The sequence below is a fragment of the Trichoderma asperellum genome, chromosome 6 (genome assembly GCF_020647865.1).
Source record: "Trichoderma asperellum chromosome 6, complete sequence".
Classification (NCBI taxonomy): domain Eukaryota; kingdom Fungi; phylum Ascomycota; class Sordariomycetes; order Hypocreales; family Hypocreaceae; genus Trichoderma; species Trichoderma asperellum.
Window position 1 is genome coordinate 1,300,853 of NC_089420.1, and position 1,056,235 is coordinate 2,357,087.

At 46.2% G+C, this 1,056,235-nt stretch overlaps 315 protein-coding genes and 4 non-coding genes across 330 annotated transcripts in view; 166 read left to right on the top strand and 153 right to left on the bottom strand.

Annotated features, from left to right (window-relative positions):
• The first annotated feature begins 826 nt into the window (after positions 1-826).
• TrAFT101_009885 (NRPS) lies at positions 827-23,488 on the top strand. The gene has a single exon (XM_066128786.1). The coding sequence runs from the start codon at positions 908-910 to the stop codon at positions 23,159-23,161; it is 22,254 nt and encodes a 7,417-aa protein (XP_065984909.1). The 5' UTR covers positions 827-907; the 3' UTR covers positions 23,162-23,488.
• Positions 23,483-25,615, bottom strand: TrAFT101_009886 (uncharacterized protein). The gene is made up of 2 exons (XM_024902493.2): positions 25,352-25,615; positions 23,483-25,272 (listed from the first exon to the last, which is right to left on the bottom strand). Exons 1-2 carry the CDS (start codon positions 25,540-25,542, stop codon positions 23,571-23,573), a joined length of 1,893 nt encoding a protein of 630 aa, XP_024761181.1. The 5' UTR covers positions 25,543-25,615; the 3' UTR covers positions 23,483-23,570.
• Positions 25,616-26,340: 725 nt separating this feature from the next.
• TrAFT101_009887 (uncharacterized protein) lies at positions 26,341-27,765 on the top strand. Its single transcript, XM_024905187.2, has 4 exons — positions 26,341-26,578; positions 26,643-26,726; positions 26,780-27,519; positions 27,586-27,765. Exons 1-4 carry the CDS (start codon positions 26,351-26,353, stop codon positions 27,611-27,613), a joined length of 1,080 nt encoding a protein of 359 aa, XP_024761180.2. The 5' UTR covers positions 26,341-26,350; the 3' UTR covers positions 27,614-27,765.
• Positions 27,766-30,494: 2,729 nt separating this feature from the next.
• Positions 30,495-32,691, top strand: TrAFT101_009888 (uncharacterized protein). Its single transcript, XM_024899995.2, has 2 exons — positions 30,495-31,522; positions 31,593-32,691. Exons 1-2 carry the CDS (start codon positions 30,781-30,783, stop codon positions 32,489-32,491), a joined length of 1,641 nt encoding a protein of 546 aa, XP_024761179.1. The 5' UTR covers positions 30,495-30,780; the 3' UTR covers positions 32,492-32,691.
• A 1,029-nt stretch (positions 32,692-33,720) lies between these two features.
• TrAFT101_009889 (uncharacterized protein) lies at positions 33,721-34,402 on the top strand (the record flags this gene model as incomplete). The annotated part of the gene is made up of 2 exons (XM_024906668.2): positions 33,721-33,826; positions 33,886-34,402. 2 exons carry the CDS (start codon positions 33,721-33,723, stop codon positions 34,167-34,169), a joined length of 390 nt encoding a protein of 129 aa, XP_024761178.2. The 3' UTR covers positions 34,170-34,402.
• A 295-nt stretch (positions 34,403-34,697) lies between these two features.
• TrAFT101_009890 (uncharacterized protein) lies at positions 34,698-35,944 on the bottom strand. The gene has a single exon (XM_024900082.2). It carries the CDS (start codon positions 35,842-35,844, stop codon positions 34,726-34,728), a length of 1,119 nt encoding a protein of 372 aa, XP_024761177.2. The 5' UTR covers positions 35,845-35,944; the 3' UTR covers positions 34,698-34,725.
• A 2,229-nt stretch (positions 35,945-38,173) lies between these two features.
• TrAFT101_009891 (uncharacterized protein) lies at positions 38,174-39,203 on the top strand (the record flags this gene model as incomplete). Its single annotated transcript, XM_024903837.1, has 3 exons — positions 38,174-38,640; positions 38,711-38,974; positions 39,041-39,203. 3 exons carry the CDS (start codon positions 38,174-38,176, stop codon positions 39,201-39,203), a joined length of 894 nt encoding a protein of 297 aa, XP_024761176.1.
• Positions 39,204-41,385: 2,182 nt separating this feature from the next.
• On the bottom strand, positions 41,386-42,537 carry TrAFT101_009892 (uncharacterized protein). Its single transcript, XM_024910597.2, has 2 exons — positions 41,975-42,537; positions 41,386-41,904 (listed from the first exon to the last, which is right to left on the bottom strand). Exons 1-2 carry the CDS (start codon positions 42,498-42,500, stop codon positions 41,408-41,410), a joined length of 1,023 nt encoding a protein of 340 aa, XP_024761173.1. The 5' UTR covers positions 42,501-42,537; the 3' UTR covers positions 41,386-41,407.
• Positions 42,538-46,887: 4,350 nt separating this feature from the next.
• TrAFT101_009893 (uncharacterized protein) lies at positions 46,888-49,204 on the top strand. Its single transcript, XM_024909760.2, has 2 exons — positions 46,888-47,161; positions 47,210-49,204. Exons 1-2 carry the CDS (start codon positions 47,115-47,117, stop codon positions 49,104-49,106), a joined length of 1,944 nt encoding a protein of 647 aa, XP_024761172.2. The 5' UTR covers positions 46,888-47,114; the 3' UTR covers positions 49,107-49,204.
• On the bottom strand, positions 48,239-51,231 carry TrAFT101_009894 (uncharacterized protein). Its single transcript, XM_024900123.2, has 2 exons — positions 50,147-51,231; positions 48,239-50,085 (listed from the first exon to the last, which is right to left on the bottom strand). The coding sequence occupies exons 1-2, from the start codon at positions 50,995-50,997 to the stop codon at positions 49,467-49,469; spliced, it is 1,470 nt and encodes a 489-aa protein (XP_024761171.1). The 5' UTR covers positions 50,998-51,231; the 3' UTR covers positions 48,239-49,466.
• Positions 51,232-51,770: 539 nt separating this feature from the next.
• TrAFT101_009895 (uncharacterized protein) lies at positions 51,771-54,832 on the bottom strand. Its single transcript, XM_024901890.2, has 6 exons — positions 54,284-54,832; positions 54,093-54,215; positions 53,984-54,024; positions 53,773-53,901; positions 52,487-53,713; positions 51,771-52,412 (listed from the first exon to the last, which is right to left on the bottom strand). Exons 1-6 carry the CDS (start codon positions 54,349-54,351, stop codon positions 51,823-51,825), a joined length of 2,178 nt encoding a protein of 725 aa, XP_024761170.1. The 5' UTR covers positions 54,352-54,832; the 3' UTR covers positions 51,771-51,822.
• A 211-nt stretch (positions 54,833-55,043) lies between these two features.
• On the top strand, positions 55,044-59,077 carry TrAFT101_009896 (uncharacterized protein). Its single transcript, XM_024908056.2, has one exon. It carries the CDS (start codon positions 55,132-55,134, stop codon positions 58,975-58,977), a length of 3,846 nt encoding a protein of 1,281 aa, XP_024761169.1. The 5' UTR covers positions 55,044-55,131; the 3' UTR covers positions 58,978-59,077.
• Positions 59,078-61,287: 2,210 nt separating this feature from the next.
• Positions 61,288-61,641, top strand: TrAFT101_009897 (uncharacterized protein; the record flags this gene model as incomplete). The annotated part of the gene is made up of 1 exon (XM_066128787.1): positions 61,288-61,641. One exon carries the CDS (start codon positions 61,288-61,290, stop codon positions 61,639-61,641), a length of 354 nt encoding a protein of 117 aa, XP_065984910.1.
• Positions 61,642-63,062: 1,421 nt separating this feature from the next.
• Positions 63,063-64,745, top strand: TrAFT101_009898 (uncharacterized protein). Its single transcript, XM_024900025.2, has 2 exons — positions 63,063-64,155; positions 64,221-64,745. Exons 1-2 carry the CDS (start codon positions 63,192-63,194, stop codon positions 64,514-64,516), a joined length of 1,260 nt encoding a protein of 419 aa, XP_024761167.2. The 5' UTR covers positions 63,063-63,191; the 3' UTR covers positions 64,517-64,745.
• Positions 64,652-65,991, bottom strand: TrAFT101_009899 (uncharacterized protein). Its single transcript, XM_024900067.2, has 3 exons — positions 65,917-65,991; positions 65,740-65,861; positions 64,652-65,678 (listed from the first exon to the last, which is right to left on the bottom strand). Exons 1-3 carry the CDS (start codon positions 65,941-65,943, stop codon positions 64,808-64,810), a joined length of 1,020 nt encoding a protein of 339 aa, XP_024761166.1. The 5' UTR covers positions 65,944-65,991; the 3' UTR covers positions 64,652-64,807.
• A 160-nt stretch (positions 65,992-66,151) lies between these two features.
• Positions 66,152-67,310, top strand: TrAFT101_009900 (uncharacterized protein). 2 transcript variants are annotated; one of them, XM_066128788.1, is made up of 3 exons: positions 66,152-66,337; positions 66,397-66,809; positions 66,870-67,310. In XM_066128788.1, exons 1-3 carry the CDS (start codon positions 66,259-66,261, stop codon positions 67,029-67,031), a joined length of 654 nt encoding a protein of 217 aa, XP_065984911.1. In that variant the 5' UTR covers positions 66,152-66,258; the 3' UTR covers positions 67,032-67,310. The 2 variants fall into 2 exon arrangements, with proteins under 2 accessions (XP_065984911.1, XP_065984912.1); XM_066128789.1 differs by having other exon boundaries at positions 66,397-67,310.
• A 30-nt stretch (positions 67,311-67,340) lies between these two features.
• TrAFT101_009901 (uncharacterized protein) lies at positions 67,341-70,067 on the top strand. Its single transcript, XM_066128790.1, has one exon. The coding sequence runs from the start codon at positions 67,417-67,419 to the stop codon at positions 69,913-69,915; it is 2,499 nt and encodes an 832-aa protein (XP_065984913.1). The 5' UTR covers positions 67,341-67,416; the 3' UTR covers positions 69,916-70,067.
• A 342-nt stretch (positions 70,068-70,409) lies between these two features.
• On the top strand, positions 70,410-73,318 carry TrAFT101_009902 (uncharacterized protein). Its single transcript, XM_024910967.2, has 2 exons — positions 70,410-72,617; positions 72,695-73,318. The coding sequence occupies exons 1-2, from the start codon at positions 70,971-70,973 to the stop codon at positions 72,812-72,814; spliced, it is 1,767 nt and encodes a 588-aa protein (XP_024761164.2). The 5' UTR covers positions 70,410-70,970; the 3' UTR covers positions 72,815-73,318.
• TrAFT101_009903 (uncharacterized protein) lies at positions 73,133-73,490 on the bottom strand (the record flags this gene model as incomplete). The annotated part of the gene is made up of 2 exons (XM_066128791.1): positions 73,133-73,202; positions 73,405-73,490. The coding sequence occupies 2 exons, from the start codon at positions 73,488-73,490 to the stop codon at positions 73,133-73,135; spliced, it is 156 nt and encodes a 51-aa protein (XP_065984914.1).
• Positions 73,491-75,079: 1,589 nt separating this feature from the next.
• TrAFT101_009904 (uncharacterized protein) lies at positions 75,080-75,931 on the top strand (the record flags this gene model as incomplete). Its single annotated transcript, XM_024905481.2, has 1 exon — positions 75,080-75,931. The coding sequence occupies exon 1, from the start codon at positions 75,083-75,085 to the stop codon at positions 75,929-75,931; it is 849 nt and encodes a 282-aa protein (XP_024761163.2). The 5' UTR covers positions 75,080-75,082.
• Positions 75,932-76,379: 448 nt separating this feature from the next.
• Positions 76,380-79,628, top strand: TrAFT101_009905 (uncharacterized protein). Its single transcript, XM_066128792.1, has 2 exons — positions 76,380-77,838; positions 77,981-79,628. Exons 1-2 carry the CDS (start codon positions 77,520-77,522, stop codon positions 79,384-79,386), a joined length of 1,725 nt encoding a protein of 574 aa, XP_065984916.1. The 5' UTR covers positions 76,380-77,519; the 3' UTR covers positions 79,387-79,628.
• Positions 76,808-77,431, bottom strand: TrAFT101_012059 (uncharacterized protein). Its single transcript, XM_066129459.1, has one exon. The coding sequence runs from the start codon at positions 77,332-77,334 to the stop codon at positions 77,020-77,022; it is 315 nt and encodes a 104-aa protein (XP_065984915.1). The 5' UTR covers positions 77,335-77,431; the 3' UTR covers positions 76,808-77,019.
• Positions 79,629-79,713: 85 nt separating the features above from the next.
• Positions 79,714-83,210, bottom strand: TrAFT101_009906 (uncharacterized protein). Its single transcript, XM_024908055.2, has one exon. The coding sequence runs from the start codon at positions 82,072-82,074 to the stop codon at positions 80,209-80,211; it is 1,866 nt and encodes a 621-aa protein (XP_024761161.2). The 5' UTR covers positions 82,075-83,210; the 3' UTR covers positions 79,714-80,208.
• Positions 83,211-85,645: 2,435 nt separating this feature from the next.
• On the top strand, positions 85,646-86,596 carry TrAFT101_009907 (uncharacterized protein). Its single transcript, XM_024900084.2, has 3 exons — positions 85,646-85,750; positions 85,845-85,902; positions 85,975-86,596. Exons 1-3 carry the CDS (start codon positions 85,707-85,709, stop codon positions 86,353-86,355), a joined length of 483 nt encoding a protein of 160 aa, XP_024761160.2. The 5' UTR covers positions 85,646-85,706; the 3' UTR covers positions 86,356-86,596.
• On the bottom strand, positions 86,588-87,678 carry TrAFT101_009908 (uncharacterized protein). Its single transcript, XM_024909759.2, has 2 exons — positions 87,190-87,678; positions 86,588-87,117 (listed from the first exon to the last, which is right to left on the bottom strand). Exons 1-2 carry the CDS (start codon positions 87,637-87,639, stop codon positions 86,614-86,616), a joined length of 954 nt encoding a protein of 317 aa, XP_024761159.2. The 5' UTR covers positions 87,640-87,678; the 3' UTR covers positions 86,588-86,613.
• A 288-nt stretch (positions 87,679-87,966) lies between these two features.
• On the top strand, positions 87,967-93,678 carry TrAFT101_009912 (uncharacterized protein; the record flags this gene model as incomplete). Its single annotated transcript, XM_066128794.1, has 4 exons — positions 87,967-88,781; positions 88,878-91,409; positions 91,475-92,222; positions 92,311-93,678. Exons 3-4 carry the CDS (start codon positions 91,977-91,979, stop codon positions 93,676-93,678), a joined length of 1,614 nt encoding a protein of 537 aa, XP_065984918.1. The 5' UTR covers positions 87,967-88,781; positions 88,878-91,409; positions 91,475-91,976.
• On the bottom strand, positions 88,335-89,252 carry TrAFT101_009909 (uncharacterized protein; the record flags this gene model as incomplete). The annotated part of the gene is made up of 1 exon (XM_024900005.2): positions 88,335-89,252. One exon carries the CDS (start codon positions 89,250-89,252, stop codon positions 88,335-88,337), a length of 918 nt encoding a protein of 305 aa, XP_024761158.2.
• TrAFT101_009910 (uncharacterized protein) lies at positions 90,193-90,506 on the bottom strand (the record flags this gene model as incomplete). The annotated part of the gene is made up of 2 exons (XM_066128793.1): positions 90,193-90,409; positions 90,484-90,506. The coding sequence occupies 2 exons, from the start codon at positions 90,504-90,506 to the stop codon at positions 90,193-90,195; spliced, it is 240 nt and encodes a 79-aa protein (XP_065984917.1).
• On the bottom strand, positions 90,738-91,861 carry TrAFT101_009911 (uncharacterized protein; the record flags this gene model as incomplete). The annotated part of the gene is made up of 3 exons (XM_024909758.2): positions 90,738-90,907; positions 91,025-91,250; positions 91,331-91,861. The coding sequence occupies 3 exons, from the start codon at positions 91,859-91,861 to the stop codon at positions 90,738-90,740; spliced, it is 927 nt and encodes a 308-aa protein (XP_024761156.2).
• A 442-nt stretch (positions 93,679-94,120) lies between the features above and the next one.
• TrAFT101_009913 (uncharacterized protein) lies at positions 94,121-96,164 on the top strand. The gene is made up of 2 exons (XM_024900037.2): positions 94,121-94,294; positions 94,350-96,164. Exon 2 carries the CDS (start codon positions 94,453-94,455, stop codon positions 95,899-95,901), a length of 1,449 nt encoding a protein of 482 aa, XP_024761154.2. The 5' UTR covers positions 94,121-94,294; positions 94,350-94,452; the 3' UTR covers positions 95,902-96,164.
• TrAFT101_009914 (uncharacterized protein) lies at positions 96,154-97,252 on the bottom strand. Its single transcript, XM_024905477.2, has 3 exons — positions 97,050-97,252; positions 96,887-96,938; positions 96,154-96,724 (listed from the first exon to the last, which is right to left on the bottom strand). The coding sequence occupies exons 1-3, from the start codon at positions 97,155-97,157 to the stop codon at positions 96,501-96,503; spliced, it is 384 nt and encodes a 127-aa protein (XP_024761153.1). The 5' UTR covers positions 97,158-97,252; the 3' UTR covers positions 96,154-96,500.
• Positions 97,253-98,207: 955 nt separating this feature from the next.
• TrAFT101_009915 (uncharacterized protein) lies at positions 98,208-101,554 on the top strand. The gene is made up of 2 exons (XM_024900083.2): positions 98,208-100,064; positions 100,167-101,554. Exons 1-2 carry the CDS (start codon positions 98,805-98,807, stop codon positions 100,944-100,946), a joined length of 2,040 nt encoding a protein of 679 aa, XP_024761152.1. The 5' UTR covers positions 98,208-98,804; the 3' UTR covers positions 100,947-101,554.
• A 226-nt stretch (positions 101,555-101,780) lies between these two features.
• Positions 101,781-105,942, top strand: TrAFT101_009916 (uncharacterized protein). Its single transcript, XM_024902491.2, has 2 exons — positions 101,781-104,676; positions 104,742-105,942. The coding sequence occupies exons 1-2, from the start codon at positions 102,062-102,064 to the stop codon at positions 105,466-105,468; spliced, it is 3,342 nt and encodes a 1,113-aa protein (XP_024761151.1). The 5' UTR covers positions 101,781-102,061; the 3' UTR covers positions 105,469-105,942.
• Positions 105,769-110,360, bottom strand: TrAFT101_009917 (uncharacterized protein). The gene is made up of 2 exons (XM_024909757.2): positions 106,743-110,360; positions 105,769-106,677 (listed from the first exon to the last, which is right to left on the bottom strand). The coding sequence occupies exons 1-2, from the start codon at positions 109,239-109,241 to the stop codon at positions 106,489-106,491; spliced, it is 2,688 nt and encodes an 895-aa protein (XP_024761150.1). The 5' UTR covers positions 109,242-110,360; the 3' UTR covers positions 105,769-106,488.
• Positions 110,361-111,645: 1,285 nt separating this feature from the next.
• On the top strand, positions 111,646-111,900 carry TrAFT101_009918 (uncharacterized protein; the record flags this gene model as incomplete). The annotated part of the gene is made up of 1 exon (XM_066128795.1): positions 111,646-111,900. The coding sequence occupies one exon, from the start codon at positions 111,646-111,648 to the stop codon at positions 111,898-111,900; it is 255 nt and encodes an 84-aa protein (XP_065984919.1).
• Positions 111,901-114,807: 2,907 nt separating this feature from the next.
• On the bottom strand, positions 114,808-116,301 carry TrAFT101_009919 (uncharacterized protein; the record flags this gene model as incomplete). Its single annotated transcript, XM_024900033.1, has 2 exons — positions 114,808-115,744; positions 115,808-116,301. 2 exons carry the CDS (start codon positions 116,299-116,301, stop codon positions 114,808-114,810), a joined length of 1,431 nt encoding a protein of 476 aa, XP_024761148.1.
• A 36-nt stretch (positions 116,302-116,337) lies between these two features.
• Positions 116,338-116,706, bottom strand: TrAFT101_009920 (uncharacterized protein; the record flags this gene model as incomplete). Its single annotated transcript, XM_066128796.1, has 1 exon — positions 116,338-116,706. A coding segment is annotated over one exon (369 nt), but the record flags the coding sequence as incomplete, so codon positions are not given.
• A 2,856-nt stretch (positions 116,707-119,562) lies between these two features.
• TrAFT101_009921 (uncharacterized protein) lies at positions 119,563-119,980 on the top strand (the record flags this gene model as incomplete). Its single annotated transcript, XM_066128797.1, has 2 exons — positions 119,563-119,748; positions 119,837-119,980. 2 exons carry the CDS (start codon positions 119,563-119,565, stop codon positions 119,978-119,980), a joined length of 330 nt encoding a protein of 109 aa, XP_065984921.1.
• Positions 119,981-121,955: 1,975 nt separating this feature from the next.
• On the top strand, positions 121,956-123,341 carry TrAFT101_009922 (uncharacterized protein; the record flags this gene model as incomplete). The annotated part of the gene is made up of 3 exons (XM_024909756.1): positions 121,956-122,102; positions 122,158-122,205; positions 122,310-123,341. 3 exons carry the CDS (start codon positions 121,956-121,958, stop codon positions 123,339-123,341), a joined length of 1,227 nt encoding a protein of 408 aa, XP_024761144.1.
• A 642-nt stretch (positions 123,342-123,983) lies between these two features.
• TrAFT101_009923 (uncharacterized protein) lies at positions 123,984-125,450 on the bottom strand. Its single transcript, XM_024906667.2, has 3 exons — positions 125,120-125,450; positions 124,951-125,056; positions 123,984-124,867 (listed from the first exon to the last, which is right to left on the bottom strand). Exons 1-3 carry the CDS (start codon positions 125,387-125,389, stop codon positions 124,293-124,295), a joined length of 951 nt encoding a protein of 316 aa, XP_024761143.2. The 5' UTR covers positions 125,390-125,450; the 3' UTR covers positions 123,984-124,292.
• A 1,051-nt stretch (positions 125,451-126,501) lies between these two features.
• On the bottom strand, positions 126,502-128,097 carry ARG6_3 (Protein arg-6, mitochondrial; the record flags this gene model as incomplete). Its single annotated transcript, XM_024908054.2, has 2 exons — positions 126,502-127,774; positions 127,829-128,097. The coding sequence occupies 2 exons, from the start codon at positions 128,095-128,097 to the stop codon at positions 126,502-126,504; spliced, it is 1,542 nt and encodes a 513-aa protein (XP_024761142.1).
• A 1,206-nt stretch (positions 128,098-129,303) lies between these two features.
• On the bottom strand, positions 129,304-129,938 carry SYB1 (SNAP receptor, synaptobrevin; the record flags this gene model as incomplete). Its single annotated transcript, XM_024908053.2, has 3 exons — positions 129,304-129,323; positions 129,381-129,612; positions 129,849-129,938. 3 exons carry the CDS (start codon positions 129,936-129,938, stop codon positions 129,304-129,306), a joined length of 342 nt encoding a protein of 113 aa, XP_024761141.1.
• Positions 129,939-131,908: 1,970 nt separating this feature from the next.
• Positions 131,909-132,500, top strand: TrAFT101_009926 (uncharacterized protein; the record flags this gene model as incomplete). Its single annotated transcript, XM_066128798.1, has 2 exons — positions 131,909-131,963; positions 132,052-132,500. 2 exons carry the CDS (start codon positions 131,909-131,911, stop codon positions 132,498-132,500), a joined length of 504 nt encoding a protein of 167 aa, XP_065984922.1.
• A 743-nt stretch (positions 132,501-133,243) lies between these two features.
• TrAFT101_009927 (uncharacterized protein) lies at positions 133,244-135,254 on the top strand (the record flags this gene model as incomplete). Its single annotated transcript, XM_024906666.1, has 4 exons — positions 133,244-133,349; positions 133,414-133,518; positions 133,586-133,938; positions 134,004-135,254. The coding sequence occupies 4 exons, from the start codon at positions 133,244-133,246 to the stop codon at positions 135,252-135,254; spliced, it is 1,815 nt and encodes a 604-aa protein (XP_024761140.1).
• An 899-nt stretch (positions 135,255-136,153) lies between these two features.
• On the top strand, positions 136,154-138,952 carry TrAFT101_009928 (uncharacterized protein). Its single transcript, XM_024902490.2, has 2 exons — positions 136,154-138,049; positions 138,116-138,952. The coding sequence occupies exons 1-2, from the start codon at positions 136,198-136,200 to the stop codon at positions 138,370-138,372; spliced, it is 2,109 nt and encodes a 702-aa protein (XP_024761139.2). The 5' UTR covers positions 136,154-136,197; the 3' UTR covers positions 138,373-138,952.
• Positions 138,953-139,245: 293 nt separating this feature from the next.
• On the top strand, positions 139,246-144,398 carry TrAFT101_009929 (uncharacterized protein). The gene is made up of 5 exons (XM_066128799.1): positions 139,246-139,901; positions 140,557-140,839; positions 140,914-141,877; positions 141,949-142,431; positions 142,495-144,398. The coding sequence occupies exons 1-5, from the start codon at positions 139,718-139,720 to the stop codon at positions 143,998-144,000; spliced, it is 3,420 nt and encodes a 1,139-aa protein (XP_065984923.1). The 5' UTR covers positions 139,246-139,717; the 3' UTR covers positions 144,001-144,398.
• On the bottom strand, positions 144,389-146,925 carry TrAFT101_009930 (uncharacterized protein). Of its 2 annotated transcripts, XM_024908051.2 has the most exons (3): positions 146,381-146,925; positions 145,909-146,294; positions 144,404-145,828 (listed from the first exon to the last, which is right to left on the bottom strand). In XM_024908051.2, the coding sequence occupies exons 1-3, from the start codon at positions 146,653-146,655 to the stop codon at positions 144,612-144,614; spliced, it is 1,878 nt and encodes a 625-aa protein (XP_024761137.1). In that variant the 5' UTR covers positions 146,656-146,925; the 3' UTR covers positions 144,404-144,611. The 2 variants fall into 2 exon arrangements, with proteins under 2 accessions (XP_065984924.1, XP_024761137.1); XM_066128800.1 differs by having other exon boundaries at positions 144,389-145,828; positions 145,909-146,925.
• Positions 146,926-147,277: 352 nt separating this feature from the next.
• TrAFT101_009931 (uncharacterized protein) lies at positions 147,278-150,523 on the top strand. Its single transcript, XM_024900075.2, has 3 exons — positions 147,278-148,553; positions 148,630-149,100; positions 149,154-150,523. The coding sequence occupies exons 1-3, from the start codon at positions 147,693-147,695 to the stop codon at positions 150,333-150,335; spliced, it is 2,514 nt and encodes an 837-aa protein (XP_024761136.2). The 5' UTR covers positions 147,278-147,692; the 3' UTR covers positions 150,336-150,523.
• A 2,049-nt stretch (positions 150,524-152,572) lies between these two features.
• TrAFT101_009932 (uncharacterized protein) lies at positions 152,573-155,965 on the top strand. The gene is made up of 4 exons (XM_024899977.2): positions 152,573-153,403; positions 153,552-154,264; positions 154,348-155,093; positions 155,164-155,965. The coding sequence occupies exons 2-4, from the start codon at positions 153,712-153,714 to the stop codon at positions 155,383-155,385; spliced, it is 1,521 nt and encodes a 506-aa protein (XP_024761135.1). The 5' UTR covers positions 152,573-153,403; positions 153,552-153,711; the 3' UTR covers positions 155,386-155,965.
• Positions 155,966-156,501: 536 nt separating this feature from the next.
• Positions 156,502-157,176, top strand: TrAFT101_009933 (uncharacterized protein; the record flags this gene model as incomplete). Its single annotated transcript, XM_066128801.1, has 3 exons — positions 156,502-156,513; positions 156,647-156,802; positions 156,868-157,176. The coding sequence occupies 3 exons, from the start codon at positions 156,502-156,504 to the stop codon at positions 157,174-157,176; spliced, it is 477 nt and encodes a 158-aa protein (XP_065984925.1).
• A 2,302-nt stretch (positions 157,177-159,478) lies between these two features.
• Positions 159,479-164,632, top strand: TrAFT101_009934 (uncharacterized protein). Its single transcript, XM_024909755.2, has 7 exons — positions 159,479-160,092; positions 160,155-160,578; positions 160,778-160,836; positions 160,926-162,905; positions 162,978-163,221; positions 163,287-163,395; positions 163,455-164,632. The coding sequence occupies exons 2-7, from the start codon at positions 160,530-160,532 to the stop codon at positions 163,642-163,644; spliced, it is 2,631 nt and encodes an 876-aa protein (XP_024761133.1). The 5' UTR covers positions 159,479-160,092; positions 160,155-160,529; the 3' UTR covers positions 163,645-164,632.
• A 263-nt stretch (positions 164,633-164,895) lies between these two features.
• Positions 164,896-164,990, bottom strand: TrAFT101_009935. The gene has a single exon. It is a non-coding gene; the product is annotated as a tRNA-Phe (tRNA).
• Positions 164,991-165,978: 988 nt separating this feature from the next.
• Positions 165,979-168,479, top strand: TrAFT101_009936 (uncharacterized protein; the record flags this gene model as incomplete). Its single annotated transcript, XM_066128802.1, has 5 exons — positions 165,979-165,997; positions 166,059-166,095; positions 166,169-166,441; positions 166,504-168,249; positions 168,398-168,479. 5 exons carry the CDS (start codon positions 165,979-165,981, stop codon positions 168,477-168,479), a joined length of 2,157 nt encoding a protein of 718 aa, XP_065984926.1.
• A 260-nt stretch (positions 168,480-168,739) lies between these two features.
• TrAFT101_009937 (uncharacterized protein) lies at positions 168,740-170,706 on the bottom strand. Its single transcript, XM_066128803.1, has 3 exons — positions 170,513-170,706; positions 169,337-170,433; positions 168,740-169,126 (listed from the first exon to the last, which is right to left on the bottom strand). The coding sequence occupies exons 1-3, from the start codon at positions 170,584-170,586 to the stop codon at positions 168,777-168,779; spliced, it is 1,521 nt and encodes a 506-aa protein (XP_065984927.1). The 5' UTR covers positions 170,587-170,706; the 3' UTR covers positions 168,740-168,776.
• A 336-nt stretch (positions 170,707-171,042) lies between these two features.
• Positions 171,043-172,693, bottom strand: TrAFT101_009938 (uncharacterized protein). Its single transcript, XM_024908050.2, has one exon. It carries the CDS (start codon positions 172,200-172,202, stop codon positions 171,189-171,191), a length of 1,014 nt encoding a protein of 337 aa, XP_024761130.1. The 5' UTR covers positions 172,203-172,693; the 3' UTR covers positions 171,043-171,188.
• Positions 172,694-174,240: 1,547 nt separating this feature from the next.
• TrAFT101_009939 (uncharacterized protein) lies at positions 174,241-177,583 on the top strand. The gene has a single exon (XM_024908049.2). It carries the CDS (start codon positions 174,810-174,812, stop codon positions 177,303-177,305), a length of 2,496 nt encoding a protein of 831 aa, XP_024761129.1. The 5' UTR covers positions 174,241-174,809; the 3' UTR covers positions 177,306-177,583.
• A 1,125-nt stretch (positions 177,584-178,708) lies between these two features.
• Positions 178,709-179,274, top strand: TrAFT101_009940 (uncharacterized protein; the record flags this gene model as incomplete). Its single annotated transcript, XM_024899994.2, has 3 exons — positions 178,709-178,905; positions 178,981-179,117; positions 179,189-179,274. 3 exons carry the CDS (start codon positions 178,709-178,711, stop codon positions 179,272-179,274), a joined length of 420 nt encoding a protein of 139 aa, XP_024761128.2.
• TrAFT101_009941 (uncharacterized protein) lies at positions 179,228-180,230 on the bottom strand. Its single transcript, XM_024905182.2, has 2 exons — positions 179,845-180,230; positions 179,228-179,769 (listed from the first exon to the last, which is right to left on the bottom strand). The coding sequence occupies exons 1-2, from the start codon at positions 179,993-179,995 to the stop codon at positions 179,420-179,422; spliced, it is 501 nt and encodes a 166-aa protein (XP_024761127.1). The 5' UTR covers positions 179,996-180,230; the 3' UTR covers positions 179,228-179,419.
• A 357-nt stretch (positions 180,231-180,587) lies between these two features.
• TrAFT101_009942 (uncharacterized protein) lies at positions 180,588-180,758 on the top strand (the record flags this gene model as incomplete). Its single annotated transcript, XM_066128804.1, has 1 exon — positions 180,588-180,758. The coding sequence occupies one exon, from the start codon at positions 180,588-180,590 to the stop codon at positions 180,756-180,758; it is 171 nt and encodes a 56-aa protein (XP_065984928.1).
• A 111-nt stretch (positions 180,759-180,869) lies between these two features.
• Positions 180,870-183,478, top strand: TrAFT101_009943 (uncharacterized protein; the record flags this gene model as incomplete). Its single annotated transcript, XM_024905180.2, has 5 exons — positions 180,870-181,268; positions 181,356-181,431; positions 181,489-181,694; positions 181,746-181,806; positions 181,869-183,478. The coding sequence occupies 5 exons, from the start codon at positions 180,870-180,872 to the stop codon at positions 183,476-183,478; spliced, it is 2,352 nt and encodes a 783-aa protein (XP_024761126.2).
• Positions 183,479-183,798: 320 nt separating this feature from the next.
• Positions 183,799-186,108, bottom strand: TrAFT101_009944 (uncharacterized protein). Its single transcript, XM_024899985.2, has 3 exons — positions 185,344-186,108; positions 184,262-185,263; positions 183,799-184,192 (listed from the first exon to the last, which is right to left on the bottom strand). Exons 1-3 carry the CDS (start codon positions 185,675-185,677, stop codon positions 184,101-184,103), a joined length of 1,428 nt encoding a protein of 475 aa, XP_024761125.1. The 5' UTR covers positions 185,678-186,108; the 3' UTR covers positions 183,799-184,100.
• Positions 186,109-186,919: 811 nt separating this feature from the next.
• Positions 186,920-191,053, bottom strand: TrAFT101_009945 (uncharacterized protein). The gene is made up of 4 exons (XM_066128805.1): positions 190,882-191,053; positions 189,165-190,822; positions 188,164-189,088; positions 186,920-188,079 (listed from the first exon to the last, which is right to left on the bottom strand). The coding sequence occupies exons 1-4, from the start codon at positions 190,967-190,969 to the stop codon at positions 187,070-187,072; spliced, it is 3,681 nt and encodes a 1,226-aa protein (XP_065984929.1). The 5' UTR covers positions 190,970-191,053; the 3' UTR covers positions 186,920-187,069.
• Positions 191,054-191,875: 822 nt separating this feature from the next.
• Positions 191,876-192,760, bottom strand: TrAFT101_009946 (uncharacterized protein; the record flags this gene model as incomplete). The annotated part of the gene is made up of 1 exon (XM_024905470.2): positions 191,876-192,760. The coding sequence occupies one exon, from the start codon at positions 192,758-192,760 to the stop codon at positions 191,936-191,938; it is 825 nt and encodes a 274-aa protein (XP_024761123.1). The 3' UTR covers positions 191,876-191,935.
• Positions 192,761-193,092: 332 nt separating this feature from the next.
• On the bottom strand, positions 193,093-194,669 carry TrAFT101_009947 (uncharacterized protein). Its single transcript, XM_024900021.2, has 3 exons — positions 194,344-194,669; positions 193,368-194,255; positions 193,093-193,289 (listed from the first exon to the last, which is right to left on the bottom strand). Exons 1-3 carry the CDS (start codon positions 194,494-194,496, stop codon positions 193,239-193,241), a joined length of 1,092 nt encoding a protein of 363 aa, XP_024761122.2. The 5' UTR covers positions 194,497-194,669; the 3' UTR covers positions 193,093-193,238.
• A 573-nt stretch (positions 194,670-195,242) lies between these two features.
• TrAFT101_009948 (uncharacterized protein) lies at positions 195,243-199,861 on the bottom strand. Its single transcript, XM_024901888.2, has 3 exons — positions 199,400-199,861; positions 196,751-199,238; positions 195,243-196,697 (listed from the first exon to the last, which is right to left on the bottom strand). The coding sequence occupies exons 1-3, from the start codon at positions 199,417-199,419 to the stop codon at positions 195,495-195,497; spliced, it is 3,711 nt and encodes a 1,236-aa protein (XP_024761121.1). The 5' UTR covers positions 199,420-199,861; the 3' UTR covers positions 195,243-195,494.
• A 794-nt stretch (positions 199,862-200,655) lies between these two features.
• TrAFT101_009949 (uncharacterized protein) lies at positions 200,656-201,337 on the bottom strand (the record flags this gene model as incomplete). Its single annotated transcript, XM_066128806.1, has 2 exons — positions 200,656-200,749; positions 201,177-201,337. The coding sequence occupies 2 exons, from the start codon at positions 201,335-201,337 to the stop codon at positions 200,656-200,658; spliced, it is 255 nt and encodes an 84-aa protein (XP_065984930.1).
• Positions 201,338-202,155: 818 nt separating this feature from the next.
• Positions 202,156-203,537, top strand: TrAFT101_009950 (uncharacterized protein; the record flags this gene model as incomplete). The annotated part of the gene is made up of 4 exons (XM_066128807.1): positions 202,156-202,200; positions 202,260-202,347; positions 202,418-203,108; positions 203,522-203,537. The coding sequence occupies 4 exons, from the start codon at positions 202,156-202,158 to the stop codon at positions 203,535-203,537; spliced, it is 840 nt and encodes a 279-aa protein (XP_065984931.1).
• An 84-nt stretch (positions 203,538-203,621) lies between these two features.
• Positions 203,622-203,703, bottom strand: TrAFT101_009951. Its single transcript has one exon. It is a non-coding gene; the product is annotated as a tRNA-Thr (tRNA).
• A 928-nt stretch (positions 203,704-204,631) lies between these two features.
• TrAFT101_009952 (uncharacterized protein) lies at positions 204,632-207,525 on the top strand. Its single transcript, XM_024900094.2, has one exon. It carries the CDS (start codon positions 205,661-205,663, stop codon positions 207,227-207,229), a length of 1,569 nt encoding a protein of 522 aa, XP_024761119.2. The 5' UTR covers positions 204,632-205,660; the 3' UTR covers positions 207,230-207,525.
• An 8,763-nt stretch (positions 207,526-216,288) lies between these two features.
• On the top strand, positions 216,289-216,871 carry TrAFT101_009953 (uncharacterized protein; the record flags this gene model as incomplete). Its single annotated transcript, XM_066128808.1, has 2 exons — positions 216,289-216,759; positions 216,827-216,871. The coding sequence occupies 2 exons, from the start codon at positions 216,289-216,291 to the stop codon at positions 216,869-216,871; spliced, it is 516 nt and encodes a 171-aa protein (XP_065984932.1).
• A 91-nt stretch (positions 216,872-216,962) lies between these two features.
• On the top strand, positions 216,963-220,336 carry TrAFT101_009954 (uncharacterized protein; the record flags this gene model as incomplete). The annotated part of the gene is made up of 2 exons (XM_024905469.2): positions 216,963-218,062; positions 218,167-220,336. The coding sequence occupies 2 exons, from the start codon at positions 216,963-216,965 to the stop codon at positions 220,334-220,336; spliced, it is 3,270 nt and encodes a 1,089-aa protein (XP_024761116.1).
• A 772-nt stretch (positions 220,337-221,108) lies between these two features.
• On the bottom strand, positions 221,109-228,514 carry TrAFT101_009955 (uncharacterized protein). Its single transcript, XM_024903830.2, has 2 exons — positions 224,781-228,514; positions 221,109-224,715 (listed from the first exon to the last, which is right to left on the bottom strand). The coding sequence occupies exons 1-2, from the start codon at positions 227,942-227,944 to the stop codon at positions 221,610-221,612; spliced, it is 6,270 nt and encodes a 2,089-aa protein (XP_024761115.1). The 5' UTR covers positions 227,945-228,514; the 3' UTR covers positions 221,109-221,609.
• TrAFT101_009956 (uncharacterized protein) lies at positions 228,283-228,951 on the top strand (the record flags this gene model as incomplete). Its single annotated transcript, XM_024900024.2, has 2 exons — positions 228,283-228,721; positions 228,779-228,951. 2 exons carry the CDS (start codon positions 228,283-228,285, stop codon positions 228,949-228,951), a joined length of 612 nt encoding a protein of 203 aa, XP_024761114.2.
• Positions 228,694-230,541, bottom strand: TrAFT101_009957 (uncharacterized protein). Its single transcript, XM_024905468.2, has one exon. The coding sequence runs from the start codon at positions 230,207-230,209 to the stop codon at positions 229,004-229,006; it is 1,206 nt and encodes a 401-aa protein (XP_024761113.1). The 5' UTR covers positions 230,210-230,541; the 3' UTR covers positions 228,694-229,003.
• Positions 230,542-230,980: 439 nt separating this feature from the next.
• Positions 230,981-232,585, top strand: TrAFT101_009958 (uncharacterized protein; the record flags this gene model as incomplete). Its single annotated transcript, XM_024908048.2, has 2 exons — positions 230,981-231,890; positions 231,960-232,585. 2 exons carry the CDS (start codon positions 230,981-230,983, stop codon positions 232,583-232,585), a joined length of 1,536 nt encoding a protein of 511 aa, XP_024761112.1.
• A 217-nt stretch (positions 232,586-232,802) lies between these two features.
• On the top strand, positions 232,803-232,882 carry TrAFT101_009959. The gene has a single exon. It is a non-coding gene; the product is annotated as a tRNA-Arg (tRNA).
• A 784-nt stretch (positions 232,883-233,666) lies between these two features.
• TrAFT101_009960 (uncharacterized protein) lies at positions 233,667-235,895 on the top strand (the record flags this gene model as incomplete). The annotated part of the gene is made up of 3 exons (XM_066128809.1): positions 233,667-234,028; positions 234,147-234,598; positions 234,690-235,895. The coding sequence occupies exons 1-3, from the start codon at positions 233,968-233,970 to the stop codon at positions 235,893-235,895; spliced, it is 1,719 nt and encodes a 572-aa protein (XP_065984933.1). The 5' UTR covers positions 233,667-233,967.
• On the bottom strand, positions 235,895-237,115 carry CWC15 (complexed with cef1p). The gene is made up of 4 exons (XM_024909752.2): positions 237,019-237,115; positions 236,489-236,959; positions 236,238-236,411; positions 235,895-236,156 (listed from the first exon to the last, which is right to left on the bottom strand). Exons 1-4 carry the CDS (start codon positions 237,049-237,051, stop codon positions 236,103-236,105), a joined length of 732 nt encoding a protein of 243 aa, XP_024761109.1. The 5' UTR covers positions 237,052-237,115; the 3' UTR covers positions 235,895-236,102.
• A 140-nt stretch (positions 237,116-237,255) lies between these two features.
• On the top strand, positions 237,256-238,369 carry TrAFT101_009962 (uncharacterized protein). Its single transcript, XM_024905466.2, has 2 exons — positions 237,256-237,468; positions 237,547-238,369. The coding sequence occupies exons 1-2, from the start codon at positions 237,305-237,307 to the stop codon at positions 238,262-238,264; spliced, it is 882 nt and encodes a 293-aa protein (XP_024761108.1). The 5' UTR covers positions 237,256-237,304; the 3' UTR covers positions 238,265-238,369.
• Positions 238,293-239,584, bottom strand: TrAFT101_009963 (uncharacterized protein). Its single transcript, XM_024910595.2, has 2 exons — positions 239,271-239,584; positions 238,293-239,175 (listed from the first exon to the last, which is right to left on the bottom strand). Exons 1-2 carry the CDS (start codon positions 239,317-239,319, stop codon positions 238,586-238,588), a joined length of 639 nt encoding a protein of 212 aa, XP_024761107.1. The 5' UTR covers positions 239,320-239,584; the 3' UTR covers positions 238,293-238,585.
• Positions 239,585-240,468: 884 nt separating this feature from the next.
• TrAFT101_009964 (uncharacterized protein) lies at positions 240,469-243,373 on the top strand. The gene is made up of 5 exons (XM_024901887.2): positions 240,469-240,812; positions 240,879-240,908; positions 241,045-241,191; positions 241,252-241,905; positions 241,977-243,373. The coding sequence occupies exons 1-5, from the start codon at positions 240,761-240,763 to the stop codon at positions 243,059-243,061; spliced, it is 1,968 nt and encodes a 655-aa protein (XP_024761106.2). The 5' UTR covers positions 240,469-240,760; the 3' UTR covers positions 243,062-243,373.
• TrAFT101_009965 (uncharacterized protein) lies at positions 243,308-249,466 on the bottom strand. Its single transcript, XM_024900062.2, has 4 exons — positions 248,946-249,466; positions 248,716-248,868; positions 245,404-248,557; positions 243,308-245,340 (listed from the first exon to the last, which is right to left on the bottom strand). Exons 1-4 carry the CDS (start codon positions 249,005-249,007, stop codon positions 243,955-243,957), a joined length of 4,755 nt encoding a protein of 1,584 aa, XP_024761105.1. The 5' UTR covers positions 249,008-249,466; the 3' UTR covers positions 243,308-243,954.
• A 674-nt stretch (positions 249,467-250,140) lies between these two features.
• Positions 250,141-254,119, bottom strand: TrAFT101_009967 (uncharacterized protein). Its single transcript, XM_066128810.1, has 2 exons — positions 252,718-254,119; positions 250,141-252,663 (listed from the first exon to the last, which is right to left on the bottom strand). The coding sequence occupies exons 1-2, from the start codon at positions 253,618-253,620 to the stop codon at positions 251,683-251,685; spliced, it is 1,884 nt and encodes a 627-aa protein (XP_065984934.1). The 5' UTR covers positions 253,621-254,119; the 3' UTR covers positions 250,141-251,682.
• TrAFT101_009966 (uncharacterized protein) lies at positions 250,177-251,283 on the top strand (the record flags this gene model as incomplete). The annotated part of the gene is made up of 1 exon (XM_024898713.2): positions 250,177-251,283. One exon carries the CDS (start codon positions 250,177-250,179, stop codon positions 251,281-251,283), a length of 1,107 nt encoding a protein of 368 aa, XP_024761104.2.
• A 479-nt stretch (positions 254,120-254,598) lies between the features above and the next one.
• TrAFT101_009968 (uncharacterized protein) lies at positions 254,599-259,167 on the bottom strand. The gene has a single exon (XM_066128811.1). The coding sequence runs from the start codon at positions 258,970-258,972 to the stop codon at positions 254,890-254,892; it is 4,083 nt and encodes a 1,360-aa protein (XP_065984935.1). The 5' UTR covers positions 258,973-259,167; the 3' UTR covers positions 254,599-254,889.
• Positions 259,168-264,493: 5,326 nt separating this feature from the next.
• Positions 264,494-266,033, top strand: TrAFT101_009969 (uncharacterized protein; the record flags this gene model as incomplete). The annotated part of the gene is made up of 4 exons (XM_024903828.2): positions 264,494-264,551; positions 265,276-265,331; positions 265,537-265,710; positions 265,770-266,033. The coding sequence occupies 4 exons, from the start codon at positions 264,494-264,496 to the stop codon at positions 266,031-266,033; spliced, it is 552 nt and encodes a 183-aa protein (XP_024761100.2).
• Positions 266,034-266,972: 939 nt separating this feature from the next.
• Positions 266,973-267,062, bottom strand: TrAFT101_009970. The gene has a single exon. It is a non-coding gene; the product is annotated as a tRNA-Val (tRNA).
• A 2,380-nt stretch (positions 267,063-269,442) lies between these two features.
• Positions 269,443-269,823, bottom strand: TrAFT101_009971 (uncharacterized protein; the record flags this gene model as incomplete). Its single annotated transcript, XM_024906662.1, has 2 exons — positions 269,443-269,609; positions 269,652-269,823. The coding sequence occupies 2 exons, from the start codon at positions 269,821-269,823 to the stop codon at positions 269,443-269,445; spliced, it is 339 nt and encodes a 112-aa protein (XP_024761099.1).
• Positions 269,824-270,627: 804 nt separating this feature from the next.
• MDR1_2 (GTPase-activating protein) lies at positions 270,628-275,649 on the top strand. Its single transcript, XM_024900093.2, has one exon. It carries the CDS (start codon positions 271,078-271,080, stop codon positions 275,089-275,091), a length of 4,014 nt encoding a protein of 1,337 aa, XP_024761098.1. The 5' UTR covers positions 270,628-271,077; the 3' UTR covers positions 275,092-275,649.
• Positions 275,650-276,429: 780 nt separating this feature from the next.
• On the top strand, positions 276,430-277,110 carry TrAFT101_009973 (uncharacterized protein; the record flags this gene model as incomplete). The annotated part of the gene is made up of 1 exon (XM_024903827.1): positions 276,430-277,110. One exon carries the CDS (start codon positions 276,430-276,432, stop codon positions 277,108-277,110), a length of 681 nt encoding a protein of 226 aa, XP_024761097.1.
• Positions 277,111-277,500: 390 nt separating this feature from the next.
• Positions 277,501-278,877, bottom strand: TrAFT101_009974 (uncharacterized protein). Its single transcript, XM_024908047.2, has one exon. It carries the CDS (start codon positions 278,300-278,302, stop codon positions 277,550-277,552), a length of 753 nt encoding a protein of 250 aa, XP_024761096.1. The 5' UTR covers positions 278,303-278,877; the 3' UTR covers positions 277,501-277,549.
• A 361-nt stretch (positions 278,878-279,238) lies between these two features.
• Positions 279,239-282,702, top strand: TrAFT101_009975 (uncharacterized protein). Its single transcript, XM_024909750.2, has 2 exons — positions 279,239-281,895; positions 282,020-282,702. The coding sequence occupies exons 1-2, from the start codon at positions 279,954-279,956 to the stop codon at positions 282,217-282,219; spliced, it is 2,142 nt and encodes a 713-aa protein (XP_024761095.1). The 5' UTR covers positions 279,239-279,953; the 3' UTR covers positions 282,220-282,702.
• Positions 282,683-288,630, bottom strand: TrAFT101_009976 (uncharacterized protein). The gene is made up of 6 exons (XM_024905178.2): positions 288,298-288,630; positions 287,627-288,238; positions 287,316-287,555; positions 283,785-287,264; positions 283,302-283,723; positions 282,683-283,222 (listed from the first exon to the last, which is right to left on the bottom strand). The coding sequence occupies exons 1-6, from the start codon at positions 288,485-288,487 to the stop codon at positions 283,166-283,168; spliced, it is 5,001 nt and encodes a 1,666-aa protein (XP_024761094.1). The 5' UTR covers positions 288,488-288,630; the 3' UTR covers positions 282,683-283,165.
• Positions 288,631-288,774: 144 nt separating this feature from the next.
• On the top strand, positions 288,775-298,591 carry TEL1 (Serine/threonine-protein kinase tel1). Its single transcript, XM_024902489.2, has 8 exons — positions 288,775-289,119; positions 289,171-289,218; positions 289,276-289,318; positions 289,374-290,762; positions 290,810-291,147; positions 291,201-295,695; positions 295,755-298,198; positions 298,266-298,591. Exons 1-8 carry the CDS (start codon positions 289,083-289,085, stop codon positions 298,283-298,285), a joined length of 8,814 nt encoding a protein of 2,937 aa, XP_024761093.1. The 5' UTR covers positions 288,775-289,082; the 3' UTR covers positions 298,286-298,591.
• Positions 298,592-298,810: 219 nt separating this feature from the next.
• On the top strand, positions 298,811-302,326 carry TrAFT101_009978 (uncharacterized protein). The gene is made up of 3 exons (XM_024899975.2): positions 298,811-299,553; positions 299,622-301,531; positions 301,591-302,326. Exons 1-3 carry the CDS (start codon positions 299,011-299,013, stop codon positions 301,646-301,648), a joined length of 2,511 nt encoding a protein of 836 aa, XP_024761092.2. The 5' UTR covers positions 298,811-299,010; the 3' UTR covers positions 301,649-302,326.
• Positions 302,327-303,398: 1,072 nt separating this feature from the next.
• On the top strand, positions 303,399-304,981 carry TrAFT101_009979 (uncharacterized protein). The gene has a single exon (XM_024899964.2). It carries the CDS (start codon positions 303,427-303,429, stop codon positions 304,822-304,824), a length of 1,398 nt encoding a protein of 465 aa, XP_024761091.1. The 5' UTR covers positions 303,399-303,426; the 3' UTR covers positions 304,825-304,981.
• Positions 304,982-306,114: 1,133 nt separating this feature from the next.
• On the top strand, positions 306,115-309,302 carry TrAFT101_012060 (uncharacterized protein). The gene is made up of 2 exons (XM_066129460.1): positions 306,115-307,484; positions 307,567-309,302. Exons 1-2 carry the CDS (start codon positions 306,293-306,295, stop codon positions 308,811-308,813), a joined length of 2,439 nt encoding a protein of 812 aa, XP_065984936.1. The 5' UTR covers positions 306,115-306,292; the 3' UTR covers positions 308,814-309,302.
• A 452-nt stretch (positions 309,303-309,754) lies between these two features.
• Positions 309,755-313,232, top strand: TrAFT101_009980 (uncharacterized protein). Its single transcript, XM_024900065.2, has 2 exons — positions 309,755-310,452; positions 310,529-313,232. The coding sequence occupies exons 1-2, from the start codon at positions 310,335-310,337 to the stop codon at positions 312,646-312,648; spliced, it is 2,238 nt and encodes a 745-aa protein (XP_024761089.1). The 5' UTR covers positions 309,755-310,334; the 3' UTR covers positions 312,649-313,232.
• Positions 313,233-313,959: 727 nt separating this feature from the next.
• Positions 313,960-317,530, top strand: TrAFT101_009981 (uncharacterized protein). The gene has a single exon (XM_024899967.2). The coding sequence runs from the start codon at positions 314,643-314,645 to the stop codon at positions 317,031-317,033; it is 2,391 nt and encodes a 796-aa protein (XP_024761088.2). The 5' UTR covers positions 313,960-314,642; the 3' UTR covers positions 317,034-317,530.
• A 1,707-nt stretch (positions 317,531-319,237) lies between these two features.
• Positions 319,238-322,173, top strand: TrAFT101_009982 (uncharacterized protein). The gene is made up of 2 exons (XM_024906660.2): positions 319,238-320,242; positions 320,308-322,173. Exons 1-2 carry the CDS (start codon positions 320,060-320,062, stop codon positions 321,484-321,486), a joined length of 1,362 nt encoding a protein of 453 aa, XP_024761087.1. The 5' UTR covers positions 319,238-320,059; the 3' UTR covers positions 321,487-322,173.
• A 169-nt stretch (positions 322,174-322,342) lies between these two features.
• On the bottom strand, positions 322,343-327,724 carry TrAFT101_009983 (uncharacterized protein). The gene is made up of 4 exons (XM_024906659.2): positions 327,565-327,724; positions 326,719-327,171; positions 324,356-326,535; positions 322,343-324,266 (listed from the first exon to the last, which is right to left on the bottom strand). Exons 2-4 carry the CDS (start codon positions 327,160-327,162, stop codon positions 323,876-323,878), a joined length of 3,015 nt encoding a protein of 1,004 aa, XP_024761086.1. The 5' UTR covers positions 327,163-327,171; positions 327,565-327,724; the 3' UTR covers positions 322,343-323,875.
• A 4,133-nt stretch (positions 327,725-331,857) lies between these two features.
• Positions 331,858-332,118, bottom strand: TrAFT101_009984 (uncharacterized protein; the record flags this gene model as incomplete). Its single annotated transcript, XM_066128812.1, has 1 exon — positions 331,858-332,118. One exon carries the CDS (start codon positions 332,116-332,118, stop codon positions 331,858-331,860), a length of 261 nt encoding a protein of 86 aa, XP_065984937.1.
• A 140-nt stretch (positions 332,119-332,258) lies between these two features.
• Positions 332,259-332,465, top strand: TrAFT101_009985 (uncharacterized protein; the record flags this gene model as incomplete). The annotated part of the gene is made up of 1 exon (XM_024906515.2): positions 332,259-332,465. The coding sequence occupies one exon, from the start codon at positions 332,259-332,261 to the stop codon at positions 332,463-332,465; it is 207 nt and encodes a 68-aa protein (XP_024761084.2).
• A 7,442-nt stretch (positions 332,466-339,907) lies between these two features.
• TrAFT101_009986 (uncharacterized protein) lies at positions 339,908-340,484 on the top strand (the record flags this gene model as incomplete). Its single annotated transcript, XM_024899998.1, has 2 exons — positions 339,908-340,035; positions 340,121-340,484. 2 exons carry the CDS (start codon positions 339,908-339,910, stop codon positions 340,482-340,484), a joined length of 492 nt encoding a protein of 163 aa, XP_024761082.1.
• A 694-nt stretch (positions 340,485-341,178) lies between these two features.
• CDC48 (AAA ATPase cdc48) lies at positions 341,179-344,448 on the bottom strand. The gene is made up of 6 exons (XM_024899953.2): positions 344,215-344,448; positions 344,116-344,143; positions 344,003-344,058; positions 343,699-343,948; positions 342,150-343,641; positions 341,179-342,085 (listed from the first exon to the last, which is right to left on the bottom strand). Exons 1-6 carry the CDS (start codon positions 344,256-344,258, stop codon positions 341,496-341,498), a joined length of 2,460 nt encoding a protein of 819 aa, XP_024761081.1. The 5' UTR covers positions 344,259-344,448; the 3' UTR covers positions 341,179-341,495.
• A 552-nt stretch (positions 344,449-345,000) lies between these two features.
• On the bottom strand, positions 345,001-346,730 carry TrAFT101_009988 (uncharacterized protein). The gene is made up of 2 exons (XM_024901886.2): positions 346,524-346,730; positions 345,001-346,416 (listed from the first exon to the last, which is right to left on the bottom strand). Exons 1-2 carry the CDS (start codon positions 346,527-346,529, stop codon positions 345,427-345,429), a joined length of 996 nt encoding a protein of 331 aa, XP_024761080.1. The 5' UTR covers positions 346,530-346,730; the 3' UTR covers positions 345,001-345,426.
• A 1,469-nt stretch (positions 346,731-348,199) lies between these two features.
• TrAFT101_009989 (uncharacterized protein) lies at positions 348,200-348,991 on the top strand (the record flags this gene model as incomplete). Its single annotated transcript, XM_024900078.2, has 1 exon — positions 348,200-348,991. One exon carries the CDS (start codon positions 348,200-348,202, stop codon positions 348,989-348,991), a length of 792 nt encoding a protein of 263 aa, XP_024761079.1.
• A 235-nt stretch (positions 348,992-349,226) lies between these two features.
• TrAFT101_009990 (uncharacterized protein) lies at positions 349,227-350,778 on the bottom strand. The gene is made up of 3 exons (XM_024908046.2): positions 350,315-350,778; positions 350,161-350,261; positions 349,227-350,039 (listed from the first exon to the last, which is right to left on the bottom strand). Exons 1-3 carry the CDS (start codon positions 350,346-350,348, stop codon positions 349,422-349,424), a joined length of 753 nt encoding a protein of 250 aa, XP_024761078.1. The 5' UTR covers positions 350,349-350,778; the 3' UTR covers positions 349,227-349,421.
• Positions 350,779-356,702: 5,924 nt separating this feature from the next.
• CTG1 (Guanine nucleotide-binding protein subunit alpha) lies at positions 356,703-359,750 on the top strand. Its single transcript, XM_024909749.2, has 5 exons — positions 356,703-356,943; positions 357,271-357,512; positions 357,608-357,950; positions 358,037-358,593; positions 358,654-359,750. The coding sequence occupies exons 2-5, from the start codon at positions 357,395-357,397 to the stop codon at positions 358,695-358,697; spliced, it is 1,062 nt and encodes a 353-aa protein (XP_024761076.1). The 5' UTR covers positions 356,703-356,943; positions 357,271-357,394; the 3' UTR covers positions 358,698-359,750.
• Positions 359,751-359,948: 198 nt separating this feature from the next.
• Positions 359,949-362,256, bottom strand: TrAFT101_009992 (uncharacterized protein). Its single transcript, XM_024900016.2, has 3 exons — positions 361,250-362,256; positions 360,523-361,089; positions 359,949-360,463 (listed from the first exon to the last, which is right to left on the bottom strand). The coding sequence occupies exons 1-2, from the start codon at positions 361,935-361,937 to the stop codon at positions 360,689-360,691; spliced, it is 1,089 nt and encodes a 362-aa protein (XP_024761075.2). The 5' UTR covers positions 361,938-362,256; the 3' UTR covers positions 359,949-360,463; positions 360,523-360,688.
• Positions 362,257-363,699, bottom strand: TrAFT101_009993 (uncharacterized protein). Its single transcript, XM_024908045.2, has one exon. The coding sequence runs from the start codon at positions 363,554-363,556 to the stop codon at positions 362,324-362,326; it is 1,233 nt and encodes a 410-aa protein (XP_024761074.2). The 5' UTR covers positions 363,557-363,699; the 3' UTR covers positions 362,257-362,323.
• A 147-nt stretch (positions 363,700-363,846) lies between these two features.
• Positions 363,847-365,245, top strand: CWC21 (RNA-splicing factor). The gene is made up of 2 exons (XM_024909748.2): positions 363,847-364,171; positions 364,227-365,245. The coding sequence occupies exons 1-2, from the start codon at positions 363,945-363,947 to the stop codon at positions 364,498-364,500; spliced, it is 501 nt and encodes a 166-aa protein (XP_024761073.1). The 5' UTR covers positions 363,847-363,944; the 3' UTR covers positions 364,501-365,245.
• Positions 365,246-365,404: 159 nt separating this feature from the next.
• Positions 365,405-366,733, top strand: TrAFT101_009995 (uncharacterized protein). Its single transcript, XM_024901885.2, has 3 exons — positions 365,405-365,602; positions 365,657-365,794; positions 365,848-366,733. The coding sequence occupies exons 1-3, from the start codon at positions 365,441-365,443 to the stop codon at positions 366,544-366,546; spliced, it is 999 nt and encodes a 332-aa protein (XP_024761072.1). The 5' UTR covers positions 365,405-365,440; the 3' UTR covers positions 366,547-366,733.
• Positions 366,734-366,815: 82 nt separating this feature from the next.
• On the bottom strand, positions 366,816-368,190 carry TrAFT101_009996 (uncharacterized protein; the record flags this gene model as incomplete). Its single annotated transcript, XM_066128813.1, has 4 exons — positions 366,816-367,184; positions 367,265-367,495; positions 367,567-367,670; positions 367,740-368,190. The coding sequence occupies 4 exons, from the start codon at positions 368,188-368,190 to the stop codon at positions 366,816-366,818; spliced, it is 1,155 nt and encodes a 384-aa protein (XP_065984938.1).
• Positions 368,191-368,463: 273 nt separating this feature from the next.
• TRP1 (bifunctional tryptophan synthase trp1) lies at positions 368,464-371,266 on the bottom strand. Its single transcript, XM_024901884.2, has 2 exons — positions 370,710-371,266; positions 368,464-370,621 (listed from the first exon to the last, which is right to left on the bottom strand). Exons 1-2 carry the CDS (start codon positions 371,027-371,029, stop codon positions 368,656-368,658), a joined length of 2,286 nt encoding a protein of 761 aa, XP_024761070.2. The 5' UTR covers positions 371,030-371,266; the 3' UTR covers positions 368,464-368,655.
• A 198-nt stretch (positions 371,267-371,464) lies between these two features.
• On the top strand, positions 371,465-377,417 carry TrAFT101_009998 (uncharacterized protein). The gene is made up of 4 exons (XM_024908044.2): positions 371,465-371,646; positions 371,706-372,630; positions 372,685-375,822; positions 375,888-377,417. The coding sequence occupies exons 1-4, from the start codon at positions 371,576-371,578 to the stop codon at positions 377,223-377,225; spliced, it is 5,472 nt and encodes a 1,823-aa protein (XP_024761069.2). The 5' UTR covers positions 371,465-371,575; the 3' UTR covers positions 377,226-377,417.
• Positions 377,301-378,283, bottom strand: TIM9 (protein transporter tim9). Its single transcript, XM_024908043.2, has 3 exons — positions 378,197-378,283; positions 378,062-378,131; positions 377,301-377,954 (listed from the first exon to the last, which is right to left on the bottom strand). Exons 1-3 carry the CDS (start codon positions 378,202-378,204, stop codon positions 377,769-377,771), a joined length of 264 nt encoding a protein of 87 aa, XP_024761068.1. The 5' UTR covers positions 378,205-378,283; the 3' UTR covers positions 377,301-377,768.
• A 3,954-nt stretch (positions 378,284-382,237) lies between these two features.
• TrAFT101_010000 (uncharacterized protein) lies at positions 382,238-382,891 on the top strand (the record flags this gene model as incomplete). The annotated part of the gene is made up of 1 exon (XM_024903823.2): positions 382,238-382,891. One exon carries the CDS (start codon positions 382,238-382,240, stop codon positions 382,889-382,891), a length of 654 nt encoding a protein of 217 aa, XP_024761066.2.
• Positions 382,892-382,963: 72 nt separating this feature from the next.
• Positions 382,964-386,170, top strand: TrAFT101_010001 (uncharacterized protein; the record flags this gene model as incomplete). Its single annotated transcript, XM_024903822.2, has 3 exons — positions 382,964-383,117; positions 383,528-383,686; positions 383,754-386,170. 3 exons carry the CDS (start codon positions 382,964-382,966, stop codon positions 386,168-386,170), a joined length of 2,730 nt encoding a protein of 909 aa, XP_024761065.1.
• Positions 386,171-386,652: 482 nt separating this feature from the next.
• GPI10 (glycosylphosphatidylinositol anchor biosynthesis) lies at positions 386,653-389,462 on the bottom strand. 2 transcript variants are annotated; one of them, XM_024909746.2, is made up of 3 exons: positions 388,872-389,462; positions 388,435-388,665; positions 386,653-388,361 (listed from the first exon to the last, which is right to left on the bottom strand). In XM_024909746.2, the coding sequence occupies exons 1-3, from the start codon at positions 389,073-389,075 to the stop codon at positions 386,889-386,891; spliced, it is 1,908 nt and encodes a 635-aa protein (XP_024761064.2). In that variant the 5' UTR covers positions 389,076-389,462; the 3' UTR covers positions 386,653-386,888. The 2 variants fall into 2 exon arrangements, with proteins under 2 accessions (XP_024761064.2, XP_065984939.1); XM_066128814.1 differs by lacking the exon at positions 388,872-389,462 and having other exon boundaries at positions 388,435-388,729.
• Positions 389,463-390,432: 970 nt separating this feature from the next.
• On the top strand, positions 390,433-390,837 carry TrAFT101_010003 (uncharacterized protein; the record flags this gene model as incomplete). The annotated part of the gene is made up of 1 exon (XM_024905461.2): positions 390,433-390,837. The coding sequence occupies one exon, from the start codon at positions 390,433-390,435 to the stop codon at positions 390,835-390,837; it is 405 nt and encodes a 134-aa protein (XP_024761063.2).
• A 314-nt stretch (positions 390,838-391,151) lies between these two features.
• TrAFT101_010004 (uncharacterized protein) lies at positions 391,152-392,716 on the top strand (the record flags this gene model as incomplete). The annotated part of the gene is made up of 3 exons (XM_024899961.1): positions 391,152-391,646; positions 391,780-392,481; positions 392,579-392,716. 3 exons carry the CDS (start codon positions 391,152-391,154, stop codon positions 392,714-392,716), a joined length of 1,335 nt encoding a protein of 444 aa, XP_024761062.1.
• An 8,327-nt stretch (positions 392,717-401,043) lies between these two features.
• On the top strand, positions 401,044-404,137 carry ATG1 (Serine/threonine-protein kinase; the record flags this gene model as incomplete). Its single annotated transcript, XM_024900026.2, has 3 exons — positions 401,044-401,163; positions 401,389-403,924; positions 403,992-404,137. 3 exons carry the CDS (start codon positions 401,044-401,046, stop codon positions 404,135-404,137), a joined length of 2,802 nt encoding a protein of 933 aa, XP_024761060.2.
• A 1,316-nt stretch (positions 404,138-405,453) lies between these two features.
• On the top strand, positions 405,454-406,338 carry TrAFT101_010006 (uncharacterized protein; the record flags this gene model as incomplete). The annotated part of the gene is made up of 1 exon (XM_024909744.2): positions 405,454-406,338. One exon carries the CDS (start codon positions 405,454-405,456, stop codon positions 406,336-406,338), a length of 885 nt encoding a protein of 294 aa, XP_024761059.2.
• Positions 406,339-406,372: 34 nt separating this feature from the next.
• On the bottom strand, positions 406,373-409,090 carry TrAFT101_010007 (uncharacterized protein). Its single transcript, XM_066128815.1, has 6 exons — positions 408,764-409,090; positions 408,416-408,707; positions 408,158-408,358; positions 408,054-408,100; positions 407,708-407,998; positions 406,373-407,652 (listed from the first exon to the last, which is right to left on the bottom strand). The coding sequence occupies exons 2-6, from the start codon at positions 408,461-408,463 to the stop codon at positions 406,767-406,769; spliced, it is 1,473 nt and encodes a 490-aa protein (XP_065984940.1). The 5' UTR covers positions 408,464-408,707; positions 408,764-409,090; the 3' UTR covers positions 406,373-406,766.
• A 1,192-nt stretch (positions 409,091-410,282) lies between these two features.
• Positions 410,283-412,067, top strand: TrAFT101_010008 (uncharacterized protein). Its single transcript, XM_024902488.2, has 3 exons — positions 410,283-410,465; positions 410,522-410,826; positions 410,896-412,067. Exons 1-3 carry the CDS (start codon positions 410,324-410,326, stop codon positions 411,760-411,762), a joined length of 1,314 nt encoding a protein of 437 aa, XP_024761057.1. The 5' UTR covers positions 410,283-410,323; the 3' UTR covers positions 411,763-412,067.
• A 158-nt stretch (positions 412,068-412,225) lies between these two features.
• Positions 412,226-413,603, top strand: TrAFT101_010009 (uncharacterized protein). Its single transcript, XM_024908042.2, has 2 exons — positions 412,226-412,585; positions 412,710-413,603. The coding sequence occupies exons 1-2, from the start codon at positions 412,386-412,388 to the stop codon at positions 413,338-413,340; spliced, it is 831 nt and encodes a 276-aa protein (XP_024761056.2). The 5' UTR covers positions 412,226-412,385; the 3' UTR covers positions 413,341-413,603.
• On the bottom strand, positions 413,406-416,101 carry TrAFT101_010010 (uncharacterized protein). Its single transcript, XM_024910594.2, has one exon. It carries the CDS (start codon positions 415,984-415,986, stop codon positions 413,464-413,466), a length of 2,523 nt encoding a protein of 840 aa, XP_024761055.2. The 5' UTR covers positions 415,987-416,101; the 3' UTR covers positions 413,406-413,463.
• Positions 416,102-416,295: 194 nt separating this feature from the next.
• Positions 416,296-418,559, bottom strand: TrAFT101_010011 (uncharacterized protein). The gene is made up of 2 exons (XM_066128816.1): positions 418,461-418,559; positions 416,296-418,406 (listed from the first exon to the last, which is right to left on the bottom strand). Exon 2 carries the CDS (start codon positions 418,230-418,232, stop codon positions 416,406-416,408), a length of 1,827 nt encoding a protein of 608 aa, XP_065984941.1. The 5' UTR covers positions 418,233-418,406; positions 418,461-418,559; the 3' UTR covers positions 416,296-416,405.
• A 1,068-nt stretch (positions 418,560-419,627) lies between these two features.
• On the top strand, positions 419,628-423,813 carry TrAFT101_010012 (uncharacterized protein). Its single transcript, XM_024900030.2, has 7 exons — positions 419,628-420,456; positions 420,567-420,943; positions 421,028-422,161; positions 422,219-422,551; positions 422,611-422,991; positions 423,059-423,169; positions 423,252-423,813. Exons 1-7 carry the CDS (start codon positions 420,246-420,248, stop codon positions 423,312-423,314), a joined length of 2,610 nt encoding a protein of 869 aa, XP_024761053.2. The 5' UTR covers positions 419,628-420,245; the 3' UTR covers positions 423,315-423,813.
• An 835-nt stretch (positions 423,814-424,648) lies between these two features.
• TrAFT101_010013 (uncharacterized protein) lies at positions 424,649-425,441 on the top strand (the record flags this gene model as incomplete). Its single annotated transcript, XM_024908041.2, has 1 exon — positions 424,649-425,441. The coding sequence occupies exon 1, from the start codon at positions 424,767-424,769 to the stop codon at positions 425,439-425,441; it is 675 nt and encodes a 224-aa protein (XP_024761052.1). The 5' UTR covers positions 424,649-424,766.
• A 1,409-nt stretch (positions 425,442-426,850) lies between these two features.
• On the top strand, positions 426,851-428,923 carry TrAFT101_010014 (uncharacterized protein). Its single transcript, XM_024900096.2, has 2 exons — positions 426,851-427,458; positions 427,544-428,923. The coding sequence occupies exons 1-2, from the start codon at positions 427,157-427,159 to the stop codon at positions 428,751-428,753; spliced, it is 1,512 nt and encodes a 503-aa protein (XP_024761051.2). The 5' UTR covers positions 426,851-427,156; the 3' UTR covers positions 428,754-428,923.
• Positions 428,924-430,466: 1,543 nt separating this feature from the next.
• Positions 430,467-431,562, bottom strand: TrAFT101_010015 (uncharacterized protein; the record flags this gene model as incomplete). Its single annotated transcript, XM_024909743.1, has 4 exons — positions 430,467-430,625; positions 430,680-431,251; positions 431,341-431,455; positions 431,533-431,562. 4 exons carry the CDS (start codon positions 431,560-431,562, stop codon positions 430,467-430,469), a joined length of 876 nt encoding a protein of 291 aa, XP_024761050.1.
• Positions 431,563-434,473: 2,911 nt separating this feature from the next.
• On the bottom strand, positions 434,474-434,851 carry TrAFT101_010016 (uncharacterized protein; the record flags this gene model as incomplete). Its single annotated transcript, XM_066128817.1, has 1 exon — positions 434,474-434,851. The coding sequence occupies one exon, from the start codon at positions 434,849-434,851 to the stop codon at positions 434,474-434,476; it is 378 nt and encodes a 125-aa protein (XP_065984942.1).
• Positions 434,852-437,415: 2,564 nt separating this feature from the next.
• On the top strand, positions 437,416-440,418 carry SET2 (histone methyltransferase set2; the record flags this gene model as incomplete). Its single annotated transcript, XM_024900079.1, has 3 exons — positions 437,416-437,809; positions 437,945-439,563; positions 439,660-440,418. The coding sequence occupies 3 exons, from the start codon at positions 437,416-437,418 to the stop codon at positions 440,416-440,418; spliced, it is 2,772 nt and encodes a 923-aa protein (XP_024761048.1).
• Positions 440,419-441,307: 889 nt separating this feature from the next.
• TrAFT101_010018 (uncharacterized protein) lies at positions 441,308-442,726 on the bottom strand. The gene has a single exon (XM_024908040.2). It carries the CDS (start codon positions 442,588-442,590, stop codon positions 441,580-441,582), a length of 1,011 nt encoding a protein of 336 aa, XP_024761047.1. The 5' UTR covers positions 442,591-442,726; the 3' UTR covers positions 441,308-441,579.
• Positions 442,727-445,424: 2,698 nt separating this feature from the next.
• Positions 445,425-449,146, top strand: TrAFT101_010019 (uncharacterized protein; the record flags this gene model as incomplete). The annotated part of the gene is made up of 3 exons (XM_024900028.2): positions 445,425-445,913; positions 446,075-446,170; positions 446,375-449,146. The coding sequence occupies 3 exons, from the start codon at positions 445,425-445,427 to the stop codon at positions 449,144-449,146; spliced, it is 3,357 nt and encodes a 1,118-aa protein (XP_024761046.2).
• A 57-nt stretch (positions 449,147-449,203) lies between these two features.
• Positions 449,204-449,695, top strand: TrAFT101_010020 (uncharacterized protein; the record flags this gene model as incomplete). Its single annotated transcript, XM_024903820.2, has 1 exon — positions 449,204-449,695. The coding sequence occupies one exon, from the start codon at positions 449,204-449,206 to the stop codon at positions 449,693-449,695; it is 492 nt and encodes a 163-aa protein (XP_024761045.2).
• A 1,061-nt stretch (positions 449,696-450,756) lies between these two features.
• Positions 450,757-453,588, bottom strand: TrAFT101_010021 (uncharacterized protein). The gene is made up of 2 exons (XM_024903819.2): positions 452,590-453,588; positions 450,757-452,510 (listed from the first exon to the last, which is right to left on the bottom strand). The coding sequence occupies exons 1-2, from the start codon at positions 452,852-452,854 to the stop codon at positions 451,099-451,101; spliced, it is 1,677 nt and encodes a 558-aa protein (XP_024761044.1). The 5' UTR covers positions 452,855-453,588; the 3' UTR covers positions 450,757-451,098.
• Positions 453,589-454,114: 526 nt separating this feature from the next.
• Positions 454,115-457,254, top strand: TrAFT101_010022 (uncharacterized protein). The gene is made up of 2 exons (XM_024900034.2): positions 454,115-455,700; positions 455,771-457,254. Exons 1-2 carry the CDS (start codon positions 454,931-454,933, stop codon positions 456,606-456,608), a joined length of 1,608 nt encoding a protein of 535 aa, XP_024761043.1. The 5' UTR covers positions 454,115-454,930; the 3' UTR covers positions 456,609-457,254.
• Positions 457,255-457,464: 210 nt separating this feature from the next.
• TrAFT101_010023 (uncharacterized protein) lies at positions 457,465-458,201 on the bottom strand (the record flags this gene model as incomplete). Its single annotated transcript, XM_024909741.2, has 2 exons — positions 457,465-457,591; positions 457,660-458,201. 2 exons carry the CDS (start codon positions 458,199-458,201, stop codon positions 457,465-457,467), a joined length of 669 nt encoding a protein of 222 aa, XP_024761042.2.
• A 1,942-nt stretch (positions 458,202-460,143) lies between these two features.
• TrAFT101_010024 (uncharacterized protein) lies at positions 460,144-462,972 on the top strand. Its single transcript, XM_024903817.2, has one exon. The coding sequence runs from the start codon at positions 460,989-460,991 to the stop codon at positions 462,462-462,464; it is 1,476 nt and encodes a 491-aa protein (XP_024761040.1). The 5' UTR covers positions 460,144-460,988; the 3' UTR covers positions 462,465-462,972.
• Positions 462,973-463,158: 186 nt separating this feature from the next.
• On the bottom strand, positions 463,159-463,922 carry TrAFT101_010025 (uncharacterized protein). Its single transcript, XM_024908039.2, has 3 exons — positions 463,853-463,922; positions 463,672-463,776; positions 463,159-463,569 (listed from the first exon to the last, which is right to left on the bottom strand). Exons 1-3 carry the CDS (start codon positions 463,864-463,866, stop codon positions 463,404-463,406), a joined length of 285 nt encoding a protein of 94 aa, XP_024761039.1. The 5' UTR covers positions 463,867-463,922; the 3' UTR covers positions 463,159-463,403.
• A 124-nt stretch (positions 463,923-464,046) lies between these two features.
• Positions 464,047-467,119, top strand: TrAFT101_010026 (uncharacterized protein). Its single transcript, XM_024909740.2, has 2 exons — positions 464,047-465,144; positions 465,279-467,119. The coding sequence occupies exons 1-2, from the start codon at positions 464,680-464,682 to the stop codon at positions 466,299-466,301; spliced, it is 1,488 nt and encodes a 495-aa protein (XP_024761038.1). The 5' UTR covers positions 464,047-464,679; the 3' UTR covers positions 466,302-467,119.
• A 106-nt stretch (positions 467,120-467,225) lies between these two features.
• On the bottom strand, positions 467,226-469,025 carry FYV10 (GID complex subunit containing RING finger motif). Its single transcript, XM_024903815.2, has 3 exons — positions 468,840-469,025; positions 468,236-468,775; positions 467,226-468,162 (listed from the first exon to the last, which is right to left on the bottom strand). The coding sequence occupies exons 1-3, from the start codon at positions 468,888-468,890 to the stop codon at positions 467,527-467,529; spliced, it is 1,227 nt and encodes a 408-aa protein (XP_024761037.1). The 5' UTR covers positions 468,891-469,025; the 3' UTR covers positions 467,226-467,526.
• Positions 469,026-471,784: 2,759 nt separating this feature from the next.
• TrAFT101_010028 (uncharacterized protein) lies at positions 471,785-473,646 on the bottom strand. Its single transcript, XM_024905175.2, has 2 exons — positions 473,323-473,646; positions 471,785-473,252 (listed from the first exon to the last, which is right to left on the bottom strand). Exons 1-2 carry the CDS (start codon positions 473,492-473,494, stop codon positions 472,096-472,098), a joined length of 1,329 nt encoding a protein of 442 aa, XP_024761036.2. The 5' UTR covers positions 473,495-473,646; the 3' UTR covers positions 471,785-472,095.
• Positions 473,647-474,754: 1,108 nt separating this feature from the next.
• Positions 474,755-476,454, bottom strand: TrAFT101_010029 (uncharacterized protein). Its single transcript, XM_024908038.2, has one exon. It carries the CDS (start codon positions 476,254-476,256, stop codon positions 475,027-475,029), a length of 1,230 nt encoding a protein of 409 aa, XP_024761035.2. The 5' UTR covers positions 476,257-476,454; the 3' UTR covers positions 474,755-475,026.
• Positions 476,455-476,663: 209 nt separating this feature from the next.
• TrAFT101_010030 (uncharacterized protein) lies at positions 476,664-480,044 on the bottom strand. Its single transcript, XM_024900008.2, has 5 exons — positions 479,112-480,044; positions 478,447-479,036; positions 478,004-478,366; positions 477,578-477,926; positions 476,664-477,509 (listed from the first exon to the last, which is right to left on the bottom strand). Exons 1-5 carry the CDS (start codon positions 479,574-479,576, stop codon positions 477,267-477,269), a joined length of 2,010 nt encoding a protein of 669 aa, XP_024761034.2. The 5' UTR covers positions 479,577-480,044; the 3' UTR covers positions 476,664-477,266.
• Positions 480,045-483,062: 3,018 nt separating this feature from the next.
• Positions 483,063-485,258, bottom strand: TrAFT101_010031 (uncharacterized protein). The gene is made up of 4 exons (XM_024902487.2): positions 484,834-485,258; positions 484,756-484,772; positions 483,690-484,694; positions 483,063-483,626 (listed from the first exon to the last, which is right to left on the bottom strand). The coding sequence occupies exons 1-4, from the start codon at positions 484,864-484,866 to the stop codon at positions 483,440-483,442; spliced, it is 1,242 nt and encodes a 413-aa protein (XP_024761033.1). The 5' UTR covers positions 484,867-485,258; the 3' UTR covers positions 483,063-483,439.
• A 1,055-nt stretch (positions 485,259-486,313) lies between these two features.
• On the top strand, positions 486,314-488,842 carry TrAFT101_010032 (uncharacterized protein). Its single transcript, XM_024901882.2, has 5 exons — positions 486,314-487,098; positions 487,184-487,198; positions 487,260-487,661; positions 487,728-488,181; positions 488,257-488,842. Exons 1-5 carry the CDS (start codon positions 486,817-486,819, stop codon positions 488,559-488,561), a joined length of 1,458 nt encoding a protein of 485 aa, XP_024761032.1. The 5' UTR covers positions 486,314-486,816; the 3' UTR covers positions 488,562-488,842.
• A 121-nt stretch (positions 488,843-488,963) lies between these two features.
• On the top strand, positions 488,964-490,524 carry TrAFT101_010033 (uncharacterized protein). Its single transcript, XM_066128818.1, has 2 exons — positions 488,964-490,187; positions 490,238-490,524. Exon 1 carries the CDS (start codon positions 489,052-489,054, stop codon positions 490,051-490,053), a length of 1,002 nt encoding a protein of 333 aa, XP_065984943.1. The 5' UTR covers positions 488,964-489,051; the 3' UTR covers positions 490,054-490,187; positions 490,238-490,524.
• TrAFT101_010034 (uncharacterized protein) lies at positions 490,444-491,137 on the bottom strand (the record flags this gene model as incomplete). Its single annotated transcript, XM_024905454.2, has 2 exons — positions 490,444-490,914; positions 491,090-491,137. The coding sequence occupies 2 exons, from the start codon at positions 491,135-491,137 to the stop codon at positions 490,444-490,446; spliced, it is 519 nt and encodes a 172-aa protein (XP_024761030.1).
• Positions 491,138-494,993: 3,856 nt separating this feature from the next.
• On the bottom strand, positions 494,994-497,810 carry TrAFT101_010035 (uncharacterized protein; the record flags this gene model as incomplete). Its single annotated transcript, XM_024899965.2, has 3 exons — positions 494,994-495,113; positions 495,329-497,696; positions 497,788-497,810. The coding sequence occupies 3 exons, from the start codon at positions 497,808-497,810 to the stop codon at positions 494,994-494,996; spliced, it is 2,511 nt and encodes an 836-aa protein (XP_024761027.1).
• Positions 497,811-498,057: 247 nt separating this feature from the next.
• Positions 498,058-499,689, top strand: TrAFT101_010036 (uncharacterized protein). Its single transcript, XM_024899991.2, has one exon. It carries the CDS (start codon positions 498,272-498,274, stop codon positions 499,433-499,435), a length of 1,164 nt encoding a protein of 387 aa, XP_024761026.2. The 5' UTR covers positions 498,058-498,271; the 3' UTR covers positions 499,436-499,689.
• Positions 499,690-499,756: 67 nt separating this feature from the next.
• TrAFT101_010037 (uncharacterized protein) lies at positions 499,757-501,326 on the bottom strand (the record flags this gene model as incomplete). Its single annotated transcript, XM_024900006.2, has 2 exons — positions 499,757-500,627; positions 500,695-501,326. The coding sequence occupies 2 exons, from the start codon at positions 501,324-501,326 to the stop codon at positions 499,757-499,759; spliced, it is 1,503 nt and encodes a 500-aa protein (XP_024761025.1).
• Positions 501,327-504,120: 2,794 nt separating this feature from the next.
• On the bottom strand, positions 504,121-506,582 carry TrAFT101_010038 (uncharacterized protein). Its single transcript, XM_024908037.2, has one exon. It carries the CDS (start codon positions 506,119-506,121, stop codon positions 504,370-504,372), a length of 1,752 nt encoding a protein of 583 aa, XP_024761024.1. The 5' UTR covers positions 506,122-506,582; the 3' UTR covers positions 504,121-504,369.
• A 450-nt stretch (positions 506,583-507,032) lies between these two features.
• Positions 507,033-507,596, top strand: TrAFT101_010039 (uncharacterized protein). Its single transcript, XM_066128819.1, has 2 exons — positions 507,033-507,418; positions 507,479-507,596. Exon 1 carries the CDS (start codon positions 507,064-507,066, stop codon positions 507,217-507,219), a length of 156 nt encoding a protein of 51 aa, XP_065984944.1. The 5' UTR covers positions 507,033-507,063; the 3' UTR covers positions 507,220-507,418; positions 507,479-507,596.
• A 1,775-nt stretch (positions 507,597-509,371) lies between these two features.
• On the top strand, positions 509,372-510,261 carry TrAFT101_010040 (uncharacterized protein). The gene is made up of 3 exons (XM_024905174.2): positions 509,372-509,456; positions 509,538-509,951; positions 510,042-510,261. The coding sequence occupies exons 1-3, from the start codon at positions 509,423-509,425 to the stop codon at positions 510,113-510,115; spliced, it is 522 nt and encodes a 173-aa protein (XP_024761023.2). The 5' UTR covers positions 509,372-509,422; the 3' UTR covers positions 510,116-510,261.
• Positions 510,262-510,700: 439 nt separating this feature from the next.
• Positions 510,701-512,333, top strand: TrAFT101_010041 (uncharacterized protein). Its single transcript, XM_024908036.2, has one exon. It carries the CDS (start codon positions 510,781-510,783, stop codon positions 512,107-512,109), a length of 1,329 nt encoding a protein of 442 aa, XP_024761022.2. The 5' UTR covers positions 510,701-510,780; the 3' UTR covers positions 512,110-512,333.
• Positions 512,334-512,767: 434 nt separating this feature from the next.
• On the bottom strand, positions 512,768-521,756 carry TrAFT101_010042 (uncharacterized protein). The gene is made up of 7 exons (XM_024903812.2): positions 520,714-521,756; positions 520,488-520,653; positions 515,899-520,433; positions 515,773-515,824; positions 513,474-515,692; positions 513,347-513,403; positions 512,768-513,284 (listed from the first exon to the last, which is right to left on the bottom strand). Exons 1-7 carry the CDS (start codon positions 521,426-521,428, stop codon positions 513,187-513,189), a joined length of 7,842 nt encoding a protein of 2,613 aa, XP_024761021.1. The 5' UTR covers positions 521,429-521,756; the 3' UTR covers positions 512,768-513,186.
• A 1,871-nt stretch (positions 521,757-523,627) lies between these two features.
• On the top strand, positions 523,628-524,921 carry TrAFT101_010043 (uncharacterized protein). Its single transcript, XM_024910593.2, has 3 exons — positions 523,628-523,887; positions 523,957-524,007; positions 524,128-524,921. The coding sequence occupies exons 1-3, from the start codon at positions 523,820-523,822 to the stop codon at positions 524,714-524,716; spliced, it is 708 nt and encodes a 235-aa protein (XP_024761020.1). The 5' UTR covers positions 523,628-523,819; the 3' UTR covers positions 524,717-524,921.
• A 591-nt stretch (positions 524,922-525,512) lies between these two features.
• Positions 525,513-526,669, top strand: TrAFT101_010044 (uncharacterized protein; the record flags this gene model as incomplete). Its single annotated transcript, XM_024906657.2, has 3 exons — positions 525,513-525,873; positions 525,949-526,293; positions 526,350-526,669. 3 exons carry the CDS (start codon positions 525,513-525,515, stop codon positions 526,667-526,669), a joined length of 1,026 nt encoding a protein of 341 aa, XP_024761019.2.
• A 70-nt stretch (positions 526,670-526,739) lies between these two features.
• Positions 526,740-529,069, bottom strand: TrAFT101_010045 (uncharacterized protein). The gene has a single exon (XM_024908035.2). It carries the CDS (start codon positions 528,980-528,982, stop codon positions 527,006-527,008), a length of 1,977 nt encoding a protein of 658 aa, XP_024761018.1. The 5' UTR covers positions 528,983-529,069; the 3' UTR covers positions 526,740-527,005.
• Positions 529,070-529,330: 261 nt separating this feature from the next.
• Positions 529,331-530,755, top strand: TrAFT101_010046 (uncharacterized protein). The gene has a single exon (XM_024908034.2). The coding sequence runs from the start codon at positions 529,382-529,384 to the stop codon at positions 530,624-530,626; it is 1,245 nt and encodes a 414-aa protein (XP_024761017.1). The 5' UTR covers positions 529,331-529,381; the 3' UTR covers positions 530,627-530,755.
• Positions 530,756-530,770: 15 nt separating this feature from the next.
• TrAFT101_010047 (uncharacterized protein) lies at positions 530,771-532,207 on the bottom strand (the record flags this gene model as incomplete). The annotated part of the gene is made up of 4 exons (XM_066128820.1): positions 531,838-532,207; positions 531,148-531,783; positions 530,900-531,036; positions 530,771-530,846 (listed from the first exon to the last, which is right to left on the bottom strand). The coding sequence occupies exons 1-4, from the start codon at positions 531,994-531,996 to the stop codon at positions 530,771-530,773; spliced, it is 1,008 nt and encodes a 335-aa protein (XP_065984945.1). The 5' UTR covers positions 531,997-532,207.
• A 190-nt stretch (positions 532,208-532,397) lies between these two features.
• TrAFT101_010048 (uncharacterized protein) lies at positions 532,398-534,617 on the bottom strand. 2 transcript variants are annotated; one of them, XM_066128821.1, is made up of 2 exons: positions 532,635-534,617; positions 532,398-532,572 (listed from the first exon to the last, which is right to left on the bottom strand). In XM_066128821.1, the coding sequence occupies exon 1, from the start codon at positions 534,030-534,032 to the stop codon at positions 532,647-532,649; it is 1,386 nt and encodes a 461-aa protein (XP_065984946.1). In that variant the 5' UTR covers positions 534,033-534,617; the 3' UTR covers positions 532,398-532,572; positions 532,635-532,646. The 2 variants fall into 2 exon arrangements, with proteins under 2 accessions (XP_065984946.1, XP_024761015.1); XM_024900122.2 differs by having other exon boundaries at positions 532,398-534,102.
• A 1,365-nt stretch (positions 534,618-535,982) lies between these two features.
• TrAFT101_010049 (uncharacterized protein) lies at positions 535,983-536,459 on the top strand (the record flags this gene model as incomplete). The annotated part of the gene is made up of 1 exon (XM_066128822.1): positions 535,983-536,459. One exon carries the CDS (start codon positions 535,983-535,985, stop codon positions 536,457-536,459), a length of 477 nt encoding a protein of 158 aa, XP_065984947.1.
• Position 536,460: 1 nt separating this feature from the next.
• TrAFT101_010050 (uncharacterized protein) lies at positions 536,461-538,277 on the top strand (the record flags this gene model as incomplete). Its single annotated transcript, XM_024899987.2, has 4 exons — positions 536,461-536,791; positions 536,879-537,014; positions 537,127-537,662; positions 537,727-538,277. The coding sequence occupies 4 exons, from the start codon at positions 536,461-536,463 to the stop codon at positions 538,275-538,277; spliced, it is 1,554 nt and encodes a 517-aa protein (XP_024761013.2).
• Positions 538,278-538,496: 219 nt separating this feature from the next.
• TrAFT101_010051 (uncharacterized protein) lies at positions 538,497-541,722 on the bottom strand. Its single transcript, XM_066128823.1, has 7 exons — positions 541,476-541,722; positions 540,853-541,421; positions 540,476-540,776; positions 539,547-540,397; positions 539,117-539,428; positions 538,825-538,994; positions 538,497-538,756 (listed from the first exon to the last, which is right to left on the bottom strand). The coding sequence occupies exons 2-7, from the start codon at positions 541,406-541,408 to the stop codon at positions 538,628-538,630; spliced, it is 2,319 nt and encodes a 772-aa protein (XP_065984948.1). The 5' UTR covers positions 541,409-541,421; positions 541,476-541,722; the 3' UTR covers positions 538,497-538,627.
• A 1,212-nt stretch (positions 541,723-542,934) lies between these two features.
• Positions 542,935-544,477, bottom strand: TrAFT101_010052 (uncharacterized protein). The gene is made up of 2 exons (XM_024908032.2): positions 543,793-544,477; positions 542,935-543,720 (listed from the first exon to the last, which is right to left on the bottom strand). The coding sequence occupies exons 1-2, from the start codon at positions 544,168-544,170 to the stop codon at positions 543,181-543,183; spliced, it is 918 nt and encodes a 305-aa protein (XP_024761011.2). The 5' UTR covers positions 544,171-544,477; the 3' UTR covers positions 542,935-543,180.
• A 525-nt stretch (positions 544,478-545,002) lies between these two features.
• TrAFT101_010053 (uncharacterized protein) lies at positions 545,003-545,964 on the top strand. Its single transcript, XM_024908031.2, has one exon. The coding sequence runs from the start codon at positions 545,242-545,244 to the stop codon at positions 545,758-545,760; it is 519 nt and encodes a 172-aa protein (XP_024761010.1). The 5' UTR covers positions 545,003-545,241; the 3' UTR covers positions 545,761-545,964.
• Positions 545,965-549,761: 3,797 nt separating this feature from the next.
• Positions 549,762-551,561, top strand: TrAFT101_010054 (uncharacterized protein). The gene has a single exon (XM_024908030.2). It carries the CDS (start codon positions 549,918-549,920, stop codon positions 551,400-551,402), a length of 1,485 nt encoding a protein of 494 aa, XP_024761009.1. The 5' UTR covers positions 549,762-549,917; the 3' UTR covers positions 551,403-551,561.
• A 964-nt stretch (positions 551,562-552,525) lies between these two features.
• On the top strand, positions 552,526-557,607 carry TrAFT101_010055 (uncharacterized protein). Its single transcript, XM_024906512.2, has 3 exons — positions 552,526-553,601; positions 553,666-554,180; positions 554,244-557,607. The coding sequence occupies exons 1-3, from the start codon at positions 553,314-553,316 to the stop codon at positions 557,059-557,061; spliced, it is 3,621 nt and encodes a 1,206-aa protein (XP_024761008.2). The 5' UTR covers positions 552,526-553,313; the 3' UTR covers positions 557,062-557,607.
• Positions 557,309-558,862, bottom strand: TrAFT101_010056 (uncharacterized protein). The gene is made up of 3 exons (XM_024908029.2): positions 557,956-558,862; positions 557,581-557,887; positions 557,309-557,507 (listed from the first exon to the last, which is right to left on the bottom strand). The coding sequence occupies exons 1-3, from the start codon at positions 558,300-558,302 to the stop codon at positions 557,418-557,420; spliced, it is 744 nt and encodes a 247-aa protein (XP_024761007.1). The 5' UTR covers positions 558,303-558,862; the 3' UTR covers positions 557,309-557,417.
• Positions 558,863-559,993: 1,131 nt separating this feature from the next.
• TrAFT101_010057 (uncharacterized protein) lies at positions 559,994-561,001 on the top strand. Its single transcript, XM_024908028.2, has one exon. It carries the CDS (start codon positions 560,042-560,044, stop codon positions 560,816-560,818), a length of 777 nt encoding a protein of 258 aa, XP_024761006.1. The 5' UTR covers positions 559,994-560,041; the 3' UTR covers positions 560,819-561,001.
• TrAFT101_010058 (uncharacterized protein) lies at positions 560,934-563,374 on the bottom strand. Its single transcript, XM_024905172.2, has 3 exons — positions 562,801-563,374; positions 561,807-562,677; positions 560,934-561,728 (listed from the first exon to the last, which is right to left on the bottom strand). The coding sequence occupies exons 1-3, from the start codon at positions 562,951-562,953 to the stop codon at positions 561,169-561,171; spliced, it is 1,584 nt and encodes a 527-aa protein (XP_024761005.2). The 5' UTR covers positions 562,954-563,374; the 3' UTR covers positions 560,934-561,168.
• A 350-nt stretch (positions 563,375-563,724) lies between these two features.
• TrAFT101_010059 (uncharacterized protein) lies at positions 563,725-566,443 on the top strand. The gene is made up of 2 exons (XM_024910965.2): positions 563,725-565,777; positions 565,862-566,443. The coding sequence occupies exons 1-2, from the start codon at positions 563,938-563,940 to the stop codon at positions 566,293-566,295; spliced, it is 2,274 nt and encodes a 757-aa protein (XP_024761004.2). The 5' UTR covers positions 563,725-563,937; the 3' UTR covers positions 566,296-566,443.
• A 78-nt stretch (positions 566,444-566,521) lies between these two features.
• TrAFT101_010060 (uncharacterized protein) lies at positions 566,522-568,284 on the bottom strand. The gene is made up of 3 exons (XM_066128824.1): positions 566,999-568,284; positions 566,666-566,946; positions 566,522-566,609 (listed from the first exon to the last, which is right to left on the bottom strand). The coding sequence occupies exons 1-2, from the start codon at positions 568,100-568,102 to the stop codon at positions 566,896-566,898; spliced, it is 1,155 nt and encodes a 384-aa protein (XP_065984949.1). The 5' UTR covers positions 568,103-568,284; the 3' UTR covers positions 566,522-566,609; positions 566,666-566,895.
• A 3,281-nt stretch (positions 568,285-571,565) lies between these two features.
• TrAFT101_010061 (uncharacterized protein) lies at positions 571,566-572,270 on the top strand. Its single transcript, XM_024910592.2, has 2 exons — positions 571,566-571,921; positions 571,979-572,270. Exons 1-2 carry the CDS (start codon positions 571,597-571,599, stop codon positions 572,029-572,031), a joined length of 378 nt encoding a protein of 125 aa, XP_024761002.1. The 5' UTR covers positions 571,566-571,596; the 3' UTR covers positions 572,032-572,270.
• Positions 572,271-573,378: 1,108 nt separating this feature from the next.
• On the top strand, positions 573,379-574,149 carry TrAFT101_010062 (uncharacterized protein; the record flags this gene model as incomplete). Its single annotated transcript, XM_024899958.2, has 2 exons — positions 573,379-573,561; positions 573,616-574,149. 2 exons carry the CDS (start codon positions 573,379-573,381, stop codon positions 574,147-574,149), a joined length of 717 nt encoding a protein of 238 aa, XP_024761001.2.
• A 1,261-nt stretch (positions 574,150-575,410) lies between these two features.
• Positions 575,411-577,103, bottom strand: TrAFT101_010063 (uncharacterized protein). Its single transcript, XM_024898745.2, has one exon. It carries the CDS (start codon positions 577,050-577,052, stop codon positions 575,709-575,711), a length of 1,344 nt encoding a protein of 447 aa, XP_024761000.2. The 5' UTR covers positions 577,053-577,103; the 3' UTR covers positions 575,411-575,708.
• Positions 577,104-579,956: 2,853 nt separating this feature from the next.
• NRC2 (serine/threonine protein kinase, AGC) lies at positions 579,957-583,457 on the top strand. The gene is made up of 5 exons (XM_024900099.2): positions 579,957-580,060; positions 580,136-581,720; positions 581,780-582,079; positions 582,136-582,517; positions 582,575-583,457. Exons 2-5 carry the CDS (start codon positions 580,892-580,894, stop codon positions 582,957-582,959), a joined length of 1,896 nt encoding a protein of 631 aa, XP_024760998.2. The 5' UTR covers positions 579,957-580,060; positions 580,136-580,891; the 3' UTR covers positions 582,960-583,457.
• A 1,068-nt stretch (positions 583,458-584,525) lies between these two features.
• TrAFT101_010065 (uncharacterized protein) lies at positions 584,526-585,906 on the bottom strand. The gene is made up of 2 exons (XM_024903807.2): positions 585,096-585,906; positions 584,526-585,041 (listed from the first exon to the last, which is right to left on the bottom strand). The coding sequence occupies exons 1-2, from the start codon at positions 585,836-585,838 to the stop codon at positions 584,633-584,635; spliced, it is 1,152 nt and encodes a 383-aa protein (XP_024760995.2). The 5' UTR covers positions 585,839-585,906; the 3' UTR covers positions 584,526-584,632.
• Positions 585,907-586,390: 484 nt separating this feature from the next.
• Positions 586,391-587,276, top strand: TrAFT101_010066 (uncharacterized protein; the record flags this gene model as incomplete). The annotated part of the gene is made up of 3 exons (XM_024910964.2): positions 586,391-586,637; positions 586,707-587,079; positions 587,128-587,276. The coding sequence occupies 2 exons, from the start codon at positions 586,391-586,393 to the stop codon at positions 587,030-587,032; spliced, it is 573 nt and encodes a 190-aa protein (XP_024760994.1). The 3' UTR covers positions 587,033-587,079; positions 587,128-587,276.
• Positions 587,277-587,674: 398 nt separating this feature from the next.
• TrAFT101_010067 (uncharacterized protein) lies at positions 587,675-588,847 on the bottom strand (the record flags this gene model as incomplete). Its single annotated transcript, XM_024903806.2, has 1 exon — positions 587,675-588,847. One exon carries the CDS (start codon positions 588,845-588,847, stop codon positions 587,927-587,929), a length of 921 nt encoding a protein of 306 aa, XP_024760993.2. The 3' UTR covers positions 587,675-587,926.
• A 4,930-nt stretch (positions 588,848-593,777) lies between these two features.
• On the top strand, positions 593,778-595,284 carry TrAFT101_010068 (uncharacterized protein; the record flags this gene model as incomplete). The annotated part of the gene is made up of 3 exons (XM_024899990.2): positions 593,778-594,278; positions 594,358-594,983; positions 595,070-595,284. The coding sequence occupies 3 exons, from the start codon at positions 593,778-593,780 to the stop codon at positions 595,221-595,223; spliced, it is 1,281 nt and encodes a 426-aa protein (XP_024760990.2). The 3' UTR covers positions 595,224-595,284.
• Positions 595,285-595,767: 483 nt separating this feature from the next.
• On the bottom strand, positions 595,768-600,332 carry TrAFT101_010069 (uncharacterized protein; the record flags this gene model as incomplete). The annotated part of the gene is made up of 7 exons (XM_066128825.1): positions 595,768-596,296; positions 596,408-597,381; positions 597,495-597,807; positions 597,879-599,202; positions 599,280-599,497; positions 599,569-599,953; positions 600,039-600,332. 7 exons carry the CDS (start codon positions 600,330-600,332, stop codon positions 596,019-596,021), a joined length of 3,786 nt encoding a protein of 1,261 aa, XP_065984950.1. The 3' UTR covers positions 595,768-596,018.
• Positions 600,333-601,400: 1,068 nt separating this feature from the next.
• Positions 601,401-603,134, top strand: TrAFT101_010070 (uncharacterized protein). The gene is made up of 5 exons (XM_066128826.1): positions 601,401-601,688; positions 601,744-602,034; positions 602,086-602,313; positions 602,362-602,398; positions 602,454-603,134. Exons 2-5 carry the CDS (start codon positions 602,006-602,008, stop codon positions 603,096-603,098), a joined length of 939 nt encoding a protein of 312 aa, XP_065984951.1. The 5' UTR covers positions 601,401-601,688; positions 601,744-602,005; the 3' UTR covers positions 603,099-603,134.
• Positions 603,135-605,026: 1,892 nt separating this feature from the next.
• Positions 605,027-606,890, top strand: TrAFT101_010071 (uncharacterized protein). The gene has a single exon (XM_024908027.2). It carries the CDS (start codon positions 605,061-605,063, stop codon positions 606,609-606,611), a length of 1,551 nt encoding a protein of 516 aa, XP_024760987.1. The 5' UTR covers positions 605,027-605,060; the 3' UTR covers positions 606,612-606,890.
• Positions 606,891-607,335: 445 nt separating this feature from the next.
• TrAFT101_010072 (uncharacterized protein) lies at positions 607,336-607,488 on the top strand (the record flags this gene model as incomplete). Its single annotated transcript, XM_066128827.1, has 1 exon — positions 607,336-607,488. The coding sequence occupies one exon, from the start codon at positions 607,336-607,338 to the stop codon at positions 607,486-607,488; it is 153 nt and encodes a 50-aa protein (XP_065984952.1).
• An 880-nt stretch (positions 607,489-608,368) lies between these two features.
• On the bottom strand, positions 608,369-610,062 carry TrAFT101_010073 (uncharacterized protein). The gene is made up of 2 exons (XM_024908026.2): positions 609,784-610,062; positions 608,369-609,694 (listed from the first exon to the last, which is right to left on the bottom strand). Exons 1-2 carry the CDS (start codon positions 609,941-609,943, stop codon positions 608,586-608,588), a joined length of 1,269 nt encoding a protein of 422 aa, XP_024760986.1. The 5' UTR covers positions 609,944-610,062; the 3' UTR covers positions 608,369-608,585.
• A 194-nt stretch (positions 610,063-610,256) lies between these two features.
• On the top strand, positions 610,257-611,746 carry TrAFT101_010074 (uncharacterized protein). Its single transcript, XM_024909739.2, has 2 exons — positions 610,257-610,848; positions 610,908-611,746. The coding sequence occupies exons 1-2, from the start codon at positions 610,445-610,447 to the stop codon at positions 611,497-611,499; spliced, it is 996 nt and encodes a 331-aa protein (XP_024760985.1). The 5' UTR covers positions 610,257-610,444; the 3' UTR covers positions 611,500-611,746.
• Positions 611,747-611,815: 69 nt separating this feature from the next.
• Positions 611,816-613,240, bottom strand: TrAFT101_010075 (uncharacterized protein). The gene has a single exon (XM_024902485.2). It carries the CDS (start codon positions 613,103-613,105, stop codon positions 611,960-611,962), a length of 1,146 nt encoding a protein of 381 aa, XP_024760984.2. The 5' UTR covers positions 613,106-613,240; the 3' UTR covers positions 611,816-611,959.
• A 902-nt stretch (positions 613,241-614,142) lies between these two features.
• TrAFT101_010077 (uncharacterized protein) lies at positions 614,143-620,882 on the bottom strand. Of its 2 annotated transcripts, XM_024901881.2 has the most exons (4): positions 619,967-620,882; positions 619,873-619,912; positions 617,064-619,820; positions 614,143-616,995 (listed from the first exon to the last, which is right to left on the bottom strand). In XM_024901881.2, exons 1-4 carry the CDS (start codon positions 620,572-620,574, stop codon positions 615,334-615,336), a joined length of 5,067 nt encoding a protein of 1,688 aa, XP_024760982.1. In that variant the 5' UTR covers positions 620,575-620,882; the 3' UTR covers positions 614,143-615,333. The 2 variants fall into 2 exon arrangements, with proteins under 2 accessions (XP_024760982.1, XP_065984953.1); XM_066128828.1 differs by having other exon boundaries at positions 617,064-619,912; positions 619,967-620,871.
• TrAFT101_010076 (uncharacterized protein) lies at positions 614,500-615,192 on the top strand (the record flags this gene model as incomplete). Its single annotated transcript, XM_024906655.1, has 1 exon — positions 614,500-615,192. One exon carries the CDS (start codon positions 614,500-614,502, stop codon positions 615,190-615,192), a length of 693 nt encoding a protein of 230 aa, XP_024760983.1.
• A 2,297-nt stretch (positions 620,883-623,179) lies between the features above and the next one.
• TrAFT101_010078 (uncharacterized protein) lies at positions 623,180-623,614 on the top strand (the record flags this gene model as incomplete). Its single annotated transcript, XM_024900076.2, has 1 exon — positions 623,180-623,614. The coding sequence occupies one exon, from the start codon at positions 623,180-623,182 to the stop codon at positions 623,558-623,560; it is 381 nt and encodes a 126-aa protein (XP_024760981.1). The 3' UTR covers positions 623,561-623,614.
• A 790-nt stretch (positions 623,615-624,404) lies between these two features.
• On the bottom strand, positions 624,405-624,695 carry TrAFT101_010079 (uncharacterized protein; the record flags this gene model as incomplete). Its single annotated transcript, XM_066128829.1, has 1 exon — positions 624,405-624,695. One exon carries the CDS (start codon positions 624,693-624,695, stop codon positions 624,405-624,407), a length of 291 nt encoding a protein of 96 aa, XP_065984954.1.
• Positions 624,696-624,737: 42 nt separating this feature from the next.
• On the bottom strand, positions 624,738-625,259 carry TrAFT101_010080 (uncharacterized protein; the record flags this gene model as incomplete). Its single annotated transcript, XM_024906654.2, has 1 exon — positions 624,738-625,259. The coding sequence occupies one exon, from the start codon at positions 625,257-625,259 to the stop codon at positions 624,738-624,740; it is 522 nt and encodes a 173-aa protein (XP_024760980.2).
• Positions 625,260-625,822: 563 nt separating this feature from the next.
• TrAFT101_010081 (uncharacterized protein) lies at positions 625,823-626,411 on the top strand (the record flags this gene model as incomplete). Its single annotated transcript, XM_024898656.2, has 2 exons — positions 625,823-626,240; positions 626,359-626,411. The coding sequence occupies 2 exons, from the start codon at positions 625,823-625,825 to the stop codon at positions 626,409-626,411; spliced, it is 471 nt and encodes a 156-aa protein (XP_024760979.2).
• Positions 626,412-626,442: 31 nt separating this feature from the next.
• TrAFT101_010082 (uncharacterized protein) lies at positions 626,443-627,013 on the bottom strand. The gene has a single exon (XM_024908025.2). The coding sequence runs from the start codon at positions 626,997-626,999 to the stop codon at positions 626,592-626,594; it is 408 nt and encodes a 135-aa protein (XP_024760978.2). The 5' UTR covers positions 627,000-627,013; the 3' UTR covers positions 626,443-626,591.
• Positions 627,014-629,737: 2,724 nt separating this feature from the next.
• On the top strand, positions 629,738-631,600 carry TrAFT101_010083 (uncharacterized protein). The gene has a single exon (XM_024901880.2). The coding sequence runs from the start codon at positions 629,927-629,929 to the stop codon at positions 631,430-631,432; it is 1,506 nt and encodes a 501-aa protein (XP_024760977.2). The 5' UTR covers positions 629,738-629,926; the 3' UTR covers positions 631,433-631,600.
• A 467-nt stretch (positions 631,601-632,067) lies between these two features.
• Positions 632,068-634,500, bottom strand: TrAFT101_010084 (uncharacterized protein). The gene has a single exon (XM_066128830.1). The coding sequence runs from the start codon at positions 634,051-634,053 to the stop codon at positions 632,749-632,751; it is 1,305 nt and encodes a 434-aa protein (XP_065984955.1). The 5' UTR covers positions 634,054-634,500; the 3' UTR covers positions 632,068-632,748.
• A 184-nt stretch (positions 634,501-634,684) lies between these two features.
• Positions 634,685-637,166, bottom strand: TrAFT101_010085 (uncharacterized protein). The gene has a single exon (XM_024908024.2). The coding sequence runs from the start codon at positions 637,091-637,093 to the stop codon at positions 635,375-635,377; it is 1,719 nt and encodes a 572-aa protein (XP_024760974.1). The 5' UTR covers positions 637,094-637,166; the 3' UTR covers positions 634,685-635,374.
• A 1,836-nt stretch (positions 637,167-639,002) lies between these two features.
• TrAFT101_010086 (uncharacterized protein) lies at positions 639,003-639,422 on the bottom strand (the record flags this gene model as incomplete). Its single annotated transcript, XM_024903805.1, has 2 exons — positions 639,003-639,199; positions 639,374-639,422. The coding sequence occupies 2 exons, from the start codon at positions 639,420-639,422 to the stop codon at positions 639,003-639,005; spliced, it is 246 nt and encodes an 81-aa protein (XP_024760972.1).
• Positions 639,423-641,025: 1,603 nt separating this feature from the next.
• Positions 641,026-642,957, top strand: TrAFT101_010087 (uncharacterized protein; the record flags this gene model as incomplete). The annotated part of the gene is made up of 7 exons (XM_066128831.1): positions 641,026-641,059; positions 641,119-641,471; positions 641,519-641,598; positions 641,659-641,734; positions 641,796-642,003; positions 642,060-642,475; positions 642,538-642,957. The coding sequence occupies 7 exons, from the start codon at positions 641,026-641,028 to the stop codon at positions 642,955-642,957; spliced, it is 1,587 nt and encodes a 528-aa protein (XP_065984956.1).
• Positions 642,958-646,156: 3,199 nt separating this feature from the next.
• TrAFT101_010088 (uncharacterized protein) lies at positions 646,157-646,363 on the top strand (the record flags this gene model as incomplete). The annotated part of the gene is made up of 1 exon (XM_066128832.1): positions 646,157-646,363. One exon carries the CDS (start codon positions 646,157-646,159, stop codon positions 646,361-646,363), a length of 207 nt encoding a protein of 68 aa, XP_065984957.1.
• A 59-nt stretch (positions 646,364-646,422) lies between these two features.
• Positions 646,423-646,827, bottom strand: TrAFT101_010089 (uncharacterized protein; the record flags this gene model as incomplete). Its single annotated transcript, XM_066128833.1, has 1 exon — positions 646,423-646,827. One exon carries the CDS (start codon positions 646,825-646,827, stop codon positions 646,423-646,425), a length of 405 nt encoding a protein of 134 aa, XP_065984958.1.
• A 553-nt stretch (positions 646,828-647,380) lies between these two features.
• Positions 647,381-647,909, bottom strand: TrAFT101_010090 (uncharacterized protein; the record flags this gene model as incomplete). The annotated part of the gene is made up of 2 exons (XM_024898679.2): positions 647,381-647,642; positions 647,866-647,909. The coding sequence occupies 2 exons, from the start codon at positions 647,907-647,909 to the stop codon at positions 647,381-647,383; spliced, it is 306 nt and encodes a 101-aa protein (XP_024760969.2).
• Positions 647,910-649,135: 1,226 nt separating this feature from the next.
• On the bottom strand, positions 649,136-650,780 carry TrAFT101_010091 (uncharacterized protein; the record flags this gene model as incomplete). The annotated part of the gene is made up of 2 exons (XM_066128834.1): positions 649,136-650,514; positions 650,642-650,780. The coding sequence occupies 2 exons, from the start codon at positions 650,778-650,780 to the stop codon at positions 649,136-649,138; spliced, it is 1,518 nt and encodes a 505-aa protein (XP_065984959.1).
• A 1,287-nt stretch (positions 650,781-652,067) lies between these two features.
• TrAFT101_010092 (uncharacterized protein) lies at positions 652,068-653,211 on the bottom strand (the record flags this gene model as incomplete). The annotated part of the gene is made up of 3 exons (XM_066128835.1): positions 652,068-652,617; positions 652,679-652,959; positions 653,017-653,211. 3 exons carry the CDS (start codon positions 653,209-653,211, stop codon positions 652,068-652,070), a joined length of 1,026 nt encoding a protein of 341 aa, XP_065984960.1.
• A 573-nt stretch (positions 653,212-653,784) lies between these two features.
• Positions 653,785-653,946, bottom strand: TrAFT101_010093 (uncharacterized protein; the record flags this gene model as incomplete). Its single annotated transcript, XM_066128836.1, has 1 exon — positions 653,785-653,946. The coding sequence occupies one exon, from the start codon at positions 653,944-653,946 to the stop codon at positions 653,785-653,787; it is 162 nt and encodes a 53-aa protein (XP_065984961.1).
• Positions 653,947-656,266: 2,320 nt separating this feature from the next.
• Positions 656,267-658,074, bottom strand: TrAFT101_010094 (uncharacterized protein). The gene has a single exon (XM_024908023.2). The coding sequence runs from the start codon at positions 657,650-657,652 to the stop codon at positions 656,543-656,545; it is 1,110 nt and encodes a 369-aa protein (XP_024760966.1). The 5' UTR covers positions 657,653-658,074; the 3' UTR covers positions 656,267-656,542.
• Positions 658,075-658,331: 257 nt separating this feature from the next.
• TrAFT101_010095 (uncharacterized protein) lies at positions 658,332-662,985 on the top strand. 2 transcript variants are annotated; one of them, XM_024902484.2, is made up of 3 exons: positions 658,332-658,711; positions 658,914-660,646; positions 660,716-662,985. In XM_024902484.2, exons 1-3 carry the CDS (start codon positions 658,554-658,556, stop codon positions 662,761-662,763), a joined length of 3,939 nt encoding a protein of 1,312 aa, XP_024760965.2. In that variant the 5' UTR covers positions 658,332-658,553; the 3' UTR covers positions 662,764-662,985. The 2 variants fall into 2 exon arrangements, with proteins under 2 accessions (XP_024760965.2, XP_065984962.1); XM_066128837.1 differs by lacking the exon at positions 658,332-658,711 and having other exon boundaries at positions 658,823-660,646.
• A 94-nt stretch (positions 662,986-663,079) lies between these two features.
• Positions 663,080-667,948, bottom strand: TrAFT101_010096 (uncharacterized protein). The gene is made up of 3 exons (XM_024900045.2): positions 667,745-667,948; positions 666,889-667,678; positions 663,080-666,802 (listed from the first exon to the last, which is right to left on the bottom strand). Exons 2-3 carry the CDS (start codon positions 667,078-667,080, stop codon positions 663,926-663,928), a joined length of 3,069 nt encoding a protein of 1,022 aa, XP_024760964.2. The 5' UTR covers positions 667,081-667,678; positions 667,745-667,948; the 3' UTR covers positions 663,080-663,925.
• Positions 667,949-668,701: 753 nt separating this feature from the next.
• Positions 668,702-670,830, bottom strand: TrAFT101_010097 (uncharacterized protein). The gene is made up of 3 exons (XM_024902483.2): positions 670,562-670,830; positions 669,702-670,495; positions 668,702-669,637 (listed from the first exon to the last, which is right to left on the bottom strand). Exons 1-3 carry the CDS (start codon positions 670,740-670,742, stop codon positions 669,017-669,019), a joined length of 1,596 nt encoding a protein of 531 aa, XP_024760963.2. The 5' UTR covers positions 670,743-670,830; the 3' UTR covers positions 668,702-669,016.
• An 83-nt stretch (positions 670,831-670,913) lies between these two features.
• TrAFT101_010098 (uncharacterized protein) lies at positions 670,914-672,014 on the bottom strand. Its single transcript, XM_024908022.2, has one exon. The coding sequence runs from the start codon at positions 671,952-671,954 to the stop codon at positions 671,199-671,201; it is 756 nt and encodes a 251-aa protein (XP_024760962.1). The 5' UTR covers positions 671,955-672,014; the 3' UTR covers positions 670,914-671,198.
• Positions 672,015-672,189: 175 nt separating this feature from the next.
• Positions 672,190-674,122, bottom strand: TrAFT101_010099 (uncharacterized protein). Its single transcript, XM_024908021.2, has 2 exons — positions 673,680-674,122; positions 672,190-673,626 (listed from the first exon to the last, which is right to left on the bottom strand). Exons 1-2 carry the CDS (start codon positions 673,720-673,722, stop codon positions 672,410-672,412), a joined length of 1,260 nt encoding a protein of 419 aa, XP_024760961.1. The 5' UTR covers positions 673,723-674,122; the 3' UTR covers positions 672,190-672,409.
• A 988-nt stretch (positions 674,123-675,110) lies between these two features.
• On the top strand, positions 675,111-679,337 carry TrAFT101_010100 (uncharacterized protein). Its single transcript, XM_024900112.2, has 2 exons — positions 675,111-678,434; positions 678,494-679,337. Exons 1-2 carry the CDS (start codon positions 677,029-677,031, stop codon positions 678,978-678,980), a joined length of 1,893 nt encoding a protein of 630 aa, XP_024760960.2. The 5' UTR covers positions 675,111-677,028; the 3' UTR covers positions 678,981-679,337.
• A 242-nt stretch (positions 679,338-679,579) lies between these two features.
• On the top strand, positions 679,580-681,467 carry TrAFT101_010101 (uncharacterized protein). Its single transcript, XM_024908020.2, has one exon. The coding sequence runs from the start codon at positions 679,831-679,833 to the stop codon at positions 681,322-681,324; it is 1,494 nt and encodes a 497-aa protein (XP_024760959.1). The 5' UTR covers positions 679,580-679,830; the 3' UTR covers positions 681,325-681,467.
• Positions 681,468-684,956: 3,489 nt separating this feature from the next.
• Positions 684,957-687,371, top strand: TrAFT101_010102 (uncharacterized protein). The gene has a single exon (XM_024909736.2). The coding sequence runs from the start codon at positions 685,801-685,803 to the stop codon at positions 686,791-686,793; it is 993 nt and encodes a 330-aa protein (XP_024760956.1). The 5' UTR covers positions 684,957-685,800; the 3' UTR covers positions 686,794-687,371.
• A 664-nt stretch (positions 687,372-688,035) lies between these two features.
• TrAFT101_010103 (uncharacterized protein) lies at positions 688,036-689,292 on the top strand (the record flags this gene model as incomplete). The annotated part of the gene is made up of 3 exons (XM_024901879.2): positions 688,036-688,384; positions 688,566-689,121; positions 689,206-689,292. The coding sequence occupies exons 1-3, from the start codon at positions 688,146-688,148 to the stop codon at positions 689,290-689,292; spliced, it is 882 nt and encodes a 293-aa protein (XP_024760954.2). The 5' UTR covers positions 688,036-688,145.
• A 392-nt stretch (positions 689,293-689,684) lies between these two features.
• On the bottom strand, positions 689,685-690,971 carry TrAFT101_010104 (uncharacterized protein; the record flags this gene model as incomplete). Its single annotated transcript, XM_024908018.2, has 1 exon — positions 689,685-690,971. The coding sequence occupies one exon, from the start codon at positions 690,969-690,971 to the stop codon at positions 689,685-689,687; it is 1,287 nt and encodes a 428-aa protein (XP_024760953.2).
• A 280-nt stretch (positions 690,972-691,251) lies between these two features.
• On the top strand, positions 691,252-692,635 carry TrAFT101_010105 (uncharacterized protein). The gene has a single exon (XM_024908017.2). The coding sequence runs from the start codon at positions 691,515-691,517 to the stop codon at positions 692,502-692,504; it is 990 nt and encodes a 329-aa protein (XP_024760952.2). The 5' UTR covers positions 691,252-691,514; the 3' UTR covers positions 692,505-692,635.
• A 5,768-nt stretch (positions 692,636-698,403) lies between these two features.
• Positions 698,404-699,119, top strand: TrAFT101_010106 (uncharacterized protein; the record flags this gene model as incomplete). The annotated part of the gene is made up of 3 exons (XM_024903804.1): positions 698,404-698,424; positions 698,484-698,638; positions 698,849-699,119. 3 exons carry the CDS (start codon positions 698,404-698,406, stop codon positions 699,117-699,119), a joined length of 447 nt encoding a protein of 148 aa, XP_024760950.1.
• Positions 699,120-700,770: 1,651 nt separating this feature from the next.
• TrAFT101_010107 (uncharacterized protein) lies at positions 700,771-701,424 on the top strand (the record flags this gene model as incomplete). The annotated part of the gene is made up of 1 exon (XM_024906652.2): positions 700,771-701,424. One exon carries the CDS (start codon positions 700,771-700,773, stop codon positions 701,422-701,424), a length of 654 nt encoding a protein of 217 aa, XP_024760949.2.
• A 933-nt stretch (positions 701,425-702,357) lies between these two features.
• TrAFT101_010108 (uncharacterized protein) lies at positions 702,358-704,201 on the top strand (the record flags this gene model as incomplete). Its single annotated transcript, XM_066128838.1, has 3 exons — positions 702,358-703,234; positions 703,326-703,541; positions 703,687-704,201. 3 exons carry the CDS (start codon positions 702,358-702,360, stop codon positions 704,199-704,201), a joined length of 1,608 nt encoding a protein of 535 aa, XP_065984963.1.
• A 789-nt stretch (positions 704,202-704,990) lies between these two features.
• TrAFT101_010109 (uncharacterized protein) lies at positions 704,991-705,314 on the top strand (the record flags this gene model as incomplete). Its single annotated transcript, XM_066128839.1, has 1 exon — positions 704,991-705,314. The coding sequence occupies one exon, from the start codon at positions 704,991-704,993 to the stop codon at positions 705,312-705,314; it is 324 nt and encodes a 107-aa protein (XP_065984964.1).
• Positions 705,315-706,508: 1,194 nt separating this feature from the next.
• Positions 706,509-707,303, top strand: TrAFT101_010110 (uncharacterized protein; the record flags this gene model as incomplete). Its single annotated transcript, XM_024909735.2, has 2 exons — positions 706,509-706,765; positions 706,832-707,303. 2 exons carry the CDS (start codon positions 706,509-706,511, stop codon positions 707,301-707,303), a joined length of 729 nt encoding a protein of 242 aa, XP_024760947.2.
• Positions 707,304-707,480: 177 nt separating this feature from the next.
• TrAFT101_010112 (uncharacterized protein) lies at positions 707,481-711,260 on the bottom strand. The gene is made up of 3 exons (XM_066128841.1): positions 711,035-711,260; positions 707,719-710,954; positions 707,481-707,582 (listed from the first exon to the last, which is right to left on the bottom strand). Exons 1-2 carry the CDS (start codon positions 711,162-711,164, stop codon positions 708,976-708,978), a joined length of 2,109 nt encoding a protein of 702 aa, XP_065984966.1. The 5' UTR covers positions 711,165-711,260; the 3' UTR covers positions 707,481-707,582; positions 707,719-708,975.
• TrAFT101_010111 (uncharacterized protein) lies at positions 707,761-708,081 on the top strand (the record flags this gene model as incomplete). The annotated part of the gene is made up of 1 exon (XM_066128840.1): positions 707,761-708,081. The coding sequence occupies one exon, from the start codon at positions 707,761-707,763 to the stop codon at positions 708,079-708,081; it is 321 nt and encodes a 106-aa protein (XP_065984965.1).
• Positions 711,261-712,221: 961 nt separating the features above from the next.
• On the top strand, positions 712,222-714,325 carry TrAFT101_010113 (uncharacterized protein). Its single transcript, XM_024910963.2, has one exon. The coding sequence runs from the start codon at positions 712,460-712,462 to the stop codon at positions 713,981-713,983; it is 1,524 nt and encodes a 507-aa protein (XP_024760945.1). The 5' UTR covers positions 712,222-712,459; the 3' UTR covers positions 713,984-714,325.
• A 492-nt stretch (positions 714,326-714,817) lies between these two features.
• TrAFT101_010114 (uncharacterized protein) lies at positions 714,818-718,026 on the bottom strand. Its single transcript, XM_066128842.1, has 2 exons — positions 716,783-718,026; positions 714,818-716,705 (listed from the first exon to the last, which is right to left on the bottom strand). Exons 1-2 carry the CDS (start codon positions 717,683-717,685, stop codon positions 715,260-715,262), a joined length of 2,349 nt encoding a protein of 782 aa, XP_065984967.1. The 5' UTR covers positions 717,686-718,026; the 3' UTR covers positions 714,818-715,259.
• A 1,188-nt stretch (positions 718,027-719,214) lies between these two features.
• Positions 719,215-722,539, bottom strand: TrAFT101_010115 (uncharacterized protein). Its single transcript, XM_066128843.1, has 7 exons — positions 722,126-722,539; positions 721,941-722,021; positions 721,632-721,839; positions 721,226-721,359; positions 720,620-720,847; positions 720,368-720,533; positions 719,215-720,282 (listed from the first exon to the last, which is right to left on the bottom strand). Exons 1-7 carry the CDS (start codon positions 722,286-722,288, stop codon positions 719,730-719,732), a joined length of 1,533 nt encoding a protein of 510 aa, XP_065984968.1. The 5' UTR covers positions 722,289-722,539; the 3' UTR covers positions 719,215-719,729.
• Positions 722,540-722,720: 181 nt separating this feature from the next.
• SSN8 (RNA polymerase II holoenzyme cyclin-like subunit) lies at positions 722,721-724,397 on the top strand. Its single transcript, XM_024899959.2, has 2 exons — positions 722,721-723,020; positions 723,085-724,397. The coding sequence occupies exons 1-2, from the start codon at positions 722,861-722,863 to the stop codon at positions 723,891-723,893; spliced, it is 969 nt and encodes a 322-aa protein (XP_024760942.1). The 5' UTR covers positions 722,721-722,860; the 3' UTR covers positions 723,894-724,397.
• On the bottom strand, positions 724,100-726,077 carry TrAFT101_010117 (uncharacterized protein). The gene is made up of 2 exons (XM_024908016.2): positions 725,145-726,077; positions 724,100-724,980 (listed from the first exon to the last, which is right to left on the bottom strand). The coding sequence occupies exons 1-2, from the start codon at positions 725,539-725,541 to the stop codon at positions 724,127-724,129; spliced, it is 1,251 nt and encodes a 416-aa protein (XP_024760941.1). The 5' UTR covers positions 725,542-726,077; the 3' UTR covers positions 724,100-724,126.
• A 420-nt stretch (positions 726,078-726,497) lies between these two features.
• On the bottom strand, positions 726,498-726,851 carry TrAFT101_010118 (uncharacterized protein; the record flags this gene model as incomplete). Its single annotated transcript, XM_066128844.1, has 1 exon — positions 726,498-726,851. The coding sequence occupies one exon, from the start codon at positions 726,849-726,851 to the stop codon at positions 726,498-726,500; it is 354 nt and encodes a 117-aa protein (XP_065984969.1).
• A 1,007-nt stretch (positions 726,852-727,858) lies between these two features.
• Positions 727,859-728,360, top strand: TrAFT101_010119 (uncharacterized protein; the record flags this gene model as incomplete). The annotated part of the gene is made up of 2 exons (XM_066128845.1): positions 727,859-728,046; positions 728,132-728,360. The coding sequence occupies 2 exons, from the start codon at positions 727,859-727,861 to the stop codon at positions 728,358-728,360; spliced, it is 417 nt and encodes a 138-aa protein (XP_065984970.1).
• Positions 728,361-729,654: 1,294 nt separating this feature from the next.
• Positions 729,655-729,936, top strand: TrAFT101_010120 (uncharacterized protein; the record flags this gene model as incomplete). The annotated part of the gene is made up of 1 exon (XM_066128846.1): positions 729,655-729,936. One exon carries the CDS (start codon positions 729,655-729,657, stop codon positions 729,934-729,936), a length of 282 nt encoding a protein of 93 aa, XP_065984971.1.
• A 2,535-nt stretch (positions 729,937-732,471) lies between these two features.
• TrAFT101_010121 (uncharacterized protein) lies at positions 732,472-733,098 on the top strand (the record flags this gene model as incomplete). Its single annotated transcript, XM_024911135.2, has 2 exons — positions 732,472-732,735; positions 732,805-733,098. The coding sequence occupies 2 exons, from the start codon at positions 732,472-732,474 to the stop codon at positions 733,096-733,098; spliced, it is 558 nt and encodes a 185-aa protein (XP_024760940.2).
• Positions 733,099-735,370: 2,272 nt separating this feature from the next.
• TrAFT101_010122 (uncharacterized protein) lies at positions 735,371-735,825 on the top strand (the record flags this gene model as incomplete). Its single annotated transcript, XM_066128847.1, has 2 exons — positions 735,371-735,500; positions 735,596-735,825. The coding sequence occupies 2 exons, from the start codon at positions 735,371-735,373 to the stop codon at positions 735,823-735,825; spliced, it is 360 nt and encodes a 119-aa protein (XP_065984972.1).
• Positions 735,826-736,092: 267 nt separating this feature from the next.
• Positions 736,093-742,033, bottom strand: TrAFT101_010125 (uncharacterized protein). The gene is made up of 6 exons (XM_024903802.2): positions 741,626-742,033; positions 741,314-741,395; positions 739,880-741,212; positions 739,610-739,820; positions 738,402-739,549; positions 736,093-738,295 (listed from the first exon to the last, which is right to left on the bottom strand). Exons 1-6 carry the CDS (start codon positions 741,657-741,659, stop codon positions 738,101-738,103), a joined length of 3,003 nt encoding a protein of 1,000 aa, XP_024760937.2. The 5' UTR covers positions 741,660-742,033; the 3' UTR covers positions 736,093-738,100.
• Positions 736,444-738,001, top strand: TrAFT101_010124 (uncharacterized protein). Its single transcript, XM_024900080.2, has one exon. The coding sequence runs from the start codon at positions 736,771-736,773 to the stop codon at positions 737,656-737,658; it is 888 nt and encodes a 295-aa protein (XP_024760938.1). The 5' UTR covers positions 736,444-736,770; the 3' UTR covers positions 737,659-738,001.
• A 2,250-nt stretch (positions 742,034-744,283) lies between the features above and the next one.
• TrAFT101_010126 (uncharacterized protein) lies at positions 744,284-748,165 on the top strand. The gene is made up of 5 exons (XM_024903801.2): positions 744,284-744,795; positions 744,849-744,990; positions 745,051-746,405; positions 746,467-746,614; positions 746,691-748,165. Exons 2-5 carry the CDS (start codon positions 744,942-744,944, stop codon positions 746,819-746,821), a joined length of 1,683 nt encoding a protein of 560 aa, XP_024760934.1. The 5' UTR covers positions 744,284-744,795; positions 744,849-744,941; the 3' UTR covers positions 746,822-748,165.
• Positions 748,166-752,558: 4,393 nt separating this feature from the next.
• On the top strand, positions 752,559-752,864 carry TrAFT101_010127 (uncharacterized protein; the record flags this gene model as incomplete). Its single annotated transcript, XM_066128848.1, has 1 exon — positions 752,559-752,864. One exon carries the CDS (start codon positions 752,559-752,561, stop codon positions 752,862-752,864), a length of 306 nt encoding a protein of 101 aa, XP_065984973.1.
• Positions 752,865-753,520: 656 nt separating this feature from the next.
• Positions 753,521-755,193, bottom strand: TrAFT101_010128 (uncharacterized protein; the record flags this gene model as incomplete). The annotated part of the gene is made up of 2 exons (XM_024900002.2): positions 753,521-754,399; positions 755,186-755,193. 2 exons carry the CDS (start codon positions 755,191-755,193, stop codon positions 753,571-753,573), a joined length of 837 nt encoding a protein of 278 aa, XP_024760928.2. The 3' UTR covers positions 753,521-753,570.
• Positions 755,194-756,997: 1,804 nt separating this feature from the next.
• Positions 756,998-758,724, top strand: TrAFT101_010129 (uncharacterized protein). Its single transcript, XM_024900001.2, has 3 exons — positions 756,998-758,068; positions 758,161-758,308; positions 758,382-758,724. The coding sequence occupies exons 1-3, from the start codon at positions 757,157-757,159 to the stop codon at positions 758,687-758,689; spliced, it is 1,368 nt and encodes a 455-aa protein (XP_024760927.1). The 5' UTR covers positions 756,998-757,156; the 3' UTR covers positions 758,690-758,724.
• Positions 758,725-759,435: 711 nt separating this feature from the next.
• On the top strand, positions 759,436-763,958 carry TrAFT101_010130 (uncharacterized protein; the record flags this gene model as incomplete). Its single annotated transcript, XM_024905439.2, has 5 exons — positions 759,436-759,510; positions 762,178-762,250; positions 762,559-763,148; positions 763,227-763,340; positions 763,440-763,958. The coding sequence occupies 5 exons, from the start codon at positions 759,436-759,438 to the stop codon at positions 763,956-763,958; spliced, it is 1,371 nt and encodes a 456-aa protein (XP_024760925.2).
• Positions 763,959-764,520: 562 nt separating this feature from the next.
• Positions 764,521-765,408, top strand: TrAFT101_010131 (uncharacterized protein; the record flags this gene model as incomplete). Its single annotated transcript, XM_024909732.2, has 1 exon — positions 764,521-765,408. The coding sequence occupies one exon, from the start codon at positions 764,521-764,523 to the stop codon at positions 765,406-765,408; it is 888 nt and encodes a 295-aa protein (XP_024760924.2).
• An 88-nt stretch (positions 765,409-765,496) lies between these two features.
• On the bottom strand, positions 765,497-770,514 carry TrAFT101_010132 (uncharacterized protein). Its single transcript, XM_024899957.2, has 6 exons — positions 769,225-770,514; positions 768,959-769,164; positions 768,277-768,882; positions 767,913-768,215; positions 767,487-767,801; positions 765,497-767,419 (listed from the first exon to the last, which is right to left on the bottom strand). The coding sequence occupies exons 1-6, from the start codon at positions 769,532-769,534 to the stop codon at positions 766,946-766,948; spliced, it is 2,214 nt and encodes a 737-aa protein (XP_024760923.2). The 5' UTR covers positions 769,535-770,514; the 3' UTR covers positions 765,497-766,945.
• Positions 770,360-770,902, bottom strand: TrAFT101_010133 (uncharacterized protein; the record flags this gene model as incomplete). The annotated part of the gene is made up of 2 exons (XM_066128849.1): positions 770,360-770,538; positions 770,860-770,902. The coding sequence occupies 2 exons, from the start codon at positions 770,900-770,902 to the stop codon at positions 770,360-770,362; spliced, it is 222 nt and encodes a 73-aa protein (XP_065984974.1).
• Positions 770,903-771,925: 1,023 nt separating this feature from the next.
• TrAFT101_010134 (uncharacterized protein) lies at positions 771,926-772,405 on the bottom strand (the record flags this gene model as incomplete). The annotated part of the gene is made up of 1 exon (XM_066128850.1): positions 771,926-772,405. The coding sequence occupies one exon, from the start codon at positions 772,403-772,405 to the stop codon at positions 771,926-771,928; it is 480 nt and encodes a 159-aa protein (XP_065984975.1).
• A 770-nt stretch (positions 772,406-773,175) lies between these two features.
• On the bottom strand, positions 773,176-776,415 carry TrAFT101_010135 (uncharacterized protein). Its single transcript, XM_024908015.2, has one exon. It carries the CDS (start codon positions 776,017-776,019, stop codon positions 773,503-773,505), a length of 2,517 nt encoding a protein of 838 aa, XP_024760922.1. The 5' UTR covers positions 776,020-776,415; the 3' UTR covers positions 773,176-773,502.
• Positions 776,416-777,850: 1,435 nt separating this feature from the next.
• Positions 777,851-779,323, top strand: TrAFT101_010136 (uncharacterized protein). Its single transcript, XM_066128851.1, has one exon. It carries the CDS (start codon positions 777,979-777,981, stop codon positions 778,270-778,272), a length of 294 nt encoding a protein of 97 aa, XP_065984976.1. The 5' UTR covers positions 777,851-777,978; the 3' UTR covers positions 778,273-779,323.
• TrAFT101_010137 (uncharacterized protein) lies at positions 778,104-782,046 on the bottom strand. The gene is made up of 4 exons (XM_066128852.1): positions 781,806-782,046; positions 779,340-781,739; positions 779,172-779,280; positions 778,104-779,112 (listed from the first exon to the last, which is right to left on the bottom strand). Exons 1-4 carry the CDS (start codon positions 781,885-781,887, stop codon positions 778,539-778,541), a joined length of 3,165 nt encoding a protein of 1,054 aa, XP_065984977.1. The 5' UTR covers positions 781,888-782,046; the 3' UTR covers positions 778,104-778,538.
• A 156-nt stretch (positions 782,047-782,202) lies between these two features.
• Positions 782,203-785,716, bottom strand: TrAFT101_010138 (uncharacterized protein). The gene is made up of 5 exons (XM_066128853.1): positions 785,048-785,716; positions 783,839-784,979; positions 783,430-783,780; positions 782,594-783,371; positions 782,203-782,537 (listed from the first exon to the last, which is right to left on the bottom strand). The coding sequence occupies exons 1-5, from the start codon at positions 785,128-785,130 to the stop codon at positions 782,392-782,394; spliced, it is 2,499 nt and encodes an 832-aa protein (XP_065984978.1). The 5' UTR covers positions 785,131-785,716; the 3' UTR covers positions 782,203-782,391.
• A 315-nt stretch (positions 785,717-786,031) lies between these two features.
• Positions 786,032-791,254, bottom strand: TrAFT101_010139 (uncharacterized protein). The gene is made up of 3 exons (XM_066128854.1): positions 790,327-791,254; positions 789,329-790,256; positions 786,032-789,254 (listed from the first exon to the last, which is right to left on the bottom strand). The coding sequence occupies exons 1-3, from the start codon at positions 790,450-790,452 to the stop codon at positions 786,217-786,219; spliced, it is 4,092 nt and encodes a 1,363-aa protein (XP_065984979.1). The 5' UTR covers positions 790,453-791,254; the 3' UTR covers positions 786,032-786,216.
• A 298-nt stretch (positions 791,255-791,552) lies between these two features.
• On the bottom strand, positions 791,553-791,723 carry TrAFT101_010140 (uncharacterized protein; the record flags this gene model as incomplete). The annotated part of the gene is made up of 1 exon (XM_066128855.1): positions 791,553-791,723. One exon carries the CDS (start codon positions 791,721-791,723, stop codon positions 791,553-791,555), a length of 171 nt encoding a protein of 56 aa, XP_065984980.1.
• Positions 791,724-791,961: 238 nt separating this feature from the next.
• TrAFT101_010141 (uncharacterized protein) lies at positions 791,962-793,473 on the top strand (the record flags this gene model as incomplete). Its single annotated transcript, XM_024900004.1, has 4 exons — positions 791,962-792,163; positions 792,256-792,955; positions 793,021-793,328; positions 793,403-793,473. 4 exons carry the CDS (start codon positions 791,962-791,964, stop codon positions 793,471-793,473), a joined length of 1,281 nt encoding a protein of 426 aa, XP_024760916.1.
• Positions 793,474-793,954: 481 nt separating this feature from the next.
• Positions 793,955-797,107, bottom strand: MFS2_2 (MFS siderochrome iron transporter 1). The gene is made up of 6 exons (XM_024899984.2): positions 796,900-797,107; positions 796,112-796,846; positions 795,446-795,998; positions 794,772-795,380; positions 794,572-794,714; positions 793,955-794,501 (listed from the first exon to the last, which is right to left on the bottom strand). The coding sequence occupies exons 3-6, from the start codon at positions 795,994-795,996 to the stop codon at positions 794,056-794,058; spliced, it is 1,749 nt and encodes a 582-aa protein (XP_024760915.1). The 5' UTR covers positions 795,997-795,998; positions 796,112-796,846; positions 796,900-797,107; the 3' UTR covers positions 793,955-794,055.
• Positions 797,108-798,088: 981 nt separating this feature from the next.
• On the top strand, positions 798,089-799,873 carry SAT14 (Putative O-acetyltransferase sat14). The gene is made up of 2 exons (XM_024906650.2): positions 798,089-799,290; positions 799,353-799,873. Exons 1-2 carry the CDS (start codon positions 798,274-798,276, stop codon positions 799,713-799,715), a joined length of 1,380 nt encoding a protein of 459 aa, XP_024760914.1. The 5' UTR covers positions 798,089-798,273; the 3' UTR covers positions 799,716-799,873.
• On the bottom strand, positions 799,837-802,896 carry TrAFT101_010144 (putative NRPS-like protein biosynthetic cluster). The gene is made up of 2 exons (XM_024900038.2): positions 801,028-802,896; positions 799,837-800,961 (listed from the first exon to the last, which is right to left on the bottom strand). The coding sequence occupies exons 1-2, from the start codon at positions 801,696-801,698 to the stop codon at positions 799,908-799,910; spliced, it is 1,725 nt and encodes a 574-aa protein (XP_024760913.1). The 5' UTR covers positions 801,699-802,896; the 3' UTR covers positions 799,837-799,907.
• A 254-nt stretch (positions 802,897-803,150) lies between these two features.
• TrAFT101_010145 (NRPS) lies at positions 803,151-809,054 on the top strand. The gene has a single exon (XM_024902481.2). It carries the CDS (start codon positions 803,503-803,505, stop codon positions 808,939-808,941), a length of 5,439 nt encoding a protein of 1,812 aa, XP_024760911.2. The 5' UTR covers positions 803,151-803,502; the 3' UTR covers positions 808,942-809,054.
• Positions 808,843-812,511, bottom strand: TrAFT101_010146 (uncharacterized protein). 3 transcript variants are annotated; one of them, XM_024908014.2, is made up of 2 exons: positions 812,110-812,511; positions 808,843-811,019 (listed from the first exon to the last, which is right to left on the bottom strand). In XM_024908014.2, exons 1-2 carry the CDS (start codon positions 812,369-812,371, stop codon positions 809,551-809,553), a joined length of 1,731 nt encoding a protein of 576 aa, XP_024760910.1. In that variant the 5' UTR covers positions 812,372-812,511; the 3' UTR covers positions 808,843-809,550. The 3 variants fall into 3 exon arrangements, with proteins under 3 accessions (XP_024760910.1, XP_065984981.1, XP_065984982.1); XM_066128857.1 differs by lacking the exon at positions 812,110-812,511 and adding an exon at positions 811,323-811,757; XM_066128856.1 differs by lacking the exon at positions 812,110-812,511 and having other exon boundaries at positions 808,843-811,757.
• Positions 812,512-815,191: 2,680 nt separating this feature from the next.
• TrAFT101_010147 (uncharacterized protein) lies at positions 815,192-816,385 on the top strand (the record flags this gene model as incomplete). Its single annotated transcript, XM_066128858.1, has 2 exons — positions 815,192-815,204; positions 816,237-816,385. 2 exons carry the CDS (start codon positions 815,192-815,194, stop codon positions 816,383-816,385), a joined length of 162 nt encoding a protein of 53 aa, XP_065984983.1.
• Positions 816,386-816,727: 342 nt separating this feature from the next.
• Positions 816,728-817,702, bottom strand: TrAFT101_010148 (uncharacterized protein; the record flags this gene model as incomplete). Its single annotated transcript, XM_024903800.2, has 1 exon — positions 816,728-817,702. The coding sequence occupies one exon, from the start codon at positions 817,700-817,702 to the stop codon at positions 816,728-816,730; it is 975 nt and encodes a 324-aa protein (XP_024760908.2).
• Positions 817,703-818,527: 825 nt separating this feature from the next.
• TrAFT101_010149 (uncharacterized protein) lies at positions 818,528-821,742 on the bottom strand. Of its 2 annotated transcripts, XM_066128859.1 has the most exons (4): positions 821,072-821,742; positions 819,389-820,262; positions 819,187-819,293; positions 818,528-819,025 (listed from the first exon to the last, which is right to left on the bottom strand). In XM_066128859.1, the coding sequence occupies exons 2-4, from the start codon at positions 820,242-820,244 to the stop codon at positions 818,765-818,767; spliced, it is 1,224 nt and encodes a 407-aa protein (XP_065984984.1). In that variant the 5' UTR covers positions 820,245-820,262; positions 821,072-821,742; the 3' UTR covers positions 818,528-818,764. The 2 variants fall into 2 exon arrangements, with proteins under 2 accessions (XP_065984984.1, XP_024760907.2); XM_024906506.2 differs by lacking the exon at positions 821,072-821,742 and having other exon boundaries at positions 819,389-821,002.
• A 486-nt stretch (positions 821,743-822,228) lies between these two features.
• TrAFT101_010150 (uncharacterized protein) lies at positions 822,229-823,687 on the top strand. Its single transcript, XM_024903799.2, has 2 exons — positions 822,229-822,665; positions 822,743-823,687. The coding sequence occupies exons 1-2, from the start codon at positions 822,375-822,377 to the stop codon at positions 823,529-823,531; spliced, it is 1,080 nt and encodes a 359-aa protein (XP_024760905.1). The 5' UTR covers positions 822,229-822,374; the 3' UTR covers positions 823,532-823,687.
• On the bottom strand, positions 823,676-827,730 carry TrAFT101_010151 (uncharacterized protein; the record flags this gene model as incomplete). The annotated part of the gene is made up of 2 exons (XM_024910587.2): positions 823,676-823,757; positions 824,081-827,730. 2 exons carry the CDS (start codon positions 827,728-827,730, stop codon positions 823,676-823,678), a joined length of 3,732 nt encoding a protein of 1,243 aa, XP_024760904.2.
• A 1,015-nt stretch (positions 827,731-828,745) lies between these two features.
• On the top strand, positions 828,746-829,671 carry RAB11B (Ras- protein Rab-11B; the record flags this gene model as incomplete). The annotated part of the gene is made up of 5 exons (XM_024910962.2): positions 828,746-828,766; positions 828,841-828,853; positions 828,949-829,338; positions 829,395-829,475; positions 829,538-829,671. 5 exons carry the CDS (start codon positions 828,746-828,748, stop codon positions 829,669-829,671), a joined length of 639 nt encoding a protein of 212 aa, XP_024760903.1.
• Positions 829,672-830,250: 579 nt separating this feature from the next.
• TrAFT101_010153 (uncharacterized protein) lies at positions 830,251-831,627 on the top strand. The gene is made up of 3 exons (XM_024908013.2): positions 830,251-830,440; positions 830,504-830,721; positions 830,787-831,627. Exons 1-3 carry the CDS (start codon positions 830,319-830,321, stop codon positions 831,368-831,370), a joined length of 924 nt encoding a protein of 307 aa, XP_024760902.1. The 5' UTR covers positions 830,251-830,318; the 3' UTR covers positions 831,371-831,627.
• Positions 831,628-832,164: 537 nt separating this feature from the next.
• Positions 832,165-835,490, top strand: TrAFT101_010154 (uncharacterized protein). Its single transcript, XM_024900058.2, has 6 exons — positions 832,165-832,559; positions 832,664-834,376; positions 834,434-834,497; positions 834,565-834,657; positions 834,729-834,900; positions 834,968-835,490. Exons 2-6 carry the CDS (start codon positions 832,827-832,829, stop codon positions 835,282-835,284), a joined length of 2,196 nt encoding a protein of 731 aa, XP_024760901.2. The 5' UTR covers positions 832,165-832,559; positions 832,664-832,826; the 3' UTR covers positions 835,285-835,490.
• Positions 835,491-836,905: 1,415 nt separating this feature from the next.
• Positions 836,906-839,847, top strand: TrAFT101_010155 (uncharacterized protein). The gene is made up of 4 exons (XM_024901878.2): positions 836,906-837,378; positions 837,467-838,086; positions 838,148-838,441; positions 838,509-839,847. Exons 1-4 carry the CDS (start codon positions 837,330-837,332, stop codon positions 839,466-839,468), a joined length of 1,923 nt encoding a protein of 640 aa, XP_024760900.2. The 5' UTR covers positions 836,906-837,329; the 3' UTR covers positions 839,469-839,847.
• A 663-nt stretch (positions 839,848-840,510) lies between these two features.
• Positions 840,511-843,882, top strand: TrAFT101_010156 (uncharacterized protein). The gene is made up of 4 exons (XM_024909731.2): positions 840,511-840,693; positions 840,821-840,950; positions 841,016-841,124; positions 841,202-843,882. Exons 3-4 carry the CDS (start codon positions 841,016-841,018, stop codon positions 843,505-843,507), a joined length of 2,415 nt encoding a protein of 804 aa, XP_024760899.2. The 5' UTR covers positions 840,511-840,693; positions 840,821-840,950; the 3' UTR covers positions 843,508-843,882.
• Positions 843,883-846,495: 2,613 nt separating this feature from the next.
• Positions 846,496-847,326, bottom strand: TrAFT101_010157 (uncharacterized protein; the record flags this gene model as incomplete). Its single annotated transcript, XM_066128860.1, has 2 exons — positions 846,984-847,326; positions 846,496-846,694 (listed from the first exon to the last, which is right to left on the bottom strand). The coding sequence occupies exons 1-2, from the start codon at positions 847,136-847,138 to the stop codon at positions 846,496-846,498; spliced, it is 354 nt and encodes a 117-aa protein (XP_065984985.1). The 5' UTR covers positions 847,139-847,326.
• Positions 847,327-847,889: 563 nt separating this feature from the next.
• Positions 847,890-848,825, top strand: TrAFT101_010158 (uncharacterized protein; the record flags this gene model as incomplete). The annotated part of the gene is made up of 1 exon (XM_024899997.2): positions 847,890-848,825. One exon carries the CDS (start codon positions 847,890-847,892, stop codon positions 848,823-848,825), a length of 936 nt encoding a protein of 311 aa, XP_024760898.2.
• Positions 848,826-849,568: 743 nt separating this feature from the next.
• TrAFT101_010159 (uncharacterized protein) lies at positions 849,569-851,902 on the bottom strand. The gene is made up of 2 exons (XM_024900121.2): positions 851,287-851,902; positions 849,569-851,218 (listed from the first exon to the last, which is right to left on the bottom strand). Exons 1-2 carry the CDS (start codon positions 851,566-851,568, stop codon positions 850,100-850,102), a joined length of 1,401 nt encoding a protein of 466 aa, XP_024760897.2. The 5' UTR covers positions 851,569-851,902; the 3' UTR covers positions 849,569-850,099.
• A 357-nt stretch (positions 851,903-852,259) lies between these two features.
• On the top strand, positions 852,260-854,651 carry TrAFT101_010160 (uncharacterized protein). Its single transcript, XM_024909730.2, has 2 exons — positions 852,260-852,594; positions 852,674-854,651. The coding sequence occupies exons 1-2, from the start codon at positions 852,517-852,519 to the stop codon at positions 854,408-854,410; spliced, it is 1,815 nt and encodes a 604-aa protein (XP_024760896.1). The 5' UTR covers positions 852,260-852,516; the 3' UTR covers positions 854,411-854,651.
• Positions 854,618-857,877, bottom strand: TrAFT101_010161 (uncharacterized protein). The gene is made up of 2 exons (XM_024899972.2): positions 855,294-857,877; positions 854,618-855,226 (listed from the first exon to the last, which is right to left on the bottom strand). The coding sequence occupies exons 1-2, from the start codon at positions 857,403-857,405 to the stop codon at positions 855,113-855,115; spliced, it is 2,226 nt and encodes a 741-aa protein (XP_024760895.2). The 5' UTR covers positions 857,406-857,877; the 3' UTR covers positions 854,618-855,112.
• Positions 857,878-859,077: 1,200 nt separating this feature from the next.
• TrAFT101_010162 (uncharacterized protein) lies at positions 859,078-862,532 on the top strand. The gene has a single exon (XM_066128861.1). The coding sequence runs from the start codon at positions 859,320-859,322 to the stop codon at positions 861,465-861,467; it is 2,148 nt and encodes a 715-aa protein (XP_065984986.1). The 5' UTR covers positions 859,078-859,319; the 3' UTR covers positions 861,468-862,532.
• TrAFT101_010163 (uncharacterized protein) lies at positions 861,815-863,935 on the bottom strand. Its single transcript, XM_024909729.2, has 3 exons — positions 863,786-863,935; positions 863,129-863,614; positions 861,815-863,072 (listed from the first exon to the last, which is right to left on the bottom strand). Exons 1-3 carry the CDS (start codon positions 863,815-863,817, stop codon positions 862,217-862,219), a joined length of 1,374 nt encoding a protein of 457 aa, XP_024760893.2. The 5' UTR covers positions 863,818-863,935; the 3' UTR covers positions 861,815-862,216.
• Positions 863,936-864,187: 252 nt separating this feature from the next.
• TrAFT101_010164 (uncharacterized protein) lies at positions 864,188-865,177 on the bottom strand. The gene is made up of 2 exons (XM_024901877.2): positions 864,704-865,177; positions 864,188-864,652 (listed from the first exon to the last, which is right to left on the bottom strand). Exons 1-2 carry the CDS (start codon positions 864,978-864,980, stop codon positions 864,357-864,359), a joined length of 573 nt encoding a protein of 190 aa, XP_024760892.2. The 5' UTR covers positions 864,981-865,177; the 3' UTR covers positions 864,188-864,356.
• A 486-nt stretch (positions 865,178-865,663) lies between these two features.
• TrAFT101_010165 (uncharacterized protein) lies at positions 865,664-866,894 on the top strand. The gene has a single exon (XM_024910586.2). The coding sequence runs from the start codon at positions 865,695-865,697 to the stop codon at positions 866,700-866,702; it is 1,008 nt and encodes a 335-aa protein (XP_024760891.1). The 5' UTR covers positions 865,664-865,694; the 3' UTR covers positions 866,703-866,894.
• Positions 866,712-869,159, bottom strand: TrAFT101_010166 (uncharacterized protein). The gene is made up of 4 exons (XM_066128862.1): positions 868,432-869,159; positions 868,081-868,371; positions 867,781-868,016; positions 866,712-867,727 (listed from the first exon to the last, which is right to left on the bottom strand). Exons 1-4 carry the CDS (start codon positions 868,980-868,982, stop codon positions 867,102-867,104), a joined length of 1,704 nt encoding a protein of 567 aa, XP_065984987.1. The 5' UTR covers positions 868,983-869,159; the 3' UTR covers positions 866,712-867,101.
• An 856-nt stretch (positions 869,160-870,015) lies between these two features.
• TrAFT101_010167 (uncharacterized protein) lies at positions 870,016-874,039 on the top strand (the record flags this gene model as incomplete). The annotated part of the gene is made up of 2 exons (XM_024909728.2): positions 870,016-870,054; positions 870,191-874,039. The coding sequence occupies 2 exons, from the start codon at positions 870,016-870,018 to the stop codon at positions 874,037-874,039; spliced, it is 3,888 nt and encodes a 1,295-aa protein (XP_024760889.2).
• A 39-nt stretch (positions 874,040-874,078) lies between these two features.
• TrAFT101_010168 (uncharacterized protein) lies at positions 874,079-877,166 on the top strand. Its single transcript, XM_066128863.1, has 8 exons — positions 874,079-874,442; positions 874,499-874,623; positions 874,741-874,840; positions 874,899-875,011; positions 875,081-875,772; positions 875,833-876,168; positions 876,221-876,851; positions 876,912-877,166. Exons 1-8 carry the CDS (start codon positions 874,397-874,399, stop codon positions 876,930-876,932), a joined length of 2,064 nt encoding a protein of 687 aa, XP_065984988.1. The 5' UTR covers positions 874,079-874,396; the 3' UTR covers positions 876,933-877,166.
• A 263-nt stretch (positions 877,167-877,429) lies between these two features.
• TrAFT101_010169 (uncharacterized protein) lies at positions 877,430-878,734 on the top strand (the record flags this gene model as incomplete). The annotated part of the gene is made up of 2 exons (XM_024900115.1): positions 877,430-877,608; positions 877,666-878,734. The coding sequence occupies 2 exons, from the start codon at positions 877,430-877,432 to the stop codon at positions 878,732-878,734; spliced, it is 1,248 nt and encodes a 415-aa protein (XP_024760887.1).
• A 142-nt stretch (positions 878,735-878,876) lies between these two features.
• Positions 878,877-880,399, bottom strand: TrAFT101_010170 (uncharacterized protein). The gene has a single exon (XM_024909727.2). The coding sequence runs from the start codon at positions 880,261-880,263 to the stop codon at positions 878,947-878,949; it is 1,317 nt and encodes a 438-aa protein (XP_024760886.1). The 5' UTR covers positions 880,264-880,399; the 3' UTR covers positions 878,877-878,946.
• Positions 880,400-880,832: 433 nt separating this feature from the next.
• On the top strand, positions 880,833-882,429 carry TrAFT101_010171 (uncharacterized protein). Its single transcript, XM_066128864.1, has one exon. The coding sequence runs from the start codon at positions 881,395-881,397 to the stop codon at positions 882,181-882,183; it is 789 nt and encodes a 262-aa protein (XP_065984989.1). The 5' UTR covers positions 880,833-881,394; the 3' UTR covers positions 882,184-882,429.
• TrAFT101_010172 (uncharacterized protein) lies at positions 882,373-885,202 on the bottom strand. The gene is made up of 4 exons (XM_066128865.1): positions 884,585-885,202; positions 883,526-884,326; positions 883,279-883,464; positions 882,373-883,225 (listed from the first exon to the last, which is right to left on the bottom strand). The coding sequence occupies exons 2-4, from the start codon at positions 884,307-884,309 to the stop codon at positions 882,591-882,593; spliced, it is 1,605 nt and encodes a 534-aa protein (XP_065984990.1). The 5' UTR covers positions 884,310-884,326; positions 884,585-885,202; the 3' UTR covers positions 882,373-882,590.
• A 500-nt stretch (positions 885,203-885,702) lies between these two features.
• Positions 885,703-889,937, top strand: TrAFT101_010173 (uncharacterized protein). Its single transcript, XM_024909726.2, has 3 exons — positions 885,703-885,990; positions 886,043-888,864; positions 888,962-889,937. The coding sequence occupies exons 1-2, from the start codon at positions 885,852-885,854 to the stop codon at positions 887,827-887,829; spliced, it is 1,926 nt and encodes a 641-aa protein (XP_024760883.1). The 5' UTR covers positions 885,703-885,851; the 3' UTR covers positions 887,830-888,864; positions 888,962-889,937.
• On the bottom strand, positions 888,111-891,308 carry TrAFT101_010174 (uncharacterized protein). The gene has a single exon (XM_024900063.2). The coding sequence runs from the start codon at positions 891,225-891,227 to the stop codon at positions 888,222-888,224; it is 3,006 nt and encodes a 1,001-aa protein (XP_024760882.2). The 5' UTR covers positions 891,228-891,308; the 3' UTR covers positions 888,111-888,221.
• Positions 891,309-891,771: 463 nt separating this feature from the next.
• TrAFT101_010175 (uncharacterized protein) lies at positions 891,772-898,226 on the top strand. The gene has a single exon (XM_066128866.1). It carries the CDS (start codon positions 891,830-891,832, stop codon positions 898,220-898,222), a length of 6,393 nt encoding a protein of 2,130 aa, XP_065984991.1. The 5' UTR covers positions 891,772-891,829; the 3' UTR covers positions 898,223-898,226.
• Positions 898,227-978,918: 80,692 nt separating this feature from the next.
• On the top strand, positions 978,919-979,614 carry TrAFT101_010176 (uncharacterized protein; the record flags this gene model as incomplete). Its single annotated transcript, XM_024908872.2, has 2 exons — positions 978,919-979,038; positions 979,090-979,614. The coding sequence occupies 2 exons, from the start codon at positions 978,919-978,921 to the stop codon at positions 979,612-979,614; spliced, it is 645 nt and encodes a 214-aa protein (XP_024755966.1).
• A 297-nt stretch (positions 979,615-979,911) lies between these two features.
• On the top strand, positions 979,912-983,557 carry TrAFT101_010177 (uncharacterized protein; the record flags this gene model as incomplete). The annotated part of the gene is made up of 7 exons (XM_066128867.1): positions 979,912-979,968; positions 980,077-980,297; positions 980,357-980,724; positions 980,845-981,896; positions 981,992-982,648; positions 982,713-983,009; positions 983,096-983,557. The coding sequence occupies 7 exons, from the start codon at positions 979,912-979,914 to the stop codon at positions 983,555-983,557; spliced, it is 3,114 nt and encodes a 1,037-aa protein (XP_065984992.1).
• A 158-nt stretch (positions 983,558-983,715) lies between these two features.
• On the bottom strand, positions 983,716-985,499 carry TrAFT101_010178 (uncharacterized protein; the record flags this gene model as incomplete). The annotated part of the gene is made up of 3 exons (XM_024904468.2): positions 985,275-985,499; positions 984,779-985,213; positions 983,716-984,708 (listed from the first exon to the last, which is right to left on the bottom strand). Exons 1-3 carry the CDS (start codon positions 985,380-985,382, stop codon positions 983,716-983,718), a joined length of 1,536 nt encoding a protein of 511 aa, XP_024755968.1. The 5' UTR covers positions 985,383-985,499.
• Positions 985,500-985,953: 454 nt separating this feature from the next.
• Positions 985,954-988,997, top strand: TrAFT101_010179 (uncharacterized protein). Its single transcript, XM_066128868.1, has 4 exons — positions 985,954-986,066; positions 986,124-986,210; positions 986,272-986,373; positions 986,442-988,997. The coding sequence occupies exons 1-4, from the start codon at positions 985,990-985,992 to the stop codon at positions 988,909-988,911; spliced, it is 2,736 nt and encodes a 911-aa protein (XP_065984993.1). The 5' UTR covers positions 985,954-985,989; the 3' UTR covers positions 988,912-988,997.
• On the bottom strand, positions 988,032-992,690 carry KGD1 (2-oxoglutarate dehydrogenase E1 component). Its single transcript, XM_024907037.2, has 2 exons — positions 989,827-992,690; positions 988,032-989,750 (listed from the first exon to the last, which is right to left on the bottom strand). The coding sequence occupies exons 1-2, from the start codon at positions 992,387-992,389 to the stop codon at positions 989,206-989,208; spliced, it is 3,108 nt and encodes a 1,035-aa protein (XP_024755970.1). The 5' UTR covers positions 992,390-992,690; the 3' UTR covers positions 988,032-989,205.
• An 809-nt stretch (positions 992,691-993,499) lies between these two features.
• Positions 993,500-996,208, top strand: ATG18 (autophagy protein). The gene is made up of 5 exons (XM_024908873.2): positions 993,500-993,602; positions 993,704-994,110; positions 994,199-994,353; positions 994,411-995,519; positions 995,612-996,208. The coding sequence occupies exons 2-5, from the start codon at positions 994,050-994,052 to the stop codon at positions 995,658-995,660; spliced, it is 1,374 nt and encodes a 457-aa protein (XP_024755971.1). The 5' UTR covers positions 993,500-993,602; positions 993,704-994,049; the 3' UTR covers positions 995,661-996,208.
• TrAFT101_010182 (uncharacterized protein) lies at positions 995,904-999,094 on the bottom strand. Its single transcript, XM_024904470.2, has 2 exons — positions 996,551-999,094; positions 995,904-996,467 (listed from the first exon to the last, which is right to left on the bottom strand). Exons 1-2 carry the CDS (start codon positions 998,343-998,345, stop codon positions 996,160-996,162), a joined length of 2,103 nt encoding a protein of 700 aa, XP_024755972.1. The 5' UTR covers positions 998,346-999,094; the 3' UTR covers positions 995,904-996,159.
• A 1,198-nt stretch (positions 999,095-1,000,292) lies between these two features.
• Positions 1,000,293-1,002,729, bottom strand: TrAFT101_010183 (uncharacterized protein). 2 transcript variants are annotated; one of them, XM_024908874.2, is made up of 3 exons: positions 1,002,242-1,002,729; positions 1,001,458-1,002,158; positions 1,000,293-1,001,389 (listed from the first exon to the last, which is right to left on the bottom strand). In XM_024908874.2, exons 1-3 carry the CDS (start codon positions 1,002,662-1,002,664, stop codon positions 1,000,369-1,000,371), a joined length of 2,145 nt encoding a protein of 714 aa, XP_024755973.1. In that variant the 5' UTR covers positions 1,002,665-1,002,729; the 3' UTR covers positions 1,000,293-1,000,368. The 2 variants fall into 2 exon arrangements, with proteins under 2 accessions (XP_024755973.1, XP_065984994.1); XM_066128869.1 differs by having other exon boundaries at positions 1,001,458-1,002,729.
• A 550-nt stretch (positions 1,002,730-1,003,279) lies between these two features.
• Positions 1,003,280-1,005,677, top strand: TrAFT101_010184 (uncharacterized protein). The gene is made up of 3 exons (XM_024910777.2): positions 1,003,280-1,004,014; positions 1,004,070-1,004,250; positions 1,004,310-1,005,677. Exons 1-3 carry the CDS (start codon positions 1,003,561-1,003,563, stop codon positions 1,005,391-1,005,393), a joined length of 1,719 nt encoding a protein of 572 aa, XP_024755974.1. The 5' UTR covers positions 1,003,280-1,003,560; the 3' UTR covers positions 1,005,394-1,005,677.
• CYA4 (Cytochrome c oxidase polypeptide 5, mitochondrial) lies at positions 1,005,520-1,006,860 on the bottom strand. The gene is made up of 3 exons (XM_024903953.2): positions 1,006,452-1,006,860; positions 1,005,884-1,006,077; positions 1,005,520-1,005,806 (listed from the first exon to the last, which is right to left on the bottom strand). Exons 1-3 carry the CDS (start codon positions 1,006,669-1,006,671, stop codon positions 1,005,723-1,005,725), a joined length of 498 nt encoding a protein of 165 aa, XP_024755975.1. The 5' UTR covers positions 1,006,672-1,006,860; the 3' UTR covers positions 1,005,520-1,005,722.
• Positions 1,006,861-1,007,291: 431 nt separating this feature from the next.
• Positions 1,007,292-1,008,892, top strand: TrAFT101_010186 (uncharacterized protein). The gene has a single exon (XM_024902797.2). It carries the CDS (start codon positions 1,007,366-1,007,368, stop codon positions 1,008,761-1,008,763), a length of 1,398 nt encoding a protein of 465 aa, XP_024755976.1. The 5' UTR covers positions 1,007,292-1,007,365; the 3' UTR covers positions 1,008,764-1,008,892.
• Positions 1,008,875-1,011,112, bottom strand: ATP2 (atp2, beta subunit of the F1 sector of mitochondrial F1F0 ATP synthase). The gene is made up of 7 exons (XM_066128870.1): positions 1,011,013-1,011,112; positions 1,010,783-1,010,918; positions 1,010,702-1,010,723; positions 1,010,530-1,010,615; positions 1,010,434-1,010,476; positions 1,009,819-1,010,373; positions 1,008,875-1,009,753 (listed from the first exon to the last, which is right to left on the bottom strand). Exons 1-7 carry the CDS (start codon positions 1,011,021-1,011,023, stop codon positions 1,009,062-1,009,064), a joined length of 1,545 nt encoding a protein of 514 aa, XP_065984995.1. The 5' UTR covers positions 1,011,024-1,011,112; the 3' UTR covers positions 1,008,875-1,009,061.
• An 836-nt stretch (positions 1,011,113-1,011,948) lies between these two features.
• TrAFT101_010188 (uncharacterized protein) lies at positions 1,011,949-1,013,696 on the bottom strand (the record flags this gene model as incomplete). Its single annotated transcript, XM_066128871.1, has 2 exons — positions 1,011,949-1,013,389; positions 1,013,659-1,013,696. The coding sequence occupies 2 exons, from the start codon at positions 1,013,694-1,013,696 to the stop codon at positions 1,012,015-1,012,017; spliced, it is 1,413 nt and encodes a 470-aa protein (XP_065984996.1). The 3' UTR covers positions 1,011,949-1,012,014.
• TrAFT101_010189 (uncharacterized protein) lies at positions 1,013,592-1,016,025 on the bottom strand. The gene is made up of 2 exons (XM_024901228.2): positions 1,014,260-1,016,025; positions 1,013,592-1,014,184 (listed from the first exon to the last, which is right to left on the bottom strand). The coding sequence occupies exons 1-2, from the start codon at positions 1,015,422-1,015,424 to the stop codon at positions 1,013,994-1,013,996; spliced, it is 1,356 nt and encodes a 451-aa protein (XP_024755979.2). The 5' UTR covers positions 1,015,425-1,016,025; the 3' UTR covers positions 1,013,592-1,013,993.
• Positions 1,016,026-1,016,312: 287 nt separating this feature from the next.
• TrAFT101_010190 (uncharacterized protein) lies at positions 1,016,313-1,017,677 on the top strand. The gene is made up of 2 exons (XM_024907038.2): positions 1,016,313-1,016,770; positions 1,016,873-1,017,677. The coding sequence occupies exons 1-2, from the start codon at positions 1,016,689-1,016,691 to the stop codon at positions 1,017,496-1,017,498; spliced, it is 708 nt and encodes a 235-aa protein (XP_024755980.1). The 5' UTR covers positions 1,016,313-1,016,688; the 3' UTR covers positions 1,017,499-1,017,677.
• A 309-nt stretch (positions 1,017,678-1,017,986) lies between these two features.
• On the bottom strand, positions 1,017,987-1,018,775 carry VMA11 (v-type proton ATPase 16 kDa proteolipid subunit 2; the record flags this gene model as incomplete). The annotated part of the gene is made up of 6 exons (XM_024903954.2): positions 1,017,987-1,018,023; positions 1,018,081-1,018,251; positions 1,018,309-1,018,421; positions 1,018,479-1,018,561; positions 1,018,637-1,018,667; positions 1,018,731-1,018,775. The coding sequence occupies 6 exons, from the start codon at positions 1,018,773-1,018,775 to the stop codon at positions 1,017,987-1,017,989; spliced, it is 480 nt and encodes a 159-aa protein (XP_024755981.1).
• A 957-nt stretch (positions 1,018,776-1,019,732) lies between these two features.
• Positions 1,019,733-1,025,249, top strand: TrAFT101_010192 (uncharacterized protein). The gene is made up of 3 exons (XM_024904471.2): positions 1,019,733-1,023,199; positions 1,023,284-1,024,131; positions 1,024,203-1,025,249. Exons 1-3 carry the CDS (start codon positions 1,020,436-1,020,438, stop codon positions 1,024,308-1,024,310), a joined length of 3,720 nt encoding a protein of 1,239 aa, XP_024755982.1. The 5' UTR covers positions 1,019,733-1,020,435; the 3' UTR covers positions 1,024,311-1,025,249.
• TrAFT101_010193 (uncharacterized protein) lies at positions 1,024,994-1,027,072 on the bottom strand. Its single transcript, XM_066128872.1, has 2 exons — positions 1,026,563-1,027,072; positions 1,024,994-1,026,452 (listed from the first exon to the last, which is right to left on the bottom strand). The coding sequence occupies exons 1-2, from the start codon at positions 1,026,827-1,026,829 to the stop codon at positions 1,025,181-1,025,183; spliced, it is 1,539 nt and encodes a 512-aa protein (XP_065984997.1). The 5' UTR covers positions 1,026,830-1,027,072; the 3' UTR covers positions 1,024,994-1,025,180.
• A 461-nt stretch (positions 1,027,073-1,027,533) lies between these two features.
• Positions 1,027,534-1,030,498, bottom strand: TrAFT101_010194 (uncharacterized protein). Of its 2 annotated transcripts, XM_066128874.1 has the most exons (5): positions 1,030,381-1,030,498; positions 1,030,031-1,030,314; positions 1,029,349-1,029,638; positions 1,028,795-1,029,221; positions 1,027,534-1,028,714 (listed from the first exon to the last, which is right to left on the bottom strand). In XM_066128874.1, exons 2-5 carry the CDS (start codon positions 1,030,053-1,030,055, stop codon positions 1,027,957-1,027,959), a joined length of 1,500 nt encoding a protein of 499 aa, XP_065984998.1. In that variant the 5' UTR covers positions 1,030,056-1,030,314; positions 1,030,381-1,030,498; the 3' UTR covers positions 1,027,534-1,027,956. The 2 variants fall into 2 exon arrangements, with proteins under 2 accessions (XP_065984998.1, XP_065984999.1); XM_066128873.1 differs by lacking the exons at positions 1,030,031-1,030,314; positions 1,030,381-1,030,498 and having other exon boundaries at positions 1,029,349-1,029,872.
• Positions 1,030,266-1,031,549, bottom strand: TrAFT101_010195 (uncharacterized protein; the record flags this gene model as incomplete). The annotated part of the gene is made up of 3 exons (XM_066128875.1): positions 1,030,266-1,030,314; positions 1,030,381-1,030,463; positions 1,031,433-1,031,549. The coding sequence occupies 3 exons, from the start codon at positions 1,031,547-1,031,549 to the stop codon at positions 1,030,266-1,030,268; spliced, it is 249 nt and encodes an 82-aa protein (XP_065985000.1).
• A 1,415-nt stretch (positions 1,031,550-1,032,964) lies between these two features.
• On the bottom strand, positions 1,032,965-1,037,369 carry TrAFT101_010196 (uncharacterized protein). Its single transcript, XM_024901253.2, has 2 exons — positions 1,036,489-1,037,369; positions 1,032,965-1,036,429 (listed from the first exon to the last, which is right to left on the bottom strand). The coding sequence occupies exons 1-2, from the start codon at positions 1,036,912-1,036,914 to the stop codon at positions 1,033,454-1,033,456; spliced, it is 3,402 nt and encodes a 1,133-aa protein (XP_024755985.1). The 5' UTR covers positions 1,036,915-1,037,369; the 3' UTR covers positions 1,032,965-1,033,453.
• Positions 1,037,370-1,038,640: 1,271 nt separating this feature from the next.
• On the top strand, positions 1,038,641-1,041,298 carry TrAFT101_010197 (uncharacterized protein). The gene is made up of 3 exons (XM_024903958.2): positions 1,038,641-1,039,526; positions 1,039,643-1,040,288; positions 1,040,414-1,041,298. Exons 1-3 carry the CDS (start codon positions 1,039,364-1,039,366, stop codon positions 1,040,739-1,040,741), a joined length of 1,137 nt encoding a protein of 378 aa, XP_024755987.1. The 5' UTR covers positions 1,038,641-1,039,363; the 3' UTR covers positions 1,040,742-1,041,298.
• Positions 1,041,299-1,041,551: 253 nt separating this feature from the next.
• Positions 1,041,552-1,043,256, bottom strand: TrAFT101_010198 (uncharacterized protein; the record flags this gene model as incomplete). The annotated part of the gene is made up of 2 exons (XM_024908875.2): positions 1,041,552-1,042,908; positions 1,043,048-1,043,256. The coding sequence occupies 2 exons, from the start codon at positions 1,043,254-1,043,256 to the stop codon at positions 1,041,552-1,041,554; spliced, it is 1,566 nt and encodes a 521-aa protein (XP_024755988.1).
• A 2,092-nt stretch (positions 1,043,257-1,045,348) lies between these two features.
• HHP1 (casein kinase I) lies at positions 1,045,349-1,046,846 on the bottom strand (the record flags this gene model as incomplete). The annotated part of the gene is made up of 3 exons (XM_024904472.2): positions 1,045,349-1,045,358; positions 1,045,487-1,046,589; positions 1,046,835-1,046,846. 3 exons carry the CDS (start codon positions 1,046,844-1,046,846, stop codon positions 1,045,349-1,045,351), a joined length of 1,125 nt encoding a protein of 374 aa, XP_024755990.2.
• Positions 1,046,847-1,049,095: 2,249 nt separating this feature from the next.
• TrAFT101_010200 (uncharacterized protein) lies at positions 1,049,096-1,049,843 on the bottom strand (the record flags this gene model as incomplete). Its single annotated transcript, XM_066128876.1, has 1 exon — positions 1,049,096-1,049,843. The coding sequence occupies one exon, from the start codon at positions 1,049,841-1,049,843 to the stop codon at positions 1,049,523-1,049,525; it is 321 nt and encodes a 106-aa protein (XP_065985001.1). The 3' UTR covers positions 1,049,096-1,049,522.
• Positions 1,049,844-1,051,276: 1,433 nt separating this feature from the next.
• On the bottom strand, positions 1,051,277-1,054,243 carry TrAFT101_010201 (uncharacterized protein). Its single transcript, XM_024902114.2, has one exon. The coding sequence runs from the start codon at positions 1,053,805-1,053,807 to the stop codon at positions 1,051,612-1,051,614; it is 2,196 nt and encodes a 731-aa protein (XP_024755991.1). The 5' UTR covers positions 1,053,808-1,054,243; the 3' UTR covers positions 1,051,277-1,051,611.
• A 1,543-nt stretch (positions 1,054,244-1,055,786) lies between these two features.
• TrAFT101_010202 (uncharacterized protein) overlaps positions 1,055,787-1,056,235 on the bottom strand; it is a gene marked incomplete at its 3' end in the record, with an annotated part of 6,987 nt that continues 6,538 nt past the window's right edge. The window contains exons 6-7 of the mRNA XM_024903963.2: positions 1,056,006-1,056,235; positions 1,055,787-1,055,932 (exon numbers count right to left, since the gene is read on the bottom strand). The exon at positions 1,056,006-1,056,235 is cut by the window's right edge and continues 469 nt beyond it. Of these exons, the coding sequence (XP_024755993.2) occupies positions 1,055,787-1,055,932; positions 1,056,006-1,056,235 (376 nt within the window). The remainder of the gene's footprint in view (positions 1,055,933-1,056,005) is intronic.

Below are 1,056,235 nucleotides of genomic sequence, written 5' to 3' on the forward strand. Positions count from 1 at the left end.
GAATATCATAAAGCTAAGTTCTGATGCAAAAGATGCTTGTGAATTCTCTTCGCTTCTTGTTATTCAACCTCGGACTCATTTGGATTCGATTGTCAGCAAAGAATCTTCTGAATCTCTAATGGCTCTGTCAGTTGAAGCGAGAAGTGCTGAGCAGCTGATGCAGAACTATTTTACTTATCCTCTAGTTATCCAAGGCCATGTCTTTGATGATTCCATAGAGTTGCTTCTGACTTACGACTCGACCATTTTATCAGAGATTGAAATGGAAGCCCTTTCTCATCAATTCGACATTGTCGCTCATCAGCTAGTTCGTGAATCAGATGATCCTATTGGTTCTGTTGCCGTCGCCGGCGAATGGGACCTTGAGCAGGCCAAGAAATGGAATACCGAAGACCCTGAACTTCTCGATACCTGTATTCATAGCCTCATCGAGAAACAATCAGTGGTCCGACCAGATGCACCAGCCGTGTGCGCGTGGGATGGTGAGATGACCTACAATGAGCTCAATAATGCTGCAAATAAGCTCGCCCATCGCATTGTGAATGCTGGCGTCAAGACTAATGACCTAGTCCACGTGTGCTTCGAGAAATCGCTTTGGTTTTTTGTCTCCATTCTGGCTATCAATAAGGCTGGCGGAGCTTGGGTTCCACTAGACCCCTCTCATCCTAAGCAACGTCTGCGCCAAATTGCTGGTCAGACTTTGGCCAAACTAGCCCTTTCTTCCCCTACCAACGCGGCGTTATGTAGAGACATTATTAGCGAGGTCATTGAAGTCAATGGCGAGCTCATAAATGAGCTTTCCGAGACATACGATGGTGTTAATGGACCTATTACCCGCGTGCCGTCTTCCAATGCTGCCTACGTTCTTTTCACCTCCGGCAGCACGGGCACGCCCAAAGGCCTCGTAATGCAGCACCAGGCTGTGTGCACAAGCCAAACAGCTATCGCTCAGAGACTTCGTCTTACTCCTGATGTTAGAATCCTTCAGTTTGCCGCCTATGTCTTTGACCTATCTATTGGTGAGATTGTTGGACCTTTAATTCACGGGGCTTGCATATGCGTGCCGTCGGAGGAGATGAGATTCAATGGCCTGAAGGAATTTATCCACGAAAAGAATATTAATTGGGCATTCCTTACACCTTCATTTGTTCGAACACTTAAGCCAGAGGATGTTCCCAGCATCGAGCTTTTACTTCTTGCCGGCGAAGCTGTTGGTAGGGATATTCTGAATATGTGGTTTGGTAAGGTGCGCCTCATCAATGGCTGGGGCCCAGCTGAAACTTGCGTGTTTTCTACTTTACACGAATGGACTTCCATTGACGAGTCTCCTTTAACCGTTGGTAAGCCTGTGGGCGGATACTGCTGGATTGTTGATGCCGAAGACCCCAGCAAGCTAGCACCAATCGGTTGTTTGGGTGAAGTCGTTCTTCAGGGACCTACCTTACTCCGTGAATATCTCGCCGATCCACAAAGAAGCAAAGAGGCAATTATTACCCCACTGCCGTCCTGGGCGCCGAAGCAAGACTCTCAACCATGGAGCCGTTTTTATAAGTCAGGTGATTTGTGTTTCTATAATCCCAACGGTACAATCGAGTTTTCATCCCGCAAGGATACGCAGGTTAAAATTCGTGGTCTCCGTGTTGAATTGGGCGAAGTTGAACACCATATTCGTCAATGTCTTGATGGTGTTCACCAAGTTGCTGTTGATGTTTTAAAATCCGAAGCAGGGACAAGCTTGGTTTCATACCTCTGCTTTAGTGATGATTCTCAACCCGGCTCATTGGAACTCAAGGCCAGCGATATTTATTTACCCTTTGACTCTGATATTCAGAGCCGCGTTACTGCCATGGTTGGTGAACTTAATGTGACACTTCCACGGTACATGATTCCTACGCTATTTATTCCTTGCAAGTTTATGCCTGTCATCACCTCCACCAAGTTGGATAGGAAGACGCTGAAGACAATGACAGCTTCGCTGAACCGTGATCAATTAGCGCAATATTCACTTATTGATAGCAAGAAGCGCAGCCCCGAGACTCAAATGGAAGCATGCCTCCAAGCTATCTGGGCTGAAATCCTCAATCTCCCTATCGAGTCTATCGGTCGTGATGATAGCTTCTTCCAGATTGGCGGCGATTCTATTACTGCGATCTACCTAGTATCAAAGGCGCGTGAAGTGGGGGTATCACTTCTCGTCAAAGACGTCTTCGTTGACTCTCGTCTACTTGCGGTGGCTTCCAAAGCGGTCTTTTGTGACGCTGCTCAGCAGAAACCGGAGTCTGTTGCGCCTTTTAGCCTCTTAAACGAGCAAATTCGTGCTCTGGTGCTTGGCGGCGAGGTTCGCAAACTGTGTGGCCTTGGCGACGACCAAACTATTGAAGATGCTTATCCTTGCACTTCACTACAAGAGGGCCTGATGGCATTAACAGTCAAGCAGCCTGGGTCTTATGTTGCCAAGTACGTTTACAAGCTTGCTCCATTCGTCGATGTTGAAAGATTAAGAGCTGCATGGAACCGCACCATGGAACTGTGCGGTAACATGCGAACGAGAATTGTCTTGTTAAACGGCACACCCATCCAATTACTCCTTAAGGAAGATGGCCAGTGGCAGTCATTGAAGAATGAAACTCTGGCCTCAGTCACCAATTCTTCGAGGGATGTTCTGATGGGTTATGGAACTCCTCTTTGCTGGTATGGTATTCTGGAAGATAACAATGACAGATATCTGGTGTGGTCAGCCCATCACTCCATCTACGACGGCTGGGTAATGCGCATCCTGCTTACTACCCTATACACTGTTTATCATGGCGCTGAGGTTACAACGCTACAACCGTACTCTGGCTTCATCAAGTATAGTATAGAATTGGATAGCACTGCTTCTGCCAATTTCTGGCGGGAGCAATTATCTGGCTCTCAGAGGGCTGCTTTCCCGGCTCGTCAGCCACTTACTAGCTCACCATCATCAACGCAAGTGTTCAAATCCACTATTAAACTTGGACAGCCCAGCCAAACTATGGTTACGAGAGCTTCTATCCTAAGGGCCGCCTGGGCCATTGTTCTTGCCCGTTACAGTAACACAGAAGATGTGAGCTTCGGAACGACCGTATCAGGACGCCATGCTCCCGTAGCTGGGCTCGAAACTATGCCAGGTCCTATGATTGCAACAGTTCCTATCCGCATTCGTATGGATCGTGCTATTACCAAGTCTGGGTTCTTAGAAAGAGTTCAGAACCAGGCTCATGAGATGGTTCCTTATGAACAATTCGGTCTTCATAACATCTCTAAGCTCAGCCAAGATGCCAAGGATGCCTGTGACTTTTCGAGTCTGCTCGTTATTCAGCCTCCTGCACAGAACATCTCAGAGGACGAACTAGCATCCAATATCTTGGTCTACGGCAGTGAAGAGCAGGGCCGTACAGATGATGCTATGCAGAATTACTTCAACTATCCCCTTGTGATTATTATGAACACCTTTACTGACCACATCCTGCAACGCTTCTTCTTTGATTCCAATGTCCTGAGCGAGTCTCGTGTGTCTGCTTTATCGCAGCATATTAGTCACGTTGTAGAGCAGCTGTTAGATGATGGCGATGACATCCTTGGTAACATTGATCTTGTCGGAGAATGGGATGTCCAGCACGCTTTGGAGTCTACTCGACTTAAGCCATCTACAGAGGCTTGTACGCATTGGCTTATCCATGATCGTATCAAAGCACAGCCCAATGACCCCGCGATTTCTTCCTGGGATGGTAATCTCACCTACGCCGAGCTAGGTACTCTTGCAAATCGTCTAGCCTGGAAACTTCAAGACCTTGGAGTCGGGCCCGAATCTCTCATTCCACTATGCTTCCCTAAATCTACCTGGGCTGTCGTTGCGATGGTTGCCGTGGAAATGGCCGGTGGTGCATTTGTTCCTCTTGATCCTAACGCACCGGCTGCTCGTCTTCAAAGCCTTATTGAGGATACTAAATCAACTTTGGCAATTGCAAGCCCATCATGTCAAGCTACCATCCGTGATATTGGTATCGATGTATTCGTTGTCGACGAGGCTCTATTACTTGAACTTTCTGACCCCATAGCGCCGATTACGTCTTCAGTACAGCCGGATAATGCAAGTGTCATCCTCTTCACATCAGGATCAACTGGCAAGCCTAAGGGCATGGTGATTCAACATAATAGCCTGTGTTCATCTGGAAATGCTTATGGCACAGATCTTAATATCGGGCCGGGCACACGAGTATTTCAATTTTCTGCTTATACATTCGATGTCGGTGTGCTTGACTGTCTTGTCTCTCTCATGCGCGGCGCAACTATTTGCATTCCATCCGACCATGCACGCCTTAATGACTTAGCCGGCGCTATGAATGCCACAAAGGCAAACTGGGTGTTCCTTACACCTACCGTTGCAGATCTTCTTTCGCCAACTGACGTCCCATATCTCGAGGTTCTCTGCTTGGGTGGCGAAGCTATCAGTAAGAAATGTGCAGAGCGCTGGATCAATCACACTGAAGTACACGGTCTATATGGTCCTGCCGAAGCATCTATATGTGCCTGGAACCCTGCCGTCGGTAGATCTGGCCTCTCAACTAATATCGGAAGACCTACGTCCTCAGCTTTCTGGGTAGTGGAGCCTAGTAACAATAAGCGACTTGTTCCTGTCGGATGCATTGGAGAGCTTCTTATTGAAGGCCCTATGCTTGCTCGAGGATACATCAATGCTAACGCCGAGAGTGCTTCGAACTGGATGGAAAATGTGGATTGGCTTCCGGGTCCTGATATCAAGAGGGTCTATAAGACCGGCGATTTGGTTCGCCGTAATGCTGATGGCACTTTCGATTTCATCGGCCGAAAAGACACGCAAGTTAAACTCCATGGTCAGCGCGTTGAGCTTGGCGAAATTGAGACTCGAGTTCACGAGTTCCTCCCAACAGATGTAGCTGCCATAGTTGCTGTTGTTAAAGATGGTCATGGTCACGACGGCTTGCTTGCTTTCCTCTGGTACACTGAAGGTGCCACTGCCTCTAAGTCTACTACCAGTTTGGTGGAGACTATCACTGATGAAGCTCGTGCTATGATTTCTCATATTGACTCTTCACTGAGCATGATATTGCCGTCATACATGATTCCATCATCTTATCTAGTGTTTAATGGTAAGCCTGAGCAGACGGTGAATGGCAAGGTCAATCGTCGTGCATTGCTTGCTCATGCTCAGAACTTATCTACACAGGATCGTTTGCGCTTTGCACCCAACATCAGTAAGAATGAACCACCAACAACACCCATGGAATTCAAGCTTAGAGATCTTTGGGCTCAAGTACTCCATATTGATGTTGAATCCATTGGTAAAAATGATAGCTTTTTGCGCATTGGGGGTGACTCCATCAGTGCAATTCAGCTAGTTTCTCTGGCTCAGCAGAATAACATTGGTCTAACGGTGGCTACTATCTTTAACGATCCTCGCCTATCTCAGATGGCTGAGGCTGCTAATGTTGATGAAATTATGCCAACCTATGAGAATAAGCCTTTTAGCCTGATTCCTGCATCTACCATGGATGCTGTTCTTACCGAAGTGCGATGCCAGTGCGATCTCTCTGAGTCTGCGATTATCGAGGATGCTTATCCATGCACGCGTCTTCAAGAAGGTCTAATGGTGTTAGCAGTCAAGCAACCAGGTTCATACGTTGCCAAGCATGTATACCGCCTAGTAACTGGAACCGACATGGAACGTTTTAAGCAATCTTGGGATCAAACTGTGGAGGCTTGTGCAGCCCTTAGAACGCGATTTGTTCTTGTTGATGGCAACGTTTTCCAGGCAGTTATTAAAGATTCAGTCAGCTGGAAGTTTTCATCCGACCTCCGTTCGTTTACAATGTCCACAGAAAACTCTCAAATGGGTTACGGTACTCCTCTTTGTCGATATGCAATTATTGAACAGGGTAGCGAAAAATATTTTGCTTGGAACATCCACCACGCTATTTTCGATGGATGGACTTTACCATTAATAATGGGCACTCTCCATGCCTTCTACCGAGGCACTGATATTCCTTCACTCCTCCCATATTCTGGATTCGTGAAATACGTGGCGAATCTGGATTATACCGCTTCTAGCGAGTACTGGTCTCAGCAATTAGATGGCGCTAAGAAGGCAGCATTTCCTCCAGGAAATGGAACGGCGAAAGCCAACAAATCGGAGACATCAACTCGCGTCATGCACAGCGCGATTCAATTCCCTCGGTCTACCAATACCTCAGTCACAAAAGCCTCAATTCTTCGAGCGGCATGGGCCATTGTGCTTGCACAATATAATGATTGTGATGATGTCTGCTTTGGAACTACGGTTTCTGGCCGCCACGCCCCAGTTCCCGGTCTCGAACGAATGCCTGGTCTTGTAGTCGCGACTGTTCCCGTTCACGTCAAACTGGACCAGAATCAATCTTTAAGCAGCTTTTTAGAGGGAATTCAATCACAGGCCTCTGAAATGGTTGCTTACGAACAATTTGGCATCCAGAATATTTCTAAATTAAATGCTCAAGCCAAGGAGGCTTGTGACTTCACCAGTTTATTAGTTGTGCAACCCACCCAACACATCTCCTCAACGGGAAGTGGGGAAGAAGAGACCCTATTAACTGCTACAATAACCGATGACATTCGTTCCGATGAATTGCTGGATAATTATTTTAATTATCCCCTGGTTTTGCAGTGCCATCTACTTGATGATTGTGTCAACCTCGTCTTCATATATGATGATGGCCTTATTGCTGAGCACCAGCTTATTAGTCTTTCTCATCAGTTTGAACATATCACTACTCAATTACTTGCTCAGGACGATAGCCCTCTATCCACAATCTCAATGGCAAGCGAATGGGATCTTGAATTCGCGTGTGCTTCAAACAAAATTGAGCCCGCCATTGTAGAAGACTGCATTCACAATCTGATTGAGCAGCAAGCTCTACTTAACCCAGATGCACCAGCTATTAACGCATGGGATGCCGATTTCACTTATGCTGAATTAGACCGCGCCGCCAATAGATTGGCAAACTACCTTATTCAGTCTTTAGGCGTAAAAGTGGGTGATTTTATTCATGTGTGCTTTGAGAAATCAGCTTGGCATGTAGTATCTGTTCTTGCGATCAACAAAGCAGGCGCAGCCTGGATACCGCTCGATCCATCACATCCTACTGAACGCCACCAGCAAGTTGTTAATCAAACTAGCTCCGTGTTAGCACTCACTTCAGTAGCCAATGTTTCCAAGTGCATTGATCTAGTAGCTAATGTTTTGGAGGTAACACGAGAGCTCGATGACAGACTTATCGCTGATGTACAATTCAACGACACGAAACCAGCCACTAGTGTTACTCCTCAGGATATTGCTTATATCCTCTTCACATCTGGGTCTACTGGTATCCCCAAGGGCGTCATCATGGAGCATGTGGCCCTCTGTAGCAGTCAGACCTCTGCCAGTAAAAGAATTGGCTATGGCTCTAGCGTCCGAATGCTTCAATTTGCCTCTTTCGTCTTTGACGCATGCATAGCAGAAATATTCACGCCGTTAATCTCAGGCGCTTGCGTCTGCATCCCGTCTTGGGAGACACAGATGAGTTCTCTTGCAAGTTATATTCGCAAGGCGAACGTGAACTGGGCATTGTTGACTCCGTCATTCGCTCGTACTATTAATCCGGCAGAAGTTCCTTGTTTAGAGCTTTTGATGCTTGGTGGCGAGGCTGTTAGTCGCGATGTCTTCGAGCTTTGGTTTGGCAAGCTTCGTCTGTTCAATGCATGGGGTCCTACTGAAAGTTGCGTCTTTGGCGCATTGCATGAGTGGAAGTCCATTCATGAATCCCAGTTAACAGTTGGTCAGCCACTTGGTGGCTACTGCTGGCTTGTTGACCCTAAAAATCCACAGAAGTTAGCACCCACAGGCACATTGGGCGAGGTTGTTATTCAGGGACCTAATTTATTCCGCGAGTACTTGTCTGATAAGGAGAAGACAGCCTCCTCCACTGTCGCCTCCCTGCCGCAATGGGCGCCTAATCAACATTCTCGCTACTACAACCGATTTTATAAGACTGGGGATTTGGCGATGTATAATTCCGATGGGACTCTTCAATATTATAGCCGCAAGGACACACAGGTCAAAATCCGTGGCCTTCGCGTGGAATTGGGCGAAATTGAGTACCATATTCGTCAGAGCCTTAATGGTGTCCAGCAAGTTGCTGTTGATGTATTCAAGACCGAGGCTGGCTCCAATCTTATTTCGTTCATTTGCTTCAACAACGACACGCTTCCTGCTAGCGCCACTGGTGATATCACTTGTGAGGATATCCTCTTGTCACTTACAGCCGAACTGAAAAATAGTATCAATGATCTACAAGGCCGTCTTAATGTTGCCTTACCTAGTTATATGATTCCTACACTGTTCGTTCCCTGCAAAGCTATGCCACTTGTTACTTCCGGTAAACTTGATAGGAAGCTTCTACTGAAATTCACTGCGTCTCTAACTAAAGCTCACCTTGAGAAATACGCGCTCTCTGATGGTGAAAAGAGACAACCAGAGACCGAAATGGAATACCGTATGCGTGAGCTTTGGGCTTCTCTCTTGAATATGCCTCTCACCTCTATTGGTCGCGACGATAACTTTTTGAGAATTGGTGGTGACTCTATAACTGCAATTCGACTCATTACCAAAGCGCGTGATCATGGCATTTCCCTTAGTATAAATGATATATTTAGCGATTCCCGACTCCTTGCTGTTGCAGCTAAAGCTACCATTGGAGGAGGCCAGTCTGGAGAGATGATCGCCATTCAGCCATTTAGTCTTCTTGATCAAGACCGCAAAAGCATGGTTTTTGGCAGTTCTTCTGGCCTCCTACTGCCGCCCGGCCTGGAGATCGAGGATGCCTTTCCCTGTTCCAAGCTCCAGGAAGGTTTCATGGCTTTAGCAGTGAAGCAGCCTGGATCTTATATAGCTAAATATCATTACCGCTTGCCGGCACATGTCGATGTTGTTAGATTCAAGCATGCCTGGGAGCTAACCGTTGAACGGTGTGCTAATATGCGCACTCGTATAATCAGCGTTGGTGGTACGACAATTCAAACGGTCATCAAGAACGATGTGTTTTGGGAAGACACCCAGGGCATGACCCTTATGTCCTGTCTTCGTGCTCCCCAGATGACAGAAATGAGCTATGGTTCTCGTCTTTGTCGATATGCCTTAATCGAAGAGAAGGGTCAAGATGTTCAATTTGTGTGGAGCATTCATCACGCTGTCTTCGATGGCTGGTCAACACCTATCATTCTCAGTACTTTACACAGTGCCTACAGGGACATCGAGCTACCCAAGATCGAGAACTATGCCAGATTCATTAAGTATACGATGGGTATCAACCACCAGGAGGCCAGCGAGTACTGGACGAGAGAGCTCCATGATGTCAAGAAAGCAACCTTCCCATCGTCTGTCTCCACTGGGGTGGCTGAGAAGGGGGATGTTACACGCTTCATGGAAACTCGAATTGATCTGCCACAGAACACCATGGGGGTCACTAAAGCCACTATCCTTCGCGCAGCATGGGCAGTAGTTCTTGCGCGGTACTGTGATACTGATGATGTCTGCTTCGGCACAACAATCTCGGGTAGGCAGGCCCCTGTTCCTGGGCTGACGGAGATGCCTGGTCCAGTTATCGCCACTGTGCCTATTCGAGTTCGTTTGGATCAACAACAATCTGTGGATCACTTTCTTCAAGGTATTCAAGATCAAGCTACTAAAATGGTTGCCTATGAACAATTCGGTCTTCAAAACATAGGCAAATTAAGTGCTGACGCTAAAGATGCCTGTGATTTTTCATCGCTTCTTGTCATTCAGCCTTTGCAAACTATAATGTACAATGATGGCAACGAAGATATCTTGTTGGCTGCATCAGACTCAGCTGGCGAGACTAAAGAAGAATCGATGCAAAATTATTTCTCTTATCCGCTGGTTATTCAAGGGCACTTGCATGATGATTTTATCAATCTTGTATTGATTTATAATTCCCTTGTTCTGCCTGAAGCACAGCTTCTGGCGCTTTCGCAGCAGTTCAAGAATACTGTTCAACAGCTTGTCTCCCGACCTCAGTTGAGCCTTGAGTCTCTATCTATTACTTCAGGCTGGGACGTCGAACAATCTCTCAAATTCAACTCCGAAGTTCCTGACATTATCGACTCATGTGTTCATGTACTTATTGAGGCGCAAGCCATAAGCCGCCCCAATGCTATCGCAATTAACGCTTGGGATGCCAAATTCACATATGCTGAATTCAACCGCGCTGCTAATCGACTCGCCAATCATCTTGTGGCTACTTGCAACCTTGGTGTTGGAGACTTAGTTCATGTGTGCTTCGAAAAGTCAGCATGGTTCTTTGTGTCTATTCTAGCCATTAACAAATCCGGTGCTGCTTGGGCTCCTCTAGATCCCTCTCACCCAGAACAGCGGCTTCGGCAAGTCGTATCCCAAACATGTGCTAAAATCGCACTGGCCTCAACTGAGAATAGCACTCTATGTGCTAGCTTAGTCGAGTCTATTATCACTGTCAACTCAGATCTCGATCTACAACTGTCCAAGGTTGAAGAGTATAGCCAGAAAGGTCCAGTGACTACTGTGTCTCCGGATAGTCCTGTTTATGTACTTTTTACTTCTGGATCAACTGGAACACCAAAAGGGTTAGTTATGCAGCACAGATCTGTGTGCACGTCACAAACCGCTATTGCCAAGAAGCTTAGCCTGCACTCAGATGTACGCATGTTGCAATTTGCTGCCTTTGTATTCGACCTTTCCATTGGTGAGATTATTGCGCCATTGATTACAGGTGCATGCTTGTGTATACCGTCAGAAAACACTAGGATGAATGGGCTTGTGCAGTTTATTCGAGAAATGGACGTTAATTGGGCCTTCTTTACACCTTCATTTATCCGTACGCTTAACCCATCCGAGGTTCCAAGCCTTGAGCTTATTCTATTAGCGGGTGAGGCCGTCCCTCGAGATGTTCTTACCACTTGGTTTGGTAAAGTCCGCTTAATCAACGGGTGGGGGCCGGCCGAGACCTGTGTGTTCTCAACCCTTCATGAGTGGCAGTCAATTAACGAGTCACCTCTCACAATTGGAAAACCCGTCGGTGGCTTCTGTTGGATTGTTGAGCCAGATCATCCTGATCGACTAGCCCCCGTTGGAACACTAGGAGAAGTCGTTATTCAAGGGCCGACCTTGCTACTGGAGTATCTTGCAGATCCTGAAAGAACTCAAGCTTCTGTTCTAGATAATCTTCCTCAATGGGCTCTTCATTCTCGTCCTGATTCCAAGCACTGGAACAGGTTTTACAAGTCTGGAGATCTTTGCTATTATAACCAAAACGGTACAATTGAATTTTCCACTCGTAAAGATACACAAATTAAGATACGCGGTCTCCGTGTGGAGTTGGGAGAAGTTCAGCATCACGTCCAACAAGCACTTACTGGAGCACGACAAGTCGCTATTGATGTATACAAAGGCGAAAATGGCACCAATCTCATCGCATACTTTTGCCTTAGTGATGAAACTCGAACAGCCGGTTTAAGCGATGCCACTTCTGCGGGGCCATTCCTACCGCTTGATGAAGATTTACAGTCCCATCTAGCAACTGTGATTAGCAAACTCAGGATTTCCCTGCCGCGTTATATGATACCCACGATGTTCATCCTCTGCAGTTATATGCCATTCATTACCTCAACAAAGCTTGATCGCAATCAATTGAAGAAGCTCACTAGCTGCCTAAATAAGGATCAAATCGCACAATATTCTCTCATCAGCAGCAAGAAGCGGTTGCCAGAAACTCCCATGGAGGTCTTCTTGCAAAAGCTTTGGTCCGAACTGCTTGGAGTTTCTATTGAGTCTATTGGTTGTGACGATAGCTTCCTCGGCCTGGGCGGTGATTCCATTACTGCCATTCATATGGTCAGCGCTGCTCGCGAATCGGGCATTACGCTTACTGTCAAAGAAATATTTGATGACCCTCGCTTATCCGCCGTTGCCAGCAAATCTCGTGATATTGGAAAAGATGAACAAGCGTCTAGCTTCGATGCCTCTCCATTCTGCTTGCTAGATGCTTCCACACAACAGCTGGCTCTTAGTGACGAAGTGAGAAGCCTTTGCAGTTTGACCGTTGACGAGGAGGTGGAGGATGCGTATCCGACAACTATGTTCCAAGAGGGATTAATGGCTCTTTCTGTAAAACAGCCGGGCTCGTATATTGCCAAATACGCTTATCGGCTGTCAGATGACGTTGATATTGGTCGCTTCAAAGCAGCCTGGGAACAAACTGTTGCCTTGTGTCCCACTCTGCGCACCAGGATTGTTTTACTTGATGGCAAATGCACTCAAATAGTCATTAAAGAGACCCACGGCGAGTGGCATCAGGGTCATCTGAATGTACGCGCCGCTAGCCAAGCTATCCGAAATGCTGAAATGACCTATGGCTCTCGCCTTTCTCAGTCGGCTTTAGTAAGCGACGATGATGGAAACAACTACTTCCTCTGGACAGTGCATCACGCTGTTCATGATGGTTGGACCGTTCGTCTCGTTATGACTACTTTCCAGAACGCATATCATAATCTGGAAATGCCGCCTTTGAAGCCATATTCTGCTTTCATACACTATCTTACAGGCACAAAGAATGAAGATTCTGCCAATTACTGGAAGCAGCAGCTCCAAGGTGCTAGAAAGGCTTCTTATCCTTCTACTGCGCCTGCCTCTGCACCCAAAGGTGCTACTCGGCAAATCAACAAGACTATCCAAGTTCCTGCTTCAGCCGACCCTACTATAACAAAGGCTACTATTATGCGTGCCACTTGGGCAATTTTGCTCGCTCGGTATTGTGATACTGACGATATCACTTTCGGTACATCAATTTCTGGTAGACAAGCTCCGGTTTCAGGTCTCATGGATATGCCGGGTCCTGTAGTCGCCACTGTTCCTGTGCGTGTACGTCTGGATCAGAAACAGACGATAAGCAAATATCTCCAGGCAATCCAAAATCAGGCTCATGAGATGGTTCCATACGAGCAATATGGCTTGTCAAATATTGGAAAGATCAGTGCCGACATCAAAGAAGCGTGCGATTTCACGAGCTTGCTGGTTGTACAGCCTAGAACACACCTGGATTCACGCAGCAAATCTATGTCTGCTGAGACTGAAGCTTCATCAAGCGCTCTTCTCCTACCCACTTGTATTGAAGGTAACTCAGTTGAGGAATCTATGCAAGGATATTTCTCTTATCCCCTTGTTATCCAGGGCCATCTATTTAGCGATTTCATTGAGCTATTTATCACTTATGACTCTTCTGCAGTCTCTGAGCCAGCGATGGAAGCCATGTGCCATCAATTCAATCATGTGGCTTCTCAGCTCTTTGAGGGCAAAAACCTTACCCTAGGAGATCTGACAGTCGCTTCCGATTGGGATCTTCAACGTGTCATTGAATTTAACCAAGAGATCCCCGAATTTATGGACACTTGCGTCCATCATCTCATTGAAGCACATGCCAAAGAAGCTCCTACTTCACCAGCCATATGCGCATGGGATGGTGTAATGACTTACGGACAACTTAACGAAATGGCAAATATTCTAGCTCATCACCTGATTGCTCACTATAGCGTCCAAGTCGAAGACCTCATCCACGTCTGCTTCGAAAAATCAGTTTGGTACTGGGTATCTGTTCTTGCTATCAGCAAAGCCGGTGCTGTATGGGTCCCTCTTGATCCATCTCATCCCGAGCAGCGTATTCGTCAAGTCACCTCGCAAACCCATTCGAAGCTGGCGCTCGTGTCTGACACTACGAGGCATTTAGTCTCTGATATTGTTGATCAAGTGCTCGAGGTCTCTCCAGCTTTATATGAACGGCTTAATTCTCCCCTGGGTACAGAAGATCCGCAGGTTCCCGTCTCGTCTCACAATGCTGTCTACGTGTTGTTCACCTCTGGTTCCACAGGTACGCCTAAGGGTCTGGTTCAGACACATGGCGGTGTTTCATCCACTCTGTCTGCTATTAGGAATAGGATGGGCATAGACTCAAACAACCGGACCCTCCAATTTGCTTCATACGTGTTCGATATGTCTATTGGTGAAGGAATTCTGCATCTCATTTCTGGTGCTTGTATCTTCATTCCCTCTGAGGACACTAGAATGAATGGACTAACGGAATTCATCAACGAGCATAAAATCAACTCGCTCTGGCTAACGCCATCCTTTGTGCGAACTATAAGTCCAGAACAGGTCCCTTCAGTTGACTTCTTGCTGCTGGCCGGTGAAGCTGTTACCCGTGATGTTCTTACCACGTGGTGTGGTAGTGTTCGTCTATTTAACGGCTGGGGTCCCGCCGAGACTTGCGTTTTCAGCTCTCTGCATGAGTTTACATCTATTGAAGAATCTCCATTAACAATCGGTCGCCCTATTGGAGGTCATTGTTGGATTGTGGACCCTGAAAATCCTTACAAGCTCGCTCCTATTGGTACTCTAGGTGAAGTTGTGATCCAAAGCCCAGCAATCTTGCGAGAATATCTCGATGACGTCGAGCGTACCAAGGCCTCCACAATCTATGACTTACCCGCCTGGGCACCCCGTCGCGACGAGCCTCACTGGTCTCGCTTCTTTAAATCTGGGGATCTGGCTTTGTACAATCCCGACGGTACTCTCGAGTTCTCTAGTAGAAAAGATACCCAAGTCAAGATTCGTGGTCTTCGTGTGGAATTGGGAGAGATTGAGTATCACGTACGTAGCAATCTTGAAAGCGCCCGTCAAGTTGCTGTTGACGTTTTCAAGACCGATGCCGGTACGAGACTCGTAGTTTATTTCTGCTTCTCGGATGAAATACCTACTATAAGCATTTCTCAATCGGATGAAAATATCTTCCTTCCTATATCCGAAGAGCTTCGAAAGCAGCTTGCTGACATGGTCAGCCAGCTCAGCATTTCGCTGCCTCGGTACATGGTGCCTTCACTTTTCGTCCCCTGTCGCTACATGCCATTTATCACCTCTACTAAGCTTGATAGAAATAAGCTGAAGAAACTCATTTCTGAACTTAGCCAAGAAGACTACAATACTTACTCTTTGAGTAGCGGCAGCAAGCGTATGCCTGACACCGAAATGGAGAGGCGTATGCAAGAGCTTTGGTCTGTCGTCCTACATAGGCCTATATCCGATATTGGCTGCGATGATAGCTTCTTACAAATTGGCGGTGATTCTATTGCTGCCATCCAGCTCGTTACTAATGCTCGTGATGCCGGCATTTCAATCTCTGTTAAAGACATCTTCAAGGATCCTCGCCTTTCGAAACTTGCTCTAGTAGCGACTCTCTCTAGCGGCAAAGGCCCATCAATTATTACGCCTTTTAGCTTGCTGGAAAAATCTATTACCAAGGCTCATATCATTGATGCGGTCAAAGAGCAGTGCGGTCTTACAGGAGACGATCTACTTGATGATGCCTACCCTTGCACACAGCTTCAAGAAGGACTTGTGGCTCTCGCAGTCAAGCAGCCTGGATCTTATATTGCTAAATACCTATATCAGCTGCCTGATCATGTCGAAGTCAGTAGATTCCGTGCTGCCTGGGATCGTACTGTTAAGAGCTGCGCTAATCTTCGCACGCGCATGCTTCTCGTCAATGATATCACTATTCAAGCCATCCTCAGTGATGATATCGCTTGGGATGACACTGCTGGTGTCTCACTTGAGGCATATGCTCATGCTACGCTTCATCTTGAGATGGGATATGCCCAGCGACTATGCCGCTATGCCATCATCCAAGAACAGAGCGGAACCTATTTTGCATTCAGTATCCACCACACCGTCTTCGACGGCTGGTCTCTTCCTTTGGTTATGAGTACACTATCTGCAGCTTATTATGAACTTGAGTTACCTTCTCTGCAGTCTTATTCTGTATTTGTCAAGTACACAATGGAACTTGACAAGAGCGCTGCTTCAAACTATTGGAAGACGCAGCTCCGAGATGCTAAACGTGCAACCTTCCCAGCGCCCAGCGACAAACACGGCGCGTCTCAGACACGGATCATGAATAAGACCATTGAGTTCCACAATACCAATACATCAATCACCAAGGCTTCGATTCTCCGCGGTGCTTGGGCCATTGTCCTTGCACGCTACTCAGATAGCGACGATGTATGCTTCGGTACAACAGTGTCGGGTCGTCACGCCAATATAGCCGGCCTTGAATCTATGCCTGGACTTGTGGTCGCGACTGTCCCTGTTCGTATTCGCCTTGATAAACAAAAGACTTTGATGGGATTCCTTCAAGATATCCAGACTCAGGCGTCCGACATGGTCGATTACGAGCAATTCGGTATTCAAAATATCTCTAAACTAGGCTTGGATGCTAAGGAGGCCTGTGACTTCACCTCTCTCTTGGCTATCCAGCCAGTTCAGCATATGAGCGCCGATAGTAACAATCCTAGCAATCAAGATGCTCTCATCATTCCATCAGCTTCTGCTAATGTTAAAGCCGAGGATATGCTGCAAAATTACTTTTCTTATCCCTTGGTCATCCAGTGCCATCTCTTTGACGACCACGTTAACTTAGTTCTCGTATACGATTCTGATATCCTCGAGGAGGCTCAATTAGGCGCGCTTATGCATCAATTTGACCATGTGGTCCAACAGCTCCTTGCTCAGAACGATGAACCATTGGGCGATGTGAGTGTTGCTGGTCCCTGGGATCTCCAGCAAGCTCTGCAGTTAAACAACAAACAACCCGAAATCGTCCAAACATGCTTACACGACTTGTTCGCTGAGCATGCCTTACGCGATCCCACCCACGAAGCCATTTATTCTTCTGAGGGCAGTCTTACTTATGGTGAGCTGGATCATCTCTCCGATATCCTTGCCGCATATCTCAGCTCTTTGAGTGTTGGTCCAGAAACAGTGGTACCGTACTGTTTTGAGAAATCTATGTGGGCCGTTATTGCAATTTTAGCAACTCTCAAGACAGGAGCTGCATTTATGCCTCTTGATCCATCACACCCCGTCAAGCGCCGTGCAGAACTGGTCAAAGAAGTCAAAGCTCGCGTGCTTATCGCATCTGAAAATGCTGCTACCTCGTGTGCAGGTATGGCTGAGCACATCGTTGAGCTATCACCAAGCGTGTTGGCCAAGCTCTCTGCTTCTGTTATCCCAAGAGCCTTCCCTAAAGTTGGACCTAGAAACGCTGCGTACGTGCTGTTTACTTCTGGATCAACTGGTAAGCCAAAGGGCGTAGTAATGGAACACTCCGCTCTCACAACGAGTACTATTGGTTACGGCCGCGTCTACAGTTTTAGTCCGGCATCTCGTGTGTTCCAGTTCTCCAACTATATCTTTGACGGCAGCTTGGGCGAAATACTTGCTACTTTGGCATTTGGCGGAACTGTCTGCATTCCTAACGAATCTGAACGTCTACAAGATGCGCCAGGTTTCATTCGCAAGGCTCGCATCAACACTGCCATGTTAACGCCTTCCTTTGTCCGCACATTTACACCTGATCAAGTCCCGAACCTTAAGACTTTAGTTCTTGGTGGTGAGCCGGCTGGCAAAGATATTCTTGATGCCTGGTGCGATCGTGTAAATCTTATCAATGGGTATGGACCAGCTGAAGCATGCAATTATGCCACATGGCACCCGTTCTCATCTAGCAAAGATTCACCACACATTATCGGAAAGCCATTTAACAGCTCTTGTTGGATTGTGGAGCCCAATAATCACCACTTACTCACTCCTGTAGGCTGTGTTGGTGAACTCGTCATTCAGGGCCATGTCCTTGCTCGCGGATATATCAATGACTCGGAAAGAACCAAAACCTCCTTTGTTACAGAGATTTCTTCACTATCCACACAGACTATCACTGGTCCTCAGCGTTTCTACTTGACAGGTGATTTGGTGAGATACTGTGCCGACGGTTCATTGGAATACCTCGGCCGTAAAGATTCTCAGGTCAAGCTTCGTGGTCAGCGTATCGAACTCGGGGAGATTGAGTATAATATTCAGCGCACTCTGCCCGATATTGAGCATGTGGCTGTTGATATCATCACTAGAGAATCAGGACAATCGCTTGTTGCTTTTATCTCATTTTTGGGTACCTACGACGACAACGGTGTTACCAGCTTTTCTAACAGTCTCATCCAGCCAAGTGATGCCCTTCGTACCGCTAATGCCACTCTGCTTGATAATCTTAAAGCTGTTCTTCCCGGGTTCATGATCCCTAGTCTTGTTCTGCCTATCAGAAAGATGCCTTTTATCACTTCCATGAAGCTTGATAGGAAGCAGTTGCGAACGCTGGCAAGCTCCCTGTCATCCGAGGAGCTTGCCGTATTTGCTCCTGGCAAGGCGGACAAGATTGAACCAACAACTGATATGGAATTCAAGATACGCGATCTCTGGGCTCAAATACTCAAAATCTCGCCTGATGAAATTGGCAAGAATGACAGCTTTTTGCAAATCGGAGGAGATTCCATCTCGGCTATTCATTTAATCTCATTGGCTCAAGAGAAGAATATTCTACTCACCGTTGCTTCAATATTCGCCGATCCCAGATTGTCTGCAGTTGCTCTCTCTGCTCGTCTAGGCGAGTTTAAGGATACTTACAGTACTGAGCCTTTTAGCATGATCCCACCTTCCGAGCGCAATGCTATCGTCAGCGAGATTGAGAAGCAATGCAATCTCCCCAAAAATCAGTCAATTGAAGATGCTTATCCGACTACCAAACTACAAGCAGGACTTATGTCATTAGCCGTCAAGCAGCCTGGCTCATATACCGCTAGATATGTGTACCGTATTCCTGAGCACGTCAATATTGATCGATTCAAAGCGGCTTGGAACAAGACTGTCGAGGTCTGCCACAATCTTCGCACTTCTATTGTTCTTGTTGGTTATACAACCATTCAAGCTGTCATCAAAGGCAATTTAGATTCATTATGGGAGCCAACCGCGGGTGTTTCGCTGCAATCCTATATACAGAATGCAATCCATGTCTTCAATATGGGCTATGGTACACGCCTCTGCCGCTATGCTCTCATAGAAGATGGCGGTAGCCACTACTTTGTATGCCACATGCACCACTCAGTGTATGACGGCTGGACATATCCGCTTATTATGGGCACTTTGTATGCTGCGTACGCTGGCACTGAATTGCCTCCTTTGCAGCCGTTCGCTCGCTTCGTGAAATACACGACGAGCATCAACGATAACGATGCTGCAGAGTACTGGAAACGTCAACTTTGTGATGCCCAGCGTGCTTCTTTCCCAAGGGCTGATCAATACTCTGCCACAGCTAACGGCGAAGTCGATATAACCCGGATATTGCAAAAGTCTATTGAGTTTCCACGCTTCACAAACACTTCTATTACCAAGGCCACAGTCATTAGGGCAGCCTGGTCAATTGTTTTGGCTCAATACTGTGATGTCAATGATGTTTGCTTTGGTACTACCGTCTCTGGTCGTCACGCGCCTGTTCCTGGCTTGGAGTCCATGCCTGGCCCCATGTTTGCCACTGTTCCTGTCCGCGTTCGTCTAGATAAAAAGCAGCCTATATCAAAATTTCTACAGGATATTCAAATTCAAGCCTCCGAGATGGTTGCCCATGAACAGTTTGGCCTCCAGAATATCTCTGCTTTAAATTCAGAAGCTAGGCAAGCCTGCGACTTCTCCAGTCTGCTCTCCATCCAGCCTGCTCAACGACCGACCGGTGATGAGAAAGGCATAGATAATGACGGTTCAATATTATTACCTGGTGAATCTGGCAGCTCCACCGAAGAGTCTTTGCAAAACTTTGCAAACTACCCCCTGGTTCTTCAAATCGTTGTCATGGACAGCCAAGTTGAGCTGTTGCTCATTTACAAGTCTAGCGCTATGACTGAATTCCAAGCCACGGCAATCTCTGAGCAATTTGGTTATGTCGCTAGGCAACTACTCGCTCAAGATGAGAGGATGCTTGGTGATGTGGAGGTCGCCGGCTCTTGGGATCTCCAGAAGCAACTCGAATGGAACGACAAGATCTACGGACCTGAGGACACCACTCTTCACGATCTGTTCTCGAAGCAAGCTGCCCGTAGACCTAACCATGAAGCTCTTTACAGTACTGAACAATCTATGACTTATACTGAGCTTGACAATTTGACAACTCAGCTGGCTACATACCTCTACGGCCTCGGCATCCGAGCTGGGGCCATTGTTCCCTTCTGCTTCGAGAAGTCTATGTGGGCTATCGTTGCGATGATGGGTATTCTCAAAGTCGGTGGCACTTTTATTCCACTAGACCCTTCTCACCCAGTTAGCCGACGCCAGGCTTTGATTGATGAAGTTGGCGCACAATTCATGATAGTATCGCCGACAACCGCCCCCAACTGCCAGGGCATGGTCCAAAGCACGATTGAGCTTTCGCCATCCTTGATTTCCTTCATCTCTACCCGCAATGCTACGACACAGACTGTTATAAGCTCTGATCCTAATAATGCTGCGTATATCTTGTTTACTTCTGGCTCAACTGGCAAGCCAAAGGGTGTCGTTATTGATCACAAGGCTGTCTCTGCTGTGCTCCTCAGGCAACGAGAGGCCTACGCATATAACGACGATACACGAATGCTACAATTTGCCAACTATACCTTTGATGCTTGTATTGCTGAAATCTTTACATCGCTTGCTGTGGGTGCTACAGTTTGCGTGCCCACAGAGCACGAACGATTGCACAATACCGCCGCCTTCATTCGCGAAGCTCGCGTCAATCACGGGCTGCTCACGCCTACTTTTATCAAGACTTTATCACCAGAACAAATTCCCGGAATGAAGTCTCTTCTCACTATGGGTGAAGCTCCTTCAAGAGAACTCATAGAGACTTGGGCAGGCAAGATCGACCTCCACAATTGTTATGGTCCAGCAGAAGCCTGTGTCACTTCTACCAATTACACGTATTCGCCTTCTATCAAGACTTCTGCAACCCATCTTGGCCGCAGTTTTACCCACGGCATATGGATTGTCAACGCTGATGATCATAACCGCCTAGTGCCTGTTGGCTGTGTTGGTGAGCTGTTGCTACAAGGCTCATGTTTGGCTCGCGGCTATATCAACAATGAAGAGAAGACGAGGCAATCATTTATTGAAGATGTTGATTGGTTACCATCCGGTGTCAACATTGGCGAGCGTCGTTTCTATAAGACTGGTGACTTGGTTCGCTACACCCCAGACGGCTCAATCGAGTATCTTGGCCGGAAGGATACCCAAGTTAAGATCCGTGGCCAACGTATTGAGCTGGGCGAAATCGAATATCAAATTAGGTGCGCTAACGACACCATGGAACACGCTGTTGTTGACATTTCGCGAAATGACAGCCATGAATCTCTCATTGCTTTCATCTGCTTTACGTCCCACCAGGAAACTGAGACTGCTTCTAATGAAGTAAGCTTCACAGAGCTTACCAGTGAGCTGCAAGACACATTTTCAGACATAGCTGCAAAAATTAGCTCTGTTTTGCCTGCTCACATGGTCCCTAAATACTTCATTCCTGTTGACCATATGCCGCATAATGCTTCCGGAAAACTGGATCGCAAGCTGCTTCTTGCATCTGCTGCCAAATTTACGACTGAAGAACTTTCGAGCTATCTCACTGATCAGCGCTTGCCTTTCCGTGACTGCTCCAATGACACTGAATTCTGGATCCGTAACCAGTGGGCGATTGCTCTTAACCTTCCTGGCGAGACCATCAGTGTAGACGACAATTTCTACAGCCTTGGCGGTGATTCCATCCGCATTGTTACCATCTCCAAGGCTATCGTCAGCCAATATGGCGTTTCTCTTGGGATGTCTCTTCTCAATTCGAAGCACACTACGATCGCAAACATGGCAGAACATGTCAAAAACGAGCTCAGTGGACAAGAGGGACAAGAAATAGGTCGCGTCGATATCATGGCCGAAATCTCGTCTCTTAATCGCTCAATAATGGAAACTGGTGCCCTCGATCTCGCTGCCAACCCTAAGACCGAATTACCTGATCAAGCCACCGTCTTCCTCAGCGGTGCAACGGGCTTCCTCGGCCAGGAAATTCTCAGGCAGCTGGTATGCAACAACAACATTGCTTCTGTCATCGCTCTAGTACGATGCAATTCTATTGACCACGGTCTGGATCGTATTCGCAAGACTGCCAAGATCGCTGGCTGGTGGAGTGAAGATTACGCGAACAAGATTGAGATCTGGAGGGGCGATTTAAGTAAGAAGCGCATGGATCTGACAAAGGCACAATGGGCACGCTTGGCTGGCGAGTCTACTAACAATATCGATGCCATCATTCACAATGGTGCCATTGTTAACTGGAATGCCGATTACAGCAAGATGCGTCCTGCCAATGTTGACTCTACTGTCGACCTTCTCAAAGCTGCTGTCAACTCTCCTGCCTCGCCCAAATTCCTCTTCGTCTCTGGTGGTATCAACACTGACCCTACTACGGATCGCACAGTTGTCGCGCAATACATTGGCAACTTGAACGGCTACAGCCAGACCAAGTTTGTCTGTGAAGGTGTAATCCAAGAGGTTATCAACACTCTTCCCGCTGACCAAAATCGCATTTCCACTCTCAAACCCGGCCGCATCATTGGATCTTCAGAAACTGGTGTGGCCAACGTGGACGACATGCTGTGGCGTGTTGTTTCTACTGCTGCTTCTCTCCGCGTCCATCCTTCCGAGCCAGAAAATAATTGGACCTCTGCCGTTGCTGTCGACACCGTAGCTTCCTCGGTGCTCAACCAAATATACACCAAGGAGGGTATCAAACCCTTCGTCAGCGTTCATGGAGGCGTACCCGCGACAGTATTCTGGGATCTTGTCAACAAAGAGCTTGAGGTTCCCTGCGAGCCTATTACCTTGGATGAATGGATCCACCGAGCCTTGGAGTCAATGAACCAAGTCGGTGAAGAGCATCCTCTATGGCCTGTGCAGCATTTCCTCGGTGCCATCAGCACTCCTCGTACCGCTCGAGATGCCGAAGTTGAAGATTCTGAGCTTCAGCAGCGATATTTGGCTATAAAGATGAGTATGCGATACCTAATTGAGATTGGTTTCATTCAGTCGTCTACAGAAGGATTTTCGCAGCCTCGTCGCGCAGACACTTTCCAGCGTATTCATGGCTAAGGGGCCAACGGCTTTGACATTGGAGGACGTGAGGTTTTCATATGTCTCTCTTTTCTATTTCTTTTCCTATTTCTTTTCGTCGTCTTTTTTCTTTCATCATAATTGGTGACTTACTTCAAAGTCTTACATTTTCTTTGTTTTCTTTAAACCTTCATTAGATTAGTCCTATAATCAGCACAAAAAATGTGTTTCTCTTAGATTAGTCTTCTTATTCAACCGTTCAAAGTCATCTTTTCTCATACCGTCGGCCATTGTGTGAATAAAAGTGCCAAAGAAAATTTTAACTTGTGTAGTTAATGATGGTAACATAAATGTGGCCCAGCAATGTTTATCACCTCATGAATCATGTTTCCGTATCCATTATTACTACGAAACTACGTGACAGAAACTCTTCCCAACGTAACTATTATCATTCTGTAGCTTCCAAAATCCCTTCTTCAACCACCTCAACTTTGACTTTCATGCCCCAAGGGTCATCTTTTCCTATCCAGTGTTTTTTCTTACCAACTCTTTGGATGACGTTAACATTTTCCTCCAATGCATGTTTCAGTTCTGCAGGATCGTCCTTCTTCTTCTGTATCGATATTGTTAACACTAAACCTTCCTTCTTTTTCTTCTTACCCAAATTCCATGCCCACTCGGAAGAGAACACGACCCTGGGCTTCACTGGGTCAATTTCTCCAGATGGGTATAGGCGGGTGATCATGTACCCAACCCTGCCTAGGTAAGTAGTCCACCACACTTCCTCTGGAGTAATTAGTGATCGCAATGCTTCGCGGAATTCCATCTCTCTTGGTGGTAATTCTCCTCGGTACCGAGATTCTAGCATCAAGGCGAGTCGAGCACGGTCTTGATGCGACACCCCGTGCGTCGATGACATAATTCCGACACTGGTCGAGTACAGTGCAGTCGTCGATGCCGTTTCTTTGGACATGAACATGTGCACATATATAACGTTGGCAAAAGAATCAATGACGTGCTCGCCGAATTCTTCAGGAAACCGTCTCGTCAGATTCTTGGAAGGCTTTGGGATGGCACGTTTAATCAACTCCTGGATGCTGAGGAAAGAAGGTGGCGCAAAGTTCATAGTCGCCACTTGCAACGGAGATTGTTCTCTGATGTCGGGAGGAAGAGTCCTGAATAGATACCCTTCTCGTACACCACCCTGGCAGAAGTGAGCTTCCCGGATTCCATGGGGGATAGCCTCAGCCAAGACATTGACTAGGAATGCCACTGCAGGAACCTGAGATCGCCGACGATCCGAAACTCGAAAGACATCTTTTGCCGCTTTGGCTATTGCTTTCACCGTGTCGGTATCTTCGAATTGCTCTCGGCCAACTGTATACCCATTGATGATGGAGATTGGATAGTGTTTGCCGCGAGACTGGTTGAGGTATAGCAGAAGATAACCCCAGCCTCGGAATCCACCGCCCGACAAGTAGATACGAAATCCTCCCTCCCGTTTAGCTTTATCTACCAAACTGTCGGGGATTTGTAGATGGTTATAGGCATCTCGAAAATTTTCCACCATTTCCTGGCGAAATCGAGCAACGGCTGCCTCTCCATCTTGTTTTTTCTTGCCCTTCTTCAAATCACTCAACTGTCTGCTAAGAGCTGCCGCGCCATACGGAAAGCTAAAGCTGCCCATAGGGCTGATCCTGATATGGCCCCCTTGGCTCACCATCCAGGTGATTTGCGTGCTGCCTCCTCCCAGGTCCATTACAAGGCCGGCTAAATTTCTGAACCCGCTCGCAATGCCCAGCGCCCCAATCTGGCCTTCCACCTCCTTCGGTAGCATTTCTATGGATAGGCCAGTCTTTTCTTTGACAATTTCCAAAAATTTGGCCGAATTAATAGCTTTGCGTGTGGCCTCCGTTGCAACAACATGGATGTTCTTTCGTTGGACTCCCATGTCGTTACAGACGATCAGAAAACGATTGAAGACCGTAACTATATCGTTGATTACGTCTTCTGGGATTGGAACCTGCTCTCCTGTCTCAGGATCAAACTGCGAATCATAAAGCGATATGCCAGATCGGTAGGTCAATACTGTCGGTAGGATACGCGCGAGGGGAGCCGATAAATCCGTAATTGAGAAACGAATGCCATTGCTAAGAAGAAAAAAAAACACATGTCATTCGTTAATCTGTTTGCCTTCATGCATACTCCTTTATACCCGAGATCACTCACCTTCCCATGTCCACAATCCCAACAAGCTTGTCTCTGTGTCCCTCCCATGGCGGATGAGGCCTATCTCCTTCTCCAAGAGGGATTGCAGGTATTGCGGGCGTCATGAGGGCGCCTTTTGATGCTTCGCTTATTTCATCATCCTCTTCAGAAGCTGAAATTATTCCTAGATCTTCAAAATCCGATATATCCATGATGGCTCTTGACGATGGCTTCGTTGATCAGGCCTGACAGCATCGCGTCAATTCCATGATCCACCTATTCGAGAGCTCTACTCCCTTTATAAACACAGCTGAAAAGTTGAAACTTTATTTGAGAATCTCGCCATGGCTTCAAGCCTCAGTGACGTCACATTGGAATGCTGAGTAGTGAATATTGGAATCTCCCGCAGCAACATATCAATTACGCGCAGTGGTTTTATAGCTTAGTTACAATATGTTTTACATCTATGTAAACACAGCCGACGATTTCACATTTTACGATGGATTCGTGCATATCATGTCGTCAGATTCTAATTGCATGAATAAGATATCCAGCAAGAACTCACAATTTCCTACAGACAGCCCCGCATTGTGCATATGAAGGGGGAACAAGCTTAAGCCCGGATTCGGCTTCGACTGAACTTTAATCTACTTCAGCTGGCTGTTAGTTGGATCAATGGGCAATAGTTGGTGTCATATCTAGCACAACATCGACGTCTTTAATAAATACTGTTGTTCAATAAGGGCGGGAGCTATTGAAAACTCAATGCTCCCCGCCTCACACCAAATATAATTATCCACATGCTTCAGCATTCTTATTCCCTTCACGATAGCCTCAACAAGCAGAAAATCATGAACGATATTTCTCTAACGGACTTAATAGCTCGTTACGAAGTACATGGCGAACTCTCAACATAACATCGGGTGTTCTGACTCTGCCCTTGGTGGAGATGTTGAAGAGCAATCTCCTCTCTTGCCGAGCTCTGATCCATGTCGGCACGAGTTCCGGGTCTTATTGAGAATGCTCACTCCTGGCAGCTATTCCAATCTTCTCCTCGTCTTTATCCCTCTGGGCATAACTTTTGGTGTGCAGAATAGAACTCCAGAACTCATCTTCTGGTTCAACCTCCTGGCCATCATCCCGCTCTCAAAACTCAATCTTCGCAAACTCCGCAGGCTGTCGTGCACGTTAGGCCCTTTGGGCGGTGGATTTCTGCATGCCATTTTAGATAATGCGCCGTTATTAATCGTATGTATTACAAGTTGGATGCTAATTGAAGATCAAAATTCGGTAGATATTCACCAGCTGCTAGGTAGGCATTGCGGCCATCCAAAACGGCGCAGCCCATATTGCGCAATCCTGCATCCTTGGAAGTGTCTTGGCCAATCTTCTTCTCGTAAGCTCTAATTGACTCTTCCTTTTATATCGGCATATTAATGAGCGCAAAAGGTTGTTGGGTGGTGTTTCTTGGTCGGGAGCATCCGTCAGAGTGAATTGATATTTAATACCACGTTTGCATCAACAGCGTCATCTCTGATGATTGTTGCATCAACGTCCCTCGTGGTTCCGTCTGCCATTTCTGAGATGCAGTGCAGGGCCGACGCCGATTGCGAAGATCAACTGATACGAATGTCGCGCTCTGTTTCTGTAGCTCTTTTATTTCTTTTTGTTATATATCAGCACTACCGATGGCGGTCTCACCGATGGCTATTCCTAGAAGGCACACCATCTGGGTTGGATGATGAGCACGATATAAGTCGGATATTGCTAGGAATTTTCGAGGGACTGCTTCTTATCTCCGTCCTGGGGCTTTCTTCGCTATCTGCATACTTTCTCTTGCGGACACTGAGTTTAGTAACAGACTCTGTTTTTATCAGCGACAAGACAGTCAGTTTTGTCCTCTTACCGCTGTCCACCGATGGGCCAGCTCGAGTAGAAGCCATTGTGGCAGCATACCGAAACAGCATGACTACGGCTCTAGAATTCGCAATTGGTCGAAGCATGAATGCCGCCTTGTTCGTTACTCCCATGTTAGTCCTCTTCTCATGGGCAGCTCAGTCCAGCACTCCAATGACTTTGCACTTCCCAACTTTAGAGACAATTTCCATTTTTCTTGGTACGCTATTGGTTGCCGAGCTGTGCCGCGACGGCAAAAGCAATTACTTGGAGGGTGCCATGTGCCTTGTCACGTAAGCCCTATCCCCAACTATCATCATGCTGCGCTAGGGCGTTTTATTTAACAGCTTGACTTATAGGTATATAATATTATCTTTCTCTTTCTAGCGGTCTAGGTGTGAATGGAGATTCAATGGTTTCAGACTATTCAAGCAACAGCTGATGAATACGCGATTATATATATCTATAGCAGGGTCACCATCTCAATGATCCTTGCCAGTGTACAAAGCAAGAGCATAACGGTATTTGCGAACCACGTCCTCTTTCAGGCTTAGCCATTGTTCGATATAAGATATGTCATCTCTCTTATCTACGTAGCTTGCTTACGGGGCGCTTGTGAGACTGCTCCAGAGCGAAGCTCTAGCTGAGCGCGCCTTGCGCCCTACAGGATACAAGTACACGTTCCACTTTAATCAAGTCATTTTCCAAGCCGGCAGTTCCTCATTTAGGGTCGCTTCGTGTTACAATCTTCCAGAATAGGCGACCAGGTGGTTCTATAACGAGTAGAATCAGTGCAGTTCAATAATCCGGCATGGGGTTCTCAGGATGGATAGATGAGGCGTATTTACGGCGTCACTAGCGTGCATAGGTAGTGTCACTGCTAGGATCTCGCACTCCAGTTGATCGATGGTAGTTCGCCTTCTAGAAAGCAGCAAAAGACGCTAGAAGTTAGTTCAGGTTTGCTTCAGAGAGGAATCGAGCGCGGCTTCACGCGGCTTTGAGTAGATTGATTGTCTAACGCATGAAAATTGCTGCCGTTGCAAATTCCGGACTAACAACTCCTAGACCATCCAGCCCAGCATACTAGACTCGGTAATATCTTGAGATATGCCATACATATCCAGCTGGTATAAACCCTCTCCGGTAGTCTCACATCAGTATTCAGGTAGCAGTAATGCGGCGGAATGATAACCTTTATTCGTTGCCTACAGCTCGGAAACAAAGGGTAGCTGCTGTAATGACAACCAGACGGCTTCCTGTAAGGGGCAGCGAGGCCGGTTCAGCTCTTCTGTGGAGTAGTAGAACCCGCAGTGTATGACACCAGAGGAAAAGGCACTGCATGAATGTGGATGTCAGCTATCAAGATAGTAATCATTGGATTCCACAGATTGCGTGATGTTTGATATTGCTGGCTAAGATAAGCTGAACTATGTCCCGTATCCAATCTACGCGCCACAGTGTCACTGGAGCCCGCATTGAGAAGATGAGGCATTTTGCCCGCATCTATCTCAGCGCAGGTGCAATATCGGCGTATAGTTTTACGATTCAGTCCGCCATGGGGTGATAATGGCCCCAGATCCAACTTGCGCTTCCACTTCCCCAACCTCGCCTCCCAGATTTTTCCTTGGAGTTCATCGACAACTCCGTACTTGGACTTGGGGAAACCTGGGGAATGAGGGGGAGAGGCTTTGAGACGGTCGAATCACAGACTAGCGCCAGTTTCTAGAATTTTTCTCCATCGGGCGGACCGCCCAAGTGGATCACAAGGGCGGCGAAAAGAATCTCAGTGGCTGAGAAGCAGTTTTCACTCTAAGTTGTGAAGATTGATGCTACCGCGAAACTAAAAACCATCCGTGGTCATAGCGGGCTCACGCGCCTGTTTTGGTTTTTGCAAGCAACGATACGAGGCAGACTTCCCACCAACGGCTTTCATCGGCTTGGTGTCTTGATCCTTGATTGTCCTTGGTTCCTCAATAGCTTGCGCAGCCGCGGCCTAGCCAACATGTGAGGCGAATATGCGCGAAGCCTGCCCTGTGGGGTTTTCTTGCCTTCAGCTTGTTTTCATGTTATCGAGCGAGAGCCGGGCTCGTAATACCTACTACAAGCGTGAGCCCAAGCATGAGACTAGCAAATGACAGCTCGCTTGGCACTTGGCAGGCCCCCTATCTTGAGAGTGAGTTAACCAGTGCCCAGTGGCTGTATCAGGCCATGGAGATTAGATCTTGCGGACAGTCTGGACATCAGGCCATGGCCCGCGGTGTAAGAGCACTTGATCCTGATGCTACTTTGCAGCCATTGTGAAGGAATTCCGACGGGCCATGATACCAGAGACAGAGACCAAACCGACGCCGGCGTCGCTCCGTGAATGTAACAGTCGCAGGCCCAAGTGGGGTGGCACGGACAAGCTCCAGGATCATCTTCGTACGTAACAGGTCGCGGTGGAGACTGGTTGCGCGCAACTGAATCATGTTCTGCCCACCTAGTCGCTCTCTCCGCATCTGCTTCCCCATCTTCGCTTGTGAGAGCAGCGACAGACAAGAAACGAGAGATAAGGATTTGAGTCAGGACCCTCGGCCCAGCAGCTACCTTGCAAGAAGCTTAAATGCACTGGGCGGTACACGCACACGTACGAGCAGCTGTGCATCCTTGACACGATGAGACTCTGCAAGATGCACACTAATGCATCCAATGCGACCGTGTGACAGAGGCAGAGAAACTTTTTCCTTCTTCTTCTCCAACTGAGGCGTGTTCTGGAAACTTTCCGCACAAGGGTAGCGCCACAGGCATCGCCAGGAGGAAAAGGAACGGAAGCCTTATTTTGACCTTCGCTTGAGCTAGAGAGGAGAGGAGAAGAAAAGAGGCTTGCGCTGGGATGAATCCAGATAAGCAAATGGGCCTCGGAGAGATAAATGCCGACGCCACACCGAGTACCGGTACCTGCGCAGCTGCCGTTGCGCGTACGAAGAAGTCAGACAGGTAGAAGTAGTAGCAGTAGCAAAGGCAATTATTTTGAAACGGAAAAGACAAAACGAAGACTGGCTGCTATTGCTATGTCATTGATCAAACTCTGGCAACAATCCCACTCCGTAACCACCAACATTCGTCGCCCGTTCCCTTGATGCCTCCATCCTCCATCACTGAGGAATCAATCACATCCACCCCCGGCTCCAAGTACCTGTACCTGCTTTGGCCCACGGAATGTACAGCGTCCCGCACCATATCCCCCCGCAGCCAGCCATCCTGCAAACAGCTAGCAGAGGCGTCAATGTGCCGGGGATCTGCTCTCTAGGGCCACTCTAGCGCCACTCACGATACGGATACTGGAGCAAACGATAAACAAGCGGCGGTTGCCGCATGCATTCGCACTTTGCGCGCAGGCAGTCCACGGGCTAGTAGCAGTGCCTGTAGGTATATCTAGACCCTGCAGCCTCGGCGCTGGCTTCCTCTTTTCTGCTCTCGCTTCTCCCTCATCCGCTGCCTCTTCTTCTTCTCTGCCTTCTCTGCCACCCGCAGTCGAGAGCAAAGCTGTCGCAAACCACGGCGCTGCGACGATCATGGAGAAAAAGTACGGCTCCGGGCCCGACGAGGCCTACGACATCAACATCGAGGCCAGCTCGCCAAATGACAACAACGACTTCACTCTGGCCCACGATGGCGAGCAGCTCCAGCGTGGTCTCAAGAGTCGCCATCTGCAGTTTCTGGCCCTGGGAGGAGCCATTGGAACCGGCCTCTTTGTCGGCTCCGGCAGCATTCTCGCCGACACTGGCCCTGCGCCGCTCTTCATGGCCTACATCTCCATGTCCATCATTGTCTATGTCGTCATGAACGTGCTGGCAGAAATGACTGTCTATCTGCCGTTTCGAGGAGTCACCATCCCTTACTACGTCAGCCGATATGTCGATCCCAGCTTGGGCTTCGCTGCCGGCTGGAATTACTGGTATGCCTACACAATGCTTGTTGCGGCAGAAGCTTCGGCGGCAGCCATTGTGATAGAATATTGGAAAGCCCATGTCAATGTTGCCGTGTGGATCGCCATCATCCTCGTTGTCTTGTTAGCGCTCAACTTATTCGCCGCGGCCATCTTTGGAGAGGCAGAATTTGTCTTTGCGTCAATCAAGCTGATCGCCCTGTTTGTTCTCTGCATAATTGGCATTGTCTTGTTCTTTGGCGGTGGCCCTGATCAACATCATGTTCTCGGCTTCCATTATTGGAACGATCCTGGAGCCTTTGTAGAATACAATGCGAAGGGGTCGACTGGCAAGTTCTTGGGCTACTGGCACGCCTTTGTCAAAGCTGGTACGTCTCGCCTATTTCACAGTCATTCGCCCATTCTGCCTACAATTAACTGACAATACTTTCCCTGCAGGATTTGCCTTTATTACCAGCCCAGAGTTGATCGCCATCGCCGCCGGAGAGGCCGTTTCTCCTCGCCGAAACCTCAAAAAGGCCGCTCGTCGCTTTGTTTTCCGCTTGGCATTGTTCTACGGTGTATCCTCCCTCATCATTGGCATCATTGTCGCTTCGAATGATCCAAGACTCCTTGGGGCCTCTGACGCTAGCGCTTCACCGTTTGTCATTGGTATCCAGAATGCGGGCATCCCTGTGTTGAACCATATTATCAACGCCGTCATTTTGACTTCCGCTTGGTCTGCCGGAAACTCTTTCCTCTACTCTGCCAGCCGAGTTTTATATTCCATGGCTGTGAGCGGCCAAGCCCCCAAGGTATTCGCTCTTACCAACCGCATGGGTGTCCCCTATGTCGCTGTCCTGTTTACCTGGGTCTTTACCCTCCTCGCTTTCCTCAATGTCAGCAACTCTGGTGCTACAGTCTTCAACTGGTTTGTCAACATTTCAACCATTTCTGGCTTCATTGCCTGGATCATCATCATGATTACCTATCTTCGCTTCCGTAAAGCGATTATTTTCAACAATCTCCTGGGAGAACTACCCTACAAGACGCCATTCCAGCCATACGCTACTTATTTTGCGCTCTTCATCATTTCCATTCTCACTCTCACAAACGGCTTCCAAATTTTCATCGGAGATAACTGGAACGTGAGCGACTTCATTGCTGCGTATATCACTCTACCCATTGTCCTTGTTCTTTATCTCGGCCACAAGATCTGGAAGCGCACCCCCTTCTGCATCAAGACATCTGAAGTCGATGTCATTACGGGTAAGAAGGAAATGGACGAGATGGAGGCGATGGATCAGCCCCCTGTGCCCAAGAACTGGCTTCAGAAGATCTGGTTCTGGCTGGCATAAACGTACGTGAGAGATGAAGGTGTGCTTTAGTTTTGTATATGGTGTTGCTATTCTTTATTGTATATACTGTTGATTCAAGATACTGTTTGACCTTGATGGAATGTTTCTAGAGAGGATATAGTTTCTTGTTAGATACCCAATCATGACGTAGATGAGGGTTATGCTGATGAATATCATTAAATGTTTAAATTTGCTCATGACTCTTAATTTCTATCCCAACCCAACTGCCTCTGTAATTCATTTAAGGCACTCAAATTTTATCTGCTAAACCTCTTGGTGAATTAACATGTAATTGCACAAATATCCTGGTCGTTCTTTAGGCTGTGCCAGTAGATTCAGGCCTAGGTTTCCTGGTAGCTTACGGTGCATATTTGGAGACTCTTTACTACATTTAATCGAAATATTCTTCTAGTATTAAACAAGTATTGAACAGAGAATAGCCCTAAAAGAAGTTATCGCCGTAGGGGAGTCACAAAAATATAGCTTTCAATTAGAGTACAGCATAGTACACTGTACAGAATCAGATTCTCAGGCGATTCGCAAGTGTCACTAGCTGCATAGAGATGTTATGAAACTGCAAAGCAATAGTCTTTTGCGGAATTGACTTCCGTTTGTATACTTCACTCGATAACTGATAAAAGCGCCCTATATCCCGAGTACCATTTATGTTTATTAAAAAGCACACCTTCCCCGGGCGCAAGTCCTGGTTGTAAAATTTGTCAGCTTCGCACCGCCCGCCGTTGCCGGATTGGGCCATTGCCCAAACATGGCGTACATGTGCATGCGCTACTCGTCAGCGCATGACATCACCCTCGTTCTTTTGGGTATACGCTGCCAATCTGTAAGTCGTATCGATCGTTTCATTCCAATGAAATCTTTACAGCATTGGCCTATTACATTCTAGTCTTTGTTCGTATACCACTATTTGCTAAGGAGAAGATTGCAATGGCAATTGGATTTTTCCGAAGCTATTGGAAGCATTTGTCATCTGAGCAAGCTGTATGCATGCCATACTTTGAAGCTCTCGGATGCTTTTGGTGTATTCGGTCAAATGGCGTAGTTGCTTCGTGCCTTGTTCTTCTACTATAAGTAGTCCTATTTCTCTCGGATGATATAGTCTGAATCATTCCATATTACAACACTCAACAATCAGTTTTCTAGAAAACTAGTTATACATTCTAACACGAATAATCAATCACCTCATTCAAATATACCTCTAATTGACCAATATGTCGACTCCTTTCGAATCAGAGATCCTCGCAGCCAATGCTAAATATGTGAGCACTTACAGACATAGTGGTCTTGAGTGCCCTCCTCAGAAGAAAGCCGTCCTTGGTATGTTCTCTTTCATTCGAAATCTAATTCGAACATCCAAACTTACTCATTATGTCTAGTAACATGCATGGATTGCCGTCTTGACCCCAAGTCAGCCTTGGGTTTCGAGCTTGGTGAGGTAACAACGATCCGGAATGCTGGTGCATCAGGCCAAGATGCAGCGCGCTCAGCAATTCTCACCACACACGTCTTGGGTGCTCAGGAGGTTCTTCTCATCAAGCATACGCGATGCGGATTGTTGGGTGTTCCTCAAGAGGCAGTTCATGGAATCATGAAGAAGAACTTGGGGTGGAGGAGTCCAAGGACGTGGATAACTTCGATGTTCTTACTTTCCATGATTTAGAGGCATCTACCCGGGAAGAAGTGGAATACCTCCGCAACCACCCTCTTTGGCTGAGCAAGATTAAAGTGACGGGCTGGATCCAGGATACTGATACTGGCGCTCTGAAGAAGATTGTGGAGTAGCTAAGCTTTGGGGGCTATAATTGATAGATGAGACTATTAAGTAGGATTGCGAGAGATTAGGATTAGCTAGACATATGAAGCAGGCAATATTTGAGATCAATTACATTGTACGGCCCTACTACCTATAATTTTTCCAATCAAGTTTAAAAATTATTTAACTATGAGGTGAAAAACGAAAGTTTCTAGTGACTTGTTCCCCTAAGAGCAGGCGTAGATTGCTTCTATTTTGTGGCATTTGATATAGCCAAGTTATAATGATTACAACGATGCTACAATATGAATAAGCAGCTACATCTATCTACCCTTATGCACAGTAACGCATAAATCCTAGTAACATCACTTATGTGCTGCAGGTCGAGTTCATGTACATATATTCTGTCATTAATTTATCTAAAGCTCTATTGTATTGACATATAGTCTAAAATTTTCCGCCTCTATTTCACATGCTTGCTCCATTGTCTAATCTTAGGTCCCCAATAAAACAACGAGAACGGAATCGGAATCAGCAAGGCACTCAATATTCCAAGCAGCGTCAAAGCCCACGCAACGCCAAGATTTGCGTACATGGGAATGCCCACTTCCACCATTCCACCAGCAACCAGATATCTCGTTAAAGTAACGAAAACTAATCCACTAGCAGCTAGCTGTTCGTAAGTATAGATGATGTACTGGTAGCTGCTGATGAAAACGCAGAGAATGCCAAATCCAAGTAGCACGGACGCCGCGAGGGCGGACCAATATGATATCGATGCCCTAGTTGTCCACGCCATCCAGAAAAGCCCAATCGGGATTGTAGGTGCGCCAACCATCGCGAACCAAAGACGAGATTCAGGGCTAAGTTTACCATCCCTTTGAATGATCTTCCGTGACTGGATAGTAATTGGTATTGTCGTCGCCAAAGTTAACAAGAACCCAACGCCTAATCCGAAGAATGAAAGCCCCCGTTCTGCTAGGCTGAATCCGTATGTGTTCGTGAAGATAAAAGTATAGCCTGGTAGAAATGTAAAGATGACAATGTATAGCACGGAAAGATATACCGAAATCATAATGATGATTGGTTCGGAGTAAGACAGTTGCACTGGTCGATAGAGAGCAGGGCCAATTTTAGCTTTGAATCTCTGAAACCCAGATGCCTGCTCTGTATCTCCAAGGATTTTGGCTGAAGGAATCTCCCCATCCCCTGAAATGGTTTTCGCAGTGGCAGCGGCAGTTTGCCATTCACGTAGCGTTGACGCATGTGTTTCGGGTTGAAAAATCAAGACCAGCAAGAGAACAGCACCCGAGAGAACCAGCGTGCTCCATTCCACCCATCGCCAGCCCACAATCTTGCTATCAGCAATCAGTCCTCCAATTGCTGGTCCAACTGCCAAGCCGAAAAATCCGCCTGTAGCGTAAATCGGGAAAATGTGAATTTGGTCGACTGGATCCCACAGATCTGAGATGGTGCCACCAGCGCAAACTAACGGGGTGCTACCGAACATGCCGGCAAGGAATCGCAAAGCAAGTTGGGCACCGATATTGGGTGCTAAACCTGCTCCCATTGTGCACAGCATGAAGAGCACAAAGCTAATTATATAAACGGGATTTCGACCGGCAATTTCGGACAGGGGGCCGGCAATGGGAGCACCGACTCCAAAGCCAACAAGAAACAGGCCTTTTGTGAAAGTTAGAAGTGAATTCAAAATAGTGCATATTCTATTCGAGCTGGGGTTTAGAGACGAACCAGTTGCTAGAGATTCCGCAACAGCAGATGCACCAAATTCCGATTGGATCCTTTCAGCCGCGCCAGAGTCCACAGCAGAAGCATATTGTACAACAAAAGATATCGCTGTGACGATCAGAGTCGCGCCGAGCTTTTTCCATACAGGCCATTTTCGAGGATTAACATCAATATCTTCATCGGCTTGTTGCTTGCGGTGTGGCGAAGTTGATATCGTGGGTTTATTGATGGCTGTCTCGTCGGACTCGGATAAGCTGATTGGGAGTTGTTCTGTCAGTTGTAGCACTGATCGAGCTGCTATGTTACGCCGTTGTATAAAGGACTGCATTGTTGCTGTGACTCCACAAGAGCTATTGTCGACTTATGAAGCACGAGTATGTGTGTACATCGCATTGTGACATCGTGCAGGGTCGGCAGTTGATATATATTAATTGAAGCTGGTGAAACAGGCATTTTGACTGCACGCATCTAAGAACCAATGACGTGTTGAAACTGATCGTATAATAATAAAACGCCGACAGATGCATGTAAAAAGCTTGAGAAGTTCTATCATTAAGCGGCTGACGGGCTCGCCGAGTTTCCGTCCTGCTCACTCAAAGGGACTGAAAACCTAGGGTTAGTAATGACTTTGAGAGCGAGAAATAAGAAAAATAGCACAGCGCTGAATCCTGCCTAATACGGTAAGCTACAGCGATGTAATTACATAGCTGCGCTTGATTCTACTGCTCCCAATGGGACCATCCCATCGGCCTATACTGTAGGCCTATGAACCGACTATGGAAATGACGTGTGAGTGCGGTGGGACTGCCCTTTACAAAAACGAGCATTGCCCCCGTTTGGCATGGTCGGGCGGAGATGCTCGTGAGAACTAATTACACCTTGCCTAAGATAGTCAAGTTGTACATATGAACGCCATGGCTTTACCTTTTTGGTCTTAGTAATGAAGAGCTTCTGTGTTCTATGCGCGTTACCCTTGTGAAGAGCTCGCGTTTCGCTCAATAACTCTGCCTGCTGGTCGTCATTTAGGAGATTATTTAGGAGTGGGATATTCTTAATCAAATGATGCTCAACATTCCAGAGGGAAGACATGTCTCTGACGTAGGCTCACTCGCTTCATCGTTAATTTAAAAGCACCAGAAATCTCAGCTGCAACTAGAAAGTACTCGTTAGCGGCGCAATCAAATGGGGGCCAAGGTGAATATATATACATTAGTAGTTAGTAGCATTGCCGTATGGTATTGAGCGGGCTTATTGTTGAGCTTCTATTTGTTAGTGCCGGTTATTAAAACCAATCACCAAAGCCTCGTGCTAGCCTACTCACACAAAGGCAGTGCTTGGAACGAAGAAGAAATACACAATTCTGATCAATAGCCAACCACTTGCAACCGAACGCAACGTAGTTCATTTGGCTATGGCCACCAAAATCATGCAAGCCAAGGAACCATTTGATCAGCTTGCGAAGGCCAGTTTTTCAAAGGACAGTGCTGTAGCGGCAGCTAGAGATCATAGAGTCAAAGTAACTTGTCTGGTTATCTAAGTGAAAGAGACGAATCTAATCCTGTATTATAGTGTAAACGGAAGAAGATTCTAATCCTCTGTTATAGTTATTCCTAGCTACATACGCAGTCTATCGGAGCTCTCATTTCCCGAGGAGCGCAACAGCACCAGGAGCCACGTGAGCGCGGCAGTCGTCGTCTATTACACGCATTCGCTTAGCTTGGTTCGTTTGACAATGCCCTTTATGTAATTCTCCATATAATAATGGAATCATCGTGCATACTTTCCTTCTCCTAGTGATCGATGTATGACAAATGAATTACCAACAGCAGCTCGTCTCGGTCAGCTCAGTCGGCTGGGTGCGTCATCTTCAGATATAGATTAAATTAAAGTCGTGATATTTACAGTCGGTCAGCGCTATGTTCATGCTTAGCAAATGCTTCCCTGTTGCCCGCACAGCTCTAACTTGTAAAGTTGAAGATAAGCAAGCTTGGTTTACTCATTGTATTAATAACACACACTGGACTCCTAATGAAGATGACAAAGCTGCTGGGACAGGAGCGGCTGACTATATAGACGAGAGATATCGCAGATTTCGGAGGTTTGGGTCACATCACTACCTACTCTTAAATTAAGCATTACGAGCTGAAGTCTCTGCCATCAAGATGTCAGAGCTGGCGTACCAGATACTCCCGACTGTCAACCAGGTTGAAGTTGGTAATTATTCCGTTTTTTATCGTGAAGCAGGACCTCTGAATGCTCCAACTCTACTGCTGCTTCATGGTTTTCCATCGTCTTCATTCCTCTTTCGACATATGATTCCTATTCTTGCATTGACATATCACGTCATTGCTCCTGATTTTCCCGGTTTTGGATTCACAAAGAGCCCTGCGAACTTCCCTCACACTTTTGATAACATAGCCAATGTCATGGAAGGGTTCCTGGACGCGCTAGATATTCAAGAATTCGCCGAATACATTATTGATTACGGTGCTCCAGTTGGGCTGCGACTTGCCGTAAGGCGTCCACACGCTGTCAAGGCCATTGTATCTCAAAACGGGAACGCTTACCTGGATGGTCTTGGACCAGGGTTCGGCGCAATAAGATCATATTGGGCGTCTGGTAGCCAATCGTGAGTTAGCTTACTGCTGCGGAGTTTATTGAGGAATCATCTTTTCAAAGCTTGCGGCTGATCGTCTTAGTGACCGGGATGCTCTACTTCCTTTCTTCACCCTAAACGCAACAGAGTCGCAGTATACCACCGGCACGAAGAACCCGGAATCTCTTGAACCGGAATCGTGGTGGCTCGATTATGCACTCATGAACGACCAACTAGGAAATATAGACATCCAGCTAGATTACCTCTTCGACTATCAGACAAACGTTGCACAGTACCCACAGTATCAACAGTACTTGCGCCAGTCTCAAGTGCCTCTGCTCGCTGTATGGGGAAAGAATGACCAGTTGTAAGATGCTTCCCTGTATAATGAAGTACTATGCTGTGTTATCGTCGGTCACTAACCGGTCTCTAGCTTCCTCCCCGCTGGTGCGGAAGCCTATAAACGAGACTTGCCCCATGCTGAGATTCACCTCATTGATGCTGGCCATTTTGCGCTGATTAGCAATCTGAGGGATATTGTGCATTACATGCTACCATTTTTATACAAAAATTTGAAAAGTGGAAAGCATCACTAGACGTGTAGGGTACGAATCAGGATGGAGAATTTCAACATCCTATTTGTGGGTGTTGCTAATTCATAAATGATAGAGCATAGCTTGCTTTAATATAGACACAAACGGAGTACTCCGTATATGTGGATGAAATATACGTCTAGTAATATTTTAGCATATGATTTTCTTAACTCAATAGCACCAACCTATTGTTGTGCGTTGGTGAGCATTACCCTAGGTAAATTGGCGTGCGGAGTTTGGACGATGCAGGCTCTTGTTTCCGAAGCCAAATCGCCCCACTCGCTTATGGACGACAGGCTGCTTTCCCCTTTACTCTATTCATGAGCTCGACATGAAAGTCTTTGTAGAACTTCTTGGTTCTTCTTTAAGTAATGTATATACGAAATAAAATGACTCCGCAAATTTCAGGCCTCGATCGCACATTTGTGAATCTAACGGACGATCCCGCAGAGGGACGAGGCGCAAGGCGCACATATATCCGCCGGGCGGTGATGAAGAGCTACCACGAGCGCCGAAGCCAGAAGAAGAGGGCTCCGAAATCTGAGGCTGCTGTAGCTGAAAAGAGAGCTGGAAAGCATTTAGCAGCACTAATGGCGTCTATTGACAGACAAATGGCTCCACAGTCTTATGCCCTTGTTAGTATTCATGGATCAACTGGCCTTTCTCTTGTTATCTCCGATGGCATCATCTTACTGTATTAAAGATACCCAAGTTCATCCTTTTTGAACGGATAAGATTTTCCGAGCCACCAATGACACAAATAAGCTGTTTGTTACTACGGTATCTTTGTGGCCAAGTCTCAAAGGCTTCCCATGACTTGTCTTATGTGGGATTTATCCACCATACCACTTCTCAGAACGAACTCAAAGACAACTCCGAAAATATGGTTATGAATCACAATACCCTCAAAACAAGCCTGAACGTACTGCAATCATGTAATTATAATAATAACCTCCCCAATCTTGCTGCAGACAATGAATCATTATGGGAATTGATACACCAGCATCAAGAATGGATATACTCAAGGGTAAGAAGCACACTTCAGCCGTCTTCGCACAACTGTGTTATATACTTGGTTGCTTGAAGCTAACTTGCTATCAAGATAACTACGTTTAGCCAATGGGAATTGCTATCTGCCGCGCAAGCGACTACCATTTACCTTCTTTTACGAGTTAAGCAGGGGAGGAATAGCGCAGCATTCCCAAACGGGGACATTGCACTCCTCTTTACGCTTGGGGTGAGCTACCTCGCCAATATCTTTCGATTCTCTCCCTTTCTATTCCATAAAGTTTCAAAATGGAAAACTGACGGAAAAAAAAAAAAAAAAAAAAAGGCTATTTTTAGACATTTCCATAAGACCACTTTATTGGACAGCCGCCCTCGACAAGACTTTAGACAATGGGTATTTTTCGAATCCTTCACGCGCATTGCCTGTATATACTTCACTCTGAGTGCAGTAGTATCCACGAACTTTGGATTGCCGTGCGATGATCCGAAAGATTGGAATTTTGGTTCCATGCTGGTGCCAGCTACAAAAGCTTCATGGGTCGCTGCAAATGCTTCGGAGTGGATGAGCGCCTTGCCACCGGAAAAAGAACTCACGTGGAGAGATTTAGTCTCCACGGCATCTTTAGATGGCTCTCCTGTGGAAACGTGGAAAGAAAGCTCTGATGAACTTGGCATGGTTGTTATGATGACGATGACCTTAATATCTCAGCAGCCACAATATCTGATCCCGTCTCCTTCTATGTAGATTAGCTGACTGAAGTTGGTTAGCACCCGTAATTTATTTCTCTGAATGTCGTGTGGGGTTCGAATTGATATATGGAGATATTATTTTGCGGACTACACAAATTTTCTATCTCTGACTGGGAGATTTTATGACGGCGGCTGGGGGGCTTTAGTTTGAGTGGCGCAACCGGGAAGTAAGCGTCTCTCTCCTTTATCCTTCGAAATCGTGCGACACAGCCGCCAGAAGATATTAACGTTAGATCTAACAAATGGTTGAGTAACTTGGTTACCTGGAGGTCTAAACTACCGTGGCAGACAAATACTGCCCGCCTGTAGTCTCAAATAAGAGCCAATAGCACAACACAAATCCCCGATTCTTTCAACAGTGGAAAAACAAGTCTACTCAATGTGAGATTTTTTGAGAGAAAATTGAATTGATTGAAGTTATCAAAATGCGGCGTATGCATCGGAAGTCTCTATGAGTGGCCTTCATAGGTATATACAAGCGGCGTGTGCCAGGGGTTGGGACTGGTTCCCTTTGCGACAATCCAGGCAGCATCAAGAGCCTTGACAACCTCCTCTGGCAAAGGCCCCTTCTCCAGGTCCGCGATATTCTGATGCAACTGCTCAATTTTACTTACTCCAAAAATGACTCCGTCGTTTCCACCATCTTTGGCGAATTTTAAAGCAGAGTGGTGCATGACCCAGCGCAACGCGACCTCGGGCATAGTCAAGCTGTGACTTTCAGCAGCTTGTCGAAGAATGTCAAGCGCTTTAAATAGGCTGTCGTTGAAGTACAGTTGCCGGAAAATTGGTCCCAGGAAAGTGCTAGTGCTGAAGCGACCGCTTTGCTCTTCGTCATCCGCAGACTTATAGCGCCCAGTCAACAAGCCTCCACCGAGCGGCGTAAAGATGACAATCTCCAATCCAAAACGGCGACAAGCAGGAACCACTTCAGTCTCAAGATTACGAGCTGGTAGCAGCAGAGTCAGCTTCTCGTCGATTCCCTGGGTCAAAGAGATCGGGTGGGGAGGGGTCCTTACTGATGGCGTTGTAAATTCCCTGGTAAATGGTGGGCTTAATCCAACCTCGAGCTTGGCACAGCATAACAACTTCGGCAACTTCATAAGCAGGGAAGTTGCTAACGCCAAGCTGTTTGAACTTGCCCTCCTTGTATAACTCATTTGCGGCTTCGAGTGTCTCGGTAAAGGGGGTGGTTCGATCAGCGGAGTGAAGGTAGAAAATGTTCACGCAATCAGTACCAAGCTCTGCTAGGGACGTTTCCAGATCCTTGCGGAGGTTGGCAGCTGAATGAGCCCCGGGACCGTGGGGGTAGCTTTTGGTAGCGATCTTGAAACCGCGTTCTTTCCATCCTGCTTTTGCGGTGAAGGCTTCTTGTTTCTGCGCAGAGTATATACGAGCTGTATCAAGTTCGTTGTATCCATGCGCTTGGAAGGCATCGAGATGCTGCTGAAATTCTTCAACTGTTGTTACACGGTTGTCTGCCGAAGCTTCACGAGGGCCATAGGTCATAAGACCGAGGATAACTCTGGGCTTTGGGGACGCCATTGTGCGTGTGCTATGAGAATCTTGAGAAGCAATTGCTATTTGACGATTTTAAGAATGAAGATTATATATTTAATTTATATATTTAATGAGAGATATTGGGTTGACTTTATATCTATTTGGTCCTACCACTTGTTCGATCCCCAAGAACGCGATTCATAGCTTTCGGGTTGACAGCCGTGTAAAGCCTATTCAGGCCTATCGTATGCCGTTTTTAGTATGACATCTACGCGCGCTAACCCTAACTTGGCATGACAGAGGCTTGAGGCTTTTGGCCCCTGGCAGGAACCCCCAAATATACACAGACAAATTCCAACTACACCCGGACAACTAAACCTAATCCAGCCTAAGTAATTTTAATATATATTTTCTTAAGTAATTATACCTTTAGCTATTTAACTTTAGTTTTTTATAAATACCTTTAGTTCTCTATAATATACCTTAAGCTGCCTGCTATACCAGCATATTGTATACTATAAAAAGCTAGGTTATAAGGCATTTTTAATGTATTTAAATTAATTAAAAATTTTAATTAAAAATATAACTGAGGTTATCCCGGTAATTTAAGCTAATTAAAGGCCTAGAAATTTACTTATATAAGCAGTTTAAGCTAATTAAAGGCCAGGAAAAACACTACTTTAGAGGCATAAGGGGGTCCCTTTATAATTTAGCTAAAAATTATAAAAATTATTAAAATTATATTTTTTTATATAAATACAGCTATTTAATAAAGCAGCTGCTATAGCTAGAAAGGGTTAAACTAATGTATTAAAGGCTATAGCTATTAACTATAAAACTAAGGAGGTACCTTACCTATAAAATTATATATAGAAATACTTCTATAGTTTCTAAAAAATTATTAAAAGCTAGGTTAAATTTAATAGCTCCCTGGTGCCTGTACTAAAGGCAGCAGCTGCAGGGTGCCCTAGGGTAAATATAGTAGTAAAAGAGGAGGTATTGTAGGTATTATATTTTATAAAGCAGGCTGCTGTACCAGCTGTAGTAAGGCTTAAAAGGAAGACATTGGATTATTGTTAAGCTGTAAATTTAGGCGTGTTTAAGCTTGATTTAAATCCTCTATTATCCTTTGTTTTCCTTAAGGCACAAGGCATTCAGTAAGGCATTTTCTTGCCTTTCCCTATAGCCTAGATCTTGTAGAGGTATTAGTTAATATACTAGTATAACCAGCTGCCTTTTAATTTAATAAAATTTACCTTAATTTTACTAAAGGAGGAAGGGGATTGTTTTATGCCCTTTAGTGCATTAGTACTATAGTAGGATTAGGCTTGTAGATTAAGCTAAAGAGGGCCTGTTAATTAGGCTGTAAAGGTTAGTTAAAATACCTTTATTTTAATATTAAACTTACTGTTATAGTATACAGCCATTAATGCTAGTTAATATTATTTAATTAAAGAGACTAGCTGCTTTATAATAGCAGAATAATTATATAGCAGCAAGGGAACCCCTACTGCTGTAAAAAATCTCCTTAACAGGGCTTAAGGAGTGTTTTTTTTTATAAATGCTCTTTTGCCTTATTAAGTTATATTGTAATCCATTAGACCAGCTTTTAGCCTATTTTATAGGCTATATTATTAAAAATAGGTTCTTTAAGCTATAGTACTTAATAAATTATTATTTCTTTCTTAAATCTAATGCTATACTTCTGCCGGCAGTACTTTAAAAGCTTTTAAATATATATATATAGCTTAAAGAGGTTAATAAATTAATTTTTAAAGAATACCTTTATTTATATATATACTGCTTTTATATATAAAGTTATTATAAGGCTATAGTTTTATAGCTTTTTTATAGAAAATTATATAAATTAAAATTGCTTAAGGATATAGGTTTAGAAGAGATAGTTAATTATTTTTAGTAACTTTAAATTAGCATAAAATCCTATAGAAAAGGAAGTACTATAAGATATATATTATTAACTAAAAAATAAAGCCTTTAGTTAGTCCTAAAGCTTAAAAAAACACTCTTCAGTCTCTGCTTAATATATATTGCATTAAGTATAGTAGATATTATTAAAAGTATATTTTTACTTTATTTTATTAAATAAAAGCTCTTAAGAAAATAAAGCTTTTTTTATAAGTAATTAAATAGCTATTTTATTTATATTATTAATAGCTTTTTTAGCAGCGCACTATAAAAGTAAGTCTTTAATTTTATTATTAAATTAATAGCTTCCCTTTAAAGTAAAGCTTACTGCTGCTTATACTTTATTTTCCTTTATATTTTCTAGTATTTTACTGCTAGTAAGGCTTTTTAATTAATTCTTTTTAATATAAAAAGTAATATTTTTTATTATATACTATATATATATTTACTGCTATAAAAGTTTAAAAATATTATTAATAGCTTTTTTTAAAGTAATATTAAAATTAATAATAATAATATAAAGATTAAGAATAAAGGCTTTAGCTGCTGCAGCTTTAAGCTGCTGCAGCAGTTAAGTAAATAATTTTATATTTTCTTTAATAGTTAATTTAAAGCCAGCGCTAAAGTTTATATACAGCGCTATTATATCTATAATTTAAAATAAAAGTATATTAAAATAGTTTATTTTATAGGTATTATTTATTAAAAGCTATTTTAGGTTATATTTTTAGTTTTTTATATTATTTTTATAAATTTAAAAAAACTTATATAATTAACTAAAGTTATTATAATTAATAGCATAAAAAAAAATATAATTATTATTATATAAAAGCTATAGAAAGGCTTAAGTAAATATATAAAAACTATATTTACTTTAATAAAGTTTTTTTTAAATAACCTATATATTTTAGTTAATAATTTTAAATAAAGGATATTTATAGCTAAGTTTATAGATAATGCTTTTTACTATTAAACTTAAACTTTTGCTATATATTTCTATAAGACTTTAAAGTTAATTAAAGCTAAATTTATATTAAAAGGCAGTTTAAAAAGCAGCAGAGCTTAATAGCTTTTATATTTAATTATAATTATATATTAATTCTTTTATTTTAATAATAAATAAAAAAGTTATAAATTAATAATTAATTATAAAAAAAAATAAATAGTTATTTTTTTATATTAATATTTAATATTAATTTTTACTATATTTATATTATCTATAGCTGCTGCTTTATTAATACTTAATTTAATATTAAGTTATAATTAAATTTTATTTTAAACTTCTTTTTTTTAAAATAATAAAGCCTAGGTTTATTTATATCTGCTTTATTGCCTTAAAAGCAGCTTTAAATAAAAGGAAATTTATTCTTTAAAGAGAATTTATTTTATTAAAAAAAAAAATATAAAAAAAGTAATAAAAATAAAGTTAAAAATGCATTATATTATAGTTTAAAGTAATATTAAAGGAAGCATATAGATAATATAGTGCATTACTATTATAAGTAGTATTTACTTTAAGCTTATATAATAGCTATAACTAAAGGTACTTGTAAAAAACTTAAGTTAAACAGCTAGAGGTATAATTACTTAAGAAAATGTATATTAAAATTACTTAGGCTGGATTAGGTTTAGTTATCTGGGTGTAGTTAGAATTCGTCCGTGTATATTTGGGGGTTCCCCTGGCAGATATAATACACAGGAAGAAGAGTAAAGTCCGACGAAAGGCATCCGCAAAATACAAAATAGGATATACAGCAAGCTCGTTCATATATCGGACATAGATGTTAATTCCGGACATCAATCTGTGAAGAAAAATGACTTTTTCTGTTTGACCCACCGAAGATGATGTGGCTTAAAGAGCCTGCTTATAAGCAATCGAGCTAATTTTAAGAATGAACAGCTAACATATTGAATCGGAGTGGGATCTTATGATCGATACCAAATCGTATAGGCTATATTATATCTCATACAATGAAGTTGTTGATAATGAGAAGGATATCATCACAACGATCAAGGGTGCCGCCAAATTATCGAGTAAGAGGGCGACACCTTAGCTTTCTAGTACGAGGATATGCAAGGATACATGTAGCTCTAGAATTAGTACGGAGTATAATCTCTTTGAGATAAGAAATCGATGAAAAAGTCAAGTAGGAGTTTTGCTCTATGAAGTGTTTCAATGTGGTCTCGTCCGCTGCAAGGAAATTTTCGAGCAGTTAAAGCCACGTCACCTAAGACAACATGCAGCCTATGAGGCCACGGAATTCAGACATCTTGCAGGTTGCCTCTCTGACTCCCCTCGACGACGTGGCGCCCTTTGCTTCAATTCAGTGGAACCAGGTGGCAGCATCGCATCTCTTGCGTGTGGGGCACATAGTCTAGTGTCAATAATTATCTTCATATGCCTCCGTTATTAGTCGGATTCTATGTATCGCACAGGCCTATATATTTCTATTTAGCGACAATTCCTTATTGTTGGTTCTTGTATATTAGAAACAGATCATTTTATTGGTTTATAGATGTATTTGTGCATGTGAGCAGCTTGAAAACCTGTTTTGTGCCGTGTATGAGTGCCTGATTTCACACGGGCTCTTGGGCTCCCCTCGATTACCCCTCATTCATATCTAACTACATGTACCTATAAGATCAAAAGCAGCATCAGGCTTAACATTTCTTCACCCCATTCCACGCTCGATTCGCATTGCAATAGTAAAATAGCTTCATCGTACGCCATATATGCGCTCAATTGGTACTATGACAAAAGAAACGCGGCCCGAAATATCGTGAGTTTGTTTTATGCTTCTCTTGTTGATGAGTGCTGATGGTAGCAGTCCATATGCAGTGCCTACTATTGCATTATATTTCCAAGGCGGCAGCACACTTTATGTTCCGCCCCATTTACTCGCCCAGAGTCATAGGCTGGGGTCTATGGTTTTACAACAAGGCACACTGCAATTTACGGATGTTTCTGCAGATGCCGGCCACGTCCTCGTGCATTACCTTTTCACGGGTACCTATCAGAGTCTTAAGCCCAAAAGGTCGTCTGCTCAAGATTGCTTGGCGGCCGAATTCCTTACAAGCGTTCGCGTTTATAACGTCGCCCAGACTTACACACTTCCACCTCTTGTGGAACTCGCCAAGAATGAGATGCAGAAACTGGGCAAAAACCTTCCAACTGCGTTAATATTTGACTTGGTTAAAGACGCACATTTGGGTCTAAAAACCGACGATACATGGTTCAGTAGCTACCTGAAGGCACAGCTGAGGCTTTTCCTCGAGAGCCCTCTGAAGCCACCTGCAGGGAACAAAGCCGAGGATCAAGCGACCATATCAATCAGCGACCTCTTATTCAAGAGTATGTTCGAACTATATCACGAAAATATAGCCTCACTACGTGAGACGCAGAGCCATGCTTTTGGGCAAGCATCGACAAATACAAAAAAACGGGCGGACGAGCAAGCTACTAAAGAAGTTGAAGAGGCAACTTGTGAAGCTGAAACGAAGACCCGCGAACCAGGGGAACAGACAGTTGCTCCTACTGCTCCTACTGCTCCTACTGCTCCTACTACTCCTGCTGCTCCTGCTGCTCCTGCTGTTGCTGCGGAGGAGGAGGAGGAGTTAGCCATGCTAGAGTCAAAGAAAGCCAAAAAAGGCAAGTTACCCAGAAAAGAGGAGGCTAGGCGTCTTGAACTCCGAGAAAATGCAAAAATGAGAGCAAAAGAGAAGGTAGCCCAAGAAGCGGAACAAGCTGCTGCCAAGGAGGCAGAGGCCCAGGCCGTTCTGGAAGATAAAGAGGCTGTTAAAGAAGCAACAGAGAGGGCTAACCAGAAGGATATTGAGGCGAAAGTAACTGCCGAGATTGCTGAAGAAGAACGTGAAATAGCCCGGCTGCTTGATAAGAAGCATAATTCGTTCATGGGCTTGTCAAGTAAATTGGAGAAGAGGTTAAGTCAGCTCCAGGCTAAGACGATGAAACGAGCTGAGAAACAAGGCACATGCGAATCAGAGTATCTTACTCAAGAATCAAGAAAAGAGACTGCCGCCATTGCACATCCCGAAACGGCACACGAGCTTTATAAACAGCCTGTAGAGGATGAAGATTTGACAGAAGTTAAGATGATTCAAAAAGATAGCGCACTCGATGTGGGTTCTTATGGTTCTTGGGGGATAGGGGAAGCAGATGCAATAAAGGACGATGATATTCACGTCGAAGCTCAGGCTGCACAAGACATTGGAATCAGCACAAGCCATGATAATGTGGCTAACGCAGAAGCTCTAGGAGCTACACCAGAGAAAGAGAAGAAAACAAAGAAGAAGAAGAAAAATAAGAGCGTTGCTGCTGTTAGTCCAACGCCTGAGATATTGGTGGACTGCCTACTTGACAAGACCAACCGAAATACCAAAGATGAGAGCAATATGGAGCTTGATCCATGGAGTTTTTCAGTGCGGGAAAAGCGCAAAGCGGAGAATAAGAAATCGGACGTTAAACCTTCAGCATCTGGATCGCCGAGTGGTGATCTAACTGATACTCATAATCAGGAAGCAGCGGCTGATGAGTATAAGATGGCACGGTTTGAGGATGAGGGATGGAGTTTTTGGGGGCTTGGAAAGAATAAGAGGGCCGAAAACAATACCGCAACGGCAGGTCAAGAGTCTGTTCTACCATTGCCCCTACCTCCACGTGATCCTAAAGTGCTAGGTATACAGATAGATAGCGGACTCGCATGACAGATTTCAGCAGGATAGTATTATGCCTTTGCTATCTAATAATGATAGCCAAGATATTTCTCAGCATTACAATAGAATGTTTCCATTGCATAACCATCACTCACTGGCCTAGAGCCGCCGTTATTTGTAGAAACATGAATGAAAATAAGCATGCACACTCTGATTCCTAGGTGTAAATAGAGATGAAGCAAAATATAGATGGCAATGTTCATGAAATGAACTGTAGAAGTGTAGGCAACTTCACATGTGAGTAAGGTAAGCAGCTTCCATACATTAACATTTATTTAGCGCTGGAGATAGGAAGAGTAAAGGGATATCGGGTAATGAGATAAATACAAGGTATAGGTTAATATAACGCAGTTAGAGATGATATTTGAAGTCTGTGGCTCTATCGCCACTCTTAACCTTTCGCGTGTCCTCTTTCTCTCCACTCTCAATCTTCTTCTTTTCGCCATTGAGGTATCTCAAGTAGAACCAGTTGGTGGTGATGATCAGCTGCACTACGCCCAAAGCCCCGACGGAGAAGGCATTCCCCAGCACGTACGGCGCTGTCCTATAAATCTGGCCGGCAACAATGCCGGCCGTATTGCCGATACTCTGCTGCACGCCAATTGCTGTCGCGCGTCGGTAATGCGGCGCGAAATTGACATTGAGCCACGTCATGTTCAGCCCAGGGCCATTATACACGGCAATGGCGCAGAGAAAAGTGCCAAAGAATTTGACACCGTTGCTTGTCGGACAGAGTATGAGGATGTAGCCCACAATGCCTGGGATATTGGCGAGGAAGAGCAGCGGCCCTCGGACGCAAGTCCGGTCAGAAACATACGCAAAGGCTATGAAGCATATTCCTCCGAAGATGTATACTGGGATACTGAGGTATTGTGCCTGGATAGAAGAATATCCCATGTTGACTAGAATAGAAGGCAGGAAGGTAGAGAAGCCGTATAGGAGTATGTCCTGGCAGAATTGTATGGCACCACTGTAGCTCCAGGGTAAGTAGGGATTCATGGGAGGAGGTGTTTCTTTGATGATAGCCTTACCTGAGGTATAACTTTGGATCCTTTAGAGCAATACGAATCTCCTTTGAGTCAAAATCTTCGCTGCCCATATAGTGCGCCCGCTGCGCCTCGCGAACTTTCATCATGGCCTTCTCCTCTTCCGTGAGGAACCAGGCCTCGGTGGGATTATTCGGTAAGCCGAACCAGATAACCGGTGCGATGAGGAAGCTGCAGATGCCTTCAATGATGAACACCCACCTCCAACCGGCAAAGCCACCGATGCCATCCATCTTGAGGATGCAATAGGCAAGCAAGCCTCCGAAAGCGCCCGAGATTGCTGTGCATACAAAGAGATACGATACTCTCATTCCCTGCTCGTGACGCTTGTACACCATTGTGAGATACAGGTTCAGTGCAGGGAATAGGCCAGCTTCGCAGCCACCCAAGACAAGCCGCACAGCAAATAGACCTGCCACGTTATGGATAAAGCCCGAGAAGATAGTTGCCAGAGACCAGACAGTGCAGAGGCCGGTGAGCAGAACTCGCGGCGTTATCCTCTTCATCAAGATACTCCAGGGAGCCTCAAAAACCACATACGTCGCATAAAAGATGGAAACCGCGGTAGAGAATTGCTTTGGGCTGGCGCCGATATCTTCAGGCATGCCGGCGACCTTGACGTTGCCGATGTTACTGCGGTCGAGGAAGCATGTCAAATAGACAAGCATGATGATGGGGACGAAATAAGTGTCCAGCTTTAGCAAAAGACGCTTCTCGGCATTTGGATCGAGGATCGGGATGGACGTCGCCGACTCGTCAATCTCATGAGAATCATCTCGAGAAGATGGGCGCTTCTCATCATCGTCGAAACCGACGTTGACTTGCTCTGCGGTCATGCTGCGTAGAAGATATTCAATAGTCTGTATTCAAGACGGGCTTTACATGAAGGGATAAAAAGAGTAAAATGGGTGCACGAAACAAAAATGTCGATATTCTGAACCCCACGTTAAGTAATTGAAATTGAAACCCCATGGGGAACCTGGGTTCAAATGTAACGCCCCTGTAGATCGGCGCGGGCATCACGATCCATTTAAACAAAGAAGGCTCTGCCAGAAACCGGAGAGCAACTCCGTCAGCTCGCAAAAAAAAAAAGCCATATCTTTTTTTCCCCTTAGCAGCGCGTAGCCTTTCGAATGAAAAATCTCTTATCGCTAATTGCCGATTGCCGACCTCAGTTCAAGACCGCTAGAAACACCGGCTGAAAGATAGCCAACGTTGGCGATAGCCTAGTTCTATGGATGACGGTGGAGTTTGCGGGGCAAGTCGGAGACCCTCACCGACCCCTGGGGAGGCGCGATTTAGGTCGAAGAAGGAGGATGGCGTCGTGCGGGGAAGTTGGAGATAGGTTGATAGGACTGGTGTTCAAGATACCAAGACAGTATTGGGGATGGCTGACGTCGTGCTAGTAACCATGTGGAGATATGTTGATCATGTCGTTGCATTGCATCCTCGTCACATTACGAAATGGATACACATATATACATACATACCCTGTAGCTTGCCACATTTGCTCGTTTAGATATCGACTTTGTGGGTACATGATAAACAGGTGACCCTTGTAGAATGAGATAGGAGACCGGAAGCTGGCATAAGACTGAGAACAGATAAGGTACCACTTGATGATATCTCTATTCGACTTTACACTCTACATAGACAATATCTCATGCTGAACTGCCTTGGCCCATGAAATCAAACATCCACTCTCGAATATCAGTCCCGCCAGTCCCCCCAATCGTTGATGTGCGCTGCGCCAAGTCCATGTCTAAATCCATTGTCGGGTATGCAAAGCCCTCTTCCCAAAGTCCAAAATCCATACCCGTATTCACGCTGTCGTCATAAAACGGTTCGTTTAACGCGTTGCTATCTACAACCGGGAAAGTAAGAGGTATATTTGCAGTGCTTGCGTTATTGTCGTATGCGTTTATAGGGTATGGCGCCATCGATATTCGCGGAGGGACGACGCCCTTGCCTTGTATGGAGGCTTCCAACACTTGAGAGTTAGGCGACATCATGGCAAGCTGTTGGTGAGGAGCGGTGAGAGGTGTGATGCTTGAGCCGGAATATATGCTCACAAGCAATTCATAGCGAGCACCCATGTGGCTGTTACCTCTCTCGCCCATGTTTCTCAGCAGGCCAAGCCCAGCCGTCATAGCAAGTGTATTGGCAGTATTATCAGGAAATGCTGTGCATACCATGACGAGTACAATTGTGGCTGAGAAGATGTGTTCACCATCCATATAACCATATGTTGCTAAAGTGCTAGATTAGTGAACCTGAGCGCATATTGGTGAAGCGCGGATGTATAATCCTTCAGCGACGACTTACCAACCATATCTCTCTGAGCTACGATTGCCATCATATTGATCACATCTTGCGCAGCTCCAATACACATATCTATGACCCTCACAGTCGTTTGCGAAAGCCCTTCTTTCCAGTCGCGCTCTTTCTCTGCTGCACCGCCTCCACCTCGAATAGCCTGTAAACGTTTCTGCACGACGTGGAAAAGCAGCGGCCGCACAGTCATATTGATGCATTGATAGTAATGCGCAAGAGCTCCGACACTCTCACGACTAAAGGAGAGCTGCGCGGGATCGAAGCGCAGGTCATCTGGCACCTCACGATTCCATTTTGAAAGCGAGAAAATGATGCTTTGCACTGACGCCATGAGGCTCTTGCCGGATTTTGGTGCCGATTTGTTCGATCTCCGATATATCGTCATATGAATCCGGCCGAGGATGCGAGAAAGCTCGGTGTAGTGTCGTAAGACGACGGCAGGACAATATTCGGGGTCTCCCGGCAGTGGTGATGGCAAATCTACACCTATATCTTCATCTTGGATAGTGATAGGGTTGCCAGATTTGACGCACAAGATCCTATCAAGGCTATAGATGGACCACCAAACTCGCCTGCGATGCTCTCTGGCCGTTTTGTCCAGTTCTGAGCCTTGTTGTGAATAGTAGTGCGGGCTGACTTCCTGATGCAAGCCCAGCGAAATAGCCATGCGCAGAGCTTTGCCAATATATTGAAACGCCGCATCTCTGCGGTTCATATTCTGCATGAAGTATCCTGCGAGAGCTAAAGTCTCGACGCAGAGGATAGATCCTTCTTCGTGTGTCTCAGGAAGAAGATTTACCGCATCTCTAAAATAGTCAAAGCCTGGTGGCCCTCGAAAGTCTACCCATTGATTGACAGAGTATAACTGTCCAAAAGCCAGTACGAGTAGAACTTTGGCATATTCTAGGCACTCCGTTTTATCAGAAGGATCGGGTGGCCCCCTATATGCCTGAAGAAGCAAGCGCTCAAATGAATCTCTGGGATCGGTAAAGGCGAAAATCGTGCCAATATACATGTACTGCGCTGAAAAGAGCCTTCGTGCCATATCAATCGGTGGTAATCGTGAGCGAATGCTAAATACAGTTTGTCGCCTTGAAGGTAGCGCGCCAGGCTCATAAAAATTTGAGGGTAAATCGAGGCTCCCATCATCACCTTGGAAGCCTGAGAGCTTTCTCACATTGCGAAGGAAGTTATCGGACGAGGCAGGGCCCTGGAAGCCTACAAGAAAGATTGTCATATGAGAGTAATTCATGAAACACAATACCGGCTGTGCTTACTCGTAGAAGGTTTATCTAAACTGAGCTGAGTGAATGGCTCAAGCAGAGGCTGCTCGTCTTCAAAGTCGTCGTCTTCGTCGTTGGTGTTGCGGTGACCATGGGTAGCAGATGAGCCTCCAGGCTGCATGCCTGCATCAAAACGTGTTAGCAACTAAAAGCACATTCTCTAAACATTATCTGTGAATAAAATGAAGGAAAGATTTCTACTAACTGTCTAAAATCTTTGCTTTTGCTTCCAATTCTCGTAAATAACTGTATTCGCTCAAATTAGGCCTAGTGCACTACATGAAATTAGAAACATGGATACGATTTGCACTTACGGTTCATTAACCAGTATTTTCCTGGTGCCCTCATAAACACACTTTATTCGAGCATCACGGCATCTTGAACAGGCAGGCTTCTCTTTGGAACAATAAGAGCGGCGTTGGCGGCAGTTGAGACAGCTATGCGCATGTAATATAAGTAAACAATGTTTCTCTGGTTTCAAATGGAATGATAGAACACGACTTACGCAACAGGCCGTGAAGTAAACTGCTCCACAGACTGTCCCGTCCCTGCAGCAGCATCTGGAGAAGCCATCCTACGCCAAGTCTACCACCTGATAGGGTGATGCTACTCTCTGCTTAACTCTTCGAGCCGGAGAACCCTGCGAGGTGGGGAAACGACCCTGTCCTCCCGCAGTATTTGACTTTTCCAGAGCCACCTATTCGAAGGCGCAAGAGCCTCAGCATAATTCCGGACCTCGCTGATCGCAACAGTCTGCCGCGGGGGACTATTCCGATATTGAAATCAGCCTGGATGAGCCCTTTCTTGCTCGCAAGGCTTTCCAGCCGCAGCTTCAAACACTGTGGTAAAATCCCGAATTGTAAAATCCCGATATCACGACCAACAGACGGTATCAGTGACGGGGCTTGATCCCCGCGATCTGTGCTCTCTTTTGCTCTCTTTGGCTTCCCACCTGGAGTAATCACAGGCGTCGGGAATCGACCCCGACGGTTCTCCTCATCTGCAGCGACGTTAACACCGTTTCGGTTTAGACCGGCTCCAACGCCAAATTCCGACCCGCCGTATCGGTCGCGGGGACCCACACCGGCTTGGCAAGCGTAACTCGCGAATCACGCACTGCTGCTTCTCGCCTACTGCCGCTTTGGGGAGGAAGATTTCCGAGGCATGGAGTTAGACTGCGATCCCGGAGATGGGGCTCATTTGCTGCCGATAGATCGTGGAGATTTTTGACTTTTTCTTTTTTCCGACACATCTTCAACTTGCCGGGAGAGCTTGATATAAAGTGCTAGAAGGTTGCTGTTCAGCTGTGTCCGTGAACACTACAAGCCAAGCAGCTAACCTAATACCCTAATCATGGCCATTAAATCACTCCGTATCCGAGTCTCTATTGACAGAGGCGGAACTTTCACTGATGTTCACGCCTCAATACCCGGCAGAGAAGACATCATCCTCAAACTCTTATCCGTCGATCCCGCCAACTACCAAGATGCCCCAACAGAAGGCATCCGAAGAATTTTGGAGTTGGTGACGGGCCAGCAGCTCCCTCGAGGCCAACCCCTTGACCTTTTCCATTTTGAATCTATTCGCATGGGCACAACAGTCGCCACAAATGCCCTGTTGGAGCGCAAAGGCGAGAGAGTCGCCCTGGTCACGACCAAGGGCTTCCGCGACCTCCTAGCCATCGGAAACCAGTCTCGGCCACAGATCTTTGATCTATCAGTGTCGCGGCCAGAAGTCCTCTACGATTACGTAGTAGAGGTGGATGAGCGTGTGACCATGGAAGATTACACGGAAGACCCAGAGTCCAACAAAACAATCCCTACAGGCCAAGATTCACAGCTCGTCACAGCCGTCACCGGCGAGACTATTCGGGTTTTACAAGAACCTGATCTCAGCGCAGTTCAGAAACAACTTGCAGACGTATGGAGCCAAGGCTTCCGTTCCGTGGCCATAGTATTCATCCATTCATATGCCTACCCCAACCACGAGCTTCTTGTCGGGAAAATGGCTCTGGAGATGGGATTCTCCGTCACATTATCATCAGAGCTCCAGCCTATGATCAACGTGGTTCCCCGAGGAACTTCAGCCATTGCAGATGCTTACCTCACTCCCATCATCAGGAATTACATCAGCTCCATTGAGGCAAATTTCCGCGGAGGCTTCTCATCAGCAGATACACGAATCGAATTCATGCAATCAGATGGAGGTCTCGCGGACTACCGCAAATTTAGCGGCCTCAAGGCTATTCTATCCGGCCCGGCAGGCGGAGTTGTTGGCTATGCTCAGACGTCATGGGATGAAGAGGAAAAGAAGCCCATCATCGGCTTTGACATGGGCGGCACATCAACAGATGTATCCCGATATGCGGGTGTCTACGATCACGTTTTCGAAACCACCACCGCAGGCATCTCCATCCAATCGCCACAGCTCGACATCCACACCGTTGCCGCCGGCGGTGGCTCCATTCTCTCATGGAGAAACGGGCTATTTAACGTGGGCCCAGAATCGGCCTCTGCTCATCCAGGCCCAGCGTGTTACCGCAAGGGCGGTCCATTAACCATCACAGATGCCAATCTGTTCCTAGGTAGAATCTTACCAGAGTACTTCCCCAAGGTGTTTGGCCCCAAAGAAAACGAGCCGCTGAATCGCGAAATTGTCGAGACCAAGTTCGCCGAGCTTACAGATGAGATCAACAAAGACAGAAAAGCCTCTGGCCTTACCTTATTCAGCCCTGAGGAAGTGGCCCTTGGGTTCTTAAAGGTTGCCAACGAAGGCATGGCTGGGCCTATTCGAGCTCTCACAGAAGCTCGTGGATACGACGCTGCCGACCACCATCTTGCCTGTTTCGGTGGTGCAGGCGGCCAGCATGCCTGCGCAGTCGCCAATGTCTTGGGCATTTCTCGCATCATCTTGCATAAATATTCTTCCATTCTGTCTGCTTACGGCATTTCACTGGCAGACGTCGTTCACGAGACTCAGCGTCCTGCCGCGATAGTCTACAGCCCGGAGACAGAGGGCGAAATCCGATCACAGCTTGAGAACCTGGCCCAGCAAGCAACAGACGCTCTCTTGAAGCAGGGGTTCGCTGTTGACCACATTTCCCACAACTCTTACCTCAGCATGAGATACGCTGGCTCAAACAGTTCGCTCATGATTCTCAAGGGCCAAGACTGGGACTTTAAGCGAGAGTTTGAAGATGCTCACAAGCGGAGTTTCGGATTCCACTTCCCAGAGAAGGACATTATTGTAGATGATATCCGTATTCGAGCCATTGGAGGAACAGGCACGAAGGAGATCAAAACTCCGTTTGCTCAACTCAGAAAAGTCCAGGGTACTAGCGTCCCTTCGCCTACTGCAGATGGAACGAATTCTGTCTACTTTGAAGGCTCTGGGCACGTAAATGCTCCCATTTATGAGCTCCAGAAGCTTTCGGAGGGATCACAGATTTCAGGTCCAGCACTCATCATCGATAACACCCAGACCATTGTCGTCGCCCCCGGAACAACAGCCACCATCTTGGACAGCTACGTTGTTATTGACGGCGCGCTAAACACAACAGATTCAAAGTCAAAGAAGGCACAGGAAGAATTCAGCCCAATCCAGCTCACAGTCTTTGGTCACCGGTTCATGGGCATTGCAGAGCAAATGGGCCGCACACTGAGGCGAACCGCCGTATCCACCAACATCAAAGAGCGTCTCGATTTCTCATGCGCAATCTTCAGCCCCGACGGCGGCCTCGTCGCCAACGCGCCACACGTGCCAGTCCACTTGGGATCCATGCAATTCGCTGTCCAATACCAACATCGCCTATGGGAAGGCAAGCTTCGTGACGGCGATGTGCTCATGTCCAACCACCCTTCATGCGGCGGCACGCATCTACCCGACATCACAGTCATCACCCCTGTGTTTGACGGAGACGAACTCGCTTTCTACGTTGCCTCTCGCGGCCATCATGCTGACATTGGTGGCATTCTCCCGGGCTCAATGCCCCCAACCTCCACCGCGCTATGGCAAGAAGGTGCCGCCATTCAGTCAACCAAGCTTGTCAGCGAAGGCCGCTTCGACGAGGCAGAAGTCGTCAGGTTATTACTGGAAGAGCCAGCCCAGTACGATGGCTGCTCAGGCACCCGCAGACTGCAGGACAACATCTCAGATCTGAAAGCCCAAATCGCTGCAAATGCAAAGGGCATTGCGCTGATCAAGGGACTCATCGAAGAATACGGCCTGGCTTGCGTACACAGATATATGTACGCCATTCAGCACACGGCAGAGGCTGCTGTTCGGACCCTGCTAAAGAAGACGCTCGCCACATACGGCTCAGAGCCCCTCACGGCGACTGACTATATGGATGATGGAACGCCTATTAGCCTTTCCATCAGTATCTCTCCAGATGGCTCTGCTGTCTTTGATTTCACCGGCACTGGCCCTCATGTCCTGGGCAACACAAATGCCCCTATTGCCATCACTCATTCCGCCATCATCTACTGTCTTCGCTGCCTTGTCTCATCATCTATCCCTCTCAACCAAGGCTGCCTAACACCCATCAAGATTGTCATCCCTGAAGGCACCATCCTGACGCCAGGCGACGGTCTCGCAGTTGTGGGCGGCAACGTCCTCACCTCTCAGCGCGTGACCGACGTCGTTCTCCGCGCATTCAACGCCTGTGCCGCCAGCCAAGGCTGCTGCAACAACCTCACCTTTGGCACCGGCGGCAAGGATCCCGTTACGGGAGAGCACAAGGAGGGCTTTGGCTACTACGAAACCATTGCAGGCGGATCTGGCGCCGGGCCCGATTGGATCGGCCAGAGCGGTGTCCATACGCACATGACCAACACGAGAATCACGGATCCAGAGGTCTTTGAGAAGAGATATCCATGCATCTTGCGCCGCTTCGAGCTACGGAAGGGCTCGGGAGGAAAAGGACGCAATAGGGGTGGTGATGGAACAGTTCGAGAGATTGAGTTCCGCGTCCCTGTCCAGTGTTCTATTCTGAGCGAGAGAAGATCCCGTCGTCCATACGGTATGGAGGGTGGAGGAGACGGCGAGGCCGGTCTGAACTGCGTCAAAGTTACGGACCCAGCAACAGGGGAGAAGAGAGTAATTAATTTGGGTGCAAAGGCCACCACAAGGCTGGGTCCCGGAGAGAGCGTTGTGATTCAGTCTCCTGGAGGAGGAGCTTGGGGGCTAATTGAGGCATAGAATAGAAGTTTGTGTAGCAATACAAGGTTGAATAGTTGACATGGAAAAAGCCTAATTCATTTTTTATAGACAGCTTTGAAATGCTTACAGCGGTGGTGAGTGCTCATTACGTATTATCGAGAATCAACTTGAAGAGTGCAAAGAGCCCGTGAGCGATAGTCTGTAGGTTTTTGTAATCCACTAAAACGAGTCTTTGGCATATGATGGGCTGTTGGGCTGTTGATAAGTACCTAGATAAGCGCGTTTTTTTTCTTCATCTATAAGCATGCATGCCCTGGAATAGAAACAGTAGTCGTCAAAATTAAGATGTTTGGAGTCTGTAGATCCCTCAGAGCAGCGATCTAAAAATCCTTCTTTTCCTTCCTTTTCCTTTTCCTTCTTTTTTCTTACCATGTAGAATCTGCTCGGCCGCTCTGTGGCACTAACACCGCTCCTTGTTCCTGGGACGTGCTCCATGCGATTGGCGGTCCACCGATAGTATTTTCGCGCGAGATCTCGGAGCTGAGGCCCGACCGCCACTAGCATAACGCCGCTAGAGCGCAGAATGATGCTGCTTTACGCGAAAGAGGCCCATGCCTGGGAGCTGAGTTTCAGGGGACGTGGTGCGACAACATGGCGCTGCCCTGGATAAATGTTTAGGCCGCAGACGCGCAGCATGCAGGATGAATAGGCGCAAAGAAATGGACGAAGCACGTGCTGCTAATACAAAGTCTGGCAACAAGGACGCATCCAAGTCAGCAACTTGCCGAAATAAGCTCGACTGGATCGTCCCCTGTGATCAGACGCAGGGAAGCAATCGGCTTCGACTCTCTACTACCCTTTTGGGCGTCTCGTAGCAATTTTAGTGCTCGCTAAAGGCGCTGCGCTAAAAAGCCATTAGCTGGCTAGTGCCTGAAGCTTTCCGCTAAAGCAGTCAAGTGCCAGGCACCGATGCAGGAACGGAGCGAACCACTGCCAATCAGCGGCCGCCAGGAAATGAGAAGCATTTAAAGGCGGACGCCAGCGCACCACGGGGCCGACCTCTTCTGCCATAATCCGCGTACTTGGCCAGCGTTGCGTGCATGTGCAGGCACAAGTTTTAATTGCACAGGCGTCTAGCCTGGTCCTTTGATTACGTCGACCAGTGTCATGAATCGCCACGAGTCGAACGATGCCCTTTTGGGCCCCTCGTCAGGGCCCCTGGACGTGGTCGGGGAGAAAACCCGCCTGGGCATGTGTGGAGGAGGGGCTCGCTTTGGGCCGTCGTCGAGCGCGCAGATCGCTCCTCGTTTAGCTAGGAAAAGATCTGCCCTGTCAGCCCGTATTGGAAGAATTGCGAGGCCAATGTGACCAACAAGAGGCGAGTTGCAGCGGTTTGGGTTTCCTGGTACGACGCCCTAGCACGACTGCATGGTGGATGACGATGTGCGGATGGAGAGAGTTTAAGAGAACTAGACACAATAAAGAAGAAACAAGGGGAAAATTAAGAATAAAGAGTAAAAGAGCCAAAACAGGAGGCCAGGACAAGCTGCCAGCCACTGAAACCAGCCACCAAGCAGACCACCAGGCGCATTGACTTTGCTGCTGCGACGCGCCCTGAGGTCGAGAGAAAATTTAGAGCCTGGCCTTGTACCTAAATGACACACTTTAATTTCGTCCCCGTCAATGCGCGGCTAGCGGCCAAGTCCCGTCTACCTGGTGCTGCAGCTCGTCCCCCTACGCCGCCCGCGTCTCGTCTACCTGCGCGGCCCTCGGCACCGGGCCCCATATTTGTTTGGGTGGCACTTGTGAGCGCTATTGGCCCTCACCGTGGTTCAGTCGCCCTCCAAGCCAGTCCGCCCTGCGATGGCGCCTTTGCCGGGCTCGTTCGTCCCAGTCGTGCGTGTTTCGTCTCTTCTTTTTCTACTCTCCTTCTCCCTCACCATCTGCTCTGACGTTTCTTCTCGTTTCACGAACTCAACGCAACAAACAAGACTTCGTTGGCAAAGTCTTATCCACTCCTTCACTTGAACGCTTCTTGGATATCGATTATCCAGCATTATATACCCTCTCACTCATTTCTGCCTCGTGCAATAACAAACCACCTCTCACAACACACGCAGCAAGGTAGGCTCGGCGGCACGCTGATCTGATCACCATTGACTGGAGAATATGACTTGCTAACCGGCTTGCAGCATTTCAAAACTTCTAGCGTATCATCGCAGATATCCATTATCTTGCCTGATTCTACCGCTATAACACTTGCGCTTCACTTTCACCCATCTTCACGCGACGCTTAGACAGCTTGTGTGCAAATCTCAACCACAAAAAAACCATCCCGAAGAATTTAAGATGAAGTTCTCTCTGTTCGCCGTCGCCGCTCTTCCGGCCCTTGCTTTCGCTCAGTCCACCACCACTGAGACGTCAACCACCGTCCTGACCAAGACTGTCACTCTCGCCAGACTTCACACAGTCACTGCTGTTGCCTCTCACAACGCCACCACCACCTCAGCCAGCTATCAGTCCATCGGTACTGCTGTCAGCACTGGCGTTGGTTCGACTGCCTTCAAGCCCACATCCGTTCCCTCAACTGGCGCTCCCATCGCTTCTGCCACCAAGGGCCCCCACAGCGCTGGTGTTGCTCTTGAGGCTAGCAAGGTCGCCTTGGTCGGTGTCGCTGGAATGATGATTTTCGCCATGATGTAAATCTTTGCGAAATGACAGAATACTTGGGAGTGTGGACAACTAGGGGATGAAGCGGATCCTTTTCCTCCGCGGACAGCAACCGTCTTGTCTTCTTTGCTCATTTACCAAAAAAGTTTTTCTTTTGTCATCTTGAAAAAAAAAATTAAAAACCCATTCTTCTGTATGACGATCTACGATCATTACGACTCGCCGACGATTTGACAACGTGCTTCTGTTGAAAAGGGATGGGCCCTTTTCGTCCACAAAGGCCTGGCGGTCTAATTCCTTCTTCTTCTTCTGATTCCCCCAATTTTTTTTTTCTTCCTGTGCTCGAGCGCGCCAATGGCGCTGCTGAGCTCATGTTCCCCCTTGATACTTTGTTTCTTGGGTGATCCTGTTATGCTCGCGGTTCCTGTCGCTGAAAAGATGACTACTGGCTGCGGTTCGTGATACGTCAACCGCCCATTCTTTCATCGATTCTTAGATGCTTAATCTTAAGCATTGTCTATTCTCACTCGTGGAAATCGACTGAATCTTGAAAGCTAGTATCTTGAAAGCTCAGTTATATCCTTTAATATGACCAGAGACAGCACGCATTGTATGTGTGAGCGAGCGGGCTAGCTGGATCTTAATTTCAATTCAATTATATTCTTTTTACGCCTCTTGATTCTGTCATAACCCCTACGCTTGGCAACTCTTCCATTCAAAAAAAAAAAATTCTTTGGATCTGATACCATGGATCTACATCTACCATGCTGGTGTACTTCTTTTTCGCGGGTGACGGGTATTTATTCTCTTCTATTGGTGATACCCCCTTTTTGTATATTGGAGACGATTTAGTTGGGGCTGGATTGTATTTGACGCGAAGTCTCTCAAGCATTCCTTGAGAGGGCTCGTTGAACTACACATTTGTCCCTGACTTAAAGGCTTGTGGTTTTGGCGTTATGCCCTTTGGAGTTTGGACAGAGGAGGTTCGGTGTTAGGGAGGGAAAAAAGGCGGTGATCTCGAGCCTGGCGTTTGTCTTCTTAGAACTAGGCAGTGCAATTAACCATCATCGCATCAGTTTTCGTATTATCTCATGACGTGACTTCACTGCCTATAATACCAACTTTGAATCTCGTGTGATTCAATTTTACATTCCAACACGAATGTCTCGGTACTGATTTGAGCCTACACGCCTAGGTAAAAAACTATACCAAACCGAGTGAGCCACTTACACGGCCGATGAAGGAATCGAATGGTATTTCAACAAGACAAGAATGGCATAAAAGAAAAGCAAACACTGTGAAATCTAATTATCAAAGACACAGAGAAGAGAAAAAGAAGGTCGTCTATTCTCATAAACCTGATAAACGGCTTGCTGTTGAATGCTGATTAATAAAGAGAAATCCCTATTGGCGCGCCCACCCAAGTCTCCGGCTTGCGGCGCTATGATGCGGGTCCCATCGGCTCCCCAACTTTTCCTCCAGAGCTCTTCCAACTAAATCATTCCTCATCACCCACAACCGACCCCCAGACGGAATTCTCGGAGGAGCATCCATCCCAGCGTCAGGTCTCTCACATATCCAAGATGGCCTCAATAGCCCCATCGATCCAGCGAGCTCAGGCGCCCATGCGAAGGGCTCTGGCCGCTTCTCCCGCCGCCCTCAGATCCTTCGCCACTGTCCCGCCGCATCCCACCGACGCCAACCAAGCTTCCACAAAGCCAGCATCCCGGCCCACGACGTACTTCAAGGATAAGACAGTGGGGTCGCTCTCAGACTTCATTGCGACCTCGTCTCCCGTGCAGTCCTTGTCGCCCAGCGATGCGTACGCCCTGAAGACGGCCGAAGTCGGCCCTGCCGGCAAGAAGCGAACAATCACACGACTGCCCGAATGGCTCAAGACGTCCATCCCCGCGGGCAACGAGAACTACAAGAAGATCAAGAGCGATTTGCGCGGTCTGGGCTTACACACCGTCTGCGAGGAGGCGCGGTGTCCCAACATCTCCGAGTGCTGGGGCGGTTCCGACAAGAACGCCGCCACGGCCACCATCATGCTCATGGGCGACACATGCACTCGTGGCTGCCGCTTCTGCAGCGTCAAGACTAGCCGGGCGCCTGCTCCTCTGGATCCCCACGAGCCTGAGCACACAGCCGAGGCACTGGCGCGATGGGGCCTTGGCTACGTTGTGCTGACGAGCGTGGACCGTGATGATCTGGCCGATGGTGGTGCCCGACACTTTGCAGAGACCATCAGCAAGATTAAGCAGAAGAAGCCGACATTGCTGGTCGAGGCCCTGACGGGAGATTTCGGCGGCGACCTGGACATGGTCAAGATTGTGGCCGAGAGTGGACTGGATGTATATGCGCACAATGTTGAGACTGTGGAAGGCCTCACTCCGTATGTGCGCGATCGCAGGGCGACTTTCCGCCAGAGCTTGAAGGTGTTGAATCACGTCAAGGAGGTGAAGGGCAAGGAGGGCATCATCACCAAGACAAGCATCATGCTTGGTCTGGGAGAACAAGAGCACGAAGTCATGGATGCTCTGAGAGGTACGTTACTTTGGACATATGCCACAAGTTGCAGAGAAAAGATGTTCTAACAGATTTATTTCCAGAGCTGCGAAAGGCCAACGTCGATGTAGTCACTTTCGGACAGTACATGCGCCCAACCAAGCGACACCTCAAGGTCGAGAAATACATCACCCCTGACGAATTCGAGATGTGGCGCGTGCGGGCTCTGGATATGGGCTTCCTCTACTGCGCGAGCGGGCCTCTCGTGCGTTCATCATACAAAGCCGGCGAGGCATTCATTGAGAATGTGTTGCGGAAGAGGGCTGGTGATAAGGCTGCTGCGGTGGCAAGCGAGGGTCTCGGCAAGACTGTTGCCCTTGATGCTACCAAGGCGCAGTAAAAGACGTATAAATGTACAAAAGAAAGAAGACTTGTTAAATTTGGTTATTATTAATTAGGCGTTATCTGCGAGACTAGAAGTTATCTAGAGGACTCACGAATTCAACGATGGAAAAGGGTGAGAGTCTTCAACAATGGCTCTTATAGATTGCTATAAACCCACTAAAGTGCGTGGAAGAAATGTTATAATACAAGCACGTCATCCCTCTGCGAAAACATGAATAGGTGTCAAATGCGTAATTCTATATATACCGAAAGATATAGAGGGGGTATCAACTCTATTCAAACTTTTTTACTCATTATCCCAAATCCGCTTCAATACCGTCAGCGCAATATACATGGCTTCCTCCGTCCGAATCGTCCTACTGCCCTGGTTCGGCAGCACATCGACCCAGTGATCAAACAGCTCCCTTGTCTTCCCGCCCTGAATACCCATCCCACCGAGTTCCTCGTCGTTCATCGCCGCATATTCGATGCCTCGCGGCCCACCAAACACAATGAGCATGTGGTTGAATTGCACGCGCTTCGAAGCAGGGAACTCTTTAGACGCAGGAGATCCTCGCTCGGACGTGCCGATGCTCAGGTCATATCCATTCTCGTAGGGAGACTCGGTAAAGACAGCCGAAAGAGAGGCTGCCTTTCGAACAGTGTAGCCCCAGTAGAAGCCGGCTTCTGTGCGGGGCGCGTGAGGATGCACGCACTCGCAGGGTTCGGACTCATCTTCTGCAAGCTTGAGGGTGACTCTCGTCTTGGGAGGAATGTCCTCCTTGATCTCGACGGGCTTATCCAAGCCAATGTCGACCAGCGTGCCATTGCTCGACTTTGTCATTCCCGCAATTGTGACACCTTCCCTGTAGGGCATTGATTCTTTGGGGTGTGGGTGGTGAGCAGTATCGAGACCCGGCAGCGAGGACGTGAGTCGCAGGTTGGGGTGTAGAGGAAATAGAGCCTTTCGCATGAACGGCGGCGTTTCCATGTACGATAGTACGTGTGTCAGAAAGTGGCATGGATCTGTGTCTCCGGTATAAACAGATGTGTCGGTCTTGTGCGGACGCGAAGACGAAGGAGAGTCGTCATAGACAATGACTTCGTCGACCGAAAAGATAGCGAGGGCGCGGGCAATGCGGCTGGGCACAGCCATTCGCTGTTCAGCGGTAGGTAGTCTATCAACACCGTGTGAGATTTCCCAATATAGTGGCATAGAGTAATCATATGAATACATACGTTGCGATTGTGCTGCTGGGGAAAGCTACAGAGACAGTCCAGTCTCTTCCCTCTTGGGCCGGGACATTGACGGCATGGAAGGATTGTTGAGCATTGCCGCCGCTGCTGGCAAGCTTTCTCTTCTGCATACCTGTTTAGTATTCAACCGCATGCTAGAAACAATTCAGAAGGCAATACCTTTGCTTCACGCTCTTGGTACGACATGATGGATTTATCTTATCAATGGAATACAAAATAATAGCCAGGCGTCGCTTTTGCGGTAGCTCAGTCTCAAAATTATTTAACATTATTCCGGCAGAATAGTGGGTCATATATGTTACCGCCTGCCTCTTTTGTCAAGTGCGACAGCTCGGATTACGCCATGGCATGCTCCGTATTGGCTATTTATCAGCCATGAATGATTAAGGCAGACAATCGCATGTGTCAAGCTGGCCACGTTTAAAACCTCGGACCAACAACAGCAGTTGTCGCGACTACAAAAGCATACGATATCCCAGAACCTACGTGCGCGTCTTCACAATGAGCGGCCCCGTCCATATCGCATCTGATGGCGAGTGGGATTCACTCCTGTCCGGCACCAGCGTGGTTGTCGCAGACTGTACGGCGTCACCCTTTGGCCATTTGCGCCAACAAGTAAATACTAACCAAGCATCGCAGTTTACGCCGACTGGTGTGGCCCTTGCAAGATGATCGCGCCGCACTTTGAGCGCCTCGCCAAGGAGCACTCCTCACCGAAGAAGGTCGCCTTTGCCAAGGTGAACGTCGATAACCAAGCCAATATTGCCCGCACGAACGGCATCACGGCCATGCCCACGTTCAAGATATTCCACAACGGCACAGCCATCGAGACCATTCGAGGCGCCAACCCGTCGGCCCTGACCGAAGCCGTCAACAAGGCCGTTTCGCTCAGCGGCAGCAGTGGCAAGAAAGCCGAGGCCGTGTTCAAGACCCCCGGCAGGACCCTTGGCGGCGATGGGCCCGTTCAGGGCCAGGGCCGCCCTTGGAATGTGTCTTCACTGCTGAATATTGTCATCATGCTCGTCGGACTGTACTTGACGTCTTTATTTTCGGCACGTAAAAAGGAGGCGTAGGAGGTTCAAGGAGGAACAATCTGCTAACTGGCGAGCCAGATTGACGCTTTCAAGGCTGCGGAACAGTCCATGTTTAACCCGAACAAACAGCCAGCGCCGCAGCTGAAGCCAACAGCGGCCAAAGGGCCTGCGCCAGCAGGTAGCGCCCGGGGGCAGCAACAACAGCAAAAGCCAGCGTTTAGGACCCTAGCCGACTTGTGATTGTTATACCATGGCCGAGGCGGTAGTGTGGCAGTGGACGAGTAGTGTTGTTTGTGTGTGAGCGTTCTTGCACTATCCTAGCCACGTTGGCATATTGAATTCTTATCGTAACATGAATAAATGGAGCTTAGAACTTCTGCTTTCTTTTGAAAGAGAAAAGGAAGCAAATAAATGAATAAAAACAAGTAAGAATACTGAAGAGCTTCTTCCTAAATTGGTTCAATGGAGCTATTCCTGCAGTGGGCCTAAAGCTTTTGTAGCTGACCTCTCATATGCGAGCATATCCAATCATCTTATCACGTGACCATGAGAGCTTGAAAAAGTCCATGAACCTTCATCACAGCAACCTTTTTTTCTGTGGCCAAATTATGCGCAAGGGGAGAAGATGTTGTCATTAAATGGAATCAAAAATGCTTGCCCAAAGTGCAGTTATGCATATCTCTTCACAGCACAGCGGCAATTCAGCCATTCGATTTCAACAGCCTCGTCAGTGCGAAGATCGACCGCCCCACGCATACAGCAAATTCAGCGAAGCTCGCATCAGTTAAACAGACGATGTTTTTCCAACTCTAGTATTGCTTTTCAGGAATCTCATGATGTATCAAAGAGCCAATCTCCAGATGATATTGAAAAAGTAGTTCGAGAAGCAAAGCAGCGCTTTAGAGACACACTTCCAAAGGGCTATCTCAATGAAGAAGAGTATGCACTTTATGAACGGCTTTATGGTCCACCACTTCGAGAGACTGCGCCAGAAGATGTTGGCATTCCAACTCACGCGGACATGGGAGGCCAATCCCCGCGTCCAACTGATGAAGGGACATTGCTGCGACAGTCTGAAGAGGGAGGTTTTGAGGAAGTGACTTACAGGATCCCCCCGCGGCAGGGCGACGAGCCAGGGCTATCGTCAGAATCTGAACAGCTCGTAGAATCCGACTCTGCGATAGAATCAGTTGAAGAGCCTTCAGATTATGTTGATGCCGTTGCCAGAAATCCAAGGGAGCGCGAAGCACTGCAAAGGCTCATGCTAGATTTTAAGACGGCGCAAAAGAAGCAGCTAGAAGATGAAATTGCAGCTGCGAGAGAAGAGGCCGAGGCCGAGCAGGAGGCATATGAAATGGAGGAAGAAGAAGAGCTATTCCCAGAGTCAGAAGAACCCCTTGCCGATACAGAGTGGGAGATGGGTTCCGGAGAGTCACGACGATTCCACCCTTACACCTTGGACGGCAGATTTCATGGAAGCCCCGTCGAAATCTCGCTACCTCAAAGCAGTCTCGTTACGCCCATACGTGATCTCTTGGATAGGACTCATTTAGGTCATGTCAAGACGGCTGCCGAAGCAGCTTTTGGTGGACAAGGGTTGCCGACGTCTCCATATACGCCGGAAGGGAGAAAAAACGGGCAAATGGGAGGGGTTGGCTTGCCTCCTGATCAGCGACACATGACGGAGATTGAGGCAGACGCGTTTCTAGCCGGCTATCTACCTCCTTCGTATGCTTCTGTTGTGTCAGTTTTGCGGGAGGTACGGAAACGACTGGGCAGTGACTGGATCAGGCAACGCCTCCAAAAAGACGAATCTGCAGGGCTGAGTGTCTTAGACGCTGGTGCTGGCGGTGCTGGTTTAGTTGCTTGGGAGCAAGTCCTCCAGGCGGAGTGGGATTTATTGAGAGAACAGGGTGTGGTTAAAGGCTCACAACCTCCTGGGAGGAAAACCGTGATTGCTGGATCGGATCGGCTGCGACATAGGCTGAAGAGTTTCCTACACAACACTACGTTCTTGCCTCGATTGCCAGATTACGAACACTCTGGTGAGATGCAAGGCGAGCGCCTGGATGCTGGTGATAAGCCACAGGCACGAAAAAGCTATGATCTCATCATTGCCTCGCATCTATTCCTCAAAGAGAAGCAGGATCATTACCGTCAGGCCGTTTTGAACAACCTCTGGACCCTCCTTAACAAGGACGGTGGTGTGCTTATTGTAATCGAAAAGGCGCATCCCCGTGGATTCGAAGCGGTCGCCCATGTGAGAGATACGCTTCTGAAACAGTTCCTTTTACCCCAAAATGGCGAGCCCGGTATTCCGACTGAAGAATTGAACCCGGCATATCATAAGGAACGGGAACCCGGTCACATCATCGCACCATGCACAAATCATGGAACGTGTCCTATGTACAAGGAAGTTGGGAAGAGCAAAGGCCGGAAAGATTACTGCTACTTCAACCAACGGTTCACACGGCCTACATTTTATACAAAAATGCTAGGCAATAGCACAAACAACCAGGGCGACGTGGAGTTTAGCTACGTGGCGATTCAACGTGGCCGCGCAAAGGCAGACCAGCTCCCAGGGTGGAAATCGACCGAGCAGGCCTTTGCAGGCTATGAAAAGTCCCCAAGTCGACCAGACATGCAAACTCTACCTAGGATGGTCCTACCACCGCTGAAGCGCAAAGGTCACGTCACGCTAGATGTGTGCACGCCCGAAGGCAAGATTGAGCGATGGACAGTGCCGAAGAGCTTCAGCAAGCTCGCTTACCACGATGCGAGAAAATCGCACTGGGGGGACCTCTGGGCTCTAGGCGCCAAGACCAGGGTATCTCGCAGCGTCCGAGTCGGCAGCGGGGTAGACGATGGAGGCAAGCGGGCTGAAGGCGGCAAGAAGCCTCGCAAGGTTGAGATTACAATGGATGGGGGCCGTCTATCCGCGAACGAGAAGAATGCGCGAAAGGAACGCAGGACCAAAGGCAAGCGAGATCGACAAACTGATTTGATCAAGGAGATTTTAGAAGCTGAGGATATTGAAGAGCTGGAGATTGAGAGAGAGATAGACGCGGAGGTGGCAGAGGAGCTTGAATTGGCCAAGGAGGAGAAGCGCGGAGGGAGGCGATGAATGTAGAAGTGAGAAACTGTACTATATATGACTTGGAGAACTGCATGTATATTAATGGTCTAGGGAGCTCTTTGGAGGGCTATATGAGATATCTAAGAAAAATCATCATTTATTTTTCCCATTTATAAAATGCATTTTCTGTTTCAACTGCCAATATGCAGCGTATATGTGTGTATTGCATGGTATGTATATTTCCCCAGTTCATGCATTGCCTCTTTTGGGCGATAGGCGGGGGTTTCACCTCAAACGCCTCGACTAAATTAAGGAATAAGGTGCAAATTAAGCATATCGCAGCGCCGGGGAACCAGATGGCGCTGCGCCGTAACAAACCATGATAATAACGATAATACAAGGCGGCGATGCAGCTAAACTTTCACCAAAGTTTGAAATCTCAGTTCAAAGATTCTTCATTATGGACCCTTGTTTTTTACCTTTTGATACGAAGTTACAATACCTACAATCCGGCAATACGAGCGCCGTGGAAACAAACGCAGATTTCCAGCGGGGTTTCTGCCACAAGCTCTTCAAAACAGAACTTATTAACCACCTAGGCAAAAACCCACTAGCGAGACGCAGCAGCGTTTTAGGTTGCAAATCCATCCCAAGCCATGCACTCCTTGGAAATTGATTTTCCCCATCTGGAAGCTCCATGGCCCATCAGGGGAGGGGGAAGAGCGAAGAGGGGGAAAGTAAAGGTCGGGTCTGGAATTTTTAATCTGTATGTCTCAGGGCTGAGCTGATGCTACTAAGCCTGCTATTATTAGCGTCGGCATCCGGACAGATTGTTTGAATCTCACAATCTCGTCTTCGTTTAGGTTGTGATGTGGCTTCTGCTCACTTTGCTGTTCTGACACCGCTTGGAAAGCATGAAATAAGGCGCGGTGGTGGTTTTGATCTGATTTTGTCTCTCTTTTCTCTCATTTAATTTGTGTCTCATTTTTTTTTTTTTTTTGTTCTTCAGCCAGCCAGTTGTTGCATTCTTTTTTTGGGAATAAGCCACCTCATCTTCGCAGAGGGCGTCGCGACTCCATCATCTTCTGTTGAGGGCCGCAGCCATGTTTGCAGGCCGCCCGCGTTTTATACGCAACGGCATCATCCTCACAATCTTCCTCTTCGTCTTATGGCGCTTCCAGGTCACGTCACCATCGCCATCAACGTCAGAATGGAAGCTGCTGCAGCATCGCATGAACCACGGCGCGTCGCCGAGCCAGTATCCCGAGTCAAAGTCTAGCTTCGACTGGGGCGCCGTGAAGCTGCGCTTCGCCCCCAACAGCACCACAAAACTGCCCAAGAAGAGCTCGCGACCGCTTCCGCGGATCCAGCATCCCTTTGGACCCGAACCATCGCCTGCAGCGCGGGAGCGGGAAGCAAGGCTGCTTGAGGTGAAGAAGGTCGCTCTGCGGGCATGGCGGGGGTATAAGAAGCACGCCTGGATGCAAGACGCTCTGTTGCCCATTTCTGGAGCCGGAAGAGAGCACTTCTCGGGCTGGGCGGCCACGCTGGTCGATTCGTTGGACACGCTTTGGATCATGGGCCTGCGGGAGGAATTCGACGAGGCAGTGGCGGCAGTGGCAGACATTGACTTTGGATCTTCGACGAGTAACCGGATTAACATCTTTGAAACCAACATTCGTTATCTCGGCGGTTTGTTAGCAGCGTATGATTTGAGCGGTAGAGAGCTATTGCTCAAGAAGGCAGTAGAACTGGGGGATCTCATCTACGGCGGATTCAACACTGAAAACGGCATGCCCGTCGACTTCATCAGCTTCCATGCCGCCAAAGAAGGAGGAGGACTGCTAGTCGAAGGCGCCGTTGTGTCAGCCTCGCCCGGAACGCTGTCTCTTGAGCTGGCGCACCTGTCGCAGGTCACCGGAGACATGAAATACTACAGCGCCGTGGCGCAGCTGATGGATGTGTTTTACCAGGGCCAGAATCAGACGAGCGTGCCGGGAGTCTGGCCGATGAACATCAACATGAACGCAAAGGACGTGGTCCAGGGGAGCTCCTTTACGCTTGGCGGCTGCGCCGACTCTCTGTACGAGTATCTGCCTAAGATGCATCAGCTGCTGGGAGGCGGCGAGCCCAAGTACGACATCATGTCCAGGACGTTTCTCAAGGCCGCAGACCAGCACTTTTTGTTCCGTCCAATGCTGCCCGACGAGGACGACATTCTGATATCCGGCAACGTCAACATTAACTCTGAAGGCAAGCCGGTGCTTGATCCCGAAACGGAGCATCTGGCTTGTTTTGTCGGTGGAATGTTTGGCCTGGCAGGAAGGCTCTTCGGCAACGAAGGCGACGTTGAGCGAGGCATCAAGCTGACCAACGGCTGCGTCTACGCATACCGCGCCTTTCCCACGGGCATGATGCCGGAGCGAATCGATTTCGCGCCGTGCAAGGACCGCGCCCACTGCCCCTGGGACGAAGAGTACTGGATCCAGGAGCGTGATAAGCGCAACGAGTGGAGAGAGCACCTGCCCAAGGGCTTCACCACCGCCAAGGACCCGCGATATCTCCTTCGACCAGAGGCCATTGAGAGCGTCTTTTACGCGTACCGACTCACGGGACGCAAAGAATTCCAGGATGCCGCGTGGGATATGTTTACGGCCATTGCAAAGGCCACCAAGACGGAGTATGCGAATGCCGCGGTACTGGATGTGACAACGAGGGCAGAGAAACCGCCTCAGGAGGACTACATGGAGGTGAGTGCTGAGTGACCCCCCACCCCTTGTCCATCTTTCATGATGTGGTTTTTGCTATACTGACAGTGAATAACCAGAGCTTCTGGCTCGCCGAGACGCTCAAGTACTTCTACCTGGTCTTCTCAACGCCAGATATCATCAGCTTGGATGACTATGTGTTGAACACCGAGGCTCACCCCTTCAAGCTTACGAAATGATAGTAAAACAAAATTGAGATGTACTGTACCAACATTCGATGAGAAAATTCTCTTGTTTCTAGCGTCGAATACTCAGATACCGGGGAAGACGTGATTGGAGTTTGGAAATGGCTTTCCACAACATGTGCCGAAGCTCACTCTTGCCAAGCTCTACGGCATGACTGTAGAAATGCAGCCCCGTCGTCATGCACTGTACCATGATCAAATATAGAAAGTTTCATGTTTTCTAGCGTCAGATGCTCCAGCTAATGATGAGACCTGATTGGAAGTCGGAGATTCTTCCGTGCGAAGAGCATACGCTTCTGCGCCGGAGGTGTTCTAAGGCTTATCCTCATACTGTACGTCGATTGGATCTATACAGTCGCCACTTACCGCTTCCCCCGCAGTGCTGTGTTCCTCATGGTCAGAATTGCGTGTCCATTGACAGCAAAGGCAAGGATCCTCTGTAATGCTCGGGGCAGCATGTCTTGCAGGTGTTACTTTGTAAGCAGCCAACCGAGGGGGGGAAGCTCCAAAAAAAAAAAAAAAAAAAAAAAGGGAACAGCAACTTAGGCCGCCTCAACGAACAAGAAAGCTGTAATTCTGCGCACGCAAAAGCAGGAAACGGTCCGCTTGCAAAATGGTGCTTTTCGCTTTTACCATTGCCCTGTACTACTGTATATGTTGAATATTCCATTTTGCAATGCTTGTTTTTGCTCCGGATGGTTTTGTCCTCTCTCCATCAAGGTAGCCACAGCTAGCTAGTAGGTGCATGTATTAGCGCTGCTGTTTCTGCGTGCAAACATATCCAGATCAAGGCTCCCCATCAAACGTGCCACCAACACGCAATGATAGACTTGCGTGGGAACGTGTCTCGTCTCTGAATGGGCAGCGCACAGCAGTTCATCGCTATGCCGCCACCTCTTGACGTCAAGGCCGAGTTCCCCTGTTCAATGAGAGGCGCCCAGCATCAGCTTCACTGGCTGCCAAAGTTTCATTGGCCGGAGCAACTGGTCCGGCGCACTCGGTGCTCACAGCAGAACTGCCCGAAGCAGCCACTGACGGCGGGGGTCACAAGCCCCATGAGCCTCACTAGCCACGCCTCCGCGCCACACATGGCTGTTCTGGGAGATTCTGCCTGCACATCCTCAACTGGACTCGGATGTAAGACCGTCTCTGCCGTTGGCACGAATTCAAAAATCCGATCTAGCTATCCCTGTTCTGTGGATGGCAATTGAGGGTGGCGGGGATCCCTGCTGCTCTAACAGCCGTGATATCGATAATCTTGTTATTTGAATCCCACATGCCGATGCATCAAGTCCATGTTACGATGCGTATCTGATGTGAGAGTCTGGCAGTGGATCAATTGGCCACGAGAATCATCACACGTTTGAGAGCGCGAAGCAGCGCAGCTCCGAGTGATTCCAGACACAGATAGAAGCCCCATGGGACGACCTGGTCGTGCCTTGCAGCATGTCAAACTACTTGCCTCCGAACCATGTAAAAGAACTGGGCACATGTAGCACCAGCTAGGTAGCCAAGCCGTTCCTGGCCGCCTGCGCGGAGCTAGAGAGGGGAACTTGGGGAAAAACAGGAAGTATTACGGAGCAAATCTAGGGAATCCAAAATTGCTGGGCTTTCCGTTTACAGTGGTGACGAACGCTATGATGAAATGGCCCTCCTCCATGTGAAAAGCCACTTCCCATCCAATTCCTGATTTTGTATATAAAGATCGCCACCAACTGCCTGTTTCTTCTGCCCCCGTGGAAAGCTACAATCCATTTCTTATTTTATTTCCTCTTTTAACAAATTATACTTTACATGTTTATTACCTGAACACAGGACGATACACGTGTCCAAGTGTGAACAAGTCTGTAATGGTAATCAGCTCAAATCTGTAAGCTATCCTGAACACCCTCTTAGCAGCAAACATCCTTATGCCGGAACCTATTCTCTTATAATCAAACCTTTTCATAACAATTGCACCTTTTCGCACCTGTTTGCTCTCGTTTGTGCCGTTGTACCTGCTTGCTATACTCTCTCCTTTGGTATATCATTAATCATTACATTACTCACGGCCGAGACATCAGCTCACACCACAAGAAGAATTCAGCTCTAAACCAAGCTCTCATCCTGAAACGCCAACCTACCAAGGCAACTCACTTATATTCGCCACAAAACCAACCTTCGCCGCAGCTGAGTGAGATCTCGAGCATTGCATTCTCACCACAGCGCTTTACAAATCACCTCTTCAACCTGTATAGGCGCAGCATGGATTTCGAAAACGCCATGCCGGAGGCTCCCATCGACCCACAACTGGAGCTGCTTACAAGCAGCCAGGGCAATCTGACGCCTGACGCAATGGCATATTCGTATCCAACCACATCTTTTGACCAATGGAATTCCATGTTCCAGTCAATAGGGGACTTCCCACAAGCCCCACAAGACCCAGGCATGATGAACTCGGATCACTATAGCGATACGTCATCATCGTTTTCTTTCGGAAACGATCAGAATGCAGAGTTTCTCATGTCTCCGATACAGGGAGCGTCACTCACCCTGGACCATTCACCCGGCAACACATCCATCACCTCCGTCTCAGAGCCTGGAGCCAGCACAAAAACCGAACCCTACGCCAATGCCAATATCGGTACCAGCAAAGCAAACACCAACACCAAAAAGGATGCTCCAAAAGCCACAAAGGGCAAAAAGGGTCATCGCCGGGCCCGCAGCGAGTCGGAAAAGAAAGAACAGGTCAAGCAGCGGAACAGGGTCGCCGCGTCCAAATGCCGACAGAAGAAGAAGGTCAAGGTGGATGAGCTGAAGGAGATGCAGTCGAACCTGGAGGCTCAGAACAACCAGCTCCGCATGGAATTCCAGAAGCTCCGCGAGGAGATTGGCCAGGTGAAGAGCGATCTGATCAACCATACCGAGTGCAACGACGCCAACATCAACCGCTGGGTTGAGAATGAGGCCAAGGGCTTTGTGAAGAAGCTCGTTGAGAAAGGGGAGCGGCAACGCATGGCGAGCGTCAGCAGCAGCACCGAGGGCAATCCCATGGGCGTAATGCCGATGCAGCCGTTTGAGGGCGTCTCGAACATGCCGCTTGCGGATCCCTACATGGGACTGGATCAATAACTCGACTCAAATCACCCTCCTGTCTCTGCTTCTATTTCTCGCCTCTCGTCGGACGGCCAGCAAGCTCCGGGAGAGGGGGAGGGGGGACAGGGGGTGTCTTTCTCATCACGAAATGCTGTTCCTCAATGCGATATTCCAATCACAAAATCTTTCCATTTGTTACCCTCGATTCAACAAAGATTTTTCGATTTATGCTACAGACAGGAGTTTTTGCCATTACTTCATTTTTATTTATTCACGACCGACACCCCAGGAGCGAGAAAACGAGGCACTCAAAGCACACGCAATACCTCCTCTTCTCCAAACCATTGAGAAACGCGGAAGAAAGAAAGAAATATGCGGGCCCAGTATCTAAGCATATAATTATCATAGCACTGAACCGGTTCTCACGAGGGCTTTTTTTTCTCTTTATATCTTTTGAACATGCATGTTGGGAAAAAAAATAATTATGATAAAAGGGAAGTATAAAAACAACTCGACACTTCACGACTTGCCCAACTCTTATATAGTGCTGAGAGCCGTAATGATCTAACTTGAGTCACAGGTCTCCGGTTGGTCTTCTTCCCTTTTACTTTTTTCTTTACCATTTTTTTTTTTTTCAAGCGCGGCGCAGAGTCCTTCCTCGCTTCTTTTACACTGTTTTTTTTTTTTTTTTTTTACCTACTTAGACTTCGGCGCTCTTGGAAAAAAGATCTTATGAATGCTCACGACGACGAATACTTTTTGATGAAATCTCATAAATGGATAGGCAGCGTTTCTTTCATTCTTTTCTTTCATTCTTTTTTTTTTCCCTTGGCGGCCATGGCCAGCGTTTCTTTCATGTAAAATAGTTGTTTCAACCCCAGATTCTATGTATTTAGTCCGTATAGAGAGAAGAGGGGAAATAGTCGTAGCAATAGCAATAGTCAGTAGCACGCACATGTACAAATAGGCTAGTACTACTAACTATAATAGTCGGCATATCAAAATCTTACAAATTGCGGTACAACAACCACCCCGAGGTGATTCGTCCGATAGCGGCCCCACATCGCCAAATGGCGTCAACTTGGTGGCAGATTGTTCATTTCTGCGGGCAGCTCTTGCGGCCTTCAAAGCGGCGTTTTTTTGTCTTTTTTTCGCTCCCACAGACGAATCGCGCAACGCTGGATTCCAAGCAAAAAAAAAACAGCACAGGCAAAAGGCCCCCTCCCCCGGCCAATCCATGCTAGATTAAAAATCTCCATCGGGTCTTCGGCGCTGGAGTCGTCGGCCTGTCGGCAGCGACGATGAGTGGTGAATCTGGCTGGCAGGTGGATATTTCGTAGCTGTTGATAAGAATGAGCAACGCCTCTCTCCAGAAGTATAGAAAAAGCTTGTTCCTCGGAGTGTTCCTCGGAGAACTCTGATTCACTCTTATCAGGCATTGATCCTTTGTGACTTGGTGATAAACCCTACAGCTTATCATCTCCCTATCTCAAACTTCATCTCCTCGGATCTCCCTCCCCACACTATTAAAGCAAGCATAAGAGAACACAAAAAGAAAAGACTGTCACAAATCCCCAGCATATATCGGATCTCGGTCCTCCCGACGTCCCGCGTCATCCCCAAAATGGCTGCCGCAGCAGAAGCTCCCAGCAACTACATGCTCGCTGGCCTCAACTGCGCAGACAATGTCCATCTCATTATTGGCACAAACCCGCTGGCTGCGGCGCGATGCTCTCAGTCTCTGGGTGCTGGAGCGCATCCCGTGCTGATTGCGCCGGAGACGGCAGAGCTGCATTATAGCCTGCAGCGTAGAGTCGACGACGGCAGCGTCAAGTGGGTGCGCACAGCGTTCAGGGACGAGCATCTCTTTGAGCTGGGCCGAGACGAGGTTGGAAGAGTAGTCGATGCTGTGTTTGTGACTTCAGGGTCAAGAGACGAGCTTGGTGAGCAATAATTCCTATACATGTCCATATATATATATATGTGTGTGTGTATATGACATATATACCTACATATGCCTATATATATATATATATATACTCACATATGCATAACCATCATCTTATACTAACACACATCCATCAGGCTCCCACATCGCCTCTCTGTGCAAGCGCAACCGCATCCCCGTCAACGTCGTCGACGCCCCCAATCTCTGCACCTTCTCCCTCCTCTCCACCCACAGCGACGGCCCTCTCCAGATTGGCGTCACCACCAACGGCCGCGGCTGCAAGCTCGCCTCGCGCATCCGTCGCGAGATCGCCTCCTCCCTGCCGCCCAACCTGGGAGCCGCATGCGGCCGCTTCGGCGAGGCAAGGCAGCGCATCCAGCAGTACGATAGAGCCAACGGACTGCCCAGCTCCGCGACTCTCGGCGAGCTGGACGACTCCGTGGACCAGAGCGCATTGTTCAACAAGCTCGTCACGGAGGAAGATGCGCGCAACAGGAGGATACGCTGGCTCAGCCAGGTCTGCGAGTACTGGCCCCTGAAGAAGCTCGCCTCCGTCAGCGACGAAGACGTCCATCGCCTGCTCGAGGCCTACGCCGACACCGCAAGGGAAGACGTCGCAAGGCGCACCCGCGGCAGTGACGGCGACGGCGACGCCAGCTCGTCTCGGCCGCTCGGCAGGATCATCCTCGCCGGCAGCGGCCCCGGCCACCCAGACCTGCTGACCCGCGCAACCTACAACGCCATCCAGTCCGCCGACCTCATCCTCGCCGACAAGCTCGTCCCCTCCGGCGTGCTGGACCTCATCCCGCGCCGCACGCCCGTCGAGATCGCCCGCAAGTTCCCCGGCAACGCCGAGCAGGCCCAGGAGGAGCTCCTTGCCGCCGCCCTCGCCGCCGCAAAGGCCGGCAAGACGGTCCTCCGCCTCAAGCAGGGCGATCCGTTCATCTACGGCCGCGGCGGCGAAGAGCTGGCCTACTTCCGCCAAAACGGCTTCTCTGCCGACGGCGCTGTCACAGTTCTTCCGGGCGTGACCAGCGCCCTCAGCGCACCCCTATTTGCCGCCATCCCCGCCACTCAGCGAGACGTCGCCGACCAGGTCCTCGTGTGTACCGGCACAGGCAAAAAGGGCAAGGCCCCCGAGCCGCCGGAATACGTCCCCTCGCGGACAGTCGTCTTCCTCATGGCCCTGCACCGAATCGTCGGCCTCGTCGCAGAACTCACCACGCCCGTCGAAAACGAACACTCAGAAACCACCACATCAACAAGGGCGCTCTGGCCCCTTTCCACCCCCTGCGCCGTCATCGAACGCGCCAGCTGCCCCGACCAGCGCGTCATCCGCACCACTCTCGCCCACGTCGCCGAGGCCATCGAGACAGAGGGCAGCCGCCCGCCCGGCCTCCTCGTCGTCGGCCGTTCATGCGAGTTCCTGCACCCCAGGGAGAAAGGCAGGGCGTGGACCGTCGAGGAAGGCTTCAGGGGGTTGGAAGACGTGGGGATTGCTACGCAATTGACGGGGCTGGGGCTAGCTGTTGGAGAAGCGTAAAGCTTCACGGCCCAGAGGAGAAGATATTACGAAAGAGAGAAGGTAACATTTATCTGGGGGAGGTTTTGAGACTGGAGTGGTTTGAAGGAGGGCTCAAGGCGTGGTTGCCAAGATCGATCTGCATGACGGCGTTTTCATTGAATTTTGTGGGAGCAAAGAGACGGGAAATCACACAACTAACTGGCTGTTTGGTTGGTTTCAACCGAGCGTTTTAATTGAGAAGCGGGATACAGGGCAAAGCATTTATTTTGGTATATTTCAAAGAAACTTTTGATAAAGATAAATATTCATCGCAAGAGAAACCAGTAAAATAAAGCATATGCAGTTTATCTATCTATCTGGCACACCGTAGTCTATTTGTAGTCTATTACAAGTTTATAGGTAGAGAATGTTGAGTCACACGACATACACACCATATATATATATCGCCATGAACGAATAGAGTAGGAGCAAATGAAGAAGAAAATAATTTGTCAGTCCGTTTTCTCCGAGACGCTATGCTATAGAAACAAACAAAATAAAAACACAACCATTTGCGCCGATTTGTTCTTTAAAACTTGTCAAAAAGAGCGATGAAGGAGTATGCAAATTCTATACAACGTCTGATACGTCCCTCTGTAAATGTTATAAACCTCCGCGTAGCGGCAGATTTTAAATCAAATATGTACAAGTCGAATGGTATGGAAAAAGAATGGTCACCCCGTCGCCGGCTAACTCCTCGGTTTCCCCATCTAGTATCGTATGAAAGAATGCTTTGTAGAATAGAAAAAAAAAAATCCTTTCATAGCGCCCAGATAGTAGTAGTATATGTATACACGTAAATCACCAAGTAAAGCTTTCTTCGATGAAATCGATTACCGTGTGGCCCTGTACCGCCCGAACGGCGCCTCGCACATCGTCTGCTAAAGCACCGGGCCCACAGACGCTGACCACCATGGCTCCAGTCTGTTCCTGGACTTCCTTAGCCAGCAGTAACGGAACGTTAGGTCGTCCGGGGAACATCTTGACGGTCGAGCTAGTACTGGCAATGTCGCGAGGGTTCTGGGGTCGTGTGACAAATACTTGGATGCGGAGGATGTCTTTGCGGTTGGGAATTCGCAGGATCTGGTCCATGAAAGGACGGACCCACTCTAGGGATTCATACTCCCGGATAATCCAGACAAGCGTAACTCGCCGCGTCGCAACGGTACCTTCGTTGTAGCCGTTGAGCAGGTGTCGAATGTAGGAAATCTGGTGAGTGATGCCTGTAGAGCCGGCAAATAGGACAGCGTGGCCGTAGGAGTCGAGGCTGTGGTGTCCAGCGTACGGACCTTCCAGCGCCGCCTTCATTCGAACACCTTGCTCTGAGGCTCTAGCCGTATTGAAGAGCTTTCGTGTCATGCCGGTCTGGGCGCCGATGAGGAACGACACCAAAGTGTAGGCACTACTGCGGTCCAGCGCGGTGAGGGGTTCCTTCTCAGACGAAGGCAGGGAGTGCTGGACCTCATGCTCTACCCAAGCGATGGAAAAGGGGTGGCTCTCCCATGCGTTAACGCCCCAGAAGCGAAGATAGGCATGAGTTCCTGGCTTGATGTCAACATATCGCGGCAGGCGGAAAGTGACTCTCGTGACGTCGCCAGGCATGGGTTCGCACAGAGCATCTGCAAAGCCCTTGTCGGACCAGTTGACCCACGCTAGGCGAGCAATTCGGGCGAATCGGTCGGCAATCCAGAGCGATACAATGGTAATAATCCAAGACAGCTGAGGAAGGCCACCCGGGATACTGGCGGTAACGCAGTGGATCCATGTGCCAGCAAATGCCACGGCAGCAAGGAGAATGTGAAGGTTGAGAAATGTCTCATAAAAGGCATGTCGAAGAGGCGAGACGGCCTGGATGAAGATCAACAACAAAGCCAGAGTGCCGAGGCCTCCAGATCCGAGAAACGCGCTGTGGGTAACGGCTTTCCAAGCGCCAGCCCAGCCGCTGTTAGCAATGCTTGGGATGGCCCAGGCAATGGTATGGATGAGGATCTCGATAACAACGATACGGCCCATCCACCGGTGCAGGAGGTTGTATGTGTCGAAGCTGATTTGCAAAAGCTTGATCAGAGGGTTGTTTCGTCCAGCCATGATGATCAAGGGAACCATGTTGACAAGGCCCAAGGTGCCGGCTCGGCCTCGCAACTCGGCGCAAAAGGAATAGTAGTTTGGTTGAGTCCAGTCAAGGATGAACATGTACGCAATGTTACTAGCAAGGTACAAGAACAGGAGGGTGGCGTGCAGCCGTGACGGCAGGGTGCCCACGTTGATGGCAGATGAAAAGCGAAACTCTCGATTGTGGCGTTTCCCAAACAGAGGAGCATGTATCATATGCTTCTTCATGCCCGGCATCCAGCTCCATTGAGAAATCTTCCAGTAGCCTTGCTTCTCCCGCGGCACCGACATGGCCGATACCTGGCGTAACTTGGCCCATGCTAGCTCTGCTATTCTGATAAGTAAGATGATGACACCAACGGCTCCCAGACTGATCCAAAGTAAGTCTCTAAATAGATTGTTCTGCGTCTGGTTGACACCATTTAGCGCTGTGGTATAGGGTGCGATGGTTGGATTGGATTGTACCTCTGAGCTGGCCGACGACCTGACCTGCAGCACTGATGTAGGTACCAGGGACTCGATGCCACCAGCGAACCGGCGCGGATGGTAGTCCATGCTGACTTATCTGGTCTTTTTTTTTCACGAGTTTTGATGTTCGTCGTCGGGGGAGGCAGGGAGGCAGGGTGAAGAAGTGTAAATAGCAGAAAGGAGACAAGCCGTAAAGGAGTGAACGAGCTGTCAACCAAAAAGGTGTTTGTTGGCGAATCCAATAGAAAAAGAGTGTGTCGGCCGTGTTCCAAAAGGCGCCACTCAGTAGCGAGATGGAGTCACGGACGGTCGGAAGAAAGGGCAAAAAAAAATCGATTGTGTTACACCCCGAAGTTGAATAGCATCCTGTGCATACAACAATGAAGGTGAGAAAGGAAGTGAAGGTTGAAGGGACGAAGAACCAGTTGAACGTCGAGGGTGAACAGAAGCGACAAGTGGTGCAGGGGTCCCAGAAATCACCCGTCGCTGTGTACAGGCAACCTTTTGTGGCTCGCTGTACTCCGCAGCGGCAGCCAACAATTGCTTCCAGAAGGGCCACTCGGCTTCGGGTTAATTGAACTAAATGAATCGGTCCAAAAATTGCGACTGTTTCCTTGCGAGATTCGTTTCGTCTCGGGGGGTGCTAACGGGCGGTTTTCGGTGGACCCGTGGATATTGAATAGTGTGGGAGATGGAGACCCAGCCAAGGACCAGGAAGTCGCAAAAGTAAAAAAAAAAAAAAAAAGCAGTAAAATGGAGAGGCGACCCAGGCCGCTATTCTTCTTGGTATGTGTGTTTTCTCTTTTGGTGTGTTTGTTTATGCAGTTTCGTTTCACTCGGGCGATCAGACGCTGGTATGCGCGTAGCGGTTTACGGCAATAGCAGCGGGCACGATAGTTGAAACGCCAGAGTCGCAGTAGTCGAGCCGATCCCGCGCCAGGGGTGTGATAGCGAGTGAAGATAGAAACAAATATGCTGCAAGCAGCACCTCTCAGCGTTTCGTAGAGATGGTCGATGACGGCGACAGCCGCAAGGGTTGTGGAAATGGTGCAAAGATCAAAGATCACAGGCCTCTCTGAGGAATGATGCGAAGGAAGGTGGTTGATTAAATTGCTTTTTGCTCCTCCAGAGCAGGAAAAACGACGAGCGAGTGCAGGTGAATCAGATGAAACTCAGACAAGAATGAATGGACGGGGGCGAGCCAACCACGCTGGACGAAAAAGACAAAAGACGATGATGAAAACAAGAGTTGAGCGAGGGGCACAGGGAGAGTAAATGATGGTTCGCCCTGAAATGCCCACATTCCCCCTGATGGCCTCGAGATGGCATGTCCAGAGTCTGTACAGCGATCAGTGGCTGCTGGACGTTGAGGCTGCGGGCTGGTCCAGGGCGCCGGGGTGCTAAGCTGTTAGCGCCCCCCTGCCGAGCGTGGGCCTTGAACGGGTCGATGACAGCGCCCCTGCAGCCTCTAGCCCCGCCCGATGAGGGCCTACGGAGGGGTTCCTCGGGCTAGCTACCAGTGGCTGGCGGCCACTAAAAACGCCAGCTGGCTTTGTTTCATGGCGCAAGACGCAGGTACCAAGCACGGCGACGACGCCACTGCGAGCGATGAATCTACCACGTACACGCATGTGCTGTAGGAATTGTGGAGGAGAGAGCAGTAAGATAAGAAAATGCAACAACGCCACGAGTTTGGGTTTACGCTTAATTCTGACGATCTTTCTCCCTCTGGGCTCTTCTCTCGCCAGAACACGCCATCGCACGATCAATGTTGACTCGGCAGATTATCGTTTTGTTTCACAGGCACTTGGTACCTACTAATCTTAGTATCTAGTAGTATCTGGCGGTTGCAAGCACGTGCCCGACGCTTCTCTTATCTGGAGTCTAGGCCAGGCTCTCCATCACGGAGCAGACAAATGCCTGGCTGCATCATTTTCTCCCTCTTCTAGCCTCGGGCAGTTACTTGGCCTGGCGACTGATGATAGGCCCTCACGCTCTCGACTCGAACTGCAGACTGCTCGGGGCTGCTCGGGAGCGCTATGCAGGGATTCGCCAAACTCAGAGAAGCGCTGCATGCCCAAGCAACCACCAACAAGGAAAAGCTCCATCTGAACGCCTTTCCGGGCGCCGTGGTTGGCTGCAACGCTACATTTCAGATGCTGGGGCTTGGCGACCAGATGCGCCATTTGACTGGCCCATCGTGGTTCTGAAACAAGCCACCCGGCGGGCCCTGCATGCCATAGCAGAGCCTGGTTCAGGGGGCCTACCTGGCTTTTGTTTCTCTCGACGTTCTACGGAGTACCAGTGCTATTATTGAACACAGAGGATACAGAAACACGAGGGAGTGGCAAACGTAAGGCTCTGCCGGCCACTGACTGACTCTCCATTCCGACCAGCTGCAACTCGAGAGGCTGGGGGCGAGCAGCCAGTCAAAGGCTCCAGCCCACAGCTTGACATTTGGATCTGCGGAGCGCCATTGCCGCCAAGGCACTTTTCGCCTCAAAAATATCTACTCCAGGATGCCAAGAGAGAACAGGAAACAGGCGCTACACCGGCTGCCGAGATGGTGCTACTGTTGTTCCCCATAAATGTAATCTCCTCCCACCGCACAATACTGCTTCCAACAACACAAAAAGGCATGAGCAGATGCGCACATGGCATGACACACGAGGCCTAAGGAGACATTTCTGCTCTAAAACGTCGTCATGTTACCCCTTCTTCATTTTTGGCCTGAACCTGAAAGGCAGCTACATAAAATCCATCATCTATCCAGGCCGGCCTGCCCAATTACTGGGGATGGATATTAAAGATATATTGCAAAAGATTACTTCTAAGATTGCACACGCGCAATCTCCCCACTCGGGCATGCCTTGCCAATACTGGGCCGGAATTTCAATACAATAATGGAATAGCAGGAGGGGAAGGTGTAAGAAAACGTGGGCGAGCCGAATAAGCAAGATGCTAGTGGGGAAGAGAAGGAAAAAAATATTCCATCTCATCGGGACCGGGCGCGTTTAGCTGTCACAGAAAGATGAAGCCAAGGCCATCTTCGTCTGCTGGCAGGGCCAGAACCTGCTCAACCGCCCCACGGCTCCTTCGGCGAACAACCCGATGAAGCGACAATGGCCGTCATAAGCGTCCTAGCTTAATCGCCAATAAAGTAATCATTATCGTAGTAGTTTCTTCTAAATCAGCAGTGGCTTGACAATCAGGCTACATGTTGTGATGACTGTCTCACTTTGGATGCCAGAATAGAATACTTCCAATCGAGTCGGCAATCTTGCTTGCTTGACTCCGCAGTCACGATGATCTGAAACAGTGCAGAAATTGTTTGAGGTCAATCTGTAGTGAACAGATGCTGGTGTCCGTATCGAACGATGCTAACATCACATCTTTTTAGCCCTTTGTGGTGTAATCAATTTCATTGTAAGTTGCTATTGTTAGTTTGAACAGCTGACAGTAATCAACCAAAAGTGAACTACACGCAGACTTCTTACAAATTGGCTTATATAAGCTTCAAATCATGTGACCCAAAATTTTGCTGATATGCACCAGCCACATGGTTTGCGCCATCAGCCACACATGCTCCTCAGGCAGAAAACTTTCCGGGCCGGCCGCCGTTCACAGTGACGCCAGCCGAATACGCCCGGAATTTTCCAAGAGTGGTATCACGAGCTCGCCCGTCCAATATTTGTCGCATCGCCATTGAGCTCGCCACCATGGGTGCCCAAGAATCCAAGCCCCAAGGTCATTCATGGAAGGTGTATGTAATTCCACTGATTCCACTAATATGAAAAAATCCACCTCCCTGCGGCCGCATTGGTTGGCTAACGAGGTAAAATTTTATATCAAAACAGCTCAGGACCTCCAAGTGTCTCTCTACCGGTCCTGGAGACGCTCCAAACCAGCCCTGAAGTACGCCCCCGACTCGATATTCCGTATTCACTGTTGCCCATAAAAAACTAACATGGCGGTTAACCCCCCCAGACCGATGCCTCTCGCAGCAGGCTAGTTGAGCAGCACATCCAGGCCCGCGTTGCCGAAGAGCTTAAGAAGCTGCATCAGAAAGAAGCCGAGGCCCTTAAACTTGCGCACGACAAACTTGCCGATCTCGCATCTTCGGACGCCGAAGAGAAGGGCCCCTCGCGCTATACAGTCGGCAAGGAGATCGAAGCGCTAAGCAGCAAACTCGAGCAGCGAAAGAAAGTGCGAGAACTGCCCGAGAGCGTGGAAACGGCACGAAACAACGTCATTCGATGCTTGAGAGAGAATGACAGGAAACCGCTAGTCTGCTACGACGAGGTTGAGGCGTTCAAGGCGGAGGTGAAGAAGCTGGAGAAGGAGTGGATCAACAGGGTGACCGCATAAACTTATTATTAAAACGCGATGGCAGGGATGACTAGAGACAATTGAGGAAAGAAAAGGAGAGGAAAGAGAAAAATGGAAAAGACGGGCATATAGACTTATGATGACCGTCAGTGGTTAAAGCACTGGCCGAACTTGGGAGCGAACGGGCTGGGAACAGAGGCGTATATATGTGTATACTATGGCAAAACTGGCAGCGGTAAAAGCTGCATGCATGGGAGTTGCAATGTATGACCAAGAAACAAAAAAGAAAATTTTATTCTATTCAAAAGAAGGATCCATTTGCAAATCCACGTCTATATCTTGCGATGTTGATTCCTTCTTCTCAGCTTGAAGCGCTGCTTTCCTTTTCAGCCCTTCTGCTCGCAGCCTCTCGCGCCTAGCCGCAGCATCTTCCCACTCCTTGCCTTCAGGATTCAATCTTTTCGGTACGTTTGCTGGCTTTGGTTCCAGTATGGCCTCTTTCAACGCTGATCGAAATCTCTCTATCCGCTTTGTGTTTTCTACGAAGCGCTCGTTTGAGATTTGCAAGAGCATCTTGAGATACTCCGGAGGGACTATCCGTCGACGCTGTCCTTGTGCATCTTCGTAACCAATGAGTGATTCGAGGCTTAGGCCCATGGAGCGGATGGCAACCATGGGTGTGGTCTGCTCGCTAGATGGAGATGTGATGTTGATGGCGCCAGATTCTCGGAATCCTGCTTGTAAGGCGCATCTTATTAGAAGCTGGGCATGGCCAAGCGAAGCAGTAAGAACATGAAGAATCTTTTTAAAACAGTTAGCAATCAGTCAATGTTATCAAACAATATCTTTTTCAGCGAAGAAGAAGCTGCTCACCATGGGCTCAAACTTGAAGTGTATCAGTCTCCTCTCATCACTGGCATCATGATATATCTCGAGCACATCCGCTGCATCTGGCAATCCCAGTTCCTTCATCCAATCCAAATATCCTACACCTCCATCGGCCTTGGGATCATGAGAGACGTACAGCCATGTGCCTCCCGCTCCCTTGCCGCCTACTCTGGCAACTTGCTCACTCTCACCATTCTCCCCGTCCCCAGTTTTGGATTTGCGACCTTCAAGAAAAACACTGGCGCGGCCCGCACAGCTACTTGTCGTTACATATCCTTCAGCAGTGTTGATTTCGTCAATGAGATACCGAATTCCTTCATCAACGGAACCTTTGGGTGATGCATCAGAGTAGTCTGCATCAGGGATAGCCAGCTGCTGAAGAATTTTTGCCTTTTTCTCGCGAAATGGAGCAGAAGGCGCACCAAGGCTCTGCATTATGAATAGATTAATTGAGAGAAAATGGAACGAAATTTAATGGAAAAATAAATAAATAAATAAATAATAGAAATAAAAAATGAACCTCTATTATATGCCTGCTTTACCCCGAGCGTGAAAAGACTGTATATCGCATAGAATATTGAACTGTATATACATTCTCCATATTACCCTGGAGAGAGCAAGAAAAAAATGCTGATAGTGCTCTATCAGCAGTTGGCTGCTAGCCTCGTGGATCGCTGTCAGACGCTTATCTACGGGGCGCCGCGTGGGGCACCGCGTGGCTCAAAAGACCTGTTGCTGACTTCAGCGACGGTTTCCTTCAACTTCAGTCACAGTGGCAACAGGTTTATCAATGAATTACTTTATTTGCTCCCGCTGTCTACAGCTATATACGGGCATGTGATGCCGCCTTTTGTCAGCAAAACCTGCTCAGTCGGGGAATTCTCGGGATAAGGTCGTCCAAAGCGCAAAAACAGATAAAATCAAGCCAAACGCCTCTTCCATGATGTGTATCTAGGAGGTAAAATGCCTCCGTCAAAAATGCTGGCCCCTCGATGCAACTCCTTTTAAACACTCCGATCGCCAAAAGAAAAGAAAAGAAAAAGAAAAACCAGTAAAGGTCGTCATGTCATAACATATTATATCCTGAGCGTGCCTTGCCGTAGAGCAGCACGACACGCTGGACTCAAGTCTCATGAGATAGGGGCAGCAGTCTTGCTCTCCATTTGAGTGGCAATCTCAGAATACTTGGACTTCCTGTTATGGATGCCGCACTCCGTCTTGCTCTGGCCCTTCCATCGACCGGCGCGCTCATCTTCTCCCTCGCCGACGGGGACGGTTGAGTGCCAGTCACCGACTGACTTGTAGCCTTGGTCAAGAAGAGCGTTGTAAGGGACGTTGTTCTCCTTGATGTACTGGTTGACCTGGGAAAAGGTCCAAGTGGCCATGGGGTTGATCTTGACAATGTTTCTCTCCTCGTCGATCTCGATGATGGGAATAGAGCCACGAGCAGCACCCTGAGATCGTCGACGGCCGTTAAGCACGGCAGCAACCTTGAGCTCGTCATATGCTCGCTGAAGAGGCTCGACCTTGACAATGAAGTCATACATGTCGCCGGCATTGTGATAAAACTTTTCTCCGTAAGTCTCCTCAAGCTGCTCAGCACTCTCCATGCCGTCGGGCTTGAAGATGTGGATGGGAACGTTGGGATATTTTTCTCTAACACGATCGACCAGATCATATGTTTCCTTGAAGTGGTATAGAGTATCAAGGAAGATGAGGTCAACAGTCCGGGACTCCGGGTTCTCCTGCTGGATCTTCGACAGCATGTCCATGGTGGCGAGACCTGTCAGGCCAAAAGCCGTCGACTGGTACAGGTTGGGGAACATGATCTTGCAGAACCGAAGGATGTCCATGGGGTGCATAGACTCCATCTGGTCGTTGAGGTATTCAATGTGAGACTTGCTGAGGGAAATAACAGGCTTCTCTGTTCGTGGTGACGGAGAGTAATCGGACTGGCCGGATGCATAACCAGACTCGATGTCGTTGGGGTCAATCTTCTCGTGGGTGTATGAAGGCTGAGCCGCCGCTTGCTCCATGATGACAGACATGATGGCAAGAGAGTGTTGTGTTGGTTGTGTGGAAGTTGAGGCCGCTCTTGAATTGGGCTACAGACGAAGGAACTGGGTGGGTTTGCTTGACGACCAGATTGTATTCAGAGGAAACAATGCAACGCAGAGATGCAAGTGGCTGATACTTTTCAGGACTAGGTTCTCAATGAGAAGAGTGTGCGTCACTGAGCCGAGAGGGATGCGGTTTGAAGAGACTATGGGAGCAGAGAAAGAAAGAAGGCTTTTTTATTATTACTGAGAAACCTGGGGGAGCACTCTTTTGATATGAAAGGAGGGATTCCGGGGGAATCTGTGGCCTTTCTTTACCAAGCCCGCCCTGACTAATTCTCCTCCCGGGCGAAAAAACCAATGATGGCAAACAGAGCAGGCCCCCGTTCAGTCTACCAGGCCAGTCCCCTCGGACCATCGCTCACAGAAACAGCAGAAAACGAGCCAAATTGCATTGAGCACGCGCCTTAGAAGCTCCTTAGGCGTCTGGCGTTGAGTCTAGGAGCGATCACGACATCGACGCCAAAGCTTCCGCGATGTCGAGCTAAGGCTTCTGATTGGCTGAGAGCGGGGACCCCAGGCAAAAGATTTCAGTATCATGGACAAGGAATTTCACACAATTGCTCAGCATTAATTCGAGTATCTTCTACTTGTGCAGGCTCCATTATTGCAAATACTGGGGCTGCGAAGGGTTTTCCGGGGCTTTGTTGGCTTAGAAATGGAGTGGCTGCCGGAGATGGAATCGCAAAGGAAGGAGGGAATGATCTCATCCAATATGACGAAAGCATCTGGAAGAATCGTCAATGTTCGTCATGGAAGCGTCCATGGGAACACCAAAAAAGCCTGGAAATCGGGAGATATAAGAGGTGCCAGAGAGATGGGTCCAACAGGGACAGTTTTGGCCAACTTTTGCTGAAAATTTGATGCCATCTCAGTGGGCAAGCGGCTTATTTTGTGCGCCTTCGGGCTGTCGGCGGCTCTGAGGAAGTCGGATGCCGACGGCCGTTGGATGATAAGATTTGCACTTTAATCCGATTTTATGGGTCTTGTGTGGATCGTCGCGAGGGCCCGAGTCGGCTCGTCGCTCGACGGGTTCATTGGAGAGCTGAATATTGGCTGAATTGGGAAGGATGTTTTTACTGCCTGGGCTAGCGAATGTATGCGTCAGCTCGCGAGACGAGTTGCTTTATTAATAACTGCGGAAGAGCTATTGATTACGCACATTTCCGCAAGTGTGAGGGGCATGCCTGCTCTCTATGCGCTCTTTACAAAGTCCTAGCTAGTCAATCCTGTATTCCTGTGACGCAGGAAGAGCCGGGATTGGTTGGGGTCGCTTCCCATTGCTGCAGAGTTGACGATGCGTCTTACAGTACTTGCTTTGCTTTATGCTATGCATGCGCGTGTGCTCGTACCACCACGACTGCGCCGTATGTAGGGTACTAACCCCCTTTGCCCATCTGCATGCAATACGTGCAACTATACGCCGTGGACGCCGATCCGAAGGAACTGCTCATCGTTCTCTATACGCTCTCTGAGCTGTCCACTCTGGAGCTCCTCCACATCCCATGCCGACCAGATGAACCGACCGTGCAAAAAGGCCGCCTCGTCTGAAGCTGCCCACACGGCAACCGAGGAGGGGAGACTGACTGCATGACAAGGATGGTTAGACCATAAACTAATTCAAGAACGAAAAGAAAAAAAAAAGGTTTGAATCATGATAGGCAGGAGGGAATCCTGTCTCGGAATTGGGGATGTACACGTACTGTCATCCCAGTTCAAAGAGCGCTCAGTGGCGCCATGACTCTTCGCACCAGGGCTTAAGATAGCCCCTGGGTGAAAGCTGATGATCTGCATTTTCGAAACTGGAGTGTCCCGCGCAAGTTGCTGGAGCAGGAGCACGCCGGAATTCTTGGTCAGCCCATAGATCTTGGTGGTCTCCCCAGCGGGCCAGTCATGGATGGCAGAAGTAGCCACATTGACGAGGTATTTCTGCGGCAATATTAATGTTAGTGAACTGCAGTTTGAAAGAAAAAGAAGCATAGATAGGTGGGGGAGCTCTCGTGATTTACCTTTTTATCCGTGTTTTGCTTCCAGAACCGTTCGCTGTAGTGGTTGAGCGAACGCACATGCACAATGAACTGTTCCCAGGTAGATTCCCAGCCGGCATTCCACATTGAAGATTGTGTTGCAGAGCCCGTAACAGCTGCATTTAGAACGAGGACATCGACATGGACGCCCTCAGCCCCAAGCGAATCCCACAAACTGTTGATACTCTCCGGCTTGTTTGGCAAAGCGGCCCTCCCTTCGAACTTGGTGTGTGATTCAGGGCCAGCCTCTTGAGTTAGACTCAAAGCTGCCGCTTTTTGTTTGGACTCTTCTCTGCCCACGATGATAACTTTCTCAGCTCCGGCGGCGGCAAAGGCGAGGGCGATGCCGTAGCCGATGCCCCCACTGCCTCCGGTGATGAGGACCGTCCGGCCGGCTTGTGAGAGGGCGGGCCGAGAGGGCGAAATGGCCGGGTAAGAGGATTTGTGGGTTTTGTCAGTGATTGAGATGACCCGGTAAGGGATTAAGAAGCCGTCGTTTGACGTGGCTGCCATTTTTAGTGATTGCTGGGCTACAAAGCTGGGTGTTGTTGATACAATTGTGGCTCTTGAGGCTTATAACTTGTTGAAATGTCCTTGCGACTTGGAAACGAATTCTATTTTACAACCTATGGACTTTATATACATCTTCGTCAATAGCTATAGCTATCAATTGCGTGTGGCTTTCCATAAATTCAGGGACGCCCTCTGCGGTTCTCCTTCACGCTATCTCACGGCATCTTCACTATCCTCCGTGAAGTCCTGGAGCGCCCCATATCCAATATGCGGAGGGCCCCATGCGGAATTCCGCGTTTTTGTGGGGCGTCGCCGACTTATCACAGAGGCCGATCAGCCTCTCACGCTTCGAACCTTCAACGTCTGCTTGACTTTCTTCCGCACTTTTTTCACTTTTTTTTTTTTTTTTTTTCTTCCCTTCTTTTGGCTATTTCCGCTGACTCCATTAGATACGGAGAAACAACTTCGCCATGTTATCAACTCGTAGAAAGTCATGTGCCGCTTGTGTGGCTGGCAAGCGGCGGTGCGATCTCGACTTGCCTACTTGCGCTCGGTGTAGAAGAGTCAAGAAGAAGTGCGTTTACCCCTGGATGACAATTGGGAATGAGGATCAAATTATCGATCTGGATTCACCTTCCACGACTGCACAAGATGGTATAGTTTATGATATGAGCGGGATGTGGACAGCGAGCGGGAGCAATAGCAGCAATAGCGACGATGGTAACATGAATACCGTATCGGGCTATTTATCACCGGATCCGTCTTTAACGGTGCCCACACCGCTGGTACCCGGCCTGTTGTCTCAGCTAGACGAGTACATTTCCAAAAACCAGGACCAGACGGTCTTGTCATTGGGCCCGAGTCCCCGGCTGATTCATACCCTTTCTTCGGGCCAACAGTCTCCCGCTGCGGACTACTCCACTCCCGAATTTGTGTACTTTGACATATCGAACACTCCTCCGACCATCGGTGCCGTGTTTCAGTCCAGAACAGAGTATGCGGCCAGCCTTTTGGCCACGCAGCCGCAGATGCTGGCCATGACGGGCCAAAGCTGTTTCATCCACCACACACAAGTGTCGTCGTCAGAAGTGCTGCAAGAAGCGCTCGCCGCAAGTGCGCTACACTGTATGAGGAACACGGCCAATGCGGCCCTTGTGCGAGGCGAGGTTGCCAAGCGAGTCGTTCGCCTCATTGGGTCCATCCGACACGCCATTACCTCCGCATCTGACGATGCTGCTAGTGGCGGTGGTGGTGGCAGGGAGCTTGACCTGCTCCCTGTTCTACAAGCCCTTGTCGTCTATCAATGCATTCGTTACTTTGCAAGAGACGACATCAGCGAACGAATGCGCGCAGAACGAGATGAAGCCATCGTACAATCTCTGCTGGCAGCTTTATATCCACGTCTTCGGTCCTTCTCCAAACACATTGACAGCTGGGATACTTGGATATACTACGAGAGCATGCGTCGCACCATCCTCACCGCCGAGATTCTAGCAGGAACGTATACTTTCTTGAAGCAAGGCTGGGACCAAGTTGAGGGACGCACTCTGCAGCTCCAGTTCACGGCGCAGGTGGCACTATGGGTGGCCAAGTCAGCGGTCGAGTGGGAAGCGATGTGGACGCGCGGCCCCAAGCTTGAGGTGACGATGCGGTCTTGGAATGAAGATATTCGGGAGGCACTGCCGGAGGACCTGGATGATTTGGGCCATGTGCTTTGGGCGCTGCATCATGGCCTTGATCTGATGGAGAATTGGCTGGGTGGGAAGCCTGAGCAGGCGAGATGGGGGCTGCAACCTGCGATGGGGGGTTGGAATTGATAATTGTATTCGGATAAGGGAGGATGGAAGGACAAATGGATTATGGGACACTTGGACTTGGGAGCGTTGGCTTATCTGATATTTGTCTTGGGAGTTTAGCAGGAGTGATAAACTTGTTTGGAGATTAAAGTTGGTGATGATAGATAGACTCATATACACCCGTCATCTATTGCTTTTATACATCTTACCCAAAGGAGAAACTATTTTACGTCTGATTTTGCATCAAAAAGAATAATAGAAATCGATTCCTCATGAGAGGTGAAATGATCGCCAAACTGACACTTCACTTTACTGCTCAATTTACTTTACCCTAAAACGACCTTAAAACGCCATATGCATTTTTGACAGCCATGTATACAAGTACTACCTACCAGTACTGAGGAATCACCGCACGTGGGACTGACAGATGCGGGGCAAAAGGCTGTGGCATGCATTTCGAGCTCCAAGGAAAATCTCCATCTACGCATAGCGGGTGGGCATCGCATTGCGCAAATCAGACCATATTCTGGACGTTGCACTGGCGCCCAGCCCCGTTTTTAGCGGTTAGTGCCTCCAGGTTCGGAGCAATTTCTCCACGCCCGGGCGATCAACAACGTAGCCGGCAGGCTGAACTCTGGTCTGAACTTTGCGCGCAAGGCTGTAAATCTGCGGCTGTTGACTTGTCCATCCAGCTTCCTGTTTGTCCACCAGCCCCGGCTGTGCTCCCAGCTTTTTTTCTCCAGGTCGCCCATCTTTGGTCTGTCTCTTTTGTGAAATCAACATAGAGGAAAAAAAATGGCAGACTCGGCAAAGCAGTCTTCGCAGCGCCCGCAGCTCACCAGCAGCATGCGGAGCAGCTCCTACCTGAGCGACCACCAGCAGTACCGCCCGCCGCAGCACCGGATCCCCGAGGCGCATCACGGCATCGACACCGTCGTCGAGGACTCGTCGCCGTCAAAGTCGCCCAAGGCGGCGCTGCCCTTCAATGGCGTGCCGTCGCCCGAGCACCCCCCCATCATCGTGGACAGCGGCGTCACTCACAGCTACTCGCACCAGAACTGCGCGCCCGCCGCGGGCCACAAGACGGACCGGCTGATCGCGACGTTGTTCTACAAGGGATTTGACAGGAACGCGCCTGGAGCGCGGAGCACGTCTGGCGGCCTGAGCAGATCGCGCTCGCCGGCCAAGAGCGGGCTGGCCGACAGCACCGAGTCTCTGCCCCCGAACATGGCCCCGACGACCAGCATGGATGACTTTCCTCTGGAGCCCCCCACGCAGGAGTCGGAGCAGCTGGACCATCTCTACGGCTCTTATGTTTCGCCGCTGTGTGTCACGTCTTTCCTCCATCTCATGTCGACGTTTCCTTTGCCCGACGGCGCGGAAGAGCCTCACTCGTCGCATCGCTGCTTGGATAACCAGGAGAACCCGCGCGTTGTCGAGCTGATATTGACGCCCGCCCCGGCACCCAGTTATCTGAGCCTGGATGATCTGCGAAAGCACGAGCTGATTTACCGATTCGAGCAGGAGTGGAACGTTGATGTGGCTTTGCAGAGGGATGTGATATGGAGGAAGCATCCCAGATTGGTCGTCTTTGACATGGACAGCACCCTCATCACTCAAGAGGTTATCGATCTGCTGGCCGAAACCGTCAAGGACCCGCCGGATCTTGCGGAGCGAGTGGCCAACATTACACACCGGGCTATGATGGGAGAACTCAACTTTGAGTCGTCATTCCGAGAGCGAGTCGCTCTTCTCAAGGGTCTGCCGGCAACACTCTTTGAAGATCTCCGGCCAGTCCTCGACGTCACCAACGGAGTGCGGGAGTTGATCAAGGCTCTGAAACGCCTGGGCGTGAAGACGGCCGTTCTCTCCGGCGGTTTCCTGCCCCTGACGGGATGGCTGGCCAAGGAACTGGGCATCGACCACGCGCATGCCAACGAGGTCGTCATCGAGAACGGCAAGCTCACCGGCGAAGTAAAGGGTGTCATTGTCGGAAAAGAGCGCAAGCGCGATCTCCTCGTTGAGATTGCCCAGAAGGAGGGCATTGATCTGTCGCAAGTCATTGCCGTTGGCGACGGCGCCAACGATCTGCTGATGATGGAGAAGGCCGGCCTGGGCGTGGCGTGGAACGCGAAGCCAACGGTGCAGATGGAGGCGGGCGCACGGCTGAACGGACAGAGCATGCTGGACTTGCTCTACCTGTTTGGATTTACGGGCGAGGAGATAGATCTGCTCATTTCTTAGATATCAAGGGTATACGTTGGAGGGCGTTTGGTGAAAAGAGAGAGAGAGAGATAAGGGGGCGTAAGGGAAACTCGGGTATGATATGATGAAGATGACTTGGGAGAATCAGATTCTCGGCGTTGGAGACTCATTGGTGGGAGAGGATATCGTGTTTAAGCTCTTTGTGTGATTCAAAATTTCCCTTCGTTTGTTAAATGAAGAGGGTCACAATGGCAATAGCGGCGACCTACTTTGCTTTTTTCTTTTGCTATGCTCAAGTGACGGTACTATTGATCGCCCATGAAGAGGAGTAGTGTAACAAGGTAATGTTTGGACAAGTTTTTAAACTGTTCCGGGTTATGATATCAATATATAAGGTAGGTAAGTAAATGCAGCAGCTCACTCACTTTCAAAGAGCATATGTAAACATAATTTTGTCTTCTTATACCCCTTTTCTCACGTCATTGTTTTGGTTCAAGACATGCATCATGTGCACACGCCCCCACCACATCCATTCATATGTCTACACAGGCGAACCCGCCTCATTTAAATACAAAGTATGCCTGCTCTACCTCCTCCGTCACCATCCCACGGTTCCATGCAACCCATATTCCATCTTTTTAAGGGTAGCCCTCCTTGCCCCACTTGTTGTACTTGTCGTGGTACTCCTTGGGAGCGGTGACGTTGGGGATGATGACAACGTTGAGGGCGCTGGGGGCATCGCGGGGAGCAGCGTTGGGGTCGCCGCCGGGGTGGTAGGAGTACTTGCCCTGAGAGCCGCCCTCCCAGGCCATCTTGTCGACGTTGACGGGGGACTCGGAAGTGGCTCCAGTGGGAGATCGGCCTAGGGAAAGAGAGATTAGCATCTGTATTTTCTCGCATGGAAATCTTTCAATGCTGCTGAGGCGAAGAAGAGAAGAAGAAGGGAAGAGAAGCAATTTGAAGCAGCAGTGATTTGAGCTGCATTGCATCATAGCGAGTAGAGCGCATATATGCATATACATACCGAAGTAGAAGCCAGCACCGCCCAGAGCGAGGACCATAACACCACCGAGGATCTGTAAACCGAACAAACACGAACCATTAGCCATCAATTCCCCCCTCCAATCCGAAGCTTCGGCACATCACGGAGCCGAGCAAAACAAGCTTCGTTTTCAATTATGACGCACATAAGTCTCGGGGTTTCGCTTGGACTCAGCCTGGAGCTCCTGCTTGCTGGTCGTCTGCAGACGACGGACAGTCGTGGAGAAGAAACGGCGGGTGATCATGGAAGCCATTTTGTCGGGTCGGATTGGCTGGTAGGTGGGAAGAATCGGGTGTTGCGATTTTTTGGCACGAACGTGGTTTTGCTTCGTCCAAGGCCAAAAGCTTGCCGGAATAGTGGTGCTAAAAGCTGGGGGGTCGTATGATGAATTGCCCAGCCCGAGATTCCGAGGCTGCTATTGGCCAATGCCGAAGGTGGGATGGTGCACGTGAAAAGTCACATGGCGGCCCGCAAAGAACTTGACGGATTAGGTAACCATGAGCTCACCGCACAGGCCAAAGGAGGATGAAAAATCTTGGTTAGGCATCGATCCGCGCTAAGGCCTGTGATGGCAGCTGGGCAATTTCCACAGGCCAATGACGGACGTGGCGGATTTGTGCACTGACCTGGGCCGAGAGAGCTCAAAGGCAGGTATCCGGAGCTTGTCAGCTGGTGCCTTTAGCGCAGCGCTGAGAAGCAGCCGGTGCCTGAGCGCGAGACCAAGCCGGACCACCCCTTTGGCTTGTTTTTCCTTCTATGCAAGGCACAAGGTAGATTGCTTGTCGTATCTTCCAGTTAGCAGTACTCCGTATTATGTACCTACACGAAGGCTTTTGTAAGCAGTCATGTCTTGCTTTGATCGGTGCCGCAGGCCGTTAATTGCGCCGTCATGCAGAGCCCCGGAGCTGCAGCTCGATTCGCGCACCTTGGCTGCAATGTGCTCCGTGCAGGAGATGGCTGGAGGTACCGACATCATTGCACGCAGGTACCGGCTACGCCCAAGCCGTGCTGCGCCGCCCGCTAAAGCCCTCGTAGCTAGTACGCCGTGCCGGCGCTGCGACTACCACGCGCGCCGCAACCACGTCCAAATTGCGTAGAGACAATCGCACCAATGGCCAGCCCCTTTTGCGGAAAGGGAGGGTCTGCGCCGACGGCATGCCTGCAGCCTCGTTAGCAGTGGCAGGGCATTGTCGAAAAAGTGGACGAACGGCCCAAGGACGAGAGAATCGCAGGTCGATTTCATTTAATGCTCGCGGCCTCTCTTCCCTCTCTCTCTTTCTCTCCGCTTTTGCCGGAGCGGGCGTCCTTCCGGCCTTGCCTCACTCACAGCGCCGAAACTGCCTTATCGCTTGGACTCTTTTTGTTTTTCTTTTTTTTTTCTTCCCAGCTTGAAGCATCCCCGCTTCCGACACTCCCTTATCCAGTTTTGTGCAGTCTTTTTTTCTTCTCTTTTTCGATTCGTCTACGCTCTCTCTCCCTTGTCTTTTTTATATAGCCCTTTCGCCGCGCTCCTTTGATTAGTACGCCTACTGTGGACTCTCGCGATCCGACCCACGACACGACGACTCTGTTGCGCGACTCATCTTACAAAGCAGCTAACCTGAGTAATCACGACTTGCACACGAACCGTTTTCCCCAACGACCGGAAGCCATCTCGTCTTTTCCCCCCTATCTGCGCGTTCCCGGCAGCCGCCTACTCTGTCAAACGTCGAGTCGATCTGTCATACGCTGTTCGCCCGATCTCTACTTGCCCTCGAATTTTTTTTCTCTTAGCGGAATCCTCGGGCCTGGTGCTTTTGAACAACAGAAGCGAGAACAGGACAGCAAGAAATAGACCACACACCAGAGCGGGCTATGTTATAGGACCAGCTGCAAGCACTACACATTCGGGAGCATCACGATGGCGTCCCCGCACCCAGACGAGCCTGCTGCGCCGTCGGGCGACGGGCAGACGTTTTCATCTCCCGAAGTTTCCAACATGCCCGACGCGCAGCGCCCTGCCAGCGTTGTATCCTCTCACATGACGGACATTGCCAGCGAGGATGAAGGAGATGATATTGCGTCGACATCAGCACCCAAGACACATCGAACAAGAGAATCGGGGTCAGTAATTCGGCCAGAGTCGTCCAGGACAGGGGTCTCGACCTCCAAAGCATGGGGAGGTGGCAGGAAGAATTTGACTGGCGTTGGAAAGAGAGGAAGCGGCACAAGCACGACAAGTTCTGCACTGGGACGATCGCCAAGTCTGACCTCGCGAAGTCATGTTCCGTCTCTGACGTCAAACGCCTTTTTCCATCCCATGAGCTCGCAAAAGCTGCAGGCCCAGAGAGCCGGAGCCGTGCGGCCCATTGCGACGAATCAGCCACCAGCTGCGCCCCAGCCACAGTTTGGGGATCTTCCGGACAACGCAACAGATGTAGATGGAAGTGTTATCCACGACTTTGCACCCTTGGCTAGCCCTGTGTCGCCCGTTCACCACGTCATGTACACCGAGGACCACAGGAATTTGCCCTCCCGCGGCACCGACAACACCGAACAGACGTTTGATCAGGGCACCGATGCGACTAGTCCCACTGGGCATTATGCGGCTGGGAGCATGTCAGAAAGCGTTCGACCGCTGCGTAAGGCCTCGGTACAAGAGAAATCTCTTCCACATCTCGATCTCAGCAGAGACAAGAACATGAAGAGCTTCCCTAGCCCAATGCTAAAAACGCCCAAATCTTTTGGATCGACATTCCTCTCTGGTATGGGTGACCGTGACCGAGACCGCGATCAGAGCCAGAGCGGCCAGAACCGAAACACAGCCGGCGTCGAGAAGCTCGGTTCTACTGCGTCTTCACCTCGACTAAACCCTGTTGATTCCCAACATCGGCCCAAGACCGAGAGTACCGCGGCATCTCACAAAATCCGCAAGCACCGCAACTATGAGTATTTTGAAGGCAACACCATGTTCTGGTTTGGAGGTCGATGGCAAAACACCAGGCAACGGCCAATCAACATTGCTACTGGCGTTTTCATCGTCCTCCCCTGTGTTCTATTCTTCGTTTTTGAAGCACCGTGGCTATGGCACCATATTTCTCCAGCCATCCCAATCATCTTTGCCTATCTTGCTTACATTTGCTTCTCATCTTTCATCCACGCTTCCATTTCAGATCCTGGGGTATGTACTGGAATTACAGTTTCTCCTGGATGAAACGAGACATACCCACATGTCTAGAAATCCACATTCCTAAGAGTACCTGTCAGTGCTAACAGATGTCAGATTCTCCCGCGAAATCTTCACCAGTTTCCGCCCCTCGGCTCACTTGAAGATGCTCTTCGTGTCGACCCCCCGACAAACGACTGGACGCTGATAAAGTCAGCGGAGCCAACAGCCGCCGCCATGGAGTTTCCGGTCAAGCACTGCCGGACGTGCAACATCTGGCGGCCACCTCGTGCTCACCATTGCCGTTTATGTGACAACTGCGTGGAGACGCATGATCACCACTGCGTGTGGCTGAACAATTGCGTTGGCAAGCGCAACTACCGATACTTCTTCACATTCGTCTCATCCGCCACCTTCTTGTCTCTCTATTTGATTGGAGCTAGTCTTGCTCAGCTTATTGTTTACATGAACAAAGAAAACATCTCCTTTTCCAAATCCATCAACCACTTCCGCGTTTCTCTGGCTTTGATCATTCTGGGAGTCTTTGCGTTTCTCTACCCCGCTGCCCTCATGGGATACCACATATTCTTGATGGCTCGTGGCGAGACGACGAGAGAATTTATGAACTCTCACAAATTCACAAAGGCCGAACGATATCGTCCCTTTGATCAGGTCAGCTTCTGGAGGAACATCCTGGCTGTTCTGTGCAGACCTCGCACGCCCTCTTATTATCAGTTCAAGAAGACATATGATAACGGTGATCAGCGACTGGGCCTTCGCCGAGACCAAAGACAAAGGCTTGATTCTCGGGGCCTTGAGATGGACGCTGTCAAGCCCACATCTGCAGGCTTCCAAGGCCCAGTAGCCCTACGAGGCGAAAGCCAGGGCGAACCTTGATGTTAATGACCTCAGCATATCGCGTTTGTTTGTTTTTTTCCAACTTTGCTATTTTTTCTTACTCAATTTTTTTTTTCTTTTTTTCTTACGCAACCATGATTGCGATGCCCCCCTTTTTCATTCATTCATACTTACAAAATAATTCATGAAGGAAACACATACTGTTAGAGTGGACATACATGGAGCTGCAGTGTACGATTCTTGCAACGTCTTGGAATATAGCTAATGTATGTGTTTCGGATTATACCCTACGTTGTTGGTATATCTTTTACTGTACTTTTGGCCCGTTCTTGTCTCATTATCTTATTGATGTCTTTTTTTTTTCTTCTTTAAACTTTTGATTGGAGCGGCGTGGTGGCGTCAATGAGATGGACAAACATATGAAGCGTAGACTCGGATCACGAATTTAAGTTAAAGCATGCTGGGCTTGATTGAGGATGAAGTCGGTCTGAACACGAATACAAAATTCTATTCTCTTTTGCATTAATCTTTGCCTTTCCTTGTGCATGGCTTACTTGTTCTGCACCTCTCGTATTGTACATATACAGCGTGAACAAATGTACAAGAATTATGAAATTAACTGCAATTATCAAGCTGGCAAATGCAAGGGAGAGTTCTCTTTCACAAGCTGAGGCCTATCGCCTATTATTTGTTAACCTACTAGAGGTAGGTATCTGCGTCCAAAGATGACGCCCCCAATGACCCACGTGGAGTTGCAAGTGGTGATAACGTCAGCGAGCACATGCAAAGCTAAGGAGATAAGGGGCTGATAAGAGAATTTTTTTTCGGAACAGAAAAAAATTTTGGGCTTGGGAAGCTAAGAAGATAGGCAAATGCTGGGCTCTGGGGCGCCGCCAGCCAGTGCAGTGACCGCTAATGGTCACTAGAGGGGGCCCGGTTCAGCTGTCCCCGTATAATTCTTTCTTCCTTTTCCTTGGGACGACATCGCCTCTTCTTCTTTTCCCTCCCCAGACTTTGCTATTGCACAGCCCCTTCTTGCGTCCTGCGGCTGAGACTCTTTGCTCTGGGGAATTATTTCTTGCTTTCCTTTATTTCCCCCCTTTATTCTCTTCATCTAGCAGAGTCAAATCAGCAGGACGCTCAGAACCACCGCCATGCCTCATCCCGTCTCGCCGCCGTCGGGCCTCCCGACTGTGGTTTCGAAAGAGGCCCCTCCCCCGCCATCACAGGAAGATGTCGCCGCCTTTCTCAACACAATCTTCACTGCCCAGACGTCCTCTGCGTCCATAGATGCCTGCTACGGCCTCTGCGAACTCCTCCTCAACTCGGTCGGATCGGCCGGCCTGACCCAATACGGCGTCCTGGCAGAGGTCAAGAAGGCGGCTGCTGATAAGAAGAGCGGGCTCCGAAGAGAGAGCAGCCAGAACTTGCTTGGTGCCATCTTTGAGCGCTTCCCCTCGAGGGAGTCCCTGAGCGAGGTCGTGCTGCTGGTCCAGGACGCCAGCACCGTTGCGTGTGCCCTAGATGCCTTGTCGGATAAGGGCTCTGTTGTCCGCGAGGCTGCCCAATATGGCCTTGATGCGCTCTTCGCCAATCTGAGTGCAGAGGCCCAGGTTGTTGGACTGCTGCCCGTGTTGACGCAGTATCTGGAGAAGAAGACGGGCAAGTGGCAGGGCACCGTGGGAGCCTACCAGTTGCTGCAAAAGATGGCCGACAAGTCTCAGATGGTCGTAGGCATTACCAAGGAGGAGGCTGCTGAGAAGGACGTGCTCCGCGAGGCCATGGGTGCCAAGCTCGCCGCCTTGATCCCCATCGTCGAGGGCGGCATGCACGACTTGAAGACCGAAGTAGAGAAGCAGGCTGTTAAGACGATGAACTCGCTCACGACGCTCTTGTCCAACGACGATGTTGCTCCTCGGATTCCCCTGCTCGTCGATACCATGCAACACCCTTCTCCTCAGACGCTCCAGAAGGCCATTCACGCCTTGTCAATGACTACATTCGTCGCCATTGTCACGTCCCCCGTGTTGGCTCTGCTGACCCCTTTCCTTGAGCGATCCCTCAACACCCCCACCACGCCACAGGAGGTTCTCCGACAGACCGTCGTCATTGTCGAGAACTTGACCAAGCTTGTCCACGATCCTATCGAGGCTAGAACTTTCCTTCCTAAGCTGACACCTGGTGTCAAGGCTGTCTGCGACCGCGCATCTCTCCCAGAGGTTCGAGAGATTGCAGAGAGAGCCCTTGCAACCATGGAGAAGGCCATGGGCAACGACAAGGACATTATTGCCCGAACCACTGCCGATGACGTTGCCAAGATTCTTGACGAGGAGGTTAAGAAGCACAATGCGTTCTTGCTGCAGTTCGAGATTTACCAGCTTGCTAGAACCTACATTGGCGAGATGGTTGCCACCGATGTCAACTACCGCTTCGTTCAGCGAATCTCTGCCAAGATTGCTCCTTATCTGAAGAATCTGCTGCCACTTGCCGACGCCCATCAGCAAGTCGCCGATGCTATCCAGCAACACTACGTGGAGGAGGATGAACGCCGCTATGGTGTTCCCGAGAAGGAGGACGATGGCGAGGTCGAGATTGTCAACGCTGATTTCTCCCTAGCTTACGGTGGTATGCTGCTGCTTTCCCACACCAACCTGCGGCTTCTCAAGGGTCACAGATATGGTCTTTGCGGCCGCAACGGTGCTGGAAAGTCTACCCTCATGAAGGCTATCGCCGGTGGTAAGCTGGAGGGTTTCCCTCCTCAGGATGTCCTCCGCACATACTACGTCGAGCACAACCAGGGCGAAGATGCCGACATCAGCATTCTCGAGTTTGTTGCCAAGGATCCTGAAATTGGTCCTCAGGGCAATGACCACATCTCCAAAGTTTTGTTGGAATTCGGCTTTACTGACGGCCCTGAGGGTCGCCAGTCTCAGGCCGTCGGCTCCCTCTCTGGTGGTTGGAAGATGAAGCTTGCCTTGGCCCGAGCCATGCTGAAGGGTGCCGATGTCCTCTTGTTGGACGAACCTACTAACCATCTGGATGTTGCAAACATTGCCTGGCTTGAGAACTACCTCAAGACACACCCTGACATTACAAGTTTGATCGTATCTCACGACTCTGGCTTCTTGGATAACGTCACCACCGATATTTACCACTATGAGCCCAACAAGAAGCTCGCTTGCTACAAGGGCAACCTTGCCGCATTCGTTCAGCTTCGCCCCGAGGCCAAGAGCTACTACACCCTTTCGGCATCCAATGTCCAGTTCAAGTTCCCTCCTCCTGGTATCCTGACTGGTATCAAGTCTCAGACCCGTGCCATCATTCGTATGAGCAACGTCTCTTTCACCTATCCCAAGGCTCCTAAGCCTTCACTCCAAGACGTCTCTTGCTCTCTGTCTTTGTCCTCACGAGTGGCTATTATTGGACCCAACGGTGCTGGCAAGTCTACCTTGATCAAGTTGCTTACCGGTGAGACCATTCCCACCGTTGGTAAGGTCGAGAAGCACCCCAACCTTCGAATTGGTTACATCAAGCAGCACGCCCTAGAGCACGTTGAGATGCACCTTGAGAAGACTCCCAACCAGTATTTGCAATGGCGATACCAGCATGGCGACGATCGTGAGGTTCACATGAAACAGACTCGTGCTTTGTCGGACCAAGATCGTGCGCAGATGGATAAGTTCATCGATCTCAAGGACGGCAAGCCTGCCAAGCAAATTGAGTCGCTTGTTGGTCGTCAGAAGTACAAGAAGACGTTCCAATATGAAGTGTAAGTGCAGTTTGAGAAAATGCCTCCCCCAACGTTTGGATCCAGAAAGCTGACTGTCAACATAGTAAATGGCGTGCAACTCTGCCCAAGTACAACACTATGATCTCTCGTGAGACCCTTCTTGAGCTCGGCTTCGACAAGCTGGTGCAAGAGTTTGATGATCACGAGGCGTCTCGTGAGGGTCTTGGATACCGTGAGCTTCAGCCATCTGTCATCTCCAAGCACTTTGAGGATCTTGGCCTGGACCCTGATATCGCCAACCATAATGAAATTGGTTCGCTGTCTGGTGGTCAGAAGGTCAAGGTTGTCATTGCTGGTGCCATGTGGAACAACCCTCACTTGTTGGTTCTGGACGAACCTACCAACTTCTTGGACCGAGACTCTCTTGGAGGTCTAGCCGTGGCTATTCGAGAGTTCAAGGGAGGTGTCATTCTGATTTCCCACAACGAGGAGTTCGTTGGAGCTCTTTGCTCTGAGCAGTGGCACGTCGACAACGGACGAGTTGCCCAGCGCGGTACTGCCGCTGTCGATCTTGCCCGTTTCGAAGACAGCCGTCCTGGAAGCGGCGTTACCAGCACTGCAGTCAGCACTGCAGCCAACTCCGTCGTGAGCAGTGCTGTCAACTCTGGCGTCGAGGATAACGGTGAACTCAAGTTCAAGGCCAGAAAGAAGAAGAAGATGACCAAGAAGGAACTCAAGGAGCGAGAGGTCCGTCGCCGTCTGAGACACATTGAGTGGCTCAACAGCCCCAAGGGAACTCCTCACCCCCCTGACACCGACGATGAGGAGTAAAAAGTTTGACTTTAATCGGGTCAATTTTTTTTAATATGTGGGAAAAGAAAAGTTTTTGCTTTTGATATTTTAGAGGCACTTTTATATGGTGCGCCTGACACTTTTTTTGAGTTGGGATGCGATATACATGCGTGTTAGCGGTTCTGGTAGAGAAGCTTGCATACGCTCGCGCACGCTCTGTGGGAAGGAACTGGATAGATAGAATGAGATGGATAGCTGTGATATGGGTGGAAATCATACACGACTTTTTGGAAGTCCATTGGTGGAACGAAACGAGACGGCATAGAGGCGTTTTTTCGGCATACAGATAGATTCTTTTTCTTTCTTTCTTTCTCTCTGTCCTGGGAATACATATATCATTTCGTATAGACTTTTTTTTGTTAAATTGTCAATGAATGGATAAACGGTGCAAGTCTATCGTCTACCTACCTTTATGGTAGCATCAATATGGTGATTCTAAACATCAAGTTACAACAGACATATTCTATGATATATATATCCAATTATACTATAATTTACTAGCATCACTAATACACAATCCACCGTAAATTTTCATGCCTCTTGATACCATCCCTCCAGAGTTTTTACCTAAATACGCAGTGCCCAAAATACTCCCTTCCCAAAACCTATCCACCACTTTAGAAGTCTTCCAGCGTTTCCCAGATTATCCTCTCCTAGTAGGTAGTAGTATCAATAATTATGCGTTCCCAGAAGAAGAAAAAAGTCTAACAATAAAAACACATTATGACATAGTTTGAAAGCGCGTGCAACAAACATCATCTGTATAAAAATGCAGCAAAAAGAGAAAAGCAAAGACTCAGACAAATTCATATCTCATTTCCCTTTTTCTTTTTCTGTGGAGAGATTTTTCGCAGAGATTTTATAGAAAGGTAAAGGGATGTGAATATGTCATGAGCCTTTGCTCTGTCCATTGAAAGTCAAAAACGCCAATCCCAATGTATGTGATTTTTTCACCCCCCTGTGGCTTCAGTGATCATATTATCAATGCAAAACATCAATTTACCACGAAAAGGTCATGAGGGCAGGGTTCAAGGCCAGAGGCAAAAGGAAATGAGAAGCTGCAACAGTGGCCATGGGCAGAATGGCAACGAAATCCTTGATTTGCCAGTCATAGGGGACAAACGGTGCCTGAGCAAGAATAATCATGCCGACAATAAATACCAGAGAGAAGATCATTGAGAATTTGAACTAGACATAATGTCAGTAAATGATTCGCGTCAAAAACCAAGAGAACAACTGGTAAGACAACTCACCTTTTTCAAAACCTTGGGAACTTCAATGAAAAAGTTGGAAAATTCAGCTTCTTTACTGGTGGCACCCCACGTCATGTTAATCTCAAACATGTGAGCCAGCAGAGCTTGGCTGACGTGTAGCGACAAACCACCAAGGAAAATGGCCAACATTAGAGTCCACATGAAATTCTCAAACAGGGCGTAAAGCAAGCCGCGCTCACCAACACGGTAGCGCATGACGGCCAAAGCAATGTTACCAAGGCCGTTGAATACAATGATGATGGAGAACCAGACCTGCCATGAGTCGACATAGTACTTGTCCAGGTAGCCATTGAACCATCCCATCACGAAGTAGTTCACCGCAGTCAAGATCCAAGCGGCTCCAATAGCATAGTAGGTACCAATGTAAGAAATGACAGTGACCTTGGACGTGAATCGAATGTTGGAAAATAGGAAACGGCGGAACAAGGGAGTAAAGGGACCGCGCCAAAGCCAAGTTCGAATAGGGTGGAACAGAAGCTCGTTGCAGCCGTATGCGTATTTCTCCCATCGAGCAAGCTCATCGTAGACAGTCAAAGACACGCCCTCCTTGAAACCTTCACCAGCCCAAGCAGCCAGACGAATGATGTATCCATTGACCTGCAGACGTAGAGACATATCAAAATCTTCCGAGACGTGGCTTTCTGACCAGAACTTGTCGTATCCATCTTCATCCTGGTACGCGACTTGTTGAATGGCAGTCCAGCGGAGAATAGCGTTGTGACCGACGAATGGTGCAACATCACCATTTGACACGGTGTATCGGATGGCAGAGTAAATAAGATTGGTGAAAAAGGTAATACCGTTCTCGAAGTAAGTATGGACAACTTGCATGACACCGGAAGAAAACTGCATGATACCGACATCGGGAGATTGCTCCATTTCAGAAACAGCATCAAGCAAGCAGTCAGCGGGAACACGAGTATCAGAGTCGATAAGCAGGATGTAGTCTCCCATACGGATGTTACCATCTGCCCAGGCGCGACCGTCAGCCTCCAGGACTTCCTTGAGAGCTTCCTCATACGCCATCGCCTCGTCATTCTGGGACCACTCAGGGGGACGTTCAATTGCCTGAAGTTTCTCTTCGACCTTGCAGGAAATCATAAGAGCAAAATTCATGTTGGAAGCCTTCTTGAACTTGCCCTTGCGTGTAAAGCCGTTTTCTCCATGCTTTGGACGAGCAACCCAGCCAATGCTATTGTCAGCGTAGAACTCAATGCGAGCCTGGCGATCTTCTTCAGAAATCAGCTGCAGACCGTCGTCATTGATGAACATGTTTGCAGAGCCGCCTTGGAGTTCGTATGTAGACATGGCCTGTTTGATAGACTTGACTGTTGGCATAATGACACCTTGCAGACCTTCCTTGTAGACAGGACACTGGATAGTGACGTGAGGTAGAATGGCACTCTGCAGACGCGGCGGAGGACGAGCAGAATAAAACTTGGAGTTGATGGTAAGCTGGCGAATGGGACCGAAGATTTGAGCCAGACAACCAATGATAACCTGGGCAAAAAACAGAGTGAAAAACACTTGAACAGGAGCCAGCGCAACGAGCGCAAGGCGTATGTATGTGCTGTCGACGGAGACTTCAATAGCCAACTGCCTCCAGGCAGCACCAAGAGAAACAGTAACTAGAGCCAGAGTGAGAGACACGAGGACCGTGTTCTGGAGATGGATAGGCCGCTTTTCAGGTATGATTTCGCCACTCTCTTCGTCAATCTCAATTTCAGCCGCGGGCGGACCTCGCTTTTCGTCGTTTTCTTCCTCATCCGGGTTACCAGCCTTCCAGACCAGCTCCATAAGTTCGGATTCAATGGCCTTGGCGCGTGCGACCAAATGAAGAGCATCGTCGTCCCAAACGACCAAGAGACCTTCAGAAGCGACAAAAGCGGCGAATTGATACTTGCGAGCACGCGGCAAGTCATCAATTGTGGGAAGAATTTGTACACGTAGGCCGTTCATGAGTGGTACATCAACAGCATCTGGAGACCATTGCAGGAACGTTTTGATGACACGAGAGTTGACAGTCATGGCACACTGGACGTTGAGAGCGGCACATGCCAAAGCAAAGGGAGAACTGGCGAGCTGCGCAGGACAAGCCATGTAGTGGCCCCGAGCCTTACGAAGCAAAACTCCCTCAATCTCTCCAGATCCATCACTGACCCAGAGCTGAGAGCACTGCTGCTGGTACAGATAGTTGACCATGACCTCATGTTTGATATCATCAAGAAACAGGGAGCTCTGAATTGATGGAGTAGATGTGCCAGAGCTAGACTGAGGACGGGAATGAAATCTAGGCGTAGGTGCCTGGAGGTCCATATCGTTGACGGACGCGGACGATGGCGACTTTTCTGATAGTACTGACTGCCGACCTTCATGTTGTAACCGAGGAGGAGGCGCCAGTTTGGCTGGCGGCGGTGGTGCAGGAGTTTCCTGCTCAGCCTTTTTGGTGCTCGCTTTGAAATAGCTTCCAAGACCCATCTTGATGGATATGATCTAGAGATGCTGTAAAGAAAAATTTTCCAGGTTTACCTTCCCTAGGCAATGGGCTTATATATAAGTCCCAAGCCTTCTCCAGGAGTTTGAGGAACCGCGGTGAGTATTCTTTCAAAACTCTCTCTGCTTCTGTTGTGAATATCTCTCTGGTGTGGATGTGTATATATGGTGTTGAGTGTTGGCAGCAGGACAAGAATGTCCTATGCAGTGAGATATGCCGTATGTAAGTGATTGTAATCCACTAAACAGGACAGCACGGTCTCCGATAATATAAAGGAACCAGATGTGCTATTGCAAAGTGGGGAGGACGATCCCAGGCAACAAGGCCAGGCACTTGAAAGAAACGAGTGGTGCTGTAAGTGAATGTGGTGTGGACGAAAACGAAAGCAATGCCCGAACACCTTGTCCAGCTATGCAATATTGGCCGAGTATGCAAAGCCTGCAGGTCTGCTGAGCGAGGGGAAGGAGGCAGAAGATAAAGAGGCGCAACGACGTATAAATGAAGTACGATTAGAGAGGGAGAAAGGGTGGGTGGAGGGGGGTGAAGCAGGACGATTGTTGAGGATGCACTTACGGATGATAGACCAGGGACGACATTAGGCCAGGGCCTGTGTGGCAGCCCAAGAAGGCTGGTGGGCTAGACTTTCAAAGCATCCCGATCGGTGGTTACCGCTCGATCTCTCGGTCTGGTGTATGAAGTATCGTCATGCACCTCGGACATTGTGGGCAAAGGCAGCACCTCTGCGGCTGGAGCTGAGAGCAGAAATGGAGAGACAACAGAGTTTGATCAAAGCCTAGCAAGGGGAGGGGGGTGTGGATTGCGGCGCAAGGTTGTGGGCGCAACAAGCTGCAGCTCTTATGCGCCAAGGTGCATATATTGCTGTTGTGGGAGGGGATATGTCGAGGAACCAGAGCGAGCTGATGGCAAATGGCCTCCGCTTGAACGCCACGCCAAGGATGAAGACTTGCAAATGGTCAGTATGATAGGAAGGCAAAGGAGTACGGGCCATCATGTCGGCAAAGCGGCGAGCCAGGAGAAGATCTGGCTCGAGTTCGTGCCCAACCTCCAGCAAACGAATCAAGTCAGATAGGCGGCCAGATAGAGCTCTCACTTGGGAGGCACCGGGTTCTGAATGATGCCAGGCCACAGCCTCCCTGTGGGTGACAGTGTAGTGGAGGACAGACAACTGGCTGAGACCCCCTTCAGGACAAAGAAAGCCTTGTTCTGGGAGACAATTGCTTGATGGACCCCGGACCACTGCCCACGTTTTTCTCGGATCAAAGCACCACTCCGTAACACACACACTTAGACCCTTGCTCAGCAATCTGGACGATTATCAATAATGACTGACATGGAGTGACGCAGCTTTCTACCTAGGCTCGTCGTAAACTTAGACCAATTCCCGGAATGCTATCGCGCGAAGCAGTGGCAGCTCGTTTATGCTTTGTGTGCCTGAAAATAGCACCAGGCCAACGCCCGTTCGGGGGCAGAAACCGATGCTGACACCTGCGAATAGGCTTTTCTCTATCTCTCTTCGTGTTTGCCTCTGCGGAAACCGTCCGCCGACGGACTGGCCCACCCCCCAAAACAGCCGCCGCCATGGTAACAATCGCTGTGGATTCGTAGTCAAAAGACAGTTTGTACCAGTAATCCGGACTTTTTCTCCCCCGCCCAGCACTACCAGGATCTTGGCTAGCTGGAGTTTGAAGCGGCTTACAGCGCTGCTTCGAACGGGCGGTCGAGTGCCAGAAACTCGACGACTGCTCGATATCAGTGGCGATTGCTCAGGGCGTTGAGACAGGGTGACCCCAGCACACGATGTCGTAGCTTTCTCAGTATTCTCTTTTCCTCGCTTTTGGCTTTGTCCGGCTTGCCGTTGTGGTTCTCTTGGCGAATCGTCCGTCAACTTGGCGCAACTCCCACGCATGCAAGGCGGTGGGCCGGGCAGGGCGTGTCCTTAACAGCTCGAAAAACCGGCAGAAAAAAAAAGAGGCTTTTGCGGACCAAAGAGTGGGTCACGCGGCCTGCTTAAAGCAGCGACAATAGCGGCATCTAACGGTGCTAGCGCCATGCGTCTACCGCTGGCCTTCGCCTGGATATGCACTCACCAAGGCATTATACGATCCCTCCAAGTCAAGGACCAGAGGCCGCACAATCCGCAGTCCCGGATCGGAGTATTAGGGCAGACTGTCTCCCGGCAGTCGTGCTTCCGTCTTATCGGCGTGGCCAGGCAGATCGCGCGAGATGCAGCGTATCGCAAAGGCGTGCTAAGAACCTGTAAGACACCAGCGAGATTGCCCAAACTCTATCTATGCATGATAAACCACGCAACGGGTCAGCCTGGCAACAGATTGCATTGGCGTCGAATCCCAGAGATAACGGCATTCAATGCTGGCCCTGAGCCTTGGCCAGCCACAAAGGCGCGTTCCTGACGACCGATTGGATCCTGCGGACACCAAGAATGCTGCACGCCAGATTCAGGATAACCGCACACGCACGGCCGGCGCCACCGCAACAGCGCATCAGCGAAAAGCAAAGAGAGATGGCCAGAGACTCCAGCCTCCGTACCCCTTGTACAGGGTCGAGAACATCCTCCCTCACAGCGCTACCCGCGGTTTGCTTACGAAGCGTTGCGAACAGTAGGAGAAGCCGCCCTGCAGGAGGAGAGCAGCTATTCAGGAGAAACGGGGGCTGCTTCAACTATCCAACTGCAATACTAGTTCGCCGTCAGCTTGCCTCCCTTGTGTTCACTTAAACGAAGCCTATCGTGAACGCCATACAGTAGGTACAGATATCCATGGTCTGCGGTGTGGATGCGTTGTCTGCAAATCAGGTGCCGTCAACGGGCCTGAGCGTCTACAGTATGTAGATGCGCATAATGGCACGGAATTGGTGCCTGGCACGAATATCACACACAAACCAGCTATTTTTGGGACCTTTTCCTTGGGGGTATCGTATTTCCACTTTTTGAGTGGGTAAAATTTACGTGTTTGTTTGCATCAACGTGGACCCAACTGGCACACTTTTGTGTCTCTCCCATAGCCGCGGGTTCAGCACCGTCGGCATGGAACGACGGTAGGAGCATTTTTGCTACGGCCTGATTGTATTTGGCAAAATTCTGCAAATCGTTCTTCCCATTTTTGCCCATACGTGTTGGGTTTAGATGCAGGGGGGCTGAGCTGAAAACTGCTGTAGGAGCACCCAGCACTGTCGGTCTATCCGTCAACTTAGAGTAGTCCAAAAGGATGGTATGGCTATGTGTGTTACTCACCTGATAACCAATCTGATGCGTAAAGTAGTATTACCAAGGCCGTAAATTCAGGATACGGCCTTGCGTCTATCATGACCTACCTACCATCTCAGACAGTCAATACACCTTGACTCTCCTGCACCAAGGGTTTTGTGGCTGCCGCCGAGCTTCGCGCCTTTGCAGAACACTTTATCATTCATTGGGTTCCGCGTTTGCCCATGCGCCTGCCATGTGCCGTGTAAACGCCACGGCAATCTCCCTTTTCATTAGCAAAAAAAAGCCACATTGTTACGAGAGACTCACCTGAAGTGAATCAGTCAGCCGCCCCCTTATTGACCAAGCCTCAAACCTGGGCCACTTACACCAGCCTCGGTCAAGGCGCGCCGACACTGGGCGTCAATCTGGCAGCTCATTCCACATTTGTGATTAGTCGCCCATTCTGCATGCATTCGTCGCAATTTCAGGCCACTAACCGCTCCCACGTAGTTTGTGCTACTCTCCATGGCATCTCAGAGATAAGGGGGCAACCGCCATCAGCGGGTAACCACGTCAACGCGGCACTTGTACTCACTAACACTCCACCACAAATTCGAGACCGGCGTGGCTCGCCAAGAGCAGAAAGCAGATTGGTAATTAAACATCACGTAGCCCAAGAAATATGCATTGTTCAGCTCAGCCATAGTGAATTCCATCTCCGCTATGGCTGCTTTTATTGAATCCGCTAGACTAAAATCACATCAGTCCTCGACTCACCGTATCTACAGAAGCCCTGCTTGGCTCGATTTTGCATTAGCATATCGCATACGTGTTTCTACATACATCCATGTTGCATTAAAATCCTACTTTGGTAAAGATGATCAGATCCTATACGCATTGAAACGTGTTCATGCATCGCAGTACATTAGATCTAATGTACGGCTGCAGCACTCGCCTTTTCCGGACCAGTAGTAAACGTCAAATACCGATACTAGGCAATAATCAGCTTCTTAGAATAATGGAATTCATCCAATAGTACCAGAAAAGTATCCAAGTTGCTGATAGAGTGAAGAGCAGCTCAAAAAGGGAAGAAGAAAGAGGATGCTAATGCAGCCGTTCGGAAGATATCCTTAGCCACACGCCCATAACTTGCCGCTAAGAACTGATTGAAAGATCTGCTCCGGTAGGTATCAATAGCAATCCAATCTTTTACCTAGAGTTGGTCGTCATGTCAGGAGTATAGGTAGGTAGATAAGTAGCGATGTAGGTATATAGATAGATAGTGGATAGGTACCCGGTGGATAGAGTCAATGGAGGCTGAATGAGCGGTACCACAAGCGATAACGAATGTCTCAATTACAATCTCTTTGTAGTATAACACTCACCGAAAAAAGAGTGAATTTACGGATTTATTGTCATTCAGGCACCACAGCCATTGTGATTCCGTAACCAAAAAAAAAAAAAAAAAAAAAAAAGCCTAACATGCTGACGTCTTGCATTTCAGCCTTATCTACATCCCTGTTTTCAGCTTCATCCAATACCACAGTACGTACATATATGCGCATGCAATATACAGTATACCTAGGGAAGGGAAGCCAACAAAAGCTGCACCTACTATACCTACTTGGGAGAAAGCCTGCCTTGCCGCATTGATGGACAAAATCCTGGCTTCCATGGTGTATTCTTTACTCTCCCTTGCAGAAGCCCGCCCTTGGTCCTATGCAGCCTTGCTGATAGAAACATACTAGCTCATCCAAAATTCTGATCAAAAATAGTACATACTTCTAGCACAACTAATGCTGATGAAAATAATAAAATTGTCACACACCACCTGCCAGCAAAGAGACGCCTTTCCTTAAACGACTTACATTCTCCGGACCCCTGGTCTATAGCTGAATGCTTCACCGCATTGACCTTGGCTTGGCTTATACGGGCTCTCATAACTTCTACATGTACAAGGAAGTCAACTGTGGTGGTAATAGCTTGCATCAAAGCGTCGAGGCAGCATATTACTGTTTTCTCAAAGTGCATAGTAGTAGGTAGTATCATATTAAGCAAAAATATTATAAATTTTGTGTACAGCATAAGAAAAGAAAAAGAAAACCAGTAGATATGTATCTCAAAACGCCCATTATCCGTTAATCTCACGCATCTCATCCAATAGCCAAGAAATTTATGCCCTCCAAACCCTCCGACTTAGTACACCATTATAAACACCAATCGTAAAGAATCTGTTGCCGCGTATACCCAATTTTAAACAGTTAAAGTCCCTTCGCCGTCGTGTCTATAGCTACCTGCGTAGATGAAGATGCAAAAAGTATGGCTCACAAATCCTCGTTGCCGTCACATTGCTGCATAATGACAACGCGGCTAACCTCAAGCTGAGGCTGCGTCCATGTAGGATACCAGGAGTCGCGGGCATTCCAGAAATCCTTTTTGGCATTGGGAGATTGATCCAGCCAAGGCTTGCCAGATTGGCCATCTTCAAACCAGCCGTTGGTGCCACCGACAGCAAGGTTCATGATGAGATAGAACTCTTGGTCAAAGGGGGTGTTGTCGAGGCCGGTCTTACTCCATATGTCGACTAGCCTAGTACCATTGGAAGTAGAGTCAGGGAAGCCACCTCGATTCCACATAGGCTTATTGAAGTTGGTGTAAGTGACTTGCAGCAGTCGGCTGTTGATATACGTAAAGAGATACTTCTGCGACCACTCAAGGCCAAAAGTGTTGAATCCACTGCTGTAAGTGGTGTGCAGCGCCTGACGCTTGTTATTAGTCTTCCACCAAGCGTCATTAGCCGGGTCGGGCCCCCAGTGAAGAGCAGACGAAGCAATGTTGTTGCCGCCTTGAGCATAGGTATGGTTGTTACCACGCGACTCCATGATATCGATTTCTCCAGAGGCAGGCCAGGGACCATAGGTGTCATTGACGGGCAGCATCCAGATAGCAGGCCACAGCCAGTCGCCTACAGGCAGCTTTGCAGTGACTTCAACACGGCCGTACTTGATTTTTGCTCCCTTGAATGTGTTGATGCGGCCAGAAAGAGTAGGGGGGACAATGCTAGAGTTGCCATTGGTGGTGTTAGTGGCCGCGACGCAGCTGTAGTAGTCCTTGGAGGTGCAAGTGCCGTCTTTGAGCAGATCGATAACGTTGTTCTTCTCAACGAGATCAGCACTTTGGAGGGTTGCCTGGATAAAGAGGTTGCCATTTTGGACATAAACATTGCTATCGCCACCAGTGGTCTGCTCAAACTCGCCATTACTGATCAATAGGTGTTAGTAAATCATTATGAAAGTTAGGTCGACATTAGAAAAGCATGCTTACCCAAAGCCGCCAACCTGCACCTCCTTTGACCAAATGCTAGGATCAAGCCCGTTGCTAAAGTCGTCATCCAAAACGGGACAGTACTTGTGGTGGACAACACTGCGCATGCCGTCCCAGATCAGGAACCCCGAAATACAGAGGCCAAGGAGGATACCAAGGAGGGGCAGGATCGTGACCCATTTCTCCTTGGGATCCGTCTTTTGCAACCAAGGCTTCTCAATCTCGCCTTTCTTTACCAATCGTGAGTGGAAGTATCGCTGGCCAGTGCCCTCGAAAGGGCCACCGCTGGAAGATTCAAAACTAGAGGCCGGCCTTGAGCCATCAGGGCTAACAAAGGGATTTGTGCCAGTCCCAGGAGCATTGGAGGCGCTATCAGTGCTATCAAAGATGTTGCGGCTGCCATCTGTGTTGGGGGTTCCAGGGCGAAGAGGTGTTGGTGCACTGGAAGTGGCAGCCGAGGGGACGGGAGGTCGCCCGTAGAAGTTTTGCTCCATTGGGAGTGTAGTTTGTGTTCAACGCCCGAAGCAGCACTAATGGCAACCAGTCGAGTTGAGAAGTATTGCGTGTCTGGAATCGAGAGATGGGAAAGCCTGAGCCAAGACGCAGTCCTGTGTCTTATGAGACACGAAAAGCAAACAAGAGGCCTGCGGCGTGGTGGGGCTCAAGAGAGAGGTGGTGATCCGGCTTTGATATGCTGGAATGGAAAGGCCAGCACCGACAGGATATGCCCGGCTGCAACACAAAACAGAAAGAAAGAAAGAATCGGTGCTCCTTAGACGAGAAAGAGAGACTGCAGATGCTGAGGCAGATGAAAAGAATACCTCGTGGGCATGCCGGAATAATAGACTCGAGCCTCTCAGCCGCTGCTGAACGGGTACGTACAGCGGATGTATGATGGGCTCGAAGCTTTTCTCTAGACCGGTGCAATGCTCGCATCACAAACTTTTCACATTTTCTTTTTCTGATTGCATCCATTAGTGCTGGCATCAGTGGCACTGCCCGGCCTGTCCAGCGGAGTCTCGCCAGCCAACCATGCCGCAAAATCAAAGCATCGAGGGCGTGTGCTTAAGCCGGCCCCTTGCTAAGCTGGGATTTGGGGTGGGGGGCCATGCAGGCGCTGGAGATGGTGTTGGCCACTTTGCTGGCTCCATCTCAGCCCCCTGCAGTGCCATGCCAGCTCGGCTCTGTCCTATCAAGCCGCTGCGAGGATGAACATGGCGCCAGTCAGCGCGGGAAGCGGTAGAGAGAATGCAAAAAATTAAACACGGGGCTAACACTGTCCGGTATGCTTAGATCTGGCCTTGCTTTCTTTTTCTGCTGCTGCTTTATCTCCGCGGCCGCACAAATGCTAATCCGAAGCGCAAACGGCCGCGAATAGGTGCTTGCACCAAGACACAATAATCCCTCCACTTCATCACAATCTCTTCCTCCATAATATCGCCCGTTGCGACCCTGCTGGCGAGATGCCATTATCCATAGGTAATTTTAACGCGGCAGTTGTCCTACAAAGCCATTGGCATTGGTGATTGTACGTTGCATCCAGCCACAGCCCAGGCTTGAGCCATGCAGCGTCTGCCATACCGTATATTGCTTGCAACTATTGATCCGCCGCATCCAATTGCATCCGCTCCACCATGCCAGAACACCAAATCAAAGAGCCCTGTGGTAATACGTAGCACTACGTCTACCGAGGCCAGTTCCAAGCAAAGAAAAGAGCCCATGTTTGCCGCAGAGCCGAGCCGGCCTCTCGCAAGCAAGCCTTTCGCATCAGTGTTCACAGGCGCCCTTGGCTCTCTTACAAGCACCAGAAGCGCTAGAAGGCTACCTGTTTATTCCCCCAAAGCGCTAAATGGCTAGATGGGCCTGGCGCACTTTTGTCACGGGCTGGCTCCAGCGGCACAAGCCGGAAAGTGGGCTTCGACGCCTGGTAGGCAAAAGGCGCGCAAAAGCAGCGACGCTGGGCTGTCTATGCGTGCGATTAGATGCCGCTATGGCTGTCGAACCAGCGCTGTATCGTGCTGGCGCCGCCTGCGCCACTTTGGCGCTCAACGTGCCGTGCCTGAAGATCCCCTGGTCACCGCCCAGCTTGCTCTCACCGCCTTTGGATACGCCCACGCCCTCTCTCTTCCGTGCATCTTGTGCTTGATCCTTCCAGAGTTCCAAAAGTTTAGGTGCATTTACGGAATACTGCTCCCGCTTTAGCACTAGCCAGGATGCGCTGAAAGGCGCTATCTGGTAGCTACAGATCAGCGCGTCGCTAAGACGCTGGGAACCTCGTAACAGCGAGAGCTGCCGCACAAGAATTCATCCACCGGTGCCGCGTTAATGCTGCCAAGAGGCCAACCCAGGGCACAAAAAAAAAAGTTCACTGGTGATTCTCTCGGTCTTATTTTTGTGTGTGTTTATTCCCGCTAGACGCTTGCTAGACTGCGTAAAAGACGTGACAAACTTTGTCGGGTAAATTGAGAAATCGGTGCAGCATAAAGCGACCATGACAAAGTTCCGGCTACTTGCACGCATGATTGATTCCTGTAATACAAAAGTACTAGAACGGACACTTGGTATATCCAACGTAGCATAAGGCCCTACGAAAATCGCCTAGTCCGGCAAATTGACTCGGAGCTACTGGCATTGTTTAGCACCATTTGACATTTTGTACCTGAAATTGTCAGATTCAAGGCTCAGGCACGAAACTCAACTCAACTACCAAGGTATCTTATCTACTAATCAATCATCTCATTTTGCTGCTTAATGTGATAACCAAGTCTTTCATCCGGTTGCCAATTGCTCCGTGCCGACCGCGTCCACGTTACAGGAAGGTACAATGAACAGAAGCAGAAGAAAAGATGATAGATATCACGTCTCTCCTACATGCCATGCGGATCCCATGCGGATCCCACTGTTAAACTTTCTTGCCGCTAGATGAAACACATAAAGCCCTCACATACTCCATACACCCTTACAACTGGGGCTTCATCAAACTCTCATCTGATAAATGCGAGTTGTTGATATCGGCGGCAGGAAAATGAAGAGAAACGGCAATACCAAGCGTGGCTTACAGCTAGTCTCTCCACTCAGCTTGATCAACTCGAACGACTTGGCATTCTCATCTTACAATCTGCGGCCGATGCAATACGATGATGACTGAAACCGCCCCCCATGGGGAAAAGAGTTGATCGGCAAGCGGCACGAAAGTCGCAACTTGAACTCAACAAGAGTGCAACTCGGATAGCTTTCGCCGATAACAACATATGCAACGGGCGCGGTGTTTTCAGAGCCTCCAGATCTACCACGTGCCGCAAAACAAGGAGCGTCTTACACATCATTCGACTAAGCTCTTGTCTTGCTTGTGGATCGTCATTATTGTTGAGGACTACGCAATAACTGATGAATATCCTGCGGCGAAGTCCGGCTTGGCGAGATGACCGTTGAAGCTTTGACTTTGGCTGGATGCTGCAAGCTCAAACAACTATTTTTTTGCGGGCAGTTTTCTACTCTGTTGCTGAAACAAAACTATTTAGTGCAGCGATACAGCAGGAGCTGAGATTCGACTCCGCTTTGTGGGGAGTGGCTTTCTTTCGACATGCTCCCCAACGCTTGCTTACTCTTCTCCAATATTGCACCATCCCTTCAACTCCCAATGATCAACATCAGTATTGAGGCCGCAGGGGGTTCGATTCAACGCACGATATATCAGGGATTGTTGTATCATACAGCACATCCACTGCCAATACAAGGAAAAGAGACAAACTCCTATGGTTGGCAGCACCTATGGCTATCATCTTGCCCAGCGAGAAGCTGCAGTTGTCGACAGCCAATCGATGAGACTTGCTCTATTTTTATCGGCACAGCTAGCGTCTGGGGCTTCCTGTTGGCTGCATGTCTCAGTCGCAACAGCCATTCCGCTGGCGCATGCGGTTCTCGTATCCGAACAGACAGAGGTGCGTCGTGGCATGCTTCTATTCAGAGAAAATGCACTTTTTTTTTGTTCCCGGAAGGCTAACCGAAAGACACGACTCGCGAATGCAGTTGGGCACTCACGACGGATATGCCGACACTTCAGCCTCGAGCATCGTGAGAAATCCACCTACCGATGGCGTAACGCAAATTACATCAATCGTGCAACCAGAACTGATTTCGCATGCTAGCTCGAATCCTTGCGTTGCCTGCTAATTTACTCAGTGTCACCCGGTTTACCAATTGTCTCCGTCCTTTACATCTACAACTCAACTCATTTTCCGCCTCTTCGTATGACCGTTGCATCTCCTTCCAATCCACTCAATCAGGACAGTGGCGTGCACACGAAAATACAAATAGACAGCGCTCATTGAAAGCAATTGCGTTATGGTTTTTAGAAGTTTCATGTACATGTTGTGCTGACAACTGGAGTGAACTCTAACAGTTGGTATCCTTGGAAGAGCTGAAGGCCTCCACTTCTCTCACAGGCCCCATCTCCCATCTAGACTACTCAACTTCTAGCTGAAGCTCATCTTCGTGCTGTGGCGGCGGTGGATCAGCACGGCTCATCGGGTGGTTCCATAACCATCGTTCCCACAACCCGATGTCTCCATAACACTACGGCGTGACGGAGCCTGACTCGGACGAGATCGGGTAGTTCCCGATGGGGCAATACAGGGTTCAGGTCTTATTATGTGGACATTGTTTTTATCGCCTCTTTTTTTCCCCTCTCGCTGTTCTTCTGCTATCAGGCTGCCGTGCTGTGGCTTCGCCAGTAGCGCAGCGCTATTCCACTGCGTAAACGTTCCGCTTTTGCGGTCGCGCTTGTGCTGCACCAGGGCTCGTATGGACGCAGGACCGCAAATGCCAGGGGTTGCCATATCGCAGAGCAGCGCGGCGATTGGACGGCGCCGCACTGTCGAGATGCATATTCCGTGCCAACGTTGCATTAAACACAGCAGGACAATGCAGACCGGTCTCTTGGCCGTGCAGCCTATTTGCTTGCCCTTCCTCCTCGTATCCTCGGTTGCAAGGGCTCCATGCCAACACACACATACACAAACTACTGCGTCATTGATGCAAGTTGCGCGCCTTTCTAGCACCGCTTGCCTACCCCTCCAGGCCAGGATTGTTGTTGTTATTTTTGCTTGCGTTTAGTGGGCTCCTTTCTATTTGCAGTTTTTTTTTTTTTTTTTCTTTTCCTCGCTCCCTTGCAGGAGCTTGCTGCAGCATCACGGCACACCCATGCCCAGCCACACTTTCAGCTGGCAAAGTAGCATTAGCAAATCCATCCATGTCATGGATACATACGATAGCATACCTACTTGTACATACATGCAGCTTGCAAGGGAGAAGAGAAAAAAGAAGCCCGGGCCAATCAAGCCTCATCCCAGCCGCTGGATGCTAGCGGCAGGCTAGCTTTTGCGTCCGGCCGCCGCCCAAACACCATGGCCAGGAAAAGAGGCCGCAATGCCGATCATCCAGGAACCTCGTAAGTTTTCTAGCCAATCTAGAGAACACGCCCGTTTGGCGATATACTCGGTGCTACGGTAGTGGCGTGGATAAGCATCTTTTCGTAGGCGGTCAGTCGTTCAGCTCAGTCAATATCTCTCTATAATTCTCTCTCTTCCTTGCATGCTGCCAGCTCACGGGTGTCCAAGGATCATATCATAGATACCTAATCATATTATCTTTTCTGTTTGTTGTCCATGTCACTGCCTGATATTCTTCGAAACCCAACAAGTATATCTATTTTGTTCATACGCCATTGGCAACGTCCAGCCTCCTCATAATATTCGCCTATTTGCTTCCGCGCTCTGAGTTGTTGTGCTATAGTTGTAAGAGGCGTCTAGGACATCCTGCATCGCTTGGCTTTAGCTTACACACTATTGTCAGGCTATTTTTTCAAGGCCATCCATACCCCTTGAAGCCAATTGCTTTACTCGGTACTCGGCAACCAGACCTGAGGGCGACGACAACAGCACTTCTCAACAACCAGAGATTTCTATTCCTCTAGTTGTTGTTTTATCTTAAATCTGTCAAGTTCAATAGCTGCTGTTGTTGGTTGCATACCGACATACGCCTTCTTTTGTTCTTTGTTTTCCTCGTCGTTATTCAAGACACTTTTCTCAAGTTGACCTGACTTTACACGCCCTCCCTCCCTCTCTACGACCCTAATCTCACAGCAGCAATGTTATCAAAAAGACTTGCGGCCGCGGCAACGCTGTTGGCATCTATCGCTTCAGCAAAGGTGGTATCAACAGCCACTGCGCCCCAAGATCTGGGCAGTGTGCTAGCCAGCAACAAAGATCTATCCACGTACTATGAACTCATTCAGGTGCGTAATATATAAGATCCAGTCATCGCCAGTTGATGCTAACTAGCTTCTGTAGAAATATCCTGATGTTCTTCTTCAGCTTCCCAACTATGCAGGCGTAACAGTATGTTATTCTTTCTTCTCTTTCATTCTTTTTTTTTTAACTCATAAATACGTCTGACCTATATCCTATTGTCAATTCTTTACTAACCTTCGACAAACTAATAGATCATTGCACCCTCCAATGAAGCCTTTAAAAACATTCCCTACACTGCCCTCAACGGCGTGTGGAACGCAACTGACAAAGACACTACCGTGCCTCTCTTGCAATATCACATCCTTCAAGGAACTGTCGCCACAAATGCTCTCCAGACAGGTCCGACCTACGTGCGGCCAACCCTCCTGACCAGCACACGCTACACCAACGTGACATCTGGACAGAATGTCCTCATCGCCAAGCAACCCGGCGACGACGTCGTCTTCACTACCAGCATGGGCACTCGCTGCACCCTCACCGAGGGCGACATCACGTTCCAGGGCGGTCTCATCCAGGTGGTTGACAACTTGCTCGTGCCTCCCGCGCGTTTACAAAACACATCCGAGGCCTTCAGCGTGCCTAATTTCCTGGGCGCGCTCTACGCCGGCAAGCTCATGCCCAAGGTCTCCTACGAGGAGAACATCACAATCTTTGCGCCCATTGACAGCGCGTTTGCCACAATTGGCGGTTCTCTCAAGCACCTGGACGCCAAGAGCATTGCCCGAATCATGGGGTATCACATCGTCCCCAACCAGGTCCTCGTCTCCTCCGCTCTCACCAACGGCACTCGCCTCCAGACTCTCGCGGAGAACGCCGCCGGCAATGCTCCCGAATCGCTCGTCATCCGTCAGGCCGGCAACAACAAATACGTCAACTCGGCCCAGATCGTCCAGCCCGACATCCTCCTCGCCAACGGCATCATGCATCTCATCTCCGACGTGCTCAACCCCGATGCCGATGCCGCCGTGCCAAACCCCACGGCGCTTTCCCAGGCGCCCGTCTTTCCCGTCAGCTCGGCTCGTAACCCTTTTACGTCGGCGCTGCCTTGCACCGTGAGCTGCCCCGTCACAACAACTTCAGCGAGCAGCACTGCAGAGCCCACAACCACGAGCACCAGCATATTCACAACCAGGAGCAAGGATGTAGCTGGAGCTTTTGCTACGGCGGATATGCGTGCTGCTGGAGTGGCATTGGGTTTGCTTGGCGCTGGAATGCTGTTTTAAGAGTGGAGGGACTTGTTTGTTATCTTTTATTTAGAGAGATGTATATATTCTTTTTCCGATTTGAGGAGGGAGGATGTTTTTTTTTTTTTTAAAGCAGATGTGTGGACCTTCATTGGTAGATGGAAGTAATGAAACGTTTTAGATGTTCGGGATTTTTTTTTTTTTTTTTTTTTTTTTTTTTTTTGGAATTAGGTCATATAATAAAGAGGCATAATTATCCATGACAACAAGAAGATGATTATAGTGACCATGAGTGAGTATTCATAAATGAAGTGCCTTTAACTGCCAAGTTGTTTCTTATTCAATGGATCTAGTGGAACTTCACTGCAGCATATATACCTACCTATTCAATAAAAACATAGTACATCTCAAATTAACCTGGTACAATGATGTAATGCCATATCTGCCCGATCTCTTCGTGTTTGGTCCAAGCATAGAGTGAATAATAGTCTATAAACTAATTTTTTAATTAAAATATTCAGAAATGGCCATAATCCTCATTATATACTACTCCATAATCTACCTACTAAGAAATTTCAAGCAAAAATGCAGGGTAAATGCATTTCAGGAAATAAGAGCAAGCACCATACGTTCAAGACAAGAATGATTAATTCCAAATAGCACACTGTGAAGCAGCAAAGACGGTATGACATACAATCTTTTATTATTGCAGTGATATCTCGTCTATCTCGAGGCAATCGCCCAACATACGCAAACCATTTAACTAGGCTTATCTAGCCATCATGATATCTGTAAAACTTCACAAGCCCTATGAGTTATGAAACCCAGCGGTTCCAACATTATTGTTGTTTGTCCATTTGCCACAGGCCCCCCCTTGTGCCTTTCCTTTGAGCTCCCAACGCCATCAGTGGTTTTTAAAACAAGAAGCAAAGATTATTTCCCAAGCCTAAAAGACATGCCATTAATTAGGGGCCCTTTCCCTCTTTCCTTTTACCTATAGTTTCGACCTGTGCTACGATCGTCGTCGAAACTGCGGCTGCGACTGCGGCGTCGGGCATCATAATCATCATGCCGACTAGTTCCATTACCTCCCCCTCCTCCTCCACCCCGTCGTCTGGGTCCTGGTGATCTGGATCGAGAGCGAGAAGAGTATGAATCGTTGGATCGGCTGCGGTATCGACCGCCGTCGCCACCACCACCACCACGAGATGGAGGGCCACCGCCAGGTGATCGGGCCGGTGATAACGAATTGGGTCGGTAGACATCAGAGCGAGGACCGTATCGACTTGCTGGAGAGAGGCGACGGCGCCCACCGCCTCCTCCACCACCACCCATCGGGCCAGAAGGTGGGCCTCCTCCGCGAGAGCCCTGGAAGGGGACTCGAGGGTCAATGTTGGCGCCGCGCCGAGCTGTAGGGGGTGCGGGCGATAGCTTTCTGCGCTGTAGGACGATGGAGACGTTGATAACGGCGCCGTCGACCTGCGCCTCGTGCATGTGTGAAATGGCGGCTTCGGCGTCGGCTTCGTGATCGTACAGGATGTATGCTGTGCCTCGATTTGTGCCGACTATAATTCGTCCAAGACATGTTAGCAACAACGACACGAAAAGGTAAATTAGAGGTCGTGAGGCGGCTCTGTATATGACTGACAACTTCGGTTGATTGGCAGATCAAGATCCTTGATATGTCCAAATTGACCAAATATCTCATAAAGATGGTCCTCGTTAATGTTCTTCGACAGTCTCTCTACCACAATCTATTTTCGTAGCCAAGTTAGCACCTGCGTTTGTCCTGCGCTCGATTTACGTAGCTTTCATACCTTTGTACTCTTCGCCAGAGGGCTCTCGCCGGGCGATCGAGAATCCCTACCGCGATCACGGCTCCTGTTTCTGCTAGTACTCCTATGACGTCCATTGCGACGAGGAGGCGGCGTAAACGATCGCGATCTGGATCGAGGCGAACGCGACGGGGATCGCGAATCGTAGCGTCGACGGCGATGCGCTGGTGGCGGCGAGCGCGAGTCGTCAGACCGGGGAGGAGACCGTGACAAGGACCGGCGGTACTCTCGAGATGGTGAGCGCGACGCCATTGCTGGAGAATGAAACGTGTTGGCGCTGTTTTGTGGTGGGAAAGATCGAAAAAGGGAGTGTGGTCTTGGGGAGCTTTCTACGAATCCACCAGAGCTCCATCACCGTTTCTGGGAGCGTTGGCGCACATTGAATGCGTAGTCACGTGATAGCTGCGGTCAGGCTCATTGCTTGCCGTGACAGCTTGGCGACAGCTGGAGCGCGGAGGCCATGGTCGAGACAAGCGTATGTTTGGATCATTGGATATACATTAAACGCTATGTGGGCAAGAATCACAAAGGTTGGCAAATGTGTAAACTGTTGATAACACCGTGGTTGACTGGCACATAGATAACTCAGCTTATCATTGGGATGTATGTCACTGCCCATAAAATCAGAGCAACTCACGGCGAAATCTAATTACTGGAACAGGACAAGCTACCACTCGCCTAGCATAGCATATGTTCCTCGAAAGTATTATCAATATTTATAATCCCAATAGACCGCTAGACAATGCTGTTGATGGAGTTGACAGTCTGTTCTGAGATCACATGGTACCTTGCACAGCGATCCAAGCTCTAATGGAGTCTCAACGTACTAATATGCGTCTTCCACTATAGCGCTGCACATTATCAACTGATGTGTATTTCTCCGTAAATCGTCATCATCAAAGTCAGAGTCTAAACCAAAAGGCCGCTGCAGCCCCTCGTTACGACTGCTGCGTACGTGAATTGCCTCTTCTAAAACTGCTGATGCTTTGGAGGTTGGACCATTGCGTGGAGTAAACTGATACAGGCTAAGCGAAATGCTGCAACTTGGGCGGGCTGAGTTCTATCGAGACCATTCCTACTTGTGATATAGACTGCGGCTGCCTGATCCGTCGTCAACGCCTCAGCAACATGATTTGATGAGACAAGTTTGTAAATATAATACATATTTATTTATATTTCAATCGGCCGCTATATTTCCAGTCAAGCCTCCCGCCATTAAACTCCGTAAAGGATGATGTTACATTTTCGTTTCGCCTCTTTTCCCCTCTTATTCCATCACATTCAAGGAATATCTCTATAAGAATCCCCACTTCGTCGCCAACTTGTCCATCACGGAACAAACAGGGACATGATCTAGAATAAGCTTAGGCCTGAGAGCCCTTCAAAGCCTCGCTCGCGGCCTGGGCGGCACGTCGCAGTCGAGCCTCGAGGTTGGAATCACCCAACATAGCACGTCCGTGAGAGACAAAGTCATCGTATACCGGAGCCAGAGCATCGGATCGAAGATCGCAGCCATAGTAGAACAGGACGCTTCCGTTGCGGTTAAAGCTGCCATCGGCCTTCTCAAAGAACCAGGTCAAGTTCTCGTCATTCTCATTGACAGTCCAGGCAAGGCTAGGGTGGTCCTTCTTGATGGCGGCAAATACGTTCTCCGCAACGTTGGTGAGCCAGCCAGACTTGGTGATGGCTAGAGTAGCAAGGGTAGCCATCGGTCGGTCCTTTCCAGCTGGCATAACAATAGCAACACATTGCGTCGCATCGTCGAAATAGGCAGTGAAAGGATTCTCCCTCAGGAAGTCAATGAACCGGTCAACAGTTGCTTCGGCATCGAGACCCCCACGCTCTCGAATCAGGCTGGCCTTGATCTTATCCAAATCCTCAAACTCTGAGACAGAAGTCACCTTTTGGACCTTGTCTCCGCGTCGGATCAGAGTACCGGCGCCAGAGTCTGTAAAAAGCTCCTTTTGAAGATCGCTAGGGTGGATAATAGCAACGCTAGATGTCCTGGGAAGAGTATCGAGAAGCTCCTTGATCTGCTTGATCTTAAGACGTGTACCGTAACGGCACCAGGGCTGTGCCATGAGGTGATCAAACTCCTCGTCCAGGTTAATGTGCGAGATCTTCTCTCCGTCGCCGTTGAATAGACCACCCTTCTCGGACAAATACACCACCTTCAGAGGCTCCAGTGAACGAGCAAGCTCAGCTGCGGCTACATCTGCGTTAACGTTGAGAAGCTGGCCGTCTTCAGACTCAGCCATAGAAGTAAGCACAGGGATGTATCCAGCCTCGATGGACTTCTCAATTGCTTCCTTGTTAACTTTGGTGATCTTTCCGACATACTGCCATTTCTCTTTATCCAGGTAATCGGCCATGAAGGCACCGCTGAGAGACCTAGTCGCAATACCTAGCTCGTCCAGTCTGTTCACTAGTCGGAGATTCTCTTCAAGGAAGAGCTTGCGGGCCACACCCAGTGTCTTGGCATCGGTAACGCGGATACCCTCTTCGAACTGAGGCTCAACGCCGGCTTCCTCGAGGAGGCGGTTGAGCTGAGGGCCAGCACCATGCACAATGACCGGGTAGAGACCCAGCTCTGTTAAGAAAAGAAGACTTCGAGACAATTCCTCAAGATACTCGGTTCTGTGTAAAGCAGCGTTATTAACACAGCACTCATATTGGTAGGTACATATTTACAAAATAGCGCCTCCGACCTTGATGACGGCGAATTTCTGGGACGAGACAGAGGTGAAGAGCTTGAGATACTGCTGTCCCTCGCGCTTGCTGCCGATGCTGCTCACGGTCTGGGCGACAATCTCCCGAGTTCGGTCCTTCGCGGGAAGAGCTAGAGACCTCGTCGCTGAGATACCCCTGCGACTGGCGTTGAGAGCAGAAGCAACAGCCGCAGCTCTGGGAATACCTCGTCGAGCACCGGCCCGCAGGGCCACAGAGGCTGCAGAAATCATGTTTCACGAAGTTTTCTGGTCCAATTGACCCGGCAAATTGGAAAGTAGCAAGATATGAGGATGCGCAAGGTTAAGATCAGATAAGAAGAGTCACTCAAGCTTGGCCTAGCAAATATGTGGGGGGAGGGGCAGAAAAAACAACCCGCCCGAAATCGCTCCCAATTGCGGGCAGGCGGTGAAACCCTCCCAGCCAGACAAGATGGATGTTCAGCTGTTGGTCACACTCTGTGCAAGTAAAAATGATGTGCATAGGCGGAGCTTTTGGCCTTGATGTCAGAATTCTCATGAGCAGTAAAAGAGCTGCGTAGATCTTGCCGTGAGTGATGTCAGAATGCGATTAAACAGCAGTCGGAACAGGGCATGTGATAGAGTCATCACTAGAGCGGTGAAAGCGGCTATAGCTTGCCCATACATATTTCAGCTCTACCTACATGGACATATATGTTTGGCGAAACAGTTTTGGCATTTGAGCCTCGGCACGATAGTGACATAAACAGGTCATATTAGTTGGAAGATGAATAGGGAACTCGCTCAGCCAAACTATTATGTGAGAGCGTTGGTAAGAAGAAAATTCGTGTTCGTGATCTACTAATTCCCAAAGCCATTTCAGTACGTGCAGCCAGCGAATTGATCTGATTGGATTAGAGAGGTTCTCTTAGGCTCTGCTGATAACCTGGCTGGAGAAAGTAGGTCGAAGAATGTCTCAGAGATCCCATTCAAAAAAAAAAAAAAAAAAAAAAAAACACTGGCTGCGTCATCAAGTCAGAGCAGAGCTCAAATCTTTGCTGGTTATATTTGGCACTCCATATGAGGCCTTTGCAAATTTGATCACATTTTGGTGCATCGTGGCAGTTATCGCAGCGGCCATACCATTGCTTAAATTATAAAAACATGGCCAGACATCAGCCCATTATGATTCCTCTAGACCCAGAGAGAGCACGCATTATCTCAATTGGTCGGAAAGAACGCCTAGCCTGCAAAGTCATACACATAATCCAGCCTGAGAGTCCTCAGGACAACATCTCCCGTGAAAATAGTCTGGGGCGTGTCTTCAACGAACTCCATCATTTACAGAACCAACATCCAATAACAATTCGTAATCCTTTCATTTGATCTCGAGCTCAGTCTTCAAGCTTCAGAGAACGACGTCTGGTATTCATCATCGACGTTACAAAACAGGGTACTCCAACAAAAGAAAGTAGGGCATCAGTGGTGTGTCGCAACAACTGTAGTCTCTAGTCAGTATTTCGCTATAATTCTCAAAGGCTTATTGGGGAGCATACCAGAAGGAACAATAATAACAACTAGGAGGAGAACGATTCCGACAACGATACAGACTCGCATCTTCATGTCCTTCCACCACATCTGCTTGCGGACTCTGTTGGCGCCGCGACGGAAACCTTGCGCAGATTCTGCCAGGTTATCCGTCTTATCTTGCAGAACATCCAGGCGGTCACCTCGCTGAGCCACATTCTCGATATTCTTTCGCATCACTTGGACCGTGGCGTCGATTTCCTATGCGGAAAAAGAATTAGCCTTTGTGTCGGATATTTTAGACATTTCGGACGAGAAAAATCGAATGAATCTGAGGCCGCAGTCCCGAATCATTTACTGCTCAGTGACAAAGCCCAATAATGAGCGCACCAGCTGCCCGCCAAATCTGAACTCGGCGGCAAATCAAGGCTCGTAGACGGAAGGTATTTCGTCTCAAGTCAAAGACTGATCTCGTCCGACATTTAAACTAAACTTACACCTTGGAGCGCCTGCGTGCGCGACTGGCCACCAGCTTGCGGGTCGGCACCGCCCTTGGGAACGTAGGGATCATATGGAGCTTCGGACATTTTGACGGGGTATAATATTCAATACAATAGACTCGAACAGGAAAAACGCAGGAGAGCGAGCGATCAGAAGTGTAGAGCGCACTCAAGCGACAACGTTGCAAGTGGTTTGGTGTTGTTACGGATATGGAGAGAGGATGGTTCGTAATGGCAGCCAGAGATTTTGAGGAAGACAAGTTTACGTTTTGCCCGCCGAGCAGCCCCTTCGCCTAGGCCTAGGGAGCATACCTGCTGGAGGCGTTGCCCCCCAGGCTGACGACAGCGCGGAGACTACGGAACCGCCCCAGCCTCACGCTACCGCAAGTACAAGTATCGAGTACAAGTACCGAGTACGGCCAACTCCGTATCCACTCTTCCAGCCGCCTTCGGGCGCGGTATGAATGCCCAGCGTCGTCCATGTTTTTTGTTCTCTTCCGATTAATCACTGGGCGCGTCATTTGGAGATTTATAAGCCCTCATTGACTGCGCTGTTTTGCCAGCCTTGCAGAGGTTTAGATGTCATTCTGGGATGCCCGGAGAAGACGCCGGAATCACCATCCCAAGGCTCCGGGAGCAAGTCCTGAAATCCTGCTTGTACTGCTACATTGCCCCGCCACAGTCCCCTCCGCCAAGTGTGGCTCTGCGCTCTTCTCACAGGTGCACGTGATCTGCTGCCCCTCGGCCAGAAGCCGACTCAACGGACCGCCCTTAGTAGCAGTACCTGGAGTCTCACTTGCGCCTACATACGAATACAAGTGTGCTGATAATGCTGCCTTTTCCAAAAGGCTGAAAAGAAAAAGCTGCTCAGCTTGGCCATGTCCAGAGATGACCTACAAGCACTTAGCCTTGGCCACCTGCGTGACTGTGCGCATGTCGAGGCCTCGGCTTCGGATCAACAAGGTAATTGACCAACTCCCTCCTGTCGCAGGCCGGTTTCATCGCATCGACGAAAGCGCCTCGCTTGCGACTTTTGACGCATTCCTAGAACGAGACGAGCGGCTAGTCGGTGCAAAGCGTTTGTGTACCTGAAATCTACTATTAAAAGCACAGAAGACTCCGTACCAGTGCAACAGCATCTCTATGGATGGAAGAGCGGCGCCGGGTTCAAACATCTATCCGTGCGCATCTACCTCAGCCATTGGCAGACCACGACAAAGTACGAGCCAAGAAGTACAGAGTACAAGCATCGTTACGATTACGAAGCAGCCACTTTTTTTCAGGCACAGGACTTCAGCGAGCCTTGCAGCGTATTCTATCCATGGCGCCGTCTTAGTAATGCTTTGCCTGGCGTTAGGCTCGCTGTTTAGCGGATGCCCTCGCCACTAAGACACTAGATAAGAGCAATAAGTCTGCGACAGTAACCGTACTGTAGTGGTCTTGGTCTTAATCATCACTTCGTATGAGTGCATGTATTTATAGATGTATCGCAATAGTCAGAGTTTAGGGTCAAACCCTTGAGCTCTAAACAATGCATAATCACGGTGTACCTGAAGCCAATGCAGGCGATACGAGCTGCGATTCCTTTCGTCTAGCGAATATGATGTGAGTGCTCATATAATACATAGTATGCTGTACCTACCTATGCATGAGGGCTGAAGGAAGAGAGCACAGGCACCACATGAACCTTTCAGCTACCCAAGAACCAAACACAACAGCGTAATGCTACTACTAGGCTGACCAACCCGTCTTTGATCACTCTCTTTTCCATCTCTTTTCCATCTCTGTCCTGGTGCCTTGGATGGTGCATACAACAGATGGCCCTCTGGACGCAATCATGTACTCTTTCATACGCAATCTTGCAGATCACAAAGAGCTAAAAGGTGCAATGACGTTGTCCTGCCCTATCAAAAGTAGGTGCATTTCGAGCCAGATAAGCCATCGCTGTATGACGGGCATTGCGCTGCAGCGTGCTACACACTAGCAGAGAAGAGATCGAGAATATCGCCTAGAAGCATGTTGTGTTCATGATGCGACGCCCATGGATCTTATCGAGCATGCTGCTCCGCGCTGTCCCTAGTCCTCCGCCCTTTTGTTTCCCCCATTCAGTATGTATGTGCCCACGTAGGTTTGGTGGCTCTTGAACTAGCCGACTCCATACCATCTCCACCAACACAAGCTTACTTCTTGCACGATTCAGCGGTGTTGGAGCCGGCTGAAGCACCAACCACCGCACAGGGAGCAGCCACGGCGCCCCTTCAGCGAGAAGAAACAAAAGGCAAAAACAGTGATGGGTTAATCGGTCAGCACCTTGTGCCCGTGCCGCGTAAACAAAACAACAAAAAGCCTCCCTGCGGCCGCTGCGGCCCTTGCGATGCTCCCGTTGCAGCCTGTTTCCGCATCTGGCCATCATGGCCTCCTCTGGCTGCCACCAGGACAGCGAGGTGGCTCCTGTCTCCCGGACTCAGCAGCCTCTCCCCCGGCACTGGGTTGATGGGCTCGCGCCGCTCTGCACGAACTGCCGGGCCTCAGCGGGGCCGTCGTGCTGTCATTGCTGCTTGCGGCTCTGCTCTCGTATTTGGGCCGTTGGGTGGCATCTTGGCCGCATCTTGGCGGCGCAGGCCTAGAACCAGCTCGCCATTGAGATAGTTCGGCGCACAGCAGCCGTGCCACCAATGCTGTGTTACTCCCACCATTACCAAGGTTTCCTGTGGCGTTTTCTCCAACTGCCGTCTGCCAGAGAAGCAAGCAAAGAGGCAGAGATCGCTCCATGGCCCGGACGCCATGTAGCGCCAAAGTACTGTCTCATACAGGCTGCCGGGGCCAGTACGGCCAAGATACTCCCTCGCCACATGGGCTCGATTCTGTAGCAAGAGTCCTACCAAGGTGGTGCTCCTCAGCTCTGCTCGTACGTCAGGAGAGCGTCAATCCGCTCTTGCTCGGCTCGATGCCGCGAGCTATCGATGCAAGCGCTTCCGGAGCCGGTGGCAGCTCCCCAGCCGGACCGCTTCTGGATATCTATGTAGACGCAGACACTGCTTGTCCATCCCGTATTTCCCTTCTCTCTCCACAGAGACGCTGCCTGTCTCGTCCTGTCTTCGCTTCTTTCTTTCTTGGTGCCCCGTCCTTTGAAATCTTGTCTCATCCCTTGTCTCTCGCTCAACGTCACTCGCTTAGTGAATTCGTGTGCTGCTTCGAATACTCTCGCCCTCGTGCCGGTGCTCGAGTGTGAATCCTGCAGTGCCGATGGATCTGAAGTTGTAGCGTATTGCGGTCCGCCTCTGCCTCGACATACCCTCGGCTGACAAACTCTTTACTTGTACCACCGGCCCATGGGATTCTCTATCGCTACCAGGTTTTGAGCTTCGTGTCTAAAACACGTATTTTCGAACATGGAAAATCCAAGCCGAGTGCCGCTGCTGGTCCGCGTGGCTACGGCATTGCTATTAGCAACCAGCCAGCTCGCCACGGCATATGACTTAAACCCAGATTCTCGCGGTAGGATGATATCAGCTCGGCCAATCGTTTTGCATTGGATCAGTGGCTAATTTGGATCTTGTAGAGTCTATAACGTCGATATCCAAACAAATGGCAGAGGATTTGGTAGCTTTTTATAAAGGCAATGAGCCTGGCCAAACGCCCGGCCTTCTTCCCGATCCGTATTACTGTAGGTAGTCTCCCCATGCAGTCTTATCAGCACTGCCCTGCGACACATTACTTACAAATGCTCTCAGGGTGGGAGGCCGGTGCTATGATGGGTACTCTCATCGATTACTGGTATTATACTGGCGATGATGCTTATAATAATATCACGCAGCAAGCTCTCCTTTTCCAAGTCGGGGATACCAACGACTATATGCCAAGAAATCAAACTCGGACAGAAGGTAATGATGACCAGGGCTTTTGGGGTCTTTCCGTCATGTCGGCTGCCGAATACAACTTTCCAAATCCCCCTGCTGACAAGCCACAATGGCTTGCTCTTGCTCAAGCTGTATTCAACACTCAGGCTTCTCGATGGGATACAGAGTACTGCCAAGGTGGTTTGCGGTGGCAAATTTTCACATGGAATAACGGATTCGACTACAAGGTGGGCTGGACCCATGCTCTGCCCAAATATAAACATTCGTCGAATCAAACTAACTTAATGCATAGAACTCAATTTCGCAGGCATGCTTCTTCGCCCTCGGTGCCAGATTGGCTCTGTATACCGGCAACCAGACCTACGCTGATTGGGCCGAGAAGACGTGGAATTGGATGATTGGCGTCAAGTTCATCAACACTACAAATTGGTACGTTTATGACGGCGCCGATGTCGAGACCAACTGTACCGTCCTCACGCCTTATCAATTCACCTACAATGCCGGAGGCATGATCCTCGGTGCAGCTGCCATGTATAATTATACAGAGTCGCAGGTCTGGAAGGATCGCCTAGACAATCTCATCACTGGCAGCAAGGTGTTCTTCACGGGCCCCAAAAGCAATATCATGGCAGAGGTTGCGTGTGAGTCGGTCGGTACTTGTAACGTTGATGAGCACTCATTCAAGGCATACTTGAGTCGCTGGCTGGCCAACATCACCAAATGGGCTCCTCACACTTATAATACAGTCATGCCATACCTCCGAGCATCCTCGATTGCTGCGGCGAAGCAATGCGTCGGCGGCAAGAATGGGCGTATGTGCGGCCTCATCTGGAGTAACAACTCTTACGATGGAACGACTGGTGTCGGTCAGCAAATGGCGGCTCTTGAAGTCACAATGGCCAACCTAATCGGCAATAGCAGTGCTCCCCTCACTGCCGACAGGGGAGGCACCAGCCAAGGAGACCCTGGTGGTGGCGGCGATGACTTGGGTCGGGACCAGCCAAATGGTCCAGACTATGCACCCATCAACGGAGGCGATAGGTTTGGGGCGGCCATTCTCACAATTCTTGTCATCGCTAGCGTGATAGGAACCATGGGTTTCCTTTTCCTGGACGAGACATCTGGTCAAGGGCCTGTAGCTCAGCTGAAAGGGTGTTATTTTTCTGCCAAAGGATTTTACTATTCTGCCTCAGCAGCCATCACCACTTTTGCCGCGGGTGGAGGTATAGCCGCGGCCGCCGCTGCCGGACGAAAAAGGGGTGAGAAAGAAAAAGGAGTCGTTATCAAAGAAAAGGTAGTTACAAAGAGCAGAGATTCGGGAAGCAATGGTAGTCTGCAGGGCAGCAGCTCAAACAATACCTCGACGGAAGCACCCCTGGTTATTAACCAGTCGGCTCGGCATAGTAGGGCAAGTCAACGGCGATCTTCGAATATGCCGATAGGTTGGCCGCAGAACCCGTCCCTCCGGAACAGTGTTGTTGTGGCAGAGTCGTCATCCGCAGGAGCATCTACCGAAGGGAGCAGCAGTAACAGAAGATTATGAGACTGATCTGCTACTAAAGCGTGGTTTTCTGACACTGGGCACACATGTCGGTGTTTTCTTATGTCTTTTTCATTTTGGGAACCATCTTTAACCTAAGGACGCTCTCTTTTGTATTTCCGATGGCGAATCTGGGGTATTTCGGGGCATCATCTTGGAACAGTGACGAGACTGGCTTCTTCTTCTTCCTCCGTTTTTTTTTTTTTTTTTTTTTTTTTTTTTTTTGGCTTGGTTAACCATGTAACGTTGTAACGTACGGAGTTTATATGGATCTGTCTAAAATAGCATCGATATACAATGCTTCGACCTCAGCGGCGTGACATGCGTATGTGATGGAGGCTACGCCAGCTTACACTGATAAGAAGCCTCTCACAACGGTGACAACCATGTGAGAAATTAGTAGCAATATTGAAATAATGCCTCACCAAATGTCTCTGTCTTCCCGGGCTGTAAAGTTCTGTATACAATCAGTATGGCATAAAAAAAAGAATTACCGTACTCGTATGTAAAGATGATATCATCCCATAAGGATGGAATTGAAGCCAAAGTATAATATGGTAGTGTACCTATGCACCAGCTTTCTCACCACTGCGGTTATGGTACCATCTCAAGACGAAAAAAAAAAAAAAAAAAAAACAAAGCATAATATAAGATGGCAAATGGCGGATGTAAACATGAAGACGATAAAAGGAGAGGTCTACCTAGTAATTAATAGCTTATTCCCAACGGAGTTCTCAAGAACTATTGCAGTCAATTTTGAAGTTAAGAGTAGGGTAGCAGCTTGCCCCGCTAATCAAAGTACATGTACTAGGTACCCTGCCAGCCTAAGTGGGCCGGTGGATAATTGAGCCGATCTTGGACCCTCGCCTCTTGCTAAGATCTTTGAATAGCACGACTGCGGAATTGCTTTGCTGCATCCTCAGGGGCTCTCTGAGGCCGTGGCAAGATGTCTCTCAGTCGCCGAGATGCAAAAAAGGCAAGAGTGGACCGCGACAATTCGTCCCTCTTGTCCGCGATGGCATACGACGATGACGCGTCATCTATCAACAGTCGAGACCAAGATACCGACAGTGAAGACGATGCTCTGCAGCAGCGCGCAAGGAACAGCCGCGAACTCCTTGCCCACGACCGGATCGTGCTGATGGAAGAAGAGGAGCTGGACCAACTGGTGACGGACTCAAGACGCAAGCAGGAACTGGTGCGGCGAGGCTCGGCTCTTGCGCTCCCTAATCCCTTCAAGAATCTGGTGCGCAAGCCCAGTCTGGGGAGTATATCGACTGGCGGCAGCTCCTCGAACGAGAATCTCACGGCGGAAAAGGGCTCGTCTGAGAATAGGAAACAGAAGAGACGTACAAGAAGAGAAACGAAGCGGAAGAGGATCCTGGAAGAGGCCCAGCATGGCGAGGACGGTGAGCTGATGTACGAAATGGAGGAGGGAGGCATGAAGGAGGGCAGCTCTACGGGTTCCAGCAGCGAAAGCGAAGAGTACGATCGTCGGAACCTCAATGCTTTTGCTAACGCAAAGGTACAGCGAGGACGGAGCTGGCGCCGCTGGCTATTCATTCACTCGTTGATTGCTATCGGATTTGCGATTTTAGTCTTGGCTTCCTGGAAGCTTTCAAAGGGGCGGAAGTCGGCGAAATCTTCTAAAGTTCATCTTGTCAGCAACGGAACTGCGCTGTTTGCGCCTACCACTATCATTATAAGTCTCGATGGCTTCCGTGCCGACTTTTTACAGCGGGGAATCACACCAAGGTTAAATGCCTTTGTCAAAGAGGGCGTTTCTCCCAAATGGATGCACCCGTCGTTCCCCTCCGTTACATTCCCGAACCACTATACGCTTGCCACTGGCCTATATCCTGAGGCTCATGGTATCGTTGGAAACACTTTCTGGGACCCCGAATTGGAGGCAGAGTTTCATTATACAGATCCAGCTCGGAGTCTGGACCCCAAGTGGTGGGGCGGAGAGCCATTTTGGGTGACGGCTGAGAAGCAGGGTGTCCGGACTGCGATTCACATGTGGCCTGGAAGCGAAGCGCACATCCTAAACAAGGAGCCTGCCTTTGTTGATAAGTTCAATGGCAAAGAGGAGCTGGATAACAAGGTTTCAAGGATTCTTGGGTGGCTGGATATGCCTGGGAAAGAGAGTGGATCTGTTGCGGTCGAAGAGATGAGACCACAGCTCATTGCAGCATATGTTCCCAACGTGGACAGCCACGGCCATAAATATGGGCCAAACAGCACAGAGATCCGAGCCACGATTCAGAAGGTCGATACGATGATGGACAAGATCTTCCGAGGACTCGACGAGCGAAATTTGACAGACATTGTCAATGTTATCGTTGTATCGGATCATGGTATGGCTACGACAGATACAACTCGAGTGCTCCAATTAGAGGATCTTATCGATACCTCAAAGATTGAGCACACTGATGGCTGGCCTTTGTATGGACTTCGGCCGAAGAATCCCGATGACCTACAAGGTTTATACGACGGCTTGGCGGAAAAGGCCAAATCTAACCCCAACTTTGAAGTCTATCTCCGTGATGTGAACATGCCGGAGCGATATCACTTTTCCAAAAACGACCGCATTGCTCCTCTATGGATTGTGCCCAAGACCGGCTGGGCTATTGCCGCCAAAGAAGAATTTGACGTAGAGAAGGCTAAGAAGGAGAACCTTGTATACCATCCTCGTGGGTTGCACGGGTATGACCATGAGCACCCGCTGATGAGGGCTATCTTCATCGCGAGAGGCCCAGCATTTCCTCATCCAGCGAACAGCCAAGTCGATGTTTTCCGTAAGTCAAAAGTGGAATGGATGGTACTCACCGAATTGTTTCAGACGTGGCTAAATCTTGTATCAGAAAATATCGAAGTCTATAATTTGCTCTGTGACTCGCTTGGCTTGACACCGAAGCCCAACAATGGAACGTTACGTCTACCCCTTCAGCCGATTGGCACCCACGAGTCTGAAGATGAACCTAAGATACCGGAAGATCCGGTTACATCTTATTCTCTCACTTCGACATCTTCACAAGCTGCGAAGACCAAGACCATTGAGCGTCCGTCGGTCCCCCCAAGCCAACAACTTCTTCTTCGGCTGCTGCGTCGGAGCAACTGACTTTTATGACGACGTCTTCGCTCCAGCTGCACACCGCTTCAAGTGGAGCCGCAGCGGGGACACCAACGCAACAGCCTCAAGATCCAGATGGCGCTCCAGATTCATCACCGCCAGACAAATTGCAAAGCATATGGGACTGGTTCTCCGACAAGATAGATAAAGTTTGGCACAAAATCACTGGCGGATCTGATTCAAGTTGAGGGACTCCTCCTGTCATTGCGTGGCATTTTGATTTTTATATCCACTTCATTAGAGGCGTTGGGTTGGTATATACACTCTGTATACTCGTATCTTTTTTGATGGGGGCAGGGAAAATAGCGTGAGCGTATACTTTTTTTTTTTTTTCGCTTGTGGTTTGGCATTTGCTATACTTGTCTCTCTCTCTTTTCCTCTTTTCCTCGTTTTGGGGGGGTATAGATGGCTGTGGCAAAGCGTGTTTGCCTACTTAATATTACTATATATTAATACCGAAAATATCAATCTTGTGCTGCAGGCCGGGTTCAGCTGCGAATGTTCAATGCGGCTCCAAAGGCGTTGGTGCCTGTTTTGCGGCTTTGGCAGCAAGGGCCCATAAATCCAGCTCCATTAGAAATTGCTTCTTTCAGCCAGGCTCCACCAGCCTACAGCAAGTCGTGCATTACCTACTGTGAAAATCAATTGCATATGCTGGACCTGGATTACGCGACGCGCCGCATCGCTCATTAAGCACCTTCGTCATATTCACGGCCTAAGCCTCATTCTGCATCTCGTTCTCTTCATGGCAACCTTGTGCAGGCGCCTCAACACAATCGCGATATCCACTTTCCGTGCCTTCCTTTCTTTGCATGACGATACCTCTGTATTCATGCCTGACTAACGTGGCAACACTTTTTCCTCCAGCTGGAATTGCTTTTGTCTCTGACAACACACACCTCTGGTAACACCGATTCAAGGGCGTGCAGAACTTCATTGGCCGCCGTCATCACCGAGAGGAGCTCGATTCATGGGCATCGGAAGAGAAAGAAGAGAGAAGTAAAAGAATTATAAAAAAAAAAAAAAAAAAAAAAAAAAAAAAAAAAAAAAAGGCTGCGCTGACTGCCTAATCTGGCCCTTCACCCCCCTTGTTGTACAGCCTCACAACCTTCTTTATTTTTTTTTCTTCCTGCACGGCTGTGTACCAATAGGGCGCGACCAGCGCATGCGATGAACTGTCAGGAGCTCCAGGAGGAGCTGACGGTCCAGGAGGTGATTCTGGACTCGCTGCAGGGCGAGACGTTTGAGGGTGTGGAACAGGACCGCGATGAGGCTCGGGCGGAGATTTCGAGGCTTAAGAGGGCGTTGAAGGCCCTTTCCAAGGCGAAAAAAGATGAGGAAGGTATGGAGAAGGAAAAACACCATTTTTACCTTTTTTTTTTCTTTCCCTTTCGCCTTTTTCTCTCTCGGACTGCTCACGATGGCTTATTGGTTTGGAGGTGCTGATATGATGCTCTTAGATGGCCGAAGCGTAACACCGCAGCGGAGGATGGGCCCAGATGTTCCAGCAACGCCAGGTAAGTACTTGTTTTTGAAACTTTGTGCTTTCTAGTACCTCTATATACTTTCGTTCGTTTTCCTTTGAGTCATCGTTATCTGCTATCGTCTGATATCACTGTTTCGTGGCCTTGGGCGTCACCTCCTCTCATGTCTCGTTTCAGCCTCACTAAGGCGCTTCTCTCTCTTTGCATCTCAAAAACGAAAGAAGAGACTGTGTTGCGTCAAAGGGGAAAACAGTCATAAGAAAAGAAGAAGCTTTCAAATTCACGGTTTCAAGAACTCCTCTTTTTCGCTCTGGTCTGTGCATTGATACATTTTCTTCTTCTTTCCTCCCTTGCATCGTAATTTTTCCTTCGCCTCCCGCTGCCTTGCATTCACGCCACTTCACCCGCTGGATTATATCAAGAGGTGAAAATCCTCTCTCTTGTCACCAGAGCCTCAGTTACTCCTGTGCCGGCAACGGTCTCAGTCACTCGGAGCTTGCTTGTTTCAGCAAACGCTCCTTGGGCCTGCTCCTTGTGCGACGTGAAGGTGCCCAATTGGCTGCCTCTTCCCGCGTCTTTCCCCGAACATATTTTCTTGATTTACTCCTCCGTCAGGACTATTCTTGACTTTTTCTGTCGGGCAGCGATTGAACTCTTTGGTGCTGACCTTCTTCTTCTTCAACACCAGTCCATAACCGGGTAACACCAGCCACTGCTGGTCCCTCGAGGCCGCACTACAGCGCAGCCGCTATGGAGACTCCACACAGGCCGTTGACTGCTGCAGATGGAGTGAGTCCAGCCTCGCTGTCGCTGAGGAATCGAAAGCGGGACTTTGAGTCAACCCATTTGGATGCTGGCCGTGAGTCGAGTAAGTCTCGACGGACGACCCCAATACCTTTTGGAGTCCGCCCAAGAGCTGTTGCCCCTCCTTCACTATCAGACGAAGAAGTCGAGATTATTGACCTGACTGGGTATGTGAGCTCTGCAATTCGTGTTTGGCCCTTTTCATCATATTTAAAAGTCTGGAAACTGACGGGCTCTGCAGAGCTGATGTGGAATCCGATGCGACGTACATTGCAGAACAGATTCGACAAGCAGATAGACACGAGCAGGAGAAAGCAGATAGAGAGATGGCCATTTTTCTTTCAAGCCAAGACTCACAACCCTCCTACCCTCGTGCTTCTGGGCCACCTAGAAGCTCTGACCCCGAGCAGCCTTCAGCCTTTGACAGGATAATGGCCACACAGCGCTCTAATGCCCATCAAGCTCCCTTAGAAATCCTCTCTGACGATGAGTTAAGGCCATCAAATCCTCGAATCGAGTCTAATGGATCCCATTCAGCATCATGGAACTCTATCGTGGCCGGAACTGCTCCAGGCTCAAGTTTTGATAATCCATACAGCCTTTTGTCAGGATTCGGAGACCCGCAGCAACTGCAGGTGGAATATCCCCTCGGAGCTCCCAATGCTAATAGCTTTGTGCCCGGATCATATGCAGCCATGACTCAACCTTTTGCAGCCGCATCTCCTTATAGCAACGGCCATATGCAGCATAGATTAAATGGACAAATGCCAGGAACGTTTCCTGGCATGGCCAGAGCACCGACTCTTGCGAGCAATGCTAGCCGAACACCTTTGTCGGATATCATCAATAGAACTGGCATGTTTGATTATATTAACGGACTAGATGAGCTCGGAAATCCGTTGCCTAGCCGCATAATGGACTACATCAACGACTCATTACATGATCCCAAGGTTACAGAACAGGAGTTGGATGATTTGCTGAAGAATATCCGCCCTGACATGGATATCCCAGAAGGCAATCGCGATGGAACACCAGAGGGTCTTAAGAATTCCCTCTACCCTCACCAAATTGTCGCATTGACATGGATGAAGAAGATGGAGGAGGGAACCAACAAGGGTGGCATTCTGGCCGACGATATGGGTCTTGGTAAGACTATATCAACATTGGCCCTTATGCTGTCCCGCCCAGCAAAGTCCCGCCCTAAGGTGAGCCTCGATTAGGATACCATAGACATGGTATTTGGCAAGCTTTTTTGTGCTAACCAAGCTTTTTGTAGACCAACTTGATTATTGGCCCGCTGGCCTTGATTCGACAATGGGAAGAAGAAATCTACAAAAAGACGAGAGCATCACATCGACTATCTGTGTTTGTGTATCATAACAAAAAGGCGACGACCGATGATCTCCTCAAATTCGACGTTGTGTTGACGACGTATGGCACAATAGCTCAAGAGCTAAAGCGCCTGGATAAATTCATGGAAGAAAACTCGAGCCGCAACATCGATTTTAACGATCGAGCTATTGCAACCAAGTTTCCACTTTTGAACCCGAGAAAGTCCATTTTCTACCGAGTTATTCTCGATGAGGCGCAATGCATTAAAAACCAGCATACCAAGACTGCCAAGGCGTGTCACAAGTTGAGAGCGACACATCGATGGTGCCTTACTGGAACTCCTATGATGAACGGAGTTGGTGAGCTCTTTTCCCTGCTATGCTTCCTCCGCATAAAGCCATACTGTGTGTGGGAACAGTTCCGCCAGGTAATCCCCCTTCCCCTTCACTCTTTGTCTACTCCCAGAGTTCAATGAGCTAATTGTTTGCAGAGCTTTGGTGTGCTCTTTGGGAAAAACGGTGATCCCAAGAGTGTTGCCATGAATAGACTTCGTGCTCTCCTCAAGGCTATTATGCTTCGTCGTAAAAAGGACTCCCAGTTGGATGGAAAGCCTATTCTCCGGCTGCCACACAAACACGAAGAAGTCTTGTATGCCGAGCTGTCCAAAGATGAGCGCGATTTCTACAACCAACTTGAGAAGAAATCTCAGGTACAATTCAGCAAGTATCTGCGCGATGGTAGCGTGGGCAAGAACTACTCGAGCATCCTTGTTCTACTGCTTCGACTACGACAAGCATGCTGCCATCCCCATCTCAACCTGGACGTGGATGACACTGCACCAATCTCTAGTGAGGACATGCTTGAGCTAGTCAAGAGCCTAGATGCAAATATTGTGGCAAGGATCAAAGAGTCTGACGCATTTGAGTGTCCCATATGTTACGATGCTGTTCAGTCTCCTATGTTTTATATCCCTTGCGGACATGATTCTTGTCAACAGTGTCTGACTCAACTGGTTGACAGCGCAGCTGCGGCGAATCTCCAAGAGGGCAATGAAAGTGACAAGGCTAAGTGCCCTGTTTGCCGTGGACTCTTCGATCCTAGAAAGTGTTTCACCTATGATGCATTTCAAAAAGTGCATATGCCCGAATGTGTCCAACCATCGGCTGCTGAAGAAGACGACACTGACAGCTCAGACGCTGACGAAGATGGCTCCGACGACGACGACGACGATGATGAGGTAGATCGTTATGGCGATTTGAAAGATTTCATTGTGCATGATGAACCCGAGTATGATGTAAAATCAGAAGATCAAGAGGGAATCAAAAAGGAAAAGAAGAAGAAGAGGAAGGGCAAGAAGAAGCAAGCCGAAATTAAGCCCTCTATGTTGAAGACTCTTCGTCACGAAGCATCCAAAAACAGACAGGCGTTCAAGAGGTACATGAGCTACCTGAGGAAGACTTGGCTACCCGCTGCCAAAGTGTCGGAGTGCATGAACCTTTTAAAACAGATTTACGAAACCGGAGAAAAGACAATTGTGTTTTCTCAGTGGACTCTCTTGCTGGATTTACTGGAGGTGGCTATGTGGCACGACAATTATCCAGGCAAACTGAGACGATACGATGGAAGCATGAGTTCAGAGCAGCGATTTGATGCAGCAAAGGACTTCCGTGATAAGAACGACGTCAAGGTCATGCTGGTGTCTCTTCGCGCGGGAAATGCTGGACTCAATCTCACCGCAGCATCTCGCGTCGTTATCATGGATCCCTTTTGGAATCCATACATTGAGATGCAGGCTGTTGATCGCGCATACCGCATCGGCCAAAAGAAGGAGGTGAAGGTATACCGCATCCTAACCAGTGAGACTGTCGAAGATCGAATTGTCGAGCTCCAGAATCGGAAGAAGGAGATGGTGGAGGCGGCCCTCGATGAAGCCGAAAGCATGAAGATTGGACGTCTCAATGTGAATGAACTGAAATTTCTTTTCAACGGCCGCTAGAGTGCTCTCAAGATGCATTTGCGAGCTTTATAACAGATTTTTTTTCTTTCTTTCTGTGGTTTGTTCTGTTTTCTTTCTTTTCTTTCTCTACTAACACTTTTCCCTTCTTGGGGAAATTTGAGAGATTTGAGAAGTGTTTTGCTTTTAAGATGTGTTTTATATTCCTATTTTGCGATTGCTCGCAAAGATTTGATGGTTTACCCAAAAACCTTTCCAGCGCACAAGACGCTGCTCTGGCAATAGCGGAAGGGTCAAGGATCGTATAGGTTTGCAAGGGTCGAGAAAGGCTGACACTTGACATGTTTAATGAAATTGATGATAGATATGACGATAGTTTACGCACACGCTAAGATATTTCTTTTTAAGTAGAAATACTAGAAATTCATTATATGACATGCAAAATCTGCGCAATGTGTGGTAAACTATATTTGTTGTTGAATTCTCAACGAGATAAAAACGAAACTCCAATAGCCTGTTTATATGATGCCTACAAAACACTATCTGAGTGCCAAGCGCTGTTTGCAAATCGCGAATGATTAAGCATCTCCATTATCTCCATCTGTGTGTCTCTGTCTTTACTTCACCCTTATTTACTTCTCGTTCCTAAGTCTCTAAATTGGAGCCTGTTCTTCGATGAGCGTCTTCACAACCTGCTCCGCCGAAGTCGTTTCGCTGGGTCCATTTACGGACCATTTCCATATCTTGGTTTCTTCCTCGCTCTGGGCGGCATTATTGACAGAGAGGGTCAATTCTTCAACATCATCTCCAAGCTCTAGGGCAAAATGTATATCGAAGTTCTTCTTATCGGCTCCCTGGGCACTTTCCACGAGAGCGGAGCCATCGCCGCTTGTTGAAGAAGGGGAGGAGAGCATCTTGACAAAGTGATTTGTGAGGATGCAGACGATGGCGGTGCGGAGGTAGTCGCCTAGGGCTTGGACGCTGGGATAGCCTTCTGACCAGGGGGGACACATGGCGGGGAGAGGAGATGAGGGGGGCAGAAGGATGTAGTAGTAGGTTGCCGTAACGGGAAAGCTGAATGAACGGCCTCGGATGGTGAGGGAGATGTCGGGGAGTATGGTGAGCTCGATGGTGAAGTCTTGTGTTTGCAGGAGATTGCGGACCAAGGTGTGCGATGTGGATAGCTGGTTTGGCCCGCGAGAGTTGGGGTCGGAAGCGTTCGTCTGCGTGGTGCGTAGGATGAATGAAGATTGAATACCGGCTTTCTGGAGGGTTCGTACTAATAAGCCAATGTATTGCATGGATTCCTCAACGTTCTTGAGGTACATTGTGCGCGCGAGGACAGGGCGGAGGAGGGCGTAGGATTGTTGGCGAGAGGAGCGGGAGATGTGAGGGGGGATGGGCCGTATTCTCATGAGCTCATTATATCGATGCGCGTAGCTAAGGAGAATATGCAGAGCCATGGATATCTTTTCTGCTAGGCCATTTTCTGGCATGTCTTGTTCAGGCGAGGGGCATGATTCCAAAGGCAGCAGTTCCAATGTGATTTTTGTTCTTTCGTCGATTTGGCAGGCCAGTTTCCTGCCTTCAGGCTTTACGTCGTAGGCAGCCAGTGAGCGGGATTCTTTGGTGAGCTCGTGCCACAGCTCCTGCGAGAAGATTGTGTTGCGTGCTTCTAGTACTCGAGCCTCTAGTGATTCGTCATCAGAGGACGGCCGTGTAGTAGATCGGCCAATGACCTTTCCGTCCTTTTCATACGTCACGACGAGAGCTTCTGAGACGCCGCCCAATCGTCCAAAGTCGAGATCTGCAGAGCCATCATGGCCACGCCACATGGGCGCTAGACCATTGTTTTTAAACTCGGCAGCAGCTGGAGAAAAAGACGTTAGCTTCTAGGTTCATCCCCCCCCTTTTTTTTTGTACAAGCACACGACTCGAGCCCAAACATACCTTCTGAAAAGCCAAATCTGACTCCCAAAGTATGTCTCTCCTGTGGAACTCTGCTTATAGACCAGCCGGCTTTCTTGACTCCGACGATATCTTCCCAGTATTTACTCTCAGAGTTGATCTCCTTTTCTAAAAATGAAGCGGCCTCTTCTGCAGAATCTCTGGTCTTGTTGATTTCCATAAGGGTCCATCCCATGGCGGTCGCCTCCTGATCTTTTGTTTTTGTAGGCGTGGCGTTTGAATCATTGAGCTTATCTGCGCCGAGAGTGCCAATGCCGACCATGTCGCGGAGCTGTTGTGATAGCGTCAAGCCTGCTTGCGTCGGATTCTGTTTGGAGAGGAGGAGGGACATGGAGTCGAGTGTCAATAGAGCAGCGTTGCCGGCTATACTGCAATTTATAGCGCGTTAGAGCATTCATCTCAAGAGCCAAAAAAGGATGGTCCTGTATATTATATCATATAAGAGCCTGCATACTCGATATTCTTCAAGACTTCCATCCGCGCAACATTGGGGTCCTTCTCTGCTATGTCGGCCTCCCCAGCCGCCTCGGACATTTCTTCATCCTGGTCGGTGGCTGCCTCGGGGTCCTCGCTGTTTCTGAGTTCTTCACGGAGCTTGTCCTCTGTTATGCTGCGGAAGCCGCCAGGCTGGGCATTGACTCGAGCAATGAATTCGGCGAGATTCTTGGGCTTTTGGTCGGCGACGGGGAACGGCCGTAGCGAAAGCGGCGGACCGCCTTCTGAAGACATGATGGGTTCAATGCGTAGATGCCAAGGTTGGTGGTGTTGGCAGCCTCATTGAGGTCAGCTACGATGACCAATCGCGACGCCGTTTGTAGATGATCAACAGCTTCGAACTTGACGAGGCTGAGCGCTGTGAAGCTCCAGCGCAGCGAACACTAGAGTGGAGATGTTGAGCTGCAGGTCGTCTCTGATTCGCTGTTCGCGGTCATGTACCGATACTCGTCATCTGTTGCGTGCAGGTACAAACAACTCGCAGCCTCACGACCTACTAGCCTTTACTGTCTCTACTATAAATTACGCCGGCTGCTAGCGCCCTTATAGTACAACCTTCGCAAAGCTCCGAAGCTGAGGCCCTAATGACATTCTACAGGGGGCTCTAGCGCAGTAACCGCCGACTGCCGGAGCTCCGTGATGTGGGATGCCTCGCCGCTGGTATCGACGAACATACCTCGACTTTGTCCTTCACACCGACTCACAAATTCCCTCATTGCCATTACGTGGTGCTTGTAGTCAATGGCCAACTGCTTGAGTGGGATTGATTCGCATTATGTGCGTGTATCGCGCCACCGCAGACATGGCGCCAGGAATCAGACGGAGGGGGCCCGGTTAGTGTGTACTTAGACCTGTACCTTGCTTGTGCTGGACCTATTACGTAGGAGGGGTTACCAGCTGTAAATGACGAATGGATGAATTATCTTCGTCAGAGATAGCCGCCACGCTCTGACGTCCAAATGCGGATCATGATTAGGTTCAGCTTAGAGTTCTGCAGCAGCGCTTCACAACCTCCTCAAATTGGCCTTTCTCCCTCTTTTAGATCTGCGTCGAGAAGCTCTCAGGTTGTGCTGAAGAAAATATCACAGAGGGCAGGGAAAAAAATTAAGAGCCCCGCCAACTGATAGCATCGCATTAAGGGCCGATAAGAGCTTCTTGTCGCCAATTCCCCTCATGCCACTTTGAACTACACCAGCATCCCATATCCTGTATATCTTATCCACCACTTAATATTGTTTATCCTTGGGCTCACGGGCGACGGGCCCCCTTAAATGCCTCTCCAGCATTACCTAGATTTCTTTCCAGGGCCCATTGACATCCTCTTAACCTTTCGTCGCTTCTTTCAACGCATCTGGCAGGCCCTCTTTCGCGGCATCGGATACACCACGGCGGCCTCCTTCGCGAATCTACCGCCCACGATGTCTGTCAAGAAGAAGATTGCCGTCATGACCTCGGGAGGCGACTCCCCAGGCATGAACGCCGTTGTTCGCGCCGTTGTCCGCATGACCATCCATATGGGCTGTGACGCCTTTTGTGTCTACGAGGGATACGAGGGTCTGGTGCAGGGCGGCGACTTCATCAAGAAGATGGGCTGGGACGATGTCAGAGGCTTCCTGTCCGAGGGCGGCACCCTGATTGGAACTGCTCGATGCATGGCCTTTTACGAACGACCCGGCCGATTGACGGCGGCCAAGAACATGGTGCTCAACGGCATCGACGCCCTCATTATCTGCGGAGGTGACGGCTCTCTTACCGGCGCTGACAAGTTCCGGGCTGAATGGCCGTCATTGATTGACGAGCTCGTCGCCAACGGGGAATTGACCGCCGAGCAGGTTGCGCCGTATAGGCACCTGAACATCGTCGGTCTCGTCGGATCCATTGACAATGACTTGTCCGGCACGGATGCGACAATTGGCTGCTACTCGGCCCTGTCGCGTATCTGCGAAATGGTCGACTACATCGAGGCGACGGCTTCTTCGCACTCTCGTGCTTTCGTTATTGAGGTCATGGGACGACACTGCGGATGGCTGGCTCTGCTGGCGGGCGTTGCAACGGGAGCAGACTTTGTCTTTATCCCTGAGCGGCCAAGAGATCATGATTGGCGAGAGGATATGAAGCTCGTGGTTCAACGGGTAAGTTTTTTAATTATACTATTCTTTGAACCTCTAAAACATACGACTAATCTTACTTTTTTTTTTCCCCTATCAGCACCGCAACATGGGAAAGAGAAAGACGATCGTCATCGTCGCAGAGGGCGCCCGCGATAAAAATGGCAACAAGATTACACCCTCTGAAATCAAAGATCTGCTGGCAGACACCAGCGAGGGAGGCCTCGCCCTCGATACTCGAATCACTACATTGGGACATGTCCAGAGAGGAGGCACAGCTGTGGCCTACGACCGCATGCTTGCTACCTTACAAGGTGTTGAGGCTGTAAAGGCTGTGCTGGAGGCCACTCCCGAGACCGAAACTTGCTTCATTGCTATCAACGAGAACAAGATTGTGCGAAAGCCGCTTATGCAGGCCGTTAAGGAGACGAAGGAGGTCGCTGTTGCCGTTGACGCCAAGGATTTCGAAAAGGCCATGAGCCTACGAGACACCGAGTTCTCAGACCAATACAAGTCCTACTTGACGACTACAAACGTTCTGATTGATGACCACAAGCTACCCGAGAAAAGCGTTAGTATCTTTCCCACCTTGAAGATGGTATTGATTACTGATATCCCCTTTAGCGAATGAAGATTGGATTCATCAACGTTGGCGCTCCTGCTGGTGGTATGAATGCCGCTGTGCGCGCAGCTGTTGCATACTGCATCTCTCGTGGGCACGAGCCCCTTGCTATCCACAATGGCTTCGCTGGGTTCGCTCGCCACCATGGTGATTCGCCTCTCGGGGCTGTCCGACCGTTCAACTGGCTCGAGGTTGATGGCTGGGCTAGCAAAGGTGGCTCTGAGATTGGTACCAACCGTGAACTCCCTTCAGAGTCCGGCATGGAACTAATTGCCAATCTCATCGAAGAGTATGAGTTTGATGCTCTTTTCATTGTTGGTGGTTTCGAAGCATTCCACGCCGTCTCGGAGCTGCGCAAGGCTAGGGATCAGTATCCATCACTCTGCATCCCCCTTTGCCTCTTGCCGGCAACAATCTCCAACAACGTTCCAGGCACCGAGTACTCGTTGGGATCGGACACTTGTCTAAATGAGCTGGTCAACTACTGCGACAAGATTAAGCAGTCCGCTTCAGCCACCCGCCGCCGTGTCTTTGTTATCGAGACTCAGGGTGGGCGCTCCGGCTACGTTGCTACACTGGGAGGCCTCAGTGTGGGAGCCTCTGCTGTCTACATCCCTGAAGAAGGAATCAGCCTCGAGATGCTTAACGCGGACGTCAAGCACCTCAAGGAGGTTTTCAACCAGGACAAGGGCCAGTCTCGCGCAGGCCGCCTTATCCTGATCAACGAGAAGGCCAGCAAAGTCTACGATGCGAAGCTCATTGCCAACATTATTCGCGAGGAAGCTCATGACCGCTTCGAAAGCCGAGAGAGCGTTCCCGGCCACGTGCAGCAAGGTGGTGTCCCTTCGCCCATGGATCGATGCCGTGCTGTCCGTCTGGCCATCAAGTGTATCGAGCATCTCGAGGATTTTGGCCGCAATGCGCACAACCGAGTGAAGAAGGATCCCAACAGCACAAGCGTCATTGGTATTCAAGGCTCCGAGGTCGTATTCACACCGATTGTAGAGCTTGAAGAGAATGACACAGATTGGCCCAACAGAAGACCCAAGGCTGCCCACTGGTTGGACATGCGAGAGGTGGTGGACATTCTGGGCGGAAGACCGCCTTATCCCAAGCCAGAGAAGAGCTTAACAGGACTTGTTGCGAAGGATACGAAGCGTGGACTTTATTCGGGTGGGGACTAATGGGTGCTATGCTGGTTCTTTTTTTCCTTGTTTCTTGGGTTAATGAAAAGGATGAGTATACAATTTACTTTATAGGTAGTTTTTGGTTCAATAGTGCAACAAAAGGAACTGAAAAAGACAGAAGAAAAAAAAAAAACAAGACAAATTAAAAAAAGAGAGAAAAAAAGATAGCACCAATAAAAAAAAATTCATCATTACTAGTATCACGATATTTGTTTCGATGGCTGTGTCCCCAGCTGGCTCCGCACCAGAGCCGCAGCACCTGCGAGGCCACCAACGGTTCTCCATCGGCCATACCGCTAGGAAATATATGAGCAAATGGGATATTGCCGAGCTTTAGATGCCGCTTTGGACATGACCTGCAGCAGAGGAGCTTGGAGATGCGCTCCGTAAGGCATGAAGCGCGCTGGAGCCCGAGGCGTTCCTTGCAGCACATCGCAGTGCTAGCATCTACAGACAAGACGAGAGTTGATGGCGGAGTTTGTGCATGTGGCTGCGCATGGCCCCGGTCCTTGGACCTGCGTTGCGGGCTACAGCAGTCATTAATTAGCGGGCGCTGCTAGTAGGCATTAGTACACATGTTGTATCTGTTTAGAACTGCATCTGCGGTGATTCAAGTTAATCTCCATCGCATCTGGGACCGGTATGCAGCGCTTAATCTATCGCAAGGCACTTGAATATTCTTCTTCATCATTGTCCATGTCGTATGCAACACTTCCATGAATCACGTTCTCTCATGTCATGGCGTCGAGGGCAATGCCGCCACACCCACACACCTTCACCTGCACCCCTCTTCCCTCCTTCTCGTGGCCAGCCGCCGGTAGTAGCGAGTTTTTTTTTGGGGTCACGATGCCAGGGTTTTAGTGACGCATGTGACGGGGGTGCCCTCTTCGTCTTGGCCATCCCATCCCTGGTCCCAGGCCGGGCTGCTGATGCGCAAAGAGCCGGGACGGCAAGAGAGGGAGAGGTTGGCTGTGACGCCATGACCCTTTCGAATGCTACTACCTGCTGCTACTACCATCTATTCGTGCTGCTACGCTCTGGCTCTGGCTGAGAGAAGAGAGACGAGATGGATGGACGCCTCGTCAGGCTTGGATGCTTGGTGTGGTTCGCGGCGCATGTCACCGGATAGAGGGCCACTGCGAACTGCGTACTATGTATTACTCGTAATGCTAGCATGAAGAACAAACAAGTAATAATATGGAGCAGCTTTTAAAAGCGAGTAATACATGGTGTATGTATACAGTACTCGTGCTTTTCGTCTTGACATCTCTTTCGAGAAGGCCATGGAACGGCAAGGAACACTATTGGCATCAAGAGAGGGGAGGGTCCCGGCTCAAAGACGCCTAACCAGGGGCTGTCCCTCGATTCACTATGCCATCATGATGCTGTGTCCCCCCTCGTTGGGCTGCTAGCGAGTACCTGAAAGGCCAAAGAAGAAAAAAAAGAAAATTAATTAAGTGAGGGCGAGTAAATGAAAAAAGAACGCAGCATCGGTAGCAAAAGATGGGCAATCTAGCCTGCTGCACCATTGCGTCAGGGATTCAAAGGAACGGCTTTTGGCGCCCCCATGCCAGGCGCTAAGGTGGGAGCTTTGGCTCTAGAGGAGAGACAAGTTGGGTTGGGCTGGAATCGTTAGAGGGGTGGGGTGGGTGAGTGGATGGGGAAGCTTCACAGCCCACCGCCGGGATGGAGCCAAGCCGGGGGTGGTTGGTGGTGTGTATGCGGTCGACAGCAGAAAAGCAGTACAAAGAAGAAGAAGAGAGAGAGATGAAGGAGAATAGAGCAAGGCAAGAGGGAGGGTCATGGCCCTCGCAGAACCCGGTGGCTGCGCCTTTCACAGGCGACGCCGTTGAAGTGAGGCTTTCGGAAAGGTTGAGAAATGGGCGTTTGCACACCAGGCTGGAGGCGGGGGCCACGCATGGACCGAGCCGCTGCTACGGCGCTCAGAAGTAGATTTCTGGCTTTTGGAGGCGGGCGGGCTGTGTTCCTGTTAGTCTGGCGTAAAGCGCGAGAGCACTAACAGCTGTTAGCGAGGCTGGGAGAATCTCTTGACAGACTTTGGTTTGCTCTCTGCTGCGTTTCTGTGGTTTGCTGTTTCTGCTGCTGCGTTTTACGTACTGCATTAACAATCTGAACTCTGTTAATCGATAGCACCTTGGCGGTGTCTCACATGCAAGCGCCCAAGCCAGCCAGTGGTGGCCTTTCTTTGGGAGCATCGTCACGGTAGCCAGTACCTAGTAGTAGTATTGCCATCTTTACATCAAGGCGCTATTGCAACACCGCCTGCAAACAAACCTATTGCTGTTGCTGACACTACAGTATGTACCTCGTAGTACTTGATGTCTAGTCGTATATATACTCTATACTCCATATATGCATTCTGTAATCTCATGTACCGCCGCACCTCGTCCGCCATGATGAATGCAGCAAGTCTTGTCCCCGCTTAGGCTCCAAAATGGACCGAACAAAGAGTCAGAGCACAGCAGTGTGGTGTTTCAGCATCCCATCCAAGCGCCCCCAAAAACAAGACGAGCAGAAAAGAGTCCAGAAACAAAGCAGAGAAACTTGGCCTTTGAGCTCTCGAGTCCGCTCTCGGTATCGTCTGGTGGCGCATTTCTCTGGGATGGCCCCTGGTTTCTTTTTTGGGCTCTTATGCATCTGATTTGACAGAGACATCAGGTCAGGTTCTAGCACTAGCACCAGCAACTTCTGATCGCCTGAGCCCAGTTCCAGCGGGATGACGTTTGGCCAACCCCCTGTCGCCAGCTGATACTGCCTTGCTGCCTCTAAAAAGTCATCACTGCCCCTCTGGCCGTTGGCGCCCGCCTGGAGCTGCTGCCAGACCAAGGCTAGAAAATCGTCGAAATCAGCGCCGGGGCTCTTTTTATTTGTCCTCTCCCCCGCCTCCCCTTCGCTTTGCCGTCCGCCTCTGCACACTGCATTTTGTCTAGTTTCGTCGCTGCGCACCTTGTTCGACGCCCTTTTCCCGTTTCCGACTTCGAGTCTCTCGCTTGCCGCGTGCGCGTGCTCTCTCTTTGTCTGTTTGGAAAAAAGAAAAAAGAAAGGTGAGTGCCCGCGCTTCTCTTTCACGCTCTGCCGCTCTCTTCTCTTTGGCAAACGTCACAAGGGAGGGCATTTCGTCTCAGCCGCATGACGTTCCCACCTGGACCCCGCTTCGACTCCTCCCGCTTATACTGATTGATAAAGCAGAAGTCACCGCAGAAGACGCTTGTCCGGCTTTTTTGTTACTCAGACACACCACACAAAGAGGAGCGCAGAGCTTCCTCTTGAGACTTAAGACTTGAGACTCGCGGCACACGAGACCGACCAGCCAAAGAAGCTTAAAAAAAAAAGACACAAGGCACGCAGAACAATGGCCTATCGAGACCGGGACCAGGACTATCGTCGGTCCGCCGTCGAGTTTGACGACATCCGCACTCGCACCGTTACCCGCAGCCCCGCGCCACCAAGAGCTCGCCGCGGCGAGTTTGAGGAGATTGATGTGCGCTTCCGTGAGCGAGATGGCGATCTGCCTGACTTCATGAGATCTCGACGGCCCGAGGCTGGCCCCATGGTCCTGCGCCCGCGCGAAGATCCCTACGAGCAGCGCCAGCCGCGCGAGCCTGTCTTCCGTGAGGAGCGCCTTGTGCGCCGCGCCCAGAGCGTCGCGCCCGAGGAAGAGATTCGATTCACCGAGAAGATTCGCAGCCCCTCGGTTGCCCGGCGCAGGTCTCCCTCGCCCAGAGCCGGGGCCGTCCGATATGTTGAGCCCACCGACACTTCTGAGCACATCCGCATCATTGAGAGAGAGCGTGAGCGTGAGCGGGTGCCCTCTCCGTCGCCCTCACCGCCACCAGCTCCTCCCGTTGTTCGCGGCCCCGTTATAGAGCGTGAGGTTATTACTCACTACACAGACATTGACCATGGTGAGTGGTTTTTCTTTTCTCGCTACAGAAATCCCGGTTGTTTGGGCGTTGTCAAATAGAGTTCGATGCTAACGGGTCTTTAGGCATGATTCAAGCCAGGCCGCCATCCCCGCCTCCAGCGGCCCGGGCCCGGTCCCGCCCGAGAGAGCGCGAGACACGCGAGACTGACATTGACATTTCTCTGTCCAAGGGCCGCACTGGAGTGGAAGTTGACATTCATCGATCCGCCAGCCGCACTCGCTCCAAGAGCCGTGAGAGGCGCTCCAGCCGCTTTTATGATGACGACATTGTCGTCCGCCGCGACCTCAAAATTGATGAGACCAGAAGCCGTCGGAGGGCTCACTCAGCCGCCGCGCGCCCTGTTGAGGATGACGAGGCTGAGTACATTACGTCCAAGGTCGACGGCCGTGGACGAATGGGCGAGGCTTGGGGAGGCGCTACCAGGGATTGGGCCATCGTCGATGTGCCGCCCGGAACTGAGCGGATACGCATGGACGGTATTGGCGGCGCAGCCACCGACACTACTTGGTCCAAGTACAGCGGCGTGAGGAGGACCAAGTTCGTCCCGGAGCGAGAGAGGGATATCAGAGATGATTTATCCAACAGAGCCCCCTCTCCGCCTCCTGGTCTCGGCCGCGAGCGTGTCAGCGTGTCCGTCCTCGACCGTGACCGTGAGATTGAAATTGACAGAGTCACCGACAGGAGGCAGCCTAAGGAGATGTGGACCGAGATCACCAAGGACCTGGTCATCCGAGAGGCTATCGAGGAGCTCGGATATGAATACGAGGAGACTGACATGTTCTTCTATGTCATGGACTACATGAAATATGTAAGTCTTGTTGTTGCGATGCCTTTAAACCTTGACCGAAACAAGTCTGCTAACATAATGGTTCCCGCAGGATGACGTTCTGAAGTTGACTGAGCTATCTGATGATATTCGACGATCCAGGCGACAGCGAGCGCGCGACAGCATCCGGATTGAGCGTGATTATTATGAGGACATTGACCGAAGGTCCTATGACAGACGCCCAGCACCAACAGCCCCTCGGCGAGATGACCGCGAGCGCATCAGGGAAACGGAGGTGATTTACGACCGTGCTCCCTCCGCTCGCTATCGTTAAACGACATTGTGCTCTTTCACTTTAAAAATAGCTCAGTTGAATCAACAGTTTGAGGGGATAAGAAACTAAATGAATTTGCATGTCAGAGAGCGAGTTATCATGATGCATCATCTCTTGAGTGTTTTGGGATCCGAGTCGCTTATTACTCAGAAGCAAGAAAAAAACAGCTTGCTCAAAAGAGAAGGAGAATGTAAAGCGGAGATGATATAAACTGAGTCAGCTGAGCGGTCGAGAGACGACGATGGAAAGGCGGGCGAGAAGTTGGATGGTTTACTTTTTTCTTTTCATATTCCACTTTCTGATTTTCCTCATGTCTAACGATCGATGAATGCTTGATGACGATTTGGGAGTTTTACATTGACGATCTGTTTTATTTTATTTTTATTTTTATTTTTTCTCTCTTACATGTAATGAATAACGAAAAGGCAAATAAATAAAAAAACACTCTACATAATATCTTATATCTTGTTATCTTTGACTTACTTATGGTAAGTCAGTCATGTCTCGGCTCCTCACTGTCAGGTACTGGTAAGATGTAGTGAATTCGTTGATCCAGAGCAGCCACATGGCCTATGAGAATTAGACGGTTGATGACAATAGCCAACGATATCAGAGGTGATGGTAATAGACGCTTGATGTTTCCCTCATGTTTCGGAGTCAATTGATGAGGTGGCCCGCCCTCATCAGAGGAAAGGGAATGGGTAGAGTCGGGATAGGATGAAACAAAGACCCTGTCCAAAACTTAAGTCCATGGAGATGATGTTGGTTGGCTACATCCTTTTAGCCGTTGGCGTGATGGTGGCGGATCACAAACTGGAATCGTAAATGGCTTGCAGCGCGTGCATGCAATCACTTTGAGTTTAACTGGTACTTGTACTCTCTGTCCAGTGTCCATTTGAATTATGTAGAAGAAGAATAGATATCTTTACTCAACTCTTCTGTTATTTGTAAAAAGGGCACAACCCAGGACTTTTCTCCCGATGATGTCCTTTGAAGGCTCAAGGAACCGTAGAAGAAGTACAAGGCGTTTCCGCTGATGAACCTGCCTGATCGCCAACGGCTTTTAAAAACACTTAACAAGGCGCCTTGATGGCTGGCTGTATACCGACCTGCGCGATGGTAACTAAAGTCTAGTTGACCTAATGGCAAGTATCTATATAATTCGCATTAAGAGGTACAAATGTAAAAAAAAAAAAAAAAAAAAAAAAAAAACCTTGAATCTTACTGCCTTTAATGAGCTAACTGAGGAATTGTTATACAGAGCGGCGATAAGAAGCGATGTTACTTTAAGATGCTGGCTGATATCGGCTACAAGGAGATTGAGGTTTCCTTCACTTCCACTTTGCAGGCTGATTTTGATTTTATACGCCGCCTGATTGAGACACCTGGAGCTATTCCCGACGATGTCTGGCTGCAGGTTCTGTTGCCCTGTTGCGGGGGAACTGATTAAGCGGACCGTCGGGTCTCTAAAGGGGGGCCAAGAAGGGAATTACTATTCACATTTACCTCGCCACCAGCGAGTGCTTCTGGAAAGTTGTTTTCAACTTCTTCCAGGAACAGGCTCTGGAACTGACTACACGGTGTATGAAGCTGGTCCGGCCCCTCACCAAGGACGACCCTTCCACGTCCGGCACTGAATGGGCCTTTGAGTGCAGCCCTGAGACCTTCTCTGATACTGAGCCCAGCTTCGTCCTCCAGGTCTGTGATGCTGTCAAGGCTGCTTGGGGGCCTTCAGTGGAAAATCTCATCATCTTCAACCTGCCCACCACAGGGTATCCACCCGAACAATGACTTTTTAGATCTTAGTAGTATTATTGACACGGTTAAGACCTGCAACAAGATTCCCGCATCAGGAAGCTTCGGGAGCGCGAGGGCAAGACGTTCGATGACAAGTGGCAGATGCCATACCTGCCCCTGGATCCTCAAGATATCAGGCGTATATACGAGGCTGTCATTTGTGTCAACTCATAGAAAGGCAAGGGAGGCGCTGTCAGGCTCATTCTGTATGGCCTGTTGCTGGATCTGCATCGCGGCCTGAAAGTTGCCTTTTCCAAGGTTGCCCAGAAGAGAGCTGATGAGCTTGGCGGAGAGATGCTGCCTTCTGAGATTACAGAGCTCTTTGAGCAGACTTAACTCCTCAGCAACAATCCGCGCTTCGGCATCTTGACTATGATATTACCACCGACAGATCTAAATTTCCGGCACCCGTGACACCCAGCAAGACACCCGTCACAAAGGATCTCATGCGTGTGCTTAATGGTGTGGTTTTGGTCGACAGAAGGGAGTTTAAAGCTTGAGAGCCGCGGCAACGGTCCTATTTCCAGTTTGGGCAACCCCCTGAGAGGCGTCGATGTCAATTTGGATGTCCATTACTATAAGGAACACGCTATTGTAGGGGTCTGTGTGTCAAGGCTGCTACGTATATATAGTGTATGGCGGCTGGAAGCAGTATGAAAGTATGGGGTGTGGGTATTCACGAAGATGCGAGTGTGTATGGTCACCTTGCTGAGGTGAATCTGAATGGCAATGTCAGCAATGTGAATGGATCTACCTAAATTAACAAAACAACATATTTACATGTTTCGGATATACCTGAGGAGATACAAGAAGAGGAAGAAGAAATAACAAAGCAAGAAGTTGCTTGCATGCTGGATGGAAGTGTGACAAGAACGATGTGAGGAAGAAAAGTCACCTGTTGCAAAAATCTATACCTTGAGGAAGAGAAGAGTGTTGGGTTGCATGAAAGGGAAAAAAGGAGAGCCCACAAATGGCATAAAAAATGCATCAGAAGATGTTACCTAGTAGATATGAAGTGTATGCTCGCTTTTACTGTTTGGGATAAATCGCTGAAGTGTCAATAGGAACGAACCATTTACATAGACAAGCGTGTTACGATTGATTCAGTATCACAAATTCGTGCGAGGGCTTAGCTCTGATGGACTGCTCTTGAAATAAACAATCCTATAATCTCTTCTCTTAATTACTTTTTTTTTTCTTTTTGCGCTTTGTTCTCGTTTGAATGCATGGGTTTTGACACCGTATCCGCATTTACAAGCAAGAATGAGGCAAAAACTGCCATATGGAGTCGTTGCTGTGGAAGCTGTGGAGAAGTATTTTGATTCTACGGAGTACAAAGAGACACTGTCGGGCGGGGAATAATAGAAGCCTTTCGAAGGGTGGCTGTAACCGGATACTGTGCGAGCTTTTGCACGTCGGCGCGGCACATGCTTTGTTTGTGTGAACATGGCTGTATGGGCCTCTCGTATACGAGGGGGGAGGAGAAAGACCCCCAACACCATATGCGGCGTGCTGTATGACGGAGCTTGGGGTGCAGAAAAGCGCTGTGCAATGATGCGCATAATTCACGGTCTGCATGAACACACTTGGACGAAGGCCTGGCTCTCTTGACCCCGCTTGCCTGGGCGAGCTTCTTTTCGATTCTTAGGCCCATAACAAGAGTGAGGCTCAAAGCCCGTATAGCAGGTACCGCAGGTAGGCAGATGCTAATAGCGGGGTTCCGGGCATCTGCATGTCGTTGACTCAGAGGAGGGTTGCTGGACTTGCAAGGTACCAGGCCCTCACATGACGGCGTTGGAAGCAGAGCTGCAACACTAGCAGCTTCCATGTCCGGGCCAGATGGGCGGCAGCGAGGATGACGCATATTTGCCACTCCCTGCTGATCCCCTGGGAGCCCTATCGGTTGCCCAGGGCCCTGCATCCGCAGCAGAAGCGACGATTCGGTCTTATCAACGGCCCTTCTGCTTCTGCTAATGCATAAACCGAGAGCGTGCAAGTATATTGCATGTACCTTTTGTCTTCACAGTCCATCCAGCAAAGAATGAAGGCGAGCGAAATGCAGCTGCTGCAGTTGCACGTGCTCGCCGCCGCCGGGAAGGCAACTTGGCGGGAACCCTTGGATCGGCCGCCCCGCTATCCCAGAAAGCTTTTCGCGCCGCCTCAGCTGCGTTAAACGAGGTTTCGCCGGCGTCGCCCTTGCAGGTCTACCCCTCGCAAAGAAAGAGAAGTTGCGGCCTAAAATCCAGCCACGGCTGTCGCTGATTCGACAGGCAGCGCTGGGTGGGCCCCGGGAAAAACCATCCTCCCGCGCCGCGCCCGGCTGCTGCTCGCTCTGCAGCTGTCACTTCTGCTGTTTTTGCTCGCATTCCCAACGCCTGAGACCCTCCCCGGAAGCACCGCTAAAAGGCCGCCGCCACTTGGTGCTCGCTGCCCACAGCCCGCCCAGCTCAGCTGTCGGCTCTCCTGCTCCAGCGGCACTCCAGCGTGCTGTGCGTAGGTTGTTTGTCCGATCTAGATTTCCAGGCATAAACTCTATTCGTTATCGCATTCTCAACAGAGCTCGTAGTTTCACTTCCTTCTCTCTCACTTTCTTCTCCCAAAAACAACAAACAAGGCCTGAAGCCGTCACCTCCACCTGATCTTGGCCTTTACCTGCAGCCATTCATTTCTCGACTGGCTTTTTTCTTTCGGCCCTCGCTGCTCTGGGTGTGCTTCTTTTTGTTTCTCTCAGCCCGGAACGCTCTTTAGCAGGTCCCTCTCCTCTCCCCTCTGGGCCCTTCTCAAGTAGCGCCCAAACAGGCATCCGGCAGCTGCTGCAAGCAAGTGGCGGTAGCAACCTTAGCCCCGTCATCCCACAGAAACTGCCCCCTGCACCGGGACTGCTATTTGGAGCGCCAGACCCTCTGTGCGGTCCGTCGACCCTATTCGCTCTCTTCCCTCACCACCTACGTCTGCTTCTGACCGTAATACAGCCAGGCAGCTGTTGGGATCCTCACGATTCGGCCTTGATTAGGGACCAAGATAAAGGGAAAAAAAAATTATACATCAACAAAAACAATAGACCGCCCTTTCGCTTTTCTTCCTGCCTTGTCGAACCAAACCGACTACGTGCATCCCACAAGGCTACCTCTTTTTTTTTCTTCTTTATTTCATTTTACTTTTCTCTCTTTAAACTCGCCGACTCCGCCTTGGGAACCTCCCCCGCGCCTACGCCCTTATTTTTTTTCCCTTTCCCCCCCTTGGTGCAAACACGTGTAGCTGCACCTAACATCGACACGGCGTTTCCCACCAGCATCAGCAGCGCCCTTTTGGTTGACGCATGAGAGGACGCTTTCAAGACCGCAATCATGTCGGGCTCAGAAATTAATACGGTGCTCGCGAACTCGCTGTCTCCAGGTTAGTGGTGGTGGAACAGAGAAGAAAAATCTCGTCCGCAGGATACCCTCGCTGCGCACCCCTCTTGAGGGGCACTTCGTTCGGCTAGAGATGATATCATTTCTTTGCTGATGGAGGGCCTCACTCGATCGGAATCAGCAGAAAAACGTCGGAAATCAAGTACCGAGTATCGTTAGCTGACTCAAAGAAAAATTTATAGATGCGAACCTGCGAAACGCCGCCGAACAACAACTCACTCAGGCAGCGGAGAGTAACTTCGTACGTTATCCCACCTCCCTTGAGTCAACGAAAGAATCGATCGCAGACAACTGACATTTTTTTTTTCTCTATTTGTTTTCGTCATATAGCCGCTGTATCTCGCTACACTCGTCCAAGAACTTGCCAACGACCAAGCAGAGGGCTCCATCCGAGCCGCTGCCGGTATTGCCCTCAAAAACGCCTTCACAGCCAGGGATTTCGCTCGGCAACAGGAGCTACAGTCAAAATGGCTGCAGCAGACAGACGAAGAGACCAAGAGCCGCGTAAAGCAGCTGACACTGCAGACCCTGTCCTCGAGCAACACTCAGGCTGGTACTGCCGCCGCCCAGGTTATCTCTTCAATTGCTGCAATTGAGCTTCCCCGCGGCCAGTGGACGGACTTACTGTCCTTCCTCGTGAAAAACGTCAGCGAAGGCGCCGATCACCAGAAGCAGTCTTCTCTTACCACCATTGGCTACATCTGCGAAAGCCAAGATCCGGAGCTGCGACTAGCTCTTGTTGCCCACTCCAACGCCATTTTGACAGCCGTCGTACAGGGCGCCCGAAAGGAGGAGACCAACGTCGAAGTCCGACTCGCTGCCATCACAGCCCTCGGCGATTCCCTCGAGTTTGTTGCCAATAACTTCAAGCATGAGGGCGAGCGGAACTACATCATGCAGGTCGTTTGCGAGGCCACCCAGGCCGACGATTCGAGAATCCAGCAGGGAGCTTTCGGCTGCCTGAACCGCATCATGGGTCTCTACTACGAGAACATGCGCTTCTACATGGAGAAGGCCCTCTTTGGACTGACCATTCTCGGGATGAAATCTGAGGATGAGGATGTTGCCAAGCTGGCCGTTGAGTTCTGGAGCACCGTCTGCGAGGAGGAAGTTTCCATTGAGGATGACAATTCGCAAGTCGAGAACGCCGACCAGATGCGCCCCTTCTACAACTTTGCACGAGTTGCCGCCAATGAGGTCGTTCCCGTGCTATTGACGCTTTTGACCAAGCAGGATGAGGATGCTACAGACGACGAGTACAACTTGTCCCGGGCTGCCTACCAGTGCCTGCAACTCTATTCTCAAGCTGTCAATTCCACCATCATCGGACCCGTTTTGGCCTTTGTTGAGGCAAACCTCAGGTCTGATGACTGGCACAACCGAGACGCTGCCGTCTCTGCTTTTGGCGCCATCATGGAGGGCCCCGATGAGAAGGTCTTGGAGCCCATCGTCAAGCAGGCCCTTCCTGTTCTGATCACCATGATGGACGACCAGTCCCTTCAGGTCAAGGACTCTACCGCCTATGCTCTTGGCCGTGTCACTGAGGCATGCTCGGAGGCCATTGATGCTCAGCAGCATCTTCCCACCCTCATTGCCTCCCTCTTCAAGGGCCTCATCAGCAACGCCAAGATGGCTCCGTCATGCTGCTGGGCCTTGATGAACCTCGCTGAGCGCTTTGCCGGCGACTTTGGCGCCGCCTCTAACCCAATCACCCCTCACTTCAACCAGGCCGTCAGCTCACTCCTCGATGTCACGGCCCGCCAAGATACTGAGACATCTGTTCGAACCGCTGCCTACGAGGTCCTGAACGTCTTTGTTCAAAACGCTGCCTCTGAGAGCTTGTCTGCCATTGCATCACTCTCCGATGTCATCATCAAGCGCCTGGAGGAGACCATTCCTCTGCAGTCTCAGGTTGTCAGCGTTGAGGACAAGCTGACATTGGAAGAGATGCAGAACAGCCTGTGCACTGTTCTTCAGGCCATCATCTCTCGTCTCGACAAGGAAATTGCTCCTCAGGGCGACCGCATCATGCAAGTCCTGCTTCAGATCCTCAGCACCATTGGAGGAAAGTCAAGCGTCCCAGAGGCCATCTTCGCTACCATCAGCGCTCTATCAACCACAATGGAGGAAGACTTCATCAAGTACATGGAGGCTTTCGTCCCATTCTTGTACAACGCACTTGGAAACCAAGACGAGCCTAGTCTCTGCTCGATGGCTATTGGCCTCGTTAGCGACATTACGCGATCCATGGGCGAGCGCAGCCAGCCTTTCTGCGACAACTTTATGAACTACCTTCTCAACAACCTTAGAGTGAGTTTTCTTTCTTTGCTTTCTTCATCTGACCATTCACATGAAGCTTTCATTGCTAACTTGACGTCACAGAGTACCACGCTTGCCAATCAGTTCAAGCCCGCTATTCTGCAGTGCTTTGGAGATATTGCTGGCGCCATTGGAGGCCACTTTGAGACCTATCTCTCTGTTGTTGCCCAAGTCTTGGAGCAAGCATCCACCGTCACCGCAACGCCCGAGGGCCCTGATGAGATGTTTTACTACGTCGTTTCATTGCGAGAAGGTATCATGGATGCATGGGGTGGCATTATCGGTGCCATGAAATCTAGTGGAAAGAGTAAGTTTGCCTTGAATGCACACGTATACTCTTCGCATACAACATTTACTGACAATTCTTTGCAGCCCAAATTCTTCAACAATACGTCGAATCCATCTTCCATCTTCTCAATCTTATCGGTAGCGATACCAGCCGTAGCGAATCGCTTATGAGGGCAGCTATGGGTGTCATCGGGTAAGGACTTATTTCAATTTCCGAGTTGAAAGATACAATATACTAACAGCATCCTCTAGTGACCTGGCTGACGCGTACCCCAACGGGGAGCTTATTGACGCTTTCCGACAGGGCTGGTTGACCGCCATGATCAAGGAGACCAAGACCAACCGCGATTTCCAGCCCCGCACAATAGAAACAGCTCGGTGGGCTCGTGAACAGGTCAAGCGCCAGCTGGGCGGCTCACAAGGTGTCATTGCTCAGTCTTGAGCGAGCTTTCTACCTTGGGCAATGAGCCTCTAATAATAACAAAGCCACAGCTGTTCCGTGCGTCACAATAACCGATGATCCAGACCAAGAGCACCTCGTTACAGCCTCCTACCGCACTCATAGCCTACACCTATCACCCCACACTTCCCCAGTTCAGCACAGCACATCAGATCAGCAACACGATCCCATGACCACTTCATATGTATATAGACCCTATGACACTACAGTAATCCAATACCCACTTTCACGAAAATCTTCTCTACACACATTACACAATATTCCTTTTTTTTTGTTGTTGAGTGGTTACAGTTCCCATATTTACAATTTTCCACATGTTCCCCTTTCAATCAATTTTAATTGTTGTCTTTTTACCCCCCTAGTCGTAACGATGGAATAGAGAAGTCATGTATGCCCCGTGCGCATCGAAAAGAGCGGCGGTGGCTAAACCAAAAGTCATGTAGAAAGGGAAAGGGAGTACAAAGGAGGCCGGCTATTCATCGTTTTGCTTTTCTTGGTTTCTTTACCCCCAGCAACAATCGCAGAAGTCAAAGCCCTCTTCGGTTCAGTTTCTGTGTTGGTGTTAAAGTCGTCGCATATTTCATCTATTGGATGCCCGTTCGAGTGAACGAGGCTTTGCATTTAGGAATGGCTCTTGTGATAGGTTTTTCGCAGGAGCGGCAACCGGCACGGTAGTGTTGGATGAAATATCAGGACACTAGGAGCGTGTGGGGGACTGTTTGTTTTGTAGCTCGACTCTCACCCTCGACTGGTGAGACGCAGCAAAGACGGAGAAAGGAAAGAGATTAAAACCCATATCAGACAAGTTCAGGGGAATGACTTTAGAACTAGAGAATCAAGTGATCTCGTTCCATGTACGATGGGCTTGAGCTATTCAGCCATCGTTAGATAGTGGCATCAGAAACTGCAAATGGAATTTTTGGTTGACCCCCCCTTAATACTGAATGAAAACTAGAGCTCTGTGTTTGAGTAGGCTAATGCTTTCGGTGTATGAATCATCTTTTCTGTTGCCTAAAGGGGCCTAACCGAGAGCTGCCCGGCGTGATTGCATTTGCCAGCCTATCTATCTAGGTAATATATTCGCACCGCTAATAATAATGGACACATTGGATACTGTTATGGATAGATAGATACCCAGTAGACAATAGCAACGTTATTCCATCTCATGGTTTATGCCAAAACACAAAAAAAAGGGGGTGGTGGGGAGGCTAGACGGCACAAAAAAAAAACCATTGCGGTCTGTGTGGCTTGAACACACGACCTTCAGATAATTTGATGATTGAAGTTGAGACTTCAGTCTGACGCTCTCCCAGCTGAGCTAAGACCGCTGAATGGCAGATTCTTAGACTAATGGGCAGTCATAGATGTAGAGATTGGGGGGAGATGGCAGTTGGTCTGAGTATACTCCGTACATGGATGCTGGATGCTTTATCTCTAGACTAACACTTGATCAACTGCATATAATACTGATTATCCAATGCAGCTAGCTATTCAATAGTCAATCGCACAAGCTTCGAATATGGTCATCCTCAAGACGAAAAATTGGGCAATTTCATGGGTTACCTGCCGACAATTTAGTAGGGACAAGAAAAAGAGGTGGGATCCAGGCGACTCTCCGTCTACAGGCTTAATCCTGCGTCAACTGTTAGCAATGCAATAAGTCAATCCCACGCTTAATATTCCAAGTAGAAATAGCTATATCTCATGTTAGATTACTTACGAGTCAACTGGTGGACTAGTACATGATGTTGACGGCGCATTCTGGTGATCAATATTTCATGCTCTCTTTTTTTACATCTCTTCAACGAAAAGATGGGTTGTAAGCACAAAACAGCGAGAATGCCGCTTGCTTTTGAATATGGAGAGTGTTAGAAAAGATTCTATGCTGACTACGAACTTGCCGGCTGGCAAACGGCTGTCGTCTGGAAGAAAAAGGACGGCAATGGAACAACTCCTCGGTGCGTGGTTTCGGGGGAATGGACTTAATCCTTCTCCGGGATCGCAGCTTAATCAATCGCGTCACGTTTCGACGTGTGAAGCATCGTCCGCGTCCTTTTTCCTTTCAACATCTACACGCTCTTTATCTAGTTTGTTTCAACAGTTCCCTCATACAACATACTGGCAAATAAGATCAGCGGGAGACATAAGGGGCTCAAATGTAGAGTTCCGATGATACATTCCAGAATCTGCCTGATAATTTTAACCCATCTCATCTATTAAAATTTCATAATTCATTTTCGAGCAAGTCCAGTTTTCTAAATTCATTTACGTTATTCCCCCTTTTCGTATCGCGGTTTCAGCGAACCCCTATTTACAATGTTTTATTCCCATGAGAGTATGTTATCCAGAGCATGTCTCTACTTCTAAATTCCAGAAACGCTAATAACTACTCATAGTTTTAAGCAGTACCCAGTATGGGGTTGCTACTATTTGGTACGGATATATATCTACATTAAGCTCCCTCGCGAGATGGCCGTTTCCACTAACTGCTATTTCACTCTTTTAGGCTGGTGGCCACGGTAGGCAAAGGAAACCAGAAGAGACTGACTAAGAAGGCGATCCAAGAAGTCAACGTTCCAAAGGCTTGCGAGAAAATACTGGATCCAGGAGCTCCTCTTGCTCTCCGTCTCCAAGGCAATCTACTCTATGGTGTTTCACGTGTTTTCGAGCAGCAGTGTGCCTATGTTCTCACGGACGCTGAAAAGACCCAGTCTGACATGGTGACATTTTTTCGCATCATTCAAACAAGTGAAACTGATCCGCGAGCCGGAAAGTCCAAGTAAGTTGGCAGAATGCTGCATGCCGACAAGTTGATAAATAATAGCTAATCTCTGTTCATAGGCGTCAGAACATTGTTTTACAAGATGACCCTGCTTTTGATCCTTTCACCTCACTTCCAAACTTGAACCTGCTGCAATGGGACAAAGATTTTGTGCTATTTCCAAGCCAGGGTTCCTCAAGCAAGTTCTCCCAAATGACACCGCTCGCAACAGCTGGTAGCCAAGGTAGTTTCTCGCCACGCCACCGCTCTGCATTGATCAATCTTGAGCTTCCACCTTCTTCACAATCAGCTGCAAGCTGCCGCCTTCCCTCAGATTTTGGTAGACTCAGTCCTTTGTTTGGCAAATCAATTCACCATCCTGACAGCATGACTGAGTTCCAACCGCTTGCTGACGATGAATTTCCATCCATCTCGGGAATCGGCTTTGAATTCGACGCAGAGGGAAATCTCGTTAGCATTCTTGATCAAGAGCCTGAGCCTGAGCCTGAACTGCCTCCTCTTCCTGCCGCGACAAATGCTACAAGCAGTCTTGGATTACAGCAAGTGATGAAAGACGATCAAGTTCTCATTTTGGGCGAGGAAGAAAATTTACTCGACTTTGGGGACCAACTATTGCAGGTTACAAATGATGTTCCACCAAATGCTTCGATTCAACAGCCTTCGGTGGCCCAGCTACAGGCCGCAGAACAAACAGAGGCAGGCACTAATCGAGTATCTGCCAAGATGGCTAGATCGAGGCGGATCAACCCACATGCTATGTTGGATGAAAGAATCCAAATTTCCAGCCGAGAACTCAGAGATTGGACTGAAAACTACGTTTCGAATGCCGAATCCCTCCGCCAACAACAGCGAAAGACCATCACTACTCTTGGGCAAGCGAGGAGGAATGCAATGGCACTCCTCTATGACTACGGTGTCGCTCGTGTCGGAGCATATCATCAAGCGGAAGGTCTAATGCATCCACTGGCAGCTGATTTTTCCGGCATCTCGTTAAAGGCACGCCTCCAAGGAAAAGAGCCAGATGAAATCGAGCAACTCGAACCTATAAAGAGAGGCCGTCGACGGAAGTCAGATGAAGCTTTTGAAGACGAACATGGCGCAGACCAACGAAATGCAAAGCAACGAGTTATTGAAGAAGTCGAGCTTGGTCGAGGCGGTAATTACGATGAAGCACATATCATGTTTGATGATAACTCGGTTCCTGAGATAGGAATGGATGCGCCGCCGCCAATGGAAGATCATCATTCTTCCTCAATGATGCCATGGAGTCGACCTGGCTCGGCTGTCCCAGGATCTTCCGTCCGAGGCAGTGCCCAGAAGCCAAAGACTGCCCCCAGCCCTCTACTCGGCCGTGGAAGTGCTCTGAATACCATCGATCGCCATAGTGATCCTGCCGAGCCGCTCTTTGGAATGGACGACTTTGGTTCTCACGACTCGTCTTTCCAACTGAGTGGCCCTATTGGTCCTCTGGACTATGATCGAGACAATGCCACTCAATTTTCGACTCAAGGCCTTGATGTTACTAGTCAAGATTTCCTGGGTTATGTAGCAGAGCAAGCTGCAAAAAAAGGGGTCGTCTACGGCCGAGACAAAAAACATCGTCGGTGGATTGAGTTTGAGGAGCTAGCCGAACCAACTACTCATCCTAGAGCCGTTGCCGCTCAAGCGTTTCTACATGTGCTATCGCTGGCGTCGAAGAACGTAATCTCAGTCCACCAAGAAGGCGTGGCAACCATGCAGCCTTTCGGGGCTCTTCACATTGGAATAAACGCCTCTGTCAACGAAATGTTTGACACGCAGATGGAGTCGGAAGATGAGCTTGCTTAAAATTTTCAGAGCGGGTGTAATTACATGTCATGGTGGTTTTTTTTTTTTTTTTTTTTTTTTTTTCGATCCTCGATTTACGGACGCATCAAATATTCTAATTTGCATGGCGTATCTATGATTTTCGAGATTTACTGGGAAAGATTCTTTCCTCTTCTTCTTTTTCTTCATCATCATCTGGAACGGGGCGTTAGGAAACAAGGGTATCTAATTTTCACACTGGGACATCTGGAGGCAAGTCAGTTGAGCGACTGGACGCAACTAATATTTCGAGTTTCATCTTTTCTTCTGCCATGAATTTCGGAGCATTTGGGACAAATACGGGAATACGGACGTCTTAGTGTAGATTGATTTAGTTAAGATGCGAACGTTAATGATGGCAATTGGACTGGGTTAACAAAGGATGATTTAATCAAAGGCACTGCAAAATGGCAGTTTCCACCGCGTCACGATAGCTACTAGGATGGTTCATGGACACAAAATAGTATATTAACGCCAGTTATTCTATTTAATCATCAAATTCATCTTCAGCATCTGCTCCCTCCCGATCTGTGAATACCAGATACTCTGCACGTTCCTCATCAGTAGCATTTAGGTTAATCATCTCCCAAGCGCTCTTAACAGAATCCAGTACAGAATCATTGAACGCAAGATCCAAGGGCAGCAGAGAGAATTCGGCTGTTTGCCCATCAATTTCCACAGATGGAGCATCAACCCCAGTTTGTTCATAATACAACTGGTATAGTACCTTGGGGGACTCTTCGCTACTCTGCGAAAGAGAGGTGAGAAGAGATGAGAGGGCTTTCTCAAGATGCGTTTGGGCATTTGGGCTTGTGAGAGAGCTTAGATACAGTACACCTGATGAGATAGAATGTTAGCAAAACTATCGCATTTTCATATTCCAAAAGTAGAAAATAAGATGCCAAATATGGAAGTGTTTATCAGGTTGTCAGAGGAAATTATCGTCAATGTAATTCCGCAGTTATAAAGTATTCGTTTTTCGTTTTTTCATCATAACACGGAGGGGTGGAAAGAAAAGAAATTTGGGGTAAATGAAAGAAAACTTACATTGTCCAGTAGGGCATTCGCCCGCATCACTCGAATGAACTAGGGCGTAGATGGGATACTCAGAAGAGGCTCCATCTTCGCCAAGGGTGGTGCCAGCAGGGATTGCAACCACAGCAACCGCTGGCACCGGAGCACCTTCGGTCACCGTCTCAAAGATTGACGGTAGGCCTGAGTTGACAATCGCTGTCAGCCTGCTAAGACGGCGGCTTTCACCTGCCGGCTTGCCCAGGGCCCTAACTATAGCCTTTGACTTGACAGTCATATCGTTGGTCAGAACGACATTGAACTCCTCGGGCGTTTCAGCGGCGGCGGAGATTTTCTGAACGTCTTTGATGCCAACGCCAAGCATATAAACGGCGCCACCAACAGCACCAGCTCGGCAGCCCACTTGGGCAACTTCAGAAAGGCCTCCCCATTTGGGGTAAACAGCTGCAAAGCCAGGGCCAAACACTCCCATGGATGTGAGATGGCGATGGATAGCAACGAGGCCAGCTTCTGTTGAAATCTTGCCATCAAGACCCAAGGTCAGAGTAATGATGTATGCCTGCAGATCGGCGTCGAGCTTGAACTCCGTCGCCAGGAAACTCGCCAGCGAGTCACTTGCATGAGGCTTCCACACATCAGCCTGCGGCTCAGAGTCGTAGTCCAGCACAAACTTGAGGAACTTCATAAGCCCACGCTTCGCCTTTGCCGAAATAGTCGTATTGGTAAATACATCTTCTCGGGTCGAGGGTATGCGACTCAGGCTATGGGTAGACGACGACTCTGAAGTCTTGGGCTGGAGTATGTAAAAAGACCCCACGGCAAGGAACTCAAGCTGGCGGAACGCTTTCGACGACACCAGCTTCGAAAGAAGCTCCGAGCGCGTATGGATCAGCTGCGGTGCCAGCGCGAGGCTGTAGGCCCTAGACGACGATAGGCTTTCGGCACCACCGGGTCGAGTGGCCTGCGCGGCTGCAAACACGCCATCGCCTTGAGCAGACTGGTGGTTCGCGGCCCATTCATCCACCTCCTGCAGGCTCAGGACGGCTTCCGCCTCGCCGTAGTACTCGTTGGGGTCAACGTGGAGGATGTTCTTGCCAGATCGCGACAGCGCACTTTCATGGGAGAGAGAGAAGGCTGGTCAGTCAGTCTTTTGAAGGGGCAGCAGCCAAGCCGATGGAATCCGAAGCTTACAGGGCGAAGAGGGATTGCTGGAGCCCCGTGCCGCTGATCACTACATCCCACTGTGTGTCTGAGAGGGATTCCATGGTTCGGTTCAAAAATGGACGGAGGGAGGGAAAAAAGACGAGAGCAGGAAAAGAAAAAAAGAAAAAAGTGTTTAAAAGCGTTTAGCTAGAGGGTTCAAGCTCAAGCGAAGTGGAGATGAATCTTGCTAGTGAGGTTTGGCATATGAAGCTGTAGCAGCAATAAGTGCTAGCACCAGTGGTCTGTATTAGCTAAGGCAGATGGCCCGTGCTTTTTCATCGTCTAACTTCCAAGCAGCTCCAATTTCTGAGCTTTTTTTCTTCTTCTTTTTCTCTCCATAGTTTCACCGCCCGTCGAATTTTTACCGTTATGTCTTTGATACTTTATGTATGTGGCATCGCGATCTCATTTGACTTAAGCGGTAGAGAGAGTCGTCGGCCGGTATCTACTGCCCTAGAATAAAGTCTGAAAGGGTGGTTCGAATGGTTGATACATGCTCACTTGAAAAATTGTGTTTGATGTAATGTGACTTGTTTCCGGAGTTATCTGGCCTCATATGCAGAGCTTGCACACGGCGCTATTAATATGATCTGGCTATGTAAAACTCGGAGAGCAAAATAGCTCCCAGTATCTGGACAAAGTTGGTATTATGCTATTCTAGATTTTACTGGCTGCCAGTTATTGCTGATGCAAAGTCCTCCCATCGCTTACTTGCCCAATCCAAGAATTCCTTCGATGTAAGCAGTTTTGCCGTCATGACTGTGCCTCCATGCTTCGAGATGGACAAGATCTTTCTTGAACCTCCTGTGCAGTCAATGACAATTGTGACTGTCTCGTCGCATAATGATTCCTCCAAAGTATCTGGATCGGCCAGCAGCCAGAACTTGCCATCCGCAGGCTGGTCTTTCGTCTCCTTGCCGGTGAAAATGACGGCTGTGCAAGAAATAGGCATGCTTTCCACAGCGAGAGGCTTGGGATTTTTCCTAGAGCATAGAATCATCTCTCTGTCTGGGTCATAGCGAGCCTGTGGCAGCTTTGTATCGCGTAAAGCAGCTACTGTTGCTGCCCATGCCGCGTCAAACGGGTTGCCATCGAAAGAGATGAAGAAAAGGTCGATGTATAGCACCCAGTATGCTACCACGTATTTTTCTCCTTCTTTTTCCTCACTTTCTTGAGCTCCTTCTTCCTCATCTGCGAATGACGCTTCAGCCGGTCGATTGTGCCATATCCGCAAGTCTTCTGCTCGTAGGAGCTTGGAGCTGTGTAGAAGAGTGTAAATTTTGGTGCTCAAGGTTTGGGCGAGAGTTGTGGGTGGGCCACCAGGCAAGAATTGCGGCGCAGAACCTGTGGCAAGTTCAATATTGGGGACCAATAAGTCGTAATCGGCCAATTCTGTCTGTGTATTGGATGCGCGGTAGTTGGGGATATGGTCTGTCAGGATAGTTTCGGCCCGGATTCCGCAAATGACTGTGGTGTCTCCTGTCCGGACCAAAGCACTTCCGTGGGCATGTGACAAGCTAGACAAATTCACTGTAGGTTTTCGGACCTCGAAAGGAGCACGGCCATTGCTTCGCGCAGGAGGAATGGAGTCGTCGGATGGTTCGAGGTTTGCGAGGAGATACGGATGAGGTGAGAGCTTGGCAAAGGTAGAGCGTGATAGGCCCACCTCTGGTGCCATGATGATTCGAGAATTTTCCGCGTGCTAGAAGGGTATACGAAAGACGTTTTCACAGGTAATGCCGTCAGAGAAACGAATGTTCGGAATTTGTTTGGAGTTGTGTTCTGCGCTCCAATATCCAAAAAGGCGTCTGGAAAAGAAAACTTGGCTATCAGCCTTGCGGAGTGTGGAGAACTGGATTATCTGCAGCCAATGAAATCGCCGTGGGGTCACAAGGCTGAGCATGGGCTACCATGACAGGATGTTGATCCTCATCGCCAGGACAGGAGATGGCTTGGGAATTCGGAGTTTGAAAGAATAAGATCCTGATCGATCGATGCCGTTGCTGCCGGATTGCCTCGTATATATGCAGCGTGTGGTTCGATCAATCATGAATTGCTACTCATCCCAAGACGAATCGGCCGTGTTGTCTGCATAAAAGCTGCTCAGGAACAAAGTTTTGGATTCCGACTTTCGCTACACGTGATCTGGCTGCAACGCTGCAACCCAGTTCTCAAGAATCTTCTACAGAGTACCTACGGAGTATGCATATGTGCATATGCCTAGCACTAAGGTACTTACGTATAGTACTACAGTACCTTGAATGTGGTATTCTTGAAGTGCTACGATAGCAGCATCTGCAAGGAGCAGCTGCAGCTACTCCGTACACGAACCCACCGCCAGAAATTGGGAACCATCCTCCCTATTGCAGCAAGCCGGCGCTTGATAATAAATGCCACGATGGGATGATTCTCGCGGAACAGCAAGGCAATCAGGGGAAAAAAAGTTCCCGAACGATGCACGATATCGATGTCCAGCAACGGGCGGCAGCGGCAGCGGCAACAGCAATTAGGCAACCCTGCGAGAGACGCCATGCCATGCAAACAGCCAGCCAGCCAGATACTACGCCAAGAAAGCATGCTCTCTGCACATAGCATGTACTGCTGGCTGTTTGTTCCTGACAAAGAGCTCATTATGAGGAAGATTGGCGGCCATCTTCCCTGTCCCCGCACCCCCGTTTGCTGAGTCCGCTGCCGTCCCTCTAAGCTGAGCAGCGAATCATACGCCCCAGTTTGCCGCCCGTGTCCAAGACAGGCCCCCTCCAACCGAGTGCCGCCCGTCGAATCACAGTGCAGAGCGCATGTAGCTCGCTGAGGTCGTCACCAACAGCCCTCGGCCGCCGTTTTTTACTTGTTCAAACGGTCCTCGATTTGCAGCTGTCCGAGCTCGTGAGTGGCTCAATCGCCAACTCGGAGCTCCCCCCTCATTTCAATCATTTGAGGGCTAATTCCCTAATCGGGAGCGAAGGGACTTTGATGTTGGTGACTACAAGTTCGTGGCTGTTTTTGCTCCACTGCCTTTGCTTGGCAGTTGGCAGGCAAGGAGGATGCGGTATCCTGGCGGCAGAGGATGATCTGAGCTTCTAGCCAGCACTGTGTTCTCTGAAATGTCTCGGGGCCTAGTCATTTCTTCGTCAAATCGGGGTCGTCAATGATATCCATGGGCTGTCGTCAGCAAAATCGGAGACCAAATGCAGCTCGACTTTGGACGACTTTGGACGAAGAATCTGCCATGAATCGATCCCCGGTTAGCTTCCGCCCGTGCTTGTGCAGTGTGCAGCCGAATCCTTGCTCAAGCATCAATCGTCTGCCGAGAAGAGGCCAACCGCCCCCACCAGTCGTTCGCCAGTCCCGCTGATTGCTACTGCGTCGCAGCAGCAGTACCTGTCTTTGCCTGACTTGGGGCACCCCATGTCTGTATTCCGGAGCTATGCCCGTGGACTGACCTGCATGCCGCCGCGTTCATCACCTTGCCTGTCACACTGGGCCGCGCCAATTTGCCCACCTCGGCGTGGTCACCCCCGGATGCACAAAGTCAGCCACCAAGCGACCAATCTCGCGACCTGCCCAGCCGCTGGGGTCGATGTGCTTCCCGTTAATCTCTGCAGCTTTTCCATCTCCTCCTTGGCCGGACTGTCCGATTGATTGATTCGAGCTGTCACAGTCGTTGCATCGTTCCATTCCCCGCTCACATGGCAATATCGTACATCACCAACGCCTGATGCCCGTTCGTATCTGATCCGCCGCTTGTCGCCCGCCTTTTCCATGGTCATTACTGCTTGTGGTAATCCATCGTTAATGAGATCCACCGACTTAAAAACCCTTGTATCACTTGCTCCATGCCGAGTGCAGGGAGCTAGGAAGCTGTAGGAGTGATGTCTGTGCTTTATATCCTCACGAGCCGCCACATTTTAGCCCCCCACTGCTCATCAGTTGTTGATCAATCTTCACAATCCCGCTGCTGAAGCTCTTTCGCTTACTGCTGGCGTTGCTCATTTCGAGAAGTCTGGAACTCCTCGGTATGACTGCAGAGCGCGCTGCTGCTTGATTGCCACTCGTTTACGGCTGCAAGTCCGTCCTGATCGCTGATCGGTGGCTGTAAGCGCCCAGGCGGCTGTAATGCAATAAAAGCATTCGTTGTCCTTGGCCCAGCTTGAAACCGCAAGCATTCCCATTACTTGCGTCCCACCCAGGCGCGGAGTAATACTACCACCGCGTCCTACTCCAACTCCCTGCGCCGCATCACCACCTTTGCTACGGCGCAGCTGAAGCGACCCAGCTGGCCATAATGGCACCCCAGGTGCAGGAACTCACCACCCAAGCCACGCGAAGCGTTTCCGATGTTGTCAAGCGGATACTGATTCCCTTGACTCCTACCAGCCCGCCGGGTCTCGTCCAAGCGAATACCGTCGATCCTTGGGCCAAGGCCGGCAAATATGCTCTCGGATGGACCTATTTCGCGGCCGCGCTCTCGGGCTGTGTATTCTTGGTTCGCGTGTGGCACTATTGGCAGGACAAGATTCGGCAAGCCATTTACAAACAACAAGTAGAAGCTCACTATCGAGACACTTACAATGTTGACGCCGAGTTTGTCATGTCTGCGATTCGCTCTGGCACAGCCGAAGAGTTCTTCACCGAGGGTAACCATATAGGCGAGAAGAAGTTTCGTCCGAAGGCGCATTTCTCTTCCATTGGGTTTGTAAACGATACTCTGGCCTTGTTTCGATGGATCTTTTATCGATCTATTCCGGATATTGTCATCGGAAAGTTCCGCTTTACCTTCTCGTCGCTTGCGGTTCTGACGGCAACATTCATCGCCTTTGCTTTCGTCACCCTTTATACCTTTTTGCAGCAGCCACTCTACTGGGAGAGCATTCGATTTGGCGCGCCGCCTGTGGCGATCAGAGCTGGCATGCTCTCCGTGGCGTTGACTCCATGGATTGTCGCAACGAGCATGAAGTCCAACTTATTGACCCTGTTCCTTGGCATTGGGCCAGAGCGGTTGAATGTATTTCACCGATGGCTTAGCTACATTGCTTTATTTCTGGCCCTGGTTCACATGATCCCTTTCTACATTCAACCTGTGTGGGACGATAACGGTATGTCCGTTTGGGCTTCGACTTTCCCACCTGGTAGCGGCATTATATACGGCACCGGTATTGCCTGCATAGTGCCATTGATTTGGCTATGTGTGACCTCGTTCCCTTGGATCCGGAGAGTCGCCTACGAATTGTTTGTCATGTGCCACGTTCCAGTCGGCATTCTCTACGTTGGCGTGTTGTTCTGGCACACCAAAAATCGCCTGATGACCTGGGACTATCTCTATGTGACTGTGGCCATCTGGGGAGCTTGTAATATCGCGCGACTCTTCAAAATGAACTGGACCAAGCCAGGACGATTGTCTTTCATGGTCGGTGATGAGGCTGCCATTACCCTAATGGCTGAGAACGCTATTAAAGTCACTATACCTACTCAGATGCGATGGAAGCCCGGCCAGTACGTTTATCTTCGTATGCCTGGTATTTCGTTCTTCGATAACCATCCTTTCACAATTTCATCTCTCTGCAGTGAGGATTTCCCTTCCGAGTATGGAGAGAACTACCGAGATTGTATTCTCCTTTTCAAAGCCTATGGCGGCTTTACTCGGAAGGTCTTGGAAACTGCAATCGAAAAGGGCCCGTTCCATACATACCGGGCGTTTTTAGATGGTCCATATGGCGGCATGACGCGTGATCTGGCTGCTTTTGATACCTGTATTCTGATTGCTGGCGGAAGTGGCATTACTTCACTGATATCACAGCTTCTCTACCTGGTGAAGCGAATGCGTGATGGCAAGGCCATCAGCAGAAAAGTTGTAGTCGTTTGGGCTATGAAAAAATTGGAAGACATGGACTGGTTTCGAGAGGAGCTGCGCATCTGCCGTGAATCTGCGCCTCCCGAGAGCGTAAGCTGCAAGTTCTTTGTCACTGGAGCAGTTCGGAATCGACCAGGGCAGCAAATGACTGCCCCCATCAACGGAGGAGCTAGCCGAGCTTTGACTCACAAGCTCCACGATAAACTTGATGGCTTTGTCGCAGGCATTGCTTCAAAGCGAAATTCGGCTTTTATTCAGGCTGAGGCGCAGGGTGATCCGGAACGGGAGCGCGAACTTCGCGCTGAGAATGAGGATCGCATCACTGCGCTTCCACAACAACAGTTCTTGCAGCCTCATCAGTATCCACCTCCACCTAACCTCCCTTCTGAAACGTCGACGATAAATCAAACCGTTGCATCTGAAGATGGTTTCGATCATAAGCTCAATGAAAATGGTTATCCTGAGGACAAAAAGCCACAGGACCCGGCGCAGGAAATCCAACCTATCCCAGCTCATCCTATCCCAGTCCCGGAGCTCGCGCATTTATACAATTCTAATATTCCCGTCGGAGCCAGCGAGCGTCCCGTATCTACCTTTGGCCCACCGGCTGGGTTTGACTTTGGATTCCCGCAAACTCCCACCGAGTTCCAAAAGAACCTTATGAGATCTGCGTTTCCTATGCCACACCAAACCGAGGACGGTTGGACCATTGAGTACGGTCGGCCTGAACTGGGGTACATGCTCAAACAATGGGCCACAGGTGGACCAGAGGGCAGAGGCATCCTTGGCCGAAGGACCGCCGTCTTCGTCTGTGGCCCTCCGGGAATGAGAGTCGGTGTGGCTAATTCGGTGGCGAAACTTCAAGCGGAAATTTGGGGCGACGATGAGCTAGAAGAAATATTTTTGCATACAGAGAATTACGCTCTATAGAGTCAGCTTCCTCTTATGTGTATTTGTAGATACAAGGATGATTGGGGTGGAGGATTATGACTGATGTATATTTTTCTTTGAAGTTATGATAGGCTACAGAGCCACTGAGATACCACTTGTACATAGCAGCAAACACATATTTTCATTTTTGTTCCTAATTGAGTATATTAATCCTCTCATATCTATCTTCTCTCTCCTTCTTGTATATGTCAATGGTCATAGAAGCTGATGTCATTGGAGGTAGCGTAATATGGACATATAATAAAGGACAGCGGCTGGTCGGTAATAGTAGCACAATTATAGTGAGACGCCGCGATCGCTAAATATGTTTCCTTTGGCTCCTATATGCTCAGATAGCTTCTACATCTTACATTTGAATGAAATGTTAGGTCTCTTTTGAAGCAGAAGTCTCTTTACAAAACATTTTCTCACTCGTGTCCATCCGCACGCCTACCTACCCTATTCTAATAGCTAAAGCGGATATCTTAAAAAATGCAGTTCTTGAATATCTTTGCCGCCCTCGCTGCTCTGATGGCTCCTGTCTTGACTGGGCCAAGTCCGGGTGCCCAACAGACTGGAGTTGATATTATTAACGCCGAGACTGTCGAAATTCCTGCCGTCCTCGTCTGAGTAAGAGCCATTAAACTACACCTGTTAATCCATGACACCTTTAAAAAAAAGGAACCTTCTAATTAAGCTTTTCTCTCATAGCGTCTTGCAAGGCTGACAAAGAGTGCTGCTCACTCTCTTGTATCAAGCGGCACAAGATCAAGGTCTGCAAGTAACTGATTTTTACGAGCCTGCTGAGGAGAAATGTGCTGCTGAATCACGGTGCCCATGCGACTGCAGACTTGTTGCGCCTCATATCATATTTGGCATCCATGCTTCAGCCTCATAAGCTTTTAGTTTTTCCCTGTGAATTTCTCTTGATATTGTCTAGTCATTATATTGCAGATAAGATTTAATGACGCCGGTATAGGAAAAAAAAATACAGAAGCTTGTTTAAATTTCGGGAACAAAGGCGATACTTCCGTTTATGGCAATTCTTTTTTAATGAAGATCTTGAGCCTTTTATTTTCTTTCGAATTAGTCAAACTTACTACCTTGATGGCATGAGTCGTGAACAAACGGGCAGCCAGAAGGCGAGTGTTGAACTTTCCGTGTACTCCATTGAACCTGCCGGGCACCTTGATGGCTAGCGGCATTGTCGTCATATATAGGCCGACCGTGGTTCACTGCAAATCTTCCTGCTGCATATAATCTGCATTCTTAACAGAGACACCATAAAGCAGAAATATTTTGCATTTAAATCTCTTGCTTAGCCTCAATAGTTACCTGTTTTTGACTCAAAGGGGCGTTTGCTCGGCTTTGGATATCATCAGTTTATCGTCTCGCGCGACACCATGTTCGACTACGACGACGGCGTGCTAAAGAAGATGGAGAAGGGATGGGCTATTGCAATGCGGTGCTCAGAACAAAGACTGCAGAGAATATACGAATGGACAGATGCGGAGCTCAATACTGCTGTCAAAGAAGGAATGGTGATGCTGGAGACAGTGTGCGTGTTTGTGCACGGATGTATCAAATCAGGACAATACAAGTGAGCTAAGCTACCATTCCGCCGATCGTATGGATGTTGGTGCTGATTGCTGACTTTGGAATGCTATTCGTTTAGACTGCCCGCTGATTTTTGGAAGATTCTACATGCTGAGTATGGAATCATCGTTTATCCGTCGGCCTTGACAGAGAATGTTGCTGCCGTGGGCGTGGGAGCGTCCCAGACCTTCTCGGAGGTGTACAGCAGCCATATTGGTAGGGAATGCCATCGGAATCTACACATCTGGATTGATGCACTAACGTGTGACTCTTTTTTTATAATATAGTCATGCTTGGAAGGCGAGATACAAACCATCCACCACTTTGCCCCTTTGAGTATATAAAGGAGCCGTTGCCGGTATACGAGAAGTGAGAGGATAACGTTCAGAACAGTGGTCGTGGTTTGGAATTAAGTAGCGAGTTTGAAGAATACGAATATCTCGTATGCTAATAGATGATAGCGCAAGAGGAAACATTTGCAAGATGAATAAAGAAGATAGAAGAAAGATCACTCAAGGTTATGAATCCATCTTTTGTCCCATGGCGCCATCTCGGTTTGCCCTCCAGACGCCTTCTTCGCCCTCAAACTCTTCTCTCTTCCACACCTCTACTCTTGACTTGCATGCTTCCAAGGCCTCTTCACCTGCCCGCCACGCAGCTTGTCTATGCGGTGACGAGACTGCGATGAGAATGCTCTCTTCGCCTATGGGCACGGTGCCCAAACGATGAATCATGGAGATGCCCTTGAGTCCGTGCTTGTTGAGGATGTCTTTGCAGATAGCCAGCATTGATCGCAATGCCAGTTTGTTGTAGGCTGTGTAATGAAGTTCCTTTACCGGCTTTCCGGCAAAGTTATCTCTTGTGGTTCCTGTGAACTATGTGTCATTAAAGAGCAATTATTTGGAGCGCAGATTACCTGAGATGAGGAGATTCCATGACCAACCTGCGAATAAGACGATTGCCCCGGCCATGGGGCTGCGGACTTTATCCATTGCCTCTTGGATATTGAGGTGATCATACGTCAATCCCACATAACAGCCCTGCTCCGACATCTCCCAGATTTCATTTGCGTCGCCGTCTTTGATGTCCCCCATGGCTGGTGGCGAAAGAAGCTCAACAAGGTGCTGAAATGAGTGAGACAGTATCAGAGACCTGAGACAAGTTGACAACTCATAAGAGATGCTGCGAAAAACAAGCGCTCGACAGGTTCCCAAAAAGATGCAACTCAAATATACATTAGAAGAAGATATGATTTAAGTGAGATGTAAAAGCGAAATAGCAGCGATGAATATCCAAAAAGTATAATCCAGCTCCAGGCTGTTTGCGAAGGTTTAAGCGCTCTGGGTCTAGCATGTACCTTGCACCAATAAACGGGTGCGGGGAGACAAGAGAGCCCCTCGCCGGAACACAGCGAGCGCGGCTGAGTCAGCCTCAGCTCTGAAGGTTTCTGGGCATTCCATTAAACTTGAGCCGCCATCTATAAAATCGATAAGCTACGGAGTACTACGTACCCAGTACTGCATCCCACCAATGGCTTGTTCCCTTGTCTTCAGCCTTGTTCAAGCAAGCCATCGCTAACCCTTTTTTGCTCCCGATTCCCTCTTCTGTATTTCTTTTTGTTTTCTTCATCCACGCCTATATCTTATACGCCGGCTATATATTGTGCTTTGATTGCCCTCCGTCGTTATGCGCGACGACCATCACGCACGATCCCCAGACCGGGGCAGAGACCGAGACCGAGAACGCCAGCGCGACGCTCGCTACTCTCGATCAAGAGACTTCCAGCACCGGCCGGACGACGACTACCAACAATCGCGGCAGGGTAAAGACACGGCCCGCGCACTCATAGGAGCTTGAAAAGCCTCCACTCCAGCTACAGGACACACCTTGGCAGATGAATTGAGCTTGACGGCTAACTTGCCCACGGGTCAACGAGGCTATTCACAGTCTCCATCCAGGGACGACGACATGCACGACAGCGCGTGGGACCGGCGCGGCCATCGCCCCGGGCCGCATTCACAGCATCCCTACAATGCAGATCGCGCTGGGGACTACCGAGACGCTCATGATACGCGCCCAAGGCGAGACCTGAGCCCTCATGACTGGAGCCGTGACAACCAGGGCAGAATGTATAGCGATGACTATCACCGTGGACGCCATGAGCAAGCCGGGGGCAAAGATTATGCTTCCCCCTCCTATCGCGACAGGCGACCTTACAACTCCCGATCACCGCACAGGGATTACTACAGCAGAAGTCGCTCTCGCAGTCCTGGCTTTGGCTTAGACGGCGGTCGATTAAGAGAAGCTGGCCCACCTAGCGATACCGTTATCTTTGAAGGGCTGCCTGGCAAGATTGATGCAGCAGAGGTCCGTACTGTTCAAAGAGCATACCCGAAAAAAAAAAAGAGAGAACAAACAGGACGTAATGTGTGTCTAATGAAAGCGTGAATCCAGCTACGAGAGAGCATTGTCCAGAGCTGCATCTCGGACGACTTCCCCTTGGTCGATGTCCGGATAACTCATGCCAAAGGTAGTTCTTATCTTCTGGATCTATATCTTGAGAATATTTCACTAATCTGCGTAAAAGGCAAACGCAGGGCTTTCATTCAGTTTGAGGATGTTGAACATGCAGCCGCCTTTATCAATGAAAACTTCCCAAAAGTCCGCATCACTCTGCCTCACACAACTGATGATGCTCCAGATGGCAAGATTAGTGCCTATATCCACTTTGCTCATCGCAGAGATGACACAGAAGCGCGTGTTTCCGGCGGTGGCCAATGGGTCTGCCAACCTGTAAGACTCTCTATGCTGCTCTGACTGGAGCCATAACTAAGATATACGCAGTGCGGATTCAGCAACTATTCCTCCCGCACCAAGTGCAAGCGATGCGGCGCGTTACCATCCTGTATGTTTTTGAACGCATGCTCTTAACGGCATCTCTCAACTAACAACGTCTATCATTCTTAGCCTCAGCAATGCAATTAAGTTTGAATCCAGCGGCTGATGCGGGCGATGCACCTACGCAGATCCTGGTAGTATATCCCCTGCCTGTGTTCGTTAATGAGGACATGTTTGCTGCGGATATGAAGCGACTCGAGCTTGAAAAGCCTGACGCAGCCAGTCAGAAGCTGGCATCAGGCTCAAAGCTGCAGTCGACTGCTCCAGCTGATCGCGCAGCTCGGACCGGTGCACGCCCAGGATCGCTCCACCGCGTATTCTTGATGCGCGATCCTATTACTGAGGAGTCGGCCAAATATGGCTTTGCTGAGTTCTGGACTCTGCAAGACGCCGTTGACGCCATGGCTAAAATCAAGCTGCTGCCATCCTTTACTGTCTCGGCTTGTGCCGTTACCGTATCTCATATTCACATGGGAGTATTTGTTCCTGAAGATCGTCAGGTTACGCCTGACATGGAACGATTCTCCTTCAATCCTTTATTCAACACTGCTCTGCGTGTTCGATACCGCGATCTGCGAGCATATCCCAGCCAGAAGGTTATTGCGACAGAGTCTCCTGACAATCCCACGGGAAACGGAGAGCCTAAAGGCGGCGAGCAAGACAATAGCAAAAAGATTAAGAAGAGAAAAGCTGACGATCCTCTGGGCGCTACCCTTAAAAGATCAGCCCCAGCTATGGCTGGCCACATGGCCATGTGGCAGAAGAAGCATGAAGAGATTCATGTAAATGAACCTGGTGGCACAGCAGCAGCAAAACAGCCTCCACTGCCTCCGAAGAACTCCAAGGCAGCACCTATCAAGTTTTCAATTACTGGAACATCGATGCAGGCTACTGATCCTCCACCGCCTTCATTACCGCCTCCAGCACCTCCTGCGGATGCAGCACCTCCACCTCCACCTCCATCAAGCGAACAGAAGGATGACAATATCTCTCCGAGCAAGTCTGATGCGGGAATCAAAGCTGAGAAGCCAATTACCCCATATGGGGACCGAGACAAGCTTCAATGTCTTCTTTGCATGCGTAAATTCAAGTCATTGGACGAATTAGGTCGCCATGAAGGTTCGCAGCTACATGCGGAAAAGCTGCAAGACGAGCAGTCTATCAAAAACGCACTGGAGAGATTAGCAAAACGGGGGATCCAGCCGCAGACGCAAGCTGAAGCGGATGATGATGGCAGCTCCACGGCACCAAAATATCGCGATAGAGCCAAGGAACGGCGTGAGCAATGGAATCAGCCCAAAAAGCCCTTGCCTACCTCAAGCGATAAAGGCGCTTCAGGACCTCCGAAGGACCAGGCCAAACCTCCAGCTCAAGAGAAAGCTCCGATACAGTCCAAGGGTGCCGGCATGCTTGCTAAGATGGGTTGGACGACTGGCACTGGCCTTGGTGCCAATGCTGAGGGACGCACCGAGAGTATCGTAACCAACGTGTATCGGGAGGGCGTCGGCCTCGGAGCTGAAGGCGCCAATCTAGGCAACGCACAGGCGTATGGAGAGAGCAGGACACTCAATAATCGGCAAGATTATATGAATGCAGTGAACGACCTGGCGAGAGAGCGGTTTTTTAACGAGTTTGGTGGAAAGAAGGATGAGAAGAATGGCGAGCAGAAGGACGAGTAGAAAGATTGGGGGAGACAGTTGGAAAGAGGTCGTGAAGCAACAATAGGCATGAGGTATTGGAGATTGAAGCTGAGTGGATATGCTTCTACATACATATAATGGCGTTTGTTTGAAAATACAAGTGATATTCGATAGCTTTAGTTAATAGCTATTTCTTTACCAGAGATTTTTTCCCCTATTACGTTTCCCCTATTGCATTTCTTCTTATTTTGAAGCTATATTTGAAACCTCAAGAGGAAGCCTTGCGTATGAAAACAGTGCTCGAGGACTATACGAATGGTTCTCTGTAGAGGAGCTGTATTATAAATGCCAAAAATGTCTTTTATTAAAATTATATCTTTTTTTTTTTTTTCAGCGTCCATCCATGTGCGCGCTTGGTTTATTCGGCAAAATCCATAACCTATTCAAACGTATCCAAGAAGCCAACATCGTTTCCTTGCCTCTAAATCGTTTCGAACTTTCAAACATTTTCATAATGTGACAGGTAAAATCACGATATATCTACCACGCGCTTCTCACACCCATCTCAGTAGTACCTATTAGTAGTTGTAGAAAAGACAAAAAAAAAAAAAAGAAAAATGAGAAAAATATCCTAAACACCTCGCTATATTTATTTCTAGCTTTATAGCGCATTCATAATCATGGAAAGAGTCACAAAGACGGTGCCTGCGATGGCGGCTGAGAAAGCAGGATGCAGCGCGACGCCGGCATTTCCTAAAGAAGCGTTAGAACGGCCAGGGATTGCCAAGGATGCGAGAGAGAGAGAGAGAGAGAGAGATTTACCTTTGCCTGAGTCGCTTGAGTCGTCGGATCCTGTAGAAACAGGGCCAGGAATAGTTTTGGAGCCCGCCTGGAACTCAATGATGGAGCTGCTTGTCGCATTGAGGGTCGCCTGGGCAATGCCGACCTGCTTGTTCTGCAAATCATACACGACATAGGCGGAGCGCAAGAAGGTGTCTCCGAGAAGAACAAATTGGTCTGAAGAGATGCCGTAGTCCGAGATAGAAGCCATGCCGAAAGTGCAAACGCCGCTCCAGCCCTTGAATACCTGGCTCAAGGTTGGGTCTGAGAAAATCTGATCTTGCACGCCTGACAGATTGTTGAGGACCATTTCATCGATGGGGACTTGGATTGTCTTGTTTGTAAACTGGAAGCTGAAAAATGTGTCTTTGGCGTTTGCCTTGGCGCAGTCAACAAAGGGAACGGGAATGCCCCGGACGTTCATGACGTTGAATTGCTTCCAAACAGCCTGTACGACGTCATCTGGGAGGAGGCTGATGGTTGAACCAGAGTCCAGAACAGCGGTGGCGTTGACCGCAGGAGAGTCGACGCCGGTGACTTTGAATCCATTCAGCTGAACGGCGTACATGACAATTTCTTTCGTCCTAGCAATAGATGCAGGCAGCGACTGGAAGGGCAGAGTGGCGAGGCCGCCGTGGAACTTGTCGGTGTCAACGCCGCCGAAGAGGATGGAGCCCTGGCTGGTCTGCAGGTCATTGAGGTAGAGGCTGAAGGCCGGCATGGCGATGATGCCTTGAGATACCATGTTTTCGATGACGGTGGGATATTTGATTGAAGCGGCCTCGTTTGACCTGAATCCCAAGCCCATCAGGCCTGTTCCACGGACAGACTGTGTAGCCAGGCCCATTTGCTGGTTCTTGATGGTGGCACTGTTGATGGTAACGGTGTCTTTGAAGTACCTGCCCATGATGTTGCGGCCATCAAGATAGGTGATGTTGAAGGGTTGTCTAGTTGAATTGAAGGTTTTGCTTTTGCTCTGATCAACTAAGGGACGCGAAAGAAAATTAGCTTCACTGAGCGCTTTGATTCTGAAGGAAGCCTTCACAGCAACTGGCCCGACTTACATTGCTTTGAGCAGTATTCGCCAACTTCCTTCTGTATAAGCGAATCCGTGCAGAGATCCGCGTCCACCGAGTTGACCCAGGTATCACTGCTACCCGTATCAAGCATAAAGCTCAGCTTCTGGGGCGGCGTGCCAACGCTGAACTCGGCATAGTAGCCACCCCCGGTGAGGTTGTTGAGGGCATCCAGCCCAACGGTGCCATCGCGCCGCAGCAATGTCGGGAGCGGGTTGCTGTCGAGGAAGCGCTTCTCAAAGGGAACGGAGACGACGCCTGCAGAGACGGTGCCGGCAGCAACGAGACCTGCCAGCGAGGCGTACTGCAAGGAGGACCGCATTGTGGACGTGAACAGCCAAAAATCGCACGAGGGAGCGAGAGACAAAAAGTCCAATGCCAACGAGAGAAAAAAAAAAAAAAAGAATAAACGTGCTTCTGGAAACGCGGAAATGAGGACCTCAGACTTGGGGCCCGTCTTGTGTATTTAAGCATAGATTTTAGAGCTGCGGCGATTGCCCGAAAGAGCTGAAAACCATCGTTTCCTCGTCGTCGCCGCATCCCTGCCGCTGCAACGGGCTAGAGCCGCTTGGGCTGGGATATCACGCTTGTGACCCAAAAGGCCCCCAGTCCAGTGTAAGCGAAAAGTCGCCCCATGTTGCAAGTAAGTCTCTTTTTTACCCGTGATGGGCGAGCTCAATAGTACCTAGCAGAGGTTCCTTGGGGGGGGGGCGTGACGCCGTTGATAGGGGGCTCGCGATGCTGATGAAACTGCCGTGTGTTTGTGCCTTGAGAGTTGTGTCTTGGACTGCTGCGGGCGTCACCATTGTCCCAGCAAGTGAATGAGTGACAGCGCAGAGCAGCCCGCCAAGCCAGGGGAGCCTCCCTAACGCCAAGGCGCCTTGGCTGCAGCTAGCTCGACAGACGGCGTCGCGTAGGATGAGAGCGCAGCACCGCTAGCATGAATATTAGCAGTGCTAGGTAGTCAGATAGTAGTGTAGCCAGGCCCGAATGTGCTTGGCAGCGCAATTCAGCCACCCGTCAATCCTTCTGGAGCTGAAGCGCCACTTGAGCGATCCAGAACTGGCCGAAGACGACTGTCCACCTTCCGTGAAGAGCCTCCACTGGGACCAGCCAGCGCGCTCTTTGATATCCCTTTTTTTTTTTTAATCCATGCATGTCTTTTTTTATCTCCTTGGCCATTTTGCTAGTTTTGGATGTGCCTCGCTGCGCCACTAACCCGGTTCAAGCCAATTGAGCGTTGCAGGATGAGAATGAGTCAATGGCCGGGACGAAGTAAGTACACCTGCCGCGGACGGTTGAAATGGGTGATTTTGCCTGTTCTGTCCCGTAATCCTTATCCAAAAGGGGAACTGGCCGACTGGACAAGGTCGAAGAAAGAGGAGAAAGTTTTAACAGGCAAATAAAAAAAATATGTGCATTTTTGCAAACGCTTTTGCAATTGGTAGTCCCTCTTAGTGATTGGAGCTGAAATAACACACTCTCAGCCATTGTGCAAGAACTACTATGCGCTTGTATTTAGTGTCACCACATGCGCAAGTAGAAGTAGAGTAAATGAGGCTGAATAAATTCGCAATATACATTAGCGTCAGCGTTTAAACATAGACTACTGTAATTTTTAACTTGAATATATAAAGTAAGCTTGTTAAATATGAAAAAATATCATAGTGCTTTTATGGTTGTATGATCCTTCAAGCCCTCGTATAATTTCAACTTAGATATCTAAATCATCAAAACAAAATTCGAAATACAGAAACTCATCAAAAATAGTAATGATAATTAAAGAGTTTTCACACACCGCAATTTGTTCGGGTCGATATTCCGGGGGGAGCCAAAGCACTGGCTTTTGTCCTTTTAGTATCCAGGTTTGATCATCGCCAAGACCAAGATCTGGCACTTTAGGGCTGTAATATAGATATTTCTCCCGAGAAAAAAAAGCAAAGAGTGTCTCCGGCGGATATGCCCCGTAAGCTTTGGGAAACGGCTCACCAATTATGCGTTTCCTTTTCTCTGGATCTAAGCAATTTCGAATTGTTTGAAGGCATATGCCTGTGAATGGATCCCAGATCTTGATAGTGCCCTCGCTTGATACAAAACCGAGCTGTGTACCGCCCGGTGAAAACGCTGTTGTTGAATTGTAAATGGCATCACAATCGATTTCAATAGTACGTAAACACGTCCCGGTTGTTAATTCCCATATGTTCAGGGATCCATTGCGCGATGCCGACGCTAGCTGAGTATTGCTTGGAGAAAATGCAATCGAAAGAGCAGCGCATGTATGGCCCGTGAGTGTTCGGAGATGTGCACCCGTGGCCGCATCCCAGAGGTTGATAATACCATCATTGCCTGACGTTACCAGCTGCATGCTGTCTAGCGAGAAAACCACGGCGACAATATGATCCGACATCTTCGTGGTCCATAAAAACGTACGTGTGGCTGTGTTCCAGATCCTGACAGTTTTACCCGCTGAAGCTAATGCTACCCACCTCCCATTAGGCGAGAATGCCATTAAATTAATCCGATCTTGGTGTAAACGATATCTCAAAAGCGGCCGCGGGGAGCTATCAGCAGCCAGATCCCAGACTTTGATGGTTCCATCTGAGTCACCTGATACCAGCTGTAAGCCATCGGACGAATAGGCCAGTGAGAAGATCGTGCTTCTATGGCCTGAAAATGTCTTCAGGCATGTACCAGTGGCAATATCCCAAATTTTGATATCAAAATCTATTGTTGATGTCAGCCGCAAACCGTCGGCGGAGAACACATTTGGGCCCTTAATGTGGTCTCTAAGTGTCAATAGGCATTTACCGGTGGCAAGCTCCCAAATGCTGATTATTTCCTGACCAAATAATAATGCCAATCGCATACCGTCAGGTGATAGTGATACTTTTATGCTCCCCATATACACATTCATAGCTATATTCTGTATGCATTTGCCGGTAGCCAAGTCCCAAACTTTGATAGCTGACCCTTCCTGAATCGAAACCACCAACGTAGCGTGAGATGCTTGATCTCTGAGCACTGATGGGCCAGTCTCAGTTCCTGTGCTCTGGGGCTCAATGGTTCCGTCGCCAGATCCTGGTTCCAGTTGTGCACAATCTGAGGGAAATACAAAGGCTAGAAATTTTTCGTTTGAGTGACTGGTGTGTGTTTGTATATCCACGCCTGTAGCAAGATCGTGAATCTTAATAATATCTTCGCTCATAAGAGCCAGATGGGTGCCGTCTGCGGAGAAGCTCACTGATTTAACATCGCCGGCCATTGACTTGAGGCAGGTGCCTGTAATAAGATCCCAGATCTCAACATTTTGAAAGCAAACCAATGCTAATTGGGTACTATTTGGTGAGAAGACCATTTTTCTTAAATAGTCGGATTTAAACCTGTGTAAACACGCTCCAGATGTTAAATCCCAAACCTTGACCATGCCACTAAATGCAGCTGCCGCTAACATTGTATTATCCCGCGAAATTGCCACTGAATTAACGAAACCTTGGAAGCCCTCAATTGTCTGCATGCAGGGACTCCAAAATGGCCTCGTCGTAGGTTTAGCCACAATCCATTTCGGGCATTGCGTTGCCTCAAACAATTTTCTTAATATACATCCGCTAGGGCTGAATATAAGGGCTGAAGCGTAAATCTGCAGAGGATAAGCTTCAATTATAGCCCTGTGGGAAAAAATAAGGCGATGGACATCTCTTGTCAATTCAAGAGTCTCATTCTTTCCGCTTTTTACCTTTTGACATTGTTAGACCACACTTTGCTTAAACTAATCCTTCGCAGGCTCTCCCTTAAGGTTCAGGTTCACATACCAATGTCTCTGTCCTCCTTTCAGGCATCACAGCGTTGGCTAGCCACTGGTCATGTCCAATTCTGTCTCTTTCTCTTTCTCTCGAGCGGGGCGGTTTAGAAATTCGGTTGTTATTGTCCTCATTTCTGCAATAATTGGCAATCAAGTCTCGTAGCTTCTGTATAGCAATTACGGCTCGGGCTAATGACTTTAACAAGATCATTGCCTCTAGCCAATATAAATACTTTTCTCTAAGGAATGAATGAAGTATTCCACCGTCTTGAAATAGCTGAGGTTGGCTGCAATGAGTTAGGTGCTCAACCCAAAATGCACAGCAATACGCTTTTGAGGCTAAAGGGTTTGGATTTGGTGGAGTAATATCATCCACACGTTCTCCTGGTGATTTGATGTTGTAAATATTGCTTTGAAGGGTTTTATCCATTATATTGAGTGAAATCTCAAACATCTTGTAGTGTTGGTGCCCAATACCTCTGGGGAAAATTCTTGTAGCCCCCTTGTGCACCAGATAGTCTTTAACAGTCTGGTGGATGAGGTATATAGTATTGTCCGTAATAGTTATAAATGATCCACAGACCTTGGCTAAGTATTTGATATCTTTTGGAAGATACCTAACCTTGGCACCGATTAATTGTGAGCTGGTGAATATATATAATTCATCAATGTGAAGCGGTCGCTCGGCGGCAGTGACTGTTGCTAGAAAAACTAGACAGGCTTCTTCATCATATTTCCATCCCTTTTTGGAACGCTCCATTATTTCATCGTAAAGGTTTTCTAGATCTTCAGGCATTTCTTCTAGAATTCTTTCAATATGAGGACGGCCAGCATCTTGCAGTTGTTGGACAACAAGCGTTACCCATAAAAAGGTACCATTCGCCTTTGTTTTAAGTGAGTTGGTTATCTTGATGCGAAGATCCATATCATCCTCAAGTGCCTCAATGTCTTGAGCACAGCGGTCTATATATGTATCAACAGCATTGGAGATATGCGCTGCATTGCTTTTTAACTCCAATATTAGCCTGTTTTCAATCGATTTTAAACCGCGTTCTATTTCCTTTTCGTTTCGACTAGATATTAACCATTTGACGTGGTTACTTGTATCCATGATGAGATTAAGGAGTGATTTGCGAGATTCGTGGTGTTGGCATTCATCGAGAGCATCAATAATAAAAGTAAAATGTGCCATGCATGGATCTTGGATAATAGTTGTAAAAATCCTGCTCAGTGCAACCCATGCATTATTCCCTTCCAAGTATCCTTTCGGTTCCTTTTCGATTTGTTTTTGGATATCTGAAAGAAGGTTTTGGTTTTGTCGAAGTACTGAGTAAATTAGGCCCTTGATAATAGCAGTGGCCGTATTGAGTCTGGTATCTGTACCCTGACAGAAGAAATACGCATATTTCTCTTGCAGCTTGGAATCATTTTCAAAATCTTTGATAATTCCACAGAGAAGCATTGTTTTGCCTTTTCCAGGGTCCCCTTTAATCCAGAAAACTCCGTTGTTCTTTTTGTCGCGCCATTGTTTAAAATCATTATGCCCGAGAATCCAGCAATACGATTCGTATATAAGGGGGCCCTTGGATTCAAGGATTCGTTTTTTATCATCCACAGGGTTCGTTTTGCTGATTTCTTGAAGAAAAATATTATCCGCAGCAGAGGGATCTGCAAAGTTAGTTAGTCTTGCCAGGCCAGAGATTATAGGTAGCTTGTGGTCCTTTTACCGTTGGTTATATTGTTGGTTATATTCCCGAGAATTACTTTTGCATCATTTCCGAAAGTATTTGCGGAAACTTCTCTCATAGATGTCATTTTTGGCCATAGGTTATTTGAACTGCTTTTGACAATATGGATATTTACAATATGTGTGAGATCAGACAATTGCTAACTTTGTTAAGATATTAATAAATTAGATAGATGAAAAATATTGGGCATGCTCGCATATTGCGCGCATCGGACATATTAGGCATCCAAAATACATCGTTATATAATATAATTCAAAGTTCCTATTGGTCACTCAAGCCTCACCTTGTATCCTTCCGCCATGATACAGTAGTAGTCATGTGCGGGGTCTCAGCCTGATTCTCCGTGCGTCTAGTCACCTCCAAAATCCCAGGTGTATCCTATAAGCTGCGTTCAAGGGCAAGCGCAAAGGTCTAGGCCAAATAATACTCTTATTATATAAACATTCAAAACACTACTATGAGATCTAGATGCAAAGTTGAGCTACATTCTTACATCTTGCTAATTCCCACATACGAACCCGTGTTGAACAATTTCCAGATCTTCCCCTCTCAGACATTCAGAATCGAGCTCAGCAATAGGCCAACGCCATATCGGAGTACAAATGAACTCGACACAAAGGCTTTACTTGCCATTTGTGACTTTTGCAAGGCTCAAATCTGGCGCGTCGTGTACCTGCGCAAATATGCCAAATATGAAGTATAAGTTGTAAAGTCCAAAGTCTTTCAAATAGTAGTGGTTAGATGCTAGTATAAGCGTCAGCGCGTTTAACCTTGTCACGTACCGTTCAGCTTTTACAACATGATATATATCAATATAATGTTCAAATCTAACAAATGTTTCAGATGCTGGAGAATGATACACTCATGGTAAGTAGTGTGTACAACTTCGCAAACAGACTACACTAAAATCACCATGCAATGTCCTCCATCCGAGCTTCCAAAACGCATCATTTCGGCTATTATATTATTCGCTAGTTAATCCATTTGGAACATTCTTCGCTCCAAGCAAAAAGCAAGGTAAAGAGGTACATCGCTACACAATATAACTCCAAGCCTCCAGTATTGACTCAAGTCTCAGCTTAATACCCTCTCGCCACGTCAATCCAGTTATGTACGGAGCCTCAGCTGCACCAGCTACAGCCTCACCATATCTAGTCACATTCCAGATTCCCGGGGCATAAGGACTCTCCCAATGTGAAGACACGCTAGGCTCCTTTTCATAAACCTCATCATCACCATTAGCCCACATAATGGTGCCGATTCTTACCATATGGAGCATTGTTGCGAATCCGTCCCGACCAGCGATAGCATAGCTATGCTTCCCCGGCCCAAGCCATATCTCAGAAGGCTTCAACCTCAAGAGTGCTCTCTGAAGCGTCGCCTCGTCGACAGTCAACGTGCGAAAATCCATCGCTCTCTGAGAAAGGGACATTTCTCTTCCAAGTTCCAGCATCTCCAGCAGTCTATTAAACATGCTTATGCTTGTCCGCGTTGGGCTGTCCATTGCCATATCCCGATCGAGGCTGACTATAAACCGTAACCGTGTCGTAGCATTAATGGCCGTCGCGCATCCTATAATAAACTTGTATTCCCAATATCGCCGAACGGCGTGTATGTTTCGAGATTCGCCGTCGTGCGCCTTCTCCTTCCCTTTGCCAGTAGTGACACCTTCGAAGAGCACTATCTCGCAGTCTGGGCACCAACCAAAGACGAATTTGACTATTTTGGCCTCGTTATCGCAGCAATCCACAAATTTCTTCCTCGGGGTCGAATAGCTGGAGTAAGTTGCGCATCTCTGCTCATCGGAGGGCGGGTAATGTCCACAAACAGTAAATAAGGAATAGACTGTGATGCACATGACGAAGATGTTGTAACTTGCGGCCGCGGGTCGTGGAGACGAAGATTCTGTTGGCAAAGCAATACAGACATTAGTCGTTTTTTTTTCTCTCTCCTGAGCTGCTAGTTGTGACTGTTTTCCTCGAAGTCGTGTATCAACTGAACTGTGAGACGTTTATATAGAGATGTTTATACATAGGATATAGGTAGGTGTGTGCCATACGCAGGCCCAAGAATGAAAGAAACTGAACAAATAAAACGTTCATGAGAAAATGGTGAACAAACAGACAAGCAAAATACGAACAATAATAACAATAACAATAGCAATGCTCAAAGGCATAGATACAACCTGCATCAGCATCAACATAGTATCTTTCTCTATGTACTGCCTGTGAACAATTATTATAACAAAATATTCATCAATGTAGTGCTCAAATTGTCGAATCCCGAATATAGCTTGTCGTGCATAGGCACTAAACGCCTTCTTCCAAAAACGCCTTTTAAATCTTGGCTGCCTTCTCTGTCTCATCTTGTTGCAGTCTCACAACACCCTAACACATTTCACTCATTAGTCTCCATCATCATAATCATCAGGAAGCAAACTCAAAAAAGCATGCGAAAATACTCACCTCCTGCATACAACTCGCCAGCAACGTCCCATCCTGCGCATATATCCTCTGCATCACCACGCCCCTCCCATCACCGCTCCACGGGCTCTCAATCTCCGAAAACATCCACTCATCCGCCCTCACCTTCTTCGGCTCGTGGAAATATATGCTGTGGTCCAGGCTCACCAGCATCCCCATCCGCGGCCGCCCGACCCAGTCCTCCAGCGTGCTGCCCAAGCCCTCAAACTCGAGAAACTGCTGCAGCGGCGCCCGCTTCTCCTCCGGCAGCGCGGCCACCTGCTCCGGCGTCATGCCCAGCCGCCACAGCTTGTGGATGCGCGACACCATGCCGATGAAGTAGCTGTCCGAGATGTACGCCAGCGCGTTGAGGTGCGCCTGGTGGCCGCCCTCGGCCGAGATCTTGCCCCGGCTGCGGTGCCACTGCCGCGCGCGGCGCTGGTCCGGCCGCGTCTCGCTGTCGTTCATGTTGAGCAGCTCGATGCGCCGGCTCTGGAAGGGGCCCTTGTCCCACGCCGCGTCCTCGTTGTCCCAGCTGGGCTGCGGCATGTCCACGCCCTCGGGCAGCGCGGCCGCGTGGCGGATCTGCTTGACGCCGCCGCTGGCCTCGCGCACGAAGCTGATGGTCGTCGTGAAGATGCACTTGCCCTTCTGCCGCGCCTGCACCGTCCGCGTGGCAAACGACCGGCCGTCGCGCACGCGCTCGACGTGGTACATGATGGGGATCGTGGCCGAGCCCGCCAGCAGGAAGTAGCAGTGGCACGAGTGCACCAGGAAGTCGTCCTTGACCGTCAGCTGCGCCGCCGCCAGGCACTGCGCAATCACGGCGCCGCCATAGACGCCGCGCGCGCCGGGAGGGAGCCACAGCGGGCGCGTGTTGGTGAAGATGTCCTGCAGGCGGGTTAGCGGGATGGCTGTGGTGATGGATGCATGCGCCTTCAAGTGCCCATGGTTTTGCAAGGTTTCCTCTGTTACTTACCTCGCCCAGCACCGCCAGCGGCGTCACTTCCACCGTGTTCTCGATTGGCGCCTTGTTTGGATCCGGTTCTGGAGGCCGTAGCAGCGTCGTTCGCTTGTCCAGCACCTTTTCCGTTCCCTCCATCTTGGGCGCCTCTTTGTTGCTGTCACTCATTTGTTCTTTGCCGCTTTCCTTCTATTCCCGTTCTGTCCCTTAGAGCAAAGACCAAAAGACTTTCATTCAGTCGGGAATCAAATCTCAATCGCAACGCTTTTTACTTATATCATTACAAAAATTAAAATCAGTTTCAGGGTCTGACATCGAGTCAAGTACGTTGGCAGATGCCATCAGGGGTCTCACTTGACGTCAGGTCCGGCAGAATTTGCCTCGGCTCAACCCAAGCGGCCTTGTCTGCCCGTCTCAGGCTAGTCCTCAGCAGTCCACTTTTGCGATGCACGTCCAGCTCTGGTTGTCATGCAAACACGCGAAATCAGTAACAGCTGCAAAAGAGGAAATAAGCTGCCATTATTAAGCAGGCAAAGTAAGCCACTAAAATTCCCCAATGCATAGTCGAATTAACACTCTCCTGAGCCAGTCGGACAACATTAGGTGCACATCATCACTGCCGTTGCCGAGGCTAAGTTCGTCCGCCGCGGACTGCGTTCGTCTCCGTAGCTCCGTGGAGATAATCATAAAGGGGCGCACATACGCATGATTGTAGGACAAGAAGGCGTAGATAGTCCTCGAATGCAAATACTGAATCCTTGCTGGGGGGCCGAATTGCCAAATGGATGCCGTTCCATGTGAAAATCGACGCCATTCAACACCGACGCTCTGCCAATGCCTACTCCGTATTCCGGACACAAATCCCATACTTGGGCTCTACAGCCCATTGACATGATAGATAAAAAAGAATATTTTATTGCTATACTACTAATATTGCACACGGGCTACTTCATATATCATCCACTTCTCTCTCTCTCTTTCTCTCTCTCCCGTCATCTTATCATCTTCACCCCTCCTCCCTCTTCGTGTGTGTTTCAAACAATAAATAGACAGCTCAATCCCTCAAATCTAGTGCTAAAACTATACATTTACATTTTTTTTTTTCCCCACGCCATTGTTTTCAACGCTTCCATCCTCCACTCTCATCCCCTACAAGAATGAATTCTCTAAGCTGGTATATCGTCATAAATAGGCTCCAGACCTCCCCACGCTGCCTCATAATCGCCATCAGGGCCGGCTTTTTCTCGTTGCGTCCAGTACTTGCCGTTGAATTGCCAGAACTCTTCGCCTGTAATTTCGCATCTTGCCTTTGTGAACCATGCAGGAACGAACTCTTCGCCAGCACTATCGCGCGCTCGTCGACGGGCTCGCTGGTTCTCTTCTAATCTATTCTTCTCTGTGGCGGCAAAGTCATACTCTCCTTCCTCCATGGCCCTTTGATCTGGTCGCAAGCGTGAGTCCGTAGGGGCAATCCACGGCCTTAGCTTGTCATCGATGTGGTTGAATGTAAGCACAAATGGAGTAAGGTTGAAAGGAATGCCCGTCGGCCGCTCGTTGGCCTGCCAGATAAGGTAAGCTCGGTTGGGATCTGCGATGCTGCCTCGGTGGACAATATCTCCATTCTTAGTCGAGGGCTCGTCAACAGCAGCCTCGTAGCCTGGTGTTAATCGGGCATATAGCCTCGAGTTCCAGCGACCGCCAAGGCTCACCCGCACCTGGCCCGAGGCATCCATGACCTTGCCGACAATCTGGTAAGCGCTTGAAGCCTTCCATCCCCTAGGCTTAAACTCAACCAGAGCTACTTCTCCAGTCGTCCAGTTCTTGATTTCCATGGGGCCGTAGTTGTCCACTGTAGGGTTTCCTGTGATGATGCCGATAACCGAAGACGTCACCTTTTTCCACGTGTATAAATCTTCTTTTCCGCCAGCAGTAGGTCGGAGCTTAAGGAACCACGTTCCAAGAGGGTTGATATCAAACGATTTACCATAGAATTTGGACTTGACATGTGATTCGCCCCAGTACGTCCAGTTGGGTGCTTCTGCCCAGGCAGCACCAATTGGCGGATGATGGCTGACCTGCTCGATGAAGAAGCGGTAGTTTTTATCGGGGCGGACATATTCAAATGTTTCGCCAAGTAGGGGATTGAAGGGCTTTGCAACTCGACCAATGGTAGATGCGTATTCACTGGCAGCAAAAGCGGCCACGTACATGAGTCTTTCGATCGAGTCCGCGCGTTCGGCTGCTAGGTCAAGAAGATCCACGTATTCCATATCTTCACCGCAACGATACAGTAGTGATGTCGGCTCGTTAAAGGACACAGGAAGTGTCATCCTGGTCATATCCTTGCCAATCATTGACTTGAGGATACCCTAGTCCTAAATGTTAGCCCACATATTCAATTCAGACGATGCGCCAAACATACCCAAAGAGAAATCTTAGGCCGATCATCACTCTCCATCTTGAGTTTGTGTCGAATTCCATTTTCATATCCCCTGAAAGAGCTGCTAATATCCAATCCCGAAATTGCAATGGCTTTCTTCTCCTGCTTTGCCTCAATGGGGAAGAGCTCCGCAACTTCGACATCGCCAGCATCAACAGCATCAAAGAACTCGTCTTCCACTCCAGACTCGCTGTCGGACATTTCTGCCATCTGCTCAAGAGCAGTCTGCTTTCGGGCCAAGTTGCGGCTAGACGCCTTGGCAATAGCAACAGCCTCTTCAACCTCTTCTTGAACCTTTTCCATCGTTGGTGTGACGCTGGCAGATGGCAGGCCACCACTTTCCATCACCTCGCGTAACGCCTTCTTGGCTAGCTTACGCTTCATCTCTGATTCACCAACTCGGGCTTCGAGGATCTCCTGCTCACGAGCCACCTGTGCCATGCTCTCCTCCCACATGCGCCGCATATCAGACTCCCGATCGAGACGATATTGCCAAAATGCATCGCGGTCTTTTGAAATTCGGAGTAGATCCCCGACTAGGCCAGTCAAACTTCGGATAGCACCATCGTATGTGGAGAGAGCCTGTGCTACTTTAACATCCGATATTGGCGTGGCAGGGCTGCGGGACATTTCACTCAAAAGGGCCGAGTGAACACTTGCCATAGTCTCCAGCTGCAATTTTGCTGATTGCGCAGTAATGTTGAGCGCATCTTTGGTTGCCTGGGGTTCCTCGCGACCGCTAGTGTCCTCTGCATAGTCGTCATCGTCGTCTTGGTCTCCGGGTGCTGTGCCAGGACCAGCTCCATGTCCATCCGCTTCCGTGAAGGTATCTACGAAATCTTCCTCTTCAACGCTCTCCACTGTACTTGTCCCAGTTATATCTGACCTTTTAACAGCCAGCATTGGGCGCCCTTGAAGCTGTGTGCTCACACGCCTCAAATCCGTCATGCTCGTGTTCTCGCTGTGAGACTCTTGGATTGAGAGTGTACCGCTTTGGTCGGCCTTGGCCAGTCGAAGAAGCTCGGCGCTACGAGCTGCCTGGCGCTCTTCCTCTCTCGCCTGATCTTTGGTCCACTGGATAGAATTGTTGAGGGCCCAGAACCAGCGTTTGGCTTCCACTTCATGATTCGCTTTCAGGGTGTATTTCACGGAAGACTTTCCGATAATCTCAAATTTCGTTTTTTCATCAGGGCTCATATGGAGTTGTGCAATTTTCATATTGATAGCGCCCCGGCATGCAGAACCAGCATCGTCTTGGTGCTTATAGTAGCTCAACACACCATCCTCGAGCACAAACCATCTCAGCTGGTAACCCTTGCGATAGTTGGTCCACTTCTTCAAGTATCCCTTCATCTCACGAGCTTCACGCCCCGCCAAGGGATCGCTGGGTCCACCGGCTGCGGCATTCTGGGAGGCAGCGTGCCCCAGGACAGCTTTTTCTTGAATTCCTCTCTGCGCGGCCACGGCAGCCGGTGACTTCTTCAAAATGGCCTTGACATTGTCATCGCTGGTAATGGACTGAGGCAGCTTGCCTCTTCGATCACGGCGAAATGGGTCGGCACCATGAAGTAAGAGCACTTGGATCAGCTGGATGTTCTTCTTTTTGGCTGCTTCGTGAAGTAATGTGCCGCCAGCCTGTACAACAGCCGGGTCGGAAACAAATTCAGTGCTGTTGATGTCCAGCATGGTCTTTAGTCGCGACTCTTCCAGCACCTGGGCAAGAGTCTCGTAGTCACCCTTGGCGATTAAGTCTTGCACCTGCTGCACTTTGGTATCTGTGAAAAGGGATCGAGAAAGCTGAAGGAGCTGGAATATTTCGGGAGTCCGAGCTAGGTCGATGGGTAATTTCCCCTGAGAGTTCGCAATCGCATCGTTGATCTCCTTCTGCTCCAAGAGAAGCTTGACGGCCTGAGTGCGGCCGTGCATGGCGGCAATATGCAACGGAGTGTTGCCATCTTTATCTCGAGCATTGACATCCAAGCTACCGAGGCCATCGGACAGAACGTATTCGATAACGGGGAACTCGGCACATTGCATGGCTAAATGAAGTATCGTGGTATCTTCCAACGCCCCAGCAGCACTAGCCCCACTAAGCGACGATGTGCTCGCACGTGGGAGGCCGTCCGCCGTCTCTCGAATGGCTTTCGATATGGACGCGGTGTCTCCGCTTCTCAGGGCCTCAACAACCCTGAATTTGCGTACAGATTGTTCGAGGCTGCCAGTTTTGACCTCTTGAACGGGGGAAGCTTTTGCGTTGGCAGCAGTCTGGTTAGAAGGCGTCCTGCTTAGAACAGCCGACGGTGTTGATAGTCGAGATACATGGCTTCGGGGCGCGGTAGATTTCGGGGGAGATGCATGGCTGCCCGTTGCCGATAATCGACCGTCTTCGGATCCAGATTCGTCGTCGCGAGTGTCCTTACGGCGCAATAGCGACAGCGCCGCGGCGGATTTGGACCGCTTGTGGTTGTTGCTGTAGCCACATCATCCAGATCAGCCAGCTGAAGACAAGAAGCTCTCAAAACAAAGGGACCAAACTGAGTGGGGGCTATGATGCAAAAGGGGAGAAAAGGCAGCTCCGGGAGATGTTACAGCGAATGAACAGACACGATGGTTCTTGGAAATCAAACCTACCCGTCGCCCACGTCCGACATGCTGGGCTACAAGCAATTATCTCTGTCGAGTTCGGGGGGTTCGTTTATTCAGTTGCAGACTGAGGCAGCCCCCGGCCGCTAACACAGAGGCTATGTCGCGCAGCTCGAAGCGCGTTGTGAGGATGGGAGCTTTGGTAATCGTACAAGAGTGGGAAAATAGGGACGATCCAGCTAGAGCTGCATGTGAATTGAAGGAGAAGAGAAACCAGAGCGGCCGGCGTGGAGATTGGTGGTGGAGAAGTGGCATGTATGGACCAGGGACTTGGCCTGAGAATGACAAACGAGGATGGCGGGATGATGATACACAGCGCACTCAGCCACCACGTACAGGCGTCTTCAGGCGCTCGAGACACTGTAGTCAGCGACTGGAGCGCTGTACGGCACAGTGTCTAGGGTGTTGCGCGAGCACTCTAGCACCAAAGCGGCCAAGGCAGCTTCGTGGACAGCACTGGAAGCCGGCATGACGTTTTCTTGTCCAAAACGTGGCCAATGCTTGTTTGAGCAGTGGGTGGCCTGCTTAGTCATGAGTCAAGCCTTCTGCCAACTTCCTTTCGCGGCCTGGCTTGACGCTTCATGCAGCCCCTCAGGACTTTAATCTATTAATACCGAGGGGCCCGTGGCAGGACAAGAACTGCCCAGGCCGATCATAGCAACACTGGTTTAGCCAGAGGAAGGCGGGGAGAGGCGGGAGGAGGTCGTGTGTAGATAGCCTGCCATGCGGGCACGCCAATGGCAACGCAGCGAGTCATGGCTTGCTTGAATCAGGCTGGGATATGGCAATTGTCTCCTTTCTCCGTGTACGGAATCCGATATCTTTTGGGGCAAAAAGATACGCGGAATCGCCATGGAGAGTACGTGTCCATACATTTGCTTGTGAACTTGCCATCAGAGTCTAGACATCCAATCTTTTTTGCCTCTATAAAACTATATACCCGAGCTTATTAGGCGAGTAAGTAAGGCTCGGGTATATAGTTTTATTCATTCTAACGAAATTAGGTACTAAACAAAATACAATTAAGAAAATTTGATGTTGTATTTAGAGCATGGGCATATAACAAGGTATCAGCAAGCTGTTCTATACCTACTACTAGTAGGTAGCTACTAAGATAGATGACAGTATAGCGGCAAAACTTGAGGTATCCGAAATCGTCTTGACGTCATATGCCGCAAAAACAAACTTGGTCTCTCCGATCATTGTTTGCGACGTCTTTCCTCCATTTCGTCACCAATACTACCCTAAGACTGTTGGATCGCACAGTGCTGGTCACATATCTCGAATAATGTCTTAACGAATAGGTGAATCCGAGGATCTTGGATCTTGCGGAGAACTCTGCAATCTTAGATCTATAACGATAGCCTTTGAGAGAAATCATGAGATGGGCGCCATAACACATGGCTCTTTTGCACCAGGGCAACTCTTAAGGGCCACCGTGATAGATCTTTTCTTCAATTGTCTTGCAACCGCCACGCGTATGAATGCATGCCCAATTTTTGCCAAGAAAGTCCAATTGCCGTACCGGGTTCAACTTTTCTCTTCCGATATAGGTAATTCACTACAGCTTCAGGTTGGCTTTCAGGTGGAAAAAACAAGCCTCGTGAGCTCCCTTGTTGCAGAAACGGCAAAGTAGATTGCCAAAACAACATATTTCAAAAGATTTGTTATATCCTTCCTCTTTTTTTTTTTTTTTTTTTTTTTTTTTTTTTGTGAGAACAATGTTAAGGCGTATGGAGTGTTTTGTTGAGATTCCTTCGTCTACAATCTTTCAGGACTTGATGAGGCCGCGACCCCTAGCGGCGGTTTCCATCTCGGCCGTGAAGACCGTCGCATATTCGGAAGTAGTGAGAATGAGAGAAGACTTATTGCCGGTGCCTTGAGTCGCGTTGCTCCCTCCCGGCCGCCCACCCTTTGCAAATCCATATTGGATTTTTTTTACCACCGCATTGAGAGAAGCATGTGTCGATTAGTATGATCTCGTGGGTTCCTCGATCTGCAAGTTGCTTTAACTGATTCCAGCGGCGTTGGACTACTACCTGTATCTATCAACAATAGCGTCAGTTTAAGTGTCTTCGGAGCTGAGATCAGAAACCATGCCGCGTTTTCCTTGATCTTCGCCATCGGCAGAGGTTAAAAGAAATTATTTCGCCCAACTGCCCGGGGTCCCTTCAATTTGATCTATAGGTAGGCGGCCATAAATTGAAGTCAGGAAAATTATAAAAATACAAGTTCTCCAGGCAGTAATCTAAGGTTCTGTGGAAGTATTGGCTCCTCAGCTTAGAAAGGATAGTAATCATACAAGGGGCTCCGCAACGCACATCTTCTAACGGACCAATGGTGATCCAATGAGAAATTTCTCTTTACAGTTTCAGGCATTTTACTAAGTTAAAAAAAGGAATTGATATCTAAATATAGCCAGAACCTGCAATTTCAGTTTCTGAAAGGGGAACAAACATTGTGAGATGTCCAACCCGCTGGCGAACATTCGAGGCTACCCTGGGGCTGGAGATCCAGAGAATTACAGACCTAGTCCTAATAAGGGATGGTCATGTCATCAGGTTGCATTAGCGCTAGCTTCTTGAAACCCCACCAGCCTTCCCAATCAAGTTATACGTAGTCAGCAGGAGCCATTCAAGGAACGATTGATGACCCTTCAAATCCAGATTCATCTTTCTATCTACCAAAAGAATATTCCGTACTCTTTTTGTGGATAGAATAATTGTTCTATAATAGGCTATACGATGGCTACATTCATGAAATTTCGTCTAGTCCCAGCGCGGGAAGAGGTGAGTTTGTTCCATCAATCACATCGAACTACCTGGGAGCTAATCAGGGAGCCTTGCAGAAGGTTGACGAGAATGACGACTGGTACGGCTTGAGGGATGCTAAGGAGAGGAGGAAAAGGCAAAATAGGATCAATCAAAGAGCAGCTCGTAGGAAAACGCCATCAGCCTTTCTTCTGAACTTATTGCACCTGGAAGACTAACCGAGCATCCGAACCAGGCCGGCGGCAAAGAGAGAATCTTGCCCGGGAGCTCGAGTCAGCGGCTTCTACAGCGGTACCATCACCTCCAAATGCAACTATTCCTGCATGCCAGTGTCGAGGGCCCAATATTTCTTCTACCCAAGTTTATTTCCCGTTGACCCCGGACCACAAACTGCTCTATGTCATCGTTCTCAACGTCTCGCGGGCAATCATCACCAACTATTTCATCATGTCCACCATTGCGCCAGTAACCGCCGCCCTGTGTGTCAGCCGACGCATTTTCACAATTGAAGACTTTTCAGAAGCTCCTAGAAATCTCGATGGTACCCGTGCAATTCCCCCAGCATTTATGCCGACGAAAATGCAGCAGGAGGTCCCACACCCCGGCTGGATAGATCTTTTTCCGTCACCTCAGCTACGGGACAACCTCATTCTTGCGGTCATGGAATTCAATGTCGACGAAGAAGAAATCCTCGAAGATTTGATAGGAGATATATTCGAAGCTATGGGCTGTGGACCAGAGGAAATTTCAAAAGAAGGTTCAAAGGACGAGTCACCGAGCGATACGAAAACTCATACAAGGCCACATGTAGTAACTGCAGAAGTAAAAGAGGAGCTGAAAACCTACACTCCGTCAAGCACTCCCGAACTTGGTATCCTCTCATGGTCCGATCCGTGGGATATATCTGGTTGGGAAGTTACGGAAAGGTTTGTCAGCAGATGGGCATTTTTGCTTCAAGGGTGCCCAGATGTAGTTGAATCTGCAAACAAATGGAGAGCTTTACGAGGAGAAGATCCTCTAGTCGTCGAGATATGAACACCTGCTGAAGCTGATTATGAGAATAGAAATGGGATCTGGCAACGAAGGATTGAGAGGATTCTTTTTCTTCTTCTTCTCCTTTTTTTTTTTTTTTTTTTTTTTTTTTTTTTTTTGGCATATGGTGTTAAACGGAACGGAACGGAACAATTAGTTGAATCTACCAACATAATAGACATGTATTTTCTCTCCTCTACTTCCTACTCTCCCATCCATGGCGATTAGTGAATAGGTGAACACTTGAATCGTCGCGAGTGTAAACTCTAAATCGGAAGTTCTAACCTTCCAATTAGCATCTCATTAGACAGACGGCTACGTAGTACATGCAATCGGCAAAAATTTATGTTTCCACTATCCGCAGAATTAGTTTGCAAAGATAACTAGAAAAATATCAAAAAAAGAAATGCCCACTATCAGAGTCGAACTGATCACCTTGTCATGTCAAGTGTTTACTAGTGACACGCTATACCGCTTAGCCAAGCGGGCGAAGAGCTGTTATTGGTAGGTGGCGAGTTATTACAGTATATACATAGTTTGTAATGCACGACCCAAACATTGCGGGGCTCAAAGACTTGAGATCAATTGACAAGTCATCTGCATAGTTCCTGTTGATCCACACTCGTTGGCTCCCAACTGCAACACATTATGCAAGTCGAAATAGTATAACTATAACTACCATTTTGCTCGTATGTTTTATTAGTAGCAATATGAACTATTGGTGCAAGTAGGATGGCATAAGTACCGATACAAGACTAGGATGGCGTGGTTACTCCATTGCCTTGGTTAGATAGTCTGTCGGGATCAATCACAAAAGTTGGGTGTACAAACCCGCAGCACCACAAGAACCATGGCTGCGCCACCCTTGGTCCAAGTAGATGCACTGACCGACCTTGTTGAATCATCTGTTTCATATTATAACCAAGCAGCTTTGGTGCATGGGAGACATATCCACTTCCATAAGAAAAGGGCAAGGCTGTAAGAGCTATGTAAGTCTAATATGTCGGCAGTTGTTTTGCGTACTAGTCATAGACAACAACCCCCACAAGAGTAAAAATGCTATTGAAACCAAAAATTCAAAAGAGCCAAATTACGTAGTCATGCTCGCAAGATATTACTCGATTGTTAGATTGAGTGTGGGCCGATTCAGCAGAGGTAGCAGTAGTTTCGGGGAGTTAGACGCATTGAGATCGGCTGATGTTGTAGTTTTTGTATCGGGGACATCAGGTGCAAGGCAATTATCGCTGAGAAACAGCAAATATAAACACATTTCTGGCATAGCTAGTCCTGCTAGAACCTACTAGAACAATCATCCGACTTCGCGTAGAGATCCAGCTTCCCGGGCGCTTGCTAGTACGATATAAACGAGGCATTAATTAGGATGATGCTTATGTCGTGCGCATATAATTAAGTTTTATTCAGCCTACGACTTGTCAAAATTCCAACCCAATTGGCGGCGCTGAATATTCCAATATCAGATCATCAGTGCCTCGCCTAAGTCGGGAGTGGACACTCGGCACTACCCGTACTGGAACTGGGCCGGCGCTCTCCGTTTTGAAGACCCGTTTCCCAAAGTTAATAACGGTACAAGGTGCAGCAGCTTCTCATATCTCTCTTGCGTCTGCAATTTCCTTGCACTTTCCTCATTCGCCTTCTTGCTTCTTCTCCCGCCCAGTACACACGTACTACATAGTGCGTAGTGCGTAGTACATGCTGCATACCTACTGCATATGCGGTGCTGCATACTACTTCTCAATTGTTCGTTGGCAGTGGTTCACGGCATGCCGTTGTCCATTTACGACGCCCCTCGCCCTATCAAAGAAAAAACAAATTAGCGCATGCGCGGCTGAGCTCGGAGTTTTGTGTAGCGCCGACGCAGGGTCCAACAGCCCGAGATCCAGGCCTTTAGCGGGCCAAATAGCCTGAAGAAGCACATGGCAGTGGCGATTGACAGCAGCCCTATCCCGTAAATCTCGAAGCAGACGGGCCGGCAGGTTACAAATCCATGTTTTTTTTTTCTCCTCGGATATTGGAAAGCGCCAAGCAGTAACATTTGTTGTATCATGGCACTCACGACTGCACAATGGCTCTTTCCCTCGCTTAGCTCGCGTTTTATCTGAATCACTATGGCGTTTCTGCATTTCCATGACCAAACTCTCCCGCAGCCTCTTCCTCTATCTCTTCTGTCTTGAACAATCGCAGTGAATTGCAGTACTTGCGCATGTACATGTAATTTCAGCTCGTGAAGGATTTTTCATCGAGGCGGCTATATGGCGTGATCGCCCTATCAAGCTACCTATCTATCTATCCATCTTGGGAATTTTTCTAACGTCTATCGGAAACACTGCCCTTCGCTCTGCCATTGCCAGCGTCGGAGATCAAACAAGGTGGGCTAAAAGAGAAGAAGATAAGGAAGGGAAAAAAAATTCTCGCGGCATCCCGTGATATGGCCGCAGACATGGAGCCTTTTCCGAAGCTGCTGGATGGCATCTCCGTCTCCAACAGTGGTCAAATCGTTCCCTTTCGCTCAGTATACAAACATTTGCACCACACATGGGCGCGCACATTCTCGTGCGTTGCAGAAGTCTACGTTCAGCCTGAATCCTTGGCTGAGATCGAAAAGGTCGTCAATCTCGCGCACAAATGTCGCAAGCGCATAGTGACGGTTGGGTGTGGGCACTCGCCCTCCAACATCACCTGCACTTCCAACTGGTTGGTTAATCTGGACAAGTATAACAAAATCCTCTCTGTGGACGACAAAAGTGGCGTTGTGGTGATGCAAAGCGGCATCCGCTTGTACACCCTGTGCGAGGAACTTGAGCGGCATGGCCTCGCTATGCCAAACCTAGGCAGCATCAACCAGCAGTCAATTGCCGGCGCGATCTCAACAGGGACGCACGGCAGCAGTCTTCGCCACGGCCTCATGTCTGAAGACGTTCTCGCTCTCAAAATCACTCTTGCCAACGGAACAACTGAGCACTGCTCTAGGGACGTAAACCCTGATCTGTTTCAAGCTGCATTGTTGTCTCTAGGCTCACTTGGCATCATCTCAGAAATCACCTTTCGTGCCGTTCCAGCCTTTACCCTCAGGTGGAAACAGACCATTGATGCGGATGTAAAAATGTTCGACTCCTGGCCAAACGAATTGTGGACTCAGAGTGAGTTTGTCCGGGTCTGGTGGTTCCCTTACACTCGCCGGGCGGTAGTCTGGCAAGCCGAGAAGACCGATGAGGGTCATTATGACCCTCCAGTGAGCTATTATGATGGGTCCCTGGGCTACTACATCTACCACAATTTGCTTTACGTCGCCCAGTTTGTGCCTCGCATTCTGCCCTGGGTTGAGTGGTTCGTATTTGGCATGCAATACGGTTTTGCAAACGGATCCACAACGTCAGCAGTCCAACCAAGCCGCAAGGCCTTGTTAATGAACTGTTTATACTCTCAGTTTGTTAACGAGTGGGCTATTCCTCTCCACAAGGGTCCCGAGGCACTCCGAAGGCTTAGCTCATGGCTCAATCAACTCACTCCTAGTGACCCAGACTATGTGCCGCACAACATCCCCTTCTCAGCTGAGGGTCTCTATGTTCATGCGCCGGTTGAGGTTCGCATCAGCGACACGACGCTCACTTCAAACTCCCGGCCTTTCCTTGACCCAACTGTCAAGGACGGACCAACATTATACCTCAACGCCACTCTATACCGCCCTTACTTGCGTGACCCCCCTTGTCGGGAACGTTACTACGAGGCCTTTGAATGGCTAATGAAGGACATGGGCGGCAGGCCGCACTGGGCCAAAAATTTCGAAACCTATCGTTCCGAAATCGAACTCATGTATGGCAGCGACCTTGACAAGTTCAGGAATGTCCGAGATGCCGTCGACCCACAAGGAATGTTTCTCGGGCCCTGGCATAGAGCCCGTATTCTTGCAGAGAATGCTCAATATGAGCTTGAAGAGTTTGAAGTCCGGAGGACAAAGTCTGTTAAGGGCGGAATCACAGTCTTTGGGCAAGTTTAGACAGGTTTAAGGTTGTTTTACAACGAGTTATCTCACAATACGGCGGAGATGCTCAGCAAAAGTTTTTATAGACATGGAAAGCAAGTTTTCATTAGGCTATTATGTACATATGGTTGCTAGGCCAAACTGGCATCTCTCATAGTTTGCGACAGAGCAGGTTTAGAATAAAAGAGTATTTGAGCTAATTAATACGGAGAGTACTATACGAGATAACCCTGGACATTACCTCAACTATTATTCCATAAGGCCAAGGCCTAGCGGGTAATTTCAAGGAACCTAGACAGCTAACTGATGACTATCCTATTCCACGCTGCAGATTCTGCAAATTCCATATCTAGACTAGAAGGCGAATACGATTGCGATTGTGGTATATTATGAACGCGCCAATGTTATTCGGACGTTCAAAACGTTCGGTGAGGAAATACGCGAGAAAGGGGAGATGGCACAAAAAAATACGGCGTTTCTTTACGGGAAAACATGAAGAGTCCATCCTAGCGCTGATCAGGATCAGCGCTCTCTCATATGGCAAGCTTGGCAAGCTCAACGCTACTCGGCTGGCATACCTCTGTATGTACTCTGTAGCAGATGAGCATCGATTGGAACATGCTTATCACCTACCAGGAACAAGCAAGGATGTAGCACTATCTACTATCTTGTCTTCTCGGCGATATCAGGCGCACATTGCTGCCCTTGGCGTATATGTAAGAACTACCATTGCCACTACTGCTAATAATAAGCATGCTACCCGCTTCGTATAAAGCCGATCTAGCATGGAGTAGTATCATTCGGCTATGTATCCTTTTTTTTTCCTTAGCTAATTAATACCCACGTAATTCTGCTTGTAGATATGGTACCTATGAAGGAAGAAGAAGAAAAAGAAAGAAATGGGCAGATTGCGTGGGGTACCCCCCTCCCCTCGCCGTATAGGTATGTATAGAATACGAGATATCTGGGGCTTTTTGTTGCTTGCTGCAATTTAGTACTACTGTCGCTTACTATATCTTATCTATTACTAGCTGCTGTCTCTTGACGATTCGAGCAGCAATCCGCGCCGCTTGATATCTGCATGTGTATTTATAATACGGAGTGTTCCGCCGGGGGTTGTAGCAGCTATTTTTGTTCTCCTCTCTCGTTATACCCGGAGTTTCGGTAGCAGTTTTAATTTCCGCCAATGCGGTTGCGTATATAGGATGTATCTGATGGACATGAACGGCAAAACGCCTCACGGCGGCCTTGTTTTTTTTTTTTGGGGGGGGGGGGGAAAGAGAAAAGAGGAGGTGATGTTGGGAGGCCCCAGCCAATCAGGTATCTGAAAAACCACTTGCTTGCTTACATGTCAACATATATACTCCGCACATAGATTAAAAGCAAAAAGCGCAAGTCATAAGAGGAGGAGAGAGAGATATATACTCAATGTCTCTCCTACTGGTACGGGGAAAAATTCAACTCTTAGAAACGGTACGAAGCAGACAAAGCATAGCAAAGCAAAGTAGAAGAAAAAAAGATATTTAGTTCCTAGATTGTAAGCATGACTGGAGGAGGGCATAGGCAAAACGCGACTGACGTTGAGTCTTTGGGGGCTAAACGGCATCTTTCAGTTCCCTTTGTCACTTTTTTTCTTTCCTTTTCTCCCGTGGTTAGTAACTGTTTCAACTTTTGTCCAGGTAGGTACCTGTCGTCCGTATTCGGGAGTAGAATCCTAACATAGTGCCTGATGAGACGTAGCATATTGGGGGCTTACTACAAGATGTGCCAACCCTGATGTGGTATGCATGGCTTGCAAGCATGGTTACCTGAGATCGCAGTAGCGTAAACGTGCGCTTTGATTCACAACAAAAGGTCCCACGGCATACGGTTATGCTGCCGATGACTTGGCAACGCCCTCTTTTGGTGGCAAAGCTCTCTCCGGAAAGGGCTATGGCACCCTCCCATCAGTATACTCTGCAAGTAGCGTACACTCCCACCCCTTTTCGGCTCCTTTCCTTTCGTCTTTTCATTTTGCCACCTATCATCCCCGGCGAGCGATTGTCGGCGTCTGCAGAGCTGGCTGGGGAGAATGGCTAAGATTGGACTATAGTTCTATTCTATTTTTGCATAATATAGCAGACTACGGAATCGGAACTTCTCCGAACTAGGCTCGTTCTGGAAGAAGGATTCCCTCCCTTTGTCAAATTGCTGAGAGGCAAAGCTATCCTAATGATCTATGATGTGCTCCCTATGTGGCCCTGATAGCCTGAAATAGGGCATACGCTTTCTCCTTTTGGCCCATGCTCTTAGATACTTTCTTATATACTATACAGGTGCTTGGAAGATTTGGATCATTCTCAGCCAGCATGGTAATAGAACGCACTACAAGGAGGAGTAGTACCAAGACGATGGGTCACTAGCCCTTTGCTAGCTAACCACATACTTACTATGTACAACCCAGTATCGCTCAGGTCCAGAACAATCAGCGAATGATCTACGGTAGAGCTGCCCCGTAGTGTCTCGCTGATACCCACCGCATCTATGCCTTGGGCGGCTGTGGAGGTTGGTAATAAAGAGACGGTACGGAGTGCTTCTGGTGAGCGCCGCAGTGCATCGAATCAATCTTGTTAAGAGTCGGTGAGGCTTCTATTAGCCCTGTCGAATGAAATTGCCCTTCAGCTTGGCCTAGGGCTATCCGCGGGTTGTTGGGCAAAGGTGGGGAGCTAAGTTCAAATCGTGACCGTTATACTCCTCCGTTTTCGAGAAGCCCACCCACCTCGCCTCATCCCACTTCACTCATTGAACATTCTCTTTGTGGTCAGCAGAACATTATTCGGCATCTGAGACAAAAATGGTGGAGAACGCCATCTTTACATGTCCAAGATTAATACATTTATAGTCACATCTCTAAGAAAGAGCAACAGTTACTTCGTTTGCTTGATGAGTGCCTTGGTACCTTTCCTTGCCTTCTCTCTTTGTTCGACCTAGAAAAATGCAATCCGGAGTTGTGAAAAGGCGAATTAAGCAGTAACTTTTCCTTAGGCTAATCGGGGAGTCTTACCTGAAGCAACAGGTAAGGCTAAAAGGAGGAAAGGCAAGATATCCTGTAATATCTCATATTCTCCAACGCGGGATGAGACATCCTAGCAGAGATGATACTACAACATCCTTGCAGCAGACTTGGAACAACGGACCGCAGCAGGCTTTTAGCGGGAAAGGACAGGCAGGCATGGTGCTCGTACGTCAATACGTACTACCACATACGGAGCTGGCTCCGTTGCCAAGCTTTCAAGCTAGAAAGAGACGCTAGATGGCAACTCATCCATAAGGTGAGCGGGCTCGGGGCATATGAATAAATAAGGTATAAAAGTGTCCAAGCGTAGGGGTGACCGCTATAATTAATCCATCCATCGTTAATTGAATAGATTAAATACAAAACTGTCTGCAAGGGATCAGCAGCGGGCCGATGTCGCTGCCTATTGTAACTCTATTTCCGTAAGATTGGGAAACAAGCGGATCAAGTAGTGTATACGGTGTGGTTATGATAATAACAAGCCGCATCTCGAATGTTTTCATATAAGTATATGTGAGGAAAAGAAAGGAGAAGCGAATATCAGATACAGGGCATGGAGTGTTCGGCAGTTTGCAGCAAGAAAGGCGCAATACGAATTGCCGCGTTAGATTGAGCTGGTGTCATCAACTTGGCGGTAGGAGTAGCACATGTAGTTCAACTCCAGTTAGTGCGCCAGCCCAGCCTTGGGGGAAAGAGAAGCGTACGAAGTACAACGGACAGTCCATGCTAGGGCAGGCTCTGAGATGACGCATCTGCGGGGAAATGGCCCAAGAGAGGGGTGGTTTTTACTCAACGTTTCGTTTCATTGTGTGCCAGGCTGTGGTCTCTGGCTTGCTCGTTCGTCGATATCAGTCCCAATTACTCTTTGTACTCCGTACTGCGAGAAAGACACCGGGTCTGGTTTAAAGTGGTAATGATCTAGCTAAGATGTTTTAGCATTGCAACAGGAGAACAATCATAACCAATCAGCCATCATTCAGCATTGGTTGAGAGCAGCTGTCAGGTTGGTATAGTACTAACATCTAGATGGCGCAGTTGATGGCAAAGCACCACAAGGGTAGCAGCCAGGCTACTGCAGCCAGCCCAGAGCTGGGCTACAAATTGGGGTAATAATTGGTAGACAAAGAAGCCATTACACGTGCGGGGCGCCATTGGCGTCGATGAACTGTCATGGCGCCTTATAGTTTTGGCGTGGGCCATCTGTTGCACCCTTCGGAGTGCTTAAAATGCTGTCTATAAAACGTTGGGACTCCAGAGTGTCAACGGGGGAAGATTCTGATGAGCGGCGTGCGCTGGGACACGTCTTCGGAGTTCTCCTCAAAAGAGACAGGCCCATTAAGAAAAGGGCAAAGGTAGTAACACCACTGACAGTTTTATATGGAGTAGGTATACGATGCCACCAGCTGTAGGGCAAAGTAAGCTTTCGACTTACAACGATTCCGTGTTCCGTTCTCCACGTTCCGTGTCTCACAGGAACTCTCACTGGCCGGCGATAATGCCCGGCCGCGCGGCAAACCCATGAACGTTCCGATAAGAGGGGGAATGTAGCGAGGTGCCGCCGAAAATCATAGGAAGGGGTTCCAAAAAAAAAAAAATCAGCTTCGTCGAAGTAAGAACATGTTGGAGTGCGGCAGAGCTCGCAACATACAAGTAGACAAGGTTTCTGCCCCCTGCGGTGCTTAGGGCAAAACGGATACCAATTAAAGATGTTTTTTTTTCTGCATCGACCTCCACTCTAAGGAACGGTATCTGTAGGGCAACTATTCCAAATATCAATTGGTGGAGCAAGATACTGTGATCACCTCATCATACAGATGTGTTAGTGGAGCACTTTGCAAATTCCCCGTTCGTCGATATTATGCAGAGCATAGATCTAGTATTCGAGAACGGAAAAGAAGATAGAATCCATGTGTACGAGTAGTACTTGTAATACCACGGCACTGAGCTTCGACCGCCTCTGCTTGTATTGTTGACTCTGCTCTCATCTATTGCGGCACGGAACATTTTATGCACGTCTCATGCCTATTCGGCTCTGGCTCGCTCTGATTGACATTCTCGGCCACTTCATCTCACTCGCGTCATCCTGCGCCAACTTCAGTTCCAGGATACCACCACTACCGCACTGCCAAATAGAGAGAGGTATGTGCTCCATATTCGCTGCACCAGTTAAAGCTTTTCAAAGGTGAGTGAGCGAACTATGCCTCCACTTGACACGCTGATTCTGTGCGCTTCGAGCGACCAAAGCATATGTATGGAGTACATATGTACATATATCCAGAAATAAGGCGTAAGGGCAAATGGACGAAGCCGCACAGTAGTCGCTCAGTTGAGGCTAGGGGGCACAATACCAGGGGCTGGGCTGGTAAACGAGTACGTGCACAAGCCCAAGCTACCGTAGCACTATAGCAAGTAGTTAGCCTTCTGCTGGGACCAGTTTGCCGTGTAGATATTGCTCCCCTCCGCTCTGACTCTCTTCATCGGGATATGCCCTGATGATGACTTTATTTCCCGAAAGCTTCTGTGAACAACGCCTGCGGCATCATGGAGTAGCAGTTTCGTCCTAGCAGAAGCGGTGCGAGCAGTAGTCGTTCTCGGCCACTCTGGCCGCCGCAAGCCTGTCGGGGTAGCAGTAGCAGGGATATTTTGCTGGGCAGCAGTTGCTTAGAGGCGATTAAAATTAGCTTAAGACCTCCGTCCAACTGGGTGGGAAACGTCATGCCAAGTGGCTTGCCTTAGTGCTCTCTCTCTGACAGGGGCCCGCCGAAACTCGCGGGAAAAGGTTGCTGGTGAAAAAGTTTCTGGGTTGCAACAGCTGCTAGAGCTCTGCTAACAAGTGGAGGTGCTAGCAACGCAGCGCCATGCAGGCACTCTGTGGCAGAGAAATCTTAACGGATAAGACAGCATTAGTTTGTCGCTTGTCGCGCAATGCAACCCCAGAGGGACTGGAGGCAGAGGCAGAGGCACGATAACCTTGCGACAAGAGGTTCGCGGCCGATCTTGCTGCCAAGGGAGATGCCTGCGCGGTGTGTAATCTCGCGCGAGGTACTCCGACCTGGGGAGAGATAAAGGTAGGCGGCAAGTGGGTATGAGTCCGGGGAAAGAGCGGACGTAGCAGCCTTATCTGCCCGTTTGATTGCTGTCGGCAAGCGCCCCCTAGCACCCAGAAGGAAATAACCTGCCCAAAACCCTAAATGGGTAGCCAGGTCTTACCATGCGCGGCGCATGCCTGGCCATTACTCGCCTGGCGCCGTTTCTTACGGAGCACAGAGGGCTGCTTTTAGGTTTTTGTTTTACTGGGACTTCGCTTGTGCGCTTCTCTGCCGTTGCTCTGGTATCTACACAAGACAACGCCCTGGCTGTCAGCTCCTATTGCACCTTGCACTGCTAAATCAAAAACCGACACTAGCCCAAGCCACCTTCTGCGGTGTCGATATCCCGACATGCTAACCTACACCTTTCCCCCCCATAGAGCACCACCAAGGCAAGCATAACCATGTCTAATATAGCGTATCTGCTGCTCGCCACTGCATTGGCTACTTCGTACTGCCAGCATTGGTCCCAGATTCGACCGTTGCTGGCTAAGCATCTCGCTCCGTGGGTCCCAGCATTGTAATACTGCGGTTTGTAGTCGGCGAATTGCACCAGTTGGGGCCGCTAGGGGATCTACTACCTGCTAATACCACAGCCACGCCAATAAGTTCCTCGCGGCCGGCCGCAGCTATAGCAAAGCATCCCTTGATAGGCATTACACGGAGCTCGAAGTAGTAGCAATACTATTACAACGCCGTCAAACCTACAGGTGGAGGGTAAAAGCCGTTGCCTGGAAGCCGCGTTGTAGCATCACATCTCCAACTAACGGCTGGGGGCAACTCGCTCAAACGATAGGTATTTGACGTGGGCGAAGATGGACCGACGAAGATGGACCGACGAAGATGGACCGACTGTAAGGCCTTGCTGCTATTTTAGTTGCATTGCATCTCAGCCCATTGGCTAACTTTCGAGACCTGGTTATAGAGGCAAACGTGTGTTGAACGGGCTACCTACTCCGTAGGCGCACACAACTTGTGTTATCACGCAGGATGACAATCTCACCGTGTTCTACAGACCAGAGAAGCCGCTGGGAGGATTGTGAAGACGGGTTGGGTCTCGCGCAGCCGTCTACAGCTGGCAAAGATGGAGAATGAAGGAGACTGGTGTAAAGATCACCCACTTCTGCTGTTCAAGCTTAATACGTTATTAGTAGGTACTTTTCATCTGCATCCTACCAACATTAGCACGCATGTCCAAGTCCGTGCTTGCAAAACGATATAAACGCCAACGGCATCTATTCTGCTAAAATAGTGTTCCTACCTTGTATCTACAGTTGTGGTTTGAGTTTTGTTTGACATTCTTTGTGTTGCGGAGCAAACGGACTCTTCGGATCCTAGGTATCGAAACCTGTCGAAGCTACGGGGCCGCGCGTTTGTCCACTTCAGCCCTCCCCTTCCTCGGAGAGATATAGGTAGTATCCTGAGAGTTCTAGCTATCTTCATCTAGTGGCCGGTTGTAGCCACTCGGGGACGATGCCTTTGCGCCGTCGCTCTTCGCAAGACAATTAACTAGAGCAACGTGCAGCCTGGTCACGATGCAGATTCTTGGCGTGGCGTGGCGTGGCGTGGCTTGAGGCTATCCGCCAACCTTGATCTGGCACCTCTCAAGCCTTCTCGGTGTGTCTGGATGAGAAACGGGTTTTGCGGAGTGGCTGGATGTTGCATCAGCCCCTCCAGGCGGCCCCGATACGCAACATGATGGACATCCGCTCTTAGGGGCCTCAGCCGGTTCGGATACCGCTGCGGCAATATTTACCCGGCGTACGAATCGTCTGCATGTTAGCTGCTGCCAAGTTACGAGGTGACGAAGTGACGGCGAGTTTTCCCTTGGTGATAGTTCCCCCGCGTCATATAGCCGCCCAAGCCCAGAATTACATGCCAGATAATTAAGCCCCCTCTTCCGTCTCTCTGTCTTATGCTTCCGTTTGTTGGCTCTTGCATAGCCTGGATATCATACAATACCTTCTCTCCCCTCGCAATCTCTTTCCTATATATGGGCGTGTATATGTGTAGGTATGACTACGATGTATAACCGTCTGTGTAAGAAGAGTTGATTGGAGTAGTAACATCCACCAGAGCCTGCTTAGGAATGTGTATATAACTTACTAGGTACTGAAGTAATTGGACTACTGTTCGGGCTTGAGTATGCATGTATGCCAGTAGTGCTTCGCCCTCTAGGATACTCTCTACCCCTCCTCACCAGTCTGCAGGGCTTTATCTCTTCCAACTGTCAACTGGAGTGGCCCCAAAACCAGGGCAGATGCGAGAGGGCGCACCTGGGACAGATCCATGGCCTCGGGACAACCGTTTTCATCCGTACTGTACGCCGTCCCGAGTACTGCTACATACTTGTGCGTCCCATCGGTGCCAGGGCCGTTTTTGCCCCCATAATTAGGCGCCAGCCTGGGGTACCACGGCGGTGTCGTATTGGCAGAAGAGGCGTCTAGCGGCGCCTGCGGCCCCATATGCCCCCCCGCAGGTACTGTGAACAGGGTTTCAGAGGCCTTTGCTCAATCACGGGCTTGGCAAATGCCCTACCGCTACCCGCTACCAGGTCCAAGCACGGGCACGAGCACAGGCACGGCGAGCACAGGCACGGAGTGCGCATGCAAAATCGCATGGGCGCCGTACAGTAGCATCCAGCCCATGGCGTCTGACGGGGTAGCGAGAGCCTGCTGCAAGCGACGCCCCCCGCGGCAGCGTGTATGGAGCGTTGGTTGATACAGTTTTGTCACCGTTGCTTGCGCCAGGTCCAGAGTACTCGTACCTCCGGCAAGGGTACCTACTAGACCTAAGGTTAGTAGCTTCTATGCTGTGCTAGCAGATTAGCAGATTGACAGTTGGAGGGCTGCCCCCGGCGCAAGGCTCCAGGCCACTGAACTTTGCGGCCGCTGCGCTGAACCCTGCCAGAGCTGCTCGTCGATGGAAGGATGCGCAGAGTACCGAGCGCCGGATTCCCGCGTACAAGTACGCCGTGGCGCAAGCTGGGTACAGCGCCGTCCCTGCAGGCCCGGGCAGCCCAGGCGTCGCGTCCGCTGCAAACTGCAGCAGGCGCCAAGTACCTGCGCCGGTACCAGTACCAGAGGACAGCGCGGCAAGTACGGAGCGCTGCTGACCCACGCCTCGATCCGCTTGCCTTGTCCCACCCTTCACCTCGTGGTTCCTCTTTCCTTGGATCCCCTCTAGCCTTCACTCTACTTCTCTACTTCCTACCGGCATTTTGCTGCGTATCTCATCTCTCCCAACTTCGCCGTCCATGCGTCTCTCTGACTGATCGTGGCGTCTCGACTGGACTGCAACTGTCTTGCCGTCGTATCATAGCCCTTGCATCGCAATCTTCATACTCTGGCTGCTGGAGAATCAATCGGCCTTTGAACTTCCAGCAGCCCAGTGTTCCAGCCGTGTGTTTTTGCAGTTTCCCAGTGGAATCGGCTCTCTGCCCTCTTCTCTGACACAGCTTTGACAAAGTACGGTGCTGCCATATTACAACGAGTATCAAGAGTCGTGAAATGACCAGCAATCGGCCTGACGAGCCGCTACATCCTCCCATTCTCAAGCATAGAGAGCCGCTCAGTCTCCTTGGCCTGTAGTCCGGATTCCAGCTATGTCGGACGGCCGGGGCGGCATGAACCGTCAGTTTCGCAACGCCCACCGCCAGAGCTTCGATTCCACGTCCCAGCTGTACCCGCAGCGCGAACCAGCTCCTGGCGGTGGGCAAGGCGAGGCCCCTTCAGACGATATGCTGGGTGGCAACCCTCACTTTAGCGACTTTAACTTTCCCTTCTCCGCCATGCCCGATCAAGCCGTTCTCGCCCACCAGACCGACCCTTTCTCGCAGCACCAGGCCAGCACCATCTCTTCCATTCCGCCATCACATAGCATGAGTGCCATGAGTAACATTGCACGACAGCCCTTCGTACCGATTCTTGATCCGCCGACGCCGAATCTGGAACTAACGAGCAACTCGATGGCCAGGATATCGACTCCGGCGTCCAACTCCATCACCGATGACGGGAATGCAGACGACTTCGGCCACGTAAATCAGAATCGTGGCGATGGCACAGACTTGGGAGGCAAGTCGAAAGACGACTCTGCGTCGGCTCCTCCTGCCTGGAGTGAACTCAAGACCAAAGCTGGTAAGGACCGGAAACGATTGCCGCTTGCCTGTATCGCATGCCGTCGCAAAAAGATACGCTGCTCTGGAGAAAAGCCTGCTTGCAAACACTGCATGAGGTCACGCATCCCCTGTGTTTACAAAGTCACTACCCGAAAAGCCGCCCCGCGGACCGATTATATGGCCATGCTCGACAAGCGGCTCAAGCGCATGGAAGAACGCATCATCAAGATACTCCCAAAATCTGATCAGGATTCGATATCCTCGGTCCCCCGCGCTGTTGTCAAGCCTGCCATCCCAGGAACTGGGACAATGACGTCAAATAAGACTACCACCAAGAAGCGTAATGCGGACGAAGCCTTTGGCCGGAATCTGGAAGCATGGGCCAAGGCCCCCAGACCGAAACTACCGGAAGACCAGGCGGGCACACCAGAGTCTCGCGAGGCAGAAGAAAACGAGCTGTTGCGCGAGGGAAGGGATGCCCTTCCTCCCAAGGATGTCCAAGAGCACCTTACCGAAGTCTTTTTTGACAATGTCTACGGCCAGTCTTATCATCTCCTCCATAAACCGAGCTACATCCGCAAACTAAAGTACGACCAATTTTCCACGGGGAATGAAGCACGTCGCCTTTCCTTCCTAGTGCCCTACCCATTTCATCAAGCTCTACCAGTGCAACTGCTAACGCAAGTTTTAGAAATGATACACTACCGCCGGTGCTTGTTCTCTCTGTTTGCGCTATCGCAGCACGCTTCACGTCGAACCCAAAGTTCACCTCTTCGACCAAACAATTTATGCGTGGAGAGGAGTGGGCCTCTCACGCCAGAGAAATTTGCACCAGACGATATGACTGGCCCAACATAACGATATTGACTTGTCTTCTCATCCTGGGGATGCATGAGTTCGGAACGTGCCATGGCGGCCGTGCTTGGGCTCTGGGTGGACAGGCTATTCGTATGGCCTTTGCTCTCCACCTGCATAAAGATTTGGAATACGACCCCCAGATGCGAAATAGGAAGATCAAGTTGAGTTTTATTGATCGGGAAATTCGTCGCCGCGTTATGTGGGCTTGTTTTATGATGGACCGTTTCAACTCCTCTGGAACAGATCGGCCTCTGTTCATCAAAGAAGACACCCTTAAAATACCTTTGCCCGTTGCGGAGAGACATTTCCAATTTGATATGCCGGCACAAACAGAATATCTCGACGGCACCGTTCCAAATAGTGAGCTAAACGACCAAGGTCAAACGGGAGTCTTACCGCGCGACAACATGGGAGCAGCAGCCTATACTATCCGCTCAATATCCATTTGGGGTCGTGTTGTCACCTATTTAAACCAGGGTGGAAGAGAACAGGATGCATACCCAATGTGGGATACGAATTCCCAGTATGCCAAACTGGTGCGAGATACTGAAGAGCTATTACGCACTCTCCCGGATTCCCTCAAATGTACCCGCGAGGCTCTAGAGATTCACCGAGCCGAAAGTACCGCAAAACATTTCATTTTCCTGCACATGGCTATCCAGCAAAACCTGCTCTTCCTCCACCAAGCCGCGGTTTCATTTTCTCGCGATCGTATTGGTGAAGAGGCACCCAACGAATTCATTACGCAGGCCAATATTAAGACCTTCTTGGCCGCCAACAAAATATCTGATCTTCTCAGAGACGCTGAGGAGGTACAGTGCAGCATATCAACTCCATTTGCCGGGTACTGCGCCTTCTCTTCAGCTACCATACATATCACTGGTATCTTTTCTGGCAACCCGGCGATGAAAGCCACAGCTGAGGCAAATTCCAGCGTGAACGTAAGATTTCTGCGTAGCATGATGAAATACTGGGGCATGTTTCATTGGATGGTAGAGAATATCCGCATTCAGTTTCGAAATGCCCTTGAAACGTCCCGCACCGGTGGTCCTACCAATGGTAGCACCGCATCATCGCCAATCCTGCAATATTCTGACTGGTTCAACCGTTATCCCCATGGAGTGTCGGACACAGACTACATGGATCCCGCCATGTATAGGAAGAAGGAGAAGGGCGAAGATGGCGCCTTGGAGCAGAAGTCGGAGTTGCAGTCAATTGAAGATTTTTTCATGACTGTTGGGCCAATGCAGAACGATAAGGAAGGGCCACGAGCTGGTGCGTCTAAGCGCAAAGCCCCCTTGAAGAGGCCAACCGTCACGATATCAAGCAGCATAGACCAGCAAAAGTCTGGTGAACAGCTTACGGCGGCGGCAAGTGAGCAGCATCTCCATGAACAGATGAGGTTAGCTATGCAACAGCAGTCTCGGCAACCGCCCAGGTTCTCAGACACGCTCGGAGTCCAGACTACTAACACCTCTACCTTTAATCCCCTTACCGTATCACAAACGCAAAATCCGGCATATCCTATCATATCACCAATTAGTTCTGCCAACGGCGCACAATTTCCTCAGAGCATGCCCTTCTCCAATTTCTTCTCAACGGATATGCTATCCATGGATATTGAGCCGCCAGATACAATGATGCAGTCCAACTATAGCGACTTTTCAATGGAGTCTGGAAGTGTAAACGGTCTGCAGAATATGATGAATGGGTCTACCAGCTGGGGAAATATGTCTGGGAACAACGCAGCGGCTAATACGCAGATCCACGGCCAACAAAGCATGAAAGTGGACGGCATGAGTGGCGAACATGCTCACGCCCAGGGTCAGATGGACCAGAGCCACAATGGTTTGAACCCGTATCTGAATCAAAATGCGTCTCCAGGATGGTTCCTGAATTTAGATGGAGGCCAAGATATGGGTTTCGGGAGCGTTGATCCTTTTGCAGCCCTATTTGGCAGCAATGGAGGAATGCTTATGGCTGATCACCAAGGTGGCATGTAGCTTACCACCTTTTCAAGTTCAGTGAGCCGCAGCTCTGTGCGGTATATTCCTGTGGCCGTTTGATGATAATTCAAATGCGAAGCTGCCACTCGGGGCAGTAGCAAACTACGATAAATACGAGTGGGAGTTACATCAACGATCTTTGAATGATGCGGATCCCCCTTTTAAGTTCAACATATTTTATCTAACAGTTACAAGGCAGCAGCAACTACTAACTGCTTACTGTCATTATCTCTTATCACAATGTCGAGTGATGAGAAAAGCAAAACAAAACAAGCATTTCAAGGGGAAAATGGCGCTTCGGAAAGGGTGGATATTTGGATTTCTTTGTTTTCAAATGGACATATATCTATATACTATACCCAGGGAACACAATTTAGTCTTTTGGGGGAAGGGCCGGAGGACGCCTGATGATTGGGCTGTCTAGTATATATGCTGCTTGGCTGTCTTTTTTTTGTGCCTTTTTTTTTTTTTTTTTAGTATATCCTGTGGTGAGAAAAGGAGCGTCTGGAACCAACAACACAATTGAATGAGATACTTTTTTTTTCCTTACTGAATTTTTTCTTTTCGGGCTCCGTTTATTCGACTACTTACTGTTTATTCTTTGTTTCTTCTTTGTTACTACTTTCCCTTTCTATTTGTCTTTATTTGGGTGGGGACATACGTGACTGACTACTCTGCATAGTTTTGTTCATTTATGATGTATTATTAGTATTCTAACTAGTCTTTTAATGAATATTCATAGCAGTATGTGCTAACCCTTATGACGGTGCTCGTCTTCTCTCTCTTTTTCTTCCTAAAGCTATTGGTACTCCCAAGTAAACAAACAGAGAACTATAAAGAGTTGCGCTATGAATCAATAACTCTTTGTTTTCTTCCTCGTTAATTTTTCTCAATGACACAATACATATATTCTCATGAAATAGCCAATGACATATTGCTACGCGCATAAAAAATTAACCTCTCTTCTTTTCATACAGTCTTTATCAATATTTCTCTTGTAATAATACGAGTTATGGCATATAGGTATCCCTTGTATCATTATCATCATCTCTTTTCGAGTCAATGCGCCTCGCCGTGCCCAAGAAAAAAAAAGTAAGGTATAATAAACAGCGCCATCCAAGACCATATTGCCCACGGCCTTCTATATACTTTCATTATTTCAAAAAAACGCTTTAGTAGTGGCCTGTGCTATGCAAGTCTCACTTTGTTCATCATTCGTGTCATACTCTGTTCCCATCCTTAGTTTTTTTTTTAACCATGTACCCAAAACTCATTCCCTCTTAATGTAAACCGGAATTCCATATAAAACCACCGCCGCGCCATTAAGATATTTGAAACGACATGCACTTCTCGCCCCCGCCACTGCTTCAGCAAGGGATGCATCACCTGGAGCACCATCTCCTCTAGGGAGGCTCAATTCATCCACCCCTTCAGCACGGCTCTTAGCCTTGCTTTTGCTCTTGCTCGTTGAGCCATCAAAGGTGCCTCTTGCAAAGAGACCCCATTCCTCAAAAGTCTTGCCTGCAAAACGATCGATATCACGATCCGTCACGTCCCAGAGCGTACCCACCACGGCGGGACAACCCGCCATCATGTAATTCCAGACTGGACCATAGCTTTCAAATTCTCCAGCGTCAGTGAGGGCAGCGGAGCTACAACCCATGAGGAAAGTCGCTGGCCTGCACTTTTCCAAGCGTCGAATCGTCTTTCCCCGAATATACTGCGCACCGCTGCCATGACCAAAATACACCATAATCTCGGATGTCGAAAGAGCCTTTTCAAAATCCGACTCCTTTGGCGCTTTATTGATGATACCATTCCACGATGACAGGGTTGTAAAAGCTGACTGGAAGAATGTCTGTGTATTCTTCAGGTCAGATGACGGGTTAAGGATATAGGTACCAGCTTTTGCTGAGACAAAGTGGCCCTGTAATCCGTTTGTCGGACCTGTGCTAGCATCTTGAATGAGTTGCCGAAGGCATTCGAGCGAAGGGACTCGAGATACAGACAGGCCGTCCATGCAAGGCAAAGACTCCCAAGGGAAAGCGTGGAGCAGTTTATCAAGCACAAGTATGGTATGTGTCCCTTCCTCCCTCTCCGAAGAGTTAGCAGCATTGTGATACCCGCGTAGAGCATCGTAAGTCTCTAGGACCATTCCGTCAAAGTCGATCTCATCGTAAGCGTTCCGCTCGCCGTGGAACTGCAGAATATCCACGACAAAATAAAGCAAATCATTCAGCGCCTCATCAAACTCGCAGTCAGGATCAATTGGATTGCCCAGGCCAATGAAGAGATCGAGGATCCGAGGATCCAAAGTAATAGCCTCTGTCTTGGTCGCCGACTTCTTCCCTCGGCTTTTATTTCGAGATGGCAGGATTCTATCAAGCATTTGGTGGAAGTCCTTCCGAAAGCGTGCCAACAGATCCATCTGCTTGAATTGCTGCGAAAAAATGCCCCTGAATCCTCCTAGCCACGTAGTCTCGATAGTAACCAGGAGTCGCTTCAATCGAGAGTCCAAAGCTTCTCGCTCTGCCCACCAAGCCCCACGCTCTCCTTTGGCAGTAAAGTCTCGTGCAGAGTGACTGCTTTCATTTGCCAGCTTGATAAGTTCTAATAATTCTTCACGGCCGTTTTTAAAGTTGAAAACTTTGGAGTCGGCATCCCGAGAGTTAGCCCTTTCCAAAGGCAGGCGCAAAACAAACGGTCCTTGGTTCGATTGGAATTTTGTGATACAGAGATCATGATGGTTGTCACTCAGCGAAATAGAGACAACACTCCACTTCTCTGGGATCAAATCCACGTAGTTCTCTTGAAAGTTGGCCATATCAGCCACTGCTTCTGTTGTTAGTGGCTTGGCAGCTGGAGTTGTGATACGGATGGTGGCCGTATCGTTATTGGGCCCAGCTAGAGTCTGCTGTTCTCGCTGCCATGTCACGTTTCGAGCCATATCAACAGCAATCGTACCCAGTCCTGTTTGTGGAAGAGATTTTGAAGCCAGGGTTGCTGACAAGAAAATCACTGTGGTTTGAAGCAGCGTAGAGATACGACGAACCATGCTACTATCGGCACTGGAGAGAGCAGAAGCGTGAGCTTCTACGAGAAGCGCTTGTGCTCGCTCTAATGCATCTGCAAAAGCAGGATAATCAATATTCTTCTGAGCTCCTTCCGCGGCAAGTTCGTTTTTCATCGATAGCTGCATGTGCGACAATTTATCGGATAGAGCCATGGAAGCAGAGACAGCAGGGAACGAAATGGTCGAGTCTTGCATCACAGAGAAGACAGGATCGGAAATCATCTGCTCCATGCTACGTCCAATTAATGATATGGCCGTCATCACTTGCTCTTGAGAGAGTATGCTGATAAGCTTGGGCAAATCTTTGACTTTTTCTAGAGCCTGTAGAGCCGATGCCCAATCTTTCTGGTAAATGAGTCCCAAAGTGCGAGACATGATGATGGCGGTGTGTAGGGATGCGTAGTATATATCTTTTGGTAGCTGAGCGAAATCTGCTGCTGCAGGTGTCTTAGACCTGGGCGAGTCTCGCTTGGCGGGTTTAGGAGCGGCTGGTACTTTGACCTTTGACCTTGTTGTTCTCTTTGCTCTCATGACTTTGGTAGATTCGGCACTCTGTGGCTTTGCAATGGGCTCCTGGGCTGCAATGGGTTCCTGAACAATATGGATACTGGATTTATTCTTGGGCATGCTGAGGAGGTGAGCAGTCTCTTCAGCTATTTTCAAAAACTCGCCAGCCTTCTCATCGTCTCCGATTTCCCAATAAAACTCTCCGAGTTGACGAGCAAAGCGTACACGAGCAGAACAGGTATCACGCGGTAACTGTTGTTCTGCATCTTTAAAGGTGGCAAGTGCTTTAGGCAGCTTTCCAGCCTTAAGATAAACAGAACCAGTCCATGCAGCCACCTGTGCTTTGTAGAGCGAAGACTGAGTACTCTCCGCAATCTTCCAGGCAGAGTCAGCATAGTAGATAGTTTCCTGGAACATGCCAATATGAGCGTATACGGAAGAGATATGTAAGAGACTTCGGAGAAGTGGACTGGCTAAGGTCCAGAATCGAGGGCCAGTTACTTTCCCCTTTGTCGAAGCCAAGTCTGTGCTGCTGGCGTTGATATCTGATACGCTGGCATCTGGGCTCTTGGAATCGGCCCCTAGCGCAGCTTCTAATTTGGTCCAGTCATGAGTCAGCATGCGAATACTCGTCTTTACAAAGGATAGTGCGTCTTGGATATTTCCATTTTGAAGAGTAGCAATCGATTGTAGCAGTAAGGTGATGGATATTATCATGGATGCATGAGATTTGCTTTGAGCCCAAGAGGAATATGGGGCGTTGCAAATATCACCGGCTTTGGATAGAGAACCGAGACTATAAAGCATTAGCTCTTCTTTTTACTCACTACACCAGGATTTACAGCAAATTGAAATACTCACGCAGTGTCCATATCGCCAACACCAGTATAATACTCTGCTTGGGAGAGGTAAAACTCAACAAGGACTTGGCGCGATAGGCCATCGTAGCGGGTGATAAGCTCTTGAGTATGCTCTATTGTCTTTAAAGCTTGGGGGAAGAGTCCAATGCTAACGTATTGCGCTGCCAACTGGCTGTGGCCAAGAATCAAGCCGTCACCGGTTGCTTCCGCAGATCCAACAAATACCGTCGATATGGCGATGTTGAGTTCGGAAATTGCGAGCTGGAGATGTGTCTCCCCCCTTAGGCCGGCAAGCTGGTGTAGCGACCGTAAATGATCGAGAAGTCTTTGAGGATCGTCAACTACCATAAAAAGTTGGTCTTGCGTCTGACAGGTTCTAATGATGCCTTTCCAAGAGTCGATTGCCTGGAATATCATTGTAGACATTGTTCCATCCGTGTGTGTCAGTGCAAAGATGGATGTAAAATAGGCTTGCAAGTGCGGGATGAAATGAGATAGCAAGGCATCTTCCGCCCCGGCCCCGGCCTCCAGATGTCGCCATGTTTCCTCAGCAAGCGAAACAATATTCAGAAGCTGCTCTTCTTCTCCTACGCTTTGATAGTAAAGATTCAGCAATACACGGAGGCGGCGAACCGGGTACTTATCCAACGAGTAGATGCGAAGCAACGCAGCTACTCCTGCGTCGTGCAGTCCAAGGGGCTGCGACGACGAGGACGAGCCGATGAGACTGACGTACGTCAAATGCTCTAGAACCGCAGCACGCTCCACCTCAGGAAGCGAGAAGGTCCACTCATTCCACGCTCTGTCGATCCTAGCCATGGAACGCAAAGTGCGTGACAAGAGTGATACTTTGTCGTTCATGGCCCACGCCAGGGTTGGAGGCTGTGTGGAGAGAGCAGCAGCAACGTCAGATAATGCGCCGTTCTCAGCTACCTTGGAACAAATTGATCGTAGCGTGCGTACGGCATCATCAGTCCTACCAGAGCTCTTACACATATCTGCAAATATCTCTAGTTTTGTCGATAATTGTGCTTTCTCTTGCTCGGCCTCCGTACAGTCTTTAACGACATCAATCGATCGGTTCAAAGCCTGAAGAAGACGCTTATTCTCGTCTTTGGACCGATAGGATTTCTTTCGAAGGAGAGAAAAGACGGAGAAATAAAGACTTGAGATCTTGACGGAGTACCTGCCAAGATTCTCAACCTTGGTGGTAGATAGATTAGAAGCAGTCATAGATTCGAGAAGCGAAGCGCAGTGTTGAAGCACATCATCAATCGCATGCCATTCACTCTCTTCAGACTGGATGTCGCATTTGATGACCATCAGGGTAGAGTCAAGAGTCTGTCCAATAGATTGTGCAACCAGCTGTCGCCGCTGATCGAACTGAAGAACATGCTTGGGCTGTACATCTTTGCCTGGCGGCAGCCCCATCCATCGGCGTATAAATCGCGGATACTTGAGAATGAAAGTTTTTAGATGAGTTGTGAGGGCGCTCGGAACAGTGCTTTTCGAAGCATTTGGCCCCAAACAGGTCATCAGAAGGCCAACGACGGAACGCCTCGCCAGCGAAAGGCCCTCGAGAAGTTCGTTCAGCTCTGCCATTGTTCCACTAAGGCTACCATCCAATCCTTCAATGACCTCGCAAAGGAGAGGCTCGACGGTTGGGTCTAAGTCAGCCTTCTTCAGCGCAACAGCAAGGAGGCGCGCAGAGATTGAACACTTGAGAACAGAGGAGTCTTGCCCTGCGGTCAGCGAACCTTTCAATTCTTGGAACCAACCATGTGCTTCGGCATATCGTCGTTCTGCTTGCGCTGCGGATCCTAAAATATGGTGTATGGATGCTAGAGGTGAATTGAATGATGTTGCTGGGAGATACTTTTGAGAATGAATAAGCTGCATTATAGTGTTAAATGATTCGGATATTATTTGGTAAACGGGACCTCTATCTAGCTTTTGTCGTCGGGTGTAAGCTCTTAGACAGCGTGAGAAGGGTGAGAGCAAGTCATGATCAATATGTCCCTGATGCTGAGCCAGTTTCCACCACTTGAGCTGGATTCGGAAAGCCAAAGATTGCAACTCAAAGGCGGCGCTAGGAGATGGGCTAAGTCGCGGTTCGGTAGCTACTGCGTCTTCCTGACTAGAAATACTCGGCGCAAGGGACAAAAGAATCTGTGATATGGACGCCATTTGACGAGCTACCTTTGCAGCCTCCTTTGCCCCCTCCTTAGCGAGAGCAGACAGGAGGTTCAATGGGGACGAGGCATGTGAATCGCTAAGGTGGGGAAGAATAGCTTCTATGTGAGATGGTTTTTTAGTCGCTGCAATCAGCTTTAGAACCTGCATCTGATAGCCTGTGATGGTCGCAAGGCAAGGCTTCGCGATGGCGCCCTGAAAGTTCAACAAATCGGCGATTACTGCAGTGGTACTCGTAGTTTCGGATCCGCCCTTGGTCCCCGTCGATTGTTTTCCGCTTATTATACTGTCCAGCCTCCGTTTCAGCACTCTCAGCTCCTTAAGAGCCTGATCATGCATCCCTAAGCCTAGCAGCTTCCCCACCAGCGCGGACATGCCAGTCTCTAGCTGAAAGTCCGCCTCTTCAGGTTTTGTTGGACCTTTGAGGGATCGAAGTGCAGAGAATGCAACACGCGCACACTCCACTGTAGCAAGGCATCCCGTCGATTGGGCAGGCGAGGGTGCTTTCGTCGGAGTTGTTTCACTGTCGAAAGACGCAACTACACGGTTGAGTGCCCTGGGCTGCACGGGAGAAAGCGGTGCAGACAGAGATCTTCGAATTGACTGTTTCCCTGCTGCTTCTCGAAGGTCGCCATTTTGTTTTGACGGTGTAGAAGGGGGCAGTGGCTTCGCTACTTCGGACAGGGTCTTGAGCGTAACGTTGATGACATGAGTCGCCAAAGCAGCTCTCTCGCGGGAGCTCAAAGTGTCGGTTTGTGAGCTGGAGGCATTGTCTCTTCCGGCGCCGCTTTTCGTTCTCGTTGCAGATGCCGTCTTGATAGGTCGAGTGGCAGCGGACTTTAGTCTCGAAGGTAACGACTCGGGATCTGGGAGTAGCAGCTCTTTGAGTGTTACGACCGTTGCTGGTGTGCAGGTTGACGTTGACGAGACTGCCGCTTTGACGGCGTCGACTTTTGCCTGTAAAGAAGCCATCTAGGTTTTTTTTTTTTTTTGAGAGCTGTTAATCATATCATCTCAATATCCCAAAAGCCAATCCAAAAAGAGCTTTCGCCATGTGGCGCGAGGCTGATTATACAAATGAGTGCGTGAGCCTAATCGTCAATCGCCAATCAATGCATTTGGTGATGTGAACATGGGTGTTGGGTTTAGCGCCGTATCGGCTAAACACCGGGGGTTGTCTAGGGCAACTGGTCGGGATCAGACGGGCGCTTTTCGGAGATCCGATTAAAATTCCCCGGATTCTAGAAGACTTTACGACAGCTCGAAACCTCGAGGATTAAAGTCGAGAGAAAATCCCTACGACAGCGAGAATGGCATTGTCCCAGAAATTTCTCTCCTACGCCGGAAGGCAAGGTATAGCAGCCCTTGCTGCCAACGGCATTGCGCACGCAAGACCAGGGCTGCGCTTCGCTAGCACAGCGCAAATAAAGCCAGTGAACATCGTTGAAGGATCCTTTTGGAAGTCTCTTATCCCCAAGCCGATGCGCAGGACAAATCGCAAGCTCAAGACGAAGGAGAAGAAGGATTGGAACCCGGCCACTTATTTTATTGTCATGTTCCTATTCATCGGATCCATGTCTATCCAAATGATCGCGCTGCGAAATCAGACGGACCGATATATGCGACAGTCGTCACTACGGATTGCTCAGCTTCGAGAAGTGGTTCAACGCATACAAAACGGAGAGGATGTAGATGTAGAAAAGATTCTGGGTACTGGTGATCCCCAGAAAGAGACAGAGTGGGAAGAGGGTGAGTAATCCTGGGAATGGCCATGCATCAGGATATTGCTAACGACCAGTAATGAAGTGTTGCAAGCTATTGAACGCGACGAAGCATCTCGAAATCCCGAGAAGCAACCTAGTCAGAAGCAGGCGGAAGCCCAGGTCAAGACGACAAGCCAACTTGAGAGCGCTTCTCAGCAGCCGCCCTCAGAACAACCTGTCAAGACAAAGACGGCCAGTTTTGGAAATTTCTTTTGAGTCATGCCCTATATCTCGGAGCGCCTTTTTTATACTATATATCTAAAGGTGTCTAAGAGAGCATGTCTTTGAAGACGTACGGACTATCTTGCGAAGCATTGCCGATCGAGGCCTCATGAGACAATGAGGTCGATGCTAGCTTCTGACGAAGCTGCGAAACCAGAGCTGGGAGGACTTCGTCCGTTGATACCTCCACTCTTACAGCAAGCTCGCCGGCTTGGCTAGGGTTCAGGTCGGCAAAGAATTGATCCTCTCCTCTCACGCCGCCCATATTTACGATGGCGATGGGCATACCCCTATCCTTGGCTCTCTTGGCCAACCTCCATGCCGAATAGGTAGCGAGCGAAGTCCCCAGAATAAGAAGCCTGCCAGCATTATCGATGGCATCTTCAGCAGCGGTTCGAACATGGTTGGGGATGTTTTCACCAAACATGACGACATTAGGCTTTAATATGCCAGCTGTGCTCGGCAGTGCCCATGCACCATCACTGTCTGCCCTGACTGTGTGTCTGAATCCCTCCGCTTTGATTGGTGGGTCGGCCAAACATCGAGGGCATGGAGGGTATCTAAATGTGGTGTAAGGCGCATCAGGAAGGTCAACGTCGCCATCTGGGTTGACTTTTAGGCCCCTGAACTTCTTTTCTTCAGGGTCCTCGGTGTCGAGAGCTCCCGATGCCATTGCTTCCTCGAGTAGAGCTGCCCAGCGAGGGTTGAGCCGAGCAAGATGGCGTTGGAAATCCTCACGGGGATATTCGGTATGGCAGGTGGTGCACTTAGTTGACCTTAGATAGCCATGGAGCTCGAGCGAGGGCACCTGCGGATGAGCTCTAGGATGGAACGAATCAACGTTCTGAGTAATGACAGCACTGATCAGCCCAATCTCCCCCAGGTCCCTGATAGCGTAGTGTCCCGTATTTGGATTTGCCTTGAGAAGACTGGGCCACCCAAGAAAGCTCCTCGCCCAATACCTCTTTCGAGCCTCGTGATTTTGTGTAAATTCATTGTAGTAGATGGGGCGGTATGTCTTGTTTACTCGATACGTGCCATTGGGTCCTCGATAATCAGGCAGTCCAGATGATACTGAGAGCCCTGCGCCTGTGAGGACGACGGTAGAGTGAGGCAGGCGGTTAGGCGGGCGAGCAGCGAAGAAGTTGTGAAGCGCAGCGAGAGCGCCGGAGAGCGAGTGAGCCGAGGCGGGGATGATTGTTGGTGACGGAAGAATGTCAGTGTAAGGGATTCGCATCAAGGGTTTCCGCATCGGAGCGCTGGCATAAGGGCTGATGACTGCTCAGCAGCCTTCCGCCAGTATCTGCTGTGTTGAATCCCGCAAGGCACCCAAGTAGGCAATATTATGAGATGCGTATGGTTTTCTGATGATTTCCTGTTGGATAGCAGCAAATAGAAAGCAGCTGCGCTTGGTACTGGCGCGCTCGGTATATCTGGAGGTGCGAATAGATGCTGGGCGAGACAAGATCGCGACGGCGCTGGCCAGCACCGTCCTTGGCTAGCTGCGGCCTAGTCGCAGCCAACCAAGGCTGCCCCATTGACCTCGTCGTTGATATGCTGGATGATTATCTAATAATAAACAACGTCCTATTCCGATCGTGCCCCAAACGATCTCCGATCAAGGCGCCGGGCTGACAAAGAAGACGCACCATTACATCAATGTGCCGATGTACCTTGACGTGCCCCAGCGCAGCATTCAACGCAGGCCAGGGGCCTTTCCGGGGAGCGACACCCCGTAGCCACAGCGCTAAGCCCGCCAGAAAAGCCCGCTGGCAGCGCTGCCAACGGAAATCCAATCCTGCGTGCGCAGTGGCCTGACGCGGCGAACTCGGTCTCCGGACGACGGACCGGGCCCTCTCTCCGACAACTTCTCTTCGGGTCCTGCAGCAGGAAGAGGCAGAAAAGGCAGCGCTTGGGAAAAACACTCTCATCCTGTTCCCATCCCATGTCTGCGTGCGGCCCGGCCCTGAATCTCGTCTGCCCTCTCGTCTGAAACGGGTGAAACAAACGGCGCTGCGTCTGCATGTCTGCTCAGGCCAGGCGCTCCACGGGCCTGGCCGTGCGGTGCGGCTCTGGGGCGGCGGCTGCTGCTGGCCAGCGGCGCGCCCTGGCCGTGCCATTTAGCCTCCAGCAGAGGACACCTCAACGCCAACCTTGCACCCGCAGAGCCCTCCAGACGCTGTCGTCGCCGACCACCATCGTGCCGCCCTTCTCGCTGTCGGCGTCGTCCAATTGCTACGTTGCGCTCGCCGACACCTTGACGGCGCGCAGCTCCGTGCTCCTCATCCGCCCCGTCTTCCGCGGCCGCATCCGCTCGCTGCCCTTCATCATGGGCGCCCCTCGCCAGGCACGCGATCACAGCCACGACCACGACCACGATCACGACCACGATCATGGCCACGGCCATAGCCACGGCCTCTTTGGCCATCACCACCATCACCATGACAGCTCCTACCTCACCTCGGCCGACAAGAACGACCCCGGCGTGCGCATAACGAGGATTGGCCTGCTCAGTAACTTGGCCATGGCCATTGCCAAGTTCATCGGCGGCTGGGCGTTCAACTCCAAGGCCATGATTGCCGACGGCTGGCACAGCATCGCTGATCTCGCTTCCGATATCCTTACCCTCGCGACCGTTTCGTGGAGCATCAAACCGCCGACCGACCGATTCCCCCTAGGCTTTGGCAAAGTTGAGAGCTTGGGCGCGCTGGGCGTGTCTGGAATGCTCCTCGTTGGCGGCTGCTACATGGGCTTTGAAAGCGCGATGACATTGTACGGCCATTGGGACCCAGAGACGGCCCATCACATGCTGGAGCACGCCCACCATGGACACAGCCACTCTCACAGTCACGCAGATCTCGGTATTCCCAGCATACACGCAGCTTGGTTGGCAGCAGCAACGATTCTGGTCAAGGAATGGCTGTACCAAGCCAGTATGCCAAAAGCCCCCTCCCCCCTTTTCTGTCGATTGAATTTTCTTCTAACATGTGCGTTTTCTACAGCTATGAAAGTTGCGCGCGAGCGCAAGTCATCGGTCCTAGCCTCCAACGCCGTCCATCATCGCATCGATAGCTTGACGGGTATTGTGACGCTCTTTGTAATTGTCGGTGCCAACGTAATCGAAAATGCCGCCTGGCTGGATCCCGTCGGCGGCCTCCTCATTTCCATCATGGTGCTCCAAGCCGGCCTGGGCAACTCCAAAGCAGCCTTCTTGGAGCTGATAGACCAGAGCCTGGATGACGAGATCAAATCATCTATTCGTAAGCATGCGCACAGGGCCATTGCCAACGTTAGTGAAGGACATCAAGCCGAATTGCGAGACATCACCGGAACCAAATCTGGCCCCAACTACCTGGTCGACCTGGAGATGGCTGTGCCTGGCGCATGGACCGTGAACGATGTGAAGGACCTGGAAGACGCCGTTCGCACCCAGGTTGGAGGTAAGGTGCGTGGGGTGAAGCGAATTCGCGTGCGATTCGTGTCCCGCGATGGAGACGTCAACCGGAAGTTTGACGAGTTCATCCCAGGCAGCGCTCGAGCGAGTGTTTCGGAAGAATCAGACCAAGAGGAGGAACACGACAACAACCACGATCATAACCATGACCATGACCACAAGCACAGACATTAGAGACACAGCAGCCTCGTTTCCCTGGTATTTTCATTTTGTATATAAACCCTAGATATGGCAGTATTAGACCTCATTGTTAAATGATTTATTGTTACTACCACCTAGTGCCATACAGGCTCCAGAGAGTTTCGGCCCCGATTCTCTTTCTCCTAGGTGGCTGTCCCGGCATCGCTGCTTTCTTGAAGCATTTGGCGATGGTCGTCAATCACAGTTCAATGGCCGTGTGGCTCAATGGCAGAGCGTCTGACTACGATTAAGTACATCAGGAGGTTGCAGGTTCGACCCCTGTCTCGGTCACAAGTTCAATCCCCTTCTGTGAAAGAGGATGTGATTTCTTTTTTCCCTTTTTACATTTTGCTGCCTTTTGTTGCCTTCTCTCGCCTCTGTCCTGTGGAATATCATTCGCAGGCTGCCTTTCGTCTTTTTCCCCATCTTTTTTCTTTTTTTTTTTTTCTTTCTAGTACATGAGTTCATAAGTTCATGTTCTGATTTGGTCGAGCTAAATGTTAACATCGATATGTATGTTCACTACTAGGTAGTCTTCTGTCTTTCTATCTATCCCTCAAATAAAGTAAAAATCAAATTAGAGGATGAGCGGAAATATTGATTTCAGCTCTTAACCCTTGATGTTCTATTTGTTCTATTTTTGTCGTGGCAGCATTCACAAGATTGATAGTCCCAAGATAGGCTAGCTCCATATAAGTAGAATATACACTGCTTTGACATATATTATTCCCCATAACGTGTGGCATCACAAAGTAGCAATGACCAAGCGCTATTTAGGCTAAATTGCTGATAACGAGGACGCTGTTAATCCACATTCAATCGACAATAGTTTCTGCCATTACCGCGCCAATACAGACAGAGGCACTAATACAAAATGAGTCCCAGCTATCGAGAAGTCGAAAATGTAAGAATGATCTAAAGACACTGAATCAATCCCAGCGGTGGATAAGTTCCACCCAAGCTGTTTGTAAATCATTACCACTTTAGCCTAATAGTTTAGCTTTTTGCTCCGAGTAGTCGGAGAAACGCTTAAGCGCTTCTCCACCTCCCTTCTAGCAGCGATCATAGCTGTTCCCTATATATGCTTATATGTCAAGGGCAGCTTGTGGTGGTGTGGCAATTACGTCGTGGATGCGACATATTTCTTCTAATTGTCTTCCATAAAAGCTACACTTGAGTTTTGCGTTCTCTTTTCCAAGTTTACGCTCTTGAGACTCTTATAATAACAAAGAAACACCCAAAATTCCGAGCTATACCTAGATCTGGCCGCCAATAGCAGCATCCCATTCCCCTCGGCAAGAACCATACGGTTACAGGATATAGAGATACACATTCACTCTTAATAAGCTGGAGGGTTAAGTACCAAATCTGCCACTATGAGTGCAGATAACGGCCCCCTATACCTGGGCTTTGACCTTTCAACCCAGCAACTTAAGGGTAAGCGGAAATGAGCAATTCTATGGCGCCTCACCAGGTCACCCCGTCAAGTCTCCTCACCACCATTCATTCTCTCATATAACCAAGGCACCTCGGCTAACACGACCACCATCAAAAGGCATTGTCGTCAACTCCGACCTCAAAACAATCGCCGAAGCAAAAGTAGACTTTGACCAAGACTTTGGCGCAAAATACGGCATCCACAAGGGCGTCCACGTAAAGGATCCAACTGGCGAGGTCTACGCCCCGGTCGCATTATGGCTGGAATCCCTCGACCTTGTGCTGGAGCGCCTGTCCAAGGCAATGGCGCCCGTGCCCATGAGCAGAATCAAGGGCGTCAGCGGCTCTGGCCAGCAGCACGGCAGCGTCTTTTGGAACGACCAGGCGGAGGAGCTGCTGCGGGGCTTGGACCCTGCCAAGTCTCTCGTTGAGCAGCTGGAGAAGTCGCTGGCACATGAGTTTGCGCCGAATTGGCAGGATCATAGTACGCAGAAGGAGTTGGAGGCATTTGATGCCGAGTTGGGAGATCGGGAGAAGTTGGCCGAGGTTACAGGAAGTGGTGCACATCATGTAAGTTGAAGGAGAAGAACGAAGAAAAGAGGAACATGGCTGCCTTATTGTTATACAAGAAAAAGATGCTGACAGGATTCTCCTTTTCTAGAGATTCACAGGACTTCAAATCATGAGAATCAAGAGAGTCCTGCCGGAAATCTACGCAAACTCAACGAGGATATCACTGGTATCCTCATGGCTCGCCTCCGTCCTCATGGGTGCCATCGCTCCCCTCGATGTAAGCGACGTCTGCGGCATGAACCTCTGGGACATCCCCAACCAGACATGGAGTGAGCGCCTGCTTGCCCTCTCAGCCGGACCCGAAGGCGCGGCCGATCTGCGCAAGAAACTCGGCGAGCCACGAATGGACGGCGGAGGCTCCATGGGCGCCATCTCATCGTACTTTGTCTCCAAGTACGGCTTCTGCCCGGAATGCCAGATTGTCTCTTTCACAGGCGACAACCCAGCCACTATCCTAGCTCTCCCCTTGCGCCCTCTCGACGCAATCGTTTCTCTGGGAACATCGACCACCTTCCTTATGAACACGCCTACGTACAAGCCCGACGGCTCATACCACTTCTTCAACCATCCGACAACACCCGGTAACTACATGTTCATGCTCTGCTACAAAAACGGCGGCCTGGCTCGCGAAAAAGTTCGCGATACACTGCCCAAGCCTGAAGGCGGCGCAACAGGCTGGGAGAACTTCAACAAAGCCGTGCTGGACACGCCTCCCTTAGACGTAAGAAGCGAGAGTGACCGTGCCAAGCTCGGTCTCTATTTCTATCTCCGGGAGACCGTACCGAACATCCGCGCCGGAACGTGGCGCTTCACCTGCAACAGCGACGGCAGCGACCTGAAGGAATCAGCACAAGGCTGGTCCAAGGAAACCGACGCCCGTGCCATTGTCGAGTCCCAGGCCCTCTCTATGCGTCTTCGCTCCCAGAAACTCGTCTACAGCCCGCGAGATGGCCTCCCCGAACAGCCCCGACGCATCTACCTAGTCGGCGGCGGATCTTTGAACCCGGCAATCACACAAGTCCTCGGTGAGGTCCTCGGCGGAGCGGACGGTGTGTATAAGCTCGATGTGGGAGGCAACGCATGTGCCTTGGGCGGTGCGTACAAGGCGCTCTGGGCACTGGAGAGAAAAGATGGCGAGACGTTTGACGAGCTGATTGGGAAGCGGTGGACGGAGGAGGGTTCGATCGAAAAGGTGGATATCGGTTACAGAGAGGGAACGTATCAAAAGTATGGCAAGGTTCTTGGTGCTTTTGAAGAGATGGAGGGTAGATTGCTTGCCGAGGAAGAGCATTGAAAAAAAAAAAAAAAAAGAAAAAAAAAAGAGGAGGGGAGGTTTGCTTCACATGTGCTATGTAATCCCGCTCATAGAGAGGCCATTGGTGTATTTTGACGGCGTCTAAGTCTCTAGAACATAAAGAAGAAAAACAGTATAAAGTGAACAATAGAAAATGTTGCCCATCGCTAACCCTGGATATTTCAAACAAAAAGCCTTGAACCGCCTCTATCGAACATACTTGCTCATAAACCGTCTATGAAAATCAGAACGTAGCATATCCTAAGTTCAAAAGTTAGTACACCTATATATATGGCAATCGTTTGAAGGGGGAGAAAACATAGATGGACAAGCAAAACTCACATTTACAAATTCCTTCTTCTTATTCTTATCTTCCGTCCCTCTGGCCTGGTTCTTGAAAACAACATCATCGTCCCACCGGCGCTTCATGGTGAAGTCTTGCTTGTTGAGGAGGGGATTGCCGAGCGCAATGTCTCGCTCTCGGGCTTCTTGCTCTTCTCTTGATCGCTCTTCTTCCTATAGTCCCCCAAAAAGTAGTGATTAGCATGAATAATCCCCCGGATTGTTTGAATCTCAGTGCATGTGAGACATACCTCTTTCTTCTTCTTTTCCTCACGCTCTCTCCGCACTCTCTCCAATTCTCTCTGTAGCTCCGCATCTTCGTCATCATCACTATCCTCCTCTTCGTCGCTGTCTTCTTCCACTTCACTGGAGTCATCTGCGTCAATATCCCTGCTTTCCTCTAATACCCTCCTTCTTTTCGCCTCTAGATCCTCTTCTCCTTCTTCATCGCCATTTGAAGACTGCCCCTGTAGCGGTCTCTTCTCTCCTCGCACTGATGTCGTCTCCATATCCTCATCTGCGTCATCCTCAGGGGCCAGAACGCCACCGTTCTTCTTCTTGAAGTGGGCTGCCTCGGCGGCAAGAAGCTCGGCAGCGAGGTCGCGCGTAGGCTCGTCGTCGGCATCGCCACCTTGTCCAGCTTTTCGGTATTTGAGCTGGGTGTGAGCTGGTAGGAGTCGCTGGTGGTAGGCTGGGCCACGCAGGGCCTCTTTGCCTCGAGCCTGATCCCAAAGTTAGCACTAATGTTTGCAGTTTCGTATCTAGGGAGACGAATTCTTACGGGATCAAAGGTAGGTCTATGGGCGGTAGTCATCTTTGTAGATTATGCAATAACAAAAGATGCCGAACAATTGCAATGGACTGGGTAATTAGTGGAAAAAAGGCCAAGCGCGTTGTCGTTCAATTACGTCGCGGTAGCAGCTCAGATGCAGGCGACTTTATGCACACCGCCCGGCAGAATTTTTCAGCGGCGATCTAGGATCTCACTTGAGATCTCATATCGCCAACTCTAAAAAGTAGAGGAACCTATTTTCTCAAGCCTAAGGTTATAAATCACCAAAATCACCATGCCTCGAGAAGCAGAGCCATCATTAAGCGAACGGACATTTACTCTCCAGGCCATTAGCGAGGGACTGCGACTGGATAGCCGAAAACTCGATCAGTTTAGACCTCTGGAACTCAGCTTTGGCGATGAGTACGGCGTGGCAGATGTAAAGCTGGGGAAAACAAGGCAAGCTCAATTCATGTCCAATTTTGTTACTATTGGAAAGAATCTAGAATTGAAATATTAACTTGGTTTCTCATTCAGAGTATTGGCCAAGGTATCAGCAGAAGTCACAGTCCCGTTCTCTGATCGGCCCTTTGATGGCATCTTTCAAATCACTTCAGAACTCGGCCCCATGGTCGCCCCTTCATTTGAGGTGAACAGACCAACCGAGACTGAAATTTTACTCGCAAGACTCCTCGAAAAGACGATCCGGAGATCTGGAGCTCTGGATACAGAGTCACTTTGTCTCATCGCCGGACAGAAATGCTGGTCCGTCAGAGTTGATTTGCACATTCTATCCGCCGACGGCAACCTCATCGACAGCTCATGTTTGGCCGTTGTAGCCGCTCTGAGACACTTTCGAAGACCAGACACCAGCATAGAGGGCGAGACACTTACCATCTACACAGCAGCGGAGCGCGAACCGGTGCCGTTGAGCTGGCTGCATTCCCCGTTCTGTACGACGTTTGATTTCTTTGGCGAAGATGGCGAGATCGTTTTGGTCGACACAACATGGCTGGAAGAACAACTACGGGTGGGCAGCGTGACGTTCAGCCTGAACAAGCATGGTGAAATATGCCAGATTTCCAAGTTGGGAGGCAAGCCCGTAGAAGCTACGTTGATTATACAGTGCGCCCAGATGGCGCTGGCAAAGTCAAAGGAGTTTACGGATTTGGTTGATGCGAGGCTGGCAGAGGATGCGAAGAGGAGAGACAAGGGCGGCTTAATGGCTGAACTATCTGCGGAGAACGAGAGATGAAGACAAGTGCTCAGAAAAACCCAAAATGGGCAATAATATGATCTATATATTATACGTTAAGAATAGAAACAAAAAAAACGGCAAAACAAAATGCATGATACCCCGAAAAAAGTTTTTCGCTGATGAATGTGCCCAGCTTTCGCCATGATATGATGACAACCAGATATAAAAAGCAGAACATGACCCAGCTTCTATCCAACCAAAAACGCCTCGCCACGCCTCACGCAAAATACAACTTCGTTGTCTGTCTGTAAGGTCACATCGTCCGATTCCCCTCCCCCTTTCTCCATGCTGTGTGCATCGCAAAGTAACACCCGTTCGCTACCTCATGACAGGTGGTCTCGATTCCTTATTCCACTGGACCCTCGATCGTACCCAATCGATTGCTTCTCTCACGCCGTCACCCGTTAGCGCACTCATGGCAAGCACCCGCGAGTCGCGGATGGCGCTGCCCTTCTCGCCTTCCATGACCCGCTTCACAAGTCCCTCCTTGATGCGGATCGTCTCGACGCAGTCCTCTCTGTCTTGCTTGTTCGCTAATATCAATAGCGGCACGCCTTCCGTCTCTGAGTGCTGCAGCACGTCTTCCAGCACCAGTCTGCACTCGTCCAAGCGGCCGGTGTTCTCGTGCTCTAGATCGCCATCGCCGATGTCCGTACTGTCGATGATGAAGACGATGGCGTGGCAGCTGGTGTAGTAGCTCTGCCATAGCTTGCGCAGGGAGTGCTGGCCGCCAACGTCCCAGAGCTTGAGGTACATGTCTGGCAGAGTTATGGTCGAGACGTTCTGGCCGACGGTGGGAACCGTCTTGAGCTTCGGTTCAGGCGTATTGGGGAGGTACATGGATTTGACCTGTTCGTGGAAGGTCGTCTTGCCGGCATTGTCGAGACCGAGGAGGATGACTGAGTATTCTATATGCCAGAAGATGCTGCGTTAGAGACAGGATGGATACAGCGTGAGACATGGTGGGAAGTGAGGCGCGCTAAGCAAGCGGCGATGAACCAACCTTCTTTACTTGTTGCCAGCATATAGAGGCCTTTGGCAAGGTGGTACATTGTTAGGGGGGAGAGCTTCGCAAAGCTCACTTCTATGTCATGTAGAAGACTGAAGACGGATTCGAGGGTCGGATCGCGCAAGTCGATCTGTGACAAGCTGGCGCCTTTGTTCAACACCCAGTTGGTGGGCTACTAGGGTGGAGAGTCGCTGGCGAATGGACAGCAATAGGCAACAGACAGTGGATAATTAACGCCGCGGTTCGAGGGGCGACATGAATCGGCCTTGGATCTTGCTTATGGGAGGCTGATGCGATGGATAGCCGTAGTCAGGCCCGTCACCAGATGCTGGGCCGACGAAAGCCCGGTGTTCCTTTTTTGTGAGCGGCCCCGAGAGCGTCTCCCCACTCCGCGCTAGGCGCCGAAGAGCCCCGCCAGAGGCTGCTTGAATCTTGGGGCAAAAAATGGCTGCAAGCGGAGAGTAATAAGAGAGGCTCATTTAGCATTACATTTGTGATTTTCTTTTTCTTTTTTTGGTCTATTCATTTCATTCCACTCTGCTACGTTGATGGACTACTAGATGTAGGTGTACATGAATGGGCATCTGACTCTGATTGAAGGTGTAAATAAAAGTTGCATCAACACAAGTGCTCCTCAAGGTATCTATTTAATACGCCTCCCGTTTATGCAGTGAGCTGTCATCACTACAATTTGACTACATGTGCCTATCACTGCTCCGTTAGTTTCAGCCATCACTTTGTGAAGAGAGATGTCATTTGGTATGCGGTTATTGGCTTGTATGAGCCCACTTATACTGTTGGGATCAGTCTTCCGCATTCCCGTCTTGGCTGGTGGTAGTGCCAACTTCTTACACGCGTGCTTTGTAATTCTGGTGCATGTACATAGTACCTTTTGTAGACGACATGGCCACGCGGCTACATCTTGCTGTTCGTCTCTCTACTGTAGTTGGGGCTGCAGATTGATGTAGCGCATGTTCTCTTTTGACTGCCAGCACTAACAATTCGATGCTAATCCTAGCACCCTCCATCTGGAGAGAGCTGGAACTCGACCCGTTAAGTTTGCAAAAGGGCCACATGCGGCGACTCGTCATCCACCACTACTCTCCGCGCTAGGGGCATTTGCAGCTAGGCAGTCCACTAACAGCCAGCGCCAATTACAGGGCTTAGAGTGCCCGGCCAGATCTTGGCCATCGCTGCGTGTCTGATCCATATCAGAGAGGCTGCCTGCGCAGCATGTACCAAGGTACTGCAATAACAGTTCTGCTGGCATCCTTGGCACAATCGCAACTCTCCTCCATCTTCATCCACCATCGCCAGCCAACCGCGTTTGCCGTGTCTCGCGACGATCGAACCGACGGGCTGCCGCGACTCTAGCCTGCGAATCCATGCCCGCATCGTCTCGCTTGGGCTCGCGCATACTCCACCACTTGACGACTGCCCTCCCACCTTGATCGTGTCCAGATCTGCCGTCAAGACCGCTCACCATGGCCACCATGGCCGCCACCCAGCTGGCCGACTTGGGCTTCAAGCTCTTGCGTGAGTCTGGCTGCATTGCTGCGCGACATATTCTGAGCGCCAAATAAACTGACTTGCGACGATTAGGGCGAGAGGCTGAAGAGGATGATCCCGAAGGTAACAACGCCCCGCGATGCCGAACAAAAACGAGACGAGAAAGAGAGGGAGAGGGAGACAGGAATGGACAATATGCATAAGAGGCATAGGAAACGAAATGAACAAAAGTTGCAGATTTGCTAACGCCGATATGTAGAGGGAGATTCCGCGCAGAAAGAGCTCTTCGCAGCATGGGCTCTCTTCATATCCATCATGTTGCTCATCATCGCCTTCTTCACAAGCTACATGCTCCAGCAGAAGAAGGTGACGGCTATCCACGAGACAGTCATATCTATCTTTGCAGGTTCGAGCGCGCAACACTCCAAATCAAGCACGAGTCCCCTGCTAATATCACTCGCTACAGGAATGGTGGTCGGCCTTATTCTGATCATCACTTCCGGCGACTCCATCCGAAACCTCATCAGCTTCGACTACCAGATCTTCTTCAACCTCCTCCTGCCTCCCATCATCCTATCCTCCGGCTACGAGCTACACCAAGCCAACTTCTTCCGAAACATCGGCACCATTCTAACGTTCGCATTCGCCGGAACATTTCTGTCTGCTGTCGTCATTGGGTTGATCCTGTGGATCTTCAACTTGGTTCCTGGGTCCTTGAAATTGACTCTTGTTGATGCCATTTCAGTGGGCGCGACCCTCTCCGCCACCGACCCCGTCACCATTCTGGCCATTTTCAACACGTACAAGGTCGATCCTAAGCTGTACACCATCATCTTTGGCGAATCGATTCTCAACGACGCCATCGCTATTGTCATTTTCGAAACCGCGCAAAAGTATAACAAGGGCGAGGCCAACTATGGCATCATCAGCTTCTTCGAGGGTACCGGTATCTTCTTGCTTGTCTTTTTCAGCAGCATGCTTATCGGCGTCATCGTGGGCGTTGGCACCGCTCTGCTGCTCAAGTTTACTTATGTACGCAGATTTCCAAAGATTGAAAGCTGTCTAATCATTTTGATCGCCTACGCTACCTATTTCTTTTCACATGGTTTGCACATGTCTGGTAAGACCCCCTGTTGCTTGGCGTACCACGCCGATACGCCACCAAAACGTACAGGTCTAATCTATATCCAGGTATTGTGTCACTGCTCTTCTGCGGTATCACCCTGAAGCATTACGCCTACTTCAACATGTCGAGACGGACACAGCTTACCACCAAGTACATCTTCCAAGTCATGTCCCAGTTGTCGGAAAACTTCATCTTCATTTACCTTGGTCTGGCTCTTTTCACAGATAACCAGTTAGAGTTTGAGCCTCCTCTCATTATTGTTACTATCTGCGCTGTTTGCGCTGCTCGCTGGGTCGCTGTCTTTCCTCTTTCAAAGGCGATCAACTGGTTTATTCGCTATCGCGCGCGGAGGAGAGGTTTGGAAGTCGGTGATGAGCTCCCTTACAACTACCAAGCCATGCTGTTTTGGGCTGGTCTCCGTGGTGCTGTCGGCGTGGCTCTGGCCGCCCTTCTCAAAGGCGACAACTCATCCACCCTTCGAGCTACGGTCTTGGTCGTCGTGGTCTTGACTGTTATTATCTTTGGCGGAACTACCGCCCGCATGCTGGAGATACTCGGTATTCGTACAGGCGTGGTTGAAGAGATTGATAGCGACGACGAGTTTGACATTGAGTCATTCGGTACTGGACTTCAGATCAAACGCTCCGGCTCTGCCATCGGATATAACCCTCGTCGTAATGGCAACGTCGCTCTCCACAACTTGAGCGCGCCTGCAGACAGTTCCGCAGCCTATGTTTCCGGCCACTCTTCGCCTCACACAGGTGTCAAGCCAAACAACCTAAGCCGCAAGAACTCCCTCCGCAACCCTACCGACAGCGAGCGAGCTGATCTCCTACGAGCCAACGCTGAGGATTCTGACATTGGTAGCGACATTGACATATCAGACTTGCCGCCTCCGGCTGCTCGACGCTCTCCTCGACCACCCATCAGCCCTAACCCCTCGGGATCAGACGGCAGTGCCTTCATGAGTCCCGCCGAACCAGCGTCAAACGCTACTCCGATAACTGCCACAGGGGCAATCCGGCAATTGCTCTCGACTGAAGACCCGGCCAGCTTGTTCAGACAGTTGGACGAAGACTTTATCAAGCCTCACTTATTACTTCACGGAGATGGTGGCAGAGGCGGTGGTAACGGATCAGGGGCTGTATAAGTAGAAAGAAATGGATTGTAATAGACGGAAAGTCTTTAAACCTTTTGTTTTTCTTTTTTCTTTTCCTTTGGTTTGTTACTTTTTTCCTCTTTTTTTCTTTGTTACTTTTGGGAAGTATATGATATATACATATCATACATACCCTCGGCGTTATTGACGAAAGTCATAGAATGGATGAATTTTTTTTTCCCCCTCGCCCATGCGCGTTTACGTCTCACGTAGCAAATAATAAGACGAAGTATACAGTGCTTAACAGGATAATCAAGAGTCCCTACGTGTGACTCCCATAATTCAATTCTTGCACAACACGACCTACTACTACCATTTCCCTCTTTGTGTTTTTTTGTTTTTGTGGGGAAAGTCTAGATAGTAGATATTTGGTCTGTTTTGGTGGTGTGCATAACGTCTCTGAAAAGACGAAATAAGAGCTATGTACATGTCTCTAACAATGATGCCTTGCCTTGGGCCCTGCCCTGCCCTGCCCCTATCCTCCCGCCGTCGCTTTCCTGCGCTTTCCCGTTTTTTCATTGTTTTTCATCCTCCCTCCAGTTTCATAATAACAGCTGAGAAAAAAAAACTATTTCTCAGTGAACGATATCCCGCCCCCATTCTAGCACAAGAGAGAAGAGAGGAGACCCGAATAATTCCAAGCCCGTTAAAATGACATTATAACAGATAGGAAGTGGGGAAGAGAAGTAGGGGAAAAAAAGGCATCTAAACGTTAAAAAGTAAACCAGCCCTCCTTCCGCGAAGACCCTCTCCCTTTTTTTGCCCTTCACGAAACAAAGGTAGACCATAGGACGTTAAAAGAAAAACCATAAGTAACCACTCAAGACGTCGCATTAAAAAGTTAAGGGTACAAGAAAAGACAATTCCAGAAAAAACGCTAATCATTACTTGCTTATAGAAGGTGTTGCGCTTCCGCTAGCCTGACGCTGAACGGGTACCGGGCTGGCCGATGGGGGATTCGTCGGCAGCTGAGGCGAGGCTTGAGATTGCGACTGTGACTGGGCTTGCTGTTGCTGTACCTGGGCTTGAGTCTGCATTTGAGCCTGGGCCTGAGCCTGAGCTGGAGCCTGAAGTTGAGGTTGGGGTTGAGATTGTTGTGGCGGCTGGGGTTGTGGGGTTGACTGCTGCTGCTGCTGCTGTACCAGGGCTGGAGATTGTTGTTGCGGCTGAGCTTGCTGTTGGGCGGCCTGTTGCTGTTGTACTTGAGGAACCTGAGGAGGTCGCTGCTGTTGATGCTGTTGCGGCTGCTGATGTTGCTGCGGCTGCGGCGTATGCTGTTGTTGGCGTTGTACCTGAGCCTGAGCCTGTGCTTGGGCCTGTGCTTGGGCCTGTGCTTGTGCCTGGGCTTGAGCCTGCTGCTGCTGTTGTTGTCTAAGCAGCGCGGCATATTGATGAGGGCTGGTGGTAGCAGCAATACTAGTCGCAATACCGGGCTGTCCCGCAGCAGCGTTCATCGCGCTCTGCCGTTGCGCCATCATCGCGCGCGTCAGCTGATCAGTAGCGAGATGGCGAAGTTGCTCGGGTGACAGGTTAGGATTCTTGCTCCTAAAGTTGGCTTCCAAAGCGTTAATTTGCGCTGCTATGGTAGGAGGAATTTGGGTTGGCAGTCGAGGACCAGGAGAACCACTGTTGGTAAGTGTGGGCATATGCAGACCACTCGTAGCTGAGGTATGGCCGTTAGCAGCGTTAAACGAGGCCATCATAGCCTGAGCGGTATTCATAAAGGTTTGTTGTTGAGCGATAGCAGGGACTCCGTTCCGCATAGCGGGCGAGGAATTTTGCTGTGCTTGCTGAACAGGGGCTCCGCCTACAACACCAGCTTGGGCTTGCTGCTGCGCATGTTGAATCTGAGCTGCGGCTCGCTGCTGCTCTGAGATGCGTTGTGCGCGCATCATCATGTTCGCGTCGGGTTGCTGGCCAGGAATCTGCATCCTGTGTTGAGCCTGCATTGCTTGCAAAGCTTGCAACTGAGCCTGCGGAATGCCGTTCATCTGCGCCGGTGGAGCGAGATTGCTGCTCATCTGCGCTTGAACGCCGACACCGTCCATGCCGTTGGCAGGTGCCTGCATGGGCAAACGTGCGCGACCCTGTGCTGCAGCCGCAGCAGCCGCAGCGACAGCAAGTGGATTAGGAGCACCGGGTCGGTTGACTACGACATTAACGCCATTAGCAGCTGCCGCAAGATGAGCAGGATTCTGAGCGCCTGGTACGGGTACACCGGGTGCAGCCAGCTGAGCGGACTGAGCTTGGGCTCTGGCCTGGAGAGTCGCCTAGACGGGAAGTGTTAGTTAAACTAGCTAAGACGGTATCGCAAGATATAGATATCAACTTACTCGTCGTTGAGCCTCCTGCCGCTGCGCAAATTGCGCCATCTTTTCAGCCAGAGCCTGGTCGCGCTCCCAGCGCATTATACTGTAGTCCCGTGGAGTTTTCCCTGGGCGTTGAGCCATGGTATCATTAACCTTCTTCGCAGCGTTCTGTGTCGCTGAATGCTGCTGTTTCTGCATTGTGGTCTCTCTTTTCTTAGCAAGCTTTCTCATAGCATCGATGAGAGTCAAGTGCTTCTGATTTCGCCGTCTCTCGACTCTGAGCGGAGTAGACTGCCTTCGCCGTATTGGTGTTACTGCCCCTCCCTCCTGAGAGGCTCGCTGTGCCGCCAACTGATTTTGCTGAGCGATAATACGTTGAGCAGCATCAATCCTACTGTTATATGCCTTGAAATATTGCGTCTTTTGCATATCAGCTGGAAGACCTTCGAGGTTTATCCATCTTTCGAAGCATTCCCACGGCGTCCTCCTCTCTGCGCCCGATGCAAACAGCGATCGAGTAGATAGCAGAGTCGAAATTAGTGACCAATTATAAGAGTGCTCACGAACCAAGCTACGGAGCTCGTCATCTTCAACCACGGTCCACTGTGAGGAACTGCGAGTTTCGTAAAAGCTTTGTAGCGGCATGGGATGTTCAGAGGGGGGTCGAAATTGGTGGCCAGCGTGTAGCCGGTCGCGGATGTGTTTCGACTCAGGGGTGAATAACGCAACTTCGGTGCTTCTTGGCGGAAGCCGGACATTATGTGCGAGGGTATCAGCATCGAAAGCGCTCTCTTTTTCGTCATCGGATTCTTCGTTATAATAACTATAACGGCTGCGTTTCCGTGGAGGGCCATCGGACAATAGTTTCATTTCCCCCTCAACATATTTGCTTAGAGGCAAAGCGGGTCGTCGCCAATGAGCGTCAGGGTCATATTCGGGTCCTGTAAGTTCGAACCGCGGGATCTTCAAAGGAGCCCCGTACATAGGTAGCTCTTCCAACAACTTATCTGAGGCAGGTGATTGCCGTAGAGCAAATACCACGTCATCCTCTTGCAGAGCAAATATAGCGGAAGGCGCAACAGTTTCAGGGAAATCTTCACTGAGATTGTCCAGAATCTGGGGTGAATCCACATCTTCCGTTATGAGATCTGGGGTCGGATGGTTTTCCGCCTCAGCTACATCGGCATCGGCATCTCCCATGGTTACATCACCTGTCTTCAATGGAGGGATAAACGCGGCAACCTGCATTGCTTTGCGCTCCTTAGGAGTCGATTCAACCCAATCCGCACAGGCGTATGCAATATTCTTAGCCACGGCCATCTTCCATTTTCTTTCTTCTCGGAAATCTGTTCGCATCCACTTCATCTCCTGAAATAAGACATCCCAATGTGATGGCGGGCGAGTCGGCTCTGGGCACCGCTTTGGCTGTCGAAGAGACCACTTATCATGTTGCTGCAGGTGATACACCCTACGGAGTACCTTACACGCCTGGTGATCTTGGATAGCGAGATATGCGTCGGGGGTGGCGATGGTTTTGTTCGCGTGGAAAAGAATCTTTTCAATAGGTTGCATCCAGTTTGTCGCGCCTGTAAAGTTCTGAATGAAAAGAGGTGTGTAGTAGTCATCGGATGGTTGGATTGTTTCCTTTTGGCCAGGGACCAGCGCCTTTTCTTCCACCTGCTTAGGCTGCTTACCGAACAAAACAGTAGAAACCTGAGCTTTCGACCTATCTCTCTTGGTTGTATTCTTCGGCCTAGGGGGCGGTGATTGAGGCGTTGAGGTAACCGGGGTCAACTGGTTTTGCGGTGCTTTCGTCGTGCTTCGTTCTGTCATGGTGGCAGATCGCGGGCTCTCTCCCACAATTTCCGATACGGATTTCAGTCGCATCGCTCCAGATGATACCCTTGTGACTGCCCTTTCGGGAGCTGGAAGTGGCTCCCTGACTGGCGTAGGCTTGGCAGTAGCATTCGTAGAAGCTGGAGGGGGGACAGCAGGCGTTTGAGTCGGAGGCAATTCGGTGCTTTCCGATTCCACGGCTCGGGATGAATCCACATCCATTCTTTCCGGAGTTTCTTCTTGGCTGTCGGGAACTTCAACAGCAGGCTTCGTGGCCAGCGCGGTTGATGGCTGGGTATTTATACCTTGCGGCTCCACGTCTTGCTTTGCGGCAGGGCCCGCCTCTTGAATAGAGTTTGTAGCGTTAGTCTTTACTTCGAGTCCAGGAGAAACTTTTATCGGCTCCGGACTTGCGGCGGCTGCACTTGACCGGATGGACTCCTGGAGGAGCTGATCTTCGTCTAGAGTTGTAGCTTTTGGCTCTGGTTCATCGTTCTCTGGTTTGGCTGGCTCAGCTCCGGCCTCTATTTCAGCAACATCTTCCATCTCATCGCCCCTTTCTACTTTGTCTTCAACATCTTCCTCCAGTCGATCGTGAATATACTGAGGAGCATCATGCTCAGGGCTGGTATCCGCCGACACATCATGGACCCCAGGAGTCGTGGCACTTGGTGCTGTTGATCCAGGAGATGAAAGCGCATCTGGAGCCTTGGTTAAACTGTGCGGAACCTTGATGGACAGCTCCTGATTACGTCCCGTCTGGTTCGATTGAAGCTTATCGACTACTCCGTTTTCTACAGCGTCTGCATCGCCTTCTCCTCTCGTTGCTCCTGTATCAGATGATTCCTCTGAAGGCGATCCCTTGGTTCCTGGTGGGAAAGAAACTTGTGCTGGTTTCCGTTCAGGTGTAGCATCTTCACTCGCTGCTCCATTGGTCATTCGATCGGGCCGTTTCGTTTCATCCTTTGCAAGCGGCAGAATGGTGGAAGGCGTGGGGATAGGGGTGGTCTGCACAGGGACGGCGGAGCCTCCAGCTGGATGTGGCACGGCGCTGCTGGATGTTAAGGAAGCAGGCGTTGGCGGGGGTTTTGTTAGTTTCTCTGGGGGTTTGGTAGTATCCTCGGGAGGCGCAGAGGGTGACGCGGTCGACACAAAGCCATCGGATGGTAGAGTTTGGTGCTTGGAGATGAAAGCATCTTCTTTCGTAGATGCAGTGGTCGGCGTGGGGATCGGTGGTGAGTGTAGGGCTGCTTCCTGTATTGACTTTGCGATTAATCGTTTCAATAAATCAACCGAAAGTAAGGGCCGTGGCGGAATAGCTTGTTCGTTCAGAGTTTTTCCTCTGTGGAAGAGAGTTAGCTATGGCTGGCCTTGGAGTATGTACAAGAGACGCGTGACATGGCCGATGTTATATTCGAAGCCATGGCTTGCGTTTGTTTACAGGAGAGAAAAAAAGAGAGAAGGAGCCCCCAAAAAATAACTTTTATGAAAGGTACGCACTGCAAGATTTCGCTGGTCTGAAGAAACTGCCATTCCGCAGCAGTAGTGGCCGGCGCGTCGGGGTTCGCGAAGGCATCCTGCGGGAGGCTTTCGGCCTGCGTCGCGACAGCGAAGAGCTCGCGAAGTTTCCTCTTCCGAGACGCTACGATTGCACTGGAGGCGGTTAGCATGGCAAAAAGCACCTCGTTTTAATCGGAAAAATCCGCTCTTTCGAACGAGCACACACTCACTTGAATTCGTTACGCTTGGATTGAAGCAGCCTCGATAGATCGGTGTGGCCGACCTCAGTCATAGCATCGGCGGGAGCGACATCCGTTTGCAGGCGAAACGGATGTCGGAGGATGGCCAGAGAGGTCGTCTGAGATGAGGCTCGCGATGCACGACGATGGAAAGGATCGTGGAGGTGGCCGTTTTGACGGAAGTTCTGACCGTTGCTCGTGTCGCCGGTCTGTGGGAGGGCGTCAAATTCTGTCGGGCGCCAGTGTCTTGGGGGGAGTTTCGCAGGGGGGAAGCGCTGGAAGCCAGCGGAGGCGCTGTTGCTCGTCGCCTGGCACTGTATGGAGTGCGCTAGCCGTTAACAGCTGTTGGCGGGAGTTGGCTGGCAGCAGGCCGCACGCGGCGCTAACGAGCGCAGCAGAGACAGGGCGCCTAGGACGCCTAGTGCACAGTAAGCTCAGGGTTTTCTACTACTGTCCATCACCGCTTCGCAGGGTGCTTGTCAACGCTGCATCATTGATTGAAACTCACTGAGCAGACGATCTTCAGGCGGCTCAAAATAGGAGGACGAGGAGACGTCCCGAGATCTCCTGCTAAGCTTAGATGCTGCCTAAAGTGTCTAATGTTCTCGCAACCCCTCCTTTGCTGCCTCCATAATTTTTCGGGCCTGCCTAGAGTTCCGAATGGCCGCAATCTGTTCTCCTGCACGCATTGGGGGATCCATTGCGAACATTTTTTCCTAGTGAGATTTTCTGGCAGTTGGGCGTCAACAATGGTGCATCAGAGAAAATAGACTTCCTGCAAGAGTCGTGCCACACGCAGGTATCGCCCGCAGTAGAAAGCATGGGTGAGTACATCCGCACGCACTCCACAAAACTCGATGCTACGGTCGCGGTATTCTGCGCCCAAGACAATTGAACATGGGGGGGTTTGGCCACATCACCTCTTTTCCTTTCCGCCTGCAGCCACAGGCAGCCACACAACCCCCACAGCGTTATTGTGGCTTCGACTGTATTATTCTAGCCGACCGCTCCGCCTGCAAAAAAAGAAAAAAAAAATTTACGTACTCCGTACGGAGTTCAAACATTCTCGTAGCTGGGCGCTACAGTCCTTTCGTATTAGCTCGCACCGATACGTACCTTTTCCCGTTTTGAGGCTCCCAGTATCGAAACCCGAGAAGCTAAGAGTTCAAGGCTTCCATCAGAGCATCAAGGTACATCATCGCGCTGCAAGACTTGACGCGTTATGTCTGACCAGAATAAAGGTCGCATAGCCATTAAATTTGGCGGAGGCAGCTCCTCATCTGCAGCAAAACAGTCCCGATCGAAACCGTCGTCGAGTCTAGGGAAGCGACCGCGCTCTCACGCCTTGGGAGGCGACTCCGACGCCTCGGATTCTGAAGACGATCGCCACCGAGGACGACATGAAGCCATCACAGGGTTTGGTGCAGATGGTGCAGAGACAAAGCGCAAACGGCAAAAGGAGGAGAAGAAGGTGTACATTATCGAGCGGCAGTCGAATCGAAGCTGGAAAGATGAAGTAAGGAGCCACAGACAGTCGAAGAATCTGCTTCCAGACGAAGCCAGAGCCCAGCAGAATGCCGTCACCGCCGAGACCGAACCAGCCAGCCAAGATACACTGCTTAAATGGGGGTTGACGATCAAAGAGAAGAAGCCTGTGTCTGAGGACAATGCGGCCGCAGGATCGAACGCACATGCCAGCGACGATGAAATGCGAGAAGCAGACAAGGACGATGGCGATGGCGATGCTGCACCTGTACAGCGGACCGCCGATGATGAGGCTATGGACGCTCTCCTTGGTAAAACAACCGAAGACAAAAAAGTTATTACCGCGGCACACCCAACGGAGGATGACGCCTACCGCCGCGATGTTGAAGCCTCCGGCGCGGTATCCAGCCTCCAGGATTACGAAGACATGCCCGTCGAAGAGTTTGGCGCCGCACTGCTCCGCGGCATGGGCTGGAACGGCGAGAACCGTGGTCCCAAAGTCAAGCAAGTCAAGAGACGACAGAACCGCCTCGGCCTTGGCGCCAAGGAGCTCAAGGAAGAGGAGGAGCTCGGAGGGTGGAACCAGAACGGCAAGAAGAAGTCCAGGCCACGACTGGATGATTACAGGAGGGAAGAGAGCAAACGCAAAGAGTCTCGGCGACATGAGGACAGCTATAAACGAGAAAGGGAGCGCGAACGTGATCGCGAGAGGGATCAGTACAGGGACAGAGATCGGGACCGAGATCGAGATTATAGGGATAGGGATAGGCATCGGGACAGAGACCGAGATTACGACAGGCACAGGGACCGACATCGCGACTCTGACCGGGATCGACGACAGTGAGGGCAGCCTGCTGCGTCAACGCTTTTCATACATCAGCCAGCTGAATGAGATGGCACATTGGCGATACTCCTCTTGGTTTTCCTTATACCTCGAAAATTTGCAACAAAGGGCACATAACAGGGCATATTTCACTTTTTCTCACATAGACAAGCTCCGCAAGCACAACGCATAATATTTGAATAAATCATCGGTCAAGCACTTACTAGAGTACAAACGTTAAATGATCAGGCAAAACGCATTCCCGCTGAGAGGTAAATAACTACGCGTTTATACTTTCAGTCTCGGCAGAATCCAAAATCGCCTTTTTTTCGTCGTCCGCCACGACAATGTGTTCATCATTGATTGTCATTTCTTATGCGTTTTTCGTTACATTCTAGCCAAGTTTTCTTTTCTATCCTTTCATTGCAGCGACACCCGACTTAGTGTATCCGTCAAGATACCGAGCTGCATCAGAGTCTCCCCATCAGCTTCTATCTCCTTTGCACCAGCAGCCTTCTCCAGCGTCCTCGCGGCGTGCAATAACGGTTCGACATAGCGATGCTCAATAGCCGCAGCCATGCCTACCGGTGCAAGAGGCTTGTAGTCTTCGCCGAACAGGAACAGGGCAAAATTGGCGACCTGTAAATGCAGAGGCGCATTTTGTGCCCAGAATTCCAGCAATGCAGAAGTGTCGGCCTGTTGGAGATGTGATAGATCTGGGAACAAGGAATACTGAATGGTTTCGAAGCACTCTGGGCTAGAGAAGCGACCTTTTGAGCCGGCCTTTTTCGCGGCAATCAGCTCCTCTCGTAACCATGAGACCGCGCACGCTTGAAGTGATGAGAATACGCAGTTTTCCAGCAGGTCTTCTAGAATAGCCAACCGATCTTCTTCCTCGGGATCCGCATGTAAGACTGAGCCTGCTACAACGGTTGTCGCATTGCGCACTCGGATATTCGGGTGGAAGACTGAAACAAGTGTGAGAAGATGATGGTAGGGCATAAATCCTGCAACAGCCCCCTTGCTATTGGGATTCGATAGTGCTTTCCGTCCGTCCAGCCAGATGGCCATAACAATTAGAGCCTCGATTGTTCCCGGATTAGTGGCGATCTGATTCCCTGACTCATCGCCGAGGAAGCTTTGTAGCAAGGCCTGATGATCAGGCAACATGTATTGTGGGTGTAGTTCACTGGTTGGAAGGCCTCGATCTGCGTCGAAAACGTCGGCAGCAAACATCCAGTACGCATTCAGGCACACCAAGCCACCTGTTGATAAATGGAGCTGCTCCGGGTGTGCAGGGTCGAATTCGATGGAGAGGGGTTCCCGGTAAATAGGGCCTTCGAGGTACTCTTTCATCTTGAACGGAGGTAATTTAGACAAGCCTAAATCGCCAGCCAGAGACTATAGAACAGTCAGTATTTGTCTTGCTCGTGTACCAGACATAAGGATGCTCACCACTAGCTGTCCCAACAAGGCATCTTTAGCTTGAAGCTCTACAACCTCTTTGAATGTCTGAATCATAGTCTTCCGACCGGGCACTATCCGCTCAGGGTAGGTATATTCCAACATCCTCGAAGCCCATTCTATACTGTTAGAATTGACATAGGCTTCGAGGATGCATGTGATGAAAGATTGCAGCAAGCTAGTTATCAGGCCCGGTTCATTTGCGTTTAACGTATCAGTGCGATCGGCTTCGGGGTCTGGCGCCTGTTTTGCTGGGTCGCTGTCTTGAAATGGCGTGTCCAGTTTGACGCTCGACTTACGAGATGGCAAAGGAGGTCGCGTCTTACGTGCGAGAGATTGGACCAGAGAAATGACTGCGGCGGTAGACGCTGCACTCGTGGCATCGTAGCACCTCTGTACTGTGTCCAATGTCGTATGTAGAAAACGTGAGGGAGCTTTGACTTGCAGTCGCTTGTGTAGAATCCCCAACATTCCACAGAGCGTTACAAAATGCCTAATGGCTTTCGTCTCGCCCTTGGTTGCTTGATTCGCAGAGCCCTCAGCTCCTGCTTTCTTTTCTTCCTCCTCCTCCTCCTCTTCCTCCTCTTCCTCCTCCTCCTCTCCCGCAGCAGTTGTCTTCTCCATGACCTCAAGAACCTTGAGGATGACCTCCCGCGGGTTGCCCAGACGCGCAATGCTCTCCAAACATTCTTCGCTACCCGGAATGGGGATCAGCATATCAACCAGGTCCCAGCCAATGTCACTGGCTAATGAAACGTCCTCCAGGATCTCCTGTAGCGCGGGCAGGATCTCTGGAGACAGCGACATCTCGACGATGGTGAGATATGTCGCGACATCTGTGGCTGGCGGGCGGGACTCATGAAGTCGCTGAACAATCTCTTCTGTAGTCGCCATAGTGGTGGTGTTGCGACGATGTATCTTGACGAGTATTATTAGTTGCGCTACCGAGTTGGATACAATCGCCAAAGCGATCAGATCGAGATGAGCAGAATAAACGAGAGATGGTTCGCAGCCAAGAGGCTCTAGCAAAACTAGTCAATGCGATTTGTCGAAAAAAAAAAAATCCAAGTTGTTAGTGTGAAGGAAGGGAAAGGGAAGAGGGAAGAGGGAGCAGATCACAAGGCCATGAGGATCGTCCCAGGGACTTTGCCTTAGTAACAAAAAGTGGTGATGCACCTGTTTCTGCCCCTCCCTGGCACGCGGAACCGGTGCCCCGCGCTAGCTGCTATTGGATGGAGGGGATGCGCTGGAGACGTCACTGTAACAGGGGCACAGATGGAACTTAAAGTGGGAATAGGAGAGCGAAAAGAGTCATGTTTCTTAGTCTGGAGGGCCGAAAACACGTCCATCTTCATTATAAAGATATTGATGATTATGTGTATAAACAACGTAAATCTCATTTTGTAGATAAATGACTAAGATCTACACTTTTCTATATCAACATACTGGACTACCAATACTAAGACTCCTTAACTTTGCTTCCATTAATTAAACCGACAGTAAGAATATATGAGTCCCATTGAGTTTCATACATACATGCAGCTCATACTACCTAGCTTTGGCTATATGAACATGCCTACCTAAACATCAGACAAATACTCGTCGTCTATTAACAACAATAATGTAATCTCCTCCCTATTACCTCTATTACCTCTATTACCTCTATTACCTCTATTACCTCCATTACCTCCATTACCTCCATTACCTCCATTACCTCTATTACCCCATCATCTAAGGGACAACCTCTTCTGGCTAGCATGGGTGAAGACCCTCAGCTGTATGGATTCAATTCTTTCCTAACTAACTACTAGGTATGAATTTCCTGATTTGGTCCCCAATAAGCTCTTTAAAGATATTGGTATTATTATAGGACTATATACGTAAAGATAATAACTTGTCGCCATTTTATGCGTACTTGTCTTCTACATATGATTCACAGCCAAGCTGCATGCTGTTGAATAATGAACAGAACACGTAAATCGACCGTGGGTGGCTGCTATGTAAAATCTAGGTTGGGGTCGTACGTCCGTGACGTTAGCTGTAAAGTATACATCTAGGTACCTACCTACATAAAGAATCTCTAATTTTGAGTGTACATATCAATACTTGCTCCTTCCAACACATGTAACAGATATATTTCCCCTTTTCGTCTCCGAACCCTATCTAAGTTGCACCATTTCTAGATATCAATTCAATGATTTCCGTCTCCTCAAACTGCTGAGCAAATTCTAACAGCGTTAATTCTCTTTTAGCCATAATTTTCTCTCTAATCTGTTCAGGGAATTCAAACAGCCGTGGTTGGATGTTGGCGATTTTCTCCTTAGTAACCTTGGCTCCTCGACTGAGCAGTAGCCTCACTAAGGCTTGATTTCTCTTCCTTATCGCCCACATCAGCGGTGTCTGGCCGGCCTTATCTCTCGCCTCAATATCAGATCCTTTCTCAAGTAGCCGGATGACCAAATCCTCATGGCAGCTTATCACTGCCCATATCAATAGCGTCTTGCCGCTCTTATCCATCGCCTCCATACTAGCTCCTTTCTCAAGAAGTAAACGGACCGCGTTCCTGGAGCCTAGCCTCACTGCATACATCAGCGGTGTCATGCCTTTCGCATCCCTTGCCTCAAAATTGCATCCTTTTTCAAGGAGTTGAGTGACCAAGTCCGTACGATAGTTTTCCATCGCCAACAGCAATGGCGTCATGCCGTTGTCATCCATTGCCTCGATGTTACATCCATTTTCAAGTAGTAGAACGACCATATTCTTACGACCTTCTGTCACTGCCAACATCAACGGTGTGTAGTCCTGTCCATCTCTGGCCTCGACTTTTGCGCCAGCTTTGATTAGCTGAATAGCAACATCCTTATGGCCATTCATCACGGCCAGCATTAGCGGTGTCTGGTTATTTCCATCTCTGGCCTCGATTTTTGCGTCTGACCTGATGAGCTGAATCACTATGTCCACGTAGCCTTCTTCCGCTGCCAACGCCAACGGTGTATTGCCATAATTCCAATCATAGGCCTCGATGTTTGCCCCTGCTCTAACTAGCAGTTGAACCATGTCTTTGTTATCTTCTTGCACTGCACAGTACAGTGCCGTCTGCCCCTGATTATCCGTTTCATCTATTTTGGCGCCTTTTTGAAGTAATAGTTCGACGAAATCTTTGTATCCTTTCTTTACCGCTGTTTGAAGTAACGCATTACTGAAATGGTCGATTTCGTTGACATCGTTTATACATTTACTGATTAAAACGCTAAGAAGAGCTTTGTCTCCCTTGCCATAGACATACAGTAATGGCGCTTGACTGCACTCGTCTTTCCAATTCAAATGAAGATGAGGGTGGCGCATGTTCAATAAGAAAGCGACTTGCAGTATCTTATTCCCTTCGTCGGGATGCGTGAAATGTGATAAAATATTCTTGGATCGTGAAAATATGAAGCCTTGCCGGAAGTGACTTAAGTCAAGGCTCTTGCGGCAATACTCTTCGTAAAGATTAAGGAATTCGGGGATGATCTCTGCTTGAGCTTTCAAGAACACTATAATCGCTTCATTACTGCCGTTGGCTAATGCTGCAAAAAGTGGTGTCCCAAAATATTCGTCTCCCACTTCAGAAAAAGCGAGTTTGGAAGGATGGCATCCGATGAGATAGCTCATATTCAGTTCCGCCAATGCATATAAAAGCCGTGTATTTAGTGAATGTGCCCAAACTTCAAATATGCACCTGAGTACCACCCAAGGGCGCAGCTTAAATTCTTTGAGAAATTCAGCTTGGCTGATACCGTACTTTTGCGCCTCATTTGCATGGTAAAGAATATTACCTACAGCATATCCTAAAATTGGAAAATGGTCACTTGCCCACGATTGAATTGACGCTGTTGTTTCAGAGAGGTGATTGACCTGTTTAAGCGACTGGGAAGCGTAGAAAGAGCCGATTTTGATGCACTTGAGACAACATTCTTTTAAATATTCGTGACTTCGTCCAGGAATATTATCTCCTTGGTCTGGCCAAATTTCCTTTAGCCCATCTTCCCCGAGGAGAAAGACTCGCACTGACATATGGATAAATTTAATTCTTTCGCAGTCTCTACTCGAACCCGAAGACGTACAAATCTCGGCAAGTCCCAAGGAAGAATTTAGAATGAATCTCAGCATGTCGGGCTTAGATATTTGGCTAGGAGCCACTCTAGATGAGACATCAGAGAGAACAGCGTGATATAACTGCTCTGGTCGCAGCAGTTCCCTTGAGAATAAAAGCCACTGGAAACACCGGAGTGTTTCGATCGATTTTCGGTCAGAATTTCGTGCCAAGATATCCTTAAATAGTTCGCGAAGGTCTCCAGGAATCTCCAGATACCGGGTTTGTAAATTATAGATCCGCCCCATATCGTATTCCTTGTTAAGGATCAAAACAACCGAATTGACCCACATGAACAGCCCCCAGGATCTTTTTGCAAGATTGGCGCGAATTCGATTAGCGATATCACTTTGTCCAATTTTCAATTCGCGTCTCACATATTGGTGTATATCTTGGTGTATTCGGAATTCGAGGACAAGGGTTAGCCCTTTTTTAAATGAGATCAAAGGATAGTACCTTTTTGAAAAGCATACTAAGAAGCTGATACCCTTGGATGTAGCTGAGCCGATCAGATATTCAAAGAATGATAGCGTATCTCGGGCTTGGTCTTCGTCACACTCGTTCAGAGCGTCAATAAAGCATACCACTTTGGACGTCTGAATGTTTTCAATTGCTTGGCGAAATAAATATTTTAACGGTTCGATATGCCATCGGTAGCCTTCGTCGTGACATGCTGTGAATTTCGATAAGTCTAAGGAGTCTTGAAGCGCCGGTAGCTGTTCCAGTAGCTGTAGCAGTAATGATCGGTACATGCCAAGAGTAGATTTCTCTAAATCGCCTCCTCGTGCGTTGAAAAAGAAAGAGAGCAAAATCCTATCTCCCATTGTTTCCCGGGCAGTTACAAGGGCATATTTCATAATTGTTGATTTTCCGGCGCCTGGTTTGCCCATAATACATAGAAATCCGTGATGGTTGATGATCTTGTCCGGGTCCAGCCAGGTGATATATTCAGCGCTTTCTTGTAGCCACTTGCATGTTTCTGCGTGGGCGGCCTTGATGTTATCATAGCGCTTATTATAGTTGTCAAATTTCAGAGATTTAAGCAGAGCTTGTTTCTGGCTGTCGCTGGGAATTTGGATATCCTCTTCTCCAGCCACTCTTTGCGGTATGTTGGTGTTATCTAGAGCGATTCGACGGAGAAGATCTTTTGCGTAAGCCGCCGCTGCCATCGCAGCATATCCTTGCCACTGCTTATTCTTATGCGTGTCTGAGTAGTCGGATATACCTCGAATAACCAAGCAGGGGAATTGATTCATAAGGCCGGCGGCTTCCATTTCAAAACACATGACATTTTTCTTTGACGCGTATTCATCACGCATCATGGCGTCTTTCATAAGTGTATTTGACGAAGCAATTAGTCCGCAATGAACAACAGGCGCACCCTCGCCTGCGATTCGCCTGCGTACAACCAGCTTTGACGGATCATCTCCGCAGGAAACCGAGCAGTCTAGTGTGTTATCTTTGGGGTGCATGATCTCGCTGCGATATAACCTATCACTATCAAGACTCGGACGGCCAAAATCTGTTTGTAAAATCGGATTTCTTGCAAGAACGTCGTCAATTATATCTTTCAGTTGACGATAGCCTTTAAGACGGTATTGCGATTGAAGCCCATTGACTGCTGCTCTTAAGATTCTTGGCGATTGATTCAACAGCCGTGTTGCTTGAAACGGCTGACCTTGGACCATTTTTCCAAAGCCGTATTGTAATACACCACTTTGTCCGTCGCGAGGAACGCCGACCACAATGTCACCCAAACGAATATCATTCCTTTCACTAGGCGCACCACCACCAACGCCAACCATTAGCCCGAGTTTGATATTGGCAAAAGAATGCATCATGTCCCTTGCAACAATCGCCGCAGATTCTACTCCGTATTCTCCATCTGGCAGAACAGCAATAACAACGTTATGGTTCCCAATTCGGCCGAACGTGTAATCATTTTGATCAGCTGGCGCCACATGGCTGGGTCTCTTATGCTTCTCATCAAGAGCAGCTTGCGCGGCAATGTATTCGGTGCATATGGCACAGATCCATCCTGCTGTATATTCGTCGCTCGTTTTTTGCAAGTAGATGTCGGTCAGCCTGTGCGTTTGGGAGGGACCCCCCTCCATATTCTCTCGACTGCTTCCAGGGCCGTGGACTATTGACTGCACTGGTTTCTTTTCGCATTTAGGAAAGCGATGATGACCGTTTTGACGCGTATATTGTAGATATTGACCACAGACAGCGAAAAGATTGATATATGTAAATTCTGAGCGCGTCACTGCATTAGCGAAATCCGGTCACCGGGTCGCGTTGTTGGGCGGGGGGAAGGGCCTATTATTCTAGGCATACATGCATATTGAATTAATGTGATAGGTACAGCTTGAATAGCCACCTGATTACAAATGGCAAATGCTACATCGTATCATTTGCGCCTCCATCTCTGTCTCTCTTTTTACACTCATGCACATCTAGGCCTAGCAGTACCTAAAGTAAGCGATAATCCCATACAAGTAATGCTCCGTCTTTTGCCATTAAATCCATAAACTCCTTCCCTTGAAAAAGGTATAAATGATAAATATATGCTTAACTCTAGGCCAATATATGTATAAATTTATTACGCAGAATCTTGAAAAAAAAAAAAGGGCAATCTCAGACCACTGTTAGCATGTCATACAACAGCCCTCGTCTATACCGTAGTTTGGATAGCCGTCAGATTATTCCTAGAAAAATGTGACAATTTACATTTGCATTTATTCTCCTTTTCTATTCGTACAAATATAAATATATATATATATATGTTAAATACACAGTAGTCAGCCATAATCCAACAAAAATAGAGATAATATAGGTAATATAGGTAATATAGGTAATATAGGTAATATAGGTAATATAGGTAATATAGGTAATATAGGTAATATAGGTAATATAGGTAATATAGGTAATAGAGGTAATAGAGGTAGTAGAGGCAGTGAAAGATCAAAACACATGTAATTGTAATTATACAACGTTAGCTACAACTAAGATGCTGGATAATACAACTGGAGTGTTGAATAACAATTCCCTAAAAGTAGTGCTCCGTCTTTTCCTGTAAAGAGTATATCCTCCGCCCCCCCCCAAAAAAAAAGAGCAAATAGTAGCCATACGCTTAACTCCAGGCCATTCCATATTTTCTTTTTCAGCAGAATCTTAAAAATACAATTGCAGTCCCGGACTACTGTTAATATGTCATACATCAGCTCTCGTCTGTTCTCCCGACAGATTTCTATCACACTATATCGACCTGGTGGAAATATTCGTTTTTGGACTAGAGCTTTTCTAAGGCTTAGCTCGTGTCATTTTGCTCTTGGAGCCATTGGCTGTCGCCTTGGTATTTGAAAGCCATTGTCTCGGAATATGGTATCGGCGTGTCCAGAGGTATGACATCAAATTCCGAGGGAAATGATGATGGCGCGTTAGGCCCTTTGGGGGCCTTGCGATTGGTGTACGGAAGTACGCCCTTCAATGATACTGCCCGCGGTTTTGGTGGTGCTCGTGGTTTTGATGGTTCTCGCGGCTTCGATGGTTCTCGCGGCTTCGATGGTTCTCGTGGTTTCGATGGTTCTCGTGGTTTCGATGGTGTGAGGCCGCGAATCTCTTTAACAATATCCTGCAACTCCATTTCATCGCTCACAATCTGAGCCTTGATAAAATGAGTGCTGCTTCCCGACGATTCTTGAAGTTTCTGCATAATAGGGGTGCGCGGCGTGTAGGAAATATCATCTAGCTTGGGAGCGAATCTAGGATCCGGAACGACTGACGGATCAAGCTGCGCTTCGGGCCCCATATCCAAGAGAGTCTGGATATCCAGACTTTCGCCAGGAGGGATTGCATCTGGATGGCTTGGCGTGATGCAGTCCATATCAACTTCTTTGCGGAGGACGTGATCGATATCGACAGCAGAGAAGAACGCACAAGATTGGGGGAGGTCGTCAATCCCTACTTGCTGCGCAAACATAGCTCGGGTCCAAATGTTTGCTACTTGGAGTGCAAGCGCTGCCCTGTATTTATCTTGATTCTTCACCAGGTATCGAATTTCGTCATGAACCGAGATGGCCAGTCGAGCATCGAGATTGAACCGACGAATCAAGTAATCCATGGAGACAATAAGCAAATGGAGATAGTCGACGCCCGAGGATTGGATGGCCCAGTTGATTCGAGAGGGCAAGTAGCTGCCTTTGCTCACAAAGCGGCTCATAAGCGCTTGCGTGATGCCCGCCCCCAACACTGGCGTCCTAGCCCAGTCCTGTTCAGCAAACTCTTCCAGTTTGTTGAATACAAACGACTCCGTTCCTCCTCTCCAGAACAAGCGCTTGTTTATAGTCTTGCGGTTGGTCTTGATGCCTTTGGTATTCGCATACAGCCTCTGCGCAATTTCTGTAGTCTCCGCCTCGGAAAGCTTGGGGTTGAACTGTCGCAGAAGAGTGGCTGCAAACTTGAGCCCAGCTCCATAGATGCGACCGTAGTTGAAAATTTTGGCTTGGTTTCTAGAGATGCCCAAAATCGACGCTGTCCTCGAATGTAAATCCGTGCCTGCAGCTTTAGTACCCTCGAGGGTCATAAACCCAATGGCATTCCCACCGTGGATTTTGAAAGTCGCATCACCTACTAAACTTGCAATCCAAAGCTCTTCTGAGTCAACATCAGCACCAACAAAGCAGTAGCCTTCTGGAGCCTTGACCATTGATTTTAACTCGGACCCAACACGGTTCTTCTTCGCATTGCTTGCTGTCAGCCAAGTGTTTTCAACTGCTCGCCGAGTAATTGTACCCATGGGAACAATTTGAGGTAAAATAAAGCCTTGGGTGTTCTCTCCATCCTTTTTGGCCGCCATACCCTCTTCAGCCTCGGGTAAATCCTTCTCATAGACAACCATTTGCGACATAATTCTATCACGCGCACCCATCCAGTATGAGCACGATGCATTCATTTGCAGCGCTTCCTTAGCATATTCATACTCCGACGAGAGAGTGCCATTTTCGAAGTAAGTTAGATACCCTTTCGCCATTGGATTGGCGCAGCGAGCAGTGGGGCCATCTTTATGTGGAAGTTTGAAGTAGGAGTGTTTGTAATCATCGCGCAAGGCCGGATCAGAGTCATCAAAGAGGCACTCTGACATGAGCTTCGCAGTGTAAGTGGACACATCGTCCGGGTCAACTCGAAACACCCAGCCATGTTGGTTGGACCAGAACAACGGGTGCCCATCCCAGGCCAGCCTCAGCAGCAGAGGCGCAATACGAGTCCGTAGTGATAGGTTGATAGGGGCGTCATTTTTGGCAAAGAGATCTTTGTACCACTTGGGCATGCCTGGCTTCTTCTGCCTTGCAGCTGGCCTCGGTGGATCGCCCTTCCGTTTGCCCTTGACCATTCTGATCTCTTGGCCGGACCAATCTAGCTGCATCATCCAGGGGTCGTTTTGCCAGATCTCAGGCTTGTCTTTTAATTCCAACGCTTTCTCTGCCAGTGATTCTAACCTCTCGTGGACCGATGTAGAAAGTTTCTGATAAGTGGCTTCTGCATTAGCAATGTATGAATTCCAAGTTTGGTTGACCGGTAAAATGACAGAGGACAGGTGCCGCAGGGCCGCAAAGCTAACTGGGTGCGGGCAAACTTCTAAAAAGCCGGGAAGGACAGTTTGATACACTTTGTGAGTAACGGATACATCCGCAGCACAATATTCGAGAAGTTGGTCTAATTTCTCCAGCACACCATCGCGATCCAGCTCACCAAAATCATTCCGTATCGCCTTGTCAATTGTGACATTGAGATGGAACTTGGCAACGTCTCGGAGCGAGTTAATTGAGCTCTTCTCCACCCATAATTCCTCCTCTTCATGCATACTTCGATTGCTCAAAAGCTCAATTAAGCCATGTTCGATGTCGCCGCTCGCCACCTTTTCTCTTTCCTCTCGATTCTTCTTGTGTCGCATCCAGGTCGGGCGTTGTTGTGAGCACATGCCATTAACGGCAACATGCAAGGACATGGTGTCGAGGAATCCGGTCCTAGTCTGCTCCAGACTGTATTCTTCCAATATTCTTGCCCTGTCATAGCCAACGTTGTGTCCAACAACAATGCGATCCTTAGTCGAATCCCCCATTGGTATTAAGTGCTTGTCGTCGGGAGACTCACCCAATAACCAAGGAGATAACCAAGAATACCAGGCCGTAGGACTGACTGCACAAGCCATTACTGCATACGGACTTTCTTTCCACATGACCTCTGTGTCAAAACACAGCATATCTTCGTTTGGCGCCACGACCGACTCTGTCCGCCCATCAGGATAGTATTTCGTCCACCCACTTCGCGATATCCATCTTTTCGGCTTCAAAGGGACATTTGCGCAAGCAAACTCTTTAGCGTATTGCAAATGCGAACCAGCACAATCAATTCCAAGTCTGTAGAAATGTTCGTCGAGGGTGGTGCCTTGGAGTTTGGGCAGATCGAAGGCAATGGGGCCGGAAGTATCTGTGTTCTTGCCATAGAGCTCATGGCGCTTCAAATGATCGACAGACAACTTTACCAGGTCTTCAGGTGGAGGCTTGGAGCCGTTTGGGAATATTTGAGGGAAGATGTAATCGCTAAGTTGCTGTACACCAACTTCATTGTATCGCGACGACGAAGGCACTGGTATTGCGCCGTTAGCTGCTAATAACAATCGCAAACACTGTCGCAAAGAGGCTCACAAGACAGCGACTTGGAATCCTTCGACTCAAGCTCCTGGGTGAGAGTTGCGAGCCATCGCGACGGTGCGCCTCTACAAATACTCTGGCATCCTCTGTAGCGAGCAAGCCGGACGAAGCTTGCGATCGGAGCTCGCTGGAGCTGGCCAGCGGCAGAGTAAAGTGCTCTCATAAGCGTTGGTGAGACATCAAAACGCGGCGACTGCGCACCAACGAGTCTCTGTCGACTGAAATGGGATGAAAGGAGAGGGAGAAACGAGGCTGCAATAGAGCCGTGAATGTTGCGACCAAAGTAGCAATTCACGAGCAAAAGTTTCATGCTTCCCAGGGCGATGGAAGGGAATTTTAGCGGGGTGGGTCGCAAGCTCTACAAGGGTGAGCCTATCAATTAGTGGTTGCGGAGATGGCAAAAGTGACGTTTTGGACGGGCGTGTGTGAAGGCTCACGCCTTGCAAAGGGAAAGAAGGGTTTGTTCTCAATCATGTATCGCATTTGATTGTCAATTAAGGACAGAATCACGAATACCGATGGTTTGCCAAACGTCAGGTCAGATCTGAAAAATTCCAGCCATTGAGATGCAGCCGACAAGCATTAGAGCTGCCCCTCACTCAACCAACATTGCTGCAGCTTTCTGGAAAGCCCCGCCATTGGTCCAACGTCCCAATTTGGAAATGGAGGATTGAAGCCATCTTCGAGACATTCAGGCAGCCAGGCACCGCAGGGCTGATCATATACGGGGTGCAATGCCGCCTAATAAAGATAACGGGGTAATAGTAAGGCAAGTACTAGATGTATTATTTTCAGCCTTGGTGAGAATCCAAGAGTATATGAGAGTCAGTTTTGTGAAATAAAAACCATTTCCAGTCGTTAAAAACTATACATACCTTACCTCCCTACTAATAAGCAGTATGTAGTAATGATAAAAAGCAGCATGAAAATTTCTTCTATCCAGCCATCCATATTACCAAACCAAGCTACAGTTACAGCCAGTTTGCAGCGGATAATAACACTGGCATTAACCTTACTAGATTTTCCCGTAGATAGTAGCTGCAGTTTGGAGCAATATCAACCCTAGAGTTACTCCATAAGCTAAGGCGCATCCACTCTATCATGCTCCTTCTTTCATTCTTTTCTCTTATTCTTCTTTCTTTTTCTTCTATTCTTCTTTCTTTTTCTTCTATTCTTCTTTCTTTTTCTTCTATTCTTCTTTCTTTTTCTTCTATTCTTCTTTCTTTTTCTTTTTTTTTTTTTTTTCTCTACTTTTTGTGGAAAATAAAGGAAGCATAAGGCATTATATTATCATACTATTTTGATAACAGCAGACGGAAGTTCTGAAGTTTATTCTTTCAAGGGTAGCATAGATGCCTCTTATCTTGGCTCCCATACAATCTTGTCAATAATCGCGGCTGGCTTTTCATGTCTATAAAGTTCCTCTGTCTTCTCCCTCTGCTTTTCCCTACTAGGCCTTAAGTTCTCTTCTATATAGCTGAACTCATATCCAACCATATCCAAATTACAGACATCACAATGTCAAGCCATATCCAGGGAAAAGCCTATCTACCACGTCTAATACCGTGTATCGGATGCATTCATCGCCTTACTTCGGATCCACTTTCAAAGTATCAACCTTGCCAAAGCCAATCCAGTAGTTCTCTTGTGGCCATATCTATAATCATGCTTTAGTTGAATTTCGGCATTGACAAGTTGTTACAGGTCCTACGGCTGCCGGCTGCGTCATGTGTAACCGCAAGAAGCAGAGATGCTACCTGGTATATTGAGTTCCCCCTCCCCCCTCAAATTCCAACTGAGCCCCGTCTAATTAATTATCCAGCTGCCCATTCGTGCAATTGAACTAGGCAGAGAGTTTCAAAACGCTTGCATAAGACGCTTTGAGGGAGAAGAGGTAGATCGTCCCATAACTTCAAGTTCAAGAGCTCGGGGAGTTGACTTTATACTGACCAACAACTGGATTAGGTCGAGAATTTAGAGGTTCTTGGCGAGAGGACGTTACAGGCCATAAACCAATTTCAGGGACAAGCAGGCAAACATAGGCGCAGTTCATCTGCATCAATGGCACGTATGCCAGTCGATCTAGACAGCATCCTAGAAGATGGTGGCTTGGCGGCTTTGGCGGATGATCAACTCTCAGTGAGTGTTCTAAAAGTATTACTCAGTAAGCACGATAATTCTAAGTATACGTACAATAGGTGTCTGGTCAACCGCAAGCGGACCCTCGGGAACAGCAATCTCCACAACTGCAGCGGAAAGAAGTCGCCCAGCAGCTCAACGATGAACGTCAGCCGGCTTGCTGTGACGCTCGGAAAGAACTGGAAGATATGAGAGCCCAGATGGAAACCATAAAAGCCCAAGTGGAAAACATGGAAGCCCAAATACAGGACCTTATACAGGTAATCATTGGATGCCGGCAAGATGGAACTGAGACTCGCTCCATCGACCTGCACTTTCCTTGAAGTCGGGTTCGCCGGGAATGGAATATGACTCATTTCATTTTTGCCGCAGTGATGTGATGAGAATCCCCTTTGCCCCTTCAGTAGGAGCCCGGCTTGAGAAACCTAGATTTAGTAAAAGATACTACATGATGATACTTCGCATGCAGAGCAAGTGGGACACTTCCCCCTTATGAGCTAAATGACTCACGGGTCATCCTTGAAGGAGCCGGGTTTTATTTGCAGCTGTGGTTGTTGGTTCAACATGGTCCGAAGCAGGATTCACAAATTGGATGCTTGATACGGCTACCCCCTTTCTGCTTTCCATTGGCACAATTATGTTCAGAAGGTTCAATAACTATCGAATCACTACTTTTACTGATTTTACGAGTAAGTTGATGTGAAATAGCAAGAGGCGTTTGGCTTTAGGCAGCTGAATTAGACAATGTTTTGAAAAAGGGGGGGTAGGCAGCAACATTACAGACGCACCGACGATGGAATAGATTTTGAGAATTCGGCAAGAAAAGGACAAAATCAAATTAATGGTTAAGATCTGCCGTCCTTGCGTATTAGGCAGGCGTATTCAGCCCCTGAGCGAGCCTACATTTTCAGTTATGAGTTTGGAGACTGGCGGTGGCGGAGTTCTACTCCAGCCAGACGCATTACGAAGGAATGATGGGCAAGGACGGGATACAAAGCTTCATTATGATACTTCTTCCACTATTGTGACTCCATTCATGTCTCATTGACCCCGTTTCTAAATTAAACACTCGTATTTATTCGCGTTCTCCTTGGGAGTTGAAGGGGTGATGCTTGGGCATCTACTCATGGGCAGTCTCCATGACTCTACTATTGAACACACGCCCTTCATTCTACTCTCGCCTCTTGACAAATTACAGTGGATAAAAAGAAACGAAGAAGAAAAGTGGAATCAGACGTTAATGATACGAAAAAAAAAATGAATGATCTCGCCCGGGCTCGAACCGGGGACCTTTTCGGTGGTGTCAACAGATGTTGTTAACGAAATGTCATGACCAACTAGACCACGAAACCATATCTTGATTTTCCTGATTGGATGTCTCTCCACGTCGTTGTCAGCATTCAAGAAGCAACCGCCAACATAGAGAGTCTCACCAACGAGACTCTATACATGTAGTATTTCTGGCCATCGGAATGGTTACTAAAGCTGTGTTATCAACGTCACCCCATCAATACGGATTTACGGCAGCGAATGTCGAGGGTAGCGGGGTATTAACAGCCCGGATGGGGCCGTACAGACGACCACCGGCAATAACTAGGGCGCGGAAGCAGATGCTACTGTCGGGATTGCGTTGTATGTAACAGCGCTAATGCAGACGTGGCTGAAGCATCGAGCAAATCGTTTGTGATAGACAAAGCCTTTGAAACGCCCTGGACTTACATTCGCGGATTGATGCCTGATCTGGGTGCTTGGCAAGTATGCTCATAATACAAGAAAACAGAAAAAATAGAAAAGAAAAAAATAGACATAATAAAATGAAATAGCTGAAACGTTAACCTGGAGCCTGATGTTCATCTGTTTTCTGTGCGACCCTTGGTGTTCTGTTGAGTCACATAAAGCCGACATAGCGATATGTGGATGACGAGCTCTTGCCATTTACAAACAAGCTGTAATGCCTGCATGACACATCAGCCTGATCGCAAATCCTCGACTGTCGGACTGTAGGAGGACTCCGACCGAAGGAATGATCCATGGTGCTGATACACGGGAGATTCAATCTAGGCTCCATCCTTGATAGCGCATGGCTATCGCCAGATTGCCTTTCCGCAGCGGCCTGTACGCGCCCAAGTAGCTCTACTTGCAGCGCTTTCATGCTCCAATACTCGGACATAATACAATCTTGCTAGCACTGCGCTAGTAGCAAGCAGTTTGTCCTCTTCATATCGGGATTCCAGAGCTAGGCTGCCTGCTAGAGGCGCTAAGCCAGCGGGCTTCGGTAACCGGGATTGCGAGGCTTGATAACAACAGCATTTTGAACTTGAACCCCTGCGCTGCAAACGAATGAGCTGCATGGCAGCAATAGTTGGAATCTCGGACTTTTATTAAGCAAGGATTGATTGGTTGAACTCGAGCCAATGCAGATAAATGGCAGTTTCTGTTGACAATGCGGATGACTGAACCAAGAAATGACTAAAATTAGATCGAAAGTATGTGTATCTTCTGGACAGTTACAGGTTAGCAGCACAACACGGAGTAGCTTTCCGATGTCATTCACTACGTCAACTTTGCTCAGCCTTATAGATGACGTGAATTGATTGGGAAACGGCTCTGCTCTGAGTTATCTGCGTATCAATACGCTTTATGCTAGCCAACAGCTCTCCCCTATACACGTACTCTACCGCTAAGCGGTAAGTAAAGGGATGATAACCCCTACAAACGGTCACCAATCGCCTCTTTGCTTTGGGCGGTCTGGAGTTCGGGTATCTTCTTGAACGCGAGGGTTATACAAGTAAACTTTAACCCTTCTCCAGGGTCCCGAGTCAACTGGCGTTGCCCTGTAAAAGGCAGATAATTCAACAAAAATAGCAGGCAATCTGCCGGTTGTAAAAGTCATGGAATGCTTACATGTAAATAGTTTCTATACGCTTTGCTTGCGACTTGTTGGAAATTGTTTACGGCGGCATCAATTAATACATAAGTTGCCTAGTCAGTAGAGCATTCAAGCGCAATACGCTAAAACGCAGCACGAACCCTCCATAAAAGGAGAGGGTCTTTTGTGAAAATGGGACGCGGGGGTGCCAGTAACTCTCAGCTGGGGTCCCCTGCGTATAAGCCGTCGAATGGAAGGCCGGATTTTGGACCAAACATCGTTCGAGAAGTGACCCTTGCTTGCTCGTGGCTGAGGCTCTAATCAAGATGCCTCCGGGATTCGGGCTCGGGTTGCGACCCGAAAAGCCCGAAAATCAGGAGTCATGGCGCTCCATAACTTGGAGACACGGGTGCTAAAGGGCGTGAGCAAGTGTTGTTGCCACCGGCAGATGAGTCAATGATGAGAGACAAAGACGTAAGTGTAGCAGCATTATGCGCATTTTTCTCTTGTTTATTTTGTTTTATACGTTGGTACTCCGTACCTGTTTTCAAGTTACATGCCCAGCGGCAGTACGTACCTTTGCCGTTTTTGGCAACCAGATTGCTAAAAGCGAGATTGCTTAGATCATCGCGGGGGGGGGGCTTGAATGTACCTTTACATCCATACTACATGCATGGGCAATACGATAATCATCAGATCCTCACTACATACCCTCGCACTGAACAAAAATACTACTCACCATCGTGGTTACCATGTCATCAATATTCACTCATAAAATAACAGGAAAGAGAGACATGCTTCGCAAACGCCCGTCGTACTGGTGCTACCTGTGTGCTGGGCGTATCAACGTACGTGTGAACTGGTCAGATGCCACGAATCTCGCAAGTGTGAGCATCGAGATACGCGTACTCGCACTCGTACACCCAGAACTTGATGCGGGCCACAACAGACGCCGAGTCATATGCTGGTAGCCTTTGAGAGCAGTGAAAGTGTAGAATCTTAGACAATAGCTTGTAGCACTCAAGAGCAGCTGTGAAGATGCGTAATATCATGAGACATCAGTACGACGTACCATTGTTGCGAGTTGACGGTTTTCGATGTTTGATGCCCAGGGTCTCATGAGCTGCTGGCAGATTTACAGGGCACCTCGTCCACCATTGCCCGGCTGGCTTAGCGCCAAGCGTATTTGCAGCTGAGCAGGCACTAGGAGTTGGTAGCACTCCGAGTGGCGCTGTGCCGGCCATGGTACCTGTACTTTTGATATTTGCAGATTGTAAAACTGGTACTCTGTACTTAATGCAGTGTCATCCTGCTGAGCCAAGGCAACTCCGAACATGAGCGAAGCCCTGCATAAATCCCTACAGCAGCATTCAAGACAAACACAGGGAGAAAACAGAGTCATTGCACAAAGGAGAAACAAGTTTTAGCAACGAGATCCTCACTCGCTCTCCTCGTGACGCGACGCTATCTAGAAGAAAGGCCCCTGGCTGGTCTAAGCGAGAAACACCCGTCTCCTTGGGTGGGCCATATTCAAGATAGCCTTCAATTGATCCTCCCAAACTCCTATTCAAATCTTCAGTGCTAAAACAAAGTGCTTCATCTCGCCAAAACTAAGCCCCCCTTGCTCTTCGGCCAGCGCCTGCCCTAGTCCGCCGGGCCCTACTGGAACCCGTAACTTGATGCGAAAATGGATGCCTTCAATAGTTCTTTGTCTTCTCTCTGGCTCGACGGGGGTGAAGTCAAGCTTCTTGTGCCGTGGCTGGAATGCGTCGCGTCGTTCTTGTAGGCGTGTCTTTCGAAAATACGGAGTCGCAGTGGTACAGGCGCGTACTGGGTACAGACATCATATACGAAATACGGTGCTGCGCAAGCTTTGCATCCCGCACCTGCTGCCGAGCTAAGCCTCTTAGGGCGATGCGAACGCTGAGCGAGGCAGCAACAAGAAAGACGGCTCCACTCTCGCATGTAACGGGTACATACCCTGGTATAGTGCAGCAGCCATCGGCTTTCACTGTTTCCGGTGCGCTCCATTATTCCCACTAACTGCAGTGGGGCCGGGCCGCGAGAGCATGGCGCGAAGTACTACTTCTTCTGCCTGCCGCCTCGATTTTCTGGAGTCGAAGCATCACATCTTCAGCTCGCCACGTTTGGCTTGTGTTTGTTCTTCTTTAGAGAGCTATATATCCAGCTGTAGCCTCTTCTTCCACCGGCCCGTCGCAGCATTGCAGGGACCTTTTAATTTTTGTGATTTTTTTTTTTTTTTTCGTATCTGGCACCTTTGCATCTCCCACACACTCGTTTCTTTCGGCGAGCAACAGCGTCGATCTCATCTTGCTTTCTTCCCCCGGTCGGCGCAGCGACATATTGCTGTTTTTCATTGCATCGAACTGCATATCTCGCATTGGCGTAATCACGACCACTAAGCTTGGGGGATCCCTTCGAACCGCCGCTGCTTCCTCCATCCAGCCGCCCGCAGCAGGCGAGGCAACTGAGAGACGATGTCCGCCGACGAGAAAACGCCTATTGGCGTGGAGTCGGCACCAACCTCAAGCCACAGCAACTCGTCAGATATCGATGCCACGCTTTCATCCAGAGCTGGTCGCGATGCTGAACTGAAAAAGGTGGACTCCAAAGTACCCACCCCTCCGGCTCCAAGGGCCGACAACATCGATGAGCTTTACGCGCATCTGCCTCCACACCAGGCCGAGATCTTGAAGCGCCAGGTCTATACCCCAGAGATCAAGGCTGGTGTCAAGGCCATCTACCGATATTCCTCTCGAGCCGACCTGACTATCATCTTCGTTTCCTCTATCTGTGCTATCGCCTCTGGAGCCGCCATTCCTCTGATGACCGTCATCTTTGGTAACCTTCAACACGTGTTTCAGGAGTACTTCTACGCCCAGGGCCTCATGACTTATGACCAATTTGCTAGCAAGCTGAGCCACTTTGTTCTCTACTTTGTGTACTTGGCCATTGGAGAATTCATTGTCACCTACATCTGCACCGTCGGTTTCATTTACACTGGTGAGCATATCGCCGCCAAGATTCGTGAGCACTATCTTGAGAGCTGCATGCGCCAGAACATTGGTTTCTTCGATAAGATCGGTGCTGGTGAAGTCACCACGCGTATCACCTCAGATACCAATCTCATCCAGGATGGCATCTCGGAAAAGGTTTCTCTCACCCTCGCTGCTCTTGCTACCTTCGTCACCGCATTCGTCATCGGCTTTGTCAACTACTGGAAGTTGACTCTTATTCTCTCTTCCACCGTGTTCGCCTTGCTTATCAACGTCGGCACTGGTGGTAGTATTATGCTCAAGCACAACAAGGCTTCTCTCGAGGCTTATGCTCAGGGCGGTAGCGTGGCAGATGAAGTTCTGAGCTCGATCCGAAACGCTGTTGCTTTTGGCACTCAAGATCGCCTGGCCAAGCAGTACGATAAGCATCTTCAAAAGGCCGAGTATTTTGGATCTCGCGTCAAGGCCTCCATGGCTGTCATGGTCGCCGGCATGATGCTGATTCTGTATTTGAACTACGGCCTTGCGTTCTGGCAAGGCAGCAAATTCCTCGTGGAGGGTATCATCCCGCTGTCCAAGGTCCTGATCATCATGATGTCTGTCATGATTGGTGCCTTCAACCTGGGCAACGTTACTCCCAACATTCAGGCCTTCACTACTGCTCTTGCAGCCGCCGCTAAAATCTTCAACACTATCGACCGAATCTCTCCTTTGGATCCCAACGACAATAAGGGCGAGAAGATCGAGAACTTCCAAGGAAACATTCGCCTGGAAAATGTCGAGCACATTTACCCATCCCGACCTGAGGTTAAGGTTATGAACGGCGTCTCTCTTGATATCCCTGCTGGTAAAACGACCGCTCTGGTTGGTGCTTCTGGTTCTGGCAAGAGTACCATTGTTGGTTTAGTTGAACGGTTTTACGACCCTGTCGGAGGCACAGTGTACCTTGATGGCCATGACATTAGCAAGCTTAATCTTAGATGGCTACGTCAACAAATGGCCCTTGTCAGCCAGGAACCTACTCTTTTCGGAACGTCCATCTACAACAATATTCGCCACGGTTTGATCGGCACACCACATGAAAATGATAGCGAGGAGAAGCAACGCGAGCTTGTTATCGCAGCAGCTGTCAAGGCCAATGCCCACGATTTTATTTCTGCCCTTCCTGAAGGATATGAGACAAACGTTGGTGAGCGTGGTTTCCTCTTATCTGGTGGTCAGAAACAACGTATCGCTATCGCTCGTGCCGTCGTATCGAACCCCAAGATTTTGCTGCTAGATGAAGCCACTTCTGCTCTTGATACCAAATCCGAAGGTGTCGTTCAAGCCGCTTTGGAAGCTGCCTCGCAGGGTCGAACCACCATCACCATTGCCCACAGATTATCCACCATCAAAGACGCTCATAACATTGTCGTCATGTCTCAAGGTAGCATCGTAGAACAAGGTACCCACGACGAGCTTCTTGAAAAACAGGGTGCCTACTATAATCTTGTTTCAGCCCAAAAGATTGCCGTTGCTACTCAAGATACGCCAGCGGATGAACAAGAAATTGATGAGAAGGCCGAACTCCTGATTCGCAAGCATACTACTAACAAGGACGAGTACGAAGCCGACCCTGATGACGATATTGCCGCCAAACTTGACCGATCAGCTACGCAAAAGTCTGCCTCGAGCATTGCCCTTCAGAAGCGAAAGGAGGAAGAGGATAAGGAGTATAGCTTGTGGACTCTTATTAAACTGATTGCCTCATTCAACGGTCCCGAGTTGAAGCTGATGATTTTGGGTCTCTTTTTCTCTGCCATTTGTGGTGGCGGTAACCCTACTTCTGCAGTCTTCTTCGCCAAACAAATCGTCACTCTTTCGCAGCCCATCACCCCCGAGAATGCGCACCACATCAAGAAGACCTCTGATTTCTGGAGTGCCATGTTCTTGATGCTTGCCTTCGTTCAGTTTATCGCCTTCTCATCTCAGGGCATCTTGTTCGCTAAATGTTCTGAGCGTCTTGTTCACCGTGTTCGAGACCGTGCTTTTCGCTCAATGTTGCGCCAAGACGTTGCTTTCTTTGACAAGGACGAGAATACTTCGGGTGCTTTGACTTCCTTCCTTTCGACTGAGACAACTCACGTCGCTGGTCTCAGTGGCGCCACCCTCGGCACTTTGCTCATGATGTGGACAACTTTGATCACTGCCATCGTCGTGTCGGTTTCCATTGGATGGAAGCTCGCGCTCGTTGCTACCGCTACTATTCCCATCTTGCTGGCATGTGGTTTCTTCCGTTTCTGGCTGCTTGCCCACTTCCAAAGGCGTTCCAAGGCAGCGTACGCCGCCTCCGCTACCTTTGCTTCCGAGGCTATCTCTGCCATCCGAACTGTAGCGGCTCTTACCCGCGAGAACGATGTCTTGAGAATGTACCACGACTCCCTTGTTGAACAGCAGCGACGTAGTCTTAGGTCTGTGTTGAAGTCTAGCTCTTTGTACGCCGCTTCGCAGTCTCTCATCTTCTTGGTCTTCGCTCTGGGCTTCTGGTATGGTGGTACCCTGATTGGAAAGGGTGAATATGACCTGTTCCAGTTCTTCCTTTGCTTCATGGCCATTATTTTTGGTGCCCAGTCAGCTGGTACTATCTTCTCTTTTGCCCCGGATATGGGCAAGGCGCACCACGCCGCCAAGGAGTTGAAGACCCTGTTTGACCGCAAGCCCACCATCGATACGTGGTCAGAGGAAGGCCAGCCCGTGACCGAAGTTGACGGAAGATTGGAATTCCGCGACGTCCATTTCCGCTACCCGACTCGCCCTGACCAGCCAGTTCTGCGAGGCTTGAACTTGACCATCCAGCCTGGACAGTACGTTGCTCTTGTCGGTGCCTCTGGCTGTGGTAAGAGTACTACTATTGCTCTCTTGGAACGATTCTACGATCCCCTGAGTGGTGGCGTTTTCATCGATGGTAAGGAGATTAGCAGCCTCAACTTGAACGATTATCGATCCTTTATCGCGCTTGTCAGCCAAGAGCCTACGCTGTACCAGGGAACCATCAAGGAAAACATCTTGCTCGGATCTGCTGAGGAGAATGTTTCTGACGAGGCCGTTGAGTTTGCTTGCCGCGAAGCCAACATCTATGACTTCATTGTCTCTTTGCCTGAGGGTTTTAACACTGTTGTGGGCAGCAAGGGAACATTGCTGTCTGGTGGTCAGAAGCAGCGAATTGCTATTGCCCGAGCACTTATCCGCAACCCCAAAATCCTGCTCCTCGATGAGGCCACATCCGCTTTGGATTCCGAGTCCGAACACGTTGTCCAAGCTGCTTTGGACAAGGCCGCCAAGGGTCGCACGACCATTGCTGTAGCCCACCGTCTCAGCACAATCCAGAAGGCAGACGTCATTTACGTCTTCAACCAGGGCCGCATTGTCGAAGCCGGCACTCACCCTGAGCTGATGAAGAAGAACGGCCGCTATGCCGAGCTTGTCAACCTCCAGAGCTTGGCCAAGAACAACTAAATCTGATTTTGATTTCGATTTCGATTTTTTTTAACCTTGTTGATTGACGGGAGATTCTCCCCACTCATTTTCGAATTTTAATTTGCGCATGAGATATCCAGGCAGCAAATACAAAGCTGACCTTATCCATCTATTGGCGTTTGTTTGGTGATATTATAGACAAAGAAAGAGGAATGACGGCCCCTTTAGAACAAGTCCTCGGAATATCAAGGAGTGGAAGAAAAGGGAACTATTTTCATCCTTTTTCCGAATTTTTTTTTCTTCATGTTTTATGGGTAAAAAAGTGTATTTAATCGCGTTTTATCAACAGGTCGAGGTGGTATTATCCCACGACTTGACGCATACCTACTCTTCTCTTTTCTACGTGTACTTCTTGTTCCTTCTCCTTCTTTCATGATGACGAATGGGGTGTAGCGGCATATTTGTTTGCTGGCTCTCTCCCTTTCACACTTTACTTATGTAGCGCTACGGCGACGAAGTGCATGAGATAGGATGAGGGCCGAAACTTAGCGGTCAAACAAGCAGACTTTTGCATGGCATGACTGAGGGCCTGTGGTTTATGAATGAATAAAGAATATTTTGATATACATTTTCGTATCTTCCTGTTTGAACAATTGTGATTTGTGCGCGTATCGGTGGCTTTTATCTTCACTTGCCTCCGTGTCAAACGAAATATGTTGACTTATTCCTTGTTATATATAGCGAACGTGTTAAAAGTGGCTAGGCAGCAAATGCCCAGTCACTGGTTCCAATTCAGTGCGAGTTCAAGTGCTGTTCGGCGGACGTGTGAGTCTGAGTAAAAATAGAAAAAATATAAGATGATAGATAATTCACTCTTTATTGAAGTATTACGGTTTAATTGGCGCGATGAACGAAAAGGTAGTACTACCGAATCCAGATTTACGTAGAAAGGCAGCATGGTTCCTTTTCATTGAGCTTTACTTTGTTGATGTCGTTCAGAGGCGAACCAAATGTGGTTTACTTCTTGGCTGATATTGACCTTTGTAGGAAAAAAACAAAAGAATGAGCAATGGAATCAACGTCGTATGAACTGAGCAACTTGTAAGTTGATATTGTGGTCTAAAGGGTTCTGATGTCTGCATATAAGAAAGGCCAAAGACGACATCATATGTCTGTTTCTCTTGTGCATTGCTCTTGATCAAGATAAACCCACTCAAAGTCTCCCAATCCGAAAAACCACACAAGAATTTGATTCCATCATTTGCTTAGCAAATCCTATCGGATTCGTCTTTAACTGTCGCAGATTTTCACGATCATACTATTCCTCCCCCAAAAAGAAAAGACCACAAGGTGATAGTATCAATAGACAGGAGAACAATGATATCCACAGACGATACAGAGACGAAAAGGAAGCAGGTGATTGATGACGAAAATGTTTACCCGCATAAAAAAGTGTTTATGGAGGAAAATGCTGTGGAGGGTGATTTGGAGGTGGAGGTAGATGGCGACCCGACGACGGACTCGGACGATGACTACGACTTGCTGCGCACTGATACTCCTCATTTAGCCCCTACCCCATGCGAGTTTTCAGCTCAGAATTTAGCTCTGGCCAAGGAGAGCGTTGACAAGATTGTGGCAAAAGCCTGCAGTGCTCTCGAGAAATCCGCCATCACCAACCTTGATGCCGATACTTTGTCTTCCGATACCTGCTCGAGCACAACGCTTACCGAGGCTGGCGATGATGATCATGTACCGGATGAAGGAATCAGAAACCGTAGACAGGGGCATCGCTCTTTGAACTTGGAGGAGATGCCTCCCCACGCCAATGCTTTTACGGGTGCGCTGCCGGGGGATCGCGGCCACAGATCTTCGCCGCCGAATCTGGACGCAACGTGGACTATGACGAGTCATTTTGAATTCTTCCCGTCTGTTTCTGAATTGTCAGCTAAGGATTTGGATGGCTTGACTGAAGGATGGTTTGCATGGCACTGTCTGTCCTCGTATTCGGAAGGGAGATTTGAGTCTGAGTCTGAGTCTAGAAGCGATGGCCCGCAGTGATGCTCGTAACGCTTCAATGGGGGGTTCAATAAAAGGAGCTCGGTGGGATGTAGTTTTGAAGAGGGATGATTATGTACTGGATTAGAATACATTGAGGACGAAAATCTAGCATTATTGTTTTGGAGTTGAGGGGCGAGGAGGAAGGGTGGAGCAAGGGAAGTTTTAGAGGAGAATTTTAAAGATGGGTGATTTCGTAAAGATAAAAGCTGGAAGTATCATGACAATGAATGAATAATCTTATTCTAACCGCAAGTAAAACACGCCTCTGCGAGTATTCTAGATGGCTGTTGGATGATGGCAATTGGGCGTCTGCTCAGTTGTTCTCTCTCTTTGTTGTCAACAATCGAACGATTCATATCGTAGCGAAAGGAGTCTGCTTCAGGATTACGAACCGACTGAACTCTGATTTGCTTCTTACTTTTTGTTCTCATCATACGACCTATCCTTTGACGCTCAACCGGCTGTACATGGAATCTTCTTCGGTAGTATTTGTATTCGCAACTCTATACGCATCCATCGGATTCTCTACGTCACTACAATCTCTCAACGCTGCCACAATTTCAAATATGTCCCCTTGAGGAATTTTGCCCTTCCTTGATACAATCAGATGCTTCCAGCCTAGATACGCGTGCTCGTTATACTGCTTCATGCCCTCTAATATGGACGTCGCCGCAATGACATTCGCGCTGGTCGGCCAATAGTGTCTAACACGAGACCACAAATTCAGCGCCTCCTTACCGTAAGCATCCATGGACGGGAAATCGTTGCGATGGATGCGCATGAGCTTCGCCAAGTCATCATACGCCGTCTTGGTAGCCTCCTGGGAGCTCACAGTCGCACACAGCCAACTCATCAAGTCAACGGCTGGAGACTCATCATAGTCGCGCAGACCCAGCTCGCAAAGCCGAGACCGCAGCTCCGGCGAGATGGATCCCAAGATGAGGATCCGGGCACAAGATTCGGCCTGGGCGTGGGCTTCTCTTGCGCGAGGCAGAAGCGGGCTTTTGTGCTGCGCAGCGCCGTCGAGGTGGGCGGAGAGGCGGAGGGCAGAGGCGCTGGCTCGGACGAGGAGCTGCCAGGATGGCCAGTTCTCGCTGCCCTGGAGCTTGTCGATGGCTTGGAGGGCTTGAAAGGTGCTGATGCTGAGAGATGGGGACATGGGATGTGGGGTGTAAGTGGTGAAGATGGGCATGGCGGCGCTACAACAAGGGGGTTGCACAGTTGACCCGGCAAAGTGGCTACACCCGTTGCGGTGGTTATGTTATATAGATGCCATTTCGAGGCATGAGCTGGTGGTTTTCGTTTTGCTCAATCGCTGCTGGGTTGCTGTGTTGAGCTGTTAGTCACACAGAGACAGATTGCTGTCCATCACTTTGTATAGGGGGTTTAGAGGTATGGACAGTAGAGATGAAGCGTAGAGATGCACAGATGCCCCCGTCGGCGGTGGCTTCGATAAAGAGACCTGTGTTGTCGTCCAAACTGGCTTGTTGGGTGAATACATGTATAAGCGTATATGCATACGACTGCTCGCGTGCCTTGCGGTAAACGAGGTGCGAGCATGAGTCGTACAGTGTTGCTAGATTATGCGAGGGAGATGAAACGCCCTCTATCTATACCTATAGTGCATGTATAAGTATATACCTGATACTATTACATATACGGGCATTAGTGATCTCTTTCAGCTGCGGCTGAGAAAGCAAACAGCCAACTTCCAGAAGCGAGGCCCGCTCGGCGCCGGCTTTGCTCAGACCGTTTACTGGCTGCCAAGTAATAACACATCATATGCAGGTATAAGCCACCACGCTCGCGGCACCATTCGCCCGGCCCCTTTGCCGTGACTCCAATGCGAACGAACGGGTGCGAGAAATGAGTCGGTTGGCACCAACAGGGGATGCCCAAATTTGAAAATTACGATTTGGATTTGCCAAAAAAGAAAAACATGGAACAAAAGAGAAGGTGGAGCGTACGTGGCTTGTCCATGCGCGCAATGAACAGCTGCTGCTGCATGTGCATTGCATTGGCGTCTTGGTCCTTGAGGAATCGAGATTGATGGGATGCATCGCCCGTGAAAAAAGCAAATAAGAAGTAGTAAAAGGAAACAACAAACAAACAAATAAATATTTGAACAACAGATAGCTGGTCTCAGACATGCAGCATCAAGTATGGCCAACTATTTTTCCTTTTTTCTTCTTCTTCTTCTTCCTTACTCGTTTCTTTTTCGCCCTACCGTTTTCCCTCCTTTTGCTCATGTTTCGGCCAACCCATTATTAGCTGAAGCCAAAAAAAGGGCCCTTGCGGATTTTTTGTGGCTTTTGTTTTTTCCCCATGACTTGCTTGCCTCGGACAAGTCCGTTGTCAATAATTACCACTGTATTACCACACCCTTTCCCGAGTGTTTTCCTGCTTTTTTAACTTCTTCCCAGTTGAAGCTTGAGCCGTTTGGCTGATGAATCAGTTCGTCCGTTTGACCCCTCCGTACTGTTTGGACTCCTGATGGGCCGGTCCGTCCTTGTCCCATCATCCAGTGTTGCAGCATAGCGTGTGTGAGAGTGAGAGTGAGAGTGAGAGTGAGAGCGAGAGCGAGAGTGAGAGTCAGAGTGAGAGTGACATGTCGAGATGCGAGGCCCAAATCTGGTGATTGATCATTGCACTACTACTAAGAAATAGCCGGCATAATCCTCCCATTTGCTGCTGCTGCCTACGGGACGGGCATCGCCTTCAGCTGGTTTCTTGTCCTGTTGTTTCGTCTTTTCGTCTGAACGCCCCTCTTCTTCTTCGTCTTCTTCATCTTCGTCTGGCTTCTCCGCCTGTGATTGATCCAGAGAAGAGTCTCCCGTCCATCAATGCCTCCGCCGCAGGGCTTCGGTTCCAGCCCAGGCTCCAACCCGGGTTCTGGTTCCGGCTCTGGCTCTGGCTCTGGCTCTGCTTCCGGCTCTGGCTGCGGCCTTGAGCCCTCCCAGCCGACGGCATTTGACATGCAGCAGTTTGCGAGACGGGAATCGATGCTGGCCATGGCCGTGAATCTCCCAGCGACGCTGTCTTCATCGCCGGCATCTTCAGCGCCTTCAGCTCCCTCAGCAGCAGGCCCGGCAGCCACTGTCACTACGCCGCTGCAACACCGCCTGCCGCCGCCGCGCCGACGTCCAGCTCCATCGTCGTCTTCGCTTCAGCTTCAACTCCCTGCTTCCTCCTCTGCTTCCTCTACCCTGGCTTTCTTTTCTGATACTGGTTCTGCTGCTGCTTCCACGTCCACTGCCGCCTTTGCTTCAACTGCTTCTCAGGCCTCGGCTTCAGCCTCAGCCGCCTCTAATACTACTGCTGCTGCTGCTGCTGCTGCTGCTGCTACCACTACCACCACTACTTATACTAGCATTCCACCTACCACGCCAGCTCGAGGACAACCTCGTCTGCCGTCGTTTGCTGTTGTTACTGCCGCGGCCGCTGCTGCTGCGGCTGCTGCTGCCGCCGCTGATTCATCTTCTGCTTCTTCACCTCCTCGGCCGCCTCTTTCGCCGCTTGATTCATCGCCATCGTCTGTCTCAACCTCGTCTTCCTCCTACACAGCCTCCCACCCAGTTCTGCCGCCGCTGCCCATCAACCTGCCGCAGGAGAGCTCTCCAACATACTTGCCCTGGACCTCGATACACCACCATTTCCCCGGACTTGACCCTCTTGTGTCGCTTTCAGCTCCTCTCAACAACAACATCAATAGCATCAATAGCAGCAGCGAGAACAGCAACAGCGGCAACATCGGCGCCGACGCCGACGTCAGCGACATCCCCGCCCACTTCAGCACGCCCTCCTTCAACCACTTCCCTGCGGCCTTGGTTGGATCGCAGCCCTTGTCCTTCTGGCCCGCCTATGAAAACCCCATCAACCTGCCAACGGCCTGGAACGAGTCTGCTCACGCCCTCGGCCACCTCGACGTTTCCACAGCCCTTGGCCAGGCTGTGATGGTCCTTCCACTATCACCTGCTCTCCAGTCATCGCGGCCGCCTGTTCCCCAGACCCAGTCAGATGAGGCCTACTTGCTGCAGGACTTTGACATCCACTCTGACATCGACGCCGATTTTGCGGACCGTCTGCGCGCTGAAAACCTGCGCGCTCGGGCTCGAGCTCTGTCGTCGACTTTGGCTACATTTTCGGCCACGTCGGCTTCTGCTACTGCTGCCACTGCTGCTGCTGCTGCTGCTGCTGCTGCTGCCACTTCCACTGCCCAGCGGCCTACGGCGCCCCGCCAGCGCCACCACCGCGCTACTCACAACCTGGCGTCGCCACCGGCCCTGCTCGACGGCTTCGCTCTCCCTCGAACCATCCCCGGAGCCTTCAACGGCATCTTCGACGAACCTGAGGATATTCCCAATTTTCCTTTTCCACCCCCCCTCGCCAGCACGACGCATCCGACCCTCTCTTCGCCATCCGCCACCATGCCTCCAGCATCCACGGCGCGGCGACGATCGCGGAGACAGACCATCACGTCCGAAACTCACCATGACCCGACCTCGACTTCGCCTTCAATAGGCGCCGCGCGCGCCAGCAAGCGCCAGAGGGTCGTGCCGTCTGGTGCCGACGCGAACGAGCAAGTCATAGATGACGATGACGACTCCTTGTTTGGCGACTCCAAATCTCTGCAGGGCGAGGATTATACGACGATTGACCTCACTGAGGCCACCGACGTTCCCGAAGAGCTTAAAAAGCCCAAAGTGGATAATAGAGTCAAGCTCTCCGGTTTCCAATGCGTCATATGCATGGACGATGTAACGGGATTGACGCTCACGCATTGTGGTAAGTCCCAGCCTCTTTTTACTTCCATCTCCATTACCTGGTTCTTGTGTTTTGCCCTTTCCGCTCTCTTCTCGCAAGTCAAACGCCACGCAGTCTGCTCACATTTTTTTTTTCTTGTGATTAGGCCACCTATTCTGCGCGCAGTGCCTCCATTCCTCGCTCAACATTGAATCAACAAGAGGCAAATGCCCCATGTGTCGAGCTAAGATCGACATGAAGGCCCGCGATACTTACACCACGAAGACGAAAGGGTATTGGCCGCTCGAGTTGAAACTGATGACGAGAACGCGCCAGGGCAAGCGAAAAGCTCAGGCCATGACTTAAACAAAAAAAACTTTACGAACTTTACGACCGGAGTTGATGCGTCTTTTATGTTTTTTTTTTTTTTTTTTTTTTTTACTGCTTTTAACGGATATACCACCACGAACGACACTTTCACAGGCGCCATAACCACCAACCAGTTCATCTATATGCCCACTAGCATAAAAAACCACTTCAGAAGGCATGGTTCCAGCGGTACATTAAGGGACGGGGCGCAGGCGTATATACATACCATAAGTCTTTTTTTTTCTCTCTTTCCTCTCTTTCTCCATTGCTTCCTTCTTTCGTGTATATATTCTAGCCCTTCTTCACCGGCATTACCATTAGATATGTATTTAAAGCCGCCACGAATGGGACGTATAGTATTATTGTTATATTCCATTTGAGCTTACATATTGCATCTCTGTATATACATACCGCTTACTACAAGAATGGGAAGCAAAAATGAAAATACTGAAAAGAAGGAGTGGTTCATTACGCAACTGGTGACTTATCCATATTCAAATCCGCCGCAAAGTGATTCCGCTGACTTGTTTATCACATGAGTTATATCGTGAACAGCTGCCAAATTTGAGAATCAATATCACGCCATCACATGAACTCATCTGCAGCTACCATTTGTCTGTGGCCATGTCCCTACAACTCTACTTTGAAAAAATATCTATTTTGTCTTTCGGGTAAAGGCAGTTTGCTTTCTCTACCACCACCATCCTCCGCGATCCCCGTGAATCTTGTATGCTTCTTATATGTGTCTGTACAATTCCTTCCCATGCAAACGCCCATTATTTTCTCTCTTTCTCTCTCTCTTTCTCAATCAAGACAGAAAAAAAAATTTAAACCAAAAAAAAAAAGACTAAAATAGAAAACCAAAAGCACGTTTGCCATTATTGTGCTCTACATGTTCTAAATCGTATTAGAAAACTTGCCTCTCTTCTCCTCATCTCTCGTCTTAGTGGAAAAACCCATGTTCATGCGGCTTCGGCTCTGGTAGGATATCATTTTCAAACTATGAGAGAGGACAAATTAGCTTGCCAAATTCAAATTGGGGCTTTAATAAATAGCGGCCAGGATGTATCGTGACTTACCTCCAAGAAGTTTGTTGCGGCAATAACAACCACCAGTGCATCAGCAAGCTCTTCAATCTTCTCCTCCAAGCGCTGGCCTTCATTCCCAGTGCCGATGCCGGCGCTGCGCTTCAAGGCATGGCTCACGAGCATGCGGTGGTCTGTAAGGAACTTGCGTCCCTGGGTCACATTGTTGTTGCCGCGGCTTAGGATGGCTGCGCCGATGATACGGACAACCTTGGCTAGCAAGTCGTAGTGCTGCTCCAGCGCACGAGGGTTTGCTGCATCGATTTGCAGCTCAGGGTCAGCGGCAAAGAGCCCAGAGTTTTCGAGGGAGCGGAAAAGGTTGGCGTGAAGAATGTACTTGGCACCGATGCGAGATTGAGCTAGTTGGAGGATGATGGCGAGACGCGCATTTTGGAAGTTTTGTTGGTCTGTATTGTCTAGAGATGACCAAGGTTAGCACAAAGTCTCAAAGTCACAAAACTGGAGGAGAAAACGTACTGGATGCAAAGACGTCATGCCATTCTTGCATAATGTTCCGCAATGAGTCAATCAGGATACCGATGAAATTGAGCTTGTTCAGCGCCTCGACAACATAGCTCTTTCTCTCTCGGCTATCCATGTGGACCAAGGCGCCCAGGAAGATCAGGGCAGAGGTCTGGCATGCTGGCTCTCCGCAATATGCATCATCACAGACAACGTTGATAAGACGCTCGCCATATACCTGCACAGTCTTAAAGGTCTTCGGGCGGCTAGCAGCCAGAGGTCCATGATCCTCGGACATTCCAGTCAGATAGCGGTAGCAGATTTCGTAGTAAACTGATCTTAGTGCAGGTGAGCCTGCCCACTTGCCAATGGCCTGGAGACAGGTTTGGAAGAGCTGGTATAGCTTATCGCTGACCAAATTACCAATGGCTCTGCTGCTCTTGTCTTCAGTCGGGAGAGGTGAAAGGTCCAACTTGAACAGCAATACCCTCGCAAGCTTAGCTAGTTCCAGAGCCTCATCCGGACGGTCTGCGGCAAAGATCTCCAAGCTTGGCAAAATGGCTTGCAGTGCTTGAAGGAAGAATGACGTCTGCGCAGCGCCTTTGTAGTCGCAAGATTCTACCATGACAAGCAGAACCTTGATCCAGGATCGCAAGACTCGGAGGCAATGTGACCCAATTTGCTTCTGTCTATCGCACGAGATGAGATACTCCATTATTAATACCTCTTCTCTTTCGATGAGTGCCATATCATTGACTGCGATGACGGCCCCCTGTTGCGCTTCGCCTCTCTTTAGTAAGAGAATCTCCCGAACACGATCTATATTGTAAATCTGGTTGGCATCGGCGTCGTTCTCCAAGCAGCTGGTAAGATCCAAGTCCTTGTAGAATTGAATCGGCGGTGGGGTAATCTCCCAGAACCCATCTGGCAGGAGGAAGTCGAACAAATCAAATACAGTCGGAGTTTGAATCGTCTCGTTGTTCTCTACAACAATTTGGCCGTTGAGAGCATTGAATATGCGTCTCTTAACACCGGGCATGCGTGATTGGGCTATCTTGCAGAGTTCCATGGCAATGTACTCCAAACTCATACTTCGTAGTGTCAGAAATTCAACCAGTGTTACGGCCCCATCACTCATCGGAAATTGCGCGTTTCCAACATTTTGGCCTTCCCATAGTAAGTCTGGCTGAATGACGGTCTCGCGGGTAAGAAGATGAAAGAGCAGTTCATTTTCACGAAGCTCCCGGATAGCAATTGCTGATGATAGCGGCGAGGTCCAGAGGATGTTAAGTATGCGCATCACACGAGATTTGATGGCAATCAGCCATTGTCTCATGCCAAGGGCATCGCTAGAAGGAGACTCTAACAAAAGTCCCAATATACTGTGGAACAGCGAGGTACGAGACGCAAAAGCACTGTTGACTTCTACCGAAACGGAATCCAGTCCGCATTTGAAACCAAGCAGCAAGTGTGCAATGGTCGGCTCCTTCGGTGTCGTTCGAAGGCATTGGTATAAGAAATCCAGAATATAGAGCTTTGTTATGTAGAGGGGTGATTCTGCCCCGCTGCCCGCCTCGAGAGGCGTCATTACTTCAGCGATGAATGCTCGTGATATGGCTTCATGCTCTCCATTCGCTTCCATAGCAACGATTGCCTTATTCCGATGGACATGGCGACTACTTCCAGACCAAGCAGCTGTTATTTTGGAGGATGATGACATCTTCTCCAGCAGTTTCAAGCAAGCCAAAGTCAAGTCAGGATGACCTATGCCGCAGTATTTTCCCAGGTCAACGACTAAATTCAATCTAGTCACCAGTCCATCCTGGAATGAAGCATACGCGGCATTTGCAACAGGCTGCCTGCGTGGTCCCGGCTGGTTCTTAATCAATGGTCGGACAAGGTCGAGATACGTTGTTTCGAGATCAATAACCTTAGATATGACCTCAACAGCGCGCAAAACACCTAGAATAAGTGGTGAGTCTGGAGTCGCATTTCCAATGTCGGTAGACTTTTGATGGATGGTATTGAACAGAGCCGTCATAACTTTATCATTGAACATCCACTCCATCACCCGTGCGAAAGGATGCATCCTGACATATGTCGCTAAATCGGTGGTTGAGACCAAAGCGTCGATGGCAATATTTGTCTCGTTTGCTAAAACCAGCAGATCTTCATTGAACGACGTTAGACATGCAAGAATAAACTCCAGGCAGCTAAGACGCAGCACTCTTGTTTGATGAATATCCTGGAGATCCTGAATCTTGGATGAAAATACGAGGCCGATAACGAAATCGATATAAACCTCAATGCCGGGCGCTCGAGAACTGGCGCCGAGATTTTCAGGGAATGGTAGACCATCGTTCAGCGGACTCGAGTCGCTTGCCGGAGTAACGAGTTCCAGTAAGAGTTTGATAAAAGATTCGGGATCTTCGAAGCCATTACTCATTTCATCAAAAATACGGTCCATCGATACCACTGGTGCTGGCTGCTGTGATCGTATCGAACCTGCAGTGGTTGCACCAACAACATATCCCCCTGAGATCCAATTCTCCAAACACCTCCACATTGCATGGTTTTCTTGAAGGCTCTTGCGGCTCACCAGAGCCTTCAAAGCCAAGAAGACGCAGCCACGCAGCTGAGAAGGTATGGGGCTGCTGGCCAACTCGAATAGCATATCGACAAGATTATAGCCCGAATTTAGCAGCAGAAACTGTCTGGTAGTCTCACTTTCGCTCGCCAATTTAGTAATAAGGCGTAGATAGCACTCAAGCATCATGGACGACTCAGGTTCGGTTTCTATGACATCAGCAGCGGGTTTTCCAGCCCGAAATCTTACTGACTGTGTTGGAGCAGGCTTCTGCTTTATTTTGTCTGAGAAAAAGTCAAGCTCTTTGAATATTTGAGTCCAGGTCAGGGATTGTGTCCTTCTCATCTTTCCGGATGAATGATGGCCTTCGTCTAAAAGGAACTCGTGTGCAGCGGTTGCACATTCGTCATTCACGGAGATAGCTTGAAGCATTTCGCAAAAGGCTGCAACTAGGGGTGTAGAGGCTCTTCTAGAAGCCCAATGCATAAATCCAGCGAGATTGCTGTCTGGATCTTGCCAAAAGTTTGAAGACGCCTCAGGCCGTCCTTCGTAGGCGTATGCAATAATCAGTAGGAATCTCTCCAAATCCAAGTCTTGCTCATGTGTCTGGCTGAGCTGGCGCTGCTCATCTTCCTCCACTCTAAGTTTTCGGAGGACGTCAGGTAAGTTAGTTATAAAAGCATCGACAAAAACCTCCAGCTGTGACATGAGACATAGCTGGAAGAAGCTCGAAAACTGAGTTCGTTCGGAGACCAAAGGTGATGATTTCCTTTGTAGCCATTTGCGCATGCCAGCCCGGACGGAATCATGCCAGTCTGGGGATCGGATGTCTCCAGCTACGGAGAGCATGAAATCGAACGCGCCATCTTTGAGGGAATCTAAGAACTGCTTTGACCTCTGACGATCCTCTGGAGTTGAGTTAGTTAAGTTCAAGTTAGGCAGCCATTCAAAGCTCATACCTTCATCTAAATCAATGCCTGGCGGTATAGCAGATTCGGGAGGATCATCTAGATACCATCCACTGTATTCTGCAAGCCACCATGCACGAACCGTTGCATGTAGAAAGGGAAGCGGCCAAGTCGAGTCGTCTGCAGGAGGGAAGATTTTTCTATTAATCTCTCTGCCCTGCCTTAAGTCGTAGCCTCCCTCAGATGATGCGAAAACAGACATGTAGGCACCGATTGCCGGGACAAGGTGAACTATTATTTGGGGTAGATTTGCATTAGCTAGGCCATCCGCATCGTTGATTTCCAAACTTGTCAACACTTACCTAATAGCGTATCATACTTGTCCCATTTCTTTAGTACAGAGATAAATTCTAGGAAATCTGGTGTTTCGGCTTGTCCTTTATCGATACATTCGCACAGGATGACTCCCAGAGCCTCATGCTGCTGCACCAGGCTCACGCGAGAGAATTCCACGGTTTCCAGCTCTTCGGGCAGATCATCCGTAGGCACGTTTCCTAGGGTCTGAGCAGCTGTTATTTTTTCTCCCAGCTTTTGTAACCACATTTTGATTTCCGCCATCGCGTGTAAACATCTCGGCGCAAGACGTTTCGAGGCGTCGGAACTTTTTCGTAGGACACGGGTATCGACATAAACTTTGATGGTCTCCAACGCGTTCGGCTCTTCTCCATCATAATCCATATTGTTCAACTCTAAAAACAGCCTTAGAGAGTCCAACACGTATTTCCGTTGTTGGTGGAATCGAATCACGGCACATTCGAGGAGCGACCGTCCTAGCACGGAGACGTCATCCTGAGAATCGAGGAGGTATCTGACAGCGTCCAACTCGTCGAGGTCGATCTCGTCTGATATGGCAAAAACGTCTTGTTGAAATCTGTCGTTCAACGAGTACTCGTTGCCGTCAATTGAAACCTTGCCTAGATGTTGTAAGCTGCTGTCGTTCCTTTCCTGGTCCGTGGATGATGATGCATCATACCGCTCCTCACCGCACTGCGGCTCTTTTCATTCTTCTTCTGGCGCTCCCATAGCCTCTCCAGCTCTTTCTCAAAGATTTCAAAAAGAAGTTCATTGTTCAAGTTGTCAGAGCTGCTGCCACCACCGCTGCTCAGCGTTAGCAGTTCGCGGTGGAGGGCCTGGAGGGCATCTAATGTCGTAATCTCGGCCATATTGGCAATCGGAAGCTATCGCATATTGGAATTAGAAGACGTTGCTATAAGGGGAGCCGCCCAGAAGCTCCCAACGCGTAAATCGGTGCGCGGCCGTAAGAAAACGGCAGTGTTGGTGGATTGCAGCTTCAGGATTGTTACGATTTTGGGAGATTTGCAGCCTTGTCTTGGGCAGTTTGGGCAGGCGGTGAAGATTTTGCCGCGATGCAGCTCTCAGCCGCTCAAGTAAATAAAGCTAGTCAAGGCGCCTCAGAACTGCAGGCCACTCTAGGCAGTAGTGGGCCATTTGCAACATGGGGAGCCAAAGAGTTGCCAGAGTGAATTATTCCTGTTAATTGGACGTGTACAAGAGTTTTTCTTTTTTTCTTTTTTCTTTTTTTGTCTCGGTTTATTATACAGAAGAAAGGCCTCTTTTTTTGTGATGACTCCTGTCGTGACCACTCATTCTTCTTCCGCAATACTATTCTATTTATGAGCTCTCGTCGCGACGCGAACTGACGTCCATCTCATATGTCTATGCATCTCATACGCATCAACTGGAGTCCAAAATAGCAACATTCATTGCATCATAGATTTAGCGACTTGAATTTTCGCCATGTCCTCTCATGGGCAGAGTGTCATGGACTTGGCGAGTGCGTTTATCCTACCTACCCTTATGTGAAGCTCGCTAATCATCACTGTAGGGAAAGTGAAGTCAGGCGGCGTCAAAGAGCAGGAGAAATCCGTAGATAGTATGTGAATATTTCTACCTAATCCATTTAGCAGCTGATATTAATACCCATCTCAAGGCCTGGCCCAGCTTCTAAATCCTCGGAATGCATCTACGAATCTGTACGGCTGCTTTCCCCGTGTAAATGATGTTTGATAGCGCTAACATTATGCTCAGCTCTGACCTGGGAGATAAAAGTTATCACGAGATATTTGAAGCCATATTCGCCTTCGTACTCAAGGAAAAGCCTGCTTACTATGACAAGAAAAAATCACAGGGGCTTGTCGTAGCCCGATTGTCAAAATGTGCCGTCGCAGTTAGGATGGCAGCAAGTCGCGGCGCCTCCAAGATAGGGCGGAAGACACTGCTCGCCGCCATAGATCACATCACTCAAACCTTGCCTGGTCCTGATGATGACTTCGTACGGCCGCTGCTCCACGATTATGTCAAGGCCCTTACGGAACTTATATCTCGACAAGTCAACGCCGAGCTCTTAGCCAGAAAGGGTGCAGAAACTTGGCAAGACTGCGTTGATTTGTTTCTCGATATTGCTCTTAACATTCTCCCAAATGAAGCGAACACAGCTTCATTACCCCACGCAGCAAGGTCTTCCCCCGCACCAACAACCTCTTCGTCTCGATCTGTGCCTCGATCAAATTCATCTCTGCAAGCCCAGCGCCACACTGCTCCGGGTGAAGGAGGCCCATTGAAGGATACTCTTGAAGGTCTCTTCTACTTGGTATCGGCAGCCAATGCTCCTATCCTTCAACGAATGCAAGATATTACCGACCTTGCCCTGAGGATACTGAGTATTAAGCATCTCAGCTTGGGTTCTACGCAGACGCTCTGCTTCTCAATTATCAACACTGTCTTTCGTGCCATTGAAGCAGATAACCTGGACGACGCAGTTACGTTGGCGAAGAATGTTTTGCCCCATATGGGCTACTGGTGGCGCCCAGAAAAAGCCTCTCAGGACGAGCTCATCAAAGGCTTACGGAATGAGATATTACGGGGTATAATCCTCATGCATCTACATTTTGAGCACCTCGCCGTCAATCTTGGGGATAAAATCGTACGCAGTGAGCTGGAGAATCTGGTGGACCCGTTATGGCTAGAGTATTCTAGGAGAGGTGAAGCGTTTCGGCTACAGCTTAGTGATTTGACCTTCGGTCCCTCGGCTTCAGGAGGGCCAGCCATGCAACTTGGTCTATTAAGACTCAAACCTCACAACGTTGAAGGAGAGAGCCACTGGGCCATTGTACAGAATCTCGCTTACTTGGAGGCGATTTTACTGCGATCTAGAAAGGCTGTCGCCGAGCAGGATGTGGATAATAGAGAGCAGCCTCGCAAGAGGAGACGAATCAATCAAGATCCAAATCCCATCAGAGTCAAACTCAAGTCAGAAGAAGCTGGCGTCGTTCGAACTGCCTTGCAGCTAGTACCATTTATGCTGGCGACCAACACTCTAAGCCATAGCGAAATTGATGAGCTTCTCGGAGACCTCTCTCACTTTGCCGGAGGCAAAAACACCATCACAGCGTCTTGGGCTCTAATCGCTTGCGCTAGGTAATACTCACTACGGCTCACTTTTGCTCTGTGCTAATATTCTATAGCTGTGCACTTTGGTCCAAAGAGTGTCGACTCCAGTATGACACATGGAAGCAAATATGGCATTCGGCTGCCCGATCAATCAGCCTACCAGCAACGAGTCGCGCTGCGTGCCTTCTGATACATTGCGTCATAGAAACTGACATACTGCCATATCATAATCTAGCAGACGACATTAACAACATTATTACAACAGCTGACATCAATGGACCAGGCGTCATATGTGACACGTCTCTTGCTTTAATGTCGCATTTATATCACGTTCGTAACTCCAGGCTGCCTAGCGCAAGCCAGAGTACATCAAGTTACATTATCAGATGGATTTTCTTGCGATGGAATCCGAGTATGTTATAATCCCAAACCGGTATGTGGTATCTACTTACTAAATAATCCTAGGCGAGTTGGCATATTCATCGTTCCAATCTGCCCATGTACGACCCATTGACCTCGTTAACCTCCTACATTTGTGCTGCGGAGCCCAGCCCCTTAGTACAAGTCGCCAAGATATTGCATCTGGTGGTTTGTTGGGCGAGGCATGGATATCCCAACGAGAGATCGGAGAGTTCAATGAATACCTCCTCTTATTAGGGCATGAGACAGCTGATGTCATCTCTCACGAATGTTGCTATTTATCAGCCAAGGAAGCTCTGCCTCTCACAGCAGATACTAGCATCTTCTTTACTTTGAAGAAGCTCGTCTTAGAGCTTCTTTATCCCAAACTCGAAGAACTGAAAGAGTTGTGCATCTCCTGGACCAAAAGAGCTAGTGACGGTGGGAGCCAAATTTCAGCTAACCGATTTCAAAGCCTTATATCTGCATGCATAGTAGGAACGCTATTGATGCCCCATCTTAAGGATCTCAATTCTACTCAGTCATCTTCTATAGAGGCTCTCTTATTAGATTTAGCTGAGAGAGCTCTTTCAGCCGCACTGAGTTCAGTAGAGCCTACAGCATTTATCGGCCTGACTCTAAAAGAGCTGAGATCATGCATACCCGAAATCAGCACCGCAAATCTGACCCAGTTATTTGGAGAAAGCTCCGGAATTCTCAATCTTCTCTCCAAGATTTCTGAAGTTATAGAGCAGCGACAATCAAGTCAGCGCTCTGGAATCCACGCAGATATCATGGACATAGACGACGATTTCGATTCTTCTACCAGCCAAGCTATTTCTTCATCGAACACTTATTCGGTCCCAAGGCACAATGCCCAGCTCGGCCTAAATGCTCAAGCATTTTACATTGATACACGACTCCGATTGGTCCTCTTGAGACTCATTAATCAGGATAGCAGTCAGCTGGGGTTATTGCCTAACTCATTTGTTGACGATCTCTTAGCACGGTCTGACGATGAGTTCCTCTCATGCCAGCGTCTCTTGATAGAGATCGTCAGATCTGACCTTGTTGTTACTACGGAAGCATCATTGGCAATTGTCGAGAGGCTTGGGAAAATAGTAGGGAACCCAGAGTTTCAATCCTGCGAAGTCGCGCAAACCACCTGCATTGAGGTAATCGACGGTCTCAGCAACGTCTGGATCCAAGATAACCAAAACCTGGCAGATATGGTTGGCGACCTATATGTTCATTTCGTCAAAGTCTGCTTTCCTTCTAATATTCTCTCTCCAAAAACTCAAATGTCACTTGCTCGTTTATTATTCACTCTGCTACGAATTAACCCAGAGTATGGAAAAAAACTGAAGCTTGATTCGTGCCGAACCTCGCTGCTCTTGATAATGAAGAAGGGTTCAATGAAAGTCAAATGTTTTATTGCAGAAAGAATAGCAGACATATTCGAGCTATACATCTTGATGCTGCACGAGGATGTTTTTCTAGATATTCTGGACAACCTCCCGACAGATGCTGAGAATAAAGCAGGCATCGCTTTCCGCCTGCTCGTACTATCAAAGATAGCTTGCAGCTGGCCTACTCTCCTGAGAAGGTGTGCCTATCATATTTTTGAAACCCCAGGCAATATATCTCAGTCAACAGACTATGCAAAGCGATGTTTAGCGGATATCTCAGTTGTTCTGAACCTCAAGACGCCGGCAGAGCTCTTTCAGCTATTTTCTCGCCAACTTCTATATACTTGGCTAGAAGTTAATACAGTGGAAAACATTCCTTATTCAATCTTTGGATATACTAGCCTCGGAGAGCTGTTGAAATCTGCACAGGCGGAAGCAATTGGACTGGCAACAATGCGAGGACAGGATGCTGCAAGCGCAGAAATAGCCCGCCTAGTCGGCATACCAGAAACCCAACTTATCCAACAAAACTTTGCAACCTCGTTAGCATACGGCTTATTGCATACATTGACAGAGAATGCAAGCCAAGACAAGACAAAGGGGGGAGAAAAGACAAAGGTGGAAGAAAAAGTAAGAGGGGAAGATCGCATTAAGGGAAAGCTAGGTTCCAAGATCTTTATTGACTCAGCCTATACTCATTTCATCGACATCGTCGCGCTCTTCTTTGACCTAATTGATCAAGAAGACTCTATCGAAAAGGTCTTCTTAAGACAAGCTCACCTCAAATATGCAGGCGAAAACATGGCAGCGATCAAGGCAATTGCCCATTCGCCAGCTATCCTTCCGCCAAATCAGCAGCCCATGTTCAGAGCGAAATTTGTGTTCAACGAACTTGTTCGCCTTTGTCAAAGCACTGAGTTTCAGTTTCACGACCTTTGGACACCGGCCGTTGTAGCTGCGATTGCTCGAAAGCTATTCAATACGGTACACCCAGCACTTGGCTCTCTTCACGCATGCTCTGTTCTTCGCAAAGTAAGGATATTAGTGTGCTTAGCCGGACCAGTTGCTTGGGAATCATACTGTTTAGAAATGTTATTGACCTCCATTCGAAGCTTCATTGTGGATTCCGAATGCGCAGATGATGCTCTCGGGATTAGCCAGTATTTACTCTCCCGGGGGAAGACATACTTAGCCCAAGTTCCCTCGTTCCTTGCTGGCTATTCTCTGTCAGCTTTGGCATCGCTTAGAGTCTTCCTCGAATCCAGTCAGTCGAGTACTACGCAAGAGAGCCAATTCAAGGCTACCATGAGTAAGGCGCAAAAGTTTCACGAGTGGTTTAGTCAGTATCTAGCGGATTATACCTCTCCGAGATTCGAAAGCCAGCCACAAAACGACTTATTCAAATCTATCACCATGTCGGCAGCTCATATACGGTCTTCTGGCAATGCAGAGAAAAACACTTCAGAAAGCAAGCTTCTTTTGGATATCCTGAACGATGAAATAGCGGGAAGCCAACTTCTCAATGAGTCTTCACGACAGCTTGCACTTGGTCTCCTCTGTGGCGATTTTATGATCCCGACGCATATTAAAGATGATGTTTTGGAAAGTGACCAACATGCGATTAACCATGCTTCAGCGGTGTGGAAAAGCTGTGGAGCTCAAAATCTCAGCGAAAATTACTTGGCTTGGGCAGGACGAGTTGTTGGTCGTTCATTCCTAGCATCTGGAAGCATTCCTGGCGACATATTACGGGAGTCACGACTCGACCAATATGAGAAGATAGCGCCGGGGCCCCATGGATCCGAAATGGGACTCTTACATCTCCTGCAAGACCTTACAACGAATCCAGACTCAATCACTGCAGGGTTGGCTGAAGCTACATTGCGAACTGCAATATCACGAGCAGTTGTGGAAGATGATGCTCCACTCGTCACAGCAGGCCAGCGAAGTCTGTCCGAGTCGCTTTTCCTTGCATCACAATGGGGATCGTACAGGACCCCCCCTTCAGAAACTACTCCGGTCGACAGTGACCAGTTTACGTGGACTGAAGATATCACATCGAAAAGCTGGCTACCTCGTTTGAGTGCATATCTTGCACATGCAGTATCAAGTTCAATTCTTCTCTCGGTGCTGTCATCGGGGCTCCTGAATGTCAAGGGATTTGCTGAGAAATCTTTTCCTTTCATTGTGCATCTGGTGCTCTACTTTCAATTAGAGCAACAACAGGCGACTAAGAAGTTGCTGTCAAACGCGATGAAACAATGGCTAGGATCAACTGACCAAACAGCTAAAGAGAATATCAAGTTATTGATTAACACGATTCTTTATCTCAGGACCCAAGAATACCCTAAGGAGTCATCTATAGTAGATCGACTGCATTGGTTGGATATAGACTACGCTTTAGCAGCATCGTCCGCAACTCGATGTGGAATGCACAAGACAGCTCTCCTCTTTGCCGAAATAGCCGCATCAGAAACTTCACGCACATCTCGAAGGGCTTCTGTTGCCAAAGAAGCCGATATGAATGAAACTCTATTGGCAATTTTTGAGAATATTGATGATCCAGATGCGTACTATGGCTTAACGGAGGAAGCAAGCTTATCGAGCGTCCTGTCCCGTTTGGAGTACGAGCAAGCTGGCACAAAGAATTTAGCTTTTAGAGGCGCTCAGTACGATAGTCATATTCGCTTACAACAGAATACTTCAGAAGCGGACGCGAATGTACTCGTTAAGACATTGGGCACGCTAGGATTGGCCGGTTTGTCTCATTCTCTAATGCAAACACAACAGAATCTCGGTTCGACTGCAGCCTCCATAGAAAGCACGTTTCAAACTGCCCGAAGACTTGAAATATGGAATCTCCCTGTGCCGGCTGCAAGCGATCATCATGCTGTTGTCACTTATAAGGCATACCAGATTATGCAACAGGCAACGAGTCTGGCAGCGGTCCGAACGGCTATTTATGACGGTTTTGCTCGTACAATGAAGAGCCTAGTTGGCGGCAGTCGCAACGCAACGGCACTGAGAAGCCGCCTTGGGGCTTTGGCAGCGCTTTCTGAATTGGATGAGACTTTGAATATTTCAGATGTGGCTGAACTGGAAGGCTACATGAATCAATTTCAGGGGCGCAGCCAATGGATGAAGAGCGGCTTGTAAGACTTTTTTTCCCCTTTCTCCAGAAGTGAAGTCATCGTTACTAATTCACGTACAGATACGACGATGTCAGCCAAATCCTCTCTTGCCGAGGAACAACAATGAGCCTATTTAGCCAACGAGCATTGTGTCTGGGATATACCACGTTTCCTATAGCAGCCATTAGGCAAACGGAAATTAAATCAATGCTTCTCGCATCAAGCATTTACCGATATCACCAAGCCACACAAGAATCCTTAAATATTTCAACAGCTCTAAACGACCTTATCAAGCCATGCGAAGCTTTGGGTGTTCATATTGACGTGGCTGTTACGATCGAAGTGGCAAACTCATTGTGGGACTACGGAGAAATGAGTTCATCGATCAAAATGCTTCAAGGCATTGACAATGTTACAGCACTTAAGAAGCAAGCAATACCCGTGAGCCGATCTGACCTCCTTTCGAAAATTGGTCATAGGATGTCTGTCGCACGCCTGGAGAAGCCCCGAGATATACAAAAGAAATACCTAGAGCCAGCGCTCAAAGATCTTAGAGGTAGCGTTGAAGCAAAAGGAGCAGGTCTGGTGTTTCATCAATTTGCTGTGTTTTGCGACGAGCAGCTTCAAGATCAGGATAGCTTGGAGGACCTCAAACGACTACAAAGCTTAAAGAAGGGCAAGAATAATGAAGTCGAAGACCTGAAATTACTGATCTCATCTACTAAAGACTCACAGCTCAGAGCCAAATATACGCACGTTCTTTCCAAGGAAAAGCAGTGGCTCGATCTCGATGAGCAAGAGCTGCGCCGTGTTGAAACGACGCGGAGTGAGTTCGTTCGTCTGAGTCTAGAAAACTATCTACTCTCGCTGGCCTCTTCAGATGAGCATAATAACGATGCCCTGCGATTCACAGCACTGTGGTTCGAGAGGTCAGATGACGAGACGACAAATAAAGCGGTGGGATGGCACCTCGCTAAAGTACCGACAGCCAAATTCGCAGGCCTTATGAGCCAACTCACATCACGGCTACAGAACCAAGATTTGACGTTCCAACAGCTCCTCGCAGATTTGGTTTACAATATTTGCGTAGACCACCCATACCATGGCATGTATCATATCTGGTCTGGTACCAAAGCTAGAGTACAGCAAAAGGATGAAGTGGCGATTCTTCGCGTTAGGGCCAACGAAAAAATTGCGCAAAGGCTTGCAAGTACAAAAGCTGTCGCTGATGCGTGGGTCTCGATTGAGAAAACAAGCAAATACTATCATGTGCTTGCTCTAGATAGAGATCCTGCAAAGTACAAATCCGGAGCAAAGGTTGCGTTGAAAGATTCCACGGCAGCCAAGAATTTGGTGACTTACCTGACCAAATTTCACATACCTCCACCGACAATGCATATCGAGGTCAACGCAAACAAGGATTATTCTAAAGTACCCATGATCTCGAGGCTTGAACCAACAATGACAATCGCGTCCGGAGTGAGTGCGCCGAAAATCATCACTGCTATTGGAACAGATGGTATGAAATATAAGCAGCTGGTAAAGGGCGGCCAAGACGATCTTCGCCAAGATGCTATCATGGAGCAGGTGTTCGCGGCCGTCTCATCTCTGCTGAAACTTCATAGAGCTACCCGACAGAGAAATCTAGGCATTCGAACATACAAAGTGCTTCCGCTTACAGCCTCCTCTGGGTTGATCGAGTTTGTCCGTGACACAATTCCCCTACACGAATTTCTCATGCCAGCACACGAACGGTATAATCCTCGTGATCTTAAGGGCACCCAGTGCCGGAAAGAGATATTCAACGTCCAGAACAGGACGGTGGAGCAGCGTATCAGCACTTACAGGAAAGTCACTGAAAGATTTCAACCTGTTATGCGATATTTCTTCATGGAGTACTTTGTGGATCCCGATGAGTGGTTCGCAAGAAGGCTAGCATACACGCGAAGTACAGCAGCTATATCGATGCTTGGTCATGTACTAGGTCTGGGAGACCGTCACGGCCATAATATCCTTCTGGATACCAAAACCGGAGAAGCCGTCCATATTGATCTGGGTATCGCGTTTGAGACAGGCAGGATCCTGCCCGTGCCGGAGCTTGTACCATTCCGCCTTACCAGAGATATTGTAGACGGCATGGGAATAGCCAAGACCGAGGGTGTGTTCCGTCGGTGTTGCGAATTTACTCTTGATGCTCTTCGAGAAGAGCAATATTCAATCATGACGATTCTGGATGTCTTGCGGTACGATCCTCTGTACAGCTGGTCGGTCTCGCCGGTGCGGCTGGCGAAGCTCCAGAAGGCTCGCCAGGATGGTGATGGAGCGATTGACGACGCGGTTCAAGCAGACGTAGATCCAAAGAAGGGGAAGAATCCCGCAGGTCGTCTGAATGAGCCGTCCGAAGGCGATCGAGCCTTGGAGGTTGTGAGGAAGAAGCTTTCAAAGACATTGAGCGTGACTGCCATGGTCAATGATCTTATAAATCAAGCAACAGATGAACGAAATCTTGCAGTATTGTATTCTGGTACGTATATCTGAAAAATTCGTTCTATTTCAAGCTTTGACTACATCGTACTGACTTTGAATCATAGGGTGGGCGGCATATGCGTAAAGGACGGAACATGTACATCTTAACGAGTGGACATGGGGACTTACTGTTGGCAAATGTGAATTACTAGTTGTAGCCAGGTTGTGGAATATGGAAAGGGGCTAAATTGTACATTTCTTGATGTGGATAATATGATATAGTGGTGATTTGCCAGTACAAATTATATGGCAGCGATGATATGGGAGTTATAGGAAGATAACCACACCGACTACATAATGTTAGAGGCTAAATCACTGTAGATATTATACCAACCACTACCAAAGCCAATAAATAGAGCGACACTAATGAATAAAACTATCTGATCCACGGCTATTTGGATTATACATTGATCGTGACCCGGAAGCGCCAGTATCAGAGCATGTACCGCTTATTAATAGAACTGCAGCGCTATAAGAGGCCCGCTATGGCGCGCGTCGCAGGCGCCAGGCGCGCTGGAGACGGCTGGTAATCAAGTGTCCTTATCGCGGGGCGTCTCCTCCATCCGCCCATCCATCATGACATAATAATAGCCACTTCCCAAACTTCGACCCAAAAACCGCAAGTCCAGTCCCACTCCCGATTATTTGATATCCCCCGGCCATTACGCATCCAGCTACTAGCAACCACCACGACCTCCTTCCTAGCACCGATAACGTGCCTTCGTGCCACCAACCTCGGCCCGTATCACGAGCCATCGACAGACAACAAAGCGGCAGCTCCAGCCGGGGTGCGATTGCTAATCGGCGTTCATGCAACCAGCGACAGTCGACCCGGCTTCTTCCTCTCGCCGCCGTCCACGCGTGTCCTCGTCCTCGTCACCCACGTCGTCTCCATCAGCAGCCAAGAGACCCCGGTTCTCCGATAGCCTGGCCATGGCCAGCGTCTCAGCGAGGGGCAGGATGCCCGACATCATCGACCCGACGAAACGTCAGTCGGCATATCAGCCTCACAGCGGAGCGCGGAAGCTTGTCATCAAGAACCTACGCAGTCCCGTCCACCACGAAGCACGAATCCGGGAGTACTATGCGCGGACGGAGAGGGAACTTGAGGGAGCGCTGGACGCGATCTTCAACAGCCGGACCCCGGCCATTCCGCTTGAGCGGCTCTACCGCGGCGTCGAAGATATGTGCCGAAAGGGAAACGCCGATACAGTGTACAAGACGCTCAAGGACAAGGTGGATAGCCATCTGAAGAATGTGGTCCTGCCCAAGATACAGAGCGCAGCTAGGATATCCAATCTCGACGTGCTGAGGAAAACGCTGGCGGAATGGAAGACATGGAATGCTCAGACGGTATGACTATTTTCTTTATGGAGACATGAACTTTGATATAACAGCATTGCTCACACATTCGATGTCAGATTCTTGTCAGATCGACCTTTAGCTATCTAGACCGCACATATCTGCTCCTCAAGTCCTTACCATCAATAAACGACATGGCTATTACACGGTTCTGCCGAATGGCCTTCTCATCGCAAAATTCAGAATCTAGCCCAAATATTGGTGCCGAGCTTATCTCCGCGATATGCGAGTTGATCAACTTCGATCGCCGGGGAGATAATCGGAAAGACTCCGAGCTGCTCAAAGACTCTATCATGATGCTTTATGTGCTGGGTGTGTACACAAAACATTTCGAACCCGTATACCTAAAGCAATCCGAGGCATACTTTAGAGAGTTTGGAGAAACCTGTAGCCCTCTGAGCCTCAAAGAGTACATCGAAGCTTGTGAGCGGCTCCTGGAGCGCGAAGATTACCGATGCATGGCGTACAACCTGGACAGTACAACAGAGAGGCAGTCGATGTCGTTGGCGCATAATATCCTGATTGATAAATATTCTGATAAGCTTCTGCATGGAGGAAGTTTGTCTAATCTGTTAACTGATCGAGATGTAAGGTCTCTGAAGGGATTATATGACCTTCTCCGGCTATCGGGAATACAAAAGAAGTTAAAGACACCGTGGAGTGATTACATCCGAGAAACGGGGGCTTCAATAGTATCTGACAAGAACAGAGGCGATGAAATGGTGATTCGCCTCTTGGACTTACGGCGAGCGCTAGACTTGACCATTCGCGATGCATTCAACAAGGACGAAGATTTCCTTTGGGGAATGCGCGAGGCATTTGGTAAATTCATGAATGACCGGAAGATAGCCGATTGCTGGTCTTCAGGCACATCGAAGATTGGCGAAATGACGGCGAAGCACATCGATATGTTACTTCGTGGTGGTATAAGAGCCCTTCCCAAGGAGCTTCTGTCCGATGTCAAGGATCGAGCTGCGGCAGAGAAGGCGGGGCATGCCAGCAGCGCAGATGAAGACGCTGAGCTGGACAGGCAGTTGGATCAGGCTCTCGAACTTTTTCGATTTATCGAGGGCAAGGACGCCTTTGAGGCCTTTTACAAGAAAGACTTGGCTCGTCGTCTTCTCATGGGTCGCAGTGCTAGTCAAGATGCTGAACGAAATATGCTTACCAAGTTGCGAGGAGAATGTGGTTCTAATTTCACCCATAACCTGGAGCAAATGTTCAAGGACCAAGAGCTTGCTAAAGATGAGATGGAGGCCTACAAGGAGTGGTGTGAAGGCAACCCTGACCGCACTGGCAAGGTGGATCTGCAAGTTATGATTCTGTCAGCTGCTGCATGGCCGACATATCCCGATGTCAGGCTGAATCTGCCGGGTGAGGTGGCTACACGCACCGAACAATTCGAGAGACATTACAAAAACAAGCACACAGGCCGAGTTTTGACATGGAAGCACTCACTCGCACATTGTTCTGTCAAGGCAACCTTCCCTAAGGGGGCAAAGGAGCTCTTGGTATCGGCATTCCAGGCTGCTGTGCTTTTGCTCTTCAACGATGTCTCTGCAGACGGATTCCTGGCGTATGAGCAAATCTCGGCGGCCACTGGCCTCCAGGGGGGTGACTTGGACCGAACACTTCAGTCGCTGGCCTGTGGAAAGGCGCGTGTATTGACAAAGCATCCAAAAGGCCGCGATGTGAATCCCACGGACACATTTACTTTTAATAAGGCCTTTACCGACCCCAAATATCGTGTTAAGATCAACCAGATCCAGTTAAAGGAGACCAAGGAAGAAAATAAGGCTACGCACGAGAAAATCGCCCAAGACAGGCGCTTTGAGACCCAAGCGGCGATTGTGCGTATCATGAAGAGCCGCAAGACAATGGGCCACGCAGAATTGGTGGCCGAAGTCATCAATTTGACCAAGAAGAGAGGCAGTGTCGAGCCGGCCGCTATTAAGAAGGAGATCGAGAGGTAAGAACGAGATAACATAATAAAGGAAAGGGAGTCAGATGAGCTAACTGCTGCAATAGTCTAATTGAGAAGGATTATCTTGAGAGAGAGGAGAACTCTTACACTTACTTGGCATAAGAAGACTTGCAATTGAGTTGTCTAGACGCAACTTTGGTTAGATGCATTGATTTGACACTGATAGAAAAGGGCGAATGGACCAGATGATTGTTACATCGATACAAACCTAGATTCAGCAAGAGCTCCTCTAGGCATATAATTTTTACGATTCTATGACGATCCCCATGACCTAGCTTCCCCTAGCTATTCGCTGGCGTGTGTTACCTTCGTATATAATCTGTAATATCTGTGTTGTACTTTTGTGGAACTTGAATTTTGGGGATGTTCAATGCGAGTCAGCCTGTCAATATCTGGAAGAAAGACAGCTGGATGAAGCGAGACATGGCTGTGTGACAAAATATTTCGCCCCTTTCATCTCAGCCCATCAGGTGCTAGGACCTTATGACGGTGAAGTATGAACAAAGTGGCGTTATGCCGGAACATAGTTGGTCAAACTCGGGAAGAAAGCCTTCGAGGCACTCCCCTGGGCTAAACCTAGATACGGATAAGATATATGTCGGCAACAAAGTCTAATGGATATATACAGGTATCCAAATACAAGGCACAAGGGGTTTTTACTTCAATGTTTTAGTCATACGTATGACCGCCCACGTCAAGGATGCAAGATTCCGCTTGAGCTCAGATTCCAAACGCTGGCGTAGGACAGGTATTACCTTCAAGTTATCAAGTCTATGCGTGGTTCACTTGACGAAAATATATTAAGCTCTATCTGCCGTAACACAGTAGCTGTGTGCTAGGCTCTTGTTTGAGGCTGCGCGACAAAAAAAAAATAATGATAAAATCTGATTGGCTCCCTCTTTTGCATTCTACCTTGAGTTACTACGCCTCTCATTGATAAGGAAGGCTTATGTTGGTATGAAATGGCAATTTTGAGAAAGCCTTGGCCTCTCTCGGTATGTAAGTGGCCTTTGCTGAACAATGATTCGGGCGCAAATTAATGACGTATTTTGATTACAGGGGTCACGAGGTGAGGCTTTTTGAATAATGAGGCATCGTGTACTCAACTTTGTAGGCAAATACCTAGTCGACATTCACATGTTTGGCTCGATACCGATAGCGTCAGAATGAGGCGACTAGCTGCATCTTGAGCTAGGGAACAGCGAGGCTTTCAAGGTCAGTGTATATGTTTCCCCCCTCACCGACAATCATTTCCCGCGTGTGATACCGGGCATCTTCATCGTGCTCAACAACATACGTGGCAGTCGAAAACCTAGTGGATGGCAAGCCTTGCAAAACTAAAGCGAAATGCAAACATCCCGCTCAAAGAGGCGTACTGGGAACAACCGTAGAAACGTCCTTTGCTTTGGATTTTAGGTCTCAGAACCAGGTATCAATAAAGTAAAAATAACATGTACCATCTGCGTAACTGCTAGTGCGGATGCACGAGGTTCTCCCTGCCAGGGCGAGGAGGATTTCAAACCAGATCCGTCTTGCTCACCGAAATCTCACGGTTACCTAATTGAGCACCAGCGGCATACATACTTCGACAACACCAAACAAAGCGTGTAAGTGACGGGTCTTAGCTTCGCCTCACTCGGGCACGGACATGCTGCAGGCCATACGTTTCATAGGTTTTCAAATACAGCAATGGGCGTGCTCGCCTCACTTTTTCTAGATAATTAATAGCATGTGCAACAAGAGTTGACACGATATTCGACCTGGATTTGAGTATAAATATGTGTCTACTTTCCTCCTATCCAACTCTGAATCTAGCTCTTCATCAAGTCACCACCACACCCAACCAATCATTTGAATCTACCATTGAGCCCCTTTGAAACATGGCTGCTCGTTCGCGTCCTAGGACTATTCAGCCGCGCCGACTTGAAACACGTCTGTCCTACTCTTCTCAGTCACCAGCCGTTCAATTTCACGAGGACAATATTACTGAAGTAGAGGCTCGCAAGCGCCTGTCATCGTATGTTGTCGTTCGCGTTGAAAAGTCGCCGTCTACTATCGACGACGAAGGCAATCTTGCACCTCCAACCTGGGAAAAAGCATCGCACATGATCCAGAGAGACATCTCTCAGCAGGAGGCAAAGTACAAAGTACATGAGCTCAACCAAGAGACTGGCTCCGTGCTGGACAAGAAACATGAGCTTTCATCGGCCCTTCAACGACGATTGGAGCGTGCACATGTTTGGCTGGAGAAGATGGAATCGGATCGTCGCTATGTCTATACACTTGTCCAGCTAGATTGGACGTTTAAGAGGGTCGAAACACCAAGAGAATACTATGCAAGGCATGGCAAGCCCAGCAAGGATAAGAAGACGACCAAAGAGCGCCATAGGTCCAGGCCCAAGAAAGAGCGGTTGTCGGTGACGGCGTACTTTAAGAGGGAGCCTTCCAACAATGAAAATTGGCTCAAGATGTATAACCACCAGCAGAGCGACAAGAAAGGAGATGGAAGCCAACTTAAGTCATCTGGAATGGCACGCCAGGATACCTCTGGATCACAGAATTCTAGGAGTTCAGCCACTTCCTTCAGCTCTTTCTCCAGCGAAGACTCCAATGGCGTTCCAACGCCAAACTCTTCTGTTGACGACATATCTCCCCATCGTCAGTACGAAGAGGGAAGAGGGCGAAGTAGATACCGCCAAAGCAGGAACAGGGAGCACTTTGAGATAGTAGTAGCCCGCCCGCAGCGAGAATGTGATTCTGTGCGCAGACACGACTACATTCCTCCTCCAGTTCCTGATCCTACCAGGCCAGAGCCTAAACCTGTAACAGACTCCTTGAGAAGCATGGAGCAGAGGGCTTGCGGCGAGGGAAGATCCAGATCTGTGAGGGACTCGCCACGCCAGCCTCGCCTTACTCAAAGCCCTCTTGAGAAACAAAGCATCTCTCTCCATCGTGTTCCATACTACGCCCTAAGTGGTGAGGATGTAGACCAGCTGGGAGATGGACTCAGTCGTGCATCACTTGCAGATGCGCCCAAGAGCAGTCGCCAAGAGCCGGCCTCGGGCGCTGCAACAGCTCACTACACATACAGGCCTTTGAGACAATGTCGTGGCGATGGCGACGAGGAGTTGCTAGTCTCGGAGCCGAATGATATTGTCTGGCGGAAGCAAGATGCTCAGCGGTATATGGATAACAAACGGCGTTTCGATCAAGATGCGTGGGATCTGGGTCGTAGGAGTCCTTTGTTATATGCAGATGGCGGTGGAGAGTATAGGTAATAGATGGCTAGACTTGATTTTTTTTTTTTTTTTTTTTTGCTTGTTGTTTGGATTTCTTATGATGATTGTTTTTGTTTTGTCCTCTTCAAGACTGGATATAGATGTCCTTTGCGAATCACTTTTAGCTATCTCTCTTCTCGTTAGTAATGTTGTGAACTATGCTTTGAAACATCAATGCGATTGAACTCGGTTTGAGAAAGTTGTTTCACTTGCTTAAAGCACAGCTAGATTACTACTACTAGAAAGGTGTAGGTAGTTTTAAGAAATCGGATGGTATGTAACTTTGCAAGTTGGTATGCCTGCGTAAGTAGGTAGCTACTGTTGAAATATCAATATTTGCTCAGATACTTGCATGTGCTATGTACATGTAACGGCGGACCATTTCTCGTATCGTGGTTGTGTACTTTGCATTCAATCCCAAGGTTCAAATTTCACTCACTCGAAGTGCTTTAGATTAGTTCTAGCCCACTTCATATACACAGTTTCCCTCTATTCTCACTTTAATCTACTTGCCTAGAGGTTAGATGCCGAGACGCCGCTTTGGATACATGGACGCTTGTGCACTATTATTATAAAGGGGTCAAGGTAGGTTTCTAATACTATCCCTACATCAGCTACAAAATATAGCTTAAAATATATAATATTATAACGTTTTATATAATATTTTAAATATAAAATATAATAAGATTTTTATTCCTTTTTTTTTTCTTAGCCACACGCTCCATAGGTTAGCTTCTTGCCAGCATTTACATGCATGAAGCCATAAGCTTCACAGCATTTTTAACCGCCCCCAATGCTTCGCACTGCATGGAGCTGAGCTTGTGATACTACTACTAATAATACGTAGCCAGTTACGAATGTGCATCAGCGTGCTTAGCGTGCATTTCACAGCAAATTCAACCCTCTCAAAGGCCTTAATTCATTGTTATAACCCTCTGTAGGTGCATTGGGTTGATTGGCTAGCTCCTTCATCGGCGGTGTTCACAACATCAACAGGACTAGTATAAGCGAGCAATTGATAGGCACCATCAAATCAGCATATGTATTATTAAATTGTCTTGTAATATAGGTACCTAGGTATATGCCTATGTATTTCTATTACAGGCAGGCAATTTCCAAAGCATACCTATAAAGTGGCCATTGATCAAAGCGTATACCTATTCCCAAAAAGTATCTGTAAATCAAAGGCAATTACGATGATGACTCAGCATGTTTTTTTCCCAAATTTTAGCGCCCTTCAGCGCAAGCTTGCATGGATACGCGATTTACTTAGCGGCCGGCTCCTCACGCGTTGATTGATGCACGTCCCACAGCCTGGGGGACGCGCCTCCATTCAAAGTTAGCAGCATCTCGATCGGTACCGCAGAGCCTGGGCTGGGATGTGATGGTGCACGAATGGGCAGTTATCGGCTATAGCTGAGCGGCACTGCTATTCTTCCAGGCCTCCCCTCTTCCGTGGCGTCTGTTTATGAAGACCAGTCTCTTGAGCCGCCCAGTTCGATCCTCGCCGACCTCGCAGCGCATCCTTGGCCAGCTTGCCTATGCCCACTGGACGCCTCGCAACTCGTCTCTCGCCGTGGCCGACTCGATGTTTGCGAAGGCCAACAAGGCTTTCAAGGCCAACGACCCCCCTGGTCGCAATGCCCTGTCAAAGCAGCTGTTCCCGTCCAGCAGCCCGAGTGCGTCTCCCGTGACCGACATTCGAGACCAGCTTAAGAAGGCCGGGACGACGGGCATCGCTTCTGCACTGTCGGCGAGGATGGCACCCCCTTCGAAACCTCTGGATCAGAAGCCGCCGCCAATGAGCAACTCCGTTGGTAGTGCCACGAGTTCGCTGGCATCTCTGTACAACAAGTCAGACCCGTTCAAGGGTGATGCCGAAACTATTGACCTCACTGGACCTGATGAAAATGAAAAGGTTGGACAGCATGTATATTTCGTGGAAGACGATTTCAGCGATGATGAAGATCTCGATCTCGACTATAAGGCGCCTTCGGCGCTTCCCACTCTCCCTGACCCAAAGCCTCCGATAGTAGAAGAGGACGACCTCCGCCCTCCGCCGACTCAGCAGATTGATTGGTCTTCTTCTCCTAGATCACATTACTTTCCTTCTAAGCCAATGTCGACAGTTTCATTGAAACGTGATTCGTCTGGCGAGAGCGAGCTGACAGGACTACCCATTCCAAAAAAGAAGCGGGTGTTGCCAGCGAGCTTCCGCTCAGAACCAGAACAGAGCCAAGACCAGGGCCTGTACAATATCCCTACATATGTCCAACCCACAAAGCCAACGCGCATGTGGGAGGCTTCCGTCGATGCTATCAAAGAACAAAAGAAACAGCTCAAGATTCAGCAAGCCGCTCGGGCGGATTCTCAAGGCTTAGATGAGCGGCCGCTAGAGTTCGGGAAAACCCACGATGCCTCCAAAGGCGAAGCCATCCATCTGAGTAAGGAACAGGAACATGTGCTCGACTTGGTGGTAAACCAGGGCAAGAGCGTCTTCTTCACTGGCCCTGCTGGAACAGGAAAATCAGTTTTGATGAGAGCCATCATCACCCAACTGCGATCCAAACACGCCAAAGATCGCGAACGGGTGGCTGTGACGGCCTCCACGGGCCTTGCCGCGTGTAACATTGGAGGAATTACGCTCCACAGCTTTTCAGGTAGGCCCGATGCTGACCTATGCCACAGGCTTGTTGCTGTCGGCTATCGTCGTTGATATTCTTGGCTGACCCGGTTCAACAGGTATTGGACTTGGAAAGGAAGATGCGCCTACTCTTGTGAAAAAAATTAGAAGGAATCCCAAAGCCAAAAACAGGTGGCTTCGTACGAAATGCCTCATCATTGATGAGGTTTCCATGGTGGATGGCGACTTGTTTGACAAGCTGTCGCAGATTGGAAGAACAATTCGAAATAACGGCCGGCCGTGGGGCGGCATTCAGCTGATCATTACAGGCGATTTTTTCCAGCTTCCGCCTGTCCCTGATGGGGATAAGAAGCGTGAAGCCAAGTTCGCTTTTGATGCTGCTACCTGGAGTACGTCAATCGACCACACAATTGGTCTTACGCAGGTGTTCCGTCAGCGAGATCCTGTTTTTGCCAACATGTTAAACGAGATGCGGCTGGGGCAGATTAGCCAACAGACAGTGGACACCTTCAAAAAGCTATCGAGGCCGCTTGAGTTCAACGATGGTGTCGAATCAGCCGAGCTCTTCCCTACACGAGCACAAGTTGATGGGTCCAATGAGAGGCGGCTGAGGGAGCTACCTGGAACTCCGAACCGGTATGATGCCATAGATACGGGAGACGTCAATATTAGAGAAAAGTTGTTGGCAAATATGATGGCTCCAAAATCTATTGAGCTCAAAGTCAATTCTCAGGTCATGCTTATCAAGAATCTTGACGGATCTCTGGTAAATGGATCACTCGGCACGGTCATTGCCTTTTCTGACGAGAGAGCATTTGACATGTCGAACATGGACGACTATGATGACGGAATGGACGCAATGGCAAAGGCACGAAGGAAATTAAAAGCCTTTAGCCGTGAGCCTGAACCGGACGGGTCTGGCATGAAATACCCCGTCGTCCGGTTCATTTCAACAGATGGCGTGGCACGAGTAATTCTCTGCCAGCCAGAAGAGTGGAAGGTAGAGCTTCCGAATGGCGAGGTCCAAGCCAAACGAGTCCAGATTCCCTTGATCCTTGCATGGGCGCTCTCTATTCACAAAGCCCAAGGACAGACGCTCGAGCGAGTCACTGTCAATCTGGGTAAAGTGTTTGAGAAGGGACAAGCATATGTTGCGCTGAGCCGTGCTACGAGCCAAGAGGGGCTACGAGTTTTGGGCTTTGACAAGAACAAAGTTATGGCCCACCCCCGGGTCATTGTGTTTTACAGACAGCTCTACAGTGCTGAGGAGGCAGCGACGAGAAGGCCTCAATCCATAGCGGATTTTGTCGCCAATAGAAAAGGTGTCACAAGTGCTTCGGCTTAAGAGATTTTTGATCTAGACGAGGAAGGGAGAAGAGGGCGCAGTGGCATTTTAGGGTCCTTCTCATGGCGAATTATAGACCAATAGCATATGTGAGAGAATTTGTACTACTAACGGTGCTGCTGGTGTTGTTATTATACGATGATATGGATTCCCCTTATGAAATATTTAGATCCGGGAGGACAGCTGCAATAGAAAGCGTCGTTACGGGATTAGGCCTCTAAAAGGGAGAGCAGCAATTTTATAGCTCATCTCCAAATATATTAAAGAGCCATAGAGGTAGTTCCACCATGAACTGAATATGCATATTCGAGACTTTTTTTTTTTGCTTTGATTTCTAAGATATGTGTAGCTAGACTTGCCAAGTTGGGCCTTGCAGAACTTTTATTGGCTTGGCGAAAGGATGTACATGAGATCGCTGGCAGGATGGTGGAGAGATTCACGGTGACGAATTCCAGGATATCCTACGTGAGCTTCGGAGCTGGGCTGAATGGATTTTTCGTAAATATATATATATATATATATATATAGGCGCTTCTGCATAGAACGTTCCTAGGCAAACACATTTCCTGGCCATTGTCTGGTCTTATGCGCACGAGATCTAACTTAGTAAGAGAGTGGTGCCCAGCTTACCGCACGCGCACTAATACCTAGCACATCGAAAACGGTGACGCAGGATGCGCCTGCATGTGCGTTCGTTGCACCAGCCTCTAAAAGGGCGGGCTGGTGGCTGGCTGGCACCAGCGGCAGTAATATTTGCGCTGCAGGGGGCGACCCAACACCCCTAATCAGCGCTGACGGAGCCATTGCTTTGGGACCTTGAGGTTCCTTTTAGGGTGCTGCAAGGGTTGTTATCGATTATCGGCGACCCGGTTGAGGTTAGTCCCGACCTGCTAGCTTCAGCACATTCAAACCGCTTTGTGTCTGCGCCAAAGGTGCCAGCCAGCATCCATATCGTCCACCAAAATTTGTCGTCCGCTCTACTTACCGCTATCCTCCCCCGAACGTCCTGCTTGGCCTGGCGGAGACGAGGCAAAATACTGGAGTGCATGGACTGATAGTCTCGAGGTCTTGACACAATTCTAGCACGTTTCGACGACAATTCTGGGCGCCTGCGCCTGCCCTCACTTCCGGCTGCATCTCCAACTGCGCGCGTGTCCCAAATTCCTCCCGGCGTCGTTGGAGCTGCCTCGGGGGCTCTCTGCCTACACCCGGCTCTGCGATATAGCACTGCTGAGAAAACTCTCACAATCTCTTCACTGACCAGACTTTGTTCTTGACGACTATTACAACCTTTAATCGGGATCCATTGGGACGGCGACACTTGGCGATCACTTCCATATCACCTGTGGAGGCAGTCTTTATTATAAGGCTAAGCAGGGTGCTACCTCGTCTCTGGATGACGATTTGAAGGCCAAAAAGAACAGCGATTAATACTCTGTGATATATTCATCGGTTGAGAGGCGACACGGCTGCGTTGCGAAGATCAAGTCGCCGTTTGCGAATTTGACTTGACGTGTCACCATGGCGAGCCAGTTTGCCGGCCTGCACATGCGGGTGGTGCTGAGAGATCCTCCTGGGCACCAGCTCACAGGCACCGTCCGCGATGTACAGGCAGGGAGCAGCCTCACCTTGACGAATGGTAAGCGCGTCCATTATCTCGCCCTCCCCCCCAGAATGTTGGACTGAACATGGACAAGACTAATTTGCCAATCAAGTATTCATTGCTGCAACGCGAGCTTGGGTCCCTCATATGCGAATCGATGCCTCCAACATTGCCGATCTCTCAGAAGTTAATGGTGACGACAGGCCAGACCAGAACCCTCTGCCTGCTGAGAAACCTACGGCTTCGACATACACCGTGCAGCAGCCGCCGACTCAGTTGGCCGCACAGACTCCGACCCAGCCGGCCCAGCCTGCCTTTGTCGATCCAGCTATTCTGAGTCTAGGAAGACGGCCCAAGTCAGCGGCGTCTGGCAAACAGAAGAAGGATGAAAAGGGCGCAGACCAAACCGACCTAGCAGGACAGCCGGGAGTCCTATATGGCATTCATGCGACGCGCTCGTCGGTCGACTCTGGCGATGAGAACAACCTTGTGGCGTCAGTGAAAGATTTAAAGATAGACCCAGTAGCCACTTTGAAAGGTTTGTCAGGTAATAAAGCTCGACAGGTCAAAGAAGCGTCAGGTTCTACACAGCAACAGCAAAAGAAGAAAGCGCGGCGGCATCCAAAGGCCCACAAGGAGCATTTAGGCGAAGCGCAACCAGCTGTTCAGACGCAAGGACATGGGAAAGGCTGGAGACAGACTCCAATCTTGCAAAGCACTGCCTCTTTTCAGCCATTCACCGCTCTTAGACGGAATGGGAAGAACTCGAAGAGTCTCCTGGACAATGGATGGGCATCTGAGGACGTTACAGAGGAAATGGGCGATTTCGATTTTGAGAATAATCTGGCCAAATTCGACAAGCACAAGATTTTTGATCAAATGAGAAAAGAAGATACCATTGACGATGCGAGCCGCCTTGTAGCACACAACCGCCGGCCCAAGCCCGGAACGGCGGGAGGCAAGAACCTGCACTACACCGAAAATGTCCTGGATATGCCCTCCACAACGGCTGCGTCAAACGCTGATTACTGGAATAGCGAAGCAGATGTTGGTGCCAACGGATCTGAGAAGCTAAGCGGCCGAGAACACAAAAATGCCAGCCAAACCGGTCGGAGGCCTGACAGCAAGACTGGTGCTAGGCGCTCGCAGTCCCGCAAGGCAAGCACTGCCGCTCCTGTTGGAAGTCAGCCACTTAGTAGGGTCAACTCCAGCCTACGGTATCAAGCGTCTCGCCGATCTAGCCCCACGACCGGGCACCGCAGCACTGACTACGAGCAGCAGCAGCATGAACGCCCGGGACTATATCTACTGCCTTCAAATCGACGCGTGGAGACGATTTCTACGCTTCAGATGCTGAATATTGAAAACATTGCTGCCAACGAGATTGGATTTAGCGAGACCTTGATGGCGGAAAACGCAGGAAGGGGTATCGCTGAAGTGGCTGTGGCCGTATTGTCAGACCCAGCCATGAAAGTCCGATTCGAGATGGTCGTGGCGGGAGCGTCCAGCGATGCTTCAGTGCGCTCATCAACGATTGTGATACTTGCCGGCAATCATAAGTCGGGTATTCGTGCGCTGGCTGCTGCTCGCCATCTTCGAAACAAAAACTTTGATGTGGTTGTATGTTTGGTTGGTGTTGAGCGCGAGCGAGACCTATTGGAAGATTTGAAGAGACAGATCCAGCTCTACAGAAACTTTGGAGGCCGAATTTTGAGCAAGAACGACTTCTTTGAATTTCTTCGAAGAGGGGCTGGAGCGGGTAGTGGCCTATCAATATCTCTTATTATTGACGCCTTGCTCGGCCTTACCATGTCGTTTGAGGAACTGCGAGTCGGTGACCAGGCGTCGGTATATGAGCTGATGGAATGGGCGAACCGGAATGAGGCGTTCGTACTAGCAATTGATATTCCTTCAGGCATTGACCCTTCAAACGGCAATGTTGCTATTATTGATGGAAGTCACCTGTTTGTCAAACCGCGCTACGTTGTTGCCATAGGCGCACCCAAAAAGGGGCTTCTAGAGGCTGTTACGCCGCCCCCTGACGATGATACAGCCCTACCAACAAATATTATTCACGAGGACGAGTGGCGGCTATTCATTGCCGATTTAGGGCTGGGAAGCGCAATCTGGAGGAAGGCTGGTACTAAGATACGGAAGGGCATCGAGTTTGACGGCAAATGGGTGCTGGAAATGAAGTACCGCGGACCTCAGGAGGAAGAAGATGAAGATTAAGGGAAAGGGAAAATAATGCATATACACATGGATAAAGGGTGATTACGATTTATTTTAGGGAGCGACACAAAAGGAAAACAAGAGAAATGATGCAAAAAGAATGGGATATACCTATGATTTAAGGACGTGATGTTGGTCACACCGAATGGCCCGTGGGAGGCTGGTACTTTGAGGTTTTCAAAACGAAGTGGAAGAAAAAAGAAAGCAGCAAAAGGAATACAATAGCGAAATGTAATTACAACGCAGCATCATGAGGCGTCAGAGGGGATCATTTATTCTCGATTTCTCGACAGAATGAATATATTCTAGTTTGACACCACGGGTTCTCTCGAAAAGTTATGCTGGAGGGACGAGATTTTTTTTTTTTTCTTTGTGAGGATTTAGAGCACGCGTGCCAAGACTGCGGGTTTGCGGAGACAAGCTTTTGCCAAGACCAGCCGCAGGCAGGCATGTGAAGAACTCAGAACGCTTCTTCTCTCATTTGCTATGTGAAATTTCTCCGATGCTTCTCTAGTGCTTCTTTTGCGATTCCATTTTAAGGGGGGGCACGGCCAAAGACGAATCGAAAACAGGCCCCTTTCTTGGCAGTATAAGTCGCATTAGTAGGCTTCATTTATACATATATAGGTATATATTTTTTTGACCATTATCCAATTGATGCAGCAGTAGTAGTAGTAGCACTAGTGTTGATCGTATTAGTAACTAGTATCCGGCAGATTGGGAAGCTAGCTGCGATTCCAAGTTTACTTCTTCATCAGTAGTTACTCCGCACCCCGAGGCGTTTGAGTGGGCAAATGGGCGACAAAAGTTCGCGGCGCGGCGCAGTACCGACTGCCTGTTTGGACTTTGTATCGGATTTGGAGTCTGGATGTGTGTTTTTTTGGCCGGACACGTGGGATGGGGAGCAAGTTAGCGGCCTGTCAGTTTTGGCTGTCAAGACGACTGCTATGGCTTGGTGAACTCTATTTGCGCTGCGCGTCCTGAATACGAGCGGTCTCTGGCTGCCCGCAGATACGGCCATGCCGTGGAGTCAATTCATGACTCCCAATCAATATTCCACAGATTCGTGGGTACTACTAGCTCCAAGAATGGGACCGTGTCCATGCTTTATTAGATGCACTGTGTGCCGCACCATGCGCTGCTCTCGGCGCCCATTGGCCCAGCCCTTCTGCAGCGCCCCAATCCCCCGCAGCCCCAAAAGGCACAGCACCACGTTGTACCGCCACCACCGCCAGAAGTGACACAGTGCACGCCACGCCATCCAGCAGGAAATCAGCTGCTTGTTCTTCAGCGAGTAAGTTGCAACACCAACCAACTTCTCTCTCCTCTTCTCCCCCCCGAAATAGATTCCCCATTGCTTCTCCGCGTCGAATTTTTGTCGAGATCGATCGCAGAGTTTAAACAGACGTACAGGCCTAAGCGAACAGGAGAGACGGACTTTGGACATTACCCACGAGGATATTGGTTTCAGGGCACGCGGAAGCCCGGAGGCTGGACGGATACGGCCATTTTTTCGCTGTATTGCTACAAAGCTGCGACCTACCTGGATTTTCTTTTCGTCTGGACGCAACTTCGGCCCCTGCGCCACCGATTGTTATGACGCTCGGCTTGCTCGCGCTCGCCTGAATTCGACATCGATTTCACGACTCGCTCCTTTTCGACTTGCACAGAGACAGCTCTGGTAACCGTGGCGCCTCTCGCTGTTTACTTTCGATTCAGTTCTGTCAGCGTGTCTTAGATTTGTGAGGTTGCCTGCACGAGGCACGCCGCCCGTCAAGCGAAACCAAGCGAAGCGAAGTACAGAGGACCAAAGGCAATTCAGCTCAGCTCAGCTCAGCTCGTTCCCTCCGTCGGCACCATTTTCCATGGCGATCCCGCGATAAGGTCCGACTGGCACCCTCTCCTTTCTCGTCGCCGTCTCGCCGGTTGACTCTTCACGAAATCGACGAGCCTCTTTCTCGAGATCCCGATCCTGGTTCCGCTCCAATCCGACCATGTCGGTGACGTCCATGGCCACCCATGTGGCCGCTCTTGCGGCTACGTCGTCCCTCGAGGCGTCGATGGCGCTGTGCACCAGCACGTGGCTGCCGGCGAACGGAATCCTCTCCTTGGATGGAGAGTCGGACAATGCTATACTGACACTAGACAACGACGCCCTCTTCCAGGCACCATGCCCGACTGCGACAATACCGACAGTCTCCGTTGCAGTCCCGGAGACCACCAGCACCAGCGACGGAGACTCGAGCCTGACCCTCCAGGACCTCGGAGACGACGGTGATGACGATGACAGCCCGCATTTTTCCGATTTTCGAGACCCCTTTTACGCCTCGAGTTTTCCCATCTGTTACGCACTCGCGGCGACTACCGTTACCGCTTGGATGCTCGTTATTATGCTCTTCATCACGCCAAGGTCTTTCTTCGATAGTGGCGTTGTCTACCTTGGCCGGCCCGGTGGCTTTACCAATTCTTCTTCTGGGGGCGTCAATATCGGTGGGCGGCCGTGGCTGCAGAAGCTGGCCGCCCTGTCGGTTGCGATATCTCTGACGATAGCCACGGCTGACACTTTCAGGATCGCCAAAATACAGTACATATGGGGCGTGCAGAATGCCAAAGTGCTTCAGAACGAGGTCATGGGGAGTACGGAGCTCAAGGCGATCCGGGTGGTATCCGACACCTTTCTTTGGCTCGCACAGGCGCAGACGCTGATCCGGCTGTTCCCGCGCCACCGCGAGAAAATCATCATCAAATGGGCTGCTTTTTTCCTCATCAGTCTCGATGTCATTTTCAGTGCCCTAAACAGCTTTTTATACTCCGACCCGGACAGCATCGGCAATTCTATGCCCAAGAGTTTTGCTCATCCCATCCCGGCGCTGAGCTACTTATTTCAACTGGCCCTTGGGGTGCTCTATGCTGCGTGGGTTGTGTACTATGCAATTATGAAGAAGCGATATTCGTTCTACCACCCCTTGATGAAGAACATAAGTCTGGTGGCCATTATATCTTTGGGCGCCATATTAATACCAGTTGTCTTTTTTATACTTGATATATCGAAGCCTGAGTTTACAGCCTGGGGAGATTACGTGCGATGGGTTGGTGCAGCAGCAGCTAGTGTGGTGGTTTGGGAATGGGTGGAACGAATTGAAGCGTTGGAGCGTGAAGAGAAAAAGGATGGAATACTTGGAAGAGAAGTATTTGACGGAGATGACACGCTAGAAGTTGACGCGGCTGAGGTCCCCTGGTCACGGAAGAGAAGAGGCTACAAAACTGGTGGTGGTGGTGATGGCAGAGGCGTCATCATCACGGCAAGAGAGCAAAGACCAGGCGAAGGCAACGGATGGCCAGGCGTGTCGGTTATCGGCAGTCGCCACCGCGAGCGGGAGCGAAGTACTGGACGCGGCCGTGATACAGGCCAGACTGGCGGTGCAGAGGTGGAGAGAACATCGGGACATATTCTAAGGCCGCCAGTTTGGCTCTCACGACCTGCTCCAGCCGTAACGCCAGCCAGCAGGACCGATACAACAAGTGCTGCCAGTACTGTCTACGCGGTAAGATACCAGAGAGAGCATCCACAGCCTAGACTAGATCTTTCAAGGTCCGAGAGCCACAACCAAGGTCGTGGTCCTACCGTGGAAGACGCAGTCTCGACAAGCCAAGCGCTTTCGTCTATTTCTCCTGGAGATTCTCCAGCCAGTCATATTGTGATACAAGAACCAAGAATACCAGATTTGGAAGCGAATTCTTCTTCTGGCGGTGGCCGTTGGCAGGCACTGCTTCGTCGCGGAAACCATGGCACCACGTCAACACCGCAATCTCCTGGAGCTTATCCGGATGCCCGGTCCGCTGCTACTTCAAGAACCCATATGGATACCAACCGGTGGGATATACGAAGCAGATTAGAAGAGTTTGCAGCCAGCCAAGCAGAGAGGATCCGAGAAAGATTCCGGCCCACGACAGACACGGACAATCTCCCCGTAATGGTGATACCAGCACCAGCACGGCGAGGCGCGGCGCTACAACAGGTTCTTGAGGAAGAGGGAGAAGATTTGAGCGGTTCAGTGGCGTCGGCGTTGCGGCGAGCACGAGGATCTAGCAGCAGCTCATCTTCTGAGGAGATTTACGAAGCCAGGGGACGAAATCAGATGGGCCCCAACGTGTATCCGACGGCGAATGCGGCGGCTTCAGCGTATGAGAGACCTATACCGCCCAGCAATCCGCCTTTATGGCCGGGAGTACGAAACCGGTACCTCTACGACGACGATTACTCGTATGATGATTCTATAACGGAGACTTCTTCTGTGATATCTCGCGATCATGATCCTGACGAGCCAGACACCGGGCAAGAAGACAGGAACACAACACCACCGAGAGAGCCAGGCCCCTCTTGAACGCTTTCATTGTAAAAAAAGAGGAAAAGAAGAAAGAACCTGGCTTCTTCTTTCTCGCTCTCTCTAAATTCCTAGGTGCTTTTGTCTTTGAGCGTGGCGTTTCTGGCTAGGGCATTTTTACAATGCCCCTCCTTTTTTTTTCTTCTCTCTCTTGGTTTTCGACATTATAATAGCGGTAGTTATGTTTAGGATGTGTATGTACGAGTATATAACGATATATGGAGAATAGCTATACCCCGGAGCCTCTTGGAGAGATTTACAGAGGGCGAATGATTGATGCTATGGAGCGGAAGATGACAGAAATACGTTGATTGATATGAATTGAATTTAATGAATAAGTACACTACATGTTCTATGAGAAATCTGATGAAATCTGGGTAGCGAGAGGTTTGTGATACTGCGTCCATTGCGATTGATGAAAGTTTGGCAGCATGAATCTGACAAGCGGAGAGCTAAACAGTAGAAGAATGAATGTATAACCTGAAGCACCCAACTCCATTATTATAGGTACACACACACTTTTATAACATTATGAGAGTTGTTGTAATTGGAATGCGTCGATTTTTACATCTGCTGCCTCTGCTGCCTCTATAAATGGATCACAGCTTTACTCTCCCTGGGCATCATTCGAGCCGTTCAACACTTGAATCTCATTTCTACTCGAGGTAATCAGGAAATTCCAACTTGGTGTCTCAATGCTTTGCAGACAATTTTACAGCTTACAGCTTCAGCGATTTATTCCGTGCTCATAAAAGTTCCCCATTTCATTTCATGCAGCTGCAGCTAACTAGCGCTCTTGAATTGCATGCCCCAAATGTCTGCAACGCCGATTATGTCACCACACCTCCTCGTCGAGTGGACTTGGTGATAATTCATGTCCCGTATTCCGCGCTCGGAGCACGGATCACTATGAGCTGATTGTGCTTTGGTGTGTGGCGCGCGGGATGTCGCATCACTCCGTCTGTTAGACTACCACGCAGCCGATTGATGCTCACGAAAAGCAAGAGAGAGAGAGAGAGAAAGAAAAAAGGATTCTCACTCCTGCGAGTTACGATTTTCCATGTTAGATACGCGTAATGGTGCTAATAGAGTTCACGGAGTGCGGAACAGACAAAAGTGACAGGCGGCCGGCTTAGAGAAAAAAAAGAAGTTCGTTAGAGGTGGAAAAGGAAAATGCCACAGGGATGCAAGGGTGACCCCCTCGCTTCCCGAATGGGACTAACAGGGCCCTGACGACAGGGATTTTTTTTTTTTTTTTCGGTCAAGTTTAAACCTTTGGGTGCATGTGGACGCTAGAGAAGAGGGAACAAAGAGGGCTGGCTGTCAGGGGTCATGGCGCTGGTTTTTTGTGGGCTTCGGCTGGCGTTGGGCCAGTGACGAGGCGCGAGAGGCATGTCGAACGAGATTAAAACAGGGTCCCCCAGCGTTTAGCGGCTGTCGTTGGTGCTGGTGGCTGTTTGGCGGCTTACTGTATCTCATTTTTTGGCATGTTTCTGGCCGGGACAGAGAGAAGTTTGGCAGTTTACATGGAGCATGGGCAGAAAGAGATCTGGAGGATTGCGGTGAGTTGTGATGGTGATGCCGTGAGCAGTCCCGCTTGGGTGATATGTTTGCCATTTATAGATTGTGTGTTAGTCGCTGGCTAATGCTGCATTATGTACCTGGTTTGGTGGTTTATTGCGGGCACCTACCTAGTACGTCGTGCTGCCTTTGGCCTTGGAAATGCACCGCGGCCGCATACAGTACACGTATTCGTGTCTCAACATAAGACGAGAGCAGATGCATGATTATCACATTGTTGAAATGCTTTCAACAATTTCAAGTAAGATTAGTACCTACTAGAGGTACCTGATACTAAGGAACGAACGTTAGGAGTACAGTATATAAAGTGCGTCCGAGGTAACAGACAGTAATTTATGTGAGCTGGTACTGTAATACCTGCTACTGTAAAAGCAGGTGCTGTGTGTCTGCATTTTCAGCGCTCCTGCCATTTCGCCACAGAACCAGTTCGATTTTCCCCTCTCCTTGTTAGCGGCACCTGCCTCAGCTGGGATATTTGGTACCACCTACCTCTCAGCATCTCCCAGTTGCAGCGCGGTTTGCGTAGACGGTACTTGACAGTGTTAGACGCAGCATTGCAGCATTGTTTGTGCTTGTTTGTGCTTGTTTCCAACTCCACCAAACTCTTCTTTTCCTTCTCTCTCCCATCTTCTCCAGCCTCTTCTCCAATACCCAACGCGGCACAAACAGCCAAGTTTGATCATCCACTGTGCATGCATGACCGCTTATCCCCCTAATCTGGGTCCCGATCGGACACGACGCCAGACAACCACCTCACCGAGCGCCGTCCTATTTTTTTCCTAGGCCTTTCTCTCCTATCTCTCGTCTCACGCTTCCATTTCGGAATCTCGTGAAAGTCCGACCACCCACGGCCTCGCCGTCTCTGCGCGCTGTCCGTGTCTCTCTGCTCCTTTATCCTTAGGACTTCACCTGCTATATCTTATAAGAGCTCTACGACCAAGCCGTCCTAGACTTCCTCTGTCTCTGTTGACTCTCCAGAAAACAGACCGCCAATTTTTTTTTTCCCTTGGCGGTTGGCCCATGCGAGAATCGACCCAAACCGAGGCTCACTAGCACGAATTGTGAGACGAGACAAAGCGGATAATCCACGCGAGTCGCACATCGGGCTGATCCTCTCACCCCCCACACCACCAATCAATTGCGCGTGCGCCCCGCGACAACGACAAGGGGGGAAACAAGAGGCCAACGATCCTAATTGGAGTGGTAGTGGCAGCACTGTTTATTACCTACCTTTTGTCTCCTTTATCCTCCTACTTCTTCCAGCGTCCTGCAAGCTCTCCTCTTTCTTCCGGCGATCGAGGCTTTGCCGTTTGTTCTTGCGAGGCGGCAGGTCGCATTCCTAAGCGCAACTGTCTCAAGGGCGTCCAGGGGGAATTTTCCTCGAACTGCACCACAACTACACCACTTTTCACCGTCCAAGACATACAGACCACTCTCCGATCACAATGGCGGGGGTAGAGCCTTTCCCGCTGCTCAACACGTCGGCAGATCAACTGCACAGCGCTGACGTCAACCTGGCGAGGCGCAGGCGCAAGAGCAGTGGTCTTGGAGGAGAGATTCGTGCTGGTGACACTGGTGCGCCCGCGCTGGCGTCCAGCCGGGTCAGTCTCAATGCCCAAGACTCTGAGGTGAGATTGTCACCTCTGATTTTTCTGCTCAGGCCTTTCTGAAGCTGACCACCGCAAATCAATAGAACTACTCATCTGAGAGCTCAGAAGATCACTCTGGGATCCCTAGGCCTTCGAAGCGCCGTCGCGCTCGTGGATATTTCTCACAGCTTCGCCAGACCATGGTCAAGCACACCTTTGTCTTGCCTGCCGTCTTGCTACTCACTTTCCTAACCGGATACGCCATTAACCCTTCCGAGACCAATCCCCTACACCACTTTATCTTTCTGTCGTACCCGATTCCCCAGGATGACCCCCTCAAGCCTGTCCAATACGGCAAGGGCAAATGGGATATTGCATTTGTCGCCTTTTACACCATTGTCCTGTCGTTTACTCGCGAGTTTATCATGCAGGAGCTGCTGCGCCCACTAGCCCGCCGAACGGGTCTCAGCAAGGGAAAGCAGGCACGTTTCATGGAACAGGTGTACACGGCCCTCTACTTTGGCATCTTAGGACCTGCTGGCATGTATGTCATGAGCCGCACACCTGTTTGGTACTTCAACACGCGCGGAATGTACGAGGGCTTCCCGCATCGGTCGCATGAGGGCGTTGTCAAGTTCTACTACCTCTTCCAGGCTGCCTACTGGGCCCAGCAGGCCATCGTGCTTCTCTTGGGAATGGAGAAGCCGCGCAAGGATTTCAAAGAGCTCGTTGGCCACCACATCGTCAGTTTGGCCCTTATCGGCCTGAGCTACCGCTTCCACTTCACCTACATTGGTATTGCTGTCTACATCACCCACGACATCAGCGATTTTTTCCTCGCCTCCTCCAAAGCTCTCAATTACATCGACCATCCTATCGTTGCTCCTTATTTCGCCACTTTTGTTGCCGTTTGGATCTACATGCGTCATTACATTAACCTCAAGATCATCTGGTCTCTATTCACTGAGTTCCGTACCGTTGGTCCCTTTGAGCTCAACTGGGAGACTCAGCAATACAAGTGCTGGATCAGTCAGTATATCACCACTGCTCTGCTTGCTTCCCTTCAAGCATTGAACCTGTTCTGGCTCTTCTACATTCTGCGTATTGCCTTCCGATTTATCCGCGACAAGGAGGCCACTGATGATCGATCTGATGACGAAGATGACGAGGCAGAGGACGAAACTAAGAAATCAGGCAAGCACAGTGGAAATAAGGGCATTCCTAAGCTGGAAATTCACTACGAACATGACGAAGATAAGCAGAATGGTTCTGCTAAGCAATAGACGGCCAACATCCATGTTGGCAATGAGTTGAGCAAAACGCTGGGTGACATGCACGATTTATACAGCAAAAGCAAGCGGATTTGCACTGGTGCAATTTAATCGAATAATGACGAGAAACTCTGTTGAGCTGCCCCGTTTGTCTTTACGTCTTTGGGCTACATTACCTGCGTGTGATTTGTACCGCACGGGTCAAGCCGGGTAGGGAGCAATGTGAAGCATGAAAACTGGCGTTCTCCTTTTTTGAACACGAAAAAGGAAAAAGAAAAGAAGAAATGGCTTGGGCTAATACTAATTTTAATTTTATGATGACATTTTTTTTTCTCATACTTGATTCTCCGGACACTTGATACGTTGTCAGTCAGACGGAACGATTGATATGGTTGCAGGTATTTTGAAATGAGCAATCTAGGGTTTCTAGCAAAGGGAGGGTTGAATAATTGTACAGTGGTTGGGAATGCTTTAAATTCCTTCATAGTTCATTCTGTGTATCTGTGTTATCTCTTCTTCTGGATGAAGGGACTTTTTGAAAAAATACGGATTGGGTCGAGCCTGGTGGCTTTTGAGTCGGATGAAATGAGGTATCGGCGAAAGCCGTTGGACGATATCTTCTTGTTTTATACATATAGAAACGAAGCAATACATAATACTCCATTTTGATGGATCACACAATGGGTATGCTGCAAAGGCTCTAATACAATTGTCCACTCGGCGCCGTGATGTTCAAGAATACTTGCTATACTGTCAATACAAACCAACAATCGGGCCAATCAAGCTGCCGTTCTCCAACACAAGCCTTCCATGTCTTGGTGGATGGCCCGTTTAGCATTAAACATTCACGCCTACATTCGATGGCAAGTTTTTTTTTTTTTTTACCAAAATTGTTTTCTGTGATCTACCTAAGTTATCGAGGCTGCCCCGTACTTCTAGTAAAATGGTGAAATTTCCCGTTTTCTGGTAGGCCCGACGAGTTGTGTGTTCTTTTTTTCTGCTTTTGTTCAAATTTTCCATCCTGGAGATCATATCATATCTCTCAGCTTCCTTGAGGAAGAATCCCAAAAAATGTATGTTAAAACCATATCCGTATCGCACAAATACCAGAGAGCACAAACCCAAGGCGTGATTCCTCTTCACTAAATTCCGGATATCCATCCAGTCCATCGGGCGTAAATTGTTGAATAAAAAGGAAATAGAAAAAAGCAAAGTCGTATAGTCGTTGCCCGTAATCAAGGCGAAGTCCCGTAGGCCTCGCCATGGTGGCATCCATAATCACAAATCCCTTCAGATAGAGACAAAAAAGAACAAGTGTTGTCATCCACATGTTATCCTCTCAAATCCACCGAACTCATCGGTAAACCTTCGCCTTCAACATTCATTCACCTCGTTCATTCTCTCCATGATAAGGAGATGATTTCATAAGCCACCAGCGCCCATGAAAGGCACAAAGGCTTAGAAATGAGGCGAATACAAAATGATAAAATGCTATACCAGTCAATTGTCCTTCTCACATCTCCAGATATTGGATATCAATACATCATAGTCAAACAGCGACCAGCGAATGGAAAACATTCGGGCCACCTTCGACGGAAGACGTAACAAGTGAGATGTAGAGCCGATGCAAGAAACAGTGGTAAAACAACACACATTATATGTCTCCGCGTGTAACTGCGGCTATATCTCATCTCTCGTAACAATGCAAAGGTGTATTATTAAGTCCGGCTATGTGGCGGTAGATTGCAACAAGAACAAAGCAGATTGGCGGCTGCTAGATCTGAATGTCTGTGCCTGAAACGGTCGTAAAGTAGGAAATAAGTAGAAATAGATAGAAAAAAGGCGTCACCGTAGTTATGAAAATTCTAGTCTCGGTTATCCGATGAAATGCTTTGTGTAGTAAATTCGAGGATATCCAGAAGCCCGGCTGACTGTCCAGGCTCCAAAGGAACGGGAGAATCAAAATTGGCTTGCTGAGAATAGGCAAATGTTCCTTATGCTGTGTAGATGAATGAAAATGATGAATAGAAAATGATGAGTATCGATATCCTTTTCCTCCTTAACGCCGGTGTGATGCAGTCATCATGCTAGGCCTAGACGTTCAAGTTCAGCAACTGAATGCCAAACAAAATGTTGAATAAACCTGCAGTTTTGTTTTTGTTTCCTTTGGGCTTTTTTTGGGGGGGGTTTTTTTTTTTGTTCTTTTTTGAAATAAACGAGAAGTGTAACTGGCATAATCCCTGGGCCAGTATATTGATATCAAGTGGGTCGCAATGGAAAAAAGCCGTGATTCTAAGAAGAAACGCAGTTTTCCGTTTAAGGTCGTATCCGGTCAAGTCTCTTGGTGTTCGACACCCGAGACAGTAGATATGGCCATAATGGCCAGCCTTACTGAAGAAATCTAGGAATCTAGTCCTGATTTGCGACGCGGCTCCTGTTCATGGGTCGATTCATTATCGGAAGAAGATGTCGAAGGATGAGCCTCGCCATTGCCATGCGGCTGAGAGTTATCGCTAAGAAGCTCAGTCGTAGACCCGTGACTCTCATATCCGTCGATCTGAGCGCCCGACTTGTTCTTGCCATCCATATTGGCAGCTTTCAAGGCTCGCTTGGCCTGCAAAGACGCTTCTCTAGCAACGTCCAGGGCGCGCTCTGCCGTTACTTGCTTTTGCCACATCGAAAAGTACACACCTTTAGCAGCGAGAAGATCCTGGTGATTACCACGTTCAACGATTGTTCCAGCATGCAGCACAATGATTTGATCGGCATGGGTGATGGTCGACAATCGGTGCCTGTAGAAAAAGGAAAAACTGTGTGTTAGCTTCAAACCCTCCCATCCTAAGCTTTACAATAATCATAAGAGAGGGTATATGTCACTTACGCAATAATGAGCAACGTTCGCCCTTGACCGATGTTGCAAACATTTTGCTGGATTTCCTGTTCCGTGTGCGAGTCAAGTGCAGAAGTAGCCTCATCCAGCATGATAACTCTAGGATCCTTGAGGATAGTACGAGCGATAGCAACTCGCTGCTTCTCACCGCCACTGAGTCGCAGTCCGCGTTCTCCAACCTGCGTGTTATAACCATCGGGGAATGACATGATGCGGTCGTGGATACTGGCAGCTTTGCAAGCGGTATAAACCTCTTCGTCACTCGCTCTAGGGTTGGCATATTTGAGGTTGTACATGAGCGTCTCGTTGAAAAGGGTCGTATCTTGGGGCACAACGCCAATATGGCGACGGACCGAGCTGATTGTGAGATCTTTAACGTCTTTGCCATCAAATTCGATGCTACCCTCGTCACAGTCGTAGTAGCGGAACATATGTCGGAACAAGGTAGACTTGCCACCGCCAGACTCGCCAACAAAGGCTGTTGTAGTTCCCGGAGCACATTCGAAGCTGATGTTGCGTAGAGCAGGTCTTCGAGCATCATAGGCAAAGCTCACATTCTTCCATCGAACATGTCCACTAAAACTTTCCAGTTCGACGGCATTGGGAGAATCAACCACGGTTGGCTGGATCTTGAAGAGCTCCAGGAGGCGCTCGCCAGAAATCATGGCCTGCTGGACTGTGCGATAAAACGAGCCGAAGAAGTTGAGAGGGCCTTGAAGTTGGGTCAGGTAAGAGACGACTGTGAACCAGTCACCGGTAGTTCGCACGCCAACCATAACTTGCCAGCCACACACTATGGCAGCGACAATTCTGCCCAGGTTGAAAACGAAGGTCTGGCAGATATTCATGAGGACCATGCCTACCTGGACCTGGGCCTCGGCCTTTTGGAAAACCTCAACCTTGGCACGATATCGGTTGGATTCGTATTCTTCCGCGTTGAAATACTTGACCGTCTCATAACTAGAGATGGAGTCGTTCTTCACCGCTTCCTCTTCACGATCAGCATTGGTCATCTCTCGTCGTTGATCTGCTCTAGTGGCGGCCATCTTGATGGTCATATAGAGATACCAGCAAGTGTCCACCAGATTCAATTGAGCGTAGAGAGGGCCATAGTTGACGTAGAAGACGGAGATAGAGAGGAACAAGTCGAAGAGCATAGGGATGACCTGGAATGTCACCTGCTCGAGAAATGCATTGATTGCAGAGCCCTTGTTAAGCGCAGAGAGGACTTCGCCAGTGCGTTTCGACAAGTGAAAGTCGAGGCTGAGAGAGTGGACATGGTTAAAGGCCGCCGCTGTCAATCCTCGGTACGAGTACTGCGAAACAGGAATCCAAAGGAGAGATCTCAGGGAGCCAAGAAGACCGGACTGGCCTTGAAGTACCCAGAGAGTACCCAGGATGAGGAAGTCCTTGAGGGGGAAGTTTTCAGTGGTGATGGGATCGCCGCTTCTGATGACGGCTTCTAGCTTGTTGACGACTTTGCCGATCTGCCATGGAACGTAGACGTTGACCAATCGCTGGATGATGACTAAAACAAAGCACAACATTACCTGGAGCTGCAGCTTGGTAGAGTCTTTGGGCCAGAGATAGGGGAAGAAGAGAGAGTAGCCTCTGACATATTCCCACCAGGTCTTGTGGGGGATCTTCTTCTGTCGGTAGAAGGCGGCTTGTTCATCTTTGCGAGAATAGGATCCTCCTGTAGGTTTGGGTGCGTTCGAAATGGTTCTACCACGAGATCGTCGGCCGTTAGTCTCAGAACTGGTGCTCTGCCTGGCGTCATAAGATCGAGTCTGCCCATTAAGCAGTAGAGGCGTGGCTTCAGAGATGCCAAATCCTTCCTCAACTCTATCTGGGGCGTGAGATTTGAGAATCCATGCAACGCAGAAGAGGGAGATGGAAGCAGCTATGGTCAGCAAGCGGACCAAATAGAGAACGAGATCGAGCTTTGTCCATGAATCAATGCAGCTGTCATCCGTGGTCTGGTCGTCTTGCTTGGAAGCGCGCACGAAGTGACAACCAGCGGCAACAATAGCTGTGGTGGTGAAGAGAATGAGTTCTCCAGCGAGACTTAGAATCCAGATTGTGAGGTGGACGATATTGGGGCCCTTGCGCCAGTCGAATAACGAGAACAGGATGTAAAGGTAGAAGAAAGTAGCTCCCACGATATGAACCTAACAAGGAACAAGGTTAGTGGATTCTGGGGAAGGAGGGGCCCCGAAAGCCAGGTCATTTGACCAGTTCTCTCGAGAGCAAGATGAACTCGAGGTCGACCCAAGGCCGTGGAGATGGGAAGACGAAGAAAATCCGGGGAAGTATGGGGAAGTATGGGGGGGGGGGGGGGGCGAGAGACATACCACTGTCCATTCGCCAGCCCAGGGAAGCCCTTCCTTTGACCATTTATAAGGGTTCTCGTGCCAGAAGGCATGAACGAACATGGTAATACCAGTAACCACATAGCTCACGAAGACAACAGCAGCAAGGCAGCGAAAGACGTTCTTAGCGGTCGGGCCAAAGCGCGGACCAATCTTACGCTCCCCGTTGCTGCGCTTCTTGCGCTTGGTAATGGGCAAGGGCTTCCCTCCAGGACCTTTGACGGTGGGCTGGACAAGATCCTCTTCCTTCTTGGCGTTGAAGACGGAATACCATGCGGCAAGAGAGATGAAGGCCACGAGCAGAATCAGAGAGTAGAGGTATTGTGTGTCTCGCAGGACCTTTTCGGCCACGGTGAGGCCATCAGAGCCAGAATGGGCGGGAAAGGCGCCGCGAGCGTCGTCGGGCGGCGCGTCGTCGGCCAGCATGGCGGCAAACTGCAAGCAGAAACAAACGTCCAGTTAGCAAAAGCTGCGTGCCTTTTTGAGAATATAAAGAAAGTAAAAGAAACGAAAAGGTAAAGTACAGGCAAGCAAAGGGAGAACAACCGGCACGAGAGAAGACGTCAAGGACGGCTAGGCTAGTTGCGAGATGCTCTTACTCGCAGGCGTAAGATGATGAAGGTGATGGTGACGATGTGGGAGGGCGTAGAGAGAGAAGCTGCCTTTGCCTGCGACCAGGGAAGTTTGGTTTGGATTTCGAGCAGGGAATATGGTCTTTTTGCAGGGGCGTGGCGATGTCCAGGTCAAGTGGTGCGCTCGTCACGGGGAAGCGTGAAGGGGGAAAAAGAAAAGAAGGAAAAGGATACGAGGGCGAGGACGAAAGCTTACAATTAATGACTGGGGGGAGAGAGAGCCAGTTACCGCAGAGACGAACTCATTGCCCGGGCAGCTGGCAATTGGCAGCTGGCGATGAGGGGGAGGTGAGCAGCAAGTGAGGGGATGCTGAGAGGAAGCTGAGCAGCTGCCAGCGCGCGAAAAGGGACGATGAAGAGGGCACAGAAACCGGCGATGGACAAGCTCGCGGTCCAAGACGAGCAACGAGCAGCGATGCAGACTCAACGTCAAATCGGCACCGGACGCCTTTGGGCCCCTACTGGCGAAGTGGCCTCGAGTGGGCTGGGCGTCGTGTTAGCGGCCCAGGGTCCAGTGTTTCTCGGTGGTGGCCGGTCCGGCACTGCACGCTGCAGAGCTCCGTTTGCCGTACCTACAGCGCCCTACAAGCAGCAGCAGTAGCAGCAGCAGCAGCCGCCAGTGCCTGTCTGGCGCCTGGCATTGGCCACCGCGCCTGTCTGGCCATCGACCCAATAAGGTAGGGGAGTGTGCAGGCCCGGGGCTCCAGCAGGCCTAGTGCCGCGCTGGCTGCGCTGCACAGGCCCGCATGCAGTTGGGGCCCTTCTCCGGGGTCCAGCTGGTGGAGCGCACCAGCCAGCTGACTTGGGGGGGCGTGGTCATAAGGCCTGTGCCAGAGACGCTGCAGTGGCGAAAACAAGCCACCCGCACGAGGAGTCGCTGCGCCATATCGACCTCGACCGCAAAGGGACGGGACTAATAAGGCTTGGTTTGGCTGCGTACAAGGCACGAGCAGCGACTAGCAGCTTATTGGAAAGTTAAAGGTATTAATAGCCCTGTCTATAGTACGGCAGCTATCGATGGAGCAATAAACGGGGCACGGCTGCCGTCAGAATCAACGCGGCCGTCTCTTTGACGTGCCACACACGACATGAAATCCAAAGCAGGCGTGCAGAACAGACAGACAATGTACTAATATGCATTATCTACATGTACATATCTAGGAGTATCTACATACTAGTAGGTGCGTGCCTGCACAGACAGGTTTCGGTCGGCAGAAGGGAAAACAAACGCTCGCCCCCGAATTGATTGACCTTGATTCATGACCGTGGCTAAATTGGAAACATGTTAATTAATATGCGGGCTATTATTGCGCTGGTCAAATCACATCGGATTGACTGCAACCGGACGCTGCAAAAGGTAACCCTCCCCTGCGAGAAAAAAAAGCTCAAACGCCTTGCCTTGTATGCCTGCTCTCTGGTTCGCTGATTTCACGCCGAACCCAGAGAATCGGAGCCGGGGTTCCTGTTGGATGGTGTGCGAAGAGGGGCAAAGAGCTTGGAGCTGCATCTGGAGCTGGGGCTGGGGCTGGAGCTGCTCTTCAGCCCAACAGCTATCGTGCTCTCTGCCTCATTTGACTCTGCACGCCTCATAGGGCAGATACGCCTTACCGTTGTAGGTGGCACTATGGAGATATCTAGACCAGTGTTGGAAATTCGCTATGAGGGATAGGGCTGCTTTGGGAGGCGTTGCGATGCTTGCTCTCACCTATCCACAGGATTATCCACACGTCTTCCCAGAGGCCGCCTACTCGCATTCACGTTGCAGCTTGCTTTGTCACGAGTCGACCGACAGCCATGACAACGCAAAGTTGCAGCAGCAGATGCTGTGTTACCACCTCGCTTCGCCCGCGCAGGTATTGAATCCCTACGTTAATGCCCATCACACCAGCATCCGGCCGATGTTGGGCGACGTTTAGGTTCTAAGCGAGGACAAGGAGCTCTCGCCAAAGAGGCAAAAAGCATGGAATCAAGGAAAAATATCGTCCGCGCGGCCTACATTCGCCTACATGTAGATGTGGCTATGCTGCCGGACATGTCTGTTGCTCTGAGCTCTCCCACTGCCAACCGAGGCCATTTAATTGCTCATTCCTGCAGCTTTGCTGTAAATTGGCGCAGCCATACCTTGTAGCAATGATTGATGTGCTTGATTGAGCATTGGTGCCATACCATGCCATGCCATGCCATGCCTATTAGGTCGTCTGCTGCGAATGCCACCAACATCCAGCCAGCCAGCCAGCCGACAGAAGAGCAGAATTCCGGAGCTCAAGCTATCTTGCCTATTCTAGGTAGCCCTCGCCCAGAGGGTGGGAAATGCTCGGCAGCTGCAACAGCCGGCACCCGTAGCAGCCCCATGCGCGCATTCGTGGCATCGGCACTGCATTGCTTCGTCGTTGTAAACTGCCTGCCATTCCATGTGGTCTATCCAGAAACGAATGTGATAGATAACTCTGAGCGATGGATTGGCGCTTCGTGCGCGGTGCAGCACGGCCCCAGCGCTTTGAATCGGGGGATCTATCTAATCGGAACCAGCCCCGCGATCCGCATGCTTAGCATGCGAGCCTCAGCAAGGGAGGCGCCGCGGCTGGCGACGGGAGAACAAGCTGGTCGGTTGGTTCGCGCTGGCTGGTTGGCTGCGAGAAATGGCCGTTTTGTGTGTGTCCGTGTGCCTTTAAGGTCTGTGAATTGACGTCTGTGGTGAGGTGCGTGCCCTGTGAATCCGAGTCTCTCACGGTACCTGTGTCCACTGTATGAATATCTAGGTGCCGTACCAGTCTTATGTGCAGCAGTGCAAAGGTAGCATCTACTTCGAAGTGTCTCCAACAAGCTAGTCCGTGTAAAATGGCGGTTAGCAGAGAATGCTGGTGACAGCAGACAGGCATTTTGCTTGGACGCCCCCAGGCGCCCTGTTCTCATCTATCTGGAGCTGTGGGTGTGCGCCTGCATCGTTTACGAGGTAAGATAAGCTGCCTCCCGAGCCACTAACCAGATTGCATGGCGCCTACGACTACTGCCACCCCATCAGCTTGCTCGCAGTCATTGTGAGCAGTAACAAAGGCCAATTGATTGCTTAGCTTAATTGCCAAACACTGGAAATAAGAAATTGCTAGTCGTACGTCTACCTGCATTACCTGCCTTATGCTGGAAGCTACATGGATGTGGCAGAATGGCCTGGTTCTGCAAAATACGCCCGCCGCTGTCTGCATGGCCTGGGACAATGTGTGCATGTGTGTGTAAAAAGCTCTGTAAAGCTGTTCACACGTGCCGCTGCCACTGCAGCACGCACTCACTTACATGTATGTACTTGCATGTGAAACGCTGCTCGATAGCAGGTGCAGATGCATGGAGTTGTCCAGACCCGGGATAGTTCATGCCACCAGTCTGCCAAGGTCCATGCAATTGAATGCGAGGATGCGTCTGCGTGCTGCACGCCTACCTTAAACGGGTCTCCCACTATCCATCCTCCAGTCCAAAAGGTTCCGGGCCCAATACTATCGGCAAGGCTAGAGGAGCAGGAGGAGCAGGAGGAGGAGAGAGACACAAGAAGAGGAGCAGATGGTGTTCCCCTTTGTGTAGGAATGGCCCCTCCAAAGGAAAAGCGAGGCGGGCATTTCAGTCCCAGCCGATTGGACAGTCCCTGTTACAGGCCGTTGTCGATGCAACCTCCCTAGTTCCCAAGCCCGGCATTAGCAGAGAACCGGGTCTATGCGGCACGTCCGCCTTGAGTGACTGCAGTTGTTGGTGCGCGTAGCATGGAAAAGAAGCAGTGGCAGCAGCATGTACTCGTACAAGTACAGGCTGTGGGATATGGATATGGCAAGGGGAGAGTGGTGATCTGCCTTGGCGATTCGCGCTACTTCATCGCCAGATGCCCAGATACAGGCATACATGCATGGCACCTCTCGCATGCCCTCTCTGTGGCTCAAGAAGGGCTTCAAAATGCTTGTAAATTCTCCGTGCGTCAATGCCTGGCAGTCGTACAGAGAGTACTTGTCCTTTGTACATCCAGGTCTCAAGAGTCTGCATCTGCATGTGTGGGGAATCCAGCATGGGGTAGCCAGCGTGCAGGAGGCACTCTGCGGCCTGTCCTGGCGTCTGAGATCCAGTGGCACTACTCGTATATAAGCGTACCGTGCAGCCGAAGGTGTGTGCGCTGGGATATGCCCATCCATCCGGAGGCCAGAGCTTGCAGACGCCGTCATACACACAAGAGTGAGTGGTGATGCTACCTCGCTCTCGATTGTGACCGGTCCACGTACGACCTCGGACGGGCTCCAGCCAAGCTTTTAGAGCTACTACTAGCAGTAGCTTGTCCGGCCCCTACAGTAAACGGCTCCTCTCCCTACTGCAGGTCCCCAGCCTTCCGGATCGCGCAGTGTTTCGTACAAAGTAGAGAAAAGAGAAAACGGATTCGGCTAGTGGCCTGTTCTGGTTAGCCCGTGAAAGGCGGATGCTTGCTAGAGGCAGATGCCGCACAACGGAGCACGGAAAACTAGGCTGCGTTACCGTAAAAGCCAATTGGGAATACAACCTGGCCCTGCGATAGCTGTGGAGATTGGTCTTCCGCCGCTGTCTGTCTCGTTCTCAAAGTATTGCCATCATCTAAGCCGGCGCCGTCATGGCCGACGAGATGCATGATACCAGCGCCGCTAGCAGCGGTGTTGGCCCGTAGCACTTCTGATAATAGCAGCCCCTGGTGACGGTATGTGCCAGGGATACGTCCGTTGGCCGAGTCCAGCGGAAGCTCGAGCATCTAGAAGCATTCTGATGAGGACAAGACGTCAGTCCGCAAAGTGCGAGCTCCATACCGCGCAGCAGCTCATTCACCGCCGGCCGGCGACACACGACGGCTGCATCCAAGCCGTTGCAAGGAGCTGTGGTGGTGTCCCCGTCATGCACGCCAATGCACAATGCAAGCCCAATACGCATACCTCGTACAACTATGACAGCCACTTCGCGGTGTGGCCAGAGCCCAAAGCGCCATCCACACCGGCACTACCTGAAACCTCACAGAATCGCGGGACCGCACTGCTGTGGGCTTGCCATGGACCATTATATCGCTCAGAAGGCGAGCCTAACTCGCATAAAACCAGTGACTAGCCCGAGCTGTGCTCCTGGGGTACGTCGAACAAGCTGCAGAGAGCTCAATTTTGAGAGTGCCGCTGCGTATAGCTCGTAGACACCAAGGACATCCATCGTACGAAATACCTACAAGCATTGCGTCGCTGACCGGCGACTTTTGTCTGACATCAGAGCATCTGTAAATGGCAGCTATATCTCATATCCTCCTTTATACAAAGGTACCTACCTAACTTAGATACCGAGGCAGCGGGTGATGTTCTGTGAGGGGCAGATCCATCACCTCCAAGGCCGAGCCAAGGTACCGGTATGCACAGGAGAGCCAACAAAGATCGTCTTGTCGGTTCACGGAGCATTTTCGCACTTGTCCGATGGGAACCGAATAGGCGCTAGAAGGTTACTGGCTCCAAGCTCTGATTCTAGCGGCACCGCAGGTCCAACGCTCATGAACACAGCAAGGGCATTTGTGGTGTAGCCTCACTGAGGATCGTCATTGCTCGACGGCAACATCTCCGCCATTTGCCTTGATGGGGGAAGAGAGTCGTCTTTCCTTCATCAACATCCAGCACCCAGCCAGTGAGAAGGAGAGAAAGCCAAAGAACAACATACCAGTAGCTGCAGAGGCGGTCGGGGATGCGGGCTCTGGGGATGCTGCCAACTCATAGCTGCTACATGCCTAGCTGCGGGAGTAGTGGTGGTAGTGGTAGTGGTAGTGGTAGTACGATATGCGCTCAGATCATGATTCGACTTGCCTCCTCGGCCGTCCCGACTTCTTCCACAAAACAGCAGAGGCCACAGGGATGTGAGATCCTATGTGGATGGATTGGGGCGAGAGACGAAAAGGCGATGCCGAAAGCGTCCATGGCCTAGAAGCTGTGCAACGCGAGCGAACGCCCTTTAAAAACAAGTCGTAAGGAGCAGATAGAATGGGTGCCCAGGAGAATCCCGGCAATCTGCATGGTCATGGATAGGTTAGAGAAGGGGGAGGAAGAAAAAATTTTCCCTCAACACGCAAGGTAGTTAAAGAAGATGCATGATATATGGAGCGCTAGTAAACTTGCTCTCGTCTCCAAGAGAGGGAAACACAGACGTAACGCCAGGTCAAATCTGCCAGCTTCATCGACCGTTATTGGTCTTGGAAATATAGTGTATATGCGTGGTGCTTTTCTGCATTGAAATATATATATAAAAGATAGTAGTACCTTGAAGAAGTGCTAGTGTACAGAAAAAATCGTCCTCAATCTCCCAGCCAAATTCTGGAGCTTGTGGTTGGCAGCACCAGCCATACTAACCTACTATAGGTACTCGAGTATGGATGCGAACAAGCCTCTCAGCTTCTCCCATTGACAAGAGGGCGACACTCAATGTAGAACGGATTACGCCGAATGCACCGAGTACCCGTCACGTACCCCATACTCCGGCCGGGCTTCACCTCGAGGTGCAGGTGCTGATGCCACCTTTGGCTTCGAAAAGCGCCTGCCTGCGTGCCGTTTTTGGCACTTGGAGAGCTAGGAAGCTGCAAGTTCTACCGCTAGCACTGGTAAGCTACAAGGAAGGCATGCATCACGTCGTGCTAACCTGAGGTATCCGCAGCCACGAGGGCTTCATGGGCTTCATGCCGGTCTCGTCAAGGTACAAGGTACTGCTTTCGTGCGCCGTTCTCGCGTCGCGCCAAGTACTCCATACAAGCCTGAGGGCTTGCACCAAAGGCTTTCAGGCGCAGCCTCAAGGTTCAACTCGCACCTAATCCTCTCTTCTCCTCTCCTCTCCTCTCCTCTCTCGGGCATCTAAGAGGCCTCTTCCGCAATTGCTCGCGTGCGGCCTGCCGCTTCGGTCTTCCGCTCGTCGGAATGCAGCATACCGCCGGTAACCTCTTGTGCGAGAGCGTCGTACAACAACAGCTGCTTACCGCTCATCGTTCTCTCCAGGATCCGGAGCGCATCTCGGCCGCCGCATAGACAAAGGTGGAGAAGCCGCCATGCGGATGGCTTCAAGACCAACTGTCCGACGGTCTCTAAGCCCTCAACGGAAATCTGTCTCCGAGTTTGTCTATCTCACCTGTTGACATTCCGGCTTTCATTGACCGGGCTGCGACATGTTTCACTCGCTGCCCCAGCTGCATGAAGAAGCATCCAATTCCATACCCTGCAAACGACCCCGGTCAGCCGGTCAACTAACCTTGCAGGAGCCGGGGCCGTTTCTCCCCTCCCTACCGCAACACGCCGAGCAGCTCTAATACGTTGGCGTCACCACTGTTCAAAAGAGAGGGACAGAGGGAGAGAGAGAAGGGGACAAAAAAAATTCTGAGCGTTGTCCTGCTCGCCGGGCACAAGCACATACTACTATGAGCTGGATTGCATACTATCCTTTGGCCGCCTGTTGTCATCAGCGGAGCCAGCAGCTGCTCAGGAGCAGTGGGGCGCTCCACAGGCAGTATACAGAGCATTGATGACAATATCATCGCTGTACTATGAAGATTTCTGCGAAAAGTATCAACACAGTTAGGATTGTGCGTCTCGGTTTCAGCCTGATGAAGCAGCAGGTCGCCGAACCTTGATGCCGACTGTCACGCCATGGCTTGAGAAAGACGGAGAACGATGCAGAAAGAACAGGTCGGTGAGATAGCTTAGTGCCTGTCTTCACATGCGTCGGGCATAGCTGCAGCCGGCCAGCCCGACTTTGCAAAGGCCTTGCTTTTGCTCCATGCAATACAGCGTGTGTCACGGCTGGTGGCTTTTTGCGAAAATGTGAGAAAAGATACGCTCTCACATCTCTGGAAGTTGTCCCAGACACGTTTGCTTCTTACGCACTGAATCTCTGCCACGTCGGTTCGTCACTGCTGTGTTGTCTGTGACGTGTATAATCAAAGCACATGGCCTAGGCAAAAACGTGAGCTTTCCCTACAGTTTCATGCCCGCATATCGACTCTCCGTCTCTCGGAGATACCATCATCCAGCCACTCCCTCCCGTTCAAAAATCCATTACAGCAATGGCAGGGCCGCTATTGTTTGTACAAATATCCCACCGCTGCTACTCTGTGGCTGCCTACTCTATTGCATAGGTATTGTGGGTCAAAGCGACTGACTTTACCAGGCATCTGAGCCTTGGAACCCGATATTATCCATACTTCTAGAACTCACCCCAATCTAAGAATAAAAGATTCTGCATCACAAGTCGCCAAATTTGGCTTTCTTTTCCTCCTTGCATTAAGATGGCTTGTCCATATGATAGTTCACAAATCAATGTGTGGCTGGTAGCCCCTTTTACCACTGAATGGGTGAGGGAGCAGGGCCAGCCTTTGGGGACAGGAGAGCACGTCATGCATACCAAGGCAGCCTTCTACACCGAGTTCCTCTTTCATCAGATGTTTTCCCCAAATTCATCCCAAAGCAGTTACTTGTCTTGGCGTCGCTCCCCCACAACTTGATTTGTGGTACGGAATACCAGGTCCTCGGATCGTCGCCCCTCCTGGCCTGCCGATATCACCAGGCTTTCGTAATCCAGCAATTTGCTTGGCTAAGGCTTCTCAGCCGCAAAGAGCATTAAGACATGAGTGAAATGTAGTTTGATATATGTTGTTGCTGCAGGAGAGACTGTTGGCCTACTGGCTAATTTGGGTATTTGAATTACTACAAACCTCCACCCAACGCATCAATCCATCAAGGGGGCTGAACATTTCGCACCCTGTGGAACACGGCTTCTAACTCAATCATGAATGTCTTCTCACTCTGATTTAGCATGCTAACAGCAGGGTGTCTGCCATCATCGGATAGCTTTCTTCCTTCTTCTCTCCCCCGTGCATCCAAAGACACCCCGGGTTCACGCAGCGTTACTACCTAATTTATACAAAGACACCTCCACACCCCCAAATAGTAAACATGGTGTGAAAAAGCATGGCTCTCGCCCATACACGACGCGATGCCAATATCAAGGCAAGTCACGCGTTTCTTTTTTCTGGCAGTTTCGGGGCGCACAAACTCCTTGGCTCTCTAAAATGCCCAATTATAACCTTGCAAATGGGTGCCGGCTTTGATTGGCCTGCTCGGCCCAGTTACTGAGGCTGCTTCTCCTCTCTTTCCATCCTCGTAAAAACAAGAAACCTTTGCTGTGCAGGTCTAGAACAAGCTTTGGATGTTACGGCATTGAAACTCCGAGAACAGGCGAGTTATGCAACGCCAAAGGCAATGCTCCTGCAGCCAAGCCTACCGATGCTACGCACTGCGCAACCCAGATCGCAACATAAAGCTGAGACAGTGTGTAATAAAAAGTCCGATTTAATGGCCGCCCCAAGTGAGGGGTGAAAGTTGATATGTTTCCCGTCTCGGTAAGTATCAGTACAATGTTTGTCTCAGAGATTCTTCGACCTGGCGCAAGGGAAGGCAAGACAGATTTTGTTATTGGCTCACCGAAACGCACTCCGCCCGCTCTCGGAGTACGGCCATGGTACTGGTACCACCAGAGGGAACCGGCATTAGCACACAATACTCGGATCCGACATTTGCGGGCCTCTATGATATTATTTGCACGGTCAGGATTGTTGGTTTGGCCAGATAACAGCTCTAGCGGTACAACAGGAAGTGGCCATTATCTAAGGGCTGGTCTAGACTCTTACCGCCCAGTACATGGCAGCATAGAATAGGCATGTTATCTTTATGGCTGCTTCTCCCGCTGCTCGTATCACAATTGTGATGGGTTAAGAGAGTTGAAGACTTCAGGGCAGTGAGAAGTCTCTACGAAGCTGGCTCTTCGTGCCACTTGCAAAAAGGTAATTTAAGCTCCATGACAGTCTATCTCTATCTAAATATACCAGGATCGGAGCCAAAATTCCGTCTGAAATGCTGTATACCATCGTAGAAAGAAATGCAGCGGATTTATTGCCTTGACTACTCCAAATAAAAGCTACCCGCGTACTCTACTCCCGGGCGGCAGTGTCTGGGTACATAGATCGTAGATCTCATAGGAGTTCACGAAATGTTCTTGGCCAATAAGTTTCCCTTTTGCCATCAGTCATGTCGATCATTTTGGAAAAACGCCTTTCGTAGGCCAGGGGGGCGGCCTACGCCTCTTCCTATTGCTCCTGAAGCCGTTTGATCGACAACTCTATATCCTTAAAGGGGTACTGATAGCTGAAAAAGCGGTGATTCAACGTTGTATTTCTTCTCTCAAGCAAGTCATCATTTCAGATGGGATTTATAAGGTTTACGTTTGGTTATTCCGAGGATAAGAAGATGGACAATGCAGATTCTTCATACATGGTTGGATGAAAATGAGAGAAAATAGCTTTTCAAAATATTTTTGAAGGCGTCAAAATAGGTAACAAATGGTCTTCTATGACAGGTAGTTGAACCTATTAACAATTTTGTCTGAGGAATAATGAACTTTGACAAACGATGCAAAGGTTGATTATAATAAGGGACGTTCATTCAGATGGTCTAGGAATAAGAAGGGATCAACGGTGTACCTATAGAATAGAATTGCTTGCTTATACATCTCACTGTCCCTCTTATAATTCTTTAGTAGTTTTCTTTGCAGGTACTCAAATTGCTTGTTTATACATCTCACTGTCCCTCTTATAATTACCTATTTAGTAGTTTCTTTTGCAGGTACTCAAATTGCTGTTTCTGAAAATTTGCACAGACACCTTGCTTATTTCTGTAGCCTGAGCAGGAAGACTAGGTTAGACTTTCTGTCTATTATGCCTTATTCAAAACGATACTATTAAAAATGTTACTGATGAATGATCAAAGAAGCATATAAAGTGCGAGTTTAGAATAGTGTAGGTCTTTTTTGGAGGCGCTTGTTTCAGCACGCCAACATGCAAACGTTTCTTTTTTTTTTTTTTTTCCATCGCCTGTTCTATGCGATTGCTTTAATAGACTATTCCCTATTTATTGTTCTTGTTCAATTACCAAAGTTTTATATCAGCGTATATCGAACTTGGCACTATTGGGTTGACTCGCGGCGGTCCAACCATATCAGCTGCTGTCGACAAGACAACCTCTACCAATGTCGTGAAATGCGATGCACTCCCTGAAGAAAAGATGCTAGTCATATGTTTATAAATGTTTTTTATAAACTATATAGTGGGCAATATTCCCTTTATTTTTTTTATTTTTTTTTTTTTTTTTTGGATTTAATAAAAGCCTATTAAGCCCGGAATTGAAGAGTGTAAGAAGAAAGAATTTAGGCAGCGGTTTTCAGGTAGGAGTGCTTCCCATACCATTCGCAACTCATGTCTCTTCTAGGTCAATATATCTCATTATAGCAGCGCTTATATCTAGCAGAAACGACTAACATGGATATTTCTGTATCGGTGAACCTCTTCATTCAGTCATTCGCTAGATACGATGTGATATCTTCAAGGAGGGGATAATAGTTTCCAATTATAGATTCGGATTCGCCCTCGCCAGCAAAGCAATCGTATTCAAGGGTTATTACTAAAACAAAATCACATGTATTATAACAATCATTTGAGAAGCAAAAATCTTGGCTACCAAAATAATAATAATAATAATAATAACCCCTCCCCGCCTTCCAAACCTCAAAACCCCCCAATAACAAATAAAGATCAGCAGCATCAAGCAACAAACTCTCATACCCAACCCCCACCTCAGCCTTGCGGGCACCGGCAATGCCACCAGCCACAACCCAGCCACACAAAAAGCGCTCCGGCACAGTAAGCAGCAGCGCCAAATCGGGAGAGCGACCCTTCCACAAGCCTCCTCCGCGTGCAGCGTCAATGTACTCTTTTTTGCTTAATTAAACGGCAGCCGCCTCAGCCTCGCCCAATCTGTTTTTGCAAGCTTTCTTCCTCAACTCTTGGAACGTTATAAAAAAGAAACAGGAGCTTTCTTACTATACAAAACCAATTATTTCCGCCTTTTGTTTTTTTTTTCCCACCACCATCAATTTTCCCTGCTCTTTTTTTTTTAGCCTCGGCAAATTTATATGCTACAGCCCGACAGGGTCGAATCTCGTCAATTGCGCGCGCTAGGAGTGAGTGGTGTTGGGTGACTGCACAAAAAGTGGGAGAGAAGCTGCATCTTTTGCCTCGCCAAGATTGACGCAGGTAAGCCTTCGCATCGCCGTCTTCATATCTTCAGACTCTTCCTCCTCTCCGTCTTGTATTATTAATCCAGCTTTGCTGACCCAATGGCTCCAGCACCGCTGACCAAACGAGAAGCCAGAAAGTGGCCGCCCGTCCCCTCGGTTCAACACCATCCCATTTGCCATCATCACATCCATCGTCCGCTTCAAGGCCTGGGGCTCCCATCTACACCTCCATCGGATTCTCATACTTCTTTCGACTCTCTCGGAATCCCGACCGATATTACTCTTTACATTATTCCCTCCTGCTTTCCTCTTATTCGCTCTAATATCGCTCGCATACACGCGCGCGCGCCGCCCTCGGTCGCTTTCTTCGCTTACAAAAACCACTGCGCATCACATTTCACACAACCATCATGTCGCAGAGGCCGTCTACACCCGTCAAAGTGCCGTCATCGGCGGCAAACTATACCCCCGCGACGCTAGATCCAGACTTGCGATCGCAGATAAATACAATCCTGCTCAAGGACGGGCATATTACAAAGTTAGCTGCCGTCACTACTCCCATGACACAGAGAGAAGAATGTCATCCCGACAACAAAATGCTAACCTACCCTTGTCTTGTCTAGAATCCAAGAAGCTCTCCTCCACGCCCTCAATTCAAACTCCTCCAACTGGCCCACCACCATCCAGAACCACGCCCTAGCCCTCCTCCGCTCCGGCGAAATCACCACATACCCAGCCCTCCTCCGCCGCGTCCTCGAAGACGTCCGCGAAGGCCAGCCCTCGTCAACATCCAGCGCAAACGGCAAGCCATCGTCATCATCCGCCGCAACAACAAACGGCAACGGCGACACCAAGAAAGCCAACGGCACACCAGCCTCCGACAAATCCCCCCTCGCCATCCCCACATCCGTAATAGAAGAGGCCCTGAGAATCACAAGAGAATGCCTCGACTCCGTGTGCGAAATCGAGGAAAAGGGCAGTGGCTAGAAATCTCCTCCCTCTCCTCCCTCTCCTCCTCTTCCCCCTTCTCCTTCTCCTCTCCCCCTTCCTCCACCTCTACCTCGTCATCCTTCTCCGCCAACAACGCTTGGCTCACCTCCAACTACTGCTACAACTGCGAAGAAACCGCGCCTGGGGCTTTTCAGGACATGTCGCACACGGTCGAAATAAAATCTAATCGCTTCTCTTCCACTTCGTTTTCTTTTGATTCTTCCTCTTCTCTTTACTGTTCTGTTCTGGTCGATTCTTTTTTGTGGTATAGATAAGGGGACGCGAGATGGATTCTTGGGGATATAGCTTCTTTTCCTTTTCCTTCTCCTTCTGCTCCCCATTTTTAGGACGAGCGGCAAGGATATTGTATGTGGCTTTTTGGGAGCGTATGGTGCATTATATGAATTTGAGCTACTAGGGCGTATTTGTAGTGTCTCAAGACGACGCCTACCAGGTGGGAATACCATACAGACCACCGAGCTTTATATAAATTTTACATCAGTCGTATTAGCATCACAAAAACAATTGCCTTCTTAAGTCAGTAGCAGACTGGAGAGTTCATCTCGACCGATTTTCTCTACCTCTGCCAGGTTATCATGAATTATAAGTAGTCACAGGTTACTAGTGAGTGTACTGCGTTATGTTGTTCACTTCACAGCTAGCAGCAATTTGGTTTAAGTGGAATCAATTGCACTCTTCTATCAAGCTAACGTATCTTATTCTGGTGTTTTCAGATCCCAGTGTTCCCATCCCTTAATCTGGTACATGCCAAAATGTCCTGAGAATGTCTTAGTGGCCGAGCGCCATGTTCTGAATTGGCCTAACTCTGGCCATCCTCTACTGCCTTCCTGAGCCGAAATAGTATATCCATACGATACCGTGATTTGGGCTTCTGCCCGACCAACTTGTGCTGATAGATGCAGATGTAGGAAGGAGGTCTTTTATTGTTTTCTTAAATTACAAGGGGATTTGGGGAATTGCTTCTTCCTCGCCTTCTGCCATCATGCTTTAGTCGTAAAGATCGTCATCGTTGCCTGCATCGCCGAAAGAGTTGCCAGCGTTACCAGCAGCACCAGCATCAGCTCCGTCAGGGAACTTGAAGTAGGCACCAGGGCCAGCATTCTTCATCTGCTGTGCAAAGGCCTCGTATCTTCGGATCTCCACATCGCTGACGGAACGGCGAGCCATCTGCATGGCCTCCTCGAAGTGAGCCTTTGTCAGCTCTGGAACAGGGTCCTCGGCATCTTCATCGACATCCATGTTGTCTCCAGCAGCCTCACGGGCCTTGGTGCGCTCAATGTCAAGTGAGATGGACTCCTTGATGGCAATCTTGACGGCACGCTGGGTGATGAAACCCAAATCGGCACCAGAGAAGCCGTGGGTCTTAGCAGCAATGTAGCCAAGGTCAATATCAGCGGCGACAGGGGTCTTGCGCAGCTGAGCCTTGAGAATACCAAGACGGCCAGGCTCATCAGGAAGGGGCACATAGATGAGCGAATCCAGACGGCCAGGACGGCAAAGAGCAGGGTCGAGCTGCTCGGGTCTGTTGGTAGCACCAATGACGAAAACGTTCTTCTTTGAAGTCATACCGTCCATTTCTGTTGATGGTGTTAGCTAAATGATGACAAATAATGTGTTATAGTAGAGCGCCATTAAACTTACCAGTCAAAAGCTGGTTAACAACACGGTCAGAGGCACCGCCAGCGTCGCCGACAGAGCCACCACGAGCCTTGGCAATGGAATCCAACTCGTCGAGGAAAACAACGCAAGGAGCGGCCGCTCGGGCCTTGTCGAAAATATCTCTGATGTTGCTTTCGGACTCACCGAACCACATGCTGAGAAGTTCGGGTCCCTTGACGGAGATGAAGTTGGCAGCGCACTCGTTGGCAACGGCCTTGGCCAACATTGTCTTACCAGTACCAGGAGGTCCATAGAAAAGAACACCTCTGGACGGGGAGAGACCAAACTTGAGGAACTTCTCGGGGTGGTCGACAGGATACTGGACACTCTCTCGGAGATCCTGCTTGACCTCTTCGAGACCACCGATATCCTCCCAGCGGACGTTGGGGACTTCGACGACGGCAACCTCACGAAGAGCAGAGGGGTTGGACACGCCCAGAGCGAATCGGAAGTTCTCCATGGTGACACCTAGGGAGTCCAAGACTTCGGCGTCGATGGTGTCCTCATCGAGATCGATGAGATCCATCTTCTCACGAATCTGCTGCATGGCGGCTTCGGAGCAGAGAGCAGCAACATCAGAACCGACGTAACCGTGGGTCTCGGCAGCAATTTGCTCCAGGTCGACATCATCGCCCAGCTTCATGTTCTTGGTGTGGATTTGGAGAATCTCCAGACGGCCAGTTGGGTCGGGAATACCAATGTCCACCTCACGGTCGAAACGACCGAATCGTCGCAGAGCCGGGTCAATGGAGTTGGGTCGGTTGGTGGCGGCCATGACGACAACGTTGGAACGAGCCTTCATACCGTCCATGAGGGTAAGGAGCTGGGAGACGACACGACGCTCAACTTCACCGTTGGTCTTTTCACGCTTGGGGGCGATGGAATCGATTTCATCGATAAAGATGATAGCAGGTGAGTTCTTCTCCGCCTCCTCGAAGGCTTTTCGCAGATTGGACTCGGACTCTCCAGCCATTTTAGACATGATCTCGGGGCCGTTGATGAGGAAGAAGAAAGCGCCAGTCTCGTTGGCAACAGCACGAGCCATGAGCGTCTTACCGGTACCGGGAGGACCGTAGAGCAAGACACCACGAGGCGGCTTGATACCAATTGACTTGAAAAGCTGAGGGTGACGGAGAGGAAGCTCAACCATTTCTCGGATCTGAGCCATCTGCTTACGGCATCCACCAATGTCGTCATAGCCGACCTCGTTCAGGTTATTCTCTTCCTCCTCTCGCTGGATAGGCTCGCCCTCGCAGTGAATAACGGTATCCTGAGCTACGATGCCGTATTCCGGAGGATCCACCTCGACAACCTTGAATTCAACTTGCCTCATACCACCACGTACGATAAACAAGTCTCCTTGCTTAACTGGTCTGTAGGCTTCGCGGAAGTATGGGGCGAGGAAAACGTCGAATAGTGAACCAGTAAGGCCCTCGACGGTGTCGGCAATAGGCAGCACAGCAATTCGCTTGGCCTATTCTATGGTTAGATATGCTACAGCAGCAATTTGAGAATATCGAGGCGGACTCACATATTTGATATCGGGGCAGGGGGAGATGGTAATCACGTCACCGTGCTTGACTCTGAGGTTATGGCGGACAACACGGTTGATTCTAGCACTTCCCTCATCCAGTTCCTCGTCTGCAAGGACGATCAGGACTGTCTCCTTTCTCTTCTTGCCTCGTACAAGGACGGTGTCACCGCGGAAGAGCTGGAGGGCGTCCATGGTGGCCTCGGACAGGGCGATAATGCTGTTGTCATCATTGACGGCATCGGTAACCCTGGTTTCAGTTAGAATATTGTTGGTTTTTCTGTATCCGAGTGTGAATGCCTACATCAGCTGGTTGGGCTTCTTCTTCTTCTTGAGAATGGCAGTGGCGGTGTCATCTTCCTGTCATAAAGTTAGCTTCCCCGCCCTGGATATCTAAGCATGGTGGGCTGAACGAACGTGCTTGATTTCCGCGCCGGAGGGGTCGCTGTGAGATGGTCAGATGCTTCCAGCTTCCTGATAACTATGCCAAGATGGCCTCCGGATGGGATCACATACGTCAAGTTGACCTTCTTCTTGTGCTCTTCAGGCTGAGAAGCCATGGTGTCTAATGACGACTGAGTTCACGACGATGTGGGGGGACGATGACGGAAACAAAGCCGGGGTTCGTGGAAGTCGAGGGAGAAAAACAAAAGACAAATGTGCTTCCTCCTCAACAGTGGTCTATGGGGGAAGGAGGAGAAGGATTCGATCTCGAATTTGGATTCGGGGAGGATGATATGAAGGAGAGAGAGTCCAGCGGCGAAAGCTAGAGGTGTCCGGAGAGTCCCTTCAGAGATCTGGCACACACCTGACGGCCTAAAGGCACCCGGCAGAGGGGCACGGGCCAATGGCAGCGCACGCTGCCCTGAGCGGAGCGGAATATCAATGATGCTCGGGCGCTGAGCTGCGCTACGGCACTCGTTTGTCACTGCGAGGCTGCAGCTCGCCCAACAGAGTGGAATCTTCTGCCGCCTTCCACTGAAAAGCCGCCAGGCAACTGGGGACGCGCAACCGGCATTTTGCTGCAGCCAGTGCCTGGTAGCGCGTACGATAACCAGCTGTAGCCTGGCGAAACGGTTTATTAAGCAGAGCACGTTCAGGACAGTTCTATGTATTGCCACAGGAGGCGGCTATTTGCCCCTTCATACAATAGAGCAGTAGTAAAGGAATTGATTATAGTGAATTTGCATTTAATATTTTTGCTTCTACGCCGCACTGTGGCAAGCATTGGACGACCATTCAATACCTTGATGGCTTCACCTCACCAGCGTATTATTTCGATGAAGTCATACCACTAGATACATTAGTGCCACCTAAATTAACTACCTAAGGTACCTAACCCTTCCAAGTTGACAGCTCCATTCGCCAATGCCTCTTTAACAGTATTCCTACCGATGCATCTTGTGTAGTTATTATCCATGCGAATTCTCGCTTCTCAATAGTAAGAGATCGTAGAGGACTATTTTAACGTCAAAACGCCAGTCTATTCATTCAATGCTGCTTTTGCTAGGTACTATTATCTTCATTGCTGCGGGCGGATATGGCCACTCATATGTCGCTTGTAGTATATCCGATATCGCCTACCCTAAAACGCGATATGCTTGGGTCCAGGCTTCGTCTTGGCCCGTATCACAGTTCAACTCAAGTTGCGCATAGACGTAGGCTTGTCGGGCTTATTTAGAGCGCGTAGGATCCGATGGTCGGTTGAGACTGGCTCCCTCAAACTCCCTACTCATTCTCAAACGTATTGTTGAGGTAGTTGACAAACGACTCTCGCAGCGCATCGGCAGCCATGTTCGTCACCTTCTCCAGCCCAATACCCCCTCTATTCAGCCCCATAAAGGCCCTCCGATGTCTCTGCAGCTCTGGCAAGCCAACCTTTCTCGCCGCCGGCAGCTCAATAACAAGATCCTTCTTGCCACCCGTGCCAAGGGGCACTTTCACCTCCCCGCCACCATCGTCGCCTTGCTGATCCAAAACTCGCTTCACAATGTCTTGTGTTTCACGATCTAGCACATATAAGTAATCGCCACTCGCATCGCGCCCGCGTGGCTCTGTAGCCTGGTTTGGCTTGATAACTTTGCGGCCGTCTCCAGCAATCGCCTCCCAAAGAGAGTCGAATGTTCTCTTCAACTGTTGCTCGTCATCTTCCCATATTACTGTAAATAGAGGGCTATCCCAGCGGGTCATAGGATTGGGCTCTTCGTGACGGAAGACGAGATTCTCCCAGTTTGCAGGCTCATACGCCTCTGTAGTGTCGCCTGGCGCATCGTTTGGTACATCGCTTCCCTCCTGCTCGACAGCAGCAGCTTGGTCTCGTTTTAGCCTGTCTTCGTTGACCTGCTGTGCGCGCTCTTTGGAGCATCCAATCTGCAATATGCAGCTCGGGGTTCGGACGGCTTTCGCTTCACAGTGCAGCTGGTACCGCCAGCCTTTGATGTAGTTCAATCCATCCAGAATAACAATGTCTTTGTCGCTCAGAACCCTCTTTACAGCTCCATAGATGGCTGCTCTGGCATTCTTTTCGCTCGCATTTGCTGATCTTGCGTGCACTGGCACCGTAGAGAGATCGTATACTGTTCGTGATATCGATAGAGAATCGTCTGATATCAGATGCAACCGGTACTTTGTTCCGGCTATGCGGGCGGTAAGATAGTCATGTAGTTGGTTCGCCCTCGTCGATTTGCCCGACGTCGGCAGACCCGTGAGAATGATGAGCTATAGAGAAAACCATGACAACCATGTTAAAATGGGAACCCCTCTCTTGCCATGTTTGGTGGCGTGGTGTTTTGCGCGCAAAAGCACGCAGCGAACGACGTACGTACCGGCATCTTGTTGCCGAAGTCAAGGACAATCTATCCTTGGTATTCTTCTTGATGCTGTCGCATGCATGTGGGTGGAAAGGATTTTGTGTGGCGGCACAAGTGCTCTAGCTTAGTGCAATTTTTGGCGGTGCAAATGAGAAGCGCCGAGCGACGTCACTGCGAAATCTTTGCCGATGCCAGACGCCATCGCTTTCGGTACATGCCTCCTTTGCGCTGCCAATAGAAAAACGGTCCATTATGATCAAAATATGCTTATTGTAAAATGAGAGTAAAACAATACATTTTACAATTATTAGGACTCTGTTGCTCTGACTTGTTACCTAACGAAGGCGGTTGAAGGCACAAAATAAGCGAGACCACGAACAAAATTTGTGCCCAAGATTTGTTTTGATATTAGATCGTATGAAATGATGTCAACAAAATAGGCGAGAAGGATAAAAAGGCTAGATAGCATATAGATGGCGGTACAGGAAAGATAAATGGAGGCGTATATGCCAGTATTTGTATGATAGCAGCGATTCTTAGATATCGGACAATATTATAACACCCTTAGCTGAGTCGCTAGTAAGTCGTTCAGGTCTCGCTATGGCCGCAGCATTGTGTAATTGCGGGGGTATCCAAAGAGGTGAGTCTCGGTTATGGGATAATACTGGATCCAACATTGCTCTACTGTTACATGACGGGCTTATCCTTGCAAAGCCAACCCAGCTGTTCTTATTCAATCCAAACTGAAGAGGCTGAGGAGGCACAGGATCAAGATGCCTCACTAGCGCTCTCCTAGAGATGATCCAAGACCACAAGGCTTCGTAAACAAGCCTTTCGTCTTGGCAAATTGAAACGATTTCCGCGTATTCTCGGGTACGCCGTCCCGCAGCGATGGACCAAAGAAAGCAGCCAAAACAACCAAATGGGAAAATATACGCGGCTGAGGCAGCCCTCTCTGAAAATAATTTCCCTTTTCGAACAAGCCATTCGAGGGTTCTGGCGCAGGGCCAGCTCCCCAGTGCACCGCCCCAATGCGCCCAGCCGCAGCTTACAGCGCTCTAGCTCTGAAAACGTCCATCGATTCGAGCAAAAGAAGCCGTTAGCCGTGCTTGACGAGCTCCGACTGCCGATTAAGTGGGTCGCGGCAAGCAGATAAGACGCGATAAGAATCAAAAGCCACCAGGGGTAACGGAGATGGCGCTATTCCATACTGGGTAATCTTTTCGACGCAACCAATGAGCGTTGGCAGTTCCTGGAACTTACGAAGCCTTGAACCTTTTGTTGCTCCTTTCGAGGCGTTGACGACGGCGACGACGACGACTCATTAAAAGTTTTGAGTGGAGGGGCTGGCGAAGGAAGCGGTTTTCTGCTGTCAGCCTAACTATGTCGTAGCGTTGTAATGCGCATGGGGAAGTTAGATAGTTCTAATAGAAAATATATATAACTTGAGCTTGCTTCACTTCGTTGCTGGGAATCAATACTTGCACCATTATCACCTTACTCAACTCTCAATAGACTTGAGCGGCATCTTTGGTCTATACTATTAGAAGAGAATTAGATTTGTATATTTGTGCACATCTATTTTGGCTTGTCTTGTCTATAACCTTTCGCTTATTTTCAACTCATATTCCTCTCCACTTCGACCTTTGACCCTCGACTTACACGTGCGCGAGCACACTCTCAACACTACAATGGGTCGCCCTCTTCAAGCCTACGACGACATTGCTATCGCCGAGCTTGTGTTCTACACCTTCGCCCTTGGAGGAGGCATCTTCCTCTGCCTCAAGCATGGCTTCGCCAAGAACGCCGGCTTTCGATCCCTCATCCTCCTCTCTCTTGCTCGAATCATCGGTGCCTCCTTTCGCTTGGCAACCATTTCATCTCCCGATAATGTCAATCTTTACATTGGATGGATGACGCTCAACGGTATTGGCCTTGCGCCTCTTATCATGCTTGCTATTGGTCTTCTAAGTCGCGTCTTCGAGTCCATCCAGCGGCGAAAGGGGAGCGTCGTCATCAAGCCTCAGCACCAGAGATTTGTTGAAATCCTCATGCTGCTTGCCATCATCCTCCTCATTGTCGGTGGCACTCAGTCCAATTTCACCATCACCGACGGCAAGCCAAAGGTCGATTATTCTACCATCAGCCATGCTGCCGAGGGCATCTTGATTGCAATCGCAGCTCTCCTGGCCCTTGCCATCGCTCTCGCCATCCTTAACCAGAAATACGTCGGCGTGGGTGAACACCGCATCATCTTCACCGTGGCTGTCTGCTTCCCATTCATCCTTGTTCGCCTTGTCTACTCCTGTCTCATCATCTTTGGCGGTGTTACTTCCACTGCTTGGCTCTATCTGGGTCTGTCCTCTCTAATGGAGATGATTGTCACGCTGTTCTCAGAAGTTCTTGGATTCAGCTTGGACAAGGCAGGCCCACAGCCAGTTCCTCGAAACGACGAAGAGGGGCAAGCTTTTAGCAGTAAGTAGGATAACTGCTTTCGAGAGGTCTTCAATGGTGGGGATGTTTTCAGTATGGGTTACTAAGGGCAAACAAAGGTTACAATAGGGTCAGCGCGGAACAGGAATGGGATTATTAAAGTAATAAATACTCTTGTGAGAATTATGGCGAGACATAGTGATACCTATACAGAGTTTAGATCGTTTTCGTTCTTTTCACAAAAGAATCATTGTTTTCTAGAATATATTAATTCTTAACTTTATTCTCTTAATACTCATTTGGCTCCGTTATCCAAAATTTATCATATTCGTCCAGATATGACTAAAACGCCATGTGGTATATGTGCATATCCAAAAGGAAAAATTGCTTGAAGCAGAAAAAATAGCCTTAAATGCCACTCGCATATCAAAATTTAGCAGCACCGTCGCATTAATATAGTCGTCGTCCCCAAGATCCACTTTACATAACCGTACAGCAAGCCTTTTCCAGCTTGCGCAGGAGAAGTGGAAGCAGACCATCGCCGAACTCGTCCTCCTGCTGTTGCTGTTGCTGCTGCTGGTGGTGCTGCTGCTGCTGGTGTGGAGGCCGATGCTGACCACCATGCTGCTGCTGTTGTCCGTGATGCGGCTGGTACCCTTGGTCTTGGTAGCCGTCGCCGTATCCGCCATGCTGCGGCGGAACAGGCTCTCCGCCCTGGAGATTGATGTATATCCTTCCAGAATTCTCCTCTGTGCTATACTGGAGTCCCAGCTCGCGACATAGTTCCTCCACCTTGGGCTTGAGCTTCTGAACGTGGTTGGCCGAGTGGTTGCCCTTGCCGACAATAGCGTGCAAGTGCGTCTGGCCCCGAGCCTGATCCGCGCGGATGCGCTGTTCGAGAATGCGCTCCGCCTCTTCGATGAATTGGCCGTGCAGGTCGATGCTGTCGGCGTCGACACGGCCGGGGGCGTTGTTCTCCCGGAAGATGTAGTCGGAAGCCTGGTGGTTGTATTCCTTCATCTTGGCATCGTGGGCCTTGCCCTGGTTGGACAATTCCTTCGCTCTGGCGCCGTCGCCATCCTCGTACGCGCGCTTCGACTAAACGCGCCCCCAGAAAGAACATGTCAGTATATACAGTCGATCCTTTTTCGCAACCTGTGCCTGATGTGTGCTGTGAAGGCTGGAGAGGAAGGGCCACACGGTCGACGGTTCAACGTACACGTTCGAAGCAATCGCCACGCTTCTGTGCTTCAGCGCGGGCCATATCGCGAAGGCGGTCGTACTCGCGCTCTACTTCGGGGTTCTCCTCATGATGGAAGGCTGCTCTTTTGGTCAGTCAATTGGAGAACCAGGCAGGGCAATCAGCAACTTACCGCGACTGCCCAATTGCGTCATAGGAATCGACATTTTTGCAATTTATTTAGAGACGCAGATTCTTTGGAGTTTCGAATACCCTCGATGCAGCGATTTGGGACACGAGCGACGCAGCGTAGACGAAAAGCGCCGTGGTCAAGAGCAAAACTCGGTGGTTGGAAGCTGGGCGCTTGGAGATTTTGGGCGGCCAGTTGAATACTGTAGGCGGTGCCTGGATTTGTTGGCGCCGGCGAGTCGGCTGGAACCCGGGCCAACCATATCTGAGGGATCGGTCGCATTGCCGATCGGCGCCTCCACTGACAGCGCAGCATTCAATAAGCTTACTGCTTTTGTTTCTTCCAGTATAAACGGCCAGATTGGATTCGAGCAATTTGAAAAGATAAGATTGCCCAACTGCCTCGTCATAACATAGATGACGTGGTATAGATAGATTTGGATTTGCCATCTTGGGTTTGCCAGAATCGTGTAACTGTAAAAAAAAGGCTGCAAGTAACAAATTCACCCAATTGGATCAACGTGGATTTATAAATCATTGTGAGAATGTTCTTGTATCAACTAGAAGGCTAGATATACAAGATACAGAATGAAGCACTTAGTATCATCGCCTGCGGGTGTAAAAGTTCATATGTAGCCCTCCCTTTAGCTTTCGGCTTTAGGTTATTCCAACCTCCTTCGGCCAATTCTTCTATCTCAAGATGTTCATAAATCTGCATTTGAGAAGACCACGTCATCATGTCATGATATTTAGCAACTGTAGTCCAGTCATGATTTGCTGGGTTTTGTTGCTTTCTTCGTATACTCTGCCGTATGCTATGAAATAGCTTAAAACTGCCAATAGACCCATGTGTGGAGGTTGCTGCTACATTTGCACGTGTTGGATACAGCAACAATGCCCTCCAGTGCTACGACATGTCTGTCTCATCACATTTAGAATTGCCTTGTCGTATTCTGCCCTCCTATCATCGCGCCTACAGCCATGCTTGCTCCCCACGTGTATACCCTAATGTCTCCGTCCAGCATTCGGCTAAATCCCCAGAAGCTCTTCTCCCCTAAAGAGAAATTGAGTGGTCTCCAGATAGAGATTGCGTCTAAATATTCGTCCCTAATACGATAGTTCCATCGAACCAGCCTACAATGGGACTCGCCGCCTCGAAGCCATGTGTTAATCCCTGCATGGCTAGCAATCTAGTGAATGCACCAGCAACGCCCATCTCATACTAGCGACCAGCCAGGGCCCACGCCAGTGGTGATGGAGAATTACAAGTACGGGCTTGGCGCAGGGCGATGAAATTAAAGAAAAATTAGCACTAGTGATAGTATTAGCAGTAGTACGGAGCAACAGGATCTATTTTGCGATTCCTGGAGAAGCCCGTCGTAATCAAACATGACTGCCGTTCCGTTACTTTGACAACCTCATGTCTGCCCTACCTAAGGTTCTAAAGGGGGCTGCACACTGCGTCGGTTCTGTCTCTTCCATGCTTGTTCGGAGAACTTCAGACATGCACGGTGCAGTCTCATTTCACAGCTATAAATACCTTGAAACCGAAGCGGATGAGACGAGAGACAGCACTGACCAGCTATCCACGTGGATGTAACTCTGCAGATGTGCCGGATGATTCGAGATGAGCTGAAGAACGCGAGATGAGCGTTTCGATATGGGGAAGCAAACAAGCGGTGTAGAGATTACTTATCCTAAGCGTACACGCAAGGCCCGAGAAGCATTCACTTGTTTTATCCTCTATTACAAACGGCATCAAGATGTTGATTGCATGCGCCAAGGTGTACTTGCTCTGCTTATGTATGGGGTTATATATGTACATTCGCTTACCTAGCCCCCCATCGTCACGCTCTCCCAAGGACGTGCCGGGGTCGAGTGTTCAAACACAGGTCGTATAAAAATCGTCAATATCGGACGACTGTGAAAAGGAATAGGAAAGGATCTACCATACATTCCCAGCCCTATTACGGAGCACGAGTTTCGGAAGCAGACAAGGGGATGGGACAGGCATTCTAGCCGAGCGCCCTGGAGATCGTGGACGCCATGCGACAGGGCAATTTTTGAGAAGCCGCACTCGACTTTCGTCATGGTTTTGTCTGGTGTCAACAACCTTGTCCGTTCCTTTTTTTTTTTTTCCATTTTCCCTGCTCGTAGTTCTAATTCTTCGTTGATCTGGCAAGGACATTATAATCTTATGCCATCATAAGTTTGCCCACTATTTTCAGACAATATGGCAGGAGACTTTAAACGACATCGTACATATGTATTTACGTAAGCAGCTGAGCACTTTGCAGAGTTGTGTAGTTGGTAGAAACACTTGATAATGGGTTGTGTATATAATGGATTTGTATCATGTAGGTAGGAAATAGATTTGTATACCGTATCGGGAGAGTCATGCTCTCATGATATTCAACGATGATCATGATGATCACTTCGCCAGTCCGGGGACATAATAGGCCACTACTGCATCTATAGCGATTCAGCAGAAACAGATGATCGGAGTCTTCAATCATGGTGCAACGAATACTATCATCGGCTTTACGACCTGGAAATAGTTAGATGTGAAGGCACTACTGTTAAGCTAATGCAGTTCATGACGGTGCTCGTATCACGTACATCTTTCGGTGTGAACTGAATTGCTATCGTGATGGGCAGGAGGAATATCATTCCAAACTTAAATCAGAGACAACTTTGATACTTGGATCAAGGCAGCAGTGCAACTTTTTTGCGCCCCGTACTGTAGGAACGGCTTTGGCAGGCCTTGAACTGCCCTGTCATATCTAGCAGCCGCCCGCCCCCCGTTCAGGGGGACGAAGCCGTTAGAGGGGAGAAGCCCTGCTTTGGATTTGGATGATCACTGTCTCATCCGCCTCTTGATATGTATAAGATCCACCAAGTGCGAGCGAAAGAGCTAGGCTGATCGCGACGCGCCACGGCCTGTTGGCTCAGGCATGGGCCGGAGTGACTGTGTTGTGCTGCCAACAGAAAAATCCTACCGTAATTGCCACAGCAGTAACCAATACTACCCAGTTGGTCGTTCAATCGGCTTGTCTGCAGCGCCAAGCGGAGCAAGAATGGCGACCAGCCTCGATGCATGAGGCTGCGGGCGCATGTTTCGGGTGACGATGATCGGTTGTGACAGTCTCCGAACAGATGCATGTACTTGCATGTATAAGCAATCGTCGAGTCCTAGATATTAGCGTCATTTGTATGCACATGGAATTGAAATCTTGTCTGACAAGTCTTGTTTGCGATTGCAGCTCTCAGAGCGGCCATGTAAGTGGTCAGATGATAACCCACGACCGGTTCCAGTTCACTTATCAACGCTCCGTGCCGCCTCTCAGCCCGCGACACTGGTTAGAAGGCACAAGCATGGAGCACAAGTACATGCTGCCAGACTGCAGCATAAACCGGGGCAGTTAATGAGGGTCAAGTCAGTCAACCTGCCTGTCTGTGGAGCAGGCCCAAAGAGGCTGCTAGCGATTCGGCGCAGTTGAGCGCTCAGGACAGCACTGAGGGCCTGTGGCCTTGGCAGCGCAGGACAAAGTATCAAATCTGTGTTACCGCAGTAGCAGATCCTGCTCAAACATTAGCACTGGCCGCGGAATGCTGCCATCGAGTGCTGATGCCTTCTTACAGCACAGCTGGTTGTGCGGGATACGAGAATTCGCATGGGGACGCAAAAGTCCGTTGTGCTTCGTGCAAACTTGATCAGGGCACTTGTGCCTGACTGGTAGCTGCCCCGTACTCCGTACTAAGAAATGATACCAGCTGGCCCCAGATTGCCACAGGCCTGCTAGCATTACGGAGTAGCGGGGCATAATGTGTGAGGACGCTGGTACGTAGCGCCAAACCAAGCATATTTCGTCTGAACCTGACCCCTGGGCCATGCAAGAGCCTTGATTTGGCGTTGATCTCTTTGCATCTTTTTTTTCTTTCGCGTGACAAACGTGTGGCCCCTTATTCTGCTGGTGAAGACGAACGATTCTGCTTCAGAGGGCAGCATTGTGTTTTAGTGCCCGTATAGCACTACCGAGGCGCGATACACTGCATACTGTGCAGGTACATCGAGGTGTAGCTTCTGCTCGTGAAAACGGTGGCGTGTCTCTTACAAGTAAGTTCGTTTTACTGCTCTGCTGCAGCTGCATCTCGGCTCGATACGTTCACATGCAGCCAGACTAATGCGCCGTATTGCGTATGCATTACCTATGCATCTGTGCTACGGTTCGATGGGCATCTATCAAATCAATCGATCCGTCTCGAGCTAGAAGATGCCTCATGGTGTTGTGTAGGTATGTAGTATGTACGTGTGTATATCCTTCTTTGGTTGATTGCCTCTGCTGTAGCAAACACCGCCGACACCTACATACAGTACACGCTATTACCTGGAAGACAACAGCACATGATATGGAATGGATATTTCCTGTAATGGTAAGGCGGGACGGCGTGCTCCGTTCCCCATCCGACTTATTGAAATCGTACGGAGCTCCAAGTCCAAGCGGACCAAGACCAGACCGTTGTTCTGGGAATTGGGACGGAGTAACTGAAAAGACACTTCTCATTTGTTCGAGAAGCCTCGAGCTACGCGACTAGAGCACTGAGAAACGGAGCAAGCAATATTGTGGCCCCCTGGTCGAGACACCCCTAGCTCCCTGGAGCGGATCCGCTTTTGCAGCAGCAATTGCCCAGGAAGACGCAAATTGTGGCGATCATCAGCGATGGCGAGCAGCAAAGCGCGGTCTACCTACTCTTTTGGCGCCGGACGTGCTGCAGTGCTAGTATAGGTAGGTGAGGAGCATGTGCCTCGCAAGCCTCGCTTCTGAGATTGCTTACTGCTGCTGCTAATAAGGGAAGATTTTAGTACGGTATAGGATTGAAGTCAGTATCCTGCCTAGTGAATACAGGTATGAATCAGTACAAAACATGTAGTAATTACACATACACGCCGCAGTCTATAGAGTAGGTGGAGGTACGTAATAGGTAGTCAATGACACATCGGCAGAGCAAACATGCAGGCAGCCAAGCAGGTCAGCACATCGTCGATATTAAAATTGAACATCACGATGGTTGAATTACCTGCTGCAGCGTCAAAATATTAGCCCGTCGTGCAGGGGATCCCCATGTCCGCTGCCTACTGCTCTAGGACATTTGCTCCACCGCGAATGGTTAGAGTCTTAGCCGGCTCAGTTGCGCCCCTGGTCTGGGCCAGTGAGAGCGCCGGGAAGCCTTGAAGCAAGCCTGGAGTCGCTAACCCCCGTTCGTGCCAAATTGAGCATCCCAGAGTCCATGTGGCATGATGATTGGCCGCTTCACCAGGACGAGGCGGCCTGAGAACTGGGAGCAGAATATTAAAGTACGGGATACCGCAGAGTAGTGCGTGCATAAGTGCAGCTGGCACCGCAAACACTGAGCGTGCCAAGTACAGGTACCGCGCGCTCGTACCAGCGTCTGGTCCATCTCTGAGCCCCCGGAGGATTTGTCGAACGGCAGACGAAGTAAACGAAGGTGTAGGAGGCAAGCGACCCATTGGCCGCGATAAGCATCCATCCGAAGCCTCTTTTCTCTTGTGCCTCGCCTGGTCTGTGTTGCATCGCAGCGCCTTGCCTGCGTATTGCGTGGGATTGGCTAACCGACCTCCAAACCAGCAAAAGAAGGAAAGAAAAGGGAAAAAAAAGGGACTCTCGCCCACGCCGATGCGAGGCCCTGCGGCAAAGCTGCCTGCTCTAGCTCTGCCCTGTCTGCGTCTGCGTCTGCGTCTGCCGATTTGGAAATGGAGGGAAATGAAATTACTGTCATGCTCAGACGCCTGCTGATACGGTACCTGCACAGTATGCGCCACTGGCCGTGCAACCTGGGTGGGATGTGCAATTAAAAACAACCTCAGGTACCTTTTTGCATCCCGGCCAAGCCACCCACAGCTCTGCTCTGCTATGATTACAGCAGGATGGGCGAGGCAAGGCCCGGGTACAGGTACGGAGCCCAGCAGATGGAGCTTGGCGGATGTCGCACGCAGTACGCACGGAGTACTCGCGCAAAAGGGGACTCATAGTGCGAAATGACCTCGTTTCAGCGCCGCCGCGCGCGTCTATGCACTGTGCTATCCACCGGTTCGGGCGGACATTGGCCTTGCTGCGCGCACTTTGGCCGCCATAACGTGACGGCTCCTCGCAGCGCGCTCCCTGCTGCAGCGGCGGCTCCACCGCTGGAGCTGGAGCTCTGCCCCCCCTGGCCAGCTCCACAGTCTCCAGGGCGCCTTCAGGTACGGTGCAGCACAAGTACTCCCGCGCTCCCTTTTCTCGCGCTGGCGCCAGCACTAGTACAAGTACTTGCAGGTATAGCCCCCTTACTTGCACGGCAATAGTACCTCCTTCTCGGCCATACCCAGCTTGTTAGTCCCAGCGCAGGACTCTCTCGCCATCCTCCCCAGCCGCTTTTGCTCCTCTCGCCCCCCCAAATCTCCATTTCCGTCGCGGATCTCATTTCCACGACGCCCAGTTCTGCGTCTTCAAACCTGCGCACCAACTCTTTCCTTGGTCATCTTCTCTTCTCTTGTTTGCGATTATTTGTTTGTGTCCGTCTTGAATTGCCCGCCATTGGCATTCATCCTCGCCTAGCAGGCCGTATTCTATAGTAAGCTCTACCCGCCTCCCTTTTCCGTTGCTCTTTGCTTTTTTCCATTCGCCTTCATTCCGCCTTGGAGAGCCTTTTCCTCCGGTTGTCCTCTTTTTTTCTTGTTCTGTGGAAATAGGGCTTCCCCAACCGCGACGTGCGCTTTTCACCTCTCTTCGACTATCAGCGAGTTCGTGAGCGACCACGACGCGAGCTCTCTTCATCGGGTCATTGTCGCTTTCCGCTGATTGCATCGCGTGCACCTCGTCGCGATTGCTCGTACGAGCCGCTGGCGGCACAGCTTTTCTTCGGCGAATTCCCTGGCTAACAGATCCTGCTTGTCTCCAGTACCTACCGTTCTGCAACATTGGCGACTCCAGACACGCAGCATATACGCGAATCATTCATTTACGCCTTCCTTACAGCTTTCTTTTTTTAAGATTTAATCAGAGCAACCCTCACAACCGCCAAGATGGGTTGCGGAATGTCTACAGAGGACAAGGAGGGCAAGGCCCGAAACGAGGAGATTGAGAATCAGCTCAAGCGAGACAAGATGATGCAGCGCAACGAGATCAAGATGTTACTTCTGGGTACGTATCACCATCTGCCGGCATTCGATGCAGAAATTTTCACCTGTCCATTAGCTGCCGAATTTGCAGTCCGACTAACCCTGGATTACCAATAGGTGCTGGTGAATCTGGAAAGTCTACTATTCTCAAGCAGATGAAGCTGATCCACGAGGGTGGCTACTCTCGCGACGAGCGCGAGTCGTTCAAGGAAATCATCTTCAGCAACACCGTTCAGTCGATGCGCGTCATTCTCGAGGCCATGGAGTCTCTTGAGCTGCCCCTTGAGGATCAGCGCATGGAGTACCACGTCCAGACCATTTTCATCCAACCCGCTCAGATCGAAGGCGATGTTCTGCCCCCGGAAGTCGGAGGTGCTATCGAGGCTCTGTGGAAGGACCACGGCGTGCAGGAGTGTTTCAAGCGATCTCGCGAATATCAGCTGAACGACTCGGCAAGATAGTTAGTCTCCCCATCCCGTCTCTCTCTTTCGCCCGCTTTCGCTGGCACCGCCAAAAATCTCACTCACATGCTGACTTCTGCACCAGTTACTTCGATAATATCGCGCGAATTGCCGCTCCCGACTACATGCCCAACGACCAGGACGTGCTCCGATCACGTGTCAAGACCACTGGTATCACCGAGACGACATTTATCATCGGCGATCTGACCTACCGAATGTTCGATGTCGGTGGTCAGCGATCTGAGCGAAAGAAGTGGATTCACTGCTTCGAGAACGTCACAACAATTCTGTTCCTGGTCGCCATTTCCGAGTACGATCAGCTGCTGTTTGAGGATGAGACCGTCAACCGAATGCAGGAAGCTCTGACGCTCTTTGACTCAATTTGCAACTCCAGATGGTTCATCAAGACCTCCATCATTCTCTTCCTCAACAAGATCGACAGATTCAAGGAGAAGCTGCCGGTCAGCCCGATGAAGAACTACTTCCCCGATTACGAGGGCGGTGATGACTATGCGGCGGCGTGCGACTACATCCTGAACCGATTTGTCAGCCTGAACCAGCACGAGACCAAGCAAATCTACACGCACTTCACTTGCGCCACAGATACCACCCAGATCCGCTTTGTCATGGCGGCAGTCAACGGTATGCGATTTTCCCCTCTTGCATTTTTTCGTATTCAATGTCACTAACTATCTGCGCTAGATATCATTATTCAGGAGAACCTCCGTTTATGCGGTCTCATCTAGACGACTTGTCTTTTCTCTATTCTTTTTTTCTATTTTTGTTTTAAGACGCACGAATACCCTCAAACTCGATTACGACCGCCACCAGATGGGCCACGGAGATACGGCTCATGATCTTTGATTGTACTCCTTGCGAGATGAAAGCCAGCTCAAGGAATTTCTCTTTTCTTTTCTTGCGGGCTTCTCCTTGGCAATCTTTCACCGTCCTAGATAATGGTACTTTTCTTTTTTCTAAAGTTGAGACTCTTTATGGCGAACCATTTCGGCATTTTACAGCACTTTGTGAGAGCCCTCCATCGCAAGGATTGTCGAGAGATGCTTGTGTATTACCAAAAATAAAACCCATCCTCTCTGGTTTCTTTTCAACTCATTAAAAGAAAGAGGAACGCGGCAGGGGCTAAACGGAGCGTGAAAGACTTGGGCGTGGAGGAGTTGTGAGCCGTCTAAGGAAGAGGAGAAAAAGCGGGCGCGGCAGCTCTTTGGGAAGAAGGGGGGATACTTATTACCTTGTTTTTTCAATTTTCTTTTTTTATTTTACATCTGACACGATGGTGCGAATGGGCGGCGGCCATTTACTTTGTTTAATTATGAAACCACATTTTTTTCTGCCCTTCTCTGTCTCTCTCTGCGGCTTTGTCCCTCGTCGTTGAAAAGAAAAAACCAATGTGTATTACAGTCATCCATCATATTCCAGTTTTTGTTTGTGTATTTGCATATTCATCGTTTGCCCTCTCTTATTTCTGTTTAAGCCTTGCTCTATCATTAATGTTTCGTTCGCCTGTGAACAACTCTTTTTCGCTTCCTTTTTCTTCTTGTTTTCTTACCTTTTTTCTTAATTTTTTCCTTTTCTTTTTTTGGATCTGAGCTTACGCGTAAAGGACTACTACTACAGCTTTGTTTTTGAGTTGTTAGAGAGAAGAGCGTGGAAACTGGTAGTACGATTTTCCTCTATTCTTTGCCGCCTTTTTCTTATTCGACATGGTGAGAAGAATACTTTTTGTATGGAAAGATGGTTGTAAAATTCTATTATTTTTATGTAATAAAGTCATGATTAACCTTTAACTTTCTTTCTTTCCATGGTGTACTGTTTTCTGCTGTAAACGCACTTTTGCGTGTGATGTTGATATATGTATCCATGGCAACTTGTGGTGAATACGCCAGGAGTATAAACGTAATATGCAACGAATGTCAAAATTACATGATACACGCGATGATAAATATATACCATTGGAGGCATTTCTAATGGGAGGTATAATCAATACAGAAACCAAAGGGGTATTATATGTGCTATTTAGCTTTTCCTAAGCAAGCAAACTATAAAAACCAAGTATATATCCTCTCAAAAAGATCATGCCAAATCCTCAAAATACCAATTTTTCATATGCGTGTAAAAATCGTCGCCAAATTCGTCATGTTAACTTGCCAGCCAGGGCAAACATATGACCAAATGTCCAGTATATAGTAGATGCGAGAAAAAGAAGAAGGGGGAAGAAAAGAAAGAACAATGGCGTGTCAACTGGCCAAAATGCATATATATAGAACAAGAGATGGAGAAAATATGCACCTGTAGGATTTTAGGCTTTTTTCCAATAGCTTTTCCTTATGAGGCATGCCGAAGTGGCGCCATCCAGAATGCATCGTATGGCTGATCGAATGAAAGATTCTCGAAATATACACAAGCTCGGTTTGTAGCCGCAATTTTTCTTTTAGTAGATGGAAGCAGCCTGAAGTCGAATCAGATATGGTAGGGAGACTGCCTTCAGAATCGCCTATAGTCGAGAGGATTAGTATTCGGAAAAGAGGTACAAATTTCTGGGCATGTACACACATATACATCTCATATACTAGCCAAAGAATAGGCTGATGCAATATCTTCCATGCCTTTTGTGATATAACTTTCTTCTTCTTTCGTCTTAATTACCGTCCCTGTTGCTGTAATCACAGAAGGGCAAGACATAGCAAAAGGTAGCGTGCGAGAATGAAAGGGCAGCAGCTCAAGTAAGAACATCGTCCGCAGGAGCATCGGCCATAGAAGCCTCAGTAGCCTGAGTGTCTCTATTCTGCGCTCGATCTCTATCCAGGGCAGCATTCTGCTCAGCAATGCCCTCTGGAGTCCGGAGAAACTCTTCGTATTCCGCGATTCTCATGCCGAGCTCCTTAGCAGCGGCCTCGATTCTCGCGAGGAAACGATCTCGTCGGGAGAAGGTGCTCACATCAGTAATCGTTTGGGTGATCAACTGCTTGGTCGACTCAGACAGACCCCAGTGATTGACATCCGTCGAGAGATTGACATTGGATGGCGATGGCTGTGCGATGGTGGGCTGTGAGAACAGGAGGTTTGCTCCTGAAGTGACAGTTGCTGCGAACAAGGTTTGTGGCTGCTGATGGTTGTTCTCTACATGAGATGGTTAAGTTAGAAACCTCCATCTGGTAGAAAAGGGAAGAAATCACTTGGGAGTCTGAGATCGAGCCAAAGACGAGATGAAATCCAGTGCCCGTAGCTAACGTGGGCAACATTGGAGAGAAGATGAGCAAAAAAAATAATCACAACTTACCATGAAACGTGCATCTTGAGCCGCTTGCATTGAACCAGCAGTTGGTGCAACTTCCACACATCTGGCCGTCGTATACAACGCACTGGGTCCAGGGACCATGGCCCTTGTGGCAGTTTTTGCAAGGCTTGGGGGCAGCTTGGCCTGTCATGTGGGCGAGCAAGGCCTCGACGTTGCTCCGGCGCTCAATGTTGAGCTTCTGATCGACGCGGCGCTGAGTCGGTTCACGCAGCGCAGTTTCGGCAGCGAGCTTTTTGCAGAGCGCACTGTCGATTTTGACCAGGTCTCCGTACGCTGCGTAGGCCAGGTCGGCTGCAGTGCGGGCAGAAGGATCTTCTGGCGACGAATGGTCAGGCATCTGGTGGTCGAGCTGGAACTCATCACCTGGGCGCATCGAGGCGCTGAGAGACGTGCGGATGGAGGTCATCGAGCTCCCATTGGCCAGCAGATTGACCGCGGTAAACTTATCAATGCCGTCAATCTGGGTTTCTTCAATGGGATCAGCCTCAGTAATCGACGTATCGAGCGCGGTTGCGTCGTGGTTGGCGTTGGAGTTGGCGTTGGCAGCCTCCTTTGCGTATTGCTTCAGCTGCTCCTGGGCAGCGGCAGAGAGAGATGACCGGCTGGCCCTACGAGCGGCAGGCCCGGGCGACGGCTTGGTCACTTTATTTGGGCGCGGTCGGCTTGGCATGGCGGGCGGCGTTGGCGACTGGTCGATGGCCAGTGAAACTCAGGACTTGTTCAAGCTCGCAGCCGATGAGCGTGTAAGTGAGATGGAATGGCGATGAGCGTGGGTGGGATTGGCAACAGCTGGGCGCAGCTGTCGAAGCCTGACAAGACGACGAACGCGTGGGGAATTTAGGCAGATTTATAGCCACACTGTGTTTCGGCATATTGGTTTCTATTGGTCGGCCATACTTCGCACTGTGTTAATATTGCTCTGCGCTCTCAAACCTGCTCAGGTCATCAGAATCAAGTCACTTTCAGCTCACTTATAGAGCGCATAGGAGCCTCTGTCTCAACTGTCCTCCATTTATCTTTGCTCTAGGATTAACGACTGTATGGCTTTCTTCTTGTCTATGCTCTGGAATTCGGTTGCTCCCAGATGCCTTGAGCTCTCCCCTCTGTGATCTCCTTCCATCGCTGGGCAAATTCCCTTAGACCCCCTTCTCCAGCCAGACTGGCGTCAACTACTTCTTTGGGGAGTTTATGAGCCGAGTACTGCGGCGAGCTGAAGTTGTATGCCTCCGGGTCATTCTTCTTGACGATGCGGACTTCTGGCTGGCGATTCGTGTCGTACTCGGCAGCATCACCGTCCATCTCGTCGGCCGTAGTCTCATCTCCACTTCCCTCTGCTGCCTGATCCTCCGAAACGGATCCATACAACGGATTCTCAACTTCCATAGTGAGAAGCTCCTCCCATGAGAAAAGCAGGCTGTCTGTGCTAGGGGCCCATGGGTTGATATCCATAAGTCTCACTTTTCCCAATCCATCTTCGGCAAAGGAGTTTCCAGGTATATAAATGTCAAACACGAAGCTTGAGTCGGGGAACGTCAGTCTCAGCTTTTGGCGGAAGAATTTCATAATCTTCTTCCACAGTTGTCCCCGGAGTGGTTCCAGAAATTCATAGTGATTAAGATCCCGCTGTGTAATTCCAATCAGCGACCTATGCTTTACGAAGCACCGAAATTCGAGGGCGACATGAGGTGTGAAGAAAGGTCTGAGAACAAGGACAGGGGTGAATGGTCTCATTGGTGGAGTATCGGTACAGTCGTCAAATGCGTGAAGGAGGTCATGCGAAACGAAGGAAGATGACTTCAGGAGGAGATAAATGTCGTTGGGAGATGTACATTTGAGCGTGTTCTGGTGTGGGGATATCCATTTGGCGTCCTTTGGAGATGACCAGTTCAGCTTTGGCGCAACGGAGCCGCCAAGCTCTGCAATTTTCTGCTTGATTAACTCGTGAATCTCCGGGAAGCGTTTATTTGGTGGAAGCCTTTCCTCCTCCTCTTCATCCTCCTCGTCGTCGGACTCATATGGAGTAATTCGCGGATGGCTAGCAGCGGGAGTTGACCATTCTTCGTCTTCTGGCTCGTTGGCCTCATCGTCGTCTGCGAGAATAATGCCATCTTCGTGTAGATATGATACGAATGCCGGAGATAGTGGTATAATTCGCGACTTTAGACATGAGCTCCGGTACTTGGGGAACCATGCTTCGTATGAACAATTTTGTATATGATCTCTACTGATGGGAGGGAAAGTAATTGCCGTCTCGCCCTCCGCGGGAGCACTCTCAGCTAAGTGTGGCATTTTGAGCAGGTTTATGGTGGGAAACAGATAGTTCTGAGAAAGAATAGAGATTAAAGATGTTTCAAGAGATGTACAGGGCCGTTTAAATGAGAATTTAGTCCTGCACTCATAAATGTTGACTCACATGCATTCGACGATGCAGGGTAAGAAAAGTGCTAGAGGGGCAATCTGCCCCTCCGTTATCGAGTTCTGCCGGGCTTTATCAGCGGCAAGGATTCACCGCCCGGTGCTAACCTCCACTATCTCGGGTCGCTGCTGGCCGCTGGAGCCGCTAATGATGACATTTGCTTGCAGCTGTCGGCCCAACCTCTGTACAACGAATTCATTCTCGACGCGACACACACTGAAGGAAATCCGCGTTTTATCGCCAAATTTAGCCACAACAGCCATGTCAGACAACGTTGGCCTTTCGACTCCGCGAGGAAGTGGTACCTCCGGCTACGTCCAGCGAAATCTTGCCCAAGTCAGGCCGCGCGACTACGGCGCGCCGTACCCCAAAGATCGGGACATGCGACACAAGCAGCGACAACCCGACAAAGGAATCCTCGAACATGATCGCAAGAGAGAGATTGAAGTAAAAGTCTTTGATCTGAGAGACAAGCTTGAGGAAGAAGAGTAGGTGCATCTCTTGGCTCAAGAAGCGTAGCTCTAGTTCTAACATACTTTGCAGAGTTGAGGAAGAGGAGATTGATCGCCGCTGCGATGAACTACGAAAGAAGCTGCTTGCAGAAATGAATTCGAGGAATAAAAACAATGCGCCGAGAAAGACGTTCAAAGAGCACCAGGTCCACGAGATGGCCGACGCGAAGATCAAGGAAAGCGAGCGACTAAGAAGAGCTCTTAAGATTAGCTCTGACTACGAAGAGGGAGGACACTGGAAGAAACAGGAGGAGAGGTTGAAGGATTCCCTGGCAAGGAAGGAAGAGGATGAAGAGAAGGATTGATTTATGTTCGCAGAGCTGTTGATGGCTTGCGATTTGAGACAGCAATCTACCCGACTACTATCCAGCTACTTGCGACTGGTACTAGCATATGAGTTGCACAGTGCCTTAAGGCAACAAAGACGATCATTACGGATACATACAGAACGTTTATCTCGGAAATTCAGGCCCTGATGAGTACTCTGGCTTGACAATTTTCCAGCAAGATATGGGCTTGAAATCGAGATTCATATGCAGTTGGCCCAGTCGATGGTTGGCTGATGGAACCCAGAGCTATATCGGCGCATTTACTGTCCAGCTAATTGAAAAGGGACGCAGCCTACGGGCAACATTGCGGTTCGATTTGGAAGGTGGCTCTCTTTCGGAAACTTCTTTCATTATTCTTTGAGCGACATTGGAGCATGCGGCGTTCTGCATGGCCTTACAAATCCATAGGGATTCTTTATTTCTAGAATATCACATTGGGAATTTCAAGATATCAGTAACGAGGCTGAGCTCCGGCAAGAGGTGCGCAATGCGCAATGCTGATTTCAGTATAATACGCTTTATGCTGTGGACCTCGCGAAGCGTTCCAATTTCTGAAGTTGGATCCATTGCAAAGGGTTCCCTCGTGGCTACAAAATCACAACTAGTATCCTGAATTACAAATAGGAAAACACAATATATAAGTACTAAGCTCTTAAGTAGTACGTAGCAGCCTTGCAGTACTACCTAGTACTAGTAGTTGAGCGATGTTGGCCTTTTCGTCTTGTAGTGACATACAGTATGCGCATGAGTAAAAGCCGCCTGGTTGGTCAACTGTGGCGCACTGCCTAGCTTCAGCCACAGACCCTTGTAGCGACGTAATGCTACATGCGGTAGGTCGATTTGCATGTCTCATGCCAGGAACAACTTCTGTCGCAAATCTCGCCAGCAGTCCAAATAGAATAATTCTATAACCATCATGGCACTATTTCCCAATTTACCTGCTGGGGAACCGCCGAATTTGTCTCCAGTTGAGCTTTCGCAGCTCCTCTCCCGATTAAAGCAGTCTGTGCTACATCCGAGCCCCGAACGTGAACGAAGGCTGCGCAACAGCGAGTTTGAGAGGACGAGGGTCGAAGCTGTAAGGCTGGACGAATGTGTCGCAACTGGTTACGCTGCTGATGAGTCTTCATAGAACCTTCAATATGCGCGGGCGGCGCTTACAAAGCTAGAACAAACGCTACCGGGAAGGAGAGTAGATACACATGGCGATCTCACAGCGCAAAGGGAAATCCTAGATTTGTTATTTGACCGGTTAGACGACCTAAGAAAGGTATTTCGTCTTCGGTACAGAAAGACTTGGAACGAACCTAACATGATTCTCAGGTGGCTGTAGACGAAGACGATTCATCCGAAGGAGAAGATCTCCTGGGGGATATCATACCTACCCCGAGCGAGAGCGTAGACTCAAGACGATCATCGAACGCGCCAGGAGGGGACTCCTTTGAAGAGCCCAAAGTACCAGAGCCCGAGCCCCCTGAACCCCCGACGCAAACTGAAGCCATACCCGAGCCTCCCACGACTACGACTACGAGCGAACCTGCTGAGACGAGTACACGCGAAGTCCTCCCTACGCAAACGACACAAGCATTGCGCGCCCGCCACGAAGCCCCATCTCCAACTCCTTCATCCCACAGCACAGCTCGCGCCGCATTATTTGCCAGCCGCCGCAAACCTGCAAGCCCCCAAACTTCGACAGCCACGGCAGAGGCCATTCTTGATCAGCAGCGAGCAGAACAAGATGCCATCTCGAATTCTATCCTCGATCTGGCAAGCAAGCTAAAGGAAAGCTCTAAGAGCTTCTCAGCTACCCTCGAAGAGGACAAAAATCTACTTGGTGCTGCTGGAGCTAGCATGGAGAAATCAGAACTGAGTATGGAGGCGGCACAGGGCCGCATGGGGTCTCTTAAGAAGATGACTGAGGGGAAAGGCTGGTGGGGGAGGATGATGCTGTATGCGTGGGTATATGGCCTGATGGTGGCGTTGATATTGTTCGTATTTGTGTTTCCCAAACTGAGGTTTTGAAACGAGAGATGAAATGTTGGAGAAAGTTGATACTGAATGACGGATCATTATGAGGACAGTTGTAACGATTACGATATTGTACAGCATAGATGAAAGCGCTAATATTTCTTGACGTAATGTAATACTAGGTAGTCGAGCTATCTTTTCTTGGAATGGCTTTCTGCCATAGCTTTGGTTTCATATCCATGGTTCGCAAGGAGTAGCCATCCTGATTAATAGTCCAATGGTTTTGTCTGTGAAATGTTGAATGACATGGAAATGAAACCGAGTCACTCAGAAGACGCCACGGTCATATCAGGTTGCGGTAAATTTGGCACTCCTTTTACTTCCTGAGATAGTGCACACTCTTCTGTTTCAATCTCATGATGCGAGAAACGGTCCTCCTCGTCATTATCGGCGACACTGGATTCGGACTGCGGCTGGGAATCCGATTCACTATGTCCTTCATTAACGGGAACGATCTCATGATCGCAGCTATCCATGATCGATCGGCTTTGTGGTCCCGTCATTGTATCTTCATCTTCGACTTTAGCTGCTTCTTCTACAGGCGGCCAGGGCAACCCTCGCAGTTGGGCGTTAACTTGTAGACAATATTCGTAGCAGAATCGAAGACGGCGTCCAACGGGTTTCCCGCCTGTCTAAATCACGCCTCGTCTTAGTATCCATCAAGCAATAAAAAGTGGTGGGACAGAAAAGTACTGAGACGACGTTAACTTACTGGTGGCGAATACTGGAAGAATGAATTCGGCATCGTTTTCTGTTTAATTATGCGATCCTGCCATTCTATCCCCGTTTTGATGCGGAAAAAGCCCATGAACAGATCCATTTCTCGGCGCCAAGGGCCAGAGCAGGGACTTGGACGGTGGAACCTGGGTTGGCTGTCTCCCTTCTTCTTTATGAATTTGGCAGTGAACCAGTAGAGGTGGGGTTTGGCGTTGGATTCCCAGAGCTGTTTTGTATTTTGTCCATGTTAGTGAGCGGCACGCTTGCCGTGTGGTAGTTGATAGATAGATGCCTTACGTAGAGAGTGTATCGTTGCCCCAACTCTCCCTTTTCGTCATCATCGCGGGTAATATCGATTTGATATGAGAAGAACTCTCGGTCGATGTAAATGTGGAACAAGTCTAGTGATTATTTGTTTTATCAATATTATTCTTTAGCACCCAAGGAAAATCGTAGATATGCAATCTTACTTGTATTGACAGCTCTTTCGCCTTCTCTCTTCCCCCTTTCGATTCGAGCTAGTTCTCTCTTCGCCGCGTTTTGCTTGGCAAGGATATTTCTCATGGAATAGTCTCTCTCAGGCTCTTTCTTATCATTGACGGCGGATATCTCGAACCAGTCGCAGTGAACAATGTGTTGCTGTTTCCCTCGGGCTAGCGCCTCCTTGACTATAACCTGGTTAGATAATCCATGCTTAGGAGCAGAGGTGATTGTGTGTTGGCAATATATAAGGATACTTCTTGGAAGTTTTTGGTTGAATTGTTCTCTAGTGCATAAAAGGTGCGTGACATGCTCGTCAAAGTCCTCAGTGAAGACCCCTTTGCGGATTGTAGTCCATTGTCGTAGGCTGTCAAGGGTGAGTTGGCCGGGAAGGGGGCCTGCTGTGGCGATGACGAGATTTTTGAATATTCGACGAGGCATCGTTGTAGATTATAGACAAAAAGCATAGATGAAGTTGTGAAGAGATGAAGAGACAACCGACGCTCTGAGAATCAGATTTCACACTGGAGTGGGATAGGAAGCAAATAAACTTAGATTACGGTCATTGTATACGAAATTGGGTAAAATTGCAGCGGGATGAATTAGCACAGAAGGCATTGGCGGTGTGATAATTTTTCCTCTAAAGACAGCTCTTGCGAGAGCTTGGAGTTGTTTGGTGCTGAGAAGACGGATGTGATCAAGATCAACTGCAGCGTGGACATATGCTTTGTATAGCTAACCATAGACTACTTGGCCCTAGCCAATGAGAGAGAAATAATTTTGACTGTAAGCCATCAGCAGTGAGATACCAAGATGTGATGAATGGCAGAAGCATGTATTCAGTTTATCTAACTACGCATTTTCCATCCATTTATATCCCAACACAAGATCTCTATTCTTGTCCATCTACCTAATTGCTTTTCCCGCATTGACAAAGGCGGTAATTCTAGCCAAGCTTTGCTTGCTGTCCTCCTCAACTCCACTGCTAACATCCACTCCAATCACCTGGCTGCTGTATTCTCCCAGAGCATTGACTGCTTCTGCAACATTCTCGGGGTTGAGGCCACCAGCCAAGAAGATTCTGAGATCTGGATCCTTTCGTAGGACCTCTTTTACGCTTGAGACGTCCAGCAGCTTCCCGGACCCGGCTCCGGAGTCCAGTAGAGGTACGGCATGATATCCTCGGATACCGAGGCTAGGATGTCCAGGCTTGAAGCAGCGAATGACAGGAACTGGAATAGCCTTGGCCCACTCGATTGGCTCCTCGCCATGAAGTTGAACCAGGTCCAAGTTGTAAAGCCTCTGCTTTTCCAAAACTTCGCTCAGGGGCTGGTTCTGGAATATGCCAACTACCTGGGTACGAGGAGTCTTGAGATTGTTTGCTGTGAGTGAGAAGAAATCTGTGGCGCTTGATGAAGGGATTGAGAGTTTAGCGGGGGCTACTGATGACTTGGTAGCCGAGTGAACTGCGTCCGCGATGGCCAAGGCAACCTCGTGGGAAACAGCTCGCCTAGCGCCGGGGACTAGGTTAACGCCAATAAAGTCGGCACCCGCCTTGACTGCCTCTAAGGCGGCTTCCACGCTTCTTGTGCCACAGATTTTGACGTGTAGTTTCTCAAGGGAGTTGTCTTTCGGCGGTGGTTTACTGCCAGAGCATAGTTCACTGATGAAAACTGAAGCATCTGGGGCTCTCATAATGGCCTCGCCAACAAGGACAGCATTGATACCATCTCTCTTGCAGTCCAAAACGTCTTGGTGCTTGTTGATACCGCTCAGTGCGCAAATCATCGTAGTATCGGGCACCATGCTTCGCAGTCGACCTGTGGTGTTGATATCAACCTCAAATGTCTCGAGGTTTCGGTTGTTGACGCCAATGGCCTTGGCACCAAGCTTAACTGCTATTGTCATTTCGTCTGCGTTCTGCACCTCTACTAAAGGTTCCATTCCAAGAGACTGCGAGTACTTGTACAATCGTTCTAGTAGCTCAACTTCAAGCATTTTGACGATTAATAGCACTGTATCCGCTCCTGCTAGTCTTGCCTCCAGAATCTGATACTCCTCAAAGATGAACTCTTTTCGAAGGATGGCTGGTCTGTTTGGCATGCCGTTCAAAACTTGGCGGACGGCTCTTAGATCTTCGATACTGCCCTTGAACCATTCGGGCTCTGTCAAGACAGATATCACACTTGCACCAGCTAGGGCGTATTTGTGAGCCTGAACCGGAGCCTGAGTTTCTAATGCGAAGACGCCTTTGGACGGGGAGCCGCGCTTAATCTCCGCCATAAGAGATACATCAAAAGGCGACTGCTTCAATCGGCTGACGAATGGTACAAGGGGAGGAGCGGCATTTAGGTCGTACGCGGCTTGTAGGTCGCTCATCCTCTGAGATGGGATCTCCTTCTGCTTGGCTACGGCAACTCGTCGGCTTGCGTAGATGTTTTGAAGGATGTTGTTCTTTTGAGGCTTAGGCGCAGCAGGCTTGGCGTTGCCGGCTGATGTAGCTTTCTGAAGTCGTTCATTCTCTTCCCAGGTACCACCTTGCATGTGGAGGAAATTTTTAATCATCACACGGCCTTCAGCAGTGAGGATACTCTCCGGGTGAAACTGGACACCCTCAACAACAAAATCCTTGTGTCGAACGCCTTGGATGATTCCGGCTGAGCCATCTGGCTTGGCCACCCAAGCAGTGACTTCCAGGCGCTCGGGGAGAGTGAGATGAGTACCTGCAAGCGAGTGGTATCTAGTCACAGGAAGGCCCTGAGGCAAGCCAGCAAAGACACCCTTGGCATCGTGAGTCAAGGGAGAGGTCTTGCCATGTAGCCATTCACCAGCGGAAGAAACTTCTCCACCGTAGACGTCAAACATGCATTGCCTGTTATAATTGTAAGCTGCATGAAGTTTTGGATAAATGAAGCCAGAGAAAGAAGCCAGTGAATGAAACACCGGAGAGGGAAACTTACAAGCCCATACAGACTCCCAGGACAGGAATCTTGCCTGCAAAGTGGCGAATTGCATCTCGACTGACACCGGAATCCGTCTGAGGGTGACCAGGGCCAGGGCTGATAATGAGCTGGGTTGGGTTCTTCTTGATCAGCTCTTCCACTGTGATCTTGTCATTTCTGTAGACATGGACCGTAGCACCTTCCAGCACAAGGTACTGGTAGATGTTCCAGGTAAATGAGTCGTAGTTGTCAATGAGAATGAGGTTGGAGGCTGTAGCGACTGGCGGAGACGGATCCGGCTGGTGAGGCGAGTGATCGATGATAGTAGCAGAAGACATCTTGAAAGCAAAGATCGCAGCTGTCTACGAGAACAGAGAGATGGCCCGGAAACCGGATGACAGTCTGGTGAGCTGGATGAAAGAAAGTTTGCTCTCCCAGCGGCCAGAAGTCAGAATGTCTCGTCTTACTGTTGCCAATGAGTCAGCCAGACTAACAAGAATAATAGGAAATAATTTCTGGCAGCGCCACTTATTCAACTGCTTAGTAGCTATATCCACCAACGCCTATTCGATTGCCGATAAGACGCCGATCTTTGTATGTGGCACCAGCCAACAAAATGCGGAAGCCAGATAATACAGTAGCGGAGTGCATCTGCACAGTGCAATCTGCTCTAGGCACCGTGGGCATTATCGCGGCTGAACCTCGGGTTCCTGGGAGCTTCGCCAAAAAAGTTAACAATGCAGCTGTTGTTGATGCTGCCGCCGATGAGAATCCCGTAGTTCGTTGCTAAAAGCGCGTCAAGACGTGAATTACCAGCGCTCTCGCACGAACAGGTTCAAGGTGATGCGGCGAGCGCCTCTGCCGCCTTATTGACATTCGTGGCAATGGCGCCGGTGTCTGACAGCAATTATTTTCCCTCCGTGGGACAGTGCCTCTCTGGCGAGAAAGAGCTTGTGTGAGTACAGCGCTGCTTGTGTGCTGGGCGGGATGGATGCAACTAACTGCAGCATCAAGGTCTTGGAAGCTTGTCGCCACCGCACTTTCAGATGGTACCGGGCAGAGACAGAAGAGCTCTGCCATCACCAAGTTCTTCGATGACGACTACGTCCGTGGACTTTTGCGCGAGCCGTCGACCGCGTTTGCGCCGCCTGACGAGGCTACAAACAAGGACTTTGAGACCAAGACAGCACCAATCAACGTGACCTCAGCATCGACCGATCGACACGATATCAACGTATTCAAGGAGGATGCGAAGTGGTTAAGCAGGAATGCCAAAGTTAATTTGGTGGCTGCCTTGCGAATTGTCATCATCGAGTACCAATCCCGTTCTTCAAGGCACCTTTTGGGCCCACTATCATCCCACGATGCTGCCAATCTTCAAGAAGCTGCAGGCTTGCAAAATGGCCAGGGAGCAGCATTTTTATCAGAAATGGGTGCTTCTGCAGCGTTGGATGCCGACGAGATTTCAGCAGAATTCGAAAACTCCGAGTCGAAAAAGCGTCGCTTGTTTGATACCCTATTGACCGAACGTCGATTCTTCATAATGGCTGCGGATTATGCCACCTCCATCAAACTATATAAACGCCTTCCTATTTTCGCCCCTGGAGACGACAGCATCGCCGATCTCTTCAAGTTGAAGAAGCCGTCTGCTCAGCTACGCGATGAGATGGAAGATCTTCTGCCGGCCTATTTAGATATCGTAGCAAGCAGCATGAGCGGGATCGAGGCTGGCATGAGAGCATTTACGGATGAGGCCTTACTTCTTAACGATGAAGTGGAGCTAGATTGGCTTCGAAGTCTCCTGACCGAGATTGTTCATAGCCTGTCTGTGGTTCTTCAGGTGGTAGACTGTTATGGAACTGATTTCCCTCCATCCGGAGCCATCAACCAATGGTTTTCCCTGATGGAAATTTATGGCTTCTTCGATTCTATTCAGCCAGTATGTGCTTCACAGGACAGATTCTCTCATTTTCACTAGCTAACTGGCGCGCAGATTAACCAAATCACTGCTGAGCTCGTGATGCCCATGAAGGTCTTGGCTTCAGCCATCTCGATTAGCTTGCTTAAACCCGCAAGGGCACTCGCATATCTGTCTGATCGAGACGAAGATCCGGCACAAGCTGATGATGTATATGATTCTTATTTGCTCTCGCCGGATGTTCTCGAACAAATCCACAAAAGCATCTTGGATGCGGCTGGCCTCGACTCTGAAACTGCCTGCCCTATCATTTTCACGTGGTCTTTTATCCTTCACCGACTCAACGTATCTTACCAGACCAGATCTGATAGGAGAGACAATTTAATCCAGCAGAGTGCCCGAGAAAAGTTTGAAACTCGAAGCGTGATGCGCACGCCTACCGGACGACGAAATTCAGCTGGAAGCATATATTCCATTGAATCTTCAAAATTCGATGGATTTCTCGAGAACTCATCCACTCCTAGGGATATGCAGGTAGTTGAGCAGCTTGCAGCAGTCGCCACAGCTCAAGGCCGGGTCTTTGATGTAATGTCAAAGATGACCCAAACTTTAGGTCCGTCTGTAGACGGTAGCATGTCGCCGCTAATTAGCTCGCGCCTTCGCGTAATTTTTCTAGAGCTTTTGAAGGTCTCGTATCCCTTTGTTGGCTATCAGTCGGATTCCGTGAGCTGTCTACTTTCCCTCCTTTCTCCTGGAAGCGGTTACTGGGACTTATCTGCGTCGGAAAACTTGCCCCCATCCCAAGACTTCCTCGGATCCGTGCTGCAGGATGACCTGGCCATGGATATCTTCTTCCAACAGGCCCTTGACCGATATCCTTACGAGTTCCTCCCTTTTATTACGCTATGCCGGACTCTTTGCACTGCGTCAGAGCAGGCTCAGGATGACAGAACTGAAATTATTCTGGATCTGCTCCGCCAGACTCCAACAATTACATTTACATTACCGGATACGTTTCAAGAGTATGAACTAGTTCAGGAAGACGAGAATACAAACTCGTTTTGCCTTTTGGAGGAGCTTCCTTTGATCTCCTTGTCGTCTGCATGGAGCCGGAGGTTCATCGAAGATGACGCTTATAGAATACCTGTAGGCACATATGGGCGATTTATTACAGATACCGGTCGTGTTGTCTTGATGGAGTATTCTCATTCAACTCTATCCCTCCTAGGACGGCGGTTAGAGATCAGCCTTACACAAGAAGGCTACCGGTGCGAGCTGGGAATGCTGCAACCAGACGAGACGGCCGAAGTTATCTCATTATTAGCATCGCTGCTTCGAATGGAGCAGTTGAAGGCTACGAGGCAAGGTGACAGTGGTGCGTTGGTTCATTTCGACAACGGCATATTGTCCGAGGCTAGCGTACACATTAGCAGTGGCAAAGATATTGTCACCGTCGTGTGCGAAACGATGGATTACTATATGCAAGATGAGCTGGCTATGACTGAGGACTCTGCCGTGAGCGTTCTTACTGCCTGCGTCAAGTTTTTGCATGCTGTTCTGCAGATCCAACCTAGCCGAGTCTGGTCTTATCTCGCCAAGACAGAACTGTTGAACTCCGAATCAAGAGCTGGCAAGCTCACCAAAATCACGGGTAGTCTTGACCTGGTTTCAGAGAGATTCGAATTCCTCACATCCTCACTGTCACTATTTTCTGGTCTTATCGATACTGTCATGTCTTCCGCCGTACAGCGACGGGCGGGAAGTAAGTCTACGAGCCGGCAACAGCCAGAATCTAATCCTTGGCTTGGAACTGCCGACAAGGTACTCTCCAGCGTGAGCTTTTCAATTGCTCAAACGTCTGTTGACGTGTTTGAGAACACCTCGACATGGATGTTTGAATCAGAAACCAACAGGATATCGCTGTTGCAGATTGTCGTTCCCATTCTCAACAAAATTGTCCTCGATACATACGGTATGGGAGATTCTCCCAAGTCCGATAATCTCACGTCTTGCCTCCGACCTGCCGCTTCTCACGTCATTGACTCCTTTTTATCGCCATCGACTGGAAGCTTGCGTTTCCAGCCTCTCCTCTTCTCTTTCATCTCTACCCTTACAGGAGCAGATACGACGCTATACCCTAACCGAACACAGGCTGTTCAAACTCAAGTCACCTCAATACTCGACTTTTCTACCACTCTACTTCGGGTAGCAAACTATCTGGAACGGCCTTCGACTTTGGTTGAGACTTACCTATTCAAGACTTCCACTTTATCAGCTCGGCTGTGCGCAGTGTCTGATCACTTCCGCGGGCCAGCTTTATCGCTACTGGAGGCTCTTGTCATCAATGCTGGCCAATCTACCAGCGAACCACCGTCCCTGCTTGGATATCTTGGCCCACAAATCTCAAAATCTTTCTTACAAATTCTTGCAACAATTGGCCAACCCTTTGTTTTGCCGGAAGTAGTGAAGATAACTTGGAGATTCTTCTCCTCCATACTAAAGAACCGTCAGCAGTGGATGTCGAACTGCCTTCTCACGGGACAAACACCCAGAGAAGCCATGAAACAAGATGCTAAGAACGAGACGTCTGCAGATTCTGTATTCGCAACAGCTTTGTCTAAGCTCAAAACTTTGAAAGACTTGGAAACAAGTGAGGCGCTTGTTGTTTTGGACTTTGTCGCATCTGCACAAAACTATTGGCCTTGGACGGTTTTCACGCTACAGAAGGATACCGCATACATAGATGGGCTGCGAGCCTATGTTCGCGACTTGAAACCTTCACATCAGACCGTTAAATCAAACGCAGTGCTGGCTAGTATTCAAGCAAGAATTGCTGCCTACATTGCCGAAACATTCGCGATGCAACTCTATCATTCGCGCCATCTAGGCAACGCCGAGACGCTTGCTAAAGCTTTAGTCAACGACTTGGACTACTATCTGCGCGATGGTGTTGAGGTGGCAAGCTACAACAAGTCTCTCCACAACAACTTTGCGAAGAACTTTTCCAATAAGTACTTTGGATGCGCCTTGGACAATTTCAAGCGTACTATGGTGGAACCAAGAGAACTGGGCGAGAACTATTACTATGACCTGGATCGTGCCGATGAAATCTTAAGATTTGATCCTGGATGGCGGGGAAAGAGGAAGGGAACTGGGTTCCTGAACGAGATGAAGATTGCGAACGCCAACCTGTCTCTAGTCGATGCTCAGATCGTAAGTATCCTCTCTAGGTTTTATACGTGGATGCTATAATTTTCAACTGCTTACTTTTTGTTCAGGCTCTTTTCCACGCATGGGAGCTTCTGCTGCTTGAATTAAGCACATGCTTCCCGGAATCCGATGCTACTAAGAAGCAGATGATGCAGGTTGCACAGCAGTGCCTGAATGCTAACCAGGTGACGCCGGGTCCTGAAAATATCTTTCTCAAGATTGTTGACGCGAGAGCCAACCTGTCTCTCATCTTGGTTCAACGCTTGGTTAAATCCACTCTTGCTGTCAAGGACGTCAACCAACTGCTGGAGACTTTGATCGGCACCATCAATAGCGTTGATGAACCGTTCGAGCCTCAGTCTATTGCTTACTACCGAACGCTTCTGAAGACGTTGTTTGTTACTCTGCGGGCGTATCAGGCGGCATCCAGCAAAATAGCCACGAACACTCCCGATGATCTCGAAGGATCGATTGTAAATGTTACGCAAACTGTTCTCAACGTTTTGGACCATGTGGTTGCCAAAGGATTCAGAACATTGGTTAGCTTGATCCATGACAGGGAAGCTGATGTCTTCCCAGAGGATCTAGCTCTTCTCACGGCAATCATGCAAGCTTGTCTCAGTGTTCCCAATATTGAGCAATCCCAGACATCAATCTTGAACATAATGGCATCTCACGACGCTATGCATGCAGCGACGTCATTATACTCATGGGCTGATAAACTTGGCGATCAAGGCGATCCTGTTTATGGCGAACTCAGTATTTTGTTCCTGCTGGAGCTCTCAACTCTGCCGGCATTGGCGGAGCAGCTTGCGTGCGATGGCGTTCTCGGTGCTATTCTGTCCGCTAATCTCACCAAATTTATGCTCAGAACCAATGTCTCGCCGTACGCAGATGTACCAATTGCCCAACGGTGTTACGGAATTTGGGTGAAGGGAATGCTCCCACTCATGCTGAATTTACTCACCGCCCTTGGGGCTACTGTTGCTCCAGAAATTACCTATGTCTTGAACCAGTTTCCGCACTTGCTGCGGGCTAGCGTAGACCGATTCGAGGCACCGGGGGCCAGCCGGACAAAAGAGAAGTCTGCACAATATCTGACGCTGCTTGGTACCGCAGAGGTTCACTCTTTGGCATTGCTCACGCGTGTGCTTGCGGCTCTTCGGATGAATAACAGCAGAGATATTCCTGCAGTCGAATGGGACGCGACAGGCTTACTTGAGAATGTTGACTATTGGCTCTCCAGCAGACGGCTTTTGAAGGAGCGGCTCCTGCCTCTAGGACAGCGAGAGATGGAATGGAGAGGAAAGAAATTGTCAGGAGATTGTGACAATTTGCTTGAGGAGAAGGTGGTGGCACAGCTCGAGACGGTTCGGGATGTGCTTAGTGATGAATTTGAAGGCTGAAATGAATAAATATCGGATTTGTTTTGAGTTACTAGACGAGAGTGTTGGAGATGATAATGGACTTTAGGATTAGGCGTTGGATGTTGGACTGGGCTACTACTGCATCAGATGTAACATGCAAATCCCCCCTGTGGATACGAAGTATACAACTATAAACTCGAGCATCGAAAATTAATTCCCATTGAGCGAGATTTTTATACCATTTTGGCTGATCTTTTTTCCAACATTGAGACGTGACCAATAACACCAGCCCTCTTTTTCAACTACCTTGCTCCAACATATCCCGTAATATTGATACAAACGACTCTATCTCCTCGAGTCAAGATGGTTTCCCGGCATAGCTCTTTATATCGTACAATGCCTCGGGGTGTGACAGTTCCAGCACACGGCTTTTCCACACAGGCTTTAGACGGGGCCGGAGGAATATCCAAAACATCTTCCCTTTACCCCGCCATTGATATCAAAGTTTTCTGTCGCGGAACAAGTTCGTATGCTGCTTTGTTTTGTTTGGCAATTATTTATAATTTCTTCTTTCATAAATTTCTATTTCTGCATCTGCTGCGTAATCTGGGCGTTGTGCTCCTGGAAGCGCTCGCTCACGCGCTGCTGCGTGGCCATCCACTTGAGAACGCAGCGGTTGAGGCATCCGGTTTCCTTGGAGGAGAGTGATTTGGAGGTGAAGTCGTCGACGCAGGAGGTGAAGCAGTGCTCGACAAGACCGCCGAAAGCCTACAAGGTTGGGCGGTATTGTTAATTGAGATTCATCATTTTTTTTTTCCTTTTTCGGGAGAGCATATATCGTGATGTGTTGTGTTGGGAGAGGGAGAGTGACGCACGCCGACAAACTCTTTGACTTGACGCTTCTGCATGCGCTGCTCGAGAGTGCGCTGTTCGGCGGCTGTTAACCTGAGATTGGGGGAACAGTAAATGTTAGTTTGTAATCTTCTTGATTGTATAAGATCGTTGCGTACATATCCATTGTGGCGGTGTTAGAGGGGGGTTGAAAGACGATTAAACAGCGATCACGGGTGTTTGGCTTGGGAGGACGAGAGACTGATGACGATGAAATTTCAAAGTAGGTGCTAGAGACGTTGCACCCCACATTGAAGTGTGGAAGCTCTTTTCCGCACGGATGACGGATGTAGCTTAGAGCGATCGATAGGTCATACAGTGTCAATATATGGCATGTCCCGTTTGCACTGTATCTCAACTACACGCAGCTCCAAGTATGTATAGCTTGCAGGTGTACCATTGGCATACTTTCAGACTCTAACCATTGGCTATTCTCTCTTGCGCTACGCTACTGAGCTTCAAGTAACTCCGAATTGCTTGCTTCATCGTCATGTTCTGCAAGACGGACGCACCCCATAAGCTCGCTGGATGGCGCCATGTCTCGCCCGATGTATAGAGTTGGTGATTGGAGAGTAGGAGTATCGGCGCATCGCTTTGTGTCATCTCACTGCTACACTCCTTCAATCGAAAAGATGCAAGCCCCTCACTTCATATGTTAGAATGTTTAACTATTTCCTCATTTTTTTTTCTGATCATTTGTTTACCGTCGCTCGAGCAAGCATCACATTTGAATCAAGTTTCACGCTACCTTGCCTATGTCACCATGTCAGGACCTCCGGTGCTGTCCTCGATCAATGTTGGCCATTAATGGCCCAAACAACGGAGTGATGTCAAAATAGCAATCGAATGTGCACTACAGATCAATACGGCACTATCCAGATGGATTTCAACTCTCAAAAGCCATTGGCCTCGGCACAAACAACTTCAACTACGGTACTCGTGGGTTGCCGAGTTTCCCAGAGATAGACCGAGGCACACAGTTGTTTGAAGAACGATAAGCCATCACTTGCAGCATGTACAAAAATCCCTAGAACATACGCACGCCTGACGATATATGTTATCTCACTTCTCAAATACTCAGTGCTTTAGATTCCTACTCTAAACATGGCTCCATATAAACAGGCATGTGCCGATATTGCAAGAACTACACCTCATCTAAACAAGTCGGCAAGAATTATCTTAGCACAATAATTGCTGGAAGATGGTTTCTTGTTTTAGACAATGCTGATGACTATGACTTTATATACAGCAGGTTGCCAGTGTCTTTCCGAACAATAACCACGAGAGTCTTGAGAAGTCAACATACATTAGCTGATGTCATTCCACATCCTTGCGTAGTCAAATTTGAAGATCATCTATCAGTGGCGTGGCTCACAAGTTTATGTAACCATTGAGAGTGTTAAAAAGAAGGGTGTATGATCTTGTCCAACAGATACCTGACGTGGCTCAAGGAAATGATCCATCTCTTGGACTCCCTCTCACCCAATCTCCACCTACCGCGATTCTGCTATAATTCCCTAAAGCCTACATAATCCCGTCACTACTAATGGTAATTAGCATATCAATTGATGTCTCATCTCCCAAGAAGATCTATGATGACAGGCTTGTACTCCCCCAATGGGAAAACTGTTTCATGATTACATTAGCGACTGGGGGATTGCCCTATCTATTTAAGCCTTTTCCCTTTCATTCTTTTTACGGGAACTGCGGAAAGCTAATCTTTGGCATCAAGTTTCCAGTTTAGGCTTTGGAGGCGGCTGTTTGAATTGACTGGTTGTGAGAGCCACTGTTATGAGAATATATCCAACACCAAGCGGTGATGGCATTTCTGTGCAGATTGAAGACGAATAAATTCAGGCTTGGTAAGCTACGTCTAATCCTTCAACAAGATGCGCTTTATAAAGTTGCTGTTTTAATTTCTCTTTTAAGCCATTAATGTTAGGCTTCTTCCATCTGACTGTGTGTATCAAGTTTCTCAGAGTATACGAAAGCCATGATGTATATAGATACATGTAGTTAACACAACAATTACGTTTATGTGGAAATTATGACTGTCTTCGTATACTGAATTATTAAACCTACCATGCTTGTGCAGTTTACTTCCTTCTTCACTTAGAATTAATAATCAGGGCACAACAATTGCCCGCAATACGGTTTCTCGAGTTCCAACGGAGCACAAGACTGGGCCCGGGCAGCAAAGACAAACTCCACAGCCAAGAGTCAAAGCTACATGATTGATAGAGTTTCCTAATGGAGCAAGAAGCTGAAGCCATCGTCGTTCTCTATCTGGCTCGTATCTACAAATACCTACCCCGGGTCTTACACAGCTTAGCTATGCCCCAGCTTGCACTAGTGCAAGATTATATATGGCATGGGGTTTGGTTTGGTTCGGAATTCCGCAAAGACGTCAGAATCCGTATTGCATTGCTAGTTCCTGGATTGCTCGGCTGCATCGTCCACCGTGAGCCTCAAATACTGGAACCAGTGTGGCTATGCTCGGACGTTTGGCTTAACACAATCCCCTGGTCACGGCGCAACACAACAGCTTACTCGCTTTCCATGATATCACCGTTAACCCGGGCCAGGATTGCCTTCAGGCGAGGCTTTGAATGCATGGCGATGGGGTGAAAATGACGACTTACTCGTAACCTTGTCGTTGGCCGGATACGTACGAGAAGGCCGACAAATACGACAGCAGCCAGCCTGGTCGCCCAAGCCACAACGGCATCGTGAACGATTTGGCCAGAGCCTCGCCTTGTGGTGTCTTCGCTGTGGTCTTTCGGCGATTGTCGTTGCTGCTGGTGAGTGAGCAGGCTGTCGCGCGCCAAGCTACCGAGTAAACAAATACGAAGAGCCTGTGCCGTGACGTCTGATTGGCATTCCTGGGCGAGCTAGTGGTTGACGGTGCCAGGCAGGCCTAAAAATTGCCCGCGTATATGCATGTAAACTTAATTGAACGGAGGCGAGAGAGCTGGGTAATACGTAGTAATATTACATACAAGCAGCAGGATTGGGGCGATATATTGGCCCTACCGCTAGCACGGGCACGACCCCATATGGCTATGCTAAAAAAAGAGCAAGCCGATGGGGTCTTAATCAATATTGGCCTGCTGAGAGGATGCAGCTCCGACGCTGGTTGGAATAGGTGGTATAATACGAAGTCCCGAGCACTATCGTATATGTCATCCTCCCTGGCTCGATGCTAGCACCAGCGTGCTGCAGGCTTGTCATACTGGGCCGCTAGCAGCTCAGCTGTTGTGTAGCGCCCCCTTTTTGGGCCTGTATGAATGCTGTATGATTCATCATGCATTTTCTGGTAGATGGTAGGCCTACTGCTACAGTCTGTACATGCCGCCACACAGAGACAGAGCCGCGCGAGACATTCGAGCTCAGCTCAGCCGCCGTCCATCCACCAGGTCGCGGCCCCTCCTCGCGAGACGTCCGTCGCGGCGCCTTGCAGGGATCATGGCCTTGTTTGCGCTGCGCTGCCTTTCGAAGATCCAGGCGCCGATCATCCAGAAACCAACGCCTTGTCCCAACGTCATTCGCTGTCTGGCTTCCCTGCCGATTTCTCTGCTCCCCCTCGTTTTGCGAGGGTGCACTGCCTCCTTGCTTGTGCATGGAGGAGCTGCATTTAGCAGCACCTTGGGCCTATGCTGTGGAGGAGGGGCTGGTTTGTATGGATGGAGGTATGCATGGAAGTAGAAGTGGAAGAATGGAGCGAGTCCAGATAGTTCAGGCACTCAACCCAACTGAGACCTAGCAGGCAGTACCCTGGCTGGAAACAAAAGTACTGTGCCCAAGGTACCTGGCATGGCTTGCAGCAGAATGTACCTTGGTATCACTTGCTTGTACTGTCGCATGCCTTGGTAGTAGCAGTGCTGCTGTACAGTAGTATCATCATTGTTTCCCCTTGTCCAGTCGCTGCAACTGCCATCCTCTGGAGCCCCCTGTGTTTTACAGCCATGCTCCCGCAAGCAAGGCCTCGTCACGCATTGGCTGTGCCGCGCATATGCATCGTGTACCATGTATCAGAACAGCTTCGCTCCTGACGGTTCGTCAGCTACGTCCGTGGCACTTCTAATAATAAGCCCGCGCCACAAAAGAAGCGTGCCTGCAGCCCACGTACACGCTTGTACGCACAGGTACCGGCCCGGCACATGGGCTGCGTGAGGCCTGGTGCGCTGCCTTGTCTCGGGGCCGCTAGAGGGCCAGAGGGCCTAGCACTGCGACCTGCCATCCCGTTGGTTCATCACAGCAGTACGACGCTGCTACCGAGAGGTACTTGGCCCGCGGCGCCCTCAGAGTACCCGCCGTACCGCTGTGCCACCCGCCACCAAAAACCTCACAGCGACAAAGCTGCAACACCACAGCCGGCCTTTCAACCAAACGCCGTGCCACCTCCCTCAACCTCCCTCCGCGCCCATCCATCACCACCGCCGCCAGAGTCGCTTCCCTCATGTCTCTGGGCCTTTGTCGGGGCATCTGGCCGCTGCTTCACCCTTGGATCGCCTGCTCTGCCGCCCGCCCGCCCGCTGCCCGGCGCTGCGTCTCGCCCAGCTGAGCGACGAGACCAAGAGTCACTCCTCCTCATTGTGCGCAATCATCGACGCTCGTTGACAGATCTCCCCGACTTTGGCGCCATCTGCGAATTTCGAGCTTGCTCCGTTGCATTCGCTCACGCCCCTCGCCCTCGCCCTCGCCCTCGCCCTGCTCTCGCTTCACCACCCTCTCTTCTCTTGCCTCCCTTTCGGGGGCCGAATCCATCGCTCGTTGCGCCCTCCGTCCATCTGGGCAATTCGCCGTCTCGCTGACTCTGCCCGCCCATTGATTCTGGCTGCGCTGCGTGTCTCTCGCCATCTGCCGTCCACGCGCTGGCGCCCGCCATGACGTCCAGCAATCCGAATCCGCACCAGGGCAGCCCGCCATCGCTGCCTGCGATGCCCAACACCCCTGCGTCGCCGCCGAACAAACGCGACCTCAAGTCCTGGTGGAAGAACTTCAAGCTGCCTACCAAACATCAGGAAACGTCTCAGCAGGGTACGCTGTCAGCCTCCACAACACCCCCCTCCGTCGGCCCTCATACTTTTATCCGCAGACGGCTTGCTTCGTTCAGGAAGCTCTGGTCGCTATTCAGATCATCTGGTATCGATTTTCAATTTGCTAGGTTGCGTTTCGTTGCGTGCCACATATGCCTATTGAAGCCAGGGACTTCTTGTCGCAGTTTGTTTGGTCATTGAATAGTCATAGTTGAAAGGCGTATCAAGCGATGCAAATCCTTTCCCTCTTGAATACTCTTTCCCTTGCCTTTTTAACTAATCGTCTCCGCTGTCCCCTGGATACATTGTACATGTCCATGAACAGAAAGAGGGAGAGGGAAAAACACAAAGCTTTCCTAATGCGTCATCTCACTTGTTTTAACACACTAAACTAATCTAATGAATCTATAGAACCTCGTGGCGGCGGAGGCATATTTGGTGTTCCTCTCCGACAGAGCATAACATACGCAAACGTTGCCATCTCTCTTGTTGATGAGAATGGCAAGAGCTACATTTATGGCTATGTCCCCATTGTCGTCGCTAAATGCGGTGTCTTCCTGAAGGAAAAGGGTGCGTCTGGCCAACAACGGAGCTGCTCTATTCATGGATCCTGATCAACTGCTAACGCCCGCCCCAGCTACTGGTATTGAAGGCATCTTCCGATTAAGCGGTTCCGAGAAACGCATCAAAGAGCTCAAGACGATTTTCGATTCACCTGATCGATATGGCAAGGGACTCGTTTGGGAAGGATATACCGTTCACGATGCTGCCAACGTGCTCCGAAGATATCTCAACGATTTACCCGAACCCGTAGTACCTCTAGACCTATACGAAAAGTTCCGCGACCCCCTTCGTGGAGCTACAAAGCAAGCAGTTGGAGATACCGAGGGTCCGCAATTCGTTGAGAATTTTGACGAGAGGGCAGCCATTGTGAAATACCAGAAGCTGATTACAGAATTGCCTCCGCTTAACAAGCAGCTGCTTCTCTACATTCTAGATCTGCTGGCCGTCTTTGCCGCCAAGTCTGATGAAAACCGCATGAATTCTCAAAATTTGGCTGCCATTTTCCAACCCGGCATGCTATCCCACCCCTCACATGCAATGGCACCCGAGGAGTATCGACTAAATCAATGCGTCATCATTTTTCTCATCGAGAATCAAGACCACTTCCTCATTGGGATGCAAGGTACCGAGGCCGACGAGACAACGATGCAGCAAGTGGCCTCCGGGACTCCCAACCCCCCGCGTACGCCGAACCAAGATCGAAGTTCGGGGCTAGGGAGAACGGCTTCTAACGCCAGTGCTGGTGCCGAGAGCATCCGCAAAGATGGCTTAATTCGACGAAACAGATCCGTATCTTCCAGGCACTCCAGGGTTGATGGTGCTGTCACTCCGAACAGCCCAGCCTTGGCTGCAACGCCCACTGGTGGTGGCTTGGCTAGGAGCAACACCGTACCATCAAAGAAGTCACCGGCTCTGGTAGGAGGCAAATTCAAGAAGAATGAGAACCCTGGTCGCGCACCACACTCACCCGCCTTGGAGCCGCTGACGCCAGCTCGCCTACCTCAACAGGACATCATTGATACCCCTTACAGAGCTTCTACACCGACCCCATCGCATACGACTTTTGACTCAATGCATCTCGCTCCCGATCGTGTACTATCAGCTGGTCGAAGCCAAGAGAGACTGTTAGACGTCCCACATGACCACTCGGCGGCTTCAAAGCACCAAAAATTAGAGCACCTCTTTCAGCGATCTCCAAACCATGAGAGCGGCGGCGGTGACAAAAGGCAGCCAAACAAGCTAAAGAAGAAGCGGATACCAGGTAGCATGAGCATCAGCGCCCAGAGCTCGTGCTCCTCGCTTCCGCACTCCGCCTCGCCAGGCACGGAAGCAGGAAACCCTTTGGAAGCGACACCTGCTTTTGCACAGCCCATAACACAGCCCCAATTTCGTCCAAGTACCATTCCTCATTCAGTACCACAGCCAGCGCCTTCTGCTTCGACACCGGCGATAGACTCTCCAAAGCAGCCGGATTTGCATCACCAGCTCTCTACCCCTGCTATTCACCAGAACGACACTGACTCGCATAATCACTCGCATAATCATTCGATTTCACATTATCATGAGCACAACCTTCGACCCGAGGATGTTTCTGCGCCACGGGGCAAGAAATCCCCTCCTGCTTCAGTTAATTCATCGTTCAATGACGGGTCAGATTTAGACCCGGTGGCTCAAGAGCCCCCCTTGCCGGCAATTGTCGAGACAGCCGATAAGGAAAAAAAGAGCAGGTGGAGACTGTCGAGGACGAAGAAGGATGACTTTCCAAGCGGGCCGACTAGCCCCAAGGCGTCGCCGCCGGTATTTAACATTGGCTCAAACCATAACGCAGATGTTAGCACCACATCGATTGGAAGTGCCATTGCCAAGCCCCGGAAGAGCTTCACTGGCGAGAGCTCCGAGCAATTAGGAAGCGGCAGCGATCGCGGTTACACGTATGATAGCTCCAAGGATGAAAAAGATGACCCGAAAGGACCTATTGGATGGATAAAGCATAAATATCGAGAGGCAAAAGAAGTTGCTGATAACAAGCGGAACAAATCCCCGCCTCCTTCAGATGGCCATCAACCATTCAACCAGAGTATGTTGGCGCCACGGGGTAAGAGTTTAGATATAAAACGAGATCTAAATCGAGAAGAGGAGAAGCTCTTTCCGAATGCGGCTCAACAACTTGCGTTTAGAGATGTTCCGAAAGAAAGAGCAAATATCCCACCAGCAGCACCAGAAGTGTACAGGAAGCTTGGCCAAACCGAACCAGCTCAGAGAGATTCTGTTCAAGGCATGACCATCCACAGGGTCATTAGCGAATCGGACTCTGAGCCGCAGAACGCCGTTCCGGTAGCTAATGCTGTCAAGGAAGCTGCTGCTCCCGAGTCTGCTGCCCTGCCCAAGACGCAAGCTGCAACAGTACCTGAGCCTCAAGCACCACCACCTTTGGAGCAACCATTGCCATCCGTTGTAAAGAATAAGGAACAAGAGGAAAAGCAAGCATAGTGACTTTTTAGTTGTAAATGAGCTTTTTCCAAGCGATGAAGATGAATCTAGGATTACGAGGAGTTGATGGGATGGGCCTTTTTTTTTTCTCTATTAATTTTTCTTCTCACTACCCCCCCTTTTTCTGTCTTTTTTTTTTTTTTTTTTTTACCTTGTTTCTTTTTCTAGAATTAACGAATTTCCTTTGTCTATCATGTATTCAAAGGCCCTTTTCTTTTCTCTTTTTCTTTCTCCTTGAAGGAAAGAGAATTGGAATAGGGAGCTTTTTTTAACGTCAAAACACTGCTGTATGTATGTTGAAGCTGAAGGCGGGAGAAGAAGCATGTGTAGGAAATGGGAAATATAAGGTAAAAAATTATTTATTTATGAAAGACATATATGTCGGTGCTACGGCTGTTGACGTAATTTGAAAAAAAAAAAAAAAAAAGGGTGATAGACTATATGCAAAGCCTTACTTTCACACACACTCTCCTATGGATATTTTCCCCTCTATGTCTCTTAGGATCATGAGTTTGGCTGTGGATGAGAAGACGTTGTCAAGATTTGATATAAATTAGGTTATTCGGATTAATTGTAAATGTGTGCTTTGCATATCTAATGAATGAACTGTATGCTATTTCCTTTTTTTTGAGATATAAACATTGCCGCTCTTTTTTTTCCAATAGGAGAACAAGGAAGCCAATATCAACGAAACAATTGCAAAAAGAGATAGGACAAATTAGGCCATTGTGACGGATCCCTCGTACGCCCCCGTATCCCAAACAATCATATACCCCGCTCTCCTCCAATCTTCATTAAAAAATCCATTGAAGCCCGCCCATACGCGGGTTAACTGTGTTATACCTAGTTGTTTGCCCTCAGGAGTATTCAAAAACTCGCCTAGCCAAGGCTCTATGCCTTCAAATCCGACAATGTACCGGGGGACAGGCACGACGGGGTTTTCATGGGCAAAGAGTTCCTCGCGTAAGAATGGGATAGGATTGTCGTAGAAGCGATCTGCTTCGTCGCGGTACAATTCGCGTTCCGGAGTGTTTGGCTGGGTATGGAGTGGGGGCTCGCAGGTGAGCGCATAGGCGGATAGCCCTGGATAGACGAGATGTGAGCGCCAAGGGGTGGAGTGGCACGGCATCAGGAAAAGAGCGAAGAGATCTTCTTTCTTAGTATCGTCAGCAGATGTCGTGGCATTGGCGTAGCGGGTTAGATGAGCGTGATGAACAGCAGAGGGATGAATACGTTCATATTCTTGTCGGAGGAATGAGAGGACGCCAAGGGGTGCTGGTTGGTGCAGGAAAGAGAGATAGCCGGCAAGGATAATGTTGATCCCCAAGGCGGTAAAGAGAAGAGGCTTGTTGCGGAGGCGAGCACGGCGAGCAGCTGGTGACTTTGTTCCGGAGGGCTGAGATGCAGATATTTGAGCTGCGGAGGAAATAGAGGGAGGAGGACTTGTTCGTGTGACTGAAGTGAAGAAGGACGCGGCCCGTGGGGCGGCAAGGACGCTAAGGATTGGAAGGAGAGGATAAATGAAGCGAACTTCTTTGTGAGAGATGAGTGAAAGAGCAATAATGGTGCTTGAAACGGCGTTGGAGAGCGTCCGAAGTACGTTGGCCTGATCAGCTGTCTTAGATACAGGTTTGAATAGTGCTGGCACGACAAAAGGGATGCTTGTGGTGCAAAGCAGAGGTATGCCTTGAAGGATGTAGTAGTGCCAAGGGTTGCGACCGTAAAAGACAGCAAGTGATTTGGAGATGTTGAAAGTGAGCCAGTTGTAAGGCGGGAAGGCCCAGAATCCAAAATAGAATCGGTCAGCGAGAATGGACAAGCCCACCACCAGAGACCCGCATAGAATTGCTTCTCTGAATAGAACCAAGAGGGTAGAGAAGGTCAAGGGCGAGTTCCCTTGAAGGGTTACTCTCGTCAGAGCCACAAAGACGATGGTTAGCCAAATAAGAACATTGGTGGGCCGTAAAACGACGGCCAAGGCAGCAAGACATAGCGAAGCTCGGAGGCGCCAGAGTTTGCCGCGCAGGACGTTGAAAGGCTTGGAATTCTCCTTGATGGAATAGGGGGCAACACCAACGAGCTGCCAAGGCCAGTAGCAGAGGGCCATGACTGTAAGGGTTGTCTCGAGAGAGTTGGAAAACGTCCTTGTAGAGCAATACCATTGCCAGGGATTCAGAAGTTGCATGAAGAGCTGAAGAAGTTCATTCATCGTGTAAGTGGCGTACTCAGACTGAAGAAACGGTTGAGCTTGAGGTGAGACTTACAGCAAAGAAGGAAGCGTTACTATCAGAGCCATACACATTCGAAGCAAGATGCCAGGTGTACCAGTCCCCTAGAGCAGCGATGATGGCTTGCAAGATCCTAGGAGAAACAATGACTGCGGCAGAGCGGATGGCATTTCCTGGAGGAAAGATGGCGGATAGACGATCTGCAGCCATGTATGCACCCGAGAAGAGAAGAGGATGGAGAGACGACCTCAGCTGGTTGTGCCATTCCTGTGAACACGTTAGTGACGGCGTAATGAGATGAAGTGGTGTTAGAAATGCAGGAGTTGTGGATGTTTCTCCCCTCTCTCTTTCGAGAAGACTATATCAGTTGACCAATTGATATATACAAACATATATACATTTATACTCAGACAGGATATACATGTGCGTGTGCGTGTGTGTGTATACATATAAATGTGCGTATAAAGACTTACCCATGTGAGCCACGCGCCGCTTCCGGGCCCAAAGGCCAGGCGCCAAGCCGGCTCCAGCGCCTGGAAAAACTCATCGGGCTGGAAAAAGGTGGCCAGATACAGGGCATTGAGCAGCCGCAAAATGATGATGTCTCGCAGTGGGACGGGCGAGAGACGCGGCTTGCTCTTGAACGAGGCCGAAGGAGCGCGTTGGTGGCCGGCCATGGTTGTGCGGATGGTTTGTTAGTGGGCGGGCATTGGCGAACGTTGAAAGAGCGTGTCCGGTTGAGTTGGCGCGCTGCAGCCGTTGTAGGGGAGCCCCTTTAGCGTCCAGCGGCTGCTAATCAGGCTCCCGCCACGCTATGCTGGGTTGGACTGGATTGGCTGGGCCAGTTGCTTGCTCCGCTGCATTGCAGGCTTGATAGACAGCCAGTAACGTGGCCAAATTCATGCATTGCGCAGCCGGACGTGGCAGCACGACAGCTCTCGTGATTTCTTCTTTCGCTTGTTGTTTTGAGTATATTTTCAAAATAAATACTTGTCGAAGCATCTTGTCGAAGTGTCCAATATGATCCCCCTAGTGCCTACCGATGTTCAGACGATGAGCACTGACCTTGAGCTTGTTTTGACCCCCCTGCAAGTACAGCTGCGCCTGCCGTACAACTTGGCACTTGGCAATTGGCATTTCGCACAAGCAGCCAATAGAAGCCGCTAGATAGCAGCCATTGAGTGAATGATGATGCGAGGAAGGAGCTGTACAAGTGATGATTCCCACAAGAGGCACACCTAAGAAGGCGGTAGACGTGGAAGGTGCCCAGTACTGTAGCTCTTTACATGGTTATTACACCGCCGAACACCAATTAAAATGTGCTGTCTTGAATTCAATGTGATCTAATCTCATCTGATCAGTACGTAGTAAGTACATCTACGCCTATCTGCAGATGAAACCACCCCCGTCTCTTGCTGTACAGATACAGCAATGCTCATCCCACCTTGACTCTTTACCACTCGCTTGCAGTAGTAGTATGTGTACATCCGCTCTTCTGCGACAGCATTGGTATCAGCATTGGCATCAGCATCCGCGTCAGCATCAGTCGACAAAAGCATCCTCCCATGCAGCCATATCTCACATTACATCATTCCCTCGTCCGTCCGCTCGTCATAGGCTGCAGATACCATTCCCAGATCTCACAAGACCACAAACAGCCAAGCCTGCGTACGTAATATGGCTGGTCTCATTGGCTCATCTCCAAATCGGCGACAGGGCTCCCCACCCTTTTTTTCCTTCCCTGGTGGCCGGACCGGATGCTGCAGCAGCCCAAAATCATGAGAGAGCCGCCGAATGTGGGGATCGATGCTAAAAAATGGCGAACAAGGCAGCACGAATTATCATCGCCGCTTAAGCAGTAGGTAGATGCGTGGAATCTAGCGTATAGACTAGATACTCGAGGAAACAATGGCATGATTGCCTATTGCTTTGCCCAGCGTGGAATTCGTCCGCCTAGATCCCGGATTGCAATCGTCACGCTCCCACGCGCAGTCTAGCCCTTTTCGAGACCCTCTGTTAGGGGTCCAGACCAAAATGCCGAGGCCAGCCGGCCGCTTCTCTGGGGCTCCTACGGCATCGGCGGTCTCTGGACTATCGGACCTGCGGCGAATCGTGCCCTCGCTGATGGAAATCGCCGGCACCTCCACGGCGGTGGCTCTCCAGGCGTGCAGGGAGCTACAGGGAGCAAGCCCAACGTCTGGAGCCTCTGCTCCACCGGCGTGCTGCTACACGCTCACACTTGCACTTAGGGGTATAGCGGCGGCGTATCTTCGTCTCCAATGCCTGGATCCAGCTCGAGTAGGTGACACATTGATTCCACGCGGCGTCGACGGTTCTATCGATTGCCCGCTTTCCCACGGGCCTATAACTGTCGTCGTCTCCCCCAGTGGTCAGGTGGTTTGGAAATTGACTCTCTCTCATCAGCATCCGCATTTATGAATTTGTACGTGAAAACCAAAAAAAAAAAAAAAAGAAAAAAAAAAAAGCAAACAAGCCAGAGCACTTGTCCTAACAGCTTCTATTTCTTATCATAGTATCTGCCTCGCTGCCCAGCCATCTGCTCAGATCACTATTTAGCTGGTACGTCAATCGGCACGTCAATCGGCGCTTATCCTTGCTATCAGTGCCCCTCCCCCTCCGTGTTCCGGCTTATCGCAAACAACTTTCCACTCCTCGCAAATCCGACTTCCAGCTAACACAGCAACAAAGTTAGATCTTTTTTTTCCAACACCAACCACCAATTCTATCCAGCCATGGCTCCCCACGCTAGCGATGCCGCTGCCAGCAACGGCGCTGCTGCATCCCGCTTCCACGCTTCTTCCACCGATGCAGCCATCGCCGCCGAGAACGAGTTTGCGGCTCACAACTACCACCCTCTCCCCGTTGTCTTCTCCAAGGCCCAGGGCGTCAATGTCTGGGACCCGGAAGGCCGCCAGTACCTGGACTTCCTGTCTGCGTACAGCGCCGTCAACCAGGGCCACTGCCACCCCGAGCTTGTCAAGGCTCTCGTCGACCAGGCCTCCCGCCTGACTCTGAGCTCAAGAGCCTTCTACAATGATGTTTTCCCCAAGTGGGCCGAAAAGGTCCGCAGCGTCTTCGGCTACGACATGGTGCTGCCCATGAACACCGGTGCCGAGGCCACTGAGACCGCCATCAAGATTGCCCGTAAGTGGGCTTACAAGGTGAAGGGCGTTGAAGAGGGCAAGGCGTTGGTCTTCTGCGCTGCCGAGAACTTCCACGGCCGAACTGTGAGTAATCTTCTATCAGCTTTCCTGTACAATCCGAAGTTTGACTATGGGTCAAAAGAAGAAGAAAGGATCAAAGCTCTCTTTGAGCCTCCAACAAATTAAACAACACAAAGTATACTAACTCTTGCCGCAGATGGCCGCCATCACTCTGTCCACCGACCCCGAGTCCAAGGACAACTATGGCCCTTATGTCCCCAACATTGGTGCCACCTCTCCTTCCACTGGCAAGCCCATCCGCTACAACAACGTGGCTGATCTAGAGGAGGTTTTGGAGGCCCATGGCAAGGATACCGCCGCCTTCATTGTTGAGCCCATCCAGGGCGAGGCTGGCGTTGTTGTTCCCGACGACGACTACCTCACCAAGGTCCACGCCATTTGCAAGAAGCACAACGTCCTCCTCATCTGTGACGAGATCCAGACTGGTATTGGCCGAACTGGCCGTATGCTCTGCTCCGAGTGGGCAGGCATTAAGCCTGATATGGTCACTCTTGGAAAGGCCATCTCCGGAGGCATGTACCCCGTCAGCGCTGTTCTGAGCAGCAAGGAGGTCATGCTCGTCGTTGAGCCCGGTACCCATGGTTCTACCTACGGTGGTAACCCCTTGGGCTGTGCAGTGTCAATCCGAGCTCTGGAGATCCTTGAGGAGGAGGACATGACTGCCAAGGCCGAGCGTCTGGGCCACATCTTCCGCGATGGCGTGGCCGCACTCAAGTCGCCCATTATCAAGACCGTCCGCGGCAAGGGTCTGTTGAATGCTGTTGTCATTGACGAGGCGGCTGCTTCGGGCCGCACTGCATGGGACCTCTGCCTTCTGCTGAAGAGCAAGGGCCTCTTGGTAAGTTAACCTTTTGCATCTCATGGCTGCCTTGTCTCTTTTTCTCTTCTCTACCCCTCTTTACCCGCTACATTTCCTGTGCTAATCACCCTTTTAGGCCAAGCCAACCCATGGAGATATTATCCGTTTTGCGCCTCCCCTCGTCATCACCGAAGAGGAGCTTCGCAAGGGTCTCAACATCATTGCTGAGGCTCTGAAGGAGCTGCCCACCGTCGCTAAATCCGAGGGTCACTAAATGATAAGTGACGACTTTTCCTCTTGCAGTCTAAAGGGGAAAAGTTCAGAGCGTACCGTCCTACGGGAAGTAGACGCCGCTGCCTCGTGAGCGCGAGCTCCGGGAATTATGAGGGCGACCCACGCGAAAAGAGAGACGAGGAATTTCCTTTTTGATTTACACGTCAAACATATAAGATACCCAAGGGATAGCCAGGACCGGTCATGAAGCAGCATAGGAACGGGAGCATATTATGGATTACTGTTTTGGGCTTGTTTTGTTATTCTTTTTTTTCTTGTTGCTGTTGTTTTTCATTCTGCGCCGGAAGCCATATTCCCTGTTTTCTAACCAGGTCGGGCGGATCGTCGTCCGCGGCGCAGATAGCATCTGAAGTGGAGTGTGTATGCCTTGCTTAGAAGGCACAAAACGATCAATTAACATTCAATTGGGGGTGGTATACGATTTGCCGCTTGTCCTACCTGTGAATTTCGTTTATACGTTTAGTGAGAGAATGACAGTATCTCTTGCTATTTGATAAAGACACCCTTTAACCCCCTTAGGCATTTTGTTTGCATTGAAGTGATGCTGTGAATCCTCAAGGGCGTCTAGGGTGTCTTGTATCAGTGGCTGAAGCGGCTCAAGCGGCATTTTTCTTTTTGGCTTTCTTTCTTTCTTGTTTTTCCTCCCCCTTTTTCTTTCTTCTCCGCCCTCATATTACTCTTTGTGTCTTGTATGCCCAATGAAGAGTTTTGGTGGAATAGGCATTCATGCATTAACGAGGAAACTACCAATCTGTCCTTGTCTGCCTTACTTGTTCTTACCCTTAGGCAACAGGAGAGTCATCGAGATGAAAAGAATGGGGGAATTCGTAGGGTTCTGTTCATAAATTCTTAGTATTTCACATGCCTGCAGATCCCCCACACCCCCAAATCTACAATGATGAGTTAGTCCTATTTCACAATTATTGTATGTCGTAGTTGCCTGGAGGGCGTCCGTGTAAGTTAATAGAAATCCAGGAAGATGGGGAGAAGAAGAAGAAGAAGAAGAAAAGTGCTCATAGCTAATACGATAAGCCGAGGCTTGATCGATACTACAAAGGTAGTACTCATCTACGCATGCCAAAGTGAACAGTGTGCCTAGAAAAGGCAATTAAGGATGCACGCTTGCATTAGAATGGGGAGATAATGCAGCGGGGGGTGAGAAGAGAGAAGAGAAAGGACGTGCTTGCTAAACTATTGAAAAGCGGGGGGGGAGGAAAAGGGAAGGGGGTGGGTATGCATGTTAATGAGGGTGTGTGGTGATGTGTGATGGCACTATATGAGTGCGTGGTGATGCGTATACTAGACTAATAGGTATGTATATCTAGGACTTTGATGGCGGGGTGGTATCGGTGTCAGGCACTACATACTAGGAGAGAAGCACTTCCGTGTTAGTCAATTTCACTTCCTATCGAGTTTGAAAAAGGTGGAGAGAGGGCACGGAAAGACGCGTGTGCAGTCTGTGTATCTTGGAGAGCAGAAAACGATAGATTGTGTAGGAGGGGCGGATGCCTGGATTATGGAGTGTAAGTGAAGTTTGGGCGAGAGGGGGGATATGCTGCCTGCGATGACTTCGCTTAAGCATGATAGGGTGGAAAATGAAACGATCCTATTGGATTAAGACGGCCGTCTTTTCACGTTGCTGCCTCGTTGCCTGTATTTAATTAACCGCGGAAGACGGAGCGAGAGAAAAAAATAAATGCATCAGATTTATCTTATCTAGGAAAATCGGCCGCACCGTGTCTCTCTCTGTAGAAGGTCGTTCAGTACATGCATGTCCTCGCATAGCCTACGTGTAATTATCAAGAAGTATCATTAACGGATTAAGCAGGCACAATTAACATCATTCCAATCCAGCAATACCCCGTCTACGGCTCTCATCCTTACAGAGGATAAGATGAGATGTGTAAGTAGCATGCAAGGGAAGGGGCTTGGTAAATTGCCTGGTGGTACCGCAGAGCGCAGATCTCTCGGCCTCGCACTGATGTCATGATGTGCGGCAGCTTAGTATTTCTGGGGTTTCGCCTCATCGTGAACAACAGATGTGAGGGTGGCATGGATACCTGGAACGTGGTTCGTCTTCATAGGACGCTGGCCTGCGTTGTGTCGCGCTCTGTCCTGCACGGGTTCGTATTGTCGGCTCTTTTGCAAGCCACTTAAGCCGCAATCGATCGAGAAGCAGTAGAGCATGCAGGGAAGTAAATCTAGAAGCCAGCTCGGCCCATTTCAGCCCGGCCTTTGATAGCAGTGAGCCACCTCTAAAGCTTAAATCGCAGCTCACGATTGCCTCGATGCTAGCGTCTGGGTTACAGAAACAGGGAACAAGCCCATGTTTCTAAACCTGCCACTCGGCTTTATACACAGCGCCTCTTCATGTCGATCTCTCCCCCTCTCCAAAAGCCAACGGGCGCATCGGCCCAAGTCGAGTCAGCCGCATGGGACACAGCAGATGGTAGCGGCCGACGACCGATGCCGCGATGCCGCCTCAAGCCGCTCCAAGGACGGTGAGCACTTTGGAATTGAACTGGCGTCGAGATCTCTGCGTGAATTAAAGGAAGGGAGAAGGGAGAAGGGAGAAGGCGTGTGATACACGGGCCTTCCATCGCCCTGCCGTTGCACGTGCTGGCTGGGCTGGTGGTCAATAGCTTGATGGCCGGCGATACTTAGTAGCATCATGGGCCATCCAAGTGCTAAGCCAGATGTAATAGCGGGGAGGTGCCAGGCCACGCAGACGCAGTGTCAGGTGATGAATGGGCATTTGATATACAATAGGAAACAGGCAACAGAAGATCTTTTTCCATGCCCTGAAAAGAGAATCCGATCAGGCAATTCTGGGCGTTTTGACAGCGCTTGAGGCCATGAGACCAGGTACCCAAGACCCTGGTCGCCGCGGTGATGTCAAAGGCCGTCAGCGATGGCCAAGTTGAGCCAAGGAAGAGTATGGGGTGGCTCGATTGGTGCATATGATGTTGGGCATGCGATGAGATCCGTTGGGGCTCCAGTCCGTCTAGAACTCCAAGGATACTAAAAATAAACAGGTCCAGGTGCAACTGAGTCCCTCGCGTACGAGAGAGAAACGTTCCGCGTTTGTGATACCCACACTGTTGGCAGCCTGGGTGAAGTCAAGGACCGAAGTATCGCGCGTCGCTGAGCGCTAAATAGATATCATGGCTCAGCAGATTGGAAGCGAGGGAGATGAAATCTCTAGGGCCTCGAAACTGCTTCACTGGCCAAGTAGTATAAGAGTAGAAAGTCTGGATCTAGGTAGATATGGACACGTACTGAAGCACTATTGCACGAGTAATGCCTGGTGGCAGCGACCGGTCTAGCACTACTTACTATTAGTAGTTACCGTACTAGGAGGAGTAGGTATGTGCAAAGTATAGATGACAAGTCGAAGTAACAGGCTGCAAGGTGCAGAGACGGAATACTGAAAAGACGGGTCAGCGTCCACCGAAGCATCGTTATTGCGTGAGGAATGGAGTCCAGAGTTTGATGTATACAGCTCTGCAGCAGCATCTCAACTCCGTATTCGGTTGCGGACGCCGGCTATCACTGGGATTGGCCAGGTTCCCTCCAAACTTGCTTGCTGCAGCAAGGGGCCACTTTTGAGAGTCAAATCAAGCGATCCCACGTAGAAAACTGGGCTAGATGATTTGACGCGACAAAAAAAAAGATGTGTTGAATAGAGGTAGTAGTAGGCAGTACTTACTACGAAGCACAGCGTGTGTAGTAATACGCCGCCATACTGCTTGTCAATATTGCTGGCACTTATCGAATGTAGGGAAGATGTGAGACACATAGTACTCTTGACTTGCGGGAGCCGTTCAGATATCCCCCGGTATAATGGACGCCGTCGTTAATGACGGTTCATGTTGCACAGCATAAACGATGGCATCGTGGGGATGAGAAGAGAGATTGATTGGATGTGAAGCTCCCCTTGGGCTTGTCTCAAGCAGGCTGCTACTGCAGTCGGTCCACCAATTAGCAGCAGTCTCGGCTAGATGATGAGAATATCAGAAAAGAGGGAAAACAGAAGCCACGAAAAGAAGAAGGCATTGAGGGAGGACCAGGCAGAAGTCAGAAATCCAAAACCAAAATTAACCGCAGCGATGATGCATGCATTCAGACGCCAGTGCGGTGAGTCCTCTTCAGGCCTAGCCGAGAGAAACTGCCCGGCAGAAAACATGGGATCAGCCTCCCGCCTTCCATCACATACTACCTGGGTATACACAGATTGCTTGTAGTTACAGAATACGGAATCGAGTCTCTCGTACTCGGCACACAAGGCGCGGAGCACCATGCCGATTCATTTTATCAAGCGGCAGACAAGTCAGGTACTTGGCCGGCAAGTACTCAGGTGCTGTAGTGCGCCCGCGGAGTACAAAGTATAAGCATCAATGGTCTGTTTCATGCTTTTTCATGGCGCCGCCTCATTCTACAGCTCTTGACCGCCCTTGCATCTTTGCAGCCACCAAGTTCCGACATTCAAGCATCATTCTGATCAAGTTTTCAAGCTAATCGTGTAGCTAGCAATACCTGCTAAATTATCGCTAAAAATGTGCTAATGGAGGCAGCCGCCGTCACAAACAGAGGCAGTGCCCTCCTTCACGCCAGGCACGAGGAAGCATCACTCTGTCGTCTAGCTGTCACTGACTTGCTCACACGCCTCCAGGCATTCGCCCTTCGCCATTGGCGGCATCGAGCACGGCCTAAAAAGTCCTACATGAATGCAAAGGAGTGGGTTTAGCGGCCTCAAAAGTGGTCCCTCGATTTAAGGGTCCTGTTCTCGCAGTGGGTTCAAAAAGGCAAAAGCTGGGCTCTGGTTGCGCCTTGCCGGCAGGCATGGGGTTGCAATCCGAAGGCGCTAATGGCTTGCGGTGCATAGCAGTACCTCCAAGGTGACCACCTACGAGTACGAAATACGCAGCAGTAGACTTTGTTCCGTTCTAACCTCATCGCTAACGTCCTCCTAGCCGAAGGGTGGTTGTGGCTCTCCGTGGACGCCGCAGTGCATGTAGCGGTACTTGGATGGCACCGGTATTCAAGAGACGGGAGAGCACCTTACTGCGAGTCCGCAGGCGATGCATCAAGGCCAGCCAGCCTACTGAGGCACCAGTTCGGCTCTCTGACTCAACTGCGATCTAGTAGCACATCCTACAGACAAGTGCGTCGCACGTATGCCACCATGCGTGCTAAGGCACGAGAGGCTGCACTACTCCCTACTCCAGAAGTGCGAGGACACAGAACGACTCATCGACGACTCGCCGCAGTCCAGCACGCCATTTCCGATCAATGTTTGACAAAGCATTCACTGGCATCGTCTAGGAACTTCCGGCCCCAAACTTACGAACGTTTCTAGCTTCGAATCTTGTTCCTAGCACCCCCAGCCAAAGGCAGCTAAACGCAGCAAGTACCGGACGGGCCATGGCGGTAGCGCAATGATGCGAGTCTCTCTCGAATGCACGCCAGTCGATCCCTTCCTCCCGCTGGCCCCGGGATCCATCTTCTTTCCTGCCTGCTTGCTTGGCTCAGCGTGTTCTCTCTGGCTCTCTGTCCGCCAGCGCTTCGGAGAGGCTGCGCGACCCCAGAACATGCCGCGATAAGGACCGTGGCGGGAATAAAGGGGGGGCATCGTGCGGCAAAGATACGGACGCTGTCAAGGGAAGATGCCGTGCTTGCATGCGCCCAAGTCGGTCTGGCGCCATTCTGTGCGCGAGTTTCATGGCCAGCGTCCAATGCCCTGTTTTTCTTACTGTACAGAGCATGCGAACGCCGTTATCGCTGTTGCTATCTACCTGATGTACCTGCTCTATCTATCTCTTATCTCTTCTGTACGGCGCATGCCGAGGAATGATAGCGCTGGGTACAGATTGCTCCATATTACTACTGCTGGCTGCATTCAATCAGCAGCAGCCTGCATGTGCAGTGTCCTCACGCTGCCCTGCGCCTGTACATGCACATGTACATGTACATGCGGCGCCCTTCCTCTAGTAGGTGCGGCCAGCCACTCCAAGCCGCCATTCATATGCTGTGGCAGCATCACTGTTTCGTACTAGCAGCACTATTGTGCCAGTAATTGTATGTCGGCCTGGCCTGATCTGGCCCAACCCAACCCTTATCACGCTGCTGCTGGCCGTCAATCACGACAGTTGGCGCGCTCATTGTTAATGACCAAAGGTGCTGCCAAACCGAGGGCCCGTGCGACGTGGTTCCGAGGCAGCGCTGCTCAGCCAAGCTCTGCTGCCGGTGGCGCACGGCTAGCTGAGACAATTACTCAGTACCCAGTACCAAGTACCAGCCCGTGGCTATGAGCCAGCCGTGCCGAGCGTCAGTATAAGTAACATCATGATGATGTCTCTGCGCTTCTCCCAGCACTCTCGAACATGACCCACGGCGTCCGCTTCAGGCTTGGTCGCCTCCTGCCACTGGAGTGTTCTGCAGGTACCGAGCCATGTGATATGGGGACCAATTACGCGTGCGTGCCGCGGGGAAGCCTGTTAGGGGTGTACTTGAGCTGTACTTCGTACATGACTGACCTGAAGATTGCGTCGTACCAGTACGAGTATCGAGCAGCCGTTTGGGGTGGGGGGCCCGCCAGCTTAGCGCTGAGAGTCCTTGTGGTCACCCAGGTCATGGCGCTGGGGTTGGCCTAGGCCGGCTGGAAGCTGCTCTGCCTGCTCACTCCATCTGGGCAGGTACAGGTACTGCTGCAAGATTGCGGCAACGTCCCCTTGCGCTGATGCCGCCGTGGGAGTCCCGGCGCCAGAAGTACCCGGTACGCGCCTTCCGTTGCTCCCCCCCAGCGACCTCCAAAGTCGCTCTACCACTACATCACGAGCCCCTTCACGTAGGTCATCCAGCAGTGACCTTCCGATGCGCGGTACTTGTGCCCTCGTCTATCTCGCGCTTCTCAGCGCCTGCAGCGCCATCCTCTTCCATCTCCTCGTCATCGCGAGCTTTTTCGTTTTTTTCCCTCGCTCCCTTTTCTTTGTTCTTTTCTGCCTTTCCTCCCTCTGACCTCCCTATTACTTTCTAATCTTACTCTCCTAGTTATTCTTGCCGCTCTTCTAGCTCTTCTTCTCCTCTCTTCTCTGGCGCCATCATTTCTTAATCATCTGACCACCCCCGATCTGGGACCCTCGGATCGATCATCTCCTCCTGTCAAGCTCTGGTTTTCGCCTCCCAGGCGGCCCAAACCCCGTCAAGCCCGCCCTAAGGCCTTGTGGCGTCGGTACTTTGGCCGCGGTATCTCTGCTTTATCTTGGTCCTTGTACCCAATAGACACCCCCGGCTGCGTCTCCATCTGCATCAACTGCGCTGCAGCCTCTTGAAAGCCTCCCACGCAAACGCCCCGCAAACCTAGAACGACCATCCGGGTTGGCAACCTCTGCCTGGCGCCGCTTTCGAGTCACAATCGGGAAGCGTCTCTTGCGTCTTCATCATCCGGGTCCCCAGGCCAGGCGACAGCACAGCACAGCACGCACATTCTCCATCCAGGTGCATCGCAAGGTGCATCTGCATCTGTCTAGGTAGCCATACAGGTGGTAGCCGGACCACAGCTTCCTGGGACGTGTGCAAGCGCTGGGCGCCTTTGACGAGACGAGCTGCCGGTGCCAGTCCGCCGTAGCACTGCTCGTTTCGTTTGTCTTGAAAGTGTTAGTCACGCCCTCCCCCGATCCTTGTCACCCCCAGCTCGCAGCAGAGCTATCCCGTCCGATCCCCAATTCGACCACAGCATCCTGCACGCCGGCGCTCGTCTGACTCGGCTTGCGGCCTCTCTCCGACACTCCCCTGGCTTTCTTTTGTTTTGTTTCTACTTCCAGCTTTCTTCTTTACCTTCTTTTCCATTTTCCTCTCTCACATTGCAACACCGGCTCGCGGGACGACAAGACCACCCTTCGCTCTCCATCCAACCTCTCACACTCACATACTACTCCGTCCCCTACGGCTCTGCTAACCTGCCATCATCGACCTCCAGCGAAAACCACCTCTTCGATCTATCTGATACCCGCCGCTTGCCTAAAAGCATCGGCTTTCCATTCTAAGCTCTCGACTACCACTGCACCGACCTCCTATCCTTGTCACACAGATCTCCCTTCGCCCACTTCTCTTATAGCCCTGTCTCGTCGCGTCTTGGGCTCGTTTCCTTCTTCTACTTCTTTCACTATCGCTGCCCGTCCGAAGCCACGCCCGTCTAGATCTACATGACAGCTTTGGTCGCTAGTATAGACCGTCGAATCTTGTAAGCCCACGGGCTGTGACCGACCTCGCTCTCTTCCTGTCATCGACAACGCTACACAGGGAGCCATGGCGAGCCGGCAAGATAGTTCCTCCCGGCGCTCGGGTGGGCGCAATGTAGGCCAGTTTACCATCGACAAGGAGATTGGCAAAGGCAGCTTTGCCCAGGTCTACATGGGCTGGCATAAGGTACGATGCTTCTTCCCGACCGCGTTTCACCAAAAACGTGTGCTTGCATCCATCATCATCATCAGCGGCACTCTGTTGTTTGTCACCGTTCAATCTAGCTACCTCCTTTAACTCTGCCTGGCCTGGCCCTTCTTTCGCCATTGTTTTTCTTCTATCTCTCCCCATCTCCCTACCCCTTCGTTCCTTAACATGACGTGTATGCTAACCATGCTGGGCTTCAATCAGGAAACGAAAGCTGCCGTGGCCATCAAATCCGTCGAACTAGATCGACTGAACAAGAAACTGAAAGAAAATCTATATGGCGAAATCCAAATCCTCAAGACTCTTCGACATCCGCATATCGTTGCCCTTCATGATTGCCTCGAATCCGCTACACACATTAATCTTGTCATGGAATACTGCGAGCTCGGTGACCTTTCCCTCTTCATCAAGAAACGTGACAAGCTCATTACCCATCCTGCCACCCACGACATGGCTCGCAAGTACCCCAGCGCCCCAGATTCTGGTCTTCACGAAGTTGTCATTCGTCATTTCCTCAAGCAACTGGCTAGTGCCCTGGAATTCCTACGAAGCAAAAACTACGTTCACCGGGATGTCAAGCCCCAGAATCTCCTTCTACTACCGTCTCAAGCATTTAGGGAAAAGCGAAACCTCCCTATCATGGAGGCAAGCCAGGATTCCTTAATACCCATGTCTGGCATCGCTTCCCTCCCGATGCTGAAGCTTGCTGATTTTGGCTTCGCTCGCGTATTACCCTCAACGTCTCTCGCCGACACCCTTTGCGGCTCACCCTTGTACATGGCCCCAGAGATCCTCCGTTACGAACGATACGACGCCAAAGCTGACCTGTGGTCCGTTGGTACTGTCCTGTATGAAATGATTTCGGGGAAGCCCCCATTCCGCGCAAGAAACCACGTCGAACTGCTGAGGAAGATAGAGGCCGCCGAAGACGTCATCAAGTTCCCTAAAGAAGTGATCATTACATCTGAAATGAAATCCCTAGTAAGAGGTTTACTCAAGAGGAGCCCTGTGGAGCGAATGAGCTTTGAAAACTTCTTTGCCCACCCCATCGTTGTTAATGAAATACCCGGACTAGTCGAGGATGATATCCCAAAGCCCGCTAGGCGTGAGCTGAGGGCGGTTTCCCACGGTCAAGCTACGGCACCGTCACCACGCGTCGGATCCCTACGAAATGGAGCGATCGAGGTTGGCTCTGCTAGGTCATCTCGAGAGCAGCTGCCTCGGTCATCACCGATAATAGAAAACACCAACGAAGGCCGACATCGGCCGCCGTCTGGCGAGATCCATAGACGGCCAACCTCACCTCGAGAGACCGGGGCAGGCCTGGGCATCCAGCGCCCAGCACCAGCGCCCCATGCCGCGTCACTCCCAAATCATCCCAGGGTATCTAAAACATCCTTGCATAATACTTCGCCCCCTTCATCTCTCATACAGGACATTCGCAAGGCCCGGGTGCCGAGCGGCAAGATTCTGACGGACGAAGAGGAAAAGGCCGCGCAGGATGTCATGTTTGAGAGAGACTATGTGGTTGTGGAGAGAAGGCATGTCGAAGTAAACGCCCTCGCGGATGAGCTGGCCGCGAACGAAAAGCTCGCATCTCAAAGCCCTAATTCTCTAAAATCAAGGCAGCTGGCTCGTCACTACTCACAACAGGGGGCACCGAATTCTACTACCGGAGCCACTGCAGCTCCTGCATCGCGGACGCAGCTTGTAGCGCAAGGCCGAGCCAGCCAAGGCCGCCGCGCCTCATATGAGAAGGCCTTGTCTGCGAGCCCTGGATCTGCTTCGAGTGCCATAACCAAGGCCATCCAAGATGCCAGCTTGCGTCTTTTCGGGGTGAGGATGCCCATTCGCCCCAAGGGACAGTCTCCACCGATGTACCATCCCTTCCCGGCATATCCGACACCGCCAACTTCGGCAGGACTGATCGGAGACGGGCGAAGCATCCACTCGGAGGACGAAGACGGCCGCTCTGCACAGGCCATCGAAGACTTTGCCACCCGAAGTGACTGCGTTTACGGATTTGCCGAGGTCAAGTATAAGCAGCTTGTCCCTATGGCGCCATCCACAAACCACGGACTAGGTGGCATTGCGGCCGAGCAGATGTCAGCAGAGGATGACGGACTGACAGCAGAAGCCATCGTAGCACTCTCGGAGGAGGCTTTGGTTCTTTATGTGAAATCGCTTTCTCTCTTGGCTCGGGCCATGGACATTGCCAGCATTTGGTGGTCGATGAAGAGCAAAGGAGATGTCACTAATGGCCTTTCGGCAGCCGTATCCCAGTCTGTAGTCCAGCGCATCAATGCGGTGGTGCAATGGGTGCGCCAACGCTTCAACGAAGTTCTGGAGAAGTCTGAGATTGTGCGCCTAAAGCTGATGGAAGCTCAGAAGCTGCTACCAGAAGACCATCCAAGCCACCCATCAAATCAAGGAGTGGACTCGATTATGTCCTCAACAGGATCTGGAATGAAGCAGGTGTATCTCACGCCAGGCATCACTGCTGAAAGGCTAATGTATGACCGAGCTCTTGAGATGAGTCGCGCTGCTGCCATTGACGAAGTAACAAATGAGAATTTGCCTGGCTGTGAGATCTCATACATTACTGCTATTCGCATGCTTGAGGCTGTATTGGACAGTGGTGATGACTCCAACTTCTCGAAAAAGGTAGCATCTGGCAGCGACGTCATCAAGGAGAGTTGCAGCGACCTTGAGAGTGACGAGGAGGCTCATATCAAGAAAAGTACGTTTACTCTAACCCTATCCTCTTTTTTTTCTTGTTTCAAGCAATAACTAACTCTGAGAAACAGTGATTTCTATGATCTCTGGCAGACTTGCCGTCGTCCGCAAGAAGCAGCGGCTCATTGACGAAGCAAACGCCAAGGCACAAGCGCTAAACCGCCGCCGTAGTGGTGATGTTACGCCTCGCAGCCCCCTCTCACAGGGGTCTGCATAAAATATCAGAGCGAAGAAAAAAAAATAAACTCCCAAGAAGCGGATGGCGCGAACCACCCCAACTGTATCACCGGGCAGATAACGATATGCTACACAAAAGGCAAAACACTACATAACACTGGAAGCCTCACGGCTGGACATCAATTTGGACAAAACCAGTATGATCTCTTAAAAGTCCAATTGGATCTCGGTTCGATTTTTTCAATTGTTTTACTTCTTTTCCGATATTTCTTTTTTCCTATTCTGGTGGCGTTTGACGGTGCTTGGCAGATACAAGCATGACGAGAGAATCCCCGCTCAGGTACTGGCAGCGGGCGTTTGGCTGATTATTTGGTATTCAACTTTTGAGGGTTTTCGGTATATTCATGGCACAGGCGTTTCTTTATTTTATATTCTCTTCCCGTCGTTGGTTTTCTAGCCGAGCTAGAGCCTGATTGACCTTATTTACTGCAATTTTTTTTAAGATTATATTGCACTTTCTTCCGGCAGCCAGGACTGGCTACTTGGGTGCAAGCGACCAAAAGAGTGAGAAACGACAGCGAGCATACAATTGCAACTGTCCGGGGTGGCTTTGGAAAGAAGCCTTTCTTTGTAGCGCTCTTTATTCTTGCTATACGACGTAGCGGTCGGCTCTGTCTCACTCATATCGCTTGCTGTTGTCTTTTTTTGGATTCGGGACTTGGAGTTTGGGATTTTATTTTATTTTTCTTTACCCTTTATTTTTATTGTTTATTGGGACACGTCATCGGTTTGCGGATTAGGGAAGGATTACGGGATTGGCTCGTTTTCATGACCAAGAGAGTCATGGGTAGCGGTGGGATCGGATTATGGGCGAGGACTGGTTTTTGTGCGTGAAAGTGAATTTGTATGGTTTTTTAGATTGTTGCGTTTCAGCGCGTAACCTAGTCCACGATACCAATACCATTGCTGCCGACTGTTTTTATATACAAACAAAGCGCATGCGTTTGCGCCCCTTTGTCTCCCGTTTGTAATTTGGTGTGTTTGAATGAAGCTTCGAGGATACCTGCAGAGTTCGACCCATATTATTTGCGTCTTGCGTTGTTAGGAACAAGTTCCTCAATCACCATGATCTTGAACAGGCATGTGTGTTTGAGTGAGTGTTTTGTTATTTGAATGCTGCCGCTGCCGCTGCGTTTGTAACGATCCATTCAGACATTCTTTATAAATACAGTATGAATATCAACCTCTATCCATACGCCAATGCCATGAGAAGCCATCCCAGCAAACAACTCATTTCCAGCCTTCTAAAAAAAAAGGGGGGGGAGAAAGAAAGGAAGTAGGAAGAAGAAAGCGGCCATGGGAGAAAAGGCCAGTCTTCTCTTGGCCGTCAGCCATGCTGCCGCGCAACGCCAGCAAGAAAGCAATCGCCAACGAGACGCACAACTAGAACGGGAGCATGGACGACAAGAACAAGTCCTAAAGGCGCAAAGTGAGCAAAAAGAAGAAGAAAAAGAAGAAGCTGAGGCCAGGGAGCTAAAGGCCAAGTCATTCAAAGAGGAGCTGGAAGCCTGGAAATGTGTGCGCGACAAGGAGGCGCGGCGCAACTACTTTTCGAGAGCAGAGGTTGACGAGGAAGTTTTGCGGATGGTGGAGCAAGTAGATTGTGAGTTTGGGCTGGGGAAGCGGCGGATGGAAGGTGGGACGGAGGAGCCCCACGAGGAATGGAGAGAGAGGATGCTTGTCCTGAGAGCGAGCATCTACCGCCTGTGGAATGACAACGAGGAGAGAATCAGGGGGGCGCTGCCGCGGTATGTGGAGGGCAGCGCTGTTCGAGACGCCATCGTGCCACCCAAGTTTGTGGGGGAGCGGAGGCAGAAGATATCCGGGCTGGGAGCGTGTTTCCAATGCCATGTGCAGGGAATGGCGTGTTCCAGAGGGGTGATTACGGGGAGAGGATCGGGAAAGGCGCTGAAGAGGCAGGGGTGTGAGAGGTGTGAGAGGAAAGGATATCGGTGCATTGTTGAGTACGAGATGGAGAGTGATGGAGAGGAAGGGAAACAAGGGGAGAAGAGTTATGAGTGGGACTGGGTGGATGAAGCATCGGACATGGAGCTGGTGGCTGAGACTTTGGAGATGTGGAAGCGTCGACGGAGAGGAGACAAGCTGGAAGTGATAGGGAACAGCATGCAGTGGGTTGAAGCGGGAGGCTTTGCGCTGCCAGGTCGTGAAAAACCCCAATGAAAGTTGAGACTTTGTTCTGCTTTATTTAGTCGTCCAATATGGATTGGTTCAACGCATGGCTTATATTTCGCATTTACAATACATGGCGTCTTTCGTAGTTGTACAATCATTCTTTCTCTTCACTTCCTTCGTATACGTTGTCGGTGGCAGCGCCGTTTCAAATGATTGTACTTGTAAAACTTCGTCATATATAAGTCTCCTTATAATCCATCAGACATAATAGCGCCAGTGTACCATACTCTCTAGGCAAGATGAAGGGTGACAGGGGTTTCAAGCTTGCTATATCTATTCTCATTCGATTGGAATGGAATCCGAACTCAGGAAAACCATTCCCGCAAAAATAGTCAAGTCATCTTTGATAGCTTACACCTACTCAGCATTCGTCTTCGCTGGTTCATTGCTGATTTTGTACCCGATGATATGTGATGTTAATGTTTCTTGGCCCTAGTGTCTTCATTTCCCATGGTGATCTGCGTATCATCTGTCAAAAATTTGGCATTTAGCCGTTTCAGCTCTGCCAATACATCTTCTCGATGACTCTTGGAGCTTGCGTTTGCCGGTTTCGAATGCCTGTGAAGATCGGTGAAAGGAAGCTGAAGCACATCGCAGATTCGTAACTGCCGAGCCGTCATAACTCGGGCCTCTACTTTCTGATATCCCTTATGACAATGATTGTGTGACTTCAAGGACTTTTCCTCATTGTAAGCCCTTGGGCAACCCGCCGCTGGTTTAGCTTTGGATGGTAGCGCTTCGGGTTTTTGGGGTGGTGACGACAATCTTTTCGCCAGCTCTACCTTTGCCGACTCTATGTCTCGTTTAATGCCACCAAAATACTCAGACGTTTCGATACAAGATGGCGAGCCCCACTGAGTCGAGTTCTCGCCGCTATTGGCAGAAATTTTGCCAGCTGTTGATGTAGGTGAAAAGGACTGAAGAGCAGCCAGATCCCATGGCATTGGCTTGAGTTGGGTGCTGTCACCCACATCTTCAAAACATCGCTGGTCGAGCTGCTGGAAGAATTCGAAATGTCTCTGTGGAGTGCAAAACCAATCGTGGCATTCCGCTTCGGCAGTAGTGATCCGGTTTACCGGTGTCAATTGAAGACAGGCTAAAGCAAATCTCTGGCTATTAGAAGAGCGTTTGGGAGATACCTCTTGAATCATTGTCTTGACTGCTCTCTCAAGAGACGGTTGATCTAATCGTATAAGACTTCCAAAGCTCTCGACGTCATAGGTTAGTAACCGAAGTGTGACGAGGCCAAGGGACCACACATCAACTGCAGTAGTTTGCGCTTCTATAGTCGAGAAAATCTCACTAGAACATATCAGCATGAGATTTTCTTAAATGATGAGGGCAATCTCAGTCTTACGGAGCCTTGTATTCAAATGTACCAATATCCGTTATCATTCTATTCCGACGAGGAACGGCGCAGGCACCAAAATCCGAAAGCATAATGCGATGGCAAGATATTCTTGGAGAATATGCCAGTAGGATGTTTTCCGGTTTCAAGTCTCGATGAATAATGCCCATTTTGTGAAGGTAAGCCAGCCCACGCACTACTTGTCGTAGGATGATTCGACAATCAATCTCCTGAATAAATTCATGTCGGTTAATGAAGGAGACGAGATCACCGCCAGATGCGAGCTCGGTAAAAATATACCTAGGCCATTAAATTAGTATAGCTTCATTTTTACAGAAACAGCTTTTTTACTTACAAGGAGTGTGGTGAGGTGATGGCGTCAATGTAGGGTAAGATGTTAGGCTGTTGGCAAATTAGTATCGTGGACGGATATCAATGTCTCGTTTGTAGGAGACTCACATGTTTTAGCTGCCGGAGGACATCTATCTCTTGGAGCTTCCTATAAATCTCATCTTGAGGCATCTTCCCATCTTGCCTTCCTAGCTTGACTAATTTGCAAACAAGCTGTCGTTTAGTCTTTGAATCGAGGGCCAGGTAGACAGCTCCCTCTGCACCGGTGCCAAGGCAGCGCGGGGTTATCAGATACTCATTTTCGAAAATCTATTGCTTATTAGACAAATGAAACATAGCTGGCTTAGAACAGTAAGAGGGACAAACTCGGCATTCGTCAGTTTGAATAGCCGTCAATGGACGGGGAGGAGGCATTCGAGGCTGGTGAAAATAAAACTTCCAATGGGGTCGAATCTCGATAACATCGCCGTCTTGTAAGAGATACCCTGAGGATATCTGCGGTCCGATACCGATAACTTCTCCGTTGACTAACGTTCCATTAACAGACTTGCGATCTCGCACATAGACGTGGTTGACTGATGGTTCATAGACAATCACATAAATTTCACAGTGGTTTCGTGATACGAGATTGCTTGAGTCGGTTTGAATGGAGAAAGTGCTGCAGATATTGTTAGATATTCTGCAACTTCGACATTACACACATCGCAAGCTTACTTTGCATCAGGATCTCGCCCTATCTTGAAGATTTCCTGCTCCTAGATTGGAATGTCTTCGCCAAGCTGGTCACTGATGCGATTGTCCACAAAGCGAAGATGCGCGGCTGCCAATTCACAATCCTGACCAAAGCCATCGTATAAATCATCTGCCGCACCCGCCATAGTGAGTGATTGTGTCAAGCTCGCCATATGTAAAAGACGTCACAAAATATTGAAATCTCCAGATTAAGGGAGATCGGTCAAGTCAAAAAGATTTGTATGGGTGCAATCCAGAATCTATCAAGGTACGAATTTCCACCTTCCTCGTCTACGTTGCTACCCTAGAATTTGCAGCAAAGGTCGACTTGCATCGCACCTGCCATCTCTGCTTGGCCCGTCATGGGGAGATATACAGTACGAATATGGTAAATGCATTATTGGCACTGTAGTTGTTCTGATCTCTCATGCACGGGCCCCGATGAGGGGTCACCACGTGATGCCTGGGGGGTTTGTGCCCTACAGCAGCCTTGTCAAAGTGCTTGAAATTCCCCCGCTCCGGCGAAAGTTCCTTTCCCTTGTTACCTCATCCCAACAACGATTCTCATCAAAGAACAAGTAAGAAAGCCCTTTCCGCAGCCAATTTTATGGCGTTTTGCAGCTAGAGAGCGCATTGGAATTGCCCCAATGCGCTCTCATAATGCGAATTGATGTTGGCGCTGCCGTCAGAATCACATCGCTAACGACGACTTAGACGCATCGTTCAAGATGAGAGCCAAATGGAGGAAGAAGCGCGTTCGTCGCCTTAAGCGCAAGAGAAGAAAGATGAGGGCTCGCTCGTAAGTGTTTTCGAGCCGACTTTTTTTCAGCAGGAATCGCGAGAGCTAACCGAGAAACTAGCAAATAAACGACTCGCTCTTCTACCTGACTTGACACATCTTTCACATACAACATGAGTTCACGATGAAACGACACCAGCTAGGCTGCTGCACCAACCATGGATATTGCGACGATCGAATTGGAGTCTGCATGCCGGTGCGCCTCGCCAATTCAGCTCTGGTAGTCAAAAGGACGAACGCGAAGGATGGGGCTTTGGACAATCTCAGTTGGGTGAAAGCACCGTTTTGATGGATCGCAGGCCGTGAAGCAAAAACTGCTACAATAGGCGCGCTTAAGATCGATCTTCGCTACTTGACAAAAACAAAAATGCAGATTTGACTTCATTTCCCATCTAATTTGAGCTCTTATGTGACGACGTGAATCTTATCGTAATTACTGCATTAGGAGCTTGTGAAAGCTATCAGTATCAAACCCAAAGCTCGTGTGACCATGTAATTTTCGGTCCAATTTGTGTGCGAGCTGATAACCCATTGATATGAAACAAAGCTCTGGAGCTATGCTCTCATCCCTGCAGCTTTCATAACGTCACTCTGGATCGGTGGGGTGGCATTCTCACCGCCCGCCCGGATAAATGCCGGCCAACTTTTTCCTGCCGCCCGATAACCAAAATTTTTTGGAACAGGCAAGATCCCACCTCGCAACAACGCCTGACTGAAGAGAGATTGCAGAAATTCGGTGCAAAATGTCTGATCTTAGCCACAAGAAGAGGAAGAGGGATGGGGAGAAGTCGGGGTCATCGAAGAAAAAAGTCATCATTGACGCACCGCACCCAATTGCTACAGTCTCCTCCGTTCTTCGCCCAAAGTCATGCCCTCCTGTGATTGGTATGCGGCGCGCCGATTGAATTGAGTCTTTTGCGCATTTGCTAACGAGAATATAGCGAATACCCCAGGCATGGAAATGCCCTCGAATCTTATGTTTCACTCATATCTCCCTAAAAATGCGGCCTCTTCAAAGTCAAAAAAGGCCGCCATCGACAAGGGACTTCTGCTTCACTCCACAACACATCGAAATCTGGACTATACAGCAAGAGAAGAAGAGCGCGGCTCGAAACCACTTCTGAACCACTACATCGGAATTTACGATCCTAAAACTGGCAAATTACAAGTTGTTGAGGCCAAGAAGATGGTTGTGCGCGGTGCCGTCCGATCGAAGCAAGTAACAACGGAGCAAGAGGGCAAGAAGGTAAGCGTTCGCCTCTCAGAATTAATTCTGCCGCAGTTCAAGCATGGAAAAGTTCTAACATATTAGCAGAGCATGCTGGACCAGAGAACGGATCTTGGTCAGACTTTCGGAACCAAGAAGGCCAAGAAGGCCATCCAAGACAAGGTATTGAATGCCATTACTCCACAAAGGAAGCCTGGCGACACCAGCACCCCAGTCAAGTTGGACGATGCCTCCAAAGCCATCCTCAACTCCATTGGCGCGGTTACATCAACAATGGCCTCGAGAGAAGAGCTGCAGGCAGCCGTCGACGAAGCCAAGCCGGTGCCCAAAGCAAATGTCGATGCTAGCGAAGTCTATGACGTATACCGCCCCGAGGAACTCATCGGAGCAGACATCATCAACCTTGTTCCCATCCGAGAATGGCAGGAAAAGGCGAAACACGGCGAAAGCATTCAGTTTCAATCTCGATATGTTGTCTCTCGTGTGCAAGCTATTGCCTCCAACGACTCTGCAGAGATGCGGTTGCGCGTGCTGAGATACCTCTCCATTGTCCTCCTGTTCTACCTCTACTCAAAGCCTGGCCGCCAAAAGGGTACTAGACAGCTGCCTCCCCGAGAAAAGCTCCGAGAGCTACTGGCACCGGCACCCGAAGCGGTCGTTGAAAACATTCGGCGCAAGTTCTCAGACGGTGGTCAGCTGCGGAAGTTCCACATTGACCTCCTGATTGCGCACTGCTGCGCATTGGCTTGCATTGTTGATAACTTCGAGGTGGACACACAGCATCTGAAAGATGACCTCAAGTTGGACCAGAGGGTGATGAATCAGTACTTCCACGAGATCGGAGCCAGGGTGAAGCCTGTCAAAGACAAGACTGAGGATCGCACTCTACATGTGGCGAAGCTTACGCTGCCACTGGACCTTCCAAAGCAGCGACAAATTCGAGCGCGCCGATAAAAGGCGAGAATGTGTACGAGAGAAGAGATAAAAACGGCGGCAAGATCTGAAAGCTTAGAAGTGGGAGGGATGCCGATTACATGAGCGGGCGCAGCTGGAGAGACGTGTATATACATTTCTGTCATTCAGCTGTTCTACATGCACTCACCAACATGTGGGCATTATTATTTTATTTTATTTTTTTCCAAAGCATGTCGTTGCACCTGAGATATTGTACCATACGTGGTGATACCCAGGGTTTCAGTTACATAGAACATATAGTAGTAGTAGGCACAATAAAAGCAAAAGCAGCTTATAAATTCTTACCTTGTATAGATTCTTGTAAATGTCGCCGGGGTAGGCCGAATAAGCACTCGGCGGCACGCATCCCGTAGCAGCCCCGCAAACTCGGCCCGTAGACCTCGGTATGTCTGGGGAAGCCCTGCATCAACCCCGGAACTTAAAGATCGAAGGAATCTCACTGGCATGGCACAGATAAAGTAGCGATTACTGGGTTCTTGTTTTTGTTTCCTGGCAGCGCAATTACCGTTCTTGAAAGATTTGGTTCTTATCATTTGTAGTATACACTGGCCGCTGTTACCCCCTAGCTTTTGTACAAAGATACATATATACACACACACACAATGTCGACTACAGATTCTCCCAGCGTCATCTCAGTCGAGTATCGCGGCCGCGTCGCCGTCATCACCATCGCAAACGAGAAGAAGCTCAATGCGCTCAACCAGGCGCAGTACTATGAGCTCTCGCAGGCGATGAGAGAAGTGGCCACGCACGATGAGGTCTATGTCACTGTCCTTCTCGGCAAGGGACGCTTCTTTTCCGCGTAGGTGATTTTCCTTTTTTCAACACTTTTTGTCTTATAACAGGGATATGCGTGAGAAACGATATCAAAAGAAAAGGTAGCTGGTTAGATGAAATGAGATGCTGAACAAAAAACGTATATACAGTGGCGCAGACGTCTCCATAGGCAGACCAAATCCCACCGACCCCAGCGAAGCCCGCAAGCAGCTCCTCCAGACCTTTGTCGCCTTCAACCTCAACATCACAGAGGCCTTTGCCGCGCACCCAAAGGTCCTCGTCGTGGGCCTCAACGGCCCCGTCGTGGGCCTCACCGCCGCAATCATCGCCCACGCCGACTTCATCTACTGCGCGCCGCACGCGTTCCTGCTCACGCCCTTTTCGTCAATAGGGCTCGTCGCCGAGGGGGGCTCGTCGCGCGCGCTCGTCACGAGGCTGGGCCCCGCGAGGGCCAACGAGGCGCTGATTATGAGTAAGCGGATTGCGAGCGCGGAGCTGGAGCGGTGCGGGTTTGTGAACAAGGTGTTTGAGGAGGTGAAGCAGGGTGAGGATGGCAAGTTTAGGGAGTTGGTGCTCAAGGAGGTGGATGAGAGGCTGGGGGAGCATCTTGTGGGGGATAGTTTGCTGGGCATCAAGAAGTTGATAAGGGGGCCGGAACAGAACATTGTAAACTTGAACAATTTCAACGAGGTGTTTGCTGGGCTGGAGAGGTTCATGACTGGCGTCCCGCAGGAGGAGTTTAGGAAGCTTGGGAGCGGCGAGAAGAGGCACAAGCTGTAATGCGGCAGGGGGGTCGTTGGACGGATTTTCTGCTCTTTTCTTGGTTTTCATGTAATTAATATTGTAGGCATGATGAAAATGTCTATAAAGTGGGAAAAAGCAATTCGCTATGTCTGTGTCTAATTATGCCAACAATCCAAATAGCAGACTCGTCCGGCCCCAGAAGCTCTTGGCCGCCTTGCCAACTTGCTGCCGCGAGGAATCCTCTAGGCCACTGCGCTCATAAACTGCATCTTCCAGTTTTTGAAACACTTGTGTTGTCTCTCCTGCCACATTTCCAATTGAGAGGCGTAGGAGTGAGATGTCGAACAGCCATTGAATGCAAAGATCTCGCAATTGCTCGTTGCTAGATGCCAAACCGTTTCTTTCCTTCTCTACGTCCTGATCCTTCTCACTGCCGTCTGGCTCTTCCTTTTCTCCAGCGGCATCCTTCTTTTCCCCATCATCTGCTTCTTGTTTCTCCTCCTCTTTTATTTCTGACCCTTTCTCTGTATCAACTTCTGGCCCTTTTACTTCTTCCCCATTTTCCTCTTTCGGCCCCTTCACCTCCTTAGTATTCTTCTCCACAGCCTTGTCCTCTTCCTTAAATTTAATGGTCTGCAATTCTTGGTCCCATGCCTCACACAATCGCTGGCTGACATGCTTCTTCAAAGCTGACATTGCGGCTGCGGTCCACAAATCAATGCCAGCATCTGACAAAGACAGCAGCAGGCTATGGAGAAACTGGAATGTCTCGGGGGACGGTTGACTTGGCAGTGCTGGGTCGCCTTCCCATAACGGCCTTCCAACTGCAACCCTCCCAGATAATCCGGTCATCACAAATTCGTCCACGGACGATGCTGATGTCGATACTATGATCGTTTGGTGAAGGGCAGGGACTATATCCAGACCAAAGTTTTTGAGGGTATCGCGCTGTGGGAGCTGCCGACGAATGTCACGCAAGACTCGAACCAAGTACATGGCGATATCACTGCTGCTGCTACTCTCGGATTTGCCGCCCCATAGCTGCTGAATTTCCTTCCCAAGCGAATCAAAGGATGCGTCAAGACTGGCATCCAGCTTTTGTTGTAGCATTTTCGGATCGTCCTTGCTCAGCAGCTGCTGTCTCGCCTCGATGGTCTCTTCATCTTCAATCTCCTCAAAGTCGTTATCCCAGCGCTGTTTCTCCAATTGCCCAACCACCTCCTTCACGTCGTCGATGATGTGGTACCAAGAAGAATAGCAGTTGAGCGCCTTGGACACAGCGTCGCTACGGCCGTAGAATCGTGACGCCACTTCTTGTAAAAATGGGCGAGCTCCGATAGCCAACGCATCCTCGTAGCCTTCTTCATCCCAAAGGCCTGGTAATTTCCCAGTCGCGCCATCCTTCCAGCTTTCCAGCGTGGCCTTCACCTCTGAGCCTACAAGACGAAGTTTGGAAACCTTTGCGTCCAAAACGGCAAGCATCTGCGCATTGATGCCTTTCCGTAAATCGTTTTGCATCTCTTCGGGATCGATACCTCGCACTTTGCTACCTTCGCGTATCCATAGTTGGAGAAGATTCGTCCGAAGTTCGGTTATGGATTTGAAATCGTGTATTGGCTCTAGAGTTTTCTTCAACCCATCAAGCAGCACTTGCTGGCCTTTTTCCATCCAGCTGTCAAACATCTCCCTTGCCTGCGCCCCATCGAGATCTTCATGACGAATGAACGGCGTGTAATATTGGATCTCTTCACCGCACCACCTCTCAAAAATGTCGAGTCGGAGCCCTTCCAGCTTCTGTAGTGAGGCATCTTCCAGGAGAGGCTTCTTTGTCAGGGCATTGAGCGCCTGCGAGAGTTTGTTTGGAACCAAAGCTTGCACGTCTAATAGAGTTTGTGCATACAGTCCCAGGCTTTGGATAACATCGTCCGGACTCCTTACTCGTCCATCTTCTTCCTCATAATCCAGAGCCACAGCGATGGCCTTGAACCTCACTTCCAAAAAGTGCCGCAAGGTATCCTTGGTTCCAGAGCTATTCGCAAGGCTGTGAGCAGCGAGAGCCTTTAACACGTCATCCCTATCAGAGTCGGGACCAGCTTTCTCCATGGTCTTCTCCAGAGTCGTCCTGAGCCGTCGACGCAAGCTATCCAGCTTCTTCTTGACAGCATCAGCAGCTTGCCGAGCCTCGTCGTTGGCAAACTCGTTCCCTAAGCTATTGACCAGGAGGCGGCTCAGCACCCACACCTTGGCTGCCAACACCAGCCTGTCGCCGATCCTGACACTCTCGTCCAGCTCCCCGCGACCTCTGAGCAGCCTGCCAACTAGTAGCAGACATCCATCCAGCAACTTCTTTCTAGCTGACTCGGCAACTTCTGATTTCTGCTCTTTGCGCACAAACTTGGCCAATCCAGCCACCTTTGTCGACACCACCGTCCTCCCGCACCGCCAGCCCATATTGCCCAGGAGCTCTTGTACGGCATCATTGTCGCTGCGCATCTGGACAATGGTGTCGGCCGTGCCGAGAAGGTCGCGGTAAGATCCGCCTACGCGCGTACGCAGGCGGCTTGCCTTGTCCTCGATCTCGACATGGAGGGCCTTGTGGATGGAGCGAATCTGGGGGAGCGTGTGGTTCGCGGAGAAGATCTGGTCGGAAGTGGTGAACTTGGTCGCATCGGGAGTGGCCATGGTGGCGAGGTCTGAGGGTCGAATATCACAGAATTGTCGTCATTGAAACGTGTAATGGCTATTCGTCAAGAGAATTGCAGTCTCTAGATTGCGTTCGCAGCTAGTGCTGAAGTGGTGTTTACAGGCCAAGTAGAGATGCTGTTGGCGGTTGACTAGGTGGGGCACAAGATGACAGCTTAGGTGCGCACCTTCAACACCGCTTGCATTACCCTGAAACCCTTACACTAGATGACGATTAAGGCATGGAGGCTTATGAGCCACCAGCAAAAAAGAATCTGAGAGAAATATGTATAATAATATTAATATGCAGCTAGCCTGAAATAAAATAATAATCACAATAAAAGTCACACTCCCGGGTAGATACAAGTTTATATGCCGAGATCCATGATTTATATATGCTATTAAACGCGGAGTATATTCTACAGCTTCGTACTCTTGATGACAGTAGCATTGATACCACTGACCTCTCCCCTGTATCCTCCCTTGGGCTCGCCGCCTTGCCACACCGGCTTCATGCTCTTCAGCTTCTTCTGCTTGGCCTCGAACTGCTTTCTTCTTCTGACTCTGGGGTTGCGGACGTCCTTGCTTCTTCTGGGCGCCAGACCCTTGTTCTTCTGGATGGCATATGTGATCTTTCGCTTGCCGTCCTCGCCAATCTCCTCTGTCTCTACCACTCTGTCGGCCTTGCTTGCGGCGGCGTAGGCGGCGTATCGGGCAGTCTTGTCCTCCTTCTTGGCCTTGGAAGCGTTCGCTACCATGTCGTAATACTCGTCCTCTTCATCGCGCACCGCATTGGCAGTCTTGGAATCTTCCTCGTCGCTGTCCTCGCCGAGGTTCGCGCCAAGCTTAGAATCTCTCTTGCCTCGCTTTTCAGCCTCAGCCAGGAGACGTGCTTGGCGGTCTCGTAAGCGCTCGCGGTGAGGGATATCCATATCACCACCAGCATCGCGACCAGCACCAGCCCGGCGATTGGCTTTCTGCACGATTTGCGATGTGTAAAACTTCAAGCTCTTCTTGCGCGCCGCCTTGTCAGCTGCTGCGCGAGCGTCCAAAGCCTCCTCCTCACCAAAGTCCGAGCTATCGTCATCTTGAGCGTGGCTTGTCTGATCCTTCTTCTTTGCTTTTGGCTTTGTATTGATGGGCAAGTCATAAAGATCAGCAACTGTCTCTTCGATTGCCTTTGCCTTTGCCAGCTTCTTGGCCTTCTTCGCCGCAGCAGCGGCATCCTCCTTCGCCTTCTTCGCCTTCTTCTTAGTCTGGACGGCTGATTCACCTCCATTCAACTGAAGAATAGAGTCAACATCGGGTGCCAATGACTCCTCAGATGTCTTGAGGGATCGCATGTCTTTGACCCGCTCCCATGCCTCGCGGCATTGGATCAGAGTTTCCATCACATCGTGTTCACGCAGCTCGGCAGGATCGATGGTTCTTTGTGCCTTGGCAGCATCACGAGCTGGTGATGTTAGGATGGCCAAGTAGCTGGCTAGCGAGGCAACATAGCATCCAAGCACCCAGTACTTGATGGCAGCTAGAGACTTGGGGGCGGAGATTTTGGCGTCTGTCCGCAGTATATCCAGCTGTGGTTGCAACTCTTGGAAATCTTTGACGAGATAGTCAAATTCAGGGTATCGAGCAGATAGCAGCTTCAGGCGCTCTTCGGTGCTCATGTCATCGGTCACCTCGACCTCTTTGAGGACTTCAGTCACTGTTTCTGCGCCTTCCTTTTCTTCTTGTTCGCCTGTTAGCCACTCATCGCCGTCGAAGATGAAATCTTCCTCGGCCATCTTAGCCAACTTCTTTTGCTGTATTCTCTTCGCCTCAGTTTCTTCTTCCAAAGCATCCGCCTCTGTTTCGATGTTGTCCGCATTGTAGTACTCCTTCTTAGATGCACCCCACCATCCCTCCTCCTCGCCTTCTTCTCCATTGGCTTTATCTGCTTCATCTTCTGAATCGTCTTGGGTGGCCTTTCGTTTTGATTTACTCGGCCGGGCCTTGTTGTTTGAATCTGCGTCGTCGTAACCAAAGACCTCTTCGTCTGAAAAGTCGATTTCTTCGTCTTCTTTTCTCCTGCGCTTCATGTTGGGTTCATCATCGAGCATGATTGTATCCCGGTTCATGAAGAATTCGTCCTCTGAATTGGCCACATCCTCGTATGTAGAGATTTTGAGACGAGCGTCCGCAGGGTCCAGTTCCTTTCGCCCACTGGGCTCGGCGGCGTGCCGAGAGGCCTTTCTCTTCTTTACCATGGCGGAATTTGTGTGGTTTTCCGAATTAGATTGTTGGATTCGCGCGATTGTATGAACAAAAAAAATACAACAAGTTGGTCGACTGAGTTGGGAGCGTCGACTGAACAAAGTTGCTTGAGACGGGTCGCTATGGCGCTCTATGGCTTGGAACTTTTCGATGGAGCATGAAATTTTCTGGCCGATAAGATAAGCACATTTTAGTCCACTCTTGGGACGTGGTGCATGTACCTTGAGCTCCACGCCGGAAATAAGTGCGTCCACCACTGTGCTAGCGCTCGCTTTGCTTGTGTGAATGGAGCCGTTGAGATGACCGCCGCATCCGCCAAGAGAAAATGCAGCATCTGCTTGGATATACATATGATAACCCACATCAAGACAAAAGACATTCTTATTCCCATAGAATTACTGGAGGTCGAACCCAAACTAGCCTGCGGGTGTTTACTGTGCACATTGCCGCATATGGCCTGCAGTTTCTCGTACTTTTGTGCCAATGCTACGTAATGCCACCTCTTTGGGCTGCTAACGAGAGTGGCTGGTAGCACAATGCTGCGAATCGTGATCACTTGCAGAGGGAATGGCTGCGATAGCAAGCAACTAAAGCTATGACGGCAATAGTCTTAGACAACCATCCATAATCCTACATAATTTCATTAGGGGCAAAAGAAAAAAAAAAAAAAAAAAAAAAAAAAAAAAAACCTCGCAGCACTTTGGGCTTTCTTGACGAGTGTTGATATCCAAAATTGCCTCGGTGGCATGTTTGCAAGTCCTAGGCCTACGGTATGCATCAGATATGCTTATTTGGCTTAGGCAAGGAGCGAGTGCGCTCTGCCGCGCTTTCCAGCTAAAAAATGATGGAGATCGCCCGCAGTTGCTCGTGTGATGGGCACTAGGCCAGTCTCTTGATCTCGTGTAGATGACCAAGCGGCTATCAAAAAACTAGAGGCTGGGCAAAATGATCGGCACATGTCGGATGATACGTCGATAAGACAACCTGCATGCCTAGTCATTAACCTGCTTTGCAGTGCCAATCTTATCGCCTTGGTGTATACTCCGTAATATGCGTGTATTCAGTTTCTTTTGATGCGCGCCTGAATACTGTAGACTACAGGGGCCTTGCTCAGCGCGCACACCCTCTTCTCCAGGGCCAATCAAGTGCGTGTTGCGCAACTGCAAGGCTACTCGCCAATGATTCATGCTGGATGATGGAATGCCAAGGGCCCTGCATGGACGCTGCAGCCCATCCGATGCTTTTCGGGGACCCTTTGATGCAATACCATCTCATCTCATACCCTGTGGCATCACCGCGGTTCTGGCTTCCGAATTACCGAGTCGGCTACGGCGCATGTTTGCTGAGAGCGACAGAGACCAGGCAGCAAGTCGCATGGAGTCTCTTTGCTGGTTATTGCAACTCGTCTGCATGCACGAAAGCTCCATTTTGGCTGGATCCCGTCCGCCACTTGTCGTCATGGCTTGACTCGACCGCCATCAAAGCGGCTCACCTGACGGCTCCCGGCCTATAACGCGCTGTGCGGTGCCTAATGCATAGGAAGCCTTCAGTGGCTATACCAGGTCAGACGCTGAGGCTAGTGCTAGCCCCAGGCGACCCCAGACTCGGGACTAGAGCTAGGCAATGCACGCTGAGACGTGCAGGTTGCAACGCTCAGCCTTGCGAACGCCATGAAGCTTTCATTTCGTCCCCCTTTTTGCTAGTCTGCTATTAGTCTACAGCCATCTATTCACTTTCCAACGTGGCTTTGGCTACTGCCAACAGCAGCCCTTCATTTTCTCCATCCTCCTTGCCGGGCAAAAGCACAAGTCCCTGCGCCATCACCGAGCCAAAGCCGATCCGAGGCCCCAAATGACCTGTCTGATGCTAATGCATACCACCCTGATAGCCCACACCCCCATCGAAGCTTACCACATCCAGAATCCCTTCATCATATAACACTTCCTCCTCCTTAGCAACCATCCGCCACCTCTATCCTAGAGCTTCTCTTCACATCGCCCACCGCAATGGCCGAACGAGACGGCTACGGCTCGATGTCGCAGCCGACCTCTCCCCGTCTCTCTCGCCGGCCAGTTGCCATGCGTCGCCAGAACTCGGCCAACGAGCCCGACGAGCGCGCTCCACTACTCTTAAACACCTCTCGATCACGTATTCGAATCCACGGCGGGGCTGCTTCACCACGCCGTCCAAATTTATCCCGCGATCAGAGCCACTCAGGTATGGAAGAAGAAACGCAGCGGCCACCCCTCCTTTGGGCCCCTGGAAAATCCGAGTTTTCTTGTGCTTTGAAATCAGCATCAGCTAACAACGTTCGACGACGACTGTAGATAGCATCCCGGGCACTCGACACCATAGCCGTCGCTCTTCTTGGGGGCAGCGCCTAGTCAATGCGTTCTCTGAGCGATCCATGTCAGAGTCCAAGGGCTCCATCTTCCCCGACGAGCGAGTATGGTACGATCAGTTTACAAGCACCGATTGGGTGCACGATACGATAGCCGACTCCTATCGCGTGAAAGCGCTCCGCAGCAGAAAGGATTTCTGGGGTCGAATCCTGACGACCATTGATGGGAGCCAGGGTTGGATTCTCAGTGCTCTTTGCGGCTTTGTTATTGCCCTGATAGCGTATACAGTCGATGTAGCAGAGTCTGTTGTGTTTGATTTCAAGGACGGTTATTGTGCAAAAGCCTGGTATTTTGATGAAAAGGTGGGTGCAAGCAGAATTTTTGTCTTCTTTTTACCATTTGGTAGCTGTCTTGGCCTTGAAATTCTTGACTGACATGACGTCTAGAGATGCTGTCCTAGAGGACGCACCGACTGCGAGGACTGGAAGACATGGTCTCAAGCACTGAATTATCACCCCTTTGGAGAAAAGTGGACGGATTTCCTCATCTATGTCGGAGGCGTCGTTCTCTTTGCTTGCGCCTCTTGCTGGGTGGCCCTGTGGACAAAGACTGTTGTTCCCTCAGCCTATCGTTTGACCACCTTGGACGAAAATCTTGCTGCTGAGAGCGCCCATCCCGTGCCAGATGAAGGCCCTGGCGATGATAGTGCAAGCCCTCGACAGGTGATTGATAGCAAACCGGACAATCCGCCCATGGTTTACTACTCAGCAGCAGGCAGCGGTGTCGCCGAAGTTCGAGTCATCCTCAGCGGCTTTGTTCTTCACGGTTTCCTCGGCCTGAGGACGTTAATTTTCAAGATGGTCTCGCTAATTTTGAGTGTGTCTTCGGGATTAAGCATTGGCAAAGAGGGCCCATTCGTTCACATGGCCACTTGTGTTGGCAATATCGCGTGCCGTCTCTTTGCAAAGTACGATCGTAATGATGCCAAGAGACGTGAAGTTCTCTCTGCTGCTGCCGCGGCTGGCGTAGCCGTGGCTTTCGGCGCGCCTCTAGGAGGAGTGCTGTTTGGCCTGGAAGAAGTATCGTACTTTTTCCCGGCCAAAACGCTGTTTCGGACATTTTTCGCCTGTATCGTTGCATCACTTTCTCTAAAGTTCTTGAATCCGTATGGTACCCACAAGATTGTCATGTTTGAGATTCGGTACCTGATCGATTGGGAGTACTTTGAACTGGGATCTTTCATCTTTGTCGGCATTGTCGGAGGCGCCATGGGAGCTCTCTTCATCAAAGCATCCAAGTATTGGGCACAATCATTCCGTCGGATTAGGGTTATCAAGGCGTATCCAATGCTGGAGGTGTTTCTCGTGGCTGTTGTAACAGGTCTCATGAGCTATTGGAATCCATTAACCAAAGTAACAGTCCAAAAACTTCTTCTCAACCTGGCTTCTCCGTGCGACCGCACTAAGAGCGACAGCCTGGGGCTTTGCCCGAGGTCAATCGATGACATACCCTTGATTTTGTCGACGCTTATCATGGCCTTCTTGATCAAGGGGTTCTTGACCGTCATTGCATTTGGAATTGTATGTATCCGTACCGCCTTTAAGAGCTTGAAAACGAACATTCTAACAATTGAACAGAAAGTTCCTGCCGGAATATATATCCCATCAATGGTTGTCGGTGGTTTGATGGGGCGGATTGTGGGACACCTCGCGCAGTGGTTAGTGCTTGCCACGCCCAACTGGAGTGTTTGGGGTGGTTGTGCAACCGCAGCGGATGGAACGTGTATCCAGCCCGGAGTTTATGGCCTCATTGCCGCCGGTGCAACCATGTGTGGCGTAACACGGTTGTCAGTGACTTTGGCTGTTATTCTATTCGAGCTCACTGGCAGTCTTGACTACGTTCTGCCCTTCTCCCTGTCGATTCTTGTGGCCAAATGGACGGCGGATGCCATTGAGCCAAACAGCATCTACGTAAGTGAAACACGGCGAGGCGACTAACAGAAAGCAATTCAACTAATCCTATATAATAGGACCTTCTTACGAACATGAATGCGTACCCATTCCTGGATAATAAGCATAAGCCTATTTTCAGCGGCGACTTGACGGATCTGGTCCGTCGACTACGGAGAGAACGAATTATAGATATTACAAATTCGCCGTTGGTCCCTGCTTCAAGTCTGCGCAGCAAGCTGGAGATCCTTCATCGCCATGGCGAACTGGATGGCGGCTTGCCAATCCTGAGAGAAGACGTCTTGGTGGGGCTTATACCTGCTCCGGATCTTCAATATGCCCTGGACCAGCTGCAAGATGAAGGCTCAAACCTTTGCTTGATGGACCAGGTTCCAAGCCTTGATGAAGATGAAGACATTAATGGGCCCGATCCCACAGATTTTACCCAATATATTGATCCAGTAAGCATTCATTGATAATTCTCGATGGCAAGGAAACGAGGTGGAGACTTTTGCTAACGACATACAGGCACCCGTTGCACTGGATATTCGATCGCCGATAGATTTGGCGTGGGAATGTTTTGTTAAGCTAGGTTTACGGTACATTTGCGTCTTGAGGGACGGCAAATATGCTGGAATGGTAAGTGGTGGCTATTCTACCCCTCCCAAAGTTTCAATCGTCGTGCCAGATGCCACAGTGCTGATCATGTCTTGCGTTGTAGATCCATAAAAAGACATTCGTTAAATACACTCGAGAATTAGAAGACGAGCAAGGTGGCCATTAAGAGAAGTGGCCTCCAATGTGGATGTTTGCAGCGCGCTACGGAGCGGCTAGACATTGTAAAGCAGAGAGGCAATGGTTTGCACATTCAGAGTTGAAAGAGTTAGACTCGTTGGGTATTGCGGTGATTTTAGTTTTGCATACACTTGGCGCATTTGGCTTGGGCCTGTGACCGACTTGGACAACGTTGGTTTACACCTTTTGGGTTTGGTTTTATTCTTCACGCAGACGCAGAAAGATTGTCGGCTCGCATTATTACTTTGGCGGATTACTGCATGCTATAAACATGGCAACAGAATTTTCCTTGTTTTTCTTTTCGTGTTTCTTGAAGCGCATGGAAGCATCGTCTCTGCACAGCTGTGTTTGCCCCGAGTTTTAGGTGGCGATATATTTTGGGAATCAGATTGATAAAATGGCACTATGGATTTTTTGCTTAAAGAGTCAACACACATGTCTTTTTTATTCGTGATTCAAGCTGTTACTCATATTAACATCATTGCGCGCTTATCTTACGTTACTATGATCACGTATACTTTAGCATTAAACATTACTACTACCTAGTAGGTAGTACCTAGTAGTAGTTACAGCGTAGTGCACAGATTCTGCAGAAGAGTAATAAGGAAACAGTACTCATGGTACTCCTTACGACTTTTTTGACGCAAGATACAACAGCTAAGATGTAATTGACTCAGGGAAGTGTTATTCAACGCTTTCAGATTCGTTATCCAGCAACTTAGACGTGGCTTGACGAGAGGCCTAGTCCACACAGAAGAATATTAAAAAGTGTATAATACTTAGAGAGTAAAAGAAATAGAAGCAGTAGAGGCAGTAGAAATACCTGGCAGTACAATACTACTAGGTTGTTTATTCGCAACACCTACAACTGGGGCGCTGAATTACGAATTCCATGCATTGGGTAACAATTTCTTATGCTATTAGGGACGAACTGACTTAAACTACCATCACGGTATATAAAAGCCTGCGAGCGCCTATAAAGTAAAAAGATTCATCGACATTTAGGTAAAATTCAACTGCCTGCAAGCTGGCGATGTTAAGGTAAAGTAGCAAAAGTTATATCGCACAGACAAAACTCTCTCCCATTTTAAGTTCATACATTTGGTTCAAAGTAGTGGAAAACATTAGATTGTAGATTCCTCCACTCACATTTCAAATGACCCATTCTTGGTGTAAATCGCCAAAGTACTTTCTCAAGCTCCTTAGCCACGAAGTGTATACTCTTTATACACAGATCCACGCCTCATCCAACCCCACTGTTGATAAAATTTATTGCCATCTGATGCTATTTGATGGCAAAATAAGCAATTTATAACCTCCCATGCAGCTTTGCTCACCTCTCTTTCTTTCTAAGCAGTCTCTTCGGTCAAAATACTCTCTCTCTCTCTGCTGTCAAGCCTTCAACATCAAGACGAACGAACACCAAAACCAACACAGCGGAATGTATTCATACTCCAGATGTGGACATCAAGATGAACGCGACGCCTCTGTTCCTGGCCGCCATTATCGCCCAACTTGGGACGTGCTTTGCCGCAGCATTCCAAAAGACCAGCTCCTCGCCTACAACTCCACCAAAGGCATCCTGCAAATCCAAGAGCAAGAACCCGGCAGCGAAGAGAGAAAGGTAGATGACGGCAGCATCGTCTTGTGCATCAGCGGTCGGTGCCGACGGCCTGGAGTCCGCGGCGCTCGAGCCGGCTGGGGCATCTACTTCGGCCCTGGATCTCCCCACAACGCGAGCGGTCCCCTGGATCCTGATCTTCCGCAGACGGAGACTAGGGCCGAGATCGAGGCACTATCACGGGCCATGAGGGTCGTAAAGGACACAATCATCTCTGACGGATTTCACCCTCGAAGGTGTTTCATCAAGACGCACTCGCTGTATATCCAGCAGGTGTTTCCAGGCCTCGTCCGCCGCTGGGCCGCAGCCGCTGGGAGGAACATCTATGGAGAGAAGGTGATGTACTTCCAGCTGCTCATGGATATTGAGAGTTTGATGCGAGACGTGGGCAATACGGGTGAAGATGAAGAAGGGGGTACGAATGTCTTGATTTGGTGCGCCGCGACAGAGGAGAATCGGGAGGCGGATGAGCTCGCGGTCCTAGCCATTCTCTAGGCCGAATGAAGGGGGGCTATGTGGAAAAGAGATGGCAGATGTTAGTTTGAATATAAAGATGCTTTATAGTTGCTGTTCATGTACATCGTGTTCATGTACATCATTCGTTTGGGGTAAGGGGGTAAGGCTACCAAGGGACAAGAAAAAAAAAAAATTACATGTTCAATACTACTAGTAATAATAATGATAGTAACAATTAATAAATGATGTCAATTTAGATAAAAGAAATTGTACATGTACGTCTCAGATGAATGGTAGCTGACTGTATGCGTGGGTATTAGTAACAACACCAAAGTTCAACACGAACATGGTACAATTTCCGTGGAGACTCATGCAAGGCCGGAAGCCGGGAGAGCGCCGATGCCAACGTTGAAAAGAGCCCCCGGAAGAAGCAGCAGCGAGGCCGGACCGGCAGCAGAAATGGCACGGTTAGTAATGCAACAAAGAAAAACAAATAAAACGAGGGGGGACCTGATCCAACCACTGCCGGCAGCTTACAAAATAGGCAGATTTGCTTGTTTCTTTCCTGTTCGGGTGCCGCAAGATGCCATATGTGACTGCGTGTGCCTGTCGCATCTCCAAAATGCCAAACTTACACTCCATTGCCTTATCTTGGATCACTTGCACTACTCTGCATTCCGTATAGTAAGCCGAGCGAGTACGCGCCCCTCACTCTCACTTACCCTCTGCCACTTATACTACTGAGGCTGCTAGTAGTCATAATACTAGTTAGTAGTAGTAGTAGTAGCAGCACTGGGGAAGAGAGCCCCACGTGGGGATGTTTCGCTACACGTCCGATCCGCCGGGGCCAACTGAAAACGTAAGACAAATGGGCTTCTCGTGCATGCGTTGAGACGGTCAGGTGCACCGCTTAAAGGGTAAGGGGAATGCGAGAGATTGACCAATTGGCCAGAGAGGGGGCCGAGGTCGGGGAGGAGGAGATGAGGGAAGATGGACAGCAATTGCAATTTGATGGTAGGTACCTAGTAGTCGTATCTGCTTCTTGATGAATTAGTGTCTTCTAGTGTATAAGAGCGTCTGAATCCGCTGCTTCTAGATGATCACAGGAACGCGTTTGAGGCAAGCCACGACGGCGCAGGAACAATTAACCGAGGGCGACAGCACGATGAGATTAGGTCCCCTGCCCGACTGGGCCATCTCGTCGTGCAATTGCGTCGAAGAAAAGCTTCATTGATCCAATAACGTAAACAGGGCAGATCCGCCCCAGCCACCAAAGGGCGCACCGGCTCCAGGACCGGCTCCCCCGATTCCGGCTCGGGACCGGTCCAGCAGCAGCAGCAGCAGCGACAGCAGCGGCCTTCAGTGGACGCCGCAGCGCCATCAGGGCCCGTCATGGTGCTCTAGCGCCCCCAGAGCTGCCTCGTGTTAGCAATGCTTCCCCCGCATTGCGCGCCCCGCAGATAAGCCGCCGCCATCCGTTGATATAAAGCACCGGGTCGCACGCACCACGCAGCTGGACAGCGAGCCTGTTGACGACACTGCTATTCCCTCTTTTTTTCTCGTCTCTTTGCCTTCTCGTGTGACAGCCGGTGAGGGGAAGCGCGTCAAGCATCTCCAATTGGCCCCCAATTAGGTAATAGAAGAGAGAAAAGGAGCAAGGCCAGCTGCGCTTCAAGCCGACGCTACGCAGCCGCGATACATAACAGAAACTCACAAACGGTCCCCCGGCAGAGCATATAAAGACGGCCGTCAAGATGCCTGCCCTCCGTGCCGCCCAGGCATTGCGCCCTGCCATCCGCTCCCTCCACGCCTCCTCCCTCAACTCTGCCCGCTGCTTCTCCAACGCCTCCATCAGAATGGCGTCCACCAAGGCCTTCATCCAGGGCGAGCCCGAGGCTCCTGTGCTCAAGTCCAGCATCCCTGGGCCCCAGAGTGCAAAGAGGATTGCCGAGCTGAGCGAGGTCTTTGATACTCGCAGCATCAACATGATGACCGACTTCACCAAGAGCATTGGCAACTACATTGCCGACCCCGATGGCAACTACCTCCTCGACGTGTAAGTGCACTAGTTGACGAGCAGCAGCGTGGTTTGCGTGGTTCTTGGGTGCTAATTCGATGTCATTGGGATTGGATCTATATAGCTACGCCCAGATTGCCTCCATCCCCGTTGGCTACAACAACCCCGCGCTGGCCAAGGCCGCATCCACTCCCGAGATGGTCAACGCCATCATCAACCGCCCGGCTCTGGGCAACTTCCCCTCCCACGACTACGCCGAGATCCTCAAGACCGGCATCCTCAAGGTCGCGCCCAAGGGCCTCAACAATGTCTTCACCGCCATGGCGGGCTCTGACGCCAACGAGACTGCCTTCAAGGCCGCCTTCATCTACCGACGACAGCTCGAGCGTGGCGGCCCGGATGTCGAGTTTACCCAGGAGGAGCTCGACTCGGCCATGAACAACCAGTCGCCCGGCTCTTCCTCGCTCTCCATCCTGTCCTTCAAGACGGCCTTCCACGGCCGCCTGTTCGGCACTCTGTCCACCACGCGCTCCAAGCCGATCCACAAGGTCGACATCCCCGCCTTCGACTGGCCGCAGGCGACCTTCCCCAAGCTCAAGTACCCTCTCGACCAGCACGCCGAGGAGAACGCCAAGATCGAGCAGGCCAGCCTCGACGAGGTCGAGCACCTGATCAAGACGTGGCACATCCCCCCCGCGGCCGTCATCGTCGAGCCCATCCAGAGCGAGGGCGGCGACAACCACGCCTCGCCCAACTTCTTCCGCGGCCTGCGCGAGCTGACCAAGAAGCACAACGTGCTCCTCATCGTCGACGAAGTCCAGACGGGCGTCGGCGCCACCGGCAAGTTCTGGGCCCACGACCACTGGAACCTGCAGGACCCCCCGGACATTGTCACCTTCTCCAAGAAGGCCCAGGCCGCCGGTTTCTACTACGGCAACCCGGCCCTGCGGCCCAACAAGCCCTACCGCCAGTTCAACACCTGGATGGGCGACCCCGTCCGCGCCCTGCTCTTCCGCGCCATCATTGGCGAGATTGAGCGCCTCGACCTCGTCAACCACACCGCCAAGATTGGCGACTACCTCTACTCCAAGCTCGAGGGCCTGCAGAAGAAGTACCCCGAGCACTTCAAGGACCTCCGCGGCAAGGGCCAGGGCACCTTTATCGCCTTCGACAACCCCAAGCGCGACCAGTTCCTTGCCAAGGCCAAGGAGTTTGGCATCAACATTGGCGGCAGTGGCGCCAGCGCCGTGCGTCTGCGTCCCATGCTGACCTTCCAGGAGCACCACGCGGATATCTTGGTTGATGCCCTGGAGAAGATTGTTAAGGCTTTGTAAGGAACAGCTGGAAAAAAAAAAAGTAAATGCAATAAAGAACGAACGAAAGGAATAGTTAAAAAAAAAATAATGAAGAATATGAGATATCTTAGCGACTTGCTTTAAATAAATAAAAAACGAAGATGTAAAAATAAATAAATAACGTGAATAAAAACAAACATATATGGCGTTCATCCGTATTATTTCCTACATGGTTCCAAAGAAAAGGCACACTGAAAAGATGTGCAGCAGTTGGTTATATTTACCTATATTCTTTTGTCATATATATTTACCTATATTCCCATTTCAAACAGAGGTTTGCCATTTATCTCAAGATGGGGGAACTCTTATCATGTAAACTCAACGTGTAAGTACTTGCGAGAATGAAAATTGAACTATCCCAGAACAATCATGGCTGAGAATACAGCAACACTACACTCATGCTTCTCATTGCACAGAGCATTGCTAGTAGCTATTTACTATTTATGTATGTAATAGATGTAATATAGCACAGATCAGGCCGCCATGGTATTAATACCGCTACTACTAGACACTACTACTTACTTCAATATGCCAACCCAGTTTATTGGTCCCCTGCTTGCAATATCGACATCAGTATCAGATATATTAACGCTGCCTATTTTTAGAATCCAATCCAACTACCTACATTTGGCGTTAATTTGTGCTCGGCGCATAGGTACCTACCTAGTTCCTAATAAAGGCAGTACTACAACGAATCGCAAACTTGACCCCCTTGTTTGTGTTGCAGCACCAATGAAACCCCACGTCATATGGAAAGACACCCATGGCCTGTTTTGTTTTCCGTGCAATCATAGCGCGGGGATATTTCGTCATCCCTGAGAAGAGGCTTGAAACCTATTCGTTACCACATAATGAATGCTTTCGTACCGTACACCCGCATATATATATACACACAGTTATAAATATTGCTAGGGGTATACCAAGTTCTGGAGATGGTGAATCTGGGTATCAAGTATAGCACTCCACTGTGAGCCAAATGCTACTTTCTTTGCCCCGGAAAACGCATCTATAAATAAACAGTGCTATCTAAGCAAAATGCCTACCTACTGGTACTAATCGTACAGCCCTTGGATCCCTTTATACCAGATGCCAAAACAACGACTCAAATCGTTGAACGCCATATGGCACACAAATGTTGGCTACCTATGAAAAGTATGGATGAAATGCCGTTCAACAGCACCTCAATCTATCTACCCGTGCGATGCAAAAAGAAAATAAAGGCGGAAGAGGTGAAGAAAATGGGAGAAGTGAAAGAAGCGGGAAGATGGTGCCACCCCGCTTCGAGACCATGTCATTCATGATTACCTAGCTCGTTTCGTTTCTCAAACCTAGATTCTTGACTTTCATTCAATCCATGCACATACATGTTTCCAAATATCAAAAGGCCGACCCCGCAGGTCATGTAGTAACAAAACGCCAATATGCTCCAAATCACCTCCACACAAAACGTAAAGGAAAGACAAACAGAAAAGGGAAAAGGAAAGCGAGGAAAAGGGGAAATGTAAAGAAACGTAGCAAATACATGAAATGGGATAATGGGTGAAATTGGAAGGGTATAATGTAGTGACACTACTAAGAAAGAAACATGAAGTGTAGAAGTAAACACACACAATAGCGTTCCCTTAACCTAGCCTTTTGGGGTTTTTGACAGAAATCCTGAAAGAAGTGCCAAACTGTGGCTAGTGCTGTTATTTAAGCTTTGATTTGAGATGGTGCCGCGGAGGCTACGGGCATGAGGGAGGGATGATGTCGTGGCTCCGGTTCAAGCGGCATTGGGCGAGGAGACTGTATTTGTCCCATCTCACGTATATTCTCACGTCCATTTGTGGAATTTGCCTCGCTCGACTCTCGCTACCGCTGTGAATTAGACCGGCATACAGGCGTTTGCTATTTTTGGCTACTTACTGGTCGTTTCTCGTGATCCACCGACGCAGGAGGTGTGGTAACAGAAGGAGGAGGAGGCGGGGTGGAAACCAAAACTGCACCTGCGCTCGTCTTTCTTTTTTTCTTACTCGGTGGAGAGTCGAGCATTAGTGGGACCTGCGCTGGAGGTGGCGGCTGAGAGCTTCGAGTATCAGCTTGGCGCTGAATAGCCGGGAGAATAGGCCGAGGTGTGTTAGAGCCCGGAACGGACTGAGGAGGTCTGGGGGCGATGTTGGCAAGACGAGGAGGCACAGCTGTGTTTCTGTCTACTCGTGAAGGACGTCCTCTCTTTCTAGGAGCAGGGGCATTTGGAGCTTCGTAGGGCGGTGCACGTCTGTCCTCAGCACCATCCGCTGGTGGCCACGGAGCCATATTGACGGGCGACATTGGCATAACCCCAGGAGTTTGGCCACCAGGACTTGTTCTCGGCGCAAACTGTCTTGAATGATTCATACCGCTGTTGGCCAGATGGTCGTTTTGAGACATTGCGGATCTATGGTTTGGGGCTGTCGGCGACCGATTCGCGACTTGCATGCACTGTTCCAGATTGCGACCTGAATGTCAAGTTAGAAAATGAATGCACCGTAACAAAACAAAAAAAAAATATCGAAGTAGAAATGCAGCATCATTGGATTCACCGTACCTGGCGGGATTTGCATAATCATCCAGTTGGGGTCGGACACATTTGACTCGACAAATCGTATCAACATGTCGACATCAACTGAGCTGCATTTGATCATCTCTGCGAGAACAAATCGCTAGGTAAAAGTTCATTAGTAAAATAAACTTTGGCTCTTGCAACTGTATGATAGAAATAGGAATTTCCCAAGCATACCTTTTCGTCCAAGCTGAAAGAAGCAGCCATGGTTTCTGAGAGGAGGGGTTGTCGAAAAAAGCGTGTGGTGAATGTCAAAGAAACAAAGAGCAAAGGAGAATAGAACGTGGTGCCAGCCCTCGCACAAACATTGACGCCGCAAATAGAAGAGGAGTTGAAACTACCGACCAGAGATTCAAAAGTAGATGAAGACCAAAGATATGGGCCCGCGAAGCAGCCCGGATGGGGGAGTTATCAAAAACCGCAGCGCTGCGAGGTAGAGAGCGAGGGAGTGTCGTAGTACGGCTCTGGTCGAGATAACTTGATGGTGGTGGTTGTGCAGCCACTCCTCCACAAGACCCCTCTCAGGCAGGCAGATGCTGCAGAGCCAGTAATAATGGAAAAAGCAGGCCAGAGACTAGTCGAGAAACAAGTTCCGTCCAAAATGGCACGCCCTGCAGGCGGGCGTTGCTCCCCGGCACCAGTGGTGGAGGGACTGGATCCTCCTTCGATGTGGTCTTGAGCCCACTATCGTGAATACCAAGAATGCACGACACCGGCCGGCAGGCGCGCGGCTTTTCCCACGGGCCTCGTGGCTAATACGAGCGGGCTCTTACGGGTCTCGACGAGAAACAAACAAGCAGAATGGAGAGGCGCCGCTTGTGCAGCGTCGATCCGCGACATGCAGTAGCACGCTTGTTGCAGGCACCGAAGCGAGCAGATGCAAAGAACGACCAGAACGGTGCAGATTGCCGGGATGGATAAATAAGGGCTGGCCCGTCCTTACTTGGAGGCAGATGCCCAGTCGAAACCCCGGCGTTGAAATTTTGCGATTTATGACCCGATGCGAGCTGGAGCCGTTGCGGTCGTAAGAGGAACACAAAAGCGCAAGAAGGAGAGATGCTGGAGGAGGAAGAGACGGAGGAGGGAAGAGAAGGCGGAGGAGGGGGGTTGAAAAAGAGACGAGGACGGGAATTACAAAGAAATCCGGAGCCTTGGAGATCGTAGGACTCTTTTCCTCTCTTCTCAGAGCAGAGCAGAGCAGAAGGTTGCCACGGTGGGCTGGGGGAAGCCACCACTGGGGAATGCCGATGGCAAGGCACAGGCAGGCCTATCTGGATCTGGATACGAGTATCCCGCAGTATATTCTCTCTCTCGGTCGTCGTCTCTCGCCGTGTATCCTCGGCCACTAGTCAGTTGGCGGGCCTGTTCGCAGCAGCGGTGCGGTTGACAGAGCTGAGCAGCTGCGGAGCCGTTGTGAGTGGCCAAGAGAGCCCGCGAGGCAGTTTGTTATCGACAGCATCCAACACGCCGTGCTGCGCCGCGCTCTGTATAGCCCGCAAGTCGGCAGCAGCTACCAGGTCTCCACGGACGGTCTGCTAGCACCAAGACGTGCGAGCAAGGGATGGATGCACGTATGTCTGTTCCGGCCTCTAGACGCTTTACCAAGACTGAGTGATCGTTGCCCGCTGGATCTGGATTCAAAAGAAAGAAAAAAAAAAAAAATTATTGCCCGCCAGACCACCCCCCTGGTCTGTCTTGGTAGTATCGACCAGAAATGGAGTATGGAGTATTCTGGATGTACTTCGTACTCGCAGCAACGGCCTTGTTTCCCATCCAGAACCAGAGCTACTCACTGGTACAACCTGCGCACATGATATTTAGGTATGACGGCACCCTGCAGTGGCGATTTGACAGAGCGATCCAGAGGCCGCCGCACGCTAATGTATGGAGGGCCGTCCGCAACCTGGCGCTGGGAGTGGCGTGTCTGGCTGGTCCAGTTGAGTCCAGAGAAGGCAATTCTGCGACCAGCATGCCCTGCTGAGGTCTGTCAGGTCTGCCGGGGAGCTGCAGCATATCGTTAGATGGATGGGGAGCCGCGTCGCCCGTTGCTGCTTCCGGACCGTCTCCCAGGCCTGAAAGGCTTACTTTGGGCGTACCGTTGTCTCGCATAGACGGAGAGGGAGGGGGGTTGATCCTGGGAGGTGGAGTGGGAGGGCCCCAGACAAGGACTAAAGGGTAGCTGATGCTATTCCGTACAGAGCGGCGCCTGCACAGCTGTGTCGAGCATGGAGTAGTGGCCGATGCCCGTCCATGCTTGCACATGCCTGCATTTGCATGTGTATATACGGCCGCAAAAGAAAAGACGGCGAAAACAGACAACGCCTTGTTTTCCTCGCCTCTCGGCACTCAAGACAGGGCCTTTTTCGACTTTCTCGTCGATGGAACGCTCCGTCTAGTGAGACGGCCGTGCCAACCTCATGTACTAAGAACATGGATGCGCCTTAGCCATGCGGACGGGCGCCTGTTTAGCCGGAGCGGGCCTTGCGGTGGCACGGGTACCAGAACGACAGGGAGGCCACGGTGCGATAGCGCGCTGGCTGGAGGTACTTGCGTCGTGGGAGAGGAAAACAGCCGCGGGCAGGTACTTTGCAGAGGGCCGTGGAGTTGTCCAGCTCGCTGTGTATCTCCAAACGGGCCTGGCAACAAAACACCACCAACGCCCGCAGCGTCAACACCGCGGCGGCAACATCAGCAACACGACGACGACACGACGCGACCCATAGCCGCAGCCGCACTCGCACCGCATCTCGCGATCGCCATGCCCCAACACCATCGACATCGCCAACCATCTCATCCCGGCAGTGGTACCTCGCAAGTCACTGCCTGGTCGGCAGCATGACCAAGGTTTCATTCGTCGTCCACACGCAGGCGGTTCGGCGGGTCCTCTCGCAGATATGTCGTCCAAGGCCGGCCTTTGTATGGCCCGTCGTGCCAGGGCATGGCAACTTCGGTGAAAGTCGTGGCTCTGGATCTCTCCCTCGCCCTGGCTCTGCCAACCCGTGCAGTCTGAGGCAGAAGGCTCGACCTCATCCCATTTGATCCCTCCGCCACCCATCTTCTCTCATACTGCACGCTGCTGCTTGCCTCCCCTCCCCTCCACCAGCCGGCGTCGCAGCCCTCAGATCACCAGGGAATTAATATAGCTGTGCGCGAACCACCTTGGCCAGTACCGCCAACTACCGAGGAGGCCCTTGGAGGTCCTGCTGGTACCGTAGATGGATCCCAGCAGGGCTCGGGTGCTGGACGAGGCCACGGCGCCATCCGATTTGCTGCGCGCTACCACGCCTAGGCGATGCGACACACAGCCGACGCTCCAGACGCCGTCAAGCATCATCGTCGAATGGGTGTGGCCATACCTGACGTGCAGCTGCATCGCGGCGGACCTGGTTGCGCTCAATCGGCCAATCCCACGCCGGCCATCGGCCGCCTGACTGTCTTGCTTTGATTTCCGTCCCTCAGTACCAGAAGCGGCAAGCTCGCTTTTTCCCTCTCTCATTGTTGCGTCTTGGCTCTCGTGTCATCCGTCGTCCTGCTCTGCTTGGGGCCGCCCTCGTCTTCTGCCTGTCTGACCCATCCTGATTGCTGAGCAAAGGTGGGGGTGGCCGCTCAAGTGGCCGCATCGCACCAGATATGCATCGCGGTGGCCATTCGCTCCATGAATCTTGTGCTTGCACGATAGTACATGCTGCAAAGCAAGGCTCCGGAAAGAGGGTTTGAGTTAGTAAAAACGACGTCTGTTGCGCGCGTGATGCACCGCGGCATCGAGCTGACTGCTATTCGCCCATTGGCCCACTGGTTCTGCATTTGCTGAAGAGCAGATTGGATGGCCACAAGACCACTGGGCGGCGGCGCACCAATCATGCCGCGCTCTGCGCTCTTGTCAGATGCTTCTGCCGCAGCGCAATCCACACAAGGTTCGTCACAAGTGACTGGCGAGTATGGCTGGCTGCACAAATAGAAAAAGAGATATTCTGGGCGGCGGCGGCCCCCGTCCCGTTAGCCGCGATTCAGACGAACCATGAAGCGAAGCGAAGCATCGCGACCTCGCCTCAGGCGATTGCTTCGCTTTCTTTTCTGCCACCGCTCGTTCGACGACACAAGACCACTTGGGCTAAATCATCGGAGCCTGCCTCTTATATAGGCTTGCTATTTCAACATGAACCGGTTCCTTATTGCGGCCAATACCTCATGCATAATGAGCTGGCACCCACAAGACCCACTCATGTACAACACATCATAAAAAAAATTCTCTGCGTAAAGGCGGTAGACACTTGAACAATGATGCTTCCCTACCTGGCCTTGGAAGACTGCTTCCTTTTTCCATTTTCCCGGAATGGACTCCCCTTGGTTGACGAATCGTGTCGATCTCCCAATCGCATCTTTTCGTTTTCAACATGGTCGTACCGCTTTCAATGCCTGTCTTTCTGTTACGTCGCCACGTGGCCGCAGCAACAAACGCTTGCATAGCCAAACCTGGGGTTGAATCTCTACATGTAATTCGCTGGCAGCAAGCCGCTTTCGTTTGCCGGCCAGCTTCGTGCTGAATTCTTTTTTCTCTGCCCTTTCCCAACTTGCATATCAGCCGGAACGCTAAGGAATATTTTCCCATGCGCTTCCAAGTCTGTTAGGTTCCTCTCTGAGAGACGGCAACTCCGGTGTTGCTACTTCTGGGTAAGCACCCTTTGAAGTGGCGGTCAAGATGCGACTTTGCGATGGTGCTATCATAGACTCCTGGATGGTAGTTCACGATCAATTAGCCTTGACATGTGCAAGACGGACTATTGACTGAATTAATTGCATCCCGCGCAGGTGGCACGAACACAGCGGAATCTGACCAAAAGGCATGCGGGCTGGAAGCAGACAGAGTCTGTCTGGTGTAAGTGAATCAGACCGATTGTACTTCACTCTCGGTGGTTGAGCAGTAAGGCTGAGGCCCAGTCTCGCCGACTACTGCCACAAGCAAGGCTAATACTGCAACTTCTTCGCTTGGGGATAGCTGTGCGCTGTGCTGGTGCTGTGCTTCTGACGACATCCAACCTTGCCAACTCATCTTGGTTCCCCCCCTTGCGAGGGCGCTAAACGGCTTTCACGGCTGGCGCCAAACGTCTGAGCCCGAGATGCTGCCATTGGTCCATGCACTGTATGTCACAGCTTGGCTCAATCTGTTTTGCAGCTGAGCGAGCCTTTTCTAGAATTTGCCTTGCAGCATGCTGAGTTCAAATTAGAGCCTACACGGTGCATTTTATCTGGGGGATCTGCGTCTCGATATAAGCACCATGATTATTGCAACTGTGCTACGTATACCTAATATCCGTAATCTTATAGCTGAGCGGCTACTTACACATTCATCAAGCAAGAAATGCATCAGTCTTTTAGTCTCTCTGCTCTTATCCCTCGCTCCCGGCTCTCCTTCGTCTACTTAACTCACCATTGCTCGTGATGGTGAAATAAGCTACATGCACGTCCTACTACAAATGTCTCGGTGTCTGCATCCAGAACGAGTCAATGGATAAGAAGAAGATACATGCACCTTCTTCATGCCGACCCAACTGACCACCAAAAAAGGCGGCAGCTGAGTCCCCCTGGTTGTTGTAAATTCGGCGCGCCGGGCCTAAGAAAATCCGCTGGCACCGCTACCGGTACCTCTAACTCCGACTGCTAGGGTCTGGACGGCCAGCTTAGTGAGAACGCCTCTCTGGCTTGAGGCGAGAGGTGCGAACCCGACTTCGAAAAGCTTCTGCTTTGTTTTCATTCCAGCCTGCTAGCCCTCGACTGCCGATGCGAATCTTGAAGCAGCCGGTCCTTTAATGCATTCGCTTCTCCGCCACCCTCGCGTTTCTGCCCAATCTCTCCTAATTCGCTTTCCGCACGCGGTTCCCTGCCCTGCGCGTATCTTCTAAGGGAAACGAGGAAAAAAAAAAAAAAAGAGAGACAGCTGCCACCGCGACGCCCTTCTCAGCAACCTTTCACCCTTGAATCAGGCTATTTTTCTTGCCTTGGCAGAAGAGCAACGCTGCATCCCTCGCCTCCTCGCTTCCACACTGCAGACTAGGCTGTCAAATGGAGGATGAAGAGAACACAACGAGCAGAATGGAGAAGGTGAAGCTCGAGGATGCCGTCGAGAATGGCGCGCACTTGGAATCTGCCGCGAGAGGCTCTACCTCAACCCCAAAGCTTCGGAATAGCGAAACCCCCTCGCCAAGCTCCATGGACGGCACGAAATCGCAGAGCGAAAGCGTCGGCACCCCCAGCTCAACCACCAGGCCTGCGCGGTTGTCGCGCAAGTCGTCACAGAAGCCGCCCGCTCGCGAGGTCCCGCTATACTCCCACCTCCCAAGCGTAACCGAGGAATCATGCACAACTTTCCAGGTTATCCCCGACTGTCTCTATGGATCGAGGAATTTGGGCTCGACCGACAACGACTCCCTGGACTGCGACTGCAGAGAAGAATGGCGTATGTCGGGCTCCTTCTGCCCCCCTCCTCCCCTCCTCCCCTTTCTCCCAGCCCGAATCCCCATTTCCTTTCACCCGTGGCCTTCTAGGCCATAGGGAATCTTCTTTCTTGCATTATTTTGCTGACGGCGAGCAGGGGATGGCGAAAATTTTGCTTGTGGCGAGGAGTCGGACTGCATCAACCGTGCGACCAAGATGGAGTGTAGCGCTAATGCAGGAAACTGTGGCGGCGGTTGCCAGAATCGGCGCTTTCAGCGCAAGCAGTATGCAGACGTGACGGTAATCAAGACCGAGAAGAAGGGCTTTGGCCTTCGCACCAATGCGATGCTCGAGCCAAATGATTTCATCTACGAGTATATTGGAGAGGTCATCAATGAACCCACATTTCGGCGGCGGATGCTTCAGTATGACGAGGAGGGCATCAAGCACTTCTATTTCATGTCGCTCAACAAAAACGAATTCGTAGACGCCACGAAAAAGGGAAACCTAGGCCGATTTTGCAATCATTCGTGCAATCCCAACTGTTTTGTTGACAAATGGGTCGTCGGCGACAAGCTTCGCATGGGAATTTTTGCTCTGCGTAAGATCCAGGCGGGCGAAGAGCTTGTATTCAATTACAATGTCGATCGCTACGGCGCGGAGCCTCAGCCCTGTTATTGCGGAGAAACGAACTGCGTTGGCTTCATTGGAGGGAAAACGCAGACGGAGCGCGCCACCAAACTACCTACTGCCACCGTCGAGGCTCTGGGTATCGATGCTACCGACGGCTGGGATACCCAGGTACCCAAGAAGCCCCGGAAGAAGCGTCCCGATGAGGATGACGAGGAGTATGTCAACAGCATACAGCCCCGAAGCTTGGATGATGACGATGCTCGCAAGGTCATGGCTACGTTGATGCAGTGCAAGGAGAAGTGGATTGCGGTTAAGCTGCTGGAGCGAATACAACGCTGTGACGAAGAGCGCGTCATTCACTCCGTGATGCGCATGCACGCATACCAAATCCTCAAAACAACTCTCAACACATTCATCGACGATCGCAACGTGGTCTTACAGATTTTGGCCATCTTGGACAAATTCCCACGATTAACAAGGAACAAGATCCAAGACTCCAATATTGAGGCGACAATCCAGACCCTATCTCAGTCCGAGCATGAAGATGTCTCCTCCCAGTCCAAGAAACTGCTGGAAGAATGGAGTAAACTCGAGGTCGCCTATCGAATACGACGGCGCAAGGTTGATCCCAACGCACCGACACAAAACATCTTCGAAGAGCGAAGAGGGCAGGCTCGGGAAGAGGAGGCAGCGGCGGCAGCGGGCTCTCAGTCGACCCCCAAGACCGCCTCTCCGCGACCCATTGACGCTCCCAAGGGACCGCGAAGCAATGTGCCACAAAGGAATAACTCATATTTCAACAATGGCCATCGTCAACGTAGACCGTTTCACAATGCCCTGCCTGTAGGGTGGTTTGCCGCCAAGGATGCGAATGGTAACACGTATTTCTATAACAAGCAGGGCAAGTCAACTTGGGAGCGGCCAACGCAGCCGGCTGCGGAGCAGACACCAAAAGCCCCATCCAAGGCCATCCAAGAGCAGCTTCTCATTCAAAGCATTATTGACAAGGTAACCAAAGAGGGCACACCCAAGCAGCCTGCTTCACAGACTCCGGCACCAGCCGAAGCCTCTCCAAAGGAGCCCAGGAAGGAAAAGTGGCGGGCTCTGCCGATCGAGAAGCAAATGAAACTCTACGAACACACAGTACGTCGTTCCATTATCCTGGTCCCTCCCTTACTATAACTCTGATTTCGTACGTTTTCTCGCTGCCGGAGCCGAGGCTGACAATGTGGTGTATAGGTATATCCTCCTGTGAAGCACGTATTAGACAAATTTCGGCATAAGCTTCCCAAGGAAGAACTGAAGAGGCTTGGAAAGGATGTTGCAAAGAAGCTGGTTGCATCTGATTACAAGAATAACCGCGTTAGTGACCCTGCTGCGCCTCTCACCGAAAAGCAAGAGCGAAACATCAAAAAATACGTCAAGGACTTTTTGGACCGTGCAGTTGCCAAGTATGAAGCACACCATAGAAAGAGGACGTCTGAGACCGCCAAGAAGAGCGCGGGCGGCGAGCAGGCTACTAATGGCAAGCCGGCCTCTGGAGCAGACAAGCCTGGTGAAAGCCCAGACTCTTCTCAAGAGAGAGAAGCTACTGCAGAGGATATTGTTCTTAGTGATATGGAAGAAGAGTCGCCTGACGGCGCTGCTGACCGTAAACGGAAGCGAGATGCTGAGGTTGCTGTGGCCTCTGTAGACTCGCCACTAGATGGACCTGAGATGAAGAGATTGAAAGAGGATGACCCAGATGGGGCTACTCCCCCGCCGCCGCCGCCGCCTCCTCCAGAGAACCCTGGTGCAGCCCGCACAGAGGAGGCGCAGGCTTTGCTTGAGCAAGAAGAGGCCTTGGTACGAGAGAATGAGGAGGCACAGAGGCTTGATGAAGAAGAGCAAGCCCGGAAGAAGGCCGTGGCCCGGCCAAACTCAGATGACCCAGCCGGACAACAGACGTCTATGGACGAACATGGCAACGCCCTACAAAAAGAACTGTTAAGCCATTAATTTTCTTTTGGCCACTAACTTCATATGAGGTATCAGCATAATTCAAGCTATCCTGGATTGCACATATTACACATTAATGCACAAACCATTTGCTTATTATTATTATTATTTCCTTTAATGGGGAGTTTCAGGGGTCACGATAGAAATCTGCATTGTATTATACCTATGGCTTTTCTTCTTCTTTTTATTTTGCTCTTCTTTTATTTTATTTTTTTATCCTGCCTCTTCTCCATGAGGATTTTGCTCCCCCCATTTTTTATTCGTTTTTTAATCCTTCATATACTCCCCCTGGTAGTGGGGAGCGGGTGAAGGTGGAACATGCCGCTTTTTGATCCGCTGTTCCGCCTTTCTATCTCATTTTATTTTTTTGACATTATCTCCCTTTTTTTTACACCATTAGGGAGCAGCCAAAAAGGGGATGTTTGTCATTTCTTTGCCATTTTTGGAGGAAAATATGAGATGATATTGGAGTTTTTTGGGGTTGGAATTTTGGGAAATTTGAGGAAAAGAGGAATCTTATTAATGGATTTTCTTTACCTTTATCATCTTTCTTTTTCTTCTTCTTCTTTTTTTTTTTTAAACAGACTCGAAGGCGTCGTCGCCATATAAGAAAAAAAAAAAACAAAAGAACAATTTGCTCACTATTTCGGGGGGATTTTCTTCTTGACTCTGCGTAAAATTTGGAATATGGTGTTTCTGCATATGCCATACATAATTGGCTCAAGGTGGCGTTTGAAGGTTGTGCGAGGGTACTTTGCTTCTAGTGGGGGGGGGTTTTTTGGGGGAGCGGCGTTGCTGCTGCGAATTGTGGCCAGCATGTGATAAGCGAGCTTGTGTAAGAAGGAGGTGAAATGCACGTTAGGCGCGAATCATGGGTATGGAGTTTGGGTGTGGAATATGTCTTGATGTCTTGTATAGTATTATTATTATACGAATAGACCGGTTTGGGCCTTTTCTTCTTTTGCAATTCTGGAAATAATAAAACACTTTTTAGCTAGTATTTCCAGAATATATCCCGATATAAAACGCCATTGCCCAGGTTGCCATGGATATCGTCTAAAAAGTCTCCACTTGAAATTGTACATATGTACGTATGCATGTGTTATAGCCCATCAAATATATACAGTGCCAAGACGGGGGGGCCTTCTTGGCATTAGTTAGTTAGTCGTCATCCTCGTCGCTCGAAGAATCGTCACCGCCTCGCTTCCTCTTCTTCTTATTCGTCTGATCTTGCATCTCCTCCTTCCTCATAAACACATAGCTCCTGGCCGGTCGATCTTCGCCCTTCCAGCCCGAGCTCTCCTCTCCCTTCTTGTTCCTCACGACGCCAAACGTCCTCGCGTGGTGGTAGCCCGGATAAGCCGCCGCCTGGAAGCGAAAGCTGCGCTCGAGCTGGAGCCCCGCGTGGCGGCCGAGGTCGCGGATGTTCCAGAGGGTGTAGGGCTCACTCTCGAAGAGGGTGACGATGATGGAGCCGCCGCGGGCGAGGGGCGCGGCGGGCGAGGCGAGGGCGCGCTGGAAGAAGGAGACGAGGAGCTCTTGGTTGTAGCGGACTTGGCGGTTAACGTCTGTGGATTTGCCGCCGACGTGGGGGAAGTTGAAGATGATGCGGTCGTGGGGGGTGCGGGCGATGGAGGACGGGAACTTTGTGGCGTCGACGTTGTAGACGAGCTTGTTGTTGACGGCAACGGGCCTCGGCTTCTCTGCCTGTGAGTCGTCTTCAGAATCGTAGTTTGCAGAGCTGTCCTCGGCGGCCTCGTCTACGTCCGATTGACCGTCCTTGCCGGCGGCAGACTCGGCGCCGTGGCTGGGGCTCGTGGGAGGAGCATCGGCGTCCGGGCGGCGGTTGACCACGGCAATGTTGGTATCCACGGCGGGGTACTTTTCGACCAGCTCGGCGTGGTCCTTTTCGAGGACGGTTGCGGTGACGTTTGTGCAGCGGTGGTGCTGGATGATGGAGGCGGCAAAGCTCAGATCAGCCTCGCCCACCAGCAGGATGCGGTCGTTGGGGCTGAAGGGGATCACGGGCTCGTCGTGCTGCTGCTGGCGGTGTTGTTGCTTCTTTGCGGGTTGGAGGGGCTTCTTCTTTGACGGGCCGTGGTCTTTTTGCTGCGGCCGGGCAGCAGGCCGCTGCGGCGCTTTTGGGTGCTGCAGCTTTCGTCTTTTGGCCATTGAAGATGGAGTCTTGTTTTTGGAGAAGTAGGATGAAATATACTTGAGTAAAGAGAGTAATCAATCCAATGGCGGCAGCAGCAAACAGTAGAAGAAAAATGTTGTTTTGAGGCGGAATGTTCTTGGGGCGTGTACTAAAAAAAAAAAAAAAAATTAAAATGGAAAGGGAAAAAAAAAACCAAGGGACCAACCAGCTGCGTCTGGTAGGTCCGGCACGGTACACGCGCCAAAGCTCCAGCAGCACCAGCTCCAAAGGGAAGATCTCACGTGCAACTACTGGCGGGATGGCGGCAGCGGATTGCGACGACGCGCCCAATCAGCGATAAGGCTACAGCGGTTGAGGCCCAAAAGCGCAATTTTTAGGTGCCGTGCCCAGAGAGCCGCGCTAAAATCTGTAAGGCCTGACCCTGTTTAACGCGATTCTGTCCGGTTTTCCCTCAGGCTTCTGTTTTTTCTTTTTTGCGGAGCAGAACCCGCAGCGCTACAGCGGCTGCTGCAGATGACAGAATCTGGGACTGAGATCTTGTGCAGCGGCTTGGCTTTTCTTGGTTTGCCTTTTTTGACTTTTAAACTTTTTTTTAATCTTTGTTTTTCTAATACCTCGGTTCGCTTCAGCATGCGGATGCAAAATAATATAATTCAAATTGTTCTCAAATGGTTCGTTGTGTGTTATCTCTCACGAGGGAATGCAAGGAGCAGCTTCTCATAAGCAGGGATCCAACACGTTGACACCAATCATTCAGCTGCTCGGTAAGGCTCCCCAAATACATAGCACCACGTAGCAGGAGGTTTCTCGCTAGCAAGGTACGTAGCCTGTTGCCGTCACAGGAGCCAAAGGCCCAAAAAGGCAATCGGGGATATAAGTGGAGCGGGTCTGTTTGCCGCTATTGTGCCGCAGAGAAATTGGCTTGCAAACGCCGCCATTTAGACACATCAGCAGCTCGGCTTGAGAGGGCAATAGGTAGAAATCAGCGTGTGAAAGCTATTCAAACACGCAGTCAATACGTCTCGTAGCTCTGTATCATGCTTCTGCTTGGAGCCGCCCGGTGCCTTGGCCAATTACCAGGCGCCATTGCGCTCCAATACCAAGGGGTGCGTGGCAGAAAATCAGTTCAACGTGACATTTGTTCGGCAAATCACTCTCACACAGCTTTAGCCTCTTTCTTCCGCGGAGCATCACGGAATGCAAGCGGCCCACCCCAAGAGCACTGTGTGGTGAATCACTGCTGAGGTGAAATCGGGCTTTGCATGTCATGCCCAACGTGGCAGCGCAGTTCACGAGGATGACGCGCGGTGGAGGACGATGATGGCAACCAGCAAAGCGACGGCATCTCGGGCCCCCCACAGTTGCATTAAGTCGCAGAGCGAGGTACATGCTCTGTATTGTACCGGCAGAGAGATGTTGTAGTGAAGAGCTGAACAGCGCAGAGATGTCGTGCTACAAGCTACATGTACTAGAAAACTAGGTACCTGATTGATGAAACTCGGCGACAACACGGACGATAAAACTTAAAGCAGCCATAACTAACACACGGCCACGCTTGCTTGCTCTGATTCGAGTAGGAAAAGCGCCATCTCGCACAGAAGAGCAGCCCAAGCTTTCCCTGTTGCCGGGCAGCACAGCCTCTGCTCCCGCGCTCGCCTTGGTGGCTGTTTCGTAAAGTGAGCGCATGCTCAAGTCTCGCAGCTGCACCTCTCCGCTGTGCGGTGAACAGGAGTTTTCGTTTGCTCGACCCGTCTCGCCCCGGGTCCCTGCAAGTCACCGGTACCTGCTGCCAGCCAGAGCGCCCCCCAGCAGTCCGCTCCAGCGCGGCAACCGGAGATTCACCTCGTCCGCACCAACCAGAGGCGCGGGAATAAGGCCATTGTGCACAAAACCGGCTTAGCGCGACGTTCCTGAGAGCCCGGCCGCCAATCACGGGGCGCCACTCGCTGAAAGCAGCGGCCTGCAGTGGCTGCGGTGCGCTGGGGTGCAAAGTCGCCGGTACCTCGCAGTGACGGGGCGCCCACGTTAGCCTTGCGCTGCAAAAGTCACTGTGCTGGCGGTTGGGCCGGGGCCAAGGCTGAGGGGGGCCCAGAAAAGGGACTGGCCGCACCTTTTTCGTCTCTCGCAGCCAGCGCTGCCGCGTTTTCTCGCACGCTTCACCCCGTCAAAAACCCTTTCACGACCACTTCACTTATTGCCCGGCTGCGGCTGCACGACTGCTGCTGTCGTCGCTATTGTCCCTGCATCCTGCCCATTGTGGTGCTGCACGGCCAGCTGTCAGCCAAGCAGGCCGCAAATCCTTGCGCTGCCCAGCCTTTTTTTGCCCGTCCGGCCTATTGCAGTAGACGCCTCTCTAAGCATTAAGGTTCCTTTCACCCCCCAAAAGGTAAAAAAGGTACTCCCCGGCCTTAGTGCTTTCCTGTGTACGTACTCGTACCGTCCATGCACATCACCTCTAGTACCACGCAGACCCTTTTTTCTTTCAAACACTGCTCTCCAAACCCATCAACACCGCGCCAGCAAGTCTTTTTCCAGGCCCGGCTGCTGCTCCCGTCACATCTTCGTTTCTGCTTGCACTGGATGGGCTGCTGCCGCTGAATCCGAGCCTCTCTTCTTTTCGGCGTCCAGCTGTTCTTTTTTATTCAGCACGGCGCGGCGCGCGTGCTCTTCTGGCTTACTGACGAACTTGGTTGGCTGGTCTGACCCCGGTTCTCACACACTTAACCATTTTTACGCCTCTTTCTCTTCATCTAACACACACCCAACACCACCACATCACATCGCCCCAGCTCCTCCATCCTCTCGTTCTCAGTCGCAGGCCCGTACATGATTGGGCTCATCCCTCATCATGGCTACTGAGAATGAATCGCCCGCTCGGGAGCCGGCCACTCGTGGGCGCGGCAGAGGTGGGCGCGGTGGCCGTGCTGGCCGAGGCCGAGGTGGCGGTCGAGGCGGTGCTTCTTCTACTTCAGGCGTATCCAAAGCAAATTTCAACAAGGCCGGCCGTGGAGGCACCCGCAGAGGCCGAGCCAAGAGCTTCACAGACTCTCGCGTCCAGGCCGCCTATGAGCGCCAGAGAGATCTCAAGGCCACCTACCAAGCTGTGGCTCATGCCCTCAAGCCCGCTCTGCAGGAGCTTGCTGACCGGAGCATCGAGGAGCTGCTGCAGAAATCAGACGGCCATCGATTTGCACCCGAGCACTGGCCTGTCGTGCTGGAGCTGAATCAGAGGCTGGCTAAGAAGCTAGATCTTTTCAACCGCCAGCTCGAGGCCAATCTGAGCCTCGCTGAAGGCACTTATAGTGCTGAGCAATATGTTCTAAAACAGGAATTTGAGGTATGCTTGTTTTTGTTTATCCCTGCTTACCGAGCATCCATCCCTGGATAGCAGCACTGTTCTGGTGTATCTTTCAAAGGATATATTGCCTTCTTTTCTTCTCTTCTTCATTCTTCCCTTCTCCGAGGGTATCTCGAAGCTGACTCTATTTTCTCCCTCAGAATGGCCTTGAGGACGTTACAGAACGATTTGACGACAGTCAAGCTAACCGTCTTCGTATCCTTTCTACACTGATTTCAAAAGATCTTCCAGTTGATGTAAGTACACGGCTATTATCTTCTTTTCTTTTGTCTTTTGTCTTTTTCTTTTTTTCTTTGCATAAGTCATAGTCAAGCTAGCTTTCCTGAAGTCCGGTCACATTTTACAGCCTGTTGCCGGCTTTCTTCTTGTGGATTCAATTCCACTTGCCATTTATCAATCATACCAGCGAGAACCTTTTCACTAACACGACTTCCCTTTAGGTCCGTGATGACCAATATGAGTATAAAGTCATCACTGACAAATCTCTTGACGATGACTTCGGCATCTATGAATGCTACAAAGATGGCCACTTGGTCCCCTATCCCTCACGAGTTGAGGGCACTGACATGTGGCAAAGGGCCCGCGATGCTGAGGCTGCTGCTGCCACTGCGGCTGCCGCGAGCTCTTCCGGCTCCCGAGGAGGCAGAGGCCGTGGCCGAGGTAGTAACAAACGCCGCGCCCAAGATCAGCCAGAAGGCCAACCGACACCAAAGAAGTCAACTCGCAGCAACTTTGATAGCCAGCTTCTGCAGGCTGCTCCAATTGCTCCTGCCAAGGGTCTTCTCGCAACCGAAATTGAAGCCCACATCGAGGGTGCTCCAGCAGAAGAGGAGTCAGCCCCTGCGTCTCCCGAGCCTGTCAGTATGCCCAACGGCGCTACCTCCTCTGCTGTTGTCAAGTTCAACGGTAGACTGTCGGCTCGTGAAAAGAGTCCTCCTCTACCCAAGAATATTGGCGAACCCGATGAACATGGCTGCCGCACGTATAACCAGAGGCCGTCCATGAAAGATAAGGGGCTTTCTAGCCGTCTTCTCGCTCCACGTCTCTTCTCATTTGATGAATGGGACATTGGCTTCCGTGATAGTTCCAACGACTCTACCAAGGGCCACACCCGCGCCAAGCGAGGTAAATACCTCGACACGCCCAACAGCAATGGCATGCACTTCGACTACTGGTGCAACGGTTACGACTATTCCAATACCCGGGAATCTGATTTTGATCTGGCTCTCGTCAAAAAACATGGCGTTCACCCAAAGTATGGCATCTTCTTGCCTACCAGCACCAACGAACAAGGGCCTAGTACTCCGTTTGTCATGCCCGGAAAGCCGGTAGTCTATATTGCCGAACCTTCTGGACGCATCTCTCACGCTTCGCGCTCATACCAGAGGACGGTTAACAACCGTCGTGTGGTTGATGCGCCTGTGCGAGTGAAGATGAGTGCCACTATGCGCCGTTTCTGCAAAATCAACGGCATCCCCTTGGAAGATGTTGCCATCTCAGAGTATATGCCTACTGATGAGGAGCTTCGCGATCGATCCTTGGGCACAGCTGCATTGGAACTTGAATCTAAGCCTGAGATCGAAGAGGCTTCATCTACGACTGATGAGCAGCCGGTTGTTTCGGAGGAGGAGACAGCCGAGCCAACCCAAGGTGGCCTCGCCGCTCTTTCCGTCCTCACTTACGCGACTGCATTTGTTGAGGCCGAAGAGATTACACGAGCCGTCCCCCCGGCGCCCAAGCCCGCGCCCAAGCCTGCAAGATATGACGCCATTAGAGATGTCTTCACGGATTCCAAACCTGAGCAGGCGCCGGCCCCTGACACTCACAGTCTCTCCCTCAATTTCTTGGCTGAGTTGTGCAACGTTGAGACACGTTTACAGGAGCCTGAGGGCCATGCACTCAAGACACCTGCTCCTTTGATGCTCGTAGCCGAATTCGGACCCGACACAAGAGCGCAGCGCGATGATATGGCACCCATCGCACCTTTAGGACATGCTCCCATTAGCGGACAGCATGGCTCTATGGAGCCTATTGGGGGATACATTCGAAATCCCCAGCATGGGCAAGAGCTTCCACCAATGCAACCTGTTGGTCAGCCTCACGCGCCTGTTCCCCCTCAGGGACCAGAGCCCATCGTCTATCAGGCACCACCTGCTGAGCAGCCTATGATCCACGCACCACCCTCAAGAGCCAATGAGTATAAGCAGCAATATCCTCATCCGCCCCCTCCACCTCCGGGTCCTCCAGTTCAGGAACCTCATCAAGGCTATTACTCTTATGGTGGCTATATGCCGGAACCAAGAGATATTCATATGGGTTCTGGCCGTCCCATTGAACCGGCGTATGGAAGCAGCCGCATGTCAAACTATGGACCTGAAGCTCCTGGACCCGGCCCAGCTCCTACACAAGCCCCTCCTGGTCCTCCCCCGGGCCCCAGCGGAGGATATCCTCTTGTCTACTGGCCCCAGCAGGCTCCTCCGCCTCCTCCCGTTGCTCAGGCTCCTCCTCCACCGCCATCGCAGCATTATGTGCCACAGCCTCCACCAAGGATGCCTTTCTCTCATAATGCAAACGCTGAGCCTCTTCCGCCACTCAGGCCACCTCGAGGCCGCGCTCAGCCTGTTCAAGATGATATGATGCGCGACCCCATGATAAGGCCAAGTGTACACGGCATGGGTAACTACTATAACCCTGCTCCATCTCGATCTTACCATCATGGTTATCCAGCCCAGGAGCCTCCTCTCGCTCCTATGCAGCCACTTGGAACAGAAAGAATTCTGCCTAATCCTCAGCAGCCGCAGTCCTACATGGGACCATCTGGCCCCGGCTATGCCTCGCAGATCTTGTCACCGACTTTTGGCAATCCCCAGCCAATGTCCGGCCCTATGGCTCAGAGCCCCCCCGGAACACCACAGGGCATGCACAGTTCGATGCACCGCCATCGTTCTACACCTTCGGGGTCTTCAGATGCTGGATCCGGTAAATATCGTAAGCTACAGCCTGCTCCAGTGCCCGCACATCGAGCATGGTCAAACAAACCGGAGCTTAAGACTATTCCCTATGATCATAAAGAAACTGGCTCGTCTGCCGCTCTCCCAAGTTCCGGTCCAACGCAAATTAGGGGATGGAATGTGAACCAACCTCGGAAGCGAAGCAAGGCCGACAAGCAAGATAGAGCGGAAGCGGGAAATGACCGAGACGATTCCAGATAGAGACGGGAAACGCCGGGCCAGACAGCTGCTCAAGCAGACAATGATAAGTCCCAGACCATGCCGCTCCATCCTAACTGGTCTGTTCGCTTTACTGAACCAATTACCCAATTACCACCTCTTTTCCCACGAAACATTCCTCCGGCTCCACGGCGTACCATGGCTCAAGATATGGATCTTGAGGAACTCTATACCGAGTCTAGCGAAAATGCTGGTCCCTCTACCGAACCAGCCATATCTGCAGCAGAAACAGTCTCTGCTGACGCTTCGGCTTCTCAGAATAACACGACATCACGTCGTCTCCGCCCCAGAAGGGCCAAACCAACTAAAGCTCCGGAATCCAACAGAGCTGCACCTTCACAATCAGCCAGGCCTAATCGTTCTACCGCAAGGAGTAAAACATTAAAAAATTCTAGCCGCGCAGCATCAAAGAAGAAGGCTATTCGAAGAGAAACTGCATTAGAAGCTACTCAAGCCGAACAAGAGATCATTACCGTTACCTCAACTACAACAGCTAGCTCTACCTCTCAAGCAGAGAGCACCAACATTTAACCTGCGCTATAATCTACCAACACAAGCACTCAATACCATCGGATGACGGATATATTCGCGTGCATCTGTTTATACATTTTTCTTTTCCTTTTTGCCGCGCTGGCGAAAACTTCGTGACCTATTTCGCCCTTTCGTCATGGGAGCTATCAACCAAGCCCAGGCAACGTAAATACCTAACGAGATGACTTGTTATCCCATAGAGGAAAACAAATGACAAAAAGCTATACCAACAGCTACTTAATTCGGCATTATGTCGGCGTCTAAAAGAAATGACGAACTGGATTTTTCTAAATTTGTTCTTTTCAATATTGCGTTCTTGTTTCTTGTCAAATCTTCGCGCTTGTGCTTTAGCGAGCCCTATCTTGCTTTTTGGCTTGGAACTCCTGGGATTATACCTTTCTTCTTCTTTTCTCTATTCGCTTTTTGAAATGACGGCTTCGGTCGATTCTTTTTCTTTGGGTGGCTAATAGGAATGACTTACCTCGTATACCCTCCAGCTTAGTATAGGTTGGAAACGCGAGAACTGTTTTCTCTTCAAATTTTACCACATCTTGATTCTTGGTTTATTTCTTTTCCTATTTCTTTTTTTTTTTTTTCCCCTTTTCAGTTGTACCATATGGTCATCTCTGCTTCTTGCTTTTCCCTCTTTCACCTGTGCTTCATTTCCCCCTTTAATGTGGAGAATGAAACATCTAGTTTGTGGGCTATGTCTAGCTGTGAAAATGGGATGGAAGAGGGATTCGTCAACGGGAAGAGGGATTAAAAATTTGGGACAACGGTGGCGGCTCGGTAGCATAGGGAGGTTGGAAGGGGTAAGGGGAGTAATTAAAAATTGTTCACGAGGGCTCAGGACTATTAGATGCTACGATGACGGATGAGATAGATGGAAAGACGGAGGGGTGGGCATTTCTATTTCTCGTTTCTGTCTTTTTAGTTTTGTTTTCCCCCCTACCTATGATATGATATGATATAGGCAGATGGGTTGGTTGCGATCTGGATTGTCAAGCATGAGACATTTGGGTTCATTTTTCTAGGAACCAAGAGGAATAAAAGAATTGAGAGTTCATTCTAATTGCGGCATTCTTAGAGTATCTGCGTGTGATTGTAATTATGAATTTTCTTAAAACAAAAGACATATTGAAAAGGCACGCTATGTGCAACTTGTGTGAATGACCTAGAACCTATAACTACATGCAAAATCAGAACTGATCTTTTTGCCTTTTCTGTATCCTATCTGCCTCTCTCCTATTCCTTCAACACTTTTATGTCAAAATATGAGTCGATCTTTTTTTTTTTTTTGTTAACGTCCAATCGTCCTGTATATCGTATAATATCTCATCGTCAAAATCGTCATGCTATCACATCTAATTCTCATTCATGCTCATGCTCATACTCTACTCGTCTCAACTTGCAGGAGCATCCTGACTTGGTGCTTCTGTGGGGATATCGGAGCTGGCACTGGCACCGGCTTGCTGCTGAGGTTGTGTAGTAGTCGGAGGTGCGGGAGGCGCGGGAGGCGCGGGCACAGCTTCTGGCACGGACATGTTAGGGGCTTGGGTAGCAGCAATAGGCTGTGCCTGCAAATGAGCATTTGTTACTGCGGGTAAATCGCCCATGGGCATGCCATGCGGGTGAGCAGCCAGAGCACTGGGGTCTAGCGGCGGGATGACCATGTTGCCGCCAAGGGCGACGGACATGTCCGGTGGTAACATCATGCCTCCGTTGGGGATCAATGGATCGACGCCTCCGCCTAGAGAGAGAAGATTGGTACCGAGGATGCCCTCCGGGTGCAAGGGATACATGAGCGCCTCCATGGTAGTGCCGTCGAAGATGACCATGTTTTGAATAGGCTGCTGCTTCTGGCCGAGGACGTTGATGACGTCCTGCGCCAGCTGGCCACCCAGAATGGCCGTGACGGGGGCAATCTCGCTGCCTAGATTCTGCAGGAAGCTGCGGAGGAATTCCGGCTTGAGCGTTTCGCTGGGGAGGCTCAGGGCCTTGTGCTTCTGCGTGGCAATCTGAGTGAACAGCTTAAGGTCTTCGCGATTGCTGGGCAGGCGGCCGCCCTGGATCTGCATAAACTCCCACAGGGCGCGCAGGCAGGACAGCGTCGGGGTGACGCTCTTTAGGCGGCGCTTTGACTTTGTGTACTCTTCCGGCAGGCTGGCGACATCGCTGGCGAGGAACCAGGTCGAGTAGAGCTCTCGCTTGGTGACGGATTCGATGACCTTGGGGCCTTCCTTTTTGGTTTTGACGTCGACAATGGAGCGTGTACGCGTCTCTTGCTTGAGTTCGGTGGCAACGTTTCCTAGGTCGCGCTCAATGACGTAGTCGTGCTCTATCAGATCGCTGAATATGAAGCCATACATGCCATGCGTGCCCGCCGCGTAGAAGGCCTTGCCGTTGATGCGCGTCGCCGTGTTGATGAGATTGAATGAATCGGGGTCCAGATCCGTCGCAATGATGATGTCGAAGTTGGCGAAGTAGCTCGGGCCCTTGGACTTGACTCCTTCCGGGTCGACGACGACCTGGACACGCGGGTTCAGCTTGCGCAGGGCCACGCTGGCAGCCTCGGCGCGGTTCTGGCCAACGGGATTTTCCACCTCGGAGAGGAGGAACTGCGCGCCTAGGTCGGCCTCGGTGACGATGGCGCTATCGAGGACGGTGAGAGAGCCGACGCCGGCGAGCACGAGGTTCTTGGCTATCTCGTTGGCCAGAGCTCTGATGGTGATGAGGAGGATGTTTGCGTTTTGGATTTTGGCCTGGGCGGCCATGCCCCAGAGGCGGATCTGTCGATCATAGAGGGCGATTTCATCTGATGAGAAACTGTGAGATGGGAGTCTGCAACCGAGAGAGAGTGTGTGTGTGTGTGTTTGTGGGCGTATGAGATTTACCTGCTGTGATAGCCTTGTCTGGCAGCGCGAGGCCGGCAGCAGCATGACCATTGCTGAACATCATGGTAGCCATGATTGACGGATCTGAGATGGCAGTAGTGCCGAGAGAGGGATCTGGGATGAAGGCCTGGCCGGACATCATCATGGCTGCTGCCATGGCATCTGGTGCAGCGAGCTCGGGATTCAGTCCAGCTGTGCCGCCGTTGGTGGCGGGTATGGGTGCTGCGCTACCGTCACTGACGCCATTGTTCGGTTGGTGTTCCATCTTCAATGGAGTTTTCTAGGATTGATTAGGTCGTGCGGTGAATAGATGGAGATGGATGGCGCGGTTTAGATTAGAAATGGCAAGGCTGTGCAGGTCTCGTGAGGGCTATCGAGTGGGAGCTTCTAGAAGAGATGGATAAAGCTGAGATTTTAGGTCCAAGAGTGCTAAATAAATCCAAGCAATCCTGATGCTGGTAGCAAATTAAAGAAGCATTCACACGGCCAGCGTCAAAATGGATAGAAGCAGCTTGCTAGCGGGCCTTTGGCCATTTGGGTTGATACAGAGATGAGATATCAAAGCGGATGAGAATCAGCGCAGCCTCGCCTGTAGCCGTGCAGCGCTGATACGCGGGTCGACTGCGCTAGAGATGGCGGGGCGCTGTTAGAGCAGTACTAGATGTTAGGAGAATCACCGCAGAGTTTTCAGGTAGCTTTTAACAGTGGGCCGATCTGAGTAAGATCTGTAAAGCATGCGCTACAAGTATGTTCTCAACTCACTTGAATTCCAACATTCCGTGCCTGCTGTTGCTTCAATTACGCCAAGGAGTGATTGTTACACCACCGCCATTGGAATCCCGAGCTTGCGTTGCACCGCCCGAGTCTCCGTTGGTTGAACCGCACGTCAGCTGCGGGCGAGGATGATGAGTAATGCCTCCGCAGCCAAGCCGGCTCAGCTTTGATAGTCGACGCAAGTAGCTGAATCGCTTCCGTGCTAGTAACACTGTCGCCAGATACCTGAAGCTTTGGCGGCCCCTACACAGACAGACAGCTAAGAAAGGCCCAGTGCTCCCTACAAGCCGCTCAGCATCACGCATGTATAAGTACCAAGGTGCTGAGGTATCTTGTGAGGGCCATTTTGGGTATGAAATAGCAGCAGGTATCCGAATTGACACCCCAGATGAGGAGAAATCCGCCGGATGTGCTCCGGACCTATCCTTCGCCGATAAGGTAGGGCTTGACATGATGTTAGCGAGGTGATATAGCATCAGATTCCCCCCAGACTGTACGCATCCTCCATCACCTACTGTAGGGAAAGCCCACCCGCTGGTGCTGGTCGCATGCCCTCATTGGCCAGCCATTTTCGAGGTTGCACTGCTAAGGCTGCCCGCAATATGACTTTCAGACCGCTATGGATCACCGCTAGGCTCGTCCAAGTCGGCCTCTGAGCCGCTAAGGCATAGAGCCGAATAGTGCCTGGACTAGCACCATCCGACCCCGCGTGTATTGATCAGGATGCCAAAGCCGGTGAACCGCGATAGATCAGACTTGCTGCAGCTTTCCATCTTCATTCCTCATCCATCTTGGATACTCTTTATCCGCACGTCTACGCCGTCTTAATAGCATAATTCAACCAAACATCCTCATCACCGAGCTTCAAACAACAAGAGCCACTTGACCTTCAAGTCGCTACAAGTCGCTACACGCACCGACTCACACACACCGTGACTCGCACAGGCGAATCCTCTCAGGCAAAGGCTGCCGACAACCCCGCTGCTGTCAGCGTGCCTCACTGACAGGCACAAGTAAGTGAGCAGCTGAGACCGGCTATTAGCCGCGCTGCCTGAGAGATGCCAGAGACAGTGAGCTGATCAAGACCTTTGGTCCCCTGATGCCTCTAGACCAGATCCATTGATCCTTTCTTCCTCTGAGACAGTTGTATTCTTCTTTGGCCTTTTCTTCTTCTATTCTTCTTCTATTCCATCTTATTTTATTTATCCTGCTTCCGCAGCTTGTTCCATCATCGTCCGCCTTATCAGCCCCAGCATCGGCGAATAAAGTTGCCGCCCTCTTACGCCAACTCGGACCCTACAGCACACCTTATTAGTCTAGGCGGGCTGACGGCATAATATATGGAGTCTGCTTGGGTCATTTGAACGCCGCCCAACTCACGCATCCAGTATTGCCACCCCGACAGCGCAACCAACCCTGGCAGCGCCATCAACGACAACCACGCCAGGACGTTTCGATTCTCGTCTTTCCAACTCACTGACAACCACCAAGTCGCTCTCAACGGCGAAGACGATCTGTGTTGCCGCACCGCGACGTCGTTCAACCAGGGCCTCGGTAGCTGTCTGTCATGGCGTCAAGATCGGGCTCGGAATCGAATTCCTATCCACGGCTGCCTCGAGTCGAAAACGAACAGCTCATACCGGCCTTGTCCCCGCCACTGCCGCCTCAACGGACTCTAAACTCCCCTCGCAGTCGCGAGAATGTGCCTGCACCGCCCCGTACGCTGTCCCGTAATCTTCACTGGTCGTCATACGCTGCAGCCCGGAGAGCCGAGCGGATTCGAAACCTTAACGAACAGGCGGAACGTCGCGCCGAGGAGAGGGAGCGCCAGCTAGAGCGCCTTACAGGAATTTCGCTACGACGCTACCCTCAGCCGCGTAGTTTCGCGGGCGCCCAGACGCCCAACATTGAAGAGCTGGGTCGATCCCTCAGTCGAGCAAATTCCGGTCTGAGAGCACTATTGGATCAGCCAGATCCCACTCTTGCTTCGCTCCCCCAGCCCCTCCGTCCGCATGAATTCTCAGACGACAACCGCCGGAATAAACGCCGGAAACTGGACTCGGACAGAATGGGGTCCGGCGGCCCCAAGGCCTTTCGCTATGGCAGGTATGGGCAGGTAGACCCAGGTCAGCTGCGGATGGAGATTGTGAGCTGCGACGGAGGCATGTTTTCGAACCATTCGTCGTACGCGGCTGAGAACATCCTCAGAGACGACAATTCAGTATACTGCACCAAGGGGAACAGGTGCAATATCATTCTGCAGCATCAGGGCGGAACAGTATTCACACTACAAGAGCTGATTATCAAGGCACCCTGCGCCACCAACTTTTCGCATCCGTAGGTTTCCTAGTAATCCTGGAGAGACTGCTATCTCTTGGTGATTTCTCCTACTAACCCGGTTCCCCAGTGTTCGCGAGGGCATGATTTTCATCACCATGGACCACGACGATGTACTGAATCGAACGGCCCAATACCAAATCCAGTACGGCCAAACAGCTAGAGACCGGGCACGAACGGGAGAGGCGAATAATGCGCTGATTCTTGAGCAAGAGCCTCGTCATATTATTTCTATCCAGCACCATGACGATGGCACCACAAGCACAAGGGCCAGGAGATCTTACGTTTATCGGACCGATGACGATGAGGGTCGACCCGACATGCCTGAGGAATTTAGTAGGGAGATGGCTGGTTTCCGCGTTACTACGGAATGCAGCGATGAAGAAGATGACGATGAAGATGGCTATGATGGGGCGCGGCTTCACCGGACCCCGAATCGCATTGGCTCTCTGCCCTTTGAGAATCTGGAGTCTGACGTAGACGATATTATCCTGCCCTTCAGCCCCCGAGATCCCTCAGACGAGCCTCTTCTTCATCACAGCCGTCGACATAACATTATTCATCGACCTAGAGGTAGAGATTACGACCACGACCAAGACCAGGATCATGATCTAGTCAATGCGCCAAGCGCCTCTCTCTCTGAGGCACTAGATGCGCATGCCAACGCCACGCAAGAAGCCGTCCGTGCCGTCGGTCTCGGCAGCTTACTTTCTCCTCACGCGCGGTTTTATATCGAGAAGAAGAAGAGCAAGTGCACCATCAAGTTTGAGCCACCTGTTTCTGGCCGCTACATCCTTCTCAAAATGTGGAGCTCCTCTCACGACCCAGGGAGCAATATTGATGTTCAGTCCGTTATCACCCAAGGCTTTGCGGGACCGAGATATTTCCCCTCCATTGAGCTACGATGAAGATGAAATCATGAGAATAAACGAATAAGGGGGGCTGAATAATACGATGGGAATGCATTGAGTGCACACGCCAGTTTGGAATTTCTTTTGATTAAGCGAAGTTTGTACAGAGCAGTAGTTTACGAAAATCTTATGGGCGCAGAGAAAGGGGCCTGGCAGGGTACACAGGGGGGAAGCTTTTTCTCGCCCTTCTGTTCTTTTTTTTTTTTTCCTCTTCTATTCATCTTTTTATCTTTTACCTGTTGTTAATTCCCCACTATCGGCGTTTAATTTTTATAGTTCCTCATACGGCTTTGATGATGGAATGAGTTTGTTCAAGGCAAAGAGGCGTTAGTGTGCGCTCTTTCGGAATACGGCTTTAAAGGTGCCAGTTGCTTTCATTTCGGAGTTGGTTACCCGGTACCAGGGGATGTCAATGCTTGTTATTTCTTGTAATTTGTTTACTACAACAGGGGCTGCTAAGTACATGTACCTAATAAGAATCTAGGACATTAGCGGTTGTTTTACGGCGTCGATCAACTTATGCATGAATATTACTACTGGTCTGCAGCTTACACAAGTTCGAGGTTATGCGTGAGCTGTGCGAAAGAATGGTTTAGTTTCCGTACTGCGTGAGAGCATGCTAATTAGTATCAATATCATCGTGAGACTACTGTCGTAACAATGTTCGCTGTTGATAACAAGCCAACAAACCATCTCTTCTAAAAGTCGCATTGCCAATCTATCATTAACCACCATTTGCCCCTGTATTGTTAAAGCATCGCCCATGTACCTGTGAAACCTGCTTCCAGAATGCTGCATATTACACCAATCGAGAAATGAAATATACGTCCTTCTCTTTCTTCTCACCTCCAAATCATGCAACTGGCGGAAGAACGAGACCTTTATTTGGACGAATTTCAGAAGCAGGATTATGGGAGTGTAGAGGTACGATAGCGTGGCAGACTGCGGTAGAGTATCCGGCGAGTAGGGCACCAAGAAATCTGGCAGCCCATTAGCTTTGTTCCAAGAAAAGAGACAACTGAAAGTAAAAAATATTTGAATTTCTTACAAGTTGATATGAATCACGACGAATGCCGGAGCCGTCTCCTTCCAGGGGTCTATCAATTCTAAGATAAAGGCACCGCCAATACCACGAAGTGGAAGCTGATCTTGGCCACCTACTTCGAGACAGTCCAGTTGACGGGGGAACTTGAGAATGCTAGGAGGCTTGTCCGGGGTGCTCCAGCCAATGTACACCATGGTCATGAGGGGAATCAGCGTGAAGAAGACGCCGCGAAAGACCCATACAGGGTCGAGAGTAGAGTTCCGAGGTCGCAAGAGCGTGTTGAGGGCCATGAGGGCGGCAGTGGTGGAGCTGATGGCAGCGCTGATTGCGGTGAAGAGGTAGAACCCCCAGCGGGTGAAGTCGCAGCCGACGCCTTGATTGTTGCAGGGCCCGTTGACGACGCGGATGCGGGCGGTGATCCAGGCGACGGTGGAGAAGAGGACGAGGACGAAGTTGGCTACGGACCAGGAGAGGACGAAGTAGATGAGGAGGTGGCTGGAGAGATGTTTGAAGCGCTTTCGAGCGAGTTTTGCGGTGTTTGCCATGATGGGAGGGGAGAAGAGGAGAGGAGAGGAGAGGAGAGGAGAGTAGGAGAAGTAGCGGTTTGGATCAGTGACAAAGCGAGAGAATGGATGGTCAGGATTGGAAACGATGGTGGTGAGTTTATAAACTTGTCTTGTGGGAAATGACTGTGGCTTTGTGTTCTTTTCTCCTTTTCTTGGGGAGGACAATTAAGAAAGATTTGTAAAGATGTATGTGAACTAATTAACTTGATGCTCGTGTGTAAAAGAGTGTGGTTACTGCCTCGAGAGGAATGGTAGATTGCTTGGTTACTGGAAGGAAGAGCTCGGAAAGAAGTAGAATGCATGGAAAAGTCGAGCAAGTTTGTTGTATCAAGTTTCTAGTATCTACAAAAGGCAACGGTTCTAGAGTTGTAAAAGAGGCTTCAATGCTAGATGCCTACATGCAGTCTATCTACATTTACACTTTTAGTATTCAGCAGAGACTCGAATCAAACTGGCTGCTATCACGACGAGTTAACATGATGTCTATAGAGCGGCCATTCATGCACAGACAACTCAATAAGGATGCGAATTGACAACTCAGGTAAGAAAAAATACACTCTATACCTGATGGCCTTCAGTTGAGTCTTCAAAATCCCTCTCATAGAGCCATACTGCGAAACACGCAAAGGAAATCGTTGAGTCTTCTGGGGACTGTTGTTTTAGAGTCTACATTGGATTTGCCTCCGCCGATTTCTATTGGTTTGGATATGCTCTACGCCAGCGTTTGCTATATCAGACCTTGCGTATAGCTACATGCAGTATGTGGCTGAGACTTGTGGCAAGCCAAGCCAAGCCACCGAGAGAATTACGAGCTGCGTACGGAGTAGACGAGTACCAAAACGTGTATGGCACGCACATCAGAATATGGAGTGGGGTAGCAGATAGCGGGGACTGCTGGAGCGCTGGAGTGGCGGCTGCGATAGTGGGCTGCCAGCTTGCCAGCGCAGCAGTTCAGGCAGCTGCTTTACAGCACAGGTAGTGTACCTGAGGCAGCTTGGCGAGCTTCGAGGCCCGGAGCTGCTCCGGACTGGCTGGAAACGCTGGACGCCGAAGATCCCCCCCACCCCACCACACCTCCGCCAGACCAGAGCGCTGGTGCAGCAGCCAGGCACGCCGAGGCGGCCAATCTCGTGGCAGGCCGTTGCCAGGACGGAGCACATGCTTTGGATTTGCAGCAGAAGCTTTCTGTCGGGTTCGGTTCAGATTGAGTGCATGGCGGGCCAGGACCTGACCTGGACGGCCTTCCCACCGCCACGTTGCGCGGCCGCGTCCATGTGCCGTCATTGGCCCGGGGCGCTGGAGCTGCGCAGGCAAATGTGAACAGTCAGGGACGCAGTCAGTGGTAAGACGGCGCTGCATAGCTGCCCTGGCCCTGGCCCCTGCCCGCTGTCGGCGTCGCGAATCTGCGTGTCTGCTCTGTTCTCTTCTCTTCTCTTCTTCACCTCTCTTCTCTGCTTATGTGCTTCTTCCTTGGTCCTCGCTTGACCGCCTTTGCCATAACGCTTGTACTTGTATTGCACAGCTGCTATCCACCGCTGCTAGCACCTCCAGTAAGCCGGGGAGAGGGGAGACTTTGCTGGACCCGCGCGGATCCACGGACAGGCCAAGCGAGCGAGTGACGGACAGACACGCAGAGGCTCGTCCTGTAGGTACATACCGCATGTTCAGTCCATGCCGCAGGGCCTCGTGCTCGCAGGTACTGTGCTGCTGCATTCCTGCTGTACTGCTCCGTACGCACTGCAGACTCTGTGCATCCGCTGGCAGGGCTTGACGTCTGATCGAGTGGGCCGTCTGTCGCCCAGTCAGTAGCTGACGTCCGGCGTATCAGCATTCCTGGCCGGCCTCTCACATGCCGTTGACCGGGTGCGTCTGAGACACGCAGCAGCTGCCGTCTAGGCGTCATCAGTGATAACGTGCCCATTGAAACAACGTTTGTTTTGGTCGCCACGGAGCGACGAGATCCGCCGGGGCGAAGAGGCACCGCAGCGAAGAAAAATAAGCCAAGGGGGTCAACAAGCGTTGCCAAGAGCAGAGGAAAAAAAAAAGACTGGACCTTGTTGCATGAGTCGAGGTTGTGCGTGACCGCTACGCCATTCACAGCATCCTGTGCATAGAACCTGCAGGACGGCGCAGCAGCTTTACCAAAGACAGAGCGTCGCGCCCTGGCAGCCGGGCGTGCATTACGTTTGCATACTAGTACAAGTACGTCTGCATAGCTACTGAGCATGTGCATTCTGCATCTACAGGCACATCCCGCTGCTCTGAATTGCCTTTCGGTGGAGCCGGGCCGGTCGACAGCTAGCGACGAGCAACTGCTAATTCGCGACAGTAGGATCGACGCTGGCAGTTTGCGCCGACTGTCGGATTGATTCAAGGGGACCGCCGAAATCTTGGGGTCACGTTTCCCCAGCGCCAGTCCCTCGAGCCCTGAGGAATTCGCCGTGATTAGTATCCCTTCCGGCTGGACTTGGGGGGCCTTTCACCTTCCTGCAAAGGCAAATCGGCAGTCCACGCGCCCACTTCTTCCACCACAGCCAATACCGCCAGCCGTACGGTAACAGAGAGATTGCCTCGAGCCAAAGCGAAATTCTGTAGCGCTGCCGCTAGAGGGAAACAAGTTCGCTGTGGCGTCCGTCTAGCATCGGTAACGATCGCGAAATACTGGGGGGCTGGTCGCTGGTCTGGTCCAATATTCCGCCCAAATCTCCACTCCGTTGCTAGTATCCTTCACCGCGCCAGCGCAAAATCCTACCAGGTAGTGGTACAATGGGCAGCTCGACAGCAACCCCCGGCCAGGGGTATGAGCAGACTCAAACTCCTCCTCTCTCACCGAGCTTAAGCTTGGCCCTAGACTCCCCATCGACACCTCGAGCAACCCCAAGCGCTCGTCCCAATCCTCGCCTCGTCGTCGACCGAAGAGACGCCCTGTTCAATGTGGGACCTGCATCTCCTCCGAAACAACAATCTCCTCTCCGTCAATCTACCAGCATCTCCTATCAAGACTGCGCTGGACGTCCAGACTTGTCGCAATTTGTGAAGCCGAGGCATAATCCCAAGCTTCAGAGAGGCCACTCGAGGTCGAGATCAGACTTTTCCAGCAATACCACCAGTAGCAACATTCCTTTACGAGCAGGGCAAGCCCCCGGAGCGCAATCAGCATCACCGTCGACAGACTCTTCGCATTCCGAGAATCAAAGTCCGACTTTTGCGACGCGTCGCACCTCTTTTGGAGAAGTCGGTCAAGATAGACGCGTGACGAACCATAGCGATTGCAACAGGTCCAATACCGCTTCTCCTTCGTCTCCTCGCAACTCAACGCTCTCCTTCATCGCCTCCAAGATGCCGGCCATCAAAGCCCTCGCCCCTGCGCCCGTCGTGGTGCCGCAAAACGACGAGCTCATCGGTCTCAATATCGAAACGTCGCTCTTCCCCAAAGGCAACCCTCCGGACGGGCAAACTTTTTCACCCGCAGCCTTTATGAATCTGCAGCAGACGGCAACTGGCCTTCTCAAGAAATACCAAACCGCCTATAAGCGCCAGGCCACCACGATCCAGGAAATGATAGCCGAAAAGGAGGCTATTGATGACGAGAAAGCCGAAGCCGACACCAGAACGCGGCATCTCAAGATGCAGCTCGAGGGCATGGCTCAGAAGCTAGCGGAGACCGAGAGCGAGATGCAGACGCTAATGGAAGAACTAAACAAAGAGAAGAGACTGAGAATGGAAGAGCGAGCAGCTGCGAGAGACAAATTTTTGACGCCATCCGAAGGATCGATATCGGAAGACCTCTGCGTCGAAGAAGACCAACAACGCAGACGCGGATGGAGGCGAAGCGGTGAGACCTCCAAGACCGATTTCAGTTTCGAGACGGACGAAGATAGCGTCGAAGCCGCCAGCATCTTCTCTCGTCCTCGCAGTCCTACCAACACGGCGCTAAGCATCATCTCGGACGTAGAGGGTCCCGCGCCGCCCGGACCCCCTTCACGGACATCAACATTTGGAGCAAACCGACCAGTCCGCAACTCCCAACCGCCACAGCTGACCACTTTCCAGAAGCTGTTCAAGATAGATCCCGATAGGGATATCAAGGGATGTCGCAACTGCCAGGGCCAAGACGCCAGCATCGCCTGGGACACCGTGGGCCTCCTGAAAGCCGAAAACAAGACTCTCAAGGAGAGAGTCAGCGAGCTGGAAGAGGCTGTCGAAGAGGTCCTAGACGTCGTCAACGGCGTTGGGCAATAGCATCGCATACCCCCGCGTACTTTCAAGTTTTTTGGCATGTCTGGGTGTTTTCTTACAAATAGCCGATGTTACGAAACGATGTTCTGGCATGAAACATGGAGTCGGATTCTATTTATTATGATGACCATTTTTCTTGTTCTTTTTTCCTGTCCCTCTTTTTGTTAATCTATTTATTTTTTGATTTTTTTTTTTTCTTTTTCGCTTCACTTCTCTCATCTTCTCTTGATCTCAACCCCTCATCATTCCCCCCCCCCCTTTTTACCCTTTTTTCTTCTTCTCCTATTCCCCCTTTCTTTCACCATGCGCGCGATACACAATGGAGGGAGGCATGTCTGCTGGAATTGAGCTCTATGGAAAAAAAAAAGAATATGATAAGAGATTGAGAGCGCCAGCTATTGAGTTGTATCCCTGAAAGCAAAGAATGAAAACTAGCGTTTTATATGAGAGACGTAGACTTTATGATAGGAAAATATGATTAAATTTTTCCATTTTTTTGGAGAACCCAAACACACCAATTTCTTGTTTTTCGCTTAGTTGACAATGTGAATGTGCTATGTTATCTTCATTCTTCTATGCATGTACTAGTAGGTAGTAGCCAAGCTTACCGCAATCCATCTATTGCAAATTATCTGTTCAATGAAAAGTACTCTAACCCGTCGTTAGTGATCACAACCATAAGCACGCACTTAGCATTTCGTATCGCAGAGTTCCTTTGCATGGTATTCTTAAATTGAGTTTATATTTGTGTGGATTCTTTGTCCAACGCAAATCTTCTCCCAAGCTCTTTTTTTTCTTTGTCTTTCTTTTTCAAGAGATATATGTACACTTGCTCCCTTTCCGTCTTTCTCTCTCTTCTTCCTCCACACCGCTTCGCCTCTGAAAAAAAAAAAAAAAAAACCATCTTCCAACAATGCCGCCCTCGCAGAACAAAACAACGCTTTAGTGGTGACCCTCGCCGTGACCCTCGCCATGGTGCTCGTCATTCAAGAACAGGTACTCGTAGCCGCAGTATCCAGCAAATGCAACAGTGGCGATTCCCAGGCCGGGGAAACCGGTTCTGAATCTGTTCCAGCGGGAAAAGGTGCCCTTGTATCGCCATGCCTCGCTGTATGAATCATCTCTGGTTAGCCTTCCTCTCCGTTGCCTCTTCTTGGAGCCTCTGCTTGTAATTCGGAACAATTTTCAAAAGGAAATAGGGTAGACCAACGCTCTCTCCCAAGGATCGTATCGAGGCTGACCGGTGGCCTCCTTGAAGGCGCGCATGTTGAAGCCGGTGATGTTGGGCTTGGGCCCGTGGGCCATTCGCAGTGCTCTGTTGGAGGCGGGGTTGAAAGGTCAGTCACTCAGCTACATCGGAGAAGAAGCACCACAGAATGCCATTGCCGTACCTTGTAGCAAGCATGGTGCCAATTGAGGTGCTTGCAATTGGACTCTACTGGTGATATCGAACGAGGCTTGATTGGAAGTTCCGCAGCTGGTAGTTCCTTGGGGGGCCGGAATAACGCAGGGGCCGAGAAAAGGTGGCATGCGGCGCACGGGCCATCTACGGCTATTTGCTGGGCGGTACCGCTTTCGCTTCCGTCACCTCCTCCAGAAACGAGGCCACCAGTGATCGTGTTCTTTTATCCAGCTGCTCTGCTATTTTTATACTTTTCCTCTTCTGCAAGGTGTACCACTGAGCGCTAATCAACGATACGAGTATCTCGTTACCGATTATTCTGAAGGGTGTCCCGAAGGGAGAAAAAGAGACGAAAGGAAAACACAAAAAAAAGAAAGAAAGAAAGAAGAGGAACGACAGGTGACGAGAAATCCCTGCTCGGCCAACCGCATTCATCTGTACCTAGCTCTGTCTATCGCCAACATCCTTATCGCTCCGACGACGCTCCCCGTCTCGAGCCAGCGTCTCGCCATTGACTCGAGAGTTGACAGCCGCAGAGGCGAGAACAACAGCTCTTGTTTGCGCCCACAGTCCTCTTCGTACCCAATGCCAGCCCGAAGAGGCCGTGGAGATTCAGGACCTCGCCCCCCTTCGTCACGTTAGAGACCGCTCTCGACCACCCCGCGATACCGAAGAGGACGCTACAACCAGCCGCCCCCCTTCCATCATCAACTCCCCTCGTCCTTCGTTTCGACTGGCCCTCCTCCATTCTCATCCCATCCCGATCCTGGGATTCCACCCTTTGGCCAGTTCCAACCGCCCTTTCCTCCCAGTCCCATGCCACCACAGCTCCGGGCCTTCGGCGGCGGGCCCGGCGTCGGCGCGCCTTTCCACCAGCCTGGATTCCCCTCTCACGGCCAGCCACAGGGAGGGCCTCTGGGGGGTAATCAGTATCTCAATGCCAACGCCCAGCTGAATCCGTTTACGCCGAATAACATAAACTCCTTCAACGCCGCTGCCCTCAATGGCGCCGGTGGTTTCCCAGACACGGGCTTCGGCAGCCAGAGCGCAAGGATGGGGTTTGCGCATGGGCCGGGCGCGGCCGCTGCTCTGCAACAACAGCAGCAGCAGCAGCAGCAACAGCATGGCGGCCAGGTACAGCACAATTCCTTGATGGACCATCCCACAATGCGGACGCAGCAGTCAAATAAAGGCAGGATACGCGAAGTCTGGAAACACAACCTGGAAGAGGAGATGGCTGTGCTGAGAGATATCATTGATAAATACCCCTACATTGCCATGGTGAGTTTTTGTTGATGACTGGAATTCTTTTGCGAGCTGGCAGCCATTGCCATCCCACTGATTGTTCACGATTGTCTGCCTTTCGCTTTCTTGTATACAAGGACCCAGCTAACTCTGATGGGGGGATGAAAAAGGACACGGAGTTTCCCGGCGTTGTATCAAGACCTATGGGCGGTTTCAGAGGAAAGAGCGACTACCATTACCAGTGTCTACGAACAAACGTCGATATGTTAAAGGTTATCCAAATCGGAATCACATTATTCAACGAAGATGGCGAGACACCACCGGCGCGACCTGGCCCCGAGCTGGGACTCAGTGCAGCGACAAGGCGGCATATTGGGCAAGGACCATTTCCTTACTCATGGCAGTTCAACTTCAAATTCTCTCTAAAAGACGACATGTACAATGAGAAGTCGATTGAGTCTCTCCAGCAGGCTGGCATTGATTTCAATCTCCTTGAGCGCGACGGCATCGACCCTCACCAGTTCGCCTCCCTATTAATACCGTCAGGTTTGGTATGCTTCGATAATGTTCGATGGATATCCTTCCACGGCGGCTACGACTTTGGCTACCTCACAAAGCTGCTCATCTGCATGCCCCTGCCAAACGACGAGATCGATTTTGATCGCAAGATGAAGCTGTACTTCCCCATGACGTATGATGTAAAGCATCTGATGAAATATGCCATCAAGCTCCACAACTCAGGGCTGCTTACTCCCAGCGATCCTGGTACCACTGAAATCTTGCAAAAGTTTGAGCACAAGTCCGGCTTGGAGAATATTGCAGAGACTCTGAAGGTTAAGCGAATCGGGTCTGCTCACCAGGCTGGTTCGGATTCTCTCCTTACCGGCAAGGTGTTTTTCCAGATGCGCGACCGGATTTTCAACGGCGAGATCCCTGACGACCATCTTGGTAAAGTCTGGGGACTTGGCATCCCTGACGTCGGCTTGCCCATATCGATGATGGGCCAGGGCGACCAGAACGGCGGCCAAAACGGAAACACGCCTAGCACTCCAAATACGGGCCCTGCGCATCTCGCGACAACCCCGGCCCAGACCCATAACACGAATGGTCTGCCTACAATGGGAGGACCGATGACACCTGGAGGGGGAGGCGGCGTCTTTGGTAATTTTGCATTTGGAGGGAACAGCAGATAGAGTTCTGCTGCTGAGGGATCTTACTCATCCGTGTATTGAATGACAGCCCTCTTCTTAATTTTTCCTCCTTTTTTCCTTTTCCGTCTCTGTATCTCTTATGCTTATGCCTTTTTCTTTAACTTCAACCTTTTTTTGGGTCGTCGTGTGTTTTTATAACAGATTTTATTTTTCAGTCTCATTTTCTTATCTCTCTTGACTTTTTTTTTCCCTTCCGATTTATCGTGCTTTATTTTTCTTATATAAACATCAGTAGGCGGCATGGATATTTCAATTATCCATGCCGTCAACTTCGTGCAACGCTCGAGCTGTAATCGAAAAAAAAGGGGGTGAAGGAGGAAATAATGACGTGTGTGAGGGCAGAAAAAAGATGGGAAGCGAAACGGTGTCCAGACTGGGCTATATCACTCACTGATTTTTGTGAGAGATCCTTTTCAAGTGGCTTTTCTTCTTTCAAAAATGATGCTTTTGCCTGGCTTCTTTTGCTTGCGTTTGGTTTTGGTTTTTGTAAATCTGGTTATTCTTGAATATAGGATTGTTAGGATGGAAAAACGCAAATGGGAACGGGCAAATGGGATTCATAGGGAGGGTAAATCAACAAAAACAAGTTCTTTCTATGACAAAAGTGTGGGCAAATGTCAAATGTCAATGCTAGGCAAAGGTCGTGGCTGTATTCTTGACCAGTTGGCAAGGTAAACTCTTTACGTACGTGTTAAATGAGGCTGTGGCTCTACGAGATTGCTCCGTTTTCATTCTTCTTCTCGGGTCGTATCATGTGAGTTTCGGTATTTTGTAATGATATTGCACAAGTTCTTTGGGTGTAGGTCAATGATACTTTTGTTCATGTGTACGTCTTCACATGCCTGGTGATGTAGCATAATTACTTACACGCCTACGATCAAGTGAGCGCAAAACTATTGAGAATTTCTGCAGGATGTGTATTTCTGTTCAATATCCAGATTTCAAAGCAAAAAACGAGGGGCTAGAGATGCAGAGAAAAGAAAGAAAAAAATACTTAAAATTCTAGGTCCCATGAAAAAAACATCCATGCTACTAATACCAAGCAAACTCCAAGCCAAACTACTCCATGTACTCCAGAAAGCCAAGCTGATCCATTCCTTAATGCCAAAGTAGAAACTATCATGTAAGAGAACCTTGAATGGAACACAATTTTGATACTTGTGTATCAACCCACAACCGAAAGGCAGGATGCCCGATGGTCTTTTTCTTAGGTGATAAACACCTTCTTAAGCAGATCCATCGGGTAAGTCTGCCCAGTCACAGGGTCCTTAACATCATTAGGAGACAAGCCCGATTTCCTGGCGTAATCCTCCAAGCGCTCCTTGCCGTACACCCTGCCGTTGGGCAGCAAAAACAAGTCGTGCTCGACATGACTCTTGGTGTGGTGCGCATAGGGAACATTGCGAGCCAGGTCGTTGAGCTCGGTGGAGCAGATGGGACAGACGCCGTGGCCCAGTGCGGAAGAAGAGCCTGTGTCGTTGTAGATGTCGTCGGCATGGGAGGAATGGCATGCTGGCGTCTTGAGGGCCGATAGTCCTGATGACAAAGCCACGTGTAGCAATGGCACGGAGGGTAGGGATAGAAGGCTGTTGTGGGTGGTGGTAAATAGGTCGGCGAGTTCGTTCCAGCGAGTGCTCTTGTATAAATCGCTGTATATACCATATGAGCTGTCGGGAGGGATGGCTAGGAGGCCGCATGCCTGTTTGACTTCCTTGGGGTATGTGCCCCAGTATGGCATGAGGTACTTCTTCGCATGCGCAATAGCCTCGACAAGTTTCGGCTGCGACTGAGTCCGGATGAGTTCTATGTACTGCTGCAATCGAAGCATAAACTCGAGCTTGCTCTGTAAATAAAAGAGGATAGATTTAGTTGTCAAGTTCAAAGAGGCACAAACAAGCAATTGCAGCTAAACTCACCTCCATCTTTCGAAGCTCCTTCTTGTTCTCAGTACACCAAGCCAACGCCTCAGCAACACTCCCATTCAGCAACGCCTCCCGAATCCGGCTCATGCTAACAAACGTATCGACATCCACCAGATTCTCCATGTTCTTCTCGCTCGCCAGCTCTTTCGCACTGTCATTGTACCCATGCCTCAGCAGATAATCAGCCAGCAGCCGATCCAGCCTCTTCCTACTCCAAGCCTCGTACTTGACATCTTCGATGCTGTGCATCGTATACAGCTCATCAAGGTGCTGTATCCGCGCCGCGGTCTGGGTGTGCAGCCGTGCTTCTTCGTCGGCGTAGGCACCCAGCTTGCGCTTCACGCCTCGCATGCGGCTGATCATGGCGTCCAGATTCTTCAGTACATCTTGCTGGGTGGCCCGGCCGGAGAGCGCTGCGGTCGCCGAGTCTCGGAGGAGCGTCTTGAGCGTCGAGGTGTCCTTTTCGATGGCGAAGTGTGCAGCTCGGAAGTTTTTGCGTAGCAGCTCGTTGGGAAGGCGTAGAAGAGGTTGGTCCTTTGAAAGGAGATAAGCAATCGGGCACATGTAGGGGAAAGCAGAGCTTGGAGGCTTTATTTACCAAGAGCAGGTGGTCACTGTGCTTGATGCTCGAATTCTCGTGATCCGTCATGTTGGAGGTTGTTGACGGCAACACAAGCACAGCGGTATATAATCTAAGTAATCTTTTCTTATTTGGCTTGTCAATAAATAAGCAGCCGTGGTGACGACAGGGCTGGCAAAGTTGGAAGATGCAATGGTCAGGCCAGGAAGATGATGAAGCGAGGTTGTCGTTGGACCGGGATGCTCTTATCGATTAGCAGTGATGCAATGTCACTGCTCGGCGCCACACTCGGCTCTAATTCCGGGTAGCTTAGAGCGGTAATGAAGCATGCAGCTGTATGAGAGCGCCATTCTCTTAAGGGTCAATACAGGTTTTGATTGTGTGTAAATTTATTTTGTCCAAAGTTCAATTTATTTATAAACATGTAAAACAGCTCGCATTGATTTCCTTTCCCAAAGGCTTTGCTCGTACATCTACTCTTAGCATAACGAAGTCTTGAGAAGGCACAATGCATAATACCTACCACTAAGACGAAGGGGAATAGAAAATCCAAAAACACAGCAGATTTGTTACTGTTACAAGTAAAAATTTATATAAACACAATGAAATCCTATATTTCTGTCTACAATTAAGTATACCCATGTCTCCCATGTCCATGATGCAGATACCCCAGCTTCCCAAACCACAAGCAATATCAACTCATTTTCAGTGTTCTTATAATATAAACTCGTGAATGTTGCTCGACCCGCGTAGGTGAGGGAGTAGCTTCAATGGATGTATCCAAGTCTTTGAGGATGATACGAGCCATGTCTGCAGGTGGTCTTGAGGTTTATCTTAAATATATGTTGCATAGAAGGGTCTGTGACGATAATCTTTCGTGGCAAGATGTTGATGGAAAGTATTGGCCTGGCGCAGTTGAGAATGGCAGTTGAGAATGGCATTGTATACAAACGAGTAGAGTTTGTATCTCAACCATGATATAGTCTTGATAATCTTTGCTGAGAGAGGTTTCTCGCTATAACCTCTGCCACCACGATATGTGTGAACCAGGGGGGCTATTAGAAGCAAAAGGAGTAGGAAGTGGTGAGGGAATGGAAATGAGACACGGGGCTCGTTTGTATCTCAACCATGATACAGTCCCGACGGTTTTGGTGGAGAGGGTACATATACTGTAGCCTCTGCTGCCACAATATGTGTGAACCAGGGGGGCTATTAGTAGCAAAAGGAGTAGGAAGTGGTAAGGGAATGGAAATGAGACATGGGGCTCGGTAAAGACAGGCTCGACCACGCCGAGGTGAGATGCTGATGACGGGATGACGCCCAACCGATTGATCTTGTCTATCCAAGAATTGCAAACGACTCTCCCGCATTTCTCGTTTCCACTGTAGGCCCAAATCCTTTCGAAGATCCTTTGTGGCATATGTACACTGACGGTTGGAGTTGCTAAGCAGTACATTGTGAAGAAAAGGCATAATTATTTGAAGATCTTCGAGAAACGACCCTCCAGCCAAACAGTCGGAGAAGTCTTTGAGATAGCTCTGTATGTTTGTATTGCTATCGAAAGCTTCGAGGTTGCTGATAAAATCTGAGAGGTTATCATGTCTTCTGGAAACGAGCAGCCGACTGAGCAAATGGAGAAGTCTTTGAGATGGTCCTTCTATATTCTCTTCCCATTTTTGAAAGCTTTCGATGCAACTCTCCACGATAAAAGAATTCAATTCAGTCATTTACAAGCTATGAGCTGCTTCAAAATTGCCGTAGAAAAAAAGTAGACTTTTGTTCTGCCATCAATCCTCCCTAGAGCCGGCAAATCAATCGAGACTATTTTCTCGCTTTGATTTGCTGAGCCCAGAATACCAGCCGGCTTGCCGCTGTGTGTTCCTTGAAGGGAAGAGTGATGGCTGATGTGAATGTTTGTTGAGGCTGAGAGTATTGGACGAGTGTAAGAGCGGGGAGAGGAGGGCATTATATATTTGAGAGTTCGAGGCCGGAGAGCGCAGTGAAGAAATGAACAGTGCAATCACTCTGTTGAACGAACAAAGGCGTTCGAAATGTTCACTTTAGGGACAAAGAAACCCACTCCTTTTGTAAAGGAAGCTATTCATTTTCGCAAACAGACAGGAAGTGAACGGAAGCTAGGGCCTTCAAGCCTTGTTCATGGCGCGTCCACCGCTTCTTCAATCTCTGTGCAATAAAAACTTTTCTTAAGATACATCTCCACGAAATAGCGCAGTCCCACTAAGAGTTGATTACTAGGTGACATCAAGCCGTCTCCGTAATATATACATAGCATAAAGGCTTTGTTCAATCGAGCTACAATAGAGCGACTATTAGTACATATCCACCTAACAAATAAACAACGATGGTCCTTTTTGTAGATATTGCTACCTCTTTTCAGCTCCCTCTTTTCAATCTCTTGATTTGTATGTTATGAGGCCCCGAGTAACCAGTGGAGATCCATTGGTATTGGTAATGCAGTCACCCAGTGAGAGTAAGGAACCATTTGCAGACGGCTTGGTAAGATCCTAAAGGAAGAGTCCCAAATTCACCAAGACAATACCCTCGTTCAGCACTACATAAACATTAAAGTGCCGATATGCCCCAAGTCCGGCGATTTCTGCAGTTTGATACAAACCCGCCGTCGGTTTCAATAAGTATATTCCCCACGATATATAAAATTCACAACTCACGCTGGGTGGCCCTGGGGCGATTAGTATTAAAATGTACCTTAACAGATGGAGAGATAAACTATTTATCACAGAATATTTGAATCCTCTTGGGCCTTGAGATTCTGAGTCTGATCTTGGATTCTAACAAATATGGTATTCCTGTTGTGTATCACAAAGTACTGCCGTATTTTAGTATAGACTAATGTTTGTCAGGAGACAAAAAGTACACCGGAAGCAAAACATGGACATAATAATATCTATATTTGCATGTTAAAGAGAAAGATCACAACAATGCCTATATCTGCACGTTTAACAAAAGTATCACAACAATGTCTATATCTGCATGTTAAAGAAAAAGCACAAAAAGTACCCTCTGTTACAAAGAAATCAAGGATTCCACTTCAAACAAAGTATTCCCCCCTTCCACTCACTAGCCTCAAAGAACAAAGGCTTCTTCCAGATGCGTTCAAAGAATTTATATTCACTCAAGCTGCTACCCCAATAACATTAGAAACCCCTCAATTACCCAATACATGCTAAACAAAAATCGACATTAACCAAGTACTGTTCCAACACTCAACACTCGGCACTCGGCACTCAACAACTCAACCCCGGCGGCGCACATTGAGCTTCTTCTGAAAGGCCCCTGATCCTGGCCCCGGAGTAATAATGGAGTAGTTACAAGTCGGACAATACGTCATGTTGTCCGGGGTGGCAGGATACCAGTCACTCCCATACGTCGCGTTCAGTGACACAGAGCCCACAACATCGCCGCTCTCCAGCCTAATCCACGTCTCTGCCTCCCAGGTGGCGCTGCGGAGAGTCCTGAGGTCAACTTGGACCTGTCGTGACCCACGAATCCAGTTGCCATATCCTCCATATCCGGAATGCTGTCCGAAGCAGAGGTTGACTCCTGTACCCTCAACCGTCATTCCTGGAACTAGACGGTCCCATTTATAACACCAAGTGGCGCCGTGATCATGGCCCGAGAACACAGCCATCAAGCCGGGTGTGGAAGTAATGGCCTGCATAAAAGGGACATCTTGTCCGCCATATTCGCATGTCCCGTCGTCTCTCCCATCAGGGCACCATCCTTGTGCTTGAGTAGCAACAGGGTAGTCGTCATTGATCCCCGGCTGGTAGTGTTGGTCAACACTATTTCGTCCATTCTCTACCTGCAGGGCCTGTGAGGCGTATGTGGGGATGTGCACAAAAGCCAGTGATGGTATGACCCGCCTATACTTTGACATGAATCGTTGGTTAGTCTGCTGAAACCAGTCCACGACGCTGGTATCAACCCAGTCCGGCTGGCCGCGCTGGCTTCCGTCTGGGTTGAGCTCTCGGAAGTAGAAGCCGCCGCGACTATCAAAGAACCAGAGCAAGAGTTCGGGGGAGCAATCTATCTCGTTGCATCCCGCCGCGTATACTGGCAAGTAGTAGTTGGTAACACCGGCATCTCGTCCAGGAACCATGTTGGTGGTGCGAGCATTCGGCCAGCGCTGCTCTCGTTCCAGAATCCCCTCGCCGGATATGTTGAAGTTGTGATCATGGTTGCCATATGTCGATGCCCAAGTCAGGCGCCGTTCAACAAGAGGTTGGACAATCTGGTCGATGTATACAGTGCTATTCTCGAGAAATGTGTTCTCTCCAGTGATAAGATCGCCATTCAAGACGACAAGACCAGGGGACTCGCGATCGAGGATTTTGTTGATCACGCCAACTGAATTGATATCCTGCTGAGGGCCCCACGTATCCCAAGCATCTTTTATCAGTGATTAGCTACACAACTCAAACTCAAGTATCACGGCAAAATCAACAGATAGTAAACCCACTCTCTCCAAAGTGAAGATCCTCAAAAATAGAAACCTGAAAAGTTCCGTTCCGGGTAAAACTCAGCGGTCTCAGCGCATACTCTCCAGCGTGCTGTTCCTTGGCCTGCGTCTTCAACAGACTCTGACAAGATGGCACTGCCAACAGCAGCAATAACGAAGTCAACAATATCATTCTTGTTTCTTTCTATGCTGGTCGACAATATTCGCTTAACACAGAGAATAACAAAATGACAAGCGTTTAAACTTCCGACTCTCGCTCCTTTAAGAACCGAAGCCAACGAGATCGGGCCTTCCAAGTTTGGGATCCCTGGGAAAGAAGCTTCGGCTTGTGGGAGCCACCTCTTATCACCAGGTCATATCCATGAGATGAGAGTTGCCTAAAAGAGCTACTGAAAGTGTCGAGTTGGGTAGTATCACGGCAAAGAGCAAGCAATAAGGGGGAGATGCAGCCCGGCAGCTGCTGCAATTGCCACCCACCGAGACTGATCATCAGACCAACCGGAGTCGTAGCCGTAAATTAATCGGCCGAAAACCATCATCAGGTCCACGTGAAAAAAGAAGCCGTGGTTACATTCCAGAAGACGACATCCACTCTTATCCAAGCAATGCGCAACGTGTGTCTTTGCCGTGGATCAGCAGGCTAAATGCAGCGTTTCGTTCGCTGCGAGTTAGTCAGGGCCGCAACGGCGGCTAAGCCTTTACCAGCATCTGCGCCGCAATTATTGTCATAAGCCAAGTAGCGCTTTATATTATCTAGTAGGCTCTTCGTTGCCATGGTAGTGAGTATCTCAAATATACATCTCAGATAGTTTCTATTATTCAACATGCAGCGGCATATACCATGAATCATCAAGCTCAGCCTCCATTATTTAAGTGCTTCGCGAAGTTCCCGGAAAGGACCTTGGCAGGCATCACAGGCTCTGACTTCATTCGCTATATACGAGACCTCATGTCTCTTTCAAAGTAAAGGAACTATTCGGCATAATTATCTCACAACTTAACTTATTTGGCCTAGGTATTTGCCAATTGTTGCAAAATCCCAGGGCTTCGTCTGGGACAGACCATGCAGCAAGCCGCCATATTCCATTATATGTATCCCAGTGATAACGGTTAGTTTCAGAATAGACCCATGCAATGAAAAGCTTACATTGACCGAGACTCGACCATGTGTCCACTGATCCCCAAGTCGGAACCGCGACCACTGCCATCTTTGTAAGCTGTTGAAACGCAACTTACACAGCTAATACTCCCTTTTCATATGCAGGCCGACACGAATACCATTAAGTAGATAGATAAGGCGATTATTTAGTATAATTACGCAGGTGGCAGTCCTTTAGGAAAGTTGTAATATTTACTGCCGTGTTAACAGCTGGCCTTAGAACCATCCGAATGAATAATATCAAGCGAACTTACGAGACTATGAGTGTACCCCCCAGTTTATTGGTGTGTTTCTTTTGAAATGTAGCATTACAATGATTATTTAGCCTATGAATAGTGAAGTACTCTATAATAAAACCCAACCACTCAGATTGTAAAGCAGAGTACAATTTCATATTCATCTTAACAGGATAGCCATCGCATGTGCTGTTGACTATTGGCGAGCCAATCTAGCAACGGCAAAATTATCAAGTGGTGACTCTTACCGAGCGACACTCACCAAGTTCTGTTATGATATGTAATAGAGTAAGAAGAGGCCGTCATCATTCAGTTCTTCTTCCCAGACTCAGCAATCTCCTGCGCCTTCTTGCCCTTCTCCTCAAGCACCTTCTGAATATCGCCCATCGTCTCCTTCAACAGCTTCTCCCCTTCCTCCTTATGCTCCTGTGCAACTCGGCCCATCTCCTCCAACTTGCTCAAGATCTCGCTGCCTTGGGGTATCTTGTCCATATACTGGTTCAAGGATCCCCATCCCATCTCGCTGGCCTTGTCCCCAATCTTCTGCTTCGCTTGGTTGACGTATTTTTCCAGGTCGCCCAAGTCTCCAGACTTGGCCGCATCGCGCACCTTGTCAAAAAGCTCCTTGATATTGCCCTTCTTCAGAGCATCGGTATTATTCTCTACTAGTTCCTTGACCTTGGGGCTCTTGTCAAGAAGCGGCTTTGCTTCTTCCAAGCTCTTCTTCCACGCTTCATCGCCAAGCTTCTGAACCTGCTTCGTCTTTTCGTCGATGAGCTCCTTTGCCTTGGCTATGCTTGTAGCACTAAATCCCCCGGCAAAAATGTCCTTGACCTGGTTCCAAGTCTCGTCCACTTGCTTTTTCGCCTCTGGGCCGTACTGCTCGCCCATTTGCTTCAGCTGATCGATATTACCTCCGAGCTTCTCCTTAAGCTGAGGATGATTATCCACCACGTCCGAGAGGGCATCTCCAGTAAGATTAGCAATCTTCTTTGCCAGGTCAGCAAGGGCGTCGAAAGCGCGCGATGCGGTCTCGAGACTGAGACCCGACTTGGAAATCTCCTGGAATTTTTTATACGCATCGTTCACAATCTTATCCGCCTCCTCAGCGTGTTCCTTCCGTACAGTCTCCCAATCTTTGAATGCTGCATCCACGAAACCGCGGCCGCCAGGTATCCATCCAACGTAAGAATAAGCAAACTGCTTGATGGAATCGACGGCTTGTGATGAGCTTGGAGTATTCGCCTGCAACTTCTTTGCCGCTTCTTGGTACTTCTTCTCAGCCTCTTTCACGGCTTTGTTGAGCTTGCTAGCCGTTCGACCAGCAGGCGTGAATGAATATATTCCGTAGAAAAGTGCTGCTCCGGCCACGCCGCCAATGATACCAGCTCCCAGCGACCCATTGCCTGCAGCCGTGGCTGATGACGACGAAGATGTCGAAGAGGTAGACTGGAAACGAATGGGTTGGCGCTTCGGAGTGCGTAGAGCAAGTCTGCTCTGAGACAGCGGTAGTCTGGCTGCTGATCTTGTAGAAATCATCTTGGAGGAAATGAATATGCAATGGATCTAGCGGAAAACGAAATAGCGAAGGAGGTTTTGTCGTAGAGAAGGATAGGTTGAGGGGTAGATAGGTAGATAGGTGGAAAGGTAGGTAGATAGGTAGGGAAGTAGGTATGAAGGTGGTTAAGGTATCTACCTCCTATATTTATATTGAACTTTATTTTTTACCTCGAGCAATCTAAATCCAACTTAGATTGCTCTCATATTATGCCATTGTGACGCAATTGGTCAAAGTTTCGGCGTTCTTGCGAAACTGACGGCCCTATTGTCCAAACAATAAAACAATGACGTCAATGACGCTTCTTCGACATGTGGCTACGACTCGCAGTATCCACTCGATCTCGGCGGCAAAAGACAAATTACGTCTTGACAAGAGGCTGTTCAATCTTCGGATCAAAGCTGGATAGATGGATATGAGTATTCTAATCTAGAGAGGCTATGAAAATATAATTGGCCCTCTCCCTCCGTATCGCATCGGATCTACCTCTACCTAATCCTATATTCCTGGTATTATCGCTAGAACTGCTATGGGCGCCCAGAATCCCGTCCTTACTGGTGCATCCTTAAAAAAAAAAAGAGAAAAGAGAATAAAAGAAAAAGAAAACCAATCTTCTGTAGCATAAAAAGAACAAAGGAAGCTCCACGACCCAGTCGCTTTCAAATTGATAAACATCCCCATCTTCATGCCCATATGTGATGCGATTTCTTCCAGCTATACTCGAAGTTCCAAATGATGCAGCAACGCCATTAAATATGCTTCCCACAAGATCCACGCCGCGATCTATAACCTGAACCGCGCGCCATGTATATAAAAGCCAAAGCGGGCGAGCCAGCCGCTCCAAACAACTTGACTCCGTCATTATTTGAATCCTGCTTGATTCCAGCTTCTCTCTCTCTCTCTCTCTTTGTAAGAGCCAAAAATAGTTCCCATCATTGCGCCAGCCGAATCAGGTCGCATTAAAACAAACCATATAGGGAATATTCACTGATTAATTGTCGTGGAAGAAAGTCATGTTGCCTCCTTGAAGCGGAGCTGTCGACGGGCCAGCGTCCACCATACTCATATCTTGAGATGATGCATCTCGACCTAAGCCGGCCATTGTCACATCATTGCCTCGGTAATCAAACGCCATCGCGCTCATTGGACGGTCGGGATCGTCTTCGAGGACACGCTGCTGAAGCGAAAAGGGACGATCGTAAAGCATCTCTTCCGGAGGAGAAAATGACCAGACCTATTCCCAAATTAGTACCGCGGGAGAAGATGAGAAGTCAATCTAGAGGGTGGATGTTGAAGACTAACCTCCATTACTGTGCGACCTTGCCTCAATGTCAATGCGACACACTTCTCATCCTCAAAGGCAACTCGCCAAACCGCTTCGCATTGAGCAATCAGCTCGCGAACAAGATGGCCCGTCTTGAGATCCCAAATCTTAACTCTCCCGTCGCTTCCTCCACTAACAACTCGAGTGTCGTCGAATTGCAAGCTTGTGACGCTATTGTCATGGGCAGCAAGGCGATGGATAGGGCACATCTTTTCCAGAGACCATACTCGGACCGAACCATCAGAACCACCCGTCACTAGAGTATCACCCCTCATCTGCAGTTGCCCGACAAGAGATGTATGGCCCTGGAGAATAGCAAGGCATTCTCTGCAAGGAGGAAAAAAAAAAGTGGTTAGCGATGCCGGCGTAAGTCAGGAGGGGAGTCAATAGCACGAGCAACTTACCCAGTCATGGGGTCCCAGACTCGAACGTTAGTATCCAGGCTCCCAGTCGCCACCCTCTTGCCGTCAAATGCAATAGCATAAATCTGGCTGAAATGTCCTTGTAGTGTCTGCAAGCATCTTCCCTCTGAGATGCTCCAAACTCTGGCAAACGTATCGTAGCTCCCGGATACTACAATGTCGCCCTTGATCTCCAGGCACCGTACACTTGACTGGTGTCCGACAAGGACGTTTTTACATAATCCGGTGCGGATATCCCAGATGCGCAGCGTTGTGTCTCGAGAACCGGAAATGGCGGTATTCTCATCAGCCATCTTCAGACATCGAACGGTCGATGTATGGCCTCGCAATGTATGTAGACAAGCACTATCATTAGGTTAATAAAGTGAATACAAGAGGAATAGACAGCGTGCTGAAGCGGTTCCTATTCGCAGATGCCGACTTACCCAGTCTTCAAGTCCCAAACGCGCACATCGCGATCGCACCCACCGCTGACCATAGTATCCCCCCAGGGCACCATAGCCCAGACTCCCATGACATGACCCTGCAAAGTTCTCATCGAGTTGCCATCGGTATCGAAGACATGGATTTTGGCGTTATCGAGGGCGACAATGATGTACTTTTGCGTCAAATGCAAGCTAGTGACCACGCCTCCTTCCTGTGTAATATTGCGAGTGATGCTTGTGCCGCCAGATCTCCAAGCTGCTTCCACGAGGTATCTCTGCTTGAAGTGGGACTTGTATGAACGTATTTTGGGCCTCCTGCTCTCAAAACTCATCGAACTTGGGGCGTGTGATGTGAAGGGAAAGGCTCCCGGGAAGCTACTGGACATCTCGCTATCGACATCGACAGCGTAGGCCGAGGATCGCGTCGTCATGATCGGAGCTGAGGGCGAGACCTCCGACATTCGGCGACCATAATCGTGCTTCTCGCAAAGGTTCTTCCACGTCATGTCATCGCTCAGGAGATCTCGCCAACGCTTCGAGACTTGCGACGATCGCGCCAGGACTTTGGGGTCGTCAATGAATGATAATATCTGTAACTTCGTTAGCAGGAAGAGAAAAAAGGCAATAAGAAATTGCATAATGCTGCTGGATGTGTAAATTCGCACCCGTAAACATAGCTCATCTGGAAGACTGGTGAACGGGTCCTTCTTCAATAATGGGCTGACAAATTGGTGAACAAAGCTAAGCTGTTGGCTCGTGCAGAGGTTCAACAAATCAGCCAGAATTCTGGTCCGCTGCGGACCGGAAGAGTTCTGAAAATGCTGTCGGACCTTGGCCAAGAAGAAGTCTTCGTCATCGGCGGCATTGCTCCAGTCTGGTTGGCAGTGTGCAGGTCCGGGGGACGCGGCTGGAGTTGGGGGATCGGGAGCCGATCCCGTCAGCTGTTGGTCGAAATCAGCCGCTGGCGTAGGCATGTTAGGCGTAGGCGGCCCTCTCATCTGGCGACTCTGCTGCGGCAGTTTCTCGACTCTCTGGTGCAATAGCGAGTTGTTGGTATTAAGCGTCAATTCTTCACTCAGCAAACTTCCTCTCCTCTCGGAAAAGCTCATCGGTCTGTTAAAGCCAGCCATGGTCGCCCGGGCGATAGGGTCGCTCGAAGAAAACGTTGGCAAAGGTATGCGATATCAGGATATTAAGTTGAAATAATTGCGGACTCGACAAGGTGATGTTGGTGAGCAACAAGGGCCGGGTGCGTATGGCAAATATCGAGTTGGACAAAACAAAAAGAGGGCCCTGGCCTGGTCTAGCCTGATGATGGGCGAATATTAGCTTATAGATGCCTTTGCTTGAGTACACATGGACGCAGATGGTGGTTTTCTAGGGAATGAGGTGTGTTGAATAAAGTTATTGTCGTGCTTGTTGCTGAGGTATTCAAGGACGCATTATTGGTATATTAAATCCACAGCAGCACAGCCAACATCAAAGGGCACTGGATCAGGGAGGATTCTGGAGGGAGAACAGAAGGATAGAGCAAAGGAAAAGAATCCAGAAAGGAAGTAGAAGAGAAGAGAAGAGAAGAAGAGAAAAGAAGAGTAAGCATACCGGTAGTTTAGGACATGGGTCGGCCTCCTAAACGGTGCTGGAAGAGGCGGCCGAGAGGGTCCAAAAAGTCCAAAATGGGATGAAGCGAGTGGAAGCTGCCGATTAACAAGGGCGAATGAGAATCGTCAAAGACGTGTCGCGCGTTTCGGGCGACTCCCTGGTGCTGCGGCCTGGATGACGGAGCAGTGACTGGCGGCGCCGAATATCGAAGGGATGATGGATGAGATGGACTGGTGGATTCGCTGGTCGACCGCCTTGGAAGGGGAATAATCCCTGGTTCCTGATCTGCTTCGGCAGGCTCCGTATCTGAGTGTTTCGGGCAGGAAGAGCCGAGGACGAGGCGCGCGCCGCTGGGCTTGTGGTTCGCGACGTCGAGTCGTGGAGCGGCTGCAAGGAGGAGCGTTTGGGCTTGTCGGGGCGAGGTTCTCGTCAGGTTCGAGGCCAGAGTGATGGCGATTCAGGGCAATCGGTCAGCGAGGTGAGCGGGAGTGCGAGGAGGAGCAGCGCTGGAAATGGAGGAAAGCGGGTGCCGCTTGGCGCTGGGTCTGCTGGAGTGCCAGCTGGAGTGGATGGCAGGGTCGTCGAGTACGGGCGTGTACTTGCGACGCGCGGGGCGGCACTGCGACCCTACCCGTACAGCACACGTACCGCGCCCCTACCGGCGCTACTGTGCAGGTACGTACCCTAGTGGAACGGCACGAGCGTGACAGCATTTGATCGTTTGTCAGGCGGTGGCAGGTACCTGGGCAGGGTGTCCTGTAGTAGTGCGCTGCGTACCGATCTGCCGGGCGCCACCGCGATTTAGGGGAGGCGCGGTACGCAGCTCGCTAACAGCCGCCGCCAGCACGCAACAGCACCCTGGCGCTGGGTGTGGGTGTCCCACCTGCGTGCGCTGCGATCCGCCTCGTCAGGCGCTGCTCGCTGGAGATGCCGGAGCCACAGGAGGGGCGCCTGGGGCCCTTTCGGGCACATCGTCATCAGCAAGAAACGGCTCGACATGGTGTTTAGTATTGCTACCTACTACCTGCTGATTTGAAGGAACGGAGCATTGGCTGGTAGGTATACCTATTCCTGTATATCGTGACAAGGTAGTAGTACATGCTAGCCTGGGCGCCTTTAGCGGCACTGTGGCTCTCGAGACAGCGGCTGCGCTGCCCGCATGCGGCGCCTCAACTGACTAACTCGCTGGCCACGGTGGAGGCGGGGGACATGCCCAAGATGCCCTTGCAGCAGCCGCCTTGACGCTGCACTGACGGAGTAGCAGTTTTGGCGCTGCGGAGCACCCGGCATCAGGATCAGAGCCAGTCTTGGGTGTCTGCACCTGTGCAACGGCTGAACAAGGAGGCTTTTCTTGATGCGTCGTGTATCGGGTCTGGTCCCACCGAGCCCCTCTCCCCGTCAGGCCTCTATACAACATGGATGGGATGCTAATGCATGGAGCCTGCACTGCGAATACAGAGTCTCTGCCGAACCTTCTTCTGCTAATAAGCGGCGCGTAACCCAAAACCTGGTCACCAGACTATGTTATACATGATGGATTATGCCGTATACTGCTCTCCGCATTGCCCAATGCCGCTTCAAGCGCCTGTGTCTAACAGACAATACAAAGGTGCACACTGGTGATGTGTATGTTCTTGACTGGCTGGCTGAGCTGGGCTGCAAATCGCAGCTGAGACGGCGTGTAAGTCGTACTAATAGTGGGCGGCAAACAGCTGGTAAGAGTCGGACTTCTTGCGCACTATTGGCTTTCATACTGGTATAGTGCACACCCGGTAGAAAAGCTTAAAATAACAAACAAGGCGGAGCTATCAACTTAGATGTTACAAAGCGTTACAGCTCTCACCGGTGGCTGGGATCTCGGCCGATCGTCGTGCTCAAGGGGCAGCCGCTGCTGACTGTGCTTCTGAAAAGGCTTCGCACGTCCATCCTTTTCCATTCCGGCCCGCAGTACGGCATACACGCTGGAATGCAGTATAAGAGAGACAATATTGCGGCAAGCCCCTTCGTTTTAGGAAGCTCATTGTAGACATGCGACTCACTGGTGCAGTGCAGATACAAGCAAGTTGGGTGCATACACGCAGCAGTGGCCTCATCTGACCGCTGCATCCTGCGTTCATGGATGCACAATAAACCGGAATGTTAGTGCAAAGTATATGTGCGTATGCCCAATTTTTTTCTTCCTCTTTTTGCTGCTGAAGCCATTGTGATTTCTACCCATTTAATTAGCCTATGCATTCTTTTGCCAAACTTCTTCAACAAAGAGGGAGGCGCAGTATTAGATGCCCTACTGTACCCCTGGTCTGACAAATCCGATATTCCCAAGCAGTGGCACCATGTGCATGGGACTGCGTTCTCCATCTCCATCCAACGTGGCGTCGTTTCACTTGCAGCGGTCCGCATTTGCAATGTTAAAATACGTTGTATCCATTCATTTATTTCGGGGCATACCAGAACTGCTAGTAGTACTATCTATCACCAGCATCAGCATCAGCATCAGCATCGGCATCGGCTTCTAAAAAGGGCCCCTTCCAATAACGGGGCTCCCGATCGACCACATATTGAATTTTTCTCTTGGCGTTTTTAAGTTAAAAAAAGAAATCGTTTGTTTCGCAAGGGATCCTCCCCCTTATCCAAGCTTGTTTCACATTGATTTCCGCCTGGTTACAGAGATCCCCTCTCTCCTCACAACGTTACCTGCGGTACTTTTTTTCTTAAAAAAAAAAAAGGAAAAGGAAAAATTCACTCCGGATTGTACTATTGCTTTTCCTGTGCTACGTCATTTCCGCTGAGCCAATCTAGACTGCTGTTTACTCTGAATCGACCCGTTGTTGGGCATTAATGTGATCCTGGCACCACGAAGTAGAGTATAACGTACCTGTTTTTCTTAATAGTGGCGTGATGTGCAGTGGATTTGCTTAGTAGCTACATGCAGCCAGCACTACATCTGATAGGCGTGCACATCAAGGCGCCGTAGAATCAAAGTGCACATGCGCATAGGCAGGAATAAGAACGCTCAAATTGTAAAAGAGCTCTGCTATAATGTACATACATGTAGTAAACGCAGTAGAGATATTAGTGAATATAGAAAATTTAAATTGACAAAAAGTACCAATGCTTTTAAGTCCCTGCCAAGCTATGCCAGACATCTAAGGTATCGTGCTCTATGTAATTATATGCTGCGCATGATAAGCCCAAAAGCGACCAACTATTTCAACCCTCAAAGATATGATAACTCTATACCTAAACTATCCACAAGCCCGTCTACATCTGTAGTAGATCATCCCGTAGTAAATGCTGTTTTGGAATCATAGAAACAATTGAAACACACCCCCTTTCTGCTGGGTACTTTTGATACGCGGTGTATGCGTGCAAATCGTATTTAGCGGCATCTCTAGTGGCCAAGTTGCGCGAGAAGTGGAATCCCCATACCCACAACCGTGGCAATCGTGTCTCGCATTTGAGGGCCCTTTGCCTTTCGCTGATGTGCAGAGTTGCCATCCGAGTAGCCATTCATGCCGGAGCCGTGATCGTGGCTATGAGCGCCGGTGTCCTCTTGCATAGCCTGCATCGCAACGTATCTGTATACACAGTTAGTTTACTGGGGTTTATTAACCCAAGAGACCATGGCAACGTGGACTTACAAAAACGTTCCCCCCGAGAACAGTAGAAGCATGCCCGTCCACCATTGACCTGAATTCCCCTGCAAGTGATCGCCACCAAGCAGCGTGATCATGATCCATGTTGACAAAGCTCCAACAGGCGCGGCCAAGCTGAAAATCACCAAGTGACCTCGAGCTGCCCGCTTTGATAGTCCTTGCTTAAGCAGCACTGAAGTCAAGCCAAAGGCAGCGGGGGCCTTGTGAATCATGATGGCAATGAAGATGACGAAGCCCAGTCGCATATTAGATGACGTTGCAGATGCTCCCATGGCGATACCATCGGCTGCGGCGTGGATCACCAATCCAGTGGTTGTTGCTAAGCTACGCGCTTTTCGAGGGGTCGGCGCCAAAGAATTCAAGAAGCCATCCGCCTCTTCGTCAATGGATGCCGTATCCCCCCCTCCAAGATCGTCCAAGCTCATATGGCGAGTCTCTGGTCCAGACCGCAGGCTCTCAGTAGCATGTCTGGGAAGCCTGTCGATGAGGAACATCAGAATGAAGCCAGCAATCATGGAGAATCCAATTTCCAGCGTTGGAACCTCATGACTGTGCGTGTGCGCCGTTTCGTTTTCTTTGTGTTCGTGTTCTTCCTGCTCCGGAGCAGGCTGGGACGGTTCCTGCGATTGCTCCTCCCCATCATCCCGTCTTTTTATAGCTTGATAGCTCTGTGAAATTTCGATCCGTGGTGAAATGCTAGCCAGGTCGCCACTTAATATCGTATCTCGGGGGGCGGTGGTCTGCACAACGGGGAATGTTTCAATGATATTTCGAGGGTCGATTCCAAGGGCCCATGGTGATCTCCGAACTAGGCTCCGTACTTTGTGAAGATGAGAGGCTTCTGCAGGCGTGACTGCGGTTTCGATGCCCTCGGGTATAATAACGACAAGAGATGTTCCAACCAACACGCCAACTCCAATGCTAGATATTAATCGAAGCTGTGATTGTGAAAGTGTCATCGACAGTGGCAGGGCTCCGGCTAGGAACGACCTGTTTTGTTGTTAGCTGAGTGTGTCTTTCGTATTAACCGCTCGATGAAGGTATTGCGTACGCCACTGCCATGACAATCTAAAACGTCCAAAGTCAGCAAAACGAAGAGTCCAAATCTGTACAGCGCGTGCAGACTTACGCATAGGCCGACGAGTAAGAGAAGGCCGCCCATGATGGATCGCTAGTCGAAGCCGGCGCAAACTCAACTTGTTTCGTACAAATAGGGGAACTCTGTTGCTGCCGGGGTCATCTGCGCGGCATGGCCTCCCGGACCAGAGCTCGCCTCTCTCTGCACAGACTGAGGTCCAGGCAGTGGAGCGCAAGGCGTTTGAGACTCTCGACGCTGAAAGGCAGGGCGCGTTGGATCGCGAGGATGCGGAAGGAGGCGACGTAGCAAAGACTTTGAGCGTTTTGGCGTTGCGATTCTGTGCACAGGGCGATTGATTGGTTCAGATCCGCCAATTCGTGTCCTAAAACCACCCTGGTGGGCAACGCCACAAAGGGGCCCCACATCCCTCGTGCTGCTAAAGATTGTTGTTACGGGGCCGAAACTTTGAATTTCCAGCACGTTTAAGTGATGGAGAATCATAATAGCGTCTTCTGGATGCTTCTTGTGTTGGCAAATATTTTGTAACTGTTACTAGATGAGCTAATAGCATCCTTTCTTTCTATATTGGCACGGAATGAGGAGGATGCGCCCTTGAAATGCATGTAACGCTGCATACATGTACTTACAAAGGGCTGTTTTTTAGAGACTAACTCTCTAAACGGTATGAGTTACGCGAAGTTGAGAACAGTGCCTCTGCTAGGAGCCGATGTGATGCTGGTTCTCGAAGGATTCGAGCATGGACTAGGACTACAATTGAGTAATAGAATCATTAGTGGATAAGCCTTACAAATACACAGTTGACTTCTTGGGCCGTTGGCACAATTTTCCGGAGCATCAGCTTATGGATATGCGTAAGGTATGTAGTCACGATAATCTATGCATCAATTGCTAAATTCTCCCTCCTTTTTTCTTTCTTCTTCTTTTTTTTTAAGAATAAAGAGTAATTGATAATTGCCACTTCATATGCAGCATTATACAGCATAGAATGAAACTGCGAATAAGCTCAAGTGTTTAACCATCTCTTCGTGGTGCCCATCTCTGATACGGTGATAGCCCAAAGGCTTAGACGGTGAGGTGTAGTATAGACATGGACAGGATCCGACACGTTGTTGCCACGTTCTTCTTCTCTTTTAGATTACAAACCCAAACAAGAATCCTTCCAATACGTGCATCTTTTTTTCGGTATATCCGTCCACAGCCATCTTTCACATGGCTTTACAGACTGCCAGAGGCGGGGCTCCACAGGGGAGAGATGGATCGCGGTGGGAGGTGCACCCCACAAGATCCAGAATAACGGATGACTCTTAGAAGCTTAAAACTAGCACAGCCTCGTCCCGACACTCCCCGATACAGTATGCCGCTGCAGCCTCGGCAGATACAGGGCCGCGTCCCTCACATGATCTTTACATAAATGTTTGGATGTAACTTGATCAGTTTACAGCACGGCAGCTGGCTGCAAATGTATCGTGTTAACTTGTCAATCGACAAGCCGATCCAATGAAAGCCGATCGTCACGCTCAAATAAGCGTGTTTGCACGATTGCGATCTCCATCTGCCAGCCACCCTTGCCTAGTCCGTAGCTTAAAGCCAAAATTACGTGCTGGGGTTTCTTATTAAGGCCTGCCCTTGTGACTGTGTCTGGCGAATCTGATCTTGACAAGTTTGCTCTATTACGTTGCAATACGAAGCTCAGGGAACTCGATTGCATTGAGGGCGCCGCTAACGGAGTCATCTCTGCTTGGTAATTGCTGGCCGGTGAGCAGAATGGGGTAATCCTGAGAGGGCGCTAACAAGTCTAAATACCCGATTCACCGTAATTGCGGGAAAGCAACACAACACATCGCAAAACAACTGATCTTAATTGGGGCCAAGAGAAGATAGCTGGCATCGCCATCGCAGAGTATTAATATGAGCTTTGGCCCTGGAGGAATCGTCGCTGAATCCTTGAGTCTCTGAGACAACGTTTAACAACTACAGCTAATCTAATCCTGTCTGCTGCCGCCCGTCTCGACAATGGCGACATCTACGGCCACAGAGACTCTTCACACTACAGAGGGCGGTATTCCATTGGAAATTCTTCCACCCCAGGCGGCCTTCAAAGGCAGTCGTGCCTCTAAGAACTCATTTGAAAATGCTCCCATTCTCGAGCCCGCACTCACTCGCGAAGCCTCGACCCCTCCGGACGACGCCTTTGAGGCAAAGGTGAAATGGAACTCGCCTCCTATCAACAAGTACCGTGTCTTTTCCACCTTTTGGTCCTTTTTCGTTTTGGGAATGAATGATGGCTCGTACGGTGTAAGTGCAGTGAAAAAATTTGATAGTACCCGGTGGTTACATTGTTTCTGCATGTACAGATACTGATTGCTCTTCGTCTCTATAGGCTCTAGTTCCTCAGGTATGACGCTCGCCGCCCTGTTCGTTTACAACAGAATGGAAATATTAATAGATGGTTATAGTTGGAAACTCATTACAATCTAACTTACACCGTTGTCTCGCTCATCTTTCTGTCGCCATTCGTCGGATACACCATGGCGGCCTTTGTCAATAGTCCCCTGCATGTCCGCCTCGGCCAGCGAGGCGTAGCCATGATTGCACCGGCGTTCCGTCTGATTCCCTATCTAGTTATCTCTTTCCATCCGCCATTTCCCGTTCTCATTGTTATGTATATCCTCGTTGGTTTCGGCAATGGCGTCGTGGATGCTGCGTGGAGCGCCTGGATCGGCAACATGGCCAACTCGCATGAGGTGTCAGGCGTCCTGCAGGCCTGCTACGCTTTGGGAGCAACGATAGCTCCCCTGATTGCCACCAGTATCAGCTCACATGGACACGGGGGTTGGTGGACGTTCTATTACATCATGGTACGATGATTTCCTGTGATTTGCTTTGATATGCCAAGGTCCACGACTAACAACAATATTTGACAGGTCAGCGCCTCGGCACTCGAATTCGGTGCATCCACCACCACATTTTGGACTCAGACAGGCTCAGTATACCTGAGTGAAAATCCTCACCAGAAGGCTGGCGAAGACACTACCTCAGGACGAACGAGGGAAGCTCTCAAGAACAAGCTCACTTGGTTTTTCTCTCTCTTCATCTTCTTGTACGTCGGCACCGAGGTGTCCATTGGTGGTTGGATTGTCGTCTTCATGACAAAAGTGCGCAACGCCTCTACGCTTGCCGGTAGCGCCACTGCTACTGGATTCTGGGGCGGCATGACTGTAGGAAGACTTGTCCTAGGATTCGTCACCTCCCGGCTGGGCGGCTTTCGGGCTATGCTCTTGTATCTCGGGCTAGCTATTGTCATAGAGTTGGTCTTCTGGCTCGTCCCTAACATGGTAGTTACCGCAGTGGCATCTGCATTGCTGGGCATGATTTTGGGTATGTCAATCTTTCGTCTTGCCCTTTTCTTGAAAACGACGTCTATTCACATACCTATACTAATCCTCGTTACAGGACCCATCTATCCCACGGCAGTGGTGCTTATGACTACAGTTTTACCACGCTCCCTCCATATCAGCGCCATTGGATTTGCGACGGCCGTTGGAGGCTCTGGCTCAGCTGCTCTGCCCTTTGCCGTCGGTGCCATTGCACAAGCAAAGGGCGTCAAGACACTGCAGCCCATTGTTCTCGCATCTTGTGTTGTAATGCTGGCAGTATGGCTTTTTGTACAGCAGCATCGACCGAAAGACAAGGAGGAAGGTTTTAGTATGGCCATCTTCAAGCGGATGCGTGAGAGGGTTCAGAAGATGATCCGCTGAATCGAACGGTTGATCCAATAAAGGAGGCATGCAGTATCAGATGCCACTAATATGATTGATAGCACCTATAGGTAGAACTAGGTTGGCAGGCTTGGTTTGTCTCTACATGCTACAGAAGTTGCTAGGAAGACGTTTTAACTTGGAGTATCACAGTACTCATGGAGAAGGAGTGTTATCGTTCTACACATCAGTTCAGGCTTTTCCTTCAATGTACATATTATCACAGAATAATTTTGAACCTAGTTTAAAACAGAAAATCTAAATTGAGTGTGTGTTTGGCATAGCCTTGCTATTTACTCCGTATTTGTACTATATTTGAAAAGCTCCAGGACAGCGGGAGCCCAAGGCTGCAGAAGGCAAGGTTATTTATAGTGCCCCCACACACACCCGTGGCCTGCTAGCCTGGCCAGCCCCGGTTTGTTTCCGCACCTTTCAGCCTCAACCTTTGACAACCAAAGCTCTGCCTGGCCGTGACTATGGCGCCCCAACCATGAGCCATGAGCCACCGTCGCCAAAGAGGCGGCATATCCTTTCATCCATCAACCCGAGCAACTCGCCAGAGAAGCACCAAAGGGAGGACGCGCCAACAAGCCCTTCCGCAAATGACGTCAAGCCAGCCGCAGGCAGTGATGGCGAAGACGCAAACATGGATACGACGAGGCCGAGGCGATCACGGCTGAGGCTGAAGGGCGAGAAGCGCCGTCACCGCTCTCGAAGCAAAGAAGATGAATCTGGCCACCGTCGACACCGTCACCGCAGCCATCGCGATCGCCATAGCCGACGACGTCACCGCTCGCCCACGCCGCCTAATCCCCATGACCCTCCGCCGCTTGACACAGAGGCCGCTTTCCGCGAATCGCTGTTTGACGCCATGGCGGACGATGAAGGCGCTGCCTATTGGGAGGGCGTCTATGGCCAGCCTATTCATGTCTATTCGGACGAAAAAGTCGGGCCGGCAGGCGACCTTGAGAAAATGACGGATGAGGAATACGCAGCGTATGTTCGGCAGAAGATGTGGGAGAAGACTAACGCCGGGCTGCTGGAGGAGAGGGCACGGCGCGAAGAAGAGCGCAAAAGGAAGAAGGAAGAGGACAGGCAAAATCGCAAGCTGCGAGAAGAAATGGATCGAAGCCTGCGCCGATCTGAAGAACGACGTCGGAGGCGGCGCTGGGCTGATGGATGGGATACATATACGCGGGCTTGGTCGGCTTGGGACGGCACTCTGGACAAGATTGCTTGGCCGGTCTTGGGTGGGCAGCGGAAGGACGTTAATGAGGAGGCAGTTCGAGATTTCCTCATATACGGCCTGAGCCTGGAGGATATTGGAGAGAAGGAGTTTGCTGCGAAGCTCAAAGAGGAGCGAGTGCGCTGGCACCCCGATAAGATACAGCAGAGGTTGGGTGGGCAGAGCGATGGTGATGTTATCAAAGACGTGACGGCGATTTTCCAAATCGTGGATAGGCTCTGGGGACAGACGACGAAGAAGTCTTGATAATTCCCGTTGTAGACTATGGGCGTTGGGTCATTTACTGAGCAATAACGAATGCTAGATGCTCTCGTGTTCTCTCTCGTTTAGAGAGCGTGGCACAGAATGGAGCATTCAAAGGGAGATTTATTTTATCCAAGGTAAATCAAGACTTGATTTGAATTAAATTCACAGACTGATATAGTCTTAGACTCGTTATTTCATAATTAAAAGGCGCCCTTAACAAAGGCATGTCACAATACGCTCTCGTGAATTAGGGGGGTATTTTTGTCTTCCTCCTTTCCTTTACGGTGTTCCCTACACCATGCACATACAAATGCGTATATCCATCCATTTCCCTCGGCCAAAATCTGGCTCCATAAAAGAACACGTACGGCGAGCATTCACCAGCCTCGCTTACATGTTAGCGAGGATAGCAGCTCCTCCCATCAGCGCACCCATGGCCACGTAGCCGGTCTGAGCAGGGCCAGCAGCACCCTTTTCCTTGGTGGAGACGGCGGCGGCGGCCTCGCTGGTTGCGCTGGCGAGGGACGCGCTCAGCTTGGAGATTTCGCTGCTGTATGAGGAGGCAGCCGAGCCGGTGGCGGTGGCAGCGACGCTGCTGAGGGAGCTGAAGATTGAGCCGGCCTCGGAGGTGAGGCTGGCAATGACCTTGGAGGCATCGGACGCCTCGGTGTGGAGGATGGAGTTGATGGCGCTGCCGATGGCGCTGCCCTTGGATTTGCCCTCGTCAATGTTGGAGTGGATGCCGTCGATGAAGGTTGAGACCTTGTTGGCGGCACCGTCGATGAAGGTGGAGATGTCGCCGAAGAGGCCTGGGGCCGGGACGGGAGCTGGGGAGGGAGCGGGTGAGGGGGCTGGGTTGGCCTGGTTTTTTTTTTGGAGAATGTTAGCGTTTTGTGTGGTTTATATGATGTGTGGTGTTGGGAAGTATATATATATATATGTGTGTGTGTGTGTGTGTGTGTGTGTGTGTGTGTGTGTGTGTGTATGGTTCAAAGAAGTAAGATGGTAGAATGATGGAAGCCGATTTGATACATACCTGAACAAGGGCGGCAACCGCGAAGATGGCAATGCTAGAGAACTTCATGGTGAATGTGTGTGTGTGTGTGTGTGTGTAAGAGAGAAGTTTTGGTAGATTGGAATTTGGAAAAGTCGAGAAGACGGGGTTGGTCTGTCTGCGTTTGCTGTGGCAGATAGATTAAAATGGGAGTATGTTGATGAGAGAGATCTGGCTAGTAGCAGAATGGCAAATGTGGAGAGGAAGCGTGAAATAGAAAAGCACAAAACGAATGGGGAGAGAGAAGAATTTATACAAGAGAGCGAAAGATGAAGAGTGCCAAGGCTGTGTCACATTTAATCTTGTTTTAGTCGCCGTGGTAATATGGGCTTTAAGACTCGGGGGCGGCGGGTGGAGGAGAAGACGGCGAGGGAAGCCCAACCAACCAAGGATAGCCAAAATAAAAAATAAACGGTCTCAGCCACCTGCTGTGCTGGTGGTTTGTGCTACGTCTCCCCCCCGTGAGGCAGCCCATCTTTGTCAGTGTCTACTGGTGTCTTGTCTGGGCTGATTTTTTCCCATGAAAATGGCTAACAAGATTCAGGGCAGGGGTGGCCTGGACCCCGTTAGTGGAGGAGGATGAGAAACATGAAGATGAGACAGATTAGTCTTGTCGTTAGTTCGGCGTGTGTTTAGCTGGGCTGGCTAGTGGTGGCTGGTGGATCATGGCGCATGCAAGTCAATTTGGGGCGCGTCTTCTGTCTTGTTTGCTTGCTGTTCAGTGCAATAGGATTAAGCGAACAAGATTAAGTAGCAGCATGTATTACGACTACTACTGCCTGCATACCTCTCTCTGCCTTAGTAGCTGAGCAGTGCGGCGTGTGCGTGGCGGCAAAGAATCCTCCACGATGACGTCTGACTTTTGTGATTGGCGAGGCGGCGATCCTTTTCTGCTTCATGTCTGGCGGCAGATGAGGTCTGTCCCAAGTAAAGGGCACTAGTGTCGGCCCCAGGTTGGTAGTTCGATTGCCATGCCCAAAGACACGCCGAGTTTTGTTGCTCCTTGCTTGACCGCTTTCTTGAGAAAAAAAAAAATGCGATGGGGGAGAAGACAAAAATAACACGAATGACAAAGCAGCATCTACAGGCATTATCACGCAACCAGAATCCTGCTGTACAAGGCCAGCTGCGTTTACGTTGCGGGCAACGTGAGAGGCTCGCAGTGAATCGAACTAGTCATGGGGAAATAAGATCGAAGCAGCAGGGGAGTGGGCCACAGGCACATGCAGCTAGCAAACGCCCTGCCGGTACAGTAATATCCAAATGCTGGTACATGCCGCCAAAGTACCGATTCTCGACAAGGGGGAGGGGGGTTGGAAACGCCGCCAAAAAAAGAAAAAAAAAAAAGAAAAAAAGCCAAGTCTGGCCAAGCCTCGCCCAAGAAAACCAGGGAGAAGGGAAGAAGGCCAGGGCTGGAATATAGGGAGTCGGTGCAAGTATGTGTTACTGCCCAGCCACCGCCACTTTTTTTTTTTCTTTTTAAGAAATGGAGGGAAATGCTTAATGTCTTGGTTTTTATGTCTTGGTTTTTTTTTTTTTTTTTATTCCTTGTTCTTTTTCTTATTTCTTGGGAATAAAAAAGAAATGAAACGTAAAAGGCGTGGTGGCCGACTCTCCCCCAGAAGGATCGAAGCCCGGCGGCTGGTGGAGCAGTGGTACGGAGGATCGAGAGCCTACTTCTAAGCGTATTGCTTGGAAGCTGCGTGTAGATGTGAAGAAGCGGACATGGCCTGTTTTAGAATAAGTCATGGGTGCCACCGGCGGGCTGGGTTTGATTGGATGGAGATGGGTCAGATCAGCTTTTGGAGGTTTGCGTTGTACAAGCAGAGTAAGCGTCATGACGGATTCAAAGAGATGCAAGGCTTAGTATAATTGTAGAGCCGGCGTTTTGGAGGAAAGGTAGCCGCTGCGAGTCCCTAGGCTGATGGAAACGGGCTTATGCTATAAACACCGCTTGGTTTATTATTATGCCTGAAACCAACGTCAGTATTACTACTCCTTTCTTCTGCATATCTGCGTGTAACATTGTGTTGGTAAAAGGCGTTTCTTCTTCCCGTTGCAACGCAGCCCGCTCAACCGCATTCATTTCCCCTTCTTCTTCTCTGGAGAATAAAATAGAATGTGCTATATTTGGTCTCGATTGTTGTCCGTGATACAGCTCAAGCTCAACGACCCATGAGACACTCCTCCGCGTCTGATTACATACATATACGGGGTATATTCTATGTTTGTGTTACTGCTTGTCCAAACAGTTGGGCCGAATTTGAGAGCCAAGTCGGCATCTAACACTTCTTCTTTCTTCTAAAATGATAATGTTAACATAATAACAAAGAAGAAAGCCGATAGAAGGCGAAATAAAAGTGGTCATGGAATAGAATGACCAGTAATTTCGTCTCTGGAGATAAAGGCAAGGCAGATTATCATGGTGACGATACACCTTGTTGCACCAGTCTTGGATAATAAAAGGGGGCCGAGTGAGCCAACGCCTCAATCATGCAGTTGTACCACCACAAGCATTTGCAAGATACACGTCTCATGTTCCGTCATTGCGTCCATGTGCATGGCTAGGGGCAGGATCAAGATGCCGTATCCAAAACCAAGACATTCTGTCTCCCCTCCCAGCCACGGAATCCAATGAGAATAATGGCGCACGATTGCTACATCAATCTCCCTTTTTTGCAGTGCTACAAGCACATCCGTGCTCACCGCTCGTGCGCAACCTTGGCGTCATAGAAACATGAGGATATCCAACCAACCAACCAACCACCTCTGCCTAGGGGTTTTTTTTTTTTTTTTTTCCTCGGCCGCTATGATGCCCAAGTCCGCTTCTCATCGCCGCCTCGGAGACTTTGCCGAGACACTGCGGCCCTTCCTAGCCGGCTGTCTCCGATATCATGCTGTTGTCATTCCGTTGCAACGCCAGTTCGGGTTTCGCCTTGCCGTTGCTCGGCCCCCTGCTTAGGAATGCCTGTAGTAATAATGACGCCTGCGTGAAGCCTTCAGCGCTGAACACGTCAGACATGTCCCTCTTCTATGCAGGAGCTCGCCAAGGCAACATTACTTGCTGGTTATGGAGGGAAAAGGATACGAATAAGCAGGAGATTGGGCTACTATTTAGTTCCATATAGCTGGACGGTCAAGAATAGCCAGCGTTGAGTGTAAAAACGTCAACATGCAACAGGCAAGCTATGATTTCCTAAATGGGACCATAATTTCCGCCGTAGCCAATCTCAATATTAAGCGCATCTGCTCCATACTTTAGGCAGAATGGGTATTAATCCTTCCTATTAAAATAACCAGCCCTAGCTTTGGCGATCAAACGGCCTTCGTCAATCTCAACATCACATTTGTTTTTCATTCTAACCACCTGCAATAATATAGAGCTGGTACCATTACGCCCAGAGTTGAACTGCATCACCTCGGACTTATTCCTAGGATCGACAACCCCAGATGTCATCAGATGGCGTCCCCTGTCGTACGTAATAAAGGTATACTATCCGGTACCTACAGCAAATGTACCTACCGTTGCAGGCCCTAGAAAAAACCTCCGGTCCTTGTTAGGCTGCTCCACAGCGGCTGGGTGCGCTGCTAGCATCTCCATCGTGTCACAAGTCTCCGGCATGCAGCCTCAGCCACACGTCGTCACTTTCAAGATAACGCTTAATTCATCACGGAACGCGTGTACATTTTGCCTCGTTCGGGCATCTGACTCGTAATAAGAAAAAAAAAAAAAAGAAAATCAGGGCTATTCATACACACAATTGTAAAAAAAAAAAAATAAAAAACCAAAAAGGGCAAAATAATGATTGGCTGCGTATGTCTTCTTCACAGCCCGCCTCCAAACTCAATTCCAGCGCCCGCTCCCCACTTCCAAGTACACGCAAGCTCAAACCTCTCTGTAAGGTGAAATGCCCTTCTTCAGCTCTGCCACTATCTCAGCAGCTTCGTCAGCCCCCCGAGCCTCAAAATCGTAGCGTTTGCTCTCCGTGGCTTTGTAAACGACAAGCTATTTTTAAATAGTCCCAGTGTTAGCCTCATCCGGCAATTCAGATCCAAAATGAATACAGAGAAAATAAAACGTGACAACGAAGCTGAGCCCGCCACCCGCAACAACACAACTCCACTATGCGGGGAGGCTGTCATGGCAAGGCATGTAGCTGAAACTCAAGAAAAGAAGAAGATAAAAGAGAGAAAGCTTAAAAGAATGCTGTTGCTACTCACCTTGACGTTGGTGGGGTGCTTTCGAGGCACCTTGCACCCGATCACGTTGCTGAAGTGCACCGTCGTCGTCTTGCCTCCACCCTCCTGCATGGCCTTGCCTCCGGAAGCCGGCACAATGTGGATATACTCGCCATCAATCACCAAGACTCGCTCGCTCATGCCCACTATTCGCATTGGCTGCTTGCGCCACACCGTGTACCGCTTGTAGTTGGCGCTCGGGAGCTCATCGGGCTGGATGACCTCGCGTGCCAGTGGATGAGAGCCGGGTGTATACGCCTTCTTGTGGCCCTTTCGCGGTGGCTGGGGCCCTTCTAGCATTGCTACCATCTTCGGTGACGAGGTTCCCAGAGAGCCCGTTGTGGCTAGCGGGCCATCCGTCGCAAACCGACGTCGGTATAGTTCTAGATCCGTCACATTTCCTATCGATGATACTGGCCGGTCCAGCATTACCAGCGCTCCAGACCCGGGCAGCTTCAGTACGTGATTTGCCTTGTCAAGGTTTCTCTTGCGGCATACTTGATCTAGTACTTCTGCCAGATATGTGTCGGTGGTGATGTCAAGAGTCACCATTTGACCGGCTGCCACATCAGACGACATAATGTAGATCCGTAGCAGCTTCTGCTGACCTCGCATCGCATTGGACACCGTTGCACGTGTCTGGGGAGCATCTGCCAGGAGCACATTTGGCCGGTACGCTGTATTCAAAATGGGATTTGGTCGCGGATGATCCGACTGCGGAGGTGAGAAGATGCCGAAATTGATATTGCCATTTCCATTGGCATTTTCCATTTTAGGTGTAGGTGTTTCAGCCTTGGGCGATACTGCCTCCTCCGGGATGCTATCTTGAGACGGCTGTGCTTCCTCCTCCTCGTCTTCCTGGGGAGTTAGCTTTTGGTTCGCCTCATACTCTGATTCCGTAGCGGCAACGATGGCAAACTCGTCGTAGACTTTTGAATTAGATCGCCCTCGCCCACCGCCTCGCATATGTGCATTGTTGACGGTAGTTGCCGATGTGAGAGGCTTTGTCCGGTCAAACGGGGGGAAATCGTCATCCACCTCGCCCCCTTCTTCTACCATTCTGAGCGTATACCAGTTGATATTGCGCTTCTTGGGGGCTATAGCTGGCTCTCTCTTCTCCTCGTTGTATCGATACAGTCCCAGACCTATCAGATCAGCTATTGTGACAGCCCTTTCCACTCCCTGGCCATTCTGCACTCTGGGTCGAATAACCACCTCCAAGTACTTGCTAGGAGCGTTGGAAAATGCTGCGTAGATGCGAATAGAAATAGCCCCTTGCGTTCCCTCTCCGTTGAGGTGCGCAAATTTTTGAAAGGGTACGCTGGATTTGTACCGCTTAGCCTTTATAGCCGCGGAGAGTAGACTTTGGGGTTGAACCACGCTGAGAGGTCGGATAGTGCTCATCGGGCGCGGAGGCGGTAGTGCATCGAAAACAGACGGCGACGTATGTACCCGAGACGTTCGAATAGTAGACTGTCTTCTGGTAAAGTTTCTAGGAGGTGTGCCTACCACTTGTCGAGTAGGCGACGCATTCATGGGCGCATTCATCGGGTTGTTCTCCACAACGTCGAGGATCGAGGCCTCGTCAATGCTTGCAACATACTCTCCCGACATATCAGAGGCCTCGTCAGAATCGTCTTCGTCTTCATCATGTAAAGGATCCGCGATCTGTACGCCTGGTGAGGGCTCTTCGTTGATCTTGTCCTGCATCCTCATCGCCCTCGTCGCCGCTCGCGCAGCCTCCCTATGCCTGTACGCAACCGGCATGTCGAACTCGTTCTCGGAGGAAACCTCGCTGCTAGTCACGGTGTCTCGTCGTGGTCGCCCCGGTAGGATGTTAAGAGATGATTGGGAGCCTCGTCTGGGGGCTCGAGGAGAGGTATTCATCGGCGGGATGTGAGAGGCTTGGCCAGGTGAAGATCCGGCGCGGTGCCTCACGGGCATCTTGGCGAACTTGATCTGCTGTGCCGCCCGATGTTCAGACTCGTCATCGCTCTCATCGCTAAAGTCGCTGCTGTCCTCTTCTTCCATCTGCTCTCGGCGCCTGCGCCGCTTGGTTGCTGCTCCCGGGCCCATGGTGTCGGCCCCCCCGCCAGTAAGCAGACCGCCATCTTCGTAACCATCTTCCAGCGTCAGACCTGCCTGCCGCGGCGCCTGGAAATATTCTGAAGCAATTGCCGTAGGTATCGGCGGAGAGTGTGTCCGCTTTATATGTGACGAGTTCGGTCGCCAGCCAGCTGACTTGAATGGCGCGGTATTGATGCTGCTGTCGTTAACAGTGATGAGTCGCTCGCCCACGCCGTCGGCGATTTCGTTGAGATAGCCAGTGCGAAGCTGGTATGTGACAAGCCTGAAGAATCAAACACCGTTAGTTGGGCGAATGGCCTATGCGCCAACAGGTCGGCAGGCGATATCGTCACCCAGGGGACTTGCGAACTCACTCTTCCAGCTGAATGAGAGACATGTTGAAGACGGCTTGTTGGAGGAAGCGGGCGGGTTGTAGGGGTTAATTCGAGTTGATGAACGTATTCATAGGATTGAAATAGGCATTTGCGGGCATGCCATTAATCGCTCACATGTTTCCTCGTCACAAAGTTGGACTCGAGGGAGGCGCAAAGTCAAGTAAAGCCAGAACGATGATGCTGTTGCTCGCAGCTTGCCGTGGGGTAGCATTAAAAGGGTCTCGCACTAACAGATAAGATACCAGAGCCGGACCCCTGCTTTAGCGCATCAACCGCTAATACCTGCGCTATTGTATCCACCTGCCTAGGTAGCTCGCTCACGTCAGAGTGCTGCTACGGTCTTTAATCGTCACTCTTTTTTTTTTTTGGCTCCTACATACAACTATCACATCAGAGCTTGGCCTGTCGCCTGACCATACAATACGTCGAATCCGTCATCGCATTTCGAACTTCTTACTCCATAATGGGTCTCGTCGATTACTCCGAGTCCGACTCCTCAGATGCCGAGGTCGATGCGCCGCAGCCCGTTGCGAAGCCTGCTGCGCCAAAGAAACCTGCATTCCAGAAAGTTGTCGACCGGTCGAATCCAGGCAAAATCGTCCTCAACCTCCCTCAGGTTTCCTCCTCTAGCGACGCGAGTGCAGAGAATAGCAATGAACCCCCGGCAAAACGTGCGCGCACCGGCGGAGGCGGCCTCTTCGCCGGCTTCAGCTCCTTTCTCCCTCCACCCAAAAATGCTGGGAAGCCGATACTAAGCAAATCTTCGAGTCGACCGGGCATCAACCTCAAAACTAGTGCGGAAAAGGGATTCAGCCGCGATGAAGAGCCTTCAAATAAATCCAATAGCGACGCTGATGGTGCGGCGGGCGGTCTGAGCTTGCCACCTCCTAAACGACCAGCCGAACCGTCAATACCAGATACAATGAAACCTGCGGAAGAAGTCAAACTCGTGGGGAAACCGTTAATGTTCAAGCCTCTATCAGTTGCTCGGAATACAAAGAAGAAACCTATTAAGAGTACGGCAGTCCAGGCTTCTACAGCATCAGCAACGAAACCAGTAGCTTTAGCCCCGGAAACAGCATCAGCAAAGCCTGAACCGGCACCAGCCCCGGCGCCAGCTCCGAAAAAGACGTCGCTCTTCTCTATGCACGTCGAGGAAGACGCAGCTCCAACAGCGACGGCAGTTGGAGGGGCATACGAGCCCCTCTTTGAAACTGGCGAGGCTATGAACCCATATGGCCTTGATGCCTATTCTCAACAAACGAACAATGGTCAGACGGCTGCTGCTTCAATAAACACGAGAACAGAGTCATTAGACAATGTGGCCGATGATTTGAATCTTTCTGCGGCAGCGAGACGGGAATTATTTGGAAGAGGAGGAGGAGGAGATACGCAGATGGCGAAGAAAGTTATCAATTTCAACATGGACCGAGAATATCAACACAACGAAGAGCTCAGAGCTGCTGGCGAGCAGCAGACACACAACCCCGTCCGCGCCATACACAGCGGCAAGCACAGCCTGCAACAGCTGGTACGGAATGCTTCCTCTCAGCGTGACGCTCTGGAAGAGAGCTTCGCAAAGGGCAAAAGCAACAGACGAGAAGCTTCGAGTCGCTACGGATGGTAATGAGCGTAAGACGATCTATGCACTTGGGAACTTGTATCAACGATGCATTCATACGTAATTTGTATATATTTTGTTTCATGCGTATGTGCGAAATTTCTCTAATATACCCTCCCGTTTTGCCACCTAAAAAAAAAAACGCCAATTCACCTCGCTTCCCAGGATGGAATAAAGTAGAAACTTATAGAATGTAACAACAAAAAAATGTCTGAAAAGAAAGTTAGAAAGTGGAAAGAAGAATCTGAAAGAAAGAAAGAAAGAAAGAAGAGAAAATAAAAAATCATGTGCCACATTCACTCAATACAACGTCTTCATAAAAAGGCATCAAAACGTTTCTACCGCTGCCGTTTTCCCTATCTGCAGCCCATTTCCGCCCATGAGGAAGCCCCATTCTCCGCGCGTTACGGGGGAAATGTCGTCGTATCCGTGGGGAGTCATGGGTCCTATGGCCGGTGAATGCAGGTCCTGGTTCGGGCTGAGCATCTGGTCAATGGTCAGCCGGCTATTCCACATGGCAGCAGCGGTTTGGTCCACGGGCCGTGCGGTATGGGCTTCGTCCTCGGAGTCTTCGTCTTCCCGGGGCACTTCGTCTCCTAGGTCCAGATACTTGGATTTGGCGGAGAAATCGGTTTGCAGCTTCAAGGCAGGGCCGATTCTGCGAGGGGTTGGTGGTCTGACAAAGGACACGGCCGTCACGGCGACCCCTATGATGTCCTCGTCGAGGATGGTGCTCGAAGGACTGAGGCTTCCGTCTTCCCAGTCTTCGAATTTGCTTTTCGGCGGCAGATCGAGCACAAATGGCTGAGTCACTACTTCCGGTGCCATGCCGGTGATGCCTCCTATCTGGTCATATCCGCCGTATGCTCTTTGATACATGCGATCGAGATCCATGATGGCGGAATTGCTGACGCTCAGCCAGTCGAATGACCGAAGGAGGTCAGATCTGGTTACTCGACGACCATTGTGGGCCAGGACAAAGCGGCGCAGTTCGTCAACGGCATCTTCCAGCATGAGCGCGGAACCTGTCTTGGAGTAGCTTGATAGAGCGCTCTTGATGCTGTACAGTCGATCGAGAGTCAGCAGGGTCAGGCCGTCGGACGAGAAGAGGATCTCGTTTTGGACGACGGAGCTGTGGAAGAGCTGGGTTGCAAGCTCACGGGTGCTCGGGCTTGTAAAGGGTACAAGCCATCCGCTCCTGGACGCACATTTGCTTGTGTCAATACATGAACTTCTTCTTGTTTTTAGCCCTGTTCTGCGCTTACCCGACGCCAAACTTATTCCCCGCCTTGATGAGAGTGCTTTTCAGGATCTTCTCTGTTCGCGGGGATAAGTCGCCAGAATAGAAGCAACGAAGCCCCGTGCAGGTCGGGGTTGGCGGTCCGTTGCTATCAATGGTCGTCAGCGATGATGCCGTGGACGGCGTCATCGGCGGCGGAGACAACGGCGTGGTGGGTGAGAGCGGCCATCGAAACCTGGGACTCGGCAGCTCGGTGGTTGTGAAGGGGCGTGAGATGGGAGGAACGGCACTCCTCGGGCTTTGGGCTGAGCGGCCTGATCCAACGACGTGCTGCGAAGCGGATCGCATGAAATGCTTCAACGCTACGACGGGACTGGACAATCCTAGGCGACTACTGCTGGTGCTGCCGCCGGTGAGTGGAGGGGATAGAGGCGTTCGAGGGGTGCCCGGCGTCCGAGGCGTTGAGGAAGCGACTGTGTTTGTGTTGAGCAGCTGGTAGTCTCTACGGACGATAATGAGCGTAAGGTGGACAGCCTTCTTCGCAAGCCGGCTAGACGTATATTCAAGGACTGGCGCAAGATGAGGGGGGACATGTTGGGCGTCGAGGACGGATGGGCCCGCCTCGAGGGGAGAGGAGATCTTGTCCTTGAGCGCCATGATACCTCATGAATCAAGGACGGTGTGTACGAAGGGGAATCGACAATGCTCGCTGGAAATAAGAGAGAATAAGAATGGCCCCAAGATTTGCCTCAGCCCGGCTCGCTGGGTCGTTCGTCATTCCCTTCACAGAGCAGAACCATACAAACAAAAGCAAGTCGAGTTGTTGTTAATGATGCTGCCCGCCACCGCCCGGGACCGACGTCGTGGAAAAGAGAAAAGAGAGGGGAGGGAACAAGGTCAAAAGCGGATCCTGCTGAAGTTATATCGGTTTTCCTCGTGTTTCCCCTCCAGATCGCGGCACATCCCAGAAGCAGGTACAGGCCTACAATGTCACCTGAAGAAGGGCCCCGGAAGCCAAACCGTCTATGGAGCCTCAAGCATTCCCCACGCGACAGAGTTATTTTGAGATGTTGAAACGGCACGCTAGGCCGGCCCATGCATTAAGCCCGGCGCGTAAAAGGCTCGCAGGCTAGCCAGGTGTGCTGCCCCATGGCTTTCACGTTTGCTGCGACCTGCAGAGCATGCCATGCCTGTTTCCCAGGTGGTGGGTGCTGGGACCAGCTAATTGTTTACATGGATTTTGTGTTGTCGTCCGTCAGCAGCCGGTATCGAGAGTTTCCGCATGATTGAAGCGCCATGCAGAGAGAGAGAGTTTCGAAGCTGATGTGTGCTTGGTGACGGCCCCGCTGCGGGAGTGGAGTTTGCCGAAATCTCACCCCGGAACGAGTGATGGAGTGCATCATCTGTCTGTGCTCTCAACAAACGGTCTGTGACTACAGAAAAGAAATTTCGGTGTCAGATCGCAGAGTGAAGCAAGCTGAAGGAGGGGCCAGAAGCATGTGTGTGACCCCCAAAACAAAGAAGAGCCAAGAGATTATTGCCAACGCAGCAATTGATTTTCACTGCTGAACCAACAGCACAACCGCAAAATGTGACAGATGATGGACTTTTCTGCGCTGGTCTCTCTGGGCCGCCCCCCTGTCACGCACATGAGGTGGGGGAGAGCACCGTCTGATTCGCCAGCCGTGTCACAGGCTGGGCGCCTAAAGAAGAATGTTTATTTTTAAACCGCTGTGCTCTGGATGGCTATTGGCCAGACGGGGGGCTCTTGTGTGAAGAAGAGCACAAAAGCCCTGGGATAAGCGCAAGGGGAAGGTTTTTGCTAGTAAAAGTTTGGCAAAATGCTTTTCTCTACGACTGTTGGAAGCAAAAATTATCGTGCGAGATTTTGATGCAGTGTAACAGAGGACGCAGATCTGGCTGCAGATTGCGGATGTGATTTCATGGAGACTTATTTTATTTATATAAAAATAGAACGGAAGTTATGCTGCCCCCTTGTTTTTGAGCTGATTGATATCTTCCGAGCGACACGAAGGATCTGCTGTTGTGGGTTGTTAATTAATACTAGAATGCAGGAAGAAGGGGGACTCGGAAGACGAAGAAGAAATTTGAATTTGTGAAAAGAAGGGGCTGGGATGTGGATTTTCTTTTTGAGTGCATTGTTTCTGCATGACATGCAAGTCACTAAATCATTACTAGTTAGTTGTAGATCGTCGGCTTGTTGTTGTTGGTCTGGTCTGGAGATTGTGTGAGAAAAGCGGGAGACGCAGCTCCGCCCTTGGCAAAAGCTTGAATGAAATGATACTTTTCGCGTCACTCCAGCAACTAGGCAACTATTGAACACCAGCCTCCTGTATAATGCACTCATGAAAGCTTAATTTCTGGTTTCCTAAGTAATTATAATTAAATTGTTGGGATTATTGTTGAATATATTTTTCTTGTAGCATCTAGAGATTTAGAGGGGCTTGCTTAACCCTTTCACATGCATGCCGAGGAATGGCTTGCCGAAATAATAGGGAACCCAAAAATGAACATATGCATATACTACAAGGATAATAACAACACTGTCACCAAAAGTTTATCGCAATAGGCATGTGATTATTGTATACTTTTATGTGCCTGTCGTACATCGAGATTATGATGTCTTGCAATGTGCTTACAGGTTAGGTGGTATTACGTGAGGAAGTTTACAAGTATGTATGCACCAGGATGGACTGGATGTCGATCATATGCGATGGCAATCATATATTTGGATTTATCGTGTTTCGTTTAATAATATTTACTATTAATACATTGTTTAAATACTATTTACTGTTCATTCATTGGCCAGTACTAATCCTCTTTCTCCTTTCTCTTTCTTTCTATTAGTTGGATGTTCACCATAGCAGTGATAGTCAATAGTGACAGCGGGGTAGAGACTAGAAGTGAACAGCAATTGGACTATTCAACACCTGAAGTCGTACTCTAGGATACCCGCAGGCGAATTTATGAAAGGCAGTGGTCACAAAATGAACATACACATACACATTGAATAATGCAATTCAATTATGACAAACTATGGGGCGGATACTTGCCGTGCTGTGGTGCAATTGGAGAGTTATCTGCCGGCCTTTTTGCAAACTCCCGATTCTTTCGATATCCGCTTCACTGGGGAATGATGCCACATGCCTTAGGAACCAATATAATCTAACTCGTTTCACAATCAACTAGTCATCTAATTTATAATGAAAACAATCCTTTTTCAATAGCCGGTAGTAAAGAATCATTTGCCGGTCATAACGAACAAAGATCTATTTGTTTAGTTTTGCACCTTCTGTGTGGAGTTAGTTGATTGCTCTCCTCAAAGCCCCTCAACTAATCCAGCTGAAAATTTCAACTAAAAGCCACTCTTTTGTAGTGGATAGCTTCACGATAGTGGATTTAAGCGTGGAAACAATGAGGTTTTTTAATGCATCATCTTAATTAATCTTCTAACTTCGCTTCAACTGACAAACTAAACTACAAAATATGAAATCCATCGCATCCATCACATTAGAGGGATATGATATCTCATTTAGTGGTGTGGTGTGGTGTTATCCTATCCTTTGTCCTTCATATTTCCCAAAATGAAAAAAACCTCTCAGTACAAATCAAATAGTTGTGTGTGTGTGTGAGTGAGCTAAGAGTTTTTTTTTCTGGGATGGGGAATGTATAGTTTGGTTTAGTACAGGTCCTTGTGCTCAGCCTTGATCATATCGGCACCCTTCTCGCCAACCATGTAGACAGAGTTCTGGATACGGCAGTCAGGAATGACAGGCATGATGGAGGCATCAATGACTCGCAGGTTCTTGACACCGTGGACCTTGAGGGCCGGGTCGACGACACCCTGCTCAATGTTCTTGGACAGACGAGCACTGCCACAAGGGTGGAAGGCGGTCTGGCATCGGTCGAGGACGACGCGGCGCATCTCCTCGTCGTTGTCGAGGGGCATGTCCCAGGGGTACTCGTCGACAACGAGGTCCTTGAAGCCCTCGCCCTTGGTCAGGAGGTCGTAGCTGAAGCGGATACCCTCGCGCATGGCGATGATGTCGAGCTCGCTCTCGAAGAAGTTGAGGTTGATGGCGGGCTGGTCCAGGTAGCTGCCGCTGGTGAGGGTCACCTCACCAGGCTTGGAGATGGGGCGCACCAGGTCGACGACGACGGTGGTGTGGGCGCCAACCTTGGGCACGGGATAATGCCACTGGAAAGCGCTGCCAAAGATGGACACGAAGTCGAGCTCGAAGTGGGGTTGGCCATCAGGGCAGAGAGGGTCCTTGCCACCGTTATCTTTGACGGCCTTGCTGTAGATGGGATCCTTGGCGAGGTACTTGTCGATACGGGGGAAGCCAACCATCTCGAGGAAGCCAGAGCCGACGGGGCCCGAGTGGTCCTTGGCGTAGGCGGCGTGGGCCTGCGCGTTCAGCTCGTTCTTGCGCAGGATGGTGTTGTCCATGCCGAACTCGTCCTTGACGCGCAGGACGAAGGGCACGGCGGGGTGGTCAATCAGGTTCTGGCCGACGTGGCGGGAGTCGACGATGCACTCAATGTTGTGCTTGGCCAGCTCGCGGGCAGGGCCGATGCCGCTGAGCATGAGCAGCTTGGGGGACTCGTAGACACCCTGGGAGAGGATGACCTCGCGGTCGGCGTAGAAGCTGAGCTCCTGGCCATTGCCCAGGACGACGGTGACACCGCTGCAGGTGCGGGAGGCGTAGTCGATGATGAGCTTCTTGGACTGGGCCTCGGTAAGGACGGTGATGTTGGGCTTGTCCTTGAGGAACAGGAAGCTACCGTTGCGGCGGCCCTTGTAGATGGTGTCGGCGCAGTGGTACAGACCAATCATCTCACCATCGTAGATGTTCTCAGTGAGGGGCTCGCCCATGGAGACCCAAGCCTTGGTCAGGGCATCGCGGAAAGGAGCCATTTCAGGGAGGAGCTCCGCGTGGGAGACGTTGATGGGGCCGCCGGTACCAATCTTAGCGAGAGAGGGGTCGTAGAGGCCCTCGTCATCGTGATAGGTGACAGACTTTCGAAGATAGGGAACGAGGGGGTCCCAGGTCCACTCCTCGCCACCGTACTCAGCCCACATGTCAAAGGTAGGCTTGCATCCGGGGATCCAAGTGAAGTAGTTGAGCGAGGAGCTACCGCCGAGGATCTTGCCACGGGTGTTGGGCTTCTCGATACGCTCGTAGTCGTCCCGCTTGACCACGGTGGTCTTGTAGGCCCAGTCATGCTTGCTGCCTCGAAGGTTCATGGCGTTGGAGGGGGTCATGACCTCGTTGAGTTGCTCGGGGTTGGCAACGCCAGCCTCGACAATGAGGATGCGGACATTGGGGTTCTCAGCGAGACGGCCGGCAACAGTGTTACCGGCAGTGCCTCCACCGACGACGATGAAATCGAAGCGGTCACCAGCGTTGATGGGAACAGTGACAGGCATGATGAAGGGTGGCTTGAGCTTTTGAATAAGTTGAGAAGCTTATTGTTTGGCTAGATTTGAAGCGGAGGAGTGAATTGCGTAGTCACTGTCTTGTGGCTTATATATTTTGATATTGATGGGATGTTGTTATGATTGATTGTTGATGTTGGTTCAACTGAAAAGATGAATTGTTGTATTGTTTGTGTGAGTGATGCTGATTGTTGTGATGATGATGTTGATGATAATTTCGACTTCAAGGCCGTCCATCGTCTCCTTCTTATATCTTTCTCGAGGCCATTATTTGGACCAGGCCCATCTCGGCTACTCGGTGTAGTACCAGAAATTGCCTCCGTGCACACCCATAGCCGAACCTCGACAATCGTCATCATTCCCAGCTTTACGCGAGCTATCGAGGTTCCAGCTCGCAACCCTGCATGAAGCTCCAAGCTTGCCGTGCCCGATCGCCCAGCAAATGAAACTTCAAAGACGAGAAGACGCCGAGCATAGCAAGCTTCGAACGAGGCTAGACCGACGAGCTCCACAGCAAGGCTGAGCGCCCGTTTCTCGGCATCAAGCCACAGGTGAAAAGCCGCAGTGGAGCCCAGCCTCAGCCGGCCGGTGGGGAATGCTCCGACAGCCACCCGCGGACATTGGCCAGTTTACGTCATCTTCAGCTTGCCATTGGCTCCCTGATCCCTGCCCAGCCTGGCGGTGGTTCGGCGTGCGTGTCGGCGGAGCCCATCCGGAGATTCCTCGAGCCCAATCACAGGCCGCGGCTGTCATTGCGCTGCGGCTGCCATTGGCTCGGCGTTAGTCCTGGCTCAACGGCGCTGCCGCCTCTGCCTGGGACTAGAGCATTGCCGAATTCCGAGTCCAGAAGCAGTTAATTCCCTCGCCTGCGTTCAAACGCGGACCCTGGCCTGGCCTTGCCTCAGCTCGCCAAACGCAAGATTGATTGATACCATGGAGGAGATGCCGGGCGTTGCGATGGAGCTGTCAGGATCCCGCATGACAGATGCACGCATCTTGATAGGACGAGGCCGGGCCTGCAAGGATCTTGGCACTATGGACTTTAGGCAATTGAGGCCAGCATTAGCTGCAAAGCTGGTGAAACTCTGATACTGCATGTGATGAAGGCGAATATACCACTTCAGTATAGTCAGGATAGTTGATCATTGGGCATCAAGACAGTAAAAACGTTGCCACTCGCTTAATGCCACGGTTTTTGGTTTGAATTGGCGTGGCTGAGAGTCTGTTTGAGCCGCATAGGCCCTGTGTGGACGGCCTCGGATGGAACTCGGAGTCGGACATCGGGCTGGTAAGCTTTGCCTGCGTCATTCGAAAATTTGATATCCAAGACTAACACGTACAGGCGCAGAGTATGGGTGTATAGAGTACAGCGTAATAGCATAAAGTATGCTAGATTAAGCATGTAGATTTGAATGAAGACGAATGCCGAGAAACTACGAGGTAAAGGGGTGGAAAAGAGGAACCTGTAACAAGTATATCAATCCAGCCTTTCCCAGACACATTGCCACATCAACTCATCCTCCATCCTCATCTTTTCTTACTTGTTTCTTATTACAAGACTCTTTTTTCACACAAACACCATCCTCCAATTCATCATGTCTTCATCATTTTTCACCACTGCTGAGGGTATGCCATTGCCACCCACCCCCCATTGATTCCCCCTTTACCCATCCAACCAAACTCCTTTTCTTTCATCTGACGGCAGAGGGAAAAATCATTCAACTTACATAATGACTACATTCAGGTTGCCCAATCCCCAATCCCGCCACCAGCGTTCAAGCACGCAATGGCTCGGGCGGTGGCCTTGTGCTGCTCCAGGACTCCCACCTGGTTGAGACGCTGGCCCACTTTAACCGTGAACGAATTCCTGAACGGTATGGAATAAACTTGCACACAGGTCTTCTAACTCACTTTGTCACGTTCAGAGTATCACTAACATGATGATTTCTGCTCTCTTGCTAGTGTTGTTCACGCCAAAGCCGCTGGGTAAGCCGATCCACCCGCACAAACGCACAATGTATAATCTCTCAAGTAAATTAACAAATGTGGTTAATAGTGCATATGGTGAATTCGAATGTACACACGACTGCACAGACATCACTTCTGCCAGCTTCCTCAACACTGTCGGCAAGAAGTCCGATGTGCTCCTCCGTATCTCCACTGTCGGCCCTGAGCGTGGCTCTGCCGACACTGTTCGAGATGTCCACGGCTGGGGCATGAAGATCTACACGGACGAAGGCAACCAGGACTTTGTCTGCAACAACATTGTGAGCTCTTTATGCTATGAATTACCCCTCCACTCCGCTCGCTGTCATTTGTTGCAGGGGTGGTAGTGGTTTTGTGTGTGAGACCTTTGCTAACGGTTGAGCCTTAGCCTGTCTTCTTCGTTAGGGACCCCATCAAGTTCCCTTCGCTTAACCGCTCTCACAAGCGCAATCCTCAAACTAACTTGGCCGACTCGGACATGGTACGTGGCAAGATATCATTAGTTCCACAGTGATACGAAGACGAGAAACCAACGCTAACATGTATATCTTTTCTTGCTTAGTTCTGGGAGTAAGTCCCCATTTTGAAAAAAAAAAAAAAAAAGAGGAGAAAATTTGAACTGCATGTCTAACATGATGGGTGTTACAGCTTCCACCTGGGTAACCCGGAAGGTATCCACGCGCTTATGCACCTCTTCAACGACCGAGGCACCCCAGCCTCGCTGCGTCACATCAACGCGTACAGCGGCCACACGTACAAGTTCACCAAAGAGGTAAAGACCTTCTTTTCCCCCGCCCTCTTAACATACAACTTGTTTCATGCAAGGGGGGTGTGTGTGTATGTGTTCATCTAAAACTAATGATTTCAAATACAACAGGACGGCAGCTTCAAGTACATCAAGCTCCACCTCAAGGCCCAGGAGGGCGTCAAGAACTTCGACGCCCAAACTGCCACCAGGATTTCGGGCGAAAACCCTGACTTCCACACCCAGGACCTCTTTGAGGCTATTGAGCAGGGCAACTACCCCAAGTGGGATGTCTTTGTCCAGGTTATGGATCCCAAGGAGGCGGAGACGTACAAGTGGAACATTTTCGACATGACCAAGGTTTGGCCTCACAAGGACTATCCTCTGCGCCAGATTGGTCGGTTGACCATGAACCGCAACGTAAGTTGTTTTGTTTCCCCTCTCTCTATACTCTATTCGTGATGGAGAGAGCTATTTTTTTTTTGTTGTTGTTCTAACCGAAGCAAATAGCCCCAAAACTACTTTACCGATATCGAGCAGGCTGCCTTCTCGCCATCCACTATGGTGCCCGGCATTGCCCCTTCTGCTGATCCCAGTATGTAATCACCATCTTCCTTATGTCCGCCGATTTAAAACCATTGAAAATACGCTTTACTAATTCGAAATCGCAAAATAGTCCTGCAAGCTCGCATGTTCGCTTACCCCGACGCTGCCCGATACCGTCTCGGAGTCAACTACCAGCAACTGCCGACCAACCGCGCCAAGGTCCCCGTCTACGCCCCCTTCCAGCGTGATGGTTACATGAACTTCTCAGACAACTACGGTGCGGACCCCAACTATGTCAACGCCTCGCTCAAGCCCACGGCTCTCAAGAACAATGGCAAGATCAGCACCACCATCACAGAGCACGAGAAGTGGGCCGGTGAGGTGAGCAGCTTCACCAGCCAGATGGCCCCTGAGGACTACGAGCAGGCTACTGCCCTGTGGAACGTCCTCGGACAGCAGCCCGGCCACCAGGACAGATTCATTGACAACCTTTCTGGCCATCTGTCTGGTGCTAAGAATGCTTCTATCCGAAGCCGAGTCTATGGTGAGTCTTATTATTATTTCCTACCCTGCACTATTTGATAACAAAGTCTCCTGTCCTTTTTTGAATTTTCTGCTAATACATTGTCGATAGAGTACTTCTCATACGTCGACAAGGATCTTGGCGCTCGTCTCGCCAAGGTTACCGAAGCCAAGGTTGCTGCGTAAAGGGCCAATGGCTCATGATGGGCGCTGAGATTGAGACTCATGGGGATCTCTGTTTTATATACATATCAAACCAGGTACCTAGCATACATGTTAGTACACAACGCCACAATTTGATGGCAAAGAAAGATCCCCTTGAAAGAATGATGGTAGCATTACAAAAAATAAATAAAATAAATTGTATAAAAAGCAACTGCACAATTCACTTTGATTTGCTCCATGCTCACGACGTGTCCAGCAGATTTAATCAATCAATCAATCCCCTATTTGCTCATGCACATACATGCCTAACAAGAAATCAGATAAGAGATCAGATCCAGGGTAAAAGATACGAGCCCCGCTGACCAAAATCCACCTCCCCATTGGCCGCCCGAATCTCGGAAACCCTTCGGATGCTTTAACTGGGTCCGCAGCCTCCGCCTTACGTCACTCTCATACTCTATTGTTCAATTTCATACTCGCCAGACAGCGAATAATCCCAGCTCAAGCTATCCGGCAGGTCCACTATCGCCCATTTGCCGTGCAGTTCAACCCACCAGAGCTCCCTTAGTTGAGCTACTTCATAAGCAAATCCCTGCTCATCCTCTCTCTCGCTCTTTTTTATTTTTTTTTTTATTTATATCTTCACATCATCTTCTCATTCTCGCTTCTGCCCTGAGCGCCGAGGTATGGACGTGACAGCCAGCCGCATCACAGCAAGAGCCCTTCAACTCCAATTGCACAGCCAGAGACTTGCGCGACTCAGTCACGGCCGGAACTGTCTCTGTGTCGTCCCGCCTCAGCTCCGGCTTCACTCAAGACCCCGCTCCTCACTATCACGACATTCATCATCTTCATCTCATAACTACGCCCTCAGCGGCAGACCTTGTTCATCAATCAGCTCTTCTGGCAGTGGTGCAGCCTCATCAATCTCACCAATCTCATCATCCAAGCCCAGTTTCCCCAGTCCCAGTCCCAGCCGCAGCTTCAGCTCCAGCTCCAGCTCCCATCTCAACGCCAAAACACAATCTTCCAAATCTCTCAAAAAAAATTCCACCACCACCGCCACCATGAGTCAAAACCAAGCCGTCCAAGCATCCCTCACCAAATCCGCAACCTTCCTCGTCCTCACCATTAACTCGTCCTCCCCCTCCGCCCTCAAGACCATCCGCTCCGTCCTCGCCTCCGTCAGCGACCTCGCCAAAAACGTCGTCCTGCGCGACCTCAACTCGCAGTTCTCGTGCGCCGTCGGCATCGGCTCCGACGCCTGGGACGCCCTCACCGCGGGCACCGGCCTCGGCCGCCCCGCCGAGCTGCACCCCTTCCGCCAGATCAGCGGCGCCAAGCACACCGCCGTGTCCACGCCGGGCGACCTGCTGTTCCACATCCGCGCCGACCGCCGCGACATCTGCTTCGAGTTTGAGCGCCAGCTGCTGGCCAAGCTGGGCGACGCCGCCGCCGTCGTCGACGACACGCAGGGCTTCCGCTACTTCGACGCCCGCGACCTGCTTGGCTTCGTCGACGGCACCGCCAACCCGGTCGGCCCCGCCGTGCCGGACGCCGTGCTCATCGCCGGCGAGGACGCCGCGTGTGCCGACGGCAGCTACGTCGTCGTGCAAAAGTACGTCCACGACGTCAAGGCCTGGGGCGGCCTCTCGACCGAGGCCCAGGAGGCCATCATCGGCCGCACCAAGCTGGACAACATGGAGCTCGACGACCAGCCCGACGGCCACCAGCAGGCGCACAAGACGCTCGCCACCATCGAGGACGACGACGGCAACGAGTACAGCATCCTGCGCGACAACATGCCCTTTGGCTCGCCCGGCTCCGGCGTCTTCGGCACCTACTTTATCGGCTATTCGCGCCGTCTGTGGGTGATTGAGAAGATGCTGGAGCGCATGTTTGTCGGCCATCCTCCCGGCAAGCACGACCGCATCCTGGACTTCTCCACGGCCTTGACGGGGACTACATTCTATGTTCCACCGCCTTCGGTCCTAGAAAGCCTTGGTTCAGACTAATATTATTTCACGTATCTAGATTTATATTTTTTTTTCTTTTTCTTTTCTTTTCTTTTCTTTCTTTCTTTTCTTTTTTTTTTTTTTACCAACGATACACTACAGTTATAGTTACTACATTGGAAAATCGGCATGAGGCATTGATTGCTTAGGTAGTCACCAAGAGTTACATACTTAGGTAGCCATATAGCTAAACTTACATACAACTCCCTTATTAGACGACACGCACTGTTTCTTCTAGAAAACAAGCAAATCATCCAAAGCATGTGAAAATGACGTTGCGCCACTCCTATCAATCAATCTCGGCATCCAACCCCCGAAGCCCCTATCCTCCACTCACCCCCTCGCAGTCGGGCCACCCTCGGCATCTTTCGGAGTCCCATTCTTGGCTCCGAAATCCACACTTGCGGCCTTCTCCTGCCAAGAGAGCCGTTTGACAGGGGGCCAATCTTTCGTTAATTAGATCGATCTGTCTCTTTTTACTTTCCCTGTCTCTCTTCTAAATAAAGAGCTTCGGTTTAAGCTTAAATTAATGACTGCCCCTCAGCCTTACCATGGCCGCATGGCTTGCAGCATCACGCGTGCCCATGTGGGTATCCTGTCAACGTCACCTCATACCACGTAGAAGAAAACGGAGGCAACAACACAGTAACAAATGAGGGCGAAAAAAAAAACATGGTTAATCTTTCTGTATAAACATTGCTTCGTACTGATCTATTCATCCATTGCCGCAGATAATGGTCCCTTCTCCTTTAACCCCAAGTTCATAATTCGTGATAGCCACTGTTCATAGTGAGCTGCAAGTTCCTCTGCGCCTTTCACTCCGACGCTATGCGCAAATCCACCATTTTTGTTCTTACATGCTTGCATTCTCATTCGTGTTCATTTGTTCGTTTTAATCGGCAGTGCTTGATAGTAAGATAGATAGGGTAACAGGGGGGAAAACAAGCAGAAATAAAAGTAAAAACGTCTAGTGATTATCAGACCAAACTCCCAAACTCCAGACCTTATTGCTTCTTTGAACCCATCCTCGTTATGTTCGTCATAGGCCTGCCTACAAGGAGGCAGTATGCATCTTCATCATGTCGCAAGGGCCTCGTCTGGCTCTCCAATCTGCTGTATTCCCAGGTCTGGCTGGCAATCCAAAGGATCTGATGACATGTAAGACCCCTCCCAGTCTAAAAAGTGACAGACACTCATATTAGTCAACGTCTCATGGCTTGGCGCTGCGTAGTCTTACCAGAGTTGTCATCTTCCACTTCATCAACAATAATTGTTCGTACAGCATTCGCAATTTCTAATACCAAGTATTAGTGTATGTGCCCATTTGGTCAGTTGAAAATCAAGTCAAACAAGAATATGCATACCACGCTGGAGGTTGTTGAATTCGATACTTCTTTCATCATCCACCCCTGGCTCATCCGAAAAGAAGGGGGTGCATTTGGCCGCTACCTGCACCATCATGGAAGCAGTATCGCGTCCGATGTGAGCCCGTTGTTTAATGTGCGTATCTCGTAGATAAAATACGCACGCCATGCCCAGTCTCCGGATAACTTCTTTCGAGATCTCCCTTCGCTCAAGCATTGCGATATCGTCTTCGTCCACATCATCTGCGTTGGGCATGCGGTCAAAGAGCTCAGTATCTAGAAAGCGCTCAGTGTCGTATTTTATCCCACAGTCTCCATATGCGAGTAGATGAGGTACCCAGTCTGGCAGTGTCTCGAGGCTGCACGTTTCGATGGTTCGTACTATGTCGCCATGCGGTCTCTTCAGATTGAGTGACGCGCTAAAGAATTCCAAGAAGGCTACGGGTTCACTGTTCTGTAAGCTCTGGGCCTGCGCAGCGATAAAGCGTATGATGCTTCGACTGTGAGCAGCTGACTGTGTAGATTCCAAATACTGGGCGGCGGCTCGTAGGAACGGGTCCATTGGTTGCATCGTCGAGTCCGCCTCTAGTTTTTTCCGTAGACTATTCAAGATTCTCAGATCCATTTGAGACGCGAGCGTTGTTAAGCGGCCTAGTATGCTATGGGTGATGGGGCGGGCTTGATCAATCGCGAGTAGCTTTTCGATAAAAAAGCTGGCTAGTTGACGCTCTGGATGGCTGTGTATCAACTGAACCTCGTCTGCCGTCCAAGGAAACGGTGCCTCATCGCAGTTTAGCCGCTCCTCTGGTGTATCGACGATATACTGTGCGCCCAGCATGGGCTCAAGCTGCGATATAAAATAGTCGATGAGCGCCAAGATCGCCGCATACGACGGAGGCCGTGGAACTCTCCGAAAGATGTTGTTCAACATTCTCGCATAATTTAACGGCAACTCCATCATTGTGTCGGCCGCAATGATGCGTAGCAGCTTAAGCAGGTAATCATTCGCCAACAGATGGGCTACCTCTCGCGGACCCATTCTCGCAAAATCGAGCAACAAACCAAAGACCTCATCCCAAGAACGAAGATGGAAATGAAAGTGTCGCCAGAGATGGTCAAAGAGAAGTACTGCCTCTTCCAAGACGGAGGGTCTTGGAGATGGCGAACTACGAGAAGCTGGAGAATCGACAGCAATGTCGCTTCTGTCGTCCTGGATAATGTTGGGGCTCAGCGGATCGTACACATTCGGTGTTTCGATGGCTATCTTCTCCATCGCGAGAATCAGCGTTTTCCACGAAAAAGTGCGGACAGCGGCGTCTGGATGACGTTGGACCAGCATCCTGAAAGCCGCATGGCGCCTACTAAAATACTCGAAAAACGCAATCGCGCAGTCTCCGCATTCAACAACAGCCCTTCGGATCATTTCTGAGAAGGATTTGAAGTTTGGCGTATCCTCGATTCGCGTAACTAGTTGATCCAAGTGACTTATAGCCACCTCCATTGCCAGATCTTTCAAGCCGTGAGGTAAATCATAGATTGGGTCTAGAGATTGCTGCTGTCCTGGACTGAGCGACGAATTGTTTCCGAATAATCTTGCCTGAGCGAAGCAACTCTCCACAAATGTGATGTAGTTAGGATCAAACAAGCAGTGCCGTTTGAGGATGACTGTGTTCTCACGGAGGATGTGTTCTTTCAGGTGTGGGGGAATTTCAACCTGCACGGGGGCGACGGCCCCCGTGGTGGATGATGTTGCTTGCTGCTGCTCTGCAGCGAGGGCAGAGGCGCGCTGATAGAAAAGCATATATCCGCTATAATTTTTAGTATACCCTGTTCCGTTGGTATCATGTATTGACTGTTGGCTAAGGCCGCCGAATGTATGGTTCGCCATATTGCGCGGATCCCATAGTGATACGTTATCGTCATTGAACTCAAACCAACGAGGCTGGTCATCTGTTGATGTGCGTTCTCGGATGAAGGAATAGTAATGACCCGATTCTGCCGTGCCGGAGTGCACTAGAATGCCCACTAGCTCGAATATATCCTCTTGTGTCGTGCCAGTTGCTGGGTTGCTGAGGTAGTCGATTGTGTATGGCCGCATGTCGATCGTACGAGGAAACGAAAAGTAATCATTGATCTTGCTTCGTTGCAACGTACGAAGGCTAAAGTCGAATCGTTTCAGATGGAAAATTAGATTGTCTGGTACATCTTTGAGACAAGCCCTGCAAAATTAGGAAGGAAGAAGGAAAGCATTCGTTAGCATAATTATCAACCACGGACGCGCTGATTTCTCTTGAATTACCTTTTTACAGCGTCAACATGCCGGTCGCAGGACGAGCATTTATACTTGTTATCTAGAAATCACGTTTTTTCATAAGCCAAGGCACAGGTTTAGGAGATATCGCTGTATGAATTCATTTTTACTTACCGCCTTCCATGATTTCTCCCCCAACATAAGCTTCAAGGCTCTCCTGAAGCGTTCGTTTCCCGTTGATATCGCATTGTATCGCGGAAAATGGCTCGAACCGTTCCGATACGTGTGTACATTCCCTTGATTTGATTTGTTGGACAAGCTGCCCGCCGTAGATTCCCCTAAGCTTCCTCTTTTGGTCGTCTGTCAACAACTGAGCTTCCAACCGGTCGAATAACAAGTTGTAAAACTCATCCACATCCATTTGGCTGTTGATGTCGATATAGGTGTCTTCGTATGTCCTTATGCTTCCAACGAATTGTTCAGGATCTACAAATCGGCAAGGACTTTCTTGCATGTAGGCAAGGAGCTTTTGTGCGTGGAACAATAACTGTTGGGAACCAGCGTTATTTGGTATGTCCAAACTGAGAATGAATCGCCGAAATTGAGTATTCATGAATAGCTGAGTGAGTAGCGCGTTTAGATAACATGTATTTGAAAGGTTTCGCAAGCCAACATAGCCACAGGGTTTAATGGCCTTCTCGCGATTAAACTGGTAGGGTAGATCGTATATATAATGGCCATCTTCTTCGCCCGAAAAGTAAGGAACGAGAGAGTTAAGGGACCTAAATAACGGGCCGAGTATGACTTGATTGTTTTCTGCCAGTCTCAGAATGACTTCGTACAGCTTCTGTCGAGTATTTGCGTTCAGCAATACTTTTTGCATGGGGTGCCCCAATTGAGTTCGTTGCTTGGGGAAAAGATGTCTCCAAAGTAATTTCTGCACAATGTCATCGGGCAAGCTTGGGGAAGCTGGCAGCGTTTCGTCAACTTGCAGACAGCTGAGCAAAATGGATAATAGATCGTTTGCCAAAACATCTTGAGTCTCTGGCTGATCGAGCGACTCAGTTGAATTGTGGCTGAGCAGCAGCCCACAAACTTGCGCAGCAAAGGCGGGCGTATCCACTTCAGGAGACATAATTTGGGAAGCCCTGTATAATAGGTATGTAAGACCGCCAAAAAACTCATGGCATTGGCTAGGAATACTGATTGCTTCGGAAAGGAAGCTTGTAATAGTAGACCAAGCATATTTCGTCAGAGGATAGGACGATACGGCAATGCTTCTTTCCGATGGGACGGTTAGAGAGTCTTGCATGTAGCCCCCTTCTGTCTCCACTGCCTCCTTTATCATTTCCACAACATGCTTCCTTACTGTCGAGCGTGGATCGAGAAGTATTAGCTTCTTGAGAAGGTTTGTGAAAGAGGGAAGAGTTGCAATTTCTTCCATGAAAGCGTTGTGAAAGAGACACAGCCGCAATATAGCAGCAATCGCACGGTCGATCAAAGACTCGGAGCCCTCTTGCATTGCTCCTGATGCGTAGGATAAAATGTCGACAAGACGACTTGGAGACGGGTATGTAGCTCCGTCGTTGACTGGCTGCGCCGATAGGAGCCAAGTGTTTTGTAAGAGCCGAACAAAGGTTGCCATTAAGGCTTCCATAAGCTCAATTTGCAACGAGGGGGTGATTTGATCCAGAAAACTCTCATTCGATATGGCCAGTACAATCAAAGAGTAGGACTTTCTCAGAGCCTCCTCGTATGAGCTTCGGGAGAATCTTAAGGCTTTTATTCCCTCTTCATCGCTTGACTCTATCAAGCGAATTGATTCAATGTATTCAGTCAACGCACGAATGACATAGAGTGATTTGTAAGGCTGTCTGGGTGGGAAAATATCCGTGTGCGTGGCCGTCGGGCTCTCAAAAAGGTCGATGATACCGCCGTCAGTAGGCAACTGGATGAGAAGGCTATATATTTCTTTGGAGATTGCATCTTCCATGCCTAAACACGTCCAGAGCTCTTGGAAGCGAGACAGTATTTGAATCTCAATGGGAGATGAGCCTGGCTTGACTCGGACTATATTTATAGGGTCGTTTTCTTCACGTCTCACCAGGATTAGGCCTTCGTTGACATCCAAGCTGTCCAGAGATCTGCAAATTTCCTCTTCGGTAGGCAGAAACTGCCGACCTTGATAAAATACGCGATAGCAATCGAAACCCGTCTCGAGCTTCAGACTGGATAATAGAGAGGCTGCCGTGTTGAGCTTTCCGATATGCAGCGGCTTCATTTCCGTATGCAGTCCATCGTCAAAAGACTGATATTGGAGCATCGTAAGGTCTCCTTGGACTTCCTTTGGATCTTGTTTGGCGAACGGCCGGAAATCGGGAGCACACAGAGCGGGTTTTGTATAGTGAGTCTCTACAAAGAGCTTTAAAAGCCTCAGAGTTCGGGTGAAGATGCGCTCTTGCTCTTGGATTTCATCCTCGCTTGCCACAATGACCATTGGTTCATCCTCGCCACTTGACGTCCCGTCACTGGACGCTTTGATCTTCCTGGCGGCATCTTTCAATTGGCCCAAGCAGCGATCGACAAAGGACGAGTGAACTTGGCGGGCTCGATTGAAGGGATACGTTGAAATCGCCTTGCTGTCTAGATAAACGTCAACGGCCAAGGTTTTGATACCAATGCTGACACTCTCAGCATCATCGGCATACAGGATAATTCGCCAAAGCTGTTCCAAGCCGCTCTGAATCAGATAATTCTGGTCATCAAGAGCACAATCAACAGCATTGTCGTTCACCGCGGAAGAGAGCTGTGCGTTGACGCAATTGAGCATTCCCCTGCAAAAGCAGGAGGTAGGAAGATTAGGTAAGTACTGGGAATAGCACAATTGCAGAAACGGATTTTCGGCTGCTGTCTTACGGTCGAAGGCCATGAAGATACCCCAACCACAATTCCTGTCCTCCTCTCCAAGACAAGCCGTACCAACCAAGAGATTCCAAAGTTTCTTTCCCAAATCTCCAGATATTGCATCTGGTCGATGACGAATAACTTTTGCAATGAAGTCTCTTCTCGGTCGGTTCAAGGTTCCGGAGAGAACCATAGGCATGCCGGCAGCTCTGCCTGCATGGATAGCATACTCCAGCTCTTCGACAAGTAATCTTGCGAAATCAAACTGCTCAATGAGCACATTCAGCTCGCCTGCCACATTTCCCTTCAGAGCGAACTGTAAACAACATAGACTGCCTAGTGTAGTGGGAGATTTTGCCGCCACGTCTTCAACACAGTCGGAATATAGCTTTTGACGGTCCTGATCGTCAATGCCAAATGCCACTAAATTGTCCAATCTTGCCATGACTTCGGAGTGTACTTCTGGATAGAGCGACTGCGAAGCCGGTGTGCATATTGACGCCTCCCTCAGTAGTCTTAAGCAGAGCTCATATGGAAGGAGTCCAAGAGATATCTGCTCTTTTTGGCATCGAAGTACCAGTTCTTTGAGTACACAGCCCCAGAGAAATATTATCGACTGATTGAAGTCTTGGATCGGAAGTGTTCGGAACTTCTCACAAAGAGACAACAGTGCAGTGCGATCAAGTAGATTGGTGACTGAGCTGGTTAGCTCGGTGAGAGCTCTTGCAACGCGGGGATCTTGACTCTCTGTGCTTCCCTGCCACAAACGATCGGTGTGCGCTGCGTTGTACATTTTGGTCACCACTAGGAATCCAATGATATTGGTGCTTCCGGACATGAGTTCAGGGTGACAATTTGGGCCGATGAGATAATCCACTAGGTTTATCCGGAGCAAATAGCGGCTTTGGTGATTGAGGAAAGGGTCTAGGGGGACTTGGGGGGCTTGGGGGTCTATGAAGCGGTCTCCGAGCCTTCTCCAACTGTCGACGAGTTCATTACTCATGACTTCAATGGCCATTACTCGCAGCTGCATTTGAGTGGAACGAATCAATCTTGCAAGCATGTCCGTTCTCCACTCCCACGCAATGGCGTGGACAGTTTGCGATGTCGAAAGATTTTCTCTCTCAGATGTAACGAGATCTGGGTATTCTGCTTGATGGTCTTCGAGCAGCCTGATGGTATCCTCGTGGCCGCATGGCAGACAGATCCTAAGCATCTCGCCAAGAGCTTCTATTAATGAAGCAGCCTTATCCTTAGTCAAATAGCCCACGTGCCTGTCAATGACTACACCCAGGAGCGAGGAGAGTGATTTCCAGAGGTCATAGAACTTTCTTAGTTGTTCCTGTGAGTCCAAGCCCACAACATCAGCGGGTTTCTGCAGACAGGAAACCAATACTTGCGCTATAGGCGCAAGGATATCAGCCAATCTTGGGACTATTGATACGACCTCGGTAAGCGCCGTCGCTAAGCGGCCGAGAGATTCAATATTGCCTCCAGGAAAGGTTTGCAGCTGGTATATAAAGTATGAGGCAGGATCTACTCGGCCCCAAGAGTTAGGAGGGAAGTCGGAGAAGTCGCCGTCTCTAAGATGTTCATGGTATTGTTTCAGCCTATGAAGCTGATAAAGATATCCGGGAGCAAACAACAGAGGGCCATCGGGGTGAGGCTGAATGTTAGCTTGCCATTCTTGGATGGACTGATAGTCGAGCATAACGAGCTGCGCTGTGAGAGCCAGGTACGAGTGATAGAAATTGAGCACAGCTACCCGGATGGCTTGCACCCCTGGCAAAGTTGAAAGACAATGTCTGGAGCGATTGTTAGCTAAGATTGAAAACTCCAAAGTATAATTTATGACATACTGTCTGCTTATCGTAGCGTCGATAACGTTGGGTAAAGATAGCCAGAAAGGTTTATTCTGTCGAAGAGAACTAAGAACAACTTGCGAGTTGTTTTGATTGGCAAACGAGAGAAACCTGTCTAACCAATCTCGAACTTGCTCAAAGACGCTTGGGTCTAGAGATGACTCTGAATACAAGGATAATTAGCACCCTGTTGTTACAACTTTCATGAGTGCTAGATACTAACGAGATGATACGTAATCCCGGAGGCGATTCGATGTTTCTAGTAATGTATTCTGCGTATTATGGTAGGGAAATTCCATTGTGGGATCTGTGATGGAACTGTCAAGGAGGGCTTGGTCAAATACGAGTTCAACCTCTTCTGCTATGCTATCGTCTTCTTGTATGGCGATGACTTCAACAGGCGGGCTTGGAGAAGCCACAGGCGAGGCGTGCGCATTTCCTAGACCTCCACCGGAATTTAGAGCCAGGTCAAGATCGGCTTCTTCTTCGATGCTCTTCTGGACCTGGTCCTCCTCAGGAGTCTGGATTCGGACTTTGGACGGAGAGAAGCACTGCGGGGCGGAGGGGGAAGCTGTAGAGTCGCTGTATGGCGCATTTCTTAGATTGATGGTCACTCGGCTGGATGTGGGAGGTTCGGGAGAGAAGGCCGGCGAATTCACACGCTGAGGCGGCGTTCGAGGTTGCTCGGGGTCCTGGTCGACCTTCATCTTATCGTCCAAGGCGGCGACGCTGGTGTTGACAGTAGAGAACGGGCTCGAGCCGGAGTCTGAGCGGTGCACGCCTGTTTCGACAGAGGCTGAAGGCGAGCCCGAGGCGGATGTGCGCCGGCGCTTGCGAGACGAAACGTCACTGTCGTCAAAGGGATTCGGCCGGGTCGAGCTCGGCTCAGGAGAGGTCTTGGGCTCCAGGGCATCGAGGATCTCTGGGACGGGCGCCATCTGGCCGGTGCGGATGAGCGTGGCAGCACGAAGCGTGGAGGTCCAAAGACGTCACGGCGACGCGAGGGCCGTCTGGGCGGCAGCTATAGAGAATTAACATGTGTGGTTGCGAAGGCTGCCGTGCGCAGAGTGAAGGCAGTCGTGCAGTGACAAGGCCGAGGGCAACTGCAGCTATGCGCAGCGGACAAGGGGAGCAGAAGCCGGACAGCCAGGCCGATGCACATGAATCGCCGGAAAAAAAGTGGTTTCGACTCGCGATGAAGTCAGGATTCGGAGAAGCAGCATTGGAGGGACGCGGGTGCTTGTGTGGAACTAGGGCGAGGGGTAGCTATAACTAGGCCCCAGGGTAGTAGCGGGCAGCTGTGGTGGGGTGTTGCCTTACCTCTGTTAGCGCAGTACCTGCGGCGGCAAAGCTGGATCGGGCGCCTCCGGCAAAGCCAGTGCCCGATCAGTATGGCAGATTAATGAAGTATTGCAGGTTGGCAAGTAGCACCACTTTGGCTGTCTGGAGGTGGTGGCCGATGGGAATCTTGGCTGGACCTTTTCGTTTTTCGTTTCTTAATCGAAGGAAAAACAAAGAGGGCGTTATCGATATGGCGGGATGCTGCTATCGATGACTTCTGGTCGACTGTTTGCTTTCGATGCTGTAGAGAGCTGGGCTAACTGGCTGCAATGTCGTGATTACTAGCTGGCTAAGTGAATATCTAAGTGTATTAGTAGTATTAGTAGGCACATGTGCGTTGATCTTGTACAAGCAGACTAGGTGTTGACTAGTATGTGCCTCTTCTGGATAGAGGTATGACGGAGAAGGCCAGGCAGAATAGAGAGCAGAACAAATGCAAGGCTCTAAGCCCCCCCTGGCTGTTTGCCTGGGTCTCGACTTGGGCGCGGACGTGGACTTGGGATCAGGCTTGAGAAACCCAAGTGACAAGCATGCACATGTCGCAAACGCCTTGCAAATTAACTGCAACTCCAGCGAGAATGTTGCGTTGCGTTGCGCTGCGTTGATGGGCTTGCCTGCTATTAGCTTCCGGAATAGTGGGAGTACCGGTATCAATGACAATGTGTAATAGTGCGTGGAGCGGGGAGAGGGCGATGCGTAGTGGGGGATGGTTAGGCACGACGGCAACAGGGGTGCAGCGGGCCGCAAGAGGCGACAGTGACAGCTGCAGTCCAGATGTCAGGCCGGGATAGGGCCAAAGGAATGGCGATGCGATGCGGCTGATGCTGCTGTTGCTGCGTGGTCAGGGCTGTCGAGGCGACATCAGCTGCGTGCGCAGTTCCTTCGTGAGCGTCTGGATATTGCCAAATGCCCGGCTGAGGCAGATCGCCGTCTCCCTGAATAGAGATGGATGTGAATTGATGTTATTCTGCTTTGGAAAGTCGAGTAGGCGGGCGGAGTTTATAACCACGGGTGGATTTCCTTTGCTGGAGAATCTGGACATAACGCAGCCGTGACTTGCGCTCCGCTGCGGGTAAGGAGGAACTGAGATATACCTGCCCGGTGTCGTCGCGATTGTTCACTGAATCTTAGGAGCACCATTGAACGTACACCGAGATGTACTCGATGGGTATGTGCCCTTTGGCTTAATAATACTAGTAGACAGGAGTCACACGCTGCCTGTGCCTTGGTATCTACGGTGTCGTCCATGCCTCCCACTAGCAGCGGTCAATAGAAAATGAACAAATGTTGCCAAGTAGTATTAGGTACTAATCGCCTTGAAAGCTTCTTTTTTGCGGTTGACTGCCGAAGGTTTACGCCCACCTATAAATTCAAGCTAAGCTTAACTATATACATGGCGATTTCGACGGATAGGTACTCAAGCATGGCGGCGCTGAATGTGGCACATGCTTTACAAAGTATTTCAGGGCATATTGAATCTCGGCCAAAATACGATGCCGCGCATCTCCGGCTAACTGGCGCCATAGGAGTCGAAGTTCCAACGTAGGAATCAGAGACTTTACTTGTATCAAACTGCACAACTCAAGAACTGCTGCACATATGACCCAATTTACTATTAAAATAGAAATATCAGGTCCATTATTTTTCGAGATAAATTCTATATTCAACATCGCATCCCTACGGGCATTATTTCCGCGGCTCGCAATATTTCCGCAGCGGGCCTACCGGTTTTGGGAAGGCTGCTTAGCGTTCTCATTGCCGCGGACAGAAACTTTTTCCTTTGGTTGGCTTGAGATTTGCGGGGCGGCGCCCCAAGAGCAAGAGGCTGTTCATATCAGAGTCAAAGAAAGCGAAGTCGCTCCGTATCCAGTGCTTGCTATTTCATTTTTATCCCTGCACGGGCGGCAGTCGTCCTTCTCGACAGGTTTCTCTAATACTGGGGCTATCTACTCCGTATCCGTGTATCAATCTGCGATACACCGTCAGCCATGACAACACCCGCAGCAAAAAAACGGCTTGTCCACCACCTTGACACGCCCTTCTCTACGTCTTCATGGTATGTTGCTTTTGAATCGAACACGGCGTCCCCTATCGATCATGAGTTTGAACTAATGAATTTTGATAGGCCTGAGATATCCATTGATAACCAGGATTCTATCTTGGAACTCCTCTGCAGGTATGTTCCCCTAAGTAGCTTTTTCATTATAAAGCAAGTGGAGTGGCAAGCTGCAATGCTCGCGATGACCCTCTCAACCGTCTCAACGAAAGCAAGTTTGCTAACAGAAGGGCACCAAAGTCTTCTGAGCCCCATCGGACAACATCGGAGGACTCACGTCAGGCCATCTAAAGGAAAGCGGGCCGCTAAAAGGGAAAAGAAGATGGCAATGAATTCAAAAGGGGTGGCGGAGTCAGTCAAATTACCAACACCACGCAGCTTGGAACTCAGTGGAAGCGTAGACATTGGCTTCAACTCCATCACTCAAAACCTCGGATCCCTGTCAAAGTCATCTGAAGAGGCAGGCCCTTCTCCTAAAGATTATTCTATGGTTTTCGTCGCTAGAGGAAGCCAGTCACCAGCATTCAACCACCATTTCCCGCAAATGGTGGCAGCTGCGTCTCGAAACTTGCCGGACAAAGACAAGATACGGCTCGTGGGGTTCTCAAAACCATGCTCTGAGAGGATAGGTAGCACCCTCGGTATTCCCAGAGTTTCGTCGATTGCCATCTCTCGGCATGCTCCGGGAGCTGACGCGCTCTTGGCCGTTGTCGAGAACCTTGTGGCGCCGGTCGATTCGCCTTGGCTTAAAGAAGCGCCCAGCGCTGAGTACAAGGCAACCCAAATAAGCTCTGTGGAAACAGCTATTGGAGCGAAGCGCGTGAAATAATACGGGCGAAAATGTTTTCTACGCGAGCCTATGCACGGCTTGCTTTGGTATTAGCGAGGTTGGTATTGTCCAGACGAGCGGCACTGATATAGAGATTTAGAGACTAGCTTTGTGTATATAATTTTATAGTTGGCAATGCTGATTAATGGTTATTGTAATATATCTTTAGATGGGCTGGCATGGATCAATTTAAACCCATTCTGAACGAATTACTCAAGTGCCTACCTAGTTGCTTGGATATGCATGAATGTCTCTACCAACCCGTGTGCTATACCGTATCTACAGGCTGCGGGTCACCCAGCCCTTTTGGAAACCGTCAATCTCCAACCTGGTGTTCATCAATATTACCTGTTTTAATATGCTGTCTATCATGTTTTGCGGCCCCCAGCTAGGCATCTTGACTTGCATTGGCGACCGTCGCGTCTGGCGTATTCTATAAAGTGACTCTGCAGGGTTGCTGCATATGCCTGCGATGGGCACTTGACGCAGGTGTTCAAGGCACATTCATTCTCCTTATGCTCCTGTGCACAGAGAAAATGCCCGTGCACAGAAACACTTGCTGTCAGTTGCCAGATTCACTTCTCCACACTCACACAAGCAGCGGTTGTCCTACCTTCCGCGCCGCTGCCCGTCACTTACTTCCGTCTCTTTTCTCTCTTCTTTTTCACCTTTTCAACACCATTCACATTTCCGTTTTGCTTGTTCGCAGTGCTGCAAATGCGGCGGCAGTGGGTTTTGACCCTTGGTTTACCCATCATTTCATCGTTTCACCGTTTTGAACTGTTTCTTCGGCACAATGAGTGCGTGTGGATATAACGATCCCGAGATGATGAAGGCTGCCATTGAGCTTGCCCAGAGCTTTTCAAGATCAAAAGGAAACGGGAAGAAGAAATCTGGAGGTGGTAGCTTGGGAGGCGGAAAGGAACATTATGAACCTCACCAGCCAAGACAACAGAGTCGATACAGCCAAGTCGCTGCACCACCGCGCCAGACTTTCTCGCCCTCTGTCCCATCCTCTCGCCTTTCGGCCCCGCCTCCAAGCAGGCGAACTTATGGTGCGTCTGGAGACTTTGCAACTAGGAGAGCTGCAAGTCGCCCCGTTATCGGTAACCTAGGCAAGGATTTTCTTACTTCAGGTTCAAAGGCTGAACCACCAAGTGAGTTGGCACCTTTAAGCAGCTGTGGGAGACTGTTCAGCATGTGTAAACATGGAAAAGCTGACTTTCCTTTAGAGGGCGAGAAGGCTTCTACAATATCTGCCCCAGTCCCTGGCCAAGAATCTCAAAAGGGCCTTCCAGCCGACAAGGACAGCATTGAAGGGACAACAAAGCCCGAACCTTTCTCAACTCCACCACGATCCTCTGGCAATAGCCAGTCTGGGAACATACTTGATGCTTTCTACGCAATACTGGATGACAAGCCAAGTATTGGCCAAGAGATCGACACCCTGGCCAACATGTTATCCAAGGCAATGGATCTAAACGCCCCAGGAACGCCCACCCTGGATACTCCACCTATCAAAGAAACCGTCAAACCTAGTAGCCGTCAATGTGCCTGTCAGGAGCTAGATGGACAAGGTAAAACTTTAGCACATATACACCTTTAGTAGAGTTAATGAGCTAATATGCGCTAGGGAAACATGAAAAGACGTGCCCTCGGCATATGACACAAGAGAAGAACGCCGAGAAAGTTGACGAAGGATATGATAATGGTGAGGTGAAAGAAAGCGACGACAAAGTTAACGATACCAAAACTGCTCCCAAAAGCGCGGATGTTGACATTGAGCCAAGCAGTGGGCCTGGTTACTCGCATTCACGCAAACTCTCTCCTGTCGCCCCAGTCTTTGTGCCAAGACTTCATCAAGATCCGGTACAGGCTATGGATACAAATGGAGAGAATGACCTCTCTATCAAAAAGTCAACAAAAGGGCTGTCGGCTTCGATGTGGGCATAAGGACGCCTATAGAAGCTTTTACTCCTTACTGCTCCGGCTATTTTGTGGCATATGGCGTGAGGAAGCTTATACCGGACGTCAATTTTCTATGGATAAATTTATCTATCATCATTTTGGAACGGCATGATACGCGAATTGAGCTACTATAGGTATTAGTGATAGTTCTTTGTAGGCGATTTGCCTAGTTGAGCTCAGAGGTGGGCATAATAATTCCAACGGTCTATTGTCTCGACATTTATTGCCGCTGTGGTGCAGTCATGTAGATTATTTACCCAGTTGCTCCATCTAAATCAACGCTTTTCTCTAATCCCTCCACTATATATTGAATCAACATTATCAGGGCAAAGTCTTTACCAGCAGCTTCGCCCCTTCTCTAACCTTGGGCGAAAAGTGCTTTTTCAAAAGCTCGCCCTCCCACACCGTCGCAGCAAACGGATTGCTGCCCTCGACCGTGTCACTGAGGGCGTTGTGTTTTCCATCACCCTTGCGCTCCTCTGTATTCCACAAGCTGGCAATCTTCTTGCCATGTGTGTGTGCCACGTCGTTGAGCAGGGCCAGCGTAGCCTGGCAGGACTTGTCGGGCAGCTGTAGAGCAGCCGTCATGAGCTGCTTGCTGAAGGCGGCGAGCTTCAGGGGCGGCACGGAGCGGATGTTCCAGGCGGGCAGTAGGATGGCGGTCAAAGAGCGGAGGAGCAGGACTGTAGTGGTCTGGACGTTGATCTTGGAGGTGGTTGATGTGTTGCGGGCGATCTTGGTGAGTTCGAGATCGGGGTGGACTGAGAGGTCGAGGAGGGAGGTGAAGAGGTGGGCTGTGAAGAAGGTAAGGTCGAGATGGAGGTTGTTGCGAGAGTTGTGGGCGTCTTGGCCCTCAAGGAGGGCAAAGGCAGTGACAGTGCAGAGGAGGGCCTCGCGCGTCAGGTTTCGCATGGAGACGCTGTCGTCGTCCTCGTTGTGGGTAGCCAGGTCGGCATCAGCGTCATCGTCGCTGTGGCGGATTAAGTCCTTGAGCGCCTCGAGCAGGTCGCCGAAGAAATCCTGGTTGATCAGATGGGCGTATTTGGCCAGACCCTCGAGGACGGCTCCCATGAGATGAGGGGCGCGCATCTTCAAGATGCGGAAGTAGGTCGCGAATACGAGCTTCAGAGTCTCGGACTGCATCTTGTCTCGCTCCTCGTGGTCGACCATGGCGTCCGCAGCAGCCATATCCTTCTCCAGAGATTTTTGCTCCTTCTTAGCCTTTCGCTCTCTCTTGGAGCGGTATTCCCACTTCTTCTTCTTGACTGTAGTTCGCTCCACTGCGTCTTGTGAAGCTTTGCCGGCAAACTCAGAGAGCAGGCGAAGGCTGAGGAATAGGTTGACTACGCTCTCATCCACTTCGTACTCCCGAGCCTTCATCATTTTCGACAATAATGAGACAGCCTCCATGGTTGGCTTGCCGTCTTCATCTTCGCGAAACAATGTCTCCAGCGCCTTAAGGCACTTGACTGAGTTGCCGTCAATCTTCTTTCTGCTCAGCTTATTCACCAAGATCCTCAATAGATCAGAACGGAAATTGAAGTGCGGCACCGCAGCTATCAGGGTGCAAGCGCATGTGATGGCGATGCCAGCAACACTTTGTCCTCCTTTCACGGGGTTTGTTTCCAGCTTGGCGCATCGGGCTAGCTCCTTCACGTAGTTTTGATAACCAAGCACCAAGGCCTGTTCAAACTTGCGCAGCGTGCGCACATCCTTAGACACCTTCTCCGCTGGGTCGTCTTCATTTGCAGGCCTGATACGGTATCCAGGGATGATATCTTTGTAGACCGACATCTGCGTCATGAGAGCCAGCATCTGAATAGCAGGGATTGGCGACTCGCCAATGGCGGCAATGGTCTTCAGCGAACCAACATGTTCCTCAGGGTTCTCATTGAGAGACGTGGCTAGCTTTGCCAGCTCTTCCTGCGCCTCCCGGATCTGCTGAGCCTCAGACACGGTGGGTGCCTCTTCTTGCACCTCTTCCTCCACCTCTGACTCAATATCGTCCTCGCGGCCCTCGAGCCATTCTGTGTCGCTTTCAACAGATACCAGATCCTCCTCCTTCTCGAGCTCGCGGAGGATCTCTAATCGGCCGTCGGCTGTCTTAATTGGCAGCTTGGTGCTCTCTTTGTCGGATTTCTTGCTCTTGCGACGGCGAGATGCGTAGTCGTCTTCAAGGTCCCAGTTTGACGCCTGCTTGAAGAAGTCTTTCTGAGCTTTCCTGGATGCCGTGGCTTGCGCCTCGTCATCCGAGGAATCGTGAGCCAGTTTTCTCCTCTTGGTGCCGTTGATCGCCATTGTCGCTTTATTCTCCTCAAATAATTGTCGGGAAATCGACCAAGGCGAGGTGAAAAGGTCGAATATGAAATTGTTCCACGATACGGACGCGGCTTGGCTTGCGGTAGACGATAAGAGAATCCTCAAAACTTTTTTCAAGCCAAATTTTGTTAATACGAACGCCCCAGACGTAAGTATACAAATGCCTGACCCACATATTTTAAAGCCATACCCAATGAAACAATGTAGATGAGTTGCTTATCTAATCTTTATCTTATCAGAGTGCCGTGGACGCAGTAAAAAAAATCCAAGTACCCGCTAAAATTTTCTAACAACTGGTTCTGCCAATGCGACCCTCCGTCTTTGATTTTACAACCCGCCATTCTCCCAACCAAAACTCGCGAGCAAAGCGCAGTTACGATGGGGTTCTCAAAGCCACCTGTCCAGGCGCTCAAAATTGCCAACAAGCAGAAGCGCAAAGAGCTGTTTGTCGCCCACAAGAGAGCATCCGGTAAAGAACGCCACGAAGAGCGACACCGTCGTAGAAAAGAAGAGAGCCGGAACCCAGAGCTCAAAGCGGCCCGTCTTGCCAAAAATGTCCCGCGCACCTTGGAGCATAAGCGAGTTTGGGATGACGTGGACGATGACAGCCTCGGAGCCGTGGTGGATCTTGAGCAATTGAAGAGGAGACGCATGGAGCAGGCCGAGGCTGAGGAGCGAGCGGCGATCGAGGCGGCAGAGAAGATGGAGGAGGACGACGATGATGATAACGACAGTATGCTGGATTCGGACGAAGAGGAAGACGAGGAGGCGCGAGAGGCTAGACTAGAGAGGCAGCGAGAGAAGCGAGCCCAGAGAAATCCCAGCATTGCTCCATCAACAACAAGCACGAACCTCGACCTCACGCCGACGTCGCTAGCTCTCAAGTTCCCCTCACTCTTCAGCGACGAGCCTCCTCCTGAGCCCAAGATCCTCGTCACCACCTCTCTGAACTCTACCCTTCACGAAGAGGCGCATATCCTCACCACCCTCTTCCCCAACAGCAACTATGTTCCGCGATCATCCCACCGCTATGGACACAAATATTCTCTCCGCGAAATCTGCAAATTCTCCACCGAAAAAGGCTACACTGCCGTTATTCTCATGAAGGAGGACCAGAAGAAGCCTACGGGCCTTTCTGTCGTCCATCTCCCCAAGGGACCAACATTTCACTTCACAATCTCAAACTGGATCGAAGGCAAGAAGCTTCCCGGCCATGGCAACCCTACAAACCACTACCCCGAGCTGCTCTTGAACAACTTCAAGACGCCGCTGGGTCTTCTTACGGCAAAGCTCTTCCAGACAATGTTCCCTCCCCGGCCAGAGTTTGAGGGTCGACAAGTCACCGCACTACACAACCAGCGAGATTACATCTTTGTAAGACGTTTCAGATATGTCTTCCGTGATAAGCGTGCGACAGAGAAGAGCGTCACCGATGCTGAGGGCAATGCGCTCAAGGGTGTTGAAGGTATCCGAGCGGGATTGCAGGAGCTGGGTCCGCGGTTTACGTTGAAGCTGAGACGTGTTGACAAGGGAGTTGGACGAGCAGGAAGCGAAGGCGATGATGCCATTCAATGGGAGTGGAAATCCAAGATGGAGAAGGATCGGAAGCGTTTCAACCTGTAGACTCACTTTTATCAATGAAGCGGCGTTATTTGTTTTTATGTTTTATCATATTACGGTTGTCTATATACGAAGATACGTACAAGGGTTGTCTAGTTCATAGAGATTCTTCTAATAACATATCCTTTGCCCGTATCAACCTCTAAATCACATCTTAGCCGCAACTGCGGTTCCATATCTAGTCATTTTCTGTCTCTTGTGCTTCAACATGGTGAATGAGTATCTACTATGTTAGCTTTTACATGTACCTGTTCTCCACGTCAAGGTAGTACTTACAGAGTGATTCCTGTTACCGCAATGACGACACCAAGCGCCGATCTATCGCTAATCCCACGGCCGGACAAGGTCCATCCCAGGCCCACGATGGTGCAGGTTTTAATATGGCCGACAACTGTGCTAGAAACGGGTCCGGTCTGTGCCACTATGTAAAATTGAGAAATGTTTATCAGTGAAGCAAATACCATTGACTGGAAATGTTTAGTTCAAACCCGTAAGCTGGAAGCAGAAATGAACGAGGGGCATACCGCAATGACGAGCATTTCTTTGTTTACAGAAGACGGCACATACGCTGGCCCGGGAAATTGGTCGAAAAGGGGAATGAAGAGGAGAAGGAAGAAACAAGCCATTGGTGCTTGAAGATAGAGTAGCTGCATGCTGTTCATGTTGAGCTTTCTATGGTAGGCGGCAATCCAGACTGTATACAGAGATGATGCAAAGATGCCGGTGAAGGCGCACACGATCCCCAGCGTGGAGGTGGTTTTGATGGCTTCATTGTCAGTTGGAATAGAATCGTAATATGTGACCATGCCTACTCCTACGCAGGCGGGTATCAGCGAGAGTACAGCGCCTATAGGAAGCAATTCGCGGTATAAAACGACATTCATGATTGCAACCGTGGGCGTAAGCAGGATCCGAGCAATCTGGTAGAATGTGACCGTTGAATAGGCCAAAGATAGATTTGGAAGAATAACGTTGAAGCACATTGCGGTGGCTAGGGGCATCAGATGCCGAATGGGAGCTCGACGAGGCACAAAGATGCCAATTGCTGGTCGAGACAGCAAGAAGAGCGTGAACCAAGTCATTAGGAAGTGGATGGCGGCGAATGTGAGCTGGCACTGCTTCCATCGCGGCTCCGAGAATATGGCCTTGTTAGCAAAGACCTATATTGCAGTTAGTAGGGATCTAAAGATGCATTCTTTTCTGGGGTGTCTTGCTATGCCGACTGTCGCTAATGTATTAACAGTCATCCAGGCGACGGCTTGGAGCGAACTGGATGTGTAACTGGATTCAGTTGGCCCATCTTGAGATGCCAAGAGTCCTGGGGAAGCATCTCTGGACCTCTCTTCCATTCTTGGCTGTTCAAGGTCATGCATTGCTGCAATCCAAGGTGTCGACTGTGTGATGTGTCTGGGATGTATAGACGACGCAAAGCTGCGCGGAATTCTGGTATGGAAGATTTACTGCAATTGTCGCTTTTTTTTTTCCTTGTTGGTTGGAGTTTTGGATGAAATCAGCTCAAAGTTGCTTCTCTGTGAGACGTAGCAAATTTTCTTGGCAGCACAAAATGGAAAGCACATGTACTTGCCACTTGACCGCTCTTGATAAGACCCAAAGAGTCAATTTTTATGATATGGACTTCTTTAGAGCTTCATTTCGGAATTAAAAGCGTCTTGATTCATACTTGATGATAAAAAGAAAAAGTCCAACGTGGATTTTAACATAGCGATCACATTAATACATGCTCATAGGACGGAGAGTAATGCACCGCTGGAACGTCCACTACAGAGAAAATGGTGTAGAACTTCATTAGGTACTGGGGCAACTACTAGGTACAGTGAATACAGTAGGTATCTTCGATTTCACAAAGCCAATGACCAAAGTCAAGTGTTTAATACTTGTTTATTGATTTGTCTAACGAGCGTACACAACGACGCAATGAGTGTATTAACCTATAGACCCCCTCGTCTTTAGTCAAAGCCAGCAGCAGCCAGCGGTATAATGCCAGACATACCGTCAGTTAACGTTAATACGCATACGCCAAAGCCCCCCGAATTGGCAAATTCTTCTTTGCATTTCCAGGAATAGCGTCGGTTACAAACGCGAGATTGACGCCCTGTCGGAAAAGCAAACAATGGGTAGAGCCCCCATGGTGGAACGTTCCAATCTCCTCTCCTTTCTCGACCGTCGCCGGCAGATTTTCGCCGCTGAACTTGTCCAATATGTCACAGGACGAGACATCAGCCATGCCGATGTAAATTGCCGCCATGAGACCTATTGGCTCCGGGGCCTCGATGAAGAAGATGGCTCGCGTGGCAATGTGGCTAATGTAGCCTTGGGCAAGATCGGGGGCAGCGCGATCAGGACCTTCGGGAGCGCTGAAACCAGTAATGGTAGGCTCTGAGAAGTATGTCCCATCGACAATCTCCGTATGGACAACCTTGCCAGAGACAGGCGAGTTCCATCGGTGGTAGGAGGTGGCGCTCAAAAAGGCCTGATAGACCGTGCCGCCAACAAACTCGTCCGCGTACTGATGTCCTCGAAGCATCTCGTTGACAGAGTAAGCTTGGCCTTTGAGCCAAAAGGAATCATACGCTTGGACGTTTGATTGAAGGGCGAAAGGCTTGGACTCGCACGAATTGGCCACCCACTGTGGTTCGCCTTGAAAAGCAACCGGGCGGAGTTGGTCCATGTTCCTGAACTCGCGGATAAAAAAGCTGTCCCAAGACTTGAATCCCCAGTGTACTGGATCTCCCGCCGGATCGCACTTGAAGGTTTGTTCAAAGGTCAGCTCCTCGCCGACGACGTTGGTGTCGTCTTGGATATGCATGAGAGCCTCCTGGCTCAGCCATCCGTCGTCGGCGGTAGTGATGACATATTTGGATTTCTCAGTCATCAGAACGTCTTGTTTCCAAGTGTTGAGGATGACCTTGAGCTTTGCATTGACCCTGGGATTGAGGAAGAAAGCATATCCACTACCTGTGGCCATAGGCCAGTCCAGGATAGCGTTGAAAGGGAAGCCAATCAAGCCGACATCATATTCTAGCTTCTTCCATGACGGGGCCTTGTGCTTCATGACAAATTCAAAGCAGTCTAGCATTTCTTGGTAGGATTTAATCTGCTTGTTCCCTACAGGGTCCTCATTGTAAGGTGGCTTGTCGGGAACTTCGTCAAACATGGCCTGGGCCAGCATTCGAAGCTCAGCAGTGCTCTCAATCAGATCTTGGAGATCCTGGACAGGCTCGCTCAGCCTCAGTGCGCCTTTGGGGGCAGATAATCTATGTTTATTGACCTCAGAAACGAGATCACGCAGATAATCGACTAAAAGCTTGGGATTCTTGGGCAGCCAGCCTCCTACCCGATGCGGCCTTTGGTGGCGGCGGACAGGGAGAGGCACCAAGGTGGTCGACATGGTTACTGATGAGTGACAATGGGTTTATCTGAAGTTGATGATTTGGGAAGATGTAGTTATATTTGCCTGGTCGCTGGATGATACTATGGGAGAAGTTTTTGATATCAGAGATTGATATCTACTCGGGATATTTATAGACGCAGTGGTCTGGCACGGCGGCCTACTTTGCCCAGGAAAGACACGAACCTCCCAGTCTGAGTGATGTAAGACTCGATTTCTCCTCCTTTCTCCTCTTTCACAAATGCAGCGAGTTGCATATATCATCAGACATTCAGTCGTCATACCCCCGCACCAAGTATCATCCTCACAGACAAAAGTCCAGCAAATCGCCCAATCCATCATGCATGTTGCAGCCGAAGAGGCTCGTCCTGTGCAAGCGATTGGCGTGTTTGCCAGAGGAGATATTGAGTAACGACGCCTCTTACGCATCTCATATATTCTTATCAATTTGACTGGTTGCCAGATATGCTGGATGATCAGCCATGTCACACATTTTGGGCGGGGGAGGGGTTGATTGTCGTCCACGATAACTGCTCTCTGTACTTTATGTATGCCGCGCCCAATATACATCCATACGAGTATTGCACTGCACACCTCGCAGCCAAAGGCGAGGAATGCAACACCACTAAGGCCAGGCTGCATGCGGCATGGCAATTATATGCCAATCAGCGGGTGATATTCTCCGGCGACAGCTTCCGAGCTGCATTGGTCATTGGCTTGGCATTGCTCATGGCGTTGACTACAAGGAGTTTCAGCTGCTAAGCTGCACATCTTTCATAATGTTTCACCCGATATAGGAGACGGCATACAGTTTGCAGCAGCAGTAGCTGCAGCGTGTCCAATGGCCGAGTCGGGCGCCCGCATTCCTTGTGCTGTGGTGCTACTGCACGGCTTTCATGTCTGTGGCGCGCCAGATTCGCAGAGGAGGTGTTTGAGGCGTTATCCGTGTCTCGCGGGCACTGTCTCATTCAAGCAAGATTGAATTTAGCTAGGCTGCTTGGCGCGACCAGGACCCTGCGAGGGATCGCTCTGACAGCTGCCGTGGGGCTGTGATTTCTGCTTCTCCTCCTCCTTCTTCCATGTAAGTGAGGATCAACAGAGGAAATATACTTTGCGTTTCAAACATAAGAAACATGTTGCCTTGTATGGAATAGCCCCACCCGAGATTAGGTACTACCCGTGGCAGAGCCTAGCCATGAACGAGGCTGTAACCTGACCAGGTCCTTTATACGAATTTTATTCCCTCTTCTCTCTTCTAATTGCTTGAATGCTCAGTCCCGCCACTTGGTCGCTTTGCAGCTTCGGCCCAGGGCCGGGATCCAGTGCCTAAGCTGCCAGCCGCGCCAATGCAAGTACACGCTTGACACGGATGGGCAAATGAGGTTACTTCTGGTGTGGTGCTGGCCAATTTGCACCTCCTGTCGATCCACGGCGTGCACACGCTTGTGTCGTTTCGGCAGCTTTGCCCATGGGAGGATCCGTAGCCTAGCACAGCACCGGCTTTGTGCTCCATAGTCGCGGCATCTGCCATGTCCAGCGCTGCGAGTAATCAATGCGCGCTCCTGGTTATTATGCTTTTCGTGCCTGTGAAAAAAGAAGGCTTGTGGATGACGTACTCAGGCACAGATTGGAGAGTGGCAAGGTACCTGGTAGAGTCTTCCGCCTTGTGGGCACCGCAGCCAGGGGGGCAATTATGCGTGGCGGGACCTGCGCTGTACTCGCGAACGCACAGCGCCAGATGCTGCAGTCGCGGTATCTCTCAGGTACTGACGTCGACGCAGCGGGCCGATTTGACCAAGAACAGGCACTAGGCGCTATGCCGGTTCCAGACAAGGCGCTGGTGAGACATTGCCGCTCCATCTCGCAATTAAAAAACAGGCAAAGCAATCACGGGCAGATCGTCTGCAAAGAGTGGATTCGGCGACCAGTGCTAGAGCAGAGGCGAGGCGGATGCGCTGCTCGTGCCTTGCCGGCGTCGTTGAAACGAGGACGGGACGGGACCCCAGATGGAACAAACCCTCACCTGCGGATGCGCCGTCATCACCGCTGCCACCGCCGCTTTTCTGCTTTGTCGCTGCAGCCGTCCAGAGGGGCAGACCCGATCCGACCCTCACACGAAGCGCCGAGACTGAGACTCAGACGGACGGAGGAGTCGGGGCTTTGTCCGGAAGCGCTATCCCGGGGGCTCTTGCGAACGCTGTGCGCGCTGTGACGAGCTGGGCGTCAGCCAATTTCGAGGCTCGTAGACGGACAGTAAACGCGGCTCACGGAACACAGCCTGGCAAAGGCGAGCGACGTTTGGGGCCTGCGCAATATAAACTGCCGCGTGCGCCTGCCCGTTTGGAGCCATTGATCGCTTCTGCTTGGATCGACATCGTCCGCCGTTTGTGCAACAATCCAGCCCGAGGAAACCACAACCCGTCGTGATATGAAACGGCTGATCCAGGGCCTACACCCGAGCCTCTGCCGCTGCTTCTCCCACAGCCCGCCATCGCCAATGTTGTCGCCAGCGTCCTCGCCGGCGGCATCGTATCCTGCGTCTGCGGCGTCTTCCTACTACTCGTCTTCTCCCTCGTCGTCGCACTCTTCAGACGCCGCGCCCTCATCGCCCGTGCAGCGGCACGCTTGCAGCCAGAACCCATCGCCCAGCCAGGCGACGCCGGCCATGAATTCCGCGAGAAGCCCCGAGGCACTCATGGCCACCACCGCGCTTCACAAGCCCGGCTGGAGACCCACGGTCAAGACCGCCTTGGCCAACGGTATGCATGCACCCTCCCAATCTGGCAAAAACCCGCCTCTCATTCGTTCACGTCCAAGACGGGAAGCTGATCCATGATGGTGACTAGGCGCCATGAATGGCCATCGTAGCTATTTTCAGGAACCTGACATCTGGCAGCAGGCGCCTGTTCTCACAGGTACTACTCAGTTCGAGCCTCGTGAAGGCGTCAGGAACATCATGATTACAGGTGGTGCGGGCTTCATGTGAGTTTTTTATGGCCCATCACTCGTCTGCCAGCCTCTACGTTGCCGCTCCCTCCAGTGCCACATCTGCCGCCCTGCATATGCATGACTAACTTTTGCCGTCATCCCAAAGTGCTTCCTGGGTGGTTCGCCATCTCACCTTGACATACCCCCACGCTTACAACATTGTATCGTTCGATAAGCTCGATTACTGTTCCGCTCTGAACAATACCAGAGCCCTCAATGACAAGCGCAACTTTACTTTTTACCATGGCGACTTGACAAATCCCTCCGAAGTCCTCGACTGCATGGAGCGCTATCACATCGACACTGTGATGCACTTCGCAGCGCAGTCGCATGTGGATTTGAGCTTCGGCAACTCATATAGCTTCACCCATGCCAACGTCTACGGCACTCACGTTCTTTTGGAGAGCGCCAAGAAAGCCTGCGTTAAACGATTTATCCACGTGTCGACAGACGAAGTTTATGGCGAAGTGGGCCACGGCGAAGATGAGCTGCAGGAATCCAGCATCCTTGCCCCAACCAACCCCTACGCTGCGAGCAAAGCAGCCGCCGAAATGATGGTCCACTCCTATCATAAGAGTTTCAAACTCCCTACCATTATTGTTCGCAGCAACAATGTCTATGGCCCGCATCAGTACCCCGAGAGTAAGTTTTATTTACATCAAGGAAATCAGGTTGACACAAGATCCAATCTAATTCAGTCTGCTAGAAATCATCCCCAAATTTATCTGCTTACTCAATCGCAAGCGCCCTGTCGTCCTACATGGCGACGGTAGTCCCACTCGGAGATATCTCTTTGCCGCCGATGCTGCAGATGCTTTTGACACGATACTTCACAAAGGCCAGGTTGGCCATGTGTACAACGTTGGTTCCACTGACGAAATCTCCAACCTCGAATTATGCGGCAAAATCCTTTCGGCCATGGACATTGCCCATGACACTCCAGAGCAGTTCCGAAAATGGGTCAAGTATACCCATGATCGACCGTTCAATGATTGTCGGTACGCTGTTGATGGCTCAAAGCTACGAAACTTGGGCTGGGACCAGAAGACAACGTTTGAGGAGGGACTGCAGATGACGGTGGAATGGTACCGACGGTTTGGCGAGCAATGGTGGGGAGACATTAGCCATGTTCTCACCCCATTCCCCATTGTTAGTGAGGGAGAGGTGGTGCCGGATGTCGAGCATTTTGTCAAAGATGACCCTCCAACACCTGTCGAAGCTTACACAGCGAACGGCGTATCTCAAAAAGCCAGCTGATTTGTTCGGCGATTCCTATCAAACAACATATTTATACAGCCCCGCGTATGGTTACTAATTTTGATCCAAGGATTGGACGCGTTGATTATATTGAAGGATGTGATTTAAGATGGAACGGAGTTTACGGATATCACGAGCATAAGAGAGGCGCCCACAGCACCCATAGCTCCTACAGCAGATATTATACCAAAGTTAGAGGAACTTAGATAAACAGACATAGACAGCTAACATTACCATTGTCGTTGTGCATATGGCACATGTATACGAGAGATGTAACCGGGCTGCTAAACCAGCTTTCCAGTGTCTCAAGTCTGCTACGTTACAAAAAGTAGAGGGGCGCAAAATCTCCCTCAACATCCACCACCGCCGCCGCATCCTCCGCCTCCTCCTCCTCCACCACATCCTCCTCCTCCACACCCACCACCACCTCCACAACCACCGGCTGTTCCGCATCCACCGGCTCCTCCGCCGCAGTTAGCCTGTAAGATTTCTCGATTAGCCATGATGAAATCGGAGACCAAAGTTGGAGAGACACATGATGACTTACGGTAGAGCATCCTCCCGGACCTCCGCAGGCACCGGCGGCAATATTTCCGTTGCCACAAGTTCCGCCGGCGCAGTTTGCCCAGGCACCCTGTCCTGAGGAGATGTAGCATGGATCCCAGCCGTAGTATAGGCCGGGGGTGAAGTAGATGGGATACATGAACGGGCCGTACACTAAATCTGTCTGTCAGTATAAGGTTCTTTTTTTTCCCCACAGACATTGGGTATGTGTATGTATGGATGTATGTATATATATATATATATATATATATATATATATGATGGGTTTCATTTACTGTAATAAGGATAGCCCCAGTGATTGTAATCATAGTACTGATCCCTGGCCGGCAAGGTCCTGCCCTTCTTCTCCGCGCGCTTGCACGCCTTCCGGTAGGCCTCGTCGAGCTTCTGCTGCTGCCGGGCCTGCGCGTGCGCGCCGAGCATGGAGGCGTCGAGCGTCCTGACCGAGTTGTGGGCCGAGATGTGGGCCGAGTTGTCGGGCGGGCAGAGGCTGGCGGAGCCGGAGGTGTGGAAGGAGTCGGCGAGTTTTTGGGAGGAGGATATGTTGAAGAGTTTGCCTATTTTTGAGGATTGGGATTCGCGGACGGCTTTTGATGTGAGATATTGTTAGCTTTTTTTTTTTTTTTTTTTTTTTTTTTTGTTTGGCAATTTCTGTGGGGGATGAAGTTGAGAGAATGGGGGGAGGGAGGTTTTTGTGAAGCTCACCTTCACAGTACCAGCATGTGCATTCGCTGTATACTTCATTGTAGAGGCTTTGGTAGGTCTTTGTAGTCCACTCGAATGCCTCGCTCAATGCATTTTCGTCAATCTTGTCGTCGTGATCGATAAACTTGCCCGTCTTCTTAGTCGTAAAGTCGTAGTAGTCTCTTGGCGTCAGCTGGTGCGTATGCCAGGCCAAGTCTACATCCAGCGTGGGGACGGCCATCTTGTCTGGATGTCTCTTCATGATGTCGACGAAGCGGTCGTATTTTGTGAGGAGGCGGCTCATGGTGGCCTTTGCGGCCGGGCTGTGAAGCCAATCGAGCTTGACCATTTTGTCGATGAAGACGCCCTGGCGCATGACGGCGCCGCAGAGGTCGAGCGCAAAGGGCGAAAAGTTCTCCCAGTAGCGGCTCATCATCTTGCGGGTGGCTATCTTGGCCTCGCGCGGTAAGGCGGCGCGTCTTGCGCGGCTGTAGTTGCCGTATATTCGGCGAATTGCCTGGCCGTCTCTGGTCGTCTTCTCGATGATGTCTCGCACGCTTAGCATGGATGGGTGTTTGGCATCTGGGTTGATGAGTTCCAGGATCTTGGAGCGCAATTCAAGCTGTATCATGCGGTTGGGGAATGTGCGGGAGTAGATTAAGGAGTATGGGGGCTCTGGCATGATCTCTGGTGTGCCGGAAGCCACTGAGAGGATCGTTCCGGGCATGGGAACGGTTTTGCTGAGCACTAGAGAAGAGTCCTGGATGAATTTTGAGAGAGAAAGGACCTCTTTGGTGATGGTTTTGTGGCAGCTGGGGCATTCGTGGGAGAAGTTGCCGTCGCCGTATCCATTTCCAATGGTGCCTTTTGCACTATATAAGTTGTTAGCAATGGCAAACTCGAATCACGCTGATAAATGATCTGCTTATAAAAAATTATAACAACATTACCTTTCTGACTCGGATTTTGTTCCACAAGTTGTCCATGGCACCTCCAAGCCACCTTTACACCATGGACATCGAAGAGACTTGGTCATGGGGTCATCCTGGTTAGCCCAGTTGAGTCCTGTCCGTGAGACCCAATTGGTTTGCGCCTCATCATTCGCGTTGTAAGAAAAGTCAGTAGAGATGGCATTGTTCACGGGCAGCCATGGCATGCCGGCGGTCCAATACTCGATCATGTTGGTGCGTATGGCGTCTTCTAGGAAGGCCCTGGGGTTTAACATGTGCGCGTGCATGACCATTACAACATCTAGTGCGACATGTTAGTGAAAGGTCATAGAAGTAAAATGACAATATTTTGATCTGAACGATTCATGAATACATACCCAATGGAGGAATCAAATCATCACTCCACGGCAATGGTGCGCCACTGGTTGGGAAATCTATATATCTGGAGCCGTGCGTCTTCATCATGTCGATCTCAGTCAGCATCTCCTTCGTTCTGCTAATCGCGTTCCACCACGCTTCATAACGGTCAACAGCACGCGCAAGGAAGATGGCCCATCGCTTCTCGCGCAGACGGCTGAGAGCCAGCTTGGCTTTTTCATCTTTGCTGAGCCTGTCCAAATCTACTCCCGATGGCAGCGCCCCGTCGACGATGATATCGGCGTCCTTGTCAGCGCGGTCGTCCCAGAGGCCCCACAGGCCATCGGTGTAGCCCACGTCTTCCTTGAGTGAGTGGATGGCGTGAAGGAGTTTCAAATGTGCGAGACAGGTGTCAACGCTGGGGATGCCGGTTGGCGGATCAGAAGAGATGGCGAGGTGTGCAAACGAGGCTGTGATATCGATGTTGCTGGGTGGATTAGTCTGTCCGTTGGGAGGTGCCGGCGCTGTGGGCGTGTAGCTCGGCGGCGCTTCGCCGTCAACTGGTTCTTTGGCCATGGTGGATGAGAGACTGTGTCTGGTTGATGAGTTGATGAGGTTGAAAGAAGAAATTGCCCCTGCTTACATTGGTCGAAGTTTGTTGGGTCGCTACTTATTTATTACATGTACTGAGAGCTGGATGGTAATAGCGAGCTAGCGCTTAAGCAAGATGCGGAGGTGGCTATGAGATTGCCTTTATATCACATGGCATCGTGCAGGGCCAGCGGTTAATTTGAACGCAGCGAAATTACCGCATAGGAACAGACACAAGGCTGACACGAAGGAACGTGCGTGCTGAATGCCAAGAGTTGTTCGTGATTCTAGTATTGCCCAGGCGAGATTGGCGGCGGGTGGCGGACGATGGCACGAAATGATCTCCGGCTGGCATTAGTATGTAAGCGGAAAGCGATCACCAGCAGCGTCGACGTCACCCGAGGCGCAAGCGGTCATGTTGGCGCTAAGCCGGTGGATTGGAAAGAATACGGCGGCGGATTGAGGACAATGAGTGAAGAAGTGGCCTAGAAGGGGCTTGTATTAGCCGCTGCTGTGTGTAATTAATTTACAGACAATTCCAATTACAATGTTGAGTTGTTTGTAGCTACCATAATTCACTGTGATGGCGGCCGATTACATGTACTAAGCACTTTTCTGTCGTCAATTGCTGAAAGCTGGGCAAGCTAGCTGTAATACGACAAGTACAGCGGGCGTATTCGGCCTCGCTTCTCGCTATCCTAGCTGAAAATACACACATATCTGTTCTCCGTTTTAAATAGTGCCGGGTACTTCTTCTTTTGGCGGGAAGCCTCAAGATAGGATGAATTGCATCATCTCGCTTGGCCGATCGCCAACACGTGCTTGGTTTGTTTGGTTCAAGCACAGCTTCTTTGAATCCTTCAACAGGATCGGTGGCGCAGCAAGGCATGCATGTTTTGTGCGTCTGGTGGCGTGTCAAAGATGGTCAAAGATCGCATTCGATGTTCTAGAACTGAATGAGGAACACTAGTCGACGCGACTTCTGTTTTGGGCGAATGCCGAGCTACCGCGACGCCAAGTAGACAAAAGAAGATTGGATGTGCTCACGTGGTTATCTGCTTGAACAAACGGAACTAGATTTCGCTGAGCCTATGAGCGTGCATTAATAACAATGTCGAATACTTTGAGCAATATTCGGTAGCTAGATGAACAGCAACTAGGTTTGATTAGTCAATTAGAATCAGTTCTGAGCAGCAAAACTCACCTAGCTATATAAAATATCTGAGTATTAATATGCATCAAAAAGATCGGTCAGATAGATTCAGAGAGCTAGTGAAATTTATCAGTAGAAGTGAAATCCAACAGCTGCGTGAGGAAGCAAAAGGTGTATTGGCTTTACAGCGCGCGCAAAGCAGCGAGATCACATTCATATATGAATGAAGCTCTGTAAAGCAATCTTTTGGTGAAAAATTATAGAAGGCACATTTCAAAAAAGAAAGATCAGCTGGCGACATAGCGTTCTTGCATGGACGCAGCCTACGGTAGTATAAATTCACCAATATCTATTAAGCCGACAGAGTACAAAGAGCCCGTGCCATTGATACGGGGAACTATGAAATGTAGAAACCGTATGCAGACGCGTTAATATCGGACCGTTTAATTAAAGAGAACAACAATACTGGAGCTTCATTCTAATGGTAAAATTCATAACTCTGCCTTGGGGAGCGAGAATCAATGCTAAAATATCCTGGTCAATTTCGAGCCTGATTGCTATAATCGTTAAGGGCTACCCGATTCACCTTCTCATTTCATCCTTTTCAAGAAGCAGGCCGGGGAAGTGGTGGAGCCTTGACACTGATGATCTGACGGACATTTGTTGTCAGACTCACCATGTCCTCGTTTGCTTTATTGGTCCAAGTATCTGTTTTCAAGTCCCTCTCCGCCTGCAGAGCAATCTCAAAGCGTCTGAACACGGTGGGGTTCGTCTTGTTCCTATCTCCTTGCCCGTCGTCTGGGATTTTGAATAACTCAGCCACAGTCACCTCGTACGTAGTGAACCCGAAATCCGTGTGATTGTTTGCCTTGGCGTCGAGACCAAGTGTGGTGTTCATGTCTAGGTGGTTTATGGTAAATTGCTTGTTTATGATTGTCTCCTTGGAGTAGTCCTGCACGGATACATTGTCCATTGAGTAGGAAAAGCTCTTAGACATGTCTTGACCTTGACTATAGGTTGCTGTGGGCTCGTCACCAAAGAAGCCAGCGTTAAAGCCCATGTTGGATCCTACTGAACTGCTAAATGTCTGCCCAATATTAGAGGTTGGGGGGCTAGATTGAAGAATAGAGGCAGTCTGTAGAGTCTGTTTAGAGACAGTTAGCGGCTCTTGTGTCTTCGCAAGTGTCATGCAGTAGCTAGATATGGACAGGCTTACCCCTGGGGCCGTCTCATTGTTAAACCAGTTCCCAAGATCAGATTCTGGAATTGGGTTGCCTTGCTGCAACGAAGCGGAAGCATCTTTATCGAGGGCGCGGACGAAGAAACGGTACCGGTCCCAGCCTCGCCAGGTGGTCGAAACTTCAGGGATAAACCTCAAGGTATGAGTCAAAAGCACGTAGTCCACCAAGTTGTTGCTACCATCGTCGTCTTGGGTACAGAAGGAGCGAGCTTGCGTGTCGCAATGGAATTCTATACCGAAAAAAGCTAGTGGCTGACTGCTTGTGTCAAATATCATGCCGCCATATTTCTGCCTTGGGGATAGGCTGTGGGCAATGTAGTCAGCTTCATCATAAACATTCACTGGCGGATCCATGGTAAAATGAAGATTGTGGATTGTGTTGCTGCAGATGTTGGTGTAGCTGTGGTAGAAGAGCTCTAGGTTGAATCAGGAACCTTTCCTTCCCCTACTGTATTGTAAGTAGCCATCTGTCCAGAACATGGGGTCTTAAAGTACCTCTGCTCAAGGTTGGTGGCGTCTCTCAGCTGATGTTTTATTAACCAGCAGCAGCATTAGTGAAGTTGATGCAACGATGAGTCAGGTGGCCTTGATATAATGTCGCCGATGGCTACAAAACGATAGCCTTGGCCAGCACGAGCTGTCAGATATCATTTTATATAGCAGGATTGGCTATATATTATTTATTGCCTTTGGAGGGAATGTAGTGAACTTGTAAAAACAGATGATTCATTAGTTAAGAGTGGTACACAGTGTAATGGAAGCTAACGCTAGCTTTTAGTTAGTTCAGCCAATATAGGCCGATCTAAAAAATTATTTTATTATTACCAAGTGGACGCTGAACCTGAACTGCGCTGTATCATGTGAAAACCGCTCTGTAGAGTTTTGGAAGGATCGTGGTGATGGTTAGTTGAAGGATCAAGAATGCAAAATGTTGCCGATTTAGCCAGTGAAACCACCTTAATAAGAAGGCGATTGGTTGAGGGGATGTGATTTGGCGTCACGGTGGCGCTGCGGCTGAGATATATCGTTTGCGGCTGATCCTAATGATGCCGATGGTGATCATTCGGACAGTTATGGTTCAATAATTGTTGGCTGGCTAGCTGGACGGATGTAGCATTTCTTCATGAAGAATAACTAGTTTCAAGTGTTCCGTACTCCTTACTGCGAACCATCGGCTGTTGCCGTGCCCGTGCTTAATGATACAAGCGATACAACATGCGTCCTACCCCACAGAACCAGAGATGAACCGCCCATCTCCAGCCATAACTCGTGGGTGCAAGTTCCATCAGAGTGCAAATATCCCTCACCACATCAAAAGAGCCAGCAACTTTATTGTTATTTTCATTTTTGCATGCTCGGCATTCAATAATCCAACGTTCTTCTCACATTTTCCCTTTCCATTGCCACTCTCGTTTCATATCCAGCATGGCTGACTTCGACTACAACAGCATCCATGATGAGTTCCTCCGGCTGGTAGACGATTATACAAACGGTGGTGCAGATGCAATTGTTGGTTCTCGTCCCGCGATTCTGCAAGCCATCTTCAACGTGGTCCATGATCTCAACACCAGTCATGAACTGTCTGGGGAGACTGTCGTAGCGAGAATCTGCGACGCAATTGCCACCGAGAGGGGCAATGGATTGCCAGACGATGAAGCATTAGATTTGGCCAAGGCAGCGGTTCGAGTGGTACAGAGTCACGAAGGCTTCAATTTGGATATTGATATGGAAGGAGAAGGGGATGGAGGAGAAGGTCATGTCTTGGCCAACGAGGCATTTGACGCCGTGGACGAGGAGGATGATGACGGTGGCGATGGAGGCGAGGATGGCGGTCACGGTGACGGACCTCATGGCGGAGCCGGTGGACCTGATGACCCTGAAGGCCCTGACGGCCCTGACGATGGTGGTGGTCATGTACCTGGAGGTCCAGAAGACGGAGGTTGAGCTACTCAGATGGAGAGATTGACGGCATGTATCGCGACTCGACATTCTTTAATATGGCTTTTGATCAGGTTACTTCTTCATGTTCATGCTCCTCCCATGGTGCCAATATGGTATAAATCCCTACAAGTGGGTATAATACGATCCTATTCTGCTTTTTGTTCCTTAAAAACATGGATTCGAGACATGGCATCAATATGGAACCACTACGCTAATAGTGTATGCTTTTGGCTTTCTAACTTTGTCAAGAAGCCTGCGAGGATTCATCGCCATGGTATTCATTACCGCTGTTTGTGTCGGATTTACCGCCTGATTCAACCTCCGATAGGGTGGCTCTCACATCTTCAGACAGTATATTTTCAAATGAACCTATGCGCCTCAATTGCATTGACATAGGAGTTTACAATACAAGTAGAATCTCAAATAGTAAAGCTTTACATCGTGGTAGCAACGGATCGTTGGAAGGGGGTTTCCAAAGAGATTAGCTATCAAGAGAAATGAGGACCATGTTCGTAGTATTTGAAGTTCGTTTCCAAATAGAAATTTAAGAATTGCTGTGCTGGAAATTAGAGCGTACATTGTCTTGAAAACTGCTAGGTGGCTAGTCCCCTTTAAATATTCAACATGGTTCGGTTGAGCACGGTACAAAGAATCATACTCCTATAAAAATTACCGTCTTCGACAACATCATATCATACGTGTTATTAAAGAGAGCTCGAGCAACGTAATTCTCTTGGCAATCTAGTTGCCGATTCATACGTCAGAAAGGTTTTCCGGATATACCTCTTATTTCAGCAGCATCAACGAACATTTAAGTTAGCTCTTAGTCAATTAGGTATCATTTTCTGGCGCCTTCGAAGCCCACCTAGTCTCCTTATGCTAACTCGAGTTCCACCCTATTCCTTAGTGGCCCAGATAGTATTCGTTTAACGGAGAGGAAAGGGCGAGAGGCCTGCATGTGTACGATCTCGATCATTCTAGAGGTTAGTCCATGTATGCATTCTTACCTCATGCTCGAAGACTAAACCGAACTGGGTGTCACGTCAACCAAGCCTTTGAACGACTAACAGAAAGAGTCGTCACAATCATGCCAGTCAAGGCACAAGAGATCAACAAACAAGAAACGTCAAGTTTCATTCACTCTAACTAAAGTTCTAAAACCAAGGTTTGGATGATGTGGATTGACAAGGGGCAAGGCGCAATATAACACTTATTTCATCTTTTCAATTGATTAGTCGGCCACAGCCCATATTATGATCGAGCTAGCCACCGAGAGTATGTATGAAACATTCTGTGCCCTCAACCATATGGTAGCAGAGACCTTTAAATTTTTGATGTTGCCTCAAACACAGGAATCCTTTAGGATCGAGTTGAAATAGTAACAATTTGCAAGGCATGAAAGTTGGACGCAGGCAGAAGTTGCGGTGTAAAGTAATAGAATAAGAGGGGAGAAGTGGAGGGAACATACTGAGGAGTGAAAAAGCAGGAGAGAAGTCAAAAATACGAGAACCAAGTGAGCGGAGGTTCTTCTATCTATGCATACCCATCTAAAGATGAAGAAGAGCGGTAAGGGCACTTTATCTAGATAAGGATACAGCCAAACTTAGAGGGGAAAGCAGCGTGTTCTCGATTACATGCAATTTACTAATGCTTCGATGTCTCATACAGTACATAGCGGAGTTATAAGGTCCGCGTATCCTTGACAAATTTGTAGTATTCGTCCAAGCCGAGGCACAACGATGCTCAACGTGTCATTGGAAGTCTCACCATTCTTTCAGAATTTATATGAATAGACATATCATATATTTTCTGTCTCCTGCTGTCTGCATTCCCCCGGTTGGACTTGTTCTACTTCCAATTGGTACTCCACTTTGTTGTACGCGTGTCTTTCCAACTGATGAGATACAGCCGGCTCGAAAATCCCACTAATGGCCTCATACCTAATCATATCTCGCTTAGCCTGAATTCTGCGCAGAGTCAAACGACAAATGTTGCCTGAAGTCGGCTGCGCCTCAGTATCCCACATGCGGCAAAGCCATCTTTAGTGGGTACTTTTGTGTTTCAGATGACCCTCTGTGGTAAGAATACAACATCTCTTTTTGGCATACGTATAATAATGTGACTTGATAGATGCTGCATCCTGTCGCGCACGATTAGTGTTATGATTCGCCGGATATAAATTTTCTCCCAATACGAATTTTTACTTGAACAGACATCTTCTTACACCGCCGGCACTGCTTAGATATTGTTCTGCGGGACGATTCTTAGCAAGAGGGCAAGGAAGTCGTTGGCTATTGAATTTTCAATTATACTCGTAATCCATTCCATCTCCCTCATTGAGGTATGCGGTGAATAGGAAATTATATATAGCTCGTTGTATTCAATACTTGCTGGTGTGGAAGCGGAGAAGGAGACATAAACTGGGTTGATCTGTTGAACTGGGATCAAAGACGCAAGAATCGAGTTTTCACATGCTCAGCGTATATAAGTATATATTTACATGCCCACAATGATAAACGCATCTTTGATAAACGTAGTCTAGATATGAATGTGTTTACTCAACAAGATTCTATAGGGCATTAGGGCATGAGAGCGGCGATTACTGTGAGACTCGTCTGTAACTCTGGGGGATATTATGAAATTTTGGCAGTTGACTCAGACATCACAATCCAAAATACACTCGAGATTCATTTCCAACTAATATCCAAGGGCCTGTTTTAATTAGCGTAGATCAATGGTTATCTCACTACTAGTCAAACTTCATATCTTGTTTGAGTACCTATAAGAGCCATGATTGGGCACCTTATAACATTTACATGTACGCTTAATTTTGAGGATTGATTGTAAAGTAGATGATAGTAATAGCGTAAACTAACGTAACTAGTAAGACATGATCATATATATGTTGAGCAATGGTCGCGAATCAGGCAATAATAACGACAAGAGCTAACGTAATTGGCAAATGCCGAGAAATGATCATATACATGTATACATGTACTGTATCAATACGAGAAGTGAACAGGGGGCTTGAGGCTGACGCGAAAGCTTGGACGATAGCATCAATATAGCCACCATAGAATAATATATTTGGCGTTGGCAAATCAAGCCCAAAATTCTGATGTCGTAAAGTGACTGTTTAGAGCAGGCGTATATTCTAGTGGAGATGCTTGGTGCTGATGATTATACCTCATCGTCCTGGAGTAGAATAGAGCACGGTCTTAATTCCTAGTGAATAGCATGGTAGCAGAGGCTGAGTTAGAAAAAATTAGTGAGTGGATCTTATGCCATGCGGGCTAATGGAATATAGCCATAGCTCCTGGTATACGCGAATATCAAAGAATTTCGAGAATATGTGGAGTATCAGTTCATAGGTAGACAGGGGCATCTATTGCTGCATCTAGCTATGCTGAATATTTAGGCCAGGAGCACATTTTTTTTTCACTCCAAAGCCTCATTACCTAGCTGAGCTTATCTCATATTAGCACCAGAAACTCTCTGCGGCTTAGACAGATACAGCAACGCGCATGGTTGGGCGCAAAATCTCGTGTTTATAAATGTGGGTGCGTGGCGCAGTGCGCAGCCATCTAGGATGTAAGCCGACAGACAGGCTGCGGACGAGCTGAGTTTGCTAGACCAGCACGCCCATTCTGGCAGCTCGTGAAATCAAAAGTGCGTAGAAGAAAAATCATAAATAAGAATAAGTTAAGGTATTAACGTTATTGAATAAACAGAAGCTGACGGCAGACGCAATAGGCCCCGGGTTGCTGCAGCCACAGGAGCGGGAATATACAAGGTTACGGAAATATACGCAGGAATTGGGAGACAGTTTGAGTTTACAAAAGACCACACTAGTAAGGAGACGGGCCAACCGGCAACACCCTTTCTGTGGCGCGCGTAAGCCATGACGAAGTAGCATTGCAAATGGTACGTGTATTCACGAAAAGATCCTTCGCTCGTACTGCGTAGTCCGAAGTCCCGTTTCATGTTCGTTCTTCTCTTGGCACTCCAGACTGGAAATGCCCGTTCTATATAGATCAGGGGGTTGTTTCTTTAGATCTAGCATCTTATCTGTGGAGTACACGTACTCTTGATACGATCTATTTGTGTTGTTTTTAGATGGCTCTGTCATCGTCTGTATTTTTTCCTATTCTTCATATGCCATGATGTCTGGCAACCTGAGTGTCGCCCATTTTGGCGGCTATTTCCATCGCCGGCCGAGAGTGGTGGGAGCCTTGTTTATTGCTACTGCATTTGCACTTTATTACTTTTTCATCATAAACGGCGCCGGCGATGCTATTTTGGAAGCAATTTACGACCCAGACACGACTAATGTATCCCTCAATTCTATTCTGAGAACATCGAACAAGTATCGCAGGCACCCCATCGAGCCTCCCTTCAAAGACAAGTTTTGGGAGGTTGGTCAACGATCGAGGAATTTGAGTCAATGGATTACCATCCTTGATAGTCGATGGGGATCTGAGCTTCCAGAGGAAGATAGACACATGCTCGTCAACGCCATTGACGAGACTGCCATCTCTCTCTTTCCCTTTCTCCAGCCGCCGGACACTAAGCAAGACAGCACAGCGCCCCTTGGCGACTTACGGAGCTCCTTCACCAAAGGGTCAAAGGGAATTGTAATCTCTGCTGGGGGGAGTGATTCATCAGCAAGATTTGCGGGACACTTGATTGCTTCTCTCAGAGATGTTCTCGGTTGTACTCTGCCTATCCAAGTCGCCTATGCCGGGGAGAACGACCTGCCAAAACACCGTCGCGACGCCCTCTCATCGCTCGATAAAACACACAGCACAGAGTTCCTGGATGTATGGACTGTTTTTGATGATTCCACTCTGCAGTTGCGAAGAGGGGGTTGGGCCATCAAGTCATTTGCAGCTCTAGCATCCAGATTCGAAGAAGTCATCGTACTCGACGCGGATGCCGTATTTTTACAGTCGCCCGATGCCCTGTTTGAACAGCATGCCTACATCAACAATGGAGCCTACTTATTTCACGACCGGCTGCTGTGGCAACATGGGTTCCAAGACAGACACAAGTGGTGGAAAGACCAAATCAAGGAGCCGTCGCCGGCGATGAACAAATCCCTAGTCTGGACCGAAGATTACGCAGAGGAATGCGACTCAGGAGTCGTCGTTCTCGACAAGTCCCGGCCCGAGGTTTTGGTTGGTCTGCTTCACATAGCCTGGCAAAACACCTATGCTGTTCGAGATGAAGTGTCATACAAGATCACTTATGGAGACAAGGAGACTTGGTGGCTTGGACTGGAACTTGCCGGATCCAAGTATGAATTTGAGAAGCACTACGGATCGATTCTTGGATGGGGAAAAGAGGACAACAAAGAGAACAATACCGTGTGCAGCTTCGTTATTGCGCATGTGGACGAGAAGGACAAGCTGCTCTGGTATAACGGCAGCCTACTCAAGAACAAGCTGGCAGATCCGCATGGCTATGAAGTTCCGATATACTGGATGATGGATGGCAAATGGAAAAAAGGCGGGAAAAAGGACATGAGCTGCATGGTGGATGAAAGAGTTAGGTGGCTGAGTGGTGAGGAGGTGTCGGTATTACAACGCAGCATTGAAGCGGCTATTCAAGTCGATGAGCTTTTAGGGCTGGGTGGGCCGAATTAAGGGCATAGTATTAGATTGGGAAAGGGTATTGTTATCATCATCAACGGCGGGATTAGGGAAAATATGTATGGATATGTACGGATTTGGCATAATTGGCTCTGATATAGCTAGCATTGTGTATTCTTGTTGGGTCTTTTCATATAAAATACCACCGACGCGTTTCTTGTTCATCTGCAGCCGGTGCTGAAATCTACCGCATTGAGATCTTGTACTGTATTTCCTTCCTATGCAAACTGAACTGCGAATCTTCTTTTACAGGCGCTGCATTAACTCTATTTGGTGGTTATTCTACTGATTCAAGTACCTATGTGGGGGAGGGCATTCCATCAGGAGTCAAACCCACCTCGACGAGGTAATGTTGACTGCACGATGATCGCAGCGGACGGAGAGCTCCGGCTTAGTCATTGCCAAGCTCTCGCTAGCCATTCATCTGATCGGACGCAATCCCTGCTCTTCGCCTTTTTGATAGCTGGAGGGAGTCATGAAAAGGAAGCATCTTGGCGCGGCTGCTGGAGCGGGCTTGCGATAAGAGCTCCAATAAAGCCGGAGTCCTTTCCTCTATCTCCTGTTTAGTGCTGTCTTGCGCTGTGGGCGTCTGCATTGGGTGTTGCTAGGAGTTTAAGGTGCTGAGGAGTTTATGATGGATGTCTTGGCATCGTGATTATCGCGATCATCGTGCCGTCAGGGCCTGCAAGCTGAGTGGTTGGTTGCATGCACTTATGCTGCGTTGGGCACTGGTGAGACTGCTGCTGAATTAATTTCCTATCCAAGGTCTATGATGGAAGGTTTCGGCAGTTATTTTTTATTTTATTTTATTTTATTTTATTATTATTAAATTTTTTTTAAAAAAATTTTTTTCTTCCCCAGCACTCTATTTACCTGATAGCTCTATGCTTCATGTTTGCATCCAAAGAATGAGACAAGACACGCAGAAAGAAAAGGAGAAAAAAAGCATAGGAGCTCCAGAGCATAACGGGGCATTTGACAGCTGAAAGTCCCGCTACAATCAAGAGAGCTCCACATCCTTGTTCATTGTGGCTTAGCTTGGCAAAGCAGGTTCTTGCTCCCCACTTGCGGGCAGCTGCGCCATCTACGCAATCGGCAGACGATCCCTTCCTTCCAGCCGCATTTCCAAGATCTCCAGCTGGGCGATCGTCGCGCTGGAGCTCGTTGATGGCATGATTTTTGCGTCGCGCTGCTACCGAGCGATTTCGTCTGAGACCGAATATATCATCGATGGCCAACACGCGTCTCTCGCTGTTGCGGGACAAGAGCTGCAAGGCCACGTGCAAGAACCCCCCAGATCGCCCTCATGCTTATCTGGCAGCGCCTCAAATGCTGCAGCCTCCATCGCCAGTATGACGAAAGCGCGAGGACGGAGCGAAAGCGAATAATCATGGCCAAGACAATTTATCAGCCTCATATCGAGCAAGGACCGCATCTGCTGCCTCGAGCGAGCTGGAAGCTAGATCCCCACCAACTTGACTGATGCGCTTCCTTAGCTGGCAATCTAAGCAGGCTGGCTCGCATCACTGTACGTCATCGAAGAGCGCTCGCAGATCCGGTTTGCGCTCTGACAGCTGGTGTCGGTGTTTGCCACGGCACGGCCGGCTACACAATATAGCTGGTCGGATGGCAGCGATTGAAATTGACTTTCGTCCGTCTGTTCACTGCTCTTGACTGCGGCTCTGGCCAAAGCTGTTCCCCCGCGCTGGCATCTGATCTTGCCCACGGTAGTGGTTGGGCCTGCTGCTCGTCGTCAGCATAACTGGATTCTACCTAGCTTGGCATTTATCAACAGCCATCTTCTTTTCTCCTCCTCAAACCCATTGCCTGGATGAGTGAATCGTGGGCTTGCCGCTTACACTTTCTTATACTCTCACACCAAGACAAACACTGCATGTCGGCGCCATGAATGTCGACGACCATGCCATGCCCTCTGGGCAGCACTACAGTGCCACCAACCGGGTGCCCAATATCCAGGAGTTTATGCAACGCCTTGACTCTGAAAAAAAGCAGCGAGACGCCGAGATCGATGCCGAGCTAAGGCGCAATAAGCGTAATCCAGATGTCAAGATTCATCGCAATGAGCTCCTCGAGAAAAAGGGCACTCGCAAAGTGCGCGATCCAGTGACGGGAAAAGATGTTGAGATTCGCGATGCCGACATGGACTTTGAAGAAGCAGTGGAAAACCCGCAAGTACGAATTACCACGTCGGCCTCATACGTTATAAAAGCGTTATTGTTACTAACAATTAGAGCAGATGTCTGTTCCCAACGGGAACTTGGGTAAACATGCCACAATAGCCACCTCATCTCAACAATCTGGAGAAGAATATCGCTATGCTCAGGATGTGACTGCGCCTCCCGACCCAATTCAAGAGGGGTCAACTTCCGATGTGCCTATTCGCAGTGAAAAGACGTCCGTCTTGTTTTACAAAACTCCATCAGTCAGCTATGAACCAATGTTTACCGCCCTTGAGATGCGGTCAAATCTCCTATGTGCTGGAATTTTCATGGGTATTGTCTTCTTTGGGAGGTTGTTTGGCGGTCGACTGCTTGGTCTGATCCCCCTGGCCATCTGCGTCACTTCTGGCGTCCACCTGTGGGTGCAGGATTTGATCCGAAAAGGACGAGACTTGGAGTGGTCTAGTGAGCAGGAACGTGGTGAAACCGCCACCATCAACCTGATCCCGGAGTCTGTTGAGTGGATGAATACTGCGATTGGCGTTTTTTGGGGTATGATTAATCCTGAAATGTTCGCTGGTGTTGCAGATACGTGAGTAACAGCTTCCCGTTTGCTCTTGTACTAAGCAAAAGTCCCTGGCTAAATTCCAAACAGCATTGAAGACGTCATGGCAGCATCTGTTCCTGGTGTTATTGAGCACGTGCGAGTTGCCGATATTTCCCAGGGCAGCAATCCTATTCGAATCCTCAATATGAGAGCCCTCCCCGATTCTCATGTCCAGGATATCAAGGACGAAATACACAAGGAGAATGAAAAGACAATGGACGAAGACGAACTCGCGGCTGTCTCCCAAGCCGGGGCATTCTACAACATGGAAGTTTCGATCGGGTACCATGCAAAGCCTTCTGGAGCTGATATCGCCTCCAAAGCCCGCAACATGGGCATGCAGCTTGTGTTTTACCTCGGAATCAAAGGTCTTTTCGGAGTCCCTCTTCCGATATGGGTTGAGCTGATTGGTCTCGTTTGTACCGCACGTGTTCGACTGCAGCTTAGCCCTGAGCCTCCATTCTTGAAGACTATGACGATAACGTTGATGGGTATTCCCAAAGTGCAAGCCGGCTGTACTCCAATGCTTCAAAGAGGCGTCAACATTTTGAATTTACCCCTCATCTCTAATTTCGTAAATTGGGCCATCAAGGCTACAGCCTCCATGTATGTTGCTCCCAAGAGCTTGACTCTGGATATGAGCAAGATGCTGCAAGGAGACGACATCAAGAAGGAGACGGAAGCATTTGGCGTCATCTTCATCAGAATCCACAAAGCTACTGGCCTCAGCAAGCAAGACCAGCGTGGTAGCAAGGGTGGAGGTTCCGATCCGTACATCACTATTAGCTGGAGCAAGTTTGGGAAGCCTCAATTCTGTACCCGAGTCATACAAGACAATCTCAATCCTGTCTTCGAAGAGACCTGCGGCTTACTAGTTACCAGTGACCTCATCAAAGCTGATGAGCAGCTATCAGTGGAGCTTTGGGATAGTGATCGATCGTCTGCTGATGATGAAGTTGGAAAAATTGAACTAAGCATCCAGGAGCTCATCCAGCACCCCGGAAAGATGTTCCAGCATGTGTCTACGCTGAGCGGACTCAAACCTGACACCGTTATGCCTGGTGAACTCCATTGGGAAGTTGGATTTTTCGGCAAGACGCAGTTCCGTAAAGCGCTTCGCACTGATGGCCACAACGTTAATGTGGTAAAAGAGCTTGGCGACAAACCCGAATTTCATGACGAATGGGGCACCATCCAAAACGAGGAGGAGGACGCCGCGGTCCACACTCCACCTGATCCTCTTTGGCCATCGGGTATCCTCAGCGTTGTTGTCCATCAGATTGTGGGCTTGGAGCTAGCTAACGTCAAAGGCTCCAATGGAAACCGCAAAGGCAGAGAGTATGAGCCTGCAAGGCCAGAAGCCGGTGAAGTCAAGGAAGAGCAAGGCAAGAAACTGCCAAGCTCCTACTGCACCATACTTATCAATGATGATTTGATTTACAAGACACGAACCAAAGTAGTGTCATCACAGCCAATCTTCAATGCAGGCACTGAGAAGTTTGTCCGGGATTGGCGCTCTTGCATTGTTACCGTTGCTGTTCGAGACTCTCGCAATAGAGAGCACGATCCGATAATCGGAGTGGTTCCCCTAAAGCTATCCGATATCATGCAAACCAACAGTGAGGTAACACGATGGTATCCTCTTGATGGAGGTATCGGCTTCGGCCGCATCCGTATCTCCCTACTCTTCCGGTCTGTTGAGCTCAGGCTGCCACCCCCACAGCTGGGCTGGGATATAGGATCGTTTGAGTTTGTTTCCGATACAATCGTAGCTTCTAATTATGCGCCAGCTAGCCACGTTCGGCTCCGGCTACGCACTGGAGGCTCTACTGCCAATGTGAAGAGGGATCACTCTGTCCGTGAAGGAGATAGCATGGTGTTCAACATTGGCGTTCCTGAAGGCGGCAAGAAGCTTCGACTACCGGTACGATTCAGATATAAATCACCAGTTTTCATTGAATTTCATCCCGCCGGTAAGAGGGGGCCTGATGCGTTTGCCGCGTTGTGGCTGCTGGAGCTGGTCGACAACCAAGAGCGAGAATTCGACATTCCGCTATGGAAGTGCAACAATCCCTTACGACTATCTCAAAACTATATCACCGAGGAGAACTTTGCTTCTATCCCTGATTTGGATATTAAGGAGGTTGGACGCGTTCGATTCAGAGGTCGCTTTTCTGCTGGTACAGACATGGATCATATTAGGTTTGTTAGCGACAGCGACTCTCGGGAAACGATTGAAACTTGGGAGGCGTGTTATGCGGAGGGCGTACGACAGCAAGAAGTCCAGCCCGAAGTTCCCGAGTTGGTGCAGAAGCTGCATGATGAATCCTTAACGCAAGGCCGAGATGTACTTGCACATGCTGACGAGAAAGACAAAGATCGCTGGCTTGCAAAAGATGGTACTGATTGGACCGGAGCATTTGGCCAAGATCCGCAAGACTTGATGAACCAGCACATGTCCAGCGCGGACACTGAAGGTCACGAGCACTTTGAGATAGACACGGACGAGAATGATGATGACGACGAAGATGGGGATGGGGCTATCGGAATGAGAAGGACAGAAACGGACCCAACCTACGGCTCAGCACCGTCTGAAGGTAGCGAAGACCGCCATTCGTTGGAATCAGCAGGGACTAACACTTCAAGAAAGAGTAACGCCAGCACTGGGAGTAAGAACCCCATCAAGGCGTACAAGAATTACAAAGAGAAGAGCCGTGATTTACACCGCAAGCAACGTGGGCTGATGCAGTGGCTTCCCATGCGCAATGCACGGTTTGCCAAAGATGAAGCCAAGTATGCAGTCCGTAAAGTCAAGAAGATGGGGGCCTTGAATGGGCGGACGCCAGATGTGGAATCTGAGATATAATGTAACAGCGCCGCTGCAAGGACTTTCTTTTACTCTTTTCATTTTCTTCATGTTTTTCCTCTCTTATTTCTAGTACCTTGTTTCTCCTTCTTTTTCTTCTCTTAATTTTTGATACCGCTACAGTTTACATGTGCTATTATATTAAAAGGATAGGAATCGCCCAAATGGGCTTTGGACAACGATTTATGAAGTATGACGGTGCTTAGCTCTAACGGCACGCCGAGTGATGACGCTCTTTCAGCAGGGGTTAATGGCCAACTGGGGACACACATATCCTACGAGATGAATAGTATAAAAGAGTTACTGTTTCAATTTTACTTGTATTATTAAGTTATATCACGAACGCTATAATGTCTTTAAAACTTTTCCACATATGGGCGGATATCCAGCTCCTGAGTGAAGGCAGATCTGTGCTGTGAGTGTAGGTGCCAGTAACTCTCGGCAATCTGAATTACACCTGTTAGCCGAACAGTGAAAACACAAACTGAGGTTTAAAAAAAGAAAAGAAAAATAACTTACGGCATCAGGGCTGATCTTGCCATCCTCCACACCGTTGTTGAAAACTACACCCTTGCCCCAGGGTGTATCGATGCCGCCATCAATGACAGCCAGGGCCACATGCACGCCCTTGGGACCATACTCGCGCGCCAGAGACTGGGTGAGGGCACGCTGGGCAAATTTACCAGCGGCAAATGTGCCGAAGAAGGCAGAACCGCGGACAGAGGCGGTAGCGCCAGTGACGAGGAGAGAAGGGGGGTTAGGAGAAGAGTCGACAGACTCAAGGAGGAGAGGGAGCGTCTTTTGAGCAAAGATGAAGAGGCCCTTGCTGTTTGGTAGATTGTCAGTTACACATGACTTTAATAGAATAGCATAAATGGGCATTTCGAAACTTACGCAGCGCCCTGAAGGCTAACATCCAGATTCTCCAGCGTCAGCTCCAAAAACGGCTTCCGGGCCATTCCGCTGCCGCCGTTGTACACGGCCGCGGCGAGCTTCGATCCGGGCAGCTCCTTTGCGATTTGGGCGAAGGCGGCGTCGGTGGCGGCCGGGTCGGTGGCGTCGGCGGTGATGCCAATGGCGGTGCCGCCGCTGGCCTTGATATCGGCGACGATGGGCTCGTAGCTGGAGGGCTTGCGGGAGAGGAGGACGACGGCGTAGGACTTGGCGAAGCGGCGGGCGAGGGCGGCGCCTGTGCCGGAGCCTACGCCGGAGATGACTGCGAAGAAGGGGGGAGGGGCCATTATATTTTTTTTGTTTGTTAGTGAGTGTTGAGTGAGGGTATATATGAGATGAGATGTGTATATATATGTTGGATGAGTGAGGGAGGGGCGAGTGAGGAGAGAGAGGGCAATGGTATAGTTGAGGTAGAGTGAATAGGAGTAGTGTGCGGATTATATATATGATGTATGAGGATGACGATGATAAAGCGACGAATGGCGCAAGACAAATCTCCAATATTTGTTTACAACGGTATAAAGATGGACGGATAGGGACGGGGAATCGCTGATAAATCTGGATCTCTTGTTCCCACTAATTCGGTATGTATCTGCGGGCTTGCCGTTTTGGTGGTGCGGCTTATAAAGCAAGAAATTGGCTGCTACCTCTTGCGGGCGGTTTTTGTGCGGGGTGATGAATGTTTCTCCTCGCCTTTTTGGGGAAGCTTGTTTTCTTGGCCTCGCCATGATTCTTATTATTATTGTTCTCCTGTTTATTATTCAATTGTTTTGATTATTTATTTAAAAATTAGTTTTCTTTGACATTGTTTGAAAGGGTGATTATTTGATTCGTGGCTGACTTGATGAATGCTGAGTATGTGGAATCTTCTTACACTTGCAACGCGGGCAGCAATGGCGTCATCTTTGGAGAATGTGAACTTGTGTCTGGCCAGGCTGACACCATGGCATCTGTGCGTGCGCGTACCGTACTTGTCAGAATCCATAAAGACTCCAAGTTAACTCTTTTTTTTTTTCCAATTAGTCAACAGACCCCTCCCTGTGATGCCAAGTCTTTAGTCTAGATTATTGTACTGGTTCCGGCCCGGAGCCGAACTTTGGCACGGCCCCACACACGGCACGGGAGCCGTGCTGGCTTTTGGACCGAAACGTGTTTTTTAATAAAGATTTCTTTGTAGTGTTTGTGAAGTGAATGAGAAATGTGATACATCTGTATATTTACGACAAGTGCATGGCTATTCTATCGAGTGTCGTCCATCACTGTGCTTCGACTAATCGCATATATCGTGGCACAACTTGCAGTATCTTTCCAGGCGAGCGAGGAATCGCAATCCTGCTAAGCAAGCCATGGAGCTAATGCTCTCTAGCAGGGCCTTTGGCTAATTCATGCCAGATTCTATGTCTCCACTGCCGTACAGGGCTGTTATGATCAGATCTACTCCGTGGAAACGGGATGTTTCGCTCAGACTAACTAGCTCACTAAGTTCAGGGTGGAGAAGTTATAGGTAGCTGGCTTATGCCGCCCTCCCAATGTTAAACCTATAACGAAGGCGACATCTTCTACGGTTAGAAGAAATTTAGCACTCACATAGCTCAAAATTTGCAAAAATATAATAATTTCGGGCTCAAAGCTAAGAAATTTAATAAGATTCTACGGAAACCCGGCTGAAGTAAACTGCTACTCACCAGCATTAAAAGAGGGATAGCTGTTTAGGGTAGTAAGAAGTCCGGCCACTGGACTCAGGTCATAGATATCTGTAGTCACGGAAATATGAATCACTTGAACGGCAAAATTATCCAGTCTCCAGTAATTATTTGTCTATGAAGCGGCTTTCGATGGAGTTTACACACTTTACCAATCTTTGGGAGTATGTTTCCTCATATGAGGCTTTAATGCGTCGGCGCTGTTGTTACTCCGCATTTGCCCAAGATTGCCTACGCCGAACTCACAACCCAATCTTTTGTAGTCAGTAACGAATTGTTTCAGCTTAGAATCCCAGCTTATTTGCTTCAGAGATAAGACAACCATGGCTGACACCAAGCTGCTTCAGACCCACTACAGCAAGTCTATACACGGGAGCCACATCTTGCACTTTCACAATGTGCTCGATGCATACGGCCATCTGTCCTTCCGCCATCCCACAGACTCGTCTCTCTTTTTTATGGCATGTAGCATCGCACCAGCACTGATCGCTACCGAGGCAGATCTGATCGAATATCGCGTTTCAGACGGAGAGCCGACCAACCCCAACGCAGCGCAAGGCTACATTGAACGCTACATCCACTCCGAGATTTATCGCCGCTTTCCGGACATCAATGCCGTGGTGCACAGCCATGCCGAGTCGGTGATCCCCTTCACGATCTCGGGCGTACTGCTCAAACCGTGCTATCACATGGCCGGCTTTCTGAATCCTAATGGCGTGCCGGTCCACGACTCGGCCAACGATGTTGTCGCGCCCAATGTGCCGGATCTGCTGGTGCGCAATACGTACATGGGCGAAGCCTTGGCCAGGCGCTTTGACGGCGACAACAAAGTCACGCTGATGCGTGGCCACGGCTACACTGTTGCGGCCAAGTCCATCGAACTCGCCGTCTTCTATGCCATCTACACGCAGAAGAATGCTGCCATTCAAAGCGCCGCCGTTGGGCTAATTGCTGCCGTTGGTGGTTCTATGCGAAACTTGCGCTTGCTAAATGATGATGAGGCTCGGGAGCGCACTGCGTCTGTGGCTACGACGGCTAAACGTGCGTGGGAGCTGTGGGTGGTTGAAGTTTCCGATTCTACGCTGTACCCGAAGCACTGAGCGTTAAAAATACGTAGTTAGAAAAAGAAGAATGGGTTTATAGATTCTAGCAAAGTTAAAAGTCCATAACAGCTGCTGCTTGGATAAACTATAAAGCATATTGATAGTCAGATTAGGGCAAAAGAAAACTTCTATTTTTAAATATGTGCTGGAATTCTATATTTTGAGCATAGAAGATAATCCGTAATAATGAGTAGGAAATGAGAAGCAAGTCGTAGCATCGAAGCAGTGATCCTATAATACTTCCATTTTCTCCCATCCCTGATCTATTTATATGGTCCTTGTGAAAGGTTGCCTTGCCTAAATGACCACCCTTACATGGATGCATCAAATGTCACTTGAGTCTCGTCCTATACTGACTCTTCATCGATAAGGACGTGTTTACCTTCCTCGGTCGAAATAAGGCCAAATGGGTCAATTTGGCGTATTTGATGACCCTTCCACATGAGCACCAAGACGAAGAGCCAGCTGAAGATCATGATGAAAGCCATCAGCCCATATGTCCATCCAATGCCCATGGCATCGACCCAAGGAGTTATGTAAAACGCAACAGAAAGACCAAAGGCGATACGGAATGTGTTGAGAACGATGGCCGCCTCCTCAACGTTGTTGGTGAAGCACTCAGACAGATAATTGACTGTGATGGGCGTAATACACATGGATGCGTAGATAACTAGGATGGATCCGAATGCTAGTACGCCCCACGATGTATGATACTGCAAAGCATAGCCAAACAGACCGATGCCTATGCAATTACATACAAGCGCAGGAAGCCACAGAGCGTGTAAGCGATACTCTGGCTTCCAAGTCCCATTGTTAAAACGTGCTGCAAGCCATAATGGCAAGCGGTCGGCAAGGGCCTGGCCGTAAACAAATGCGAGAGCTACGCCGGTCCAGTGTGAAAATTGGACTATTATTGGAAAGAGAAAAGGTCAGTAACCCGTAAACTTTTTATAGAGAGAATGAACAAGATAACTAGGTTACTCACAGAGTGCGTTTTGAATGGGCGTAAAGCCATACCCGCCAGCTTTGACAGGCTTTTGTAGCCACACAGGGGTAAGCGAGTTCATTGCAACTGAGAAACCAAAGCTGAATAGAGTGAATATGCCAAGCATCAAACTGACAGGCGTAGCAGCGATCTTGAAGGGGACGCTGGCAATCCGGGCCAGCTCGCCGACAGACTTCCGGGGGACGATACGAGTGCCGGGTAAGAAAGTCGCAATGCGATTGGCAATGAAGCCTTCGGGCAGTGGGTTGTTAATTGCTCCAGGAGTGCGATCCCAGGTAGTGTCCTCGACGAACAGGAAGACGAGAAGGGCCGCGAAGCCTGTGACGATAGCAATGAACCAGAAAGCCCACTGCACGTTGCCAGCACCTTGTACGACAAAGGAGCAAAGCGAGGGGCCGGCTGCGGTGCCAAAGTCGAAGAAGAAGTGGAAGATGGTAAATGCGCGTCCACGTTGGTGAAGGAAGAACATATCAATGAGCATGCGTGGACCGAGCACACCCACGGCGGTGCCAAAGAAACCAGCAAAACCGCGCGACACTATGAAAATGTTGAATTGGTCGTCTTTTGTCATGTAAGAAGACCATAAATCTGAGCCAATGAGGCCGAGGAGCGACCAGAAAAAGATTGAAGGGCGGCCGAAGATGAAGGATAGCACATAGAAGAATATGCCACCAATTACCATACCGGCATTGGCTGATGAATTCTGGTAGGAAATGGCCGTCGGAGCCTGATGATAGAGAGTCGAGAGCGGGCCAATTTCGAGCTGCGACGCGAGTGCGCTTGTGAAGCCGCAGAAGCAAGCCAAGCAGAGGGCGGCGAGCACTCTGCCTTTTCTGAATATCGTCCAATTCTTGATTGGTTATCAAGTAAGCTTAATGTGTGAATCCGACTGGTCGAAGAGAATCATTGTCGCATGTACACAGATCAATGACGTCCACAAGCAACCAGTTGTAAATAAAACATGAAAACATACCAATGGATCTCTGGGGTCATCAGAAGGATGAGGGATCAGCACGATGCGACTGTGTGCAACATGCGGGCCGGATTGAGCCTTCTCATTCTCCATAGACAACTGTTTAGAAGCAGCTGTGATCTCAACATGGTCTTTGGAGACGGCGTCGGCCATGACGAAGGATACACACAGACGATAGCAGATATCAGGCTTGCCTTTGCAGCTTGTGTATGACGCTTTGAAGAATCATCGAGCTGGCCCTTTAGAGAAATATAAAACAAATAATTGGGGATAAAATAGTCTGGGGTTACATCTCGGGTGTAAATCTAAATTGGGCTCAAGGAGAAGAATGTTTTAAAGAGACCCGATAACTGAAAAGGAAAATGAAGACATACATCTTCACATGGCAAATATCCAACCGCAAACACGCAAGTGGGGAGAAGGATTTGGGAAGCAGGGGTAAAAACACCAAATCGGCGGAAATTTGCCGGCATTAGCAATATTTCAGCAGAAAGGCAACTGTTCTTTCTATTCCTAGTCGAATATTTGTGCGTTTGCCTTGAATGACCAACTGACGTGAGGTGGGTTGTTTTCTACATGCGGGACATATTCAATGCCAATGCAATAGTCATCAATGCGAGTATGATGAAGCGATCGTTAACCAACGACGGGCTATCAACTCCATGATTGATTGAGTTACATTGACTCAACAGAATGGAACGATATGTTGAGAAGCCATAGCTATTGTTCTTTTTATAGAGATACAATTCCTCGACTAAACACTGCATCAAGGACCTTCCTAATCTCGTTACGCGTACATGTGCTAGTATGAATCCTCCATTAATGCCATTGCATATTCTAATACTAATGAATGGTACTCTCCTCAGACTTTACAATGCATGTATATTGCGATACCCCGCATCACTGGCTTCCAAGCGCGCTTATCGTTCTTTATTCAAGCCAATCTCCTGCATCCAATAGTGCACGGAGGGGTCTAGAACAGACGTCGACGAAATTTCTATTGCAGAATTTGAACTACGTGTGCATTATCTACCATCAGAAAATGGTGTAATTCTAACAGCTGGCGAGGATATCATCCTATTCACTCAAGATATTATCCACTATTTACCCGGATTCGAAAATTGAGAACATTCCAACATGTCTGCAGAACTTAGCACATATCATTACCACCCACTACAAGATTCTGAAATTCGCCTTATCCAGCTGCACCCCGCTCAGCAATATTGCGATGATATTTTACTAACAATCTTTCACCAACCTTTGAATGCACGTAAAGAGGAGTCAAAACCCACCCGCCTATCTCGAACACAGCTCCAGAGCACATTACCCAAGGGATGGGAGGTTTTTGAAACCCCCGAGGGCCGGTATCTGTTCTGCAACGATCCCGCTGAAGAGGATGAAAGTGAGGATGATGATGAAACGGAAGATGGTAGTAAAGCCCCGCAAGATAGTGAATCTGATGGATCCAGCAATGGTGATTTTGTAACCACATGGGAACATCCCGATGCTCACATAGACCGTGCTCTATATGAACTGCCTCCTGATAGCACATTTTGGGAGCAAGATGCTGTTTTTGAGGCTCTTTCATACCAGTGGGGAACGCCAAACAACCCCGGCACCGCATTTATCAAGCCTTCTTCAATCGGTAACGCCAGTGTAGCCACGTTTTCTATTGGTAAAAATCTCGAGTCTGCTCTACGACACCTACGGTATACCTCTAAGCATCGTACACTTTGGATCGACGCTATTTGTATCAACCAAAATGACAACACAGAGAAAGCCGCCCAAGTGGTCCGCATGGCCGATATCTACTCCCTGGCAGCGCGAGTTGTTGTTTGGCTTGGGCCAGAGAAAGACGACAGTGACCTTGCCATATCAACGCTAGAATATTTAGGTGCTCAGGTTGAAACAACGCTGGATGCTTATCGGTTGACATCTCCTGGAGCTGAAGAGCCAATGTGGTACGATATTGACTATAGTCTGCCATACAGCGATGCTCAATGGAAAGCAATCGAATGTCTAATTTTAAGAGCATGGTTTACTCGCGTGTGGACGGCTCAAGAAATTCACTTGGCAAACCGCTTAGCCATCATTCAAGTCGGCAACGCGACACTGTTATGGTCTCTTTTCCGCCGTGCTACAGAATGTTTAAAGGATAAACCGAATCATGGAGAAGAGCGTCTTTCCCTCTCAAAAGTGACTAGTTCTACTTTGAATGGCATAGGCCGGCCATTGAGCGACTTATTTCGTCGCTTTGCGCACCGCGAATGTTCCAACGGGCATGACGAAGTGTACGGTCTGATGGCAATGGTGCCTTCAGCTTTTGTTGCGGCGACTAATCCAGATTACACGCAACCAGTTACAAAGACATACGCGGATGCTTTTATTGCCGATACAAAATTACTCGAGCGGTGGGAAATCTTTGGCTGCGATGTTGTAGATCGCACATCAGACTTTGACAATGTACCTAGTTGGGTACCGGATTTGAAGTCCAGCAAACGACATGCGTATTACTCGGGACTTTTGCAATTCACCACAGGGAATTCACGGCTTGATTGCCAATTTTTAGACTCTAGCAAATTCCGAGTAAGGGGTTTGCGCTGCGCGACCGTAAAGAAAGTGGGGATATATGCTATTTTACATCCACAAGCTACCTTGTTTGCTATACGTTTGTGGGAGCCGGAAGATTTATACACAGGAACCTATGTTACTGGAGAGCCACTTATAGACGCCTTCGCTAGAACACTCTTGCAGAACGACTTGAGGGAGCGTAACCCAACAGACAAAGGGTGGCCCACTTTGGCGGAGTGGAGAGCTTATTGTAAGAGATATATATTCTCTGAGTCGGCAGAACCTTTAGAAATCCTCAACTCCAGTCACTACCTTGATGACATGGTTTCCGGAAGATGTGGCAGAAGAGTCTATATGGAGACTGAGGAGGGGTATATTGGCCTTGGTCCAAGAGGCTGTAAGCCAGGTGAGCGAAATTAGAGGCCTAAATCGCAATCAAGGATAGATAGTCCCGCTTTAAATAACTCCTTATATACTAACAAAGTGCTAGGTGATATAATATGCGTTATTCCTGGTTGCAACTCACCCGTTGTCCTTCGCGGAACCGACGATGGAGATTTCCGACTTATGGGATCATCATTTGTTTACGGTTTAAACGACTGCCAGGCACTTCTAGGAAGTCTAAAATATCCTTGGCGAGTTCAGATATTTGATCATCCGGATCAAGATTTTAGAATAGAGCATAGGTACTACAACCAAAAGACAAGAGAGCTGGCAGTGTCAGACCCCAGGTTGGAAGATCATCCTGAATGGGAAAGGGTATCACTCGAAGACTTGGGGAGGCCTTTAACTGGAGACGACCCGATTATTCTTGAGTTTTTTAAGAACAAGATAACTGGAGAAATAATGAACTCTGACCCAAGGCTATTACCGGAAGCATTAGAGGCTCGAGGAGTTGACTTGCAATGGTTCACGATAGTATAGTTCTATTGCGAGTAAACATGTACCTATTCCCGCAGGCCAAACTTAATAAGGAAGATCGGTATAAGTTGTGAAACTTACTTATCTGTTTAGGATGGTATAGTATCTCCATAGTAAAGAAATACATTTTATACTCGTGAGGCAAGTGGGCTTAGGCATTGGAGTGTTAATGCGACCACTGGGTCCGCTTCTCCTTGTATTAATAGCAGTGAAGTATTTGTTGCCTAATCTTAATTTTACCTTTAATAATGTTGAAAACTTCCGTATAGTTATCTCTTCAACAAGAGATTCGGTAATCGGCTCAGGAAAACTTGGAACTGCTCAATGTTAATCACGGCGTATTCACGAACAAATAAAATTGATAGCTTAGTACATAATAATTCTGAATGGAAGTCTGCCGCTTCGCCAAGCTGCCATAGACAGATATCTAGGAAGCCCGGAAAATATCTGCCGACAAGACAAGTAGCGATCTGGAACTTGGAATAACTAAAATGATATGGATTATCACACTGTGGACATCCTACTGCAGACTACGACGAGATAGCAACATAATGCGTGGCGTATACTACCTGTTTCTCAATGCCCATAATGTACTCTCCTCTTTCACAAACACTGCGAGTAATATTCGTTGACAAACGTGCATGTATAGGGGCTCTGGTCTCATGTTAGCAAAGTCTGTCTAAGAGATTCAAAACAGGTTACGTGCCTGGCAAACCGTAGGTCCAGCATAGCCCAGGCCGCCACACTGCGCATACTGTGATGCTTGACCAGATCCACTGCCGCCTGAGCCGCCACTTCCAGTGCTACCACCTGTGCTAGAGCCGGGGTTGGTCAAAGTTAAGACGGCGGGTCGCCATGGTAGAGAATTATAATCTCCGGTAGAACCAACGGCCATGCCCTGGTATAGCAGCTGGAGGTTGCAAGGGTCAATTGTCATCGTCTCGTCGTTTGTGCTGCGAATAATATCGCCAGAGCTGATATCGTTTGTCCAAGTAGCACCGCTGTTAGCATGGCCAGCAAATGGGTTGCTCTCAGTTGCAGCTTGCGGTGTCCATGTACCACTCAGAGATGTGGCTGTAAAGGAGCGGAAATACCGTCCAACAGATCCAATACACTCAACAATCATAAGATATTGGTTCTGGCCTGAGACGGTGTAGACCTGTACCGCTTCAAAGAGGTCGTCGGTTGCGGCACTCATAACCGTTGTGTACGATGTACCGAAGCTGGATGGGAATTGGCCAATGGGCATGCTGGACCGGTATATGCTACCGTTATCTCCTGCAAAGAAAAGGTACATGTTCTTGCCATCGCTAATGAGTGCCGGGTCGATAGGATTTGCGGGAGATATGCTTCCGCTGAAAAGCGGTTGCGAGGCCGACCAACCATTTGCATTGGTAGGATCGCTCGACGTGACATACGCGAATGGAGTTGCAGCCCATTCGTACGCAAGGACCCAAATCTTTTTGGGGGAGAAATAGAAGAGTGTCGGCGCCACTGTGCCCTGATTCATAGCATTTTGGCTGGCCGTGCTGAGGTTGGTCCAATTTGAAAAGAGGCCAAAATTCATCGAGCCATAAGAACCTGCTGTGTTCACGGTCGAAGAATAGACGAGATGCTGACCATTATACGGAACATGGCTGAAATCTTTAAGTGAAAGCCAGCCAGATTTGGGGTTTGCCAGTGGACCAGTGGACGTCCATTTGTAAGTGCTAGGAAGTGCGCATGATGCACTTACAATTGCAGGCAAGGCTAACAATGCTAAGCCAGCCCATACCTTGCGGCTGCACTTTTTCATTGAGAGAATCATCATAGAATGTTCTTCTTGATAATATTTAGAAGTCAGATGCTTGTGGGAGTACAGAGCATCTAAAAGAAGTGATGTCTTGGCGGATTCTCGGCGCTTTATATACACTTAGCCTAAGCCCAGCATACTATTTACCATGTAATGAAGCTCATCGGCTTATAGTGTTAAAGAGCTGATGTTCTCATTGGGCCGCTTATAACTTCTTTGTGCGTAAATTATGTTCTGCTTGTAATTCCACCACATCACTCATAGTCGAAGTATTCCGTATAAGCTGGAGATTTACATATTTGCAACGAGAAGCTGACCTATTCACCTCAAGGCGCTCACAAAATACTCGCTTTGTAGATCTAAGAGTAAATTTCCAGGTTACCTATTTTCGGGAGCCGGAACAGTTTTGAACATCGGCTAAACACGTATGAGAAGCGCTCCAATTATAGGCTTCCTATTCCACCAAAAGTGCAAATCACTTATTAGGCTATTTGGATCAGACTGGTTGCATTTTAACAATGTCAGCTGCATGTGGTCCACAACTGATGCGGTAGGTGTATTGGGGATATCATCGGTTTTTGCACAGATGGGAGTACAGCTAATGGAAGATATGATAAGTATCTATAGATGCTACTATATAAGAGTGGTAAAAAGCAGTAATAGAAAAATCGCGTAGCACGCGTAACTTTGCCAGACTATTCGCAAACTGGAGTCAATGGATAGCTCCAAGCTATAGCGGGAATATTCGGGTTTAGTATAGGGAGCGGCACAAACACTACACTTCAACAGATACGAAGGATAGTATTAGAAGTCTAAGACGACGAGATCGAGTACAGCAATTTCACACAGTAGGCAAGAATTACTAGTGAATTCCAATTCTTCAACTACCTGCCAAGTGACGCATAAAACACTCGATATTGACATATACCACCACAACAGGCCCGGATTCTATTCAACGTAGTGCAAGGATTGTAGTCGGGTAGGATGGCAGTGGATAATGCTAGATCAGACCATTGTATTGCCGAAACTGGCTTCAGTCTCGCCTTTTTCCCTCCCAGATGCTTGTTCGCGAAACGTCTTTATACTACGATCTGGGCCTAATACTATCCGTAATAATGCCTGATACCCCACACATTAGCCGGTAGGCCATTACGACGACTATATAACTTTACTTCGACTTTCTCAACCAGATCAAGGCAGATTAGGCTTGGATTGAGTGCCTGAGCATTTTTAGGCTGATTCAATGTATCTAGGCTATTTCAATGATTGAGCATCATCTGTCAACAGCAACAATAGCCAATAGGCGGTAAGGTTTCGTTACATATATATATATATATATATATATAATATGCACTAATATGAAAGACTACAGCTGGATTTCGAGGTAAACGATACATATCATGTATGAAAGTCACAATGTTAAAATGTTGATAGTTTTTAAAGGCTTTTAACGCTTTAGATAAAGGGAAATATTAGACCTCGTACCAAAAGTAAAATGCATAACACCAAGTGTCCTAAAAGAGAAAAAATGGATAGAGTTGCTGTTGAATTCAATATGATCCTCCAGAGTAGCCGTGAAATTACAGATTATCTTTGTTCTTTCTATATTCTGATTCTTACAGATGGTATAATATAGTACGACAGACGAAACTTGATATGCGTTTTGTACACCGCAAGTTCGGCCCAGGTCTTTTCATTTCCAGTTTGTAGATATAGCCCGAACATAGTGAATAGGCTAGATTTTCATGCTACTGTCTCCGTTATTTTCCCCATGGTTAGCTCATATTTTTCCATCGCCATGTCGAAGCATTAGATGAGGAGCCAAGGCTGTTTGTAATTCAGCCCCTTCAAATTGCTCGTTATATACTTCGAGACGATAATAAACACATATAGTTACTATCAAACTGTATGTCACTTCATGAACTTCTTTTCTATCTCGAACTGCGAGAGAACATGCATAGAAAATGATCTGCAGAGATGCAGATCAGATTTACGACTTCACACACACTTCCTTAATAATATGTAGGTTAATGAGCTGAATCTTTACGACTCATGTTACTTGTGTCTGCAAGTACGAGCACTCAGTCTACTTACCAAAGAGAGGAGGGATATATTTCATTCTAATTTTTATTATAGGAGCTAGCTGAATATATTTTTTCCCCTAGAGATTTACGAGGGCAACCACAGCAAGTACGAAGATCTAAATGTAGATAGAAGCGTCCAATGTTCATATCACTGTTGTACTACATATGCTAAAGCCCTGAACAAATCCGATAATGAACGCGAGTACAAGTCTCAAACGCCAAAAGTTCATATACCCGTGCCCTTGGCTATTCAGTCGGAGCGAGCGCTTTCGGAGGTGTATCCCACGCGACCAAATAGCATTGCGCAACGGCTTCCACCACCGTTTTCTACAGCGAGTTCACTCCAACCCATTAAGTAGTTCGGAAATTTCCAAACGAGCGAATCCTTTAATTAATTATAGGCTTGTTCGTCCCCGCTAACCAATTTGCGTTGCCTGTTAAATGTCCGTTCGGACTTTTAATTACTTTTGGCTGTTGAACGTATTCCTTAACAAATCAAGGCACAAAGCAAAAAAAATTTGGCCGCTTTTGGCTTAATCCGGAATGATATTTATCCATCAAATCGAAGCATTGAACGACAGTCTCGCTTTGAGTGCTTGATGACATGTATATACTATTAACATTTGTGCTAAGGGATCTGAATATGAGTGCAATGCAAAAAATAAAGATGAATAATACAAAGTGCCCATTCCATCTTGGCGGTGGTTTTACTTCATTATCCGTGTCCGCTTTCGTCAAGTAGCGGGGAATTGCAAAGTTTACAGACTGTTGTACTCAACATTTTAACACATACAAGCATAATGCTAGAGTCAACAAAAATAGTTGGCGCACAAAGTAGGACAGGGTCAACCATGGTTTAATGTTGTGTACATGCATATATTTAGTATCCCTGCTAGTCTCAGAGTAAGAATTCTACAGAGAGGCTGTGCTCCTGTTGGTTAATTTTACTACCCTATCCAAAAGACATAAATAGTTAGGTTCCAGGGTGGAAGGCCTAATGCGATATCATTCGGGGGGCAGAATATCGAACCGGTCCCGGCCAGACACTACGACTCCGAATCCCACTTGTTTAGCGCAGGCGAAGCGTGATGCTAAAGCTAACATGGTGCAGACTCCGCCGTATAAGCATATTTAAGACTACTCCTGCCTGTGTGGGACTTCCATTGCCAGCCTAAATAAGCAGGTCTTGGAATAATCCCTACAGATCCTTCTTTTCAGCTTTGAGAAAGAAGCGCACTTGCGACAATCATTTATTCATAGAACATCGACTAAAACATATTTTTCGGGGACGTTAAAGGATAATGGGACCGTAAATTCGTGTCATAGCCGAGCAGGCGTCTGACAGCAAGATATAAAATTATAATGATATCACTTCGAACTTCCATCGTACGAATCATTGAAAAATTCTCTCCCTGAATTACATCTACAATGAAGTTCTCTACTTTTGCCCTATCGGCCACTGGCCTTGTACAAACTCAAATCGCTTCCGCTTGTCTGGTGATCACTGGAAGTTCTTCTGTCGGCCAATTCACGACCGGTATTGACATCCACGCGAATGACAATGGCGTGGTCACATGTCAAGGTCATATTAATTCAGGATCAGGAAATGTTGGTTGCAATGGAGGATATTCTCTTTGGGTTGACGATGTAGCGGTTGGGGATCACCTTAGAGTGAAATATGGCACCCCTCATGGCAGCTGGGATTTTTATGTCTATGGAGATTGTAATAATTGGGATTGCAGTCTTGGTAATGGTAAGCAATAGCCAACCCTCAACCTTCAGAGACTCCATTCTAAACTGTTATCTTTAGCGCCATTTACTTGCTGGGGCTGCACTTACGACCAGAAACAGTTTGGTTGCTAAGGTCAGTCAATGTACTGATTCTAGTCTGCTATTTCCACTGGAATCTATAGAAATTGCGAGCAACATAAAGAAAATCGTGTATTAGCAACTAGTGATGGACCACAAATTTAGAGCTTCTCTTGCAGTTCAGAGATTCATTCTTAAATCTGTATTCAAGATCTAGATAAATGGTGATAGCTTTCCACTTCTTTCATGTCTACCGCCTGCCTGTTACTGTTATTTGAGGCACGCATATGTGCTATAGGCATACTGTGATCAAGGGAAGTAAAATTGCATGCTTAATTCTTAGCTTAAAGATTCAAGGATATTCTACGAGTTATGTAGGCCAATGATGCGGGGCATGTCATTCTCAGCCTTAGACCCAACACGGATAATGGTATCTTTGAGAGAAACTTATCACAAGAGCGAAATCTGGTTTAATTGAACGAAGGGGAAATCCGGTGGGATACGGAATGATTTTGTTACATGTGTATCTTCAAGAAATATACCACGAGATCTGTTTCTTTGACACGACTATTATACATAGAGAAAGTGGACACGGCACACATTTAAGTAGTATCATGCTACAATACCGTATATTGCGGAGTGCCATGCAGCTACATAACTAGCTACAAGGCAGAATTGCTTCTTGATTACCACCATATCGTAGCCAATTAAAATATTGTTACTGATAATACATATCTCGCAGGCATAGATATTACTTGTTGTAGTATAGTTTTAGGCTGCGATAGATGGATGCCTAATGTTATCACGATGATTCACAGCCACCTCGTATCCCCGCTTTCATCTCATCTTCAGCCTACTAAGCTATTGCCATTAAAAACAATATACCAATTCGAAAATTTCATAATTAAAGCGTTCCAAATAACCTGAACTGAAGATGTATTCACCAACACAAATTGAGACTAAGCCAGTCGATGGCGCTACGACGACTGTTGGTAGGCTAAGTCTAGCTATTATAAACTCCAAATGCTTGTGCTAAGTGGATTCAAATTTAGATGTAATCAAAAAACCTATTCTTATTCTCCCTTGCTACAAGGCCATATTCGCCTACTCAAATTGTTGCCAGATCAAGATAAAACTGCTCCTTTGCGATGCAGTCTCATTGATTATCCCTTGGAAGATTTAGCCGGGAGCAGTCATTTATACGATGCTCTGTCTTATGTATGGGGTTCTCCAGGGAAGACTCAGTATATCTCGATAGATAGCTGCGACCTACTTATTAGGACAAATCTTCATGTTGCGCTATTACACCTTCGAGATCGCTTTTTTGAACGAATTATATGGGTAGACACTATCTCCATTAATCAGCAAGATATAAAAGAACGCAACAGCCAGGTCCAGCGCATGGCAATGATTTATGCTATGGCTAGTCGTGTGATTGTTTGGATAGGGGAATCGGAGGACAATAGCGACCAAGCGCTTGAAGAAATACACAAAAGCACAGACGAGCAACCAACTGAAAATCACGGAGAAATTCGAAGAGCAGTCATTAAGCTGCTATTACTGCCATGGTTCAGACGCATTTGGGTAAAAACAGACATCGAACTGAGATTATAGAGCTTGCTAACAAGTTTTGTTTAGGTCCTCCAAGAAGTTGCCGCAGCCCGAAATGTCGTTATCCTATGTGGCTCTACGGAGATAGATGGATATGTGTTCTGCATAGGAGTCAACGCACTAAAACTCACCTATCAAGACAATCCAGGCTTAGGGAATTTAATCCGTACTGCAACTTACCTAATACGACGCACGGGCTTCTGGCCCAAAAAAGCAACTAGCGAGTCAAGAATATTCTCGCTCAACATAGGTCTTCTAAGCGAGCTGATAGATATGTATCATGGCAGAGAAGCTTCTGATCCCCGTGACAAAATCTATGCTTTGCTTGGGATGAGCTCAAATAGCTATAGCTTGACTCCCGACTATAATATCACATGGCAAACACTCTTTGAACGAGTTATCAGGCATATTATTTGCAAGCAAGTATCAGTAACAACTTGGCACGATAGAGAGGTGGCAGTAATCAAGAGCAAAGGTTGCGCTCTTGGGTATATTTCCTCAGTTAAAAGTGATACTACTTGGGATTACAAACAGCATATTATTATATTGTGCAAAGAATAGGAATATCGTGACAAACAAAAATACCGGCAAATTCGTTGGACTATTCAAACGCCAGCAAAATCCATTCAGTATGACGATATTCTCTGTCTTCTACAAGGAGCATCACAACCAACGATCATCAGGCGATGGAGGGATTATTTCACTATTGTTCCAATTGCTGTCAACCCAATACATGATATACAAGCTGGAACCTCGGATAACAGTTGGAAAGAGACTTTACAGTTGGCAACAGTCGTGCCTCACGACTTTTTGCTCGTCTGGGACTGGACTTGGTTTTTGACTGAAAGTGAAGAAGATAATATGTACTCAATCAAGAATCAAATACCAAAAGATGGTAAGATCCGTCCACTTATGGAGACTGAATTAATACTAGGGAATTTGAAAATTAATGAAACAGTAGTTGAGAACGTCGAAAAGGCTATAGAGATTTATAAAACAGAGATTGGAGATGAACATTCATACGTGACGAATTTGACAGCAATTTTTAGAAATTCGGGCCGTTATGCAGAAGCAAAAAAATTCGAAGCGATGGCAGATATACTGAACCGGAGAGGAGATTACAGCCATATTACAGAATAATCAATTATGCATATTATATATTCATTTGGTGGGGAAGCAATGCAATTTCTCCTTGATCGGCGAAGTGATGAGGTCGTTATCACAAATGGGATTATCGAAGCAGCAGCAAAGAGCGCAAAAAAGGGAGCGATGAAATTGTTTCTTGACAGGCGAGGAGACCAGATCACAATTACAGAGGATATCGTTAAAGCTACGGCAAGAAATATTTTTTATGGTAAAGAGATACTAGAGTTGCTCCTTAACCACCGAGGAGACCAGATCATTATTACAGAAGATATTGTTAAAGCGGCAGCAGAAAATGGGAATGGCAAGGAAGTGATTGAATTGCTTCTTGACAGGCGAGGAGACCAGATCATTGTTACAAAAAATATTGTTAAAACTGCAATAAAAATTGATTGGGTTGGTAGAGATGCACTAAAGTTACACCTTAACTGGCGAGGAGACCAGATCACTATTACAGAAGATATTATTATATTTGCAGCAGAAAATCGGGTTGACAAAGAAAGAATGGAATTACTGCTGAACCAGCGAGGAGACCGGGTCATTATCACGGAAGATATTATTAAAGCAGCAGCAAAAAATTGGAATGACAAAGAAGTGATGGAATTACTTCTTGACAGGCGAGGAGACCAGATCACTGCTACAAAAACAAATCTCTGAGCTGCCGCGACACGTAGTTAGGGTGGATTTCTCAAGTTCTTGCTCGAGGCACGTGTTAGCATATGTCAAAAGTCTATAATGAAGCAAAACCGGGAGATGCTCTCTGCGCCAAGCGAATATTGCATAAGACAATACACACAGATATCACAAACATTTAGGGGTGTACACCCTTCTGGGTTGCAATGGTGAATGGACATAAGAAAGTTATTAAAAGTTCTAGCACAAAAAGGGCGGATGTATGTCATACAAAGTGTCGTAGAATCAAGAGATGCAGTTCGCAACGTGATTGATAAAAGATCTTTCGCTTCTCTCGGCCTTCCTCAACCATCGTCATTGAGGGAATCCGATTCTTCGCTTGGTAGGTTCTCATTCATCCGAACAAGCAGATCCTTTAGTTTTTGACGATTGTTCTTCCATGTAACAAAGTCCTCCACTTCCTGGTCACGTACGGATGGCGTTACTTGATTGCCGTGTTCATCTTTTAAATAATCGGGAATCTCTTCATCTTCCGGGCGCTGCCCCCGACTACTGTTATTCTGCGGTCCATCACCTACATGCCAACTGAACGGTATAAGGTGTGCCTTTTCGATATGTGTTTGAAGCGATGGTTGATCAGCAAAAACCCTAGTCGGCACCTCCTCAGTACACTTGTCCCAGTGGCATACAAATGGTCTTTTACGACAATGAACCACCGAGATATGGCGTCGTAATGTATCCAAGTTGTGGAGCTCAGCTTTACAACTCCCCCATTCACATAAGAAGGCTGCGAATGATTTCTCCAGAGACTGGTAAACTTGCCATGGAAGAGGCGACGGCGCTTTTGGCGGTCTTCCACGCCGTTTTGCGTGCCCTGGAGGGAGAGTCTTTGGCTTGGCTTGCCGAACAGGCTTCACTGCAGAACTTGGTCCGCGAAGTGAAGTGTAAGACATGCCTGGCTTCCAACCCTTGGGTCGCCCTCGGCCAGCACTTGGCTGCGATGCTGGGGTGGGCGATAGAGCTGGTAATGACGCAAGCTTTGGTGTAGTAGTAGTAGTAGTTGTTATTGGTGCTGTATTTGCCGTTTGTGCTGGCTTTGATGATGGTATTGATGGTCTAATCAACTGTTTAGGTAGAGGTACTGGAGTTGGCTTTGGCGCTGGTTTTAATGATGTCGCCGCCGCCGCGGTTGCCGGAGTCAATGGCGTGGCTGGTAGTTTTTGCAAGTGAGCTGGCGTTGGCGTTGGCGTTGGCCCAGGCTTTGATGCTGGTCCTATTACTAGCCCCGATGCTGGCATTTTGAGTAGTTGCTTCGGGAGAGGCACTGGCGTTTCTTTCTTTGCGCGTGAAGCAAGGTTGGGTGTGCCTTGCCGTGATGGCGCAGATTTACGATTGCCCTGGCCACTGTCGCCGACTTGTGACCATGAATATTGATGCAAATCCGTTGGTGACTTCAAAACCACAGCAATTTGCGACTGCCGCAAATCACTCTTCCCCGGATTAAGCTGGCTGGGAGATGCAGAGAGCAAGGGGTCATCGAGATCGATGCTGCTCGAGCGCCCTTTCACTGCTGGCGGCCTAGGGGTGGACTGCCTAGGGGTAGACGGCCTGAGAGGGGCAATCTGGCTGCTCCAGAACTCGGTAGGGTCCATCATGAGCCGCTTTTTCTGATTCGGAATGCCATCCATGGCGCTGTGTGGGTGGGTTACTGGAGCAGCGTAGGGGAAGATGAGAGTTGAAGAAGAGAAGTTCAAGGCGAGTGCCGCATGTGGCTAGTGACATCAAGCCTCAAGTGTCGTAGGGCATAGTGCTGGTCCGCGCGGCTTCGTCTCCACTTTTTGCCGCTCAGAGAGTCTTGGGTGGATCTTTGAAGTTAAGATAATGGATATATATTAGTAGATACATATATCTGACGACAGATTCTACATATTTTTCGTATTGAATGAAGTAATTTCAGCCTCTGTTAGAACAATGAATGACGGATGCAGCGGGCGTACGTCTAGAAGTTGATATCGGAACAGCTTAGTCGTTAACCGCATAGTGCTGAAGCCAGTGCCCATCTGTATGAAGCTCATTTTCGACAAATACAAGATACAAATATGAGAGCAATTAGAGGTTGTACGCTAGTTCTCTGACACGCTCAAGTAATAAAAGAAAAATAAAAGGTGGTCCAAGGGATATTCATCTAAGATTCAGTCGCTTTATGCAATTATCATGACAAAATTTATCGACTGGATAGAAGTATTGTTGTATTAGTAGCTCTCTATATGAGAAAGTTACCTTTGGCGGTTTTCTGATCGGCTGAAAGATATGCATAGGGGCTCTTGAGGTCTCGCGGAGACTTTAAAATAAACCTAGGAGATGACGTACTTCTTTTCTTTCACTGGGTGCGGCAATCAGAAATTCTGTTTGTCCTGCATATTTCCTTAGATGAGCTGTTGTTGGGTGGCTCGCCAACACACTGCCAGATATTCGCGACTTAAACTATTGATCTCGCTGAACTGTCCTCCCTTGAAATTGGTTGACGAACGGCTAACATGTCAACAATAGACCATTGAATTCCTGGTGGGATAATGGCGTATAGAGAGGGAGAGCTAAAAAAGATCATTTTCGAGAACGGAAGACGATTCTCCGCATAGTGCGCCATCCATGTACAGCAGATACACCTCGAGCCTATCAAGGCGCTGCCAACTACTGACGCGAATGCACAGGTAAATTGCCTAACAAAAAGGCCATGATTTGATTAATTTGATATCTCAGCCCAAATAGGCCCTGGAAGGCACGCCGTGTCGGGGCTTAGGGGGAGGACAGCTGGACCTAAATGACTACAATACAGAGTTATATGTATATGGAGGATATGCGCCACTCGCATGCAACTTTAAACATCAACGCTTCTCATATATCCATTTGCGTTCATGAATAATCATGGCGCTACGTGATTTTTCAAATCGGCGCATTATTAAATTCCATGGCATCGAACTTGTAGCAAAATACTTTGTTCAGTAGATGGACAAACACCTGTAGGTAGTAACGATACCCTGAGCGCTTTGTACGTGTCGGGTTAGCTGCTGGATACATGTATCTGTCTGCCTACTTGATGACTGATGCTATCGTTATTGTTTTTGTAAGCCGCTGTCTCTTGGTGTCAGCGAGTTTCGGAAATAGACATCATGCTATCTGGTGCTATGCGACTGGGATCTGGCCTTGGAGACGCTGATGGCATCTGCCACCTCCTGGAGAGCACAAGCACTGGGCGGCGGACTCCGTAATAAGTACCAGCCAGTATTTACAGTGGCAAGTCGGGCTACGCTGCAAGTTGTGTCCAGGGGCTGCAGTTTTGTGCTGCAGAAGCATCAACGCATTGGGCCTTTCATCACCGGGCTTCCGGCTATCGAATGAGAACGCGCGGCTGCGACGCTGCAGCGTACGGGAAACCGGCGCCTTCATCAGGCTGACGAACTGCAGCGGAGCTGATGGAGCTTCATGGATCTGGCGGCCCACTTTCCGCCAGCTTGGAACCTGGGAGAGAGAAGCTTGGGCTGGAAACATCGGCGAAAACGTTTCATGGTGCTCTATTTCCCTCCAGCGCAGGATTACATCATGGCAATCGATGTGATGAACGGCTGTAGCTCCCCGGCTTAGCGCGAGACAAATGGATTCCGACGACCGTCTGCCCTGGTAGGCTGTCAAGCAAGACTGCCTAATAGTAGCTCATATTAAAGCGCATCAATACCGCCGTGAGACATGGCAGGATGCCGAACATACCGGCTGTTGGGCACGAGGATGCGATTCCCGACAGTGTGTCGGATGCTGCAGAGCGTGAGGGAGCAAGCGAATACTGAGTTGAGTTGAGAAGGGCACGTAACTGAGCTCAAGGTGGCCACTGAGCTCTCTGTTGGCCTCGGGGGGGTTTTTTTTTCTTTAGCCGTTCTGACTGATGATAGCATGAATTAGTACCTACAGTACCTGTACTCCGTAGACTGGGTGCGTGTTACAGTACATTGCCGCTACGAACCACCTTACTTCCTACACGCACTTGCATGCACTAAAACTAATGCAGCCCTAGTAGGCTCCCTCTCACTGGTGCATTTCCACGCCAGCCATACGCACGGCGAGCCTGCAGTATTGGCCCTTTCCGGTACGCATCGCGACGGCCTGTGGTGGAGACGGGCGCTGCTGCGGACAGACGTGATGTTGGGTCTAGCATTATCATCTCGTGAATTCTGCCTCTTTGGCACTGGTTTGTAAGCAGGGCAACTCGCACCTTCATGCCTTGGAAACGCGCCTTGCTGGCAGGCCCTGTAACGTACGACCCTCGTCATAAGGCTCCATTGGACTGCTGCTAAAATGCTGGCCGACAGTCTCCGCATTTCCGAGCAAGTACCGGTACGAGCGCAGGTACAGGTACCTGGCGACAGCCACAGACAGGAACGGAAGATGACGCAGGAACACGAAAGCGAATGCGCGCGCCGCCTCGTGCCGAGCATCGCAGTAATAGGCCGGACCTTTTGTTATGTGCTTCGCCATTATAAATGCACAAAAGAACCATTTGTTTTTGCAGCTCTGCATCTACTGCTGTTCCTACGGCAGATATTGAAGCATCAGCTGACCCTGTGCCCTTGTGCTTACGAGTGGGCAGAGAATCGCTCTGGATGTTCCATGTTGATGATGCGACATGGCATGACTCGCTTCAAATGTTTGTAGGCAGCTTGTCCATTGCCAAGTTCCACGGTACTTGAGAAAAATCTGATGAGAGTGACTCCAATTCTAGTAGCGGAAATAGTTGACTGCTTCCAACAGCCAGGGAAAGTACCGCTACCAGCATTAGCTGCTCTCTCCGCGCCCCCTGAGCGCCTCATCCTATCCGCTGTGGCCCCCCGTAACTCAATGTGTGCAGTGGCGCTATAGTGCTCCGCTACAAGTCTTGCAGCAGCCTGAATAAGGGCCTGGGAGTCCCCGATCTGTGACAGAGAACCCACTGTTTTCGCTGCTGCGACTGCGCGGCCTTGCCAAAGTACCGGTACCTGTCCATGCCCCCCCACATATCCTGTCCAGTGGAAAGCGCAGAAGGGCCAGTGACGCTGATGCCTGAGGCAACGTGGCTGCCGTGAGCGGTCCGGCCCACCATCTCGTCTCAACTCATGGTACCTCGTCCAGCCGTAGGTGCAAGTTGAGGGAGAACGTCGACTCTCCTCATCAAACGGACGCCGCCGCATCCTCCCGCACCGCCATAAGCCTCGAGGCTCTCGTCGCCCGCTCTCGCTACTGCTTGGCCGAAAAAAAAAAGTTTTGTCTGCCTACAATCAGCGTCTGTTCCTTGCTGGGAGAGCCATGGACTCGGTTGCTTAAACGAACCCCCGATATCGTAATCATCCGAACATTGATACCATCCACTAGCTACAGGACTCCGCTCTCTGTCATCCCATCCTCGTTTTTCTGCTTTCTCCTCATCTTCATCCTCATCCTCCTCTTCACCCTCCAATCCTCCCTTTCAACAGCCGCCACCATCGTATTAGATCATCCAACAATGCCCTCAAAGGCCGCCAACACCTCCGCCGGGGGCCCAGTGAGCAATCGCCTGCGCAGCTTCTTCCGCATGAACAGCAGCGCGAGCAGCATCAACGAGAAGGAAAGGGGCAGCAACTCCCTTAGCATCAGCGGCGTGCCCACGGGCAATGGAAACAGCAGCGACTCACATTCCACCAAAACTTCTCGACACACCAAGCTTTTCAACAACACCGTCGGCCGGCTCAGGTCACACACCGTCGCTAGCGAAAATAACAAGTTGGAAGAGGCTATGAGCCCTACGGCGCTTGCCAACCCCTACTTCGCTCACCAAGGCCAACCTGGCCTGCGCCACCATAACGAAGGCTCAGTGCCACCGAGCCCCCCAGATACACCGACGCTCAAGATCTCAAGCCCGGATGGTGCCGAGGCTGAGCAGGCGACGAGCGAAACGAAGGAAGAGCTGGCCCGTAGGTTAAGAAGGGTCGCTAGCGCACCCAATGCCCAGGGATTATTTGCGAATGCTGGAAACAAGGGCGATCGTCCAGGTACTGCTGAACTGGGCAAGGATCCTCTAATTCAGAACGCCAAATCAGGTTCACTTAGCCTCATTGATGGCGCAAAGCCCGAAGCACAACATCCTCTACATGCCGAAGATACGCTTGGCGCTCTGCCTCCTCCACAGACTCCCTTGGCCTTCCGCAGGACATACAGCTCCAACTCTATCAAAGTCCGCGATGTTGAAGTTGGTCCCTCCAGCTTCGACAAGATTAAGCTTATTGGTAAAGGTGATGTGGGTAAAGTGTATTTGGTGAGAGAAAAGAAGAGCAACCGACTCTACGCCATGAAAGGTAATGCAAAACCTAAAAAACGCGTCTTAATCCCGGTCACTAATCCATTCAATTCGTAGTTTTGAGCAAGAAAGAGATGATCAAGAGAAACAAGATCAAGCGCGCCCTTGCCGAACAAGAAATCCTCGCGACGAGCAACCACCCCTTCATTGTTACATTATACCACTCCTTTCAGTCTGAAGACCATCTTTATCTTTGCATGGAATACTGCAGCGGTGGAGAATTCTTCCGAGCCCTTCAGACTCGCCCTGGCAAGTGTATTCCGGAAGACGACGCCCGTTTTTACGCCGCGGAAGTTACGGCTGCGTTGGAATATCTTCATCTCATGGGTTTCATTTACCGAGATTTGAAGCCAGAGAGTATGTGCTAATAGTGAAATATTGATGCGAAGCTCCCAACTAACATATTCTTCTAGACATTCTGCTTCACCAATCCGGCCACATCATGTTGTCAGATTTTGATCTCTCAAAGCAGTCTGGCCCCGGCGGCAAGCCGACAATGATTGTTGGCAAGAACGGAGCGAGAACGGATTCTCTACCAACTATTGATACCCGGTCATGTATCGCTGACTTCAGGACAAATTCATTCGTTGGTACTGAAGAGTACATTGCTCCTGAAGTTATCAAGGGCAGTGGTCACACGAGCGCGGTCGACTGGTGGACGCTGGGTATTCTCATATACGAGATGCTTTACGGAACTACGCCTTTCAAGGGGAAGAACCGAAATGCCACTTTTGCCAACATTTTGCGCGAAGATATACCTTTCCCTGATCACACTGGAGCACCGCAAATCTCAAAGTATGTCGCTTTATTTATATATATTTGACATCACATTCATTGCTAACTCTCTTCTAGTCTGTGCAAATCACTCATCAGAAAGCTTCTCATCAAGGACGAGAATCGAAGGCTAGGTGCCCGCGCCGGTGCATCGGACATCAAGGCCCACCCCTTCTTCCGTACGACGCAGTGGGCTCTCATTCGCCATATGAAGCCGCCGATTGTCCCTAATCAGGGCCATGGAATTGATACGATCAATTTTAGGAACGTCAAGGAGAGCGAAAGCGTTGATATCAGTGGAGCAAGGGCGATGAATGCTACTGGTGTTCCACTGGATAGCGGACTGGCAACTCCAGGCAACGAGGCTGTAGACCCATTCCTCGAATTCAACAGCGTTACACTTCACCACGACGATGACGTGCAATTCCACGATATAAGTTATGCATCATCACCAGCATCCTAAGTTGAAACCTTTGCATTACAATCAGCCTGATTCTTTTTCTTTTCTTGGAGGCTCCGCCGCAAATTTTGATATCATGTGTGTACGCGGTTAAGGCTATGGGATTGTTAAGATTACGACATTTGAGTTTTTATTCAAGCGACCAAGTTTTTGAGTTTTTGGAATTAATGCCTACACACTGAGCCTGTCACCCGCTCTCTTGCTTTAGCAGCAGGCAAGCTATCCGTTTTTCTTTCTACAGACACAAAAAAAGAGAAAAATGAATTTCCTGGCGAGCATCGTACGATCCCTGAAACAGTTTATTGCTCGAGACTTTTGTAAAAAAGCTTCTGATCAGCATCGTTGCTTGTCTGTTCACTTAAATACGGCGTCTCATTTGGCCTGGCGTTTACTGGAACTTGATGGTTGGGTTTGAGGGACATGTTATGTAAACTGTTGACAGTCATAAAGATACGTTTGATCTACCAATAGAACAATGGTACTCTGAAAAACTCTGTATGCTACATTAATTAAGTTTTCTCGTTCGTAATACAGTGTGGCCTGCGGCTCTGGCTTTGAGTGAGTGGGCTATTTATGGACACCACCTAATTGGCTACTACTGGTGTGGTTGCATTGCATATGCACAGCCAATAAGTGACCCCACGTATCCGTATCCCAATTATTGTGACAACTATCAAGGTGTAGGAATCATAACCAGATACCATAAAAACACAAGAGAAAAAAAGCAAAAAATGAAGACATACAACAGCCGGTGTTCGCCAGTGGTCACCCACCTGACTACTAATCTGCCTCTCATTGGCTTGACTCTGGGAGAGCGGACGGGATCCCGTATATTCCAATGGATATGGTCGTATGTGATAGAATGCTATGCTACTAGGAGTTATACAATAGTGATAACAAACGCACGGTAAAAAAAGGAAAAAATAAAAACATACAACAGCCGGTGTTCGCTGATGGTCACCCACTCAACTACTAATCTGCCGGTTAGTGGCTTGTCTATGGGGGAGCAGACGGGACCCCGAATTCTCCACTACCTATGGTCGTATGTGATAGCAAACGAGTAGCCAAAGTATATAAGGGTAGCGCAACCATATGGTAAAGTAGACATCAGGAAACATGTAAAGGACAAACCCTATCTACTTAGTACCTGCTTTAAATTATCTACCTATCTCTAAATATATAAATATTGGCTGTAACTCCGTTGTGCGGTTAAGACAATAAGGAAAAAGATTAGGCCAATAATTGCAATTATCGCAGCTATTGTAAAAGAACCAGCTATTTATTTATAAGGGATTAACCTGTTAGGAAGGACTAGATCGTAATAGGAAGTCTACAGGGAAGTCATGTCTTCCTTCTATTCTGAAATCGGCTTGCTCGGCTTTGTAGAAGGCCTCCTCTTCTTTTTAAGAGATGCCACCTTTATCGAATTACAGTAGGAAGGCCCCTCCTTCTTCCTAGTATATGAGAATAGTTTTTACCTAGAGAGTAATGTCGATAGCTTATTCTCTAGCGATTAAGCAAACTTATTAGATCAATATCTAATACCTAATGAATATACTCATTATAACTCTCTTGTCTATATTTGTATATGGACTGCCTTTCAGAACCATCATTCCCCTTACCTCTAGGAAGGAACCCTATCGGTCAGGGTTCAACTAGTCGCGGTTGTAATACTCTTACTTGGATAAGACCTTCTTGAAAATCTCAAACGTTGCTCGATCCCTCACAGGGTCGTCTATTATGCGCATTGTCGAATAAGACCAGTACGGCACGAGACACACTAACCATACTAGCACCCAAAGGTACCCCAAGGCGTGCTCAACGTGTCGAGGGAGCTGTATGGGGCTAAAGCTATACAGCCAGTGAGCTGTATCTTCTAGCATGATACCAAATGCCTGACTGCTGAAGAAAATTAATTGTCCATTTTCAGATCCCTCAGCCTGGTGGTGTAGCATTGCAGAGAAGAAAAATGCAAGAGCGAGCCGCGAGTACCGCGAGATTAGGTTACCACGGGGGATAACCAAATCAACTATCCAATCAGCTGGCCCACTGAGCGCCTTACGCAGACCTTGGTGATAGTAATTGCTGGATACATTCGATTAGCGGTCAGGAATACAACTAGAACGTGTTTAAACATACCTCCAGAATCTTCTCACAGAATACGCCTGACTCGGCCAGCCCTGCCAGATGTGAGGCCAGCTCTGTGGCTGGTCACCGCAAAGGATGGCAACTATTGCTAGAAGGTTGTAGACCCCGATCACGCCAAGGGCTGCGTTGATAAGGAAGACAATGGTACTTATCACCCGAAAACCGACGTCTTCTGAGGTTGCCCCCGTGCCAGCAAGCAGATACGAGATAGTTTGCTTCTCTCTCGTGATCATATTTGGGTCTGGCGGAGGACCGGCAGCGCAGAGGTCTATGACGAGATAGCAGGCGATTAGAACACCCAGTCTCCTGAAAAGGAAACGCACGCGCCCGGGTATGGAGCCATCTTCCGTCGAGGCTGGGGCCTTAATCTGCCACTTAGTTCCGATGCGCCGCCAGTTGAATGGTAATGTGGCTGCCCGAAGTGCCTGGTAGATCGGCTTTTCGGAATTGGCTAACTGAAGGCCGGGGTCTTGAGGGCCGACATTTGACACAATAAGGATCTCGAAAGCGTTCAAGAATGTAGTCCAGGTTGCGCCCAACGCGAGAGATAGAAAGGCGCGATTTGGGATGTGTTCCAGGAGGCTGAGCTGGAAGCTGTAGGTCACGGCCGCGAGCAGAGCGATGGCTGCGGCGCGGTAGAGGGAATGCGGCGGCAGACAGAAAAGAGAGACTTCAAAGATGGTAACGGCACAGAGCAGAAAAACTAGGGGCTGCGGGTAAATATGTGCATCCATTTTGAGTGTTGTTCACCAAGTGCGCCTTTCGGGGATCTCTCCCGACGAAAAGACAAGTTCACTTTTATGCTGGTCGTGAATTGAATCGCTAAAGTCGGAATCGATTGATGACAGCTTCAGCCCCTGACAGAATCCCTAGTGCTTACTCCACCTTGTGTACCCGCGTTGGCAGGACATCTTAGGTTGATGTAACCATAAAAAACGGAATCATGCAACTCCAGACTTAGAGTCTTGGGATGCAAAAAATGGAAGATACCCAATGCAAGAAGAGAGCTTGATAGGACCCCGAATTTTCCACAATCTATGGTCGTATGTGCTTGGATGCTTTGGCCGGATTTGCTAACTTTCCATGCAGCGGTATGATATCGTTTCGTAGTCAAGTAAGTCGCCCGCTTTAGTGATATCCGAGCTAAGGAATTTTGAATTATTAGCACAACTGATTAATACCCGTTGGTTCCACTTCTAGTGACTAACTCTCACGCATCTATATACATGTGGTGACTAACTCTCGCATATACCTCTTTTCTCGGACAATACATCTTTTTGGCCATCATGGCAGCGCCGCTCATCTGGATCAATGCCTTTCCCGGAACTGGGAAACTCACCATAGCTAAGGCAATAAAGTCCATAGGCGCATCTGTTACTATTATCGACAACCACCAGCTCATAGATCCAGTTGCATGGAAGTTCTCTCGCGATGACCCGTGCTACCAAATAGAACGAAAGCGAGAGCGAGAGCGAGCATTTCAAAGACATGTTCAAGATCCTACGACGGCTTCAGAAACCATCATTTTCACAGGTAAATATATTATATACTTTAAAAAGCAGTGATTTATATCTACCATATACTAAATTAATTATTGAGCAGATTTCCAGACAGACAATGAATTAGGTCGAAGTGTTGCATATGAATATCAAACAGCAGCTATAACAGCTGGCAGGCCTTTTATCCCCATCTATCTGGAATGCGATCTCGAAGTGAATATTGAGAGAGCCACAAGTCAGGAACGGGTCTTTAGCACCACAACAAAGTTGACCGATCCTATTCTTCTTCAAGATTTCCGGTCAAAATGTAGACTTTTTGAGTTCGAAGGACTATCTTTGGGAATTTGTGTTGATACAACCAACAAAGATCCGAGCGATATAGCAAAGATCATCTTAAAATATTTGCAAGAGGTATACAAACGAGAATAGCATAGTTTATCCAGTCATTGCTTTCATTAAACTTGTTGTCCAAAGAGGTTAGTAGAGGCCCATAAAGTCCTTATTCTAAACTAAATTTGGTGCAGATACGGGCACTCTTTCGCTGTAGCGCTGCATCGGATGATTTATAGCGATACGTCTGAGGCTGGTCTATATGCTTTTCTTTTCTCTTCTCCCTTTCCTTGATCTGCTCAAGGAGAATGACGAAGCATCATGTTTTGCTGGCCGCTTCAGCCTGGTTCAAGATTCATCCTGGAGAGAGCCCATTTACGCCACCACCATTGCACAATCTCTTCATTCAGCCTCCTGAGATCGGTAGGAACTAAATAGATAAGAACAAGTCAATTTATTATAGACTCTACCTCTATAGAACAGCAAACACATCTCTAGGTCATTTGAATGTGAAGTCGCAGAAAGGTTGGCATATACTAACAGAAGAAGTGCCCATATATCTTATATTGTTCCAAGTGATTGCATTCAATAGACGGACGTCCCCCGGATGCTATTATCGTGACAGAACAAGATGATCAACGTAGGGGATCATAAAGGCGTATTTTCATTAAGTTCTCTATAATTTAGGACGTAGCTAATATACATGTACATTGCTATTTTAAGATTTAGGGATGTCGCGTAGTGACCTCCCAACAAACCTAGAAGGGGTAAACAAGGTTGAGGTTGGTGATGAAACATAGTCTAACCCAGCTTCCTGATATAAAGTATAAATGCTTCTTCTGAATAGATAAAAGAAAACAAGGCAAAATTTTCATTCAAAAAGACCCTGAGCTGGGCTAGATGCTAGTATATCAAATGGTTCCCTGAGTTGTTCTCGCTCTGTGGCCCTTGGATAAGTGATCTTGTATCTACAAAAGACAATTCGCTTTTAGGTTACTCTTGAAACAGATTGCCATTCAAATATTTTAAACCCGTATCAACCGCAACGGTAACAACTGTTTTACCAGCTCCCAGTTCCTTTGCAAGCTCCAGCGCTGCGACAACATTGATCCCTGTGGATGTGCCGACAAGCAACCCTTCCTTTTTGGCAAGGAGGCGACACATGGCACGAGCTTTGTCTTCTTCAATAGCGCGGGCTTCGTCATACAATGTTTCATCAAGATGAGTCGGGCGGCTTACAACAGCAATGCCTTCGACACTATGCGGTCCAGTTTGGCCCTTGGTGATGTGCGGCGCCGAGGCTGGCTCCAAAATGACAATCTTCGTGGCGGGCATTTTCGATCTAAAAACTCTCCCAACACCCATGGCCATTCCGGCAGTGCCGATGGCGCCGCAAAAAGCATCAATGCCGTTGGGAAATTGTATGACCAGCTCATGGCCAATACCTTCGTACCCAATAAGAGCATCCTGGTTCTGAAATTGGTTCGTGTAGTAGTATCCTTCTTGGTCACCCACTTCTTTTGCACGTTGCATCATGGATGGCATAAGGTCGGCTGTGACTTTACCAGTGGGACTGTGTACTATGTCGAGTTTTGCCCCAAGCGCAGTGATTGAACGCAGTTTCTCAACTGAAAAGGCGTTGGAGCACACAACTTCAAAATTGTAGCCTTTCTGCGCGCAGACAAAAGCAAGTGAAGATCCAGTGCTGCCACCAGTAGCTTCCACAACTGTCATACCCGGCTGTAAATCTCCACGCTTTTCCGCTTGTTCAATCATGGATAGCGCCATCCGATCTTTGTAACACCCTGTTGGGTTGAAGAATTCGAGTTTAATATAGACATCGGCAGACCCATCGGGAACAATGTGGTTTAATTTTATAACCGGGGTGTTACCGATTGCATCGAAGATACTCATGGCTACTGGGGGCATCGTAGACATTGTATTCCGTTGGAAAAGATAATTATTCTTTATGCTTGAGTGAAAACATGCAATTTTGTACGACTGAAAACAAAAGACGGGTTGGTATAACATTATAAATATATATACACATTCATCAACTGCGCCGGTAGATCATGTCCGCTTTTTTTCCTCGAATCATTGACGAATTTATTTGACTTTGGTGCCGAGCATCGGGAGGCGCCTCACACTATTAACTGGTCTTTGATATTTACTGATATTCCTTTACCAAATCCTATACTATACGTAACATTTCTCACTTCTCCCACGTAGAATATGAATCATGGCCCGCATTATAGGCTACAAACTAGCCGGGCCAAAAATCTCACACAGAAGAGACCCACTTTGAGGTAATGATCTGTCACTCGGCGACAATCAGACAAAGGCTTGCAATACCGAAGCGCAGCGAACCATCAACTCTATTGTGGCTTTCAATTGTATTTTGATTAGAGAAGTGAAGACTTCATTGAGTAGAAAGGCCAGTGCCCGTTCCACGCCACTAGTTGATCAAGGACCAAATTCTTACACGTTTTTATGGGGAACGTGCCTTAGCCGAAGGTAGCCTCAAGTCCGATGAGTAACCAGTTTCCTCTACTAATCTATAGGAACTCTGGGTGAAAGCTGAGCCGACTTGACTTGGAGTCTAAACCAGTGGAATTTCCAAAAGATGTCTGATGCATCTTTATTCGATTGCAAATGCCTGCTGTTACTTTTAAATGAATTGTGGATGATTGCAGATGATATTCTTCTTTGATAAACTATGAAGCCCAATATCCTTGACATCTTCGACATACGAGAGACAAGGGAGACAAACGCACAATTCACATGCCTTCGAACAGTTCTCGAGGCGGGCATAGTCAAAGCAAGAATGACTATAATGATAAAAAGTGAGTATTCCTACCTATCTGTACCTCAGATACTTCATCTAAATAGACTCTATAGGAAGGTTCGGAATCGCCTGTCTCAGCAAGCGTTTCGACGACGACGCGCCGAAAATCTCAAAACACTCCAAGAACGTTTAAACTTCAGCTATAAGCCCCAGAGCGAGACAATTGCCAGGCTCGAAGAAGAGAACCGTGATCTTCGAATGCAGCTTATTAAAGTCCAGACACAACTATCCCGATTTGTTGTCAACACTCAACTGCTAAATGACTCGATATCTCACGCATTGGATCCTAACCCGTCTAACAAATCTACCACCAATCAAGATGCAGACTCTCAATCCCAAAATGTCTCAGAGAGCACTAATGATAATATTTATCATTTTAACGAACTTCTAGACTTCTCTTCAATTGATATCGATGCAACTTTCCATGCAGAGGAGCGGGTTTCAGGTTTGGTGCTTCTTATTATCCTATGGACTACTAGAATTGACAGTCCAGTAGTAGATGCGCTACATGTGCCACGGGAGTTACCGGCCAGCCAGTTCTCATCAGCCGAGGTGGGAAGTTGCCAGTGTTGTGATACATCAAATACCTTCCAACTCTCAAGCTGTTTACTCCAGAAAAATTGGGCAGATCCGAATTCCGCATTTTCTGACCATGTAGAAGCACTTCATCAGTTTCTCAAACTAAACTTTGTTTCAGAGAACAGAGGAAATAGATTCGAATCGTTAAGCTAGAAATAGAGAGTTTCATTCCAATTCAAACCTAAGTGCTCCGTAATTACACCTATAAAACTCTGAAGATTCTTCAATTCTTCCTTCAGGAATATTTATTAATTTGATGTCTACCTGAAGAGCAAGAACTTCAATGTACCATGTAGACTAGCGTAGCTATAAGAGCGTTCTGGATAAGATACATCGATGAAGAACATAGTCAGATATGTTGGCTAATGTGAGGATGATCTCTGAACAGTGAAGTAAGGTCTCGAAGCAGGGCTGTTTGGAGAGAAAACCTATCAAATGTTCAACTAGGACAAAATAAGGAAGGCTACATGAGCTGTGTATGGTGACTACTTTACGAAATGATCATACGTAACATATTCTTAAAAGGGTAGATGATGATCGCCAGTTTGTTCAGATAAGGCTATCGAGTGCGATTCATTCGTTTGAATGCATTGAGAAGAGTCATAAATACACTACGCATGGCTATATCTGGATCCCACGCCCTTCAAAGTACTATCCTAACACAGTAACGTAATTGAACGCTTATCAAATGGCCAATCGACCTAGACAAAACGGGGCCGCATTGAGAATTACGGGTACAATCGGATATATGTTGAGCAGTCGCCAGCCAGCTTCTTATCTTTACAGCATGCAGATATCCATACGGGTTATTTTTTATCTGTATGTTCGGGTCAACAGCCTGTAACAGCTAAACCCTTGATCCAATTGATTGGCATTAAGCCTGGGGAATAACTGTACAATGGCTCATCCTCTACAGAAAGGAATAGTCCATTAAGCTACAAAAAGTGCAGACAGTCCTGCTCGAAAATGGATTGCACCTTTCGACTGGTCCAAGAGCTCTAACAAAAAGAAAAGTACGTGCTCGTAAAGAAACAATAACAACCTTCTGACTTCTAATGATGTTGTCATATTTAGCTTTGCTGTGTGAATTCTAGAACCATCATAAGATATCATGGAGACTACGGCATCCAGGAATTATATAGTAAGAAGATGAATATCACGACTTTAGAAGGATTAGGCTGCTAATGAAGTATAGGCTGAAAAATATGTGAAACTCGATCAAGGCGGACGAATGATTGCGGGATATGTCTGGATTGATGCATTCGGCGAGACGCGTTCAAAATCGAGAGTAAGTTCAAACTGTATCCCCCCTCCCAAGTTGAATTGTGTACCCTTCATATTCGTGATGAATCGTATAGACTCTCAGAGAAGGAGTCAACACACCCGATAGTCTTCCAATTTGGAATTTTGATGGTTCTTCAACTAAGCAAGCTCCAATCAACAACACCGACGTACCACTGCGCCCTGTGCTGTATTCCCTGATACTATCCGCCTACCATCAAGCATCATTGTTTTGGCAGAATATTGGAATGCCGATGGAACACCTAACAAGTTCAATTTTCGTCACGGCTGCGCCAAGGTAATGGGCACATATGCAGAGCACGAGCCATGGTTCGGACTTGAGCAAGAAATCACTCTCATTGGCAATAATAGGCGACCTTTCTGGTGGCCAGTTGGAGGGTTTCCGGCACCGCAGATCCGTATCGCGTAACCGAAGCCCTAGCCACTGCTGCAATTGAAAGGATATAAGATTTTACTCGGCGTATCTATATTAGGAGATCTACATTGGTACATGCATACTTGATACGCCTTTTGAACGGGAAATAATGTATTTTAAGCAATCTCGCTTCTGCAATACGGCAGAGACTTGTCTGTTATTTATAAGACCACGATGACCTATACAGTTCAAACTAATGTAGTTCTACGATTCAAGATCCTGATGAAAACAAAAGAGAAACTGAAGAAGGAGACCTCAAGCCCTCAAGCCTTTAACGTTGTGTTTAAAATACCTTGGCGGGGTAGCTGAGATTGAGGTTCTTGGAAGATGGTCTCATATCTTGCTATTAAAGGGTAAAAGCTCCCCATAAGTAAGCGCTAAGTGATGGGCGACTATTACAAGTACAGTCATTGATTCGGTTCTAAGAGTGTAACCCCACATCATACATCATATGTTCTTTGGTGGCCTTCGAGGAGACGCATGAGTGTAAGACAGTTCTATCACAGAAGGGATGCGCTCACGTTGAATAGTGCATTGAATAGTGCGTGATAGTCGGAGTTTAGGCATACGATGATCAGTGTTACCATTGCTTACAAATATATATGTGGTATTATGTATCCATGCAGTTACTACATGTAGCATGCGGTGGTGGGGCTCATCACAGAAATGAATTGCGACAGCCATAAGCCGTGGTGCACTAGTTGTCCATTTGCGTTGCCTCCTCTGTTTATTTGTTCTTACTGACTAATAGCTAGCTCACTTTTCTCAGTTGCGTGGTTGATGATGATTGGCGGATCCTTGGGCGGGGAACGCTGATACGTCCTTGTGATGGTATCTTGGGAAGTTCAAGACTTTGATCTTCAGATTATCAGACCCTACGCTATAATGTTACCTTTTGAAAGCTCCTGTATCGTGCACGTATCCCATCGTAGTAGTTCGCACAAGTGTATTTACCCTGTTATTACTGCCGCTGCATTAACTAGAGAAAGACAGTGAAGCTCCACGTATTGCCGGGTGAAGTTGCTGTGCTCATCGCTTAGCTGGTATCGTGTTCAATTAGACTGTAACTAACAGAAAGACTCGCGCAAACATTAACCAAATGAAGTATTACTCTCCTAGCGTCAGATATGGATTGAAGAAAAATGGTGGAAACCATTGAATTGAATGGGCGTGAACGCCGACGATTTTATTACCGAAATACAGAGCCTAGCCGAATAGATGCCATTGGTAATTGAGTCAAGAGGATAACATTGTCCATGATAGTTGAAGCCAGCAAAGAAACGATTTCTTAGTTATAGTGGGAAGATTAAGTGTGAAATTACACATCCTATCGTCCGTACTAAGTGCCCGCAAGTTATGCTTAAGATGGTGTATAAGCCCCAGAAATCCGCGGCTAGTCGGCTTTCTATGCTCTGCACCGGGGCACAGCGGCCGCAGAACGACGGGATTTAGGACTGGCGCCACTCTTATATCATCTCCATCCAATTCTGTTTCAAAATGGGGAATCCATCTCTAACAGTTAATAACTCATACGTACGGAGTACTATTCTAAGAATAGCCAATGTTTCTCTATATATAACACGTTAAAGAGATAGCTCTCATCTTTTATTGTTCCAAGTCACTCTATCCTTGATATTTAGCTCTGTCTTCTGCCTATCGAGAACCAGCATTGCGCCTCCCCGGTTAATCGACTAACAATTAATATGATTGGATTTAGTCTAACTGAGAAACAAAAGGCTCTGCGTGAGGAGTCTGGCAGAGTTGGGAGAGAAATTCTCTCACCTGCAAGGGCAATATATTCTCAATATAGCGACCAAGAATCCCGATTCCAAGCCACTATTCCATTCTACCAAAAACTTGTGAAAGCGGGTTTTGTGAAAGCTCAGGTTCCAACGGCACTTGGTGGAAGCAATGAATCGTTCATAGATGGCGCAATTGTTGCTGAAGAACTCTATGCAGTTGATTCGAGCATCATGCTTCATGTGCTTGGCACAGGGCTTGGGTTAATGCCTCTGATTCTCGGCGGAACACCAGAGCAGCACAAGAGGTTTCTTGCTCCTTTCCTCACTTGTGATGGTGATCCTCTTGCAAGTTTAACCCATTCCGAACCTGGAGGCACTGCCAATTGGCTTGAAAAGGGTGGCAAAGGACTAGAAACTACTGTGAGAAAAGAAGGCGACTATTATATTGTAAATGGAAACAAGGTAACAATGATCAGCCACATTATTGATTTGAACATTCAATTTTATTTTTCATTTGCTAATCATATTTAAACGCATTCAGTTGTGGACTACCAACAGCGCTGGCTGGGATGGCAAGGGTGCTGCTCTCTCATGCCTCTGCTGTCGGTATTCTGAGGATGGTGGACCTCAAGATCCCCAGGATGATCCTGCGTCAAACATCATCGTTCTTCTGGTTACACGGGATACAGTGGCTCAGAACGACCCTGGAGCCTATCAAAAGATTGAAGAGCCGAATCTTATGGGTCATATCGCCGCCTCTGGCCCACTGACTAGGTACACCAACTTCAAGGTTCCGGTTACAGACGTATTGTCACCGGGGAATGGCGCATCCGTTATCGAGCGCGCATTTAGCATGTCTGCTGCACTGGCAGGTGCTATGGCTGTTGGGACGATGCGTGCGGCCTTCGAGGCAGCCCTGAAATTTGCCCGAGAAGACAGCCGCAGAGGCACTGTGCCTGTTATAGAGAGACAAAGCGCAGCCGATTTGCTAATCAACGCCAAGCTCAAGATTGATACATCCCGCATTCTCGTCTGGAAGGCCCTTGACGGGGTAGAAAAAGGAACAGGAGACGACAGAAGCCGATATGAAGCTTGCTTGCAGGCCAAGGTGTACTGCAGTGATCAGGCCGTGGCTGCTGTCTGGGAGACGATGCAGTTAGTGGGAATGTGAGTTTCCCCAAGAGAAAGCTGTGCCAATTTCTTTGAAGTCAAACATCCCTCAAATAAAGTTTAATACGCTAATGCACATATAGAACATCTTATCGAACCGATTCAGACTTCCCCAGATTGTTGAATGACGCTGCTGTGTTCTCCCTCTTCGATGGAGGGAATATTGGAGTCCGACGGAGGCAGCTTCAGCGGTTGATGCAGGCTGAAGACTATAAGCCATGGGCAAGCTTATGGTGAGGGGAGATTTTTGGAATACATTGTGTCATAAATACGATTAAGAGGCATAATTACAATCTTTCCTGAACGATATCGTCAGATCACGACTTGAAGGGATGGTGTCCATGCCCAGTTGCGCAGCTTGCGAGTCGTAAAAGTTGTCAAGATAGAAGGAATTGTCATCATACATCTACTGCTAACAATATCTGGTATCGGATCCTTTCGATGGTGCATTATAAGTGCATTCAAGGGCCCAGCACCAACGCTCAAGGATAACGCTACTGCGATAAAATTCCTTTCAGTACGTCGACCGCATAAATCTATGCCTATATGCATCATCAACGTTATTGCTCAGAGCATTTCTGTTTTCTAGAGCATATATATATTCCCTCTCCCCTCTTCTACTCATTACGTTTCTCCGACTGTCTCTGCCCCCGTAAGTGCTACATTGCCGCATTGTTCAGTGCAATCCTGGTTAAGTATGTGGTACTTTGTATGGCGAATATGCGGTTTCAATTGACTCTATTATAGGCTACGCCTAGACAATAGACAAGATTGTGAGAAGGATTTATGCTAACTTTTCGGCTCCGACTTAAGGCAAGCTTGTGATGCAAGGGCTATTAAATGATTGGTAATTTGATCCGTTGCTCAAACGCCAATATTAAACCTCCCCATATTACGTATGTTGCTCGCCTAGAAGCGGGGGCGTGGAAGGCTATCATGCGCGGTAGTCTTGTAGATAGATATGTAATCATAGTCTATCGTGCGGCTCCTATCTTGAAACGATTACATTTATACCTTTAATTGTGAATTAGGTTAGGTTCTATTGTGTTTCTGCGCCACAGCCAACGCAGAACGTATCGCTCCCTCTCCATCTCGGGCAATGACTTGATAAAAGTAGCTATTTTGCTGGCGTAGCAGGTCTTTCGGTGCGCCATCTTCAACGATCCGCCCAGAATCCACTGTGATAATGCGGTCCATCCATGAGAGAGTTGCAGCACGATGAGCAACAGACACTACGGTTGTCCCGGCAGGCAAGGCTTCCAGCGCCTCCTGAAGGGCTGCTTCGGCGGCGAAGTCGACGTTTGCCGACGCTATTACGGTCAATATCATGTCAGTCTTGCATTACTATGGCCAGTTTATCCATGGCCACGAGTGGGGAGAAGATAGAAAAGAGGGGCATAGCATTTCGGATCTTCACTCACCTTCATCAACCAGCAAAATGCGAGGCTCCATTAGTAGCACACGTGCTGCACAAAGCAATTGGCGCTGTCCAGCTGAGAGATCTAATGCCTCAGATATAAGCTCCCTCGATAAACCTTCGGCTGAACCAACTAGCGATGGGCTCAATTGGCATATCCTCAGTACTTCGAGAAGTTTCTCATTACTGTGGCGGCTAGCTGGGTCCAAGTTCTCGCGGATGGTGCCCTTGAACAATAGAGGCTGTTGTGACAGGGTGCACACGAGTTCGGTTCTGAGTTTGTGGGGGTCCATTTCTGAGATATCAGCATCTCCTATCATGATGCTGCCACTGGTTACATCCACGAGTCGTGCCAATGTAGATATCAGTGTCGACTTTCCGCTGCCTGTTCGGCCAATGATACCCACCCTTTCGCCTCGGGGCAGCTCTAGGTTGACACTATCTAAGGCCGGGTTCTGCCGTCCTCTATAAATAACGGAGACGTTCCTGTACTGGATTGAGTCGAAATCAGCCGGAGGCTTGGGTGCTGCATCATTTGAGTGGTTTGCCTCTCGCGGGATACCTTCGTAATAGGTCTTCAGTCGTTCAATCGAATTCATTTCGATCTGCAGTTGAGTAATAGCCCAGGTGAATAGATAAATGCTGCGAGAAATGGCTGTAGCATTGCTGAGGGCCAGACCCGCCTGTGTGCCGGAGAGACCCACGCTGCTATTTTCATCGGTATATACGACAAGCATCGCAGTGACTAAGAGAAGCAGCACCGTTGATAACTCGGCACGAAATGTTACCCAAGTGTCGAGGGACTTTCGACATATCACGGCCGACATGTAAGTATCAAGCGCTCGATCGTGCTTGTTGCTCATAAAGCCGCCTGCCCGGAAAGCCCGAATGGAGCTCATGCCTCGAAGTGCTTCACTGACGATGCTGAGTACCGGCGAATGCAAGATAGAAGCTGATCTTTGCACCTCCCTCGAAGCACTGTCATAACCCATCTGTTAGCAAGATGAGAATGGTGATGGTTTGAAACACCTACCCCCAGGCTTTGGAGGGACGTGATGTCATGGAACAAGTAGATAAGGTATTGAACATACACAGCGAATTGTAATTGATACCAGCTTGCAACCATTACAGACGGAATGGCAGCTAACAAGGTGATTGGAGCAGCGGCTGCCACAAGAGCAATTGCCGCAATCAGTGCACTTCCAGCAGCTATAAGACCATCAATAGCGTTCATGATAAGCACATCCATAGATGTAACGTCATGTGTGAACCTATTAAGAATCCGACCGACAGGCTGACGAGAAAAATATGCAATCGGAGCGCTAAGAATGTTGTCGACAATAGTGCTGTGGATGATGCGGCTCGCGCGAAGGCTTGAGAAGACCAACACAACGCCAAGAAGAGCTGAAAGCTAGTTAGTCTATGTAATTAAAAGAATCTGAAAGTCTAGAGACACCAGTATCATTATTACCTACCTGCAAGGAAGCCTGGCGAGACAGTCAAACCTATAAATCCACCAAGATACTGGCCGCCTTGTAGATGAAATGCATCGTCGATCCACCAGACGAACCAGTACGAAGACATTGTCTTAGCGGCTGTCAAAAGAGCAGCCAATACGCCGATCGATACGACATCGATGAAGCCGCCAGCACAGGCGGCATAGAATCTTAGAGTCGTGAAACTTACGGTGCCCTTGGCTCGATCTTCTTCTTCGAAAACGTCCTCATCTGTAGAAGACGACTCGCTCATACCAACTAATGTTGCTTCGAGAGGCTTTGTATCGTCAGATTCTAAATCTCCCTCGCTTTCATTGGTGGAATTGGAATCGCTCTCGGATACATTGGCGGCTTGAATATATTTCTCCCAAAGTTCGGATGTAATTACAAAGTCGCTGCTAGTACCGGCCCAGGCAACCTTACTATCTTCGATTACAATGACATTGTCGCATCTAGGGATAAAGGATTGGTGTAAGGTAACGAGGACCACAGTTTTCTCCAGAGCTCGGATAGTATCGAATAACAGTGCTCGTGTTTTGGCATCGACAGCAGCAAAAGGGTCATCAAGCAGTAGTATATCGGATTCCGAATAGAGAGCCCTGGCTAACGCAATGCGTGCTCGCTGACCACCGCTAAGATTGTTCCCCGACTCTCCGATATATGTGTTTTCTCCTGGGAAATCCTGATCCAAACCACATGCCTTCATGATGGTGCGGCAGCGAGTAGCATCAAAGGGGGCCGCAAACACAATGTTTTCCTGCAAAGTGCCGGAGAAAACCCAGGCGTCCTGGGCTGAGTAGGACACAGAGCCGTTAACGCTACATGATCCCGACGCCCTGGTCACATCCCCAAGAATGGCTCGCAAAAAGGTTGACTTTCCAGATCCAGTAGGACCCACGACGATTGTCAGCTGGCGGGAAGGGATGTCGAGGTTTCCTACCTCGAGACCAGCCGTGGCTGATGAGGAATTGGGATCAGAAATTGGATGCGAGAAGGTGGCCGCTTTGAAACTGACTAGTCCCCGTCTTTCACCGCTTGTATACTCAGTCAAGTCCGACTCGTCTGCTCTTAGGAATCCCTGTATTCTGCGAAAACTCGGCCAAGTGGCAAACTGTCTCGTAATGGCCAAAGAGGCGCTGGAGATAGGTTGATACAACATACCAAAATACGTCAATGCAGGGAATACGACGGCTGCTGTTAGCTGGTGGCCCATGAGGTAATAGGCCAGAAATGCCACACCAGCAGCAAAGCCACTCACAGCTTGGTTAACAGCTGTGAAGTAACCGAAGGAAAGAATGAGATACTAAGAATCGAATGCATCAGCGTGTCCCAGCCTCCAGCAACGACGTCCAGGAGCAATCGAAGGATACATATCCTTACCTTGCGCAGCGCTCCGGCCTGCTTGTCCCGAAACTGGTTAATCCGCTCTTTAAATACCGTTTCATAACCAAGGGCCTTGACACCACCGATGCCGTACAAAAGTTCTCGCAAAGCTCCCAATCGTCCGTCGTTAGTCGAGATATAAACCCTCTGGGCACTGCGCGTTCCTTTGTTGGCCCAAGACTGAGACACAAATATCACCAGCACGAGTGCAAATCCTGATGAAGAAAACCTTTAGCCATGGACGAGCAGCAGCAAGGTCATCAATGAAGAGTGAGATACAACTTACCAAAGAGTGCAGCTGGTCCCATGATGGTAACAGTAAGAACCGCAATGCCAATGATTTGCAAGGGCGCACTCCATATGTCATGAACCTTCAGCATATAGTACGCCAGGTTATCCGCGTCGCCAGAGCTCATGTTAACGATGCGTTCGGGGGGGTACTCAACGCGAGCTTCAGGGCATAAGTTGATGCTTTTCTCGAAAATGGCTGCCCGAAGCATCAGTTCCATCCACGCATAATGAACCCTGCACAATTGATCCTTTGCGCGACCAAATACTGTGGCGGCCAATGTCACAATCACTAGACCCCAGGCAAGCAGCGCATCATGGGGCCTCTCTAGGAGCTTATGGAGTAGTAGAGGCGAGCCTATGGTGGCGACGGCTGATATTGCCTAATCGTAACGTTAGCAATTCGGTTTCTTCAAACAGGACGTGAGGCTGCCCAGGCCAGTATCAACAAGACGAAGCTATACAAACCTCCAGCATGGCTCCACAGAAGAGCATGCCTCCTGTTTCCTTTTGCAGCAAGAACTTCAGTGCCGCTGCTGGGCGTTTCGCATATAGAGGCGCGGCTACAGTGCGTAAATGAGCCGAAGCACAAGAAAAGATGGGGAGCCATCCATCCTCCATGGTTTTTGCCTTGCATACTCGGGATACCAGCCGACCGATCCATAGCTGGACAGGAGAGATGCTATAAAGCAGCGGATCTGTAGCGACACTCTCGTCGGGCGCAGGACGCTGGCGATCCAACTCATCGCCCTGCGTCGCCATGATGAGAGATTTGAAACAAAACTTGGTGTTTACAGAAAGTCGATGGCATTGATGGTGTCGGAGCAGGCGAAGGGTGCTAAGCAGCTGATGCCTGGTGAAGCCGATTAAAAGGCTCGACTCCGAATATAAGGAACGCGTACTTGAGGAGGAAATGATGCGTGTGGCAAAATACAGGCTCCATATGAAAGACGCTTACAGATTATATATATATCTTGTGCTGTTGGCACCCAAACCTATCTTGAGCAGAACCAACAAAGGTTCATAGTGGGCCGCATCGGGATCCTAAAATTGGGGCAGTTTACTACAAAAGGACCTGCCAGGGTAACCCCTGAACAGCGACTCCGCGCTATAAAGGCACGAATCCTGAGGGTCCAGCCACTTAGACGCCTTCCTAAGAGCGCCTAGGGGCAACTTACCTTATACTACGAGCCAGTACTATCTGAAGTGTATTCTATGATCAGTATCACATGCAGCAGATAGTCATCATGCAGTGTTCAATATCAGCCATTCTAAGCCTTCCATTTCATTTCGAAGTATATACGCATATATGTAGCGATGCTTGTAATGATTATGCCACTATAGATCTGCCAAGATCCGACTAGACGACAGCTTGTATGACCACAAGTAGAGCGTCATAAAACAACTCTTGCCGAGTCTTGGATTACCTGAAGAATTAAAGAAGCCACATGGGCCTTGAGTTTCTGAAAGATTTAATTAGCATATGTTCAAGAGTATTAAATAACAGCCTAGCTCTATCTTGGAATCCCGTCATTGGGAACTATTTCAGTAAACGTTCATGCCTAGAATGGTAATAAAAGTTGCTACCTCGAGACAACCAAATAACTCTCAGAGATCTTAAATAACATCTATTAAGATAAGAATAGATTAGTATAATATACGTATTTCTCTCAGGACAGTCAGATTAAACTGAAAGTAGGAAAATACATGCTACCCGGGAGGAACGATTTCGCCATTCGTGTAAACCTCGGATGTGTGTATTCATGTAAATGGCTGGTAGGTATCACTAAGTCGGGTCAACTTTTTACGCGGCATTCATAAACTTTACGTTCATCCTGTTATCTTCTCTCCGATCATCTATATCTTTTTCAAATCATTCACCTGTTTTAATTTTTCGTCCTGAACTCGATTTATACTTGCGGTGCCTGCTTTGCAGCTGTCATTATCTGAGCCCTTATGCCAAGGCTTCTGACTCACCCCAAAGAATAGTGGAAGGCATCAAACAAACACTATGGAAACCATAAAGACTGTTATGCAACGAAGCCATGTAAAGTCGAAAAACGGGTGCCAGGCATGTAAACGAAAGCGTGTTAAGTGCGATGAGTTTCGGCCAACGTGGTTGGTTATCTCTTCTGAATGTGTAGACATTAGATCTACTAATGCAACTCCGTAGTCGCAAATGCCTACTTACTGGATCAGAGTGTCAATACTATAGACCACATGCAGTAGAGGCTTCTGATGCACTCGAACCCTTGTGTTGGCCCGCACACATTGAGCAATCTTGTATGCAATGGAAGGAAACCGGATATCCTCCATTTCCCACGTTAAAGATCGCTACATCTTTAGGTTGGCACACCATGCCTCTGGCTGAGCTGTGATATCTTTACCAGACAGGTTTAGCGGTCAGTGTGCTTGACATTAGTGGCACTAGTGATATGTGTCTCTTGTTGGGCGAATTTCGAACGTACGTCTCATCGTTAGGATTGCTGAGACTTATATTGATCAAGCTATATAGGATGTCTCAGCTCGCAACTTCATTCAGCTTTGTAGCTCATATGCTAGCAGCGGCTTCTGCAGAGCGCCTTGCAATACGAGCCAAATCACACCAGGCATCTGTAGATGCCTATCGCTATCACACTCTTGCTCTTAGTGGGCTCAGACAAGCAATGCAGTCTTTTTCAAAAAGCAATGCGGATGCAATTCTAGCTGCGGCACTGGGCTGTTCATATCAGATGCCAGACTGGTGTGTAGCTCCCATGGAACCTAGTTTACATTGCTAATTGAATTGTAGCCGTTCATTAATGGCGATCGTAGACTGCATTTCTCAGGTGATTCGGCCGCCCCCTTGCCGGTATATCCCTCGGGAGTCTCACGATCTAGTAGGCGGCATACCAGATGCGTACTTGGTTCAAAGAATCCGTATTCTATTCCCTATTTGAGTACGATCTCCGCTACAAAACTGAAGAAACAGGGAGTACCCCATCTCACAAGCCGAATCGAATTGCGGAGAATAAAATCCGGGACGCCTTCGCTACACAGCTGTTTGTTGAAGGTATTAATGCAATGAATCGACTGACTATATGTTTCAAACAGAATCAAAGCATCGCAGCCGTAACTCGACAGCTCCGAGATGTCCTGACAATTACTCATGAGGGGTGTCAAACGGACATCCCAGCTAAGGAGCAATATCGTTTAATCTACCCGTTTACGGCGTGGTTCACAAAAAACTCGGCTGCATCATTTATAGATCTCAGTAATGGAGATCCACTCTTATTTCTTTTTCTGGCGCATATGTATGCGGTTGTTGTCACTCTGGTCGTGGCGTTGCCTGAGATTGACTATCCTTTTTTTGCCTCAATGCGCCTAAAAGGAATCCTCGCGATTTACAACAAGATGGAAAGAGGGTCTTGGTTCACATGTGCTGCTTGCCATGCATTCCACAGCTTCGATCAAATGATGTATTTCCCGCTTCGGACTGTAGAGGTGTACCAGATACTTGGACCATACATAAAAGACGGTAATATATAGACAGGCAGTTTTCCTCTAATATCTACTGAATGCAAGTACAAGCTACTAGCCATTAGGCTTTGATTCAAGGTCGAGTTATAATCCTGCATCCCATGTGCTTGCATAGTTAGGTTTCGCACCTCCCTTTATATATGTATATCTCTACCCACGTAGTAGTTCTCATAAAAGAAGTCGATTTATCATGATGAAATATGCCGCCACTGCTAAAATTCGAAACACTCTCGTTAATTTCCGTAACACTAGTTATGATATTATACTATATAAGTCTATCCTAAATATTATTGGAGTCCTTTGCTTTTCGCCTTTCTGCTCTGCATGATCTGGTGGAATACTGTATACCCCTGCCGTCTACTTCATAGACGCACCCAGAACCGACGACTGTGGGGGTGGCGTCCAGCCTCGGAACAATAATCCCTCGCCAAAATCGTCTACGTAATAACACAGATCATCTTTTGGGCGTTAACCTTGAATAGCAGTTTTACGATAATGTCTCAAAAACAAGGTGTGAGCGACCACCAACCTGCATCAAGCCAACATCACTCGAATGCAGCTTGCAGTGCTTTTAGCAAACTAGCCCGTCCTGGTGAGGATTGGACAAAGCTTTCGGACCTTGCAGTCCGTCGGAGAGTTTAGAATCGAATTGCTCAAAGAAATTACCGTTGCGTCATTAAGCAGTGGCTATGTAAAGATCTAGATACAGTATGTGTGCTGATGCAAAAAGCTCATAGGTAAGAAAATGAAAGAAGAAAAGGAGAATCTGGACAGTTGTAACCTTTCGTATTCCGGAGAAGGCGCCCAGAACAGTTTCTCTGGTGGTAGTAAAAATATTTCATCTTCCACTAATACGCGGGATCAGTGAGGCGGCCACTTTTAGTCCCATCACTTTGCAATCACACACACTCTATCAATGATGCGCTGCACCATTGCACAGGATACATATATTTACTCCTTTTTCTTCCGCCTCTAAAACCGCTTATTTGACGTGCAAGATCAATGTTACGCCAGATATCCCACAACGGTCGAGAGATATTACCTGATTGATCATCGAGATTAACTGAGCACGCCATCTGTTGGAGTTTGATCATTAAAAAAAGCGGTCTTGATTCCAAGCTGCCCCTTCATTCGATTTCTATGGCAGTAGCATCGCCTGTGCACAAGAAAGATATCCTCGCTGATAAAGTGTAATGGAAACCTACTTGCCTGTCAGCATTACATGCGAAGAATGTCACTCGAAATTCGCTTTGACGGAGAGATAATTACGCTGCCCAAGACCAGGTTGAAAAATCTAGCATCCATACTAAATAGTCTTGATGGATGGGTAGGAGATTGACGTTCTGCGGCATGGAATTGTTCAGCCGGTGTGCAGCATTAATTTGTCTAGCGGTATTAAATGTCCCCTTATCGCAAATCTCATTACAATTATCACACGAGTCACATTCTCTAACCGCACAATAGCCACTTCATTCTCAACTCGCGTGCTTTTAACTACACTGTGTATTAGATGTTGAATTTTTGCGATTTGGCGATGGAGAATACCTATCCTCTAAATATGTGGCTGGACCTCTGAAGCTACAGAAGCCACATGTAGATTACTGCATGGTATACATTTTTCTAGCATATGATTATTCTGTGTATAATTAGGGGCTAAATAATGTAGAAAAAAGACGCGCGCTACTTGAGATATTCACAAATTGCAAGCTGAATAATAGAGAGATAGGTGATATCCAAGGGTCTTGAAGTAAATGTTCCTTCAATAAATTCAGCGCCGTGTGACTCAGCCGGCCAGCAATAATTTGCCATACCCTTTTAGGTCGGAGAAAAATACTGTGCGATTTCCCAAGCACAATGCACTGTGCAACTTGGCCGTATTAAAGGATACTTAAACCTAGGTAGTTGCCGTACAGGATTTTGAGGAAGAGAGCAACGAGAAGAAGATAGCTTGCAACATCTTAAACACGCATTATGGGGGCAGAGATTTTAGAAACAAACCTGCTGCACCCGCCCTCCCGGCCACCATCGGCAGTCTCGACCGTATTGTCCATTCTTGATGCTACCGTCGTTCGATTCGCTCCTACAGGAGCCATCTGGATCTTCGACCATGATGAACCAGCAGATATAGTTGGACACCTCAAAGCCTCCTTCATCAAGACACTCGAAGCTTTCCCACACTGGGCGGGCCAGCTTCAATGGGCGCCATTCCGCGAGAACGGCTCCCACGGAGAGCGTTTCCATCGGCCGATGATTACCTACGGCCTAGATTCAGATCCTGGTGTGGAATGGAACGTTGTTCAACTGGATTCTTCCCCGGCATCAGTGGCCCCAGAACCCGCCATACGTGCTTCCAATGAATTGTGGATAGCGAGCTTTCCTCAATCAGATCTCATGATGTCGTCAACAAGCCTAGCTCTATATGATCTCGAGACATTCCAAGGCCTGCCGAGTATGATTGTGCAGGTCACTCTTCTGGGCACCGGTGGCTTCGCTGTGGCTGTTAAGATGGCCCATCCGTTAGGCGATGCCCATTCTCTCGTGCTTTTCATGCGTCGATGGGCGTCCATCTGCCGCGATGAGTTTACGAAGCAAGACCTTACCAAAGATCTGGAGTATCCTATCTTTGAGCCCAGCTGGCTAGATTCTAGAGCCGCCGGTGACATCGATGCTCATGATGGTGATCCAGAACTGGTCTCAACGGCTCGCTCTCTCCCTCTGCTTCGGCATGACTGGTGGGATACGACTGCCGGACATCCAGCAACATTAAGCCAGTCAACGATAAACTCCAAGCCAAAAGATGCTGTGCTGTTACAAAAGGCCCTGATATCGCCTGCGTATCCACCTCCGTGGGAGAGCTGGCATATTTCTAATTCCGTTACAACCAGTATCATTCACTTTACAGGAGACGAGATGGAGCGACTGAAAAAGTCAGCTACTGGGACCACGGCCAGGGTCTCACGCCTCGATGCTTTGCTGGCTCATGTCTGGACAGGCATCAATCGGGCTCGCTTACCATTACTGGGGAATGACGATGAAGTCTTCTTGGACTTTACTCTAGGAGTCCGCGCTCGAGTTTCGCCGCGCCTCCCAGACACCTTTGTCGGTTCACCTTTGGTGCTGACACATATCAGCACTCCTGTTTGCAACGTCGCAGCTTCAGACACCAAGATTGAATCTATAGCCTCACAGATCCGCACATGCCTTGATCGGTTCACACCTGAGGCTGTAGCGGCTATACTTCATGACGAAGCCCATGAAGTCGCGCCTCAGCGTCTTTGGAGAGCATTTCTCGGTAGGAAGCACACTCTTGTCACTTCGTGGACCCGACTTGGGGTTTATGATATTGACTTTGTGGGAAGAGGCTTGCGTCCACGCTATGTGCATGCCATCATGGTCGCTATGGATGGTCTATTGTGTGCGATGGATAGCGGGCTGCTCGATGGAGGCGTGGACATCTCGTTATGCCTAGAGTCAGAAACATTGGAGAGGTTGCTGAAAGATGGCAAGTTGCGAGAATTTTAGACTGCATTGGAATATCTGGAGCGAGCCGTCAAGTACCCAACAGTGAAATTGGATCATGTTTACCCATACTATCATATGGAGCATTTTCTATTATTTTCTTCATGGTAGCTAAGCTGTTCGCGTTTTGGGCTTGGAAATATAGTGGCCCAGATCTAGCAATATGAACTCGACTTACACAGCATGTTGGCTCTGGCGCCTTCATTCCTGCGACTGTCTAATAATTGTTTTATTATAATGAAAAATTCATACACTGCGATAGCTTTTCTGGACGACTTCGCGCGACTCAATCTCAATTGGCCAGAATAACTTGAGCTTCTCTTTTGCATTCGGTGCAGATAACACATCATTACCAGCCGTATACTCAATCCAGTATACGATGAGTTGATTCATGGCTTAATATGCGATAAATAATAATCTTATTATTAATTAAACATAAGACAAATTAATTCTTAGAAACCAACATAAAGACAAAGTATGCGATAGAGCCCAATCCTTTCGTCACTGGGGGAAATGCGTGGAAATGTTGTATTTCGTATCAGTCCTGTCTTGATGAGTTAAATGCAGTCAAAGCCTCAACATATAATTGCCCATAGCGGAATTATAAGTCGGCAATAGCTGCTATTCATTTGTCTTGCTACAACCCAATAACAGCTGTTTCTATTGAGCTAACTTCAAGCGACGCGCCAAACTGTCCCTATCCACCGTCCCATTCAGGGAAGGAATCATGCACAACATCCTCCTCGCTGGTGCCTCCGGCTACCTTGGCGGGAGCATCCTGGCTCAACTACATAACTTCATCGATGACAGCATGGAACTCCCAGCCTATGACACAATCTACGCACTCGTTCGCAGCGATGCCCAAGCCCAGGCCGTCTAGGGCCATGGTGCCGAACCCGCGTCGCTTGACCCGGGTAATGAAGCCGCTATTGAGAGCTTCATCTTGGACCGGAAGGTGTCAATCGTTATTTGGTTTATAGACGTGGTGAATGCCGAGAAGCAGACGCTGTTTATCCGAGCGCTTGCGAAGCTACGGCAGCAAATCGGTCAGGATGTTAATTTTTTGCAAGTAGGTAATAGCTCTCACTGCAGATGGACAAAGGTGAAAGCTGGGATCTAGTATACGTGTACTCGTATATCGGCAATGCTATGTGGAAAATCTCGTTCAGACAAAGGACAAAGAAAGATATAAGAAGGAAGCTCAGATTTCACAGAACCAATTTGAAGCTACCCAGAACGACAGAGGAGAGCCAAATACTTATTGGCGTAACTAATCTGGGTGAACATTCTCTTACTCTTGGTACAACGATATCGCCCCAGCCCCAAGGCTTATTTTAGATTGGAACTCCACGTGAAGGCTACGGACTTTATGAACGCCCATTACGAAGCTCCGAGATAGAGATTATGATTACAAGAGAATGCAAGAGTACGGACACGAAAGGACTAGTAGATCAAAGAAGAAGAAGAAATTCATTCTTGATTTAAGTTTGCTCAACAGAAATGTATGTCAAAATGTATTGCTTGACTCGGGCGCATATGACAAGAAAAAGTTGAGTACTCAGGGCCCCATCACGCCCTCCTCTGAGGCTCTAGTATAGATATAAAAGATTGTGCCTGCATTACTCGATTAAAGTCTAAGGCGCTCGCCTCCACCGAGACAGTCGATGCCCTTTTGGCTTTGATGATTTACGATTTGCAGTCGGCGTGTTGACGAGTCTCTAATACAACTTAGCTTCTGTGAGATACAATGACATGGGCACCACGGCCTTGCTTTCACTAGCCATTGTTACTGGTGAATAAGTAGAGGCAATGAAGATTGCCGTTTTCATTATATGCTCGTTATATACAATGCTATATTATATCCAAATTGACGCCCTTTTCCCCCTCCATCGCATTGAGGCATCGCATTGAGGCACACGGAACCGCAGAAATAAAAGAAAAAGAAAATAATACAAACAGCGGGGTATCCCACCGCACCTATGGCTTCAAAGTCTCATTCCACGGCTGCCAATACTGGTTCGTCCAAGTAGGCATGCACCTCACCATGTCTGGCGGGTCAAGCCGCCAATCTATTTTATCGTCTGCAGCATCTTGCTTCGACACCAAGTCAGATGTATAACCCTTGGATTCCTTGATCTTCTTTGCTTTTTCCACAGAGTACTCGAGGTTCACGGACGGAACGACGGCGATTTTGCGATAACCTTTGAACCAGAGGTCTTTGCAGAACAACTGTGGCTCGCCTTGTCTGCATTCGCCGGCGGATTCATTCGCTGCCCTGAATTGTACCGTCTTTTCCAGAACGGGCTGGGCTGTGAATGCCGTAGCGCCGTTCCAGCAAGAAAACACTTGAAAGGGGCGATTCCTGGAGAAGCGATCTCGAGTCTCGTCAGCGTTCCAGAAGAGATTCCATGCCGAGTCCCAATTCCCGTCTGGAGGGATTTCAAAGAAGGAATCGCCATTGATTGTGCGGCCAATCCACACATCGTAAAAGGTGGGGTGTTCGCCAGCATATGTCCAGTCCATGGCGCATGTCATATCAGCACCGAGGGCCCTTTTTTGATGGACAAGCTCGAGGATGTCCTCGGGACATGCGGATACATCGTTGAGGAAAATAACGGTTGTGCTGCTTGTCACCTTGTCGTGCAAGTCGAACAGCGGCGCCAATGCCCTGTTTCGAAGCTGTGCAAGGCGCCCCACGCGATCATCCTTGCTCGGATCGATCGTAGATGACTCAAAATAATATGTGACTCCTATATTCTCGAGCGCTGGCCGCAGAGCAGCAAGCACATCAGCGGTACCATCTGGAGAGTTGCCTTCAACTATAGACAGTACGCATTGCGTTCGACCGAGAAAGCGAATTGCCTCGACAATGCTGCCTATCAGCCGGGGTAGCAAAGGCAAGTTTTGTCGCAGGTTGAGGGCGAAGAAGTATTGAATAGCTGGGTCGGAGGGGTCTTTGCTCTTGAGCGCGCTGTATCGCGTAGTGCTGTTGAGTGAGGGGCATCTTAGGTTTGGTAACGTTGAGGGACGTGTCGTCAGGATCGCATCGAGATATTGGGTGATGTTGGCGGCCGGCAAGATGGCACCTAGAAGGATTGACGTGGTCAGCAAGGACTTGTTGTGTTTACGAAGAGAAAGCGACATCCAAAGGGAGAGTCAAGAGGAGAGCACCAACCATCAACGACAGGCTTTATCTCAGGTATCTTTAAGAGTCCATCATCAGCGTCATGCAGAAACAGAGGCCGCGCAAATCGATCTCGCCCCATAAACAGAGTTGTTGCGACGATGAAGCCCACGATCAGGGGAGCGGCCAACGCCAACAATCTCCTACGCATCTTGGGAGTCGACAATCATGCAGCATGCCAAAAAGCGCATCTTGGGCCGCATTATGAAGCACAGCAAGAGGATGCAAAGGCTATATTAAGGGGCCTCTGTAGCCGCTGGCCGCTGGCTGGTGGTTGGTCGTTGGTTACATTGGCGTCATCCTGCCGCTGACCAGGCTGACCGGAATTGCGGGTCAAACAAGCGAAGCGCCCAACCGGCTGGTGCCGAGCCGCCGTGGGGCAGCCAACAATTGGTTCAATCGTGCCACTGCTGGCGATTGAATAACCGCCAGGCTCAAATCTGGAACCAACAGTCTTCTGAAAGCACAGCCTTGCCCCGAGATATTTTTGGTTCTTTTTGGGGCCCGACAAGATGCTATTTGTACGGCTGCGCAATGGGGGCGGCCTGGTCATGGATCGACGCGTTCACTTCCTCTCGCTCAACGGACTTTGCTTCCACTTTGTCTTGCAGATCGCCCAGAATCCTCACGATACATGCCCGGTGTATGAGACATGAGAGTCCCTACTGCATATGCGACGAGGCTACTCGCCGTTCTCCTCTTCTTCTCCCTCATTAGCATCGTGAGAGCGCAGAACCTCCGTTTTCCACAGCCCACTCCAAGAGCACGGCTACCGCAACGCAATGTCCATCACAATGGAACAGAGTTCGATAAACGGGCTGATATTCAGACAGGAATGTCTAATTGCGGCTTTCTAAATGGCGACCCCAAGAAGATGCGCACTGCCAACCCAGGATTCGATTGTCGAGTTGACACCATGAACGGCCTCTGGGGCTTCTGTCCAGTCACTGTGATATCAGCTACCGACTGCGGCTTCGCTGGAAGCTGTGTCGACCAAGGATCGTGCTCGAGTGGATGCGGGAATACCGATCAAACACAGCAGACTACATTTACTTGGTATGTATAGTAGCGGATTCCCTTTGAGCTGAGCGGATGCTGATGACTTAGCTCTGTAGTGGACCGAAACAATTCTGCTCTACCGTCCTCTTGACATTTGGAGTTGACCAATCATACTCTTATATTGCCTGTGGCCGGAACCCCACGACGGAGCACTATCTCATTTCTCCCACCTCTGATTTGAGTTCAACCACCATGCAGTCATCTTTAACAACGACGACGAGCACGAAACTATCGTCCACGACTGGGGTTTCATCATCATTCAAATCAACAGATGCATCTCCCGGCAGTACATCCGGGTCAACAACGCCCTCAACAACCGAGGCGTCTGCAAAGGAAACCGCTAGTGGCGGTGGTGGCTCCAACACTGGTGCTTCTTCCACGAACAATACGGGAGCAATCATCGGTGGTGTCATTGGCGGAATCGCTCTGCTGTGTTTCTCCAGCATTGCTGCCATCTTCCTTTTGCGAAGGAATCGACCACGTCGCCGCCAGACGCTAATGAAGGGCGCACAAAGAAATACTCATCAGTCTTGGTATGATCTGAGTCCCAAAACCAAGCATCGTTTCACGGGCGGCTGGGGACCTAGAGAATTACCAGGCACGACATACGAAAGAACTAATGAGCATCCGATAGAACTACCCAGCTAATATCCTCAAACGCCTATTTATGCAAAGTCAAATCTACATGGGGTTGCTAGAACATGTTTCAGGGACGTCGCGTTTGATACGGGACTCAATGTACAATGCTATGGAGGAGATAGACATCGGGGGTGGATGTAATGGGATGGCACGGTCACAGATTTTTCACATCATATATAACTTCTCAATTTAGGTGGCGTAACTCTTAGAAAGCGAATAGCGAATCTCGTATTTTTCTTAATTCCAACTGCATGTCTCGCGTGTGCCATTAAGCTAATATGTCTACCCTTTAACCACTATTTCTTACGTTCAAGAACATACAATAGAGGGGACAAATGTTTTTATATTGCAGCTACAAATAATCTTACAATACTTTTAATACATATAGTGCACTTAGTAGCAATTGCACTTTAAAATACTAAAAGCACGTTAATCGCTCCCAGGAAAGCCCATGTACGTCCATGACTACCTATTGAGCTGAAGCCTCATTCCTAGAGCACTCTCGTAGTATCCAACTCTCTATCACCGTCTCTGACAAACTCGCTCTTTTTTGCGCCCACCAATGCTCAGTTGGAGGAACAAGAATCCTTACAGCGCGGTAAAAGTGATACAATAAGACCATTGCGTGAAGGTCTCCATGTCTCACCATCGAGACAAACTGCTGGTCACACAGAAGAGGGAAGATGAGAAGATACCGGGAAATGTTTTTTGTCAACTCGGAGCTCAGAGCCTCGAATTCTCCATCTCGTGCCTCTGGGAGAAAAGACGATATGAGGCAAATGCGGTCCACAATGCCATAATAACCTTGCAAAGAGTAGCCTGCTTCTTTGGACATGGAGGGGCCTATTTCTGCTAGTTTTGGAACCTCCACAGCCAACGAGCTTTCTGGGGCAAGGTCGGAATTGCGAATAAAGGGGAGAGGAATGGAAAGGAGAGAAGGGCTGATAGGGCGGTCATATGAAAAGAACCGCCTGAAGTTCTCAAACGACTCTTTACTTAGCTTTGCAGCGTTGACTAGGACAGTCCGAGAGCTGTATCTAATGTGTGGTAGGAATGGGGACGGCTTATGGAAGGAGAGGGGAACACAACTCAAGAATACGTGCAAAACACCGAGGCTATGTTTGAAGATGTGGTCTTTGAGTGGATCATAAGACATGGTCCCGTCAGGCTCAAGCACCGCAAATTCGACATTGGACCACATCTCCACGACTAATAGTATGGTCGTGGTCAGGAATGCATCAATGTTAGATGGCGTGAATTCAACAGAAAGCTCGTTACGGTAGAGGTTTAATGTCCTTATCAAATGAGTGGTTGCTGCTGTGGCATACCTTTGCTCATTGGGAAAGAGAAACGACAGATGCCTCGCCGACTCACAGAGTATGGCATGCATCAGAGTCGGGAAGCTGAATGATAACTGCAGCGCATAATCCCAGGCTTCCGGGCTAAAGACAAGTGTTGGGACCGTCTTGTGTTGGAAGTGGTGAAAGAGTTCCATGTGTAGCAAATTCACTGCTCCATCTGCTTCATTCAGTGCCAGTCCGTATTGCTGTGAGACGCTTCGAGGCACCCGCTCAACGCTCTCTCGGTATTCAGCAGCCTCTCTCCTGCGGCTCATAGCCCTAAAGCTGCAAGACTCCTGTCGGCGGCTGCATGCTGAGCATTCCGGGACTCTCTCGTCGCACTTGTACGATTGCCGAAGGTTAACATTCGCAGACCAGGGTCGATATAAGCGGTGGAGTTTGAAAGCCAATAGACGAAGGACCAACCTTTACTCGTCGTTTCCTGCATTGGAGGCATCCGCGCTTGGATTTATGATGCGGCCTCTTTTGTCTGAATGGATCCACTACCAAGGTGGCTGGGATCCTGCATAACGCTTGTTCTGAGCTGGGGGTCACGACAAAGACATTGGTGCAATCAGACAGCGACGGAGGGGCCCTCTTTTGTGCGTCATGGAATGATGGACCAGACGAAGGGATGCCGCACGTTGACACCGGTTCCATCGTAAGAAAGCAGCGCACACGACCTTTTGGTGACGCAGGGTACATGTATTGCAGATGCAGATTTACGCGCAGCCCATCGTGTTTACGGATTCGGTGCTCGGGATATTGAGGCGCTCCACCGGGCCAGGCACACATCAATTCGGACACTAAACCTTACAAGATTAAACGAGCCGGATCTGGCATGCGGGAACAGATGGGTCCCGGCAATTATGGGGCAATCCCAATACTTCGACTCGGACGTTGAAGCAACTTGCCGAGAACGTGTCCGAACCAGCTGTTGATTCGTCAACTGGGAAAGACTACCCTTGTTAACTTAGGGTGCTCGTTTGATCAAAAAAAGTTGAACGAGCGGTAAGCGAACAAGATCGTTGTTTTGCAAAAAAGGTTGACCCCGTTCTAAGAGCTGTGGCTATGTCCGTTTCAGTGTCCGAAAAACACCGAAAGACGTCGGATATAGTCTCGGAAAATTCTAACCTCAACTACGCACATACGTTATTTTATTAAATAGTATACTCGCAGATAAGTGAACAAATCCGTGTTCTTGAGTAAAGATATAATGGTTTAGTGGCTCGGTGGTCATTGGGTTGACTAGTAACGCAGGATTTAACTCGGTTTAGTTATGTTGGTAGACGGGTGCACATGTAGACAATCCCAGAGTTATACTGTTTGAGATTAACGATTGTGGGTTAGCCTAAATCCTTGTACAGGGCTATCTAGTCAGTGAACTGTATCCATTGAGCGATAGAGTGATCACCAAATGGATCACAGTGGCCGCAAGAATAGCTGCCTATCATATTTCGTCACCCGAAACATACCTCCTGACATCCGTCAATGCCACATATACTCATTGTGGCCCATCGGTACTTTAAGGAGTCCGAAATAAGTATATATATGTGTGATGGATCGCTTGGTCCTGTCCAGATTCTCATCACGCTCACTGCCACCACCACCACCATCATCATTAAGCACTTCCCCAGTTTACAGCTCATAACAACTACATCACTTCAACATGGACTTCAAAACATCAGAAATGGAGGCCATTATGAACTTTGAAAACTTTCGCTTGGCCACAAGCTTCGACAACCAAGCCCAATCTGCCTTCCTTCGCCCCAATCCCAGGCTCGAGCAATGCCTGGCCAACTCAACAGCCAAAGGTCTTCCGCCCATCAGCGTCCTCCCTATGGCCGGCCAACATCTATCCATTCTCGCTCAGATCATAGGAGCCAAATCGGTTCTCGAGATTGGTACGCTAGGGGGCTACTCGTCCATCTGGTTTGCGGAAGCAGGCGCCAAGGTGACCAGTATCGAAATTGACCCAAAACATCGAGACGTGGCGTTGGAGAATGTGAAGGGCCTCGATGCAGAAGTTATACTCGGAGCGGCGCTGGATGTCTTGCCGAAACTTGCAGAGGAAGGGAAGCAGTTTGACATGGTGTTTATCGACGCGGCCTTTGAGGACCAGTGGGAACACTTCGACTGGGCTGTTAAGTTGACGCGTCCAAATGGATGTATCTTCCTAGACGATGTGATCCCCACAATGATCAAGGACGGACAGACTAAGGAGGGAGGCGAGACTATCTTGACAAAGATTGGAAGAGACCCCAGGGTCCAGGCCACGTTGATGCCCACAGTATCTTGCCACCCAATGGTGCCTACGCCTGTGTTCACTGGATTCGTCCTGGCTGTTGTCAAAGTCCACTAATACCAATGATATCTAGCAGAAATGTATTAGCTTCATAAAATTGTACCACTCATAGTCTTTATCCTTATTGTAGTTCCAGCAGACACAACTATCCATGTAGTAGAATGTAAACACCAGAGCTATCTTCATTGCGCACGTTCATCAATGCCTCATGGGTGCCAAACTATCTTCTGTGTTTCGCCTCCTTATCGAAACTTTCCCATCAGGCCCGTCAGACACCTTGAAGGCTTCGTTCATTTGACGCTGCCAACCGGATATATTCTTTATTTTGCTTCCCACTCGAGTCTTAAAATCTGTTTTCTGAGTTGCGTTATGGTCTGTTGTTGTAGCCAGATTCCACTCTTTCCGTCTTGTCTCAAGCGATGTCCGGCCATCCATTTCGTGAAATGCTGGTGACGGATATTGGTGGCTTCGGCCTTGCAATTTTGGAATCATCCAGTCACGAATTTCTTCACCTTTGTAGCCGTAAACAAATGCTAGCGATAGGACTCCTAACGTTAGTGGTATTCCAGTTATCCAGAAGATCCCCTGGTTCCAGTCCGAATCCCTCACGTCTACCGTATTCATGCCAAGGAAACTTGAAACAAATGATAATGGCAAGAAAAACAGCGTAACGACGGTGAAAACTCTAATCGCTTTTCCATGGTCTTCTTCCATGATTTCAATCGTTTGCTTCACTTGATCTTTCAGAATCCACAGCCGTGTCGCTAAATTGTCAATCTCTCGCCGTCTTTCTACGAGTTGGTGTAATTGATCATTACCATATTGGACTTCCACTCGGAATTCTCTGAATCGCGTCTCTGTAGTGTAACGAGAAGTGAGAGGGTCGATAAGAGTGAGAGCATTATAGAGGCAGCTTTCCTGGCTACCTAACAATTTATCCAATGCTTGAAGCTCTTCTTCGAGACCATGAATATCCAAGAAGACTCGTTTTCGAGGTCGGTTATTCGCTTGGAAATGAAGTCTAGATGTGTAGTCTTTATAAAGCTGCAAAAGTGCATCTTTTACACGAGAGCGACCCATGACAGATGGCTGCAAAAGAGGTCTCTGTATCCCTGACATGAGTGCTAAAGCAAGAAATTGGACTCGGACAGTCTCAGCCTCAAGCATCTCAGAATGTGATTCGATACCAGACAGAAAGATGTCTTTCTTGGCACTTTCTAGACGGTCTATGATGCGTTCGTTCGCATCCATTTCTAGCGAAAAAAGTTCTTCAATCTTTCGATCAATACGCTGAATCAATGAAAAATTCTCAAGTGAACTTCCGCTGATTAAGCTTCGCCGCCGATTAATAAGAGACAGCTGCTTGGAGCGAAAGACAAACATTTTGACAATTTGTTGAAACGCATGAGTAATATTCATCGGTAATGGAGGTGTTGATATTGCATCGCTTGCTGAGGAATCTCTTATCGTCATATTGTGTAGCTCCCTCACATAGTTGCTGAAATAGGAAAGCTCCTCGATGAAGTCTTCCATAATCCCAAGGAGTCCATCACGGGAACTTCGCATCGGGTATCCATCGTGCCAAATACGATGAAGCCATACATAGCAAGGATCGTCATATGGTCGCTCGGAATTAGTATGCTTGCATTCAATATGCTTTTCATGTAAATGGTTCAGAGCATCCATGGCCGATTGGTAAGGCTTTGCAGCCTTGCAATCTCCGCAAAATAAATAGTGTATCTTTCCCGAGGTAAGCTTTTGTCTTTGGAGATCCATTTTCTTGACTTGACTTGAGAAATTACGTATGATATACGTGCACTCAGAGTCACTTCTTCTTTGGTTCTCTTCCCAAAGTAGTTGCTGTTGTTGATGACATGGCATCAGCATTGACTGTTTGATACATAGGCGAGGGTAAGGGGGTTGCTTACCAGACACATAATATCTACACAGCCCCAAAGTCGTTTTAATAGGGTATGTATCACAGAGCCGCCAGTATCTGGTATAAATGACCATATAATCTGCTGGCTTATCTCAATCAGTTGTTTCGCGAGTGCTTTATCATGGCTTATGAGGCCTAGAGCTTGCGTTTGGCTAACGTTTGTTTGCTCTTGTGCACCTCGGTCTAGCGATTCGTTTGTCAAACTAGGCACCTTGTCTTTACTATCTGTTCCCGGAGCTTCATTTTTGCTTTCTAGATCATCGTCCAAATAGGAGCTGAGCGCTTCCACGCTTTCGGTGTTATTCTCATCGCCCCCTTTGTTCATCCTTGCAGCTTGGTTTTTAGATGAACGGAAGGCGAACATGTTGCCTGTCCTTATATCAATTGTTCCTTGACCAGCAAGTCTATTCACCTGACTGGATTCATCCAGTACAATTCTCGGGCCCAAACCAGGCTCGTGAAGGGACTCCTGCCTCGATAAGACATCATTCATAGTCAGCTCTGGTACTTTCGAATAGTATCTGCCAATTGGATCTCCAGAAATTCGTTCATCGATTTGATCAAGAAGCTTAATCAAGGCTTGCTCCGGAGTGTCATGAGACGAGCATGTACTTGTCACACTGTTTTGTTTCCAGAAAAAGAATGGCACAGCTGTTTGTATAGGCAGCGCGTCTACCTTGGTTGCAGTTGAACTTCCAAAAGGGGACATCTCTGCATTGTCCTTGTCGCTCGAGTGCCACTCCTGGGGTTGAAAGCGCACCCCAGGGCGCGACGAAGATTCATGAGCTAAACCTGCATTTTCCCGTCTCCAAGCGGGTTGTCTCCGTCTACGACTCCTTCCACGTGAATAGAGGGAATCGTCTGTCGAGTTTGAGAGAGAATCATCTGTCGAATTTGAGAGGTAGGAGGATCGGGAGCGATACTTCCCATGTGAAAATTCTCGAACAACCTTGGTACTATTCCGAAAGATATATCTTTTCTCTGGTGACCTTTCTTGATTGCCAAAGTTAGGTAAATTATCTGCAGCGGGATCATGTTCGTCTTTTAGCACCGCATAATCTTCCAAGTTGAACTCGGTACTGTTGTTAGGTAAAATAACCTCAGTCGAATCATCATATATGCGTCTAATTATCTCGACCTCATCAGAAGACTCAGATCCATCTTCTACCTGGACTTTTTTGTACATTGTAGTTGGTGTATTTGATTGGGTTGCGGAAGTATCTTTGCATTCATTTAGCCCGTCATCGCTCATTCGAGTACCAACATTGTTGGCAGAACTAGCCGTATCTTTTATTATTGGCCCATCTGAAGCTTCTTCTTTCAATGTCCTGTTTTGTTCATCATCAATGTAGAAAAAGCTGCCTTCGAGGCTTATGGCTTTTTCTCTCTGTTCTTCACTGTCCCTTGCAGGAGCCTGTTGTTCGTGCGTCAAGGGATGGTCTTGTATTGACAAAGGTCCTGCAAGGCGGATACCCTCATCAGTATCACCTAATGGAGGTAGCTGTTGGTGTTTCGGAAGTTGAGCTATATTTCGCAGAGAAGAATCGCCTTCATCTCTTACGCCTTCAGAATTACTGTCAAAGTCTTGAGAATTGCGCGGAATAGGGCGTATTTTCTCAGTCCCAGGGTAATCTTCGTCACTGCTGTCTAGAGTTATTATTGTGGGAGAAGGATGTGGATAGAGACTTTGTGTATCGGTTTTTGAGGAAAATTCTGCTTGCGCCTCGAGTTGTTGGTCTTTCATCTTAGCTAGCTGGTTATGCCATTGACCATCCATCAAAAACCCTAAGTACCTGGGTCGTCCTGGAGTTGAGGCCCTTTTGGATTTAGCTATCCTTTCGCTAGAGGATGAATCTCCATTATACCTATCCACATGGTAGCGTGATACGCTTGTTTTTGAGCTGTGGCGATTGTCGCGGTGTGCGTAATCGAGCAATAAAAGTCTTCTAATGCCCGAGCGACTGCTTCTTCGACTAGACACACTTGATGAGCGCGATGCTGATGTCTTTCTTTCGACAAGATAAAACTTGAGAAGCGTTGTTCTTGTCCCTTTTGCGAGTTCCGCCCATCGTTCCATCGTTACAACTTCGTCTGTCTGGTCGACTAGCTCATAGTCCATGATGCTGATGAGATTGCCGTGAACAGTAAGTATAACATGCCGAAAGAAATCTACCCATGGAGTCTTCGATGATATACTCATGCTGTGCTGGTAGCCATTCATATCGACAATCTCGATCCTAAGTGGTTGCCTGAAGTAGTCGGTGCGTTTCCCGATCATGTCTCCAAGCAAATCATCCGCAGGGCGGTCCGACAGAGTGATCAAGATATCCGAACCTATCATGAGGCACCACAACTGATTGACAAACAAGGTATCATTTGGTTGACTACTGGCCGGCATTTTGTGAATAACTTGATTCTTGCCCCGGCTTGTGACAACATCAAATCCGTAAAGATTCTGAAGCAGAGTTCGAGGATAGAAATCGTCCCTTTCACGGGATCCATGATTGTTTCTTGATGAAGCCAACTCTACATATGGGAAAGCCACAAAAACAACGGGTTCCGTGACCACAAAATCGTGTGAGTCATGAAGGACTTGGCGGGTGCCAGTAAATCGCAAAACCGAGCCTGGTTCGATATATGCACCATTTTCAGATTCCCGGAGAAATGACTTTTCGACAGCTTCAAGGAGTAGAATAGCAACTCTTCGAATATCTGCATTAATTATTGGACAATCCATGACGAGTTTCTACATCATCGTTAGTCAGTGCCATGATATATCATGGTTCAACTCATCCTACTTCCAAGACTTTAATACTCATTGAATGCCTTTGAACATGTCTAACAAAGAGGTCAGCTTTCGGAAAGGTCTTTATAGACAGTATAGATACCTACAGCCACTTCGCCTGTACTGAGGCTAGATCTTCATTGTCCCTGATTGGGCCTTGTGGGCAGAAAAGTGTAGTTTTTCCTTGTCCCATCTCACCAATGGAATATTTTATAGAGTAAATCGATTGAAGAGTTGTCGTACCAATCTTTTTGTCATAACCCTTTTCTACCTTCCAAGCTGAGTTTAAGTCTGTTGGGTTTGTGTAAAGCATGCTTTGTTCGTTGTTGGTCGGAAGAGTCACCGTCCACGACAGGCCAGCCTCCTCAACTTCTCCAGCTTTTGTGCCGTCATTCTCAATCCCTTCAACGAAACTAGGTATACTACTAGCATTTTTCTCCACATTGTAACTGCCAATAGTCGGGGATAACGGGCGCGATGAAGTGTTCAGAATGTCGTAAGACCCTGTGGCGGATTGGGGCTCCCCCAATGCTGTATGCACTGGTACGGGTTCTCCTCCATAAGAAATATCAAATTTGTCTTCATTTCTTTGAATAACTCTGCGAGACGGATGAAATATCCTTTCTGGGCTCAGTTGTCCACTTGAGAAATCTCTGTATCTCCGGGGCGGGGCATCGTCACTATATCGACGACGCGTAGAAGGCGAATACCCCATTATCTAGTTCTTTTCATTCCGCACGTCATATTGTAAGGTAAGGAAATTGCCGGTCTTAGTTTCGCATAAAGGATTCTGAGTCCAAATCTGTGGATTTTCCCTGCGCCCGGATATGCACAATAGAAAGCAAAATCGCGGTGTGCCTTGGTTGGATTCCAAGCAACAGGGATTATAGAAGAGACCTCCCCACTCTCAAAATGTCCTTATGTATTGGCCAAACCCTGGTTCAGCAGGTAGATTTTGGCCTAGTATTAATCCCACTTAGTATTACTACTTTGGTAGCAGTGACTGCGATGCTGGTTTGGTGCTTGACAACTGAGCGGGGATGATAGTCGTCGATAGAAATCCTTGGAGGGTTTATTACTAGGCTGTCCAGGGTTGTTGAACACGTGAGAGCATGCACGTATACATACAGCACATAGCTGTATGAAACGGAGATCGACTCAAACATAAGCGCAAGCTGCTCGCTATGGTATATTTTACTTGACAATTTTTAACCGCGCAGTAATTGTTTTCCTCTGATATAACGGAGGACAGCAATTCTGAAGATGGTGAATGATATGCAAAAAATTTACCCGCTCGCGATTCGATGACCAGCATTTCGGTGTCGGTATGCTGGGATAAAAATCATCAAAGAGGAGGTTGCGCAGTGCATCGAGTGAAATTTGCTACAACAAGCTGGTTGTAATTTCAAGCTTGGTTGGATTGAAGCCAGAAAGAACAGCGAAGATCGAATATATGTCGATAAAAGGAAAATATAAACGGAAAAACTTGTTTCAAGGCGAAGGGCCACAGTTCCAAACTAATTTCATTTGCACCCATCAAAGAATACACCTCGCGAGATGTTTCCTTCACTCACAGGAACTCTGCATTGTATATCCATAATATCCCTGATATATACCAACTCGGGCCCATAGATGAACCTTTTTATGAACTAGGCGATTCAACGTCCCAGTCTAACGATACTCTACGAAGACCTCAGACCCAGGCGTTGGAATTATCCCCGATTCATCTACTAAGTGTGCTCTAAGCCGCGCTTCCCGTTAGCTCTCGCACTGCCTTGAGCACCATGAACAGGGTTGTAAATTCGTCACTAAATTAAATATTATCAAGGAATTTCTTAGTAACCAGTCGTTAGTACTAAATTAGTTTTCGTTTCTTAAGTGCCCTGAAGAAAACGAAACGAAACGAAACGAAACAACATTTGTTTCGTTACTAACCTAATAAAATTCGTTTTTAGTAACGAAACGGAAAACTACCAGCGAATTTTACAACACTGGCGATGAAGCAAATGAATCACCAAAGACGGTGTTCATGCCAAGGCTACTTAAAGACGCAGATATATGCCCAGAGTCATAAGATCTTGTCGCTCCCCATAAGTATCGACCAACTTGCTGCGCTGCAAATGATAGTTCTGTGCTCTAGGGTATGGATTAGGAGACATTTCAGTGTGTAGAATTATTATTCTTAGAAAAGAATATCACATATAACATGATGTTTCTCTCTTCCAATTCTGCAATCCAGCATTTCCGTATCTATTTCAGTACATTCCAGTAATCAAATTCCGAAGAACAACCAATCCGTAGGTAATGGCGCAATTAGCTTTTGTCATGAATATTGGTACTCTTTTCATCTGCATGTGCTTACTGTTGACATGGCTAACAGGTGGCTATAGAGTGGCGCTCAGGCATGTTGACGGAAAGAACGGCTCGTCAGCTTTTGGTACAGGTCCTTCAGCCTGTTGTATTTGACTATGCGGAGCCCGAATACGATGTATATCTGCCCAAATTTGCGCCATACAATTTGAAGGCGGTACCTTCGGATTATTCATCGAGATTGGGGGCCGCACGCAGTACTCGAAAGAATTTTACAAGTATTGACGAAGGATAAGGTAGAAATTTTGCCGTAACTTTGAAGAGGATGCAGAGTGAATTAGTGTGGCAATCTAGATTCAGCTGAGGCGCAGTTCTATTTCCAGATGAGTTTGCCCAGCTCTAGGTTTTCCAGTCCTGATACTCTATTTTTAGTCTATATTTAGGAAATTTACTAAGCCGGTCCCTGTTATGTACCAAACTGTTTAGCACAAACTGTTCTCCAGCTTCTTACCCGTGGAGTTCTTCGTTAGACTTTGCGTTTGCATGTTAGCTTACATTTGGGAGCACATAGCGCACATGACAATTCACTCCGCCTCAGCGTAAGCAACAACTAGCCATGTGGCGTACCCACTAGTCAATTTATGTAAACCAGTAATACACTTCATTAAATATAATTATTGCGGCTTATGAATTTCATAAGCCATTGGCATATTATTGTCTGGTAGCTTTAGCCTCAAGCTAGCTGTGGCTTTGTACGGAACACTTCTATCCGCTTATTCTGTACAACATCAAGCTATATATAGGATATCGTAAAAATACATTTTCAAAGAAGAAGTTTTCTATATAAACAGCTCTCCATCTCGCTCTTCAGATACTGTTTTATATCATCACAACAACAATCACTACAACATTCACCACAACAACCACTACAACAAGACCACAAAAAATAACATCTCTTCAATCAAATATCTCAACTCTAATCCAAACCAATAATTCATATCTTTATCAAAATGCGTTCCGCTATTGCCTTCACTCTTTCCACTCTCGCCCTCGCTGTCTCTGCAGCTCCTGCCCGTCGTACAGACTCTGTTCAAGTTCAATTTGCCAACGATGTCACTGGAGCAAACGGCAACGCCTTTATCCCTCTTGATGGATCCAATGTTAGCCTTGGACAGGCTTACGCCGATACCAACCTCGAGAAGGACGGAACTCTCTTTGTCACTAGTCTGGAGTTTACTGCCGACTTTAGCAACGTGGCATGTGTTGTCTTGAAGGATCTCGAAACAGTGGTTGCCAGCATTGCCGACCCAGAGCGAGACTTTCAGACATTCTCTCAGAAGCCTTTGAACTGGCAAACTGGTTTCACAATCGCCTGCAACCGATCTACTTAGACTTTCTCTTATCTCGGGGTTTTGGAGGAATCATAGAAGGGGAATGGTTTCGGTCTTGGGTTTATTATTGCATTTTTTACAGTCCAACTTTTACAAGATTTACATTTATAGATCGATCTAATATCACACTCACTTAGTATATCAGACCATTCATTTAGACTTAATATAGCAAGCTTGCATCTTATACCTATAGGTACCCTATCACTTAAGTGTCAATACTCGTTATTAAACCATTACTTGATTGATCATTAAGTAAAGGGACTCCTGACTTATGTTATAAGTTCCTACTGGCAAAAGCAATCCTGAACTTGTGTGCCAGGACCGGGAGCTTATATCGTTAGTAAAAGGAGCCACGTCTTAGCAACCAAGTGAACTATAAAGAATCTGTCTCAATTCGATCATATACAGCCATAGGCAGTGGAGAAATGTGACCCCGTCAAGCTCTTTACAACTGGTCACGGTCCTTCATATGAAGCTTATATACTATCTGATTTTGGAATTTCTTGACTCCGTTTTGGGAGGCTTCTCCCCTTTAAATGACGTCGCACTCTACATCATGTCGTCACTGCCGAGCCGCTAGAATCTTCCCAGCCACCCTCCACTACAACGGAATATGTTCTTGGCTTTCGCTCTTTCGGAGAATATGAGACATGTGTTATTTTTATGGCTTACACTAGGTTGCGTTTGGCAACTTTTTGGTCAACCAAGTGTTTGACGCCTAGTTTATAGGGTTTCTATCTACATATCACAACCACTCCTTTAAGAGCTCCTCACACAACTTCTACAATCTTTCTCCCATACTACGATGTATAAGACCGTCAAAGACATGGTCGGCTCCAGTACCCTAAACACCCCATGGCTCGACATAGGAACCATTTTTCCCGCCCTGCTCGAGCATTTTCGTGTCGACGACATCAGCGAAGCCAGCGAACAGTAGGGTGAGGCCGCCATAATGCTGCTCGTAAAGCAGCGGAGATGTCAGCCATTTGACAAGCGCGGGCTGGTTGCTCTGGAAGTTGGACTTGACAGACCCTGGGTGAAGGGACAGTGACAGGAGGCCATGCACCGCGAAGCGCCGGGCGAACTCATGTGCAAACATGACCACCATGGCCTTGCTCTGTGGATACTTGGCCATGGCTCCCTTGATGCTGCCCAGCTCGTGCAAGTTGAGGTCACCCTAGTTGATACCGTCGGGTTTGGGCGCCGCTCGATGGCCCGAAGACGAAACAAAGACGACCCTCGAGTAGCCGGGCTTGGCGCCAGACCGGGCGGCTGTCGCAAGACAGATTGGAGTTAGGAAGTGCTGGAAGAGGAACGGACCGAGCGCGTTGACGCCAAGATGCGTCTCGAAGCCCTGGACAGTCTTTCTTCCGAACGGCGCACCTCCGAGTCCGGCATTGTGCCACACTACGTCCAGGCTTGACTCCTTGGAGAGAAATTCGGCGGCGGATGCCTTGACGGTATCAAGGTCGTGAAGGTCAAGTCGAAGGAAGACAATCTCGCCTCGGCCCCCTTTGACGGCTGGATGAGGAGCGGCCGGCTCGAATTTGATCTTGCGGATGGCTTCCTCTGCCTTCTGAGCCGAGCGGCCGGCAATGTAGACACGGCTGTTGAGATTGTAAACGGCCTTGGCCGTCTCGTAGCCACACCCAGACGAGCCACCTGTAACAATGAAGACGCGGCCGCCGTGCGTCTTCATCTCCCCTTACCTACATGTACTTCACAATCGCAAAGTAGCAGTGGATGAAATGATCCGGCTTGAACAATGGCGCCAGCATGCGTATCTTGCAAGTTGCAAAACCGTAAATGCGACAAAACAACGCCGAAGTGCTCGCAGTGCTCAATGTAAGGCGTTCGAACAACACAGAGGCGGAGGAACCAGGCCCTGCTAGATGGCTGACTACCAGAACAACGTATTAGCCGATCTTGCGAATGTATTTACCCCCGACGGGCGAGCAGAATACCGCGGGAACTTTCGTCTGGTCGGAGTGGTCGTGATGTTGTGACTGATAGCGGCTTACCCCCAACTCCCGGCCTCCTCCGTACCGACCACCAGCGCAGATCCTAGAAGGCTAATGAGCTATGGACACCGCCGGTAGAGTTCCCAGCTGTCTATTTCGTCGACCGATATGTCTTTCAGCAGCACCGCATCCACGTCCCGACGGCCTATCCCGGGAGCCATGCGTTTCCCACCGTTTTCACAGGAGCCACGCGGGCGGAGCAAGACTTGTACGTCTCGGCCTTCTTCAATGGGGTCCATAAATGGCTGCCCGTCCTCGACGAGGAACGCTTCCGCGCCCGGTTGTTGGGAAAACGCCGGCGGAGCTGCCTGCGGACGTGGCGCTGCTTCTCCTCTGCATGAGGCTTGTCGCCTCGACACCTTCCGAGCCGCCAGGCAACGGCACCCGCACCGACACTCATCTTGCAACAAAGCAAGGGTTTTTGAGTTTAGAGATGGCAGGTGTCATGTCTGTTGAATGCCCGGAAGCTGGTCTGCTCATCTCTCTCTATGAGATTAACCATGCCATCTACCCATCCGCATTTCTGTCCGTGGGCGCTTGTACACGCTACGGCCAGGCCATGGGTTTTGGAGGACCAAACGCCTTGAAGCTGCGTCGTCCATATAATCGCAGCGAACTTGAAGAGAGTAGGCGACTATGGTGGGCTGTTGTTCTCTTAGGTATATATCCTTTTGACTCGCTCTCAGCTCCCTCTTCCCTCAAAAGCTACATTATAAGGCATTTCCCCTACAAGGCCACAGGCCCTTGATATTTGTTTCCAGCCTAACTTCTACTTAGATTTCTCAATCTTGGTTGCCCAAGTCGACTTGTCTCCATCCATGATCCAATAGACGATGGTAGCAAGGAGCTATATGTATACTTCGTGCCTGCAGTAAATTACGGCTTCGGTTCGCGCATGGGGCATAAGTTATGGATGTGTAGTTCAATAAACGCACCAATTCATGTATTTCACGAACTATGAACTTTGTAGTTGATGTAATATGGACTTCAATGCTGGCTGCTTCGTATGATCATGCTGGCGAGTCCCAAATACCATTGACCATCTCTAGTGCGATTTTATCGTAGCCGCCTTTCTCTTTCAAATCATCCGCCAAGACGACCGTAATAGAATAAGACGTCGCATTCAACGCGTGAAGCGTTATTCCCTCCCTATCTATGACTCTCATAATGTGAGCAAGTAATCTCTCAAACGGAAATGCTCGCTGGAACCGGAATGTGCCAGATGCGTCGGCATGTAGGTTCATGATAGTAATATCCACGTTAGGTGGCCCTGCGTAAAATGATGTACCTTCCGTGACTGGTATAACCTCGCCAGTGATGGGATCTTCTATCTTCCCATCGACGACTGGCCTGTTTGCTTCATAATCCCATACGCCGGCGTGGAATTCATGTGGATGGTCGGGTGGTTGGGAAGGCATTTTTGAATGGCGATAGGAAATGAATATAGCGAGAAAGCTTATAAAATAGAAGAAAGCAGGGAGGCTAGACAATTTAAACAATATATAACATGAATGACGTGGCTACAAACCTCTCTTGCTGCCTGTCGTAGTCCCCACCAGAGAAAGGCTCTCTCATGACTCATTCCAGGCAACATGGCTTCTATTCGGCCATGTCCCACTAGAAGGCCTAAAGCAGTAGACGCAAAGCAAATGCAGGTTCCTGATCTCATTGGTATGGGACCCCTGGACAGGAATTGACCAATGCAGCCTGCTCCGCACGCTGCATAAGACCGCAATAATTCTTATTACATGTAGTTACGTATTATTATCAACCCGGCGCTAGCTGCTCATAAGTGAATGGGCCATTAATATGCTGCCTCACTGCTTAGGTTTAGGCCAACATGTCACTATCCCTAATTCGAGGGCCTGCTAACATGGTTTGAAGACCCAACACGCGTCTAAGAGAATCCCCGTAGTAGTGGGCATTGGCTCTTGGTTTAAATTGTATCAGATTACCATCTAGTCATATACCTACCTAGTATAATATTGTCTTTATAATAAATCAACTTATATCTAAGATTCTATAACATAGTAAAGACAAGATATATTTACTATGTTGAATATTTAATCTATAAAAGCACGTGTCAAGATATAGAGAATATGAGACAGAATATATATGTATATATATATATTACGACAGCGATTGAATATAAAGAATTAATTAAAGTTTTAGTATAAAGAATAAATATAGATGTTAATTTGTTGACAAGTCAGGAACGAACCTGGGAACTGGCTTACACTTATATAAAGATATCTGCGGAACCCAGCCTGCATACCGCTGTTAAGACCACGGAGCAACAACAAGTTACGGAACCATTTGATCTAGCTTGTACAGGTTCTTTCTCTCTAGGATAAAGCCGCTGCCGCAGCTAGGGATCATTTTGCGTAGCGAACTTGTATTGTCTTTCTCTATCTAGTGAAGAGAAGTTCGTGCTATTATTTGGTTTATTTTTAGAGGAGGGTTTTTCTATCAGCTTTGTATGGCACATCTTATGTTATGGAAATTGCAAAATGAAAGAACTTTGTGAACATACCACCTAGCGTAGCTAATAACAATGCCTAGGAACTGAACTTACAGACTCTAACAGATCAAGGGAAAAGACCTCAAGGATAATATATCAGTTCCTTTTATAAGGCAATTCATTCAATAGTGACTAGATAAAGTGAAATCGTTACTTAGTTTTATGTATCAAAAAGCGTCACTTAACAAAGTCTATAGAGAATTATCTTTTGTCCACAGCATTTAGATATTAGTACTCCGAAGTTCCTAGTTGTTTTAGAACATACACATCAAAAAGCTTAACACTAATAGCTTATTAGGGAATAACGGTTCTTCCTGAATCTCTCTCTGAACGAAACCAGTTGCGTATGCTCTGGATTGCTACACCAAACTCCGATACTCCCGACATCTGGACTAGAGCGGAGAGACACTCCAGTACGAACTACCAATTACCACTCATTTCTAGGCAATCACATTCTCGAAGCGCCGACCTGATGGCTGACCATAGGACTTAAGAGTGGGTGTGCACTAATGCGACCGTATTTATGGCCCGTTGCGAAAGATCCTACACTGCCTGGCTTGGCTAGAATAATTAATCGTGATAAATGATGAGACTGCAATTCTAAACCGTATCGAGCATAAGTTTAACAGAAGTCACTCATTGAAGACAGATGGCTTGATAATCATGGTGGCCGGCGCGCTGTAGCCTGTTGCAACTTGTATGGGTCTTCCTTCTCTTCGGACTCTAATCGAACCGCAGGGCCAACGTTTCTCATAACACAAAAAACCGGCTTTATGTAACATTTGATGTTTCTGTTGGCCGCGTTCGAAGTTACAGCCCGAGAGGGTGTGTTAAACTGGTTAGTTGTTTTGTCCCTCATGATACCTCTACTGGAGATGTGGGATTTGTAGCTCTGCAACAGAATCAAAGGAGAGTATTATGACATTTCGTATCGTATGTAAATTAAGGAGAAAGAAAAACATAAGAGGGGCGAATATAGATAGATCGGGTGTGGCAGTTGAATAAGTATTTCTCGTGGAGAGCTCCAAAGCTCTTTCAACTTGACTACATGTAGGCAGGAGAATATCAAAATCTCGTATACCTGAAAGAGGACTGCAAAATTCCTTGGAAATGCTCGCTAAATAGCCGTAAGCTGCGCTGGCCAACTAATTTGCGATTTTGAGTGTGCATTCCAGATATCCTGTTCTCTCGTTATCGAGAGGCAGCCGACCACCCCCGGATTCAAGCCACAAACCACCAATGGGTTGCCACTTTAAACACGAGGAGTCTGTTCATTTGGGATTCAGGTGTGGGATAGATTGCATATCCTACGTTCAGCTATCGATAAATGAGCTGCCTAATTGGATGAGTGATTTCCAGGATATGCATGTTGGTAGCAAAAACAGCCCATCTTCTGCGTATTCTGCCCACCGAGTGGCAGGGCTTGTGATCACGCTGCAGAAAAGCAGAACCAACATGCATAATAGCAGTTCCACCAGGCGCTCCATCTAGTCTCACAGCCTCAGCTACCCGTGCATTAATACTTGATGGTTCTCATGGGGCCCTACAGCATGAGTTAGAATTGCTTCTGTATCAAGAGAAATTTGTTAAAGATATAATTTATAACAATTCATTTAAGAGATGTCTTCCAAAAAAGTGAGACCAAATCCTGTCTTCCAGGAGCTCGCGGAGATACAGCGACACACTGATGTATGTCCGAATCCACAAGACTCCGATTTCGAAACCTGTCGAACAAAGAGAGTTGATGGCGGGAGATGCAGAAATCGCCCTTGTAGGAAGAACGAAAGATGGCACATTCCTAGTCTGTTCCTTGAATTCCAGGACATGACAGAATGCCCTGTCACTGAAAGTTTTCACGAAAAAATGAAAACCTTTGTCACTTATACACATTGTAAGGGGAGACATCGTGACAGAGCCCTCGACGCTTTTGATATGTGGAAGAAAGAACGTGTCATCGATGGATCCACTTCAAAACATCAATCAGAACCATCTGTTCAGTCAATCGAAACGTCGACTATACAACCAATTACGGCAGCTGCACTACAACTTCTCCCCTCGACGCCTGCACGATCCATAGCATCTTCAGATTATGCGACATCAGATGATGGCAACTCTTTCGTTGATAGCATTACGGAGACTCGTTCACTCAGTAGCAATACGACATTAATGAGCTCTCTCCCTACTACCCCCTTGCGTAATGGAACCATCTCACGATTTGACATGGAAGATGTCACTGAGGAAGAATGTGTTACTGAGTCTATTCATGGGGAAGACGTTTTTATCGAGGACAATAGTGATGAAGAGAGTGCCGAAGGAGATGCTGAAGATATCATTGCTAAAGAAGAGACTATTCGAGACAATATCATCGCCCCCGATATAAAGCAAGAGCATCATGCCGAGAGAATGAGAGACTCTATATTTACTAGCGGCATAAATGATACCTCATCTGAGAGGGAAGACAACGATGGGCGAGAAGACGATGAAGAGAGTGGAGACGATGAAGAGAGAAGAAACGCAGTCATAAAAGGGCTTGGCATTATCGGGATTCAGCGCACCAGGTCAATACGAGACCACTCGCCAGTATTTCAAGTGATCAACAGTCATCCTACACACGAGAAGATGAAAGAAGGCGTTGTATACATCCTTGAACATAAGAAGAACTCTTCACTCTTTAAGATTGGGTGGTCGAGTAAGAGCGCCAAGGAGAGACTGCGCCAACCTAAAAACTGCTATGGAATTAATACCAAAATTATTTACGAAACGAAAAGGTTCGTCGGTGCCCCGCAGGCCGAGAGGATTGCTCAAGTCATACTCCGACATGTCAACATTCGTGTTTTAGAATGCTTCAAATGCCAAGGAGGACACAGGGAGTGGTTCGAGGCACCTAGAGAAACAGTACGCGAGACGGTCATGCACGTTGAAGAGTTTCTCCAGATGCCCGCATATACTCTGCAGGACAAGGTATATAAGTTGTCACCAGAAGTATATGATCGCGTAGTCAAGCAGATGTGCGACTTTTCAGTGGCCAGATTTGGAGAACTTATGCATGGGCCAGGGGAAAAGGGTGAACAAGCAGAGACTTCGGTCGACGGGTTGGTCGACGCCAAATTGATGCCTCCAGCTCAACTTACAGACGAACCGGCTGAAATGTCTCGCCCCAACACTAGGGATGAACTTTCAGAGATACAAGAAGCCAAGCAAAGTTTCGTTTCCACTTCTTCGCACGACACCAAGTCGCAAGACTTATCCGCAGGGACCAAGCTGATGAGGAAAGTGAAGTGGTTCTTCTCAATCAGTGACTCAGTCAGAGCTTATTTTTCTGACCTTTAGAACTAAAGCTTAAGCCGTTTGACGATACCAAACCACCATTTTGTTCAGGCCCTTTGTGGATTTGAGACAAGGTGCGTGAAGGCAGCACAAAGACAAGGCATGGCGTTCGGATATTCTGGAGATAATTTCTTTGCGACGGTGACCTAATGTTGATACCCCGTAGTTTGCATATAGACAATATTATTTCACTGTTTACTCATATTTGTATTACCATCTCGTTCTAACAATATGTTACCATGTATAATGGTCTACGAAATAGTCTGACATGGATTTGAGACAATAATTTGCAAAATATTTGTGTTCAAAGAATGTTAATTTATGACATTGTACGTTTACGCAGCGAAACCCGTGGTGTACTGGGTGCCACACTTTCAGTACACCCATTTCTTACGTAGGGGGGTGAGGCCTCTGGGATATTGCATTCCGTCTCTACCAATAGGATAACGGCGCTTCTAAAATGGGCCGTGCTGCTTATCAAGAGAATTTGCCTGTGAATTAAAGGTGGTGTCATCACGCTTTCTCAATTTTCTAGGTAGCATAATTATTGAGCTATTCCTTATTTACTCTACATTACGATTTTAAGATATGGCCATGCACAATATTAACAACGCTCAGGCTATACGAGGTACAATGCTGGCAAACATAGCTCAAAATTCGCAGTCACTTCTCCGCTATAACTGTGCTGAAATAACCGAGCTGGACAACAAGATTGCTCGAAGAGCATTCATGTTGTTCATTTGTGAAGTTATACTAAAACCATATATTCTCATATGTACCACAAACCGTAAAGTCATTAATTGTTGGCCTTGTCATGGATAACTGTACCAACACATACCCTCTAGTAATATAGCGAGCATTCGGCGGCCAATCTCTAAACTTCATTCCTTGTGTCCCGCATTATACGTTGTAGGGCAATGTGTGTAGCCAAGCGTTTAAAACCAGGTACTGGATGCCTCTGTTATACATATCTATTTCGTTATCTTAAAATGTTCGACTCTTCTAATTCGTTATTTCATCTATTCGAGTTTAGTTCCTCTATTTTAACAAATCCTGCAGTAGTTAGCACACAATTTACACAATTTTATCCATAATAAAACCTTTTCCGCTCTCTGAACCGCATCGCAACGTCGCGATCAAGCTCCAGCCCTCCTTCAAACAGCCACATCAGCTTTAGCGGAGTTCCGGTTTAATTTGGACCGTAGTAATTTCATTCCACTCTTCATCTCGTATTCGGCGATCAACAATGCACTAAGTTGTTATGAGCAGTATAGTAGCTGAGGATCGCCACTTATTGACTGTCGTCGCTGTTATAACAGCTACAGGGAGACCCATTGGTCAAACCTCTTTGCAAGTTTGATGCATCGCTCGTCAACGAATCTCGTGTACACATTTGCCGTATACAGGTTGATTGTTGAGAGGATGATGAAGCCCACAATCCAACAGAATGCGGATGTAATTATGTAATCACCAGCATCATCGCCAGGTTGCGATCCTCCTGTGGCTATGAACCAAAGGATATTTTTGACAGGGTCGCAGAGCAAGTGGTAGATGGTTTGATGTACAAGGTATAGCGAAAAAGATATTCTCCCCAAATACTGTACTGGCTTGGAGTTGAGGGGGCGTTGAAGCTGTTCTGTGGAGCTGATCGCAGAGACAACCAGCACTGAGCCCACCGTTTTCCACGTCTTGTCCACTATCCCCCAATTTCCATCCCACCGCGAGGTTTCGGCAATCTGCAAGAACTGGTATCCTGGCGGGAGAGCACCGTCGTCGCTCAAGCAGAGAAGCCACATGCCGGCGACGAACATGACGTATGTTCGGATGGTGCTGAAGTTTACGGATCGCACCCGGGTTGGGATATATGGTTTGAGCCAGAATGGGTACTCCGTCTCGGTACTAATAGTGTGCAACTCCGACAAGACTTCCAACTCGGCCAACCAGTACCCTGCCAAAAATCCCAGTACATCCCAGAACCCGAAGTAGAACCAGTATGCCATCAAAGCTCCAAGTGCCCAAAGTCGGGGCCTCGGCTTCCAAAACGCCAGACCCAGAAGGAGGAGATACACAACGCAAGACCCGCGGAACTCGAGAGCCATAGTCCAAAGCTGGCCATTAAGACCACCGTTGTATTGGATGGCGAGGATGTTGATGTTGTCGAGCATGTACCGAGCAACGAACTCAACGTGGAACCATGGTGCAGTCCAGGGTTTCCGACCCCATACAATATCATCTGAGGGTTCCCATTGAAAGAGATTGAGGAAGAAGAGGATCTGTGAAATAACTGTGATGCAGAACACGGGTAGATAGATGCGCAAGCCGCGGCGTGTGACTGCCGAAGACAGTCGGCGAAGGAACCCCTCGCTGTTATTGCTGGCCCTCAGTCGGATGAGATTGATTGAGATGGCATAACCTGAGATTACAAAGAACAGGGGCACCATGGCGTGCGCAGCAAAGACCAGGCGGAAGGGCGGCAGCTGATACAGTCGACGATTCTCCTCAGGCGGATCTGCCCAGAAGGACCTGAAGCCGGCGTGCAAAATGGCGCCCATGAAGTAGTGGTCCGTCGCAACAATGGCCGCAGCAATGCCCCGCAGGCCATCGAGCCAAATTGCGCGGGTCATGCTGCGCGTGCTGGTCCGACCATTGACGGGAATGGATATGGAGATGTTGAAGATGTCGAAGATAGGTGGCGTCGTCCGAGTCTGATACAAAAATTAAATAGGGGCCCGGGACTTGCTGTTTCGAGAATTGAAGGCTGCTAGCGCGCATCAGCAGCAATAAGCGCCGTCTTTGGTGGAAACACGCGATGAAACAGCAGTCCAAGCCGTTGCGACGAGGGCTCCACGGTATGGCTCATATAAGCTTATTCCATTTGTCCTTCCTCTCTTGAATATTCAGCCAAGAATGCCAATCCTTCCTGAATCTTTGCTGAAATTTTACTGGCTCATGGCCCTCTATCTCGTCCATTGCCCCGCAAGGTTGCAAGGCTTAGGCAGCAACAAGCTGTCCATTGCTCGTATTCACTTTGCTGTCTCGGTGGTTTACCTGACATTATGCATTTCGAGACACCTTCTGAGAATCAACGGCCAGGGGCTAGTATTGAGTAGAATGAACATCTCAGACGACGTATTCAGAGAAAACACTCGGGTTTAGCAAAGTGATGGCCCTTGGTTCCAACTCGACGGTCCTGGGAGTATTTAGAACGATAATACAAGCAGCAGCCAAATCTCTGCTATTGGTTCTAATGCGTCTGTAACTTTTCATCAGAATCTAGGCAATGATAATTGCACACAGCTAGGGTTAATTATGCTGCGATCTATTGTAGCAATGGCGCCGCAATGAAAAACACCCAGCTGCTGTGGATTAAAGGCGATTCTGACAACGGCAAGACGATGCTGTTCTGTAGGATCATTGGCGCTCTTGACGAATGTGCATCGGGTGATTTGCCAAAACTTTTAGACATCCACACTTCATCAAGGTCTCATCATCTCTCATCAAGTGGATTATCTCCAGTCGCAAATCTCGCTCATCGCTTATAAACGAGTCAGCAATTGTCACTGACAGGGCCACTATTTCTCTGGATAGACTACCTCATAGCTCAAAGACTAGTGAGAGATCTAAGCATCGTATCAAATCTAAAGCCATAGGCTGAGCTGTAAGTGAGGACAGATGCTCGTTAATTGTAATGGCCAAAACATCCTCTGGCTGCCGCCAGAATATCGCCCTGTGAGATCGGCAGTGGCGACGCAGAAACTTGCCATTGGCTGCTCCTCAGGAAGTGTGTTAATTCTAGGTTTTGCATCAGACGTACAAATGTAGGTAGAGTACTCTTTCGTGCTGATATTAAAAGGCCGATAGAGCACAACGGGTAGTCCGTTGTACAATATTACGTGGCCACTAACTAGCAAACGAGCAGAAACTTGGTTTGATAACGCTCAATGATTATGAGGTCTCATAATACCCCAATTTTCGGTATGTTTCGTATTCTGCCCAGGGCCTTGTCCAGTCCGGGTCAAACACATCACGTACTACCCCCATTCCATAGCAAGGCGTAAAAAGTTCCTGACCGTTATTCTCAAAAGGATTTATACCACCACGCTTAAGGAAGTCATCAATCTCTTTTTCAACCCATATCGCGCGCCCACGAGTGTGATCGTCGGTAGATGCAGCCATGATCACCCTTGTGTGAGGGCGCTGCTCTCCCCAATGCAATTTGTCGCGCATCTCGTTGAGTAAGTCGCGGTAGCCGTCAGCATGGGAAATGACTAACATGTTTAGCTGGAGAGAAAGCAGTCCATCTGGGAGTTGTGAAATGACTGATAATAACTCGGCTGTTTCGACTGCAACATGCCACAGCTCGAAATGTTGCAGCTTAGGCCAGCACTCGATAGGAAGGAATCTTCTCAATTCCGGCAATTGCTCTCTGCCATCTGGATCCCAACCCATAGCTATGCTCACATGCTCCAATTGCGTAGCTTCTGCCAGGGCCTTACGCAACAGACCATTACAAACAGCTGACCAGTCCACAAAGTCTTGGCCATCCACAAAAAGCGATAGTTTCAGCTTCTTAAAATTTGGAAGACGAAGAACTGATACGAAATCGTCATACTCCTCGCACCGCCTATCAAATAATCGACAATTGAGCCCAGTCCCAAGGTAGTGGCCATCAATTTCATATTCCGAAACATTATGCTGCTCCTCGGCCAATATCTTTGTGACCAGATTGAAGCCGCGCCATCTCGCTTTTTCATTCTCCCATGGTGCAGCATGAATGGTCGTGTCGATCACATAAGGCCAGGCACGCGGGATCGGACAGTTGAATCCGTATGGAAAAGCTCGAATCATGGGAGTTTCATAAAGAGGTGAAAACAGCCACCCATGAGTAGCGGGAGTGACTGTGACCTTTCGAAGTGAGGAAAACCTTTGCAACCCATATCGAAGCGCATCTGCATCAGCTCCACTAGTAATGACTTCTTCTTGCTGGCGTAGTAGAACTTGGTAGTATTCCCATGATTCCCCCAGAGATAATTCAGCACGCGCGCGCCGAGCCCTGGCAACATGCTCGGGGCGCCTCGGATCATCGCAGCCAAGGCGACCGCATATATTTTCTATATTTTCATCACGCTCACTCTCAAACCACTCCATGTCGGATGGAAATTGTCTCCAAGTAAAGCCAGGTTCTGTGGGCTCTCGAGCCTCAGCAGCATCAACCGCGGAGCGCCATAGACGCGCGTCGTCATAAATAATCTCAACTATCTTATGACGAAGCACATCATGGTCGGCAATGGCGCGAAAGACCTGAATATTAAGGGGATTTGCCGAGAGGAATACCCTGTTGATGCGCAGCGCCGCAATAGCGGCAAACCGCCGACATGTAAGGCGCAGGTTTTTAATTGCGCGATTATTCAAGCTGCTGAGGATATTTTCTATGATTTCGGGGGGTAATAATACCAGATACGGAGTAGAAGTCGGCTTGCCATCAGACGCAGAGATTATCGCGTTTCGCGAGGATGATAACAACGATGGGTCTACATCATCGTCCGTGCTCTGGATCGGGAATAGATGGTGTATCCATTCAGCTCTCTCTCGCAAGGCCTGCGCTACTTTCTCCTCAGCGGATAAAGAGGGCTCCGGAACGTATCTAGATGGACCTCCTCCCATCCTTAGCAAATGGAGAGATTAATTGCTGGGTTGACAAGTTGGCGTTTGTGGGCCAGACCGCGTGAAATCGCATGTGTGTGTTGGTTGTGAAGTTGAGAAGTGGCAGAATCGAGCTTATCCCGAAGGAGTCGACCAACCACCGCACGCCAAGTTAAGCATAAACTCATGTCTAGAGCACGGAATTGCGAGCACGGAATTGCGAGCACGTATATAAATGACGAGTCTAATTGAACTAAGCATCATCTGCAAGCTAGAATGTTATTCAATTTTAACATCCGTCTATACGTTTATTGAAAAATAACCCCCGAAACGACTCTTTCTCCCCGCATAAAATTATACCGTGCCGGTCTAGCAATGAGCCTTTTGTTCATCAGAAAAAGTTGCTTTGCTCAATGCATATCATGGATTAAGCATGTTTGATTCGAAGCTTCTAGAATACTGTTCTGATTCTGTTCACACCAAGTATTCGAGCTCTCGTTTTCTTCTGCTCTAAAGCATATAATGTCCCGCATACACTTCTACGTATTACGTTGATCACTACGTATTACGTTGATCAAATGTGTATCATCGTAACCTTTATAGCATCTAGTGATCATACTCTCGTTGTCTGAACTATTATTAATCCACTCAATCAGCAATTAATATGATGTATCTTTGAACTCAGGTTCCTGGATATAGGATATACCTTGACTCTAACCAATTTTTTGATCTACTAATAAAACAAGTTAATATGGTCTGAATCTAATAGCTACGCAATATAGATAATCTGAACATAATAGTCGCTTTTATTAAGCGTGACCTTGGATAGTCAGGCCTATAATATGACTACATATGCTACTTACAGGGTTAGGGAACTGCAATTTCTAGAGTCCCCGGGATTCAATTCTGTAGCCGTGTTGTTTAATTTTACAAAGCAACTTAACCACAAAATTCATGAATATATATCTTGCCACTACAACATCATTTTTAACGATTATGAGCATATCTAGCCGCTTGCCCTCAAATGAGATATCAAATGCCCGTGAAAATTACTTTATAAATGATTATTTCGCTCTTCGGTACTCTCTGTGCTATCAAGATATATATTAAGCTAATGTTGATACAGATACATACGACCATAGGTAGTGGAAAATTCGGGGTCCCGTCTGCTCCCCCATAGACAAGCCACTAACCGGCAGATTAGTAGTCAGGTGGGTGACCACTGGCGAACACCGGCTGTTGTATGTTTCGTTCTTTTTTGCTCTCTTTTACTCTTATGCCATCGTCTCTCTCTATAAGCTAGAATTAATCAGCTTTATGGCACATACGACCATATCCATTGGAGAATACGGGATCCCGTCTGCTCTCCCATCGTCAAGCCAATGAGAGGCAGATTAGTAGTTGAGTGGGTGACCATCAGCGAACACCGGCTGTTGTATGTTTTTTTTTTGTTGCAACTGCTGTTGGCATTGAATCCGACAAGCCATGTATACTGTATTACAAAGCGTTGCAAGTTTGATTAGTATACAGACGATGGGTCTCGCGGCAATACGAGGCGTTTACACAAGTGATCGCAGTCCTCCGTTCTCAGCGAACCATTTGGTATTAGCTATTAGTGCGTGGTGGAAACCGGGGCTCACTCACCGTATTATATATACGACAGAGACAGGTAATCCATGGCCATGCCAGCATAAGCAGAACTAGCTACAGGGCACATGCTCAAGGTTCAAGCAACTATATAGCGGAACAGCCCATACTTCTAGTCAACGACCAAAGGAGCAACCTCTCCTCAAGCGTTTGAGGCTGCTTGATATTCTCCAGATACGCTCTTTTCAGCTGTAGTGGTTTGACTCTCGGCGTTGACAACGGCAATGTGAATACATAATTTTACTTTGCCATCATGCCTTCTCTCAAAGACATCTCAGCATCTTTATTGCTTGCAGGCCAGGCCGCTGTCAACAACCTGCCTGACAATGTATTCAACGTTCCCTAGGAGCTCACATTCTGGTAGTCTGACCGATTTGCCAAAGATGCCCCAACACGCAACATCAAGCGCTGTCTTAGCATGTGGATGTCCAGCTGTGGCCTCTTCCATAACTTCAATGATGCGGTCGACCCTTTGTGGGTCTAGGCCAATTAGTGTAGGTAAAATATTAGCAATGCCTGTTCGGGGGCCGAGATCTGAGCGTGTCTACCACGATCTCAATCGTGGCGTCTCCAGCTGTTGTCCGATCAGTGGTATCAAAAAGAGCTACCCTTGCTCATGGTAAAAATTGATATTGAGTGACAGTCTGTACTGACATTCTCCTGTAGTCCCTAGATTATGCTCGATATACGGAATGGTAGCCATGCTGAATCATTCAGCCGGCTGACATTTGCAAGCAGCCACTTGACCTTAAATCCTGGCGATAGCCTTAAAGTAAGCTTGAGCAGAAATTTCCAATATCTGGTGGTGGTGGTAAGTCCATTGCAACTCGATTGATGGGTAATATATGATATACGTGCTATATTGCCCAAGGGAAACTCACTTAAATACTTCCAGCAGGAAGAATTACTCTTTAGGGTTTCCAAAGGTGTCCATTAATTCACCCTTAACCCAAGAAAAAAGTTCCAGGAAACACAACGTTTAAAAGAGGAGAGGATATATAGTGTCTCTTAGCCACGCGCTCTTCGCCGTAGTAGAACAGTAAAAGTTCAATCTAGGCCATTGGTATAAATATGTTGCGGACCTAGAGAACGAGGCAGAGGCCATTTCAAGATATGAATCTAGGCGTAACTTGCCTTTCTATCAAGCAAAAACTGTTTCGGTGCAAGATTATAAGCTTTCCGAGCTTTTACTAGTGGGCAGTAGGCTGCTCTATGAGATTTGCAGAGGACCCCAGGACGCAGATAACTGAAGTCATTGGCTATTAATAGAACATGGGGGTCAGAAATTCATTATATTTTCTCATGGTCTTGATTATAGTTTTATGATAACAATATTCGGTTTAAAGACACCCATAAAGTCCACACTTTGCCATTGACAATTGTATTTCGAGCCTTTACCACGTGCATAGTGAGCAAAGTAGATAAAATTGGCGATAGTGCCCTAACTGCGGCAACTAGAAGCAAACGGGGATTGTTTTAATCTTTTGTGAAACAGGAGATGGAAGCGCCATTTTGTGTTCAAAATCATCTTAATCAAGTGGTGAACTTGGCCAAACGATTCTTAGGATGAGATGGACTACTATCTGAGAAGGAAATTCGGAGAATGAGAATACATGCAGCTTTGTTGACTGCAGACTAGCGCTTAGTGTCTCAATAGTTAATACACGTAACCACTACTGCTAGTGCTTAGTTACATGTACATAGGTAAAATCACACCACTCTTTGAACTCAGTAGGAAAATGACCGAATAGACAAGATGATGATATACATAAAAGAGCCACATACAGAATGGATTATCTAATCAACAAGTGACGTGGAATTCTCAAATAAAGATAAAATGAGCTTAAAGAAGTAATTAGTTACAGGTTTAGACAGTTGTTGCTTATGGACTCTGTTTGGAATCACTTCTGCGCCCGAGGCTATTGCGAAGCTAGATAGTAACTTGACTTTAATAGAGCACATTAGTAACCCGACATGATCATATAAATGCAGGACAACTCTCTCTCAATATTTGATTAGTAGATTTATACTTTATAGAGAAATTTCAGAGAGTTAAAATAATGCTGATTCTAATATTTATTGTTTATTTCTGCAGGAGATTAATAATCCATATGAAGCGAATACAGGTGCGAAATAGTGTAATCGAAATAACAAGATTTTCGCTTTTTAGTAATTAGAGGAAGATTAATAGAGAAAAATCCTTATAAAATTCATTCCTATATTTTTTTGTGGCATATATATATATATATTCTTCCAGCGGTGCATTCTCAGTTTTCTCATCCTTATGTCAAAAAATACCTTTCAAGATGGCTGAAACTTTTGACTTCATCATTGTTGGTGGTATGAGAAAAAGCCTCTTTTTAAAAATTGTAAGGAGAAATGATTAATTCGTTTTCCAGGTGGAACCGCCGGATGCCTTATTGCCGAAAAGCTGGCATCAACCGCAACAAAGCCAAGCGTTGCGCTTTTCGAGGCAGGAGAAAGACAGGAAAACAATTCACTGCGCCAAACTTTCCACCGGTTTTCTTTAGCTACCTCTCATCCTGAACTAAACTATGGATCTAAGTCAACCCCTCAGGCCCATTATGGTGGCAGAGAAATTGACATGATCCGAGGCAAAGGCCTTGGTGGAAGCTCGCAGATTAACTTCCAAGTCTGGTCCCTTGGAGCTAGGGATGAGTTTGACGCTTGGGCTGAGAGAACCAAAGCCCAAGAATGGGGATTTCAGTCTATACTCAGTAGTATTAAAAAGGTATTTCGTTCCATTCACCTATTAGGCTAGAAGCTAAAATTTCCAAGATTGAAAAGGTCACTTTAAAACTACCAACTGGCTGGGAAAAGTTCTCTCAGCAAAGGGCCGACTGTCACGGATTTTCAGGGTAATAAATCTCCATATCTATCCGAAAACAGCTATTTCAATCAGTTATTGAAGATTATAGGCCAGTAGAAGTATCAATTGGTCCATTGATAGAGCCAGAGGCCAAGCACGTTTTGGAGGCTGCGGCCGAGATTGGGGTATGTAAAACGAATCTTTTTAGGTACGACCAATTGCAAGTCCCTTAACTCATGGATTTAGTACTCAATAAACCTGGACCAAAACGACGGCGATCCTATTGGTTTTGGACTATCCTTAAATTCCAACAAAAAAGGGTTCAGGACAACGAGCGACTCGGCATTCCTCAAGAAGAGTCTTCCAAATCTACGAATCTACCGAGGCTCCTTCGTATCCAAAATAGTTTTTGAGGAAAAGAGAGCTGTAGGCGTGCAGTGCAATCGTTCACAATGTAAGTCATCGTATGATAGCAAACGTGACAGATGTGATTCGCTAAAACAGCCATAGACTTTGCAAATAAGGAAGTTATACTCACTGCGGGCGCAATTGGCAGTCCACACGTCTTACTTCACTCCGGGGTTGGTCCTTTGGCTGAGCTTCAATCAATCGGAATTAACGTTGTACAAAACCTTCCAGGTGTTGGAAAAGGCTTTTCCGATCACCCTTGCATACCAATAGTGTATCATATGGGCCATGGCTTTTCGGAAAGAGTAACTTTTTTATCTGACGAGATGAAAATGTCTTCGGCCGAGCGTGAACTCAGAAGTTCAAAGACCGGGCCATTGACACAGTTTATGTCTTCAGCTGTTACTGCCTTTCTTCAATTACCTGGTATAGCCGACTTGGAAGGATTTAATCAACTCCCTCCCGAATCTCGAGAGCTACTTCTAAAGCAAACCACACCTCATTTTGAGTTGACTACGGTGAGCCTATTAGCTTAATTTGTTTCTTTTGTGGTTGTTGGAAGTGACTGACAAAATACTAGCCGGGCCCCCTTATCCCGCCTACTTACGTATTTGAAGATAAAAATGATGGCTATCTGACCATGTTCCTCACGTTGATGAATCCACAATCTAAAGGAACAGTCTCTATTGCTAGTGCTGATCCTACCGTTCCACCAGTCATCGATCCAAACTATCTCGCCAGTCCATTTGATCGTGCTGCCTTAAAAGAAGCTACTAAGGAAACTTTGAGAATTCTCGATACGCCCTATTTGAATCAGTATATAAAGCATCCAATCTTGGCCCCCTCTTCAGCCAACGATGAAGACATAGAGGCAAGTATAAATCCACTTTTAAAATATGCCAAGCTATTCGCTAATGCACGCCCGTTGCAAAGGCATTTACTCACGCTGTTGGCATGGGCCTCTTCCACCCCAGCTGTACAGTCAAAATGGGCACAGTAGATGATCCTTTGAGTTGTGTAGATCGCCATCTGAAAGTACATGGGTTACACAACTTGAGAGTCGCTGATATAAGTGTAACTCCTTTGCTTCCTAGGTACATTAACTCTTTTCTCTTACTATCGTGGAATATTATGACTAATTAGATGCCAGTGGTCGTACGTTGACTGTTTCATAGCCCCTCGAATTGCCAATATGGCGATAACAGCTGATGTTTCTAGATACTCAAATTGTAGCCTATATAATTGGCAATATTGCCTTTGAGAAGATTTCTGAAGAGTGGAACTTGTAACTTCATAATCCTGTTTAATTTTGATATCTGTCCTCAAATGATCTTTTTAACAGAGAACGCTTATATTCGCATAATATTATATATTTTCGTGTCCGAATTTTAAAGTATTACATTGTGGTGATGGGAATGTTCCTGGAACATGAATGGTGGTGCAATGATTCTTGTGAAACCTATTTGCCTCAATCGTCAGAATGTCTTGACCAAATACCCACATTGCCATGTGAACTAGGAGAGACCTGTGATCCGCCACACAGAAATCGATGCCCCGTCCAATATGGTTAACTAGGCACTTCTATACATTGAAGCGCCGTGCCAGGTCCGTACGGTGACCCGACGCGCCATGGAAATTTTGGTAACTACTAACAGCTGATGTTTGACGATGTATCCTACTGCTTTTGTTGAGTAAATTATGTTGCACCATTATACTATTATTTTCCGGTTCACCGGCTCTTTGAACCGATGAAGCTATCGTTAAATATGCTATTTCGTATTTGAATGGTAGCCCTATTCGGCGGTATTAGGTTGTGTATTGATTGATTGCAAAGCAGCAGCACCGATTACCCTCGATAGTCTTGACCGTGATCGCTGGTAGAACTTCACTGGAGCGTGATCAGTGCCACTAAGATGCTGGGCCAAAACCATAGCTTCAAAGGCTAGACTACTGTCGTCAGCTCATCCTCTTCAATGCTTAGTCTATGAGGTAATGAGCACCGAAATAGATTTGAATGAGGCTATAAATCAATAAAAAATATACTCCGTACCCCAATGATGAATAACAGTCATCCATGTAAGCTGGACTCTGGGGAACGGTCTATCACGCGAGCGATTCCATTTTCAAGCTTGTCAGCTGGATCTGATGTCCAAGCAACGCCTTTTAATAACTGGCATTATTGGATTAGTAACTGGCACTCATATGTAAGCACTATTGATTTAAGGAGCTGGGATCTATCCGGTCATAGTCATATTGCGGCCCGTCTTGGCCCTTCTAGAACTCCACCATTGCGCACCTGCTATAACATGGAGGGCTGCTGATTGAAATCGGAAAAGATGCAAGTGCATGATTGGAAGCTGATGAATCTACTCTGAAATCAGGAATAATTCCATCAAACTTCCCTGAACTTTTCATAATGGATACGAGTTTGCAACCTCAAAATACATATGTCCATCCCACGAGCCTGCTTGACAGCGACTGTATCCTCAGAAATAATGTCAAAATTGGCCCTTTCTGTCATGTGGGGGCTAATGTGACAATTGGAGATGGCACAGAGCTTATTTCTAACGTAACGATTCTATCATCGACGTCACTAGGCAAGGACTGTAAAGTATATCCATTTGCAGTCTTGGGTGGACCGCCGCAGGACAAGAAATACTCAGGGGAAAACACTGCCTTGGTCGTTGGAAATGGAACAATCATCAGAGAGTTTGCGTCAATACATACAGGTACGACAGACGGAGGTAGTATTACACGTATTGGAAACAGATGTTATATTATGACAAACGTCCATGTCGGCCATGATTGCCAGATTGATGACGATGTAGTGCTTGCTACTGGAACTGGATTAGCAGGTCACGTCTCTGTGGGTAGAAGTGCCATCGTGTCTGGGCAAACTGGCATTCATCAGTTTTGTCGGATTGGCCAGCTGGCATTTGTCGGTGGGGGAAGTATGGTCACTGGGGATGTTTTGCCATTTTCTACCGTCATCGGCAATAGAGCAAGGACAGTGGGCTTGAACAACGAAGGGTTAAGGCGGCGGGGATGGACGTTTGAGAGGATGTCAATCTTGAGAACTGCACTGGTGATCTTCCAGAAGTCAGGGCAGCAAGGTTTGGAAAGTTACCTTGAAGAGTCTGTCGACTCTGCTGATATAAAAGTGTTGCTCGATTTTGTAAAAGGCTCAACAAGAGGTATTTGCCTACCGAAAGCGGATGCAAAAGTAGTAGTTAAGTTATAGTTTAACGGAACAACACTTGTCAGACGCCGTCTCTTGATATTATCTTGCAGGTGGGCAGGCTGTTCTGGAATGGGAGATAAGGAACCAGTGGCAGTCAAAGACTTTGGAAGTTAGAGGGCAGGTTCTTTTCTTTAGTTGTAAGGAAGCAGGCCTTGTTCGTTGGCTACCCGTTCTCATACAAGCCGCAGCCATCTCAGAAATCGGTAGACTATGCCACCTGCTTTATATGCAGGACTGTTAATCAAGATGGAGCAGAGGTTCCATCGGCCCCGCATGCTAAGTATTCCGATGTTCTCTTTGCTACCTCCTTGTACTACCCGTTGGTATGACTGACGACGTAACACCAGATGCCCTGCATCGCCATCTGAGCTAAAGCCAAAATAGGGAGATGATTCGCCATGAGGGCTCGAATTTACCCCATTATTTCACGGCCGAGAAGTGGAGATGGTGGCTCGGCTCCGTCTGATTCGCAACTTCAAGCACATCAACATATCAAATGGGCTTCCCAATGGCCTCTGTCATCTTATATCATCCTCCTAGCCTGTTAGAGCAGCAGCATATCAACCCTATATGTCTAATCTTTGGTCTTAATTCACTTTTTCTTTGCAAGAAGGAATTCCGTCCACAATGCTCCCGCAAAGGCAGCTCTAAAATCAAGACTTGATGTCGGACATGCAAGTACGTCTGTTCTTCATTCCCCGTAGTACCGGCCTGGCGTTAACGCGCGGGACTTACAGGCCGCAAGATCAAGTGCGATGAGGCTGAGCCAAACTGCTGGCGCTGACATGGCATCGACCACGCCAATTGACCACTCACGACGAGCTTCGCAGAGGCAGCACTCCAAGCCAGTGACTTCTACCCAAGCATAACCACCGATTTGTCTCCCGTTTCGGTCTCGCTGGTTACAAGCTCCTTTTCAGCTCCAACTTGTATCCGACCAGCAACAACAACTATCGAAATGTCACGTAACAACATGCCAACGACATTATGCGTGCGCGTCACATACTGGGTCCTAGATCCATCCAACATTCAGAATCGCTACGTCTCTACAGGAGGAGGCGGTCTCGCTATCAACCCGGGCGCTGGATTTATTCCTACGGGCATCATATTCGGCGCCGTGTCTGGCATCACTGACGGCGGGTTCGAGTCCTTTGATACAAACTAAAACGGCATCTTCCTGCTCGCCAACGGCATAGTCAACTGGCAGTCGACGTACATGTTCGACTACCAGGCTACCAGGCGCACAATGAGCTCGCCACACTGGACAAGCAGTTCACGCGCAATCTTCTTCAACATGCCACGTCCGACCAGCTCTACTAGGTCGGCCGGCGTGCCTACATCAGTTATCACATCGGTGCCGAGTTTACTGGCGCTCAGACCCAATTTAACACCACCACCGACGTGTGGGAGCTGGACATCTCCGGCCTGGGCGGCGAGTGGGTGACTCGCTACCCGGAGCGGGTGAACTCGGATACGTTGTCCACTCTGATTAGCGTCACCTACGACACCTTGAAGGAGTGGGTGGTCTTCGGTATGAACAAGTACGGCGGCTCGCTGTAGACAACGTATCCAGATCTCACCGACTTCCAGACCGCCGGCGGCAAGGTCATCCACGTGTACGGCGAGCATAACAGTTCCATCCCTACGGCATCCTCAGTGCACTCTTACGAGTCTATCTGCAGTGTCATGTATCCCAACGCAACCTACAACGCTAGCACCGTCGAGATGGACGACATTTACCATTTGTTCTTGGTCCCCGGCGTCGCCCACAGCTCTCAATGCCCTGAACAGTACCAGCGGTCGATAGCCTCTGTCGTTGGCCCATGTGCCCCTTGTGGTCGAACAATACCACCTCCTTCAGCTGTATTTATGCTCAAGTTTCCGCTGATACTTAGATGTACCACTTTGATGCCTACAAGACTCCTCTGTATTAAGAGTTTGTATTGTCAATTGGACAGTGTATAGAGTAATTATAGATTAAGTTTAGTTGGTCTTGGGTTGCTACACATATATATCATGCAGAATATAGTTTAAATATTGCACTACTATACCTATGCTGAGCATCGCGTTGACAAAGTACCCATCTGGGTAAATGCACGCAGCCATTATCAACGCCAACTCTTCGCTACCTCTTGGGGAATATATATCGTGCCCAATTGCATATGCACCCGATGCGGTAATGTCATTTACCATCAGAATTTTGATCTTGCGCAAGTTCATCTCCTGGAGAATTGTCGCAGCCAAACTGCACATCAAAATTACGCAGATTTTCGAACATGCGAGCTTCTTCGGCGGCCTTGGCCTCGTTTTGTGTTTGGGCTGGGCCAAAGCCAACCGGAATTCTTTGGCCTCTGTCGGCTAAGAAGCGGTCGATACTGTTGTTGTGATGAATATGGGAGCCCCGAGAGTCACCATTGCTAGTAGCCGTGGTCGGTTTGCCAGCGCTATGAAATTCGATCAGCATTCATTCCAGATTGTTACATTGTTTGACGCGCACATAAACCTTGGCCATTGTATACTCGAGATATCCAGACAGACGCTAGGCATATATATCATCCGGATGCCATACACAGGTACATGACGTGAAGAAACAGATATTGAATAGCTTATGGTTAAGAGCGGGGTGATGAATCCAATCTAACATTTCGTAAATGCAATTGTACTTACCCGTCACTGCCGTTGAGAATGATATTCGGGGAAGTTGAAGCCATTTTAATACTAAACCCTAGATGAGCAGGTAGAAAACTGGAAAGGCATGCACTAAAGAGAATATATGAAATAAAGGCGAGGTGGCATTGGGCCTTCTTAATCTCTATATACAGACATGGGGTGAGAAGAGGTAGGAAGGGTTTATATCTTCCAGATACAGGCCTTATACTGGGCCACTGACTGAGTGATATCTGAACGACAATATCTGACCTTCCTTTTAGTTTTTGAAGCTTCACAGCTGCATATGAGACATAGACGTCGACTATTTTACTGCCACACGACCGGATGCGTCGATAATATGAGACAGAGATGTATATGCTGTCTCGCCTTTTTTTGTCGTTATCGAATTAGAAATACACATGCAGGACATTGATCGGGGCTCTAACGCGAGACCCATAGATAAAGGTGGTCTTAGTTATGCCGCATAATTCAAGACATCTCCGGCACATGCCCTTACCTACCTCAGATCAGGATGCCAGGGTATTTTGTCGTTTTACTTGCTGGAAGCCTGATTTACTTACTCTCTATAGAGAGCAGTTAAAAAAAGGAAGAGAAAAAGGCAGCTGCATCAGTATCTCCATGCCTCGTGGCAGCACTTCAAGAATAGCAACAACAGCCTTCCAAGATGGGAGGATGCCTAAAGCTGACTATCCAATAATACCCAAGATCCACAGGAAAGAAAGAGGGCCATGCCCAGTAAATAGCCAAGAGCTGTCCGCGGGGACGTGTCGCCGCGAACCAGTGCATCGTTTTCGGCTGCTCTTGTGTCTTACCTTTGGCGTCGTCATCGCAAGCCCCGCCTAGGGCATGGGATCTGTGTCTTAAGTTCGCGCCTGAGAAATGACACAGCTGGATCTGCCATATATAGTGCGATACAATCGACTGGGAAAGCAATTTGCTTATATGTGAGATCCAAGCTACTTGCGTTTCTGGAGTCCGAACTCAAAAGCCACTTCGCACTAAGTTCCAAACACTGCTGAATTTAGTCAGTGTTCCGATCCAGTCACATTGGTTTCTTTAATTCAAAATTCCTGGCATGCCTATACTTTTGACTCAAGCTTCCTACTGAGCCGGCATATTTGAAGTGATTACAGCAACAATTGGAGGCTTAGCTGAGTGTAAAAAATGCTACTAACTTCTGTTTCCAATGATTATAATAAAATCCAGTAACAATATATTAGCCCGCCAAGGAAATCAGCTCGAAAAAATTCCACTATGCCTTCATGATTTAACAACTTAGTTCACTCTTCTGTAGATGTTCCATCCAGTGGCTGCACGCATACTGCAGTATAACAGGAATATATTTATTCACTCGAGCTTTGGAAACTTCCTGCGCCTTTGTCCCTGGCTTTTTAAGTTCGCACAAATCTTTGCGTAGAGAGCTGCGCATAATCACCAAACACCGTTCGAATAGCTCATAATGAAGCTGTTTGGCGGGAATTATAAATATTTTGTTATGGCATCTTCCTGAGTCCAGAAAAAAATCTCTAAAAGAGGCGTGTAGGATATCAGTTTCCTTTTCGTCGTCTTCAGAGATCTCCAAAACAGATCCAAGATTATTGAGCACTGATACTACCACGGGTCTTGGCTCGTCGATAATGGCAGCGAGGTGTCTTAACGTAAACGCATCAAACAATACCATAATTGACCCAACGACTTTTTGAAACCTCTGCTGTAATATTCCAGCTTCTTCAGAGTTTAATTGCCCGCTGAACGAGTGCTCCAACACTGTAGTATATATACTATCAAACTCCTTTTCTGCTCCAGAAGTGGATGATCCAGGGGCACAAAGATTCAGAAGCCGCCGTTCTGCAAGGATGCCACCTTCATGAATAAATCTACAGGCTGTTGCGGCATAGATAAATAGTCCATGCGACTTTTGCAGGAGGGATTGAATCATATCATCAAGTATTATGCTTTCATCCCAGCTATGTCGCCGAGCCGCTTGTGCCGGTTGATGAAGATAGTATGTCTTCAAGTCGCCATCCACGATATACTGTTCAATGCTATGGAGGGCGAAATATTGGTGCGATTCGATAGATATGTTGCCAAATCCAAGATTAATTGGCCTATCCGGCCTACTTGTAACAAATATTCGAAGTGGTGTCTTTTTGACATTCGCAACAGCGCTCGAAAAACATTCAATCAACATCACCATATCCCTTTCGTCGTCACACTCGTCAAGAGCGTCAACTATAATCACAAGTGGCGACTGGACAGTGTTCGGCTCTAGTAGGTTTAGAGGCTCTAGGATAAGCTTTTCCCATCGGTTATACAAAGTGAGGTGACTGATCCGAGGATTCGATGTAGAAGCATCTATAATATGCTGCCGTAGTACTGAAGAATATTCTACAAGCTGAGCGGCTATGGTACTTGTAAACCTCCTAGCCGAGGCGAGGTCACCGCCACCTCTAGAAATGAAGAAGCTCGCTCCCAGTTGCTTCTTTTTAGAATATTCGCGAGCAAGCGTTAGGGAGATGGTATACTTTCTAGTACCGGCCATGCCATTTAGCCAATAAATGCGTTTTTCGCTATCGCTATCAATCCACGTCCGAATATCATAGTACCTGCTCTCTCGTATGTTGAAGGCAGCCAGAAACGTGCTGCCTGCTCACAGCGTCAAAAGTAGCAGGCAAGTAATCGAGCTTTAATTCTTGGAGGGGCTGGAATAATGGGCTAATTAAAGTCATTAGAATGAATATTGTGGCTTCAGAAGCATAACGATGGTACGAACAAGATATTTGCACCTGGCCCTGTGTGTTAGTAATGCTGATATCGCCTTGGTGATTGGCAATATCGACATTGCCTTGGTGGATCCGTGCATTGTCGCCAATTATATTGTGTGAGATCAGCGCCTGGGTGCTGTTATCCATATTGATTCAGAATAATGAGATGAGCAATTGTAGAAATAATTAAACGTCGCACCTGGATGAACGACAAGATGCTAGACCATCACGCGGGGCAGCCTCACCTACATGACATGAGCCGAACATGGTGCGTTCAACTGTACATTACGCACTACATCCCCATTAGTACTTACCTTGCCAACATTCTAATGATTCTAATGATTCTTATGAGTCCAGTTACTGTATCTCGAATCAGACAGCTTCACCTCCTTCCCAATCCACGGCAGTATTCCAAGCGAGAAAATATCAAACAAATACAGCCTACATATACTAACAAAACTACCACTACCCGTAGACTCACGAGTTATATCCCGGCTTCTATCGTTCGCCATATACGCTCAGATTCTCTTGAGTAATTCCTCCCATTAACCCAGCTCACCGGCCCACAAATACATCTCTCCACCTTCAGATGGCCCCGATCAAGCGTATAACTAGAACACAGTGTATCGATGATGAGCTTATTGTTTCGTCAGCTCTGGGGATAAATCTTGGGGGAAATGAGAAAGTCTCCAAGAAGTACCTTTGGCATTGGCTATGCCCATATCTTACAACCAGCCAACATGATTACCCCAAAAACCCACTTCCTGAGCCGCATGCTAATAAGGCTTTAAATGTATAGCTTAATTTAAAGAGATATACTAGAGAGGTGCTCACCACTTAAGACGGTCGTCGCTTTGTTCCAGGCGTTGTTAATAGGTGGACCTCATATAAGAATATAGGAGTTGCATAGCCGGCCGGGCGACGACTTGCTGGAAAGCCCATCTCGAAGATAACCCCACCACTTATCATCAAGGAGTCATGGTAGTATATGGAACATAAAGTAGAGGGTTAGCTTAATCGCGTGGCCGACCGAGGTATCATCCACGGGGCCCGACACTATCATCATGAGACGATTAAAGTTGGCAGCATGGACGGCGATATTCAGAGCAACATACGCAGAACTAGACATTGCAACTGCAGAAAATTACCGAGATGGCATTACTGGAAGCTACTGTCAAGGTTATGAGTTTATCAACTTGGTCTGATGGCGTAGTGCAAGGCCACGGGAGCCTGGACTTGGCGTTCTTTTGAAAACAAAACATGATTATGAAAGCTATGGATATGGCTCTAGCATTGAGGTCCCATCTATTTAAGCTGTCTATCTATTCGTCTGGAACCGAGATCGAGGCTGGCTCCGAGTCACGCGGATATGCTAAACATGACAATTGCTCCTCGTTCTTGCTTAAGTCTCCATATCGACATGGCAACTCTCTCTCATGATCGATCATCTGCTTCAAAATGCTCCGACCAAGAGGTGCGGAAGTGGTATGTGGAGCCTACATCCGTGATCTCTTGTAGTTCATCCTGAGTCAGTTTGATCTTTAAAGCCTGGGCATACTCGTCTAGCCTCTCAGGCTTTGTGGTGGTGGTAACAGCCACAATCTTGTCCTGTATGATCCAGTTGATAAGGACAGCTGCCTCAGTGGTGTCATACGTTTTGGCAATGCGGGACAAGGGCTCACGCAGTGGTCCATCAGGAGCCCTGAATGCTGGAGTCAGGCCTTTGAACGAGCCCACTTGCAAGCCATTCTCACGCAGCCACGACAAGTAATTGTCTCCGCGCTGCAGATAGGGATGGAACTCAATCTGGTTAAAAGCGGGTGGAATGGTCGCACCGGCCAGTGTAGCCTCGGCATGAGGGCGTAAGTAGTTGCTTACACCTATCGACTTGGCCTTGCCAGCCCTTTTGATCTCCTCCATTGACTTCCATGCACGCTGGAAGTCGGCATCCGATTCGGCAAAGAATGGAATGTGAATTAAATAACTGCGATGGCGTTAGTCCTTCTGCTACGAGATTGTTTTGACCATCAGATAGTGAAACACACAGGTCGAAATAGTTGGTCTGCAATTTCCTGAGACTCTCCTGTAGTGCTGCATGGATGTCGTCGATGCCTTGGGCGACCTTATTGGTGATGAAGAGCTTTTCGCGGGGAATGCCTAATTCTTGAATGGCACGACCGACTTCCTCTTCGGTCCCATACATTTCAGCGCAATCAAGATGGTAGAACCCCTTCCCAATACCCGTTTTAATTAGATCCACAAGACGCTGGTCAAAGTTTGTGTCTCCAACCTCCTTGAACCAAGCCGTTCCAGTGCCTAAGGCAAACTGCAGATGTTCGTTAGTGTTGACGACGCGCTGGTGCTCTGTCTACATAGAGCTCACCATCGGTATCTGGTTGCCATCAGAGAGGGGCAATAGTGGGATGTCCATCCCTGGTGCTGAGCGAAGCGATTGAAAGGGCTTGGATGTATGGAGAAGACGCAGGTCGCCTCTCTGCTGCTGGAGGAAGTGATGATTGCGTGGAAGGTTGGCGCCAATTATCCGAGTCCGAGCGCAGAGCTGCAGAATCGAAGGCATCCAGGACTGACGTGTTTTTCCTGTCAGACTGGCCAGCTCGGAAGAAGCGGCAAAAGAGAAAGGACCAGCCGGTCGGAGTGACTTGAAGTGACTTTGTGGGATCTGCACAGGTTCTTACGGTGGTGGACGAAGTCGGTGAGCCTTGCAGAAGAGGCGTGAATGCACACTTTGATCCGAGCTTCATAAGTTAGTCACGATGTGCGCGGTAGCCTTAGCTGCTTGCGCAACTGCAACCCATCCTGTATGCTTTGTTACCACCCAAAGGCAAACGAGGCTCTTCACAAAAGCTGCGTTATCAAAGAAGAATTGTCGGGATCACGTTTCTGGTGCCGGCACGGCTCCCGCCCCCATCCCTTATGCCCTTTGGAATAATACATAATGAGGGATCTCGACTCCCTTCTCTCCTACTTGGACTCGCAATCCATCCACTCACCTGATAATTGAATCTTGGATACTAAGCAGAAGTTTACTTAGCCATCAAGCCCAAATCAAACTCTTCAACATGCCTTCTGATATTGACGCTGGAGCTTACGCTCCCAGAGAGCCCCTTCACTCAAACAAACCCGAGCACTCTCAGGCTGCGGAGGGCTTTGACACTTCTGCTGGAGCAACCGCAAAGAGCCCTGGCGCGAGCTCCCAGAGTTCAGGTCTGCCGAGGACAATGTCCAGGTCAGCAACGTCCGGGACATGCGCCTCTTTGGCAACAATATGAACGCACATTCTTGAGTTCTCCATGGCACCGTCAACTCTCGTAAGTAATCTTGGCCCATGATCCATCAAGAATGAATGATCCTAACAAAGTCTCCGAGATGGAGGGTACCGAGTAATAAGGCGTGTGGCCCGTAGATATTAAGTGTCTGCGTTTGATACTTGCTTAAATACACGTTCAATTGAAACCACATTATTCGTTGACTGACGTGTGATCTCTTCTACAGTGGGATTCAAATATATGGTCAACCGTAAGTATGATACGCTTGAAGGAAAGGCTGGGAGAGTGGCAATCTAGGCTTCTTTTAGGGCATCGGCCAGGTATGGTGAGGCACTTGTGGAGAAAAGCAGATAAGATTCTCTTGGAACCCAAAGGGAAATGAGCTTATATCCCCAACTAGCATGAAGACCTGGTCAGTACCTACTTGTAGACAGTTGGTATACAATGCAATAAAAGGGGGGCTATCTTGAAGCTCGTACTGGCCTCAGAAACTCTTGAATATACGTGCATACCACTGGTTATTTCAATTGCTTGATGCTCGGCAGTGCATTTGTAATTTGACAAGTTATTTACGAAGATGTTAGATTAGAGAAAGAAGTTTTTATTGTGAGCTCATACTACTTTGGACAATACCTAATAATTAAGTAGATGGATCGCTCTAAAGGTGAGCTTGATCTAGTAGATGAATCATATCTATGTAGAGGAGGAACTTGATCTACCCAGCACGAGTTCGTCTAATGGGTCCCGGTCGCCAGAAGTTGTTGGGGATGTTCTGCTTTATTGGAACTACTCAAGGTGCTCTTTAACTCGGCATCTCTCATCCAAAATTGGTTGAGCACTTAAGCGTAGTAAAGTACGCAAAAACTCCAAGATAACACTTCTGTAGAATCCATCTTGAAAATATTGCCACATGAGGCCATCGGGCTGTTCGAAAGTTCTTTCAAGGTATTGAAAAAGGCAACCCATAAAGCAAAAAAACATAAAAGAAAGGACGAAATCGTTACTAGTGTATATTAGTAAGGATTAAATCGCTAATATGAAACAATTTATATATACACTTACAAGTATTCTAACGTTGTATACATCATTAAATAAATAATGAAATCGCAACTAATATGTATTGGTAAAGATCAATTTTCATATATTGAAGAATCCACGAATACACTTACAAGCGTCGCCAAATAATTATTTTTGCCAAATGCAGATCCATCTTCTTTGTATAATGTCGAGAAGAGAGTAGTAATTGCTTGTTTAAATTTTGCTGTGTGGTGATGTTGGCAGATGATTTGTGTGAAATGTATTGATCTTCGGCTGCGTTGTGATATTAGATGATCGAGCAAAACTTTTTGGCTCTTTTCTAAGCAGAGGCATCCCGTCTTTATTCTCATGAGAGGTGGAGTGGACAGATTACTACCTACTACTGGTGCTAAGAATAAAATTTTTTTGTTTTGCACAATTATCTCTATAGCAACTGCATGCAAAAGTTAAAATTGTTGGTTAGGTAGGTGTAAATAAATTATATATTTTGGCCATATCCTAATATATTGTCCTTAAAATCAGGCGTTATACTAAAGCTAATCCAACTGAATAATGTATTTACTTTTCGTTCTTTTCTTTCTTTTACTTTTTTATATTCCTTGTCTTTTTTTTTTCCTTTTTTTTCCCCCTTTCTTTATTTTCCTTTATGGACAAGGCAGAAGGGGCTCTTTGTTTTTTTTTTTTTTATTTTTTTATTTTTTTTCAGGGGCTGTTTATACTTTATAATAGGGACCGCTTATCCACCATCCATTCTAGTGTAATCACCATCCAAAAAACAGGGTTATATAAAGCAGTTTAGCCAATTAGGTTGCTGGATTTATGCTTTTCAAGCCTAAGAGGGTAGGTACACTTATGATTCCGACCAAATCCGCAAAAATCGCAAAAATCAGCTACGCGCTCTCTAGGTCAGCTTCCCGCACAATTTACCTTGTAAACCTTCATTTATGCAAGCCAGTCGGTAGTAGATTTCATTGTATTCCGCCAGCAGTTGCCATTTACAACCTGTATGTTGGCGAAACTGAGAGGCCCATCTCTACTCTGTTCTCACTTGTCATTCAGCTACATCCGGTTTATGTTTATTGACGAGGTTGACGCACTTTTTATCTCTGGGCTAGTACGTGTAACAGCTGCCAACGCACTTCACTTAACCATTTCCTCTGGGAAATGGACGGGTTAGCTACTAAATATGAGAAGAAATCTCTTTTTGTTATTATGTAAGGGTAGACTTGGCAGCTTAGATGATGCCTGTTATCCGTCTACACATAAGAGGCTCTTTTCGCTGCCATGTGCCGCACATTGTGAGAGTATCTTTTGAATTTTCTTTATATAACGATGACATAGACTTGAGACTAAAGATACAACATTTGGCCGATCTATCGATCGATCGTTTATCTGGGGAAGAAAAAATGGCCAATATTAATGCATTAGATTGAAAAAGAGAGAGAGAGAGAGAGAGAGAGAAAAGGAAAACGATGCCCTTATCGCGACTTGACAAGTAGATTCCATTACTACCGCTGCCAGCGATGAGATGTTTCTCGTATTCGCGCCAAAAAAAAAACATGATATAGATAGATTTCCCACTTCTCAAAAGATAACCTTTGATGCTACGCTAAGCAGCCAAGCTGCATCACTCCAGCCTCCCTCATCCGTCGTTGGAGGCGGCACAAAGTCCTCCGGGTCCAACGGTCCCTCGACGTGGCGCTTCAGCCAAGCACTGCGGTCCACGTGCGATCGAGAATCTGCGAGTGACTCGTCGTACTCTGATTCGTCATCGTCATCCGTCTCCTCCTCGTGCTCGTCCACTGAGAAGAGCGACCATCCCATGAAGCCCGTCATCCAAGAAGCCTTACCCCCGGTGCCGCGTCGCATCAGCCTCTTGACGTCGGCTTCGGCGTCCTCCAGTGTGTCTCGCTCCAGTTCCTCCAGCCTCTCGTCAAGGTCGACAAAGTCGGGTCCCGCGAGCGACTCTTGGTTGGGGAAGTACGAGCCGTCGTCTACGGTTCGTTCTATCGGTGTCATGAGCTGGCTCCGGCTGCCATGGATGCTGTGGGATCGGCTTTGAGACCGACTGTGTATTTTGCTTCCAATGACGGAAATAGACATGTCATCGTCAGCCAGACTGCCGCGTCTGCTCGTCAGCATGCTTGTGATTTCTCTTTCCCGAGCGAGCTCGTCTTCAAACGCAACGTCCTCAATGTTCCGGATGCCTGTAAGGTTCGTAGAGCTCTGGCGCGAGATGAGCCATGATTGGCCCTTGTACTCCCTCGCTTCAAAAGTCATCATTGCGCCAGTTCTCAGCAGCCAATCTCCGTCGGGTCCCTCTTCATGCCGCCGGCGGGGGGTCATAGTGCCGGACGTAGATTTTCTCGTCGCATGGCCACTGACAAGATGCGACGATGACTTGCTCTTGGTGATTGGGGCACCTGTAGCAGAAGGCGTGCGATTTCGTGATCTCGAGCGCGAGCGAGGGTTGGTTGCGGAGCTGGCGAGAAGCCGAGGTGTAGTGGGAGCAGATTTGCCTTGTAGATACGAAGTGCTGGGTCGGGGCATCGGCACGCCGGCGTCAACTAGAACCTCATCATCATCAAGAGGAAACTTGGTGGTCAGAGGAGCAAGCGAGAGATGGTTGACATTGGTGGATGATCGGTTCTTGCGGCGGACGCGCTCGGCATGCGGAATGTAAGAGACGTCCATGATGGGTGGGTATATCAAGCAGAAAGGCGCCGATTGTGAAAGCAATCAATTAAAGCTTCTTCAAGCCTCCAAAGCAAAGAGACCCAGGCGTGAGGTGAAGAGAGAATCACAATCGGCGGGAAGCGGCGAGAAACGACAAACAAGCAGGTAAGTCAAGAGAGGAGTCGGGCGCTGGTTGAGATGCTTTTAGCTCTGGCAGGGAAGCAAGATCCCGAGGTTGGACGCTGCCTGTGATTCGCCGAGTGCCGTCACCAGGCGCTGTCGCACGCACTGTAGAGCCGCTAATGACGCTGCAAAAGTGCCGGTCTCGTCGAGATTTGCAGTTGCATTGTTGGTGGCGGTGATGGATGTAACTGCCGACGTTTCCTGTTTGTTTTCGTGTTCTTTTTTAGATTCATGTCGCCAAGAGGAGACGGTCGATTATATGTCGATGGCTCGTAAAAGATCCGTTGAGGCTATATTCTACTGTGCTCAGACTGCTATGTCTGCTAAGTAGCTAGCAGCTACAACAGCATCACAAGGTACCTACAAGACTGAGGTGGGCTCCAGAACATGAATCAACTTTGGGGCCGTTAGCGCCGATCTGGCGCAGAGGCTACAACGGGTTCAGGCTGTAAGCCCATCCAGCCCAGCTTTGGGAGACGGAGAAAAAAAAAAAAAAAAAAAGAAGGGCCGCCAACATCCACGACTCTTGACTGAAAAGGGCCTCGAATGCAACCTTGAGGCAAGGAGGAATTAAGCAACGAAAACAGATCGAGTCTCAGTCGTCCGATTCTTCACGCGACGCCCGCCCGCGCTATCAGCCCATCGACCAGGGTTTTTTTTTTTTTTTCTTGTTTCTTCTCCTCTCTTTCCTTTTTGTGATCCATGCGCTGAGCCCCTCCAAAGCCGCCGCTTCACGATGCGCAACCTTCGCAACCTCCGGTTCGGAAGATGGCGGCATCCGGACATCACTGCCGCCTGCTGGGATCCCGAGAATGACGAAATTGTGTGCTCCATTGGGCCGACGGCTCAGAATCAGACCATCGAGCTGGTGAGGCTTTCGGAGAAGGATTCAATGTGCGTCTTTGCAGATATTGCTGTTTTGTGAGAATGAAGGCGGGGGCGGGGCAGCAACTTTTACTGCTGGGATTTTTTTTTATCTTGCTTTCCTTTTTGCAGGGAATCATCTGGTTTATCCGAAATGATGTTACGGCAAGAGAAAAAGAAAGATACACACACAAAGAGAGAAACAGTTTGACTGACATGATGAAATCTCAAGATCCCGTCGCACACTCGCCCGCTGGGATGCGCCCAGTCCGACCCCCGATCTCCTCGTCGACCGAATCGTCAATCTGCAGTACTTGAGCGGCAGCGCTACGACATGTGTTGTTCTGGGAGGCGGCGATATCATTACGGTTCGAGAAGAGCCGGGAGGACCCTTCGATGTTCACATTGAGATCATGGGATCTATCGATGCTGGCATTACGGCCGCACGATGGTCCCCAGACGGAGAGCTCTTGACCGTTGTTACAAAAGCCAACACTGTCATCTTTATGGGAAGCACATTCGATCCTGTCGCCGAGGTTACCATGACAGAAGAAGATCTGAAGGCGTCAAAACATGTTTCCGTAGGATGGGGCAAGAAGGAGACACAATTCGAAGGTCGCGGTGCCAAGGCCCTCAGAGATCCTACGATACCACTGAAAGTCGACCAGGGCCTTCCGAGCTCAAACGAAGACGGGTCTGCGTCCATCAGCTGGCGCGGAGATGGCGCATATGTAGCTGTCAACTCAGTTCAAAGCGGTTCTCGGCGCGCCATCAGAGTCTACTCTCGCGAGGGAGAGCTGGATAGTGTCAGCGAGCCCGTGGACGGATTTGAGGGCGCTTTGAGCTGGAGGCCGTCTGGTAATCTAATTGCCGGTATCCAGCGCTTGGCGGATAGAGTCGACGTTGTGTTTTTCGAGCGCAACGGTCTGCGCCATGGACAGTTTACTCTGCGCTCGCCAAACGGCTCCCCCTTGGATGCTAGTGACACCAAGATCCGACTCGAGTGGAACTCAGACTCGACAGTCTTGGCTGTTATTCTCAGCGATACAATTCAACTCTGGACGACGGGCAATTACCATTGGTATCTCAAGCAAGAAATTGCCATGGACCCAGGGTTTGCCTGCCTGGCTTGGCACTCGGAGAAGGCCCTTCGATTTGCTGCAGTGTCGGCGGAGAGCATGATACTCGCCGAGCAAATCTTCCACACATCTCGAGGCTCATGCCGCCTACCGTATGATAACGGAGTAGTCGCCGTTATCGATGGCGAGACTGTCAAGATCACACCCTTCCGCACTGCCAATGTGCCTCCGCCCATGTCCTTGTTCGAGATCAAAGCGGAGTCTTCTGTTGTTGACGTAGCGTTCGGGCGCCAGAACTCTTCATTCGTGGTTCTGCACCAGAAAGGTGTAGACCTCTATGAGCTGCCTTTGAAAAATGGGCGATCAACTAGGCCGGTAGAGGTGCTTAAGCTACCCTTTGATACCCCTAATATGCCGGAGCATCATATACCCCTAAGAATCTGCTGGGTGGCTGACAACAGCTTGCGTTGTATGAGCTACCAAGATGACTTGGGCCATCTACAGCTGGTTGTATCGACTGACGAGGGAAACACTGCCGAAATTAGCATGCTAGATAGCAATCTGATCCTTGGAGCGACCGCTACTCGTGAGGATGATTCTACTGTTGAGAGCTATGGTCAGGACCAATCCGGAAGATTGTACAGGCTCTCGAATTTTGGACATGAACTTCTTCCATTCCAGTTCACAACGCAACTTCCATGGTTCGAAGTCAGCAAGCATGAAGACGTCGAGATGGCCTTTGGACTTTCGAGAGCGGGGCACATCTTTGCCAACTCTAGATTATTGGCCAAGAATTGTACTTCTTTTGTTGTTACGCCGAATCACCTCATTTACACCACTAGCAATCACTTTGTCAAGTACGTGCACTTGACAGCAGACGTTGAGGGTAAGTTTATATGTTACAAAAAAAAAAAAAAGAGCCCATAATTGGTATTATCATGCTGACTGGACGCAGATTTGGAAGTTCCTGGCGATGATCCTGAAAAGGACGAGCGTTGCCGTAGCGTAGAACGTGGTTCCCGTCTGGTCACAGCAATGCCAACTAATATGAGCATTGTACTTCAAATGCCACGAGGCAACTTGGAAACCATCTTCCCCAGAGCCATGGTGGTTGCCGGTATCAGAAGCTTAATTGATGAGAAGAACTATGCACGGGCATTTTCTTACTGTCGATCGCAGCGAGTCGATATGAACATTCTATATGATCACAAACCCGAACAGTTTCTCTCAAGCGTTGGACTCTTCCTGGATCAACTCGGCGAGGTCTCTTACATCGATCTATTCCTCTCATCACTTCGAGAGGAAGATGTCACGCAGACCATGTATCAAGATACCAAGCGATCCAAAGCTCACTTCCACAGCATCAACGCGGTCCCAGAACAACCGCCACCCTCTACGAAGCCTCAAGGTTCCAAGGTCAATGCAATTTGCGACGCGGTTCTGAAAGGCCTACAGTCCCTCAAAGCAACTCACCTCCAAAACATCATCTCCGCGCACGTCTGCAAAGTGCCTCCAGCTATGGATGACGGATTGACTCTTGTAGCTGAGCTGATGCAGGAAGACGAGAAACTTGCCGAAAAGGCGGTAGAACATATATGCTTCCTCGTGGATGTCAACCGAGTGTACGAGAATGCTTTGGGTCTATACAACCTTGATCTTGCTTTGCTTGTTGCACAACAGTCTCAGCGAGATCCAAGAGAATATCTGCCCTTTATTCAAAACCTACACGTTCTTTCTGAGCTTCGCCGAAAGTTTGAGATTGACGACCACCTCGCACGTCGGCAGAAGGCATTGGGTCATCTCCAGGCTCTTGATGCATTCGACGAACTGTGCAAGTACACTAGCAAGCACGACCTCTACCAAGACTCCCTCAAACTCTATCGATACGACCCGCCCCGTCTACAGACACTGACTGAAATCTATGCCATCTATCTGGAATCGAAATCTCAATATCGGGAAGCAGGTTTAGCATACGAATCTATCAAAAACTACGCCAAAGCCACCAACTGCTACCGTTCAGCCGGTGCCACATGCTGGCAGGAATGTCTCTTCACAGCCTACCAGCAAGATCCTCCCCTTTCTGCAGACAGCAAAGCCGAGCTTGCTACCGCCCTCGCAGACGCCCTCTGGGAGGCCAAAGACTTCTCCTCTGCCGCGACTATCCACCTCGATTATCTTTCTTCGCTCGAGACTGCTGTCAAGTGTCTCTGCCGTGGCTACCATTTCGCCGAGGCTATTCGCCTTGTCATTCAACACTCACGTCCCGAGCTTCTTGAGACCGCCATTGACACTGGGCTCGCCGAAGCACTCGGCCGGACGACGGAATTCTTGGCTGACTGCAAGGCCCAGCTTCGCGCCCAAGTCCCCCGCATTGCTGAGCTTCGCCTGAAAGCTGCCGAAGACCCCCTCGCTTTCTATGAAGGCGAGCGTGCCGGCGGACTGGATCTGCCTGATGACGTCTCCGTAGCGGCAAGTTCGCGCGTCAGCACTTCCGCCAGTTTGTTCACTCGCTACACTGGCAAGGCAGGCAGCGTGGGCACCGCGGGCACAGGCGTCAGTCGCGCTACGAGCAAGAACCGTCGGCGAGAGGAAAAGAAGCGCGCTAGAGGACGAAAGGGCACTGTCTACGAGGAAGAGTATCTGGTCAACAGTGTGCGACGACTTGTCGAGCGCGTGGAGGCTGCCAAATCCGAAACCGAGAGGCTAGTTTTCGCCCTCGTGAGGAGGGGCATGGCTGAGCGAGCGAGAGCCGCAGAGGCGCTCTTGGCGGACGTGACGGAGGCTTGCGAGGTTGCGGTGAGGGAAGTATTCGCTATTTCGGCGGCACAGCAACTTCAACAGCAGCAGGAACAGGAGCAACAGCAGCAGCAGCAAGCTGGTGAGGCGAATGCGTGGAAGGCTTCTGGAGGAGAGGGCGTGTTTCAGGAATTCATTCAAGAGCAGGGTAAGAAGCTTGAACCGCCGGTTATTACAGGGATGAAGAAGCTGGCATTATTGGGATGATGTTGGAGCTGATGTCTATGATTTATTTTTTATCTTTCAATTTTTTTTTTCTATTCGCTTCAAATGTTCAAATAGGGAATGAATTACTTTGGTGAATTTGACGATAGAGAGAGAGAGGGGGGGGGGGGAGAGAGAGAGAGAAGAGACTTGTGTGTTTGTGACTAGCACTTGTAGGCAGCTATTCGACGTCGTTGAATTCATGACACTACATTTAAGTGACCGATTGTCTTACTGTTAAGAAAATATAGTCCTTATAAGAAGCCCTTGCCCCTTGCTGGAATCTAGGTTTTTAATTATTTGATATGATTTATTTGATCTGCGCTATCAATCTCTCAACAAAGTAATCAAAAGCCACCCACCGACAGCTCACCAAAAAAAAGGAGATACTGCCATACAGAGAGCTTGCATCGAGTTATTCCTAATACCAACCAAAAAAAAAAAAAAAAAAAAAAAAAAGGGAGAGCGAGCTAACAATGATAATAACAGTAATAGTTAATGAATAAAAAATAACGAAAGGGAGGGGAACTCCACCACGCAAAAAGACAAGTAGAAGAAAAAAATAGAGAGATGTAAAAAAAAAAAAAAAAAAAAGCAGGATCCCTCATTCGCCTCCGCTATGAATTCAATTCAACACAAAGCTTAATTAAAAAGTCAATCCAGTCCATTTCATCAAGCGAAAGAACTTCATTACTTTCTCCTCCGCTTTCCACGCATAGACGTAATGTAATGCTTTCCATCAATCTCATATCAAACAAACAAAAAAAATTGTAGTGAAGATCAACAATCAGAACAACAAAAAGGGGGGTAATGGAAAAAAAAAAAAAAGACTAGCCCGACCAAGAGTAATCATGTATCAGGCAGTCCAAGTACATATAGTATCAAAAAATAGGAAAGAGGTCGTGATAATGACAGATGTCTTTGTCCCAATCGTCTAACTCGATTTCCTCATATTCGGCATTGACAAAAAAAGAAAAGGAAAAATAAGAGAGCGGGAAAAAAGGGTTGTCGGTGGCCTGAAAAAGAGGGATACGTCAAAAGCCACTCTGTGGTTGACAGCAAGCCGTCCCAGTGAAAAGAGTCAATCAATCAATGTTCTCTTCTCTCCTTGCTTCCTTTCTTCGATTCACCGCAAGAGACTTGCGGTAAAAAAATGACCTTTGCATTAGGCATTGGCCGCTGTCGGGCTCTCGGCCTTCTTTGGTGAACCAGGTTGGCTCCCGGCAGCACTTTCATTAACTTCCTCTTCACCCCCTTCACCCCCTTCTTCACCTTCTTCACCTTCCTCCTCCTCCTCTTCCTCTTCCTCTTCCTCTTCCTCTTCCTCTTCCTCTTCCTCATCTTCTTCAGCGACCATGCCATTCATACGCTCCCACACCTCACGTCGGATCTTTTCATCCTTGGCCAATCGTGCTCGCTCAACTTCTTCGAAGCCTCCCGATTTCTTCAGCTTGCCCTCGGCGACAAAGTTGCGAATCTCACGATGCAGTGCGTTATCCGAACGGTTCTTCAATTCTTTCTGTCGCAGCTTCTCAGCACGCTCAATCGCCTCGAGACGGTCTTGGTGGTTGGGCTGCAAAGCTCGCACCTCCCCCAACATGTCTTCTTTGGCGGCACTCTGATTGACGCTGTTGCCGAGGTTGCTGAGGTTAACGCCCTTGGAAAAAGTACGCGCGGTACCAGCGCTGGGGCCGGTGCCGGCATCCTTCATCTGCTCTTTGGTGGCTTGCTCCACGAGAGCAAAAGTCTCTGACGCCTTCTCCAAGTCGTCGCGCAGGTCAATAAGCAGCTCCTCCATAATGCGCAGCTCATCACGACCCTGGCAAACATCTTCGAGCTCCTTTTCCCAAATCTTGGTCCAGATCGGCTTCTCCTTGTTCATGTAATCTTCCATTGCCTTTAGCTGTTTAGAGAGCGAAGTAACGTCTTTAGAAACGACTTCAAGCTGTCGAGGTAGTGGTCGGACACCGCGGTGTACGACGTCCTTGCGCAAATCTTCCACCAAGTCTTGGAGGTCGTCAACCTTGGCAACCAGTCGATCCGAGTCGGCGTTGAGCTGTTTCCGTCCATTCGTAACGTAGGCATATCCGTTATCTCCATCCATACTAGGGATTGCGGCCTTGGCAGCCACTGTTTTGACATTTGCTGCTTTGCTGCGAATAGTGGACATGGAAGCTTGAATCTCAGATTGGAAAGTGGAGTAAGTTTGTCGGAGAACAGCAAGATCGCGCCGCAAGGTTTGGACTTCTCCAATCTGGCCGCTGCTGAACTTCTTTCCGGCTCCCAATAGAGTCAGAGTCTTTGGTTCATCTGCAGCTCGTACAGGGGCCTGCTGAGCCTGCTCCACAATCTGGGCCATCTCCTTGGCAGTCTCTTGTTGGCGATCTGACACCCGCTGGAGCGTGACGGCTTGGTCATCCACATTCTGCTTCACCTCTCGAACAATCTTGGTAAGCGCAGACATGCCCTCGTCAATGTGTCGCTTAACTTCGTCGAGCGGCTCCACGTTGAGCACCAAAACAGTTCGATCCTTGATATCGCTTAAGTCTTCCAACTCATGACGGACACCAGATACCGGGTCTTGGATGTAAATCTCGGGTAAATCGGCGCCGTTTTGCTGCGTGTTCCAAGAGAACTTATCTATAAAAGCCAGCTGCAAGCGTCCAATGGAAAGTTCATCGCGACCTTCGGGCAGAACAATCTTCTTAACTTTTGATTTGTACTGGAGGAAGAGTGTCAAGTCTTTTGTCGGTGTTGGCGGGGGCGAAACCTGGAAATAGTTCTCGTTTGGCTTTGACTCTGCGGGAAGAGGTGCTGTTGTCGGGGTATCGTTTGGCTTAATTTTTTGTTCTTTCTTGGTTTCAGATTGCGGCGATTCGACCATGAAAGGATTGGCATCGTTTAGAGGCCCAGAAAGAGTTGCACCTGGTGCATACTTGTCGTCCGGGGTCTTCGCAATCGGGCTCTCGGCTGGCTGGGCAGATAAATTTTCTTCTGCTACCTGGCTGGGAACTCGAATAGGGGAATTGTTGTAAGTACTGCCCCTTTTGATTTGCGATGCAGTACGGCTATGTCGAACAGATTCGCGTGATTGAACAGCGCGCAGCGATTCTCTGGCCTCCTTTCTTCCCCTATTCGGTAAAGTCCCGGTTTGCGAGGGAAGCATAGGGACGGCACTACCGGACCCTCCGAGATGTTTCGAGATCTGATATTGAGAGTAGCGTCGGGATGCCCTTCTTTCCAAATCACCGCCTTTTTGAAGCGCTGCCAAAGCACTAGATGTATTATCCGGCGGTGGTGGAGGCGGAGGTGGGAATGAATCGATATTAAGATCTGCTGATGGCGGCACTGGAGGCATTGAAGGCATGGGCGACTCTTCCGCTGGGTAAGGCGGCACTACAGGCATGTTCTGCATGGTAGAGCTAGAAACAGAGGACATCTCTGACGCAGCCGATCCCCTAGATTGGTCTCGTTCAGCGTTGAAGCGCCGTGTGGGCGATGATCCACCATTCGGCTGGGGACCGGATCCGGGTCGATGGGAAGTTGGTCGATGGCTCTCCAAGGTATCCTCGAGCATATTTGTCAATCCGCTGCTTCCACTGGCAATCGTACTGACGCTGGTGGTTCTCTCCGGTACAGAGGATTCCCTATCCCGCCCCTGTTTCTGGCGCAGCCTCTGTTGTTTTCGCTTCAGTCCGTGGAGCAGGTTGATGATGATATCTCGAATCCTAGGCAGATATTTCTCCAAGCTCTCGGCACTGGCCTCTTGGCTGAGGCAGGCCTCGAGTATACTCCGAAGCAGATCCGGGACGTTGCCGAGGTCGGATGTGTCAACGTTGATGGCCGTGAAGGCCCGGCAAGCCATGTTGAACTCATAGCCTAATCGCACGTAGACGTCGGAGACTTGCGCATCGGTTGCCTGGCCGCGCGACCATTGCGTTAGTGTTTCGAGAAGCTGTTTTGTGGCTACGAGCAGGTGAGTGACGCTCTTTTCAATTTGCGACAATGGCATATTGGAACCACTTCCCGATCCGGATGAACCCTGCACACACGGTTAGAAGGCGTCAGCTTGAGTCGCGCTCCAACGACCGGGATGAGCGCCAAGTTCCCCATGGAGATGCCACATACCTCGCGGTTTGCCCTCCTAGAGCCGCTGCTTGACGGAGCAGACCTGACAGAGACGTTGGACTGTCGCTGGGCTTGGCCTGGCGGGATGCCGGGAGAAATGGCTCGCACCGAAGGCGGGGGCCCAGGATCGGCAGCACCTGGAGAGCGCCGCTGCGAATATGCTCTCTGAGCGGCAGAGGCTTGCGGCTGCATCTTGTCGATTCTGTCTTTATTTTTCTTCTATTTTTTCTTCTTCTTCTTTGGTTTCCTCCTATTATTCCTTCCAAGCTCGTAGTAGCGACGAGTTTTCCCGTCGGGTCTATCCCTCGCCCCTTATGATCGTTCCACGGGCCGTGATCGCGGGAGCCAAGCGGGTGGCTGGCTAGCGGGTCGAAGAAAGCGTCTGGTGGCGGGTTTTCAAGAAAATGAGCGAGCGACGACGTCCGATGGGAGGCGGAGTCTGTCGTTGGGTCGGGATCGAAGTCGTGAGTCCTGGAGAGCTAAAGCAGCGGTTGAGGGACAGCCTCATCATCCAACGAGCGGCAGACGACAAAAAGCAAAAAAAAGAGGCCGAGCGCACTCTTTCCGTCATGCGCTATGCTATGCGCACATTCAACTGGGGGCCAGAAGCAAAAGGACAGACGTGGCGGCACAACTTGCGACAAGCCCTCGCGGCGTTGGGGCCAAGCAGAGAGAGTGAGGGCGAGAGAGTGAGAAAGAAAAAAGGAAAGGGAAATGAACGGCCGGGCTTGGGACCTGCAAGAGGCTGGTGTTCGTGGTCTGGTCTTGAAGAGATGCGAGAGGGGGTGGTCTGTGTTTTGCGTCTTGTCAGCAGAAAAGCCCACCGGGAGAGCTGAGCCAGCCTGGTAGGCGGTACCTGGAAATACCGGGCTGGTACCCTCCTGTGCCGTCTGCAGGGTGCACGTTCCCTGTCTCGCGCGTACCCTCAAGTCTCTGGCGTTACTGTGCTAGCAGCGGAGAAGCTTCGGACCCAGACGCAGCAACCATGCAGCGAACAGGGCTCTGTATTGTAAGTATGTGAGGGAGGCGGCGTGCACAAGATTGACGATACAGAAGCCGTGTGCATACGAACACTTTGAAAAAGCCAAGGTATAAAATAATAGCGTTCGAGACAGGGCCTCGGGAGGGAGGGCCTCGTATTGCCGCAAGCGAATTAGGGTGAGGAACAGTGTGAATATGGGAGGCTTATTCTTGGCTCTCAGGGTCACCGAGATGGACTACTTAGTATGAATGGATGGTCGATCTCGTGGAATGCGAAGAGGCTGCAATACGAATCACACACGCACAAACAGAGAAAGGAAAAAAAAATATCAAAAACTTTTTTATCTGTCTTTTATCCGGCCCCCCCTTATGCACAGATAGGGACATTTTTTTTTTTTTTCGGGGCGCGCACGATATGCGCAGTTGCGCAGGTCATAGGATCTCAAGTGCAGGAACCGGAGGCTGTCAGTGGCCGGAAGCGCCATAGCGTTGGGCAGCGTTTTGGGGGTTCACGTCATGTGGTTATTTATAGCTGCCCAAAGCCATATCCAGAAGCGATACGACGCTGGCGCCCAGCAATCGTTTGGGGGATCTGGCGGCAATGGCATTTGCACGAATAAATCTCGATGCCGTGCCTGGCAGCCTCGACAAACTGGTTCGACGACTTCTGCCTATGCGAGGGTGACGGCACTTGTGCATGCATGTACCTTCTGGGGTGACATTCGCCCCCTGGTTGTTTCACAAAATCCCATCAGATCCGACTGCTGCATCCATCACTGCCTCGGATCAGGTGTTTCTTACATACATGCAGTAGGAGAGGAGAAAAAAGGCTTCTGATGGCCCCCAAATGGGACGAGTTTTGTTATATACGCACAGTATAAGTTATAATGTCGAACTTTTCTAGAACGCTCCATCACCCTGCCCTGCGGCACAAAGTAAGGGGGCCCAGCCACGGATCTGCGGTACCTTGCATCAATACCTGGCACAGCTACCACGGCAACGCAGCTTTTAAGGAGTCGCGGCAATACTGTGCTTGTGCCATAGAGCAGGGCCATGGATTACTTACACGTGTCTATATCCGCTATTCTATGCATGTATGAAATAACCATTGATACAGGTACGACGTACGGAGTAGATCGTCCGCAAATTATCGTACGCCCCATCCGTTGTCCAGCAACGCCGTAGCCTCCTCCAGACTCAGCCCTGCCGTCTCGGGGTATATCCGCCAGACAAGGCCAAGCCCAATAGTGCAGATTCCTGCATAGAGCACAAAAGTCCAGGACGGACTCAGCGCGTCCATCATTGGCAAGAATGTCAACCCAACGGCAAAGTTTGCTGCCCAGTTTGTGGCTGTCGCAACTCCGCTGCCTACCGAGCGTACCGACAGAGGAAATAGCTCGCTTTGCATCCATGGAACGTTGCCCAGGCCAAGAGCGTAAGACGCGACGTAAATCATGATGCTGACGAGGACGACGATGGCAGGGCCGCTTCTTCCCTGGCTTTCATTTGTTGATATCGTGGCATTGCTGCGACTGTCCGGCGCCTGCTCCAGAGACAGATATGAAAACCCGCCCGCGGCCAGGAGCAGTCCTAGAGCCATCAAGGGTATTGAATAGAGTAAGATCCGTCGGCGGCCAATTTTATCAATTAAACCTAGCGCAACAAGCGTGAAGACAAAGTTGGTAACGGCAACGATGAGTGAAGTCAAGGTTGGGCTTTCGAATCCCATAATGGAGAATATGGTGGCCGAGAAGTACATGAGCGAATTCTGGGCCGTCAACGTTAGTACTCGGGTCTGCAAGTAGTGAAGGATCATTCAAGTTGGCACTCACAAAACCGCTTAGCTGCTGCAAGCCCTGCAAGAGACATGCAATTGCTAATGCGCGGCGATGTTTCCCTTCGCCCAACAGCTCGAACCACACGTAGAGCCCATTCCACGGACCAAAGGTCTGGCGATTGTGAAGCAGCCGTGTTTCGTCTTCTTCTCGGATCTCAAGTTCAATCTCCTTGATAATGGCATCTGCAGTGCCATCAAACCGTCCTTGTACGCCATTGACCTTTTGAACAACGCGCTTGGCATCTTCAGATTTCCCAGCCTTTACCAACCACCGCGGTGTCTCTGGCATAAAGGCCACAAGGGCACCCTGCAGAGCCGCTGGCAAAGCTCCTAAGCCTACCATCCACCGCCACCCAGTTTCTTTCGACGCATACGTGGATAACGCCCAGCCGATGATGTAAGCCGCCATCTGCCCGAGAGTGATGAAGAGCACATTGATAGTCACCAAACGACCTCGATACGACGATGGTGCAATCTCGGCAATGTACAATGGCACTACAAAACTTGCAGCACCCACCGCCGCGCCGATGATGCAGCGACCGGCCACCATGGCTGGCACAGTAGAGCTAACAGCCTGCAGAACCGCCCCGAGGATGAACAGCACGTCGGCGTATAGAATGACCCGTTTTCGGCCTAGCCGGTCGGCAATAAGAGACGAGAATGGCGAGACGAGAAGCGCGAAAAGGGAAGTAGAAGATGTAATGATTGATTTGTCCATCGAAGTGAGGTCTCGGTCCGATAGCGCCTTTCCGATCGAAACGAGGGTGGCAGATATAACACCGGTATCATCTAGAGCCCCGGCTGGTAAGCGTCTTCTCTGTAAACACCAGTCCTGAGGTGATTAGAAATGCGTACATCCAAATAATAGCCCGCTAATTCCAGCAGCAAATGTTAAGATCAGAACAAACACTCCAGGTCGCCCGCTCGTCGCCTTTCCCGCGGCAGCTCTCGGCCCAGGCACGTCGTCGACAGTATCGTACGGCGCATCCTCATCGTGGCGGTTGCTCGAGATGAGCGGCGCTTGTGAGCTATCCATTGCGATAGAAAGCCCGGGCGCCTAGTGTCGGGATTTCATCAAGCTCATTGGCGGGGGATTTTCCGCAAGGGGGAGTGAGGATGAAGTTGTTGTTGTTTTGGGGAGCAAGTGAGATTCGAAGTTCCGAAACTGGCGGCGTGACCCTGGCACTAAGAACCGGTGACGTTTCCCGTCCCGCCCCCAGACCGAAACTTGAGATCAGATAAGATATGCCCTACATACATACATAGATATGTGTGTACTACATATATACTAGGTATGTACATACAAATGTATGCACTGCAACCCAACTTCGGCATTGAATTTATCATTATTTTATTTTATTTTACCTTCATATTTCTTAATGTCTTCTCTTACGTTCTTGTAGTTGGAAATAATGCGACCGATTAATGACTTACACAACCGCATACAGCTGCAGCACTACAGTCTTCATCATGGCATACCACTTGTTCAATCTCACTCCGGCTTCTTCGCCAATGCCACAATGCTAAAGTTCAGGTTCCCATCGCTGGCCTTCAAAAACTTGCGCACAGCCAAATCCAGCGCCCCGTCACTAAGCACATCATCACCTTCGATCATTAGTCCGCGATCCAGAGGGCCATCGGTGGCTCCCTCCAGCTCCCACAGATGGCCGTCTTTTCCCTTGACAAAGGATATAAAATGGTTAAAATTGTCTTCATTGGCACCAGGTGGTTGGGAGTTTCCAGTTCTAGCAGCCTTCATGTGCTTTTTTTCCAATTCTTCGTTATTGTATAATGCAGCGGCTCTTTCGACGGGCTTCAGCGGCGTGGCCTGGTTCAACAAACCATCCAGGAAAGAGTTTTTTATAACAAACTTTCTTGCCTCTCCATTAGCAACCGAATGTAGCAACGCCATGAGGCCGCATGAATGTCCAATTGTCTGTTGCCACCAAATGACGGGCTCTTGGTCACCGCTCTTATCGTAGGTCAGTTGAGGCGGACCCACGGCAGTTCCGTCTTGGTTGCGAACTGCATAATACATGGGCTCTGGGGTGATGAATATGAGCGCCAAGACAGGACGCGGCACCAGCGAAAGGAGATCCGCATCATCGAGACTGTAGACATCGTAGAATCCGAGATCTGGAGAGACTCCGAGGTCGTGCACGAGCGATGTGAAGACTTCGGGATTGTTTTCCAGCGGGATAAAGGTTTTTTGTCCGGATGGACGTATGTATACGCCTTCGGTTGGCATAGTGGACAAATTCAATTTCCTAGCTGTCGTTGTTAACGGAGGTGATGATGCTGAATTTGGAGTTTACAAAGTTGAAGATGAAGTAGTCCTTCCGTCTAAGTCGGAATGAGTGCACGCTTGGGCGCGGGGTTGTAGTAGTGACGCAGTAGGTACGCGGCACTCCGTTGCCTGGCTATACCATTCCAGGGTTTTATTTATGCAACAGAAACACCAAAGCTCAACAATAGGGTAGGTAGCGAGTAATATGTATAGGAACTATGTAATTAGGTATTCAATGGGCAGTTTCTGATGACGCTAATCATGCGATAAAACAAGAGGATTCAAGCGCTACTGCTCCCAACAAGTAAGGTCAAACGCAACACCAAAGCAGCGACATAACGCAGAGGACAAAGAAATGAATAATCTTAGCTATAACATAGCTGAGACGACAAATATTACACGCTGCTGCTTATGAATTATGCCTTGTTCAGAGCATCTGCCTGAGCCTGTGCCTTGGCCACAGCGGCATCCATCGCCTTCATCTGCTCTGCATCCAACCCCATCGCCTTAGCCTCCTTGATCCGTTGCTGAATCATTCTATCCATGAGAGTCTTGGGCACGCCGGGGGTGAACATCAAGCCTTGGCAGCGATCCCAGGCTAGCTGCTGAATCTTTTCGACGCGAGCTATCATTTCTGACTCGAATGCAACGATCTGCTCGTCTAGCTCTTCGCTGCTCTGAGCTTTGAGAATCACACGAGCGAGAAGCATGGCGTCTTCAAGAGCTTGGTTGACACCTTCACCGGCATGAGGAGTCATCAGATGCGCTGCATCGCCAATAAGAGTGACGCCAGCCTTGTGCTGCCATTTTTGTCCGACGGGAAGTCGCCAGAGCGATCTGGTGCTTGTCTCCCCCTGAGCGGCATCGAGGGCCCTATGAAACTCGGGGCCCCAATGTTCAATCTCCTTGGCGACTGCTTTCTTCACCTCGGCCAAGTCTTGGGAGTCGTAGCCGCACTTTTCAGGCTTCATCCAATCCGCATCCTCGCGCACAAAGCCGAAGCCCGCATTGATGCTACCATCGCCCATCTGCTGAAGAGTGAACCGCTGGCCATCGGCACTGGCAAACACGCTTCCGCGGTTGACGATTTTGTAAACCTCTGGGGCGGTTTTCTCAGCATCGGGGATGCTGAAATGATGCATTGCGACTCTCGTGTACTCCGGCTTCAGCTCAGGAGCAATGGATAGGCGGACCTTGCTGAACGCACCATCGGCACCAACAATAAGATCGAAGCTAGCGGTTGTTCCATTGGTAAATATCAAGGTGCTGCCTTCGATCTTTTGCAGGCGATGGCCCCATTTGACGGTGCCTTCAGGGAGAGAGTCGAGCAGGATTTCTCTGAGCTTCACGCGGTCGATTTCCGGGCGTTCTCCAAACGCAACGTTGGACTCGGCATCAAGACCCCGGACGACGTAGTAGTGCAAATCCTTGTCTGTAATGGCCATATATTGCCCATCATAGCGAGCATGCGACAGGAACTCGTCCCACAAGCCGGCTTCTTTGACGGCTGCTAGACCCGAGGTAGTGTGCAAATCCAGAGTGCCGCCTTGAGACCGGACACTGGCGGAATCCTCTCCTTCGAATACGGTGGCTTCGATGCCTCCAAGATGAAGAAGTCGGGCGAGCGCGCAGCCTGGGTTGATTGTTAGCCATCGGTTTGAGATGATTCGTATCGGACCTACTTACCAGCTGGGCCTGCTCCAATGATGGCAATTCGTAAGTTCTGCATATTCGACTGCTTGTGTCTTTAAGTAGTGTGGTTGTCTGGTGTGGAGTAAGATGGCAGTTGTGCAGTGTATTTAGTGTTGAGAATGTTAGCGATGTACAGATGTAGGCGGGAAAGCGAACACCGTAGAATTGAATTGATATTTTTTTCTGATCTATCCAGAATCAAAATGGCCCATTCGCATTCCTTTTGTATTCCTCTGAGACAACTCCTGGTCCTGTGCTGAATTCGCCTACGGTCCGTTTTGACTTTGCCCGTGTCATCTTGTAAGCGTAAGCCACTTTGGCGCGGACTTTTACGAAACGCCCGGTCTACTCAACTCCAAGCGACGCGTAAAGAATGATAGCTGTTTACGCGGCTGCATCATCATCGCGCGGCTTTCTATTGGCGAAATTAAATAGTAGCAAAAAGGGTTTGTTCTTATGGATCCTTCACATGGACTATCTGCCACGTAATGCGCTGGCCGCGGGGAGCGAGTTGCCGTTGGAGGCCGTTGTCAAGCTCCTGAGAGACGCATGGTTTCACTGGCCGCTTAGAACAACATGACTGACTGCTTAAAAAAGAAACCCAGCAGTCTTGTGCAAAACGGGATTTTTCTTCTTCTCTTTTTTCCTGAATCCTAGCCAATGGCTACGTATTGTGTGCATTGGCATAGGATCGTAGGATCTGAGAGTATCTCCGGTCGATGTTATGATCATACAAGAGAAACTACTGCTGAAAGTCTCATAGGGCCAAAGCCAACGGATTAGTTGCTAGCCTAAAAGCTGCAAGTCTCGAAAGAGGTTTCTGCTTTGAGAATAGTACTACGCCCATATATAGGCCCTACTGCTTCTACTGTTATTGCCATTCCTACCATACATGATAATATATCGTAATAGAACATTTTATAAACCTTGGTGTTCTTAATCTTCCGTGTGTGTGTATTTTCGTTTTGGCGGTCCCCATCTTTCTGCTTCCGGCCTGCTCAGGTACGGTTAGGTAAGCATCGCTGTAGCCTTGTCCTATCGCAGCTCCGTCTGTGGCTCTCTGCCAGTTGCGCAAGGAAGCTGAACCACTACCATCTCATTATGCACGGGAGCTAGTGTTCCCGCATCAGATATGCATCCCATCTCCAGGTACGGGAACTTCTTGCCAAGACAAGGCCAAGCACTACTATAATCAATCTGAATGCTTAACAAGAGTAGCAGTCACAGCTTTCTGCGTTGCTGAAATCTCCGTCTTGGTGCAGTCGGACTTTGAGAGGTATTCTCCGTCCCGGCATGGCGCAGTGGCCAATCAGAAGCGACCTCAGCCCGGCGCATAAAAGGTGGCCGGTCCGCGACAAAAGGTGGAATCTACTAGAGACGCCTGGAGGAGCAAACTGTCATTTTTCTGTCCGATTCTTCTGGGCTGTGCCCACTTTTTGCCTTTGTAGGGATTAACGGGAGAGTTCACCCTGAGTAAGCGGCGTTGGTCCCGACAACAGCCGCTTTACCTTGCCCGAGTTGGCTTTTCGCTCTCGGTTCGCGGTTTAGCGTTAGTATCGCGCAGAATTTTTCTTATACGTGCACGTTACAGTATACGCTGGGCTTACATACTACGTAGTAGGTCCAGGAGAGCCCAGCCGTGCCAGGAACCAGCAGTTGATGCCCGATCGTTTCCAGAACATGTCGAAAAGAGAAGAGTCGAGGGAAAAAAAAATTTCAGCCCCTTGTCTTTTCAATTCATCGTCAAGCAACTGCTCCACAGTGCATCCAACTCCTGCCCCTATATCATTTCGCTTTCGCTTTCGCTGCCCCTAACCCTTGCCCGAGATGGAGTGCCAGGTGCTCATGTGAGCCGCATTGCGAAATGCTCCGTGACGGAGGCGACGGCCCTTGCTTCATGGCGAACCAAACAGATCGATCTTCGCAACGATCACATCGATATCCACAACGCGCATGGCAAGGGAATCTACAGATGCGATTTCTAATGCCACAGCCTCACGGGCCTGTTCTCCATGGAGAGTCCGGCAGATCTGACCATGCCAATGGGCTACCTCGTCGGTTTCGCCTCTGCCGAGAACCATTCGCTGCAGCATGACGTAGTTCTTCTTGAAGGCTCTCGGCTGGCATTTTGGAACACACACACAACATGCTTCTGGCGGTGGAGCCACGCCAAAGGGCCGGGATTCGCACGGCATTAACGTGTTGGCTGGACCCCGTTTAAGTCCTTGGGCTTTAGCTGGCTCCATACCATTGTGCCTAGGCTTGCGACGGAAGAGAGATGAGATGGGAGAGCTGCGCACGCAGAGATTTCAGCGCCGGTGCCGTGTGGATTACAATGGAACATTGGCTAATGTCGGGGCGAGCTGGGAGGAATCGACCAAATGGGTCCAGCTAGCATGGCGGCAATCAAGTCTAACTCAAATACCAGTTCTGTCAGTCAGAAGTGACATTCTGCTTGCTGGTAGCTCGAGTCGTATCATCGTGGCACTTAAAGAGCAGCGTTGCGCCGTCTATCTTACATGCATACAAAGCCGTGCTAGCATTCCTTCAGCTTCCCCTCTGAGATACTTTTGTTCGCCCTGTTTGTTAGTCGATAACGGGAACAGCACTGCTGCGCGTTGGAGTTGCTTGTCCCATTTGAAAATCTCATCCAGACTCGCTGGTCATCTTCGCATCGCATCGATCCAAATCCGCCTACGCTTTAGCGAAGCCAGGACCCTCTTCCACCACTCACCACTGAAACAGAGTTTTCCTATTGCCAGAGCCGCGCCCTAGACCACGCCTGCCAGTGTCAAATAGGCACCTTACATCACTATATCTACAGCAGCCCCACCTTACCTAACTAGCAGCCCCGCTTAGAGCCCTGCCAATCACTGGCTCTAGCCCATACGCGTACTAGACGTCTCTGCACTTGCCCTGTTCCAGTGCTAGGGCCGTGCCTCACGAGTAAACAGTACATGGGATCTCGCCCGGCCAGCTTCCGATCACCGCCGTATTCAGTACCTGTGCCGCGGCCTCGCTGCCACCTATCGCGACAACTGCCGTCCCCTGCGCCGTCAAGCTTTTCTCACCCTAGCTCTGACCGGGACTATATCAATCGGGCTCCCCTCTTTTCCATCCACCTTCTGGCGTTTACTCGGCCAATTGGTTCCTTTCTCAGCCATTGATAGCATCATTTATATCGGCGGTGTATCCTTTTTTTCTTCACCGTCCTCCTCGGTCTTCTAGCGTCTGATATAGATATACCTGTCTTATATCCATCTCTCCCATTGTCGATTGGGGAGCAGATCATACGAGAAGAGGCGCACGTTGAGCGCGCTGTACCACCTTTGATATCGGCATCATGGATTCCGCCGAACGAGAGCTCTGGGAGGCAGAGCGCGACGCCTCTGCTGGTCGCTATCAGCGGGCGAGCCATGAAATTGAACGGGCGATGACGGCCTCGTCTGCCTCGTCGTCTTCGGATCGCGACAGCATCTACCGCCGCCGAACTAACATGAGTCGCGTATCAACGCAGAACGATCTGGAGCGTCATACCACGGCTCTCAGTCGAATTGCTACCCAGAGAAGCCAGCACGTTAACACCGTCGGAGGCTCGATCCGCTCAGAGAGCAGAGCATCACGAAAGCCTCTGCCAGCCTTTGGCGGCGGCAAGCCATATCCCCCGCTACTACCCGCCCAGGAGGAATACGTTGTCGAATTCGATGGGCCTGACGATCCTCTGCATGCCCAGAATTGGCCAACAAGAAAGAAGCTCCTGACGTCTGCCATGTTGGCCTATACCACATTCGTTGCCTCCTTCACATCTTCCATCTTCTCTTCTGCGACATCCACCGTGGCCAGAAAGTTCGATGTTGGCCTCGAGGTTGGCGTTTTGGGCACCTCGTTTTACGTCCTGGGTTTCGCATTTGGTCCTTCGCTGTGGGCGCCCCTGTCTGAGCTGAGGGGCCGTCGTTTGCCCATCGTCCTCTCCACCTTTGGCTTCTCTCTCTTCACCATCGCGACGGCCACTGCCAAGGATATTCAGACGATTCTCATCTGTCGCTTCTTCGCTGGTTTCTTCGGTTCCTGCCCGCTTGCTGTCGTTGCCGCCGTCTTCTCCGACATGTTTGACAATAGAACTAGAGGAACAGCGATTGCTATTTTTTCCATGACCGTTTTCACCGGTCCCATGTTGGCACCCTTTATCGGCGGCTTCATTGTAACATCCTATCTGGGATGGCGCTGGACCGAGTATATCTGTGCCATTATGGGATTTGTCGCTTTTATTCTTGACTTGTTCTTTCTCGAGGAGTCTTATCCACCAGTCATCCTCGTTGGTAAGGCTTCGGAGCTGCGACGACGTACTAAGAACTGGGGCATCCACGCCAAGCAGGAGGAAATCGAGATTGACTTTGGCGAACTCGTCAGCAAGAATTTCCTTCGTCCGATACGGCTTCTGTTCACTGAACCCATCATCTTCCTCCTTTCACTGTATATGAGTTTTATTTATGGGCTGCTCTATCTATTCTTCACTGCGTACCCTCTTGTTTTCCAAGGCGTCCATGGTTTCTCCCCGGGTCTGTCTGGCTTGACCTTTTTCGGATTGGTTATTGGTGAGCTTCTTGCCACTTTGACCATCATTCTTCAGGTGCCGTGGTATAATCGCAAACTTGCTGCTAACCATGGCATCCCAATTCCCGAGTGGCGATTGCCAAACATGATGGCTGGTGGTATTGCCTTTGCTGGCGGCATCTTCTGGTTTGGATGGTAAGTTCTTGATCTCCCGAATCACCAGAATAGCAATTAGTAACTAACAATAATTCCAGGACTGGGTTCTCAGCGGATATCCATTGGGCAATCCCAGCTGTCAGTGGAATTCTCACTGGCTTCGGCCTCATGTCGATTTTCCTTCAGGCTCTCAACTATATTGTCGATGCCTACCTCATGTTTGCTGCTTCAGCCCTTGCTGGAAACACTTTAATGAGATCCCTCTTTGGAGCTGCTTTCCCTCTTTTCGGCCGTCAAATGTTTGTTGGTATGCACATTCAGTGGGCTAGCACTCTGCTCGGCTGTGTAGCCGTTGTCCTGTCTCCAATTCCATTTGTGTTCTACTTCTACGGCGCCAAGATTAGAGCAAAGAGCAAGATCGCCCCCATCTTTTCCGCCCCGGCTGATGAACCCGAATCTTCTGATACCAACGTGGACGAGAACGAAGAGGTGCAGAGAGAGAAGGAAGATGAGCACAACGCAGCAGCATTGGCTAATGCGCCAAAGAAGGAGAGCGAGGCTAGTAGTCCCGCTGAGACCGTATGAAAGAGGCTACGAAGAGAGGCCACAATCTTTCCTTTACCATTTCTTTCGTTTTCTTTCCACATCAGCAACTTGACTTTTTACATGGACTGATACCATACCATTTTATAAATGGACGAGCGGGGGTGTGAGCATGGCGTTTTGTTCTTTAATACAAAAGCTTGGATTGGGAAGCATCATAATATTTTACTAGTACGAATAATGTTTTACTATGAGAGACGAGCGATATAGTATTAGATATGCTAGAACACGGTCGTCGGCTTTGGGTGGATATCAAACAGCGATTGCATCAGTCAGCCTGGGGCAATCTTAAATATAGATTTCTAATAACAATTGATGTGCTCTCTTGCTTGTGACGAATGAATAGAGTGCTTATGGTTGACTTAAGCATAGATTTCTGATTCACACGAGTCGGCCTGGCAGCAAGGGGGTGGGTGCATGCGATTGTCATGATTTGAAGGATTTGAATATTAGTCTTGATTACCTAGCTTGGTTTATTTACATACGGTGTAGATAGCCTGAGGTGATTGATCTGGCAATTTTATATGCGAGGGCTGTGGGAATATGTGCAACTTTCAGTCTCGAATGAGGAAACTAAGATTGGCAAAGCTAAATAGCCTACATGGCCTGTAACTCTAAATGAGAGCTCGAGAATTCTTATTATGTCATTGGTGGCGGTGTCCCGTCTCTGGACGCAGCCAATGTCGTGCGCATGTGGCCTCGAGACAGTGCAAAATTTACACTGTCTGATCCCGCTTAATCGCATATCAGAGCTCTGTCCACCACACCACCATCATGAGATTGAAGCTCCAAAGAGCTTGACATCATAAACCATGCCTCGACAAAACCCGCCATGATCTCCTCACTATGCCGCTTGCGCTGCCCTCAGTGGCGGCTACAAGCCCGGATCTTCTCTGCGCGGAGCTTCTCAGAAGCCAAGCGTCCTTCATCTGCACCAAAACCCATCATCGACATCAAACACATTCGACAGAACCCGGAGCTCTACAAGAATACCTGCCTGGAGCGCAACTACAAACGGCAGGCGTCTCATCCTGCAAAAATAGGCCAATTGCATGCCGAGTGGCAGCAACTTCAAAAGGATGGCCGCACGCTGAGGGAGAGGTCGAATTTGCTGAGAAAAGAGCTGGCGAATTCAGCGACTAGCAGCGATGACGAGGACCTGAAGGATGTGAAGAACATGAGCCGGGAGAAGGTCCAAGAGGAAGCGAAGGCGCTGAAGAATGAGCTGATTGTGATTGAGAAGAAGGAGGCCGATGCGGTTGCGCAGATGGAGGCGCTGGCGCTTGAGATTCCTAACCTCACCAGCGCGGATACGCCAAGGGGAGATGAACCTGAAGTCTTGACCTACATCAATGAGCCTCCGAGCTTTGAACAGGGGCCTGAGAAAATTTGGAGGTCGCACGTACATATTGGCGCCGAATTGGGCATTCTCGACTTTGCTGGTGCAGCCACGGCGTCTGGCTGGGGATGGTATTACCTACTTGGCGAAGCAGCACAGCTTGAGCAAGCTCTGATCCAATACGCCCTTGCGGTGGTAACTAAGCATGGGTGGACGCAAGTATCGCCCCCTACCATGGTGTACAGCCATATTGGTGCTGCCTGTGGCTTCCAGCCTCGAGACCAGAATGGCGAGCAGCAAGTCTATGCGATTGCCCAGTCCCAAGCAGATGCTGAGCGAGGTGTACCTGAGATGAGCTTAGCGGGCACTTCTGAGATTCCTCTCGCCGGCATGAAGGCCATGGCTACTATCGACGCCGTTGATTTGCCCATGAAGAGAGTCGCCGTATCAAGATGCTATCGTGCCGAAGCTGGAGCTCGTGGCGCCGAAACAAAGGGCCTCTATCGCGTGCACGAGTTTTCAAAGGTGGAAATGTTTGCGTGGACGAACCCCGATGAATTTGAAGCGCGAGAAGTCTTTGACGAGATACTAGACATCCAGACAGAGATTCTCTCCTCTCTAGGACTGTACTGTCGCGTCCTGTCCATGCCATCCACTGATCTTGGCGCCTCCGCCACCCGCAAGATCGATATGGAAGCTTGGTTCCCCAGTAGAGAGCACCACAGCGGCGGATGGGGCGAAGTCACGTCCGCGAGCCTTTGCACCGACTACCAGACGAGGCGATTAGCAACGCGCCTTAGGACAAGCAGCGGCAAACTAGCTTTTCCATGGACGGCGAACGGTACGGCATTGGCGGTTCCTAGAGTTTTGGCGGCGATGCTGGAGAATGGATGGGACGAGGAAGAAAGGACAGTGGCAATCCCAGAATGTCTGTGGCCATGGATGGGACAGCAAAAGATTGTACCTAAAGGAGTCGTGTTTCCATAGCCTTCCAAAAAGAATGATATGTCTTGATCACAGCCCAAGTTCCGGACGACATGGCGAGGATGATAAGATAGAGAGAAAGAATACTAAGATAGCAAATGATGTTAGTATAGGTGAAGCTATTCGTATCGAATAATAAGGTAATACTTACAGTTCTATTATGTAAAACATATTAAAGGCTTTTGAAAAAAAGTGTCGAAAAAATATCGAAAAAAAAAAAACTAAAATTAAAATTAAAATTAAAATAAAAATAAAAAAAGACCGCTCTAACGCTGTAGCTCTGCAGAGAAAAGAAGGAAAGAAAAGAACAGAGTGTAATCAAAGTTGCCGCATCGCAAAGAAGTCGACGTGCGGGGTTCATCAGAGGCAATAGAAATGGCAGGAGGTAAGAACGAACACAGGCGAGGATGTGACAACCCGCGCTTCCTTGGTTGCTGAGTATAATTGTCGGTTCACAGATAGGATTATATTAACGATTTCATGATAGAGCGTGGTTTGTAGTCGCCATCGGAGTAAATCTCTGAGATCGCTGTCTCTGCTTTTGAACCTATTCTCGATTGCAAAGTATGTTGCAGCAGATGATATCAATGTCAACGCCATGCAGCTAACAATGCAGCTGTTGTATAGTAGCATAGGCTTGCTGCAACATGGCCTCAATGGTCAGGCCATCCAAGCCAACTCAGGAGCATTCCCTCCAAAATGTCGACAGTCGGCTTTTGTCATATATAGGAACACTGTTTTTCGCTGTAATATGCGTAATTGTGGTGAAATGCGTCGACTATATTACTTGTTCTTGTCTGGCGACCGAATTACGTCGTAATCCGAATGGGGTATAGATTAGCCCTTTACTTTAGGCTCTTGAAGGCAATACAGATCGAACTTTTTTATCAATCGATGGTTTTCTAATTGGGCAATAAGAGGTCGCAAGAAGCCACTATGCCTTATGCAGTGTCCCGTTACGGCTTAATACGCTCTTGGGCCACACACCTGCTTATACTAGGCGCAGCTCGAACAAGTGCTGCATCAGAACACAGCCGCCAACAGACTACACAACTAACCAACCAACTCGCCAACGATAACCATAGGGGCTTTGAACCCCTGAATCGCCCGCTGCCCAACGCCCACTGAAACAGCCAGAGGCGCTGGGCCCGTCTGAAAACTTTGATTTCCAGGCATCCTCGGTACGGCTAGGCTCCTGGGGAACAGCTATACGAAAAAAAAAAAAAAAGCAAATCTGACCAGATTTTGCGATGAGACTCAAAATAACTTACCCTGAAGCTACTCTGTACCTACCCTAGACCTTTTTTTTTTTTCATATTGATAGAAACAGAACTCCGAATGTGTTATATGCCCTAGGTAGGCACCTACTACCTACCTACATATAAGGTAGGTTCTTATATATATAAACTACCTACTAAGGTACTCCATATTATCTCTGACAGTGTCGTCCCATGCGGGGATTTCAGATCAGCCACGGCCCTAAACCTAAGACGGATAAACTTGCAAAAAGCTCAACCAGGGATTCTCAGCCAAGCAATCTCCACCGCAGCTCAGCTTAGGCACATATGGCTTCGTGCCATCACATCGTCTGTTGTTAAGCGCGCTGCCATGTCCTATCCAAGCTCCGAGATGAAGAGTTCGGTCCCAAGACTCAAGCGGCGTGCCCGTAGCAAGATGCCGCCAGGGAAGCTCATATGCTCGCATACAGTATAGCACAATAACCCGGCGAGTCGACAAAGGGGGAAGCCCTGGGCTTTTTTACGTCTCAATCGCTACGATTGCTTCCTCTTGACAAAGGCATAACTTCCAGTGCCGCGGGATTCTGGTCCCCACAGCTGGCTGCTGGGAATGCCACGATGTGACGATGGATGGCTGGACCGTTGGGGAAGGGCTTGCCACTGGTGCTGCTGCTATTTGCTGTTCAGGCTTTTCTCATCGTCTCCTAATGCAGCTGCCGGGCAGGTACCCATCATTATATGGGGTATAACAGCTGGCTGCAGCGCTCGTGAGGCCATCTTGGTACCTAATAGGAGCAGCCAAATCCGTCCATATCCATATCCATCTGCGTAATGCGTGTACGAGGTACGCACTCACGCCTCCGCCCTCACAGCCAATTCCAATCTATCCCAAACATGCAAGTACTACTTGTACGCACAGTAATGTCATGTGCCAGCATGCAAGGTATGAATTGCTGTCAAAGGGCCCATTAGGTATTACTATTGAAGCCGTACCGTAGATGCCGCGATCCACAAGTAGTCTCTGGGACTTGAGGCTGAGCCCCAAGGCGGCAGCCCAATTGCCGGAGAAAAGGATGGATTTGGAGACGACGTGCTCGCCTCGCTGGGTTCGGGTAACAGAGCCGGAAGACGACAGGGGCGGCTATTTTACAATTCCCAAGCCAAGCATCGCTAAGCCAGTCGTCTCCAGATCCGGGCCCTTGGGCCGCTCTCGTTTCTCTCTGTCGGGCCACGATGGTGGCAGCCAGAAGTCTCGGAGCCGTGGATGATTTCAAACCCTCCCCTAGGCTAGCGACGCTATGGCTGCGCTATCTATATAATACTTGCATGAAACCTGTTTGTTAGTACTAGCAGTAGATGATCATAAGCAGCATTACGGAGCATAACTAAATGCAGCCCATATAATCCTTACATAGGTAGACTCGCTTATACTGCCTCCTCCCTTACAGCTGAGGTCCAAAAGGGACTGGGCTGCCTCCAGCTAGATGGTGCCGAAATAATGGCCCATCCAATGGTTCGTTTTTCTTGCTTTTTTTTTAAAAAAAAAAAAAAAATGTCCCTCCAATCTTGAACTTTTTCTTTTCTTTTCTTGCCCAAAGCTTTTCCTGCTTTGCTTTTGCTTTGCTTGGATATCCATAGCCAATAAGCCCCACTCCACTGCTGTTGGCGGCATGTAAGCCATTTATAGTTGATTATTACCCGGTAGCGCTCCAGTCGCTATTAACTGTAGGGAGGTGATGCAGGCGGTGTTGCCTTTTTTTCTTATTGCTTCTTTTGTCGTTTTTTTCCCCAGCCTTGGCTTTTTGTCCTTATACCAGGGGGTGTGCTATTCATTGCCGGGCATTGCAAGGATGCGGTGAAGCAAACCCCCGGCCCTGTGTGGTGTTTTAGTACGGCAAAAGAGTTATTTAACGAAACCTACTCTATATGAGCTGAATCCCCCCCTCTCTGTGTTTACATTTACACACATGGCCTTGCTTCCTTTCTCCCGACATTTGACGAGATCGTCAAGCAAAACCTCGCCCAAGCTGATGTCACCACACGTTTTGTGACCCAAAAGCCAGTTGGACATTGGATATCAACCCCAGAAACCCACCCTCTCCAAGCCCATCAATCGCTGCCAATCGGAGCCCGCCATCACTTACTCACTGTAGCATCACCTACTTGCAATAATGCCTAGACCTAGTACATAAAAAAAAAAATAGGCAGAGCCCCTCTCCACTGACTGACTGCATGATCGCTCAATGGGCCCACCGCCAGATCATCATTCAGCGCTACTCTCCACGGCCCGGCCGCGCCAACCAGCTCTCCCGCGTATAGCTTCCCGAAAACCGTGACGGGCCTGGTTTTTTTTTTTGCCTCTTCGGCTTCTTACTGCCAAGGCTGCAAAAGCGAGGAGCCGGCCCCCCCTCCCTGTCTGTCTCCCTTTCTTGCGGCGTCGAATGTCTCATTGCTCTGGCAGTCAGTCCCTGCTTGGGCATATGCATAATAAAGGCGTGTCAAAAATGGCACCGCCGGGGCATGCATGCATGTACAAGTGAGGAGTATGTAACAGCAGCTACTGCTAAGGTATGTATGGATGTGCGATGATAGTCGGATTGGATGAGGTGGTTGCTGTTGTTCGTGCGCAAGTGCGAGACGCCTCTTGGGCTCTCGGTCTCGGCCCCAGTCACCGGGTTTGCCTCTCCTTGGTCTCTCTCCTCTCACGTCCCCGTTGTTGATCTGTCACAAAAATGGCGAGCTCGGCATAATAATCGTCTTCAGGCAAACCCAGAGCCTATACTAAGGTCCAAGGTGCACGTAGTCTGGAGCTAATACATGTACCTTATTACATGCTGCCTGCATTTGCATGCGGCAAGCTGAGCCTTTTTGCGCCTTCTCTCTCTCCTACATATTTGGCTAATCTCCTTCACGTGCTTTTTACTTCTTTTCAGTTTCTCTTTTCTTTTCTTTTCTTTTTTTTTTAAACCTTTTTGTGCCTTTCAGAGTTTTTTGAATTCGCTCTTTGAGAGTTTCGCTCTTTTGGGTCCCTCTATCCGAGTCTGGCGTCGACAAGGCAAATCTCGCCGATACAGGTGCAAACAAGGAACAAGGAATCAAGTGTGCATGGCCCTCAGCTCTTCAGCTCCATCACTGCCGCAGAGAGAAACATGCTGCTGAAACCAGCGCAGCGGTGCCACTCATCCCATTCTTCTCTGCTATCCGCCTTCCCTCCATCAAAACCACCCAGCCTTGTCGAATCATGGCCATGGCGAGCAATGCCGTCTCCCAGGGCCTTGGCCACGACGAACGAACAAAGATCGTCATGTACGTCTTCTTCAGCCTGGCGCTCTACAACGCGGGCGAGCTGATGTGCCACATCGCCGTCACGTTCAAGCACTATCGAGGACTGTACTGCTGGAGCTTCATTGTCTCGACGTTGGGAATCGTCTTGAGCGCCGTGGGTTATCTGCTCCGCAGCATTGGCGCATCCTTGTCAACCTACGTGTACACTGCGCTGGGCATCTTTGGTTGGGCGGCCATGGTCACGGGCCAGTCACTTGTGCTGTATTCCCGACTGCACATTGTCCTGCCTAGAGAGAGGCTGGTCCGGGGAGTACTCATCATGATTATTGTCAATGCAGTCTGGCTTCTGGTGCCCCTCACGGTCTTGATTTTCCTCTGCAACACGCCGAGGGCGGAACGATACGAGCAGGCGTATTTCATCTTTGAGAAGATCGAATTGACAGTCTTTTTTGTCCAAGAAGTCATGATTTCGGCGCTGTATATCCGCGAGACATACAATATCCTTCGCAGCTACAGGGGGCTTGTAACTGGCTCAAATCGAACCACCATGGTGCATCTCATACTCGTCAACCTGGTCATTATTGCCCTGGACATCAGCATCTTGGTCCTCCTGTATACCGATAACTACGATCTCCAGACCGCGTGGAAACCTCTGGTATACAGCATAAAACTGAAGATGGAGTTTAGCGTGCTTAACCGTCTTGTCGAACTGTCCCGGTACATGCGGCGCAACAGGGGCCTTGCACTCATTGACACACAGACGGTCGATCCAGCCATTGCTCTGCCGTTGGGCGTCGTAAATACTGAAGATGGTAGCATCATTGGAAGGAGGAGAGGCACTGTCGACGAGTCAAACTTTTCGGCCGCTACATCAATAGCTCCTCCCAAAACACCCAAGAACAACGCTCAGCCTGAGACGTCGGTTACTGTATCAGGGCTGCAGGTATAAAGAATGGTGATGTGTCCATTTACGAAATACCGCGCAGGAAAAGCTGAGCGCTTTGGCTAGTGGCAGCAGTATCATACCGTAGCACTAGCGAGAATGGGGGGCGGCATCGATCATGGTCGGATTATGATTCTTGTACATATTTGTTGGATACCAGCATACGGAGTAGCGCTTTGTGTTTTGTTTCGTTTTTTTGTATTTACTTGAACACGGCAAGGAGTTTAGGACGCAGGATGGGTTCAATGAATTCTGGGCATCCACGTCAACGGCCGTCTCATAGCGGCCAATGGCTGTTGGCATGGAGTTGTACAATGGGTAGGATGCTTTTTAACTACCAAAGGTAGATAGTAATGCTGGCATGGGAGGAACTGATCAACAGCGGCTGCAAGCAGGCCCCAGCGATTAGATGTTTTAGATATACATACGAAGCTGTCATTCAAACATATGGAGCACCGGTAAATTGGTGTTGCTCCATTGTAAACTCCGTACTATAACCTAAAATAGGATTTAGCACCACGCCGTTGCTGTCGCGGTGGATCCCGGATCTCGCCAGGTGCCGGGTTTTCGTGTTGTGTTTTAGTCTGGCGCTCAGAAAGAGACATTTGCTCGACCATCATTGATGCTGTAGGAGGCGATGACGGTATACCCAGAGCAGTGAAGAGTAATGATGGCACTTATTGGCGAGCAATGGCACAGAGGCGATATACCCAGGTGGGTAGTTGGGTCTGCACAGCTGCTTCTCCAAGCTGCAAGCAAGCAAGCATCTACTGATCCATCCTCGGCACTTGATAAACGATATCCATATTGGGCGATGCGATCCATGCACACAACACCCAGCTTATATTACCTCCCTTATTACTTACCCTTACCATGTCTACACTTACTACTACTTACTTAGTTGTATACATTCCTGTCTTGGTCCGCAAGCCACACCTCAGCTCCCCCTCAGCCCATCTCCGCCCAGCTGACGACGCAGCGCCACGGGCTTTTGATTACATCCGCAAGCCAGCCTCCCCAACGCCAATCCTGCCCAGGCATGTGTAATATGGAGAACTGGTTCCATTTCGGCACGTTGCTTGTAATACCAACAAGCCAAGCAAGGCCATGCTTTTTCTTTTTTTTTTGCCACGCTCCCCCCCCAGCAAGCCCAGTTCCGAAGAGCCGGGTCATACCGTATGGCAAGCTACGGCGAAACTTAAATCGTTTTTGAAGCTTTCCCGAGTCAAGAGATGTCTCAGGAATTGCCTTCATCTCCACAGCTTTTCCCATCTTTCTTTCATTCTTCCTCTTTCTTCAAAGAAGAAAAAAACCAAGTCATCAATAGTTTCTTGGGTTTTTTTTTTTCCCCTGCAAAAATGCCTGAAATGAATGTCATCAATAACGACAAGTTTGTCGTGCCCCGGAGCACCTCCGAGTCTCCTCCTCCTCCTCCTCCTCATCGTCCACCCCAGCCTCGATCACCTCTCGATCCACCCGGCCCTGTCGTCGCAGCTGCTCGCCGCCCACTCCGCAGCGCTGCTGGCGACACTGCATTTCCCTTTGCAGAGGCCGACGACGAGGCCGAGCTGCCGCCTTCATACGAGATTTCCACTCTGTAAATGACCCTCCTAGTTGTTTTTTCATCATTGATTTTTGGCTCTCAAATTTCCATCTGAAAGAAAACACTTCAATTATGCGTAGTTTTATTTATGTATTTATTTATTTATTCAAGATCATGCTCTGCACAGAATAGAAAAAAGATCAAGTGACTGACCAAAGAAAATCAACAAAAACAGCCCCAGACCAAGCGACGCCCATATCCACGTCACCGTCCGATCAAACACCAGCGCCTCATCCCTCCCATCCCTCATGGCAGGCCGAGCCGGCGGCCGCGGCAGTATCAACACCCAGGGCTACCTGCTCACCGCGCCCATGAGCCACACGACCACCGCCAGCAGCAACACCGCTGCCAGCGCCTACTACAACCTCCGCGGCCTGGATAGCCGCCGCCCCTCGCGCTGCGACCATCAATGGGACCACTGGGACCGCCGTAATCATCACCACCATCATCGGGAAGCCGGGTCCTCAGGCTCCGGGGGATGCTGCGGCTTCAGATCCGGCTCGGAAGATGGGTGCTGCTTCTCCAGCCGTGGCGGGTGCTTCTTCTCCGACCGCGACGGATGCTGCTTTTCGGATCGCGGCGGCTGCTGCTTCAGCGACCGAGAGGGATGCTGCTGTTCCGACGAGCGCGGGTGTTGCTTCTCGAGCAGCGAGGGGGCTTGTTGCTCGGATGGCCCGGGGTGCTGCTGCTCGCGGTTTGAGGACGAGAGGCTTCCGGTGATGGAGAATAACGTGAGGTTTGCGTGAAGTCTTTTTTATTTTTTTTTTTGTTCCTCTTGTTTCTTGACAGTGTCTTTTTTTTTTAAACTCGTGCAGGCGAATGGTGGTGCAATGAATGGCGTTACGGGCAATATATCCACGGGGAGAGCCAAGATGTGTAAACAAATACCATGGACGGCATAAGGAGTTTCTGTCTGTCTGCATCTCGGACAATCAAATGTTAATTTTGTATTTATATCTGTATTTTTACCTTACTCAAGCTTCTGTCAAGGGGGGCAGTCAGCGTCATCTAGCCGCGAAGCGCAAAGCATCGCCAGCACATCAGGTTATCGAAAAAATCATATATTCCAAAAACCTAACAAGGAAAATAGACGTGTCTCCTCCAAATCTGTCGTAAAGTCCGTTTCAAAAATAAGGAAAGAAAGAATTGAATCTTGTCGCTTGCTTTGCTTCTAGGTTGCGCATATTTCGTAGATCAAATATCATACATGTCAAATTCATGTGTCGTAGTCATCGATTTGCAACATCACGTTAATCAAAAAAAAAAGAAAATAGTCACTCAATCATCAGATGAATCACCAGGTAGACTGCGTCGAGCCCAACATAAGCTGTCGCTGATAAAACCGCCCTCCGGTAAACGCCGTATAAATATCTTCCACCCTCTGCTCCAAGTTCTTGTCCGTCCGGATGGCCTTTTCCACCCGGCGCAGGCGAGACCGGCTCAGCATCACGCCCTGGGGCCGTCGATCTTCAAACGCGTACCAGCAGTGCCGCAGCTCGTGGCCCTTGAGATTGCAGGCCGGGCACAAGGGGGAGTCATCCGCTTTCCAAGAGGCCCCGTCGTCGAGTGCCACATCTGCTTCTGATCCGGAAAAGTCGAGGTCGCGAATCTCTCGGTACACTTCTAGGAACGTCCATATCCGGTCCTCTTCGGCGGGTGTGGCGGCGGCCAGTTCTACCACTTCCTTGTCGTCCCGAAAAGGCTGCGGCTGCACAGAGGCAGATGCTGCGTCGCTGTTATCAGATTGAAGCTCTTCCCGTCGACGACCGTCGCTATTGTTGTTGTTGTTGCTGCATTTATGCGTCTTCTGGAAATCAATAGCCCCCTCTGCTTTGCTTCTCCACTCAATGGCAGCAAGATCCAGCTTGTCAGCCCCCAGCATAAACTTCTCAAACAGGTTCGGCGAGTACGGCAGGATGCAGTCGGCCACGTCCCGCAGCCAAGTGCCGCAGTGCGTCTCCGGGAAGTTCAGCTTGTGGCATCGTGTCACGGCGCTGTACCACTCGTGGGCCCAGTCCGCCTCACCACCCTCCAGGTCGAACCGCTCCAGCACGTTGTTGTAGTGAACCCGCTCCATCTCAATCCGCTGGCGATATGTCGGGGCGGTGGTGGCTTGGAGAACCATCATCCACTCGCGCAGCGAGAGCTTCTCGTCCAGCGCCTCTGCCTTGGCCGGGACAATGGTGCGCAGAATAAGCGCCTTTGTCTTGTCCACCATCTCATTGCGGCGGTCGTACTCCTGCTTCTTGGAATAGTAAATCTTGTTCTGGTCGTGGTACACGTCAAACTCGTCCTTGGTGAGCTCCGAAACGTCTCTCGCGTGAGGGTTAAACTGCTGGACCTGCGGCGGGATTGGGCACGGAGACAGGTCGTCTGACGCCTTGTCCGACCACATGTATCGCCATATAAAGACGTCGATATAGGGCTGAATATCGCGCCGCCACTCATCCCAGTCGCCGTACCACTTGAGCACCTTGGGCTCATGATCCAGGTCGTCCAGCAGCGTCGAGTCGTCGTCGGCGGTGCTCCTCCAGACGGCAGGCTGGGGATGCGCCTGGGCGCTGGATTCCAGGACAGACATTTCTGGTGGTTTTTGCAGGATTCCACGATCGGGAGATCAGCCGTAGCGCCTGCGTTGGGTTAGGCGTCGAAGCGGGAAAAAAAGGTGATCCATAAGATGAGATCGCCTCGGGGGCCCTGAAGCGACCAGCCACACTGATCACTGAGACTGTACTCCGTACATAGGCCTAATTGCATTATCGGCATGTCGAGGTCCACCTGCGAGAGCCGAATCAGACGATGTGCTTTAGTAGCTTGAGAGTTGACGTGTACTGTAAGGCTGCTGTCAGCGGGGGGGGAGTAAAAGTAAGAGCAGAACAGAGCAGAACAGGACAACAAAGGTGCAGAGTGCAGATACTGCTTGAATGAGGTCCACATCCTCACCACTGAGATGAGCAAGTGTGCCTGGCCTGGTGCTTTATCTAAGGTGGTGAAATCCGGCCTCGGCGCATGTATAACGGAGCTGCGCCCGATGATTACTGCGGCGCTATCACGGATTACCCGGCAGCCAGGCAGAGTCGTCGACTCGGCTTAAACAACACATATAGCAGCATCCGTGTGCCTTATGCAGCAGTGGCTACGGCAAGTACAAAGCAGCAGTGGAATTCATTTGTTCCCCGCACGCATACCATGCATTAACACAGGGCCGTCCAGGCCAAAAGGACTGCGGCACAAGCTTAAACTCGACAGCCGGGGAGCGCAGGGTGCAGCGACGACGCCCTCGGGGAAGCCATTAAGGAGCAAACCCCTGGACGGCGTTGCACTTCATTGGATCAACACAACCAACACCGCAATGAGCGACGCTGCAGTATCACAAGATGCTGCTCGGCCTGATAGCGGCGAGAGCTCCTTGCCAGGCGCGCAGCAAGAGGTCATCCGGCGCGCGGCCGACCCGTCAGTCGTCTCCAGCGTCTCCTCTACCTTGTCCAAGCCTATCAAGACAAAATCCGACTTTTTCGTCGTCTGCGCAGCTCTCGACGACATAGTCAGCCATCTTCCCCTAGCTACCCTGGGGCTTTACAGACCGGCCCTGGAGACGTTGGCTTCAGCCGACAGCGCACCCAGCCCCGAGGGAGTGTCGGTGCCCTCTTTGGCAGCCCGAGCAAGAGATGCAATCAGATTCATCGACAATCCGGACTTGGTGTGGGCGCCGCAGCACAAGCTCGACTATATGGCATTTCGAAGCCTCTCGGAAAGGGTGCACACGGCAGAGCAAATGGAGCCGTATGTTGACGAGCTGCTCGGCTGGCTTGCCGACCCCAATTGGCCGCCTTACTTGGCCTGCCAAAAGCAGCTTGCTCGCTTCCCTGAGCTGACAATTGGTCCCATCCAGGAGACTATACTCAAAGAGGGGAATGATCCAGAGTGGCTGTTGCATATCCTCGAGTTTGTAGAGGAATATGTGCCCGTGGGCACGTTGTGGAAAAGAATAGAGCCCCAACTGATACAGTTAGCTAATAGCGAGATCGAAGACGAAGAGGGCATCGAGTTGCCAGAAGCTGCTCAGCGCATGCTGAGGTTGCTGAAAGAGACCGGTGAAGCGGATGCAGGTTGACCAGCTTTGAGATGAATAGTCCTCTCAAAGGAATCAAGCATAAGAGAGTAAGGTATACTGTGAAACTATATAGTATGTAAATTTAGAGCAAAATCAAGATCAACTTCTTCTTCTAGCAAAATCAAGATCAGACTCTTCTTGACTTGTATGAGGTAAAGTGGAGTTATTGCCCTGTCCCATTAGCTCCCTGGCTTCTGCAAGAATATATTCGTGGACAGCGCTACGACCTTCACTCACGAATTAAACAACAAAGCGAATTGTAATTGTGTTTGTCTCTCAAGACTTTCTCATTCCTCTTTGCCCAGTACAACAAAAAATCATGCCATCTAAAGCGTCTTGATCCTAGTCACGGTTTGAAGCTGTGATGTTATAGTGGGTATACAATCAGGCGGTCAGGCTGTTGCCAGGCGTCTTGCTGTTAAGCAGTGTTCAATCTACCCGCGATCTCCAAGAGGCTTAGCAATGATAATGTTCTGGATTTGGAGAGCATTTCCAAGCAGATGCCTCGAGAGTAAGGACAAGATATTGGACTTGCGGCAAGAATTTGAGTCTGCTGGGCCACACATGTACACCATTTCAGCCATAGCCTTGCGCGAATTTGATGAGTAGAATATGGCAATAGAAAGCCATGCTCTACGCCTTTGTCGTGCTTCAACACCTGAGATTTGCTAATGTCAAGTCCCTGTTACTTCGCCTTTTGGGGCAAAAGACATAAAGAAACTACGTGGTTTTCGAACAGGCAACTCTTTACACATTTGATAGGACCAATTTCAAGGTCATCAGCTTTTTTTACCTGTCCGTAGCTCAATAATGAGCAGTCTACTGCCTTGCTTTCTCACCAGTTTGACTCCTTTCCCCTGTCCACAAGGGCTTTTCAGCCACATCTTGGTCCTGGCTGCGTACCAAAAGCTGTCAGCAGACTGATGCCTGGACGGTTTTTGACTGATCATGCGTTTGGCGTATCTTCGGTAGATAGATTCCAGACGATTCCATGGTAAATATTCGCTCTGTTCGCCGGCGCAGCCCGACCCTACCATATCAAGTCAGCTGCTGTTGATCCTACTACCACTTTGCTGCTTGCGGGCCAATCCAATCCCACCATTGTTGTGTTGACTTGATAACTGCCGTTACGCTGCGCTGACTTGTCCCGCCGGCCGTTGCCATCGTAAAATCCGAGCACGCTGCCCTCTCTTGATACCGTGCAGGATGATCAACTAAGGTCGCTAGGCCGTGGATGTTACTTTGGCCGCACTTGGTAAGCCAGAAGGGAAGTGTTGGGCATTGCAGATCATCGCCCTGTTGAGAAGAAGAGGCACAGCACTGAAAGTCTAGAACATCGATGGACAAAACGAACGGCATGCCAAGCCGGGCTCTGGCTTCAAGGATATTCAATAAAGAGTAGAGTTGCGGAGGAGTTGTGTGATCCGTTGAGAACGCCACAGCGAACCTAGCCCGGCTGTCCCCAGAATGGATCTAGCTGCCCATACCATGGCTTCGCCAGCGACTGATGGACTGAATGTCCAAGAAGAAGAAGCTTTTTTTTTTGTCCTTTGTGCGGTTCTGGCGATGACTAGTATACCATACTAGCAGTGACTACTTGTAGTGCTCCCGTCAAAGGCCTCGCAGGGCCTAGTGCTTTTTCTCTTGGGCGCAAACTGTGGGCTATTGCGTGAGACGACGTGGATCTTCGGATTCTCGGGGCTGGGTTGGACCAGACTCTTGCTGCTTTCCCCCCAGCCAGCCAGCCAGCCAGGATGGTAAGGGGGTATGGCTGCTGCAGCTTTGCGTGTACTCCATATCAGGCATTGCCTAGTGCTCCGTCGCATCGGCTCAGCTGCTTGTTCTGCCTCCTGGGAATTCCTACTTGAGGAGAGCGCCGGCCGTGCTCCATAGTGAGCTGGGATCTTGATGGACGTCGGAGGTTTAGCAGGAGCCTCCTTGCAAGTCAAGCACCCGAAGTTTGTCGTGGTAGTCACGAGCCCCGCCAATGCGCTGGAGCTCGACGGCAGAGACCTGGCGGACAGGTAGCAGTACATTAGGCTAGTCTCTTTCCTCCTGACGAGGACTTAATACTAAATAAAGCACAAGAGAAAGACGACAGCCTTTGTGGCAGTATGTGTTAGAGAAACAGACGCTAATTAATGCGCATTATCGGGTCGCTGAGAATGAACAAGGCTCCGCGGGGAGAGGTTGCTGTACAAATACCAATATATACCTTAGTAATGGTGGCATTTCCTAAATGAGCAGGGCCAGACCTTGTGGAATGATTATCACTCCAGTTTACAAAACAATACGGATAGATGGTGCTGATGCTATGTGTACTACCTATAAATATCCAGAGTACTTACAAGTAGAGTCTATAAGTGGCTCGTGTCGTGTAGGTACCTTGGCGTAATTACCTAGCAAGCGTCAAACTGTGGTTGGGCAGATGACCTCTAATAAATCACAGCTCTGCACAAAATAATAATCAAAATAAATAGCAAAATAAGAAAAATGGCAGTACGGAACGCATACGCCCAACCTCCTGGCATCTCGCCACCTGTTTTTGGCCTGTTTTTGCAAAGCCGTTCCGCTTCCCCTACTGAATTACAAAGTACCCAAAAGCGCGAGGTTATGCGCTGCTCCCAGAGTCTAGAACCGCAAAGGCCTTTGTCGGGGGGGAGGAGCCCTGCAAAAATGATGTAACCGCCTCCCACTCTGACGGATCCCCTGCAGCCATAGACGTAATGGGCGCCATCAGCTCGGGAAGCCGTTTATTTGCAGGCGCAGGAGCCTCAAAGCAGCTGGCTCCCATCCAAGTACTGCTACTAGTACTGCTCCACGGCCCCAACTTGCATTGAAGCATCTCGCGCATCGTGGTAGGAGAGGGATGCGATCAGGCGGTGATTGGGCTCTGTGAGCATTACTTGGACGTGTGTTTCGCAAGAGCATGAGCGTGCAGATCCAAGGATGGATGCTGGATGCTAGGTATTTCATCCTCCCCCTCTCTTCTCTCACTGCTTCTTCTCCCTTATCGTGCAGTGGTGGGATGTGGGATGCCTCATTCCCGCAGCAACAAACGCTACCCTACCACACCTCCCTCACAGCTCTGCTTCTCCTCCTCTTCCTCTCCCTCTTTTTTTCTTTTCTTTTTTTTTTCTTCTCCTGGTACGGAATTGATCCATACATTCCCTGCCTCTAGTGACCCCTCACCCCTTCTCCCCTCCGCTCCATGCTGCGGCCCTGCCCACCCTTCCCTGTGTTGAAGCCTGTCTATTTCTCTCCTCCTGGCTCGGCTCTCCGGCCCCCCTCCCCTGCGCCAGAGGACTTCTGCGTCGAATTAGTTTTTGGGAAGACGGCTTGCTCTAAAACGCAAACTGCAGGCGGGTCGAGAAGGATCAATCATGCCTGTACCTGGGTTTGCACGCGGGACCCCGGCCTCAGCATCTACCCACCCACGGTAGGTGCTTAATATGAAGTCTTGCGTTGCTACATGCATATAGCCTTAGTACTTGTATGCTCCTGGAGCACGGCTCAAGTACCACTACTGCCAGCACTTGTCTACTACATAGTAGGCACCTGCTGTAGTATACCTTACCTAACATAGGTAGACTGCTAACATAAAAACTCCATGCAAGTCAGCCACTCGTGCTCCATAAGGTACCTGCCTTCTCCAGAGAGTATCGTGAGAGCGGAAGAAACTCGACACCAGGCGTTAGTGGGGATTTGACTCTCCGCCAGCATACGGAGACTTCTCCCCGTTGCCTGTTTGAGTCGTGAATCGAGCTAGGCGGCGACAGCGCCGGTGTTAGCTCCTCTACCAGCCCGGAGCTGTTAGGTCTAGATGCCTCTTCGGAGCAGAGAAGACGGCGTCGCGCCATTTTTTCTCTCGTCCGCCCACTGCTACCATGAGTTGGTTCAGGAATACCTGCTACTAGTAGTGCTAGCAGCTTGGAACTTGCAGGTACATGTTTTTACGGTATATCATAATCTTTTGGCTCCATCGTCCGGGATGTTCTTGATGGGCGACTGTGATGCGATGACGGCGCCACAAACAGCCCATATAGGAGTGGCCTCCCTTTGTATTTGGAAGGGCAAGGAAGATTACAGAGCGTATCACGCCCTTGCGTCTTGCAGCTGCATCCATTAAATTCATGCGAAAGGCACGGAGCCCCTTTTGCTTGTTCAACCAGCGTGCCTTGCTCATGGTGTTGCTGCATGCTCTACCGCCTTCTGCGGTAGCATTAGGTGGTGGTACAGGTACAAAAGACCAAAAATACGGGGCGCGCTCACTCCCTTGTGCACTGCATCAGCCACCGCGCCCACCCGCCAACCAATCTTCAGGCTTTGCGTCTCCACTATGCGGCCCGCTGTGACAAAGACGTCAGTGCCCCTCACCCCACTGACGTCTTTGGCGGCACAAGCCATGCATCAGCTTAAAAACCAACCCGAGCTACCGCGCCCTCAGCTACCATGCAGTCTATGTACGCAGCTCTTAGCAGACACACTACAGCTCAACACTCTCTCCATCACCGCGGTTGCTGGAGCATTGCCTGGGAGGAAAGAGACAACAAAGCAGTGGCAAGCGTCCAATCAGAAACGTCTCTATCTTCTACTTTTGGAATACATCTCCTGCATTATTACGGTTTATCAAATCAAAATCAACAGGAGAAGGTGAAAACGCACCCCATGAGTAAATTTACCCCGTAGTAATACACCAAGTTTTTGTCTAAGAGGCGTCCCGTCTGGAAAAGGAACATTTTGGCTACCCGTGCAGTTTACCCACGATAGGCACGCGCCCATGGTACCATGTACACCAGCTGCTACCGTCTTCCACTTTTTACTGCCACTACTGTTAACTCCTTTCATTGCTATTAGATGCATATGTGGGTAGCTGGCTGAGGGTAAAACAAACTCTCGCAAAGGGAAAACGGGTGCAGTTGTTAATATAATAGGTATGGAATAGATGCTGGTAAATCGTATCGCGATCCGAGGACCACCTACTAGTCCTGTAGTGGCGCTTCTAAGATTGTTTGTTTCGGCAAGGTAAGGTTAGTAGGCAGCATGTAGAGATACTGCGGCGCCAGTTCATGCCAGGGAATGTCGCGGGGCTTGCAGCGCCAGCCGCTAGTTCATGCTACCGCCTGTGCGCCTAGGCCCGGCCTGTAAAGTTGACGATTACAGCATGCTTACCCGGCAGGCCGTGTACCCGATACATGGTGCTGGTACCTTCACAGAGCTCTCTCTCTCTTCTTCCGCCCCTCTCCGCGATGCTTTTTAGACGCACTTCTTACCTCAACACCCGCAGCGCTCTCGCGTGTTCGTTGACGATCCTCGCTCCTCGTCCCTCCCGACAAAATCAGGACCCTCGTTCACTGCCGGAGACAAGGCCAGATTAGTGAGTCAACCCTCGCCCACTCTGTTTCACGATCCCCCAGATCTCGGCACTGCGGCCATTCATGTCGGCTGCTGGCCAAGCTGCGATTGCGATTGCCTGCAACCTACCTGCTGCTGGGACCCCTCCTCACTGCTGCTCCCCTCACGCAGCTTCTTTCAGACGTACCAAGAACGCAAAGCTTGTCCACGCCCCCTGTCGTTCTAAACACCTCCATCTGTTTTTTTTTTCCCTCCTGCTTTTTTCACCCTTCTTTTTTTTTTTCCGCATATAGCTGACTGTGCCTTTTCTTGCAGCCTGATTTCTCTTCTCTAGCCGACCCTATGCACACGTAGATCCTCATTTGGGCACCTTCTCACTGCCTGTGGGTCGCATTTCGTCAAACTATTAAATCCGTCGCCGCGGACGCTTTTTGGCCCTCCCCCACTCTCGACTAAACCGCAACCCCTCCATCGTGGCCGTCTTCTCTGCTCAGCGACCGAGAAAAGCGCAGATTTCACCCCTGACCTTGCTACACCTTCAACAATGGCGCTCCCCGACGACAAAGTTGGTCTCTTCCTGCACCCCCGCCAGCGTTATGCAAACTAACAATGCTGGATATCTAGGAGCTCGAAGCCATCTTCGGCGATACCATCGACCTGACGACATTCAAGCAGATTCTCGAGATGGACGAGCCTGGTGACAACGAGTTCAGCTCGTCCATCGTCTTTGGATTCTTTGACCAAGCTGAGGAGACTTTTGCCTCCATGGACACAGCCCTGTACGTTACTCCTACCACTTGTCGTTGTGCTACGCTCTCGGATGCTCTACACATCTTCGGGCTTGTGGCCCTATCTCCCTCCCGTTGTCTGCCATGAGACGGGGTGCAATGCTTTCTATCCTCGCTTATATCTACACTACGACCCTCTTCCACTCCTCTCTCATTCTTCTCACGTTTACTGACGCTTATCCTTGCCTTCAATTCATATAGGGACGCAGAAGATCTCGAAAAACTATCAGAACTCGGACATTTTCTAAAAGGCTCCTCCGCGACGCTAGGTTTGGTCAAGGTTCGAGATGGATGTGAAAAGATCCAGAGATACGGCAAGCAAGAAAACCTTGACGGCTCTCCAGAGAACGACGTCAAGGTATGCTTGGAGCAAATAAAAAAAGCGCTCACAGCCGTCAAGTCCGATTACGAAGAGGTCGAAACCGGACTCAGAAATTTCTACAAGGACGATGACGAAGAGGAGGGCGTTTAATATGTCTTTGCTGAAGATTGGCGATGACAACTAAACTTCATTGAGGGCTGCGCGCCCTGCCTCTGCGACGCCCAGCAGGAGCACTTGTGCGTGCTAGCTCTACAGTGGGAGCCACTTAGGTTCCTGGCTGCTGTATATCCTCGCGCGAGGAGCAACATGATGCAAACCATGGCATTTTCCGCTTCTCATCCTAACCGCTCTATCGCCCTCTGTTTTCACCCATGTCTTTTTTTTTTCCTCTTCAAATCATCTACACTCACGACTCCTTTTTTACTTACATCATCGCTTATGCGTGATGGCAGCAGCAAGTAACGCGACCAATACAACTTTGGATTTTGTTGTCTGCGGGCTGGCGCTTGAAACTTGGCAGGATATAGGGAACGCGCACGGCTGTCTTTACAAGCGCAATGACAGGTTCATGGCAGCAAATATGTTTTTTTTGGGGCGAGCTCAAAAAGTTGGTCACACATTAGAGAGGTCGTCTGTACAGGGAGGGGCTGCGTAGAAGAGATACCAACAGATTTAAGAGTGAATTCCATCATGATCTGCATGCCAAACAAATACTCTTCATGCCTACTCTGCCTTTTTTTTTCGTCGTCTTTTTTCTCTACACTGTATCTCCAGATGAAGCTCATCTACCTGCAGCTCTCGTACCGAGGGCTCACCAATTACGTAGTTGGCGGCGCCATCCCAATGTAGCTTGGCGCGATCTGGCACAGATCTGTGGCTAACATGGGCAGGAGTCAGGACTGAGATGCACGTGGCTGCCTCCAATTCATCTACCAGCTTCGGGCATCCGACAGGCGTCTCATCTCTGCGTTTCCATCAACCCACAAGTCTTCAAAGGTACGTAAGGCATCTCAAGAATATATCTCGGTACTGGCGTCTCGCGGACAGGAAGCATCTGTCGTTTTCTCCAAGCTGGAATCACAATGGAAGGCTCTCTGCATCTTCAATGCTACAGCGCATGCCCCAAAGCATCCCTGTCCTCTCTCGCCATGCACTCGCCACGGCACACTGCTTCACCCCTTGCTTGAAGATTTCAGAGGAAAAAAAAAGAGAAATTCGTCTTCCGCAATCTGGGCACGCTGCATATAAGCAATGGGGTCAAGTCTAGAGACTTGGGGGTTATCGTGGCATCAACGTATGGCCTCAGCATGTGCTGACTGGCAACACAGTGTGTTGTACAAGGACGCTTGTCCACCAAGTCTACTCTAATTGGGACGGCGATCGGTGCTTCTTTTTCTTCATGTTACACACGGCAGATTGTTATTTGCTGGCTTCTGTTGGCTGGAGATGCCTTTGCGTGGATGCCGGATGTGATGCTGACGTGATGCTGCTCACTGATGGTATTTTATGGCAGCTATCTATTGACTGTATCCGACAAGGGGGATTACGCCGTTGCTTGTACCTTTCTTTACATTCTCAGATTCCCTTGTTGATTCATCACATTTACCCAAGTTATCATATTTGACAGCTTCTTACCAATCGTCTCTCGCAGATATCCTTTAGCCACATATCCTCTCGCATTAGGCTGATTGATGCAAGCATGCCTCCAAGGCCTGCTCCTACGCATTTTCTCTGCATACCCCTCGCTGGGATGCAGCTGGCCAATACTCTTGCATCTTTTCGGACTGATGTGACCAGCGCAATGAGCTTCGGCCTGCCCAAGGACGCGGTCCGGCCATTGGGGACGCTGCATCTAACACTCGGGGTCATGTCACTGAATCAGGACGGCGTGGGAAAAGCAGTAGAAATACTTAAGGGCCTAAAATTGAGAGAAATACTTGCCGAGTCAAGAGTGGCCAACTCTAATAGGATGTCTGCTGCTGCCCTGGCTCTATCGGGAGGGGATACCGATGAGAGTCAGTTGTCACATCCAAACGGCGGCCTTTCTCTCACAATTCGAGGACTGCACTCAATGCAGCCAGCAGCGAAAGCAACTGTATTATACGCACCTCCCTCAGATCCTACAGGCCTTCTATACGATTTCTGCAAGCTGCTACAAAAGCCCTTTCAAGACAGTGAACTGATGATTGATGAAAATCGCCCGTTACTGCTTCATGCTACCATCGTCAATACCATATATGTCAAGAATAATGGCGGCAGCAGTGGAGCAAGAGGAAAAAGGCGAGAGAAGCTAACAATCGACGCAAGAGATGTGTTAGCTCGGTACGATGATTACGTATGGGCTGAAGATATGCCCATCACTCGCGTCGCTCTGTGTAGAATGGGCGCCAAGCCGATTGAAGGGACCGACGACGCTGCATACGAAGTTGAAGCTGATGTCGAATTTGAGTGTTGATAGAGCCCGAGACTCATCTCAACAATCAATGGTACATGTCAATAGAATCATGCATCCTCAAACATAGGCCAATGAGACCGTATACGCAGCGATTCTGCAAGAAGCTGCAGCATTAAAATTGAAGCTATATTCCACGACTCAGTATGATGTTTCTCATACAACCGCTTGTCTATATAAGGATTCTTAGTCAGAAGTGTGCAATTTGTACATACTTCTGATACCACTTCCACTTCATAAAATCTATGAAGTTCTATCTCTCTTTATATCAGATATCGATTTTTGCCGTGGAGATGCGATCCTGCAGGATGCTGTCAAGTGACAGGCAAAAGACATCTAAATTCAATGAGTGAAATCAAAGTGCGGTTGGGCGCGGATTATAATTGGGAGGGATAGAGGGATAGAAGGGGGGGGAGAAAGAAGAACAAGAAGAATGCAATCCACCACGAAACGACCGTTCATTATTGGATGCATCTGTTTCACAAGGCTCGTGCTTTAAGGCTGTTCTAGCGCTGCAACGCAAGGAAGCTCATCGATATGCCCCGCGCTGGCTCTGGAACAATGGCAGCTCTTAGCGTTGGCCCAAGCCCCTCCCAAGATCCGTCGGCAGATTTGCGGCAGCTCCCTGTCTAGGGGACGTCCCAGGCGTTTATATCCAGATCCATATCCTCGCATCTGACCTCTAGGCAGCCGCCGAACCAGCATCTTGTCCCCTTTCGCTTTTAATTGTCTTTGCCTGGGAGAAGCGAGCTATCAGGGGAGGCGCTCGCCTACAAAAGGGCACAAACCAAAGCCGCCAGAGTGGCCTGCCTGACGCATCAGCCATCATGCCGAACCAGTGTCATACAGTCCTACACTTCGGCATCACAACAGCGACTTACGAAAACCAGACGAACTAACCTCGACCCGATACGGCGCGCGACATAACACGGCGAAATGAATCAATCTGATAAGCGCCGCGGTGGCGGTCGCAGCAGCAGCAACGGCCCAGCTTGGCGAACTGGACCAGCGACGCACACAAGCCGCCACAGCACCCATACGATAGGTGGAGGAGCAGGAGCAAGCGCAGGGAACAGCAGCGGCGGCAACAATTCCGACACGATGCCTTTGATGCCACCTCGCGCAGCCATGGTTAGCACCAACTCAGCAGGCGGAGACGACTCCCATAATGGAAGCCCGATCCTAGATCGAAAACGCAAAGAGAAGGCTCGAGATAAATCGAACAGCTCTTCTAGCACAGCCAGAGGATCAAGTCCACACGGCGTGTCCAGTACCGGCATTAATAGTGGCGGCAGCGGCAGCCCGATCTCAAAGCAGCAGCTTCGCCGTCAGCAGCAGCAGCAGCAGCAATCAGATTCAGCCTCAACAAGCCTCCTCCGCGAGAAAGACGAGCGCATCGCCTATCTGGAGAACGAAATGGGAATCATGGAAAGAGAGTTCCATCAAGAACTGGATAGACTGAGCCAGACAGAGAGCGAAACCGCGACGTTTTGGCAGGGCAAACATAGCGCACTGAACCAGCAGTACCTGCGCACAGATACAGAGCTGAGACTGCTGCGAGCCGAAGTTGACGTGCGCGAGGCAGAGAGAGAAGAGCTGCGACAAGGAGTTGAAGTACTGCGGCGAGAGTTACAAGAAAAGGATGATGAAATTAGAAGACTTAGGGGGCAAGTCAGGGGACTAAAAGACTTTGTGAGCACGAGCACAAGAACGGACGACCAGACAAGCGACGAGGTCTTTGGTGATGGAATGACCAAGTTGGGCAACGGGCTGCAGAACTGGGTCATTACCAACTTTAGAAAAGCAAAACTAGGTGAGCTGCAAGCTGAATTGTAACGAGCCAAGAAGCTCGCTCGTATCATCAGCGCCAAACATTTGGGCTAACAGAGCTGGAATGCGAAAAGCAGACTTATCCCAGGCCAGTGACGCTACGCTTACGGAACTCGGCCAGCTCGTGCCCATGTACGAAGAGCTGATACACACGTCAAAAGTCCACCTATTGCAGTCCATTGTTTCGAGCATCCTCGTTGAGATGGTCTTCAATGCCTACTACGTGGGACTCTCAGAAGAAGATACGCAGCACTTTCAACAGATGGAGCAACTACTCACTTCTTTTTGCTGTTTGTCTCACCCCCTCTTATACTCCCTCACGTTCTTGTCCCTTTTTCTTTTTCTTCTCCTTTCTCCTACTTCTGCTTCTTCTCTCGTTTGTAGTATATGATTCGGGGAAACAAACATCAACTAATACCAAAGGGGACCAAACAGCCTCAACCGATCCAGTCAACCAATGGCGCTCGTCTACCTTGGCTCTCCTCCGCCGCGAGGCACACCACCTCCACGACAACACTGATACATTTGCCGAGGCTGTCATATCTCGCATTACCCAGCTCCTCGACAGCATCATCACATCCCCTCCGCCTCCGGCCTCGGCTTCAATACCCCCAGCTTCAACTTCGACCTCGACCTCACCTTCGACCGCCCGAGGCTCCGCCCTCCGTGTACTAGTAAAAAACTCCATCGAGCTAGCACGATTGCTCGTTGTGCAAAAGGCCCGACTACGGGTCTACATGCCCTCCATCTTACCTCATCAGCAAGTCCTTTTTGAACCAGATACGATGGAAGACATCGGCGGGGAGGAAGACGAGGAGAACCTGGCTAGCCGGGAAATTAACTGCGTTGTTTTCCCCGGCGTGATTAAGCACGGGGACGAAAACGGGGGGCACATGCAGTACCGCAACGTCATTGTCAAGGCGAGGGTCCTGTGTAGTCCAGAAGAATAGACAGACATGACATGATGTTCCCACCGCAGTGACCAAAAAAATGGGAAAATAGAAAAAGTAATTTACTAGGTAGCTACTAGTGCGAGCAATTTTGTGATTCCTACAGGCACAGCCCACTCAACCCTCATCTACCAATTCACCATCCCGGATCAAAACGCATCATGATATAAAGCGCCAAAGCCAAAGGATCAAAGAGCAGTATAACTCAATTCTGCAGCATTACGTCGTTTCCGTACGAGAAGCACCAAGCGGGTCCAGCAACTAGGCAACGGGAAACGGGCCGCTACCCCGGGCGCCACCGTTTGCTGAATCCACCAGCCGTCACGGCGCATACGGTGCTGCTCATGGCTCAAAGCCTCTCTTTCCATACAGGGCTTTTTTGCATGTGTTGATGCCCGATACGGCCCTCCCAACCCTTTCTGTGCCGGAATGCGCCACCCCCAGAGTGAAAAGGTGCAGCAGGCATCCCAATTTGAGCTCTCGCCGTCAGCTAGATAGGTAGGCAAAGTTCCCCAGGCCTGCCTGCAATGGAGCAATGCGAGCAGCTGAGTTGACGATGTAACCAGCACTTAAAAAAACCGGGTCAGGTCTTTTGACTCGCCGGAACCCCCCTGTCCTTTGGTTCTTGTCTTGCCATTTTCACTCTTTCTTTTCTCCGTTTGCCACCCAAACACCATCGATTAATATCGCAGTGATCACGGGAAGCAGGAAAGGCAGGTAGGAATCAAGTCATCCGACTTGAAACGGCGTCATACAGCAAGCATTGCATCGAGTTTATGGGAGCTAGGCATGAGGATTTGGGATTTGGGCATGAACGATTCACAAGCAAGAGCCGAGGATGGGCTACGCTGTGTGTGCGTGTTATGCCGAGATGCGCTGAGGGATGATTCGTGTCAACAGCTAAGCGGTATACGCCAGCGCTGGACTAATCTCAATGGGCATAGAATGCAAAACTCGTTGCTGCGTACGGCTGTACGGAACAAGAGACAATCTAGCAGGCTGTACCGCACAAGAGAGCTCATTGCTTGCTCTCACCGCAGCAAGGGAAACTCGTCGGCTGCGGTTAGCCAACTGAAATGTAGTGAAGAAAAGGTGTCGAGTTCCGATAGCTAGTCTAAAACAGAGCTGATCGCCCAGCTCTGAGAAAACAAAGCAGTATTCCGCAGGTCCGCCTGGTACGAGCATCTCTGCCCATTACTGCTTTAATATTGGTGGGGAACCCCGCAGGTCTAAGAGCCGCAGAATATGGCGGTTACAGCCGTTCGCTGCTCGCCATTTCCCCATCTATTTTGCTCCCAGATAGTGTAGCTCTTAGCCGCCAGTGCTATTGGGAATGACGAGGTAGAGCGCTGAGCAATCCAAGGGCCATGATGTAACGGTCTGGCCGCGCTGCTAATGGCCAGCCTGCTATATGCCCATCGTACGTGCCACACAAGACTCGGTATGCCTTTATCGTAATGAAGCTCGTAACATTGTCGGTGAGAGGCTGCCACATTATTCGTCAACATTCTGACGCTTCGAACCCCCCTATTAGACAACATAATAGTAACAGCTGCTCAGACAAAATAGCCGGCTTGGCGGTTTGTCCCGGCTTTAATTTTTGTTGCGCCCTTATATAGTAGACCAGCCATGATAATTCGTGTCGACTGTAGCGATTCCCTTGCCAGTATGCATCCTGCATCAAATGACATGTGGCAGTACGCGTCGTCCCAATCTCCGTGATGGATGGCAGACACCGCCTGTGCAGGGAAAAAAAAAAAATCCAAATACAGCTTCTTAGCTCTGCTGGTTGATGATTCGAGCACTGTTCTACATTTTTAGTACTATCGCAGGACTGAGTGGAGAACAACGCAGTGAGACCACAGAGCGTCTGCAGTGTCCGCCGTCGTCATATTAACCACCCCAACGACCCAGCCAGAGCTTGCCATTTCCACTTGCGCTGCCACTCCGTAGGGAGAGAAAAAAAATATATATCCTTTTTTCATTTCTCAACCTACATTCCTGCTTCCCCTTGCAAGGAACAGAAAAGCCCCAGCTGTTGTCGTGTCAGGGCATCTTCACGCACGTCGTCGATTGGGCTGTTCCCCAAACAACGTGCGTAACTTCAAGCATCCACTCAGGTGGTCTGACCTAGTCTTTGAGAGTTGCCGATCAGGGTTCGTTGTCGCAGCTGTCGTTTGAGTGCTCGAGCGCACAAGCTCGTTGGACAGGGAGCTTCTGGTCGCTTGCTGGACCTCCAAAGAGGCGATTCCGGGGACAGTCTGACAGCCCAGGCCAAACTGATCGGGCAGCGAGCGGCCTTTCAGCATGGCAACGCCACGACCTGAAGAGCAGTGGCCTTCAACGGCGCGCTTGGCTGAAGACATTTATGGCTTTCTGAGTGATCTTCATCGAAGGAAAACCAGGTACATGGCAACAGGAAGCTCTGAACCCATTCACATCGATCTGGGCAGAAAACCACATGCTTTGTCTTCTGCAAATGGTGAAACTCGGCGCTCCTCCGTGTGCTCCTCCGTTTTTGACTCGGAGAGGTCCTTGTCTTCCATGTCGTCAGTCTCACCAGGGTATATCTCTCCGCTGCGCAGCATTTTCTTACTTCAAGCCACCTGTACTAACATAGCTATGCATAGGCCACAGCTCCCGTGTGAGTTTTACGGGTATGACGACTGCGAAGAGACGTTCGATCTAAATAACGTTAATGACTGGGTGCAGCACATTTGCGGCCATCATCTCATATGGAGGCTGCCAAGGGACTGCATTTGCTGGTTTTGCGATGACGCAGTCTTCCACACCGTAGATGAGACAGCGGACGAGCGAGAACACAACTATAGAGCCAGAATGCATCACATTGCCGACCACTACGCCCGCGGCGCGACAACGTCCGATATTCGCCCAGACTTTTACTTTCTAGACCATCTCCGAGATATTGGCTTGGTCTCAGAAAGAAACTTTCGAATTTACAAGGACTGGCACGAAGCTCCCCAGCCAAAGGGCGGCATAAACTCCAAAGAGCCTGCTCCGTGTGCGTATCATCAGGAAGTGGCTGTCGAGGTGAAATGGCGTCGCGGGCGGGAGCGTAGGCAAATGGTTCGTCGTCCATGAGCATATGGCATATCGCCACTGTATCTGATGCGGCAGTCGTTGCTGGGGTGGTGGAGAAGTCATCAGCTTCTTCAGTATCGCGTCCCCCACGGCAGACGTTGTTTAAAGCCAGTGCTCTGATGGAGCGGCGTGGATGGCACAATGACGGCACATCGGGAGACTTGTGTCATGATGGTCATTGACGATAGTTCTATCATGGTTGCCTGTTGGCAGCGTCTTTTGATGGGTCGGACTGTTGCTGCATGTCGGAGCAGAAATGTTATCTTGAAAGATCCCCTACTTGATTCATGTTAATTCCTATTCACTCTTCTCACTTGTTCTCTCTCTCCCTCTCCTCCTCCTCCTGCTCTTCTTCTTCCTCCTCCTCGTCTTCCTCCTTCTCTTTGATTTATATTCATGGGTGCAACAGACATACCTCGGCGTTATTTTGGCTTAAAGCCTCTTATGTTTTGTCATTATGGGAAATATTGTCAGCGTGATGGGCTGGCTTTGGTTTTTGATCAAGAGAGAGAATGCTGGCACTCTTTCTTCGATGCCAGGGTGGCTGCAAAGGCAAGTTCTGGCATCGGTCGCGGCGATTGAAGTTTCAAGTCTCAGGTTTCAAGTTTTGGTTCCTAAATCCTCGGTTAACGAAGTATTTGTTTGTGGAAACGAAAATGATGGACTGTTATCTGTTTCACGGTTGCACTTTCTGGCGGCGTTTGCCCAGATTATAGGCAGCGGCAGCCTAGGGGGGGCCTCGGATGAATGTTTTTTCGGATGGATATGGATATACTAAATATCCTTTATATGAACACCTTTTTTTGTTTAGTTTTCAAATATGCAATGTTTCTCATGGGCTGCCTCTGTGGCGAAAGATGTGATGCTATGACTCGCTTTTTTTTTTTTTTTTTTGCCTTCAAGACCCTAATCGTGGCACCAAAGAATTTATAGCTATTTTTACGTGCAGCATCAGGTACCAACAGGCCATCGCCCAACGGTGCTAAAAGTATCACATAGAATATTTATAGGTAGGTAGTAGGTAGTAGGAAGGTAGCTAGCGGTACTCCCTCATAAGTTAATACCAGGTTCCAGACATTTGAGAATTTAAGTAAAGGACGCGCTTTCACTTGAGTGTGAGTACAGACAAGAGCGCGTAAGTGAGGGAGATACGAGTAGATAGATATATGGAGTAGATAGTCATATCTGTGCGCAGGTAAGCAGCAGGCTGTGCAGTTAAGCGGCAACGCACTTATACGGAGTATGAAGTCAATAACCCATCGGCTCCTTGTCTGACGGCTGCTGACGACATGCGCTCATCCGCAATATTCGTCACGGTGCATATGTTCGCAAGATGGTCTTCTACAAGTGTATCGAACCCGCAGTGGGCTGCTTTGCGGCAGATAGATTGGCCCGCGCGTTTCATTCAATTCATCAACCAAGGCTAAACAAGATGCCTATGCAAAGGCAAGGGAACATTGCCCTGCATCCTCCAATAACTTAGCTGACGATTCCATCGTTCCAACCGGATCTCGCGAATCAAATAGCACTAAATATCGGGTAAAAGGGGGGAGCCAAGGGTATGACTGCAGCAAGTCCTATCTCTGGGGAAGTCTTTAGTCTGTTTTAGGATGAGGAGAGACTAGGCAATACTGTTCTTTGCCGACACGGATACTAGTAGTAATGACTCCTTTCATAGGCTCGTTGAATCTTCCCATACACCATGGGGGTTTCTGGCTTGTCCGCCCCTCCGCGTTCCTTGGCTCCGCAGTACCGCACTCTGCTTCTTGGCCAAGGGACGGGTAGATCTCAACAGCGACACTTTATTCCTTTGGTTTTTCTTGGTCGATCCGAGCAAAGTAATGTCAATATTCTTGTATCTTGCCTCATACTTGACCCATCTTTCGAGACCTGGCACGTGGATTCCCAAAGTCGGTAGTGCCAGCAGTGTCATTATCTGCTTGGAATCTTGGCCGTCGCTTGACTCTTCAACGCTGTAAAGAGCAGGTAGCGAATATCGCACTTTTCTCGGCGCATAGTGCTTGAGAACTTTCTCAAGGTTTGAGCGCTCCTTTGGAGGTAGAGCCATCCGAAACGGCTTCGCAGAAGAGGGAAGAAAAGGAAGCACGTGAAATTTTGCCGCGATGCAAGCGCTCACTCGTATCCAGAAGCGTCCGTCCCATAATTTGGCTGTTTTCCACCCACGCCAGTGGCGATGCCGACTTGGCTGGTCGCTATCAGCGTCCAATCTCAAAACACCAGCTCTATAATTTAGGTAGCCCGGGAGTTTTCGCTCTGGTAACGGTTGCTTTGAGGAATACGGTGCTCTGGACAAGAGCCACATCAATGAATTCGTTTTAAAAACAGGCTCAAACAAGACACCTGCTATTGAAAAGGTCTTTGGTTCTGTCGCCAGTACTTCATCGGGAGTTTCTGATAAATGCGGGAGGAGTCGGTCAACGGCGCTTTCCAAGTTGACTAGAGGTGGTAGATGGAGCTCTGGTGTTACGAAAGCAATGAGTTTGCGGATCGCTATAGTGGCTATTAGTCGACGAGAGCGTTTGCGTGCTTCTTTGCGCGCTTCTTCTCGGGTTTGAGCGAACGGGCTCCTGGTGTTACGCAACTTATCGCGCCAAAGAGTAGATACATCAATCAGCAAAGTACCCGCGTTGGGATCAAAATCTTTGATGACGTTTTCGCGAATCAGTAGTCTATGGGCTTCAGCTTCTTCCAGCTGAGCCCTCTGTCTCGACCGATGAGCAAGTGCCAGAACAGATGGCTTCTGCAGAGCCTTGGGCAGCGTGTGAAGTCGTGTAAGTTTTCGGATAGCGTTCCGGGTTGTGAGAGTTGGATCAGTGTTGGTGCGGTCTTCGAACCAGCGGACGCCGTTGGCCTCACAGGTTGCAATGAGCCTGCCCTTGTCAAACTCCAGAAGTGGTCGATATATCATGACACCACCATCCTCACTCTGCAGAGGAGTCAGGTATGGTATGCTGGGATCGAAATCTCGCGAAAGATGCCCAGGGAAACGGGTAGACGCATCGTCCAAGTTGAGGTACGACTGGATTTGATCCCATGACTCTTGCTTTTTGTCATCTTTCAGAATAAACCGCAGCCGCTTCATTTCACGCGTCGGTGGTCTGAAACTTAGGAAGGGGAATTTTTGCATTTGATCATCAAGCAGGCCACTCTTGTAGACATGGTGCAATTCATAGCACTCTGGAATGGCGTTGGCTTCACGGATGCCTTGCAGGCCTCTGTACCCGTGGCCCGCGAGCAGCCGCATCAGAACAGTCTCATACTGGTCGTCCTGATGGTGAGCGAAAAAGAGACTTGGAACCTGAAGGTATCTACAAGTAGACCCCAGAGCTTGGTATCGCATGGTGCGTGCAAGGCTCTCGACATTGGGTAAAGTAGTTGGCTCGATGCCATTCCATCTCTGCTCTCTCCAGTTCAATGGTTTGATGACGGACTTGAGGCCAATTCTCTTCAGCTCTTGGGTCACACGAGAAGCTTCCTGGGAGCTCTCTTCTCGCAGCTTATGATCAACAACAATGGCGAAGGCGCTCTCAGCCGGGTTATCGGCGATTTTGATGCCCTTGTATACCTTGAGAAGAGCAGAGAAGAGGAATGCCATTGCCATTGAATCTACTCCTCCGCTAATGGCAAGGGCTATAGCAAACAAACAATGGAGATTAGCCATGATGCATCTATATGTTTGTATTTATGGGGTGGCATTTGCCAACACTTGCCTATGCGCTGTGGCCGGGCGTAGTACGCCGTAGGGAACCGTGGCCGGCATGTTGCCAGCACGGCATCCCGGAACTCGTGCACGGAGATGGGACTGGAGCCATGATGAAAAGCCGGCGTCTGCGAGCTCATTCCACCATGTGCTGCTGCAATAGCACGATCAGGGCAAGTCCATGTAGGTGGTGCACGGGGAAGGGCGAAGGATGGAGGTTGTAGTGAAGCAGGCAAGGATTGATATTTTCTGATTGGCGGGAGACGAGCTCAGAGGGAAAAGCTCCCGCCAATTAGTAGCTACAGGTACGTACATATGTACCTGCACCAAGTACCTGCAGTCACGACGCAGAATTGCCCGCTGTTTTGCCGACAAGTGTGCTGCGCCGAGCAGAACACAATAGGCCATGATGGGTCATGCGCTGCCATCACACAGACTGTGCTGGCTTTGATAAGCTGTGGTGGACGAGCTGTCAGGTACGGTGCCTCTCCTGAGGAGTTGGGAAAAAATCATCTCCGCATATCCCATCCATCCATCCTCGTGCATGTGAAAAGACTTCGCACACACCCGCTGCAGGGGTCATGCAAAGCAGGTCTCGAGATGCTGCTCTAGCTCTTCTGGCTGGAAACAGCTCTCGAGCTGCCCAAGTACCGGACAAGGGGTGGCCAGCAGCAGCATCCCTACCATCGCTTTTTTCTTTTTCTTTTTTCTTTTTAACCCTTCGTCTCCCGTTCTCTTCTGCTGTATGCATAGACGATGCTGCTGCCACTAATCACAGGTGGCAGCTGATATATGCTGCAAGCGTCTCTACCTGCAAACAGTCGAGATATGGAGGCAACCATCAGCGTGGCCCCAGTGGATCAAGCAGCGGCATTTCAACCCCTCTACAGGGCCGTCTTCAGGGGTGGCCACCGCTGGCGCCTCTGATTTGCCGCGCTGTTGCCACCCGAGCTTGGAGCTACAGGCGTCCGGCTTTTCGGTTTCGCGGGCGTCTTGCATGGCGAGGCTAACTGCAGCAGTGGGCGGAACAGTTGCTGGCGACTGGCCCACCGAGTCTGCCTTCAGCTGCATGCACGCACACGACACGACACGATACGACAAACCGGAACGGCGATCAGCGCTTTTTTTTTCTCTCTCTTCTTCTCTTCTCTTCTTCCCTCTCCTCTCCCTCTTTCCTCGCTGGCCATGTTCTCGCGCAGGGTTCGCTAGAGACTCAGCTGCTGTTGCGACAGGAAAAATTCGGTCGTCCCCCACTCCAACCACCACCTTTTGCAGATACCAGGGCCGGCTGGCTTTAACGCTTTTTGCTCGCTGATGCAGCAGTCCACGGCTGGGAGAGAAGCTGCCGTGCCCAAGAATAAACACCGCCAGAGCCGGATTTCGCATCGCCTCGCCTCGTCTCGTCTCGTCTCGTCGCCCGCGCCATCTGATCCCCATGGTCTCTCAACCCGATCCAGCGCCATCTCTCGCAATCCGCGGCACCTCGTCCCTGGTCTCCCGGCCGTCGGCTCGCAGCAAGCGCTACAATCGCTCAACAGTCGGAGCCGCCAGCTCGTATCTGCCGCAGAATGAATTCCCCGTCTTCTCCCACAGCGGCGACGTCGAAATCCTGATCCGCGCAGGCTCTGTCGAGAACCGATATCTGCTGCACCGACACACTCTGACGCGATGCAGCGGCTTCTTCGAGGCGAGCACGTCGGTTGAGTGGTCGCGGGCGCAGCCGCTGCTCCCTAGCGGTCACGAACTGTCTCGCATCGGTGAGGACGGCGGGGAGGCAACAGACACGGAGCATGCGGCGCCGAGGAAAAAATGGCGATACGAACTGGATTCCGGCTCGGGGCCGAATGACATTCCTATGCTGGTGCAACGAGACGAGCCTCGCGAGGATCCCCGGCCGATGGCAACGGCTTCTCTCTTTGGCCAGGCGCCCAAGTCCTCGCGCTCCTCTCATCACAAGAGCAGCAGCTACTCGCACTCATCCAAGCGCGACTACTCGCGGTCTGTTATGAGCCTCGGCGCCCAGCCCCAGACGCTGTCGCAGGCCGACGAGGACCTGCTGCGCGATTACGACAATCTGTTCCGCACCTTTTACAACTACCCGCCGGTCCTGGACAGCATCAACGTTGCCGACGCCTACGTGCAGTGCAAGAGCCTCTTGACGCTGGCAGACCAATACGATGCCCTGGCCGTCATCGGGCCTCGCGTAGACCACCACTTGCTGCAGTTCCAGTCACGCCTGTGGAAGCAGATTGCAAAATACCCCATTTCCTACCTCCGCCTCGGCTATCTTGCGCGCAGCAAGGTCATCTTCCAGGAGGCCCTCATCCATGTCGTCGGCCAGTGGCCCGCCGGCGAGCGCAGCCTGCGCGCCACCATGCCCGACATTGTGCTGGACATCATCGAGGACAAGGTGGATGAGCTGGAGGAGACCGTCAGCCGTGTCGAGGGCCGCCTGTTCCGCCTCAACCTCAACACGTCCAGGGGCGAGCGCGTCACCCCCAACAACGGCTACCTCGACTGGCTGGCCACGAGCCTCTTCCGCCAATGGATCGCCGACAACACCACTCCTCAGCCTCCGCCCGAGTATCGGCACCGCCCCGGATCTCGAGAGAACCGCCCCGCCGATCCACCTCCTCCTCCGCCGGCCCCGCCGGCGCTGACTTCTGTCGGAAGAGCGTACCGCACTCTCGGGTCCGACAACCCCGACACGTTTCTGGGTCACGATGAATGCAAGAAGTTTCTGAAACTGACACCCGAGTTCTACAGCCGGGAGAACCTGCGGCGGTTCGAGAAGCGCATGGACGAGCTCAAGGCCATGGCCCGATCTGTGGTCCGGCCCCTTATGAACAGTGGCCTTGAGCTGGACTTGAGCGGCTCCAGCCGAGTGGCTGACAGCATTGCGTACTTGACGTGCACTGAAGTCGGCAATAGAGACCTGCCCTGGTCGGTAGAAGAATGATTTCTTTCCCCCCTTTTTTTTTCTTGACGAAAGATGATGGGAGGAGTATATAATGATAAGAGCCAGAAAGAGACAAGTTACTCAGATTAAATGGCTTAATATTGACACATATACGGTACAGCATGAGGCGGCATAATATGGCATTTGTCAGAGTCTATGGTCTGCAATTCGCGTATTGGCGTAAAAGCAAAAACGATGAAAAGGGGAGAGAAAAAAAACCATAACGAGATGAGATGAAAATGATGATGATTAATATCACGCTATATGACTATTTTGATGGAAAGAAGCACATTTTTGGGAACGAGACATATACCGATCTGAACTGGACTACATGAAACGGGGGTTGGCTCTTTTTTTTTTTTTTTTTTTTTTTTTTTTTTTTACTTCTTCCAGGTTGAATACCTTTTTGGTTTTGGAACGATGGCTTAATCTTTACTTCTTTTTTTTTCTTCTTCTTCTTTTTTTTTCTTTCTCATGTTATTATTTTTTTCAACCGATACCCTTACTTGTCGTTTGTCTAGTTCAGAAAATGAGAATTTTTTTTTTTTTACTATTTAGCTGAACTGCGGCTTTCTTTTCCCTTATTCTCTGTTTCGAGAGGGTTTAGGCCAAAGTGCCCCTTTTCTTTTTCTTTTTTTTTTTTTTTTTTTTTTTTTTTTGTTTTCCTGCCTTGTTTTTCTTGTGGGAACCTGACACACAATACACGAGCGTGCACGATTGGTACATACAATGACATTGAGCAAATACTGATATACTGATGCTGATGGTGTTTGAGGCATTGCTTTCCTTGTTTCTTTAATATATATATAAACGAATAGTTATTCTCATTCTCATTTGGCATTCATAACTTATTTTGTTTATAATAATAAAATTTCATATTGTACTGTACTACCATGCAAAAAGAAAGAAACAAGTACATGTTTGCTACGTTTCAGCACTCCTCCCCACATATCATTGGTTAAGAAAAAAAAAAAAAGTCCATTAATTCGTTGTGCTTCCTCTTCTGTTTGAAAAAAAAAAAAGAAAAGAAAAAGAAAAAGAAAAAGCAAAAATCGCCGTATACGTCTCTGAGCATGTTACCACGCTTCATGTCCTAATGTGAATTAACTAGCATCTCTCCATATCCACCAACATTGTATTTCTTTTTCTCTGTCTTTGTCAACATCTCCTTATGGTATCGTCCCAAAATAAACTCTACACCATCATCGTCATCATCATCATTGTAAAAAGAAAGAAAGAAAGAAAGAAAGAAAGAAAAAAAAAGTTACTTCATCATTCAAGCATTTGCAAATACCAGCTCCTCGCGGCCAGACATAGAATCAATGGTCAGGTCAGATTTGCCATCGCCCTTGGTTCCCTCAATGCGCTTAATGATACCTCCAGATCGTTTAAAGTGCAAATCATCGCCTCGAATGTCCTGGGAGCCTGAAAGAGACGTCAAGAGAAACTTTCCTTCCCATGAAACAGGGTAGTTGAGCCTGAAATCGCCGCTAATGGATGCGTGGTGAGACTTGAGACGGGTCAACCCATCACCTCCACCGCTGGCATTCATAGTGGGTGCACGTTTCTGGCCCGGAAGCTTGTTCAGTTGCTGGTCGGGGTGGATAATGATCCAAGGTTCGTCGTAGTTATCCAACTTTGAGTTCTTGTCCTTTGACGGCGTCATGTGGTCGAGGTAACCGGCTGCAGGCTCCTTCCACAATGGCTCCAGCAGCGTCAACGTAGTCCCTCCACTCTTTGTGTCGGTCGAAAGGATAGGCTGGGACGAACTAGATCCAAAGAGGGGCAGCAGCTTCAACTTTTGGTGGCCAGAGATGGTCTCAATCTTTGCTTTTGATGTAAAAGCCAGCTCAGCGGTAATGTCGCCAGAAGACGAGGACACGCCAACGACGTAGTCTCGCGGAGGGAATTCGTCATCGCGCTTGTTGCTGAGCAAAGGCTCAACTAGCTTGATATCTCCGGAAACAGACTCGACATTGAGCACGGCCTGTTCAGGCTTCTTATCCTGTGACGGCTTTGGAGTAAGATCCGTCTTGATATCGCCAGAAACGCTGTGGATCTTGACGAGGTCGTATAGAGGGAACCAGCCGATAACATCGCCGCTGACGGTATCAATGATGATGCTCCGAGAGGCCAAAGTGTACGGTGCCACATCGCCCGACGACAAGCGGCCCGTAACCACATCTCCTGTAACAGTCTTGATCTGAGCATCGGTAACAGAGCTAAGGACGAAGCCATCTTTGATAGCGACGTTGAGTTGAACAGTCTCAACGTGAAGCGATTCGAGCTGAGCCTCACGAGGGACAGAGACGGTGATTCTAATCTGGATGCAGGGCCGCCAGCTGGGCTCCCTCCAGTCGACCCAGCGGGGAACAGTCACCTTGAACTGTTGGTCTCGCTTGTTGAAGTCGACATCGACATGCAGATCTTCGTCGTTGGTGACGATTTCAAGCTGAATCTGTCCGGAAGAGGAGGTATCAACAGGCTGTAAGATGACCTCGCCATAGACGTTTGGCGTGGGCCCCCGGCGGTTTCTGCCGTCTTTCTCGATGGTTTGGATAATGCTAAGCTTTTTGCTGCTACCGAAGCTGACAACCTCGTTGATCTTTGAGTCCTTGAAGGGCCCACCCAAGCAGTTGTTGCTAGGAGGCCACACCATGTTGGGGGGAGGGTTGTTAGTTGGGGGCGCTTTCACGGGTGACTTGTCAATGATGCCAGGCTTCTTCTAGTTGGTCATGGTGTTAGATGGTTAAAGTGTATATATAAGCTTTCTTTTATAGTTTTTCATAGCGGACTCACCCTGTCGTTGTCGCGCACGCCAATGCTGCCGCCAAACAACGCAATTACAATGGAAAGTATAACAAGGACGCCAAGGATGGTGCGAACCCTCTTTCTCGTGTTGGTGTTACGTTTGAATCTTCGCCACAATGTCTCTTGGGGTCCATTGGGCGCTCCACCCATAGACTCAGGCTGTCGTGGAAGCAAATTCTGGTTCTCCTCAGGCACGCCCATGGCTTCGGACTGTGCAGCCGCTTGTGGAGGCGTAAATGTCTGATAGCCAGAAGACAGCGGCGGTGACGAGGCCGAAGGAGAGTATGCCGGAGGTGCGTCGGTTTGTCGATGGACCGTGTACTGGTTTGCAGGCTGGCCCATAGAACCCGCAGGCTGGAACGACGAAACCTCTTCGTCAATGCTACGCCGGTGATAGTGGCCGGAGGGGGAGGCAGATGACGACGACGCTGAGGCCGACGACGAGCCCAGGTGGCGATGAGGCTGGAACTGGGGATATGCAGCAGCCGGGGAGGCAGGCGGAGGAGCACGGGAAGGGTGAGCGGGCGGGTAGAAGCTGGCCTCGTGAGCCACTGAAGGGTGGTGATGCGGCTGGCGGTCGTCAAAGGGAGTCGAGCCGCCGGCAGCAGCTCTATTTATGCGGCTCTCCTCCGCGGCCTCTCTCGCCTTTGCGGCGGCGTGGTCCTCCTGCAGCGTCGGGTCCTCCACCATGACATTGGGCACAAAGGGCACGCTGGACGACTGGCGCGCCGGGGAGGGCTGCGATGACGTTGCGGCCTCGTCTAGCCCAGACGACGACGCGTGGAAGTAGCCGTCGGCGGGCGACAGCGCACTGCTGTCGTCGTGCTGCTGCTCATCCTCCCAGGGGTTGTCGTGCCCGGAGTACAGGTTGTCGGAGTATGGGGCCGGCATGGCTCGAATCAAGGCCGGTGGCGTCTGCGAATATGGGGAACGCGGGCAGCAGAGCAGAAGTGAAACAGAAAAAGTCAAACGCTGCGCGGGTATTTCAAGAGCTGACGAAAGCCTGTCGTCGTCTAAGACGAGGCTACTGCCCGCAGAAACGGCAAAGTGGGTTGCACCACGGCTTGTGGGTTCAGAGCATGCAGGAGGTTAGCAGAAGTCAATGCAGAGGACCAGCCAACCAGGCGAGAGAGCGCGCGCTCGTATCTCGTCAAGCAGACAAGTCTTACTGGCAAACGGAGCAAGTAGAAGAGAAGAAGAGAGGCGAAGAGAGGAAAGAGAGCGCGAGAGAGAAAACGCAGCGGTGGTGTTGGACGAAATCGCACGCCAAGCACGGCGACTTGAATTCGTTGATAGGCCAACTGCTGCACATTGGCGGCTCAGCGCTACCTCGTCGCTACCTGGCTGCTACCTGTGGCCACCGCAGCTGGGCAGCCAGCTCGTGCGTCGACACCTGGTAATGTGCAGGTTGTGTTCTGGACAGCCGTCTGGGGGAGCTTCCTGTTCTCCTCCTCTCCGCGGCTCTCCACACCTCCACTCGCTGTACTTGTATCCGCTGTGCGTGCGCTAGACGATACGATGAAAACGAGTGGGCTAGCGCCTGGTATATAGAGAATTGCAGAAGGATGGCCAATTCTGACAGGCAACAATTCGCCGTCTCGGTGGTCCAATTAAGAGAGAGGCAGTTGTTTCTTTTTTCCTCTCAACTCGTACCAAACCCTCCATCTCTCCAATATCCAGAGATACAACAAAAGGGAAAATCTCTGTTGGATCCAACAAGCTTCAGGTGCCATTACCAACCAGCCAAACCAGCCCGCTAGTGCCCTTGCAAAAGTCCCCCAAAGGATCGGGCTAGGTCAAAACCACCCAGCTTCTCCTCATTAACCTACGGCGCCATAAGCTCGCTACGGGCCGGGAGTGCCGCACACGTGCTGCTTTGTCTTTTTTTCTGTCTCTCCAACTCTCCATATCTCTGTCCTAGGTACAGTACCCCCCGGAAATGACCTGCCGGCTGGCGTAATCAGGCACGTAACCCACCAAGCGACGATAGGGTGTTCGTCATTCTTGTCCTTCATGGCGATAACGATGGCCATTCTACGCGCCCTTCCTTTTGCCACCAAATGTAGTCATATCACGTAGCTTTAGACTAGCATTACGACCTGTTTCTTTTTTTCCCCCTCCAACTCAAATGCATGCATGCATGCATGTATCCCCATCCATCCATCCATCCCTGCTGCTCGATAGTTCTGCGCCAGGCAAAGGCAAAAACATGCGAGCCCCGGCTCCAATGAAATCCCCCCCGGCCTTTGCCACCGGTCACGGAGCTCCTCGTCTCCACTTTTCCGGGTACCGAGCCCGAAGCCATGACCCCCCATATTGGCAATGTGCCCATTTCTACTCCTCTGTTCTTTCTTCATCTTCAGGTTGCCCAGTTTGTTTACAATGCTTTGTTTCATTGTTTTAAGATTCAAAATTGAATTTTCTCAGTGTACAGAGTCTATAAAATGGTACCTGGATTGATGGCACTTTTTCGTGTCTCGAGAACCATGCGCATGGATCAAAGGTTGCCTTTCTTCTACCCCCCCGTTCTAATTCATCTTCCCCACTGAAACCAAAGTGTAAAATGGAATAATGTTTTCTTTTCTTTCCTTTTCTTTCCCTTCCTTTCTTCAGTCCATCGCATCCAAGCCCTCAAATAAATATGTGGCAATGATCAATACCGCCCCATGATACGTCTAAAACCAGCCGCCAGTCCTCCTTTCTACTACATAGGTCCAGCTTAAACAAACAGTCACAAAAAAAGAAAAGAAAAAAAAAAAAAGGCCTTCCAAATGCGAATGAAGCTCGCTTCCAACCATCCAACCATTATGTCCGACAAATGAGATCGACAATGCTAATGCAGTAAAATAGATGCGTGTGTGGTATCATCATCATATCCTTTCCTCTATGCTTCTCATCAGCTCCGTGATGTTGCAGCTACCCTGATTTTCACTAATCAGTGCAGTGCGAGAATGCGTTTTGCGTTTTCGTACACCACCCACGTTATACTCAACGCTGGGGCAACTTTAAGAAGGTTCGGCGTCAGGCCCTTGTAGAGTCCGCGGAATCCTTCATGCTGGATCGTCTTTTGCGTAACGTCCCAAATTCCTGTATATGTTTGAGGATGCATCACTGTGCCTTGCGTTTGTAATCGTGTTCGAACCACGTTGAGTGGGTAGACAACCGACGCGCCAAAGGCTCCGGATGTTGCGCCGATAATTCCCGTGGCGATATTACCGGGTTCAGCATCATCTTCGTGGCATCCCGCATATTTGGCATAGCGGATGCGGTAAGTCTTCTTGAGAAATTCAAATGTTCCCATGTCGATGGCACTATATGGGAACATGCCGATCAACCCCATAGCCACACCTCGATAGCAGGCTCGCAGACCGCCATCTGCATACATTTTCTTGGCCGTCTGTCGAACGAGGGCGCTTCCCGTCAGGCCATCTTTGACAGTTTCGCACTGAAGTCGGAATTTGAGGGTATCTAGGGGATAGACGCAGAACCTATTTTGAAAGACATGATCAGCAAGAAAGAAAATCTAAACTCATAGCAACACCAAGTCGCTTGGGCCCAACAGCTGCTACGTACTGGGCAATCATTCCAGCCAGGCCGCCAGCAACAAATTTTGAATACGAGTTGATATTTCTGGCATCTCCATGGCCCTCGAAATTTGCCAGCACTCGCTTAGCCGCTTCGTATGATCCGAACTTGATGGCTGTCTCCGGCATGATCTTTATCACATTTAATCCGTTGCCTGTTGTTTTTTTAAACGGCCATTGGTCAGCCTCATCGTGCAAAGGACATTCATTGCTCATCAATATAATGATTTAAAATGCTTACCGGCAAAAAAGCTGCGGATTCCGCCCGATCGATACAGGTCTTTCATAGCATCGCTGAAAGGCCTGGCTGCGTTTCTCAGGGCATCAATGACGCGGCCCTGCTTCAGAGCCCCTATGGCCGTCTCGGCACCGCTGTTGGTATTGACAAGCAGATACACCTTCAATCGGTCGAGCGGAGCAGTGGCCGTCCGCGACACTCCACCGGCGATGGCACCCGCAAGGAAGTAACCTGGATGGGGAGCAAAGTCTGTCAGTCTAAACTTCTTCTTTTTTGTCGGTAAAGCTCCGGTAGAGGACTCTTCACGGTGGTCGACTGAGATGCCATCGCCGTCGGTCTGTGTAATGGCACCATCTGCCCCTGACGGGTCCTGCTCGACTTCTGAAATCTCGATAGCAGACGCATGCGCCGTCGCGTCAACAAAATTTCCTCTTGCATGTTGTAGCCGCACTTGGAGCTCTGGGTCCGCTATCCCAGCGGCTTGCGGAGGAGGCGGTGGAGGAGGTGATGGAAGCTCTGGGGGCGTCCTCGGATAGGACGAAGGAAAGGCCACTCTTAGAAGAGAGCCGAAGAGGATATTAAGAAAAGAGCTAGAAGAACCGGCCCTACCTAAGCCTTCCAATGTTTCCCCACTCACGAGGGAGTCTCCCTCAGGCGTGACATTAACCACCGAGTAATAGAAGGACAGGACGGCATGGAGATGAGACGCATCCTGGTTCCCCGGCATGAAGAGCAGGAAATTCCTGGGATAACTCGGTCAGCTGGTGGATTCTTTTTCGCCATTCGGGGCCTTTTTTTTTTTCGTGAGGCATATATATCAGAGGGCACAAACAGGGCGTTTGTTGGTGATCGGTCTTGTGGTGTTCAGAGTGCCCATGTCCCCAGCTTAAGACCGAGGCACATGACCCCTTGGCATCGTGCGCCTGACAGCGATCCACCAAAGACCAATAAACGGCCCCCATCTATGTCATTGCAAAAACAAAGATATGGTCTGTGAATCAGAAGAAGTGCTTACCGCCATTCGTCAAAGCTAACATATCCATCATTGTTCAGGTCCATGTCGCTGAAAAAATCATTGAGTCTTCGGTTCGACACCGTCAACCCCGCAGCCTTGAATGCCGTTTGGAGCTCTGACTTATCCAGCTTCCCGTTGCCGTCGCGATCGATGGATTTGAACAGGTCGTAGAGTTGGCGCTCCGCTTGCCGCACAAAATCTCGGAATTCTAGCAAGTCAAAGAAAAAAAGCTCCGAGTCAGTAGCTGTAGCTAGCTGTAGCTTTATACAAGGCGGCCTGCGCACGCCAGGAACAATTGTTTTTATGTACCTTCATATTGAATCTTTCCGTCGCCGTTGGTATCCACCTCGTTCATGATCTTTTTCAGCATCGCATCCGCATTCTTCAGTGCTGTTTGCAAAAGAGAAAAAAAAAGTCAACATCCACATCCAGATACTTATTGTGGGGTAGGATGCGCAAAGGCGCAAAAGAGAGAGAGAGAGAAAGCTTCTTACGGTGATCTATCTTTTTAAAGCCCTTCTTCAGGCCCTTGAGGTCCAGCTCTCCGCTGGCGCTGGGCTCCAGCCGAGCCCAGAGACTCTCAACGCGGTCATGATGCTGGATTTGCGGCTCATGAAGCCCTTTCTCCACCTCGGTAGCTGGTCTAGACTGTGTCATGGCTCTGGCATGTCTCGAAGGCGACGTCGAAGCGGCAATTGGGATGCCGCTATGGGTTGAAGAAATCTGCAGGCACGTCGTCTTGTGTCGTTCTGGTGTTATCTCAACCGCATCGTAGAGGTCTGGAAGCTTGCGATCTGGCGGGCGATGCCAATTGAGAAATGGGGACAGCAACTGACGTCGTAGCTCGGGAGTAGCAGGATGGAAGGCCGCGGGTTAACGGCGGCTCTTTTAGGGAGGAATAGCCTTGGTAGTGCTGTGCTACGGGGGGGTTAGCGACCACTACGTAATAAATCGCAGGTGTTTGGTTTGGGGCAAATAAGGGGGGTTGATTTGATAAGGATAAGGCATATCGCTTATCGCCCCGCAGCCTCGCCTGTCTGAGCGTAGATTGGAGGAAATGGGTAGTACTGCAGTATTACATACAGGATTATGCGACACGCTTCCTTTCAACCTAACAATCATCACTTATCCAAACCTGGGTCAGTCGTTACACGTTCCTTTAAGAGAGATACACGTCTTATCTCGCTGTCGGAGGGAGAGGCGCCTTCGCGGCCTCCTGCTCCACAGCCATGTCCGCCAACTACTGGGAGTCGACGCAGAAGCGATATTGGCTATTTACCAAAGATGAGCTCGCCTCGATGCGACAGAAGCTGGAGGAGGAGAACACCGAGCTCGTGCGCATGTTTCCTCTCCCGCAGCCAAGGCATCTAGCCATTTACTTCAATCAGCGTGAGTTGCTAGCAGCGCCCCGTGATGCTGTCGTTTCCAGCTAACCCTCCCTCCCTCTCAACAGAGTTGCTGAGGCTGGGGAAGCGCCTCACCATCCGCCAGCAGGCCATGGCCACGGCGCAGGTCTACCTGAAGCGCTTCTACACTCGAGTCGAGATCCGTCGCACGAACCCCTATCTCGTCATCACGACCGCGATATACCTGGCCTGCAAGATGGAAGAGTCACCACAGCACATTCGTCTGATTGTGACAGAGGCTAGGCAGCTCTGGCAGGATTTCATCGGGCTGGACACGTCCAAGATTGGAGAGTGCGAATTCTTCCTCATTAGCGAGATGAGCTCCCAGCTCATTGTGCATCAACCCTATCGAAGCCTGCTGGCTCTGCGCGGCGAGCTCTCCCTGGTCGACGAAGATGTGCAGCTCGCCAAGTCCATCATCAACGATCACTACATGACAGACTTGCCGTTTCTCTGCTCGCCTCACACCGTTGCGCTAGTAGCAATCCTCCTAGCTTTAGTTCTGCGTCCCAATTCCACTGTTCCAGGACAGAATTCCTCAGGATCGGCTGCCGCTGCTGGCCTGGCTGCCGCACAAGCTGCGCTGAGCCAGGCACACTCAGCTCGATCAGGCCAAGGAGGCATCCTTGCCGAGATTCCGTCTACACCAGATGTCAAAGAACGGGTTCAGGAGGCCAGGATAACTCGGGTACAGCATTTCGCAGCCTGGCTAGCCGAGAGCGGAGTCGACATTGCCGCCATGGTGGACGCAACGCAAGAGATTATATCATTTTATGAGTGTTACGAACAGTATAATGATAAGCTTACGAGGGAGCAAATCAACCGCTTTGTCAAGGCTCGAAATCTCGATAAATAGGGGCTTGGGATCTGATTTTTGAATATAACGGCATGGAAAGCGCTGGGGATTATGGCGTCTTGGGCGTTTGGGAACGGTCTGCCTCGTTTGAAAGCTATGTTTACAAACCAGGCACTTGTTTCTCTCCTTTCTTTTAAAGTACATGGAACCAACAGTGGCATTAATTTAGCGGAACCCTTTTTTCAAAGCATCGGACTAAAAAACAAACGCTAGTCATCTATTTTGGTATAATTCTAATTTCTATGTCTATTCTTCTTGGACCGAAACTCGCTGCTGCTTGCACTTCCACTGTTCTTGGATGACCTGCCGTTCCTACGTCGACTGCTCTTCCACGATGAAATGGCTGCGTCAACAACTTCCTTGCCTTTGTAAATAGCAATGGAATGGCTGCCAGGAATCACACGAACGTCTACGCCGTCTTCACCCAACACCGCCTTGGTATCTTCGATCCACTCGTCTTTCACAATAAGAGCGTCTTTATCCCCCAAAATGACACAGACCCGCTGCAATCCTAGGCCAAGCTCCCGATTAGCAGCGAGTTTTTTACTCAAGACTGCCCACATCTTGTCGTGTTGGTCGTAAATTGGCGAATAGCGAATGGTGCTCATGTAAGAGTCAACAAATGCCGGATTAGCCTCCAGCTGCCAACCTATAACTTCACCGACCTTCACGGAGCTCTTCCCGGCAGTAATCTGCACGTCGTCAAAGTGGACATCTCCTTCGTCGCCTTCGGGCACATCCGCACTCTGCCCATGCTGCGGCTCAAGCCGGGATCGCATCCACCTCTGGAGAAGCCACTCGGGGAGCAGGCCGTGGGAGTACATGAGGCGGCTCTGCCAAGAAATGTGCGACTTTCGCACGAGGCCTCCTGGGCAGACGGCAGTGAGGGAGCGTACCATGTGCGAGTGGTATGCTGCAAAGGCCGCGACAAGAGCACCGCCTAATGAGTAGCCAATGAGATGGAAGGAAGAGGCGCCTGTCCAGGAGAGCGATGAAGATGCCAGCACGAGGAGGATCTGAGTAGTGTAGAGGCACTCGTCGTATGCCGTATCGGAAGGACCATCAGAGTAACCTCTCCCAAAAAGATCTACGTACGGCGCAGTGTAAGCTAACAGTCGTTGCCTGTATATCTGCCATTGTTCTTTGAAAATACAAACACAGAAGCATATATGAAGGGCCTGCCACACGCAAAAGTATTTGTAGAAGCAAGAGGGCAAATCAACATCAAGACAGAGACAAGAAAGTCCTTACCAAAGAGCATAACTCGATATCCCTTCCTCACCAACTCCCACGCCATGTCTCCCATGGCAATGCACGGCGTACCGATGCCATGGACCAGAAGCACCTTCTCGCCTTCCTCAGGACCCCACTCGAAGACCCTGATCGTGCCATACACCGTCTCGACGTCCCGGCCTCCCGGGAACAGCTCCGGCGGATACGGCACGGCCGCCGACTTTTCGGAGTCTTCCGGATCGGCGCCCGCACCGCGATCCTTGACGCGGACGATGTTCGTCTTGGGAGACTTTGCAACCGGTGATAAGGCTGGCCGGACGAGCAGGTAGAGAGACAGACAGGCCGCTGCTGCGAGAGCAGCGGTGCCTCTCCGCGAGAGCTTGTCTGGGCGGAGATGTTGCCCGTACAGACTCATGGCCTTGGCCGATTTTGTAATTATGCTCCGCTACGAACACGAAACCAGAAATAAAAGACCAGCTAAACAAACGAAAAAGGAGAGAAGAAAAATTTTGAATCTATAAAATCTAGACTGGGAATTGTTTTGCAATCGAAAAAGCGCCAGTTTACTACACATTCTCAATGCTGTTGCGAGGGTAGTCAATCTCCAAGGCCATTGAGGAGGGGCCGTTATCCACCCCGCCAAAATGCCGAGGGTGTTTTCCTCTCTTGTGAACATGGACGGCCGTGTCTAAGCGGCAGAAGCGAGCTATGCGCTTCTGATTCTACAATAAATCTTCAGACTTTATGGCAATTCATGGGATTTTGTTATCAGTTACTAAAGGTGGGCATATTGGTGTGGTTTTGTTCTGCCTATATTACAATTTGTTGTGCGTTCTGCAAACAAAACACCAGAATTGCCCCTCCTGCTGGCATCTAGACCACGTTTCGTTTTCTGTGGTTGAAAATGACTTTTAGATACTAAGCCATGAGAGGAAGCCAGTTTAAGGGGGGGACAAAGCGACCATCAAGGCTGTTGAGAATTTTTAGTTCAGCTGGTCATAAAAAAAAAATACTAAAAGAACTCAGCCTCAATCGATAGAGCCAGGACATGCACCATGATGAAAGCCATCAGTCGAACAAGTATCTGCATTCTTGAGCCCCTTCTGCAAGTCAAAACATGTAAAACTACGTCATTTTCACTCAAACATCCCTGCGTATGCCGCATGTAAGGGCAGTGCCGAAGAAAGGATAAAAAGTTATAAATAAAGAAACAAAAGGGGAAACTTGCGTGAGTCAATTACTGCATAGTACATACATGGCGGCATGGTGCATCTTGGCCTGCAAGTGGATGGAACCGTTGAGGACAGCTACAGACTCTACTGTGGCAGTTCGGGATTCTGCATACGATAAGGTACCTCAACAAGAAGACCCTTATCTGCCGGCAAGCCCGTCTGCTGCAATCGCCAAGGACGGCAGGCTCATAGCCTCTAAATCGGCGATCGAGAATGCCTCGGGCCAGGAGCAGTAGAGCGACGACTTCTCCGTGTGTCCGTGGAGAGCGGAAGACCCGGCGCCACATTCGGGGGACGAAGAGGGCACGAAGTCGCACCGTGTGGCTGCGGCTGCGTGGCTTTGCGCCCCGCCAGAGGTCTGAGGTCCGAGAACCAGCAACCCTGATGGCGGTATCTCCAGGAGAGGACCCAGGAATGCAGCACCACACGGGCATGTACCTGGCCTCCAGACGCCGGCAGCGTGCAAAGTACTCTCGGAAGCCTCCAAGGCCATTCGCAAGTCACTGCTCTGGTCACTTCTCAGAGTCTCAGGTCATTCCTCTCCACAAACGGGCGACGACTCCACCACGCCGTGTCTCGCTTCTCCACCAAATGAGACCCAAGGCAGCCAACAGGAGCTCGAGCTCAGTGTCCATAGGCAGAACTGGGCCAATCAGCATGGTCTATCATATTCGCAAGTATCTGTCCCCTGTCGTCTCACCGCTCTTTCATGGGTCCGGCAGGGTTTCGCCCAGGATCGAATACCAGGGTGTGTGCAAGGGGTAATTAGAAGATGTTGCTGCTTTTATCGTGCTGACCCTGTGGCTTTTCTCTTTGACCTCGAGCGGGCTCGTACCCTTGTAGAAGGCGGGAAGAAGGAAAAGAAGAACAAGGGATTGTGGGTAAGGCATCCATCCCGCCAGCGGCAGTATGTATGTACGTGCCTGACCTTGACCTGAAGGATCCGGAGAAGAGCCAGTTGCGGCTAATGATAAGCTGACGATCGATCGGAGCGCTGCTTCTGGCAATATCGAACAGGGTCCAGGCACGGAATGCTACAGGCACGACCAAAATCCGTTGGGCGCGGTGCGGAATATGGGGTGCAGATACCGAACGATCCCAGCGGACGGAAATGGAGAAGCAACCAAGCACACATCTACCGGAAGCAAGCAGCCAGGCAAGCAGGAGCCACGCGATTGAGCGGCGAACCGAGCCGGATACAGCGGGCGATCTGAGCGTCTGTTACTGCTGAGTGCTGCTATGGAGCACTGCATACGGCATCACGTTGACTGACTGGAGCTGTATGCGGCAACGCTCCGAGACACTGCTACTGCTAGTAACGGTGGTATGTTGTTTTGGGTGTCTGCAGGGAGACGAGCGAAGGACGGTGCCAAACGCAAAGAGAGTTCAACGGCGAGTGCTAGAACGACAAACTAGCAGGTATAGTACTCGTATACGCAGCAGCTGGCTGTGCGCTTTGTGGAAGTCGACGTGTAGTGCTACCTACTACTGTACTGTATCATGACGATTGCCGCACATGGCGAGGCCATGCTCGAACCAGAGGACAAGCCAGGCCAGACCACCCATCCATCCATCCAATGCCACGTCGGAGCCGACCCGGCGTTTACTTCTACGAGTAGGACTCGCTCAGGAGTGGCCGTCTACAACATAAACGATGGCGCTTGTGGCCGGATGACGCTGCTTGCTCCGTTAGCGCCCTCGACATGGCGGTGTTCTATTCGAAGCATTTTAGCCCCGTAGCAGCTTGCTTTGCTTTGCTCTTTGCTTTTGCAGAAGCAAGCTGATGCGGCAGCACCGCGCTACTGGCCAGAGGCGGGAACCCCGTGCAGTGCTTATTGTAAAACCAGCGGCTATGGCGTTACCAGGCGGACACACTCAAGCTACTGCTGGCTGGAGCAGGTCACCGAGAAGCGATTGGGTAGCAGCGATGACGGCATCTCCTGAAGGCATGGCCAAACAACGAAAGCATGGCATGATCCTGACGGCAGAGGAGCAAGAATAGCTGCAAATGCCCGTGTTGCAGTCATAAGTTTGGGATGGCACCGGTGGCCAGATTAGATGAAGCCAAATGAGCCAAGCCTCGCCGCAGCGGCATCGATACCACCAGCCATGGGGGAGGCGAAGCAGCTCTTTGCAGATCGATGCCGCGCGGGTGTAACAAGCTGGATCGATCCAATGCAGCTCTGCGAAACCCGAATTTGGACTGTCTTGGACCAACCATTCTCTTTGTCATGTAGTGCTATTGGGCTGGTCTCAGTCTGCGCCGCTCATGCTGGGCATGTATCTGCGTTACCCTATTCTTGCTCGTCCCACGCATGAAATGAGCTTCCCCGGGCTGCACAGAATCATGGAGGAGGCGCAGTCAGATGCTTGGACGATTAAACATGCTGTGGGTGGGATCTGCAACACCATGAAAAGAAACCCATCATTAGATTAAACAATCCTTTGCCGCCAGTTAGCAGAAATCCGGCTGGCTGCCGACGGTGGCGTTCGCCCAACCTGTCATTTGATATTATTTGATATGATAGCCTCGTCCTTGTACATACTACAGCCAATGGTACATCCATCCCTTTTGGCATCCATCATTCCACTTCGGCCGCACATCCAACCACCTCACCACGCCACAGTGCGCGAACGCGTGCTTACTGGAGACCGCCACATTTTTGACTCCCCCCTGTGCGGATTACTGGCAGTGGTGGGAGGGTTGGGGTTGGTTCACGGAGGAGTGTGTGTGTGTGAGTGGGTTTTGGGGTGCTGCTGCGCTGTATTCAAAAATGACTGGAAATTAGTGCTACTGTGCAGCTGGCTGAAAAGAGTTGGAGCCGGTGCGCGGCCGGGCCGTGTTATCTCGTCCATCTGCAGCGTCGGTAGACGACGGCCTCACTGTCCGAGAGATGGTACCTGTATGGAGATGGTACCTGTAAAGATGGCTTTGAGCTGTGGCTGTGGGGGAAAGTCAATCCACAGAGCTGTGGCAAAAACAGCCTTGGCAGGCAGACGCAGAGTCGCGATGCCGAAGAGGCGAGCATCATTGTCCATCGGCGGGTCAGTCAATATAGCAGTACAGCAGACTGCTCTGCCGAAAACAAGGGCTGGCCAGGAGGGGCTCCTCGACTCCCTGCCAGGGGGTTTGCTTCAGGTTTCATCTTGGCCCTGGCGGTAACTGGCGCAGGTACAGGTCCAAGTATGGAGGCAAGATGAGAAACGGAATGCGTTTCTTAACAGCGTCCCCGTATTGTGTGCCGTTGTCTGGGGGTGTGCAATTTCGACGTCGAGTCTCGTCAAGCCAGTCAGAAATGCGCGACATACACACGTATACAATCATATACAACAACAACAACAACAACAACAACAACAACAACAACAACAACAACAACAACAACAACAACAACAACAACAACAACAACAACAACAACAAAGAGGCAATAGAGCAGGTACTTCTTCGCACTTACAAGAGTGGTAGTAATCCCATGTACAGCCTGGCACTTGCTATACAAGACCCAGTGTCTCGCTCCACACACGAGGCCAGGATGCACGGTTCTACAGCTATCAAGGGCAGCATTGCGCCTTCAGAATAAGAATCAATTAAAACAAAGACAGAAATAAACATGAAATAAAAACAACCGCCGGCCGGAGCTGATACTAACACCGGGTTGCTTTGTCGCTGACGCTGGAGCCGGCGCATCGGTAGCAGCCGTACATGCAGATGCGGGCCGAAATGAACAAAACCCAGCTCGATGCCGATGGCATTGAAGAAGGATATTGCCTCTAGTCTCGCTTCTTTGAGCTCTTTAAATTCGATTGATGTCATGGAGGCGCAAACCAACACCATAATTCATCAAAACCCCAGGCCCGGACTGGAAAGTACTCGCAGCCCGAGAGCGAGGTTCAATCTCCGCCCATGTCATTGCGAATTTTAAAAGCAAATTCCCATGAAGAGAACTCCTCCATGTCTGCCTGTCCGCTCTGCCTGATGAAAGCCGGGCGGGAAATTTATTCACTATCTCATTACGAGTAGTAGTAGAGTAGTAAGTAGTACATACCGGTAGCACTACTACTAGCAGTACCCAGCTGCCCAGTCGTGGCCCAAGTCAGCCAAACGCTTGTCTCATCTTCGCTCGCCTTGCTGTTCCTGAGCAGAAAAGGCGATTGAAATTAACATGCACAGTACGTCCAGCGCTTTTCGCACCAGATCGCTTGCGGGATTCGCACCAAGTTGGTCAGCAGAGGCGACAGAAATCGCGTTAGGCCCGCATGGACCGACGACGCACTAGGCACGAAAACGATGCAGTCAAGTGATCATCCCTTTGAATCAGCGAGCTGGAATGGCTGGGATAGCCACGCAAACCACGCACTGGGCGTTGGGGAGAGGGGCCTGTGACAGCAACAAAGGGCGCCGTCAAGATGGCGCTACTGTGTACCGCTGCCGTACAGTGCAAGCAAGCGCACGCAGCGGCATAACCCTCCGAAGGGGTGGCAAGATCCTGGGCAAGCACCGTGCGAGGATTGGAAGTCTATCCCATCTGGGCCCATGCCAGCAAATTTGGCATCTCACGTTGTGCCGTTGGCACGAAGGCAGAGTGACTTGGCTTCCACGCAGCCCGCCACGCGACCTGTCGGTACCGGCCAGCGCACTTGGCGCTGTGGAGGCTTTTTGGATGGAGGCCTGTCGCCCGGTTGGTAATGATGCAGGGGCAAAAGTCTGGGACCACCAAGGCATACTTGCGCATACTGTATTTGACTTGGGGATCAGGATCACGGTACGGAGCGAGACATGCTTGCTGTCCAGAGGGTGCTAGCACGGACACTGTGTAGAGGCAGGCATCGACCGGTATAGGCGCGGTTTTTGTGCACGATAGAGAGCAGTATTTGTATTTGCTGCTGTTTGCGCTGCTGCTGTTTGTAGTACGGCTCCCCGTTCTCAGGCGTGACGCAGACATCGCCATGTCTCGGCGCTTGTTGCAATATCGGTGCGCTTGAGTGTGCGAATCAAGCATGTCCAGACATGCCAGCGCATGCAGTGGTGAGTGCATCAGGGCGTCTGTGCGTGCGTGGGAGAGAATAATCTGGGGGGAAGGATTGCTGACCAGAGAGCGAGAGAGCCCGAGTCCGTCCGGCTTCATCGCTTGGACCTCGATCGCTTGTCTCTGCGCCAGGCCGCTTGCAGTTCCGGGCATCAGCACAGTGTGATGGACGCAGCGCTGGCGGGATGCAGTGGGCGCATTGCTGCGTATGCACGGTGTGGTTTGCCACCTGACGACACAGTCCCATTGAATCGGGCCCTGGTATTCGCTCGATGCCGGCCTCTGGCCAATGGTGCCACAGTGCGCTGCCGGCACAGTACGTGCGGCGGCTACCCTGTAGCGCAAAGTACCGCGTGGCGCTCGGCAGCACTCCCCACTGTGCAAGCAGCGACGCACACACACGCCCTGAACCCCCCCCCCCCAAGGGGCCCCTAGTCCCGGTACGGAGCCTCGACTGCTACGACCCAGCACTAGTAGCGCTGCTGCACGCCAGCCCAATCGCTAGCTGGTGGCGAAGACGGCGTATCCTGGCTCGCCGGAATCTCATTCGACAGGCTGCGCCGCCGGGGCCTTCAGCGAGAGGGTCCCCCAAAGGCTCGCAACCAAACAAAAAGGCCGCTGCCCGCCGCAGACCCCCGAGCGCTTCTGCCCTGCTTTCCTGCTCCTCTGCTTTTTCTGCTTCCCACCCATTCGTACCACCCGCCCCCAACTCTACAGCACCCCGTTGCTACCGCCTTCAACCACCAACTCTTTCACACACTTTTTTTGCTCTCCAAAATTAGATACATACACAACCCACGCCTCGACATTGCCGGCCCTTTGCAGCGACGACGTTCTCTTCATCATCTGCATTTGTCGTTAACTGTCTAATTTAATCAACCCTCTTCTCCTGCTGCTCAAGCAAGACCAAAATCTTGTATACCAAAATCGTTGCTGCCCTACCGCTTAGCGCCTAGGCTTCAATTCCACACACACAAAACAGCGTTTTTCAATACAACTACAACGTCAACAACAACAGCAAATCGTCCAACTCTCACGCTGGACCGCCACCGCATCTTCGCATCATAACACAGACTCACAGACCGAACCATGTCTTCATACTACGGATACAACGCGCATGCCGCGCACGCCGCCTCTGTCTCCCACAACCACCACAGCGGCGGCCGCAACCGCAGAACCCCCCGCCTGACCGTTTCGCAGAACTCGCAGCGCCAGTTCCGCGGCGTGCGCAGCATGAAGGAGCTCAACGAGTCGGCGGCCCTGTCCGCCTTTCGCACCCGCTTCGAGGCCGGCCGGTCCTTTGATCTCGAGGACGACCTTGAGTTCTGCCCCGGCCTGCTGACTGACAGCGACGTGAGTAGCCCTCCAAGATCGGTGGCCTCGTCCCCTTCGCGCAGCCCCTCTGACTCGCCGCGCCAACAGTTGGTTTCCATCTCTGCCTCTGAGCGCTCCTCACTTGCCAGCAACTCTCCCGAAGCGTCGCCCACGCAACAGCCTCAGACCGTCGCTCCCGCCTTTTCTCTCAACTCGTCATCGCCTCCCTTTGTCCCGCCCAGCTTCCAGTCCCAGCCCTCAAGCTTCAAGCTGCACCAGCCCTCTGCCACGCGCGGCCGCAATGCCATCCCCATTGTCAACCCGGCCACTGGCATCTCCATGCCCAGCCCGCCTCTGTCACTGTCGCCCGCCCGGCTACAGCAGTCCATTCGCCGATGGTAAAGTGTCTTTGGCGAGTCGTCTATGCGCTTCCCTAGTTGGGGAGGGGCTGTCACGAATGTCGTGGAGACGACTCCCTCGCACTTGCTGTCGCGTGCTGTGCGTCCATTGAAGAAAGAAATTGAGATTGCGTCTTTGTTTCGCAGCAACCTTTTTCTTCTTGTCGTGGCGGACACAAGCGAAGCTTCAAAAACACTAAAATGATGCATCACCTTTTTCGCGGGCTGGGTTCCTCGAGGCTGTTGACTCTTCTTTTTCTTTTCTCCTCTCTGTCTCTCTCTTCCTATTGACCTGGGGTTACTGGCAGTCGCCTTCAACTCTGGTCATGGGATATCTCCAAAAGACAAAAAACGCAAAACCATCCTCCTCACCTCTCTACATATCACACCTCTACCCATTTCTATGTATAAGCACTCTTAATCTGCCATACACCGATTTGTTTCGACAGAATTTTCTTACGAGGATATTACCGGCGCGACTTGAGAAAGATCGATACCATTTTTCTGTCTTTGTTGTTTCACTTGAGAATGCCGCCCTGCTGAGTTTGAGGCTGCTGGGAACGCATGGCGTTTTTGATTTTTTTTTTCCTTCATTGTATCACGGCAATTTCCTTGCATTTCTCTATAATTGTGTTGCATCGGTAACCGACAGTGGAGTTGTGGGATTTGTTTTCTCTTTTTTTCTTTATAACGACTATCCGGCGTCTCACCATCTCTGGAAGTGCATTGTTCTTCCTGCTTAAAAACACTATAAAATGCCTTCTGCCTTGCGGTTATACGGGTTACGAAGTCATCAAGACAATCAAAAAAAGAAAGATATAGAAGCGAGTATCTTATGAAATTGTGTTGGAAGGGGCGCGGCTGTTCTTGTCTAGTCACATACGGGAAATACCTTAGGCTGGCGGGGTTCTTGGGAAGGATGAGCGGTTCTTGTTTGCGCATCACCATACTGGAAACGGTTTTTTTTTTTTACTACCTTTATTATTATTATTGGGAAACAATCGGGGAGTTGGTCTGAGTCGATTTTCTTTGGGGGAGTTGATGCGGCGCCGCAGTGTGCAAATCGAACCGGGGAAAGCGGCTTGTTCTTTTTTTTCTGTCTCATTTTTCTCGAAACTTGTTACAATGCTCCCCTCTGGGAGACACAGCGTGTGGATCTGTCCTGTTTGGTTCTTCTTTTCGCTGCTCTGACGAACACGCGAGCCCCTTGTGTTACTGGATCTTCTCTCTCCGTCTGAGAAAAAAAGACAAATGTTTGATTATTACCTTTTTATTTTTGTTTCTATTTGCGAAGCATTTTGGAGTGGCCTGGGAGGAAGGAAAGCTATATATGAACAATGATCTGGTTTTGCGGGTCGGGTTTTTCACAGGGATTTCTCGGGCTTTTTTCCATTCATTCTTGGAATCGCCCTTTCGGTGTTGTTGCAATTTTTCATGGGAAATTTTGGGTGTGTTGGAACAGCGGATCCATGGCATCCGGGAATTTTATATGGCGCATGTGTGTGGTTTAGATACCGCGGCTTGAAAGCCTACAGGACGAGAATATACGAATGTTTAAACAAAGCTAGATATTTTGCCATTTGTGATATCGTCTGAGGAGGTATTCGCCTGTAGATGTACGTTCCAGTCAGGATAGTAGAGCTAAATGGTATGGTATGCGGGTACCTTTTGCCGGCAAAGCTTCTTTGGCGTCGTGGTGGAGGAGACATGCGCTTTCGGCCTGATGTCAATCAGTATGCTGGACGAACACCGAGTCCACTGACCAAGACACGCAATTGCACCTCGATATACCAGGCCAAGGCTTTTACATATTTACAATGATTTTAAGCATAAAAAGCGGCTCTCCGTTCAGTTTATCGTGTGTCGATTCTGGGGTGTCAGACATGTTGCAATGGTGACGTCACAAATTGCGATGTGCTCTGCAGGGCCGGACTGGGCTTCGATTCGAGCTACTTTGTCGATGATGCGCGAATCCGTACCTCTCCGGTGAGGTGGAGAGAGGGCAGTGACATGACGTTTTGCAATTCGCATTGTACTGCGGCTTTCTCTTGCTTTCTCCTCCTTTTTTTTTTAAGGTTTGGCATTTTCTTTTGATCCTATTTCTCTTCTTTCTTTCTTTCTTTCTCTCTCTCTTTTCCTCTCTAGTCCTACATCTGTCTATCTTCCCTTTTTTCGCAACCGATTCAACTTACATACTGCCGCATCCATCTAACCAACAAACAACCTCAATTGAACTCTCTCTTTCCTTTTCAAAACTTACAAAAATAAAATCCATCATGTATAATCGAAGCTTGGCAGTTTCTGGAGCTGTTCGTGCTGTCGCTGCTGCGAGACGAACGGCGATGAGCCATCGCGGCTTTGCCTTTTCAGCTACAAAGAGACTGGGGCTCAAGGAATCATCAACTCGTATGTCCTTTTATTTCCCCTTTTATTTATTTATTTATTTATTCTTTCTATAAGATTGATTATGAAAAGCAACTGACGAGTTTTTGATAAAAAAGAAACAAACATTGACTACGACCTGCATAAGAGAGACTCCCTCGCCAAGCAGAAGAAGGGCTCTGGCCACTGGAAGCCCGAGCTCGCGTCCGACAGCGAGGAGGCCGTAAAGGCGGACCGGGCGTCGAGGGATCTGCATGCGTCGGAGAAGATTGCCGCGTTGCAGGAGAGGACGAAGAAGGCTGCTGAGGAGACGAGCAAGGCTGGGACGAGTATGAGAGATGCCATGTAGATGGGACTAGTATTAGTTTTGGTGGTGGTTGTTATTGGGTGGGAGAGTTTCTTCAAAGTCTGGATGGATATCATGGTTGGTTTGTGGAGAATGACAATTGCTATAAGAGCAGAGATTGGTACATTGAGCTTATCATTATAGATGGACGAATAAAGTCTGTAAAAGTGTTATTGGTGGCGAGTTGTAATACTGCCTAGTAGTAGTGTTGTTGTTTTGAGTGTTTAGGTGGTTGCTATCCTATATACTCTATCCGTAACTTTATGGTACCAAACAAAGAGGAAGAAAGATCAAGGTCTCATATTTATATATCCTGCGGGCTCAATGCTCATGGTATCATTGATCTTCACACATCAGCCAAGTAATCCTGTCTTATCACGCCTAATTATTTTGTTTTCTTGCTCTTTTTCTGATTTGTTTCATTTTTTTTTTTTTTTTTAACAACTCAAGTCAGCCAAAAACACTTCCCTTTCAAGGCGGCAAAATAACAAGATATTTTAAAAGAATAATCAAAAAATAAAAACAAAAACAAAAACAAGACGAGTAGCAATTGCACGTTTCGATCGTGCGACCTCCGGGTTATGAGCCCGGCGCGCTTCCACTGCGCCAAATTGCTTTTGAAATCCGCCTTGATCTCCTCGTCGCAGCACACTCGCCTTTTGTCCACTCTCCCTCTCCAGGGTAAGAAAATTCAATTCAATTCTTAGCCTCCCACCCCACCTAAAGTGCTCGCATATCTCCGATCACTTTTCAGCGGCTATCGATAAACCCACCTAATATCGGACTCATACATACATACAAACAGCTTCAACCTCCCTCAACAACCCCTCCTCCAACGACTAAATAAAGGATCCTTCCCTCCCTCTCCCCCAAGGTTGGGCTTCTCCAGCCCTCCCTTGTCTCAATCCTTGCTCTTTTTCTCTTCTTTTCTCTTCCCTCGTCCGCACAATGTCTTCTTCGTCCTCCTCGCCGCCGTCCTTCCAATCCGCCCTCCTCGCCGGCGCCCTCGCAGGTACCACCGTCGACCTCTCCCTCTTCCCCCTCGACACCCTCAAGACACGTCTCCAGTCTTCCGCCGGCTTCTTCCCCTCGGGCGGCTTCTCAGGCATCTACCGCGGCATCGGCTCCGCCGTCGTGGGATCAGCTCCCGGCGCCGCCTTCTTCTTCTGCACATACGAGACGACAAAGAGCTTTGTCGGGAAGCGGATACGACATGCCCATGATGGAAAAGACAACGGAAGAGGCTGGGTGCCGGCCGATATCCTGACACACATGATTGCCTCGAGCTTGGGAGAAATCGCCGCCTGCTCAGTGCGCGTGCCTACCGAGGTCGTCAAACAGCGCGCCCAGGCCGGCCACCACGGAGGCTCGTCTGCAAAGGCGCTGGGCCATATCCTCAGCCGGTACTCTGCTCAGGGAGGGGGTCTGTTTGCCGTGTGGCGCGAGCTGTACCGCGGCTGGGGCATCACCGTCTTTCGCGAGGTGCCCTTCACCGTGATCCAGTTCCCGCTGTGGGAGGCTATGAAGGCGTGGGGTCGCAAGCGCCGAAACGACGGAAGGGACGTATCGGCCGGAGAGAGCGCCATATACGGAAGCTTGGCGGGAGGAGTGGCTGCCGCTTCGACAACGCCGCTCGATGTGCTTAAGACGAGAGTCATGCTCTCCAAGGACCGAGTATCCGTTGGCGAAGTGTTTGGGCGCATGGCTCGAGAGGAAGGCATCCGGCCCTTCTTTGCGGGCATTGCACCGCGCGTAACATGGATATCGATTGGCGGAGCGATATTCTTGGGGAGCTACCAATGGGTCATCAACACGATGAACACCATCCAATCATGACAGAACAGACTTCACCGTCTTCTTTCTAAAGACACTGCGACAGATTTATAAAGGAAGAGTATAAATGAGAAAAGGGCTATATATATAGGCGCTGTAACGACGGATATATATGCATCAATATGGCTGTATCAACAAGAAAGACAAACATTAGGAGGGCTCTTTGTATGAATAGACCAGCGCTTCAATACTGTATATCCTCCCTCCCTATCCCATGGGATATTTTTGTGTACAATAACGACATAAAAATAATACGACAATAAGAATTATTCAGGAGAAAATGCCAGATACACAACGTATATATCTTGTGAGCAGGGATATGAACTGCAGATGAAGGGCAGAGGCCGAAGGGGGGGGAAGAAGCCGAAAGAAACATCACGCTGGACTGGAAACTTGAAAAACAAGAACAAATTATCAACCAAAAAAAGAGCGTGCCCTCGCACGCCTATACGCCATTGGTAGCTTCAGTCGGCTCTGCCGTATCTTGCGCGGGAGCTGCCTCTACGGGCGCTGCATCAGAGCTGGTTCGTAATGGCAGAATTTCCTTACGGCCGTTGGCCTTGTAGTAGAGCATGATGTCGCTTCCGCCCTTCCAAACATGGGTTCGGAGCGTGGCTAGGTTCATTGTTGGATGAAGGAGCTGCAGAAAGAGGCTTATGTTAGACATAGAAACGTTCATGGTAGGATAAATCCTGAGAAGTAAAAAAAAAAAAAAAAAAAAAAAAGTTAGAGTAGACGTATCTCACCTGATCGTTACAGTAAAGCTCAAGATACTCCTCTGGCTTGAGCGCATTAGGGTCCTCCTCTTGTTCGGGCTCGATCCTCTCGGATATGTAAGCCAAAATCTTCTTCACCCGCAGCATGCGATTGGCGTTCAGTCTGCTGTTTCCATCCGAGGCAATCGGAGGTAAATTGTCCATGGGATTCAGGACAAACGATATCTTGACAGGGTCCTTCATCGGAATCTGGTTTAGTAGCAGCACGTCGCCGAGCCACATGGGCGCCTTCTGCTCGATGATGTCGGCATCTCTGCCGACATGCTCCACCGTCCCCTGATACAAGTTTGCACTGCCACCCGATGTCTCTTCTTGGATAATGACCTTGGTCCCAGGCGGCAGTTTCAAAACGGGTGTATCGGATGGCAGGCTCGGCGTTACTCGAGTCTCAACTAGCTTATCGGGTGATTCGGCAGTTTGCTTATCGTACTCGTTTCGAATCTTCTGGATAACCCCAAAGAAGCTATCGTCGACTTCCTTTTCATGGTTGGAAGAAGACTCGGATTCTTCAGCCTTGTCGTCCACGACGACCGGCTTATCCTGTGTCGCCTGAGACATTGAGCGGCCAATTCGCTTGGAGCTGAAAGACATGCGGAATTTTCTGCTAAATGGAGATTTGCTACTTTCGGCTTTCTCTTTTTCCTTGTCCTTAGCCTTTTCATTGCCGTTATCCGTGGATGTCTTTGGCTCGGATGTCTCTGCCGTGGCGGCGGCAGGGGCTGTCGCTGCGCCGCCAGCTGGCGTAATACCTGCAGTAAAGTAGTCGTTTTCGGCAGATGGGCGCGACCCTGCCTTCTCCAGGGGGCTTGCTACAGCATCTTCTGGTACACCCTGAAGAGTCATGGCAACGCTGGGAGACGCCAGCCCTATCGCGAGACCAGGAGTGGTCACACTGAGATGAGGGGCGCCGGCGCGCGGAGTGAGGAGTTGGTCTGATGAATCTCTCATGGACAGGCCAGGCGAGGGTATAATGATTGATGATGGCGCATCTGCTCGGGTGGTAGATTGTCTCTTCTCCACACCTTCATTAAGCTTTTGCCGATGTAACTCGTCACGTCGAATCTCTTCATCGATGAGGTTGGCGAATAAATACCGCAGGATCCATTTTCCAAGGCTGACTAGGGGAGAATGTTAAGACTATGCAGTTGGTGAAAGTGAGTGGGAGACATTGAACTTACCTCTTTGGTCATCCCTGAACTCAATGGGCTCATCTAGTTCCAGCTCGTCGGCGTATACCTCGGCATCGAAGCAATTGAATGGCTCCAACACAACAGTGAGATTGCCGGAGCTCAGGTCAACCGAGCACCACGGCGCAACCGCTTCTCTCGTATTGACCTGTCTCTCAACGTCCTCCAGGTGCTGTTTTCCAAAACTCTGGACTGGTTTACACTGGTTATGTGTAAGTATTTATACAAATTAAGGGGGGAGACACTACAGCTTGGACGTACCTTGATTAGATCCCATAGCAGTACATCGCCGGCAGTATCTAAAGTCAAGACCCTTCTTCTATCGTTGAGTAGCTTGTGCTTCAAAAGACCAAATTGGCCTTCAATCGTCTCTATAGGCAAATTATAGATGGGTTTAATTTCTGGCTCTGGCTGTTCCACAGCGACTTCTGATCCTTTTCTTGATAATCCATCGTTACCTGGATTCGGTTCTGAGTCTAAGGGCGTGCGCAATGGGAATGTGGCTGTATTGGATACTCGTAAAATTGACTCGGCAGGGATTTCTTTCTTGGTTGATCCGTTTGTTTGTGGTTGAGTCGCTGTTACTGCTGCTATTGACGCTGCTGTCGATTGCCGTGTTTTGTTTGATGCAGCTGACAATGCGCGTTGACGCCGGTACGTCTCGGGGATTGGCAAGTCTGCACTCGTATCCACATCTTCCCAGCGGTTGATTGATGATCGATTGGTAGCTGTCCAGATGTAACCGCCTGTAGCCACAACCTTGGAGACGCCAAAATGCTCCTGTGCCACCGCAAGACTTAATCCGTCATCAATGTCCTCTAAGCTGCCTCGTACGTCAGTTTTGGCAACGAGGCCCGATCTATCGCTGCTGTAAAAGATGCCGAGGCGAGGGTCGTCTGAATATAGCGACCAGATGCTGTCGTCGTGCATGGTAAATGTATACATGCAACGACCACCTTTGACACTCCACATTTTGATCGTCTTGTCGGCACTGGCGCTTAGGATGGTGTCGCCTACATCGTCAATCAGGATAGCGCGGATATTGTCTACGTGGCCGACGAGGTTGGAAACCTTGGAGCCGGAGCGTGGATCGTAGAGCTTCACTGTCTTCTCGGGCCCGCCGCTGGCGATGAGATTACGACCAACTGCGAGAGCATAGACGGACCCCTTCTCAGTTGTCTCTTCGCCCTTTGTAACCTCAAGTGTCTGACCCCCGCCGTTGAGATCCCAAAGACAAATCTTGCGGTCGAGGCCGGCCGAGGCAACCCAGTTGGCGTTGACATCTCTTGGGGGCGTTGCGACGCATTTGATATAGTCGGCATGCTCTCCAATCTTCAGGGCACGGTTGCCGCTTTCCTGAGAGTGTGGCCGCCAAACTTTGACGGTGAGGTCGGAGGATGCCGAGACCAATGCGGTGTTCTGCTGCGCTAGAGCGATATCGTTGATCCAGTGCATATGCGCCTGCGTCTGTGCTCGGAACGTTGTGGTCGATTTGGGTGGCTTTGCGGACGCATCGCCGGTGACGTCGGTTCGGCGATGCAGGTCAAGGTTCAGATCCCAGGCGCAAATCATGCCATCTCGACCGCCAGAGTAGCTATAAAAAAATGAGGCCCATATATTAGCGAACCATTTTTGCTCAGCTCGACGCAGACTCTGTGCAAGCAGCTGGGAATATACAAGTCGAAGACGGCTTACAGGATGGCGTTGTCCGGATCAACGGCGAGGCCATTGACGCCGAGGCGATGTCCGCCTGCCGAAGATTTGGCATTTTCGAGAACTGGATAAGACAAGACAATATCAGCAACCATAAGCTTAAGACTCTCTCAAAGCTCGTTTGTCCGTGGCCTGTTTTTGGGGGAAGTGAAATCGACAAGAGTTCTCGGTTCGTCGTCCGATATGCCATGGGCCGTCTGTCGCGTGCGGGGTGGGCTCATGACATGCATGTGCGAAGCAAAGCAATGGTGCAGTGACAAATGCTACCAGAGCACGGAGTCGTGGGGGCCTCACCGTAGCTGATCCTTTGACGCGCCTTCTTGGCCATGGCGAAACACAGGCATAAAGCAGCTCGACGAAAAGCGAGGCACGTCGAAGCTGTCTTGGTAGCGAATGACGATGGTCGCAGAAGAGAGGGAAGAAGGCCGCCTGGAGTCGATGCGAATGCTACGCTGGGGAAACTTAGTCGGCGGTGGGAGCGGCTGGATTGGCCAGGCGGAGCTCCCCTGTAGGCCCTGCAGGCCCTGCAGAAGTGCGGCCTTTAGCGCTTCTCGGTGTCATTCCACGTGTCTCTCAGTGGCTGTGGAGCAGCGCCGCTATTGATTTGCGAGAAAAGCGCTGCGAAGGGACTTGCAACGGTTCTTTAGCCGGGAAGAGGGTATCTAGCTTTCCCCAGGTGGGGGCCGCGTAGCGATCAGCGAAGCCCCGAGTCTAGGAAGAAGGCACCTCGAGGTGCTGAGGATTGTCGCGCGAGAGAGCCAAGTTGCAGCGGCATGGAATTAGAGGTGGTGATGCGCGAGATCGAATCGAAAAGGGCGGGCCATGGGACTCATCGAGGCTTTACTAAGCAGGTGCTACAACAGGTACATGGAACAATGAATCTAGCAAATTATATTGTGTGCGTCAACTCTCATAAGTAGAGGAGGTATCATAATTTAAAAGAAGAATAGGAAAAAAAAAAAACGCCGTTCTCCAGTGCTGCAATCATCCCCTCCAACTCTCTTCTATATAAGCAGCCAGACTTTTGCTTTTATCGTCATATCGTCATTATTGCTCGCGTATATATAGAAGCGCAGTCTTTCCAAACCATTATCTCGATCAATCCACCAAAGATTCGGCGTATGGTAGTATATCCAAAGAGATGGAATGACAAAGAACACGCGCGGGCAGCGCTAATGTCGCATTTTTGGGGGTTGAGTTTTGTTTTTTGGCGTGATGAAAAAGAACACTGGTGTTGAATGAACCTAACATTCGCTGGGGTGGTTGCAGTACACGCGCCGAGTTGCATGTTCGATTTTCGCCCTGTCGAGACTGCTCCGAACAAGGCAGGTATCTACTGCTCACAAATAAAGCTCAGCAGCTTAAGATCCGGTATATCTCTTGGCTTCGTCTATGCTGGTGGCGGCTACATGACGACGCATTTACACGCGCAGCCCATGGGGCACCATCGAGCAGAGTGGACTCTCTTGTTGCCTTCGCATTGCGGGCAGTCCTCCGAGTCATATGCAACCTCGTCTCTCGGGCCGGGGCAGTCGTCGCGATAGCACCGTGTGTTCCCTCTGGAGACCTGGTGCTTGCAGCGGTATTCGATGACACTGCGCGTACACATTGTGAGGCTGGTGGCGCTGTCGAGCAGCTCGGACTGTCGCGGAGGCGCTGAAAAGTCGCGATGGCACGATTAGTGGCGAGGTATGGAGGATGATGCTGTTATGTTCCGGCAAGAAGTCAAAAGCTATGTAGCCCAGCTCAACGGCATTCTCTCAGGGCAAACGAGCGTAAAGCGTAAAGCGTAAAGCATAAAGCATATACTACGGCACAGCAAATGGAGACGATGCACGGTTGTTGGCCAAAGGCTCAGGTATTTAATGTTCGATGGTATGACGGGCTGTGCGCAATAAAGTGACCCGGCGCACTGTTAGCTGATCTGATACGAGGGTAGATTCCGTGGCTACCGAGCCAAAAGGCACGATGGGCGTCCCTAAGTGGCCGTGGCGCGTAATCAATGGCGGTTCGGGAACCCTCTGAGACCCGAATGGAAGGATTTTTTTTTCCTGCTGCCTCTCTCATCGCACGAATGCACCGAGGAAGAGGCGCGCTAATTATTAAGTCAAGGTACGTTGCCGGTGGCGGTGCCAGTTCCAGTGGCATCAGCACGATACGAGTACGCAGTTTCGCAGCTTGTCTCAATCGAGAGCCCCTGCTGGCGCATGTGACTCGCTCATCTCGTCCCTTGGAGTTGAGCTGGGCTTCATTGCCAGACTGGGAGTCGCAGTGGCCTGGACAGCGGGCGGGATTCGCGATAGCCGCGGTATGTGGCCCGAGTCTGGGGCAGCGCATCGCAAGGTGCTCGTTTAAATGCTACTGCAAGGCACTTGTTCGATATCCACTGCACTTCGGAGTATACTAGTAGGTGCCTTGATAGTACCACTACTCCGAGTAGAGAGGTACAGCAGCAGGAGAGGTTGAGTATATTGCGTGGCGCCAGGCTATGAAACTGTATTATGCCTATGTGTTGAACAAAAACCTGCCAAGGCTGCAGGTTAACATAAGGTCAAGTTGGCTCGCTGGGGTCTTCATGGATCTCCCAATCCTCACAACACCACCGGCAAGCTAATGCTACTCGACGACGGAGCAAGGTGCCTAAACTGCATGCTTGTATGCCTGCCTACCAATTCTAGGTAGTCTAGGTACCTACCTGTAAATTTGCAGTACATGCTACAAGTGCTTCGTACAAGCAGTGCGCTCCATGGATCATGGAGATTAGCCTTTGCCGCTTCCTGCGAGAGTTCATGCCACTCCGTGATCCACAGTCCCAGGTCAATTACGGATAATGCCGGGGTGGTATTCCATACGGAGCACCGCGTACGAAAGCAGTAGCTGAAGCCTTTCCGTAATATTACCTGCAGCACCTTTAATCCCTTATAGCCAGGCTAGTCGCACAGCTTCTGGCAGCGCTTCAGGCGTTCCGGGATTGGGGCAATCCTAGCGGCTCCAACCCCAAACTCCCCGGCGCATCGTTAATCCGGTCGCCATGAACTACACGAAAAATTGCTTGAATATCACGGCCGACGCCAGACCTTTCACCATCCTCTAGCCTAAAGGCAACCGACATTTACGGCCTCAAAGACGGGGCGCCTACTGTCTTGCCTTGACCCAGAGTGAGGCGACTCCTCCGGAACAGCGCTGCGACCGCCTCAGCGGCTTCCTTTATACTTTTGCGCCCGGCAAAGGCTGCTCTTTCATTCTCTTCTCAAATCCCACCAATAGTGCCCAAGTTCGCCTACATTTCGCAAGTCGCATTGTGTCCAACGATACATATCTATATCAATACAACCCGATCGCGAGTGGCTGTACATCTCTGATTACAATATTTGCGCGCGCGAGTCCAACCTGTGAACGTTGATTGTGCTGTGTTGGTCAAAATACTATCTAGTACCACTTTGCGAGTTGCTGCTGCTATTGCCGTACTGTCTACCGCTCGCTCTGGCTCTCAAAATCTGCCATTGACCGATCTTAGCTGCCCATTGCTCGGTCGCATTGTGACGTATTGAACAACGTTATTTCGGCCTCAAAACCTCAAACATCTACTCTACCACATTAATCCGCCGCCATGGCTGAATCTGCCCGCCCCGATATCCAGAGCATTCTGGCCGCGCTTGGTGAGACACTTAAATAGTCCTGTAACGGAGACTGGACCATAGACTAATAGCGCGCATCAGCTTCCCAGAGGCCACCGTCGTCGACGTCCACTCAGACACCACCGGCAGCAACCGGCGCATATCCAGCGCCGCCTGCTGGTGCTCCGCCAGCATCGTATCAACCCCCGCCACCAGGTGTCGCGAGCTTCCCCGGTAGCTCTGCGCTGCCTGCCCCTGCGTCTAGCGGCAATGTCGACCTGAGCGCCCTTCGACCTGTTAACTCGGGGACTATGAACTTCGACGACATCATCTCGAAAGCGCGGGCCTTTGCGACCGAGAAGGGCATCACACCCTATGACCGCCCACTTGTCTACGGCTCAGATTCTAGGAACCCTGATCGACCCTACCGTCGATCCAGGTCGCGATCTCCTCCCCGAGGCGGCAGCGAATACCATAACAACGGCAGCTCATATCGAGATGATCGCCGTGGAGGACAGGGTCGAGAGTATGGCCGCGATCGTTCTTACTCGCCCCCATCGCGAGGCCGCACCTTTTCGCCTCGTAGTGGCAGCGGCCGAGAAAGGTCTCCCCTTAGAGGAGGCGATGACAACTCCGAGACTATCCAGATCGAATCCAGCTTGGTCGGCTTGATTATTGGCCGTCAAGGCGAGAACCTGCGAAGGATTGAAGCCGACACAAACTGTCGTGTACAGTTCCTGGCAGCTACTGATGGCGGCCCATTTAGACAGTGCAAGATCACTGGCCCGCGCGCTCGTCGCGCTGAAGTGAAGACGGCCGTCAATCGCATTATTGAAGACAGCGGAATGGGAGCCCTCAACCGCGCCCAAGAAAAGCCTCGCGATCCCGCAAGAGGTGGAGCAGCTGCTCTAAGAGATGGTGAAGACCATATGCAAATCATGGTCCCAGATCGCACCGTTGGCCTCATTATCGGGCGAGGAGGCGAGACTATTCGGGATCTGCAGGAACGGTCTGGCTGTCACATCAATATTGTCGGTGAATCAAAGAGTGTCAACGGCTTGCGACCTGTGAACCTCATTGGTAGCCGTGAAGCTGCTGCCCGGGCTAAGGACTTCATCATGGAGATTGTCGATAGCGACAGCCGAGGCGACGGCCCGGCCTCTGGTACCAAGAAGCCTGCTGGTGCTTCTCGCAACGATGGACCTCCGAGAGACTACACTGGCGGTGGCGCTACTGACAAGATCACTGATGCGATATATGTTCCTTCTGATGCAGTAGGTATGATTATCGGTAAAGGAGGCGAAACCATTCGGGAGATGCAAAACGTCACGGGCTGCAAGATCAATGTAGCTCAGTCATCAGGACCCGGTGAAGTTCAACGAGAGATTGCGCTCGTTGGGACGCGGGAGAGCATCGCCCAGGCCAAGCAAGCAATCGATGAAAAAGTAGAAGCTGTGGTATGTTGATAGTGCCATCGTGTATGCTGTCTGATGAGTGTTAAGACTAACATATAAGTAGCGACAAAAGAGCAGCGGTGGCGGTGGCGGCGGCCGTGGCCGTGGGCCACAAGATGACCGGCCAAGCTATGCCCACCAAGGCCCTGATTCCTCTACTAACCAGCCTCCCCAGACTTCTTCAGGCGATGGCACAGATCCATATGCTCAATGTGAGTGCCTTTCATCATCCGACGCTGAGGCTCATGGCCCTTACCTCTACTGACCCTTACTGACCAACGCTGTTAGATGGTGGTTATCAAAACTACGTCGCTCTCTGGTACCAGTCATTGATGTACCAGCAACAACAACAGGGAGGACAAGCGACTCCTCCCTCTGGGGGCCCTCCTGCCGGTGCTCTCCCCCCCGGAGCCCAGTAATATTCGTTGATTGCGAGCAGCCGCGTGCTTTCGTGACTGGGTGTGACCTTGACACTGGGCGTTGGCCTAATAAATTCGCAGACTGAGCGCCCCCTTGAAAGATGCCTTAACTTGAACCAGCGCTACCATCAAAAAAATCCTTCCCGACTAAACTTAACTCACAAAAAAGCCCACGACTATATGACACTATTCTTATGGAGTCCACGTTGTACTCACCATTTATATACCCCTCACCCCAATTTCTTTCCTTTCCTTCTTCTCAAGGATTGCTGATTTTCTTTTTCGATTCTACGGCCCGTCTGATATGATAACGTACAACCCCCCCTTATCTTAGCCTGGTGGCCTCCGGCATGGGGAGACCTGGTACTCTACTTGCGCGCCAACAACACCCATGCCTGCTTACTATGTTCTTGATTCCCGTATCGCCTCTGTACATTTATGGTCCTGAGGTCAGTGTTCCAGGAAAAAGAAAGACGCCAGGTTGACAGAACTAAGTGACAGAATGCATTGCTATGAATCTGTCGTTGCAACGGAAGCTGAAAATTCCAGAGCCGTGACTTTTGGATTCGCTTTGACATGTCGACATATTGCTGATCGAGGATCGCTGACTCCGATCTATTGCTGCGAGAATGACGTACTTTTCTGCTATGCATTCCTATCATGAAGGCATCCCCCTTTGCGGAACATGGCGCCAGGGCATAACTGTTGTTGGTTACACTACCTGATTATGGCGACTTGTGTCACAATCGCGAGTGTCTTTTCCGCTATCAGCTACTAGTTCTGAAAGATAGGAACAAACAAAAAAAGAGGAAAAATAAAACAAAGAAAACGAAGACCAAAAAAGGAAAAAAAGACTACTGGATTCTTGATCTCGCTTTCTTATCTTCTACGCAATCTACGTAATTCAGCTGGACCCCTTGTTGCCTACGGATATAGGTACATATACCATCAGACACCTTTGGGACAAAGTCGAGTGACGAGAAAGTGCGCTGTCGTTTGGCCGATTACTAGTCCTGCACAGATTATGCCAGCGCAAAAACCACCTCCCTAAATCTTAACTTAGTCATTTTATTACTGCAATCTTCTTCTCCTTCTTCTTCTATTCTTGTTTTGCTCTCGCCTGGTTGCGGTGCGACGCCTCGATTGGAGCTTTGCCGTGCTCCCACCCGGCTGGTTTGAAATGGGACAGTGGTTGATATTACAAGGGCGGTGGTAGAGGTGGCATGGAGTTGAAGAGAAAAAAGTGCCACGGTTTGTATAATAGGTTTAATCTGCTATCTATGGTAATACAACTACCGTTGTAAACGAAATATTGCGGTGTGAAGGAAGCTGGCTAGAATCGTCTGGACCCTTTAGTAAATAAGCCGGTGATGTGTCCCTTGCAGAATCCTGACGCTTCTCTGCAATTGGCGACTTTTTAGTACGTCAGGCTGAAATACTACTACACGTGCAGTAGTATTTAGTAGCAGGGCTTCGACGTGGCTAGTTGAGGCAACGTGCATGCATATATAAAATCGGCTGGCTGCGGCTCTTGGGAGGATTTATTTGGGCTGTGATTGGCTTTATACAATATTACTTGGACGCACCATGGCGATGCACATGAGATGTTATGTAAGTGGGGATGAGCGTATGTAGTAAGTAATACTACAGTACATAGCACGGACTACTATAAGTGACGGGTTCTGCGATGGGCGTCCAATCGGATGGAGCTCGGAGGAGAAGCCGGGGGACTATTGCTGCATTTCGTTTGGACGGATGTGCTCCCCGTTGCTAGGCATTCCTTCGGTTAGTTGCTCAAAAGGGCTGGTTGGATCGTATATGAACACTGATACAGTATATGCAGCCTTCGATGGGGATATGCATGTGTGAGTACGGAGCAAAGACGGGTGACACGCTCTTGTTTCGTTTAGCTTGTTTAGTAGCCGACTGCTCACATACAGCTGCGTGTTTGTCCGTCCTTGGGTGATGATGATAGGCGGATGGCCTGTGGCCACTGGCGCTGGGGGGAGCATCTTCAGCTGGACAGGGACAGGGTGTCGTCGATGCAAGTGCCGAGATGGCTGACGGTTCAGAAACCGCCACCGTTCGGATGACCAACGGACCGGAGAGGAATCCTCCTGCTCTTGCGAATAAGTTACTCGTCATTTTTTGTTGTCTTTGCAGTTACGGTGAGGGCTCTCTTTTCCTTCTCAGATGTCTTTGATATCCCTTGGACACGGTGTAGAGAGAGCCTAGGTGCCGGTGTAATATCGCATATTTTTCTCCCGTGCACGGAGAGGGATGATATATATGCCAAGATAGAGTATGATGTGCTGGAGAACGATAACACAATGCTGGGCCCGCAAGAGCCACTTTTCTATATAGACGAGGAGCCCAATGGCCTACCTTGTGTATAGGAGAAGCCCAACGCTTTGGGGGGGCGTGGGATGTCTCGGGCTTTGGGAGCTGGACGCCGACCTGGATCTTGGCATCGCGAGGATGCGAAATGCATGATTCCGCTCTCTGTGGAGTGTGTGTGTGTGTCCTACCCGCCACTTTATTCCGCCCGCTTCGTCTTCTGCCACTATTGGGCTGAGATTCCAGACGCCCCTCCCCTTTGGATGGATAATTTGTCCAGGTTGAACAGCAACTCATCGAGTCCCCTTGCGCGTATACGTGTACCACGGTGCTATCGCTCATGTCCATCGAGCCTTGCATACGGAGTGCTACGATACCATGCAATGCAATCTGCACGGAGCCATGGCTGGACAAGGCCTACACTACAGTAGGTATGAGTGCCACGAAAACGAGCATGGCACAGGCATCCTCTCATCTCCATCGCCTCGTCTTTGTGCACAACCACGACAATGGCTGGCCGCAGAATCTCACGGGCCCTGAGTCTGGGTGGCCGCTTCATCTGGCCGCAGCAGGCCGGGCTGCATGTGACTTGAGCTGTGCCTGTGCCTGTGGTCTGTAAAGGAGCTTCTCGCTCGAACCCCTGCCGTGTGGCTGCAGCCGTGCGGTTTTGCTTTCCTTTTTATGCAACTGAGGCGGCGGCAAGTGGGCATTGAGAGACAACTGGTTGAGATCAAGTAGCGCACAAGTAAGCTATGCTCCGTGCCCTATCGAGGCATACTCCCGGTGGACGGGTGGGAGAGAAGGGGATCCGGCAAGACATGCAGCGGCCTGGCGGCGGTTGGTGCGGATAAAGGCGCGTGTGCATCGGGCTCGAGAGGAGGCGGGAAATCCCATAATTGCATGGTTGCTGTACAGATCACTGCAGTAGCTGAAATGCTAGCAGAAGCCGTGCATGTATAGCAAGACATTGATCTTATACGAGCACAGTACAGCCTGTCGCGATAGAACAAGCATCTGCTGCTAGTAGTAGCAATAGCGCAGTAGCTTAAGAGCACCTAAGCTGCAGCCTCAGGTGCCAAAAAAGCTCAGCTCTCCAATCAGGCACTGCTGCAAATGGCTAAGCTCTGCTGCTGGCCTGCCTCGTCAACCGCCAAAAAGCACCCTCGTGCATCGTTTCCACCCTCGTGCTCGTGCATGGCGGCAGCAGCAAGGCAGGCAGGCAGTCAATGAGGCTGGCAATAGCTGCCAAATGCAGTGCGTACAGCCAAGGGTATGACAGAGGCCCCGTCCTGGAGGGGATCTTTGATCCTGGCCCCGTCCGAACCACGCGTTTGCCCTGTCAGTTCGTCCATCTGTCCGCTAATCGGTTGGTTGATCTACCGCTCACCACTTCAGCAGTCGTATAGACATACAGTATGGAGCGTTATATGATATCGCGTCGTATCGGCAACATACTTTGCACAAGAGGCATGGTGGCGCCGAGCTTCCCCTCTCTTCCCGCTCATCCTCCCGGCTTGGAGGGCTACACAACAAGAACCAAGAGTGGCCAACATTCCCTCTCTACATTTCATCTCTCGTCTCTTCTATCCTCGTAACGTCTATAGCCCGGAAGGATTCCGACGGCCATCTTGGAGGTCTGAAGCATGGTCTGATTTCCGCTCTCTGATTCTCTGGCTGGCTGCTTCTTACGCGACTCGTGACAGCTGCAGCAAGTCGATAATGCATCGTTTTTTTGCCTATTTGGGAGCCCAGCTATGACTTAGCCATGACAAAGCTAGCCCAGTGGCGACCGCACAAATGTGGCTCTCGAGCCGTGTCTGTCGTCGTGGTACGGGACAGGGCAGGACGAGACTCGGGAAGCAGTGCCCTTATGCAGCAGCAGCATCATACCATCAGCTCCGAATGTGGCCAGAGATACATGAATGGTCAGCAAGCAAGGTAATCTGCTCTGTAGTCTGGTAGAAGCTTGTACATATGACTGGGTCGCCGGACGATGACGGGCTTCAGACACACATTTTCTGGCGCGTGCATGCAGTACTTGTACATACTCGCAGACGGGCCAGGTCTTGCATGGCATGCAAGACACGCACCCCTATGCCCTCTACAAGGCCCTCTCTAAAAAGGGAAGACAGCGATAGATCTCCTTGGACATCCCGATCGCGCGTGGACTATCAGCACCAGCACCAGCACCAGGAAAGACCCCTTGCGAGCGAGTCGGTCAGTCGCCTAATGGACGCCGGCGCTGTCTCGTGTTGCGGACAGGACGACTCCCTCTGAACGAGGCCCTCCCTACCGCCTGTTCCGATGCCTTTGACAGCTCTAGCCGACGCAACTTGGCCTGCTCCACGCTCAAACTTGGAAGCTAGAAGCCCCGGGCCCATATTTATTGGGTGGGCTCAAAACTAGACAGACGCTGCGCGCAAGTGCAAATATGATAGGTGACAAGAGTTTGCTGCATCCATCCACAGCGGTTGTGCGGTGCGACGTATGCAGGCAGGCAGGTTAGTCATGTCCTGTTGTCACTTTTCGCTCTAGGCCTACTGCCTAAGGTAGTCGCAGGAATAGGCTCTTGCAAACCGTGCAGCAAGATTCGACGGGGCGTTTTCACAAGTACAAGTATACGCACAGAGATCCATTCTTGACTTGATGCTGTTGGCTGCCATGCCCTCACCACTTTTCCGCACCGAAACTTTGTTTCCGCATACAAGTCAAATTATTTGCTCATCCGCCCCCCTTCTTTTTTGATTCTCCTCATTTGCTCCCCTGTGTTTCTCTTGGTTTTCAATGAGCGCACGATTAATTACCATTCCTCTTCCCACCATACCACCACATGCAGCGAACCGATTGTCCAGGTTCTACCAACTCACATACAAATGAAAAGAAGCCGTGTCTTGTCAGCTGTGTGACTTTGACAACACAGCACCAACTCAATTACGACGTATACTGCTCGTACAACAAGCATTTCGATTTTTTTTCTCTCTCTCATTAATCGACCAACACAACTATCTGATTGAAGGAGAGAGGGAATAATTTACGTTTGATTCTCTCTAGCAGAGAGATTTGAATGGAGGCCCGTGTGTCCACCTCTACTAACACAACTTTGTTGATTTGTATGAGCCCACCTCCCCTGCTCGTTGCTTCACCGTGTCAATAAGCTTTGTAATGATTTACAGAGCGGACTAAACGTCTAATAGATGCCTCTTAGTCTCTACTGTCCTATCTTCATACTGTTTCCATGCAAAGGGCTTTTAACTTAATCTCTTGTTCCCCCCTTGGCTACTATAACTTCGAATCTTTCGATATATTTTCTATTGATGGACGCTAAACTCATGATTGGACAAACTCTCTAAGCCCAGTTTCAAAAAACCATCTCTGTCTATCATTTCCGGCTACCAACGACATGTGTCGTCTAGTCATATTCACTGGCACTTGTACCAAGTGTGGCGAAGCCCAAGTATGGGAAGATCTTACGCAAGAACTATCATGTCTCCAGGCGAAAAACAATGGGATTTTTGGAGACTGTTCAAACGGCGTGTTTCAAGAACGACACGAATTCGACCAAGAGTGCGACCAATGCACCGAGGAGGATGAAGGAATCGGCGATGTAGGTGAAGAGGCAGAGGAGGACCTCCTTGCTCATGGGAAGCGGCTCGCTGAGGAAGAGCAGTCAAAGGACTCACGGAAGAAAGCCAAAACCAAAAGTTAAAAACCGAAAACAAAAGAAAAACAAAAGGAACCAAAAAAATTCTACGACATGGACCAATGCTTTTTTGTTTTACGACGATTGCCTTGATTGCCTTACGAGCGAGCGAGCGCCACATACAGCTGTTCTTTTCTCCCACCTTCCGAGTTCCTCAGCATTCGATTCTTTTGGGATATATTTGTGTGATGGGAGGGTGTGGTATGGTACCGGGCGTTTATGGAGTTGGAAGAGGATAATCTTGGGCCGTTGATAACGGATTACCTTGATCGGGCTCAAATTCCTGGGAATATTTGTCAATCGGCATTCAGCATTTTTAATAATGGGCGGCATTGTTGTGAATTGGCAGAGGCATTTGCGCCCGTCATTCAACCAAAAGGGAGCATGGTATTTTGAGACAATGAGCGATGATGAAGATCATGTCGGCTTGACGTGGCTGCTGATTTCGAGTTATCCATGATTATGTGGCATAAAAATAATCAGCGGAGCACTATCATCGTTGCCCTTAATTATCACCGCTATTTCTAGCTTCATGGCTTACACTGTCTAGATTCTATCCCGAGCGTCTCTATATTTATACATCTACGGACGAACGCCATGCGCCTTAGTTCCCCTTCCTGTTCTATGCTTGTTTCCAATCTTTTCGTCCATCGGTCCATCGTGGCGCTGTTGCATTATTTGCCATCTCTCAACATTTTACTACCATCAGTCCTCACACCTGGCTAGTCGTCTTTTTGGCGTCGAGATCAGCCTCATGCCATGTCTCCTTTACTGCCTGCCAATACCTTTGACTCTCTTTCCTTACAAGTGATACATGCTCTCCGCCTTCAAACTTCTCCTTTCGTACCTTGAAGCCTGACTCCTCTGCCCTTCTCGCATGATCTTCGACCTGGCGCCAGTCGATGATGGCGTCTGCCGTTCCGTACAGATAGGTCCTCTGTGTTTCTCTGGGGAGTAGGCTTCCTCTCCTTAAGGCTTCAGCATTGAGATTCTGCGCAGGCCGGGTGAGGCGAAGCTTGTATATCAGCCAGGCGACCGCGATGACAAAGTGCACCAACGGGGAGGTCCAGCGAGGCAAAGATTGGAGGAGAGCTTGGTGGGTGCTTTTCCAGACGAAGTTGCCTGGACATGAATCCAGACAGAGGGCATATCGAGGGATGACGAGCTTGTTCCCGGCACCGTCTCTGCCCAACTCCTTTCTCAGGAGTTCCCGGATTCTTGCAGCTGTGCTGACGCCACCGTTGGAGAGGATATGCAACAAGACTCTGGGCCTGCTGTTTCTGCTGTTATTCGTGGCCCTTGTCTCTGACTCTGCGAATTGTCTGAGGATTCGGATTGCCGGCGGGATATGTCTGCGAGCGAGGCTTGGCCAAAAGACATGCGATGCAGGAGAGCGGATGAGAAGGATTCGGGACGAGGGAAAGAGCACGCGGTGTTGGGCAATGTATTTTTCTATGTGAACGTCTCGGGCACCCATCCAGCTGAGAACGAGGATGAGTTCTGGATGGCGGCGTTGATCGATTGGGGCATTGTCGTTGTCGCTTTTATTGTTGAGAGGAATAGCATCCTTTGGACAATAGTATGATACGGAAGAGCTCAGATGCTCCATGAACGAGAGTGGAGGCTCTCTTCTTAGAAGAATTGACGTTGTTTTCGAAGCCATCGTGACCCCCGTAGTGGTGTAAGTCCTCCTGGGCGGCAGCACAAAGGAGGGCTTCGTTTCCGCTGAAGAACAAGTTTGATAAAGATGACGACGATTTGCCCTCGCTCCTCGCCCTAACCCCCCCTGCGCCGCACATGTGAATAAAGAAGACGAAGCTAATGCTACATGGCGAGTCTGGCCAATATCAAAGCCCCGAGACGCACGCGGCAGAGCGACAGCGAATGAGGCCGGCATTTGGGTAGAGGAAAAAATATGGCGTCAGGGGGGGTCCGTCCGGTACGGTGCATTAAGATGCGGAATAGGTAGCTTGTTAGTGAGGTATAGCTCTAAAGGGACATGCGGGCTGTATGGATTGGGGTAATGTCGCAGAGGTAGCCCAGCTTGGCAGGAGATGCGACTGGCTGCCAGATGATCAAATAAGAAAGCTGAAGAGTAGTTTTGAGAGTGTGCACTTTTTTTTTTTTTTTTTTTTTTTTGCTAATAGTGCAGAGATTCTTTTTTCTTCAACTTTTTTGTGACCTCTGATGTTTATTTTTTTCTTTCTTGATTTACTTTTTTTTTAGTTTACAGTCTTCTAGAAATCTTTCATGGGCTATTAGAAGCATTTTATCTAGTGCCGCTTGTTTGGCGGGTATTTCCACTTCTTCCCTGTTGGAGATCTAACCTCGGCATGATGGAAAATAGCACTGACGGTAGACCGTCGAGAAGCGGCGCTGCCCGGCGATTTTTTTATTTTATTATGTTATTATTTTTTTAATCTACTAGACGCTACGCCCTTTGAGATTGACAGGCTCGGGGAAATGGAGGTAGAATTTAGTGCCTTTGGCGTCTTTTTCCTATTCGTTTAGAATTGGGTCCACTGCTAGGTTAGATCGATCGTGATGGATGATTTCAGGTAGGTTTCCATGTGATGTGGGTTCTTGAAGAGATGTCTTATTAAAGTTATAGCTTACTTCTATGCTTGTTCCTAGTTAAAGAATGGAAGATATTGAAGCTGAATTGTTTTTTTTTCGTGGGAAAAGCTATGGTTACCTTCCATATAAATTGCAACCGATGTTGGGTATCTAGCTAATTCATGCGGTATAATTACGCCGTTGCCGTCTTCTTGTTACTCTTATTGCTATTGCTATTACTATATGTCATGTATCATCTGGTGATATTCTAGGGGAAATATCAAAGGCTTTATTTTGTTGTCTCAGAAAATAAGCGAGAGAGATACAATACAGATCGCGTACTCAATGCCGCCGGGCTTTCTGAGCCGAGAAAATAGGTGGAATGTGTGACCGAGCTTGAAGAACTCGAAGGAAATAGGAGGCAAGGTTGTGGAACATGTACGCCCTGATATGGCTGCGAATTCGATATACACGGCTCGATACTTTTGAAGAATGGCTCATTATAACGGCTGAGAAGGGGCAGTATCTTGACGCCTGAACCTGACGGATGATACTATTTGCTTCGCTGCCGTGGTGAAGTTGTACAAGTCCTTTTTAATTTCTTTTCTTTCTTGGGGACAATGGTGGCACAGAGTTAGCCCCCTTGGAAGCTTGCCGAGTATACTGTTGCATATCTCTATTATACACACTCATGTGTTGTTGGGCGAGTAGAGTGGACGTAATATACTATATTCATGTGTGTTTTTATACATTCAGATACAGCTCTACGCAGTTATCCATAGACAGAATGGCATATCGAGGACGCATTGAGCTATATGAAACCACCAAAGCTGAAGCTCGATGATTTATGAGGACAGCCCGCATACATGTGCTCTTCAGCTCATCTTGATGGACACCAGGACTCGGTCGATTAGGTTGTGTCTCGGAAAGGCAGAGCTAGATCTGTGATACCGGGACGGGAGAAACCTGAAACTGGTCCACGGGAAAAGCAAACATTGGCTCAGAAAGCAGATTTGTACAAAAAACGTACAGAGTTTACATGTACTAATTCATATAGCAAGACTAGTACTATTTGCTCTGCACCTGACGAGGAGAATTGGAGTTTATAGGGCTGGTTACTGGGTTGCCTCGCTCCAGAGATGTTATACATTTATGGAAAATGATAGTTCTAACAGCGTATTGCAACAACTACTGCTAGGTTGAAATAAATCTTCTTGATAGACATATACACCACTTCTCATCTCTTCAAAGATCTCGACAAATCATTTCCCCTCCTACCGTAAGAATGAACCAAACAAGTCCTAACAAACAACTCTTTGATACTATTTCTGTCGTCAAGGACCGTCGAAACGTTGCACCCGTCCGCCACTCGTACAAGATAGCCGTTTGATGTGATTGCCGAGTGAAACAGGTGGCAGGTGTTGCACTGCTTCTGAGCTGAATAGCCAGCTGTCAAATGCTGCTGCTCGCCTCGACCCCCCCTTTTTTTTGTTTTCGATTTTTTGTTCCATGGTGTGCCTGTCTCTATGGGCTTTTCCTCCTTTCCTCTTTCTCATCCATCTGTTTTTTTCGTCTTCAATCATCGTCGTCTTTCAGATTGCGTCTCTTCTTCCTTGCACAGCTTTTGTGAGATATCACCAGTTTCTCGCAGCCTGCCATCCCCTTTATCTCTTTCCAGCATCCATCTTGCCCATCTGTACCCATCTCCTCGCCATATAGCACTACACTGCTGCCCGCTCGCCATGATCTTCATAAAGGCTCTACGGTGGGCCATCTGCCTTCTCGGCAGCATTGCCATCACGGCATCGGCTGCCAATCTTCCCCAAGTCCGACGCCATGCTCCAGACTGGGACCTCGCAAAGCCCATGAATGGCCTCACCTTTGAGAGAGCAAAAGCCATCAAGGAGCCGACCAAGGATCGCACCACGATGTTCTTCTCGCACCTCAAGGGCATCAAGGCAAGACCAGGCCAGCAGCACTCGGGCGTCTCTGCTCTCAGCCGTTTCCGTGGCATGGTCCCTGGCTCCATCAACCAGTCGTTCCAGAACATTTCCGCCCTCACTGCTGCCTCTACCCAGTATGCCGTCCAGTGCGGCTGGGATGGCGTCCCCGTCTGGCTCCTCTTCGACACTGGAAGCTCTGATACCTGGGCGACCAAGACCGGTTTCAAGTGCTCAGACGGCTCTGGCGATTCCCACAACGAGGCTGCGTGTGGCTTCTCCACGCCCTATATTGATGGCTTCAGCCACGGCCAAATCGACGAGCTGCACTTCTACCTCAAGTATGGATCCGGCGAGCGCATCTCCGGCCCCATGGGCTACAGCGACGTCTCGTGCGGCGGAGTATCCGTGTCGAAGCAGCAGGTCGGCCTCGCCAACAACACCTACTGGCACGGCAACAACGTAACCGTCGGCATTCTCGGCCTTGCGTATCCTGCAATCACCAGCGCGTACTATGGCGACATTGGCCAGGAGGCGCCGTGGAACGCCATGAGCTACACGCCCTTCCTCACCAATGCCATCAGCCAGGGCGCCATCGACCCAGTCTTCAGCGTTGCCCTGATCAAGAACTCGACAGATGGCGTTATCGCCTGGGGAGGCTTGCCGCCGATGGACTGGCAGTTCAGGGGATATGCCAAGACGGATCTGATTATTGTAAGTGTTTGGCAAACGATGGCGAGCGAGCGTTAAGAGGAGATGAGATGAGATGATAGAGAGCTAATCACCGAATGAATGAAATGTGGCAGGCAAATCTTATTGGCCAGCCTGAAACAGCTTGGAAGTACTCATTCTATACTATTGTGCCTGATGGCATGAAATGGGGCCAGACGACGGATACCACCAAGTATCCGTACATTGTCGACACTGGCACGACGATGCTCTATCTGCCTCCTCGTAAGTAACTTTTTTTTTTTTCGCAGTGCAGCAGATACAATACTGACTACATGGTTTCAACCCATCTCTCTAGCCCTGGCTGAATCCATCGCCAACTCTTTCCAGCCTCGAGCCGTATACCTCTACCAATGGGGCACATACTTTGCCCCCTGCGATGCCATCCCGCCGCACTTTGCCATCATCATCTCGGGCGTCGAGTTCTGGATCAACCCGGCGGATCTGATCTACCAAGATCTCATCGACCCGCTGACGGGCTACTGCGCCATTGGCATAGCTAGCGGTGGACCCGGGCCGTATATTTTAGGCGATGTGTTTCTGCAGAACGTGCTGGCCGTGTTTGACGTCGGAGCGGCCGAGATGCGGTTCTACTCGAGAAAGTGATGATGCAGTTGTAGGCGAGATGCCATGATGAGAAACTTTTCTCTCCCTTCTCTTCTCTTCTCTTCTCTTCTCTTTTTTGTCTTTTGGCACTTGTGCGACCTGAAGGAGGAAGCATGCCGGTGGTTTGATTAGGTGTTGAAAGCTGCAAGAATCGCTTGGTTCTCTTCCATGTGAGAGACGCTCTAGAACGTTAATTCAAATTTCACCAGGGGTTCTTTCTCGCAATATTTTTTTTTCTTTACAGTCATTTCATCTTCCTTCAGGAGATCCGCCCATGACTTGGTGCTGAAACTATCAGGTTAAAAAACATTGATGGAATGCGGCTCCTGTCTTGTAATGCAAGGGGGTGGTTTTTGAGTGCTTATCAGCTACTCCGTCGTAGTTCCTTGTACTAATAACACTGCGTAGCTCAAATCCACTGCCCCCCATCTGCCATTATCAGACTTTTTGCGTGCTTTTGATTGAGTCAATCTCATTTTTTTTTTTCTTCCAACTGTAATTCTATCTGCAACAACATAATTTCTCCTTTTTCTTTTTTTCTTTTCCTTATTTTCCTTACCTACGCCTTTTTTTTTAGACAACGTTGAAGACGCTCACCAGGGTGCGAAGATAACGCGGCATTACATTTCGTCGGCTTTCCCAAGAGCTTCTGCTAAAAAGCAGGGGAAGGATTGAAGTCAAGGGGAGGAAAAGAGAGAGAGAGAGCCACAGCAGGACCAGGACGATAACTCTATCTCGGTATAAAGATGATAGGCGTTGCTGCTGGGCCGCCGTCGAGGCCTTTGGGCAGGGCGAGAGCGAATACGTGGAGTTTCAGCAAGGTGAGAAGGACGAGCGAGATATCGTCACGTCTCTTTCTGTTTTTCGTCTTCTGCTTACCTGCACATCTCCTTGCGAATCCTCCCTACCTCCTACTAGTGCCCAGTACTAGCCTTGCTATTTCTCACACAGGCTCCGAGATGCAGACATGGTCGCCAGTCAAGTGACTGGACATGACGAGACAGTGGTTGCAGATGAAGAGACGCAGGCGGTGAAGGCGGAGGATCCAAGACAATGACTCCGTCAGATTGGGGCGGTTCCACCAGCAGCAGAGCCGTGGCGAGAAGGCTTTACATGCAGACGACGAAGCAAGCCCGAAGTACGGAATACCGTACAGTAGGACACGGGGACAGATCCTGGCAATTCTTGTGCTTGAGAGGACACTTCATCCAGGTGACCGGTCTACTTTGCGCTCAGGCCATTCACACGCAACATACGAGATGAGCCCTGATCCCATGATTGAATTTTCTTCTTCTTGCCGGTCGGATAACCCCGGAAGAAAAGGCAGCCAGGGGTGCATCACAGCGTTCCTGCAGGCGACCACTGCCTGTGGCCCAAGATGCCCGAAAGAGGCAATCACGGAGACGGCGCCGACGGGGAGAGATCAAGAGCACCAGCAACGATCGATTTCAGCAATCCATCCTCGGGCCGCCGCCATTGGGCCGCTTGCGATATGGCGAGATTCGACGGCAGATGGTTCGACAGCCGGAAGCCGGAGAAAGAAAAACACGAGACGATTGGAAAGCCATTGGAAATCGATTGTCAATTGCAGTCAATCAACGCCTCATTTTGCTGAACTGCGGTCACCTGCCCACGAAAACGAAGCGCTTCGAATCGGAACGTCGAGACGGGGCCTTGGCGTCTGGCCGCCGGGACGATTCGGGGACCAGAGCTGGCGCTGTCAGGGGCTGGCCGGGCAAAGGGCTCTAGCGGCTGGCGGCCCCGCAGTGCACTCGCCCAGGTGCTGGGGCGCTGCAGCTGGTGCTGAGCCCCCTGACTGGACGCCGGACTGCAGCGCGGCCCAGCGCTCCCACCGCCCTGGAGCTGCTCCAATTCCCCAGAGCTGCCCCCACTGCAGGCTGGGCGGCACAGGGGGGCACGAGAGCCGCCTGACAGAGTCAACCGCGCAGGATGGAGCAGTGGTAATTACTTGGTGCTCCGTGCTATACGCAGACGCATCACGGGGCATCCGGCGGCAGTTTGAAGGGGCAAATGGCATGAGCAGCAGAGACACAGAGACGAGCCTGGCCGCCGTGATGCGGGGAGTGCTTCCATAAGGCAATGCCCTTCCGAGCGTTGATGCTGGAATGGGGAATCCGAGGTATAAGGCAGGCAAAGCAAGGGGGGCTTCTTTTGTTCCAAATTTCTTCTTTTTCCCTTCCCTTGGTTTTCATTCTGTTTCAGGGCCATCTGCATAAGCACGGAAGGTGCATGCATTTGTCGACTCGCTCTCACCGAGCCCGGTGCCGTTGCTTGCCTGCCTGCGGAGAATTTGCTGGCCTTTTTGGTTGCCTGTCCGCATGCCACACTGCTCCTTCCCCTGGCGTCTGGTTTTCCTTTATTGCTGCTGCTATTGCCGGATTGACACACACTTGCCACCTCTCAGGCTGTTCCTTCCTGTGGAAAGGATCTTTGGGACTGCTTGACAGAACCTGCCGTTGGGTACTAGACCTAGGACCTTCCTGCGAACTAGCACTTGGCCACCTACCTATAGCTGTTCTCGGGGCGTGCTGCACTTACTTTGAGCCGATACGTGTACCTTGATAATCTGGGGTATTTTTGTATTTGGCAGTCACGAGCAACCGCCACCACTGTCACACGGTACTTGGCAGTACTTCTGGGTGCCGATATATTTGGCCTTCCGGCGTGCTAAAGTCTCCTCTTTTTTTCCCTTGGACTTTGTGCCAACGCCGTCTCCGCAATCTGCATCATCCGAGAGCATTGGAAGATTTTTACGCCCATCGTCACTATCACGGCCATAAGGCAATCTGCAACTTTTCTGCCGGGGTGCCATTTTCCCCCCCAATCACGGCCCTCTGCTGCGGTGCTACCCGCCGTGCAGCCCTTTTTCCCGGCTCTGCGTCTCTGCAGGCTTGCCTCGGCTGTGGGCTGTTTCGACCACTGAGGCTTAGTGCCCATCAGCCACTAAAGCGGCTTGACGTCGATTGAGCATCGAACCCTTTTGGTCCTTGGACAAGCTGCCTCACTGCCGCACACCCTCACGCGCACACTTGGATTGAACACCCGTTCACGCATTTCTACTTCCCGGGCAATTCGTCACGCTCTGCTGCCCAGTCACTGATTGACTCTGGACCTTCGCCTATCCCAGTCCGTTCAGCCACACTCACGCAATCCACAGCCAACGTCCTCTGCGTCGCCTGCCTCTCAGCCGCTGCTATCCATCGCCCGGCTTCATTCACCTTTGCCTCCTCTCCAGAGAGATCCGAGGGTCAAAAGCCACCCTCTACTGCTGCTTCTGCCTTGTTACAAACTGCTGCTGCCGTCTCCCCTATTCCTGCTGGGCCATCATATGTATCAGCCGCCACGCCGGATGCCTCTGCTATCACACCCCAAACACCGTATTAGCATACTTGATCTTAGCAAACAGCATCGCCAGCTTCATCATCGTGACAATGCCGTCAAAAACTAACAATGGCGTGGGGGTTCAGGTCGAGGACACCAAGATATGCGTCGTCATGGTCGGTCTCCCGGCGCGCGGGAAGAGTTACATTGCCCAACTAGGTATGCTTGTTCTGCATCTCTGCTCTTTTTTTTTCCTTTTCATCCTTCTCTTTTTGGCTTCTTAATGGCCCAATCCCGACATATTCCTATGCACATGCACGCACGCACGCACGCACGCACGCACACACTTCCATTGAGCCGGATGCTTGCCTCCAGAGCTTTTTGCTTTATGGCGATTTCTTCCCCTCTCGTCTAGCGTCGGGAAGCTGCCTGATTTCCTCCAATTTCTCACGCCACTTCGTATAGACAGACTGTTGAGACTTTGACTGACATTTACTCTTTCTCTCGTTGCTTGTTCGGATATACAGCCCAAAGATATTTGCAATGGCTGTCAATTCCGGCAGCGACTTTCAATGTCGGCAACTATCGGCGTCATGACGCTCCACAGCCAACGGCCGACTTTTTTGATTTCAGCAATCCCGAGGGTGAGCGGAAACGCCGTGCGGCTGCCGAGGCCGCCGTTGCTGACATGCTTGCTTGGTTCCGCACCGGCGGCGTCGTTGGCATCTTGGACGCGACCAATTCTACCAAGGAGCGTCGTAAATGGGTCTGGGACACGTGCACCGCCCATGGCATTGAGGTTCTGTTTGTCGAAAGCAAATGCGATGATGAAAAGGTCATCATGGCAAACATTCGTGACGTCAAGCTGACAAGCCCTGACTACCGCGGCCAAGATCCAGAAGATGCGGCCCAGGACTTTCGCAATCGAATCAAGCACTATGAAAAGGTCTACAAGACTATTGACGCCGACCATGACGAGGATAGCTACACCTACTTGAAGCTGATGAACGTTGGCAAGCAAGTCATCATCAACCGCATTCAAGACTATCTTCAAAGTCGCATTGTCTACTACCTCATGAACCTGCATATCCGGCCGCGATCAGTCTGGCTATCAAGAGTGAGTCACCTTATAGCACAAGCCATGTCTTTGCTATGTCTTTTTGGCTCTGTTATCTAACCTCTTGTTTAACAATAGCACGGAGAGTCTCTTTATAACCTGAGTGGACGTATTGGCGGAGACATGCTTCTGTCTCCCCGGGGCGAGCAGTACGCTAAGAAGCTGCCAGAGTTGGTACGAGAATCTGTGGGAGTAAGTCTTATAACCCCCCCCCATTACAGCTGATGTGAAAGTTTCTCGGATGTATTTTGAGAGTACATATGCGGAATGGGCACTAATAATGTTAACTAGGATGATCGCCCTCTAACGGTGTGGACCTCAACCTTGAAACGTACCATCGCCACAGCCCGCTTCCTCCCACCGCACTACAATCAGTTGCAGTGGAAAGCACTGGATGAATTGGATTCCGGTGTGTGCGATGGCTTGACCTACCAAGAAATAAAAGACCGCTACCCTGAAGACTTTGCGGCCCGTGATGAGGATAAATACAACTACCGATACCGCGGTGGCGAGTCGTACCGTGACGTGGTTATCCGCCTGGAACCGATCATAATGGAATTGGAGCGTAGCGAGGACATTCTCATTGTGACTCACCAGGCGGTTTTGCGCTGCATCTATGCATACTTCATGAAGAAGGACCAGGCTAAGAGTCCCTGGATGAACGTGCCGCTTCACACACTCATCAAATTGACGCCAAGGGCGTACGGCACGGAGGAAGTTCGGTACGAGGCGCATATTCCTGCTGTGAGCACTTGGCGCGGAAAAGGAAGCACTGCCAAGCATGAGAATCCCACTCCAGAAAGCCTTTGAGGCGGAGTATGAGAAAGGAATTTCAAGGAGGGGAGAAGGACAGGACCAAGAAAATTGTAAGCATTTAAGTTCATGATCAACTGAGAGTATCCGGAGTTTGGGAGAGACGAAGGGATAAAACTGCCGACCAACGGCACACAACAAGGCTAGTATACCACCTTACGCTTGTTCTTATGTGGTTTTTCGGATTGGAAATGGAGTACTTTGTACACTGACTGCATGGTCATCGGCCAAGGATAAGAGAGTGAGTCCATGGCTGCTCACTCAACTCTAAATAAAAAATCAATAATATGTTAACGCTGTTTGCTTTATTCTTATGACTATTTTTACTGCTTGGGAGTGTCCAAGAGTGACAGCTATATTGAGGCACTCTATACGTTTTTTCGATGAGTGTGCACATTTGTTTGTGATTCACAGTCATTTTCTACGGCCCTCTCAATGTTAAGGCGACTCTTGTTCACTCTCGCATGCTCACTTAAACAGTGTCATGAATATCTGCCCAATTCGAGCTGTGAATTGTTCTTTTTTCACGACGACATAACAGCTCTCCATCCTCTCGCTGATGGATGATGGGCGATGGCGTTACTCTACTTGTCTACAGAAAGATATCCGATCAAGATCTGCCAACATCATGACATTCGTATCCCACGTTCTTGGCTTCGGAATCAACCCCCCCGGGCAAATCCAAGTCCATTATCCCACCATTGTTCAACAGCCAATGATACCCATGTCGCAGCCTCAGTTTCTACTGACGCCTCAAGTCCAATACTATCATCTTCCTGTCATCACAACGACGCCAACAATGGTAGCTCATCCTCCTTTTACTCCTCCTTCATTCATCGTGGCACCCGCTCAGCCATCAGTTTTGCCGCCAGGCACCGATATCAACAATCTACCAAGCAGCTTCTTCACATTGCGGATTGTCTTTTACGGCCACCCATCCGACGACTATACGCCTCCGCTGTGCCTCTCGAGCGCGACATACAAGGACTCGTCGCTACCGAGTAGAGATGCCCTGCTTGCGGGGTTAGCGACCTGGGCTGGACATCATGGCCTTTCGATCCGGCATCCGGGTGGGCGAATCGACCCTCTCAGAGTGAAGCTGTATGTCTTGCCGAGGGGCAACGCGTTGGTGGTATCTGGGATGGATGTTGTGCCGGGTGTAGGCCTGGTTGTGCCGGGGGACGTGGTCAGAGTGGTGAGGATGGGAGGGATCGAGGAGAGGGACTGGGAAGAGGCGCTGCGGGAGATTAAGAGGGAGGGCTATGAAGCTGTTGTTGCGGTGGATATGGGCGTTTCCGTTTCTACGTCTGAAGAGGATGATGGTGGGTTGGACTCGACTACAACAACTACAGCCACGGATACAGTTTCAACTCCAGCTGCTGCTACGGATGGGGACCAGGCCGTAGTAGCAGCAGCAGCAGCAGCAGCAGCAGCAGAAGCCGCATGATGGCCCTGTCACAATGGGCTAAACGAACGGAGTTCATTCATCATCACTCTCACAAGGAAGGAAGCGGAAGAAGACCATTTCAAAGTATCACATCTTTAGTAAGATAATTAAATAGGAGAAGAAAATGAACAGTCAACTTTCATAAAACAAACAAATCAGCATGTACGACTATAAAACACCCCCGCTCCCCTCATTCGTATACAAAAAGAAAAAGAAAAAGAAAAAATTAACCAGTCCTCGCCAAAACACATCGCAAATAAACCATCCCATACTCACACATTTGCATCCTGTAGTAGTATAATATTCCAAGAAAAACTCTTTTTTTTTATGTATATCTGTCGCCCTTTTTTTTTATTGCTTCAGAAGGAGGAGAAATAGGGGGGTTGTGTGTGACCATTTGCTTATATATCAGAAAAATCGCGGCTGCTCAGCGAGAACACCGACTTGCTCAAAGGCAAAAAGAATATAGAAAAGAGGTTGGAGCATAGAACAAAAAGACCAGCCCCTCCAACGGACAAAGAAGAGAAGTAGAGAAAGTGACAGTAGGACGAAGCCGTTTCAAGCTTCAATCTGCACCTCTTCCCCTGACCCATGGAGTGAAAAAGAAAAAAAAAAAGAAAAGAGAAAAAGAAAAGAAAAGAAAAGGAAAAAAAAAAAAGTAATGCTGTGTCTATCTTGCGTTGAGACACAAAAACTTTTTTTTTTCGAGCAGTAACTTTCGAGATCCCAGAAACATTTCCGGTAAAAACAGAAAGAGCAGAAAGAAAAAATCAAATAGGTCTTTGAAGAAAGGAAGAACTTAAGCAAGGGATGCGCAACAAAAAAGCAAAACCCACTAGACAGGTCGAGTCTTCCGAGATAAAAGTTTATGGTACACGAGTAACTCCGTTACCCAAATTATAAGAGCCTATCCTCCTTTTCTCTTCCAAACAGCGCCGGCACAAAAGCTCTAATATTTCCTTCGCTAAAACTGTCGCACAACGTGGCAAGACCCAAAAACTCCGCATCTCATGGCGTCTACTCCGTATATGTCGTTATGTAGAGAGCAGAACAATGTTGGGGGGGAAAAAGAGAGAATAGAGCACTAGGTCCGTGGAAACGTCGGGTCCTGGATGAACGATGCTTCCGCACTAAGGCGTCGAGCTGCTCCCGGGTCTTGTTTATTGCCAACATATACACACACCAAACCAACCACTGGGTATCAATCCACCGACACACACATAGACCTGTGGAAAACAGGGGGCTTTCCAAATAGCTGCCAAGACGCGCATACTGTCGGGAACGAGTACACTATCCGGGTTCTCTTTTGCAAAACAGAGCTTTTTTCCAACTTGTCCAATATCGATAAAAGAAATGTCAAAGATAAAAACACCAAGTCGATGAAACCATAAAATAGTTCAAACACAAGACGCCACCATGCTGCATGATGATTAAGGACGTGAAAAAAAAATTGGCGTAATGCGTGCTACGGCATTATTGCTTTTTATGCCGTAGGCAGGAAAGATGTCTAATAATGTCAATCATGCATTATCGCATCTCAAGCTGGGTTGCCCTTGACACGCTTTGCCATCCGAGGAGTCTGGGGTTTGACCCTGCTCTGTACCCCGTTGACTTGGCCAGCGCCTGGGGCGATGGAATCATCTTCAACTTTGACAGTAGACGGACGCCGACGCTTATTGGAAGCCGGTGACGTGTTTGCACTTGGCCCGCTCGAACTTGTTCCCTGTTGGCTTGGCTGGAGCTGCATGCCAGGAGCTTGACCTGGCGCGGGACTACCGATGTGAGGTGAGCCGGGAAGGTTCATATGTACCGCCGCAGGGCTCGCTCCCATTGGAAATTGCCCAAAACCGGGTGTCCTGGGCCCTTGTACCATAGCTTGGCCATTCATCGCCGGTGTCGCGCTATTGATTTGGGTTGCTACGTATTGTTCAAGCGCTCCATAGGGAGTCAGGCCAGGGTTGGAGTTATAGAATCCGATTAGTGGGTTCATCTGACCCATGACTTCCACAATCTACAGAATTTAGTTAGATCGTTCAACTTCCCCATTATACCTCGTATATAACCTGTCTTTGACATACCTCGAGGAATTGATGGACGGCCGGAGTGACACCTTGTTTGTTAACAGCCGAATTAAGATCAACCAGCACTCCGGGTGGCTCTTTCTGAGGCGACTTGAGCTGCCGAGCCTTGCCCTTCTTGGACATTTCTGGAGACTGCTTGCCATCAATCGTGTTGACAGTACGCCACTCCTTGATCCATTCATGTGTTGGCTTCGCTGCCTCGACGACACTTCGCATAGATACAAATTCCTCGTGTCCTGTGGTGAGAAATTCGAACAATTCGATTTTCTGTTCGGCATCAAACTGCGTACGTAGCGTTCCATTGGCCACAAGCTAGGAAGGCAAGATAGATTAGCACACAGCCAAACAATACAGCCAAACAACTCCGGAAATCTCCGGAAACAAGGGGCTCGTGAACATCATAGCAGCAGGGAGAAAACCTACATGTGAACCCGTCTCAAACCAATAGACGAAGCTTGCTCGTTGGTTCTCGATACAGTAGCAGTCCCCAGGCAATGCCTTGTCGATGCTCCCACCGTCGAGAATGAGTTGTATACTTTTGACGCCACTGCTGAAATAGGTATGGATATATCGAGCAATTACCGGGTAAGCAATTTCATATTGCTTATCTGCTGCATCTTCGTTCTCGCTAACGTGTAATGAATGGCGGAAAACGCCGTTGGGTGATGAGAAGAACTGGGATACAACTCTGCCCCAATACGCGAGATCCTCTTTGCTCTTTGCTCCCTAAAGAAGTGAATGTCAGCATTCAAGACCCGACTATCAAAGGTTTTAGGGCAGCACATACAGGGAAGGTACTTAGGCATTCGCCAAAGTGCATCAGTCTTAAAAGGCACCTTGTCTTCATCCCTTCTCTAAGCTGCTGCTGCTGCTGTTGCATCATGGTGTTGGCCATGAGTTGCTGGGTTGCCACGGCAGCCATCTGAGTTTGATTCGGAGGATGGGCCTGTTGAGGCTGGGGTTGGCCCTGCTGCATCTGATTCGCCTGAGCCGGAGTCGGTGCGGGTGTCTGAGGAGTCTGTTGCCCCGTCGGTGCAGGTGTACCGGCTTGTGAGGCTTGCTGAGGCGTCGGCTGCGACTGGGGACCAGGTTGCTGCTGGGGTTGCGGCTGGGGCTGGCCTGGCGGTTGCTGACCCGGCTGCTGCTGAGCGCCCATTGATGGCTGAGTGGCCATAGGATTCGGCTGTGGCATACCCGGCATAGGTTGAGCATTCATCGTCATGTGTTGTGCTTGGTTATGGCCCGCAGCCATTTGCTGGTTGTGCGCTGCTTGCTGCTGCGCGGCCTGCTGCTGCTGCTGAGCCTGCTGCTGCGCTGCCTGTTGCTGGGCTTGGGCTGCTGCCTGTTGCTGAAGGGCCAGCTGTTGGGCCATGATCGCTTGCGGGTTATGCGCCTACGGAGTGATGTTAGCAAGTGTCTCAGCTCTCTCCATTGCGGTGAAGAGGTTGTCATATGAGCTAACAACTGACATTTACGTGACCCAGTCCAGCAGCGTTCCGCGCCTGTCTCAGCTGGTGAATTTGCTGCGGTGTGAGTTGCATGCCCATAGGCATGCCGTTGACTCCGGCAGGAGTCATTCCTGGGAACTGCTGCGCCATCAAAGCTTGCCGCTGTTGTTGCTGGAGAATGTGCTGCTGGCGTATAGCAGCCATTGCGCTCGGGTTGTTCATCCCAACTAGATTGCCGGCGCGTTAGTCTGCCAAGTCCATGACGGATATCCTTGCAAGATACTTACATTGCTGCTGCAACTGCTGCTGCTGGTGTTGAAACATCTGCTGTTGTTGCGCGGGGCTCAGTTGGTGCATCGGGTGAGGATTCGGGGTTGCCCCGGGAGGCATGCCGCCCATCAAGGCCGGATTGACCTGGCCTCCTGGACCAGACACGGCAATGTGGCTGCCGGCAAACTGGTGAGGCATCCCACCAGGCGCGCCCTGCTGGCCTGCGTTGGGTTGCATACCAGGGCCTGCCATCGGATGCCCTGCGACTCCCGGATGTCCCATCCCAGGGTGCCCCGCGAAGTTGGGGCCCATACTTGCGGCCATCATCTCTAGATGAGGTCGGCTATCCACAGCGTGGATATCGACGAGCGTCCGTAGACACTATCGCATGCGCATACGATGGGGGTTATGAGAGATCGCGACCGTTGTCGGTACAGAGAGACGTGTTTCCTCTTTGTGTGGGCTCAAGTCTTGCTGCCTTGTCCTCTGTTGCTATATATTTGGGGTTTCGCGTCGCGGCGACAGGTAGCGTGGATCACGGGGTAGCAGCGGTGGGAGGCGGCAGTACCGCAAGTAGGACTTCTAGAAAATTGGTAATAGCAACAATCGTCGAGAGCGCAGAGTCCGCGTCCAAAACGGATAAAAATGCGTCTATAGCGAGAAGAAGCGACGGGGCTTGCAGTGGCGACGATGCATCGGCAAGAGATAATGCGGTCCGATGGGTAGTTGGTGGTGCGATCCGTGATACCACACCAGCCCGACTCAAGACACTGCGACGGGTGACAAATAAAGGGCCTAGCGGCTGAGTGGGCAGCAAGTAGGGGAATAAGCCCAAAGAAGAGCTATGTTCGGGGACAAGAAAGCCAATTTAGAAGGGAAAAGCCGGGCGCCAGAGGAACAGGCCGGCAAAACGAGATTGGGACGCGATGCAGAGCGAGGTGAATAAATATCTCCGCTAGATCAGACGGGGTTTTGCAGCCTGCTTCAGCCTGCGTATAATCGCGGCAACCGACCCAACCGGCTCTTTGGCTGTTCTGCTTGGCAGCCCGCGTCCTTTTTCTCCCAGTCTTTTTGCCCAAGCGTCTGGCGCGACTCGCAGCGCTGTTGCCGCCACAGTATGCGCTGGTGCTGGTGCTGGTGCCGGAGCGGATACTAGAAGCTAGTATAGAGCAGAGGGCGAGGAGATGCGAAAGGACGAGGGACGTATCCAGGTGGATGTTGTGTCAGGTCCCCAGGCCGTCTGGCGAGACGAAGGACGTCGCAGTGCAGCAGGCAAGGCGTCGATATGGCAGACCAACCCTGCGGGAGCAGCGAGACGGCGTTTGGGGGATCTTTGGTGCGTGGGTACGTGAGTGGGCGGGAATGACCAGGGGAGGAGAGAGGCCAGGGATGGGCCGTGGAGAATATGCAACTATCCCGTGCAAAAGCCCCGCTTCTGACTTGCCTTTTTTTTTTTTTTTTTTTTTTTTTTTGTTGCTTGTGTGTGGGAGGGTGAGTGAGGAAGTATAAACCACTATGTAGGTGCTATATGAGCTGCAGAGTTTGGAAAGAGAAGTAGCGAAGTGGCATTATATGCAGAGGAAAGAAGAAAATTTCAAAGTGATTTGAAGATGGATCTAGTGAACAACTGAGTGGGCTTTTTTTTGTCATACTGCTAGTAATCAGTAAGGAAAGTTCAGGGCGACGAGGCCCCATCACCTCAGATAGGCAGCACCGTCAAAAGGTATTTCGACCCCAGATATCTACCTGTAGGTACTGTAAAGAGAACGTAAAGGTACCAAGTAATACAGTAGTGCCAGTGTCTAGGAGCGGAGAACTACTACCAAGAGCACTAACAAAACTGAAAGTATTCCTCAACTTTCTCAAAGTCCGAATACTTTCGCTGGCATATCACATACCTCAGTAGTAGATACCTCAACACAAAGAGGGGGGCTTGGGGCTACACCATCGCTCCTTTTTTCTTACAATTATTTTTATTCGGATTTCTTCTCTATATCTCTCTCTCCTTATCTCTCTTTGTGGAAAAACAAATCTCATAAGGATTCGAATATCTCGTATGCAATCCAACCTTTGAATGTTCTACTACGAGATCTTGTAATCGTTCTGAAATTGCAGTACGCAGCCATCCTGGAAGAACAGCCCCAATTAAACCTATTCAAGCATCATTTTGATATCCACTCTCTGATCTAGTCTGCTTATCGCCATAGTCCGCCCAAAGTCGGTGGCTGGTAAAGCTATCGTAACTCTCTAACGGGGCCGCTAACATCGGGTTAACTCTTTTCCGGACGAAAGACGGAATTGAATACCTGGTACCTGGCAGCGTCGTCCGCCACCGGCCCAAATCGCATCTTTCTTTATCTGACCGGTTTTTCCGCGTTTCTGCGGCTGATGGGAGAATCATGCAGCAAATACAACCAAACAAAGGTATCGGGGAATTCTGCTAGTGCGAATACCGGAGCGAATAATTCTCCTTGACACAACACTGAGGCGCAGTGACAAATTATCCGCAGACATGCACATAATCCTCAGTTTGCGAAAATCCGCGGCAAACCTACCTAGTACTTACTAGCGCTGCATTCAGCCTTAGCAATCTTGCCTGGCTCTGTCAAGTGAAATCATTTGAATAATGAGATGACTAAATCCGAGGCACCATTTCCGGCTGCCGCCGCTAATACTTTAAGCGGGAGGACTGTATCACGTGAGATATTGACAGTGCGATTAGTGAGAAAAATTTGCTAGCACTGTCTGGGAATATCTTCTCTCGCCGATGGAGCTTCTGAGCAAAACTTTCCTTCCAACATACTTTTTTTTTCTTGCCAACGCAAAGAGCTCGCTGGCAGTCTCGTCGTCTTTCCCAGCGCTGGAAACGAATCTGAGAGGTTTGATTTTGGCTTCTATTTTCTCCTGGCTGGAACAGAAAGACGACGGGTCTGTCCGAATAGAGTTTCTCGAAGCGTGTTGTGCAAACGCGTGTTTGACATGTGATGTCAAAAGGTAAGAATTTCCGTGTTTTTTTTTTTTTCGTCCCTTCACAGGAATATGCAATTCCTTTTCCCTCTTTTTATGATGACACTTAATAAACGTCTTCTTTTCCCAACCGAATCGACCATGAAGAAGTTTTTGACTACTCGGATCCTCAGGATCTGTTACTTGCCAGTATAATTGTCTGACCTTTGCACACATTTGCTCAATGCACATTTTTGTTTTCTGCTTTGGTGGCCATGCTAACTCTATGGCCCAGATTCTAGAATTTTCTCAGCTTACTATACCCTTTCATCGACAGCTAACCTGGCAGCCACAAAGCTTGTGCCCTGACCGTCTTATGGTGAGTACTTTTCAGCAGTTTTTATGCCTTTGGTCATGTGTTTGCATGATGAAAATTTCCATTTAATTCGCAGTTTCCACTCGAGTTCCGATGAGCCTTTTTCTGGAACAGATGAGGGTTAATACTTCCTTGGATGTCTGATCAAACACATTGTCTTTCTTTTTTTTTCTTTTTTCACGTCTTGTTCTATTTTCACGCGTTAGCTGAGCTTGAGGCTGACCTGTCAAAGTGTATACAGTGATTTTCTTGAGCAGAATGCTCGTCGTAGATTTTCCATAGACATTCTACAATTATGCACTACAATAAAAAAAAATAATTAACATATCTGTCCCTTAAATCTTGTCCATCAATTGTAATCAAAAGGAATTTGAATGATGTACTGTATTTGATATCTTTGATATCTCGGCTTGTTTTCCGCCGAACCAATGGTGCCCAATTTTCTTTTCTTTTCTTTTGTTTTCTTTTTTTTTTTTTTTTTTTTTTTTTTTTTTTTTTGGACAAGACCCTTATCCCGATAAAGGATAGCCGAAAAGTAAAGTTTACATATCGTGCGTTGATACTGCGTAATCACGAAAGATGCTACCCTGGACGTTTGCAATTAAACAGATTGTTATGGTATTATCATTGAAAACAGATAGATTTAGGCCTGCGTAGGTTCTCTAGTAGCTATGTATGTTTGATATGTTATTATTAAGACCATTTTTCTTTCTCTTCTTCTATTGGGGAAACCCTCTTCGTGTCCTGCACCCGCTGAATCAACGCCACACACTATGTAAACACAACTCGAGGAAAATGTATAAGCTGCTAGGTACGTATGTCTCTTCTTCCTATCAAAAATCAAATGAACAAAAGCATTCCACATTGTAGTACGGAGTAGTTATATATTCTCTCCCAAAATGAAAACGAAAAACTCCCTATTCTCCTATCCATTGTAAAAAACAACACCAGATATCCTTCAGATCAAAAAGTCTCAAGCAACTCGCAACTCCTCACGGATCTCGTCTCTTCGAACTCTGCCACCAACTATACCCATCCTGTTACGCCCTGTCCTACCTCTACCTAGCCAGTTGAGCTTAAGCATCTTGCAAAGCTCAACCATCTTCCTGTTACTCGCGTCGTCTAGGTCGCCACCAACGCCACCGATGCTTGAGAGGACGCTCATGCACTGGAACATCCGGCCCACCATATCAGCTACTTGCTTCGAGTCCTCAACATTTTGCTCACGGACACTGCTGAGGGCCTGCATGCCTGATGGGGTATAGGGGCGAATCACCCCATCGCTACCGCGGCTACCAAGACTGACGTTGCTCACAGCTCGACTGCGGCTGCCGGCAGAGCCGTCCCCCAGCAAGGTAGTGCTAGTGGAATTGTACGAGCCAACTGAAGGATCGATAGACATGGCCGTGCCTGGACGAGCCATGGAGAAGAAGGATTCGGGAGGCGATGTGGAGAGGGTAGCTTCCAAAGGAGGAGACGCGAGCGCCATATTTGCCCACGCCGAAGGAAGAAACTCGAGAGAGAGGCGAGAGAATATTGTTTTGAGAGTATCATAGCGCGACAGGATGACGGTGTCACGGTAGGCCGTCAAAACTAGGCGTCTTACATCGAGAGCAGTCGCTGCAGGCAGCACCTGTGCTGATTGCCCTGCTGCAGGAGAGGGAGCAGTGACAACGCCGCCCCAAAAGTCGCGTGCCTGTTCAGGCGTCATGATAGTCCCACAGCCTGAGACCTCCAGATCAAGGGGCAGCAATGCCGCTTGCATGTAAGGCAAGATGGAAGTGAAAGTAACGAGCCAATTGTCTACGAGAGTTGGCATGAAGCGCTCTTCTGGCATTCTCCGCAGAGTTTTATCCATTGTAGCGAAGCCCAATGAGAGCAGCTCTCGAAGGTCCTCTAGCATTTTGTTCGGTGACCTCTTATGGACACACCATTGAATATGCAGGCTAACAATGCGGTTAATGTCTTCAACCGGGAGGCGAATATCTTCGCCTTGGAAAATGACAAGAAGCTTCGGCTTTAAATAATTCCATGCATCGTCCATAGCCAGGCCTGTCAGCACTGACTTGACACCATCCAATGTATCGGATAAGATGCTTGATTGCTGTGACATGGATGGCAAGCTGCTACTTCCAGGCCAATCTCCGGGCACCGATTCACTGTCCATGCGGCTATCCGATCTTTCAGCATTCTTTTTATCCTTCTTGGCTTTTGCAAAAGTAGAAGATGTAGGACCCGGGCTGGCAGGGACGCTGAAATTGTAAAGACTGCTCGGTGCATTTGGATCCGTAGGTCTTGAATTGCTAGCGGCTGAGGAGAGCGGTAAATGATACTCGTCCTTGAGCTTCTGCTTCTGTCTTGATAGGAAGTGATGCTTCTTCTCTTTCTCTTTAGCTTTTTCCTCCCCGGTAGCTTCACTTGGCCGAATGGTTGCTGAAGATGAATTGTTAAGGTTATAAAAGGATTGGCTAGCAGAGTCTGTGAGATTGGTTGAGCTGAAGTTGCCTCTCTGGAGAGCTGATAATGCTGAGCCAATCTTGCCCGGGCTTGGCAACGCCTTTTCCTTGGTGTCTTTGGCGCTAATTTTTGATGGCCGTGAGAAGAGCTTTGCCTTTGCCTTTTCAGATTTGGAGAGAGGCTTCTCCGAAATAGTTGAAGCGGAAGTCGCAGCAGGCAAAGACGGGAATGGTTGTGGCTGAGGAGATACGGAAGGCTCTCTTGGAGAATTACCGCCAGACCGGGGGAACACGACATTGGCCGCAGCCGTAGCAGCGGCGGAAGACTGCATGGCGGCGGCTCCAAGCCTGTCTTGATGTGCTCCTCCTCCTGATATATTGAAGGCTGATTCCCGCGGCGCACTGGCCTCCGTCAGGCTCAATGTGGGGGGGCTTATAGGGCCTTTGCTCCCGCTCCCTCTCCTCGCGCCTTCGGTTTCTGGGGCCGTCTGCGATCGCTGGCGCGACTGGAGGATGTTCTGATGCGACATTACGGCCGCTTGCGCAGCAATCGCGCTGGCAGACAATCCTCCAGTCGCTGGACCACCAGGTTGGCCGCTGTGGTTCATTCCGATCTGGGATAGGTTGGATGTGCTGGTTGATGGCAACGATGGCTCGAACATGCCTTGAGTGGCAGCGTGTTTCCTCGAATGCGTCTTCAGAACTGGGGACGACGCTCCCTGAGGCGCGGTTCGGGGTGCGCTTGGGCGAGGATAGCTCTGTTGGACGCTGGCGCTGCTGGAGAACGCATGGCTGGCGAACTGTTGGTATATGGGCGTGGAAGGCGGGTTGCCGCCGCTGTGCTGTCGAGTCTTTGGAATGACAATGGCGGGCGTGCCCTCCTCGCTGCTGGGCGAGTCAACAATGCGCAGGGGAGGTGGTCGCGATGATGATCCCGGCAGGTCGATGGACGATCGCGGCACCCCGGGCAAGGGAGAGAAGCTGCCGGGAGCTCGGCCCTGGGGCCGTCCCGTATTGGATGGTGTGGGCTGCATCTTGCGGTTGCGTGAGGGGCTCGTTACATCTTGGCTGCTGCCGAGAACATGAGGCGAGGTGATTCTGGCGTCGTGGCCAGGGCGGACGGGCCGCGACTCGATGTCGCAACAACGGCCAGTGGGTCTATCGCTTGGGCTTGCTTCTTATAAGAGTCGAGGCGCCAGAAGTCTAGCACTACTAAGAGAGGGGAGCTCTAGGAGAGGCCGAAGGCTGAGGTTGGTCGTTGATGGGCAGATGCTGAGCTGCTGGAGTTGGAGTTGTTGAGGATGAGATGGCTGCCGTGGGGTTGCATCTACACGAAGCACCTGTAGGTCGTTTTACTGTAAGGCAGTAGATCTGCATGCATAGAGCTTATCTCGGCAGGCATTATCACATCCTGTTCTGCTCCATAGGTACGCGGGCCATCGGCTGGCTAGAGTACGTATTTATTGTGGCTACGTGAACAGAAATTCTATTTCTGAGATATCATGTCAAGGCGTAACTCTGTTTTCTACTTGCCTGATACCACATTTTGTTCACTTCTCTTCTGTTCTGCTCATAGCTGCAATATGTACCTCATTTACTCCCCAAATTCGGTGGATTCTCAAGTACCGAGGCCACGCGCCAAGCTGAGGCTCAAATTCCGCACTAAAGCACAGCCTGCGGGAGGTAGACTAGCAGTATGTAGTAGCAGTACTGAGGTACATATGGTATGTGGGGCCTACCACAGCTTGGACAAGCTATAAAAAAAACCAAAATCTCGTCCGTCCAGCCTTTTTGCTTCTCCTCAAGCATCGCCCTCTTCAACGCTGCGTTTCCATGCTACAAACAGAGAATGACGGCCTCCGGGCCCTCTCAATCTCGCCTCATCTCGCATGTGGGAAATTCGGAGAAAGCTTCAAAGCAAGAGAGATACGTCTCTCTTGTGCTCGTTTTCCATGTCTGGCGCCCTTGTGGCTCTCGACGTGTGTCTATCGAGTCTGCCTGTGATGGCCTGGCGTCACCCCGACGTCTGCAACAGACATCAGAAATCTCAGGCCCGGGAGGACCCGCGTGTATACTTCGGGAAGACGCGGCTGTCTCTTTCTCGGTGTCCTATGGGAAGTCGTTGCGAAGCTTGTTGCGCAAACTTGAGTGCGATATGCAGCGTTTGTTTTGCTTCGGCAGGATAAATCACACAATTCCGATCATTCTGTTGAGGGCGATGCTTCACCTCTTTTTCTCCCCAGGTAAGATGCTGATATGTATGCCTATTTCGCTATTGCGCAAGAATACTACTAATTATTCAAATCTCTTGTTGAGATTCCTAGACGTCCAAATCGAGTAGTGGTAGGCTACTCTGCTGCGTTACTCCGACTCATCGATTCTCTGGCTTTTCATGGCTACTGCTCCCTTTTCCTCGTATTGCTTCGCCATCAATTGAGCCTCAAGCCATATAAAGAAGCCGCCGCCCTTTTATGGCAGACATCAGACGAATGACTCACGCTTAGGATTTGAGCCAAAGTCTTTGTTTGGTCTTTATACCTTCTCGTAGCTTCTTGTATCCAACTCGTAGTGCAATGATGTAACCCTAAAGGCATCATTGCATGCATCTTGTAGCTTTTTTGCTGCTGTTGCCAACAAGGTAGATGATTTCATCTGATGAGACACTGTCAAACGACTTCATCTGAAGCCCCCGACTGCAGATGGCGCCTGCACATCAAACCCTTCCAAGGCACAGAGATGTTTACTTGGTGTAATACACATATTTTCAAACTACTAGAGTACTGGCTGGCATCTAGAGGCCCCGTCAAAGATTGGCATTGAAATCTACCAACTTCTGGACCGCCACGTGATCCGCGCTTCTCACCTAGAAAACCTGCCCCTCCATGAAGCAGCCAAAGCTCTCAAGTCAGCCTGCTACCCCACCAATCTCTGCTGCCATTCCGTAACAACGCCCCAAAGCGATCCTCTTCAATCGCAAAGCCAAGCTCTTCGCAATGTCGCAATCAGCTCCTTCAGATCCCGCCCTCACAGCTTCTTACTCCTCGCCTGCCAGCGCCCCCTTCAGCATCACCAAGTCCATCACCGCGCCGCCTACTCCCCTCGATCCGGCCGGAAAATCCAAGTACCTTGAATCGCTACGTGCTTCCGTTGCTGCAGCTCAAGATCAGATCAACAAAGAGCTCACGACGCGTATGGAGGAAGACAAAGCTCGTGAGGGAGCCGCAGCTGTGGATGAGGAGAAAGAAGAAGAAAACTACGGCGAGGAGGTTCAAGAAGAGGAGGATTAAAAATCTCGTCTCTATTCACTTAAAGATGCTTCTGCAGATACAACATGCGATACGATTTTATATATAAAAAAAGACAGCACGCCTTAGAATGTGTACAAAAGGGTATAGCCACATCATACGAACAGATAAAAGCCAACCCAGCTCAGCGACTCCAAAGAAGAAGAAGAAGAAGAAGAAGAAGAAGAAGAGAAAAGAAGGAGGAACACCTAGCTATGAGAGAGGGAAGATAAAAAAAAAAGAGCAATCCGAAAAAATAACAGGGGCGTCTAAAAACCTCTACTCCAACTGGGCCTTCTCGAACCATTTGCTTTAGCGCCCGTTGCTTTGCTCAAACAGCCATAATGGACAACTGTGTTATCCGTCAACACGGCCACTACGCTACCGCCCATTCTCATTCCGCCAGCCAATTTCTTGTGGCACACGACACAGTGCCTTTCGTCATGGATCACGACGTGGCGATTCCGGCCGCCTTGCGCTCCGGGTTTACCGTCGCCTAGCTGTAATTCTGCGGCCACGGATATGCCTTCGGCTTTTCGCAAGCCGGCCATTATACGAGATTCATTGACGAGGCTGTTTGCTGCCCGTATCCTCCCGCGGAAATAGGCTTCGAGCGAGCCTACGGGAAGATCATCGGGGATCAGCCCAAGTGTCGACGTGGCAGGCAGGCGAGAGCCGTGCTTGGAAAGCAGGTCCAGAGCTGGCTCGAGGTTTGGTTTGTGAGGCGGAGGTGGTTGAAGATAGAGGGAGAGTAGCGTGTGATATACAGACGATGCTGATTCGTCTGGGTCATCTGAAGGGGTTGTAGATGGGGCCTGCGATCTATGTGCACGATTACAATAGCTGGATAAAAGGTCAGCTGTAGTCCCATTAGATACCGATGAGGCGCCATGGCAACGTACTCTTCTGCTTTGACATAATCCTTCATCTTGAATACATAAATCTCTAGAGATTGTCGATGCTGCCCCATGTTGCTTAATACAACAGCTTGAGCTTCGTAAAAAGCGGGATCTATACGGCGTTAGCACAATAATTGATGATTCTAGCTGTCAAGTTGAAAGGACTCTTACCATCCTTAGGTATCAATGCAAATGCCTTGGTGAGACTGTAGACCTGTCGAGATTCTCGCAAGAACTTGACAAATCTTTCTTCAAGGTCATCCCAATCATGGCCCCTCTCGCTGTTGCTCAGGCTTGAAACGTAGAGCTCGACAAGTCGGTTATGGAAATCCGCCGTGGTATCATCAAGCTCCATGATGATGTGTTCCAGGTATTGTCTCTCAAGTTTTGGATCAAGGTCTCGGAGGTAAGGCAAGACTTTCTCTGCCGGTAGAGTTTCCGCATTCTCTGTATCGCCAGTGAATATCTCCATTGCATATTCTGGATTCGCCTTCAACGTCCACTCAGCATGCTCGAGGATTAGATCGATTTCTGAGGGTGGAAGACTCTTGAGATACTGTATGGTGCGATCTGGACCGTGTAGAGTTGGGGCTGCTTCGTTTGGCTTCGGAGTAGCGCCAAATTTATGCAGCAATTCCAGGGCTGACTTGTGCAGCTTTTTGCCGTGGAAGAAATCAATCAGCTCCGTGTAGCGGTCGTGCTCTAACAGCTTTTCGTTCACGACATCCGGATCACAAAAGTTCGGAATACGAAATAGTGAGCCGGCAAGAGACGGCTGTGAGAACATGTATGCGCGAAAGAGAGTTGTGTCAACTAATCGGAAAGTTTCGCACAGCTTTTGCTCACGCTCTTTGTCGGATTCATCTGGCGTAATCTTCAGAAGTCGGTCTTCCGCCTCTGCCGTCGAGCTAGGCTGATCTACTCGCGGCTTCAGTTTACCGGTGACAGGATCAATGACACGCTGGAGGCGAGCTCGAGTGCCAGCGAGATAGCTGTTCAGCTCCAAGACGGCCTTTGTAAGCTCCTTGCCTGAAAGGGGTGTGTCCTCTGATACCGGTGCTTCTTTGGCGTTGTCCGAGTCTTCTGTTTCTCCATCCTTTTTCGTCGAGATTATTGAAGTGACGTCAGTTGGTTTCTTTTGGGTTCCCTTGAAATACTTCACAAACCCTCCGACTGTGGGAGACTCGGCATGTTCGCTGGTAGTAATTTCTGGACTATTCGGTCTTGTTCCATTTGACTTTTTCACTTTACTGTCTGCATTCTCTTGGGTCTCCTGGTAATTTGCCCATCTAGAGAGCTCTCCTGCAATAAGAGGTGGGTACATTCTCAAGACTCGCTCGGGCGGGGCATGAACATCATCTTCGTTCATCAAGTCCATCGACTGTCGAAACTTCTTTTGCTTAAAGAGACCTTCTGCCTTTAGCATTTTGACCTCTCGGAGAGTCTCTTTCTTGTTCTTTAAAAGAGCATCCTCAAGCATTTGTAACACGCTAATGGCCTCGTCAAACCTGCTAGCCTCAATGAGCTCCCCAATCTGAGCGTCATAGTCTGTAGCTCCCATTTTCCACACACAGCGGTCACTTGAGATGTGAAATCCTTTGCCGGCATGGGCTAGGCTCGAAGTAGGCGGAGGAAAATGCAGCTGAGCAGCACCAGGCAGTTGAATAGTCTGCATAAGAGACAGAGTATCAGGGTTCCGGACCTCAAGTGAGCCCTTAGAGGGAGGTTGTAGAGCCACAATGTACGGATACGAGTATCCGATGGACTCAGGCGCAGACTGCCACGGGATCTGCCTCTTCTCCAAGGCCTTGCCCTCATCGTTGACGAATAGCGTATTGATGTCCTTGGCAAGGAGCATTTCGCCATCAGCCAACTTGGCGGCTAGGGGCTTGGGCATGTAGCTTCCGAGGCCCATGTATCCCATTCCTGCACTGCTCACAGCTCCAAACCGGCTTCCTTGACCCGACACTCCCACAGCACCCGGGCTCACAATGTCCTCGACCTCTTGCGTTACGGCATCAACAATGACATAACCTCCGTTCATGCCACAGACTATCTTCGTCGCGCTCGCCCATGTTATTGATCGAATAGACTCAGATAGCACCACTTCGGAGACGTCATTGCTGAGCTCGCTCTCATGCCAGTTCCATAACAAAAGCCGCCGCTTGACCGCAACGGCTAGCCGGCTGATGATTTCTGGGACGCCAGTGTCGGGATCTCTAACAATATTGGACGTGATGGCAAAACATGACGCATTCTTGGTTCGCGACAGGGTCTCGATGAGATCGTAGGATTGTAGGTCATGAAGAGAGACGTGATAGTTGGATAGAGAGACGATGGTGTTTGCTTCCTTTATGATTGCCAGCTGTTCTATCGCCCGCGTAGAGAATCGTTCGACCTCACGTAATAAATCCGTCGGCTTGGCGGCCGAGTCTGTGGGCTGATGGTCGCCATTCTGAGGAGGAGTCGCATTTGCGGTGTGTGGAGGCGTTGAAGCGCCGTTAGCGGGAAGCTCGTTGAGGCGGTAGACCCGAAGAGCGCCGTTATTGAGCCCGACGAGAATTCGGTCACCTGAAAATTTGGTCAGAGGCCATCTGGAGAGTAAGAGAGCGCTTCAATGAACATATTCGCCCTTACCATAAGCGAGGATCGTCTCAATCTTTGACTTGTCCCGCTGTCGGAGCTCTATGATAGGGCGAGCTGTAAAGGCGGAGAGCATGGCGTCGGCCAGCTCTAGGGAACGAATCGCAATCTTTTCAAGATGAGCATCAGAAGACCGTCGATTTCATTTGACCTCGCTGATGTTCTACAGCGTTGGGATCCGAATTCTTGCGACAGAAGCTGCTGTGCCTGAGGGTGGCATTATTGCCTGAACTGGTGCCGGAGCTCTTCACGTCAGGTTGCACTATCTTATCCCAACGACGTCAGGGTACTTCCGTTTCAGCTTAGTTGCGACACAGTGTAGAACATGCATAACACACTGTCATCGCTCCAACAAGACATTGCCAATCTTGGGCGAGGGCGAACAATGGTGTAATCTACTTAGTATGCATTTATTCCTAATTCTGAAAATTAAAAAAAGAGATTAGGAAAAGAAATTGTAGACAATTTATTTTCTCGCGATGCTTGACAAATTCGTACCGCATATGCTTCATATATAATCCAGTCTCTAAATGCTCCATTCGCCCATCAAAAATACTCTCAGCTCTCCTGACACTGCAACTTAGTCCAAACCTGCCACTTCCATAATGCCATACCCAAGGGTCACTACAACAACCAAGGTAAGTAAACTGCTTGGAACACCTCGGCTGATAAAGTGTTTCACGCTCAAGTAGCGTTGACCGGTAGCGTCTTCCTTCATAATGGCAGCTGAAGGACAAAGTTAGCACCTATTCGCTTCCGTAGGAAAGTATTACAAGACTTACTCATGTTGGGGAAACCGCTTGTAGGTAGACCCATCGCAGCGCTGCACATCAGAACGCCACCCATAACAAGGAGGTTGGGGTGCGGCTGGTCCATAGCCACGCCCACATCATACACCAGAGGGAGGAAGATGAGGGCGGCCACCGTGTGGCTGATGAAGGTAGCAATGACAAGAATCAAAGAGGAGAACACAACCAGAACGCCGTATAAGCTCATGCCCTCAACCTCGCGTGAGACAATGTCGGCAAGGGTATGGAGCAGGCCCGAAGATCGGACGGCCTTGCCGAGTGACAAGCCACCTGCAGCCAGGATGATGATTGTCCAAGGAAAGTTGTTGAAATCTTCTTTGGTCAAGATGCCAATGCCAAAGAAGAGCACAATGGGAATGATGGCCACAACACCCATGTCTCCAAATACAGACTCCAGAGTATGGCTAGTGCACCACAAAACAATGGTGATGATGGTAACGATGGATACGAACCATTGCCCACCGGTGAATTTCTCCTTAAGAGGGCGGATCGGTGCGATGGATGTTCCCTTGCCAGGCTGGAACGTGACCAACAGAAGCAACCAGATCAAGACAATGGAGACTATGCCAACGGGAATGACGATGAAGAACCACTGCAACCAGGTAGGCTCAGGTTGCATAATTCCCATGGCTACGACGTTTTGCGGTGACGCAATTGGTGACAGCATGCCACCGATGTTCGAAGCAAGGGCGATACCAATGATGACAGCCTTGGACATATTCGAGTCTGACGGCAGAGTTCGCAACATAGGCTATGAGAACAGATTAGACATGCACGTCGAGAATTGATATCATCGCTAGTAAACGTACCTCAATGATTGAAAAGCAAAGAACAGGAGCAGCCACGTTGCTGATGAGCATAGACGCAAAGGCAGCGACAAACATGTTTGCAATCAATACAGTTCTCGGCTGAGTGCCAGCTTTGCTCAAGATGAGCGTCGCAAGGCGCTTATCGATTTTGCACTTGGACAGGGCAGCAGCGAGGGTAAAGCCACCAAGTAGTAGCATGATAACAGGCGACCACATGGCAGAGAAAATGGCAGAGGTGGCTTCCTTTGAAGTGAGTCGTTTTTGAGGCTTGGTAGGATCCTCCTCACGAACCACTCTAAGAACGACGGCCAGGAAGGGGATGAGGAGAGACGTAACGAACAGGGGGATAGTCTGTAGTAGTGGTTAGTGAGAAAGTTTCTGAACGTGACGTTATATGGTTTGATTATACCTCAGTAGCCCACAGAAGACTGACAAAAACAAGAAGCGCCAGGCAATTCTGTTGCTCAGGGTTCTGCAAGATGGGAATAAACAGCAGCAGGAAGAATGCCGCAACAGATATGAAGAGAGCGAGCACAGAGCTGTTGGATAACCATGAAGGAAGAACTATTCTGCCAATAGGCGTTTTGATCTGCGTTTCTGCTGGTATGATCTCATCATCGCCCTGCAATCTCTTTGGTGTGATGCCAGAGTCTTGTCCCAGCAATGTTTGGCCAATTCTGGCGGCCTCTCCTCTGCGCTCGATACCAATCAGATCTCTCCATACGGTGTTGCGCTCCCAAACAACGTGCTCTCGAAGATGAGAACGCAAGTCCTTTCTAGCAAGTTCCTCATCACCGCCGGTAACGACATCAGCGTAAGCGGCCTCCATCTTGGCAATATTTTCTTCGAGCAGTTTCTTAGTCTCCGGCTTGAAGGGATATGCTGTATCGACATAGGTGCTGATGTAAGATGATCGCAGCTCTTTGTCAAGAATCTTGTCAAATTTCTTGAGAACCTTGCTAAAGCCGGTCTTGTTAAGCTGTGCGTATGACTTAAGCTCGCATAGCTGCACATAGAGGGCTACTATGCGCTTCTTCAGCATAATGGCGGACGAGTACAGCGTCGAGCCGAAGAGGAAAGATTGATCGCCATAGTCATCTATGGTAGTGCTGTATCTCCTAGATCGTCCAAACTCTGAAGATGCACCCATGTCTGGGATGCTAGACGCAGTCTTTCTCCGGCCATATCTACTGCTGCCTTTGCGTCTCGTGAGACCGGTGGTTTCGTCATCGTCGGTCGCGCTGTCATCGTCATCGGAGCCACGGCTATGCAGGCTAGTAGGTCGAGCGTGGGTGCTTTGGGTTTCGGATTGCGTTGGGCGCAACGTAGTCGATGTTTCAAGAGAAGGGCCCTCTCCTACATCGTGTAGAAGCTGGCTAACTTCCTCGAGCAATTCTCCCTCCTTGAGAGAGTAGAATGAGCAAATCTTTTCCAGCTCAACGCCTAGTGATTTGCTGAAGACTTCCTCTGGCTCCTCGGCCGATATAAGGGGTCGTGATTCAGCATCGCCGGCTCTCGCTTGATGCGCAGTCTTTTCAAGCTGGTATATGCTAAAGCGATGGCAGGACCGATTAGTTGACGAGCTGGCTGATATTCACTCTGGCGTAGCGAGACTTACAGTTTCTTGAGATTGCTGTATGCAATGTAGTGGCTGCTCCAATCAGGAACAGCGTTGAACTGAATGCTATGGGAGAACTTCATCTCGTCCCGTGTCTCTAGCCAATGTCGCTTCGACGCCCGTTTCTCTTGTCGTCGACGCTCGCGGTCTTCAGTAGCCTTGCGCCCTGCAATCTCTTTGTAATCGGAGAGCTCGTAGGTATTGTCGCTGTCGTGTGGTCGAACACAAGATGTCAGGTCTGGCGTTGGAATCGGCGAACGGGATGGCGACGAGGTGCTTTTCGCAGACAATTCTACACTCCCTCCTCGCTCACGACCACCGATTGAGCGTGTATTGTCGTTACTAGAACAAGTTGTCGAGTCTGTAACAGGAATAGAGGAGGAGGGATTGCCTGGCCGCTCCTGGGGCTGAATGGTGATGAATGGATGTGCAGTGCAGTGTTGTGCTTTGCCGGAGCCGATGGATGGCTGCGATGGGGGTCTCGTGGCTATCGGTAGGTTGACATACAAACACTCGATCAAGCCTCAGTCAAGCCTTGGGCTATGCCAATGGGACTCTGAGATGCCCTAGCCTCTGTCTAGCCGCTCCTCGGATCTCGAGTCAAGCATCGGCGTAATGGCGCTATCGGGAGGCTCCAGAAAAGGTGCACCCATTACGCACGGTAAATCGGTGCGCTGTGACTGGCTCAGGGGGGAAGCATGTGACCTGCAGCTGACAGCCCTGCGCTAAATGGGAGAAGTTCAGGTCGCGCTGCAGGGAGGGCGGCAACAGCGGAGCGCACCCGCTACATGGCGGCCTAGCGACGCTGCGTTCTAGCGGTTCATGCACGCTATAGCTATAGCCTTCCTGCAGCGCTTGAAGCATCCACCATCGCTGCCCGTAGTTTAGGGAAAGCTCCCGCCACACCTCCGTGATATATCATATCCATCCCACCTTTGGGGCGTGAGGGGCGGGCAGATGACTGCTCCTCAGACCTCTTGCTCCGGCAACGATGGTGATGGCGCATATTCTTAGGAGCTGATGATTTAGCTATATATTCCCCCCTGGTGCCCGCTCATAGCGTCTCGATCTTCCCACGTGTTGGAACTGCGTCTAGCTATTGGTTGATGTATTACATAGGTATGCTATTAGTGCTTGTATTCTATTCTATCCCGAACTCTACCACTATCCTAGCCCAGCATCTGCTGCAGCGCATTAATCCTATACGACTCACTTCTCTCCACCAGTTCCTCGTGACGACCTTTGTCGACCACGTTTCCTCCCTCGACGACGAAGATCACGTCAGCTTTGCGGACGGTGTGTAGCCTGTGGGTGATGGCAATGACGGTAATGCCTCTGGCTGCCTGTTCCAGGCCTTCTTGCAGGGCCCTCTCGCTCTCTGCGTCGAGGGCACTGGTGCTCTCGTCGAGCAGCAGAAGCCGTGGTTTTCGGACTAGCGCCCTCGCAATTGCCAATCGTTGACGCTGACCCCCAGACAATCGGGATCCGTTAGGACCGCATTCCGTATCGTAGCCGTTCGGAAGTGCCACGATGGTGTCATGGATATTAGCCAGCTTGCAGGCCTCTTCGATCTCCGAGTCGGTGGCTTCGTGACCTGGCACCGCGCCGAGTCCTACGTTGAACTTGACGGTTCCATCAAACAGGGCGCAGTCTTGTGGCACTACGGCAATGTCATGACGAAAGTCCACACCTTCACGAGCACAGATATCGACCCCATCAATCTCAACCGTTCCACTAGAAGGGCGATACATCCTTTGGACCAGTGACATGATTGTGGATTTACCGGCTCCTGACGGACCCACGAGACCACAAAACTGGCCTGCTGGTATCGTGAATGATGTGTTCTTCAAAATCTGAATATGTGGCCGAGCAGGATATGCGAAGGATACATCTCGGAATGTGACGGTGACGCCACCGCGGCTTGGCTTGATCCCTTGGCTTGAAATGGCGCTTGATGCTGCTTCGACATCTTTCTCTCCGCGTGATATATTGCCAAACTCGGTCTCCGTCACACCAAGGCGCTTGGCAGAACCAAGGTTTATGAGACTCAGGATTCTAGATGCTGCTGCTCTGGAACGTGAGACCTCGGGAGCCAACGTGAACATCTGGCCCCACAACTGGGCACTCACGAGCATGGCCATGAGAATAATAAAGAACTGAGCTTGGCTGTACTCCCCCCTTGTGATCCTTGTTGAACCCCACCAGTACGCAAAGGCGTAAATAAGGTTACCGATGCTGTTGGCGATGGCAAGCCAAAAGTTGGTATAGGCGCTTGACAGAGCCATCTCCTTCTGAGGAGCTTTGAGAGCTCGACGATATGTGTGCAGTATCTCATCTTCGATAGCTAGCGACGATACGGTCTTGTACGAAGTAACAGCCTCAACCGTAATACCGAGAGCGTTTGAGAATGCTCCGGCATGCTTGCGTTCAAAACGTGACAAGGAACGGACTTGCATGATTCCCGAGCCCAGAAGGATAGGCACAGTTACCAAGCACACAATGGCGATTTTCCAGGCGATTATATGTGAAAGAATGATGGCGACGAAGAAGTTGACGATGATGGAAAACATTGTTCCCATAATTGACCCGCTGAAACCGCCGACGGCGGCAGCATCTGCTGTGACAATGGAAAGCAAAGACGCTGGCGAACGGCCCTCTGATTGGTGCCAGTCCAGCTCTTGTTCATAGAGCGAGCGGAATGTGAGCACGCGAATATTGTAGAGAAGCTTTTCTGCGACATAGCCGAAGCCGAACCAGCTTCCCGTGTAGGCGAACAGCTCAACCACGGCTAGCATAAAGAACAAGCCGCCGAAGAACTTGCCTGCCCATAGAATTTGATGGGTCGAGTTGCAGGGGCTTACTTTCGAGACCGTATTGCCGAAGATGACACCGGCAGAGGAGAAAGTACCGCCAACGATAACGGCAGAGAAGACGGCTAGTAGGAGCATCAGGAGATGTGGGCGAAGCATGAGGCCAAACATCTTGATGATTTTCCAAGCCGACATATCGGCATCCAGCGCTTTATCTTCTCCTTCGGCGGCTGTCTGGCTCGGCTCTTGTTCAGTTTCCAAAGCTGTACCTGGTAAATCTTCTCTCAGTGCTGCAGTTTCACTCAAAGAAGATTCTTTCTCTGAGAGAATGATTTCAGTTTCGCCTTTGGCTGTGCTGGACAAAGATGGCGTGTCGTCCTGTTCTTTGGACGCCAGGTTTTGTAAACGAACCATGCCAGCATACGAACCATCAAGCGCCATGAGCTCTAAATGTGTGCCCTGTTCAATAATTTCACCGTTATTCATAACAATGATGTTATCAGCATTTTTGATAGTGGACAAGCGGTGGGCGATGGCGATGATGGTGCGGCCCTTGGATATCGACTCAACTGCCGTCTGGATGCGTTGCTCACTGGCTGAATCAAGAGATGCTGTCGCCTCGTCGAGGAGAAGAATCTTTGGGTCTCGGATTAAAGCGCGAGCAAAGGCAAGCCTTTGTCGCTGCCCTCCACTAACAAGCTTTCCTGCTGTGCCGACAAGAGTTCCATATCCATGTTCAAGCTTGTGAATAAAGGTTGATGCGTCAGCTAGAGCAGCTGACTGGCAAATCATTTCCACGAGCTCAGCCATATCCGAACTATACGCCTGAGCGACAGTGGTCAGATCTTGTCCATCTCTAACCTTTTCTGCCACCTCGGCAAGTCCATTTCCTAGAATGATGGATTGGAATTTCTGATGCTTTTGCCACGGCGAGTTGAACAATCCCAACGCGATATTCTCCAAGATTGACCGATCTAGCAGCGACGGCTCCTGCTGAACCAAGCTGATGAAGCTTCTCAAACTTTTTACGTTTATGTCCTTCAAATCATGCCCGTCAAGCAGCACCTTTCCACCTTGAGGGTCATAGATCCTTGTTGTCAAGCCAGCCACTGTAGACTTACCACTGCCAGACAGTCCAACTATCGCAGTATATTTGCCGACAGGGCAATCAAATGAGACATTCTTGAGCACAAGGTGATCTGGTCTGGAGGTATAAGCGAACGAGACGTTGCGGAACGAAATGGAGGCGGCGGCAGAATCTGAAAGTTTCAAGCCGGAAGTCGATCTGGAGTTGATTGTGGCTGGTGTTTCGATATCTTGTCGCAGTTTTAGGAAAGCTGTGGACGCACCCCCCAACAGGGGCAATAGGGGGGCGATAGAGCCAAAAACGACACATGCTATGATGACAATTGTCAGCGAGGTTTCAAGCGTTATGATGATGATGATGATGATTGGCCTCTAAAAAACTCACCATCTACAAGGAGGAAAATGACTGTATAAATCTCTCCCACGGATACGCCATTAGGATTGGCGATGGTATTGACAATTTGGTGGCTTCCCTGCCAAAAAGACAATGCATTTGCAGCATACGCAATGAAGTATAGAGTGCCGGCCTGAACTGCAGCAGCAAAAGCCTTTTTTATGCCCCTTTTCTGAGCTGTCATGACATGTGAAGAAAATTTGGCCTCCAAGCGCGAGCCAGCGCCAAAGGCTTGGACAACCGCAATATTGGACAGAGTTTCCTGGGCGATGGAGGATGCCGAGCCAATTGCATCAGACATGGCACCGGTATACTTTGCGGAGAACGCACTTCCTAGTCCTGCCATGAGGAAGAAAGCAGGAATAAGAGACAGAAGAATGGCAGCAAGCCTCCAGTTCTTTATAAAGGCCACGACATAGGCTGTGAGGAAAAAGGACGTGCAGGCGATGCAGATGCCGACTTTCTCTGAGGTTCCAGACTGGACGGCCTGCACATCTGCATTGAGACGAGATGACAGCTCACCAGCTTGACGCTTGTCGTAAAAGGTCGCATCTTGTTGCAGAAGCGCTTGAAAGTAGCGGTCTCGGATACGTGCTTCCAGCCGACGGCTAAAGATGCTCCAGCTGACTATGTAAATGTAGATCAGGACGAAGCTAGCAATGCCGATATAAGTCAACTCGAGCACCTTGTCATCGATTGAATGCTGAATTTGCGAAGCTTCGTCCGCGCTGGGGCTCTTGGCATCGCAGCTCGCAGTGTTGAGGTCGTCGACGAGCTGACCGAAGAGGATTCCCATCAGAGGAAACGGCACTCCTGCGGCTGCAGCAGACACTGTGCCTACGGTGAGAAGGACGATGTCGAGCCATGTTGGGTTGGCATAGACGAGAAGCTGGAAGTATGTGAAGAATTCTGAAAAGAACTACATTTATCCGGCCTTCAATGTCAGTCGCGAACTCTGCAAGCTTCATGATAAACGAGACCACACTGACCTTTCCAACCTTGGATTGCTCCTTTTTGTTGTTGGAGACCGATTCTGCTGCCTCGCTGCCATCTTGGGATGCCATAGCAGCTTCAGTCGCAGCATGAAGGCTTTCTGCGTCTTCCTGAGTGCCCATTCTGACGAGTCGCGGGTTTGTTGATGGTTATCCAACAAGCCGCGCGCTCACACGACCAAGAACTAGTACATGAAAAGGATCAAACGGTCTATCAAAGGTAGAATTGCCGGCCAATCTGGGCAGGTTCCGGTAGTTGGGTCAATGTGCGTCTAGCTCTAGCCCTCTCCCACTTGCATGATCGACAGCGGCTGGGATGTGATTCGGCTCGACTGACTACTGAGAGCGCGGCCATGATGTCCTCTTTTTCTTTCCTCCCTGGCATTAGTATTACGACTACTACCATCAACCCACACTAAGCTTGCAGCGTCGCCCAACCATGGCCCCTTGATGGGCCAGCAGGGCTTTTCCGGCTCCCACTGCCACTGCCACTGTCGCCCTCACTGTCGGTGTCTCGCGCTTCTGGACCACCGCTTAGTGTGCTCCATATTGCCTGCTTGGACTAGACGTATACGTGGAGGTGCCATCATGTCAAGGCCGGGAATATCCACTGTTGCTGCTGCCACCGGGATGTCGTGAGAACAGAGACCGCAAAAAGCTCAGCGCAAGTACCGTTTTGTTGCACAGATGTCCCTCGACCGTCCAAGATACACGCCCCTACTCTGCCCCGCCGCTTTGTACCTCTACATTGTTGCATTGCTCCCCACTACTTTTCGGATCAGATAATTTCTCTCGGCAAAAATCCCCACTGCGCGTCCGACGATCGGCTCAGGTAGCTTGCGAAACACAATCACGAAGACTTGGCAGAGAAGTAGGAATTGCGTAAGTGAAATGACTTGGGAAAAGGGAAAAAAAATCCCTCTTTCAGGGGGGCTTTGAATTAATACATACGAAAATGCTCTTCTCGGACATTGAGTCAACCGCGCCCTTGCTTTTTTGCTCGGTCTTCGAGGTGGACCGTTCGGCTTCCGTGACGCTCGTGGGGCCGGCGTTTTCATATTCTCACGGCCTCGGCCTCGGATCTGATAAGATTTCGAGAGAGACGCCCTTCCCACATGTACTCAGTCCTCGGGGAATTGCAGGCCACCTACCAGATATAAACTAGGAGGTCCTGTTGCGTATTGTTTACACCCCCTGGAATGGACTCTGCAGATCCTGTTGCTCTAATGGGGCCCGCCGCAGGACTGAACCTTGGCAATAGGCGGTGCTCGTACTAGACCGAATGGAATGGCAGCAAGAACGACAATGAATTGCTCGGTGCCATTGGCTGCGTTGAAGTCGCCAAGTCCCTCTATCGGCGCGTCTTTCTCTGCTCGGGCAGCTCGTCGGCACATCGCGGCTCAGCTGGTCTCCTCGTCTGAGCCATCCATCCGTTGGCGCACCACCCTCTGTAGCGATACTTTGCCTTTTGCATTGTCGTTTTCCCGCCCATCTCTCATAACGCAGATAAACGACCGTCTGAGCCGGAGTCCCCCAAGCCCTGTCCAGCTCCAGCTCCAGCTCCGTCCTCTTCACAGCTCTCCGTCTCGTCAATTTGCTGCTGAAGGCTCAGTCATTCCACATCAGACCATTATGGGCTCAATTCCGGATTCTGCCCCTGTCGTCAGGGTCTTCATTGCAGGCGGCTCCTACGCTGGCCTGTCTGCGGCCGTCAATCTGCTCGATCTGGGTCATGGCCTGTCACCACGCATGGCGCATGAGCGGTACCAGCACCATCCTAGCGTGCCCAAGGTCAACTTTCAAATCACCATTGCCGATGAGCGAGATGGCTACTGTAAGTAATTACCGCTTAATTACCTTTTTTATTTTCTTAAAGCATCTGCATGCTTTGAATCCGAATTTTGCATTTAACAGCAGCCTCCGTAGACCACTTGATTGGATCACCACTAGCTCTGGCCGATTCTGAATATGCAAAGAAGGCCTGGGTCAAGTTTCAAGATATTCCTGGCCTACAACTCCCCAATGTTCAATTCGTCCAGGGCTCGGTGTCTAGCGTCAACTGCGAAGCCAAGACAGCTACCATTGTCGACTCCACCACCAAAGAAGCCATCACCCACCAGTACGACTACTTCGTCACCGCCACCGGCCTGAGAAGAGTGTGGCCTGTAGTGCCCCAGTCTTTGACTCGGAAGCAGTATCTTATTGAGGCTGAAGAGCAAATTAGTGCCCTTGACGATGCAAAAGATGGCGTTGTCATTGTTGGGGGCGGGGCTGTTGGCATCGAGATGGCTGCTGAGTTGAAACTGGTCAAGCCTCATCTCAAGGTGACTCTGGTTCATTCGCGAGACAAGCTCATGTCATCTGAGCCGCTCCCCGATGAGTGCAAGGACAAAGCCTTGGAAATGGTCAAGGAAGCTGGCGTCCAAGTATTGATGAACCACCGGCTGGTTAGCTCCAACAAGGTCGTGTCCCCTGACGGTTCGTCAAAGTATGAAGTTGAGTTTACGAATGGACATCGAATGGCTGCGAGCCAAGTCATCATGGCTATTTCCAAAAGCATTTCGACAACTTCATATCTACCATCATCGGCTACTGATTCCGAAGGTCTCGTCAAGATTGTACCCAAGTAAGCCTTTCTGCCCAGTCGATTATTTGGAGAAGCACAAACTAACACCACTGCCTCTTCCTCAGCATGAGCTTCGAGTCTGGCACTCCCAACGCCGCGTCACACTTTTGTGCTGGTGATGTGACTAAATGGTCAGGTATCAAGCGCTGCGGCGCCGCCATGCACGGTGGACATTATATCGCCTACAATATTCACCAAAGCGTTCTAGAGCAGGTTGTTGGTCACCAACCAAAGTTCCAAGAGCTGCAAGAAATTCCACCCATGATTGGCCTGGCGGTGGGCAAGAATGCCGTTGCATATGGGCCTGACGTTGGCGTTATTACCGGGCCCGAAGTAATGGAGGCGTATTTTAGAGATGACTTGGGCTGGGCGAGTAAGTTATCCGCGCGACCTCTGTTTTTACCCCTTTCAGTAAACATATCAATGTGCTAATGAATGGTGTTATAGTTTGCTGGGATTATATGCAGCTGGGAAACCAACAACCTGATGTCAAGACACTGGAGACAAAGTCTTCTTAATTACTGGAGGCGTTGAGTTTAGATATAGAGATGGATAGAAGAGAGATATTCTATAGGCGTTTGAGGAGTTTACACACTGATTTAGATGCAACACATATACAAATAGAGTATACATTAAGGGATACACGCATATCCTGACTTTAACTCTATTTTCTTTCAAATTCGCCTTTCTAAGTATCCTCCTGCTCTTTCTAGTCTTTACTATCCTTTGTATACTCATTTACTCTGCCATCGACCTTCTTTTTCTCAGGTTCATCCTGAGTCTCCTTACTTCTTCGTGATATGTTGTGGCGGTTGTTTAACGTTCTCTTTTACGTTCTTCCTTTCTTCTTCAGATTTACCCTTTTCTGTCGCCAATTTGTCTACTCTCTTGCTTAGAAATTTGAAGACTTCCCCTTTCCTTCTCCAATCTTGTTAATCTCATATCCAGCAGCGCTTATACGATTGTCAAGACTGCTACACTTGGTTCGCATAGCAATGCTTCTCGATCAAATATAAAATATATTCACATCAATTAGACTACAGAAACAAACATAGCCGTAGACACAAACCCCCACCATCGCCTATTTTGTCGTAAACAATTTAAAAGACAGTTCCCTTGACCTGCTTGTGCTTTCTCACATCAATATCTCGCCACATGGCTGTACCGACCACCGCCAACGACAAGACGGCAGTAGCAGCAATCAGCATCATTTTCTGACTATCGCCATAGGCCTTTTGAATAGCGATACGGGCTGGAGATCCCATCGGATAGGACAGTTGGGCATCTAAGCTGCCGTAGATGGTCGTGAGATTTCCTTGCTCAGACTCTGGGAGATACGCGGCGAGCTTCTTAGGGAAGACGGCTTGCCAGACAGCAGCTGATACAGTCAGTCCGATGGCGCCACCAATGGATGAAGCCATGGCCTCTATAGCAAGCACAACGGCAACATATTGATGAGAGGTTGCTGCCATGATGGCCGTTTGTTCGCAGATGACAATAGTGCCACCAGCAAAGGCAATGAAGATCTGACACATGACAATGTAGCCTGCAATAAACAGCCATAGATTAGCGGCATGTATCTAACAATTTAACAAGGGTGTCTAATTTTTTTTTACCTATATTGACATCTGGCTGGCGGAAATGAATCATCAAACCGACTCCAAGAATAGTAACCGGAACTCCAAAATAGAGACAGACAGCCTTGAATTTTCCGGTATAGCGAATGATGAGGCCAACCAGGATAGCCCAGAAGCAAGATCTATTAGGATGTTAGCCATGTAAAACCTGATGGAAGGTATATCTTCCAATCTCTTACCCTACGCTATAGATCTGGGCCACATAACTGGATTCAGTGACATCGAGACCGTTCACCACCTGAAGGAAACTGAGGAAGTAGCTGTCCCAAATGTAGAAGCTGACGAAGACAGAAGCAGCTAAGATGTTGGCACCGATGACAGTGCGGTCCATGAGAAGCGAGTAGGGAATAAAGGTAATGGGCGCAAAGAACTTCTCCCAAATTCCAAACACAATGAGAGTGGCCACTCCTCCAACCAAAAGGCCGATAATTAGGGACGACTTCCATCCATCTTCCTGGTATGAATAGATATTAAAGGGCAAGAGAAACATTGCCAGTCCACCGGAGAGAATGAGCAGGCCAATAATATCAAACTCTCGGCCGTAGTGTATCACCGTTTCGTAAAAATTGCCCCTGCTCTCCCGTGGACGAATCACACCGAGCTTCTTTGCCTTCTTGTTATAGTACATGAAGAGGAAGAAAAGTGGCGAAGTGATAACCGGAGTGATGATAGCAAAAGATCCAAAGCCCCAGCGGAAACCGGGGCCCTCCAAGAAAGCTTGAGAGATGGGGCCAGAAAGCCATGTCGTAACGATATAAGGCGAGCTGCTGTATGCAAAAATAAGACCTCTTTAGAGCAATCTCTGTTAGTCTTGTTTCATATATACGATATTCGAAGGCAGATTTGAACGAACCGATTTCGCAGAGATGTTGTATCAGCGAGGAAGATGGATAATGAGTAATCCAAGCCATTGTAGCCAACCCAGTAAAATACTTGTGCAGCAGCATAGGTCTCAACATTCTTGCAGGCGGCCATCATGATTAATCCCAGAGTTGTGAACATGATGGAAATCAAGTAACCCTGTGGGCGACCAAATATGTCGAGAATCTTGGCAAGAGTCAACTTCCAGACGCCTCCTATGATGCTGCTTATCACATTGACAGTGGGAGTAAGGGAGTGCTCCTGAAAGGCTGATGTGACCCAAGGTGTAAGTGTCCCAGTTGCACCTTGCTGCATGGTATCAACGAAGTAAATGACCCAGATCATGGCAAAGGCAGTGTACAGCGCATGCTTTGTCCAGACGGAAGTGATAGCCTCGATGTTCTGCACACCAGCCTGCGCCGTGGAGTCAACGCCATCTCCCCCATCCGAATCTTGGGGACCGCCGATGCAGACATCGGGATCGTCTTTTCCAGACTCTCCTCCATCGACATGGTCGCGCTTAGATTCTTGGGTAATAGCCATGACTTTGACAAAAACAATGTTAGTAAGGCATAGAATAATGGTGAATTTTGCATTAATATGCTCCAGAGAGCTATATGCAAATATAGGTAATGTAAAAGAAAATGCGATTACTTACTGGACCCGTGGTTGCAACTTGAGAGCTCGACAACCGATGTCCCTGATCAGTAGGGACAAGGCTGCTACTTATCGCCTTGGAAATGGTTGTGGAAAAAGAGGAAGCAGAAGGCTGAAGAGTTCTAGATTTTACCGCCAACATGGGTTACAACATAGATCGAGTGTGAGGGTGGTCACTGGCGACACTAGTCATGGCCACCTTCATATGGGGCATTTCCAATCGCTAAGATCCAGCAATGGCCGTTGAGAACTGGACGTTTAATGCCAATAACAGGTTAGTAGAGAGGAGATTTTGCAGCCACCAGCGCCGAATTAGTAGCCACCTACTCCGTTAGCATGATAGATCAAAAGCCCAAAAGCTCTGCGTGGGAGAAACCCTGCTTCTGGCGTTATATTCGGGATGTGGCGGTTGAACCAAGCCGGTGTCCCAACATCATACTACGTGGAGCAGTACGACGAGCAGTGGAATCAACTTGTCTGCCAATGCCAGTACTGCTTGATTGCGTATTCAATCCAAGGCTCCATTCTTCTCGGTTCTTCGGCATAGCTGTTGGTTAGGCTATCGTTTTGTAAGGTGACACTAATAGAGAGACCCATGGCGTTTTTGTGCCGTAGAAGTGCCGTTTCATTACCGCAAAATGGGTACTCTGACTTGTCTGAACAGTTGCAATGGTGAAAATCTGATACATAGTGCGATGACGATGGGGATCATCTCCCGGGAAAAAAATTGTCCATGCTAGCTCGTCGATCAAAAAGGGACCGCAAACCATTTGATTGTTACCCACTTGCATTTGTGCACCGTAACTGGATACCAATCTTCAAAGAACGGTCTCTAGCCGGTGTTGTCTAATAAACAACGCGACTAGCAAAGCAGTACTCTGTCGTAGCCGCAGCTAGATAAACTGGCAATGGCCAAGAAGTGCTATTTGTTCTCTTTCAACGGGTATTCGGCACTTGTATTCGTGCTAGTAGATCACTTGCGCGAATTCAGAGTCTTGGCCAAGTATGGCATGTTCTCGTGCAAGTACTAAACGTAATGGCAAGTGGAGATTCCCAAAGGAATACGCCTAGAAATTATCAGATCATGTACGCCCGAAGCTGGCGCTTTTAGCCGCTCCGACAACCGGACCACATGTGGAAAAGAGGTTAGCTGTGGCTCCAATAAGGTTATCAGATCCGCCTAAGGGCAAGGATCTGGCGTATGCGGCGCCACATTTGCGAATGGATCCAGAAGCTCCAAGCGTACGAAAACCAGCAGATTGCGTTACGGAATCAAAACCTCTATAGCTTGCGTCGTTTTAGGCGAGCCATTGGGGAAGCAAAGTACCGAAAATGGCATGTCCGGGCCACGGGCGGAGACCCCTGATGGAAGGCTTCATGTTGACTGGAGAAAAAATTTGCAGAGTGGGATACTGATGCAACCCTGTTAGTTCAAGCGCGGGTTAGATCAGTGGATCTAATCAATCAATCAGGGAGATAATCTGCTCACGCTTCGGCCACCGAGCTAAGCTGGGTTAAACTGGCTGGTCCGTCGCTTTTCTCTGCGTCTTCCATGTGCGTGCTAAGCAAGGGGAGGGGCGTGAAGCGAAGAACTAGGCCATCGCCAGCTTTGGCTGGTGTTTCATCGTTGGAGCTCCAGAGGCCTTGTATCTGTACTTGATGGCTATGCTCGTGTCTTGTCGGAGCGCTCGTCCACTTGCGCCAAGCTATGTAATGCATACGTTCGGGCCCAGGTATTGCTTGGCCGAGCTCGTTGCGTGCTGACCACTTGTAGATCCGTCGTCACTTGCGATGGAGAGACAAAGAGTACGACGTTAACTTGTAGCAGTATGGTCCATGTTCATGTATGCTCTAGCTGGGAGAGGAGCTGGTAAAATGGGCGCGAAGCGGAAAAGCACGGAGTCTTCTTTTTTTGCTGAATTAGCAAGAGCCGAGGCCACTTGGCGAGTAGCATTAGCTCTTTCCTCACAGGACTTTTGCTTGCGGTAGCTGTTTGATGCCCTATTTTATCTGATCTGTTGTATTTTCTCCTGTTTTATTATCAATCTACCATATACATCACCATTGTTTGAGTACTACGGTATCACCGGGTTCTTCATTTTCATTCTTGTTAATCTTACTCATTTTGGTTTTATATCTGTTAATTTGCAAAGCCGAGCTACAATGGCTGCTGCTTCTCTTTCTTCAATACCTCCTGATCAGACTGTGATCAAGCTTCCGCATCCCTACCATACCGAATACTCCATCCAAAAAGTCTCGTCACAGCAGAATGGGGACGACGGTGCAGAACAATATCAATTGAAAATCAAGCCCAATGTCTCTTCAGGAAAGAAACCCCCCGTCGAGCTTCATACATCCAAGGCCGTCTTCACTGAGCCAATTGATCTCAAATCAAGTGAGCTGCCACCGCATTCGAACAATAGCGCCTGGGCACGCGCCAGACGATCGCCAGGCGCAACCATATCATGGGATGGTCTTACGGAGCGTCCCACGTTGGCGCAAGCGTGGATGATCCTTTACGTACTATTCACAACGCGGCCTTCTACTGAATCACTCAGACTAGAGCTAAGGGGAGCAAATGCCATTGTCCTGGGACAGCAGCTGAAGGATGTTGCGCTTGCCACGGATCATCCACTGCGCCCTCGAGAGAAGCCAGGCCCGTCTACAACTACAGATACAGATGTCGTCTTGGCTTTGCGAGCCACTTTCTGGCAAGGCGCCGGGTCTCCTTTTGGACCTCGACCTGTTTGGTGCCCTGAGGAGTCTCCTTCATCTCTGCCAGCGTCGAGCCCTCTAAACTCGTATCCCATCACTCCTCTCCAACATACAATGACCATCACCTCGGCCGGCGATCCCCAAGATCCTGATCGCAGCCAGCAGACGTGGCATCCCATTCGGCCCGCCAAGCCAGCTCCAGGCGCTGTGATCTACAGTCGATGGATCCCGCATCTACAAGAAACATTTTCGATGGTATCACTTGACTGGCAAGATGCTGAGCATTTGAGACTATTCCACGAGTGGCAAAACGATCCTCGAGTATCTCAAGGCTGGAACGAGACGGGCACTTTGGAGCAACACCGAGAGTATCTACGGAAAATGCACGTTGACCCGCATCAAGTTGCCGTTTTAGCCAAGTGGGATGACGAATACTTTGCATATTTTGAGATTTACTGGGCCAAGGTAAGACTAGTACCATGTTTCTGCAATGTCTCAGAATGAAGCATACTGACTTAATTCCCTAGGAGGATCGACTCGGCAGCTATTACGATGCCGGCGACTTCGACCGTGGCCGCCATTCCCTCGTCGGCGATGTTCGTTTCCGAGGTCCGCACCGCGTGTCGGCCTGGTGGAGTAGCCTGATGCATTATCTCTACCTTGACGATCCCCGAACAATGTATGTCGTGGGCGAGCCCAAAGACAGCAACTCCACAGTCGTCATGTACGACCTCATCCATGGTTTTGGCCTGGATAAGTTTGTCGATCTGCCGCACAAGCGTAGCGCATTTGTGCGCTGCCACAGAGAGCGCTTCTTCCAGCTGTGCCCTCTGGGTGATAACGAAAAGGCGGTTGGCGGAATGAGGATTGGGCTAGTGCCAAAGTTGTAAATACGTGGATAAATAGCTAGATGTTTGTCTTTAGATATATCGCCATATTGGGTTTGAGCTCAGTGTACTTATATACAAAAGACATGACTCAGGTGTTTAATGGTTTTGGATAACTCAATAAATTTTACTGAATATTAAACATCTACAGTCAATTCTATAAACACTCTATCCTCTACGCTATATATCACATATCTAAAGCTTAGATGTTTTAGCCATTTTGCTCAAAATCTCGTCACCCAACTTCGCCATCTCAAACTTCCGGATTTTCCCACTTCCTGTCAGAGGCACATCCGCAGGCACACCATCGTGACCCAGCCAGAATATATGCGTCGGAGCCTTATGATTTCCCAGCGTTTTGCGGACCCAATCTCTAATTTCTTGGTCTGTAGGCTTGCCATGGCCATCGCCTAGCTCGAGGAATGTTCCGACGACTTCTCCGTAGTGCTTGTTCTTGAGCCCGACGACGATTGCACGCGAGATGGAGGGGTGGCCCATGAGACGCTCTTCAATCTCCAAAGGATAAATGTTCTCACCACCCCTGATAATAATGTCCTTGAATCTGCCTGTGATCGAGCAGTATCCATCTTCGTCAAAGACGGCCTCGTCGCCTGTGTGCAGCCACAGGACACCCGCAGCGTCTCGCACCATAGTCTCGTTGGTTTTTTCCGAGTTATTCCAGTATCCGGCTTGCAATTGGTAGCCAGCAATGCAAAGCTCTCCCCTCTCTCCAATGGGAACAATATTGCCATCACGGTCAACAAGCTTGGCCTGCGCATGAGGCATAAGAGTGCCCACAGTGGTCAATCTCCTTGTCATTGCGTCGTCGGTGAAGGCATTGAAACACGTTGGGGAAGCCTCTGTAAGGCCATAGCTGCTAGTGAATTCGGTCATGCCAAAGCGATTTACCAGAAGTTCCATGAGATATCGTGGAACCGGTGCGCCGGCAATGATGCCCGTGCGGAGCTTGTCGCATTTGAAATTGGGTGGAAGCTCAGCTTGGAACAGGGAATCGAACATGGCTGGTACGCCGTGGATAGCGGTGCATTCTTCGTCTGAGATGGCTTTTAGTGTAGAAGGAATGTCAAAGACCTCAGCTGCATAGACAATCTTTCCACCGTGGGTGATAATCGCCAAAAGTCCAAGGACAAGACCGAAACAGTGGAAAAGCGGTGGCGGACAGCAAAGGACGTCTTCATGGGTTAGACGCATTCGATCGCCGATGAACCGAGAATTGTTAACCAAATTACTATTCAAAGGAGCACATCAGCAACCGAATATCTGAAAATTAGGAAGAGAGGAGGGCTCAGCATACTGGTGAGTGAGCATTGCCGCCTTTGGCAAACCCGTCGTGCCGCTCGTAAACTGCAGATTGACAACCTGGTGAGGTAGCACTTTGCTCATGACTCGATGTAGCCTATCATGGTTTTTTCGAGAGCCTGCCTTCACGAGCTCATCATATGTCGTGTAATTGCCGCGCTCCCCCCGTAAGATGACGACTTTGATCGGAGAAGCCTCATTGTGCAGGTCCTGCAGCAGCCGAGTGTTGTCTGTACGGCCAATTGTCTTTGTGGTAAAAAACACCTTGCAATCTGAAAAGTTGAGGCCGTACTTGGCCTCGGTTGCCGTGTAAGTGTTATTCAAGATGACGAGGATGGCGCCAATCTTGGCGACGGCAAAGAATACTGCGGCATATTGCTCACAGTTGCCAGCCATGATGCCAACGCGGTCGCCGACTCCAATGCCCATACCCAACAGGGACTGGGCCAATGCCGAGCTTTGCTGGTTGAGATCATAATATGTCCATCGCGCGCCGGTCCATGGAATAACGAGACATTCTTTGGTGCCGTATTGGTACGTTTGAAGCTCAAGAAGCTCACCAAGTGTCAGATCGACGAGAGGAGGATCAGAGGGGCCATGGAGAATAGAGAGCTTCTGGGTGGATGGTGTAGAGAATGGCTGAATAGCCGTTGATTGTGAAGTCATTATGGCAGGCTTTGGACAAGAGACTTGTGTGTCTTGTGTGTGAAGACTGCTATAGTGGTAGCTTCTCTGAGGCTCTCGTCAATCACACTCAGGTGGTAGGCCTATAACGCATCTCTGGATTGCTGGTTGACGGCCAACCTACATAACCATAGGCATCGCTACATTCTAACTGTTTATCCTAGACCCACTACCTCCAGCTACTATTTGCAACATTTGCTTCAGTTGGTCTGAACAAGCCTAGCTTTCATGTACATCATTTAATCTAAGGTGCAGGCCAAGCTTGACACCATTTCCAGGCCTAAAGGACGAGCTACCAAATTTTGACAGAGCCCCGTTCAACTCTCCAAACATCCGAGAATTGCCGAGTTTATTACCAGGAGCCAAGCCCATTTGTGCGGCGTTTCCGCGGCGTCTAGAGTCATAGATCCAGTAATCAGATGATCTGATAAGATTTCATCTTGGAAGAGCATCCAAAAGGTCCACTTCTCGAAATCAGAAGCTCGAATAATACGCTGTTGGCAAATACAAGGTACCGAAATCGGTCCCGGCCCTTGCTCTCTCGTGAAAAATTTTCTTATCAGATCTTAATCCTGGCCCAAACCCGTAGAGTAGTCGTCGCTCTGGGCCAAAGCACAAGTATCCGCACCTGGTGGATGATGAACAAGGGGAAGGGGTGTAGCTGCAATAGCCGGAATTGGCATGTGATGGACGCTTTCCACATGGAGATGTTGAGATAATTATTTCCTCCACGCTACTAGGCACTTGACAGCTAGTGTATATTGCAGTAGTATCCGCAATAAATGAGGTGATTTTGATGCACAATTTACTCCAGTGTGCTTGGCACCACGACTGTCTGCGGGCGTATACTGAGATCTCGGGTAGAAGGACAAACATCTGCTCTTTTTTATTTAGATTTCTCTCAGTTCGACATGTTCCCTTCTCTGACTTTGCGCACCTCGAGACACCCAGAATGCCTTTAATGCCTTGCAAAATATCCAGAGCAAATACTTCAAAGATCAGCGTCGGCGGAAGTCGTACCTCCTTCCTCAAAATGCCGCGTCTTGGCAACTCCGTTGAGCGGATTCGCATAATTCTTTTTTCTTTCCTTCTTCCCCATTCCTCCTCCTCCACCTCTTGTTGCACCAATTTCTCTCTTCTCCTCAACTCCCCACCCACCTGCGTCACACAACACCAATCAACTGCCGATACGAGGAAAAAAGTTATCAGATCGTCCCGGGCCCCATCACGAGGCTAAAAGCAACGTAATCACGCCCCGCCCGCCCAGCCTGCTCCACTAGACTGGCTCTTTTTGCTTATCTGATCCGCCGTTTAGGCCGTGAGCAGGAAAAGGTTCTTTGGACGTACCAACAAGTCCATTGCTATGCAAACCCCCTCCATGGCACTCTGGATGGGGTCGCGAGGGCCATGATCCCGGTCGTGCATGATAATTGCACGCCTCGCACCCGCCATGTATTCCTACATGATCTCAAGCGTCAATTTGGAAACTTGGTGCATCATGGCTATTGCAATTTATCCGAAAAAGCGCAGCACTGTATTGGCGTGAGTAATTGGTAGCAGTTGGTGTGCCTAACTTGGCTCCAAAGTGCGGGCATCATCGGAGATGAGAAATGGCATCGGTTGACTTGCTTGTGGCTTTGAGCCTCGGTGGCCTGCGCTATACAGCTGATATCCAGGCGCATTTCCTTTCATTCGTTGCATATGGAATCGCGAAGCTTCACACTTTACCACTCATGCAATACCGCCACAAAGTCTAGCTGCCCTAATCAAAGCAGAGGCGGACGCAATGGCTATCGATGGAGATGGCATTGGTGACACCAATTCGATGAACTTTCCTCCTAGTCTCGCCACGGAGGCGATTTCAAGCATCGAAGAGGCAAGGAGAGTAGCTCCTAAGCACCAAAGTGAAGTGGCATCGAATCAGAATGGCATCATCAGCGCTACAGACCTCGAACAGCTATGGACTTGGAATCAGCATGTGCCCTCCCTTATACAAAGCTGCATGCATGATATCATATCTGAACAAGCTCGCCAGCAACCACACAAGATTGCGATTGAATCATGGGATGGGTCCTTGACATATCAACAATTAGAACACCTTTCATCACAACTCGCCAGACAGATTCTACAAAGAAATTTAAAAGCTAGCAGCCGGATCCCCCTATGCTTCGAAAAATCCATGTGGACCGTGGTCGCGGTACTAGCTGTCATGAAAGCAGGTGCGACATTCTCTCTAACAGACCCAAGTCAGCCAGTAGCACGGCTGCAAACAATTGTCGAGCAGACAGGAGCAGACCTCGTTATCACTTCGGTAGCTCAGAGCGAGCTTGGCAAAGAGATATCCAGAGAAGGAGGCCAAGTGCTCGCAATATCTCGAGATTATTTTGATAGCATCAAAGGATCACAACCAAATACAGTCCTGCCACAAGTGCCCGCAGAAACGCCAATGTACGTCATCTTTACATCTGGAAGTACAGGCAAGCCAAAGGGGGTTGTTATTACCCATGCCAATTATACCAGCGGTGCGATTCCTCGAGCAGAAGCCGTTGGCTACAAATCAACCTCTAGATGCTTCGATTTCCCGTCTTATGCTTTTGACGTGAGCATCGACTGCATGCTGTGCACATTAGCAACTGGTGGCCAGATATGCGTACCTTCTGAGGAAGCTAGGATGAACGATCTCAGTGGTGCCATTCGTCAGAGCAAGGCCAATATGGTCCACATGACTCCTTCTGTGGCCAGAGTCTTGGATGCCGACATCATTCCATCTCTGGACGTTTTAGGCCTAGGTGGCGAGGCAGTATCTGCAAGTGATGCAGCGGCTTGGAGTAAATACACAAGCTTGATCATTGCGTATGGGCCATCCGAGTGTACCGTCGGATGCACGATCAACAATACTGTTACCATCTCCACGGGCATCGGTAAAGGCGTTGGCGGCGTTACCTGGATTGTCGACCCCGATGACCACAACATCCTCATGCCAGTTGGAGCCGTTGGAGAGCTTATTATTGAGGGTCCAGTTGTTGGTGCTGGCTACCTTGATGAGCTAGAAAAAACAGCGCAGGTCTTTATCGAAGATCCAACATGGCTCAAATCTGGCTACAAGGCCTTCCCCGGTCGGCCTGGCAGATTATATAAAACAGGGGACCTAGTACGATATGAGAGCAACGGCTCTGGTTCCATAGAATTTGTGGGCAGAAAAGACCAACAGGTTAAGCTGCGTGGCCAGCGAGTCGAACTTGCAGAAGTCGAGCATCACTTACGAGCCTCTTTGCCAAACGGAATCAAGGTCGCAGCAGAGGTAATAAAGCCAGAGAATGGCGGTGCTCCTTCCCTTGTCGCCTTTCTCTCAGAATCCGCTACCGTGGGCACTTCTGGAGTAGACCCGGTCATTGTAGATCCCTCGCCGGAACTGAAAACTGTTTTGACAACAGTCAGCACTGTCATGGGTTCCAGAGTACCACGTTATATGATTCCAGCGGCTTTCGTGACTCTTCAACATATGCCTTCATTAGTGTCTGGTAAAACGGATAGGAAGAAGCTGCGTGAGATTGGGGCATCGATACCGCGCGAAATTTTCAGCCGAATGCAAGCGACTGAAGCTCAAGAAGAAGAAGAGGCGGAAACTGAGATGGAAAAGAAATTGCAGCAAGCATGGCTTGAAGTACTCGGATCAGATGCAAAAATCTTCAGACAGAGCAACTTTTTTGCGCTAGGAGGCGATTCTTTGCGTGCCATGAGGCTTGTAGTTGCGGCTCGCACGAATGGAATCGCCTTGACGGTTGCTAATATATTCACGAATCCAACGTTGAGTCACATGGCGTCGAAGGCTACTCAGATCTCGGAGTCCTCTGTGGAAGACATCTCACCCTTCTCATTATTAGAAAAAGATTGGGACATGGAAAATGCGAAAAATGAGATATCTGCTCTGTGCGGCGTGGAAGCCAGCATCCTAGAAGATGCGTATCCATGTACGCCCCTCCAGGAAGCGCTCATGGCTCTATCCGCCAAGGTTAAAGAGGCGTATGTCGCTCAGAGAGTGGTGGAGCTTCAGGACACTGCTACGGCTGAGAAGCTAATCACAGCCTTCGACATCGCACAACATGATAGTCCCATATTGCGGACGCGAATCGTGCAAGTCCCTGGACGTGGTCTCATTCAAGCCATCATAAGGGGAGGATTAAATGTCTTCTCTGGAAATAATCTCGACGAATATCTAGTCAATGATAGGAATGACGCGATGGAACTAGGAAAGCCTCTTGTGCGCTATGCTATTATAAACGATGGCAAATCAGGGAAAGTGAACTTTGTGCTCACAATTCACCATGCTCTGTATGATGGCTGGTCTATGCCCTTGGTTGTCGATCGAGTAAATAAGGCCTACGAGAACCAAACAGTATCACGCCCTGCAGGATTTAAGCACTTTATTAAATATCTGGCAAACTTGGAGATGGACAAATCAGCCAATTTTTGGCGGGAACAGCTTCATGGCGCCAATCCTTCTCAATTTCCACCTCTGCCTTGGCAAGGGTATCAGCCACAATCGGACTCGTTGCTAGAGCAATATGTGCCTCTACAAGAGAAAAATGCTTCAAATGCTACTACTGCGACAATTATCCGTGCAGCTTGGGCTCTTGTGGCATCACAATACATCGGTAACACCGACGTCGTCTTCGGGGAGACGCTGACCGGTCGAAATGCACCCGTCGTTGGGTCGGAAGAGATTGAAGGGCCAATGATTACAACCGTTCCCGTGCGGGTTCAAGTAGATCGAGATATTCCTGTTTCAGACTATCTCCAAACCATCCAAGAGCAAATGGTGGACCAGATACCTCACGAGCATTTCGGCTTACAACACATACGAAAGCTCAGTCCTGATGCCTTCGACGCATGCGAGCTCCGAACAGGCTTGGTGCTGCACCCAAGTGCTGAGAGTGAAGAAGATCCTACTCAGTTCAGCCACCTCCCAGCGAGCTGTCTTGTCCCGGCTGGAGATGCAGAAGCTGCCCAAGAGGCTCTCAAGTTCAACACCTACGCGTTAATGCTGGTCTGTTCTATTGATCCGCGAGGATTCCTTGTCATGGCCAGCTTCGATTCCAAAACAGTTTCGGTAACTGTGATGCAGCGAGTCTTGGACCAGTTTCAACAAATTGCGCAGTCTTTGTGCAGAGAAAGCTCGGTCTCTGTCGGCAGTCTTCGGCCGCCCTTGACTGATGATGATATTGGGCAGCTTCAAAACGTAATTTTTGATGCAGACTTTAGTGATGCAACAAAGGAATACCCTGGCGTTCAGGCGGCCTATATTGTGGATTTCAATGATTCAAATCAACTCGTTCCAGTTTCTGCCATGGGAGAGCTTGTCATTCAGTGTTCTGAAGATCCATCTAACCTAATGGAAGTCTCTCCACCAGCTTGGCTCGAAGCAGTATTCGGCTCGAAGGTTTCCGAGCAGGGTAAACTATACAAAACCGGGCAACTGGCCAGATACGACTCAACTCGAAAGCCGGCTCGGATCAAATTAGTCGATACTACCGGTGAAAGAAACGCTGCAGCGCCACCAGCAGGAGTGATCAAGAGCCGAATTTCTGCAAGCTCCAGCAGACAACGCAAGCTTCGTAGCCTATGGGCTCGTGTGCTGCGTATGAGCGAGGACGATATTGGCCTAAACGACGGATTTTTCATTCTCGGTGGTGATTCCATTGCAGCTATGAAGCTTGTATCAGAAGCTCGGCTAGAGGGGGTCAAGTTAACCGTGGCCCAGATATTCCAGAAGAGAACGCTGTACGAAATGGCCAACGCTATGGAAGAGATAGAGAGGCCCGCATCATCTACGGACACAACTACCGTCGAGGGCGCAGAATTAGAGCCATTTTCACTGCTCAGTCTTAGAGGTGAAGACCAAAAGCAACGCTTCATTAATGATACAATCGCACCTCAGCTGTCCGATCCGGCCTGGCGCATCAGCAACGTCCTCCCTACACGCCCCTTACAGCAAATTGCCGTCAAGGGCACAACTCAGCTCCCACGCTTCTCAGCACGATACGAGCTCATGTACTTCGACAAGGCCATAGATCGTGCCAAAATGGAAGAGAGTTGTAGGCAGCTTGTCGCGCGCAACGAGATCTTGCGAACTGTATTCGCAGAGTACCAAAGTGACGGGTACGCCGTCGTCCTCGAAGAGCTCGTGCCTCATTTTGCCGAATACGCAATAGATAGCGATGACGTGGAAACGTTTGCAAAGCAGCTCTGTCAACTAGACGCTTTGACGAGAATACCACTCGGCTCGAGTTTCGTGAAATGGTTCTTAGTTGAGTCGAGCAGCCAGTCATGCCTCATCTTCCGCCTATCCCACGCCCAATACGATGAAATATGTCTCCCCATCATGCTCCAGCAACTATCAAGCCTCTACGAAGACAAACCCGTCCAGGAGACCGTTCCGTTCTCCGCCTATGTCCACAGCGTCCTTCGACAGAACCTGCCAGCAAGCATCCCCTACTGGACAGACCTCCTCTCCGGCTCCTCCCTAACCGTCCTTAAGCCTGAAATTCCCATCCAGCGTCGAAACCATTTTGCCATCCAGCAAACAGTCGACATCTCTTCACGCCTCCGCGACATCACCGTCGCCTCCCTCCCCACTGCCGCATGGGCCCTGTGCCTTGCCCGCCGCCTATCCCTCAGAGACGTCACCTTCGGCGAAGTCGTCAGCGGCCGCAACATCGACTTCCCTTACGGTGCAGCCAACGCAGTCACCGGCCCCTGCTGGCAATACATTCCCGTCCGCGTTCGCTTCCCCCCAGGCTGTACTGCCTTGGAAGTCCTCTCTGGCGTCCAGCATCAGCACATAGCCAGCTCTGCTCACGAGGGCATCAGCCTCGCTGAGATAGCAACCGTGTGCGGCACAGATTGGCTATCGACCGGCGGCTGTAGAGCTTCAGACTTGTGGTTTGATTCCGTTGTCCACCAGGACGTCGAGCACGTCGAAGAATTGGCATTTGCTGCTGCAGGAAGCGGCCGTTTGGAGACTGTTTACCCCCACGAAGAGCCACTGCGCGAGTGGAAGATTCAAGCATTCGTCCACGATAATAGCAACAAACTGACTCTGGAAATTGTTACTTATGAGAGCTGGGGCGGATATGCTAGAGGGTTGTTAGATGATTTGGTCACCGCCGTGGGAGTGCTGTTAAAGGATCCTCACGCCAAGCTATTTGGAAACGAATGTGAGTGATTTGGTTTGTATATTATTCATATGCCTATAGAGTAGAGTTTGGAGAATATTAGAGAAATGTCAAAAAGAAGCAATTTTAGGATATGCCGTAACCAAGTATTCTTCAATATCCATCCAATGAGGAATTTTTAAGACTTAAAAACTTTAAAACTCTCCAACTTGACTGTCTCGTGGCACATATTCAATGATGAAAAAAAAAAAAAAAAAAAAAAAAAAAGGCTAAATCGCGGCTTACTGTAGAGACGCTGGTAAATATTCATTTCTCATAACCCAAGTCAAAGTCCCAACAAAAGGAAAACGAAAAAAAAAGAAAAGAAAAGAAAAAAACATGATCTGCTATAGCCATCCAGTGCCATTTCCTTGCCAAAGTGAAAACGCTGAATGGGGTATATAAGAGAGGCCATCGCACGAAGCGATATCTGTACACCATAAACAAAAAGCACCCAAGACTCATGATGCCAAATGGCAAATTCCAGTTTCTCAAGACGCCGTTGCCTCCCATTACATATCATTTCCTGCGCTTGGGTCCTTGTATAGCCTACGGAGACCGGTTTTTCGTCCAATCTAGGCTGCTGACGAAAGCAACCATCACCCTTCCAGATATACCAATCAATGCTGTGGGTTTCCCGGTTGTGTTCCCAAACCAAGAGCCTTCTGAAGACTCTTGCGAATGCTTATGCCGTTGTCATCTTTGTCACGTCCTAATAAGCCAAGACTCATTCTGCGAGCGGTAACGCCAATAGAGCTTCCTGTAGTCCCCGATGCCATCTTGGCCTTCTTACGCCGGCCTGCAGCGATTGTGGGTTCGGGACCCGATGGTTTGGGAGGCCACTCTCCATCACGCTTCCACCCCATAACGCAAGAACGGATCATGTCGGATAAGTTGATGGGGCATGATGGTTGTAGGCTATTGAGAATAACCTTGTCGTAGAGGCTTAGATAAATCGCTGGGGTAATAGAAGCTCGGAAACCGTTGGTAGGGGGGAGAATCGGGTGAGGGATAGGAAGTAGCGTCTCGACAGGGAATAGGCGGTCGGGGGTTTGGTCAGAATCTTTAGAGCCTTGCTTGCTGAGATCCTTATCGTCTCTTACTAGGGAAGACGCGTCTGAGGCTGTGCCTGAGCGGCTATCAGCGTGGGAATTGGACTTGATCAAAGATAATGAAGGCGGCGACCCTGATATGGAACGGCGGAAGAAGAAACGTCGAGAGCGAGGAGATACCGGAGGCGAAGCAATTGGTTTGCTGCGCACTCGAGCCATCTTTGCACCGGTCCAAGCATCTCGCCGCGCCTGGAAGCACGCTAGACCTTCGTTCCAAGCCATTTCCTCTCGGGCAGCCCTCCGGCGCTGTGCTTTCTTCTCCAAGGCTGAAGTCCTGGCTGGGCAATCAGCGCCCTCAATTACTGAAGTAATGGTAGCTTCGTCTTCAGAAAGATCAGAATACCAGTCCATACGAGGACGGTAGTTTACGGGATCTTCGGAGACAAGGCTGTAGATGGAGTCTGTGTCGTCGTCGTTGTTATCTGCGTCCACGTCCTCGTGATCTGAAGCATTGTCGCTCAATGCACTGCTGTCAACGTGGGCTTCGGCGTCGGCGTCATCATCCCGTATGTCTTTAGCAGAATCAACCCTAATCGCTTGGGGTTCGGACTCCTTGACGGAAGGTTTCTTTTCCTCGTCTGTGTCACAGGGTTTCTCGATGACGTTGGCTTTAGATTTGCGGGGCGGTGACCACTGAAAATTCCAATTGTTCTTCACCTTGGCGGCCAGATATTTCTTTATAGTATCCTTTTGCCTGTACTTGTCCTTGCTAAACAGGTCTATGTATTCAGGAACAAGCCAAGGTGGTGAGTTTGCCGAGGGTTGGGGGCTCTGCCCACGGAGCCGAGATAAAGGAGACCGTCGCCCTTTGTAAAAGTCTGAGAAGATCATGGCAGTGTCAGGATCTGCAGCGGAGGAAATGGCTTCTGGGACTGAAAAAGCCGGCAGTGAAGAGGTGGTGTTCTGTTCTTCTGCTGATAAAGATAGTGGTGGTGGCCGGTGCCCGAGATTAGAATCGGCAGTAAGATCTATAGCGTCTGAGAGATCGGGCAAAGAAGACGTCAGCACCTTGTTGTTTTATCGACGATATGCCGCCAAGGTTAATGTATCCGAGCGAAAGGGGAGTAGCAAAAGGGTTAGACGGGGGCGGTGTAAGTGACATGGAACATGGATGGGGAGCGGTTAGAGCGACTAGTGCTGAGCATTGAAGCTTGTGATGAGAAGTATGCTAAAGGCGTAGCAAGCAAAAAGTATGAATGAAACGAACCAAATCATGAAATGATGTGAGATGAGACGAGGCCAGGGCGGGGGAGCAGCAATGCCCGACAAGCAAAACACACCAATGTTGATGCTCTCGATGTATGAGCCTCTGCTAATAGAGAAGTGGGTGTATAGTGGCTTCAACAACCGCCGCCTCAGCTTAAGGCTAGCTATACGATCCAGGCAGACAAGATGAAGAGAGCGCTGGACTACCGGCTGCTCAGTAATAGAGGAGAATGGGGTGGCATTAATAGATGCTGGCGGGGAAAACAGTGAAGGAGACAGGACATACAGCGATGAGATAAAGAGCAGAAAGAAGCAATTGAGCGAGGGCGGCTTAGGAAAATAGAGGGAAAGAAATAGGCAGGGCCATAGGAGTAGGAATAGGAATAGGAATATAGAAGGATGCTTGGGGGAGGTTGCAGAGGCGAAGCCAAGATGTTGTCTTGCCATGTACTGCTCCGTACCCCAGTGGAGGTGAGGAGCCTCGCGGTGCCAAGCCTGAAGCTATGTACCGCTAAGTACCAGCTGATGCATGTCTCGGAAGGCGAGGAGCTTGTATCGCAATGACATATCAAGCTAGTCGTCGATACAAGCTGTTGGCCACAAATGGTGGCTGAAAAACGCTAAAGCTAAAAAGTACAGTGCAAGGGGAGGTGAGATGAGATGACGCAGGATCAGGAGGAGGATTGGTGTCTTGGGATGTGGAATGCGAGGCAAGGACGTTTGACGGATACTGTAGTGCCCTGTCTTGGATGGTGATGATGGCGATGGTCGCACAGGAGAGGAGAGTGCGTGGACAAGCAAGCAAGCACTCGGCTCGGTGAGGCATGCAGCAAAACTGGGCAATCGATGCACAAAACGTACCGTTCAAAACTAGCCGCTCTAGGACCGTTGCGTGGTGGTGACTGTCGAGTGCCGAGGCGGTGCCAGACGACGGCGAGAATGCAGAGGGAGCACAGGTGACGGTATCGCTGGATGAGGATGAATGAGGAGAAGAGGACAGTCGCGGCGAGGTAGAAGAAGCAGAGGCAGAAGTAGAGGCAGAAGCAGAAGCAGAAGCAGAAGCAGAGGCAGATGCTGTGGCGACAGGCATCGCTGCTGCTGCTGCCACCGACGGCGACGACATGGCGATGGCCGGCTGCTTTACACACGATTGGGCACACGAGCCACAGCCAAGCCACGGGTAGCAGATGCTGGATCCCCGACAGCACCAATGGCCGGGCGATCAGGTCAAGCAAACGGGGATTTGCAGCTGGAGGCCTGCCGGGTCGGGCATGCAAGAGATTAATCACGAGAGGACGCAATCAGGCCAGGTCAAGGTCAGGCATCAACCGTCGTCTACAGTAGCAGGGGAAAAAAAAAATTGCCTTTTTCGCCCCCCAAGCGCTTGACGGGGGGGGACCACAGGGCACAAGGGCAGCATGTCTGGTTTGCCCCGCTGGAGCTGTGAGGAGGAGAGCGAAGCCGCATTGCAGCACAACACAAAGAGGGGGAGGCGGTGATAGCGCGGGACTTGTCTCTTGCGCAGCTTTCGGGGCTGAAATCGGAGACGGCGTCGGTACATGGCTATCGCTTGGCGACGCTACCGCTGCCCGTTCTGGGGGCTCTCCCTCGTAAGTTGGTGCTAATGTGCGTCGACGCCGCCATCACGAACCATCACCGCATCGACAGGCAATCGGCAGTGGGGCCAGCAGGGCTGGACGGGCTTGTCGTCGTGTGACCCGGCTGTTGAAATTTTTATTAGCAGCGGCGCTAGCAAAGTATTATTGTTTGATTTTTTTTTTTTTTTCTGTTTTATCTTGTCCTGTTGCAAATTTGCTTGCAAGCAGTTAGTAGTGCATACGTAGGTTGCGGACGGGATTCTCCGTGTCCATAGCATTTCGCATCATGGCACGGCATGGCACCACCCAATTTGCTGATCGGCGCATTGGCTGATGCGATTTGCGCTGCACCAACTAGTAATCTTGATATCACGGGGCCCGCGACCGAGTAGCATTGTCTGATCTGATCTGGCCTGGCCTGGCCTGATTCTGCTTCCGGCAAGAAATCAGTTCCCTTTCGATTCACCTTCCGTTCAGTGACAGGCACAGGGTCGAGCTCAACTCAACTCTGCCCGAGTCAACATACCTGCACTGTGCGCTAGCCTGCGTCAACGGCAATCAATAGTGACATGCAACTCGCAAGTACTTCGTCAAACCCGCAGAGGCCCCAGCCCCGATGGCAACAAACGCTCAGGCAAGCACGCGTATGTTTGTCATCTTTTTTTTTTTTTTTTTTTTTTTTTTTTTTTTTTTTTTTTTTTTTAGAAGCCAAGGCTGCTACTACTGCTTTGTACGGATGCCCCCGAGATCCGAGTGCTTGCATAATTGCCCAGTAAGCGTGAGTCACCAGCTTGCAGATGCTGCGACATGGTCTTACGTGTACAAGTACTCGCGGTCACCGAGAAGTTCCATGCACCGTACAGGTCACCGGTACTTGGCGCTCACCGCGTATTGCATGCATGCACATGCATCTGAAATGATGAAATTTTCTTCCCCCTTCTTCATCAACCCGCCCGGGATAGGAGCCCCTGCAGACGCCCAGCTATCGCTGCAGATGGCTTTGTACGAATATGGAGTGTTGCTCGGCACTCGATTGTTTACAATGAGGGCGCTCCCTGGCGCCTTGTCGTATTCTTACCAGCGTCACGGATCCCGCGGGGCCTGGTGCTCAGCCTCCAGCTTACAGCATACAGCAGTCATGCTCATGCCAACCTTGACGCAGCCACACCCGCCACCCAAGCCGTGAACAAACAACAAACGATCGCCCGTGTCACCCCCCCAGTCCTGGCCCTCTTCCGGGTCCCGACCATTTAGCTTCAAGCCATCGAGGCCCGAGCGACCAACGGCCGGCGGCACTGCTCCAGCAGGTCCAGATAAGCATCCATCCCTCCAAATGCAGGCTAGCAACATGTAGCTCTGCCACCCAACCGTCGTCTCTCCTCAGCGTTAGACCCTCGGCTCTGCTCGACTCCACTCCTCTTCCGTCTTCCCCGCAATTGAAAAAACGAGGCAAGGAGAAAAAGGGCAATGCTCGTCTGCCAAGCCCAGCAGCCTCTCAGAGCTAGCAGATGCTAGTTTGAGAGCATGTGCTCAAAGTTTAACTTGCCGCTTTCAGCAGCAGCCAGTCTGCCGTATATGGCGACTCTGCTCAACAGAGCCCCCCCTTTGGTAAGTCCCCAATACGAGTGTGCAAGCAGTGTCCAACATGCCGGGATATCACGAAACGGAGCCATCAATACTACTACATACTGTACGCCGCATACTGCAGGTGACAATGGACAAATAGCTACGGGGCACCACTGGTAAGAAGCGGTATGCGTGAGCGGGGGTGCCATGCCCCGTGGAAGAGAAAAGAAAACAACAGCACCGCCTGTCCTCCGCGCACGACTAGTTCGTGCCGTTCACTTCGTAAGCAGCCTTGAATCATGAATCACGAAACATGCTAGTCGGCCATTTGTCCCCATCCACGTCGACGCTGTCCACAGCCCAGGCTTGATCCTGATTCTCCGCACTTGCAGTAGCTCCTGTGAGGGGGCAAAGATTGAGGTAACACGTGCTCTACCTCCTGCCTTGGGTCTCGCACGTGTCCAGGTACACCCACAGCAGAGAGCTGTTTGGCCGTGTAAGAGTGGGAAGAAAAAGAAAGAAAGAAAGAAAAGAGGAATGGACTTGACAGCTGGGGTGCCTGTATGGAGTGCAAAGTACATGCGGCTACAACAGCCTTGGCAAATAGAGCTGGTTCTTGGCAAAAGTTTACTCGCTGCCTGCGCCTCCACCCGATTACAGCCAAGATACCGATTACACGTATACAATAAAATGATAGAAACGACAAAGTGACAATTGAATAGGTAGTAGTACTACTCTATCCAGTAGGCCGTTAATGTAGAAGAGGGTGGGGTTGAGAGATGGACGCAGAGAGTGTTAAACTGTAGCCTGATAGGCAGAAACTCTCCCAGCTTGTAGTTTCACTATTGGACAAAAAAAAAAAAAAAAAAAAAGAATTGTGTGAATACCTACTTGAATACTCAAAAGAGACCTCGGATGAAGAATATGGCATCCTGTCTTATTCCGAAGACCAGATTCTTAGAACCAATGGTGGAATACAACCGCTTACAGCATAATCCCCGCTGACTAATAAGGACTGAGACGCAAAATGAAAATGCAGTATAATCAGTATAGTCATTACATATATATATAGTATATGTATAACCACCTTTACAATAACACATATAGCATAATAACAGTGTGTGGAATAATTAAGCCATGTGTTTAAGGTCATAACACCCCCCTTTTATTCTATTTCCTTCTTAACTGTGGCCCAACATCTCATGTACACCAAGCATGCCAAACAAGAGAGAGAGGAGCAGCTATGCAAGTACATGAACATACACAATACAAAATTGAATACACACGTGTCTTTTGTTTTCTGCTTCAATCAACTTTCACAGCTACAACGAGAACTTGGATCGGGCGAGAAAGTGTTGCTGGCATTCACAGATAGGCGCAAGTGATATAATCACGATGATTGAATGGAGAGAATTGTTTTATGATGTTTATATCAAGCATATCAATTAAAGCAAAAATCTATAACGCCAACCTTACCCCCTAACGACCACTGCTTTTCTTTTATACTTTCTCTCTTTGTCAAGAATACCAACTTTCTCCCACAAAGAGTATCCCCTTTTTGTTGCCTTGTTTTCCTCCAGAGAATCATGATTCCTTATACTTGTATCTCGCGAATATCAGCTACTAGAAGGTATTTTCCTTACTGCAACAATCACTCATTAGGCACTAATAGGTACATCTGTAACTCAAAACCTCGGTAGGTAGCCATCAAATACCTATCCACTCAATATTTGTCCATCCAATGCCTACTTCTCTCCATCTTCATACCCCTCCTTTTTTTTTTTTTTTTCTCCTTAGTCTGTTCACTACTCGCTCTTTCTTCAGAAACCATGCGCTGCCAGCAGGTAAGACTACAAGTTGAAAGGCGACTCGATGTCCTTCATATACGAGTCAAGCCAGAGCAGATCAGCAAGCTCTTTTTCAACAACTGGCGAAGCAAGAGATGTGCCCTCACTGGCGGTTGGAATAGGTGACACATCCAACAGACTACTGTTCTCGCTTAGGAAAGATAGATCCGTACTCATTTCGGTAGTTACAGAGCTGAGTGTATCATCGGCATTTGTGCGACTGGTATTAGTACTTTTCTCGCTTGGGGAAGTTGAACCCGGTTCAGTCTTTGGAAGAGTCATCTCCGGCTCCTTCTCCTCTTCCGAAGATCTTATTTTTTTGCGACTTTTGCCACTGCTGGGGTCGATTTTGCGCTTCAAGTCAGCCTTGGTGGCCGAAACTCCAGAGCCTGCCTTGAGGGCCTCAGTTCTTTTCTTAGCACTTTCCAGCTCTTCCCCTTGCAGCACACGCCAGTGACCGTCAGAGCACTAGTAAGACTCGCACTGGCTGTCGCCATCGGACAGGGTTCGTTTCTTGTCGGTAAGAGTAAATCGGCGTTCATTTTTGATGCGGCCCCTTGTGTATGGAGGAGGCTTGGTTTGGTTGTCCAGCACGGCATTTTTTTGTCTTTCGGCCTCGTTTCTCAGAGCAGCTTCAGTGTCTCGTTTGACTGGATCCGAGAAGCTGGCGCCTACCACAGTTGGATACGCAGCTGTACTTTTGCCTTTCTTCACGGCAGCAGCGTGAGCCGCCTTGGCGTCGTCCACAATCTTATCGATCGCGGCATTGAAGTTGGCGATTTCTTTCCTCGAAGCGCTCCTTAGTTTTTGTAACCGGTCAAGCGTTTGCTCTCTTATTTCAGGCACAACTGGAACTCCGCGGATGATACCATCTTTGACCTGACTTTGGAGCACCATGATCTCCTTCGCAGCAGTTATCCAATCGCCAGGGTAGAGACCTTCGCGCCGCGCCATTTTACGCAATTCGACTAATCCCGGGTGTATTTGCCAATTTTCACCACTGCCACCGACGGTCCAAGTGAACGGCTCATGTTCTTGCTGCCCACCCCGAGTATTGTTGCTAAGTTGGTGCTGGGCTGCAGGTGTTGGGTTACGATTCCAGCATGGAGCGTCCGGAGGAGGAAAGTGATATGCCGGAGGGCTGCGCACAGGCTGGCCGGGAATTGCGAATCGGCGTGCCATCATCTCCCACTCGTCTGGCTTGATTTGCTGGTCTCTAAGAATAAATGAAGGAATAGGCGGTAGAGAAGCAGTTGGGCGAAAAGATGGGAGAAAAGGTGGATTGTATTGTGCAATAGGCGGATCATTCGAGTTGCCTTTGTCGAGCTCAGCAGGTTGTCGATTACCCGAGTTGTCTTGAGAGGGCCCGGCAAGTATGCCGAACACGTCCTCTGGGTAGAGCCCACCTGGATTGGCGGTAAAGCAGTTGAATCGATACGCCATTTTGTTTGTAAGTGGTTATATGTGGGTAGTAGTTATTCTGGCGAAGAAGGTTGTAGGGGGAAAAAGAAAGGGAAGAAGGAGAAGTGAAAGGGGAGGAAGGGTTATGCAGATACTTATATGCATGTACCATTGGAAAACTCAAAGGCCAGACTACTTTTTCAGTTTTAAGCTTGAGCTTTTTTTTCGTCTGATTTCAATGCAAATACCAATTTAACTCACTTGTGAAGCCGGACTGAACTTTCTCCAAATCTACGCACGTTCTACGGCAGTGTTTTCGTTTGCCAGCTGGCGGACGAGGGGGCCTGCATCAATGCATTACCATTACACTTAAATCTTCTATTATTTGCCTGACTCCGTTAGGTGTCTCTCTTATGGCGTACGCCTTTGAGTTTGAGCAAGATTTCATCTTTGGTAGTTCTCCGTAGGCCAAGTTTCAGTGTCCGTTATATAAATTAGTAGTTACCATGGCGATACCAAGCCATCAACGCCACCAGCTTAGTAGTCGATCTCCATTACTACAGTAAACTATAAATTTCTAGAAGCCCGTTAAGCTTCAGGCCTTGAGCATTAATATCAGCGTAACAGAAATGAACTTCTATTGCTGTAAAGCTACACAAGCCCCCTGACGATGGCTTCACAGACGCCTTGTGAGCCGCTCATACTTATTAACTTCATCTAATTCACCATCTTCTTCATCATATCTGAGGCATACATGCATCTTCAAGTACCCTCGCCCCAGTACACGCCATCTCTACCCGAGATAACACCGTGGGGCTGGAAAAGAAAAGCGCACAGAATGCGCAAGGATCAACTACTTGGCATTGCTAGCGAGATATCAAACGTTGAAAATGCTCAATTATCATGCAGTTATTACCAATTTTCTAATCATTATTAATTCTAGCCACGCCCATGAACCCAAATCCCAGTGTCATTGGCCTCAAAGCGTAAATTACATACGAAGCTTTGCTTTCTTGTGGCAATTTTCGTTTTTGCCTAGCGATGAGGAGCTCGAATACGAAAGCCTCTTGTAGCCTCGTTTCAGCCTTGTTCCAGCTTTATTCTCTAAGCCACCTCTGTTACCAGCTTTGCTGGTGCAGCCGATGGCTGTTGGCTCTTGTCGCCGAATAGGATGCCAGACGGTCCCTCAACAATTTCATCGGGAACAGCAATTCGGCTGCCGCTCTTATTACTAACCCAGCGAATAAAGATGGGGTCGGGTTTTTGCGCATTCTGGTCCTGTGAGTCAGCGGCCGCGGCCGCGGCAGCTGCTTTGCGATTAATTTTCGGGGCCTGCTTCTTCAAAAGCTTGTTGATGGTCTCCATCTATAGAGCAGTGTGTTAGCAATAGTGTAATACACAATAGACGTGTGTAAAATGATGTGTGTTGATATATATATATATATATATATATATACGCGTGTTTATATGCATATATGTATATCAATGGACGTGGAAGCAAGAAAGGCGGAAATTTTGTCACTTACTTTGACTTCCTCATTCCGCTTCTCGCTGAGATTCCGTCGCCTTCTCGCCATCTCCTGACGACGCATAGATAGTTCTTCCGCGGTAAAGACCTTCTTAACTTGAATCTCTGTAGTTAAAAGTAGGTAAGCGCACTTTGATCAAGGGAAAATACCTTGTACACTGCGTCTCACACAGATGTGTAGATGCATGAGGAAGACTCACCATCAGGCAATTTCATAAACTCTTGTGGTATATCCTCGAACCGAGCCCTCTGTCGCTTGGTCATTTTCGCGAGGTCTGGTGTCTCCGCTCGGCTACCCTCCTCACTATCGAGATCTGAATCGCCGTTTGCTCCTGGCGCCATAGTCATCTCATCATCCTCTTCTTCTTCCTCCTCCTCCTCCTCCTCTTCTTCAATGTCATCCTCATCGCCAGCAACCTCGATTTCTTCTCCCTCAGCATCTTCGTCATCTCCCATTGTCCGATCGCCATAAACGATGGTGTCGTCGCCGATGTCGCTATCGGCAGGGTCACTAAGCTCGTCATCTTCTTCCTCATCTTCGTCATCATCCCGATTAGCCCTGGATGTGGTGACCTTCACCGTAGGCCTGGGCTTGGTAGATCTTGAGTTCTTTGCTGAGGGGCGTCCAGCCGTTTTGGGCGCCACGTCAGTGTCATCTTCACCTTCTGCATCAACGTCCATCTCATCCTCGCCTTCGGCATCTTCGTCGCCAAGCTCTTCCATATCATCGTCGTCCTCTGCTCTCGCGTCCTCCTCGTCCTCATCGTCGTCATCGTCATCGTCATCGTCATCTTCAACTTCTACCTCTTCTTCCTCTTCCTCATCTTCATCATCAGGACTCGAGTCGATTACATAGCTCTTTTTAGCGCCACGGTTACGCTTTCCGAGCACAATTTCGCCGCCCTCAAAGGCATCGGTCCCCCGGCGATTGCCTCCTCGGGTGCTTTGCCGTGGTTTACTAGTGGGGAGCTTGACTGTAACGCTGGAATGGGTCTCTTCTGGCGATGAGGCCGTATCGCGCGAGGCAGCGCCCCGTCCTGTCCGTCGTGATGACATGCTAGTACCTGTGTCTTCCTTTTCGCTCATGTCAGCCCATCTGGCGTGGACAGAAATGACCTCCTTCGCCTTTGCGGCGGCAGAACGCCGTGGCCGTGAAGACATGATATGCGGCCTGCACTCGCAGATGCCCGGGGTGCTTCAATATTGCTGGGTCTGGGATTTTGTCGTGCGCGGCGGCCTTTGCAGACGAGGAGTCGCCGTGGCGGGCGTTGCGACCGTGACGGAGATGGGGATGATGATTGTGCCTGGGTGACATGCACCTGCGGCATGTAATGTAGTTGGGATAAGCTCGGGGTCTAGCCACTAAGCCAGGCCCGCGTAACTGGGCTCTGGACGGACGCGAGCCTCTCTCAGGCAATTTCCACGCCATAGCACGAGCGGTGTCTGTGGTGCCGGCTGATCCAGGCCCCAAAACAGCAACCGCCCTGCGGCCTTGGGCCTTGGAGACGCTCTGCGTGCATTGCGCACCACCATCCACGTCTTTGATTCGGCATTCAGCCTTGCTGAGTGGCGCCGGCCCAAAGCAGCATGCGGCGTAGGCCAATGCCCACTTCATCGTCTCCATCGCTTGAAAGAGACAGTGGCATGTTCGATTCTCGCCAATTGCCGCTTTGAGTCGAGATGCCGCACTTGACAGCCACCGTCGGCGGCAAAATAGGAAGTGCAACGATGCAGCCAATGGCCGTGATAACGCCCCCGGCGATTCCTGTCGAATAGAGTGATGGGTGCGCAAGATGGGGTCAAGTAGCAACCCGCCGAGAGAGCAATTGGACTGATCAAACAGAAAAGAACTGTGTACAAGGTACCCGGCTTGCCTTACTCACCTTATAGGCCAAGGATGGCTGTTGTTGGAGTTGCTCTTATTGGTCCCAAGCCCGTGCAATCACGATACGCGTGCCGCAGGCGTTGCTTGTATGCGAGAGCAGGTACTTACTTTGCGGTATCAGTACTACCACCTTGGATTGGCAGCAGATATGCCGCGATCAGCGTGCAGTCGTCGTGATTTGCTCGGCTCTGACGGTCAGCAGCACCACGTCGGGCCAGTGGTGGTGGGTGCTACGAGCAGCTCAAGCCGTTGGCTCAATGCAACGCTACTGTGTCTCAAGGATGCAGGCGAGTCGGATCCGATGGCGGTTGAGAGAGTTGCTGCGATGATGGAAGCTGCCAGGGCCCGGCTTTCAACGCAAGGATCCAGCCGCAGCAAAACTCAGAGGCGTGTCTGTTATTGTTCTCAATGCGCGAAGGATGAAGGGAAAGCCGCTTCGAGAGCTTTTATCTCATTCGCCTGGAAGAAGGGAGAAAGAGCCCGGTTGAGGATGCCGCAATGTGTGCGCGTTGCTTCAGCAGCTATCAGTCTTACTTACTCAATGGCCGCATCGCAATCTCAGCGATTTATGGTGCTGAAGGCCGCTGATGGCTCAGAACATTGAAGTTTGCTCGCCCCTTGGGCCCACTTTTGTGACTTTTCTCAGCTGCTCTACATGTTTATACATGTATTTTACCAAGGTATTACGGAGTAATACTGCCTACTGGTAGTACGAAGAAAGGTATTGATAGATGACAAAATGCGCATAAGGAGCAATGGTCATTTTTTATAATCATGGCCTGTCATTTATCACACAGCATATTGACTGCATCCAACCCCATATAAATCTGCGAATACCTATACTTTGATGTCGCCCGTACTCTTCTGGGCAATGCGCGACTGACGAGCCTTGTCAGAGCATGTATTGCCGCGAATCGCTGTATCGTACAAATATAGTGAAACCCACGGACGCTCGGGGATAACTTCTGTCATACTGGATCACGGCAAGTTTTGCATCCCTACAATGGCCCTGCATGGCCAATTCGACTAGTGCTGCTAAGTTATATATCTGGTACTGCTGTACTTTGGCAGATGGCAGAACGCACTTGATGCTACGCAGTACCTGCAGGCACACTAAACTAGGTGGTTACTAAGCCGCGCCTCCATCATTGCGCGCCCGCGTCTAGCATGTGCCGAGGCCTGTCCCAGCCGGATCTTACCCGGCCAACCGGCGGCTCCTTGGTTATCCGGGGTGTAAATGTTGTTGATGCGCCTTCGCTTCAGCTGAAGACCATGTGAATTTCCGACAAGATAAATTTCCAATGGACGACTCAGAGGGGAAAACATCAACCGACAGCGTGCCCAAGTGGCAGCTCAACCTGCCCAGCGATGAGCCAGCAGCTGATGCGCCGCAGTCACAAGCAGAAGATGCCCAGTCAGATAAGCTGGAGGTCGCGAGACGATTCCTGGAGGATGACGCCGTCAAGACTGCTCCGCGAGATGTCAAGATCGACTTTCTGAAATCAAAGGGTGTTGAAGACGAAGATATCCAGTTTCTTCTAAACGAGCCTGAAGGAGAGCCATCAGCGACGGAAGATTCAGTCCCAACAGACGTAAGTAGAATGCAATTCTATCTGGGCGTCGTTTCAAGACCGCATGCCTCACGACCGAGCCTAACACCACGACGCAGGAGTCCAACCAGAAAGCACTATCAGTGCTAGAAAAATCATTTGCCCCTACACCACCGGCCGCTCCCGCGCCGCCGACGTCTATTCTCGCAGGAAGCGATCGGCCTCCTGTAGTGACATATCCCGAGTTCCTCACCAAGCCGCAGAATGACCCCCCCTTGGTCACGACCAACGGGCTCCTTAATACTCTCTATGCCTTTGGTGGCCTTTCTACCCTTCTATACGGCGCGAGTAAATACGCCGTTGAGCCGATGGTGGAGAAACAAACAAGCGCGCGGATTGACCTGCACGAGACCACCTCCAAGAAGCTAGAGAGTATTCTCACACAGCTTGAAGGCACCGTCTCCGTTGTCCCATCATATAACAAGACTGGGTCAAATGCTGCTTCAGAGGCCGACGATGTCGATGACCCCTCCGAAATGTTCCACCGAGACATTGGCACGCAGACAACCTCCCCTCTCACCTCTTCGTCAAAGGGCAAAGATGAGGCCCAGTCGAAGCTCCAAGCAGACCGTCTTTCAAAGCTAGCCAAGTCTCTCACAGGGCTCACCAACGACTACAAAAAGCAGAGCACCGACTCTGAAAATATCAAGGCTTTCTTGGACACCTTCCGCGATGAGCTTGACACTATGACGTACGGCCATCATGCCGAGATATTCGGTGCCTACGATATAAACAAGAAGAAGAAGAAGACCGACTCCGAAGACGAGATTCGAAAAGTGAGAGATAATATTAGGAGGATAAAGGGAGTTTTGTTGAGTGCACGGACATTCCCTACATCTGCCAGGTGAGGCAGAAATAACACCTACCTATCCGGGGAGATGGTTTTTCTTTAATACAATAGCTGTGATTTGATACATAGAGCATTTACTTGATAAGAGCATGTAAGGATCTGATTTAGGGTAGTTTGATAATAGTGTTTCCTATAGCTATAATTACATTTTCTGTCGACATGTATGCTGCTCTGCTAGGTGCATTTCCGTATATATCGCTCTCTCCCATGCCCCATTGCGATCACTTCAAGTACATCAGATGGAGTATATAAACAGATAGAAAGAAAGAAATGAACCACCAACAAACACGGAAAGAAATAAAGGGGGGAAAAAAAATAGCAGAAGAGGGATAGGAAGAAAAGAAACGGACAGAGAAAGGCAAAATCAAATCGCTTTATGCTTGGGGTTATGTCGGACGACACAATCCCTCAACCCTTTTTGTGCAAAAACTCCTCAATTTTGTACAGTTTAAAAAAACTTTCCCAAGGCACAACTTTGATGTGCTCAAACCCTCGTCCTTCTTCGCACTGCTCGCTGTACCAATCCATCGTCGGCCTAAAAACATACTCAAAGTTGGTCCCTTCTAACTTGGGATCTGCTTCTCGTGCCCATTGGTGTAATCGGTTTCTGCATCTTGTATACGGCTTTTGGTTGTTGCCGCTGGGTGGATGGAAAATTATTTTTGGGGTTGATAATGTGTCCTCTTGAAGTGGCAAGTTTATCTTCGTGATATCGTCATTCATAGCGACCCCATCGCTCTTCTGGTTTTCCGATAACTTCTCACGAGTGGCCAAGCTCCAGCCCCTAAGAGGAACTTCCTTAGCTGGTGCAGGTATCCAGTCCCTAACCTTCCCTAGCAAGCTATCAAGCCATCGCATTGTGACATCCAGAGCACTACAGCCAGCCCTAGCCCCAAAAGAACCAACCCACACTTTTTCAAGGTCCAGTATACCTTTTGTTTTTTCTTCTAAGTACTTTATCAAATGCTGTTGGGATTCAAGAAGGTCTGAGTAGCAAAAGCTTTTACCTTCACTGAGCATCTTTGAATAACGTATGTCCCAGATGAACATCTCAGATTTTTTCCATGGCCGTATATGCGGACTTATAGCCCGGAATATAACAGCCCACGGCGAGCGTTTGGTATTGTGTACTCCGCGCGATGATGACGCCTGGCGTTCGTCAAGAGTGTAGAACAATCCGGCATATGAATTCCGGCTTTGCCTAGCCGTGTTAAAGGTTCTCCAGAAATGATTGAACCACTCATCATAGTTTTTATATTTTGGGTCGATGTCCCCAAGCCAAAACGAAACATTCGACGTAGAGTACCCCACTGGAAACCAGAACAGCTTCACGGGACACCACTCACCCCTTTGCGACTTCTCTATTTCGGCCAATTCAAATGCTAACTGAGAGCTCTCATCATCTCGATTCGGCCGTTGTGCCGAAGGAGACGTGGCTAAAGTAGAGTCAAGGCTGTCTGTAAGATCTGACTCTACGCTGTCCGGATCGGTTATGATAGACTTTGAGTAATTTGGTGTTCTTAGGATCCTCGAGAGGCGTACCTTAGTCTGCGAGTCGGAACCTACAACGGAATATCTGCGGAACTGGTCTATGTTCAGAGTAGACCAGTATCCAAACCAGTTAACCAAGCTCTGTTCATCGTTGCCATCAATCGATTCAGGAGCAGCAACAATGTAGTTAGTTCTTTCATAGACGGCATCAAAAACAAGCTGCTGAAGAAGTTTAAAAGACTTGTTTCGACATTCAATTGCTTTATCGGATATACCAGCAGCTTCCAGTTCCTCTTGTGAAGCTGTAACTGGTAGTGTGCGCCTCAGTAGCATCTTCTCGTAGATTAGGTTGTGCATCCATTCGTCCACTTTTGCGCAGAGAACCAACTTTCTAGGTCGTCTCATGTCATTTTTGACGTGAATATTCCAGAACCATTTCAAGAAGGTATACGCTTGCCCCGGTTCGGAGACGAGGAAGCTTGGAGTAATTAAATAGGCGGCTCCAAGATCGAATACACGCTGAAGATGAACATCACCTAGGGGGGAGACTGTCAAGTCGCCAGAACCGAATAAAGGGACTGGTGCCAGAGAACGGCCAAACATCCAAAAACTAAAGCTTGCCCTACGCTCATGCAGTAGACCATGAAGCTTGGGAAATAGCCGTATAAACCAGAGTCCGTCTTCGTGAATAATGACAGTACCATGAGGCAGTTCTAAGAAGCTAGACCAATGGCCAACGCTGAAACTGGTCCGAACATCGCTGTTACTATCATAAATCCTCAGCCACCAGGATAACATAGCAGCCTCTTGTTCAGCACGAGGGGGAAAAGCCAAGAAAAAGTTGTGCTTTTGAGCATTTCTCGCGTCAGGGGGCAGCAAGTGCTCATATTTCCCCCCAAAAACATGATCCAAGGGCCTTGGATACGATGCTGAGCTCATGATATCCTTGTTTGACATCCTCAGTCGTGGGGCGGGAGCTAGCATCGACGATCCTAGGGAACTGAGTGGTTCGAAAATTGTATACTCCAGAGTTATCTTGTCGGAATTTGGCGTTGCTTGACTATTAGGAAACAAAACCACATAATATCTTTCATTGGAACATAGCAACCCAAGATTCGCGAGTCTCAGATTGTCTGCCAAATTACTGAGACGGATATTCTCGGTAAATGACAAAGCGGTGCCTTTGCATAGCTGTGCCCTTGATAAATCAGCTCCCTTGTTTATCTGGTACGAAAAATCCTGAGCAGTGCACGTATGTGTGAAGATGAGACGGTCATCGGAACAAAATTGTGTCGCCCAAGGGGAGCTCGCTCTAGAAGGCACCCCTTCGAATGAGATAGTAACAGTATCTTGCTGGCCAGGGCCTACTTGTACCGTTTTGCTTATTGTTGTCGGATCGTTCGCCTCCTCTTTCTCAGCTCCGGGTTCTCTAGCTTCTTGATTTGATGTATCCCGAGGTGTTAGAGGCAAATGTTCAGATACAAAAAGACTATCAGTTGGATCCATTTCCATCGCCTCGTCTTCCCATTGAACAATGCCATTTTTCTTGGGGCTGGTGCTTTCGCCGTTGGAATTTTTGCTGGTTGAGGCATTATCTGCGGCTTTCTTGGTCGTTTGTTGCCCGCCTATCGTAGCTTGAGGATTATTGCGATCAAGAGAGATGAGTGCAGACGGCCGATGAGCTGGAGGGTTTAACCCTTCTTTATTCCGACGTTGCAACTCTATCTTCCTTGTAAGGCGTAAATTCAAAAACTTGGGATTCTGTTCTGGGTTTGACGCTGCTTCGCTCAATGTTCCTCTCCCTTTGCGAGTAAGACCGCCAGCGAAAACATTTGCGTATCCTGCTGACTTTGCTGATCCCCCTGCAGGTGCCCGGCTTGGAATAGAGGGTCTTTTAGGTAACTCACAAGAAAATTTTGAAGGTTGAATAGAATCTCTGTGAGGATTTGGTATTGTGACTTCGACATCTTCTGAAACCGGTCTTTCATCGCTGGGGTGGTCGAGAGCTGACTTCTCCACCAGACTTAGAACTCCTTCTGTTCCTCCTCCTGCTCTTGCTCCTCCTACTCCTTCTCTTCCTCCTCCCCCGTCAGATGTTCCAATGCAATATTCTTGGGAGACCCTTTCAGATGAGCTAATTATAGTTTGCGCTGAAGGCTCCGAAACTCTACTCTCTAAAAGATTCATAGGAGTAGATGCATTATCACTAGCAGGACTTTGAGGCAGGCTTTTTGTTGTGAGATTTGTTTCAGCCTCATCATTTTGGTCGTCTTCGTCATTTGCAAAATCGGCAAGATCTCTCAGAAGATGATTTAACGTTCTTGTCCATGCAGTCTGCGGTAAGCCACGTCTTTCTCGCACAATGTTACGAAGACGGTGTCGGGCAAGTCGAGACTCGTAGTGTTGGATGTTAGCGTTTTTCCATTCTTGGATCTTAAACCGTGGTACCAATCCTTTTCTTTGGTCTGCCTTGGCTTGCTCCCACTCGGCCATGAGTGCATCGCTTAAGTTTTCTCTGGGCTCCCATGTTGCTTCTGCCAAAGGGAGGTCTTGCCACTCAATCAGGTAGACAGGTTCTCCATTTACTTCTCTCTCGGCCAGTATCTTGGTGACAAAGAAGTCTTCTTCGGGACCTCCAGCCCCATCGTCCGTAGAAGTGACTGAAATATTCTCGTCAAGGTCTTCTTCGGGTGGTTTAGACGCCATTCTGAGGATACTGCTGTGGGGAGGCCATGTTGGAACAGGCAGCGACTGCAGCTGTTCAGCTGGCCCCGATCTGCCGGCAGCCAGCACCTAGGTACATTCACGTGATTACAGCGGAAAACAGGCGTCACTGTCGAGAATATGCTCTGTCTCGCGGTTCATGTCAATAGTCTAGCTATCTAGCAGTATATTTTTCATCCCAATGTCGCCTGTTTGCTCACAACGGATTAAACAAGTCAAGCAAGGCCAAGTATATGAGACCGACCACCTGCGCGCTGACCACAGCTAAAACAAGCTCTACGGGGCGGGTTTATTGTGGCTTAACCCCACAGCGTGTCTATGACCCCTACTGCTAGCTCCCAAGGTAGGCAGACAAACTTCCACCAAACATTTTGATGTTTGTGGTCGCTTGGACCATGGGACCTGCAGCAGGTTATAGCTCCAGCTCTGACGCTGCCTAGATAGGCTGCTGGACAGCTAGATCTGTCTCCGTCGTAATCTTATGCACCTCTTTAGCACCTCTCCCGCTCAGGAGAGAAAAGGGGGAGAGTGTGTTTCTGTGTTTTGGATATGGGGTCTAGAGTCTCCATATGGCACTCCTAACGGTGGGCTCCTTAGTTTGTACCTAAAGGGCATTCATTGCCTGTGGTGCAGTGTAGTAAAGGCGCTACGGAGTACCCTCAGTGCTAACGGTCTAGCATTCACAAGGCAAAGAGGGTCAAATAGGGTACCTACCAGAGACTTGCTAATTGATGTGCCGCACAAAGAAATTTGCTGTCGCTGCGAAGTCTCCGCCGTGCCACATGCCACCTGCTAGGCCGCATTCTTCGTTGCCTTGCAGTTCGCGCCTCCTGAGCTCGAATCCAGGTGACTTAGCGACCTAAGCCAATCGTCAGAGCCGCGCAGCCACTTCTTCCCCTCCACATCCACAACCTGGACACATTCCCATCGTCACAGCTTCGTTCTGCAGCACATATCACCAGCCTCCAGCAACGCGCCCCACGACTCTGCTGCTACCATGGCCAACGACGAGTATGATGTATGTTCCGCCTTCCTGAATTAATGAAATGGCATTTGGCGGGACGCTAACAGCAATGTTTCAACCCCCACTAGTTCCTCTTCAAAGGTATGGCTCTCTCTCCCTTGAATCATGGACCGACGGTCTACAGCACCAGCGTGCTCAAAGACAGCATTTATGCTAATGATTTGCCTTGCTTGTAGTTGTCTTGATTGGAGACTCTGGAGTCGGAAAGTCCAATCTTCTCAGCCGATTCACTCGAAACGAATTCAACCTCGACTCCAAGTCGACTATCGGTGTCGAGTTTGCCACCAGATCAATTCAGGTTGACTCCAAGACCATCAAGGCGCAAATTTGGGATACAGCCGGCCAGGAGCGTTACCGTGCCATCACTTCCGCATACTACCGAGGTGCGGTCGGCGCCCTCCTTGTCTACGATATCAGCAAGCACCAGACATACGAGAACGTTACGAGATGGCTAAAGGAGCTGCGAGATCACGCCGATGCAAACATTGTCATCATGCTGGTCGGAAACAAGAGCGATTTGAGACACCTGAGAGCTGTTCCTACAGATGAGGCCAAGAGCTTTGCTAGTTCGTCTTACGGTCTGACGTCGTTGGAGGGGCATTAGCTAACCAATTTCCTTTAGGCGAGAACCATTTGTCTTTCATCGAGACATCCGCTCTCGATGCCAGCAACGTTGAGCTTGCTTTCCAGAATATTCTTACGGGTGCGATAAAGGGTTCCCATACCAAGTTTACGCATTTAGTACTAACAAACTCTCCTCTCCAGAAATCTACCGGATCGTATCTAGCAAGGCGCTCGACAGCGGCGATGGTGCCCAAGCCACCATCGGTGCTGGCACTAATATCTCACTCAGCAAGGCTGCCGACGACGAGGCTGCCAAGGGTGGCAAGTGCTGCTAAATTACTTATGATGATGCCAACTACATGAGGAGAAATACGGGAATATTGTAGTCGCATGTTTCGAAAATGTACATCGCATACCGAAAGACTTCGACGCTGTGTCGAGGAAATGAGGGGGAGGCCTGATGCTTCCTTTTTTTCTCAAATTAGAAGGGCGCAGACACTTTTGACTTTCTGCTGTTTCTGTTTGTCGCGATGGGTTTTCTGGGCTGATCTATCCGATGACTGCTACGGAATCTCTTCTTACGTAGCTACATGACCTCTTAATGAAATGATTCGTTTTTTTCGATGCCGTAAATAGCTGGTTGCATGAACTCTTCCTAGTGAATAACTAAAGAAAATACACTGTCAATCTCCGTTACCGAAATCCAACCTTTTAGGAGCAGAACAGCCCGATAGCATTAAAGGCCAAGTCATTTCTACGGCAGTCGTCGACGGCGTAGGCAAGACCCCCACTAGGTACGTACTTTGTGTTCCAATGGCGCTAAGCCGTGCCTGGACTCTATCTCAAGACCCACATTCATGAATTTTCTGATAAGAAAGTTGCTGGCTTATCAGACTCGCGCTCCTCTAAAATTTCTAGCAGTCGCCAACTATTTTCGACGTCCAGTTCAGACCACTCAAACAATTACCCATACTCTGCAAAAATGGCGGCCGTTTACAAGTCGTTATCGAAGAGCGGCAACGAGAAGCCTGAATCATCGAGCAATGGCGTCAAGAAAAACAAGCAGAGAGTGCTGATCTTGTCCAGCCGAGGTGTCACCTACAGGCAAGTTATGCGATTTGTCAATTGGCCGTGATGGGATCTTCATTTCTGACTCTATTTTAACAGGCACCGCCATCTCTTGAACGATATTGCTTCACTGCTCCCTCACAGCCGAAAAGATGCCAAATTCGACTCAAAGTCTAGACTGGGCGAGCTCAATGAGCTCGCTGAGCTCTACAACTGCAACAACGTTCTTTTCTTCGAAGCGAGGAAGGGCAAAGATTTGTATGTGTGGTTGAGCAAAGTCCCCAATGGCCCGACAGTCAAGTTTCATCTCCAGAACTGTAAGTATACCATTCTTGATTGAATTTTCTCATGCGTGAATCCTGTACTGAATACGTTCATCCAGTGCACACAATGGAGGAGCTGCACTTCACCGGCAACTGCTTAAAGGGCTCACGGCCGATCCTTTCGTTCGACGCCGCTTTCGAGACACAGCCACACCTTCGTGTCATTAAAGAGCTATTCCTTCACACGTTTGGCGTTCCTCAGGGCGCGCGAAAGTCCAAGCCTTTCATTGATCACGTCATGGGCTTCACCATTGCGGATGGAAAAATTTGGATTCGAAACTATCAAATCTCCGAAGTTGAGCAGAGCAAAGTCAAGGTTGATGACGAGGATATCTCTGAGCAAGCCGCGACCGGCAAATCCAAGAACACGGACATCAACCTTGTCGAAATCGGGCCTAGATTTGTCCTCACCCCCCTTGTGATCCAGGAAGGCTCATTCGGTGGACCGATCATATACGAAAACAGAGAATTCGTCTCCCCTAACCAGATCAGAGCCGATATCCGAAGGGCAAAGGCTGCAAGACACAACGCCAGGACAGAACAGACAGTCGGACGTTTGTCTAAGAAGAGCGATTTGGGTCTGCGATCCAACGGGAACCGACGGGCTAAGGATGAGCTGGATAAGTCTGCACTGTTTGCGTAATCCAAGGCACAGCTCAGAAATGGTGGCGGAGGAGATTCGATATCATAGCGGCATGTCTTGTACGTAGACTGCACTTAGGATTTGGACTTGTATATACACAGGCGGCGCACAAAATGGATTGATTATATGGCACGGTAGCCTTTCGTCTCGCAAGGCTCTTTCACAAACAGGCCCAGATATGAACATGTACCAAGATTGCTTCCGTGCCAGGTCGATAATGATAGATATTTAATTCTTAACACATTAATGCATTGCAGCTATAGATGTCCCCTAGAGGGAAAAGAGCAGTCGTCTGATTTGGCAGTATCATAAGGGTTAGGACCAGCGTATATCAGAGTAAGAATGTGGGTAGCCAGTACTATCAGCTCAAAATGGCGTTTGCAATACATTGAACATAAAATTTATATACCCATTTACCCCGTACCATCCCGGATGCAGCGCTTGCTCTTTGTATCGCGTGCCACATGCATCTTTCCAGCAGAGATTGGTTGGCTCTTCATGCAAGCGTCAAAAACCACAAGTTCACGGGCATAGTCAGCTATTGCTCTTACATTTTTTCCAAGAAGAAGAAAAGTCAATGCAAGGAAGGAAGCCTGTCAACGAAGGAAATAAGGCAAGCAAGGCGGAAATTAAGACACTGGAAAAGCTTCAGGTGCTGACTTTACGCTGATTGCACTGATATTAGGCCGGTAGTAGCTGTCGCGCACCAGCCACGCTAGCCGGCACAGCAATCTCCTAGTGGGCTGCGGCCAGGGCTTGTCCTCAAAACCAGCCTCATCTCTCTATGAGCCAGTGCATCTCAAAGGATCTCCAGCGCCTGTCCCGCATCTATTTATGATTGATGCCCTAAGCCAGCCTTTGAGGACTATACAAAGGCACCCGAAAAGGCTTATAGCAACTAGCATTCAAAGTAGTTCCTTTTTGTAACCCTCTCTCCGGCCAGGTGCCAATTGCGATTTCCTGCTTCTCTGCCCTGGCAAGGGAGCCGCTCAGTTGAGAAGCAGACGCTACTGGGGTAAAGGTGAGTTGATGGCTGGAGCTGCATTCACTTTGTATTCATTTTCATACCGCTTCTCGCGCTGCTGCTCTCGCGTTGCATGTTGGAGATGTCTCATGCTGCTGCCGTCTCGCATCCTGCGTTATTCGCTCAGTGTTCTCCCATGCGCGTCTGCGTGTGATCTGGTATAGCGTGGGTGTTTCGCTTATTCTTCTCCTTGTTCCATTATCTGTTCATTAACGCGGCGTGGTGCCCTCATCTAGGTCATGGTATGAGCTGTGCTGATACTAAATCAGGTCCACACGCCATCTTCAGTTTGCTGGGGTCAAGTTTTGTTGCCAGAGTATCAAAAGTTGGAAGAGCGGCCTCGGGCCTGGGGAGCGTTCTCGTTCACCCTATTATCAAGTGCCATAAACCCAGAATCTGCAACTTGTATGCATCGTGCCGGGAAACGACGCCATGGAATCTGAGGACCAGGTCATGGGAGATAGTGATGTGGCCAATACCAACGGCCATGGCGGAGGAATGCGAGGGGACAACGATGACACAGCGTCGGAGAGCGCATATCATGAAGAGAGTGAGCCGAGTGTCATAGAGGACACTATTGCGCAGTTGCGTGTGCGGCGTGGACTGCTCCCCACTGGCTGCTGTTACGATGATCGAATGAAGCTTCATATGAATGCAGACTTTAGTCCGAATACGCATCATCCGGAGGACCCGCGCCGTATCCATGAAATATTCAAGGCTTTCAAGAAAATGGGACTTGTTTACACGGGACCAGAGTCAGAGCTGCCCAGAATCATGAAAGATTGTCCGACAAAATACATGTGGCGGATCCCCGCTCGACCAGCTACACGAGAAGAGATCTGCCTCGCGCATTCTCCAGAGCACTTGGCTTGGGTGGAGAGCCTCGACACGATCAGTACGGCTGAGCTTCGTGAATTGACCAGGCGATTCGACCAAGGCCGCGAGTCTCTATACGTAGGCAGTATGTCCTATCCTGCTGCCCTGCTATCCGTGGGTGGTGCTATCGACACCTGTAAAAGTGTCGTTACAGAACAAGTCAAAAATGCTTTTGCCGTTATCCGGCCCCCCGGGCACCATGCTGAGTTTGACCAGCCCATGGGTTTCTGTTTCTTTAATAACGTTCCCGTGGCTATCAGAGTGTGTCAGCAGGATTATCCCGACCAATGTCGCAAAGTCCTTATCCTGGATTGGGATGTCCATCACGGGAATGGCACCCAAAACATCTTCTACCAAGATCCCAATGTTCTCTACATATCAATCCATGTCTACCAGAATGGCATGTTTTACCCTGGCAAACCACCAAATCCCATGACGCCTGACGGCGGTATAGAGCACTGCGGCACAGGCCCAGGATTGGGCAAGAACATTAACATCGGCTGGCATGACCAGGGCATGGGAGATGGCGAATACATGGCGGCGTTCCAAAAAATCGTGATGCCCATTGCAAAGGAATTCAACCCAGACCTGGTAGTGATTTCAGCTGGATTTGATGCTGCTGATGGAGATGAACTGGGCGGCTGCTTTGTTACACCTGCCTGCTACGCCCACATGACACATATGCTTATGTCGCTTGCAGACGGCAAGGTTGCTGTCTGTCTGGAAGGCGGTTATAACCTGCAGGCAATTTCAAGTTCTGCGGTGGCCGTTGCGAGAACTCTGATGGGAGAGCCTCCGCCAAAACTGGCCCTCCCCAAGATTAACAAGGAGGCCGCCAGGACATTGGCCAAAGTGCAAGCATACCACGCCCCTTACTGGGAATGCATGCGTTCCGGAATTGTCGATGTGCCTGACGTCCAGTCGCTTAACGCGAATAGGCTTCACGACGTCATCAGAAATGCACAGCGCCAGGTTATGCAGTCCAAGCACGGCATGATCCCACTCTATATACAACGAGAGTTGATCTCAAAGTCGTTTGAAAACCAAGTTCTGGTAACGCCAAATCTACACAGCGCTCAAAAGATCATTGTCATCATACATGATCCGTAAGTTTTCCCGCCGTGCCCCTTGTCATGGGATATGTCAACTAATCCCAGATCCAGACCCCAATTATTAGCGCAGCTAGATGTGGTAGACACTACGGTGGATGCTCATAACTCATGGGTGGTTAGTAACGCACCTTCAACGTGCTTTAATATAGGGTAGGAAGCATATTGACTGACCGGCTGCGTAGGTTGACGGTGTTATGGAATATATCGACTGGGCCGTTGCTCAAAATTTCGGGGTTATGGATATCAATGTCCCAGCATACGTTACACATGAAGAGGTATGCATTTTCGGCTCAGGTTTTCTCAATTTTCTTTTTCAACTCGTTACATTGTCTAATCAACTGTATAGGACATTGATTCATATATTCCCGAGTTTAACGAGAAAGAGATCCAGGAACAAATATTGTCTCTGGTTTGCTACCTGTGGGATAACTTTCTCCAACTCTATGAAACTGACGAAATCATCCTACTTGGCGTCGGCAATGCCTATCTTGGAGTTAAGGTTCTTTTGATAAACAGAGGTAAGGGGAGCAATGGCCCATTTTTGACTCTAAAAGCCATACTAAATGAACAAAACAATTATTCTAGACTGCAAAAACAAGATTGCGGGCATTGTCAACTTTGTGACTGGAAATCTACGGCCCGTTAAATCCGACACAGACAACGAACTCTCGTCTTGGTACAAGGAGAACTCACGGGTCTACGTGGCGGGAGACCACGCCTGCTGGTCCGACCCGGATTTGACCAGAAAGGTCAACAAGAGGCGATTCGGAACCGTGGTGCGCAGCAAGATGTTTGGGCTAAACCACATGATGAGAGAGCACGCTGAAGAGGCTCATGAGTGGATCATGAAAAGAGTTACGAGTCGTCCTGAAGGAGACACTACGGAAGAGGAAAAATCTTGAGGCTGTTTTAGTTTGCTTTGTGCTATTCCCAGGTGCCGTCACTTGTCGTTGGCTAACCTACGATTCCCTGTATTAGGAGCTTTTCTTTTCCCTCCTTATCTTGGCCCTTTCGAAGTCAAGTGCTATCTATCTATAGCAGGCTACGTAATTTACTCACTGTTGTCAACCTATCGAATAGAAGTGTTTAATAACCAGCTGATTGCCGTTTAGGGGCATCTTTAAATTGCCTCGAGCTAGTAACTCTGAGCCGGGAGATATGGAATCGGCTGCGTATTACGGCATCTCCCTTTCAGGCCAGCCGCAGTCATTGTTGTCGGAAAGCCGGGGCCCCGGATGGGCATCTCCACCGTGGCGAGTCGTGATTTCTGTAGGGTGCTCCATGACAGGATGCTCCATTTTTGTCTTGATTTAATCTCTTTCTCCCTCGCCGCATCTCCAAGCCACCAAGCAAAGCCCGAGTATGGGATTTAGCCGGGGTTTGCCCCACCGTCTCTGCAAGCGGCAATAGATTCGGAAGCATACAGAGGGTGTAAGTGGGTGTAGTAATAGTAGTAACCCTTTGATATCTTTGATATGGGAAATGCTTTATCTCCGCTGAGAGTCCAGATGCGGCAGAATGCTTAATACCGCTGCTACGTGGGAGGTAAATATTGTCGGCGATGAAGCCAAGAATAGCGGTTGAAAATGCTGGTGAGGCCAAATACGTTTTGACGGCAAGCCATGCAATGCAAGGGCATCTCACATCAGCCATATGCTTCGTTGAGCGAATACTACTAGCGAGGCAGCATCCATTACTATAAACAGCAAGTTTGGAGAAATCCTGGTGGTATCTGCTAATTCCGTTATCAATACTTTAGCACACAGAATTGATATTAGTATGTGCTGTAGAATGCTAAAAATAATCGCCTCGCTAGGTGAAAAAAAAAAAAAAAAAAAAAAAATCCCCCGCATGCCTGCCTGATACCACTATCAGCATAGCATAGTGCCATCTCCGGCCAGTAGCGCCTGTCTGGTCAGGCTCCCCAGCATTCGACGCAGCGCACTTGGACAGACCCCACCTCACACCTACCGAGATGTCTTCCCGGCGACGGACCATGAAGCGATTTTCTAGGCGCTAAACCCCACACTCAGCTTGGCCAATCCTTTGTTGCCGGTTGCGGCAAATGCGAGTGGATGGACAATGCCCAATACGTACAATTTGGCATCATCGTGGAGTATTTGTTTATCTGTTTATTTGTGTGTTTGTTTGCTTGTTTGCTTGTTTTTATTTATTGGAAATAAACTAGTAGTCGACTAGTACATATGAAATAATCAGATGAGATGATATGTATGAGATGGCAGCATGGATCTGTCCGCCGGCAGGACGATGACGATGGATGATTATAATACACCCTCCCCTGATTGGCCATTCGACATTAGAGTTGGCCCTGCAATAAATCCTGCAATAAACACATAAATATTCAAAGGGCAACTTCACTAATACTAGACGGGCAAGAGTTTGCGGCTCCGACTGGCGGCTTGTGCTGCTTCGCGAGGTACGTACCGGCGAGTCTCTCCAGCCTTTCTCCGCTCTACTCCCGAATCCTTTGCCGTGATTTTAGTGCCGCGTCCACCCTCTTCTCCAATGATTCAAGAGGAGCCTCTCGGGGCCCCCTCACGGCTTCGACTGCGCAAAATGCCTTTGGCTCCCGGGCTTCATTTCCGGATGGGCCATCATGTAGGCAACGCAGTTCCTCTTTTCTCGCGTCATCGGCACTTGCACCGCTGCGCCGGATATACTCGTTGATATGTCTATATATCTTGTGCTTGCCTCTCCACTCCAACTCGCGCCGTTGCTTGTCATTCATCTCTCCATCTGATTTTTGTAGCATTTCAGCTTACGCCTTGGCCTGTGTCGACTCTGATCTGGACTGGTTGGCCGTACAGAGCTGTATTATTACTACCACCTCTCTCTTCTACTAACTCTACCGGTCCATCCATCCATCCATCCATCCATTCAAATCTCCATCTCCATCTCTTTGCTTCCTTTTGTATCGAGGAGAGCCATGTCTCCTGCCGTTGTGCACCAGGATGTCTCTGACACATATGATATCGGTACGATCCCGACTAGGCCGCCATCGGCATCCCAGTATCTGAATCAGAATCAGAATCAGAATTAATACTAACTCACTTGTCATCGCAGTGATTGTGGGAGCGGGACCTGTAGGATTGATGTTGTCTACATGTCTCTCGCGATGGGGCTACCGTATCAAGCACATTGATAACAGACCAGAGCCGACGGCGACGGGTCGAGCCGATGGCATCCAGCCTCGATCACTCGACCTCCTGCGGAATATGGGACTGAAATCTGACATCATGGCCCACAAGCCTGCCCGTGTTTACGAAGTCGCTTTCTGGGACTCAGAGTCGAGCAAGGGTATCGGTAGGACAGGTACCTGGGCCAGCTGCCCCAACTTCATCGACGCCCGTTATCCGTTCACCACGCTGCTGCACCAGGGCCATATCGAGAGGGTGTTTATCAATGATCTTGAAAAGAACGGGACCAGCATTCAGCGACCCTGGACAATCACTGGATTTCAGACACGCAACCCCGAGACGTCGGAATATCCTGTTCAGGTTGAGTTGGAACATGTCAATGGCACGGAAAAGCAGACCGTGCACGCCAAATACCTTTTCGGTGGCGAGGGTGCGAGGTCATTCATCAGACAGCAATTAAACATTGGCTTTCATCACAAGGACCCCATCGCCCATGTCTGGGGTGTGATGGACGGAGTCGTTAAGACTGATTTCCCGGATATCAAGGTCGGTTCTTACCTCTGGCGGAGCTCTCTTCTTGTCAGTGCCAATACTAATCTTTCTGCAGATGAAATGCACGATTCGGAGTCAGCATGGCTCCATCATGGTTATCCCGCGTGAGGACAACATGGTGCGCCTCTACATCCAGATCGCATCTTCTACCGATGCCGACTGGAACCCGAGGAAGTCGGCAACTGAAGCTGAAGTGCAAGCCTCGGCCAAGAAGATTCTGTATCCCTACAATATCGAATGGGAGCGTGTAGAATGGTATTCCGTCTACCCTATTGGCCAGGGAATTTCAGAGAGGTACACTTTAGATGAGCGAGTTTTCCTTGGTGGTGATGCCTGCCATACGCATAGTGTAAGTGGCCATCCTCCTCGTCAATCTTTATGTATGGTTTCAGCTGGCGCTAACTGTGCGCGTTTAGCCCAAAGCTGGTCAAGGCATGAATACAGCCTTTTTAGATGCGCTGAATCTTGCTTGGAAGATACATGCTGTTGAGAGTGGATTCGCGAACCGAAATATCCTCAAGACTTACGAGTCTGAACGAAAAGCAGTAGCAGAATCATTATTGGACTTTGACAACCGCTATGCGAAACTCTTCTCCCAGCGGCCGCCTGCGGCTTCTGAAGTTCAGGCAGCCTCAGAAACCATTCCAGATGGCGACATGGATGGTGACAACGATTTCATCAAGACATTCAAGGAATCCTGCGAGTTCACTAGCGGCTACGGCGTCGCATACCAGGCCAATACATTGAACTGGTCTCCAAGCCATCCGGCCCAGTCACATATCGTCCAGCCCAGCGGTACAACGCTAAAATCTGGACGTCTGTTGGTGAACGCGGATGTGACAAGGGTTGTCGATGCGAATGTGGTCCACCTTGAACAAGAAGTGCCACTCAACGGCTCGTTCCGCATCTTCCTCTTTGCTGGAGACCCAGTGAAGAACCGTATTGCGCTCCGAGACTTTGCAGACAACTTGACTAGCGCCAAGTCATTTTACACAGCCTACACCCGGCCAGACATTGCCCAGGTTTCACACCACGAGAAGCACAACCCGCACAGCCATTTCTTCACGCTGTGCACCATCTTTGCGGCAAAGAGACACCGTATTGAAATCGCCCGTGACGTACCTAGCGTGCTGGCTCGTTATCGCGACCACATCTACGCCGACGACAGATGGGACCGTCGCGTACTTGATTCAGTGGCTCCTGCTCACGCAAAGATGGGCTTCAATGAGGAAAGGGGCGGTGTTGCTGTTGTCCGACCAGACGGCTATGTCGGCTTTGTGACTTCTCTAGTAGAGGGTTCGGGCACCGTTGACGCTTTGAACGCATACTTTTCAGCATTTTGTACTAAGAAATTTGGAAACACTGCTCAGCTGTAGACTTGATATTATTGGGCGACAATAGAGATGAGGAGAGGAGGGCACTGAAGCATTTTACTTTTGTGATACTACAACTTTCATCTCTGCGACTTAGAGATTTTTTTTTTTCCCTTCCGTATCTCGTTTATTGAAGCATTACTGTACTTTCTAGCAGCTAATTACTTTTCACTGTTGGTTGTCGATTACTACCAAATTTATTGAGCCTCCTGAATATATTTACCTGTGCTATGACCATTGGTCTGGATAAATGTAGCCCTGGATGATAGCAAAGCAGATGAGTAGGGTGTGAAAGTTCATTACCAGATAACAATTTAAGGTTAACATTTAGCTTTCGCGAGATAAAGGGTAGCGGAAGCGATTTATCTCCGAAGATTAGCGATAAAAAAGGTCCTTATCAATATGTTGCCTCGGAAGTTTGATAGTAAATTCGCAAAGATTTTTCTGCTGAGAAAAATATACTTCGGCGTGATTATGAGTATTTTGAAGGTTATATAAACTCTCACGAGTAGAGAGATGTATGCGCATCTGTGGCGTCTTCGTGTATACCACCGAAGATGGCAGTGCGTCATGCGTCATGCGTCATACAACGAAATGTGTAATAGCGAGAAGAGATATTTGCTTGCTGGGAATGCTGTATCGTACTACAGGTAGCCTCATAGAAATACTAGATGGGTATTTTCTATAAACTTGTCAATGGTAACGTCCTTCTATTTATTAAGCTATACCCTACAGTACTCCCTACTCTCTCTGCTCGCCTATCAAATAGATATGATGCATAAAATTAGAGTAAAGCCTAGGCAAAAAAATATTGACGCGTCAATCCAAATGACACGCGCATAAATGCAGAGAGGCTTCATTTTTGCCGCGCTGATATCATGGCGGAAGTGGGGAAAGGTAAATCAATTTAAGGTTGGCCAATCACAGGCCGTGCCCTGCGCGCCTCGATTTTAGTGGGGATTATCCGAGGTTCTGCCGGGTATTTATTTCAACCTCTCGCCTGTAAACTCGGCGCTTTCAGCACCTTCAGCGCCATTATGGGCTTCCAGCTGGCGACGACTCAGCGCCTTCCATCAACGCGGCCTCAAAGCTTGGCCCTCTATAAGCTTAACCTTAACCTTTATCGCGAATCTACGCCAAACTCTACATCTTCGAAACTCTATCGGTCCCTTGACGAGTCGCCAAACTTACAGAACGACCGGCTTTATATACGCGCAGCTCCCCTCTGGTAAGAATGCCTCTTTCCTTTGATGCATCATTTCCCGCTTGTTTCGCCTGCTTGTTTCGCCTGCTTTGCTTCGACTGCTTTGTTTCGACTGCTTTTTTTTTTTCGACATAATGGCTCACGCACGCAGATTTCTCTATCGCAAGACGGACCCGGAGAATAATCCGACCGTCAGATTCGTCATTAAGAAGCCTCTGGCCTCCAAGGCCAAGTCTCCAGATCGCTTTCCCGTTCAAGACCTTCAAGAATACAAGAATCTCGTACGCCATATACAGCCTGGCCTTTGATATCTGCTCTTACTGACCTTTTTTTTTTCTGCGTTTAGATGAAGGCATTTTCTTCCCAATTAATCCTGTTTTCTTGTCAATTTATTCTCCTCTTTGCAATGGCACTCCTCATCGCCTTTGCCACTTTTACCGGCTTAGGCCGATTTGGTAAGTGATCTATCTATTTTGAGAAATCGTGACTGCGATTTTCGACGTTACTTACTTTTTTTTGTTTTTTGTTTTAGTCTACAACCAATATAGCACCCTGTTCAGCTACGAAGCTCAAGCTTCTGATGAAAGCATTTCCATTTCGAACAAACGCCGCAGACATGAGCCTCTTCCTACCAACCTCGACAAGCGCCGATTCCTCACGACTCGCTCTGCTTCCGGTAATTCTCGTTCCGCTACCAGTACTTCTCGCTCTGCTTCCAGCAATTCTCGTTCTGTTACCGATAAATCTCGCTCTGTCAACGATAATTCTCGTTCTATTTCCGATAATTCTCGTTCTATTTTGAAAACTTCTCGTTCTATTACTGGTACTTCTCGCTCTGGGAACGATAATTCTCGTTCTATTGCCGATACTTCTCGCCCCACCGCCGATATTTCTCGCTCTATGAGCGGTACTTATCGTTCTGCTTCCGATGATTCTCGTTATATCTCTGATGATTCTCGTTATATTTCCGGCAATTCTCGTTCTATTTCTGGCGACTCTCACCCTATTGACAATACCTCTCGCTCCATTTCCAATGGTTCTCAACCTGTTCTCGATAATTCAGCTTCCAGATTGTCCACTCCCGACAATGGTGGTCAAGAACTGCACTGGCTCGACAAGCAAGCCTTTGCCGATCTCATTCGACAGTACAGCGAATTTGCCGCCCTGCTCGAGTTTATCTGGAAATCCTCCATGACCTCCACACAACCGGCTCTCGTTGACGGCTGCCTCTACCCCATTCGAATGCATTTATTGGTTGACCCGGAGCAGCTCCAGCTATACAACCGTGGCCTACTGTTTCCTTTGAATGCCACTTTCGAAGAGTTCTGCATTCGCTGCATTGCGTTCCTTGACAAGGTGTACTGTATCGACCGCATCATGGACCTTCGAGAGCAGTGGCCAACTGCGCCATCATTCATGAACGAAAAACCCACGCCACAAGATCTGGAAATGCTGAACAGAATTCGAGACTTCTTCTCGTTTCCGGATCTGCCTGAGATTCTTTCAAACGTTTTAGCCGCCTGTGGATTCGACAACATTGACGTACCTGCCGATTTCATGAATCGCATCGTTTTGGACTTGGGCGCCATTATTCATAGGCGAACTGTACCAAGCTACGTGGCATCAGCTGAATATCGGGAGCGACTCAAGGTCCTATTTTCAGTCATTGACGACAAATGTCCTGGAAGCTTCCCTGAAATCACTCATGAAGCCACTCCTGAAGTGACCCCTGAAGTGGCCCCTGAGAATGAGGCAGACGTTTGGCTAGAGATTGCCGACGAAAGCGACCCGGAGAAATCCTCATTTGAGTTTAACCCACCTTCATTGGACTCGTCATTTTCTTTCAATCCCTCGACATGTTCCCTATCTGGGCTTCCCACACAGCGTCCCGGAAAACGTGTGTCTTTCGATGAATCACTAAACAAAACCTACGATAAGATCGACGAGTTGATGTCTATGCCATCACTGAGCTCACTGAAAATAAGTGAGGAATCAGAAATCGAGCTTCGAAATCTACGAAAAGAAGCAGAAGCTCTACGAGCACACGATGTTGAGCAAGAAAAGCTTCGTAAACTCCGGGAACGAACAGCCAACGGACCCCAACAGCCTGTCGTGGCGCCTCTCAGCGACGAATGGATCGAGAAGGCTAGCAACACGGTTTTTGCACCAGACACCGAAGTGTTGGCTACAACCTGCCAAGGAACGCCTCTTCGAAAACACGATTTCGTCACTGTAGTTGCGGCTAAGACCTGGCTTAACGACGAAATTGTCAACGGGGCACTGGGCGGGCTTGAAAAGGAAATCAACTTGGTTAATGGCATCACCGACTACAAACAGCAAGGCCGCAAATGCCTTGTCATGAACTCATTTTTCTGGCCTCGAGTCGAAAAGGCAAATGGCCGCCAGACGCAGTCTATCCTTCGCCGGATGGGCGTCACTCCTAAAAACTTCTTACTTATGGACACAGTCCTAATTCCCATCTGCAAGGACTATCACTGGACGCTCATGGTGCTTCAGCCCCAGAAACGAAAAGTCATGCACTTGGATTCATTCAACAAGCGCTCATCTCATCCTGATATGGCGCTGGCGTGGATATCAGACTACCTGGGCGACTTGTATACTGCTCAGGAATGGGAGGTGATGGTGGTGAAGTCACCTCAGCAAAACAACGGCTACGACTGTGGTGTACATGTGATCACCAATGGAATTTGCATGGCTTTGGGGTTGGACCCAGTCGCAAGCTACTGCGTGGAAGAGATGCCTCTTCAGAGGCTACGAATTGCCGGAATGTTGCTGAATGGAGGACTCAATGGGGAATTTGACCTTTGGAAACACTGAATTGAAATGCATAATGCAGGGCGTTGGAAATGAGAGAGGGAAATATGGTTTTATGAAAGGACAAGCAAGCATTGTTTAATTGGGAGTTAAAGGGAACGAAATGGCATGGTTATCTGCAAGGACAAGCAAGCATTTTTTTTTTAAATTTGGAGTTGGAAAGGAAAGAAATGGCATGGTTATATGCAAGGTCAAGCAAGCATTGTTTAGGATTGGGCGTTGGATTTCACAGAAAAGGCATGGTTATATGCAAAGTCGAGTCTAGCATTGTTTGGAATTGGAAAGGAAAGGAAAAGATACCAAGAGAAAGGAAAGAACTTGGGTACATACTTAGATACCTGTTTCGTGTAGCTTAATTCAAACGTTGATATAACTGGCTTTCTCCTGTGTTTCAATCAATGTAAGGGCCGCAACCAGACAAGGTGGCTTCGTTCGAATGGGATGATCGATCCAAGTGGTCGGTCGCATTTGGCCTAGACAATTCCTATCCAACGTATGGCTCTGCCAAACTATGACAACGCCATCAACTTGGCAATCACTCCACTGCTGCTCTTCTCACCTTGAAGCGGTGACGCTACCTTCTTTATTCTCGCTCGAATCGTTGTTCTTAGATTCTTCTTTCTTATTCAAAGCCTTTTTCTTTTTCAATGGAACACTGATTCTTCATTGAACCCGATATTAACCTCATATATCTACTTATTGCTCCCGTCTGGGGCCGAGGGAGGGCCTTCAATAAGAGCGGCCTATCTGCGTTTGTTGCAGCAGCTCTATGTGTATAAAGAGCCGCTACATGCGCTAAATAGACACCAGACAAGGCCGCCAATTAGAAATGCCTCTATCTTTATGTGGGCTTGACGAGTTCTTTCATCATCTACCTATTCTTGTACGCGACTATGAGATCTTCGCCCTAGTGGGGGTAGTCTAATATGAGCCGCAGCTATTTATATCGAGTCAACGTCGTACGTAGTAGTATTACTAGGTAGCAGTACCTTGGATTGCGCTGGAGTGCAACGTTTCTTCATGTTCCATTAGGTACCTGTTATGCTACTACCTTAGGTACCTGTTATGCCAGAGTCGTTTTGCTGGATCAAGGCCAGCTACCTAGTGCAATGTAAGTGACATGCTGTAACTGTCTCATGCTGTTGACAAATTCCATCGACTCAATCGTGTTTCCTAACTCAGCAGCCGTGGACCATGCCGCTACTGGCTAGGTCTGCCGCCCGAAAGTGCAAAGTTTACAAATTGTCGCTCCGACATACCAAGATAGGTGCACAGCGCTGCATGTGTCATGTATGTTGGAACAATCTATACACGGTAGGGCTCAGTCAGCGCTACAATACAAAGCCTGCTGCTTCCAAGTCCTTTACGGCCAGTTTGCTGTCGCTGCATTCCGTCTTCTCCCGCTGCTTATTATGACAGGTTGGGAACTAACGACGTTAACTACAGTAGGTAGGTGCCATAATTACATCGGCTTTGGCATCAGGCGTGGCGAGATGGAACGAGAGGTGTAGGCCTAAAAGAATGGAAGCGCTTCACCCAGAAACAGGCCCTATAGGTAGCAGGCAGTACTATGTATGGCGCATGCAAACATGAGCGGTGTAGTTCGCATTCGCACAAGCAGGTATGGCGGTGCGACAGGACAGGACAGGACAGACCCAGGTTTCGGTCGGGCTGGCCGTGGGAGGAAAGGGATCCAAGTTGTGCCGTTCGTGTTCAGGTCAGGGTCTTTTTTTCTTCGGCCTCCCTGCTTCGACCCACGGAGGGGGGAAGATGGCCTGTGCTGTGCGACAGTTGCGGGTTTGCCTGCCTACGTGGCAGCATCACCGGAGAGAGAGAGGCGGGAGAGACAAGAGAGACAGACGTGCACGCCGGCTGGGTGTACGTACTTGTATGTGCGGGCGTGCAGCAGCCCTGAAGATGCCAATGCTGGCTTGGCCTAAGAGACGCAAGGGATGCTGTTCCTTTGTATTCTGCGCTCGCGCAACTGGCCTATGCGCTGCGTACATGTGGCCCAAAAGCAGGATACCGATACCGCTGGGCTCTGACCAAGCATGCTGTAATGCATCAGAGCACCGACGATGAAAATGCACTCTGCTCTACCAAGTCTACATGCCTAGCAGCAGGTCTGTGCTGGCGCTGCTGCTAGCGGCATGTTGCATCGTTATGACATGGCGGCGGCGGCATTGTCGAATCGTCATGGCTCGATTCAAGCGCCCCCTCCCAGATGCCAAAGCTGCCAGTGTGACGAGTCGGCACAGCCACAAGCCACCCAATCATGTCGGGTGACGCGCTCTGCAGGCGGGGACCCGCGCGCCCTTCAGGGAGCGAAAGCAGGGATCGCCGGCTTGCTGAGGCTCCCTTCTAGTGGTTTTCTAGCGGCCAGTCGCTGCCTGCATCCAGCGGCGGTGCGCACAGTGCGGCGTTCGAGGCGCTGCTAGTGCCGGCACTGGTGCTGCTGCGTCTAACCAGGTCGGCGGGTGCTAGCGACTCTGTTTGGCCGGCTGGCCCAGCTTCCAGCGGGCTTCTAGTGTGTCTCTGGTGGCACGGCAGCCGCTAACGCCGGTGGACAGTGCGGCCAATGCATTGCCCCCCTTCGCAGGCTTTTTGGCCTGGGAGCCACATGACTACCTGCCTATACGAAAGCGCAGCGCATCTTGGTAAGGGAGCGCCCGCAGTTTGCCAGCGGTCAACAAGTACCGGCCAGGTACCCCGCAGGGCTACGGCCATTTTTCGTCAGGCCCTTTTTTCGGGTGGGCTGTCGCCTCTTTTTTGTTTCTTTTTTTCCTTTTTTTCCTCTGACGGTCGATATCTCCCTCGGCACTGCCCACTTCTTTTCTTGGCTGAAGATAGATCGAACGGGAAAAAAACTGGCCACTAGGGGGCGATGATCATCAGATTTTCGAGGAATGCCACCTACTAGTTCCGAGGTACATCAGCCCTTGAAGCAAAACTAGTACCACTACCTGCACTTGGAATAGCACCCGGCGAATTCTACTGCGAGGTACCGCCATGCTGCAGGGCAATTGATTGACTGACTGTACCGGTACGGCATGCAAGAGCTCCGTCCTGGTACATGTACATGCCTCGTGCCTGCCCTTCTGTCCAACTTTGGGAAGAGATCTCCATTGCGGTTGTGCTTCCTCCGCTTTCATGCAGCTTGAGAGGGTTAAAGACGGCTTTCGGTCGAATGCTGCAAGCAGCGCTGATTCAGGAACTCTTTACTTGCCTACTCCTTGTAATTCTCCTCTCTGGCTTTTTTTTTTTTTTTTTTTTTTTTTTTCCTTGTTGCCTGTCCCGTCACTCACTAAGTGATCTACGGAGAAATTATTTCGGGAGAAAATGCGAACTAGGCGATGCCGATGCTACGTATGGCTCGGCAGTATTTGAGATTTTTTTTTTCTCTCTCTTTTTTCGCCTCCCCCCAAGCTCAGCTGGAATAAAGAAGGGGCGGAGAAAAAAAGAAAGAGCCACAGAATCACGCCTCCCGATCCCCCGATAGGCCTCGCTGCTGATTTAGCTCGCAGCCAAGGAAGGCTACTAGGGAAGTCGCCTGTCCTGCCCCACCTGCCTGTGCATCTGTGCCTCCTGCCCCCGCCACCTCATCCACCCTGGTGGGATGTACCATCGCCTGCATGGGCCGTACAAAAGAAATGTATCTTCCGCCACTCGTCCATCTGTTCTGCCCTGCTTCCGGATACTTCGCGTCTGAATCTCTGCACGCCGCAAGATAGACGATCCGTCCTCACCGCCGTCGCTCCTTCACTCTCGTCGAGTCGAGCCTTTCCTCGCTTCATAATCACGGCCATCTCCATTCTCCAGCTCCTGCATCAGATATCCATCCCCTCCTCTCCTCTTCTCTTCTCTCATGACCGACGTTTGCGAGTCTTGTTCGATTCAGCGTCTGCCCCAGTTTATGAACCGCACAGTACAGCACTAGAAGCCATCCATTTGTGTTTCTGTCCTGTTTCTGCGTCTTTGCTCATCCCCCCTTGTGGATCCTGACGGATTACGTGACCGTCTTTAATAGAGTTGGCCTGGGTTCATCGCTGAGTTGCTGCTACTCCGCTTTCATCCGGCGCAGCATCAGCATTTGTGAATCAGTTGGGGCTTGGGATTTTACTTTATTACCTGTCACTGCATCGTTCTCGGATGCTCAACCACGATATACGGCCATTTGCTTGATTGGCTGTTCCCCGCGTGCCCTCTCTCTCCGAGTCTCCCCTTGTCAGCTTCGCGGCATCGCATCATACATTGTACATCGCCGTTACAATTGCCGTGTTTCCCCCCCCAAGAGTTCTTTTGGTAAGGGCCTACTCCGAGTGCTCTTGCCAAAAGTCTATTGGGATCATACATTGCAAGTAGTCACTTTTGTGTAACAGCATAGCATGGTCAAGCCCAGGATAAGACAACAAACCCTCGGAGTCGTGTTTACGAACACAAGACAGCAGCCACGGCCCTTGTCTGCGTTCGAAGACTTCAATGAATCATCACTTACACCGTACTCACGCCCGACCAGCTTCGCCTCCTCGTCCGAAGCATCATCTCCCCGATACACCATGACGGGTCACCCTCCAACCCTCAACGAGATCCTTCTCGATACCGCCCCCCCGCCGTGGACCCTCACTGCCTTCATGGCCTACCTTTCGCAGAACCACTGCATGGAGACGCTCGAGTTTACCCTTGATTCCCAGCGTTATACCGCCTTCTACGAACAGTTCTTCTCCGAAGCGACCGCCTCGGATGAAAATCGGGAAAAGGTCTGCGCCTGGTGGGAGAAACTGATGCAGATCTACATCGTCCCCTGCGCCCCTCGCGAGGTGAACATTCCCGCTCAGGTTCGAGATCGCCTCCTCCGCGTGCCGTATGGGCCCAACCCTCCTCACCCCTCCGAGCTTGCCGACGCAGGACGCATCATATATGAATTGATGAACGATTCTCTCTTGGTGCCCTTCTTGCAATCAGTCGCCCCGACCATGCCCGACGGCCATCATGACTTCCTTTTTGGATCACCCAAGGCGTCGTCTGACCGAACAGCCGTCTCAAGCGGCACAGAGCTTGATGCTCTGACGGTCGACAGCGATCCCAATTCCCCCGTCACAGAACCCATGACGCCCCCTACAACACCACCCACCTCAGAATGGACCTTTAACACGTCGCCTGGGGGCTTTCACCGTGCCGTAGCGGCGCATAACAAAGGCTGGAAGAAGGTGGGCGCAAAGCTGGGTTTCAATCGCAAAAGCTCTAGCCGGAGAACAACACCTACATCCTCAGGAGCCGAATCCGGAGAGACGAGCTTCAGCACCAGCAACCACTCATTCTAAAGAACTTCAATATGTGTCAAAAGTTTCATACGCACTACTCCATCCTCTTCCTTTCTAACCCCCACCCTACATTGGACTCTTCCGAGTAGTCCGACACCCGCTCCAACGTGCCACACATGGAGACTTAGAGGGTTTTACTAAATCACCACGATGGTGAACTTCTCAAAACTTCTTTCCCCTCCTCGCAACATGATTAATGCCGATGCAAAAAAAAAAATGGCTTCGGATTGTCTACTTTGCTCTGTAGATCAGAGATTCCACATAGGTGGCCACATCATATACCCCAAAGAATAGGCATACCGCCTCTGGAGACGTGTGTGGCCGCTCGATCCGAGTTGTCTGTCTCCTGGATCTTGCTCCAATGGGACAGAACAATTTACACCGCTGGGTCGCATTTCAACCACCGATCTCAAGCATTAACCATCATTTTTATTTCATTTCCTCCTGACCAAGGGGGTTGTACAACACATTTGGAGGCCATGTTGAGGAACTCTCCTCGGCAGGCCGCTGTCGTCTTAATACGTATACCTCATGCAGCGTGTTATTCAATTTACGAATTTATGGGATCCACGGCCTTGTCATAGGTGAAACGGAGTTTATTGGGGGTTTGGCGGTACAGATATACATTTTCCATGGTATTTTCGTTTTTGTCATTTTTGGGTTAACGGAGTCATCAAAGCGTGCGTGTGGATCATTCATAATGTGTTTTCACATAATTCACAATCAAACTCGGCCCTGCAGCAGCTTAACATAATCATGTTATTCTTAGTAGATAGAGATAGGCCAATGAATATCTAGATGCCTCAACAAGAAGTTGTGTCAATGAAACGTATAGTGAGTGAGTAAGTGACCAATGCATACATATAACTTGTAGATCAGGTTACCAGTTTGCTTCATATTGTTACACCTGGGGCATTTTCTCTAACTGCCCATTTCTATATACGCCTTCCCTTCTAATGCTCATTCCCCCTTTTCCCTCGAAACCTATTTCAAAACAGCTAGTCTAAAGGGTTTTCCCTTCTCCTATTTGATAGCTGCTTGATTCTGCCCAGTCCCCGGAAGCAGGGATTAATGTAGGCTTGACAAACATTGAAACAGTATTTATATAAATAAAGGAAAAAAAAAAAAAAAAAATTCCCTGCTCATTATATAGCCAAGATAGAGAATCCCATATCATCCGACATTGAGTTGCATTAATCGATTGAATCTTTGATTTTGAAATAAACATTCTTTGTGTAAGCCTTTTTTCGCCGAGGAGGAAGCTAACATCGCCTCTATGACTGAAATGCACCGTTTCTCAGCTGAGGAGATGCACGGTAGCGACCCGTCTGCGCGGGCGCCTCGGTGAGCGGTAATAAAGGCGCTCCATTCCGGGACTCCGACATCATTCGCGCGCTTCGATCCGCTTTGTTGGATTCGCTGGTCCGGTCGTAGAGATAAAGACCCAGGAAGGTGAGAGCAATGCCCACTGCCTGCACGGAGGTTGTCGGGCTCCTGAACCAGATGATGGCCATGACGATGACGAAAACGCGCTTGATGAGACTGGCGACAGAGTATGTGACTGGAGAAACCATGGAGAGTAGGATGAAGGCAATGATGTTCTGTCCAAAGTGGAAAATGCCGTTGAAGATGAATTCCAGCGTCAGGCGGCCATGGTCCATCGAATTGGGCAGCTCGCTGAGGTCTACTGACCCGTCATGGAGGAAGTCTTTCAGAAGAGTGATGCCCTCTGTCCAAAACCAAATCGGCATAGTCAGCGCAAAGGCCATACCGGACGAGTAGCACAGCAAATTAAGCTTATCGAGTTTCTTGGATTGGACGTTGCCGCCCTCGGACTCGACTTTGGCAGCTTCGTTGAACAGCTTTTTGGAGAAGATATTTTGCGTTACAAAAATGAGGGTTGCCAGGAGCGCCTCCAAAACACCGAGTAGTTGGCCGCCGTAGCTTCGTTCGCTGGAACAAGCCAACATGACTCCTATTGTCAAAGGAATCAAGGAGAGGTAGGTAGCTGTGGGGTATCGGATGTTATAAATCAGTCTATAAGCAAGCACGGTAAACAGCGGCGAAAGGCCCTTTATAGTGTGAACAAGCGAAACGGGTATTTTAGCCGTCGCGGTCGAGCTGAGGAGATGGCCGCCGATCTGGAACATAGCTAGGGGTAGCGTTGTCATGATGACTTCTCTGCTGGGCTCGCGGATGGGGTGTCTTAACGCAGAGATCTTGGTGCGAAGGACGGGGAAGATGCCCGACAGCCAGGAGAGAAAGACGCAGAGAGAAGATACAAACGCAAATTGAATGAGGGTCAACGTTGCGGGCATATTAAAGGCATTGAGGATGGACTTTGACGACGTATTCGTCAGAGCAGACGATGTGTACCACATCAAGCAGAGAATCTACAGATGAAGAAAATTAACTTGATTAACTTCCTCGGCCATCATACGCAAGGCAGGGTGCGACATACGACAAGCTTTGGGGACACTGGGGCTCGTAGCGCATCGGCGATCTCGTGGGCGTTTTGGCTCATGCTGCCATTTCTGGCACGAATCGTTCGGAACGCATCGCCGAGGCTCTTTTGGCGGCCGTGGGTGCGGCCAGACGAAGACCATGCGCTTCTCGCGGGATAGCCATTGGGACTCAAGTTGTTGCCGTTGAAGGCCATCGACGGCGAGTTGAGGGAATTGGCATCGTTCGGAGACTCGTTGCCCAGACCTGGTGATGTCGCAAGGCTCGGAAACTTTTCCATTACGCGGCGGCGGTGGGTTGTGCTGCCTTTGGGCGTGGTCAAAGTAGAGATGTCCTATTTCCAGCGGCTCGAATCAATAAAAATATATGGAGATGGCCGCTCGGGTATCGGTGTCGTTCTCTGAGCGCGCTCTCGAACGATTTGTGGACGGGTGCTGGCGGTTGCAAAATCGAGAGCCGACGTTCAACGTGGAGGCGGTGCTGGTGGGTTACGCCGTTGCATCAATTGACATCTGGAATACGAGCTGAGAAGGAGAGACAGGGGTGGATCGGTAAATGGTCCATTACCACAAAGCCATGCAAAGTGGACAGCTTCTAGGCAATGGCAAGAAGGGAAGAAAAAAAAAATAAGAAAGAAAAAAAGAATTGTCGCTACAAAGCCGTGAAGGAGGGGAGGAGAAAAGGGCCAAGTAAGACACAGCGCAGGGAATAAAGCGTTGCGTCTTCAAAGTGGACAGGAGATCGACAGCGCGCGGATTTGGTGCAACGCAGAAGTGCTTCGGGCTAGACAAAAGGAGTCGCCCGGCTGGCGAATCTCTTGGCGGCGATATCCTGGTACCTGGCGCTATTAGCCGGGGTTCAGCCGATAGCCGCGCCCACGCGCCAGCGCTTGGCAGACACGAATCGCTGGGATATTTTCTTGGGCGGAAAAGCTGCTGCCGCTAGCGCTCCGTGGTAGCAAAAGCGCAACTGCAAACTCATGCTTGGCCGCCAACCTCTCGCATAGCATCTGCGCCATCACCCATTGCTTGCCTGAGCGATCCCGTCCGGCCTCTGTCGCGCCTCGGTTATCTCTGTAGCGCCTCTCCCAGCTTGGCCGCGGCATGGGAAGAGATCCGAAGCAATACGTCGTCGCTCTCGCGGGTCTCTACGCTGTTTTCCAGCTCCTTACTCAGTCGACAAACCCAGCCAAGTCCAATAGCAGTCTTTCGTCCAGCTCGGCATCACCATGGCGGCCCCAAAGATGACCAAGAACCAGATGCGGAGGGCGAAGAAGAAGGAGCAGAAGAAAGTCAAGGCAGAAGAAGTACGTTCTACCCATCCTCGCCCATTTTCTCTTTTCTTTCTTTTTTTTGTACGCGTCACAGTTTCTCACCTTGGTGCAGGTTCAACCAACCGAAGAGGCTGATGGGCCAGTTGCCGAGAAGAAAGATGCATCACCACCGCCTGAAGATGGTGCCGATGCCAAAAGTACGACCGACTCAGCGAAGCCCTCCGCGGTTACTAGCGACCCGATCCGAGAAGATCTGCTGGACGACGACCCGGCGTTTGCCGCATACAGGGATATTTTCAACAAGTTTGGTGTTTCGTTTGTAGAGGATCAGATCGCCAAGGAGGCCAATGCCGGAAACCAGGGAGACGTATTCTTCGGCGACAATGATGACATCCCCGATGAAGAGGAGGAATCCGGCCAGCAGAAATTATCAAAGAAGAAACGGAAGCAATTGAATAAATTATCCGTGGCCCAGCTCAAGGCGCTCGTCAGCATCCCAGAAGTGGTCGAATGGCATGATGTCTCAGCTTCAGATCCGCGACTCTTGGTGCAAGTCAAGGCGCAGAGAAACGTCGTTCCCGTACCGGCTCACTGGGCAATGAAACGAGAATACTTGTCTTCAAAAAGGGGAATTGAGAAGTCAGCATTTCGGCTACCCAAATTCATCGCCGAGACGGGTATTGCGGAGATGCGTGACGCAGTATTGGAAAAACAAGCAGAGCAAACCTTGAAACAGAAGCAGCGAGAACGAGTCGCGCCAAAGATGGGCAAATTAGATATCGATTATCAAAAGCTCTATGATGCTTTCTTCCGCTTCCAGACGAAACCTGAGCTGACGCGATTTGGCGAAGTCTATTACGAGGGCAAGGAAACCGAGGTGGACTATCAGCACTTCCGTTCTGGCGAGTTGAGCGATGCGACAAAAGAAGCGCTTGGCATGCCACCCGGAGCACCACCTCCCTGGCTCATCAACCAGCAAAGATTCGGTACCCCTCCGTCCTACCCTACTTTAAGAATACCAGGTTTGAACGCACCGCCTCCTCCTGGCGGATCATGGGGCTTCCATCCTGGTGGCTGGGGTAAGCCCCCAGTTGACGAATTCAACCGCCCCTTATACGGTGGTGATGTTTTTGGCCTCACCGCGCCAAACGGTGCTACTGGCCAAGCGCAGGCAGCCCAGCCTCAATTATCTAATGGAGACTCTGTGGAACGAACACTATGGGGAGAATTACAACCTCGCGAAGAGGAGTCTGAAGAAGAGGAGGAAGAGGAGGAGGAAGAAGAATCTGAGGACGAGGATGTCCCCGGCGGCACCGAAACTCCCAGCGGGCTCGAGACACCAGGAGGCTATGCCAGCACGGTACATCCCGACTATTCACAACAAGGCGTCGAAACATCGATTGCTGGCGAGATGGACTTGCGCAAAGAGCGGCGTGGATACGACACCGAGGAGTCCTCTGCTCCTCGCGCTGCTTACACAGTGGTGCCTGAGCGGCAGGTCCGTGCTGAGGGCTTCTTTGGCAGCGACCGCGCGTACGATATCAATGCCGCTCAGCGCGCTGCCGCGGCTGGTATGCCTGTGCTTGGCGCAGATGACGATTCTCGGAAGCGGAAGAAGCCTGGCGACATTGACGTCGCAATCGACGTTGACTCTCTAAATCAGCACGGTGGCCTCAGCAAAGATGAACTGCGGAGCAAATATGACGCCAGCCAGAAGGAAGAAGGTATCGGTGCAAGGTGGGCCTATGACGATGATCTGAGCCAAATGATTGAGGAAGAGAGGAGGAAGCGACAGCGTACCGAGAAGGAGCTCAATGAGAAGAAGCGAGAGGGCAAATATAAATTTTAATACGACCGGGCAATGTGCTCTCTCTCTCATCTCGACTGCGGGAACACACATATATATAGCCGTGTTTGGTTGGAAATTGGAATAAGGATGACGGCGGCAGGGTGAATGACACTTTGTGCTCTAATTAAATTAAAATAGTAGGAGAAGAAACGGAATATGGAATATGGAAATATGGAGTATTTTTTTTTCTTTTTTTTTTTTTTTTTTGCGGAAGTTTCATCTATAGTAAAATATCAGGCTTCATTGATACCATTAAACATTTTCGCTCTTTCTATCATGTCACGCGTGGCCAACTTTAGCTCGGCTGGCTACCATCACATCTGGATGATAGGATGCCTGGCGTACCGCTTAGACCACCCAGCTCATTAATTCCAAAGATCAGCTCTACTCTCTGAGATCGTCTATCGCTTTAGTAAGTTGTAGTCTGCCCAAGTCAAGTGATTCAGAAGCCTTTAAGCTCTCCGTATCAACTTGGAGCCTTTGAGTCAATAGCCTCCCCGATAAATCTCCCGCGTGAACGAAGCAGAGGATACCAAGGAAGACTAGGTTTTCAGCTAGGTGATATACATATCTTTATTTATTTAACTCATCATTTATTTAACTTGTAGTGTTGCAGTCCCTGTCAGGACTCTCAGAGCCATCCGGGGGACCTATAGTTGAGGAATCCGATTCAGCTTGCGTGCCATCTTCAGCTTTCTTTTCCTAATTCGATTTGCTCGCGAAACACGCATTGCAGAGCCAGCCTTGTTTTTTATCAACAGATACAACCGCTTCTCGCCGTATACAGTCTGAGTGGTATAATCTGTGAGGGCAGAGCTACAGTTTTCTGCGGTAAGTATACGTTCGAGAACAGACAAAATGTGGGCATAAGATGAAAATATACCTTGTTTGCGCAGACCAGCATTCTGGGCCCCAGCACGGGCAGCTGGCAGACGGTACAGCCATTTGTACCTTTGCGGATTTGGGTAGCCCTCGGAGACTGCTTTGGATCTACTTCCTCGGCCTGCATACCACTCCCTTCACTATTGCCATTTCGCTGTACCCTCGCTCTAGCTTCGTTAATATAGGAAAAGGCTTCGCGTATAACTTTGTCTTCAAGCATATCGCGAACTCGAAGCAAGCTAAGATGTTTACCAAACTCCAATAAACGCTGTTCAGCGGCAACAAGCCAGGATGCCTTTTCTTGAACAAAGCCCAACCAAGCTCGGGGAAAATAGGCAGCAGACGTGAGGCTTTGGCGAAGGATATAGCCGTCCCACTCCCAGATATACTCCTTTTCCGCGGGAGTAACATCAGAAAAGTCGCTCGTGCTTTCTCGGTGCTTTTGGATCAGCCATGTGTTGTCTAGTATCCTCTTTGGTACCTCCTGGCCAGGAGTTAATCGCGCTCTGCTGATAGGATCGAATAGGGCCTGCTTAATATTTGGCACCAGGATCTTTTCGTTTTGATGGCCCCCTAAGCGCCGTTGTCCAAATTTTGGTTGTGTGGCTACTGGCGACTGGGAAGGGAGCCTGTCAAAGGTGTTCTTGTCCTTTGAAAACGTGAAGACATCGTCAATAGTATCCGATCCAAGCCGAGATGAGATCCACGACTGGTCGCCAACAAGATATGTCTCGAGGTTGAATGGTTTAACGGGGGGTTTTATCTCATACTCCTTGAGGGGAGAAGCCATAGCCTCGCATCGACTAGAGACTCGGAACTGCGGCCCCTGACTCGTCGTTTCGAGCACATAGTTATACGCGGGGTGGAAAGTCTGTAGATGTGCCTGTAGCTGCTGCATAGTTTGGTGATAGGCTCCACAACTCACGCAGCGGTAATAGTCTAGGCAGACAGGTTGGTCAGAAGGTAGGAGATAGCTAACGCGGCCTTCATTCGCCGTGAGGTGATTAGCCCGCGCGCGACGTTTCTTCTCTCTGCCCTGAGCTTGGTCACTCAGAACCTTCAAGTTATACACCTTGTTCTTTTCACGAGTTCTCAAAGACCTCGAGGGAGTTTGTGCCCCTTCCGGGCCGTCCAGGCCCTCTTCGTCAACTTCGGCGGAGGACTCATCTACGTGATGACCATTGATGCCATTGACCCTTCTGTTCATGGATGGAGCGAATAGATCGTCCATCAAGTCTGTGTCAGGACCAATAGCGTTGATGCAGGGCATCGATCCCTTCTCCAGGAGCTTCAACGCTTTGTAGCCGGCTGCCCAGCGTAGGTCAACATCCATGACATAATCGGTGCAGAAGGGAGGCTCATTCTCCGAATATCCTGCAGATAAGGACACAGGACCCTTGAGCCTACCAAAAAGCTTGTCAAAGCGGCTCGACAAGACCCATGATTTGCTGGAGACGGGAGAGACCTCAGGAGACATGGGCGGAATGCCGAAATCAGTCGAGTCCAGCGGCGGCCATTTTTCGCCGTGGGCAGCTTCTAATTCGACTACAATGTCGTAGGAGTCTGCCAAGTCGAATTTGTCATCATCCACTCGGTTGACCAGGATACTTTCCTGGGGGATGTAGAAGGGCTTGGGCAAGTCGATACGAGCGACGCGGTGAGGGCCAGCAGGATTTTTATACGTTGTCAAGCCGCAAATCTGGTTCTGGCAGTGAACAACTCGGGGGCGGAAGCCAGAAGTTAGTTCAGAGATGGTGATCCTGCAGCTAGCTTTGGTGTGCGTAACCTCGTGGGGGTGAGCTTGGCCGTGATAAGATCTGACCTTTTTTGAATCCTTATGGGAAATCTTGAGAACCTCAACACGGAGGGCAGATTTGGAATCTGAAGTCTGTGGAGAGGCAATGAGATGGTCAACAGGAAACGAGTCGGGCGTTGAAACTCGTCGCCTTTTCAACGGCGGGCCCCTTTCATGGTCGATTTGATGTGATCCTTTATGAATTGGTGAAGATACTATGTTGCCCATAGCTGCAGAGTCCTTCAAGGCTCTGGTGCCTTTGATCCAGTTGCGATGAAGAAAGGGGGCTCGACGCTGACACCTGGTTTTCACCGTCATGGCGGGATGAAACCAATCATGAGAAAAAAGGTCTATGAGACGGCGGGTGAGCCCAAAGTATGATGAGACAAGGCAGACAAAAAACAAACAGTGCTGGCGAAGACGGTGAATGAAGCTCTCCCTTGGCTTTAGAGCATTATGAGCCCGCACGCCTCGTTGCCGCTGCGGCAACCCAGGGAAGCGGCCAGATGGATGAGAAAGCCTGGCGCTGGGGGATGAGAATGCGCCGCAATGTGTAACCAAGCATCAACCGTCGCTCCACGCCTCGCACACAACAGCAGTCAGCGGCCGGAGACAGGAGAGAACGGATTGGGGCGGTGCGAGAGTTTGCGACGGGAATGAAGATGCTGGGAATGCGGCCAGCAGACTGTAGTGGCTTTGACAGCGCGACAGAACAAAGCAAGCAGACGCGTGTAGATGAGACCTGGGCAAGAGGGCCTGCCCGGCTGTATCGCGGCCCCGGAAAAGCCTAGCGCCAGCGGACCTCGCTGTAAGCGGCGCTGAAGCTACCAGCCGTAGCAGTGGCCTAGCGCCTGGTAGCGGGTACCAGACTGTCGGTGGCTAGCGCTATGGGCAGCCATGTACCTACACTTGCAAAGCCCACGCTTACAAGCATGAGGGCACTATATGCACATAGCCGTCGGCGTGTCCGGTGCACAGCTTCAGCTAGCAGTAATAATATCAGCCAAATGTCACAGGACTTCGCACTCCTAAGGTCCTACAAAGGAGAAGGAGATGATAGAGAGCGACAGAAGTCTGTCTACCAATTTTAGCTATCCGGCGGTGGCACTAGGAACAAGTGGAGATGCCAGTAGAAGATCTCTCCTTGTCAGCAGTGCCGACCAACAAACTTTCCACAGCAGACTGAGAAAACAACCACACACTGCGGAGTCTGAATCGCATGGCGCTAACGCAAGGTCCGATTCTCCGCAATAGGCAGTATATTATACCTGCATCCAATGAGCATGTGTGCGTGACTGGAATACTTGGAAGACTGTGAATAGAATAAGCAGATATTGCTGGTGTCACAGAGCAGCCTGCTGCGTATCGGACACTCGGATCTGAATAAGCAGCGCTGCAAGGCTTTTTGGTCGATGCTGTGGTCGCGTATCATCAGTGATAAGCGGTGGTGAAGCGTGATGAAGAGAATAGTATATACATACCTAGTAAGTAGGTATCTCATAAGACCTTCTATTGCAAGCTATAATTTTTGAAGACCATCGCTTACCTGCAAGTACATGCTCCGTAGCATTGGGATCTGCAAATCTTCACACGTACCAGACTTGGCTTAGTTTCATCGACGCATCTAAGCTTGTATTTCCCTTTGGGTACAAAGTACATGTACTGTACTGCGTAACTGCAGACTCGGGAGTTGACGTGGGTGGATAACTGCAAGGGTCTCGTTAGGATCATGTCTGGGAGAAGCACCTTACCCACTCGACGTGAATATGGCCTTCTTACGTAGGTACTCTGTACATGTATGTATTCATCCCCGGCTTCCAAGCCCCATTATATAGGGCCTCATCAAGTGCTATTGAAGACGGTTTGTCAAGGTACATCTGGACTGATGTGCTGCGCGTCAAGTGCCTACACAGTACTCATCACATGACAAAGTACTTGGACCTGTTGAACTGGGCCCCGCCACGCCTGCGTGAAACTTTATGCATCTCAATGCTTTCGATGCTGCCGCAAGCGAAGCAGTGCTACCTCATACTTACTCATTCCTCCTCCCACACAAAAGTTCAGCTCCAACCAGCCCCGAACCAGCATTTCTCCAAACAGCAGAGCGCTGCTGCAAGCTCACAAAGTGTCGCACAATAGATCGCCCCAGGCTATCGAAGCCCTGTGTCTTCCTCATGCGCACAGTCTCTTCACTAAGGCCCCCAGAGCTAGCGCCGTGAACGACGTGGTGCAATGCCGCTGACACGCAGCGCAGGGCAGCGAGCCTTGGCTCAAAATAGCAGTCGACGAAATCCAGCTCGTCAGTCTCGGGCCAATCCATCTCGCACCTCTGCAAGAGCGCGCGAGACTTCCGCCGATTCCTCAGAGCCAGATTCAAGTGCGTCTGGGTCTTCTTTGGAATCCCATCAAGTTTCCAGATCACCTACCCGGCATACATCTCGACGAAGGAGCACTAGAATAGCAGCTGGGCATGGGAGTAAAGCAAGCCCGCAAGCACTACGGCACCTAGATTCGAAGACTACCTCTAGGGCCAAAGCTAGTAACAGAGGCCGCCCTGTCGCCAACACAACTTCGCCGAGCAAACGGCGACAAGCAGCACTAGAGAGTCTCGGTCAAATATCCCCAACCGGCGGTCCAGACTGGACAGATCCCCGGATTCCCTACCAGTTTTGGGTAGATGTCTTCTTGCATACTCGCGATGAAAGCGGCGCAGATGCAGCAAATACACACTGGCTACTCCAGGCTGCCACCTCATGCAAATTATTATCAGACCCGGCATTAACAGCCATCTACCGCCATCCAGTAATACGGCACGCCTCCAAAGCGAAACGACTGGTTGCATTGCTAGAACGCCCCCCCACAGACACCCTCTTCAACTACCGCAGGAAAATAGAGTCCCTTCACCTGAATGTTCGAATCGTGTCTCAAGCAGTAGCTTCTCAACTTATCCGGCCCTTGACTCGCCTCAAGGAATTGATATTTATTAACCCTGCGGAACAGCCGCCCTACAGAGAGCTTGATACACATGTCAGATGGAACTATTCAGAGGACATATTCCTTGCTCTCCAATCACCGGCTGAGGGTTCTGAAGCTCTTAGTGGCGCACTGCTTCCTATTAGCTTGAAGAGCTGGGAGTGGAGTGGAAGCTTGCTTGGCGGCTATGTTGCAGACTTCGATGACATTATCCGAGTCCACCAAATGCCATCATTTGCTCACCTTACGCGACTGAGCTTTACGAATTTTCAAGTCCCTTCGCTCAATCTTTCAGGGTCGGCGCTCAATGACCCTCAAGCAAACCTACAAACCTCTGCTGAAGACGGCGAGGTTATTGACGCTATCGGAAATGCCATTGCACAACTTAATTTCCTCAAACATCTAGTCTTTGAATCATCTACCATCATGACAAGCCGCCTCCTCTCTCTACTACCAAAACATCTTATTCACTTAGAACTCATCAATTGCTGGGAAATTGATGCTGAGAATCTAGCGACGTTCCTCCTCACTCATGGCAGCAGCCTCCGCACTCTTACCCTGATGCACAACCAGTCCTTGAATCTTACTTTCTTGACAATTTTGGCTGAAGCGTGTCCCAGCCTGCAAGAGCTGCGCATGAGCATGTCTTATTATAGACACCATGATTCCCTCAATGATGCGGACCCCATGTATGATTTCGCCCTTCTCCCCGATCAGATTCCAACATGGCCCTCTAGTATCCGTGTCATCGATATCGAACACATTCGCAACTGGTCCATAGAAAGCGTGCATACGTTCATTCACTCACTTGTTGATAATGCCGCGAGCTTGCCAAATTTGCGTGAGCTAGTGATCAAGACCGCACTTGATATCCCATGGCAAACTCGCGCTGAGCTACGACACAAGCTAAGACATATGGTTGAACGGGTATTTCTCCGAGCAGATGAGGATCCACACGATACGGTGACTTCTGAGCAGATGAGTAGCACCCACGGTACTGCTATACCACGCAAGAGGAAGCGATCTAGATCGCCGAGGTCTCCTGTACGAAGAAGTAATAGAATCGAGGCCCATGTCCGTGGCTTGCCCCGACGTCCCAGAAGAGACAACACATCGCAACGCCAAGGGCTTGGAAGGCCACTCTACCGAGAACCAGATACTGATGAAGACGAGTTTGACAACACAGAGCTATCCGGTGCCGAAACGCAGCAAAGCTCATCTTCCGATCCACAGCCAGAATTGGCAGTCCAGGGACTTTGCCATACTGTCAACATCATAATCGATAATCAGAAAACGAGGGAGTTCCCTTACAGCATGGAGGACTTCCTTACTGATAACGAAGGGTCTTCGGGCGTAGAATGGGACGGGGATGATGACGACGATCACGACTTTTCTATTGCATTTTGAGAATATTTCACCCATCTCCATCTAATACGTATCAACAAATTGAAAAATAAAAAACGACCACAACCTTAACATGCGATGCGACATCTCGCCGGGGTTGACGAATAGTTGTTTAAAGGGAGCGTTTGGCGTTAAAGGGGCAATTAGAATCTCATCCTGCGCGTGGGAATGACAGGATAGATGACATCAAAAATCGGCGGAGTTCAGGATGACTTATTAAAATGGAAACGGATTGGTATTTTTTTATCTCCTCTTTCATCTCTGCAAAGGGAAACTTAATACTTAACTTGCTCCAGATTTCTTGTACCATCCATACAAAACATGTCTTTGTTAATAAATTATTCTATTAATCATTCCTCTTCTAATACCACGCTTTATACATATAGATAGGTGCTCAATAGTAGCTACTGGCTGTCATTAATATATGCCAGCAAAATCTAGACGCATAACTCTACTTCGACGAACATTTCATTAAAAAAAAAATACCAGCTGCTAAAATTCCTGTGGGGAGAATTATGTCTAAAAGGCTGCACCGCCAACGCCTTCACCAGCCAAATTCTTCATGCTCTTCTCGCTCAGGTCACTTCTCATCTCCCACGCCCTGGCATCTCGCTCAAGTCTAGACCACGAATAGAGACTCTTTCGGAGCCGCTCTTGCTTGAGACGTAGCTCCTCCCGTATTTTTTCCTCTTCGTCTTTCAGCTTCCTATAATGACCTTCGATCTCTTTCGTGACACCAAGTATTAGGGGTGTCATAGTCGGATCTGTTTTCCCACCGGGAACAAGGGGGGCATCGTCGCTAACAAGCTTTGAGCAAGGCTCTGTCTTTGCCCGCTGCCATGCTGAGCTGAGGGCCCCGTGGGTGGATTGAAAGGTCGTTGAGTAGGAGGTATCCCTGCGCCGGCCCCATTTGAAGCAGTTGCTCGAGGGCCTGTGGGAATATTAGAAGGACCACTTGTCGCAGCTGACACTGGTGGTGGGCCAGATAAATGGCGAGATGGTACTGAATTCCAACCTCCCCTCCCGCCACGGGATGAGAAAGAAGCCCCCCTGTTTAATGGGATGTAGCCTCGGGGCCCTGAAGGCGGGTTCGTTGGACTTGTAGTGTCTGTTCTGTGAGGCGGCATCGCATTTGGTGTTTGGGGAATTCGTTGCGTCTGAGGAATAGGCATCGTTGCTGAAGTTGAAGTTGCACGAGCAGCAGCAGGTCCACTGGGTGGTGCCCGTAATGCTGCAGGGCCACGTGGCGGGGATTTTGAAGGGCCAGAGGCAGTTTCGTTTGCAATGGGTCGCTGGATGTCTTTGACAGCTGCAGCCGGTGTCGCAGCACGGTGAGGAGGGGAGCCTTCCAATGTGGTGGGGGAACGAGTTTTGGCCGACTGTGACTGAGAATCCGCTCTCTCTGATGCAGGTCGAGATGGTAGTGCAGACGCGGGCCCCGGTTCTCGCATCGGCGAGTGTCGCTTATATGAATGATATCTGTCATCTCGTCGATTGGGTGACCTCGAACGAGGCCTGTAAATACCACCACGGACAGCAATAGGCGTTGTTTTCCCTAGCGGCGTCCTCTCGCGACGGCGATCTCGAGCGAAGGGAGAGCGTGATCTCCTGTAATTCAGAGTTAGCTAATATACCAGTATAAGACGCGGTTACATATAACAAACCTATCATCGCGCCTCTCGATATCTCGCTCCCATTCCCTAGGTCGATTTCTTTCACGGTCCCAATCTCGATCACGGTCTATATCTCTGGGCCTATCACGCTCCCAATCCCGGCGCGGAGATCGTGGTCGGTCGTATCTGTTATCTCTTGCTGGCGACTCTCTTCTAGGTGGGCTCCGGCGGGGCAGTGGTGATCTTCTCATGGGAGATCGGCTTCTCTCGCGCCTTCGGGGGCTTTCGCGGTCTCTGGATCGATCGCGCCGGTATCGATCGTTTATACTCCGAGAGCGCCTACGCGGCGGATATCTCCCAGGCACATAGCTATCAGATCCTGGAATTATAGGGCTTCGAGGGCGAGGACTTCTAGTACGCGGCGGGCTTCTTGCTCTATCTCTCACTGGGCTCCTCGGTCTTCTGGGCGATCGTTCCCGCGGGGTTGGTCTCCAAGACTCTCCGGCTCCATATCTAACGACTTCACCGTCGTCATACCTATTGAAAATTAGTCATGCGCTTAACAAGGCTTTCCACCGAGAACTGAGATCTGGGGTGCGAAAGTGAGCGTGGCGCATTTGCGAAGATAGCAAATGCGCCACGCTCAGTTCATCCAGCCAAAGATGCGGTCCATGAAAAGCAATGGAATAAATAGGCGCCGATTCTTACCTGCGGCTCCGGCCATCGCGGTCGCGGTCCATTTTATGGAATCGATGGCAGCAAAGTACAATGACAAATTCAAACCTTGGGCTGGTCTGAATGAGAAGTTGTCATCCGATAGGGAGATACGTATCGGAGGATAAAAAGTCCGCTTTTCTCTCTAAGAAAAGTTTAAGGCATACCCACCCACACGTAGTCGCGCCTAAGCTCGAATGTATCGCAACCTAGGGATTGCTCCACAAATGCAGCTCAATGTAAACATTCAAAAGTCTTATGATTATTGACGTGGGCAGATACATTCCAAGTTAGTGGGTAAGCAAGAAAGTGGGCGTTTAAGGCGTGTAATTTAGAACAATGCCTTCGAGTCTGCTCCATAATCTCCAATATTCCGAGGAGCTGTTACTAAAGACGGGCTTCAACAACATGTATTTGAACGATTCTGAGATATTGTATTGGCTATATTAATAATTGTAGATTAAGCCAGCGAGATTTAAATTCCATGTATATATAAATCTGAAACAAAAGGCGAAAAATAGCACATCTGTAAAACAAAGGTCTATGTCGAAGGTTATGCTAATTATTATTTAATGTTATCAAATAAGTCTGATCCAAAGCTGCCATTGTCGCTCTCGAGCTGTACTAGCTTGGGAATCTTGGGAGGCGGTTTATCGGAATTCGGCTTCGGTGTCGTCGATATATGCGGCTGGTCAAGGGTTAAGAGACTCGAGCGCCTCCTTGACTGGTTTTCTCCCGTTCTTAGGCGCTTGAACCAGCCGCTCGCTCGCTTCTTCTCCGAGTCTGCGAAGCTGGAGCCGCTCTGGCTTTGTGGGCGATACACATTGGCAAAGGTGCGCCCGTTATCTTGAAAGGCGCTTCCTGTTGGATTGTTATTAAACGTAGCAAAACATCGCCAATGGTGGACTCTACCCTGTTGACCCGAGATGACAGGACTTGGCGGCGCGTCTTCGGGAATCGTCGTGTCAACTTTGTTTTGGGCCGCTACTGTTGTTGAAGTCGCCTCTTTGCCGCCGATGCTCTCATCACTGGTTTTGGGCGTCCTCGCCGGCGTAATCGTCGGCTCAGTCGGGGACTCCGGCGGTGGAGGAATATCGGTGCCGTCGGTGATGCTGCCAAAATTCAGGTTCAAGGCAGGCAGTAGCTCAAAGCGCGAGCTAGCCACGCTCTTGTTCTGCTGAGAAGACATGGTATGTCGACTACTCGGCTCTCCGATTATGATGTTAAAACGAGGCCGAAGACCAGCCGGTCAATTGACGATGCTCTGTGCAGATCATCGCTGGAGAGGAACACAGGCACCCTGGCAGTCACGGTCCCCATGGAGTATACCCCCCTATAATCTAGAGTACTGATGCTAAGCAGTACCTCGTACTCCGTTGTATACCAAAGCCACTATTAGTTGTTAGTTAAACCCGTATGCGAGCTTCTAAATTAGCCTACGGTTTAAGAAAGCGACTGCTAATTTAAAACATATTTCCAGAATAGTTTTAGCTATAATTTATAGAAATGAAATTAGAGAAAATTTATTATAATTGTTTGAGGCTTGATTAATAAAAATACTACTATTATAGTATATACATCTATAAGTATATAAACAATTAATAGCTATATAAGCTATAGATTTACTAGATGTTTTATAAAAATAACAAAATAACAAATACTACTACTAATTATTTTATTTACCGTAAACCTATATAATTAAACAACTTATTAAAGTTGAGCACCTGATATAGCAACCTAAGTACTACACAGCAGTAAGAAGTAAGTACTAGTACCTTTGCGTGAGCACAGAGTCTTGCTCGCCTCGACTTCACTTATCGATTAAGCTTATCAGAACTTTTTCCTAATCTATCGCGCCTCAACTGCTTCCCTTACACTATGTACATAGCAATCTGCGCTCAGCATGGCACAATTCCTCCCCCGCCGCTCATTTAGTGTCCCGTCATCAATTCCCAAGTCTTATTTCCTAGGCCATCACCACGCCGCTGTCAGTAAACTAAAGACGGTGCTCCCAAGAGTGTCACTGGTTATTGAATGCCGCGACTTCCGACTGCCGTTATCAACCCACAACCCTCTTCTTGAAAAAGCAGTGATTGGCTGTCCAAAGATTATCGTATATACGAAACATGATCTAGGTAGCGATAGTCCCGGCGCCCGGCAACTGCTGCAAAGGCTGCACGGCCGTCGCGCCTTGTTTTGGGATAAGAATCACCCTGCAGCAACAGCATCTCTACTAAGGCGGCTGAAAGAGACTGCTTACGAGGTAGACTCAATAACTGGGCTATGTGCCCTGATAGTGGGCATGCCCAATGTGGGCAAGAGTACATTATTAAATGCCCTTAGAAACTCTGGGACGATGGGGAGGAAAACAAAAGTAGCAAAGACAGGTGACCAAGCCGGCGTAACCCGTAAAATTGGAACGAGCGTCCGTGTGGTCGAGCCAGAGGAGAGAGGGGGCGTCGGTGCTGGTGTATATGTACTCGACTCGCCAGGAGTTTTTATGCCGTATGTCGAAGATGGGGAGGCTATGATGAAGATTTCCCTCGTACAGGGTATCAAGAAGGGACTCATACCAGACGAGATACTGGCAGACTATCTCCTCTATAAGATGAATCTTTGGGATCCCCAAATCTATAATCGATACTGCGAACCGACAAACGATATTCAAGAGTTTCTCTCCGCTGTGGCAAAGCGCGACGGCAAGCTGAAAGCTGGCGGCGTCCCTGACATGGAGGAATCCGCGGCCAGGGTACTGTCTGAGTGGCGGAAAGGTAAACTGGGCAAATATGTCTTGGACGACCTTTCTGACGAGGCCCTTCGGAACCACGAATTGATGGTTACTAGCCCTCCATTAAGCCTGAGCCAAGGGAAGAAAGTATGGAAAGAACAAAAGAAAGAAAGAAACGCGTAAAGGGGGGCTCGGAATAGGAGTTGAGCGTCGTTTATCATAACAATATACCATTTTTGATTAGCAAAAGCTGTAAAATATAGACTATCATGACAGTATTCGGTAGACAAATCTCACTCAACAAATCCAAATAGCTAGCAACGAAGGCTTTCCGTCTAGACCTAAACGACAGGAAAAGCCACACGGAGAACAAGTAAGAAAAAAAAAAGTTGGACCAAAGTTAAAGCAACGCTTTCCACTCATGCTGCGCCATGCAGTAGTAAAAAAAAACAAGTGACCAGCCAATATACCCTAACGCCTTTTCCAGAAAGATGTTTTCATTGAACCAGCTCAAGCATTTCTTCATAGACATAACATGTAGACTTTCTGCCTGATACGTGAATAAGAGAGTCATATCCCCCATCATGAGTATTGATTTTGCCACTTAACCATATCTCGCGTAAGGACGTCCATCATCTCCATGCAGCTCAATTCCTTGAAGACCTTTGATTCAGGAGAGTCACGCTGTTCCTTTGCATCTTGGTCCATTGGCGATTTGGTAGGATCATGCGGGGATTGAGTTGAATTGTTACTGCGGTCCAATGCTGCTTCGGCCGCCAAATCGACCTGGGTTCTTGATATGAAATCCATAATTGCGGCCACCCGTCGCTTCATATCCAGCATGCTCATCTTCCCCGCCATGCCTAGCTTTGTTCTTGAACTGCTCTTGTGGTCTCCCACGTGCCTAGAGTGTGCAGCAGTTGTCGCATTATTGGCTCGCTGGGTGTCTCGTGATACAGATCTTGCGGGTGACCGTTCAATATCCGCAGTTCGGTCTTTCGTATATTGGTTTTTCCCTTTGCCCTTTTTGTGATTGCTCCGTGACGTTCGCTTGTTAGAATTTGCGGCAGATGAATGCGATGCGGGGGGCGTTCCCGGAACGGGGGATGGTACAGCAGGCGTAGGGTCTTCGAAATTTGACGTTTCCGCACCGCTGGTATTGGGAGCCTTGGAAGACGACGGATTCACTTCCTCTGACACATCGGAATCTGGGGTTTTTGTCAGTGCCCATGCCTCCTCGCAGCCACAACGGGCAACTTACCTTCAGTACGCCGCCTATCTGCGCGCCCTTTTCGTTTGCTTATGGTTTCTTGCCGCATACGATCCTTTTCCTCTCTTTCTGCTCTCTCTGTAGCTTTGTAGGTTCGGGGTCGTTTTAATCCATTGCGCCCGCCACTCTCGTCATCCGTGTTTTCTTGACTGATAGTGTCCATTGGTTTTGGTGGCGGCGTGGTGGATTGCGAATTTGTGCGCTGCCGTTTAACAATTACGTTGTTCCTGCTGGCGGGGTTAGCAATCCCAAGAAAACAGAGCTGTTCGGAATTATAGTCCTAGGACATACTCTTCACTATTGCTGCGCCCCCGTTTTGTGCGCCTATTCATATTTTCTGTCCCATCTTGGGCAACCTCTTCCTTGCTAGCTTCGATTGCTCGACGTAACTGTTCATCGTCATACGCGGCATCGCGGCTATTCATCGTGGATCGTCGTTTGGATATTTGTGACGTAGATTGAGATCGAGCAGATTTAGCGCTGCCCAGCCTCGGCGATCGAGCTCCATCCTTTGCGATGGAAGTAGCTCGAGATGCAGTTCTGGCTGGTCGACTTAAAGGCAGGTATTTGGAGTATTTTTGTCTGCCGCCTGGTCAGATTCTACCTTCTGAATAACAAGTTTTTGGGGTAGGATCAGCCTACCCATTATTTGCTGTGTGAATTTTGTGAAGATCTTTCCGACATTGTTCACAAAAGTATTCTTCGGGAGAACTCTCGGCGCTAAAGATGCCGACACATGCTCCATGCTGCCATACTTTGCAAATATCGCACTGCACAAAAAATCCCGTGACGTCTTCTGTGAGTTCAATGGAAGCGAGGAAGTTGGCATCTGAGCCGTCGACAGGAGGGCGGCCAGGGTAATCTTCGCAGCCACATATGCACCGAACTGCCTCGTCCTCCTCGTCTTGCAAAGGATCTAGTTCGTTAGACATATCTTGGGCGTCGTTCCGCAAGTTCTTGTACTGTTCGTCGTCGTGGCCGCGCTTCCGCCTTCGGCCAAGAAGGGTATCGTCTATATCGTCAAGCGGATCGGATGATACGGATGCGCTGGGTGTGGATTTGTCCGATTGGGGCCGGTTGAGGGATCTGGTATGTCGTTCAAGGCGGCTGAAATTGGTGGATGAGAGAGACTGTTGAGGATGGGAAGCCAACGCGCGAGCTCTGGAAGATCGTCGTGGCGAGGGTGGTGCCATTGAATACTGTAAGCACCAAATGAAAGAAAAAAGATGCGCAATAAAAACAAAGAGGGGGGAGGGAGGAGTGCGATCAAATGTTAGTCAAGGCTGAATTGTGTTTTGGTAGGAAGAGTTTGAATGGTAGAGAGTCGTACTGCCGGAGAGGCAGAGGACTACTGTAGAAAGAGTGGCTAGGTACATGCTAATTAGGCGCGGAATAGCGAAGTACGGATGCGGCTAGCTTGGATGGCCACAGAGAGTAAATCTTTACAGTGGGCAATAGCGCCAGGGACATGAAAAATGGTGGCCCAGCTTATGCACGATTCCAATCCATTGAATTTTTTTGTGGTGGATTGCTATCCATTAGGTAGATCCATTAGCATAGCTCTCTGGAACTTATTGGATTCAGCTTTGCGTCATTGACATGCACTGTCTGTAGCTCAAGTTCAATTCTTTCGAACAGGAATTCCGACCCTTGTTAGTAGCCCTAAGATTGCTGGGTAAGCTCCAAGGCGAGAAACTTTAAAGGGTGGAGGAATTAACAATGGCAATGTTAGGTGTCATACAAGCTGTCAAAACAGTCAGCCCAAAGCCACACTATAGCACCTAATTGAAGGATAACTAGGTGCTGCTCTTCAGCTGCACGACTTGCAGACGAAGTGCTTGTATGTACTTTATGTGGGCAACTGCCTAATGATGAATCGAATCATTAGTATTAGCGGATCAGACTACTACTGCCTCCGCCGACACCCATGCATGGAAAAAGGCACGTCCTTGATTCCGGGCGGTTTGGCAATGTTCCAGACCTAAAACAGCCTAGCAGTATGCAGTACTACGGCCGACTCCACCTCGCCGCGTAGTATGATGTATTCGGTACGTTTTTGCAATCCTCGTATCAGCAGCTTACCCAGTGCATTTTAATTTCCATTGTTTCCGCTTCCTTCTGCGATGATTCAATCTCTCGTTTCTTCTGACTTTATTCGCCTTTAATCATATGGTTCGCAGACCACATTTCCGTCTATGCCGTGAGGGCGCAACTCAATAATTCGCCATGTTCAAGTTATCGCGACGACGCGATCATTCGCTTCAGGTAGGCCGGCCCTGTCGCAAAATGCGTTCTGCCTTGTTCCTTTGCAAGCCAGCGGACGGTTTCGATGGCCTCAATGGGGGACATCACCTCCTTGAACTATCAGTACATTCGCGAACAATTTGCTAATCATCTATAGCCACCTCTGACAAAAGAAACAGCCGATCCCGATGCTGCCATGGCCGCGGCCTCCGCCTACATGCGTGGCAGCAGCACTCCAGCCCAATCATTATCATCAGCAGCCGCCGCAGCAGCCTTACGAGCGCAGCCAGCGCCACTCACAAATGTTGCGGAAGCCCCGTCCAAAAGGGTCCAGCGACGGGCTTCCTCGCTGTCGTCCCCTGTCGGTCGCGATCGAGGCAAAAAGAATAAGCTGTCAAGAACGCCCAGCGTGAGCTCAATGAGCGAACGGACCTTTCGATCGCCATCACCGGGTCGTACGGCTTCTAATAAGAAGCAAGATGTGCCACCTGTCCCCAGCATGCCCGCTTCTAAAAACATTACGACCCCAATAAAAACCCAAAATTTCCGAACTGCAAGCCAGAAATCCAAAGGCCACCAACAAGGCGCTTGGTTTGGAGCCGCCGTAGCTCAACATGATCAAACGCTAGAATCGATATCAAAATTGACCCCTGATTTACCAGAATCTCGATCAGGGAGTGTTAGTTCATCGATCAACTTTTCATATCCCCGCCGAATGCCATCATATGATTCAAACATGCCAGCCGAACACGAACTCGTTTACGATCCGAATTCTAGAAGAATGGTTCCAAAGGCCACGGCTACACCAGCAAACCGTCAGGTTGAGGATGCTGTTCAAATATCATCCGAGAAAGCCAAAGGAGCAAAGCCAAGTAAAAAGACCTATACAACACAAGAGCCGGCGGATGAAATGATGAATCTACCGCCGCCTAATAATATCCAAGCGGAGTCTCCATTATTAGCCTCTGACCTGTCAAATGATTCTGGCTTCTTTGAGAGGAAAATTCCGAATGATGTCTCCAGTCCTAGCCGACTGGTAACTGCGGCGGTAGAAAAGCCTTCTCCAAAGAGAGAAAATGAAGACAAGGCTACCAGAGATTTTCAACGTCCAAATGATTTCCAGGACGAAGCATCTGAAGTTTTGACGTCGGCAAGTGTATCGCCTAGCTTACCCAAATACGACAATTTGAAGGTCGAAATACCTTTTTCATATGCTGGATCCAGTTCAGAGACATCCGTGCGTTCAGCACATTTTGCTTCATCGGCTGATCGTCTGGTTGTCAAACACGAGCCTCCACCGCGCTCTCTATCGCCTAGAAAATCTGCCATGAAATCGTCTATTTCGAGCAGAGGAAGTTTGTCCCAGCATCCTCATGAAAATCTGGAGTATCCCGGGCTTGGCATTTCTCATTCTAGCGGAGAGGATGCTGTGACAAGTCAGAAGAAGGGTGCTAGAGTAAGCTGGAACGATAACAGCACAGTTATGGCTATTGAACCGAGCAAATTCGAGGAAGCAGATACCACAGCAGCATCCAACATTCACTCAAGACAGAAGGCATACAACACTGTCGATGGGCTGAAAATAGCCAATGAATCTCCACTACAGCAGGATGAACTAATGTCCCCCCGACCGGCTCTTCCATTATTTGGAAGTGTGCGTGACAAAAAGGGGAAGGAACCTGAGGAACGACAGCTTGTTCGCCCGCGAGAACGATCCTTATCGCCTCAGTCACTACCACCATCCACTTCTCATTCATCATCTTTCACACCCAAAACTGAAAATATCCCATCGGCAGAGCCCGTTAAAGAGCTCAGCTTCAATCGGGAACAGATGCCAAGAAATGTAGCAAATATCTCGAAATATCGGGAGCCACTACCAGCTATCATGGCATCCACCGAAAGTCTTGGGCATGAAGGCGAAGACATGGACAGCTCGGATGATGAGCGGTTTGAAGACGTATTGACTGGCATAGACGAGTCAACGTCTCAAAACCCCGCTAGAGATGCATTACCAGATCTATCCTCGACCGCTAACGTTTCAGGTAATGAAGCTTCCAAGGCGAGCTCGACAACCGTCAGTGGATTACCAGGAAATTCCAACGAAACACCATATTCGCTACCGCAGATGCAACAGCATGGTATAATACCAATGGCTAGATCAAACTCTCTCCCAGGAAGTTTCCCACCTGATGACATTGTTCCCAAGTTGAACACGAGCGACGCAAATGGTTTTGTTGCGCTAATGTTGACACAGGCTTCAGGATCCAAGACCGTCAAACTAACCCAGTCGATTGATGAAAACAAGATTGAGGAGGAGTCAGATAAAGATAGCATCTACAGTGACGCCTACGAAGACCAGCCTGAGGATGCAGGTGACGGATTCATGTCGATTGACGCTGCATTGGCCAACCCGCCATTCTCTGAACCAGGCATTGGCGACTTCAACTTGACCGCAAATCACGAACAGAAAGTGTCGGATTATGACGTTGGTGCTGATGACTGGGAAAGAACCAAGGCATACTGGAAAAGCTTGACGTCTGAAGAGAGACGCCGGCTGGAAATAGAAGCTCTCCAGGAAGCAGATGATGATGCTCTCCACCGGAGTGTGGTAGCAACAGGCTCCGCGGCCGTAGCCGATGATTCGGGTTTTCTCAGGGCGAAGCAAAGGAAACAATCTCATCAGTCCCAAGTTGAACGCCCGGTACCAGCCGACTTAGTATCACCCAGAGCAGCTCAGGGCCACAATGATCCTAGTGGGCAAGCTAGTTTTGCCTCGGTAGATGCCCAGACAGGACATCGCTCGCTTCAACAGCCTGATGCTACGAAAACCGGTAATACGGCGACAGGGCGCGGCTTGAAAAAACTAGCAAAACTTAAGCGCTCTCTTAGCAGTGAGCCGAGACATGCAGATGATGGCCGAGGCCCAGTCGCTCGGCCTAGCTCCTTATATAACCCCATTATCTCAAGTGGCTCTGGCCCGAAGTACGGGTCGAAAAATCCTCAAATTGCTACAGAATATCCAGCAGACATGAAGTCTACTCTGAGACGGCGAGGATCCGATTCCAGCGAGAGCAGCTTCGTGCGTAGTAGATCGACTAGCGATGCGCAGCGTGGATTCAGGGCATCAATGAGAAGCAACGTCTCTGAGGCAAGGCTATCGATGGGCGGTACGAGAGGCGGGAAGAGGATGACGCTGCGCTCATTATCACCCTCGGCATCGCACGCACAGCGCCATTCAGTCGTACCTACGTCTTATTCTGAGACAGTGACCGTGCACCAAGGCAACCGTTTATTCCATCAAAACGCTGCCGCACCGCATACCAACCGGTCTCTATCGAAACGATATGAAGATTCAGCATATGGGGACCATATGTCAGATTCCAGCGATGATGATCTAAACACAACCCCATTAACTAACCGCTCGCTAACGGGTGACGAATACGAGCCCACTCATTCAAAGTTGAAGCATTCTTTTTCTCATTTGTACGCACGCAATAAAACTCCCGACCACAATCCCCACGCCAATGCAGGCTTTACATCCAATTCACAGAAACACAATAAGTTAAAGCGGAGAGATGATCAATATTACAACGAGGGTGATACACACATGCGCCCCAGTTCTCAGCCAATTGGTGCTGCAGCACAAGAAGCCTCGCCTCGCCGGCCAGGATTGATCTCCACGCTTATGCGGAAGAAGGACCACAGGGAGACACATGAAACACAACATAATACTGAAGACGCGGCGCCTACACACAGCAGCGGCTGGCCACTGCAGAACAGGAGAGCTGTGCCCAATGAACTCCCAATGACGTCATCAACTGAAGACGGGGGAAGAAGATCCGCAGCTAGCGGCTCTATCGTTAAGGATGGCCTGACGTCAGATCCCCGCCAACAGCATGAGCTTCAAGGGAGCTCAGATGCAGGCAACGCGAATATTTTGCTGTCGCCAGAGCACAAGCGAAAGAAATTCAATAGCCTGAGAAAAATATTTAAGATTAATGACTAGATAATTAAATAGGCCTTGTAATCAAACTGAATACCCATACAAATAAATTCAAATTCGATATCCACATTCCCATAGCCTATCTTCATTCAGTTAGGCAGCCGCTAAAACGCGCGAGTAGCTACCTAAACGTGAAGCTTGAAGCTTGAGATAACAGGTAACATGTCATTTGCCAACAATTAGCGCAGCTACATATTGGTTTAATTGCAGTGCGACTCTAATCCATTCTTTTTTGCCTCAGCGCACCATATATATAATATCTCTCATAGTGTCTGCGTCGCCGAGCTTTGTTCTTCAAGCAAGTGCGCGCCAGCTCCCACTTCAGCTACCCCGCCTCTCACGCCCCAGCAGTTTTGCGCCATGGCAGCTCAACCAGACGAGCAGACGGTTCCCCAGGATGGCACAGGTTCGAGACGACGAATTGCCAAACCATACTGCTGTTTGATCTAACTGGAGATACAGGCGTCGTCAAGCTAGACCCCTGGCTAGCCCCATTTAGCGATGCGCTGAAGCGGCGATATTCCAAGGCGCAGGATTGGATTAAAGTTATAAATGACAATGAAGGTGGCTTCGATAAGTTCTCGAAGGTATGGAAGCTCATCAGCGCCTTCAGTGCTTTTCCGTTCCTCCTCATCTTCTTCTGCTTTTCTCAAAGCAGGATAAAAAAACCGTTAAACATACAATTAACACCAAGGACTTTGCAGGGCACTGATATCTTCGGCTTCAATGTGGACGAGAAAAACAACATCATCTACCGCGAGTGGGCGCCCAACGCCGAGCAGGCGTACCTCATCGGTGATTTCAGTAAGCCTTTGCTATCTACTTGTAGCCTCGGCGATGCAATTGACACCAGTTCGTATAGATGGTTGGAACATGACGTCCCACCCAATGAAGAAGAACGAATTTGGCGTGTTTGAGATCATTGTTCCAGCCGAAAACGGCCAGAAGGCCATACCCCATAATTCTAAAATCAAGGTAGCTCACCAAACCAATCTTTCTGGGCCAGCTATCTTTGCTAACCGCCTCTCGAAAAAAAACAATCAGATCTCCCTCGTTCTCCCCGGAGGCCATCGAATTGATCGCCTGCCAGCATGGATCAAATATGTCACTCAAGACCTTTCTGTTTCGCCAGTATATGACGCTCGATTCTGGAACCCGGAGCCTGCAGAGAAGTATTCTTTCAAGCACCCGCGACCAAAAAGGCCTCAGAGCATCCGAGTGTATGAAGCTCACGTCGGAATTTCTTCTCCAGAGCAGCGCGTCACTACATATGACGAGTTCACCGACAATTTGCTTCCCAGAATTAAAGACCTCGGCTATAATGCTATCCAATTGATGGCTATTATGGAACATGCTTACTATGCTAGCTTCGGATACCAGGTCAACAGCTTTTTTGCTGCGAGCAGCCGCTATGGAACTCCTGAAGGTTTGAAAAGGCTTGTCGATACTGCCCATAAATTGGGCATCGTCGTACTCCTAGACGTGGTTCATAGCCATGCGTCAAAGAATGTACTTGATGGACTCAACCAATTTGATGGAACCGACCACCAGTACTTTCACAGTGGAGGAAAAGGTAACCACGACCTTTGGGATAGTAGACTCTTTAACTACGGCCATCACGAGGTGATGCGATTTCTACTGAGCAATCTACGATTTTGGATGGATGAGTATCACTTTGATGGCTTCCGCTTCGATGGCGTCACCAGTATGCTCTACCTACACCATGGAATTGGAACGTAGGTCAAGTATTTCTCTATCTCGTAAGCTGGGCAGTGTTAGCTAACCGATCGACTCAGTGGGTTTTCTGGCGGATACCATGAATACTTTGGACCTGATGTCGACGAGGAGGCGGTTGTATACCTGATGGTTGCCAACGAGATGCTACACTCACTCTATCCCGAGTGTGTAACTGTCGCCGAGGATGTGTCTGGAATGCCTGCTCTGTGTCTTCCTTTATCGCTCGGTGGCGTGGGTTTCGACTACCGCCTTGCCATGGCCATTCCCGATATGTGGATCAAGATTCTCAAGGAGCGCAAAGATGAACAGTGGGATCTTGCCAACATATGCTTCACTTTAACTAACAGACGTCATGGTGAAAAGACCATAGCATATTGTGAGAGTCATGATCAAGCGTATGTTATTCCAACTCAAGGATGAAAAATCGCGCTGACGTTTAGGCACCAGGCTTGTCGGAGACAAAACATTGATGATGCATCTATGCGATGCGCAATTATATGATAACATGACCACTCTAAAGCCTCTGACGCCTGTTATTGACCGTGGAATGGCGCTCCACAAGATGATTCGACTTCTTACACATGGATTGGGTGGTGAGGGCTACCTTAACTTTGAAGGTAACGAATTCGGTCATCCTGAATGGCTTGATTTCCCTCGAGCAGGAAACAACAACTCGTTTTGGTACGCTCGTCGGCAACTGAACCTCACGGAGGATCATCTCCTTCGATACAAATTCCTCAACACCTTTGACAAGTTGATGAACCACTGTGAAGAACGTTATGGCTGGCTCCACGCTCCCCAGGCCTACATCTCCTTGAAGCATGAAGGCGACAAGGTCATTGTATTCGAGAGAGCGGGACTTGTTTTTGTTTTCAATTTCCATACCCACGAAAGCTTCAAAGACTACCGCATTGGCGTTGACGTCCCTGGAACCTACAAGATAGTCCTGAACAGCGACTCAGAAGCGGTAGGCGGTCACAACAGGATCGATGAAAATACTCGCTTCTTTACAACGCCCATGGAGTGGAATGGACGGAAAAATTGGACTCATGTGTACATCCCATGCCGAACTGCTATAGTAAGTCTTCGTTATGATACCACCTTGCCTCCAAGATTCACGCTAACTCGAAAAAACTAGGTGTTGGCCTTGGCTGAGTGATCCAGGGGCCTGTGTAGTATGGCTAGGTAGTTTGTGATATTTCCAAATGTTATACCATATTGTGCTTATTTTAAAAATGCCACGCTTTAGGCTGCTTATCATAGCGTATGCCATGTGTAATTAGGTACTATTGCATGATGCAAGGGACGCTATTGCTAGCGATTTCTTGTAAACTAGAATTATGCCAGAAAGAATAATTAACTAGTCAACAAGAAGAGGGCATCCACCATGACGCAGCTTAATCAATATTTGATCTGATTGTTATAATAATTACTACGTACTCTAATTATTTTGATTCGACATACTGGAACTTGAGCCTCGTTTATGGAGACCTCCACAGTGCTGTCAAGATAGCTCCTCGGCGTTAGTGGGGTAAGAGGGGCAGTTTACCGGACGGCTGAATTGAAGTTTCGGCTTCAATTGTCTTTTCCCATCATTGGCACATACTATGGTTGTTCGATTAAACGTCTGATTTCTTATCTCAAGCCCCGATAGAAATGCTAGGCCGTCCTTATTCAGCCCAATGCGCCCTACCACGGGCCGGGCGCGTCGTTGGACGGCTGTTTTCTAATCCTCTATCACAACAGACTATTCGACGCCGGTCTGGCCCATATGGCTACACCCAGGCCAAGGCTCTTGTCTTCTCTCAGAATGGAGAGCCTTCTGACGTATTAAAGTGAGCATCGCCCATTGGAGGCTGAACTGGAGTAATCGCTCGGCTAACAACACCAAGGCTTCATACACACTCCATCTCTCCCTCGCTCTCCTCCAAATCCGTCCTACTGCGGGCTCTTGCGGCGCCCATCAACCCTGCAGATATAAACACCGTCCAGGGTACGTATGGCTCTCAGCCCAGCTTCACTTCCCTGATAGGAACGCCTAATCCGTCCGCTATCCCTGGAAATGAGGGTGTCTTCGAGGTTCTCGCAACGGGCGACCCGTCTTCCCCCATTCGCAAAGGAGATTGGGTGATACCGGCCGTGGCTCAGTTTGGCACATGGCGGACGCATGCCGTGGCAGAATTGGATGAAATATTAAAAATCAACAAGGAGGGGCTAAAGGCGACTCAGGCAGCGACCATCTCCGTCAACCCCGGCACAGCGTATCGCATCCTGAGAACATATGGCCCCAGTGCTGGAATAAGCAAGGGCCTCGCCATGCGGCCGCTTGAGGTGGGCAGCGGCGAGTGGTTTATCCAAAACGGAGCGAATTCCGGAGTGGGAAGAGCCGCCATACAGTTTGGAAAGCTCTGGGGACTCAGGAGCATCAACATCGTTCGGGAACGAAGCTCCCCCGAGGCGACTGAAGAATTAAAAAGAGAGCTTACGGATCTCGGCGCCGATGTAGTTGTGACGGAGGCACAGTTCCTGTCTCGGGAGTGGAAGGACCAGCTGGCGGAAATCACAAACAAAGGCCGCGAGCAGATTGGGCTTGGCCTGAATTGCGTCGGCGGCAAATCCGCCACTGCTCTCGCTCGCTCGCTTGGTGAGGGCGCTACTATGGTGTCGTACGGTGGCATGGCTAGGCAGCCAGTTGCTCTTCCTGTTGGATTGTTGATATTCAAAGACATTCGCTTCGTTGGCTTCTGGCTTACGCGATGGAACCAGCAGGACCCCACCGGGCGCAAACACATGACTGATTATATTGTTGACAGTATCCGCGAGGGTAAATTCAAAGACGTTCCTCTGGATGAAGTAGCGTGGAACTGGGAAACCGATGCTTCCACCTTGACAGGGGAGGTTCAAAAAGGCCTTCAAGGCTTCAGAAAGGGTAAAGGTATATTCGTGTTTGGCGATACATGAAGTAATATTCGGAAAAGACAAGCGTGAATGAAAAAGGCTGGCTTGATGAAATAGGACTTCTATGTAAGATGTAATTTAATGGACTGGAATGGAATTCACTGGTTTCAATAGAACGAAGAAATAATATTTGGTTTTAGGCAGGGGCAGCTTTCTTTTCTAGTTTAACCGTTTCTATTATATTACAATATTTACATACCAAACGCCTATTCTAGCTATGAAGATGTAACATCAATTCGCCATGACTGGACCAGTCCATCATCGCCTGTTGTAACCAGCATTTCTTCTTCTCCCCTCTTTGTTGAGCCCGCATCATATCGCCTACACCAGGTGATGTGATTGATCTCATATGGTCCATGAGCACTAGGCACTGTGGTCAAAAGCTGCCACTGTGGCCCGCCAGCAGCGGAGCTATTGTGACTCAAGCTTGCATTGCCATCCGAGTCTTTATCCGCGGAAACTGCCGGGGGGTCTGATGGAGCAGCTTCATCTTCTTTATATAAAGCAATAACACCATCACTCCCTGTGCTAGCAATGAGACCAGATTCGGCGCTCCATGTGGCTGAATATACGTCCTTGTCGTGCACCTTGGGGAGCACAGCCGTGCAATTCCACTGCTCTCTAAAAGACCTTCGCATCGTGCTTGGTATCCCACCTAGGCCCTGCGACATTGCTGAGCCGTCCCCATCAGCATTATCTTCCCCTTGTTCAAGCGTCCACACACGTATTGTCTCATCAGCGGAGAATGTCATGAGTCTAGGGAATCGATTGTCTCTCGGTTTTGGTTCCCATTCTACACCCCAGACAGTGCCTTCATGTCCTTGAAGAACAGCCACGCAAACCCATTCTCCATCTGAGTCCTCGCGCCAAATCCGAGCGGTGTTATCATAGCTGGCGCTGGCAAGGACATCGACGCTGTAATATCGCTGCCCAACACTGTTGCGTCCAGGCACATCAGGACACCAGGCTACGGCCTTGACATCTCCCTCATGCTCGTTGAGAACGGCAATCGTTTCCCAATCGTCCTCGGATTCGGAGCTGGCAATGTCCTCCCATATCCAAATGGACTTGTCGCGCGAGCAGGTCGCAAGGTAGTTGCCAGACGGATTAAACGCGCAGCACTTGACTTCGGAGTCATGTCCCTCCAGCACAAGGTTATAGTCCCATTCGCCAGCCTTGGCGGTTTCGTCACCTGCTGGGCCCCTTGACATGTCCTGGCCCAGGCCATCACCATCATCTTCACCACTGCTCTTATTCCAGCGCCAGACGCCGGCGGAAGAATCGAAGCTACCTGAGATAAGGCATAATTCATGCGGCGGTAGCGCAGGTTTCCAAGCAACGCTTCGGATGGATCGTGCGTGGCCGTCGGTTAAGGCGCTGTGGAAGGAGAGAGTCGATAGCGAGAAGACTGTGACATTCTTGCCGTGTGCGGTTGCGATTAGAGGGAGGCTAGGATGAGGTATCGACACCCAGGCACGCTCATGGAGATCAGGTTTGAGCGACTGCAGCTGGACTATTTGCGTAGAGGCCATGGCCGGGCCTATCAGGTCAGGAATATCCCTGGCTGCTCAAAAACTGGGTGGGAAAACAGCTCGCAAAGCAACCGCTGCCTCCGATTGAAAAAGGCAGTTATGCTATAGACAAGATAAGTAAGCAAGCGGTTCAGAAAAGGTGGGATGAAATGCCCCCCCCCCTGCGGTTGCTAAAACCCCGCCTCCCGCAGTATCATCCAATGAGGGGCAGATGATATCTAGCTTCTAAGCTTAAAGCAACGCATTGGATGTCTAGATTCCTCAAAATCACGCTCTTACAAGCCAATTTGGAATTACAGCAGGCTCGACATTTATATACGGCTATATAAGCAACTTTAAATTGTATTAGTCGGTAGCTTGGCTTTTGGACAGCTGAGATGCTCCGGTTACTGCTCAATTCGTAGATTTGCCTATTTCAGGCATGCAAGTAATACCTTGGCACAACCCCCCAATTATTGCAGAATCAGTGCGACCAGGATCTGACCAATACAATGAAGCTTGATATAAACTAGTCGCTACTGCCTAGGACGACGACCCTCTTGGCAGCCGCAGAGGGCACCATCTGGATTCGTAAATGGCCGAGATAAATGTACTTAAACAGATATATATATAGCAGACAAAAAGGGTGATTTACAGCAATATTTTCATAAATGCTATCTCTCCATAGCGTGGCCACGTCTCTGGCTACCTCAACCAGGGTATGGCGAGCCTTTTAGCTCTTCCATAATCAACCTCCTCGACATTGGCGACAAAATCCATCTGAGTGCAACATGCAAGTCGTACAGGAATCAACTGCTGCCCGAAAATTTCACTACAATACGATTCACCAGTGACGAGGTATCCGAAGCATCTGCATTGGCTGCCGTCGAGGCTTACGGCCAGTACACAAAAGCAATTGAATTCACTTGTCAATGCGACCATCAAGAGAGTCCAGCGCCAACGGAACCATCTCTGCCACCAACAGCTTGCGAGGTCTTGAAAGGTCTTTTGACACCAAACTTACACACAGTCAGACTCAAGTTTGATTTTAACCTCGATGATGATGAACCCGACGTCTATGTTTATTTTGACTTTGAGGAAAACGCCGACCAGGTTCGCTTTTATGAAAGATCATACAAGTGGCGAGCGCTTATGAATGAGACTTGGGAGGCCCTTGTGACCAATACTTCCATGAGGGAGCTTATCCTTAATGAGCTGCCTCCAAAACAGACGTCTGCGTATAGTACTGATGTCTTTCGCCAATTTCTTAGTCAACTCGAATCTGCAACTTTTCACATCTTTGGCGGGGAAGATTATGCAGGGTTGCGGCTTACTATAACATCAGGCGGTCAGGATTTTTTCGAACGCTTGGATGATTCATTTTTCCACCATATGAGGAGACTGAAGCATTTGCATATCCAGGCTTCAGATATTATCGGCAATGACTACTATATCCCGTTTCCTTTAAAGTCCGAGAGCCTCCCTCTTTTACAATCTCTTAAGCTGGAAAATTTCTTCATCAGCTCAGAGCTGGTTTCGTTTATACAAGGCCATGCTCAGGTCCTCAGATCTCTCCACTTAAATGAATGCTTCAGCGACGAATACCTATCCTGGGCCGAGTTTTTTGATCAAGTATACAAAGCGAAGCCTTCGCTTGCCGAGCTAGTATATGGACACAACAAGGCACCGTTTATGACAAAAGAAATAGAGCGGTGGGTGCGTGACAAGTCAGTTCTTCAGCGTGTCCGCCAGAGGCTGAAAGCATATGCAACACTAAATGTGTTTCGGCAAGGAGGTTTCGACCCAGATGAAGGTAGACTGTATTTTGAGGAAGATATAGACGTGATGCGATTTAACCAAGGCGATGATGAGAGGGCATATTTTCGTCTGATGGAACTAGTCAATGATAATAAGGCAGAGGCAAAGTTTGATTCCAGATAACTGCGACATCTAGTCAACAACTTCATAGGATGAAGCCAGCTGTTTCCTTTTTTGCGTATATTTGTCGGAGTCGCTTATGGCTGGTCATTCGCATTCTCACTGCCAACGTCGTCATATTTTCAATTAATTTGTAATATAATCAACCATATGGACTACATAATGCTTGAAATGAGCACAAACATAATCGGTCAGGGTCATCATTAATTTGATTTGTGGCTTACTCGGGTATCTATACTAATAAAAGATCCGTATGTCTAAATCCAGTCACTTGATGAATCGGCAATGCAATTGCTCATAATCCACTGAGGGAGTCATGAGCATATTTACAGATTGAACATAAATGATATTCATTTCTCATAGAGCAACTGCTTAGACAAGTTATGCCACCCACACAGCCGACCAGAGCCCTAAGTTTTTGCTCGCGGTGGAGGCAGCGGATCTACATGGGTGGCCACAGCACTTGAGTTGTGTCTGGGCGGTGCGTCTGAATAACTATCTTCATAATCGTCTTCATATCTGTCGCCAGAGTGTGTGGAACGGCTCTGTTCATTAGTCATGGCGGGCGAAATGTCGGTTGGCCGTGTAACATGAGGCTGGTCTGAGATATGGTCGTTCGCATTGCCACTTTTTGCGGACGCCTTGTTGTTTTTCTTCCCCTTTCTGCTTTTTGCTTTTGCCTTCTCTAACAATCGTTTTCGGTCTGCTTCCTCCTGGCGATGTCGACGGTCCTTTATTTCGTAATCTCGAATAAGAGTGCGGGGGGGTTCGCCAAATATGCGCTCGTACTCGCAGAATTCACAAATCCAGATCTCAGCCGAGTCTAATATGCTATGATAGTAGTTTTCTGTAGCAATTTGCCGTCGATGGCGTGCAGCTATGGCCAGTTCCCTCTCTAGATGGCTGCGAGTTTTTCGAGTAGAACTAGCAGGGTGTTTACTGACTTGCTTTGATGAGCTACCTTGTGCTAGACTGGGGCTAGGAGGAGGCGCAGCTGGTAAATTTTGTGACGACTGAGTTGACACACTTTGGCCTGTAGAGCGACCTGTGGAACGGTCAGTGCTGTAGTCGTAGGGAAGGGGGCATCTAGAAACCTACCTGGCCACTGTATAGCTCCGGGTGTTTGCGGTTCACAAGTGAATGTGAACTGAGTGGAAGCAGTCATTGCCTTGTATGCAGTCGCATGCGGCTGCAGGAGACTTCCATTCTCCTGTCCTTGGAAAGGTTCTTTCTCGGCAATAGCAATGGCATTAGATATAATACCACTTCCAGTTTGGCCTGCATCTAAGTCTATCAGCATACACCGTACGTTTGCGTACAACTAGATGTAATGAAAAGAACGTACCGGCCGGTGCCCACTGGGATGAAGTAGCCCTTGAACGGCCGGACCAGACATTGCTTCCATCTGACAAAGCTCGCAAGGGACTGCGTCCGTTATGAGATCGCCCAAGTCTCCCTCTGCCAGATCCAGATAATCCTTGGCTGCTTGAGACATAGGAGTTGTTTCCCGCAGTCGCAGCTGGGGCCAGCGATGTTTTATAACTGGATACTTCGGCCACCGGTGACCGAGCTCGCATGGAATTCGGTATCAATGACGCATTGGTATCGCCGTCCAAAGAAAGGCTGTTGTTTGCTAAGGAATCTCCAGTTGTGGGGATTTTCCGCTTCTTCTTGTTGTTGGTGTTTTCAAAAGACTCGTAGCCGTCCGCCGATGAAGCAACAGATGGTATCACTTGTAATTCCATCGTCTGGCGAAGAGGGTCTAACGCCGCAGAAGCTTGTATTACCACACTCTGGATTTTCGGCGACGATCCCATCATAAGAGTTTCTCGCAGCTCTTCCTTGAATACAGCTGCCATAACTGCCCCATTCCGTCGCAACGTAGAATTCCTTCTAGACTCATCACGATGAGGTTGAAGAGTGGGGCCAACTGATGCCAAAGCGGATATCCCGTTGTCGTCTCTCGTAGTATATGATGGATAGTAGAATAGAGGTATATGGTCGTGGATATTGGAGGGATACTTGATCGAGTTGGCTACCTCTGGGGATAACCTTTCCCGAAGTCGGCGTTTCGGCAGGGGCCGAATAGGCCGATCGGGAAATAATAACGACACGGCATCAGGAGACATTATACTAATTCGTTGTTCTAGTTATGCAGACGAATGAGTTTGTTAGCCTCAGAACGGTCAACAGGGTAGCGAGAACGGGGAATATGCAGTGGGGTAAAAGGGTAAATGCCCAGGTTGAGTGCTATCGCAGCTCCGAAAAAAACGTGGTAAAGCATTGTGATATCATATAGCGGGGCCCAAAAAGATATCAAGATAATGAGAAGATTGGGTTCGAGAACAGTCTACTCGTCCATAGTTGTCTGAGGAGTCAAAAGAATCGAGAAAAGCGCACCCACCACATATCGTACAAAAAGAAAGTCGTTAGGCTTTAGATATAATGACAGACGGCCGCGAGAACACTAAGTTGGGGTAGATAAAAGCAAGGTAAACCGTAGCCGCGTTTCTAGCGAGAGAAGAAGATGGCCAGCCAGCTTCGATAACTGCCACAGTCTTGAATTTGTGACCAAAGGCGCTGAATGTCGATATTTAGGAATGGGCAAATTCGACCGGGCGGGCGAATGTCCCTTTCAGAGAGAAAGACTGAATGATACGCTCGCAATATGTCGCACAAGATATTTAACCAGCAAATACAGTCCGACGTCGAAACCCCCCGCCCAGATACTAAATCATACGTGCGTTCAGAAGAAGAGACCTGGAGATTTCTCAGGATATCGGTTGCAGCAAGTCTGCCGGCACGGGCGCATGAGGAAACAGCCTTCGTGTTGGCAGGGGGCGGCCCCTAGCGTTGGACGAGTCGATTCCCAGAAGAGCTGAAATGACTAATATTCTCTAGAACAGTCCTCTTCGTGGAAAAGCAAGTGTATCAACGGGCGCAGCAGCACTGAACAGTAGGTAGTCGTAATTAATGAGCCGTTGATTGTCTTTTGTGGATTAGGAGAGGTATGGGAACCTAGATGGGACAGACAGCCACCCCACAGTTTGGTAAGCAAGGAGCAGTATTTGGATACCATACTCCGCACATCGATAATATCGTACTACGGGTTTATTATATATATTATATATAATAAAAATTAGAAGGTAATAACGTTGTTTAATTCATTAAAACGAAAATATAATATATTATTACATTAGTAATAATAATTAAATTAAATTATTATAATATATACATAAAGTATATATATATATATATATATATTTTAAATTAATTGAAATATTAAAAATTAATATTGTTATATTATTATACTAGTATAATATATATATATATATATTTAATTAATTGAAATATTAAAAATTAATATTGTTATTGTTATACTAGTATAATATATATATATATATATATTTGCTAGTTTATGCTTAAACAGAAAATATTCACGGTGTAATAGAATGCTTTAAACGAGCTAGGCCTTCCTTGCACTAAGTGCTCCCTTGTTTAGTTCAACACCATTACGGAGCGCCATCACCTTGCTTAGTACTTGCAGCACTCCACAGCGGGCACTGAACTGCAGCGAGCAGCCAAATTCCAGTGAAGATGCGATTGATGTAACTTGAAATTTCGATTAACAGACACTTTCGTTCTGCATCGACTCTCACAGCCGGGTTGCGATGGCCAGTCCAACGGGCCACACTCTTTTCAAGAAGAAAGAGGGCACCCTGTCCTTCAGCAGTGATCATGGAGCGATAACTTGGACACCAGCATCAGGAGGTCCTGCAACGGTCTCACTACCAATTACCAACATAACTAGTAATTCTTGTTTGAATTCTGGATATTAATAACTATAACTGACACTAGCCAGATCTTCAGCAAACCCCCGACAGCTCTCCGAAGGTTATGCTTAAAATATTCGAAAAGTCCGAGAGCGGAAACGACCCCGTCACATATTTATTCCATTTCAACACCCAGGAAGCTAAATCAGAGGCCCAAGCAGTCAAAGATCTACTTTCCCGACTTTTGGCTGATCTCAGAAGCACCGATGCAAATGTGTCCAAGCTAGGTGCTGCGACTGGAGCGCCTGCAAATGGCGATGGCTCAGCAAGCGCCTCTGCCACTCTAGGATCCTCCAATGGCATAAATTCACAATCAATGTCTCCAAAATGGTTCGATGATAACCAGCTGAAAATGAATATTGAGCTACAGCAATCTCTCATGAAAAAAGACAAGAGCCTGCATCAAACCTACATGAGCGCTATATCGACTAAGCCAGATTCAATGACCAGCGCCGCCTTCAACTCCCAATTCTGGTCCATGAGAATAAATCTGCTAAGAGCTCATGCTATTGAAATCAACCAGAAAAAGGGGGCATATAATGTTCTTTCTACTGTTAAACCTCGGACCGTTGACGGAGAATTAAAATTAAACATCAGCGTCGAGCAGGTCCAAATGATCTTTGCTCAGCATCCGTTAATCAAGCGAATTTACAATGAAACCGTACCGAGACTCTCTGAGGCCGAATTCTGGTCGCGATTCTTCCTCAGCAAGCTAGCCAAGAGACTCAAAGGGGAACGCGTCACCGATAACGACCCTGCAGATGCTATCTTCGACAAGTACAATGCTGATGGCAATACGTTTGATGCTCAAGCGAAAATTATGAGCCAACCTGTTCCTCACATAATCGACATTGAGGGTAATGAGGAGAACCAGGGAGGATTCAAAGGAGGCAACGCCAAGGATGTCGAGATGCGACCTCGAGCTAATATCCCCATTGTCAGGACGCTCAATAACTTGAGCGAGAAAATCATGGCAAATGTTCCTCCCTCGGATAGCACTGCCATTGATTCAAAGGGACTTTACGACACGTCCCGAGAACTAATTCTACGAGATTTAAGGGGAGAGGGGGAGGAACAACGGATCATGCTCAGTATCAAAGAGAGGAATAATTTTTTCTCATCAAAAGATTCCCCATCGCTAAAAAATAGAGATATCGTCGAGAATCAGCAGCCTAGCGAAATTCTTACCAAAATGCAAAATCTATATGCAGCCGGGAATGATAAGACTGGAGACAATGGGCTTCAAATTAACATAGAACTCGAGTTAGATAGTGATAGCGACAAAGAGACGAAGCCTGGGCTCAATACTGCTCGTGGTGCAATCAAAGAGGCAGAAAAGGATGTCATGGCTGGCATACACCAACAACGCTCCCAGAAATACGGAGGCGCCTCAGATGATACCTCTCCGATGGGAATTCCCCCCCAAATTTCCGACAAATCCGCTCTTACTCATGCCACAACCATTGAATTTCTTCACCAATTTTGGGATGGTTTTCTTTCTGGCGACCCTGACCGGGCGATGGAGGTCCAATATTTGGCTGAATCACTAGCAAGATCCACGACGCGCATCCAGGCTGTAGCTGACGAGGCTGAGGCCGAACGCGACATTATTATTCAGAAACGCAAGCAGGAGATCCGTAGCCACTTCGAGCGCACAGGGAAGAAAATCCGGTGGAAGCCAGACATGGTGGGCGGTGGTCGTGATGCTGTCTCCAAAATAATGCAGCCAACGTTGGATGCACTACGACGAGCACAGGACTCTTATTCCAAGGCATTAGGAGAAGAAAACATTCAAATATCGACGGAGAACACGTAAATTAACTCCGCGGTTTCTCACCTAGTGACCTCGTCAGAAGCTGGCATTCCATATGAATGGAAATAAGATTGAAGATGCCATAGGCCAATACGTGGGCTGCATATAGCATTTGGGCCCTACTGCTGACGAGGTTTGTAATTGTGCTCCATTTTACAAATTTTCGGTTTGCTTGTATGCTTGCCGCTCCAGCATTAAGAGCTGGATCCAGCCAAGTCACTTTGGCATCGTGCAACATCGCTGCCGAAACTACGAAATTTAATCTGTCAATCGAGCTTTAACAGAGTCCACATACATATCGCCGCAACAGCCCCTTGGGTATTATTTGGAGTTTTATATACTGTCAATACCCCGCATTAATATACTGATCTCATCGCCTTTAGATGGGTAATTTATCATCTGACAGGAGCATGGCGCTTATCATCAACAAATCCAAAACCCATGCTTGACTTGGTGGTGCTTCTTTTTCTGTTGCCATATTCCTCGTCAAATTTGCGTATTAGTTTGAGAGAGATCATATCCTCACTAATACTTGCAGGAATACTCTTCAGGGCCTTGTCGAAATGAGATTTCTGAAGGATTCGTCTTTCAAGATACTGGAATGGGGTAGACCCTTGGTGTTTGGCCGCAGCCTCATTTTCTTCTTCCACTGCAGCCATTGCAGCTGCAACACACATATTTTTGAGGTCAGATCCTGAGTAGTATGGAGTTCGTCGTGCATATTCATCCAACGATACAGAATCATCCAGAATCTCGTCTTTGAGTAATAGTTCTAAGATAGCCCGGCGATCTTTCTCAAGAGGAAGATCAACAAGAATCTTTCGTGGTAACCGCCGCAAGACAGCATCGTCCAAGTCAAAAGGGCGATTGGTCGCAACCATTATGAAAGCATTTGTCTCTTCCATACCATCCCACTCCTTGAGAAATTGATTGATATGCTCACGATGAGACGCCCGGTTAGCGAACATACTTCGACTAGCTAGTAAAGAATCTGCTTCATCGATAAAAACAACGCAGGGTGTCAGTTTTTTAGCCAAGGTAAAGACCGCGCGAATGAGTTTTTCACTCTCTCCAACCCATTTATCATTGATAGAGGCACCGCTGACTTCGAGCATATTCGCGCCGCTATCTTTAGCCACTGCCTTTGCGAGCATAGTTTTACCAGTTCCAGGAGGTCCGTACAAAAGGCATCCTGAAATCTTATCTTGCGCCAATACACCGTAGGAAAATGCATCTGGTCGCACGAGAGAGAGTGACGTGAGAAGTTTCAAGGCAGATATAGTTTCAGGTGGAGCATGAACATCTGCGAATGTCGTTCGAAGATTTTCTCGGTTAATTTGACCAGAAGCTATTCGTTTCTCATATTCATTCAATTTCATTGTGGCACGGCTATCCGTTGTGTTATGATCGTCCCTTGTAACGCCATTAAGTGTATCTCCCTCAACAGCATCTTCGTTGGAAAATGTATCTCCTGGCCACTGTTGTAGATGACCTAAGGCAAATCGTTCCAAGAAACCGGAGGGCGTGCTGCTACCGGTACTAGCTTTGTGACGTTCCTGCGACTTGAAGGCGCATGCTAGGTGATAAACTTCTGGTGCCGGGATAATTGAATCTTGAAGTATGGAATATCTGGGATTTGAGGAACGGAGAAATGATAAAACAGACTCAAACGTCAAGCCAGCTACCTGTGGCGATAATTCGGGATCTAACGCTCTTAACATGCGAGCAATGTTATTGACATTCTCAGCGACATAATCAGCTTTTTGTAGGTGGAATGGTTCTTGAGTTCGAACATTTCCTTTAGGTGCGGTATACTGTTCGATAAAATCTGGCTGAATGTGGCGAGTGACAACAAAATCGTTCGTGGCAAATTCTTTGACAGCGTTTCGATAGTCTTCCGACGGCTGTTCGCAGGAAGATGATCCAAATAAAGCGATTGGTAACCCTTGCTGCCAAGCAATATCAGCGAGGGCTCGCAGCCGGCTGATCAGCAGAGATCCCTCAATCGTCATGCTCAGTTCAACTATGTCGTGGATGTGAATTAACACCGGTCGTGTACGAGGCTGTGTAGATCCAGCGCCTGTGGATCGAATGATTTGATCCAATATTTTGTCAATCTTGAGATTTTCCCATTTACTAAAACTTTCATATTCTCCTTGACGTAATTTCTGAAGCTCTTCCACCACAGCTGAAGGGCTCGAACTACTCGTGGCGATTCCAACTTCCGCATCAGATTCTTCATCTTGGTTCTCCAGAGGTTTATCATCTCGACTTTGCGCGATTTTTCCACTCAATTCAGCGGCTCTAAACCCTAGCATTGAGAGGGGAGTGCGTGAATAAGCCCAATTCTGGCCCAAGTAATTGCCCACAAGCTCTGAGAGATCATACGCATCTAGATGAACTAGGTCCGCACCGCTATAGTGTGCAAAATGTCTGCCGATTGCTTCTGAGATGGATTTTCCTCCATATCCAAAGATCGAAAAGACTGTGATTGGCCTCTTACTCGTTTTGTAATCGAACGTTGGTGGTGGCGATGCGAACAGTTCGCGGTTAACCATCGTTCGTAAAGCAATAAACGTATCAGCAGGGAGGTCAGCGATGATATGTGGCAAAGCATAATTATATTGCTCCGCAAAGCCAAGTTGATCATCCAGAGAGATAGAGGCAGCAAGGGGAGAGTATTGATCATGGCGACCAGGTGTACTACTTTTAAGAACTTTAAGAACGTGAGACCACCAAAAAGGTCGCACTCCATAGGTATGTTCAAATTGACGGGTGGGGTATACGGCATCAATCAAACAATTGGATGATTCAATGATCATATCCCCAATCCGCACTGCTCGCGCTATGGTCTCCGGAGATTCCCATCTTCGATCATCCTGGTCTAAACGGGAATTTTCCAAGTCTATCGCGAGTTCGCCGCTTCGAACAAAGAGATGTCTTAGTGCTGTCTCAAAATATTTCTCCAGTCCCTCATATTTCTTTCTAAAGGATGGTCCTTGCTCAGCAACAGCTTGAAATAACTTTTCATGCCTTGCATCTTCCGCCAGCGCAATAGGAAGCTGTGGCCGTTCCTGGGCTGCGTAGAGTGATATATTATTTTGAAGAAACGTTTGCGGTAATTCAACTGGCGGCAGAGCAGTAACTTGTCTCTTTCGTTGCTGGCGTGTCCTTACAGGCCCCGTCGCATGCCCTCTCCAGCGCCCACCAGATGATTCTGTGCCGGTTTGGTTTTCAAGCTCGTCGTCATGATCCGCTGTATCTTCAACAGGTTTGGAGCCATTTCCTCCGCTGTGACTGCTTAATTGGACGGCGGACGAATGAATGGCTCGTGAAATACGTGATGATAGCCGTACAGCCAATGGAACCATTGGCAAGATTCCGACGGTCTGTGTATGCATCCGATCGAATGGCTAGCAAGGGATCAAGCACATAACTCACCGTCAGACATGAGTCCCTCCAGTAGCTGATTGAACTGGTGAACTATTAACGTGCCTGTTGGGACGTACTCGGAATTCCAATGCTATTGGGGAAAAAATTCACCAGTATTAATATACAACATATACAACACTTTTGTGAATTATATAAAAAATAGTTTTAAATAAATAATAATTTATATATAAATTAGGTATTTATTCAATTCTTATTTTAAGGGTTTATTAAGTAATTATATTGTATATAATAGAAAGTATATAATATAATATTGTAAAAATATACTATTATATAATAAGCTAATATATTATATATTTGTTAACTTTTATTATTAATAAAATTTAAATAATATATAATTTTAAGCATAATATTTTTATATAATATATTTAAAAATTATTAATTAAATTACCTTTTATAATATGCTATAATACAGTAAGGCTATTTTTAGCTTCAGCAGCACTTGGCACCCTAGAGATGCAAGTTCTCTATGACACCCTGGTGGGCCTTTCACCGTTAACAAAGACGCGATGCATTCACGTTTCTCGCCTTATGGAAGCAATGATTCTTGACAATGTCTGACTGGAGAGAGCGTGGTGAAGTAGCAGATTCTGAAGATGAGGGTGAATTCTTAAGCGATGATGAATCGCTGACCATTTCACCGACACAGCCTCCAACGAAGGCCTCCGTCTCTAAAAACCAATATGCAGAAAGTATATGGGATTTTCTTGGGTCTGATGATGACGAGCAGAGTTGCGCCTCTATATCAAAGACCTCCCCAATATCGTTGAGGCCAGACCTACAAGGAGAGTACCAGCTTTTAACCACTTTATCATCTCGAACAGAAAATCAGAATCAGGTACAACCGCCGCTTCTGAAGAATGCTGGAACAAATCCCCCATCTACTGCCAACGAGGTTGCCTCTCGCAACAGCCAGAGTGCATTGGACGCCCCCAGCCCTAGGCTCAGACGTACAATAACAGCCCAAAATGATGGCGTCACCGCATCTAGCTCATCGCCATCGACGTCGCAGAATAATACAGCGATCGCTCAGTTAAGCGAGGTTAGCCAGCATAATGCTCATTGGGAAGCCACAGTGGCTGCGTCGTCCCGTTATACTCATTCTTTGCGACAAAGAAAACCGCAACAGCAATATCCCTATTCTTATGATTACGTGTACCATAGAAAATTCTTCCCACAACTTGGAGTTAAACCCATGAAAATGCGAACGGACATGGGAGGGAGATACCAACCAGCAAAAGCTTTGCCAGATGACAATTTTGATCAGTACAGCCCAAGTGATGATTTGCCACCAGGGACCGATAGAACGGACGACGACAGTTTTGCAGCTACCCAGAGCGAACATGGAGAATTAGATATAGCTACAGCCTCTTTGAACCTATCACGGTCGTATAAACAATCGGCTGCCAACAGCTTAACTAGCTCAGCAACCGATACTGTTGGTGGGAATGCTTTCGACCAGGATTTGCCAGGCCTAGATGAGCTACTCAATGAATACTCACCTGCTAGCGAACATAATATAGCGAGGTATAAAACGTCCCAAGGGTTGCCACTCACTCAGAAAGCCAGAAGGCGAGATATTATTTATAGCGATTCACCAGAACCAATGACTGCCATCTCTCGAATATCGATTTCTCCCACTCCCCCCTCAAAGTCTCCAGAATTAGATACACAGCAGATTCCACACTCAGATCCCAATATTGCCATTTACTGGGGTGACTCTTTTACAGGATTGCTACCGAGGCCTTTAGCTTCTGCAACCCCATTAGAAGCGTCCTCTCAGGAGCTAAACACTCAAGATGAGCATGACCATCAAGGGTACAGCGAAGAACCCGAGACTAGCGATAAAGGTGAAAACGGCACGCATCAGCTGGTAACCACATATCGGCGCCGCATTAAAGGCGTTCTTCCCGCCTCTTGGTTGAGACTAGACCAGCAGCTGAGTAAAAATAACGATCGCCAAGGCCCCAAGAAGAAGCCGCAGCATCGGCTTCCTAATGCGCAGCAACGTGGAATAGCCCTAAAAAAGAAGTCAGTCCCTGATTCCACCGCTTTCAGCATTCTTCCAATTGAACCGGATGAAGGATCTCTTGGAGATTATACAACAGATGACACATCTGAACATCATGCTGAGAGATCCGCCTCACCTATTCCTAGTCAAGAAATCGACCAGGTCGATGACAGTCCAGTGATTGTTGGCAGTAAGCGTCAGCTCCAGCTTCCTAAGACACCGGTATCGAACAGAAAACGAACCAAATTGTCAAACGGATCTCGGACTAAATCCGTTCAGACTCGTCGAAGGCAAAAGACTATTGATGGCTTTCTTCTCTCTCAACCCGATATGTTGCCTGAATCGGCGATCATTGGTCAATTCTCGAACAATGCTCTACAGAAGTCAAACAATAAACATGGAAAGTCATTTGGCAGGCGAAAACGCCCTATAAAATCTATTCCCTTGTTGAGTATTCTTGACACAATAGAGCCAGGCGCCCCCAGGTTTATACGTATTGCTGCACGCTCTGCTAAGCAAACACTGAGTCAGGGGCGTAGCAATGTGCATAAAAAAGTCATCATGCTTGCTACAAGGCAAGACCAAGTAGACGCTATGTCTGTTCTGGAAAAATGGAAATCAGGTACAATTCAACAACGAGCATCAGTATCGACAGCCGGCAAGTATAAACGAATGCAACGCCAGAGAGCAAACATGCCCCAGGAATATTCAAATAGTGGATTCACTTCAAAGCTAAACTTCAGCACACTGAGGAATTCTTCCCGCAGGTTGGTCAAGTATCTCGACGATAACGGCTCGGCTGGCTACAGACGAAGTGATTCGTATCAAGGTAGCAACACGGAGCTTACGCCTAATATGGGTGAGATGAGTTCTCTGCCTTTAACTTCACCTGTTTCCCGGATGGCTCAGTTGGAGGTGGACGAAAGAGCGAGGAGATCCATATTGTCATTCAATTACAGGAAAGGGACTCTGGATCATATTTTCAGAACTCAAAAACAAAAAGGGCCTAATTGGCGCTTGACTGGAAATGTCAATGCCATAGCTACAAGCTCAATGTACACAAATCTCACCAGAGCAGCGGATATAACGCTAGAAGTATCCCAAGAACCAGAGCACACTCGATCGAGGCCACTCCGGTGTCGAAAAAGCATCAAACCTTGCCGAATTGATATCAAAGCACCTCAATATACCCATGCCAATGATCCCCTTCCTACACATTCCTCTGTTGTCGACACCGAATCTCTCCCCGAAAAGAGCAAGCTCTACGGTCTGGCGCCGTATGGTATCCGATATACTAGCCATTTTGAGATATTTCCTCTCATTCCCGACGTCCGATTTCATGAATCAACCTTACTTGGTAGCGGCATTTTAAATAGATTATGGATGAGAGATTCGCATTTGGAAATACCCAATCGTGAAACACAAATTTCAGTCAGATTTGGCGATCAAGTCTTTGACTGGAGCTCCTGGAACGAGAAAGTATCCTCTGAGATTGGAATTTTATTTGATTCAATAGCTGAGCGATTAGAAGACAGCCAGGGATCCAATCTACATGATGATAACAGTGCTATCAATGCTATTCATTCTACCTTAGAATATACGAGGGATGCTCTAGGTTCAGCGAGATCTGACTCACCAATTTCCCTCATATCACGGCTGCAAGAAGTTTTTCACAGTTTCGCTGCGCGAATAGAGACAGGGCTAGACCGATCCTTGATTAACTACATCAAAGACGGTAACCTTATCTTGAAAATGCTCGATAGGGTCTTGTTAACAACTTCCCTATTGTTAAATCGTTGTCAAAAAGTTCCACAGTTAGCAGACGAGCAACCCGCTGTGGAAGAATTGCTACTGTCGCTATCGCAATTGATGATTTCGATACTTCTCCGCAGCGGTCTTAACCCAGTCAAACAGATTTACAACGACTTTGGCCAACTCAATCGTCGCGATCGCACGTTAAGAGAAAGCGCCGTTGCAGTACATTCATGGGCTCTGTTATTTCAAATGTTTAAGCACATAAGCCCACAACAACTCTCTTTCTGGGGCGTATTGGAGAGAGTTATACTACAACCTCAAGTTCTCTCCGGTACAGATGCCCTTGCATTTGAAGTTGTGTGGGAGACTATGTTCACCCTCCTTCCGCTATCTAAATTTGATAACACTGGGAGAATAGCTACAGAAGAACCATATAATTTAAGAGCTGAAGGATGGGGGATTCCTCAAAAACTTATCCGGCGGGTGTTTCAATTGTATCAAGACAATAATCACCAGGCTGCGAGCTTCAACAGCTACTGTCGAGCTCTTGTTTCACGGTGCCATTACCTGGTTCAGCAATGGGGTTGGTGTCATAGCGCGCCCATTGTCGGCGTTATATTTGATTTCTTTGGATCCCAAAAGCTTGCTCATCTCCGCAATGAAGAAGTCTATCGATCTCCACAATTCATGAACAATCTATCTGGTACGCCAATGCTTGAGATTGAGGCGGATGACTGCTGCTTTCACATATTTCTCAAACTTCTTGCCGTAAGCATAAAAAAACTCCGACAATTCGGCTCTGAGAAGGATATTCGTAACCTAGTAACCCGAACAATACCAAATCATAGCCGCTTGTACCTCAAGGAACATAAAATCCTTGAGCGAGATTTGGCAGCTTTAAGAAACCATCATGACCTCATTGGCACGCTCTTCTGGGCAGCACCATCCAGCGTTCGGCCTCAAGTAACTCTTATTGAAGGACTTATTACTCCTGCTAGTTCTCATAAGGAAGCGTGCTTGATAAATATTAGGGCATGGGCCCAGCTTGCGAGCTTTATTGTTTCATCCGGCGAAGCTAAAAAATCTTTTGAGCCCTTCCGAGAATGGAGACACACATTCTTCCAACAGACGATAACACAATTCGATGGCATCGCAGCAGAAATCCATCAACAGTATCTAGCTCTGTCCAAAGACGCGGATCAGTGCATTACACAGGATGATGTTGAGGCTATGATCTCACAGAATAAGGCTGCTGTGGTGGAGATTCTCCATCTATCATTCACGTCTTCAGCAAATGTAATGAGAGAAGCTCTAGATTTAGAGGCGGCGACGTACTGCTTAAATACGCCTCACTTGGAACGGATATTTCAATATTTCACACAGCCACTACCCGAACTTGACTGGTCGATTCTTCGAGTAGCATTAACCATCTTAGACATATTCGTGTCCAAAATCGAAGAATTTAAAAACAGCCAGGAGAGCCAGCAGAGCGAGAGTCAAATTTTAAACTATGCACAAGCGGATGATGCGTTCTTGATCTTAGAGCAGGATGTTTCTCGGACTTACTTTGCAATGGCACGCTGCATATTGTCATTTCCAACAGAAATGTCCGATCAGCCAGTGGCATATATAACCGATAAGACCTCCTGCGTTAGGCAGGTCATTACATTATCCGCGAGAATGGGGATAGGCTTCATTAATTGTGGCTTGTTGAAATTTTCAGATATGTTTCAGCCTGGAAAGTTCTGCCTTTTTAGCGACCAACAGCATCTACTAGACCCATCTCAACGGCAATCTTTTATATCATTCACATCCACGCTTCTGGAGCACGGGTTTGATGATTTCTCTGACGCTGGCTTCACCGCATCTGAAGTATGGGTATTAGCATTAATCACGCCTCTTAAATATCTGAAGTGTGAAAGCCTTTTTACTTTACAACGCTATTGTTTTGCTAAAGGCATTGTGCCCGATAACATCATTAACTCAACAACTCAGCCTAGCTACAAAACAAATAAACAGCTATTCGACCTCACAATTTCGTCATTGCGCAAATTTACTCGCAGCTTGGAACCTAGCACTGGACGATCCCTCTCTAAAACACTTGAGCTTGCAATGAAGCTGATGCGAAACGACTTGGGTGTCATGTATACAGATGCTTCTCAGCACCAGAACTACGTTGTATTCGTCCAGGGTATAATATCGTCAATTAGGGCGCATGGATCAGGTTTATGCATGGTGGATAACTTTTTCCTTCAAGTCAGCAAAGAGTATTCACCACCTATTCAAGACCCCCAGCTCCAGATTGCAAGTATGCTATCGTATGGCATCCTGATAGAAGAAGGGGAAGAAGCTAGGGGAGCTAAGCAGCTATTCTTCCTATTACTTAGCAATTTTAAACACGCATTGGCAAATGGGAAACCCATAGAGGACGCCAGAATGCTTCGGAAAGGAATGAAGCATAAAAGTATACTAGCCTTTGTCCTGGGGAAGATGCTACCAGCTATTATTCGTGTCTCATTTACGCTGAGCTCTTGCTTTCCTCTGCTAGACGTCTACGCAACGGCTTTTCGCTTACTTTTAACGGGACGAATATTATCACAGCAGCTTGATGAAAGTGACCTTTCTCATGTAAGCGTTACATTACGGGCCGTTGTAGAAGGAATGAGACAAATGCGTCTTGGTAATGAGGTTTCATCTGGCCCACGGATTCATATTTTAAGACAGGTGATGAGCATCCTAAACTTGCTATGGCCATCGCTATTGATTGCCAATGCACAGTGGCCTCATAACCCATGGCTCATTGACATAGCTTGCTCACTTGGCGATATTGCTTCCTTTGCGGAAGTCGCTGAACAGTACCTTCGTGATTTAACTGAGATGGGACATGATTCACTTGATACTGATCTACTATTTGAGGGTCTCAAGGTCGAAAATTCGCTGAGCTTTAACACACATGTTGAGTATTTCACAGATTGTATAAAGGAGGATATAGAGAGAAACTGGACAATCGATTCACAGCGAATCATAATACACATACCGCTAAGAGCTAAAGGACAAAGCGAACAAGGGGGAAATGGGATATTGAATCCAAGCTGGGTGAAAAAAGAAATAATATGTTATATATATAATGAAATTAGGGAATGGAATAATTGGTGGCTTAAGCTAGATATAAAAAAATAAAAATATAAATAATAGAATAGAATTATAATAAAAATAAATAAATAAATAAATAATAAAATAAATAAATATTATAAAAAAATTAATAATATATAAAATATTTATTTATATTTATTAAATTAAATACTTTTTTCTATATTATTTTATATAAATAAAAACTAAATAATATAATATAAATATATATTTTTTTTAAAAAAAATTAATATTTTTAAATATATATATTATATTTAATATTAAATTAAAGAATAATTTAAAAATTAATATTTAAAATTAATAATATAAAAAAATATTATTTAAAATAATATATTTAATATAGAAAAAATTAAATAAATTATTTATTAAAATATAATTTTTAATTATTTAAGTAATTAATAAAAAAGTATAATACTTTTACTATAAGAATATAACCTTAAGAAAGTATAACTTTTTATATTTTTTTATTAATTAAAAAAAAATTATTTTTATAAATATTTTTTAACTTAAGTAATAAAGCTAGCTACTTTAATAATTACTTTTATATTTTAAAGCTTTTTAAAAATAATTATTTATTAATTTTATAAAAATTAATAATTATTTTTAAAAATATATTTAAGCTTTTATTTATTTTTTAATTTATAAATTAAATATTTTTTTATATTTTTTTTAATTTATAAATTAAATAAACTTTTATTATTACTTTAATTTATAAATTAAAAATATTAATTTATTTTTATTTATATATTATTTTTTTAATAAATTTTTATTAATTTTTTATTTTTTAAATATTAAACTATATTTTTTAATTACTTAAGTAAACTTTTATTATTTTTTTAAATTTAAAAATTTTATTTATTTAATATATTTATAATTAAATTAAAAAATTAATTAATATTATATTATTATTTTATATACTTTTTTAAATATTTTTAATAAATATAAATTTATTTTAATTATTTACTAGCTAGCTATATTTTTATAAACTTTATTATATTTTTATAAACTTTATTTTATTTTTATTTAATTAATAATTTAATTAATTAATTTATTAAAAGCTAAATTATTTATTATAATAGTTAATTATATTAAAATAAATTATTTAATATTTTTTAGTTTTTTTTATAATATAATAATAATAAATAATAATTTTAAAATTAAAAATTTAATAATATAAATTTATAAATATTAACTTTTATAATAATTAATATAAATAAATTTTATAATAATAAAAAATTTTAAATTTAATAAAAATAATATAATTATTATTATAATTATTTAATTAAATTAAAAATAGCTTTTTATTATAAATATAAATTTATATATTATATAATATTATTTATTAATAAATTTAAGCTTTTTTATTAATATTATAATTAATAATTTATTAAAATATTTATTAATAAATTTTAAATATTTATATTTAATTAAAATTTAATTTTATTTATATATATTTTTAAAGTTATATTTTTAATTATATATTATATTTTATATTATTTTAATTAATAAATATAAGTTATATTATTTAAAAAATAATTTTTTAATATTATTATTATTTACTTTAATATTAAAATTATATAAATATTAAAATTATAATAAATTATTTATTTATAATATTAAGTTTTATTTATAATTATAAAAAAGTATTTTTATTTTTATTATTATTAAAGTTATTATTATTTTTTTATATTTTTAATTATTTTTATTTAAATTTAAATATAATATTTAAAAAAATATATTATATATAAAGCTATTATTATATATTAAAAAATTAATTATTAAAAGTAGTTTTTATTAAATTATTAAAATTAATAATAATAATTTTAAGTTTTTTAATAAAGTATTAATTAAAAAATTAATATATATTTTTAATAAAAAATTAAAAAAAAAAAATTTATTATTAATTAAACTTTATATAATATTATATATTAAATTAAAGTAAATTTAATTAATAATTTAAAATAAAAAAATTTTAAAATAATTAATATTATAAATATTATTAAAGCTTAAAATTTTTAAAAATTACTTTTATATTTATAAATAATATAAAAATATTTAAATATTATTAAATAATTAATTTAATATATTATTAATTTATTTAATAAAATATAAAAAAATATTTATTAAAATATTTAATTAATATTATAATAAATATATAAGTATTAAACTTTTTATAATTAATTTATATTTAAATATTATAAATATTTTTTTATATAAATATAATATTAAAGTATTTTATTTTATTATAATATAAATATTATATATTTAAATATTAATTTAATAATTAATTAATTTAATAATTATTTATATAAATATAATAAAATAATAATATAAAAAATATATAAATATAATTATATTATATTTATAATTATATTAGCTATAATTTAAATTTTTATAATATTTAAAAAAAAAAAATTTAAAGCTTTAATAATTATTATTTATTTATAATTATATTTTTATAATTTTTATATTTAAATATTAATATTTTATAATATTTAAGGCTATTTAAATTTATTATATTAAATAAAATACTTTTTTTATTACTTTTTATAAAAATATATATTATATTAAATAATTTTAAATTTATTTTTTTAAAAAAATATTAATTATATTAAAGTTAAATAATATAAATTATTAAATATAAAATAAATTAAAATATATTAATATTAATAATATTTAAAATAATTATATATATTTAAGCTTAAAAATAATTAATTTTATTTTTTTATTATATTTATATATATTTAAATAATTAAATAAAATTTATAATTAATTTTTAACTTTTATTAATAACTTTTTATATAATATTTATAATAATTTTAAATTTAATTTTTATTTTTATTAATAATTAATTAAAAAAAAGCAATAATTTTAATTTAAAAAAAAATAAATATATTTTACTTTAGGCTTAATATAAATATTTTAATTTATTAATTTTATAATTATTTATAAAAAAAGCTATTATAAAAATATATATTATAATTAAAGTAAAAGTTTTAAAAAAGTTTATAAATATTTTATAAATAATAAAAAAATAATAAAATTAAAAATCTTTATAAAATATATAATAAAAAAATTATTAAATATATTATAATTATTAAATTTATAAAATTAATTAATATTTAAAGTTAAATTATTAATTAAAGTTAATTATTTTTAAAAAAATTATAATAATATAATTTTATAGCTTTAATATAGCTATTTTTAAAGTTTATTTTAATAACTTAATTTTATAATTTATTATAATATTTTTTAATATTAATATTTTAAAAATAAACTTTATAGCTTTATTTTTTTAATAATTAATTATTAAAACTTAAGCTTTATTATTATTTAATTTATTTAAAGCTTATATTTTAAAAAATATATATTATAAATTAAATAAAAGTATTAATATTATAAAAAAAAGTAATTATAAACTATTTTAATTTATAAATTAAAAAAATAAAGTTATATTTTTAATTTATAAATAAAAAAATTTATTATATTTATATATTTTTTTAATTTATATATTAAAAAAGCTATATATTATAAAATAATAGTATTTTTAAATAAAAGTAATAAAATTTTACTTAAGTTAATAATTTTTTTCTAATTAATAAAAAAATATAAAAAATTATATTTCCTTAAGGTTATATTTTTATAATAAAAGTATTATACTTTTTTATTAATTGCTTTTATTTATTTTAATAAAATATTATTTAATATTTTTTATTATTTTTATTATAAAAAAAAATATTTTTTTTAATTTTAATAATATTATTAAAAAACTAAATAAAATAATTTCTAGAGTTTTTTTTAATTAATTAAAAGCCTAGAATTTTACTTATATAAGTAATTTTAATTAATTAAGTTACTAGATTTATAATACTTTTAAAGTATAAGAGAGTACTTTTATTAAATTAAAGAAAATATTAAAAATTAATAAATTAATATATTTATAGTTTATAAAAAAAAGTAATAAAGATTTTAAAAAGCCTTAGAAGGCCCTAGAAAGCAAGTTGCTGGTTTAATAATACAAATATATTTAAAACTTTATATAAAAACTATTTAATAATATATTAATTAAAAAAAATTTAAAAAACTAAATTATATTATTAAAAAGCTTTATTTTTAAGCTTTTTAATAATATTAAATATTTTATTATATAGTTTATTAATAAATAAAAAATAAAAATTTAAAAAATATTTTTAAATTAATTTATATTAAAAAATTAATAAATATATATATATATTATTATATAACTTTTTTAAATTAAATTATTATTATTTTATATTATTATATTTTTATAATAAAAAATATAATATTAAAAATTTAATTAAAAATATAAAAAAATAAATAAAAATAATATATTAAAAATTTTAATATAATATTTTTAATAAAAATTAAAAATATTAAAAATATAATAAACTTAAATATTATTATATATATATATATATTTATTTATTTTTTAAATTTTATTTTATTTTATATTTATTTTAAATTTATTATTTAAAATAAATATTTTTTAAAATATTATTTTTTTTATTTATATTTTAAAAATATATAAATAATTATATTTTTTATTTATTAATTTATAAATATTATATTTTTTATAATTATAGTTTATATTAAAAAAGCTATATATAAAGTATTTATAATATTTTTTTATTTTTTTTAAAAATATTATAATAATAATAAATAAATTAAAAATTTATAATAGCTATATTTTTTATATTTATAATTTAATTATAGTAATTTATATAAAAAATATTAGTATTTTTTTTATAGTTTAAATATTTAAAAAAGTATTAAGTATTATAAAATTTATAGTATTAATATTATATATTTATTTTAAAATTATATATTAATTTTAATATAAAATTATTTAAGTTTTAATATATATTAAATAATATATTTTTATTATTATAGTTATACCTAGGCTTAAATAATTTATAATATTTATATTTTATATTATAATTTAAGTTATAAGCTTTAATAAATTTATTTTAGTTTTATTAATTTAAATAAAAAATTATAGCTTAAGCTTTTAATTAATTTATTAAATTATTTAAATTTTTATTTATAATTTTATTATTTTTATATTTATTATTATTTAATTATTTAAAAAAAGTTAAAGTATTAATTTTAATTTTTTTTTATAAAAATTAATTTTTTATAAGTTTTTTTAAATAATATTTTAATTTATTTTTATTACTTTTATAAATTTAATAAATAATATTTTAATAAATAATTTAATTAAAGCTTGTATAAATACTTTAATAATAGTATTTATTTAAGTAATTTTTTTATAATATTAATTATTGCTTTATTTTTTTATTTAAGATTTTTTTTTATTTTTTTTTTATTTTTTTTAAAAATAATAATATACTTTCTTATAGCTTACTTTATTATAAAAATTATATTTTCTTTTATACTTAATAGCTTTAATAATATTAAAGTTTATTTTATATTATTAAATTTTATTATTTTTAGTAATATATTTTTTTTAATTAATTTAAAAGTAAAACTTAATTATAGAATTATTTCTTTTAGTTTTATATTTTTATTTTTATTTTTATTATTAATTATTAATTTTAATAACTTTTTAAATAAAAATAATAAAATTAATATTTTATTAATTTATTTTATAAATTTTATTTTTAAATTATAATAATAAATTTTTTTTAAAATTTTTAGTTTAATTTACTTTAATAAATAACCAAAAGAATATTAAAATATATTAATAATATAGCTTTTTTTATTTAAGGTTTTTAAGTTTTTTTTTTTTAATTTTTTATATTTTATTAATAATTTTATAAAAAAATTTTAATTTTTTTTAAAATTATTATAATTAATAAAAATAGCTATAGTTTAAGTTTTATATTTATTAATAGTATTTTTATAATATTTTTTTAAAATTATTTTAATTTAATTTTCTATTACTTTATTTATTTAAGTTTTTATATATTATATATACTTAAATAATATAATATATATAAAAGTATTTAAAAAGTAATATTTAAAGTAAGTTTATAAATTCTTAAAGAATTTATATAATTTAATAAAACTTTTAGTATATTTATTAAAGTAAGCAAGCTTAAGGATTTTTCTAGGCTGTTTTTTAATTATAAATAAGTAATACTATTAATACAGCTACTGCAAGTACTATAATTAATAATATTACTAGTAAATTATATTATAATATATTTTTTTAAAATAATTTTATATTTATAATTTTAATTTATATATAAATTTTTAAATAAACTTTAATAATATAAAAGTATATTTTTTAAATATTATTATTTAAATAATATTTAAAATATTTTTAAAACTTTTATAAAAATAATATAAAAAATATTATATAATTAATTAATAATTATAAATTTATAAAATAATTTTAAAAATACTTTTATAATTTTTTATATATATAAAAATAAAAAATTTAATTAATATTTAAATTTTTTTTTATAATAATAAATTATTAATTTTATTTTACTTTTTTAAATAATTAATAAATTATTTTTATAAAAATTATAAAAATTTAAATATATATTTAAAAAAATTTATTTATAAAAAAAACTATATTTAAGTTAAATATATTTTTTAATATTTAAATTTTAAAAATATATAATAAAAATTTATATATATAATATTTATAATATAATAAAGCTAATTATTATATTATTTTATTTTTATATATATTGTTTATATTTTTTATAAATATTCAAAATTTATATATAATATTAAATTTATAAATATATTTATTTAATTAAAAAAATATTACTTAAATTATAAAATATAAAAGTTAAAAAAATATAATAATATATATTATTAAATATATACTTTTAATAAATTAAAAAAACTAATATAATAAATAATTAAAAAAGGTTAAATTAAAAAAATATTTAATAAATTATTTTTTAAATTATACTATATTATATTATAAAAAATAATTAAAAAAATACTAATTTTATTAAATTACCTAAAAGCTTTTATAAAAAAGGTATAATTTTAATAATTATTTAAATAATAAATATAAAAATAAAATTTTAATTAAAAAATATTATTAAATAATTAAAAAATAAAATAATTAAATTAAATATTAATAATATAAAAAGTATTAATTTAAAATATAATAAAAAAGCTTTTTAAATATAATTACTATTAATTTAATTAGAAGCTTTAATAAAAAGCTAGTAATTAATAAATATTTAAACTAGTAATTAATTAAAATATATATAAATAATAATTTAAATTATAATTTAATTACTAATAGCTTAATAAACTAGTTTAAAATATTATATATTATTAAAAAAGTATTATTAATTATTTTTAATATTATAAATATAAATATAAAATAATTATTATTTATAAAATTATTATATTTTATAATAGTTATTAATTAAATTAAAAATATTAAGTTTAATATATTAAACTTATAAAATAATAATATTTTATTAAAATATTTTTAATAAAAATAATATAATTATATAATTAATTAAAAAATAAAAAAAATAAAATAAAAAAAATATTAAAAAAATAAAAATTTAAAAAAAAATTTAATTTTAAAAAACTTACTAGTATTATTATAATATAATAATTAATAATAAAAAGTAAAAAGTATATAAATTAATAAAATTATTATTAAATATTATATAAAACTAGTTAAATTTAATATAATTATTATTATAATTATATAATTAAATTAAAAATAGCTTTTTTATTATAAATATAAACTTATATATTATATAATATTATTTATTAATAAATTTAAGCTTTTTTATTAATATTATAATTAATAATTTATTAAAATATTTATTAATAAACTTTAAATATTTATAATTAATTAAAATTTTATTTTATTTATATATATTTTTAAAGTTATATTTTTAATTATATATTATATTTTATATTATTTTAATAAATTAATAAAAGTAAGCTATATTATTTAAAAAATAACTTTTTATATTATTATTATTTACTTTAATATTAAAAATTATATAAATATTAAAATTATAGTAATAATAAATAAAATAATATATTTATTAAGCTTTAATTAATAAATAAATACTATATAAATAATTTAAAATTATTTATTAATTATTAAACTTTATATAAAAGTTTTTTTATTTTAATATAAAATATATACTTTTATATAAGTAAAATCTTTTAATAAATATAAAATAGAATTTTTTAACTAAAGTATTAATAAATTATTTATTTATAATATTAAGCTTTATTTATAATTATAAAAAATATTATTATTATTATTATTACTTAAGTTATTATTATTCTTTTATATTTTTTTATATTCTTTTATATTTTTTTATATTTTTTTATATTTTTTTATATTTTTTTATATTTTTTTATATTTTTTTATATTTTTTTATATTTTTTTATATTTTTTTATATTTTTTTATATTTTTTTATATTTTTTTATATTTTTTTATATTTTTTTATATTTTTTTATATTTTTTTATATTTTTTTATATTTTTTTATATTTTTTTATATTTTTTTATATTTTTTTATATTTTTTTATATTTTTTTATATTTTTTTATATTTTTTTATATTTTTTATATTTTTATTTAAATTTAAATATAATATTTAAAAAAATATAATATATATAAAGCTATTATTATATATTAAAAAATTAATTATTAAAAATAGCTTTTATTAAATTATTAAAATTAATAATAATAATTTTAAGTTTTTTTAATAAAATATTATTTAAAAAATTAAAATATATTTTTAATAAAAAATTAAAAAAAAAAATTATTATTAATTAAACTTTATATAATATTATATATTAAACTAAAGTAAGTTTAATTAATAATTTAAAATAAAAAAATTTAAAATAATTAATATTATAAATATTATTAAAGTTTAAAACTTTTAAAAATTATTTTTATATTTATAAATAATATAAAAATATATAAATAAAATTAAATAATTAATTTAATTTAATATTAATTTATTTAATAAAATATAAAATATTTTTTATTAAAATATTTAATTAATATTATAATAAATATATAATTCTTAAACTTTTTATAATTAATTTATATTTAAATATTATAAATATTTTTTTATATAAATATAATATTATAGTATTTTATTTTATTATAATATAAATATTATATTTATAAATATTAATTTAATAATTAATTAATTTAATAATTATTTTTATAAATATAATAAAGTAATAATATAAAAAATATATAAAAATAATTATATTATATTTATAATTATATTAATTATAGTTTAAATTTTTATAATATTTTAAAAATTATTTATTTTTTTTAAAGTTTTAATAATTATTATTTATTTATAGCTATATTTTTATAATTTTTATATTTATATATTAATATTATATAAAATATAAAGTTATTTAAATTAATTATATTAAATATAAAAATTTTATTTATTATTTTTTATAAAAATATTTATTTTATTAAATAATATTAAATTTTTTTTTATAAAAATATTTATTATATTAAAAAAACTTTAATTAAAAATATAAAATTATTAAAAATAAATAAATTTAAAACTAATTTAAAATTTAATAATATAAATTATTAAATAAAAAATAAATTAATATTTATTAATATAAATAATATTTAAAATAATTATATAAACAATAAATAAAATAATAAATATAATAAAAAAAATTATATATATTTAAGTTTAAAAGTAATTAATTTTATTTATTTTATTATATTTATATATATTTATATAATTAAATAAAATTTAAAATAAGCTTTTAATTATTATTAATAACCTTTTATATAATATTTATAATATTTATAATAAATTTAAATTTTTATTAATAATTAATTAAAAAAAATAATAGTTTTAATTTAAATATATATATATATATATTATATTTTAAGCTTAATATAAATACTTTAATTTATTATTTTTATAATTATTATAAAAAAAACTATTATAAAAATATATATTATAATTAAAGTAAAAGTTTTAAAATAGTTTATAAATACTTTATAAGTTATAAAAAAATAATAAAGTTAAAAACCTTTATAAATATATAATAAAAAAATTATTAAATATATTATAATTATTATATTTATAATATTAATTAATATTTAAAATTAAATTACTAGCTAAAGTTAATTATTTATAAAATAATAATAATAATATAATTTAATAATTTTAATATATTTATTTTTAAAGTTTATTTTAATAAATTAAGTTTATATTTTATTATAATATTTTTTAATATTAATAATAGTAATATTAATATTTTAAAAATAAACTTTATAATTTTATTTTTTTTAATAATTAATTATTAAAACTTAAGTTTTATTATTATTTAATTTATTTAAAGCTTATATTTTAAAAAATAAATATAATAAATTAAATAAAAATATTAATATTATAAAAAAAATAATTATAAGCTATTTTAATTTATAAATTAAAAAAGTAAAAGTATATTTTTAATTTATAAATAAAAAAATTTAATATATTTATATTTTTTTTTAATTTATAAATTAAAACAGCTATAAACTATAAAATAATAATATTTAAAATAAAAGCAATAGAATTTTATTTAAGTTAATATTTTTTTTTAGTTAATAAAAAATATAAAAAGTTATATATTTATAAGGTTATATATTTATAATAAAATAATTATATATTTTTATTAATTGCTTTATATTAATATAAAGCTTTTTATAACTTTTATTATATATTTTAATTAACTAATTTAAGTATTTTAATAACTATTTATATAATAATTAAATTAAACTTTTATTTAAAATTATTAATTGTATAATTAAAATTATTTATAAAATCTTTTATATTTTTTTATTAAAATATTATATATTAATACCTTTTATTAAAAAAAATACTATAAATTTTTTAAGTAATTTAAATATAATATTTTAAAATAATATTTTTAATATTAAAAGCTAATTTATTTAAAAAAAAAACTGTTTTTATTTACTTAAAATAATAATAAAAATATTAATATAAAAAAAAACCTTTAATTAAAATAATATAAATAATATTAATTTTACTAAATTAATAAAAAATATATTTAAATTAAATAAAATTTTTATAAATAAATTTAATAATATTAATAAAAAGCCTATTAAAAAAATATAAAATTATTTATTAAATAATAACTTTTATTTATATTTAATAATAAAATTAATAAATTTTATTTTTTTTTAAATTTAACTTAAAGTTTATTTTAAAAACTTTAAAACTATTTTTAATATAAAATATAAAAAAACTTTTTTTATAGTTTTTTATTTTAAAAAAAACTATTTTTAAATAGTTTTATTTTATTTAAAATATTTATTTTAATAACCTAAAAGGATTTTTATTAATTTAAGTTTAAAAAGTTTATAATAGTTTTAAATAATTTAAAAAAAACTTATTAAAATATTTTAAAATATTAAAGAAATTTAAATAGCTAAAAATAAACTTATAAATATTTATTAAAAAAGAAAATACTTTAATTATATTATAAAATTTAAAAACCTAGCTTTTAAAAATAAATAAAAATAATTTATTTTTATTAAATAATTTTATAATAAAGTTAAAAAAAAGTATTAAAAAAAAGTTTATAATAAAAATTAATTATTAAAAAATAATAATAATATAACTAGATTTATAAACTTTAATATATTATAAAAAAAATATTAAATATTATAATTATAAAAAGTTAAATTATATAATTAAAAATTATAGTTTTTTTAAAAAAAAAGTTTTTAATTTTTAAATTAAAAATAATATATATTATAAATAAAAGTAATAAAATTATTTATTTAATAAAATAATTAAACTTTTTTAAAAAATATTAATAACTATAACTTTTATAAATTTATATTTAACTTTTTAAATAATTTTTAAATATTAAATATAAAAGCTAATAATAAAATCTTTAATTAATAATTTATTTTTAAAATAAATTTTATAAATTTAATAAATTTAATTAAAAGTATTATTAAAAATAATAATAAAAATAATAAATAATATACTTATAAATATTACTTTAAGGAAATTTAAAATATTATATAATATTATAAAAAATTTATTTTTAAAATTATAATATTTAATTAATTTTAATATAATATTATAAATAAAATATATATAAATATAAAATACTTTTTAATAATATTATATATTTATTTAAATAATTTATATAAATAAACTTTAAAAATATAATATATTATAAAAGTTATTATTATTAATTAAATATTAATATAATATTTTAATTATAAATAAATATTTAAAAAATATATTTATATTAATTTAATATATTTAATATATTATTAAATAAATTAAATTAATTATATTATTTATAAATATATAAAATATTTTAAATAAAAAATAAAATATTTTTTTAATATATATTTTTTAATATATAATATAAAATTATATAATAATTTATATTATTTTATATAAAAAATAAATTAATAATATTAATTTTTTAAAATAATTATTTTAAAAATTTTTAAATATTTAAATAAATAAACTTTTTTAAATATATTAGTTAATTTTATAAAGTATATAAATTAAAAAAATTATAAAATTAATATAAATACAAAAAGTAAATAAAAAATAAAGCTAAATTATTAATAAAAAAAAATTAAAAATTATAATAAAATTAAATATTTAAAATATAATAGTAAAAAAAATATTTTAATAAATAATAAATTAAAAAATAATTATATATTTAGTATAATTATAATATATTTATAGTTATTAATATATAATAAAATATAAATAAAGTATTAAATTAATTTCCTGCTATTATAAACTAGTAATTATATTATAAATATAATATATAATATAATTAATATTTTAAAATATAATTTTATTTTAAAAATACTTTAGTTATATAAATATAAATTTAATATAAAATAAAAAATAAATTAAATATATTATAATAATAATAAAAATACTTTAAATAAAATTAATATAAAAATATTAAAAAAAAATAAAATAAGTTTATATATAAAAGTATATTATTATTATGTATTAAAAATTAATAAAATTTAATAAAATATTATATAAATTAAAAATATAAAAAATTATTTTTAAAAAATAATTTATATTAATTTTAAAATAATATTAAAAATATTAAAAACTTTTTAATAATTAATTAAAAAAAATTAAAAATATTTAAAAAAATAAATTAAAATATAATTATAAAAAAAATATTTATATATTAAAATTATTAATTAAATATTTTATTATTTTTATTTTTAAAAAAAATAATAAATTTTAATTAATTATTTACTATTATAAATAAAATTAAATTATTATAAAAAATAAAACTATTTTATTATTAATTTTATAAATTAAGAATAAATTATATAAAAAAATAATTTATAATTTTTAGTTTTATAAAAGTTTATAAACTTATATAAATAAAAAAATAAATAAATAAATAATAATATTTATTATAAAATATAAGCTATATAAATATATAATTATATTATAAAAGTTTATTAATATATTTATATTTTTTTAAAAAAAATAAATTATATATTAAAACTATATTTAAATAACTTTATAATAGCTTATATTAATAATATTTTTATGTTTTTAAAAACCTTTAAAAAATATAAAAAATATATTTATTTTATATTATAAAAATTTAAAAAAATAAAACTTTTTATTAATTTTAAAAAATATTTTTTTTATTTTTAATAAATAAAACTTTTTAAATATATTATTATTTTTAAAAATATTTATATAAATTTTAAAAATATTATTATAATTAAAAAATAGTTAATATTTATAATATTTTAAAAAAATATAAGTATTTTTTAAATTTATTAATTATTATATAAAGTTTATTAAAAATATTATATAAAAAGTTATTTAATTAATAAATATAATAAAAAAAAGAATTTTTAAATAAAAAAAATAATAAAAAGCTTTTAAAAAATTTAAAATAATAATAATATTAAAATCTATTTTTAATATATTTAATATAAAAAAAACCTATTATAATTAATATAAATATATTAATATTTATAATAAAAAATATTAAATTAATTTAAAAATAATAATAAATTATAATTTTTTTATATAAACTTTATAAATTAATAATATAATATATTATATATAATAAAAAATATTAGCTATTATTAAAATATTTATAAAATAAAAATATTATTATTATAAAAATAAATATAAAATTATTATTTTTATAAATTATAAAAACTTTATTTATTTTATTATTATAAAAATTATTAAATTAATAAATTAAATATTTTAAATTTTTTTTATAATTTAATTTTTAATTTATTTATTATAAAAAATTAAAAAATAAATAAATTAATATATTAAATAAAAAAGTTAATTATAAATAAAAAGTATTTAAATATATAATAAAAATACTATAATTTAATAATAAAAATAATATTAAATAAATATAAATTTATATAATATTTAAAGATTTAAAAAATAACTTTATATTTAAAAAAATTAAAGAATTTATTAAAAATTAAAAAAATAACTAATATAATAAAAATATTATTATAAATTTAAAATACTTTAAGTAATATAAAAAATTTAAATATAGTAAGTAATATACTAGTATAATACTTTTACTATATAAATATAACCTTATACTAGTATAACTTTTTATATTTTTTTATTAGCTAGAAAAAAACTATTTTTATAAGTATTTTTTAGCTTAAGCAGTAAAGCCAGCTGCTTTAATAGCTACTTTTATATTTTAAAGCTTTTTAAAAATAATTATTTATTAATTTTATAAAAGCTAATAATTATTCCTAAAAATATATTTAAGCTTTTATTTACTTTTTAATTTATAAATTAAATATATTTTTATATTTTTTTTAATCTATAAGTTAAATAAACTTTTAATATTACTTTAATTTATAAATTAAAAACACTAGCTTATTTTTATTTATAAACTATACTTTTTAATAAGCTTTTATTAATTTTTTATTCTTTAAATACTAGATTATATTTTTTAATTATTTAAGTAAACTTTTATTATTTTTTTAAATTTAAGAATTTTATTTATTTAATATACTTATAGTTAAATTAAAAAGTTAATTAATGCTTTATTATTATTTTATATATTCTTTTAGGCTTTTTTAATAAATATAAACTTATTTTAACTGCCTGCTGGCTAGCTATACTTTTATAAGCTTTATTATATTTTTATTTAATTAATAATTTAGCTAGTTAATTTATTAAAAGCCTAGCTGCTTATTATAATAGCTAGTTATATTAAAATAAATTATCTAGTATTCTTTAGCTTTTTTTATAATATAATAATAATTTTAAAATTAAAAATTTAATAATATAAATTTATAAATATTAACTTTTACAGTAGCTAGTATAAATAAATCTTTTATTTAATAAAATTAATTTTAAAAGCTAGCTTTTTATAAATTTTATAATAGTAAGGGATTTTTAGTTTAATAAAAATAATATAATTAATATTATAATTATTTACTTAAACTAAAAATAGCTTTCTTATTATAAATATAAATTTATATATTATATAATATTATTTATTAATAAATTTAAGCTTTTTTAATAATATTATAATTAATAATTTACTAAAATATTTATTAATAAACTTTAAGTATTTATAATTAATTAAAACTTAATTTTATTTATATATATTTTTAAAATTATACTTTTAATTATATATTATATTTTATATTACTTTAATAAACTAATAAAAATAAGCTATATTATTTAAAAAGTAATTTTTTATATTATTATTATTTACTTTAATATTAAAAGTTATATAAATATTAAAGTTATAGTAATAGTAAATAAAGTAATATATTTATTAGGCTTAAATTAATAAATAAATACTTTATAAATAATTTAAAATTATTTATTAATTATTAAACTTTATATAAAGGTTTTTTTATATTTATTTATAAGCTTTTTTTATTTTAATATAAAGTATATACTTTTATATAAATAAAATCCTTTAATAAATATAAAAAAAAATTTTATTAATTAAAGCATTAATAAGTTATTTATTTATAATATTAAGCTTTATTTATAGTTATAAAAAAGTATTTTTATTATTATTATTACTTAAGCTACTTTTATTTTTTTATATTTTTATTTATTTTTATTTAAACTTAAGTATAATATTTAAAAAAATATATTATATATAAAGCTACTATTATATATTAAAAAACTAATTATTAAAAGCAGCTTTTATTAAATTATTAAAATTAATAATAATAATTTTAAACTTTTTAATAAAATATTAATTAAAAAGTTAATATATATTTTTAATAAAAAATTAAAAAAAAAAATTTTTTATTATTAATTATACCTTATATAGTATTATATATTAAACTAAAGTAAATTTAACTAATAGTTTAAAATAAAAAAAACTTAAATTAATTAATATTATAAGTATTATTAAAGTTTAAAATTTTTAAAAATTACTTTTATATTTATAAATAATATAAAAATATTTAAATAAAATTAAATAATTAGTTTAGCTTATTATTAGCTTATTTAATAAAATATAAGATTTTTTTTATTAAAAAGTTTAATTAATACTATAGTAAATATATAGTTATTAAGCTTTTTATAATTAATTTATATTTAAGTATTATAAATATTTTTTTATATAAATATAATATTAAAATACTTTTATTTTATTATAGTATAAATATTATATACTTAAATATTAATTTAATAGCTAGTTAATTTAATAATTATTTATATAAGTATAATAAAACAGTAATATAAAAAATATATAAATATAGTTATATTATATTTATAGTTATATTAATTATAATTTAAATTTTTATAATACTTTAGTAATTATTTATTTTTTTTTAAAGCTTTAGTAATTATTATTTATTTATAGCTATACTTTTATAATTTTTATATTTAAATATTAATACTTTATATAAGCTAAAGGTATTTAAATTAATTATATTAAAAAAATACTTTATTTATTACCTTTTATAAAAATATATATTTTATTAAATAATTTTAAATTTATTTTCTTTTATAAAAGCATTAATTATATTAAAAAAAACTTTAGTTAAAAATATTAAATTATTAAAAATAAATAAATTTAAAATTACTTTAAGGCCTGGAGATATAAATTATTAAATAAATAATAAATTAATGCTTACTAGTACTAGTAATATTTAAAGTAATTATATAAATAATAAATAAAATAATAAATATAATAAAAAAGAATTATATATATTTAAGCTTAAAGGCAATTAATTTTATTTTTTTTACTATATTTATATATACTTATATAACTAAGTAAAGTTTATAATTAACTTTTAACTTTTATTAATAACTTTTTATATAATACTTATAGTAGTTTTAAACTTAGCTTTTATTTTTATTAATAGTTAATTAAAAAAAGGCTATAATTTAAGCTTAAAAAAAATAAATATATTATACTTTAGGCCTAGTATAAGTACTTTAATTTATTGCTTTTATAGTTATTTATAAAAAAAGCTACTATAAAAATATATATTATAGTTAAAGTAAAAGTTTTAAAAAAGCTTATAAATACTTTATAAACTATAAAAAAATAATAAAGTTAAAAACCTTTATAAATATATAATAAAGAAATTATTAAATATATTATAATTATTATATTTATAATATTAGCTAATACTTAAAGCTAAATTACTAGCTAAAGTTAATTATTTTTAAAAAAGTTATAATAATATTACTTTATAGCTTTAATATAGCTATTTTTAAAGTTTATTTTAATAACTTAACTCTATAATTTATTATAGTATTTTTTAATATTAGTATTTTAAAAATAAACTTTATAGCTTAATTTCCTTTAATAATTAATTATTAAAACTTAAGCTTTACTATTATTTAGCTTATTTAAAGCTTATACTTTAAAAAAAAATATTATAAATTAAATAAAAGTATAAAAAATATAAAAAAAAAAGGTAATTATAAGCTATTTTAATTTATAAACTAAAAAAATAAAAGTATATTTTTAATTTATAAATAAAGAAGTTTAATATATTTATATATTTTTTTAATTTATAAATTAAAACAGCTATAGGTAATAAAATAATAGTACTTTAAGTAAAGGTAGTAAAATTTTATTTAAGCTAATAATTTTTTTTTAATTAATAAAAAAACATAAAAAGTTATACTAGTATAAGGTTATACTTATATAGTAAAAGTATTATATTAGTATATTAATTGCTTTAAATATTTAAAAATCTATAAAAAAAATAATTAAATATATATATAAATATTTATTATATAAATATAAAAGTATAATAAAAATATATAATTAAATTTTAATATATTATAATATTAAAAAACTTAAAAAATATATAAAGTATATTATATAATATTATATATAATATATATTAATAAATAAAAAATACAAAATATAAGCTATATAAAAAACTATAGTTATTATTTATTATAAAATAATTTTAAAAATTAATTACTTTTAATTATATTATTAATATATTTATATTAAAAAAACTATTTATAAAATTATAATATAATAATATTTTTATAATAGTTTATTAACTTATAAAGTAAATTTATTTTTTATTATATAAAAAATTATATTTATTAAAAAACTTTATTTATATTTATATAAAAATAATTACTATTAACTATAAATTATTTAAAAAAATTATTTAAAATTAAAAATAAATATTTATTTTTAAATTTTAATAAAAACTTATAGTTAAATTAAAAATAAACTATAAACTTAATATTATATATTATTTTTAAATAAATAAATAAATTAAATATATAAATTAAATTATTAAAGTTTATTTATAAATTTATATTAATTTTATATAAAATAATTAAATTAAAATATTATTAATAGCTTAATTATATTATAATAATATATTATTAAAATTTATAAAATTAATACTTTTTTATATAAATTATAAATTTATATTAAAAGTATTTAAATTATTATAAAATAAGTTTAATTTAAAAAAATATAACTATAAACTAAATTAATAAATAACTTATATAAAAAAAATATATATATAATTTAAATTTATTTATAAATATATAAAAAAATATATAAATAAAAATAAAATTATAAAATTAATTTTTTAAAAAAAAATATAATTTAGTTATTATAATATTTATAAAGCTATAAATTATTAAATATTAAAATAAATAAATTAAATAATAAATTTAATATTAAAAAAATAAAACTTTATAAAATTTTAAAATAAATTAAAAAAGGTAAATATAAATTAAGTTTATTAAATATAATAAAAATTTAAAATTTAGTATTTTATATATTATAATTTAAAAATATATAAATTAATAAAAAAACTAAAAGGTTTATTTTAAATAAAATTATTATAAAAAATTAAAAAAAAATATAAAATTAAAAATATTATTATTATATATTAAAACTTTAAAATTTAAAATATTAAATACTTTATTAAATAAAAAAATATTTAAAACTTAAAAAATTATAAAAACTTATTAAATATTTTAGCTTTTAGGTATTAATAAAATAATTCTTTTAAATACTAGGCTTAAATTAATAAATATTATATTTTAATTAATTATATTAATACTATTATTAAATTATATATTAACTATTACTTTAAATTTAATATATTTTATATTATTTTATTTATTAAAAAATTAAGCTTTATAATAAAATATTTATTTATTATATATATTAATTTATTAATATTATTTTTAAAAATATAATAATTAATTATAATTAAAAAAATAATTTATTTTTAAAAAAAAGTATTATAAAAATAAACTTATAATACTAAAATATTAAATTTATTAATTATTTAAATATATTATAAAATAAACTTATAAAATAAACTTATAAAATAATTTATTATATAAAACTATTTATTATATTTATTAAATAAAAGCTTAAATAATTAATTATTAATATAATATTTATATAATAATTAAATTAAACTTTTATTTAAAATTATTAATTATATAATTAAAACTATTTATAAAACTTATTATATTTTTTTACTAATATAAACCTAATATTAAAGGTTTATTTTTTAAAATTAATTACTTTATATTAAATATAAAATTAAAATATTATAATATATATATAAAGAAAAATATTAATTATATAAAAAATTATAATTTATTTTAATTTTTAAATAAAATTAATATATTATTATATTTAATTATATTATTAATTTATTAAAACTAAAAAAACTATTAATTAATATAATTTATAATAATAATTTTATAATAATAAATAAACTTTTTAAATAAATTTTTTTTTATTATATAAAAAATTCTATATTATAAAAAATTTAATATACTTTTATATAAAATATATATTTATAAAATATAAATTATTAATAAAAATTATATTAAATAAAAAAAAATATTTTTATTTATAAATATTAATAAAAATTAATAGCTAAATTTAAAATTTATTATAAAATAAATATTATATATTATTTATAAATAAATAATTAAATAAAGAAAATAAATTAAATTATTAAAGTATATTTATAATATTATATTAACTTTATATAAAATAATTAAATACAAAACTTTTTATAATATAAAATTAATATAATAGTTTTATTTAAAAATTTATAAAAGTAGTTGTATTTTATATTAATTATAAATTTATATTAAAAGCTTATAAATTACTTTATAATAATTTAAATATAAAACATTTTTAAATTTTAATTAAAAATATAATTTAATTATAAAAAAAATTAAAAAAAATTAAGTTTATTTAAAATTATATAAAATAATAAATTAATTAAATAATAAATTAAATTTTAAAATACTTAAACTATTTAAAGTATTAAAAGAAATTAAAAGAAATTAATTATATATTATATTTATTTAATAATATAAAATTAAAAATAATTATTTTTTATATTTTATTAAAAAAAAGTATTAATAAATAAAAAAATAAATAAAGTATTTATAAAAAATATAATTTTTAAAACAATATAAAATTAATAAAATAATTTATATATAAAAAAATAAAAAAATAAATAAATAAAAATATTTTATAAAATAAAAAAAATATAATTTATTTAAAAACTTATAAGTTTTTAAAAAAAAACTTTAAAAAAAATATTTAAATAATTTTAAAAAAAATACTATTAGTTTTTAAAAATAAAAATAATAATAAATTTAAATTAAATATAAATTAATTATTATTATTAATAATAAAAAATAAATTAATAATAAAATTAAACTTTAATATTATAATTTAATAAACAATTACTTTTACTTTTTTATATTTTATTTTATTTAGCTTTTTTAAATAATTAATTTTTTATATAATTATATATATTATTTTATTTAATTATAATTATTTTTATTTTTAAAAATACTTAATTTTTATATTAATAAATTTATATTATTTTTTAGCTTTTTTAAAATATTTTTTAATTAAATAAAAAAAAATTATATTTTATTTATATAATAAATCAAAAATAAATATTATATAAAAATTTATTATTTTTTAAATATTTAATATAATAAATAAATTTTTTTAAATATTTAATATTTAAAAAAAATAATATTTTTTTTAATTTAAATAATAAATATAATTTTTAAAAAATATTATAATATTTTATTTTTAAATAAATTTTTTTATAAATATTTATTATAATTATTAATTAAAAAATTAAAATTATTAAAAAAAAAAATATAATAAAAAAAAATAATATAATAAAAAAAAATAATATAATAAAAAAAATAATATAATAAAAAAAAATAATATAATAAAAAAAATAATATAATAAAAAAAATAATATAATAAAAAAAATAATATAATAAAAAAAAATAATATAATAAAAAAAATAATATAATAAAAAAAAAAATACTTATATTTAAATAAATAAAATTTTAAAAATAAAATTAATAAAAAAATTATTATATTATAATTTAATATTTAGAGTTATAATAATAAAGTTATTAAATAAATATATTTAAATTAATTATAATATATTAAGTTAATTAAAAATAAATTAAAAATTTATTTATTAATTTAATATAAAATTAATAATTATTTTTTTAATTATATTTAAATTAATTAAATATATAAATTTACTTTTATATTTATATAAATAACTTAAATAATTAATTATTAATATAGTTTATATTTATAAATTTAAAATATATTTTTAATTTTTATTTATTAACAATTATTATTATATTATTATTATTTATAAGTTTTTAAATTTATATACTAATATAAACCTAAAGAATATATTTAAGGTTTATTTTTTAAAAATTTACTTTATATTAACTATTTAATATATAGTTTATTATAATAATATTAAAATATTTTTAATATTATAAATAATAAACTTTAAAAGCTTTAAAAAAAAAGTTTATAAAAATAAATACTATAGGGTATTTTTATATTAAAAAGTTTTATTTTATAAAATATATTATAAGGTATTTTTTAATTATTTAAATTAATTAAAAAATTTAAATAAAAGGTTTTTCTAATAAAATTAACTAATTAAATATCTAGAATCTTGCTTATATAAGCAATTTTAACCAATTAGATTGCTTAATTTGCTTTACTTTTAAGGCATAAGGGGGTACCTTTATAAAATTAAAGAAAACAGCAAAAATCAATAAACTTACCTATTTGCAGTCTGTAAAAGAAAGAAAGTAATAGGGATTTTAGAAGGCCCTGGAAAGCCTCGGAAGCCTGCCTGCTGGTTTAATAATAAAAATATACTTAAAACCTTATATAAAAACTATTTAATAACTTATTAATTAAAAAAAATTAAAAAAAATAAGTTATACTAGTAAAATACCTTAATTTTAAGCTTTCTAATAGTATTAAACTTTTTATTATATTTTTTATTAATATATAAAAAATAAAAAATAAAAATTCTAGGTTAATTTATATTAGTATTTTTAAAATAGTTATAATTGTAATTTTTTAAACTAAAATATTAAATTGCTACCTTATACTTTTATATTTTTATAAATATTAAATAATATAATATAAAATATAAAAATATAATATAATAAACTAAATAATATATTTAATACTTAAGTATTATTAATTTAAAAATAATTTATAATAAAAATAAAAATTTAATATTTATATTAATATTAAAATATATATTTATTAAAAAAAATAATTTATATAAAAAATAATTATTATAATTTGTTTTTAAAAAAGAATTTAATATAAAAAATATAAGAATAAAAATTAATAATTATATATAAATATAAATTAAAAATCTTTTATATTAATAGTAAAAATATTAATATAATATTTTAAAAAAATATATAAATAAAACTATATTAATAATAATTATATTTATAAATATATATTTTAAATTAACTTTAAATTTTAATATATTTTAATAATTTAATTTTTTAAATATAAAAAAAAAATAATAGTTTTTTAAAATAATTAAATTAATATAAAAAGTATTAATAAAGTTTTACTAAAATATTTTAATAAAATATTTTATTTTTTCAAATATATATAATATTAATATAAATATTAATAGTTTATTTTATAAATTTAAAATTATAATTATAAAATAATTATATAATTTACTTTAGTAATAATAATTTAATTTATTTAAAAAATATAATAAATAAAATAAATATAATATAAAAATATTATTTTTATAAATTATATTTTTTAAAAACATAAATAAAAGAAATTATAAAAAAGTTAATTATAAAAAGCTAAATATATAAAAATATATAATTTATATAAATATTTATATTATTAATTATAATAAAAATTATATTAAATTATATTAATTAATAATATTTATTATAGTAAATAATATAATTTTTTAATTATTTATATTTCTTTTTTTAATTTTAATTTAAAATATATATATATATATAAATATAATAATTAATATTTTTTATTATTATAAATATAATAATTTTTTTAATATATTTATTAATTAAAAAAAAACTAAAGCTTAATTTAATTATTTATATTATATTTAATAATTATAAATTAATTATTTAAAAGTTTTTATTTAAAAAAATAAACTATTTAAAAATTATTAATTTTTAATTAATATTAAAAAAATTAAATTAAATTTTAAATTTTAAAATATTAATTAAAAGTTTTTTTATTTATTATAATTATTTAATTAAATTAATAAAATAAATATAATATTTAAAAAATTAATTATTAAAAAACCAGGTACTAGAAAACTAACTTTTAATTAAAATTTTAATATTATTTAATAAAATAATATATTTATTTATAATAATATATATATTTATTTAAAATATAATATAAAATATAATTTTATTTAAAATTATATTTAAACTTTATTATAGCTTATATAACCTTAAATTTAAGTTTATTTTTAATATAAATAATATATTACTAGGCTAAGAATATTTTATTATAAAATTAAAGCTTAATAATAAGCTTTATAGCTTTACTAGCTTTATTTAAAGCCTTTTATTTAATATTTTTAATAATATTAAAGTTTTTTTTAATAACTTTAGCTTTATTATTATTAAAGCTATTATTATTTTTTTATTATATTTAATTTTTTATTTTAATATTAGTATTAATATAATATATATAAAACTATTACTAACTACTTAAAAAACTACCTTAAAGGCACTTATAAAAGCTATTTTTTTATTTATAATAAAAATATTTAATATATATATATAAAAATTTTAATAAATCTTTTTTAACTAGTAATATAGTTAAAGAAAAAAATTTTTATATTAATTAAACTAAAAGTAAAATTAATTATTAACTTTTAATTTATATTACCTATAACTTTAAAAAAAAATAAAAGTTAAATTAATTTATTTTAGTGCCTAATAAATATACAAGACTATATAACTATATAAAACCCTTAGTTAGCAAAAAGCCCCCTATAACAGCTACTGTAATTTTCTTCTAGCTGCTGCCTATAGCTATTTATTTAAGCTGCTGCTTCTATCTTTTAGTATATATATCTTTATACCTCTTCTATAGCCCTATAAATAGCATTTACTATAAATAAGCAGCTGCTTTTCTAGCTGCTTTTCTAGCTGCTTTAGCTCTTTTTCTAGCTTTTTTTCTAGCTGCTATTTTAGCTTTCTTTCTAGCTAAAGCCCTTTTAATAGCTGTTTTATCTTTTCTAGTATTTTTATTTTTTATTATAAATACTATAATTTATTATATACTAGGCTTAGCAAGTACTATAGTAAGTACTATAGCTAGCTTAGTAGTTGGTTTAACTATAGGCCTAGCTTAATTAAATAATTATAGCTGCTAAATTAAGCTTTTATTTAATATTAAATAACTTAAAGGCTATTATTATAAAAATTAATATTATTAATTAAAATTTAATAACTTTTATAAAATTTAATAACTTTTATAAAATTAATTATATAAATATAGTATTTTTTATTAATTAAAGTATATAATATAATTAATTAAACTTTTAAATAATTTATTAATAATTATTAATTATTATATAATAATTTAAATTAAGTTTTAAGTTTTTTTTAGATTAATAAAGCTATTTAAGGGGAAAAGAGGCTGTATTTATTATAGTTATAAAAAGAAAATAGCTATAGGCAGCAGCTAGAAGAAAATTACAGTAGCTGTTATAGGGGGCTTTTTGCTAACTAAGGGTCTTATATAGTTATATAGTCCTATGTATCTATTAGGCGCTATTTATTTTATATATATTATTAATTTTAAAAACTTTAAAAAATTAATATTATATTTTTTTTATTTTATAAATAAATTTATAAAATACTTTTAATTTTATTTTTAATATTAAGCTTAATATAATAACTTTTATTATTATTTTAAAGTTATTTAATTTAAGCCTAGGTAGTTAATAATTTATTAAATTCTTTAATTTTAATTTTCTATTTATTATTATAAATATTTAATTAATATAAAAATATAAGTTTAATATTATTATTAAAAAATTTTAAAATTTTAAATATTTTTTATATAAAAAGTATTTAATATTTAATTTTTACTTTTATTATTAAGCAATAATATAATAATAATATATAATATATATTAATAAATTTAATAATTATAAATTATTATAATTAATATAGTTAATATAATAAATTTATAAATATTGTTATTCAGGCAGTATATTTTTATTATTTAAGCAGTATTTTAGCCTAACTAAGCCCTTTTTAGCTAGGTTTAGCAGGGCTTAGGCTAGCCTATTAAAATATAATATAGTATACTAAAATATATAAAATTAATTATAAATAATTATTATAACTTTATATTATAATATTATAACTTTAAATTTTTATTAAAATTATAATAAAAGGTATATTAACTTTTAAAGACTTTTTTAATAGCTTTAATAATAATTTTGCTTAACTATATAATATTAAAAATAGCCCTTAGCCTATTAATAATAAATTTAACTTTTTTAATGCCCTTAAGAATAAAGTTTATAAAGAAAATATTATAAATAAAGCTATTTTAAATATTAAAAATAAAGTTAAAAATAAAATTAAAGCTGCTATAAGATTTATAAAAGCTTTAGCTTAAAAAATCCCTTTACTGCTGCTAGTATAATAATATAATTTCTTTAATAAGCTTTTTAATTTATTATAATATTATTATTATAATAATAGTGCTATAATTATTAAAAAGTTATTTAATAATAAAGTTAATATTAATAATATACTTTTTTTAATTTATTATTTAATAGTTTATAATTATAGTGCCTTTTAGGTATTTTAAAACTTAAGTATTAAAAAAGTAATAATAAATAAAGTTAATTATTTACTTAAAATTATAACTTTTACTTTAAAAAAAGCTAATTAAAAATAAACTTTTTATATTTTAAAAAGCTATTATAATTATAAAGCTTTTTTTAATTTATTAATATATAATATTTATTATTACTATATAAAAAAGTAATAAAAAATTAAAAAATTATTATTAAAGTATAAGGCCTTTTTTATTTATAAAATAAAAAAGATTAAAAAATTATAAATTAAAAATATTTTTTATTTTTAATTTAAAAATATTTATAATAATTATTAAATAATTTAAAAATTAAAGTTTAATAGCTTTACTTTAATATAGTAATAAATTTATTTTTTATAATAATATAATCTTTATTATTTTATTAACTATAATAAAAATTATAAAATTAAAATAATTTTTTTAAATTTATTTTTAATATAAAGTAATATAATAGTATTTTTTAAAAGTTTTTAGCTTAAATAATATATATAAAATTAATAAGTTTAAAATATATTTTTTTTTAAATTATTAATATTATAAATTTAAACTTTATTATAAGCTTTACCTTTAGGTTAATTAAAATAAAATATTAAAAAGGCTATAATTAATTATATAATTATTTAAATAACTTTTAATAATAACTTTAAATTCTTTTACTTTTTATTATTATAATTAATAAAAAAAAAGCTTTAAAAATATATTAAAATATATATTTTTAAATATATAGCAGTAAGCTTACTTTTATTATATTAATATAAATATTTATATTAAAATAATATTATATTAAAAGAATATTAATTTTAATAAAGTATTTAACTTTAATATTAATAAATTTACTACTTTAAAGGCTATAAAGGCTGCTTTAAAGGCTATTATAAATTTTAATAATAAAAAAAAAATTATAGTAAAAAATATTTTAAAAAAGCTTAAAATAAAGTTATATATATTAAAAAAAAAATAACTTTAAAATAGCTTAAGTATAACTTTTTTTTACTTATAGTAATTATTAAAAAGCTATTATTAATTATTTTATTAATAAATATTTTTTATTATTAATTAATTTTTATAATATTATATTAAATATTATTAAAATTTTAATTAAAAAATAAATAATTTTATAAAAATAATTTATAAAAATATTAAAATATATTTTTTAATTAATATAAGTAATTTTCTTTATTTTTATAAAGCCTTTATATAAATAATTATAAAAAAAAAGTAAAATTATTTTTAAATAGCTATAAAGCAAAAGGTTAAGCTATAGCAGCACTATATTAGCTAGGCTTAATTAAAATTATTTTTAATATAAATTAATTATTTTATTATTAATTTTTTTATTTAATAATATTATTATATTAAAGCTATTATAAAAAAAAATTAAATACTACTGCTATATATAACTTTATATTATTTTATATAATAATATATATTACTTTATATTTATTATATTATTAAAAAAGTAATTTTAAAAAAAGCATTATTAATAAAAAAAATTATTTACTTATATTAATAGCTAAATAAGCCTTTAATATTTTTTTTATAATTTTTTATATAAAGTTTATTAACTTAATATTTTAAAAGTTAAATAAACTATTATTTTAAATTTAAAATTTAAATATTATTAAAAATTTATAAAGCTAGCTAAAATTACTTTAAAATAATAAAGTTTTTATTAATTATAACTTATAGTTAATTATAATACTTTTTTTATTAATCTTTAGTTAATTAAGTAATTAAAAACTATTTTTAAATATATAATATATTTAAATAGCAGTAGAAATTAAAGCTATTAATTAAAAAGCTTTATAAATAAAGCTAAAGTAATTATAAGTTATAGAAAGTAATAAAGGCTAAGGAAATTAAAGAGAAAGATAAAAAAGCTATAGCTGCAGCCAGGCCTTAAGCACTTAAGGTACTTAAGGCACTTAAGGCTTTATAGTTATAGAAGAAAGCAGCGCTATAAATACTGCTGCAGAGGTTAAAGAAGTTATTTTAGCAATATAAATAAAGCCCTAGAAAATATAGTTATAATAGCTTTATTTTATATTTTTAATTATAATACTTAATAACTATTATTTAGCTTTTATATATAGTTTTAGCTACTAGAACTTTATACTATAATTTAATATAAAAAAATAGGTTATATAAACCTAGACTTAATTAAGCTTAATAAAGTAGGCATACTGCTTAAATAATAAAAATATACTGCCTGAATAGTAATACTTAAATTTATTTTTAATTTAATTTTTTTACTATTACTATAATTTTAAATAAATAATTAATATTTTATATTAAGCTTTTTTAAAATTCTAGTATTTATAAAAATTATACTTTTTGCTTAATTAAAAAAAATATAATAAGTTAAAGTTTTAATTTTATTTATTTTATAAAGGCTAATATTTTATTTTTATAATAAAAATAATTAATTTCTATAAAAATATAAGTTTAATTAACTTAGCTTTATATTATTATAATATAATATAGCTGCTTTATTTATATACTATAGCTAGAATAACTCTTATATACCTAGGTATTAATACTTTTTATATAAATACTTTTATTTATAATATTTTTATTTAATATAAAAAGTTACTTTTATTAATTTTATAACTTTTTTAAAATAATTATATATAGCCTAAAATAGGTTTTTATTAACTTTAATATTAATATTATTAAAAGCTATTTAAACTATTTATAAAAATAATTTAAATTTTTTATAATTTTTTTAATAGTTTTTTTATATTAATATATTTTTTTAATTTTAAGGCTTTATAGAATTTTAAAAAGTAATTTTTTTTAAATAATTTAATTAATTTATTATTATTTAATTTATAAAAATATATTTTAATTTAACTTTTTTATTATTAACTTTTTTATAAATAAAGTAATATTAAATTTTTATATACTTTAAATTTTTATAATTTATTAAATTTTTCAAAATAATTACTTTTTAATTATTATAATAAATAATTACTATATTTAATAATAATTTTATTATATTTTTTTTTAAAAATTAATTTATAATTTTATAAAAAGTTTTTATAATTAAAATTTTTTTTATAATATTTATTTAAACTATATATTTAATTTTATAGCTTAATAAAATAATAATTATTTGCTTTTTTAATAATTAATTAATTTTTTAATTTTAATATTAAATATATAATTAAAGGTTAATTTATAAATATTTCAGTATTAGTTAATAATTAATATAATATAAGCTAAATCTAGGTCAGGCTTATAAATTTATTACTAAATTAGTTACTAAAAACAAAGGTTTTAGTAATAAAACTAATTTTGTTTTTTATTTTTTATTTTTTATATAGTATTTATTTTTTATTAGTAAATTAATTACTAAAAATATAAAAATAAAAATAAAATAAATTAATAATTAATTTAGTTTTTAAAAATAATATAAATAAAATATATATATTAAATTATATTATAATAATATTATTTATATATTTAAATTTTAGCTTATATAGCTTATAAATTTAATTTATATAAAAAAAATAAAATTAATTTTTAATATATAAAAAAAAAACTAAATTAATCTTTTATATTAATAATAAAATTATTTATTAATAATAAAACTAAAAATTAAAAACTATTAACTAATTTTATAACCCTGATCTAGGTATATTTTAAATATTAAATATATTAATAATTTTATTATTAATTAATATTTTTTTAATTAAATTAACTTAAGTATATATAGTTAACTTTTTATAGCTTCTTTGTAATATTAATATTAATATAAAAGTATATTTTATTATATTAAATTAAAAAATCTTTTAAATATATTTTTATTAATTAAAAATTATTATATAAACTAGTTTATTATAGTAAATTTTAATATTTAAATAATAATAATATAGCTTTAAATTTAATATAATAAAATAATAATATAATAAATCTTTTAATTTTATAATTTTATTTTTATTTTTATTAATAAATAATAAATTATTTATATAAATTATAATAAAAGTATTATTTTTAATATAAAGCTTATTATTTAAAATATAATATAAAACTTTAATATAGCTAGAAAATTTATAAATATTTTATATTAAACTTTTAATATTTACTTAAGGCAATAAAAAGCTTTTTTTAACTTATAAACCTTTTTAATATTAGTATTTAATTTAATTAAATATAAATATTTTTTTTAACTTTATTATATAAAAAAGTAATTTTAATATTTATTAATTTTATTTTTAAATTTAAAACTACTGCTATTATAAATAATATTTTATATATTATTTAGCTTTATAATTAATATAAAAGATTTTATATAATTAACTTTTATAATTTATTTAAAGTCTTTAATTATTTAATATACTTTATATTTAATAATTTAATTATTCTTTTTAAATTTATATATTTATTTTTTTTATACAATATTTATTTTCAAATTAAATTTAATTAAGCCTTAATTATTATTTTTTTAAAATACTTATATTTTTTTATTATTTTTTTATATTATTTATTTTAAAAAAAATTATATTTAACTTTTTAAAATATTTATAGTTTTATATTATTAATTAATAATTTAAAAAAATATTATAAAAGTAAATAGTATAATAAAGTATAAAACTAAAATTTTAATAAAATAATATTAATTAAAATAATAAAAAACTTTAATATTATTATAAATAATAATAAAAAACTTTAATATTATTATTAATAATAATAAAAAAAAGTTTTATTAAAAAATATTAATTTAAAGTATTTAAAATTATTAATTTTTAAAATTAAAGTTTATATAAAGTATTTAATAAAATATTATTTAAGTTTATTTTTAACTAGTACTTAAATATTTTAAATATTAAAATAATTATAGTTATTTAATATTTTATTTTATAAATTTAATAAAAGAAGTTAATAAAAAAATCTTTTTTTTTTAAATTTATTAAAAATATTAAATATTATTTTTTAATATTTAAAAAAAAAAGTAATTACTTTATTTAAATTTTTAAAACTTTTTTTTAGTTTATTAAAATACTTTTTTAATTATATTTTCTTGCTATACTTAAGCTGCCTTAAAGTTATTTTCTTCTTTAGTATATATAACTTTATTTTAAGCTTTTTTAAAGTATTCCTTACTATAATCTTCTTCTTCTTCTTTATTGCTAGAATCTACAGTAGCCTCTAGGGCAGCCTTTATAGCCTCTAGGGCAGCAAGTTTATTAGCATTAAGGTTAAATATTTTATTAATAATATTATTTTTTTAATATAAGGTTCTTTTAATATAAATATTTATATTAATATAATAAAAGCAGGCTTACTGCTATATATTTAAAAATATATATTTTAATATATTTTTTAAAGTTTTTTTTTTATTAATTATAATAATAAAAAATAAAAAAATTTAAAGTTATTGCTAAAAGTTATTTAAATAATTATATAATTAATTATAGCTTTTTTAATGCTTTATTTTAATTAACCTAAAGGTAAAGTTTATAATAAAGTTTTAATTTATAATATTAATAATTTAAAAAAAAAATATTTTAAATTTATTAATTTTATATATATTATTTAAGCTAAAAACTTTTAAAAAATACTTTTATATTACTTTATATTAAAAATAAATTTAAAAGATTATTTTAATTTTATAATTTTTATTATAATTAATAAAATAATAAAGGTTATATTATTATAAAAAATAAACCTACTACTATATTAAAATAAAGCTATTAAGCTTTAATTTTTAAATTATTTAATAATTATTATAAATATTTTTAAATTAAAAATAAAAAATACCTTTAGTTTATAATCTTTTTTATTTTATAAGCAAAGAGGGCCTTATACTTTAATAGTAACTTTTTAATTTTTTATTACTTTTTTATATAGCAGTAATAAATATTATGTATTAATAAATTAAAAAAAGCTTTATAATTATAATAGCTTTTTAAAATATAAAAAGTTTACTTTTAATTAGCTTTTTTTTAAAGTAAAAGCTATAATTTTAAATAAATAATTAACTTTATTTATTATTTTTTTTTTTAATACTTAAGCTTTAAAATATTTAAAAAGTATTATAGTTATAAATTATTAAATAATAAATTAAAAAAAGTATATTATTAATATTAACTTTATTATTAAATAACTTTTTAATAATTATAATATTATTATTATAATAATAATATTATAGTAAGTTAAAAAGCTTATTAAAAAAATTATATTATTATACTAGTAGCAGTAAAAGAATTTTTTAAGCTAGAGGTTTTATAAGACTTACAGCAGCTTTAACTTTATTTTTAATACTTAAAATAACTTTATTTATAGTATTTTCTTTATAAACTTTATTTTTAAAAGCATTTAAAAAATTAAACTTATTATTAATAAGCTAAAGGCTATTTTTAATATTATATAATTAAATAAAATTATTATTAAAGCTATTAAAGAAGTTTTTAAAAGTTAATATATTTTTTATTATAATTTTAATAAAAATTTAAAGTTATAATATTATAATATAAAGTTATAATGTTTATTTATAATTAATTTTATATATTCTAGTGTACTATACTGTATTTTAGTAGGCCGGCCTGGGCCCTGCTAAACCTAGCTAAAAAGGGATTAGTTAAGCTAGAATACTGCCTGAATAGCAAAAATGCACTGCCTGAATAGCAATACTTTATATTTAAGCTATTATTAATTTTTATATAATATTTATTTTTTTAATTTACTTTAAGTTTTTAGGTTTATTTTTAAAACTATTATTAAAGTTTTAAATTTATAATTAAATTATTAAATAATAGTAATTTTAGTTTATAAAATTATTAAATAAATTAATCTTCTAGCAGTTAGCTATTTTTATATTTACTTATATTTAAAATAAAGTATATTAAAATTATTTAATTATATTTAAAGTAAAATATACTAAAATTAATAAAATTAATTATTAGTTAATTTAATAATATAAGTATTTAGTGGTTTTTTAGTTAAAGCCAGGCTTATAACTTATAAAAATATAGGTTTAATTAGCTTAGCCTTATATTATTATAATGCAATATAGCTGCTTTACTTACATACTATAGCTAAAATAACCCTTGCATGCCTAGGTACTAATACTTTTTATATAAGTGCCTTTATTTATAATAATTTCCTTAAGTCTAGCGGCTTTATTAAGCTTTAATAACTATAGCAGGCAGGGTTATAAAATTAGTTAATAGTTTTTAATTTTTAGTTTTATTATTAATAAATAATTTTATTTTTAGTTATTAAAAATAAAAATAAATTAATTTTATTATTAATATAAGAAATTAATTTAGTTTTTTTTATATATTAAAAACTAATTTTATTTTTTATATATAAAATTAAAAAACTGAATTAGTTTTTTATATATAAGTAAATTAATAATAAAATAAATTTTATTTTATTATTAAATTTATTTTTTATATATAAATTTTTTTTTATATAAATTAAATTTATAAGCTATATAAGCTAAAATTTAAATATATAAATAATATTATTATAATATAATTTAATAAATATATTTTATTTATATTATTTTTAAAAATTAAATTAATTATTAATTATATAGTATATTATTATTAAATTAATACTGTATTTAAGTATATAAATAAAAGGATTTATTTTTTAATATTTATTAGTTTTAATAGGTAATAAGGTTTTGTAAATAAGGTATTATAAAAACATATACTTTAAAATCTATATTTTCTTTTAGTTTATAATTTTCTATATTATATATAAAATTATTAAGGCCTTTATTAGGGCTTTTATTAATAAAAGTATTTATAATAAAATAAGAATTATTAAAAGAATTAAATTTAATATTTATAGCTGATTATATAAGAGATAATAAAAGAATATTAATGTTTTTTTTTATAATTTAAATCTATGTTTAATAATAAATAAAAATATAATAAAAATACAATAAGTATTTTAATTAAAACTATAAATAAATTAAAATCTAGCAGAGATTAGGGTTTATTTATAGCTAGTTAGTATTTTTTTATTTATAATCTATTATATAGTTTTTATATATATAAGATTTTAGTGTTTATTATAAATAAATTATAAAGAAATTAATAATAAATTTAAGTAAATTTATTAATATAAATTTACTTATAAAATTAATAATAAATTTCTTTATAATTTTTTTATATATAAATTAGTTTCTTTAGATATTTATTAAAATTATATTAGTTTCTTTAAAAAGCTAAAGAAAATTAATATATTTTATTAAATATTTAAAAAAATTATATTTTAATAATAAAATATAATTTTTATTATAATAATAAAATAAATTACAAAAGATTACTAATTAATATAGCAACCTTATATAAACCTATAGGGCGCTATATAATAATTATAATTATATAAAAGTCCTCCTATTTAGACTGTAGAGGATTTCTATTTAGACTGTAGTAGCCCGTGCACTGCAATTTTCTAAAACCACTAAGGTTTTTATATAGGTATAATATAGTTAAATAAATTATAAAAAAATCTTTAAAAATTATATATAAATAAAACTTTTTTTAATTTATATAATTCTTTTTTTTATATTAATTTTAATTAATTATTAAGCTAATAAACTTATAAAAACTTTAACTATAGATTTTAATAGCTATATATAAGTTAAAATAAATATATTAAAACTTTTTATGTAATTTATATAAATAAAAACCTTACATAAAAAATTTAATTTATAAAATTAAATAACTAATAAAAAAATCCTATTTTAAAATTTAATTTTTTAAGCTTAAATATTATAGCTATTTTTAATTATATAAATATAAAAAAAATATATTATATAGTTTATTTAATAAAGAATATTATACTATTTTTTAAAATATTTTTTAAAATTTTATTGTTATTAAATTAATTCTTAAAATTAATTAATACTATAGAAAATTCTAACGCACGGGCTACTATAGTTCAAATAGGAATCTTCTACAGTTCAAATAGTAAGACTCTTATATAAAGCTTAATTTTTAAAATAAAAATTTTAACTAATTTTTTAATTATATATTAATATTATATATAATAATAATTATTAAAAAAATAACTTTTAACTTAAAGTATATATTTAAAAAAGTAATTATTTTCTTTTTAAATATTAAAAGTTTTAATCTTATATTTTTTATAAAATTAAAAAAACATTTTTATTTTTTATTAATTTTTTTTATATTTATAAAATAAGGTATTAAATAACTATTTTTATAAAATACTTTAAAATATTTAACTATTATTTATAAATATATTTAAAAAATATTCTTTTTATTATAAATAACTATATTAAAGCTTTTTATAATTTTATTTAATTAATACTATTTTATTAAAAATATCTTATTTTATTTTATATTAAAAAGCTTATTTATTAAATATTTAATTATTAAATTCTTTAGCTTTATTAATATATATAATTTAATAATATTATTAATATAGTCTTTTATTTTTAAAAAACTATATAAACTATTAAATATACTTTTAAATACTGTATTTATTTTTAATTATTATACTTTTATTATATTTATTATAGTTAATTAATATAATTTAATATTGTTTTATTATACTATAAAATAATTTATAAATATTAATATAAACTATATTTTTTATATATTTAATTTATTATAGTTTACTATAATATACTTGTTTTTTTTATTGCTTTTATAAATAAAGTTTATAAAAATAATATTTTTAAATTAAAGTTATTATTTAAATAGTTTATTTAATTATATTCAGGGTTGTAAAATTAATTAGTAGTTTTTAGTTTTTAGTTTTATTACTAATAAATAATTTTGTTTTTAGTTACTAAAAACAAAAATAAATTAGTTTTATTACTAATATAAGAAACTAATTTAGTTTTTTTTTTATATATTAAAAACTAATTTTTTTTATATATAAAACTAAAAAACTAAATTAGTTTTTTATATATAAGTAAATTAATAATAAAATAAATTTTATTTTATTACTAAATTTGTTTTTTATATATAAAACAATTTTTTTTTTATATAAATTAAATTTATAAGCTATATAAGCTAAAATTTAAATATATAAATAATATTATTATAATATAATTTAATAAATATATTTTATTTATATTCTTTTTAAAAACTAAATTAGTTACTAATTTGTTTTATTTTTGTTTTTTTGTTTTTAATAACTAATTTACTAATAAAAAGCAAATGCTATATAAAAAACGAAAAACGAAAAACAAAATTAGTTTCGTTACTAAGACCTTCGTTTTTAGTAACTAATTTAGTAACGAATTTATAAGCCTGATTATATTACAGCTTAAAGTTTAAATTAATAAAATATACAATAAATATTTATATAAATCATGTAACAAATATAAAAATTTTTAAAGTATTTTATAAAAAGCTTAATAATATTTTTTTTTAATAATCCAGCTATTTTAAAATACTATTATTTTCCTCTTAAGATTAAAAAGTTAAATAGGTAAAAGTAAATTAAAGCATAGGCATAGTATTAAAAGTATATTTAAAAATATAAATATAATTCACATAATTATATTATATTTATAAACTACTATATTAATACCTTAAACTTCAATTTTACAGTTTTTTATATTATTAAATTTACGGCTATAAGGTTTTAATAAACCTAGTATAAATTTAGGGATTGTATATCTGGTATCTCTATTTAAGTAAATAGTATATATAAAAGCAGGACTTGTGGCTTAGCAGCTTAAAATATTAATTCCAGCATTCCTATATAAAATAAGCTATAATTAAAAAATAATAATAGTTTAATAAAAATAAATACTATAATTATAAGGCTAGAAATTTACTATAATAATATAATGCTAGGTGTTTTTTTAGCTTTTTTTAATATTTAATTTATTTAATTTTTAAAATCAGCATTAATACTACTACTTTACTTATTATTATAGTCTCTAAGCCGCTGCCTTATGCATTAATATAACCTTTATAATTTTATATTAGGTATATATATATTATAAAGCTTAATAACTTATAGGCTAGCTGATATTATTAAAACTATTATAATACCCTAGGTTAATAATTTTAATAATTTTAATATTATTCTAGCTGGTGTAAATAAAAAACACTATTATAAATAATTATTTTTAAAAGCCTTAGCTTTTTTTTAATAATAATATATATTTAAAATAACTAAAGTATTATATTTATAACCTGTATATTTAATCTTTTTTAATCAAGGCTGCTTTTTAAATACCCTTTGTTTTTAACAATAATTTATATTTTTATTTTTATTTTTTTATTGCTTTATAATATTAATATTATTATAGCTTAATTATTAAAACTAAAGCTGCTTTTTTTATAAAGCCTATTTATTTTTCTTATATTTAATTTAAAGTTTTATTAATATTACTTTATTTTATAATTTAAAAGCAGAGTTTATTAAATTTACTGTCTTTAGTTAATTTAATAAAATTATAAAAGTCTTTATTTTTAATATATATAATTATATATATAAGTTCTAGTATTAAATAAAATTTTATATATTTATAATAATTTTTTATTTTTATATAATTACATTATATATAATAGCTATAAAGTTTTTATATTTAGTTTTTACTATAAGAAGTTTATATAGCTTTTTATATAATAATTTTAATTCTTTAAGGCATTTTTAATATACTTTAAGTTAATAGTTATAATAGCTATTTAATATATTTTTATATTACTATAATTAAAAGGCTTTTAAATAGGCTTTTTTTATTATTTTTTTAATATATATAAAATAGATAGTTTTTTTATTTTCTTTTAATTTTATATGATTTAAAGACTATATAAATATTATTTATTACTAGGTTATAAATTATTAAAATATTAAATAATTACAGTAAATTAAATAATATACTATATAGCCGGGCTTCTAAATTAGTTACTAATTTAGTTACTAAAAATAAATTTCTTAATAAACAAACTAATTTCATTTTTCATTTTTTATTTTTTATTAGTATTAGTTTTTTATTAGTAAATTAATTACTAAAAACAAAAAAACAAAAACAAAACAAATTAATTATTAATTTTATTTTTAAAAATATAAATAAAAATACCTACCCTATTTATATTATAATATTATTATTTATATATTTAATTATTAGCTTAAATGTCCTATAAATTAATTTATATATAAAAAACAAATTTAATAATAAAATAAATTTCATTTCATTACTAATTTATTTATATATAAAAAAAAACTAAATTAATTTCTATTATTAATAATAAAACTACTTTATTTTTATTTTTAGTAACTAAAAACAAAATTATTTATCAATAATGAAACTAAAAACTAAAAACTACTAACTAATTTTACAACCTTATATATAGCCTTATAAAAATAAATATATTATTAATATATATATAAATTTTACTTTCTGCTGTTTTACTTAATTTACTTTATTTATATACTAAAGTAGCTTTAAATACTTAAAGTACTCTTTAGATTTTTTTATTTATTACTTTTACTTAATAATATCTTTTATATTTTTTTTTATTATTTAATTATTTTAATATATTATATAGCTATATTTAATATTATTTTTAATTTTAAAATTATTTAAATATACTATTATATTTTTAAAAAGCAGGTATTTAAGGCAGCTATTAAAAAATTTACTTTTTTTTATTAAATACAATAATAAATTGTATATAGGTTTTTAAAAATAGCTTAATTAATATTATTTTAAATATACTTTTATATAGTTACTATAGTTTTATATATTAATTTAAATAATAAAGGCTAGGCGGTTTTTAAAGTTTTCTTATGAAAGAATATTCTAGGTTTAATTATTTTAATTTAACTACTGTTAATAGCCCGGTATTTTTAATAAATATTTCTGCTAGCAGGATTTTAGATTTTTTATAAAAAATAAAGGTAGGGGTTATTTTTTATATTAAAAGAGCTGCTTTTATAGTACTTTAAATTATTTAATTTAATATTTTTATTATAGTTTTATAGCTTAGTAAATTTTTCTTATTTTATATAGGTTTTTTTTTCAGGTATTAAATTTTAGCTTTATATAAAAAAAAAGGCAATACCCCTGCTATAACTGCAGTCTAGACTGCTTTTAAGTTTAATTCTTTTTTTATATTATAAAAATTATATTAGTAGCTGGCTGTTTATACTGCTATAGTTCTTCTTTTTTATATATATATTAAACTATAGTTTTTTATTTAGCTAAACCCCTAGTTATTTTATAGCTTTCTTTAATATTTTTCTTTTATTATTATAAAATACCAGTAAAGCTATTTATATTATATTTTTATCTTTTCAAAAGCTTATAGTCTTTATCTTCCTTAAATTAAATATAATTATATATTAGAATCTTATTATAATTAAATTATTAATTATTTATATAACTATATCTATTATTATTTTTAAAAGTTTAGCCTATAAGCAGAAGTTTAATATTATTTATATATTTATATCTATAAAATAATTATCTAGCGTTTATTAAAGGTTTAATATATAATAAAAATATAATTAATAAAATACATAAGCTTTATAATAGCCTGTACTTAAAGGGTTATATATTTAATATATATTTATTTAATATAATACAGGTTATATAATTTATTATAAAAAAGGGTATTTATTTAATAATATTATTAAGCCAGCCCTACTATATTAGCTAAATAATTAATATATTTTTAAAAACCATATTAATGGCTTTTTAAATATTTATAATAACTAATATTATTATAATATTTTTAATAAGTGCTTGCTTTATATTATATATAAGGGCATTAATAATATTAATAGTTAATTATTTTAATAATATACTAGTTTAATTTAAGTAAAAGGCTTTTTTTAAAACTATAATAAGTATTATCTTTTAGTAATGTTTTTTTTTTAATTTTTTTAATAAATATAATAATAATAATAAAATCTTTAACTTTATATTTATATTTTTTTTAATTTTAAAATTATAATTATTTTAATAATTTTAAAGGCTGCGAGGTAATATTTTTTATTAAAATATATTTAATATAATCTTTAAATATATTAAATAAATATTAGCAGTCATATAAATTCATTACTATTTTCATTACTAAAGGCAAATTTATTAGCAATAAAACTAATTATATTTTTTATTTTAAAATAAATTTTTCATAGTTTCAGTTTTTCATTAATATTAGTTTTTTATTAATAAATTCAGTATTAAAAACAAAAAAATAAAAACAAAATAAATTAATAATTAAATTTATTTTTATAAATTATATAAATAAAAAAGGCCTTTAATTATTCTAAATCACTCTTATCTATATATTTATTTTCTAGCTCTTTAAAATCTTTAATCTAGTTTTTTAATAATATTATTTCCTTGACAAAACTAGGCTTAAGCCTATTTCTTAATTTAGTAATAATATTATTCGAAATAGAAAAAACACTTTCTATTGCAGCAGAGGTAGCAGGAATAGCTAAATAATGCCTTGCTAAAATAGATAGAATAGGAAATTTATTAAAATTTAATTTCTAATAGTCTAAAGGATTTTCCTGTAATAAAAATATTTTAATAAATAAATAAATAAAAAATTATATATAATTAATAAAAACGTACTTTTTTATAAATAAGGCTTTTTTTTAAATATAATAATATTTTATTTTTATTATTATTTTTAGTCCTTAAATAAAATTCTTTATTAGAATTTAATAAATTAAAAATAAAATTATTATTTTTATTATTATTATTAAAATCCTTAGTTAATTTATTAAAAGATAAATTAATAGGGTTATTAATAATAATAAGGCTGTTTATTTTTTTATTTATTTCAATTAAATAAACTATTAGTAAAAGTTATTAAAAATAAAATAATAATATAAATTATATTTTTTTTTAATTAAATTAAATATATTATTATTTAAATTAAAATAAAAATATAATAATTTAATTTCTTTAAAATAAATATTTTTAAATTAAGGATTTAAAAATAAATTAAATAAAAAAGGCTTATAATTATTTAAATTAAAAGAAGTTAATTTCCTAGGAGAATTTTTTTTTAATTTAAATAATCCAGCTTTATAACATTTATAAATAGCTTATAATAATTAATTTATTAAAATTAATAATTAATATAATATAAATACAATAAATAACATATGAAATTATTAATAAGTGGATTATTAATATATTTTTTATATAATAAATCTAGTTTTTTATATATTTTATAAATATATAATAAATAATAAAATATATATAATAAATAATAAAATATAAATAATGAAAATATAAAGCTTTTTTTAAATTAATAAAAACATTAAATATATAATAAGTTAAATTTTATTAAGTTATATTATTTAATAATAATTAGCTAATTTAATTATTTTATAAATAAATAAATATAATAAAATATATATAATAAATAAAATAAAGTATTGCTATTCAGACAGTGCATTTTTACTATTCAGGCAGTACGCCTACTTTACCAAGCTTAATTAAGCCTAGGTTTATATAACCTATCTTTTTATATTAAATTATAATATAAAGTTCTAGCAGCTAAAACTATATATAAAGGCCAGATAGTAATTATTAAATACTATAGCTAGAAATATAAAATAAAGCTATTATAATTATATTTTCTAAAGCTTTATTTATATTACTAGGATAATTTCTTTAACCTTTGCAGCAGTATCTGCAGCACTGCTTTATTTTATAACTATAAGGCATTAAATGCCTTAAGTGCCTAAGGCCCGGCTGCAGCCGCAGCCTCTTTATCTTCCTCTTTAATTTCCTTAGCCTTTATTACTTCTTATAACTTATAATTACTTTAGCCTTATCTACAAGACTCCTTAACTAGCAGCTTTAACCTCTGCTGCTATTTAAGTACGCTATATACTTAAGAGTAGTCTTTAACTGCCTGATTAATTAAAAATTAATAAGTAGAGTATTATAATTAGCTATAAATTATAATTAATAAAAACTTTATTATTTTAAAGTAATTTTAGCTAGCTTTATAGATTTTTAATAATATTTAAGTTTTAAATTTAAAATAATAATTTATTTAAGTTTTAAAATATTAAATTAATAAATTTTATATAAAAAATTATAAAAAAAAATTAAAGGTTTATTTAATTATTAATATAAATAAATAATTTTTTTTATTAATAATACTTTTTATAAAATTATTTTTTTAATAATATAATAAATATAAAATAATATATATTATTATATAAAGTAATATAAAGTTATATATAATAATAGTATTTAATTTTTTTTTATAATAGCTTTAATATAATAATATTATTAAATAAAAAAATTAATAATAATATAATTAATTTATATTAAAAATAATTTTAGCTAAGCTTAATTAATATAATCTTGCTATAGTTTAATTTTTTATTTTATAGTTATTTTGAAATAATTTTTTTTTATAATTATTTATATAAAGGCTTTATAAAAATAAAAGAAATTACCTATATTAATTAAAAAATATATTTTAATATTTTTATAAGGTATTTTTATAAAATTATTTATTTTTTAATTAAAATTTTAATAATATTTAATATAGTATTATAAAAATTAATTAATAATAAAAAAATATTTATTAATAAAATAATTAATAATAGCTTTTTAATAATTACTATAGGTAAAAAAAAGCTATACTTAAGCTACTTTAAAAAAAAATTTTAATATATATAACTTTATTTTAAGCTTTTTTAAAGTATTTTTTATTATAATTTTTTTTTTTTATTATTAAAATCTATAGTAACCTCTAGGGTAGCTTTTATAGCCTTTAAAGCAATAAATTTATTAATATTAAAGTTAAATACTTTATTAAAGTTATTATTTTTTTAATATAAGGTTATTTTAATATAATTATTTATATTAATATAATAAAAGCAGGCTTATTACTATATATTTAATAATATATATTTTAATATATTTTTTAAAGCCTTTTTTTTATTAATTATAAATAAAAAGGAAAAAAACTTAAAATTATTATTAAAAGTTATTTAAATAATTATATAATTAATTATAGCTTTTTTAATACTTTATTTTAATTAACCTAAAGGTAAAGTTTATAATATAGTTTTAATTTATAATATTAATAATTTAAAAAAAATATTTTTTAAATTTATTAATTTTATATATATTATTTAAGCTAAAAACTTTTAAAAAATACTTTTATATTATTTTATATTAAAAATAAATTTAAAAAATTACTTTCATTTTATAATCTTTATTATAGCTAATAAAATAATAAAGGTTATATTATTATAAAGAATAAACCTACTTCTATAGTAAAATAAAGCTGCTAAACTTTAATTTTTAAATTATTTAATAATTATTATAAATATCTTTAAATTAAAAATAAAAAGCGCTTTTAGTTTATAACTTTATAATGTTTTTTATTTTATAAATAAAAAAGGCCTTATACTTTAATAACTTTTTAATTTTTTATTATTTTATTATATAGCAGTAATAAATACTATATATTAATAAATTAAAGGAAGCTTTATAATTATAGCAGCTTTTTAAAATATAAAAAATTTACTTTTAATTAGCTTTTTTTTAAAATAAAAGCTATAATTTTAAATAAATAATTAATTTTATTTATTACTGCTTTTTTAATACTTAAGCTTTAAAATATTTAAAAAATACTATAGTTATAAATTATTAAATAATAAATTAAAAAAAGTATATTATTAATATTAACTTTATTATTAAATAACTTTTTAATAATTATAGTATTATTATTATAATAATAATATTATAATAAATTAAAAAGCTTATTAAAGGAGTTATATTATTATACTAGCAGTAATAAAGAAATCTCTTAAGCTAGGGGTTTTATAAGACTTATAGTAGCTTTAACTTTATTTTTAACTTTATCTTTAATATTTAAAATAGCTTTATTTATAATATTTTCTTTATAAACTTTATTTTTAAAAGCATTTAAAAAGTTAAACTTACTATTAATAAGCTAAAGGCTATTTTTAATATTATATAGCTAAATAAAATTATTATTAAAGCTATTAAAGAAGTTTTTAAAAATTAATATATTTTTATTATAATTTTAATAAAAATTTAAAGATATAATATTATAATATAAAGCTATAATATTTATTTATAATTAATTTTATATATTCTAGTATACTATATTATATTTTAATAAACCAGCCTAGGCCCTGCTAAACCTAGCTAAAAAGGGACTAGTTAGGCTAGAATACTGCCTAAATAGCAAAAATACACCGCTTGAATAGCAATACTCTATTACTATAATTACTTTAGTTATTTTATTATATTATTATTTTTAATTTTAAAAAGTATTTAATATTTAAAAGTTAATAATAAACTATATAAATATTTTAATTAATTACTTTTACTATAATTTAATTTAATTTACTTTATTTTTTAAAATTTAAAAGTTTTAATTTTATATTTTTTTAATATTTTATATTTTTTTAATATTTTATATTTTTTTATTAATTTAAAAATTATAAATATTAATAATAATATTATAAATATTATTTAAATAATATATTTATAATACTTTAATATAATATTAAAAGTTTTTATATATATAAAATATATATAATAATTAAATAATTTATAAATATGTATTTATATATACTAAAAGATTTAATTAATAAAATAATAATTATAAAATATAAGATAAATTAAATAAAAATAAAAATAATAATAAATTTTTAATATAAAAATTATATATTTAAAATAAATATATTAAAATATATATATATATATATATATAATTAATTTTAATAATTTTTAAATATTTTAAAAAAATATATTTGAAAAGCTTTTATATATAAAATTAATTATTAAATTTTAATATATAAGTATTTATTAAATTTATATATATTTATTTATTTAATATTTTATAAATTTAAAATAAAATAATATTTAAATTTTAAAAATTAATAAATATTAATATAGCTATAAAAAAATTAAATATAATTATATTAAAATAATAATTAGTTTTTTAATATAATATTATATTTATAAAAAATAAAGTTTAATTTATACTTTAATTAATTAATTAAATAATAAAAAATTTTAAAATTAAATATTATTTAATAATAATAATAATTATATAATAAATATTTATTGTATTTATTTAAAAATTTTAAAAAAAAAATTAAATTTATTTTTATTTATTAATATTTAATTATATTGAAAAATATAATTATAGCTTAAAATTAAAATTTATTCTATTAATTTTAATTTTTTATTTATATTAATATTTTTAATACTTTAAAAAACTAGTTTATTTAATTAAACTTAATATAATTAAAAATTTTATATTAATTAAATAGTTTAATATTTTTTTATTAAATATTTAATAAAAGTTAAATATATTTAACTATATTAAATTAAATATATTAAATTATTTAAAAAATATTTATTAAAATATAAAAAGTTTTTAAATTTAATTATTATAATATAAATACAGTTAGTAATAAAAATAATATTAACTAAATTAATAGCTATAAAGTTAATAAAAGTAATAAATTAAATATAAAAATAAATTAACTATATTATAAAGTTATAAAATTCTTATTATAGTATTTAAAAATAATATATAATTAATATTTAAATTATAAATAAATAAATTAATATTATATAACTTTATATATATAAAAGAATTAAAGTAAAATAAATAATATATATAAATTAATTTAATAAAATAAATAAATATATAAAAGTAATTATAATAAAATAATTTAATAAAATACTAAAAGTAAAGTATAGTTTATATTTAAAAATAAATTTAAGAAAATATTTATTAATAAAAAATTTATATATAAATAAAGTAATATAAATACTAAAGTTAATTTTAAAATAATAATTAAATATATATTATAAACTATATAAGCTATTAATTAAGCTTTAAAATAAAGTAATATAAAATATTTTTATATTATTTATATAAGTCCTCCTATTTGGACTGTAGAGGATTCCTATTTGGACTGTAGTGGCCTGTATACTGCGCTAAGTGGCCCATGTACTATAATTTTCTAAAACCACTAAAGTTTTTATATAGGTATATTATAGTTAAATAAATTATAAAAAAATCTTTAAAAATTATATATAAATAAAGCTTTTTTTAATTTATATAATTCTTTTTTTTATATTAATTTTAATTAATTATTAAGCTAATAAACTTATAAAAACTTTAACTATAGATTTTAATAGCTATATATAAATTAAAATAAATATATTAAAACTTTTTATATAATTTATATAAATAAAAACCTTATATAAAAAATTTAATTTATAAAATTAAAAAATTAATAAAAAAATCTTATTTTAAAATTTAATTTTTTTAGCTTAAATATTATAGCTATTTTTAATTATATAAATATAAAAAAAATATATTATATAGTTTATTTAATAAAGAATATTATATTATTTTTTAAAATATTTTTTAAAATTTATATTATTATTAAATTAATTTTTAAAATTAATTAATACTATAGAAAATTCTAATGCACAGGCTACTATAGTTTAAATATAAATCTTCTATAGTCTAAATAGTAGGACTTATTTATATTTAATTAAAATATTTAATATAAATAATACTACTTATATAAAGTATATAAAATTTTATATAAATTAAATATATAAAATCTTATATATTTATTAAATACTTTATTATATTATTTTTAAAATAGCTTATAGTTAATTTAAAATAATTAAAAATTATTAATAAAATATTTAATTATTTTAAATTATATTAATTATTTTATAATAGAAACTTATTTAATATTTTTTTTATTATTTTAATTAAGTTTTTAATTAATAAAATTAAATTATAAATATTTTAAAAAGTTTAATATAGCTTTTTTTAAAATAAATAATATATAAAAATATTAAAAAAGATATAAATATTATAAAAGAATAATATTTAAAAACTAATTAACCTTAACTTTTAAATAAATATTTTCTAAAGTAAATAAATATATAAATTAAAAAAAAACTTTTAAATTATTAAATATAAAGCTTAATTTATTATATATAGCTTTAAGTAAATTAAAAAAGTTAACTATATAAAAATATTTATATTTATAATAAATCAGGCTTATAAATTAATTAATTTTATTTTTAAAAATAATATAAATAAATAATATATATTTTAATTATTCAATATTATTATTATTTATATATTTAATTTTTAGTTTATAAAATATATAAATTATTTTATATAAAAAAATAAATATTATATATAAAAAATAAATATTATATATAAAAAATAAATATTATATATAAAAAATAAATATTATATATACAAAATAAATATTAAAATTATTTTTTTATTATAATTTATATAAATAATTTACTTTTTATATAAAAATAAAAATAAAAATATTAAATCAAAAAAATTTATTATATAATTAATTTTTAATATTAAACCTAAGGCTTTATTATTATTATTTAAATATTAAAATTTACTAAAATAAATTAAACTATATAATAATTTTTAATTAATAAAAGTATATTTAAAAAATCTTTTATTAATTGAATATAATAAATTATATATTTATATTTACTTTAATAATAAAAAAAATATAAAAATTAAAAATAAATATTTATATTATTTTAAAAAAAATATTAATTAATAATAAAGTTATTAATATATTTATTATTTAAATTAAAGCTAGACCTAGCTTATATAATATTAAATATTAATAAATGCTTTAATAATTTTAATAATATATATAAGTAAAGTATAAAATATAAAAAATATAAAACTTATATTTTATATTTTAAAGTAATTAATAATTATTATATAGTTATATTAATTTTAATTAAGCTAGTAATTGAAATATTTATAAATTAACTATTAAATATATTTAATATTAAAAACAGTAAAATTAATTAAATATTAAAAAGTAAACTCTAATAGCTTTATTAAATTATAAAATTAAATATATAACTTGAATTAATATAATAAAAAAAAATTGAATTATAAAAGCTTTTTATAAAATAATATATTAATTTTTTAAAAATTATAATATTATTTTTAAATATAGTAATTATTTATTATAATAATTAAAGTATAATTGTATTAATAAAAAACTTAATATATTATAAAATATTAAAGTATATAAAAACTTAATATTATTTTATTTATAAAAAAATTAAAAATAAAAAAGTTAAATTAAAATATATTTATATATATTAAATAATAGTAAATAAATTAATTAAATTATATAAAAAAAGCTATTTTTATAAGTTTTATAAAACTTTAAAATTAAAAAAGTAAATTAATATAAAAAATACTAAAAAATTAAAAATATTAAAACTAAATTATAAAATAATTTAAAGTATTTTTAATTATATTAATAATATTAAAATTAATAAAAGTTTATTATAAGCTTTATATTATTAGTTTAAAAAAATATAAAACAAATAAAAATAGCTTTTTAAATTAATAAATAAAAATATTAAAAATAAATATATTAATTTAAAAAATACTAGTATTTAAATACTTAAGGGTTTATTTAGCTATTAAATATAAATAAAAAAACTATATACTACTAGTAATAGTAATTTAATTATAATTAATAAAGTATATATTACTATTAATAATAAATTTACTTTAATTTTTTATTATTAAATTTTTATTAATATTAATTTTTTACTAGTAAATTAATTAAAAAAAACTAATAAAAATAAAATAAATTAATAATTTAATATATTTTTATAAATTATATAAATTAAAAAGGTTTATTTATTTTAAATAATTATTATTTATATATTTATTTTTTAGCTTTTTATAAATCTTAATATAGCTTTTTAATAATATTATTATTAAATATTATTATTTAAGTAATATTTTTTTAATTAAGTAAATTTACTAGCCTAGAATTATATATAGATTTTAAATACTTATAAAAATATATAAAAGATTTATAAAAATAAAATAATATAATAATTAACTGTATTATATTATAAACTTTATATATATAATTATTTAATTTTTATTTTTAAAATTTAAATATTAAAACTTTAACTTAAATATAGTTTTTTTTATAAATAAAAAAATTAAAATATATATTTAAAATTTATATAATTTTTATATAAATAATTTATTAATTATTTAAAAAGTTATTTAAAATTAATAGTTTATTATTATAAAAAATAAAACATAAAGCTATATATAGTATTTTTATTAAAATTTTTAAATTTTTTTATATAAAAAATAAAATATAAAATTATAGTATTTTTATAAAAATTTCTAAAATACTTTAAATATTATTTAAATAATAATATTTTTATTTTTTTAATAAAATTAAACTTAAGTTTATTTTTTAATTTAATAATAATATTATTAAAAATAAAAAAATAAAAAGTTTATTATAGTAAAAGTAATAAAAATAATTAAATAATACTTTATTAAAATAAATAAAATATTAAAAGTATTAAAATTTAAGTATTAATAATTGAATAAATTTTTTATAATATAAATTAATAAATAATTAAATAAATTATTTATATAATTATAAAAGAATTTATTTTTTTATTAATAAAGTTTTTTTTTAATATAATAATACTATATTAATATTATTAATTTTAATATATTAATTATTATAAATTATTATTTAAATTAAAAATAGTTTTTTTAAAAATTAATTTTTTTAATTTTAATAATTATAAGCTTTTTTTATTTAATTTTTTTTTAAATTTTTAATTTAAAAATATTTATTTAAAAAAAAATAAATTATTATATTTTTATTTATATTTAAATAATAATATAATAAGTTTAATTAAAAAATATATTTTATAAATTATTTTATTATTATTTTTTAATAATTATAAATAATAATAGTTTTAATTATTAAATATTATTATTATTTATATTTATTTTTTAGTTTATAAAATATATAAATTATTTTATATATAAAAAAAAAATATTTTATATAAAAAAAAAAAATTTAATAATAAAATAAATATTATTTTATTATTAATTTACTATTTTTTTATTATTAATTTAATATTATATAAAAAACTAAATTAATTTTTTATATTAATAATAAAATAAAAATAAAAAACTAAAAATTAATTTTATAATTTTATTATAATTAAAAACTATTTTATTTTTATTTTTTATTATATCTATTTATTAATAAATAATTAAGTTTTTAATATATTTAATTAATAATATAAACTATTTAATTTAATTTATTAAATATATTTATAATTAATTATTTTTTATTTTATTTTTTAATTTATTATTATTATTATATAAATTATTATTTATATAATAAAATAATAATATATTAAGAATTAAATTAAATATATAATTTTAATAATTAATAAAAAAGTATAATACTTTTATTATAAAAGTATAACTTTAAAAAAGTATAATTTTTTATATTTTTTTATTAACTAGAAAAAAATTATTAACTTAAGTAAAATTTTATTACTTTTATTTAAAATATTATTATTTTATAGCCTATATTTTTTTTAATTTATAAATTAAAAAAATATATAAATATAATAAGCTTTTTATTTATAAATTAAAAATATAACTTAACTTTTTTAATTTATAAATTAAAATAATTTATAATTATTTTTTTTATAATATTAATACTTTTATTTAATTTATAATATTTATTTTTTAAAATATAAGCTTTAAATAAATTAAATAATAATAAAGTTTAAGTTTTAATAATTAATTATTAAAAAAATAAAACTATAAAGTTTATTTTTAAAATATTAATATTAAAAAATACTATAATAAATTATAAAACTAAATTATTAAAATAAAAGTTAAGTTTAAAATTATTATAAATATTATATAAAAAGTTATTAATAAAAGTTAAAGCTTAATTATAAACTTTATTTAATTATTTAAATATAGTAATTAATAAAAATATATAATAGTTTTACTATCAATATATAACCTTATAGATATATAACTTTTTATATTTTTTTATTAGCTAAAAAAAAATTATTAGCTTAAATAAAATTCTATTGCTTTTATATTAAATACTATTACTTTATAATTTATAGCTTTTTTAATTTACAAATTAAAAAAAATATAAATATATTAAGCTTTTTTATTTATAAATTAAAATAACTTATAATTACTTTTTTTTATAATATTAATACTTTTACTTAATTTATAATATTTATTTTTTAAAATATAAGCTTTAAATAAACTAAATAATAATAAAGCTTAAGTTTTAGTAATTAATTATTAAAAAAATAAAGCTATAAAGCTTATTTTTAAAACACTAATACTAATATTAATAATATTAAAGAATATTATAATAAATTATAAAATTAAGTTATTAAAATAAACCCTAGAAATAGCTATATTAAAGCTATAAAATAATATTATTATAACCTTTTTAAAAATAATTAACTTTAACTAGTAATTTAGCTTTAAATATTAACTAATATTATAAATATAATAATTATAATATACTTAATAACCTTTTTATTATATATTTATAAAGGTTTTTAACTTTATTATTTTTTTATAGTTTATAAAATACTTATAAACTTTTTTAAACCCTTTAATTATAATATATATTTTTATAGTAGCTTTTTTTATAAATAGCTGTAGAAGCAGTAGGTAAAAGTGCTTATACTAGGCCTAAAGTAATAAATATAGTAAAAAGAATAAAGTTTATTATTTTTAAGCTTAAATATATATAATTCCTTTTTACTATATTTATTACTTTATTTATTATTTATATAATTATTTTAAATATTACTAGTATTAATAAATATTAATTTATTTTTTATTTAATAATTTATATTACTAGGCCTTAAAGTAATTTTAAATTTATTTATTTTTAATAATTTAATATCTTTAGCTAAAGCTTTTTTTAATATAATTAATATTTTTATAAAAAAAATAAATTTAAAATTATTTAATAAAATAAATATTTTTATAAAAAATAATAAATAAAGATTTTTATTTAATATAATTAATTTAAATAATTTTATATTTTATAAAATATTAATATATAAATATAAAAAAAATAAAAATATAATTATAAATAAATAATAATTACTAAAGCTTTAAAAAAAAATAAATAACTTTTAAAATATTATAAAAATTTAAACTACAGCTAGTATAATTATAAATATAGCTTAATTATATTTATATACTTTTTATATTACTGCTTTATTATATTTATATAAATAATTATTAAATTAATATTTGAATATATAATATTTATATTATAGTAAAATAAAAGCACTTTAGTATTATATTTATATAAAAAAATATTTTTAAATATAAATTAATTATTTAATTTTATTTAAATATTTTTATATTATTTATAAATATAAAAGTAAATTTTAAAAGGTTTAAGCTTTAATAATATTTATAATATTAATTATTTTAAACTTTATTTATTTTAAGCTATTAATTAAACTTACTTTAGCTTAATATATAATATTATATAAGGTTTAATTAATATTAAAAGTTTTTTTTAATTTTTTATTAAAAATATATATTAACTTTTTAATTAATATTTTATTAAAAAGCTTAAAATTATTATTATTAATTTTAATTATTAATAAAAATTATTTTTAATATTTAGTTTTTTAATATATAGCAGTAGTTTTATATATAATATATTTTTTTTAAATATTATATTTAAATAAATTTAAATATATATAATATTTATAATAAAAATATAATTATAATATAATAAAAATATAATTATAATATAATAAAAATATAATTATAATATAATAAAAATATAATTATAATATAATAAAAATATAATAAAAATAAAAATAATCAAGCTTAAAGTAAATTTATATTAATTTTAATTTAAATTATTAATATAAATATTATTAATAAAATTATTTAAATTTTTTATTAATTATATTTATAATTACTTTAGTTTTTTTAAAAATTTAAATTAAATTTAAATTATTAATTATATTTTAATAATATATTTTTATATTTAATTTTTAATTATAAATATTAACTTTAATAAAATATAAATATTGCTATTTAAGCAGTAGATTTTTACTATTCAGGCAGTATACTTACCTTACTAAGCCTAATTAAGCCTAAGTTTATATAACCTATCTTTTTATATTAAATTATAGTATAAATTCTTAATAGCTAAAACTATATATAAAAACTAAATAATAGTTATTAAATATTATAGCTAGAAATATAAAATAAAGCTATTATAACTATATTTTTTAAGGCTTTATTTATATTATTAAAATAACTTCTTTAACTTCTACAGCAGTATTTATAATATTACTTTTTTCTATAACTATAAAATATTAAATATCTTAAGTGCCTTAAGTGCCTTAAGTACTTAAGGCCTAGCTGCAGCCTTTTTATTTTTTTTTTTAATTTCTTTAGCCTTTATTACTTTTTATAATTTATAATTACTTTAGCTTTATTTATAAGGCTTTTTAATTAATATTTTTAACCTTTATTGCTATTTAAATATACTATATATTTAAAGGTAGTTTTTAATTACTTAATTAATTAAAGGTTAATAAAAAAAACATTATAATTAATTATAAGTTATAATTAATAAAAACTTTATTATTTTAAAGTAATTTTAATTAACTTTATAAATTTTTAATAATATTTAAGTTTTAAATTTAAAATAATAGTTTATTTAAGTTTTAAAATATTAAATTAATAAACTTTATATAAAAAATTATAAAAAAAAATATTAAAGATTTATTTAATTATTAATATAAGTAAATAACTTTTTTTATTAATAATGCTTTTTTTAAAATTACTTTTTTAATAATATAATAAATATAAAGTATTATATATTATTATATAAAATAATATAAAGTTATATATAGCAGCAGTATTATATTTTTTTTATAGTAGTTTTAATATAATAATATTATTAAATAAAAAAATTAATAATAATATAGTTAATTTATATTAAAAGTAATTTTAGTTAGGTTTAGTTAATATAGTTTTACTATAGCTTAACCTTTTACCTTATAGTTATTTAAAAATAATTTTATTTTTTTTTTATAATTATTTATATAAAGGCTTTATAAAAATAAAAAAAATTACCTATATTAATTAAAAAATATATTTTAATATTTTTATAGGCTATTTTTATAAAATTATTTATTTTTTAATTAAAATTTTAATAATATTTAATATAGTATTATAAAAATTAATTAATAATAAAAAAATATTTATTAATAAAATAATTAATAATAGCCTTTTAGCAATTACTATAAATAAAAAAAAGCTATACTTAAGCTGCTTTAAAGTTATCTTTTTCTTTAATATATATAACTTTATTTTAAGCCTTTTTAAAGTATTTTTTATTATAATTTTTTTTTTATTATTAAAATCTACAATAGCCTTTAAAGTAATTTTTATAGTTTTTAAAGCAGTAAGTTTATTAATATTAAAATTAAATACTTTATTAAAGTTATTATTTTTTTAATATAAGGTTATTTTAATATAAATATTTATATTAATATAATAAAAGTAAACTTACTGCTATATATTTAAAAATATATATTTTAATATATTTTTAATATTTTTTTTTTATTAATTATAATAATAAAAAGTAAAAGAATTTAAAGTTATTATTAGAAGTTATTTAAATAATTATATAATTAATTATAGCCTTTTTAATATTTTATTTTAATTAACTTAAAGGTAAAGTTTATAATAAAGTTTTAATTTATAATACTAATAACTTAAAAAAAATATATTTTAAATTTATTTATTTTATATATATTATTTAAGCTAAAAACTTTTAAAAAATACTTTTATATTACTTTATATTAAAAGTAAGTTTAAAAAATTACTTTAACTTTATAATTTTTATTATAATTAATAAAATAATAAAAATTATATTATTATAGAAAATTAATCTACTGCTGTATTAAAGTAAAGCTATTAAGCTTTAATTTTTAAATTATTTAATAATTATTATAGATATTTTTAAATTAAAAATAAAAAATACCTTTAGTTTATAATTTTATAATTTTTTTTATTTTATAAGTAAAAAAGGCCTTATATTTTAATAATAACTTTTTAATTTTTTATTATTTTTTTATATAGCAGTAATAGATATTATATATTAATAAATTAAAAAAAGCTTTATAATTATAGCAGCCTTTTAAAATATAAAAAGTTTACTTTTAATTAGCTTTTTTTAAAGCAAAAGCTATAATTTTAAATAAGTAGTTAACTTTATTTATTATTACTTTTTTAATACTTAAACTTTAAAAAGCTTAATAAATACTATAGTTATATAATATTAAATAAAAAATTAAAATAATTATATTATTAATATTAACTTTATTATTAAATAATTTTTTAATAATTATAATACTATAATTATAATAATAGCTTTATAATAAATTAAAAAGCTTATTAAAGGAGTTATATTATTATACTAGCAGCAGTAAAAGAATTTCTTAAGCTAAGGCTTTTATAAAATTTACAGTAGCTTTAACTTTATTTTTAATTTTATTTTTAATATTTAAAATAGCTTTATTTATAGTATTTTTTTTATAAACTTTATCTTTAAGGGTATTAATAAGCTAAGGGTTATTTTTAATATTATATAGTTAAGTAGAATTATTATTAAAGCTATTAAAAAAGTTTTTAAAAAATAATATTTATTTTATTATAATTTTAATAAAAATTTAAAGATATAATATTATAATATAAAATTATAATATTTATTTATAATTAATTTTATATATTTTAGTATACTATATTATATTTTAATAAGCTGGCCTAGGCCTTGCTAAACCTAGCTAGAAATAGCCTAGTTAGGTTAAAATACTGCTTGAATAATAAAAATCTATTGCTTGAATAGTAATACTTTAAAATATTAATTTATTTTTTAAATAATATTATTATAAATAATATTAAAAATATATTATAATAATATATAAATAAATTATAAATTAAATTTATTATATTTATAATAATTATAATAATATTAATATTTAATTATTTTAAAATAAATTAATTTTAAAAAAAATTATTTTAAATAAAAAATTAAAATAAAAATAATAATATTAAATTTAAAATATTTTAATATTTATATTTTTTTAATATATTTTAATAATTTTTTAAAAAACTATTTTTTAAAATATATATAAATAAATTAATATTTAAATTTAATATAAATATTAATAATTATTTATTTAACTTTATAATTATTTTTAAAAAATAATATATTTTAATTTTTAATTTTTATATTAAATATAATTATTTTAATTTATTTAATTTAAAAATCTATTTTATAAATACTAAACTTATATTTAAATTATATAAAGCTATTTTAATAATATAATAAAATTTTTAAAAAATTAATATAATTTATTTTTATTAATTATAAAAAACAATATTTAAAAAATTAATATAATTTATTTTTATTAATTATAAAAAATAATATTTAAAAAAAATATAATATATTTTTAGTTTTTTTTATAATAATAAAAAATAAAATTATTTTTAAAATTTTATAATTAAATAAAAATAAAAATTTTATATTTTTATAAATTAAAATAAAAAAATAAATATATTTTAAATTTTTTAAAATATTAAATTTTAATTTTTTTTTAAAAAAATTATAATTATTTTTATAAAATTTTAAAAAATATTTTAAAATATTATTTTTTATTTACTTTATTAAATTTTATATAAACTTTTTTAATACTAAAGTATTTAATATATTAAATTTTAATATATTTTTTATAAAAAAAATAAAGTTTTTATTATAATTTTAAACTTTTTATAAAAAAATAAAGTTTTTATTATAATTTTAAACTTTTTATAAAAAAATAAAGTTTTTATTATAATTTTAAATTTTTTATAAAATATAAAATTATAAAATATTTATATTATATTTAATTTAATATTTTTATAACTTTTTTTTTTAAAATATTATATATTTTTATTTATAAAACTTAAGTTAATATTATTTTATATATTTTAATATAAATATAAAAGTATTATATTTATAATTTATTAAATTTATAAATAATATTTTAAAAATATTTTATAAAATTTAAAAAAAATATAAATAGTATTTAAAATATATATTAAAATATTATAAATAATTATTATATATAAAAATTAAGTTTATTTAATTTAGGTTTTTTATATAAATATTATAAAAATAATAAAAATAAACTTATATTAATTTAAATTTTATTTATAGTTTTAAATTTTATAAAATATATATAATTATTATTATTAAATTTAAAAAATAATTAAATTTTAAATTTATTTCTTATATATTATTTAAATAATTTTAAATTAAACTAAAATAATATTTATATATATATATATTAAAATATTTATATTATTTATAAATTAAATTAAATAAATATTTAATATTTTTTTTAAAAATAATATATAATAATTATAAAAATAAACTTTTAAAACTTTAAAAATAATTTATAAAAATAAATACTATAAAATATTTTTTATATTAAAAAAATTTATTTTATAAAATACTTTATATAATATTTTTTAATTACTTAAATTAATTAAAAAATTTATATAAAATAATTTTTAAATTTTTTTTAATAAATTTAATTAATTAAAAACCTAAAATTTTACTTATATAAAAAATTTTAATAAATTAAATTATTAAATTTATATTATTTTTAAATATACAAAATACTTTTATAAAATTAAAAAAATATTAATAAAAATTAATAAATTAATATATTTATAGTTTAAAAATAATAATAATAATAATTTTAAAAAACTTTAAAAAGCTTTAAAAAGTAATTTATAAGTTTAATAATAAAATTATATTAAAAATCTTATATAAAAATTATTTAATAATATATTAATAAAAATTTTTTAAAAAAATATAAAAAAATATATTATATTATTAAAAAGCTTTATTTTTAAGCTTTTTAATAATATTAAACTTTTTATTATATTTTTTATTAATAAATAAAAAATAAAAATAAATAGTTTTTTTAAATTAATTTATATTAAAATTTTTTAAAAATATATATATATTAATATATAACTTTTCTAAAATTAAATTATTTTTATTTTATATTATTATATTTTTATAAATAATAAACCTAAATTATTAATATTTTAATAAATATTTTATTTATTAAAAATAATATTAAAAATATTTTTAGAATTTTATAATATTATATTATTTTTTATATTTAATATAAATTTTTAATTATTATAAAAATTTATATTAAAATATTATACTAAAATATTTATATTTAATATTATATTTATTTAAAATTATTTAAGTTATATTTTAATTTTAGTTATAATTTATTTTAATTTTTTAAATTTTTAAATTAATTTATATTATATAAAATTTAATTTTTATATTTTATATTAAATATTATATTAAAATATAGTATTTTTTTATATATTTATATATAAATATTTATAAAAATATAGTATTTTTTTATATATTTATATATAAATATTTATAAAAATATAGTATTTTTTTATATATTTATATATAAATATTTATAAAAATTAAATATAATAATTAAAAAAAAAAATTTATTTTAAAAAATATATAAATATTTAAATTAAGTTTTTTAAATAAAATTATTTTTTATAAAAATAAGTTTATAAAAGCTATTTAAATTAATAATAATATTAAATTTAAAATAGCTTTAGCTAATATAAAGCTTTAAATAAATAATAAACTACTTTTATAAATTAAATATTTTAATATTATAAAACTAGTTTAAAAGACTTTAAAAACTTTATATAATAATATAAGCTTTATAATTAATTTTTATATTATTAAAGAATTATTTAATATAAAATTAAATAATTTTAATAATATAAAAATTTATTTAAATAAAATAAAAAAGCTTTTAGAAAAATTAAATTTATAAAATATTAAAATTATAAAAATAATTATAATAGCTTAGCTATTATATAACTTAAATAAATTTTATATTAAATTTATTATAAATATAAATAAAACTTTAAAAAATAAAAATAATAATTATTATTATTATTATTATTAATATATTAAGTTAAAAAAAAGTAATTAATTTAATAATTATATTTTAAATTAATATATATTATATACTATAATTTTTTTTAATTTTTAATAAAAATAATTATAAAAATTTAAAATTAATAAAAAACTTTAAAAATAATAATTATAATAATAATATTATAAATATATTATTTAATATTAATATAATAAAATATATTATTTAATATTAATATAATAAAATATATTATTAAATAAAAATATTTTTATAAATTATAAAAATATTAATAAATATATTTTATAAATAATAGCTTTTAAATTATTAATAAAAAGTTTTAAAAATATTTTATTTTATATTAATAATATTTTTAATTTATAAACCTTAGTTAAGATTTTATTATTAAAAAAATAATTTAAATTTTAAAAGTAAATATAAATTATAAAATAATAATTATAATATAAATATTAACTTAATTATTATATTAATATTAAATAATAATAATTAATTATTTAAATTATATTTAATAAATATAATAAATAGTTTTATATAATAAATTATTTTATAAAACTTATAATTTTAATTATAATTTTTTATATTAATTTATATTTATAATAATAATGTATTTTTAATAACTTATAGTTTTATAAATAATATTTTTAATTAATTTATTAATTTATAATATATTTAATAATATATATATATATTTTATAATTTCTAAATTATAATATATTTTTATTAATAATATATTTTTATTTTTATAAAACTAATAAATTTAATAAGCTTAAAAATAATATTATTTTACTTAAGTATATTTAAAATTATATTAACTTAAATACTTTTTATTTATATAAAATAATAAAAAATAATAAATTATTTAATTTAATTTAATAATATATTTTATATAATAATAAATATAATTAAAAAATATAAATTAAATATTTTAAATTATTATAATATATAAAAGCTAATAATTAATTATAAAATTAAATTTTTAAAATTATAAATATTAAATTTATAAAAATATAAAAATTAATTTTTTTAATAAAAATTTTAATATAAGTATAATTATATATAAATTTTTATAACTTTAAAAGCTAATATTATATTAAATAACTTTAGTATTTAAAAAATTATATAAAATAAATATAAAATAATTTTTAAAATATTAAAAATTTAAATATAAAGCTTAAAAAGTAATTTATATTTTAAACTATAGCTTATATTTAAATAATATTATATAAATTATTAATAATTAAAAAAAATAATATTAAAAAAGTTTTTTTTAAATATTATTAAATATTTTATATTTAATTAAATTAATATTAAATAATATATATTTATTAAAAAAATTAATAAAAGTTTTATTAATATATTAATTATAAAAAAATATAAAATTAATTTTTTTATAAATATATAAAAAACTAAAGTAAAATAATATATTAAAGTATATATAATTTTTAAAAATTACTTAAATAAATAAATTAAAATAAAATAAAAAATATATTATATTAAAATATTTTTAATAAATAAATAATATAATAAAGTTTATAGTTATTTAAATAATTAATAATATTTAAAATTTTAATTTAAATTAAAAAAATTAAATTAAAATTTTAATAAAATATAAAAAAATAATAATAATATAAAAAAACAAAAATAATATAAAAAAACAATAATAATATAAAAAACAATAATAAAATAAAAAATTAAAAGTTTAATAAAAATTTAAGTTTTTTAAATTTTATTATAATTATTTTTATTAATTTTAATATTTTAAAATTATAAAGCTTTTTTAATATTTATAATATATTTAATTATTAAATTTATAAACTTAATAAAAATATTATATTTAATATATATAATATTATATATTTAATTAATACCTTTAAAATATTTATTTTTAAAACTTTTATTTTTAATAATAAAAATTAAATTAAAGCTAATATATATTAAATAAAAATTATTAAAAAACTTATATTAAAAACTTTATATTTTATAATATAACTATTATTAATAGCTTTTATATTAATATATTTTTAAAAATTAAAATATAAATAATAAATATTTAATATTTAAAATTTAATTATTTTTTATATTTAAAATATTTAAAAAAAAATATTATTTTAATTTTTTTAAATTTAAATTATTATTATTTTATTTATATTAATATTAAAAATTATAAAAAAATAATAAATATATTAAAAAAAAACTATTAAAAAACTTTTTAATATTTAAAAATAATATTAAATATTTAAAAATAATATTAAATATTTATAATATTTATATTTAAAATATTAAAATTTATTTATATTTAAAGTTTTAATATATAATATTTATAATATAAAAATAAAAAAAATAAAAAAATAAATTATAAAATATATTTATTAATATAAGCTTTTTAAATTATTTTTTATAAAATATTAAAATATTATTTTTTAAAATTATTTAAATATATATTTTAAAAATATAATTTTAAAAATAGTTTTCTTTTATATTCATAAATTATATAATATTATAAAGTATATAAATTAATTAATAATAATATAATTAATTAAAATATTTAAAAATATATATATATTTTAAAAATAATATATTAAAAATATATAAATAATAATTTATTTATTTAATATAAACTTTATATAAATTAATAAAATAATTTTATTAATAAATAAATTAAAATAATAATTTTAAAATTATATTTTTATATTTAAAAAAATATATAATAAACCTAAAGTTTAATTAAAGTATTATATATATATATAGCTATAAAGTTTATATATTATAATAAAATTAAAAAAATAAAAAAAATAAAAAGTTATTTAAAATATATTTTAAAAAAAATAATAAATTATTTAATTAATTATATTATAATTAATATATATTAAATTTAACTTTTTTATTTTAATAAAAGTTTAAAAATTAAAAATATTATATTTAATAAAAATATTTTTTTTAAAAAAATCTAAAAAAAACTTAAATATATAATTATTTAAATAATTTAATATATTTTTTTACAAAAATTAAAAATAATAAATTAAAATATTTTAATATAAATATAATATTAAATTTAAAAAATAAAATTAATAAAAATATTAAATATTTAAATTTAAATATAAAAGTATTTAAAAACTTTTTAAATAAAACTAATAATAATATTATATAAATATATTAAAATTTTATATATTTTATAAAATATTAAAAAAAAACTATATAAATATATTAATTAAGCTTTATAAAATATATTTAAATTAATTATAAATTAATTATAAAGTTTTTTAAAATTATAGTTTAAAAAAATATTAAAAAAACTTTAATTTTATTAATATAAAAGTAATAATTTAATAATATTTATAAAATATATAAGTTTTTAAAAGAATTTACAAATATAAAAAAAATAAAATATATAAATAAAAAAAAACTTTAAAAAATACTAAAGTTTAATATATATAAAAGTATAAAAAATATAAACTATTAAGTTTTTTTTTATATATAAATATATATATATATATAATTAAAAAAATTAAAAAAAATAATTTAAATTAAATATATATAATATTTAATAAATATATTAAAAATATAAAATATAGTTTTTTATTTAATTTATAAAAGCTATAATATAATAATTTTAAAAATTTAATAATAATATTTATTATATTTAATATAATATTTAATAAAAAAAATATTTAATAGTTTTTATTTTTATATATAAAGTTAATTATTTATTTTAAAAATTTAATAAAGCTATTAAAAAATTAAATTAAATTTATAAATTAATTATTAAAAAATTATATTATTAAAGCTATATAAATTAAAATAAATACTTTAATTAAAAAAAGTATTTAAAAAATTATAAATTAATTAAAATTTAAATTTAAATTTTTATTTTTAAAATAAATATTTATAGTAATTAATAAATATATACTATTATTTTATTATAAATATATAACTTTATAAATATATAACTTTTTATACTTTTTTATTAAATAAAAAAAGTTTATTTTACTTTTTAATTTAAATAATAAAACTAGCTGCTTTAATAATTATTTTTATAATCTAAGGTTTTTTAAAAATAATTATTTATTAATTTTATAAAAGTTAATAATTATTTTTAAAAGTATATTTAAGCTTATATTTACTTTTTAATTTATAAATTAAATACTTTTTTATATTTTTTTTTTAATTTATAAATTAAATAAACTTTTTAATATTATTTTAATTTATAAATTAAAAATATTAATTTATTTTTTTTATAAATTATTTTTTTAATAAGCTTTTATTAATTTTTTATTTTTTAAATATTAAATTATATTTTTTAATTATTTAAATAAACTTTTATTATTTTTTTTAATTTAAAAATTTTATTTATTTAATATATTTATAATTTAATTAAAAAATTAATTAATATTATATTATTATTTTATATATTTTTTTAAGTTTTTTTAATAAATATAAATTTATTTTAATTATTTATTAATTAATTATATTTTTATAAGTTTTATTATATTTTTATTAAATTAATAATTTAATAACTTAATTAATTAATTTATTAAAAGTTTAATTATTTATTATAATAGTAAGTTATATTAAAATAAATTATTTAATATATTTTAACTTTTTTTATAATATAATAATAGTTTTAAAATTAAAAATTTAATAATATAAATTTATAAATATTAACTTTTAAAGTAAGTAATATAAATAAATTTTTTATTTAATAAAATTAATTTTAAAAACTAGTTTTTTATAAATTTTATAATAATAAAAATTTTTAAATTAAATAAAAATAATATAATTATTATTATAATTATTTAATTAAGTTAAAAATAGCTTTTTAATTATAAATATAAACTTATATATTATATAATATTATAATTAATAATTTATTAAAATATTTATTAATAAATATTAAATATTTATAATTAATTAAAATTTAATTTTATTTATATATATTTTTAAAATTATATTTTTAATTATATTTTATATTTTATATTATTTTAATAAATTAATATAAATAAACTATATTATTTAAAAAATAGCTTTTTATATTATTATTATTTACTTTAATATTAAAAATTATATAAATATTGAAATTATAATATTAATAAATAAAATAATATATTTATTAAGTTTTAATTAATAAATAAATATTATATATATAATTTAAAATTATTTATTAATTATTAAATTTTATATAAATTTTTTTTTATATTTATTAAAAAATTTCTTTTATTTTAATATAAAATATATATTTTTATATAAATAAAATTTTTTAATAAATATAAAAAAAGATTTATTAATTAAAATATTAATAAATTATTTATTTATAATATTAAGTTTTATTTATAATTATAAAATAATATTTTTTTTATTATTATTATTATTTAAATTATTATTATTTTTGTATATTTTTATTTATTTTTATTTATTTTTATTTAAACTTTAGTATAATATTTAAAAAAAAATATTATATATAAAATTATTATTATATATTAAAAAATTAATTATTAAAAGTAGCTTTTATTAAATTATTAAAATTAATAATAATAATTTTATATTTTTTAATAAAATATTAATTAAAAAATTAATATATATTTTTAATAAAAATTTAAATTTTTTATTATTAATTAAACTTTATATAATATTATATATTAAACTAAAGTAAATATAATTAATAGTTTAAAATAAAAAAAATTTAAAATAATTAATATTATAAATATTATTAAAGCTTAAAACTTTTAAAAATTACTTTTATATTTATAAATAATATAAAAATATTTAAATAAAATTAAATAATTAATTTAATTTATTATTAATTTATTTAATATAATATAAAAAAAAATTTATTAAAATATTTAATTAATATTATAATAAATATATAATTATTAAACTTTTTATAATTAATTTATATTTAAATATTAAAAATATAAATATAATATTAAAGTATTTTTATTTTATTATAATATAAATATTATATATATAAATATTAATTTAATAACTAATTAATTTAATAATTACTTTTATAAATATAATAAAATAATAATATAAAAAATATATAAAAGTAATTATCTTATATTTATAATTATATTAGCTATAATTTAAAATTTTATAATATTTTAATAATTATTTTTTTTTTAAAGCTTTAATAATTATTATTTATTTATAATTATATTTCTATAATTTTTATATTTATATATTAATAGTTTATAAAATATAAAATTATTTAAATTAATTATATTAAATAAAAAATAAATTTTTTTTTTAATTAATAAAAAAGTATAAAAAGTATATATTTATAAAATTATATATTTATAATAAAATAATTATATATTTTTATTAATTATTATATTTATTTATAAATTTAATTTAAATAAAAAATTAAAATATTATAAAATATAATTTATAATATATAAAAACTTTTAAAAAAATATTATAATTTAAAATATATATAATAATATTTATATTATATATATTATATATTTTTATTATATTAATAATATATTTTATATTATTAGGTTTTTTATAATTTAAAAAACTTATAAAATTTAAAAAAGCTTTATATAAGCTTTAGAATGTTTTTTAATTATAATTAAAAAAACTTATTTTAATATTTAAAATATTAAAGCTTAAGGTAAATTTAAAAAAATAATATAATATTTTAAATTAATTAAAAAAAATTAATATTTTTTAATATTAATTTTTATATTTAATTTTATAAAAAATATATATATAAATTAAAAAAAAAATTTATTAAAAAATAAAATTAATATTATATATAATTATTTTAATTTAATTAAATATTACTTTTAAAATAGCTTTTTTTATAAAATATATTATAAATTTAAAAAGTAAATATAATAAAGTATTTAATTAATTTATTAAATAATATTAAAATTAAAAAATAATTATAAAAATATTTAATAATTTTTTTAATAATTTAATTATTTAAAATATTATTTAATAAAATATTATAAATATTTTTATAATTAAAATAAAGTTTATTATATTTTTTAAAATTATTTAAAAAATTATAAACTTATAAAAGCTATTTAATAAAATAAAATTTAAGCTAAAGGTTATTTAAAATATTAATTATAATAATTAATAAATTATTTATTTTATATTTAATTAAAGTAAATATTTTAATATTTATTTATATTATATTAATATATAAAATATATAATTTTAATAAAAGTATTAATAAAAAATATTTAAAATAATTTATTTAATTATATAAAAAATATTAATTAATAAACTTATTAAAATATTATTTTATTAAAAATATAAATACCTTAAGTTATTATTAAATTTAATAAATATAAATAAAAATATTATAATTAAAAAAAAAATAATTAAAAAAATAATTATATTAAATAAAATATTAAAGTTTAAAATTATATAAATATTAAAATAAATAAAAAAATACTTATTAATTAACATTTTATTTTTTAATATTAATTAATAAAAACTTTTTTTAATTTACTTAAGTTTTATATATTTATATATAAATTATTATTATATTTATTTTATTAAAAAAATATAATAAATATTATAAATATATAAAAGTATTTTTAATATTAAATAAAAAAAAGTAAATACTTTTACTATAGCTATATAAATTATATAATTATAAATTATTTATTAAAAACTATATATAAGTTAATTAATATTAAAACTATAGGCCTAAAGCTAGTTAATAGCTTTAAAGTAAAAAATAAATTTAATTTAAATATAAATTATTTTTAAATTAAATTTAATATAAAAGCAAAAGAAAATAATATATATTATATATTTTTTATATAAAAATATTTTAAAAATAAATAATTTTTTATATTTTATTTTAATATTTTTTAACAATTAAACTTTTATTAATATTTAAATTAATAATAAATAAAATTATTATAATATAAATAATAAATAAATAATTTAAAAATTAAATATAAATATTATTAAAATATTAATTAATAAAATTTTATTTAATATAAATAAAAATATAAAAAAAATATTTATTAATTATTATATTAAAAATATAATAAATATAAATAATTAATAATATTTAATAATATTATATATTATATTTTATTTAAATTAAAATATTTTTTATAATTTAAATATTTTTTAAAATAATAAATATAATAAATAAAAATATTTTTATATTTTAATTATTATTTTAAATATTAATTTAATTTTTAAATAAAATAATTAAATATTTTATTTAAATAATATTAAAATAAAAAAAATATTATATATTAAATAAATATTATATTTTATTATTATTAATAGTTTAAAAATATAAAAGATTTTAAAATAATTTTAAAAAAAATAATTTATAAATTATTTTAATATAATACTTTTTTTATAAATATATATTTATAGTTATTATAAAATCAAGCTATAACTAAAAATAAAATATATTAATATTAATTAAAAACTATTTAAAAAAAACTATAAAAATTCTTTATTAAAGTAATTATTTATAAATAAATTATAAACTATAGTTAAAATATATAAAATATATTAATATATAAAAATTAACTATAGTCTTTTAATTAAAAACCTTTAATTATTATAATAATATAATAAATATATAACTTTAATTTAATAAATTATTTAAAAAAAATATTATATTTTATTTACTATAAAAATTTTATTATTAAAATAATATATTATAATTAATAATAAAATTTATTTAAAATTACTATTATTATAATAATTATTTATTTTAATATTATAAATAAAGTTTATTATAATTATTATTAATTTTTAATTAATTTTAAAAATAAATTTTTATAAATTTTATAATAAAACTACTAGCTAAAATAAAAAATAACTTATATTATTTAATAATTATTATAAATAAATTATTATAAATAAATTATTTAAATATATTTAATTAAAAGTAATAATATTAATAAAAGCTAAAGCTTATATTTAATAATTTAAAAATATTTAATAATAATTTTATAATTTCTTTATAGTAATTATAAATAATTATAAATTAAATTATATAAAATACTTTTAATTAATATTATATAAATTAGTTAAAAGTAAATAACTTTTTTTTATAATATATTATTTATAAATTAATAAAAAAATAAAATATATTAATTAAAAAGTATAAGTAATTTTATATATAATAATTTCTTTTGTATAATTTAATTAATTTAATTATTTAATAGTTTATTAACTTATAGTAAATAAATACAACTTTATTATAACTAAATTTAATTTAAATAAACTTTTAAATATATATAATATTAATATAATTTAAAAAATATAAATATTTATAATAAATATACTTTTTTTTAAAAAAAATAATTATTATATTTTTTAATTAATTATAAAAAAATATAAATATTACTTAAGCTATAATTATATATATATATAATAAAAATAATAAAAAAATATAAATAAAAACTATTATTTTATAAAATAATTTTAAATTAAAAATAAAGTTTAATATTTTATATAAAATATACAAACAAATTAATTTAATAAATAATTAAATTAACTTTATATAAAATATAAAATTATAAATATTTTAATAGTATTTTTTATATAAATTTAATAAAATATATTATATATAATTTTTTATTATTTTAAATTTTAATAAACTTTTACTTAAGTTTAAAATAAATTTTTATTATAAAAAATAATAACTTTATTATAGTTAAAAATATAAAAAAATAAAAAAAAAAGAATTTATATTTATTAAATAAACTAAATAAAAGAATTTTATTTAAAACCTTTTTAATTAATTTAAAAATATAAAAGCCTTAAATAACTTTAAAATAAAATCAAATAATATAAAATTATATAATAGATTTATTTAAAATATAAATAAATAATTTTTATTAAAAATATTTATTTATTTTAATATAAAACTATATATAAATTAAATTTATAAAATAAAAAATTAAAAAAAAAATAAATAAATAATATTTTATTTTTATAATAAAAAAATTAAATAAAAAATAAATAATATTTAATATTAAAATAAAAAAAATTAATAATAAATAAATAATATAAAAGTATTAATAAATAAAAAAAATAAAAAAAAAATATATATAAAAAAATAAATAATTAAAAACTAAAAAAAAGCTTTAGTAAAATTAAATAAAATATTAATTATTTATATAAATATTAATTAAATAATTTATTATAAAATTAAAAATAACTAATACTATTATTATAATTACTTAAAGTATAACTAAAAATATTATTAATTTAATTAATAAATATTTTTTATTATTAAAAAGTTTTTATATTTTTAAAGTTAATTTAATATATAAATATAAAAAAATTTAATTAAAAAAATATTATAAATATTAAAGCTAAATTAATATTATAATAAAGCTATACTATTATATAAACTAAAGTATAAACTAAAATATAATATAATTAAAAATAAAATTAAAAAAATATAATTATAGTTTATATTTAAATTTAAAAAAAAATAAAAAGTTTAATTTAAGTTTATATAAAATTATTTTTGTTATTATTATATTAATAAGCTTTTTATTAAATAAATTATTTTTTTTTTTAAAAAAAAGCAAGGTATTTATAAGTTATTATTAATATATTAATTAAATTTTTTTAAAAAAGCTTTAGACTTAAGTATATTATAAAAAAATTAAATATTATAATAGCTAAAAAAGTAAAAATAAAATTTTAATTAAATAAAATAAAAATATTAAATTAAGTTAATAAAGTAATAATAAAATATAAAAAAATAAAAGTATTATTAATATTCTAGGGTTAAATATAAGCTAATATAACTTAAATAATTTTATATTTAATAGCTAAAAAAACTTTATTAAATATTTAATTTAATTTTTTAAAAGTAATTAATAAAATAGCTTTTTTAATTTTTTTATTATTTTTTTAAAAAATAGCTTTTTTAAAAATATATAAATAATTCTATTATTAGTTATTTTAAAAAAATTTTAAAATTTAATAAAAGCAAGGATTTATACCTATTATACCTTTAATATATTTATATATTTATTTTATTTTAATATAATAAATATATAAATAATTATTATTAAATATATATTAAAAGTTATAATTATTAATAAATTATTTAATATAAATTTTTTTTTATTTATTTAAAAAATTTATTTAAATTTAAATTAAAATTAAATATTTACTTAAAGTATATTAATTTAATTTATTATAAATATTATTAAAGCTATTATTATTATTTTTTAAAAAAAACTAAATATTAAATATATTAGTAATAGTTTTATTATATTAAAATTAATATAAATATATATTAAGCCTAAGCTAAAATTAAAATAAATATTAATTTATTATTAAGAAAATTAAAAAAGTAAATATAAAAGTAAAAATAAAAAAAAATATAAAATAAATTTAATATAAAAGTAATTATTAATTAATAAATAAAAAAAATAAAGTAAAAATATAAAAAGCAAAAAAGTATTATATTAATAAAAAATTAAAATAAATTAATTATAATATTAATTAAAAATAAAAATTTATTAATAATATTATTATTAAAAAATAAAAAAAATATATAAAAATTATTATAACCTAACTTTTATAGTTATAACTATAGGCCTACTAGGTAAGTATTACTAGATTAACTTAGGCCTGGTGTATTAATTAATAATAAGTTAATATAAATTATATTTAATTTATTTTAATATATACTTAAAATTAATAAAAATTAATATTAATTTATTATAATTTAAAAATATTAATTAAATATATAAATTTATTTTTTATATTTATTTAAATAACTTAAATACTTAATTATTAATATAATTTTATATTTATAAATTAAAAAGTATTTTTAATTTTTACTAGTAATTATTATTATAATATTATTATCTATAGGTTTTTTAATTTATTTACTAATATAAACTTAAAGAGTTTATTTTAGGTTTATTTTTTAAATATTTACTTTATATTAATTATTTAATATATAGTTTATTATATATTAATAACTTTTGTTTAAATAATTACTAGACCTATAAAAAATATTAAAATAAATAATTTTTAAAACCTTACTAAAGCTATAGATTAATTTAATATAAAAAAGTAAATATAATAATAAATATTTTTATTAAATTTATAAAACTTTATAAACTATTTAATTATTTTTAAATAATTAATTTATTAATTAAAAATATAAAAAACTAATAATATATAAATTATTAATATTTTATAATAATAGCTTACTGTATTTTATAATTTACTAGTAGTACTATTAGCTATAGTACTTACTATAATTATATTTATAGTATAATTTATTAAAATAATTAAAAAATAACCTAAAAAAATCCTTAGGCCCCTTTACTTTAATAAATTTAATAAAAACCTAGCTAAGCTATATAAGTTTTTTAATAACTTATAAATATATTTTAAATATTATTTTTTAAACTTTTCTATATTTATTAAATTATTTAAATATATTTAATATATAAAAACTTAAATAAATAAAGCAGTAAAAAACTAAATTAAAGTAATTTTAAAAAATTATTAAAAAAATACCTTTAATAAATAAAAAACTTAAACTATAGCTATTTTTATTAATTATAGTAATTTTAAAAAAAAACTAAAAAAGTTTTTTAAAATTATTAATAAAACCTAAAAAGCTAAAAAAAAACTTAAAGACTTTAAATAAAAAAGGCTATATTATTAATATACTTTAATATTTTTTTAATTATTTATTAAAGTAAATTAAATTAAAAATTAAAAAAAAAATCTATTACTATAATTTAAAACCTAAAGTAAAAAATAAAATTTATAAAATAAATTAATAAAAAATTAATTTTATTAACTTTATTTAAAAAACTATTAAAATTAATAATTAATAATAAAAATAAAAGCAAAAATAAAAAGCTAAAAAAAATAATACTATAATTAAGCTTTATTTATAAATTAATTAAAAAAAAATATATTATTAAAAATAATAAAACTTAATTAAATAAAATAAACTTTAATATTATTAAAGCTATTAAATTTAAAAAAAAATATAATTTTTATAGTAAAATAAACTATAAAAAAGCTTATTATTATTTTAAAAAAAAATAAAAAAAAATAAAAAAAATCTTAAATAAAAAAATAAAGCAGTAATTAATATTATAAAAAAATATATATAAATAAATACTATTATTAAAATACCTTATACTAGCCTTAGTTAAACTACCTGCTATAATAATATATACTTTATATATAGAAATAATAAAAATAAATTAAGCTATTATTTAAAAAAGTTAAGTAAAGTAAAACTTTAAAAAAAAATTAAAATTAATACTTTAATTTTTTATAAATTATTTAATAATAAAAAATTAAACTTTAATATAAAATTAATTTATAAATACTATAAATTTATTAACTTTATTTATAAATATAATAAAAAATAAATAATAATTTAAAAAAAATATTATAATTATAATAATTATTATTTATAAAACTTTAATTATAAATATAAAAAATACTTAAACTATAGATTTATAAAAAAATATTAATATAGCTATAAAAAATAATAATAATAAAATATAAAAGTTATATATAAATTTTTTAAAAAAAAAATTAATTAAAAAATATTTTAAAGTATAAACCCTTAAACTAAAACTAAAATATATAGTTTATAGTAAGCTATTTATAAAAAAATATTATTACTTTAAAATTAATTTATATATTATATATAAAAAAGTAAATTATATTTATAAATTATTTAATTATAAACTTTAATAATATAATTAATATAGTTCTTAAGAATTATAATATAATAAAACTTATTTAAAGTTTAATAAAAAAATATATAAATACTTATAATATTATTTATAAAATATAAATTATTATTATAAAAAATTATAAAAATTAAATAAAGTAATTTTATTTTTTATATATTAATATAACCTTTATTATTTTTAAAACTTTAATTATAATTATAAAAAATATAATTTTTATAAATTAATAAATAAAAAATATAATTTTTATAAATTAATAAATAAAAAATATAATTTTTATAAATTAATAAATAAAAATATAATTTTTATAAATTAATAAATAAAAAATATAATTATATATATATTTTAAAAGTATAAGTAAAAAAAAAAGAAAAATAAAAAAAAAATAATAATATTTTAAAAAATATTTATTTTAAAAAATAAGCCTAAAATAAATATAAAAATAAATAAAAGCTATTAAATAAAACTTAAAAAATACCTATAACTATATTTTAATTTATAATATTTTTAATACTTTTAATAAAAATTATAAAAAAAATTACTAAAAGAAATATAATAGTATATATTATTAAATATATATATTTAATAAGCTAAAAGATTAATAAAGTAAGTAATTAAAAAAATTTAAAATAAAAAATTATTTAATAAATTACTTTTTAAACTATAATATATAATACTATAGAAAATATTATATAAAAAATAGTAATTTTATTAAATTATTTAAAAACTTTTATAAAAAGGCTATAATTTTAATAATTACTTAAATAAAAAATAAAAAAATAAAACCTTAATTAAAAAATATTATTAAATAATTAAAAAATAAAATAATTAAATTAAATATTAATAATATAAAAAATATTAATTTAAAATATAATAAAAAAGCCTTTTAAATATAATTATTATTAATTTAATTAAAATATTTAAAAAAAAACTAATAATTAATAAATATTTAAACTAATAATTAATTAAAATTTATATAAATAATAGTTTAAATTATAACTTAATTATTAATAATATAATAAACTAGCTTAAAATATTATATATTATTAAAAAAAATATTATTAATTATTTTTAATATTATAAATATAAATATAAAAATAATTATTATTTATAAAATTAATTATTTTTTTATAATAATTATTAATTAATTAAAGATATTAAATTTAATATATTAAATTTATAAAACTATAATATTTTATTAAAATACTTATAGTTAAAAAAATATAACTTTATAATTAATTAAAAAATTAAAAAAAAAATATAAAAAGAAAATATTTTTTTAAAATTATAATTAAATTAGAAAAAAAGTAAAAAAAGTAAAACTATATTTATAAACCTATAATTAAAACCTTTTATATAATACAAAAAAAATAAAATAAAAAAAATAAAGCTAAAAAAATAAAAATATAAAAAAAAATTAAATTTAACTTTAAAAAATTATTAATATTACTATAATATAATAATTAATAATAAAAAGTAAAAATTATATAAATTAATAAAATTATTATTAAATATTATATAAAATTAATTAAATTTAATATAATATTAGCAAAAGTTAAAAAATAAATTAAAATTAATAAAAATAAACCTTTAATTAAAATATTATAATAATATTAAAAATATAAAAAATTATATTAATAAATTTTTTAAAAAAAATTATTATTTTATTTAAAATAAAATTATAAAATTATTTTTAAATATAAAACTTTACTAAAGCTTTATAAAATTAAATTTAAAATACTTAAAAAATAGCTATAAATATAATTAAATAAAAAATATATTAAAGTATTAAACTTTTTAATAAAGTATTTTATTATTTTTATATTAAAAAAAAATAAAAAGCTTTATTTAATTTTTAATTATTAATAGCTTAATAAAATAATTATTAAAAATAAAATACTTTTATTATTAATTATTAAAATTAAAAAAAAATTATAAAATATAAATTAATTTATAGCCTTAGATTTTATAAAAGCTTATAAACTTATAAAAATAAAAAAAAAAATATAAATAAATAATTGCTTTTAAAATAAAATATAAATTATTTAAATACTTAATTATATTATAAAAATATATAAATATATTAATATTATTTTAAAAACAATTAGCTTTATTTTTAAAAAATACTTAAATATTTTTATAATAGCTTATATTAATAATATTTTAATTTTTTTAAAAATATTAAAAAAATATAAAAAATATATTTATAAAATATTATAAAAACTATAAAATATTAAGCTTTTTATTAACTTAAATAAATATTAATTTTATATATAATAAATTAAATTCTTTAAATATATTATTATATTAAAAAAAGTTTAAATAAATTTAAATAAAATTATTGCTATTTAAAATTAAAAACTTTTAAAAACTTATAAAAAATTATAAAGTTTTTTAAAACTTATTAATTATTATTAAAAATTTATTTAAAAATATAATAAAATTATAAAATTATTAATTAATATTATTTAATTTAAAAAAAATAAAAAAAAATAAAAAAAAATTAAAAAATAAAAAACTATTTTAAATTAATAAAATAAAATTAATATTTTAAAAGCTTAAGAATATTATTATAAATAAATTAATATTTATTATATATAACTTAAATAAGCTTATTAAAATAAAAATAAATACTTTTAATTTTACTTTAAGAAAAACTTTAAAATAATAAAATAAAAATAAAAAACTTAAGCTAATAGCTTTTTTTTAAAAAAAACTATATAATTTAAAATTAAAATATTTTATTTATAATAAAGAATTTTTAATAATTATTAAAGTATTTAAAAAATAATAATATTATTATTTAAAAAATAAATATAAAATTAAAGTTTATATAAACTATTAAAATATATTTTATTTTATAATTATATAATAATTTTTATATAATAAATTTATTATTTTAAATTTTTAATAAACTTTAATTATAAAATTATTTATTATAAAAGTATAAAAAATAAAAAACCTAATACTTTAAATTAAAAAAAAATACTTTAAAGAAATTCTTAAATTTAAAATATAAATTTTATATAAAAATAATTAAAAAAATTATAAATAAATTAAAATTAATATTTTATTTATTATAAAAAAAATATAACTTTATTTGTAATAAAATTAAAAATTAAATTAAAAATTAATAATTAAAATAATTTTTTAAAAAAATAATTATAATTAATAAATTTTTTAAATTTAAATATTAAAAGAATTATAAATAAAAATAATTTAAAATATTTATTATAGTATAATTATAGTAATATATTAAAGTATATAAACTATTTATAATTATATATTATATTATTATATTTAATTATATTATTAATTTACTAAAATTAAAAAAACTATTAATTAATATAATTTATAATAATATTTTTATAATAATAAATAAGCTTTTTAAATAAACTTATTTTTTATTATATAAAAAATCCTATATTATAAAAAATTTAATATATTTTTATATAAAGTATATTTTTATTAAATATAAACTACTAGCAGAAATTATATTAAATAAAAAAAATACTTTTATTTTTAATTTTTAATAAAAATTAATAATTAAACTTAAAATTTATTATAAATTAAATATTATATATTATTTATAAATAAATAACTAAATAAAAAAAATAAATTAAGTTATTAAAGTATATTTATAATATTATATTAACCTTATATAAAATAATTAAATAAAAAAACTCTTTATAGTATAAAATTAATATAATAATTTTATTTTAAAATTTATAAAAATTACTTTATTTTATATTAATTATAAATTTATACTAAAAGCTTATAAATTATTTTATAATAGCTTAAATATAAAAAATACTTAAATTTTAGCTAAAGATATAATTTAATTATAAAAAAAATTTAAAAAATAACTTAAGTTTATTTAAAATTATATAAAATAATAAAGTAATTATATAAAAATTAAAGAATTAACCTTTTAAAAAAAATATAATTTATTTACTATAGTATTTATATAATAAAAAATTATTAAATATTAAAATAAATTAATTAAGTAATAAATTAAACTTTAAAAAACTTAAATTATTTAAAATTTTAAAAAAAGTTAAAGAAGTTAATTATAAGTTAAACTTATTTAATAATATAAAGTTAAAACTAGCTGTTTTTTATATTTTATTATTTAAAAAAATATTAGTAAATAAAAAAATAAATAAATTAATTATAAATAAAATTATTATTAAAAATAAAAAAAAATATAAAATTAATAAAATAACTTATATATAAATAAATAAAGAAATAGGTAAATAAAAATATTTTATAAAATATAAAAAATATAATTTATTTAAAAACTTATAGGTTTTTAAAAAAAAACTTAAGAAAAATACTTAAGTAATTTTATAAAAATATTATTAGTTTTTAAAAATAAAAATAATAATAAATTTAAATTAAATATAAATTAATTAATAGTATTAATAAACTAAAATAAACTAATAAAATTAAGCGCTAATAAAACAGCTTAATAAATAGCCTTTATAACCTCCCTTTTCTTATATTTAATATATTTTAATTTTTTTTAAATTATTAATACTATAAAAAATAACTTATATTGCTTTTTTTTTTAATTTTTATACTATTTATAAAAACAAATAATTTTAGCTATTAAATATATTACCTTTTTTTTAATAGCTTTAATATTATTATTTAATTAATCCTAGCAATAGGAAATTTATAATAATTATTAAATAATAAAAAAAGCCTTATAATAAAACCTATAATCCTTTATATATTTAAAATAATAACTTAAATTTTTTATTAAAATAAAGTATTAAATACTTTTTTTTTATATAAGTAATAAAGCTTTATTTTAATAAAAAAAATAAATATAATAAATATTATATTTTTATTAACTTTTGTTTATTTTTAAAAATTAAAATTTTTAAATTTTTAAATATAATAAAATATAATAAATATTAAAAAAAATATAAAAAAAGAAAATAATTTATTAAAAAAGAATATAAATATTTATATATTAAATAACTAAGTTTTAAAAATAAAACTAATAGAAAGAGAGTATTATATTATAACTTAACTTTTATAGTTATAATTATAAGCTTATTAAATAAGTATTACTAAATTAACTTAAGCCTAGTATATTAATTAATAATAGGTTAATATAAATTATATTTAAAATTAATAAAAATTAATATTAATTTATTATAATTTAAAAATATTAATTAAATATATAAATTTATTTTTTATATTTATTTAAATAACTTAAATAATTAATTATTAATATAGTTTTATACTTATAAATTAAAAAATACTTTTAATTTTTATTAATAATTATTATTATATTATTATTATTTATAGGTTTTTTAACTTATTTACTAATATAAACCTAAAGAACTTATTCTAGGTTTATCCCTTGGGAATCTACCTTATACTAACTATCTAGTATATAGTTTATTATAAAAATATAAATATAATTTACTATAATAAGTTTTACTTAAGTAATAATTATAATTAATTTAAAATAAAGCCTGGTTAATACTAGCTTAAATTAATAAAAATAAAAAAAATATTAAATATATTAAATAATAAAATTAATAAATAAAAACTATAAAATTATATATTTATTTTTAAATATAATATAAAGTAATTATTATAAATTTATTTTAAATATATAATAAATTAAATAAAAAATATATTAAATTTAAAATACTTTTTTATTTAAATATATTATAAAAAAATAATTAAAAACTAAATTTTATATATATATATATATATACTTATACTTTTTTTTTTAATAATAAAATTTAATTTATTTAATAAAATAAAATATATTATAAATTTAAACTATATTTAAATAGGTTTATAAAATAACTAAAGTTTTTTTAAAGTTTTTTTTTTTAAAATAAACTTAATCTAGGCTTAAAAAAAACCTTAACTAGCTTATATATAATTATAAAAGGTTTTTTTTTTAATTATATTAATATTATAATAAATATTTATTTATAATAGCTATAGGATTAGTTTTTAATATAAATATATTAATAAAAATAATTTAAAGTTAATATATATTATAAAAATTTACTTTTATTAATAATAATAAAACATAAATAATTAAAGTAAAAAAGTTTATTTAAAGCTTAAAGTAATAATAATAAAACTAAAAGTAATAAAACTAAAGCTATAAAGTTTAAAAAATTAAATATATTTATAAAAGCTTAATTAATTTATATATTTTATTTAATATTTAATAATTTATTAAAAGTTTAATTTAAAGCTATTATAAATATAATTTATATAAATAATAATAATAATATTTAAAAAAAAAAGTTTTAAAAATAAAAAAACTAAAAATAATATTAAAAATAATAATAAAGTTTTAAAAAAAAGCTAGTTTTAATAAAAAAGTTAAAAACTTAAATTTAATATAATTAATATATTAAATAATAATAATAGTTATAATATATTTAAAAAAAGCTTAAAAAATTTAAATTAATATTATTTTAATATTTAAAAACTTAAAAAAATATAAAGCTATTTATATTTATAATTTAAATAATAAAATACTTTTTTTTAAAAAGCTATTATAATAAAATTTATAAAAAATATATTTATAATTATAAATATTTTATTATTATTTATTTATTTTTAAATTTTTAAAGCTTTTTATAAAACTTAAAAAAATAAAGTTTTATTATTATTATTAATTAAATTAATAATAAAAATATATTTTACTTTATAGTTAATATTATAATAATTTATTATAATAATAAAGTATTTAAAACAATATTTAAAGCTTTTATAAAATATTTAATTAAATATTTAAAAAAAGGTTTAAATATTATAATATTAAAAAATAAAACTATAATATTTAATAAAATATTTATAATAGCTTTATTAAATAAAAAATCTTTTTTAAACTTTTTTAATATATTATTATTTTAATATATTAAATAAATTATTTATTATAAATTATTTATTATAAATTATTTATTATAAATTAATTATTTATTTATTTATTTATTTATTTATTTATTTATTTATTTATTTATTTATTTATTTATTTATTTATTTATTTATTTATTTATTTATTTATTTATTTATTTATTTATTTATTTATTTATTTATTTATTTATTTATTTATTTATTTATTTATTTATTTATTTATTTATTTATTTATTTATTTATTTATTTATTTATTTATTTATTTATTTATTTATTTATTTATTTATTTATTTATTTATTTATTTATTTATTTTATTTAAATAACTATAATATTACTATTTATATACAAGATTCTTATTTTCATATAGCACTTGCCAGTATTACTTCTTACAGCTATAATTATAATCAACACAATGGATCAAATATATCAGCCCAATGAAAACTCTATATTTTCTCCCATTGCATTATATTTCCGAGTTAATGAATTTTCTTCTGAAAGGAAGGGTAAGAAAACCATGATCGGCCAGAATGGCTGGCTTGAAATCACAGAGCGCTCTAGTTGTAATAGCAACAAGCAAACGCCACAAAAGAAGATGAGTATTTTAGATGGCATCAGAAAAATTGCCAAAGATATAGTGAGTTAAAAGTTTTATCGCATAAGTTAGAGAAGGGACTGATAGGAGGAGACTGAGGTTCACCAAAGCCAACGAATGCAGCCTGTTGCAAAAGGATCAATGGAGCTACATGGGGCTGTTTCACTTGACCCTCGAGAGCAGAGTCTTTTATATTGCGAACTGGAATTCCATCTTACAACGGCTTTAAATGAATATATTAGCAACGAGCTTGAGAAAGGCCATCTCTCTCCTGACAACCTGAAGAAAATCTCAGATGCGTGGCGCCAAAGGGGCTATCCTAGAGTAGTAGGGTTCAGATACGATTTAGAGACACAGCTTGATCTCGTCAGTCTTCATATCAACGAGTTTAGCTTCCATGGCCGTCGACAAGGTAACGCTGCTGAGATCAACCGTTTGCTGAACGAGATGAAAATGAATGCGCGCAACATGCGTGTGCGGACATATTGTCAATTGGACTCGACTATTGCCAAACACCTAATTGACTCGCAGTCACTGTTTAACTTGATTAACGCATCAGCAAGTCAGCAAACCGCCCTTGCAGAAATCGCACAATTCTATAAGCTGGTCATGAACTAATTAGCTGATAAAATAATGTATAATGTTATACATTGTTTATGAGTTCAAATACAGAATATGGAGCATATGGTACTAGTATATGGAGTAAGTATATCATTGGCAAATGCAGCTGTGCATGTCAGATGTATGTCCGCAATTAGTTTTTTTAGCCTTTCTTTGGAGAAGGGAAAAAAAAAATGTTTATGTAAGATTTTCTACCTACCAACCATATACTAAGTCTAAGCATGTACAAACTTATCTCATGCTAATTTATGGGGCGCTCTTCGGTTTTTTCTCAATCTCTGTGCTTGAAATATCATGGCGAAGACAGAAGGATGTCTAGGGTCGCCGGCCCTGGACGATATGGTTATGGGGGTATGTGTACTTATGCTAGGATCTGACTAGATATCGTGCCCTGCAATAGCCCTACTTAATTGCGATTTCCACGGTGTCTTCGTAGAGTTAGTACTAATGACATAGCAGACAAATAACAGCAGCATTGCCTCCAAACGCAGTGTTGAGCGTCTGTACTATGGAAATGAGCCTTCTTTCTTCCGTTACTTTGTTCCAAAGTTCCAAAGGAGGGCCCCTCTCATCAATAGAGGATATTGGCTGCGTCTCCGGGCGATTGATGTCATAGTGCAAAAATTTCTGTCCAAAGCGACGACAGGGAAAAAGGTCGTCATCAATCTTGGTTGTGGGAGGTAAGGGACTGCGTATTGTATAAATCCTCGTTGTAATAGCAAAGTCTTACAAGCCCAAGTGATGTCTTGCCCTGGCAATGCCATGCTCGTTATAAAGATCTAGGCAACGATGTCCTCTTTATCGACATCGATTATCCTGATCTCATCCGGAAGAAACGGGCCATAGTTTTGCAAACTCCAGAACTCCGAGATCTTCTTGGAAATGACTTTACCGTAGGTGAAGGTAAAGATGGGCTGCTGCTGCGCAGTAACAGGTATTGCCAGCTTGGGTGTGATCTTCGTCAACTCGACCAACTACGCGATGTCTTGAAGACGGTTATTGATCTACCCGAGTGTGCTATTCTTTTCGTGGCCGAAGTTTCAATTACTTATATGGACACTCAGTCTGCCGATTCTCTGATTCATTGGGGAAGCACTGTTGGGCGAGGTTTGTCTGCGCATTCTGATTTTACCATAGCCTGCGCCAAATTCATTCCGCAATGATTCTCCTACCCTTTCAGATGTTTCACTTTGCCATTGAGAGTGCCTGATGCTAATTTATATATAGAAAACGATTTCTGTCTTTTGGAGCAGATATTGCCTTTTGGAAAAAGCCATCCATTTGCCCAGCAGATGCTCAGTCATTTTGAGAAGCTGAGCACTCCTTTGCGCTCTATTGAAGTATATCCTACAGTCGAGAGCCAAATTGGCCGATTTCAAGAACGCGGCTGGTCTTTTGTGGAAATCAAGGACCTATGGCAGACATGGTCAAGTGAACAGTTCGTTACTGACTCAGAGCGAATTGCCCTTGACAATGTCGAACCCTTCGACGAATGGGAGGAGTTCATACTCTTCGCACGGCATTACTTTGTACTCCATGCCTCTACTAGTCCCAACCAGCGTTCTTCCTTAAAGGGACCGTCCTCAATATGGAGCATGGGTCAGAAGAAGCCCGCAGGACTACGTGTTGAAATGATCGGTAGATCTTCCCCGAAAACGACCAGACGACGATTTGGAAATATTATGATATCGAGCAATGCATTCGGACAACGATTCGCTCTGAATTTGCTGGGGATGAGTCTCAATAGCAGAGAACCCACCTACGATATCTTTTCTCTCGATGGCGAACAGCAGCCCCCCCAGCTGCCATCTTCCGGGCCGCCTGCTCGGATGTGCTTCACTTTGACAGACTTAGGAGATTACGGCATCATGTTAGTTGGTGGTCGTGCATCCCCTGCTTGTGCTTTATCCGACTGTTGGCTCTTTGAAGGAGGTACTAGCCCACGCTGGCGGCAAATGCCACGACTACCAACCCCTTTATTTAGGCATTCTGCGGTTCGGCTGGGAAACTCGTCACTCCTCCTGATTTTCGGAGGGAAGAAAAGTTCATCGAAACTGTCAGACGAAATCTTCCTATTTAGCCCTGACAAAGCTTGTTGGCAAACCTGCAAGGTCGTAGGATCCGCTCCCGACCCCTGCTTTGGATCAGTTGCTTTCAATGGAATCTCTCCTTCAGACCAGCCGGGGACTTTTCGTGGAATGCTGGCTGGAGGTATGTCTCAAAATGGGTGTATCAATACTAAGCAGTACACATGGCAAATAAATGCCTTTGATGCCCAAGTATGTTTCGCTCCTCTCTGGACTTACGGGCTCAGCAGCTCTAAAAAGCCCTACATGCTTAATTGTTCGTGCTAACGATTTGGTTATTGCGCTAGCCGACCATTTCATTCTCTGCTCTCTCATGCAACGACTCCGATGGACGACTCGTATCATCATTTGGTGCTCAAGTCGTTGATTTAGGGGCCTCCGTAATAATTTGCGGTGGAATGGGGGCAGAACCTTCCCTACACGGCCAGACTATCACAGCTATCAGGCCTTCTGTTGGTGGCTTTGACGTTACAAGCTTTTCAACTTCGAACGATGACAAACACATGCCATTTATGATTGGATCGTCGATTATACCCTGTGATGATTCCCTTTTGGTGATGGGTGGGGGAGCGACTTGCTTCTCCATGGGAACCTTTTGGGAAACGGGCATTTATAAAGTTCATATGCCCGATCATATTCTGGACTCCCTTTATCGCACATCACGCCCTAGTGCCTCGTCTAAATCCGCGCCTGGTCTTCTTGGGAGTCGAAAATTTTCAACTACTTCTGCTACTACGCCTTCGGAGGATGTCAGAAGTTTGCATCGAGGAGAGCATGGAATACAAATTACACCTGTGCCTCGAATACAGCTTGAATCGGCTGAGCAATTCCAAAAGATCCTGCGTGACGGAAAACCCGTCATTTTCAAGAGCTGCAACATAGGACACTGCCAAAGCAAATGGTCTCCCGAGTTCTTGGTGAGCCAAATCGGTGCAAATGAGAAGGTATGTCGACATGAATTTGGAAATCTTTAGGACCAGCAATGAACAGCCGACTGATTTACAGTAGTTTGTTATACATGAATCCCGTGAAGACAAAGGAATGATGGATTTCAATAGCAAAAATTTTGCGTATGTAACAGACTCATTCGGGAGCATCATGAATAAGCTACAATCTGGGGCTAGAGTTTATCTACGAGCTTTATCCCGTAATAAGCCATCTGAAATGCCAGCCAATCTGGAAGAAGATTTCCCACGTTTGGCAGAAGACTTTACTCTACCACCAGAAATGGCTTATATCAAGGACCGTCTTTTCAGTTCTGTGTTGAGATTGTCTGGACGAGTAAATATGTGGCTACACTATGATGTCAGTTCATAACTCCTTACTATGACAGCTTGCTCGTTATCCCTTGTTGGTAAATAGGCTAACAAGATATCGCACTCTCATCACAGGTCATGGCAAACGTTTATGCGCAGGTAACGGGGGTTAGGAAAATGATCTTATTCCCCCCCAGCGACGTAAAATACTTGTCTTTCGCACCTGGTGCTTCTAGCTCCAGTATAGACGTTTTTCAGGGGCTGGAGGCTTCAGCGGCCTCGCTTCACGGGACACATCCTCAAGAAGCAGTAATCCACCCAGGCGACGTCTTATTGCTACCTGCTCTATGGCTTCATACAGCTGCTCCAATGTCCGACATGAGCACTGCAGTGAATGTCTTCTTCCGTGACCTAGAGCAGCAAGAGCATTACGCCTCTGGACGAGATGTCTATGGAAACAAAGATCTCGAGGCATATGAGAAGGGGAGACAAGCTGTTGCTCGGATTGCGAAGACTTTGCGGCCGTTGCCGCCTGCTGCGAAGGAGTTTTATCTCTCTCGAATCGTGGACGAACTGCGGCTGGCTTTGGAGGAGTAGAGCAAGGCCGTTTCTAAGTAGGCAGAATTCAGCGTTGGGTGGTAGGTAAATTACACACCTTCTCTGAATGGCATATGACTCAAGCACCGGCTTTACATATTGATGTTGGAATAGCGCAGGCCTGCGCGCACATGTGCTAGATATATTTCCCCCTCTCCTCATTCTACAAGCCATTCTTCGATATTTACTCCGATGCCTCTCCCTATGCCGCGTACAATCTCCCATCCAATATTTATCCTCCACTTACCAGATCTGTCCATAATATCTCCGGCTCCAACTCGTATAAGTAATCTCAGACTCGCTAGAGTGGCTAAGCCCATACCGATATCGCCATCTACGCCTGACAAGACGGCCGATGGAACCCATTCTGTTCTTACGGCATCAAATATCGCCAATAGACGTTCCAAGAGAAATGCATGGGCTCCGAGTAATTTGCGCGATATTTTACGCTGTTTATTTCGATGATTGGCCCGAAAAGAGTTGGGACCAGCACGCCGGCGCTTGCGACCGCTATAATGGGTAGAGAATAGGGTCAAATCGTGACGGATAGTGTTATGAGACGCAATGTACGCCGAGAGCAAAAGCACTCTAGCGGTAGTCGGTAGCAAGCCAGTCAGACCTGCGAGAGGTTGTGAAACTAAAGTAGTTGATGCCAGTGATGATTCCAAGTGTCGAATTGAAGGCTGCTTGCCGTGATCGATGCTTATTCTAGTTGTTGAGACTCGGGGCGAGACTATCTTGGGATTTAGGAACGCCTCATCCTGAAAGGAGGGTCTAGCGGCGATGAGAAGCTTTGAGAATTGGTGAGACGTGTTTGTTCCCGCAACAATGGGCGCTATAAACCGCGGCCAAAGAGTATAGCAACTGTTTTTGAAGGAAGGCAACGACCGGCCAGCGGACTGAGCAAGGGAGTCATAGACTGCAGCACAGAATCTTGTCCATAGATTGGCTTCGTTTGGATCTAAAGTTGATTCTTGTACATCCTCGGCTGCGCTTGTCGTTTTACGGGTATGAGATGGAGGTTCTTTTGACAAGATGTTGATTAATTCGGATTTATTGTATGGAGGGAAGTAGAGATACGAAGTTGGACAAGCTCGAAGAAATCCAGCTGGCGGAGTCGTAACAATGAAAATGCATGTAAGGCATGAAATCTACCGGTTTCCTATTAGTGGTTGCTCCTATGCCGCGTCGTTCTCATAATTCAGAATATTCCCGACTTACAGTTTCACATAACCTCCCTAACGCCGGCGTCAAGGTTGGCGGTGCGTCCCTTTGCTTGTCCATACCATCTAATACCAATACAAAATGCCTTAAACCATCTTTTATCCGAGGCTGGTTGAATATCGAGCTGAGCGAGGCAGCAAGCTGGGCTAACGTCTCGCATCGTTGCGGCGAATTCTCGCTATCTTCGGTGCCATCCCATGCGCTAAGTGCACTGGATACTGCAACGACGATACTCTCGAAGAAGTGACGCGCAGAAATGCACCGAGCAACGTTAACAGTTGCGTAAACGAGCGCGGTAGCACGACTACCTGCGGCTCCATCATCTGTTCCATCACCCTGTGCTAATCGTGCAAGCAGCTGGGTCGTAACGCTGGATTTCCCCGTCGCTTCGGAGCCATGTATGACAAGGTTTCGACAAGGCGCGGCGTCTGTCTGGTTTGTATATATTATTAGCGGCAGATTGCTTTGCTACGAGAAGCGGGATGCGCCGTACATGAAGCAAAGCGGCAAGCGAACGTATTTGGTGATCTCTGCCGGGAAATTGACCGAGTAGAGGAGCCAGGCTTGGCTCGTCTGGAAGCTTGAAAATGTTTGACGCCATTGAGACGCGCCCTAGAGGGAGTGAAGGGCAATGGGAATGTCGACTGGTGTGGAAGTAGAGTTGCGAATGCTAAGGCTTAGGGCAGCCCAAACAAGCAACATCAGGATTAGAACGTGAATTCATTTCTTAAGCGTGGCAGAGCATTCATCAATTGCGTCGCACTTTGTACCTATGTATGCAAGACACGCTTGCAAGGGAGGCGCGCTAACTCTTTAGTAAGCTCGGCTGCAAGGAATATAAGGCAGATACTTTAGTAGGTACTGCAAATACACCATCTGCATGAGATTTGTATTTTATATTGTGTATCGTGGCATATTTGAAAGATATTTTTACATACATCTACCTTTAACTCAAATCAGTATAAGTACAGTCAATAATATTCATTGGGCTTTTCTTAAACAATTTGTCAAGTTGATGCATCGATACCTTTTTCCCGCCTTGTACGTTTTAAGCTTCCCACTTTGCTTGGATCGCTAGATCGGTCAAGTGGATTTGCCCCACCGCGTGAGCTATATATATCTTCTGCGCGGCTATGAGCTACGAATTATCAGGGCACCTTGACATCATCCATGTCACTCTGCAGGCCGGACAAGATATGTGAGGCACGATGACTGAATATGGCCGGATAGATCCGTTTTCGTTCGCAGCCTCTAGGGATATCGAGTCCCCAGTTAGCATTCGAATGTCAGATACTTCCTCCTGAGCTTGGACGTTGGTGACCTAGCTAACCGCCCCCCTCAGCATTGGCATAGATGGAGACGAGCGTCCTGCCAGGTATTCGACACTCCTCGACAAACCGAACGTCCGCCACATTGGCTCAAATACTAGGTGCGCCGTGCGATGATGCGCAGCGATAGGGAATATAGATTTCTAATGTCTGGAGACACAGCCCTTCCCCCGAACTCTACGTTACAGTGCAGGTCTGGGCTGGATCCAAGGCCTTGACGGTGCCGATCCAGACATCATACAAATCTCCTCGTCTGGAGCGAAGGCATGTGTATCGTCAACAACTGTAGAAGATAACATGTATAAAACTAACCGCACAATCTAATCCCTCAGATGGAACGAGTGGTTGCGGTTACCTATTTCATACAAGTCCATCCCGGTTAACTCCCGTCTGGCCATCACTATATGGGATCTTTCGCCAGATCAAGGCATAAATGATGTCTCTCATGCTACTCCTTTCGGAGGCACTACTCTTTCCTTGTTTGGCGACGATAACCAAATCATAAGGGGTCGCCAGAAGTGTTACATTCATAGACATAAGCACGCAGATGGGACCGACGATACGACCACGCCCGCCATCGTCGGAAGCAATGGCAAAGGAGTGCCACAGCTGGCTAGCTATGCGGAAGAGCTAGAGAGAATGGAGAGTCTGTTTAAGAAGCACGAAATGGGCGAGATTCCGCGAGTAGATTGGCTTGACCAGATGGTGTTTAGAGGGTTTGAGAAGAAGGGGCTGCATGCCGCCAAGCTATCAACGAAATTACGCCAGCAGGATCGCACTGCGAATAAAAATGACCTCGAAAAGACGACCGATATTCCAAACCACCATGGCGACACGCCTGATCCTTATACGTGCGTTCTGAACGTGGAGCTGCCGCGATTTGATTTTCCAGTTGTCTTTGCAGATCACGAGTATGATCCTCCCCCAATATCGGCTCTACAGCCTTTATCTGCTTCGCAAATGGCAGCTCAAAGGCAACCCGAAGTTCATTTTGGTCCTGGAATCAACGCCATTGGCGAGAGCTCAGCCGATATTGGGTCACGCCTTGTAATGATCTATGACCCTGAAGTAGGTCAAAGGGATAACCCGGCTGAAGCGAAACACCGCCGCCTTTTCCGAAGTTCTCACCGACATGGCATCCTCGATAGAGATTTAAAACCAAACGCAAAAGTCCGAGATGAACTGAATGTCATCATGTCCTATCCGCCAACACATATTTTAACGCCAGAAGAGGCAGACCTTGTCTGGAAATTTAGATATCATCTAACCAAGGATAAGCGAGGTTTGGCGAAGTTTGTCAAGTCAGTCAATTGGAATGATCAGAGCGAATTGAAGCAAGCAATTCAAGTTTTGAGTCGCTGGACCGAAATCGATGTGGATGATGCACTTGGCATGCTAGGGCCATCTTTCGATAACCCCACTGTTCGATCATATGCCGTCAATCGATTGCGAAAGGCTGATGATCATGAGCTACTGCTGTACTTGCTTCAGCTTGTACAAGCACTTAAATATGAGCACATGTCCGTTGACTCGAACGAAGAAAACATTCAAGATTCACCGCTGGCACAATTCCTGATTCAACGCGCTGCGGCGAATTTCATGCTAGGAAACTATTTCCATTGGTATCTCATGGTTGAGTGCGACGACTATAGCCCTGAGCAAGATGTTCGCAATCGAGAAATATATCGAAAAGTGGCATATGAATTCATGACAGAGCTAATCAAGCAGCCAGAAGGCAACGAGTTTCGGAAGACCCTCCTGAGGCAGGCTGAGCTCCTTGCCATCTTGTCAAGGATTGCAAATGACATCAAGCTATCAAGCGAATCAATCGCCAAAAAAACAGACCGAGTCAAAACGTTTTTTGGAGATCCAAAGAATGAACTCATCAGCATTGATCCACCACTGGCAATGCCACTTGATCCTTCCATCAAAATCACCGGTATTATACCAGATCAAGTCACAGTCTTCAAATCCTCGCTGAATCCAATAAAATGCACGTTCAGAACTACAACAGGAAGTCAGTATCCTATAATCTTCAAGCTCGGTGATGACTTAAGACAAGATCAACTAGTCATTCAAATTATTACCCTGATGGACCAGCTACTTCAGAAGGAAAACCTTGATCTCAAACTATCACCCTATAAAATCCTTGCAACAAGTACTACAGCGGGTGCCTCTCAATTTGTCCAGTCGCAAAGCCTGTCCAGTATTGTCAGCAAATTCAAGAATAACCCAGCCTTGGCTTATCTCAAACATCACAATCCAGACGACCGACAACCCCTTGGCGTGCGTCAAGACACGCTTGATACATATGTTAGATCCTGTGCAGGATACTGTGTAATCACCTATATTCTTGGAGTTGGCGACCGGCATCTTGACAACCTTTTGCTAGCACCAGACGGCCATTTCTTCCATGCTGATTTTGGTTACATCCTTGGTCGGGATCCTAAACCATTCGCCCCTGTCATGAAACTCTCCAAGGAGATGGTAGACTGCATGGGCGGAGTACAGTCAGAACATTACCGACAGTTCAAGCAATATTGCTTTTTAGCCTATACTGCGTTACGAAAATCGTCAAACCTGATTCTCAACTTGTTTAGTCTCATGATTCACGCCAACATTCCGGATATTAGGCTAGAACCAGACAAAGCTGTGCTGAAAGTTAGAGAGAGGTTTCATCTTGAGATGGGAGAAGAAGAAGCGATTCTTTACTTTGAAAGAGTAATTGAGGATACATTAACGGCTTTTGCGCCTGTTGTTATTGATAAATTGCATGAGTGGGCACAGGCTCTTAGGGCTTAATGCAAATAATAAAGAGAAGAAATACATGATTAAAAGCATATGAACATGTAGGGGGATATGCGACGTAACATATATTCAACAAGCGTATTATTACACTAATAAGCATATCGCTTCATTCTATCGAAGCCTTTCAGCATGCTGCGGGGAAAGAGAGCGCCCAGTTCTAGTATGACGCGGATCTAGCCACACAATTTGACGAACCCCAAGTCGGATTTATGCAGCGCGGCCAAACAGCCGTACTCGTATCATAACCCTTCCCAAAGCGCCCAGTCTATTTCTTCCTACAGCCTTCGTTTACTCGCCCTTAAGCTTGTCCTGGGTGACAGTGAATGCCATCTCCAAGAGCTCCTGCTCTTCCTGCTTGTGTGTGTTCTTCAAACCAGTTGCCACAGAGGCAGAGGGGTTACGGCCAGCATACATAACGTGCTTGCGGTCGTGGTATTGGGTCTGGTTCAGCAGAGTCTCAATTCGCGGCTGTGTGAAGCTCCAGGCTCCGGCATTGAGAGGCTCTTCCTGTGCCCAAACAATAGTCTTGGCATTAGGATACATGTCTAGGTTCTCCTTCAGCTGCTGCCAAGGGAAGGGATTCAGCTGCTCGATACGGGTCAAGGCGACGTTGTCAATCTTGTTATCAGCGCGGTGCTTGTGCAGACTGGCCCAAACCTGACCTGTGCAAAGAATGACTCGGTCAATCTCTTCAGGAGCCTTGATAGCCCCAGTCTGGTGCTCAGGATCGGGGATAATCCACTGGAACCCAGCGTTGGGGCCAGTGAAATCCTCAATGTTTGATCTTGAAAGAGGGTGACGAAGCAATGACTTGGAGAAGAAGATGATGAGGGCTTTATAACAGTGTTAGTTGATCATCCATCAAGTAATAGTACAGTTTAAATGAACAAATCATCACGGACAACTTACGTTTTCTGAACTGGCGGTGCATTTGTCGACGCAGAACGTGGAACAGGTTAGCAGGGGTGGTCATGTAGACGATCTGCATGTTGCAATCCTGGTGCTGGCGGGGAAGCTTATCCTCGGATGGGAAAACGCGAGGATCTTCATTGCACAGCTGCAGGTAACGCTCCAGACGACCAGAAGAGTGCTCTGGGCCCTGGCCGTCATATCCGTGAGGCAGAGACATGATCAAGCCGGTCCTTTGCATCCACTTGACTTCTCCAGACGCAATAAACTGATCAATGATGCATTGAGCGTTGTTGGCAAAGTCACCAAACTGGGCCTCCCACATCACAAGCGCATTGGGCGATGACAATGAGTAGCCATACTCGAAACCCAAGGCTCCGAATTCGCTAAGAGACGAGTTGGAGATGACAAACTTTCCTTGATCCTTGCTAATGTGCTGCAGAGGAGTGTACGTCTCTTCGGTCTCTTGGTCGTGGAAAACAGCATGGCGCTGTGAGAAAGTACCACGCTCAACATCTTGACCGGAGACTCTCACATGGTAGCCCTCCGTAACGAGAGTGCCGAACGCAAGAGCTTCAGCGGTGGGGAAGTCAATGTTGGTGCCCTCAGTGACGGTCTTTGTTCGGTTGTTCAGGATTCGCTTCAGGTTGCGGTGGATCTGGAAGCCCTCTGGGGCAGATCCAATAATTTCACCGATATGGTTCAATGTCGCCTTGTCAACGCTGGTATCGTTATGGGGAAGGATTTCCGTAGCGAGCTCCTTGGGCGACTTGAAGCCGTTCCAAGCCGATGTAGTCCACTCCTTAGACGTAGGCTGGTAGTCCTTAGACTTAGAAAAGCTCTCTTCAAGCATACCCCAAACCCACTGCTTGTGTTCCTCAATGTCTTCTTTCGTGAAGGTACCTTCCTGTAGCAACTTGTTGACGTAGACGTCGATTTGAGGGACCTTCTCCTGAATGCGCTTATACATGAGAGGCTGGGTAAATGAAGGCTGGTCTGTCTCGTTGTGGCCGTGCTTGCGGTAGCAGATTAAGTCAATAACCACATCGTGCTGGAACTCAGCTCGCCAATCAGCAGCCAACTGGCAGACAAAGTTGACGGCTTCGACGTCGTCAGCATTGACGTGGAAAACCGGAGCGTCGATAGCCTTAGCAATATCCGTGCAGTAGGCTGTTGAGCGTGCGAAACGAGGATCGGTGGTGAAACCGATCTGGTTGTTAACAACGAGGTGAATGGTGCCTCCGGTGGAGAAGGCGGGCAGCGAGTGGAATCCAAGACATTCATACACAACACCTTGAGCGGCAAAAGCAGCGTCTCCATGCAACAAGACGCTCATGGCGGTCTTGTGGTCCTTCTCATCATTGTTGTAGTGCTGAATGGCACGGGTCTTGCCCAGGACAACAGGATCTTCGGCTTCCAAGTGGGAGGGGTTGGCAACAAGTGAGAGCTGCACCCGCTTGCCAGAAGGAGTGGGTCGCTCGAAGTTCATACCCAGATGATACTTGACGTCGCCGGAGCCTTCGTCTCCAGCAGTCAGAGTTCCAGCAAACTCGCTGAAGATTGATTCGTTTGGCTTTCGGACGACGTTGCTCAAAACGTTCAGTCTACCACGGTGAGGCATGCCGATGACGATATCCTTGACACCGTAATCGACACTGCGATCGATAAGAGCCTTCATACCGGGAACAAGGGTCTCGCAGCCCTCAAGACCAAATCGCTTGTCGTTAGGGTATTTAGTCGCAAGGAAAGATTCGAAGCTAGAGCTCCAAATCAATCGATCCAGGACGCGGCGCTTCTCATCGATGGAGTACTTGAATGGTTGGGGGACCTCGAGGCGCTCGCGCAGCCAGTCACACTTCTCGCGATCAGGGATGTGAATAAATTCAACACCATAAGAGCCGGAGTAGATCTTTTCGCAGGCGGCGATGATCTCACGGAGAGTCATCTTATCACGACCGTCCCGTTTAAATCTGGGCAGGATGCCAGGGCCAAGAGTGTATTCGGTGTCGAGATCCTTTTCGGTGAAGCCATAGTGTTCGAGCGTCAATTCCTTAGGCTTGATGTTACCAAAGCCGGCAGAGGTGTTGCGGATGCCGAGAGGATCAATATTGGCCTTGTGGTGACCGCGGGCTTGAAATGCGCGCACCAACAGCTGGACTTTCAGGTGGTTTGTGACGTCGGAGCCATCCTCAAGGGTGAGGCCACCGGACAGGCGAGGGACGCCGCCAGTCATGTTGGGAACGAGGTTCGGGGGAGGCTGGAAGGCCTGGGAGATGGGCATGTCGCCGCTCTCCATGTTCTTGAAGTAGACCTGCCATGATACGTGGACGCTCTTGGGATCCTGTTTCCACTGCATGTACATTTCATCAATGTAGTTGGCAGTGCTTCCAGAGAGGAAGTTGTCACTCGGGTCGGGGGCCGAATAGGTGGCATTGGGAGCGGTGGTCGCGGCGTACAGTCGCCTGGTGGTCAAGGGCAGAGGCTTGCGGACAGCAGCAAGCCTCGTCGTCCTCGATGCCAGGCGGGCGCTCTGGACACCCCTCAGCAGAGAATTTCTCCACATGGTGAACAGCTATGAGATCGTAGGAGTCCAAAGAAGAACAAAAAAAAAGGACTATCTTTGGGCAGGCATCAGACCCAATTGGACGTGTAGTCGCAAAATGAGCGGCGGAGTAAGTCGAGATGATGGGAGACAGCAGAATTTGCTTGGAGAAGGAGAAATGAATTGGGGATTTCGGGCTGTCGCAGCGTGGTCATGCCCTCCGTAAAAAAAACTATGACGGCAGCGGGACTTGGCAAAATAATACCGCTCTTTACCCAGCTGATAGCCTAGGTTACACGAGAATAGGGCGGGTTACCGGGACTTTGCCAGCCTGACAGGGAGGGAGCCACAAGGGGGGTCGGGCGTTCCGGATCCAGCGCCCCCTAATGCTAGCAGCTTGGACTTTGCACTGCACCTGCCCCTCCATTTCAGCGGCGCTTCCAATAGAATGTCCACGGCAAGGAGCCCGGCACGGCTATATTAGGTAATGGGGCTGTCCTCGTGCAGCGCATAGTAGTTAGTATACAGTAACAAACAAGCCGTTGAGTCACTGGACAGCAAACAGGTCTCGCCAGCCACTAGTTTTTAAAAAATAAAAAAAAGAAGGGACAGGGGAAAAGAAGAAGAAAAGAAGAGGAAGAGGAAAAAGGGGAACAAGAAACAGAAATCAAAAAGAATCGGAAATCGGAAACTAGGACGGTATCTAGTAGTATTGTATTTCCGGCCTCCAACTTATATCGTAGACGTATCCTACGAGTCCTGTATGCCCTGGATCTCGATATGCTCAGGCAGCCTGGGACAGCATTTCGGTTTTGGTGTCCCTATGCACGGGGCTTACTAAGATGCCACTACAGTATTCCCTGCTGTATGTACTTCGTGCCAACTACCGCGTACTAATTGTAACAGGTACATAGCTGGCTCTATATCAGTACCTAGATACCTCTAGTAGGTGTCGGTGAGTGAAGAAGTAATACAGTATGTGAATACCTAGTAGCTATACATAAAAAAATTCCAGTAATGCTGTAGAGCAGCGTCTACCTAGTTAAATAAATTTAGAGGGGGTTTTTTTTTTTAAACGAAATGAAAAGCCCTTTCCGTACTGGCTATCATACATTCAAGCGGGGGACAAAAGAAAAAAACAGGCAATGGAAGAACTTCGAACATATACATCAAGATTATGCCCATACAATATCAAGGGATAGCTGATCAGTTGTAACGGGTGTTCATGTTACAGGTTTATACGCACTTGTTCATTTTGCGGTCCCTATTTTCTTGCCCACTCTCCGCAGTACATAGTAGGAACCCTTGCTAACTTGCTGGCGCTGTATCTGATAGAACGTACCAACCCAGTAGTGCCCGCAGTGGGCTGGAGACAAGGCGTCCACTAGGCCACAGCTCAGCGAGCTCGACACAAGCCTACTCCTCCTCTTCTGCAGTTTCGACGTGCTACATTCAATGTCGCATCTTGGATATCCAACATCATATCCCTGTCGACCATAAACACGCCGTCGCCCTCCGCCCGCATTGCCATCGCGTTTAGCTATACGTCCCCTACGTCTATGCGCATATTCCCACTTCGTTTCTATTGGCGCGACATTTTGGAGCTCCATCGACGTCATATCCAGCGCGAGTGGCCTGTATCGAGTAACCTCAGTTTCAGACCTCCCGCCTGGCAATAACCATGGCAACCCCAACGCTTAACTTCATCACCTTTAACCAAGACCATAGCTGCCTTGCTGTTGGTAAATAACTCGACCCAGCTGCCGAGCGCTGCCCTCTTCATCTGGCATACAGAGACTGACATACTCTCCCATCTGTTGTTGTTTCCAGGCACCTCCAAAGGCTTCGGCATCTATCACACGGACCCGTTCTCGCGTATATTCAGCAGCGATGACGGAAACATTGCGATTATCGAAATGTTGTTTTCGACGTCTTTGGTCGCCCTGATTCTCTCTCCCCGCCATCTTATTATACAAAACACCAAGGTGGGTGCCTGGCAGTAACTAACCACATTGGCTTGTTGCTCATCACTGCAACTGCAGAGAGCTTCGGTCATATGCGAACTGACCTTCCCATCCGCCGTATTGGCCGTACGACTGAATCGCAAGCGATTAGCCGTTGTGCTCGAAGAAGAGATTTATTTATACGACATAAGCAACATGAGCCTCCTCTACACCATCCCTACCTCGCCGAACCCGTCTGCCATATGCGCCCTGTCGGCGTCCTCCGAGAATTGTTACATCGCATATCCGCTCCCTAAACCGAGGGAAGAGTCAGACAATAGGCGACCCTCCCACGCTCCGCCGCAGTCCGCATACGTTGCCCCCACGTCTGGAGAAGTTCTCATGTTCGATACATTGACGCTCAAGGCTGTTAATGTTGTGGAAGCTCATCGCTCGCCGTTATCTTGCATCAGTCTCAACAGCGAAGGAACGATGCTGGCAACTGCAAGTGAGACCGGCACTATCATTCGAATATTTTCGGTGCCCCGGGGCCAGAAGCTCTATCAGTTCCGCCGTGGGACATATCCGTCTACAATTTATAGCATGTCGTTTAATCTCAGTTCGACACTACTATGCGTTTCCTCTGCATCAGACACTGTACATATATTTCGTCTCAGCTCTCCTCCAGGCCATACCACTCCAGCTGGTGCCCCAATCGAGGCTCTGGGTTCTCCAAGACAAGATCGGTGGTCTCGAGGACGAAGTCACGATGGGGCGGATTCGCCAAGTAATAGTGCAACAGAATCTCCAAAGAGTGAAACCGCAGAGCCCGCAGGTAATGGCACTACGCCGGATTCCAGTGCTCAGCCGGTAAATCGCAAGCAAAGCGGCTCTTTCAGCAGTATGCTACGACGCTCATCCCAAATTATGGGTCGAGGTGTTGCTGGCGTGGTTGGCTCATATCTCCCACAATCAGTTACTGAGATGTGGGAACCGCTGCGAGATTTCGCTTACATCAAAATTCCCAAAACTACCGGGCTCGGTGCTGGAGCTCGTCTACCGGGGCAAGGCTCCAATCCACTTCGCAGCGTAGTTGCGATGAGCAGCAGCAGCCCCCAGGTTATGGTGGTGACAAGTGACGGAGGTTTTTACGTCTATAATATCGATATGGAGCATGGCGGAGAAGGTTACCTGGTTAAACAATTCTCGTAAGAGGCCCCCCCCCCTTTTTTTTTTTTTAAAAAAAAAAACTTTGATTTGCATAAAGACAACTGCTAACTCATCCATCTTCACAATACAGAGTTCTTGAAGGAGATAGCAAAAGTGACCCTTCAGCCTACACAGGCTAATATATTGGCATTAACGTAGCAAACTCCCCAATCTTATACCCCCGAAACAATTTTTGGGACTGGCGTAACCGGTATTTCAGAAACGGCCTCATTTTTGTGGCTTTTTATTTCATTTGTGTACTAATGCAACACCCCGTCTTCGATGCCAGCTTCAGTGTCGTCCTGGAATAGCATCACCTCGTTTAATAGTACTTCAGACGTCACTAATACGCCAATTTTTGGACCAAAATCATTTTCTTTTTGCTTGGATGAAAAAAAGTTAAGAACGGAGAGCTCAAGCAATTCCCATTATAATCCTGAGTGATAAAGTACGCTATATAAACCAAACTCGGACGCTCGAGAAAATCCTCGGGTTCAGGTTTGAGGTAGAAGTAGAGACAAATAAGTTCCGAGTGCGCAAAGCCCCAAACATAAGCCAAAATTGTTCGCTCCATACAGAAAAATCCATACCTTGCGGTAAAACAAAACAGCTTTCTCAAACACAGCAAAACAAATACAATTATCTGGAATAAGGACGGTTCATGAGAGCGATTTCTCTGGCAATCTCCCCCCACTCCATTTCCCTCTTGTACGGTTCCGTGGAGCCACCTTCCTGTCGAAGGAATTCCTCCCAGCGTAAAAGCTCATATGCAAACAGTAAATGAGGCTGAATGATGACGTTGAGACGACGAGCCCTGACAAAGCAGTAAGCGCGCGGAAAGGAGAGATTGAGAGTTCGCATGACTTCCGCTATGCAGATGGTGGCGCTCCTGGAAACTCCGACACGGCAATGAACCAACGTTGCCGTGCCTTTCTGTATTCCTTGATCTGTATCATCAGTCAGCTATGAGAACTATGTTTCTGCATGATGAAAAGCAAACGAAAAGAAGAAAGACGTCAGTGAATCTTACCAATAAATTCAAGGCATCTCCCAAACTCCTTAGTCAATGGATCAATACCATTATCCTGAATCCCTTCAACAAAGCACATATTATCCGAGCCCCAATTCGCTCGATCTTCGTCCGTCCATGAAGCAGATTCTCCAATGCTTAGTATTTGACGGATATTGAGGCGCCTCAAGAGATCTGGATTGTTCGCATGAACAAGATTACCCAGGTACAGGTAATCCAAGATTCTGCTAGGGAGTGAACCATCCAGATCTGAAAACCATTGCGGTTCAGCTCTTATATAACTCGTGATGTCTTCTAGACTTTTCCCTGAAGACACCGGAGATTCACACAGCAAGCGAGGCCCTATGGCGGATAAAAGCGATACATCAGAGGGATAAGCAAAGAAATTGCGACGTTTTGTCGTGTGAAGTTCCAGCCAAGCATCCGGTATAGATGAGCCAGTGCTATAGCTGAAATAGGCGATAGCAAGCAATGTAGATTCTGTATATCCGTCAGGACAGTGAATAAGTACTTTCCGGGCGCCTGCAACGGCAGACTCCTCCTCCTGGGACGTGGCATTTTGATGTGCGTCACTGGATTCCGGTACAATGTTATGGGCAATGTGATATATCCATTTACAAGTATCGATAATTCCGTCAGCCTCCCTCTGGGACCAAGTTGGGGGCATAATACTTCCGGAAGAGGGAAAGCAAATAGAGGATGGCAGGGACGAGTGAGGATGCTCAGCAATGAACTGTATGGCCTTTGGGTCCAGTCGACCCGTATCACTGCATTCGATGAGAACGTCAAAATGCTGCTCTTCAATGCCACCAGGGTCTGGGCTAGGGCCCAAGTAGACGTTGTGGCATATTTCAGAGGTTTCTGTCATGTTTCGCATCTCTTGACGCTCTTGCTGTATCAAGTCCAAAACTTGACCGGTCGAATTGCCAGATGCATCGATAGATACCAGATTCCTATGGTTTTCTTCAAAGGCAGAAAACGGACTTGTGCAGACGAAAGTGTTATACGTGGGCAGATTCTTGGCCTCTGCATGCTGTTTTTCTCGCCATCGTTTCTGAGCAACGGCAACTTTCCACGCAACCCTTCGAGTCTCATCAGGGTTCAGGCCATATATGATAATGTCAGAGGTCGCAGCAACCTTGGCAGGCTGGATGTGAAAGTTACGGACAGACAATCCGCTCAGGGGGTCTGCATCGATGAATTCAGGTGTTGCTCCAGGCCGCATAAACTCGCCCGGGGCAATGGCACCTTTCAGCCGCGCGAGGCTGAGATTGCCATCCGCCTTGACAAGAGTAATCGCTCGAAGACAGTTTGGCGTGCTTCCGATAACGCACTGATGGCCATCGAAGTAGGTCCTTTGAGTTTGGTTTTCAGGGTGTAAGCCATGCAGCCAAGGAAAGACCTGCGAAGGGGGAGGGAGTAACTGCTGGGATGCATAATCCAATGCTGCTGCCACACTAGCAGCATCTATCTCATATATAGAAGCATCCTCGCTGTCGACCCGCACATAGCTATCGGGAGAGCAGAGCAGGGAGGCTTGTGGCAGCGCTGGAGCATGGCTTGGAGAGGAGGAAAGCGTATACTCGCATGAGCCCGTGTCATCCGCGTCGTCGAGTATAGCCTGGCCGGCGGCATACAAGGAGACAGGGTTCTTGAGAGAGACGGACGCAGCTAATTGTGGGGATGACGCCAATCCGAGCGTTTGGAGTGGAGAGGCTGAATTGACTGGAGTGCTTCCGCGCTGCGACGAGTTCTTGGGAGATAGAGCGGGTCTCGGGACGGCAATTGTAGCCATCGCTGGATTCGGCAACCGGGGCTTCAGTGCAAGGCGATGGTGAGAGGATGGTGGAGGAGCAGCGCTGGCATTTTGTCTTGGAAGCGTCAAGGGCCGGCCTGGCCCAGCGCTCGTGTCGGTGTCGTCGCCTTGTGAAGTCACAAGTGCTCCGCGACTAACGTTTTGGGAAAATGGCGGGCTGGCAGTAGAGACAGTGTCAAGGTGCACCCGGCTAGCTACGTACCCTAAGCAGAAGCTCGGTCGCCGCACACAAACAGTAGCAAATGATTCAGGCAACGCGCAAGGCTGGGGAGATGGCGGATTAGAAGGTGGGCGAGGTATCTAACGAGGCACGGGGTCTTGCGCGCAACAAGTAGGAGGTTGGTTGCGATTTTTATAGCGAGACAGCGGGGGAGGGGTCTGCGAGAAATGGCCAGGCTCGTGCAACAACGCGGGAGGGACGATGCTTTGTAGAGGTCAAGTAGCGAATTGCCAATGTCGCAAGCAAACTGTACGAAGGGGCCGTTGCACCATACTGTGCCCGCTTAGTAGGACGATTGGTCGCGCAAGCAGAGACTTTTCGATGATCAGCTCCTTAGACGGTCCGCCTGATGAGATGAGCGAGACGGTGATGCAACAAGCGAGATCCTATTGGGCGCAGCCGAGTCGCCACCTACCAAGCAAGGAAGACCGCACTAACAAGGGAAATTCAATTAAAAGTAACATCCAGAGTGCTACTTTGCAATAACAAGAGACGCAGAAGAGAAATGATTCGTGGCTTATTTTATTCTATTTTTTATAAATAATAATTATTTGATACATACCGCTAACATACTTATAAAGAGGTGTCTTATTTATATGAATGAGATAGAGGTGCGTGAGAGCTAGTTTCACGCCTAAATCTTAGTTGTGATACGCCCTTATGCAAGTACAGTGCGCAGCACTGGCAGGCTATAATATGTCGGTAGTCAAAACCAATACAACCGCGGCTCTATTTTTAACACTGCATGCAAGGCTGCTGGGGCCTCACTATCAATACTTTGAACTCTCTATGTGATTCTTGAGAGCTATATTTTCTGTATAGGCAGCTCATGTTACTAGTAGATTGATATGTCGTTGGGATCTCCTCATCAACAACGGTGCGCAAGGCCAGCTGCAGCGGCTTCTGAGGTCCGAATTCAGCGCCACAATGGGCGTGTTTTGAGGAAGATGAGGGCGTAGGCGTAGATAAACATTCACTCAGTGCACGGACCACATCTGCTCAAGAGGGAATTTTGACTTTCTTCATACGACTTCTTAGTGTATCGTCGTTTTTTTTGTTTTTTTTTGGCTCAGAAACTCAGCGGCATATCGCCTCAGCCGAAGTCGTTTCAAATCCCATGTTTTTCCTTCTTCTATAGAGACGATTACAACTTCCCTTAAATAATGGCTGGCGGTTTCCAAAGAGCGCTGCCAATTGGGCTTACAATATTCTGCGGCGTTTTGAGTGGTTAGTAAACGTCAAGTAGCTTCTCTATATTCTACACAATGTTAATTGACTGGAAGGCTATTATACCTTCAAACCTGTATTTGCTCCTAAAGAGATCCCTAACGAAGAAAATGCCCCAGGTAAGCGATAAAATATACATTGTCAGAGAATCGTAGTTAATAAGATTGTGTAGACTCAACGAAAAGATAGCAGCCCCCTGGGGGGGGGGGGGGGGGGCGTATTGATCGCCCAAATAATGGCGGATGTACGTACGTTTGGAATAGAGCACCTTAGCGGTAGATATAAGATTAATAGGCAAGAAAGGATAATTTGTTCGTGAATCGCAATGAACTACTATTACTAGAGAGAGAGAGAGAGAGAGAGAGAGAGAGAGAGAGAGAGAGAGAGAGAGAGAGAATGAAACATTACCCAAGGTTGCATCATAGTCGACACTTCCAAAGCCAAAATATTTACAATCACTCATAAGGGATATCGCTTTTGCAATGTGGAGCGAGCCTCATTTTTTTCTCATTAAAAATATATATATATATATATATATATATATACGATATGGTATTAAATAAATGGTGCGTCGATACCCCAGAACAACTTATCCCAATCTATTGTATTCAAGTCCATCTTTCCTTCCAGCATCTGCCAATGCTGCTCAAGCAGTACATTCTCCGTTTCTGTGCCGATATTTTGTTGCACCGAACTCATACGGATCTCTTGGTTCGCCGATTCTGGTGTCATTGGAAATGAATTGTTGTAGGGAGCTATCCCCGAGACTTGTTGTTGCAAAAGATCCAGAGCGCGGTGCTTGATCTTGTACTTCCGAAGAATCTTAATAGATAGCTCTAATAATTTCGCTGCTGGAGGGAACTGGTCTTGGACTTCGTGCAGAATTTTCCATGCCCCGGCCACCTCATCCTCTCCTTCTGTAGTGTCCTCTGCATCACCTGTGAGACAAGCATTCAGCACGAGTGCAATGCTAGCCAGGAATACACTCCGCAGCACCATCGATAATCTCAGACGAGATCTAAAGAACGGCAAATTTTCGTTTTGTAGCTGATGATCGAGCTCAAAAACTATTCTGGCTGACCTCAGGCAGGCATCGCGTGAATATGCGTACGCCGGATCGATGGTCCCCTGAGCTAAATATGGGAGATGAATCTTACACAGCTGGCGGTGAACTAGTAGATTCAACATATAGCGCTGTGCAGTAATAAATAGTGAGCGTCGAATATCTGTGGCAGGAAGTTCATCCAAGCCAGGGTAGTTGACCGAAAAGAAGCTCGGTGCATTCTGGATGAACTTGTTAAGCTTTGCGTCGACATCTAGTATGTCCTGGTATGCTATAGACTCGGAAGCCTGTGTACCCAGAGGCGTGCGGTCTAGCAAAGCCCGACAAACTTCTGCTAAGCGGATGCGCTGGACGAAATACGACATACAAGTCGCCTCAGTTTCTGGTCTGTCGATGATATCTACTCCTTCAATTACGTCTTCGTCGTTTGTGTTCCGTGGCTTGTTTACTGCCATCTGGTGTTTGTGGATAAGATAAACCCCTTCTTGTGGACAACTGAATTGAGCAAGCGTCCTGTGAGCCGGTTAGCATAAAGCTCGTGAAAAGGAAATACTGAGACTCTTGTATGTCCAAATACTTACCAGTCAGTTGCAACCATAAACCACCAGACCCTTCTACCGATTTCCTTTTTTGCCTCACTCATTCGAACAAGCGTCGGCATTGAGCTGGCGGTAGGGTCATCGATACGATGTAACAATAGCTCTGTGGCCATTGAAATGGCGTACATAAAGACATTACGGGCACGAAATGAGACGCTCTCGTGATTACAAAAGACAAAAAAGAGGATGATGAGCCCCTGGATGCACTCTAGCGATGCGTGGGCTGTTTTTTGAGAATGGCCGATGACATCCAGAGCTTGCTTGATCCAAAATGTCGACTGACCGTTCGCCTCGGCTGAATTTGCGAATAAACATCTGATATCGTCGGGAGGCGACCACGCATACGTTGTGCTCGCACATATACTCAGAAGTAACAGCACGCCGCCAACATCAACGCGGACGTTTGCTTCCAGGCCAGCGTAGATATCTTCAACGAGGCTCTGGAGTGAGGGGACATGGACAATGTGGTAAAACAAGGAAATATCAACTATATACTTCTGGAGTATAACGCGCATCTCATCTCGCTGCGGCAGCCAGATGCACTTCACGACGTCCATTGGTCCTACCATAGAGGGAGCATGATTATTTTGAAAAGAGGGATTCTGGAAAGTATAGGGCGGTTGGCCAGGGGCCAGCCGAATGGGACAGGTGCGGAAAATGATGGGATCAGATATTAATGAGTCCTGCTGGACGTCTCAGTCTCACAAAGCACTTATTACGACGCGGGAGACAGTCCCAAGGGAAGGGTTGGGTTGCACGAGCTCACCGTCAATACTTGATCTGAACAGGATCGCTCAAGCTGCAGTGCATCTGCTGTCAAACGCTGGAGTCTGGGAGGCACAGGGCGTGAGACGGTGGCAGGGCTTGGATGCGCCGACCTCTCAGACTCATTCTTGGGCGTTTCTCTCTGGCTCGGGGGAGGCTCAGTCCTTTCCCTCCCCTGCGCCGCGACGATGCTCTCGAGGCGTTCCAGCCGGGCCAAGAGGTCCATCGTGGACATGTCCTTGACAGCAGGAGACTCTACCGGCGGCCGGCTTCCAGCCGCAGGTGCCGCAACCGCAACGCCTTCATGCTGGCAAACGACGCCGCGAGACGTGCAGTTGGAGCATGGGAACTGGCGACTGCAGCGCAACTTCCGTACCCTACACAGGTGGCATGAAATAGGACGTTGTCTCGGTTGCCGACCCATCTTAGAATATCATTCGGTTGGTTAATCCAATAGTTTTACTACAGGAGAGTCCATGGAACAAGGTCGCAGCTGCAGTTCAGGTCCATGGGCATTGGGGGATGGCTGAAGGTTGACAAAATTTTCCGCGGAGCTTCCACGGAGGGTTTAGTCTCTGACATCATACAGACGAGGTTAAGGATACATGAGTAGGTATATAAATTATGAACCATAGTGCTTTGTTTCTTCTGGTCTTCTTATTTTTCTTTTCCTTTTCTGTTTTTGGCGCTCGTTAGATATGCCGTAGAAGAGTTCTGTATTGACTTAATCGGAGCACAATTCATAAACGTGTTGTGCTGTGACACAACATCTGACTCTGACACCCGTCTTATATGGGGGTCACTTCATTGAATGTTCTTATCTCAGTACACCTGATCTCCGTGCTGGTTAAGTGGCAATCCCCAGTCATTACATAATTCAAAAATATGCAGGTACTGGTGGCGCATAAACTTAGATGTCCCGTTTACGGAGTGTCGTAGAGTACACAGTAAGAGCTACCAGTTGGTTGATTGGCTGCGTGCCCGGCTGATCTAAAGCTTCTCGGGAAATGCTTATTCCTGCTCAGCGCCCTTCGCTCAACTTGATCTGATATTCATCCATACTGCTCAATAAAACCAACTAACCCGTATGCTGTGCTTGAGACATATTCTAGAGGTTTTTCGGCTCCCATCAACCGGCCTTGAATACTCAGTGACCTGGGATCTGCGAATCGCGTTTACCTAATTCTTAATATATCTGACCCCCCTATGCAATGATCTGACTGAGCCGCAACACCCATAAATCTACCATCCTCCGCCTGGGCTCCTGGGGCGGCTATTCCCATCCCCTGAATATCTCCCATCGTGAGCCTCATTTTCACAATGATGTTACTCTGCCGGCGGCGTTCTCTCTCTCTTTGGGTCTCTCCCATTCAGAAATACAGGGATGTCACCGCTCAAGCAGGACGCCAATGCCGGTATCTCTCAGTGCACGCATCGCTTCGGTCTAAACAGACGCCAGATTTCACTTCGGGCTTTACCAGGAGCTATGACCCTACGGTGGAAGCTGGCCGTGGCCCAATGTTTAGAAAAGTAAATTTCGGAGTGCCGCAATTCTATCCTCGTGATTTGAAGAGACGTGTGGATGATTATGTCGTGGGCCAGGATCGTGCCAAAAAGACTATATGCTCTGCTATATTCAACCACTACCAGAATTTGAGGAGGAGGCGCCAACACGAACAAGAAGACAAAGAGAAGCATGAGAAACTGATGCGGCAGCGTTTCGCACGTGAGAGGGAGCTGTCTCAGAGGCGTTGGGACAGTCTTCCTGTTGAAGGTGAGTTGACCACTCGCAGATATCAAGATCTCCATTGATAACACAGTCTATCAAGAGGAAAATGTTCCACAAAGTTCCCCAGCCCGTCAGATACCTGAGCTATGCGTATCCGAGACAAATTCAGCAGCCCCTATCTTTAAGCCAGAAGATCCGGCGATTCCTGAGCATATCAAGATCGACAAGAGCAACATACTCGTGATTGGGCCGACGGGTGTTGGCAAGACGTATATCCTAGAGTAAGATACAGATGTTTCAACGTCGCAAGCATTTGCATTTAGCTAATGAGAAATTTCAGAACTCTTAGCAAAAAGATCCAAGTGCCGCTCACAATCTGCGACTGTAACTCCATGACTCAAGCGGGTTATATAGGGCAAGACGTGGAATCCTGCATTGAAAGGCTTCTCATAGAAGCCAATTATGACGTGAAAGCCACAGAACATGGAATAGTTGTTCTTGATGAATTTGACAAGTTGGCGAGAAGAGAAACAACGACGGGTCGAGACGTGAGCGGTGAAGGTGTCCAGCAGGCTTTACTTAAGCTCATTGAAGGCACAAAGGTTACCATCAATGTTAAAGACAATCGCTCGTCCCGTGCGACCACGCAGATTCCTACAAACTACAATGCATCTGGAGCTCCAACTCCCACACTGCCAGTAAACAGCCCTCCAGGTAAAGTGGATCAATACACCATTGATACTACTAACATCCTCTTTGTCTTCTGCGGTGCTTTTGTCGGACTGGATAAAATCATCCTCCAGAGGGTTACGAAACCAGCCATGGGGTTCGGAGGAGACCTTCAAAGTCGCCATACTGGACCTGGAAATGCTCATATTTTGCCACCCGAAGTATACTCTCACCTGGCACATTATAGTCCGCAATCGGCATCCTCCTTTACCCCGATAGATCTGGTAACGTCTGAAGATCTGCAGCGGTTTGGATTCATCCCTGAGATTATAGGCCGGTTACATAACATCTGTGCTCTCAGTCCTTTGTCGAAAGAAGATCTCTTTCGAATTCTAACAGAGCCACGCAACAGCCTGGTAGCTCAGTACACTGCCCTATTTGAGACGTATCCATCCCAGGTCTATTTCACGGGGAAAGCATTGACTGCAATTGCGGAGCGTGCTCTCGCAGCTGACACAGGCGCACGAGGACTAAAAATGGAAATGGAACGCGTGTTGGCCGAGCCAATGTTTGATGCTCCAACGCCTTATGTTCTCATCACTGAAGCCTGCGTCAAGGGGTTTGAAAAGGCGGCTTACTGGGGGAAGGATGGTCGACATGAGCTCATTGACCGGCTACAAGAAGAGCAGCTTGACTCACACAACCCACAACACTCACCAGAACGGCTAGGGCAAGCAGATGAAGGTAGGGGGTGAAATCAGACAAGCGTGGAGACGTTACTTTCCGATGTAGCACATAATCTGTAAGGATGGTTTGAAAGGTTCCCAGAGCAATATTTCCTTTCGAAGATTAATGGCGGGTATCTTCACTGGGCGACAAAGGAAGGGTGTAATAAATGAAAATGCTACTGGCTTTTGATGCAACAACATTTTAGACTCGTCACTTGAGTTATCAACGCCATGCGAGAACCCTGTCTTGCATACTCTCTAAGACTAAGCTATACATGTACAAATGTCATTTGACAAAGCCCCCCATGCCCGCTCCAATCGTGCGAAGCAATGAGTGGCAGTATCGTGTTTTTCTTTTACTGTTTAGGAGGAGACTGAACAACACCCTTGCCGCTGTATCCGGGAGAGGAGATACCAGTGAGGGGATCCGCGCCTTGAGCCTATTCCAACGAGTTAGCCATATCCATATCCAATATCGAAGCAACGTCAAACAAGACACATGGGAGAAGAGATATACCTTGAGGATCTCGTTGGTGGCCTCCTGCCACTCCTTGTTCATGGTGTGAGGTGCAGGCTTAGCAGCCAGTCGGATACCGGCGAAGAGAGCGAGACTGGAAGCCAGGCCGATGACAACGCCCCAGGCAACGCGGGCACCAGTTCCGGGAGGGTCAACGGTACGGGGGCCGTGAGGGCCGAAAGCAATCCAGTATGCTGCGAAGATGACTCTGGGTTAGCAACTGCTTGAGCAAAAGAAAGCAAAAAAAAAAAAAAAAACAAAGAATGTAGGTGTGAATAGTGTAATATGCATGTTGACGGTAGCTCTTTTCAAGGATCAGGAATAAACCCCACTTCGCCCGATCAAAGAATTGACAGTGAACAGCTCAGCTCCTTTCGATTGATGCTCGATTTCCACCGCAATCCAGAGACAGCTTCCCAATCAATCTTTGACGAGCCAATGCAGATCCATGGAGGTCAAGAGGGCTCTCAAATGCCGCCGTTCCGGACAAGGCGAGTAGCTCGGCAAGCTCTTTCGTGCTTCCGGAGGGAATTTTGACACAAAAACTTCAACACGGCACGCCACCTACCGGCCTTCTTCTCCTGCAGGGTCAACTCCTTCCAGTTGCCCTTCATGCGGTCGCGCAGGGCCATCCACAGGTCGGCCTGCTCCTGGAGAGGCATTCCCTCCCATCGCTTCTCGATGTTGCTGAGGGTCGGGTTGGACAGGGCCTGGGTGGACATGGCTCGGGACGCCAGCCGGGTGCTCTGCGTCAAGGCATTGCCTCGCAGGACCATGGAGCGAAGCATTTTGGGCGGATTGGCGATGGTAGAGGAGCTCGGCGGAGGTTCAATTGAGACGTGGCAGCGTCGTTGCCGGTGGTTGTTCGGTAAGGTGGTGCAGCGAGGGGATTTAATTCCCGTGCTCCGTATGGCTTTTGGCTAGAAAATCATACGACTCTAGTTAAGCTGTTTGGAGTATGGAGCGATTAGTGCAAAATTCTTGACTCTAGCAGCTATATTATGTAAAGCGAGTCTAAGACAGCCAATGGCCGAAAAATTGCCTACCAATGCAGTGCCGAGATTTGATGTAAATTCACCAGTGCACGTGATGAAGCAATTGTATCTACGTTTATAGGTATTATAGTATTTACATCCTCTGTTTGATACCGCTCCAGCCGTTCCTCTACGTGTGTACCATCACTCGTTGCTATTAATTTCCTAGATTGCATAGATCTTGATTATCGCATATTGCGCTAATAACCACGCAAAAAATTTAAAAATTTCGCAGCCAGCATACTAGGGTCTGTCCGTCATCCTGGGTACACCCCAAAGGTACATATCCATGCAGCTTGCGCTGCTGCGACGCATTAGCGGGTATCGCATCCTGCATCGTAGTAGTACGTATCGCGCGCCGTCATCAAGCAGCCTCACGCATTGTGCTTGTGCATTAACCCAATACAATCCCACATGCAATGTCTAACAGGGCTCTTCGCCGGGCATTATGGCTGAGACACCGCTTAATAATAGTAGTTCAGCTCCCGCTCCAGCTCCAGAAGTGAAAGATGACATACCGCCCAAGCCTTACCATGCGAAGCGCCCTCACAAGAAGTCCCGGTCCGGCTGCCAGAACTGCAAGGCGCGCAAGGTCAAGTGCGACGAATCGAGACCAACCTGTCGGTCATGCAAGCTGAGGCAGGCCGACTGCGTCTATCTGTACCCTCAGAAGACGCAGCAGTCTGTAGAGGCGCCTCCATCGCAACAATCATCGGCGCAGCTCAAGTCTGCAACCGCTTCCTCGACTAGCATCGCCGATATAGCCTCAGCGTCGTCCGTCTTGTTTTCGGCGCCTGTACTTGCATTGGCGGATAAATACAATGGCCAAGCGCCCATGATACCCACCGAACTGCTCCTCCTCCCGACCGGAATCGACACGTCAGATATGAAGGCCCTCTGGTTCTATGCGACTCAGACATGCGGTTCCTTCTCTACAATGGCCAATGAGGGGCACAGGTCAATCATGAGAAGCCTGCTGGTTCGCTACGGATCCGAGTCGCCTTTTCTGATGGACACCATCTTCGCCCTTTCTAGTTCACACATGCTGCATTTGAACCAGCAGTTCGATGCGCAGCGTGCCCTGACATATCGCGTCAGGTCCCTGGCAGGATATCGCAAGGCAATCGAGGAAGCCAACCCGGTAGACTATCCTGCCCTGCTGGCAAACTCTCTGCTTTTAACAGCACTATCGTCTCAGAATTTCAGAGAAGCTGATAGCAAAGACCTGTATATTCTCGACTGGCTTGTCGTATGGAAAGGCATCATCCTCGTAATCAACCTTGTCTCCAAGTCTACCTTTCTTGAATCTGGCATGAGGACTCTATTCAGCCGACCGCTTATAGATCTTGAGAAATCTGCCTCCTTCATCCCTGAGAAGCTTCTCGCCATGGTTTCCGCCATCCAGCCGGGTGATCTCGACTACCCCTTCAAAGAAGCCTATGACCAGACGTTGAAATATCTGGGGAGTTTATATATGGACTTAGCAGAAGGCCCCTCAAGTTTGATGAGTCTAAGAGTCATAACGATCTTTACCTTTGTCCCTAGGGAGTTCATTGATATCGCTCGCAGTTTACAGCCGCGCGCTTTGGTGATTCTTGCTTACTTTGCAACCTTCTTCAAGCTAGTTCAGTCTGATGTTTGGTGGCTAGAAGGCATTGGAGACCGCACAATACGGGACATTTGCAAATACATTACCCTGGAATGGTTTGACTATATGCGAGTCCCTTTCATGGCTCTTGATATACATAGCAGCATAGAGCTGGCTAGGGTCATACTCGGAGATACGGAGAGCGTTTCGCCTCAAAAGTACCATCTCATAGACTATGCTGCTCTGCAGCTAAGCTGACTCAAAGTTGCAACCGGGAACTGATTCACGGCTGTAGCGTTGGAGGGTTTATATCCATATTATGAAGCTATAGATTTAATGAAGTATGAAAAAGACACACGACACATTTTCTCAGATAGCTTTAATACGATTTTTTTTATATATATTAATAGTTGTAAATGTCCCAGCTATTGTACATATAGCCCGCGGATAGCAATGTTTGAAGAAATCTTACTATCAGATAGCTGTTTACTACTATACTAGTCTATACACAGGCTTACTATTCCCCAGCTCTTGGGACAAGCTAGCTAAAGCCTTTTTAGTTCTTCTCCAACTCCGCCAGAATCTTCTCACCCTTAGCCTTGGCTGAAGCAAGGTCACCAACCATGTAGAAGGCAGCCTCAGGCAGGTTGTCACCCTCACCGTTGAGGATGGCCTTGAAGGAGGCAATGGTGTCCTTGAGGTCAACGAGAGCACCCTCGATACCAGTGAAAACCTGGGCGACGGTGAAAGGCTGGCTGAGGAAACGCTGGATCTTTCGGGCACGCTCGACGGTAAGCTTGTCGGCCTCAGAAAGTTCGTCCATACCCAGAATGGCAATGATATCCTGGAGACCCTTGTACTCCTGGAGAATCTGCTGGACACGGGTGGCGGTGTTGTAGTGCTCCTGGCCAACGATACGGGGGTCAAGCATACGGGATGTTGAGTCAAGAGGGTCGACAGCGGGGTAGATACCCAACTCGGAGATACCACGGGACAAGACAGTGGTGGCGTCCAAGTGAGCGAAGGTGGTGGCGGGGGCAGGATCAGTCAAATCGTCAGCAGGGACGTAGACAGCCTGGACGGAGGTAATGGAACCCTTCTTGGTGGTGGTGATTCGCTCCTGCATACCACCCATGTCGACGGCGAGAGTGGGCTGGTAACCGACGGCAGAGGGAATACGACCCAGCAGAGCAGACACCTCAGAACCGGCCTGGGTGAATCGGAAAATGTTGTCAATGAAGAGCAAGACTGTGTGAATAGGACATTAGCAAAAAGTACGTTCGAAAGAGGGTAGAATATCGCAAAAAGCTTACCATCCTGGCCTTCCTGGTCACGGAAGTACTCGGCAATGGTCAAACCAGTCAGGGCAACACGGGCACGGGCTCCCGGGGGCTCGTTCATCTGACCGAAGACCAGAGCGACCTTGGACTCGCCATCAAGCTGAATGACGGAGGTCTCCTGCATTTCGTGGTACAGATCGTTACCCTCACGAGTACGCTCGCCGACACCGGTGAAGACAGAGTAACCACCGTGAGCCTTGGCGATGTTGTTGATCAGCTCCTGAATGAAGACGGTCTTGCCGACACCAGCACCACCGAAGAGACCAATCTTTCCACCACGAGCGTAGGGAGCGAGCAGATCGACGACCTTGATACCAGTGACCAGAATCTCGGCAGAGGTGGACTGGTCAGTGAAAGAGGGGGGGTCGGCGTGAATGGGCAGGAACTTGTCAGTCTTGACAGGTCCTCGCTCGTCAATGGGGTCACCAGTGACGTTCAGGATACGACCAAGAGTGGCAGGGCCGACGGGAATGGTAATGGGAGCACCAGTGTCAGAGGCCTTGGCGCCACGGACGAGACCCTCGGTACCTATCAAACTCATGAGTTTTTTCCGGCCTTGTCTAAACGATGATAATCAGGGTTCCTTACCGTCCATAGCAATGCAACGAACAACATTTTCACCCAAGTGTTGCTAGACAAGACGTTAGATGAGTTACTTTTGGGCGTCCCACAATATCTACTTACAGCAACCTCGAGGACCAGCTTCTGGTTGTTGTTGGTGGTCTCCAGGGCGTTCAGGATAGGAGGCAGCTTAGCAGTGTCGAACTTGACTATGGCATAATCAGTTGTCTGCTCAATACCGCTTGAATGCGTTCCGCGAACGAATATAAAAAAAAAGCGCAGGGTTTTTACTAACCGTCGACGACGGCACCAATAACCTAGAACTGCTGTTAGCCGCAAATCCCACCATTGAGTCTTTCTTATGAGCTCAGCCTACCTGGTGGATCTTGCCATCTCCGACGCTCTGGGTGCTGGCGAGCCTGATGGCGGAGGGGAGTCGGAGAGAGGCTGGTCGGAGAGCTCGTCGAGCGGCAAAGGATGGGCGGGCAGCCCTGGCGAGGGACGAAATGCCGCTGTGGGGGGGCAACGCAGTTAGAAAAAGTTCCAATTCGCATGCAGGTGGGAGTACAAAAGCTGAAAACACCAGATTGAGGCATCTCTACTCACCTCTTGAACATCTTGGCAGATGACAGAGAGCAATCAGCGATGGATATGCAAATGAGTTGGTTAAGGCCGGGAGAAGTTTTCAAAATGAGCAGTTTTGGTCGGGACAGCGACTACTCCAGTCAGAGCTTTCTTCCGGGTCACGTGCAGCCACTAGGATTGGCTTTTCGGCCTTGGACGGACCCCATTCCCCATCGATCCGTTCACCCACCCAGGAAACTGAGAGATTTCCAGCTAAAACTCGCAGACTAGGTGAAAACTACTGCTGCCTCCGTGTCTTTCCGGCTAGCAGGGCTCTACGTCCTTTTCGGTTCTTGCTGCCCGCCTGGCATCTTGAAACACGGTGTTTCATTGATGCATCGCAGTCGTCTACGCAGGTGTAAGACACGATTCTGCAGCGCACTTTGCACTCAGTCACCAATATCAAGCCATCCTTGCCACAATCAATAATTTATCATTGGTAGAAGAAGAGAAGAAAAAAATTACAACCTTTACTTAGATCGCCCGTGACTTGAACTCTCTCAGCTTTGTGTTGCCTGGTTCAAGATGCGATGAACTCGATGTTCAATTGTGTGCCAGACACCGACCTCCCCTCTGAGCGTATACCCATGTGTCGAGTATTGTATACCTACTTCTCAGCCGAAGGTCGCGGGGTGCAGAGGAAGAAGATGCAGTCTCATATACTTGCTTTTCCATACACATTACTTGTTAGCCTATGTACAAACTACTCCGGCCGCCCGATCCTGGTGAGGAGTCTGGCGCACACTATCTTTTTTCCATGTACTTATACATACGCACGACTCTCATTTCACCATTCTCTCAATCCTCCAATTCTCTCGTTAGCTAAGCAGCACTCGAATACCAAACAACAGAGCATGTATCCCAGCGCTCTTTATATATGCAAAAATTCAATAACATTGGAACTGAAATTGAGTAGCACTATCAACTAACTGCGCCTTCAAAATCTTTGCAAGGAATCCTACCGCCTATACCGTTCATCTGGGTTCAAGATATAACTGCCAAGCTCCCTATTATAACCAACACCCCCCATATTGATGATTCTGAGCCTGGTTGCTCTAGGAGATGCTTCCTAGTTGAAGAATTAGCCTGCATCCATATCTCCTTTTCCCTGTACGCTTGCAGTAATAGAACAAGATTTCCTAAGCAACAAAGCGGAGTTACTAGGCGGAAAAATGTACTCTTTATGAACTCTGTGAACAAGTATGGTATCTGCATTGGTGATGTCGACTGACACTCATAGGAGAGAGCAAGGCAAGCCCCAAGAATCCGGGCTACGAGTGTCGGCGTGGGATGGGAAGTTGCTGGTGATAACCCCAACTGAGATGGCGATGGCAGTGATGCAGGGCTATTCATGTCAGCCTCTTGCCCTTCGTGCGTTTCAGTATTCATGCAAGCATCAGCATAGGCTGCTGCTTTATCCGTGAGCGCTATGCTCTGGGTCTCTAATTCTGCTATTGTCTTTTCAAGGGAAGCCAATTTCTCTCCCATGCGTATGCGTTCTTGATCGATTTGCTCTTCCATCTCTGTGCGTTTTTGGGCCATTTGCTCTTCCATATGTACGCGTTCTTGTTCGATCTGCTCTTCCATATGTGTGCGCTCTCGTTCGATTCGCTCTTCCATGAGCATGCGTTGTTGAAACATTTCTTCCTCCATGAGTACACGTTCTTGGATAATCTCCTCTTTCATATTCATACATTCCCGACAATCTCCATGGGTAGTATTTGGCTCTCGGCTCTGGTACTGGTCTTTATTGCGTGCGGTGATAGACTCGACCATAAAATTTGCAACATCACATCCGCTATCACCCGTAAAGTCATCGACAGAATCACTTGCCATAGACTTGCTCGCGTACACAGCATCAGCTTCAGTGTCGTTTCCGCAGACGAGTGCATTGCGTTCACTCCCAGAGTCGCTATCATTCCAGAAGTTGGCACCTGAAAGTTCATCAAAGGCTGAGCGCCGTTCGCCGCCATCTGCCGCCTCCACGCCGAAATCTGAGACACACGGAGAAATATCCTTGGCTTCAATCCTAGGGCTTTGCTCACCGATGGTGAAAACATCGCCGTCCACTGGCGCTTCGTTGTTATCCTTGATTTCGGGTATTTTAGCTGCTCGTGTCACCGAATTGCTCTTATCATCACCGACAGCTTCCAAAACAGCTTCCTTTGCTGCTACAGGGCTTGTATGTTGATCCCATTTGATTGAAGACTCAGGAGTTACATTTTTTCTGCTTTTGCGTAGATTCGGGGAAACTGGCTCAATCCTTCGAGCGAAATGGTCAGGTGCATCAGGGATCCAACTTTTCGCTGCCGAAATGTCCAGCGGAAGAGGGGGCCCACGATTCGACATAATTATGATCCTGTTACTGTTAGTAAGTTCTAAGCAGTAATCCAAATCAAAGGTGGTGAGCCAGGGGGGGAGAATATACACATATATATGTAGAGACGAGAGAGAGAGAGAGAGAGGCCTAATAAGGAAATCAGGTGGAATAAAGGCATAGGTTGTGAGACCTTTACTACCGGCGTTTAAACCGACTTTATAACAGCTATGAAATATAACACTCTGCTTCATAGTAAGGGAGGAACTAGTTCGCGAGGCCAGCACATGATGCCAAAGATGAAACCGCACCTTTCAATAAAGAAGCTTGATTCCAAAGAATTTTCCATTGTCTCTTTGTTGCTCACAATGCTTCCTTCACATTGGATTTTCTACGCTATGCAGCTCTGTCAAGGGTCAAAAGAGCGCTTCTCTTTCTTTGACTACAGCGAATAAGGTTGGCCTATACAATAGGGTATATAATAGCGGGGAATACAAGACATAGCTAATGATATGCGTATACAATAGACTTAGTCTTTCTCCAGTCAAGATTTCGGACCCCTCTTGTCTAAATTTAGATGCAGTAAATTTCTCTTCAATGCAAGGTCAAAGCCCCATTCAGCTATTTTGAGGCAAACAATGGCTGCCTAGCCATACCAACCTCTGGCCCCCGGGCCGGTAGCAGACAGTTCCTGCCGATGTTCGATCATGGGCTCTTTAAGGCCCAGTGTATCAATTATATCCTGCCAGGTTTCCATGTCCATGGATAGAATAGCCTGGTGCTTAGAAGTTGACTGACGAACAGCCCCAGCATCGTCTCCTTCTCGATCTACCGGTGCTAAACACGGTGTTAGTATCAAGACGTATGGTCATAACGAATTTCCACAGCAATCTGCATCAATATGACACTCACCTAATGCGGGGAGCCCATCTTCGTCGAAATCAATTTCCACTCTTCCATCTCGAATAAGAAAGCTCACATAGAACAGATTCTCGATAGTTTGTCCAAAAGACTTGGGATTGACCACAAATCTCATCAGGTCAATACCACCTGTGCTCCGTAACCCATGCTCGTGCATTAGCCGAGTCTTTTCATCTTCCTCCATATCATCTGTGATCAAGTCTGCGACTGTTTCTTGGGCATTGGCCTGGATCCTGTAGAGCTGCTGAAGTATCTTCCCGCAAATAATAGTCAGATCATTCTCCCTCTTAGCGAGGTCATCGACATTGAGTATTTCGGGTCGCGTCTCCGTCAGGCTATTTGGACGAAACGGGGCACTCCGTTTTGCTGCCTTGCGCACCTTCTTTTCGACCGATAATGGGCCTAGAAGGAATCCAGGGAGCGCAGGTCGCCTGATATATGGCAAGCACGCGAAACGGCCAAGGTGGGCCCAGTTCATCATGTCTCCTTCATCTCCTATATCCCCGCTATCATCCTCATGCGCTCTATCATGTACAGTGTGCCGTCGTTGTCTCTGGGTGCTCGAAAGCTCTAGGGATTGGTCATTGGCAATCCCTCCACCACTTCGCATATATGTGATGCACTTGGAAATGAAATCGTCGGCGTCGATTCCTTGTGACAGGCTGCCTTGAGTGAGTCGCAGGGTCTTGCGGTACGAGAGGTCGGTTGTGCTGACAAGCAACCGTGAATCAATGGTGGCTTCTGTCGTCTGTCGTACTTGCTTGGACAATTCGTTGGCCCGCAAAATGGTCTCGTGCAGACCATGAGAATCGCCTTGTAGATATTCTTCGCTATTTTCCGTGATGTTTCGAAGAAGGTCACGAAATCCCTGCTGGACTTTTCTTCTTTCTTCTAATGGTTGATCTGGATCATATACATCATCTGAATCGCTATCGTCCTCGTTATCGTCGTCGTCGATTGTATATTCTGGCGCTCGCTGGGGATTCCGCGCGCCCCCAGAAGTCGTCGTATCAGTACGCTTTCGCTTGGTGCTGGACTGCGCTTGTGTATCTTCTCTCTGCCTCATGACCAAACTCTCTCGACGAGCCGGTTGGCGGCGCGACTGGCGTGAGCCATCAGACTCAGAATCTGGAGAATCTGTACGACGGGCTGACATGGCTGCGGATGGGAATTGTCATAGCCGTGATTGGAAGACTAATAGAAAAATATTTCATGATGACAGCATGGTTGCAAGTCTTGGCGACGGCGGGAGCTCCTTGCTTATTTGGCAACAGAGCAGTTTGGAGAATCCATGGGCTCGCAGATAACGATAGGTAGGTAGGTAGTCTAATGCCTATCAAAAGCGACGGGGCACGACGCGCTTTCCGAGACTCTTTACGCGGTACGGCGTGTTGCACTAATAGGTAGTCGGCGGGTGCTTTGGCCGATTAGTCCCAGGCAGGCTGCTAAGGCCCAGGACTAGAGCTAGAAGATGCTCCGCATTTCTACTGCTGTTGCTATGAAAAAGCTCCTACAGCTTAGCAGTGTGCATAGTGTTAAAATCCACAGGCTAGCAAATAACTGTAGAGGGACCAAAGCTCATACGAGGTAGTTCAAGTTGCTGCTAGGGTAGGCTGATTCTCGTCCCATGTACAGGGTAGTATGCTTGATATTCTGCTGCAGATTCCGAGGGTCTTGTTTCGCTATCCGGGTACTATCGAGGGTCTAGACTTGTTAAGATATGGCTGCTCCAAAAGAGCCAAGAGGCTAATGGCTGCAGCACATGTCGGCGAACTTGCATGCTGCAGTCTAAGCCGCACATAATCTTTCGTTCGACGAAGCAGAGTACCTGCCGAATGCCCAAAAGGCGTAATCCTCCTAGGCACCAGAGCCTCGTATCATGTACTGTAGGTTATCGGCTCCATGTAAAATGCCAAGATTTACTCCGCCATAATCGTTGCTCCCCGCCCCAATAATTCTCTGCGGAGAGCCAGTCGCGTGACGATTCCCGTCGCTTGCGAAGCTTGTCTTGTCTCTAAGAGCCCGCTGGAATGCATGGGAACATAAGTAGAATATCCCCCCCTTTAGCTGGGATGTAGAGTCAACTTCGACTCTTGTCATCCTGTATCTCCGGAAGAGATACTTTCAAAGACGATAGCCTTTGGAGTTTTGGCAAACAACCCCATTTTGCTTCGCCTTCGCAGCATTCGATCCCCGTCACTGGTGTTGTAGTAGCAGCTTTATATTATATCCGTTCTTCACTTTGGTGTATCTTGCTTCTATTACTAGTATCCGCTACCTACTAAGCAGCGTTTCCACAAGTATCAATTTCGTGTAAATCCTGCTGGAAGACTTGATATACGTTGTCCTGGAATCGCCTTGATTGAATCCCTGGTGTTTCCTTGGTGTTTGTGCTCTCTGGTTACTGCGTCACCGCCGTCATGACAGGAATAGCTTCCGCGCCTCGGTACAGCGCAGACGACTTTGATACAGCCTCAGTTCACTCTGCGGCTCCCTCCTATGGTATGTAGATCTCCATATTGACCATAGTTTACAATTGAAAACGCCCATAGGTGGCAAGTGCCTTGGCATACGGAGCGTTTGAATCACTAACGCCAAGGATAGTCTCAGAGGTGCCTTCATACCGCTCTCGGACGGCACATAGTGAGGCCCCTCCGTCATATGCGGCGACAGCTGCGACGACAGCTGCCGTAGCAAGGACGTCATCGCGGAGAGATGCTCTCAGGACACAGAATTCTTTGCCCGGGAGGCAGACAATTGGACTGCCACCGCTTCCACCGCTTGCCTCACCAAGCGCCCTGAACACTCACAATTACCGGATCCCTACATGGTCGGCCAATAACGCACCGGCAGCCCGTCACTATCGCAATGTGGCGGAGAGGCGAGCTACTGACGGATGGCTGCAGGCTGCAGCTGCAGAATTGATTGTTGGCATGCGAGACTCTACAATCAACCGACAAAATGATAGTAGCGAAGCTCCCCCTCGCCCATTAGAAGATCCATACTTGGTCGGTGAGCAAGCCGCCGCAGAAGCCCGCCGGCAAAGGATAGCCAGAGAGGTTAACGAGAGCATGTTGAAAGAAGAGGATAAGCAATGGGACTGGATGCTGGCTCAGATGAAGACTCGGGAAGAAAGAGATAGACCTTGGACTCGGCTTCGACAAGAGGCAGCAGCTCAAAGCCGGCGGAGAACGTTATTCGGACGGATCGGTGGACGATTACCACGATGACAAGGACTGCCAATTGTACTTACCCCTCCTTATATGTAGCAGTACCCATTGCTATCTATCTTGTATATGGTTTATTTTGTAACCCATCTCCATGCGTTGGCGCCCCTGGTTGACTTAGATATGCCTAGATATCTCATATGTAGTGTATGGAGTGATGGAAATAATAAATATTTGCCTGCTAGTGGTTTTGATTTCAATCTTTGTATTACCGTTGCCTTATGAAGAAAGAAACCACCCTGGACAGTCCTCATGGGCGGACAAAAAATTTGTTATACATTACCATGGCCTGAATCGAAAAAGTAGAAACTGGACACAGTATTTACGTGGTTCGCCATGCCACACAGCGCGTAGTAAAAAAAAAAAAAAAACACCCCCTTAAACCATCCGACGTCTAGAGAACACCCAATGAATGTGGAACGCTGATCGGAGCCATTTAGTTGTAAATATCCGTTAAACTGTGAAACGCAATCGTCTCGGAAAGATCGAGTTTAGCTCTTCGTGTTGAGTAAAAGAGCAACGATGAGCCTGTAAGGGGGGAATATTAGCATGGGTCACATAGGATGAATGGAATCGATTGCTTACCCGTAAAGACCCAATACTTCGCCAAAAATAAGAATTAACACCATGCCGACGAATATCCTAGACTGCGCCATGAAGGCACGAACACCGTTATCGCCAACAATACCAATGCAGTATCCAGCTGCCAGTCCGGTCATTCCTACAGATATGCCGCAGCCAAGGTGCATAAAACCTCTAAGCCGTATGTTAGCGAATTATAAAGGAAGCTCCTGGTTGATCGGCCCGACGAACGTGAATAAACTGTAGCTCTTTGCTGAGGGGGCGGCGAGATCTTCTGCGATGAGGACCGCAATAACAAGCGAGTAAACTGCCAGGATACCAGACATGATCACTGGAATCAGACACTAGGATATGTTCAATAAGTCTAGAATTCCAAGATCCATGATAGTTCAGGCGCCCACCTTCATGATCAGATCCGGCCGAAAGGTGCCAACGCCGGCAATACCGATGCCTGATTTAGCCGTTCCATAGGCAGCACCGATAGCTAATAGTCCATATAATATTTAGCAAAGTCGAAAAGATCGGAGGATTAGGAGTTAATTCGGGATGGAAGTCGTACATCCAAATATCATTGCAGCTGCAATGCCGCCCTGGATTAAGCGTGTCAGTCAGCTAATGCTGGGATCTCCTTTTATTGAGCGGCGAGAGCTTACCATCCCGATGAAGGGCGCAAATTTGGGAGCAAGTTCCGACTCCATGATTGTGATGTAGCCACTGGCGCAGGGAGAGTAGAGGGAATGACGGACGTCGATACCACAGCTAAGGCGCGACCAGATGGTAGAAGAATGGCTTCGGCGCCCGGTGTTGAAGCTGGCGTCATGGCAGCCAATAGAAGCGATTGAGAATCACGTGACTTGAACCGACCTATTCCTCTCATTGGCTGGTTTGCCCCATTCGCATCCCTGAAGCATCTTTCGGAGTACAGACTAATGCTCCGTGGAGGTACCACCACAGCAACATGAGCGACTACATGTACATGTATCTACGTATAATTGTCTTATTACCTCGCCTGTAGCGGATTGATTGCCTGAAGCTCTGGAAAGCGCAGTGGATGCTCTCGGCTACTCGTTAACTAAGGAAGTCCTGACCGGATGCCACTTACGAGATACGGCAGCTCTCTGAGCCACATCAAGTTCATCAGGCAACAAGTAAATTTCTTCTATTAAAGAATAGCGTCCAGGGCAATTTCTAGTAATATGATGCTGTAGCGACTGCGCCTTGCCTTGGGGCGGGCGGTGTCTGAATGAAAAAGTTTACATAGGTACTTTAATGGGCGGTCCTTGACGGGATGTACTGCGCTGTTAATTGCGCTAGCCTACGCAGTCTTGGAAGCCAACCAATTCTCTTGTCTACTGTAGGCTGTTAATAACATTCTGGGCGTTTAGGGATTTATCTTTGGGCTCGAATACGCTACTATTGTTCCGAGTGTTGTTCAATACTGGGGCCACCGATATGGAGAACAAAGGCACTTAATAGCACGTAGTGCACACTTTAACAGGTTCTTTGCATAGGCGGTCTTGAGTGCCCCATAGCTTTCAGCGTGGTGCACTAGGCCTGGCGTTGCCTTGTCCTGCGGATAGGTCGACTCCCCTGTAGGCGGTGCGGCGGTGCCAACAGCACGCCGACCCAATCCCACTATCCCTGAGCACTCCGTAATACGCAGCGACCACTTTATGTACTTCCCATTCCCCAGCCTAGCAGTTTATCAGACAGCCAAACCACCTACTAGCCACAAGGTAGGTAGGTCGGTCGCCAACCAGCCATATCTGCCAGTCCAGCTGCAAAGGACTCACTCCATCCAGGTTACTGCTCGGCTTGACGGCTGTTCTGCATCGCGAGGCGTCCGCTGCGCTGGATAAGAACGGCCTGCCTGGGTTCGAAACGCGACCGCCATCGTCACCCACGCCGCAAGCAAATCTTGCGCCCACTCCCCTTATGCAACCTTCTTGACACGACGCAGCGTCCGTATCCCAAGGCTACAAGATAGCAACATTGACAGAAGCGTCTGAACACTGGGGCTTTTATTGACCTTGGTCAGTACCTGTGAACGGCTTTGAGAAAGGGAGACGAGCGCTCCACCACCTGCTCCCCTTTCTGGCGCGGCCGAGAATTCATTCCAAAGGGGAAGTGCTTTCCCACGCAAGGCTACAAATATCGATACTCTCACCACACTGGCCTACAACGACACGCGAAGCATCGCTGCCGACTGCGACATCTGGCTGGCTAGAATCAGATAGAGTCTGACCGCCCTAGCGGCTGGCCTTACGCACCACTCTTGGCTCGTTTGTCCCCCCCCTCCCGTTGAGTCTGCTGGGAACACACGATCTGACTACTCTCGCCGTCCGCAGCGCAGGAAACATGGCCGACTACCAATATAATTCCCGGGCACCTCCTGGCCAACGCCAGCAGCGGGGCTACCCCGATCAGAACGGCAATTATCAACGGGATGCCGCGTTTTCAAACATCTTTGGTGCTGCCCCCCCTCCGGGAAGGTCGCAGACCATGACATCGGCCTCCGTCCCGCCAATGCTTGACCAAGGAAGGACACACACAATGTCATCTGCCTCTGGCATGCATCGCCAACCCCCCCCTCGTCCTGGCCAGGGGTACTATAACGACCGTGAACCGGCCCCGAGACCTCGGCCTGTCGATCACATGGCTAATGGCAACTATCCGGGCCAGCGCTCTGCTTCGGGGCCTCAAGTTCCTTCCCCTCAAGCACAATACTTGCAGCAGCAGCAGCAGCAAGCTAGGCGTCCATATCCAGGGCCTCCCGCTGCAGGGCCTCGATTCGACTCTCGTGGCCCGCCGCTACCATCCGGGGGTCCAAGGGGCCCAGTCCAGAGGCCATATCAAGGAGGACCGCCTCCTGCTCTGAACAGCGACGCATATCGATCGCAATCCCTAGCCTCCATGCCTCGCCCGCAGATGTATCCCGGGCAAAATACCTATCATCAGTCGTCTGCAAATCATTTCCGGCAAGCACCCTATAACAATCAACAAGCTCTCTCCAGGACAACCGCTCAAGGTAGGGTAGTCCCGGACCGCCATGATGACCGTTCAATGTCATTAACTGGTGTTTACCATCCTCAAGATCGAGATGGCACACAAACCATGAGTGGGCGAGTTATTCCTAACCGGCGAGCGCCGACCGATGCCAGCTCAAGCTCAGGGTACTCAGCCCAAACAGCCCACTATGCCCCTATGCCAGGGACGCAGACGCGGACAGCAACTATGACGTCTACAAGTAGCACTGTAGACCATGGAAGAACTTTCTCTATGGCTTCTATGATGTCTACAGCCTCAACCATAACCCCGTCTGAGTCTGATGCAGGCACGCTTGTTCAAAGACCAGGAAGAAGCAGATCCATCGACAGCGAGCGCCCGACCACTGCGACGACGAAGATCCGAGCTCCGCTTGTATACCCGGCCCTTCTTTCACGGGTGGCCGAATGCTTTAGGCAGAAGATCATCGTGGGCGACAGAACGAAGAACGAGCTCACATATAAGAATGCTTTTTCTGGTTCAGAGGCAGTCGATGTACTATCTTACATCATTAGAACGACTGATCGAAATTTGGCGCTATTACTCGGCCGTTCGTTGGATGCTCAGAAATTCTTTCACGATGTCACGTACGAACATCGGCTACGAGACTCACAATCCGAAATGTACCAATTCCGAGAAAGTCTGATGGATGAGCCTGAAGAGACGCCTGTGAACGGCGTCTTTGTGCTGCTCTCAGAGTGTTATTCGCCTACTTGCACGAGAGATCAGCTCTGCTATTCTATTGCTTGCCCTAGAAGACTGGAGCAGGTTTCTAGGTTAAACCTGAAGATTACCTCTGGACTGCGCAAGGAAGACTCTGCTAATGTCAACGATGACGAGGTTGATAAAACTGATGAACAGAAGCTCTGGATCAATTCGGTGCCAAAGGAGGTTGCTGACGCAGTCAGTGAGCGAGAAAAGAAGCGACAAGAGGTTATATCTGAAATTTGCTATACCGAACGAGATTTCGTCAAGGATCTCGAGTACCTGCGCGATTTCTGGATTATTCCTCTGCGGTCCAAGGCGTCGCCGATACCTCTCCAGCGGAGAGAGAGGGTTGTCAAGAATATCTTCAGCAACATCATTGACCACCCAAGTGTTCATAGTGTCAGCTCACGATTTGCAAGCGCTCTGACTACCCGACAACAGAAAGATCCTATCGTGCAGAATATCGGTGATATTTTCTTGGAGTATGTGCCACAATTTGAGCCCTTTATTTTTTACGGCTCTAGACAGCTGGAAGCCAAATTTGAGTTTGAAAACGAGCGTTCAATCAACCCTTTCTTCTCCAAGCTCGTTGACGAAATTGAGCGGCGAAAAGAATCGAGAAAGCTGGAGCTTAACGGTTATCTCACCAAGCCAACAACGCGTTTGGCCAGATATCCTCTGCTGCTGGAGAATGTGTTGAAATACTCGGAAGATGGCAGCCCCGACAAGGAAGATATTCCAAAGGTTCTCACGATGATCCGAGATCTTTTAGGAAGAGTGAATGCAGAGTCTGGCAAAGCCGAGAACCGGTTCAACTTGCGAAGACTTCAGGAACAGCTTCGATTCCGACCTAACGAGCGGGTCGACTTGAAGCTTACTGAAGATGGCCGCGAACTTGTGTTCAAGAGTCAGTTCAAGAAGTCTCCTACTGACCCAGCTGAGTTGACGGCTTTCCTATTCGATCATGCCGTTTTGCTCGTTCGCATAAAGCAGAATGGTAAGGCCGAAGAGGTTAAGGCATATCGACGACCAATTCCCCTGGAGCTGCTTGCCATTCGAGAAATGGAAGAGGTGATCCCGTCAGACGGTGGCGTTAAGCGATCGGCATCTAGCTTGCTGCCGGCTATACGAACCAATGCGGGAGACACCAAAAAAGGAGAAGGCTGGCCCATTACCTTTAGGCATCTTGGCAAAGCTGGATATGAGCTCACGGTCTATGCTTCTAATCAGGCAGCGCGAAAAAAGTGGCTCGAACACATTGATGCTTCACAACAGCGGCTCCGAGCGCGAGCCGACTTCTTCACGACCAATATTATCTCTAGCAACTTCTTTGGTGGAACAAACCAGGTTAACTGTGTCTCACCATTTGGTACGTCTTATAATTCCCCTTACTTTCCATCTTATGATACTTTGGTTTTTTGTGAAAAAATTGAGAGCTAACTAGTGTGTACAGACGGAGGCCGCAAACTTCTTTATGGCACTGACAACGGTGTCTATATCTCGGACCGCAAGAACAAGGATGCGGTTCCTCGACGTGTCCTAGAAACAGCCAGTGTCACCCAGATTGATATTCTTGAAGAATACCAGCTTCTCCTTGTTCTATCAAATAAGACGCTACTCTCTTACTCGCTTTCTGCCCTGACGTCTGACGATCCTGCTCTGGCTAAGAGACCTAAGAAGATTCAAAACCACTGTAGCTTCTTCAAGTCTGGCATCTGTATGGGTCGACATCTCGTGTGCTGCGTCAAGTCGTCAACACTATCTACTACGATTAAAGTGTTTGAGCCCAATGATGCTATGACCAAAGGCAAGAAGCAGAAGGGTCTTGGAAAGCTCATGGGTGGTGGTTTTGATGAACTGAGGCCATTCAAGGAGTTCTACATTCCCACAGAATCGTCTTCTGTGCACTTCCTAAAGTCGAAACTGTGCGTGGCATGTGCCAGGGGCTTTGAAGTCGTCTCGCTCGAGACACTAGAAACGCAGTCGCTGCTTGACCAGGCAGATACCTCCTTGGATTTCGTGGCCCGCAAAGAAGGAGCTAAGCCCATCCACATCGAACGTCTCAACGGAGAATTTCTGCTCAACTACTCCGAATTTTCCTTCTTTGTCAACCGAAATGGCTGGAGAGCTCGACCAGAGTGGAGAATTGATTGGGAAGGTTCACCTCAGAACTTCGCGCTTAGCTACCCCTGGATTCTTGCATTTGAGCCGAACTTTGTTGAGTTGCGCAATATTGAGAATGGTGCTGTGCATATTGTACCTCATAAGAATATCAGGATGCTTCACAGCAGCACTCACGAGGTATGTACCCCTAGACCTGAATTCAACCAACAAGACATGTGTTGTTCCATTTACTAATTGGTTTACGATAGATTATATTCGCATATGTAGATGAACGAGGGGAGGATGTAGTAGAATCCATCGATTTTTGGAAGAGCAGCAAGCGATCGGACGTGTTTGGCGCACAACCGGCCTCATAAACTACCGAACAGCAATAATGGTAGTCTTCGTTCAACAACATTTTAGAACTCTTTAATTTCCAGGAAATTCTTCTTGGATCCTACGAAGTCGCAAAGATATCGTTGCCTCATTCCTGAGAGCAATATATTTGAGCAAACAGTTTTAACCCTGTTTCTTTCTTCTTTGCTATTCCCTTCTTTGTTTTTTTTTACCTGTTACATACGCCTTATTAAGCACTTCGACTCCAGTCGGGGCGAGATGGGGTATCTATACTTTATATGAGCGCAAAAAGAATCAAGAGGCATCCTTGCAATTGCCTTTAGCGCCTACAGAGGTCTGTCTTAATGCCATTCCGCCTTTTTTATTTTTATTTCTCTTTCTTCTCTTTATTCGTTCTTTTTCCTGCTTTTGTTCGTAAGTGAGTGGCGAGAGTGAGTTGGCGAGAGCAGGACCGGCCAGCAGTTGAGCTCACCCAGAGCCATCCGGAAGGGGGAATGGAATTGGAGTATCAAAATGAAGGAAAACGTATACGTAGTTGAGAGTGGGAAGCTTTGTAACTTAGGGGGGTAGGATTTGAAACCTGGTACTTTTTTTTTTTTTATTTTTTTTTTAAAGAGGACGTTCATAATTGGAGGTAGATTCATTTACACACAAATACCTGTAGTAGACCGGGCAGCTCGCAGCTTTTAGCATATTTGTTTAAGAATTCATGTAATGAGTGATTGATTCAAAGGGTTTCTAGGCAATATTTACTTATGCTTAAAGTATTCCAAGCCTGCCTGCTGGTACAAAAATGGTAGTGGACAACGAAAGTAGTGTGACGAGAGACAAGAAACAAAAAGATGGATAGAGCGCTACAATCTAAATTAATAATCTATGGTGATTCCTCATCATGACTGGTTTTCTCTCTTTCTCTCACCGCCGGAGATACTAAGAACACGACCATTGTGAAAAACCACAACCGTCCAACGCTGTTCTCTCCTCTTTCTCCGCCCCCTTTCCCCTTCCCAGAAGCCTATTTCATCCAGCAGCACCTCCACGACCGTCATAGCACGGAGCGAAGAAGGTGCAACTCCGCTGGGACGCGGAGCTCGCGTGCAAAGGAGGTGGAGACCAAGGAGCTGGGTAAAGACGAGGCCAAAGGTTGGCTTGTTCGCCTTGTAAGATGCGCTGGCCTGGGCGGGGCTGAAGATGGACCGCAGAGTCGGGTCGGTAGAAGAAGCCGATTTGTAGGCGGTGGACGACGACGACGATGATGAAGCAGCGGCGGACTGTTGCTCTGGTAACTGCAGGGTCGAGTTCAGGTTCAGGTTTAGGTTCTCATGGCTGTGAGATTCTGAGGCGTGGGCGCCGGAATCTGTGGAGTTGATGAGGATGACGAGGGGGTTTGAGGGGAGAGTTCTGGAGAGACGGCGGAGGCGGGTGGCTAGGAGACGAAGAGCGGCGTGGGCGGCTGGTTTGTCGCGCTGGGTGAAGAAGCTGGTAAGGAGGGAGGAGAAGTGGGTTATGAGGAGGATGTCGGGAGGAGTGGCTTTGGCGTCGTTTTCGTCGATTTGGATTTTGGCAGCGTTGTGGGTGTCCGGCTCTGTTTTTGCATCTTTCGTATTGGAGATATCGTGAGATTGAAGTTGAGGAGGTTGAGGTATCGTTACTGGAGATGGTGGTGGTGACGGCGTTTCGTCTTCGTCTTGGCTATCTTGAATCTCGGCGACGACAGACGCTTCCTGTGGCTTCTGCTCCTCTATGCTCGTGATAATAGCATCACCAGCATCACCAGCATCACCGGCATCACCAGCATCACCAGCATCACCGGCATCACCACCACCACCAGCAGTAGAACCAGACTGTGCTGCTGTTACAATAGTCGTCTCTTTAGCTGATTGCATCTCCCCACCTCCAGAGGCAGCAGTCGTGGCGTCCAAATCCGCCAACACCTCATCCAGGCCATCCATATCGAAGACGCGCGACAGCATGATGCGATCCAGACAGTCTTTCCTCCGGGCCGCAATTTCATCGGCGGCCGAGACATTTTTTGCCTTGAGCTCGGCCGTGATGGCGTTTTTCAGCAAGACGACGATGGTGCTCGGCGGTTTGGGTGTAATGACCTGAACTTTTTGAACGGCCTTGTCGAGGAGAGAACATGCCAACACTTGGAGCCCCAGCTGCGACAACATGATGTTAGATATCGTCTCCAACCAGGAAGAGGGCGGGAAACAGAGCAATAGAAAAAAAAACACGAGAGTGATTACAGTAGTAGATCAGGGAAACCTACCATCACGCCCACTCCATCTTCATCCTCTGCGCTTATCCCCACAACGCTCCCTCGCTCAAAGCCGCCAGAAAGAAGAACATAATCGTCCAGATCGTCACATCCACTCCGACACGGCCCCAGGCCTCTCACAAAATCGCGCCGCTGCTTCTCAATGCTCGCAAGAGTTGAGGCCGACACGGGCTTGGGCCGTGAAGGGTCTTGTTGATGGCCCAGTGAGGTGAGAATGTGAGGACGATCCGAGGTTCCCGCCATGCTCTCTAATGGCATTGATTAATTAATTACACGTCTGAACAAACTACCTTGGCTTGGTGCACCCGACGCAATGAAGCTGTTTGATCCCAAAGATGATATTGTTCTTGTTCGTCTTTATGACTGCAAGGCATGATTAACAATCGTTGTGGCCAGCTCCATCACATACCGGCATACCAGAGCGAATACAGAAAAAAAAAAAAAAAGAGCCTTAATTGAGTGAGTAATGCGAGATTGAATTGATGAGCCCAGTAGAAGATGATGGATGATTTGGCAATCCTATTATGTATGATGTTGAGAGAAGACGTTGATTGTGGAGTCGCCATCACAGATGAGAAAGCTGGCGCCAGTGAAGGAAGCCACCAAGTCTGGCCACCGAAGAATCTCAATGATACATAAACAAACCACACCACACTAGGCACAACTCACTCATGTTGCAGTCTATGAGGTGGTTCTATAACACGAGCAGCATACATTTTCCTTTTCTTTTTTAAACACCAGTTCGGCTAAATAGCTTCAACTACGCTTTCCATAAAAGACGTCAACTCGCGGCTGGCCAACTGCAGGAATTCTATTATCGCAGCTATGAAGTCAACATCGTACATGACTTCAGCTTATCAAGAAACGATCATCCCTCACATCTTCCATTCAGCTACCAATTAATTCATTTTTCAGAAACCTTTTATGTGGCAGAAAGAAGAGATAGTCTCATATGCAGTAGAGAAATGGAAATAGTTCACAACCTATTTTGTCTTAGTTTTATCTTTAAAGAACACAAAGTCAAAACAGTTTCATATGTATTAAGTACACAGCCCGCTGGAATAAGAAAAAGTGGTAAGAAAAACACGAAGGAAAAAAAAAAAAAAAAAAACTAAAAAAGAGTCTTCATATGCGGGCTTTGACGAATAACCAAAGGCTCAATTCTTTAAATGGGCAGGCATCTCTCTTATGCCCCAAATTACTCCTCTAGGGAGAAACAAAAAAAAAAAAAACTTCCCTTCCTCCTCATCATTCTTAATCCCCCTTCTCTCTCCGAAAATGTCATGCGGATATCATTTTTATAGACCATGGGGAACCGAACATTCGTATCGTCCAGCTGCTGCTTTCACAATTTCACGCTTTGCCAAATCCAAATGCAATGTGCTTTAGGTAGCCATCCCCGGTGCCTCGGCATTCCTGGTTGGTCGCCTGCCTCCCTTCAAACTCTTCATTCGGCCCAAGAGGCCTGATGGCTTGGCGGGAGCCTCGTCGGATGGAGATGGTAGTGCCTCCGCGCTTCGTCCCTCCAACGCACCTGCTGCTGAGTTTTGTCGTGGCTTCAGTGGCGGTGATGGCCTGGCCTCGCGCTCACGCTCGCGTTCACGCTCACGAGGAGGAGGTCTCGGGGCTCTGACATCTTCACGACCGCCAAACTCGCCAAAGTCGTCGGATTCATACCGGCCGTGGCCAGGCATGGGTCTGTTGCTGTAGTCTGGTCGCACCCTGTTTTTGATTCTCTGTGCTACAGACTTCTTCCGCTGCAAGCCACCTTCAGCAAACTCCTGAGCCTGCTCTGCGTTTCGGCGGACAATGGCCGATCTTGCGGCCGGCGTTCCTTCAAGGAAGGTTGAGGTGCCTAGTCCATGAGACTCGTCTCCGTGCACCAAACTGGCACGAGACGATGAGTCAAAGATAACGGGTTCTCGACTCTTGCTCTTGCCGCTAGCGGCATAGTCACGGAATGCCTCGTCAGAGCCGTGGCCCATAAAGTTCGAATGGTCAGCCTGGGCGTTGAGTGGGCCGGAACCGCCAAGTGTGTTGTTAAGAGAGCCCTCTGGGAAGGCTTGCATCGGAGACAGTTTCTTGCTGTTCTGGCGATTTCGGTGAGGGTTGAGGGCGTCAAAAGGCCCATCGTGATGGAATACTAAAGGGAAAAGATGAAGAGTCAGAAAATACATGCCAGGACATCATACTGAGGAGAGTTGCCAAATCGGTTGTACATACAGCCTGTTCCATAAATGCTGGTGGCGTCCAGCTGATCAATAATGTCCATTTTGCGGCTGGGGCGCTGCTTGGCCTTGCTCTTCTCCCGACGCTTGGCCTCAATCATCCTCTTCTCTTCAGCAGTGAGATCAAAATCCATGACTGATGAATCAGAGTTGCGCCTCGGGCGTCGCTGCACCGGCTTACGAGGCGGCGAATCGTCCAAGAGGCTTGGGCGGGTAGTGCTCGACGGGGCGTTCTTTGGGGGTGGCTTGCGGGCTCTCAGGGCCTCTTCCTGAGAGCGGGTAGGGCGATGCTTGCTGGATGCCTGGCTTTCGCTTTCACGACGAGGAGGAGCTGGCCGGTCTGTAGGACGCTTCTTGGGCTGCGAGTCGCCAGGCGGCTGCTTTAGTGAAAAGGCAGGAGAGTCGTCGAGCGTCAGAGATCCCTAGATTGATTGGCATGACTAGTTAGCACTGGCTGATTGTTGACTCCGGAGAGGTATCAGTCGTCGGCACACGCGACCATGTCGTAGAGGGAGATAGAGAGAGAGAGAGAGAGAGACGGAAACGCACAAAGATGTCTTCAGCAGTGAGAGACTGAGTCTTGTCGGGACCAGCAGCACCAGCAGCAGCCAGGTTGTCAACCGGCCGTGGTGCTAGAGGCTGGTCCAAGAAAGGGTTCCGCGATAGAGGGCGTGAGGACGGCATCGGGTCGGCAAAGGGCGATGTAGGCGTCGTGGGGAAGGATGGAGAAGCAGTGCGCATGTTGCGGAAGGGATTGTTGGAGGCGAGGCTATCGCTGTTATTATCATTGAGGTCGCCGTTGAACGACAGCCTGGGCGGCTGCGAGGCGGGTTGCTGCCCTATAGGAGACGGCATCAGCATGAAGCGACGGACAGCTGCAGGCCAGATAGGCGAATGATGGGCAAAACATGAAACAGGACGGCATCCCGTCTCGTCAACATGACACAGCAGGAGGAGGGTCGATCATAAGATGGGCTTGATGCGCCCGCCAGGTGGGCTTTGGGCCCCTTGATTAGTTTCGACCGCAGGCGCCATGCGAGAATCCCATCCATTCGCCTCGTTGACGATGCCCCCTTTGCGCGTCTTGCCGCCGTGGTGTCGCAGGACGGGCCAGCGCCAGAGGACGGTCGGCAACACGGCACCAGGAGCGACATGGCCGAAGCTCAAATGAATCGAAACAAGGACGGCATCACGACGCAATTGGGGGCTGCAGAGCGGAGGGGGCGCTTACCGAAGTAGAAGCCGTTGGCGGACATGATCTGATGGCTATACAATTGCTTCAACGTCAAAATGTATGTCCAAAGGGTCTCGAGAGCCGTTGACTCGCGACACAGGGGAGTATGGCAGTTAAATTCCTGGGAGCTGCAAGGCTGGGCTTAGCGTCATATACCGGTGGCAAGCCGCCAAACAAAGATGTGCGCTACCCGCGGGCAACCAGGCACCACCACCCTCTAAAGAAGCCACTGCTAGCGCTGGAGACGGCCCTGGGCGAGCAACGTGAGGGCGCTGAGAGCACTGCGTGCAAGTTAGCCGGGGCTGGTTACAGCACAAGGGGCCCCCCTTCGCAGCTGGCAAACGCACGCGGCAGAGACTGGACAGCCAACCTCGAGGGTGCCAAAAATAACTGGGCTGGCAGCGGGAGCAGTCGTGTTGCAGCAGGTAATCTTAATAGCAGGAATAGGGAACAGACGCACAGAGTACGGAGCAGGGAGCGAGTGAAAAGAAAAAAAAAAAAAAGGACCAAAGAAAGGAAGAATGAATGTATGAATGAATGCATGCATGCAGCACTAATCGATTGGTTGATTGATGGATGGATGGACGGATGGACAGATTACTGGAAATTGATGGTGATGGGCACAGGTCGCGCAGAACTCGCCCCTCCACACTGTGCTACTGTACTACTGCCGCTATGCCCTTTCTCCAGATCCAGAAAAGGGGGGTGGCTGCCCGCGCTTGGGCACGGGAAGTACCTATTCGCGCTGGGCTGCTGCGAATAGCGATCAGCGGCCCCGGCTGCCCGTAGCAATCAGGACCATCCGGCTAAGTACAACTACCTGCAGACGACAAAGCCGAGGGCACTCCTTCGCTTGGATTGTCGGTGCCGTAAAAAGAGCGCCGAAGCAACCAATCTCTCCCCGCCAGCTCCAAGGGCTTTAGGGACTGTTTCCCCCCTTTTGCTTCGTTACTTACTCGAGATGAATTATACTGTATGCCGTTTGGCGAGTGGATTCGACCCTGGAGCTGTGAACCCCCCCAAAAAGCTCCTAAAGCAGTAAAGACCCGGGGCGGGGGCAAGTTGACCTGCAGATTAGCGCTAAGTGGGAGCGGCCAGCCCACTAAGAGCTTTTAGGTACCGCTAGTGCTGCTACTATTGTACCTCCTAATAATACTGTAATTGTTGCTGTATGAGGCAGATGAATTCTCCTAGCTAAATCTATGCAAAATGAAGAACTACTCCATACTAGGATCAATGATCACTACTACTACATAGTAGTCCAGAGGGAAACTCACAGTGCGAGATAGCCAAGACCCGGAATGTTTGAAGACGGGGCAGAGGAGGCGAAACCAGGAGGTGGTAGCACAGGTACCTAGAGGAACCTCTTGCAACGCATAGGCAGTTGGTGCTGTAGTACCTGGTACTTGGTATCCGCGCAGTGGAGGCCGGCTGCTACCTGAAACATGCGCGTATCACAGGGCACAGGAGAGCCGTCCACAGCAGATGGCACTCCGTATCCCCCGTACAGGTACATCCGTACGAGTAAAGTGCATGCAGGCCCAAGAGCCAGGGGGGTCAGGAAGCGCGCTTCCTGCTACAGAAGCCACTAACGCTGAACCCGGAAATGGCCTCCCCAGTGCAAATTTAAGGGTCCAGTACGGAGTACAGCGTCTGCGCGTCGGTCGGCGATATCAAGATGGAACCTCGCACATACTGGATTAGGTATGTAGATGGTTGCTCTGAGCGCAACTAAACTCCCTTTATCATAGTAACCCTCTCTGTCTGTCTATGTACCTGGGCAGCAGCCCGGAATCTCGCATTGTTTTGCCTCGTCGGAATATTGATAAAAAAAAAAGTAAAAGTAAAAGTCTGCTTACCTCGTATCGTTAACACCTATCAACCTCCAAGCATAGATGGCTCTCACAAGCGCTTTTGTGGTGTGTGACACAATCTCGCATGCTCCCCCCTTCCCCTCCTCTCATCATCAAGCATAATACAGCCCCCCTTCCAAACATATAGACTCGCCAGGAGAAAAAAAAAAAAGAGCTGGAGACGACCAGTAGGGAATCTCAATTAATCTCTCTCTCTCTCTCTGTATCTTTTAAAAAATCTCATCAGTGGGGGAAATGAGAGATCAATGCCCTGGATCCGCTTTTCTTTCTTCAACAACATGCCCATAGTGGAAATTTGGCGAATGAAATACTGTACATAGACAAAAAGACAGCCAAACAAACTGCAAGCCTTTGTGCTATCAGGAAACAAGGGGTCCATGTTTCAGCGGGCGATCCCCTGCTGCTGGGTCGTTGAAGAGAGGGGCAAAACGCCATTTAATACGCTTAAACCCAGGATAAATGCCGTGATCCTAGGTAGGGCGAACCTGGCTGCCATGTTCGTATTTAGGTAGATGTAGAGAGAGAGAGAGAGAGAGAGAGAGTCTTCTGAAACACCGTTGCCGTGAGGAAGCGAGTGGCATCATACCATTCCCATTTGTACGGATCAATCTCCTAGCATTGGTTCCTCATATTATTCTAATTGCCTCCTAGTACGGAGTAGTGTTAGTGTTGGAAGACAACTTACAAGGAATAACTTGTATAGATTTCCAGCTACTACTGCTGCAACTACTAGTATGTACATGTAGTATGTAGTATTAATGGGTACACAAAAACCCCCATTATGGGAGAGGGAGAGAGAGAGAGAGAGAGAGAGAGCGTGAGAGAGAGAGCGAAAGACTACCGGATGAGAATCCGGCTCGGGAGTCTAGCCGAGGGCCTTGAAGTTCTCGAACCCACCCCTATACTGCAAAGGATCGTATTGTTTTGTTTCGCAAGGTTCCAAATTAAATATCCAATAGCAATGCTACTACTACTGCTACTTGCCATTCTAAGATAGCTTAGTACCTAGCCGGCAGCAATATGCCGTTTCTTCTGCCACAGCAACCACAGTTGCATTCCAAGGGTTGTATATGGGGTTTAAGATGTTGTGCTCTATCTGTAACAATACTAATGATAATTCCAAGATCTTGTATCGATAAATGAAGCACGTGATTTTCACATGGCTGCTCCCAACGACCTCTCATCTGTGATAAGACGTAGAGGGCGAAAGGGAAAGCATGGATTATATGATATATATATAGCATTTATCTTGAATCTAAGCCAAAGAGAACCACATACTCGATCTGACATATCCATATCCTCCAAGCATAAACAAAAGGAAACATTTGGTAGACAGGAGCGTCTCCTTTACGTCTTTGGCCCCTTCACTCTAGTCCTCTGCTGTTAGTCTACAACGCACTCGTCCACGTTTATTTCCCAGCTAAAAGAACCGGGAGTACGCACAGTATGAAGAAAAAGAAACCTGGTTACTTTCATTTCCCAATTGAAGAAGATCAGAACTACCCGACAAAAAAAAGGTACACGATCCTCTTCAGTCTTCCTCCTATTACCCTTCAAATTCTAGCACAGCCGACCCCCCTGTCGTCGACGCGCTGTTCGCCCGGCGCCGCCCAGCCGCTGTGTCAACCTCTAATAAGTTATGATCATGCCCCGGTCCTTTTGAAGCCGCCCCGGACCCTGCCTGTGCATCTGCTCCGTCTAAAAGGTCGCGGTCAGTGCTCATGACTGACCGGCGCTCAATATCCGTGCTAGCGCCCTTCCTCACGCCAACTGCAACGCCAACATCGTCATCGTCATCTTCGTCATCCTCAGTCCGCTGGCTGGGCAGAGCATTCTTTTCCAGCTCCCTCTGGGCCTCTTCCATCCTCCTTCGCACCTCGGTCGCCACCCGCATTCCGTCCGTGACGATGTTATCCAAAACACCGCGCAAGCCGCGGCCGCCTCCCATGGGGCCGGATTGAGCCTGGGCCTGTGATCTGGTGCTAAAGCCTAGGTTGGAGAATGTGGTAAGTGAAGGACCGTAATAAGAGCTGCTGGGGGCTTGAAGGCCTTCTATGATATGAAGTGATGTCGGGAAAGACGATTCAAAGAACTGTTCGAGAATCTCGTCTGCCAGCACAACCATTCGGAAAGTTGGCAGTGTGATATGGAGCGGATGAGCTGGGTCAAGCGCTGCGTTGGCAGCCTCAGCCTTGGCTTTTGATACGCGTCGACGAGACTCATTATCGGTGCTGGCGCCATCGAAGCTCTCTTCATTAGGGCTTAATAAGTTTGCAGTCTTTTTAGCTTTTGTAGGAGTACCGGGCGGTGATTTCTCAAGAGCTAGGAGATCTTCCTCCTCCTCCTCCTCCTCTTCTTCATCGTCCTCATCATCTCCTATTGCAAAAGTATTCGGATCAACCATTAGGTCTTCATCCGATGTCGAAGTTCCAAAGTCCTGTCCATCTTGATTTTTTGGGTGGTCAGGGTCGGCATACTCAAAACATCTCCTGATAAAGGCGCTGATGCTTCCCAAGAATCGCTCGTTGGTCGATATTTCGGGGGGCAAGCTGCCCTGCGAGTCGCTAGCGCTAATATCTCCATTCAACCCAATGCTCGAAGCCCCTGGACTCAGCGTGCCCTCTAGTCCGCGTCGAGACAGGAAGAGTAAAGCCTCGGATATCCGCAGGATGCCCTCTCGGTCTACCTTTCCATCGTTATCATCATCGTAGAGCTCAAAGAAATACGTAATTGTGCCCATGATGTCCTTCTTGCCCTTAATCCTGGCTATGCCGGTCACCACATTTTGCAGGGTCAACGCTGACGATCCGTCAACATCCCACTTGTTGAAAACTCGTTGTAGAAACTCATGTTCAGCGGGTTCGGGTCCGTTACCCCAAGGCGACATGGTATCGGGCACCTTCTTGGCGCCGTAATACTTGGCCTCCCCCCCATTTGCCGAGGAATCTGAGATGGCCCATTTAGACATGCCAGCCAAAAACTCACGGAAGGCATCGTAATCCATTAGACTGGTGCTTGGGCCAAGTCCAACGCGGCCCTTTTCCACTTCGTTGGGAGCAGTCGTAGCGAGGATTTCCGAGGCCCGCAGTCTACTCGTCTTTGCCTGGCGCTTCAGCTCTTCCTGGATCATTCGATCCCGTTGCTGCCGCTCGTACAGGACATTGTAGAACCGATCGTACAGGGAACCGAGCTCTTCCGGGCTTAGCAGCTTGCTGTCGGGTCCTAGGTTGCGAATCGCCGTCCTCTTGGCGAAGCTCTCGATATTATTCAGGACAGAGTCTTTGTTCTTGAGCCGAAGCTCTGTGATGCTGCTGTGAGTGACTCCAGAGAACTCCTTAAAGGCCACAACCATCAGCTCTTGAAATCTTGTAACCGCCCTCAATTTAGGGTTTTCTGACTTCGGATGGGCTGATTCGTCGAGTCTAGCAAAATATGACTTGAGCACGGATATGAAGGCGCCGTCATCGGGTGCATCCAGCAGCTCCTCGCCATTTATCCGCAGGATGGCAAGGCCAACCTGGAACAGCACTTTGGGGCCCTCGACGAAGAAGACATCCAAAACGCGGAAAGCAAAAACAAGGGGCATAGAATTAATATACAGAGAAAGGAACCAAGGAAGCGAAACGACTGATAGCTGAACATCGCTCTTTACAAGATGCTCCCACAGAATGGGCATGGTTTTCTCAACCAGAGATTCAAAAACTTTTTGGTCCAAGAGGGTGCCGTACATGGTGGTGGAATAATACCCGGGGACTAGACGATCGCATAAGGCCGAGAGAAGGAAAAAAGCCTGAGACTCCGACATGTAGATGAGCAGCGCAGCCACAACAATATTCATAGCCTGGCAGTAGCCCACATCAGCATTGACCCAGCTGTAGGCCGTGAGGACACGACGAAGCCTGCCAATGCCTTCCTCGCTCTGGAAGCCGGGATACTCGGGCAGACTGCGGTTGAGATCTTTCTCAATCTCATCAATGGCAAGCGACTCCTGGCCCTTGTACTTGGCCAACGTATCAGTGTATAGCGTCGGGTTTTCCAGCCGAAGATACAGAGAGCCGGAAGTCACCTCCCATATCTCGCCCCGAAGTCTGTTTGGGAGACCAACACGGATAAGCTTGTGGAAAGTGGGTTGACGGATCAGCATCATATTCCGGCCATTATCCCGAAGATATTCAGCCCATAGTCTCATCTTGGCTCTATCGCGGAGCTTCTTTGGATCTCCGGGATATCGGAAAGCCATACCCAGTCCTGCATCTGGCGGCGATACGTTGGCCTTGTCATCTGTCCGCAAGAGATGTTCAGAGTAGCATTCAGCCACGACTTTGCGCAGCTTGCCCACGTTACCAACTCCAGCTCTGAGACCCCGTTTTAAGCCGTCGCAGAACCGTTCACAAGCCTGCCGAGTGCCTGCTAAGTGGATGGTAATGCGCTGTTCTCGAACGTTCTTGTTGCTGCCGCTGCCATCTCTGGGCTTTGAGGCGTCCGCTAGTAAGCCATTCCAAGTCGTGATCGCGAGAGCAAACTGGTGGTTGAAGCTTGTTAGTCGTGTACCACTTTACTGGGCTACCAGATATGACATACTTGAAAGTTTTGGCTATTCAATCTCTCCACTCGTCTAATAGCACAGAGCGGAAACGTGAAGCCACTTCCACTCGGCCCGCTACCATTGGTCTGGCCGGTAAAGGCGGAAGAAGTCGACGTGCTCGCTGACTGCGTGAAGCTTGTCGGCGTTGTCGAGAAGCACATGTAGGCCTCGGAAAGGTGTAGCTTTCCAGCATAATGCCATCCCCTATCATGGTCCGGATCGCCGCGCGTGGAATTTGAGGGCGGGATGGTCAGCTCCGCATTGATCTCGTAGAGAGGAGTTTGTGAGGAGGGAAGCCGGAACTGGCTCTGGAACAGGGAGGCCTTGGAGGGATTCCGATCCGAGTTGGAGAGATTCAATCCCTGGGTGGGATCGATGAGCTGCTGAGCTCTCTGGACGATGTTGGACAAGTTGGAGAACATGGTTTCGACAAGATTCAAGGGCGCATGACGGTGTTATGATGGCAATGACTCCAACCCAGGCGACAGCAGAGCGGCTGGCCGTCGGATGGCTAGAAGAGCCGCTGATATGTTGCTTGTTTGCTGTCGTCGGGCTGCCGGGATTGGGCCGTCGCGAGGGGAGGGAAGGAGGCGGACTCGAGTCGTGGAGGTCGGTGGCGAAGCTTTCACAGCGCCGGGAGAGCGGGTTAGATGCTGCAGACGCCGTGGAGAGCGTCAGATGCCGTGGGCGATGCTGGCGATGTCGGGACGTTGAGCTGAGCTTCGAGGTCTGGTGGTGAACACAGTCAGTGACGGCAAGTGTCCAGGCTGCCGTTGCTGCTAGCGGCCGTGGCAGCGCTGGCGCTCGCGGGGCTCGCCCTTACGAGAGCTAGCAGTGCTGGGGCTGGCTCGCCGTGGTTCAGCCCGCCAACCAGCGAGTCTGCCTTGGCTGCAGGGCTGCATTCCACCAGCCAACCAGCGGGTTCCAGTGCTCATGACGCCTAGCAGGTCCGCTGATCCGGCACGGTACAGGGGAGTTGTCATGCCCATCTCGGCAGCTGGGCGCACTGCTCGCTCGCTCTCTATCGTGGTTATACTGTACCACTTGTACACACATGTACATGCTAGCAGCGCCTACTACCATTGCACCTACTAAGGTCAGCAAGGGGCCGGTGAGATCAAAATGCCGTCCACAAGTCTTCCTAACAGTGGCTCTAGTACCTGGATTTGTCTGACACCTGAGGTACAGCACAGGGGCACTCGCCCGCAGGGACGTGTATGAGAAGCATTAGGCCGTTTTTGTATGCCATTGAAAGTTGCCCCTGTTTGATGCCCCGTGACCATCATGCACACAAACGATGCGTTATGCCACCACTCCATACATCTCCTATGAGGCGTCGCATGCAGTAGAATTCATGCAAGCAGTCTGAGATCGATGGCTGGCGCAAAGGAGACGCAAACAAGAATCCTAATATAGGAGCTGGCATATGGATGATGGGCGGGTGAAAAGCTTGTTAAGATGAGTGCACTCGTATTCATTAGGCGCAAGGCGACGATACATAATGCGAACATATGTGCATACTGATCTGTTATCAGATACCGCAAGGCCCGCGCTGGCATCTCCATAATGCATGGCCTTCCATTGGCTGCGGGCTAATCCGCGCAAAGTGTGCCGTTGCATCCCTAAATCTCTGTGCCCGCCGAAGCTGTCAAAACCCGATGACTTACATGCCGCCTGCATGGTCTCTGGAAATGGTAATACGCCAGGTTAGTATGTAGTACTCATTGCGAAGTATGGCACCCAAGGTTGGCACTGAGCTTTCTCCACTGCAATAGGGTAAAATGAAGAGAAAAGCATAAAGTTAGGCTAATTTATCAAGTAATACTACAGTGATATATTTATATCAGAGCTTGTACCTAGTATTGATGGAACAATGGCCGATGGTGTCGCTTATTATCCCGCCACCGTCCTGATGTCATCTACATGTACCTACCTGCATATCTCCGCGTGTAAGTGCGTGTAAGTGCCAAGACCACAACAAGAACCTATAGGTACCGTCTCCTACGCATGGCCAGTCCACACGCCGGAGCTGTACTGTATCCAATTGATCACGATGGCATTGCCTGCCAAGCCAAGCCCAGCCAGCTGGAGCCATGGCGGCCGCATGCCATCAACTCCAAACAAGCCAAAAAGGGCTGCTCCTCGACCTCCGCCGGATTCCCTCTTGCGCTGCTAGCGTGCCCCTTGGAGCATCGCCAGCACCTGCTAGGGTCCAACGGCCCAGTAGCCTCTCGCCTGTTGCGTCATAAGTGCCCCTCGCCCGGCCTCCACGAACTACCCACGGGCTGGTGGCACAAGATATCAGCCTCAGCTTGCCTCTTATCGCCTGGCTCTTTTTTCCACTTGCACTCGTCCAATGGCTGAACCGCCAAGAAGCAATTGAGCAGCACAAACCACCAACAGCCAGGTTCCGTCTCTCGTTTCTCTCTCTCCGCTCATCGCAAAAGAAAAGAAAGGCTTTACAAAAACAGGCCTCTCTTCCGTCAGCGCGCCGAGTCCAGCAATCCCATCCCGTCCTCTGCTGCCACCATCCTCCGGATTCCTTTCGCCGGATCTCTCCGCCACTGCTCTCGCCATGCTTCGACTGAACCAATAGCCGACATCTCCCTCGCGCTTTTTCCTTTGTGTCGCCTTTCACAAATAAGCACTCGGCCGACCTGTGCGCGCGCGCGCATCTTTCGCTTCGCTCCCCCATCTCTCTTTGAAACTTTTTTTTTTCTTACTCTATACATTCTACGAGGCCATGGACCTCCCCTGATTTGAATCCGCCGACAAACTCATCAATCAAACGCCAAAAACGCGTACGGCCGGCTTCATCCGCCTCTTCTTTTTTTTTCTCTTTTTTTTTTTGCGCATTTCCAGGCGTCGCAGATGGCCGCCACAGTTGCTGAAACGCAGCCGGCCACTCCTGCGTTATCAGCCGGCATGGCCTCGTCTCACCAGCTCCACCAGGCCGGTAACGCTCCCAAGCCTCTACAGCTGACTCGCACGTTCAAACTCGCCGATTTCACGCGGGTACGGACTCTGGGAACAGGTTCGTTTCACCTCGTGCATCCTTGAATCGCCCCATCTCCAGCAGCAAGCAAAAAATCGGCTCTGGTCAATGACATTTTTTACTAAATATACACATTTTTTTCTTCTTCCATGTAGGGACATTTGCTCGAGTGTGTCTCGTCCGCCCTGCTAGCGCCACCGTGCCTCTGGAAGAGGACAAGAACGCAGAAGTTTACGCCCTCAAGATCCTCAAAAAGACAGAGGTTATCAAGCTGAAGCAAATCGACCACGTGCGCCACGAACGAGCAGTCCTCGCAGATGTGGCAGGCCATCCCTTCATCACCAATCTGCAGGCTTCCTTTTCCGACAGAGATTGTTTGTATCTGGTTCTCGACTACGTCCCTGGCGGCGAGCTTTTCAGTTATCTGCGCAAATACCGCCGGTTCGATGAGCAGGTCGCCCGCTTCTATGCCGCCGAAATTGTTCTCGTACTGGAGTACTTGCACGAGAAGCAGGGCGGCGTCGCTTACAGAGACCTCAAGCCGGAAAACCTGTTGTTGGACAGGGACGGGCACATAAAACTGGCCGACTTTGGCTTTGCGAAAAGACTAGGTTATAAAGATGATAGACCCGTCGAGACTTACACGTTATGTGGGACGCCCGAATACCTTGCGCCAGAGGTAATTCATAACAAGGGCCATACGACGGCAGTGGACTGGTGGGCGCTGGGCATCCTGATATATGAATTTTTGACGGGCTACCCTCCTTTCTGGCACCAGAACCCTATTGAGATTTACAAGCAGTAAGTTGAACGATTTTCTGGCAGCGTTTGACTCATTAGAGCAAAAATCCCCCAATGATGCCTGCAAATATTTTTTATTTCTCGCTTGACTTGTTACGCCAGCCAGTTGCTAATACCACAGCCAGGATTGTCGAGAAACCCGTCGTCTTTCCTCAAGAGCCTCACATTTCAGACGAGGCCAAGGACATTATCAAGTCGTTTTGTACACTCGACCGCTCCAGACGCCTCGGTAATATCAGCGGCGGGGCCGGCCGCGTCAAAGCCCACCCCTTTTTCCACGGAGTCAACTGGGAGGATCTCCTCAGTCGTCGGCAGCCCGGCCCGATTATTCCCCCCATTCGATATCCCGGCGACGCCCAGTGTTTCGACATGTACCCCGAGGACGACGGGAAGGGAGACGTTTATACGGCCGAGTTGGCCAATAAATACGACCAATATTTTGAGGATTTTTAAAAGACACGATAAGCTATATATACCTTTTTGGCTTATGCTTAATTTTGTTTTTGTTAAGGCGGGAAAAAAAGAAGAGATAGCGTAATGTCTTTACCTGTCTGTGTATGAATGTGTGTATGAGAGAGAAAGAGCTTGCGTGTCTGTTTCAAAGTTTCATTAATTTTAATTGGCGAGAGAGAAGTGTGTTATAGGTAATACCTTTTTTGTTTTTCTTTTGGGTGCAAAGTCTTTTGTTTTCAGAACCTTGAAAGGGATATATAACGATCGGGGTGGACCTAATTTTTCTTTCGCGTGTACATGGTCATCAGAAGAACGGGGAAGGGGGAGAGAGAGAGAGAGAGAGGAAAAAGTAAAAGGGAAGAAGGACTGGATGTTCTTTTTGGAAAGTCTGTGTTTATAACATTTTTTTTCCACGGCATGGAGGTATATTTAATCGCTACATGCACCTTGACGTGTCATGACTGAGACGATCTCTAAATGGTGTATTAGGTAGTGGTCGATAATTAATGCAGAAGGTAGTCACAACGAATAATGATATCAAAAACGCATACACACACACACACACTCATCTCTTACCAAAATCCATACCTATGCTTCTAACCAGTCTTCTCATTCCCATCATCGCGTCCAAAACATCACAACGCCAACACTCCAAAACCGAAACGTTCAACCTCCCCTCCCCCCACCATCTAGGTATATTGCATCAAATCGCATAAAGAGACAAGTAAAAGATTTAAAAAAAAAAAAAAAAAAAAAAAGATCAAGTGTACCAACAGGTCAAATCCCTGATGGTCCTCTCCATCGCCATTATCATGCTGAACGGTAGAGCCAGTACCCGCCCACGCTCGCCGCCAGCACCGTCGACAGGATATACGCCCCCTGCCGCGTGCTCCAGAGAAACATGGTCCACCCAGCGGCAATCTCCCGCCGTCGCGCAGCCACCCTCCTCTCCCAGGCTTCCGGATCAATCTCGACGGGGAGACGAACTCTCGGGTCGAATCCGTTGGAGCCACCGGGGGAGCCAGACTCGGCGGCTGATTCCAGCACGGCCGCCGGAGGGGCAAGATCGGCAGGTGCCACGAGGGGTACGTCGACTCGGAGGAAGACGGGACGGTGGTCGCTTGTGCGAATCACCGGTAGAGCATCGTACTCACGGACTTTCATCTTGCTCCTGATCCATGACGGGAGCTCGAGGAAGAGGATGCGGTCTGTCCAGCTAGGATATCGGTGCGAGGCGAACTCCCACTTAACCTCGTCGACGGCGTTGCCGGCCTCGCCGGAAGGCTTCGTCTTGGAGTCGACGACATATTTGTACGTGGGCGGGAATTTGACCTCATGCTCTGACAGACCGTGGAGGGTCCGGCCGGCGAGTCTTTCCCTCGTCAGCTGGTCCAGATGGAAAAAGTGCGTGTAGTAGTTTTCTGAACCTGGATCCATGTTTGGGAACGCAGAATAAGGAGTCGGTGAGGTGGTGGAAATGCGGTAATTGAGATCCCCCGCAACAAACAGGTGAGAAGACGGCTTGAAGACGGAGAGATCGTGAAACTGCCTTTGCAATTGGAGATCCTGCTGGTGTTGCTCTTCCCGGAGCAGGCGAGACTGCTCAGTGGCATCCCCTTCCTCGGACGAGATGCTCTCGCCTCTCGACTCGGCATCTCGCCTCATCTGGTTCAGGACCTCTTCCGGGTTCTCAAACGTCAATCCACGCATGATTGTCCCCCAATTGGCGTTCCTCCGCGGCAGATTCCACTCCATGGCAGCCAGATGCGTCGCTACAAACGTCAGCTCCGTCGACTCCCCATCAACCTCATACAGTGCTCGAAGGCCAACCGCTCCCTTGTTGCCCATCTCAGCAGCGCCAAATCCCACTTCCGCTTGTTGAATGTCTTTGAGCCGGGTGGCATCCCGGGCGAAAAGCATGATGGCGGTGTATCCCACATTGAGGGACCTGATTAGCGTAAAGGGCTTCTTTGTGCCACTTGACGGTGAAGAAGGCGGAGGAGCAGGAGAGGAGGCAGAATCCAAGACGCCATCATCGCTTTCTTCACTTGTCAAGTGTAATGTAGCCGCGAGATTTATCGCCTCCTCAAACCGGTCCACATACGGCTTTAGAAAGTAATCCCCGCCAATAAAGGCATAACTTAGGGGGGCAATCTCTTGTAACGAGCTTCATATTGTAAGCACATGAATGTATGTATGTAGCACAAAAAAAACCACCACATGTATATAAAAATATATATATGAAACAAATGAATTGTAAACGAAGAAACAACAACAGTCAAGGAGGCAAAATCTGCAAAACTTACAGAACAACCACCTCGGGCAGCTCCGTGGCATTCCGCGCCAGCGCAGTCCGCAAATGGCCAGCAAACACAGGCACGTCAATGAGCGTCGCGGCGCAGTTAAACGACAGCACCAGCAGGTCCAGCGCCGAGGGCGTCTTCATCGTCTGCACCAGCACGCCGTCGTCGTCGCTTGACTGGTCAGTCGCCGTCGTCGCCCTGCCGCCAGCCATGGTTTCCCCCCTGGAAAAAAAGAAGGGAGATTTTGATTTCGGTATTCCCCCGGGCCAAGAGGCGCGGCACAGCAAAAACGATGGTGTACAAGTGAGTGAGTGATTGGCGCAGCTGCAATGCAGGGTTCGGCTAAAGAAAGGTTGATGGTGTTATTGGCTGGCGTAGCGTATTTTTTTTGGCGCGGGATTCCTCTGCCTGTCCACAAAATAGAAGCGAGAGCAGCAAATGCCATTGGACTGTGCAAGCTGCAGCTCCTGCGAGATGCAGACACAGCCTCCATATATAGCATCCAGCATCCGTCTTTTCTGGTCTGCCTACATGTCTACCTTTAGTACCTAGGCCTCTTGCCTGCCACCTGAACGGTGGATGAATAGTAGCAACCGCCGTAGGTCTAGCTGTAGGCACTCTGGTGTGGCTGAGAGGTACCGGTACATGGCCCGGCAGCCGGTCATGCAGCTATCGCCAGGGTTCTACGCTGCAAATGTATCAGTCAATGGCCAGCCATTCCTGCTTCCAGCGACGTTCCGCCCGGTCAGCTGCGGGCTGTGCAGGCGCGACCATGACTTGCCGCCGCCACTACTGCTCGGGGCTCGGGTAGTAGGTAGTAGTACTAGGTAGTAGCAGTACTAGGCAGGTAATATACTAGGCCTGCTAGAACTCCATGGGGCTCAGTCAGGCAAGGCAACATGTGATCATGCTGGTCTCGTGCGACTCCTCTTGGCCCACGCACGCGACTACAGACGCTCTGTTTACGAGGTGTGAGACGAAGACAGGCACAGTAGAATTATCGACGAGTTGAATGCGCAGCCGTGTTTGTAAGGAAAAAGACAAAAATCAAATTTGATTGCAGACTACATGACCTACTGGCGGAGTTTGTTTCTGGCGACCTAGGACCAAACCCTTTGGCATAGCTATGAATGAACCTTGAACATGTATCCGCCATTTGTGAATATCAGATGTCTTGTCCGGATGAGACAAGCCGACAGATACCATGTACGCATAGATAGCCAAAGAGTTGGGTCAGATGCTGTGGCGTTGGTCCGTACTACCTTAAAGTTGGTTAAGCCATAGTAGCGGTCTCCTCCTGACACAACTCTTGACCGTGGGCCATTTCACTCATGATGATTGTCTTGTTGATAGTGTGATAGCCAATTCCAAGCGTAGCATCAAGCCTGCTGCCACCGCCATCCAAACCCCTGTGCCGAAAAGCAGACTTCACAGATAGCCTCCATTGCCAAAAACGGCAAATGTCGGTTTCACTGTACCAAGAGACTGGCCTCTTCGCCTCCAATCTCATCGACTTCCCCAGAAGCTGCCCTTCGATACATCGGCCTAAAAATAGAAAACAAAATTGCGAACCGAGAAGTTGAAAATAGGATGTTAATGACCAAAGAAAGATAGGAGAACGCCCGTTTGTTGATACGCAGCTGTACCGCAACGACTGAACTTCGGGGACCATGGTAGAAAAATGCTTGCCAAGAACCATGGGCCCAAGTTCTGCATCCTAAGCTCTCGAGCTAGCAAAGGCTTGTACGGCCAATCTCTAACCCTTTTGGCGAGCCATCAAAGACTAGTGCCGTTGGATTTGAAGATTGCTTAGAAAAGAAGGAGTCCAATAATCGAATGTAATCGGACGTGCCGTTCAGATTAATCTCCAAATTACAGGTAGCACTTGAGGTAGAGCATTGAGAGGCTCCAGCCAAAAAGCACTATCCGGTTACTTAGAGTAATCCGAGCCAAGCGTCAAGTCGTGAATATAAGATGCGTCGAAGAACAAGATAAAGCGATGCGTAGAGGGAAAATGAAAATGGGGAACAAAAAAAGGGAGATGCATAGGGAGGAACTGAGAGCCACAACGATCGACGACATGCTTTGCCCGATTAAGGTCACCACTGGACGACCAATGTGAGCTTGTTGCGTGTCTAAAAGTGCCGATTGGAGAGGTTTTCGCAGCAGCCCGCCGCCCCTTTTGCTCAAATCCCACCACAAGAGAGTTGTTCAAGAAACGAAAAAGCCAGGGACACTATCTTCAGTTTGGCCGATAGCTACCAGAGGCATATCCCGCTCCCTTTGAAGCAGAGCGAAGCCTGTTTAGCGTCCACTGAGTCAGCCATAATTGTCAGCAAAATTCCCTTTCGCTAGTGCTATTAAATAAATATTCACGCAGAGGGAGAAGGACTCCTTACGATGAAAGAGCTATGCCAGAATGGAAAGAAAAAAAAAACTCACATCCTATCGCTTCCACCGATAGCGCGGCTGGTATCAGGGGTGTCAACGCCAGCGCCAGAGCCTCGCTCAAGCATCTTGCGGCGAGAGCTGGGGACGGCGCCAGGCTTGGCAGCAGCAGAAGGTCCGGCAACAGCAGGGTTCATGCGAGAAGCACGGGCCTTCTCATCATCCTCAGGGTTGGCCTGACCAGCAGCCTGGGCAATGGCCTGGGCGTTCTTCTGGTACTTGTAAACAGTCCAGTCGAAGACGTAATCGTACTGGAAACCCTCGCGGACGAAGAGATCACGGAAGATCTTGCGGAGATAGCTGTAGTCGGGCTTGTCGTCGAAGCGCAGAGATCGAGTGTAGTTGAGGTAGATGGCGAACTCGTTGGGGAATCCGCGGCAAAGAACCTCGGTGGGAGTAGTCATCTTCTTCTCCATGATACGATCATACTTCTGCTTCTTAGTAGCAGCCTTCAGACCCTGCCAAGGGAGAGAACCACGGCAGAAGTAGAGCATAACATAACCCAGCGACTCCATGTCGTCACGACGAGACTGCTCAACACCAAGATGGGTGTTGATGGAGGCATAACGGGCAGTGCCAGTCAAGTTCTTGTTCTCTCTGTATGGGATGTGGAAGTGGGTCTTGGGATCACGGTACTTCTTGGCAAGACCAAAATCGATAACGTTGACCTGGTTTCCACGCTTCCCAATGCCCATAAGGAAGTTGTCGGGCTTGATATCTCGGTGAATGAACGACTTGGCGTGGATGTACTCAATACGAGAAATGAGCTGATCAGCAAGGAGAAGGACAGTCTTCAGGGAAAATTTGCGGTTGCAGAAGTTGAAGAGGTCTTCCAAGCTGGGGCCAAGAAGGTCGAGAACCATGGCGTTGTAATCACACTCGGTGCCAAACCAGCGGACAAAGGGAATACCAACGCCGCCGGCAAGTGACTTGTAGACACGAGCCTCATATTCAAGCTGGGGGTGCTTGGCTTTGACAGACTCAAGTTTAATGGCAATCTCCTCTCCAGAAATGATATTAGTTCCTAGGTAGATATCGCCAAAAGAACCGGAGCCAATCTTGCGGCCAATCCGGTATTTATTACCGACGCGAAGATCCTGAATAGCCACAATTATGGGTTAGCCGACCATTGATCTAGAAGAAGGCAAGAAATCATGTTGTGCATGGGGCTGGGTGCTCCGTTCCCAAGAGGTCTCAGCTGAGCAGCGGTGTAATTTAAACGGGATAGCCGACCATTGCACTGGCCAGTGGTTCACCAAGACAGAACCATGCCCCAATGTTGAACACCGCCCCTGGAGAAAAAGAGGGACAGAAAAGTACGTGGAAAGAAAGTGATGCTTACCATGGTCGTCATGGCGAAGGTTATTAATTAAATGCTTCTTTCCGCGCGGGAAGGAAGCAGTTTCGTCGATTTATTGAATTATCGGAGCCGGTAAGTCTGCAAATTCTGTTGATGCGTTAATAACAGACTGGTTGATGAATGGTATACCGATGAAAGATGGCAGGGTTGTGCAGTGATGATGGATAAGAGAGTGAAAAGAGAAGGAGAAAGATCGGAAATGTTGAATGGGTGATGAAATGGTTAGCAAGGGAGTGGGCCTAGGGGCATGTCGAAGGGCGGTGGCTACGCCGCCACCAGCGAAATCCGGTACTAGGCCGAAGCATGACAAAGAGCCTGAAATGTTTGCTCCCAGATAGGAGATCGGCAGCAACGTCAAGCCAGGCACTCAGCAAAGGACGGGAAAATAAAGCAAGAGGGGAAACGGTGCATCAGAGGGCATGGAATATTGATTTCTCTTTCCAACTAACCTGCAGAGACGAGTTCGGAGCGAGGGTTTGATAGAGCGTGGCGGGAAAATCCCAGTTCGAGATGTCGGTGACGAGGTAGCGCGAAGGGATGCTAAGTGGAAGTGCAAGAAAGAGAGAGAAAACAGAAACCCCGAAAAATTATTGCAAATCGAAAATGCTGCAGCGGGGCCGAATCGATGGACGAATCGAGAAATGCGGTGATGCTGGAAAGCAGAGATGCGGTGATGGGCCGATTAAGGCGCAATGCTCTCGTCGGGCGGGAGGCGAAGGATGTCGTGGAGAGAAAGAAAGGAAGAGGGAAAAAAAGCGGAGGGAGAAAGAAGAAAGGGGAGCTGAGTGAGCAAACGCACTTTTTCAAGGGCGCCTGTGCTGTGGCGCGCGCGCTGCTGTCTGGGCGCTGTAGCTGGGCGCTTGGCGCTGGGCGGCACTGCTGGCACTTGGCCTGTGGGTAGTGGGCAGAGCGCAGGCAGAGCGCAGTGAGCGAGTAGCATTTCAGGCCTGGCGGGGAGAGGTCGGGTGCTACCGACCACTAATCCAGAAGGCCCCATGTCGCTCTGTAGATGGAAACCCGGGCTAGGCAGGCATTGGCAAACCGTATCATCAACATGCACATCGCAGGGTAAGGCGGGATTGCGCTATCAGATAGATAGATACTGGGTAGTTACTACACGCAAGATACCAAGTTTCTCTCCCAAGGATCTACGAGCAGGCATTTGCCATCTCAAGGCTCGACGCTGGGCAGATTTGGGGTGCGGTACGCACATGCACCGATAAAGCACTGACTTACTGCCTAGGTACTGCAGCGGCTGAGTGCAGTTGAGCGTTGAGGCACTACCGCCAAGCCAAGGTCCCTGAATCGCGCCAACTCGATACGAGTCCATCAAACCAACTCCGGATACAAGCTACAGTTTGCTGCGAGCAGGCCAGCAAGTAACCCTCGTTTTGTCTTGCTTTTTTATTTTCTCACCCAAAAAATGGGCCAATACGCAAATCACGTATCGGATTGATTTTTGTGCTCCAACCGATGCTCGTCGTTTAAGCCCCTCTTCCCTCTTCCCCCCGTCGTTGCAGCCCAGTTCAACCCAAGTGTGGAGCTGAGCAGTCGCTTAGGTGCAGTTGCAGTGAGCCGCGTCGGAATTTGGGAAACAACAGCACGGAACTGAGGAGACGGAGCTAATTGAGAAAAATAGCAGCACGGAGGAGCAGATGTTGATCCAACCAGAATACCCCGAGCCCATCGCCGCTCTGCTCCAAGGGGGCCCAGACGAACGATGGTGGGAGATACAACCAAGACCCGGTGCAGCATACAAGGGCGCTAAAAGTCGAGATGCTCTGGGGCCATTGGATCGTTATCGAGGCAAACAATCAGATTAACAAAGGGAACAACAAAAGGCTTTCAGCATCCAGCTTGTGCGAGAGGCGCCCTCAGCCGCACCAACCTGGGCCGGCCATTGTTCAGGGCTCTGGACTGCGTGACGGGCCACAAGGCCAGGGTGCGGCTCACCGAGATGCCTCATTTACCGCCCTGCATATGGACCACTGGTCGACAGCGTGCCAGAGGATGCAGCGCTGACGTGCGCTGGCGATGAACTGGCAATTATGCCTCGAAATGTGGCAAGCCGTCGGGGCTTTTGCTGGATTGTCCGTCCACCTCATCTCGGGATACGAGAAATGCGGCCGAAAGGTGCAATTCTTGCATTACATGGACGGACGGATATCGCCGTCATTTATTGGCACTATTGCCATATCATCGTGGGCTTTGGCTGTATCTCACGAGGAAATAGCTGCCGAGCCACGGTATTAGATCAAATGCATGTTAATATTGCGAAGTACCACAACGCATAGCTTGCAGCTCCCCTTGAAACGCTGCTGGCAATAATTTAACCCCAAGCCAAAGTCAAAAGCCCACCTAGGCTTCTCGAATCCTCGTGCTCACTCGGCGCTTGCTTACGGAGTACCTGGACAAGGCGGCGCTTCGCTTGGAGCATCTCCCCGTTATGCCGTTCTGCAGCGACGAGGCAAACCCAGAAACGAGACTGCGAGAAAAATCCTCACCAAACCTGCAAACCCCCCTCAAAAACGCCACCCATGCGCCCTCACCTGACCACTTTTGACATGCGAAGCCAGATCGGCGCCGGTTGACCAGTTTCTGGGGTAGCCCCGACAGGTCGCGAGCGCCCATCACTCAGTAAAATTCCTTCTGGCTGCGCCCTTTGTCATGCTAAAGTCGGTGTGACCGGCCGGTAATCTGAGCCTTTTCTCTCAACACAGCGAAGCAAGTGAAAACTTTTTTTGCCGTCCGCCCTTTTCCCAACACTCGCCAACTCCGAGCTGAAACGTTGTCTTTGGGGTGCATGTACTCCGTAGACTGCAATAAACTAATGTGTCTCCCAGCGCCCTTTGAAGCATGCAGCTCAAAATCTTTAAAAATAAGAAAAAGCGCGGAGTTTTCCTCTTTTAGGCTCGGGCAATTCTGCACATCTACTAAGCTGCTTGTAGCAGCCGGATTCAGGGATACTACTCTTCCCACTTTTGAGGCCATGTCGTCCGATGAGGCGACCCTTATACGAAAAAGAAAAGCTGGCGGTATTAGCGAGCGATTTGGGGGAGAAAAAAAGTCTCCGGAATTAGGCCTACGCGGCGAATTTGATCCCTGATACTACTAACTAGGCATTCATTCCCAAGTGCAAATACCGAGGTTCTCTCGCACTTGGTTTTCATTGCCACAAGTGTCTTGTCCACTGAGAGACAAAGCGCTAATCGGACGCAGCAGAATGTCACTTTTGCGCTCCTCCTCATTTCTCCCATATCCCTCTATTTACCTATTTGCTCCCCCTCTTTGCATTCTGATCTATCAAATACTCGAGTCTCCTACAGCGTCGGGCCGCCAGCACCAGCGGCTACTTAGTCTCTGGGCCTTTCTCCGCAGTGTCCGAAAATAGATTATTCTCCACACAGATCACATAAGCCCGTCAACCAAGCTTTGCAGCGTTTCCATCTTGCTCTGGCCAGTGCCTCGTTGTACCATGAAGTATCTATATAGTGCCGCGTAGAGATATAGTAGCACTACTTGTGCATCACACGGCATCGCGCACAGATGCACACCATGCACGAGGTCATTTGGTGAAGCTCGCCAAGTTGGGGAAGTGGCGAAATAAAACAGGAACTAGGTGTTCGGAACACGGCTAACTACACTGCATCGTGTTAATCTCGGCGGTAATACTCCGTGGACGATCAAAATATGCGGCTCTCCCCGAGGCGCCAAATTGCCGTTGCAACGCGGAAGAGTAGGAAGAAGTAATCAAAATCAAAAAAAAAAAAAAAAAAAAAAAAAAAAAAAAGAGAGAGAGAGAGAGAGAGAGAGAGAGAGAGAGAGAAAGAGCCTCCTTGTTTTCCTACTGGTGAAATTAGCTATTATCTAGCTCGATGCCGTCATGTGTATGAGAGGCGCCTTGTTGTCTTGAATCTGCCAACACATGGCCGCTGTGGCTTGTAGAAGACCTGCATATACTTGATGTACATGGCCACCTGCTCAAGTCCAGCAGACCCTTTTTTTTTTTTTTGCATGCAAATTAAATATGTTAGCCATAGGAAGATGCGTCTGATGATAAAAGCCCGCTACCTAAAGGATCATCCCATCTTTGGGGGGGGGGGGGGGGTTTACCCCCTTCAGTGACACTGTCCTGGATGGGTATAGAGTGACTATAGGTAAGTACATTAGAAAAGAAAACGGGGATCAGCACAAGTGCTTCTAGCTCCATGAGAAACGAACGCTATCCAGATTTCTAGAAGCCGGTGTAAGCTTCACAGCTCAAGCGTTTGAACGAATGTATGTAGCCATGTATAATATTATGGAATCAAATATTATCAATGTTTTGCATGCGATGGTATTACACAAGTATACAAATCAGCATAGCATACAAGCATGCTCATTGGGCAAAACAAAAGCGATTTTGGACTGTAGATAAGTACCCTGTTTGATAAATTGGTATATTGAACGACTTGGCTATCTAACCCTTTAGTAAAAGCCTTTCTGGAAATATTAGATGGTATTTTCCAAGGCATGTACAGTTAACAAATACGCAAAAAGAATATTATACAAAAGACGAAAAAGAAAAGAAAAATGCAATGCATCAAATACACCAGCTATAGTTAATATAGCCAAAACCATCTCTTCATTCCCCCTCTTTGGTCCACTTTGTAACAATATCAAATTCCGAATCGCTGCTTCTAATCCAAAAATTCGCTCATCAGATGCATGTACACACACACACATATATATATAGAAGGAAAGAAATCCATTCGACATCTCAGTTTGGTCGAGGCGGCTGAGGCGGCAGCTTAGACGCACCCTGCGAACCAAGCACAGAATCGAGACGATTCTCCAGCCCCTTGCCCGTCTTATCGATCCACTTCAAGGCCGAAGAGCTGCTAAAGAGCTTACCACTGCCCATGCCCATGCCCCCCGATGATTTCCTAGGAGGGCCAGCCGGGGCCGCGGGCGGCGGGTCAAACACTCTCTTCGGCGGCGGAGGGTAAGCTACGACGTGGGGGGTGAAGCCCGTGAGCACTTGCGGCTGAGAGCCCCAGCCAGTTGCCGTTGCCGGGCGAGGCGGCAGAGGCGGCGCGGCATATAGTAGATCTTGTGGGTTTGGAGAAGATGGGCCTTCGCTATTAGGAGCAGCGTACGTTGGCTGAGTTGGATATTGATGCTGATGGGGAGCCACCGCTGGCCCGTATGGAAGATTATACATGGAAGGCTGCGCATAAGGAGGTTGCGTGTCTGGCCTTTGTACGTCAGGGAATGCATAAGGCAAAGGTGACTGCGGCGACGCTTGGGGCTGATATGCACCCGGCGATGGTTGTTGGTACTGCGGCGGTCGTGGTGGCTGGGGAGGTGGAATATCGGCTGAAGATGCATACGTCCGTTGTGGGATATCATAACTTGAAGTTGGTGGCGGAGGCGTATACGGCTGGGCAGGTGGGTAATACATCGAAGCTGGATGGCCTGGAGATCCTGTCGGCGGCGTAGGGGTCGAGGAAGGATACAAGTTTTGCGGCTGACCTTGACCGATGGGTTGGAATGGGTATGTAGTCATGTTCGGGCTAGGCATAGACGAAGTGGGAGCAGAATGAGGCGACATATATGGTTGGTGTCCAAGCGCTGGGCTCGAGTTAAGAGAGTAGCCCGGAGCAGGACTCGAGCTTGACGGTGGGCCTAGAGCCGGACTGGAAGCTGATGGACTTGGTGAATGATGATGTAAAGGAGCAGCCGTCGTCTGAGGTACGGGAGGTGGAGGAGCATGAAACGCAATTGAAGCAGCAGGAGGGGGTGGAGGAGGAGGAGGAGGAGGAGGAGGAGGAGGAGGAGGAGCAGCAGCAGAGGCTGGAGGAGGTGGTGGAGCTTGAGCGGGAGCAGGAGGAAGTTGAGAACCAGCCGTTACTGATGGTGAATGAAGGCGATGCGGTGCCGCTCCATCTAAAGGAGCCCCCGTCGAACCAGACGGCTCAATAACCTGATGCTGCTGCTGCTGCTGCGAAGGATTTGGCGAAGCTGACGGCGATGGTGTTTTCAGAGGCGGCGCCATCTGGGGAGCCACAGCCCCGGTAACCAGAGTTTCCTGAGCATTCGGCAGCGGAGGGGGAGGCGCCTTTGCCGGCGACGATGATGTGGATGCAGGCCTAGGAACCGGCATCACAGCATGTGCCGCCACATCAACTCCATGGTCTGATTTCGATCCCGGCGGTGTAACATATCCAGGAGGCCGATAAGGCCTATACGGCAGTGCAGTCGAGCCACCTTGGGGACCTTCAGATGATGCCCTCTGGTGTTTCACTTTCAGCGGCGCAACCGTCTCATTGTTAGTCTCTTCTGGTGGGAGATATGGCTTGAAGGCCGGCGCGACTGTGAAGGCTGGGACCTGCTTTCTCGATAATCGTAAAGGCGCTATATAGTCTGTCCCCGGTGGCGGCGGCGGCGGCGGTGGTGGTGGTGGTGGTGGTGATACTGTTGGTACAGGAGGGCGCACATCATGAGGAGGAGATTCATCCCCGCCTTGTTTGTCATGTCCGCCGAGATGCAGCGGTGGTGGCCGTAGCGAAGGATCCTCGACATTTTCACTCTCCGCCTTGGAATCTCCCTGCTCCTCCATTTTAAGCTCCTCCTCCATCTTGATCCCCAATCCACCAACACTCGGTTCAACCACTCTCGCTCCCCCTGCAGCCTCATGCCCGCTCTCATCTTCTTCCTTGTCCTTCCCTTCATCCGACGTCATCTCGGGTCCAAAATACGCCCACGGATTCGCCAACGGCTGCTCAGCAACCTTTGTCTTCCCAGCGCCCTCCTCTTTATCAACTCGCGCCTCCGTCCGCACGTCCTGGTCCAGGTAAAACGGCCACGGATTGGCCTGCGGCAGCGGCTCCGTCTTTGGCGCCACCGAGTCGGCGGGCATCTCGAAAATCTCCCCCTCGAGCTGCGACGGAGGGTATTGGTGATGATGCGCCATGGCTGGTTTACATGGAAAATCACACGCGGCGGTCTTTTCCTTTTGCAAAAGTTCAGCCCTCGGCGTTCGCCAGGCTTGCTTTTATATGTATCGTATCACAGCTGCGTGCCTATTGCTGCGCCGTGGCCGTCGTATGTCGATTCGTCGTGTCGGTCAGGAGGCTGTGGTCGCTCCCCTCCGCAAAAGGCCAGAACGCAGCAAGCGTGGCCCTTAGAATCGGTATATATCCCCGTGAAATCCACTCTTTCCCCTTGTTCAAAAATCCAGCCACGGCGATATCCTCCCAAACAGGGACTTGCTTCGTCGTCGCAATCGACTCGCGCTTGTAGTTGGTTTGATGTGTATAAGTTGGCAAGTGATGCAGCCAAGGGAAAAAGGCACATAAGCCACAGCCCGCCCCCAAAAGCGGGCCGAGTCAGCCACGCCAGGTGCGCAATCCAGGCTGCATGGGAGCTGCACATGGCATGGCGTGTGAACAAGACAAAACACCTGGTCCTGCTAGGTGATATCCACATGCCGCGCCCGCCATCTCGTCGCAGAAAAGCATTCGAACCCACCAGCAGGGGCTGCCTTGAACTGTGCCGCCACTAAGGGTTTTTTGCTTGCGTTACATGTACTCGTACAGTAGAAAAAAAAAAGGAAAAAGGAAAGAAAAGACCGGCCTCGGCAGGCAAAGCCTGGCCGGTCAGCGTCAGGGAGCGGGAGCGGGAGAAACCAAAATTAAACTCCCATGAACCTGGTTCCCTTGTGGATGCTCGAGGGCCAAGCTTCGCCATGCAAGGTGTGTACAGCAGCACATGCTGTACTTGTACAAAGCACCCTGCCAAGCTCGGCGCTGCACACGGGACGTGGGCCAGCACTCGATGCAAACCGTCTCGCTGGAATCGTCGCCTCTTGGCCCTCAGCAGACGAGACCAGGATGCCTCCCCACACGTTCTCCGAGCCTTACAGGGCATGCAGGGCCGTGATCTGCGCCAGGGGGGGCGGGCACTCCAGCGGCTGCAATGCTGTCGAGAAGGCAGGGAGCTGCCATGTGCGCCCCCGAATCCACTTCCCGCCTGGACTCTTCGTCTTCTGTCCCTTCTTATTGGCAAGGCGTACATCACTAAGGTGTGCTACTACGGTCTCTGCTCCGTAAGAACGTCCAAGTAAGCTATGTACTCTGCAGGTACCGTGAGTTCGCTGCGTCTTCCAGAATCTCCCCCTTGCATTGCCTCCGAGGTACATAGATTGCAAACCCTTGTCAGAGAACGGTGACAGCTCGCTCTCTAATATCGACAGTCAAATCATACTAGAGCATACAAACGGCTTACATGCCGTCAGTATTGATAAACACTACATTTTCAAGGCATTGTGAATAGTGCATTACTCTACTTGTCTGGAGATGATATCTCGCAATCTTCGACACGGTCGCTAAACTCTTATACAAATAGTCATAGTCATACATACACCTGTGTAAGCCGTGCAATTTAGATGGCAAGTAACAGCAAAAAGGCTTACTGCAGAGAACGAGGAGAGAAGCCAACTTATGGCTGAGGAAAAAGAAGCGCAAGTTGTGTCATCAGTCAAATTCATCCTTGGACGTTCGAATAACCCAAACCATCCCCATATATTTCCAAGTAATCCAGCCCGCTTGCAAAACCCATTAGTTCCCTATCATAGTGCAGCTTTTGAAAACCGCTTGACCTAGATGCATACAATTCCATAAATCATATAGCAAGCAAAAGGACATTAAACTAGCAAAAGGAGAAAGAGAAAAAAAAAACCGTGAACCGGGAACCGTTTCATCATAGCCCCTCGGAAAGAAAACGGAAAGAATTAGGCATCCGGGGGGTAAACAACCATTCAATCCCAAAGGTCAGAATAGTTACATAAAAGACGCATCAAGCGTTTTTTTTTTAAGGTAGGTGAAAATGTATCATCAACGAAGAGCTTCGCCCAAAAAAAAAAAAAGAAAAGAAAAGAAAAGAAAATGGCTTTTAATCATCGTTATTCTTCGCTGCACGTTTCATCCGGTTGGCCCATCGTCGCTTCCCGGGCCTGGTTTCAAAATGAGGTGCTACAGACTGGACGTCAACCATAGCACCTTCAATTGCTGCGCGCGTCTTGTTTCGATAGCAGTCGACTATTTATCCTGTCAACATCTCAAAATACTCTCTCCGGTTCACAAATGCGCAGCAGTGGTAAAAACTACTTACGGGCTCGTTGGAGGAACACAGTCCGGCCAGAAAACACTCTGCTCTGTAGCCAAGCCATCCGGTAGCCAAGATCGTTCAGCCGCACTTCGTTGACACGACCTGATTTTCTCATCCTCGGAATAGTCGCCTCCCTCTCTTGGCCTTCCGCCATGGTAATCTTCACCACCTCGCCCCTAGATTTTTCAACACCGCGGCGGGAAGCCTCGCGGCCCTCAGTCTCTTGCGTTCCG

Coding starts and splice junctions, on each gene's coding strand:
- TrAFT101_009885 (XM_066128786.1), top strand. CDS start 908: ATGCAGCACCAGGCTGTGTGCACAAGCCAAACAGCTATCGCTCAGAGA.
- TrAFT101_009886 (XM_024902493.2), bottom strand. CDS start 25,542: ATGGATATATCGGATTTTGAAGATCTAGGAATAATTTCAGCTTCTGAA. Junction 25,273..25,351: donor GGGATTGTGGACATGGGAAG/GTGAGTGATCTC, acceptor TTTTCTTCTTAG/CAATGGCATTCGTTTCTCAA.
- TrAFT101_009887 (XM_024905187.2), top strand. CDS start 26,351: ATGCTCACTCCTGGCAGCTATTCCAATCTTCTCCTCGTCTTTATCCCT. Junction 26,579..26,642: donor ATAATGCGCCGTTATTAATC/GTATGTATTACA, acceptor ACCAGCTGCTAG/GTAGGCATTGCGGCCATCCA. Junction 27,520..27,585: donor GGTGCCATGTGCCTTGTCAC/GTAAGCCCTATC, acceptor CTTGACTTATAG/GTATATAATATTATCTTTCT.
- TrAFT101_009888 (XM_024899995.2), top strand. CDS start 30,781: ATGGAGAAAAAGTACGGCTCCGGGCCCGACGAGGCCTACGACATCAAC. Junction 31,523..31,592: donor GCACGCCTTTGTCAAAGCTG/GTACGTCTCGCC, acceptor CTTTCCCTGCAG/GATTTGCCTTTATTACCAGC.
- TrAFT101_009890 (XM_024900082.2), bottom strand. CDS start 35,844: ATGCTGTGCACAATGGGAGCAGGTTTAGCACCCAATATCGGTGCCCAA.
- TrAFT101_009892 (XM_024910597.2), bottom strand. CDS start 42,500: ATGGCGTCCCCAAAGCCCAGAGTTATCCTCGGTCTTATGACCTATGGC. Junction 41,905..41,974: donor GGGAATTTACAACGCCATCA/GTAAGGACCCCT, acceptor TGCTGCTACCAG/CTCGTAATCTTGAGACTGAA.
- TrAFT101_009893 (XM_024909760.2), top strand. CDS start 47,115: ATGCGCTCAATTGGTACTATGACAAAAGAAACGCGGCCCGAAATATC. Junction 47,162..47,209: donor GAAACGCGGCCCGAAATATC/GTGAGTTTGTTT, acceptor TGATGGTAGCAG/TCCATATGCAGTGCCTACTA.
- TrAFT101_009894 (XM_024900123.2), bottom strand. CDS start 50,997: ATGACCGCAGAGCAAGTCAACGTCGGTTTCGACGATGATGAGAAGCGC. Junction 50,086..50,146: donor GATCCAAAGTTATACCTCAG/GTAAGGCTATCA, acceptor CTGGAGCTACAG/TGGTGCCATACAATTCTGCC.
- TrAFT101_009895 (XM_024901890.2), bottom strand. CDS start 54,351: ATGGCTTCTCCAGATGCTGCTGCAGGGACGGGACAGTCTGTGGAGCAG. Junction 54,216..54,283: donor TTTACTTCACGGCCTGTTGC/GTAAGTCGTGTT, acceptor ACATGCGCATAG/CTGTCTCAACTGCCGCCAAC. Junction 54,025..54,092: donor AAAATACTGGTTAATGAACC/GTAAGTGCAAAT, acceptor GAGCGAATACAG/TTATTTACGAGAATTGGAAG.
- TrAFT101_009896 (XM_024908056.2), top strand. CDS start 55,132: ATGGCCATTAAATCACTCCGTATCCGAGTCTCTATTGACAGAGGCGGA.
- TrAFT101_009898 (XM_024900025.2), top strand. CDS start 63,192: ATGGCCTCAATAGCCCCATCGATCCAGCGAGCTCAGGCGCCCATGCGA. Junction 64,156..64,220: donor AGTCATGGATGCTCTGAGAG/GTACGTTACTTT, acceptor ATTTATTTCCAG/AGCTGCGAAAGGCCAACGTC.
- TrAFT101_009899 (XM_024900067.2), bottom strand. CDS start 65,943: ATGTCGTACCAAGAGCGTGAAGCAAAG. Junction 65,862..65,916: donor ACCAAGAGCGTGAAGCAAAG/GTATTGCCTTCT, acceptor ACAGGTATGCAG/AAGAGAAAGCTTGCCAGCAG. Junction 65,679..65,739: donor CCCAGCAGCACAATCGCAAC/GTATGTATTCAT, acceptor CGGTGTTGATAG/ACTACCTACCGCTGAACAGC.
- TrAFT101_009900 (XM_066128788.1), top strand. CDS start 66,259: ATGAGCGGCCCCGTCCATATCGCATCTGATGGCGAGTGGGATTCACTC. Junction 66,338..66,396: donor CAGCGTGGTTGTCGCAGACT/GTACGGCGTCAC, acceptor CAAGCATCGCAG/TTTACGCCGACTGGTGTGGC. Junction 66,810..66,869: donor ACTTGACGTCTTTATTTTCG/GCACGTAAAAAG, acceptor CTGGCGAGCCAG/ATTGACGCTTTCAAGGCTGC.
- TrAFT101_009901 (XM_066128790.1), top strand. CDS start 67,417: ATGTTGTCATTAAATGGAATCAAAAATGCTTGCCCAAAGTGCAGTTAT.
- TrAFT101_009902 (XM_024910967.2), top strand. CDS start 70,971: ATGTTTGCAGGCCGCCCGCGTTTTATACGCAACGGCATCATCCTCACA. Junction 72,618..72,694: donor CTCAGGAGGACTACATGGAG/GTGAGTGCTGAG, acceptor GTGAATAACCAG/AGCTTCTGGCTCGCCGAGAC.
- TrAFT101_012059 (XM_066129459.1), bottom strand. CDS start 77,334: ATGCCTGATAAGAGTGAATCAGAGTTCTCCGAGGAACACTCCGAGGAA.
- TrAFT101_009905 (XM_066128792.1), top strand. CDS start 77,520: ATGGCTGCCGCAGCAGAAGCTCCCAGCAACTACATGCTCGCTGGCCTC. Junction 77,839..77,980: donor AGGGTCAAGAGACGAGCTTG/GTGAGCAATAAT, acceptor CACATCCATCAG/GCTCCCACATCGCCTCTCTG.
- TrAFT101_009906 (XM_024908055.2), bottom strand. CDS start 82,074: ATGGACTACCATCCGCGCCGGTTCGCTGGTGGCATCGAGTCCCTGGTA.
- TrAFT101_009907 (XM_024900084.2), top strand. CDS start 85,707: ATGGGTGCCCAAGAATCCAAGCCCCAAGGTCATTCATGGAAGGT. Junction 85,751..85,844: donor CAAGGTCATTCATGGAAGGT/GTATGTAATTCC, acceptor ATATCAAAACAG/CTCAGGACCTCCAAGTGTCT. Junction 85,903..85,974: donor CGCTCCAAACCAGCCCTGAA/GTACGCCCCCGA, acceptor TAACCCCCCCAG/ACCGATGCCTCTCGCAGCAG.
- TrAFT101_009908 (XM_024909759.2), bottom strand. CDS start 87,639: ATGCAGAGCCTTGGTGCGCCTTCTGCTCCATTTCGCGAGAAAAAGGCA. Junction 87,118..87,189: donor ACTTCAAGTTTGAGCCCATG/GTGAGCAGCTTC, acceptor TGTTTTAAAAAG/ATTCTTCATGTTCTTACTGC.
- TrAFT101_009913 (XM_024900037.2), top strand. CDS start 94,453: ATGGCAGACTCGGCAAAGCAGTCTTCGCAGCGCCCGCAGCTCACCAGC.
- TrAFT101_009914 (XM_024905477.2), bottom strand. CDS start 97,157: ATGGCTTCCATGATCACCCGCCGTTTCTTCTCCACGACTGTCCGTCGT. Junction 96,939..97,049: donor AGCGAAACCCCGAGACTTAT/GTGCGTCATAAT, acceptor TTCGGTTTACAG/ATCCTCGGTGGTGTTATGGT. Junction 96,725..96,886: donor CGGTGCTGGCTTCTACTTCG/GTATGTATATGC, acceptor CTCTTTCCCTAG/GCCGATCTCCCACTGGAGCC.
- TrAFT101_009915 (XM_024900083.2), top strand. CDS start 98,805: ATGGCGTCCCCGCACCCAGACGAGCCTGCTGCGCCGTCGGGCGACGGG. Junction 100,065..100,166: donor CTTCCATTTCAGATCCTGGG/GTATGTACTGGA, acceptor AACAGATGTCAG/ATTCTCCCGCGAAATCTTCA.
- TrAFT101_009916 (XM_024902491.2), top strand. CDS start 102,062: ATGCCTCATCCCGTCTCGCCGCCGTCGGGCCTCCCGACTGTGGTTTCG. Junction 104,677..104,741: donor AAGACGTTCCAATATGAAGT/GTAAGTGCAGTT, acceptor CTGTCAACATAG/TAAATGGCGTGCAACTCTGC.
- TrAFT101_009917 (XM_024909757.2), bottom strand. CDS start 109,241: ATGGGTCTTGGAAGCTATTTCAAAGCGAGCACCAAAAAGGCTGAGCAG. Junction 106,678..106,742: donor TTCCCAAGGTTTTGAAAAAG/GTGAGTTGTCTT, acceptor CATTATGTCTAG/TTCAAATTCTCAATGATCTT.
- TrAFT101_009923 (XM_024906667.2), bottom strand. CDS start 125,389: ATGGCGTCGCGCTCACCATCTCGAGAGTACCGCCGGTCCTTGTCACGG. Junction 125,057..125,119: donor CTCTGGCGAAGAGTACAAAG/GTATGAAAGCTA, acceptor CTACGAAAATAG/ATTGTGGTAGAGAGACTGTC. Junction 124,868..124,950: donor TCTGCCAATCAACCGAAGTT/GTCAGTCATATA, acceptor GACGAATTATAG/TCGGCACAAATCGAGGCACA.
- TrAFT101_009928 (XM_024902490.2), top strand. CDS start 136,198: ATGTCTCTCAGTCGCCGAGATGCAAAAAAGGCAAGAGTGGACCGCGAC. Junction 138,050..138,115: donor CAGCCAAGTCGATGTTTTCC/GTAAGTCAAAAG, acceptor ATCTTGTATCAG/AAAATATCGAAGTCTATAAT.
- TrAFT101_009929 (XM_066128799.1), top strand. CDS start 139,718: ATGAGGAAGGTATGGAGAAGGAAAAACACCATTTTTACCTTTTTTTTT. Junction 139,902..140,556: donor AGATGTTCCAGCAACGCCAG/GTAAGTACTTGT, acceptor CTTCAACACCAG/TCCATAACCGGGTAACACCA. Junction 140,840..140,913: donor GAGATTATTGACCTGACTGG/GTATGTGAGCTC, acceptor CGGGCTCTGCAG/AGCTGATGTGGAATCCGATG.
- TrAFT101_009930 (XM_024908051.2), bottom strand. CDS start 146,655: ATGTCTTCAGAAGGCGGTCCGCCGCTTTCGCTACGGCCGTTCCCCGTC. Junction 146,295..146,380: donor GAAGTCTTGAAGAATATCGA/GTATGCAGGCTC, acceptor TATAAATTGCAG/TATAGCCGGCAACGCTGCTC. Junction 145,829..145,908: donor CAGATTTGGCTTTTCAGAAG/GTATGTTTGGGC, acceptor CTTTTTCTCCAG/CTGCTGCCGAGTTTAAAAAC.
- TrAFT101_009931 (XM_024900075.2), top strand. CDS start 147,693: ATGCCTCTCCAGCATTACCTAGATTTCTTTCCAGGGCCCATTGACATC. Junction 148,554..148,629: donor TGAAGCTCGTGGTTCAACGG/GTAAGTTTTTTA, acceptor TTCCCCTATCAG/CACCGCAACATGGGAAAGAG. Junction 149,101..149,153: donor ACAAGCTACCCGAGAAAAGC/GTTAGTATCTTT, acceptor TATCCCCTTTAG/CGAATGAAGATTGGATTCAT.
- TrAFT101_009932 (XM_024899977.2), top strand. CDS start 153,712: ATGGCCTATCGAGACCGGGACCAGGACTATCGTCGGTCCGCCGTCGAG. Junction 154,265..154,347: donor CTACACAGACATTGACCATG/GTGAGTGGTTTT, acceptor ACGGGTCTTTAG/GCATGATTCAAGCCAGGCCG. Junction 155,094..155,163: donor TCATGGACTACATGAAATAT/GTAAGTCTTGTT, acceptor TGGTTCCCGCAG/GATGACGTTCTGAAGTTGAC.
- TrAFT101_009934 (XM_024909755.2), top strand. CDS start 160,530: ATGTCGGGCTCAGAAATTAATACGGTGCTCGCGAACTCGCTGTCTCCA. Junction 160,837..160,925: donor AGGCAGCGGAGAGTAACTTC/GTACGTTATCCC, acceptor TTCGTCATATAG/CCGCTGTATCTCGCTACACT. Junction 163,222..163,286: donor CATGAAATCTAGTGGAAAGA/GTAAGTTTGCCT, acceptor AATTCTTTGCAG/CCCAAATTCTTCAACAATAC.
- TrAFT101_009937 (XM_066128803.1), bottom strand. CDS start 170,586: ATGGAATCCCTCTCAGACACACAGTGGGATGTAGTGATCAGCGGCACG. Junction 170,434..170,512: donor CAGCAATCCCTCTTCGCCCT/GTAAGCTTCGGA, acceptor CTCCCATGAAAG/TGCGCTGTCGCGATCTGGCA. Junction 169,127..169,336: donor CGAATGCCCTACTGGACAAT/GTAAGTTTTCTT, acceptor CTATCTCATCAG/GTGTACTGTATCTAAGCTCT.
- TrAFT101_009938 (XM_024908050.2), bottom strand. CDS start 172,202: ATGGCACCAGAGGTGGGCCTATCACGCTCTACCTTTGCCAAGCTCTCA.
- TrAFT101_009939 (XM_024908049.2), top strand. CDS start 174,810: ATGGCACCCCAGGTGCAGGAACTCACCACCCAAGCCACGCGAAGCGTT.
- TrAFT101_009941 (XM_024905182.2), bottom strand. CDS start 179,995: ATGGGGGACATCAAAGACGGCGACGCAAATGAAATCTGGGAGATGTCG. Junction 179,770..179,844: donor GGCAATCGTCTTATTCGCAG/GTTGGTCATGGA, acceptor CATAGTTCACAG/GAACCACAAGAGATAACTTT.
- TrAFT101_009944 (XM_024899985.2), bottom strand. CDS start 185,677: ATGCGGTCCTCCTTGCAGTACGCCTCGCTGGCAGGTCTCGTTGCTGCC. Junction 185,264..185,343: donor CGAATACTGCTCAAAGCAAT/GTAAGTCGGGCC, acceptor CGCGTCCCTTAG/TTGATCAGAGCAAAAGCAAA. Junction 184,193..184,261: donor CTCAAGCGACTCAGGCAAAG/GTAAATCTCTCT, acceptor ACGCTTCTTTAG/GAAATGCCGGCGTCGCGCTG.
- TrAFT101_009945 (XM_066128805.1), bottom strand. CDS start 190,969: ATGACATCTATGAGAGAAGTTTCCGCAAATACTTTCGGAAATGATGCA. Junction 190,823..190,881: donor AACCAACAATATAACCAACG/GTAAAAGGACCA, acceptor CTAACTTTGCAG/ATCCCTCTGCTGCGGATAAT. Junction 188,080..188,163: donor CATTTGGGAGCTTGCCACCG/GTAAATGCCTAT, acceptor CATCAACAATAG/ATTTTGATATCAAAATTTGG.
- TrAFT101_009947 (XM_024900021.2), bottom strand. CDS start 194,496: ATGAGTGACAGCAACAAAGAGGCGCCCAAGATGGAGGGAACGGAAAAG. Junction 194,256..194,343: donor CGCTGGCGGTGCTGGGCGAG/GTAAGTAACAGA, acceptor ACCCGCCTGCAG/GACATCTTCACCAACACGCG. Junction 193,290..193,367: donor TGGCGAGTTGTATGCAGGAG/GTGAGTATTTTC, acceptor GAAATGTGTTAG/GGTGTTGTGAGACTGCAACA.
- TrAFT101_009948 (XM_024901888.2), bottom strand. CDS start 199,419: ATGTCGGACGTGGGCGACGG. Junction 199,239..199,399: donor ATGTCGGACGTGGGCGACGG/GTAGGTTTGATT, acceptor ATGTGGCTACAG/CAACAACCACAAGCGGTCCA. Junction 196,698..196,750: donor GGCCTAAGATTTCTCTTTGG/GTATGTTTGGCG, acceptor ATTTAGGACTAG/GGTATCCTCAAGTCAATGAT.
- TrAFT101_009952 (XM_024900094.2), top strand. CDS start 205,661: ATGGCCGCAGACATGGAGCCTTTTCCGAAGCTGCTGGATGGCATCTCC.
- TrAFT101_009955 (XM_024903830.2), bottom strand. CDS start 227,944: ATGGCTTCTTTACAGGCAAAAGTCGACGCCGTCAAAGCGGCAGTCTCG. Junction 224,716..224,780: donor GTTGGCGATATGGACACTGC/GTGAGTATTTCA, acceptor AATGCTTTATAG/TCTCGGTTCTCTATCCAAAG.
- TrAFT101_009957 (XM_024905468.2), bottom strand. CDS start 230,209: ATGCGGAAACCCTTGATGCGAATCCCTTACACTGACATTCTTCCGTCA.
- CWC15 (XM_024909752.2), bottom strand. CDS start 237,051: ATGACTACCGCCCATAGACCTACCTTTGATCCC. Junction 236,412..236,488: donor AGGAAAAGAAGAAGAAAGAG/GTATGTCTCACA, acceptor GGGGGACTATAG/GAAGAAGAGCGATCAAGAGA. Junction 236,157..236,237: donor AGAAGAAGGAATTTGTAAAT/GTGAGTTTTGCT, acceptor TTTTGAACTTAG/GATATGCTACGTTCTGATTT.
- TrAFT101_009962 (XM_024905466.2), top strand. CDS start 237,305: ATGCCTCGAGAAGCAGAGCCATCATTAAGCGAACGGACATTTACTCTC. Junction 237,469..237,546: donor GTAAAGCTGGGGAAAACAAG/GCAAGCTCAATT, acceptor TTTCTCATTCAG/AGTATTGGCCAAGGTATCAG.
- TrAFT101_009963 (XM_024910595.2), bottom strand. CDS start 239,319: ATGTACCACCTTGCCAAAGGCCTCTATATGCTGGCAACAAGTAAAGAA. Junction 239,176..239,270: donor GCTGGCAACAAGTAAAGAAG/GTTGGTTCATCG, acceptor TCTGGCATATAG/AATACTCAGTCATCCTCCTC.
- TrAFT101_009964 (XM_024901887.2), top strand. CDS start 240,761: ATGGCCACCATGGCCGCCACCCAGCTGGCCGACTTGGGCTTCAAGCTC. Junction 241,192..241,251: donor AGTCATATCTATCTTTGCAG/GTTCGAGCGCGC, acceptor CACTCGCTACAG/GAATGGTGGTCGGCCTTATT. Junction 241,906..241,976: donor ACATGGTTTGCACATGTCTG/GTAAGACCCCCT, acceptor ATCTATATCCAG/GTATTGTGTCACTGCTCTTC.
- TrAFT101_009965 (XM_024900062.2), bottom strand. CDS start 249,007: ATGACTGAGGTCGGCCACACCGATCTATCGAGGCTGCTTCAATCCAAG. Junction 248,869..248,945: donor TCCAAGCGTAACGAATTCAA/GTGAGTGTGTGC, acceptor AACCGCCTCCAG/TGCAATCGTAGCGTCTCGGA. Junction 245,341..245,403: donor GGCAGGAGGCTCAACGACGA/GTAAGTTGATAT, acceptor CTTCCCGTCTAG/GCGACTCTCCAGGCCAGAGC.
- TrAFT101_009967 (XM_066128810.1), bottom strand. CDS start 253,620: ATGGCGACTACAGAAGAGATTGTTCAGCGACTTCATGAGTCCCGCCCG. Junction 252,664..252,717: donor CCTTGTTGGGACAGCTAGTG/GTGAGCATCCTT, acceptor ACTGTTCTATAG/TCTCTGGCTGGCGATTTAGG.
- TrAFT101_009968 (XM_066128811.1), bottom strand. CDS start 258,972: ATGGAGGGGGGTCCCTCCCAAACGCACAGGCTGACCGACATCTACTTG.
- MDR1_2 (XM_024900093.2), top strand. CDS start 271,078: ATGTCCGCCGACGAGAAAACGCCTATTGGCGTGGAGTCGGCACCAACC.
- TrAFT101_009974 (XM_024908047.2), bottom strand. CDS start 278,302: ATGCCCATCTTCACCACTTACACCCCACATCCCATGTCCCCATCTCTC.
- TrAFT101_009975 (XM_024909750.2), top strand. CDS start 279,954: ATGCCTCCGCCGCAGGGCTTCGGTTCCAGCCCAGGCTCCAACCCGGGT. Junction 281,896..282,019: donor ATTGACGCTCACGCATTGTG/GTAAGTCCCAGC, acceptor TCTTGTGATTAG/GCCACCTATTCTGCGCGCAG.
- TrAFT101_009976 (XM_024905178.2), bottom strand. CDS start 288,487: ATGGCCGAGATTACGACATTAGATGCCCTCCAGGCCCTCCACCGCGAA. Junction 287,556..287,626: donor CAAGTATGATACGCTATTAG/GTAAGTGTTGAC, acceptor CCCAAATAATAG/TTCACCTTGTCCCGGCAATC. Junction 283,724..283,784: donor GCATGACGTCTTTGCATCCA/GTACGTTTTCTC, acceptor GGTCATCTCTAG/ACAATACAGACCAACAAAAC.
- TEL1 (XM_024902489.2), top strand. CDS start 289,083: ATGTCCTCTCATGGGCAGAGTGTCATGGACTTGGCGA. Junction 289,120..289,170: donor GAGTGTCATGGACTTGGCGA/GTGCGTTTATCC, acceptor TCATCACTGTAG/GGAAAGTGAAGTCAGGCGGC. Junction 289,319..289,373: donor CGGAATGCATCTACGAATCT/GTACGGCTGCTT, acceptor CATTATGCTCAG/CTCTGACCTGGGAGATAAAA.
- TrAFT101_009978 (XM_024899975.2), top strand. CDS start 299,011: ATGCAACCAGCGACAGTCGACCCGGCTTCTTCCTCTCGCCGCCGTCCA. Junction 299,554..299,621: donor AGACATGGAATGCTCAGACG/GTATGACTATTT, acceptor ATTCGATGTCAG/ATTCTTGTCAGATCGACCTT. Junction 301,532..301,590: donor ATTAAGAAGGAGATCGAGAG/GTAAGAACGAGA, acceptor CTGCTGCAATAG/TCTAATTGAGAAGGATTATC.
- TrAFT101_009979 (XM_024899964.2), top strand. CDS start 303,427: ATGGCTGCTCGTTCGCGTCCTAGGACTATTCAGCCGCGCCGACTTGAA.
- TrAFT101_012060 (XM_066129460.1), top strand. CDS start 306,293: ATGAAGACCAGTCTCTTGAGCCGCCCAGTTCGATCCTCGCCGACCTCG. Junction 307,485..307,566: donor TACGCTCCACAGCTTTTCAG/GTAGGCCCGATG, acceptor CCGGTTCAACAG/GTATTGGACTTGGAAAGGAA.
- TrAFT101_009980 (XM_024900065.2), top strand. CDS start 310,335: ATGGCGAGCCAGTTTGCCGGCCTGCACATGCGGGTGGTGCTGAGAGAT. Junction 310,453..310,528: donor CAGCCTCACCTTGACGAATG/GTAAGCGCGTCC, acceptor TTGCCAATCAAG/TATTCATTGCTGCAACGCGA.
- TrAFT101_009981 (XM_024899967.2), top strand. CDS start 314,643: ATGTCGGTGACGTCCATGGCCACCCATGTGGCCGCTCTTGCGGCTACG.
- TrAFT101_009982 (XM_024906660.2), top strand. CDS start 320,060: ATGGCGGGGGTAGAGCCTTTCCCGCTGCTCAACACGTCGGCAGATCAA. Junction 320,243..320,307: donor TCAATGCCCAAGACTCTGAG/GTGAGATTGTCA, acceptor GCAAATCAATAG/AACTACTCATCTGAGAGCTC.
- TrAFT101_009983 (XM_024906659.2), bottom strand. CDS start 327,162: ATGCTGGCCGACGACGCGCCGCCCGACGACGCTCGCGGCGCCTTTCCC. Junction 326,536..326,718: donor GGGCTGGCGAATGGACAGTG/GTATGTCTCTCG, acceptor GTTCCTTGTTAG/GTTCATATCGTGGGAGCTAC. Junction 324,267..324,355: donor CGAACGTTGCTCATTATTGC/GTAAGTGACATA, acceptor CTTTTTCTACAG/GCACCGATTGTCGACCATCA.
- CDC48 (XM_024899953.2), bottom strand. CDS start 344,258: ATGGCTTCTCAGCCTGAAGAGCACAAGAAGAAGGTCAACTTGAC. Junction 344,059..344,115: donor CCGGCGCGGAAATCAAGCAC/GTTCGTTCAGCC, acceptor ACTTTATGACAG/GAAGATGACACCGCCACTGC. Junction 342,086..342,149: donor TGTTAACCAGCTTTTGACTG/GTAAGTTTAATG, acceptor CACCATCAACAG/AAATGGACGGTATGACTTCA.
- TrAFT101_009990 (XM_024908046.2), bottom strand. CDS start 350,348: ATGTCGATTCCTATGACGCAATTGGGCAGTCGCG. Junction 350,262..350,314: donor GACGCAATTGGGCAGTCGCG/GTAAGTTGCTGA, acceptor CCAAAAGAGCAG/CCTTCCATCATGAGGAGAAC. Junction 350,040..350,160: donor GTGGCGATTGCTTCGAACGT/GTACGTTGAACC, acceptor GGGCGCGTTTAG/TCGAAGCGCGCGTACGAGGA.
- CTG1 (XM_024909749.2), top strand. CDS start 357,395: ATGGGTTGCGGAATGTCTACAGAGGACAAGGAGGGCAAGGCCCGAAAC. Junction 357,513..357,607: donor GATCAAGATGTTACTTCTGG/GTACGTATCACC, acceptor GATTACCAATAG/GTGCTGGTGAATCTGGAAAG. Junction 358,594..358,653: donor TGTCATGGCGGCAGTCAACG/GTATGCGATTTT, acceptor TATCTGCGCTAG/ATATCATTATTCAGGAGAAC.
- TrAFT101_009992 (XM_024900016.2), bottom strand. CDS start 361,937: ATGCCAAGCCGACCGCGCCCAAATAAAGTGACCAAGCCGTCGCCCGGG. Junction 361,090..361,249: donor CTCAAGATGCACGTTTCATG/GTAAGTTGTGAT, acceptor CATCTCATGTAG/AGAACAACCATCAGCAGCCA.
- TrAFT101_009993 (XM_024908045.2), bottom strand. CDS start 363,556: ATGCCACACTTAGCTGAGAGTGCTCCCGCGGAGGGCGAGACGGCAATT.
- CWC21 (XM_024909748.2), top strand. CDS start 363,945: ATGTCAGACAACGTTGGCCTTTCGACTCCGCGAGGAAGTGGTACCTCC. Junction 364,172..364,226: donor GACAAGCTTGAGGAAGAAGA/GTAGGTGCATCT, acceptor CATACTTTGCAG/AGTTGAGGAAGAGGAGATTG.
- TrAFT101_009995 (XM_024901885.2), top strand. CDS start 365,441: ATGGCACTATTTCCCAATTTACCTGCTGGGGAACCGCCGAATTTGTCT. Junction 365,603..365,656: donor AGAGGACGAGGGTCGAAGCT/GTAAGGCTGGAC, acceptor GAGTCTTCATAG/AACCTTCAATATGCGCGGGC. Junction 365,795..365,847: donor GGTTAGACGACCTAAGAAAG/GTATTTCGTCTT, acceptor CATGATTCTCAG/GTGGCTGTAGACGAAGACGA.
- TRP1 (XM_024901884.2), bottom strand. CDS start 371,029: ATGTCTTCTGCTACTATCATCGATCACTCGCCTCACCAGCCGGATCCG. Junction 370,622..370,709: donor CTGGGAGTCTGTATGGGCTT/GTAAGTTTCCCT, acceptor CAATTATAACAG/GCAATGCATGTTTGACGTCT.
- TrAFT101_009998 (XM_024908044.2), top strand. CDS start 371,576: ATGGCGCCGGTGTCTGACAGCAATTATTTTCCCTCCGTGGGACAGTGC. Junction 372,631..372,684: donor TCTTCGATTCTATTCAGCCA/GTATGTGCTTCA, acceptor ACTGGCGCGCAG/ATTAACCAAATCACTGCTGA. Junction 375,823..375,887: donor CTCTAGTCGATGCTCAGATC/GTAAGTATCCTC, acceptor CTTTTTGTTCAG/GCTCTTTTCCACGCATGGGA.
- TIM9 (XM_024908043.2), bottom strand. Junction 377,955..378,061: donor AAGTCAAAGAGTTTGTCGGC/GTGCGTCACTCT, acceptor CCAACCTTGTAG/GCTTTCGGCGGTCTTGTCGA.
- GPI10 (XM_024909746.2), bottom strand. CDS start 389,075: ATGGCCGGCCACCAACGCGCTCCTTCGGCCTCGTTCAAGAGCAAGCCG. Junction 388,666..388,871: donor GCGGCGCGTGGCTCACATGG/GTAAGTCTTTAT, acceptor ACGTGTTCACAG/GAATGGCACAACCAGCTGAG. Junction 388,362..388,434: donor GTAACGCTTCCTTCTTTGCT/GTAAGTCTCACC, acceptor GAACTTCTTCAG/CTCTTCATGCAACTTCTGAA.
- TrAFT101_010007 (XM_066128815.1), bottom strand. CDS start 408,463: ATGCCTCCTCCCCGTCCATTGACGGCTATTCAAACTGACGAATGCCGA. Junction 408,101..408,157: donor TCCTCCGGCAGCTAAAACAT/GTGAGTCTCCTA, acceptor ATTTGCCAACAG/CCTAACATCTTACCCTACAT. Junction 407,653..407,707: donor ACATTTGAATACAAGGCTCC/GTAAGACTGAGA, acceptor GATATGTTCTAG/TGAGATTTTCTCGACTATAG.
- TrAFT101_010008 (XM_024902488.2), top strand. CDS start 410,324: ATGTCTGATCTTAGCCACAAGAAGAGGAAGAGGGATGGGGAGAAGTCG. Junction 410,466..410,521: donor GTCATGCCCTCCTGTGATTG/GTATGCGGCGCG, acceptor ACGAGAATATAG/CGAATACCCCAGGCATGGAA. Junction 410,827..410,895: donor CGGAGCAAGAGGGCAAGAAG/GTAAGCGTTCGC, acceptor ACATATTAGCAG/AGCATGCTGGACCAGAGAAC.
- TrAFT101_010009 (XM_024908042.2), top strand. CDS start 412,386: ATGTCGACTACAGATTCTCCCAGCGTCATCTCAGTCGAGTATCGCGGC. Junction 412,586..412,709: donor AAGGGACGCTTCTTTTCCGC/GTAGGTGATTTT, acceptor ACGTATATACAG/TGGCGCAGACGTCTCCATAG.
- TrAFT101_010010 (XM_024910594.2), bottom strand. CDS start 415,986: ATGGCCACTCCCGATGCGACCAAGTTCACCACTTCCGACCAGATCTTC.
- TrAFT101_010011 (XM_066128816.1), bottom strand. CDS start 418,232: ATGGTAAAGAAGAGAAAGGCCTCTCGGCACGCCGCCGAGCCCAGTGGG.
- TrAFT101_010012 (XM_024900030.2), top strand. CDS start 420,246: ATGGCCGAACGAGACGGCTACGGCTCGATGTCGCAGCCGACCTCTCCC. Junction 420,457..420,566: donor CCGCGATCAGAGCCACTCAG/GTATGGAAGAAG, acceptor CGACGACTGTAG/ATAGCATCCCGGGCACTCGA. Junction 423,170..423,251: donor ACGGCAAATATGCTGGAATG/GTAAGTGGTGGC, acceptor CTTGCGTTGTAG/ATCCATAAAAAGACATTCGT.
- TrAFT101_010014 (XM_024900096.2), top strand. CDS start 427,157: ATGCCTGCCCTCCGTGCCGCCCAGGCATTGCGCCCTGCCATCCGCTCC. Junction 427,459..427,543: donor GGCAACTACCTCCTCGACGT/GTAAGTGCACTA, acceptor GGATCTATATAG/CTACGCCCAGATTGCCTCCA.
- TrAFT101_010018 (XM_024908040.2), bottom strand. CDS start 442,590: ATGGCCAAAAGACGAAAGCTGCAGCACCCAAAAGCGCCGCAGCGGCCT.
- TrAFT101_010021 (XM_024903819.2), bottom strand. CDS start 452,854: ATGGAACACCAACCGAACAATGGCGTCAGTGACGGTAGCGCAGCACCC. Junction 452,511..452,589: donor AGACAAGGCTATCACAGCAG/GTAAATCTCATA, acceptor GTTTCTCATCAG/ATGAAATCGCCCTCTATGAT.
- TrAFT101_010022 (XM_024900034.2), top strand. CDS start 454,931: ATGGCGTCAAGATCGGGCTCGGAATCGAATTCCTATCCACGGCTGCCT. Junction 455,701..455,770: donor GCCACCAACTTTTCGCATCC/GTAGGTTTCCTA, acceptor CCGGTTCCCCAG/TGTTCGCGAGGGCATGATTT.
- TrAFT101_010024 (XM_024903817.2), top strand. CDS start 460,989: ATGGGCAGCTCGACAGCAACCCCCGGCCAGGGGTATGAGCAGACTCAA.
- TrAFT101_010025 (XM_024908039.2), bottom strand. Junction 463,570..463,671: donor TACGATCCTTGGGAGAGAGC/GTTGGTCTACCC, acceptor TGATTCATACAG/CGAGGCATGGCGATACAAGG.
- TrAFT101_010026 (XM_024909740.2), top strand. CDS start 464,680: ATGCCACCACAGCTCCGGGCCTTCGGCGGCGGGCCCGGCGTCGGCGCG. Junction 465,145..465,278: donor AATACCCCTACATTGCCATG/GTGAGTTTTTGT, acceptor GGGATGAAAAAG/GACACGGAGTTTCCCGGCGT.
- FYV10 (XM_024903815.2), bottom strand. CDS start 468,890: ATGACGGATCACGAGAATTCGAGCATCAAGCACAGTGACCACCTGCTC. Junction 468,776..468,839: donor ACAGTGACCACCTGCTCTTG/GTAAATAAAGCC, acceptor CTCCTTTCAAAG/GACCAACCTCTTCTACGCCT. Junction 468,163..468,235: donor AGGAGCTTCGAAAGATGGAG/GTGAGTTTAGCT, acceptor TTTTATTTACAG/AGCAAGCTCGAGTTTATGCT.
- TrAFT101_010028 (XM_024905175.2), bottom strand. CDS start 473,494: ATGATATTGTTGACTTCGTTATTGCTGCTGTTGGCAGTGCCATCTTGT. Junction 473,253..473,322: donor GGATCTTCACTTTGGAGAGA/GTGGGTTTACTA, acceptor CACTGATAAAAG/ATGCTTGGGATACGTGGGGC.
- TrAFT101_010029 (XM_024908038.2), bottom strand. CDS start 476,256: ATGATTTCTACAAGATCAGCAGCCAGACTACCGCTGTCTCAGAGCAGA.
- TrAFT101_010030 (XM_024900008.2), bottom strand. CDS start 479,576: ATGGCTGGCTTTAACAGACCGATGAGCTTTTCCGAGAGGAGAGGAAGT. Junction 477,927..478,003: donor GTCTGGGACCCCATGACTGG/GTAAGTTGCTCG, acceptor TCCTCCTTGCAG/AGAATGCCTTGCTATTCTCC. Junction 477,510..477,577: donor AAGGTCGCACAGTAATGGAG/GTTAGTCTTCAA, acceptor ATTTGGGAATAG/GTCTGGTCATTTTCTCCTCC.
- TrAFT101_010031 (XM_024902487.2), bottom strand. CDS start 484,866: ATGGGCGGCCTTCTCTTACTCGTCGGCCTATGC. Junction 483,627..483,689: donor TTCTCGGGGGGAACGTTTTT/GTAAGTCCACGT, acceptor CTGTGTATACAG/ATACGTTGCGATGCAGGCTA.
- TrAFT101_010032 (XM_024901882.2), top strand. CDS start 486,817: ATGGCGACATCTACGGCCACAGAGACTCTTCACACTACAGAGGGCGGT. Junction 487,662..487,727: donor GGACGTTCTATTACATCATG/GTACGATGATTT, acceptor AATATTTGACAG/GTCAGCGCCTCGGCACTCGA. Junction 488,182..488,256: donor ATTGCTGGGCATGATTTTGG/GTATGTCAATCT, acceptor TCCTCGTTACAG/GACCCATCTATCCCACGGCA.
- TrAFT101_010033 (XM_066128818.1), top strand. CDS start 489,052: ATGAGCCATGAGCCACCGTCGCCAAAGAGGCGGCATATCCTTTCATCC.
- TrAFT101_010036 (XM_024899991.2), top strand. CDS start 498,272: ATGGGTCTCGTCGATTACTCCGAGTCCGACTCCTCAGATGCCGAGGTC.
- TrAFT101_010038 (XM_024908037.2), bottom strand. CDS start 506,121: ATGCCTGTCACTGTTCCCATCAACGCTGGTGACCGCTTCGATTTCATC.
- TrAFT101_010039 (XM_066128819.1), top strand. CDS start 507,064: ATGGAGGAGATGCCGGGCGTTGCGATGGAGCTGTCAGGATCCCGCATG.
- TrAFT101_010040 (XM_024905174.2), top strand. CDS start 509,423: ATGGTGCCCGGCATTGCCCCTTCTGCTGATCCCA. Junction 509,457..509,537: donor TGCCCCTTCTGCTGATCCCA/GTATGTAATCAC, acceptor ATCGCAAAATAG/TCCTGCAAGCTCGCATGTTC. Junction 509,952..510,041: donor TATCCGAAGCCGAGTCTATG/GTGAGTCTTATT, acceptor CATTGTCGATAG/AGTACTTCTCATACGTCGAC.
- TrAFT101_010041 (XM_024908036.2), top strand. CDS start 510,781: ATGGACGTGACAGCCAGCCGCATCACAGCAAGAGCCCTTCAACTCCAA.
- TrAFT101_010042 (XM_024903812.2), bottom strand. CDS start 521,428: ATGGCGCCCGTCCCAGAGATCCTCGATGCCCTGGAGCCCAAGACCTCT. Junction 520,654..520,713: donor CCGGGATTACGTATCATCTC/GTTAGTATCTAG, acceptor CCTTGTATTCAG/AGTCATCTCTAGACCCAAGC. Junction 513,404..513,473: donor ATTCAACAACCTCCAGCGTG/GTATGCATATTC, acceptor ACTTGGTATTAG/AAATTGCGAATGCTGTACGA.
- TrAFT101_010043 (XM_024910593.2), top strand. CDS start 523,820: ATGACAACACCCGCAGCAAAAAAACGGCTTGTCCACCACCTTGACACG. Junction 523,888..523,956: donor CCCTTCTCTACGTCTTCATG/GTATGTTGCTTT, acceptor GAATTTTGATAG/GCCTGAGATATCCATTGATA. Junction 524,008..524,127: donor ATCTTGGAACTCCTCTGCAG/GTATGTTCCCCT, acceptor AGGGCACCAAAG/TCTTCTGAGCCCCATCGGAC.
- TrAFT101_010045 (XM_024908035.2), bottom strand. CDS start 528,982: ATGGCGATCAACGGCACCAAGAGGAGAAAACTGGCTCACGATTCCTCG.
- TrAFT101_010046 (XM_024908034.2), top strand. CDS start 529,382: ATGGGGTTCTCAAAGCCACCTGTCCAGGCGCTCAAAATTGCCAACAAG.
- TrAFT101_010048 (XM_066128821.1), bottom strand. CDS start 534,032: ATGTCGACCACCTTGGTGCCTCTCCCTGTCCGCCGCCACCAAAGGCCG.
- TrAFT101_010051 (XM_066128823.1), bottom strand. CDS start 541,408: ATGGCCAAAGAACCAGTTGACGGCGAAGCGCCGCCGAGCTACACGCCC. Junction 538,995..539,116: donor CTGGGGCTATCCTTATTACA/GTAAATGAAACC, acceptor AGACAGATTTAG/TGTACGGCCCGTTCATGTAT. Junction 538,757..538,824: donor GTCCGGGAGGATGCTCTACC/GTAAGTCATCAT, acceptor GAAATCTTACAG/GCTAACTGCGGCGGAGGAGC.
- TrAFT101_010052 (XM_024908032.2), bottom strand. CDS start 544,170: ATGGATCCGCCAGTGAATGTTTATGATGAAGCTGACTACATTGCCCAC. Junction 543,721..543,792: donor ACAATGAGACGGCCCCAGGG/GTAAGCCTGTCC, acceptor GTCTCTAAACAG/ACTCTACAGACTGCCTCTAT.
- TrAFT101_010053 (XM_024908031.2), top strand. CDS start 545,242: ATGGCTGACTTCGACTACAACAGCATCCATGATGAGTTCCTCCGGCTG.
- TrAFT101_010054 (XM_024908030.2), top strand. CDS start 549,918: ATGATGTCTGGCAACCTGAGTGTCGCCCATTTTGGCGGCTATTTCCAT.
- TrAFT101_010055 (XM_024906512.2), top strand. CDS start 553,314: ATGAATGTCGACGACCATGCCATGCCCTCTGGGCAGCACTACAGTGCC. Junction 553,602..553,665: donor AAGCAGTGGAAAACCCGCAA/GTACGAATTACC, acceptor CAATTAGAGCAG/ATGTCTGTTCCCAACGGGAA. Junction 554,181..554,243: donor TTCGCTGGTGTTGCAGATAC/GTGAGTAACAGC, acceptor AATTCCAAACAG/CATTGAAGACGTCATGGCAG.
- TrAFT101_010056 (XM_024908029.2), bottom strand. CDS start 558,302: ATGGCCCCTCCCCCCTTCTTCGCAGTCATCTCCGGCGTAGGCTCCGGC. Junction 557,888..557,955: donor GTTAGCCTTCAGGGCGCTGC/GTAAGTTTCGAA, acceptor TCTACCAAACAG/CAAGGGCCTCTTCATCTTTG. Junction 557,508..557,580: donor GCAAGATCAGCCCTGATGCC/GTAAGTTATTTT, acceptor GGTGTAATTCAG/ATTGCCGAGAGTTACTGGCA.
- TrAFT101_010057 (XM_024908028.2), top strand. CDS start 560,042: ATGGCTGACACCAAGCTGCTTCAGACCCACTACAGCAAGTCTATACAC.
- TrAFT101_010058 (XM_024905172.2), bottom strand. CDS start 562,953: ATGGCCGACGCCGTCTCCAAAGACCATGTTGAGATCACAGCTGCTTCT. Junction 562,678..562,800: donor ATGACCCCAGAGATCCATTG/GTATGTTTTCAT, acceptor TAACCAATCAAG/AATTGGACGATATTCAGAAA. Junction 561,729..561,806: donor GCCCATTCAAAACGCACTCT/GTGAGTAACCTA, acceptor TTCCAATAATAG/TCCAATTTTCACACTGGACC.
- TrAFT101_010059 (XM_024910965.2), top strand. CDS start 563,938: ATGTCTGCAGAACTTAGCACATATCATTACCACCCACTACAAGATTCT. Junction 565,778..565,861: donor TCCAAGAGGCTGTAAGCCAG/GTGAGCGAAATT, acceptor ACAAAGTGCTAG/GTGATATAATATGCGTTATT.
- TrAFT101_010060 (XM_066128824.1), bottom strand. CDS start 568,102: ATGATGATTCTCTCAATGAAAAAGTGCAGCCGCAAGGTATGGGCTGGC. Junction 566,947..566,998: donor CTGGACCTACGGTTTGCCAG/GCACGTAACCTG, acceptor ACATGAGACCAG/AGCCCCTATACATGCACGTT.
- TrAFT101_010061 (XM_024910592.2), top strand. CDS start 571,597: ATGAAGTTCTCTACTTTTGCCCTATCGGCCACTGGCCTTGTACAAACT. Junction 571,922..571,978: donor GGATTGCAGTCTTGGTAATG/GTAAGCAATAGC, acceptor TGTTATCTTTAG/CGCCATTTACTTGCTGGGGC.
- TrAFT101_010063 (XM_024898745.2), bottom strand. CDS start 577,052: ATGGATGGCATTCCGAATCAGAAAAAGCGGCTCATGATGGACCCTACC.
- NRC2 (XM_024900099.2), top strand. CDS start 580,892: ATGCCCTCAAAGGCCGCCAACACCTCCGCCGGGGGCCCAGTGAGCAAT. Junction 581,721..581,779: donor CCGACTCTACGCCATGAAAG/GTAATGCAAAAC, acceptor TTCAATTCGTAG/TTTTGAGCAAGAAAGAGATG. Junction 582,518..582,574: donor GGAGCACCGCAAATCTCAAA/GTATGTCGCTTT, acceptor ACTCTCTTCTAG/TCTGTGCAAATCACTCATCA.
- TrAFT101_010065 (XM_024903807.2), bottom strand. CDS start 585,838: ATGGATGCACATATTTACCCGCAGCCCCTAGTTTTTCTGCTCTGTGCC. Junction 585,042..585,095: donor TCTGTGAGAAGATTCTGGAG/GTATGTTTAAAC, acceptor GAATGTATCCAG/CAATTACTATCACCAAGGTC.
- TrAFT101_010070 (XM_066128826.1), top strand. CDS start 602,006: ATGTGTCTCTTGTTGGGCGAATTTCGAAC. Junction 602,035..602,085: donor TTGTTGGGCGAATTTCGAAC/GTACGTCTCATC, acceptor CAAGCTATATAG/GATGTCTCAGCTCGCAACTT. Junction 602,399..602,453: donor TCGTAGACTGCATTTCTCAG/GTGATTCGGCCG, acceptor ACGATCTAGTAG/GCGGCATACCAGATGCGTAC.
- TrAFT101_010071 (XM_024908027.2), top strand. CDS start 605,061: ATGGGGGCAGAGATTTTAGAAACAAACCTGCTGCACCCGCCCTCCCGG.
- TrAFT101_010073 (XM_024908026.2), bottom strand. CDS start 609,943: ATGCGTAGGAGATTGTTGGCGTTGGCCGCTCCCCTGATCGTGGGCTTC. Junction 609,695..609,783: donor GATAAAGCCTGTCGTTGATG/GTTGGTGCTCTC, acceptor CAATCCTTCTAG/GTGCCATCTTGCCGGCCGCC.
- TrAFT101_010074 (XM_024909739.2), top strand. CDS start 610,445: ATGAGAGTCCCTACTGCATATGCGACGAGGCTACTCGCCGTTCTCCTC. Junction 610,849..610,907: donor CAGCAGACTACATTTACTTG/GTATGTATAGTA, acceptor TTAGCTCTGTAG/TGGACCGAAACAATTCTGCT.
- TrAFT101_010075 (XM_024902485.2), bottom strand. CDS start 613,105: ATGAGCCGCAGGAGAGAGGCTGCTGAATACCGAGAGAGCGTTGAGCGG.
- TrAFT101_010077 (XM_024901881.2), bottom strand. CDS start 620,574: ATGGGGTATTCGCCTTCTACGCGTCGTCGATATAGTGACGATGCCCCG. Junction 619,821..619,872: donor TGAGTATTAAAGTCTTGGAA/GTAGGATGAGTT, acceptor ACGATGATGTAG/AAACTCGTCATGGATTGTCC. Junction 616,996..617,063: donor GTGTAGATATTATGTGTCTG/GTAAGCAACCCC, acceptor CATCAACAACAG/CAACTACTTTGGGAAGAGAA.
- TrAFT101_010082 (XM_024908025.2), bottom strand. CDS start 626,999: ATGCCTTCCCAACCACCCGACCATCCACATGAATTCCACGCCGGCGTA.
- TrAFT101_010083 (XM_024901880.2), top strand. CDS start 629,927: ATGACAGAATGCCCTGTCACTGAAAGTTTTCACGAAAAAATGAAAACC.
- TrAFT101_010084 (XM_066128830.1), bottom strand. CDS start 634,053: ATGACCCGCGCAATTTGGCTCGATGGCCTGCGGGGCATTGCTGCGGCC.
- TrAFT101_010085 (XM_024908024.2), bottom strand. CDS start 637,093: ATGGGAGGAGGTCCATCTAGATACGTTCCGGAGCCCTCTTTATCCGCT.
- TrAFT101_010094 (XM_024908023.2), bottom strand. CDS start 657,652: ATGGACGTCTCTTACATTCCGCATGCCGAGCGCGTCCGCCGCAAGAAC.
- TrAFT101_010095 (XM_024902484.2), top strand. CDS start 658,554: ATGCGCAACCTTCGCAACCTCCGGTTCGGAAGATGGCGGCATCCGGAC. Junction 658,712..658,913: donor CTTTCGGAGAAGGATTCAAT/GTGCGTCTTTGC, acceptor TGAAATCTCAAG/ATCCCGTCGCACACTCGCCC. Junction 660,647..660,715: donor CTTGACAGCAGACGTTGAGG/GTAAGTTTATAT, acceptor GACTGGACGCAG/ATTTGGAAGTTCCTGGCGAT.
- TrAFT101_010096 (XM_024900045.2), bottom strand. CDS start 667,080: ATGCAGCCGCAAGCCTCTGCCGCTCAGAGAGCATATTCGCAGCGGCGC. Junction 666,803..666,888: donor CTAGGAGGGCAAACCGCGAG/GTATGTGGCATC, acceptor CCGTGTGTGCAG/GGTTCATCCGGATCGGGAAG.
- TrAFT101_010097 (XM_024902483.2), bottom strand. CDS start 670,742: ATGGATAGCTCACAAGCGCCGCTCATCTCGAGCAACCGCCACGATGAG. Junction 670,496..670,561: donor TAGCGGGCTATTATTTGGAT/GTACGCATTTCT, acceptor CCGGGGCTCTAG/ATGATACCGGTGTTATATCT. Junction 669,638..669,701: donor TGCAGCAGCTAAGCGGTTTT/GTGAGTGCCAAC, acceptor TTGACGGCCCAG/AATTCGCTCATGTACTTCTC.
- TrAFT101_010098 (XM_024908022.2), bottom strand. CDS start 671,954: ATGCCAACCGAAGGCGTATACATACGTCCATCCGGACAAAAAACCTTT.
- TrAFT101_010099 (XM_024908021.2), bottom strand. CDS start 673,722: ATGCAGAACTTACGAATTGCCATCATTGGAGCAGGCCCAGCTG. Junction 673,627..673,679: donor CATTGGAGCAGGCCCAGCTG/GTAAGTAGGTCC, acceptor CAATCAACCCAG/GCTGCGCGCTCGCCCGACTT.
- TrAFT101_010100 (XM_024900112.2), top strand. CDS start 677,029: ATGGATTCCGCCGAACGAGAGCTCTGGGAGGCAGAGCGCGACGCCTCT. Junction 678,435..678,493: donor GGCATCTTCTGGTTTGGATG/GTAAGTTCTTGA, acceptor CAATAATTCCAG/GACTGGGTTCTCAGCGGATA.
- TrAFT101_010101 (XM_024908020.2), top strand. CDS start 679,831: ATGATCTCCTCACTATGCCGCTTGCGCTGCCCTCAGTGGCGGCTACAA.
- TrAFT101_010102 (XM_024909736.2), top strand. CDS start 685,801: ATGGCCATGGCGAGCAATGCCGTCTCCCAGGGCCTTGGCCACGACGAA.
- TrAFT101_010105 (XM_024908017.2), top strand. CDS start 691,515: ATGCAGCAGTGGCTACGGCAAGTACAAAGCAGCAGTGGAATTCATTTG.
- TrAFT101_010112 (XM_066128841.1), bottom strand. CDS start 711,164: ATGAGCTCGCAGACGCCGGCTTTTCATCATGGCTCCAGTCCCATCTCC. Junction 710,955..711,034: donor CGCCCGGCCACAGCGCATAG/GCAAGTGTTGGC, acceptor TGTTTGCTATAG/CCCTTGCCATTAGCGGAGGA.
- TrAFT101_010113 (XM_024910963.2), top strand. CDS start 712,460: ATGGTCTCTCAACCCGATCCAGCGCCATCTCTCGCAATCCGCGGCACC.
- TrAFT101_010114 (XM_066128842.1), bottom strand. CDS start 717,685: ATGCCGGCCCCATACTCCGACAACCTGTACTCCGGGCACGACAACCCC. Junction 716,706..716,782: donor GCGTGCGCGACAACGACAGG/GTGAGTCCGCTA, acceptor ACCAACTAGAAG/AAGCCTGGCATCATTGACAA.
- TrAFT101_010115 (XM_066128843.1), bottom strand. CDS start 722,288: ATGACACAGTCTAGACCAGCTACCGAGGTGGAGAAAGGGCTTCATGAG. Junction 722,022..722,125: donor CTTTAAAAAGATAGATCACC/GTAAGAAGCTTT, acceptor TTTTGCAAACAG/CACTGAAGAATGCGGATGCG. Junction 721,840..721,940: donor CGGAAAGATTCAATATGAAG/GTACATAAAAAC, acceptor TTGACTTGCTAG/AATTCCGAGATTTTGTGCGG.
- SSN8 (XM_024899959.2), top strand. CDS start 722,861: ATGTCCGCCAACTACTGGGAGTCGACGCAGAAGCGATATTGGCTATTT. Junction 723,021..723,084: donor AGCCATTTACTTCAATCAGC/GTGAGTTGCTAG, acceptor CCCTCTCAACAG/AGTTGCTGAGGCTGGGGAAG.
- TrAFT101_010117 (XM_024908016.2), bottom strand. CDS start 725,541: ATGAGTCTGTACGGGCAACATCTCCGCCCAGACAAGCTCTCGCGGAGA. Junction 724,981..725,144: donor ATATCGAGTTATGCTCTTTG/GTAAGGACTTTC, acceptor CGCCGTACGTAG/ATCTTTTTGGGAGAGGTTAC.
- TrAFT101_010124 (XM_024900080.2), top strand. CDS start 736,771: ATGTCTTCTTCGTCCTCCTCGCCGCCGTCCTTCCAATCCGCCCTCCTC.
- TrAFT101_010125 (XM_024903802.2), bottom strand. CDS start 741,659: ATGGCCAAGAAGGCGCGTCAAAGGATCAGCTACG. Junction 741,396..741,625: donor GCGTCAAAGGATCAGCTACG/GTGAGGCCCCCA, acceptor TGTCTTATCCAG/TTCTCGAAAATGCCAAATCT. Junction 739,550..739,609: donor GTTCAGGGATGACCAAAGAG/GTAAGTTCAATG, acceptor ATTCTCCCCTAG/TCAGCCTTGGAAAATGGATC.
- TrAFT101_010126 (XM_024903801.2), top strand. CDS start 744,942: ATGGCTGAATCTGCCCGCCCCGATATCCAGAGCATTCTGGCCGCGCTT. Junction 744,991..745,050: donor GAGCATTCTGGCCGCGCTTG/GTGAGACACTTA, acceptor AGCGCGCATCAG/CTTCCCAGAGGCCACCGTCG. Junction 746,615..746,690: donor CACAGATCCATATGCTCAAT/GTGAGTGCCTTT, acceptor CAACGCTGTTAG/ATGGTGGTTATCAAAACTAC.
- TrAFT101_010129 (XM_024900001.2), top strand. CDS start 757,157: ATGATCTTCATAAAGGCTCTACGGTGGGCCATCTGCCTTCTCGGCAGC. Junction 758,069..758,160: donor CCAAGACGGATCTGATTATT/GTAAGTGTTTGG, acceptor GAAATGTGGCAG/GCAAATCTTATTGGCCAGCC. Junction 758,309..758,381: donor GATGCTCTATCTGCCTCCTC/GTAAGTAACTTT, acceptor CCATCTCTCTAG/CCCTGGCTGAATCCATCGCC.
- TrAFT101_010132 (XM_024899957.2), bottom strand. CDS start 769,534: ATGATGGCCGCAAGTATGGGCCCCAACTTCGCGGGGCACCCTGGGATG. Junction 768,883..768,958: donor CTGGACTGGGTCACGTAAAT/GTCAGTTGTTAG, acceptor ATCACTCCGTAG/GCGCATAACCCGCAAGCGAT. Junction 768,216..768,276: donor AATGCCTAAGTACCTTCCCT/GTATGTGCTGCC, acceptor TCACTTCTTTAG/GGAGCAAAGAGCAAAGAGGA.
- TrAFT101_010135 (XM_024908015.2), bottom strand. CDS start 776,019: ATGCAGCCCACACCATCCAATACGGGACGGCCCCAGGGCCGAGCTCCC.
- TrAFT101_010136 (XM_066128851.1), top strand. CDS start 777,979: ATGTCGCAATCAGCTCCTTCAGATCCCGCCCTCACAGCTTCTTACTCC.
- TrAFT101_010137 (XM_066128852.1), bottom strand. CDS start 781,887: ATGCTCTCCGCCTTTACAGCTCGCCCTATCATAGAGCTCCGACAGCGG. Junction 781,740..781,805: donor TGAGACGATCCTCGCTTATG/GTAAGGGCGAAT, acceptor CCAAATTTTCAG/GTGACCGAATTCTCGTCGGG. Junction 779,113..779,171: donor GATTATGTCAAAGCAGAAGA/GTACGTTGCCAT, acceptor CCTTTTATCCAG/CTATTGTAATCGTGCACATA.
- TrAFT101_010138 (XM_066128853.1), bottom strand. CDS start 785,130: ATGAAGTTCTCCCATAGCATTCAGTTCAACGCTGTTCCTGATTGGAGC. Junction 784,980..785,047: donor TACAGCAATCTCAAGAAACT/GTAAGTCTCGCT, acceptor CCATCGCTTTAG/CATATACCAGCTTGAAAAGA. Junction 783,781..783,838: donor GTCTTCTGTGGGCTACTGAG/GTATAATCAAAC, acceptor CCACTACTACAG/ACTATCCCCCTGTTCGTTAC.
- TrAFT101_010139 (XM_066128854.1), bottom strand. CDS start 790,452: ATGGGCACTCAGGAAGACGCAGAAAGCCTTCATGCTGCGACTGAAGCT. Junction 790,257..790,326: donor AGCAATCCAAGGTTGGAAAG/GTCAGTGTGGTC, acceptor GGATAAATGTAG/TTCTTTTCAGAATTCTTCAC. Junction 789,255..789,328: donor CATTTTCCTCCTTGTAGATG/GTGAGTTTTTTA, acceptor TTGTCATCATAG/CATGTGTCGTTTTTGGCTCT.
- MFS2_2 (XM_024899984.2), bottom strand. CDS start 795,996: ATGGCTATTACCCAAGAATCTAAGCGCGACCATGTCGATGGAGGAGAG. Junction 795,381..795,445: donor ACAACATCTCTGCGAAATCG/GTTCGTTCAAAT, acceptor ATTGCTCTAAAG/AGGTCTTATTTTTGCATACA. Junction 794,715..794,771: donor GCCCAGATCTATAGCGTAGG/GTAAGAGATTGG, acceptor ACATCCTAATAG/ATCTTGCTTCTGGGCTATCC.
- SAT14 (XM_024906650.2), top strand. CDS start 798,274: ATGGCTGCTGCTTCTCTTTCTTCAATACCTCCTGATCAGACTGTGATC. Junction 799,291..799,352: donor TTGAGATTTACTGGGCCAAG/GTAAGACTAGTA, acceptor TTAATTCCCTAG/GAGGATCGACTCGGCAGCTA.
- TrAFT101_010144 (XM_024900038.2), bottom strand. CDS start 801,698: ATGACTTCACAATCAACGGCTATTCAGCCATTCTCTACACCATCCACC. Junction 800,962..801,027: donor GCGGCAATGCTCACTCACCA/GTATGCTGAGCC, acceptor TCCTTTGAATAG/TAATTTGGTTAACAATTCTC.
- TrAFT101_010145 (XM_024902481.2), top strand. CDS start 803,503: ATGGCTATCGATGGAGATGGCATTGGTGACACCAATTCGATGAACTTT.
- TrAFT101_010146 (XM_066128857.1), bottom strand. CDS start 811,695: ATGGCAAGACAACATCTTGGCTTCGCCTCTGCAACCTCCCCCAAGCAT. Junction 811,020..811,322: donor CATCGAGAGCATCAACATTG/GTGTGTTTTGCT, acceptor CCGATCTCTCAG/ACGCTATAGATCTTACTGCC.
- TrAFT101_010149 (XM_024906506.2), bottom strand. CDS start 820,349: ATGTCTTCACGGCCACGGCGTTCTGCCGCCGCAAAGGCGAAGGAGGTC. Junction 819,294..819,388: donor GTTTATGAAATTGCCTGATG/GTGAGTCTTCCT, acceptor TTTTAACTACAG/AGATTCAAGTTAAGAAGGTC. Junction 819,026..819,186: donor AGCGGAATGAGGAAGTCAAA/GTAAGTGACAAA, acceptor ACTGCTCTATAG/ATGGAGACCATCAACAAGCT.
- TrAFT101_010150 (XM_024903799.2), top strand. CDS start 822,375: ATGGACGACTCAGAGGGGAAAACATCAACCGACAGCGTGCCCAAGTGG. Junction 822,666..822,742: donor AAGATTCAGTCCCAACAGAC/GTAAGTAGAATG, acceptor ACCACGACGCAG/GAGTCCAACCAGAAAGCACT.
- TrAFT101_010153 (XM_024908013.2), top strand. CDS start 830,319: ATGGCGGCCGTTTACAAGTCGTTATCGAAGAGCGGCAACGAGAAGCCT. Junction 830,441..830,503: donor AGCCGAGGTGTCACCTACAG/GCAAGTTATGCG, acceptor CTATTTTAACAG/GCACCGCCATCTCTTGAACG. Junction 830,722..830,786: donor CAAGTTTCATCTCCAGAACT/GTAAGTATACCA, acceptor ACGTTCATCCAG/TGCACACAATGGAGGAGCTG.
- TrAFT101_010154 (XM_024900058.2), top strand. CDS start 832,827: ATGGAATCTGAGGACCAGGTCATGGGAGATAGTGATGTGGCCAATACC. Junction 834,377..834,433: donor ATTGTCATCATACATGATCC/GTAAGTTTTCCC, acceptor TCCCAGATCCAG/ACCCCAATTATTAGCGCAGC. Junction 834,658..834,728: donor CATACGTTACACATGAAGAG/GTATGCATTTTC, acceptor TCAACTGTATAG/GACATTGATTCATATATTCC.
- TrAFT101_010155 (XM_024901878.2), top strand. CDS start 837,330: ATGTCTCCTGCCGTTGTGCACCAGGATGTCTCTGACACATATGATATC. Junction 837,379..837,466: donor CTCTGACACATATGATATCG/GTACGATCCCGA, acceptor TTGTCATCGCAG/TGATTGTGGGAGCGGGACCT. Junction 838,087..838,147: donor CTGATTTCCCGGATATCAAG/GTCGGTTCTTAC, acceptor ATCTTTCTGCAG/ATGAAATGCACGATTCGGAG.
- TrAFT101_010156 (XM_024909731.2), top strand. CDS start 841,016: ATGAAGGCATTTTCTTCCCAATTAATCCTGTTTTCTTGTCAATTTATT. Junction 841,125..841,201: donor TACCGGCTTAGGCCGATTTG/GTAAGTGATCTA, acceptor TTTTTGTTTTAG/TCTACAACCAATATAGCACC.
- TrAFT101_010159 (XM_024900121.2), bottom strand. CDS start 851,568: ATGGAAAAGTTTCCGAGCCTTGCGACATCACCAGGTCTGGGCAACGAG. Junction 851,219..851,286: donor CAGTGTCCCCAAAGCTTGTC/GTATGTCGCACC, acceptor CTTCATCTGTAG/ATTCTCTGCTTGATGTGGTA.
- TrAFT101_010160 (XM_024909730.2), top strand. CDS start 852,517: ATGGCGGCCCCAAAGATGACCAAGAACCAGATGCGGAGGGCGAAGAAG. Junction 852,595..852,673: donor AGAAAGTCAAGGCAGAAGAA/GTACGTTCTACC, acceptor ACCTTGGTGCAG/GTTCAACCAACCGAAGAGGC.
- TrAFT101_010161 (XM_024899972.2), bottom strand. CDS start 857,405: ATGACGGTGAAAACCAGGTGTCAGCGTCGAGCCCCCTTTCTTCATCGC. Junction 855,227..855,293: donor TGCTGGTCTGCGCAAACAAG/GTATATTTTCAT, acceptor AGAAAACTGTAG/CTCTGCCCTCACAGATTATA.
- TrAFT101_010162 (XM_066128861.1), top strand. CDS start 859,320: ATGCCGCTGACACGCAGCGCAGGGCAGCGAGCCTTGGCTCAAAATAGC.
- TrAFT101_010163 (XM_024909729.2), bottom strand. CDS start 863,817: ATGGACCGCGACCGCGATGGCCGGAGCCGCAG. Junction 863,615..863,785: donor CGCGATGGCCGGAGCCGCAG/GTAAGAATCGGC, acceptor AATTTTCAATAG/GTATGACGACGGTGAAGTCG. Junction 863,073..863,128: donor ATCGAGAGGCGCGATGATAG/GTTTGTTATATG, acceptor TCTGAATTACAG/GAGATCACGCTCTCCCTTCG.
- TrAFT101_010164 (XM_024901877.2), bottom strand. CDS start 864,980: ATGTCTTCTCAGCAGAACAAGAGCGTGGCTAGCTCGCGCTTTGAGCTA. Junction 864,653..864,703: donor TGTCATCTCGGGTCAACAGG/GTAGAGTCCACC, acceptor ACAATCCAACAG/GAAGCGCCTTTCAAGATAAC.
- TrAFT101_010165 (XM_024910586.2), top strand. CDS start 865,695: ATGGCACAATTCCTCCCCCGCCGCTCATTTAGTGTCCCGTCATCAATT.
- TrAFT101_010166 (XM_066128862.1), bottom strand. CDS start 868,982: ATGGCACCACCCTCGCCACGACGATCTTCCAGAGCTCGCGCGTTGGCT. Junction 868,372..868,431: donor ATTCACACAGCAAATAATGG/GTAGGCTGATCC, acceptor ACCAGGCGGCAG/ACAAAAATACTCCAAATACC. Junction 868,017..868,080: donor GGGCGCAGCAATAGTGAAGA/GTATGTCCTAGG, acceptor CCCCGCCAGCAG/GAACAACGTAATTGTTAAAC.
- TrAFT101_010168 (XM_066128863.1), top strand. CDS start 874,397: ATGGCAGCTCAACCAGACGAGCAGACGGTTCCCCAGGATGGCACAG. Junction 875,773..875,832: donor CTACACCATGGAATTGGAAC/GTAGGTCAAGTA, acceptor CGATCGACTCAG/TGGGTTTTCTGGCGGATACC. Junction 876,169..876,220: donor TGTGAGAGTCATGATCAAGC/GTATGTTATTCC, acceptor TTTAGGCACCAG/GCTTGTCGGAGACAAAACAT.
- TrAFT101_010170 (XM_024909727.2), bottom strand. CDS start 880,263: ATGGCCTCTACGCAAATAGTCCAGCTGCAGTCGCTCAAACCTGATCTC.
- TrAFT101_010171 (XM_066128864.1), top strand. CDS start 881,395: ATGAATGAGACTTGGGAGGCCCTTGTGACCAATACTTCCATGAGGGAG.
- TrAFT101_010172 (XM_066128865.1), bottom strand. CDS start 884,309: ATGTCTCCTGATGCCGTGTCGTTATTATTTCCCGATCGGCCTATTCGG. Junction 883,465..883,525: donor ATCCCAGTGGGCACCGGCCG/GTACGTTCTTTT, acceptor TGATAGACTTAG/ATGCAGGCCAAACTGGAAGT. Junction 883,226..883,278: donor CGGAGCTATACAGTGGCCAG/GTAGGTTTCTAG, acceptor ACCGTTCCACAG/GTCGCTCTACAGGCCAAAGT.
- TrAFT101_010173 (XM_024909726.2), top strand. CDS start 885,852: ATGGCCAGTCCAACGGGCCACACTCTTTTCAAGAAGAAAGAGGGCACC. Junction 885,991..886,042: donor ACCAATTACCAACATAACTA/GTAATTCTTGTT, acceptor GACACTAGCCAG/ATCTTCAGCAAACCCCCGAC.
- TrAFT101_010174 (XM_024900063.2), bottom strand. CDS start 891,227: ATGCATACACAGACCGTCGGAATCTTGCCAATGGTTCCATTGGCTGTA.
- TrAFT101_010175 (XM_066128866.1), top strand. CDS start 891,830: ATGTCTGACTGGAGAGAGCGTGGTGAAGTAGCAGATTCTGAAGATGAG.
- TrAFT101_010179 (XM_066128868.1), top strand. CDS start 985,990: ATGACTGAATATGGCCGGATAGATCCGTTTTCGTTCGCAGCCTCTAGG. Junction 986,211..986,271: donor CACATTGGCTCAAATACTAG/GTGCGCCGTGCG, acceptor CTGGAGACACAG/CCCTTCCCCCGAACTCTACG. Junction 986,374..986,441: donor TCTCCTCGTCTGGAGCGAAG/GCATGTGTATCG, acceptor CTAATCCCTCAG/ATGGAACGAGTGGTTGCGGT.
- KGD1 (XM_024907037.2), bottom strand. CDS start 992,389: ATGTGGAGAAATTCTCTGCTGAGGGGTGTCCAGAGCGCCCGCCTGGCA. Junction 989,751..989,826: donor GCACCGCCAGTTCAGAAAAC/GTAAGTTGTCCG, acceptor ACTGTTATAAAG/CCCTCATCATCTTCTTCTCC.
- ATG18 (XM_024908873.2), top strand. CDS start 994,050: ATGGCAACCCCAACGCTTAACTTCATCACCTTTAACCAAGACCATAGC. Junction 994,354..994,410: donor TTATTATACAAAACACCAAG/GTGGGTGCCTGG, acceptor CTGCAACTGCAG/AGAGCTTCGGTCATATGCGA. Junction 995,520..995,611: donor TACCTGGTTAAACAATTCTC/GTAAGAGGCCCC, acceptor TTCACAATACAG/AGTTCTTGAAGGAGATAGCA.
- TrAFT101_010182 (XM_024904470.2), bottom strand. CDS start 998,345: ATGGCTACAATTGCCGTCCCGAGACCCGCTCTATCTCCCAAGAACTCG. Junction 996,468..996,550: donor GAGATGCCTTGAATTTATTG/GTAAGATTCACT, acceptor CTGATGATACAG/ATCAAGGAATACAGAAAGGC.
- TrAFT101_010183 (XM_024908874.2), bottom strand. CDS start 1,002,664: ATGGGTCGGCAACCGAGACAACGTCCTATTTCATGCCACCTGTGTAGG. Junction 1,002,159..1,002,241: donor GTTCAGATCAAGTATTGACG/GTGAGCTCGTGC, acceptor GACGTCCAGCAG/GACTCATTAATATCTGATCC. Junction 1,001,390..1,001,457: donor TTTATGGTTGCAACTGACTG/GTAAGTATTTGG, acceptor ACCGGCTCACAG/GACGCTTGCTCAATTCAGTT.
- TrAFT101_010184 (XM_024910777.2), top strand. CDS start 1,003,561: ATGATGTTACTCTGCCGGCGGCGTTCTCTCTCTCTTTGGGTCTCTCCC. Junction 1,004,015..1,004,069: donor GGACAGTCTTCCTGTTGAAG/GTGAGTTGACCA, acceptor CAGTCTATCAAG/AGGAAAATGTTCCACAAAGT. Junction 1,004,251..1,004,309: donor GGCAAGACGTATATCCTAGA/GTAAGATACAGA, acceptor GAGAAATTTCAG/AACTCTTAGCAAAAAGATCC.
- CYA4 (XM_024903953.2), bottom strand. CDS start 1,006,671: ATGCTTCGCTCCATGGTCCTGCGAGGCAATGCCTTGACGCAGAGCACC. Junction 1,006,078..1,006,451: donor CCTGCAGGAGAAGAAGGCCG/GTAGGTGGCGTG, acceptor TCATCTTCGCAG/CATACTGGATTGCTTTCGGC. Junction 1,005,807..1,005,883: donor CCACCAACGAGATCCTCAAG/GTATATCTCTTC, acceptor TCGTTGGAATAG/GCTCAAGGCGCGGATCCCCT.
- TrAFT101_010186 (XM_024902797.2), top strand. CDS start 1,007,366: ATGGCTGAGACACCGCTTAATAATAGTAGTTCAGCTCCCGCTCCAGCT.
- ATP2 (XM_066128870.1), bottom strand. Junction 1,010,724..1,010,782: donor GAGATGGCAAGATCCACCAG/GTAGGCTGAGCT, acceptor CAGCAGTTCTAG/GTTATTGGTGCCGTCGTCGA. Junction 1,010,374..1,010,433: donor TCGTTGCATTGCTATGGACG/GTAAGGAACCCT, acceptor TGAGTTTGATAG/GTACCGAGGGTCTCGTCCGT.
- TrAFT101_010189 (XM_024901228.2), bottom strand. CDS start 1,015,424: ATGTCAGCCCGTCGTACAGATTCTCCAGATTCTGAGTCTGATGGCTCA. Junction 1,014,185..1,014,259: donor AGATGGGCTCCCCGCATTAG/GTGAGTGTCATA, acceptor CACCGTGTTTAG/CACCGGTAGATCGAGAAGGA.
- TrAFT101_010190 (XM_024907038.2), top strand. CDS start 1,016,689: ATGACAGGAATAGCTTCCGCGCCTCGGTACAGCGCAGACGACTTTGAT. Junction 1,016,771..1,016,872: donor CTCTGCGGCTCCCTCCTATG/GTATGTAGATCT, acceptor CGCCAAGGATAG/TCTCAGAGGTGCCTTCATAC.
- TrAFT101_010192 (XM_024904471.2), top strand. CDS start 1,020,436: ATGGCCGACTACCAATATAATTCCCGGGCACCTCCTGGCCAACGCCAG. Junction 1,023,200..1,023,283: donor TAACTGTGTCTCACCATTTG/GTACGTCTTATA, acceptor TAGTGTGTACAG/ACGGAGGCCGCAAACTTCTT. Junction 1,024,132..1,024,202: donor TTCACAGCAGCACTCACGAG/GTATGTACCCCT, acceptor GGTTTACGATAG/ATTATATTCGCATATGTAGA.
- TrAFT101_010193 (XM_066128872.1), bottom strand. CDS start 1,026,829: ATGCCATTAGAGAGCATGGCGGGAACCTCGGATCGTCCTCACATTCTC. Junction 1,026,453..1,026,562: donor AAGATGGAGTGGGCGTGATG/GTAGGTTTCCCT, acceptor ATGTTGTCGCAG/CTGGGGCTCCAAGTGTTGGC.
- TrAFT101_010194 (XM_066128874.1), bottom strand. CDS start 1,030,055: ATGTCCGCCAACGGCTTCTACTTCG. Junction 1,029,639..1,030,030: donor CGCCAACGGCTTCTACTTCG/GTAAGCGCCCCC, acceptor CGTCTCCTATAG/GGCAGCAACCCGCCTCGCAG. Junction 1,029,222..1,029,348: donor TCACTGCTGAAGACATCTTT/GTGCGTTTCCGT, acceptor CAATCAATCTAG/GGATCTCTGACGCTCGACGA.
- TrAFT101_010196 (XM_024901253.2), bottom strand. CDS start 1,036,914: ATGTTCTCCAACTTGTCCAACATCGTCCAGAGAGCTCAGCAGCTCATC. Junction 1,036,430..1,036,488: donor TGAATAGCCAAAACTTTCAA/GTATGTCATATC, acceptor TTCAACCACCAG/TTTGCTCTCGCGATCACGAC.
- TrAFT101_010197 (XM_024903958.2), top strand. CDS start 1,039,364: ATGGCCGCCACAGTTGCTGAAACGCAGCCGGCCACTCCTGCGTTATCA. Junction 1,039,527..1,039,642: donor GGTACGGACTCTGGGAACAG/GTTCGTTTCACC, acceptor TCTTCCATGTAG/GGACATTTGCTCGAGTGTGT. Junction 1,040,289..1,040,413: donor CCTATTGAGATTTACAAGCA/GTAAGTTGAACG, acceptor TACCACAGCCAG/GATTGTCGAGAAACCCGTCG.
- TrAFT101_010201 (XM_024902114.2), bottom strand. CDS start 1,053,807: ATGGCGCATCATCACCAATACCCTCCGTCGCAGCTCGAGGGGGAGATT.